At 42.0% G+C, this 1,153,433-nt stretch overlaps 1 protein-coding gene, 7 long non-coding RNA genes and 1 pseudogene across 37 annotated transcripts; 2 read left to right on the top strand and 7 right to left on the bottom strand.

Moving 5' to 3' along the window:
* Positions 1 to 48,803: 48,803 nt before the first annotated feature.
* On the bottom strand, positions 48,804 to 153,449 carry LOC149125694 (uncharacterized). Its single transcript, XR_016237328.1, has 3 exons — positions 153,261 to 153,449; positions 108,418 to 108,472; positions 48,804 to 49,478 (listed from the first exon to the last, which is right to left on the bottom strand). It is a non-coding gene; the product is annotated as an uncharacterized LOC149125694 (long non-coding RNA).
* A 72,325-nt stretch (positions 153,450 to 225,774) lies between these two features.
* Positions 225,775 to 321,015, bottom strand: LOC103350166 (uncharacterized). Of its 4 annotated transcripts, none has more exons than XR_016237327.1 (8): positions 307,410 to 307,582; positions 306,176 to 306,441; positions 291,688 to 291,775; positions 287,315 to 287,414; positions 251,672 to 251,948; positions 250,529 to 250,694; positions 229,586 to 229,647; positions 225,775 to 228,255 (listed from the first exon to the last, which is right to left on the bottom strand). It is a non-coding gene; the product is annotated as an uncharacterized LOC103350166 (long non-coding RNA). The 4 variants fall into 4 exon arrangements; XR_016237326.1 differs by lacking the exons at positions 225,775 to 228,255; positions 229,586 to 229,647; positions 250,529 to 250,694 and adding exons at positions 308,019 to 308,212; positions 311,739 to 311,779; positions 320,879 to 321,015 and having other exon boundaries at positions 251,817 to 251,948; positions 306,176 to 306,263; XR_016237325.1 differs by lacking the exons at positions 225,775 to 228,255; positions 229,586 to 229,647; positions 250,529 to 250,694; positions 287,315 to 287,414; positions 291,688 to 291,775 and adding exons at positions 308,019 to 308,212; positions 311,739 to 311,779; positions 320,879 to 321,015 and having other exon boundaries at positions 251,244 to 251,948; positions 306,176 to 306,263.
* Positions 318,255 to 938,286, top strand: NFIA (nuclear factor I A). Of its 26 annotated transcripts, none has more exons than XM_089337313.1 (13): positions 539,562 to 539,715; positions 540,547 to 540,604; positions 545,969 to 546,500; positions 616,960 to 617,034; positions 737,498 to 737,563; positions 794,858 to 794,932; positions 810,683 to 810,800; positions 816,699 to 816,826; positions 844,623 to 844,751; positions 868,739 to 868,902; positions 871,589 to 871,754; positions 896,712 to 896,803; positions 930,842 to 938,286. In XM_089337313.1, exons 2-13 carry the CDS (start codon positions 540,578 to 540,580, stop codon positions 930,857 to 930,859), a joined length of 1,590 nt encoding a protein of 529 aa, XP_089193439.1. In that variant the 5' UTR covers positions 539,562 to 539,715; positions 540,547 to 540,577; the 3' UTR covers positions 930,860 to 938,286. The 26 variants fall into 26 exon arrangements, with proteins under 26 accessions (XP_051713656.1, XP_051713655.1, XP_069934507.1 ...); XM_089337312.1 differs by having other exon boundaries at positions 868,739 to 868,917; XM_089337306.1 differs by lacking the exon at positions 539,562 to 539,715 and adding an exon at positions 539,716 to 539,847.
* Positions 348,556 to 351,842, bottom strand: LOC138850419 (uncharacterized). Its single transcript, XR_011390157.2, has 2 exons — positions 351,042 to 351,842; positions 348,556 to 350,056 (listed from the first exon to the last, which is right to left on the bottom strand). It is a non-coding gene; the product is annotated as an uncharacterized LOC138850419 (long non-coding RNA).
* On the bottom strand, positions 532,233 to 532,743 carry LOC100356891 (peptidyl-prolyl cis-trans isomerase FKBP1A-like; annotated as a pseudogene).
* On the bottom strand, positions 538,899 to 540,741 carry LOC103350165 (uncharacterized). Of its 2 annotated transcripts, XR_016237323.1 has the most exons (4): positions 540,601 to 540,741; positions 539,744 to 539,859; positions 539,161 to 539,325; positions 538,899 to 539,002 (listed from the first exon to the last, which is right to left on the bottom strand). It is a non-coding gene; the product is annotated as an uncharacterized LOC103350165 (long non-coding RNA). The 2 variants fall into 2 exon arrangements; XR_016237324.1 differs by lacking the exon at positions 538,899 to 539,002 and having other exon boundaries at positions 539,163 to 539,283.
* Positions 938,287 to 1,082,432: 144,146 nt separating the features above from the next.
* LOC149125693 (uncharacterized) lies at positions 1,082,433 to 1,082,922 on the bottom strand. The gene is made up of 2 exons (XR_016236754.1): positions 1,082,822 to 1,082,922; positions 1,082,433 to 1,082,663 (listed from the first exon to the last, which is right to left on the bottom strand). It is a non-coding gene; the product is annotated as an uncharacterized LOC149125693 (long non-coding RNA).
* Positions 1,082,923 to 1,095,503: 12,581 nt separating this feature from the next.
* Positions 1,095,504 to 1,102,233, bottom strand: LOC127493609 (uncharacterized). The gene is made up of 4 exons (XR_016237305.1): positions 1,101,806 to 1,102,233; positions 1,101,456 to 1,101,532; positions 1,098,404 to 1,098,703; positions 1,095,504 to 1,095,660 (listed from the first exon to the last, which is right to left on the bottom strand). It is a non-coding gene; the product is annotated as an uncharacterized LOC127493609 (long non-coding RNA).
* Positions 1,102,234 to 1,150,037: 47,804 nt separating this feature from the next.
* On the top strand, positions 1,150,038 to 1,151,254 carry LOC149125692 (uncharacterized). Its single transcript, XR_016236753.1, has 2 exons — positions 1,150,038 to 1,150,831; positions 1,150,995 to 1,151,254. It is a non-coding gene; the product is annotated as an uncharacterized LOC149125692 (long non-coding RNA).
* The last annotated feature ends 2,179 nt before the right edge of the window (positions 1,151,255 to 1,153,433 follow it).

The following is a 1,153,433-nucleotide window of genomic DNA, read 5'->3' as shown; positions in this document are numbered from 1 at the left end:
AACCAACCCAAATGCCCATCAACAGTAGACTGGATAAAGAAATTATGGGACATGTACTCTATAGAATACCATACAGCAGTCAAAAACAATGAAATCCAGTCATTTGCAACAAGATGGAGGAATCTGGAAAACATTATGCTGATTGAATTAAGCCATTCCCAAAGGGACAAATATATGTTCTCCCTGATCGGTGACAACTAACTGAGCACCAAAGGGGAAACCTGTTGAAGTGAAAAGGACACTATGAGAAACAGTGACTTGATCAGCTCTTGTCCTGACTGTTGATGTGCAATGTAATACTTTATCCATTTTAGTAGTTTCTCTTTGTTTTGTTCTAGTACTATGGGTTGAACTCTGTAATTAACACACAATTATTCTTAGGTGTTTAAATTTTAACTGAAAAGTGATCCCTGTTAAATATAAGAGTGGGAATAAGTGAGGGAGGAAATGTACAATTTGGGACATGCTCAATCAGTCTTGCCCCAAATGGTGGAGTTAGAATCATGCCAGGGGATCCCAATACAATCCCATAAGGGTGGCATGTACCAATGCCATCTCACTAGTCCCAGTGATCAATTTCAATTCACAATTGATCATAATGATATAATTAAGGGTCAAATAAATCACACAAACAAGACTGGTGTTTGCTAATACTAGCTGATAGAATCAAAAAGGGAGAGAACATTCCATCATGTTACACAGTAGACTCATAGAATGTGGAAAGAATGGGGCTATCAAAGAAGGAGGTACCTTTCTCTGAAGGGAGGAGAGAACTGCCACTTTGACCATGGCCTTGTCTAAATAATATCAGAGTCAGTGAACTCAGGGGGCTTCCATAGCCTTGGCAACTCATGACAAGAGCCTAGGGAGATTACTGATGCCATAAACAAGAGTGTCAATTGTTAAATCAACAACAGGAGTCATTGTGTACTTACTTCTCATGTGGGATCTGTCCTTAATGTGTTGTCGAATGTTAAATAATGCTATAACTAGTACGGAAACAGTACTTTTACACTTTGTGTTTCTGTGTGGGTGCAAACTGATGAAATCTTTACTTAATATATACTGAATTGATCTTCTGTATATAAAGGTAATTGAAAATGAATCTTGATGTGAATGGAATGGGAGAGGGAGCAAGAGATGGGAGGGATGTGAGTGATAGGGAAATTGTGGGTGGGGGGAAGCCATTGTAATCCATTAACTGTACTTTGAAAATTTATGTTTACTAAATAAAAAATAAATTAAAAAATATAAAAAAAACCTAAAGTTTGTATGGAAACACTAGAGAAACCTAAATAACTAAAGCAGTTTTAAACAACAAAAACAAAGCTGGGGGCATAACACTACCAGATTTAAACATATACCAAAGGGCAGTTTAAATCAATACACCTATTCCTGGCACAAAAATAGAAATGTAGACCAATTGGAACAGAATAGAAGCCCCAGAAATTAATTCACACTTTTACAACAAGCTTATCTTTGACAAATGAGCTAGAATCAACCCCTAGAGAAAGGATAGTGGCTTCAACAAATTGTGTTGGGAAAATTGGATCTCTGCATGCAGAAGTATGAAATGAGACCCCTACTTTATACCTTATACCTTATACCTTATACCTTATACCTTATACCTTATACCTTATATCTTATACAAAAATCTACCCAAAATTTTCAAGGATCTAAATCTACACCTTGATACCATCAGATTACAAGAGGAGAACATTGGGGAAACTCTGCAAGACATTGGCCTAGGCAAAGACTTCTTGTATAAGACCCCAGAAGCAAGGCAATAAAAGCAAAAATAGACAAATGGCATAACATCAAGCAAAGAAGCTGTTACACAAAAAAAGAAACACTCAACAAAGTGTTTAGAGGCAACAAAAAAACTGAGAGAATATATTTGCAAACTATGTGCTCAATCACTTAACAACAACAAAGCAAACAATTTAGTTAAGGAATGAACAAAGGACATGAAAGGCATTTTTCAAAAGATGAAATACAAATGGCCAACAGATACAAGAGGAAAGTGCTCAGGATAATAAGCTATCAGGGAAATGCAAATAAAAAAAAAAAAACAATGGGGTTTCACCTCACTCCAGTTAGAACAGTTATCACTCAAAAATCAAAGAACAATAAATGCTGGTGAGGATGTGGGGGGGAAAGGTGTCCTAGACATTGTTGGTGGGAATGAAAACTAGTACAATCATAATGGAAGACAGGATGAGGAATCCTCAGAAATCCTAAATTAGATCTATCGTGTGGTCCAGCCATTATACTCCTTAAAATTTACCCAAAGTAAATTAAATCAGCATAGTAGAGTCATTTGTGCTTCCTGCCATGTTTATAGCAGCTCAAATCACAATTGCTAAGAGGTGGAATCAACCCACATGTCCAATAACATATGATTAGATAACACAAAATGTGGCAAATCTACACAGTGGAATACTACTCAGCCACAAAAAAAGATTGAAATACTGTCTTTCACAACAAAATGGCTGTAATTGGAGAACATGACACTTAACAAAATAAGCCAGTCCCTAAAAACAAATATTGTATGTTTTCTCTGTGTAAAAATGATACTGACAACTTATGATTTGATTATTGTTTTACCTTTGTCTACTCTCCTGTGGAACAGTGGTCTTTCTACTTACTGTGGTCTTACTACTTACTTTTACTTATTGAACAATATGGTCGTTGGTGAATTAAACCTGTAATTATAAAGTAAATTGAAATTGTGCTATTGTAAAAATCAAAGGATAAAAAGGAAGGAAGGAGGTGGAATTGAGAGAGGGAGGGAGAGAAAAAGAGTGCTTATCTTCGTAGAATTGTATCTGTGTGGCCGGCGCCATGGCTCACTTGGCTAATCCTCCACCCGCAGCGCTGGCACCCTGGGTTCTAGTCCCGGTCGGGGCGCTGGATTCTGTCCCGGTTGCTCCTCTTCCAGTCCAGCTCTCTGCTGTGGCCGGGAGTGCAGTGGAGGATGGCCCAAGTCCTTGGGCCCTGCACCCACATGGGAGACCAGGAGGAAGCACCTGGCTCCTGGATTCGGATCAAAGCAGCATGCCTGCCGCAAAGCGCGGGCCATAGCGGCCACTTGGGGGGTGAACCAATGGAAAAAAGAAGACCTTTCTCTCTGTCTCTCTTTCTCTCACTAACTCCGCCTGTCAAAAAAAAATTTTTTAAAAAGAATTGTATCTACTTAATACATGAAATTTCTTTTCTTTATATTAATGAGTTTTTGTAAGCCAGCAGCACTCAGCAGTGAAGCTTCCAACCCTGGGCTTTTCTTTGTTGGGCAGCTCTTTATTACTGATTTAATCTCAGCCTAGGGTATTGGTCTGCTCAGAGTTTCTATGCGTTTGTGCCTCAATTTTGGCAAATTATGTGTGTCCAGGAATCTAATTCTTCTAGATTTTCCAATTTATTGCAAAGTTATGCATAAGAATACCTAATGATTCATCGGTTTTCTGCAGTATCAGTTTTAACATCTCCTTTTTCATCTCTGATTTTTTAAAGTTTCAGTGTTCTCCCATTTTTGCTTGGTTGGTTGGACCAATGGCTTATTGGTTTTGTTTAGTTTTTCAAAGTATTATTTCTTCATTTTACTGACATTTTGTATTTTTTTATTTTGTTTATTTGTTCCCTAAGAATTATTATTTCTTTCCTTTTATGAATTTTGAGATTTGTTTGTTCTTGTTTTTCTAGGTCCTTCAGATGAGTTGTTAAATTATTTATTTGACAACTTAAGAATTTTTTGTTCATGTAGGTACTTACTGCTATAAACTTTCCTCTTAACACTGCTTTTGCTTTATCTCATAAGTTTTTATATGTTGTTTTCATTTTCAGTAGTTTAAAGTAATTTATGCAGTTAGACATATATTTTTATTTCACTTAACACTTCCTCTTTGACACATGTATAATTTAGAAATGTGCTATTTCTCATTGTTTGAAAAAATTTATATTATTTAATTTTTTTCTCTTTTTGAATTCTTTATGTATTTTTGTACAAAGAACAGATTTTGTGTATTTTATATATACAATTTTAAGAAAATAATGATACTTCTTCTTTCCTTTCCTCTCTTTCCTCTCCCCCTGCCACCCTGCTTTCTTCTTTTCTTCGTTTTCTTTTTTTTTTAACTTTTATTTAATAAATATAAATTTCCAAGGTGCAGCTTTTGGATTACAGTGGCTTTTTCCCTCCCATAACTTCCCTCACACCTGCACCCCTCCAATCTCCCAATCCCTTTCCCATTCTATTCACATCAAGATTCATTTTCAATTCTCTTTATATGTAGAAGATCGATTTAGTATATATTAAGTAAAGATTTCATCAGTTTGCACCCACACAGAGCATAAAGTGTAAAATACTGTTTCAGTACTAGTTATAGAATTAAATCACAATGTACAGCACACTAAGGACAGAGATCCTACATGAGGAGTAAGTGCACAGTGACTCCTGTTGTTGACTTAACAATTTGACACTCTTGTTTCACTCTTGTTTATGGCCTCAGTAATCATCCTAGGCTCTTGTCATGAGCTGCCAAGGCTATGGAAGCATTTTGAGTTCACCAACTCCACAAGGTCATAGTCAAAGTGGAAGTTCTCTCTTCCCTTCAGAGAAGTGTACCTCTTTCTTTGATGGCTCGTTCTTTCCACTGGGATCTCATTCGCAGAGATCTTTCATATAGGTGTTTGTTATTTTATTTATTTATTTATTTATTTATTTATTTATTTTTGTAGAGTGTCTTGGCTTTCCATACCTAAAATACTCTCATGGGCTCTTCAGCCATATCTGCATGCCTTAAGGGCTGATTCTGAGGCCTGAGTGCTGTTTAGAACATCTGCCATTCTATGAGTCTGCTTTGTATCCCACTTCCCATGTTGGATCGTTCTCTCCTTTTTAATTCTATCAGTTAGTATTAGCAGACACTAGTCCTGTTTATGTGATCCCTTTGACTCTTAATTTTATCATTATGATCAGTTGAACTGAAACTGATCACTTGGACTAGTGAGATGGCTTTGGTACATGTCACCTTGATGGGATTGTATTGCAATCCCCTGGCATGTTTCTTATTTTGCTTTTAACGTTTGCAATGGCATATCTTCAATTTACTTTATAATCACAAGTTTAACCCTTTAGAAAATAAAGAATTCAACAAGTAGTAAGTAAAAGAAAAAAAGCACAGTTTCTCAGGAGCATAAACAAGAGCTATAAACAATAATCAAATCTCAAGATGTCAATTTCACTTGTATAAATCACATTTTTGTTCTGTATGTATTTGCACCACAAATCAGAGAAAATACATTACATTTCTCTTTTGGGAATTGACTTATTTAACTAAGCATAGTGGTCTCCAATTGCATCCATTTTGTTGTGAAAGACAGAATTTCATATTTCATTCTTTTTTAGTCTGAGCAGTATTCCATCATGTATATATACCGTATCTTCATCCAGTCACAAGTTGATGGACATAGGGTTGATTTCATTTCTTACTATTGTGAATTGAGCTGTAAGAATTTCTAACATCCAAAAGTAACAAATTCTAGAAAGGATATGAAGAAAAGGTTTACCCAACACATTGGTGATAGAAATGTAAACTAGTACAAGCATTATTGAAGACAGAATGGAGATTTCTCAGAAATATGAAATAGATCTACCCAGCCATCCCCCTCATGGGAATTTATACAAAGGAAATGAGATCAGCATATGAGTTATCTGTACTCCTTTATTTATAGCTTCTCAAGGAATTTTTAAATTTCTTTTAGCTTTGTTCTATGACTATTCATTCAGGAACATGTTCAGTCTCTGTTCGTCTGCATGTTTTCTAGAGTTTCTTGAGTTATTAATTTCCGGATTCATTCCATATTGGCCATAAAAGGTTCATGATATGATTTCATTTTTTAAATGTATTGAGTCATGTTATGGTCTAGATATTGTCTACCCCAGAGAATGTTTCATGCACTGATAAAAAGAATGTGTATTCTGTTTCTGTGGGATGGAATGTTATGTAGATAACTCTTAGGTCCATTTGATCTATGGTGTAGATTACCTATGTTGTTTCTTTGTTGATTTTTTGCCTGTGGTCTGTGCATTGATGAAAGTGGAATGTTGAAGTCCTCCAGTATTATTTTATTGGAATTTTTGTCTCCCTTTAAATCTATTAATATTCAATTTATAAACTAGGTACTCTAGTGCTGGGTGCATATACACTTGTAATAGTCACATCTTCCTGTTGAATTGATCCCTTAATGAATACTTAATGACCTTTTTTGTTTATTTTAGTAGTTTTTGTCTTAAATTTTTCTATTCTGATATGAGTATGATTATTCCTGCTTCTTTATGATTCCCATTTGCAGGAAATATTTTTCTATCCTTTCAATTTTAGTCTGTGTGTATCTTTATTGGTGAAGTGTTTTTCTTGTGGGCAGCATAGATTCTGTATTCCAGCATATAGTCATACATTCAGTCTGTATATTTTCATTTTGGAATTTAGTCCATTTACATTCAAGGAAATTATTAATAAACAATGACTTTGTCTTGACATTTTTCATAAAGATTTCTATTGTTGAATCTCTTTTGTTCTTTTTTTGGGAGGTATTTTGCCTTCACATTCATTCACGATGCTGTATTTTCTTTTTTTTTTTTTTGTTTCTGAGTATAGTACATACCTAAGTATAATTTGTAAGGCTTGCTTTGTGATGACAAATTTTTTAAATTTTTGTTTGTCTTAGGTCCTTATTTTGCTTTTACTTATGAATGAGTGCTTTGCTGACTAAAGTACTCTGGATTAGTAGTTTCTTTGTTTATGAACTTGGACTACATCTTTCCATTCTCTCCTGGCCTGTAAATTTCCTATTGAGAAATCTGCTATCAATGTGATGGGAGTTCCTTTAAAAGTGACCTAGTTTTTCTATTGTAAATTTTAGGATATTCTCTATGTTTTGCTTTTTAAACTCTGACTATCTTGTGTCATGGTGAGGATCTCTCCTGATTGTGCCTATATGAAGTTCTATGCACTGCACTTCCTGTATTTGTATATCTATATCTTTCTGCAAATTGGGGAAATTCCCTATTATTTCATTGAATAGGTTTTCTAAGAAATTCTTTTTTTCCATACCTTCAGAATTGCATGTATTTATGGTATCCCATGAATTCCATACAATGTTTTCTTTTTTTGATATTTTCTTTTTTTATCTGAGACATTTCAAAAGATCTGTCTTCTATATCAGATATTCTTTCTTTTGCTTTATCTAGTCTGTTGTTAAGTATTTCCACTACATGTTTTATTTGACTTATTGAATCTTTCATTTGTTTGGAGTTTTTTCCTGTTAGCTAAATTTTTCATTCATGTCATATACTGATTTCCTAATTTCATCAACTGTTTCTCAATATTTTCAGCAACCTTAAAATTCTTTCTTTTGATTTCTTTTTTTTCAGGCATTTAGTCAATGTCCCATCCCTCATAGTCCAATATTCATGTATTATTATTATGTTTCTTTTTGAGAGTTATATTGCCCTCTTTGTTCATATTTCTTTTTTTATTTATTTATTTTTTTGTGTGTCTAAATTGATTTTTGCGCATCTGGGGAATTTCTTGATTCTATTATTTCTGGATGTTGTTTTTTATTGATTTAAGGCTTTATTTCTGGAGATGTGCTTCTGGGTGTTGGTTTGGTGGAGTGTTTTATCTTTAGTTACACTTAGATTTTATAGTATAGTCTCTCCATGCCTTTATTTGCTATAGTAAATGATAGCTGTAGTAGGAATATGGGCTCTGTGACTCAATGTAGTCACTGAGAGTCCTGATACATAAGTCTTCAGCCATCTCTTGATGGAGGAAGTGGAGAGATGAGCCTCTTGGGTGTTAAGAGCAGGTGTTACAAGTGTTGTTGAGTGTGCCTGGCACATAGATTCCCAGCCAGCATTCATATCAGTCACTGGAATTGTGATTTTAATGCTGGCTCTAGGATTCAGATGGACATAGAGACTCCTAGCTAATGCCTAGATCCAGATCTCCAAGTTACACTAATGCTGGGTGAAGGCAGTTCACACAGATGTTTCCTGAGACAGCATGTATATGTGAGAGTGACTTTGGATCTGTAACAGCAGGACAACCTTTCCTGAGTTACTATCTGTGTGTTGTCTACTTGTTTATGTTGTGTGCAACCACCTCAAGCTTGAGCGTTGAGTGAAGAGTAGTACCCAAACTCTGGCAACTTCCACGAAAGCACTGGAGCCCAGAGCCCTGAGCTCCATGCTTGGCCTGTAATGTGTGCAGTTCCTGTGGACCAGAGATCCCAAAAAGCTGTGGTGTTGTACTGTGTTAAGCTCAGTCAGCAAAAAGTTCCAGTGAGCGAAGTGTTGCTGGGCTTAGTGAGGGACCTAAGACTTAGCCTGAGTTACAAGGATTTGCATTGTGTAGAGCCAGGGGGACCTCAGCCATGGTTTGTAGGTGGAGCAAGAGCCAACCATAGTTCCTGAGATGAGTGTGGTGGAGCACCTCTGGCTACTGTCAGATAGGGAAAAAGGAAATAGGAGCCAACTGGTGTGTTCATAGTCCCTTTACCCACCCAGATGTTTGCACTGTCCAGAGCACCAATTCACTCCATGTGTAACCTTTGATCCTACTGTGGGATCTATCCACATTGTGTAGGGAGCTCTGAGCCTCTGAAGTAAGACTGGGTGGATACTTGGAAACCCATCCACAACCTGCTATTTTTTAAGTGATCACAGGAGGGGATGTAGTGGATAATAATATAGTCCCCAATTCTGATGGTGGGGTAAAACTGCTTATTTCCAGAGTCATAGGAAATGCCTAACTCAGCTGCTCTGCAATTGCTGTCCACTACACAGTGAAGAATGCTGTGTGGGCCTGGGCTCTGGGGCTGCCACTGCTCTATTGGGCCTAGCTGCATTGTTGGGTTAGGGCTTCCTTGCTGGAATGCAAAAATGTCTTTCTAGACTGAACTGAAAATCAGCAAGGATTGTGCAATCCTTCCACAGCCAGGGCTGCTGATCCATATCATTGGTTGTGGGTTCATGGCATCTTCTTACCATTTTTATTTGTTGCCAAGATGATGTTCCCAACTATGAGCAGGTAAGGTAGGAGCTGCAGCTGCCAGCACCAACTACCATGGCAGTGTGTCTATCCTTTCTCTCTCTCTCTATTTCTCTCTCTCTTTCTTGGATTATGGAGTTTCTGTGTTGTTCCCTCACTTAATCTTGTGGAGGTGGCTTGGCATGTGAAATGCTATTCAAATTGCTGTCTCTGGGGAGACAATCACTGGGCCTTCTTATTCAGCAAATATCTTACCTTCCCTAGTCCATGTATTTTTCACAAAAAAAATTAATTGAAATCCATATATAAAAGTTCTCTTTAAAAAGTTCATGAATATGGGTATTATGAAAAAGTTATGCATGGATTTCAAAATATTATTGCAGCAAAATAAACTTATCTTTTCATTTCATTTTCCATGAACTATTTGAAATATATCGTACCTGTTATTCTCAACCCTATCCCAAGTTTTCAGAGAAAGGATACTTCCTGTGCAAAAATAATGAATTTTTCATGAGATTCAAAACATTATGCTTCTTTTACTTGGGGTTAAGGAGGGAAGTAGTCAGATTGTGTCATGCCAGTTCCAACCACCCTTTTTTTTAAAAAAAAAAAAAAAGGATTTATTTATTTATTACAGAAAGAGAGAGAGGAAGAGAGAAAGGAGTGAGTGGGGGATGAGGGGAGACTCTGAAGATGGCAGCAACTGCCAGGGCTAGGCCAAGCCAAAACCAGGAGCGTTTTTTAAAAGATTTATTTATTTATTTAAAAGGCAGAGTTACAGGGAGGCAGAGGCAGAGAGAGAAAGAAAGAGAAGTCTTCCATCCACTGGTTCACTCCCCAAATGGCTGCAATGGCTGGAAGTACGCCAATCCGAAGCCAGGAGCCAGGAGCTTCCTCCGGATCTCTCATGAGGGGGCAGGGGACCAAGGACTTGGGCCACTTCTACTGCTTTCCCAGACCATAGCAGAGAGCTGGATCAGAAGTGGAGCAGCCAGGACTCAAACTAATGCCCATATGGGATGCCAGCACTGCAGGTGGTGGCTTTACCCACTATACCACAGCAATGGCCCCAGGAGCTTTTTTTTTCATCAAAGATTTTACTTATTACTTGAGAAGTAGAGTTACAGACAGAGAGATGGAGAGACATAGATATATGTCTTTATCAGTTCTTCACTCCCCAAATGTCTGCAACGGCCAGAGCTGAACCAATCCGAAGCCAGGAGCCAGGAACTTCTTCCAAGTCTCCCAAGAAGGTGCAGGGGCCCAAGCATTTGGGCCATCTTCTGCTGCTTTCCCAAGCTACAGAAGAGAGCTAGTTCAGAATAGGAGAACCTGGGACATGAATTGGTGCCCATATGGGATTCTGGCATGGCAGGCAAAGGCTCAGCCATATGCCAAAGCAACGGCCCCAAAGCCAGGGGCATTATTTGGTTCTCTCACATGGGTTTCAACAGCCCAAACATTTGAGCCATCTTCCACCTCTTTCTCCAAGCCATTAGTAGGGAGCTGGATAAGCAGTGAAATAGCAAGTACACAAACTGATGTGCATATGAGATGTTGGTGATGCAGGAAACAGCTTTAACTGCCATGCCACAAACAACTGGTCCCTTCAACCACTCTTAGTAAGTGTTGGAAGGAAGGTCACTCATTCCCTAATTCATCACAGTTATCATCAAAATGTGAGGAACTTTGATCTTTGTCCTTAACTCAGACCCCATTCAATAGTCCTGGCAGCAAAAATAACCAGTCAAAATTATTTTATAGTAGTTTTTTCCTAAGTCAAAAACAGAGATATTTTCTCACAATCCACAGATGACTTGTTCCAAGAAACCCGGAAGATACCAACATCTGCAGATGATCAAGTCCCTTATATAAAATGGTGAAGTATTTTCATATAACATCTGTACTTCCTTCAGTATACTTAGAGACCTTGAAAATTTCATGGAAAAGGGAATTAAAAGATAACTTTATTTTCATGTAAACAATTTTGAAATCTATCTGTAGATTTTTCATAATACTTATTTCCATGAACTTTTTAAAACTTCATAATTTATATCATATCTAGATTTTTATGCCAAATATAATATAAATACTATGTAAGCATTTTTATAGAATAGTGACATTTTTATGGAATAGTAACAAGACAAAAATGTCTATACTTATTTAATGTAGTCACAATTTTTTCCAAAATATTTTTTATCCATGGTTGGCTAAACCTTTGGACATAGAACTTATGGATACAAAAGGCCAAAGGACAAACTTGATTATGTAGCAGCCAGACCTCTCTTTGAGAGATGGAATTGACCAGCAGCCTCCTTTTGCAACCCCTGTGGATTTGATGTGGTATTTACATCAACATGACAGTTCTTCCAATTTCCAGTGACTGTGTATGGTAGGAGAGGTAAGGGACCCAGGTCACTAATGCCCCAGGTAGGACATCTCTAATGCACAAACCTTTGCTTAACAGCTCTCCAACAACCTATCTAGATCTTTATCAAAGCTGTGCCATGATCTGAGCCTCTTCCCTCCCAATCCTCCTTCCTTCCTTCTCTCCCTTCACGGGCACCAAACTTGAATCACTGTCTTAAAGTTCCTCCTGCCTATTCCTGCTCCTTCCTCTTCTACCTTTCATTAGCATCCCTCCCCCCAATAAATATCTTGTATATCTTATTGCCTAAATTATCAGAGAGCTATACTGACTGTCTGGCATAGTAGAAAGTATACAGTAATCTGAAGATGGCACAAGCTTTTATTATATAAAATATGATTACATCCTAAGGAAAAATAGCATGCTTTTGCACTTTAGAATCCAACATTGGCAATCACTACCTTCCTGGAGCTCTCCTTCAGTTTTTGAGACAGCACATATGTATAGAAATTATGAGTCAGATTTTAGGGACTTTGAAGTCCTTCTGAAGTCTACAGTTAAAGACACTTTGCCTGAAAGATAAGGTCAGATTCTTAACGTGGCTTTCCAAGCCCTCAATAGGCAGCTCCAGCCTCCCTCTAACTGCAACAAAGTGCCAAAGATTTCCTGAGAATGCAAGGCTCTTCCTACCTTCCATATCTCTGCACCTGCTGCTCCAAACCCAAACCAGAAATTCCTACTTGTTTTCTCCTTTGCCCTAATGACCCCAGACGTTGACCTGGAAAATTCTTACTTCCATTCTGAGAGTCAGTTAAGCTACTTTACCACTTTGAAATTTTTTTTCAAAACCCTGGTGCAAGCCCACAGCCCATTCTTGTACAGCTCTGATATAAATTTACCATTGATTCTTCACAGAGCTTCTAAAACTGTGAGCTCTTGAAAGGTAGGAGCTGTACTTTACCTTTCTTAGGTTTCCTGCACTTCCTCCACTGCCTGTCACATAGAAGGCACTCAGAAAAGAATGCTGTTATTGTTGTCACTACTGTTGTTTTTAATGAACCAAAGCTCACACTGGATGCTAGACCTAACCAGATATGTGACCTTAAGCCATTTAGGTAACAACTCTGAGCCTCAAGTTTCTCTTCTATCAAAAAGAGATAATAGTTTCTTCTCCAAAGTGCTACCACCTGATCACTAATCCAAGCACAGTGGATGCATGCCACTCCTTACATACCACCGTTTTCCAAGTTGAGCACTCTTGATGCTGCCTTCCTGCCTTCTTAAAGCAATCTGTGTTCTCTTCTCCTGGTGCATTTCTCTGTACTTCCTTACAATCACCCAAGGCAAAAACCCGAGTGTGAGCCTTTAGTTAGCCCTCCCCTCTATGCTTCATTTCCAGTCAATTACCTACCAAGTTCTAGATACTTTGCCTTCTAAATAATTCCTAACTTTTCCTACTGACTCCAGCCTAGTTTACGTAAATATCTCTCCCTTTGCTGTTACAATATCAGATCAGAAAATAACTGTTCTCTCAGCGTCTGGTCCCAACCCCTTCAACATAATACATTCTCTACACAAAAGCCACAGATCTGGCCATGTCATTCTGCTTTTCAAAATGCTTCATGACTTCCTGCTGCTTCATATTGATTAATAGTTGCTGAGTACTTGCTAACTGCCTAGCAAAAGAGAAAATGAGAGATGGGTAGTGTTATTATTCCTATTAAGCAAATGAGGTATTTGAAACACAGAAAGGATAGCAACTAGGAAGCTGCCACTATTTGATTTCAAGATTCTCAGTGGAAGTATGATTCTATAATACTTATCCCTGCTTAAGTTAAAAGCCATGCCTTACATGTCATGTTCAACAGTGCAAAACTCCTCTGTCCTTAATGTGTCATCCAATGTGAAGAAGTAATGCTATAACTAGTACTCAAACCGTATTTTACACTTTATGTTCTGTGTGGGTGCAAACTGATGAAATCTTTACTTAATATATACTACATCGATCCTCTGTATATGAAGATAATTGAAAATGAATCTTGATGTGAAGGAATGGGAGAGGGAGCGGGAGATGCGAGGGGTGTGGGTGGGAGGAAAGTTATGGGGGGCAAAAAGCCATTATAATCCATAAACTGTACTTTGGAAAATTATATTTACTAAAAAAAAGTTTAAAAAAAACTTCTTTTCTGCATACTATATCTTGTTTCAGAATCTTTGTTCTTGATTTTCTGTGAGTATAATTCACTTTCCAGGCAAGCCCTTTTCTCTTTTTGTGGACTACTTCTATAATCCCAAAAGTTTAATTCTTCCTGCTCACTGTTCCAACATATCCATTTAATATATTTGCCATTGTATCCTCCATAATAGGTAGGTATATATAGATAGGTAGGTAGGTAGGTAGATGAGAGAGTGAGAGCGAGAGAGAGAGAGAGAAGGTAGATGTATTCCCCTCCCAAAATACATAGAGTATTAATGATGATGATGATGATAACAGTACTCATATTACATTGTTAATAATGATATATAAGTCTAAGGAACTGGATGACACAACCTAGAAATAAATGTGCATGAGTTAACCCCCAGGGAAACAAACTTTAACCATTGCAATTAAAGGAAATTGGAGAGAGACAGGAAAATACAATCTCTCTGTGCCTCATCTCTCTTGGACAGCCCTGAAGCCTGAGTTCTTTGCATAGCCTGCCTAGAAATGTTTCACAAGGTTTAGTGAACCCAACTACAAAGGGATTTGAATCCCATTCTGTGACATTTGTGAAGAAATGGATGATGCATGACACATCACCTTGTCTTGCTTCTCAATCTCCATAATTTATAATATATATTGAATCAAAAACAATACATGGAACTGTGTCTGTAACAGCTACAGTACACAGAGCAGTTATTATGAGCAAGAAGTGGGTATGCCCTCTGTCACATCCAGGGAGCCACTTGCAAAATTGTGCTTCCTGACGCTGCAACTATGCTCTTGGAAATGGGGAACATATCTACCAGCACAACAACAATTCCAGTGACTTGTAGATACTGTGATTCTTATGCGTCCAGTGGACCCTGGAGCAAAGAAGGATTTACTCTGTGATAAGGGCAGTAGGGAAGACTAAATATGCAAAGTCTGTTCATTTGTTTAGAACAAGTAATAAATATCAATGGACAATGATACCAATCACAACCCAAACAGAATTGGGCAATTAAGGGCATATCCTCTTCAGGAATGAAAAGCTATGTTACCCTACCTGGCAACTGACTGCACCAGATGAACTACTTGCTAACGGCAAGAAAAGTCTGGAATGATGCCTTGATTCCTGCCCCCTCCTCACATCTATACAGCCCTGTCTTTACACTTTCCAGACAAAGCATGGACATTTAATCTTGGCTCAAATGCTGTTTTCTTGGCAACTAAGGATAAGGCAGATATAACAAAAATGATCGTAATAAACTTGTCATTGTAATAGCAAATTCATATTTATTGAGCCCTACTTTGTGCCAAGCACTGTTGCATATATTAACTCATATGGTCCTTTGGTAATGGGAGTCATGGCATATTCTTCTTTGTAACTACAGTACACAGCACAGCAGACAGTAGCCTCAGCAAATATTTGAGAAATAATAGATATCTCTTTGAATGTGTGCCTAAGGTAGTCATTTACAGAATTCCATCTTCATCTAGCTGTATATCTCAAATGTAGTCCCTCAAGAGCACTTACTATGCGCCACGTTTTTCATTTCTGTCATGGGACTTAGTGCTCCTAACTGTCCAGTGATATAATATCATTATTAAACATTTATTATACAATGCTAAAACTGAAACCAAGATAGGTGGATAGAATCTGAGAATATACATCTACTTACCCAAAGTTAGAAAATAGTATCAAGTAAATTAGTTAACAAGTCAGAACCTTATAAATGTTGATAATTAAGAGGGAATATCCTAGCTTTCTCAAATGACTACTGCCAGGGTGTAAAGTAAACTCTTCTAGAGGTGTTATTTCCCATACATTGACAATGAACTTCAAGTTCAAAACATTAAAAACCATGCTCAATATCATACTGTTATGTAGCACACAAGTTGATTCAGTATCTGAATCAACTATCTGCACAGGTTATTTTACACCTTACTGTGTAATCTGTGGATCTTAGGAAAAAGCGGGGAAGAGATTTTAAGTGACCTCATTCTAGTGCACTATGTTGCCAAGCCACAGCACAGCTCCAGTCCTGTAGGTAAAAGTAAATCCTGAAAAATATGTATTAAAGAGAGTGTATATCCTGACACTTCTCAAAGGACCCTAGAGCAAATCAGAGGATCAAGTTTGCCAAAGTGAAAATGAAGTATTATCCTCATAGACCTTTTATATCTGTTGATAATTAGTTTGTAAGGTTAATAATGTATGCTAAATAAGAAGAAAAAGGTGTGTGGGCAGATGATGCAGAGATGTGGATTTTCAAATCACAATATATCTGAGTTGTTAAGAATAAGGTCAAAAAAGGATCCAATGTTAACACCGAACAACAGCGAAAACTGGCCACTTAATATCTATAGGGCTCATATTAGCAAAATAAGGTAGAATTCTGTGGAAAAAGCATGAGGCCAACACTTATGCACAGGGCCAGACTTATAATTCTAAGCAACCTGCTCATCACTAAGACTATGTTTGGGCATGAGTTAAAGGAAGATGCTTTTTAAAAATAATAATGGTACTCATTCATGGGATACAGTATGATGTTTTGATTTATATATATTATGCAATGATTTAAATTAAGCTAGTTAATATGGCAAGCACTTCACACACTTTTGTAATAAGAACATTTAAAATCAACTCTTAGGGAAGATATTTGTCATTAGTTATGTTGCTGCTTCAAATGCCTGCACCCCATACTGGAGTCCCTGGATTTGAATGCTGGCTCCATTTCTAACCTAGGTGCCTGCTAATGCACACCCTGGGAGGCTGCAGGTGAAAGCTCAAGTACTTGGGTCACTGTCATCATGTGGGAACTCAGACTGAACTCCAAACTCTTGATTCTTTATCTCTCTGTCTCTCTCACTGTGTGTGTGTTTGTCAATGTCAAATGAAAAAATGTAAAAAAAAAACCTACTCTGAGCAACTTGAATATATACATTATTATTATTAACTAGTCACCATGCAGTGCAATAGGTCTCCAAAACTTATTCTCTGGTTTAACTGAAACTTTGCATTCTTTGTCAAACATTTCCCCTTTCTGCACTATCACCAAACCCTGGTAACCATCATTCTAATCTGCTTCTATAAATTCAACTTTTTTCTGGTTTCCACATATAAGTAAGATCATAAAGTATTTATATTTTTGTGCCTGGCTTATTTCACTTAGGATAATTTTCTCCAAGTTATTGTAAATAACATAATTTCATCCTTTTAAAAGACTGAGTTGTACTCTGCTGTGCATATATGCCACATTTACTCATTGGTGTATCTTTAGTTTGATTCTATATCCTGGCTATTGTGAATAATGCTGCAATGTATGTTAGGTGTGCAGATATCTCTTCAAGATATCGATTTTATTTTCTCTGGACATAAACCCAAAAACGAGTTTGCTGGATAATATGGTAGTTATATTGTTATTTTTGAAAGAACTCCAAAATATAACTTACTGAAGAGACTGTCTTTTTATTCATTTTGAAAAAATAAAAGAGCTGTAAATGTGTGGGACTATTGCTAGGATCTCTATTCTATTTCATTGGTTAATGTGTTCATTTTTATTCCAGTGTCATGCTATTTTGACTAATATAGTTTTGTAATATATTTTGAAATCAAGAGGAGCCGGTGCTGTGGTGCAGTGGGTTAACACCCTGACCTGAAGTGCTGGCATCCCATATGGATGCCAGTTTGAGACCTGGTTGCTCCTCTTCCAATCCAGCTCTATGCTATGGCCTGGAAAGCAGTAGAAGATGGCCCCCGCACCCGCATGGGAGACTGGGAAGAAGCTCCTGGCTCCTGGCTTCGGATCATCGCGGCTCCAGCCATTGCAGCCAATTAGAGAGTGAACCATCGGGTAGAAGACCTCTCTCTCTCTCTCTCTCTCTCTCTCTCTCTTTCTCTCTTTCTCTCTCTGCCTCTCCTCTCTCTGTGTAACTCTGACTTTCAAATATTCAAATAAATCTTAAAAAAAAAAGAAATCAAGTAGTGTGTTGCTTCCAACTTAATTGTTTTTGTTCAAGAAAGTTTTGACTATTTGAGGTTTTTATGGTTCCATACAAAGTTTATGATTTTCTTTCTCTATTTTCATAAGGAATTTCATTGGTATTTCAATGAGAATAACATGGAATTGGTAAGATTGTTGTGGAAAATCTAACCATTTTAACAATGATAATTGTTTCAATTCATGAACACAGGATATCTTTCCATTCAATTTTTCAATATCTTTCATCCATGTTTTACAGTTTTCAGTGTATAGACCTATGATTAACCTTGATTAAATTTATTTATAAGGATTTTTTGGATGCTTTTGTAAGTAAAATTATTTTCTTGCTTTATTTTTAAATAGTTCACAGTTAACATGTAGAAATGCAACAGAATTTTCTGTTGGTTTGCATCCTCTACAGAGTTCATTTATTAGTTCTAAATGTCTTTTTTGAAGAATTGGGGTTTTCTGTACAAACTATCACAGTGTCAGCAAACAGATGACTTAACTTCTTGCTTTCTTATTTGGGTGTCTTTTATTTCTTTTTCATTCCTAATTGTTCCTAGTTGGCTGGGGAGGAAGATGTTCTTTAAGCATAACAGGTGGAATGTATGAGTATCTGTGATTACTAAGTAGGGTCTTGTGATGTTTCATTACTGAATGTTGTTTTGAGTGGACTAAAATTCAAGAAGTCCTAAATACACTGTAAGTATCATTGCCCCATGCAGTTACACAGCTAGAAATCAAAAAAGCTAAAGTATCTTGAGCAAAACCATACAAGTTGAATTGCCCATAGCATGAAGTTCCATTTAGCTGAAGCTTATTGTATGAAAGTTATGCCTGCAAATGTTGCTTTTGGTAAAATTGCAAGATGACTTTGAACTCTTCTTTTTTAATGACATAGCTCATACCACGTTAATATTAAATGATACAGTGTGTAACTTAATTCAGGGTGGGGAAGTGAAATTTCTTTAAGCAGAAGAAGGGGGGGGGAAATCACTGAGATCAAAGAGGCAGAAGAGAATGTGACATATGGAGAATTTCTAATTGTGCAGAATGGGGGTGGTGCAAAGGTAAGTGCCTTATGAATACTTGGGAATGTTCTGTAGCCTTTGAGGAATTAATTAAGATTCTTGAAAAATAGTGTGACTTAAAATACATTTTAAACAGATTAATCTTGCCACTGTGTAGGGGGAATTAGAATGAGAAATTCAAATAAATGGATCAAGCAGCTAGGCAATTATGATAGTCATTCAGAAAAATAGGAAGTTGGGCTTTCTAGAGTTTCTTTGTATTCTAAGTTCTTATATAGTGTTATGAAAAATTCCAGTCACCAGTTGAGATACCCAAGTTAAAAAGTAGATGGATAGACCAATGGAACAGAATTGAAACACCAGAAATCAACCCAAACATCTACAGCCAACTTATATTTGATCAAGGATCTAAAACTAATTCCTGGAGCAAGGACAGTCTATTCAATAAATGGTGCTGGGAAAATTGGATCTCCACGTGCAGAATCATGAAGCAAGACCCCTACCTTACACCTTACACAAAAATCCACTCAACATGGATTAAAGACCTAAATCTACGACCTGACACCATCAAGTTACTAGAGAACATTGGAGAAACCCTTCAAGATATTGGCACAGGCAAAAAATTTCTGGAAAAGACCCGGGAGGCACAGGCAGTCAAAGCCAAAATCAACTATTGGGATTGCATCAAATTGAGAAGTTTCTGTACTGCAAAAGAAACAGTCAGGAGAGTGAAGAGACAACCGACAGAATGGGAAAAAATATTTGCAAACTATGCAACAGATAAAGGGTTAATAACCAGAATCTACAAAGAGATCAAGAAACTCCACAAAAACAAAACCAACAACCCACTTAAGAGATGGGCCAAGGACCTCAATAGACATTTTTCAAAAGAGGAAATCCAAATGGCCAACAGGCACATGAAAAAATGTTCAAGGTCATTAGTAATCAGGGAAATGCAAATCAAAACCACAATGACGTTTCACCTCAACCCGGTTAGAATGGCTCACATGCAGAAATCTACCAACAACAGATGCTGGCGAGGATGTGGGGAAAAAGGGACACTAACCCACTGTTGGTGGGAATGCAAACTGGTCAAGCCACTATGGAAGTCAGTCTGGAGATTCCTCAGAAACCTGAAGATAACCCTACCGTTCGACCCAGCCATCCCACTCCTTGGAATTTACCCAAAGGAATTTAAATTGGCAAACAAAAAAGAGGTCTGCACCCTAATGTTTATTGCAGCTCAATTCACAATAGCTAAGACCTGGAACCAACCTAAATGCCCATCAACGATAGACTGGATAAAGAAATTATGGGATATGTACTCTTTAGAATACTATACCGCAGTAAGAAACAATGAAATCCAGTCATTTGCAACAAAATGGAGGAATCTGGAACACATCATGCTGAGTGAAATAAGCCAATCCCAAAGGGACAAATACCATATGTTCTCCCTGATCGGTGACGACTGACTGAACACCAAGAGGGAAACCTGTTGGAGTGAAGTGGACACTATGGGAAACGGTGGCTTGATCAGCATAGCCCTGACTGTTAATGAACAACTTAATACATTATCCCTCTTAGTAGTTTTTTTATCTGTTCTACTTAATATGACTGGTTTAGTTCTGTAATTGATGCACAGTTATTCTTAAGTGTTGAAAATTAACTGAAATGTGATCCCTGTTGAACATGGGAGTGGGAATGGGAGAGGGAAGAGATGTACAATTTGGGACATGCTCAGGCTGACTTGCCCCAAGTGGTGGAGTTGGAAGCATACCAGGGGATTCCAATTTAATCCCATCAAGGTGGCATGTACCAATGCCATCTCACTGTTCCAGGTGATCAGTTTCAGTTCACAGTTGGTCATGGTGGAGGGACTGGGAGTCAAAGGGAGCACATAGACAAGTCTAGTACCTGCTAACGCTAACCAATGGAGTAAATAAAGGGGAGAGTGATTCAACATGGGAAGTGAGATACTCAGCAGACTCATAGAATGACAGATGTCCTAAATAGCACTCTGGCCTCAGAATCAGCCCTAAAGGCATTCGGAGCTGGCTGAAAAGCTCATGAGAGTATTTCAGGCATGGAAAGCCAAGACACTCTGGCAAAAGATCTCTGCGAGTGAGATCCCAATGGAAAGAACAGGTCATCAAAGAAGGAGGTACCTTTCTCTGAAGGGAGGAGAGAACCTCCACTTTGACTATGACCTTGTCTAAACAAGATAAGAGTCGGAGAACTCAGAGGGCTTCCATAGCCTTGGAAACTCATGACTGGAGCATAGGGAGATTACTGATGCCATAAACAGGAATGTCAATTGGTAAAGTCAACAACAGGAGTCACTGTGCACTTACTCCTCGTGTAGGATCTCTATCCTTAATGTGCTGTACATTGAGATTTAATGCTATAACGAGTACTCAAACAATATATTTCACTTTGTGTTTCTATGGGGGTGCAAACTGTTGAAATCCTTACTTAATGCATACTAAACTGATCCTCTGTAAAAAAAAAAAAAAAAAGAAATTATCAATTCCCAACTTGACTCTCACTGGGATTAAACATGACAATAGGTCTGCTCTGATTTCATCATCATTTAAAAAAAAATCATCTATTATTTTTCACTTTATGTTTCTGTGTGGGAGCAAACTGTTGAAATCCATATTTGATGTATACTAAGCTGATCTTCTGTATATTAAGATAATTGAAAATGAATCTTGATGTGAATGGAAGGGGAGAGGGAGTGGGAAAGGGGAGGGTTGTGGGTGGGAGGGACGGTATGGGGGGGAAGCCATTGTAATCCATAAGCTGTACTTTGGAAATTTATATTCATTAAATAAAAGTTTAAAAAAATAAAAAATAAAATAAAAAATAAAAACAAACAAACAAACAAACAAAAAAGTAGCTGTCCTTCTTGATCCCAGAAAATTTCATGGTAAAAAGAAATGTTCAAAAATTCTGGATAGCAGTATTTCTGGGGGAAGAAAAGTAGGACTGTAGGTATCTATGGCAGTTCTTGCTGGATGCCATCTGATGAACACTTCTCCCTCCTTTGTTGTAAAATGACCCTGCTGGTTTTTTTAAATATCAATGAACCCAACTAATTTCCTGTATTTCCTATACTTCTTTCACCTGAATGTTGTAAAGTTCAAGATATGAACAATGAGAGTAGCAGAAATAACAGAAAAACTGCTAAGAGATGCTAAATCAGTTGGAAACCTGGCCCATTTGTCCTGTCCTGCTTCCTTCTGAAGCCAACCTGGAATGCTGATGTGATGCTGTGAGCATCAGCTATCTTGGACAGTGAGGTAACCTTGAGAAGGAAAGCTATACACTGACAATGGCCAAACAGGAAATAGCACCAAATCCTGTGGATATTATTTGGCTTAACTTCTCATCTCCTACATACCTTAAACTATGAAATCTACGCCCAGTAATGTCCATCAGGATGTCTTTGTTTTCAATTCTGTTTCCTAAAGTTCTTTACAAGATCTGTTTACCCCTTTTTTTCCATTCCAACCAACATTCCCTTAATTCAATTCCTCATGTTTTCTGGGCTTAGCTATTGTCCTAGCTTTCTAACTCATTTCCTTGTTTCTATTGATATCCACTTCTCATCCCAACACTATTATCTACCCATTTTCCACACAGTCAACAAAGTGCCACAACATTCTATCATTTTCTTGCATAAAACTTTGCTCAGGCACAAGATTACCTGATAGAAAATGTTCCTTCTTCAGCTTCATCTCTCCACAATCTATTTTTATATTCCATATCTCAGCTGTACCCACTGAAGTTCCAGGATGTGCCACACAGCTTCATACGTCCTTGTCTCTGCACTTGGACACTCTGCCATCTCTTCCCACTGGATTGCCATTATCCATAGTTGAAGATTCCAGTCATTACCTAGGGTAGCAGGTTTCAAGCATTTTGTTCTCAGAATCAGAGTCTGCTTTTGAAAACTACTGTAGACTACAGAGCCTTTCGGTTTTGTTGATTATATTATATCTACCAGTTATCATCATTTAGAAATGTTAAACTAGGATAATTTTGAATATATCTATATATATTAATTCACAGTAAATAGCAATATATGCTAAAATATGGGCAACATTTCTTGAAACATGTGTTTTCAAAAAATTAAAGAGAAAGCTGGCACTATTGTGAGCTATACAGTTTGGAAAATTAATGTTTAGTTTAATAGAAGACAAATTTCCTTGTATATATCTACATTCAATCTATTTAATATGCTGGCTTTGCTGGTTCATATGAAAAGGATTTGGAGGATTTTGCAGATATTATTCTTTGAATTTTCATGAAACCTAGAAAAAAGGTAATTTCCTTTTTTAAAAAGATTTTTATTTTATTTATTTGAAAGTCAGAGTTACAGAGAGAGAAAGAGGGAGAGAGAGAGAGAGAGATCTTCCATCTGCTGGTTCATACCCACAATGGCCACAATGGCAAGAACTGGGCTAGGCAAAAGCCAGGAACCAAGAGTTTCTTCCTGGTCTTCCACATGGGAACAGGGGCCCAAGGACTATGGGCCTTCTTCCGCTGCTTTACCAGGCACATTAGCAGGGAGCTGGATCAGAAGTGGTACAGCTGGAACTGGAACCAGCTCCCATATGAGATGCCAGCATCACAGGTAGCAGCTTAGCCCATTATACCACAATGTTGGCTACAAAATGTAATTTCTTGAAGACAGGTGGAAATATGGAACCTGAAATGATATAAGTTAACTTTCCATATTCTGTTATTTTAACACTCATCAATCAACTTTGAATGGATATTTGGCTTACTTTGTTTATGTATTTGCCTGCTTAAAAACCAAATATGAATAAACACAGTTTTTCTACAAGTTATTCTTCCAAATAAAATTTTGTTCCATGAAAAAGGCAGCTATTTCAGTTTGAGATTCAAATATTTGCGTAACTACTTTTCTTCAAGGTAGAAACTTCAGTAAGAACAAAATAGTTTTCTGACATAACCATTTTCATATGCAGATATTAAAATTGTGATACACGAGGTTAATATTTAATGAATAGTATTATAATATTTTTACTATTTAATCAAGGACATTCTTGAAGGAAACTGGCATTTTTAGGTGCAAATGCAAAATGCTGAGAATATGAAAACCTGTAAATTTTGTGCCATTACTTTGACTCATGTTAATGCTCCAGCAATTTTACCTACCACTTACCTTTGCAGTATCAGTGTAGACACAAAAAATTATTTTATTTATTTGAAAGACAGAGTTAGAGAAAGGTAGAGACAGAGAGAGAGGTCTTACATCAATTGGTTCACTCCCCAGATGGCCGCAACGGCCGGAGCTGCGCTGGTCCAAAGCCAGGAGCCAGGAGCTTCTTCTGGTTCTTCCACGAGGGTGCAGGGGCCCAAGGACTTGGGCCATCTTCTACTGCTTTCCCAGTCCATAGCAGAGAGCTGAATTGGAAGAAGAGCAGCCGGGACTAGAATCGGCATTCATATGGGATGCTAGTGTGTCAGGCCAGGGCTTTAACCCGCCGCGCCACAGCACCAGTCCCACAAACATAATTTTTTAAAAAAGCAAACAATTGCTTTCGGTTATTAAGAAAGAAAAAACATGTTTTGATTTCATGAACCCCATAAAAGCCAGTGAGATCCCCCGGTGCCTGTATGCCATAATTTGAGAAACACCCCCCTGCAGAACTGTCTGATCCTGAATCTCCCCTTTGGGAAACGGCCACTGTTCAGTACCACTGAGGAGGCTTGTGTGGAATCTGCCTATTTCTAGGTAATGCTGCCTATAGATACCACTGATCAGTTTGGGAGTAAGCTAGCAAAATCTCCCTCCAGAACTTTTAACATCAAAACTCTCAGATGTGGGCAGTTGATTGCAGCAGTCTCTTTTCTGTCTGAAGCTTTAAGATATAAAACTCAATAAAAGGCAATATGAAAGTAAATCATTTATATAGACTTTTTGGCACTTATAATTAAAAGCATATTGGGGAAAAATTGTGCTCAAGGGACTCCTTGTCTGTGAAAGCTCCCTAACTCTATTCTCTAATCAGAATTGGTAACCCCTACCTTTGTGCCAACTCAAAGCCGGCACTCACTCTCTCATCTGTATCTATGTAAACTTACTGTACTGTAAAGGCTTCTTACTTGGATGTTCCTCCAACAATTTAATCTCCTGAAAAGCAGTGAAAGTAAAGGATATTTCAGGTTTTAGTTTATTTTTTAAACCCAAATATCAACTAATTTAATGTATAAATGGATAAGTAAGAAAAAAATCTAGAGAAGAAAAAAAAATAGCACACTAATACAGACAAAGAATCTTATTCTATTATTTCTTTTCTAAACATTTCCATATTTTTGAACCTCCATCAACCTGCTCACAAAGTACCTTGGCCCCTAGACTGTGGTGGAATTAGGGAACACACTTGAAATTACTTCAGGCCGGCAACACGGCTCACTAGGCTAATCCTCCGCCTGTGGTGCAGGCACTTCAGGTTCTAGTCCCAGTTGGGGTGCCGGATTCTGTCCTCGTTGCTCCTCTTCCAGTCCAGCTCTCTGTTGTGGCCTGGGAAGGCAGTGGAGGATGGCCCAAGTGCTTGGGCCCTGCACCCTCAAGGGAGACCAGGAGGAAGCACCTGGCTCTTGGCTTCGGATCAGCACAGCGCACCAGCCATAGTGGCAACTTAGGGGGTGACCAACGGAGAAAAAGGAAGACCTTTCTCTCTGTCTCTCTCTCTCATTGTCTAACTCTGCCTGTCCAAAAAAAAAAAAAAAAAGAGAGAGAGAGAGAGAGAAAGAAATGACTTCGCTAGGTAAAGCTTTTTTAAGTTAGGAAACTTTGTCCCGACTGTCTCAGTTAAAATGCTGATGTATGGAAGCTACATCTTTGCTGGTTCCTCTAGGAACTGTGATCATTATAAAATCTATAAAACTTTATTTTATAATTGGAGGCATCCAAAGATATGCCATCCATCTTGCCCATTTAACTACTTAATTGTTCAGGAAACATGAAAGTTAAGTTCCTCAAACCATTAGCTTGTAGTTATGCTAATAGAAATTTCACAACTCTGACAAATCCTTTAATTTCCATTTCCTCATCTATAAAATATCATTGTACTTGGTTTTGTAAAGATGAAATGAGAGTATTTTGAGCAGTGTACTAATGAGCAAATACTGATGGTGTCTGGCAAGAGGCAAACCAAATCTGTTTTTGGACAAGCTTTCTCGTCTCTCCAAAAATTAGTATATACTACAGGCTTATTCTTAGAAAGTGAGGATTCAAACAACATTTTTAATACTTTTTTTTTATTTATTTGACAGATAAAGTTAGTGAGAGAGACAGAGGGAAAGGTCTTCCTTCTGTTGGTTCACCCCCCTAATGTCTGCTACGGCCGGCACTGCGCTGATCCGAAGCCAGGAGCCAGGTGCTTCCTCGTGGTCTCCCATGTGGGTGCAGGGCCCAAGCACTTGGGCCATCCTCCACTGCCTTCCTGGGCCACAGTAGAGAGCTGGACTGGAAGAGGAGCAACCGGAACTAGAACTGGCGCTCATGTGGGATGCTGGCACGCAGGTGGATGATTAACCAAGTGAGCCATGGCTCCGGTCCCTTCAAACAACATTTATGAATGATCTATCCCACACTGGGAAGACACAGAGAATTGGCCTAAATCCACATACCTTAGTAACTTTGTCATCAGAAGCCCATGACAGGTTTCCTGCCCCCAAGTTCTGCTCTTTTCATTAGAACTGAGATAAAGTCTTTCCAACTGTGGCAAATAACACTAAGACGTTAGTTTTTGAAAAAGACAAGTATTTTATTTTACTTTTGTATATTTAAGCAAAAAAAGTAAAGAACTGAGAATGATAGAGAACATTTGAAGTCATAAGGTGAGCAGAAATAAGTGTATATGTAAAGGGAAGTTGTGAATTTCAGATCTGCCCTGACACTTCTTAACTTTGTGAGCTTGGCAAGTTACCTAAACAAAATGCATAGAAATTTATTCCTGTATGAAATGGAAGAATTTTTTTCCCTGTGCTGCAGGGAAAGAGAATGAACTCATTTCTGGCACCTGTTCCCCTGTTCCCAGGCACCTCACAAGTTTTATTGCAGTTAATATTTAGCACAAGCCTGTTTATTATGTATAATCATTTCAACTTTTCTATCAAGGAATCTGGGGTCTCATAAGTTAACTTAATTTGCTCAGGGTCATAGAATTACTACATGTACTATCCATCACCCCAGACTATTTTGTCTGCCTTAAAAGATATTTGTGAGATGAACTAAAGAAGTGAACCTGTCCAAACTCTGGTTCCGATGGTGGGGGCAGTTGCATGACCCCGCTGAACATCAAGTCAGTGTTAAGTTCTCATCTGACCACTTACTGAGTGTGGGAGTAGACATCACTTCACTTCTCTGGACAGCAGCTTTCTCATCAGTAAAATGGGGCACACAGAAATACAGGCTTAGGTGCTTGCCATACAGAGCCATTATGAGGCTCCAGAAAGATCATGATTGTAAAACCGCTTTGTGTTCCTTGGCGCCCTGCACAAATGTGTACTATTATCATTATTGCTTTTACCGTTATTATTACACCGTGTTCTTTGGGCAAGACATGTATGTTAAAGTGACACAGCACATAATTGGAGTGCTCAAGTTAAATAAATGAAGTCAGCTGCGTGACTCCTTTAAGATAAATGATGTTATTACAACATAATTGTATAACCCCATATAGCTTACAGCAGCAAAAGGATGTGTATTTCACATGCCCTCCCGTAATTACATCCCCATTATAATTTTGCAGTTAGTTGCGATGAGCTCTGGTCATGAAAACATGCCAATTTTGTATGGGATTGAAGTCTGCCTAATTTTAGCAAATTGAGAGTCACACAAAAGAAAAGAGATAAATACTATGTTGTTATTTTTCATTAGAGAATTGCTATATTAAGAGGCTGTGATCCAGCTGTGTTTGTTTAAATAAAAGTGTGATTTGAATACCTCCTACAGCTAATGTTCCTGCCAATGAATAAAAGATAAAAATGCGGATCTCTCGTTGGATGGGAGTCTCTGCGTTCTAGCTGACTTGGAGATTTATTGTTCCACATAAGGAAGTTGAAAGCGTGGAAGGCAGACCACACGCAGCGGCCTTTTGTGTATTGTTTCAAGCCATACTGCTAATAGATTTCTTCCACCGAGGCTCCCAGCGATTCAGCTGTGCTCAAATGCTCCACTTAACTGTGAAAAAAAAATAATAATAAAATAGTAATTATGTCTAAATGGCAAATGCAGCCCAGCCTGGTGCCACAGAAAGAAAGTAAACAGGCACAAATAGCATTCAGAGAAGGAATGCTGGTTTTTAGTGTCATTGTGAAAATGGATTTGAGTCTTCTTTGTTTCTTCCAAACAGACCCTCATGCTAATAACCCAGTGCCTGTCTCTCCCCTATGAGTACACCAAGAATTAGCCATATTCTCCTGAAATTCTTCGCCCCGCAATCAGCCTACTCGGAATGGAAGAGTAGGGGGGACACCCAAGCTGTCTCCACAGTGAAGTGTAATTGCTGTGCACCTACAGTGATGTTCTTGGAGCCTGGCTCACAGGGATGCGCGCAGGATTACAAACTCTGCCCTCAGGCGGATGACAGTCTACACAGATGGATAAAAATATGAGTTTGCCAGGTCCCAAACCACTAAGTATGACTTTTTCTAAAATACCTATATATCTCTGTTCTTGTCTACTCATTTCCCTCTAACATAGCCAAACAAGACTTCTTCATACCCAAACACGCATGCACACATGCACTCACACACTCAGCATTCTGCCTCTTACCTCCAAGCTTTGACAAGTTCTGTCTAGTATCCTCTAGCTGGCTCCCCTTGCCTCTCCTATTCATGCAGTGAACTTCCACTCATATCTATGATTTACTACAAAGGTCATCTCCCAGAGATCCTCCTTTCTTCCCAGCCCCTGGATGCCCTATTTGTGGGAGGAGCACACTTCCTCTCTATGTCACTAACTCTCTAAAACCTGTTGTGCTGATGCTCAGTAGAGTAGACTGGACTGCAATATCATGCATCATTTATTTCCCATCCCTGTTCTGGGGTGGGGAGAACAGAACTCTTCTTTCCCTCCCCATCAGTTCTCACCATCTTCCAGAATCGCATCCCTCATGAGCAGCTATGACTGATAGGATTGCAATTCTCAGATGTGTTGAGCCGGCATAAAGAGAACAATAGTTTTATAAACCAGTTCTGTGTACTTATCTGCCTCCCCAACTAAGCCTTTGAGGGTGGCAATCATGCCTGTTTAGCACTGTATCCTCAGTGACCCTTACACTGACTAGACCTTTATTGGTGGATAGTAAATAATGAACGGATGGATGGATAAGAAAAATTTAGGAGAGAAAGTAACTGGTGGTATATGAAAAGTGAAAACAAACTGCAGCAACATGATCTTCTGTATATTAAGATAATCGAAAATGAATCTTGATGTGAATGGAAGGGGAGAGGGAGTGGGAAAGGGGAGGGTTGTGGGTGGGAAGGACGGTATGGGGGGGGGAAGCCATTGTAACCCATGAGTCGTACTTTGGAAATTTATATTCATTAAATAAAAGATAAAAAAAAAAAAAACCAACTGCAGCAACAGTCAAATAAGAAATGGTTCATTTAGAGTTGTGAGTAAGAAATGAAGGATTCTTATGAAGAAAGTGACCATTGAGGTTAAGAATTTAAAGTTTTAGGATAAGGAATAGGACACTCCGAGCAGAGAGTACAGCAAACGGGACAATTAAACAAGTGCACCAGAATCAACACAATCCAAGGGTGTAATTACTTTAGAAATCAAAACTTTGAAAGACTACCCATTGTTCCAATAATAATGGATGTCTGAATACTTTAGAAACGTCCTAAATAGCACTGAAAAAATCTATTTCAAACGGGTTTGTTTTTTTTTAATACAAATCTGGAGTAACTAACTGGATTTTTCACCTAACTATTCCTTGAAAAGTAGAATTCATATGACTGACATACATAGCCTGTACTTAAAATGCTGAATGAAGTGAGTGAAATAACAAACTTGGAATTGCCACCCTGGGGGACAATCAAAGTGTCACATCACCTCGTCATAGTTGCCATTTCGTGATGAAGAATTGCCTGATGGGAGAAAAGGAGAAATGCCACTATTGATGATTTAATACTGTGCACATCATTTCACCTGGCTGCACTTCAATTTCCTCTTTTGCAAAATGACATCAATAACAGCTGTATCATACGGCTTTTATTAGAATCAAATAAGACAAATACTAGATTAAACCATTTGAAATTGTCATTATTTGGATAAAAGACCAATGATTTCTTGCAGTTCAACATAACAGAACAATTATTAGAATATAGAAAGTGTTTGGGGCTGGTGTTGTGGCACAGAGGTTAAACTGCCACTTATGAAAGTGGCATCCCAAATTGGAAAGCCAGTTTGAGTCTTGGCTGCCCCACTTCTGTTCCAGTTCCCTACTAATACACCTGAGAAAGCAGTGGTAGATGACCCAAGTACTTGAGCCTTTGCCACACATGAAGGAGATCCAGATGGGGTTACTAGTCCTGGCTTCAGCCTGGCACAGTCCTGGCTATTGCGGCCATTTGGGGAATGAGCCAGCAGATGGAAGATTCTCATTCTCTCAATCTCTCTCTCTCTCTCTCTTTCTCTCTCCATGGCTTTCAAATAAACACATAAATCTGTAAAAGAAAAAATACTGCAAATTTGCATTACATTTTACATTAATGTTAAATCTTTATTATGTATACAAAATAAATAGCAGTGTAAGCCATAGGTACAACATTTAGTACCAGTCAATGAATAAGTCACTTACTGTTGTTTGTAATCACGTTTCTTATCTATAAAATGGAGTTGCCTTGTAGGCTTGCTATGAGAATAAAATAATATTCAAGTTACCTAATACAAAGAAGGTACTCAATAAATTGAAGCCTGTACAATTGCAAAAGACCAATAGATGAGTGATGATAGATAGATAGATAATAGATTGATAGATAGATAGATGATAGATAGATAGATATAGCTGATAGATAAAAAGATAGATATATAGATAAAGATTACAGTATTTCAGAAAAGAATGATAGGGGAAAAGTGTCTTCACCAGCAGGTTACAACTGTAATATTCTGACTTCATGATAGACTATTCTTTATTGAAATCCTCTGAGCATACACATAATTCTAAAGAACTGGTGTGTTAGAGCTGACTTAATTAAGGCCAAGTGGAGGCCCGAGTGGCTGCTTGCCAGAAGCCATTGACTCTTGAAGCCTCTGGAATGTCAGGGAGTCTGGTTTATACTGTCTAAGTCCATTTAAATAACCAGAGTGCCTGAAGTCTAAAAAAATCCATTAGAACAGTAACCTTCATGATCAAATTAGAAGTACATGATTTTTTCTGAGGATATGGCACGAGGATCAAAACTGGAAGTGAAATACTCTGAGGAATCTGATTAATAGCAGAAGTTTCTGACAGAGAAGGACATAAAAAATGTGTTCATTCATACCATCAGAAATGATTATTACTATGACTGGCAATAATATTGAACTAAGTTAGGACAGATTGCTAAGGTGCAGGGCAGACATGGTTTTTATCAAGTGGATACTAGTAATGAAGTAATTATTTTTGTTACATTCTGATGTATCTGGGAAGCAGCATGAAGGAATTATAAGAGGATACTGTAGGGGAATGTTGGCTGGCAAGCACTATAGCCGTGTTAAAACGGGCACTTGGGAACCTCCACCTCACACACAGAATTTAGAGGGCACATTGTAATGTGGCTAAAAATAATGAAGAATTGGATGAGGTATCTCCTCAAGGGAATTTCTTGGAGATTATACTTTTAAAGAATGGAGTGGGGGAATAAAAGAAAAAAAGATTCTGAATTACACTGGAAAGCGTTGGAACAGGAAGAGGAATGGGGGTTCTCATTCAACAGCAGCCTTTGAATGACATCTGGCCATGCAGGTTTGGGGTTGAGAGACAACAGTAGATAGGCATTAAGAGCAATGGCCTGGGTCAGCAGCTTAAGCTGGGTCTCAGTGACAATTCTGGCACTCTGAGACTTCAAATTGCCTAACCTTTCTAAACCTGCAGTTCTTCACTACTGAGGATACTAACCTTGGCTGGGCAGGAATTAAGCTGCACAGAACTTGGACGAATCACTTGGCACTAGGGGGAGGATGTTGTGAGTAGTGAGATCTGCATGACTCCTCAAGGAAGACTTTGAGCTGGAAGAGGACCAATATTCAGGGCCTTCTTGAGGCACCGGATGTCCATGGTGCAGTACGGAAAGGGAACACCACATGGTAGACTCTCAGATGTTGAGCTAAGAGACTAGTTGAGCCTTGAGGAACTTTTATCTTGGAGTGACAGTCTTGCTGAAAGGCTGAATGCCCTACTTTACCCCAGGGGAGGCTGTGCACAGGGCAGAGTCTTCACATCCAGGCTCTAGTGTGATTGCTGCCTAAACATCAGCCCAGGCAGCAGCTTTTTATATGCTAATAATGAACTCACTGAAAGAAATCAAGAAAAATACTCCATTCACAATAAGGACCAAAATAAAATCAAATATTTAGGAATAAATTTAACCAAAGACATGAAAAATATCCACAATGAAAATTATAAAAATTGATGAAATAAATCAAAAGGAGTCCCCAAAAATGGAAAGACATTTCTTGCATAATTATTTGGAAGAATTAATATAGTTAAAATGCCCATAATACCTAAAGCAATCTACAGATTCAATGCAATCTCTATCAAAATAACAATGACATTCCTTACAGATTGAGAAAAAAATAAAACCTAAAATTCATATGGAATCACAGAAGACCCAGAATAGACAAAGGGATCCTAAAAAAAAAAAAAAAAAAAAAAAAAAATCAAGCTTGAGGCATCACAATACCTGACTTTGAAACAATATATAAAGTTATAGTAATTAAAACATTGTGGTATTAGCATAAAAACTGACACATAGATCAGTGAACAGAAGAGAGAGCCTAGACATTAATCCACATGAATACATCAAACTGATTTTTGACAAAAGTACCCAGACAGGCGGTGCCACGGCTCGCCTGGCTAATCCTCCGCCTGCTGCGCCAGCACACGGGGTTCTAGTCCCGGTTGGGGTGCCGGATTCTGTCCCAGTTGCTCCTCTTCCAGTCCAGCTCTCTGCAGTGGAGGATGGCCCAAGTGCTTGGGCCCCTGCACCCGAATGGGAGACCGGGAGGAAGCACCTGGCTCCTGGATTCGGATCAGCGCAGCATGCCAGCTATAGCAGCCATTTCAGGGGGTGAACCAACGGAAGGAAAACCTTTCTCTGTCTCTCTCTCTCTCATTGTCTAACTCTGCCTGTCAAAACAACAACAAAAAAAAGTACCCAGATCATTAATTGGAGAAAACGGTGCTGATTATAAATGTAGAAGAATGAAATTAGATAAATACCTCTCACCACATTAATTCAATATGGATCAAAGTCCTAAATTTAGGAGCTGAGACTATGAAGTTGCTGGAAGAAATTATTGGAGAAACACTCTAAGACATTGCTATAGGTGATGACTTCTTGGGTAAAACCTCCAAAGCAGAGGCAACAAAAGCAAAACTTGACAAATGAGATTACTTTTGTATAGCAAAGGAAACAATCAATAGAGTACAAAGACATCCAACAGAGTGGGAAACATATTTGCAAGCTGCCTATCTGACAAAGGATTAATACCCAGAATAAATCAGCAACTCAAAAAATTAAACGACAAAAGAGACAACCAATCTATTTAAGAAAGGGACAAAAGATCTCAATAGATTTCAGAATTTTTGAGTCCTAGTCAAGAAATCTTTTTTATCTCAAATTTTTAGATTTTCTCATATATTTTCTACTAGAATTTTAAAATTTTAACTATTACATTAAGGTCTCTGATCTACTTTGAATTTATTGCTATGTGTCATGTGAGGCAACAATTGGTTTTGGGGCACCCCCCCCCCACACCCTAGTATGAGATCTAATTCCTTTAGCATATTTTATAGGATTAACTGTCATTTCTCCAATAGTAGAATTTTTGTTAAAATAATAAAAGTAAAATGTCTTTTTCAAGACCCTCTAATCTGTTTCATTGATGCATTTGCTCTCATCAGAATATCATACAGTCTAAACTACTATAGCTTTATACTAAGTCATGAAATAAGGATTGGACACTCCCCCCCAGTTTGTTCTTTTTCTAATAGTTTCAACTATTCTAAGCCTTTTTGCATTTTCACATAAATGTTATAACATTATTATCAAATTATATTTTAAAAAGTCTGCTAATATTTTGGTTAGTGTTGAGTTGAATGTCTAGATTGTTTTTTGGGAAAAATGGCTTTTAATTCTTTAAGATGGTGTCCATTTTCTTCTCAGTAATAGTATTCCTGATGAGAAACATGCTGTCATATTTAACTTTTGTTTCTCTACTCACATCTTTTTTATCTGATGGCTGTAAATTTTTTCTTGATTGCTGATTTTGAGCAATTACAACATCCCTTGGTATAGTTTTTCATGTTTTTTGTACTTGATGTACATCAATCTTGAGTCTATGTTGATAGTACTTCAAAATTTGAAAACTTTTGGTGATAATATCTTCAAATATAAATAAATTTAATTATAATTTCTCTGTCCCTCCTCTTTCTTATTCTTTATGGATTCCAATTATATATATTGGGAACATGAGATTATCCCACAGCTCATTGATGTTTTCTTCAATTTTAAAAATTATTTTTCTCTATCTGTATATATGAAATACATGAAATATGTTCACCTTATATAATAAAAATTTGTAACATATAATAAAATTTGTATTTCATATACACAGATAAAATTTCTATTACTAGATCTTCAAGTTCACTCAATTTTTTTCTACAATGTCTAACCTACTATTAATACCTTTAAATGTATTTTTTGTTTCATGCATTACAGTTTTCAACGCTAAGAACTTGATTTGGCTTTTACATTTTCCAGGTCTCTCTATATTTTTAATATATTATTTGTTAATTCTGCATCTCTGTTACTCTGAGTATCAGTTGGTTGTTCTTCTTTGTCTCATTATAAGTTACATTTTCCTTCTTAATTGTATCCTTGACATTTTTAAATGTATTGCCAGCTATTGTAAATTTTACCTTGTTTTATGCTGAGTAATTTTGGTATTATTATCAATATTTATACATTTTCTTCTTTGATACAGTTATTTGGGGAAATAATAATCTTTTTAGATCTTGCTTTTAGGATTTGTTATCTGGGATCAGACTAATGATACATGTGGCCCCATCTGCTCTCCATTAAAGAGGCTAATTCTTTAGGTGCTCCACCCAAATGTCAGTAAGTCATGAAATCTTCCTTGTCTGAATGATAGGTGTAGTCAATATCCCCACCCTGTGGGAGCCTAACTTACTGTTCCCTCTATCCTTTCAGTTAGTTCTTTATCTATCCTCAGGTAAAATCCCTATTAAACAATCCTGTTTAATACATCTACAAATCTCTGGATTTCACTGTCTGTGCATCTCTCTTCTCCTCTTCTCTTGACTAGCAAAATCTAGATGCTTTAATATTCTTTGACTCTCAGCTCCACTTCCCCAACTCAAGCAGCCCAATGAGCTCCTTGTGGGTTCACACTCCCTATACCATGACTTGAAAACTCCTCTCAGGCAGTTATATGAAAACTCATTGGTCTTACCAATTTGTTTGCCATTTTTTCTTGAAAGCACTGTTTTTTGTTGTCTTTTATTTTTAATTTGCTTCTTTCCTTTCTGTTGTTTCAGCTGAGAAGATAAACCTAGTGCCTGTTATTCCATCAAGATAAGTAGCAGACATCTCTCTCTATTTATTTTTTAAGACTTTTTCTTCTCTAGTTCTATTTGGATGTTTTAATTTACTGATGCTGTCATATATATTTTCTTAATTTGCTTTTAATTCAATTCAGTAAATTTATTTTTCATTTCAGATATGAAATTTTTCATCTCTTGAAGTTTCACTTTATTCTTTTTTTATGTCCATCATCCATTTCTCATGGTGTTTTTGTTCTCATTTAAGTCCTTGGGAATATTTTTAACATACATTAATTTAATAATAAGAGCCATATTAAGGTTCTTGAATATATTTCTATTGATTAATTTTTTCACGATTATGACTCAAAACTTGCTATTTCTTCACATGTCAAGAATGTTTATATTGAATCCTGGATTGCTAAATAATCGATATTAGCATTATCTTTGCATAGGTTTGAAATTTGTTTTGGCCAATAGCAAAGCTATTGAGGATCACTTCTATCCTTTCAAGCCTTATTTTTAAATATTATTAGAATAAATGTCTCTTCCACTATTATTATCATTCTATTAATTTTCTGAGGTCTTTATCTCTACTAATTTCTCTCATATTTCCACTCTAGCTGAACTTTTTTATGAAAATTTGTATTTCACAAATATAAATTTCAAAAATACAACTTTTGGATTGTAGTGATTTTTATTCCCCATAACCACCCTCCTACCCGCAACCATCCCATCTCATACTCCCTCTCTCATCCCATTCTTCATTAAGATTCATTTTTATTTATCTTTATACACAGAAGATAAACTTAGTATATACTAAGTAAAGATTTCAACAGATTGTACCCACATAGACACACAAAGTATAAAGTACAATTTGAAGACTACTTTTACCATTAATTCTCATAATACAACTCACTAAGGACAGAGGTCCTACATGGAGAGTAACTGCACAGTGACTCCTGTTGTTGATTTAACAATTAACACTCTTATTTATGACATCAGTAATCACCAAAACTCTAGCTGTTCATTACTAAAAATATCTTCCAACCAGTGTGAATGCTTAGAATTATTTAATATACAACTTAAACTCATTTGTTTTGCTCAATCTTGTGGAAGATCATTTTATATCCAAGTAGATTAGAATTCAGCTAAAGACTCAAGGCTACTTCTATCTACATTTCTGAAGGCTTTCTGTTCATGAATCTCTCTTATCCCAAAATTTCACTAGCAAATGCTACTGTTACCTTCCTAAACTCTGAGTCCTACATCCCTAACACAGTGAAAATGTCATGCTTGTTACTCAGGGTTTTTTAGATTCCCTTTTCTGTGTAGCAATCCAGAAATTTCATCCAGGACAATCATAGGATTTGACTTATCTTTCCCTTTATCTAAGGTATCACTGTTCTCCAGTACCTGTTATCCAATTTAAAAATCATTAATTGTGACAAGTATAGTAATATGAGATATTAATAGGGTATATGGAGATAGGAATATATGGAAACTCATTGTAGTAACATCTCACCATTTTTGTGTATAAGTTTAAAATTAATTCTAAAAAGTAAAATATATTATTTAATATATATTTTATATGTGATTCCATATATTTTGTTCTGCTCCATGACTGGCTTCACTAGAAGGTAAATCTATTCTCAGTTACTCCATCAAGGCTGGCAGTGGAAGTCCTCTTTGTGTTTTCTCTCAGCACTTAGAGATCTTGTTCCATTAGCTTCCTGTGTACATGGTTTATGAAGAGTCTGTTCTAATTGTTATTTTTGTTCCTCTATGCATAATGCAACTTTTTTTCTCAGACTAAACTCAAAATTGTCTCATTTTCATTTGTTTTTAGCAGTTCTAGCAAAATATCCCAGATTTGGGGGGGGGGGGCGGGGGAAGTATGGGGAATTGTTTGGTTTTGATTACCTTGCTTGATTTAGAATTGGAGTTGGTCTGACAGATTTATTGTTTAATGTCAACTCCACTTCTATTTTAATTTTCTTCTCACACTGCAACTCAGAGAAGATCTGTCTCTTGCACAGCACTTGTTACTAAGTGCTTTTTTAGTCTAGCCATATGCTGTGGTAGCCATTCCCTTCTATTCTGATTAAGCTTCATTGTTAGGCAAGAATTGGATTCTTGGGTGTGGCTTTCTGAATAATGTTAAGCTTTGCACATATTCATGCTCCTCTACTCTTGGTGTTTAATCCATTGCTAAGAGAGAAGTAGTTAAACATACCAGGGGATTTCAATTCAATCCCATCAAGGTGGCATGTACCAATGCCATCTCACTAGTCCCAGTGATCAATTTCTGTTCACAATTGATCATAATGATAGGAATAAGAGTCAAAGGGATCATATAACAAGACTAGTGTCTGCAAATACTAACTGATAGAATAAAAAAGGGAGAGAATGATGCAACATGGGAAGTGAGATACACAGCAGACTCATAGAATGGCAGATGTCCTAAACAGCACTCTGGCCTCAGAATCAGCCCTTAAGGCATGCGGATCCAGCTGAAAAGCCCATGAGAGTATTTCAGGCAAGGAAAGCCAAGACACTCTGGCAAAAAAAAAAAAAAAAAAAAAAAAAAAAAACACCACCACCACCACCACCTAAATGAAGATCTCTGCAAGTGAGATCCCAGTGGAAAGAACAGGTCATCAAAGAAGGAGGTACCTTTCTCTGAAGGGAGGAGAGAACTTCCACTTTGACTATGACCTTGTCTAAATATGATCAGAGGTGGTGAATTAAAAAGGCTTCCAGGGCCGGCGCCACAGCTCAATAGGCTAATCCTCCACCTAGCGGAGCCGGCATACTGGGTTCTAGTCCCGGTCAGGGCGCCGGATTCTGTCCCGATTGCCCCCCTTCCAGGCCAGCTCTCTGCTATGACCCGGGAGTGCAGTGGAGGATGGCCCAAGTGCTTGGGCCCTGCACCCCATGGGAGACAAGGAAAAGCACCTGGCTCCTGCCTTCGGATCAGCATGGTGCACCAGCCGCAGCGCGCCAGCCGCGGCAGCCATTGGAGGGTGAACCAATGGCAAAAGGATGACCTTTCTCTCTGTCTCTCTCTCTCCCTCACTGTCCACTCTGCCTGTCAAAAAAAAAAAAAAAAAAGGCTTCCATAGCCTTGGCAACTCATGACAAAGAGCCTAGGGTGATTACTGATGCCATAAACAAGAGTGTCAATTTGTTAAGTCAACAACAGGAGTCACTGTGCACTTACTCCTCATGTAGGATCTCTGTACTTAATGTGCTGTCCATTGTGATTTAATGCTATAACTAGTACTCAAACAGTATTTTTCACTTTGTGTTTCTATGTGGGTGTAAACTGTTGAAATCTTTACTTAATATATCCTAAATGAAAATGAATCTTGATGTGAATGGAAGGGGAGAGGGAGCGGGAAAGGGGAGGGTTGCGGGTGAGAGGGACGTTATGGGGGGGAAGCCATTGTAATCCATAAGCTGTACTTTGGAAATTTATATTCATTAAATAAAAGTTAAAAAAAGTAAAAGGTAATATTGCTGTTATCTATAGAATATGATTAAATATAAAGACATTAATTTTATGATACCAAAAAAAAGAGTGAAGTAGTTCTATCACTTTCCAGTTGCGTGAACTTCAGCAAAGACATTTTTCTCTAAACGTGTTTTTTTTTTTTTTTTAGGGAAAGTAAACATAATTAAACTAAAGGGATTAGACATTCTTTGAAGACACATATCTATGATTAGCAAGTATTTAATGTATACTTTTCTGATTAGCTTACTAATTAATAATAGCATGAGAATGAATGCATTGATGCTTTTATTAACACATTTATATTTTATACCTTACACTTGAAATTCAGCTGCTGGAAAAAGAATCAGTTTCATCAATTATTATCCAGAGTTAGAGTGTTAAGATTTCACCATTCAGATATGAGAATGTGTTAGAGTAAAATAATTAAAATCGGAATGATGTCAAGTAAGGGGTAAGAGGGATAAGGTTGAGAAGCCCTCTGAACATGAAGTAACTCACTTATCTCTAAACATTTCAATGAAATGGAGGGACCAGAGAGGTATAGGGAGAGGTTATGTTAACAAAGAACACATTCAGATGTCAGAAAAACACCATTTAAACCCAAATCTTCTATGATCAAATGTGGTTATTTGAAAAAATTGTTTAATTTCCCTAAACCCTAGTGTCTTTCTCTGCAATGTGGTAATAATAGTGCCTCTTTTACTAATTCATTTCAAGGATTACATGTAAAAGAGCCTGAAAGATAAGAGGTTACTGTGAGTTTGTTTAAAAATCACATATATTAACAAAAGAGAATTTTATCTACCAGGAAACAGTAACACAAGCCAAATGCAACATAGAGCCAATCTCGTGTAAATCTGGGATAGAATTGCCGAACCAGGAGCACAGATGCCAAGAATAGGAAGCAGGGGTAAAAGTCAGGTAGCAACATACCAGTGTATGGGAACAAAATAGTCAAATATGGGGTTAATGAAGACTGTGGAACAGCAAAAGAGAGGACTTTACAAGAAAATATCAATCAAATTACTTTTATGTTACCTTGTAACTTATGTTTTTAGAATTCCATGGTTTGCTTAAAGGTTCTTCTTTTCTAGCACATTTCTAGCCTGGGAGACAGCTTGGTACAACAATTAATTCCTGGGTCTTCATCACCCTGCCCTGGACTCATCTTAACATTATGACTTTGATCAAGTTACTTGTAATAGATATTTGACACTATTAATTACTTATGATTTGACCCACTTCTTTTATTTGTAGTGATCTCCATATTGCAAATACTGATTACAGAAGAACCCAATTCTCAGCATAAAAGCTAAAGACAGATGCTGCTTGTTCAAGTTTCATACAGAAATAGCTTGGGGGGCGCTGTGCTGTAGCAGCTAAAGCCGCCGCCTGCAGCGCCAACATCCCATATGAGCACCAGTTCAAGGCCAGGCCACTCCACTTCTGATCCAGCTCTGCTATGGCTTGGGAAAGCAGTGAAAGATGGCCCAAGTCCTTGGGTCCCTGCAACTACGTGCAAGAACCGGAAGAAGCTCCCGGCTCCTGGCTTTGGATCAGCTCAGCTCCAGCCGTTGCGGCCATCTGGGGAGTGAACCAGCGGATAGAAGACGTCTCTCTCTCTCTCTCTCTCTCTGTGTGTGTGTGTGTGTGTGTGTCTCCTCTCTGTGTGCAACTCTTTCTAATAAATAAATAGATGTTAAAAAAATAGCTTGGTCATTTGAATCTGCCAATCAACAGTATAAACCACAGACTTGAGCTAAAAACTCAGAATCTCTTACAGAGGTTACCATTGCAAGATAACATTCCAATTACAATGTGGGTGTCCAACATCCACTATAATCATTAGTTCTGTGATGGCAGCAGAAAAGTTTCCTTCTCTGACCCTGTTTTCTGGAATTGATTTTGGGTACTTTCCTCACTCGCCTTTGAAGCTGATTCCCCACACAATGTGACAATTATTTTAATAAATTCCTATTTCTTAACTCAGGAAAAGCCAATGTCTTTATGCTGAAGATTAGTATTATGAATAAGACAATGCTGCCTAGCATCACTCAACTCATCTATAAAGTAAGACAACAGAAATTTCTTCCAGTAGAAATCTGTGATGATTAACTGAGAAGGTTAGACAACATACTCTAAAGGAATACCTGAAATATAACTCATTTCAGTAATCATTTTGATTTAGTTGTTTTGTCCTTTACAAGTAAATTTTGTAAACACCATGTCATTGAGAAATAACAGTATTGAGGAAGATATTAATTTTACTCATCAGGAGACTCAGATCCATTAACATGAAGCATACAAAATGAACAGAATTTGTACTGAGAAAATCATTAGGTAAAACTACTATAAACATACCTGTGAAACAGTAGAAATGGGTGAGACAAATGTATGAGTTAGAGCAAGTTACCAAGACTTCACTAACTCTGATGTTGAAAGGTTCAGTAGAGATGAAATTTTGACAAAGAACATTAAAAGAAAAAACAAAGAAGAAGAAATTAGAGTTTGAACAAAAAAGCTAAAAGAAAATATATTTTCTTTCTTTTTTTTTATTTTTTGGCAGGCAGAGTTAGACAGTGAGAGAGAGACAGAGAGAAAGGTCTTCTTCCGTTGTTTCACTCCCCTAATGGCCGCTACAGCTGGCGCTGTGCCGATCCCAATCCAGGAGCCAGGTGCTTCCTCCCGGTCTCCTATGCGGGTGCAGGGACCTAAGCACTTGGGCCATCCTCTACTGCCCTCCCGGGCCACAGAGAGCCGGACTGGAAGAGGAGCAACCGGGACAGAATCCGGAGCCCCAACCAGGACTAGAACCCGGGGTGCCGGCGCTGCAGGCAGAGGATTAGCCTAGAGAGCCACGGCACTGGCCTAGAAACTGTATTTTCAAGAAATAAATGTTCAATTATTCTCCTGCTTTAAATTCTTGCAGATTTTCCAACTATAGGAAAACAAGAATTATACAGAATTGGAGGAACTTACTAAGATGTTTAAGTAAAGGACAAAAGGGGGCTGAACAACACTCTTGTTTGTGTTCCGTCTAAGTAGAATATCTCATAATTCTTATAAAGTACAAGAGTATGCAGCAAAATCAGGTGGAGCCTGGCCCTGATGTATAAGGATTAGCATCATGCAATAACACAGATAGGACATAGCTGCAGGAATTCCCAGTGGGCAGGGGTGGAAGCAGGGGGGTGAATTACTCTATAATTGAAATCAGAATAAAGAGTTAGTCATAATCCTGGTCAGCAGAACTTTAAGAATATAATAGTTTTTCATCACTTTGGTGAAAGTACCTAAGAGGGGTTTCTTTGGGGAAAAGAAAAGATCCAGTTCAGTTACCAGTTTTGGACATTACAGTTCAAGGTCATATAGTCCAACGTCTGGCAGAGGCTGGAACCAGTAGGTATGGAAGCAATATCACATGGTGCAACAAAACATGGCTGCATGAGTTTTGAGGCAACACGACCTGCTGTACCCACAACATGATCCCAGCTTGTTTATTATTGAGTGATATTGATTGATGGATGAATTTTTGTATCAGGAAAATCATCCAAGCTCAAAACCAGCCACTATCCTACCAGGCTGAGAACCAAGGCAGGGTTCACACACAGTATGGAATTACAGCAAAAAGAAGGAAGCTGACATAAAAAGAAGAAGAAGGAGGAAGATGAGGAGGAGGAGGAGAAAAAGAAGAATAATATTGTTCTTTGGCCACCGAATGAAGCTTGCACTGCTGATGATCAAAGACAAAAATAAAAACAAAAGAGTGGCGCGCGCACACACACACACACACACACACCAGCTATAGGCGCAGGGCCAAGGCACAGGGTGAGGTACATGAGGGCCAGACTCAGAAATTATGATTCCTGAGAGCCCCGGCACCCTGCTGCCACCCAGCCCACTGTAGCAGAGAACAGGGGAACAGAGGGACAAGGAGAATGAAGCCCCTAACCTGTGTGGGGGAACAGTGTTGGGAGCCTAGTGGGGGAAAGCTGGAGAAAGCCAAAGAAGGAAGAAAAGGGAAAGAGGATACCTAAAGATGGAAATGATGGAGAGTAAGAGAGGCAAAGAAATGAAACAGAAGTGGGGGAAATGGGGAGACAGAATGAGAGAGAAAGGCAAGATCTACATAGAACCATCAGATCACTGAATTTTGGGGGGGAAGGTTACAAGAAAGAATGCTTGAGATGCGTGTAAAATATTAACTCAATTATTGAGATCAGCCATAACACAGAGGGAAAAATTCACATCAGGTTTTAACTGCAGTAAGTACTGACTAGTTGTGTTTACTGCATTTATAAACAGATATCTTTTGGCAAGGGAATCAAAAAGGCCTCCACAAGAATGTGATTCTGGGCTTCAATCCATTCACTCTGTGAATTAATTGACTTTATCTGAACTCTACTGTTTTCTGTTGGAGAATTCACTGTGAACATGTTGTACATATCTCAGATATCAAATAGCAAATGTACTGAAGTCAGATTCTGAAACAGAGCCAGAAAGTGTTCATTAATCAGGCAGGGTTTTCTCTGTGATTAGAAAAGGCAACCAAAAAATAAATAAATAAAATAAACAGCTAAACTCTCTGAAATATTTTCTGCATTTTCTTTTCACTTTGAAAACAGAAGCTCCACTGGAAACCAAGTAATTTTTCTCACTGGAGCAGAAGCAGTGTATGACAACTGCTTCCAAAGTATCATTTGTTCCCAAAAACTCATTCCTGATCTGTTTTTCAAACCTCTCTCAAAATAGCCATTTGCCAGCAATAGAGTCATCAACCCAGGTGGTTTTCTTCTATTAAAACATAAAAAAGTGTTACATTTTAATCTTTGATTATTTATAAAATGTTTCTAGGAGCCAACAAGCCAAGTAAATTTTCTGATTAATTTCTAAAACAACAGCCTTTTAAATGGTTAAAGCAATGTTCTAATCAGGATTCATGGGACCTAGTGAAAGATAAGGACTCTCAGATGCTTAAACAAGCTTGGTAGTTTGATGTTTGGATAGATGATAGGTAGATAGATAGATAGATAGACAGACAGACAGACAGCACAATTTTCAGATCTCGTGAGAAACTGGAGGAGCAAGCTGAGCAATGGCTATAGCCAAAGGCAAACTACAAGTCTAGTCTTGTCCACCTGCCACTGCTGCTGGAACTGTGATCAGTCTGACCAATGAACGTTTCCTCTCTGTGTACGTGTGTTGCTCTCTCACATCCAAGGTCCTCTCATTACTTCATTATCTACTTTTCATCGCCCATCCTTGGGCTAGGCAACACAGCAGAGTGACAACCTTTGGAAAAGAGCAGTGCTTAAAAGATTCCTCAGAGGGAAGGAGACCCTAGGCAAAGAACGAGATAGCTGCAATCAGGGAATGATTAAGCCTGGATTGCTACCCCAGACTCTCTCTCAAACACCACCCTCAAAATAAGTTATTTGGAAATCACAAGCAGATGTCAACCTTCTTCTACACATGGGTGATCGAAGTAACAGAGATTCCCAAAGAAATATTATCTCAAAGGAGAAAGTGCTGAGACAACTGAGAAACATAAATAAAAGGAAAGAAATACTGAAACCTGAACAATGTATAGCAATGGCAGAAGAATAAATGAAACAAATAGAACAATAATTTTAAACTATTATTAAATATTTACAGAAAGAAATGAAGCAATGGTACAGAGATCATAATAAAAGAATAAATCAAAATAGGCAAGTATGAAACAGTATGGGATATAAAACTATGGGATATATTGGATATAAAAATTATTGCAACAGCAAAGAAGCCAGTGAATACAGTGAATAATAGAACAGAACATAGAGCAAAAGTGATTTAGTGTGCCAAAGATCCAAAGAATCATCATAAAAGGTATTTTAAAAGTTCAAATAAGAATATGAAAAGTAATAAAGATAGAGCTATAGAACTTTCAATTTTTAATATTAGTCCCAAAAGCCAATAAATAGAGGAAGGGGAAAATATATTTGAGAAACGACAGCCAGTAAGTGACCACGAAGAAAAGACATGCTCCAGTCCAGATTAAAGGGGATTTTGGGGCTCAGCACAGGATGTATTTGTTTTCATGTCCAAATACATTGCCAAAGAATTTTTGAAACATATCATTCTCAAAGAGAAAGGCATGCTTTTAAAATAATAATTTGAGGGAGTCAAATCAATTCACCTGAAATAGGAGAAGTATCAAATCAACAAACTTTTGGGGGCCAGCGCTGTGGTACAGTGTGTTAAAGTCCCAGCCTGCAGTGCTGGCATCCCATACGGGCACCAGTTTGAGTACCGACTGCTCCACTTTCAATCCAGCTCCCTGCTGATGTGCTTAAGAAAGCAGCAGAAGATGGCCCAGGTCCTTGGGCCCCTGCACCCACACAGGAGATCCAGAAGAGGCTCCTGGCTCCCAGTTTCAGATTGGCTCTGCTCTGGTCATTGTGACCATTTTGGGGGTGAACCAGCAGATAGAAGACCTTTCTCTCTGTCTGTCTATCTCTCTCTCTCTCTCTACCTGTCTCTGTAACTTTGTCTTTCAAATAAATAAAATAAATCTTAGAAAATTAATAAGCTTTTCAATAATCACAGTGAGTATAAGAATAAAATGGTATAAAAATTTTGAAGGAAAAGACCTTGAAACAAATTGCATATTGAGATGACTTATCATTTACATATGAAGGCTAACATTACCCAATGTTTGAAACAGTAAATCTTAGGAAATATAATTATAATTTTAGTAAATATAATTATAATAACTATTATATATTATACATATATTATATTATATTATATTATATTATATTATATTATATTATAATAAGAGTAACCAGCAAGAAGGAAAAATGGAGAAGTAAATAAGTTGTACCAGTTAATAAATATGAGTTATAGTGTACAAATGTCATTACCATAGTGCAAAATAATAGCCAATACTACTTTACCTAGGTGAGGAATATCATCAATTATACTGCATTTTAGATGATTTATTTATGTAGTTAGAAGGCAGAGTAACAGAGAGAGGGAGAACTCTTCCATCAACTGGTTTACTCCCCTAATGGCTGCAATGGCCAGTGCTGAGGCAGGTGGAAGCCAGGAGCAAGGAACCCCATGCTGGTCTCCCATGTGGGTGGTGGGAACCCAAGCACTTAGGCTATCATCTGCTGCCTTCTAACGCACAATTTCACAAAGCTGGATTGAGCAGACAGAACTCAAAATGGCATTCTAATATGGGATGCCAGTGTCACAAGCAGTGTCTTAACCCACAAGGCCACAGCACAAGATACAGCTTTATCAATATTGACAAAATGTAATTATGCCCTTGATATGAGTTGATGCAAATGACACTCTGCCTTGGCCGTTTTATTCTCAAAAAGCCACAATCCCAATCTAACCATGATAAACACTAGACAAATGGTGAAACTTTCTACAAAATACTCAAACAATATTCCTCAAAACTATTATGGTCCTCAAAACAAGTAAAGTCATATCATAATCAGGAGATGATTATGGAGATGTGAAAACTAAACATAATCTGTTGTCATGGATGGAATCTTGGAACATTGAAAGTATAATTGGAAAAATTAATGAGATGTAAATAAAATATGGAGTTTAGTTAATACCAATGTATCAATATGGCTTCATTAGTCATCACAAATGCCACATGTTAATGTAAGACATTAACAATGGGGGAGATTGGGTATGATGTACAGAGATGTTCCATGTATTATTTTTGTCATATTTCTGTAAATATAAAACTATTTTAAAAACAGTTAATTCAGGGGCTGGCACTGTGGCATGATGGGCTGAGCTTCCGCCTGCAGCGCCAGCATCCCATGTGGGTGCCAGTTCATGTCCCAACTGCTCCTCTTCTGATCCAGCTCTCTGCATATGGTCTGGGAAAGCAGTGGAAGATGGCCCAAATGCTTGGCCCCTGCAACTATGTGGGAGACCTGGAGGAAGCTCATGGCTCCTGGCTTCAGATCAGCTCAGCTCTGTCTGTTGCAGCCATATGGGGAGTGAACCAGCATATGGAAGACCTTTCTCTCTGTCTCTCCCTCTCTCTATCTGTAACTCTGCCACTCAAATAAATAAATAAAATCTTTAGGAAAAACAGTTTATCCGAAACAGATGGAGAAATAAAATCTGAAATAATTATAGGAAATGATCACCAAGATTATATAGGTCTATTACTGTAGGCAAAATGGCCTTTCAGAAAAATTTAATAGCTTCATCAGATTTACTGACAATGTAAAAAATATTAATGCACGGATTCTTATAAGATCACTAGATGTCATTAAAAGAAGTTGAAGACCATGTTAGTGTCCTATATTAGGATAATGCATGGATATAAAGTGGCCTTGCATAGAATGGAATATTATGGAACAATTCAAAATAATAAATGCAGAGTAATACAGAAGGAAAGTCAGAGATTTAAAAGTGTTCAACAAAGAAAAATAAGCTACATGATATTTATAAGTGCATCCTTTTAAAAACGCAAATGAAACCTACATTTTCAAGAACTCTATGTGAGATACTAATCAATTTATACTGTGTACATATTAAGCTAAAAATATTTAATTCATGTAATAGCCATACAAACTAAGAAACTGAGGCACAGAGTGGCTAAACAGCTTGCCTGAAGTTGCATGATATATACCACCAGAGCAAGGAATTGACCCCAGGCACCAATACTTGCATTATTAAATAGAGTGCTATGTGCTTCTTCTGTGCAGGTGCTTTAAAAGCACAGATAAGGCCAGCCCCGTGGCTCACTAGGCTAATGCTCCACCTTGCGGCGCCGGCACACCACGTTCTAGTCCCGGTCGGGGTGCTGGATTCTGTCCTGGTTGCCCCTCTTCCAGGCCAGCCCTCTGCTGTGGCCAGGGAGTGCAGTGGAGGATGGCCCAAGTACTTGGGCCCTGAACCCCATGGGAGAACAGGATAAGTACCTGGCTCCTGCCTTGGGATCAGCGCGGTGCGCCGGCCGCAGCGCTCCGGCAGCAGCGGCCATTGGAGGGTGAACCAACGGCAAAGGAAGACCTTTCTCTCTGTTTCTCTCTCTCACTGTCCACTCTGCCTGTCAAAAAAAAAAAAAAAAAGCACACATAAAATATACCATTGTGGTGGCATGTGGAGCAGGGGGCAAATATAGTAGATGTAGGGAGAGAAAATTCAAAAAAAGTACTAGAATATAGCAAAATCTAATGGGCATCTACAAAGACTGATGCTGAGAACCAGTCAGAGTAGGGAGTATGATTAATTTTACACATCTGATTTAAAAAAAAAAAAAAAGGAAATGCTGACAGTAGCCAGAAGTCTGATTACTCTTCAATCGTGGATAACCAAACATTGTTTCTTACTAAATCTGCAACTTTGCAGACTACACATGCAGCCTGTCTGAAATACCTTAAGACAACACCCAGATCCCTTAACACTGGAGATCTACTCACCACTTCTTTGGCTATTGCCCTAAACCTCACAATTCTGAATTGTGCTTGATTTTAACAGTAATTTTTTTTCCAATGCCTAATAGTCAGATTACCATCTAACACTCACCCACCAACTGCTTCCCAAGTCCTCTTGTTTCCTACTCTGCTTAGCTTGTCAGTTCTGACAGAAAAGCCTCCACCCATTCATCTGTCCATACAAGTACTCATTCAACAGACACTAAATCCTTGCTGTGCCAGGCACCACATCAGGCACTGAGGACACGGACAAATCAGACTAATACAAATGACAAAAAGCTCACAGTTTAAGATGAAAGGTCAAAACTTTAAAGTAATGAGTGTAGCAATGAAACCTGATTGAAGTTCCAAAAGGTTAAATAAAACAATGTTATAAATAATGTGGTTTTTTTTTAAAGATTTATTTGTTTGTTTGAAAGTCAGAGTCACACAGAGAGAAGGAGAGGCAGAGAGAGAGAGAGATCTTCCATCCGCTGGTTCACTCCCCAATTGGCCTCAACAGCCTAACCAATCAGAAGCCAGGCGTTTCCTCAGGGTCTCCCATGATGGTGCAGGGGCCCAAGCATTTGGGCCATCTTCCACTGCTTTCCCAGGCCACAGGAGGGAGCTGGATCAGAAGTGGAGCAGCTGGGTCTTGAACTGGTCTATGAACCCATATGGGATGCTGGCACTGCAGGCAGCAGCTTTACCTGCTATGCCACAGCATTGGCCCTAAATAAGGTGTTTATAAGACATACTATGGTCCATCTTGAAGAGCTACATCAACTTGCACAGAGCTTCCCAAAAGAAAGTAGCAGTTTCATTATGGGCTGTTTATTCATCCAGTAGTGTCAGGCTCTGTGAAGGTGTTTAGACAGACAGTTGAGTACCCTCAAACTGTATTACTCTTTCCAAAGTATTAAAACAACTTGCATTGAGAAGAGTTTGCCCAAACAGTCATCATATTTTCTGTCCTTTCTTGCTTGTGGATGAAGCCATTATATTAGAGAGACCTTAACCACCGTAGCAGAGATTCCAACATTTCACTGATGTAGCACAATAAAACTTTGTTCCAGTTAACCTGCAAAAAAAAAAAAATGCAAGTATTGGCAATAAGTGAAGAGAGAAGCGTTCTATGGCATCATCCAGAGGCTTAGGTTCCTTTGCTCTGGAGGCTAAGCCATGTCCCAGAATCTTCTAACTGCAAGGATACAGGAGGATGAAAAAACATACCCACTTTCAACCACCTTGGCCCAGATGTTACATACATTACTTGCATTCATATTTAAGTAATGAGAATTAACAAAATAGCTCTAACTTCATGCAGGAGGGGGATCAATAGTACCTTCCAGGATCGTCACCTTCAATGACAACTCCAGACATTTGAAGAAAGCACATGAATTTCAAATGGTATTAGGACATGCAAGAAGTGCAGGAAGTCACTATGAACCAAGGTGGTTCAGCAGCCAGTGGACTTAATTTTCCAATTTTTCCAGATGGAATGCCCCCAAGAATGATTATGTAAAAACATGAGCATTGATTACTAGATCAGTACATGGAAGAAATGCTGCCACTAGACAGGAATGCTTGCCTTGGAATGTAACGTGACCACAAAATATGTTTCTATTAAGTTTACCTATTGACATAATGGCAGTTATTTGTTATAGAACCTAAAATATCCCAATTTAATAAAATATTATAACTCTCCTATAATAAAGGCACTATTAAGAATTAAATAAATGGCTCAGCATCTTGCATGAAAGAGTTTGAGTTCAATAAATATTACATGCTTATAATTTCTCTAATGTTTTGGGAAGTAAGGGATCCTCTTGCTGATTAAATAATCACCAACACATTTTTTTTCTTCCAAAGGCCTCAGGATATTCCTGTGGCCCTGCTACCGCCAATTTTGATGTGAAAAGGGGCAACCATATTGAACAAGCATTTAGTGTCAGGAGAAAAAGAATCATTGTATTCTCTCAAGAGTACAGTTTCTCATTTGTCTACTCGTTTCTCAGACCTCTTTTTCCCCAGCTGTTTTCCATGATATGAGAATATATTCTGCTCTTGAATTCTAGAAATTTAATTTCACCTACACCAGTTCTTTAAATGAAATATTAATGTTTATTATTGTAAAAGTAATAAATGAACTGAAATTCGGCAAATAAATCTATCAAAATTTCAAGTCTTCATAGGGGTATGAGGCCAGAGGCCATCTATATTTAGTCTGCTAGTGATATCATAGCAAACTATCACAGCCTGGTGGCTTAAACAAGAGTAATTTATTTCTCATGGCTGTGGAGGCTGAAGTCCAAATCAAAGTAACATGAATTTTGGTTACTCTTGACTCCTCTCTGTTTAGCTTGCAGCTCGCTGCCTTCTCATTGTATCTGCACATGTTCTTTCTTCTGGGCACAGGCATCTATAATGTCTCTTCCTCTTCTTATTAGGACAATCCTGTTCTCTTAGAGTCCTAACCTTATGACCTCATTTAAACTGAATTACCTCTTTAAAGGCCCTAACTTCAAATACAATCACATTTAGGGTTAGGGCTCCAACATAGGAACTTGGGCATGGGGGCACACACAATTCAGTCTATAATACCATCTTTAGAGGTTCAATATCTTTATTCCCAAGTAGTTCATCACGAATGTGCCATAGAACTTAAGATAAAACCTATAGCTGTACCATACAAACAAAAAGCAGATGTTGAAGAAAATATACATCCCCTCATCTTCTCTGAGTTTATTCCTTAATTTAGCCATTGGCACAAAACAGAAGCTCAAATAGAATTTCAGTGGTAAGAGCATCAGGTTTGAAGTTTGACCTGAGTTTCAAGACTGACTCTGGTACGTCAGTGAAATGACCTTGAGCCAATTACCTAATACACTGAAACTTCAGTTTACTCATCTTTAAAAGAGGAAATAATAAAGTCTATTTATAGGGTTAGTTTATATATTAAAGAAAATATATGCAAATCACATGACGTGTTTTTTTTTTTTCCTATTGCCACTGTTACCATAAATTTAGAGGCTTGAAACAGCACACATTAATTCTATTACATTTCTGGAAGTCAGAGGTGTACAACAAATCTTACAGAACTAAAATCAAGGTGTTGGCAGGACTGGTGTCTTGTGGAGCTCCCAAGAAACAACCTATTCCTTGCCTTAACTATCTTCTGGAAGATGCCAACATTCCTTATGGCCCCTTCTGGCAACTTCAAAGCCACCTTCCATTCTTTTTAACCTTCTGCCTCCATTTCACAAGGACCCTTGTTTTTTTTTTTTTTTTTGACAGGCAGAGTGGACAGTGAGAGAGAGAGACAGAGAGAAAAGTCTTCCTTTTCTATTGGTTCACCCCTCAATGGCCGCCACGGCCGGTGCACTGCGGCGGGTGCACCGCGCTGGTCCGAAGGCAGGAGCCAGGTGCTTCTCCTGGTCTCCCATGGGGTGCAGGGCCCAAGCACCTGGGCCATCCTCCTCTGCACTCCCGGGCCACAGCAGAGAGCTGGCCTGGAAGGGGGCCAACCGGGACAGAATCCGGCGCCCCAACCGGGACTAGAACCTGGTGTGCCGGCCTGGAGGATTAGCCTATTGAGCCGTGGCGCCGGCCGACTCTTGTTCTTAGAAAGCCACCTGAGTAATCCAGGACAAGCTCCTCACCTCAAAATCTTTAACCTGATTATATTTTCAAAATCCCTTTTGTAATATGAAGTAACATATTCACAGATCCCAGGAATTCAAATACATGAATTTTATGCATCATTTTTCAGCCCATGATACATGGTCAATTGTAAATTAGAGTATTATACTTGTTGCTTTTTCCTACATAGCATAGAAATGTAGTGGATTGGGTTATGGTTCCCAAATACTCTTCATCTACTGATAATATTATACAATGAAGCCTTTTTCCATGTGTCTGGAGTAGAAGAAAGCTATTCTTTAGCATTCTGATATTCGACTTGACCATGTGATTTGATTTGGTCAATGCAATGTTTGCCCAATTGATGTGATGTGAAAAAGGCTTTAACTGTGCTTCTTGGCCTCATTTTTCTTGAGAAAATGATGCCCTGTATAACGCCTGATCCCAGAACAAAAGACAGGTAGAATACTCATACCTAAACAATATTTTGAAACAGAGATTTCCTAGCCAACTTGCTAGTGAAAATAAAAGTTTGTTATGGTGGGCCGGTGACATAGCTCACTAGGCTAATCCTCCGCCTGCGGCGCCAGCACACCAGGTTCTATTCCTGGTTGGGGCGCCAAATTCTGTCCCAGTAGCTCCTCTTCCAGTCCAGCTCTCTGCTGTGGCCAGGGAGTGCAGTGGAGGATGGCCCAAGTGCTTGGGTCCCTGTACCCGAATGGGAGACCGGGAGGAAGCACCTGGCTCCTGGATTCAGATTGGCGCAGCACCGGCCGTGGAGGCCGTTAGGGGAGTGAACCAACAGAAGGAAGACCTTTCTCTCTGTCTCTCTCTCACTGTCTATAACTCTACCTGTCAAAAAAAAAGTTTGTTTGTTATGGTGAACACCTTGGATTTTGGTGTCATTTATTCAGCACTGTTGCAGAAATGGCTAATTAAGATACTCAACTTCCTTGGAGAAATCTTTTAGATTAAGTTCCCCCGAGGCAGACTCTGTAATAAGGACTCATAGAGAAGTGAGTTATTAAGAGGTGCTCCTAGGCAAACCTGGAAGGTGTGGTTAAGTGGGACTGGGAAATACACATTATCAAAGTCCCAGGTCGATGACTTTAGTTCAGCTCCACAGAAGATTTCTGGAGACAGAGTACAGCAATACCTCAGAGAGATGTACTCATCAAAGGAAGGTAACTGGGATATTAATACCCCATTCCCATTCCCACCATTCATTATTTAGCAACTGCCTTCAAGGAAACATAAATTCCATGTTTCTCCAGGAGTACAAGCAAATCAGATGCTGGCGTGGTGAAGGCAGCTCTCTGACAAAAAATACAGGCAAATGTTGGATATAAGAAATATGGGCATAACACTGGAGGTATCTGCTATGCCACTCCTCCCAAATCTCTATCCATAGTTCTAATCAGGTGAATTTGTCTCCCAATGCCAGAGTGTACATGTGACTGAAGCCTGAGAAATCTGTGTGCTCCATTCCCCTGGCTTTAGCATTAGATCCAGAGGAGCAAATGACCCAACTACATATAATCAAAGAATGTTGCAGGAGATTTTCTGTATTAACTACAAAACAGTGCCATCTTCATGTTGATGTTGCTGAGGGAATAAGGCTAGAAATCAACTTGTTTAACAGGAAGATAATGAGCAATAAGAAAAATAGAGAAGGGGTTGGTGTTGTCAAACAGGGTTAAGCTATTTCCTGGGATGCTGGCATCCCATGTGAGTTCCTATTTGATTCCTGGCTGTTCCAATTCTGATCTAGCTCCCTGCTAATGTGCCTGGAAAAAGCAGCAAAAGATGGCCCAAGTATTTGGGCACCTGCAACCCATGTGGGAGACCTGGATGGAATTTCAGGCTCCAGGCTTGGACCTAGCCCAGTCCTGGTCACTGTGGCCATCTGGGGAGTGAACCAGCAGATGGAAGATCTCTCTGTCTCTCCTCCTCTACTCCCTTTCTCTGTAATCTATCTTTCAAATAAATAAAATAAAGCTAAAAAATGGGAAAACAGAAGTCATAGGTGTGAGAGTCTGGTAATCTTATTTAAGTCTCTGGATTCATTCACACATAAATACAATACTAGCATTGTACATATATAGTGAGTCACTTGCATCTAACCTGTTCAATGTTCATCCATCTTAATATATTTCATTCCTAAATTCCATGAAACTTTGATAAGAATATTTAACTTTTTCTATTAAAATATAGTAATCCAGGGACCTGTGTCATGGTATAACAGGTATAGCTGCCACCAGTAACACAAGCATCCCATATGAGCACTGGTTCAAGACACAGCTGCTCTACTTCTGATCTAGCTCTTTGCAAATGAGCCAGCAGACGGTGGCCCAAGTGCTTGGAACCCTGTACCAATGTTGGGGACTCAGTAGAAGCTTGGAGCTCCTAGCTTCGGCCTGACCCAGGTCTAGCTATTGCAGCTATTTGGAGAGTGAACCAGTGGATTTTAGACCTCTCTCTCTTTGTCTCTCCACCTCTCTATATGTTACTGCCTATCAAATAAATAAAATTATTTTTAATGTGGTAAACCACAAATAAAATATTCAACCATTGTACAAATCTTTCTTCACAGGATGTTTAAAGCAATGGTCAAGAATTAGGTATTAATATGCCTCACTTTTACATTGATAGATCAGAGACTCAGACAATATATTTAAGAATTGCCTATCATGCAAGTTATTGCATTAATTGTAAGTCCAGGTCAATCTGGTTCAAAGTCCATTCTCTTTCTCCTATATCACTTTGATTGCTTAACTCAAAACAACCAGACAGATAAAAAACAGTCCAATATCATTTTATGTAGGGTCTCTGCACATATCTTCATTTTTGCTTATAGAAAATGTACTCATCCTTCAAGTCATTGCTCAAATTATCTTAGCCTCTCCAGCTCTATTTCTTTAGCTATGCTCCATAAGTGGTTGAAAAATATTAAAAAGTATAATATATGAGAATGTGTTTAGAACAAGGTCAGTGAAATACCAGGTGTTTAATAAATATCTTAAAGTCACTTTGTAGGCTATTATAGCTAAAGCTTAAAATCATAGCTCTAAGATGATCTTTATAGCTAACTCCAAGATTCTTCAAATAATGATTTTCTATATCAGTAATCTTGAGTTATTTTTACATGTCATTCCCTTGCTTATAAAGAGAGTGTGGAATGTCCAGCGCCATGGCTCACTTGGCTAATCCTCCGCCTGAGGCGCTGACACCCCAGGTTCTAGTCCCAGTTGGGGCACCGGATTCTGTCCCAGTTGCTCCTCTTCCCGTCCAGCTCTCTGCTGTGGCCCGGGAGGGCAGTGGAGGATGGCCCAAGTGCTTGGGTCCCTGCACCCACATGGGAGACCAGGAGGAAGCACCCGGCTCCTGGCTTCAGATCAGCGCAGCGCGCTGTCCATGGCAGCCATTTGGGGAGTGAACCAACAGAAGGAAGACCTTTCTCTCTGTCTCGCTCTCTCATTAACTCTGTCTGTCAAAAAAAAAAAAAAAAAAAAGAAAGAAAGAAAGAAAGAAAGAGGGTGTGGAGCATCAGTATCATTCCTTCAGCCCTTTGTACAACCCCTAGTTTACCCCAGAGATTATAGGAGTACCTACTGATGGTACAAAAAGTATAAGTGCATTTACTGGGTACCTTCTGCATACCAAGAACAGAGCTCAGTTTTACAGGTATTAATTCATTTAATCATCAAAATGATCTTATGAAAGAATATCATTATGCTTGTTATATCAGCTGAGAAAACAAAGACTCAAAAACATTAGGCAATTTATCCAAAATCACTCAAAAGTAAAAGAGAATGTTATTGTCAAAAATGCATAGACTTTGAGATGAAGGGACTAAAATCTGATCAGTTCCTAGCTGTAAAAACTTAAGCTGGCAAATTCATGACTTTGCATGAAATAAGTGAAATAACGGCTATTAAAGTCTCGTTTACCATAAATATTCACTGAATAGTGAGCCCACTGTCTCCTAGACAGTAATGGCACTACAACTTGACCCAATTTCTGTGTGATTCCAAAATCCACACTCTTATCCCATTCTATCTAGCCTCTGTGCAGTGGAAAACTGCCTTGTGTAGATTTTGTGTAGATTTTTTATAGGGCAGAGCCGGCAAAGGACTATTACCCATAGCAACGTTAGCAATTGAATATATAAGTATTGATGTAATTTTATTTAATATGACTTCCTGAAAAACCTCTCATCTATTAAAGACTCAGTTGAAATTATTAGCCTATAGGCATTTATGGATACATGACATATGCAGCACAAATAAAAATGGATTAACCCCTCTCTCACATTTTACATTGTACTGCAAACCCAGTCTGCTGTAATAGATCTCTTTTGTGGTTTTAATCATAACAATTGTACCAAATGACTTTTTTTGGTGCATGTGATAACATCATAATGGAAAACTAAATCGATAGCATATTTCTCAATCTAATTATATGTCTTGCATTTCTAAACCAGTTTTAATGAAATACAATAAGTGGTAGTGTGGAAATTAGAAGAGACTTTAAAAAAAAAAAAAGCGCACTTGCGAATAATGCTGTCAGTGATAGAAATAGAAGTATGTGACTATGCTGATCAGTGAGAACAATGCCTCCCATAGTGACTATGCAGAAAAAAGCCAAAAAAGGGAAGAAGCTTATCCAAACAAATCACCATCCTCAGAAACAAGCATTTTTATAGAACGAGCCTAGGCTACAACAATTTCAAAATGTGTATAGGAGCCTCAGAGGCTGCAAACATAATCTATATGCAAGCCTCACCTTTTTCTTCTTGGGCCACCATATCATAAACACACTAACACCTTTGCAAAATTTTAAAGTCATTCGCTTACTTATTTGTAGGGGTAACTCATTGTCATTTTAGAAAATTTTGAAAATATTTAAAGATTTAAGGAAAAAGATGAACAATGTCCCAAAGTCCCACTCTCAGAGATAACTGTGCTTAATATTTTCATTTCTTTCTTATGCATATGTCTCATATTTGAAGGGATACAATAATTTGGTAAAGGATACAATAATTTGGTAAAATTTGGAAAGCATACTCAAATGGTTCAAAGCAATAAAGTAGACAGACCACAATTGGACAGTAACACAAAAATATGTGATGTTTATAGATGCTGAATTAATTTGCCAGGGGTGCCATAGCAGGTACCACAGAATGGGTGGCTAGAACAAGATTCTTTTGCTTCCATTTCTCAAGTCTGGAAGTGCTGGATCAAGGTATCCTCAGGGTTGGATGCTGCCATGGCCCCTCTCCTTGGCTTGTAAATGGCTATTCCTCTCCCTGTGTCTCCACATGGCTTTCCCTCTGGTGTGTCTGTAGCTGTATTGTCCCAGGGCCCACTCTCATGTCATTATTTTAGCTTAGTTACCTGCTTAAAGACCCTGTTTCCAAACCCAGTCACATTCTGAGGGACTAAGGTTTAGGAGATCAACAGATCAATTTTGAGGGGTCATGATTCAGTCCTTAACAGATGCTGAGTGTGGCAACACAAATACCCCATTCACCAACACCAGGAATACATCACACTCACAAAGAACATAAATACATCAAATACTATCATATACCCAAAAATAGCTGAAGGCCTCACAAGAAACTCTAAAGATAGAAAGATTAGTACACTACAGGGGCCAGCATTGTGGTATGGTGGATAAAACCACCGCTTGCAGTGCCAGCATTCTCATATGGGCACCAGTTCGAGTCCTGGCTGCTCTACTTCCATTCCAGCTCTCTGCCATGGCTTCAGAAAGCAGTAGAAGATGACCCAAGTTCTTGGGGTCCTTCACCCACGTGGGAGACCTGGAAGAAGCTCCTGGCTCCTGGCATTGGATCAGTCCAGCTCTGGCCACCACGACCATTTGGGGAGTGAACCAGCGGATGGAAGACGCACCCCCTGCCCCGTGCCTTCTCTCTACCTCTGCTTATCTGTAACTCTGCCTTTCAATAAATAAGTAAATCTTAAAAAAAAAGATTAGTACACCTCAGGCCCAGTCCTGAAGAAATTTAAATGGGCAAGGAAAGGCTATTTGATAAATGGTATTAAGGGATTTATTAGTACTCTCACCTTATAGTATATATTAAAATATGTTCAAATTTAAAAATAATATTTAAGGTATGGAGATGAATGAGAAGAAAGAAGAGGGAAATGGAGAAGAAAAGAAAATGGAGAGGGTTTTATCTACTTAGTCATGAATGGGGCAGGTATTTTGTTTTAATTCATTCATTTTATAAGCAGTTGTTATATGTGGCTATCACAGGCCACATGTTTTTCTGAGCACAAAATAAACCATTTTATACTTATGTACAATAAATGGAGGCCTTTTAATTGCTTATCAGGTCAATACAAGTTCACATTTTTCTACGAGCCCGTTCAATATTGGCCACATCTTCCTACAACATTGTCAAAAGCTGCAGACAGTCAGTAGGTCCCTGTGTACATTGCTTTCAAAGTAGTTTTGCAAATCAGAACCTTCTATAAATTCCCCAAGAGGGCCAGCTGTTAAAGGAGCCCTGAGGGAACCCTGTAGAGAAACAAGCAACCTTATGTAAAAGAGGACGTCTGCCTTGGTTCGAACGCTGTATCAATCCCCACTGTCGTACCTGAGTCCTGGCTTGCAGGTTATGCCTGAGCGCTCATCTGTGCTTGCTGTGTCTGTCTTTCTGCCTGGGACTGTAAACCCCTGGAGGTTGGCCCATCACATCTGTTCCCTTCATTGTGGCCCGTGCCACAGCGAAACATTCACGAAGAGATCCTAGGAAATGCTTTTAGATGCTGATAATGATGCAGAAAGAGAATCAGCAGGCAGTGTCTGTGGGGCTAGGGTGTGGAGATGCAAGGCCTTACATTGCCAGTTCCATTTGTGTTGCTAGGAATACATAGGAGGAATTATCTGTGAGGGCATCAAAAGACAGGGAGAGAGCTGGCACTCCTTGGGAATCTCCAAGAAGCTCAGTCTGGCAGTATTTGGGTGCACACACACAGGTCCTTTGAAAGACACACGCTTCTCTATGTGCTTCCAGGTAGGACAGAATGAGGAATGCCATCTCAAATATGAGCATATTGGGTTGCAGCTTCCTCTCAGAATCTAAGCTACTGAGAAAGGATGGATAAAACCCCGCCATCATCTTGGGCTCAGAAGACTTCAAAATTGCTCTTTTCAATGTGGTGATCCTAGCATTGTTTTACCTCAGTTTCTAAATGTAAACAATGCCCCAGAATTACACCAATATTAGTGATTTCCCAAAAGGTGGGGGAAGATTTCTATGGGATAGGTAAGTCTTTTAATTCTTTAACCAATCCTCTATTAGGTAACAGTTTTTCCACCTTTATTTCTTTTTAAAATTTTTTTTAAAAATTTAAAAAAATTTTAAAAAATTTCTTTTATTTATTTGAAAGGCAGAGTTACAGAGAGAGAGGGAGAGATAGAGACAGAGGGAGATTTTCCATCCACTGGTATATTCCCCAAATGGCTGCAATAACCAGAGCTGGACTGGTCTGAAGCGAGGAGCCAGGAGCTTCTTCCAGGTCTCCCACATGGGTGCAAGGGTCCAAGCACTTGTGCCATCCTCCATTGCTTTCACAGGTGCATTAGCAGAGAATTGAATCAGAAGTGCTGTAGCCAGGGAAACAGGATACACAGCTGACTCATAGATTGAAAGATGTCCTAAATAGCACTCTGGCCTCAGAATCAGCCCTTAAGGCATTCAGATCTGGCTGAAGAGCCCGTGAGAGTATTTTAGGCATGGAAAGCCAAGACACTCTGGCAAAACAAACAAACAAACAAACAAACACTAAATGAAAGATTTCTGCAAGTGAGATAGTGAGATCCTAGTGGAAAGAACGGGTCATCAAAGAAGGAGGTACCTTTCTCTGAAGGGAAGAAAGAACTTCCACTTTGACCATGGCCTTGTCTAAATATGATCAGAGTCGGTGAACTCAGGGGGCTTCCATAGCCTTGGCAGCTCATGACAAGAGCCTAGGGTGATTACTGAGGCCATAAACAAGAGTGTCAATTTGTTAAGTCAACAACAAGAGTCACTGTGCACTTATTCCTCATGTAGGATCTCTGTCCTTAGTGTGCTGTACATTGAGATTTAATGCTATAACTAGTACTCAAACAGTATTTTTCACTTTATGTTCCTGTGTGGGAGCAAACTGTTGAAATCTTGACTTAATGTATGCTAAACTGATCTTAGGGAATATAAAGAGAATCAAAAATGAATCTTGATGTGAATGGAAGGGGAGAGGGAGTGGGAAAGGGGAGGGTTGTGGGTGGGAGGGATGTTATGGGGGAAAGCCATTGTAATCCATAAGCTGTACTTTGGAAATTTATATTCATTAAATAAAAGTTAAAAAAAAAACACCAAAGAAATCATATGAATTTTATGTAAAATAATATATTTTTATTCATTTGTGAAAGTTAACAGGAAAAGCAGTTCAAAATGTGAGTGGTTATGTAAAATAGTTAGAAAGTCAAAACAGCATGGTGAAAACTTGCTGCTTAATTCAGATGCATTCCTGAGGAGGTAGGTCACCATTTTTCCTTGAATATAAGAAAACAGGTTTACAGCACATGCTTTCTACATGGTGGCCAAGGTGTGAGCCCATAACCTGGTCCCCTGCAGTCCCTTTCTCCTTCCTGAGGCTTTGGCTTTACATCTGCAGAAACAAGTAAGTAAGTAGGAGTGGGAAAACATGGTGGCACAGCTCTGACAGTGGGAGCACAGAGTCTGGAGTGACAGAAGGGTTTTAACTTCATCTTGTAGGGATTAAGAGCCATGGAGGGGCTCTATTGGGGGATTTACATGATCGCAAATGAGATTTCAAAATATGACTCTGGTAAAATCATGGAGAATGGATTGAAGATGGCAAATTAAGAGACAGAGTCTGTAGGATGGGAGGGGTGCAAGTGGGAGAGAAGTTATGTGGGGGGAAAGCCATTGTAATCCATAAACTGTACTTTGGAAATTTATATTCACTAAATAAAAGTTAAAAAAAAATTAAAAAAGAATAAAGAATATAATATGACACCCCCCCCCAAAAAAAGAACATTTCAATGTTGGACTGTGAAGATGAAGAGATTGATGAAATTCCAGAAATGGAATTCAAGAAATTGATCATAGGATTACTTAGAAATAATCAGAAGCAAATTCGTAAACTAAAGAATTGTGTACATCACATGAATAAAAATTTTCCCATAAAATTGAGATTTTAAAGAGAAATCAAAATGAAATATTGGAAATGAAGAATTCAAAGAACAAATTAAAATAGAGCAAAAAGCTTTAATAACAGACTCAAAGAGGCAGAAAAATGAATATTCAAGTTAGAAGACAAATCTCTGGAAATTTTAGAGTCAGACAGAAGAAGAAGAGAGGAGGAAGAGGGGGGAAGGAGGAGGAGAAGAAGGAGGAGGAGGAGGAGGAGAAGGAAGAGGAGGAGAAGAAGAAATCAGAAAACTAAAAAACATCTAGTTTCCTAATTGTTAGTATCAAATGACCCAACATATGGGTCATAAGAGTTCCTGAAGGCATGGAAAGAGAGAATGTATTAGAACTTTTTAGTGAAATAATTACAGAAAACTTCCCTAATTTAGAGAGAGAAAGGGATATCCAAGTACAGGAAGCACATAGAACTCCTAATAAACATGACCAGAAGGGATCTGTACAACAACACCTTGTAGTCAAACTCTCCACAGCAAAACATCAAGAAAAGATTCTAAAATGTGCAGGAGAGAAACACCAGATTACTTTCAGAGGATCTCCACCTAGAAAAACAGCAGAATTTGCATCAGAAAGCCTACAGGCTAGGAGAGAATGGCAAGATATAGTCCAAGACTTAGGGGGAAAAAAACTATCAACCCAGAATACTATACCCTGCAAAGCTCTCATTTATGAATGAAGGTGAAAAAAAGACCTTCCATAACAAACAGAAATGGAAAGAATTTGTCACCACCAGTCCAGCCTTACAAAAAATGCTTAAGGATGTGCTATACACAAAAACCAGAAACATGGTCATGACTATGAAATAAAGTGAAGGCAGAAAACCTACCAGTAGAAATACAAAGAAAATCAAAGGAAACAATAGGAATATTTATGGGGAAAATGGCAGGACCAAGTCATTACTTATGAATAGTCACCTTGAAGGTAAATTGCCTAACTCTCCAGTTAAAAGATACAGATTGGCTGAATGCATTAAAAAATAAAGCCCAACTATTTGAAGCCAACAACAAAAATACATGCAGACTGAAAGTGAAAGGATGGAGAAAGATATTTCATGCTAACAGAAATCAAAAACGAGCTGGTGTAGCCATCCTAATATCAGAAAAAATATTTTGTCACAAAAACTATTAAAATAGACAAAGAAGGCGGATGGCACCATGGCTCACTTGGCTAATACACTGCCTGTGGTGCTGGCACTTCGAGTTCTAGTTCTGGTTGGGGTGCCGGGTACTAGTCCTGGTTGCTCCTCTTCTAGTCCAGCTCTCTGCTGTGGCCCGGGAGGGCAGTGGAGGATGGCCCAGGTACTTGGGCCCTGCACCCTCATGGGAAGACCAGGAGGAGGCACTCAGCTCCTGGCTTCAGATCGGCGCAATGCACTGGCCATAGCGGCCATTTGGGGGGTGAACCAATGGAGGGATGACCTTTCTCTCTGTCTCTCTCTCTCTCTCTGTCTAACTCTGCCTGTCAAAAAAAAAATAGACAAGGTAGGCACTATGTAGTGATTAAGGGATCAATTCAATGGGAAGATGTGACTATTGCAAACATCTATATACCTAATTACAGGTCACCTGGCTTTTAAAAAATGTTAATGGACCTAAAGAGAGACATAGACTCCAATACAATAGTAATGGAGGACTTCAATACTCCACTTTCAGCAATGGACATGTCAACCAGACAGAAAATCAGCAAGGAAACCGCAGAATTAATTGACACTAAGGACTAAATGGACCTAACTAATATCTACAGAACTTTTTCTCCTACAGTTGTAGAATATACATTCTTCTCACCAATGCATGGAACTGTCTCTGGGATAGACCACATGCTAGGTGATAAAGCAATTTTCAGTAAATTCAAAAAATATCAAAACCATACCATGCATCTTCTCTGACCACAATGGAATGAAGCTGGAAATCAACAACTCAAGAATCTTTAGCACATATGTGAACACATGGAGACTGAACAACATGCTCCTAAATGAATAGTGGGTCATTGAAGATATCAAAAAGAGAAATAAAAAAACTTATGGAAATGAATGTAGATGACAACACAACATATCAAAACTTAGGGGGATACAGCAAAAGCATTGTTAAAGGAAAATCTATAGCAATTGTACCTACATCAAGAGAAATAGAAAGTCACTAAATGTGAGCTATCAATGAATCTCCAGGACCTGGAAAAAACAACAGCAAATCAAACCCAAAACTAGTAGGAGAAAAGAAATAATTAAACTTTGAGATTTAATGCTGTAACTAGTACTCAAACAGTACTTTTCACTTTATGTTTCTGTGTGGGAGCAAACTGTTGAAATATTGACTTAATGTATGCTAAACTGATCTTCTGTATATAAAGAGAATCAAAAATGAATCTTGATGTGAATGGAAGGGGAGAGGGAGTGGATTAGGGGAGGGTTGCGGGTTGGAGGGACGTTATGGGGGGGAAGCCATTGTAATCAATATTCTGTACTTTGGAAATTTATATTCATTAAATAAAAGTTAAAAAAAAGAAGAAATAAACAAAATTGAAACCAAAAAAGTACAAAAATCAGCAAAGCAAAATGCTGTTTAAAAAAAAAAAGAAAGAAAATTGACACATCATTGGCCCAACTAACCAAAAAAAGAGGGGAAAGACCCAAATCAATAAATTAGAGATGAAAAAGGAAAGGTAAAAACAGACACTACTGAAATAAAAAGAATAATCACAGAAAATACTACAAAGGGCTATAAACTAAGAAATCAGGAAACCTGGAATAAATGTATTCCTGGACACATACAAGCAACCTAAATTGAGTCATGAAGACATAGAAAACCTAAACAGACCAATCACCAAGATGGAAATTTAATCAGTAATAAAGACTCTCCCAACAACAAAAGCCCAGGGCAAGATGGATTCACTGGTGAATTATACCAGACATTTAAAGAAGAATTAACTCCCATTTTTCTCAAGCTATTAAAAAAAATTGAAATGGATGGAATCCTCCCAAACTCTTTCTATGAAGCAATCATCACATTAATTCCTAAACCTAAACAAGATACAACAGAGAAAGAGAACTATAGAACAAGTTCCTTGATGAACATAGATGCAAAAATCCTCAGAAAAAAATACTAGCCAATTGAAACCAGCAACACATCAGAAATCACCTGAACCAAGTGGGATCCATGCCAGGTATGCAGGGATGGTTCAACATTCACAAATCAATGTGATATATCACATTAACAAATTGAAAAACTAAAGCCATATATTATCTCAATAGATGCAGAGAACGCATTTGATAAAATACAACATACCTTCATAATGAAAACTTTAAGCAAATTGGGGATACAATCAAGGCTAGTTATGACAAACACATGGCAATCATCCTACCGAATGGATGAAAGTTGAGAGCATTTCCACTGAGATCCAAAACCAGACAAGGATGCCTACTCTCAGGGTTGGTATTCATTATAATCCTGGGAGTTTTAGCTAGAGCCATTAGGCAAGAAAAAGAAATCAAAGGGATACAAATTGGGAAGGAAGAAGTAAACTTATCCCTATTTGCAAATGACATAATTCTATATACAAGGTATCCAAAAGACTGCACCAAAAGACTATTGGAATACATAAAAGAGTTTGGTAAAGTGGCAGGATATAAAATAAACACACAAATTTAATAGTCTTTGTATATGAAAAAAATGCCATGGCTAAGAAAGAATTTATAAGATCATTCTCATTCACAGTAGCTACTAAAAAATAAAAAATCTTGGAATAAATTTAACCAAGGATGTCAAAAATCTCTGATAAAAATCACAAAACATTAAAGAAAAAAAATAAAATAAAGTACCAAAAATGCAACAATCTTCCATGTTCATGGATTAGAAGAATATTATCATCAAAATGTCCATACTACCAAAAGCAATTTACAGATGCAATGTGATAACAACCAAAATATAAGGACATTCTTCTCAGATATAGCAGAAATGATGCTGAAAATCATATGAAAACATAGAAGACCCAGAATAGCTAAAGCAATCTTATACAACAAAAACACAGCCAGAGGCATCATAATACCAGATTTCAAGACATACTACAAGGCCTTTGTAATCAAAACAGACTGGTACTAGAACCAAAACAGATGGATAGACCAATGGAAAAGAATAGAAATGCCAGAAATCAACCCACACATCTACAACCAACTTATCTTTGACAAATGAGCTAAAAACAATCCCTGGAGTGAGGACAGTCTGTTCAACAAATGGTTCTGGGAAAGCTGTATCTTCACATGCAGAAGTATGAAGCAAGACCTACCTTACACCTTACACAATAATCCACTAAATATGGATTAAAGACCTAAATCTATAACCTGATACCATGAAGTTATTAGAGAACATCAGGGAAACCCTGCAAGACATTGGCATGGGCAAAGAGTTCTTGGAAAAGATCACAGAGCCACAGGCAATCAAAGCCACAATACACAAATGGGATTACATCAATTTGAGAAGCTTCTGCACTGCAGAAACAATACTCAGCCAAGTGGAGAGGCAACTGAGACAGAATGGGAGAAATTATTTTCAAACTAGGCAACTGATAAAGGATTAATAATCAGAATATATAATGAGATCAAGAAACTCAACAAATATAAAATGAACACTCAGTTAAGAAATGGGAAAATTACTTAAACAGTGCATTTTTCAAAAGAGGAAAAACAAATGGCCAACAGACACATGAAAAAGTGCTCACGATCACTAGCCATCAGGGAAATGCAACAATGAGGTTTCAACTCACCCCAGTTAGAATGGCTCTCACACAGAAATCAATAAACAACAAATACTGGGGAGGATATAGGGAAAACAGTACTCTAATCCACTGTTGGTGGGAACATAAACTGGTACAACTACTGTGGAAGACAGTATGGTGATACCTCTGAAATCTGAGTATAGACCTACCTTATGACCCAGCCATTCCACTCCTGGGGATTTACCAAAGGGAAACGAAATCAATGAAAGAATTATCTGTATCCCCGTGTTGATTGCAGCTCAATTAACAATAGCTAAGATATGGAATCAACACAAATGTCTATTAATTGAAGAATGTATAAAGAAATTATGGGAATGTATATCATGGAATACTACCCAGAGGTAAAAAAATAAATAAATTCTGTCATTTGTAACAAAATCGATTAAACTGGAAAACATCATGTTTAGTGAAACAAGCCAATCACAAAAGGACAAATACCATATATTCCCCCTGATTTGTGATAACTATAAAGCACCTAATAGATAATCTATATATAAGTGAAATTATCTCTTTGAGATGCAATGACTTTGAACAGTCTTTGTCTCAACTGTAGAGGAATTTTGTTCATACATTTTGTGCAACTCTTTACTTAGCATAGAGTTAATTGTATGTGTATAAAGTTAATTTAAAAAATAGATCTTAGTAAAAAATAAGAGTGGGAGTAGGAGAGGGAAGATAAGGGGTGGGAGTATGGGTGGGAGGGCAGGTGCAGTGGGAAGAATCACTATATTCCTAAAGTTGTATTTATGAAAAAAAATAGTTATACATTCAAAAAAATAAAAACAGGGTGTGGGAGAGGATTTTGGAGTTGTGGTTTAAGAAAATCTCTGAAGCAGGACCTGCACACAAACACAGCACATGAGGAGGGCACCATGGAAAGGGAGGCTGGAATAATCCAATTCTCATTTTAAATGTCTTCCTGTTCTGTGCTACAATGCCAAACTTTTAGAGAAAATCCATTATATAAAAATAGCTGCCTTCTGTCTGGGACGCTTTGGAGAATGGAGAAGAAGAAAACTCCCACAAATGAATGGGACAGGGTGGGGTGAGACAAGAGGGCATCCACAGGAAGCAAAAGTGTGAGCTGATCACTCAACACACCCAAGTTCATAACAGTCGTCTGTGGGAGATCATATGCAGCTATCCCATACAGCCCCTTCAATCTTTGGTAAGACACTGGACAGATGAGGGTTTCCAACTCACTTCATCTAATCACTGGATTAATAAATGGCCTGTAGAAGCCCAAAGCTTGTGTGCCATTGAAGTCAACTTCACAGATATCCAGTCGGATCCCATGAACATCAACCACATATATTTTCCAGCAGTTGTCAAGAGGAGCTCCTTACAACTGACTTAGTAACAAGATGTAAGTTCCTCCAGCAACTGAATAAGCAGAGAGAAATGCATTGCCTCTACTCTCCTCCTTGTCTTCTTGTTCTCAAATGTATATGTTTTGTTTGGTTACAGTTTGATGTTTTACTTTCTCTTCTGTAAGAAAACTTTTAAAAAATGGATCTTGAAAAGCAGTCATAGATATTTTTTGGTAATTACCAAGAAACCTATCAATTTTATGGACAACCCAACTGAAAACATATGGTCCAACACCATTTATCTGGTAAAGTTTTTTATAGGGTTTATTTTGATAGTTCGTTTTTGCTTTTGTCTTTTTGGGTTTTTCTTTTTTCTATCTGAAACCAGCACAATTTGGAGTGATGTTTCAATTTATTATCATGAAAGGGACAGCAAGTGGTCTTTAATGGTTACAGAATGGTGACTTGCAACCCTGGTACAGCTGCTGTCACCATCGTGCCACAAGCAGACTTGCAGCATCTTGTCTCAGGCACACATCACTGCTCCCGCCTGCTGCCTCCCTCCCTCCCAGTAGACAGCCCACCACCTGCTGCTGGCACCGCTCCGGCCCTTCAGGGAACAAATGTTCTCTTGCTGCTGGGCAATAGGACGGGACAGACGCCGGATTTCCAGAGAACCAGGGAAAGGCATGGCTGTCCCTACTCCTTCACCCATCTGCCTTCCATGCCCAGCAGACACCTCCCTAATCAGGGCCATAGGAGAGGAGGTGTTTTGTTCAAACTGCAATCTAGATTATTCTGTCTGCTTTTCCCTGACCATCTCTCTCAAGGCTTTTATTTATTCAGGCCACAAGCATTTACTGAGGCTCTGTTATGTGCCAGACAATTTGCTAAGTGCTAGGGATATAGGCTTGAATAACTTATTCCCTGTCCTTGAGAAGGTTACAATTTACTGGGGTAGACAAGACTCACCCACCAATAAATCATGATACAATACCAAGAAGGTAATAGCAGAGTTAAAAGCAAAATGTGCAGAGGAGCATTCAAGCATCACCCAGGCATGCAACGTGGACTTTAGAAAGTGTTAGCATCAGTGCAAAGCCCAGATTTGCCTCTTGCTATCTCGTTTGACTTTGGACAATTTATTTAAGGCCCCTAAGGCCCAGTGACCTATCGGAAAAGGATTGTGAGACAATGTAGTGAAGCGATTTTAATATGGCCCACAGGAAACATGCACTCTACGTGGGCCATTTTTTGTTTCCAAATATGTACCCCAGAGATGTCGATTCTCAGCTGCTGCACCCAGGCAGGGGGTTTGGAAGCCTGGAAAGGATGAGGGAATGAGCTCAGCTAGTGGGCATCAGAGCTTAGAGTCAAAAAGTCCCCAAACATCTGTGACCAAGGACAAAGCTGCAGAAGACCAGGTCAAAAATCCACCTGGACTATGAGACAGGAGGAGCCAATCAGAGTTAAAGCAACTAAATGCATGAAAGCAGAGCAGAAATTGGAGACAGGAAGCAAAACCATTCAGAAAGGCGAAGAAGGCAGAGGTGGAAATCTGGAGCAATGGAGACCTGCAAACAGCAGAAAAGCCTTCTCAGACGAGAAGGTGTTTAATCTGGACCTCACAAGATGAGGAGGAATAGGACCTTGTCAGGAAGAGAAGTTAGGGAAGGGTATTCCTAGCAGAGGAAACAGCATGAGAAAAGGCACAGTAGTGCTTAAGGGAAGGCAAGAATATCACAGTGGCTGGAGTGTGCAGAGTGAAAAAGGAGGTGAGGTTGGAGTAGGGCAGGATTCAAGACATGGAGACCTTCTCTGATTCTGTAGGCCAAAGCAGCCACACTGCAGGGCACCTATCAAGTTCTTACAGAGCACCAATACTCAGGCTATGCTGCCTGAGACGAACTGCAGTGGAGAAAGGGCCAGCTATGAGTAACTTAAATCTCCCCAGGTGATGCTAATGTGCACCCAGGTTTATGAGCCACTGTTGTAGAAAATCAGAAGTCAATGGAGATTTTCCTCTGTGCCCAGCATACTGTGAAGCTAAGAAAAGATATTAACTTGATTTCTGCAAACATTATGAGCACTGACCCAGTGCCAGGTCTGTTCTAGGCCTTGCAAATATGGAGATGAGCAAGACAGGGTCCACTGATCTCTGTTTACCTCCTGGGAGCTTATGAATCACATTCACCCTCACTATCCTGCCCAGGAATGAAGGACGTGGTTGCAGTGCCTCAGGGGAAGTGGTCTGCACAATCAACTCGGTCATTGTGGGGTATTCTCTGAGCTCTGGCACTGGATTGCAGCGCAAAAAATGAATTGAGCAGTGTTTTTTGGAACAAAATCAATAGCATGAGAAGTGGCAGCCACACCAGCAGCTGGGACTTGCAGGAAGAGGGGGGAGGCAAGGGGAATGGGAGAGGAGGTTGTGGCAGACAAGGAAACTGCAATGCAGCAAAGAAATGGAGGTGCCGTGGATGAACAAAGAAAGGAGAGCCAAGCAGGAAGAGGTTAGGGGAAGAGGTGGTGGTTCCTGAGAGAATTTGGACAAAGCCACTAACCCCTCCTTTCTTAAGGCGGAGGTAAGTAGTGCAACAAGGTAATAGGAAGGAGAAAGTAGCAGGAAATTCTGGCCACTCTACTAAGTGTGTTCTTTTTTTTTTAAGATTTCTTTCTTTTTTTAACTTTTATTTAGTAAATATAAATTTACAAAGTACAGTTTAGGGATTACAATGGCTTCCCCCACCATAACTTCCCTCCCACCCGCACCCCTCCCATCTCCCGCTCCCTCTCCCATTCCATTCACATCAAGATTCATTTTCAATTCTCTTTATATAGAAAAGATCGATTTAGTATATATTAAGTAAATATTTCATCAGTTTGCACTCACACAGAAACACAAAGTATAACAGACTGTTTCAGTACTAGTTATAGCATTACTTCACATTGGACAACATATTAAGGACAGATCCCACAGGAGGAGTAAGTACACAGTGACTCCTGTTGTTGATTTAACAATTTGACACTCTTGTTTATGGCTCTAGTCATGAGTTGCCAAGGCTCTGGAAGCCTTTTGAGTTTGCCGATTTTGATCTTATTCAGACAGGGTCATAGCCAAAGTGAAAGTTCTCTCCTCCCTTCAGAGAAAGGTACCTCCTTCTTTGATGTCCCCGTTCTTTCCACTGGGATCTCACTCACAGGGATCTTTCATTTAGGTTTGTTTTGTTTTGTTTTGTTTTGTTTCCAGAGTGTCTTGGCTTTCCATGCCTAAAATACTCTCATGGGCTCTTCAGCCAGATCTGAATGCCTTAAGGGCTGATTCTGAGGCCAGAGTGCTGTTTAGAACATCTGCCATTCTATGAGTCTGCTGTGTATCCCACTTCCCATGTTGGATCGTTCTCTCCCTTTTTGATTCTATCAGTTAGTATTAGCAGACACTACTCTTGTTTGTGTGATCCCTTTGACTCTAAGACCTATCAGTGTGATCAATTGTGAACTGAAATTGATCACTTGGACTAGTGAGATGGATTTATTTCTTTATTTAAAAGCGAGAGTTAGAGAGAGAGAGGTAGAGAAGGAGAAAGACATCATGCAGCACTGGTTCACCCAAATGGCCACAATGCCCAGGGCTAGGTGAGGCTGAAACAAGGAGCCTGGAAATCCATCTGGGTCTTCCACCAGCGTTGCAGTGGCACAAGCACTTGGGCACCATCTTCCACTGCTTTCCCAGGCACCTTAGCAGGGAGCTGGACTGGAATTCGAGCAGCAAAGATTGGAACTGGCACTCATATGGGGAAGCCATTGTGGCAAGCTGTGGCTTAAATGGATGCACCAGTATGCCAGCCTCTCTGCTAGTGCGTTGCATACATTGAAGTAATATAATCTTCACTCATAACAAACTTTACCAATGAAAACACAGGAATGATCACTAGGTTAACATGCTTCTGTGTGGTAGTCACTTGTCCCTTTTAATGTTAAACAGAAATGAATGGTGGAATAGCTTTCTGTAATAAGGGAGGCACTTAAGGATTAATTTCTTTTCCACCCTCAAAAATAAGCCCATGGCTCAGAGTGAGTTGGGACCTCACAGATGACCTGGTATGGGTATGAGTGAGCCTGACACTCCTTCACCCACCTAGCTCCAGATAAGACCTTTCATGCACATCAAATCACAGTCATTCAGAAAGAGAGAGGGGAAGTCTGCTGTACAACCACAGAGAATTTATTCTAAGAATCCTCATGCACGGTTTTCTCCCAGGCAATCACATGGGAGGGACTGTGGCCTTCCCCACTGGGACTGGGGAAGTCTGCAAGGCAGGGACTGAGTTCAGCACAACCCAGCAGAGTGAGAAACAGGCCCTGTGGGAAAGCCTTTCCAGAAAGCAAAATCCAGCTCAGGCCAATCTGTGCTGTTAAAGCTCATGACTGCGTCCATTCTGAGTCCTTTAGACAAACAAGGTGGAACTTCTTGGAAGCTATGTGAGTATTCCGTGGAGGTGGAAGTCTTGGCTACGCTGTGAGTGGGTCTGCCCAAAATTTGGGGGTTGAAATCTTAACCCTCAAGATGATGAAATTAGGATGAAGGCCTTTGAGAATTTCTGTCTCTCCCTCTCTCTGTCTGTAACTCTACATCTCAAATAAATAAAGTCTTTTTAAAGGGATGTATTTATTTATTTGAAAGTCAGAGTTACACAGAGAGACAAGGAGAGGCAGAGAGAGAGAGAGAGAGAGAGAGAGAGAGGGCTTCCATCCACCAATTCACTCCCCAGTTGGCCGCAGTGGCTGGAGCTGCACGGATCCAAAGCCAGGAGCCAGGAGCCAGGAGCCTCTTCCAGGTCTCCCACAGGGGTGCAGGGACCCAGAGACTTGGGCCATCTTCTACTGCCTTCCCAAGCCACAGCTAAGAGCGAGACCAGAAATGGAGCAGCCAGGACTTGAACCAGTGCCCATATGGGATGCTGGCACTGCAGGCAATGGCCTTATCACTATGTCACAGCGCCAGCCCCAATAAAAGTCTTTAATTAAAAAAAAAAAAAACAATAACTTGTCCCATCTCTGGTTTCCTTGACTGTCCCTGCAGACTGCCTTCTACTGCGAATTGGAAACCAGGGCCACCAACACCTCTTGGGCCTCCCCTTTCTCAGACTCAATCAGTAGAGAACTAAGTTTATTTCCTCACCTACACCTGGAAAAACCCCAGAGAAGGCATCTTGAAGGATTCTATTCAGTTCACTTGGATTGGTGCATACCCCTGCACCTACCAACTGTGTCTAGAGGAGCAAGGTTATATTCAACAGCACGGTAACACCAGCTGAACCAATACAAATGGAGGGAGGCTAAATACTGTCAGAAGAATGGAGGGAACACCTCAATGCACCAATAGAAAGGAGATGCTTCAATACCTGTAGAGCAAGATTCAAATTGTAGCATAGTTCACAACACATATTATTCATGTGCAAAAATAATGCACAGCACAGAGGTGAATAACTTCTAACACTAGTCCTAAAGGGGCTCACAATAGCAATGTGCAGATCATCATGTCCCTTGCTTTACTGGGCACACACTTAGAATTCCCAATCATAGTTAGAACTAAATGACTGATTTATAACCAATGAACTGTAAGTATGTGTTGTTTACAGACCTGCTCCATAAAAATGTTTCTCATGCAATCCATGAGTTTTCCAAATGGAAAGGAGACAACTTGCAGCTGAATGGAATGGAGACAATGCCCAGGTAACCTGGGAGAGCCACGGATGGAAGAAATCTGATTCCCTGACTCACAGCATAGAGATGACCCACAAAGCATGAACATGATCATTGTGCTCTTAGATTAACAAGCAAAAAAGCCTGCATAGTGTTGGGTATTAAGATTTGGGGGTTTATTTATTACAGCTTCTAGGTCTTCACTACTAGAATTCATAAATTTCGCTTAACTGGAATTGACCACTTGGAGCTCCAGTTCTGTAGCGAATTTTCTGGATGACATGGAGGAAATCCCTTCACTTTTCTGAGTCTCCCCTTCAGTTAAATCTCCATCACAGAATTTTTTGCTAATGAATAGAGTTAATGCACAAGAACAAAAGTGAGGGCTAAATGACTTTACAGTTTCAGGATAGAATATTAGAAATTCATCTCTGTTTTGCCATTCCTCAATATGCCAAGAAATCATTCTAGTGGCTTAGAAAGCTTTCAAGTTTCCCATTAAAAGTCTCCTATTTAATAAAGGAGGCAATATATGTTATAAGAATATAATTTTCCTCATAGAACTCAATAAATTTATTTTCACTTTGAATTTTTAAAATAAATGGCACTTGAACATTTTTTGTTTCCTGTGTTAGCATTAGAATAATAATAGCTTGCTCACTGCAGATATATCAAGCTTCATTTACATCTTGAAGAAATCAAGGATGAATTAGAGGAAATTTTACAACTTTGTCCTTGGTATTTGGCAGATCTCTCTGCCTTGAACCTAGATTCTCAGACTCAAAATGAGCCTGCCTCCCCGTTTTTTCTGTAGTTCCTCTTGCCACAAGCTTCCTATGAGCCTGCATGTAGAGCCACTGTTCAGGTTTCCATGAAGCTGTGAGTAGGGGATCAATCCCACCTGAACCTTCCTTTCCCACACCAGAACACTTTGAGCAAAGATTCTTGCACACTCTGTCATTAAAACCTTTCATCTGTGTAATACAGGGGTATAGGATCTCCACTACTACTTTATCAAGGGCAGCACTGACCATAGCTTTTACATATTGAGCTTCTGAACTTTGGGGTCATAATGTGATTAAACATAAAGAGGGGCTGGTATTATGGTGTAGCAAATTAATCTGCTATTGCATTGCTGGAATCCCATATCAGAGTGCCAGTTCAAGTCCCGGTTTGCTCTGCTTCCAATTCAGCTCCCTGCTAATGCAAGTAGGAAAGCGGTGGACAATGCCTTCTTGTCACCTGCCACCCACATGGCAGACCGATGTGGAGCTCCAGTCTCCTCGCTTCTGTCTGGCCCCGACCTGGCTGTTGCAACCTTTTGGGGAGTGGATCAGCAGATGGAAAGTGAATTTCTCTCTCTCTGCCACTCTCTCTCTTTCTCTGACCCTTTTTAAGTAAATAAAGAATATTTTTAAAAATTAAAAAAGACAAAATACTCCTTTTCTAATATCAAGTCTGATACTAAACTCCCACACATTTAGACAAGTCTTTTTCTGCCTCAGTTTCCTTGCCTGTTAAATGGAATGTTTAACAACAGGCACTCAGCCCCATCTGATTTCACTTTAGAATACCCTGAGGCAAGACAGTTAATGCTGTGTATTTAGTATTAAAGGTGAGGGCAGTGGATGTGGGAGGGGACTGACCAAGAAGGGCAGAAACCCACTCATTGGGCTACAACTATGTGTCAAGCACTGTGCAAGGCACTTGAGACTACAACCTTGCAACACATAACGTGATTCTAGTGTCAGAACAACAGCAAAGGGTGTCATTCACAAAAGTTAGCAAGAAGCTATCAGGGGAGGGAAGTGGACAGTACTAGGAGGAGAACAAAATGTTCTTTGGAGTTTTTCCCCCCCAAAATTCAACCCTGGTCTTCTCAGAACATAACTCACTCTCCCATCCTTTCAACCAATTCTTCTGAATTAGGAGAGACCAGAAAGAACCAAATGCTTCTTTTACTCATGCGCTCTTATTCACTTAGCATACACATACTGAATATTCCCCTATATCTGGCATATTACATTAAGCACTGAGGATCCACAGATAAATGTAATACCAGCCCCTGGGGTGCATTTGGTCCACTGAGGACACTTTCAATGCAATCTACTAAGAACAATGATGGAGGGACACATGGGCCACAGTGATTCTTTTTTCTCACGCCCCCCACCTTTCTAAACCTCACCTATGCCTTTTGGATGTACCCCCTTGTGCTGAATCAACAAGATCTGGCACAGACATCCGCAGCAAGAATATAATGAGAGCACCAGAAGGTCACAGCAAATAGAAGGCAGTTATGTTGCCTCATGATTTAAAGCACTAAATGGTACATTTATTTCCATTAAGTGCAATGAGGTGGTGTTCACATGGTTAACAGTGGAATTTTCACAATGCTTCTTTAGCCTATCTGGTTACCAAATCTTTACTACGCTATTCTGAGTATTGCATGTTCCTGACTTGGTAGAATAAAGGGTATTCTGTATTTTAGCTTCCTTGCCCCCTTCCATCTGATCTTTTTGAATTTTATACAAAAGCCTTATTTTTCAATCTTTTAGAATATGTGTGTTGAATGGGTTTCCAGAGTAAAAAGATGGAGGAACCATTGAATGGGTTGAACAGGTTTCCAATTCAGTAGGAAAGAGATAAGAAAATCAAATGTTATATCTGTTTTTGCTGTTCTCTTCAGACTCACCCACATACCACAAACAGAATTTTTTTTTTAACATTTCAAGGAACCTTTGCTTGGTCATCAGAATCTTAATAGAAATAAGAAACCTCTGGAGATGCATAGGAGCATTGACTTAGAACCTCAATGCCACTAGAAGCTTGGAGGCCCTGTGGCTCAGCCTGCATGCCCATTGCTACTCTTCTGGAATGCCACCGAAAGCAGGGAGAGCCCTGGCTCTTCAGGGAAGCAGATTCCTGTGGTTAGTCAGTCCTTACTGAAGGATGGGTGTCCTTGAACTAATTTCAAATCTACTTCCCTGTAACTTCATATTTCCTTGAAAACAAAAAGAGATGATTCACCTTACAAATATTACAGGCTGTTCTTGGGTCCCAAGATAACGGCTTCTTACTAACTTCCCAGCTTTATATGTGTGGAGGGTAGGACACAGCCTAAGAGATGTGACTTGGAGATGACTGGGAGGATCGTGTGTCTGAGAAGATACTCTTTGGGCTCCAATCCCATCTCCCAAACACCTAAGTCATCTCCAGTTGGAATCACAAGAAACAGCTATGCATTGGACCCAACAGGCTTCTTTGGGGCAAAAACAGATCATTGTACATTTTTAAGGGAAGAGTTGTGTCTTCTATTTGTTTCTATTACAACCATACACCAGGGTAAAAACTGAGGGAATAAGAGTTTCAAATATGGATGAAGGGGTCACCCAGGCAACCCTGACAGAAGCTATTCCAGCATAGGGAACAGTATGTACAAAGAGTACAAAGTGCAAATAAGCTTCTAGCCCATTCTGGTGTCACAGTAGTTAGTGAGACACTATCTGTGGAGAAAGCTAAGTCATGGATCAAAGGGAAATGTGGCCCAACTTTGCCGCTTTTCAGCTATAACCTTGGGTGAATCACTTCCCCTCTCTATGCAATGAGGAAGTGGGAAGGCTGCATCACTTCTGAAAAGGGCTTTCCTATTCCATAAATCAATGATTCTAAAAATGCTACACATTTCTATAGCTCTTCACAGTTCATAAAGTACATTACCTCACTTCGTTCTGCAGCACCGAAGGCTGCAGAATTGAGAGTTGCCCTTAGTCTTTTCTGATGACTTTTCAACTGAAATGCAAAACTCTGGGGGACATCCCACATTTTTGCCTCAGAACCCCTCTTTCTTTTTTTTAAACTTTTATTTAATAAATATAAATTTCCAAAGTACAACTTTCGGTTTATAGTAGCTTTTCCCCCCATAACCTCCCTCCCACCCACAACCATCCCATCTCCCACTCCCTCTCCCATCCCATTCTTCATCAAGATTCATTTTCAATTATCTTTATATACAGAAGATCTACTTAGTATTTACTAAGTAAAAATTTTAACAGTTTGTACCCACATAGACACACAAATTATAGAGTACTGTTTTAGTAGTAGTTCTACTGTTAATTCACTTATTACAACAAATTAAGGACAGAGATCCTACATGGGGAGCAAGTGCACAGTGACTCCCGTTGTTGATTTAACAATTGACACTTTTATTTATGACGTCAGTAATCCCCTGAAGCTCTCGTCATGAGCTGCCAAGACTATGGAAGCCTCTTGAGTTCACCAACTCCAAACTTATTTAGACATGGCCACAGTCAAAGTGGAAGTTCTCTCCTCCCTTCAGAGGAACTCACTCACAGAGATCTTTCATGTAGGTCATTTTTTTTCCAGAGTGTCTTGGCTTTCCATGCCTGAGAAACTCTCATGGGCCCTTCAGTCAGATCCGAATGTTTAAGGGCTGATTCTGAGGCCAGAATGTTATTTAGGGCATTTGCCATTCTGAGTCTGCTGCATATCCTGCTTCCCATGTAGGATTATTCTCTCCTTCTTAATTCTATCAATTGTTTGCAGACACTGGTCTTATTTATGTAATCCTTTTGACACTTAATCATATCTTTTTGATCAGTTGTGAACTGAAATTGATCACTTGGATTAGTGAGATGGCATTGGTACATGCCACCTTGATGGGATTGAATTGAAACCCCTGGTACATTTCTAGCTCTACCATTAGGGGTAAGTCTAAGTGAGAATGTGCAGAACTGTACATCTCCTCCCTCTCTTATTCCCACTCTTATTATAACAGGGATCACTTTTCAGTTAAATTTAAACACCTAAGAGTAATTGTGTGTTAATTAAAGAGTTCAACCAATGCTATTAAGTAGAACAAAAAAATACTAAAAGGAATAAAATAGTAAGTTGTTCCTCAACAGTCAGGACAAGGGCTGATCAAGTCATTGTTTCTCATAATGTCCATTTTACTTCAACAGATTTCCTTTTAGGTGCTCAGTTAGTTGTCAGTGATCAGGGAGAACATATGATATTTGTCCCTTTGGGACTGGCATATTTCACTCAGCATGATGTTCTCCAGATTTCTTCCATTTTGTTGCAAATGACCAGATTTCATTGTTTTTTTACTGCTGTATAGTATTCTATAGAGTACATATCCCATAATTTCTTTATCCAGTCTTTTGTTGATGGGCATTTAGGTTGATTCCAGGTCTTAGCTATTGTGAATTGAGCTGCAATAAACATTGAGGTGCAGACAGCTCTTTTATTTGCCAATTTAATTTCCTTTGGGTAAATTCCAAGGAGTGGGATGGCTGGGTTGTATGGTAGAGTTATATTCAGGTTTCTGAGAACCCCTCTTTCAACTAACCTACTACTCCCATGATTACTAAACATAGCACATACACATAGAAAAAAAACCCACAAAAATAGTTTATTAAATACACACAAAAAATTATTAAAAGAGTTTTTGGTGAGGTGAAAGCAGACAGATGCAGGCCTTTTTCTCCATTACTATGCAACTTAGTTCTGCAAGTTTTTAGCCAGAGCTATCAGGCAAGAAAATGAAGACTCAAGTTAATAAACAGGCAAGATATGAATAGGCATTTTTCAAATGAGATACAAATGGCACTGATACACATGTAAAAATGCTCAACATCACTAGCCATCAGGAAAATGCAAATATAAACTACTATGAGGTTTCAGCTCACCCCAGTTAGAATGGCTATCATCAAACAATAAAAAGGTAATAAATGATGGTGAGGGTGTGGGGAAAAAGGCACCCTAATCCTCCTGGTGGGAATGCAAACCAGTACAATCATTATGGAAAACAATGTGGAGATTCCTCAGGAAGCTGAAAATAGATCTACTATTTGGCCCAGCTATCCTACTCCTGGGAATTTACCCAAATGAAATGAAGTTGGCATATGAAACAGTTATTTGTATCCCTATACTTATTGCAGCTCAATTCAAAATAGCTAAGATTTGGAATCAACCCAGATGCCCATCAACTGACAACTGTATAAAAAAAACTGTGATATATATATATATACACTATGGAATACTACTCAGCCACAAAAAAGATTGAAATCATCTCTTTTGCAATAAAATGGATGCATCCGAAACCATTATGCTTTGTGAAGTAAGACGTCTCAAAAAGACAAATATCATATGTTTTCTCTGATTTGTGGCAGTTAATATAGAATATAAAAATGTGTACAAATAAAATATATATTTTGAAATATGATTGTCATTTTTAACCCTTGGTTATACTTCTGTGGAACAGTGATCTTCCTACTTTTTACTTGTTGTAGAGTATACCTATTGGTGCCTAAAGCCTGTGAATATGGAGTGGATTAATATTATGTCTTTACAGAAACTGATGAAAAGAAGGAAAAGAGGGAGAGGAATTGGGGTGTGAATAGGTAAATGAGGGAAATGTGGCTGTCTTCTTAGAACTATACTTATGGAAAGCAAAAATCTGATGTCTTTGAATTAATTTTAAAAGTTGAATTTTTTTTAAAAAGTTTTAACATTTAAATTTTAAAAAATTGACTCCTTTCCCAACACTAACTGAATTAAAATGTTTAAGAGTAAGAAGCATTTCACTTCAACAGGTTTCACTTCAACAGATTTCCCCTTTGGTGCTCAGTTAATTGTCGCCAATCAGGGAGAACATATGATATTTGTCCCTTTGGGACTGGCTTAATTCACTCAGCATAAGTTGAACTGAAATGGACACTATGAGAAACAGTGACTTGATCAGATCTTGTCCTGACTGTTGATGTACAATGTAATACTTTATCCATTTTAGTGTTTTTGTTTTGTTTTGTTCTAGTACTATTGGTTGAACTCTGTAATTAACACACAATTATTCTTAGGTGTTTAAATTTTAACTGAAAAGTGATCCCTGTTAAATGTAAGAGTGTGAATAAGAGAGGGAGGACATGTACAATTTGGGACATGCTCAATCGGACTTGCCCCAAATGGTGGAGTTAGAAATGCGCCAGGGGATTCCAATACAATCCCATCAAGGTGGCATGCACCAATACCATCTCACTAGTCCAAGTGATCAATTTCAGTTCACAATTGATCACAATGATAGGTCTAGAGTCAAAGGGATCACACAAACAAGAGTAGTGTCTGCTAATACTAACTGATAGAATCAAAAAGGGAGAGAACAATCCATCATGGGAAGCAGGATACACAGCAGACTCATAGAATAGCAGATGTTCTAAACAGCACTCTGGCCTCAGAATCAGCCCTTAAGGCATTCAGATCTGGCTGAAGAGCCCATGAGAGTATTTTAGGCATGGAAAGCCAAGAAACTCTGGAAAAAAAACAAAACAAAACAAAACAAACCTAAATGAAAGATCTCTGCGAGTGAGATCCCAGTGGAAAGAACAGGGCCATCAAAGAAGGAGGTACCTTTCTCTGAAGGGAGGAGAGAACTTTCACTTTGGCTATGACCCTGTCTGAATAAGATTGAAGTCGGCAAACTCAAAAGGCTTCCAGAGTCTTGGCAACTCGTGACTAGAGCCTAGGGAGATTACTGACGCCATAAACAAGAGTGTCAAATTGTTAAGTCAACAACAGGAGTCACTGTGTACTTACTCCTCCTGTGGGATCTGTCCTTAATATGTTGTCCAATGTTAAGTAATGCTATAACTAGTACTGAAACAGTCTTTTACACTTTGTGTTTCTGTGTGAGTGCAAACTGATGAAATATTTACTTAATATGTACTAAATCGATCTTCTGTATATAAAGAGAATTGAAAATGAATCTTGATGTGAATGGAATGGGAGAGGGAGATGGGAGGGGTGCAAGTGGGAGGGAAATTATGGTGGGGGAAGCCATTGTAATCCATAAACTGTACTTTGGAAATTTATATTCACTAAATAAAAAAAGACATTTTTGAGATAGTTGGAAAAAGTTATAAAAAAAAAGAGTAAGAAGCAATTCCAACATCTGAATGGTGGGTAAGTCAAACTTCTGCCCTAAAAGCAATGAGTGATTTTGAGATTCAACACTCCTGAGAGCTACATTTGAATCCAGTGTATCAAGAACGGGATTTACAATGTGAGTAGATGAGGAAAATTGGGTAAGGAAGCACTTAGCTTTCTCAGCCCAGAATTTTAAATTGTGTAATTGATCCAGAAGGACCTTAATAGGGCCGCATTTTGATGCAGCATGTTAAGCTACTGCCTGCAAAATCAGCATCTGATATGACTGTCAGTTAAAGTCCTAGCTGTTCCACTTTCTATCTACTTCCCTACTAATGCTCCCGGAAATGCGGCCTAAGAGTGCTCAAGTGCTTGGGCCCCTCTACCCATATGGGAGGCATAGATGGAGTTCCAGGCTCCTTGCTTCAGCTTGGCCCATCTTGGCCATTATGGCCATTTGTGGAGTGAATCAGCAGAAGGAAGAGTCGCTCACTCTCTCTTTCTCTCTCCCCTCTCTTTCCCTTTCAAATAAATGTCTTTAAAACTAGATGAAAAAATGACCCTAATACCTGAGATTATATATTCATGAGATATGCTAGAAAGTCATTATTAATCTAGATTCTAATGCTGCCCAGTTGAGTGCCATAGAACAACTTAAGTATGTTCTCTGAGGCCTTTGTATTATTATTCATAAAATTAGGAATTGGGATAAATTACCAATAGCAAGGCTTTCAGTATATTATTTCTTCATTCACTCAATGTGCATTGATTTAGCATCTACCTTTTGTCAACCAAAATATACAAAACAATAATCAACTGAGTGACTGACAGGAAATAAGACTTTGATAGAAAATCTATCATAAGGATTTGAGGTAGATGAAGCTACTAACATGCCTGATTTCATGAAGTCCTGCTTAGTAATCCTGCTCTTTAATATTTTAGAACATAAATGTAATCATTGGTACAAAACAGCAGACCTGTAACTTGGTCATGCTGTTCTGCATTAACATTTCTTTTATTAAAAATTTAGTGAAAATGAATAATTGAACAAAGAGCAGAGTTTAAAGGATTTTGCAACTACAAGTTAAAGGTTAAAGACTGGTCTATTGAATAATGACACTGTCCATCCAAAAATTAGGATGTTTTATTTTAGGGCTCAAAAAATTCTTACAGGATTTTATAGAAAGCAAAGAAAAAAGTTTATTGACTGCAGGCTACCATTTCATTCATATGCAGCCCAGTTCACTCTTTCATAATAGCAAACATAACAGTTTACTATGTGCCAGGAAATATGCCTTCTATCCATTGTCTCACTAAGATCTCACCACTATCAGGCAAAGGCAAAATCATTTTCATTTTAAGTATGATGAAATCATAGTTCACTGAGGGAAATTCACTTGCCCAAATTCAGTCAGTGAATCACTGGTATCACTGGCCCAAGTCCACCAGTGGCTAAGTAATCAAAGTCTCTTCGACTCCAGAGTCCAATCATTTCCTCAGTGCACTCACTGTTTCTCTTGCCATCTTAAAGGGCTGCCAAACATTCTTCAACACTCCAATTTTAGCCTCCTCAGGTCCCACCTCCTCCTGACAACTCCAGGCAAAAAAGACACCATTTTTTTGGTCCCTTCCTGACTTGAGTGCACCACTCACATTTGTCATTTGGAGCTGAGGACTTCACTTCCCATGGGTAAGTCCTGCCTTTCCCACAATTGGTAAAGCACTTTTCAGTCAAGACTTATGAACCTCTTGAAACATAGGTTTCATTCAACTTGTTTAATAAACATTGCTAAATTAACTGAAAAGTGTTTGGGGGGGGGGGTGTCTTTGAATCAGCCCACAATACTTAGCAACCCTCCTGTCCTCCTCAGTCTTGAACAAATTGGGAAATTAAAAAAAAAAAGTGTCAAATGACATTCAAAAGGTCAATTTTAGTGCCCTACTGAGAGGTTGAAGAATGTATACCAACTGGAGAGTCAAAATGCCTCTCCTGGGGTAAGCATTTGGTACGGAAGTTAAGTTACCACTTGGCATACTTACATATCATAGGGAAGTACCTGGGTTTGAGTCCTAATTCCAGGTTCCAGGTTCTAGCTTCTTGCTAATGTACACGATGAAGTCAACAGATGATAGCCCAAGAGGTTGGGTCCCTGCAACCCACATGGGAAATTTGTACTAAGTTCTATGTTCTTGGCTTCTGTGTAGCCCAGCACCAGCTGTTGCAGGTATTAGACAGCAAACTAACAAATGAAAGATTTCTCTTCTTTCTCTCCCCTCCTCTCTCTTACAATTGGATGAAAATAAATAAACACCTTTTACTGACTTTTCTAGCACTGAAATCAAGAATCCAGTATTTAGGCTCAAACTATAGCAAGTTTAGCCATTGGTGGCCTGCTCATATGGCACACAGAGTGTGGCAAAGCAGAGGAGAAACAGGCTGCTAAACAGCGCTTTGCTCCTTCACAACAGGAAAACTCAGAGACATTCCGTTAGTCTACCTAGTTTTTTCATAAAGTCTTGCTATCAGTATGTGACAAAGCAATTCCCTAAGAAAAAGAGATTAAGAATCTTCATAGGAGAAGAAACAGGTTAAAGGCGTTCCCATCTAACAATGAAGAATAACCTATCAAATTTATATCCTAATCTGCATTTACTGAGTACATATGAATAAGAATGACAGCATTCCCTACAAAACTCCGGCAAGTGCCTGTAACAATACCAAAGGCTTAATCACAACTATTATCATAACACAAATGCACTGAGTGCTTACTATATACCATGCTGTGATTCAACTCATTGTAACTACCATATTTTTATTCCATTATTACTCCCATTATACAGATGAGAATAAGCAAAATTATATAAAATTCCCAAGGTCACACATCACTTAAGTGGTAATATCAAAGCTCTAATTCAATTTTTCTAACTCTACAGGCTCTTAATGATGGCAGCATGCAAATAAGTCTTGTTTTTGTCTATAAGTTAAGTAATTCCAAGTCATATAATCTTTATTTATAATATTCATGTATAGCACACTGACTTTCTTAAAATACAGCTCCCAGATGCTATTAACCTTTTATTTTTAACTTGCACTAACATGGCAATCAACATCAATGACAAACATTATGCACACTGAATGGAAGCAGTTATTTTATCATACTAAAGGTGCAGTACTGAGTCCAAAGACCTAGGGCTTGAAAGCCAGCTTGGACATTTGCTGGCATGACAGGCTAATTTGAAGAAATTATTTAACATCTCAGCTCTATTTTTAATGGAATAATAAAACTTACCCCCAAGGCATTGTCACAAGGACTAAATTAGGTGATTTATTTGAAAATACGTATCATAAATCCTAGCACATGGTAAATATATGAGAAATTGTTACTAAGAGGAAATCAAAGGGAAAGAGAGAAAGGGAGAGGAGGAAGGATCATCCAAACTCAACCTGGGCAGTATTTTTGTTGGCCTAGAATTAAGAGGGGGGAAAGTAAGGAAATAAAAGCCACAGTAAGAGAGTGGAAATGTAGAGGCCAATCTAGAGCAGTAGGTAAGATACAGCTTAGGATGTCCGCATCCCATATCAAAGTGGCTATATTCACGTCTCAGCTCTGCTCCTGACTCTTAACACTCTGCTAATAGTGTGTACCCCAGGAGGCAGCAGGGATGGTTCTTACCACCCATGTGAAAGATGTGGATTGAGCTTTAAGCTCAACCTCAGTCTGCTCCAACTCCTGGCTCTGGACATGCGGGAAGTGAATCAGCAGATCGGAGTTTCATTCTATCCCACCATCCACCTTCAAATAAATAAAATGAAAAGGTGTAGATGTAAACTGCTTCTGCAAGTGTTGAGGGAATTATAGCAGAAGGAGCCATGTCTTATTGGCTGCATCTCTGATGAGTAGTGGAGTGTGTCTAGAGACGAACTCCATAAATGCTTGTGAGATGAGACCAATCTTGCCTCAAGGTCATCCTAGACTTACAGTATTAATCAAACAGCTTCTCTGCTTCTAAGATCCTATTTGACTCTCCATTTTACTTACAATGCAGAACGTTTTCATCAGTGATGTCACAGACGAACCCAATCTCCTCCCCCTGTCACCACTGCCTAATATCAACAATCCCCTTCAAGTGGATCTGCCAATGACTGCTTCAGCAGAATATTTAAACTTTCTGGTCCTCCATTTCCTTAACTGTAAAATAAATGGCTTCCAATGGCTGCTCAAGAATTATAGTAGGAGCATAATCCTCACATTTAAACAATGTCTGACAGGTTCCCGGGCCTCTCTTACACATACACTTTCTCATTCTTCAAAATAGCCTTGTACATTTGGGAAGAACATTTTTGTAAATTGACAGCACTTTTTCTAGTGGCAGTTAATTTGCCTCCATCTTTCCTACTTTAATGAGTTCCATTACGATTGAATTTTGGTCAATACAAAATAAATTTTCTCAGTTTGTAAAAAAAATAGTGTTTAAATATATTTTTAAGTCTTCTATATGAACTGTGTTAGCACATGACTTGGTACAGTAGTCCCCTCTTATTCATGGTTTTGCTTTCCACAGCTTCAGTTACCATGGTCAAGTGCAGTTAGAAAAATATCAAATGGATAATTCCAGAAGTAATCAAGTCATAAGTTTTAAATAACTTTTATTACAGTATATTTTTATAATTATTCTAGGAGTTATCTTTTTAATCTTCTACTATACCTAATTTATAAATTAAATTTTAGTGTGAGCATGTATGCAAAGAAAAATAAAGCATTGAGTTCAGTGCCGTCTGTGGTTTCAGGTGTCTGCTGGTGGTCTTGGCATGGCCTCCATGGAGATAAGGGGAACACTCAGTCTTGGTGTGGGAGTCTAATGCTTTCACTGCTTTTATTATTTGAGCCATCTCAACAAACCCACGATGAAGCACAGAGGCTGAAATGATTGCCTTTTGTTGCAGTTGAAGAAACACTGCACAGGGAGAGACTGGGGGGATAGGGTCTTTCCTTAACTCCCTTGTTAACTGCACACCTGGGATCATACCTAGATTTTTCCCCTAACACTGCAGCCCAGGTTCTGTCTATTATTCCATCTTGTCACTAAAGAAAAAAAGTCTTAAAAGGCAGTAGCCCCTAGAAAGAGTCCATTCCAGGGGCTCCTATCAGCATCATGAAGCTATCTAACAAAATCTCAAGGTGAGGACAGCCTGGTAGTTGAAATCCCCCAGCTCTCTATGTCTGCAGTGGTGCTACCTTGAGTCGCATGTTACAGCCACTCTCCTTCCTCTGACTAGAGTAAGACTTCATAAACATCTCAGAAATGAGACTATCTACCACCCTGCTAGACAGAACAGGAGCTTCCCAGCCCTCTGGTTTCCAGCTACACTGTTGGGCTCTGCAGGGGAGGGGAAGAAGGAAGCCCTGACACATCATCCTGGCCCTTTTTGCATCTCTTCCATGCCTCCTCTTTTCCAGGCTTAATTACTGTTTCTTTCACTGCATAAAGTATACCCTGGGTATACTGCTGGTATTACTCTCCTCTGTGTACCGTGCAAATTTTGCATGTCCATATTGTGAGTTGCCTCTAAAGTGATTTCAACAGTGCATTGTGTGTTTGCCCCTCGATCATTGTGTCAGATTTACTTTAAGATTCCTTTGTCTTTTCAAACATATTGCCTTGTCAATCAAGAATAATTAAAACATTTAATCATTAATTCTAAAACTTTGGTGCACATGAAAAGTGCTTGGGTGTTTGTTAGTGGAGCACTAAACCTTTAATTATAATGTAATTTAAAAGTAGACTATCTCCAAAATTAAAAGAGGGAGAGAGAAAGAAAAGAAGGAAAGAAAGAATGAAAGAACAAAATAAAGAAAGGAAAGAAAGAAATAGGGAGGAAGGAAGGAAAGTATAATTACATTCCTAGAATTGTATCTGTGAACTACACTGAAGCTCTTCTCTTTATATTAATATCACATTAACATTAAAAAAAGAAACGCGGATATCTGAGTTGTGACATTAAGATACTAACTCAGTGGACCTAGGTGGGGATCAAAAATACATATTTTTGACATCACTCACCCACCCCCCATAATTCTAGCGCTTCTGACGTTTGGAGTGTACTTTGAAAACACTGCTTTAAAATTTTCTTTCAGGTGCTTTCGATAAAGTATATCTCCTAGTAGTGTTCTTCGTGTACTTGATTCTGAGTATCCAAATTCAAAACACTGCATTGATCTCTTGTAAATTTATCAATGAAAATTTATCTTGGGAATAAATAAAAAGCAGATACTTTGAATATAAATAGATTTGTGCTCAAGATGTGGCAGTGAGAATGTTGGCCGTGGTCAAATAAGGTAACTCCCCAAGATTCTGTTTCTTCATCTGTAAGATTGAACACATTCTTGCCAGGTTGTTTTGGCCATTAAGTTAATGCATGCTGTGGCAAGTGTCTGCCTTAGAGCGGGTTCTCAATATACATTAAGTCCCCTCAGCTCATGTCTACATTATCCCAGCATATGGACATCTTTGGGGAACATTATCCTATCATCCAATTAATTAATTCTTCTTTCCAACCTCACATTTGAAACTTTTTTGGCATTGCACCTTTGTCTTCCTGTCAGCCAGTGGTACTCAACCAGATGTGCATGTGGGAATTCCCTGAGGAACATCCCAAAAGTGCACGTACTGAGTACTTGTGCCAGATCTTGGAATTGAAGTCTCCAGAGGTTGAGGATAGGACATGTAGGCTTAAAAATCTCCCCAGGCAATTCTGATGCACCCTGATTGAAGAATCATTGATTTAAGTAATTGATGATAATGTGGTTTAATGTATTTCAAAAAACATAAAATGGGCAGGCCCTTTATGCCATAAATATTCACTCCTAGAAATGGGATTTATTTCCTGTGGAAATAATCACAGATGAGTACAAAGATTTGTTGATAAGGATGTTGAATACATTATCTATCAGTAGAAAACAAAAAGAGGAGAAGGAAGTGGAGGAGCAGAATGAGTTGCAGGAGGAGTTAGTGCAGAATGAAGAGAGGAAGAAGAAAATTAAAGGAGAGGGCAGCACACATGATGTAGCAATTAGGACACCCGTTATGACGCCTACATTCCAAATCAGAGCACCTGGGCCTGTTCCCTGGTGTCAGCTCCTGACTCCAGTTTCTTCCTAGTTCAGACCATGGAAGGCAGAAGTGATGGCTCAAGTAATTGGTTCCTGCACCCATGGTTGGGGGCGGTGAACTGAGGGGGCTTGGATAGGGTTCCTGCTTCCTGGTTCCCGTATCCAACCATTCTGGGCAACTGGGGAGTGAAACAGTAGTTTGGGATTCATTGTCTCTCTTTCTCTTTCTCTGTCTCTGTCTCTGTCACTGTCTCTCTTGCTTTCTCTCTCTGTTTCTCTCCCCCTCATCTCTAATCTCTCAAATAAATTTCAAAAATAAAATGCAAAATGTGGTACTTTCTACTGCACAAGATACCCAGCCCAAAACAATTACATTTTTAAATGATTACAAAGAATATGAGAGATATGATAACATTTTATTGTTTAAAACTGTGAGACCTGTGCAACAAATAATAACAAATTGGTGTTAGGATTATAGGTCTTTAAATTTATTTTGTTTTCTTAACTTTAATAAAAAGCATCATTTTTATTTCAAATTCTATAAAATATTTTTATAACACCTAAAATGATGAGCATACTGCTAGAGACTCTTAGTCACTATCCTTCCATCAGTTGTAATTATTTGGCTACGATCATCTAACCAGTCTTAAGGAGAATATCCGTTAATCGAAGGCAGGCTCAGTACAAGCATTACAGCAGATTGTCTCACAGATTCTGCTTCAGAGGATCTTCAGAGCAATCTTCCACAGTGTGTACAGCTATTATGCTCATTTTACAGATGAGGAAAATTAGACTTTACCTAGATTAAGTAATCAGCCCAAGATCAAAAATCAAATAATGGGGGAAAAATGAGATCTCTTTTATAATTTCTTATGAAGGCATATGAAACCACAATACTCACAAAATAAAGAATTTTAGTTCTTATTTACTTATTTACTTATATAAAGGAAACAGACTTCAAGCATTTCATATATCCAGTTTTAAGAATATAATGATACTTCCCATCCTCTCTCCTCCTTCCTTTCTCATTTTTTAAAAATTTTTGTAATGACATACTTCAACTTACTTTATAATCACAAGCTTAATAATAATCCAATGAACAAATAATTCAACAAATAATAAGTAGAAAGGCCACTGTTCCTCGGGAGTATAGACAAGGGCCATAAATAATAATCAAATTTCAAATGTCAATTTATTTCATATATATTACATATATGTGTGTGTATTACATATGTATTACTTACATAAAAGAGAGAAAACATAGGATGGTTGTCTTTTTGATAGTGGCTTATTTCACTAAGTATAAACACCTATACTTTTTTGATCATACTAGTGCTAAATTTGCCTCAGGTAGTTGTTATCTGGTCTCTTTCTCAACCTTTCTTACTCAGATACTCTAAGTGACTTTGTTGGAACTCTGCAAGAGCCCAGTGCATTGTCCTCTATAGTGTGACTCTGCTTAAGCCACTCATGAAGGCCATTTGCCAGGTCTGCTAGGAGCAATGGAAGGGCAGCCTGCTGGCTTTGGTACCAAGGAAGAGCTGAGCAAAGGAGGTAAGAGTCAATGGGCATTTTGCCTGGCTGAGGACTCTGGGATTGGACCCTCAATAGATATGCAAATTGAATTCTGTGTAATTTGTGCTTTTCAATAACCTCAGCATGTGTTGAATGTGTACAAAAAGAACCGTAAAATAAAATTGCAGACAAAGGGGGGAGTCAGAACATAAAAAGGGGAAGAATCGGTTTATTCCATGAGCCAAACAATGGGTCATAATAAATTCACCAGCCATTAGCTCTTTGGTTCCATGGAACAAAGAGATTGAAATGAAATGAGGAAAAAAAGAAACACAGTTAACTGTTAGATGTCTGGCTTGCTTCCATTTGGCTAACCAGACAGATCACAGGATGGGCCAGGGAACTGCCCCAGGGCATCTGTTGCCTCCATGGGGCAGCCTCCACTGGTTTGCAACCCAGTCATGGCTCTTCCATATGTTCCAGTGTCATTGGAGTGATTTTTCCTTAGGAAAAAAAATATGCAATAAAAAGACCCAATTGTATTTTAGTCATCAGTTGATTCATAGTTATATGTCCTCGAAAGAATTATGAGTGTAAAAGGAAAAATAGCTATAAAACAGAAACATGTAGAATGAAACTTAAAGAGTAGCAAAGAGAAACCAACAGAGATAATAATATCAAACCTACCATTGACAGTGCTGCTGCTCCCACAAGCAGCTCCATCATCATTTTTGAACAGCAACTGTGGTCTCAAACCCCCATGCAGCCCTCCCTCCAGAATAGAGCCCTGGAAGCCCTCCACACACTCCTAGGAGCTCTGTGAAAGTTGCTGTGAAACTGGCTTTTGATTGATTGGAGCATGTTGCAATCTTTAAACTTCCTACATTAGTTTTAAGTTTTTAATTTGTCAATTTTCCTAAGGGGCTCCCAAGTACTTGACAGCAGGATCTAGAGTTCAACTATGTATCTTATATACCAAACATTGTGCCTGACCCACTTTGTGTACCACAATAATGTATAAAAAAGAACGAGTGTTGGATGGATGGATGGATGGATGGATGAAATCAAAGCTTGCTAATTCTCATACGAGCCAAGTGAATGAGCTAGTAGCAATTGCATTTTACGAATTAGGGAACTAACCATGCTTATGCACATCCTGTATGACTCTTTACCTGTAAAGTAACCCTTCTCAAAGGATAGGAATCGTAAAAAACGGGGAAACAAAGGTAGTAGGTATTTAGACAGCAGTGAAAGAGTAAAGAGGAAGAGAATGGGAGGAAAAAGGATCATGGAGAAATTGGGGAAAAGCTAAAAGGGGTTTCTGCTTGGTGCCCTCATAATAGAGGACAAGGTTTTGGATTTGTTTGAAACATAATACAGTCTGGGGTGGGCATAAGCCAGAAATGTATGACATCATATTAGCATGGAATCAGGAGTTTAAGATACACTCCTAAATCCTATTTGGCTCTGACAGCAGGTGGACTGAGGCTGGGGATTTGCAAACTGGCCAAGGACATCCCTGGTAGTCCTAATACAAACTGAAGGTCAAAGGAGATTTGGTAAATAAACAGACATGCTCAGAGATTCTGGTGTCTGCATTAGAAAGAGGGAAGCAGCGATGCAGTTTTGCTTGGGTGAGGCAGGATCAATCTCTCTCTTAAAGGCATAAGCCTGGTGGACCCTGCTTGCCATAATTTTCAGAGTAATATGATTTTTGACAAATTCATTAAGCAATAAGACATGACAGACTGTAAATTGCTCCAGCGTTAATTTATGTCCACTATATAGTTAGGCATTCAGCCAAAGCTTGGTCCTATCTAAGAGCAAAGATATAAATTGCCATTGTGTAACCACAGTCTGGAATGCTTTGTGAGGATCAGAGAACGATCAAATCCTAGAGTCCTCAACCCATAGGATGGGAACGCAAATCTTTTTCTCAGGCATTTGAGGCACCACTGACCCAGAAGAAAGTGTATCAATGTTTGAGGCATGCAAGTAGCTCACTTTCTATAAGATTTCAAGTCCTGCATTAAAGGTAAGATGCTATTTCTTACAGAGCACAGAAATGGGAACAATCAGTTCTAGAAAAGCTAAGATGAGAAAATGGAGTTGGGCAAGGCTCCAGAGGGATGATTTTTTTAATTGGACCCTAAAATCAATGCAGACATTCAAGTGGAGAAGCACAGAAGTTCACTGCAGGAACAACCAAGCAAGAGAGGCATAAAGAAATGGTGTGTTCAAAGACTTTGAGCAGTTTGGTGCACCCCAACTTCGGTTTGGGGTACAAGGAGAAGAGTGAGAGGCAGATTATATGTCAAGTTGTTTTAAACTGAGAAGCCGTGAACTCCATGTTAAACATCTAGCATTTGATTCAGTAACTTCCTTCTATGCATCTCCATTGCTATTACCTAGTTCAGGTGATTATAATACCACTGATAGTTAAAGACTCCCATCAAGAACAATTGCCTGAATGAACCATTAGTTATTAAGAAAGATACAATTCTGGAGGCAGGTGTGCTATTCTGATCATTTAGATACAAAGCAATGATAAAAATAATGGTGGATAACCTATGATTGTCATCATTGTCAGATCAATCCCAGGGAGGAATTCTGCTCAGCTGAGGCAACGGATTAGAACACCACCTCTCAGGGGCTGCTATTAGTGCGCAGCTTTTCCAGGTCTATTGCCTCCTAACCCAAAACCAAAGTTGAGGTCTTCCCCTTTCTTTCTAAACACCTAGGCAGAGATGAGAGGAAGATGGGTTTTGAACCATGGAAATCTCCATGCTAACATCCCTATTCCTTATTTATCAGGACGAGCCTCTTCTACATACACTTGGACTGAACCAACGGATTCAATCCACAGACTTGCACCCTTTTTCAGTTTCCTCTAGGCAAATCTAATGAAGGTAAAAGAAATGTGGAAAACTTAGGAACTGCTTCCTAGCCAGAGGTAGTAGAATCAAAGGACTTGACTTCTAAAAGGGATAGGACTCCTTAGTTGTATGCTATCTTCTCTCACTTACCAGCTCCGTGTCCTTGAACAAAGACATCTCACCTCTCCAGGATGCTAAAGACTCTAAAATGTGATGATGCATGTAAAAACCTTTGTCACAGAATAGGTCCTCAAATGATGCCATTAAATCTGTATCTATATCACCAGCTTTGTATTAATCTTGAGAAATAAGAAAAGTTCATATGAGAAATGGTCAATATGTTGGAAAACACTGCAGACCGAAGGACTAAGCTCAATGAAATTAATAACATGATCTGTTAGTATTGTGGGTTCTCTTTAGTATTTTCTCCAGTTATTTTCAGTCCCTAAAGACTTTTTATCAGGTACCATTCTATCCTGGTATTGTTCATGACATTGGCATGCTTTATTAGTCTTCATCAACCTACACAGGGAGATAGGTCCCAGGAGGTTGAGGGAAGTTTTGTTTCATATGAATCTAGTTATGTGTGAAATGCATGGAGTCCATGGGGATTCCTGACATGATTTAGATATTCTTTGCCTGCCCATTGCAGGAGACTTTACAGAAAATGCCTCCTGTCATTTCACAAGCTAATAAGAAGCAGATGAGTTAGTAGAAAGAACACTGGTCTCAGTCTCAGGAGGGCTGGGTTCAGAAGCTCAGCTCTGTCACCTGGGACACCTTGGGCAAATTAACTTTTCTGAGCCTCAGTCTGATTATCTAAAATGTAAGTTATAGGAGCTATACCATGAGATTATTTCTTGAATCAAATGACATAACTTTTGTGAAAGCTCTTTATAAATTGTAAAATACCAAAAATTGTGAGAAGTGTTATAATGCTCATCATCATTATTTATAGTGATGGAATGCACATGCTTTGCTGCCAGTCAAGTCTTCAGTCCTCATGTTCCCATTACTCCTTGGTTACTGTCCCTATCATTCAGAATCACAACAGGGGATATATTTTTTTGCCATATGGCCCAAATGGGAAGACTTTAGTGAGCAAACTACTTAAAGAGATATGGGCATAATTAGAAAACCAGTAATGGTCAAGTATCAAAAAGACAACAACAGCTGGAAGTGGTTACTATGGCTGGAGAGACGAAGAGAGGATAATCTTCTACCTGAATGCACTGAAGATGGGAACCCTGTCTTAGTCAACTTTCTGTGACTACAATGAAACACCTGAAGCAGCTAAGTTACAAGGGAAAAAGATTTATTTAGCTCACAATTTTGGCAACTCAAATCCAAGTTCAGGCATCCTCGTTGATTTACCCTCTGATGAGGACAATGGATGGCAACAGCAGGTGCATGCAGAACAAGGATAACATGGTGCTCTAGGAAGCAAAGACAATGGTGGGTCTGAATTCAGGCTTTCATAACAACCCTCTCCCAAGAACTGCCTTCCAAGGGCACAGCCCCACCATGTAAGCTCCTCTCACTAGATATAGCTCCTAAAAGTTCTATCACCTTCAAATAATAGTACCCTAAAGGACCAGTATTTAACTCATAGGAGTTTGGGTTATGCCCAATCTAATATCCAACCATAGCAAACCCTTAAATGGGAGGGGCTACCAAGAGGAATACAGACATTACTAAATGTGAGACACCAAAGCAGAGATTTCTCTCTCCTGCCTACCAATTTCCCTTTGGCTAAATTCAGTCAGAAGGGAATCACTCAGCAAGGATTAAATAATAATGTTTGATCACAAGATAATACTCTCAAAGACACCAGACTTTTTGATCATCTGTTAATTCCTGTATTCTGCTCTTCAAAGTGTTTTGTACATAATATGTAGGTACCACATATGTCTGGGTTTCAATCTGTTATGCACTAGCTATGGTAAATTGACTTAACCTCTCAGAAGCTCAAATTTCTCATCCATAAATAAGTTTACCAGAGCACCAATTTCATAGGATAATGTGAGTATTAAAAACATTGATATCTGTTTAGCACTTTCCAAGGTAAATACTTCATAAATATTAATTCTGATGCTATTTTACTTTAAACAAACCTGTTTTTAATGCTTACCTTTACCCAAAACTTCATACTGAAGACTATTTTCCATGGAAAACTCACCCTCTTAAAACTTTAACCTGTTTGATATGTCTACTTTTATTTTCTAACTGAAACCTGATACTCCTGGTAGACTTTGTACTAGACTTCTTTCTTACTTGACTTCATGGCTGCACTTATACTGTCTGTTCAGGATGCATTACTGGGCAGTTATAATCAAAACATCCTGGTACTGGCACAAAAATAGACATGCAGACCAATGGAACAGAATAAAATCCCCAGAAATCAATCATGCTTCTATAGCCAACTAATCTTTGACAAAGGACCTAAAATCAATTCTTGGAGATATGACCGTTTCTTTAAAAAATGGTTCTGGGAAAATTGGATCACTGAAAGTAGAAGTAAGAAACATGAACCCTGCCTTACACCTTAAACAAAAATCAACTCAAAATGGATCAAGGATCTAAATCTATGACATGAAACCATCAAATTACTAAAGGAGAACATTAGGGAAACTCTGCAAGACATTGGCCTAGGCAAAGACTTCTTGGAAAAGACCTCAGAAGCACAGGCAATCAAAGTAAAAATAGACAAATGGAATTCCATTTGCACTGCAAAGGAAATTCCTCTTTTTTTCCTTTTTTTTTTTTTTTTGAGATTTAAAGGAAACTCTTTTTTTTATTTTTTTTCAAACTTTTATTTAATGAATATAAATTTCCAAAGTACAGCTTATGGATTACAATGGTTCCCCCCCATAACGTCCCTCCCACCCGCAACCCTCCCCTTTCCCACTCCCTCTCCCCTTCCATTCACATCAAGATTCATTTTCATTTAAAGGAAACTCTTAACAAAATGAAGACTTTGGGAAAAATATTTGCAAACTATGAAACTGATAAAGGATTAATATCCAGAATCTATAAAGAGCTCAAGAAACTCAACAACAACAAAATGAATAATCCAGCTAAGAAATGGGCAAAGGACTTGAACAGGCATTTTTCAAGAGAGGAAATTCAAATTGTCCACAGACACTTGAAAAAATGCTCAGGATCACCAGCCATCAGGGAAATGCAGATCAAAGCCACAATGAGGTTTCACCTTACCCAAGTTAGAATGGACTTGATACAAAAATCAAAAAAATAATAAAAGATAGAGAGGATGTGAGGAAAAAGATTCCCCAATCCATTGTTGGAGGGAATGTAAACTAATACAGCCATTGTGGAAGACAGCATGGAGATTCATCAGAAAGCTGAACATAGATCTACCATATGACCCAGCCATCTCACTCTTGGGAATTTACCCAAATAAAATGAAATCAGCATATTAAAGAGTTATGTGTACCCTCATATTTATTGCAGTTCAATTCACATTAGACAAGGGATGGAGTCAACCCAGATGCCCATCAACTGATTACCAGATAAAGAAAATGTGGTATATATACACTATGGAATATCATTCTTCTGTTAAAAAGAATAAAATCCTGTCTTTTGCAACGAAATAGGTGAAACTTGTCACCATTATACTTAGTGAAATTAGTCCCAAAGAGACAAATACCATATGTTTTTTTTTTTTTGATGTGTGGTAATAAGGTACAAAAAAATGTAATTTACATGAGCATAATTGATTATTTGAGAATTGATTATTGTTTAAAGCAGTTGTCTACTATTGTAGAACTGTATCATTTTTTAAGATTTTATTTAGCCGGCGCCGTGGCTCACTAGGCTAATCCTCTGCCTTGCGGGGCCGGCACATCGGGTTCTAGTCCCGGTCGCCCCTCTTCCAGGCCAGCTCTCTACTGTCGCCAGGGAGTGCAGTGGAGGATGGCCCAAGTCCTTGGGCCCTGCACCCCATGGGAGACCAGGATAAGTACCTGGCTCCTGCCATTAGATCAGTGCGGTGTGCCGGCCGCAGGGCGCCAGCCGCGGCAGCCATTGGAGGGTGAACCAACGGTAAAAAGGAAGACCTTTCTCTCTGTCTCTTTCTCTCTCACTGTCCACTCTGCCTGTCAAAAACAAACAAACAAACAAACAAACAGATTTTATTTATTTGAGAGGTAGAATCAAAGAGAGAGAGAGGGAGAGACAAAGAGAAAGCTCTTCCATTTGCTGGTTCATTACCCAGATGGCTGCAACTGCAGAAGCTGAGCCAATCTGGAGCCAGGAGCCAGGAGCTTCTTCTAGTGCTCCCACGTGGGTTGAGGGGCCCAAGCACTTGGGCCATTTTCCACTGTTTTCCCAGGCCATACCACAGAGCTGGATTGGAAGAGAGGCAGGACAGGAAATGGTGTCCATACAGGATGCCTGCACCACAGGTGGAGGCCTAGCCCACTGTGCCACAGTGCTGGCCCCTGAATCAGTGTTTTTTCTTCTAATTTTTCATTGAATTCTTTACTTACTGGAGGGTTAATCTTAGGATTGTAAAATCAATTGAAAGTATGTCATTGTAAAAATTAAGAGAAAGAAAAGAAAGGAAGGCTGAGGGAGGGTCGGAACATGGGAGGGGAGAGTAGGGTGAGAAGTATCACTATACTCCTAAATCTGTATACATATAATACATGAAATTTGTTCACCTTCTATAAATTTAAAAAATTGTTTAAAAATGCTAGCAAGATCCACTATGACCTAACCCCTGCCAGTGACTGTTCACCCAAAGACAATTCTTCCTCTAATTTGACCTGAGTCAAAACAATTGATTTGCAAACCCCAACACTAAAACTTCCTCTTTCTTCCTGGTGGTGTACATACTAGCCAAGACCCTACATTCTCAAACAGGACTGACAAAGACATCTCTCTTACTCTGACTCTCCAGTTAGATACCATCTCCTTTCTTAACCCTGAAAGTCTGAATTAAATAGCCCTCATAGATGTGCCCCATGGACTTGAAATGTTGATTTTATGTGGGCAGGAATTACATTGATCCCTAATTATATCTTTTAGCCTTTATGCCTAATTCCTGCCACTTTTGAATACAGAGAGATTCAGCAGTACAATACTTTCTCTGTCTGTTCTTGGTTTTCTCCTAAGCTCAATTCTGTAACTCTAGAACTGTCTCTCAACTAAAGATAAAATTTAGGGGGATCAAGCATAGTCTTGACACTGAACCAGTCAAGTGTGAGACACATCTGTAACAGTCACAAATTTAGTTGTGTCAGTTTCCAAAGAATGTCAAGAATTGTGTCTCTGAGTTCACAAGACAGTAGATTAAGCAATGTGATGAAATATCACACAATTCCTAAAGGGCTGATGAATAAGGTAAGTGTGAAGTTGATTTTGAGCAGAGATAAATGAGAAATTGTTTCCTAAGTGTTCTAGAGCAGTTTTGCATCTTAGGACAGCTCTTTGGAATGATGGATCCACTGTCTTTTAATGCACAAGTTTTACCAGGTACATGTCCACATTTCTGTCTTTAACACAATTCTTCAGCCAAAACTACCTATATTAAAGGGCATAGTTAACACAATATGCAAAGGTCATTCATTATTCTATGCCTGTCTTAGTTTTCACAATTTACTTTTTTGTCTCTCTTTTGAACTGTGTCTTGTTCCCACATGGCAGCAGCAGCAAATGCTGCGCCAGGTAGAAACTAGGAGCTAAGAGCTTCTTCCAGGTTGCCTACATGGGTGACAAGGGTCCAAACCTTTGGGCTATCTTCAACTGCTTTTCCTAGGCCATTATCAGAGAGCTGGGTCAGAAGCAAAGCACCTGGACACAAATCAGCACCCGTATGGGACATGAACATCACAGGCAGCAGCTTGACCCACAATGCCACAAGGCTGGTCTCTTGATAATTTTCAATACTGGAAACTAAAATTATTTTATTTAGTATTTATTAACCACTTCCTACAGGCACCAGTGTAGAAAGTGATTTGAAGATATTCATACCGAATCTACACAACAATCCAATATGTAGATACAAACCTGATACCATTTCACAATGAAAAAAACTCAAGCTAGATAGGTTTTAAGCTACACTCCTAAGTAGTCATCAGTACAGTATGGAATTAGAAACTTCCATAACATTCAATCTCTCCTAACACTTCAAGAATTATGATACTAGTTTGAAGGTAGACTTTTGTTTCTTAAATTGTAACATTGAGACTCACTCTTCGTCAGAATCCTGCACTAAGAAAACTCTTCACATATGACAAATTACAGGAAATAATCCAAATAAATGGTTTCCCATCTCAGGATTTCCCATCTCAGGATTGGCTGGCATAAAGCACATAGGCAAGGTTGATGGGTGTAAGATGGGCTTCCTATTTTTCTGACTATATTTAAGTCAGTCCAAATGTGCAGAGCAGAACAGCCTTCCGTATTCATCAGATGCTGACAGAGGAGACAACCAGCTTTTCTATTAGTGGGTTTGGAGCAGATCCTGTGAGCGTATGAAGACCACACAATAGCAGAAAATGCAAAGCAGTAAGTAGAGACTGAGACTTCGTCTTCAGGGGACCATAATGCTGCCCAGTGGGACTGTACACTCACTTGATCAAAAAATCTTCCTCCCACACCAACATAAAGGAATCTCGAGCGAGAAGGAGAGATAGTCTAGGATATCACATCCCCTACCAAAGAAGAAAAAAGAGAGGTAAGGTACTCCCCAATTTCCCCTATACATGTGAACACACAGTAAAGACAAAATTACATTCAAATGGCTTCTGCAGTTTCCTAAGTATTTTAATATTCATTATGTCACTTGAACTTCACAACAGCCCCAGAGGACAAAGCCAAGGCACAAAGAGGTTAAGTGACATTCCCAAAATCAGTTAGGTAGTAAATTACTCTTCCAGCCTCCCTAATTCCACCCTCATCCTCCTAAAGTCACAAGGACAATTCTTATCTCATCACTCACAGCAGAAAGCAAAAAGGTCAGACAAGGAGTACTGTGATTACAGTTTGGATAAACCACTTAGACACATCCCACTATTCCAATATCTCCTCTAAGTCCTATTGCAAAGTTTAAAGAAAAAGACATATTGCATGCATCACAGCTCTGAGTTCTAGCTGAAACACAACACTTTTTAAAACTAATTTTTAAGTATCTCAGTGTTTTAAACATTGAAACCAATGCAGAAACAAAACAATTATTTATATAAATATATATCTTCATAGTTTATAAGAATATCTTTTTTTCAGAGTCATCATTTTGTACAGTTATATAAATGGTACCCTCTGGGTTTTCAGTGCATATCTTGGATGATCTCCATGGTAACATCTTCCTACCATACTATCACAATTCTCAAAAAAATCATTGAGTCAATTATTTACAGAGCAAGGCCTTATCCATTAATTCATTTTAAAACAAATATTGAGCTCACAGTATTTGTAAGCCTGGTACTAGGTTTTGGAGATGCAACCATGAAGAAGACACCGTTCTTGTAGCCAAAACCTGATATAGGGGCCAGTGCTGTGGCACAGAAAGTCGAGCTGCCACCTGCAGCACCAGCTTCCCATATAGGCACCAGTTTGAGTACCAGCTGCTCTACTTCCATTCCAGCTGCATGCTGATAAGCCTGGAAAAGCAGCAGAAGAAAGTCTAAATCCCTGGGCCCCTGCCACCCATGTAGGAGACCCAGAGGAGGCTTTGGCTCCTGGCTTCAGACTGGCCCAGCCCGATCATTATGGCCATTTAAGGAGTGAACCAGTGGATAGAAGATTTCTCTCTCTCTCTCTCTCTCTCTCTCTCTCTCTTCCATCTATATGTAATTGAATTTCAAATAAAATAAACAATTTAAAAATAACCTGATACATTGCCTGCATTTTTGGTGTCAAATCCAAAAAGTCACTGCCAAAGCCAATGTCAAAGTATTTATTCTCAATATGTTATCCTAAGTGTTTTACAATTTCAGATCTTATGTTTATGCTTTAATCCACATCTAGTTGATTTTTATGTATGAAGTAAGCTGAAGATCCAAATTTTATTCCTCTGTATGTTTTCTCAACACAATTTATTGAAGTGACTATCCTCTCCCCATTGTATGTTCTTAGTGCTCTCATCAAATATTACTTGTTCATACATGCATGGGTTTATTTCTGTTCTGTGATTGTTTTGGTTACTATTGCTTGGTCATCTGGAATTATGATGTCCTTAGCTATGTTCCCTCTCAATATTGCTTTGACTATTTGAGGTATTTTAAGAATCCATACAATTTTTAAGATTATTTTCCTATTTCTATACTAAACAAGAGGAGCTACATCAAACTAAAATATTTCTGTACAGCAAAGAAAACAATGCAACCTACAGCAAGGGAGAAAAAAACATCCTGCCCATATAACTGATAAAGGATGAATATCCAAAATATATAAGGAATTCATATAACTTGAAAACAAAACTACAAATAACCCAGTTTCAAAATAGGAAAAGCACCTTAATCCACATCATTAAAAAAAAAAAACCTACAGATCACCAATGAGTAAATGAAAAGGTGCTCAAAATTTCTAGTTATCATGGAAATCACAATTAAAACCATAATGAGAGATCAATTCACACCTGTTAGAATAACTATTACCAACAATGGTTGAAAATATGAGGAAAATCATTCTTTGTACACTGTTGATGGAAATGTGAATCCATTACAGAAAAAAATATGTTTCTTCATTGACTTTTCTGTGTGGATGATCTGTCTATTTATAAAAATGGAATGCTGAAGTCCTCCACTGTTATTGTATTAGAGCTTATCTCTTCTTTTGGAACTAATATATATGTGCTTTGTAAAGCTGGGTTCTCTAACATTAGTGCATATACATTTATAACGACCATATTTTCTTTTGAATTGTTTCCTTGATCATTATCTAGTGACCATTTGTTGTCTCTTTTTACAGATTTGTCTTGAAGTCTATTTTTCCTGATGTAAAAATAGCTTCTCTCTCTCTCTTTCTCTCTCTCTCTCTCTCTCTCTCTCTCCATACACACACACACACACACACACACACGTATGTTTTTTAGATTTATTTTATGTATTTGAAAGGCAGAGTTACAGAGTTAGAGAGGGGAAAACACACACACACACACACAGAGAGAGAGAGAGAGAGAGAGAGAGAGATCTTCCATTTGCTGGTTCACTTCCCAGATGTCTGCAACAGCCAAGGCTGGGCCAGGCCAAAGCCAAGAGCTCCATCTGGGTCTCTCACATCATTGGCAGGGACCCAAGTACTTGAGCCATCACTTTCTGCCTCCAAAAGTGTGTATTAGCAGGGAACTGGATTGGAAGTAGAGCAGCCAGGGTTCAAACTAGTGCCCATATGGGATGCTGGCATCACAGACATCACAAGTGGCTTAACCCATTAAGCCACAATGCTGGCTCCTGGCTTTTGTTTCTGTTTGCATGCAATATATTTTTCTACTCTTTCACTTTCAGTCTGTGTGTCTTTGTTGGCGAAGTTTCTTAAAGGCAACACATCATTATATCTTGTGTTTTTATACAATCATCCAGTCTGTATCTTTAAAAAAAATATTTATTTATTTGTTTGAAAGGCAGAGGCATAGAGAGACGGTGGGCGGGGGCGGGGGGGTGTCTTCCATCCATTGGTTCCCTCTCGAAATGGTCGCAATGGCCAGAACTGGGCCAATCGAAAGCGAGGAGCCAGGAGCTTCCTTCAGGTCTTCCAGGCGGTGCAGGGGCCCAAGGATTTGGGCCATCTTCTATTGCTTTCACAGGCCATTAGCAGGCAACTGGATTGGAAGTGGAGAAGCTTGGACATGAACTGGTACCCACAAGGAACTGGTACCCACAAGGGAAGCTGGCCCTGCATTCAGCAGTCCTAACTGACACAACACAGTGCTGGCCCCTAGTCTGTATCTTCTAAGTGAGGAATTCAGTCCCCTTACATTTAAAGTTATTAATGATAAGCAATGATTTAATCATGCTGTTTCTTCCTTAATAGTTCTTCTGATTTTTTAAATTATCAATTGTTCTTTATGTAGTATATTTTTTACTTTCATGATTTTTTTTCTTTTTTTCTGTATGTAAGCTACTCTCAAATAACTTTTGTAAGGATAGTCTGGTGTTGATCAATTCCTTTACTTTTTGCATGTCTTGGGAAGTCTTCATAGCTTCACTGTGCAAAGTATTCCTAACTGACCATTCTTTTCTTTTAGAATTTGGAATATATCACTGCTTTCCTTCCTGGCCTGGGAGCATTCTGATGAAAAATCTGATGTTGATCTGCTGAGGTATCCCCTCACATGTAACCTCATTATTATCTCTTACAAATTTTAGAATCTCTATTTACGTTGTATTTTTTGAGAGTTTAACTACAGCATGTCACTCACGGTAATCACGTTTTCTGTTCATGTATATTTGGGATCCTATGAGCCACTTTTAGTTGGATATCTGTATTTTTCTCCAGATTGTATAAATTCCCAGCTATTATTTGAATGAGTGGGTTTTTCTTTTTTACTCTTCTTCTCTCCCTATGGAATTCCAATTATGTGAACTTTAGTTTGTTAAACAGAATCCTGAAGATCATGGAGAATCTTTTTTTTCTCTATATCTGTGTAATTGGGATATTTCAAAAGACCTACCTTCAAGTACAGATATTTTATCTTTCTGATTGATCTAGTCTGTTTTTGAAGCTTTCAGCTATATTTTTTATTTGATGTATTGAGTTCTACATCACTAAGATTTAATTTTGCTTCTATTCCAACATTTGTGTCTCCTTATTAAATTTCTATTTCATATTATAAAAAGAAACATCACAGTTAAACTACACCATAGACCAAGTGGACCTAAGAGATATTTAGAAAATATTCCACCCAATAGCTACACAATACAAATTTTTTTCATTAGCATATGGAACATTCTCAAGGCTAAATCATATATTAGGCCACAAAATAAGTCATAATACATTCAAAAAAGTGAATTCACATCATGTATCTTTTTTGACAATAATAAAATCAAATTGGAAATGAACAACAAAAGTAACATTAGAAATTATATAAATAACTAGAGACTGAAATGAGTAAATAATGGGTAATTGAAGAAATCAAAAGGAAAATTTATAAGCACCTTAAAACTGATAAAACTGTAATTTTTCATACATAGGATACAGCAAAAGAAGTACCAAGGTGCAGCTTTATAGCAATAAACACTCACATCAAAAAACAGAAATATATCAAATAAATAACCTAACACTGCAACTCAGGACCTAGAAAAACAAGAAGAAACCAATCCCATGGTCAGTAGAAGGAAATAAATATTAGAATTATAGCAGAACCAAATGAAATAAAAATAGAGAAAATAACAAAAGATTAATAAATTGAAGTTGGATTTTAAAAAAAATAAACAAAACTGATCAACTTTAGCTATACTAAGAAAATAAATAGAAAAGACTTAAACTTTTAAAATCAGATATCAAAAAGTACATAATTTAACTTATACCACATAAATAAAAAGGATCCTTATGGACTATTATGAGCAACAACATGCTAACAAGTTGCAAAATGTAGAAGAAATGGATTGATTCCTGAATATATTTGACTTACTAAAGTTGAATGATGAAAATCCTGACCAAACCACTAATGAGTCATGATATTGAGTCAGTAATAAAAAGTTTCTTGTAATCCATAAGCTGTGCTTTGGAAATTTATATTCATTAAATAAAAGTTAAAAAAAAAGTTTCTGAACAAATCTGTGGGGAGCAACCCGGACTGGACTGAGTTACTGGAATTAAGACTTATTCTATGCATCTGCTCTCCCACAATATGGCGCTGGGAGAGGAGAAAACAGCTTCTACGCAGCTGCCTCTTGCCAACTTGAGTGCTGACCTCCAGGAGCTGATCCTGCTCCTGATTGGAGGAGAGCAGTGTACTCGGCATGTGGGCAGCCGAGTTGGGATTGGCGGAGGAGGACTATAAAGGAGGAGAGAGACAACATGCACCAGGAACATCTAAGGGGAACATCTGAAGGAACACCTGTGCAGCCCCCGAGAGAGCCGGCCGGTGGTGTGCCGCTCCCCCGCGGAAGTGGGGAATGTGGCAGGGGGAACCGCCCTTCCACGGAGGTGGAAGGGACGGTAGCCAACCCGGGAAGAACCAGCAGCAAACCCGGGGAGGGCCGAGCAGACGAAAGAACAGCGCAGGGTCCTGTGTCGTTCCTCCACGAAGACGGGGAGCGACAAAATCAAAGCATAGAACCAGATAGCTTCACAGCCAACTTCCACAAAACACTTAAGGAATAATTATCTCCAGTACTTCTCAAATTATTTTTAAAAAATTGAATTGCATGGAATGCTTCTAAACTCATTCTCCAAGGCCAGCATTAATCTCATCCCAAAGCCAGACTAATAAATAACAGTAACAAAACAAAACTATCATTGATGTGTCTCCTGAACATACTTGCAAACATTCTCAACAAAATGCTTGCAAATAGAATTCAACAACACATCAAAAGTTCCTGACAAAGTAGAACTTATCCCTTGGAATCAAGATATATGTAAATCAATGAAAATATGCAAATCAATAAATGTAACACAACAAATCAACACAATGAAGGATAAAAATCATATGATCTTATATCACTTCGATTCAGTAAAATTATTTAATAAAATTCAACAGCCAATCATGACAAAACCTTGAACAAATGCAGTATAGAAGGAATATATCTTAACATGGTAAAACTTATATATGACAAACCAACACATAGCATCCTATGAATAATAAAGCTGAAAGTATTTCCACCAAGATCTGAGGCAAAAAAAGGATGTGCCCTTTTATTGCTCTTATTTGATATAGTACTAGAAGTTTTAACCAGAATATTAAGCAAAAGGAAAAATGAAAGGCATACAAATAAGAAAGGAAAATTTGAACTATCCCTGTTTGCAGATTATATGATTAAATCTAGAGGGAAACAAAATAATTCCACTGAAAGACTCCCAGAACTGAAAATTCAGTAAAATTGCAGGATACAAATTAAGAATAAAAAATCAGTAGCATTTATAGACATTAATAATGGACTTTCTGAGAAAGAAATTATAACTTCAATTCTACTTGCAATAGTTGCAAAATATAAGATAAATGCATTGGAATAAAATTAACCAATGATGTAAAAGACTTTTACAATAAAAATGATAAAGTACTTATGAAATAAATTTAATAGCACAGATACACAAATACACACAAAGGAAAAATCTCCCATTTCCATGTGTTGGATGAATTAGTATTGTTAAAATGTCCATGGTACCCTAAAGTGATTTACAGATTCAATACATTCTCCATCAAAACACCAATGACATGCTTCACAGAACAAGCAAAACTATCCTAAAATTCATATGGAAACACAAAAGGCCCCAATTAGTCAATATAATCTTGAACAATATTAACAAAGCTGATGGCAACACAATACCAGGTTTCAGGACATAATACAGAGCTCCTAGAACCAAACAGCATGATATTGATATAAAAATAGGTAGAACAATGGAACTGAATAAAACCCTATAATTGACTGAAACATCTACAGCCAATGTATCTTTGACAAAGGAAATAAAAATATACCCTGGAGTATGGTGTCTTTAATATCCTGAAAAGACTGGACATCTATATGTAAAATATTGAAATATATGCACCCTATACAAAAATCAACTTATATAATGTCCTCCAGTTACATCTACTTTGCTACAAATAACAGTTTCATTCTTTTTGTGACAAAATAATATTCTATTGTGTATACATGTCACATCTTCCTTACCCACTCATCTAATGATGGGCACCTTGATTAATTACTTATGTTGGCTATTGTGAATAGTGTTGCAATAAACACAATGGTGCAGGAATGTCTTTCATATAAAAATTTCATGTATTTTGTATATACACCCAGTAGTGGGATTGCTGAATCACACAGAAGTTCTATTTCTAGTTTTTTAAAGGAATCTCCATATAGTTTTCCATAAAAGCTGTAGTAATTCACAGTACTATCGATAGGGTGCGGGTGCAAAAGCTTCCCTTTCTCTACATCCTTGCCAGCATTTGTTATTTTTTGACAATAGTCTAATTGAGGGGAGGTGATTTCAGATTTTGATGTTCATGATGATTTTGACTTACATTTCCCTGATGGCTAGTGATATTGAGTATTTTTCAAATATCTGTTGATCAGTTTTAAAAGTAAAAAAAAAGCAATGTATAGGCTCCTAAAAACAGAAAGATAGAATTACCATATGATCTAGTCATACCACTTCTGGGTTTATATCCAAAATTAAATCAGTATCTCAAAGAGAGATCTACACTCCCACGTTCACTGCAGCATTATTGACAATAGCCAAAATGTATAAGCAACCTACATGTTCTTTGATGGGTGAATGAATAAAGAATATTATTTAACCTTTAAAAAGAAAGAAACCAGGCCTGCTTGTAACCATGCACATGATCTTGGAGAGCATTATGCTAAAGGACATAAGCCAGACACAAAATAAATAAATATTGCACAGCAGTAATATTTAGAATCTACAAAATGTCAAACTTAGAAAAGCAAAGTAGAATAGTGATAATCAGGGGCTAGCAGATGGGGAAAATGGAGACATGTCAGTCAAAGTATACGAACCTTCAGTTATAATATGAATAAGTCCCCAAGATCTAATGCACAGAGGCCGGCGCTGTGGTGTGCAGGTAAAGCCACCACCTGCAGTGCCAGCATCCCATATGGGCACCAATTTGAGTCCCGGCTGCTTCTCTTTTGATCCAGCTCTCTACTATGGCCTGGGAGGGCAGTAGAAGATGACCCAAGCACTTGGGTGCCTACACCTGTGTGGGAGACCCAGAAGAAACTCCTGGCTCCTGGCTTCAGATAGGCCTAGTTCCAGTCGTTGCAGCCAACTGGGGAGTGAACCAGTGGATGGAAGACCTCTCTCTCTCTCTCTCTTTCTCTGCCTCTTCTCTCTGTGAGTAACTTTCTTTCTGACTTTCAAATAAATCAATCAAACAAAGATCTAATGCACAGTGTAGTAATTATAACTAATAATGGTGCATTGTATATTTGAACCTTGTTAAGAGAGTATGCCCTAAGTATTTGTGTCATAAAAAGTGATAACTATATGAGGGGATAAATACATTAACTAACCTGATTGTGGAAATCATTAGCAAGGTGTACTTATATTAAAAAAGCATCATGTTGTACAGAAAAATTTTATACAATTTTTTATCTGTTAGACACACACAAACAAAGCTAGAAGGAAAAATCTGGCAGGCTAACGGGGAAAATAACAAGTAAATAAATATGTATTTATAGTTTAGTGTGATAACGTTTTGGATATTTAAAAATGAATTTGGCATTTTTCAGCAGTGTCAGTAATAACACTAATTTGTATGATTGTTATGAGGGTTGGATAACTGAATGCACAGGAAACACTCAGAACAGTACCAAGTACAAGAGCTTCTTCTATGCTAATTTATTCAATTCTCACATCAGCCATGTGATGTAAGTGATTTTATCAAACCCATTTTATAGATGACAAAACCAGGGCACAGAGAAGACAAGCAATTTAACAAATCCAAGCAGATTCCAGAGCCCAGAAAATGTAACCATGACCCAACTACCTCTCTGGAGGTAAATGTGTCAGCATTTCCTGTCTGGGTTACATGATTCAGTCTGTTCATGCTGATACTGGTGAGCACTCAAGTCTGACCTCCAGTGCTTCCTCCAAAGAAGAGCTGTGCATCAAAGCAACACAGTCAGTTTTATATCAGCCTGTTATATTATTAGTCAGTTATGCCTTAGGAAACTGACGAAGAAGCAGATGTTAGGAATATTACATGTAATATAAATATCATAATGATGTGCAGTTGTCAAAAGCATCTACTTACTTGACTAAGAAGAACAGCATTGCATTGCAAACTTCTGTATCAGCCAAGGTTTCATCTGAGGGGAAGAATAGAGAGTAAACATCAGAAGCCAAGCAAAGGCACACGGAAGTGGAGGATGAATGTTTAGTCTGTGTCTAATAGTCTACAAAGCACATGTGTAATCTGGAAAGATTTTGGGGAGAATCGCCAATGCTAAGCAAGTTCTCAATAAAGGCATGTGTGTTACATATTTAGAAACTGTCAACCAGTATTCTCATGAGTGACATTGCCCTTTGGTTTGCCCAAGTGAAATGGGGCACAAAAGCGGCATACAGGACCCACTGTCTGGTAAGCACTGTGTCAAGGACTGCACCACGCTCTGTACACCTGCTGTTTAATGCTCAGAAATATGAGGGGGGAAATATTTTTACCCCATTTCAACAGTGTAACAAATGAGTAGGAAATACACGCAAAGTCATGCTTGTTAACATGTAGCTCGAATCTGAATCCATAGCTAGCTGCCACCAAAGCCTTTCCACTCTTATTTGCTTCCACTCCAGGAATACTTAAGACTCTTTCCCCATAAATCACTTAGCTTTTAGGGCAGTGCTCACAAACTCGATGAGACCAGGGACTAGCACAGTCTGTTTACCATTTAATCCCAGGTACAACGAAAGAGAGCAAAATTGCAAAACAGGGCTCTTCAGTGATTATTCCCCCAAAACAGAAACATCAATTTGAAAAACCATCTGCACATGAAAATACCTTTGACTTAACACAGGAAACCAGCTGAGAGAACATGGATGTGGCATAATAGTCAAAAAAGTGCACTGTGGAAGCCAGAAAGGGCAGATTTACATTCTTCCAACACCTCTCTCCTTCCCCAGACAACCAGTGCAGATAGATATCATCTATCTTTGGAAAGTGAACACAGTACTTTTCCTTGGGACCCATCATCAAAGCTACATGGTAAAACCCAGCCCTGGATAGGCTCTAACTGCCTTTAATTCTAGGCCGGTACATTCTGAGTTAGTCTCTAAATTTGTCCGGAAGACAGGAAATCACGGCCACAGCAAACCATACTTGAGGGCTGGCCCATGTTACCATGAGCTGACCACTGTGGAGCTGGACTGAGAGTAACTCACAAAGATAGGCAGACTTCAGTAGTGGCCAGTGCTTGGATTTCAACCCAGCACAGCATTAGCCTCAGGGGCCAGAAGGTTCTTGCTCAGCAAAGCATCTTGGGCTTAGCACACCCCTAGCGCCCCATCTCAGCAGTTCTGGGCCTAGAAATTCTGCAAAGGCTTACTATTGAAGGAAGTCTCCAGATAAAGCCAAAGTGTTAAGGCTGAAAAAAAAATGCCTACATCTACAAAGCACAGACATCAGTGCATGATCCACAGGATCAACAAAATTCAAGGAAACACATTTCCAAATGGACAGCACAGTATCTGGTCTTTAAGAGATGGAAATGTATAAACTGACTGACCATGAATTCAAACCAGCAAAGAAAACTTAAAAAAATGTAGAGAATCAATTCAGAAATATAGCAGAGGAATCTATCAGGAAGATTGAAATAATAATTAAAAAATGAATTCTGAATCTTAAAATATAGTTAAAAAAAAAAGAAATCTCCATACTGTTTTTCACTGGCTTCATTAATTTACCTTCCACAAGAGTGCATAAGAGTTCCCTTTCAGAGCCAGCATTATAGTGTAACAGGTAAAGCAATTTGTCTAGTAAGTTGAAAAATATACTGTAGTTTTAATGAGTTTTGACTATTTTAAAAGTTACTGTATATGAGTGAAATAGACATATTTTCATTTGATTATTGTTGCCTATATTCCTGCAGAAATTCTTACCTCTAGCTTGTTGAACTCATTATTTAGTAGAGCATTAAGCCATTGTCTAGAACTTGAACTAAAAATATATTACCTCAAAAATTTCAAAAACTAAAAGTAAAACATAAAGTTAAGTATATAAAGAGAATTGAAAATGAATCATGATGTGAATGGAAGGGGAGAGGGAGTGGGAAAGGGGAGGGTTGCGGGTGGGAGGGACGCTGGGGGGGGGAAGCCATTGTAATCCATAAGCTGTACTTTGGAAATCTATATTCATTAAATAAAAGTTTAAAAAAAAAGAAATATGTATAGGTTTTCCTATATGTCAGCAAGATGGTTGATTAGATGTACCTGGCACTATTCCCTCCCGGAGAAAAAAGATCAAAACAAATTAAAAGATTGCTATTTCACAGGAGTACTTGAGGCAAATTGTTGTTGTGCAGTGAGTGTGAAGCAGAGATGTCACAGAGCACAGAGAGACATGGTAGCCATATAAAGGGAAATAGGCACACAGTATCCATCATCCTGACTTGAGATCAACCCTGAACCAACAGAGTTTGCTCAATGGGAAAGGGTAAAGGTAAGGGTAAGAAAGAGGCCTCCAGCCGTCCCCATCTCTGCCCCAGCCCTGCCACAAATACTTAACATTTGCTGCTGGAGAAGCCTGAAGCCCTCAAAGGTCCTGAGATGAGTCTGGACAGCTTGTAGATGCACCTACTCCAGAGAAAGAGCACAGCCCTCATTGTCCCCGTCCCGCCTAAGCCCCTGCTTACAGGAGCTGTCTTGAGACACTGTCTATCCTAGGAACTGCAAAACCCCAGGGCAGCTTTCCCTAATTCTTTGGAAAGTGATAGAAATCATAAAATGTAACTACACTAAAATCTTGGGGATTAATAACTCAATAAATGAAATAGAAAATATAATAGAGAATCTCAATGGCAGACTAGATCAACAAAAGAAAGAATTTTACACTTAAAGACAGGCCCTTTGAAATAATCAGGAAGAGGACCAGCACTGTGGCATAGCTAGTAGAGACGCCACCTGCAATGCCAGCATCCCAAATGGGTGCCAGTACAAGTCCCAGCTGCTCTACTTCTGATCCAGCTCTCTGCTATGGCCTGGGGAAGCAGTAGAAGATGGCCCAACTCCTTAGGTCCTTGCACCCATGTGGGAGACCCAGAAGAAGCTCCTGGCCTCAGATCGGCACAGCTCCGGACATTGCAGCCCCCTGGGGAGTGAACCAGCAGCTGGAAGACCTCTGTCTCTCTCTCTCTCTCTTTCTCTCTCTCTCTCTCTCTCTGCCTCTCTGCCTCTCTGCCACTCTGTAACTCTGCCTTTCAAATAAATAAATCTTTAAAAATAAATAATCAGGGGAAAATAAAATAAGCTTAAAATATGAAGAAAGCCTATGAGACTTACAGGACACCATTACTGAGCAAACATGCATATATTTTGTATGGCAAAGTTAAAAGACATAGAAAGCTTAAGGAAATTCTTGCTGAAAACATCAAATCTTTGAAAATACATGGACATCCAGGTTCAAAAGTTTAAAGGAAGCCAGTAGGTTAAATCAAAAAGTACTCTCTGAGACATATTCTGGTGAAACCATCAAAAATGCAGGACAAAGAGAAAATTCTAAAAACTAGCAAGTAATAAGTCACATATAAAGGAATCCCCAGTAAATTAACAGCACACTTCTCAGCAGAAACCTTAAAGGCCAGAAAAGTATGATATATTCAAAGACCTGAAATTAAAAGAAAAATAAACTTCCAATCAAGAATGCCAGAACCAGGAAAGCTTTCTTTCGAAAATAAGGAACAAATAGTTTTCAAGAAAAACAAAACTGAAGCAGTCCATCAACAGACCAGTCCTATAACACATGCTTAAGGGAACCCTGTGCTATAAGAGAAAAGATAATAGCTACCACATCAGTCAGGTTTTCACTGCTATTACAAAATGCCAGAGGCAAATTACCTTTTATAAAGAAAACAGTTTTATTTAGCTCATAGTTTTAGAAGTTCACAGGACATGACACTAGCATTGGCTCAGTTCTAGCAACAATCTTCTTGTCTATGTTACATCATGTTGGACAAGAATGGTGACAGTGTATGTGGGATAAAGCAATCACATCACCAGGCAAGAAGCAGGGGAGATGCAGAGGAAGCATTTGATAAAATACAACATCCCTTCATGATGAAAACTTTAAGCAAACCGGGTATAGAAGGAACATTCCTCAACACAATCAAGGCAATTTATGACAAACCCAAAGCCTGCATGTTATTGAATAGGGAAAAGTTTTGGAAGCATCCAAAGATCCGAGACCAGACAAGAATGCCCACTTTCACCATTGCTATTCAGTATAGTTCTAGAAATTTTAGCCAGAGCCATTAGGCAAGAAAAAGAAATCAAAGGTATACAAATTGGAAAGGAGGAAGACAAATTATCCCTATTAGCAGATGACATGATTCCATGAATAAGAAAACTAAAAGACTCCACTAAGCGACTATTGGAACTCATAAAGAGTTTGTTGAATTTGCAGGATATAAAATTATCACAGAAAAATCAATAGCCTTTGAATGCACAGACAATGCCATGGCTGAGAAAGAATTTCTAAGATCAATCCCATTCACAATAGCTACAGAAAAAATCAAATACCTTGGAATATATTTAACCAAGAAGGTAAGAGAACTCTATGATAAAAATTACAAAATGTTAAAAGAAATAGAAGAAGACATAAAATAATGGCAAAATCTCCCATGTTTTAGAATTGGAAGAATTAAAGAATTAATATCAACAAAATGTCCATACAACCAAAAGCAATTTACAGATTAAGTGTAATCACAATCAAAATACCAATATTTTTCTCAGATCTAGAAACAATGATGTTAAAATTCATATGGAAACATGAGACCCCCAAATAGTATTTATTATCATTACCTATCAATAATTGCCTTAAATGTAATTGGATTAAATCCTAAAATTAAAAAGAGTAGCATAATGGATTAAAAAGGCAAGACCCAATGGTATGCTCTCTATAAAAGGTTCACTTTATCTGTGTGAACATATATAGATAGTAAAGGGATTGAAAAAGATATTCCCTACAAATGAAACCAGATGAAATCAGAAGTAGCTATACTTACATCAGATAATATACACTTCAGATAAAAAACTGTTAGTATAAAGATAAAGAGGTCAATTCAACAAGATAATATAGCAATTGTAAATATATGTACAGTCAAATCAAAGCATGTGAATATCAAAGCAAATACTAATAGATCAAAAGGGGGAGATAGGCTGTACTAAAACAAGATCAGAGAACTTCAGCACCCCATTTTTAGCAATGGGGTAGATCGTCCAGAAAAAAAAATTAGCGAAGTTAGGAACAGACATTCTATACAGCAGTTTGGATACTATTTTGAACACCCTCCTCACATATCAGAGCACAGGTTCAAGTCTCAGCTATGTTCTGATTCCAGCTTTCTGATAATACACACCTTAGGAGGCAACAGGTGGTGACTCAAGTACTTAGGTCCCTATTGCTTGCATTGGAAACCCACATTCAGTTCTTGGCTCCTGTCCAAGACCTGCTATGATGGCATTTGGAGAGTGAACCAGTAGTCAGAAGATCTCTTTCTCTTTTTCCTTTTTTTTATTTATTTAAAAGACAATTTTACCATTTTTAATATTTATTAATTTCATATGTACATTTCATATACATATACAATATACATTTTTCTTAAAAGTAAGGATAGTAAAATCACATACATGGATTCATGACAATGATCATGAAGTGAGAAAATGTCTATTAATATGTAGATACAATAATCCAGGGAAGACATATTTATAACTATCTATATACTAAATAATATGACATTTATACATTTTTATTCTCTCTGTCTTTATACATATATATATTAACTCAACATAAGAGAGAAAATGTAATACTTGTCTTTCTGTATCTGGCTTATTTCATTTATCTCTGATTTCAAATTAACAAAAAAGTATTTTAAACATTTTTTTTTCAGAATAAAAACAATACAGAAGAGACCCTCCATGATCAAGCCCTAATCGATCACTTTCATGTTACTGTCTAGCTCTCTTCAGGGCAATCGCATCTGCTTCAGGGAAACAATCTGCTGAGGGTGTGGGGCAGTGTGTTGAGGGGTGGTATGTGTGCGTGTGCAGGTGACTATGTGCTGGGAGAGAGGGAAAAGAAAACCAGTGCCAGGAGTGTACTTTGAAGTAAAAACATCCCATGACTACATTTTGTTCTTCTCTAGTTACTGTGTTTAGTTCTGCTCCCCAAACCTGAGATACAAATAAAATCACACCTCTTAACGTTGCAATTAATTGACATGGAATTCATTACCATTATTAAAAGGAAATAAAGTATCTCCAAATTAATATAACACTACTTATAAGACTTCTAAATACTAAAACATAATGAAATACAATAATTTAAAAACTAGTATGCATGTAAATAGAACATTGGCAAATATGAGGCTCATGTGCATGGGGATTTTATTACATGGTAAGTGGCATACATTTGAAGGAAAAATAGATCCACAAGTAGTGGAATTAGTGGTAATAGATACAACCTGAGAAAAAATGGATCATTACCTCATATTTCAAGCCAAAATGAGTTCTAGAAGTATTAAAATGTTTAATAATTTAATGTGAAATTATCAGAAATTTAGAAGAAAATAAGTAATTTAGCTTAACAATCTAGGAACATTGCATTGCTTTCAAATAATAACACAATACTCAAAATGGATCAAGGATCTAAACTTAAGACATGAAATTGTCAAATGACTAATGAAAACATAAGGGAAACACTGCAAGATGTTGGCTTAGGTAAACATTTTTTGAATAAGACCTCAAAACCATAGGCAATAAAAGAAAAAGTAAATCAATGGGATAACAGCAAGCTAAAAAATTTCTGCACAGCAAAGCAAACAATTAACAAAGTAAAGACACAAAGCACAGGATGGTATAAATATTTGCAAACTATGCATACAGGATTAACACCTAAAACATACAGGGAGCTCAGAAAATTCAGCCAAAACAAAACAAACAATCCAGTTAAGAAACTGGTTGGCTAAAATCATTTCTTGGAGAAAGGACAGTCTCTTCAACAAATGTTGGGGCCAGAGCTGTCACATGGTGGGCTAAGCCTCTGCCTGCAGTGCCAGTATCCCATATGGGTGCCAGTTCAGGCCCCAGCTGCTCCTCTTCTGATCCAGCTCTCTGGTATATCCCAGGAAAGCAGTAGAAGATGGCCCTAGTTCTTGGGCCCTTGCACCCACATGGGAGACCCAGAAGTTCCTTACTCCTGACTTTAGATTGGATCAACTCCGGCCATTGCAACCTTCTGGAGAGTGAACCGAAGGATGGAAGACCTTTCTCTCTGTTTATTCCTCTCTCTGTCTGCAACTCTACATATCAAATTAATTAATTTTATATTTTTTTTAAAAATGGTGTTGAGAAAATTGGATCTACACATGCACAATTATGAAACAAGACCCCTACCTTACACTTCATACAAAAATCAACTCAAAATGGATCCAGAACCTCAATCTGTGAAGTGTTGCCACCAAATTACTAAAGGAGAACATTGGGGAAACTGAAAGACATTGGTACAGGCAAAGATCCCAGAAACACAGGCAATAAAAGCAAAGATAGACAAATGGGATTCCATCAAGCTAAGAAGCTCCTGCAGTGCAAAGGAAACACTCAACAAAGTGAAGTGCAATGGAAAACATGGGAGAAAATATTTGCAAACTACACAACTGAAAATGATTAATATCCAGGTTCTATAAAAAGCTCAAGAAACTCTACAACAAAACAAACAACATAGTTAAGAAATGGACAAAGGAGATGAACAGGCATTTTTCAAAGGACTAAATATAAATGGCCAGCTAACACAAAAAAATACTCAGGATTATTGCCATCAGGTAAATGTAAATAAAAGCTACAATGAAGTATCACCTCACTAAAATTAGAATGTCTATTATCCAAAAATCAAAAAAATAACAAATGCTACTGAGTTGTGGAGGAAAACACACTGACATACTTTTGGTTGAAATGCAGATTAATTCAACCACTATGGAAAACAGTATGGCAGTTCCTCAGAAAATAAAAAAAAAAAATAATAGATCTACCATATGACCTAGCTATCCCAATCCTGGGAATATATCAAAAAACATGAAATCAGCATGAGTCGCATGCACTCCCATGTTTCCAACAGCGCAATTCACAATAGCAGAGATATGGAATCTACTTACATATCCACCAACTGAACACTGGATTAAAAAAAAGTGGTATATTTTCTTGATACTAAACAATGTAATATTACTCAGTCATGAAAAAGAATGAAATATTAACATTTGGAACAAAAATAATATAACTGAAGATCATTTTGCTAAGTGAAATAAGCCAGACCTAAAAAGACAAATATTACCTGTTTTTTGCTTATTTGTGGATGTTAACATGTAGAGAGAGTATAAAACTATAGCATATCTTTTGTTGTTTAGTTATAAATATTGCTTCACAAAATCATTCCATGTTAATGACAGTATACTCTTCTTTTCCCACATTATCGTCATTATTAAGCTCTTATTCAGTGACATTAATATCTCCATCTTCAAAAAATAGTATACACTTGTATAATACTTGCAGTTGAAGTGAATGTGACAGAATGTTTTAAAAAAGTAAAACAAATTTTAAATGTAAAAAAATAGAAAAAAGAAAAAGGTATATAAAATACAAAATCAAAGTATGAGCCTTTCTGCTATAATAACAATGTTTTATTGGTCTATCAGCATCTTTTCTTAAGAAATCATGAAAGTCCTTTATTTATCTTTAGGCTTAAGTTTTGCTTCATCAAAATAATTTCTAGTGCTTCATATTTTCTTTATTGAGATCTTTGATTGTTCAGAAAATAACTAATTGATCTGTTTATAAGACCTAGGATTATTTTCTTCAGCTATGTAAACTTGTGTATTTTAAATTTTTTTGGCATCTTAGTTAAATAATTATTGTTTTACAGTGAAAAATGTAAAAAGAGGAAAAAGAAATATGCAAGGATAGTCCAAAAAATAATTGAAAAATGATTTTATGTAAATATAAAAATTTGAAATGCACATATAATTTTTGCATAATACACATTTTCCATAAACTTTTTGATGGCCCCTCATTTAAGCAAGATATAGAAAATATGTATCATATCCTATGCTTTATAAAAGGAAAACAAGAGAATAAAATACACTTCGGTGCATATTTACTTTTACATGCAGAGACTATCCTTGAGGGCTACACAAGAAACCAGTACTACTGTTCATTGGAGGAGGATTTCTGAGTGACAAGGGACAGGTGTCAGAGGAAAACTCCTAACTACTCACCCTTTGCTACTTTTATATTTTACATCTCATGAGCCTATTGCCTTACTAAAATATATGCTGAATTACAAACATACCTCCTAGACAAAATTGCTCACGACCTCTGGGCTTACTCAGTCCTGCTCACAAATGCCAACTTGTCTCTCATGCCACCAGGTGTCACTGTTGAAGGTTGAGCCTATGAAATCTATCAGATTTTGGTCCAATCCAGCCCTGTACAACCTCACGGGGCAGGAGTCATCATAATTATTTAGACCCCTAGGTTCACCAAGGTCACAAATGCTTGTTTTAATTATTCATTTGAAAATATTTACAAGTGCCTATTAGGTATCCAGTGTGTGCTTTAGGCAAGAGGACATAGTGGCTTATATTGCCAGCTGAGGAAGACAGAAAATAAGCAAATATCAAATATTCATATATATGTATATATACACAAATAAGCAAATGATCAAATATGTATATATGCATATGTATGTATGTATATGTGCATATGTATGTATATATACAATTGAGAATATTATATATATATGTATACATTACATGTGATAGAACATTAAAACCTTGAGGAAGCTGGAATTAAAACATTTGTTTTCATGCAAGAAATTTTTAATTCCATGAACAGATATTCATAATGTATATTTTATTTTATTTTATTTATTTATTTATTTATTATTATTTTTTTTTTGGACAGGCAAAGTTAGAGAGTGACAGAAAGAGAAAGAGAGAAAGGTCTTCCTTCCATTGGTTCACTCCCCAAATGGCCGCTACAGCCAGCACACTGCGGCCACGCACTGCGCCAATCTGAAGCCAGGAGCCAGGTGCCTCCTCCTGGTCTCCCATGCGGGTGCAGGGCCCAAGCACTTGGGCCATGCTCCACTGCCTTCCTGGGCCACAGCAGAGAGCTAGAGGAGAGGAGCAACCGGTACAGAATCCGGCGCCCCAACTGGGACTAGAACCTGGAGTGCTGGCACCGCAGGCGGACGATTAGCCAAGTGAGATGCAGCACCAGCCTCATAATGTGTATTTTCAACAAACCATTTGAAGTACCTGCATATATAAAATATTTGAGATGGTGATAGATGCAAGAGAGAATTTTAAGATAAGACAAAGAATATTAAGCAAGGCTGGGTTTTCAGGGAGCTCTTGTCTATTCTAGGTGGGTGGTTTATGGAAAGCTCCACAGGTGGAGTGCTATCTGAGACCTGAGGGAAGCAAGGACACAACCACTGTAAGTATTTTCGGATAAAAAAGCCAAGGCAGTGAGAATAGCAGGTAAAAAGCTCTGAAGTCAAAGCATGCCTTCCACAGCTGAGAAAGAGCAAGGAGGTCAGTGGGGCTGAAGCAGAGAATCTAGTACAGAGTAGTAGAAACAAGGAATGAGAGGTAAGTGGGGACCAGATCCCCAAAGGGTCTTAGATAACATGTAAGGACTTAGACTTTTACTCTTAGCAAGATGGGTGACCAGGGGAAGTGTTTAGCAGAAAAGATCAATTATTTTATTGTGCCTATTATTTTAGTGGACATGTTGGGTCAGATATACATGCCTGGGCTTTGGGAAAGAGATAGCAGGTACAGATGTAAGTCTACAGTTGATCAGATTTCTCTGTCCTCCAGCTGAATTACTCTTTGGGATCAGGAGGTTCTTTGGAGTCCTTGCCAGTACATCTTGGCCAGGTCTGCTCCACTAAGCCAAGTTCCCTAACTTCACATCAGTGGAAGCAGGTGTTTGGATATTTGTTCCTTTATCTCAGAAAGCAAATTGATCCTCTCCAGCTGAACAATACAATTCTCAGAGGGTATAAGAGGCAGAGCTGTGGCTAAATCACACAAATGTGCCCACATGAGTACATGTCCTGTCTTCTGGGATCAGAGACAAGTGCATACTCACCTTCATTGTTAACTTTTCTTTAACCAGGAGGGGACCCTTAATCTCTGAACTAAAAAAGTCTGCTTTGCCTGCTGAAACACAATCATAGAGAGCTGAATAGCACTAAAAACTTATTTGTGCTTCTGTCCCCTGGGGTGGAATGAGGTGAAAAGGTCATATCAAGATGGCCACTGAGGTGAAAAGGTCATGCCAAGATGGCCACTGACAACAGAAACTGCCTGGCAATAGGTCGTGATTGGATGGCTTCGGAAGCCACGTGACAACAGAGGAAACCACATGACAACAGAGCCTGACTGACAGCAGGCCGTGATTGGATGGCTTCAGAAACTGCCTGGCAACAAGAGCCGGACTGGCAACAGGCTGTGATTGGATGGCTTTGGAAACTGCCTGGCAACAGTCTGTGATTGGTTGGGGCATAGACCGCCCCTTGACCAGACTGGCTGGTCTTGACTATATAAGCTGTTGTACTAATTGAAATAAATGAGTCTGCGGACTGCTTGCCTCAGGCCTGCTTTCATCCGACTCCCGGGGTCTGTGTGGTGACTCCGTGCCTCTTGCCCCACCACGCTCCTCCTCTCAGAAAGGAATCCACTGCAACATTGTTGAGAAATCAACTGCAACAGTCCCCCATGACATTTCCAGGACCTTTGCAAACTTTGGTAGGTTTCTTAAACAGTTTCCTGTCATTATCCGTTCTTCCTCATGAATGGCTAGACTATCCACCTGCTCCTCTTTAAACATACACACCATCTACCTTGAAGTCCCCAGAATCAAGGAATAGTTTTCCCAGTAAGCAGCTGAATGGCTGGAGAAGGTCATTTCACTTCTGCACACCTCGATTTCTTTACTCAGTAAAAACAATCCCGCTAAGAGATGGGCAAAGGGCATAGATAGTCATTTTTCAAAAGATGAAATAAAAACAGACATATGAAAAAATCCTCAGGATCACTAGCCTTCACAGAAATGCAAATAAAAACCACACTGACATTTCACCTTACCCCAGTTAGAATGGCTACCATACAAAAACCAAAAAATAATAAATGCTGGCAAGGATGTGGGGAAAATGGTATCCTAATCCACTGTTGTAGGAACATAAAATAGTCAACCATTATGGTAGACAGTACAGAGATACTTCAGAGATCTGAAGACAGATCTACCATGTGACCTAGGCAAACACTCCCAGAGATTTACCCAAAGGAAATGAAATCAGCATAAGAAAGTATTATTTGTTGCCCCCATGCTCATTACAGCTCAATTCACAGTAGCTAGATACAGAATCAATCCAGATTCATCAACTGACAACTGTATAAACAAAATGTAGTATATATACACTATGGAAGACTACTCAGCCATAAAAAAGAGAATGAAATCCTGTCTTTAGCAACAAAAAAGATGCAACTGGATACCATTATGTTTTAGTAGACTAAGCCAGTCCCAAAAAGTTAAATATCATATGTTTTCTCTGATATGTAGTAATTAACATAGAATTCAAAAAATGTATAGGAATGAAACAGATATCTTGTGATTTGATTGTTGTTTTTAACCCTTGTTTATACTCCTGAGAACTGAGAACTGTGGTCATCCTACTTTTTACTTGAATAATATGGTTAGTGTCGCATTAAGCCTGTGATTATAGAGTAAACTGAAACTGTGTATTTGGCAAAAATTAAAGAAAAAAAAGAAAGGAAGGGAGGAGAGTGAGTGGGGGATGGAGTGTGGGAGGGAGGGAAGTATGCTTATCTTCTTAGAATTGTACCTATAAAATATAAGCAATTTGTTCTCTTTATATTAATAAAAATTTTTAAATAAGAATTATTATCTTTATGAATTGAGTGACTTATATTTTTATTTATATCTTTCAATTGTTTTTACTTAAATTGATGATGAAGAAGAAGATGCTGCTTACCTAGTGATACCCTAGTGATTTAGAGAATTTTCATGTTCTTTTCAAGACAATAAAGAAAATATTGATAAAAGAAGATGGAAAGTGTGAAAGCAGTGTAAAAGGGAACATCAAAAAGTTTGCAGAAAAATTATAATAAAACGATAAATTTATTTGGCTACAAAATATTTTTGAAATAGTGACAGTTTTTTCATTATACACATTGCCATGCACTTTTTGAAGAAGAAATTCATTTACATGAATTTCACCATTTTTGGACCAAAATAAACATTATTTAATTTCATTTTCTTTTTTTAAAAGATTTATTTTATTTATTTGAAAGACAAAGTCACAGAAAGAGGCAGATACAGAAAGAGGTCTTCCTTTTGCTGGTTCACTCCCCAGATGGCCACAACAGCCAGAGCTGCGCCAATCTGAAGCCAGGAGCCAAGAGCTCCTTCCAGATCTCCCACACGGGTGCAGGAGCCCAAGCACTTGGGCCATCTTCTACTGTTTTCCCATGCCATAGCAGAGGGCTAGATTGAAAGAGGAGCAACCAGGACTAGAACTGGCACCCATACGGGATGCCAGCGCTTTTGGCCAGGACTTTAACCCTCTGCACCACTGTGCTGGCCCCTCATTTTCTTAATACTTTTTGAAGTGCCTTTATGTTATCATGCACTTAGTAGAAATAATATATGTATTATTACTATGCACATGTCAGAAAGGCTATATTATCATCATTACTAACTTGAACTGCTCATTAATCAATTATCTGTGTAATTTTGGGAAAACACTTAACCTCTCTGAGACTCTAATTGCTAATGTGTGAAATGCAGCAATAATAATTCTATTCATGGGATTGTTAGAAGAAATACTTAAATGTTGGGAAAATAAGCACTTAATACTAGATTAGATACATTGACAGTCACACCTAAAACTTGATAAACTGAAATTTGCACCATCCAGGTGCAAGGCCTGCTGATGTAGAGCAGATGGAGCATCATGGAGGAGCAAAGTCACCAGTGATGGAAAACCAGTGATTGAGGTGCAGAAGCTAAGCTTAAGCTGAAGAAGGTAAGTATAATGAAGATAGATTCACACTTGAAATAGTGGTATTTCATCCATGTCAAACTAGGACCAAGCATGTATCAAGTTGGTTTGTACTAGGAAGGGTATAGGACATAGTGATCCAGAGGTAGAGTATTATACAAGATAGATTAGGGTTCCTGACTATGTAACCTCAGTTCCTGAAACTTATTCCTCATCCATAAGAAAACAGATTGTGGTGGTAAGAGTTGTTCACCAGAAGCCAGTGCTGTGGTCCAGTGGGTTAAAGGTCCAGCCTGTGGTGCCAACATCCCCTATGGGTGATGGTTCAATTCCTGGCTGCTCCTCTTCCAATCCAGATCTCTGCTGTGGTCTGGGAAAGCAGTAGAAGATGGCCCAAGTCCTTGGGCCCCTGCACCTGTGTGGGAGGGCTGGAAGAAACTCCTGGCTCCTGTCTTCAGATCAGCTCAGCTCTGGTCATTGCAGTCATTTGGGGAGTTAACCAGTGGAATGGAAGATCTCTCTCTCTCTCTCTCTGTCTCTACCTCTCTCTGTAACTCTGTCTTTCAAATAAATAAAACAAATCTTTAAAAAAAAAAAAAGGATTGTTCATCAAAGCCCCTGTTCAGATCCCCAGTAGATATCTGCCTCACTGTGGCATCAAGGGAGCTGTCCTGAGAGTTAGGATACCATGGAGAAAAGTACTCCAGCCTTGGAGAGAGACCTATCTTCAATCCTAGCTTGGACCTTGCTTATGTGGTTTGGGACAAATTTCATGGTCTTTCTGAGCCCAAGTTTCCTTGCCTACATATAGGGAATAATAATGATTTCTGAGATAATGGAAGCAAAACTTTACTACAATGACCAACACAGGGTATGCACCCCAAAAAATACATGGTGACTCTTTGCCAGGCACCATGCTGCATATTGAGAATATAAGAGTGGACAAGAAAACACTTCATGTCAGCTTTCACATGAAGACAGGTGCCTCACATCTCCACTGCATATCTCCTCTCATCTCTTTGGTGCCTGAGTGATCCCACCCATGACAAGTTTCCCCAAAATGATCCCCTCCTCCCTGGCCTTTGCTAGCCAAGCTCTGTTTTGTCAATAGTCCTTTAACTACAGCACCTAGAATGGAGACAACATCCAGGCATGGTGTGGTCAACCTGGATGTCATCAGTCAAGAATCTGGCTTTGGCCATAATACTTTACTTCAGCTAATGCAGCCAACATTTCCATTAGTTTATTTATTCCTGTAACAGCCACCAAAGAAACTACAGTGGAGCTGTTGAACTCATTGGTACAGTGCATAGCCTGTGAAAGTATTCAGCTATTTTAAGCAAGCTTAAAAATAAAGAAGCCAAGACTTGTACGAGCAGCCAAAGTGGAATTGTGGAGCAGGGAGAATTTCCTCTCCCTCCTTAATTCTGGAAGCAGTCAGGATCCCTCTAAAAGTGTGCCACAAAGAAGATGGATGCTTCCATCTAGCAGAAAAAGCATTAAGGGACTAAAAATAGAAACACCTAACCAAGAAGATATAAGCTTGAAGTGTATTTTAAAGGCAGACTTCATAGTAAAGTTATCATTAATTTCAAGTATCCTTTTCAAAAGCTCCTAAATCCAGCCAGACACCCTTCTACAAAGGCGGCCTTCTATGGATGCATCCAGGTAAACCAAAGGGTCAACAAAATGCAAGTCCAAGACAATCAACAGGTAGTTACTGCAACCTCAGAACAATCCCCTTTTAAGATTAGAATACGGCCCTAGATTCATATTATTCTCTGAACACTCACAGGGACAGTTTTCTGCTCTTTGATTTGTGTGCCTAGGTCTGAGCATCAGAGGCCTAAGGAATCACAGCTGGATTAAAGAGATGAGCTTAACTGCAAAGTCACATTTTGTTTTATAAAAGGAGCTCAAGCATCAACGTTTGAATGGCTGAGCACCTCTTTAATCAAACCAAGCTGCTCAGTCCAGGGCTTTGTAAGTGAGCTAATTAGTATTATGCCAGAGACTTACCTGGTTAATCAAATGATTAATCATTCGGTAGACTTCATTTTTCTTGTTTTCTGGCTGTCTTTGGCTTCTGTATTTGGTTTTTGTATTTTTTTTTGGAAATTAGCATTTTAATAGCTGGCAGTCACCATTCAGGGTAAGAAAAAAAATGGCATTCTCCTATTTTAACCATTTTTTGTCCAAACAAAAATGAGACAGAGGAATTATTTTCTGGGACTACCTATGGCTTGACCAAGCAACATTATATTATTCTGAGGACTTGCGTTATCTTCTAAGGGGGCAGAAGAGGATTTGAAGTGGAGCAGAGGGCTTAATACTGCTTTACATACACAACTCTGGTTGGAGAAAAGAGCTCTGAAAAATCACATGATGGCAATCAGCACTTTAGATTCCCAAGTTTCTTCCTTTTTGTTATTTAATTTTTCACCATATAATTTCTGAAGAGACAAGAAGGTTAGCCATTTTTGCAAACTCTAATATGGGGAAGAAAATGCATATGTCACACTGCTATTGAACACAATGACTAACTGAAGTTTAAGTGCATCATAAATGCTTTCTGAAACGTGGAGCGTAAAAAAAGACTAAATGCAGTCCTCTAACTAAAATGGTCATTTCAAATGAGATTCTTAATACGTCAGATGTCCAAACTGTTAAGAAATTCAGTTATCTTGGAGCTGGCATTGTGGCATTGCAGGTAAAGCTGCTGCCTATGATGCCTGCATCCCATATGAGTGCCAGTTGGTGTCCTGGCTGCTCCACTTCTGATCCAGCTCCCTGTTAATATGCCTTGGAAGGAAGCAGAAGATTGACCAAGGGCTGGGGTCCCTCCCTGCACTCATGTGGGAGACCCAGATGAAGCTCCTGGCTCCTAGCTTCATCCTGGCCAAGCTCTGGCCATTGCTGCCAACCGGGGAGTGAAACAGCAGAAGGAAGATCTCTCTCCCTCTCTCTCTGTTACTCTGACTTTTAAAGTAAGTAAATAAATCTTTTAAAAAATTCAATTGTCTTTCAAAAGATGATAACATAATGGTCTAATTTTAGTTTGCTCTGTTAAAATGATTGTTACTCATAAAGACATGTAAATAGCTAAGAACTATAATATATTTATTAGTTACCAGAAAGTCCACCATTATGTCACTACCATCACCTGTGACAATCTGCCCTCCTAGACTGCTTATGTGATTCATCCACCTGTCCTTCAAAACCTGCAGGTCTTCACCATGTACCTTAGGAAAGTATCTTTTGATGGTCCAAGGGCATCTAAACTGGATAACAACAAAACCACAATTACAGCATTTCACACACTAATTCCTCTTCTTAGCTGCTTCCCATGTTTGCACTTGAATGTAACTTTTGGATAGAACATTCCTCATTGCCACACATGTGAAAATTTCTACATGCACTATAGAAAGTAATCAAAAATGTCTTTTCTAAAGGACAGTGTACCTGGATTCTGAGAGAAGGTATCAGTTGTCTAAGTGTTAGTGGGCCTCCATCCTATAATACTAGCAAGTCATAGTGCTTTCAGAAACAGCAATATTTCTAGTAGGAATTTTTCAAACTATGTGACTTACTGTCTCTTTAGATTTCCTAATCTTGTGCCATGGTAAGCCCTGTTTCTGAGGATCCAGCAGCTCAGGATTAATATGTGAGAGAGAGACAGTGGTGTGCTGCGTATGTGTGTGAGTGTGTGTACGCACGTGCTTGGGTCAAGGAAGAGTTGAAGTTAATAGATGCTACTAGGTACACTAAGCCAGCACACATTTCACATTTTAAGCAAGGAGGGATCTTTATGACTGTAGGGCAAATGGAGAAAACAGGGTTGAGAAAGTGACTTTAGGGATGATATTTCACTCATTATTTCTTTTATAGCCACTGTGCCAGAATAGCCAGATCTTCTACAGACCTATAATACAGGAAAAAATTAGTTCTTGACACAAAAGCTTTATCAATAAGACCCATAAAATGGATTCTTTCACGAATGTGGCTAAGTTAAAGTACTCTTTAATAACTAGAAAAAAAAAGATCATCAAAACCAAGAGTGAAATAAGTCAGACACAGAAAGATAAATATTGGATGTTCTCCCTTATAAGTGGGACCTAAAATTGAATTTAAAAAAGAAAGAAATATCTGAAGTTGAAAATGGATCTTAGTAAAAAATAAGAATGGGAATAGGATGGGCCTGTCTGTGCTATAGCTGGTAGAGCCACCGCCTGCAGTGCCGGCATCCCATATGGGCACTGTTTTGAGTCCCAGCTGCTCCACTTCCAATCCAGCTCTCTGCTATGGCCTGAAAGCAGTAGAAGACGGCCCAAGTGCTTGGACCCCTGCACCCAAGAAGCTCCTGGATCCTGGTTTCGGATCGGCCCAGCTCCAGACGTTGTAGCCATCTGGTGAGTGAACCAGTGAATGGAAGACTTCTCTCTCTTTCTATCTCTGCCTCTCTATAATGCTGCCCTTCAAATAAATAAATCAATCTTTAAAAGTGGGGGAAATAGGAGAGGGAGGACAAAGAAGGGTAGGAATGTGGTGGGAAGGAGGGTACGGTGGGAAGGAGGGTACGGTGAGAAGAAGCACTATGTTCCTTAATTTGTATATATTAAATGCATGAAGTTTGTATACCTTAAATAAAAGTTTTCTAGGTAAAAATACATAAATAAAAAAATTCTAAAAATGGTCAAGTTTTCAGTTATCTGCAAGCCTCCATAATTATCTTTTTTAAATGCAATCTGATCTTAGTCTCCATGATAAACTCAAGCACCCATAGAATTGCTATGTGGTTGCCCATGATATTTTCATACTACTCTTCTCAGCCTTGTTTCCACCATTCTTCCACCCACACTTTCTGCTTCTGGATCATATGAACCTGAATTACCAAAAATGTAATGGCATTTTGTCTTCACTGGACTAACACAGGGTCCTCAAGTCTTCCCATCCAAGTAAATTCCTGGACTTTCGTAGGCAGATTCTCATTCCTAAACAATCCACTCAGGCAAAGCTCTGCACCTGCACCTCAGGCCTTTTGGTACAAGCTGACCCTCAAAATCACACTGCAGGGCACACAATGAAGGTTCCATAGCTTGTTTTTTCTTGCTCTGCCAAACCTCACCCTTTGGAACCCAAAGCCTTCTTTGCGCCAAAGCTTCAAAAATTTGGAAATCATCACATGCAAGACATGACTGCAATCCCGTATTTATAGCAGCTCAATTCATGAAAGCAAAGATATTGAATTATACTATATGTCCATCAACAGATGAATGGATAAAGAAAATGTGGTATATACATGATGGACTATTATTTAGCCATAAAAAGAAAGATCCTAACATTTGCAACAAAATAGATGGGACTAGATATTATTATGCTAAGTGAAATAAGCCATACCTAGGAAGACAAATATCACGTTTTATTTTATATGTGGAAGTTAATATATAGAGTATAAAAAGTGTGTGAATGCCAAATAATTTGGTATATAGTATTAAATATTGCTTCACTGTATTATACCATGTATTTGACAATATACCCTTCTTTCTCCACTTTATGATCATTGTCGTGAACCTCACATTTTATGATATTAATATGTTTTCTAGAAAAACAGTATAAATGTATGTGTATAATATCTACATATGAATTAACTATGGCAAAATGTTAAAAATTGTTAAATATTAAAGCCAAAAAAAACCCTAAAAGCTAAAAAATTGACAATATTATAGCTAAAAAGAAAAGATTATCTCTATGCTTTTTGTGTAAATGTCCAAGAAAATATGCATTTTACCCAAAGTTAGGACATGTTTAAACAAAGCTGTTGCTTCTATTTTTATTTATGACTTGTGCTCCCTAAGATACACCCTTCAAAATCCCTGGGGGAGCTGGAACACAAGTCCCAAATGGCAGCCAGAGAGGGAACCCGCTATCCTCTCCCTAAAACCTGAGGTCACTGTACTGCTTCTCCAAACATACCCAAATGTGTCTATCAGGATCCCACAAGTGGGAACATCACAATTCTTTCTTAAGAGGAGCCTCAAAATCCCCCAAAATAAAGTTCCTTCAGGCACAACTTAAAGTATTCCCAACATTCTCGGATTCATCTGGACCTGTAAGCAGGTATGGGCCATGGCCAAACCAAGACATCTGAATTCATTGGTGTGATGGGAGAGGAAAGTATGTGCACAGAGGAAGTATTTGAGCCACATTTCAAAGAAAACTTTGATTTATGCAAACACCGCAGCAACGATTCTTGAAGAGGAAGCGTGACAGAGAAAATGGTCATTACAGAGGCCAAAAAAAAAAAAAAAATGAATCCATTTTAATCAAAACTTTTAAAGCTATAAAGAAGAATATACTCACATTCTTCAATATCATGTTGGCACATGGTAACAACTCAATAAATATTGTTGAATGGATGGGTGAATGGGTGAACTGTTTCATTTTCTTTAAGTTACTTAGATTTGGCTCTGAACTGCATTTGCTAAGAACAAGGAGGGTTCAATTTTAGTTACTTTTGAAAAGGATTTACTTCCCTTCCCAAAGTCTTAAATACAACTTTGAAAATTCATGTGTTGTCCAAAAAAGTAAGGAATTACTTCTTAGTGTCACTGTCCTTATGGTTGTCTGTTACGTATATGATGCTCAGCTGGGCAAAATTCTCACCCCCCCCCATCCCCATCTGCAGTGGGCTCAGGGGTACTCTCACTACAGTCCTCCCTGTTTAAAGTAGGTTCAGCTATAGAACCAACACCTGCTCCACATGCCTCAGTTAGTAACAGGCACAACCCTCTTATATATGTACCTTCATAATTGGTGCTTTATACATGAATGCCATGGATCTCAACCAGGTATGGAAACAGCGTGAACACTAACTAACCTTGCCTCTGCTAAAGAAAGGGAAAGCCATTCTTTCACCTCCAGATGAACCCTTACTAATTTTTTGAACCATAGCATTGGCCTCTTTCTGTGAGTTTATAAACCTCCAATAGAATTATATGTGTTTTTCCAGGTGTTTCACAGCTTTTAACCTTGACATGAAAACTATGAACAATCTCTTTGACAAGAAATACAAACTCAGAACAGAGAGACTCCACTCCAATTATGTTAAGGAAGAGGAAGCCACCTCTTGTTCTTTTAAGTCTTTTAACCAAAACAAAACCCAAAATAATGTGGAAGAATGTTGTTTTGTCCCCACTGTCACACTAATTCTAACTTCCATGACACTGCAGATAATGGTCCAAGAAAAATCTGAATAGTGAGCCAGGGCGCATTACCATCATCAACCCACTTCTGCCCAACATGGTTCCCCTTTCTCTTATGTAAAAATTGCCCTGTGCACCTCCCAAGACCATGAGGGAGATCAAATGAGAAAAGGAATGTTATGAATGCTAAGGGCAAAGAGTGTGTGCTACTGTGGCCCATGCCAAGAGTCAGCAGATCTCTAGATTAGCTGTGCTGATCGCCTTTGACTCTGAAAAATAGTTCCAGTGACCCTCCTGGCCTTGGAACAGGTGTACCATTTCTTCCTGGGTTAGTTATGCTATTGTCACCATTACTGCTACAATTCTGGAGAGAGAACGGGCCCTAGTGGTGACCCACAAGAAACGCCAGGCAGAAATGCAATCCCCGGGCCATTTGTAGGGTAGAAAAGCAGGTTGATCACCTGCACAGTGTTTGCCATGGGGGCTGAGGCCTGAAAGGCAGCTTTGTTCAGCCACCAGGTGAGCTGCAAGAAGAAGGTGCTTCTCTAGGCACTGCCTCCAGGACCTGCACAAAGCACTCATTCAGAGACCCATACTGGCTGTGTCCTCTAATGCTGCCTCTGACTTATTGGGTTGCCTGTACAGAGATCATTTCCCCATCTGCACACCGCCCCCCCCCCCAAGCATTGACCCCACCACTGCACAATGCCACTCGGAGGGCACGGGTAGAATATTACATTCCACAGTGAAAAGGCAATGCTCAGGCCAGAGAGACCAGGCTGCAGTTGAAGACACTCCCCTTTCACCACAGAGTTCTCAGTGTCCCTGCAGACAATAGGCCTCTGTGCAGCCCATCTCCTAATGCAATGACTATTTCCATGTTTTCATCTTTGGAAACTTCAAACTGCCTGGTCCCCAGGAATGGCTGTACAAGGAAGCATTTGTCTCTCAGGGAAGGGGGAAAGGTGGTAAGATGTGTCCCTTCCAAATAACACCCCAGCCAGGTTTGGTTTTCCCCATATGCAATGCCAGCTTTTCACCAGTTTACTTTTTTGTTCACTGAAACAGCCAATATTTACAGACCACCTGTCTTTGCAAGATGTCCCATAAGCGTTGGAGGGCCTTAGAGAAGAAAATGAAAAAAGCTGTCCTGCACTCAAGCAGATAGTATACAAGGACCTGAAAAAGAAATTTTGTAAATACATTTTTTTAAATGTTAAGATTCTGGGCTGTTTTTTTTAAAGTTTTTTTAAAGTTTTATTTGTTTTTATTCAAAAGAGAGAGATGAAGAGACAGAGACTCAGAGACATCTTCCATCCTCAGGTTCATTCCCCAAATGCGTGCAGCAGCAGGGACTGGGCCAGGATCCCAGAGCTTCATCCTGATCTCCCAGGTGGGTGGCAGGAGTCAAAGGACTTTGTCAATCCTCTGCTGCTTTCCCAGGTGCATTAGCACGGAGCTGGATTGGAAGTAGAGCAGCCAGGAAGCAAAAGGGTGCCCATATGAGATGCCAGTGCAGTGGGAAGCAGTTTAACCCGCTGCACCACAGCACCAACTCTGTGAATAGATTTTATGCTAGTCCTCCTTTCTCCTACTTATTTCCTCACCTGAATTTTGCATCCTAGTCCCTGAATCCCTTCAGGTGTATGAGAACAAATATCAAAATGTTGGGATTCCCAGGCACTCAATTACTAGTGGAGATCCAAAATGGTACAACCTCTCTGGAGAATAATTTGACAATTTATTTTAAAATCAGCACATATATTTACCTCTCAATCCATCAATATCACTTCTAAGAATTTACTCTGAAATTATACATCTAGTAACATTAACTAAACATGCATAAATTTCAGTACAGCACCATTCTTTTGCAAGATATCAGAAATTACCCAAATAACCAAGAATAGGAGATTGGTTGAGTAACCAATGATATAAACACACAATGGTGCACATTGCTGCTATAAACAAGAATGATGACTTCTATATATGGACATGAAGAGATTTCCAGAAGTTACCATTAAGTAGAAAAAGCAAAATGCAAAATAACACATAAAGGTTTCCAAGTGTTATGTGAAATAAAAGAGGAAAATAGCAAACATAAAATCTGGGGTAGCGTTGTGGTGCAGTGGGTTTAGCCACTGCTTGTGGTACTGGCATCCCATACTGGAGTGCCAGCTCATGGCCTGGCAGCTCCACTTCTGATCCAACTTCCTACTAATGCATCTGGGAAGACAGTAGAAGATGACCCAAATATTTTGGCTCCTGCCACTGATGTGGGAGACCTGGATGGAATTTCCAGATTCTGGCTTTGGTCTGGTACCAGCCTAGCTATTAAGGCCATCTGGGGAGGGAACCAGAAAATAGAAGATCCCTTTCTCTCCCTCTCCTCTCTCTCTCGCCCTCTCCCTCCTTCCCCTTCCCTCACTCTCCACCTCCTTCTCCCTTTTTCTCTCTCCTTTTCCCTCTCTCTCTTTTAAATAAATAAATAATCTTTTAAAACACAAAATCTCTACTTATCATCATTAAAAGAAAATGAAAAGAGAAAAAAAGAACAAATCAGTAAACAATTAAGTTAGTCACCAACAGGAGTGTGAGACCAGGAAGAAAGAAATGTGAAAGGGAGTGACACTCCTCAATACTGCTGTTTATATAGCTTTGGCTTTTCAAAGCCTGTTAATGTACTATACAACTGAAGCAAAGCAAAATTTAACCAATATGGATGAGAAGGGAAAAAATTAGAAAACAAACCATATCAATTCAAGAGTGTCTCAAATGAATTACATAAGCTCACTGAAGGGAGAAAAAAAAAGAGTGGGGTGAGTGTTGTGGCATGGGTTAAGCTGGCACTTGGGACACCCACAAGCCCTATCAGAGCCTCTATCTGAGTCCCAGATACAGCTCCCCATCAATGCTCCTGGGAAGCAGCAGAGGATGGCAGAAGTGCTTGAACCCCAGGCACCCATGTGGGAGACCCAACTGGAGTTCTGGCCTCCTGACTTCAGCCTGGCCCGGGCATTGTTTTTGCAAACATATTAGGGGAGTGAACCAGCAGATGGAAGATCTCTCTCTTTCACTCTCTCACTCTCTCACTGTCTCACTGTCTCACTCTCTCTCTATCTCTATCTCTATCGATCTCTATATCATCTCTATCTCTCTATGTGTGTCTCCCTCTCTTTCAAGAAAAATAAATAAACATTTTTAAAAAAAGAAAAAGGAGAAGAGTTCTCCACATGACACAAAAATACTGCATTTTACTGCCTTGAGTCATCACTTGGTAACTGAAGGGGCTTGGTTCCAGGAACACCTTTTCTCCACCCAATACCCAACCCCCACCTCAGATAGCAAACTCTTTCACTACTCAGCTCCCTTATATAAAATGCCAAGAGTTTTAATGTAATTTCTGTACATTCCTCCATATCTTTTGTGATTACTGATAATAACGGGTACAGTGTAAGTGTCATGTAAATAGTTGTTCTGCTACAGCATATTAGGAATAATGACTGTCTGAACACGTTAGGTACGGATACAATCATTTTAGGCCTAACTACATATTACACAAATAACATGCAATGCCAACAATGCTCAGACGATGAATGTTAGAGAGAGACTGATGGCCCATGAAAGAGTAAGAAGCAAGAGCAAGGCCTATGCACCCCTTCATTCACGTGGAGACTCACCATAGTGCTCAGTGCAAAGCAAATCCAATTTTGTGTTTTGGAACTTTCTAATTTTTTTTTCTGAATAGTTTCAATCTAGTGTTGGGTTAATCCTCAGATATGGAATGGGGGACCACAGTAAATCAGTTGTACAGTAAATGCTCATTCTGAGACAGAAGAGAGGGAGAATCTATGAATTCTGAACTCTTTTAGTGAGTTTGGTTTTGTAGTGATCTGAATGAAGCAATTCTGAAACTATTTTATATACAGCATAGGAGTGAGCAAAAAATAGGTGTTTTTATGTTGATGGGATTTCGGATTTTCATTGTAAAAGAAGAGATGTATAAATATTGAATCAAGGAAGGAAAGAACTCCATGGGGGTGGATTGGGATGGGGGAATAGGGAGTTGTTGCTATAGATATAAAAGGGGTGTGTGTGTGTGTGTGTGTGTGTGAGAATATACTTTCTGGTACTGTCTGCTGAAAGGACACAGAAGCAAGGACACCCCCAATAGCAATGAATATATGTAAATCACATATTTGGATCTCTAATGTCATTTTCCATAGAAAGGAACCAGGGAACCACAGAAATGATTGATGTCAGAACTAGATCAAGCTGTCTTGCTATGGAAAGTAAAGAAGTGTGCAAAAAATAGTTGGGAACATGTTACAAGTACATACAAGCCAGTTTGAAGGAAATTCGATTGCCAAAATAAGAGATGAGTAGAGTTTTCAACTAATTAAAGGTAGTGAAGTATAAAACATTTAAAATAGGGATCAGTCAGTCACTTTTGATATTAAAAGATGATACATAGATAACATATGATAGATCATGGATAGATAGACACATGGGCTGGTAGACAGACATATATATGGATAGACAGGAAGGAAGGAAGGAAGGAAGGAAGGAAGGAAGGAAGGAAGGAAGAAAGAAAGAAAGAAAGAAAGAAAGAAAGAAAGAAAGAAAGAAAGAAAGAAAGAAAGAAAGAAAGAAAAGAAAAGAAAAGAAAAGAAAAGAAAAGAAAAGAAAAGAAAAGAAAAGAAAAGAAAAGAAAAGAAAAGAAAAGAAAAGAAAAGAAAAGAGAGGAAGGCGACCTTGCTGAGTACTGACTGGCAAATATGGAGGAAGTTCTGAGTTTGGAAAAATCATTACTTTGTAGCCATCATATTAAGATTGGCTGGGCAGAGTCATCAAGGGATGCTAAATCTACAGGGAAATTGTGAAAAAGAGGATACTCGTGTGGTCCTAAAGTATCTCCTTATATTTTGCTAATTAGCAAAAGAAAGGGAGAAGTAGCAACTATATAGTTTAAAAAATCAGATAGCTCCTTGACTGGATGGTCAAAGATAACATCACCAATGAGAGGCACATAGACATCAAAAGCTTCCAAATGCAATGCCCTGAGAAAGACTGCACACTGCTTAGTTACAATTCTGGCCTGGATTGCACAAATTAGAGGAAATTTGGAGGAAATATAAGATCAGTCTTCCTCCAGATTAGGTACATTCTATAACAGGGGGATTAAAGGTAACTTTCACATTTCAATATCATAGAAGACAAAGATCTATGGAAAGGTTTTATATTTAAGATTAAAGATACCTGCAACTAAATGCAATACCTGACCTTAGACTGGATATTCTAATGGAAGTTAAAATGCTGTAAAGAATACTGGTTGGTCAACTGACAAACTTGGAATAAGAAGCAGATTATACGAAAGCATTCTACCAGCAATGACTGAAGTTGAAAAGTACATTGTGGTTGTGTAAGAAAATATTCCTAGCAAACAGAAACTTTAATGTTTAAGATCAGAGGCTAGGGGCCAGTTCTGTGGTGCAGTAGGTTGATACTCTGCCTGTGGCACCAGCATCCGATATGGGCACTGGGTCATGTCCAGGCTGTTCCTCTTCTGATCCAACTCTCTGCTATGACCTGGGAAAGCAGTGGCAGTTGGCCCAAGTGCTTGGGCCCCTGCACCTGCATGGGAGACCTGGAAGAAGCTCCTGGCTCCAGGCCTTGAATTGGCTTGACGATGGCTGTTGTGTCCATATGGGGAGTGAACCAGCAGATGGAAGATGTTTCTCTCTGTCTCTCCATCTCATTGTCTGTAACACTTCCTCTCAAAAAATTAAAGAAAATCTTAAAAAAAAAAGATGAAAGATGAGGCTACAATAAAAGGGTACTCGTGAAAATGCGTATTAAGAAAGAACAACACGCTGGTGCTGTGGCTCAATGGGCTAATCCTCCACCTTGCGGCACTGGCACACCGGGTTCTAGTCCCGATCGGGGCGCCAAATTCTGTCCCAGTTGCCCCTCTTCCAGGCCAGCTCTCTGCTGTGGCCCAGGAGTGCAGTGGAGGATGGCCCAAGTGCTTGGGCCCTGCACCCCATGGGAGACCAGGAGAAGCACCTGGCTCCTGGCTTCGGATCAGTGCGCTGTGCCGGCCGCGGTGGCCATTGGAGGGTGAACCAACGGCAAAGGAAGACCTTTCTCTCTGTCTCTCTCTCTCTCTCACTGTACACTCTGCCTGTCAAAAAATAAATAAATAATAAAATTTTAAAAAAGTAAAAAAAGAAAACAACACATGAATTCTAAAAATTTTTGAACAAATTTATATTTTAATTCAATTTTTCCAAACTTTTTGAAGTACTCTCATGTATGCAACTTGCTCACAAATGGTGTGTGTGTCTGTGTGTGTGTGTGTGTAAGAGAGAGAGAGAGAGAAAGAGAGAGAGAATGGCAAGGCAAATGAAGGGAAATATTAACAATAGGAAAATATGGATAAAAGACGTATAAATATATATTATACTTTGAACTGTTCTTTTTTTAACTTTTATTTAATAAATATAAATTTCCAAAGTACAACTTATGGATTATAGTGGCATTTTCCCCCCATAACCTGCCTCCCACTCACAACCATCCCATCTCCTGCTCCCTCTCCCATCCCTTTCACATCAAGATTCATTTTCAATTCTCTTTATATACAGAAGATCAATTTAGTATATACTAAGTAAAGATTTCAACAGTTTGCACCCACACAGAAACACAAAGCATAGAGTACTGTTTGAGTACTAATTATACCATTAATTCACATAGTACAACACATTAAGGACAGAGATCCTACATGGGGCGTAAGTGCACAGTGACTCCTGTTGTTGATTTAACAATTGACACTCTTATTTATGGCATCAGTAATCATTCGAGGCTCTTGTCATGAGTTGCCAAGGCTATGGAAGCCTCTTGAGTTCGCCAACTCCGATCTTATTTAGACAAGGTCATAGTCAAAGTGGAAGTTCTCTCCTCCCTTCAGAGAAAGGTACCTCCGTTTTTGATGGCTGATTCTTTCCACTGGGATCTCACTCTCAGAGATCTTTCATGTAGGCTATTTTTTTTTTTTGCCAGAGTGTCTTGGCTTTCCATGTCTGAAATACTCTCATGGGCTTTTTACCCGGATTTGAATGCCTTAAGGGCTGATTCTGAGGACAGAGTGCTGTTTAGAACATTTTTGGAATGTTTTAAGGGAATTCAAGTACCAATAGATGAAGAGAGTGGGCTAGATTAATGGATCCTAAATGCTGGTCCTTGCACCAATGTAAAGTTATCACTGGTCCACACAATAAAGCAAAAATAAAGACCAAGTAGCAGAGTTTTCTTGATGTTGTAGTAATTCAATTAAATGAACTGAATTAATTTAATTGCTTTTATTACAAAGTTATGCTTCATGGTGTTCAAATTTCCTTTTTCCAAGGAAATAAGAAAAATAAGTCTTTTTAGTACCTTGACTTGGCCAAAAAAAAAGAAAAGAAAGGTTGACAACTTTGAGCTGGTTGCCAAAATATATTTTATAATTATAATGATCGATGAAATTCAGGTCTATCAGCTAATGGACCAGACAACCTACAAGATTACTTCCACCCCCAAGAGTGAATGCCTCTACATCTCTCAGATTCTGAATTCCAAGTTTACCCTATCATACCCATTGTAAACTCTCTGGCTTGGAAGTCATAGATGTTTTTTACCATGAGTCTCTTATTCACCAGCCACGGGGCTTTGAGCAAGTTGTTTAATTATTTGAACCTCAGGTTTGAAACTCAGGGGATTTTTTTTTCCATTTTTAAAATAAGGATGAAAATAAACCTTGTCTTTCAGCATTTTAGACTTTCAAGCTCAAAACATCTAAGCTTGTGTGATAGTAGGCAAAAATGGCCACAATTATTTGCACTTCTTTCTTCAAGAGGAGGAATCTACTTGTATATTCTTTGTATGTCTGTGTTGCTTTGGCAAAAGAATGTAGCAAAAACAACATACTGGGTCTGGACCTCAAGTGTCTGTTCACATTTTCTCTTAGTCTTAGAATACCTTCTGTATCCCTTATGAACAACTTCAGGCCTGCGAGTTAGTGGATAAGACCCAGTCACTATCACTTCTCCAGTTGACAGTAAACAGTCAGAGAGACTATTCAAGATGAGCCAGTCTCACCCAGTCCAACATCTGATCACAAGTGCAGGGCAAGTCCAGTGTATCTGAGTCAATTCTGACCAAGATCAGCAGAAAATCCTAACCAGCTCTAGTCTCATGAGTAATCATAAATGGAGTTATTTGAAGCCAGTGCATTTCATGGTAGTTTGCTACTCAGCAAAAGCTGAATTATTCTAATGCAGCTCCTCTTCCATGGTTTATGTTTTCTAGTAAAGTGACGTTGAGCAAGTTATTTACAGTGCTTTAGCTGCAATAACTGAGTATAAAACAAGTGAACAATTCCTAGTGATACGTTTCTTGTGATATAATGGAATTAAAATAATTGGCACACAGTGCCTAGTAGATTTTATGTCCTTAATCAGTGGCAGCCACAACATTGGCTCTGGTGGTGGTAGTAACAGTGATAGTGAGGTAGCAATACTTCCTACTCTAACCTCTGCCTAGACTGAAGCCCTGAGAAGCTGCAGAGGTTGTTTGAAGTCACTATTCATCCTATGCCCAATAAAACATGTTCAGCAAAGTCTACTCAGCCAGAGTTTATTTAATTTTATATTCCTGACTCAAAGTCTGAACTACTTAGTAATACAAGGTGGGTGCTAAGGTGGTCCAGAATGTGGAATTTCAATGCTCCTTTTCCGAAGATTGACAACATAACTGTTATCCGAGACAAAGAATCTTATAAGGCAAGGGGGAAGGGTAGTAGAGATAAGTCATTTGGAGGTCACTGAGCACCAGGCATCCTCTCAGAGGCTTTACCTGTGTTATTCCCAACAGTCCTGGATTGTGCATTGTCATCCCCAGGTGCTGATGAAGTGCTTGAGGACAGACTGTTTACTGATCTGCAATGATGCAGCCATTCAGGGACAGTCAGTAATAGGAAAGATGCAACCAGGGCTGGTGATCTTGCTCTGAAGACTCAATTATCTGTTTTCAACATTATCCAAGTAATCTCTCTCATGGCTGCCTCCTTTTCACTTCCTAGTCAGTCAGACCTCCATCATGCCTTTCATCCCTCACCTGCATTCCTGTCACCTCTCACCTGCACACTTACAGTAGCCTTTTGTCTCATTGCCTCCAGGCTCTCCCCCTGCCATACTTGCCAGAGTGACCTCCATGACATGCAAAAATGATTATATCAAATTCCTCTTTCAGAATTATTCCCTGTCTTTCCTTCTCCCGCACAATACTATCAAAACTCTTCTATGTGGTTCAGGTAGCTCTGCCTACCTCATCAGCCATAGACACCAACTCTCCTGTGCCATCCTAAGCTGCTTCTCATTCCCACAGCCCAACAGGCTTTTCCTTGCTGCCATGTCTCTGTGTATTCTGTGTTCTGTTGTACTCTTCCCAAGGTCTTGACTTCCTGAAAAACTCTGAGTTGATCATTAAGTCACCCTTCAAATGTCAGGAATGTTATACCATCTTCCCTGAAACCTCGAAACAGATTGAGATTATCTCCCACCTTCCCTCCTCTCATCCAGTTAAAGTAACTGTTGCATTGTAATTGAGGCTCTCTGTCTTCCCCAGTAGAATTTCAGAGCAGACATCACCCAAATTAGATTATGGTGAAAATATTCTGAATTCATCCCATGATAACAAAATGGATTATGTTTGTGGCCTTTGCTGTTTAGTTTAATGGGTAATAGACCAAGATAGTAACCAAGTTAGATGTAACTGATTGTTTATGAGAATTTGAGCCACTGAGCAGATCTTCAGAGTTATAGAGAAGCAGTTTTCTTACAAACAGTTAGTTCATTTTTAGATAAAGAACTGCTTGAAGCAAGCAGCTATATCCTGGACTAAGGGGATGCTGATTGAGAGAGACATAGAAAGAGAGAGAGAGAGAGAGAGCGCACGAGAGGAGGGAAACTCTCAAGGGATAAGTATCAAAATCTGCAAAAAGGCTTAAAGAAATAATTTACTTCAATTTTCAAAGGTGCTAAGGACCGGATGCATTTTCCTTGTGAGTAGGAAAGAGGAAATTTTGTGAGAAATGAGATCTTCCCAGAGCAGGTGCTAAAGAAATTAAATCTCACAGGGGATGGCCCAAGGCCAGAATTGGGATCCACATGGTAAGAAGTAAAAGGTATTTATCTGGGCCGAGAGAAGAAAAGGACTGTGGAGAACTGGAATAACATGGGGAAACATGGACGGGATCTCCCTGTGTGGCTCACATACCCTGTGAGTAAAAGGTTTATTCCACCCAGATCTCAGGTGGGATTCCAAGGAACACCTAAGCAGTGGGGAGCTAGCTAGGTGAGCCATTTGTAAGTCACCCTGTGAAGAAGTAGTGCCATCATTTTGTTGTCTAGATCACAAAGTTATAAAGGCAATTCAATTACCTTTTATTCAAGTGTAAAGTTGAAAGAATTTTCAAACGCATTCAAAATTTAAAAAAAATAACACCCATGAGCCTTTGTTGACAAAGTTACCTAATAACAAAATATATTGAACCATGGTGCTTCAAAACAAAAGAACCCTTCAATAGAAAAAACAGGGTCAAATTGTTAATAGAGAGTCCCATGTGGATTTGACTGCTGAATTAAGGTTAAATAACTGACAAAACTGTGGTTTGCAGAATAGAATATGCAATAAATATTATGAATTTCAACAATATAAAATAATTTGATTTAAAAGATGAGATTATTCTGTGATCAGTAATCTCTTGTAAGCCCCGAGAAAGAGTAATGCCACACAAGTGATAGATATGGTCTGTTGTCATACACAGGTCATAGAGTCAACATCCCAGCAGTAATACAAAAAAGAGGACATTTTGTGTATAACAGAGAAGTCAAATAAGAAGAGGTGTTTATATCTGTTAATAAAAGTTAACTAACCAAAGACAAGGAGATGTGCAGGCATAGATGACTTAATATTTTGTTAATTTCAAGAAAGGTACAGATAGCTACTGCCCAATTTGAAAAAAAAAAATTTTTTAAAACATTCTTTCCTCCTTCCCTTAATGTATTTCATGTTTTTATTAGCTTTTGAGGTCCTCGTAAGAATGACTCTTCTTATAAAGAGACAATCAGAGATTCTGTGATCTCTTGGCTTTTTCTGTCATTTGAGTAAAAAAAAAAACAGAAATGTGTGTTTTATGTTAAATGGTATACATACAAAGATTCTGTTTACATATTATTATTTGTACTTAGTTTATCTGTTTGCAATGTGAGGTGTATGAAACAATATTCTTTAAATTTTACAATGCTAATATCTGAGAAATTTGGGATGAGATTTTACTTTATTCTATGAATTTTTTTAGCTGCTTGTTATTCTTAGCATGTATTGCATTTGTAAAAGTAAGAAAGATATTGTTCTATTTAAAAAGAGTGGATACAATTTTATCAAAATAATTTTGGTTCTCTTACCTGCTCTGGTTGGTTGGTAATGGCTATCTGGAGATCCGTGTTAAAAAGGATTTTAAGCTGTATCAGTGCTTGGTGGAAAACAATTCATTGATCAGGAAATCTTCCATGATCTCCCAGAAGGAGTGATGTCACAGAGGCTATAGCCTTAGCTGTGTCACATAGTCCACATTCTAGCAATCTTATGCAAACAAATTTTGTGAACAACATTTAGAAAATCACATAAGACAGCTGTTTATGCCATTCACTCAATAAAGTTGACTGATCAGAGACTTTTAAATGCTAGTTGCTTATATATAGCTCAACAGTATAATACCAGTCTCTCTAGTTTATGTATATTTTAAATTTCTATAATAAATACAAAAATAGAAAATTAGAAGAGAATTCATGTAGAAGCTCCCGTCATTCTGAATAGTATCATCCATAGATACATAAAGGATGTGGTATAACCCCTTAGTCTTATTGAGAGAGGTATTTCCAATAAAATTCTAATTTCAAGTTTACCATACAGACAATTTTTATGCACCCAAAACATTTCAATCTTAAAATTTTTAAATGAGTAAGCAATTTTAGTAAGTAAAAACATATTGTTATTATGGTTATATAACTTAAAGATACTGAAATGCTTGGCATTATAACACGTGATTATTTTTTAAATGTCATGGGTAAACTCTGCAACAGAAAGAAAGTGAGGTGCAATTTAGAGTATGAGAAGGTCACTACACATTTCGTCAGCAAAGTAAGCAGAATTATTTGCTTCTCAACAGTCTTACGAAACTACATGATTAAGGGAGATATTTTGTATCCACAATCCCCAAAATGAGGGACAATTAATGGAGAGGAGAGAGACCTCCAAACTCCCCTAAATTTCATAAACATCTGGCAAATCAAATGTACAAAACAGATGAAAACTCTCAGCATCACTAGCTGTCAGGGAATGCAAATCAAAACCACAATCAGATATCACCTCATTCCTGTCAGGATAGCTAAAATCCAAGAGACAGAGAATAACAATTGCTGGTGAGGATGTGGAGAAAGGGAACACATACACTATTGGAGGAAATGTAAATTAGTGCAGCCGCTTTGGAAAACATAGAGATTTTTTTAATAACTGGAAATAAATTTTCCATATGATCCAGCAATCCCAGTACTGGATATATACCCAAAAGACCAGAACAAGGTGTATTAAACAGATACCTGCATCACCATGCAGATAGCAGCACTGTTCACAATAGCCAAAATATGGAATCAACCAAGCTGCCCACCACTAGATGAATGGTAAAAGGAATTGTGGCATGCATCCACAATGGAATATTATTCAGCTATTAAAAAGAATGAGATTCTACCATTTGCAGCAAAAAGGATGCACCGGAAGACATCATGTTAAGTGAAATAAGCCAGACAACAGAAAGATAAATACTACATGTTTCCCTTTTATGTGGAAGCTAAAATTAAATAAAAGAAAGTCAAAACACAAATACAAAAAAAAAAAAAGACATGTCTGTGTGTATGTATCAGTATTGCTGCAAATATAGTTTTGTCAAACTTTGTTTTATACCTTTGTCAAACGAATGCTTAAGAAGGTTGTACTACGGTGCTGGCGCCGCTGCTCACTAGGCTAATCCTCCACCTGCAGCGCCAGCACCCCGGGTTCTAGTCCCGGTCAGGGAGCCAGATTCTGTCCCAGTTGCCCCTCTTCCAGGCCAGCTCTCTGCTGTGGCCAGAGAGTGCAGTGGAGGATGGCCCAAGTGCTTGGGCCCTGCACCCCATGGGAGACCAGGAGAAGCACCTGGCTCCTGGCTTCGGATCAGTGCACTGTGCCGGCCGCGGTGGCCACTGGAGGGTGAACCAACGGCAAAGGAAGACCTTTCTCTCTGTCTCTCTCTCTCTCTCACTGTCCACCCTGCCTGTCAAAAAAAAAAAAAAAAAAAAAAAAAAAAAAAAAAAGAAGAAGGTTATACTACTATGGTTTTTTTTTTTTTTTTTTTTTTTTTTTGACAGGCAGAGTGGACAGTGAGAGAGAGAGACAGAGAGAAAGGTCTTCCTTTGCCGTTGGTTCACCCTCCAATGGCCACCGCGGCCGGCGTGCTGCGGCCGGCGCACCGCGCTGATCCGATGGCAGGAGCCAGGAGCCAGGTGCTTTTCCTGGTCTCCCATGGGGTGCAGGGCCCAAGCACCTGGGCCATCCTCCACTGCACTCCCTGGCCACAGCAGAGAGCTGGCCTGGAAGAGGGGCAACCGGGACAGAATCCGGCGCCCGACTGGGACTAGAACCCAGTGTGCCTGTGCCGGCGCCGCTAGGAGGAGGATTAGCCTAGTGAGCCGCGGCACCGGCCACTACTATGGTTTTAATACTCTGTGATTACTTTTTTGCTATATAATATGGTCATTTTTCCCTTTGATTATTGTTTATAGCCCTTGCCTACATTTCCACTAAACTAGTGCCTTTTTGCTTGTTACTTGTTGAACTCTTTTTACTGGAGCAGCATGCCCTTAACTACAATGTAAATTACAGATATGTAATCTCAAAAGTGAAGGAGAGAAGGAGGAAAGGGAGAAGATGTGAGGGTGGGAGGGAGCTAACGGAAGGGTGGGAAGGAAAAAAGGAATATCATATTCTGAGAACTGTATTGATAAACTATATTGAACCTGTTAAAAACTTTTTTAAAAATTAAATTAAAAAAAAAGATACTGCAAATTTCTGGCAAGCAGAAGAGGGCCGGCTCGATGGACAACAGCAGCTGTAAGTACACACTCATGAATTTGCCTGCACCGAATTTCCTGGGATGCAGGATGAAAGGAAGCCTTCAGGGCTGCCTAGCAACACTGTTTATGCAAAGGTCCCAAGGACTTGGAGGGAAGAAGAGAAAGAAAACAAAACCCTATTTCTGCAAACAGCCTGCCAGAGACAGGAGCAGGCTAAGTGGTGGGGAGCCCCAGCCTGAGAGCCAGCCCACAGGGCCTGAGCCTGGCCATGTGATACCCAGATTCTGCAGGCTGGGCTCAGACATAGTAAACAGGCTTGGTGGGTCCAGACCGCCCCCAGTGTCCTCCACTAATCAGAGCTCTCCCCAGCTTCTCCATTGTTTTCACAGCTGTTCAGCTGTTGCTGCTAAGGAAGGGAATGGACAGGCCAACTCCAAACCACGGCGCAGGGAATAATACTCTGACCGCAGAGAGGATGCACAAGAAAGAATCTTTTTGGCTGGGTGTTGACTATGGCAGGGTTGGGGGAAGGGAGATGGGGAAGACAGAAAACTCTTAACCCTTGGATGGGCTTGATCAAGTGTAATTGCTTTCCAAAGAGGGGAGACAGTACTCAGAAATAACTCTTCAGTAGCTCCACAATTTTTAAGGGTTGAGTTTTTCCAGTTGAGATCAAATTTGCCCATAAAAACATAATGAGGGGGCCGGCACCGCGGCTCACTAGGCTAATCCTCCGCCTTGCGGCGCCAGCACACCGGGTTCTAGTCCCAGTCGGGGCGCCGGATTCTGTCCCGGTTGCCCCTCTTCCAGGCCAGCTCTCTGCTGTGGCCAGGGAGTGCAGTGGAAGATGGCCCAGGTGCTTGGGCCCTGCACCCCATGGGAGACCAGGAGAAGTACCTGGCTCCTGCCATTGAATCAGCACGGTGCGCTGGCCGCAGCGCGCCAGCCACGGCAGCCATTGGAGGGTGAACCAACGGCAAAGGAAGACCTTTCTCTGCCTCTCTCTCTCACTGTCCACTCTGCCTGTCAAAAAAAAAAAAAAAAAAAAAAAACCATAATGAGGGAATGCTAGCCATTTATCCATCACAGACCACAAAAGCCTGTTTGATCCTCAGCATATTCTGTCATGCTCACCGAACTGAGTGATGCATCCCTGGATCAGGCAGCACTGGGGGAGAAGGAAACGTAACAGTTTCAAAGGAAACTCAGTGAACACTTACTGAGCGCCCGCTGCACACGCAGTCCATATGTGTGTGGTTTCACAAATCCACACTGTAACCCTAGGAAGTAGGGATAGTCATCCCATTTTGTAGTTGAGGACACTAAGGCAATTCCTTTAATACCACTGTATGAGTCTCCAGTGGCACCTGTAACAAATTAATACAGATCAGGTGGCTTAAAGTAATAGGATCAGGCAGGCATTTGGCATAGCTGTTAAAATGTTGATCAGAACACCCACATCCCTTCCACTTCTTATTCCCTTCCTGCTGATCCACACGCTGGGAGGCTACAGCTGATGGCATGCGTTCTTGGGACCCTGCCACCCATGTGGGAGACCAGGATGGAGTTCTTGGTTCCTAGCTTCAACCTGGCCAAGCCCCAGGTGTTGCAGGCATCTGGGAGGTGAACTGACATGGGAAATCTCTCTGTATCTTCTATCCAAATCCCTCTCTTTCAAATAAAAGTAGAAGAACTATTTTTTAAATGTGATGTTACAGAACATAGAGGGGTTACTCTAGTTCATATAGTTCACAATAACCATTTTCACGTTTTAAATCCAATAGAAGAAAGGAGCTCCAAGGCTCCAATCATACTGTAAGGTCAAACATGCAGAAACACTGGTGTGCCTTGATCTGATCAGTACACCCTATATGCAGGTGATAATATGTTGTGTTGTTTCCCATACATATATGCAATTATTTTTAATAAATTTTTAAACAGTTTTTTATCTTACAGTCTGGAGATCAGAAGTCTGAAATCAGTTTTACTGATCTAAAATCAAGGTGTTCTTCCTGAAATCTCCAGGAGAAAATCTGTTTTCTTGCCTTTTCCAGATTCTAGAATCTGCCAAAATTCCCTGGCTCCTGGCCCCTTCCTCCACTTCCAAAGCCAGAAGGAAACATCTTCTTTCTCTATAGTTCCATCCTTATAGCTTCATCCTCTCTCGTAGGGACCTCTTTGTCTACATTTAAGGCCCATCTGGATAACCTAGGATAACAGGCCATTTCAGTATCCTCAGCTCACTCACACATGCTAAGTCCCATTTGCCACAGGTCCCAGAGTCTCTAGAGTTCCTTACTCAGCATTCACATAACCCCCAAATCATATGCATATTTTATTACTATGTTCTCTGTGCATTTCTGTGTGCATCTGTTTATGTTCTGCCTTCAACTTCACTATGAGTGTTCCCAGGAGAGGGATCACATGTTACTCACCTTCACATCTTTAGTTCCTAATAAATAGCATAATGTGCTCTAATAAATATTTGTCATGTTCAACACATGAGTGATAAATCAATAAAAGGAATAAGCATTAATATGACAATATATGTGTCACTCGTCATTTTTTTTTTTTTTGGATAGGCAGATTTAGACAGAGAGAGAGAGAGAGAGAGAGAGAAAGGTCTTCCTCTGCCGTTGGTTCATCCCCCAAATGGCCGCTACAGCTGGCGTGCTGTGCCGATCCGAAGCCAGGAGCCAGGTGCTTCCTCTTGGTCTCCCATGCAGGTGCAGGGCCCAAGGACTTGGGCCATCCTCCACTGCATTCCTGGGCCACAGCAGAGAGCTGGACTGGAAGAGGAGCAACCGGGACAGAATCTGGTGCCCTAACCAGGACTAGAACCCCGGGGTGCCAGTGCTACAGGCAGAGGATTAGCCAAATGAGCCACGTTGCTGGCGTTCACTTGTCATTTCTAGCAATGGGGTATGTGTTGTGTCCCAATAGGTTAAGCTGCTACTGGGGACATCCACATCCCATATCAGAGCACCTGGGATAGAGTCCTGCCTCCACTTTTGGATCCAGTTTCCTGGGTAGCAGCAGATGATGGCCCAAATACCTGGGTCCCTAATAGCCACATGGGAGATCTAGATGATCTAGATGGAGTTCCTGGCTCCTAAGTCCTGGGTTGACCTTGGTCCATCCTTTGCCATGTGGGCCTTTGAGGAGTAAACCAGCAGATGGAAACATCTAGAGAGAGAGAGAGGATACATATATATGTATATATATACATATACACACACACACATATATGTATCCTCTTCCCTTAACATATAATAAAAATGAATAATCTTAAAAAAATAAGTGAACACATACCAATAACTGGTAACCATAATGAAGAATATAAAAAATATCGAATGCTTCTCCATATCTGTCCTTATAAGTCATGCTGATTTAGGACTCCTCCCTTTGTTTACATTGTCTTCCTGCCTGGGATGTCCTTCCTACTTTTATTGATCTGTCTAATCCCTGCTTAAGCTTTCAGACACAGGGCATGCGTTCCTCCTCCTAGAAAGCCTCTCTCTCTCTCTCTCTCTCTCTCATACACACACACACACACACACATACACTCACACACTCACACTCATGGTCTACAGGGCACCAGAGCTGATTGCCCACTCCTCATTTTATAACTTCCCACTGATGTTTAGGATAGGAGCATTTATACCACATAAATTGGCAAATCCGTACCTCAAGGCTTTCTTTTCCAGGAAGCCATTGTTAAATATTTACAGCATCATATTACATGATGGCTGTCCACTTTTTGGGGTGCCTTTTAAAGCAGGAGATCTGTTTCTCTTTCTCTATTGCTATCATAAAACAAAATTCCTGAAAAATATTAGATTTTCAGTATACATAGAAGATAAATAATAATAATTATAAAATCATACAAAGTTTGATTAGTACTTATCTACACAAGAAAATATAAAGCAGGAGTTTTATTTTTTCTATTCCCTGCAGTTGTTTTTCTTTTACTTCCCCAGAAACCTTTTAAGATATACAAACTTAAAGCATTTCATAAATACAACTTTAGTGGCATAGCTGGTTAAGCCTCTGTTTGCGGTGCCAGCATCCCATATGGATACCAGTTAGAATCCCAGCTTCTCCACTTCCCACCCAGCTCTCTTCTTATGTGCCTGGGAAAGCAGAGGAAGATAGCCCAAATGTGTGGGCCCTGCACCCACATGGGAGACCCAGAAGAAGCTCTTGACTCCTGTCTTCAGATCAGCCCAACTCTGGCTGTTGCAGCCATTTAGGGAGTGGACCATTGGATGTAAGATTTCCCTCTCTCTCTCCTTCCCTCTCTGTCTCTGCAGTTGTTTTTCAAGTGCCATCATCACAATCACAGGCTACTGGATTGGTGAAGTTGCCACATAAAGTTGACAAAATGTTAGTCCTTCTAAGAAGTCAGCTTGGTTCAGTAACTGTTGGCTGACCCAACTCCTTGCAGGGGTTATCTTGTACCACTGTATCTTCCAGTGAGTAGGTGCAAGGGCTGCTGGTACAGGAGAGCAGGGTGGCCCATTCCCCCTTGACCATTCACTTTCATGCTCATGTGCATTGCTTTCTCTCCCATGTCTTGTCCTAACTTCAGGCTGACGGTTCATAGGCGAGCAGTCTACTTCCTGTTTCTCAAGAGAATGTAAGGAGCATGCTTATGAGTTTGGTGACCTTTATTGCTTCTCCCTCATTGCCTATACACTCATGATCAATATACTCATCTAAGATAGTAAGGTACTACTTGTCCAGCCAGCATGACCCAGTCCTATGCATATGAACCCTGAGGCTCTTGGGAACATCTTTAGTCTGACTCCAGCCCATATGCTTGAACAACTGCAGTAGACTCTGGCGAACTTGTAGACCTCCAATCTCCTTGCCTCATCATCTCAAACTCAAGGCCAGTGGAAGCAAGTGTGTCTATTTGCTGTTCCTCAAGAATCTACAACAATAGACGGCACACTCTTTGCCCCTACGCAATGTTCTGCACCACTTCTTACTCCAAACTCTAGGATCTTAGGAGGATATCTTAAACCTAGCAAACTCCCATCTGCAGAATGAGTTAACAGTTTCCCATTCTTTCAGAAATGCCAAGAAATCAATTAAAGAGGGGAAAGGAAGCTAACTTTAACGCCCTACATTAAATTCATTTTCCAAAGTAATCCCTCAGCCCCTATCCCCAATTTATATATTGAGACAATGACGGGGGCTGTCATATGGTTGATTTTGGAGTGTCATGCTATGAAAATCAACATGTAACCAGTGCTAGGCACTATAGCAGGTATCTCCATGACATTTAGAAAGTAAAGTAGAATCAGCTTTTGTTCATAGCTTGTGACTTGCCTCCACACTATTTTTCTTCCCCATATCATATTTGCTTATGCCAACCACTCTGAATGGTATTATAGAGATATTCTGTCACAATTATACAAATAGGGATATTTAGTATAACAAAATTAAATAATTTCTCAATTTGAAATAGTCAGTGAGGTGTAAAGTAAAATTCAAGTAGAAGTTGATTTAACTAATCAACAAAAAAATGAGGTTTTTAAGACCTGTTCTTTTTATTTTCTTTAACTTTTATTTAATGAATATAAATTTCCAAAGTACAGCTTATGGATTACAATGGCTTCCCCCCCATAACATCCCTCCCACCCGCAACCCTCCCCTTTCCCACTCCCTCTCCCCTTCCATTCACATCAAGATTCATTTTTCGATTCTCTTTATATACAGAAGATCAGTTTAGCATACATTAAGTAAAGATTTCAACAGTTTGCTCCCACACAGAAACATAAAGTGAAAAATACTGTTTGAGTACTAGTTATAGCATTAAATCTCAATGTACAGCACACTAAGGACAAAGATCCTACATGAGGAGTAAGTGCGCAGTGACTCCTGCTGTTGACTTAACAAATTGACACTCTTGTTTATGGCCTCAGTAATCACCCTAGGCTCTTGTCATGAGCTGCCAAGGCTATGGAAGCCCCCTGAGTTCACTGACTTTGATCATATTTAGACAAGGCCATGGTCAAAGTGGAAGTTCTCTCCTCCCTTCAGAGAAAGGTACCTCCTTCTTTGATGACCCGTTCTTTCCACTGGGATCTTACTTGCGGGGATCTTTCAGTTAGGTTTTTTTTTTTTTTTTTCCAGAGTGTCTTGGCTTTCCATGCCTGAAATACTCTCATGGGCTTTTCAGCCGGATCCGTGTGCCTTAAGGGCTGATTCTGAGGCCAGAGTGCTGTTTAGGACATCTGCCATTCTATGGGTCTGCTGTGTATCTCACTTCCCATGTTGGATCATTCTCTCCTTTTTTTATTCTATCAGCTAGTATTTGCAGACACTATTCTTGTTTATGTGATCCCTTTGACTCTTCGTCCTTTCATTATGATCAATTGTGAACAGAAATTGATCACTGGGACTAGTGAGATGGCATTGGTACATGCTACCTCGATGGGATTGAATTCGAATCCCCTGGTATGTTTCTAACTCTACCGTTTGAGGTAAGTCAGCTTGAGCATGTCCCAAATTGCACATCTCATCTCTTCCCTCTCTTATTCCTACTCTTATATTTAACAGTGATCATTTTTCAGTTAAGTTTCAGCACTTAAGAAGAATTGTGTATTGATTACAGTATTCAACCAAAAGTATTAAGTAGAACAAACAAAAAAATACTAAGAGGGATAACATATCAAGTTGCTCATCAACAGTCAGGGTGAGGGCTGATCAAGTCACCGTTTCTCCTAGTGTTCATTTCACTTTAACAGGTTTCCTTTTTGGTGCTCAGTTAGTTGTCACCTGTTCTTTTTAAAACATTGACTTATTTATTTTAAAGGCAGAGAAAGAGAGGGAAAGAGAAATGACTGTAATAGTCAGAAGTGAGCCAGGCAAAAGGCAGGAGCCAGGAACTCCAGAAGATTCTTTCATAGATGGCAGGGGCCCAGGTTCTTGGACCATCATCTGCTCCCTTCCCAGTTAAGCTATCAGAAACAGAGCAGCTGGGATTGAAACCAATGTTCTAATGTCGAATGCTGGCATCCCAAAAGCAGCTGAATGTACTGCACCACAGTGGTGGCCCCAAAACCTGAGTTCTTAACTACGTCTCCCTTCTACATCTAAAATCTGCCATCCCAAATCTGCCTCCTTCTGTGTAGCTTCCTCTGGCTTTCCGTAAGTACTTCTCATGAAGGTTATATTATTAAGTATTGTTTTAAGCATATGTTGCTGCCTGGAAGGCAAGCTTATTAGCTCTTTTCATTATAAAAGTTCTTGTTCTTTGTTGGCAAGAATACAGGGGTCACCAAAACAGCAAGCAGGAAGAGATTTAAATCGTAAAGCAGCTTTCCAAATTCCTTCAGGGCTTGCCCTGTTCTAGCTAAGGTAAGGGAAGTTCTCAGCTCATGGAGATACTCCCAACCCTGTCTCCAGGAAAGGTCTTGGCTTCCAGAATGCATATAAGTGTCTGACACTGACACAGGTTCTGGACCCCCACCAAAGACAGATAACTGTGTAACACCTTATGCTGGCCCTATTATTGTATTCTGAATTCCTGTTCCAGGCCCTTGCCTTTAACCAAGAGAAACACTTGAAGTACAGGCACAAATATAGTGCACAAGGTGATAAAATGTATTTAAAAGGTGAGGAAAACACACACATATGTGGGCATTTCTCAGGAATAGAGTGAGCCAAGAATGGAAAAGGATGTGGAAGGGTGGTTCACGGATGATGCCTCAGCACCTTATCTTGTCCTCATCTACAGAGAGGGAGGGAGGGACAAAGAGAGGGAGAGGGGGAGAGAGAGAACCCCCCCCCCCAGTTGCCTGCCTATGATGAGGTTAAAAAGGGGAGTGGTGAAGGGAGGCACATCCAGGAAAGGGGCTATTTGACAGGTAGACAGAAAGAATTACTTATGATAGGGGGCTGAGGGATTGGCTTCCAACTTATACCCTTAATCTAGCTGCCCGCCTTATCCCATATCAATATCAGTGAAAGGTACTGGCATTTGCTGGATTTTCAAAAGGAACCACTGGTCCCACAGCTTCCAGCTCTCCTCCCCGCCTCTCCTTGCCATGACCCTCACTAACCACTACTGAAGGTCACGCCATTTCTAGGGCTGCTCCCTCATATGGACTAAGTCACATAAAATATTTCTATAATCTTTTCCCCACTCATGCATCATACAGAAGCACCAATTTCCAAAATTCTATGAGCCCCATCCTGGTGCTACAATGGCTTTAGAGGTAAAATTGCCCCTCTTCAGTAAGAAGATGCCCAAGACAGTCTTCCCTCACCACCCAAGAGTGAAGAACAACCCAAAAGAAGTATCTGTGCAAGAGTTTATAACCTCTTTTTCCCTTCCCATCCATAATTAATTCCAACCACAAAGGTAAAATTTACAAAAATAAATCAGTGAAAATAAAAATCCATTTCAAATAATTTTTTGTTTTTATATATATTTTATATTTATAATATTATATTTATATATTATAAATATTTTTTATATTTTATATATTTTATCATATATTCCAAATCACCACTACCAAATTTAATCCAATTGACACTAAGAGCTCAAGGCATAAGACTTACACATTGTGTGTATGGGTGTATATGTGTGTGTGTGTGTGTGTGTGTTCTTTAAAACAAGAAATAAAAACTGGCATTCAAAATAAATTAATTTTAAGTTATGGATCTTCACAAATGCAACATTTTGTTAGTTACTACAGATCCACAAAAATGGTTGCTCATAATTACATGAAATAGAAGATATGGTTGCATATTAATGTGTTCGGCATCTTGTGCAGAGCCTCCATGAGAAAGGCTGCCAAGGATGTTAAAGTTACCTTGCAGAGACCCACGGCCCATGGTGTGTCCTTATCCAAAATCATCTCCTCTTCAGGAGTGAAGAAGAGAATGGGGTAAGCGCTCCCCTCCATTATGGGTTACAAGGTGTCTCATCACCTACCCCATACTGTATCTCCACCCCCCTGAATACTGAGCCCTGCCCTAAGCTTTTCACACTGTGGCCTGATCTTTCTGTCTGTATCTCCCCTCACCTCCCTCTGGGTCTCCCAATCCCCTAGTAACTGCAGATATTGTATAATATTACCAACATCATTTATTTCAACTGAGTAAGCACAGATGTCTCCCAAAAGGGAGACACTCATCTCAAGGAGCCAGGAGCCAGTCTATGGGCAAATACTGAGAACCACCACAGGCAAACAATAACATTCACATAATATTACTCCCTTTGTGCCAAATGTGTTCTAAGCATTCTTCTATACCATTAATTCTATTATTCTATTATACTATATTACATTATTATTATTTATCAAATAAGAAGCCTTCAAAAGAGAGAGTAACTACTCAGCACAAGATCCCACAGGAGGAAAGCGGTTATAAGGCTTACCTGACCACTACACTGTCTCACTGTGTGATCCCAGAAGGAGGACCCCAACTCTAGTGTGAGGATGGCAGATGAAACCAGGCAGCCTAATACCACATACATCTGAACACCTTCCTGAAAGAGAACTGTTTCCGTATTATTCCTATCATGTGATTTAGATGGAGAGGCTCATTGATAGAGCAGCTCAGCCTATTCTCTAACACACCGGGTCTCAAAACCTTCCATCTACTACAGCATGCTGACTCTTTGTATAGCAAATGCCTCCCTCTGACTCTCTCTCTCTCTCTCAAAATCTGCATATCTACCCACACACTTGTCTCAGATCCCATCTCTTCTATACAATCCCAGCTCTCAGAAAATGGCTTTTCCCTGCCTTCTCAGCACTTCTGCTACCAAACTCTTCATCATTTAATCACACAAGGCTGGGTTCAGCTAATCAATTGCTCATTGTGGTCTTACCATCAAGCAAGATCTGAAGAACAATCCTTGAGAGAACAGAATAAACCTTAGGTAACACACTTGTGGATTCCCAGGGTCTGAGATTAAATTCCTGCACCCTGTTTCCCAGTTCTGACACCATGGATAAACTAATTTTTTTCCGTACTTTAATATCAACTATAAAACGGGGCAATAGCAGATTGCCAGGAACCTTAAATAAGCCAATAATTCATGTAATTCCACATTGAATTTGAATAGAGTTGGTCATACAAGTTTGGATTTTTTTTGTTGTTGTTATTTAAGAGTTACACATTAAAAATCTAACTCTGTGGCCTTCCATTTGAATCTTCCATGTCAATCAACTATCATTTATAAGAACAAACTATGAAAAAAAGCTTACTATGTGCAAAGAAATGGGCTAAGTAGGGGTCTGGTTTTTCCCTCTGCCAACTTTATTTGAGCCTGGGGTACTGCTAAACGGAGGGAAAAAAAATACATGTGCAAGTGATATCACATTATTTCCAGAACTATAAACTATGGAACAGATTGCATTTGCAATATTTGTTTGAAATAGGCCTATATTAAGTTAAACCCCAGGGACTAGTCACTGCAACTAACCCATCAAAAACAACCAGGGCAAGGAATTGGAGGCTCCTGATATAATCTGTATATTTATAGGAGGCTTTGCTTCAAAAAGGTAGCTCCAACCCCGGATCTCAAGACCTTTCTTTGAACTCATGGCTGCAGCATAATTGACAGAGAGAATTAAAGGGGATATGAAGACCTGGGACTGAACTTTTTCAATAGTCTCAGCTCAGCTCACATTGCTCACGATATTAGAGGCTGCCGTGATGATATTAAATGATGCCGCACTGACAGAGATTAACAGAGTATGCAATTAGATTTAAATGCTGTAATTGGAACATGCTGTTAAGTGCCTACCATCAGTCCTGGGTCTCCCCTGATGGCAAGCAATCCTCTCCTTGGGTTGCTCTGCAAAGTTAACACTGTCCTCACCTGCAACAAATCCTCTGCCACTTATGCAGAGAGAGAGAGAGACAGGGAGAGAGATACAGAGAGAGAGACAGAGAGAGAGAACCAGGCCTGACGTGAATATTAAATCATCATGCAATGTTCTGCACAGGTCCAATGTGCGTAAAGTTGAAAAATGCTTTCCATCCAGTTAGATCATTGAGCTTTAAAAGCAGACTAGGAGGAGAGGAGAGCTACTGCAGTGATGCAGCTGAGGATTGAAAGTCGTACTCAGGGTCTGCTGAGCTACTCTGTGGATGAACCCAGAATCTAAACCAGGTCACTGGATTCCAACTTTGCCTCCTAACATGCCATGTTGTTTCCATAGCTTTTGATCTGAAATACAATTTTGCCTGCTGAATGCTTCTCTCTAAGGAAGTGCAGATCTTCAGGCCCATGAAATGAGGAGTTAGCACATTTAGATATGCACCATCCTTGCCCCCACAGGTTTCCACTAACAGTATTGCCTTTATTTTTTTCCAGTGTTGCCTTTATTAATCCCCGACTTTTTGAGATTGAGGTAATCAGTCACCACATGCTAGCTAAGTAACTACTAGGTGTCACAACATTGAAAAGCACCAACAGCGAAATACAAAAGTGGATCTTGAACTCTCACTTAGGGCCAGATGGGATCAACCCTGGCAAGCGCCAGGCACAGGACTGGATGGAGTCTGAAAAGATGCCTTGGCCTTCTTGGGATCTTGCACACCCAGAGACTAGAAGCGCACCTGGTTTCCAGGGCCGTAGCCCTCAAGGTATGATGGGCAGGGACAGGCTACAGCCTTCCTGGAAGACTGCTGAAAACCCCAAGTTTCACACTGAAACAGGAGTTTTCTAGCACATAACTTTCTCTAGAAAAGAAACTTAACTTTTTTTTTAATAATTATTTTAAATTGTCTCAAAATCATTACCACTACAGCAGCATACAATTCCTATTAATTGTCTGATAAAGTATTTTTTTAACTTTTATTTAATGAATATAAATTTCCAAAGTACAGCTTATGGACTACAATGGCTTCCCCCCCATAACGTCCCTTCCACCCGCAACCCTCCCCTTTCCCACTCCCTCTCCCCTTCCATTCACATCAAGATTCATTTTCATTTCTCTTTATATACAGAAGATCAGTTTAGTATACATTAAGTAAAGATTTCAACAGTTTGCTCCCACACAGAAACATAAAGTGAAAAATACTGTTTGAGTACTAGTTATAGCATTAAATCTCAATGTACAGCACACTAAGGACAAAGATCCTACATGAGGAGTAAGTGCACAGTGACTCCTGTTGTTGACTTAACAAATTGACACTCCTGTTTATGGCCTCAGTAATCACCCTAGGCTCTTGCATGAGCTGCCAAGGCTATGGAAGCCCCCTGAGTTCACTGACTCTGATAATTTTTAGACAAGGCCATGGTCAAAGTGGAAGTTCTCTCCTCCCTTCAGAGAAAGGTACCTCCTTCTTTGATGACCTGTTCTTTCCACTGGGATCTCACTCGCGGAGATCTTTCATTTAGGTTTGTTTTTAACTTTCTTAACTTTCTCTAGAGAAAAAAGCCCCAAAGATTACCCACGGTTTGAAGTCATTTGGTTTGCTTTGGAAAGAACCATGCATTTGCTAAAGAACTCAAAGTAACCTGATGCAGCCTACAGATGCTGGAGGTGTCCTCCAGGCTGGAGCAGGACAGCCCCAGGAGCTCTGGCCAGGGTCCTTCACTGGCCTTTCTGTCTCCCTCTGTGTGTCCAGCTGAGACTCTGCTTCCTCCTGTCACAGACAGGAGAGCCCAATGCCAACATGGCCAAGTTCTTAAACAGACTCAGTGACTATCCATGTTTGCTAGGTTCACAGGGAAAGGAATTAAGAAAAATGACCCACTGGACATAGCTGAAGGCACTTGGAAACTGTGGAAAGTGGGAGCTTCATAGGTGACCCCGTGGTGACAGATGTGAAGGGTGCCCTTTGATGCTCTTTTCCTGAAGATTGAACCCAGAGAAGGCTGGAAACAGCCCTTTCATCCAAACCCAGCTTTAGTTCACACCCCTGACACTTCCCTCCAAGGACTATGTCCCACTGGCAATTCTGCCCCAACTCTCCCATGCTGTCCTTGATCTTGGAGGAAGTAGAGATAAGTCCACAACGCACAGAAGAAAAGTAAAGTGATCGCTACAATGATAAAAGCCATGCAAATAAAAAAAAAAAGATTGAAAGTGTGAAAACTTAGAAGAAAGAATGGTGACTATTTCTTATGTGGGACTCAATTTGCCATCTTATAAAATGTAAGTATAAAAGCAATGGCTGAGGGACTGACACTGTGGTATAGTGGGTAAAGCCACCACCTAGAGTGCCAGCATCCCATATGGGCACCGCTTCAAGTCCCAGCTGCTCCACTTCTGATCCAGCTCTCTGTTATAGCCTGGGAAAGCAGTGGAAGTTGGTTGAAATGCTTGGGCCCCTGCACCTATATGGGAGACCTGGAAGAAGTGCCTGGCTTTGGATAGGCCCAGTTTCAGCTGTTGTGGCCATTTGGGGAGTGAACCAGTGGATGGAAGATTTCTCTCTCTCTCTCTCTCTCTCTCTCGCTCTCGCTCTCACTTGCTCTCTTTCTGCCTCCACCTCTCTGTAACTCTTTCAAATAAATAAATAAATATTTAAGAATTTTTTAAAAAAATGGCTGACATTTGCCATGAAAATTATTATGTGCCACAGTTGGCATGGATTCCACTGTCTTTCTCTCCAGGTCATTCACAAGAGGCAGGGTTAATTGGATGAATATCTAGATCCACACCCCCTCCCCCCAGCTTCACTCAGAAAGAGAATTTGGGAGGAGTTAAAAGTTATATTTTATATGGTTCAAAATTCAATGAGTAGAATAATGTATTGAACGAAAAATTTCTTTTTCAGGTCACCCAGCCACTCAGTATGCCTCTATTCAAAGGAAATAATAAAAAAGCAAAAAGAATTACAGTCACTATTATGAGTCCTTTAAGGACTCATTCAGAGATATCAGAGATATTTTTAATAAATGAAGAAGCAAATATGAGTTTTATTCTTTTCCCCATTTTCCTCACCACATTCATGATTCTGTATCTTGATTTTTAACTGAAAAATGCAACTTAGAGATCTTCCTCTATGGGTTTGTAAAAGTCCCAGTTGCTGAATTCCATTTATTTTTTTTATTTTTTTAACTTTTATTTAATAAATATAAATTTCCAAAGTACAACTTTTGGATTATAGCATTTTCCCCCCATAACCACTCTCCCACCCACAAACCATCCCATCTCCTACTCCCTCTCCCATCCCATTCTTCATTAAGATTCATTTTTAATTATCTTTATATACAGAAGATCAACTTAGTATATACTAAGTAAAGATTTCAACAGTTTGCACCCACATTGAAACACAAGGCATAGAGTACTATTTGAAGATTAGTTTTACCACTAATTCACATAGTACAATACATTAAGTACAGAGATTCTACATGGGGAGTAAGTGCACAGTGACTCCCATTGTTGTTTTAACAATTGACACTCTTATTTATGATGTCAGTAATCACCTGAGGCTCTTGTCATGAGTTGACAAGGCTATGGAGCCTCGTGAGTTCACCAATTCCGACTTTATTTAGACAAGGCCATAGTCAAAGTGGAAGTTCTCTCCTCCTTTCAGAGAAAGGTACCTCCTTCTTTGATGGCCCGTTCTTTCCACTGGGATCTCACTCACAGAGATCTTTCATTTAGGTCATTTTTTTTTTTTTTTTTTTTTTTTTTTTTTTTTTGCCAGAGTGTCTTGGCTTTCCATTCCTGAGAAACTCTCATGGGCTTTTCAGCCAGATCCGAATGCCTTAAGGGCTGATTCTGAGGCCAGAGTGCTGTTTAGGACATTTGCCACTCTATGAGTCTGTTGTGTATCCTGCTTCCCATGTTGAATCGTTCTCTCCTTTTTCATTCTATCAATTATTATTAGCAGACACTGGTCTTGTTTATGTGATTCCTTTGACACTTAATCCTATCTTTACAATCAGTTGTGAACTGAAACTGATCACTTTGACTAGTGAGATGGCATTGGTACATGCCAACTTAATGGGATTTGGAGTCCCATGGCACGTTTCTAACTCTACCATTAGGGGTAAGTCCGAGTGAGCATGTGCCGAACTGTACATCTCCTCCCTCTCTTATTCCCACTCTTATTTTTAACAGGGATCAATTTTAAGTTAAATTTAAACACCTAAGAATAACTTTGTGTTAAGAGTTCAACCAATGGTATTAAGTTGAACAAGAAAATACTAAAAAGGAATATAATAGTAAGCTGTTCTTCGACAGTCAGGAAAAGGGCTGATAAAGTCATTGTTTCTCATAGTGTCAGTTTCCTTCTACAGGTTTCCTTTTATGTGCTCAGTTAGTTGTCACAGATCAGGGAGAATATATGATATTTTTCCCTTTGGGACTGGCTTCTTTCACTCAGCATAAGTCCTCTTTTGGTGAGTACTTATGTTATTTCCAATCTTTTGCTGTGGAAAATAATATTGCTATGTCACTTTTCATACAGGAAGCTATATTGCTACTCCAATTTCCTAAAATTGAAATTGCAGGACCAATGAATAGATGCATTTTTAATTCTGTTTGATATTTTTAAAACTGCGTTCATCTGTCCCATGTAAGCATATTGTACCTCTATCCCCCTGTAAACTGCACATATCAGTGTTTCCCACAATCCTGGCACTCTGACACATAATCAACTTGAAAAATTGGTGAAAATCACATAGCAGTGTAATTTTAATTTTCACTTCCCCAACTATGCAAAAGTATAGACTCTTTTACAAGAGTCTCTAGGCTTAGAGTATCCTTTTATATGACTTGTCTATGCACATATTTCAGTGGATTGATGATCTTTTCAATATTGATTTGTAAGAATTATTTATACCGGCACCGCGGATCAATAGGCTAATCCTCCACCTAGCAGCACCAGCACGCCGGGTTCTAGTCCCTGTCGGGGCGCCAGATTCTGTCCGGATTGCCCCTCTTCCAGGCCAGCTCTCTGCTGTGGCCCGGGAAGGCAGTGGAGGATGGCCCAAGTGCTTGGGCCCTGCACCCCATGGGAGACCAGGAGAAGCACCTGGCTCCTGCCTTCGGATCAGCGCGGTGCGCCGGCCGCAGTGCACCAGCTGTGGCGGCCATTGGAGGGTGAACCAACGCAAAAGGAAGACCTTTCTCTCTGTCTCTCTCTCTCTCACTATCCACTCTGCCTGTCAAAAAAAAAGAATTATTTATATATTAGTAATATTAGTCTTTTGTGATAAATTACAGATATTCTGCCTATGGTCATTTTTCTTTTGACTCTGCTTAGAGCACTTTTTGTAGACCAACATTTAAAACATATATATACATGTATATATATATGTTTTAATATATATGTTTTATATATATATATATATAAACTTCTCTTCTGGCCTTCTGTTTTGTGTGATAGTTGAAAAGATGTTTCTCATTCATGGATTATAACGTGGTTCACATGTGTTTTCTTCTATAACTTTTATGATTTTATCTTTCACTTTTAAATGCTTGATCCATTTGGAATTCATCTTGGTATACAGTGTGAATGTGAATCCAATTTCTCTTCAAATTGTTACTAAGCTATTAGATCATGAACTATGAACTAACCTGTTCCTACCCCACCTCCAAGTACACACACACACATACACACACTGATTTGAGCCACTGATTTTATTATATATAGATTTTAATACATATTTGAGTTCAATGTACATTTAGAATGTCTGTCTATTGATATGTTTTAATATTTCCTAAAACAAGTTGTCTCTTATTGTTCTGTTTTTCTCTCATATTATTATTTCTTTCTTTTTCAAAAAGTCTTTTGGGGGCTGGATGTAAGGCCAGAATGCAGCAACTCGTGGTGATAGAACCAGAGGGAGAACATGGTGTGGGTCCAGACTGGAGCCCTGAGGGCTGGCATTTGCTGGTGGTTACTCACGGATCCAGTGAAAATGGAGGGGGACTTTGATTCCCCTCAATCTCTCTAAAACAGCACCTACTGTTCAGCTGATCAAGGGCAGGCACCATTTTGGATTAGGGCAGCAGCCTCCACTGACTTTAAGCCTGGCTGGGAAGTAGCTGGGCAGCCACATGGGATGTGGAACACTCATACCGGCAGTCTCCAAGGGTAAAACGCCTAGGTGGAGCTACCTCAGGGAACATCTGCCTCTTTGTTGAGGGACAGGCTGGCAGGACGGAGAAAAACCTCTGGACCAAACAACTGTGGGAGCCTTGTGTGCTGAGACCTCAGGAATCCATGGATTACATTAGAAAGTGGAGGTTGTAGCTGGGAATTGAGTTCTACCACACTCAACTTGGGCATTATCCTGAAAACTCTCCACACCCTACAGCATTGACCAGAGCTCCCTGGCAATACATACCACTCAATTCTTGGTATTCACTGGAAGTGAAAACGTTACACTAAACTACAGAAGCATAGCCCAGAGATAAAAGCCATCAAAAGAAAAAATACTCCGCAAATACCTAAAAATAAATGCAGAAACTCAAGAAACAAGAATAAGGAAGACACCATGACTCCCCGCAAAGGAACACAACAACATTTCAGTATTAGAATGTGAAGATGAAGAGATGGATGAAATGCCAGAAATGGAATTCAAAAAAATTAATCATAGGATTACTCAAAAGTAATCAAAATTAAATCCACAAACTAAAGAAAACTATACATGGCATGAAAGAAAAATTTTCCCATGAAAATGAAATTTTAAAAAGAAATCAAAATGAAATATTAGAAATGAAGCATTCACTAGACCAAATAAAAAATGCAGTGGATAGCCTTTACAGAAGACTTGGTGAGGCAGGAGAAAGAATATCCAAACTATAAGACAAATCTTTGGAAATCTTGCAGTCAGAAAAAAAAAATAAGAAAATAGTAAAAATTAAGAGTGGGACTCCAAGAAGGAGGGGGAGGAAGGCTTGAAACATGGACAGTAGAGAAGGTAAGTGGGGAATGCCACTAGGTTCCTAAATCTGTATATATGAAATATATGAAACTTGTATAACCGAAATAAAAAAAAAATTAAAAATGTGAAAATAATTTGTTTCTTCTCATTGAGATCACTACAATGCCAAGCACAAAACAGGTATACAAACAATGTTTGCTAAATGAGTAAATACATGAACAAACATTTACTGGACAATAGGAGGCACATGACATAGTGCAGGAAGCAAAACTCACCTGGAGGTGTCCAGAGACTAATGTCATAGGCTAGAAAGTGTGGAATTTGGACCCAGCCTAATTTCATCCCTGCTCCCCTGGTGAGTCAAAGATCATAGACAAGGTACTTAAGTCAGTTTTCTCATCTGTAAAATGGGGGGAATAATGCGTAGCAGGCAGTTTGAGGTGAACATTGATTGCAATAACCTATGTAGTAAGCAAGCTTATTGTTTGGTGTGTGGCAGACTGTTTTTTAAAATATAATTTCTTCCCCCACTCTTTCCTCTTACTCCTTCATCAAGAACTATACACTGCAGTATAGGGGATAAAGCAAGAACTACACACACATGCACATTACAGTTTTAAGAAGACAATGGTGGTAGAGGGGCCGGCACTATGGCGCAGCAGGTTAACGCCCTGGCCAGCTCTCTACTATTGCCTGAGAAAGCAGTGGAAGATAGTCCAGGTCCTTGGGCCCCTGCACCCACGTGGGAGACCCAGAAGAAGCTCCTGGCTCCTGGCTACACATTGGCACAGCTCCGGCTAATTGGGGAGTAAGCCATCAGATCAAAGACCTCTCTCTCTCTCTCTCTCCCTCTCTCTCCCCCCACCTTCCCTCTGCCTCTGCCTCTGCCTCTGCCTTGCCTCTCTCTGTGTAACTCTGACTTTCAAATAAATAAATAAATCTTAAAAAAAAAAAAAAAGACAATGGTAGAAGCATTAAGTTCAGGCAGGCGCTGCGGCTCAATAGGCTAATCCTCCACCTGCGGCGCCGGCACACCGGGTTCTAGTCCCGGTCGGGGCTCCAGATTCTGTCCCGGTTGCCCCTCTTCCAGGCCAGCTCTCTGCTGTGGCCCGGGAGTGCAGTGGAGGATGGCCCAAGTCCTTGGGCCCCGCACCCCATGGGAGACCAGGAGAAGAACCTTGCTCCTGCCTTCAGATCAGTGCGGTGTGCTGGCTGCAGCGCACCAGCCGCGGTGGCCATTGGAGGGTGAACCAACGGCAAAAAGGAAGACCTTTCTCTCTGTCTCTCTCTCTCACTGTCCACTCCGCCTGTCAAAAAGAAGAAGAAGAAGAAGAAGAAGAAGAAGAAGAAGAAGAAGAAGAAGAAGAAGAAGAAGAAGAAGAAGAAGAAGAAGAAGAAGAGGCATTGAGTTTAGAACCAGGTAGACCTAGGTTCTAACTCCAGGTCAGCCACCATCTAACTGGGAAATATCAGCATATTACATAAATCACTAAATCTCAGTTCCCTTCTCTGTAAAATGGGTATAATAATACTATTTCTTCTCAGGTGAAGCATCTAGTACAAAGCAGCAGTGATACCCCCAGTGTCCTTGCTCTTTACTGATAGTTGCACAGATGACAACTGAAAGATGGATTCTCTACTGGCTGCCAAGAATTCCCTTTAGTCAGAGCCCCTCTCATGGAGTGAAGATTTCCTGCTGTCTGATCAAGAGATGCACCAACAGGAAGGTTCCTCCTTCTCGGCTTTCCTCACTGACCTCCAATCCTCCCGGCCACGTGGATTCCTCACTGTAGTACTTAATCATATGCTGTCATATACGGTTACTCAACTTGTTGGTGCGTTATGTTCTACTTACTAAAGTACCTTACCTCACACTGTGCTTTTATCTCTCAAAGCATCTTTCATTGGATTGAACCCAATGTTGGCAAGGACTTAAATGCTGTAAATCATGTAATTTTAGGGTTGGAATGTTACTGAAATGTGTGATATATGAGTCTGCTCAACTACACAGTTGATTAAGCTGAAAAACTGCACTGAAGGATTCTGTTTCCCAGGGCAAACATTTGGCATCTCCTTTATAACGTGACTTTGGATGCCTGCGTCTCATATGGGAGTGCTTGTGTTTGAGTCCCAGCTCTGCTCCCAAACCCAGCTTCTTGCTAATGCTACCCTGAAAGGTAGTAGCTGATGGCTCAAGTAGCTCGGTTCTTACTACCCACGTGGGACACTGAGACTGAGTTCCTGGCTCCAGGTTTCTACCTGGCTCAGTCCCAGTTCTTGCTGCTCACATAGGGAGTGAACTAGCAAATAGGAGACATCTCTCTCTCCATATATACATAAATATACATATATAATATGAGAGTACCACATATACAAAAATATATATGAGCGTACCATCTATCTATCTATCTATCTATCTATACCCACCCTCCCCCCCGATTCCATTCAAATAAATTAAATATTTTTTTAAAAAGAGATTTGACTTCTCATCATCATTTTCTTCCCTCCAACCCCGGGCCTTTGCATGGCTGTTCTTTGACCCTGAAAGACTCTTTCCCATTCCCTGTCTTCTTGTGTTTTAGTTCTACTACAATATTCGAAACTCTCACATGACTTGCCTTCCCACTAGGAAGCGTTCTCTGACCCCCAGGATAGATCAATATCCCCCTACAATATGAGTATGTCATTATAACTTGTGCACTCTTCCTCTATATCACAGTTACTCATATTCATTTTTGTGACTTTGAAAAATAAACATTTTTCTTACCCACTAGGCTATAAAATCCATATGATCAGAAACAAGTTTGCTCATAATATTGTCACCAACACAACTTTTAATAGACGTGTGTTGAACTAATTAGTTAAGAGATCAAACAACTACTAAGTACTTTCAGTAACATTATTTTAACACTCTCTAAATCACTGGATCCTCATCTCAGCTCAGTCACAAAGTGATTTTCCATCTTTTTTCTCCTTTCCAAATATCTTACCTTGATGGCAGAAAGCTTACCACTAAACATCTGCATTGGATTCATAACTGGGAAGAAACCAATTTTCTTGTTTCTTCTAAGCAAGTAATCTGTCCCCATCTCACTCCCATCCACCCCAGAATACCACCCAGGATGCTTGCTAGATATACACACATACACTCATGCTAGAGTTTGCCTGACATCAAACTCTATGTGTGATTTCTTCATGATAAAATTATTCTCTCTACATGAAAATATAATTTATATTAGGCAATGATCAGTCCTGGAGCTCTGTTCAAGTCTTGTGCCAGTTTGCCTTCTCACTCACTCTCTACCCCTCCCCTGCTCTGTAGCCCAGGGGCCCAGCCCGCAGGCTGCTCCTCCCAAGAGATGTACTACAGATGCTAGAGGGCCAGAGCAAGCACAAAGCCCTTGTGTGTTCAAGTTGGATGATTTCCACCACTCCAGATCCCATCTGGCAGGCCAACCATGGCCTAGCTCTTCCTGCTTACCCACCGCTGGGCCCCAGAAACACTCTTCTCCTTTGCCTTCTCCACACCACAGGAGTCAGGGGCCCCTGCTGTTGCAGATCTCTGGGAGGCTTTACCCATACTTATTCCACTCCTTTATTTTATTCTGTAACCCTACACCACATTTCTCCAATGTGTACTTTTTTCTCCAATGTGTAGATTTTACTTGCCTGAACTGACACATGTAAACATGACAACAAAAAGCTAAAAGAACTATATTTTACGTTCACTTTGTGGATATCTGTGTGCCTTTCATTTCCCTCTTAGGATGTAGGTGCCAAGTATTGTACATTCTCTACATTACCATTCTAACCCCCAAAGCACTTTCTACATATTAACACTTCAATAACTATTTGTTGAATGGATGAATAAATGAAGTAATGAATGAATTGAACTTTAGAATGTAATATTAAGTGTTTAAAGCTTCTATTTGTATCATAAAGCTGTTATACATTAATTAGAATCAGTTGATAAGCACCTTCCTCAATAACATACAAATCTGGAAGTAATGTAATTAATTCAAATTACATAAGCAATCAAGGTGTGCTTACGTTTCCATCAATCAAAGCATAATTGCTTAGCCGTGAGAAAGCTCCAAAGGGGATTTCACAGCCTTTAATGGAGCTTACATAGCATATGACAACTCAGGAATAAGAGAGTATTGTGGAGAGTACTAGCCAATTAAGGTCGCTTAAACACCAGGCACGGGGCAATGCCTAAAGATAGAAACTAAGTAAGACAATCCAGCTCCCATCTACCCAGAGATACATTTTTGAATTGTATTCACACATCAAGTCACCTTCACAAGAGCTACAGAAGCCAGGTGAGAAACCACAGTGCCTAGTTTTGATATAAGATCCCAGTGAAAAGAACAGGTCATCAAAGAAGGAGGTACCTTTCTCTGAAGGGAGGAGTGAACTTCCACTTTGACCATGGCCTTGTCTAAATATGATCAGAGTCAGTGAACTCAGGGGGCTTCCATAGCCTTGGCAACTCATGACAAGAGCCTAGGGTGATTACTGAGGCCATAAACAAGAGTGTCAATTTGTTAAGTCAACAACAGGAGTCACTGTGCACTTACTCCTCATGTAGGATCTCTGTCCTTAATGTGCTGTACATTGAGATTTAATGCTATAACTAGTACTCAAACAGTATTTTTCACTTTATGTTTCTGTGTGGGGGCAAACTGTTGAAATCTTTACTTAATGTATGCTAAACTGATCTTCTGTATATAAAGAGAAATGAAAATGAATCTTGATGTGAATGGAAGGGGAGAGGGAGTGGGAAAGGGGAGGGTTGCGGGTGGGAGGGACGTTATGGGGGGGAAGCCATTGTAGTCCATAAGCTGTACTTTGGAAATTTATATTCATTAAATAAAAGTTAAAAAAATAATATTAAGAAAAAATTTGTTGAAGAAAACAAGAAGGGTAGAGTTGCAAGTCACCTCTTCCTCAAGCTTCAGACAGCAGCATGTGGGGAGAAACACCATGCCTCTCTCTTAGGGAAGGAAGAGAGAATTAAGTCCAGATGCTAGGCCTAAATCCCAGTTCTAGGACCATCATTAAGTTCAGCGTTGGACAGAGTTCCATACCCCTTTCCCCCAGACCTGTACCTTCAGAACGAGTATATCCCTAGGCTGGTAGTCAGGGGACAGCCTCTTTCATTCAAACCTCCCCCAACACCAGAAGATAGCAGAAAAAACTCCTGCCACTGTGAAGCAGGTCAGTAGAAGGAGCTTATGACCTTGCAGTGGAGCTTAGAATCAGGCCTCACATCATGAGACTTGACAAAGCCCAAAGGCCTCTACCCCAAGGCCAGTTCTTGCACATAGAGATTCTAAACTTGCTGCAGTATCAGGCAGAGACCTGCCTCTGGTGGAATGGATTTGTTTCAACATATATGATTCTAGTTTCACATGACCTAGCAAACACTCTCATGATTGCACATGACCTGGTGATTGTGAGACCCAGTGCGACCCAACTATTGCCTACCTAGGCTGCTGAGGGGCTGCCTTTATCACCCCTCCTGCAACCTTGGGCAGATAGCAAGGAACCATGAGGCTATAATGGGACTCAGTGCCAGGCTAGAAAAACCCTATATCAAGCAGATCATAACACTCCCTGCCTTCAGGCCAGTGCTTGAGGTCTTTGGATCGCTCCAGTGTCAAGTGGAATTTTGTAGTCCAAGTTGATCAGCCTTATATCTGAGTCAGCATCATCAGTGACTGGTAGGAGTAGACTTGGGCTACTAGTTCACTTTAGTAATAGACATACCATAGAAATGTGGGTCTGAAATCCACCCTCAGGCTATACTACCATCAGTGAGCTGAGGCTTCCAGGTGTAATCTAGCATTATGTCATTGGTGACCACATAACCAGGCACTTAGACCTTCTCCAGCCCCAGGAAGATACTCATAATGATAGATTATCTGATTTTTAGACACCTCTCCAATTTACTCTGAAGAGCAAACTAACTATAGATTAAAGGCAAATCTGAGCTTGAGGAGTGTTTTTAGGACTTAAACAGTGAAAGCACACCAACAGCAGATCTGCAGTGTGCCAGCACCTCGACTTACAGTGCCATCTAGTGCTGGAATAGCAAAGGTTTCCATTGGTTCAGAAAAAAAATTAAGAGATTGCTTAGAATTTCTGAGGAGAGAGCCTCAAGCAAAGTCAATTACTACAACTAATCTGTCAATGCACAGATGATGTCATACACCAGCAAACATTAAGAAAGTCCAGGGAATGAGGACCTCATCTAATGAATAAAATAATGTGACTGAAACCAGCCATTTAGAAACTGAAATTTTCAAATTCTCAGATGACTATTGTTAAGACAGCTGACTTAGGAAATTCAACAAATTTCAAGAGAATACGGTAAAATAATTTAATAATCTAACCAAGAGACATGACAGCGATGGAAGAAATTTTTTAAAAACCAAGCAGAAAGCAATCAATTGAAAAATTATAACAAGCAAATTTGAAGCACAGTAGTAGACGTCTTTAGTAAAATAGATAAAGTAGAGGAAAGAGACAGTGAGTTTGAAGACAAACTATTTGTTTTTCTATTCTAGTTTTATAATAGAGAAATACACAATCCATTAGCATTAACTGTAGTTATCATACATCATATTGTGCAACAGAAACCCAGAATTTCTCACTTCTATCTAGCTATAACCTAGAACCATACATTAATCTTTTCCCAACCTTTCCTCTCCAATTCTTTCCCCAGCCACTGGTAATCACAATTGCATATTTGAATTCTATGAGAGAAAGTGGGTGGGAAACCCAAGATGGTGGTATAACAACAGGATGATCCACTTCATATGGGGCAAAATAGATAGTTAAAAAGGAGAGAGGATATAAGCCAGAGGTAAAGCAGTGCAAAATTTGCACAGGGAAGCCCAGGAGTCCAACAGAGACTGGGAAGGTCCATACTAAAAGAGCAAATAAGAAATGGAAGCAGCGGAGGTGTGGTAATGCCATGGAGCAGGTGCAGTGGAGATGCGGAATAAGGAGGCTGGCATCAACCCCAACAGACCTGGTTAGATGGGAGATTGCAGGTCCATGGAGCTGCAGAGAGCAGTGGGAGGGGGATCTCAGTTAACTGTATTTGAAATTCCACCTGGGAAGAAAGAGAAGGTATAGGGGAGCAAATGGAGAGTCTGGGCATGTTGCTGTCCATCTACATCTCACCCTTCATCCCACCTGGACCTGCAGTCAGCTGGGAGAAGCCATATTGATTTTTTACATTTCCTAATGTAAGCAGGGGGCTACTACATTTGCCTCATGTGCACATGCCCAGCAGTTGCAGGGGCCACCTCAACATGCTCCTTACCTGGGAATGAGGACCACAACATTTCAGAGTAATTTCTTCCCCCACCATGCAAGCTGTACAACAAGCTAAAGTCCTGACCATAAAAAATTCAAGGTGGAGCTTAGTGCAGCAGGGCTCGAACCTGGCCCCATCAGGATTGAGAAGTGACTTGGAGTCCAGGAAGTTGGGCTGCCTGCTTCCACTTGCAATGCACAAACACATAGCAGCTCATAGCAGAGGGAAATCTCACCACAAGCACTAAGACACAAATTAAAGAGAAAAGCAACCAGACTAAAAAAATTTTAAAAAAATACAAAAATGCTGAAAAACAAAGGAAAACCTAAATAAGAACAAGGAAGGCACTAGGAGTCCCCCAAAGGAACATGCAACTCAAATAATCGAAGATGAAGAAGAAGAGATTAAGGACATGCCAGAAACGGAATTTAGAAAATTAATCTTCAGATTACTTAGAAGCAATCATAACCAAATACACAATCTAAATGAAAACTGCTCTCAAGAAATTGAGACATTAAGGAGAAGTAAAATAGAAATACTAGAAATGAAGAATTCAGTAGATCAAATAAATAATGCAGTAGAAAGCCTTAACAACAGAATAGGTGAGACAGAAGAAAGAATATCAGAACTAGAAGATAAATTTCTAAAAATATTACAGTCAGACCAAATATAAGCAGAAAAAAATTAGAAAACTAAAAATCACAGTTGGAGATCTATAAGATTCTATCAAATGACCCAACATAAAAATCCTAGTAATTCCAGAAGGCATGGAAACAGAGAAAGAATTAGAAGGCCTTTTTAATGAAATAAAAACAGAAAACTTCTCCAATCTGGAGAAAGAGACATCCAAGACAGGAAGTAAACAGAACTCCCAATAGACATGACCAGAAAAAGATTTTCACCACAACACACATGATGGGCCATAAAGCAAGTCTCAACAAATTCTAAAAAAAATCTAAATCATACCATGCAACTTCTTGGACCACAATCAATGAAGCTGGAAATCAGCAACTCAGGAATATCCAGAATATACACAAACAAACGGAGACTGAACAACACACTCCAGAATGAACAGTGGGACATAGCAGAAATCAAGAGAAATCAGAAAGCTTCTGAAAAAAAAATGAAGATGATATTACACATAACAAAATTTATGAGAGTCAGCAAAAGCAGTGTTAAAAAAAAGTTTATAGCAAATGGTAACTACATCAAGAAATTTGACAAGCACCAAATAAATGAACCATCTATGCATCTCAAAGATCTAGAAAAACAACAGCAAACCAAACCAAAAACTAGTAGGAGAAAAGAAATAATAGAAATTAGAGAAGAAATCAACAAAATTGAAACAAAAAATACAAAAGGTCAGCAAAATGAAGAATTGTTTAAAAAAAAAATTGACACACCATTGGCCCAACTAATCAAAAAAGGGAGAGAACAAACATCAACAGTCAGGGTGAGGGCTGATCAAGTCACCATTTCTCCTAGTGTTCATTTCACTTTAACAGGTTTCCTTTTTGGTGCTCAGTTAGTTGTCACCTATCAAGGAGAACAAGTGGTATTTGTCCCTTTGGGATTGGCTTATTTCACTCAGCATAATGTTTTCCAAAATACTGTAATCAATACACAATTCTTCTTAAGTGCTGAAACTTAACTGAAAAGTGATCACTGTTAAATATAAGAGTGGGAATAAGAGAGGGAAGAGATGTGCAATTCGGGACATGCTCAAGCTGACTTACCTCAAACGGTAGAGTTAGAAACATACCCGGGGATTCCAATTCAATCCCATCAAGGTGGCATGTACCAATGCCATCTCACTAGTCCCAGTGATCAATTTCTATTCACTATTGATCATAATGATAGGACTAAGAAGCAAAGGGATCACATAAACAAGAATAGTGTCTGCAAAGACTAGCTAATAGAATCAAAAAGGGAGAGAATGATCCAACATGGGAAGTGAGATACACAGCAGACCCATAGAATGGCAGATGTCCTAAACAGCACTCTGGCCTCAGAATCAGCCCTTAAGGCACACGGATCCGGCTGAAATGCCCATGAGAGTATTTCAGGCATGGAAAGCCAAGACACTCTGGGGAAAAAAAAAAAAAAAAAACCTAACTGAAAGATCCCCGCAAGTAAGATCCCAGTGGAAAGAACGGGTCATCAAAGAAGGAGGTACCTTTCTCTGAAGGGAGGAGAGAACTTCCACTTTGACCATGGCCTTGTCTAAATATGATCAGAGTCAGTGAACTCAGGGGGCTTCCATAGCCTTGGCAGTTCATGACAAGAGCCTAGGGTGATTACTGAGGCCATAAACAAGAGTGTCAAATTGCTAAGTCAACAGCAGGAGTCACTGTGCACTTACTCCTCATGTAGGATCTTTGTCCTCAGTGTGCTGTACATTGAGATTTAATGCTATAACTAGTACTCAAACAGTATTTTTCACTTTATGTTTCTGTGTGGAGCAAACTGTTGAAATCTTTACTTAATGTATGCTAAACTGATCTTCTGTATATAAAGAGAAATGAAAATGAATCTTGATGTGAATGGAAGGGGAGAGGGAGTGGGAAAGGGGAGGGTTGCGGGTGGGAGGGACGTTATGGGGGGGAAGCCATTGTAATCCATAATCTGTACTTTGGAAATCTATATTCATTAAATGAAAGTTAAAAAAGGGAGAGAAAACTCAAAGCAACAGAATTATAGAGGAAAAAGGAAATGTAACAGCACAGAAATAAAAAGAACCACCAGAAATTACTACAAGGATCCATACGCAAACAAACTCAGAAAACTAGAAGAAATGGAAAGATTGCTAGACACATAAGTCCTACTTAAATTGGGCTACAAAGACATGGAAAACCTAAACAGACCCATAACCAAGAGAGAAATTTAATCAGTCATAAAGACCCTTCCAAGAAAGAAAAGCTCGGGACTGGATGGCTTCAAAGCTGAATTCTACCTGACATTTAAAGAAGAACTAACTCCAATTCTTTTCAAGTTAATCGAAACAATTGAAAAAGAAGGAATCCTCTCAAAATCTTTCTATGAAACCAGAATCACCCAGGCCCTAAAACTGGAGCAGACATAACAGAGAAAGAGAACTACAGACCAATTTCCCTTATCAACATAGATGCAAAAATACTCAAAAAAAAAAATCAGGCCAATTGAACCCAACAACAAATCAGAAAGACCATTCATCCTTGGACAGTGCTGCAGCTCACTAGGCTAATCCTCTACCTGTGGTACCAGCACTCCGGGTTCTAGTCCCAGTTGGGGCACCAGATTCTGTCCCAGTTGCTCCTCTTCCAATCCAGCTCTCTGCTGTGGCCCAGGAGTGCAGTGGAGGATGGCCCAGGTCCCTGGTCCCTACACCCACATGGGAGACCAGGAGGAAGCACCTGGCTCCTGGCTTCAGATCGGTGCAGAACACCAGCTGCAACACGCTGGCTGTAGTGGCCACTTGGGGGGTGAACCAAGGGAAAAAGGAAGACCTTTCTCTCTATATCTCTCCCTCTCACTGTCTAACTCTGCCTGTCAAAAAAATTTTTTTTAAATAAAAACAGAAAGACCATTCATCCAGAGAAAGTAGAATTTATACCTGTTATGCAGGAATGGTTCAATATTCACAAGTCAATCAACGTGATACATCACATTAACAAATTGGAAAGAAAAACTATATGATTACCTCAATAGATACAGAGAAAGTATTTGCAAAATACAAAACCCATTCATGATGAAAACTCTAAGTAAATTGGGTTTAGAAGGAACATTCCTCAATACAATCAAGGCAATTTATGACAAACCCACAACAAGCACCATATTGAATGGCGAAAAGTTGGAAGCATTCCCACTGAGATCTGGTACCAGACAAGGAAGCCCACTCTCACCATTGCTATTCAATATAGTCATGGAAGTTTTAGCCAGAGCTATTAGGCAAGAAAAGAAATCAAAGGGATTCCAATCAGGAAAGAGGAAGTCAAATTATCCCTATTTGTAGATGGCATGATTATATATATATAGGGGATCCAAAATACTCCACCAAGAGGCAATTGGAACTCATAGAAGAGTTTGGTAAACAGCAGGATATAAAATCAACACACAAAAATCAACAGCTTTTGTATACACAGACAATACCATGGCTGAGAAAGAGCTTCTAATATCAATCCCATTCATAATAGCTACAAAAAAATCAAATTCCTTGAAACAAATTTAAGCAAGGATGTTAAAGATCACTATGATGGGAATTACAAAATATTAATGAAAGAAATAGAAGACACAAAAAATTGGAAAAACTTCCATGTTCATGGATTGAAAGAATCAATTTCATCAAAATATTATTCTTCTGAAAGCAATTTACAGGTTCAATGCAATAACAATGAAAATACCAAAGACATTCTACTCAGATCTACAAAAAAATGATGCTTAAATTCATTTGGAAACACAGGAGTCCTCAAATAGCTAAAGGAATCTTTTTTAAAAACTTTTATTTAATAAATATAAATTTCCAAAGTGTAACTTTTGGATTACAGTGGCTTTCCCCCCATAACTTCCCTCCCACCCCCAACCCTCCCATCTCCCACTCCCTCTCCCATTCCATTCACATCAAAATTCATTTTCGATTATCTTTATATACAGAAGATAAATTTAGTATATGTTAAGATTTCAACAGTTTGCACCCACACAGAAACACAAAGTATAAAGCACTGTTTGAGTACTAGATATAGCATTAATTCACATTGTACAACACATTAGGGACAGAGATCCTACATGGGGAGTAAGTGCACAGTGACTCCTGCTGTTGACTTAGCAATTTGACACTCTTATTTATTATGTCAGTAATCACTCTAGGCTCTTGTCATGAGTTGCCAAGGCTATGGAAGCCTCTTGAGTTTGCCAACTCCAATCTTATTTAGACAAGGCCATAGTCAAAGTGGAAATTCTCTCCTCCCTTCAGAGAAAGGTACCTCCTTCTTTGATGACCCGTTCTTTCCACTGGGATCTCACTCGCGGAGATCTTTCAGTTAGGTTTTTTTTCCCCCAGAGTGTCTTGGCTTTCCATGCCTGAAATACTCTCATGGGCTTTTCAGCCGGATCCGCATGCCTTAAGGACTGATTCTGAGGCCAGAGTGCTGTTTAGGACATCTGCCACTCTATGAGTTTGCTGTGTATCCCGCTTCCCATGTTGGATCATTCTCTCCTTTTTGATTCTATCAGTTAGTATTAGCATACACTATTCTTGTTTATGTGATCCCTTTGACTCTTAATCCTATCATTATGATCAATAGTGAATAGAAATTGATCACTGGGACTAGTGAGATGTCATTGGTACATGCCACCTTGATGGGATTGAATTGGAATCCCCTGACACATTTCTAACTCTACAGTTTGGGGCAAGTCCATTTGATCATGCGCCAAACTGTACATCTCCTCCCTCTCTTATTCAAAGGAAACTTATACAACAAAAACGAAGCCAGAGGCATCACAATACCAGATTTCAAGACATACTACAGTGCAGTTATAATCAAAACAGCCTGGTACTGGCACAAAAACTGACTTGTAGACCAATGGAACAGAACAGAGACACCAGAAATCAATCCAAGCATCTACAACTAACTTATATGTGACAAAGGAGCTATAAACAATCCATGGAGCAAGGACAGCCTCTTCAACAAATGGTTCTGGGAAAGTTGGATTTCCACATATGGAAGTATGAAGCAAGTCCCTTACATTACACCTTACAGAAAAATCACTTAAATATGGATTAAAGATCTAAATCTATGACTTGATACCATCAGACTATTAGAGAGCATTGGGGAAACCCTGCAAGACTTTGGTACAGGCATAGAATTCCTGGAAAAGACTCCAGAGGCACAGGAATCAAAGCCAAAATTAACAATTGGGATTACTTCAAATTGAGAAGCTTCTGTACTGCAAAAGAAACACTCAGGAAACTTAAGAGGCAACCAACAGATGGGAGAACTTATCTGCAAACCATGCAACTGATAAAGGATTACTGACCAGAATATATAAAGAGATCAAGAAACTCCACAACAACAAAACAAACAACTCAGTGATGAAATGAGCAAAGGACTTAAACAGACATTTTTCAAAAGAGGAAATCCAAATGGCCAACAGACACATGAAAAAATATTCAAGATCACTAGCTGTCAGGGAAATGCAAATCAAAACCACAGTGAAGTTTTACCTCACCCCAGTTAGAATGGCTTTCATATCAAAATCAACAAACAACAAGTGCTGGCAAGGATGTTGAGAAAAAGTTGCCCTAATCCACTGTTGGTGGGAATGTAAACTGGTAAAACCAGTACGGAAGACAGTTTGGAATTATCTCAGAAATCTGAATATAATCCTAATATAGGACCCAGCCATCCCACTCCTGGGAAGTTACCCAAGGGAAATGAAATCAGTAAAGATAAAAGTTATCTGCACCCCATGTTTATTGCAGCTCAATTAGCAATAGTTAAGAGATGGAATCAACCTAAATGCATGTCAGCTGAAGACTGGATAATAAATTATAGGATATGTACTCTCAGGAATACAACACAGCGGTAAAAACAATAAAACCTGATCATTTTCAACAAAATGTATGAATCTTGAAACCATAATACTTAGTGAAATAAGCCAATCTCAATGGGACAAATACCATATGTTCTCCCTGATCTGTGATATAACTAACAGAGCACCAAACACGAAAACTGTAGAAGTGAAATGGACACTATAGGAATCAATGACTTGAACAGCCCTTGTTTTGACTGTCAAGGAAGTTTTTTGTTTACCATTTTTACTTTTTTTTTCTTCTTAGTATTGTTGGTTGAACTCTTAACATAGAATTAATCATATGTGTATAAAGTCAATGTAAAATAGACCCCAGTACAAAATAACAGTGGGATTAAGAGAGGGAGGAGCTGTATAGCTCTGCATACATTCCCACAGACTTACTTTTAAGGGTAAATCTAAAATCTTCCCATGGGGCTCCAAATCCCATTAAGCTGGGTAGTCAATAATGCCATCTTATTGTTAAAGTGATCATATTATGTGTTTAATTGATCATATAAATAGGATTAAGTGTCAAAGGGATTTATAAATAAGATCAAGTATCTGGTAATAATAGTAGATAGAGTTTAAAAGGAGAGAATGTTCCAACATGGGAAGCAGTACACAGCAGACTCATAGAATGACAAACATCCTAAACAGCACTCTGACTTCAGAATCAGACCTTAAGGCATTCTGGTCTGGCTGAAAAGCCCATGAGAGCATTTCAGACATGGAAAGCCTAGACACTGTGGCAAAATAAAAGGTCCTACATGCGCATCTCTGTGAGTGAAGTCTCAAGGGGAAAGAAGGGGCCATCAAAGAAGGATCTACTTTTCTCTGAAGGGAGGAGAGAACTTCCACTTTGCATATGGCCCTGTATAAATACTCATGGAGATAAACTCAAGAGGCTTCCATAGCCTGGAAGCTCATGTCAAGAGCCTCAGGTGATCACTGATGGCATACATAAGAGTGTTAATTGTCAAATTAACTACAGGAGTCAATGTGCACTTAATCCCCATGCAGGACCTCTATCCTTAATGAGTTGTACTATGAAAATTAACTGCAAAACTTGTTCTCAAACAGTTCTTTATATTTTGGGGGTGGGGTGGGTGCAAATTGTTTAAATATTTACTTAGTATATTCACTCAGAATATTTACTTAGTTGGTCATCTATATATAAAGCAAATTAATCTTAATGAATCTTAATGAAGAATAGAATGGGACAAGCAGTAGGAGGTGGGATGGGAGTGGGTGTGGGAGGGCGGGTATAGGAAGGAAGAACCACTATATTCCTAAAGTTGTTCTTATGAAATTTGTATTCATTAAATAAAAATTTCCAAAAAACACAATTTTTGTCAACTCTACCTCAGTAAAGGTGAAAAAACCTGAAACAAAATAAAAAAAAAAAATCTGAAATCACTTCTATGAAATCATCTCTTTTGTAGATTCCAAATATAAGTGAGATGATGGGATACTTGCCTTTCTGTACTTGGCTTACTACACTTAACATAATTGCTTCTAATTCCATCCATGTTGTTGCAAATGACAATATATTTCCTTTTATACTTGAGTAATATATATATTCTGTTTATGTACCAAATTTTCTTCATCCATTCGTTGGTAAATAGACACTTAACATGTTTTCATTTCTTGACTATTCTGAATATTCTGAATAGTCAATAAACATGGAAATGCAAATGTCCCTAGACATACTGATTTCATTTCTTTGAATGCAGACATAGTAACTGGATTTCAGGATCATATGGTAATTATGTTTTTAGTTTTCTTTTGACTATGATGACTGTACCATCCTCAACAAAAATGTGCAAGCTTTGCTTTTTCCCATGTCCTCAACAACACCTGTAAACTTTTGTTTATTTTTTATTTTTTTATTTTGACAGAGTTAGACAGTGAGAGAGAGAGACAGAGAGAAAGATCTTCCTTCTGTTGGTTCACTCCCCTAATGGCCACTACGGCCGGCACTGCACCGATCTGAAGCCAGGAGCCAGGTGCTTCCTTCTGGTCTCCCATGAGAGTGCAGGGGCCCAAGGACCTGGGCCATCCTCCACTGCCTTCCTGGGCCACAGCAAAGAGCTGCACTGGAAGAGGAACAACCAGGACTAGAACCCAGCGCCCATATGGGATGCCGGCGCCACAGGTGGAGGATTAACCAAGTGAGCCACTGCGCCGGCCCCAACTTTTATCTTTTTGATAATAGCCAAGCTTACTGGAATGAGATGATATCTAATTGTGATTTTAATTTTCATTTCTCTAATAAATGTTGATGTTGAACATCTGTGTTCATGTACCTATTGACCATGTGTATGTCTTCCCCTGAGAAATGTCTCTTCAGCCCTATCCATTATATTAAAGATTTATTTATTTATTCAAAAGTCAGAATTACACAGAGAGAGGAGAGGTAGAGAGGTCCATCTTCCATCCCCTGGTTCACTCCCCAGTTGGCTGCAATGGCCAGGGCTGTGCTGATCCAAAGCCAGGAAAGAGGAACTTCCTCTGGGTCTTTGCACATGAGTGCAGGAGCCCAAGGACTTGGGCAATCTTCCACTGCTTTCTCAGGCCATAGCAGAGAGCTGGATAGGAAGTGGAGCAGCTAGGACTCGAACTAGTGCCCATATGAGATGCTGGCACTGCAGAAAGTGCCTTTAACTGTTATGGCATAGCACTGGCCCCACTAACCATTTTTTAATTGGATTATTTACTATTTTTGTGTGTGTGTATTTAATAAACTATTTTTGTGGTTTTTTTATCTATGTGTATGTGCTGTATGTAGTAATCATGGGAGTAGTAGGTTAGTTGAAAGAGGGGTTCTCAGAAACCTGAATATAACCCTACAATACAACTCCTTGGAATTTACCCAAAGGAAATTAAATTGGCAAATAAAAGAGCCGTCTGCACCTCAATGTTTATTGCAGCTCAGTTCACAGTAGCTAAGACATGGAATCAACCTTAAGGCCCATCAACGGAAGACTGGAAAAAGAAATTATGGGATGTGTACTCTATAGAATACTATACAGCAGTAAAAAAATGAAATCCGGTCATGGAGGAATCTGGAAAATATTATGCTGAGTTCTTTATATATTTCAGATATTAACCCCTTGTCAGGTATATGGCTTGCAAATACTTTCTATCATTCTATAGATTGTCTCTTTACTTGTTGAGTATATCCTTTGATGTTGCAAAATCCCATTTGTCTGTTTTTGCTTTTATTTCCTGTAAATTTTTTAAGTTTTCAATCAAGATTTTAATGAAAAGATCATAACATAGTATTTTCTCATTGTGGCATAGAGAGATCAGTCATCGGTGAATGGCTCTTCTATCATACTGGAGGGATGTACCTGTAGCTCTGACCTGATTTTATCCAAATGCTTGAGGAACTTGATCTCAATGTGGTGAGTGACTGTGTTATGGCCAGTTCAGGAGTGTGATCCTAGGATCCCTGGCCCTATCTGGCAAAGGTGAGGAGAGCAGGACGTAATCCTTCTTCCAGTTACAATGAAATAAAACAAGGCTAAGCCCAGCCCACTCTTTCCCCTTCCCCTTCCTCCTCCCTTTCCTCTTTCCCCTCGCCTCCCCATCCCCTCCCCCTCGAGGTATTTAAGAATGGACCAGAGCCCAACCGGTGTCCCCCAGGATCAGGAGGTAGCAAGTGATGGGTGGGGAAGAGACTCCCCTCAGCATCTAGCCCCATGGGACCCTGCCAAGTGGAGTTGGGGAGCCTCAGGGACCCTCTCTGCACCTGAGTGAAGTCTGTTATACAATATTTTTGAGGTTAATAAATTACAGCAATGAATAGCAAGGTGAGGTAAGGGGAAGGGGGTTTCTGTAGGACATTAAAGTCGGTGACTGAAGCTGGAAGCATCCTGGTAGGGAGTCCTTGGCAGCCTGCAGTCCCAGAGCTCACAACCAGCCCAGGTTTGGAAAATCAGACTGAGGCTCGGTCCCCTCTCCTGGCATCGTATTCACAGGTTCAGTAACAAGGACCCCAGGGTGAGTGTGGGGGGTAGGAGCACTTTGGCCCCCTCAATATTTCCTGTACCTTGGGATCTGATCTAGAAAGTGCTTGTACATGCCAATGTCCTAAAATGTTATCTCTATGTTTTCTTCAATATTTTCAGTCTTTCGTGTCTTACATTTAGGTCTTTAATCCATTATAAGTTGACTTTTGTACATAGTGAGAAATAGGGCAATTAGCTTCATTCTTTTGCATATGGCTATCCAATTTTCTCAGCACCATTTATTAAAAATATTATCCTGGGGCCGGCACAGTGGGTTAAAGCCCTGGCCTGAAGCACCGGCGTACCATATAGGCACTGGTTCTAGTCCCGGTTGCTCCTCTTCTGATCCAGCTCTCTGCTATGGCCTGGGAAAGCAGTAGAGGATGGCCCAAGTTCTTGGGCCCCTGCACCCACATGGGAGACCCAGAGGAAGCTCCTGGCTACTGATTTCAGATCAGCCCAGCTCCAGTAGTTGTAGCCATCTGGGGAGTGAACCAGTGGGTGGAAGACCTCTCTTCTGTCTCTACCTCTTTCTGTAACTCTTTCAAATTAATAAAATAAATCTAAAAAAAAATACTATCCTTTTCCAAAATACTTTATAATTTTTGTTAAAGGCAAAAGATGTGTGGATATAATTCTATGATCTCAATTCTTTTCTGCTGGTCTATGAATCTGTTTGTATTAGATACTATGCTGATTTAATTAGTGTATCCTTGTAATATATTTGAAATTCAGGTAGTGTAATGCCTCCTGCTTTGGTCTTTTTGGGTAAGATCACTTTGACTATGTGGGTATTTTGTGGTTCTATACAAATTTTAGTAGTTTTTTTCCTATTTTTGTGAAAAATGTCACTTAATCTTGAAAGTAATTGCATTGAATCTGAATTGCTTTGAGAAATAAGCATTTTAATGATATTGTTTCTTCCCATCTTTGAAGATGGAAAGAATTTCCATTTCTTTGGTTCTCTTTAAAGTCTTTCATCAATGTTTCATTGTTTTCATGGTAAAGATCAAATCTGGTGTTTTGTTGTTGTTGTTGTTGTTTATTTTGATTTGGATTGGGTTTGGAGTTTTTGTCTTTTTGGATTTTTGGTTTGTTTATAGCTATTGGGAATGGTTTGCTTTCTTGAATTCTTTTCAGAAAATTTCCTACTACTGGATAGCAGCACTACTGATTTGTGTATCCCATTGCTTTGATATTTCTTTATTATTTATTATATATTTATTATTGCTTTATTATTTCTAACAGATTTTTGGTGGAGTCTTTGCCTTTTTCTATCTAAAGATCACATCATCAGCAGTACCATTTGATTTCTTCCTTCCCAGTTTGGAAGTTCTTTATTTCTTTATCTTGCCTAATTGCTCTAGCTAGGACTTTCTGAACGAGGTTGAATAAAAGTGGTGAAATGGACATCCTTGACATGCTCCAGATCATAGAAAGCCTTCACTTTTCCTTATGCAATATGTTAACTGTTGCCTTAACAAATGTGGCCTTTATTATGTTATGTTCCTTCTATACCTATTTTGATCAGAGTTTTATCATGAAGGAAGATTAAATTTTATCAAATGCCTTTTCTGTATCTATTGAGAAGCTCATATAATGTTTGTCCTTCATTCCATTGATGTTCTTTATCACACTTATTGATTTGTGTATGTTGAACTATACTTGCATTTCTATGATGAATCCCACTTGGTGATGGGGAATAATCATTTTCATGTAGAGTATTTTATTTTTTTGGATCTTGTGAATTTTTGCATCTACGTTCATCAAGGAGATTGACCAATAGCTTTCTTGATGTTATTTTGTCTTTTTCTGGCTTTGCTGTCAAGGTATTGCTGTACTCAGAGTGACTGTGACAGAATTACCTCTTCTTCTATGTTTAATATAATTTAAGAAGGATTGATGCTAATATTCTTTAAAATTTGACAGAATTCAGCAGTGGAGCCATCTGCTCCTGAAATTTTCTTTGAAGGGAGATTTTTCATTGCTAATTCAATCTCACTACTTTAATATCCTATTTCCTAATGATTCAGTCTTAGAAACACAGGTGTTCAAAAATTAGTCCATTTCTCTAAAAATTCTTTGTATTATTTTGTCAAAACTGTATATGCTTCTTAATTTTCTTGCTATCATATAACAGAATACATACAAGCAAATGGGAAAGCAAAAAAATGTCATATGTAGTGGTGATATGTTTTCCATTTTTAAACCTTTCTTTAAGATATTTTCATAATTATTCTTTCATTGTACATACATACATAGACATATACTAAGGAAATCTGATACAGCTTTAAAAACAAAAATCAAGGTATCTTGGGAAAAAGTTAGGAGGAGGATGAAAATCAATGATGTGTTATCACTGGTAATGTCTCTGTTTTCATCTCTGATTCAATGTATTTGAATCTTCTTTTTATTTTCACCTTGGTTAGTTTAGTTAAAGGTTTATCAATTTTGCTAATCTTTTTTTTTTTTTTTTGACAGGCAGAGTTAGACAGTGAGAGAGAGACAGAGAGAAACGTCTTCCTTCTGTTGGTTCAGCCTCCAAATGGCTGCTATGGCCAATCTGAAGCCAATCTGAAGCCAGGAGCCAGGAACTTATCCTGGTCTCCCATGCGGGTGCAGGGCCCAAGCACTTGGGCCATCCTCCACTGCCTTCCCGGCCACAGCAGAGAGCTGGACTGGAAGAGGAGCAACCAGGACAGAATCTGGCACCCCAACTGGGACTAGAACCTGGGGTACTGGTGTGGCAGGCAGAGGACTAGCCTAGTGAGCCACAGTGCTGGCTCAATTTTGCTAATCTTTTTAAAGATCCAGCTATTCATTTCATTGATGTTAGTATTTTTTTTACTCTATGTCATTTATTGGTGCTCTGAGGTTTATTATTTCTTTATTTCTACCAATTTTAGATTTGACTCATTCTTGTTTTTCTAGCATCTTCAACATCTGTGATAATTTGCCTATTTGAGATATTTTTGGGTTTTGGTGTTATTTTGTTTTGTTTTGATACAGCATCAGTTGCTAGAATATTCCTCTTGGTACTGCTTTTGCTATATCCCGCAAGTTTTGTTATATTATGTTTCCATTTTCACTCATTTCTAGAAATTTTTTAACTTTCTCCTTGATTTCTTCCTTGGTCCAATGAGTACTCAGGAGTAGATTGTTTAATTTCCATGTATCTGCTTAGTTGCCAAAGTTTTTCTTATTGATTTCTAGATTTATTACACTGTGGTCAGAAAATATACTCGATATAATTCTTAATCTTTTAAATTGGTTAACATTTATTTGTGAATTATAATACTACGTACCCTGGAAAATATTCCAGGTGCTATTTGAGAAGATTGTGTTTTCTTCAAGTGTTGGATGGATAGTTCAGTAGATGTCCGGTAGATTCAATCGATTTAGGATAATATTTAACTCTGCAATTTGTTGATTTTCATATAGATGATCTGTCCATGTAAAAGTGGTATGTTAAAGTCTCCTCCTCTTATTGTTTTGGTCTGTTTCTTACAATTGTTTATCAATATTTGCCTTATATATTTGGGTGCTCTTATATTGGGTGCATATATTTATAAATTATTTCCTTTTGCTAGTCGAGGCCTTAATCATTATATATTGACTTACTCAGTCCCTTTTTAATGCTTTTTATTTAAATCTATTTTCTCTGACAAAGATAGATCTACTCTACTTTCCCCTGGGTTTTATTTGCTGGAATATCTTGCTCCATCCTTTCACTTTCAGTCTATGTGTATCATTAAAGGTTCAAAGAGATTTTTTAAGTAGCATATAATTGGGTCCCATTTTTTAACGTATTCAGTCAATTTATGTATTTCAGTTGGAGAATTTAGTCCATTGACATTTAAGGTAAGTACTAATAGATAAACTCTTATTGCTGCCATTTTGATGCTGTTGCAAATTTTTATTGTAGTTTCTTTCTCTCTCTCTAACAATCTTCATTTGTGGTGAAGTCATTTTTCTCTAGTGGCATACTTTGATTCTTTTCTTGCTATTTACATCTGTTAGAGTTTTCTTCTTTGTGCTTATCATGAGGCTTACAAAAATCTCTTTGGCTATAACAAGTTATCTTTAAATTATAACAACCTACTGTTGACTATAAAAATAGAGGAAGAGAGAGAAAAAACAAAGCAATAAGAAACCCCAATAAAGCACTGTACATTTACGCTCCATTCCTCCTTAGATTTTTAAATTTCTGATATACATTTGACTCTTTCAGTATTCCTATCTCTTAACATTTTAATGTAATGATTACCCTTTTGTTAGTGAAGTAAAGATATAAATGATATAATATTCATCATGTTTGCAACATTGGAGCACTCCGAATTTGCCTGTATACTCTTACCAGTGAGTTTTCAACATTCTGACATTTCAGTCTTACTTGATGGCATCTCTTTCTCTCTGCTTGAAGAGCTCCTTTTAGAATTTCTTGTACCACAAGTCTTGTAGCAATAAATCCTCTGAGCTTTTGTTTGTCTGGGAATGTCTTTCTCATATCTAAAGAATAGCCTTTCTCATATCTAAAGAATACAGTATTTTTGGCTGACTTTTTTTACAGATTTATTTATTTACTTGAGAGGTAGAGTAACAGAGAGAGAAGGGACAGAGAAACGTCTTTCATCTGTTGGTTCACACCCCAAATGGCCACAATGGCCGGAGCTGGGCTCATCAAAAGCCAGGAGCCTTCTTCGGGTGTCCCACTTGGGTGCAGGGGCCCAAGCATTTGAGCCATCCTCCACTTCTTTCCCAGGCCTTAGCAGACAGCCAGATCAGAACAGGAGCATCCAGGACACAAACTGGAACCCATATAGGAGACCCAGCCCACTACACCATAGCACCAGCCCCTGACTGGCATTTTGCTTTGCCTTCAGTACTGTAAAAACTGCACCCCACTCCCTCCTGACCTGTAACCTTACTACTGAGAAAGCTACCATAAGGCCAACTGTGACCCTTCTATGTGTTACTTACTTCTTTTTTCTTGCAACTTTGAGAATGTTCTCTTTATCTTTAAACTTGGAAAGCTTGGCTATAATGTATCTTCTTGCAGACTCAGTTGGGTTGAATTTGCCTGTTGCATTTTGATCTCTCTGCAGCTGAATAATAGTATCTTTCTCTTCATTGGGGGAGCCTCCTGACATTATCTCTCTGAATACACTTTCTACCCCTTTGGCAATCTCCAGTTCCTCTTGAGTCTTAATAACTCAAATATTTGTTTTGATACTGCTATCCCATATTTCCCATAAGCTTTCTTTATTCCTCTTGATTATTTTCGGTTTTATTCTCCAACTATGTATTTTCATATAGCCTGTCTTCAAGCTCACTGGTGCTTTCTTCTTTTTGATCTTTTGTATGATTTATGGCTTCTATATTTTACTTTCACTTATTGTACTTTTCAGTTGAACAACTTCTGATTGGCTTCGTATACTTACATTGCTCAAATCTCTGTTAGAATGTTGGAATGTTTCCCTGTATTCTCTTGAATTTCATTGAGTTACCTTAAATTTTTTTAAAAAATCCTATACTTATAAAAATAAGCCAATCCCAAAAAGACAAATACCATGTTTTCCCTGATCTGTGGTAACTAATAGATTACCTAAAAATGTAATGTGTAAGGGTGATATTGACATTTTGAGATTCAATGATTGTTTGCAGCCTTGTCTCTACTATTGAGGAACAGTGTTTTTTTTCTTCTTACCATTTGAGGAACCCTTTATTCAGTGTAGGGTCAAATCTTATGAATATAAAGTAAACTGAAAGTAGATCACTGTAAAAATTAAGAGAGGGAATTAGAGAGGAAGGAGGAGGTAGAGTAGGAGCACCAACAGGAGGGAAAATAAAAACTAAATAAATAAATTTTTAAAAAATCTTCAGTTAAGTATTTGGAAATTTCAATTTCTGTATTGTTGGTTTGGGCACCTTATTTTATCTGCTTGTTAGTATGCAACATCATCTGCATGTTGAATGTTTATAGTTAGAGTAATCTGTTTTAGTTAGTTATAGTTATAAGTAATCTGGTATCACTTGTGGCTGTCCTTCTAGAAGTTCTAAGTATTGTGTTTATTTTCTCTGAGCATAGGTATATTTCTGCTATTTCAGCACTCAACAGCACCCTGGGTTGCAATGCGTCCCAGGTCCACTGTCAATATGTATTTACTGATTTGGCCTTACAATATTCCCCAAACAATTTCTGGTACCAATCTGCTGTTGAATTGCTGTAGCCCATCCATACACACCTCTTCCTAGGCTCAGACTCCTTGTGTTATGCTTGTGAATGACACACTGCTAGATCACATCCAGAGCACTCAGCCCACCAAGACCACTGCAGTCCAGGGTAGGGTCAAAGGTTGCCCTACTGTGGTGCATCCGCTGATGAGGTGGGCTCACAGCCTGATGCTACACCTGTCCAGCCACTGGCTATGATCGCTGGAGTAACAAACTGCTCAACCAGTACCATAAAATACTGCTGAACCCTAAAGCAGGCCCAGAGGTTCTATATGTAGTCACTGCCCTGGGGATGAGAACCACCAGAATCTGCTAAATGCTGTGTTTATCAGTCTAGCATTGGGTCTCAAAACAATCCTATGATTCCTTGCTCTCTGCCCATAGTTAAAAGATGAGAGATAAAGGCAATCCCTCAGTTACTCAAGTAGTACCTATGTAGCTCACCCCTGGGTCTCATAGTCACCAGGCCCTATGCAATCTTGAATGTGCACACCTGTTGTACACAATGCTAATGGTGATACACACCAAGCAAGTCTGTCTCACCAGGGCATAGGTCTCTGCCTGATACTGAGGTAAGTCCGGAAACTCTGTCACAGGCATTTGTCTCAGGACAGAAACCATTAGGCTCTGCCCAGTGTGGAGTTTTACTAGCCCCAATACACATTCTTGTGACCCTTGTTGTCTGCCCAAAGTTGGAGGAAAATGATAAAAGCAATCTTCTGGCCAACCAGACTGGCCTCATACTTGGGTCCCAAAATTATAGGTTCCCACAAAGTCCTGGGGGTGTCTGCCAAACCCACGAGAGACTGTCAGTGACACTCAGCAAAATGAGTCAATCCCCTGGAGTGCAGGTCTGCACCTGATGCTAAGCAAGTCTGCAGGTTGTCTGTGAGCACTGGAAGAGGGCTAGAGGACTTGAGGCTTCATCAGGTATCAGGTCTTGGCATAGTAAGCCCAGCTCTGAGCTCTGAGATGTGAGGTCTTGGCCACTCCATATCCCTGGAGTTTGACTTTCTGCCAGTGTTTGGGAGATAGCCAGTTGACATCTCTTGGCTCTGGAAGCTCCATATGTTACTGCTTAGGTATGGACCCCAGGGGATAAACAGGGGGACTTAGTTCTATTCAATTTGCTCACAGTGGACCTAGCACTGGGCTTTTGTTGGCTCTACCTCTCTCAAGTAGGAGGTATCTCTCCACACTTCACTTCTTGGGCCAATGTCTAAGTCATTGGGATTCAAGGGACACTTGAAAATGCCAAAGGAATAGAACAGAAAGGACATGGACATTCAATGAGATAATAAAAGATTTCCCAAACTTGGAGAAAGATAAAACTATCCAGTTACAGGAAGGGCAAAGAAAAGGCAAATTCAACCCAACCCAGTCTATGCCATATAGCGTAATCAAACTCTCTAGAGTTAAAAATAAAGAGCAAGAGAAAGCAAAGCACATATCAGGGGAATCCAGTTCACCTGACTTCAGACTTCTCAGTGGAAATCTTACAGCCCAGGAAGAAGTGGGATGAGACTCATAATGTGGAAGAAAAAACTGTCAGCCAAGAAATATGCCCAGCAATGCTATCATTCAGCTGTAAGAGAAAGACATTCCCAGACAAACAGAAACTGAATGTTTACTATCATCACGTCTACTTTATAAGAAATGCTAAAAGGAGTTCTTCAAGATGAGAGAAACATGTTAAATAAGAAAGGAGAAAATATCAAAAATTAGAAAACTCACTGGTAAGAATAACTATACAAATTCAGAATTCTCTAATATTTTAAGTGTGGTAAATAAACCAATCATATATTTAGTATGAATGCAAAACATAATAAATAATAACTACATGACAATATTAAATGATAGTCAATATAGAAAAAGATAAAAATGAGACACCAAGATTCGGAATGGAGAAAACAGGGTGCAAGTGTAGTTTTTATAGCATTTCTCTTCTCTTTCCTCTCCCTAATTTTTTTTCTTATTGGCACACTCGATGTAAAGTTGTTATCATTTCAAAGTAGTTTACTATAACCAAACAATATTTGTAAGCCTCAAGGTAACCACAAAAGAAGTTTGTAACAGAGGGAGAGTGAAAAGACAAACACAGCAAAACCACAAAGCAAGTGTCACAATCACAACAGTAAGACTACTTTATTCATCAATAATTACACTTTAAAGGCCACTGCTGTCATGCAGTACATTAGCATTTCATGTAAGAGCACAGTTGGAGTCCCAAATGCTCTGATTCTGATGCAGCTCCCTACTAATGCAGCTGAAAAGGTATCAGAAGAGATCTGAAGTCTTAGCTCTTGCACCCATGTGGGAGATTCAAATGGAGTTCCACCAGCTGACTTCTGCCTGGCTCAGCCCTAGCCTAGCACTGTGGCCATTTTGGTGGTAAATTAGCAGATGAAAGATATCTCTCTCTCTCTCTCTCTCTCTCTTTATTTCTGTTTCTCTATATATCGCTCTGTCTTTCAAATAAAGAAAATAAATCATTTTTAAAATGACCTTTAGTGTAAATGGATTGAATTATCCATTAAAAGACTTACAATGACAAAAGGATTGAAAATTAATTAATTAAAAAAAAACAAAAAACAAAAAATATATGTATCAGTATTGTTGCTTCTTCCTGGTCTCCCATGTGGGTGCAGGGCCCAAAGACCTGGGCCATCCTCCACTGTACTCCTAGGCCACAGCAGAGAGCTGGACTGGAAGAGGAGCAACCTGGGCAGAATCCGGCGCCCTGACTGGGACTAGAACCCAGGATGTCAGCACCACAGGCAGAGGATTAGCCAAGTGAGCCGTGGCACTGGCCAATGTGATCTTGTATATAGAAAAATGCAAGGACTCCACCAAAAAACGGTTGAAACTAATAAATTCAGCAACATTGTAGCATACAAAGTCTATGTACAAGAAACCACATGGATGTAACTGAAGGTCATAATGTGAAGTGAAATAAGTCAAACCCAGAAATACAAATACCACATAAGTCTCCTCATAGGTGCAACCTACAAAAAGGTGATCTCATAGAAGTTATAAGTATAGTGTTGATTGCTAGAGACTGGGGAGGAAAGAGTAGAGGGATGGATTGAGACAGGCTTAGTAAGGGGTATAAATACATACTCTGATAGGAGTATAAAGTTCTGGATTTCCATTGCACATTAGGGAGATTATAAGTATTTATGTAATGCATATTTCTCTATTAAAAATATAGGAGTTTAATTTTTTAACGACAAAAATGCTATTAATTGTGTGAGTGAATATATTCACCCTGACTGGACATTGTATAATCTATACATGTATCATAACATCATATTGTACCCCATGCATAGGTAAAATCATTATATTCCTTCTCAGGCACTTTTATTATTTTTTTTAACTTTTATTTAATAAATATAAATTTCCAAAGTACAGCTTTTGGATTACAGTGGCTTTTCCCCCAAAAAAACTTCCCTCCCACCCACAACCCTCCCATCTCCCACTCCCTCTCCCATTCCATTTACATCAAGATTCATTTTCAATTCTCTTTATATACAGAAGATCAGTTTAGCATACATTAAGTAAAGATTTCAACAGTTTGCCCCCACACAGAAACACAAAGTATAAAGTACTGTTTGAGTACTAGTTATAGCATTAATTCACATTGTACAACACATTAGGGACAGAGATTCTACATGGGGAGTAAGTGCACAGTGACTCCTATTGTTGATTTAACAATTGACACTCTTATTTATTATGTCAGTAATCACTCTAGGCTCTTGTCATGAGTTGCCAAGCCTATGGAAGCCTTTTGAGTTCGCCGACTCTGATCTTATTTAGACAAGCCATAATCAAAGTGGAAGTTCTCTCTTTCCTTTAGAGAAAAGTACTTCTGTCTTTGATGGCCAATTCTTTTCACTGGGATCTCACTCACAGAGACCTTTCATTTAGGTTTGTTTTTGTTTGTTTGTTTGTTTGTTTTTTCCAGAGTGTCTTGGCTTTCCATGCCTAAAATACTCTCATGGGCTCTTCAGCCAGATCCAAATGCCTTAAGGGCTGATTCTGAGGCCAGAGTGCTGTTTAGGACATCTGCCTTTCTATGAGTCTGCTGTGTATCCCACTTCCCATGTTGGATCGTTCTCTCCTTTTTAATTCTATCAGTTAGTATTAGCAGATACTAGTCCTGTTTATGTGATCCCTTTGACTCTTAATCCTATCATTATGATCAATTGTGAACTAAAATTGATCACTTTGACTAGTGAGATGTCATTGGTACATGCCATCTTGATGGGATTGAATTGGAATCCCCTGGCACATTTCTAACTCTACCGTTTGGGGCAATTTTGATTGAGCATTTCCCAAATTGTACATTTGGGACTGTTATAATTTTTTGTAATAGAATTTCTCGACAAGGTGACCAGTTCTATTCAGATACAATTTCTCATACATGAAAACATACACATCACCTAGATGATGATTGATTGTTGATGATAGATAAATAGATTACAGAAAATGAGATAATAAGTAGGAGAGGGGGACTCAATGGTGCCTTAGCTTAATCTGTGTTTCCTTGCAAAGTAGAATTGACAGAGCACTTTTGCACAAGTAACTTGGTTAGAAAGCAAGAGTGAAGACCAGTAGTAGATGAGGGATGGTGGAGAAAAAAAATGTACATTCCCATTTGCATTCTCCATCTTTTATTATAAAGTTTCAAGTCTTCTTGTCATCATACACTCAGTTATTCATCGGACATGGATTAAAACACTAATTGAGTGCCTAGCCTAACAGATATAGGAGAAGGAAAAGGCAACACCTGCCCTTGTGATTGTAAATTAACTGCAAGATTCAGCTTTTTTTTATAATGAAGTCTTGGCCCTCAGGACACTTCAAGATTAACAGTGTGTCTCTTACTTCGACCTCAAGGATTCATTGGTCCCCAATATACTCACACCCAACCAATAGCCAGATTGTGTCAGCCCCCTATCCTAGAATTCTCTGGCATCTCATATCTTTAGAATTCTTTGGGGTTATTTTTCTAAAGTCTTCACGAATATTGCCTAAAATCTAAATAACTTATTACCACAAGTAAAATTGATACCTCCCACAGTGGCAAGTTTTAATGGTATGCAGGATTTCCACTTTCTGCATTGTTTTCCTATGTTAAAGATATAACTTTTAGACCAACTCTGTAGCCAACAATGCTTACTCCAATGGGAATAGGATAGGGAGTACTAAAATGTCAGTCTCCTCGAATATTGTTGATAGCAGAAGTGAAAATTCTATAGCCCCCAGAAAGAGCATGCTAAAGTAACAAAGAAAGGACTCTATGTGTCCTGGTTATTCCAGTACAATGTCTTACCAGTGAAAAATTAGTGTAGTGTAGCATTTTAGGGCCCGGTTCAAAGTCACTCATGCCTAAGTCCAAACAGCAACACATCCTCTAACTCCCTATGTGACCTCAACAAATAACTTCAGCTCTCTGAACCAATGTGTTCCATCTACAAAATAGTACTAACACCTAGCTCATAGAATTTCTATCATCTTTGTGATCACATCTTCTCAATGTAAGTCTATTAGTTAAAACTTAAATTCCACCCTCCCCTAACAGTCCTTGTTTCTCTTAGCTTTTATTTGTCTCCTTAAACGTATCACCATTTGACACTTGAATTTTTTCTACATTTGTGTCTCTCTTCTTATTTGTGTGTGGCTGCCACTAGAATGTAAATTCCACATGGCAAGGATCCTTATCTATTAAGTATTTGTTAATCCTAATGGGAAACTGAATGAATTATTGAATGCATGGGCGAATGCATGAATGCATCAATGAATAAATGAAACATTTAAAAAACATTCCTTAAATGTTAGCTGATTGAAGAAAAGGGATACAATCTAGCTCAAACAGCAGGCAGAATGATGCCAGTACCAAACTAAGACACTACCAGCAAGCTGTGACTTTTCCCTACAGGGAAAACCAAGATTTCATTGAGATTTGACCACTAAGTATTTTTTAACAGCAAGATAAATTATTCTGGGTGAGTATCTTCTCCCTTGCATCCTAAATTTCTAACAAATAACCAGCTGGCTGGCAGGTAGCCCTACTTAATAACAATCTCTGACCCTTCAGAAACAGTTTCTTTTGTTCAAAGCACTTTCAGATACACACTCTATTATAGCTCCTCAACCCTTGCATAAAAATGTTCTTCCCATCACTTCTGTTTTGTTTTTTAATAAAGAGACAGGTTTACAGCAGGGAATGCCTCTCAAAGAAATAATGCCAGAAAACTAGAGAAATACATGATAGTAGATTATCACTAAAGCCAAAAATAATACTAATAATACTGTCTGTTGCTGGTAACATGACCTCACTTTCAACTTCAGGGTGATTCAGCCTGGAAAAATACATGGGTTGCACAGAAATGGTGTAGTGTGGGAGGAAAGAGACACTTTTAAGTCATATTCACTGATTAACCCAATAGTGGCAGTCAATGGAAGTTATAGGTAAGTATAGGTAAACAACCCAATAAGAGTTGAACAAATGTTTCTCCAGTGAATAGATAAGTGGATGAGTGAATGAATGAAATATTTGTTTATTTCCATTCGTACATATTTGTTAAGTTCCTCTTATGCCAGGCACTCAGACATGCACTAGGATTACAAAGATCCACAACATATGTAGAAGAGCTTGGGCTACACAGTGACTACCAAATATCTTTTAGCATTGGAAAATTCCTTCCAAAGAACAAATGCTCAATATGCAAAACAGATCAAAGCTGACCTACTCCAAATTGAAACAAGCTGTGTGTGGAGGTGGGGATGAGAAGGGAAGGGAGAAAAGGTCCTTTACTCCTATAGGGTGGCAGAGGAAATCTGTGTCTCCCCCGAGCATGGTTGAGAACACTGACCTAGATGACCATTCAGGTGCCTCTACAACAGAGATGCTAGGATTCTGTAAATTACCCATTAACACTGTAGCAAGTGAAATGGGGTCTGGGAGTTAGAATATGAACAGGGAAGGGCTCAGAGCCCAAAAAGAAAGTAGCTAGAGGTTTCTGTGGAAAGCAAGCACTTGTCAAGGCCAAGGCTTGTGGCAGCAAATTGTGCTGGACATCAGTCATTTATGTTGGTTACCCAATATGAAGCTTGTTGAAGGTTAAAGTTACATCTCCTAAAAGAAGCAGAAATGTTAGAAAACTTGCTTCTCCAAGCTCATTTGCATCCAAGGCACAAGATTAAATCTGACTACTAGGGCACAAATAGATACGTCTGGTGTCATCTCCCTTTCCTCCCCCTTCTCCTCTTCTCTCCATGTCTGAGGTTGTGATGTCAGATCCTGACACCACTGAGCCCCACTGCAAGCTCAGAAAGTGAAAGGTTCACCCATGCCTGTTCTGGTTCTGCAGCCTTCCAACAATTCAGTCAGCCGTCCAAAACCTTCTATTAACTTCTCTACTTCTCAGCCTGGGTTCATTTCTGCCACTGAAAGACCAAGCCACAAGATGCCCAAGCTGACACAAGGGCAAAGGGTGGAGTGGGAGATGGATATAGGCCCTCTTATCCTCCAGAGTCTTTCCTCAAGTCAAAGCAGAAAGCTGCCTTAAAATGGGGCTGCAAAAGAAAAAGCTAAAGAGTTTCCAAGAGTTCACCTGGGAATAGTCCTGAATTCTCTCATTTTCAATACCTAGCTTAAAGAAATAAAGATTTCCTACCCTTGAGCCTCTGTGTTTATATTTGGGAGCAGTTAGCCAAAGACAGTGGCTCCTTCCTGCTCGGATTTTGGAAAAATCTAAGAGTCAAATGTTTTGTGAAGTCATTTTTCACTTGGTGAACACCTTAAGGATGAATCCAGGTGGCCTTCAGCCCCATGGCCAACTACTAGAGAGAATGTAAGAGTTTCTGATTTTTCCTGGACACAAATCTGTATTGCTTTAACAGAATTTCATTGCATTGAACTTGATATTCCCTCGAAAACCATTAATCCAGTCTCAGCTACTTTTGTTGGTTGGAATTGACTTGGCAGCTGCACTTAGAGAAGTCCAGAGAGAGGGATATGACCTCCTGTGTTAATCAAATTAATGTTGACCAGGAAATAAAATCCTACTTGGGAAATAAGTTGTTAGGAAATAGGAGTTCTAGTACTAGACTTGCTCATTTCTAGTTTTATGACATTGACATTTCCCATCTGTGAAATGGGGAACATATAATTTATGAGATTCTCATGGAGATATAGTAATATAGATGTTTTGTAGAAACTAAATAATATAAAATATATACATATATATGCAATACCAATGAAATGTTTTGCTATTGTTTTTGTCATTGGTTTACAGAGTCACAAGCAAATATGGTCAGAGATGCAGGGGAAGACATGCAGACAATATAAAGGCATGTGGCAAATAAAGGAAGACATGATGATGGGAAGAAAAACACTTTTCAGTCAGAAGGCTCTGCTCCTCATGAGTCATGTTGATTATGGACAATTATAGCTTTCTGAAACACATTTTCATATAAATGGCAAGGAGTTTTCCTTTAAGATTTATTTAATTAGTTAGTTAGTTGAAGGGCAGAATAATAGAGAGAGAGGGAGCGAGAAAGTGATCTTCCATTTCCTGGTTCCTTCCCCAAATGTCTGCTATAGTCAGGTCTGTGCCAGGCAGAAGCAAGGAGCCAAGAACCCTATCCTAGTCTCTCTTGCATAGGTAGCAGCTGCCCAAGTATTTGAGCCAACTTACACTAAATTCCCTGACACATTAGAAAGAAGTTGGATGGGAAGCAGAGCAGCTTGGATGTGAACCAACACTCTAACACAGGAGGGTAGCATGGCAAATAATGGATCAACCCACAACATAGGTTTTAAGTTGTGAAGATCAAATAAAGTATGTATAAAAGCCTTGAACACAAGGCCTAGTGCCTAGTGAAAATTTCATTTTAGTCTTCCATTTTTCCCTCCAAAAAAGGGGGCAGTTTCTTACAAAGAAGAAAACCAGAGGGATTAAGATGGCAGAGCATGGACGGAGCTTGTTGCTCTGGTCTAGGAGAAGACAGTTTTAAAAGTGGAAAGAGTACAGTTTCAGGGAAGAATTAGGGAGAAAAGAGGGGAGGAATTGGAAAGTACATAGTGGAACTACATGGAGGGTGTTGACGTGCACAACTCAGGACCCCAGCAACAAGAGCCTCTGCACCAGCATTGGAGAATGAGGTGAGACCAGACTGCAGCAGCCCAAGCCACTGGCAAAAAAACTGCAAGAGCCTAGAGGGAAACCAGCTTGGAACCCCATGAGGGATAATGTACCTGCCAAACTAGGGAGAAAAAAAGGGGGGAGCATATTTCTCTCTTCCTGAAATGGCATCCTGTACAAGCTGACAGAGAGCAGGCACCATTTTAGACATATGTAGCAGCAGCACCAGGCATTGTCTGCGCCTAGCAACCAGCAAAGTAGAAACTCCTGAATCCAGTTGGGAGAAGAGAGAGGGGGCTAGGTGCTCATGACTGTGTGAGGCTTGTGTGCCAGGACTGTGAAGACACTGAGACTGTGTGGGATGCCTCAGGGTGTGGCTGGACATTGGGCAGTCAATGTGGGACACTCTGTATGCTCAGGACTCCCTAGCTACATGTTGAGGGACACTGCTGGGAATCTGAGCTTACACTGAGGACTGCACAGATCCTTGTATGGTCCTTGAAGCAGAGCAGATAAGTAATATATCCACAGGGACTAACACCCAGGCACTTGTCTTTGAGGAGAGGTGCTCAGCTGAGCCTATGCCAACAGACAGAACAAACATCCCTCTGATTAAAAAAGAAGAAGAAGAAGAAGATATTTACCATGCCAAACCTTGGTGTGTCACTTCAGACATGCCCTTCACCCTAGAAACTGAACAGAGCTCCCTGGCCACAAGCCTCTGGTATTCACTGAAACAGACACTCCACTAATCTAAAGAGGCATAGTACCAAAAAAAAAAAAAAAAAAAAAAAAAAAAAAAAAAAAGCCACCACAGTGGAAAAAAGGCAAAGAAAAAACCAACAGGTGTCTCCAAAAATGTTGAATAAAAAATACACCAATTCAAGAAACAAGAATAAGGACGAAAGCATGATGCCCCCAAAGAACACAACACCTCAATAAAAGATTGTGAGCCGGCACCAGGCCCACTAGCCTAATCCTCCGCCTGCGGTGTCAGCACCCCGGGTTCTAGTCCCAGTTGGGGCTGCCAGCCCAGAATATTATATCCTGCAAAGCTATCATTTGTGAATGAAGGTGAAATAAAGACTTTTCATAACAAACAGAAATTGAAAGAATTTGTTGCCACTCGTCCAGCCCTGCAAAAGATGCTTAAAGATGTGTTACACACAGAAACACAGAAACACGGTCATCAATATGAAAGAAGGTAAAGGAAGGAAACCAAGGAAGGAAAGCTCACAGCAAAAGATCACAGGGAATTCAAAGCATATATTAGAACTTATCTTTGGCAAATGGCAGGGCAAAGTTACCACTTTTCATTAGTCACATTGAACGTGAATGGCCTGAACTGTCCAGTTAAAAGACACCAATTGGCTGATCGGGTTAAGGAACAAAACCCATCTATTTGCTGCTTACAAGAAACACATCTTTCCAACAAAGATCCATACAGACTGAAAGTGAAAGGCTGGAAAAAGATATACCATGCCAACAGAAATGAAAAAAGAGCGGGCGTAGCCATCTTAATATCGGACAACATAAACTTTACCACAAAAACTGTTAAGAGAGACAAAGAGGGGCACTATATAATGATTAAGGGATCAATTCAACAGGAAGATATAACATTTATCAATGTATATGCACCTAACTACAGGGCACCGGTTTATCTAAAAGATTTGTTAACGGACTTAAAGGGAGACTTAGACCCCAATACAATAGTACTGGGGGACTTCAATACTCCACTCTCAGAAATAGACAGATCAATAGGACAGAAGATCAACAAGGATCCAGTAGATTTAAATGACACTATAGCACAAATGGATCTAACAGATATATACAGAACTTTCAATCCTACAGCTAAAGATTTTACATTCTTCTCAGCAGTACATGGAACCTTCTCTAGGATTGACCACATACTAGGCCATAAAGCAAGTCTCAGCAAATTCAAAAGAATTAGAATCATACCATGCAGCTTCTCAGACCATAAAGGAATGAAGTTGGAAATTAGCAACTCAGGAATCCCTAGAGCATACGCAAACACATGGAGATTGAACAACATGCTCCTGAATGAACAATGGGTCATAGAAGAAATCAAAAGAGAAATCAAAAACTTTCTGGAAGTAAATGAGGATAACAGCACAACATACCAAAACTTGTGGGATGCAGCAAAAGCAGTGTTAAGAGGGAAGTTTACATCAATAGGTGCCTACATCAAGAAATTGGAAAGGCACCAAATAGATGAGCTTTCAAATCACCTCAAGGATCTAGAAAACCTACAGCAAACCAGACCCAAATCTAGTAGGAGAAGAGAAATAATTAAAATCAGAGAAGAAATCAACAGGATTGAATCAAGAAAAACATTCCAAAAAATCAGCCAAACGAGGAGCTGGTTTTTTGAAAAAATAAACAAAATTGACACCCCATTGGCCCAACTAACTAAAAAAAGAAGAGAAAAGACCCAAATCAATAAAATCAGAGATGAAAAAGGAAACGTAACAACAGACACCACAGAAATAAAAAGAATCATCAGAAATTACTACAAGGACTTGTATGCCAGCAAACAGGGAAACCTATCAGAAATGGATAGATTCCTGGACACATGCAACCTACCTAAATTGAACCAGGAAGACATCGAAAACCTAAACAGACCCATAACTGAGACAGAAATTGAAACAGTAATAAAGGCCCTCCCAACAAAGAAAAGCCCAGGACCAGATGGATTCACTGCTGAATTCTACCAGACATTTAAAGAAGAACTAACTCCAATTCTTCTCAAACTATTCAGAACAATCGAAGAAGAGGGAATCCTCCCAAATTCTTTCTATGAAGCCAGCATCACCTTAATTCCTAAGCCGGAAAAAGATGCAGCACTGAAAGAGAATTACAGACCAATATCCCTGATGAACATAGATGCAAAAATCCTCAATAAAATTCTCGCCAATAGAATGCAACAACACATCAGAAAGATCATCCACCCAGACCAAGTGGGATTTATCCCTGGTATGCAGGGATGGTTTAATGTGCGCAAGACAATCAATGTGATACACCACATTAACAGACTGCAGAAGAAAAACCATATGATTATCTCAATAGATGCCGAGAAAGCATTTGATAAAATACAACACCCGTTCATGATGAAAACTCTAAGCAAACTGGGTTTGGAAGGAACATTCCTCAATACAATCAAAGCAATCTATGAAAAACCCACAGCCAACATCCTATTGAATGGGGAAAAGTTGGAAGCATTTCCACTGAGATCTGGTACCAGACAGGGATGTCCACTCTCACCACTGCTATTCAATATAGTTCTGGAAGTTCTAGCCAGAGCCATTAGGCAAGAAAAAGAAATTAAAGGGATACAAATTGGGAAGGAAGAACTCAAACTATCCCTCTTTGCAGATGACATGATTCTTTATTTAGGGGACCCAAAGAACTCTACTAAGAGACTATTGGAACTCATAGAAGAGTTTGGCAAAGTAGCAGGGTATAAAATCAATGCACAAAAATCAACAGCCTTTGTATACACAGACAATGCCATGGCTGAGGAAGAACTTCTAAGATCAATCCCATTCACAATAGCTACAAAAACAATCAAATACCTTGGAATAAACTTAACCAAGGACGTTAAAGATCTCTACGATGAAAATTACAAAACCTTAAAGAAAGAAATAGAAGAGGATACCAAGAAATGGAAAAACCTTCCATGCTCATGGATTGGAAGAATCAATATCATCAAAATGTCCATTCTCCCAAAAGCAATTTATAAATTCAATGCAATACCAATCAAGATACCGAAGACCTTCTTCTCAGATCAGGAAAAATTGGTGCTGAAATTTATATGGAGGCACAAGAGACCTCGAATAGCTAAAGCAATCTTGTACAACAAAAACAAAGCTGGAGGCATCACAATACCAGATTTCAGGACATACTACAGGGCAGTTGTAATCAAAACAGCATGGTACTGGTACAGAAACAGATGGATAGACCAATGGAACAGAATTGAAACACCAGAAATCAACCCAAACATCTACAGCCAACTTATATTTGATCAAGGATCTAAAACTAATTCCTGGAGCAAGGACAGTCTATTCAATAAATGGTGCTGGGAAAATTGGATTTCCACGTGCAGAATCATGAAGCAAGACCCCTACCTTACACCTTACACAAAAATCCACTCAACATGTATTAAAGACCTAAATCTACGACCTGACACCATCAAGTTACTAGAGAACATTGGAGAAACCCTTCAAGATATTGGCACAGGCAAAGAGTTTCTGGAAAAGACCCGGGAGGCACAGGCAGTCAAAGCCAAAATTAACTATTGGGATTGCATCAAATTGAGAAGTTTCTGTACTGCAAAAGAAACAGTCAGGAGAGTGAAGAGACAACCGACAGAATGGGAAAAAATATTTGCAAACTATGCAACAGATAAAGGGTTAATAATCAGAATCTACAAAGAGATCAAGAAACTCCACAAAAACAAAACCAACAACCCACTTAAGAGATGGGCCAAGGACCTCAATAGACATTTTTCAAAAGAGGAAATCCAAATGGCCAACAGGCACATGAAAAAATGTTCAAGGTCATTAGCAATCAGGGAAATGCAAATCAAAACCACAATGAGGTTTCACCTCACCCCGGTTAGAATGGCTCACATACATAAATCTACCAACAACAGATGCTGGCGAGGATGTGGGGAAAAAGGGACACTAACCCACTGTTGGTGAGAATGCAAACTGGTCAAGCCACTATGGAAGTCAGTCTGGAGATTCCTCAGAAACCTGAAGATAACCCTACCATACAACCCAGCCATCCCACTCCTTGGAATTTACCCAAAGGATTTTAAATTCGCAAACAAAAAAGCGGTCTGCACCCTAATGTTTATTGCAGCTCAATTCACAGTACCTAAAACCTGGAACCAACCTAAATGTCCATCAACGGTAGACTGGATAAAGAAATTATGGGATATGTACTCTTTAGAATACTATACCGCAGTAAGAAACAACGAAATCCAGTCATTTGCAACAAAATGGAGGAATCTGGAACACATCATGCTGAGTGAAATAAGCCAGTCCCAAAGGGACAAATACCATGTGTTCTCCCTGATCGGTGACAACTGACTGAACACCAAAAAGGAAACCTCCTGAAGTGAAATGGACACTATGGGAAACGGTGACTTGATCAGCATAGCCCTGACTGTTAATGAACAACTTAATACATTATCCCTCTTAGTAGTTTTTTTGTCTGTTCTACTTAATATGACTGGTTTAATTCTGTAATTAATACACAGTTATTCTTAAGTGTTAAAAATTATCTGAAATGTGATCCCTGTTAAACATAAGAGTGGGAATAAGAGAGGGAAGAGATGTATAATTTGGGACATGCTCAAGCTGACGTGCCCCAAATGATAGAGTTAGAAACATACCAGGGGATTCCAATTCAATCCCATGAAGGTGGCATGTACCAATGACATCTCACTATTCCAAGTGATCAATTTCAGTTCACAACTGATCATAATGAAAGGACTAAGAGTCAAAGGGAGCACATAAACAAGTCTAGTACCTGCTAACACTAACCGATGGAATAAATAAAGGGAAGAGTGATCCAACATGGGAAGTGAGATACTCAGCAGACTCAGAGAATGGCAGATGTCCTAAATAGCACTCTGGCCTCAGAATCAGCCCTAAAGGCATTCGGATCTGGCTGACTGGAGCATAGGGAGACTACTGATGCCATAGACAGGAGTGTCAATTGGTAAAGTCAACAACAGGAGTCACTGTGCACTTACTCCTCATGTAGGATCTCTGTCCTTAATGTGCTGTGTATTGAGATTTAATGCTATAACGAGTACTCAAACAATATATTTCACTTTGTGTTTCTATGGGGGTGCAAACTGTTGAAATCTTTACTTAATGTATACTAAACTGATCCTCTGTAAAAAAAAAAAAAGAAAAAAAAAAAAAAAAGAAATTATCAACTCCCAACTTGACTCTCACTGGGATTAAACATGACAATAGGTCTGATCTGATTTCATCATCATTTAAAAAAAATCATCTATTATTTTTCACTTTATGTTTCTGTGTGGGAGCAAACTGTTGAAATCCTTACTTAATGTATACTAAGCTGATCTTCTGTATATTAAGATAATCGAAAATGAATCTTGATGTGAATGGAAGGGGAGAGGGAGTGGGAAAGGGGAGGGTAGTGGGTGGGAGGGACGGTATGTGGGGGAAGCCATTGTAATCCATAAATCGTACTTTGGAAATTTATATTCATTAAATAAAAGTTAAAAAAAATAAAAAATTTAAAAATTTAAAAAATAGCAAAACATCAAAAAAAAAAAAAAAAGGATGTGCTACACACAGAAAAACAGAAACATGGTCATCACTACACAAGAAGGTGAAGGAAGAAAATCTCCAAGTAAAAGTACAAAGAAAATCCAAAGTAAAACAAAGGGATATTTATTGGAAAATTACTGGGACAAGTCATTACTTATCAATGGTCACCTTTAATGTAAATGGCCACAACTCCCCAGTTAAAAGACAAAAACTGGCTGAATGTATTAAAAAACAAAACCAATCCACTTGCTAGCTACAGGAAACACATCTCACCAACAAAGATGCATGTAGACTGAAAATGAAAGGATGGAAAAAGATATTCCATGTTAACAGAAACCAAAAAGAGTTGGTGTAGCCATCATAATATCAGACAAAATAGACTTTAACACAAAAACTGTTAAAAGATACAAATAAGGGCACTATGTAATGATTAAGGGATCAATTCACAGGAAAATGTAACTATTTTAAATGTCAATGCACCTAATTATAGGGCACCAGCCTATTTAAAAGAAATGTTAAGGGATTTAAAGAGAGACATAGATTCAAATACAATAGTAATGGGGGATTTCAATACTCCACTTTCAGCAATGGGCAAATCAATCAAACAGAAAATCAACAAGGAAACAGCAGAGTCACTATAGACGAAATGGTCTAACAGATACCTATAGAACTTTTCATCCTACCGTTTCAGAATACACATTCTACTCACAAGTACATGGAACTTCCTCTAAGGTGGACCACATGCTAGATCATAAAGCAAAGTCTCAGCAAATTCAAAATAATCGAAAACACACCATGCATCTTCTCAGATCACAATGCAATGAAGTTGGAAATCAGCAACTTAGGAATCTCTAGAACATATGCAAACACATGAAGACTGAACAACATGCTCCTGAATGAACAATGGGTCATAGAGGAAATCAAAAGAGGAATTAAATGAAGATAATACAACATATCAAAACTTATGTGATATAGCAAAAGCAGTGATAAGATGAAAGTATAGCAGTTGGTGCCTACATCAAGAAATTGGAAAGACACCATATATAAGCTATCAGTGCATCTCAAGGAACTATAAAAACAACATCAAACCAAATTCAAAACTAGTAGGAGAAGAAAAATTATTACAATTAGAGAAAAAATCAACAAAATTGAATCCCCCCAAAAAACACAAAATATAAGCAAAAAGAAGAGCCGGTTCATTGAAAAAATAAACAAAATTGACACACCCAACTAACCAAAAACAAAAAGAAGAGAGAAAATGCAAATCAATAAAATTAGAGATGAAAAAGGAAATGTAGCAACAGACACCACAGAGATAAAAAGAATCATCAGAAATTACTACAAAGAGCTGTATGCCAACAAAATTGAAAACCTAGAAGCAATGGATATATTCCTGGACATACAACCTCCCTAAATTGAGCCATGAAGACATAGAAAACCTAAACAGACCTACAACGAAAATGAAAATTGAATCAGTAGTAGATCTCCCTCCCAACAAAGAAAATCCCAGGACCATATGGATTCACTGCTACATTCTGCCATATATTTAAAAAAGACCAGTGGGGCAGCGCTGTGATATAGCAAGTAAACCTGCCACCTACAATGCTGGCATCCCATATGGGTGCAGGTTCAAGTCCCGGATGCTCCACTTCCAATCTAGCTGTGTGCTATGGCCTGGGAAAATAGTAGGATATGGCTCCTGGCTCCTGGCTTTGGATCAGTGCAGCTCTGGCCATTGAGGCCAATTGGGGAATGAACCAGCAAATGGAAGACCTCTCTCTCTCTCTCTCTCTCTCTGTAACTCTGACTTTCAAATAAATAAATAAATCTTAAAAAAAAAGAAGACCTAACTCCAATTCATCTCAAGTTATTCAAAACAATTGAAAACGATGGAATCCTCCCAAATTCTCCCTATGAAACCAACATCACCTTAATTCCTAAACCTGAAAAAGGTGAAACAGAGAAACAGAATAATAGACCCATTTCCCTGATAAATTTAAGTGCAAAAACCCTCAACAAAATTCTAGCCAATCATATCCAACAACACATCATAAAGATCACTCACTTAGACCAAGTATGATTTATCCCTGATAGGCAGGGATGGTTCAACATTTGTATTGGTCAATGGGATACATCACATTAACAAACTGAAGAACAAAAAACATATGATTATCTCATTAGATGCAGAGAAAGCATTTGATAAAATAAAGCACCCTTTTATGATGGAAACTCTAAGCGAATTGTGTATAGAAGGAACATTGTTCAACATAATTAAGGCACTTTATGACAAACCCACAGACAGCATCCGACTGAATAGGGAAAAGTTACAAGCATTCCCATTGAGATCCAAAACCAGACAAGAATGTCCACACTCACCATTGCAATTCAATATACTCCTGGAAGTCTTAGCCATAGCCATTAGGCAAGACAAAGATATCAAAGCATTCAAACTAGGAAAGAGGAAGTCAAGCTATCAATACTTACAGATGACGTGATTTTAAATATAGGGGATCCAAAAGACTCCACCAGGATCAAACTGGAACTCATAGAAGAGTTTGGAGAAGCAGCAGGATATAGAATCAATACAAAAAAATTAAGAGCCCTGTATACACAGATAATGCCATGGCTAAGAAAGAACTTCTAAGATGAATCCCATTCACAATAGCTACAAAAAATTCAAATACCTTCAAATAAATTTAACCTTAGAATGTCAAAAATCTCTACAATGAGAATTATAAAACATTAAAGGAAGAAATGGAAGAAGTTACAAAAAATGGAAAAATTTTACATGCTCATGGATTGAAGAATCAATATAACCAAAATATCTCTTCTTCTGATAGCAATTTACAGATACAATGCAATACCAACCAAAATATCAAAGAAATTCTGCTCAGATCTAGAAAAAAAATGATGCTGAAACTCTTATGGAAACAAGAGAGACCCTGAATAGCTAAAAGAATATTATACAACAAAAATGAAGCCAGAGGCATCACAATACCAGATTTCAAGACATACTACAAGGCAGTTATAATCAAAACAGCCTGGTCTTGGTACAGAAACAGATAGATAGACCAATGGAACAGAATAGAAACACCAGCAATCAATCCAAGTACCTACAACTAATTCATATTTGACCAAGGTGTTAAAACAAATCCCTGAAGCAAGGATAGTCTCTTCAACAAATGGTGCTGGTGCTGGGAAAACTGGATTTCCACATGCAGAAGTATGAAGCAGGACCCCTACCTTACACCTTACACCTTACACAAAAACCTATTCAAAATGGATTAAAAACTTAAATCTATGACCTGATACCATCAAATTATTAGAGAACATTGTGGAAACCCTGGAAGACATTGGCACAGGCAAGGACTTCTTGGAAAAGACCCAGAAGCACAAGCAATAAAAGCCAAAATTAACAAATGGGATCACATTAAATTGAGAAGCTTCTGTTCTGTGAAAGAAACACTCAGGAAAGTAAAGAGGCATCCGACAGAATGGGAGAAATTATTTGCAACATATGCAACTGATAAAGGATTAATAATTAGAACATATAAAGAGATCAAGAAACTCTACAACAACAAAACAAACAATCCAGTTAGGAAATGAGCAAAGGACTTAAACAGATATTTTTCATAAGAGGAAATCCAAATGGCCAACAGACACATGAAAAAATGTTCAGGATCACTAGCCATAAGGAAAATACAAATCAAAATCACAATGTGGTTTCACCTCAACCCAGTTAGAATGGCTTTCATACCGAAACAAAAAACAACAAATGTTAGCAAGAATGTTGGGAAAATGTACCCTAATCCACTGTTGGTGACAATGTAAACTGGTAAAACCACTATGGCAATCAGTTTGGTGATACTTCAGAAATCTGAATATAGACTAACCACATGTCCCTGCCATCTCACCCCTTGGAATTTACTCAAGGGAAATGAAATCAGCAAATAAAAGAGTTATCTGCACCCCTGTGTTTATTGCAGTTTGATTCACAATAGCTAAGACATGGAATCAACCTAAGTACCCATCAGCTGAAGACTGGATAAAGAAATTATGGTATATGTACTCTATGGAATACTACACAGTGGTAAAAAAAAATGAAATCCAGTCATTTGCAACAAAATGGAGGAATCTGGAAAACATTATAGTTAGTGAAATAAGCCAATCCGAAAGGGACAAATACCATATGTTCTCCTTCCTAAAGTTGTATTTATGAAATTTGTCCTCCTTAAATAAAAGGTTTCTTTGGAGAAGAAAAAAAGGAAATAAACTAAGGACCAACAAATACAGCCAGCAGGACCAATGAGCCCACTGCCTATTTATATAAGTTTGGTGGAACACAAGCTTTCCCATTTGTACACAATTGTCTACACCTGATTTAGTTTCCACAGTGCCCACATAGTCAACAAAGTCTAAAATTACTTACTATCTGCTCTTTTATCAGAAAGGTGGCTGACCCGAGATCTAAGCAGGCAAATCCAACTTTCATATGTATAGCTTTCAAAACACATAAATTGAGATAATTAAATAATTTTCATAATGTGTCAAGGATATTTATCAAGTAAAGAACAAATTAACGAATGTCCAAAACTGAGCAGTGGGAGAGACATGAAAACTACTAAAAAACTCAGTCAAAATCTGGTTGAAATTCAGATTTAGATCTTTTCTGGTTATAATACTTATTAGCTATGTAACCTTAGATGAGTTGCAAACTTACCTCATAGAAAACTTTCAGTGTTGCCTAACAGTTCTTGGAAATTACACACCATGAATATCAGAAGATCCAAGATGATTGACTAATTAGGCCTGCACACAGAGAACCAGAACAGCAACAGTGATGGGCTTCCAGGATATTGACTGAGGGAAAATTTCAATAAGGAATTAGTGGGGACTTTAAACAGTACAGAAACTCAGAGAGCCAGTGTGGAGAAAGGAACAAAACACACAGCAGCTTCCACTTTAGTTTCCCAGCCCATCTTGCCAGGAAAAGGTGAGCAGAAAATGTTGCAGTGCCAACCATTGCCACATACTGGTGGAACTAATTACAAGAAAATTCCACAGTCCTCACTGGCTTTGAGTCCAGTATAGACATCTGACAAGAGTCTGAGTAATGGTTTTGCTCCACAAAAGGAAAGCACCTTGCCTCATCTTCTCCTTCCCTGGTAGTCCAAGATCCAAGCTTCTGCAACACAGCCATTACTAAACTCCATTCTGTATTAGGAAACAGCTGGCAGCCCATTGCCACCAGAAGTCCCCAGAGCCTGAGTGAGGATGCTTTACAGGTCAGGGAGCAGAGCCTCTGCTGCATACAAGCTGCAGAGCCATCTTACTCAATCTGAGTGATCTAGGTAAAGCCCCCTCTGCTTCTTGGAGCTTGGAACAAGCAACAAACAATATACAAGCCCAAAGGACCAGAACTAAGGAAGTTCCATTTTGCATCACTTAGCACAGAGTGCTGGGTGGCCAAGTCACAAGCACAGACGTCATCCTTACTCACCAAGTAGGAACAGTCTTATCTGTGTCTTGCAGCTCTGGGACTGAGATTGTTGGTGCTACAATCAGTGGAGTAACTAACACTCACGAGCGGGACCAAAAGGCCCTATCTCAAATGCCAATCCGCAAATCTCAACATGACCTGCACTTTCCTGGAAAAAACTTGGAAAGGACTCCACCACATTTGGCAACTCTTGTACTGTGATTCTGGATTCTGTAAGTCCCAGGGACATCTGTGATCCTCTGTGGGGCTTGTATAAGGCCTTGTCTGCGTTCCTCTCCTCCAGAGTTGCACCTTCTAGTGCAAAATCCCAAGTTTAGCCTGTGATCACCTTGTGGGACCTGGGTAAGTACTGTCTGAGTCATGAAGCTCTGGGACTGTGACTATTTAGAACTACATTCCAAAGTCCCCTGAATTCACACCCAAGGGATCTGGGTAAGGGCCCCACTGATCCTGTAGCTTTATATGAATGACTCTTTTATTCTGTATATCACAAGGATACCTATACTTGCCCTGTGGGGACTGCAAAAGCCCTATCTGCATCCCACTGATCCAGGCTCACATGTACTAGCATAGACATGTACTTGGCATAGACTGTGATCCCACTGTGGGACCTGGGTGAGGTACCCTCTTGACTCCTGCAGCTCTGGGACTTGGAATGTTGGATCTGTGTTCTACAGAGTTGCCTGACTTCACTCTATGACACCTGAGGAGGATCCTACTCCAGACCTGTACTTGCCAGTGCTCAATTCCCATTATAGCCTATTTGTGTAATTTGTAATTATAACCTATATGTGTAAGGTTTCCATTGCATCCTTCATCTCTGAGACTGAAACTATTGGTGCTGTAAGTTTCAGAAATATCTTTACTTGCCCTGTGACACCTGGCCTATCATCACCCCAAAGCTATAGACCCTGGCTGACAGTAAATGATCCCCAGCATATCCTATGCTTTTCTTGTGGGATCTAGACAAGGTACACTTCCTACCCTGTAGCTCCAAGGAAATCAAACCCAACACTACATCAAAAAGATCAGACATCACAATCAAGTTGTATTTATTCCAGGGTTGTAAGGATAGTTCAGCATTTACAAATCAATAATCATAATAAATCACTTCAGCAGAATGAAAAACAAAAACCATATGATCATTTCAATAGGTTCAGAAAAATCATCTGGTAAGACTCAACATTCCTTCATGCTAAAAACTCTCAACAAATTGGTCTGGAAGGAACATACATCAAAATTATAAAGGCTATATATAAGAAACTCACAATCAATATCATATTGAATGAAAAAAAGCTGAAAATATTTCCCCTCAAATTTGGAACAAAACAAGAAAGTCCACTTTCTCTCCTCTTATATAATATAGTATTAGAAGTATTATCTTAGGGATAAGATAGGAATAAAGGACATTTAAATAGGAAAGGAGGAAGTCAAAATACCCATGTTTGCAGATGGCATGATTTTGCAAATGTAAAAACCACCACACAAATGCTAGAATTGATAAACTAATCCAGTCTAGTCACCAGAAAGCAACATGCAAAAAACAGTAGCATTTTTATATACCAAATATAATTTTGCTGTAAAAGAAATCAAGAGAGGAATCCCATTCAGATGATCAACAACAAAATTAAATATTTGGGAATAAATTTAATCAAGTAAGTGAAAGATCTCTACAATGAAAATCTTACAACACTGATGAAAAAATATTCAAAAATACAAAAAAGAAGAGATATTATTTGCTCATAGATTTGAATAATTAATATAGCTAAAATTCCATCCTATATAAAGCAATGTACAAATTCCATGCAATTCCTATCAAAAATACCAGTGGCATTCTTTACAAATTAGAAAAAGTATCCAAAAATCCATATGGAATCACATTGAACCTGAAGCAAAAAAACAAAAAGTAAGTCTGAAGATATTACAATAACTTATTTCAAATACAAAACTATAGTAATTAAGATAGCATGGTATGAGTATAAAAGCTGATTCATAGATCAAGGGATCGTAACAGGGAACCCAAAGATCAATCCATGTACATACAGGCAAGTGATTTTTTATAAAGCTTCCAAGAACATACATTGGAGACAAGAGAGTCTCTTAAATAAATGGTGCTTGCAAAACTGGACAAACTCTAACTAGGTGAGCACCTAAAAGAAAATCTATAGAAGTGAAATTGACACTATGGGAGCAATGATTTGATGAGCCCTTGGACTGACTGTTGAGGAACAGCTTACTATTTTACCCTTTTTACTATTTTCTGTTTCTGCTTAATACCATTTGTTGAACTCTTTACTTAACACAGGATTATTCTTAGGTGTTTAAATTCAATTGAAAAATGATCCCTGTTAAAAATAAGAGTGGGAAGAAGAGAGGGAGGAGATGTACAGCTTGGCATACATTCCCTCGGGCTTACCCCTTAGGGTAAAGCTAAAAACTTGCCATGGGACTCCAAATTCCATTAAGTTGGCAGGTACCAATGCCACCTTACTAGTTAAAATGATCAGTTTAGGGGCCAGCGCTGTGGCGCAGCAGGTTAACTAACACCCTGGACTGAAGCACCTGCATCCCATATGGGCGCCAGTTCTAGTCCCAGCTGCTCCTCTTCCAATCCAGCTCTCTGCTGTGGTCTGGGAAAGCAGTAGAAAATGGCCCAAGGCCTGCACCTGCGTGGGAGACCCAAAAGAAGCTCCTGGCTCCCACTGCGGCCACCTAGGGAGTGAACTTGTATCCACAAAATCAATCTCTCTCTCTGTCTCTACCTCTCTCTGTAAGTCTGTCTTTTAAATAAATAAAATAAATCTTTAAAAAATAAATAAAATGATCAGTTTATGTTCATAACTGATGATAAAAATAGGAATAAGTGTAAAAGGGATCACATAAATAAGACCAAGTGTCTGCTAATAATAATAGATAGAATTAAAAAGGAGAAAATGATCCAACATGGGAAGCAGGCCACACAGAAGATTCATAGAATGACAAACCCCCTAAACAGAACTCTGGCCTCAGAATCAGCCCTTAAAGCATTCATATCTGGCTAAAAACCCATGAGAGGGGCTGGAACTGTGGTACAGTGGGTTAACGCCCTGGCCTGAAGCACTGGCATCCCATATGGGTGCCAGTTTGAGACGTGGCTGCTCCACTCTGATCCAGCTCTCTGCTATGGCCTGGGAAAGCAGTAGATGATGGCCCAAGTCCTTGGGCCCCTGACCCACATGGGAGTCAGGCAAGAAGTTCCTGGCTCCTGGCTTCAGATCAGCACAGCTCCAGCCATTGCAGTCATTTGGGGAGTGAGCCAGCAGATGGAAGACCTCTGCCTCTCCTCTGACTCTGTGTAACTCTGGATGTCAAATAAAAAAAAAAAAAAAAAAAAAAAAAAAACTTAAAAAAAAGCCCATGAGAGCATTTAGGCATGGAGAGCCAAGACATGGTGGCAAAAAATGACCTACATGAAAGATCTGTGAGGGAGATCCCAGTGGAAAGAAGAGGCCATCAAAGAAGGAGGTACCTTTCTCTGAAGGGAGGGGAGAACTTCCACCTTGCTTATACCCAATCTAAATAATGACAGAATTTGTAGACTCAAAAGGCTTCTATAGCCTTGGCAGCTCATGACAAGAGCATCTAGTGATCACTGACATCATAAATAAGAATGCCAATTGTTAAATCAACAACAGGATTCACTGTGCACTTGCTCCCCACATAGGACCTCTGTCCTTAATGAGTTGTACTATGTGAGTTAACGATAAAACTGGTCTTCAAACAGCACTTTATACTTTGTGTGTCTGTGTGGGTGCAAACTGTTGAAATCTGTACTTTGTATAGAGTTGATCTTCTGTATATAAAGATAATTAAAAATGAATCTTATTGAATAATGAGATGGGAGAGGGAGTAGGAAGTGGGATGGTTTGTGGGTGGGAGGGTGGGTATGGGGAAAGAACCACTATAATACAAAAACTGTACCAATGAAATTTACATTTATTAAATAAAAGCTTTATAAAAAAGAAAACTAAAATTAGATTCCTTCCTCTCACCATATACAAAAATCAATCAAATAGAGCAAAGACCTAAATGTAAGACCAGAAAGTATGAAAATGATAAAAGAAACCATAAGGGAGACTTTTTCAAGACATTAATGTAAGTGATGACATTTTGGATAAGATCCCAAAGTAAATAACAAATGCAAAAGTAAACAAATAGGATCATAACAATCTCAGAAGCTTCAACACAGTAAAGGAAATAATCAATTGGTTGCAGAGGCATCCAACTAAATGTGAAAAAATATTTGCAAGCTACATAATCTGACAATGGATTAAGGTCCACATATATAGGAACTCAAAAAAAAAACTCAATAAAACAAATTCAGTTAAGAAGTGGCAAATGAACCTGAATAGACATTTCGCTAAAGAAGAAATAAAAATGACCAATAAATATGTGAATAAAATTTTCAATATCACTAGGCAACAGGGAAATGCAAATCAAAATCTCAGTGAGATATTGCCTTATCTCAATCAGAATGGCTATGATCAAAAAAAAAAAAAAAGAGAGAGAGAGAGGGTGGGGAGAGAAAGAGAGAGTAACAGATGCTGGCAAAGATGTAGAGAAAGAGGAATTCTTATACACTGTTGGCGGGAAGATAAATTATTGCAGTGACTAGGGAAAACAGTATAGAAATTCTTTTAAGAAAACTAGAAATAGAATAGCCATATGACCCACAAATCCCACCACAGGGCATATAAAAAAAGACATGAAATTACTGTATGAAAGAGATGTGTTATCCACCATATTGATTGCAACACTAAGCATAATAGCCAAGATGTGGAATCAACCAATGTGTCTATCATCAGGTGAATGGGAAAAGAAAATGTGATACACACACAATGGAATATTATTTGGCCATGAAAGAAAATGAAATTGCCATTTGCAGCAAAGACAATTGAACTGGAGAACATCATGTTATATGAAATAATCCAGGCACCGAAAGACAAATACTGCATGTTCTCCCACATATAGAAGTTTTTAAAAATATCTCAGTGTAAACACAGAATGATAATTATTAAAGGCTGGGAGGGGTACAGGGATAGAGTGAGTTTGTTTGGATAATGGGTGTCAAATCAAAATCAGATAAAAGGAATAGGTTTCTAGTGTTACACATCGTAATGAGACTATATTTTACAATAACCTAGTGTATATTTTATGTACAAATAGCCTCCAATCACAAAGTACTGTCAAAAAAGGTAAAATGTTGATTACCCTGACTTGATCAGCATGCTTTGTACAGATGTATTAAAATTTTACAATGTATCCAATAAATGTGTCAAAAATTATGAAAAAATTGCTTACATAGATGTTGTGCAAAAAATGGCCTTAAAATGTTAACAATAAAGATAGCAATGATTTCCTTGCAGTATTTTGTCATATATAGTAGAGTGTTGTGCTAGAGGGGAAATCTATTAACTGATTGGTAACTTACCTCCCAGTAATCAGTTTGCCATAAGGGTATTTTTACCAAAGAGAACACAAAGTTTATTGAAAGTTTTTATATTTATAATGTTGAATATAAACATACCATTATTTCTTCCAGCTTTTCCAGAAAATTTGGAAGGTAAACATACTATAGTTTTGTTTTGTTTTGTTTTGTTTTGTTTTGTTTTGTTTTGTTTTGTTTTTGACAGGCAGAGTGGACAGTGAGAGAGACAGAGAGAAAGGTCTTCCTTTTTCCATTGGTTCACCTTCCAATGGCCGCCACGGCCGGCGCGCCGCATTGATCCGATGGCAGGAGCCAGGTGCTTCTCCTGCTCTCCCATGGGGTGCAGGGCCCAAGGACTTGGGCCATCCTCCACTGCACTCCCTGGCCACAGCAGAGAGCTGGCCTGGAAGAGGAGCAACCAGGACAGAATCCGGCGCCCCGATCGGGACTAGAACCCGGTGTGCCGGCGCCGCAAGGTGGAGGATTAGCCTAGTGATCCGTGGCGCCGGCCTAGTTTTGTTTTTAATATACCTTTTATGGGGCTGGCGCTGTGGCACAGCGGGTTAAAGCCTTGGCCTGAAATGCCAGCATCCCATATGGGCGCCGGTTCAAGTCCCAGCCGCTCCTCTTCCAATCCAATTCTCTGCTATGGCCTGGGAAAGCAGTAGAAGATGGCCCAAGTCCTCGGGCCCCTGCACCCACATGGGAGACCCAGAAGAAGCTCCTGGCTCCTGGCTTCAGATTGGCACAGCTCCAGCTGTTACAGTCATCTGGGGAGTGAACCAGCAGATGGAAGACCTCTATCTCTCTTTCTCTACCTCTCTCTGTAACTCTGTAACTCTGACTTTCAAATAAACAAAATAAATCTTTAAATATATATATATATACACCTTTATAGTGGTTTTCATAAAGTTTGTATCTTAGTCATCTAATACAGAATTAAAATGGTGGTACAACAGGTTAGAAGCAAATAGTTGCTTTATCCACTATGAGCAATACAGCTTTTCAACAAGGAAATATTTCCACATCAACACATCTTGAAAAGAGACATACCACAACAAAACACAGTGCAGCCTCCATGGAGAGCACAACCTTGAGAACAGCTTCCTCTCTAGAAAGCAGAAATAGCCTCTAAACTTTCATTTGTTGTCCTTTTGGATGAAATTTCCAGAATTGGTGAGAAAACCTTTGTTTCCAAAACATCTCAAAGTCAAGACAGACCTTTTATCATATATGTATCTACATTCTGATCTTCAGCTAGTTTACAAGCTCTAGTAAATATAAGTTCTCCCATATAGACTAATTTTACCTTAGATGAAGGACAGTATTTGAAAGACAAGCTTAAATAATGAAAGCCTATCCTGCTTGATAACCACCAGCTTAATTTTTGATGGGCCATTAAAAATGGCATTAGGACAAAGTTCTCAATGGGAGACTCCTATAAATCTGAGGGAATGGAAGAAAGCTCCCTGACTGAGGTAGGAGAGTGATGAGTTTCCCCTTCTGATAGGCAGGATTTGGGGTGTTGTAGAGGTGAATAACAATATTGGAGGGATAGAGTGACAGAATGCCCTAAGTAGTTAATTAAATAATGTAAAATGCTGCATGCTCTCAATCAGAAGGAATTCTTGTTTCTACAGGATTGAGAAGAGATCCTAGAACTATGTCATCAGAAGCATCGATGAACTTGGCTGGAGCATATATTGACCTAAAATGAGGGGGACAAACCTTTGTAACAGCATCAAAGATGAGTCTATAGTAACTGATGGGTTTTTTATGGCTCCTATGAAGCTGACTTAAGATCTAAGAGCTTGCCACATCATTCATCACAAATAGACCAAAGGAATTTTTGTAGTTGAGGATGCTAAGGAAAGAAACTGTTGATGTTTGAGCTCTGAGAGGAACAGATTTCTTACTGAGGAGATAGTTAATAAATAAAGATCCAAATATCAAAAAAGTTTTGCTCTCATCTGCAATATCCATCAAACCTAGAAATTCTCTCATTTGTCATTTTATGAGAGGTCTTGGGTAAGTCTAATAGTTTTTAGTACATCAAGAAATCATGTTTTCCTCTCCACAGAAAAGTCATGCCCTAAATAACAGACTATGTCGCAGCAAAATTGTAATTTTATCTTCTGAAACTTTATGTTCCTTTCTATTTAGGCAAAGAGGAAATAAATGGAATCCTTTTTTGTAAGCTTCCTTGTTCTCTGACAAAGTTAATCATCTTCCTATTGTGTCATACTGAATTATAAGCGAAATTCGGATCTTTGAAGTTTCAATTGGGGCCTGGGGAAAATAGGAGAAGGCTTCAGCAAACCCCTGAAGCCTGATTGTCCAAGTACTTTGTCCCCTCACCCAGAAAGTGCAAAAGGGTATGCCCTGTCTTTGCAAAAAAACTTAAAAAGGCAGAACAAACCTTACTATACTGAAGCAAGTGCCTTAAGGATCATATTTGGCTACAGTATTACCAGAAATTGAGAGGAGGATAATTTTGGGGGTAGCTCTGAGATCTTAAACAAATCAATGTCTTCATGCATTTGGTTCTTTTACTCAAAAGACAAGAATACTCCAATACCTAGTTCAGGGTATGAAAAGATCTTTGAATAAAAATCCTCCAACTGTAGATTCTAGTCCTTACTTTACTCTGGCTCACAGGGATTTTAGAGAAGTTTGATAGTATCTAACAGAACTTTAATAGGGTCTGCTTCAATTATTTTTCCTATATCAGTGGAATTTTTAATTCATAGAGCATCAAGATCTTTATCCAGACTGTGCATCAACTGTAATGGAAGAGGCAAAGACATAACCAGATAATATATACACTTGCTTAGGAAGGGTATGTATTCAATCACTTGCTTAGGAAGAGAGGAGTCCTCTGAAACCTAAACACGAATCTCCCTCTAATGTGAATTTAATATTTATATTTACAATGTAAGTCTCTTCTTATTACATGTGCAAGGCCGGTATCACATATCAGGAAGAACTACTGTTCTAAGGACAAAGGGATATGGTTATGGGCTAGGACATAGTTCCCACTACCTGTGTGGTATGTTTACACCAGGGAAGAGTTTGAGAAATGAAGCAAAATAAAATGTAGAAAAAGTAGCAAGGGTTGACTTACTGAGCTGGTATCGGCAAGGCACAAGAAGCTTCTGCAGGTATAGTACTTGGTTGAAAACTCAATCTATGGATAACGGGCATTGCAGCCTACTTGTCAGTGCAACCTCTAGTAAAACTAGAAATAAACAAAGGTCACCTCAATTAGAACAACCAGAGGTTATTTAGTAGGAGGTTGCTACAGCAAGGGAATCTGTAATCATATCTTGTAATCATCTCATTCTTGCAAAGGCAAGAATGAGAGTGTGAAATCTTAATAATGAAGGAATAGGAAAAGCTTCAGGTGTGCTCCAATTAGAATTTGTTGGCATGGAGAATTGAACAGGTTAACTAGGAAAAGAGTATCTTATTTCATTGGTTTGGGAGAACATCTTATCTTCTCTGGTTGGCCTTAAGTTGAAAGTAGAGGGTCAAAAAATAGGGAAATTGGCAGTCATAGTCCAAATCCTGAGCCAGTTTCTATAGAGGTTATACTTTGGTGCTTCCCAGGTTTCTTGCTGTAAAGGGTGAAGGTCAGAGTTCTAATGTGCTATGCACTCTGGCCTTTATGTTTATATATTCAGTTTATCAGTCTTGTAATTTTTAGTTCAATTTCTTCTGTTTGAACTTGCTGTTTGTATTCATAAAGGCAATCTAGGTGATTGTTGATGGCTGTTGAATTTGTACCATCCAGTTCTCTAATGTTGGCCATTTATAACTGCTGAACAGCAGTTCCAACTGTAGGGGAATGAGGATACAGCTTCTTTACACTGACCAGTAGACTGGCTCTACGTTGAGTACTTTCTAGCCCGATACATGGTGGGTCTTTAGCAACACAGGTCAATGGAAAAGCAAGGAAGATAGACATAAGAGATATGGGGATAGAGAATAATGATGATGACAATAACTACAATTTATCAGTCACTGGATGTTCACAATAACATTTTAAAAGATGCATCTTTATTTATCTTTATTTTAAAGATGAGCACAATGAAACAAAAGGATTGAGTCATTTATCCAAATACACTAATTAGTGGTAAGGTAGGATTTAGCCTCTTAAGCACTATGTACCTGGCCAGCTTTCTTAGAAAAACTATGCTTGAAGGCAGACACAGCTAGTCCCTATTGCGGTTAAGGTAACTGTATTGGTAGTCATCTGATCCTGAATTCAAATTCCAGCTCCAGTACACACTGGCAGTGTGGTCTCTATCAAGTACATTGAACCATCCAAGCTCTGTGTTCCTCAAATGCAAAATGTGGATAACATATTCAAAGACAGATATTTCATGCAGTTATTGATGGTGCATTAGACATTATTTTAAATGATACAGAGGAAAAAATGTATTTCCCAGACTTTTTTTTTACTAAGAGTAGAATATCTGGCTAGAGGGATATTTTAATCAATTGCTGGGGGAAGGACTGTATTAAGTAACAATAAATAGTTGCTAAACCACTTTTTAAGGACAGGTGTGTCTGGTTAACAGTAGGGCTTTTGTTTAGCATAGTTTTTATGAAATCTTAGGCAAGAGCTTAATTATTCTGTAGAACAGAAGAATGGTTGGCATGACCAAGAGGAATCCCCTTTCTCTACTTCCTCATACTACATAAGACTCTCTATAAGTTCAGGAAATTAAAAGATGATTGATTTGAAAGGCACAAAATATTGGCCTGCCAGAACACCATGCACCTTGGTCTGGCCCAGCAAAAACTTAACTCATAGTAAAGATGAAGTGATATCAGGTGGAATGACAAAATTGCGGATATTTAACTGTTTTTAACTTATCAATATAGCAATATCATTAGGCTCACCCCAGCATAAAGTATTACACTTGATCTTGGCCAAAAGGCCGAGAAGCGATATTCGAACCCATGCCTCCATTCAGAGACCAGAATCCTCATGGCGAGGAAGCGGAGCTTGAGTCTGGCCCGTTAGAATACTCGGCCATCCTGACACCCACCCCAGCATAAAGTATTGTGACTACATTAACCCAAGAGCTGGCCCATGGTAAATGATAGTTAATCTTACCATCAGTTGCCAAGGAAGAAGCCAGCTAACTCAGTGTTTAAGGTCCCATCTAGTGGATGGATGATACTCAAATTCAGATGAACACTGGCATCATCTGAAGCAAAATGCCATGAAAAGTCTGACATACGGCATAGCACTCAGAATAGGGCTCTAGCAGGAGTGAATTTCCAAAACAACAGACCAAGTTTCCCAACCAAGAGCATGTCATCAAGGAACAAGAATGCACCCAGAAACACTAAGGCCAAAGAATGAGCCCCGGATAAAGCCAACATGAAGGCAAAAGGGAGGGATAGAAAAGACAAAGATAGAAAAGACATACTTTGATTTCCCCTTCTGTTCTCACTCCAGGATGTTTGCCACAGTTCAACAGTACAGGTGTAAATTTCAGGCAAAGGAGTTAGGATGTCAGAGAAGCCTTGAAGATGGATTTTACCTTATCCTACCCTTGCCCCTACCTTTTACTTTTATCCAATAACCATTTGGCAAACATTTGTTCAGGGCAAATAGATGCAAAGTAAAAGCCCTAAAAAAATCTTATAATAAAGAGCGTGGTTAATTGTTTAATTTCATTGGATGTAGCATTTTCACAGTTATTTGATAACATAACTTTTTTATCCACTAAATGATTAATAGTCTGTGGAGCATAAGATTTTAAATAAAGCTTTAAGAAATTATTCTCTGGATTATAAATTTCCTTATAAATATTCTGTGAATTCTGTTCAATTTTGCATCCTCTGCACTTAGCATATTGGCTGACATAGAATTGAGTTTAATAAAGGTCTTTTGAACTGAATATGCAAAATAAAAGAAATCAACTAGATCATTTCTTATATTCCTTTTAGCTTTCAACATCTATGGCTCTGTAATGCAATGATATGCCTAAAAGCATACTAGAAATGGCCATTGCCAGCATCAAGAGGACAAGGATTAATAAGGATACTCTGGTTTCTCTTTAGTTCAAGTAAATATTTTACCTTTTAACTAAGGATTTAAAAGAAGATTTGTGTAAAATAATAAAGGTTGGAGAAGCATTTCCAAGAGGAGGTGGGTTTCAAAGATATCAGAGTAAAGATTGACATACTCAGGAGCCTAGATGGAAAAAAGGAAAAACAGACATTGCCATAGTATTATGCTATTTTGTATTTTTTTAATGATCAAAAACTCTTTAAGATCCTTGCAAGTGGTGGGACCTGTATCTGCTGTCATTGATTGTTTCTACCAATAGAGTACATCAGAAATGGTACTACCTGATCACAGAGGCTGGACTATAAATGGTCATGTGACTTCATATGGTTGTCTTGGAATGTTCTTCTCCCATGCTTCTTCTTGGGAAGCTCCTTCTTAAAATCCAGCCACTAGGCTCTGAGAAGCCTCAGTTGCATGAGGAAATACACACTGGTGTTCCAAGCAACAGGACAAATTGAACCCAATCACTGAGTCATCTTAGCCCAAGAACCCATTATATGTGAAGATATATATATCTTACCAGTGAGAACTTTAGCCCATTATTCTAGTCTCAATATTTGAACTCTTCCAGCCACCCCATCTGTGTTAAGTCTCATTAGCTGGTTGCAAGACATTCTGGAGCACACAGACACTACTCCTATGGTATGCTGTTTGAATTCCTGACCCACAGAACACATTATAGAATTCATAGTGGTTGTTTTATACTACTAAATTAGCAGGTATTACTCATGTGATAACAAATTACTGGAACAATTATGATGACTACAAACAAAATTCAGACTAAACCAGTATAAGCAAATATAGGAATCTGTTGACTCATGAATCTGTGAAGAGCAAAGGTTACATTGGCCTCAAGGACAACAGTCCATGTTTGTTTTATAAACCTCTTTCTACCTGTTGCCTCCACGTGTCTCTCCAAATTGGCAGGAAGAAAGGTTTGGCTCTCCCAGAGTCAGCATTTCTTTAATCTTTACAGAAAGACATTGGCCTGGTGGTTATGAATGTCGTAAGCCAGAAACCAATTTTTCTCATCAATGACAAGATCTATATCATAAGTCTCTACCATAACACATCATTAGAGCAAGAGAAATTTATTCCCTAAAGAGTAGGCTATTCTGAGGAGATAAAGAAATTTTCATGAATTATACTGGTTTGAAACATGCTAATTTCAGTTATACTATCTGAAGCAGAGAGCTTCATTTATCTACAGGTAAAGTATGGGAAGAGATGACCCTCTCCAACTGAAGATGGGAAAAATGTCTTCAGCTCTCCAAGAAATGAAGAAGCATACCTCCATGGGGTACTAAAACCTGACTTTATAAGATAAACATATAATACATGCTTTCACACTAGCCATTTCACTGAATCCTCAAAATCAGACCAGGAAGCAGATCATGTTAATCCCTGTTATGAGTCAGGAAAACAAATCTCAGACAACTACAGTTATTTATCTAAAGGCATGCGCTTCTTGGGGTCAGAAGCAAAATACAAACCTTGGACTTAGGGCTAAAAACATAGAATGCTGTATCCAATTCCCACTGAAAATAGTAAACTAAACATGAAAAAGCACTTAAATTTATATAGATGAAATCTAAATACAACTATTCTGAAATGCTTTTGTTTACACATAAATAAGGGAACAGTGGGTTAGGTCTTCAGACAGGCAGAGACATTAACCACAACATGAGAGACTTGTTTTCTCCATTGTCTAAGTGCCATTGGACCTCAGACAAACCCCATATTTCTTGGAAACACATATCCCTCTGAGAGCCAGGGAAGGCGTGTGGTCCAGTAAATGCAATTAGCAGTCTCGCTGTGTGTTTCCTTGTCTGTTGTCTCTCAGAGTACAGGCATCAGAATGCTCACATTTTCAAAACACACTCCTCCATATGACCAAAGTCGCCAGCAGATTTTAAATATGTCTGAGATAAATACCTAGGGAATCTTTGAATACATGTAAATATTTTTTAGTATCTCATATGAACACAATGCTACTCTAGCACAAAAGGATATAGGAATGAGAGGGAGATGTAGAGATTACTAAAGATGCAGGAAAGACCCCGACATTGTATGACTGAATAAGTTATTGAGTCTCCTTTATAATACAGAATTCATAATGATAGTATGATGCATAAATTAACACCTACAGCCCTGCCAATCTTATAGTTCCAGGACTCTGTATACAAATTCCTACTCAGAATTTATTCTCAGTTGTTTTTTAGGGACCCTCAAGCCAACATGATCAAAGGTGAACTTATGACTATTTCCTCCAGTTCTGAACCTTTGCCAGTGTTTCTTTCTTTTTGAATTATTTTTTGTCTTCATTTTATTTGAAAGACAGAGAGAAAGGAAGAAAGTGAAAGAACTCCCATTAGCTTGTGTACTCCCCAAATATCAGGGGCTTGGCCAGGCCAAAGCAAAGAATTAAGAACACAATCTGAATCTCCCTCTCACATGGGTGAAATGGGAACCAAGTACTTGAACTCTTAGCTGTTTCCTTTCAGGATACAAATGACCATGATGCTGGAATTGAAAGTGCAACTAGGACTTTAACCAAGAACTCCCATTTTGGATATAAGAATCCAAGTGGTAATTTATCCACTATGCCAAACACCTGCCTTGCTAGTGTTTTATCTTTGTAAAAACTTCACAAAAATTCTACTCCAACATTTTCTTCAAGCTGAAGGTCTTAAGCACTAATATAGAAGACACATTAACCATACCACCTCAGGACTGGCAATATGGCATAGTATTAAAATCACCACCTGCAATGCTAGCATCCCATATGGGCACTGGTTTGTGTCTCAGCGCCCTGTTAATGGCCTGGAAAAAGCATCAAAAGATGGCCCATGTGCTTGGGCCCCTGCCACGCACTTGGGAGAAGCTCCTGGATCCTGGCTTTAGTCTGACCCAGTCATTTAGGGGAGTGAATCAGCAGATGGAAGACCTTTCTCTGTGTTTCTCCCTATCTCTGAAACTCTAACTTTAAATAAATAAATAAATATTTTTTTAAAATATACAAATATTTTGTTTCTTTATCTGTTTAAATATTTTACTCATTTAAATGTTTCTTTTGTTGATTTCTTTTTTAGTTTTCCTTATATATTCTGGATGCAAGTATTTTACCAGAGATGTTATATGCAAATATTTTCTCCCATGCTATAGATGACTTTAATTTTCTTAATATTCTGTTTAAAATATTAGGAGCTTTAAATTTTGATATAATCACAGTTGTTAATTTACTCCCTTAATGACTTTGATTATAATATGAAATACAAGAAATTTTGGCTTAACCTTAAAATTTTCTTTTATATTTTCTCATAAATGCCTATGCTTTTAGTTTTTACATTTAGATCCACAATCTATTTAAATGAATTTCATAAGGTGTATATTGTAATTTAAAAAAATACTGATATCATATTTTTAATCATCAATGACTAAAAATATTGCTTTCTCCACTGAATTTCTTTTGATTCCTTATTAAAAATTACCTGGCCATATATGCAAATATCTATTTCTGGAATCAATATTCTGGTGCATTGGTTTATTTCTGCACATTTGCACCTGCACAAGACTGTCTTTGACATTATATCTTTATAATAAAATTTGAAACCAGAATAAAAAATACCACCTTTCATTTCTATGAACTTCAAACCAATGACAACTTCGTGGCCGTTAGCTACCAATAGCAAGGTGAGGTACAAATGCCTTTTTAGTGCTTTTTTTACTTAACTCCCTGACCTACCAACAAATAGGTATAATATCTGGTCTTCAAAGTGTTTCTTGGACCCTGCTTAGCACAGTTGCCATGTCATACTAAATATCACTAAATGGCCTGATTTTGAGCAGTAACACTTCGTAAGTGCAATTGCATCAGAGAAGAGAACCAAGCATGTCACAGAATTTCTTTTTCTCTGCAGGATAGCATTGATCATAAATGATGCCTGGGAAAGAAAACAAATTCCTTGGAATGGTTGGGCCAATCACAGAAGTGACTCCAAGTAAAGAAGGATCTCCTTGGAAGTCGGCTTCCATAGCCTTGGCAACTCATGACAAGAGCCTCGGGTGACTACTGACACCATAAACAAGAGTGTCCAATTGTTAAGTCAACAACAGGAGTCACTGTGTACTTACTTCTCATGTGGGATCTATCCTTAGTGTGTTGTCCAATGTGAAGTAATGCTATAACTAGTACTGAAACAGTATTTTACACTTCGTGTTTCTGTGTAGGTGCAAACTGATGAAATCTTTACTTAATATATACTAAATCGATCTTCTGTATATAAAGGTAATTGAAAATGAATCTTGATATGAATGGAATGGGAGAGGGAGCGGGAGATGAGAGGGGTGTGAGTGGGAGGGAAATTATGGGGGGGCGAAGCCATTGTAATCCATAAACTGTACTTTGGAAATTTATATTTACTAAATAAAAAATTTCATTACGTGAAGATAATTATAAGGAAAAAAATGAAGGATCTCTTGATATTTAACCAATGGTGTTTAACCATTCCAATAAATAGGAATGAGATTGGGTTTGGTAAATATTTAATTTGTACTTCTAAAAGGGGTAGAACTAGTTATGTTGGATTGATAGTCCTTAGAGACTTCTACCATAGAACTACAAGCTCTTTGAGGAATGGAACAAGAACTAAATTATGTATGTTATCCTTACACAGCCTAACATGGCAAGTGTTCAGAAAATGTATATGAGAATAATTCAGGAAGTTTGGGGAACAATATAATTGAAATCTGTACAAATTTCCATGAGCATTTTGAAGATCTCTGGTGCTGAATCACTTTATATACTAAATTTCCTGTGGATCAACATGAATTTTCCATTTTTTTCCACTTCTCTTAAAAAAGTAAGAGATATTTATTGACTTGGGGGTCTAGTGTTGAAGTCCATGCTTTCAGTAATTAAATTTCAATTTGTACCTTTTATTAAACAGCAAATTAGAGTGGATCATGGCAGATAGCTTACCAAGTGTGACTGTGGTCCATCTGTATTGACAGAGAGCACCGTTTCTTAAGATGCACATGGCAGCATTAAGATGAGAAGAGAAAGGGAAGCCAGGAGCTGAACTCCATAGAAATCTTTCCACCCCTGTTAGTGCTCAAATTCCATAATATGTGTGGAAGGGTCAAAGCCACAACACGTGGGAAGGTGGTTGCACAGACAGTGTTTAGGGCTGAATTGAGGTGGGGGTGTCTCTTGCATGGTGCTGGAATCAATTTTGTCTTGTTCTCCCATGTTTTCAGTGCTTGGGCACCTGTTTTGCATTTGATTTTTCATCATAAGAATCCCACAGGGTCACATACCACACAGAAGTACAAGTATGGTTGTTCTGTGGGTTGACTTTCTTCTAGTAAAATCTAAATGAATGTAAAATAGATGTTGGGGGAAAATCATAACAGGCATGACTGCCTGAGATATTTAGTCTCTTCACGGATAATACATTCCTACTACAAAAAGTTTCCAGGGGCTAGAAAGTGTTAGGGGGTGAAAACAGAATCCTATTAGTAGGGACCTTCTGTATATATATTTTTCCCAGAATATTTGGGTCTCTTTAGACACTGCACCTATCTCTATATCATAAATATAGTACCAGCTAATGTATGTTGTTGGTGGCTTCTTCCACCACAACATTCTTCCTTAACCTTAACCACTTGCTATTTTTTGTAACTCATATCTCACACTCTTCTGGCCTACAGTGCTATAGTTAATGACTTGACTCTTTATGTTTCTAGTCTTACATCAACTCAATTTTTCCTTACATTGTCATTTTGCGATCAAAAACCCTAGTGACACCAAATATGGTGCTGCTGAGTGGAAAAAGACAAGAGACAGAGATATAGACAAAGACAAGGATGTAGAGAGCTCCTGAGAAGAATATTTTGAGTGATAAATAGATTTGGGAAAGAAAAGAAAAGTTAAGACACAATTGTAGGAAATATAAGTTGATTTTAAAAGATAAAGAAAGGATGGAGACAGAATAAAATTATGGAAATTGGACTTGAAAGAGCTAGAATGTAATGGAGAGGGAAAAATGTTAAAAGATTTTTTTCTTTATTCTACAAATTTTAAAGAATGACTATCATTTTTCAATATATACTGCATGTGGAAATTATATTCCCCATAGATACTATAAGTAAGGTATTATCTCTATGGCACAGGTAAATAAATACTATGATTTTATACAGTTTGAGTTTCTCCCTCAAGGATTCATGTGTTAGAAGCTTAGTCTTCAGTGTGGTGATGTTAAAAGGTGGTGGGGCCTTGAGAGATGGGGACTAATAGGAGGACATTAGGTCGAAGGGGTTACCACTTTCAGGAGAGATTAACTTAGTTCCCATGGGACCTGTTAGTTCTTATGAGGGTTGGTCTAAAGGAGTGAGCCTGACCATTCCCACTCTCTCACCATAGGCTCTCACCACTGTGCAGACACTCCCACCATGGTTCACCCACCATGGGGTCCTCATTAAAGCTGTGATATGCTGTTTGGACTTATAACCTCCAAAACTGACTTAAAAGAACCTCTTTCAAACTGGCCTCGTATATTTTATTATAGTGAGAGAAAATGGACTGATACATTAAATTTTGACTCAAGAGACACCAACTCAAGGACATTGAATGAGTAATGATAAAACAAGCAGTGTAACCCAGTCCTGTCTGTCTTGCAATCACACCGGTAGTTCTTGTTGCCCCTGTCCCAGAGCCCATATTTGTAGACCAAACAAAACTTAAACAGAAAAAATACATGATAGAGGTAGCAAAGGAAAAACTACCCAAGCTTAGGTGTTCATATACTAAGCTGATGGGGCAAGGACAGGACTGCTGTTGCTGAGCACAGTGCTAGCTAGCATCTACATGATGGCTTCCGAACTTTCCATGGCCAAGTTCCCTTGACTGGCACAATCTCACTGGTCAGTCAGGGCAGAATCTATGTGAAAATTAGAAAGCTTTGGTATGCCAGAGGCAGAAAGACCTCAGATTGGACCATCCAGATGGATGCCCTACAGTTTCCAAAGTGGCTCATGGTGTGGTATAAGCAGTACTGATGCTAAGCCAAGTATGAATCTTGCTCACTCATCAGCCACCTCCACAACTATTGAAGCTCTCAGACCATCAGCTTTTTTATTAGTGAAAAATCAAACTATATCTTTTTTAGAGTTATATAATGATTATATAAAATACTGGATGAATTGTTCCAATACAGTGTTTCACATAAACTAGCAACTTTGAATTCTGACACTTTCTTTATTTGAATATTTGAATCTGTATTTGAATCTCTTCTTTTTGTGATTCATACAACTCCACCATCAAAGCATGTTAGCACCCTGGTTATAGTTCCTTCCCTCATTTCACCTGAATATAAATATATGACAATATTTCAAAAAGCTAGAACTAAAATACAATGCCTATTCTCTATTTGTTTATTTAGGAACCATCATTTTTAGCATCTACTATAATAGCAAAACAAATTTTCTTGTGACAGAGCAACTCATAAAACTCTTCTACTTCCATCATAGAATCTCTTTTACCGAAGATCTGAAATTGAGCAAACAAATTATTGCCATTTTTTTACTTATGTTGGAAAACAGCTTAGAGAGTATGTGATGGGTTCCAGTTACATAGCAAGTTAAAGCTCAGGCTGGCTTAAGAGAATAAAGCCAAGTAATATACAGATGGCTTGGACAAGTTACATGCCTTCCTTAGAGCTCATTTCCTCATCATTTTATGAAAATGTGAGTTGGTTATGTCCAGGACTAGTTCTTCCTCTGATATTCCTGGATTCTGCTTCAATTCCATGTGATGGTTACCCAGCAAAACTTTAGCACTCTACACACAATACCTCCACATGTTTTGATTTCAACCTGCCTCTTTTCCACATCCATGGAAGTTTTTCCAGCCGAGCTCTCATTCATTCAGTCAAAATGTGATGAGTATGTGTCAATTACAGTAAATTCATACTTTCCAGGAGTTCATAGTCCAATGTAGTCCAACGTGGAGACACAGAAAGGAATAGATAGTTGAAATATACTATCAATACTATCAGCTGCAAATACTAGAAAAACAAATCCTAATCAAAAACATGACTTGCAGCTGTTATTATCTCAAACAGCAAATTGAAGGTAAGACTTCTTCAAGAATGGTTTATACAGTGGCAGTATAAAATCTCAGCTTCTTTCCATTGCAAGGATATTGGGGTTCTAATAAGCTTACACTTTTCATATATACAAGACTGCTGTCCAAGTTCCAAGAATCCACATGTAGTACAAGAAAGGAAGAAGAGGAAGATGAGGAAATAATGACCTGTCTTCTTGTATGTCTCCTTATCGGCAAGGGAACTTTTCCCAGATGCCCTCAAGAGAGGTATCCTCTTAGTCCATTAGTCATGCTTGTGCAATTTACCCATCCATAAACCAGTGACTGGAAACAGGAATGGAGTTGCCATGAATAGATGCTCATGATTTATTCCTAGAGTTAGGACAGGGTTGCTTCTGGATCCCATGGGAAAGAGGTAGGCAGCTAAACAAAACTAGGCTCTTACTTTAAGGAGAAAAAAGGTAATGGCTTCTGGGTGAATAACCAACAGTGACTGCAGCACACGATTCACCACTTCACAGAATATAACATAAGAAAGCCCAAGATTCATAGGACAGACTCCAAAGGCCACCTACATGAGCTGTGCTGAAAATAGAAAGGCATAGTTTCTAAATGCTAGACTTTCATATGGGATTTGGGGCAGAACGTGACTGCTTTGGGGTGAAGCAGTGATATTTACAGACTCTCTCCTGTGCCTCCAGCATCAGCTGACTGTAGATGGATATTGCTAGCCCCTTGCAGCTGTGTCCACACTAGAGAACAGGGCCAGGGGCAAGACAAGCCACCCTAAGGGAGTTGGGGCCCCTGAAGGGACAAGCAAAGGTCAACTCTCTAACCATGAAACCAGAGTCAGGATTTAATGTGCTGTGATTTAAGTGGTGAAAATTTTGTAAACAGACAGCCGTGAGTTTAAATCCAAGCCCTGCTATTTGCTAGAAAAAGTGTGTAAATGCTTTGGCTCCAATTTCCTTATGTGTAAAAGTGGAATGTCTGCTTTGCTGGTAGAGATTAAATATAATGTGTGCATTGCAATAACAGAGAGCCAAGCACACCATAATAAATAGTATCTATTGTTATTACAAGGAGAAAATGCAAGTCAAAATGGATCAGCGATGAACAGTGAAGGGAATGAATAAACCCTGTAAGCCATAAAGTCAGAGCTCAAAATTAAACATCAAATATTATTTTCATAGCTGTTTATAATGTGCAAAACCCCATGCTCACCCATTATCTCATTGGTTTTTCACAATCATAGTATTATTAGGAATCTCCCATTTTTACAGATCCAGCTGAGATTTTGGTAAGATCACACTGCAAGTACACAGGAGGGCTGGTGTCACTCTCAGGCTCCATAGGCAGCTAACACTGCCACGGCAAGCTAATTCTGTCCTTGCCATGGTCTGCACAAGCTAGCCAGAAGCACAGCAGCAGGCAGTAGGGAAGGGGCTGCAGGCAGCTTCAGGGATGCCACCAGCATCTACTGCTTCTGGAAATCCAAGGTTCGCAAAAGACCATTTATTTATTTATTAAGCCAATATTTGAATGAATGCTCACAAGTTGGTTCTAGGCACTGAGGAAACTGTGATCAATAAGATCCAATAAATCCAGCCCTGGCTCTTAGAAAACGTCAGTCTAGTGGGAAACACTGCCAAGTAATTAAACGATTTCAGTAACTTGTAGAGCACAGGAATGCACAGAGACCAGTCTTAGCCTGAGGTGTCTGAGAGACTCCCACAGGTGATGTTGAGTCTGGAAGAGCGGAAGGATTGATGCTCCAGGGAGAGATGCATCTAGGTAGAGAAGAAAAATGAGAGTGGAGTTTAATCTGAATTTCTGATAAACACGGACTACTTTTTAACTAAGTATATCCCAAAGATTGTATAGCACATAGTCCCTTAACAATGTATTTGTTATTTATCTGAATTTTGTATTTAATTTGGGCAACACAATACTAGAGGGGAGAGCAAACAGGACACAATTAGCAAACTGAAAGTAGTTTCTCAGGGCTGCAAAGTTAAACACAAAACAAAGTAGCCAGAAATTCATTTTCTCAGGGAACTCAGGCTTCATGAGAAATTTGACTACAGGTTAAAAAGTCAGAAACAGTGGTTCTATAAGATCAGCCCATTGTTAAATCACTTAGTCTACATTTCCTTAAAGACTTCCCATCAAAGAAGTGTTTCTCACCTACACCTGCCGGAGAATCTCCAGGAGGAACCATTAAACCAGAATGCTGAGCTCAACCCTGCCACACCAGGGAGTGTTTGATTCAATATGTCTGAGGGAAGGTGTGATCATTTGCATTCTGGCCAGTTTCTAGGTGATGCTAATGTTAAAACTTCAGAATCACACTTTGAAAACTACTAGCCCATAGAATGGATCCCAGAAAAACTTCTATCAATCCTGTCCAATGTAATCACCCACCATTCAGGTTCAGATGCATGGAGGTGACTGACACAGAAGATGCAAGCTGCCTTGTGGAAGTAAAGCCAATTTCTCACTTCTGTCCAACTCTTTGTGACATACATCCCAATTACATATGCTCATATTTCTTTAACATAAATACTTGCCCATACTACACAAATTTAAGTCACAAAAATAAGTTTATAAATATATGCATAAAAGCTCTGGGTTCTTCCCACAAGCCAGTGGTTTGCCTTGTACTACCAGGTTAGGGACCACTGAACTGACCAAGTGCTACCCAAAGTATGGTCCACAAACCTGTAGCAACAGCATCACCTGGGATATTGCTGAAGGTTCAAGTTCACGGCCCCACCCCAAACCCACTGAATTAGTCTCTGGTGCCTAAACAATCAGTGTTTTAGCAATCTACATGATTCTATGGACAATGAACTTTGAGAACTGATGATGGTTAAATCCACAGGGCAAAGTAGGCTTGGCTCTGAGATGAGGATAGTTGGTACAGAAGCACAATCATGTGATAAAGCTGAGCCAAGGTCAAGTTCTTGAGCTCTGAGATACTGGAATTAACTGTTTTTTTCTTAAATAAACTATTTTGAACCAATGATGATCACATTATTGTTCAGAAATCTTGTGTTGCTATGATGCTGTATTGATATTACACTGTCAAAGAAAGTTATGAGTTTCAAGAAATTTTACCTGGCTAAGGGGATCAATGATCCAGTTTTCCCAGGGCTGTGAGTAACCACAGGACACAGGACCTAACCCAAAAAAGTCAAAGAAGTAAGAATGAATTGATAACCTTATCTGAATTCCATTGTGACAACATGTGATGTCTTTAGGAAATCACTTTCTTTCTCTACTTCCAACAATTATATAACCTCTCTATAAGGTGCGGGATGGACATGGGAATAGTACTCTTAAATTAGCAACCTGATTCTGGCTGTCATTTAATAGCAATGGGACATGTAGCAAGTCAGTTAGTATCTGTGAATTTCTCTTCATCATCCAGAAAATGAGGACAAAAATCTGTCTCTCACATGCCCAAGATCATAATCAAGGCTGAAACAATTGGTGATATGAAAGCATTTCATGGGGGAGACTGGCAAGATGGCTCAACGTAAGTACCAACAGTGCTCACCTCCTTATCCACAAAGAACATGAAAAATAGATGCCTTTTTAGTGAGTGACACTAGAACCCAGCAAGAGAACCCTGTAAGACACAGAAACCTGAGATAGTGACATAGACAGTAGAATATAGTACATAGAGAACAATGATCTCAGTTCCTTGGCTAGAAGAGTGCTCCCTATAACAACAGGTCAAAGAGTGAATGGGAGGGGCCAGCACTGTGGCGCAGCGGGTTAATGCCTTGGCCACATCCTATATGGGTGCCAGCATCCTATTTGGGTGCCAGTTCTAGTCCCAGTTCTAGTTCCCTCTTCTGATCTAGCTCTCTGCTATGGCTTGGGAAAGCAGTAGAAGATGGTCCAAGTCCTTGGACCCCTGCACCCACATAGGAGACCTGGAAGAAGCTCCTGGCTCCTGGCTTCGGATTGGCGCAGCTCCAGCTGTTGTAGCCACCTGGGGAGTGAACCAGCAGACAGAAGACCTCTCTCTCTCTGCTTCTCCTCTCTCTGTGTAACTCTGACTTTCAAATAAATAAATAAATCTTTTTAAAAAAAGTGAATGGGAGTGTCCCAGTGGAACCTATTGACAAAGATGTGACAGGAGAGATACTCCAGTCACAGTGTCAGAGGTAAGGTAGAGGAACTTCCTGGATTGTTTCCTATACCTTCATTTCAGAAAAGCTTCTTGCATTGTCTCCTCCCAACTCAGGCTGCTGCTGTATGGGATGAGTTAAGGACAGAGCCACACTGCAAGTCCACCATTGATCCTTGCTGTGGCTAGGCCTGCGGGTGCAAATTCCAGACTACAGGCTATCCTGAGACATAGATGTGGTTGTCTGAACTACTGCTGGGTCCAAAAGCATATGATCCATGCTACATGCTCCTCAAGGCTGCTTCTGTGGCTAATCCACTCTCCTCTACACAACCCTCCACCACCAGCTACCATTACCACCCCACCCACCGCCCATGCTTAAATTGACTGGACCACACATACTCTACACCTGCCACCAACACTGCTGAGAAAAATTCACCACACATTTCTGGTACCACCACCCCCGCTGCCAGAATGGCCACATAGTGGACCCATCTCAACTTCTGTGTGTACCACACCCACATGGATCACTAAAGTACCTGGCTTCCCTTCCCTAGTGTGGCCCTTAGAGTCAGAAAGGCTCCCTACCCCTCCACTTCCTGCACCGTGCTCAAGGAAATAGCTGAAAGCCAAAGAAGCTACAAGGAGACTACATGAAGGCATCCAACTGAAAACAAAGCCAATAGAGCTTTACCAAACTAACATTCTAAGACATATTCAGAAGACCACTTCCTATGAAAGCTATCCTATAAAAGTCGGAGAGAAAACAAAACTACTGATGCATAAATCTCGATATAGAGATACAAAATATATGAAAAATAGGATAACATAATGCCTTCAAAGACACATGCATTATAAAATACTCTAGAGATACAAGAGCACTTAAAATTTGTGGAAAATGAAATTAAAAATATGAGTTTACAAGGAGGGCATTTGTCCTCATGGCTAAGGTACCTGTTAAGATGCCCATGTGCCATATCAGAGTGCTCAGTTAAATAGCAGCCTCTGGCACCTGACTCGAGCTTCCTGTGAATGCAAACTCTGAGAAATCTGAAGTGATAGTTCAACTAATTGGGTTCCTGTCATCCTCTTAGGAGACCTGGATAGAATTCTTAGCTCCCAGTTTTGGTCTAGTCCAGCCCTGGCTGATGTGGGTATTTGGACAATGAATCAGTGGATGAGTTCTCTCTCTCTCTCTCTCTCTCTCTCTCTCACCCTCTTTTGCCTTCTTCTTTCTCAACAATAACAAAAAAAGTTAATGAGTTCATTTCGTTGCAAAAACAATTCCAAAAACTATGGATAGTTGTTTTCCAAAATGCATTTTCCACATACTATGAAAAATTTTTTTCTTCACCAGAATAAGCTCTTACTTGTAATTCCATTGTCCACAAACTTTTGAAGGACCCTTCTGTAAAGGACAGACACCTGACATTGTGGAAAGAGCTGAGACCTTGGACAGGCAAATCCCAGTTTCAACCGCAGCACCGCTTAGGGCACATTATTTTATCTGAGATGACTCCCAACTGTAAAATAGGGGTCAAATTACCTTTCTCATTGAATATTGGGAAGATTAAAAGAGACAGTGGTTGCAAAGTGCCAAGCATATTTGGAACTCCAAAGTATTAGTTCTCTTCCCCATGATTATAAGACATTCAAAGACTTAATGATAGTTTTTTGCAGTTAATGCCATGAATAGCATCATTATGCTTGCTTCCTGAAGTGAAAAGCCACAATAACACTCCTCCCTGCTCCCAGTGCCCCTTTGATGTGGCAGGGGGATGGAAGGGATGTTATTTCCACTTGGTATGATCAAGTTGGGAAAGGTTGCCCAACTCCTACACACAGACAAGAGGAGTGAAGCTACCAGCTTACAGAGGCCTATGGATGACATTCACGGTGACCTTTGCATCTGGGGATACCAAATCCCTAACTTCCCCTCCTATTTATCCATTCTTTCAGTAAATCATACCTAATATAAACAGATTTTAACCATGTCTAAAAAATTGCAATATAAATATGAACCCAGTCTGTTCTAGCAGGAAAAGGAGAGGGGGTAGATCTTTTGCTGAATGTTTCTTTTCCCACAGGGATTTTGTAACATTTAATTTCTAGAGGATTTTATCCCTTCACCAACCATTTACTGAGCCAGACTCCCTGGGTTTCAATCCTCTACTTTGTGCCAGGCTGGACACATAACAGATATGGATAGGTTCTGCCTGGCAAGAATCTCACAAATACAAATAAACACAGAGCTACAATCCAGGGTGAAAAAACAATACACTGCAGAGGTAAGTCAGAGGGATGGTGTTGGCAAAAAGAAGGCTTAGAAGCCCCACCTTGTGCAGTGCTGGAAGTGGACCACACTCTCTAAACTCAGAATACATGTGCCTGTGACTGGAAGAAACTGTCCCCTGCTGTCCATTGTCTTTGCCTTGCCACATGGCTGCTTCCAGGGACCCTGAGAGCAAATTGTGGGCAGTGGGATCTGAGCATAGGTGATAACAGGAGTGTAACACCCAGGATCTTCCTATTAAGAGAAAGACACTCTCAACTCTTCACTTGTCTCTTTCATTCTAGTTAGAACCCAGATATGGTAGTAGTACTGAGCCATGTGGATGAGAGTAAGACCTTGGGGTGGCCAAGCAGCAAGAAAGCGTCTGAATCCATCCTTCATGACAACGTAAATCAGAGACACTATAGCAGCGAGGACATTTATATGGCCGAGAATTAAACCTCTGTCATCCATACACTTCTATGATCATCGGTCTCTGTTACAGGGAACAATATCTATATACCTATACTTCTGTCTAAAGTATAGGTTATTTATCTTGAAGACTCCTGGATATTTCTGCAAATCAATTGACAAATCTTGCAACTAGCAGCTATTCTGGAATGATGAATTCTAATCAGATGCCCAGTTCCACCCCTGCATGAGTTCTCAAATAGCTTGCATGTCACTCAGAGTTTGTAGTAGCCTGAAACCTGTTAGCCTCTGTGGAGCCTCTAGTGTTGCACATTTCCTAGATCCCAGCTTCTGCCCCTCTTCTTTCTCCAAGGAGGATCTGCTCAGCCTCAAGTCTAAACCCCAAAGCTATCTGAGATAGGATGGTTGGAGTAGCCATCTCCAAGGTCTCAGCTTTTCTTGTCTAGAGTTTGATGAAGATGTTATCTTCCAAATATATCACTGGTTTCCTGCCTCTGATCTGGTTCCTGAGTGTGCATCCTAGGTCATACCTTCAGGAGTAGGGGCTCTACTTTTTTTAACTTTTATTTAATAGATATAAATTTCCAAAGTACAGCTTTTGAATTATAGCGGCTTCTCCCCCCACCATAACCTCCCTCCCACCCACAACCATCCCATCTCTAGGGGCTCTATTAATTCATGGTTCCATCCACAGCTAGCACAGAAGGTACATGGCACAAAAACTCTTTAAATATTAAAAGGAATGGTTAAATTACCACTTAGCACACCTGTATCTATATCAGAGTGCCTGGTTCAAGTCTTGGCTACTCCACTTCCAATTAAGGTTTTGAAAAATTTGCACCAATAGTGATAGCAAATGATAGCTCATAAGTCCCTGTCACCAGTGTGGTGTGGGAGTCTCAGATTAAGTTCTACACTCCTGGATTCTTCCTGGCCCAGCCCTGGATATTGTGGAAAGTTGGGGACTTAACCAGCTAATGGGAAGTGTTCTCTCCATCCCTCTCTCCTTCACTCTCTCTTTCTCCATGTGTGTGTTTTTGTGCATGTGTGCACACACGCATGCATGTGTGTGCACACCCATGTGTCTGCCTTTCAAATAAAAAGAATGCAAATAAATACTTTTAAAAATAAATGTTAAAGAGCTTTAGTTGTGGCGTAGCAGGTAAAACTGCTGCATGCTCACCCAGCACTCCATATGGTTGCTGGTTCATGCCCCAGATCTTCCATTTCTGATCCAGCTCCCTGCTAATAGCGTAAAGAAAAGCAACAGAAGATGGATTCCCAGGCAGGGTATTTCTGGCTTCCTGTTACAATATCACACTTTCTTACATGGACTTTTGTTTCCCAGCAAGAAGATGCCAACTTATTTGCCAAGCTGGAATTAAAAAACCCAAGGCTAGGAATGAGCCAGGTGGTTGAGGCCATGAATGAAGGAGACAGGAGACTCAAGATCTTCAGCCTGGGAAAAGGTAGACATTGTAACAAAAGTGTAGCCAAAATCATCAAGTTCAAGGCAGTGGTAAGGCATGATACATGAACTATGGACTATAGAATCTGCTCCAAGAGACACAGTCAGAGGTCCCGGAAGGCAGAGTCTAGAAAAGTAAAAGTCCATAAATCATTCACAGGATGTCTCTAGGAATCCCATAGCTGGGAAGAAAGCCATGGATAGCTTCAGAGCATGACTAGGGGTCATACTCTTTTGCAGTCCTATTGCCATGAAGGACATTCTATCATATGTCAGTTCAGGTCCTCCAAAAGGAAGACACCGAGATGATGATTGAAGTACAGAGAATGGAGAGGAAGAAGCAGTAGGCAGGAAAGTTTTCATATTGCAATGCAGATCTGACTCTTGTGAAGGTAGAAGTGCATAGAAGAATTGTGCAAAAGAGCTCAAAGTGGTTAAGTCCAAGAAAGTCTCTAGACCAAGCAGGGGCTTCATTGTAAATATTTCCAAAGAGGGATCTTAAGATAGGCAGAAATGACATCTTGTATAATCCCCAAAACATGGTAACTACTTCACAGTTCCCAGACTGACTCAGAGAAAATCAGAGCCAAAATCTCCACATCATTCAGAAGAGTTATCTGTGAAGATGGAAATGTTCTGTATTTGCCCTGCCCAGTATAGTAGCCACCAACCACATGCAACAATTAACCACGTGAAAAGCAACTACAGTGAACAAGGAGCTGAATTTTTTACATTTAGTTCAGTTAAATCTAAATAGCTATATTTGGCTAACGTATTAACACAGATCTAGACTCTAATCCTTCTAACTCAAGAAACTGCAGCAAAATGGAAACATGTCCAAACATACTTAAGAAGTTGTGAGTAGATCTAGGACTTGAACCCAATCTTTTAAAGTGCAGTTTTCTCTAAATCAGCCACTTCTGACTCAGTGTGTAGAACACTGCAAGTACTTCATTTCCAAACCATTTCATATTACAAGAGGTCTTCAAAAAGTTCATTGGAAAAGACATATTATGAAAAAACTAGGCATAGATTTAAAAATTTTTGCACCAAATAAGCTATCTCTTAGTTCCATTTTCCACCAACTTTTTGAAGTGCTTATGCGTTTAAGGGGTCACAAACTGATCTTCCCCCAAGTATTTCACAGCTAATTTTATGTCGAAAGATGCCTCTTTCTATAGGAACAACTCCTTGTCCTTCATCCTTGCTCTTGCCTGTGTTTTTTGTGCATGGCTCCTGTGGCCTTTGCTGCCGTGGAAGTTTTCTGATCTACTTCCTTTCCCAATGCATATGTGCCTCCATTGTCGCTTAGACCACACCATCTGCCCCCATTACTAGACCCAAGCATGCTGCAGTTGGGAGCTGAAAATTTCTCTGCCTGGCGATGACTACAGACTTTGTGTTAATCCTGCTAGATCCCCTGCTGAGCCCAGGGTCTGGGATCCCCTCTGGGGCCTTTTCTCCTCCCTGATCTAATCCATCACCTGCGGCCCAGATGGGGAGACCACAAATCTCCAGGAATGCATTCCTGGCAGAGCACTTGTGATTGCTCCAAGGCTTACCATTCCAAGAGCTGGAATCCAGCAGCCTCAGAGAGCACACACTTCCTTTGGGCCCAAAATGGGAGAACGCTATTCCTGTAGCATTTGAAACACAGTCACCTCCACTAGAAAAAAAAGCCTCTAAAAAATCAGTGATAACCGAAAAAACCTTCTCAGGTCCACCTTTTTTATCTGCTTCATGCCAAATCCCCCTTCTCTTTGTATAAATTTATCATTTGTAATACTCTGATAGGTATTTTTTTTTCATGAGCTGTCTCCCCTCCTTTTCCTGGGACTGCTTCAGCTACTAAACATTTATTACATCCAGACTGCACAGTTCCTTCTTTCATGCAACAGCATCATCTTTCCTTTTAACACGTGCTCCCTTTATCTAAAGCTGAAGGATAGACTTGATGAGTAAAGGAATTGAGCCATAGAAAATATGAAATACAAAGTGGACAGAGAAGTTTAACACCTTGAAAATAGAAAGTGTGTCCTGGGCCCCCACTCCCTTTAACACTGTGCTCAGCACGTGCTACAGGGAATGAGCAATGACCTTTCACAGGTGCTGTGTGGGGCTGGCTCACCATGGGTTTACCTCTCACGTTAACCCAAGTAACATGACCAGTGACCAGATTTAATAGCATGGTAACTTCCGTTGCTTTATGCCTGTGATTCTTCAAGGCCTTTGCTAGGAACAGCTTTGTTTCGAAAAGTTCATAATATGCAAACCTTAATCCAAGGCAGCTTTTAATTTGTTGTGTAATTCTGTGCCTTTTGGACACTTGGGGTATTGTAATAGTGCAGGGCCATTACCACAAGACAGAAAGCCTTGCATATGGAGTGAGAATATAATTTCATTGTTTAAACCAGACATTTTTTTTAATTTTTTAAAAGTTTTTTTGTAAATATAAATTTTCAAAATACAGTTAATGGATTACAATGGCTTCCCCCTCCCAAAATTTCCCTCCCACTTGCAACCCTCCCATCTCCCGCTCCCTCTCCCATTCCATTCACATCAAGATTCATTTTCAATTCTCTTTATATACAGAAGATAGATTCAGTATATTTTAAGTAAAGATTTCATCAGTTTGGACCCACACAGAAACACAAAGTGTAAAATACTGTTTCAGTACTAGTTATAGCATTACTTCACATTGGACAACACATTAAAGACAGATCCCACATGAGAAGTAAGTACACAGTGACTCCTGTTGTTGACTTAACAATTTGACACTCTTGTTTATGGCGTCAGTAATCTCCCTAGGCTCCAGTCATGAGTTGCCACTGGATAAAGAAATTATGGGACATGTACTCCATAGAATACTATACAGCAGTCAAAAACAACAAAATCTGGTCATTTGCAACAAGATGGAGGAATCTGGAAAACATTATGCTGAGTGAATTAAGCCAGTCCCAAAGGGACAAATATCATATGTTCTCCCTGATCAGCGACAACTAACTGAGCACCAAAGGGGAAACCTGTTGAAGTGAAATGGACACCATGAGAAACAGTGACTTGATCAGCTCTTGCCCTGACTGTTGATGTACAATGTAATACTTTATCCAATTTAGTATTTTCTCTTTGTTTTGTTCTAGTACTATTGGTTGAATTCTGTAATTAACACACAATTATTCTTAGGTGTTTAAATTTTAACTGAAAAAGTGATCCCTGTTAAATATAAGAGTGGGAATAAGAGAGGGAGGAGATGTACAATTTGGGACATGCTCAATTGGACTTGCCCCAAATGGTGGAGTTAGAAATGTGCAAGGGATTCCAATACAATCCCATCAAGGTGGTATGTACCAATGCCATCCCACTAGTCCAAGTGATCAATTTCAGTTCACAATTGATCACACTGAGAGGTCTAAGAGTCAAAGGGATCACACAAACAAGTCTAGTGTCTGCTAATACTAACTGATAGAATCAAAAAGGGAGAGAACGATCCAACATGGGAAGTGGGATACACAGTAGACTCATAGAATGGCAGATGTCCTAAATAGCACTCTGGACTCAGAATCAGCCCTTAAGGCATTCGGATATGGCTGAAGAGCCCATGAGAGTATTTTAGGCATGGAAAGCCAAGACACCCTGGAAAAAAAAAAAAAAGAAGAAGAAGACCTAAATGGAAGAACTCTGCAAGTGAGATCCCAGTGGAAAGAATGGGGCCATCAAAGAAGGAGGTACTTTTCTCTGAAGGGAGGAGAGAACTTCCACTTTGACTATGACCCTGTCGGAATAAACAAGACATTTTGAAAAGGAAAGGGATCATAACTAATAATTACACTGGGGTGAGGAAGTACACAGGGATTATTCCTGGGAAGCCAGTGTGTGGTCATCCTCATCTGCATTAAAGTCTTTGTCCACGTCATTCTCATTGTGATGGAGCTGAAGAAAGGTCATTGAACTCACAAAACTAATCACCAGCAGAGTGTGCAGTGCTAAATGTTTGCTGGCCATGGAGAGTGGCCTGTGGGGCCAGGCTCAGGAAATTGGGGTGCCCAGAGATGAAGCAGTATGACAAGTCAAGGACCTTAAGAACACCTGGGGAGTGAATGCTAAGTCTGACAGGGCCACTGAGCAATGGCTAGAGGACAGAGGCTGTCACTCAGAAAGCCTGGTCACACTGAAGGACAGACAGGTACACATCCTAAGTCACGGTCTCAGTCAACCACTGACCTTGAGGATAGGCTGGGCAGAGGTGCGTGTGACCTAAGGAGCCATCAGAAAAACTGCTTGCTGCCCGGAAAGCACTGCGGACGCTCCCCGGAGGCTTTGCTTCTAGAACGAGGCAGCCTCTGTTATAAATAGGACAGGCACCCAGAAAAAAAAAAAAGACCCTTAACCTTTACCAGCTCACAGAGGGTCCCAGAGGTTGGACATCATTTATCTGGAAATGTAGAGGGCAAATAGCCACAGCAAATGTGAGCCCATTTATTATTTCTCTGGTTTTGCTGAATAGTCTCTTGAGATTCTGTTGGGGTTAATATATATGGCCCCACATTGAGGGCAGGTTACTGGGAGCACTCTAAATTATAAAAATAAATAAATAATACCAATATGTCTTCAACAGACTGTATTTCTTTCTCTGGCTGCTCATACACATGAGGAAAACAGAATCAAACATTTAAAAATTGGCTTCTGACAGTTACTTAGAAGAGAATAGTGTCTTATGACCCTCAGGTGCCAGGCTGAATTCCCAGGGATATTCTTTCTGTGGTCCAGTATCTTTTATTAGATGTTTAATAAGGAAGACTTTTGTAGGCAATAGAGTGTATCCTTACATAACACCTAAGCTATAAAGAGTGAGGGAACTAGGCCCAGATACATAGCTACCCTCATGGAGAGAGACACAGTCTAAATAGGGATTCAATTTAATTTTCCTGATCTATGCATTCTCATGGTTCGTATAGACTTACTAGAAATTCAGTATCATAATTACATATCCTGTTGACATGGCAGGTGGCAGCTTAACCAGATACACCACGATGCTTGCCCCTGAAATAACAAACTTTTAATTTACATTAGTGTCAAAGGCTTAATGCTCTACTCAATAAAGAATTCAACAAATAAAAAGTAAAAAAATAAGCCACAGTTGAGCAGGAAAATAAACATGCATTTATTTTCTTAAAAGATTTACTTTATTTATTTAAAAGACAGAGTTACGCAGAGAGGTAAAAACAAAGCGTGAGTGCTTCCATCTCTGCTTCACCCCCCAGATGGATGCAACTGCTAGAGTTGTGCCAATCCTAAGCCAGGCACCAGGAGCTTCTTGCAGATCTCCCACATGGGTGCAGGGGCCATCTTCCACTGCTCTCCCAGGACACAGCAGAGAACTGGATCGGAAGTGGAGCAGCCGGGACTTGAACCGGTGCCCCCACATGGGATGCCAGTGCTGCAGGCCAGGGCTTAACCCCACTGCACCACAGCATCGGTCCAGCAAGCACTTTAAACACTAATCAAATGAAAAGATGCTCAATTTCACTCACATAAATGTTAAAGTAGTCACAAAAATTATTAAAACTATGTTGGTATATAATTCTTAACTATTTGACAATGATTTGCAGCAAAGATTGAAAAAAACACGGTGTTTGCCACAAAACTGATACACACTTGCATTTTTTCTCTTTTTAAATTTCTGTATTTCAATATGAATTTTAATTTCTGTATTTAATATGAATCCCTTCCTCACTTCCCCCATCATCCTCCTACTTCAGAATTCAAATGCAACTGGAAAACAGACCACACTTGGAAAAAATCTTGCAGAGATTCCTTTCACGCACCAACTAGGCAGTTCCTGAACTTTTCTGTACTTCATAAAAAAAAAAAAAAAAAAAAAAAAAAAAGAAGAAGAAAATCCAAACTGCAAATTTAGGAGACCCTTACCCCGGAGACACTAATTCAGTGGAGGCTGACATCTCTGACATCTGCATTTACTAAATTCACTGGCAATGCTGATACTGAATCAGCTATGGAAACCACTGCTTCACCTTGCAAAATGATGGTCCCTCTCACTCTCTTTTCTTTTTTTTTCATCCAGGTCTCCCACATGGGTGGCAGGGACCCAAATACTTGGGTCACCTTCTTCTGCCTTTCCCAGGCCATTAGGAGGGAGATGGATTGGAAGTAGAGCAGCTGGGACATGAACCAGTGCCCATATGGAATGCTGGTGTCAAGGGCAACGGCTTTCCCCACTATACCACAACGCCAGCCCCTCACCCTGCCAGCCTCCTGACTTTGTTTTCTTTGGCCAATTTGCATTTAATAACCCAAAGCTGTAGCACACTGGACACCATTTTCCTACAAGAGTAGAAGGATTTTGTTTTCTAACATTCCAATCAGAGGCTTCCATGCATAAGGCGTTACTAACAGGTGTTCATAATGACTTTGCTTCCTACAGCCACTAGGGATTTTTTTTTATTTTTTTATTTAGTAAATATAAATTTCCAAAGTACAGTTAATGGATTACAATGGCTCCCCCCCCATAATTTCCCTCCCACTCGCACCCCTCCCATCTCCCGCTCCCTCTCCCATTCCATTCACATCAAGATTCATTTTCAATTCTCTTTATATACAGAAGATAGATTCAGTATATTTTAAGTAAAGATTTCATCAGTTTGGACCCACACAGAAACACAAAGTGTAAAATACTTTTTCAGTACTAGTTATAGCATTACTTCACATTGGACAACACATTAAAGACAGATCCCACATGAGGAGTAAGTACACAGTGACTCCTGTTGTTGACTTAACAATTGGACACTCTTGTTTATGGCGTCAGTAATCTCCCTAGGCTCTAGTCATGAGTTGCCAAGGCTATGGAAGCCTTTTGAGTTTGCCGACTTTGATCTTATTCCGACAGGGTCATAGTCAAAGTGGCAGTTCTTTCCTCCCTTCAGAGAAAGGTACCTCCTTTTTAGATGGCCCCATTCTTTCCACTGGGATCTCACTCACAGGGATCTTTCATTTAGGTCTTCTTTTTTTTTTTTTCCAGAGTGTCTTGGCTTTCCATGCCTAAAATACTCTCATGGGCTCTTCAGCCATATCCGAATGCCTTAAGGGCTGATTCTGAGGCCAGAGTGCTATTTAGGACATCTGCCATTCTGAGTCTGCTGTGTATCCCACTTCCTATGTTGGATCGTTCTCTCCCTTTTTGATTCTATCAGTTAGTATTAGCAGACACTAGTCTTGTTTGTGTAATCCCTTTGACTCTTAGACCTATCAGTGTGATCAATTGTGAACTGAAGTCAAATGGACACTATGAGAAACAGTGACTTGATCAGCCCTTGTCCTGACTGTTGATGTACAATGTAATACTTTATCCCTTTTAGAATTTTTTTTGTTATAGTACTATTGGTTGAACTCTGTAATTAACACACAATTATTCTTAGGTGTTTAAATTTTAACTGAAAAGTGATTCCTGTTAAATATAAGAGTGGGAATAAGAGAGGGAGGAGATGTACAATTTGGGACATGCTCAATCAGACTTTCCCCAAATGGTGGTGTTAGAAATGTGCCAGGGGATTCCAATACAATCCAATCAAGGTGGCATGTACCAATGCCATCTCACTAGCCACTGGGGATTTGAATCTAGTCTTCACGTTTTGTTTGTTGGTTTAAAAAAAGACTCTGTGCATAGGTGATAATGAGATTCTTACACACAAACCTGTTCATTTCACCACATAGAGGAAAAATGAAAAGCAAGGGCACCATAGGGCTCACACACTGCAACTCAGTTTTTGGGCTGATGAGAACAAGCTGAATGGGCCATCTTTAAACTAACAAAATAACTATTGGTCTATTTCACACCAGAGCCAATAAACAGCCCACCTTCCCAGATACCAAATTGAAATGGATCCAGGAGTTTCATGTCTGGTCCATCAAAATATCTATGGCTATCCCTTATATATTTCCAAACTTGGGCCTTCTTGTCTTCACATTATGTCCAACCTTGCAGCCATTTCCAGTTTCCAAGTATACAGAGACTTCTTTTACTCCTTATACTCAACTTCCTGCTCAAATCTAGACTACATGTGCTAAGCTGCCCAGATTTTCATCTTTGAGCTAGAAATTTCCTACAACTCCAGGCCTACCAACCAAGCTGAATCTTGTTCTTCCAGCCTACAACACAAGTATTTTGACGATTTACAGCATTCCAATAAAATTTGCAAATTGAAAAGGCTTCCCTTTAGCAGAAGACCAGCAGTGCAACCCAGAGTCACGGAAGCTCATCTTCACTGCCTTCTAGATGAAAGCTCTAAATTCCCTTTGTAACAGAAAATAGTCTAATGCTTCATTCTGCATTTGGATATTAAGTTATTTGGAAAACTCTAAATTTGTATTAGACTAAAAGTCTAAAATACTGATTCCAACTCTGCCTTTAAGGAATATCCTGAGAAATAGGAGGATAAATCAGTTTTCTGAAGATTACCAAGATCGCAAAATTCCTGTCTAGTCCAATCAATTCATTGGGTTCCCCCTAAGGAAAGGTAACCGTTTTCCATGGCAGCTTAGTTTTATTTGACTATTGGCCTTCATAGTGTTTATTCTACGATTTCCATAGGTATTCACTGCCCTCTATTATCTCCACCTGTGAAAAGATGGATTGCCAAAAAGCCCTGCCACTAGCAGTTCATTTGCTTATGTTTTATATTATATCACTTTTAGGAATTCTTAAAAGAGATAATTATAAATAATCAGCTACTGAACATTTATTATGTGTTTAACATAATAGATATGATATTAAATCAGTACATTTTTCATTATCCTACAGATCTCTTTGCCTTGGAAATTACATTCTCTGATTCAGACTGAGCATGAAAGATCAACCCAGGAAAGAGAGGATGAACAACAAAAATATTGATCTTCTGTCAAATCAAATCTGACTCTCTTGAGTCCTTGGCAAGTCAATAATGTTAAAAGCCAAGATTTGTGAGGAGAAAATAGTTTCTATGAATTATAATTGTTCCCTTTACACATATTTTCATATTCAGGCTGACTTAAATCATGGAAAATACTATTTATTCACTTCTAAGATAATACCTCCTATTGATTGTCCTTTTAATGATTGGCACAGATATAAGTATTTTGCATATATTAATGTCTTTCAACCTCACCACAGTCTCCATCACATTTGTTCATTAATGTATCACGAGCTCTTAGAACATAGCCTGGTATAGAGCACTCAATAAATATGTGTTAAGTAAATGAGCATTTCTGTGAAATAAATACTACTATCAACACTTTTCAAATCAAAAATGAAATGGAGGCCCAGAAGCATTACTGTTCTTTTCATGATTTTACAAATCAGGGTTTGGGACTAGGAAAGTGATTCCAAAAATATTAAGTGAGTTACTCAAAGTTATTAGATACAAAACAACTTTAGATTTTCTAACTTCAGTCCTGTGGATACTTCGTAGAGCTGTCTTATCACACAAAAATTTATGTATATATGGATGCTCCTAAATTTAGATCCCAGTAAATATGTCATAAGTTTAAAATATCACAGGTTGAAAACACACTTAATGCATCTCATACACCAAGTATCATGGCTGAACAACACAGTACACTGTCCAGTATGGGTTGTTTACCCTTGTGATCATGTGGCTGACTGGGAGTTGTAACCCATTTCATTGAGAGACAGTGGATCATACTACATTTTAAGAGCCTGGGAGAATATTGGAGTTTAAAATTCCAAGTGCACTATCTACTAAATGCCATCACTTTTAGCCATAGCAAAATTGAAATTTGATCCATCTCTCACACACACAATTAGCACCTAACACATAATCGCCATCCATGAAATTCCATCAGCTTTTTTTTCAGACTTGTCCTAATTTAAAGAAAGAAAGAAAGAAAGAAAGAAAGAAAGAAAGAAAGAAAGAAAGAAAGAAAGAAAGAAAGAAAGACCACAGCTATAAATAATGCTTAGAGGAGCCTGCACTGCAACACAGCGGGTAAAGCCGCCACATACCATGCCAACATCCCATATGGGCACCAGTTCATCCCATCTGGGCACCATATGGGCACTGGCTGCTCCCCTTCAGATCCAGCTATTTGCTATGGCCTGGGAAAGCAGTAGAGGATGGCCCAAGTGCTTGGGCCCCTGCACGCATGTGAGAGACCCGGAAGAAGCTCCTGGCTCCTGGCTTAGGATCGGCGCAGCTCCAGCCATTGCAGCCATCTGGGGAGTGAACCAGCAGATGAAAGATCTCTCTCTCTCTCTCTCTGCCTCTATAACTCTGCATTTCAAATAAATAAATAAATCTTTTAAAAAATACTTTGAAAGATATAAAATATATTAATACATGGTGCTATAAAAAATAATGGGTCTAATATTGATCACAATTTTGCCTGGGCTAGCCTCCAAATCATGATATGTCCTGTTTATCACTGATGCCAATTGCCAGGTGCTTCTTGTCCTGAGTTTTGAATGATAGCCAGGTTCTTCTCATGTCTGCCAATTGAGTCCTACCAGTGCCTGACCAAGGCCCATCTCTCCTACTACATCACAAGTTGGTTGAAAAGAGAAGAATTTCCATTTAGTATGAATTTTATGTTTCAGGCAATGCACTATTTTTCATTGACCTGGTTATCAAATACTGATGCACCATATGCATCATGTACATCATTGACCATGCACTGTGTCAAATGCCTTGAAAGTTTCCTTTAAGGAGCAATATTAAAGTGGCGTGGAGCAGGCATTGTGGTGCAGTAGGTTATGCTGCTGCTTGGGATGCCAAAACCTCACATTAGAGTGCTGTTCTGAGTCCCAGCTACTCTACTTCTGATCTAGCATCCTGTTAATGCATACTGGAAGGGAGCAGATGATGATTAGGTACTCAGGTTCCTGACACCCGCATGGGAGACCTGGAGGGAGTTGTTGGCTCTGGCTTCAGCCTGACCCAGCCTGGCTGTTAAGCTGTTAATAGTACCTGGGGGATGAACCAGCAGAAAGAAGATCTCTCTCCCACTCTCCATCTCTCTGTACTCTGCAAAATGAATAACTACATAAACAAACAACTTTTTTTTAATTAGAAGGCATTTTTCTTTGTTTTGCTTTTTTAAATATTTATTCATATATTAGAGAGACAGGGTTACAGAGAGAGAAAGAGACACACAGAGAGAGGTTTTCCATTTGCTGGTTCACTCCCCAAATGGCTGCAATGGCAGCAGCTGGGCCAATCTGAAGACAGAAGCCAGGAGTTTCTTCCAGGTCTCCCATGTGGGTATTGGGACCCAAGCACTTGGGCCACCTTCGACTGCTTTCCCAGATTGTAGCAGGGAGTTGGGTCAGAAGAGGAGCAGATGGGACTCAAACCGGCATCCATATGGGATGCCGGAACTGCAGGCAGAGGCTTAGCCTACTATGCCACAGTGCCTGCCCCATAAGCAAACATTTCTTAAAAGACCAAAGTGGTCTCAGTCTTCCCAGAGTATAGTGGAATCCACATTATTGCACTGTTGCATTCAGTCCTCTAAATAATTACTTAGGAAAACTCCTCTTAGTAGCACCACCATGTTGCAGATGAGAAAATAAGGCTAAGCAGAGATGTAATCTGTTAATTTCACATGTCTATATGGTGAGGCTGGATTTAAATAAGCAACTGATTCCAAAATCTATATGAAGTTTCTCCTCTCTCAGTTTTTATCCAGCTTTCCTCTTTTTATTGCAAGCTAAACACAATTCTCTGTTCTTTCCACAGTCGAGAAAATATTTCTAAGACAAAAAGTCATCACAAGTCAGAGAACCAGAGCAAAACAGATCCGGTCACATTGCCTAGAACATTATTTGCCTGACTCCATCTACCTCAGCTGTCCTTAGGCCTCTTCCCTGGAAGCAGCCTCTTGACCTATCTTGCTTCCTTGTCCAAGAGTGTGGAAGATAGACCAAAGTGAGCCAATACCTCAGTGCCTGGTATTTTCCAGCAGAGTAGGCCAGCACCCAAATGATTACCTTCTACAGTCTTCAAAATGCTTATCTTTCCAGTACTTCTTAAGGTTTAAAATTCCATATCTCTAACTTACTAATAAATTATCTAGTAAGTAAGATATTAAACACTTTAAATTTTAAATTTTGGAGCCGACATGGTGGCACAGCAGGTTAGGCCAGTGCCTGTGATACTGGCAACCCATAAGAGCACGAGTTTGTGTCCCAGTGGATCCACTTCTGATCCAGCTTCCTCTAAAGTTCCTGAGAAAGCAACAGAGGATGTCCCAAGTGCTTGGGCTCCTGTCACACATGTGGGAGTCCCAGATAGAGTTCCTGGCTCCTGGCTTCAGCCTGGCCCAGTGCTGGCTGCTGTGGCCATTTGGAGAGTGAATCAGTGAATGGAAGATCTCCCTCTCTCTGTCTCCCTCTCTCTATACAACCCTTTGTTTCAAATAAATACATAAATCCCTGTTAGAAAAATAGATTAAATTAAAATTTTAAGTTCAGAAATGAAAATTTTAAATTCAGAAATTCAGAAATGAATACTGACATATAACAAGTTCAAGTCCCAGCTGCTCCTCTTCCAATCCAGCTCTTTGTTTATGGGCTGAAGAAGCAGTAGAAGATGGCCCAAGTGCATGGGTTTTTATCCTGTGTGGGAGACCTGGAAAAAGCTCCTGGCTCCTGGCTTCAGATCTGCCAAGCTCCAGCCATTGCGGCCATTTGGGGAATGAACCAGTGGATGGAAGACCTTTCTCTGTTCTCTCCCTTTCTCTGTTTGTAATGCTACCTCTCAAATAAATAAATAAAATCTTTTTAAAAAAGAAAGAAATCCCAAAAGAAAAAGTCAAATCTTTCTATCCTAAAGAACTAGAGGACAGAGTTCACTGTAACCAAAGCTGCTCTGAAGGGAGTAGAGAAGGTCTCAAAAACAAGAGGACAAGTGTGGGAAGCTACAAGTTCTCTACGTAAACCCTGTATAAATCCCTAACTGTTCATGGATGGGAAGAATTAATATCATCAAAATGTCCATACCACCCAGAGCAATTTAGCATCAATGTCATCCCAATAAAAATACAAAAATATTTTTCTTGGCTCTAGAGAAAACAACCCTAAATTTCATATAGAATCACAAGAAACTCCTAATAGCTAAAACAATTTAAACACAAAGTTAGAGGCATCACAATACCAGATTTCAAGACATACCACAGGACAGTTATAACCAAAACAGTCTGATACAAAACAGCCTGGTGCAAAATTAGACATGTGAACAAATGGAATAGAATAGAAACCATAGAAATTAATCCATACATCTACAACAATGGTATCTTTGACAAATGAGCTAAAATCACTCCCTGGAAAAAGGACAGTCTCTTCAACAAATGTTGTTGGGAAAATTGGATCTCCACATGCAGAAGTATGAAACAAGACTCCTACCTTACATTCTGTGCAAACTCAACTCACAATGGATCAGGGACTGCAATCTAAGACATGAAATCATCAAATTATTAGTGGAAAACAGAGGAGAAACTCTGCAAGACGTTGGCATAGGCAAAGGCACCTTAGATAATATTATAGAAGTAGAGGCAATAAAAGAAAAAATGGACAAATAGGATTATATCAAGCTAAAAAGATTATACATTGCAAAGCAAACACTCAACAAAGTAACGAGGCAATCTTCACAAATGAGAGAAAATATTTGAAAACTATGCATCTGGTTAAGGATTAATGTTGAGCATATGTAAGGAGCTCAAGAAACTCAACAACAAATCAAACAATCCAATCAAACAATCCAATTAAGAAATGACAAAGGACAAGAACAGGCAGTTTTTTCAAAGGATGAAATATAAATGGCCAACAGACACATGAAAAATGCTCAGGATCACTAGCCATCAGGGAAATGCAAATGAAAAACCACAATAAGGAGATGGTACTATGGTACAGAGGATTAACCTGTGCTGTATCCCATATGGGCACTGGTTCTAGTCCCGCCTGTTCCACTTCCAATTCTGGCAAGGCAGTGGAAGATGGCACAAGTCACTGGGGCCCCAAACCCATGTGGGAGACCTGGATGAAGCTTCTTTCCCCTAGCTTTAGCCTGGTGCAGCCCTGGCCATTGTAACCATTTGGGAGTGAATCAGTGGATGGAATATCTCTCTCTCTGCCTCTCCTTCTCTCACTCTGTAACTCTACCATTCAAATAAACAATAAATCCTAAGGGAAAAAAAAAACACACACACATTGGGATTTCACCTCACCCCAATTAGAATGGCTAACATTCAAAAGTCAAAAAGTAACAAATTCTGGCAAGGATATGGAGGAAAAGATACCCTAATACACTGTTGGTGGGAACATAAACTAATGCAACCATTATGGAAGGCATCATGGAGATTCCTCAGAAATCTGAAAATAGATCCACCATACGATCACATCAACCATCACATTCTTGAGAATGCACCCAAAGGAAATAACATCAGCAAATGAAAGAGTTGTTTGTAACCCCACGTTTACAGCAGGTCAATTCACAATAACTAAGATATGGAATCAACCCAGATGTCACATCAGCTAATGACTGGATAAATAAAATGTGGTATAAATGCACGATGGAATACTACTCAGCCATAAAAATAGGGTAAAATCCTGTCAACTACAATAAAATAATGCAAATGGAGAACATTTTACTTATTGAACTAAGCCAGATCCAAAAAGACAAATATAATATGCTTACTCTGATTTGTGGTAGCTAATATATGGAGTATAAACATTTAAAAAAAAACTGAATGCATAAGAGAGAAATTGACAACTTGTGATTTGGCTATTGTTTACAGCCCTTGTCTGTATTCCTGTGGATCAGTGGTTTTTCTTTTTATTTGTTGAAGACAATATGCAGTAGAGCATTAAGCCTGTGATTAGAAATTGAAAATGTTATTTCGGCCGGCGCCGCGGCTCACTAGGCTAATCCTCCGCCTTGCGGCGCCAGCACACCGGGTTCTAGTCCCGGTTGGGGCGCCGGATTCTGTCCCGGTTGCCCCTCTTCCAGGCCAGCCCTCTGCTGTGGCCAGGGAGTGCAGTGGAGGATGGCCCAAGTGCTTGGGCCCTGCACCCCATGGGAGACCAGGAGAAGTACCTGGCTCCTGGCTCCTGCCATCAGATCAGCGCGGTGCGCCAGCTGCAGCGCGCCGGCCGCGGCGGCCATTGGAGGGTGAACCAACGGCAAAGGAAGACCTTTCTCTCTGTCTCTCTCTCTCACTGTCCACTCTGCCTGTCAAAAAAAAAAATGTTATTTCAAAAATTAAAAGAATTGAAGAATGAAAGGAGGAAGCATGGTTGTGTTCTTAGACTTGTATCTATGAAATGCATGAAATCTGTTCTCTTTATGTTAACAAACAAGAATTAATATTATAATATGTGGACCTAAAATATAGTAGCTATTTTATGGAAAAAATGTATGTATGCTATCTCTGAAAATAATAAAATATTTTTAAAATAAAATATGTGTTATAATTTCTACAGCAACCCACTAAAAACAATGCAGAGAACTATAACTAAATAGTTAAGAGATCAGTTGAAATTGAATTCTAAAAAATAGACAAATATTCATAGGAAAATAGAAGAGGAGGAAGAAGGAATTAAATTTTCAGAGAGAATGAACAGAATACAAATAACAAATCATCAAATAACATAATTATTGTATTATTTTTAGTTCATTAAACTTTATTCTATAATATTAAAACATGAGTACAAGCTCATTTTTCACTAGAATTTGTAAAACTTACCTTTGTACATTCCTCTCGGATTATTTATTAGCATTAAGATCTTGAATGTGGGGCAGGTATTGTGCCATTGCAGGTTAAGCCATTCCTTGGGACACCTGCATTCCATATAAGAGAGCCTAGGATGGAGTTCAACCTCTGCTTCCAATCCAGTTTTCCACTTCTGCACCTAGGAGATAGCAGTTGATGGTCCAAGCACTTGGATTCCTGATCCCATGTGGAAGATCTGGAAGGAGTTCCTGGATCCTGGTTTCAACCAGGGCCAGCTCCAGCTGTTGTGAGCATTCAGAGAATGAACCACAATGAACCAGCGATGAAAGTTCTTGCTAACTCTCTCTTTCTCTCCTCCTCTCTCTTTCAAATAAATAAGTAAATAAATCTTGGAGAATTGAAAAGTCAGAACATGTGGAGAAAGTGTTCCACAGAAAGACGACTGTTTTCCTCCCTAAAAGCACTCAAACAGGTCCTTATGCAGAGAAACTTCAAAAGTTTATGGAAAATGGAATTAAAAGATAAATTTATGTAGGTGCAAAATATTTTAAAATCCGTGCATACTCATGTGTTAGCCTTCAATATAATTTTCAGAGACTTATAATGCTTCAGCTTTTCTCCCATCTCACTGACCCCTGCTTACTCATTCTCTACACCTTACCTCTGATATTGCACCTTCCTGGAATCCTGTCATCTCTTTACCCCTCATTATCCTTTTTCTCTCAACAGTTGCCCTCTAATCTCTGCACAGCAGCCAGATTAATACTGAGAGGTATGGTGACAGAGAATTATTCTTTTAATAAAAATATATTTCATTAATATTATATACAATGCATTAATTCTAGGTGCCTGGTACACAGTGATGTTCAAAATGAATTTTGTCTTTTTCATAAAAGCAATAGAAATTATTAAACATTTTGAAGCATCATAAGGTTTACAAGCCTGAGAGCTCTGTCACAGAGAATACAATGGAAAAAGATGAGAGCACGAAGGAGGAAGCACAGGGCTATCTGATTCAGAAGAGAGCTAAAGATAGGAGGTGACTGCTAAGAGGAAAACTCGAGACATCTCTGAAACAAATAGCTCAGACTATTTTAGAAGAAAACTGACAGGACACATTGAGAAACAGTCTTTAGGGACGGTGCCGTGGCTCACTTGGTTTATCTTCCACCTGCGGCACCAGCATCCCATATGGGCGCCGGGTTCTGGTCCCAGTTGCTCCTCTTCCAGTCCAGCTCTCTGCTGTGGCCTGGGATGGCAGTGGAGGATGGCCCAAGTGCTTGGGCCCCTGAACCCACGTGGGAGGTCAGGAAAGGGCACCAGGCTCCTGGCTTTGGATCGGCGCAGCTCCAGCCGTTGCGGCCACTTGGGGAGTGAACCAGCAGAAGGAAGACCTTTCTGTGTGTCTCTCTCTCATTGTCTGTAACTCTACCTGTCAAATAAAAAAAAAAAAGAGAGAAATGGGTTTTAAAGAGAGAGGAATGGGCTGGCACAGTGGCATAGAAGGTTAAAGCCTCTACCTGCAGCACCAGCATCCCATATGGGTGCCTGTTCAAGTCCCAGCTGTTCTATTTCCAATCCAGCTCCTTGCTAATGTGCCATCGAAACCAGTGGAAGATGGTCCAAATACTTGAGTCCTTGTACCCATGTGGGAGACCAAGAAGAAGCTCCTGGCTTTGGCCTGGCCCAGCCTTGGCTGTTCTGACCATTTGAAGAGTGAACTAGCAATGGAAGATCTCTCTCTCTCTCTCTCTCTCTCTCTCTCTCCCTTTCAAATAAATAAATGAAAATCTTTAAAAAAAAAAAAAAAAAGGTGAGAAAGAAAGCTTTCTGGTAAGTCTTGATTTTCTTTTGTGGACAGCCAAGAATAGAGGTATCATTTGCTAAGCTACAGGATATCAAAAAAAGCGAAAATCATGAGTTTGTTTAGGAATGTTTTAAGTTTTTTTATTGGTGACATCAGGTAGATAGTGCAATGTATCTTATTCAACATAGTATCCAGCACCTAATACAGTGTGTGTTTCAAAATAAATATTCAATCCGTATTCATTAACTAATTGAGGGTAGCAAACTACCATTTGTTGTACTGACTCTAATGGGCATTTTACCTACTTCATCTTATTTAATCCTGCACATTAGTACTGCGATTCCAATTATACAAAGTAGGGGACAAGTCTAGGGACATTAAGTAACCCAACAAAGAAGCTAGAGAATAAAGACTAAAACTCAGGTCTGCTTACTTACAAATCCCATGCAAAGTCTTTGTTCTTGCCTCCCCCTTTCCAACACCACATAACGTTTGTTTCATGGAAATGTAACAGCTTCTTCCACTCTGACTTAGAAAATTTCTTTTCTTCCCTGAACTCCTTTCTCTTCTCTAGCTGAAGTGTGCACTCTTCAGAACAAAATTCCGCTATTTCTCCTTTGCTTCTACTCAAGATTAGGGCAGGGAGTCTGCTGCCTTCTCCACAAGCACTTTATTCCAGACAAATAAAAATTGAAAAATGGAAAATGCTCCCAGTGATACAAGATTATGGATGCACCCATTTAATGTGTATTCTTCAAAATTTTCAAGGAAGCTGAAATCTAATTTCATCTATTACATGATTGTACTAAATTACTTAACCACATCAAAGCATCAATGGCCTCACACTCTGGGGAGGCACATTGTAAAATTGTTTTCAAGTATATAATGCAGTCTCTCAGGTGCTTGAGAGAAAGAGAGAGACGCCCATCCCCAAGTATAAAGCTTCCCTTACACTTCTGAGATCAAAACAACAGAGCTATTATTTGAGAGACTGGATGAAATACCAGAGCCATTTCTTATTAGCTTCAGTCATTAAAGAGAATTTAGTAGCCTGGCAAGTTATGCTTTTTTCTTCCTTAAAAAAAAAAAGCAATCTTAATGCAATGAAAGAGCCAAAGATTTTGAAGATCAAGATTTATGGGTAAATTTCTCACTAATTACATTGTTTTCTGCTTTCAGAAAAGAAGACCAAAACTCATTTTCCAATTTTCCTCTGCATCTCAGGCTAAATATTTTAAGAAAGCAAAAAGGGATGTTAAGCGTATTGCCCTTCACTAACAGCAAGGAAAGTTACTACTATGCCACCACTACTACTACAAGTTCTAATGAAAAATATCATGTGGAAGTCTATTCTCCTGAGGGCCAGCACTGCGGTATAGTGGGCTGAACTTCTGCCTACAGTGCCAGTATCCCATACAGGCACCGGTTCATGTCCTGGCTGCTCCTCGTCTAATCCAACTCTCTGCTATGGCCTGAGAAAGCAGTGGAAGATGGCCCAAGTACTTGGGCCCCTGCGCCCATGTGGGGGACCCAGAGGAAGCTCCTGGCTCCTGGCTCTTGGCTTCAGATTAGCCCAGCTCCAGTTGTTGTGGCCATTGGGAAGTGAACCAGGTGAACAGGAGTGATTGAGGTGAACAGGGCTTCAATTCTAAGGTAAGACCCTAGGAACCTCAGAAACATCCCCTCATCTCCTTCTGTCTCCTGACAACAATGATTTTGAAAGCCATGGGATAGTGGGAATTCAGACCTTGTATGAAGAAAAGAATATTTGAGAAGGAAATGCAGCTTAGTAATTAAAGTGTAGGCACTAGGTCTGGATTATTCAAACACTTCCTAGCTCTGAACATTGTACAGGTATTTCCCTTATTCTGTACTTCAGTTCCCCTCAGTAGGCAGGGATTAATGTACTGAGCATAGTATTCCTTGTGTTTATATTGGCAAACTTTTCATCGCTATAACAAAATGCCTGAGGCCGCTAGCTTACAAGAAGAAAATACTTACTTAACTCACCGTTTTAGAGGTTCAGAGTTCAAATACAGGCTTAGGCTTTAGCTCTGGGGAGGGGCCCATGGTGGAAGGTGGCTCACATACAGAGGAGGAAGTACCTGGCAAAGAGGGAAGCAGAGGCCGGCGCCGCGGCTCACTAGGCTAATCCTCTGCCTGCGGCGCTGGCACACCGGGTTCTAGTCCAGGTCAGGGCACCAGATTCTGTCCTGGTTGCTCCTCTTCCTGTCCAGCTCTCTGCTGTGGCCTGGGAGTGCAGTGGAAGATGGCCCAAGTGCTTGGGCCCTGCACCTGCACGGGAGACCAGGAGAAGCACCTGGCTCCAGGCTTCAGATCAGCCAATGGAAAAGGAAGACCTTTCTCTCTGTCTCTCTCACTGTCCACTCTGCCTGTAAAAAAAAAAAAAAGAAAGAAAGAAAAGGAAGCAATGAGAGAGAGAGACTGTGCCCAAGAGTAGAATTTTCTAGCAACCCTTCTGCAAGAGCCACCTTCCAAGGACATCTTCCCAATGATCTAAGGATCACCCATTAGGTTCCACTTCCCAAACACTGTAATGGGATTACATTTCCATCATCTTAGTACCAACCTATGACTTTGGAATTTAAGTCTTGTATGATTTTTTTTTTTTTTTGACAGACAGAGTGGACAGTGAGAGAGAGAGAGAGAAAGGTCTTCCTTTACCGTTGGTTCACCCTCCAATGGCTGCTGCGGCCGGCGCACTACAGCTGGTGCATCGCACTGATCCGAAGCCAGGAGCCAGGAGCCAGGTGCTTCTCCTTGTCTCCCATATGGTGCAGGACCCAAGCACTTGGGCCATCCTCCACTGCACTCCCTGGCCACAGCAGAGAGCTGGCCTGGAAGAGGGGCAACCGGGAAAGAACCCGGCGCCCCGACCGGGACTAGAACCCGGTGTGCCGACGCCGCAAGGCAGAGGATTAGCCTAGTGAGCCGTGGCGCTGGCCAAGTCTTGTATGATTTTGAGGGCCAAAACATATTCAAACTCCAGCTGTGTTGCTGTGATTAGGTAAATCATAATTTCAAGAAACACAGGAGAGTCCCAGGCATGTGGTTTGTACTCAGTAAAGGCTATTATTGGTACTCTGCTACACATTTTATCTTATTTAATGGTTGCCATATTTGTTTTACATTTTATGAGTGAATTGAAGCCTGAGGAGGTCAGGGAATTTTCCCAGGTCTGCAAAGCTAAGAAAGACATTTTTTAAAGAGAAGACAGATTCGGAATCCAGTTCTGATTCTCGAATTCCAGACTCTGTAAAACATGACCATTGTTCAATGCCTCTGAAGATACACAGCTCTCCAAAACACATCCCTCCCTCACCTCCAATCCCCTTTACTAATTCCTCAGCCACAGATTCAACTGCAAGAAAAGACAGATGGCAATGGAAATTCTTTCACCTCTTTCAGGGTTCACAGAGGGAAAGGTTGAACTGTCTCCCCTCCCAGCCTGGGCTAAGCCACATGGATATCTGACCTTTGGAAACTGAGTTCTCAGACGTCAAGGGAGGCCCATATTTTGAATTCCCATTGTCGATTTCTGGCAAATTCATGAGGGGGAGCTCTTGGAAAATGCCACAGGCCTGGGGAAGTGCTGAGCCCTGCCCTGGGAACTCTGCTGGGTGTCGTGAAGAGAGAGTGAAGGTGACTGACCATTTGCAGTCAGGACCATAATGAACTGAAGTCTCACAGAAACCATAAAGCCAAAGCAGAGGAAGGGCTGGGACCCACAGAGCAAACTGGAACCACTTGTGAAAGAACTAAAAGGATGTTTTCCCAAAGGCTGGACACAGGCTTGGTCCAGTTTCCCAGGTTCCCTTTCCATTCACAGATGGATGCTGAAGAAAATAAATTTTGAGTAAAAATCACTCTGCGCCTTGTGGTATTGGGTTTCCTCAGGGGGATGAAAGAATGTGGCATTTGCATTCACATGACCCTGATGTCTCTGAGCCTCCCACAGCACCCAAAACACTTCTGAATTATCTTGAAAATGCATTCTTAATTATGACAGAGTTTTCTTTAAAGAATCTCAAAACCAGAGAAGGGATTACCTTTATGAGGCACAGACCACGTGTCAGGTGCTGGGCTGCCATCATAAACCCTTCCACAACCCTGTAGTTACTGTCCTCACATCCCAAATGAGGCTTGGAAAGTGTAAGCAGCTTGCCCAGGGTCACAGAGCCAGGAAGTGGTACACTGGCATGCAGCCTGCCCAGTGTGAGTGGCAGAAGTCTTCCTGGGGCAGGAGCTGTGGCACAGTGGGTTAAGCCTCTGCCTACAGCACTGGCATCCTATATGGGTGCCATTTCCAGTCCTGGTTGCTCCACTTCCAATCCAGATGCTTGCCAATGTGCCTGGAAAACCAGCAGAAGATGGCCCAAGTTCTTGAGCCCCAGAACCCACACAGGAGACTGACATGAAGCTCCTGGTTTTGCCTGGCCCTACCCAGGCTGTTGTGGCCATGTGGGGAATGAACCAATGGATGGAAGATATTCTCATTCTCTCCCTCTCTCTCTTTCTCTTTCTGGCCCTCTCTGCCTCTTTCTCTCTGTCTCTCTATAACCCTATCTTTCAAATAAGTAAATAGATATATATTTTTTAAGAAAGTCTCTGCACAGCTCTCTGACTTCTGATGGAGTCTTCTTGTCCATGCCTCAGTACCCTATGCAAGGTCCCTGGACAACATCTCCAAGGTCTGTGTTTTCAACATTGGTTTGAATACCTGCTATGAGAAGAAGTCCAATGCTACTTTCTTATTGTAGTAAATTAAACAAACACAGAATTTATCACTTTAACAATTTGAAAGCCTACAATTCAATGTCATGTGGTATACTCACAGGGTTGTACATCCATTACCATCTCAATGCAGAAAGCCTTCATCACTCCAAAAGGAAACTCCATACTCTTTAAGTTGTCAGTCCTCATTCCCCATATCTCTGGCTTTCCGTCTGTATGATCTGCCTATTCTAGACTATTCTTACATATTAAATGATACAATACTTGGCCACTGTGTGTGACTACTATCATTCAGTGTAATTCTGTCAGGGATCATTCACGATGTAGCATTTTTCAGCACTTTACTACGTTGCATGGCTGAAATCTATCCAGTGTATAGATACACCACATTTCAATTATCTGTCCATCAATTGGCAGGCATTCATGATTTTTAATTATTGTACTTAGGTCTGACATCAGTAGTCTTATACACATTTTTAGAATACATGTTTTAAATTACTTGGTGTATCCATTGGATTAGAATTGCAGGTTCATATGATAATCATATATTTAATTTGTTGAAGAATCACCCAATTGCTTTCCACTCTGTTTATACCACTTGATGTTCCTACCAACAACATGTAAAGGTTTCAGCTTCTCCACTTTCTCACCAGCACTTTTTATTTTCTATTTTGTACTATTTTGCTTTTTAAATTATAGCTATCCTATTGGCTATAAAGGGGTATAACACCGTGGTTTCTTATTTGTATTTCCCTGATGAGTATTGACATGGAGGAATTTTCCGCATGCTGTTGGTGATCTTTGTAGCTTCTTTGGAAAAATGTCTACTGAAGTCTTTTCCTTGTTTTTAAAAGTGGGCTATTTGTCGTTTTGATGTTGAGGTACAGTAATCATTTTTATATTGTGAATATAAGATCTTTATCGCATATATGATTTACAAATAGTTTCTCTCATTCTCATGTTTTTAAATTTTTTATTTATATACAGGGAATAAATTTTATGAATTTCACATATACGACTTTAAGATCAATTCGGGACATGCTCAAGCTGACTTACCTCAAACGATAGAGTTAGAAACATACCAGGGGAATCCAATACAATCCCATCAAGGTGGCATGTACCAATGCCATCTCACTAGTCCCAGTGATCAATTTCTGTTCACAATTGATCATAATGATAGGACTAAGAGCCAAAGGGAGCACATAAACAAGACTAGTGTCTGCAAATACTAGCTGATAGAATCAAAAAGGGAGAGAACGATCCAACATGGGAAGCGAGATACTCAGCAGACCCATAGAATGGCAGATGTCCTAAACAGCACTCTGGCCTCAGAATCATCCCTTAAGGCATGTGGATCCGGCTGAAAAGCCCATGAGAGTATTTCAGGCATGGAAAGCCAAGACATTCTGGGGAAAAAAAAAAAAAGACCTAAATGAAAGATCTCTGTGAGTGAGATCCCAGTGGAAAGAACAGGTCGTCAGAGAAGGAGGTACCTTTCTCTGAAGGGAGGAGAGAACTTCCACTTTGACTACGACCTTGTCTAAATATGATCAGAGTTGGTGAACTCAAAAGGCTTCCACAGCCTTGGCAACTCATGACAAGAGCCTAGGGTGATTACTGATGCCATAAACAAGAGTGTCAATTTTTTTATTTAAGTCAACAACAGGAGTCACTGTGCACTTACTCCTCATGTAGGATCTCTGTCCTTAATGTGCTGTACATTGTGATTTAATGTTATAATTAGTACTCAAACAGTATTTTTCACTTTGTGTTTCTATGTGGGTGCAAACTGTTGAAATCTTTACTTAATATATGCTAAATTGATCTTCTGTATATAAAGAGAATTGAAAATTGAATCTTGATGTGAATGGAAGGGGGGAGGGAGAGGGAAAGGGGAGGGTTGTGGGTGGGAGGGAAGGTATTGGGGGGGAACCATTGTAATCCATAAGCTGCACTTTGAAAATTTATATTCATTAAATAAAAGTTAAAAAAATAAATACAATTTTAAAAAAAGGAAAAAAAAGATCATAATGATACTTCCTACTCTACTCTCCACTCCTACCCCCCTCACTCCCACCCTTCCTCTTTCCTTCTTTATTTTTCTTTTAATTTTTACAATGACATACTTTATTTTATTTGACAGTTAGAGTTATAGACAGTGAGAGAGAGATAGAGAGAAAGGTCTTCCTTCTGTTGGTTCACCCCCTAAATGGCTGCTATGGCCAGTACTACACTTACCCAAAGCCTCTTCCTGGTATCCCATGCGGGTGCAGGGGCACAAGCACCTGGGCCATCCTCCACTGCCTTCCTGGGCCACAGCAGAGAGCTGGACTGGAAGAGGAGCAGCCGGGACTAGAACCCGGTGTCCATATGGGATGCCGGCGCCACAGGCAAAGGATTAACCAAGTGAGCCATGGCGCCAGCCCCACAATGACATACTTTCAATTTACCTTATAATCACAAGCTTTCTCTCTTCTCACTTTCTTGATGGAGCAAAAAAGTTCTTAATTTTGATGAAGTATAAACTGCTTTTTCTTTTATGGCTTGTGCTTTTGGTGTCATGTCTAAGAAATTATCAACAAAGCCCAGGTAATGAAGGCTATTTGTGTTTTCTTCTAAGAGTTTTATAATTTTAGGTCCTATATTTAATCTTTGATCTATTTTGAGTTACATTTTTTTATTTAGTGTGAGATACAGATTCATCTTCATTCTTTTTTGTGTGTTTAAACACCTAAGAATAATTGTGTGTTAGTTACAGAGTTCAACCAATAGTATTAACCAGAACAAAAAAAAAATACTAAAAGGTATAAAGTATTAAGTTGTACATCAACAGTCAGTACAATAGCCAATCAAGTCACTATTTCTCATAGTGTCCATTTCACTTCAACAGGTTTCCTTTTTGGTGCTCGGTTAGTTGTCACCGATCAGGGAGAACATACTGTATTTGTCCCTCTGGGACTGGCTTATTTCACTCAGCATGATGTGTTCCAGATCCCTCCATTTCGTTGCAAATGACCGGATTTCATTGTTTTTTACTGCTGTATAGTATTCTATAGAGTATATGTCCCATAATTTCTTTATCCAGTCTACTCTTGATGGGCATTTGGGTTGATTCCAGGTCTCAGCTATCGTGAATTGAGCTGCAATAAACATTAAGGTGCAGACAGCGTTTATGTTTGCCAATTTAATTTCCTTTGGGTAAATTCCTTTTGGCTAAGATCAAGTGTAGTATCTGTTCTTATCAGTTTAATATTTTTTTATCTCAGTTAAAACCTTTACATGTTTTCCACCTATAATGTCAATTTGATGAAGTCAATTCTTTAAGCCTGCATACAAAATCACTTTGAAGTCTGAACCTACTATCTGATTTGTAACCCATCTTTGTGTCCTCTGAAAATAAGACACATTTGCCTTGAATGTCACCATCTAAGCATCTATCCTGACAAAACAGCACCAAAATCTTCAGATGCTTTCTCTCTCTTAAAGAAACAACAACTTTTTTCACCTTGAAGGATCACCAGGCAGCCCTGGACTTCAATCACCTCAGAATAAATTCTTTGGAGAAAGAGCTTTCATATACATCCTGTATTTTTGTTATTCCTAAAATAATGAAAGATATTATAGGAAAAAACACAGGTTTAGTTGTAGTCTGTCAGATTTGTTCATAATGGCAACTTGCTTGAGAGGCTAAGAAAAGACATTTGAAGGAATATCCAGTTCCAGACCCTTCAAAAGCTCCAGTTTTCCAGAGGTTTTAGCTGTGTTTTCCAAGTCATCCAATAGGAACTTGAGGCCCTCACTGCCTGGCTTAATCAAGAGATGATCTGTACTCCTATCAGTATAAGTCTGTTCAACAGAGAGCAGGGGACAAAATTCCTAAGGGCTCTGAGCTAGGATGATGGCCACATCCATGTGAGGGGATGGATCTAATACAATGCTTCCCAAAATACCCAGTGTGCCACATGTTTGTATTTGTCCAAGATATGATAAGAAGATTGCACTACATGTAAACCTATGCATTATGTACTTCATTCAGAAAGTCTTGCATTTTAAAGTCTATCAGTAGAAGTTGGCAGTGTTCTTAGTTACAAAGTTGATTTTTAGTTTGGTTCAAGGTGTTTGTCTCGTTGAAGAAACTTTTCTTTGAGGAGCCAGATGCAGGAGAAAAGTTCTCCCCAAGAAGATGATGGATTTAATGCTTCCATCATGACCTGCAATTTTGTCACTTAGGGTGGAAGGAGAGTATCACTTTCCTTCACTCTGGGAACCATGCACACTTCTTGAGACTGTTAGTCCTAACCCCTTAGTTAATCTAGAAATTTCTGTAGCCTAGAAGTAGTATGGCACCATGGAAAGTGTACAGGTTCTGGGGCTATACCCACCACATTTAAAAGCTAATTTCCTCCACTTAACAGTGAAACCAAGAAATAACATAATTCTAAACTTCAATGTCCTTATCTATAAACTGTATGGGAATATCTACCTAACATGATTTTTAAATATATAAATATGTATCAAGTACTACGTAATTTTCATAGAAGGGCCTTCAAAACATTCACAGAAAATGCGATTAAAAGATAACGCCAGTTTTCCATGAACTTTTTGAAACCCCTCAGGTGAGATAGTAAATTAACATTTTCCTACTCTGACCTTCTCCTTCTCCCTTTGCTCCTCCTTTCTTCATTACACCCATGAAAAGTTTGTTTGAGAATATCAGCATATTCTGTCCTGCTACTACTTATTCTTATAATGATTATTCATTGTCCTATAAGATATTAGCCCCCTTGCCTAAAATGTAGACCCTTTCTCTCAAATAACTTGGCTTGAAGTTGTAGGTGTAACTTACATCTCATTCCCCTGTTTTGTCCATGTACTCTGGCTACAGCAACAGAAACATTTTTCAGGCTTTTAATATCTCTTTTTTCTTTTCACAACCACTTATTTTCCTTCTTTCTGATTATTCCAAATATAGAGATTATAAGGACCTATAGAAGTCAACCTAGGCCGGCGCACGGCTCACTAGGCTAATCCTCCACCTTGCGGCACTGGCACACCGGGTTCTAGTCCCAGTCGGGGCGCCAGATTCTGTCCTGGTTGCCCCTCTTCCAGCCTAGCTCTCTGCTGTGGCCCGGGAGTGCAGTGGAGGATGGCCCAAGTCCTTGGGCCCTGCACCCCATGGGAGACCAGGAGAAGTACCTGGCTCCTGGCTTCAGATCAGCGCGGTGCGCCGGCCGCAGCGGCCATTGGAGGGTGAACCAACGGCAAAAGGAAGACCTTTCTCTCTGTCTCTCTCTCTCACTGTCCACTCTGCCTGTCAAAAAATAAAAAAAATAAATAAAAATAAATAGAAAAAAGAAGTCAACCTCTACTGAGTTTACCAAAACCTGAAGCCTTGCTTTTCACCACTTTGTGCTTCATCCTCACCATCTCTGCTAACCCAAGTGCAAGGTATCCCTGTTGATGTAAACATCTCCATCTTTATTTTTTAAAGATTTATATTTAGAAGACTTAGGACAAAAACAGCACAAGAAGCTCTACCTAAATTGGAGGAATAGAGTGGACCTATGTGGAGGGTGAGGATGCACACAACTTAGGACCCCAGCAACTGAGAGCCTCCACACAAGTGTTGGAGAGTGAGGTGAGACCAAACTGCAGCAGCCCAGGCCACTGGTGAAAAAAACTGTAGGAAGAGCATAAAGGGAATTGGGCTTGGAGCCCCATGGTGGAGAGAGTACCTGCCAGACTAGAGGAGAAAAAAACAAAGGGGAGAGCACATTCTGTCTCTCTCTGGTCATCCTGCAAAGGCATCCTGTAACAGGGTGACAGAGAGCAGGCATCATTTTGGACATACATAACAGCTGCTCCAGCTTGTGTCTGTGCCCAGCAACCAGCGAAGCAGAGACTCCTGAGTCTGGTAGGGAGAACAGTGAGGGGACCAATTTCTTGTGACTGCAGGAGGCTTGTGTGCCAGAACTGAGAAAATTCTGAGGTTGATGTGGGAGGCCTCAGGGTGTTGCTGGGACATTGGGCAGCCACAGTGTGAGGATTCATACACTCAGGGCTCCCTGGTTACCTGGCGAGGAACATTGCTGGAAAATCTGTGCTTAGATTGAGGACTGCACAGATCCTTTGTGTGGTCCCTGTGGCAGAGAAGAAAAATAATATACTCACTGGGGCTAGCACCAAGGTACTGGTCTCCTTCTAGGAGAGGATCTTAGCTGAGTCTACTCCAACAGACAAGAAGAAATCTCCCCTTTGATAACTAAAAAAAGGAGATTTACCATGCCAAACCTGGGTGCATCACCCCAGACATGCCTTTCACCCTAGAAACTGAACAGAGCTCGCTGGCCACACACCACCACATCATACCTGCCTCAAGGTATTCCCTGAAAGCAGACATTCTACTAATCCACTCAGACATACTCCAAAGATAAGAGCCACCACGCCAAAAAAGCAAAGAAGAAACCAAGAAGTATCTCCAAAAACATTGAATAACAAATGTACCAATTCAAGACACAAGAATAAAAAAGACAACATGACACTCCCAAAAGAACACAACACGTCAATAGTAGATTATAAAGATGATGAAATTGAAGAAATGCCAGAAATAGAACGCAAAAAATTGATCAGAGGATTACTTAGAAATAATCAGGAACAAAAGCACAAACTAATGAATTCCATACATGACAAGAAAGCAAATTTCTCAAAGGAAATTGAAATTTTTTTTTTTATTTTTGACAGGCAGAGTGGACAGTGAGAGAGAGAGACAGAGAGAGAAAGGTCTTCCTTTTTGCCGTTGGTTCACCCTCCAATGGCCGCCGCTGCAGCCGGCGCACCGCGCTGATCCGATGGCAGGAGCCAGGATCCAGGTGCTTTTCCTGGTCTCCCATGGGGTGCAGGGCCCAAGCACCTGGGCCATCCTCCACTGCACTCCCTGGCCATAGCAGAGAGCTGGCCTGGAAGAGGGGCAACCGGGACAGAATCCGGCGCCCCAACCGGGACTAGAACCCGGTGTGCCAGCGCCACAAGGTGGAGGATTAGCCTATTGAGCCACGGCGCCGGCTCAGGAAATTGAAATATTAAAGAGAAATCAAAATGAAATCTTGGAAAGGAAGAATTCAATAGAACAAATAAAAAATATAGAGTGCAATGCATTAACAATAGAATCACTGAAGCAGAAGAAAGAATATCCAACTTAAAAGACAAAGCACAAGAAATTATACAGTCAACCAAACTGAAGAAGAAAAAATTAGAAAACTAAAAAACACTGTTGGGGATCTACATGATACTGTAAAACAACCCAAAAAACTATCCTAGGATAGTTACTGAAGGTGTAGAAAAAGAGAAAGTGTTAGAAGAAATTTTTAGGGAAATAAAAACAGAAAATTTCCCCAATTTGGAAAAAGTGACATCAAAGTTCATGAAGCACAAAGAACTCCTAATAGACATTACCAAAATAGATCACCACGACACATTGCAATCAATCCCACAACAAAATATAAAGAAAATATTCTAAGATGTACACGAGAGAAACAACAGATTACTTTCAGAGAATCTCCAGTTAGACTCATAGTGGACTTATCAGAAACCCAATAGGCTAGGAGACAATGGTGAGATTTATTCTAAGTCCTAAGAGAAAAAACTTTCAACCCAGAGTATTATACCCTGTAAAGCTCTCTTTTATGAACAAAGGTGATATAAAGACCTTACATGACAAACAGAAACTGAAAGAATTCGTCACAGACCATACAGCTCTACAGAAGATCCTTAAGAAACTGCTGCACACAGAAACATGGTCATCATTATGAAAGAAGGTAAAGGAAGGAAATCTCCCAGTAAAAGTGTACATGAAATCCAAAGTAAAAAATAGGAATATTTATGGAAATAGGGCAGGGCAAAGTCATTACTTATCAATAGTCACCTTGAATGTAAATGACCTTAACTCTCCAATTAAAACACACAGATTGACTGAAAGGGTTAAAAAAAGAAGTCCATCAATTTGCTGCCTACAGGAAACACATCTCACCAACAAAGATGCACACAGACTGAAAGTGAAAGGATGGAAAAGAGATTCCATGCTAACAGAAACCAAAAAGGAGCAAGTGTAGCCATTCTACTATCAGACAAAATAGACTTTAACACAAAACTGTTAAAAGAGACAAATAAGGACACTGTGTAATGATTAAGGGATCAATTCAACAGAGAGATGTAACTATTACAAACGTATATACACCTAATTACAGGGCACCTGGCTATTGAAAAGAAATGTAAAGGGATCTAAAGGGATACATAGATAGAAATACAAAAGATATGGGGGGTTTCAATACCACTTCTAGCAATGGACAGATCAACCAGACAGAAAATCAGCAAGGAAACAGCAGAGTTAATCAACACTATAGACCAAATGGAACTAACAGATATCTACAGAATTTTTCATCCTATAGTTGCAGAATACACATTCTTCACATCAGTACATGGAACTTTCCCTAGGGTTAACCACATACTAGGCCATAAAGCAAGTCTCAGCAAATGCAAAATAATTGAAATCATACCATGCATCTTCTTGTACCACAATGGAATGAAGCTGGAAATCAGCAACTCAGAAATCTTTAGAGCATATGCAAACACATGGAGATTGAGCAACATGCTCCAGAATTAACAGTGGGTCATAGGTGAAATTAAAAAATTTCTGGAAACAAATGAAACTGACAATAAATCATATCAAAACTTATGGGATATAAGCAAGAGCAGCGTTAAGAGGAAAGTTAATAGCAATGGGTGCATACATCAAGAAATCGGAAAGGCACACAATAAATGAGCTAGCAATGCATCTCAAGGATCTAGGGAAAAAAAGCAAACCAAACCCAAAACTGAAAGGGGAAAAGAAATAATTAAAATCAGAGAAGAAATCAACAAAATAAAAACAAAAAGCAATACCAAAGATCAGCAAAACGAAGAGCTGTGTTTTTTTAAAAATAAACAAAATTGACACATCAATTTTGATGTAAAAAAATTACATGAAAAAAGAAATGTAGTGGACACTACAAGAAACAATGACTTGATCAGCCCTTGTCCTGTCAAGGAACAACTTAAAACTATATCCCGTTTAGGGTTTTGTTTTTTTTGTTTGTTTGTTTGTTTGTTTTTTTGGTTCCGATTAATAATATTGGTTGAACTCTGTCATTAGCACACAATTATTCTTAGGTGTTCAAATTTAACTGAAAAGTGATCCCTGTTAAATATAAGAGTGGGAATAAGAGAAGGAGGAGATGTACAGTTCGGCACATGCTCAAGCTGATTTGCCCCAAATGGTAGAGTTAGAAACATGCCAGGGGATTCCAATTCAATCCCATCAAGGTGGCATGTACCAATGCCATCTCACTAGTCCCAGTGATCAATTTCTGTCCACAATTGATCATAATGATAGGACTAAGAGTCAAAGGGATCACATAAACAACAATAGTGTCTGCAAATACTAACTGGTAGAATTAAAAAGGAGAGAATGATCCAACATGGGAAGCGAGATACACAGCAGACCCATAGAATGGCAGATGTCCTAAACAGCACTCTGGCCTCAGAATCAGCCCTTAAGGCATTTATATCTGACTAAAAAACCCATGAGAGTATTTCAGGTGTGAAAAGCCAAGATACTCTGGCAAGAAAAAAAAAAGACCTAAATGAAAGATCTCAGTGAGTGAGATTCCAGTGGAAAGAACAGGCCATCAAAGAAGGAGGTACCTTTCTCTGAAGGGAGGAGAGAACTTCCAATTTGACTATGGCCATGTCTAAATAAGATCAGAGTTGGCAAATTCAAAAGGCCTCCAGAGCCTGGGAAACTCATGACAAGAGCCCCGGGTGATTACTGACTTCATAAATAAGAGTGCCAATTGTTAAATCAACAGCAGGAGTTACTATGTACTTATTCCCCATGTAGGATCTCTGTCCTTAATGTGTTGTCCAATGTGAATTAATGCTATAACTAGTACTCAAACAGTACTTTACACTTTTTGTTTCTGTGTGGTTGCAAACTGTTGAAATCTTTACTTAGTATATACTAAATTGATCTTCTGTATATGAAGATAATTGAAAATGAATCTTTATATAAATGGTTTGGGAGAGGGAGCAGGAGATGGGATGGTTGTGGGTGGGAGGGAGGTTATGGGGGGAAAAGCCATTGTAATCAAAAAGCTGTACTTTGGAAATTTATATTTATTAAATAAAAGTTTTAAAAAAGAAAGAAAAAGGAAATGTAACAGCAAACACCACAGAAATAAAAATAATCATCACAAATTACTACAAAGAACTGTGGCCAACAAATTGAAATCTAGTATAAATGAATAGATACCTGGACACATACAACCAACCTAATTGAGCCATGAAGACATTAAAAAAATATATATCCGGCTGGTGCCGTGGCTCACTAGGCTAATCCTCCGCCTTGCGGCGCCAGCACACCAGGTTCTAGTCCCGGTTGGGGCGCTGGATTCTGTCCCAGTTGCCCCTCTTCCAGGCTAGTTCTCTGCTGTGGCCCGGGAAGGCAGTGGAGGATGGCCCAAGTGCTTGGGCCCTGCACCCGCATGGGAGACCAGGAGATGCACCTGGCTCCTGGCTTCAGATCAGCGTGGTACGCCTGCCACGGTGGCCATTGTGGGGTGAACCAACAGCAAAGGAAGACCTTTCTCTCTGTCTCTCTCTCACTCACTGTCCACTCTGCCTGTCAAAATAAAAATGGTGCTGGGAAAACTGGATTTCCACATGCAGAACTATGAAGCAAGACTCCTTCCTTATACCTTATACCTTATACCTTATACCTTATACCTTATACCTTATACCTTATACCTCATATCTTATACCTTATACAAAAATCCATTCAAAATGGATTGAAGACCTAAATCTATGAACTGATACCATCAAATTATTAAAGAACATGTGTAGGCCGGCGCCGTGGCTCAATAGGCTAATCCTCCACCTAGCGGCGCCGGCACACCGGGTTCTAGTCCCGGTTGGGGCGCCGGATTCTGTCCCGGTTGCCCCTCTTCCAGGCCAGCTCTCTGCTATGGCCAGGGAGTGCAGTGGAGGATGGCCCAGGTGCTTGGGCCCTGCACCCCATGGGAGACCAGGAGAAGCACCTGGCTCCTGGCTCCTGCCAGGATCAGCGCGGTGCGCCGGCTGCAGCGGCGGCCATTGGAGGGTGAACCAACGGCAAAGGAAGACCTTTCTCTCTCTGTCTCTCTCTCTCACTGTCCACTCTGCCTGTCAAAAAAAAAAAAAAAAAAAAAAAAAAAAAAAAAAAAGAACATGTGTAAACCCTACAGACATTGGCACAGTCAAAGAGTTCTTGGGAAAGATCCCAAAGCATAGCCAATCAAAGCTATAATTAACAAATGAGATTACACCGAAGTGAGAAGCTTCTGTACCTTAAAAGAAATACTCAGGAAAGTAAAGGGGCACCCGACAGAATGAGAGAAATTATTTGCTAACTTTGCAACTGACAAAAGATTAATAACCAGAATATATAAAGAGATCAAAAACTTCACAACAACAAAACTAACAACCCAGTGAAGTAATGGACAAAGGACGTATACAAATATTTTTCAAAAGAGGAAATCCTGCTGTACATTGTGATTTAATGCTATAACTAGTACTCAAACAGTATTTTTCACTTGTGTTTCTATGTGGGTGCAAACTGTTGAAATCTTTACCTAATGTATACTAAACTGATCTTCTGTGTATAAAGAGAATTGAAAATAAATCTTGATGTGAATGGAAGGGGAGAGGGAACAGGAAAGGGGAGGGTTGCAGGTGGGAGGGAAATTATGGGGGGAGCCATTGTAATCCATAAGCTGTACTTTGGAAATTTATATTCATTAAATAAAAGTTTTAAAAAAAGAGGAAATCCAAATGGCGCAATAGACACATGAAAAAATATTCAGGATCACTAGTAATCAGGAATGTTCAAATCAAAACTACAATGAGGTTTCACCTCAGCCCAGTTAGAATGGCTTTCATACCAAAATCAACAAACAACAATTGCTGTCAAGGATGTTGGGAAAAAGATACCCTAATCCACTGTTGGTGGGAATGTAAACTGGGAAAACCACTATGGAAGACAGTTTGGAGATACCTCAGAAATCTGAATATAGCTCTACCATCTGACCCAGTCATCCCACTCCTGGGAATTTACCCAAGGGAAATGAAATCAGCAAATAAAAGAGTTATATGCACCCCCATGTTTATTGCAGTTCAATTCACAATAGGTAAGACATGGAATCAACCTAAATGCATGTCAACTGTAGACAAGATAAAGAGATTATAGAATTTATACTCTATGGAATACTACACAGTGGAAAAAATGAAATCCAGTCATTTGCAACAAAATGGATGAATCTGGAAAACATCATACTTAGTGATATAAGCCAGTCCCAAAGGGACAAACAACATATGTTCTCCCTAATCTGTGATAACTAATAGAGAACCTAAAAGGAAATCTATAGAAGTGAAATTGGCATTTTTAGCATGTTCTGAATTGCACATCTCTTCCCTCTCTTATTCCCACTCTTACATTTAACAGCGATCACTTTTCAGTTAAGTTTCAGCACTTAAGAAGAATTGTGTATTGATTACAGTATTCAACCAAAAGTATTAAGTAGAACAAACAAACAAAATACTAAGAGGGATAACATATCAAGTTGCTAATCAACAGTCAGGGTGAGGGCTGATCAAGTCACCGTTTCTCATAGTGTTCATTTCACTTTAACAGGTTTCCTTTTTGGTGCTCAGTTAGTTGTCACCTATCAAGGAGAACAAGTGGTATTTGTCCCTTTGGGATTGGCTTATTTCACTCAGCATAATGTTTGCCAAATTCCTAACAGTGATCACTTTCAGTTAAAATTTAAACACCTAAGAATAATTGTGTATTAATTACAGAGTTCAACCAATGGTACTAGAACAAAAAAAAATACTAAAATGGATAAAGTATTACATACCTCAAATGGTAGAGTTAGAAACATACCAGGGGATTCCAATACAATCCCATCAAGGTGGCATGTACCAATGCCATATCACTAGTCCCAGTGATCAATTTCTGTTCACAATTGATCATAAGGATAGGACTAAGAACCAAAGGGATCACATAAACAACAATAGTGTCTGCAAATACTAGCTGATAGACTAAAAAAGGGAGAGAATGATCCAACATGGGAAGTGAGATACATAGCAGACCCATAGAATGGCAGATGTCCTAAACAGCACTCTGGCCTCAGAATCAGCCCTTAAGGCATGCGGATCCGGCTGAAAAGCCCATGAGAGTATTTCTGGCATGGAAAGCCAAGACACTCGGGGGGGAGGGGGAAGACCTAAATGAAAGATCTCTGTGAGTGAGATCCCAGTGGAAAGAATGGGTCATCAAAAAGGAGGTACCTTTCTCTGAAGGGAGGAGAGAACTTTCACTTTGACCATGGCCTTGTCTAAATATGATCAGAGTCAGTGAACTCAGGGGGCTTCCATAGCCTTGGCAGCTCATGACAAGAGCCTAGGGTGATTACTGATGCCATAAACAAGAGTGTCAATTTGTTAAGTCAACAGCAGGAGTCACTGTGCACTTACTCCTCATGTAGGATCTTTGTCCTCAGTGTGCTGTACATTGAGATTTAATGCTATAACTAGTACTCAAACAGTATTTTTCACTTTATGTTTCTGTGTGGAGCAAACTGTTGAAATCTTGACTTAATGTATGCTAAACTGATCTTCTGTATATAAAGAGAATCGAAAATGAATCTTGATGTGAATGGAAGGGGAGAGGGAGTGGGAAAGGGGAGGGTTGCGGGTGGGAGGGAAGTTATGGGGGGGAAGCCATTGTAATCCATAAGCTGTACTTTGGAAATTTATATTCATTAAATAAAAGTTAAAAAAAAAAGAAATTGGCATTTTTAGAAACAATGACTTGAACATCCGTTGTCTTGACTTCTCAAGGAGCAGGGCTTTTTTCCCTTAATGGAGAATGGGACTGGGAATTGGAGAGAGAGGAGGAGGTGGGTTGTGAGAGTGGAGTGGAAAGGTGGGTATGGTGGGAAGAATCACAATTGTCCTAAAGTTGTACTTATGAAACTTGGCCTCATTAAATAAAGGGCTTCTTTGGGGGAAAATATTTTTATTTGTTTGTTTGAAAAAATTCAAAGAGTTATATATAGAGAGATATCTTTCATCACTGATTCCCTCCCCAGATGGCTGCTACATCCAGAGCCGGACTGGTCTTAAACAAGGAACCAGGGTCTTCCACAGAGTCTCCTATATACATTCGGGCCCAGCACTGAGTCATCTTCTGCTGCTTTCTCAGGTGCACTGGCACGGAGCTGTATCAGAAGTGGAGCGGGTGGGAATTGAAAAGGCACCCATATGGGATGCTAGCACTGCAGGCTGCAGCTTTATCTGTTGTGCCACAGCACCAACCTCAACACCTCCATCTTTCAATCAAGACTCAAATTCTCTGACCACTAATGTTCTCCTGAGTATCATAGGATCCCTCATTGGTCAGAAGGTTGAGATGGGTCATTCTCTAACATGGAGGTTTGGACTTACACATGCTCGCATGTGTTCATATTACCATCTCCAGAATGACTTCCCCATCAATTCTCCAGTGTTCTTGAAAACTCTTCCATTTTAAATCATTTCCACTGGGAAAGGCATTTACTTAAAAATCAAGCTATGCCTACAAAGAAGTAAGTAGAAGTAAGTAGAGAGCTACATTGATTTATGATCAATCACATGCTAGGCATTTTCTGTAGACTATCTCACTTTATCCCTAGAGCAATGCAATGGAGCAAGAATTAATCCCATTTTACATATGAGGAAACTGGGGCTTGTCAGTTTAGAAGCAGTGGAACTAATATTCACACTCAGGACTCTCTAACCTCCTTGCAGAAAACACTTTGAGAGTCTCCCTGAAAAGGGCGCATTCAGTTTTTGTTAATCACTGCCTGAGACTGATAGCACGCCATCTCCACATTTCTCCCAACCCATCATGAAACTTCTCTGATGAGTACAAGGTGCTTGCTTCTGACAACACAAGTATTCTGGGTGGGAAATGGGCTCATCCAGGAGTTTCCATTCTCCAGAGGCCTTTGAGTTGTTTTGCATGTAGGTTCTCAGTTCCTATTTAATGAACTCATTTTAACATACAACTTGCTACAAGTTGTGATAATCCACCCCCAGGGCTGATCTGAATACCTAAATCCTTCCCTAGATGCAGAAAAGACAAAGCCAATAAGAAAAACCTTTTATTTTGCCACTTTTCCCAGAGGCAAGGGCATTGCGGGCAACAGAGGGTAAGAAGAAAACTAAACTATAAAGAAATATTTGACAGTGGTTCCTTAATCGTGGTCTACATCTGCTGATCCAGCCAAAAGCAAGGGGGCAGAGGTGATCTTTGCTATGCCACAGTGAATAATGCAATCATATTTTTGATACCAAACCACATTTAACGGCCGTATAAATCCTGTCTGCCTCCATACCACACCTCATTATGTCACAAGAAATGTACGGCTTCTGGAAAATAACATGTGATCAGACCCATACCTTCATGCTGGGCTAGAGCACAATGCAGAGAGTGGTATGGTTGTTGCACCACTGTCCAGCTTCGTAGGAGCATGTACTGGCCTTGCCTACGAAGGTTCAACATTGATTTGCTGTGGAACATTAGGCAAAATACTCCACCTCTCTGGGATGCAGATTTTTCAGCTTCAAATTGGAGGAGAAGGTATTAGTATTCCTGTTTTACAAATGAGGAAAGTCACTCACAGAGAGGGGAGCAAATTGCTCAAGATCAAGGTAAAATATCTAGTCAAAGGGAATTTGCACAGCAAAACCGGATCTGTCTGTTCTTGACTCGTAAGCATGCGTTCCCAAAAGTAATCCCTAACCACGTGATCCTCCCACTTTACTAGAAGCATTAGGGAAAAAAAGACACTTGACAATGACATCCACAATTTGGGACATCTTATCTCAATATCTGGAATATCTAGATTCCAAAGAAGAGGGTGAGGTGTGGAAAGAATGAAATAAACACAATTCTAAACATCCTAGCTTGATCTCAGGGAGCGTTGTATGGGTAGTACACATAATTCAGACAGAAATGAACATAGAATGCATTTTCAATCTCTTGGAAATGAAAAGGAAGACGGCTGGGAAACAACTGTGCTTGGCTTGAGAAGAAGAAAAAAAAGGAGCATCTTGGATCGGTTTTGCCTTGTTTCCAGCTGCACGAATTGAAAAGCCGATTCCAGGTTCACTGCGTCATTCTCGAAGCAGTGAACAAAATCCTTCTTTGTTCTCTGGTGAAACTTATCTGTGAAGAGCTGCACTACTTCCTGTGCAATACAGCCCCGCAGATGTGTTGCAGGAGACCCACCCGGCTGTACTGCCTTCGCTCAAAGTCCAAGAATGGGCACTTTGTACTGCAGGGCTGAAAATGACACTCACTCGTGTGATCCCCACTGAGGTTACCAAGTGGGCAAAACTTCCTGCTCAGGGAAGGGGCCGAAGGCAGTGGGTGTGTGAGTGATTTTGTTTGGTTCCTTTGAGAATTTGTTTAGCTATTTATAGAGCTAAAAGAGAAATGGGGGAGGCTGAAACAGCACTGTGTTTTTCAAACTGTATTCCATGGAACCCTTCTGAAAGTTGAAGAGCTCAGGGGCTGCAGGCAGATGAAGGAGTGACGGAGAACAGCAGGCCTGGCTCCAAGGTTTCTCTTACCCACCAACACCAACAACAGTCAGGGCAATTCTACTTGAACAATTTCATAAGCTGGACTTATTACCATTTCATTCAAAGACTTAGATAGCTTTGAAGAGTATTTGAAAACCATAGTTGCTGGAGAAATGTCCTGTAGGGTAAGAACCCGTCCAGAACTTTATACTCAATCCTGCTAAAATACAGCTGTGTGATTTCATTGTAAATCTTATCCCAGTCAGTACATCTATAGAATGAGCACACAGCTCTTTTTTTTATTTTTTATTTATTTATTTATTTTTTTTACAGGCAGAGTGGACAGTGAGAGAGAGAGACAGAGAGAAAGGTCTTCCTTTGCCGTTGGTTCACCCTCCAATGGCCGCCGCTGCAGCCGGCGCACCGCGCTGATCCGATGGCAGGAGCCAGGATCCAGGTGCTTTTCCTGGTCTCCCATGGGGTGCAGGGCCCAAGCACCTGGGCCATCCTCCACTGCACTCCCTGGCCATAGCAGAGAGCTGGCCTGGAAGAGGGGCAACCGGGACAGAATCCGGCGCCCCGACCGGGACTAGAACCCGGTGTGCCGGCGCCGCAAGGTGGAGGATTAGCCTATTGAGCCACGGCGCCGGCCTAATTTTTTATTTATTTATTTTTTTGACAGGCAGAGTGGACAGTGAGAGAGAGAGAGAAAGGTCTTCCTTTACCGTTGGTTCACCCTCCAATGGCCGCCGCGGCCGGCGCACTACAGCTGGTGCCTCACACTGATCCGAAGCCAGGAGCCAGGAGCCAGGTGCTTCTCCTGGTCTCCCATGCGGGTGCAGGGCCCAAGCACTTGGGCCATCCTCCACTGCACTCCCGGGCCACAGCAGAAAGCTGGCCTGGAAGAGGGGCAACCGGGACAGAATCCGGCGCCCCGACCAGAACTAGAACCCGACGTGCCGGCGCCGCAGGTGGAGGATTAGCCTATTGAGCCGTGGCGTCAGCGCACACAGCTCTTAAAAGTGAATACATGGGGCCAATGCCATGGCATAGCAGGTAAAGCCACCACCCGCAGTGCCGGCATCCCATATGGATGCCGGTTCAAGTGCGGGCTGCTCCACTTCCTATCCAGCTCATTCCTATGGCCTGGGAAAGCAGTAGAAGATGGTCCAAGTCCTTGGACCCTTTTCCCATGTGGGAGAGCCAGAAGAAGCTCCTGGATCCTGGCTTCAGATTGGCACAGCTCTGGCCATTGAGGACAATTGGGGAGTGAACCAGCGGATGAAAGACCTCTCTCTCTCTCTCTCTCTCTCTCTCTGCCTCTCCTTCTCTTTCAAAAATAAATAAATCTTTAAAAAAGAGTGAATACACTACCATGCTTATTATATTTATCAAACTGATCCCAACCTTTCATACCCATTCACATTCACAAATATCTATTGACACATTCTTGGAGTCAAGCTTTGTCTACTTCCTGGGGAGACAAAAATGAAAAATAGAATCTCTTCAGGAATAATTTCATAGTTTGACCAATATACAAGAAACTAAATGAATTATGACAATAAAAGATGACGGGGTTGGCATTGTGGCATAGCAAGTAAAGCCGCCACGTGCAGTGCCAGCATCCCATATGGATGCTGATTCATGTTCTGGCTGCTCCACTTCCAATCCAGCTCTGTGAATGGCCAGGGAGTGCATGAGAAGATGGCTCAAGTCCTTGGGCTCCTGCACCCATGTAGGAGACCAGGAAGAAGCTCCTGGCTCCTAGCTTTAGATCATTGCAGCTCTGGCCATTGCAGACAATTGGTGAGTAAACCAGCGGATGGAAGACCTCTCTCTCTCTTTCTCTCTCTGCCTCTCCTTCTCTCTGTGTGTAACTCTGACTTTCAGATAAATAAATAACTAAATCTTTTTAAAAAAAATATGAAATATGTTCAGAAAAGGAGCAGTTACTTAAAACTAGGGATTCCAGAAAAGTTTTTTTTGGGGGGGGTGGGCGGGGGGGACTTCAAAAAAGAATCTGGTATCAAAGTTGTCTGAAACTGTAAATCCACAACCAATAATAGTGCATCAAGACTGAAAAAGGAATATAGGACACCATCAAAACAACTCACAGGTTAGCTCGAACAAGTGAGACCCTTGAGGGGTTCAAGTCAGCCATCATGTGGTTATCTGTTCAAAAACTGCTGAGAGGAAGAGCTCTGGATGAGAGAGAAATCAATCCTTCTGAGATGCACACCTTTCTTCTTGCCACCCCTAGGTTTAGAGCTCATGGTCTTCTTCTTTGGGAGGCCCAGACACAACTCTGGCATATCAGGAACTGAATTGATGGCCCAGAAGATTGAGTGAAAAGGTTAAAAGAGCATTTGAAGCAAAAGACTTTTGGGCTCCAGCTCAGCCCCACTACCAGTTGGTTGAGTGATTTGGGACAATTTGTTTAACTTTTGTTATCCTGCCTTTCCTCATTGTAAAATGGAGTGATAATGCCTACTTTATGGTGATAGTGTGCTGCCTTTGTCTGCAGTTTTCTCATCTATAAAATCCGTGGATTACACTGTGTGCTCTCTGAGGTCCTTTCAAGCACTGTGTTTCTCTGTAATTGCTCCTGGAATTGGAAAACGTTCTTCAGTGCACAGTGAACTTTCACAAGAAATATGGAATGAAAAATATTTTTTAGATTTATTATCTACCTGAAAGGCAGAGTTACAGAGAGAGAGGAAGAGATAGAGAGACCCTCCATCCACTGGCTCATTCCCCAAATGGCCACAATGGCCAGAGCTGGGCCAGGCTGAAGCCAGGAGCCAGGAGCATTTTCTGAGTCTCCCACATAGGTACAGGGGCCCAACCACCTGAACCATCCTCCACTGCCATCCCAGAAACAGCAGCAGAGACCTGGATTGGAAGTGGATTAGCCTGGACTGGAACCAACTCCCATATGTGCTGCAGGCAGCGCTTCACCAGCTAAGCCATAGTGCAGGCCCTGGTGTAAAAAATATTAAATCTGCTGGTGTACGCTGGGTCAAATGAGCAATTCATTACAACACAATAGGTATAGTGTTGTTCCAGAGGAAATCAGAAGAGAAGAAAGTCTTCCCTGTAAAATGGTTTAATTTTCAATTAATGTAGAGTCTGAGGCTCTTTCTGACATTTCTATTTGTGGGCCCAGAATTGAATGGGTACCAGCAGACAGTACAAGGTACACAGAGAGCCACTGTTGGTGCTATTAAAATTGATGATCTATTTAAATGATGCTCTTAGAAAAGACATTAAATTTTTTCTCCAGTGAGAAACATGAGCCATATTAATTGAAGCCTACATAATCAAACAAGAGAGAAGATTGTGCTGATGGGGACAAATGAACAAGAGAGCATCACACATTTCTAATTGTGTGTACATATAGTTACTATTAATGGCATAAGATAAGCATGTGCTTAGCCTAGATGTTTCTATTGTTCCCCTCCTAAACTGGGGACTTAGCCTCCAGGAATTCCCTTCTGTATGTGATTATGAGCTACTATCAGACTAAACAGGAACTTGTGTGAGACTTGAGTATCAGAATTGCAGCAGTAGCCATTAGTCTCTAACGGTCTTACTGTGGTGGGCCAGACAGACACAGCTGGTCCTCTCTGTGTCCAACCCTTCTTCTACACATGGGCCCTGCTGAACAGCAGCAGCTCTGTGCTCACTGGAAGACACTGGCTGGCAGTCCTACAAAGGCAGCAGGTACCCAGAGACAGCAACTTTCCACTGCTTGTTCCGGGAGCTGCTCCTTCCCACAGCAACTTCGAAGCTCGCTGTGCTTGTCTCCTTACTTGAGGTCCAACTCACCCATCTTCACCAATGCTTCAAAAAGATTGGTGAGTGGCCAACGCCGCAGCTCACTAGGCTAATCCTCCGCCTGCAGCGCCAGCACCCCGGGTTTTAGTCCCGGTTGGGGCACCGGGTGCTAGTCCTGGTTGCTCCTCTTCCAATCCAGCTCTCTGCTGTGGCCCGGAAGTACAGTGGAGGATGGCCCAACTGTTTGGGCCCTGTACCCCCACGGAAAATCAGGAGGAAGCACCTGGCTCCTGGCTTCAGATTGGCTCAGCGCGCCAGCCATAGAGGCCACTTGGGGGGTGAACCAACGGAAGGAAGACCTCTCTCTCTGTCTCTCTCTCTCACTGTCTAACTCTGCCTGTCCAAAAAAAAAAAAAAAAAGGATTTGTGAGTAACGTATTTCTTGGATATTTACACCTTTCTTTTGGATCATCATTTCGCCAACTTTTCACTTGTGTATAGGACTAATACCTATTATTAATTGCTTATCCAAACACTATCATGGGTTCTACTTTCTTGACTGATTCTTGGCATAAAACTCAGAAGATGTCATAACATAAAATTCAAATATGTGGCATTTCCTTTAAGATTTACTGGCAAAATAGGTTGGGTTGGTAATTTTGGTAATTATAACATTGTTTGTAGAGCCTACAGGGCAGTAAGAAAAATTTTACTGGAGGCCAGAAAAGGGGTAAAATATGTAATGGTGAAACAATTGTCAAACTTTTCACTCAGAATAATTTGAAAGATAGCATATACACCTAATATTACTGTGGGTCTGCCTTAAAAAAATAATGCTGAAATTGCATCTTTTATCTACATAAAATAAGCTGTGCTAAAAGAGATACGAATTGAAGAGAGAAATAAACAATCTTCTAGTAGAATTGATTTTTAAACCTATATGTAAATAAGATTGCTGTGAGCAAACACACTGTGTGTGTGTGTGTGTGTGTGTACCTGCACAAATACACATACATTTCAAGAATTGTTGACTTGGAATATAAAATTGTTTCATATTGCTCAGTCTCCAATTAGTGAAAGCTTCTCAAATTAAGAATTTGCCTCAAAGTGAAGATCAAATTTTGCATGTGGTTATATGACACTCTTTACTAAGACTTCAGGAAAGTTTAAATCAGTAGCTAATAAATTTTCTCAGTTAGCAAAAAAGGATCTAAAAATCTTAAGGTCATTTCCCAATAGCATTCTTATTTAAAGCACAAAGGGGAGTATTTCTCAAATAGACAAATTGATACGTCTCTTGTGTATGGACAGAATCCCAGTAAGATATACAGGAAACCCACAAAAATTTCATAAGGCTATACTACCAAACAAGATGAGAAGTAAAAGAAACCATTTAAAATGAATAGAATTCTCTGGGCCCTAGAGAATTTCTGTCTTTTAGGGACAGAAAGTGGCCTGATGATGTACTTAGCTAAATATATAGCACATGTCTTATCAAGACATGAAGTCAAAGAGCTCCATTAAAAAATAAGAGTCTCTGTTAAACATAAGAGTAGGAATAAGAGAGGGAAGAGATGTACAATTTAGGACATGCTCAAGCTGACTTGCCCCAAATGGTAGAGTTAGAAACATACCAGGGGACTCCAATTTAATCCCATCAAGGTGGCATGTACCAATGCCATCTCACCAGTCCAAGTGATCAATTTCAGTTCACAATTGATCATAATGAAAGGACTAAGAGTCAAAGGAAGCACATAAACAAGTCTAGTACCTGCTAATACTAACCGATAGAATAAATCAAGGGGAGAGTGATCCAACATGGGAAGCGAGATAATCAGCAGACTCATAGAATGGTGGATGTCCTAAACAGCACTCTGGCCTCAGAATCAGCCCTAAAGGCATTCCGATCTGGCTGAAAAGCCCATGAGAGTATTTCAGGCATGGAAAGCCAAGACACTCTGGCAAAACAACAACAACAACAACAACAACAACAACAACAACAAACCCTAAATGAAAGATCTCTGTGAGTGAGATCCCAGTGGAAAGAACAGGTCTTCAAAGAAGGAGGTACATTTCTCTGAAGGGAGGAGAGAACCTCCACTTTGACTATGACAAGATAAGAGTCGGTGAACTCAAAAGGCTTCCACAGCCTTGGAAACTCATGACTGGTGCATAGGGAGATTACTGATGCCATAAACAGGAGTGTCAATTTGTAAAGTCAACAACAGGAGTCACTGTGCACTTACTCCTCATGTAGGATCTCTCTCCTTAATGTGCTGTACATTGGGACTTGATGCTATAATGAGTACTCAAACAGTATATTTCGCTTTGTGTTTCTATGGGGGTGCAAACTGTTGAAATCTTTACTTAATGTATACTAAAATGATCTTCTGTAAAAAAAAAAAAAAAGAAAAGAAAAGAAATTATCAATTCCCAACTTGACTCTCACTGGGATTAAACATGACAATAGGTCTGATCTGATTTCATCATCATTTAAAAAATCATCTATTATTTTTCACTTTATGTTTGTGTGGGAGCAAACTGTTGAAATCTTTACGTAATGTATGCTAAACTGATCTTCTGTATATAAAGAGAATTGAAAATGAATCCTCATGTGAATGGAAGGGGAGAGGGAGTGGGAAAGGGGAGGGATGCGGGTGGGAGAGACGATATGGGGGGGAAGCCATTGTAATCCATAAGCTGTACTTTGGAAATTTATATTCATTAAATAAAAGTTAAAAAAAAAATAAGAGTCTCGGGGCAAGTGGTTAGCTGGTTAAGGTTTTCCATAACCTACATTGGAGTACTTGGGTTCAATTCATTCTCTGGCTCCTGATCCCAGTTTCCTATTAATGCAGACCCTAGAAGATAGCAGTGGTGGCTCAAGTAATTGGGTTTCTGATGAGATGAGAGACTTGAATAGAGTCCCCAAATCCTTTAGCTCCACCTTAACCTCACCTAACTGCAAACATTTAGGAAGTGAGTTTGCAAATGAGACTTTCAGAAAGAATGAAAGAAAAGAAATACAAAAAAAAGATGAAACAAGAAATTAAGAAAGAAAGAAAAGAAAGACAGAAAGAAAGAAAGAAAACTTTTTTAAAAAAGAAGAAGAGAATAAAGATAAAAAGGAAAGTGAGTTAGCATTCAAGTAGCAGAACTTATCTCTAGTCAGAATATGCCATAACACTGGGGAAAGATCCTCTAATATGAGCCCAGTGAACTTCAGAATTTCTACAGTCCTCTATTGCTGTTTGCCTTGGAACCCTTCCCTTTTTCAGTTACCATTTCCTAATATCACCATTGTATATTGGATGTTGGAATGACTGAGACATTGACTTTTTATTTTATAGATCTCTGGGTCAAGCACAGTCATTTTCCAGGAGCTGAATTAAAGGACTTTCATCTCCATCTAGATATGCTGCTAATAGTGAAACAAGAGACTTCATACATAGGCTACAATGGGATGATATTTGTGGCCAGAGGGTCTTGATATGGGATAAATGTGTTTTTATGTTGTAGGAATGAAGGAATTATAGACAGATGATATATTCTGGATGGAGTAGCGAGAATGGCTACAAATTCTTTAAGGTTCCTACCATCAAGGCAGGGAGTCTATTCCTCCCCTCCACCCTTTTCATTTGTGATGGCCTTGTGACTTGCTTTGACAGAACACAACAATAAGTATTTCTACAATCACCATTGTGCAATACACAGCTTCCATTCTTACCCACTAGGAAAACCAAGGCGACTCTTCTTGAGAATGAAACACCACAGAGTAAGAGACAATGTAAAGGTAAAGTTCATCTACCCCAAATGTTAAAAATCACCCCAGATTAAGTGAGTACTAGTTGATCACAACATGCATGAATGAGGCCATCTGGACCATTCACTCCCTAGAAAACCCACCAATTAACTGAAACTGCATGGGTGAGCCCAGCCACCACATGGATAAGCCCAGTCCAAATTGCCAACCCATGGAATCATGAATAAGTAAATGACTACTTGCAAAACCAAACCGCTACTTTTATAGATGGTTTTTTGAGTGCAGAAATGGAAAACTGGGTGGTTTCAAGGAAACAAAACTTTACAGATGGAAATCTGGAATTAATTCTCTGGAGCACCAGGCTAAACTAGAGCAGGGCAAGTGAGTTACTTAGATGCAAATGTTGAAGAGGCACTCACTCTCACAGTTAACAAGTGCCTTGTTAACATTTCGCATCCTAGGCATTTCTCTCCCCTAACCCTAGCCTCTGGTTCTCTTATCTGACCAGAATAAAAGGCCTTAATGAGTTAGTAGTCAGCAAGAAAGGGGACATTTCTAGTTGACAGCATTAAGTGGCAAACAGTTTTCTAAATTATCATCTATAACACCTGAAATCAAGTGCCTAAGGAGGGTAGCCAACTGCCTACTGGCATGAACCCTTTTAGTAAAAACAAAATATTAGTTTATTGTTCCTAATATGATGGGGAGACTATATTTTTGGTGGGGGAAACAGAAAGAGAAATGATGAATTTAGAGCATTAAATTTCCAGTTCAAATCTATTTTCAAAAAAGCAAAGAAAATTCCTCTATGATAACACTAAAAGAATCCCTTATCTCTTGTAACTGTAAGTTGAATTTTCAGAAAACCAGGCTAAAACTAGTTCTGTAGTTGAACTACAGAACAAAATGTGTCACAATTCATATGGTTAAGGTCTCAAACAAAAAAGAGTGAAACCCTTGAAGTAAGGATGGTATTATGGGAAGATTCCAATAAAGTTGAGGATCTTGAATCCCAGTTCTGCTGAACACCCTTTGCCAATAGAAGCAATACTTTCCCTTTAATACTTTTATGGGAAAGTAAATTAAAGGAACTAAAATAGCATCCTATGTGAAAAATACATCTGGGAATATGGTTGCTTTGCCTAGGAAAAAATACATAAGAACATGAGATTTGACTCTGATTATGTGAAGGGTTGGGTATTGTGAGAGGATAGTCCAAAGGAGGAAAGAAAAATCCAATTAGTAGATATTATGTGCACTAGTTTCCATGTTGGAATTCCTTCTTGGCAGTCTAGAAAATCATGCTTTTCCAATCCCAAATCCTGAATCCCAAGGAAACCAGTGAAGAAATCCGAAAAATGAGAAAGGGTATTATAATACTCTTGAAAGAATAAAAGCTTAGCCATCAATATAGAGATGTTATGACTCAAAGGAATCTACTTGTAGAAAGCAAAAGCTGGAAAATGGGGGTGGGCATTTGGCCCGGTAGATAAGACTCTGGTTAAGATACCACAGCCTATATCAGAGTGCAAGGGTTCAAGACCTCACTCCTCTTCTGATTCCAACCTCATGCTGATGTGTGCCCTGCAAGGCAGTAGATGATGATGGTTCAGATAGTTAGGTTCCTGCCACACATGAGAGAGTACTCGACTGAGTTCCTGGACCCTGGATTTGACTTATTTTTCTTACTTGAGAGATGGAGAGAAAAAGAGAGACAGACAGACTGACAGAGAAATATCCCATATACTAGTACACTTGCCAAATGCTTGAAACTTGCCTGTGGCTGACCGGTGTTCAGAGACAGGAACTCAACCCAGGTCTTCTACATGAGTGGCAGGAACCCAGTCACTCGAGCCACCACCACATCTTCCCAGGGCTTACTTTAGCGGAAAGCTGGAGTCAGAAGCAGTGGTGTATATCAAACTCAGGATTTCAATATGAAATGTATCCTAACTGATGTCTTAACTGCTAGACCAAACACCTGACCCTCCCCTATGCTTTATTTTAGTAATGTCAATGTTTGAGATCTTATACTTAGGTATTTAATGCATCATGAATTGAATTTTGTGACAAGAGACAGGGTCTAGTTTAATTGTCTCTGTGGATATGTTTTCTCAGCATCATTTATTTAAAACACTATCCTTTTTCTGATGCAGGTTCTTAACATATTTGTCAAAGATAAGTTGACTATATATGTATGGGTCTACCTCCAGGGTGTCTATTTTGTTCCATTGGTCTACCTCTTGTTTTATGCCACTACCAGGCTGTTTTAATTACTGTAGCATTGTAATATATTTTAAATCAGGTAGTCTAATGCTTCCTACTTTGTTCTTCTTTCCCAAGATTTCTTTAGCTGTTACTCATAATTTGTGGTTCCATACAAATTTTAATAATGTTTTTTCTAGTTCTGTGAAAAATTTTATTAGTATTTTGATGGGGGTTGCACCAAATCTGTAAACTGCTTTGGGTAATACGAACATCTTGGCAATATTAACTTTCAATATATGAACACTGGATAGCTTTCCATTCTTTGATCCTCTTCAATTTCTTTCATCACTGCTTCATAGTTGTTAATGTAGAGATCTTTCACTCCTTTGGTTAAATTTATTGCTAGATACATTTGTACTTATTGGAAATGGGATTGCTTTTTCATTTATTTTTCAGGTGTTTGGCTATTGGTTATAACAATACTACCGATTTTTGGACATTTAATTCATGTCCTGCAACTTTGCTGGATTCATTTATTAGTTCTAGCAGTGTTTTGGTGGAGTCTGAGTTTTTCTATATATGGGATCATGTCATCTGAAAACAATGACAACTTGACTTTCTCCTTTCTAATTTAGAAGCTCTTTAAGACTTTCTCTTGACAGCTCTGGCTAGGAATTCCATTACTATATCAAATAAAAGGGATGAAAGTAGGCATCTGAGGATTCTATTTCTTTATCTGCAAAATAAAATGGGCTAAATAATCTCTTGGGTTTAGTCTAGATACCAAATCTCTGTGAATCTATAATTATTTCAGAAATTCTAAATTCTGTTATGGGTCTTGGATTACAAATATAACAAACATCCAAGCAATATAAGAATATATCCAAAAAAAAGGAATGTGTTGAAAAAATATGAAGACGTCCTATCTAAGGGAAATGCTAATAAAACTTTGGAAATGACAGAAATCGCCACCTCATCAGTAGGGTGATCTTTTCAGGCACTGCCTACAGCATGCATCAGCTTCAGCTTTCATTTCTCTACCATTCAACCCAAGACCCAAATGTCCAGAAGTAATACTAGGATTGTGTTGGTGCAAGGTCCCTTCTCATCTTCTGACTGAGAATGGCAGAACACCTTGTTGACATTCACAACAGAACAGTATGCCATGAGAGAAAAATATTCCCCAAATGGTAGAATTTCTTTCTTTTTTTATAGCTGAATCATATGGCTGAATAATATTCCATTGGACATGTGTGTGTGTATGTGTTTTGGTGTGTATCATTGTCTTTATCCAATCATCTGATGATAGATACCTTGATTGATTTCATATTTTGGCTTTGGTGAACAGTACTGATATAAACATGATGGCATAGGTATCTCTTTAATACATGTTCATGTCTTGGGGGTATATAATCAATAGTGGGATTCTATTTGCAGCAAAATCTATGCAACTGGAGGACATCATGTTCAGTGAAATAAGTCAAACACAGAAAGACAAGTACCATAATTCTTCCTTACATGTGGCAGCTAAAATTGAAAAATTGAAAAAGTTAATGAAAGAAATGCCTGTGTGTATCGATATTGCTGCAAATATAGTTTTATTAAACTTTGTTGTTTATCTTTGTCAAACCAATAGTTAAGAATATTATACTACTATAGTTTTAATGGTCTGTGATTGTTTTAAAACAGTGTACATGAATGAAATGGGCATCTTTCCATTTGATTATTGTTTATAGCCCTTGCATATATTCCCATTGAACTGGGGTATTTTTACTTTTTGCCTGATGAACTGTTTATTTGGTGGAGAATTAAGCCCCTGACTATAATGCAAACTAAAAATATATTATTTCAAAAAATGAAAGAGAGAGAGAGAGGGTGGTAGTAAGGTAATATCATTATATTCTTGGAATTGTATCTATGAACTATATTGAATTGTTCTCTTTGCATTAATATCACATTAACATGAAACAATAAAGAAAAACAAAATAATAACAAAAAAGAATTTTCTCAAATGTAGAGATGACAATGGGCAGGTAAAACTATCAGTGTCCCTTCAACAAATAAAAAATGATGTCAGAGCTTTGTTCATATTTCCAATATAGCTTTATGTATAATCCTTTAATCATTTTCCTATAGCTGTATTTCTTGTACTTAAGTCATAGACCCAAAATATTTTTTTCAAAAAGGCTCATCCCACTTCCACTTTGACTACGTTCAGAGTTGGTGAACTCAAAAGGCTTCCATAGCCTTGGCAGCTCATGACAAGAGCCTAGGGTGATTACTGAGGCCATAAACAAGAGTGTCAATTTGTTAAGTCAACAACAGGAGTCACTGTGCACTTACTCCTCATGTAGGATCTCTGTCCTTAATGTGCTGTACATTGTGATTTAATGCTATAACTAGTACTCAAACAGTATTTTTCACTTTGTGTTTCTATGTGGGTGCAAACTGTTGAAATCTTTACTTAATATATGCTAAACTGATCTTCTGTATATAAAGAGAATTGAAAATGAATCTTGATGTGAATGGAAGGGGGGAGGGAGAGGGTAGGGGAGGGTTGCGGGTGGGAGGGACGTTATGGGGGGGAAGCCATTGTAATCCATAAGCTGTACTTTGGAAATTTATATTCATTAAATAAAAGTTTAAAAAAAGGCTCTCTTGTAATCCATAAGCTGTACTTTGGAAATTTATATTCATTAAATAAAAGTTAAAAAAAAAAAAGGCTCATCCTCCAAAATTCCAATGAATTGGCTAGGTCATCAAAAGATCTAGAGATTAGAAAGGATAATTTTAAAATGAGATTCAGTTCTTAGGAACATTGTAAAACAAAGATCAATAAGTTTGTCTATTATTTTTTAGCCACAGGCAAATACTCATAAAATAGACAGTATTTGAATATATGAATGCAAATTCAAAAACTCCAGCAGAATAGGTGAATAATTTATAAGAACACAAAGTGAACCAAGCCATCCTTTAGCCACTGTCTGTGTGTATAGATACCAAAAGCCACGTAATTGCACAGTAATTATCCAACTCCTAACGTGGGGTTTCAATATCAACACTGAAAATCATGTATCAGTTATACTTGAAACTGTTTGAAGGTTTTAGAGCAGAATGAAATTACCATGAATTAGCAATTTGTTGATATCTTCAAGGAAAATTTAAATATTTAGTGTTGAGATGGACATGTTGCAAGGGTCTGCATATGCATTAGTTACACATATCATATGTGCATTTGCCTTATATTTATAGGTTTGCGTTTGCATGAATATGGATCTATTTACCTTGCAAACAGTCACGATGATTACATTTTAGGTAAAAGATTAATTTTTAAATGTGCTTAACTTGCACAATTTAGTGAAAGTATTTCACTAATAAATTAAGATGAATTTAAAATAAAGTGGGAAAGATGGAAACTTTCTAAGGTTTTCTGTTCTTTCAGTCTATAACCTCCACTGAAAGTCACAGGCACTTAGCTTATAGATAAGCCGTATGGGGCTCCAAAGGACCCAACATAGGTCTTGACACATAAAGTTATCAACAAATCAGCCATGAGCAGGTGTGAATGAATATTAAAAAGAAAGTTCACATGCATTTTAGGCTACAATTACAACTCATTTTCCAAATAATGGAATATAAGGTGTTATCTAGAAGATTCCAATGTGAAACACACAAGAAGTATACTTCCAAGCTATGAACTGTTCCAGGTCTCTATCAGGAGAGTGATTTGGGGCTTAGACTATTTTTTATTATAACGGACATTGAGCCTCAGCTAGCATCCACTCACCTGTGGCATGGAAGTGGAACAAGGATAGTAAAATAGAAAATTTTCCCACTGTGCAGTCCCTCTCCAGTAACCTGGGCTCTCCTCTGCACTCTACAGATGCCTCAAATGTGAAGAGAAAAAAATAGAAATGAATGTTTGTAGTCCTTCAGTTCATCACCATCCTGGAAGAAGGCACAGTCAACAACAGCATCAACAAATTTTTCTAGGAATCTGCTGTGGGTACGTGTGGCTTGTGATGGGACATAATGATGAATACAGTAAGGATTCTACTCTCCCAGATGGGAATGTATGCTTAAATTAGACGAAATTATAGAAGAAGCAGTCACTGAACCTGGGGCCATAAAAGGAGGCTTTACAGACAAAGTAAGTCATTAGCCGGAAGATAAAGTTTGAGACAGCTTACATAAAGAGGGCAGAATGGCAAGGCCATATTAATGCAATCAATGAAAAGCACAGAATTAGAGTTAAGAATAGATGTGCAAACTGCACACTGAGTAGATCAAGAAGATTGTACAGACAGAAGCAGGGATGTAATTTTAAAATTAAGCACTGTGCTTTTCCTTTAAGCCAATTTTTCCTAATTTTGTCTACTCATTAAAATCATCTGAGAAGTTTTAAAGAAAAAGAAAACAAAATATACATGGGCTCCATCCCTGGAGATTCTCATTTAATTGATCTGGGATGAGACACAGGAATGTTTGAGTTTTTGTTATTTGTTTTTCTTTTCTAAGCTCTCTAGGCAGCTTAACATAAAGCTAGGGTTGAAAAATTCACCATTCAGGTGATCAGAATCTACATATAATATGCAACTGGCATTGAATAAAACATAGTTTCCAATATTCCCTAAGTGTTTTTGCAATCCAAGTCCTATGTCACTGGAATGTAAAGGATATAATCTCTTAAGCCAATGTCATCCAATTTGTCATTGTGTAGTCTTCTTGGACGACTGAACAGTGAGGCTCATAGCCACATGGAAGGAGAAGGGAGGATACCACCGTGAACAGTGGATCTCTGAAAAACCATGCTGCCCAGGACACTTCAGCCATAGGTTTGACTCAGTGATCTGAGTTGAAGCTCTGACCACTCTTAGCTTTCAGATCCATCCCCAGGACAAAGAGAGGACACTGAGTTCCCAACACCCGTCCCAGACCAGAGCAGGGCAATCTGAGTTTCTTGGGGTGGCTCAGGCCTGAGTACTTTGCATGTTTGGGACCAACATGTTCAGTCAAGGGTGTTTATGAGACAAAGTACAGATTTTAACCTTTTTTTATTGGGGCAAACATAAAAATGACTATTTAAAAGAAATACTGGGGTAAAATTACAAGAAATTTAGGGACTTGGTCTATGGAAATGCATATGGGTTTGATTTTGGAAAATACGTTTTCATTATTATATAAATATGTTTTAAAGCATTGGAAATAATTATAAACTTAGAATTTATATAAAATTTTCAAAAATATTTTCACAAATTGTAAGGGAAGAGTCTTTTCTTTGATTAGAAATTCATTATCAGGTTTTTTATGTTTAAAATAACTGTAAACAAGGGCCAGCGCTGTCGTATAGTGGGTAAAGCTACAGCCTGCAGTGCCAGCATCCCATTTGGGTGCTGGTTCTTGTCCCGCCTGCTCAACTTCTGATCCAGCTCTCTGCAATAGCTTGGGAAAACAGTAGAATATGGTTCACGTCATTGGGCCAATGTACCACATAGGAGACCCAGAAGAAGCTCCTGCTCCTGGCTCCTGGCTTTGGATCGGCGCAGCTCTAGCCATTGGCAGCCATTAGGAAGTGAACCAGCAGATGGAAGACCTCTCTCTCCACCTCTGCCTCTCTCTGTATGTAACTCTGCCATTCAAATAAATAAATAAATAAAACTAAAGAGGGGCCGGCTCTGTGGTGCAGCGGGTTAAAGCCATGGCCTGAAGCGCTGGCATCCCATATGGGTGCCGGTTCTAGTCCCGGCTGCTCCTCTTCCCATCCAGCTCTCTGCTATGGCCTGGGAAAGCAGTAGAAGATGGCCCAAGTCTTTGGGCCCCTGCACCTGCACGGGAGACCTGGACGAAGCTCCTGACTCCTGGCTTCGGATCAGTGCAGCTTCAGCCATTGTGGCCAACTATGGGGTGAATCAGCAAATGGAAGACCTCTCTCTCTCTCTGTCTCTATCTCTCTCTGTAATTCTGTCTTTAAAAAAAATTAAAAAATTAAAAAAACTAAAAAAACTACAGACTTCAATTAAGATTTTTAAAATCATTTCTTCAAATTTGTAATAATCATAATGAAAAATAAAATTTACCTTCTACAAAATGATAAAAATGTAAAATATATTTATAACTATTAAAAGTGCAGAATAGTTAAGACCATAATTAAAGATTATTATTACTTGTGATTTAAAAATGGAAAATTTTCAAATATCTAATGCTCTTTCAGTAACAAAGATATTATTGAAATTGACTTTGACAATTTAGCATAGACACCAAAGTTTCTCTTTTTATTGAAGATTTATTTTATTTGAAAGGCAAAGTCACAGAGAGAGAAGGAGAGGCAAAGAGAGAGAAATCTATCCACTGGTTCACACTCCAAATGGCCACAATGGCCAGGGCTGGGCAAGGCCAAAGCCAGAAGTTAGGAGCTTCATCCAGGTCTCCCAGGGCAGGGGTCTAAGGACTTGGCCCATCCTCTGCTGCTTTCACAGGTGCATTAGCAGGGCCCTGGATTGGAAGTAGAGAAGGTAAGTCTTGAACCAGTGCCCATATGAGATGCTGACATTCCAGGCAGCAGGTTTTACCTGCTACACCACAACACAGGTCCCAGCAAATTTCTAAGACCTAGTACTTTATTTATTTATTTATTTATTTATTTATTTTGACAGGCATAGTTAGACAGTGAGAGAGAGAGACAGAGAGGAGGAAGGTCTTCCTTCCGTTGGTTCACCCCTCAAGTGGCCACTGCGGCCGGCGTGCTGCGCCGATCCAAAGCCAGGAGCCAGGTACTTCTTCCTAGCCTCCCATGCAGGTGCAGGGCCCAGGCACTTGGGCCGTCCTCCACTGCCTTCTCAGGCCACAGCAGAGAGCTAGACTGGAAGAGGAGCAACCGGGACTAGAACCCCAGGGTGCAGGTGCTGCAGGTAGAGGATTAGCCTAGTGAGCCGCGGCACTGCCCAAGACCTAGTATTTTAAATAGTGAAGAACATATGAATGAATATGCATTATTAGGATAGTCATTCTTCAGTTTGCTTGAGGCAACTCAAAGGGCAGCAGCTACAAGGCAACAAAGGAATTAGGCAAAATGAAGACCACATTAAGAGGGTGCCATGCAAATTTGGGATATGCTCAATCGGACTTGCCCCAAATGGTGGAGTTAGAAATGTGACAGGGGATTCCAATTCAATCCCATCAAGGTGGCATGGACCAATGCCATCTCACTAGTCCAAGTGATCAATTTCAGTTCACAATTGATCACACTGATAGGTCTAAGAGTCAAAGGGATCACACAAACAAGACTAGTGTCTGCAAACACTAGCTGATAGAATAAAAAAGGGAGAGAACGATCCAACATGGGAAGTGGGATACACAGCAGACTCATAGAATGGCAGATGTCCTAAACAGCACTCTGGCCTCAGAATTAGCCTTTAAGGCATTCGGATCTGGCTGAAGAGCCCATGAGAGTATTTCAGGCATGGAAAGCCAAGACACTCTGGCAAAAAAAAAATAAATAAATAAATAAAAAATAAACCTAAATGAAGGATCTCTGCGAGTGAGATCCCAGTGGAAAAATAGGCCATCAAAGAAGGAGGTACTTTTCTCTGAAGGGAGGAGTGAACTTCCACTTTGACTATGACCTTGTCTAAATAAGATCGAAGTAAGTAAACTCAAAAGGCTTCCATAGCCTTGGCAACTCATGACTAGTGCCTAAGGAGATTACTGACAACATAAACAAGAGTGTCCAATTGTTAAGTCAACAACAGGAGTCACTGTGTACTTACTTCTCATGTAGGATCTCTGTCCTTAATGTGTTGTCCAATGTGAATTAATGCTATAACTAGTACTGGAACAGTATTTTACTGTTTGTGTTTCTGTGTAGGTGCAAACTGTTGAAATCTTTACTTAATATATACTAAATTAATCTTCTGTATATAAAGATAATTGAAAATGAATCTTGAAGTGAATGGAAAGGGAGAGGGAGCAGGAGATGGGAGGGGTGTGGATGGGAGGGAACTTATGGGGGGGAAAAGCCATTGTAATCTATAAACTGTACTTTGGAAATTTATATTTACGAAATAAAAGTTTTAAAAATGTTAAAAAAATAAAAATAAATAAAAAATTAAAAAAGAGGGTGTCATGCCATAACCATTAACCATATACCCCTCCCTCACCTACCTCTCTTGGGCTGAGGATTGTGCTTCTAGAACACTTCCCAAATAACTCTGTAGATGTGATCAGCAAGATGCTGAAGTCCAGCTCTAGGCTGCAACACAATGGTTCATCCACATTACAAGAGCAACAGTAGTACAGTGAGCATTGGTTGTTATACCCTAACCTATTCAAATCCAAACATTTATGGATTCAGAACTAGAGCACAACCAGAAACTCACAGGTCAATATCTACATCATTTCAATTCATGATTAAGCTGGCAAACTGTTACAGATAATTTATATTATTTCTTACACTGTTAGGTGTGAATCTAAAAATATATGAAAATCTGTTGGTTTTAATATGACAAAATAAGCAAGACTTCAAAGATAGCAGAATTTTATGATTATTCTTCTGTCCTACTGGCCAATTGTTGATGTTTGTTGAATAATAAAGGCATACGTAATTTATAAATTATTGTATACTAATTTCACAAAATTTACTTTTCCTTCTTTCATTTGACAAAAATCTTTAGTTACACTATTACGATCATGATGGCCTCATAACTTTTGTTCCTTTAATAGCCATGACAAATTATAGAGTCATTCGTGAACAACTATAGTTCTTAGACAAATTTATATTCATTTCAATTTAGAGAAAATTCACTCTTCAGAGTTGGGGGCAACTGGAATTATCATTAAAATCATTAGGGCAATACTGGGATTTAGATGGATCTGTGAATATTATTCATAATATTCAAACATTTTAGTGGTATTGCATATGACAAATTGTTGGAGAAAATTTTACAACCTGTATTAATTTATTGCCTAACTACCACTTTTCTCATGACTTCCATTATTTTAGAAGAATATCCAGACTCATACAGTGATCTAAAGGATCAATATTTCAGCTCATACACATTGCTTCTACCTTTATACAAATTTAAGGGTAATATGAATTTTAACTGCTGCAAAATATTTTTCAGCAGCCTCATAAGTGTTACAAATAGTACATGATCTAATGTATTTGTGGAACCACATGAACAGACAGAGAAGTAAGAAAAAGAGCCCTCTTCACCCTTGGGAAATGATTCTTTAGTGAACAGAAATCTACCACATTCAAGCTTTCTGAAAGGAAAGAAGAATTTGACAAGTTGATTAACTTGCCTCTTGTTTTATCTGAGACCTTCTGCTGTTCAAATAGTCTCCACATTCTGAAATGGGAGCACGCTTTGACACTGGCAATGACACAAACCATAAACCTTTAAATTTTATGTCAAGGATATGCACAAAAAAGATGTGAAACAGTTTTTCCATTAGGTCTGAGAGGTTAGTCACCCGAACAGATGTTTCAGGTTGCATGTATCAGCTCTCAATAGTGACTCTTGAGCAACAGAGGTACTTATGTGTTCTTGAATAAATCCATCTTCTTGTGTTTATAATATGCATTTGTCCTTCAATTCAAGAACCCCTATGGACTAAGTCTAAAGGTGATACTAAATGTATTCATAGAATATCAGGGCATGCCAGCTGGAAAATATTGAGAGAGAAGGAACTTTGGTGAAACAATTGTATAACTAAGGAGGCCAGCAGTTAGGATAAAGAAGGGAAAGGTATATCTATATATCCTTTGCACATAGGAGCACAGTGAGTGAGTTTTCATTTCTCGTTTTATGTAAGGATATGTAATATCAACAAAACAGTAAAATTGAAATCCCCAGAACCCACGTCCTCATGGAAAAGCTGACTGAAAAGCAATATATGCGCAAGACGCCTTTCTGAGGGGCCAGCATTGTGGTGCAGTGAATAGCACCACTGCTTGCAACACCAGCATTTCAGTTCAGAGTGCGGTTTGAGTCCTGGCTGCTCTGCTTCTGATCCAGCTTCCTGAAAATGTGCCTAGAAAGGCAATGGAAGATAGCCCCTGCACCTATGTGGAAGGCCAAAATGGAATTCCTGGCTCCTGGCCTTGGCTTGGCCGAGACCTGATTGTTGCCATCATTTGGGGAGGGAAGCAATGGATGGAAGATCTGCTCTCTCACTCTCAATTTCACTATGTGTGTCTGTGCATGTGTGTGTCCATCTCTGTTACTTTTCCTTTCAGATAAATGAAAAATAAATCTTTTTAAAAGTCTTTATGAGAAATCCAGAAACCAATTAGAAAGTAATAATACCTCTGAGAAAGCTCAAATCCAGTAACTGACACACTGAAATAGGTAAGAAAATCCATTTCACATCAAGTGTGTTAACTCCTCCACCCAGCCACCAGACTGCTGAGAGTAAAGGTCCAACTTGCAGCTTTTCTCTTAGGAGGAGCTATGGACAGTATATCCAAAGTTCCAACATTTGGAGGACTGCTAAAGGAGCTTATTTCTGTCTGATTTTACTCAGAATGCTCCTGGAGAAACAGCGCATCTTGGAATCGTAGGGGCTGAAGAAAACAAAAGTGGATTTAAAAAGTTGCAGCAGAACCAGAGAACTTTATGTGCCACCTATAGAAATTGATATAGCTCAATTGTTAAATCAACAACAGGAGTCACTGTGCACTTTCTCCCCATGGGGGACCTCTGTCCTTAATGTGTACTATGAGAATTAATGATAAAACTAGTCTTCAAACAGCACTTTATACTTTGTGTGTCTGTGTGGGTCCAAACTGTTGAAATCTTTACTTAGTATAGAGTTGATCTTCTGTATATAAAGATAACTAAAAAAGAATCTTAATGATGAATGGGATGGGAGAGGGAGTAAGAGATGGGATGGTTTGCTAGTGGGAAGGTGGTTATGGGGGGAAGAACTGCTATAATTCAAAAGTTGTACTTTCAAAATTTATATTTATTAAATGAAAGTTTTCTATAAAAAAGAAAGATATTGATATAGCTTACCACAATCAGGAGTAAGTGCCCAGTTTGTGATTTTTCAGAAACAGATAATGGAACATGCATCCAGCATTCCAGTTTTTCAGGGGACTTCCTGAAATAACACTTTCTGCCTCACCAGACCCAGAGTACTGACAGTGAACTGGCATACCTTGTTTGCCTGAGGTCATAGAGAACAAAGCATAGCTCAGTGGCTTAAGGCTGCCCTACAGAACTTGTAAAGCTGCAGACAACACAAGAGGGAGCAAAATAACACAACCTTCTAAAATAAAAGTAGCAAACTATGGTTGGTAAAATGGAGTCCAGAGAAGATGTATACTCAGAGAAAAGATTTAAAAGAGCCTCTGAATATTTAACTGAAATGACTGGTGAAGGTCTTTCCTTGTACAAAACCATGGTATAAAAAGTGACAGAGGTAGCTTTTCCAAATGCAAAGATCCCAATACAAAGTCACAAGGCACATAAAGAAACAGGAAAACATGGCTCAACCAAGGGAAAATAATGAATCCCCAGGATCCTTGATGAGTCAGGAAAATTATATGAGCAAAATGAGAGCACCAACAAAAATAAAAATGATTAAATAACCAAACATAAGTTTTCAAACTGAAGAAAACACTAACTGATTAGCCCTCACCCTGACTGTTGATGAGCAACTTGATATGTTATCCTTCTTAGTATTTTTTTGTTTGTTCTACTTAATACTTTTGGTTGAATACAGTAATCAATACACAATTCTTCTTAAGTGCTGAAACTCAACTGAAAAGTGATCACTGTTAAATATAAGAGTGGGAATAAGAGAGGGAAGAGATGTGCAATTTGGGACATGCTCAAGCTGACTTACCTCAAACGGTAGAGTTAGAAACATACCAGGGGAATCCAATTCAATCCCATCAAGGTGGCATGTACCAATGCCATCTCACTAGTCCCAGTGATCAATTTCTGTCCACAATTGATCATAATGATAGGACTAAGAACCAAAGGGATCACATAAACAACAATAGTGTCTGCAAATACTAGCTGATAGAATCAAAAAGGGAGAGAATGATCCAACATGGGAAGTGAGATACACAGCAGACCCATAGAATGGCAGATGTCCTAATCAGCACTCTGGCCTCAGAATCAGCCCTTAAGGCATGTGGATCCGGCTGAAAAGCCCATGAGAGTATTTCTGGCATGGAAAGCCAAGACACTCTGGCAAAAAAAAACAACCTAAATGAAAGATCTCTGCGAGTGAGATCCCAGTGGAAAGAACGGGTCATCAAAGAAGGAGGTACCTTTCTCTGAAGGGAGGAGAGAACTTTCACTTTGACCATGGCCTTGTCTAAATATGATCAGAGTCGGTGAACTCAGGGGGCTTCCATAGCCTTGGCAGCTCATGACAAGAGCCTAGGGTGATTACTGAGGCCATAAACAAGAGTGTCAATTTGTTAAGCCAACAGCAGGAGTCACTGTGCACTTACTCCTCATGTAGGATCTTTGTCCTCAGTGTGCTGTACATTGAGATTTAATGCTATAACTACTACTCAAACAGTATTTTTCACTTTATGTTTCTGTGTGGAGCAAACTGTTGAAATCTTTACTTAATGTATGCTAAACTGATCTTCTGTATATAAAGAGAATTGAAAATGAATCTTGATGTGAATGGAAGGGAAGAGGGAACGGGAAAGGGGAGGGTTGCGGGTTGGAGAGATGTTATGGGGGGGAAGCCATTGTAATCCATAAGCTGTACTTTGGAAATCTATATTCATTAAATAAAAGTTTAAAAAAAATCATCAGAGGGACTCAGCAGTAGATTTGATTAAACAGCAGAAGGAATCAACAAACTGAAGATAGCCATGTTATATTTTCCCATCAGCAGAGCAAACATAAATGAATTGAAAAGACAAAGTAACTTAGGGACATCATTAAGCAGCCTAATTCATGCATCCTAGGAGCTCAAGAAGGAGAGGAGAAGGAGAGAACGGGGAGTACAATAAACAAGGCCAAAAACTTCCCAAATGTGTGGAAATTATTGGAAATTCTGACTAAAGAAGCCTGAAGGATATCAACCAAGATGAATCCAAGGAGGATCAAACCAAGACACATTATAATCAAATTTGCAAAAGCCAAAGAGAATTTTGAAAGCAGCAAGAGAAAAGTAATTCATTGCATACAAGGGAGCCTCTGTAATAATATCAGTGAATTTCTCAGCAAAAATTTTTCAAACCAGAAAATATAGAATGATATATTTGAATACTTAAAGAAAAGAAACTGTCAACTAAGAATACCATATCTATCAAAACTGTCCTTCTAAAATGAAGAAAAACTAGACTTTCCAGATAAATAAAAACTGAGAGAGGATCATTGCCATTAGAGCTGTTTTACAGGAAGTGTTAAAGAGAATCCAAAGGAGAGCAGAGGCTCAAATAAATAAAATCAAAATCAAAGGAGACACTGCAACAGATGCCATAGAAACAAAAAAAAATTATATAACAACAAATTGGATAACCAAGGATAAACAGTTATTTCCAGAAATAACAAACTACCAAGACTGAATCATGAAAAAATAGAAAATCTGAACAAATCCATAACTAGTGAGGCAACTGATTTAGGAATCGAAAACCCTCACCAATGAAAGACCCAAGCCCAGATGCTTCACTAGAGAATTCTACCAAAAATTTAAAGAATTAACACCTTCAATTAATCAAATAAAAAATGCAATGGAAAGCCTTAACAACAGAATAGGTGAGACAGAAGAAAGAATATCAGAACTAGAAGACAAATTTCTGGAAATATTACAGTCAGACCAAAAAATGAAGAAGAAATTAGAAAACGAAAAAACACAGTTGGAGATCTACAAGATACTATCATACAATGCAACATATGGATCCTAGGAGTTCCATAAGGTGTGGAAAGAGAGAAAGGATTAGAAGGACTGCTTAATGAAGTAATAACAGAAAACTTCTCCAATCTGGAGAAAGAGACATAAACTATAGAAAGTACACAAAATTCCTAATAGACACGACCAGAAAAGCTATTCACCACAACACACTGTAGTAACTCCCCACAGTAAAACATAAAGAAAAGATCTTAAAATGTGCACTAGAGAAACACCAAATCACTATAAGAGGAAACCCAATTAAACGCATTGCAGACTTCTTATCAGAAAATCTACAGGCAAGAAGAGAATGGTGAAATATATTTCAATCCCTAAGAGAAAAAAAAAATTGTCAACCCATAATACTAAACCCTGCAAAGTTCTCATTTAAGAATGAAGGAGAAATAAAGAACTTCCACAACAAACAGAAATTGAAAGAATTTGTAACTGCCCACCCAGCCCTATAAAAGATGCTCAATGATGTGCTACACATAGAAACACAGAAACAGGAACATCACTGTGAAAGAAGATGAACTCAGAAAATAACCCACTAAAAGTACAAAGCTAACCCAAAGTAAAAAAAAAAAAAAATAGGACTATTTATGGAAACACGGCAGGGCAAAGTTGGTATTTAACAATAGTCACCTTGAATATGAATGAGCTCAGCTCTCCAGTTAAAAGACACAGACTGGCTGAATAGTTTAAAAAAGAAAACCCACTTATTTTCTGCCTACAAGAAACACATCTTGACAACAAACATGCATGTAGACATAAAGTGAAAGGATGGAAAAAGAAAAACTATGTTAACAGAACCAAAAAAGAGCTGGTGTAGCCATCCTACTACGAGACAAAATAGACTTGAAACAAAAACTGTTAAAAGAGACAAAGAAGGACATTATGTAATCCATTACAGGATCAATTCAACAGGAAGAAGTCACTACTATAAATGTATATGCACCTAACTGCAGGGCACCTGGATATCTAAAAGAAATGTTAATGGATTTAAAGGGAGACATAAACTCAAATTCAATAGTAATGGGGGACTTCAATACCCCACTTTCAGCAATGGAGAGATCAACCTGCCAGAAAATCAACAAGGAAATAGCAGAGTTAAGTGACACTATAGAACAAGCATATAAAAATCATTTGCATTTTATTCACTAAAAAACAACTTGAATAGAAAATTGAGAAAAATAATCTCATTTACAGAAAAAATAAAATATTTAGAAATGAACCCAGCTAAGGAGGTGAAAGACTATACACTGGAAACTACAAAACATTGAAGAAATAAAGTAGGTAGGAAAAATTAAAAGACAGCTTCAAAGGTTTACTATTGCTAAGATATCTATTCTACTCAGACTATTCTCCAAATTCAATGCCATCCCTATCAAACTCCCAATGGCGTTGTTTTTTTTTTTATTTCATAGAAACCGTGAAAATATTCCTAAAACTCGTATTGAACCACAAAGGACCCTTAGTAGCCAAACCAATCTTGAGAAAGAATAGAGCTGAAGGCTTAATGCTTCCTGACTTCAAAACATATCACAAGACTACAGTAATCACAACAGTATGGTATGAGCATAAAGACAGATACAGGGCCAATGGAAAATAATAGAGAATTCAAAATTAATCCACACAAATACAAGGATCCTTCAAAAAGATGAAGGAAAAATTAATTTAAAAGTAACCTTGTTTTTGGTACAAAATAGTTTAATTCCATGCAACGTTTTCATAATATGCATTGTCCATGAAGTCTCTGAGTGCCCAACATATGATAAAATGATCTTCTACAAAGGTGTCATGACAACACAGTTGAGAAAAAGCAGTCTCTTCAACAAATGATGCTGGAAACACTAAATATGCAAAGGCAAAGAATGAATTTACACCTTTATCTCAAACTGTATACAAAAATCAACTCAAAATAGCTTATATACTTAAATCTAAGACCTGGAACTATAAAACTGCTAGAAGCAAACAGAGCAAGAAATCATTGCAATATTGGTGCTGGCAATGATTCTTGGATTTAATACCAAAAGTACAAGGAACAAAAACAGCAATAAAGAAGTAGAGCTACAATATACCAAGATTCTATACTAAGAAGGGAACAATCAACAGAATGAAAAGAAACCTACAGAATGGTTGAAGACATTTGTAAGTTACATATCTGACAAAGTATTAACATTCAAAATACATAAGAAACTCTTACAACTCAATAACCAATAAATAAATAAATAAATAAATACAATTTAAAAAGGACAGATTTAAATAGATATTTCTCCAACGGATATGAGAAATGTCCAATTATCACTGAAATACAAATCAAGACCAAAAAAGATATCCCCTCACAGCTATTAAAATGGTCATTATGAAAACAAATAAAGCATTGAATAAGTGCTGATGGAGCACTGAGTATATTGGGTAAGGCTGCCACTGCTGGTGCTGACTTTCCATATCCACACCTGTTCAAGTCCCAGCTGCTCCACTTCAGATCCAGCTCCCTGCTACCATGCCTGGGAAACCAGCAGAAGATGGCCCAAGTCCTTGGCCCTGGCACCCACATGAGAGACTGGGAAGAAGCTCCTAGGTTTTTCAGCCCAACTCTGAGCATTGCAGCCATTTGGGGAGTGAACTACTGGATGGAAAATTGATCTCTCTCTCTCTCTCTCTCTCTCTCTCTCTCCCCCTCCCTCCTTCCCTCTCCCTCTCACTCTATAACTCTGCCTTTCAAATAAATAAATAAAATGTTTTTTAAAAGAAGTACTGATGAGATTGGGAGAAACAGGAACACTTGCGCACTGTTGGTAGAAACAGAAAACAGTATGGAGTTTCCTCAAACACTTGAAAAGAGAACTACTGTATGATCCAGCAACCCCACTTCTTGAGAATTACCCAAAAGAATTGAAATCAACACCTCAAAGAGATATTTTACTCCTTTGTTCATTGCATCATTATTCATAATAACAAGAATTAGAAAAAAACTATCCACAGATGAATGAATGGATAAAGAACACATGGCATAAACGTACAATGGAATATTATTTTTAAAACATGAGCCTGAAGACATTACATTAAGTGATGTAAGCTAGTCACAGAACAAAAACAGTATTATTCTGTTTCTATGAGGTATCTAAAGTATTATACAATGTATACATGTATCAAAATGTCACATAGTACCCCATAAATACCTACAATTTTTGTTTGCTAAAAACTTTTCATTAAAAAGTGTTTCAAAAAAACATTCAAGGGGCCGGTGCTGTGGCGCAGCAGGTAAAACCGCTACCTGCAGTGCCAACACTCCCATATGGGTGCTGGTTCGAGTCCCAGCTGCTCCAGTTCTGATCCAGCTCTCTGCTAAGGCCTGGGAAAGCAGTAAAAGACAGTCCAAGTGCTTTGGCCCCTGCACCTGTGTGGGAGACCTGGAGGAAGCTCCAGGCTCCTGGCTTCAGGTTGGCTTAGCTCCAGCAGTTTCAGCCATTTGGGCAGTGAACCAGCAGATGGAAGATCTCTCTCTCTCTCTCTCTCACTCTCTCTCTCTCTCTCTTTCTCTCTCTGCTTCTGCCTCTGCCTCTCTGTAACTTTGCCTTTCAAATAAATAAATAAATCTTTTTTTAAAAAAGTATTCAAACTCTTAGATGTGGAATATAGAATGGTGGTTGCCAGGGATGAGGGAAAATGCAGAGGTGCTGATTGACAGATATAATCTTTCAGCCGCACAAGATAAAAAAACTTTAGGGACCACTTAAAAATGTGTTAAGAAGGTGAATTTCATGTTATATTTTCTTTTTTGTTGTTGTCGTCGTTGTTGTTTTTGACAGGCAGAGTTAGACAGTGAGAGAGAGAGAGACAGAGAGAAAGATCTTCCTTCCATTGGTTCATCCTCCAAGTGGCCGCTACGGCCGGCGCTCCATGCCAATCCTAAGCCAGGAGCCAGGTGCTTCCTCCTGGTCTCCCGTATGGGTGCAGGGCCCAAGTACCTGCAGAGAGCTGGACTGGAAGAGGAGCAACCAGGCAGAATCCAGTGCCCCGACCGGGACTAGAACCCAGGGTGCCAGTGCCACAGGTGGAGGATTAGCCTAGTGAGCTGCAGCGCTGCCCATTATATTTTCTTTACCACAATAGAAAAATCAATGAAAAAATTGTAGTGATATGAATTGGAAGTAGACCGTAAAAGCAGTTTATGATCTAGACACGTGTGGATCATCCAATCCAATGATTTTGAAACTTTAATCTACAAAGGAATAATTCTTCACAGAAAGTGTTCCAGTAAACTCAATAAAGATACTGTAAGAGTGAAATTGGGAGCTGGTGCTGTGGTGTAGTAGGCTAAACCTCCGCCTGCAGTGCCACCATTCCATATGGGCTCCCATTTGTTTCCCAGCTGCCTCTCTTCCAATCCAGCTCTCTGCTATGGCCTGGGAAAGCAGTACAAGATGGCCAAGTCCTTGGATCCCTGCACCTGAGTGGGAGACCCAGATGAGGCTTCTGACGCTAGGCTTTGGATCAGCTCAGCATCAGCTGATGTGGCCATTTGGGGAATGAAACAGCAGGAGAAGACCTTTCTCTCAGTCTCTACCTCTCTCTGTCTGCAATTCCGCCTCTCACATAAAAAAAGAAATAAGGCCGGCACCGCAGCTCAATAGGCTAATCCTCCACCTAGCGGCGCTGGCACACCGAGTTCTAGTCCCGGTCAGGGCGCCGGATTCTTTCCCAGTTGCCCCTCTTCCAGGCCAGCTCTCTGCTGTGGCCCAGGAAGGCAGCAGAGGATGGCCCAAGTGCTTGGGCCCTGCACCCCATGGGAGACCAGGAGAAGCACCTGGCTCCTGCCTTCGGATCAGCGCGGTGCGCCGGCCATAGCGGCCATTGGAGGGTGAACCAACGGCAAAAAGGAAGACCTTTCTCTCTGTCTCTCTCTCTCACTATCCACTCTGCCTGTCAAGAAAGAAAGAAAGAAAGAAAGAAAGAAAGAAAGAAAGAAAGAAAGAAAGAAAGAAAGAAAGAAAGAAAGAAAGGAATAAGTGAAACTGTTTGCTATTGCTGTTTAATATGAAGTTGGGTTGCAAAGGAGGGAGCCACATTTCAGGCAGCACACACACTAAGCAGTCCAGTCCCAAGGAACCCCAGATCTAATCCATGCTCCTCCTTTATCTATAAAGAAACTTAGGTTCTGGGAGGAAAATGGACTTATCCAGGAACACTCAGTGTGGCGCCATGGCCCTGTCTTCAGTCTGTAGCTCCTGGTTCCCAGCTTAGTGTCCTTCCCATTTGCGTTAAGCATCTTGTGATGAGCCTGGGAAAGTCCCAGTTAACCATGAAACACAGCATTGGTGTAGGTAAAGGCAATGGACGGCAGATGGTCCGTGAATCTAGCCCTTGCCCTGAAGGAAGCACTAGGGAACCCACTGAACAAATGACAAGTCACAGGTGAAATCTGGGTTTCCCTACTGGAGAAAGAAGTCTCTTCAGAACTGGCATCCTTTTATCTCTTGGGAAAACCTATACCCAAATTTGAGACAGTAAGAAGGAACAAAATGAGGAAGAATTCAAACTCTAAAAGACAGACAGGCAATTTATGCAGGACCTAAAATAGGTCTGCTAGATTTTCTCTGGTATCAGAGGGTAGCATGTAAGAATTTCTTTTTTAGGTAACCAACCAGAGCAGATCATTATATTCTACAACCACCTAACCAGAAACTGTCAAATGAAAGGACTTTCTGATCATTGTACTATATTTTCTAGCTTCTACAAGGGCAGGATCCCTCGGGTCCTTCTGTGTGGCACAGCCCTGGTTCCCAGCAGCCACCCAGAGCCAATCACTGGGCTGTCCTTTGCCTCTCCTGGGAGGTGCTGAGGCCTTGCCCTGCTGCCTTGGGGAAATGTTATGAGTGCACATCCAGGGCCCTCTTCTTAGCCCACAGGGAAAGTCGGCCTACCAAACCGTTCTCCATGCTCCTCCTGGGTCAGCCCAGACCTGCAACCATGTCCGGCTCAGCTCCTCTGGCAACCACTCTTTCCCAGCTGTCCCCCTTAAACATTGTTTTCCAATTCTATAAATAGAAAAAAATGTTTACCATCACTCCCTCAAGGCCTAGAGAGACAACTACTGAATATTCTGGTATAGACACATATAATTACCAAATTGAGACCATGGTATGTGGATGTGTAATAGTCTGCGTTTTGTTGAATCATTTAGGAGCATATTCCTGAGTCAATAAATAACAGTTGAATACCAAACAGGTTTTATTTATTAATCACGACAGTATATCCCAGTCACATGACCAAACACACTTCCATTATGTGTTCCCAGTACAGCCATACTCATGTCCACTCACCCAAGAACCAGATATGTCTTGTGGGATCTCCATCAAAGGGGCAACTGTCAAAAAGACAACGTGCTTGCAAGTTCCCTTGGAGAGCCTCTGAGAGGTGGAATCAAGAGTGGATAAAGGCAGCTGGTGCTGTGGCGTAGTAGGTTAAGCCACCACCCACAATGCTGGCATACCATTTGGGTGCTGGTTCAAGACTCACCTGCTCCACTTTTGTTCCAGCTCCCTACTAATGCACCTGAATAAGCAATGGAGGATGACCCAAGTGCTTGGGCCCCTGCACTCACATGGGATACCTGATTGAAGCTCCAGGCTCCTGGCTTCGGTCTGGCTCAGCCCTGGCAGTTGCAGCCATTTGGGGAGTGAACCATCAGATGGAAGATCTCTCTCTCTCTCTCTCTCTTTCATTCTCTTTTTACCTCTCTCTGCCTTCCCCCTCTTTCTACCTTTCATATAAATAAATTAATCTTTAAAAATTAAAGAGCAGATAAAGATGGCTACAACAGCATTCTCCTGATTGGATGACAACACCACTGCAGAACTTAACTGACACTGATTGTTCCAATTGGCCAACCACCAGAAAGAGCTGTGAGCACTGAAACTTGTGTCTCTGATTCTTGTCATGTGTTTGCTCAAGCACAAGTGGTTAAGACAGATGCTTTGACATCAGAGTATCCCAGATTCAAGTCATAACTCTACCTCCTACTGGCTGTGTGACTTAGGTTAACTTGCTTACCTTCTCTGAGCTTCAATCTCCTCATGTGTAAAATGAAGTGACAATTGTGGCTCCCAGGTTTGAGGTGATGACTAGATTAGGCAATGCATATAAATAGTACTTAATATCGTGTCACAGCAGGCATTCAATAGACTTTAGCTGTGGTTATTATTGAGAGGCATTCTAGCAACAGCTTCCCACTGTCTTCCAAGAACAAATCTCTCCCCTTCCCTACTGATCTATTAACAGAAAATACGGCTTTAACATAATCCCCAAAGCAGTCAGTCTGGCAATGAGCACAGTCAGTCATAAACTTATCATATTTACCTTATCACAAAGATTAATAGCACAAATCATTGAAATAATCAATATTTTATAATAAGTTCACATTAGTGCTTACTATTCCCAGGAGCTTTATATGTCAATGTCATCTTCAATCTTCACAAGCCTATGAAGTGTTATTATCACCATTGTGCAAATAACAAAACTGGCATAAGCTGTTTAAGAAACTTGTTGGGGGTGTGGTGTTGTGGTGCAATGGGTTAAGCCACACCTTGCAATGCCAGCATCCCATTTGGATGCCGGTTTGAGTCCCAGCTGCTCTGTCTTCTTATCCAGCTCTCTGCCAAAGCACCTGGGAAAACAGTAGAAGATGGTCCAAATACTTGGACTCCTACAACCCACATCAGAGACCCAGAAGAAGCTTCTGGCTCCTGGCATCAGCCTTGCCCAGCCTTGGCCCTAGTGGTCATTTGAGGAGTGAACCAGCAGATAGAAGATCTCTGTCTCTCCTTCTCTCTCTGTAGCTCTGCCTTTCCAGTAAATTAATAAGCCTTTTAAAAAAAATTAAATTCACTGAGGGTCACACAGCTAGAAGTCGAAACAGGATTTCAATCCAAAATTGTTAGGCTCCCAGATGGTAAGCCCCATCCTCAAGACCAGGGGCACTGAACCTTTTCCAGTAAAGAGCCAGAGAGGGAGTATTGTAGCTTCTCAACCACACAGCTGCTCATAACAGCCCCACTCTGCCACTATTGTGCAAAAGCAGCTATAAACAAAGCGTAAGTGAACTGTCAAGTGTATTATGGACACTGAAATGTGAATTTCTTATAAGTCTTACATATCACAGCATATTCTTTTCATTTTTTCCAATCATTTAGAAAGGTGGGAACTATTCTTGAGTTATGAGCTACTTAGAACATTGGTGGCAGACAGCAGATCTGTTGACAGAGAATACAGTGGCTAGGGAATGTGAGAATTGCCAGTGCATCAGACAGTTTGCAGGAGTGTGGAACCATGCGGCTCTCCCTCAAGTCTGTTCTGTGTTATGCTTTTGGCCTATAGCACTCCTGCTACCACCCTACCCCCAACATCTATCTCCCTGTGTCCACCATACTCTTCACTCTCCGAGCCAAGTTTTGTTGTTACTTCCTGGAGAAAATGCACACAAGCCTCTGCTACCCTACTCCAAGTTAATTTAAATGCCCTTTACTGCTCTCCTTTCACTTGCATTCCCAGTAGAGGGTCTATCACAGTGGATTGGAATGGCCGGGTGCCTATCTGTGTGCTCCAACGATGGTGCCTTAAAGACAATTTTCTGCATTAATTATAATTGTAACTGCTTAGTAATTATAACAGTATATGGACTATAAGAAGAGCTCAAGAATGTGGGAAGTAAGGGCAAGACGGGAAAAAGTAGGACAAAGAGAGGGGAGCAGGAGATTGATGCCATGGGTAAACTCACCACTTAGGATGCCCACATCCCATATCAGAGTGCCTGGTTCAAGTGCTGGCTCCTTTGCTTCTGATCCAGCTTCCTGCTAATATGCATCCTGGGAAGCAACAGATGACGTTCAAGTACTTTAGTCTCTGCCACCCATTTGGGAGATCTTGATTGAGATTTAGGCTCCTGGCTTCTACTTGGTCCAGTCCTGGCTATTGCAGGAATTAGGGGAGTGAACCATCAGAGGAAAGATCTTTATCTCTTCCTCTATTTCTCTCTCTGTCAGCCTTTCAAATAAAATGAAAATTTTTTAAAGATATTTTAGAAATTTTATTTTTCCCCAGAAACCTTTTATTTAAGGTATACAAGCTTCATGTATTTCATAAATACAACTTTAGGGACATAATGATTCCTCCCACCATACCATAAGGAGCTGGCATTGTGGCACAACAGGTTAAACCACCATTTGCATTTGAGTGCTGGTTTGAGTCCCTGATGCTCCGCTTCTTATCCAGCTTTCTGCTGACATGCCCTGGAAAGCATTGAATGATGGCCCAAGGACTCAGACCCTTGCCACTCACATGGTGGACTCAGATGGAGTCCCTGGCTCCTGCCTCCTGGCTCTTAGCTTCAGCCTGTCCCAACCCTGGCTATTCTGGCATTTAGGGGAGTGAGCCAGAAGATGAAAAATTTTTCTCTCTGTGTCTCTTCCTCTCCGTCTGCTGCTTCCTTTCTTATTGTTGCTCTGCCTTTCATATAAGCAAATCTTTAAATACAAATGAATATTTAAAAAACAGGAAAAGAGACAAATGAAAGCCCTTCATTGTAAATACAAACTCTGAATGGAAGCAGAGAGAGTAGGGGAGCCTGCACCTGCCATTAGGGGAGAACTAGAAGAAAAATTGCTAAAAGTGGATGTGGACATCCTAATTCTCTTGAAAGACAGGCCATGATCCCTTGTAAAAGCTGTTGTTCTTTGTGTCAAAACAGTGACAAAAAAGGCAAAAGGTGCCTTGGACTTATCCCATCAAGGCCAGGGAAAGGGTACCCACTAGAATTCCCTGGACCCTCACATCATTTGCTTTCTGTTCATTGCCAGTGAAATACAGAAACAGCAATTGTTCAAAAATTAAGGTGGTTGCTTTTAGCAATGTTATAGCAAATAAAAGAACACAACTAAGGACATAAAGGAAAAACAGTAAAGCTCTGGGCAGGAGGGGGTGGAAACGTGAAAAGCCTTCTCTGAGCTCCATACCAAACAGATTTGCTCTTTGTAGGGAATGACAGGAGGTTGGTTTGTTCTCCAAAGTGTGTCTTTGAAGCAAAGAGTTTAATCATCACATGCCATCTATGCTTCAGATTTGGGGAGTTCTTTTTTTTTTTCTTGATCAGGTCCTCCATGGGGGAGCTGCTTTGAGATGGAAACATCTGGAATAAGAAATACCAATTTTTCACTCCACTGCTGCCTTCTGCTTCTCCTCACCCAAATCCTCCCTTCCACAGGTACAAGGCCCCAGGGGGATGCCAACACATGCTTCTTCCAAGAGACTCTCGGGAGTCCTAGAGATCTGCCTGCATGTGTGCTGAGTCAGACTGCAAACCTCTACTGCACTCTTTCTCGAAACTATTGTGTATGCCAAGAAAGGGGAGTATAGCTTGACAGTGTAAAAAGAAGCCAGGAAGCGCACATCAGTGTCCCCATTGCCCTGTCTACCTTGCCCAATCCCTGCTGTTTCTAAAGAAGAGGTACTCCTGAATCTATTGGGTAGATTCTCTTCAAACAGGTTATGAAGGCTTCCCCTGCCACTTGAGAAGTAAGTAGAGCTATGAACCATAAATTACAGGTTCCAAATCTTCCACTCACCTGGTGGGTGCTTGTAAGGAAGCCATGGACTTCTCTGGATACAGATAGATTCTGTGGCTGGTCATCCAGATGACCCTCTGGCTCTCAGGAACATTGGTGGCTGACAGTTCTCAGCAGAAAACCCCTGTGGGTTTTGTCTTAGATGCCTGGCCCAGAGTTTCTATTTTTCCTCCAAGAAAGCTCATATTCCGTAGCTGGTCAGTCATCACAGGAGTACAAAGGCACAATCATTCTCCCCAGTTTAGGAAGTTCTACAAGGCCACCCCAGGGTCCAGGGCCCCTATAGCATTAGCTAAGCCTTTGTTAGGACTGAATTGCTTTTTAATTCCTCCCTCTACCCAGTTTTTTTCCTTTACTTCCCTGCAGTTGTTGAGCTCATCGACCTTCCCAATAAAATGCTTGCACACCAGTCTCCACCAGGCTCAAAGTTTGCTCTCAGGACACTGAACTGGGACATTGGTCCTTCGCTTTCCCATCTGTCTCATAAGGGGACTGTACTAGCTGACCTCTATTTCTGCCTATAAATCTGAGTCAAGAATGGTGATCTATCTGTCATGTGTATAATACAATCAGCAGAAGCAATAGAGGGAGGGGCTCACGTGCATTGGAATGCAATTCAGTCATAGAACCCAGGACACAGCTCTGCAAACACTGTGAGATAATTGGTCCAGTGGCAGAGACACTGAAAATTAAAGTCGAAGCCCTGTCTCTGCCACTAACTTGCTCAGTGACTCCAGGTTCTGTCTGCTGGGCCTCATTTTCATAACCTGCAAAATAAGGGCCTTGATTGTATTACTCCTGTATCCTGGTTTTAAATGAATTTATGTGATATCTGCTATGAAAAGCATTCATTTTTGGAAAGAATCATTCATTTGCCATGAACCAAAGGAAGAATTAGTCTCTTAATTATTCCTGACTCTGCACAGTGCCCCCTACAGGCCTTGGCCCTTGGAAAACCTGTGGTCCAGGTTGGTGGACGTGAGCCAGGAATAACGAAGCAGCTTCCCTGGATTCAGTGTGCCACTCATCCACAGAGGTACCTGCTACAGCTCACAAAGTTCTCAAGTATTTGGGGAATAGAAACTAACACATATTGAGCACCTGCAAAGTGCCTGTGAGGGATCTTTTGTCCTTTCCATAGATCATGGTTCACTTAATTCTGGCAACAGTCCCTAAAGTCAGCCATCACCATGCCCATTTTACAGATGAAGCTCACAGAGGAGATATGACAACCCTGAGTCAGGGAGCAAGTATGTGGAAGAACAAAGCTTAGAACCCCACATGGTGGCCGGCGCCATGGCTCAATAGGCTAATCTTTCGCCTTGCAGTGCCAGCACACCAGGTTCTAGTCCCGGTTGGGGTGCCGGATTCTGTCCCGGTTGCCCCTCTTCCAGGCCAGCTCTCTGCTATGGCCCGGGAGTGCAGTGGAGGATGGCCCAAGTGCTTGGGCCCTGCACCCGCATGGGAGACCAGGAGAAGCACCTGGCTCCTGCCTTCAGATCAGCGTGGTGCGCCGGCCACAGCACGCCGGCCGCGGCGGCCACTGGAGGGTGAACCAACGGCAAAAGGAAGACCTTTCTCTCTGTCTCTCTCTCTCTCACCGTCCACTCTGCCTGTCAAAAAAAAAAGAACCCCACATGGTTCTGGGGTACAACATGAGGGCTGGATGCCATGTCTATTTCCTCAATGAGAGTTGGAGCTCCTTCAGGGCAGGCCCTGTGTGTTCTTTGCATCTTGAGCACCCAGCACAATAGCAAGCACCTGCTACTAAGTGCATGTTTATAGGATTAATTAAGGCCTCCTGACCTCCCCCTCTTTCTAGCACATGGTCACACAATCAGCCTTGCAATTTCACCTCCAAATTTTTCTAAAAATTATCAGTCTTGAGACAGGCAGGTCAATTCCAAATAACAAAGACAGCCTATTATGATCTCCCAACTTAAGTGGGGAACCTGGTCATTCGGCCTATGGGATCAATAACCAGCTAACCAGCATCAGCACTGTCTACTTGCAAGAGACCCAGCAGAGCAAGACTCCCTTTGATTATTCCTAAAATCCCATTATGCTCTTGAAAGCCAGTTCATTTTAAGATGGCTTAAATACTTCCTTCTTATCATTTTTAACCATGCCCACAAAAAGCATCCTAAAGATATTTGATCATTCAATTAGACTAAATGAGGCCAATGTATACGCTGATGCCTCAGAGGTTATCATGCTTAATAAAACATACTTTATAAAGTCTGTGGAGGCTGTAATTAAATTTACAAGCAATCTTCCCACAACTTTAACAAAAGCTGTCTAAATGTTGTGTGTGTGTGTGTGTGTGTGTGTTGTGAGTTTGCGTGTGTGTTTGAAAGTCCGATTCCATAAGGATTATAGCTCCCCCGCTGTTTGGAAGAGATAATTTCACTTGTAACACTAATAACTTGAGCAGGGGAGAAGCTGGCCTGGTGAATGGAATGCACTTCACTGCACATCTTGGCTCAGCTAGAAATCGGAAACAGATGGTCCTTGCGGCTGGTTTCCCACTCGAGCCCGCTCATTGCCAGCCTGTGGTCTTCAGTGGGCTGCTGCTGGCAGTCTGTGACTTGAACATAGTAGGACAGTGGCAGAAGAAATCAAATCTTTTCCAATGAGCAGCAAGTTATAATGAAATTTGACAGATCTGACATTCTATACCCAACATGTAGTTAGAATATATTAACCTTTTACTTTTCTTAAGCGCCTCGCATAGAACTTGTGAATATACTTATTAGAGGGTTGTGTTGTATGTGTTTTTTCTTTTTCTCTCTCGCTTTTTTAACAGGGGGCAGAGGGTTTAGTCCAATCTTGGGTGGCAGCTGGCTAACAGAAAATGCAGAGGAAAGGAAAGCCAAAGAATTTCTAAATGGAAATGAGTCAAAAGAACTGCCACCAAGAAAAATCTAATTCTTTGCAGGACATGGCCAGCAAGTTTCTGCTGAAAAAAAAATCAATATTTTCTTGAGAAAAAAACATACACACATACACACACACAGGATCAAAAATCTGGGCAATATCTGGGAATATCATTAAAATGGATGGGGCTGTCTGGCCCCCTGGTATTTTCTTGCATTCTGTCCTTTTCAGCTTTGCAGCATTCCCTTCTGCCATACAGTGAGAAAACCATGCCAGGTGATGTGGGACACCGGTTTATTTAAGTCACCACTCACACCCAGTAACGAGGTATACCTGCGCAGAAGACTTTGATGCTTGCATCTATAAGGATAAACCTCCCACCAAAGATCCTGGCATTTATCTGGGCTTTGAAGGAGCTAGATTTTCTATCCCTCATGTTGATTCTTCCTCTTATCAGAAAGCTACCATGTGAGAACACACTCATTTGAGGAGTTAGACAGTGATGTCTTGAACCCCATTTTAGGATTTTCCACCCGATTAAGGTGAGAGGAAGACCTAGATGTTAATAGTACATAATCCCTCTTCAACACAAGCTTTGCTTTTTTTTCAATCTTAGATACCCATTATCCTACACTGCACTCTACAGCCTCAGCAACAGGATACATTTCTAATTTTATTATCTAAGAGTCTGATGATTCAAGGCCATGCGTATTTGTTAAGCCCAACATTCAATTCTACAAAAGAAATAAAAAATATTTTCTGGAAGCTAGCTGGTTGGAGCAGAAAAGCCCAGAGCATTGTTATCCAGCAGACATAGAGTTGAATTTTGCTCCCCTTGCTTACCATGTGTCTTTAGGCAAGGCTCTTACGTTTTCGACTCTGACCTGCAAATTGAAAATAAGAATATCAACCTCCTAATTTTGATGTGTAGATTAAATGATACTGTGCCCAAACGCACCTCAAGAATTGCCAGGCACACAACAAGTGTTTTTCTTCCTTTTGTGGTTTAGGGAACAACACCAGAGCTGTGAAGCTCTGGAGTCACGGTTTCTAGACTTTAACCTTTCCTTTGTCGCTTAATTCTGCAGCCCTCATCAAGTCTCTCCACCTCTTGAACATGAATTTCTTTCTATTTTGAAAATTAAGTTAATAATAGATCATATCTCGTAAGAACCTACCTGGGGAAAAAAAAAACCTACTTGGAGTGTGGCTTCTTAGTACATGCTGCATTCATGATCATGTTGTTCTTCTTCTAGAGTTTCCCATTTCCAATGGGCATGGAAACAAAAGTTGAAAAGAAAGAGGAAAAAAATGTAATTGCCTATACTGCAAAAATTGCTATTAAATAGGTGAATGAATGAAATATTCATCAAAGGTGAGTAATAATACAATCCATCTGTATGAAGTACCAACAGGTGACACAGATAAGAAAGGTCATTGGACAACAAAGGAGCCAGGGGTCTCTGTTGACTGGGGTACAGTCAGGGCATTAACATGGCAAGGCTGGTGGCACATACTAGAAGGGGCAGGAGTCTGAGTCAAGGTAAAAGACAAGACTGTATATAAATATAAAGAGAATGCAATCAAATTTTCAGTGTGCTAGTCTTTCTCTGTTTAGGGAGCCCTAGACTTTTCCTAGGACTACACTTGACCTTAAAACTATTCAGGCCGGCGCCACAGCTCACTAGGCTAATCCTCCGCCTAGCGGCGCCGGCACACCGGGTTCTAGTCCCGGTTGGAGTGCCGGATTCTGTCCCAGTTGCCCCTCTTCCAGGCCAGCCCTCTGCTGTGGCCAGGGAGTGCAGTGGAGGATGGCCCAGGTGCTTGGGCCCTGCACCCCATGGGAGACCAGGAAAAGCACCTGGCTCCTGGCTCCTGCCATCGGATCAACGTGGTGCGCCAGCCGCAGCACGCCAGCCGCAGCGCACCAGCCGCGGCGGCCATTGGAGGGTGAACCAACGGCAAAGGAAGACCTTTCTCTCTGTCTCTCTCTCTCACTGTCCACTCTGCCTGTCAAAAAAAAAAAAAGAGAAAAAAAAAACTATTCAGTATGTGTCGATGAGATTTCACAAATAAGACCAGTGTAAGCAAATAATGAAGGATAGAATTAAAAGGGAGAGAATGATCCTGCGGGGGAAACAGGACACACAGCAGACTCATAGAATGGCAGCACTCCTGCCTCAGAATCAACCCTTGGGACATTCGGATCTGGATAAAAGGTCCATGAGAATCTCACAGGCATGGAAAGCCATGACACGGTGGCAAAAAACAATCTAAATGAAAGATCCTGGTGAACAAGACCCCAGTAGAAGGAACAGGCCATCAAGGAGAGAGGCACCTTTCTCTGAAGGGAGGAAGGAACCTCCACTGTGATATGGCCTTTACTAAACAAGTTCAGAGTCGGTGAACTCAAGGGGCTTCCATAGCCTAGTCAGCTCATAGCAAGAGTCTCGGGTGATTGCTGACGTCATAAATAAGAGTGCGAATTGTTAAATCAACAATGGGAGTCACTGGGTACATGCTCCCCATGTAGGATCTCTGTCCTTAATGTGTTTTACTATGAAACTTAAAAACAACACTACTAGTCGAACAATACCCTATACCTTGTGCGGTTGTGTGAGTACAGCCTGTTGAAACCCTTGCTTAGTATATACTAAGTTGATCTTCAGTATATGAAGGTAATTGAAAATGAAACTTGATGAAGGACGGGATGGGAGAGGGAGTGGGAGAGGGGAGGGCCACAGGACGGAGGGAGGGTGGGGGGGGAGCCACAACAATACAAAAGTTGCACTTTGTAAATTCACATTTATTAAATAAAAAAAAACTATACAACAAACAAAAAAGAACTTAATACTTTACCCTTTTAGTATTTTTTATGTTCTACTTAAAACTATTGGTTGAACTCTGTAATTAATACACAATTACTCTTAGGTGTTTAATTAATGCTATAACTAGTACTCAAATAGTATTTTACACTTTGTGTTTCTGTGTGGGTGCAAACTGTTGAAATCTTTACTTAATATATACTAAATTGATCTTCTGTATATAAAGATAATTGAAAATTAATCTTGATGTGATTGGAAGGGGAGAGGGAGTGGGAGAGGGGAGTGTTATGGGTGGAAGGGAAGTTATGGGGGGGGAAGCTATTGTAATCCATAAGCTGTGCTTTGGAAATTTATGTTCATTAAATAAAATAAAATGAAATAAACTACTCAGAAAAGCACAATATGGTCCCTACCCTCAAGATTCCCAAGGTCCAGGGGCCAGCGCTGTGGCATAATGAGTTAAGCCTCCAACTGCAATGCTGACATCCCAAAGAGTGCTGGTTGAGTCCCAGCCACTCCACTTCCAAGCTAGCTCCCCACTAATGTGCCTGGGAAAGCAGCAGAAAATGGCCCAAGTCCTTGGGCACCTGCACCTATGTGGGAGACCTGGTTGAGGCTCCTGGCATCCTTTCCAGGAGGAAGGCAAACAGGCAGGTGGATGACTCCAGGAGAGAGTACTGAGAGCTTCAATAGATCAAGGCACAGCTTATGGAAGAACAAAGGGAAGTGGAGCCTGGCCCAGTCTCAGAGGACAGGACAGGAGGAAAAAGAAAGAGGCTTTCCTCAGTAAAGGAATAATTAATACAGACAAAAATACAGTAACTTTGGGTGAGCACTCATAACATATCAGGGACTATATGTTGTTTGCACATTTTTACTTCTAATTATGTATATAAAACTTCGATTATCTTCATTTTACTGAATAAGATAGGACACAGAAAATAAGAAAGGTTAAGTAACCTGAGGGAAGTTACACTGAAACAGAGCCAGATTGGGACCTTAACTTCATAAACAATGCTCCCAACTGCTCTACTCTCCAGCCTCTGAAAAAATATTATTACTGCATTTCACGTTGCCTTTTAGCAACACATAACACAACCAGAAACCTCTCCTTGGTATCATACACCTGTTGGAAGCAGAATCTTAGAGGCCTTCACCCAGATGCACCGCAGCAGAACATACAAATGGGCCCCTCCAAACGCAAGCTCTACTGAGTTCTTCCCGTTTCCCCAAAGGATGCAGCTTGCTTGGGGAGCATCCGTCACATCAGCCAGGATGAGGCTGGGAAGGGACATGCACCTGGCCTGAGGGATCATATCATAAGAATGACAGTTCCCTTTCTAGTGCTTCCCCATCGTCACCCGGGCCATGTTTCCCATCACTTGATTTCTGTGCTAGGGGGATCTCACTTCTGACAAAATGTGCTCAGAGGAAGCAAGAAAGCGTAGTCCTGATAGGCCTATTCCTTGATGAGGGTGCTGTTCGTGTCTCAGATTCATTCACGTGCAGTGGGAAGAAGTATTCAGATGACAAAAGTTAAATTCAAAACATGTAGCTGCTTTCTGTTATATTTTTTTTTCCTGACTGAAGGCAAACCATTTAGATGTTTGTTTCCAAAAAGGCATCTGTCAGCAATCAAAGGGGAAAAATGCATAAAGCAAATGCAATTGTTTGGAGTAGCATTTCCTGGATCATGTTAAATGCTTGAATTGCTCCCCATTATGCTCACCAAATAATTTTATTTCCCACAATAATTGCAATATTTAACATGTTTTATTTAATCTTGTTTTAAGGCTATTAACAATGGGCCACACTGTGAAAAGGCTGATTGCTATATAGGGAAGGGCAGCTCCCCCCAGCCTCTTACAGAACAATGATAAAGTTAAATGCACCCAATTGTTCTGGGTTTAAAACATTATTAACCAGTAATATTTATCATTTCTTTTTTTGTTGTTGTTGTTGTTTCTAAACTACAGTGCTATCTCCTGTAAAGATCTTCCCAGGGATTCTTTAATTCGTAAAGTGAAATCTGGACTCCAGTTTACCTAGTGCCTCATTCATTCATAAATAATGGCCACGCACAGGGTGCTCTGAGTCTCAGAAATGCAGCGGCTCAGACAAGAGGCACCTCCAAGTTCAGAGGCAGATTGTGAGACCAACTAAGAAAGGGCCAAACTGCACACGAGTCCAAGACGTCCAATGCCATTAAGCTCTGGGAGAAAGCTGAGGAGGCCTTGAGCAAGGAAACTGGTTTGGTCCATTTGTCAGAGGCAAGTAGGAATGGGTGGGAAAAGAGGTTGATTCAATGACAGAATGTGATTTCATTTCTTTTCTTCTTTCCCTTTTTCCTTTTCTGGGGAGGGGGGGATTAATAATAGTTTATATTTTATATAGAATTTCCAACTTTTTCCTTTTTTCTCTAAATGGTAAACTGAAGAAAGATCAGGTCATTTTAAAGGCGATGCAGTTACAGTGGGCAATAAATGTTTTGGCTGGCAAGAACAGGCCCCTTTGCCCCTCCAGGAACACAGGCGGTGACTTTAACGTGTCCTATTCCCCTGCAGAATCCTCCGAAAACACAGGTGATCAACACCAAGGTAACAAGGTATTTCCTAAGAATGCTAGCAATATTTACACTTGATACTAATTTCCAGACCACCTACTGCCCCCATATGAGTAGAAGAAATCCCATTAAAATGAGGGATAGGAAAAGAAAAATTATATCTGTGGTTCCTTCCCAGAAGCATTCTGATACTTTAAATTGGAAAATACCTTTGCTGCGACTGAATGAGGTTTGCTTTAATGAAATTATTTTAATTAAAACAGTTATTTACTATACAACTATGATGTTACATGGCTAAAATAAATAAGTCAGAATCAGAAAAGCAAATACCACCGAACTTAACCTCCTTGGAACTTAAAATATATTCTGAATAAATCTAAATAATACTGTCTAAAATATAGTTGGGTTCTAAATGCACAACTTTTTAAGTAATCACAGTTCAACTGCCCTCAGGAATAATGGTAGAAACCTACCCTCAACCCCCATGATCTGGAGTGTCTATGTTGAAGATCCATATCATGGAGAACTGGAATTTCACTGCTAGCTTCTTGGAGATCAAAGAAGTGCTTATAGTCAGAAAATATTAGAATGCATTCAGTACCCTCTTGTTCTTAAAAAATATTTTTTTAATTTACAGTAGTTTTAGACAAAAAAAAAAGTGATGAAGGCAGCACAGAGAATTTCCACATATCCCACACCCAGTTTCTGCAGTTCCTAATGTCACACAGGTTGAAAGAACAAAATACAACAAAAGACAAGTCATTCTCTCGCCTTCCTTAATCCTCAATAAAATGACCTGAAATCCAGCAGTTGTCTGGATGTTCCTCACTTTAAAAAAACAGACATGTTTTTATGGTCATTCTTATTGGTAGTTCCTTTTTGTGAGTTTATTTTTTTCATGCTAAAAAAGGATGTGTGGTTTAAAAAAAAATCCCTGTAAAGAAGACAGCTAAGTTACAGTAAGGAAATCAGAAATGATTTTCCCTGATTAAGGAAGTATTCATGTCAAGTTCAGCCTGAATTGTGTTAAACTGAATTGATAATGACCAATTACTTTATTTACAAAGAATGGAAAAGTACAGGATTAATTTTTTAAAACATGTCAAAAATATAGAGCTGTTGTCTAGCCTAGCCTAGATTAGAACTTGTGAAATACCAGGAATGTATTTATTTACACACATGAAAATACCCATCTAAACACAATGCCAAAAAATACCAATACCAAAAATCAAGGGACTTGAACGTTGTCATCTCATGTTTACGCTCCTTCACCACCAAATTAACTAGTAAATTGCTTTTTCAAACACAACGTAAAGAAGGAGAAATATTTTTCCCCTACAAATTTTTTTTTACTCCTTGGAAAACCTGCTCAGCTGTTCCCAGATTTAGTTTTAGACTTTTTGCTTTGCTTCCAGCGGAGATGTGTAAGACAGCAAAACTGAACTAAACATTTTTTTTTAATGCACAGCTCACGTTCTTGAAAAAAGTGGCTGTGAAAAACAGATACTGAATCAGACTTAAAGTCGAATGGGAGGGGGGCGGTGAGGGGGGAAAAAGCCCAAAACATTGCATGATAGTCTCTAAGCAGTTCCATCTGTCAAGCAGAAATTTTAGGCTAATAGCCTGTGGCGATCTCCCTCCGCAGTCCACTACCTGCCTTTGTCCTATTAAATCTCTTTATTCTCCTTAAAAAAAAAGGGGGGGGGGGTGGTTGTTGGAAGGAAAGGAAAAACCTTGCAGACCAAAATCATCTGAGTGATGAAGCCCTAATTTTAACCACCTCCCTTTGATGTGTAGCAGTGGGCTCTAGTTTTTTAAAAAGGAGAGAGGAGAAGACAGTGCTAGGAGCAGAAGACTTTTCATCTCCACTTCACCTTGCCACTGGGTCTGTGAGAGATTGGTTCATTGTCAAGGAGATTTTTTTTTTTACCCATGATTCCATATGGTATGGACCGGACTACATGTTGCCCCACATGCCACTGCAAATGTTTTCTCAATTAGGTGTCTTATCTCCCGTGAGTTAGCATCAGATGAAGCTTGCTGACAGCGTAATGGCAGGGAAAGCTTCCGACGGCTCCATCAAATGGCAGCTCTGCTACGACATCTCGGCCAGAACTTGGTGGATGGTGAGTTGGCAGCCGGGCTGCTTTTTTTTTTTTCTTTTCTACTTTCCCTCCCTCTTTGACAAAATGTCCCAGACCTCACATTCATCAAATTCACATTTGATTTTTTTCACACTCTTCAGCGAGGCGGCCTCACACTGCCTCCTCTTGCCATTCTCTCTGCCACTCTGCGGCTGGAACTCCCAGGAATGCCCGCCCTGGTTTTCCATGGGACACTATCTGGAGTTTTCTTTTTCTTTTCTTTTCGTTTTTTTTTTTTTTTTTCTTTTTTAAGAGTATCAGAAGTTTTATGGTGGAGGTTGGTATATCAGCCAAGCCAGTCTCGGATAAAAAGATGAAAGATTTGTCTTGCTCCCTCTCTCAAGTGTCACATCCTCTTTACTTTTGTTTTCAGAGATTGTGGGGTGCATGCTTTCCTTGACTGCGGTATTTTTCTGTGGACGTGTGGTGGGCACTAGGTAGAAGCAAGCCCTCCGTGAATTGTGGTCCTGCTCCATTTATTGGAATGCCTGAAATCACCTGTGGGAGAACTCTAGGTCCCCCCTTCCCTGTCTTCCAGCAGGGCACCCCGAGTTCTCATCTAACTTTGTTTATGTCAGAGAAGGTCTTCGGTCTCTTAGGAACTCTAGCTCTGTGTGGAAAGAGACGCACACATGCTGTCTTTGGGTTACTCTGAGTACAAATAAAGTTTTAATCAAGTTCTACCGCGCCGCTGCAGAATGAGTTAACTCACATGTCATGGTCAACCAGGCCAGACAACCTTTGACATCTTGGATCTATAAGAGGTAGAGCAAGTTGGGAGGATGCACAATAGCTCATTGTCACAGGAGATGCAAGTCCTGGGAGGAGGAGAGTCCTCAAATCATCACTGCCCTCGTTAGGGTGGTGTCCGTTAAGGATTAATTCGTTAGCACTGCATTTCTAGTTTTCCGTAATTATTATTCTTGCTGCAAGCGTGAATTCTTCCAGGGAGTGAAAAAAAAGTTTGCTGCCAGGACAATGAATGTATTATCCTTTCCTAAGTGGACCGTGAACTTCAGCTCATTTCACATAGATATCAGTTTAAGAAAAGAGAGAGAGAGAGAGATGTTGAAGGGGAGACTGGCGAATGGAATTACAAAACAGAGCGTGGTCGATTTCGTTGGGGGATCTGCAGAAAGCGTTCCATTTTCCCCTTCCTGGACCAATGGTGGGATCATTTTGGCAAGTTTTAGCAATGCGGAGGACTGAAAGACTGTTAAAAGTGAGCTCCTGCAGGATTCCCTTCGGCTGCTGCTTGGATGCAGTGTGTCCATTCCAAGGACTCTTGAGTTAAAGTGGTTGTGGGTATGTGTGTACATGTGTGTTTGAACTTGCAATTTCTCAACTAGACACTAGAAACTTTACTAGTGATGTTGGGACAGTGTTACATGCAGCTTTTTAGCTAATTAGACAAGCAGGAGACTATTCACTTCGACCCTGAACTTTTATTCAGGGCACTTATTTTCCCATTGGAGCTTCTGCCAGAAAAAAAGGTTTACTTGTGTGCTATGATGTTGCCTATTGCTTCACCTTATGCAGCTTGTTAAACACTAGTAATGAGCAGACTGATTGGTTTGGCTATTATTTTCTAAGTCAGGTTGTAAGCGTTCAGAGAAAAAAAAAAACAGTGCTGATGTCATGTTCTGGGTGAGACATTCTATTTCCTTGTATTTCAAAAGTTCATGATTTTATAGACTGTTACTTTTTATGGCAAATTGTGTCATCTTTTTTTTTTCTTGCAAAGTTCACCAAATGCTTCTCTTTTTTTTTTTTTTTTTGTTCTTTCTACTTGGAAACTGTAATTTCTTTTTTATAAAGTTTACTTGGGAGTTGCTTTTCACTTAAAATTATTTTACAGATGTTTTACCGCCGGGAATATAACATATAAAGTGGTGGAAACATTTGGCAATGCAGTTGACTAAAAATAAACAATGCTCAACGCTCACATGCTGCTGTTTAAGCTGCACACTACAGTTTCTTCCAACTTCACTGCTTCTAGATCTTTGCTTTGAAAAGGGTGAGAAATCAGAGCACTCTTTGAAGAAGTTGTAGAAGTTACCATAGGGAATACATCGATTTTTTAATTTCCCTTAAAGGTGACAACATCCCATAGCATTTTAGATCTGTCAGTTACAAATAATTCTAATGTAAATTTCCTGTTATTGATGGGAAATTGAGAACTTTGATGACAAGGAAAGAGGACTAATTAAAATAAAACAAATTTCCCATTTTCCCTTAGATCGCCTTCCTTGAATAGCACTCAGTCCCTCTCCCTCCAGACCCTATGTCTCTACTCTCAACAATTTTCCCCAACTGGAAAAAAAAAAAAAAAAAAAAAAAAAAAAAAAAAAAAAAAACCCTTAAACTTCCCCTGGCTGATATGGTTCTTTAACCAAAGGACAGTACAAGATCCGAGTTTCACACTAAAGGCAAATAAAGCTTTAAAATTACCTCATGCGTCATCTGGCTGCACAGACTCCGGCTCAGAGTGGGAACCTCCGGCTTGGCGCTCCGCTCCGAGCATACAAAGGCGACTCAGTGAATGCCCCCTCCGCCCGGGAGGCTCGGCCTCAGCTGCCAGCATGGGGATATGCAATTTTGCTTTTTAATGAATCGTAAACAATTTGTATGGCAAATGAGTTTGTTTGTTTTAGTTTGGGGGCATATGTCGAACCAGGTTGTAGTCAGTCATTACCTACTCGGGAATTTTAGGTGAGAATGGACAAGAGCCCCAGATCATTTTTATGTTTCTAAGTAAGAAAGACACAGTAGGATGAAAGAAACTGGTTAATAAAAGACTGAGAATAACAACCTCTTCTCTTTCTTTCTCTCTCCTTCCCACTCCCCCACCCTTATAACTCACTCCAGCTTGCAGTAGGGTTTAACTGCACTTTTTGATAACTAACTACAAGTCAGTTGACTACATAAATCTTTTCATTCTTTTCAAGCAAAAATTTTAGCTGTCTCTTAAAAAGGCTACTATTATTTAAGGATCAGTTATACTGAAAAGGGCCATCTCTGTCCGTTGTTTTATTTTATTTCATTTCATTTCATTGAAGCCTTGAGGGATGTAGGATTTAAGAAATGATAAATCCATTTTTATGTCAAAGTGAAGCAAGAAAGGGGTCTAGATATTCGAAAGTCAAATGGAAACTTTCATTCAATCCCATGGAGTTGTAAACAACTGGGAAGGTAACAAGCGGCCAGCGTTCCAGCGTGTACAATTTTAACAGTAATTACCTTTGGCACTGCCACTTACAAGGAATCTTTTGATATCTGAGCCATTTCTCTAATGCTTTAATCATGCAAATCAAGAAATAGATATTACGTATCAACTTAACCTAGCTCTGTTGTGACATCTCTGGTTGAAACCTTCTGATAGAAAACTAAAGAAAACCCGCGTGACATTTTTCTCCGATCCAAATGCAATGGGAGCACCCTGGATGCCTGTATCTGCTTCTGTCCAGTGGAATTACCTGCACACTGCCCACCTGGCACGGAAATGAAGGCGGAGTAAACATTCTCCTCTCCATAATGATTTAGTGATACTGCGTTATCAGACAGCTTTCCTGTGAATTACAAAATACACTTGTCTTGCTGTGGCCATCTGATTTAAAAACTCATGGTGACTGTGAAGTTTCCTAAATCAACCTATAACCTCCTTCATCCCATGCGGGGTCCCTACACAATTATTTGGGGGAGCATTCTCTTTAGAAATTGCCATGCAATTTTTCAATCAAGAATCGTCTGTCACTTAATCTAAATTTTTACATTTCAAAAACTTTGTATGCTAGAAAAATACTTGAGCAAGCATATGTTACGTGCTGCAGTATAATTGCCAATTTTTTTAGTTATACATGAGAAAAGTTACAAGGAACTTCTAGGAAATGCTGTCTTACTGTGTTTAGCAGTTCAAAAAGAAAAATCCTCAACCCCAGGCTACTCCCAAATGATTGACAGTCTTAACCGCTGCAGACACAAAATTAAGAACTCATATTTCATGGAAATCATTTGTTGTTATTTGCTTGAATTCACATCTGAAGTTGTATTTACCATCTCAATGTTTTAAATTTTAGTTCTCAACTGAACAACTTTTGTTAGTGTTTGTTGTCTATATTTCTTGAAGACATTGCCTAATGAAAATTTGTCTAGGAATTCATACTAACACTTTCATAATAATTGTTAAAATAACTTGAAAATTGCTACGATGGCTATAAATGAAAAGACTCAAAATATAGAGATTCAGTAAATAAAACCTATATTCTCCGCACCCAGTATAATTTTAAGAGCCCATGGTCATTACACATTCTATTTTTGAAGATTTTTGTACTTCCGTGACTGTACCTGAGCTTATTTTTAAATGCACTTTTTTTATTCACCATAATAATGTTTAAGTATATTAATTTTTAAGAATATGCCTCAACTTCAAATGTTTCTTTACACTTCAAATACATACTTCCTCACATTATTAGTATTGATCAATGGCAAGCAAAATCTGAATGAGGCAGGGTTGTTTGTATTTTCTCTCCGTGCATTATGTTATCCTTATCACTTCCTTTTAGATTAGCCACAAACAGCTTCTTCAAAGTACCATTCACTATTCTTAGGGAGAAGCAAATACATTAAACTATGTTCCTATTTTTTTTCTTTAAATCTAATTATGATCCAAATGTACTTCACTCAGAAATGTGATTGGTTACTTAAGTTAGTCTATGTACTTCCACTATCTTTTTAAAAATCTTGATTTCCTGTTGTTACGCTCATATTTCTCCTGTGAACTTTAGACAGTGAAATAAATGCTTTGTCCTCAGTTATTTTCTAGTTGATTTTCCCTCACCTGTCCTGAATATTGTTAGGAATGTTTCTAATTTAAAACCAAAAGAATCAGGGGCTGATTAGAAGACAGGAAATTGGAGGATTAAACTGTCTGGTGGCAGTTCCTTTACTTATCAGCACTCAGTAACTCACTCTAGATTACAAACTCAACAGGACGAGTTTTACAGTGCATTGTTCCTGCTGGTGACAGTGTATGTGAGGGGGCGTGTGTGTGTGTGCATGTATGTGTGCCCATGCACGGAGTATGTCCACATCTCCGTGTGTATCTGTGTGTGCACTTAATGAGTATGAAGGGAAAAGAACCAGCAGCTGGTAGCTATAAGTAGAAGCTTTTAAGTGGGATGGGATTAAACCAAAGGGCTTATACTATGGGCATGAAAGTTCATTCAAAGACTGTAATCCCAAGATAGTCTCTAAACTTTCTTATTAAAAGAGTTCTGTGATTCCCAGCAAATAATGAAATACTATTAGGGAGGAGGTAAAATGCACTATTTTTGAAAGGAAAAATATATTGCAGTGGCCCTTATACAGACTGTCTCGCCTCAGTACCATTCAGACATTCCAAACAACTATATTACTGAGTGAGTAGAGAAGGGAACCCCTGAGTGGGATCACGGAACAGGGTTCCAAAGCGATTTTGAGATCTCAGGTACCAACTGGGAAAGGAGTCATTGTTACTGGGACAACAGATCTGAATGCTCCAGGTGAGCATAAAGGATGAAACAGGCACTTGGTACAGTGTACAACGTGGCAGATCAGGACAAGAAGTTAGATTCAGCTTGTGCCATCAGATCACATAAAATTAAAAACAAGCAATTAAAGCAAACCACTGTTGTAGATTTTTACTGTGTCATACATTTGCAAAGCTGTGTTCTGGAAACTGGGCCGAGAATTCTCTTTCTGAAATCACTTAGCTCACCTGTCTTGCCCTCAGTAACTATTTGTTGGTTTGGATAAAGGTGCTGCAGATGAGTATATAACAGTTTTTCTTGCTTCTAATTGCAATGATGAGTTCTACTGAGAAAAACAGATGATGGAAAGGAGTATTGAGCTGGCAAAATGAACTGCTTGGTGTCTCAGTAGCAAAATACCTGAGACAGGGTAATCTATAAACAAAAGAAATTTATTTAATTGGAGGCCTGGAGGCTGGAAATCCAGGAGCACGGTGCCAGCGTCCGCTCACATGTGCACGAGGCCCCTCTTGCAGCCTCATAACGTGGCGGACATCACGTGGTGAAACAGACCAAGTGTGCTAGCTTGAGTCTCTCTTCCTCTGCTTGGAAAGCCATTAATGTCATCAGAGGGACACTATCCTGAAGACCTCCCCTAACCCTAATTACCTCCCAAAGATCCCATCAGCAAACACAATTCACATATGAATGTGGGGATGACAACACATGAAGTTTTAGGAGACACATTTACACCACAGCAGTTAGTCAAACTGGCAAAGCTGCAAGTTAAAATTTAGGGGTTTCCTCTGGCAGCCGTCATTCCTTCACTTATTCACCAAGCACAACTGGGCCCCTACTAAGGGCTGGAGGGAGGAGAATCAGCTGCTACCTCTGTAGCTGCCATCGTTCAAGCCTTAGAGAAACTGAGGGATCCCTCCCTCTGTCCGTAATTGAGTATTTCATCCTAACAAATATGCCTAGTTGATAACTATCTGCTAGAATCTGGACTAGATGCTTTGCACATATTTGTTTTCCTGGAATCCTCACCACAAACCTATGAAATAAGTATTGTTGCCCCATTTACATGTTAGATACAAAGAAACATAAAAGGATGTGCATATACTGAAGAAGGGCCGCTGTGGCTCCAAGGTCCACCTGCTTAATCTCAATTTGTCTTAAACGATCCCTTCTTTTGGCTCTAGAATGTACTATTGTTCAGAACTTTGGAGGATTGTAACCATCTATTTTATAATGGCATTTTGGGGGCACAAATCTGTTTTCTAATATAAGAGAGGCAGAAAAAGTATAATGTGTTGAAAGCAAGAAGCAGATACCATGCTTGTGATACTTAGTCCCAGTTTCAGAAGAGTTGTCCACATTCTTATTATGCAACCAAATCATCTAGTCTTATCAGCAGATGAAGAATTCTGTGACAGACATGAGAAAGTTGGCTGCAAAAACCATGGACCTAATCATACTAAAATCCACCTTTCAGGGGTCGGTGTTTGGCCTAGGAATCAAGACAGCAATTTGAACTATATCCTATATTGGAGTGGGTGGGTTCAATTCCTAGTCGATGATCCCAATTCCAGCTTCCTCCCACCGCAGACCCTGGAAGCAGCAGGTGGTGGCCCAAGCAGATGACTTTCTGCTACCCACGTGGGAGACCTGGATTGAGTTCCCAGTTCCCAGCCTCACCTTGCCCAGCCACATCCAACGCGGGCTTTTGGGAGATGAACCCGCTGATGGGAGTTCTCTCTCTCCTCTCACTCTTGCCCTGGCTTTCACTTTTCCTCTTTGTCTTGCTGCCTCTCAAATATTTTTTTTAGTCTACCTCTCCTTGGAAGATGCATGGTTCAGGGAAATCCAGTGTGTTTTCTTGCCAAGTTTAGGGACATTTTTTCTGTAATTTAATCTTTATTTAACAAATATTGCACTCACAGTTTTAAATGGAGCATACCATTTTCTTTGAAAGGCCATCTTTCCAAAGAACAGTTCCTGGTTTTGGTGCTCTCTTTCTCTTTCTCTATTTCTCTCTCTCTCTCTCTCTCTCTCTCTCTCACACACACACACACACACACACACAGAAACTTATAATAAGCAGAAATGTCAACACAGAACAGTATTGGTGTTTAATATTTTTCCTTACCACAGGAATTTCTAATTAAAGGTCTATTCCATTATAGAGTTTTCTGTAAGAGAAGACACCATGCAGGATATGTATGCTTAATGGCAAAGATCTTAATACACTCACTACAAGTAAACATCTATTTTCCAGACAAGTGCTGAATATAAACAATATGTCTCAGCCAAAGCTCTTTAGTGGTGCCACATGTTGGACAGATTTTTTTATTCCCCATCATCCAAGCTCCTTCTGTGATCCTTGATGCACACATGCTATTACCCTACTGACTATTTTAAATGGATAATGATTGAGAATAATAACCAGGTCCAAGACGGGGAGACACAATCCTGGGCATAGCAGCCCTCCACAAAGTTCAAGTGCATGGTTTTAGGTGTGGGGGACTCCTAAGAGAAACCAGTGCATGTGAATGGAACCTGCCACTCCAAACATATGCCTGACCCTTCTCACCCTGGAAGATCCCATCTCCCTGCACGCAGTAGGTAAAGACAAAGTCTCAGCTAGGAGATGAGAACACTTCCATCCCCAGGATGATTTCACTGGCCTCTCTCCACCCGCAAACATTCCTCAACCACACTTCTCCTTCACAGCCATATGTCTTATAGTACTGCTGATGAGAGGCCTGAGCACCTGGGTTTGGTAAGCCCCCTTCCCATTTTGAAAAGATAAACTTTAGGAACAAAATCACTGATTTTTATGCATTCATTTAAGCATCAACTAAAATCACCATCCATTGTTTTATTGCAGTATTTTAACAACATCAGTTCTCATTTGGTTAGCATGTGAAAGATTACCAGCTCACAAGTGTTATGGTTTGGAATCCCTCCTAGTAAGTGGTAGAATTATTAGACATTTATTTGTAATATGTTGTCCAATATGGAAGTCCCAGACTGTAGAGTATTGTTGGTTTGACTGTGTATGAAAGATAAAATGCAGTGAATTGAGGAGGAAAATAATTATAGGAGGGTTAGTATCATTTCTCAATTGAGAATTAAAGAAATAATAAAGCTTAAAATAGTAGGGCAACAAATGCCAAACAGAAGTATCTGCATCCCTGGCAGGTCAACTAAGTGAAAGAAGCAGTGAGGTCTTACTACAGATATTTTTATTTATATATTTGAAAGACAGAGTTACAGGGAGAGGAGAAGAGGCAGAGGGAGAGAGAGAGAGAAAGAGAGAAAGAGAAAGAGAGAGAGAGAGATCTTCCATCAACTGGTTCACTCCATAAATGGCCACAACAGACTGGGGCTGGACCAGACTGGAGCTAGGAACCTGGAGCTTCTTCTGGTTCTCCCATGAGGGTGCAGGGGCCCAAGAATTTGGACCATTTTATGCTACTTTCCCAGACACAACAGCAGGGAGCTGGATTGGAAGTGGGGTAGCCAGGTCTCCAACAGGCACCCATACCTGCTGTCCCTCAATGCTGGCACTCAATGAGGTTGTATTAAATACATTGGGGAGGGACCAGCACTGTGGCGTAGCAGGTGAGGCTGCCACTTGCAGTGCTGGCATCCCATATGGGCACCTGTTGGAGTCCCGGCTGCTCCACTTCTGACCTAGCTCTCTGCTATGGCCTGGGAAAACAGTAGAAGATGGCCCAAGTCCTTGGGCCTCTGCACCTGCGTGGGAGACCTGGAAGAAGCTCCTGGTTCTGGCTTCAGTTCGGCCCAGCTCTGGCCATTGCAGCCATCTGGGGAGCAAATCAGTGGATGGAAGACCTCTCTCTTTCTCTCTCTTTGCCTCTGCCTCTCTGTAACTCTGCCTTTCAAATAAATGAATAAACCTTTTTATAAAATAAATAAATACAGTGGGGAAAGGCAGGGTCTGTGACAGACTGGAAAATGGTATATAGTGACCACCAAGCAACAACTGTGAATACAACACTGTACAAATCAAACAGAATGCACCTACTTCCTGTGGTCTAAAGCTATTGAGCATGCACCATAGATCAGAAAATAGGAGATCCCAGCATCAAAGTGCCTCCTTTCACCAAAAGGCAAGAACTATAAAGGCAATACCCTGGGGAAACAGACCCCAGCAACGTCAACCACATAGACCACCTTGCTTGCTAAACCATTCTATACTGATCCTTTCCTCTTGGCAGGTTTTTGTGAGTGAGACAAAAGAGAGAGAGGACATGTGAGTCTCTGCACTGGGAAAAGGGTTCCTCAAGCAAGAAAGACCCTTAGGAGACTTGGAAGTCTGGAGATACTGAAGACTGTGCAGGGCTGGAGCAAAAGGACCTGATCATTGCAGAGGCCTGCCAAGTCTTACCTGCCCACCCTGTTTCTCTTCCCTCTGGCTTCAGATTTCTCAATGTACCCTTGGCATCCCTAGGGTCTTAAGGACTGTGAATTCCAGAAAACAAGTCTTCCTTGGCAAACAGGCTACCCTTCCTGCAATTTTCCCCAACTGGCAAACTCTACCAACTCTACCTCTCCTTCCAGGCCCTGTTCAAATGAAAGTTTTTCTGTGACATCTTCCCAGGTCCTCTGAGGCAAAATGAGTCCCCTCCCAAGCTGTGCCCTAGTAGCCCTTTGTAAAGCTGATGGCTTTATAAGACCAATGCAATTGCATTGAACACTTTTCTGTTCACTATCCCCGCTGTTACGTTGCTTGCCCCTCAAGAATAGAGTCTAGGTCTTACGTTTCTTCCTACCTCCAGGGTCTGACCTGTGACAAGGAGCTAAGCTACAGAAGGTGAAGAACTGTGTACAGTAAGTTAGAGAATGACTTATGACTCTGCTTTTCCCAGAGCGTGAGCTTCAAGGCTATAGGAAATCATTCAGCCAAATGCTGCCCTACCATGTGTCCCTGGAGACTTACGACTGCTATGCATTGACTGCTTGCTCTGTAGACCCTGGGCCTGGCAAGCATGCCTTACCCATGTAAGCCAGTCCTCAAAAATCCCTAGAAGAGCTTTGTCACTATTTCCACTCCACCACTGAGGAAGCTGAGTGCAGGAGAGGTGCATAGGCCAGTTAGTAAGTAGTTTGGGAAACTCTGAAGCTGCGTTTTTCACTCCAGCAGTACTGATGCTAAAAACACACAGCACTGTCATGTTCTGACTCGGGCTGGAAAACACTGTGATAATAGGACCAAAGTTTCCTCCCATTATACAGAGGGGAAAACCAAAGCCCTGGAAGCTAAAGTTCTCCCAAGGTCAAAATGATCACAAAGTTTGGATATAGAAGTAGGGCCTGGGTGATAGTTCTGGTAAATGTTCGTAGTGATTACTCATAAGTATATGGCTTCATTTAATTACAGTTAAGCAAGAATTCAAATCTCCCTCCATTTTTCCTTTTCTGAGTTACTACTTTTTTCATTTTTCTACAATTAACATGATTATTTACTCATAAAAATGTTATAAAGCAAAATTATACTTACTGAAGATATTAGTCCTCTTCCTATTGATCTCATAAAAATGGCAACAGCATCAGCTGCAGGCATTCAAGGACAGCATGAGAACTTGGGCTTTGGTGATGTGCATATTTTCAAAGTTAAGTTTCCTTCAATAAATTTTCTTCAATAAATTCTACACTCTTCTGCTGTTTCTAAGACTGTCCTTCCTATCACGGGTTGTGCAGTTCTTCCAGTTCCCCTGTGTAGCAGCTGTCAAGGGCACAAATGTCAGATTCAGGTGGACCTGGGTGATTCTTGGCTCTATCACAGGTGAGATGTATGGCCATGAATGACAGTGGCTAGAAGATTCTTAATCGTTTTTGCATCTCCATATTGAAAATGCAGTAATCATGGTTCATTAATGAAATTCAACACTACATATTGGATAAGCTAGAAATCTGGTAGACATTCTTATATCTTGCTGTTGCATACTCCATGTGGCTAATTTAAAAGAAATCCCATGGAATTTACCTCCTAAATAATTCCTAAATCCATCTGCCTTCTCCATTGCCACCACTCTGCCCCTAAGCAACCATTTTTATCTACTGCATATGACCACAGTGCCTCCTGTACTTCATTCTTCACACTTAACACCCAAAGTTCTTTTCAGACACAAGTGACAATCATTTCAATTACACAGCTCTTCTGTAAAAAGCAAAATAAATAAAGTGAATTAGCAGGAAGCAAACCCTCACTGAAAACCATAAAGTGAGATAGACATGTAAGAAGCTGCTATTGCCAAGTGGCATTAAATAGGTGATCACTGAAGGTGTATATGCATGAGTGTGCAAAGTGGAGGGGGGGAGAGAAATTAATGGAGAGTATGTAGTGTAAAAACACACATTCTAGAATGAGAACATCAACACTGACTATCTTCTCTTTAAGTTTCCAGCAGTGCAATGCTAGGAAATTTGCAAATCTATTCATCTGTAAGTTGGATGAATGATAGTACCTGCCTCATGGATTACTGTAAGGATTAAATGTTGTGTATAAATCATTGAGAACAGTACCTGACACGTTATACACTTAATCAAGATCAGCCACTATTAATCTAATTATTTCCAATTTTTATAATATTTATTATTTGATTAACTGTTGCATTTTAGGAAATCAAGATTTGGGGTTTAGGAAGACAGGAAGGTGATTATACAGTCTCTAATAAACTTATTTTTCCAAGATGGTATATTTGGATTTCAAGATTTCAAAACTTGCTTTTCTAATGCATTAGGTTTATCTGCTCTATCAGCTCAGTTTGGGCAATGAGAGAGGCTGACACCTTCTCAGAAACAGAATTTCCAAGACTGACAGACCAATAGCCTCATGTCACACTTTCAAAACTGCACATTTTTTGATAGAACTTTATCCAAGAAAATATGTTCCCTTCTTAAGATACCAATGTCATTTCCCAAGACAATTACTCGAGTGAGAGAAACCTCTGGAAGAATTCCTGTGTCACTTAAATTCAAGCTGAGGTAAAACCTGCATCCATATTTGGAATTGTTACATGCACAGTGCAGCTCAACAAAGTGCACTCATAATTTCTGGGGGTCATCAGTGACCTCCTACTCCCCTGGGAGATAGAATAATGGCCTGTGGAAACTAAATCATGATTTTCATTTCTTACTGTTTTTACAACAGTACAAAACAATAATAGCAACATCCCCTTATTCAAGAAAGTTATATTGAAGCCAGTGCTGTAGTATAGCAGGTAAAAGCCACAGCCTGAAGGGCTAATATCACATATGGGAGTTGGTTCAAGTCCTAGCTGCTCCACTTCTGATCCAGCTCCCTACTAATGCACCTGGGAAAGCAGTGGAAGATGGCCACTTGGGCCCCTGCACCCACATGGGAGACCCAAAAGAAGTTCCTGGTTCCTGGCTTCAGCCTGGCCCAGCGCTGGTCACTGGGGCCAGCTGGATAGTAAATCAGTGGATGGAAAATCTCTCTCTCTCTCCTTCTCTCTCTATCTAACTTTGCCTTGCAAATAAAGAAATCTTTTTTTAAAAATAAAGCTAAATTAGGAAATAAGTGTTTTTAATAAAAGTTAAAATAATAATAATGTTAACATGCATTGGACAAATCCATGGACCAGGCCCTCTATTGTCTACTTCCCCTACATAATTTTGCTCCCACAATAGCCCTATGCAGTATGTCTATTTTACAGATTAAAAGTTAACATATTAAGTAGTTTATCAAAGTTTGGTTCAAAGAGCCATTTATCTAAAATTTGATCCTTGGTCCAAGAATCATGCCCTGAACCACTTGTCCTGCCCAGTTTAGTGTGTTATTATATTGCTGTTTACTGTTTAAGATATGTATTAGTTATTCCTCATATTATTAATATTTTTCACTTGGAGGCTAGTAAACATAGAGCTGTCATTGGGATCCAGGACTTCAGGATGCAGAAGGGAAGTGTAAAAAATAAGCTTCCTTAGCCCCTTTTGGAGCTGAGTCAATCAAAAGAGTTGGAGACCTTTGGTTTAAAAAGGTACCTAACTTGGAGTCTCTAATGAAACCCTTCCTGACCTTCCAAAGTTAAGACACAGAAGAAGACAAGATTTCCTAAAAAGCCTGGCAACTGGAACTAAGAATTGACTCACTGACAATTCTTGTAGGAATTCCCTTACTACATGTCTGCGATATTGAATAGAAACATATAATTAGTGGCCCATGACTACTAGGCTCCAAAATGAAAATAAAACAAAAGCCTCACATGCACATGGCAATAGATAGATCTTTTGGCATTTTCACACTGTCATTCTATAATCCAAAACACTAAATCCATAATATATGGAGACAGACTTTCCTTTTTTGCCACTAACAGTTCTACACTCATTCATATAATGTAACTACTACAAAACAACTAAGTAAGGATGGCAGGAGAGCTGTAGGTAACACATGGCAACATCTAGCAAAACTAGTCCCACTAGGAAAACCCCAAAGCTTGGGAAAAATGGAGAAGGTCCAAGTGTTCTTACAGGCTGGTATTGTAGTTTTCATTATTTTCCATCTGCTCTGAATATTAGGGAGTCAGGTTTTGAGTTAAGAAAAAAATTCTTTTTTCAGATTTATTTTTTTGTTAAAAAGGCAGATTTAAAGAGATGGAGAGAGAGGGAGAGACAGAAACTAAGAGAAAGAGAGAGACTCTTCCATCCACTGTTTCACTTTCTAAATGGCTACATCAGCCAGGGCCAGATCAGTAAGAAGTCAGGATGACATCTACATACATTTGGTATGTAGATAGCTATAAATATTGTCTTCACTAAGTTATACCTTCTACATGATAATGTATGCCTCTTTCCTAAAATAGAAAGAAAGAGAGAAAGAAAAAGACTGCTGCAGAACAGAGGGAGCACTGTGAAAATCAATGTCGTAATTTGAAGGTCATGTTTTCAGCACTCAGTTGCAGATGAGTTACACAAAGTATAAAATACATATGACAGAGAATAACCCTTATCCTATAAATAAATAAAGATGTACAGGTCTGTAAATTGAAGATCTAACTCAAGGATTACAAAGGTGTTTTCAAAGAAAACCAGAGAAGTTTAATAGGAAAACATTAGCAGACACAAAAGAAAAAGAAAAAGAGTAAAAAAGGTAGAAGATGCAATACATTAATATTTTGTACCTAGTTTCCTATATTCCAAAAAGGAGAAAAAAGGATGTCTACAAACGTGGGTAGAAGGAGTAAAATTTTGCTAAATGTCTTGTCTCACCTAGAAAAGATTCTAAAATTCTATGTAATTGTTGACTACAATAATTAGAAAAAAATAAAGATCAATTGTTGGCTTTTGAAACTTTAAATTCAATGTAAATAAAAAAGGATGGATCCTTTCTAATTACCAAAGAAGTTAAAAACAAACACATTTTATGTCTGCAAACTCCCAAAGCAAAATAAGTTAATAAATAGTGTAGAACAGAACAACAGAACTTAATAAAACAATCTATATAACAATAAACCTAAATGGTTAAATCCTCCTATTAATAAATCATCTGGAATAAAAACTTAAATCCAGAGTGGGCATTTAGCCTAGAAGTGAAGATATCATGTCCCATATTGGAGTTTCTGGGTTTGATACCCAGCTCCATCTCCTAACTCCAGATTCCTGCCAATGCAGACCACTGAAGGCAACAGTGATGACTGAAATAATTGGGTTTCTGCCACCCACATAACAGACTCCCATTGAGTCCCCAGCCCCAGCTTCATCCTCCAATGACCCCCAGGGATTGCAGGCATCTGGAGGGTGTACCAACAAATAGGAGCTCAGTCTATCTGTCTCTCTGCCTCTCAAATAAAAATAAATTCAAATACCTGCTGCCTCTAACAAACATTCCTAAAACTGCTCACATAGAAAATAAAAGGGCAAAGAATTACCCAATGAAATTAAAAGTAGGAGAAATCATTTATGGAAACGTAGGCTTCAAGGCAAAATCAGTTAAACAGGAAAAAGGCTATATTTATATTATTTATGTTAATAACGTAGATAAAAGGCATTGTGAACTTATGGTAATAGTTAATCCCTTTATGCCTCAGCTAATCTAATCTCAAATGATATAAAACAAAAACTATTAGAAAATCTAAGGGAAACTGCCAAGACCACAATTTTCATGTGTGTAATTTTAACACATTTGTGTCCAATATTATAGTTCAATTAGATAGAAAATAATGACATACAGACTGTGAATAAATGTAACTACTAATATTAAAAAATTACCAAAGTTGACCAATACAAGCAGAACTTGCCCTGTTTATTTTTTTGTTTTTCTTATTATAAGGATTTATTTATTTATGTTAAAGTCAGAATTACACAGAGAGAGGAGAGGCAGAGAGAAACAGAGAGAGAGAGAGAGAGAGAGAGAGAGAGAGAGAAAGAGGTCTTCCATCAGCTGGTTCACTCCCCAATTGACTGCAATGGCCCGAGCTGAGCCAATCCGCAGCCAGAAGCCAGGAGGTTCTTTCGGGTCTCTCATGTGGGTGCAGGGGCCCAAGGGCTTGGGCCATCTTCTACTGCTTTCCCAGGCCATAGCAGAGAGTTGGATCGGAAGTGAAGCAGCCAGGACATGAACCAGCGCTCATATGGGATGCCGGCACTTCAGGCCAGGGCATTAACCCACTGCGCCACAGCGCCAGCCCCAGAACTTACCCTCTTTAAAAGCATTCATAAAACCTTCATTCAAAAATGTACTATGTTGAGCCGGCGCCGTGGCTCAATAGGCTAATCCTCCACCTTGCGGCGCCGGCACACCGGGTTCTAGTCCCGGTTGGGGCGCCGGATTCTGTCCCGGTTGCCCCTCTTCCAGGCCAGCTCTCTGCTATGGCCAGGGAGTGCAGTGGAGGATGGCCCAGGTGCTTGGGCCCTGCACCCCATGGGAGACCAGGAAAAGCACCTGGCTCCTGGCTCCTGCCAGGATCAGCGCGGTGCGCCGGCTGCAGCGGCGGCCATTGGAGGGTGAACCAACGGCAAAGGAAGACCTTTCTCTCTCTGTCTCTCTCTCTCACTGTCCACTCTGCCTGTCAAAAAAAAAAAAAAAAAAAAAAAATGTACTATGTTGTACAGGAGCATGGCTAGGCACACATATGCAAAACAAATTGTAATAACAAAAATTGCTCAGGCTTTCTTGTCTAGGCACATGCAATAAGACTAGGAAATTATTACAGAAATATGTCAACATCATACTGAGTGAGTGGCAAACAAGAATAATTTCCATTAAAATCGCTAATGAGGTAAGGATGCCCACAGACAACAGCATTATTTAATGTTGTCCTAGAAATTCTGACCAACTCCAAAGTTATAAAATAGAAGTTCAATCTCTAATTATTAAAGAAGACTTAAGTATTGTTAATCTCAAGCTACCTGATAAAATATTTAGAAAATCCATAAGCAAAAAATAAAAAACTGTTAAAGTTAATAAGATAGAAGTGTCGGTCACAGGATCATTGTGTAAGACAATGGCAGTTAAAAGGCAGGAGAAAATGACTCTATTCCAACTCATAAGCCTCTTTCCCCAAATTACAAATACCCAGAAGTAATCCGAACAAGAAATAAATGTAACCTAAAAGAATAAACTATTAATCATTACTCAGAAGATTTTAGCAACCATTTCCTAAACATTGCAAAGACAAGATTTCCTGCAAATTAATTCATATAAGCAATCTTCTAAAAGTTCATACAAATGTGTATTACAAAAAAATCTGTTGCCCTTGTCTATACTCTTGAGGAACAGTGATTTTTCTGTTTACTACTTGTTGAATTCTGTATTGAGTGGAGGGTTAAGCTTGTTTCTATAAAGAAAATTGAAAGTATATAACTGTAAAAATTAAAAGAAAAATAAGAAAAGAAGGAGGGAGGGTGGATTGGAGGGTAGGGTGAGGAGTATCATTATACTCTTAAAATTGTTTATATGAAATATATGAAACTCGTTCCATTTTTATAAATAAAGATTATTTAAAAATCTGTGTATGGATTTCAAAATTTTCTAGCAAAATAAACTTATCTGTTAATCCCATTTTATATGGACTTTTTGAAGGCCCCTTGTGGGTTCAATGACATTCATGTCAAAATCCTAAAGTTTTGTATTGTTTGTGGCTTTGTTAGAACTCAGTGAAATTTACATGGTAGAGGATAAACATTTTAACTTCAAAATTCAATATAAATGTAAGAGATAAAGACTCTTCATTAGAATTAATCACATTATAAAAGCTTGCAAGAATAATATTATCATCAAATAAAATGTGTTAAGTTTGACATGGACAATGCTTTGCTCACTGAGAGTCAGGAACCCCAGGAGGGACAAGAAAAGACCAAGATCTCTAAAAGGACCCAAGTTCACCCAGGAGGCAGACTCAGCTCATCTTCCAAAAACTTGTCATATTCTTTGGTACTTTGATCATGGCATAGTCATTGAAAGCCTTTGGCAAAATTTTGATTTTTTTTTTCACTTTACAAATGACATTATTTGAGACAGAGAAAAAATTTAGTAGAGTGATCAATGTATGCCGTTCCCAAATAAGAGATACAAGCAGAGTTCTCTCAAACTGGAGAGTCTACAGACAACAATAACTGCACAGTCCATGCAGCAGTGTATCATCAGAGTGAACTCAAAAATGGAATGCTGGACTCACACATGACCTCACTAAAAGCCACACATGTCACAATAAATCTCTTCAGCTGGCAAATGGAGCATCGAAGTTTGGATTGGGGTTAAGGTTTGGGCTGGGGTCAGAGTTAGGACTGGGAATAAGATAGGGTTGGAGTTGGATTAGGTTAGTGTCTAGGTTAGGTCTAAGGTTTGGGTCCAACTTGGTATTTAAGTTTAGCAGGAAGTGGAGGGGGGGAGCTAAAACAAAGCTCAGTGTCAGGAAACTGAACAGATGACAATTATTGCTGAATTTTGAAAGCTGATAGAGTTGCATGAAAATTTGCAGTGGAGGAGGAGGCCACTATTTAAAGGAAAACATACAAAATTACAAATGAAGGAAGCAAATCGGTGTACTGGACAAGCTATTCATTTAGTGCAGCCGAATGAGGCTTAATGTGCCTGAAGAAGAGTCGTTGCAGACTTGTGAAAAATCATTCTCAAAGTTCTGAGTTGCTTTAAAATTGTAAAGAGGACAGTAATGTGGTAACACTCATTTAAAGCAAGTATATCTAAAAATGGCAGCTGTGTGGAAGATGAGTGAGAGGGAACTGAGACGAGGGGCACAGGGACCAACTGGGCATGTCACATACACTCTCTGACCTCATGTCCTACTACTATATTTCTCACCCACCCCTGTATCCAGCCGTATCAGCTTCCTTGTTCTGCCATCAGGACAAGTGTATACTTGCCTTTGCACTTGCTTTTCTCTCTGCCCACAGTGTTCCTTTGCCAGAGATCCAGAGTTTGTTCCTTTCATTCCTTGAGATCTCTGCTCAGATGTCATCTGAGCATGTCATCTGTCATTTCACTCTAGCTAAATTAGCTACCACACACACACACACACACACACACAAATGTATTTCCTTTGCTTCTTACCAATTTTATTTGTTGCTTTTCTATTTCTTGCCAATGACTTAGTGTCTATATCTCTCTACTAAAAACAGAAGCTTTAGGGAGGCCAGGACAGAGTCTTCTTCACTATTATATCTCTTTTTTTTTAGATTTATTTTATTTATTTGAAAGACAGGGTTAGACAGAGAAGTAGAGCCAGAGAGAGGTCTTCCATTCACTGGTTCACTCCCCAAATGACCACAACAGCCAGAGCTGAGATGAGTAGAAGCCAGGAGTCAGGAACTTCTTCCAAGCCACCCATGTGGGTACAGGGGCCCAATAACTTGAGCCATCTTCTGCTTTAGGACATAGCAGAAAGCTAGATCAGAAGTGGAGCAGCTGGGGCTCAAACCAGTGCCCATTTGGGATGCCAGCACCACAGGCCAGGGCTTTAACCCACTATGCCACAGCACCAGGTCCCACTGTTATATCTCTTATACCTAGAAAAATGACTGGCACATAGTAGATACCTAATAAGTATTTGTAGGATACATGTGTTTCGTAAATATTGATCAAATTTATACCTTCTAGTAGTAGTCACAGACAAGAAACAGATAGTTATAGTACAAAGTGATAATTAGTATGATAGAGATATGCAAAGAAAGAAAAACACTGGGGCTGGCGCCGTGGTGGTGTAGTGGGTTAATTCTCCACCTGCGGCGCCAGCATCCCATATGGGCGCCGGTTCTAGGCCAGGCTGCTCCTCTTCCCATCCTACTCTTTGCTATGGCCTGGGAAAGCAGTGGAAGATGGCCCAAGTACTTGGGCCCCTGCATCCATGTGAGAGACCCAGAAGAAGCTCCTGGCTCCTGGCTTCAGATCGGCGCAGCACTGGCCGTAGCAGCCATTTGGGGAGTGAACCAACCGAAGGAAGACCTTTCTCTCTGTCTCCTCATCTCACTGTCCTGTAACTCTATCTCTCAAATAAATAAATAAAATCTTTTTTTTAAAAAAAGGGAAAGGGAAAAAAAGAAAGAAAAATACAGTCTGGGATCTGCCAGAAAACACTTTAGGAAGAGAGGGCTCTGAGCTGAATCTTGAAGAACGAACAGAAACTCACCAGGAGCAGATGGGAACACCTCAGAGAAGTAAACAGAGCTTACAGAAGCATTACAATGCAAGAAAGAAGAGCATCCAAAGTGATCCATTCCATGTAATTAGAGCCAGAGTTCAAGGACTTGGCAAGAGATGCGCTGATGGGTAGGTGGAAGATAGACATGTTAAGGAAATCTTCTTCATTTTCATTAGGTATTTAATTAGTAGTAGTTTCATTTCAAGTTTCTGTGTTCCATCTACTTGTACTACTCAAAGTCTTTAAATCAACCAGTCAATTATAATGTCTCTAAGGATACACTTGTGAAAGGAAATGAAGGATTAATACTTTCCAGTAAACATTCTTCCCCAGACACTCTTTCTATCCAGAAATGTATTTGTTTTGAAAGCTCAACTCTTAAAATGTTAGCTTTTCTAAAAAGGACACACACTCTGCTTAGAAAGGGTTAATTCTGGATAACTTTAATATTATTTATAGGCGGCCTGCACTGCGGCTCACTAGGCTAATCCTCCGCCTGAGGCGCCGGTACCCCAGGTTCCAGTCCCGGTCGGGGCGCCGGATTCTGCCCGGTTGCTCCTCTTCCAGTCCAGCTCTCTGCTGTGGCCCAGGAAGGCAGTGGAGGATGGCCCAAGTGCTTGGGCCCTGTACCCCATGGGAGACCAGGAGGAAGCACCTGGCTCCTGGCTTTGGATCAGCGCAGCACACCGGCAGCAGCAGAGAAGGAAGGAAGACCTTTCTCTCTGTCTCTTTCTCTTACTGTCTAACTCTGCCTGTAAATATATATATATATATATTTATATATTTTTATATATATTTATATAATTTATAGGCTTTTTGCCTTTCCTGAGCTAAACTGCCCCTGTAGATTGATCCTCTGGGCACTTGTTAGTATCTACAACTGTAACTGTATCTCTACCAGTCACTATTTTTAAAGAACTATTGTACTTGATTTTGCATTTTATTTATCTGAGAGTTAACCCAAAGACACTTGGTTTCCTCTTTGGAGGCTAAGACTCTTTATAAAATGCAATAGCATTCTTTTCATAAAAGCATGATGTTGCATCTTTAGTTAAAGCTGAGTATTTGCAAAGCTCACAGTCATTGTTCCGAGCATCAGATTATTACTAAATGCGACTTTCAATTTAGAAGCAGAAGGATATCAGCAGTTATTGAGCAGTCTACAGTGTGCGAGGCAATTGTCTGACATGTTCAAAATACTGACCTGTACCCTTTCAACATCAGGTATTGTTATCCCCATTTTGCAGCCAAAGAATTGAAACAAAGTTTGTAAATTCCCTACACCATAAAACTACTCCAAGGTGGTGCTGGCTTTAAGCCTTTGTTGCAAAGCCCTCATCTCATTTCAGAGTGCTAGTTCAAGTCAAGGCTATTCTGCTTCTGATTCAGCTCCCTGCTAAAGCACCTGGGAAAGCAGTGGATGATGGCCCAAGTACTTGAGACCCTAACATCCCAACTGGAGACCCAAATGGAGTTACTGGCTCCTGGCTTCTGCCTGGCCTGGTTCTGACTGTTGTGGCCATTTGGGAAATGAACCAGTGGATGGAAGATCTCTGTGTTTCTCTCTCTCTCTCTCTCTCTCTCTCTCTTTCTCTTTCTCTTTCTCTCTCTGCCTTTCAAATTAATTAAATAAATCTTTAAAAAAAATACTCCAAAGAGGTCCTAAATATCGTGATCTTTCTTTTGAACTTGCAATGGAGGAACCCAAAAATGGTTCTAAACCAGGCCAGTATCAGCATTCCTGGGAGATGGAGTTTTCCCTCAATACATGTCCAAAGGCCCCAGATTCTGATATGCTCTTCAGAATGGGACCAGGAGTGGGGCAGAAGAAACAAGTGTGCTTTGCATGTTTCCCCAGTTAATTTTGATATACCAAGTAACACTTTTGAGTGAAACTGATTACAATGTCTGTCATTATGGTTACCTATCACCCTGTTAAAAATAAGTAGAAAGCAAGGAAAAAAGTCATGTTTCTATTTAATCAGGCATTTTGTTTATTTTGCTTTCCAAAGAATTCTCTTGTTACTAGAAGTCCTGTGGACTAAATGAGGTCTGCAATGAGATAAATGAGATAATGAGATAAATGATAAGTTTCACAAACATGAATGAAAATCCACAATAGTATTGTAGAAGTGTATTACAAGATTTATAATCTCTCATCTACTCAGATTATTGATCAGATTCCTCTCTACCCTAATACGCAGCTTTTGAACGCTGTAATACAGTGGTAGTGAACGATCCTCCACTTGTTCCTTACTTCCTTGCTTGCTTCCCCCACGCATGGAGTGTCTAAGATGGACTTCTGTGATACTGAGGACTCTGGACCTGGTTACCACCACATCCCTTTCCTTTTTGAAAATGGTCTGTCCTTTCCCTTTGTCACTGTTGATGGAACCTGGCAGCTGTGCCATACCTCTCCTGTGGAGCGGGATTCACAGAAGCTGAAGTTGCCCTTCAACTTCCCCTCCCAAAAATGAGGGCAATTGCTGAACTCGACCTACTGTTTGCCCAGCTCTTTCCCTTGAGTCAGTGGTGGTGAGAATCAAAGAATCCAGCATTTTCTCTTGTTCACTGTATTTTCTTAAGCACCACTGATAGGTGAGGTAGGCAGTCACCTACACCCTATGGTTCAAGGTACAGGCTCAAATTCTCCCTATGACAAGCTATCACCCAGCTGAAAGGCCACCTATGGGTACAGCGTGTCCCTTGCTTAGAAAGTGAATTCATTTACTGGGTCATCCACCTTCTCCCTGGGGTCCCAGTGGAAGGCTGAGCAAATACAAGTTTGGGTTGAATCACACACATCAAACCCAGGAGGGAAGGAGGAAGATGACTAAAAGAAAGGGGAATAAGCGATCAGAAAACAGGTCTAAAACTCCCAAAACAAATGTCACTCACTTCCCTTTGAGAGACTCATCATTGATTCCATTATCCAACCTCCAAATATTTTAGATATTACAGAATATTTATCCTTGTCCCCAGTCCCAGGTAAATGTGCATAAGCAATCAACCACCATTTTTCAAAACTTGTATGTATTTGGTGACTTTGCTTTTAAATATTTATTTTATTGTCAGTTACATAGAGTGAGAGCAAGAGCAAGAGAGAGAGAGAGAGAGACAAAGACAGACATAGACACAGAAAGATCTTCCATCCAGTGGTTCACTCCCCAGATGGCTGCAATGGCCGTGGCTTGGCCAAGCTGATGCCAGGAGCTTGGAGTTCCATTTGGATATCCCACATGGGTGGTAGGGCCCCAAGCACTTGGGCCATCTTCCACTGCCTTCCCAGATGAATTAGCAGGGGCTGGACCAGAAGCAGAGCAGCTGTGATTTGAATAAATGCTCCAATACAGGATGCTGGTGTTGCAAGGGGCAGTTTAAACCACTGTGCCACAATGCCATCCTCACTCTGGTGTCTTTTCTCTCTTCCAAACTTCACTTTCAATTTTTCTTCCTGAGCTTCCCCTCTAACTTTGAAAAAACAGCATTTAAAGAATGTGCCAAAATAAGTATTGTTTTTCCCTTTGAGGATGAAATAGTCTTTGGTCACAGAAATCCCCAACCCAATGTGAGTGTTTCACATCTCCAGCAACCCTCTCCAAAGAACAGGTAGAGGTGACACAGTCATTCTCTAGGAGTACCCTGAAACTGCTTAAGCATATTTCCAGGTATTTTCAAAGAAACTTTGTTTGGGTGCAAAGGCACCATTTAAAGACCTATGAACAATTGCAGATAGTCCTAATCTTGTTATAGTAAAACAGGTTTTCTGAGAGTATATTCTGCAGGACACTAACTCCTAATGACCTAGAGAAAAAAGTTTCTGTGGCTAAATTGGTTAAGAATCAGCTAAACCAACCGGATTTAAACTCACCAACTGGTGCAGCTGTTATCCTCCAAGAGCTAATTTACCATAGCCAACACTTCCAGTCTTACTCTGTGACCTTGAGTCTGTTACTTTCTTCTTTATGAGTCATAGCCTCAGTCTTCTCACCTCCAAAACTAAGGAGTTAAACTGAATGGGTTCAGCATTACTATTTGTCCCATCCCTGAGTCCAGGACAACTTTTCATTAAAACCGAGGTTTCTCTTGGAGATTTTATCTATCATCTTTCCATTATAAACTAAAAACCCCTTCCCGGCTATGTTGCTGTGGTGCATCAAGGTGGAGGAAGGATGAAGATTATCTACAAGAGAAACATCAGAAAGAAACTGCAATTATTCCCAACTAGATGAGGGAGAGAGAGAGAGAGAGAGAGAGAGAGAGAGAAACTGACTCTGCTGGGGACTCTTATTAATTGCGATAACAACAATAAAAGCTGTAGCTCCTTTTTGTTCCTTTCTATCCCTACCACTTTTCACATTGATCTTTATCTGAAATGACAAACATTTTTGATGACAATTTGCTTCCACCCAGAACATCTGGTCTCTGGCCAGCAACTGTAAACTGATGCTCCCTGCTCTGGTGTCTGACTCGGGAAAGGGGCTGGGGGATGGTAGGGCAGAGGCACTGTGGCCACAGAGACAGACGCTGCTGAGACATTTAAAATGCACGCTTCCCTAATAGGAAACAGAGCAGCCGGTGATAGAGAGAAGGTTATGAGAGAAGCCGCTTGCTGCTGTGCATGGGGGCGGGGGAGGGAAGAGGGGTGCTCAGCTACTGAGGGCTCAGGACTCAGCAGAGAAGGATGGAACAGGAGTGGGATTGCCTGATAAGATGGTGATAGAAAGGCATGTGATAAAAGAAGTCTGGCCTGCAGCAGCAAGTCTAGAAGGCAAGCAAGGAATCACCTGACAGGACCAGCAAAGGGTGACAGAAGCTGGCCAACCAGAGAGCTCAGGCTGGGAGGAGGGGTTGTGAGGTGCTGGGAGGTACAGAGAAGTCTGGTAGGAGCTACCTTGCCAGCTTCCAATCAAGATGGTGTCTACCACTTACCAGGAAACCACTGAACCAACCAACCCACCAAGCTAGCGAACGGAAGTACTTCACTTTGCAGGTGGACAGATTCCCCAAAAGGAGTTTGGCAGAAATAGCTGCTGTTTATGGCCAGCTGTTTCACAGCAAAAGAAATATGAAGGAAATCTAGCCCCTGCTCTCATTACTACATGACTTCAAGCAATTCACTGAAAGTTTCCATGCATTCATTCAATCCTTCAACAAGAATTGTGGAAATCAAAGCTGTAAAATATTGCAAGTAATGCACACAAGAAAAGATCAATATTATATCATTTTAGCTCTGAAGGAATCAAAATTGAATTTTGCACCTGTGCTCTTCATCTTGTCAAGTTCTCTAAGATTCTGAAACAATGACGTCAAGTACCACTTGCTGTGAAAGGAAGTAGTCTACATCTTCCAAAGATTGTTTGGTACCTGATTCTGAAGGCCTTTATTAATGCCCTCATTGTAACCAGGGAGAACTTGCCTGAAAGGGATGTCCTTGGAGGCAATCTGGGACAAAGATATTTCTTTGTCTGCCACAGAAATCATATTAAAAGCCAAAGGTAATGATAAAAGGGAACCAGCTCTTTAGCAGCGAGGTTTTATGCTCGACATCCCCAGACTCACTCAGATTCAGAAGGTGCTCCAAGCAGAGATTGGGAGCTCTGTGCCCTGTGTGCCAGATGGTGGCCCTACCAACAGGCTCAGGAAATACCACACCCTTGGGGCTGTGCAGCTGCCATGCACTTCCCCATCCCTGGAAGCTTGCCAGTGGGCCATCAGCACCTTCACCAAACACACTTTCACCAGGATGGTGGGTGCTGGGAGTTTGTTAAAGTGTCATGAGAGGCCGGCGCTGCGGCTCACTAGGCTAATCCTCCGCCTTGCAGTGCCGGCACACCGGGTTCTAGTCCCGGTCGGGGCGCCGGATTCTGTCCCGGTTGCCCCTCTTCCAGGCCAGCTCTCTGCTGTGGCCCGGGAGTGCAGTGGAGGATGACCCAAGTGCTTGGGCCCTGCACCCCATGGGAGACCAGGAGAAGTACTTGGCTCCTGCCATCGGATCAGCGCAGTGCGCCGGCCGCAGCGCGCCAGCCGCGGCGGCCATTGGAGGGTGAACCAATGGCAAAGGAAGACCTTTCTCTCTGTCTCTCTCTCTCACTGTCCACTCTGCCTGTCAATAAATAAATAAATAAATAAAGTGTCATGAGAGAGAGGCTCTGTCCCAAAATTACAACCAAGTTCACACTCCAGCCCACCGGCCACTGACCTTGAAGACAAGATTTTCAAATGGTGGTTAGGATATACTGAATGTAAGACTTACCATTTTCACGGTGTGAGGGTGTGCAATTCAGTGGTGTGGCATTAAGGACACTTATATTGTTGTGTCACTATCACCATTATCCATCTCTAAAACTCTAATTAAAACTGTAATCCCATTAAACAATGACTCCCTGTCCTTTCCTGCTAACCAACTTTTCCCTTTCTGTCTCTGTGAATTTGACTATTCTAGGCACCTCATATAAGTGGAACCATACTACTTGTCCTTTATGATGGGCTTATATCATTTAGGTTAATGCTATTAAGTTTCATCCATGTATTACACATCTGAATTTTCTTTCTTACTGACAATGAATACAAGACAATTGTATGAGAGCACTCAAAAAAAAAAAAACTGTGAAAATTGAATTAAAAGATAAGTTTGTTTTGGTGCAAAAAAAAAAATTGATGGCCATGCATTGTTCATGAGCTGTTGAAAATCCCTCATATGTGTATGTCACATTTTGTTAATTCATTCATCCGTTGAAGGACATTTAGGTTGTTTGCACCTATAGGCTATTGTGAATAACCCTGCTATGAACATAAACATACAACATTCTGTTCAAGTTCCTGCTTTCAATTCTTTTGAATATATGACTAGAAGTAGAACTGCTGGATCATACAGTAATCCTATGTTTATTTGTTGAATCGCCATGCTGTCTTCCATAGTTGCTATACCATTTTACCTTCGCACCAGCAAGGCATAAGGACTCAAGTGTGTCCATAACCTGGCCAGTGTTTCTGAGTTTCTAGTTTGTAGTTGTGCTTTTGTTGTTGATGATGTTTATAATAGCTCTCATAGTAGATGTGAACTGATAGCTCCTGGTTTTGATCTGCATTTTCCTAGTGGTTCATTCACATTGTTGAACATCTTTTCCTCTGCTTCTCGAGATCTGGGATCAGGACTTTGCCTGTTCTCCAGAATTCCCATCAGTTGCTGCTGAGGCCTGTTCTAAATGAACAGTGAGTCTCTCTTGAATTCCTTCCCTAGCTGCTAATGGCGTTCTTTTCTCGGTGTCACATCTCACCAGGCTCCCTCTATCCCTGGAATTAATCATGTTTTACTCACTGGGTTTGCAGGCCATGAACACAGACAGACTAGAGGGGAGGAGAGGCTGGCTCAAAGCCTGGGAAAATTAGCCAGAGTTTAAAAGTTGTCACCAGTTATCCATTGTCAGGCCAATGAGTTATCAGGGAATGAAGAGTCATTTCATTTATTCATGCATTAAATAAACTTTTATTGAGTGTGTACTTGTAACAAGCACTGGGCTAGTTATTGAGAAGACAAAGGCAATTATGATATATCCTTTTACAGGACTTGTAAAACTTGAGTCAGATGAAGTCAGTTCCAAGAAGCAAAGGCAGCCCTTCATGAAGAAATTATTTGAGAAGTAACTTTTATATTTATTACCTCACCCTCTTCCTATTTTAATTAGGCCATAGTAATCTACAGAAACAGTATTTTGTCCTCAGGCTATATAAGCAGTGACTAAGAGCCTGAACTCCGAAGACAAACAAACCTGGTGTCCAAAAACAGCTCCTGGGTGACTATGCGGGAGTTGCTTAAACTCTCTTAACTTCAGTTTTCTCATAATTTTTAAAGAGTGTGAGCCTATAAAATGTTTAACACAGTCCTGGTTCATAATAAATGCTCAAAAATGCCAGCTATCCTCCTCATTATTATTAGATAAATACATCCTCTTGTTCCTTTGGTCAGAGTTGTTTTTGGCTCTGCTTTGGTTTTGTCAGAGATTCTATCTTTTTTTTTTCCTCCTATGGTTGGATGCGATCCTCCTGAAAATAAAATGCAAGAACTTGCTGTGCCCTCATCAGGTGTCTCCGTGTAGTTCCCACCGTCCTGGGTGTCACCAGGAATGCACTGATTGTCTTCCCATAAACACAACTTTTTATACATGTGATTTCAACAAAATGACCACTTTTCTCTTACACACATAGATCTGGAAACACACAGTAATTTTTCTAATTCCCAGAAACATTTCTCCCCGAAAAATGCATTGTAATAGATTCAGATAGTGAAGCCTGGCTTCAGAGGACAAGACACTGGAGGCAATTCATGGTTCTCAAAGAAAAGTGCTCCCCCCACCGCACCCTCACACAAAAGGCTGGGCTCCCTGACCAGAGGTCTGTTTTCCCTGGGATGCCTGCTTTCTGGACTGTTGTTACTGTGCCCACTTGAACTTATGTCCTAAGCAGTTGTACTTGGGTTAAAATGGAGCAGGGGAGCCCTCCCTGAAACCTTGTCCCGGGTAACGCTGGCGTGAGATACACCTATCTGTGTTGGATTCAGGGTCTGGACCCCTCGAAAGCTGTCGAGGCGCCTTCCTCGGCCACAGCACCGGGAGTCTGGATCGGCAGGAGGCTACTTGTCAGTTTCAGTTCTAAACTGCCCAAGTGTAAAAACTCTTGGTCATAAAAACATCCAATTCAGGAACTTGCTTCTCCGGGTAGGGTGGCTTTCATTTGTTCCTGTTCCAACCTCTCCCCAGAAGAGGAACATCAAAGAAGAAAGTTTGAGCTCATTATTCTTAAAATCAACAGTTTCAGGGGGTGACAGAAAGTCAATAGAAGGGAAGCAAACTCTCTCCCAGGGTCGTCCTTGAACGAGGCCACCATTAAGTGGTACAGGTCACTTGTACTGTCACTGAAATTAATAAGAGGGGAGGGGGAAGAGAACACTCTCTCTTCCTCAAATAAGGAACGGCAGCACCTTGAGTTCAATCAACTCGATGTCGATGTCGGGAACACTGAGTGCCTCTATTTGCAAAATCGAAGTAACAGCACTCACCACCTGCTTGCCGGGCTTTGTGTGCATTGCTGAGAGAGGCTTGCGATCCTTGAGTGAAAGGTGCGATGCACCAGCGCCTCGTTCCCACCACAGGGAGACATATGGAGAGGGAAAGACAGTGTATAGATACGCATGTTTCTGTTTAAACTCTGTGTGCAGTGCTGACTTTTATCTTATTTTGCCTTTAAGCTAAACTGCATGGGTCACATTTAGAGCATATGTTGTTATCATTCGCCTTTTTTAGCACAAGAAAATGGAGTGAATAACGGGTATTGTTTCCCTGTTCGCCATGGTGAGAGTGGTTGTGCGTTTAGAAATCTCTGAGTCGACACACGAAATCGTAGATTCTCACATTAAGATGCTGTGGACAAGGGTTTTCTGGTTGTGTTTCTCTCTGTTCTGTTTTCTGCGGTAGTGTACAGCTAGTTGGGGGTATTTTGAAATGGGCAAGGTCTCAGTTTGCAAGTGAGAAATTATTTTTTGCCTTTGTTGACAGCAAGCACAGCAATGAAATTGTCACCCTCTTTGAGACCGGTCGGCCTCCCACTGACTGCCCCTTCCTTGGTCCAGTGTGCTGCCCACTTTCTGCTGTTTTCCTGAACAGACCTTGTGTTTTAGTGGGCTCACATTTAAACTCTTAACAGGGACATGGGCCCCAGAAATGGGCTCCAAAAGAACCCTCATGTCTGCAGAAGTCTTTCTCATTGAGTTTTCAGTAGAAACCAAACCAGGGGGTACACACTACAAAGGTTACTGGTGTTCTTTGGCTACAGACATGAACTGGGTTTAAGTAACACTGTATTAGTCATGAGGCAGAAACGGAGTGATGTTGACACGACTTGCAAGTAGCATTGTTGAGTAAATGACTATGTGAGAAGCACTTGCTAAACTAAATGAGTTTTGCAGTTGCATGCACACTTGTGTAATCCTGTTTATTGATGCCTGAAACAATTTGCAAAATAGAAACAAATCCACGAAGAAGAAATATGTTTGGAATTATTTGTTTATATGACAATTTAAAAAAAAACACAGGAATCCAACTGCCACATTTCATGCACTAAGTATACCATATGTGGAAGCTTCCCCTCAGAAAATTCGACAGCAACCTTTACTGTCTGAAGCACAACTATAAGGAGCAGCCCCTTGTCTTTGATTTGTTTATGTGCCTTCTTTTAACATGAGAGTTGGCTTTGCAAAAGAAAATTTAGCCAGAGTATCAGGATACTTTTGTGTTTAGAAGCTGAGTAAGAAATATCTAATTTCTCAATACAGTGAATAAGAGTAATGACTCTAATACAAAATGTATGTATATATATATATATGTATATATATATATGAATATGCGTACACTTTCCTGAAAGTAAATCCATGTATCGTTAAGGAAATACATGTAACTTTACAATGGTTAAGCACTGTTCTTAAGCACTTTGCAAATACTAAGTCATTTTAAAGCTCTTGTTATAATTCCTGAATGACTATAATTGTTCCCAGGTAACAGATGAGAAGAATGAGGCACAGAGAAGTTGAATGACTTGCTGCAAGTTACATAGTTGCTAGGTGAGGGAGCCAGGACCCAAAGTCACGCCATTTATCTCCAGCACCCAGGCTATAACCACCACACCGCTGCATCGCCACAGAGCCGAGCCTTGAAGTATTAAGGATTCTTTTCTTTTTAGAAGCTCTCCATTTCCTGCTTTATTTTGTATTCCTTATCAGACACTGTCACACAGAGCTCGGATGCTAGACGCAGTCTGCCCCCATTCCTGCTAGCTCCATCCCTGCCTCCCAGGCTCTGGGAGACTGTCCCTCTCATACCCAGATCTCTGAGCCCCTACTTTTCAGGAAGAACACTTGTTGCTGTCTGACTCAGTTACGAAGTACAAGTAGCCTTAGCGCTGCCAGCTACAATCCCAGACTGGATCACTGCTCTAGACTGGAGGTTAATCAGCTGCAAATTCCATTAGCTTCATACAGAGTGAAAATAAAGAACAGACGGCTCTGCCTGGGAGCCTGAAGGCAGGTGTGGCTCCTCCAGGCTGGCCTGCAGGTATCTGTAATTTCCCCTGCCTCAAAGGAGCCCTGCCTTTGAGAGGGAGGCAGATCAAAGAAAGGCTCTTCTAGAAACGCCTGTGCCGCTGGAAAAGCTCCCAGAGTATACCACCATGTACACCACGCACTTTTTTTTTTCTGAGAGATGTAGAATTTGCAACTCTGGTTTGTTATTTCGTGGCCACTGTGAGAACGTTTCCTGGGTGCACACTGGTATGCAGCTGTGGTGGGTATGTGATGCTGACAACTGATTTCTCTGCCCACAAGACGAGACAGTCATGAGTTAGGTTCAAAAGGCTGCTGTGACTTTGAGGTGGTCCTCGCTTGATGCTTTAGGCTTCTTTTCAGGGGTCCTGTTGTAGAATGGCTTTAAAACACAAAATAAAAGCCGTTTTGCAAAGATCGCTGATGTTTTTCAAAGAACAAAAGTGAACTTGCTAGGACATATTCAAAAACATGCTGTTGGTTTCTCATTAATCTAAGTTTCCCGCACAAAAGCTCTGCTTACGGACTGAAAGAAGTATTACATAGCAGTGCTGAGTAAGTTCACGATTTCCTTAAAAATGCACAGTTCCATTGAGCCCCTTGTGGGAATCTCCCCCAGGATCAGGTAAGAGTTCAATTTCCATTTGACTTTTTAAATGCCATATGGTCATTATCTCAACCCTTTCACTTACGCAGAGTCCCTCCCCCTGCCACTGGCTGGATTACTGTTTTGCTTTTATAATTTTCCCTTGCTTCATTACTTTCTCTACCCCGGATTATGGAAAATATTGTCACCGTTAAAACGGAAGAAAAACGCAGAAATTCTGTGGCTGGGAACTTACACGCTAACCAAGTCTGATCACAAATGGTCCCTTTTTAATCATAGTTTGTGATGGAATGAAAGATGCAATTGTCTGGAAGGGATGAATATGGGATCCATGCTGGCTTGAGGGTCAAAGGTCATCGCATGCAAAGGTCCCTTTCTCTCTGGCATGGCTCCCTTTGTATAGCATAGTTTGGCAGCTATCTCCTTGCACTTCGGCTACCTGCCAGTGCAGCTGGTACTGTGTCTGGTGCAGACAACAAAGCGTCACTCAGCAACCAGCAGCTCTGCATGGGGCCGCTTTTCTCAGATGACAAAGAAAGATGGGCTATACATTCTACCATTGCTACCCATTAAAAGGACTCTTAAATTGCATTACTACAAGTTATTGTTAATTATGTAGTAGTCACTGGAGCTGGAGGGGGAGGACAGTTTGGCTATATGCTGGGAGGAGGAGGAGGTGGGAGGGAGAAGAGGGGGTAAGGGGTGTTGCTGCCAGGAGGGGTCGCATGGAACAATTACTGGTGACAGGGAAAGAACTCACCTTCCTAGTGAAACCCGAGTGGCATGAATAGGCCAAGCCGTTGGTTCTGCCGATGGGCTCTGAAGGTTGGTAACGTGACTGGTGGAGAAGGAATTAGTCGTCTGCAAGAAGCTCTGATCTATGCAGCTTGGAAATTGTCCTGCCCGGCCTCCATTCAAAAAGCTGCATCGGAGGTTTTTCAGCATTTTCATTTAAGAATAATTTTAAGCAATTTATCACTTGGCTGTAATGCATTCGCTCTAGCTGAAATCAGTAAGTGCTGCAACATGGAGATAAGGCCTGTCTGAAGGTTGGGGAAAGAGGACCAGAGGTTGCCTATTGTCAAATAGCCAGAAAATTAAAATTAAAGTGATGTGTTTACCCCATTTGGTCATCTGGGGTAGCAATACAGCTCCATTGGTGTTACTCGTGTTTTCCAGGGTGGATCCTTTGAGATGCTTTTATTGCAAGGGTGCTCTGTCTTAGAAGTGAAATCGATGTGTCCACGTACCTCCGAACGAGGGAAAACATGTCGCCTGTTCCTGTCCGGTTCCTTTGTACTGTTTGGAGTCAGTATCTGTTTCCTCTCTCGCTGTCCCTCTAATGGCTCCTAAGGCAGTGACTGAGGTTTTCAGGTCTGGTAATTCATTTGCTTGTCCCTCAACAAAGAATAAAAACACACATCGTTTCCAAAAGGGGCTGGGCATGGGGCTTTCTCAGTCTTCTCTGGCTTATTTCGAAGTTTTTGGCCATGGAAATGAGATGACGCTGCTCTCGAAGTGTCTGGCAAGTTTCTCATGGTATGAACCAAACTCTAGCAGGGAGAGGATCCCAATTTGATGTAATTTCACTGCTACAACACGGCACTACTACTTTCCACTGCTCCCCATCCCCCCCTTGCTGCTCCACACACACCCCCTCCCCACCCTGTCTCCCCCTGCCAATCCTCTTCAGATTAAAAGAAAATCCAGGGGAAACAAGGCACAATGGGGGCAGTTGAAAGTCCGCAGTCTTCAGTTTCTATCTTTCCTTCTTGTGTCTAATTTTCTGCTTCTTGGTAGTTCTGATCTCAGCTATTTGCAATAGTTATATATAATTTAACATTATACAAAAGTATTGTCATATCAAACATAGTGAAATGGATTCCAAAAACACCATCTGGTATTTGGGAATGCACTGTGAGTTGGGAACGTGAGAAGAGATATTCTTTGCCACTTTGCTTGGGACCCAGCCATTAGCAGTGTAATTGCCAAGAAAAGGTGACAGGCTCCAGGCTTAAAACAAGCACGTCCCCCCCTCCTCGCCTATTAACTCTTGTGAGCCCTAAACCATATTTAAAAAGGACTCTGAGGACAGAACGGTTTAGAACAACAACAAATAGGAAAAGCAAGAAGAGGAAGGCTAAAGAAAAAAGACTGTGGAATCTAACAACAACAAAAAAAAAAAAACCAGCAAAAAACGGTCACTGCGGTGCGGTTGTTACTGTTTTGTGAAGAAGGAGGACGGACCGGAGGAAATAAAATGTGTCAGACTCAGGAGAGTGTGGAATGGGCAGTGCGTCAACAGTGCTTTAAAGTTGCGGGGTTTTCAGTGGATTTGCATGATGAGAGTTTTAGTCCAAAGCCTGTCTCAAAATCCTCATTAGTTTCCTCTAATCCACCTAAAATTATGAAGGCCTAGATTGTGAAGGTCATCAGTGATGACTCAAACCTATTTAATTTCATGGAGGTTTGCACCCACTTTTCTACATGGAAAAGGGAAAAATGGAATTAACCCTGTGTCTCCAATTTTGGGGACTTCCATGTAAGAGAAACAAAGAAATAGGAACCAAATACTTCGATAAACCTGTACTTTGCTGAGCCAATTTGAGATGATTTGTTAATTTTTAAATAAGAAAAAAAAGAACCTGTGTAACAAGGAAAAGGAGTTATCCTACTAGACAGTCATCAGAGAGAGGACTTCTTAGCAGGAGATAAAAATAAGGAAACAGCAGTTAAAAAAAATAAAAGTACTTAAACCTCTCATGGCTATGCTCAATCTGGCATTCACAACCAGGGCCTGTATCTGTTTCAAACTACAAAAATAGTTTACGAGGGTCACAGTCATTTCTTTCTGTCAGTGTGTCAGAAGTTGGGATGTGCAACCCAGAACTGCCATTCCATGACACAGAATAAAATGATATCTGGTGGGTGGATCGAAAGCTTGCCAAAGAAGACACAGTGAAAGCTAACCCTCTCAGTCTAGCTCCTGTTTTTAAATATTTATATCTCTGGCAGACTTTTTTGGGGTAGAGGAAACTGAAAGCTCTTTTGCTATCTGTCATGTCACCCAGGCAGAGGAGAGAGTCTCACGACTTGATTTTCCTCGAGTTTGGCACCAGGAATAGGTGATGGCGTTTCCTTGGGGCGGGAATTTCTCTTTGTGGAAAGATGGCCTGGACCAAGGATTTTCACAAGAGCCAACAGCCGCTTTCCATACCCACTTGGGGCTGCGCCAAGTTCCCATTAGCACTGCTGTTACCGCTCAGGCCTGCCTTGTAGCTGGCCAGTGCCTACTGTGGTCATGGCTGTTAGGAAACCGTAGAGGGTAGCTGCCGCAGGCCAGAGGTGCTGGGAAGTAGGCAGTGCTAGAAACAGGGTAGTGTGGCTCACTAGCTTGCCTCGGGGATGATTCCTTTGTGATCATCATTTTCCCTCTTCCTCTCTGCGGCTCCAATGCCCCTCACCACAGTCAGTTGACTGCTCCTTCCTTCTCTGCCCTCCTATCTCTTCTGCCCCCTTGGTTGAGAGTCTGGAGTAGTGCATTAACCTTCTAACACTGTTGCATACTGTGGTGGTACACATAGCAGTGGTTAAAAGCACCAAATAGACCTGCATCTTAATCATGGCTTTGCCACCTCCTACTTGCATGACACTGGCAAGCTATACAACCTTTGCCACAAAATAGGGGGCGTAATTCAATACTAACTGGAGTGTTGCATGGACAACGTGGGACAGTTTGTGAAGGATCTAGGCCACTGCCAGTCACCTAGTGTGCACTCGGTATGCTAAGTTTTTGTTATCATAATCAATACATGCATGCAGGTGCGTCAGAAGACCTTTGAAGGCATCCCTTTCCTGCACCAAATATTGGAAGTTCTGTGGATTCAGAGATAGGTAAGTCACAGAGCCTGCCCTCAGGGAGCTCTCCAGTGGAAGAGTCTAGCTCATCAACTACAAAATAACCTTAACTCACTTCTGTTCTCATGCCTTTTCACTTCGGATTTTTATAAAATTTTCCCACAGCAGCATTTGCGGATAACTATAACCGCAATTGTAATAAAAGTGACCATTCTCTCAGCATTTGTCCTGTCCTGGGCTCTGTAATACCTTTGCATGTATTACCTCATTTTGTTCTTCAAATATATTGGTGACCATGCTTCCAAAAGAAAAGCCGGGGAATGGGAGACATTAAGTAACCTGCATAGGAACACACAGCCAAAAACATGTTTCAATCAATGAAAAGCAGGAATAATGTCCTTTTGTTTTCTTGATGGGACAAATGGACTTGATTCAGATTCTGGGATTCTGTTCCATTTTTGATAATGACTAGCTCATAAGTTATTTCAAATCAAAGTACAATCAGCCAGAGAGGCTGTAAAGATTATTCTTTGGCCTAATAGTTTTTCAGCACCTACTGTGCACTTTGGATGCTCTGGTAGACACAAAGCTCTTTCAACACAAATAATTTCCTCAACAAGAACAACATGAAAACAAAGGAAGCCTGTTTGTAAGTAAAGATACACACACACACACACACACACACGCGCGCGCGCACGTACCACATTAGAGTGTTTCAGGAAACAGCATTTCTGAACTCCATTAGCTCCAGCTAGGACTGAACCAGAGAGGCTATCAGGAAGGACTTGAGGTACAGGTGATAATGAATGTGTAGAAATAATGAGGGAAAGGGTTCCAGGTGCAGAAAAACATATGATCAGAGACTCACAGGTAGGAATAGGTCAGGTGTGTGCTGACAAGAGATCAAGGCTCTTTCAGCAGACTCAAGAAAAGCTAATGAGGACATGAACTTGGCTGGTGTCGGGACTGAGATGAGAGGAAGGATGTTAGAGGCAGTGGTACCTTGCCAAATTTTATGTGCAAATTTGCTGCTTAATAAATATTCCTTGATGAGGACAACATATGCTGTTACTTAATAAGTATTACTGATGAGGGAGACATGTGCTGAGCTTATGGGGGAAAAAAAAAAAACACAAAACTTAACCATGCAGTGCTCAGTTTTTCTATTGGCTCTCAAGAAACCATTCATCCACTTAAACATCCAAACACTTATTAAGCAAATACCCTTGCACTACAGTAGGCACTAACATACAAAGATGGGCGAGACATGAGCTTTTCCTTTGAGGAATTCACAACCTAGGGGCAGAAGCCATCATGTAAAGTAATAATTCTACAGTGGTGGGGAGGGCAGTACAACATGAAACAAGAGCCCTGGGGGCCTTCACTGTGAAGTGCTTAGCATAGCCTGGGGCACCAAGGAAAAGCAGCATAGCAAACATGGAGGATTGAAAGTCAACCTGTTCCTTCCAATAAAAGCACTTGGTGACCCTGCAAAGTAATGTACAAATGCTATCTGTCATTTTCCTATTATTTTTCCCCACCATAACTCTGAGGTTAAATCAGTCCAAGGAGAAACAGGGACTTTATTTAAAAATCATATGGTCCCCTGGCTTTCAGATCTTGTAGAATGAGTGTGTGTGTGTGTATGTGTGTGTATGTGTGTGTGTTGTTATTTGGTTGATAAAATATTATAATTTCAAATTGATAATATTTACTTCTTGAAGTTGCACCATAAAGAGCAATGAGTTTATCCTGATGAATTGCAACATTTGATATTGGAGTTATAGATGATATTTGCAAACATAGCAGTCTCCGTTTGTCTTTCTCCTGGTACTTTGAATGCCCAGCCTCACACAAATTCTGATTGCACTGATAAGTAGTGAGAGTGGTAACATCTGTGGGCTTTTTGTTTGTTTGTTTTTTGTTAACAGCTTGAGTCACAATCTCAAGATCCTCTTCATTTAATGTGGGCCAGAAGCATGAAGGCAGAATAGTAAGACATTTCCATTTCAAAGTTGAGCCAGTAACAATACTCAGGAGGGTTCTCTATGCTCTTTGGCACATCTATGATAATCAGACACAAGGAGTCCAAAACCTACGCTAACCCTAAAGTTATTTCTAATAGCAGGGTACTTTAAAAAGTCCACAAGAAATGTAAGTTCATTTTGCTACAAAAAAAAAAATTAATGAAAACCATGCACAATTTTTTCATAATATACATTATCGTGAACTTTTTAAAGTATTATTTATTTATTTATTTATTTGAGAGAGTGACAGAGAGAGGGAGAGACAAAGAGCCTCCATCCCCTTGTTCATTCCCTAATTGCCCACAATAGTTAGGGTTAGTCCAAGCCAAGGCCAAAAACTCCATCCAGGTCTCCCTCATGGTTGGCATGTACCCAAGTGCTTCAGCCATCATCTGCTGCCTCCCAGGCACTTTAACACGAGGCTGGATATAAAGTGGAGTCATGACTTGATCGCAGATGTTCTGATACCTGATGCAGGCATCCCAGGTGGCAGTTTAACCCTCTGCACCACAATGCTCGCCTCCTTTATGAACTTTTTTGAAGGTCATTCATACACATGCATTTCAAAATAGATTTGTACCAAAATAAATTTATCTTTTAATACTTAACATTTTCCACAAACTTTTTTAAGTTCCCTCATTATGGTTCATGGAGATGTGCACATGAGGAGTTCACAAGTAACTGAGTTAGCCATCACAGTTTAGGATAGGGACTAGCCAAGCAACCAATGGGATATTGGCCTGGCATTGATTTGGGGTGGCTCTGTCTTATTCATACAATGAAGTCTGAATTCCAGAAAGATCACTGCAGAGCTATAATCTTCCTAATAATGACAGATTTACAAGAAATTAGAACAACATGTAGACAAGCACTGTTATTTTTCTAACATCAGATGGATTCTGTGGGCAGTGGTTTTCTTGCCCATTTGTGGTTGTTTATTTATTCACTTTTCTTGTACTGTAAACTTGATAAAAATTATTTTTAAAATAAAATATGTTCACAGAGATTGTTGAAGTTTTCTTTTGAGCTCAGAAAAAAAAGTAGTAAGGGCAACTTGAATATTTACGTTAATGGTCTCCAATATAATTATGTTTCTTAGGAATACATACAGTCTGAAGTAGTATATTCATTGATTTGAATATCAAAGGAATCCAAAACTTATATTAATAATAAATGTGGATTTTTACTTTAATTTTCAAAATTGTTAAATACAAGATAAAATTTACATCCAACATTGCCACAACAAAACAATGTAGTTCCACAAAAACAGCTGAAAAACCATTGATCAACCCCAGACTTTTTTTTTTACTTTTATTTAATGAATATAAATTTCCAAAGTACAAAATATGGATTACAATGGCTTCCCCCCCATAACGTCCCTCCCACACGCAACCCTCCCCTTATCCACTCCCTCTCCTTTTCCATTCACATCAAGATCCATTTTCAATTCTCTTTAAATACAGAAGATCAGTTTAGCATACATTAAGTAAAGATTTCAACAGTTTGCTCCCACACAGAAACATAAAGTGAAAAATACTGTTTGAGTACTAGTTATAGCATTAAATCTCAATGTACAGCACACTAAGGACAAAGATCCTACATGAGGAGTAAGTGCACAGTGACTCCTGTTGTTGACTTAACAAATTGACACTCTTGTTTATGGCCTCAGTAATCACCCTAGGCTCTTGTCATGAGCGGCCAAGGCTATGGAAGCCCCCTGAGTTCACCGACTCTGATCATATTTAGACAAGGCCATGGTCAAAGTGGAAGTTCTCTCCTCCCTTCAGAGAAAGGTACCTCCTTCTTTGATGACCCATTCTTTCCACTGGGATCTCACTCGTGGAGATCTTTCATTTAGGTTTTTTTTTTCCCCCAGAGTGTCTTGGCTTTCCATGCCTGAAATACTCTCATGGGCATTTCAGCCGGATCCGCATGCCTTAAGGGCTGATTATGAGGCCAGAGTGCTGTTAGGACATTTGCCATTCTATGGGTTTGCTGTGTATCTCACTTCCCATGTTTCAACCCCCAGACTTTTATAACACTAGGTAATTTTGGAGGTATGCAAACATTTTTATGCTAGTAAAAATGTATGTGTATTAAATATTGGTTTGCCATTTGTTATCATATACATGTTAGTTTGCTACCAAATATTTGTAAAATTAAAGAAAATGAGTTAATTTAAAGCAAAAAAATTAAATAATCAATAGCAAAAATTAATACAGAAAAAAATATGAGAATAATAGATAAATGACTGAAGTTTGGCCAACCTCAATTTAATACAATCCAGTTATCAATCTAAGAAGGAACCCATAGGACCAAAATTATATTCTTAGGTGGTGGATAAGAACTTATCCCAATTTATCATCCTTCTCAGTCTCACCACTCTGCCGTTTTTATACTGCATGAGTAAGATCAAAAGCTCAGCATCGAGCTCTAATGACTCTGTCATAGAACATTTATGGCAAAACAAAAATACTTTAAGTCATTTTTTTTTTACAAAAATGTATTTACCTATTTAACAGGCAGAGTGACAGAGAGAGAGAGAGAGAGAGAGAGAGAGAGAGAGACATAAGGCTTCCATAGGCTGTTTCACTCCTCAAATGGCCACCATGGCTGGGGCTAGGTCAGGCCAAAGCTAGAAGCCAGGAATTCCATCTGTGTCTTGTACTTGGGTGGCAGGGGCCCAAGCACTTGAGCCATCCTTCACTGCTTTCCCAGGTGCATTAGCAGGGAGGTGAATCAGAAGCGGAGCAGCAGGGACTCAAACTGTGAATCCACTGTGCCACAACATCAGCCCTAAACCTTTATTATAGATTATCTAAAGATAAACTAAGACAGAATGTCTGTAAGTACAACTTCTCAGAGCTTCCCTGAGCATATCTGTATGTTTTCAGTTGCTAAATATAGACAAAATCACTCAAAAGACTTAAAATATAGAAGAGTAGGGGGCCAGTACTATGGCCTAGTGAGCTAAGCCTCTTCAGGTAGCACCAACATCTCATATGGGCACTGGTTTGAGTCCTGGCTGCTCCACTTCTGATCCAGCTCTCTGCTATGGCCTGGGAAAGCAGTAGAAGATGACCCAAGTCCTTGGGCCCCTATACCTTCATGGGAAACCTAGAAGATGCTCCTGGCTCCTGGCTCCTGGCTCCTGGCTTCAGATCATCTCAGCTCCTGCCATTGCAGCCATTTGGGGAGTGAACCAGCAAATGCAAGACCAGTATCTCTATCTCTCCATTTCTCTGTACTCCACCTCTCAAATAAATAAATAAAATCTTTTTTAAAAAAGTATATATTGACTCTTGCCATTCAAAAATCCAAATTTAGGACTACCTTTAGTCATGGCTTGATCGGGCAATTCACAGTTTCTGCATTCGGCTCTCTTTGAAATATTAAGGTAGGGATCTTCCAGGTTACTTCCCCATTCACATCTACAAGGATCTCACCATTTCCAGTCAACAACAGCAGCAAGATTTTTGGATCCATATTTCCCATGGCCCATCCTTAAACCAGAATTGTGGCCAGAGGATGGAAGACACTGCTTGGATTAACCCAGTCATATGTTCAGTAGCGAGGGTGGAACCCGGGACTGCTTTGTCTATAAAGGCAAGGAGAGGCTGTTGGGATTGGTGACAGGTGGGAATGAAAACTGGAAAGGCAGCCACAAATACTCACTGTCTGTAACTCTACCTGTCAAATAAAAAACAAACAAACAAAAAAACAAAGTAAAAAGACACCAGTAAATATCCTCTTAAGTAGGCAATGGCCCAGCCTGAAGCAGAGTGGGAAATACACTCCCAAATGTTTCCTGCTACGGTGCACCCTGACAGGCAGCAGGTGACACCTCAAGTATGAGTCCCTGGATTGAGTTCATGAGTTCCCAGCTCCTGGCTTAGTCTGACCCCAGCCTGGTCCAACCCTGAGTGCTAAGGGCATTTGGGGACGGTAGCAGCCGGTCTCTCTCTCTCTCTCTCTCTCTCTCTCTCTCCCTCCCTCCCTCTCTCCCTCTTTTTCCCTCTCAAACAAATAAAATAATCTTTAAATGATAAGTTTATTTTGGTACAAAACAATTTTGAAATCCATGACGTTTTTTCATGATATGCATTTTCCACGAACTTTGGAAGTCATACACATGGACCTCAAAAAATCTTTGCAGCAAAATAAACTTATCTTTCAAATCCTTTTTCCACAAACGCTTTGAAATGCCGGGCTCCTCTGCCCCATTTCACAGATAAGTCAGCAGAGGCTCTAAGAGACCAGGCATTCATTCCTGTCATATTGACAACACGCTGTTGCACGACTTTGAGCCAGATCCTTTCTCTCAGAATTCAGTCTTCCCCATCAAATGGGCCCCTCGGTCCTGGAAATGCCCTCCCAGCTGCCTCCACCCTCCAGGCCTCAGGATGCTCGCGATGAGCCCTCCTCTTTCAGTCCGCAAGGTCCAAATCCCAGGCAGATGCCTCTCACCATATGCTGGGGGTGATTTAGCAAGGCCAAATGGGCAGCCCCGCCGTGAGAGGCGCTCCGCGTTGGGGTGCTGCCGCCTGCCCGGCTGTCCTGGCCCTGGCCCGCCTGCCTGCTCCTTCTTGGAGACAGCAGTCCACAGTTGCAGATGCCAAGCAGCGGAAGATATTTTTAAAGCTACAGCATCTGGCTCCTTGGCAGCCTCCACCCGCTGGTGGGCCGGGTGTTTGAGAGTTGCCTCTGGGCACTTCACGTGCTTTGGCATCTGCGCCATTGTCTAGGGCGCCTTTTAGAGCTAAGCTTTTTCTTGTTGGGGGAGTGCGGGGGCGTGGGGGTGGGGTGGGGAGGCTGGAACCAACTTTCTATGATGACCCGGCTATCCCCTCTCGCTGACATCAGTAAGTCCCTGGCCATTTCCTCTCTCTCTTTTTGAACTTCCCTTGAGCAAAAAAGCCGTGGTGAAAGAGAAAGAAAGAACATCTTTCCCCTGCCAGAGTGGGTTTGAAGAGACTGTGCAGCTGCCCAAATCTTGCCGCCCTGGCCACCCTCTGATAGCTCAGAACACGGCTTTCTTGGCATCCAAACTTCCCTCCGGCTTCACTGTTCCTCTGATGTCTCCCTGGGGAAGGCAGGGTTCTTCTTTCATTTTTTTTCCTTTTTACCCCTTTTTCTACAATAGACTCTGAAGCTTCCTGTCTGCATCCAAATAGCCACTCAAAAAAAAAAAAAAAAAAAAAAAAAAGACCATGGCACTTAATTCCGCCTGGCAAGCTGTATTAAGTTTTTTCTTTTTCTTAGAAAGGTGCATTTTAGGGAACACCTGCTCCCCAGCCTGGAAACCTGGGCTTTGGGACTTGGCCGTGTTTCAGGACACCAGTTTGAAGATGGCTTTGAGTAAGGATTTCAGGCCTAGTGACAAGAAAATTATCCCAGTTGGGGCAACAGGCTCCTGTGTTACCAGCTGGGCAAGGCACCAGCCTGCCTCTAACCCATGGCCTGGCAACAGCATTGAGTGTGGTCTTTTTTCTCCAGCCAGTAGGCACAGACAGTGGGCAGGGTTGGGCACTGAGACCCTGCCAGACTGGCCAGAGGGTCGCGTTCCAAAGTAACAAATACCAAGGGACATGGCTATTTCTTTGCCACGTTAAGCAACACTGGTAGATCCAGAAAATCAATTCCCCTTTGCCCCATCTGGAGTGGGGGTCTGCAGCTGCTGTGGGTAGTGCTGGGGTGCAGGGACAGGGCTGCATTCCTCCCACTTAGTCAATGGGAAGCCAGCAGAATTCTCACTCTCACCAGATGAGCAAGAAGGGGAATCGCCATCCTTTACCTTGCCCTGTGCAGTGTAACTGAGTTACACATAGGCAGGGTCTTCAAAAAGCTCATGGAAAATATGTATTATGAAAAAACTATGAATGGATTACAGTTTTCCTGCCTCAACATTAACTTATTTTTCAATACCATTTTTTTTTGCATGAACATGTTGAAGTAGTGTGCTAGGAAATTCTCAGCAACACCCCATGATGTAGGAACTCTTCTCGTCTCTGTCGAGGGACCCCAGGCACGGAGGGGGTGAGGTAACTTACCCGACTCACCCAGCTAACATGTGGCAGAACTAGGATTTAAACCCAAACACTCAAGCTCTGGAATCCACTCTCTTGACCATAAAATAAAAAGTGGCATAAATGAAGGTTTTTAGGGTTTTTTTTTTAGTTTTTATTGATATAAAGAGAACAGATTTCATGTATTTCATAGATGTAATTCTAAGATAACCATACTTCTCTGCCTTCTTGCCTCCCTCTAACTCAACATTAAGGACCAAATTCAGACAAAAGCTATTGTTTTTTTGGTTTGGTTTTTTTTTTTTTTTTTTTTTTTTTTTTTTTTTTTTTTTTTTGTCAACCCTATTTAGAATGCAAAGGGATTTGTGAAAGGTGATCAAAGTAGGATGCAGGGTTGATTCAAGGTATCTGTGGCAATTCCTAGCATTTTCACTTGGCCTGACAAAGCCAGTCTCCCTTGTGTACCCCTATTGGCCACAGAGTTTGAGCTCAGACTGGGCAACGGAAAGGAGCTTCATAAGAATGAGAGATTTTTTCAGTAGGAGCCCCGCTGAGCTACAGACATTTCAGAATGTTGAGTAGCTAGAGAAAATCCAATTAAAACAGGAGACTCTTACACATATTAATTTACTCAAAGTATCTATTGGGTATGTAATCTGCATTAGGCATTGCACTGGATGCTAAGCATACAGCAGTAGGGAAGGAAAATACGGAAGAACCAGACAAGAGAAGGTCTTCCATTCTTAAGAGGAGCTGTTGGGTGAGTTGAGCTTGAAAGCTGGAATTTGCTGAGGGAGGTACATGATGATCCAGGGAAGAGAGGGAGGGAGCAGCAAGTGCAAAGGCCCAAGGGGAGCACAGCTGGGGTGGGAGGCTCAAGGGACGTCTGAGAAGTCAATGGAGCTAAAGCAGAATGGGAGAACAGGACGGGATGAGTTCAGAGTGACGGTGAGGGGAAGAGAGATTGTAACCATAATCTCCTTAAATTAGTGTCACTTCATGAGACACCCCCAGTGCACTCAGAGAAAGGAATGAAGTACGAGTGAAGGCATCTGCCAACAGTCAAGGAACTCTCAAGCCTGGAAGTCACAGGAGAATGTAGTTGGTCTCTGTCTTGTCTTGGCTCAGCTCTTCCAGCCTGGGGATCTGCTTTGGGAAAATGGTAAAGACTATACCACAGTAATGGAGGCTTTTAATAAGACAAATGTGGCAACCTCACAGGCCTGCTATAGGCTATGCTCCTAAGAAAGTATCTCCTTTGTGATTTAAGACTCCAGACAATGTCTCCAGCACCTGCTACAGGGCCTGAAATTCCACGGAGAGCAATCCATGAAGTGAGAGTGCACCAAAAACAAACAGTTCCTATCTAAATGTCGGATGTCAGTGGATGTGTCACCTTCTCAATTCTCTAAGTCCTAAGGCCCCCTTTCTGGATTCTCACAATCACACACCTTGGAATTCCCCACCAAATATTATTATACTTGCATCATAAAGTGGTCAGAGCTCAAAACTCTCACGTGCAACACTTTTCAGGCCAGTACCAAGAGTCTCTTTTATACTTGGTGGTTAGTGTCTCCAGCTAAAACTGCAAGAGTCCAACAAACCCAAGAACAGGCAGGCTGAACTGAGTGCTGCTTCTCTGACAGATATGTTCTGATCGGTCACTCACCAGCGGTGGGACCTCTCCAGACTTCAGACTTCTTATCCATAAACAAGAATTGCAGTGCCTGACTAATAGAGAGTTTGTGATGTTCCGCTCTGAAGTCTATAAAGGCTATGGCATAAAGCAAAGCCAAGAGGAAGGCATAAATAGCCCTGTCACTGTCTCATCTATGAGGCAAGGGTATTAGTAGAGTCATTATTTAGCAAATAAACTATGGACATCTCTGTGGTTGTTGCTACGCTTGCACCCACAGGCCTCAACACCTGACACCCTGGGGCAGCGGTGGTAGGTAAAGGAGGGAAACCTCAGGGAATCCATGGACACTTTAAGAGAAGCTGTTTAGGGGCCAGAGTAGTGGAGTAGCAGGTAAAGCTACCAGCTATGCTGGCATTTCACATGGGTACTGGTTCATGTCCTGTCTGTTCCACTTCCAAATCCAGCTCTCTGCTAACTCTGGGAAAGCAGCAGAAGACAGTTCACATGTTTGGGCCCCTACTACCCACATAGGAGACCCAAAGAAAGCGCCTGCCTCCTGGCTTTGGTCTGGCCCAACACTAGCCATTGCAACCATCTGGGGAGTGAACCAGAGGTGGATGATCTCTCTCTCTCTCTCTCTCTCTCTCTCTCTCTGTGTGTGTGTGTGTGTGTGTGAGAGAGAGAGAGAGAGAGAGAGTCTCCTTCTCTCTTGTAACACTTTCAAAATAAATAAATAAATAAATCTTTGAGAGAGAGAGATAACCTGTTTAATCTGTTCTCTATCACTAGGACAAAGGTGAATCCCAAGATCTTTCTAGGGCAAGTTTTAACCTGGTGTTTTTTTCTTCCTAGTGTTCATTGATTGCTTTCTTGCTTTGATTCAAGCAAGGATTTTGAATCAGTTGCAAAATTATAGCATTGTTTCATAAATGAAAAGTGCACCTATTTCATTTTGATGGCCACTGCATGATAGAAAACTACTCCTTATTCTATTACCACTCTGTCTTTAATGCCCAATAGGCCCTCCCTGGACTACCTCTGCATGAGCTGTGAGATCTCAGAGCTCATTAACGTGAACCAAAGTGGCCACATTATTAATGTGACTTACCATTTATGTAACATAGCAGGTATGCAAAGTGTTCTCTGGTGATTTTTTAAAACTTTCTTTTCTTGAATGTAGACATTTTATTTACAACTATATTGTAAGAATAAAACTGTGCTTGGGGTGGATTGCCTCATCATGCCAGGTCCAACCAGGCATCCTATAGTCCTTCCTTACAAAGAAAACCATTTTGGTTTATTTACTTGTGCCATTGGTATCAAAAGCAACATTTTCCAAACTACATTTACAATAGAATTAGACCTCCCCCACAAAAAAAGCAGTGTTTCATGGTCAAGTAAATTCAACAGTGAGACAGATAGCTTGTAAACACCTTAGGACTTCAGTCTGTTCCATTGCCTCGAATTGGAAAAGGAGTTAGTTGAACAAGGAGAAGGACCTCACAAAGGGTAACCCTGAAAGAAATTGTGGATGTTTTGTTGCCCGTGATGCCTATAAATCTGTTTGGTGGAAGTAGTAGTCATTTTCTTGCACTTAGATGAAAATTCATGCAATCTATGGCTTGTCTTACATTTCTGGCTGCGGCAACAGGTGCATGCTTTCACACACTGGGTGTGCCTGATTTTGTGATTGTGTGTATCTCTCTCCCTGCTTCTCTTCCCTGAGCATTCCCATGCTGATTTCTGGCCTCTTCATGTCTGGGGCACTGAATGGAAGACAGGGGACAGGAAACAGGTGTAGGAAAGTTCTTATTTGGTAGTTTCATTAGCAAACTCCTGGCAAGAATTGAGATCGGCCTCTTTTTTTTTTTTTTTTTGGGGGGGGGGGTCTTATGCACTTTCATGGCTCCTCAGGGTCCTCTGTTGGGTCTTGGCTGAATCTGCCTGGACTTCATGTCCCCTCTTCAGCTACTTCTGTCCCCCTTCAGCCACAGCCACTGGTGCACACACTGATGGCCTTACTTTGATGGTCTTACCTTCTCCACGACAGGCTGGAGCCCTTTTGTAAAGTTCTGTGCAGGAGACTGATAGAGAGGGATGAGGGACAGTTTGCAAAGGAGTGGGCAGGGGCCCTGAGACCAACAGGAGAGGGCAGGTGACTTGAGATAAGCCACAGCACACAGGGAGAAGGCATGGGAGATCGCAGGAGACGACCACCTTGTGGGAGCTGTGGCCTTCCACAGCAGTGTTCAGCCAACCCACACCCTAGCAGGCAGGCAGCCCAGGGAAGAATATATGGCCTCTTTCCTCAGCCTCCACTAGATCAAACCCAGCAAGAAGTCTAAGGATAAGAGAATATTGTCAAGGTGGCTTAGAGAGGGCTGTCTGCAAGGACACAGAGCAGAGCCCAAAGTCGGGGCGGGGCGGGGTGGAGGAAGAGATTTGGACAGATCAACAGATTATTTATTCATGGTCTCAAAAGGATAGTCATGTGTGTGTGTGTGTGTGTGTGTATGTGAAACGCAGAGAGACAGAGTCAGAGAGAAATGCCCCATCTGTTAGTTCACTTCCCAAATGCCTGCAATAGCAGAGCCAGGCCAGGCAGAAGCCAGGAGCCAAGCACTCAACCCAAGCTTCCCAAATAGGTGGAGAACCCCAGTACTTGGCCCATCACTTCAGATTCCCAGGGTGTGGATTAGCAGGAAGCCATAAGCAGAAGCAGAGCCAGGACTCAAACCTAAGCACTCCGATATGGAACTCCGGCATCCCAAGTGACATCTTAACTTCCAGCCCCAATGCCCACCCCAACAATATGTTACAAGGGTTCTACAGTTTCTAGGCCTGGTCCCTGCCCGCCTCTTTAACTGCACTGTGTCCCTCTGCCCTGTCCACTGTTCCTGACAGCTCTCTGTCGCTCTGGCTGTAGGCTCACATGGAATGCTCGTTCTCCACTCCTCACTGTGAAATACATGACTCACTGTAAGCATCACTTACTCAGGAGTCTTCCATTAAAAACCCCGCAGCTCTGGACAGCTGTGTGTGCACCTGGGAGTCACTAATCACGTTCAGCTACAGTCCTCCCCGTCTCTTCCTCTGAACACAAGCTCCTTGAGGGCAGGGGCTTCGTCAGCCTTCTTCATCCTTTTTCCTAGAGCCTGCACGCAGCAGGAGGTCAGGAGCAGTGTGCTGAGTGATGGAGTTCCCCTGTCTGGGCCTCAGTTTCCCCAGTTAGAAAACGAGGAACTTAATGCACAAGATGTGAAAGGCCCCTTTGAGCTCTCAAATTCTCTAAAATGTAAATGCTGGTCCCACAGGTGAGACCCTCTTGACTTGTCTGTCAAGAAACTTCTTCCAAGTTTATACATTAACCAGAGAATACAGTAGGGGGAGAAGGTTAGGAAATCTCAGATTACTTTTGAGAGGCGAAAAATAGCATTACAGTGGACGTATACGGTTTCGCAAGGAAATGAGCAATCTCTTCTTTGATGGAATATGTGAAAGCTAAACTGGAAGGAATAATTAGATTAAATGGTGATGTAAACTGGAAAGGAAGCATTACTTCCTGCACTGCACCAAATGTCTTACAGGTGTCAGCAAGGACCCAGCAGCTCAGTAATTAGGGTGTTTTAACTGCCTCCACTTAACTATGTGCAAGTGATTGAAAGCGGGAGTTCCACTGGGACCCCTGGCAGCAGAGCATTTTTGGTGAAATGAGCTTTGTTCTCAGTTACTCTAGGAAAAGTTCAAAATCAGGATTCCTGGTAAGTAAATGAGTGTTGTAAAATCCTTTGTTTTCCCTACACCCCACCCAGAGCACTCAAGTGCATGCCTGGGGTGCTTTGGGACTCCATAGAGTGCACACTCTGATTCCCAAGTCAGCAGTGCTGTGTCAAGATCTGGCTCTCCACTAACTAGCATGCATTCCAGGGGGAAAGTTAGCCCCTGAATGCCTGATGCACAAAGGCACAGCATGATGTCCCTGATACACAGAGAAAGGTGCCTGATATCCAAGGGAAGTATCATAAAACGGTGTCAACATTGGAGCCAGGCAAACTTGCAGCCCAGCCCCAGATTACCCCTTTACTATCTGGTTGACCTTAGGCAAGTACTTGTCCTGTCTGATGCTTTGCTGACCTTGTAGGGAAGCATGAGTGTAATCATACCCACTTCACAGACCTGCATCCATAGCATGTTAGCAAGTTACAACAAAGCTGTAACACATGGTCAGGTTGACATACCACACTCAAAAATCCAGTCTTTAACTCATTTTGTTTATTCATTCAGTCTTTTAGCAAATACATATAATCATTCTTTTAAAAGTTTGTAGAATTTAAAGATAGGTTTAGGGGGCTGGCACTGTGGGTATCGGGTCAAAGCCCTTGCCTGCAGTTCCGGCATCCCATATATGTGCCAGTTTGAGACCCAGCTGCTCCACTTCCAATATTAGCAGGGAGCTAATACACCTGGGAAAGCAGCAGAGCATGGCCCAAGTGCTTGAGCCCCTGCACCCACATGAAAAACCCGGGAGAAGCTACAGGCTCCTGGCTTCAGATCAGCCCAGCTCCGGCTGTTGCAGACATTTGGGGACTGATCCAGAAGATGGAAGACCTCTCTCTCTCTCTCTCCCTCTCTCTCTCTCTTCCCACTCCCCCTCTCTCTTTATGTCACTCTGTAACACTTTTAGGAAAAAAGAAAAGGTTTAGGAGAGGGCATTTGGTGCAGAGGTTAAATTGCCACTTGGATGCCTGAATCCCATATCAGAATGTCTACTTCAAATCCCAGCTCCTGCACTTCTGAGCCAGCTTCCTGTAATGTGCATCACTGGAGGCACCAGATGATGGCTCAATAAGTACTGAGTCCCCCTCATCCTCATGGGAGACCCAGAGTTTTGCGCTCCTGACTTTAGCCTGGCCCAGCCCTGGCATTTACGTAGTGAATCAGCAGATGGAAAACATCTCCCTCATTTGCTCACTCACTTTCTCTCTCTCTGCCTTTCAAATAAAATTAAAAATAGATGTAAATTTTTAAACATTTATTAGTACAAAAATAAATTGAAATCCATGCATAGTTTTTTCATAATATGCATTTCCCGAGCATTTTTTGAAGACCCCTCATACATCTTTAGCAGGCAACTTCACTGCCTTATGCCTCCGTTTCCCACCACCAAAACAAGATACATTTGGGCAAAATCACCCCCAAAGACATCGATCAAGTTAAAATTCTCAAATTCCAAATTGCAGTTTCCTGCCAACTTCCTTGGGTGCCAGGAACATTGGGACGGTCACCTCCACCCCCCAAGAGGAGGTCTGAGCACCAGCTCTGCTTCTTCCTGCCCCACTGCCCTCCCTGGAAAGTCTCAGGGGAAGTTCAGGCAGGAGGAGGAAAGGCCAAGGCCTCACAAAGGCTGTGCTGTTAGCCAGGGGAACAGCTGGCAGGACAGAATGACAGCATTCAGGGCTGCTGCCAGCCTCCAGGGAGGGCCAGAGGCGTTCTGCTCCCCAGGAGCCCAGCATGCAATGTGATCCCCCAGGGGCAGAGCCTCCCTGTGGACACCTGGAACAAAGAGGCCCTTCCATTTTCCTCAGGGGCCTGTGTCTGGGGTAATCAGTTTAGCTTCTCAGCTACCAGCCAAATCTCTAGCAATTGTGATGGGTCGGCCCAGGCTAAGTCAGGTGGAAAGTTAAGGGCATTATCCAGATGAATCAAATCTTACAAAAGAAGGCAGAGTACTGAGTGCAGGGCCTGATTCCACAGCTTGGCCTCCTGCAGGCATTAGCCTGACCAGCCCGCGGCTCAGCTCTCCCTGTCACTAGGCTGGGTCACACTGTTCCAGGGGACTGGGATGCACATTTAGTTCTCAAACAAAGCTCTAGCGTTGACCAGGCAAGGCTTTATTCAGAGTTAGAATGTGACACTCAAACGCTAATCCTTGGAGCAGGAAAGTCATATTAGTCTCCATCTCTGAGAATCAAGAGCTTATAACCTGGTTAGGCAAATAAGATCAAGTGGCAAACAGGAAAGACGTGAACTGTGAAATAGCCAACCCAACTGTAGGGTGACCCTGACTGTTACAAAGGTTTAGAGAAAGAGCAGCCAGGGTCGGCAGGGCTTCTGAGGATGATTTGCAGAGGTGGGTGGACTTAAAGGAAGAGAAAGACTTCAGCACAAAGGAAGGAAAAGAATGATTCCAATTTTGTACTAGATAGACAAAAGTAAGGAGGCAAGAGAGAGCATAACAGATTTATAGGAAAGCAAGGGGCCATTGTCTCAAAAGTGTGGTAAATTTAAAAACTCAAAATCTAGCCCAATGTGGGGTCCCATTTAGTAGTGGGTACTATGGTATAAGTTGAATTGCATCCCAAAAAAAGATATGTTGAAGCCCAATTCAAACCCTTAGTTCCTGTGAATGCATCCCTATTTGGAATCTGGGTCTTTGTAGGTAGATGTAAGCAATTTAAGGCCTTAATCCAATATGACTGCTGTCCTGATAAGAAAACAAGATATGCTCATTTGCCATAGCAGTTCAGATGCCTCTTGGGATGCCTAATCCCATATCCTAGTACCTGGGTTCAATTCCTGGCTGCACCACTGATTCCAATTCCCTGCTAATGCGCACTCTGGGAGGCAGCAGTGGGGCCTTATCCATGTGGCAGACCTAGATTGAGTTTATAGGCTCCTGGCTTCAGCCTGGCCCAGGCTTGCTTCTTGCAAGCATTTTTGGATTGAACCAGCAGATGGAAGATCTCTCTCTGTCAATCCATCTCTATCTTCCTTTCAAATAAATATTTTTTAAAGGAAGAAGAAATTCCACAGAAAGACAAAGATGTACAGGGAGAACAGCCTGTGAAGATGGACACAGAGATTAGAGTGAGGCAGGTGCAAGCGAGGAATGCCGTGGACTGCCAGGAAAGCACCGGAGGCTAGGAAGAGTCAAGGGAAGGTCACACGTACAGGTATCAGGTGGAGCATGGCCCGGCCAATGCCTTGATTTTAAACTTCTTGCCTCCAGAACTGTGAGACAATACATTACTGGTGTTTGAAGTCACCCGGTTTATGGTATTTACTACCACAGCCCTAGGAAACCAACACGAACTCACAGCCATTTACCCAGTCTCAGTAAAGATGGACTCATCGGTCACAGTGACAGCAAGGAAGGCTATGAGCAAGAGAAAGGGGCTTTGCAGTCCTCAGGAGGGATTGCACTGCCAGATGGGGGAATTGTGCTTCCCCTCTGCGAGAACACTGACAGGCAGGCAGCTACTGATGGTGGGAACGCAGGGAAGACACAGCCAGTTCATGGGTGAAAGAAGTAGCCTTAGAAGCATCAGGCCAAGATTGAGCCCCACCCACCCCGACTTCTACTGCCTCTGTGGGCTTCTCCCTATGACTTGTCTCTCTGGGCCTCCATCTTTTCAGCTATACAATGGAATAACAGTTGAGTTTGGTTCAATTATTGAATAAGTGCCTTTTAAAAGAAATAGTGCATGCCAAGTTCTTAGCCCAGAGCCTGACTCCCCACCTACCCAATCCCAAGCTTTACCTTGGGGGCCTCTCAAAGTTACCCACTTCTTCCCACAGCTGTGCCTCTGTCACTACAACATACACAGGCTTCATTCTCAACCAAAATGCCTTTGTCCACCTCCCCTTACCAGAATCTCTCTCATCCTACAGGCTGGCTCCTGTGCCAGCCCTCGTGGCATCTCCCCCTCTGAAATCCTGACCCACAAAATTGCCTTTGTCACCATCAGACACCAAAATCACAACTTGCCTTTGTTCAGTATGCCCTGCCATCCAGCACAGGTTGTTAGCCCCACTCAGAGCCAAGGAAAGAGAAAAAAAAAAAAAAAAAAAGGAGGGGGGATGAATCTCATCATGGTCCATGCTTGCTGCAAGTCGGGCCTGGTGCTGGGTGCTGTGGCTTCCTGGTCATCTCATTTCATGGTACTGTATCCCTTGATGTGTGTGTGTGTCAACCCCCTGACTCCTCCAGCTTAAGTAGCTAGAACAGCTAGAACAGCACCTGCCACGCACAGGTACTCAAGAAGAGCTGTTCAAATAGGATGATTCCTTAAGTTCATCATCCGAGCCAGTAAGAGAGAAGAGCCAAGGAAAACCTTTTGTGTCTGCAGAAAACAGTCCGATGTGGCTGTCGGCTGACAGGAAAAATGGTTCCCCTTCGGTAACAGGCTGGGGAGCCCAGAATTCCTCCGGAAGCCCCTGCCTAGCACACCTTGACCCAGCTCTACCCCCAACACGGCCCGCCCCTGCGGAGCCAAGCATAAGGAGGATAATCTTATTATTGGTCACCTCTTCCCAACACAGCCTCACCGCAGGACAGCCTCTTAGGCCGTCGTCGGGCCTTATTAGTGCTCGGGGAAGCGCGGCCGAGTGTAACTGGATCCCGGGCCCTGTGCTAAACGCTCCATCTGGAGCTCCTCTCCCTGAATGCTGATGGGGGCTGCACCCTCCTCATCCTTAAGGCTCTTCTAAAGAATGGCTCAGGTTTCCCAAACCTGCTCCGAGTGAAGACAGCGCACCTCCAGCCCCGAGCTCCTCGCCCTTGCATTGACTGTGGCGGAGAGAAGCTCTTCCTGGTCTCGTCCAAAAAGTCCCTGGCAGAAGGGAGTTAAAGACAGTTGACTTTGGTGCCAAAGATTTTTAGATTCATTCACATGAGGGGAAGTTTTAAAAAGCGAAAATGCCTTTTATGAAGAAATTATGCACGGATTTCACAGTTTTTGCACCAAACTAAACTTACCATTTAATTCCATTTTCCATGAACTTTCTGAAATCCCCTCATATAAGACACCCTGAGAGTAGACTCTTTAATTCTGTGTTTTCTGTCAAAGTCACTCAACAGGTATTTTTTGAACAGTAACCCTAGGTCAGGCATTGTTCTGTGATTATAGCAGTGAGCAAGACCGGGAAAAAGCAGAAAACAGAACAAAAAAAATTCTGCCTAGGAAAGCTTATGTTCTTACAGGTAGGAGATAGGAAATAAATTTAGTTTTGAGAACGTAAATTGCAGAGAATGTGTGTGTTTGCTTTGGCTGCTTTAACAAAGTAAGACAATGTGGATGGCGTAGGCACCAGCAATGTATTTATTGTATCACATTCAAACTCAAGGGGTCCACCTGGTGGGTTCTTTTCTGAATGTGCTCCATCTCTCTCCCCGGGGCTTGGAGACTGCCATACTCTCCCTGAGTCTCTTCTTGTCACCTTTCCGCTGTATATACCTGTCTCCGTGTCCACAGGGCCCCTTTTGATTAAGACAGAAGTCCTAGTGGAGGAGGTCCCCAGCCTAATGACTTTGTTTTAACTTGATTACCTCTGCACAGGTAATCTGCCTGCAAGCAAGGTCCCCTCGTGAGGTCCTGAGGGTTAGGACATCGACACAGGAGTCTGGCGAGGGCATCACGGAGCCCATGGCAATGTTGGAACGCAACGAGTGCTATGGACAGATGACGCACATAAGGGAGATAAAGCAGCGCCAGGACAGGCGAGGTGCACTACTAAATATTTTTTAAATAATTGCTTTAGTAAAAAAATGATGAAAACAATTGATGGTCACAATGGCAGCAAGGCAGTTCATTTGTCCCACCCTTTCTCCACACTCACTCTGGCCTGAGATCCTGCACCCTGGTGCACTAAGGCAGGATTTTATGAAGCCTCATCTACCTGTGTTCCACTTGTTAGATGGTGAGCAAACTTGTTAGGTGATGAACATCGCAGGACTTCCACTGCCCACATTGGCTCCAGTGGACCAATGCACTAGAACATTCCCCATCACAGGGTGTGGCTTGGCCTCTTGTTTCTGTGCCATACCACAAACGCAAAAGGGAGGGAAGACCCCTCAGAGCAAGCAGCAGAGATAAACACATCTAAAGCTGCCTGCTTAGGACGCTGAAGCCTGTGAAAGCTTTTACTAACTGCACAGGAAAAAGTGGAAATAGTTTCATTCTCAGTCATGACCAAGTGATGTGTTGTTAGAGCGAGCAAAGCCACCACCCCCATCCATGGTAAGTCTGAGAAGTCCCTCACCTCTGCCTCTTATCTGAGCTAGGTGACTTGCACCCCAATGTGTGGCTATTTAAGAATTGTTGGCATTTGAATTAAATACACTAAAAACTTGCTAGCATCAGTTGAGGACCTACTATGTACCAGACATGTCATAAACATTTGCTCATCTACTCTTTACAGATATCACTGTAGATATGATGATATCCATTTTACAGAGGCAGGGACTGAGCCTCAGAGAGGTTATGATGTTCACAGGAGTAAGCTAACTGGTAGTTTAGCTGGGACTTGAACCCAGGTTTGGGTGGCTTCAAAGCCCGTTTTTCCCCTCTGGTCTGGTGTCGCAACCCAGAAACTGAATTTGCAGAGCGAAATTCTCTATTTGATACTTTTTCTCATTGAATATTCACATGAAAATTTTCCCTGTGTGCTTCTTCTCTCTGTGATTGAAAGATCTATCCCACTATCAAGTTCAAATTTTGAAGTACTAAAATAGTATTCTACTCTTAGTTGTCTGTCTCCAGTATTACTTCTCTGTGAGGCATTTACTGATATCTCCTTTCCCTCAACAAACACTGGGCTTATTCCCTCTAGTCTTTAACACTCTAATAAAGCAAGCATGAGTCTTGGTGTCTGATGGACCTGTGACAATATCCCAGCTCTGTGATATTAGACAAGTTGTTTGCCTCCCGTGAATCTCAGCTTCTGGAGTTTACAATAGGTCTTAGAATTCCTACTCCATACGGTTTTCATAAAGAATAAGTGAAATGATGCACAGAAAGTAGCTGCTGATAGCAGGTGCTTCTTAAATGTCAGTGTCTTCTCCTACCTGCCTAAGACACTCAAGACTTCTGCTTTATACAATAATTACTTGTGTCTTGCCTTAGAAGGTCTAGCCTATGTCTTGCTCCTGTTGATAGCTCAAAGAGTAAGAACTCATAGTTGGTCCTCTATAAATACTTATGCAATGGGTCCAAGCTGCAAATTACTAACCTTTCTTGATAGGAGGTCTTGAGAGAGAAAGAAATACAAAGGGCAAAAGAAGAAGAAGGAGAAGGAGAAGGAGAAGGAGAAGGAGAAGGAGAAGGAGAAGGAGAAGGAGAAGGAGAAGAAGAAGAAGAAGAAGAAGAAGAAGAAGAAGAAGAAGAAGAAGAAGAAGAAGAAGAAGAAAGGAAAGAAACCTCAGAAGGCAATGGGTGGAGAGAAGCCACCCAATGAAAACCCACACAGCTAAGTGGGTTGAGCAATCACAAGAGCTTTGTTATTAGAGCAGTGTTATTAGAAACTGTTCTCCGCACCGCGGCTCAGTAGGTTAATCCTCCGCCTGCGGCGCCAGCACACCGGGTTCTAGTCCCGGTCGGGACGCCGGATTCTGTTCCGGTTGCTCCTCTTCCAGCAACTGTGGCCAAGGAGTGTAGTGGAGGATGGCCCAAGTCCTTGGGCCCTGCACCCGCATGGGAGACCAGGAGAAGCACCTGGCTCCTGGCTTCAGATCAGCGCTGTGCGCTGGCCGCAGCGGCCATTGGAGGGTGAACCAACAGAAAAGGAAGACCTTTCTCTCTCTCTCACTGTCCACTCTGCCTGTCAAAATAAAAAAAAAGCAACTGCTCTCATCAGGAGCTGCCTCTCATTGCTATCCACATACATCAAGCAAACACACACACACTCACCTTTGTAATGGTAAAAGCAGGGAAATTCAAGCACAACACTCCCTTGTATGTTAACACCAGAAGCACAGTGAAGAGCAAGTCTGTAAGTATCAAGCAGGTCCACTTTGCCACTGCCACACTGTGGAAGCCCAGAACAGGCAGGTGCTGGTGCACAACAGAGCAGAGGCAGGCTCCACCTAGTGCTGCTGGGCGGAGGAAAGCCTCGTTCCAGGCACGAGCTGCTGAGCTTTGCTTCCTATCAGTCTGTTGATAGCAAGTGAAGGAGAAGAAATGCAGCCGTGCTCTCACTGCCTATCAGTCAATTAGAACATGCTGACTTCTCTAACAGGATTCTCTCTCTCCTTCCCCAGAGCCTGTTCCCCTAATGAAGTGATCAATGACCTTTCATTTAGAGATATCTCTGTCATTGCCTTAACAAATAGCAAAATGCAGAATTAATACTCAAAATACATTTTGCTCCTTCCAAAAAGTGTTTTAACACTGATGGAAATGTCTCTTCTTCTGAGTGGGCGTTATTCCAACAGCTGATTTCTAGTCTCAGGTGTGAAGTATTCTGGGTCATCTCCAGCAGCTTCAGCCAGGAAGAGACAGGGAACACAGAAACATGGCATTATGGCACAGATGAGAAGTACTCCCCAGCCCCCCACCCCAACTCACCAAAACCTTGGAAATAATGGATAAGATAAGCTAGAAAATCCATAGGTCATGGGGAAATTTTAATTGCATGTAGCAGAAACCAAGACATATCTGCAAAAGATCTAGTAGAGGAGGCTAGAAATCCTCAAGCTCACTGTAGCAAGAATGATCTTCTTAAACACAAATGGGGTTACTTCATGACCCACTCAAGAATTTCACAATCGCTTCCATCACTGCTGGGGCAAAGTTCTAACTTCTCAACTCAGGCCTGGCAGTGTCTGGTCTCTGCCCAGTTTGCTAGCCTCATGTCAGCTAATTTTCCTACTCCAGTCTCTGCTTGCCATGGACACACACATACACACAGACACACACACACATACACAGACACACACATATGCACTCACAAATACGGGCATACACTTTCCTCCTGCTCCTATTGATCTTTCATGCCCCAGACCAAATGTCACCTCTCCCAGAAAGCCCTCCCAGAAATCTTAAGTCTCGATTAGATGCCTTTCTTATGAACTCCCATAACACTTGGTACTTCTCTTATTCCTTCTATACAGTTATGAAATTGCTTGTTTACCTCAGTGGTTCTCGCATCCAAACTATTTGAAGAGGATTCTGCCTACACTTCTACCATTGTATCCCGGGTCTAGGATAGGGCCTAGCTCAATAAATAATTATCAGCTTAAATTCAATGAGGACACTGAATTTAATATGACCAGGAAAACAATAGGTGGTCCTAGCATGTAGTAAATGCACAATAAATGTTTATCATATCTAATTGAATTGAATTATGACCTGAATACTCTCTGGAAGGAAGAGCAGGTTTAATTATATTACAGGAAACTAACTGCTGGCTAATAGTATCAAATATCATCGCCATGTGTGATGAAAGACAGTTTTCACCAAAGAGCAGGGGTAATCAGATAATAGCAGAGAAAAGAACCTCATGGGAAGACTTGGCTGATCTGGATGGCCCTGCTGAAGGGAAGGTCAGTGAACCCATCAATGGCTCCTCTTGGCCCTGGAGAGGGACGCCATGCAGCAGGCAGGGGCCATCCGTGAGTCCTCATCACCCTCCAGACCCTGGCCTCCTCCTCTTCTCACATTCGTTTTTCACCAAGCACCCTGTGAACTTTCCCTGGGCAATCCCTACAGGGAGACCACGTATGACCCAAGTGTCCCCATCCCTTTGAGAACTCTGATTCTTACTGAAAAAGGATACAGTAGCCTAGCTCATGCACCAGTGTAGCAAGAATCTGCCCCAAAACCCCGCTCAACTCTGACTTTAAGAACAAATATCATGTTTCTAAATTTACAAGACTGAGAAGCAGGCCTTTGGACTCAGCAAAGTATACTGCCGTGTAGGGTCCAACTTGAGCCATCACTGGTGCCCCCAGAAGACACCACTAATTAAACACAATGGGAAGCAAACCTAACACCTGCAGAATTCAGTGAACACAGGGACTGAGGGAACTGATTCTGTCCTAGCTGCAGGCTGGGCTGGGGTTAACCATCAATGCAGGCATGGCCTTGACCCAGGGATAGTCAGACAGGAAGGAAGTCTGGGGAGTCCAAAAGGGGTTAGAGATAGAGTCTTTGGCAGTAGGAGCCTAGCACCTGGGCCAGGGGACCAGCCAGGCTCAGGTGGTGCAGAGTGGAACAAGTAGGGAGTCTTTAACAAAGCTTAGGGCAAAGCTGCATTTATACTTGGATGGGGTAAGGAACCTGGAGTATAAGAAATTATATCTTGATATTGGCTTCCCTTTGTTGAGTGATGACTATGCTCCAGTCAGTGTCCTTATAAACATAATATCGTTTAATCTTTTAACAACCCTGTGATCAAGGGACCCAGTTTATAACAGGAAGCCACATAGGATACTGAGGTTGTTCAATATATTAGCATGGATGACACACATTTGTCAGTATTTGCTGCTGTTTACCTATATTTAAAAAATGGATGATTTCTGTTCATTCAACCCAGTTATGCCTGTCACCAGGATGGTGGTGCAGGAGCCCAGACAGGACTGATCACAGGGGTAGGCATAAGCAGAGAAGACAGAAGTGAAACAGAGGAGAGGCCAGACTAATACACCAGCCAGAACTTGAGGGAGTGATGGCCACCGAGCAGACAAGTTCCAAAGTCCTCTGAAGTAATTGCAGGATTTCTGGCCAAGGGGCCCAGGCCCCCAGACAAAGCCAGGTGTTGTTTACCAGTCAAGTCACAAGAGAAGTCTCCAGCTGAGCTGCCCCTCTCCCCACACCCAGAGGCCCAAACAGCCGTGTATGCCCCTGCCAGCCCTCGCCAGGCCTCTTTCTGTGAACAGAAATCAGATCACACGTTGCCTGAAGTCAGATATGTGACCAGACTCGGTGCACTGTGCAAGATTTCACCAACGATGAAAATAACTTTCTCCTGCTGCATTCAACATCTGGTGTCACAGATTTTTGCTGAGAGCCATAAAATCACTAACTTGCAGAGAAAACCTCATTGTTGAAAAATACATTTATGTGGGGCGGTGATAGGGAGGGGGTGGCAGCCTGAGCCTGGCCGTATTCCGGGCCTGCCTTGACATTAATGGCCACCCTTTGTCTCCTCCTCGTGGGATGATGAATTTCGTGAGGCCTGGGGAGGAATCTGGGGCAGTAGAAAAACCAGCAACTCTGTCACTGACAAGCTGCGGGACCTTGGACTGACTCCTTTACCTCTTGGAATCTCCATGTCCTTATCTTAAAAAAAAAAAAAAAAAAAAAAAAAAAAAAAAAAGGATGTTAAAAATAGCCACCTGCCAGGGTTACTGTGTATTTCCAATGACATAACATATGTGACAGTGCCTGGCACCAGAGTAAATGCTAGCTTCTTCCCTTTTCTTTTCCTTTTCCTTTTTTGTTCCCTGACATTTCCTTTCAGACCCGAGTCTGCTTGAACACTGACTGGCATTTGTGAAGACGTATACATACGTGGTGTTGCCCCATGCCAATGCTAACTAGGACCCCTGCGCCCTGCCTGCCTGTGGTGGGGGAGGAGGGGAGAAACTGGGAGGCAGGAGGGAGGATGCTGAGGCCCCGATCTGTCTTTTTCAGGAAAATGCAAGTTTCCTGGGGAGAGGGGCTGGGACTGTGCACTAGCACCTGAACCAGTGCAGATGCTCAAGCGTTAGCCGAGTACAGGAGAGGAATGTGGGGCAAGGGGAAGCTGCATGAAGGGAAAAGGTGAGCCCCTGTGTGCTGACTTAGCAAGCACCTGCTCTGTGCAGGCCTCATGTTATGCCCGGGGGAGGGTAGTATGGGCTGAGCCTACCTGGTGATGGGGAGGATGACTCTGGGTGACTCACAGACTGTGGAGCCAGTGCTGGCTGCCTGGATGGCTACTCACAGATTTGAAACATTTCTCTCCCACTTGTCATTCCCATAGCTATCTTCAAAATCCACCTTAAGTTCAATTTCCCCTGTGTCTAAGCAGCTGTGGGTAAAGTGCAGAAGGATCAGCTTGCTGGGATTCACCCTGCGCCTCCCCAGGGTATGGCTGTGACCTTCAGACCTTCCCCAGTTGCTGTAGATGTTTGCTCAGAGCACACTCAATCTCTCCTCTTTCTCTCCCTCCCTGCTTCTCTGTCTCAATGCATGTGCACTGTCTCCTATACACTGTCCCTGTCCCATTCTGTCCCTTGCTTCCTTGCCTGTATCTCTCCATCTCCCTGTGTGTATCTCTCTGTTCTTGCTCGCTGGCTCTCTCTCTGAACTCTAAGCGCCTCCCTCCCAGATTCTCCCCACCTGAGCCACACCCCCAGCTGTCTGGGGTCCCACGCAGCCCAGCCAGTCTTCACATATTTTTAACTCTCACTTATTATCTTTGCCGTTGCCATTTTTGGCTGCAGGCCACAGCAAACAGAATGTGAGAAAGCAAAAACTAATGAGCTTCTTCAAGGAAGGGTAGGGAGCTTCTGTGATTTCATTTAGTCCTCAGAGTTTCACTTCTGGCACTTCCGGCACATCTCCAAATGGTAAGTGAAGGTTGTTACTTTTCAATGCGGTTGGGCTGTGTAGCACATTTCATCCATTAAAATGCACCCTCGGTGCAAAATCACAACAGGGCCGGCAGGAAGGGTGCTAGTGTGTGAGGATTGTTGTTTCAAAGTTACTTTTGCTCGGTGTCTGTGGCTTTGAGATCTGTTGCAAGCTGCCTTATGCGCCAAACAACCACAACAGCGCTGGCGGAAAGCAGCCACAGTGCTGCGTGGGGTGATGCATCTCCCTGATTGGCTGGGGAACCTCCTGGACCTGGTGGGCTTGGCTCTGCAGCTGGACCCCAGGGCTCTGCATTTAGCCTTAAGGTAAACTGGCCGCCAGAACAGTGTGCAGCCCCTCATTCTGTCCCAGCCCTGTTTCTGTGTCACCTGGTCCTCATTTATAGACAGCAGGAGGAATTCCCAAACTGCAAAGATCTTTAGGAGGGAAATGAATAAATGAAGTAATAAGCTTTACCAGTTTCCCTGATATTCATTCATTCAACAGCTATTTACAGAATATTTATTACTTGCTGGGGACCATGCCAGCGTCAATATTTGGAGATGTTAGGTCTGAAAAACCCAAGCTTTCCCTCCACCGTTCTTGCCAAATGAAACGTGATAAATTTCAGTCCCCATGAGAGTAAATCCCTTCCATCTTCCTTTCTTTCTATCTCTAAAAGCTGCTTGAAAAGAGAACTAGTGATGAGGCATTGTGGTGTAATGGGTTAAGGAGAACTAGTGATGCACCTTCAAAAAACATTATTCCCTGATTATAAAGGTAATTCATTTGTCACAATTAGAACATTTAATGGAGATCAAAAGTTATAATAAAATAAAAATCAGTCACAATCTTAACTCCCAAAAATAAACACTGTTTGAAAAGGAACATTTTTTAAAAGATTTATTTATTTGTCCGAAAGTCAGAGTTAAACAGAGAGGGAGAAGCAGAGAGAGAGAGAGGTCTTCCATCTGCTGGTTCACTCCCCAATTGGCCACAATGGCGAGAGCTGTGCCGATCCAAAGCCAGGAGCCAGGAGCTTCTTCCGGGTCTCCCATGTGGGTACAGGGGCCCAAGCACTTGGGCCATCTTCTACTGCTTTCCCAGGCCATAGCAGAGAGCTGGATCGGAAGTAGAGCAGCCAGGATGTGAACCGGCGCCCATATGGGATGCCAGCACTGCAGGCGGCAGCTTTACCCACTACGCCAAGCGCCAGCCCCAGAAATCATACTCTTACAAAGCTTCTTCAGCTGGGTGGCATTTTCCTAGAGCCCAGGACTGGCCATTCACAGATGCTCTGAATTGGACGTATTGGTGAAGAACCTCTTAGATCTGTCCCCGGGGTTGTTGTTCAAAATTCCAGTCCCTCCCTTGAAATATTGCAGATGTGGGAAGGTGGTGGGTAGACAAGTTTGGGTGGTGCTTCAGGCCACAGCCCAGTTGAGATGCACATCAACACACCAGAGGTCCTGGGAAGCATGGTCAGTCAGTTCAACCCAATTCAATCCCTAGCGTCTGACATGGCTGGCAAACCCATGCAGGAACACCCTAGGAAATTCATCTGGGGAAATAAATGCTGATTATTATATAAGTTATCCCTATTCGTGTCAATACTAGGAAGAAAAACATGAGATTTGGTGTTATTAACATCTTTCTACATTCTCACCACTGCCAGTCACCCTTATTGTGCACAAGGTCATCACTGGTTGGCCCCCACCCAGTTCACTAGCCTCACCTCCCACCATTCCACACTTCAGCCTTCCCTAGTGGCGTGAAATGCTCCCAAACACACCATTATGGCTCCTGAATTGAAATGCTTGTCTAACTCACCTATGCAGCTGCCTTCTACCTGTCTTTTAAGGCTCGACTTTTCTCAGTCGAGAAACCCCTGAAACCCGCTGGAATACGACACCACTTCCTGCTCTTCTCTGGCATTTTGAAGATACTTTACCCACTGGAAAGGATTTTTACTTTCATGTCTGTCTTCTCTGCCAAGTGGGGAACTCCAAGAAGACACGTCTTATTCATTTTTGTGTCCATAGACTTAGTACAGTAGCTGTTTCAAAGAAGTTTCTATGCAAGAGATGAAAATGAATCAGGATCCAGGCATAAATCAAACCCAGTTAAAGGAGACAAATGAAGAAGATGCTTGAAACAGGGTGATTATAGACATAGAAACAGCTGGTACTTGGGAGCTCCAGTTGTGAGTGACATCGTGGTTTTAGCAGCAGCTCTCAACAGCGTTGGCAATATCCAGGCATGCAGGTGATCTGGATCCAGGAGGAAAACTGCACACAGCCCCAGGAGGTGAGAATGGAGTAGGCCCTGGAAATTTCAGAGAGACCAGGATGCAAATCTGAGTCACTGGACACTAGACTTCGGCTGATGGAACTAGTAGCCTTTACCGAATACAGATTCTGGAGCAAAGTTGAGCCCCCAGGTACACATGAAGTGGCCGCACCGGGGGATTAGAGGACTTCAGGGACAGGAAGACTAGCTGATAATGACAGCTGCCAGGTGCTTTTCTACACATGGCCATGCTAAGATTTGCTGTTGCCTTTGTTCTGTAACCTCGGGCTCCCACCCTATGGATTTTTACATTCAGAGTTCCCGTCTACAACCGTGCCTTCAACCTATGCTCAAAAACCAATTGTACCCTAGCATTTTAACTCCAGGATCATACTCATGAAGCGTAATCCAAAGATTTACTCATGATAACTTGCTCAAATCCATGTTGAGAGACTTGGTAACTCACTAAAAAAATGAAGCCACCTCTGAAAATTTTGGGTTGAAACAAAGACAAGTAGCAAGTAAGTGGAATTATTTCAAGAAAAGATTCATTTTTCTGATACAATCTCCAAAATATCTAAACCAAACTCTATTAAGACAAATATAGCAAACACAGAATGAGATAAGAGTATCTGAATTATAGCTTATGTTATCCAATAACTTCTTAAATCAAGGAGAAATAAATCCTAAAGTCCTAAATCCATATCTGGATCACAAACTGTGAAGCGAGAAGTCAACCACATTATCTCAGAGTGATGCTCTTGGCAGTGTAGGTAACAAAAGGCTCTACATTTCCACATTTTTTCACAGAAATTTTAAGAAATGGGAGAGGATTTCCTATTCTTTTTGCCTTATCAGCTTGAGCTCCAGGGATCAATGAGAGAAAGAAATTATGGAAGGATGGATGAATAAGTGGATGGATGGAAGGAAGGAAAGAAGGAAGAAGCAGGGCCAGTGCTGTGGGTAAAGCCACCGCCTGCAGTACCGGTATCCCATGTGGGCATCAGTTGAAGTCCCAGCTGCAGTAGAAGATGGCCCAAGTCCTTGGGCCCTTGCACCCTCATGGGAAGACTGGAAGAAACTCCTGGATCCTGGCTTAGGATCGGCACAACTCTGGCCGTTGCAGCCAATTGGAAAGTGAGAACCAGCAGATAGAAGACTTTCTCTCTCTCTCTCTCTCTCTCTCTCTCTGCCTCTCCTTCTCTCTCTGTGTGACTCTGACTTTCAAATAAATAAATACATATTAAAAAAAAGAAGGAAGGAGGAAGGAAGGGAGGGAGGGTGGATAAGTGGATGCACAGATAATATTTTTATATTTTTTAATGAAGATAAAATAGGTAAGGTTCTAACTCAGCCACTTGCTTGGTGCTTTCCCCAAATGACTAAGTATGATTTCCTATAGTCCTTGAGCTTCTCTCCTTTGAGAGTTTAATTTAATTCCTATAATATGACTACCATTCCCAACTCAAAGTAAAGCTAATACTTCACCAAGATTTCTGGGAACTTCAGCATTCACAGATTCTTGCTCTCTTGTTACCAACATTTTTTGTTTCTGCTAAATCCAGGCAGCTCTCTTGTTCCCCTTCCTGAATCCGTATCTTCCTTCAGGTTCAGGCCAATACAAATACAAATTCAACTTTTTTGCCTTGGTTTACCCCAAACATCACTTCTGAACAGTTTACTAAGGATAGAAAACAAGGAAGGATGGTTACAACATAGAACAGCACAGCAGATGCAATGAGTCACTGCTAGGCAGTTAGATATCCCTGTTCTTAAAGTCTCTAGGCCATTCCTACACCTGGGAGTTGCCCCATGCTCACCTTCTACTGAGAAGCCCTGGCCCCCTTCTGCTGTTGCACCCTCTCATACTATCCCCCCGCCACCAGGCTTCTCTCAATGCCCCAAATTTCTGCTTATTTTGTTTCTATTTGGATCTCTCTTCTGCTCTTCTCCACAGCTCCTCCTGACTGTCCACAGGGATCAAACACATCCATAAAAATGTGTTCCACAATGTAGGCTTTTTCTCATTTTCCACAGGGTTCCGCCATTTTTCTCAAAGTAGAAGTTTTTCTCTCCTTTTCCTGCAGCACCATACTTCAATTCCAGGAATAATCTTTAGACACACAGCAACCATGATTAACTCTCTTCTGAACCAAGGGCTGAATGTCTAAACACCTGACTTCACTCTAGAACTTTGACCCCATCCAACCCCATCCTGGTTCCTCTCCCAAAGTTATTCGCTGAAATTCATTCAGCACTTAAAAAGGAATTACCTTGAAAGGTGATGAGTTTTTAGAGCTATGTCACTTATTTCACCTTATTTATTATCACAGCAAAGCTATTAGATGGACAATACCTCTCTTTTACAAGTGAAGAAACTTAGGCTCACAGAGGTTAAATGTTCATAGGATTACAGTTTTCCTCCCTCCAGTTCATTTTCTTTCCTGTAGGCAGAGTGATTTTTCATTTATGTGGCCAGAGTTATTTTTCTAAGAGGGAAATGTGATGTGAAAGTTGCTGATTCCACGATAAAATCATTCTTGTCAGATCCAGACAAAATTAGACCCAGGAAGTAATGAAGGCAGAGGGATCATGCCTGCCAATCTGAGATAAGCACTGTTTAAGAACTTCCTAAAAGCCTCAAAAGAGATTTCTTCTTATTCTGCATGCTTTGAATGCCTCCCACATATGCATGGATTCCTATAACAGAGTCACACTTCAAGACTGGAACAATTCAGACAAGATGCTCTGGACAGAACAATTACCCTGCCATGGTGTCTCCACCAATGAGCTGATGACAGCTTCTGCTTTGGGTCTCCAACACCAACGAACTGTCTGTCCAAGTAGTTTATATAAATGTCTCCTTTTGGGCTTTAAAATCTTCCTCCTGCTCAACCTCTTTGAATATACTGACTTTACCGTATATGTATTCCCTTTGTGGTGTTCTGCTGTTCCCAAGTGAATATCATCATTCTTTTGAGAGTCTGTCTCTGAGCATTTGTTGGTTTGATATATCCAGTGTCTGAAGTGGGAACTGAAGAAGACCTACCTTTGGAGATAATGAACTTTTTATGTTGACAGTGACAATGTCATTCCCTTGCCTAAAATTCTTCATGGACTCTTAATGTCATCAGGGCAAATGTGCCCTGCTTAGCCTGGTACAAAGACATGCCTCATCTCATACACATGGGTTCAGAGCTTACTAGCTTTCTGCAAAGCAAACTCTCCATGATCCCCCACTGCTCTCAGACTTTAGATCTAGCCATGCTGCAAGCTGGGTGAAGTACATGTTGTTCCCTGAACACGTCTGCAGTTCTCTGCACATGGCGTTCCCTCTGTCTGTCATTCTCTCCCCACAGGAAGGACACGCCTTGAGATGAGGAACTTTGTTTTGCTACTCACTGCTGTAACAGTAGTACCTAGACAAGTGCCTAGAACATAGTAGTTCCTCACTTCACCGGAATTACTTTCTCACACTTATCCTCCAGGCACTGCTCTGGTGCCACTTCTGCCAAGAAGTATTTCTGACATCATCATCTGCTTTTAAATTCCCTTTTTCTGTCTTCTCAGATTCCATCATGCTTACATCTATAAAGCACTGATATGACTATATTCTAATATTCTGTATATACATCTGATGTATCCACTAGAGAGTAAACTTGAGAGTGTGACAATTCCTTGTATATCAACATGGTATTTTCAGTACCAAATCAAGTCACGGGGCATAGGAATTACAGGGGCCACGTTTGTCTTCAGAAACAGTGTGTGGAGTTATCACAAAGACACTGCTCTTGAAAATTCTAGAGCGACTTGGGCAGAATGTGTGGAGGGAGAGGTAGCACAAATACATTACCATAGCTACATATTTCGATTGCTGTGTTCCTGGACTAAGATAATTCCTGGCGTGTAATACACTTATGATATGAATGAAAGAATGATTGCATTAACGAAGTACCTGTTGGGGCTAGTTTGTTGAGGGACTCTCTTCTCTATCACCTGCCTACATGCTAAAATCAATCCATCATTATTTGTAAATTCAATATAATTCGACAAATAGTTCTTGGGATTATGTGTGACAAGTTCCAGGCTGCACCAGGTAAAAAGAAAGTACCTATATTTCCTGAGGGACTCCACTGTACCAAGCATAGGGCCATCTTGCCATTTAATCCTCACTACAGGTTTGGAAGGTAGAAACTATCAACCCCATTTTTCAAGAGAGAAAACTACACTTTCAAAAGTTAGAGTAGATGTGGGTGCTTTGCCTAGTGGTCAAGATGCCGCTTGGAATGCCTGCACCCCATATCAGGTACCTGGATTTAAGTCCCATCTCTATTCTCAATTCCAGCTCCCTGGCAGTGTGCACTGTAGAAAATAGTGGGTAATGTTCCATGTAGTTGGGTTGTGTACTTGCTGCCTACATGGAAAACCTGGATTGATGTCCCAGGTCCCAGCTTCAGCCAAGCCCAGCCCAGCCCAGACCTGAATGTTGCAGGCAGTTGAGTAGTGAACCAGTGGATCAGAGCTCTCTCAGTGTGTCTATATGTCTGTGTTTGGGTGGGTGGGTGGGTGGGTGTGTGTGTATTTGTTACTCTGCCTATGAAATAAAAATTTTTTTAAGTTAGCGTAGCTTTCCCAAAGATATACCATTAATAGTCTGGGACATGAGAATCAAAGCCATGTCCGATTTCAAAGGCCATGTCCTTTGATTTCACCTATGACTATTTAATTGTATTATTTTTGATAAAAATTTATATATATTATGTTATATAAAATTTCTATGTATTAGATAATTATGTATGTTATAAAATTAAAAATTTTGTAGATGAATCCAGAAAGATCCTATGTGAATGCACATGGCATCGAGGAGTCTCCATGGGACAGAGAACATGGGAAGGGATGGGCACTGCATATCCACTAAGCTTCTATGGCCTGGCAGGGACTTTTCCTCTCCAGGCCTCAGGACAATTCTGTGAGTTTACCATCCTGAAGAAACTGGGGCTAGGAACTCAGTAATTTGCTTAAGTTCATAAAGCAGAAACAGTCAAGCTTCGATTTGAGTTCAGGGTCCAATGCCCTTTCTTTGTCCAGGCTACATCTGATCAGGGCTCCCCCAGAAGGCCTTGAGCACAAGTAACAAATCAATGGAAATGAAGGTTGAGGGTTGGGGTGTAAAAGTGCAGTGGAGTTACGGGAGGCACCACACAGGGAGTTTGCTTATCTCCTGTATTAACCTGGAGATCCCACCCAAGAGGGTACAGAATTCCCTGGCTCTCACTACAGCCTTGCTGCTAACTGAGCACTGGAAATCATACCTCTCCAGAGCTGGTTTGTCAAACAAGGTGATCTAAGACCCATGCAGGTGTGAGGTCCTGACTGTCCACAAAAAGTAAGAGAGGAAGATAATACTCTGCACTTACCAGACAATTGTTTCTGAGGCTCTTGCTAAGGAGCTAAGCATGTCTAGACTGTACTTTTGGCCAAAGGGGTGCTTCTGTCGCTGTGTTCTGTATCTGTGTGTGCCTGGGGTAGGTGGTAAATGTTGACTGAAAGACCGATGTTTTGGGGAGAGAGAGACCTGCATGTGAACACAAGCACAGAAAGCCCTGTAGGTGGCAGTCTGCCTGGCTGCGCAGGGAAGACTTCACTCAGTGCACAAATGTTTATGGAGGCTCCCACACACCCTGCCTGGCTGTGCTCCGTGTGATGGATACTGAAGTAAACCAGCAGTCCATGTAGGCATTAAAGAAACAATTACACTACCGAGTAAGTAACAACAGTTGTGCTCCATTGTGAGTTGGCTGGGGAGCAGCAGCAAAGTCACACAGTCAGGTCCATAGCACTCTGGCTACCATGTGCGTTAGAGATGACAGCTTGGGAGGCAGTCAGAAAATCCAGTGCAGGCGTCCAGGAGAGAGGTATTGAGGCTAAGTCGGGGTCAGTGGGGCTGCGGACAGAACAGCATTCTTCAGAGGTAGAGGAGTGAAGAAGGAGGAGGAGATGTGAATCTACAGTGCCCCTGTCGCTGGCACTGCTGAGCAGGAGGAGGGCACAACACTAATCACCATGCACGTGGCTCGCCTGTTCACCCATCCACAAGGCAAGATGCCAAGAGGCACAGGTGTTCCATTCCATGGAAGGAGGCCTCTGCCTCTCCTGATTGCATAAACAGGCCTCCTGCCTTCCTGCCTCCTCTACACACAGCCTCACCCCGGGGAGCCCTGGCCTCCCATTCAGGGTGCTCTCAACAGAGAGGCAGAAGGACTGGAGGGATCTGAGAGAGGCTGAGGGCGCCTTACGAGTGTCATGGACGAGTCGTGCCGACTCCACAACTCCTGGGAGGGCCGTGGGTCCAGCCTGTGGGCCCAGCATCGTGTGATCTCCACACTCTGCAGCGCTCACTGCCATCTGTTTTCTATCCAGGCTGAGCACGAGCTCGTGTGTGTGGTCACAATCACACAGAAAAATCACTCCGCTGACAAATACGAAAATGTTAGCGGCGTCCTCTCTCGGTCTCTTTAACTGACACAAAATGCACATTGAAAATTTTGGACCTTTCTATCATGTCCCCTCCCAGGCCCAAAGAAAATATAATGGCATCAAATTCCCCTTGAGGGCCATACTTTACTTAAGAAGTGGATGAGGGAGCCTCATTGCACATGTACAAGGGCCAAACCAAAATAGGAAATATGAGCAAAGTGGCTGCATCCTTTTGCAATCAACTATTATAAAAGCTGGCCATCTCCTGTTCTACAAGAAGACATGGGGTTTCCAACAGGCCCAGTTTTATTTTACATAATTGTAACCATCTCGGCATTTCAATTAAGATAGAATGTTACCTTTGGGATGGGATCAATTAGGGACCTACAGATTGAATTTGGAATCATGATTAGCCTGTTTTACATTTTGCCTTAGTTTTCTAAGATATACAATTGTCTGATTCAGCCCAATTTTTAAAAACATATTGTAAACTTATTTATTTTTTTAAGCCAAAACAGACGTGGGAGGCCAGTTAGTAACAGGAACCATGGCAAAACGGAGCATGGGGGTGGGGAGCGGGGGATTGCTATTTGATTAGAGTCTATTCTTAAATTTCCACAGCAAGAAAATATTGAATGTAGTGTAATGGTTGCTGGATTTTCTTAAGAACTGAAATCATTACACTCTGGCTGCAATCCAAGCTCTTCCCTTTTTTAGGTTACAATTTGAAACGGTGCAGAACATGCTATAGTGTTGTAGTCATTCATGTAATGTCATTGAATCGAGCTTCTGGAAATAGACAAAGGACTTTGTGTCCCGAAATGTTCTTCTGGCGGAAAATTGATAGCAGCATGAGATATGCTATTACTGGGCTTGGTTCTGCCTCCAAATTTGTGCTGACTAAAGAGAGAGAGCAAGAGGGAGAGAAAGAGAGTGAGAGAGTGGACAAGTGAACTTACAACTGTGTGGGGAGGCAAAACGCTGAAAACAAATGCTGCGTGGGGGAAGGCAAAGCAAAGCAGAGATGTGCTTTTTCTTCTTCAGGGGTCACGAAAATAATGTGAAGCTCTGAGCTTGCTTTTCTTCAGTCGCTGTTTCCCTAATGGAGACAATGAACAGGCAAACGCATGACATGACACCCCCGCTCCTGGTAACCCCCCAAGCCCTCCCTCCCCATGCCTGCTCTCCAAAGTGTTTTCCTGTCCATTGAAACCCCTTGTCTGGAGCTTTTGCCAGATTCGTTAGAATGACAAGCAAGTCCGGCTTCACCAACCCGGGACGCAGGCGGAATGCAAATCAACACTAGGCCTGGACGCTGCAGCCGGGACTCATGGTGCTGGGCGCAAGCCCATGTGCAACCCATTCGTTCCCCCAAAGCCTTCCTGAGATTTGCATCACTGCAGTCCCTCGCAGAAGGAAAAGTTAGGGCTATCTGTGCACGATGTGAAAGATATGCCAGTAAGCTTCTTTTTCACATAAGTTGCACATCCAAATATTACCAAATAACACTGTGGACTTCTCCAGCAGGCAGAGGCCTCCTCTGGAGGTAACATCTTCCAACTGAGAGGTGGCCATGGTGCCTCTTCCCAGGCAAGAGCAGGTTGACCCTTCTGCAGCTCAACCCTATTCTATCTACACACACAGGCAGTCCTCCCCCTCTCCTGTTACACCCAGACCTCTGGCACCTGCATCCTGGGGTCGTCTGCCCTGTCCAGTGTGTACCCTTTCATCTTTCTGTCCTTTGTGATGGCAACAGTGCCATACTTTTGCAACCACACTCTGATTATATGCAAGTATCCTCCAGAGATGTCCAAAATAGCAAAGCCCAGATTCTAAAGCAGAACCAAACTGGGTGTGCTCAACAGTGCTGTCCATTCATCTGCTCCTATGAACCCCATGACAACAGTACAACCCACTGTTGGAGTCAGCTCTCCAACGTGTCCAAACAGAGCTTTCCATGCTTCCTCTAATCATGAAGTCTCTCCCCTCTGCGACCTCCCGTGGAATTAGTCAGGGCCCAGAGATGTGCTCTTCACTGTTCTCAGTTATTCAACAAATTCCACCTGAGCATTTATTGGGCTAAATAGACAGTCAGGCAGCAGAGGTAGAGCACATAGCAACAGGGATCTCCCAGTTCTTTCAAATCAGTGTATTCTCCCCCCACTTCCTCCTCTGTTAGGGGCTAAAGATCCTGATGGATCTTGGAGACGCTTATCTTCCCAAGGTCGCACAGGTCTCCTGGCTCCTTGGGTGAGGTGCCACCTCCGTCTTGGCTGGTGTCCACCTGGCCCTGAAGGAGGTTCTTTCTATTCCTATAAAAATTCTAGCAAAGCATTTGTGAGCTCAGCAGATTTGGGGGAGACGTCGCTGCGGTGTGGAGGAAAAAGGAGGGAGTACTGTTGCAGCATTGTAGCATCATGGGGAGTACAAAATGAGAGGCTGGACCATCTGAGCAGCAGAGGGTTGCAAAGGGCACTGAGCTTGAACTTTGCAGAGCTCCCTCGCTACTTTTCTCCCAGCTCAGCCTCACCTCTCGTCATTCTCTACCCTCTCTGAACTCCTCTCTTCCTCTCTCACTCCGGAGGTAAAAAAAATTATTTTCTCAGATGCAAATGTTTGAATCATGGTCTTCGGAGGGGGAGGACTATCAGGGAGCTGCTGAATGTTGGGCTCACAATACTCAAACCCTCAGATCACAAATATCCCTAATGAATCATCAAGGGTTGTTTTTATTTTTTCCAAAACAAGACAGTTTCCTCCCTAAGAAAAATGTCAGTGCCACTTGTTAAAATAATAAATATCTTCCTTATTACATGAAGACGTCTGATACCAGTCAATTCAGTATTCCCTGCCATTTTCTGAACACCTACTATGTGGGCAGCCATGGTGCCAAGCCTCCAAACACACAAATTTCACTTAATCCTTGCCAGTTTGTCTTCTTGGAGAAACTAAAGATGGCTTCAGGAATACTGGCCAGGGCCATTGGATCTGTATAATTCGAAGGCTATCCTCTTAATCAATAAATTAATCTGCCTCCTATAATTCAGTAAAAGGCAGGGTCCCAGTGCTGAGGGACTTATGATATGGTAAGACGTTCAGAGGAGAAAGATACAACTTTACAGACAGGCAGACCCGGGTTTGATCCCCAGCTGTGTGATGAATTTGGTGGATACACCAAGCAAGTTATTCAGCCTCTGCAAGCCTCAAGTTCCTCAATTATAAAAGAAAATAGAAATAGTATATACACCATGAGGTTGTTTCAGGGACTCAAGACGATAAAGCACAAGATACATTGAGTAAGTCTTATCTTTTCGTGTTCTATTAAACATGGTGTGATAGTCTGCTTTGTGGATTTTTCCATTTGATGATGAGAATCTTTTTGCTACTGAATACCCTCTCTAAAAATCATTCAGATAATTAATGTCTTCTTATATGGACATACTGTAACTGACCTTTTGATTCATTTGCTTCATTTATCTATTGGAGAATGGTATTTTCTGTCTTATCAATGTGTATAAAACCTTTATATATTATGGCTACTGAGTCTTCATTTATACTTGCTTCAAGTGCTTCCCCAGGTGCATCCTTGGAAGAATCCAGTCACCTACTAAAAACTCCAAGAGTAAAAGAATCGGGAAGTCCTCCCCATTTACTTTGAAAAGAGATTTACAGTTTGGTAAAGATTTCTTGATTCTTTCTGTTGCTCATATTGCCGTTGATTGGGAAGGAAGATCTCAGGCATGAAAGGATTGGGGTGATATGAAGAGTATTCTAAAAAATTCCAAAGATTTATAAATGCTACAATTGAAACATGCCAACCATGAAGAGGAACAAGCCCCCCTATTACTCTCCCTAAAGACTCTTCTGTCAAATGCAATGAATTATTTAAGTTGTGTGAGCCATATTTTTCTATCATTACATCCCTCTGCCTAGTGAGTGTTTTGCAAATTAAGATAGGTATAACTGTGGTTCCCAATTTCAAGCTCCATTTTCCATTTTCCAGGTCAATTCCAAGTGAACCTTAATGAATTCTTCTTTATTGGGACTTTGTAATACTCAGAAAATGGGATTCATCTGAAAATGGTAGAGGAAAACATTTAATGACTTTATATCTGTGGTGTTATTTGAGAACACAAAGAAAATTTCAAGGGCAAAAATAATAACACTAATGATAACCAGATCCAATTGTTCGTTCCTATGAATCATTCAGTCTTTCTTAATTATATAGATCATGAATTAACATTTAATAACATCACTTACATGCATTTATTAATTCTCTTTATAAGCAAACATTTGAACCCATTCATTCTTTTTTTATTTTTATTTAATGAATATAAATTTCCAAAGTACAGCTTATGGATTACAATGGCTTTCCCCAACCCCCCCATAACTTCCCTCCCACCCGCAACCCTCCCCTTTCCCACTCTCTCTCCCCTTCCATTCATATCAAGATTCATTTTCAATTCTCTTTATATACAGAAGATCAGTTTAGTATATATTAAGTAAAGATTTCAACAGTTTGCACCCACATAGAAACACAAAGTGAAAAATACTGTTTGAGTACTAGTTATAGCATTAAATCACAATGTACAGACATTAAGGATAGAGATCCTACATGAGAAGTAAGTGCACAGTGACTCTTGTTGTTGACTTTACAAATTGACACTCCTGTTTATGGCATCAGTAATCTCCCTATGCTCCAGTCATGAGTTTCCAAGGCTATGGAAGCCTTTTGAGTTCACCGACTCTTATCTTATTTAGACAAGGTCATAGTCAAAGTGGAAGTTCTCTCCTCCCTTCAGAGAAAGGTACCTCCTTCTTTGAAGACCTGTTCTTTCCACTGAGATCTCACTCACAGAGATCTTTCATTTAGGTCATTTTTTTTTTTTTTTTGCCACAGTGTATTGGCTTTCCATGCCTGAAATACTCTCATGGGCTTTTCAGCCAGATCCGAATGCCTTTAGGGCTGATTCTGAGGCCAGAGTGCTGTTTAGGACATCCATTGTTCTATGAGTCTGCTGTGTATCTCGCTTCCCATGTTGGATCATTCTCTCCCTTTTTTTATTCTATCAGTTAGTATTAGCAGACACTAGTCTTGTTTATATGATCCCTTTGACTCTTCGTCCTTTCATTATGATCAATTGTGAACAGAAATTGATCACTTGGACTAATGAGATGGCATTGGTACATGCCACCGTGATTAACCCATTCATTCTTTTTCAGCAAATTTTGCTGAGGGTCTATTGTGCCAGGAACTGTGCTGTTGACTTGCTCATTAGGAGGTACACTGTGATAGTCAGACACATACCTGGTGTTACTTGACATGGCTTGCACAATACTTTCTAGATCTCTTACATTGGTGGGCATTCACTTCACTCCTTGAGTAGCCCAAACCAACTCCCATATGGGAGGCCAGCACCGCAGGCGGTGGCTTTATTCACTACACCACAGATCCAGCCCCCACATACATATATCAAATGAGAAAATTAAGTCGAGCTCATCCTGATTAAAGCAAGTTGGGAGATAGAAAGCAAGGAAGCCACATAAGGTGGCATGGACCTTGGCTGCGAAGACTGGGTGTCATCCTGAAGGCCACAGAGAGCCATTGAAAGTTGTTAAGTAAAATGTGGTAACTTCCTTGATTTGTGTTCTGCAAAGGTCTCTCTGAAATCAGTAAAAAGAATGACTTAGAGAGAAGACAGCAGAGTCAGGAAATGAGTTATTTATGTATTTAAGTAGACAAGCCACAGTGATAAGGCCTGAACACACAAATGCACTGTGTATGCAGATAAAGAGAGGAACTTGTCTAAGATGCAGAATTGAGAACCAATTAGAAGTTAGGAGTAGGAGAGGATAAGAGGCCCTATTATAGCTTGGCTGGCCATTGTGTCCCCCTAATTTCTCTCCATTAGCCTTCCTTTGACATTAATAACCAGATTTTTAGATTTTACATCATCCTGGTTCTCCCTAGTCCTACTCCTTTTCACTGCAGGTGAACTGGCTCCTGCCTTCGGATCAGTGTGGTGCACCGGCCACGGCAGCCATTGGAGGGTGAACCAATGGCAAAAGGAAGACCTTTCTCTCTGTCTCTCTCTCTCTCACTGTCCACTCTGCCTGTCAAAAAAAAAAAAAAAAAAAAAAAAAAAAAAACACCTACTTTAATATCCCACTCAAGTTAAAATTTTCTTCAGAGGTTCAAATCAACTAATTTAAAAAAGAACTCAGCCAATGCAGAGAATTCAAAATGACTAAAAATTCTCTTTGATGAGTAACTGAATGGAAACTTAGTACAACCAAATCATACCCTGTGGCCTTCAGAAAATTATGGCAACCTACAGGTAATCACCAGCACATCAAGAACAGAAACCACCTCAAGGGGCAGGTTAGGAGTAGAGTGGAAAGGGCAGGGGAAATGATTATGCTGATAGTGGTGTTTTGTATGCTGTTTGATGGGCTTGAAATGCTGCAGACAAGTGATCGCCTTACATCTCTGCTCACTACCTCTATCATCTGGAGTAAAGTTCCAGGAAACTCCTTAGATGACTCTTATTGAGAGACTTAATATGTGCCAACACTCTCTTCTTCATTGGAGTATAGGTAGGTCCTTGTATATCCTAGTGAATCCTATGTGTGGGTTGTAAAGACCACAGCTGGTTATATCCTGCTTGCTTCTCGATATATTAAACACAAGGATCTAGTAAAAAAAATAAATTGAAAACTAAAGAAAAAGTTTAAAGACAGAGAACAGAAATAATGATTATTTACAACAGTGGTCTTTTAACTCGAAGCCCAAAACCCTCTTTGGAGGGTGAAGACTGGATGATCCATGAGCCCTCCCAGGTCACCTGTGCTTTACCCTTTCCACCTGACCGTGTGCTGGCTTTCCGCAGAATAGACAGTGTGAGTAATGTGTTCTCCAGCTGAAAATTCTGTAAATAGCAAACTTTGAAAAGTAGAAAATTCAATTCATTTTCTCTTTCACCGTCAGAATTAAATTATTATGGCTAGTGCACTATATACATGCAGATACACATGCATAATGTACACATACACACAGGGTATACACATGCACAATATGACCAATGGCCAAATGGACCCAATACAGAAGAGCAGTATAAACTTAGTGAATGGAGATCCCATTTTCTCTTTATTTTTCAAAGTGAAGAATTATTCTTATATTGACTTTTGTGATCACTTTAAGTGCATTAAACTCCCACTGTAGTTGATACTCAGACCTTTCGCGTTTTACCTCACTCCACTAAACTCACGACCACCCTTGTACCTGTCAAGTGAGCAAATGGAACAGAAATTGACAAGACAAAATAGCAAACAAACAAATGAATAGCTGAACAATCTGTCTGATCAATTAATTTATATATAAATTATATTCTGACCTCATTAAGTTATGGGTTACCCACATTATGAACACATACGTAAACTTCTACATATGTTCATTTCACAACCAGAATCCATGCCTGCAAACATTTTCATGTGTGAACACTAAGAATCAAGGCAAAAGTTCTTTCTTAAACTAACATGATTACTCTTGACAGTAGCAATATCAACCCTGATGTCAGAAATCTGTTGATTATCTTTCTGCTGCTGCCATCCACTTTGTTAATCTGCTTTACAATGAAAAGCCTTTTTATTGGGAAGTGTATAGGGGCCTCCCATGTGGAAATCTCCAAGAATGCAAGCAAAGACTATCTAATTACACACTTTTCTATGACTTGTCTTTCACCAAAAAAAAAAAAAAAAAAAAAAAAAAAAAGGCTAACAATTCAGCCATAGTAGTTTCCTCACTCACTAGAATGAAATGAAGATCTAAAGTCAAAATTTAATACAATTTTTTCTGGTTGGGCACCTGCTAGCAAAAGGGCTGTAATAGGGTGGTAAAATACAAAGATATCTGTAAGAAGTTGTCAACCAAAGTAGAGCTGCAGACATTTCATTCTTTGTTTATTTAGTTAACTAGTAAAATTTAAAATATACTCTGAAATAGGCACATTTGCTAAACCCTCGTAATTGACCTAAACAGACAGGCAGGGTTCATGCCTGAACAGAGTGGACAATGTAGTAGGAAAGGATATAAGCATAACAAAAAGTGCAAAATTATAAACTTCAGCTGTTTTATAGGAAAAAGATGAAACTCTGGGAAAGAGAATAATAGCTGATGATATTCTCTAAATGGGGAGTCCAGAGATAACTTTATGAGAAAGTATCCATCGTATTGCTGCTTAACGATATCCCTTAAGCTTCATGTTATAATGTATGTAATACAGGCTAAAATAAGATGTAGAATGTTCTGTGGGCACATGGGTTAAAAAGATACTTAACCTCCAGCTAAGGGACTCCTTATGGAAGAGACATAAGTTGGTGGTCTTCAAGAAGAATGGGCAGACATTTGATACAGGGAGAAAACTTCATGACCTAAGGAAAGAAAATGTGTTTAGGAGCCTGCAAGTAGTTGAATGTAGGAAATTAATTAAGTTAAAGGAATGAGCTAAAGGGACAAATTTATGGAGGAGGAAGGGAGTGGCCCAGGAGTTTAAACATTATTCCATAGGTTATAGGGAGACGTAGAGGATTAGGAGCAGGGTAGTGGGATGCTCATTTTGTGTTTTAGAAAATTAGCATGGCCAAATCAAAACCACAGTGAGGTTTCACCTCACTCTAGTTCTGATTTCATACAGAAATCAAAAACAACAAATGCTGGCGAGTATGTGGGGGAAAAGGCACCCTAATCCATGTTGGTTGGAATATAAACTGGTGCAGCCATTGTAGAAGAAGGTATGGAGATTCCTCAGAAATCTCAAAATAGATCTACCAAATGATCCAGCCATCCATTCCTGGAAATTTACCCAAACAAAATGAAATCAGCATGTGAAAGAGTTATCTGTACCTCCACATTCGTTGCAGCTCAATTCACAATAGGTAAAATATGGAATCAACCCAGATGTTCGTCCACTGATGACTAGATGAAGAAATTATTGTATATGTACACTTTGGAATACTACTCAGCAATCAAAACTGAAATCCTGTCCTTTGCAACGAAATGGATGCAACTGGAAACCTTTACACTTAGTGAAATAAGCCAGTCCCCAAAAGACAGATGTCATACGTTTTTCTTGATCTATGGTAACTAACAGAGTATCTAAAAGGTAATGTGTGGGAGTGAAATTGACATTTTGAGATTTGATGATTGTTTATAGCCCTTGTCTCTACTGTTGAGATTCAATAGGTTTTTTTTTCTACATCTTGTTTATTGAACACTTTGCTTAGCATAGGATTAATCTTATGAGTATAAAGTAAACTGAAAATAGATCTTTGTAAAAATTAAGAATGGGAGCCGGCGCCGCGGCTCACTAGGCTAATCCTCCGCCTTGCGGCACCGGCACACCGGGTTCTAGTCCCGGTCGGGGCGCCGGATTCTGTCCCGGTTACCCCTCTTCCAGGTCAGCTCTCTGCTCTGGCCCGGGAGTGCAGTGGAGGATGGCCCAAGTCCTTGGGCCCTGCACCCACATGGGAGACCAGGAGAAGCACCTGGCTCCAGGCTTAGGATCAGTGCGATGCGCCGGCCGTAGCGCGCCGGCCGCGGCGGCCATTGGAGGGTGAACCAATGGCAAAAAGGAAGACCTTTCTCTATGTCTGTCTCTCTCTCTCTCACTGTCCACTCTGCCTGTCAAAAAAAAAAAAAATTAAGGATGGGAATAGGAGAGAGAAGGGGGGTGGGGTGGGAGCATGGGCAGGAGGGGGGGTAGGGTGGACAGTATCACTATGCTCCTAAATCTGTATATATGAAATCTCTGTACCTTAAACAAAATTTAAAAAAATCATCATGGCACGAGAACAAAGCGTGATTGTACATAAAGTACAATAAAAGTGTGCAGAACAACTAGATCCAAATGAGATAAAAAGAAATACACAAAACTACCATGATCGATAAAAACACAGAAAGCTACAAAAACCCTGAAATGGGACAGTGGGTGCAAAAGCTGGGAAGGATATGACAAATGGCAAATATTGACTGGGGGATGTGGCTGGGTTGACAAAGTCCAGCCCTGATGACCACGAGAAGTGGGAGGGTGGTGTCAATTGTGAAGGTGGAATCTTGGGTCTTGGGGACTAAGGAAAGGGTGGTATTACTAACTAGACTGGGAATAAACGGGGGCCACATCTGAGGAAGAGAGGCTTTGTTTGGGGCACGTTGTCTGTGGGGACTTGCAGAGCCTTCTGTCCAGCAGCCTTTGAAGTTTGGGTCTGAAGAGCCCAGGCTGGGATTACCAAGCCAGAGGCTAGTGGACTGATTCAGTGAGGCAGGCACAGTCAAGAGTCAGAGCCACAGGTCTCCGCATCTGTTTAGCTGGCGAGTTATTATGAAGCATTTACTGTACTCAAGCCTAGGCCTCCCCTGAGAACAGGGCTTGCAGCACCTAACCTAATATTCCCTGGGATTATTACTGCTAATAACTCTTTATTGGGGAAATCAAATAGCTGTAACTTTTTCCTGCTCTTGGAAAAGCTTGAGGGGTGAGTCATGTATTGCCCATAGAAGAACCCTGTCTACACCAGGCACATGGTAAAATTAAGTTCAAATAAAATGCTTTGGAAGAGTGTTTCATTTCAAAAAGGCTTACATTCTTCTCCTTACTGGAAATGAGTGCTACAAGGCACTAAAAGACTCTATGGCTATGCAGTGTTTAATATAGGGGCTCCATTTTTTTCTTTTATCTCCATGAGATCGATACTGAAATTTGTAAGCAGTAAAAGCATGTGGAGTAGACCTTCACATTTATAGCACTGTACCATTTATGAAACACATTTGCCAATATTACTCTTCTGACCCTCAAAACAGCCCAGCGGAGTCAGGACAGCTGCCCTTCCTGTTCTTCACATGCTGAAGCTCAGGGCAGTCCCAGGAGGTGCTCAAGTTCACCTGACTAGGAATCATCAGAGCAAGGCTGAGTCCAGAGCATTATCATTGTGAACTGTATAAATGTATAGTAGTTTATAGTCAACAATGAACATTCATGATAACTTATGAGTTCTTCCCAAGGGCTACATTATTGACCCTCTGAGACAGAGGGACCTGAGAAGCTGCCTGGTTTGGCAGCTGTCATAGGAGAGTGGCAGAGCGGAGTCTCCACACCACAGCATCGCTGTCCACTCCCCAACCTGTGTGGACCTCCTTCCAAGACCTGGAGAGGAAGGATCTACTGATCACCTGACTGTCAGGCACCTACAACTCTCATCTGTCACACACTACAGGACTAAAATAGCCCCCAGGTCCTTCCTTCTTTATATATCCTAACCCTGTACATATCACTGAGGAGAATGACTAAAAAATGGTACCTTTTCCATGGAACTTTCCAAAGCGTCCAGATTTGAGTGCCCCAAGTTGAGCTTCATCACCTCCACCCACACAGGTAACTACTGCTAGTCTCTTTCCTTTTATGGGGGTTACTGGGATGGGGAACTCTTTGAACTTCAAAACAGGCCAACGTACAGTGCCAACTGGTGGCTACTCCCATGTGCACACTTGGCTTATCACTGAGCAATGCCCAGTGAATGAAGAGTGAGCCCACCCAAATCAGATTCTTGATGGTGACTTGATCATAACTGAGCCACTTTGAGCCACTCATCCTCAGACATGTCATCAGCAAGTATCACAAACCATATTCCAAAAGCATTGAAGTATAAAGTAGAATTTTATTCAAGGTTTCTTTTTGTAATTTGTGGATTTATTATTTATTTGAAAAAGAGAGAGAGAGAAAGAATCATCTTCCATCCACAAATTTACTTCCCAAATGCCCACAACACCCAGGGCTGAGCTAAGATAAATCCGGGAGGCAGAAATTAAATTCAGATCTCTCACATGAGTGGCAGAAACCCAACTACTTGAGCCATCACCTGTTGCCTTCCAGAGTACATTTTTTTTTTTTTTTTTTTGGACAGGCAGAGTGGACAGTGAGAGAGAGAGACAGAGAGAAAGGTCTTCCTTTGCCGTTGGTTCACCCTCCAATGGCAGCCGCAGCCGGCGCACTGATCCAATGGCAGGAGCCAGGTGCTTATCCTGGTCTCCCATGCGGAGCAGGGCCCAAGTACCTGGGCCATCCTCCACTGCACTCCCGGGCCAGAGCAGAGAGCTGGCCTGGAAGAGGGGCAACCGGGACAGGACAGAATCCGGCGCCCCGAACGGGACTAGAACCCGGTGTGCCGGCGCCGCAAGGCGGAGGATTAGCCTAGTGAGCCACGGCGCCAGCCCAGAGTACATGTTAGCAGGGAGTTAAAGCAGAGCAGAGCTGGGACTCAAACCCTGACAGTTCAGTATGGGACAGAGGAGTCCCAGGCAGCATCCTCACCGCTACACCAAACCCATCCCACCAAGGTTTGGTTCTCATTTCCCGTTGCAAAGCCAGCTTCCCTTAGCTCGGGCTTAGGAATCTCTCAGGCTCCCCAAAGTTCTTTTCACTATACCTGCTACTACTTCTCTCCTCCTCCCTGCAACTTCTTTAAACCCCTTCTCTGAATCCCCATGCATCAACCTCACTAGGAAACCCAAGAGTGAAATTCCTTGGGACTCACTCTCTTTACGAATTTGGGAATTGTTGAAAGAAAAGAGAGTTGGAGAAAAAAAAGTGCTGATTGACTTATTTTTCTTCTCGAAAAATAATAATGTATTAACCAACATTTTCTGTCCAGGATTCTTTGCATACTTTTTCTCTCATTCTCAAAACAGCCAATATAAAGCAAACAATGATCCCCACTTTACAGAAGGAAATACTGAGGTTTATAGGAATGGAAATACTTAGCCAGCTGTAGCTGGTATCATGGCAGAACTAAGTCCATCTGACTCCACACACTGTGCACATCCTGCCCCACTGCACAGAAACAGAAACAGAAACAGCAGTGAGAAGCTTTCCTTTCAGGAAGCTGCCTTCTCCTCCAGCCACCCAGCTCAAGCCAGCTGCGGCCCACCCACATTTCCTCGGGCCACAGGCGAAAGGAAGCTCATTACCTTTGAGCTGATAGACTCACTTCCTGCGCCAGCCCAGGGTGCTAGCGTTCATAGCGCCCAGCTCCCCCATGCCTCGCTCACCACCTGCTCCTCACATCTGGAGCACATTTAAAATGACCTCTAGCCACTGCAAAGTAGGGTGTGTGGGTTTTTTTTTTTTTTAATTATTTTTTTTAGTAAGATCAGAAGAGATTAAGCAAGTAGCTCAGTGCAGGAGCTCTATGCCCCAGTCTCCTGCTCTCATTGGCTCTGCACAGGGAAGCTGGGTAACTTCACTTGGAAAGTGCATGCCTCTCACTCCCTCAGGGAGCCGCTGGCTCTCTCTTCTGGGATCATGGCCCTTACTTGCAAGTTGGGGGAGGGGGCCGGGAGGAAGCCATGTAGGGTGAGTTGTGGAAAGAAATCAGCTTTGAAACCGAGTGTGAGTTCTAGTTCTGTGCTGACAGACTGTTGTTCCTAAGTGACTTCCCTAACTGTCCCGACACCTTTGTTTCCTCACCCGAGTATCAGAGGATAGTTAAGGAGTAATAAGGTCATGGAAAAACCAATGTCATTTGGCCTTACACACAGTGACAACCTCAACTCTCTCCTGCCCTCCCAACGCTGGGGCAGTCATTTTATGTCCAGACCGACCTCAAGCGTCCTCGCTTGCATTGGCAGGTTGGGTTCAATCATCTCTGAGCTTCCTTCCTGCATTGATTACCTATTGGGCAATCTGCATTTTGAATTTATTTTCCTGCTTATTGGATAACAATAAAATCTCCCAATCCCAAAACCTCTTGGAAAAAGAGGGGGACACTGCTTGGCATGGGCTCTCATTGGAGACAGCACTTCTTTTTCCAGAATAGGAATAAAAAGTGTGTGTTGTTTGCTGTTTGTCCCAGTTCAGAGGGAAAGACAAATACTAGAGTAGCTTCAGAAAGCAGGGAGATCTGAGATGGGGGGGCAGGTATTTTTAACATATTAAATCCACAATCTGGAGCTTTGGAGGGTCATCTACTCTGTGTAGGTTTGCCCAGGGTACACACCTGTCGTGTGGTAAAGATAACAAGATGGTATTCCCGGAGACCTGCATCCTGGAGTGGAACTTTTTAGATCAGAAGCCAGCGAGGGCAGATCATACTGAGGGGTGCCGAGGAGGGAAAGCAGGGACATGATGAAATAACTATTGGCCCATGGCAGAGGGGAGGGGATGAGAGAATGACAAGTGGTACTATCTGGTCTCCAGTCAGCCAGGCCCCTGCTGTTGGCCAGGGAGCAGGCTTCGCCAACAGCTTCCTAAAGGCAGCCTGTCCAGCCAGCTCCATCCAGACGCCTGCCAGGAGGCATCACTGTAGACAAGTGTCTGCCTCAGCTCTATGGAGAACACATGAACAGCTTTCTTCTCTCCTCTTCTGAAAGAGTTTACCATTTGAACAAATTTTCAGGATCACTTTCTGGCCCATTTCTGGAAAAACAACGATGGTTAGACCTCTCCTGCCTTATTTGCTAACAGGAACAGAAATCATCCATTTTCACTCAAAAACCAGAGCAGGGCCTGGTCCTGGCCCTCGGGCTCTCTGCAGCACTTCTGCTACCTTGTCCCTTGTGTGTCCCCTCACCCTTTGGCCACTCCTGGAAATAAATGCCCTTCCGGTTAAGCATGCTTTGACTCATTAATTTATTCCATCTGTTTTTCCTCTGAAACTTCAACCATGACACAAAGGTTCCGAAACAGATTTGGTTCTCATATTGATAACCAGGTCACCCATAATTGATAGAGTAGTAGGGAGGGCTGAAGGCCCCTAGGATTCTTCCCCTTTTGTTTACCTGACTTTTCGGCAAATTGCTGATTTATCCAGTTTGTTAAAGGCGTGGAGACAGCTGAAAGTAAGTAAGAAGCTGATTGTGATGTTGCAAGGGAATGCCTAAAACCTAGCCTTATTCACGCACTGGTAGAAGGAACGGGGAGGAAGAAGCATAGTAAATGAATGACTCACTGTTGAATGAATGAGCAATACTCACAGAGCATTGACTTTGAGCCAGTTCCTGGACCAGATGGTTTCTGTGGCTTTAACCTCAGAATAAGCTTGTGAGTAGGTAGAAGAATACCTATATCACAGGTGAGAGGACCCTATATCTCAAAGAAGTGAAGTGACTTGCTTTGAGACACTTACACCTTGGGTGGCAAAGGACAATTCAAATGCATGTCCACCTCACTCTAAAATTAATTTCTCAAAGCAAGCCAGCTGAGACAGGTGCCTGTCTTTGTTGTAAGTGTTTGTCTCCCAAAGTTCTGATGCCTCGCGCCCAGCAGGACCCCGCTGTGTGTTCAGAGGCTGGGAAAATGATCTGGCGTGGCTCTGGTGGGTAAGGTCTCCCCACCAGCTTGGGAGAAACTGGTATTGCTTTACACGTAAAAACTGCCTTCATTAAGTCAGTCACCTTCATTTGGAGTCAAATGCTCTTTATCTGAATTGACAGCAGGTTTCTTATCAGATATCACTGAGTCTGCCTTTAGGTGTGAAGCGAGGTGAGTTCCTCTGTAGACCCTTGGTTAATGCCTTGTGACTGTGGGTGCCAGACCTGAGCAGTTCGGCTCAGCCTAACGCAATGTGACAGCTCACATCCAAAGAAGAAAACAGCTCCAGCTCCCACATTCCCCTATTTACAGTGTGCACATGTCAAACCCAGCCTGCGATGGACTTTTAACACACCAGGTGTTGCCACTTGGAAAAGGTCACTTTTACATTTGCAATCCTTGCATCGCATCTCTGACTGTGGATTTCTGGAGCCAATGAAAGAGAGTCCAGTGTGAGCATGTTCTGGGTCCCTCGGGGATCCCTTTGGAAGGGGCTTACCGAGGGAGAGGCCCAGGCTGCAGGGACTGGGGGTGCGGGTGCTGGTGACCCAGCTCAGCACCCAGAGGTTCATGCTGGCTCTTAGCTGATGTGGAGGCAGACTGAGGGAGTCAGGACAGATTTCCTCCAGTGCAGGAGCAATGCCCATTCCAGCGTGAAGTCGATTGAGATAACCTTGACAACAGGAACAATGAACAGCACATCCTTTTCCTGAGGATATGCTGGTACACGGAAAGATCTCTGCCAAATCTCGTCCCCTTGCCAAGGCTTCCAGGTGTTTCTTTGTGTTCGCACAGAGAACTAACATCATTTTTTCCTTCGGTTAGGAAGAGGTGGTCCAAAGTGTTTAAGCGACAGTAGTTGCAACATGTCAGAGTGGGAATTTATTATCTCAGCCCCAATAGGTCTTAATAAGCCTTACACAACTGTTTAGGCATTTATTCCATTAACGGCTGCTCATTCTGGTGGCTTCACCTGAATATTCATGATCTTCCTTTCCCCCAGAGCTTCGGCATAGCAGCTGTCTGAAACCCGCAGCAAATGTTCAAGAGAGTTCCACGAATATAAACACCCGCACAGCTGAGTGTTCCAGCCCTGGCCTCATAGCGGCCAAAGCATGAAACATTGATGTCGAGTGGATTTGGGAGGGCAGCATTTACCCAACTTAGATAACCCACTCACCCACCCTGACCCCCAGCCCGGAAGCCCTTCACTCTGACCGTGGAAAGGACGGTGAGGACAACCTGAGCCCACAGAGGTAACTGCCCCCTCCCCGCTCCCTCCTACCACAGAAGGTGCTGATAAATTTCAGCTTGACGGAACACAATCTGAGAGATGGGTGCCAGGGGGAGGGGCAGCTACAGGGGACAGTGCCAAGTTGGTTGCTTGCAAAGGACTGAGGTGTTTTACACAGGGACTATGTTGAGCGCAAAACTATCAGAGGACAAAGGATGGGTGGTGGCTTTTCCAAGGAGCAGAACTAGGAGTGACAGGCTTAAATTAGCAAGAGGCCAATCTGACATAAAATGTAGTGAGATCTTTCCCCGGAGCATATGTTGTCTGCCTTTCCAGTCAAAAAATGTAAAGTAGAAAAAGTTCAGGCCCATCTTTACGACTGAACAAATTTCCCCCTTGGGCAAGTCACTTAACAGCTCTGTGCCTCAATGTCCTCATTTATGAATGGGAAGAGAAGGATGTTGTGTCAACTAGGTGACAGCATTTTCACAAACTGGTGCCACATCGAGTCTTCTAAAGGCAGTCCCATTGTCCTTAATTTATCCGTAGAAGATTGCTAAGAAGTATTTTAAAAGCACAAAGCTGAAGATGAATCGACATATTATTCCTGTCATTTTGTGTGCAGCCCAGTTCTCCTCTCGGGCAGGGCGGGCCACCGTGCAGAGCAGGGAGGGGAGGCTGTCTCGTGTGACGTAACACAATCTGGTGTTGCATAAAGAACATGGGCTGCAAAGTTGTCTTGACCTGGATTCAAATCCCAACACTACCGCTTGTATCTAAGCAAATCATGTAGCTTTTCTGAGCCTCAGTTCCCCTGTCTGTTAAGTGTAAAGAATAGCTAGCTTATATGTGCATCACAAGAGTTGAGATGGCTTGCCACACCCAGCATAACGCCAGCTGACCACCAGACACAGGCCTTTCTCTCACCTTCTGCCATGGAGCACAGCTTACCTGTCCCCCGACGCCCACCCCAGCAGCTCTGGGTCTCAGAACCAATTGCCAGGTTGACAGTCAGAATGGTACCCAAGTGGCTTCCTGAGCCAGGATACCACCTCCACCATGTACATGTTGCATGTGTGTGTGTTTGTATCTTCAACAAGTATAAAGTGATAGGAAAATACCTGGGTTTTCTATTGATGACAAAATCATGAATCTTGCTAACACAGTGCTTTGATTCTATTCATAGTGAATATAAACAATAAACTTCAGTTGAAGATTAATGAATATGAAGCTATAATTGTTTCTCATCCAAATTCATATAATATTAATGGGCTCTGATTAAGACCCCCCAGAAATCTTTCAAATTTAGTATAGGAGTGAAAAATTGGCATCCTATGATTTTTATAGCCCTTGTCTATATTCCTGTGGAACAGTGGTCTTTCTACTTTTTTACAAGTTCAACACTATATTTAGTTGAGTATCAAGACTGTGATTATAAAATAAATTGAGATTAAGTTATCTCAAAACTTAAAAAAAAATAAAGGAAAGAGGGAGGAATAAGAGAATGACGGATAGAAGGATCATTATATTCTTAGAATTGTATCCATGAAATACATGAAAGCTATTGTCTTTATGTTAATAACAGAAATTTTTTAAAAATGATAAAATGATTTCTAAAATATTAAGGAACAAGATTTTTTCTCAAAAGAACTAAAAAGCAGAATTTCCATGATGAAATAACTCAAACCAGTAGGACTTTGATGGCAGCAATGTAGAAAGGGCTTTCTGCACCCCCTCGTTGTGTCCCCTAGGCCCTGGGACCCCCACTGGGACAAGCCCATGAGAAACCTCCCACCAGAAAATTGCTGGGGTCTCCCTACGCTTGTTGGCAGCGCTCAGCTTTCTCAAGACAGAAGGCTGGGAAGTTTCCCGGTGATGAGATTCCTTGCCATCCCTCTCTCAGGAAAGCCTGCCTGATGGGACAGGGTCTGAGCAAGCAGGGATGTTCAGGATCATTGCAGAGGAAGCGTTGCTCCCACCCAGGCCTGCTCCTGGGGAACAGTAACAATTTCAAGTTAATAAAGAAATAATCCATTTTGAGCAGATGAAAGAAGCGGGATCAGAAAGGTAACTCGAGCTAAGGGTAATAACAGTGCCAAAAACTTATAATAGAAACTATCTAAAGAATCCAAGACCCTTGTTAGATATGAATGATTTCTTTTTTCTAGTGAAAATGTATGAAGAACTTGAGAAGAAGGGCCTGAGTGGATTTTATGAAAAAAACCTCTGTCCGAGGACGAAGGGCTTGGGGTTCGGTTGCAGCTCTTCTGTGTCCTTGGGTTACGTGGTGAGGAGGGAGCTGAAAGATGTTGAAACCATCACGATATGAGGTGCTCTGTCTTTGAACTCTCTTCTCCAGGCTTGAACTGCAAGTTCCTACATGTTTCCCTGAAATACCTCACTCTCTGGCTGTGTAATACACAGCAGAGACAGAAAGCAGCTTAACTCAAAAGGGTTCTGTAAAGGACATGGGACACCCCTGGTATTCCCCAGCCTGCGTGTCAGAATCTTTAGTGTAACCATCACGAAGAAACCACCTGCTTGAGCTACCTCCGTGTAACAGTTCTTTGAAGTACTTAAAGGCAGGATTTAAAAACAAAATTAAATGGGCTTCATCAAAAATGATTTAACTTCATTTTGAAATAAAAGCCAGAATCTGGCACCTACTAACAAAATGCAAAGAGTTATAAAGGATATGTCATGGGATATGATATCAAGTTTCAGTTCCTTTTATTCCATCATTCATCAACTTATTCAAAAGCTATGTACTGAGTGACTCTCATGGCCGATGGGATACTTCAGAGAATAAGGCTTGGGCCTGTCATACGGAATACTTGTTCTAGAAGGGAGACAGACATTAAGCCAACAGTTATTCATTAATTTATTTATCTTATATATTTGAGAGGTGGAGAGACAGTGACAGGCAGAAAGACAAAGAGAAAAAGAGCTCCCATGCACCTGTTCACTCCCCAAATGCCCTCAATGACTGGAGGGCAGAAGCTGGGATCCAGGAGCTGAATTCAGGTCTCTCACTTCAGTGGTAGGGACTCAATCACTTGATCCATCACCTGGTGCCTCCCAGAGTGCACCTGAGCAGGAAGCTGGAATCAGAAGCAGAGCTGCGACTTGAACCCAAGCACTACAATATGGGATGCAGGCATTCTAAACGGCATCTTAGCTGCTAGGTCACACGCCAGCACCAAACCAGTAATTACTCCATTCCTCCTGAAAGACTGTTTCTCAGTCTTTGGTGTGACTAAAAATCACCCAGGAAGCTTGTTAAGAAACACACATTCCTGAGTCAGCAAACTGAAGTGAAACTGAGGAATTAGCATTTTTAACAAGCTCTGCAGTAGTCTGATGCACGTGGTTGGCAGACCACACTTTGAAGAATCCTGCAAGTAACGAAGCTACAGAATAGTCTCTTTCCTGTGACCCCTGTTGCCGTTGTCCCCAGCTTTCCTGGCAGGAATGCCCATTTCGTGCTTCCGAGCCCTTTGTAATAAGCCCTAGCCTTTGTCCTTATGTTTCTTTAGGTTTTATTTTATTTTTATTTATTTGAGAGGCAGAGAGACAGACTAGTAGGTCTTCCAGCCACTGTTCACTCTCTCCCAAATGGTTCACTCTCTCCCAAGGGCTGGGTCAAGCTGAAGCCAGGAGCCCAGGATTCAGTTCGAGTCTCTCATGTGGGTTGCAGGGTCTCAAGTATTCAAGTCACCACCTGCTGCCTCCCAGGGTGCACATTAGCAGGAAGTTAGGTCAGAAGCAAAGCAGGGACTTGAAACCAAACCCTCCAATATGGGAAGCATGTGTCACAGGCGACATCTTAGCCACTGCACCACAATGTCAGCCCCTGCCCTTACAATTTCTTAGACCTCTGTCTTTAATTACCAGGTCCTATTGTTACACAATTTGCTGCTGGGGAAAACTCTGGTTCTCACCTCCAAGATCGGAAAACACCTTCAGTATTTCTCTGCTGCTCCTGGTTCTCTAACCTGAACCCTCTGCCCCTGCACTTATTTAGGCAGCTGCATGGATTCCGTGATCTGTGAGCTTCCGAGGTGGGAGGAGGGATTCACACCCCGGGACAGGAAGAGTCACATCTGCCTGAGAGATGCTTGACTCTTTCCAACACAAAAACCATCGAACAGTCCACCCCTTCCATATTTCCAAAGGACACAACTGTTTAACCTCTTCACATACACATCTATGTTCATATAAATAGGCTTATGCATAGGTTTGCATATAAAATCTCTCAGGTCCTTAATGTTATTAAAAAGTACCCATTTTAAATTCTTAGGCATAAACCTAAGAATTTTATCCCTTCCAATTCTATTTTTATTTTTAAATTTTTTAATTTATTTTTCCTTTTATTTAGAAGGTAGAGAGACAGAGATATACAGACACCTTCTAGCTCCTAGTTCACTCTCTCAGTGTCCACAACAGCCAGGGATGAACCAGACCAAAGCCAGGAGCCAGGAACTCAATCCAGATCTGCCACAAGGGTGCCAGGGACGCAAGTACTGAACCATCACCTGCTGCGTCTCAAGATATGCAGTAGCAGGAAGCTGGAATCAGGACTCAAACCAGGCACTCCAGTGTGGGATGCAGATACTCCAAGCAGCATCTTAACAGTTGTACCAAACACCTGCTTCTTTATTATCATAAAGCTAGCAGAAAGTGAAGAATATCACTCAAAATATGATGGCCATTTCTCTTCCCAGAAATAACAGTGTGTTATAGCAGGTTTAAGCCCTGAATAGTTTTTCAAGCATTTTTTTATTTGAAAAGCAGAGAGACAGAGAAAGAGAGATCTTTCGTCTGCTGGTTCGCTCCCCCAAACGCCTCTAAAGCCAGAGAAAGGTCAAGATGAAACCAGGAGCCCATGTTAGTGGCAGGGACTCGAGTACTTGAGCCATCACCTGCTGTCTCCAAAGGTGCACATTAGCAGGAAGCTAGCTGGATCTGGTTGGAGATGCCAGCACCCCATGTGGTGGCTTAACCTCTGCACCATAACACCCACCCCAGGCCATGGAAAATGTTTTGAAGCCCAAACTTTAATTATTCTGTGATTAACTCAATTTAACATTTCATACATTTTTTCAAATTTGTTAAAATTATTTTATGAATAATCATAAAGTTTAAACTGGTAAAACCCAAATTGATAGATTATGCTGAATCCAGTTATTTTCCTTTTTCTGATTTTTGTAGGAAAATTAATACAATGAGTGTTTGATATCCATAGAGAACTGGATCCAGAAATCCTGTAGGTACCAAGTTCCATGGATGCTCAAGTCCCTTATGTAAAATGCCATAGTATTTTCATAGAATCTGTGCACATACCCTTATGTACTTTAAATCATCTCTCGATGACTTACAATATGTAATACAATGTGATTTATAAATTGTCACTATATAAATTGTCACTATTCTGTACTGTTTAAGGAATGACAAGGTTATGTGTGTGTTCAGTACAGTTGTGTATCTTTTAAGATCATCAATCCATAATTGATTGAATCTATAGATGAGAAACCCACAAGTACAGAGGGCCAGCACTACTGGGTGCCCTGTCAAGAACATCGTGTTCAGGAGACCAGCGCTGCGGTATAGAAGGCTAAGCATCCACCTGTGGCGCCAGCACCCGATAAGGGCTTCGATTAGAATCCTGGCTGCTCCACTTCTGATCCTGCTCCCTGCCAATGGCTTGGGAAAGCAGTAGAAGGTGAGCCAAGTGCTTGGGTCCCTGCACCCACATGGGAGACCCAGAAGAAGCTCCTGGCTCCTGGCTTCTGGCTTCGGATTAGCCCAGCTCTGACTGTTGTGGCTATGTGGGGACAGCAGATGGAAGACCTCTCTCTGTCTCTCCCTCTCTGTCTGTAACTCTACCTCTCAAATAAATAAATAAATGAAATCTTTTTTAAAAAAAGAATATCATGTTCCACATTTTCTAGTGAAAAAAATGAGAAAACTTTAATCCAGAGATGGAAAGTAGCACAATGACAAAATTAGCAATGGACATTTTTATCAGAGTGTACAATATACTTCCATATGTGCTATCGTTTGTGGTTTCATAGTTACTGTATACAAAATAAGGATAGATAATGTTAATAATGCCATTAAAGTTAAGGAATTCCAGAGGCTGTGAGCTCTTTCAGGAAGAAAATTCAGGTTTTCTTTTTTTAAGGTTTATTTATGTATTTGAAAGAGAGAGAGAGAGAGAGTTCTTCCATCTGCTGATTCATTCCCCACCATGATCACAACTGCAGGGTCTGGGCAAAGTCAAAGCCAGGAGCCTAAAATTCTATCCAAGTCTCCCATGTGCATGGCAGGGGCCCAAGCACTTGGTCCATCTTCCACTCTTTACCCACGCACATTAACAGGGAGCTGGTTCGAAAGTGGAGCATCTGAGACTCAAACTAGCATTCATATGGTTGCCAGCATGGCAAGTAGCAGCTTAACCCTCTGTGCCAAAACTAGTGTGCTCTGTAATTTAGGTCTTCCAAGTCCAGAGTAAGCTCAATACAAGGATCTTCAAAAAGTTTATGCAAAATACATATTATGAAAAAACTATGCATGGATTTCTAAAATATTTTGCACTAAAATAAACATATTTTTAAGTCAGAGTTACAGAGAGAGAAGGAGAGACAGAGAGAGATCTTCCTTCTGCTGGTTCACTCCTCAGATGGCTGCAACAGCCAGCACTGGGCCAGGCCAAAGACAGAAGCCAAGAGTTTCATCCTTGTCTCCCATATGGGTGGCAGGGGTCCAAACACTTGGATCATCCTCTACTGCTTTCCCAGGCCATTCATAGGGAGGTGGATCAGAAGTGGAACAGCAGGGACTTGAACCAGTACTTATATGGCAGGTGGTGGCTTTACAGGCTATGCCACCATACCAGCCCCAAAAAAAACATCTTTTAATTCAATTTTCCATAAACTTTTTGAAGCACCCTCATATATTTATATATAAGTTTAATAAATGAATAAATTGATCAATTAATATGCAAAAATAATTAAGGATAAGCTGTCTAATCAGAGAGCACTAATAGCTGAAGCAAGACAGACATCTGTACACTGCACTCCTCTTAGATGCTTAGGAATGTCAGAATCCCATCATGACACATAGCCAAGACTGGCTACAGTATTTGCAGGGCCTGGTACAAAGTGCACATGCAGGACCCCTTGTTCAAAAATTATTAAGAAATTCAAGACAGTGACAATAAGGAATCTAAGCACAGGGCTCTTCTCAAAGCAGGGCTTCAGAGTGGGGCCCCTTGAATCCAGGCCTGCACATAAGGTTTCAAAGCTTAGAGCACTGGTTCTTGGGAGGAATGGTACTGTCCTGTGGACAGCCTTTTGGATATTTGGTGGCTGAGGTGATTCTTGACTGGGACAATAACTGGAGGCCCTACTGATACTAAACGGGCAGGGGCTAAGGATTCCAGACACCTTCCATGTCAGGGACAGTCCTGAACTATGAAGACTCTCCTGCTTCCTCAAACACTTTTGATAGGTGGAAAGCCTGTTTAAAACTATCTGAGCTTAAAAACTACCTGTGTTTTACATATGCAGATTTTCCAGGAATGTGAACTATTGCATGAATCCTGGAAAGATTTCAGGCTGCCTGTTTAGAAGTTTACTATTTAAAAGGGTGACATTAATGGCTGCAATACTTCTCGCGATACCTAATGTATCAATGTAACTTTCCTGCCTGACCTGCATTTGTAGCTTACATCACTGAAAGCAACTTAGCGTGATGATGCAAACTTCTGACTCCTCCATATGTCTTCCAGTGGGGTACTAACCATACTTTTACATAAAGGAGTACATATTACCGTAAACTGTCTTCCTTTTCTTCCCCTTCACATTACAGTTATAGCATTAGCTTTTTCTTTTTTTTTTTTTAAACTTTTATTTAATGCATATAATTTTCCAAAGTACGACTTATGGATTACAATGGCTTCCCCCCCATACCGTCCCTCCCACCCACAACCCTCCCCTTTCCCACTCCCTCTCCCCTTCCATTCACATCAAGATTCATTTTCGATTATCTTAATATACAGAAGATCGCATTAGCTTTTTCTTAATTGGATGAAGGGCGGTTATAATACTGGAGCATTTCATTTCATGGTGGCAAAAGGGGATTTCAAAATATGTGTCACATAAAGTGGCTCTGGATATGAAAGAGTTGCAAACCATGGGCTTAGAGGCACAGGATTACAAAATGTTTGAGCTGGCAGGATTTGGGAGGATTATCTACTTCATTGACAGATAAGGAAATTGAGGCTGAAACAGATTATACATCATAAGGTCATCCAGCAATTACTGGCAATGCTGGGACTTGAACCCATGCTGCCTCCTAGGAGTGTATAGAGTAATCCCTTTCCTTTACTCCTTCTTTCTCTCCCTCCCTCTTCCCTCCCTTCCTTCCTTTTTATCTTCTTTCTTCTCCTCCTACCTCCTTCCCTTCTCTCTTTCTTTCCCTCCTACCTTCCTTCCTTTCAGTCAATACAGTTGAGCTCTTAGTGTTCATCAGCTGTGGGTTGTCCTGCAAAACCAGAGATGACTAAGTCCCAGACCATGCCTTTAAGGAGATCACAGACTAGCTGAAAAACAGGGCAGAATCCAAATATGGTAAAACGTGCCTTACAGTAGATCTATGTTTGGAACATTAAGAACATAAGAAGCAAGCAATTGGCCCTTCTCTGGGAGCTGCGGAAGCCTTCCCAGTGATTGTGTTAGCTGAATCTTAAGGTGGGAGAAAGGCTCTACAGGAAGGGGGTGATGCTCATTCCAAGCAGTGGCAGAACGTACAGTGGCACAACAGCTGGAGCAAGACCCTCTGTAACCAGGCACTGAGTGCCTGCAGCCTGAGGGAGTTAGAGCCATTCACATCAGAGGATTCCTTCCAGATGCAGAAGCTCGGTCATGGTCTTGCCCAGCCCAGCCCTGAGACCAAGCAGAGCTCACTTGGACTCCCTGAAGTCAACAGGAGAGAGAAAATGGAAGGGGAAGTCACTCTGGGGCTCTGTGGGTTACAAGGGCCTGATGAGCATTTGGATTTCTGTGGCCAGTGACCAGAGCTCAAACTAAGAAAACAGCTTGTTGATTGCTGAAGTGATTAAGTGGCTCGCCTTATTGATCCTCACCTAGCTTGGCACAGACCTCCCTAACCAACATCAAGTGCTTTAATAAGAGCAAAGGAAAGATTTACTGGATGCCAGTGCTTTTCATTAGAGAGGACTGAGGGGAAATAAAACATGCTGACCCACCAGTGAGGGGCCACAGCGTGGCCTGCAGCCTGATGACTGGCAACCAGACAGGAAAGTGAGTAAGAGGAAGTCAAATGAGACGGCCCCTGGGCCTGAGCTTATCAAAGCGTTGGAAAAGAATTTCCACTGATTGCCAGATTGTCCACTTCCCTTCTCTTCTTCCCCTCCACACTGCAAACCCGGCCACCCAGGAAGCCAGGACACAGGCAAGGAGGCAACCAATTACTACACCCAAGGCTAGGCACCAGCCGGGCTTTCATTAAGGGTTACCACTAATCTTAGCCTCAGCTCTACAGGGTGTATCGTTTCCTCCACATTACAACAAAAGGAAGGAACTAAAACCACTGAAGTGACCCTGAGATGGTGGAGCTAGGGTTAGAATCCAGATTTTTCTGACACCAAGGCCCATGGTTGAACATTTTCTCTTGGAAGTAAGATTTACAGGCATTTCTTTCCCCCTCTCCATGCTCTGGGTTGAACCCACTCTTCCCTGTATATCCTGGCCAAATTTTGATGTTTATTGAGCAATTGCTATGTGCCAGGTGCCAATCAGATGTTATGTCATTTAGTCTTCACAACAGCTTAGGAGTTGACCCTATTATTATTATCCCATTGGGGAGATGAACTTACTGAGGCTTGGAAAGTTATCTTGCCCAAGAGTTATTCAGCTAGTGGGCAGCAATGTGAGGCCTTAAACACATAATTATCAGATTCCAGATCCCAAGCTGTAATCAACTACATCCTAGCTGCCTCCTTAAGAAAGGATGAAGAAAGCAAAACAGCAGGGCAGTCTAAGCAGACATAGATAGAATACAAGCAATATCTCCATGCCCTCAAATATTCAGCAGATACCTATGAAGCTTCTACTGCATCCTGAGCATTTTCCAAGCTTGGGGGATAGAGTGATGAGCAAGCAAGGCTGTCAGGAGAATCACACTCTTTGGGTCCAGCAGCAACAAATGAAGAACAAATAAGATAAAGAAGAAAAGTCCTGATAGAACTATAAAGAAAATAACGTGATAGAGCAGGTGTTTGGCACAACTGTTGAGGCACCAGGTAAGATGCCCATATCCCATATCAGAATGGCTGGCTTTGAGTTTTGTCTCTGGCTCCTGACCCATATGCCTGCTAATGAAGACCCTGGGAGGCAACAGGTGGTGGCTCAAGTACTGGCTCACTGCCACCCACATGGGAGATCCAAATTGAGTTTCTGAATCCCACTTTAGGCCTGGCCGTTTTGAACTATCAGATGGGAGCTGTGGAGTGGAGGGGTGGGAGTGGGTGTGTATATGTTCACGTGTGCTTTGCCTCTCAGAAAAATAGCAAAGAAATAGATTTTTTTAAGATTTATTGATTTGAAAGACAGAGAGTTACAGAGAGGGAAGAAGAGACAGAGAAAGAGAGAGAGAAAGAGATCTTCCATCTACTGATTCACTTCCCAAATGGCCACAACAGCCAGAGCCAAAGCCAGGAGCTTCATCCAGGTCTCCCACATGGGCACACAGGCCCAAGCACTTAGTCCATCTTCTGCTTTTCCTAGGCCATTAGCAGGAAGCTGGATCAAAAGTGGAGCAGCCAGGACTTGAACCAGCACCCATATGGGATGGGGCATTACAGGTGGCACTTATACCCACTAGACGGTAATGCTGGACCCAGTAAAAAATTTTAAAATTGAAACATAGTTGCAGCTACTACTCAGAGAAGACAGAGAAGGCGCAGGGACAGAAAGAGGGGCGGCCACTGCAGGAGTCCCTTCGGAACGACAGGGCTGTCTCAGAAGAGGCAGAAGCAGGAGCTGTGGAGAAAGGACCACATCCCGAACAGACTGCGAAGGAAGCACTGACCTCACTTGCCACCTTGCCCTTTTGTAAACAGACAAGAGCTGCTGCTGTTTGGATACCCCCAGATCGCACCCCCTGTCAGCAGCTCTTATGTTTTGACTGGCTTCGGCCAAGTTAGACTACAAAAACTTAACTGAAGTCATAGAACATGATGCCGTCATGTGCTCTGTGCACCCCAGGAGAGGGTTTTATGAAGTTTCACCATAACAAGGCCTGCCGGGAAGCTGAGCAGTTCCCCTGGCCACACTCATGGTGGCCCAGGCAGAAGAGAAAACCACGTGTGGACAACTGCCCTCTTTTCTAAATGGCCCTCAGGTTTGCCAGCTTCCCATTGTCAAAGTGGCAGGGACCTCAGAAGAAATGGAAAAGTAGGTGAATTAGAAGAAAATCAAGGGGCAAGTGTCTGGTACAGCAGTTAAGACACCACTCGGGGTGCCCACATCCCATATTTGAGTGCCTGGGTTGGAGTCCTGACTCCACTCCCAATTCCAGCTTCCTGCTAATGTGCACCCTGGAAGGCAGGAGGTGATAACTCAAGGACTTGTGTCCCTGCAACCCATGTGGGTGACCTGGATGGAGCTTCCAGTTCCTGGCTTCATCCTGGACCACCCTTGGCTGTTACAGGAATGTGGGGAGTGGATCAGCAAATGGGAGATCTCTCTACATCTCTCTCTCTCCCTCTCTCTCTCTCTCTCTCTCTCCCTGTCTCTTTCTCTGTCTGCCTTTCAAATAAATAAAAAATCAAGCTCACAGTGAAGAACAGATCATATATTTCAAAGCAACTAAAGAACACTGCTTTTTCTCAGGGCACGTTAGTGACAACATAAGGACAGTCTGTCCACCTGCAATGTTTAAGTGCTCATTCTAGAAATCAAAGGGAATTCTTCAGGGGGATCATGAAAAATGTGACAGGGAAGCATCTCTGTGTGTTGTGTTCTCAGGAGGGGGACAGCAGGTGGCGTGCAATTGTCTGCAGGTTTGACTCCGAGAGACAGAAGGTTGGGCACAAGGTGAACCGTCAGGAGGAAACACAATTGAGAGAACCTTGGAGAAGATGGGCCCGGTACATAATTGATCTGACAGAGCACTGCCCACCCCATCGCCACGCCTGAGAGACAGCCACTCTCCCACGGGGGCACGCATTCACTTCCCAGGGCGTGAGACGCCAGCTATTAAGGACAGTGTTTAAGTAGGACAGGTAGCACGTCTGTCAGTCTGCACTGGTGACTCTGGAAACCCAAACACGGTGTCAGAGCCTCAGAATTAGAAAAGAGATCTGACTCGCCTAAATCCAAAGGCATCGTATTCATCAAACACCCAGGTAGTGGGCAAGTGGCTTTTGGTAGCCTCCTCTCCTGATTTTTGATTGATTTGCTGCATTTCTAGGAAGATGCTGTCCCTTCCAAGGAACTCCCTAACCAGTGGTAGGAGGATTATTCTTAGCCAGCCTGAGTTTGCTTCCTCCTAAGGGTGGCATAAAAGATATCCATTGTTTCATCACGAAGACTTTTTTAGTAGTCAACGTTTTTAAAGATTTATTTATTTATTTGAAAGGCAGAGCAACAAGGGAGAGAGACAGACAGATTTTCCACCCACTGGTTCACTCCCCAAATGACCACAACAGCCATGGCTGGGCCAAGCTGAAGCCAGGAGCCAGGACCTCCAACTAGGTCTCCACATGGGTGGCAGGAACCCACATAATTGGGCCATCATTCGCTGTCTTCCTGAGCATATTAGCAGGGAGTAACCAGGGCTCAAACCAACACTCTGATACGGAATTCCAGTACCACAATTGCAGTTTAACCTATTGTACCACAGTACCAGTCCCTAATGCCCACCATTTGCCCATCCGTCTGCTAGAAACAATACTAAACAAAACCAAAACAACACTAAAGCCTAGTGGCTTTACAGTTCAGACTACTTCAGCAGTTTTTCTTAGATATTAGGCATATCTGTGACAAAGCACTAAACTCAGTTGAACAATCCTATATTGAGCACTTCTTCCAAGCAAATAAAAAATAACTTAAGAACAGGTTAAGCCTTTTAACTGGACAGTTCAGGCCATTCACGTTCAATGTGACTAATGAAAAGTGGTAACTTTGCCCTGCCATTTGCCAAAGATAAGTTCTAATATATGCTTCGAATTCCCTGTGATCTTTTGCTGTGAGGTTTCCTTCCTTTACCTTCTTTCATATTGATGACCGTGTTTCTGTGTTTCTGTGTGTAACACATCTTTAAGCATCTGTTGCAGGGCTGGACGAGTGGCAACAAATTCTTTCAATTTCTGTTTGCAATGAAAAGTCTTTATTTCACCTTCATTCACAAATGATAGCTTTGCAGGATATAATATTCTGGGCTGGCAGTTTTTCTCTCTTAGTACCTGGGCTATATCTCGCCATTCCCTCCTAGCTTTTAGAGTTTCTGATGAGAAGTCAGCTGTGAGTCTGATTGGAGATCCTCTGAGAGTAATCTGACATTTCTCTCTTGCACATTTTAGGATCTTTTCTTTCTGTTTTACTGTGGAGAGTTTAATTACAACGTGTCGTGGTGAGGATCTCTTTTGGTCGTGTTTATTAGGGGTTCTGTGAGCTTCCTGTACTAGGACTTCTCTGTCCTTCTCCAAACCTGGGAAATTTTCTGCTAATATCTCACTAAAAAGGCCTTCTAATCCTTTCTCCCTCTCCATGCCTTCAGGAACTCCTAGAACCCGAATGTTGGGTTTTTTAATAGTATCCTGAAGATTCCCGACAATATGTTTTAGATTCCTAATTTCCTCTTCTTTTCTTTGGTCTGACTGTATCCTTTCCTGTTCTCTGTCTTCTAAGTCCGATAGTCTCTCTTCTGCTTCACCCATTCTGTTTGTAAGGCTCTCTATTGTGTTTTTCATTTGATCTATTGAATTCTTCACTTCAGTCACTATCACAGTTTCCTGTTGTACTAGTTGTTTCGTTTCATTTTGATTCCTCCTTAATATTTCATTTTCACGAGAGAGATTTTCTATCTTGTCCATTAAGGATTTGTGTAGTTCAAGAATTTGTTTTTGGGAACTTCTTAATGTTCTTATCAATTTTTTGAGATCTGCTTCTTGCATTTCTTCTATGTCATCATCTTCATAATCTTGAATTGGGGTGTCTTTTTCATTTGAGGGTGTCATGGTGACTTCCTTGTTTTTATTACCTTGGTTTTTGCGTTTGTTATTTGGCATATTGGAGATATTTGGTTTCTTCACTGTGGTGCTTTTTCTTGTTATACTATGACTCTAGATTAAGTGGACTATCTGTTTTTGATGGAGCCTTAGGGCTTGAGATGGGTGTGGCCTGAGAGCTCTGTTTGGTGTGCCAAAGGTGACACTCCCAGGTTAGGCGTGGTAAATCTCTCTCTCTCTCTTTCTTTTTTTTTTTTTTTGATTCAAATGGGAAGTAATTCCGCTCAGCTGAACGAAGTTGGAGGTAGTTAGCAGGCAAATGATATACCCACAGGAGCCAGAGATCGGAAGCTCTTTCCCAAGAACCCCACAGGGAATCTGTTCAGCCCTCAGAGTGGGCTCAAATTCTCCTTCAGCCTCCCACTGGGTTGCCAAAGTTACAGAATTGTAGCGTCTCTGGAGAGTGCTCACATGAATTCCGTGAGTTCTCTCCCCCACTGTCTCTTTTTTCACAGTCTCAGTTCAGTAGCACCACAAATTTACTAGGTCCTAATCTCCTGTTAATTCACCCCGCCCAGAGTCAGGTTTTTCTGGTAGGCTCAGGGCTGGTGCAGACCTGAGGTCACTCTGCTTATGACGTATGTCCAAGATGGCGCCTGCTCTTTGTCTTGCTCACCCTTGAGTGGTGAGCGGAGAGAGAGAAACCCGTGTCTGTACTAGTCACCCTTTTTTTTTTCCCCTCTCTCTCTCTTCCAGTAAGCCTTGTGAACTTCCCCCCACCGGGGGTTGTTCCCTCTAGTCTCCTCTCTCCGCTTGCCTGCCGGTGTCTCGGGCTATTGAGGTTCGGCTCACCTCGCGTTCCAGCGCTGCTGTGTTGAGTCTGCTGCTGGTGTCCCGAACTGTGGGCTCCCACGCTCTCCACGCAGGTCCGCTGTGAGTCACGCGTTCCGGAAGAGTTTCTTCTGCTGTTTCCTCCCCTACTCTTCCTTGAACCTGCAGTATCTCCACTTTTATTAAACTATCTCTCCCCAGACTATCAGTGTGCTCCCTTCCTATTCCGCCATCTTGCAATTGGCTATACCGCAGTAAGAAACAACGAAATCCAGTCATTTGCAACAAAATGGAGGAATCTGGAACACATCATGCTGAGTGAAATAAGCCAGTCCCAAAGGGACAAATACCATATGTTCTCCCTGATCGGTGACGACTGACTGAACACCAAGAGGGAAACCTGTCGGAGTGAGGTGGACACTGTGGGAAACGGTGGCTTGATCAGCATAGCCCTGACTGTTAATGAACAACTTAATACATTATCCCTCTTGGTAGTTTTTTTGTCTGTTCTGCTTAATATGACTGGTTTAGTTTTGTAATTGATGCAGAGTTATTCTTAAGTGTTGAAAATTAACTGAAATGTGATCCCTGTTGAACATGGGAGTGGGAATGGGAGAGGGAAGAGATGTATAATTTGGGACATGCTCAGGCTGACTTGCCCCGAGTGGTGGAGTTGGAAGCATACCAGGGGATTCCAATTCAATCCCATCAAGGTGGCATGTACCAATGCCATCTCACTGTTCCAGGTGATCAATTTCAGTTCACAGTTGGTCATGGTGGAGGGACTGGGAGTCAAAGGGAGCACATAGACAAGTCTAGTACCTGCTAACGCTAACCGATGGAGTAAATAAAGGGGAGGGTGATCCAACATGGGAAGTGAGATACTCAGCAGACTCATAGAATGGCAGATGTCCTAAATAGCACTCTGGCCTCAGAATCAGCCCTAAAGGCATTCAGATCTGGCTGAAAAGCCCATGAGAGTATTTCAGGCATGGAAAGCCAAGACACTCTGGCAAAAGATCTCTGTGAGTGAGATCCCAGTGGAAAGAACAGGTCATCAAAGAAGGAGGTACCTTTCTCTGAAGGGAGGAGAGAACCTCCACTTTGACTATGACCTTGTCTAAACAAGATAAGAGTCGGAGAACTCAGAGGGCTTCCATAGCCTTGGAAACTCATGACTGGAGCATAGGGAGATTGCTGATGCCATAGACAGGAGTGTCAATTTGTAAAGTCAACAACAGGAGTCACTGTGCACTTACTCCTCATGTAGGATCTCTATCCTTAATGTGCTGTACATTGAGATTTAATGCTATAACAAGTACTCAAACAATATATTTCACTTTGTGTTTCTATGGGGGTGCAAACTGTTGAAATCCTTACTTAATGCATACTAAACTGATCCTCTGTAAAAAAAAAAAAAAAAAGAAATTATCAATTCGCAAGTTGACTCTCACTGGGATTAAACATGACAATAGGTCTGCTCTGATTTCATCATCATTAAAAAAAATCATCTATTATTTTTCACTTTATGTTTCTGTGTGGGAGCAAACTGTTGAAATCCATACTTAATGTATGCTAAGCTGATCTTCTGTATATTAAGATAATCAAAAATGAATCTTGATGTGAATGGAAGGGGAGAGGGAGTGGGAAAGGGGAGGGTTGTGGGTGGGAGGGGCGTTATGGGGGGGAAGCCATTGTAATCCATAAGTCGTACTTTGGAAATTTATATTCATTAAATAAAAGTTAAAAAAAAAAAAAAAAAAAAAAAAAAAAAAAAAGAACAGGTTAAGCCACCACCTACAATGCCAGCATCTGTATGGGTACCGGTTCTACTCCCAGCTGTTCCACTTGCAAACCAGATCCCCCGCTAATGGCCTGGAAAAGCAGTGGAAGATGGCCCAAGTGCTTGGGCCCCTGCTCCAACATGGGAGACCTGGATGAAATATATCCCTCTGTCTGTGTAACTCTGCCTTTCAAAAACATAAAATAAATCTTTTTAAAAATATACTTATCTGCTTATGTATTTGAGAGCCAGAGTTACAGAGAGAAATGGAGAGACAGAGAGAGAGAAATGTCTTCTATCCACTGGTTCACTCCCCAGATGTCTGCAACTGCCATAGCTGGGCCCATCCAAAGCCAGGAGCTTCTTCCAGATCTCCCATGTGGGTGCAGGGGCCCAAATACTTGGGCCATCCTCCACTGCTTTCCCGGGTCATTAGCAGGGAGCTGGATAAGAAGAGGAGCAGCCAGGACACAAATCAGCACGCAGGCAGAAGCTTACCTATTACACCACAACACTGGCCCCTAAAATAAATCTTTAAAAAATAATAATAATTACTCACTCAACAAATGCAAATAAGACAGCACCTGTGACACTGTACTGCACGCTTTGGGATGTGGGCCTAATCAACTGTCTCAAGGAAGCAGCAGTATGGGAGGCAGATGATAAGACTTGTGCTTAGATAAGAAAAACCAATGATAGAAAATGATAAATACAATTTTGAAAGAAAAATACCGTAAGAGTTTTAGCTGGAAGGGTGAGTAGATGATCACTTCTCAGAGATGGGTAAAATCTATTTTCTGTCTCAAGTTCCCAAGTTATTCATTCATTTACTCAATAAATAAAACTTGATTTTTTTGTTATACTCCAGGTTGTTAGGGTCTGGCATGAAAATAAGGCTAGAAAGAAGAGAGATGACAATTACCTGGGATAAATACCTGTCTGGGAAAACAGGGCAGGGAGTTTCCAAACCTGCTAGGGGTGAAGTACAGTTAGCAAAGGGAGGTTTTGTCAAGGAAATGACTCCTTGCTGAGTTTGAAAGAACAGTGAGCAGTTGCAGAAGGAGGAGGGAGGACACTGCACTGGCAGCAGAATAATCACAAAGACCCTGAAAGGAGAGACGTGGAGGAGTTTAGGATACAAGTAGGAGGTAGGGGAAGAGACCGGGAGGAGACAAAGGGAGCCTCTAACAGTTTTCTCTGGGAAATGGGAGGCAAGGTCAACAGCCACTGAATGGAGGTGGCAAGGGCCAGGGGGAGCTGAAAAGGCAGGTTACACAGAAAGCTGCTCAGGGGAAGTGCAAGCGGATACTAATAAAGAACAAATACAAAACAGGCTCAAGTAGAACCACAAATTCACCGTGGCATAATGCTCAAACAGCACTGAGTATTCTGGGCATGAGATGGGGAGAATATGTTATCGGCCAGATACAGCAAGCACATGTGCAGGGCATGCGGATGGAGCCATGCTACAGGGAAATTAGATGAGTGACCAGAGTTTAGCCTGATAGGTGGAAAAAACATGAGTCAAAGAGTTGGAGCCAGAATGGTTAGTAGGTTTCATCTCCGGTGTCAACTCCAATGGATAGAATCCTGGGCTGATCAAGATTCCAAAGCTACCGCTGGGCTCAGCAGGAAAGAGTGGCGTGGTCCATTGCTAACACCCTCTGAGGCTCGAATAAAACAGCAAGAGCCATGCCAGTTTGTGGCCATCTCTGGTCTGGAAGTCAGATGAGGTCATGAGAGTGAGAGAATAAGAGAGGTGAAAGGTCAGCGTCTAAGATGTTGGAAGGTCAGGTTTCCACGATAGAATTCTCACTAGAGAGGTCAAAACCTAGAACACAGCTGTGGGAAAGCTTGACTGAGTGGAGGCATGGCCCCTGCCTCCTGAAAATACCTGTGTGTTGTTGTTTTTATCTCTCTGAAGAAGAAAAATATCTTCAGAAAAAACACAGACTCTTGTGACTTAAGAGAAGGGTGAATGATTCAAAAAGCACTAGGCTGCTACAATGGAGAGAAAGAATGGAAAATCCTCCTTTCTCTACAATCAGCAGCTTCCCTTCTCAATATGACCAAGAAACTCCTCCAAACGCATGGCTCACCTGAACTGTGGTGGAGAAACCAGCCACTGACCACTTCCTCCAGCAGGGCAGGCAGGGTGTGACTCAAGTCCATGCCTTGTTTGTTTTGTTTTGTTTTGTTTTGCTGTTTTGTTTGTGGTAAGAACACTCAATGTGAGGTCTACTCTCTAAACAATATGGTGAATGTATAATACAATGTTGTTGACTTTGGGTACAGTGTGGTGCAGCAGGTCTTCCTTAACTAAAAGCTATGCCCATTGATGTGCAACTGCCCATTTCCCACTCTCCCTAGCTCCTGGCAGCTAACTTTCCACTGGGATGTTATGAACTTGACCATGTGGGATAGCTGTCTTGCTATGACTTGCTCATTTCACTTAGCATAACTTCCTCAAAGTTCATCCAGGTTGTCCCATGTTGCAGAATTTCTTGCTTTTTAAAGACTCAGCAATATCCTGCCATATGCACACATGGCATTTTCCCCATCCCTTCGTCCATGGATAGACACTTAGTTTATTTCTACATCTCTACTCTTGTGAATAGTGCTGCAGTGCATACAAAAGGGCTAATATCTCTTTGAGAACCTGATGTCAATTTTTTGGATCAATGTCAAGAAGCGGGAATGCTGGATTAAACAGCAGTTCTATTTTTAATATTTTGAGGAACCTCCAGACTGTTTTTCATAGCAGCTGCACCATTTGGCACTCTCAGAAGCAGGGTGGAGGGTTCCGATTTCTCCACATCCTCGCCTGAATCTCTTTCTGGCCTCTGGAGTGACATGGTCTCAGGAGCTTGCCAGGGACGGACCGTCACCTCCTGGGTGCCGCAGTGGAGCGCTGGGCTCACAGCTCTCCACGTTGCCCTGTGTGCCAGCTCGCCTTGCAGATGTACTCCAAGAAGTCTTCGGAACGGGAGGGAACCGTGAATTCCTGGCCCTGCAGAGCATGTCTAAAAGTGTTTGTCCAAAAAAGAGTTAACGGCTGCTTCTCTGCGGGAAGCCCTACAGAAATGAGTGTTCTGAAGTGTAGAACGTTCGCTTTTACGGTAGGTGGTGTTATTGTTACATGTTCATACAGACAGTGCTAATTAACAATCCTGAAGGCCACATCATTAAATTATTTCTCAGCTTAAAACCCTGCAATGTTTAATGCATCCCAGCCATTCAATTGTATCTAAAACAGTGGCGGGGACGCCAGGCACTGCTCTGTGGCCGACACAGTGCAAGTCGCTCTTGAGTGCAGCAGAAGCTGCAAAGGGGCACAGCAGTATCAGAACAACCACCTCCCCCGACAGACAAACCACGTTCTTCAGGCAAAACGGAAACCGGGCCTCCTCTGTGGGAGGCAGGCCATTACACGTAGACTCTACCAATTTTTTTTTTTTTTTTTTTGAAGAATCTGATGAGATTTTTTTAGAAGAGCTCACTTGAAAAATCAGAACATTGCCCTCTGTCCTATCTAAGAGCCGTTGAGTTTCCCTGTTTTTACTCCGGCTCCTACCTCTTGTCCTTTGTCACCTTTGACAACTGCAAAATGTATCTTGCATTTGAACTTGGGGTGACTCCGTGCCCCCAGGCTGGACTTTCCCTGGATGTGTCTCACAGTCAGCAGAGAGCACTTTGAAGAGAAGACAGAGCTTCTTTGTCTCCCAGCCGGTGAAATAGCTCCAGTACAGAGTGTAGCCAGAAAAGGCTTCACTCCAGCGCTCGCTCTCTCTCTCTCACACACACACAGAGAGAAAGAGAGAGAGAGAGAGAGAGACAAGAAGCCCTTGCCTTCCCTGCCGCCCCCAGCCTGAGCCTCTGTAGAGAGACAGTCCTCGACACAGGCACAGAGCCCAGTTCAGCAGGCCAAGTGGCCTGAGTCCTTGGGACGAGGTTTGGCAGGCAACACCATGACAGAACCTCCCGCTTGGAAGGTGCTGGTGCCGAGACCGCATCTGGGAGCAGCACATATGTGATTCCACTGGTTTTCACACAAAGAAACAGACTGTGCCAGTGGCCAGCCAGCCAGCTGGGCACTCATCTGCAACCACAGACACAGGAGTGGGGAAGCATCTTGCCTGATTCTCTTTGCCTATTCTCCCCAAGGGCTGAGTGACTGCATAAAGTATTTCCTCATCACTGCCTCCCTAACACTGTCCCCACAGAATCCCACAGCGAAGAGGCGCCCTCTCACTCCTCTGGGGACAGGAGACTTATGCATCCCTAAGCCCTGCATCACCACAGAACTCACTCTGAATCAAAGCCTGTGGGATGGAGAGATGGATAGACAGAGGGATACCTGGTGAAGGGATGCATGGTAATTGGATGGATAGATGCATGCATGGATGGATGGATGGATGGATGGATCAATGAATGGATGGGTAAAGAAGGCATGACACTTTTCTCTGTAAAAGAACTGAGTTCTCCTAATGGGAGTTAGGAGTCAAGAAATAAGTTTTTCTCCTTTCCTCTTGCCATGGACTGTCTGGATATGCACTGATGATATATGGCCTCTATGAAAATATCCTAGGACATGAGTAATCAGTTTCCAGGAAACTGTGGCCTGCTTAGTAATAACCTGTCTTATATTTGTTCTCTTGCCTTCTCTGTTTTAGTTCCCTGATTCTAGCTTCTTAGACTTGCACTTTGCTACAAATTGTTCCAAAAGAAATAACTGAGTCCTCACCTTGACAGCTTCAAGCTGGACTCTAGGTCTCCAGAGAGGTGGTACCGATTGGCATGGCAGGACCAGCGATGCCTTGTGGTGCTACCAATTTCCATTCTATCAGCAGAAGCAGACATCACTTACTGGCCACAGTACTCTTGCCAACAGATCCAAGACCTATTTTCTCAGTTGTCCTCAATAGTTCTCGAGAAAGGAATGTGATCATCAAAGAAGGTGCAGCTAATCTTCTGTCCAGGAGTCAGAATATTGGTTTGGGGATCTGATAGACCATTGTTGAAACCCTGGTGCAAGCATTGACTTACTGTGAGACCATGGGAAAATTACTAACACCAAGGCCATAACCGTAGGCTGTTAGTATTTGTATTTGCTCCAAAGGTAACAGAACTGAATCCGTGTGAAAATGCAGTGAGCATCTCAAGACACGTAAACTGTTGTATCCAGAGATTGTTTATGGATCACCAGTCTCTTGTTTCTGTGGAAGGTCCTCTCATCATTGTCAAATCTGTGGTTCAGTTGCAACTCTTCGAAGGGGGTGGCAGGCTAAAGGCAAACATGACCGTTCCGTTGGAGTTAGAGCCACAGGAGGAAGTGCTAGTATGCCTTGAGGAAGTACTGTCTGTGATCTAGTTAGCTGGGAATGATTCAGACAGGTGTTGCTTGGAGGCAGAACAGTAAAAAGGACAGAACGGTAGTGAAGAGACTTGGGTTCTAGTCAAAGCCTTGCCCCCAACTAGCCAGATCAACATGAAGAGGTCACTTCTCTCCTGTTGTCTTAGATTTCTTCCACCAGATAGTACCATACTACACATGAATGTCAAAGTCCTTTCAACCCCCAATTCTGTGATTCTACTCTTCGAGATCCACTTTTATCTTCTCACCACCTCACTGAAGCTGGCCCTGATCATTGCCGTGAACATAAAGTCTCCGTCTCTGAGAGTCTGTAATGCGTGTCAGTGCTATGCAACAGGAAGTCAGCCAGTCAGTCCGTGATACAGTCCCTTGTAATGATGATAATAACAAACACCAATTCATAGATTTGTCCTGAACTACACATTTTACACACACACACTCACACACACTCAGTTAATCCTCATCATACTTTTCTATTCAAAATCCACTATGCAGATGAAAAACTGAAGCACACATACACAAAAAGAGGTAACTCACCCAAGGCCAAGCTACTTTAAGTGCTGAGGCGACTATGTGAACCCAGGCAGTTATGATCTACTATCACAAGACAGTAAGTGCTCCCCTTGTTACTTACAATCTCACTGCTCAGTAGTCTCCCTGAAAACGGAGGCTGTGTGGTGCAGTGGCTAGTAAAAGGTCTCTACTCCAGAATGTATTCAAAGCCCTGCCTTGTTTCACTGCTTGTGTCTCCATTCCCCCATGCATAATGTGAGGTTAGTAAGTGTCCTCCTTCAATGAGTTGTTATGAGAATTCCCTGTATTCCTTGAAGCAAAGCAGTTAGAGCAGAACCTGGCACCCAGCAAGTACTACGCACACACTTCTCGTTCCTGTGTACCGGAGCCCTGTCTAACACTTTCTGTACCCACTCTGTCTCATCCATGGCCAGTGCTTTTGTGTCTACTCAGTGGATTTAAGGGACTAACTCCAAGTCCATGGAACTAGGAGTCAAACAAACCAGGTCCAGCTCCAGCTTGACCACAAATTAATTTTGTGAGCTTCAGCACACCAGGGAGCTCCTGTGTCTAGGTTTTCTCAATTTATAAAGTGGAAATCACACTGCGGCCATGTGAAGCCACAAAGTTATGTTGCTCAATTCAACAAGATACACTGTATGTGTAGACAGTACCTGTACCTAAACTAATAGATCAATGAAAGGGATTGTAGTTAGGTTGGGGCAGGCATCATGGACAGTTGGTGTCTACATCCTGTATCATAGTGCCAGTTTGAATCCTGACTGCTCTGCTTCCCATTCAGTCTCCTGTTAAAGTACTCTGGGAAGCAGCAGATAATGGCTCAAATGCTTGAGCCCCTGTCACTTCATGGAACACCCAGATGGAGTTCTTGACTGCTGGCTTTGGCCTGGCCCTGCCCGAACTATTTGCAGGCATTTGAGTAGATGGAAGGAAGATAACACACTCTCTCTCTCTGTGTTTGTGCCATTCTAGCTTTTAGATAGATGAAAATAAACATTGAAAAAGATATAGTTTAGTCTTGATGAAAATAACTCACAGGGCTTCAGAAGGCCTCTGTCTGGGGGGCTACTCCTCATCTTACTGCACAGGCAGTAAGCCCTGCTTACGGAACCTTCGGTATGCCAGATCACATCACCTCAAATGCATATGGAGAGGTGCCCTCCTGACCTTATCAAGCTAGGGAAACCCTGCTCTGGATCCAACATGGTCAACTCAGGAGTCTTCAGCTATACATGGCTAGGTTCCAAGACATCCAAAATATTTTTCCTGAAATGACATATAAAAAGATGTCCATCTAGTTGCAGACCAGATGATATTATGAGAGAGGCGGTTTGTTTAGTTGTTTATTTCCCTTTGGAGTTGGAAACACACTCAATGTTTATTTTGGTTTTCTAATTTGAGAGATAAAGAGACAGAGAGTGGGACAGACAGATAGAATTCACATGCACTGGTAAACTCCCCAAATGCCTGCTACGGCCGGAGGACTGAAACTAGAAGCCAGGAACTCAATCCAGGTCTCCCACACAGGTAGCAGGAACCTAAATACTTGGGCCATCACCATTGCCTCCCAGAGTCTACATTGCAGGAATCAGAAGCCAGAGCTGGGGCCTGCACCCAGGTACTCTGATGTGAGATATAACTGACCTTTTAACTGGTAGACCAAACACCTGCCCCAACACATCTAGGTTTCAATGTCAGTTCAGTGAACTACAATATGTGTGAACTATTTAATTTTTCTCAGCCTCTCGTAGGATATTTTGAGGATGGAGACCTAGCACATAAGAAGTGCTTAGTAATTTCAGTAGGCTTTGTTATCATTCCACTCTTTAGAGTCTTTGTTATCAGCCTGAATACATGGACTCAAGAGTCCCCAAGCTTTCTCTTGCCCATTCCTTCAACCCACTGTAGACAACTCTCCATGGTCTGAACCTTTCCTGATTTCTGCCAACAGACACTCCTTTATGCCTTCCCCACCAGAAAGACAAGTGCCTGTTCAGACACATGCCTTCTGATGTATTTCCCCATCCAGGTAACATTTGCTAGAAGACCTCACTCATGACAGCTGTTACAGACTCTGATTCTGATCACACATTGCTCCTGAATGTTTGCTTCCTAATCCATAAAGTCAGATGATAACATGTATCTCATAGGCTGATCATGATAACTAAAGGAAATTACGTTTCAGCTAGCTTTTCTGCCTACAACAGTCAGCCAAAACTTAGTGATTATAATAACAACCATTTTCTTACCTCATAATTCTATGAATTTCCAGTTTGGGCTGGTCTCCGCCTGGCAGTTCTGCTGAGCTCAGCTGGCTTCTTGAGGGCTGAAATCAGAACTCACACAGTATCGTTCCCCTCTCATTCAATTGATCAGAGCAGCACACAAGGACAGCTCAGATGCAGGAAGTGGGTAAAACAGACACTTTATCTGGATGGGAGTTGCTTAAAATCACTGAGGCAATTTTTGCTCTCTACCATGTTAAGTAAACTTGATCCTCACATATTTGGACAAGTTTCAGTCATATTTTTGGTTCAGGAGCTTTGGGAAACCCTTTATATGAAACTCAAACATGTATGCTCAACTTCTACTATGTGCCCAACACGGTGCTATGTTTTGAGAAAAAAGAAAGGATTTTAAATATGTGTATGACAAATCCTTTGCCTCCAGGTGCTCATAGTTAAATTGGAGGGCAATATACACACATCAAGATGAACTCAAAGGCCACAGTGAGATATTGACTTAAGGCAATGGTAGAATAGCTGTCACGAAGGCAGGTGTGATTAAGGGATAAATATGTTGCACAATGACTCCTAAGTCAGAGCAGAAGAGAGTTTAGGAGGGGAATATTATCTGGCATGGTTAGGGAAGGTTTATCATGGCAGGGAGGATTTAAGGTGGATCTTGAAATTTGGGTAAAGTTGGTCGAAAACACAAACTGGAATGAATTCTTAGCATCTACTTTCTGTATAGTCTCCCTTTTAGAGGCCCTTCTTTTTTTAAGATTTATTTATTTATTTGAAAGTCAGAGTTACACAGGAGAGGCAGAGAGAGAGAGAAAGAGGTCTTCCATACACTGGTTCACTCCCCAATTAGCTGCAACAGCCAGAGCTGTGCAGATTCGAAGCCAGGAGCCAGGAGCTTCCTCTGGGACTCCCACACAGGTGCAGGGGCCCAAGGGCTTGAGCCATCTTCCACTGCTTACCCAGGCCATGGCAGAGAGCTGGATTGGAAGAGGAGCAGCCGGGTCTCTAACCAGCATCCATATGGGATGCTGGCACGCAGGAGTGGCTTCTCCCACTATGCCAAAGCGCTGGCTCCAAGAGGCCGTTCTTTCAACAGACTCCTTCCAGCCATAGTTTGCATGATTGGGCTCTGTATTCATTGGTGTGGGGGAAATGGAGATCCTGATCTTTGGAGCCACTTGTCAAAGGGAAGACCTTTCTTGATGATTCACAGAATGGCTCTGTGGAAAGGTGGTGGATTTTATTCTTAGTCCCTAAAGCTAGCAATGTGTTTGCTTTTCTTCTCAGATCCCATTACTTTGCCCTTTGTCTCAAATGGGGATTCTCACCACAACAGAACATGGAGCAGCACAAAGGATTTCAATGCAACACTTCTGGCACAAAATAGATAATAAATACAATTTAATCTCCTGTCTCATATGCTCTACAGTGCCTCGATCACCTAGTCAAAGTGATTTATTTATTAAGTATCCCATTTGTGCCTGGAATTGAGTCCCAGCTCCACTTCCCATCTAACTTCCTGATAATGCACTTGAGAGGCAGCAGGTGAGGGTTCAAGTACTTGAGTCCCAATTCCCCACTGAGAAACCCAGATGGAGTCCCTGGCTCCTGGCTTCAGCCTGGACTAGCTCTAGCTGTTGCAGCCATTTGGAGAGTGAACCAATGGATAAAAAATCTATTTCTCTCTCTCTCTCTCTTTCTCTCTCTCCCTACCTTAAAAATTTAAAAGAAAATGAATTAATAAATGTTTTTAAGAAAAATACATGTTCATTCTAGCCTCATATGTAGTCAAGACTACAGTACTAGACTTTCACTGCCATAGTCTCACAGCAAAGCTTATTGCAGAAGATCCCAATACAGCTACAGCAACTGGCACAAGAAGGGTGATATTTATTGAAACTGCTTCCACTCCTGGAACACACCACACCCTCTCATACCTCTGTGCACTAGCCCTTGAGGGCTTCCTCTGCCAGGAGTAAACCCCTTCCTTCCTTCTATCTACCAACGAGCTAACTCCAATTGCCTTCTTAGCGTGTACTTCAGACATCTGCTTCTCCAGGAAGACTTCCCTGGCCCTGCTTCCCACCTCCCCATCCCAGGTTTAGGAATCCTGCCTCATTACTCCTACAGAAGTACATGAAACAACACAGGATTTCTGAAAATTGTTGTGTAATAGGTGTATAGATGTATGGCTAGATTTCATGCCTTGGGATAAGTATAAAGTATCTCTTGTGAGACATACATTTCTCAGATCAGATATGGAAGCTGAACTTTCCATGAATATGTAGGGAATTATGTTTAGGGCTTAATCTTATAAAGTGACAGACCCAACATGGATAACTTCTGCTCTGCACACACACTGAAACTCACTACTTACAGCAGGTAAGCAGCATAATTAGAAAGAGATGCACAAACCCAAGGAACAAAAGCTATTTCCCCTGGAAGTTTTCAGGGGCAAATTTGAGACAAGGTCCTTGGAGATGTGATTCCTTACCAACTGTCAGACTCAATAAGCATAAGACTCCTGAACTTGACATGTTTGGGAGGGAAATATTTCTGTCCACAGAGACTGAAGTTAGTGGCTCTTAGATCCCTAACATAAATCATTTTCACCCTGCCAAAGTCTTCAACTAGCAAAGGGACCAGGAGATCCCAGTTCCCGGCTTCCAAGTATCTATTGTCTCTCTCACTATCCAAAAAAACCCTCACCTCCCCACATCTCTCCTCATCACACAATGTTTCCTGCATGTGTTGAGATCACACACATACACAAAACAGAGCATTTATTTAACTTGGAATGCCATGAGATTTTTCTTTAAAAAAATCACATAACAAAAATAAAATAAAACAATTCATCAAATATTAAAGCCAGAAAGAACATAGTTTTCAAATTTAACAAAGTAAATGTTCCCATCACTGTGTGAAATTTTAAAGAATTAAGTGACAACAGAAGAAAAAGTGCTGATCTCATCTTTTGCATTTCCTCTCTTTGTGTTTCCTTATTCATTCACACAACAAGTATTTACTGTTATGTGACTGCAGAGCCCCTTGATGTAAACTGAACAGGGTACAGTTGACCTCAAGCTAAGGAGGCTGCTGCATGTCAGACACAGTTCCTATGCAGAAGTAAGATAAGAGCTACGTTCAGAGTGCAGTAGGGGCACAGAAAATAAGTATCCCAATCAATCTGATGGATCATAGAAGGCGTCCCAGAGAAAAGGACATCTGAAGGATGAAGGTGATTTTAAGGACAAGAAGGAGTTTGCCAGGCCAAAAAAGAGAGAGGGAGGGAGGGAAGGAGAGAGAGAGAGAAAGAGAGAGAGAGAGAGAGAGTCTCCAATCAAGTAGAATTGCATACACGACATAGAGCAATGAATCAGCATTTGCAGAACCATAGGTCATTCATTAAGATGGGAGGGATGAAGAAATGAAGCTAAAGAGATACACAAGAGTCCAGGAGTAAAATCATGTAATATTCCGTGTGCAAAGCTGAATGTGTACTTTACCTTAACAGCTATGGGAGCTACTCAAAGGTTGTAAGCAAGCAATACCATAATCCAGTTTGGGTTTAGAAAAGAATGACTCAGTCTCAGTGTAGAGGGTGGTTAGTAAAGGAATGAGACTGGAAGTAGAAAGACCACCTAGAAAAATATCGGTGTAACTTGGCAAAAAACGATGGCCTGAAAGACCAATGCAAAGGCCAAGGGAAACATGGTGGAGGGTCTTTGAAGCTTGAGTGGAACCATGTGTTTTTGGGTGGAGATTCCCAGCAAGTAACACATTGTGGTTGTCGGCATTATCTGTGGCTTCCTCTGCATTTGTATTTATTTGCTTTCTGTATGCATCTGGTCTGGGGAAAATGCGTCTTCTGTTGTCATTGTGGTCAGAAGCCTAATGTTCTTGCCCTATCCCCATCATGTACCAGCTGTGATCCCTCCAATGAGTGAGTCACTCTGAGACTCAGTTTCCTTATTTATAATTCAGATCATAAATCTTACCTCCTAACTTTGCGTAATGATTAAATAATATAATGCACTATGTTATTGTTTAGCCAAATAAGTGGCAAAAAATGAAGTAAATCATCACATGCTGCATCATGCAGAATATTTTGGAAGCAAATTCACAGAAAACAACCTGAACTGGCTCATGTGAGGAAAAGGGATGTCTCGGAAAGTCTGTGAGCAGAATTGGCTTCAGACACAACCCGACTCAGGCTACGATGATGTCATCAGGATCCAAATCTGGGCTGTGCTCCTCCTGTCACAGCTCCATTCTCAGACTCTCATTGCAGTTCCTGTCCCAGACCTGTCAGTTGAAGGCACACATTGCACCACCCAGCACTGTCTTTTCCAGTAAGCTCTTCCGTAAGTCTGGAACCCACTCTTTCTCTTTGACCTGAACTGGAACACAGGCCCACTTCTGTGGCTGTAAAATGAAATTCATATACTGATTTATGCCTACATCAAATACTCCACCCCCGATGCATCTAAAAGTACAGGACTGGGAAGGACGTAGAAGCAGTTCTCCCAAAGTGAAAGTCAGATCACATTATCAGATGCAAAGGGGAGATATCCTAGGTGCAAAAGCTACAGGTGTCTTTTGCACATAGTCCCACTGTCGGAGCACCACTCAAAGCCTCCTGTTGCTAAGCAGCTGGACAGAGATTAGCTGGCCTTTCTGCTTTGCCATCGCTCTGCGATGAGCAGTAAAGAGATGTGGCCATTCTTTCCACTCACATCATAAATGTAAAGTGGTTATTTATTGTCAAGCTTGGAAGTCTTCTTCCGAATGCTCTCCTAACACCTACGAGCTACTCGAGGATCACCGAGATTCAACAGGACCCATTTAAGAAGCATTTTAGAGGTAATAGGAGGCAGAGGGCAAGGGAGAGCTTCTAGCAACAAAGAGAGGGCCTAATGGGCAGGAATCAGATAAAAGAATCTGACAGTAATCAATAGTAATTGTATTTATAAGAGGCATCCTCTTCCTCCTTGGAAAGTACCTTCTAGCCCCTAGGGACTTACCCACCTCTATAAGCTTTAAATCATTTCACCAATCTTTTTCATCCAACCACCTTGTGCATAGATGGGAGTCAGTTACCATGCACTCCACTGAATGTGCCCAAGGGCAGGAGAATGCACTAAACAAACACCTCTGTGGCTATCATAATGTTGGCTCCTAACATCTCTTTGTAGGAAAGAAGAGAGGGGCTGGAGATTGTCCTGCTCTGAAGGTGGCAACATTCACCAACAGGAGTGACCCCTTAAAGGGTAGATCCTGCTACTGTCTTCTTCTTTTTGTTTAAGTTTATTCCTGAATACATCTACTTCACTCTTCTATTAGAAAGAAAGCTCCTTGAAGACAGAGGCCATATCTTTTTTATCGCTACCCTCAACACCTCCCCCTTATGGCTAGCCCATCATTGGCATTCTATAAATCCATGCTTAATGAGTTCACTTTGCTAGGCACTGATGAACACAAAGCCCTAAAAGACAGCTTTGTAATTAAAGGTCCTGCAGCCTTAAGGGCTAGAAAATGAGAACACGCTGATTTGAAATAGAGTAGGGTGTTCTAACTATACCCATTACACTCATAGGCATGGCCCTTTTTGTTTACAAAGTACTAAGTCATATCTATTACCTTGTGATTCTCAGGGCACCTGAGCAATGTTGACATACCAGATTTGTCAGCTTAGGTTGGCAGACGAGAGACAAGTTCCTGGGGATGCAAAGGAATACTTCAACTAGAAACACTAAAGATGCTGAATTGGACTTCATTGCTGAACAATGTTTTCCTAGAGCTCAATCTTGTAATTGAAAGTACTTTCTTAGTCATTGTTTCTTGTACCTACTGCACCAAATTTGAGTGGCTCTTTTGTAGATAGAAGAACAGAAAGAGCATTGAAGCACTAGAGTCTAGACTAAGTTGTAAAACTGGTGAGCAACTGAGTTAAAACTGGAATCAAAGGCTCCTACGTTGCCACTCCCCTTTTTGCTTTCTCCCTGGTCTTGAAAAATCAGAGTTGTTGATTCCTTGGATTATAGAAATAGAAGAAACCTTCCCATTCCATCCAGACAGCACTTTGTCCAGCCTCTCCTTGCACACCTCCTGTGAGAAAGCAGGACTTACCACACTGGGAACATGGGCCACTCACTCTTGGAAATCTCTAACGCTGGCCCTTTCTTTAATAACAAATGGAATCCTGACCCCCATCATGTCCACACATTGTCCCGCATTGGTTCAACTTCATTCGGATTGCGATTGTCAGGTATCCGTCCCGAGCCAAGGACCCCACAGTTAGGTACTGTCATTATGCCCACTGTGCAAACAAAGAAACTGGGCCCTTGGGAGCCTACAAAATTAACCCACAGGCACAGCTGGGAAGAGGCAGGACCTGGCCTTCTGTTTTTCAATACAAGGCTGTCTGTGGCTTGCACTAAAGAATCACGCGAGTACGCAAGCATCTCTCCTCAGGATACAGCAGAGAAGACCCGTGCTGCAGACATGGCTCCCTGTACACCACTCTCCTATTTTACAAGTCAGTAAATGTTCAGGCGCTCCCAATGCAATGCATGAGGTTAATTAATAATATGTAAAAGTTTATAGTTTATACAGCATAATCTCATAAACATTTATTAGTATGCTAATAGGGAGTAATGGCCATGTGAGCATAAAATCAGATGGGGGGGGGGGCGGCAGGAGGATGATGTGACACTGCAGAAGGGCTGTCAGGAAACCCATGGAGTTTCTTTTTAGCTGGCAAGTGCATTGCAAGCATAATCTCCCCATAGGTTCATTTTCCTGGTTGTGCCTCTGGATGGTCATGACAGGGTTGAAAGGATGCTGACCTTGGAATCTGCAGATCTGTGTTCTAACCTTGGCTCTGCCCCTAATGAAGAAAAGAGAATTGACCTATGTTGAAACCCATGTTGTTCTAGTGCTCTTCCAGGCACTTTCCCAGTGATTTCTCCGTTTGCTCTATTTGAATGAGCTTAGGCAATTGCCTGGCACCTAGCACTTATTCAACTACACTTATTCAATTATACTGAGTTAAATGAAATCATTTTCTCTCTCTGGACCTTGTTTTCTCAAACATTCAGTGAGGTTCTGCATATGTTATTCTCCTGACTCCCAGAAAAAAATCTTCTATATTACTTTCAAATACATCAACTCAGTAACTTAAATTAAAATCATCCAATTGACTTTTTAATGTTTATTTATTATTTTTATCTGTTTGAAAGACAGGGTGACACAGAGAGAGAGACAGAGAAATCTCTCATCTGCTGGTTCACTCCTTAAGTGCCTGTGCCTGCCAGGGCCAAGCCAGGCTGAAGCCAGGAGCTTGGAACTCCATCCAGGTCTCCCACATGGGTGACAAGGATTCAAGTACTTGCCGTCATCTGTTTCCATCCAGGAATCACATTAGCAGGGAGTTTGATCAGAAGCAAAGGAACTGGTTCTCAAACCAGGCACTTGGAGATGGGATGCAGGCATCACAAGCAGCAGCATAATCCTCTGTGCCATAATGCCTGTCTCTATCACATTTTCTTGGAGTCTAACGTGAGGCAGTTAGTGCAAGATAGATGGTGCTCCCACTTCCTCCTGCCCAAAAGGCATGGTTCTTGGGCTCTTCCCTTTAGTGCACTCAGGGACAGAGGGCAAGTCTCTAGTGGAATGCACTGCCCCCAGCTTACTCACAATAAGGATGTCATGCCATGAAATACGTGGGAGTGTCTAAAAACACATGTGTATTTTCCTTTCTGCAACACTTTTTATTGAATATCAACCATCCTCAAGGCCGGGGGCTGCAACATTGGAGATAGAAAGATGATTAAGTCCCAGTTTCTGCATTTTGTATGTGCATAATGTGTGCATGATGGAGAGTGAAGAGTAAGTGGTAACACTTAAACAAAGTTATAAAGTTTTGTGGGAGAGAAACAGCAATTAATTTCATTTGGATAGGATTTTTTATCTAATGTTTCATTAAAGAGAAGGATTACATTTTTAACTTAGTCATGAAAAAGGAGTAGACACTTCTGCATCTTGATTTTTTTACGAAGCATTATGTTGCTTTGCCATGTAGATCTTATTTATTTTAACAGCCGTATAATATTTCATTTTATTAAACCACAGCTTATTTTTATCTGCCTACTAAGGGGTAACTAAGTTGTTACGACTTCTGCACCATTAGTCCCACTGTCCTTGCTCATGCTTTGCCCCCCAAGGGACAGCTTCCTCTAGCATGTACAGGCAATCACAAGTAGGATTACTGATGTGCAGGTTCCTTTCCAGATATTGCCAAGTGACCCCCAAAGGAAGTGGGCAGATTAGTAGCATAATGCAAAATAAAATCACATGATGCTTTATATCATTTGTATATATTAAATACAGCAAGAGTGCATTGGGAATGGTTGTGGCGCTTAACTCTAGAGAGGAGAGAATGAGAAGGCTCTTAGCAAACCTTGAAGCTGAGGGATGGCTACAGAAGTTTCTGGTCAGTGTTTTCTGCACTTTCTTGGATGGAAGCTTGAAATAGCTCATAATTAAACTTCTAGAAATGATAAGGCTTGAGGGCAGGTATTTGATGTAGTGGTTAAGATGCAACTTGGGATGCCTGCATCCTGTGTCAGATTGCCTCGATTTGAGTCTCAGCTCTGCTTTGGATTCCAGCTTCTTGCTGATACGCACCCTGGGAGATATCAGGTAATGACTCAATTATTTGGGTCCCTGCCACCCTCATAGGAGGCCAGGATGGAGTTACTGGCTCTGAGCTTCAGCTTGGCCCAGCCCTGGCTGTTTCAGGCATTGGAGGAATGAACCAGCAGATGAGACCTCTCTCCCTCTCTCCCTCTCTCTCCCTCTCTCCCTCTCTCTCCCTCTCTCCTCCTCTCCCTCTCACCCTCTCTCCCTCTCTCCCCTCTCTCCCTCTCTCCCTCTCTCCCCCTCTCTCCCTCTCTCCCTCTCTCCCCCTCTCTCCCTCTCTCCCTCTCTCTCCCTCTCTCCCCCTCTCTCCCTCTCTCCCTCTCTTTCTCTCTCTGTCTTCCTTTCAAGAAAAAAATTTTTATTTCATTAAATACTTTATTGATTTGGTGCAGCTTTTATTTTTTTAAGTTTTTATTTAATAAATATAAATTTTCAAAGTACAGTTAATGGATTACAATGGCTTCCCCCCCATAATTTCCCTCCCACTCACACCCTTCCCATCTCCCGCTCCCTCTCCCATTCCATTCACATCAAGATTCATTTTCAATTATCTTTATATACAGAAGATCAGTTCAGTATATATTAAGTAAAGATTTCATCAGTTTGCACCCACACAGAAACACAAAGTGTAAAATACTGTTTCAGTACTAGTTATAGCATTACTTCACATTGGACAACACACTAAGGACAGATCCCACATGAGAAGTAAGTACACAGTGACTCCTGTTGTTGACTTAACAATTTGACACTCTTTTGAAAATAAATTAGAAGGCTCATATCGGCTAAGAAATGGGAAGGAGTCAGGCCTCCAGGCTCAGGGAACATCAGAGTCATGGGAGTGCCACACCCCACCACCTGCCTGGATGGGCACAGAATGGGAAGGCAAATGGGAAGCAGCATCCCAGGGTTCCTGCACTAAATTCTGCAGCAAATGGGTACCACTGAAGCTATTTGAGGGCTGCAGTCCTGTGTGCATCTTACTGGCCTCTGCTGTCTCTCTGGCCACCACAGACGAAGTGCGCTGACTTTGTCACTCACTGGTGGTGAGCCTGAGGGCCAGGCAGTCAGGAGGCCAAGGCTCCCTCCAAGGCAGCCTTTGGAGATGAGTCAGCTCTGAGTTGCTAACGTGGAGAATGCACCTGTCTCACACACAGGTGTGAGAATTGGAGGCGCTCAGAGCCGGCACCACCCTAAGCTCAATGAGAGTTCAAACAATCCCCAGAGCCAGCAAGAAGAAAATTGTCTCATAAAACTTCCCATTGATTTTAGTTGGATCCTTATAAATTCCTGTGGGGCCAGATTGCTTTTAGCATGATTAATATCCCTGCCTTCCCCAGGCACGTTTTTCCTCCCCCCTCCCCCCCTCCACCTCTCGCTCATGCATTCACACTCCACACACTCACAGCACACACCCGCCATCGCCTGCAGCAGAGATTTGTCTGTGTGTGCTTCTCACACTCCTTAAACACAGGGTTAAGTGCTCCCCTTGTCGGGAAACAGCAGGTCTGTTGCCTTTTCTAATGTGTTTTTTTTTTTTTTCACACTTATCTCAAACCTGGCGAGGCTTTGCCCAGTGACCAAAAGTTTCCCTTGGAAACAACTTGAGTTTGCATAACCCAGAGAGCAGGCCCTGCATCAGTCACGGGCTCCACGCCTGCTGGGTCAGCTCCACGCATGGAACACGCCACGCAGCAGCTTGCTCCCAGAGCATCAGGGTTCGGGAGGCCAGAAGACAGTTCAGGCGAACCCCCAACCCGTGGAGCAGGGGAGCTGGGGCCAGAGCCACGACGCAGCTCTCCAACTTCCAAAGGAGCAAACGGCCTTCTGCGTTTCTCAGGGCAGCACCAGGAATCCAGGAGAGGCTGCAGTCGCCAGTATGGGGCAAACGCCAAATGCACTGATACACAGCAGACGGTCCCAGCGGATCCAGTTCCTCAGACGTGCCAGCCTCCAGGATGTGTGATGTGGCTGGGGAAGTGAGTGTGTAAGAAGCAGGGACTACATCCCTAACGGTCCTTTCTTCCATGGCCCTCAGCTTAGTCATCCGGGAAATCCACTCTCCATCACGAGTGCTCACTGTCGGGCACCACACATGGTGCCTCTCAATTGCTTAGTAGCTGTGCAACCTTGGGCAAGCTACTTGACCTTTTCTTGCATCAGGCTTCCTCTCTAGTTAAAAAAAATATGGAAATGATAATAAGAATGCCCAGTGCACACAGGACGAAATGCTATCATACAGATAAATTTTTTAGAGTGTGCCTGGCTTATAGCCACTGTCTAAGAAATGTTTTTTAGCACTATAGTTACTTCAAGTAGAAAGAACAGTAAGTGTGCATTAATTTTTATTAAGGTATTATAGTGCCTGACTTTGACTTAGTGAGGAAACCCACAGACATGGGCCATGTGTCCACAATCTGTAGCGACAGGATTAAAACAGCTATTCTAGAAAAATGGCCACCAGCATGCTTGAGGCAAGTTTTAAAACAAATTCAGATTGATTGCCCTACAGATCCCAGTTGTCCCAAACTTCATGCGAGAAGACATCTCCCAGCGGAAGAGCAAATTCATCTTTATTTTAATGTGCCCAGAGTCACAAACCTCAGCCTGTGACATTTCTAACAGAGATGTCCCCAACAGTGTGTCTCCATGACTGGGCAGGGAGGCAGCCAGGACCTCCTGTTGTGAATTGTACCTTTGCATAAGCACAACCTATGGCTTTTTATCCTCCAGAACTCAGGATTATTCCCAAAAGGCAGATACTCAGGTTAACAGCCAGGTCCTAAAAGGGGCCAAGGCAGTCTATAAGGAAAACAAGGAAAATCCCAGGTTATAAGTCACTTGGAAAGCAGTTTAATTATAAAATGTGTGAAGCTAAATTTTAAATGTGAAGGGTCATCCTGGCTGGTTTCCTGAGACCCCTTGGAAAGTGTTAACTAGTTATCCTTACATGAAATTTATGAATGTAGCAAGCCCAGGACTATTTATTACTTCCTAGGCCCCTCAACAATTCCCAGTTATAAGGAGCTGGTGTTCACTGGGCATTCCAGGATAGGCATCAGGTAAAGGCCTTAAATGCATCATTTATTTCAATCGTCTGATCACCAAAAACACTAACCTTGAGGCTTGGTCAGCATCCATAAGTGGTATTTAAACTGTGACCCTTTACCTCTCATCTTCTCCCTCTAGCAACCCAAAAATGTGAGCCTTCTTTCTACCTACACAACTACCACACACATCTGCATGCTTTCTCTCTCACACACACACACACATACACACACACACATGCACACACCTATTCCATTTTGAAAAGGTAATTATGTGCAATATGCATTGGTATAGAAGGTTAGTCACTAGTGAATTAGTCTGATGAATTCTAACCCAACTGAAAACAACTTTATCTAGTTATTTTTAAAGATTTATTTATTTATTTATTTATTTAAAAAGACTGAGGGAGCAGTTAGAGAAAGATAGAGAGAGAAGAGATCTACCATCCATTGATTCATTCCCCAAATGTCTACCATGGCCAGGGCTGGGCCAGGCCAAAGCCAGGAGCCAGGAGCTCCATTCACGTCTCCCATGCGGGTGGCAGGACCCCAAGTACTTGGGCCATCTTCCACTGCTTTCCCAGGTGCATTAGCAGGGAGCTGGATCAGAAGCAGAAATGCCAGGACTCAAACTGGAGCTCAGATAGATAAGTGATTGCTTCACCCAGTGAGACACAATGCCAACAGCTCCCTCTGGTTACAGTGGTGGGAATGGGATGACAGTCACTGCCGCCAGCTACCCTTTCTCTGCCTGCCACCCTGTGAGATCACAGGAAGGGCCAGAAAAGGCTGGCAGATGCTACTGGAGGCCCCCTTTTTCATTTGTATTCTGCAGGTAGGCTAGGGGCAGGGCAACGTAGGCAAAGGGAGAAATCGCAGCACAAATGGACAGATGTTGAGCCCCACACTCAATGCGGTCACATCCAGGAAGGCACACAATGAGTCAGCCAGTGGTTGCAAATGCTGTGTCTGTTAGGAGTCTGAGCAACCCCAATAAGGAGACCCTGGTGGTATGCTGGTCAATTTAGCAACCAGCTCTACTTGAGGAAAAGGAACCCCAATATGTAGCTCTTACCAATTTCTGTGGTGTAAGTGCTCTGCCCTTCGCCAATTGCCCACTGGCCAAGGAGGAAGAAACAGTTGGGAAGCCATGCCCCATAGCTCATCATCACCTAACACTTCTTTTTTTTTTTTTTACATTCAAACAAGTTTCAAATATTTTATTTTCTTATTCATACAGTATGAAGTTTTCTAAAGATCCCACAACATGACATATCATGCAGAAGAAAAACTAAACATTCAACATAAACCACCCCATCCCTTCCCCACCCCCACACACAAACTAAAAAAAGAAAAAAGAAACAAAACAAAACAAAAAAAAACCCAGAGAGAAACCCTCATTCCCCAGTAAGGAAATAATGTTTGCACTATTTTTCTGTAACGCCAGCCAAGATATGCACAAGCAAGAGAAATAGAAAGCATTTGCTAAAATATTTGTAACGAATACTTATGTACAAAAAATTCACAAAAGACTAGTTCCCCCTTGAAGCAGAGCACATGGCAGTTGACACTGGAACAGATCAAACCACTGGCTGGGACTTTAAGCCACGTACTGATCCAGAGGAAGAAAGTTACATGTAGTGGAGATTTTCAGTTTGAACATCTAACACTTCTACCAGACACTTGCAATGGATATCAGCAACTCGACTATAGATCAATTCGTTAAAGGTAAGAAAATGATTTGGAGACAGTGAGTTTTGAGCACTCAGTAACTCCATTTTAAACATATTTGTTGAATTATAAATTGATATAATTTAATTTTTGTTAGAGGCTGTGCTTTACAACCCACTCACAAAGTCCCTACAACTTCTATGAGTGTGCTTGCGTAAGCAGCTGCAACCTACTGCAATGTACCCCTAGGCTGACCTCACTCGGAAAGTGGGCTGAGCAGTGCACCAGTGCCACCTAGGAGACAGTTCCACAAGACCAGATGTGAACTGAGGCTACTTGAGGCCACCTGTAGGAGCTACAGGGGCAGACCAAAGCAGCATTTACAGGAAATGGAATGACAGCCACCTAAGGAGATAAAAGTCCTAACTCCAGAGCAAAACAGCTAGAGACAGACTCCACAAAGAAGTTGAGAGCAGAACCTAGTTGGGGCCAGATCTTCACCAAAAATAGAATAGGTGAGGAACAAGTGAGCAGAGTGAAATGTGCCACAGAGAATCTGAGACCTACGAAGCCCACATGGTGAATAACCACAGTGATTGCCCAAGCTTACTGAGCCCTTAACACAGACCAGGTACTTTCTCAAGCACTTCACATGCTTTATCTCACTATGAATAGCTCCATTGTACAGATGCAACACGCAGGTTAACTCCCTGAGAAGACTGTGTTTGTACCTGTCCTGAGATACAGGTGCCTGTGTGTGTGTGTGTGGGTGTGGGTGTGGGTGTGGGTGTGTGGGTGGGTGGGTGGGTGGGGGTGGATGTGGGTGTGAGTGGGTGGGTGGCTTGGGTTGTGTTGATGCTAAGCAGAAGGAAAATAATGAATAAAGAAGTAGTTTAAATAAAAAATAAGCACATTTCCCAAACAGTGTTCACACAGTAGGTGCAGACTAATACATGTGTCCAGAGATCACGGTCCCATTGCCTGTGCAAGAGGCCAAGCATTGTTAAATCAAGCAATGGCTGATTTCATACAAAATGTCATCCTTAGTTCTAGAATCTCCTTTTCCCAAACACCACAGCTCTCGTTGTCTTTGCTGCAAGGGCAGTGACCACAAGTCAGCACAGCTCATACCCAGGACCCAGCCCAAATAGCCCAGAGTACACAGAGCTCTCGAACCTTGCTTGTCTAAGAAAAACATTCTAGATTGTGAGGTCTTTGATGTTTCACAAGGATTTTTTTCAGAGGTCCTAGCACAGTGCCTGGTTACAGACACAGGTTGAACTGAAACTTGAGGCTGCCTGAGCAGAGAGAAGGCATTTTCACCGTTTCATGTATATTAGCCCCTCTTGCTTTCCAGTTCACTGCATGGGACACAGGCCCAAAGCCCCTTCCCCTCAGGACGTGGGCTTCTAACTCAGAATGACAGTCTTACACATTCCCACCAGGGAGCCACAACTGCCTCACAAATGTTTCAGGTTGGCTGGGAGCTTTGTAGTGAGTACCAAGTAGTGAGGTTTGTTTTTCGTTTTGTTTTGTTTTTAGTTTGTCTTTTTTTGTTGTTTTTTTGCAGTATTGTCTTTAAATAGCTGATGATGTGAGGAAGAACTATCAGGAAGGACCATTATTGTGTGTGCAGTGCTTCAGGGAAGTCAATGACCAAGTCTCACCCGCCAATCTGGGAAACTTTCCATGAATTCATTTTCCTCCCGCCCCCTAGCGATGCTCTGTTCACCAACTCATTTGGGGGAGGGGGAGGTCTGTTTTCAATTAGGACTTCTCAAAGAAGTGCTTTCTAATGGCCTATAAAAATAATCCAATAAAGGCCTCCGAGGTGTGAGTTGTTGTCATCATCCTGTTTAGAGAACGTCACTCAGGGTGCTCCCAAAAGTGAGAGAGAGAAGTTGTGACGCCTGGAAAAAAATGAATTTGTGGAATAAACCTGCAGGACTCATCGTCCCCTTTGTGCCCAGCTTTGCCATGTTCTCAACCAGGGAAATTCGAGGCTTTGGATTACTAGCTGAGTTGGATCGCGTTCCCCTGTTTGGCTCCGCAGAAATCACACTTTTCATTTTGCTTTAATCCTAAAGGTCACCAGGAAGGTCAGACCCAAACACAAATGATACTTTGTGGTCTTACTTTCAGACAGTTATCAACTCATAAATCTTGGTCAGGCTATAATGAGAGTGTGAGGAATAACTGAATTCAGTCCAGTCTCTCAGTGTCAGAGGCAGGGGAGAACTGAATGGGGAGGAGCAGGCCGGTGGGGAGGGGGTTCAGAGTCTGGGGGCCAGAAAGTCTCTCTGATGCTGCTGATTGCCCCCGGGGGGATGTTCCTGTGGGAGCTCAGAAATGAGAGGGTAAGATCCACGTCAGAGCTCAGATGCGCAGGCAGCCAGCAGAGCAGAGAGCAATACTGGAAAGGAGTCAGGGACTGAGATCCAGCCAGTACCATACCCTGCAGCCTGGGGAGCCCCATTTAACCCCTGGGTGCTGGGAATGGGGCTGCCAGCCCTCGCCCCCAGCAAGATAAGACTCACATGAAATAAAACATTGGAATGTGTAAAAAGTCATAAAAAAGCAGACAATGTTTCTAAGTATGTTAACTGAATTTAATTAGCCTACAATAATTTCCAGAAAATTCTATTGGCTCTATATTCCAAACACGTCTAGAACTCGCCTCTTTCTCTATTGCTCCAGTCCACAACTAATCCAGCATCATCTTTGTCCTGGATTAGTAGAATACTCCCCAGATTACTCGTCCCTTCTTTTTTTTTTTTTTTTTTTTATTTGACAGTAGAGTTATAGACAATGAGAGAGAGAGACAGAGAGAGAAAGGCCTTCCTTCCATTGGTTCACTCCCCAAATGGCCGCTATGGCTGGCACTGCGCCGATCTGAAGCCAGGAGCCAGGTGCTTCCTCCTGGTCTCCCATGTGGGTGCAGGGGCCCAAGCACTTGGGCCATCCTCCTCTGCCTTCCCGGGGCCACAGCAGAGAGCTGGACTGGAAGAGGGGCAACCAGAACTAGAACCCGGTGCCCACATTGGATGCCAGTGCCGCAGGCGGAGGATTAACCAAGTGAGCCACGGCGCTGGCCCCACTCTTCCCTTCTTGAGTGGCCCCTCTTCCAGAACCTAGTCCTGTCCAGCATCCGGTCATGAGCCTGTTAAAAACGTCAGGTGACTCTTCTCATCAAAGCTCAAGACTCAGGATTACCTGCAAGATCCTACAGCGTCTGGCGCCCATTCTTTCCCTGACCTCGTCTCCCACCGCTCTCTCCCCTGCCCACATACTTCCAGGCACAGCAATCTCCTACCACCCTCAGACCCCAAGACACACTCTTTCTCTCTGCTCAGATACATTGGTGGCTCACTGGCTCATCTTCACCTACTCAGACCTCACTTTCCCTGACTACGCTACTTGAAATTGCATCAATGCACCCTACCTTCCTGGTAGATTGTCTGTCTTTCCCTACTAGAATGCAAGCTCCCTAAGGGCAAGGACTGATGTCTGTTTCCTTCTTTGCACCCCAGTTCCTAGAAGAGGGCTTGGCATGGAGTAGACACTCAGTATCTGCCGTCTAACTGGAGCACTCCTTGATGAGCCTGTTTAGGTGCTGAATTGAATAACAATGCTCCCTGACTTCCCCATCTTTCTCCTGGTTGCACCAAGGTTGGATAAAGTACCTGCTTTTGTCAGTCTGAGTGCCCAGCTGTACGCTCTCCATAGCAGCATACACAGTATTTGGCTTCAATTCTGTCCTGTTGTGGGCTCTGCCCAGTTTGTTCAGAGCTTAGGGAAAGCCCTGCACATTTGGATCTGCCAAGGGGAGCATCTGGGCCACCTGTCCAAGATGCCACAGCAAACTGCAGGAACTTTTGCCCCAAGTGCCTTCCCAATCAACCAGGTTTGCACCCATGAGGATCTGATGCAAATACAGACTAAGCTGTCAACACCAATATCAGAAAGGAAAGGAATCAAATGCTCTTAAGTTTCACAACGAAGCATTTTGATTTCAACTTCAAACTTTGTAAGTTAACACATAGCTTACATAGTTGTGGTACTTTGCGGTGTTGCTTCTTATGCAGTTTCATTTCATCCTAATTCTGATAGGGTAGATGTTGTTACCATTATACTACTTTGAAGGCAGAGAAACATACCATAGTGAGTCCTTGGCAGAGCCATGAGTCACACCTTCTTGCAGCTGTGGCTAATCTAGCCTAGCTGGTGTAAGCAACAACAAATGTCCCTGCCTGCTATGCTGCACTTGGAAATTCTGCTGCTACCATGTCTGTGCTTCCTACTTCTCCTCTCCTCAATCCTTTGAATACAGTGTAGTGTCATATCTCCCAAAACTAGCACAATTCTTGGCATATGATTGTTTCACAATAGCTTCAGGGGCTTCAGTGAGAAGTAAACAAACATATACCTAAGTAAATAAAAGCTCTGTGAATAAAGAAACCAAAGCATGGTGAAAACAAGAATACCTTCTGTGAATCTGTGAAGGTCATCTACGCAGTGTAAAGAGGCCAGGGAAGGTCCCACTAAAGACTCCACACTTTCTCTGAGATCCAGTGGGTGACTGCTCCCTGGTGAGTGACACTTGCAGGATGGCGATAACTAGTATCTACTTGCAAGTTTACCACGTGTAAGAGCAAAGGGTGTGTGCATCTGGACATAGTGAAAAAGAAAATGGCCAGGAGGACCATCTGACGGGATCAGAGCTACACATGATCAATTTTTTCTTTCTTTCAAGGAAAATTTGTTGGGTATCTACTATATGCCAGGCTGCTGACAGCCTTATGGCTATGAACAAAGCTCCTGAATCAGTATTCTGATGGAAGAGGCAGACATAAGCTGTGAAACAAATAATATGTTGAATAGTGATGACTGCTACAAATATAAAAACTTAGCAAGGTAAGGAGAAGATAGAGAATGATGGTAGGGGAAGTAGGGAGCTAGGTTGACTACTAGGTAAGGTCAGGAAAGGCCATACTTGGGAAGTGACATTTCTGCAGGAGACCAAATGTAGAGAGGACATGACCTATGCTGGTTGAGGAGAGGAGGTCAGTAGAAGATGTTTTAACAGAAGCAGTATCAAATGCAAAGACCACGACGAAGCCTTCTTACTGTGTTTAAGATGAACTTCAGGAATAGGAAAGAGCCCAGCAAGCCTAGGAGGGTGAGCAGGGGAAGAAAATAAGTGAAAGAGGAGGGGAAAGCAGCCAGGAGCAAGACCATATGGAGCCTGGACTCTGATCAGGAGCCTGGACCTACTCTGTGCAGTGAAAAGCCAGTGTCTGCTCTTGCGAAAAGGGGTATCCTGACCTGATCTAAGGTTTAAGATTATTGTTCTGGCTGCTGTGTAGGGAATTGATGGTGGAGATGAGAGTGAAAGCCAGGGGACAATGACAGTGAGCCAGGTGAGAGAAGAGGGTGCAAGAGACCTTGGGTGAGAGTGAGGTGGGGGAGATGGAGATTTGTGATGCATTAGGAGAAAGGAGCCACAACCTTGTGTGTGATAGAGGAAGAGAGTAAGAGAGATGCCTCAAGGACCTGTTGGATCTCGGGCCTGAACAGCCGGGCAGGCAGTGGCATTGGTTCCTCTGGGAGGACACCAGTGGAAGCAGGATTTGGAGGAGCTGATACTTGGTTACTTCCTATCTTCCCCCGATCTCCCTACTCAAGTAAGCCACTCTGAGAAGGAGGACTCAAACAGGGAACCCTTACGCCTTCCTTTGGGACAGGGGGTGGCTGCCAAGACAAAATACTATATACTTCACAGCTTGTAGACATCAGAAATTTATTTCTCACCCAGTCTGAAACTGAGAATTCCAAGGTCAAGGTAATGACAGATTTGGTGTCTGACAATGGCCTATTGCATGGCTCATAGATGGAGGATCTCCCTAATGGAAGGGATGAAAAAGCTCTCTCAAGCCTCTTTTGTAGGGCACAAATCCCATTCATGACCCAATCATCACCCAAAGGACCCACCTCCTAACACCACCACCCTAGAGGTTAGGTTTCCATGTACAGATCCGGGGGAGAGGAACAAGCATTCAGACCACAGCATACACTTTATCCTCCTGGAGAGATGAGGGGAAATTTCATCATGTAAGTGTAAGAAGGTTACAAAGCCTCATCTTAAAATTTAGATTTTGTATCCAGTTTAATCCACCTAGGGGAAGGGAAGGAATAAAATGAAGGGATGAGTCAGAAAAACATACATATAATGACACAAACTAAATTGCTGTAAGTACAGGAAGGGATTGTGTCTTAGTTATCTCTGCATCCCAGCTCCAATTGCTGAGTCTGGCACAATGTGTTTGTTGACTTGAACTGTTGTGCAAAGCATCAGTAAGGAACAAGAATTGATTCTGGTAGGCGCCGCAGCTCACTAGGCTAATCCTCCACCTAGCGGAGCCGGCACACCGGGTTCTAGTTCCGGTCGGGGCACTGGATTCTGTCCCGGTTGCCCCTCTTCCAGGCCAGCTCTCTGCTGTGGCCAGGGAGTGCAGTGGAGGATGGCCCAAGTGCTTGGGCCCTGCACCCCATGGGAGACCAAGAAAAGTACCTGGCTCCTGTCATCGGATCAGCGCGGTGCGCCGGCCGCAGCGCGCCGGCCGCAGCGGCCATTGAAGGGTGAACCAACGGCAAAAGGAAGACCTTTTTCTCTGTCTCTCTCTCTCACTGTCCACTCTGCCTGTCAAAAAAAAAAAAAGAATTGATTCTGAATGAAGGCATCAAGGAAATCTCAGAGAAAGAGGATACAGCATCTTGACTTGAGAGTTCTTCTATCCTTTTCATCCATAGCTATTTTCAAACACACAGTAATATTATGGCCCTGGTACTATGGAAAACCCATTTCTACAAGTCTGGACTTTGCACAGGGATCTTGCGATCTGAGGGCATCATTACAGAACAAGTTGAGACCCCAGACAAAGAATATAAGGTAGCTAAGTACATAGACTACAAGAATGGGTCTCTCTTCCACAACTTGCTTTCTGTGTACCCTTGGGCAAGTTACTTAACCTCTCTGTACTTCCTTTTCCTCATCTACATAATGGATATTTTAATAGCAACCATCTAATAAGGTTGTTGTGACAATTAAGATTGTTAATATGTGTAAAGCACTGAGAGCCTTGTCAAACACAGAGTAGAGATATATGGTCACGCGTCACTTAACGACAGGGGAGAAATGAGGCAATTTTACCATTGTGCAAGCATCATAGGGTGCATTTACCTGAACCTAGATGTATATGTCAATTACTCAGTATGGGCTCTTGGTGTGATCAAGAGAAGAGACACGGAACGAGATGTAAGAGGCTGCTGCTGTAACATGATAGGTTTTACGGTAAACTTTATTTATTTATTTATTTATTTTTGTAAATTGAAAGAGTCCACTCTAAGATAGTAGTTAAAAGTATAGTACAGCAATATATAAACTGATAACATGGTCATTTGTTATTATTATCCAATATTACATCCTATATATATGATAGTATGGACTATATTGTTATTCCACTGGCAGCACAGTAGCTTAGTTTTACACTAGCAATCATACAAATACATGAGTGATGCATTGCACTTCTGCATTACGACAGCTACATCACTGTGTGATAGGAACTTTTCAACTCCATTATGATTTTATGGGAACACATTCTCTGGTATGCTGCCTGGATGAAACAAAATTATGTATGTGGAGAACAGCCATGCACAATCACTACTACAACAGCAGGTCTTGAAGACCTATGGCCATTTCATTTCATATGGATCAACGTGCACATTCCCAAAAGCAATTTCTTAAAACAGAGGAGAAATGTTAAGAATAAATGATAAATAAAAATATGTAAGTGTTATGGCTTGGTGCATTAAGCCACTGCTTGTGACATCAGCACCCTATATCAAAATGCTGGTTTGAATCCTAGCTACTCTGCTTCCAATCCAGTTTCCTGCTAATGTGCCTGAGAAGGCAGCAGACAATGGCCAGTGTACTTTGGCCTCTGCCACCTACATAGGAGTTGAAGTTCCTGGCTCCTAGCTTCAATCTGGGCCAAGCTTGACTAGTGTAACTCTTTGGGGAGTGAACCAATAGATGAAAGATATATATATATATATATACACACACACACACACACACATATATATACACACACATATATGTGTGTGTGTGTCTATCTGTATGAATGCGTGTGTCTATCTCTGTCTCAAATAAATAAATTATTTTTTAAAAAAAGAATAAATTGCATGTAGGAATATTTAAGCCAACTTTTATGTATTCTTTTCTATTCTATTCTAAAGCTATTTTGGAAATCCAAGAAAGCACATTTCACTCTTGAACCCATGAACTTTAAAAATTCTCTTATCTATCTGACTGGGCAGTGTAGTGTTTTTAATTGTACCTGAGATAGGAAGTTTTCAAAATAAAGATATACCCTGATAAAATTAATGCCCTATTGATAATAGAAAGTGTTGACAAGGATGTGGAGAACTTGGAATCTTCAAACTTTACTGATGGGAATGTCAAATGGCTGAGTCATTTTGAAAAACAGTTTGGTAACTCTGCCCAAGATTAACATGGAGTTGCCACATGCCTAGTAATTCCACTTCTAGAATTCCCACCCAGGAGAATTTGAAACAGTTATTTATATAAACAACTCATTTGTGAATGCTCACGGCAGTGTGATTCATAGTCGCCAAAAAAAGGAAACTAGAGACCCATTATCTGGTGAATGGATAAACAAAAGGTGATCTATCAATGCAATGCAGGTAAATCGTTAAAGCATTATGCAAAATGAAGAAAGCCAGTCACAAATGATTCCACTTACATGATATGTCTGGAATAGACAATTGTACCAAAAGCAGATCAGTGGTTGTTCGAATCTGAGCATGAATCATGGCAGTTACAAGGTTTCTTTGGGGGATAATAAAATGTTCTGGAATTAGGTAGTGATGCTAGTTGCACAACCTTTCATAGACACTAAAACTCACTGAATTACACAGATTGAAAAACTGGATTTTATGGTATGTTAGCTATATCTCAAAAATTCAAATTTAGAATTGTTCATCATATCCCTCTCTCCCTCTCTCTCTCCCTCTCTCATATATATTTTTTTGAAAGGTAGAGCATCAGGGAGAGATAGAGAAATAGACAGAAAGATTTTCTATCCACTGGTTCACTCCTCTACCTCCACTACCGGATATCCGTAATAGCCAGGGCTGCGCCTTGTTAAAGCCGGGAGCCAGGAACTCCATCCATGTCTCCCATGGGTGCGAGGGCACAAGCACTTGAGCCATCATCTGCTGTCTTCTCAGGTGCACTAGCAGAGGGCTGGAACGGAAGTGAGGTAGCTGGGACTTGCATTCCAGTACTGAAGGTTGACATTGCAAGCTGCAAGCTTCACCCGCTGCTCCACAACGCTGACCCCCATCTAATATTTCTTGTAGAGTTGTCAAATTTAGTCATCTCCCAACAGCCCTGAGAGATGTAGACCTAGAGTTTGTTCTTGCTGGTGAGGTGCGCATGTGTAATTCCACTCTGAAGATGAGGAAATCCCGACTCAGAGAGGTGACATGACTCACCAAAGCTGTGCAGCTCCTCTGAGGTTGGGCTGGGACCCAGGGCCCTCTGAAGCTCAGTCCAACGAAAGGCAACACATGATTGGAAGAGGCTCTTGTCGCCACCAAAGTGCCAGGTTACAGCCCTGAGCAATGCAGCATGGAGCAGTGCAAAGGGCATGGACTTTGGGGTCTGACAGACATGAGTTCACATCTCAGAGCCAGCACATCAACTTCTGGCCTTGGCTTAGCTACTAACTCCCTTTGGAACTCATCTTCCTTAGCTATAAACCAGGGGTTATTTAACAAGAAAACAAGGTAAGTTAAGAACCTGACACGGATTTCCCCGGACCCCTCTCTGTTGGAACCGGGGAACCTCGCCCAGGAGCGGAATCCCAATAAAAGCTTGCGAATTAAAAAAAAAAAAAAAAAAAAAAAGAACCTGACACAAGGAAGATGCTCTGCAAAGGTACAGAGGTATTGTTTGTGTTTTTTTGTTTTGTTTTTGCTTTGACAGGCAGAGTGGACAGTGAGAGAGAGAGGCAGAGAGAAAGGTCTTCCTTTTGCCGTTGGTTCACCCTCCAATGGCCGCCACAGCTGGCATGGCTGGCACACCGCGCTGATCCGAAGGCAGGAGCCAGGTGCTTCTCCTGGTCTCCTATGTGGGTGCAGGGCCCAAGCACTTGGGCCATCCTCCACTGCACTCCCTGGCCACAGCAGAGAGCTGGCCTGGAAGAGGGGCAACCAGGACAGAATCCGGTGCCCCGACTGGGACTAGAACCCTGTGTGCCGGCACCGCAAGGCGGAGGATTAGCCTATTGAGCCGTGGCGCCGTCCAGGTATTGTTACTACAAACGATGATAGGATCACACATTCAAGAGTTACGTGGACCACAAGCCTGCGTATTGCTCCAAGGACTTGGTCCACACCCTCCATTCAGCTGGGGATGGGAGTCAGTATCACCCAGTGGGAAGAACAGGGACAGGGGCTGAGAAGATGGGCTCTAACTTGCACTTGCACTCACTTAGTCTGGGATCTTGAGCCATTTACCTCATTGCTCTGTGGCTCAGTTTGAGTTGAATAGAAGCTAAAGGAAAGGAAGCCTCTTCCTACCTCTCAGGATTATGAGAGTCAAATGACATCAAGTATCCAAGTTGCCTTTGCAACGTTGACATAAGAGCTTATTAACAACAAGTGAAATATATCCTTGACGGAAAGGGGACCTTAGAGAGTAATTACGGCTGACATTTGTAGAGTGCTTCGTCTGTGCCCGGCATTGTTCTAAGTGCTTTCCCATGAATTAATTAGCTCACTTAATCCACACAAAAATCTTTTGAAGCTAGTGTTATTATTACCTTTGCTTTTCAAATGAGGAACTGAGTACAATAAGATTAAATAATGTCCCAAGGTCACACAACTAGTAACAGGAAGACCTGGGACTGAGATCTAAATGCCTTGGCGCCAGAGCACTTGACCTATGTTCAGTATCCCCATTTTACAGATGAGAAAATTCACAAGGCCACATGCATAAGGCAAGAGGAGGCTCCTAACATACAGTGCAAACCTTCTGTGGGGTGAGCCACTTGCCATGTTTCCTGTATGTCTTCTTACTCCTCATGATAATCCCATGAGACAGAAGTCGTTTCCATTTTACTGTTGGGGAAACTCAAAGCACACGGTTACCATAATTAACTTACCTAAAATCACCAGCTGAGTAAGTCATAAGGCTGGGATGTGAGCCCAGCTCTTTGTATGCCAAAGTCCCCATTCTTTCTACATACTACGTCTGGGTAGAATTTATCCTGACGCCATGGGTCTTGCATGCACACAAGGCAATGGTGAAAGCGTACTTTGCAAACAAGTTCAAGATCTCATCTGCGTAGAAGAGGGTGGAATATTCTGTGTCTCTCAGGCCAGAGCCACTGCTTCACTGGCAAACACTTCTTTGAGGCACTGAGCAGGGACAGACCCATGACATGATGAGTTACACATCACAGAAAGACAAAGTCCTTAATGATAATGCTGGCAGAGTTCGCCCTGCTGGAGCTAGGAGCAGGTGGTGTGGAAATTAAAAAGTAACTGGAAAGCAGGGGAAATTGTGGCATACTTCATTTGGACTGATAGGCAATTTTTGGTCTACTCCCATGGAAATCACTTGGGGATAACCTGGCAGTTATTAAAAGCACCAGGCTTGTGGAAAGACCATTCATTACTGAGTCCCTGCACCAGCGTTTCTGCTTAGCAAAACATCGACATCACAGAGCCTGATTTAGGCCTAACACAAGAGGCCACAGTAAATCCTGTCACTTAGCAATAGGCAAAAGAAGACAGCACCTCCTGAAAGATATAATGGAGCTGCAGATGCAGCCTGCAGGTGCCTGGAAATGTCTAAATATGGAAAACAGACTGAAGTGACTGAGTTACTTATATTTTACAGAAACGAACGTTCCCCATAATGAAATTCCAAACCTTGGACCCTGCAGTGGGAGCCACAGGGCCCTGACACATCTCCCATCCCCTGAGTCTCTCCTCTGCTTTCCTGGTTATATCATACATTTACAAAACATGCTGCAGACTTAGAAAGACACGTCCTGCCCATCTCACGTAGTGATGACCCCATCATCCGACTTGCCCAGGCCTAGGTGTACTAGGAGCCCCTTCAATTCCTCTTTTCTCACAATCGACTTCCAACCCAGCAAGACATGCTGTTCTCTCTGCCTTCTAAACATACCCAGAATCCAACCATCTCCCTCACTTTCATCCTCATCCAGCTGCCATCATGACTCATCTGGTGTCGCTCCCCGTCTTCGTGGAGGAACGACACAGGACCCTGCGCTGTTCTTTCGTCTGCTCGGCCCTCCCCGGGTTTGCTGCTGGTTCTTCCCGGGTTGGCTACCGTCCCTTCCACCTCCGTGGAAGGGCGGTTCCCCCTGCCACTTTCCCCACTTCCGCGGGGGAGCGGCACACCGCCGGCCGGCTCTCTCGGGGGCTGCTCAGATGTTCCTCAGGTGTTCCTGGTGCATGTTGTCTCTCTCCTCCTTCATAGTCCTCTTCCGCCAATCCCAACTCTGCTACCCACATGCCGAGTACGCTGCTCTCCTCCAATCAGGAGCAAGATCAGCTCCTGCAGCTCAATCAATCAAATTGGCGAGAGGCAGCTGCGTAGAGGTTGTTACTCCCTTCTCAGCGCCATATTGTGGGAGAGCAGATGCATAGAATAAGTCTTAATTCCAGTAACAGTCTAGTCCGAGTTGCTCCCCACAATCTGGATTAGACAGCAGCCCCCTAGCCAGCCTCCTACCTTCATTCCTGCCGCTCTACAGTATTTTTTCAACCCTGCTGCTGGCATGATCCTACTCAGATATCATTCAAGTCATGCCACGTGTGTGCTTGAATTCCCACAGGGTTTTCCACTCAATAAAAGTGCAAGTTCAAGTCCTTACACTGACCCACAGTACCCTGCTGTATGCCTTTGATGACCTTCCTTATCATCTATTTTCACTCTTGTCCCCCAACTCTTTCGGTACCAGCCCCATTGGCTTCCTTGCTGTTTGTCATATGGCCTAGACATAGTGAAGTGGCCTCAGAAGCAGAGCCACCAGAACTACCAGCATGGGGAAGAGCTGTGATAGGGCAGAGCATCTGGCTCCTCTACAGGGTGCCCTGTCTATTGCGTGAATCAGCAGATGGAGAAAATAATATGGGGTATTTGGAGAAAGCAGGGAGTTTGCACACAAGTTGCATGTCTCAGCGAGTCATGGGCAGCCCAAGTGGGCAACACCAAAAAGTAACTTGAACACACTACTGTTTAAAATATTCCATTGGCTTTCCATCACCTACAGAATAAACTTCCAATTCCATAGCTCAATTCACACTGTCCAAGCTCCTCTATCACCTGCTCTCCAGCTCTAGCCCACACCCTCCTAAGTCTTCTTACTCCAGCCATATCAAGTTGCTAAGTTACCAAACTGGCCATGTGGTTCCAAACTTGAAAACCCTCATTTACTCTGTGCAAAACACTATCCCTTGTCCTTCTTCCCACATTCCCTCAACATTCAAAAATCAAGTGGCATCAAGGCCAAATCTTTCTCCATCACCCCATACCTCTCTCATCACACACACATACACACCTACACACATACACCATCCTATCAACTCCTATGACACATGCTTACAACTGTCATACCACTTCATCCACTTCATGTAATTGCTAATTTTTTTATCTGCTTTAGATTATGAGTTCTCTGTTGACAGGGAATGACTCTTGTGCATATTCTGTGCACCCAGCATCTAAGGATCTAACACAGTCCCTAGCATATGGTGGATACTCTCTCATCTCCACACCAAATAAATTAAGAAATGAAAGTAGATGTTCCATCAATGTGGGCAGCTTTGACAGCAAGGGTAGAACAATCCACACCCACAGGTTTTCAGGGGTCCAAGCACTTGAGCCATCCTCTTCTGCTTTCCCAGACACATTAGTAGAGTGCCAGATCAGAAGTGGAGTAGCCTGGGCTCAAACCAGCATCCAAATGGGTTGCTGGTGCTGCAGAGGGCAGCTTAACCTACTGTGCCACAACATCAGGTCCAGGAGAAATTCTTACAAGCAGCCACATCCCACAAACAGATGCAGGCATAGGGAATAATAGGAGTTTCCAGATATCTCTCAAACAGCACCCTATAAGCTCCAGCCCTTTCTCTCTGCTGCACCTCTGGCCTCACAGAGTCCTGGCCTGCCCCTGTCCTGCAAACAAGGTCCCCAGAGTCTTAACAACATATAACAAAGGGTGGGAGGGAGCCGGGGCTCTGCTGAAAACAGCTGACCCGATGGACTGGCTGCTGCCACTGGATCTATTTCCTGGTGTCTCGGAAGTTGCTGACTTCAGCCTTTCCAGAGTAAAGCACCGTCCATGGTCAGAGACAGCACTAAGGCGAGCACGCAACACAGCCATAAATCTGCGAGCCGTATTATTTAAGAGACCTGACTTTCCTGTGTTGCGATATTAAAGCAAATCTGCCTCCTGCTCATAAATCAGCAGGGCTGTTTCCGTCCTCAGCCACTCTGCTCAGCAGTCTCGAGATGCACACGGCATGCAGTTCACTCGCTCACAGGGGCCTGTTGAGAAAGCAAAAGGAGAGGTGCACTTACCTCCTCCCAACACTCTGGTCTCGAGACCCTACCTGCAAGTTCCTTTCCTGTCCCCCGACCTCGCATTCCCAGCAGCCTCCAAAGAGCTCAAAGAAGTACGGCAGGAACACCTGACATTTATATGCCGTACCCTTTACAGCACTCTCAGTAAATGGGGCAAATACCATTAGTCCCAGTTCAGAGTTCATAAAGCCGAATTTCCAGAGACCACACAGCTAGTAAGTAGGGCAGCTTAAATTAACCCGTGTCTCCTAACTCCTGATCCACTGCTACTTTCACAACATTAAGTCTCTCGTATCATGAATTTCCTTATATGCATAATGCAAAGAAATTCAAAGATGAACATGGAAAAAAATTATCTGAGATCAAAATTAATAACGCTTAGCACCTACTATGTGGCAGGTGCTTTCAAGTACATCAGCAAAATGATCACTGCGTCACCCCTTTCCATGGCTCCCAACACCAGAGATGAAACACAAGTTCCGAGCATCATAGATAAGGGTTCTCATGATCTTGGCCCTGCTAGTGCCCTGGCTGCATCTCCTCCCAGTACAGATCACAACCCTCGCTTCATCTTTCTGTCCCCTAAGAAGTCTGCTCTGACCCATCCCCTATCCCCAGCATCCCTATAGCATCCCCCACTTTCCCTGACTACAGTGCTCTCCTTGCTGTAGGGCTGTGGTCTGTCACCACGTCCTGCTTTACACTATGCATGCCTGAAAGGCAAGGAGGGAGCATAGCTCAGGGTAAAACAGTCTGGTGCTCAACAAATGTTCCTGGACTGAATCCCCACTCCCATCCTATTCAGAGAACATTGTTCTCTTCAATTTTGTAAGTGAAGAAATAGAAGTTCAGACACTGAATAAGCTATTCACCATCAATGCTCTCAGAAGATCCCAGCTAGGGTAGGAACTCAGTCTGCAACTGCTGAGCCACAGCCCAAGCCTTCATCACGTTCCACTCTGTCTTGTTCTTCTCCCTGTTTTGGATGCCTTTTTGTCTTCTGTTTTCCCACCTAAGCTAATACTTGAATCTTCCCTAACATTCAGTGCCACCCCAGACAGAAGGAGGGAGTGTGTGCTAAGCATCTGACCCTTCTCCAATCACCATGCCTCAACCTCTCTCAAGAAAGGATCCCCGTGGGTCACCCTGGAAGGGACACCACTTTGTGCATGCCATCAGAGGGCTGACCAGGATCAATTTGTGAAAACCAGAAAGTGAATACATGTATTAGATCATACACATGAGGGTTTCTTTGTCCCAAACATTTGCCAACAGCTAGAACTGTCAAAAAGAGAACAGACTCTGGGCCATGCCTGAAGGGGATCTGCTTGAGGCAGGATGAGCACCTGGCAGGAATTCTGCCAACAGAGACAGAAGCATTGATGGGAGTCATCGTGGATGACAGCTAAGACACCAGAATTCAGAACCCTGAGCCCATAGCTCTTAGGTCCCTCATTCTCTACTCCCCCAACTCAGCTTCTCCCCAACTCTCCTCGCCACTACAAGAAGCAAAAGGCTTTGGAAATGTAACTGAACTAATCGTATGAAAGAGTCCAAGACCTTACTTTAAGAATGGCTCTAAGTGATTTTTTCCAATATTCCCTGGCAGAAAAATATTACCCCTGCATTTCAGTGCACAGGAAATAAGCAGGCTGCATTTGGCTAAATTCATTTATTGAAGTTATTTCCTAAAATGAGTGTAATTTGGAAATCACAAGTATTAGTTTCTCCCAATGCAGGTTAATGCCTCATACATGGCCCCTGGAAGGGACACTTCTTGCAAAGGGAGTTATTAGCTTTTTATTTAGAATGTACGGCATGGGTGATTTGTGGGTGTAACAAACCTGAATAATTTAAAGTAGTCTTTATTTGCTGAGAACTGCAGGTTTTTTTTTTAAAGTAGATTTTAAATCTTTAAACTTTCAGAGATAAAGAGAGATGGGCCAGGGATTTATTTGTAGCAGGAATTTCTTTTTCTTGTGCTTGCGTCTTTCCCAGCACCCATTCTTTTTCCACGCTTGCATCTACAATCATGTAATGTCAGTGCTAGACAGCCGTAGAGCGCAGACAGCCATCCTTTACAGCAGGAGTTGTCAGACTCCTTTTATGGCCAAATCCTTTATGCAAAGAAAATCTTAGCACCACTCACAATAAAACCAGGAAACCCAGAGCTGCCTGGTTGGGGCCTTTCTCCTCTCACCTCTCCACTGAGGAACACACTTTGAAAACCAAAGACCCCTCATTTCTGGGCAAGACAGTTACAGCTAAAGGATGAGACTTATCCAAGGTCAATCAGCAGGTGCAAGGCACAACCAGGCCTAGAACAGTGTCTGCTGACTCTGAACCAGCTGGCTCAGATGCTTACTGCACTTGACTTTGCTGTTGTAACATAGATTTATCAACCCTCTTTGAATTTCTCATCTCTTGGGAGGCAGTGCACAGACGGGCCCCTGCCCACAGCACGGCACAGAATCACACTTGTTTCTGTGAATGGCAGTAACGATGCTTGACCCCCGGGCCACAGGCACTGAGCAAGACCTTCCTCTGAGGACGTGCCTGTCACTCAGCAGCCATCCTCAGCCTCCAACGAGGCTCAGTGAGCTTGTCATTTCTAAGCAAGGCACGTTTTTCTGCAGTCCCCTTTCCAAAGAGCAAGTGGTGACAGCAGCCACTTGCAGAGTCAGCAAAAGGGAAGCCACTTTGTCTGCAGAGACCTCGCCCCTTCCGTCCCTTTCCACTCTGCTTGGAAACCCACTCCTTTTCCTGGGAACTGGGGTACCTATGGCAGCCAGCAGCTACCACGGGGTGTCTTCTCACCTCCCATAGCACAAAACTGATTCCATATGGAACCAAGGGCAATTTTCATTTGTTTTGGTTTCTGTTTGTATCGGGGGAAACATCGTGCTTACAGGAAAGGCCTTTTGTCCGAACTACTTTGATGGGTTAGGCTGCATTTAAAAGGAAAAACTGAAGACAGCTCCATCCCACTATGTGGGAAATGGGATGAATTTGTTTGTTGTTTTGTTTGCTAGAAGAGACGTGAAAGAGATGATGGGAGGGGCCGGCGCCTCATCTCACTAGGCTAATCCTCCGCCTTGCACGCCGCCACACCGGGTTCTAGTCCCGGTCGGGGCGCCGGATTCTGTCCCAGTTGCCCCTCTTCCAGGCCAGCTCTCTGCTATGGCCAGGGAGTGCAGTGGAGGATGGCCCAAGTACTTGGGCCCTGCACCCCATGGGAGACCATGATAAGTACCTGGCTCCTGCCATCGGATCAGTGCGCTGCGCCGGCCGCCCGGCCGCGACGGCCTTGGAGGGTGAACCAAGGGCAAAGGAAGACCCTTCTCTCTGTCTCTCTCTCTCTCACTGTCCACTCTGCCTGTCAAAAAATAAAAAAATAAAAAATAAATAAAAGAGATGATGGGAGGAGTAGGCGCTGCCACTTAGCGTGAAGCCAGAGTCCAGTTTGCGGTAGTGGTTATAGAGATTTCAGAAACGAAAACCACTGAGACAGGCATTTGAAACAACAGTTAAAACACCATTGGGATGCCTGCATCCTGTATTAGAGTGCCTGGATTCAAATCCTAACTCTGAATCTGATTCCAGCTGGTGCTGACGCTGGGAGGTAGCAGTGATGGTTCAAGTCGTGGGACCCTGCCACCTGCGTGGGAGACCCAGATTGCATTCCTGTGTCCTGGCTTTGGCCTGGCCCAGTCCAGCCATTGTGAGCATTTATTCGAGGAGAAAGGAGAAAGGGTTGCACTCATACTTCAGCTGGTGTGGTGGCAAATCAGACACATGAAGAGGGTACAGAGAAAATCCCTAAAAGAATATGATTGAATTAAATCTCAAAAGCCAGAAGTGGCCATCTGGCCAAGAAGCTAAGATGTCACTTAGGACACCTGTGTTCCATGTTGGAATGCCTGATTCCAAGCTTCCTGCTAATACAGACTTTGAGAGATGGCTCAACTTACTAGGTTCCTGTCATCCGCAAGGGAGACCTGGAGTGCATTCCTGGCTTCTGGTTTCAGCCTCAACCACATCGGGCATTTATGGGGTGAATAAGCAAATGTGAGTTCTCTCTCCCGCTGACTCTTAAATAAAATAAAATAAAATAAAATAAAATAAAATAAAATAAATTCATGAAAACAAGCTCAAAATCCAGAGCTGAGCCCAAGAACTGAAGAGTTGAGATAAAGTTCCATCATCTTCAAGGGTTATTATTTCCACAATCCTTGAAGTCGGGGCCTGAGTCTGTCTTGTTTCCATTTATATGGGGGGGAGGTACCAGGTGAGTTCTAATGTTCATGTCCCCTGGACAGAGCCTCTAACACTGTAGAAGCATAGGTTTTACCAGCACTGCCAGAGGATTCATGGAGCTAAGACACAGTAAGACTCATTCATTCAAGCTGGTCACGTTTGCTGACACTGACTACCAACTGAACACACTGTAGGGATCTTCCTCTCTCCCTCTCTCTTTCTTTCTAGAGCATTTATGCTTGCCTGAGTTTGAATCCTATCAGAGAGCCTTCTTAAATCTGAACTCCCCAGTTCTCACAAGGCCAGATATGATGAGTAAAGGCAAGAGGTCTAGAGAAAATGACTGCTTCACTCCAAAGCAAAAAGCAGCAAAGAGGTTTTCAGAATATTTAGCCATTTTGTTATTACTAGTGATCAAGAAAAGCAGCGATAGCCAATATTCCCATCCTTTGAAAAAGATCATCTGCAGTGTCCAAAATCCCTAGAAACAGACACAAGTCAATGCTGTACTGGTGGTCTACACTGGGTCCAAACCAGAAGATACAACAGAATTTGAGGAATTTGTACACTCAACGATTTTGGGAAACAGAAAGGACCTTAATGTTCATCTCACAAATTCGAGAGAGGCAAGGCTCCCTGGAGAAAAGATCTTAGGGTAGAAGTGGACAGGAGTGAGCAGGGTCTGGGATAAGGGAAAAGGTAGCACATATTTCCAGGGAAGGACCAAGAAATGAGCATGTGTAACCAAGGCAGGTAGAAATGCAAAGGGTGGCTAGTTTGGAGCACCCCAACCTTCATCCCTTCATTGCACATGGTTTCTTCCAACCCCCGTCCAGTTTTATTTCTCATTCCATCACCAGCTTAATTTGCCTCACTGCACTAGACAGGCAGCCTCAGGTAAAGTCCAGAGTGCTAGCTTTGAATTCAGAGGCAGGCACACAAGCTGCAACTCTGCCCTTCTCTGGTGTATAAAGCATCAGTGGGTTGCAGGGCCAGCCTTGAAACATAGCAGGTTAAGCCACTGCTTATGACACCTGATCCAGTATAACAGCACTGGTTTGACTCCTGGCTACTCTACCTCTGACCCAACTTCCTGCTAGTACACCTGAGAAGTAGTGGAGGATGGTCCAAGATCTTGGGTTCCTGCCACCCATGTGGGAGACCCAGATGGGGTTTCCTAGCTCCTGGCTAAAACCTGGCCCAGCCTGGCTATTGTGGTCATTTGGGGAGTGAACCAGCAGATGGGAAAAAAAGATCCCCCCCACTTTCAAATAAATAAATAAACAAATCTAGAAGAAAAAAGTAAGCACAAATAGGTCATTCAGCTACCAATAATGAGATTTCACTAATTTTACTAATAATGAGATTTCACAAGGATTTTTTGGTTGTCTTGTTTTGTTTTCTTTAAGTAAAATCTTACTCAGTATTCCACTATGCAAAAGAGTAAAGTGAAAGCGACTATGGCAGTCCCTCCACTGCCTACAGACACAGTGCCACAGAGGCATCACTCCTCACATGAAACGCCATGCAACTTGTGCCCCTGGAGTTGTACAGTGTAAGCATTGATTTTAAAGCTCCACAGAGCAAACGTCAAAACAAAAAAATCACTGGATGAGCAGGGGTTAAGACTAGGCTTGGTTCATAAGGCACTAGGTAAGGTACCTGATAACCACATCTGCGTGCCTGGATTTGAGCCTCAGCTCCAGCTCCTGACACCAGCTTCATACCAATGCAGATCCTAGGAGGCAGCTGAGATGGCTCAAGTGACTGAGTTCCTGCTGCTCAAGTAGGAGACCTGGATTGAGTGCCCAGCTCCTGGGTTCAGCTCCCAATCCAGCTGGGGCTGTTGTGGGAGCAAGCCAATGAATGGAAACGCTCACTATATCTCTCTGCCTCTCAAATAATTAATCTTTTTGAATTGCTGGATAAAAGCGTCCCCTTTCTGTTCCAACAGACTATAGGAATCCACTTAAAATACTCCAGTCATGGGTTAACCCCAATTCTTCTCTCCTTTGCTCCAGTTTGGCCTGATTATATCTCAGAGGACTACTAAGTGGAGAACTTATGAGAGAAGAACAGGGCAAAGGGGAGAAGAGAAGAAAACCAGCGCCCATGTAAATGCTTCCCTGAAGTATGTCTTGAGTTCTTTAAAGATTTATTTACTTATTTGAAAGTCAGAGTTACAGAGGGACAAGGGGAGCCAGAGAGAGAGAGAGAGAGAGAGAGAGAGAGAGAGATCTTCCACCTGCTAGTTCACTCCCCCAAGTGGCTGCAATGACTGGGAATGGTCCAAACGAAAGCTAGGAGTCAGGAGCTTCATTTGGGTCTCCCACATGGGTTCAGGGGCCCAAGTATTTGGGCCATCTTCCTTTGCTTTCCCAGATGTATTAGCAGGGACATGAATCAGAAGTGGAGCAGCTGGGACTTGAACCTATGCCCACATAGGACACGAGTGTTGCAGGCTGTGGCTTTTACCTCATAATGTCTTGATTTATGTGTAGAACACTGAAGAGGAGATTGCCATGTGCACAAACTGAGCATTGAACTTGAGTCAGGATCTCTGATATCTTGTGCCAGTCAATCATTTTTCAATTCCTGACAAGTCATCTGTGAAACAGCAGAGAAGCAAATACCTCCCATTCAAGTCCGTTTTGAGGGCCAAGAGGGAAAATATGTATTAAGGTACATGTAGGGGCTGGCGCTGTGCAGGTTAAAACTCCAGCCTGCAGTGCCAGCATCCAGCCCCTACTGTTCTGCTCTCTGCTATGGCCTGGGAAAGCAGTGGAAGATGGCCCAAGTCCCTGGGCCCCTGCACCCACATGGGAGACCTGGAGGAAGTTCCTGGCTCCTGGCTTTGGATAGGTGCAGCTCTGGCCATTGTGGCCATTTGGGGAGTGAACCAGCAGATGGAGGACCTCTCTCTTTCTCTCTGGCACTCCCTCTCTCTGTAACTCTTTCAAATAAATAAAATAAATCTTTAAAAAAATAAAGTGCATGTTAACCATTAAGTATTAAATAGCTAAAGCTAGTGTGACAGTACTTTTTAACATGATGTCTTCCCAGAAAGGCTATGGGTTTTGTCCTATCTTTTATACCGCTGAATCTCACACTGGGACATTGTTGATGTTTAACAATTGTGCAAATGATGGAACTAAATTTCAATTCTTTGATAAATTCAAATATTTAGAACTACTTTTAAACTGTTCTTAAGTAGAATTTAAAATGCTTGGAGACAGTCGATGGTGGGAGGGGCTGAAATGATGGAACAGGGAAGACCTGTTTGAGCACTAAGGAACTGGGTAGAGTGTGGAGATCCTGAGATGGGATAAAGCAGGGAATGTCTGAAGAAGTGAGAGGAAGAAGGAAGGCCAACACTGTTGGAGAGAAAGAATGGCAGTGATAGAGTGGCAAGATGAGGTTAGTGAGGGGTGAAGGTAGGACCCACACCAAGCTTCCCCATCAGAGCTAACCATTTCATAGGATTCAGAGAATGAGGCTTCACATCTTCAAAGCCAAGGTGTTTTCTTTCCTTTGGACGCTAGTCCAAACACTGAGTGTGGCATTCTGGCCCAGCTGACTGAGGACAGCCTCAGGGTACAGGTGGGGCCTGAATAATTTCTGAGAAACAAGGCATGGCATCGGCCTGGCACAGAGGAATAAATGGACGAATGAATGAGGGGTCTCCAGCTTGATCAATGGTCCTGCCCAAGAACTGGACACTAGTTCAGAAGGCCCACACCACTGAGCTAGACCTCCTCTCAAATCCCATGCCTCAGTCCCCTCCACCTCCCTGTCCACTGATCTCCACTCTCTACTCGCCACTCCTCCAACAGGAATCTTCTGGCCGCTCAGACAATTGCAAGTGTTGAGATGATTAGAAGTTAAATCAATCTCTCTGAAGCATTCGTTAATGAATGCATCCTGGTTCCACCCCTTTGAGGATATACAGATTAAGTCCACTTCCTCTTTCAAATGAGAGCCTGTCAGAAATGTCTTACCTCCACTTGCTCCATGAAAAGCCATGTTACAGGTTTGGATTAGAAAGATGGAATTCTGTTCCCAGGTTCATAGGCACTAAACACAGCTATATTTCCTTGTTGTGTACTCTAAGTCTTCATATAGAGAGTTCAGGAAAATAAACACCAGGACCTTTGGCAACTAGGGCTAAGGTTTGAGTTCTATTTGGAGTCTCTTGAAATATGTTGGGTGGTTTGAACTCTGACATTTGTGAATAGTAGGTCACACAGTAAAACCATCATGACTATTCCACCCAACTGGAAGAAGTTACGGAGGAGGGAGGGGGTGCAGATAGGATGGCATGGGTTACTTAAAGTATTGTTTTTTGAGAAAGGAGCCTTGCCTGAATGTTGAATGATTTAGTAACCCCCAGAGAAGGCGCTACACATGCATCAAGCCTGAGTTCACTGGCAGGGCACCAAGTGGTGAAGGGCGCTGCCTACTAAAGTCATCTTATTTCAGTGTTTATAGTGATGGGGCTAAGAAGAGCTTCAGCGTCTGAGATAATTGAATAAGGCTACTTTTGTTATATGGCCTGCCTGAACAGGGCCATGATCTATCTTTCTTTTCTTTTTATGACCAAGCACTGGGCAGAATTTTGAGGCCCAATCTCGCCCCAATTGCTAAAGGGCTGTTCTCTTCCTTTCCTCAGGTGGACACTGTGGCCAGGAGAGGAAGGGCCCATAACTTCTCAAGCCTTTGTCAGGGCAGCAGGGCCATGGTAGCAATCTCTGGGCCACCACTTGGCTTAATGAATCCCTTGACTTTCATTCTAGTTCTACTGTAATCTCACATAGCTTAGTGATGTGTTCTCCCAGGCACTCTGGTGAAATATAAATAGTTCTCCAGAATCCAGGGGAAGTAGCCTTATTCCTCATTTCTTTTTCTAATTAATTGTTGAGCAACTGAATTGATACATGATCTATTTTGATCCCTGTAAAAGGGCCTTAATCATGATCATCCCATAAAGAGGATACAATGGAAAAAGAAGGAAACATTTTTTTTTTTTTTGACAGGCAGAGTGGACAGTGAGAGAGAGACAGAGAGAGAAAGGTCTTCCTTTGCCGTTGGTTCACCCTCCAATGGCCGCTGCTGCAGCCGGCGCACCGCGCTGATCCGATGGCAGGAGCCAGGATCCAGGTGCTTTTCCTGGTCTCCCATGGGGTGCAGGGCCCAAGCACCTGGGCCATCCTCCACTGCACTCCCTGGCCATAGCAGAGAGCTGGCCTGGAAGAGGGGCAACCGGGACAGAATCCGGCGCCCCGACCGGGACTAGAACCCGGTGTGCCGGCGCCACAAGGTGGAGGATTAGCCTATTGAGCCACGGCGCCGGCAAGAAGGAAACATTTTGAGGAAAAATCTTCTTTAAATCAGGGAAGAATTAAGAAAGTGGAAAAATTGATCAAAAGGTACAAAGTTCCAGCTACCCAAGATGGATCATTTCTGGAGGTCTAGTGAACAGCATAGTGGCAATAGTTAACAATATTGTGTTACATACTTAAAATCTGCAACCAGGATATGTCTGAAATTAAACCTTCTCAACACTACATGAAACGGTAACTATGTTGAGGAAATGGATACATTAATTAGTTTGATGGTGGTGATCACTTTACAATGTATATGTATAGCTGAACTCAAGTTTTATGCTTTGCATACACAAATGTCAATGATGTCTCGATAAAGCTGTTTAAAATAAATAACATTTTAAATGAAAACAGAATATCTTTACTGAAGTGGTATCTATGGTCTGAACTAATTAAGTCTCCCAGCACACACCTGAATGAGACTTATACAGAAAGAAAGCGGTGGAAAGGTGCTAAGATCAAGTGACTGACGTTAAGGCAGAGTGATGGGAGGCCGTGGCAGAGCTCAGCGGTGGAGCTCCCTGGGTATCTGTCACAGTCCAGAGCCAACAGTCACAGCCTAAATTAAACACCCCTAACCCCAGAGAGTCTCAGCAATGCCACGGTCATAGCAGAAAAATTACATCAGGGAGGGACTGCCTCGATGCTCTGAATGTGCGGCAGAGGTAAAGTGCACTGTTTGTACCCTCCGCTCCCTCCCTGCGAAAAATTACAGCCCTGCCATTTCTAATTCAGTGTTATGCTGGGAAGGTTGCAAATTAATTACAATTATGCCTTCTTTGTGCCAAGTGATAATTTACTGCAATTAATTATCAAAAGATCTACTGCTGTCAATTATGATACTTGCTCTTGAGGGGGGAGGAGCTATTTGTGAGCGTCTAAAGTCCGTAGTAAACTTATGTTTTGCTCTTTTTTTTCTGTTTCCAATTAAGCTATTATAATTTGTTTTCATTATATCAAACACAATGAGAAACTGACAATGTGACTCTAACCTTTTCCTTAATCTAAACATTATCTAGACTTGCACTGAGTCAACATTCCTATTGTTACACCTGCAAGTTGTAGATAGAGGGAGGCATACTTCAGAATTAATGAGTGCAGCTGTGGTCTCTCTTACATTCAGCACTTGTAAAATAGACCTCTTTAAAGTGCCATTATCACAATATTGATAGAGTTATTTATAGCATTGCAAATGCTCCCAGTCATAACAGAGGGCTTGTTACCCACAGTGAGTTCATGATGCCATCGTCCCCTGGCCTTCATCCAGAGCCTGGGAGCAGGCACCAGGTGGACCATCTTTCAAAACCAAGCCCCAAAAAGACATCCAACTCTCTCAAAGGGGTAGGTAAAGTGGCTGCGTAAGTCCATGTAGGATACAGGAAGTCAGCCTGAGACCAATTATCACAAACTCTGGCCACTGCTGGCAGGGTAGCCTGCCCAGGTACAAAGGCATGTCACCTTTGAACTCACCTCAGATAGTTCTGCTGGGACTCAGGGTGCAAGGTTAGTGTTTTTTCTTCATAAGTATGTCAAAGAGATGCCCATGCACAAGTTCGAGGTCAGGAGGACTGGTCTGAATCCAAAACTTTGCTCTCTTCCAACGGAAGAGATTGGGCTCATTTTCTCTATGTAGGGAACTCCTTATTTGCATCTTTTCCCCCCATAAAGTTTAGCTTTTTTGTAGAAGAGTACACCTTATCTCAAATGTTTTTTATTAGCCCAGTGCTGAGCACATGATTAGCACTCTGTAAAAGTAATAACTCTTTGTCATGTACCAATGAACACAAGATCCTATAAAACAAAGACAGATATAAGTCATAGTTTCTTTCATTAAGAATGTCAAGGTATGGGGCCAGTGTTGTGGCACAGTGGGTTAAGCCACCACCTGTGACACTGGCATCCGATTTGGGCACAGCTTCGAAATATGGCTGCTCTATTTCCAACCCAGCATCCCTGCAAGTGTCCCTGGGAAAGCAACAGAAGAGGTCCCAAGTTCTTGGGCCCCTGCACCCACATGGGAGACCTGAATGAAGCTCCTGGCTCCTGGCTTCAGCCTGGCACAGCCCCAGCGGTTGCAGCAATCTGGGGAGTAAATCAGTGGATGGAAGCTCTCTCTAGCTCTCTCTCTCTCTCTGTCTCTGTTAACTTTGCCTTTGAAATAAATAAAAATAAATCTTAAAAGATAAGGCAAAAAAGAATATCACAGTGTAGGACAAGAGCTCTTGACCCTTGTGTAGAGTCAGAAGGTCCTTTGTTAATATGCTGAGGTAAATGCTTGGAGACCTCACTCTGCATAAAAAGCGACACAGGTCTCCAGACTCCAGGGCCAGAGCTCTGTGACAGACACTGCCTCAGAAGCCATCTGGCAGCACAGGGTGAGGGTCCTGAATGCAGACCTGCAGACCTCTCTCCTTTCCAGCTGTCCTTGAGAGCAGGTGGAGGGACTAAGGGAGAGGACCAGAGTGATTCCCAAGGTCTCTGCAAAGGTCTCTGCCTCGGGCCCTCTGAGCAAACTGACAATCTCTGCAGCAGATGAGCCGGTCACCTGTCACTTTCAGGGTGCCACACAAGTGAGAAATCTCTGAATTCCCTCAATGTAGGGAGTCACAACCCTAGGAAAGCCACCCAGGGAACTCCTCCAGCCCATAGCCAGTGGCAGTGAATGAGCCAATCAAGAGAAAAGGGTGTTGGTGGAACCTAACCCAAGGGCTTGTTTTGGCTTTAGAGAAAATTCTGTCAGCTCGCCTTCCTCCCAAAAGGAAATGTTTCCCAAAATTGTTGTCCCAGCTGCCTTGGATCCTTAGGGCTAGCCACTTACTTCATATTTTCTCAAGTACAGGTTTGGATTTGGGGATTTGATTTCTCTTTCCTATCTGGATCCTATTTATCCCACCACCACCCCCAGCTTGGCTCCTTGGGAGTGTTGGGGATGGGCACGTGCAGATCAAACCTGCCAAGCAAATAGGTCAGTAGTGCCTTTGCCAGTGCCTATGGCAAACCAGCTGAGAGAGTGAGATAAGCCCTCATGAATAATCTCCCCACCTATCCACATCTGAGTTTGCAAAGAGACTTTCCAAAGTGACCCTGGCTCCCAGGGTTTTCACGTTGATTGTGTGCTCCCCAGCCAAACCCTGCCCAAGTTACATGCTAAATGGAGGCGGGGCATGTGCCTGCTCCACGCAGACACATATATCTGCAAGGCCAGACAGTTGTGGAATTTCACAGAACTTGAGGGAAGTCACACAAGGTCTTCCACCTGAAACCTGCTCCCTTCGGTCATTTGTACCAAAGAGGACTTCTATTTGTGCTACAGTGGATCTTTCCCTTACCCAGGCAGCTCTGGATGACTGCTCCCTGAGGCCTGGGCACACTGTGTTCACAGAGGCAGTGAGAGGTAGTCCCTGTCATTGGAAACCCTGGGGCAAGGGGCAGGGGGGAGGGGGCGGCAGGGACAGGAGAAGGTAGAGCAGACCCTGGGACTCTCATCCTAGCTCCACAGTGTACAGAGCACTGCTTCACCCAAGAAAAGGCCGCCCACCTAAGAGGCATTTTTGTTCTACAATGTTTGAATGTGTTTGAACAGCAAACTCTGTCTGCCATCTATATTCACTCTGCCACCACCGGTTGTGGGCCTGGTCTATAGATTGCAGTACCAGAGCAGAATGATCCTGTCAATACTACAGCATTTACTGCATGGAGTGACCCCATTTTCAAGCATTTGCAATGCTTTAAATAAAATCAATGAAATTAAATATGTTTCAAACCTGATCATTGAAGCTGAGAGTCCCTTGGCTATGACAAGCTCTGCTGCTCCCTCTGACATCAGTCCATCCGCCTGGGACACCTTGGAGCAATGGTGTGTGATGGGACCATCGGGGGAGGCTCTGAACTCTGCTGCAGGGATTAGTCCCAGCCTGCAGCTTTCAGGACCACCGGCTCCGGGCAGCTCCTCTGCTCTGAGCAGGAGTTCCAATTACGGTAATATTTATCTCTCCCCTCCCCAGGACAAGTGGCCCTGCCTTCAGCCTCACCTGGCTCTACTCGTGCAGGAACAGGAGGTAGGCAAAGGCACAGAGTTCCACTGAAACCTGTTCTCAGTGAAGAGTGTTGATGCTGGTGATCTTAACACACCACCTACCATTCCCCAGCCCAGGGCCAGGCAGAGAAGGGGATGCAGGAGTGTGGTCAGAGGAGATGGGAGGGACAGGGGAGTGGCCGAGACCATGCCCCTTCTAGCACTACACTTCTCAGCGTGATTGTTCACAATGTGTATTGTTCACTTTATCATTTACATGTCCCACTAGAACCAGAAGCCCAGGAAGGTACTTTTGTGGCCTCAGGACCTTGTACAATATCTGTACAAAAGACTACATATTCTACACATTTTTTTAAGAGTCAAAGAGAGAGAGGCATCACTCCCAAAGCTGGTTCACTCCCAAAGTGCCCACAGTGGCAGGAGCAATGATGGGGCCAAAGCCAGGAGCTGAGTTCAACCCAGATTCCCCATGTGGGTTATAGGAACCCGACTACTTGAGATATCACCACTGCTTCCCAGTGTCTACATTAGCAGGAAACATGCATCAGGAACCAAGCCGGGACTCAAACCTAGGTCCTCTGGTATGTGATACAGGTGTCCTAATCAGTGTCTTAACTGCTAGCCCAAATGCCCACTCCATGTGCTTTTTATATGAAATGAACTACTCTCTGCTTATTGTTTATTACAAGGATGTTGAATGTATATAAACAAAATAAAGAAGATAGGGTGTTTCGGGCTTGTGGCAAGGATAATCGTAAGGAAAACCATTTCTTATCTGTACATTTGTAAGTCAAGAAGTCCATGTTCAAAATTTCAGGCTCCAAATTAAGCTTACCTTTAATTCCATTTTCCCACAAACTTTTTGACAGAGCCTTGTATTTGTGTTTGATGTCTGCTTCGTGCACTTCAGAGCACCGCCAGCCCCTGGCACAGTCCCTGACGTAGAACACTTGCTGAGTAAGTGTTTTCTGAATGAATGAAGGAGGGGACAAAGAGCCTTTTTGCAGGATTTCTCTTTCTGTCTGCCTACTCCAGCAGATTGCTTTAGCTTCCATGCTTGCTCAAGCTCACCTACTCCTTGCTCAAACTCCCTGCCTAAATAATGGGTACATACTTCTGTCTCTCTCTGTGACCACTGAGGGTTTAGAAATCTTAGAGAAAACCCTATGCAGAGCTTGCGTACATGTGTAATAAACCTGCCTGACAGTTACATCAAAAACCCTTTTTCATAATTTAATTAAGCCCCTTAAATGTAGACATTAGTCAAGGACAACTTTATTGATTGCATCTAATTGCACATATTTTCTTACACTTCCACTGATGCCTGTTTTTTAAGGCACTTGAAAGACTGCTCTGATTTCTGAAAAAGGATATGCCAAAGCAAGGCTTTAAATCATGACCTTTTGGACATACTGCTGTTCCCTGACTAGCACCAATCCGTTACCAGATGAGATAATGTAATTACTTGCAGGACTCCCTAACCAGCTTTGCATATGAGTTAGCTTCTAGAAAATTCTGAAGACCTATCTGCCTTTCACTCATTTAGTTAGTTAATCAGCCATTCACCAAACATGTATTGAGTCCCTTTTATGTCCTCAAAATGCAAAAACAAATGATACACAAAACTGCTCTCCAGGAGTTCTTCATCTGATGGAGAGGTAGAAGAATAAATAATTAAGTTTATCTAATATAATGCACTAAGACACCTGTTCAAGACACCATGATAATCCAAATGAGGGTATGGCTGACTCACAGGGAAGAAATCAGGAGAAGTTCCCCCAAGAGAATGACATTTGGGCTGGATTGTAAGGGGATAAGACTTATCCAGACAAATGAGACAAGATGAGAACATGCCAGGCAATACAGCCATTGGGAAAAAGGAATCCACAGGAGGAAGCAAAGAGTAGCTGAAGCATTGAATATTTGCAATGGAGGAGCAGCCCTCTCACCAGACAGGAAGCCAGGGACCATGAAGGAAATGCCATCTGTGAATTTCAACCTTGGTCAGCTTTATGCTTCAGGTAGAAGAGGTCAGCAACAGAAAATGTTTTACAGATGATAGACTCGTGCTTCCAGCTGAAGCTAGAATCCTCCAATCTGCTACAGACCAGTGAGAGCTCCATGAACCCAGAGGAAAATATCCTGCAGACTGGAAAGAACTGTGAAACAACACAATGCTTACAATGTAATAGGATGGAGTCAGTGGGAGAGAGGTTCTGAGCCTTGTCCCTAAGCTTTATCATAATAGCCACCACTCATACAGCTCCATGCCCAGTGCCTTGACGTGCAGTGACTCCACCAATCTTCACCGGAACTCTCCAAGGAGGACTTGTTTTTCCATTTCAGAGATAAGGAAATAAGGCAAAAAAGGATGTGCTTGAGCTGACATTATGGTACAGTGGATAAAGCCGCTGCCTGCGGTGCCTGAATCCCATGAGTGCCGGTTTGTGTCACAACTGCTCTACTTCTGATCCAGATCCATGGTAGTGGCCTGGGGAAAGCAGCAGAAGATGGTCCATGTGGTTAAACCTCTGCCACTCACATGGAAGACCCAAAAGGAGTTTCAGGCTCCTGGCTTCAGCCTGGCCCAGCCATGGCCATTGCAGCCACTTGGAGAGTGAAGCAGCAGATGGAAAGTTTTTTTCTCTCTCTCTGCCCCCCAACTAGTGGATAGATCGTTGTTTTTCCCTCTCTCTCTCTCTCTCTCTCTCTCTCTCTCTCTTTCTCTCTTAGACTTTCAAGTAAATAAATAAACAAAATCTTTAAAAACAAAAAAGTCAGCAGAGCCAAGACATACCTTGTCTAACAGCTCCTTCCACTTCTTCATGCTGCACACTCACCATCTGAAGCTAGGCTACCATGCATAAATGAAGCTAGGACATTCTGGAATTTAATGAATTATAAAACAAACATGTGAGCTGACTTTGAGATGCTGACCTTGGGAACAGAAAATAGCAAGACTCCATGATACTCAATGAATGTGACTGGTCCAATTCTACTCTCCTGAGGACCAAAATGCTCTCTGCTTCTCCATAAGCTAACTCCTACTTCTACTTCAAAACCTAGCCAAGGCATTGTCTTCTCCAAGAGCCTGACTTAGCTGAATCCCTTTGCTCTAAGTTGCCTTGTGACTCTATGTTTCATCACACTTTATTGTATCACTTATTACAAAGCATTGCAATTTCTATTTGTTGTACCCATGTCTGTTCTCCTTCCCCACTCCTGAGCATTTCCACTAAACCATGAGTTTCTGATAGGCATGGATAATATTTTATTCAGTTTTGATTCTCAGAACAGCTCATTACCTAGCACACACTATTGGTTGAATGAATAAACAAGAAGGTAGAGGATAGATTTTTCCACAGATTTGGTTACTATGTTTCCAAGGACCCAATCATAAAAATGTCCCCAACATGTAAACTCATTCTGAAAATTCTGATATGGATGATTAATGATGAAATCTCAAGGTTCTAATCCATGAAAAATTTTGATGCCCTTGAAGAAGTTTTCCTTGTACTTTGTTAGAAGTGAAAGTCTGGAGTGCTGGGTCTGACCTCTCATTCCGTCACTGCTCTCTGTATGGCCTTGAACAACTCATTCAATTTCTCTGAAATGAGGGTTTTGGTTTAGACAGTTCTTTTTTGGATGGTAAAATAAATCAAGGTTGGTTTCAGATTGTCCCTAAGAGTAGGCTTTGGTAGTAAGGTGCAGGGAGTGGGAATTGTGGCTGTCAGCCCTGGGTATGACAGGCAGGCAGCTGAAGTGTGTAGAGAAGGAACATTATTTGTAGGTTCTATCAGTTTCCTGTTGCTGCTAAAACAAATTACCAAAAACTGGGTATATTAAGTGATACAAATTTATTATCTTACAATTCTGTACTCTGGAAAATAACATGAGTCTCCCTGAACTAAAAATCAGCATGCTGGTAGGACTGTGCTCCTTCCTGGAGCCTTTAGAAGACAATTGTTTTCTTGCCTTCTACAGTGCCTGGAAGAAGTCACCCGCATCCCTTGGCTCATGGTCGCTTGCTCCATCTTCAAAGCGAGCAGTGTTGCTTCTCTCTGACTACTCTTCATCATCACAGCTCCCTCTGTGACTCTCCTCTTCTGCCTCCTTTTCCCATTTTGAAGTACTGTGGGGATTGCATGAGACCCACTTGGGTAATCCAGGAGCCTCTTTCTAAACTCCCCCTTTGCAATGTAAAATGACTTATTCACAGGATTGTGGCATGGGTATCTTTGGTGAAGGGAGCATTATTCTGCTACCTTGTTAAAGAAGGATCCAGAATGAAACAGTGTTGGGGCATTTTGAAAGGAAAAGCCATCACAGCATGCTGGAAAGAGCCCTTTCTATAATGGCTTTGGAATAACAGACCTAGACTCCAACCAGTCACACATGCACAAGTACACAGATATATACAAGTCCGTGGATTTGTACAAGTCACTTGACATCTCTTAGCCTCAGTGTCTTCTTTTATAAAGAGCAGATAGTAATAACTACCTTCCAGAAAATTTGAGAGGATAAAATATTTGTTTAAGTTAATGAAGCAGTGCTTGTCCAAGAATAGGTACTCAGTGAATGCGTAGAAACAGCTAGAAGTTGGTTTTGGCTGGACCACTGGGAGCCAGTAGAGGAGCAAACGGAAATAAGGATGGAAAGGTAAACAGAATTCAGACCATGAAGAGCATTGAATGCCAAATTTTATTTTATAGGCCATGAAATGTTATCAAAGGCACTAACTGGAACAAGTGAGTGGCTTGAGCATTCACCCAGCAAAGAAGAATGCCAGATGAATTAGAAGGAGTAGATCTGGCATGCAGATTCCCTAGGGATAGGTAGACCAGGCCCCCTCACAGCCAGACTTCACGTTATAAGCCAGTAAGTAGAAAATAAATCTTCCAATTCTACTGCTGCCAGTGGTGAACAGCATGTTGTCCGCTAAGCACTCAGTTCATGTTCACACATAATTTCAATTCTGCTTTAACTTCAGACTCATGGATTTCCAATTTATCCAACATCTGGAACACAAGGGGCATTGGAAAAGCCATTCTGGGAGCCTGCCACTTACACAGTGGGGCCTCAATAAACATTTGTTGATCAAAAACCCAAAACATGAAAAAAAAGAGAGATTTGGAAACCAAAACCAGGACTTTTGAAGTGGAACATAATTTGAAGGGTTTAACTGTGACATACTGAAAAGCATATTTTGCAAGCGAACAGTTGGTCAAAATTACCAGCTAAGGTTATCAAACATCCAGGAAATCTAGAATCTTTGTGCATTTGAAGGGAACATTTTGGACTTATATTTCATTTTTGTCATAATCACACATGGCATACAAACACACAGTTAGGAAACTCCTAAGTACAGTCATCAAACAATCACTTAGAACATTTGAGAAGAGTCTCCTTACCTCCAAGAAGATTTTCCTTAGCTCCTATGATTACTATGTCATCAAATACCCCAACACTTGTGAATCAACAACACATTGTTTTAGTTAGCTAGCTCTGTGTAAACCGATATATTTCTAATAATAAAAAGAAATATTTAAAATTAACTTTCCATGGATTACAGGACAAGTGGACACTGTGCTTCTTGCACTGATCTCTGTCCACAGTATGATCCATTTTAGACCGTGTATAATGAGTTCCAAACGCACTGACTTGAGCTCCCTGAGTTAGAATGCTTGGCAGAGACTTCACTGCAGAAGACAACACCATTGCATCTCCAGAAGATTCCTTTTAAAATGTAGACTTGGTCCTGAGCAAACAGCAAGAGAGGCAAGACTGATTTTTGGTAGAACTCTCATGGACGTTTTCTCACTAAATCCTCACACTAATCCTGCAAAGGAGCAATTATGAGTCTCATTTTATAAACCAAAATGTGAAGCTCAGAGTTTAATATCTTGCCAAGGTTTTTGAATCAGTGAGTGGCAGAACCAGAGGATTTGAACCTAGTTTTCTCAGACGTCAATGGTGTTAGCTTAACTTCCAGCTGCCAAGAAAACTGGGAAGGACCACCAAGATCAAACAAAAGTCATTGATGAAGCAGAACAGAAACTCAATCCTACAAGAGGGAATCTGAAAGACAGTCATCCCTACTCTCTCACTTGTGTTAAAGTCACCACTGACCAGTCATGACTAGTTCATTCTTCCCTAAGAAGAAACCAAGAAAGATTTCAGTCAATAAACAAATTCTTGGATTAAGTTCAAATCTTGGCAGATGCTCAAAACTATAACCATGATAATATTTATTGAGTAGCTACTGTATGTAGGTTTTTACCCAAGAACCTTAGAAATAGTAACTCTTTTAAGTCTCACAACACCTCTGTGAGGTTGATAGTACTATCAACCCATTTAATAGAGAAGGAGCTAGAGGCACAATGAGTTCATAAGGTAAGTGGCAGAGTTAGGAGTCATCCTAACTCTGGAGATTTGGGGCCATACAATATCAATGGGCACAGAACTACATTGTTACGAGTCTTGCTTTATCTGCAGAAATAATGATGACTGAAATGTCTATAAGAACTTCTCAGTTTATAAAAAGAGGACTTACATCATCTCAACTGATTCTCCTAATACAGCCAGGATGTGTGCTCTGTCTATCCCAGTCAAGTTCTTTCATTCATCCAACACAGAGGTATTGAACACTCCCACTGAACTAGCTTTAGAAATAGAAAAGTAATCAAAAAGGATCTTAACCTGGTCTTCATGGAGCTTACAGCAGAGTGGATTAAGGACAATCCTTAATAAATAAACACATGAGTGACACAACTGGTGCTAAGGGCTATAAATGAAAAGTATTGGGAATTATGAAAACATTTAACAGAGGATCACATGGTCAGACATTCTAGGACACCCTGATAGATCTAGTCTGGAAGACACCCCTGAGGACATTAATTTGAGCTGAATTCCAGGAGTCATTGAGAATTAAAATTAAATGTCAACATATCAGTAAAGGCTTCCCTACCACCCTGGTTAAAATTGTGAACATGTTTCATACTCCTCACTGGTTTCTACTTTTCCATTCAATTATTATCTTCTAACATACCATATCATTTACTTTTTTGTTATATTTATTTATGGCCTGATCCCCTCCAAAAGAGAATGTATGCACTATGGGGGTCATTATTTTTGTAAGTTTAATAACATGCAATACTTGTATATTTTTATGGGACATGATGTGCTATCTTACAATCTATCATCATAGACTAGGTTAAATTAGGCAATTAGCATTTATATCTCCTTATATTTTCTTTATGTTTGGAGCCTACCATCTTCTCTCTTCTAGTTCCTTATACAGTATGTATTACACTGTTGTGAACTATAGTCATCCCGCTGTGCTGTGGAACGAGAACTTGTTACTTCTGTTCAGCTGTGTTTCAGTATCTGCTACCCCACCTTCCTCTACTCATCTCCTCCCACTTTTCTCAGCCTTCAGTAATCACTATTCTAAGTTCACACCAACTCTTTAATCTTCTATGTATGAGAGAGAATATGCTATATTTGTCTGTCTGTGTTTGGCTTGTTTCACTTAACACAATAACCTCTGGTTCCATGCCTTTTACTGCGAATGCCAGGACTTCCTTCTTTTCTGTGGTAAATAATATCCCAATATGCATATATAACCACACTTTCTGTATCCAATCATCCATTAGTGGACACGTAAGTTGATCTCATGTCTTGGTTATTATGAATAGCGCTGCAGCAAAAACAAGTGCAGGTATCTCTTTGATATTCTGATTTCATTTTCTCCAAATATATATCAGGAAGTGGGATAGCTCGTCATTTCTGGTTTTCCTTCTCCATAACAACTATACTAATTTACATTCCCATTAACAGGATGTAAGGGTGCACAGCAAGAGTGTTTTTTTTTAACTTTTATTTAATGAATATAAATTTCCAAAGTACAGCTTATGGATTACAATGGCTTCCCCCCCATAACATCCCTCCCACCCGCAACCCTCCCCTTATCCACTCCCTCTCCCCTTCCATTCACATCATGATTCATTTTCGATTCTCTTTATATACAGAAGATCAGTTTAGCATACATTAAGTAAAGATTTCAACAGTTTGCTCCCACACAGAAACATAAAGTGAAAAATACTGTTTGAGTACTAGTTATAGCATTAGATCTCAATGTACAGCACACTAAGGACAAAGATCCTACATGAGGAGTAAGTGCACAGTGACTCCTGTTGTTGACTTAACAAATTGACACTCTTGTTTATGGCCTCAGTAATCACCCTAGGCTCTTGTCATGAGCTGCCAAGGCTATGGAAGCCCCCGGAGTTTACTGACTCTAATCATTTTTAGACAAGGCCATGGTCAAAGTGGAAGTTCTCTCCTCCCTTCAGAGAAAGGTACCTCCTTCTTTGATGACCCATTCTTTCCACTGGGATCTCACTCGCGGAGATCTTTCATTTAGGTTTTTTTTTCCCCCAGAGTGTCTTGGCTTTCCATGCCTGAAATACTCTCATGGGCATTTCAGCCGGATCCGCATGCCTTAAGGGCTGATTATGAGGCCAGAGTGCTGTTAGGACATTTGCCATTCTATGGGTCTGCTGTGTATCTCACTTCCCATGTTGGATCATTCTCTCCCTTTTTGATTCCTTTTACATTCCCATTAACAGGATGTAAGGGTGCACAGCAAGAGTGTTTTTTTAATTGATTGTATTCACTCAAGTTTCCATTACATAGAGCCTCTCAATAAATACTTGTGGGATTAAAGAAGGAAAAAAGAAGGAATGGGGCTGGGAATTCAGGAAGCAGTGTTAAGGGGAGGAGGACTACTCAGAAGAACATGTGGAATTTTAAAGGAATCTAGGGTACCTGGAGCATGGAGAACACGAAAAGGGAAAAGGAACATTTGGGGCCCTGTTAGAGGAAATAGAAATTCAGAAGTGGAAAATCTACCAAGAAAAAAAAAAGAGCCACAATTCAGATATCAAGTTACATACAGATTACTGGGAGCAATGGAACAGTCAGATTGGTGGAATGTTTGCTGTCTTTTTAAACGATGTCACTTGACATGCCTGAGGCACAAAAGCTAGATGGATACGGTTGATTTATGAGTACCTGGATATTAATGCTCAGGATGTCAAAGTGCATGGATTTTGTAGAGTTTCCTAATTCTAGGTTGTTAAAACGTGATATTGAAAAAGTGGTATCCTAGATCATTACTGTCTCAGCTAGTGATAATTGATATTGTGGCAGATAGCCAGCATTATTGGAGAAAAGACGATGTTACAAGAGGCCAGCAACACCCAACATTCCAAGGCCTGTGAATGCATTTGTGCCTGCCTGCCCCAAAGCATCTTTGTCCTCTTACAGGGGCCTGCAGAGCATCCCCTGGGCCGGTGGGGTGGATGGTACTCTCCTTTATGTCCCTCCACCAGGCTCTGAAGAGAGAAGCTTGTGTCTTTTAATTAAAACAGACCTTTGTCAAACTAGCATTTCAACTGGAAGCTTATTTAATACAGACACCCTGACTGTGCCTACATGTGGTAAAAGTCATGAAACCGTGTGGCACAGTATTACACAAGGTGCTTTGGGCTTGCTTCTGTCAAACAAATTAAATGCCTGCACCTCACATACTTTCCAAAGCCAAATTAAACACTCGTCAGAAGGGAGATGCCTTTTAACATGCAGTGCCTGCAGCTTCCTGGACACTCGCTGGCTTTCTTGAGAACTCCCAGGCTGTCTTGAATACATGAGGATGGCATTTTATCTCCTAAGCCATCCTTTCCAAGAGTTAGGTCTTCTCTACAAAGACGCTTCTTGTTCCCAGTTCTTCTACAATTCTAGTTAGGTTCATAGAATACCTTAAGTACCACATTAGTTCATTCTTGCAAACAAATGTCACCATAGGTGTCAGTTTCCCATCTTGCCAAGGTGGTAATTTATAATAAACTAAATGAGAGGACCATTTCAGAAGGCTTTCACAGACGACACACAAATTGAGCTATGATAACTTTCTATGTGGTTCCATTTTCTGATATCATCACTGCTAAATCTTGCATTTCTATACACTAGAGCTGGCTAGTAGTCCATTTAGATTAAAATCTAGACAAAACCTGACATACGTGTGCCAGTTTGTGGCTTTGCTAGCCAGGTATCAACCTGGGAAATGCTTTAAGCACTTACAAAAAATACAATTTTTCAGACCCCACCCCAGACCTACTGAAACAGAACTCTTGCTATGAAGTCTCAGAATCTACACTTGGAACAAGTTCCCTCAAGCCACTATAATCCCTCCCCAGTGGGAATCACTGAATTCTGTCCTCCCTTTAAGACCCAATCAAGGAAAATACACAAACCCTTTTGGCAGCTGGGCCCTACCATAGAGATTCAATAAGTTATCTCCCCCTTCTAATTATTATTTAGTAACAGAGGCTTCAAGTTGCCAGCATTAATTTCACATCTTCATCTATTATTTGGGTTAGTCAGGGCATTACATTACAATGAAGAGTAATTCTATGTTTTAAACAAGACCCAAAAGGTTCAAATCCAGTACTAGGTTATCCTGACTAGAGATTTCGGGTGAGAAGACCATCAACATTCAGCAACTGACTTCCTCTTGGAGTAGAACTCCAACAAGTAGCTAATCCAATAGGAAACACATGCCGGACCTTCAAGGGAAGAAGCCAACCAACTTGGGTGAAAGAGGAGCCTAAGCAAAGTAATGATAGTAACAGCTAACTCTTCTACAGGGCTTGCTGTGTGCCAAGCACTTTCCACGTATTAAGTCATTTATTCCCAAAGTGGCACTCTTACCACAGGCACTGTTATGAATTTCTTCTAGAAACGAGGAAACTAAAGCACGGAGGAGCTAAGTGGCTTGCATGAGGTTGCACAACTAGTAAGTAATTGACATGCAATTCAGATAGACATAGGCAGTGTGGCCGTAGAAGACACATTTTAATCGCTAAGTAATTTTGCTTCTGCAGCAGGCTAATGATGAGGAGGGGACTCTGGTCACCAGGGGGAGTGGAGCACTCAACAGAAAGTACCGTGAGAAGCCTGGGTGTTATGCCCCAGGTCAGCCATACAGGGGAACTGCATCTTGGCAAACACCAGCACACATCATGTACAACAAATCTCAAAATTTATAGCAAAAAGACAAACTCCAGACAGATGTCACCCACAAAGATTTTCCCTCCTCTGGAAAAGACAGACTCAGGAAAAAAAAATAGGATTGAGTATTGTATTATCCAATTACAGTTATCACAGCAAAATGCCACAGACTAGTGACTTAATAAAAAGAAATCTATTTTCTCTCAGTTCTGGAGGTTGGAAGGCCAAGATCAGGATGCAGGCATTGTGAGCTTCTGGTGGGGGCTCTCTTCCTGACTTACAGATCAGCTTCCTTCTTATTGTTTCCTCATATGGCTTTTCCTTGGTGTGTGTGCGTGGAGGGAACAAGAGCTCTCTCACTCTCACTCTTCTTAGAAGATCACCAATCCTGGGGTCAGCACTATGGCACAGCAGGTTAGTGCCCTGGCTTGAAGCGCCGGCATCCCATATGGGCTCCAGTTCTAGTCCCGGCTGCTCCTCTTCCCATCCAGCTTTCTGCTATGGCCTGGGAAAGCAGTAGAAGATGGCCCAAGTCCTTGGGCCCCTGCACCCACTCTTCTGGGGAGACCCAGAAGAAGCTCCTAGCTCCTGGCTTCTGATCGGCGCAGCTCCAGCCGTTGCAGCCAATTGGGGAGTGAACCATCGGATGGAAGACCTCTCTCTCTCTCTCTCTGCCTCTCCTCTCTCTGTGTAACTCTAACTTCCAAAAAAATAAATAAATAAATTTTTTTAACATGTAGAGTTAGACAGTGAGAGAGAGAGAGAGAAAGGTCTTCCTTCCGTTGGTTCACCCCCCAAATGGCAGCTACAACCGGAGCTATGCCAATCCGAAGCCAGGAGCCAGGTGCCCCAATAAATAAGTCTTTAAAAAAAAAGAAGAAGAAGATCACCAATCCTATCAGACTAGGAATCTGCCCTTATGGTCACGTCTGACTTTAAATCCTAAACGCCCTTCTTCCAAATAGAGTTGGGACTTCAACATGTGAATGGGGACCCAGGAGCAGCAGTTTATTTCAATTTAGAGCAGAAACTTAGATGTAAGGGGCATCCAGGACTCACATGGAGAAGGCAAACCCAACACTACCATTGACAATAGTAATTCCTGTCACCCTCACTAGTGTCTCCTGTGTGCCAGATATGGAGCAGGAAACTTGCTCCACAAGATCAGAATTGGTAAATCCACTTTGAGACAGAGAAAGTGGGGGTCAGGGATTTGGGGGACTTCCAAGTCAACTAGTGGTTTTCCCAGGATCTGATTATGGTAATTCTGAATACTAATACCTTTGTAAGAAGTAATACTTTTGACCTTGGGTCTCCACTGAAAATCTAATTAAGGCTATGAACTCTTACTCCAGAAAAATGTACACACACACACACAAAAAAAAATTGTAATTTTAGGTGACTTTCAGCCATCTAGATTATAAAGTAATATAGAAGTTTGGATAAAAAAAGAATGCCACATCCCACTCCCCCAAAGAATCAGTGTGTCTAAAATCTTCATTACAGATTAAAGGCAGTTTTTGCACACATTTCTAATCTAAAGCACATACTTCACAGAAATCTGCAGGGGTCAGCTCTGTAGCAGAGTGGGTAATGCTACCACCTGCAGTGCCAGTATCCCATGTGGGCACCGATTCCATTCCTAGCTGCTCCACTTCTGATCCAGCTCCCTGCTAATGGCCTAGGAAAGCAGCAGAGGATGTCCCAGGTGCTTGGGCCCTGCACCCATGTGGGAGACCTGGAAGAAGCTTGTGGTTCCTGGCCTCAAGAAGCTTGTGGTTCCTGGCTTCAGCTGTTGCAGCCATTTGGGGAGTGAATCAGCGGATGGAAGATCTCTCTTTCTCTCTCTGTTTCTCCTTCTCTCTGTAACATTGCATTTCAATAAATAAATAAATCTTAAAAAAAAGAAATCTGTAAATTGAAACAAATATTGACAAGGATGTGTAGGAAAGGGAACCCTTGCATACTGTTGCAATGTAAAATAGAATGTAAACTAGAATAGCCATTATGGAAACAATATGGAAGTTGCTCAAAAGTTAAAGATAGAAATACTATATGATTGAGCAATCCCACTATTGTTTTTATATCTAAGGGAAATGAAATCAATTTATAGAAAAGATATCTGTATACCATGTTCATTGCAGCTTTATTCATAATAGCCAAGATATGGAGTCAAACTAAGTGTCCATCAACAAATGAATGAGGAAAGCAAATGTGTTATATACACACAATGAAATGCTATTCAGCCTCTAAAAAGTAATGCTACAACACCACCAGCAAACCTGGAGGAAGTCACCCTATAGGAAATAAGCCAGGCATAGAGAGACAAATGTTGCAAGAACTCACTGGTATGCAGAATGTAAAAAACTCAAACTCACAGAAGCATATTTAGAGTGATGATGACCAAGGACTTAAGGTATACAGATTGGGAAGATAAAGATACAAAATTTCAGTTAACAGGCTCAATAGGCTAATCCTCCACCTAGCGGAGCCAGCACACCGGGTTCTAGTCCTGGTCGGGGTGCTGGATTCTGTCCCGGTTGCCCCTCTTCCAGGCCAGCTCTCTGCTCTGGCCTGGGAGTGCAGTGGAAGATGGCCCAAGTGCTTGGGCCCTGCACCCCATGGGAGAGCAGGAGAAGCACCTGGCTCCTGCCTTCGGATCGGCGCAGTACGCCGGCCGCAGCACACTGGTTGCGGCGGCCATTGGAGGGTGAACCAATGGCAAAGGAAGACCTTTCTCTCTGTCTCTCTGTCTCTCTGTCTCTCTCTCTCTCTGTCCACTCTGCCTGTAAAAAAAAAAAAAAAAAAAAAAAAAAAAAAAAAAAAAAAAAAAAAAAAAAGGATAAAATTTCAGTTAACAGGAAGAATGAGTTCAAAAGATCTATTGCAGGGAGCAGGTGCCTTATTGGAATACCTGCATTCAATTCTGGGCTCCAGCTCCTGACACTAGCTTTCTGCTGATGCAGACCTTGGGAGCAGGGTGAGGGCTCCCGCCTGTGTGGGAGACCTGCACTGAGTCCCCAGCTCCCAACTATAGTTCTGTCCTAATCCTGGCCATTATGAGCATTTAGAGAGTAAATCAATGGATGGAAGGCCTCTCTTTCAATCTGTCTCTGTCTCTCAAATAAGGAATTTTTTAAAAGATCTGCTGTACATCAGGATGACTATAGTTAATAGCAATGTAGTATTGTATTCTTGAAAATCACTAACAGTAGATTGAGTTCTTACCACATATACCAAAAAAAATGAGATAATGCATTGTAATTTAGCTTATTTAGCCATGCCACAGTGCATATATATTTCAAAGCATCTTGTTGTACACTATAAATATATATAATTTGCATCAGTTAATTTTTGAGAAGGAAGAAAAAGAAACCTATATAGGTACACTGGGTTTAACTCCTAGCTGATTAGGGCAATGAGCCTGCATCAGGCTCTCTCCCTCACTCAGAGAACAGATCTGACAGGGATGGGAAGGTGGTAAAAACGGGTTGTCCCAAGGTGCTAAGGAGCAGGCTGAGGATACCTGAGAACAGGGTTCTGGGAACAGATGCACGCAGGAGCCAAGCAGGTAACAAAGACCAAAGCCAACCTGGTATGACAGGATTGCAGGAGACATGTCCCCAGAAGCCCCAGCCCACTGTCTCCATGAGAAATGTGGGTTCAGTGGACATAGATCTTCATTTTTTCAAAAGCAGAAAACCAATCTTCCAGCTTACAAATTTCCACCTTTGGAAGATGAGACTTATGAAGTCTCGTCCTTTAGAAGAGTTAGTTTACACACGAGCAAAATGAGGCGTATTGTAGGATGAGTCTCCTGGGAGTGTTGAGAAGCTCAGATGTCAAGTGTAACGTGCTATGTGGTGTTATCAGAGAAACTCCAAGAAAAGTAAGTTCTCTCCAGTTGGGTTAATGAACTGTGGTGTAGCTGGGCATCACATACCTGTCCAGTCTGCACAACAGCAAATCAGGTTATACCCTTGCTGGCGGCAACCCTCATGGCTTCCCATCTCAATACAAAATCAAATGCTTCCCAAGCTGTGCATGACCCAGGCACTGTTAGCCCATCTGAGCTGGTCCCCCACTGCCCTTCACACAGGATGCTCCAGCCAATGCCCTGGTCTCCACTCCCAAACTACAACAGGCTCGTTCTCTCAGGAACTTGGCACTGGACAACTGACCTTCACGATGATCTCAGTCTCGTCATTCTGCTCTAGCTTAACATCACTGTCTAGCAGGTGCCTCCGCCCAGTACACCCACCAGGTCATGCTAGGCAACAGCACCCCTTCAGTTTTTGGCACAGCCACTCACACCCTCTGATTAGGTCCTGGATTTTTACAGATTTGTTTATTTCACAAATGTGCCCCCCAGGGGCTTGTGTTGCAACACAGCATGTAAAGCCACTGCATCTCACATGGGTACTGGTTCAAGTCCCGGCTGCTCCTCTTTCGATCCAGCTCTCTGATAATGGCCTGGGGAAGCAGTGAAAGACGGCCCAAGAGCTTGGGTCCCTGCACTCATGTGGGAGACCCAAAAGAAGCTCCTGACTCCTGGCTTCAGCCATCGCAACGTCTGGGGAGTGGATGGAAGATCTCTCTCTCTCTCTCTCTCTCTCTCTCTCTCTCTCTCTCTTTTTAATTCTGCCTTGGGTCCCCCATCAGAAACAAGCTTCAGTTAGAAGAGACCTGAATGTTTCTGCTCACCAGCCTCTGTAACTGTGTCTGGTGCATGGTAAGGATTAGCAAACATTCATTGAAAGGACAGGGTCTTAGGCCGGCGCCACAACTCACTAGGCTAATCCTCCGCCTTGCGGCGCCGGCACACTGGGTTCTAGTCCCGGTCGGGGTGCCGGATTCTGTCCCTCTTCCAGGCCAGCCCTCTGCTGTGGCCAGGGAGTGCAGTGGAGGATGGCCCAAGTGCTTGGGCCCTGCACCCCATGGGAGACCAGGATAAGTACCTGGCTCCTGCCTTCGGATCAGCATGGTGCGCCGGCCGCAGCGCGCCAGCCGTGGCGGCCATTGGAGGGTGAACCAACAGCAAAAGGAAGACCTTTCTCTCTGTTTCTCTCTCTCACTATCCACTCTGCCTGTCAAAAAAAAAAAAAAGTAGAAGGTTTGGTACAGGAATAGAGAAAGTTCTGGACTGGAGCCAGTAAAGTTTTCTGAGTCCCACCCCAGAGACACTGAATGAGATTCTCTAGAAGCACAGCCCAGGCGTCTGGATTTTTAATAAACATTTCGGGTGGGTTCTTCTGATACAGGTGATCTCATAAGACATGGGTTTTTTAATTTATTTGTTTGTTTGTTTGAAAGGCAGATTGACAGAGAGAGGGAGAGATGGAGAGAAAGGTCTGCCGTCTGCTGGTTCATTCCCCAAGTGTGAACCAGCTATCCGAAGAAAGGGCCAATCCAAAGCCAGGAGCCAAGAGCTTCCTTGGGGTCTCCCAGGTGGGTGTAGATGCCAAACACTTGGGCCATCCGTCACTGCTTTCCCAGGCCATTAGCAGGGAGCTGGATCAGAAGTGGAGCAGCCAGGACTCAAACCAGTGTCCATACAGGATACTGGTGCTGCAGGGGGAAGCTTAACCTACTACACAGCGCCGGCCTCAGAAGACACGCTTTAAAAGACATTACATGTGGAAGCAAAGACTGAGTCTCAGACCCTACTTATTTCCATTGGTTTTCATTGGATCACAAGATAATGCCTGGTAAAGTCCTTTGCCTATGCCCAAACTTACATAAACCCAGATCCAAAGAGCTACTCTTCCAAGGTTTTCCCATCAGAGGCCAGCAATACCAGCATTCCGGGAAGAGAAACTCCCTGTGCCCCAGTTCCAGCCAACACGGAAGGGGTCCTCCTTTCCTGGAGGTGAGTAAATCCACCCCTTCTCCCACATCATGCATCTTCAAGGATTGAACAGCCTGGCTCCCTCTAGCATTTCCAGTTCTTTAGCCATTCTTAGGCCCTGGAAACCTGGATTTATTTCAGTTTACCCATGCCATTTTTAGAATATAGATTTTTAAAATTTAGTAAAAGATTCCATTATGGTCTGTTGAGCATAGTTACCATGGTATCATGACATAGTAACTATGTATAATGAATATTGTAAAAAATAACTATGACTTTAGTTTTGGGGTCAAATATTCCAGAATTTGATTTTTTTCTCAGCTTACTAAAATTGAAACAGACTCCTGTGCTAAGAATCATCTTGTGGAATCTCACTAATATTGACAATTCAGAGGCCAAGAGTAGGTATTGTGGCACAGTGAGTTAAATCACCCCTTGGGACACCCACATCCCTTATTGGGGTGCCTAGTTCAAGTCTTGGTTTCTCCACAATTCTTTTTTAAGATTTTGTTAAAGATATATTGATCTATTTGAAAGGCAGAGTTACAGAGAGAGGAAGAGACAGAGAGAGTGATCTTCCATCCTTTGGTTCACTCTCCAAATGGCCACAGTGGCCAGGGCAGGGCCAGATTGAAGCCAAGAGCCAGGAGTCTCATCCAGATTTCCCACAAGTTGGCAGAGACCCAGCTACTTGGGCCACCCTATGCTGCCCTCCCAGCACATTAGCAGAGAGCTAGATCAGAAGTGGAGCAGCTGGGATAGGAACCAGTGCTCACATAGGATACTGACATTATATGCAGCAGCTTAACCCACCGCACCACAATGCTGGCTCCTATTCCAGCTTCCTGCTAATGCAAGTGGGAGGCAGCAGATGATGGCCCAAGTTCTTGGGTTTCTGCCACCCATGTGGGAGACTCACATAGCATTCCTGGCCCCTAGTTTCAACACAGCCTACTCATGACTATTATAGTAATTTGGGGAGTGAACCAATGGATGTAAGTTGCTGGAAGCTTACTCTCTCTCTTTCTCTCCCTCTCTCTCTCTGTCTCTTTCTCTCTCTCTTTCTCTCTCTCTCTCTCTATCTATCTCTATCTCTATGTGTGTGTGTGTGTGTGTGTGTGTGTTCCTCTGCCTTTTAAATAAATAAATATTTTTAAACAAATAAGAAAGAAGCTACAAGGGCCAGTGCATCAACATACAAGGAAGCGAACCATAATAAGAACTAACATGTATTGAACACTGACCAAGGCCAGACCCTATCATACATTATCTATGTAATACTCAACTATTCTGTAAGTAGGAATTATGACCCTCCACATAGAATAGATAAGAATTTCCAGGCCAGCACTGCGGCTCACTAGGCTAATCCTCCGCCTTGCGGCACCGGCACACCGGGTTCTAGTCCCGGTCGGGGCACCGGATTCTGTCCCGGTTGCCCCTCTTCCAGGCCAGCTCTCTGCTGTGGCCAGGGAGTGCAGTGGAGGATGGCCCAAGTACTTGGGTCCTGCACCCCATGGGAGACCAGGATAAGTACCTGGCTCCTGCCATTGGATCAGCGCGGTGCGCCGGCCACGGCGGCCATTGGAGGGTGAACCAACGGTAAAAAGGAAGACCTTTCTCTCTGTCTCTCTCTCTCACTGTCCACTCTACCTGTCAAAAAAATTTTTTAAAATAAAAAAAAATTTCCAAAGCATTCGTGACTTGCCCAAAAATAATATAATCAATACGTTATAACCTTGGTTGTGTAGCCAGGCAGCTGGCTGACCTCAAGGCTGTGTGTCTATCCACTGATCACACCATACTGAAAGGCTCTTATCCTCTGACCATACGCCCATTGGCCACTCTGACTCTACATTTTCTGTTTCATGATGACCACCCATTCCCCTTCAGATTAATACATCTTAATTAATTATCTTTTTAGACACAATACCATTGATTATGCCATGGTCAAATTCCATTGTATATCCATTTTCGCCTCTTGCAGGTATTTTTGTATATTTTTTATCCTACCTGTTATGTTGTTGGTTCTGTAATTTAAGTCTTTGGGTCTGGGGGACATTCCTTGGTGATGCCACTAACTTCCTTTAATAATCAACCAAAACTCCTAAGTGTTTTCTGGTCTACTGACATAAAGTCATGCTAGTACACTTGCCCAAATGATCAAGCACAGAACTCTGCACATGATCCCCTGGGATATCATCTTGTGGTTTTAGGCCAATGTTACAGCTTGTCAAGATTATTTTATATCTTGATTCTGTTTTCTGTGGTGTTAGCTATTCCTCCCAGAATTCTGTCATCTGTAGATTTTATTAAATGAAACATCCATTCCTCATGCAAATAATTGATAGAAATGTGGAACCACATGAAAACAAGTATAGATGGCATGATAGGAAGGACTTAGAAAGGCAGTACAGGCCGGTGCCGTGGCTCAATAGGCTAATCCTCCGCCTTGCGGCGCCGGCACACCGGGTTCTAATCCCGGTCAGGGCGCCGGATTCTGTCCTGGTTGCCCCTCTTCCAGGCCAGCTCTCTGCTGTGGCCCGGGAGTGCAGTGAAGGATGGCCCAAGTACTTGGGCCCTGCATCCCGTGGGAGACCAGGATAAGCACCTGGCTCCTGCCATCGGATCAGCAAGGTGCGCCGGCCGCGGCGGCCATTGGAGGGTGAACCAACAGCAAAAGGAAGACCTTTCTCTCTGTCTCTCTCTCTCTCTCTCACTGTCCACTCTGCCTATCCAAAAAAAGAAAAAAGAAAAAGAAAAGAAAAGGCAGTACAGTACTGGACCAAGCATGAGGATGAGGATTTCGTCATAAGAATGACCCCAGGTGCACTATGGAAAAGACTATTTTTCTACCCTTCTCTGGGTGTTCTCAGTGATAGTACAGGTAGACAATGCACTACATTGTTACCAATTTTATATTTTTTCTTTGATTTTTTGTGAGATTTATATACTTAAAATGCAGAGTGACCCAGAGAGATGGAAGGGGAGAGAGAGAGAGAGAGATTTATCCACTGATTCACCCCTTAAATGGCCACAACAGCCAAGGCTGGGTCAGGTCAAAGCAGGAGCCAGAATCTCCATTTGGGTCTTCTATGTGGGTGGCAATGATTCAAGTACTTTGGCCATCATCTGCTGCTTCCCATGGTAGCAGAGAGCTGGATCAGAAGCACAGCAGCCTGGACTGTAACCATCACTCTGATATGGGATTCAGACATCACAAGCAGTAGCTTAACCTGTTGCATCACAACAAAGCATCATGAAGAAAAATATTGCCATTTTTTATGCACTTTTTCAAACACTTCTTTCCCTTGGTAGTCAGCAAATACGGACTATGTACTATGCAGAATCACTGTGCATCTGTGCTGGATTTACCCAACTGAGGAAATTAACTGATCACCACGGTGTGATAAATGTTACTTGAAGAGAGATGATATGGGTCACCATGAAGGAGACTCACATGTTTGAAAGGATTCCTAAAGGAGGTAGCAGCTGGGTTAGATCTGAAGGTCAAGTGTGAATTGTGCACAGAGTCAGAGACAGAAGGTGCCCAGGAGCTGAGATCAGAAACTGCCCCTCTGCCATAATAGGTAACTGGAGTTTACATTAAAAAGACTGCAAGTTTTCATTAAGAACTCTAGCCATGAAGTTTTCCCCATCCACTTAGATTTCATCAACCCCTCTGCCATGAAAATTCTATGAGTTTCTTTTTCTTTCATCCCTCAATAACACACTGTCCTACCATCTTATATTTCTACCTCATATTAACGTGCAGGTGTATCTGATACCCTCCATGTCTTAGAAGGGTACCAAGGACTAGAAGTGTGGCTCCCATTGTGACTACCTCCCCTCATGCCATCTTGCACAATTTTAGGCACCCAAATGCTAGTCAACACTTTCTCAGTGAATGGAGTAGAGGTCACAGCAGTGGATGGCAAACAACAGCAGTGAAAGATCGCAGTGCTGATGGCAAGCAGGGGAAAAGAGCATGCACAGCTCAGTCTGAGGGCTGGAACCCTGGGTGGGAAACTCCACAAGGGCAGGGATTCGATTTGTGCTGCTCCCTCCTGGTCCCACATGACCAGAATGTCTCATTTGTCTTTCGAGAAAATAAACAAAACGTGTTCTGCATCTCTCAGGACTTAAGTCACATTTACCTTTGAACGTTCAATCCATTCCGTATATCCTCACTGGTTAGAGAAAGCTGGAAAATATGCTGGACCTTCCACAACAAGGCAATCAGATTGACAGAGAATGGACGACTGGGCTCTGTGGGGAAAGCATGCAATAATCTACTGGTGATGTCTATTGGCCACAGGCAAGGCATGTGGTGACTGGAAAGCACAAGGGCTGTATGCAAGCTGTATCTGACAGTCATTGCCATAAATATAGGCTCTGAAATATTTTTGACAGTCTAAATATATGACATCATTCCTTAGCATATAAACTGGATACCTGTGACTCCATTCTTTAATTTTGTATGAAATAAACATGGACAGCTAAAATATAAGAGGGTACTTCAAAATGTTCGTGGAGAATGCAAATTATTGGATAAAAAAAAAGAAAGAAAAAACTTCTGGGGGCTGGAGCTGGGGTGTGGTGAATGGGTTGAGATGCCACCTGCAATAACGACAATCCCATACGGGCACCAGTTGGAATCTGGCTGCTCCACTTCTGATCAAGCTCCATGCTGATGACCTGGGAAGATGGTCCAAGCGCTTGGGCCCCTGCCACACATGTGAGAGGCCTGGATGCAGTTTCTGATCCATGGCTTTGGCCTTGCCCAGCCCTGGCTGTTGCAGCCATATGGAGAGTGGGCAAATGGATAGAAGAGCTCTCTCTCTCTCGCTCTCTCTCTCTCGCTCTTTCTCGCTCTTTCTCTTCCCCACCCTCCTCTGTAACTCCACATTTCAATTGGATGAAATAAATAACTAAAATTTTGGCCGGCGCCGCGGCTCACTAGGCTAATCCTCCGCCTTGCGGCACTGGCACACCGGGTTCTAATCCCGGTCGGGGCGCCGGATTCTGTCCCGGTTGCCCCTCTTCCAGGCCAGCCCTCTGCTGTGGCCAGGGAGTGCAGTGGAGGATGGCCCAGGTGCTTGGGCCCTGCACCCCATGGGAGACCAGGAAAAGCACCTGGCTCCTGGCTCCTGCCATCGGATCAGCGCGGTGCGCCGGCCGCAGCGCGCCGGCCGCAGCGGCCATTGGAGGGTGAGCCAACGGCAAAGGAAGACCTTTCTCTCTGTCTCTCTCTCTCACTGTCCACTCTGCCTGTCAAAAAAAAATAAAAAAATTAAAAAAAAAAGAAATAAATAACTAAAATTTTAAAACTGTACTTTATAGTACTATAGTATTATAAAGTGTGAATATAAGGTACTTCAAAAAGTTCACGGAGGGGCCAGAATTGCACACAGCAAATTAAGCTGTGTCCTCTATCAGAGAACCTGTTTGAGTCTCAGCTGCTCTGCTTCTGATCCAGCTCCATGTTAAGGTACCTGGGAAAGCAGCAGAGGATGACCCAAGTGCTTGAGTTCCTGACCCCCACTTTGAAGACACAGATTGAGTACTGGGCTCCTGGCTTTTGTTTGATTAGGCCTGGCTGTTACAGGAATTTGGGGAGTGAACCAACAGATGCAAGATATCTTCCTCTGTCTCTCCCTCTCTTGGTCTCTCTGCATTTCATATTAAAAATATATATTTATATATAATTAACTTCTTGTAACAAAAGAAGATTGGCTTATTCTGGTGCAAAAATATTTTGAAATTCATGCATATGAAGGATCTTCCAAGAGTTCATGGAAAATTAACACTGTGAAAACATGGATTTTAATTTTTTGCATTAAAATAAACTAATCTTTTAATTCCATTTTTCCACAAACGTTTTCAGGAATCCTCATATTTTATTTATCGAACCCACTGGTAATGGGCACTTGGATTGCTACCAATGCCTAACTAGTTGGAATAATATTGCTATGAACTGTCTTTTACACATTTCTTGGAGTACACACATCTCTTGTTATCTATTCCCAGAAAGTAACTTCTGGGTTATAAAGTTCTCTCAGGTTTACTGTTAGTAGATAATGCCAAACTGTTTTCCACAGCAGTGCCATCAATTTCACTCCCATTAGCAGTGGAGAAGAATGCCAGTTGTTCTAGCTTCTCCCCACCAGTTGACTCTGACAGTCTATTGATTTTAGCCCTTCTGGCATGTGTGTGACACTTTATTGTGGTCTTAACTCTTATTCCTTGATGACTAATGGGCAATTGTTATATATTTTTGACTACTTAAATATCCTCTTAAGTAAAGTGCCCCTTTAAGTCTTTTGTCCATCTACCAGATTTGTCACTTTCTCTTATTAAATTACAGGGGTTATTTTTTATCTATTCTGGAGTCAAGTCTATACCAATTATATCTTTTACAAATATCTTATTTATTTTATGGCTTCCTTTCCAGTCTCCTAACAATGTCTTCTACGGGGAAGAATGTCTTAGTTGTATGTTATCCATTGTATCATTATTTCTCTTTAAATTCGGTGTTTTGTCCACATTAAGAAGATGATCAGTTTCCCAAAGTTGTGAAGATATTATCCTATGTTATTTTCTAGAAGTGTTACAATAACTTGGAAGGACTAGATGAATTTATTTGTTCATTTGGGATCTGTTGTAAGACAGCAAGTCATTTTACTTTCTTCCATTAGAATAGCCACGGGACCCAGTTTCGGAAAAGACTGCTCTGAAACAGCATCCTTTGAATCAAGTACCCGTGCAGCACACATGTGGGTTCTTCCTGGGGTCTCTGTTTTAGGTGGAAACGCTGCCCTGGTTTCTGCAGTCTCCACATTCAGCAGAGCAAACCCTCCCACCATTTTCTTCCTCTTGTCTGTTAGCTATTTTTAGTCGTTTGCGTCAGTATACACATTTACAATATTCTATTAAAGTTCCATTTTAAATCTTGATGACATTTTCATCAGGAAAATATTAAATCTATAGATCATTTTGGAAAGAAAAATATATTTACAATATTGTCTAACTATGAACATAGTAGATACCTCCTTTACCCAGGCATTTTTTATACCATATAGCTGTATTTTTTAAAAAAGTTTTGTTTGTTTATTTTAAAGTCCGAGTTATAGAGAGGGACAGACAAAGAGAGCTATCTTCCATCTGCTGGTTCACTCTCCAGATGGCTGCAATAGCCAGGGCTGTGCTAGGCTGAAGCCAGGAGACAGGCACTTCTTCCAGGTCTCCCACATGGGTAGCAGGGATTCAAGTACTTGTGTCATCTTCCACTGTTTCCCAGGTGCATTAGCAGGGAGCTAGATTGGAAGTGGAGCAGACAGGATACAACTGGTGCCCATATGAGATACCAGTATCATAGATGGTGGCTTTATCCACTGGGCCACAACACTAGCCCCTATCATTGTATTCCTGCACTTGTTTTCTGAGATTTATTCCTGCATATTTGAGAGTTAAGTCTATTGAGAAGAACATATTTAAATTTTCTTCACTTTAGTATTATTTGAGTTTGGAATATAGAAATGCTATGATTTTATATCTTGATCTTCTATATAGTGATCTGCTAAGCTCATTTATTAATTCTAATAATTCATATGCATTTTGGATTTTCTGTATAGTCAATCATATCACACACAGTAATAAGAGTTTATTTCTTCCTTCCCAATCCTTTTACACTTTGTTTATTTTGTTATCTTCCTACACTAACTAGGATCAACCTAATACTGAAGAGAAGTGGTGAGAGTAGAAACCCGAATGTTGTTCCCAATCTCACTGTTTTTTAACATTTTACCATTAAGTATATAATCTATGTTGCTGGGTTTTTAAAACTATTGTATTTTCTAATTAAAAATTTTCCCTTGTATTGCTAGTTAGCTAGGATTTTTTAACAAAAATAGATGCTGGATTTTATCAGATGTCTCCTGTAATCAATTAATGCACTGGATTATGGGGCTTATCAATTTTATTAGCATTTTCAAGTAAACTTTTGGATTTGTTGTTCCTCTCTCCTCTGGTTTCTATTTCAGTTGTTTCCATTTTTATCTTTATTGTTGCCTACTTTTTATTTTATTTAAGTTTAACTTGCAAATCTGTCCCAAAATTCTTTTTCTAAAACATTTGTTTATTGGGGCCAGCACTGCGGCATAGCAGCCTCTGTCTCTGAAAGGCAGAGTTACAGAGAAAGAGGGAGAGACAGAGAGAAAGAGAGAGATCTTGTGTCAGCTGGTTAACTTCCCAGATGACCACAATGGCCAGTGCTCCAGTGCTAGAGCTGGGTTGAAGTCAGGAGCCAGGAGCTTCACCTGGGTCTCCCATATGGATGGGAGGAGCTCAGACACCTGGGTCATCTTCTGCTTTCCCAGGCCATTAGAAGAGAGCTGGATTGGAATTGGAGCAGCCAGACATGAACCCATGCCCATACGGAATGCTGGGTTGCATGCTGCCACAACACTGGCCCCTGTCTCTAAATAGTTGAAATAAATGATCAACACAGTGATCTGTAGCCTTTATTTTCATTTGAAGCTACAGATTTCCTTGTCGGTATGACCTTCCCTGTATTACACAAGTTTTGATACATAATTTCCTTTCAAAAATTTTTCTAATTCCCACCATCATTTCTTATTTAAAGAGACTAGATTATATTTATTAATTTCCAGATATTTAGGTATTGCCCATTCTCTTTTTGGTGCTGGATTCTAGTTTACTTGTCTGGTTGGAAACTTTTTGAGATGTTTTAGAGACTTTCTTTAGTCTTAAGTTGTGCATGTCCTTCAAAAACTGTTTATTTTGCCATTGCAAACCATTTTATTCTACATATTTCCATTAATTCAAATCTGATTATAGTGTTACTTAAAGCTCTATATAATACTGATATTTGGTCCACCAGATCTTTTAGTTACTGAAATTCATTACTAAAATTTCCCAGTATGATTTTGAATCAGTCTATTTCAACTTCCAGTTTTGTCAATTTTGACTTTATGTATTTTGTGTTGTATTATTAGGTAAATAAAATTTCCCAGGAAACACATCATTTTTCAGTGAAAAGGGCCTCTTTTCATCTCTAGTAGTGCTTTCAATGTATACAGCCATTGTAATTGGGTTTTTACTGGTATTTGTAGTTTGTGTATTTTCCTCTCTTTTCCTGCTACTTGTCTATTTTTATGCTTTAGGTGTGTCCCTTGTAAACATGATAGGCACAGTAATGCTAGTTTGTGTCTAACAACTCCTAATATGGAGTCGTCATGAGTCTGTTTCCTTCGCCTGCTGATTTTGCCAGTTCTCATTCCTGTCCTCTTGTCTCCTTGTTTACTTAGCTATTTTCTTTCTCATTGCACAATACTCATTTTATCTGAAAATTTGTTCATAATTTGAAGTCAAAGGCCATGTATCTTCCCCAAAGAGATTCACATTTGTCTCTATCCTCAAGTCATAACCCAATCCAATTCAAAGCTGAGGCAAGACTGGTCTTGGGTCCAGCAGACTTCTACATTTCTACTTCACCATACTCCCAGGGCTCATACCGTCCCAGCGTTGTAATGCAGGGCTCCAATATGGACAGGTCCTGATCTCTAGTCCTTGTCCCCCAGCTTCACCCCTCAATTTGCTCTCTAGAATTGACAAATACCTCCAAGGGAAAAGTAGATCCTGATGCGAAACTACCTCCCGGACTCTACCTTCCTTTAGAACCCGGCCAAGTAATGCTTCTCTACCTTGCTTGTTCTCCAAGGCCTCTGGGCAGACATCTCGTATTCTTGCTAGCATTGCTCCTTCCCTAGTGGAACAATCAGTCCCAATTACCTTGTTCACCATTACCAGATAGAGGTAAATTTGCTCCACCCATTTTGTTTTTAAATGTAAATAATAATTTCCATTATTTTCTTATTTTTTAAGATGGAAGGTATAGATTCCCACTTTTCAAAATTTAGAAAATATGAAACTGAAAAAGGGAAAATAAAAATTGCTTCAGCTAGATATCAAAAATTTCCCAATTACTCAACATTATAAAATCACTGTCACAAACATTGTTTCACCAAACACATGCAGCCACCTGCCTTGAGTATGCAATGTTCAACTCTCTCATATAAAATAGTATAGCATTTGCATATAACCTGTGCACATCCTCCTGCATACTTCAAACCATCTCTGCATTATTTATAATGTGTAATACAATGTAAATGTTATGTAAATAGTTGTTCTACTGTATTGTTTAAAGAATAATGGCAAGGAAAAAGGCCTGTATATGTTCAGTACTAATATAATTTTTTTCTGAATATTTCCCATCCATGGTTGGTTCAGTCTGTGGATGGGGAAATATGCAGATATGGAGGACCAACTGCATTTGGACAGTGCATGATTCTTTCTTTAGAATAAATTTCTACCAGGGGAACTGCTGATCAGGAGATTCAAGGCAAAGTGGATATTGCCAAGTTATCCAGAAGAGTATTTTCAATGTATACCTCCACCAGCATGATCTGAAAGTGATACTGTTCACCTCTTAAAACCAGATTAGGACCTCTCAGCAATTAGTCTCATAGCTCCATAAATAAGATTTACTGTTTCAAAAGAATTGTAAAAGCACTCTAAAAGCTCTCCATCCTGCCTTTGCCATGACTATGACTTTGATTTTTCCCTTGATATATAAAATAAGCCACCAGCTTGGAGACTGGGAGAACTTAGGAGTCCAGCAATTAGAGACCAATCATTTCCTCTACTAGCAGCCCGCACAAAAGCTGGTTTATTGAAGATCACAGAGACTATGGCTGACTTCCAGCCATGCAGGGGGCCAGAGTAGGGCTTCTCTTTCCAGGAGCATAGTCATGAGATGTCTGATAAAAAGCAGACAAGGTATATTTCTGTAACCCAAGTGACACAGAAATTAGAGTGCCTGAGCAACACCCTAAAATACACAAACTTTGGTTTCAGTTCCCCACTGCCTTCAGAGTAAAACCCAATCTCCCTAACAAGGTCTTTGAGTTCTGGCCTGTGCCTACCTCTCCTACCTAGACTTCCCCCTCCCCTAGCCTACACTTACAAGCCAGCACCACTCCCTCCTGCTTTACTCCTAATATGCTTGCTTCTTCCCTAACCATGGATCTACAGTGTCCTTTGTACAACGTGCCCGCCTCCTTCGACTGTTCACAAGCAACCCCCATGTGCCCTTGAAAAGTCGGGTATCACTTAGCTAGGAAATCTCTGACTCCCGCAGTCTGGCACAGGTGTGACCCCTATCTTGCAGCACGTCCTGTCATTCTCTATCATGGCACCCACTGTGCCTCTGCACTAGGAACTCATAATGAGGTCCACAGAAGCCTAAGCTGCCGCTTGTGATGCTGGAATCTATATCCAACTGCCCAGTGGAGTCCTGGTTGTTCTGCTTCTAGTCCAGCTTCCTGACAATGTGTCTGAGAAGGGCTGATGGCTCAAGAACTTAGGCCCCTGCCACCCACGTGTGACATCCAGAGTTCCTGGCTCCTGGCTTCAGCCTGGCCCAGTCCCAGCTGTTGGGGCTATTTCAGGAGTGAGCCAGCAGATGGAAGATGTTCTCCATTTCTGTCTCTCCCTCTCTCGCTATTGCTCTGCCTTTCAAATAAATAAATAGCTTTTTTTTTTTTTTTTTCAAAACAAAAGAACTCATGGTATCAGGGACTATGTCATGGTTTTCTTACACCCTGAGCACTGCATCTGGAAAACAGCAGGTACTGAACAAAATGCTTGTTAAAGTAAGTGCTTCATTCCACTACAGACATTGTTTCTTTTTTTAGAGAGCTTTTATTTAATAAATATAAATTCATAGGTACAGCTTTTGGAATATAGCGATTCTTCCCCCGGTACCCACCTTCCCACCCCCACTTGCATCCCACCTCCTACTTCCTCTCCCATCCCATTCTTCATTAAGATTCATTTTTAATTATCTTTATATACAGAAGATCAACTCTGTACTAAGTAAAGATTTCAACAGTTTACACTCACACAGACACACAAAGTATAAAATACTGTTTGGAGACTAGTTTTACCGTTAATTCTCATAGTACAACACATTGAGGACAGAGGTCCCACATGAGGAGCAAGTGCACAGTGACTCCTATTGTTGATTTAACAATTGACACTCTTATTTATGACATTAGTGATCACCCGAGGTACAGACACTGTTTCATGAATTCTGAAAATTCAATATTTTATTTCTTAAGATAGGTTATTAATTAATTAAAGAAGCAGATAGACAGGAAGAGAGAGCTCCCATCTGATTCACTCCTCAAATGCCTATGGTGGTGGCGTGCTAAAGTCAGGAACCAGACACTCAATCCAAATCCATGCACACAGGTGGCAGGGACCCAATTTCTTGAGCTCTCAGCACTACCTCCTGCATTAGCAGGACGCTGAAGTCAGAAGCCAGAGCAAGTTGTAACCGAATGCAAGCAGACTTGCTAACCAGCATCTTAGTTGCTAGACCAAATGCCTATGCCCAGGACTTTATTTCTAGTGAAGGTAATGCAACTTAAAAATCCCCACCAACTAATCCGAGGAGGAGAGCTGGCATCTCTCTTCTATGGCACATACATCTACCTAAGCTGAGAAAAAGAGAAATTGTACAACATAATCTTGGAGGGAAAAAAAAAGACTATGATTCACTCCATATCTTATAAAAAGGATTTTATTCTATTTTCATTATTGTACATTGTCTTTAAAATGTTGAAGCCTAATTCTAACCTTTTGAAGTGGAGAAATACTAAACTGTGTATGCTTTTTTAAAGATTTAATTATATATTTGAAAGGCAGAGTTACAGAGTGGCAGAGGCAGAGAGAGAGAGAGAGAGAGAGAGGTTTTCCATTTGCTGGTTCACTCCCCAGATGGCCACAACAGCAGGAGCTGCACTGATCCGAAGCCAGGAACCAGGAGTTTCTTCCGGGTCTCCCAGGTGGGTGCAGGGGCCCAAGCACTTGGGCCATCTTCTGCTTTCCCAGGCCATAGCAGGGAGTCGGATTGGAATTAGAGCATCCGGAACTTGAACTGGCTCCCATATGGGATGCTAAAAGTTATGTGTTACGTCACAGTGCTGGCCCCTACATTTGCTTTTTAAAATAGATATTGATAAAACCAAAACCCAAATATACTTTCCTTCACTTATTTACTGTTGCAGAATCGTCCCGTGTAAATAGCAGATACCTGCTTCTAGAAAGTAGCATGACACAAGCCAATAGTGAAATCTAACAAAGACATCTGCCTGCCCACTGACTTGAATAACTCCAAGTATGTTCTAAACAAATAGAAAAATTATCTGATGGATGCCTCCTTAACACAGGGAGCAGCATGGTAAACAGCAGGGCTCTGGGTCAAGCCGTCTGAGTTCGGATCAGTGATTTCCAGCTGACTTTGAGCAGATTTCCCAGTTTCTCTATGCCTGGACCCTCTCCTCTAGAGAACCGGAGTGATCACAGTACATATTTCCAATGCTGTTCTGAGAATTAAATGAGATAATACCTGCAAAGTGCTTAGAACAATGCCAGGCACATGGATCAGAGGGGTTCGATAAATAAATCACTCGCACCCAAGATGCATACCTCCTGCATTGGAATAATATCCGAGGATAAAATATATCCCCACTGACTTTCAATAATATTATGCCCCGCGAGACCTATGAAAGAAAGCGGTGAAATACAGGCATTAAATGTTATCACACAAACCATCCATAAATTCTGGGTTTCCAACAACGTAGTTCTTCCGCATCGTAATTAAGGGTTTGAAAGTCAAATGATTTAAGTGCTAGTTTTAATTACGGCTTGGTGAACTTTAGTGTGTTCGAATTGTCACAACTTTCCTTAAGGATTACTCCGCAGCCAGGCAATACAGTGGGAAATTATTAACTCCTACTTTGGTACAGCAATTATCTGCATTACAAGGTTTATGCAATTAGCTGTTTAAGATGTCATTATATTTTGCCATCTGGTACACAGGAGTTTATGCATATGAACAGGCACGTGTTGAAGTGATTTTCACTATATGACTCGTTCTCAACCCAAGTCATCTCTCTAATGAGGGGAAGTTACCGTGCACTGTACATTAGTGGCAGGTGCACACTATCAAGCTTCATTTTCATCGAAGACCTTCATTTTTCCATTTTAAAGTATTCCGCACAAGTGCTGGAAAATTAATCAGTCGTTCGCCACTGAACAACGCCCGCAGACATGTTCCATAGCAGTTGCAGGGGCGCGCGGCGGCCCTCAAGGCCGCTCCTCCTCCTCACCCCGACGGCTGCGAAGAGCCCTGGGCGGTCACCCCAGTGGATTTCTCTCGGCGCGGGCAAAGGGGCCCGCCGCCCGTCCCCGCTTCCGCGGCCCGGGGTGAGAGCGACGCGGGTCTTCCTGCGAAACCCACACGGCCTAGACGCCGCCGCTCTCCCGGAGCGCGGGTCCCCGACTAAAAGCGCATTAAAATGGCGCCCTCTGGTGTCCGCTCGCCGCCACCGGGTAAAAGCAGAGGCGCTTGGGGTCGAGCTGAACCTTGTCTCCGGCTTCGCTCAGTAAGCGCCTCGCGCTCTGCGGACGCCGTGTGCCTGCGTCTGTGTCCGGCAAAGCTGGGCAGCGCACGAGTAATCGGCCCGGGCCCCTTTGGACACCCCATCTCCATCCCCCGGCAGTGACTCCGGGTCCCGGGTCTCCGGCCAGCGAGCCTTCCCCTCCAGCCCACCCCAGAGCGGTGCCCCCGCGGAACGAGCGTGGAGGACGAAAAGGCCTTGGTTCCCAAAGGCGGCTAAGAAACAAACCCCGCGTCCCGACTGCAGCCAAGGCCCAAGGCGGCTGGCACCTGCCTTAGCTCTGGCGGCCAAGATGCTTGGGGGCGAAGGGGAAACCCGCAAAGGGAGGGAGCGGCTCGGAGCGGGGTCAGAGCCCCCCACTGAGGCTTTGTCGGTCGCTTCTGTCTGAATCGCCTTAGGGCCCAGCAGCCAGGGAAAGGCGCGCGGGCCTCGCGCGGGCACCCAGCCCAGGCCGCCCCGCGCTGCCATTGAAATGTGACACTGACGAACGAGCGGGCCCCGCTGCTTTCTTTGGGAGAGCGCGGGGAGTGGCCAGTCTGGAGAACTGCGGCTCTCGGGTTCCCTGAGAAACGTTCTCCCCACCCCACCCTGCCCCCACTCTGGCACTGTCGCCGCCCCGTCCCCTCTCCCCGCAGACCCGCGCGCAGTGCCAAGGAGAGTCTCTCTTCCCCGGTCCGGTGCCGGCCCAGGAGTCTCATTCAGCTCCAGAGGATCGGGTGGCTGCACGTTCTGAGCGTGGGGAAGTTTGGGCTTATGGGGGCTGAGTCCACGGAATCCCCCTTTTTGTTTTGAGGCTTTGATGGTAGCTTTGCCCCGTAGGGCGGGGATGGCAGTGAGGGGACAGAGCAGGAGGAGCACCCTGAACCTGGCCCTTTTGTCCCCAGTTCTGCACCGATCTATGCTGGGGAAGGGGTGAGGCAGAAAGTAGGGCGGGCAGGCCGACTGGGTGCCTTAGACGCAGCCAGAAACTATTTCTGGAGAGACAACAGTGTGTGCGGCACTGGAGCAGGCACCACGGGCAATGACAGAGAATAAAACCAGGAACTCGCAAGCAGCATAGAGTGTCAAACTCAAAATCAAGGGACACATCGGACTCAGTGTCCAAATGCACGCAGCCAGGCTGGGAGGAGAGATGAAGATGGGTAACACAGGGACTGGCTGCTGGAGTCCCAGACCCTCTGCATGCCGGCATCCCTGCAAGGCAGTTGCAGTTCAGAGATGATTCTGCCCCACGCTCAGCTCAGGAAACAGTACAAGATGACAGTGCCAACCCAGAGAGCCAGTCGTTGGCATTGGCAGAGAAAGCTGGACAAGTAAATCAAGCCCAGACCGGGAAGGCACAGGGCCCTGGAAATCCGGTGGATACAGCAGAGAAAAAAAGCATGTGCTTTGGGGCCAGACTGGCCCAGGTCTAAACCCCATGTATGCCTCTTGTAACTCTGTTTCCCTCTGTGAAACAGGGACAGTTGTGCCTTCGTGTCACCATGCCCCTCAGTACATTTAGCATTCCTATAGCCCTATCTTCCCTTTTAGCTATTTCAGACTCGTTCCTGCGATCTCCAGGCTTGTTCAGAGCATCTTCAAGGGCTCTTCAGATAAACCTGCGGCTATGCCCATCGTATCACCTCTGCAGCTTGACTCACAGGAGTCCATGCTGTACTGTTATGTTTTGTAGCATTTAAATTAGCTGAATTGGTGGACATTTGACCTAGCAGTGAAGATGCCCATGTCCTGTATCAGAGTATGTGGGTTGTTTTTTTTTTTTTTTTTTTTTTTAAGATTTATTTATTTGAAAGAGTTACAGAGAGGCAGAGGCAGAGATGGTCAATGGTCAGGGCTGGGCCAAGCTGAAACCAGGAGCCTGGGGTTTCTTCCTGGTCTCCCATAAGGGCGGCAGGGGCCCAACCACTTCGACCATCTTTCACTGCTTTCCCCAGGCCACTAACAGAAAGCTGAATCAGAAGTGGAGAAGTTGGGATGCAAACTGGCACCTGTATGTGATGCTGGCGTCACAGGTGGCTTAACCTGCTATGCCACAATGCTGGCCCCTGATTTATACATTTATAGGTATAAATAATGTATATTTATTCAGTGACTAAACAAAACAGTTCTCATTATATAAATACCATTACAATGAATATTTGTTATAACATTGTTATTGCTAAATCCTGGAATCTAAACTATTGCAATAGTTTGTTGATCTGGGTATGAAAACTATTTACAGCAAGTGTGTTTGCACATCGAATATTTTTACTGGTCTGAGTAATAGTCACACTTTATGATGAAATGACTTGCTTCTTCAGGGAAGCACATTACTCCTTTCAGTGCTTTTGTTTTGCCATTGTGCAATAATTACTCATCAGTTCCTTTTCTTTTAATTTTATGTATATCTTTTAAAATTTTATTGCTTACTTTCATTTATTTTGTTTGAAGGGCAGAGAGGAAGAGAGATTTTCCATCTGTTGGCTCACTCCCCCAAATACTAGCAATCCAAGACCTCTGAGTTAAACCCAGGTCTCCCATATGGGTGAAGGGAACCCAGTTACTTGAGTCATTATCTGCTGCTTCTCACGGTGCACATTAGCTGGAAGTTGGAATTGGAAGCAGAGCCTGAACTTGAACTTGGAGCTGGGATTCCAACCCAGGCACTTTGATATGGGATGTAGGTGTCCCAAGCAGAATCTTAACCATTGCCCCAAACACTCACCCCATTAGTTCCCTTTCTTCTTACATACCTAAGTCCCCAGTGAAACCATTATTCCTATCCAGAGTACCTCCTTTTCATACTCGAAAACAACCAAACTCGTTCAAAGGCCAGAAAGCTAAGCAATGGAAGGATTTGGGTTGGGGCATTGGGTATAGAAGTACACATCTCTCCTTTCTTCTCCTGGGTCCAGTCATGACTCTTCTGCTTGCCAATCCATTCTCCAGAGCTCAGGCTCTGCCATCTCCAGCTTCCATGCCTGGAGAGTGTGCCTAATGATATAATAGATTTTCATTTCTAGACAGATGACACAGATTTGTTGGCAGGTAGCCCTACTGTGTAACTAACCCTATAAAGTTATCAGTTTAAGGTCAGCTGGCTGGATTGTCAGCTTTTGCAGACCAGTTGGTAATCAGAAAACAGAGCTTTGTGAATACAAACCAGTGGACACCACACATATTTGTGAGATGTGTTTATTTGTTCTACTCTCTTTCAGGTGCTAGCAAAAATATGGATCAATTACAAGAGCATTTCTCCTGGAGTTTACCTTCTAAGCTTTAGAGTAGAAACTTCCATCTTTTAGGGCAGAAAATTCTGTCTTTTCAGGTGTATATGTTACTTATGTTATAATGAAATGATGAGTCACTCTTCAAAGAACACATACTCTGGCTCAGACACAGAGCTGACACATTTCCTTATTGAAATTACTATCTTCATCCTAGAATTTTAATGTTATTCATTTCACCATCTGCAGGCGCAGTTACATAAATGCATGACTTGAGAGAAGATTTCAGGAAAGTTGGGAATCTTAGCCACTGGCCTCCTTTTACACAGACTTACCCACATACACACTCATAAGACACCTGATTAGTTGTCTGATTTGTAATTGTGCTTCTATGTCACACTGGTCAGTGTAAGTGTGTTGATGAATCTATTTATGCAAACCTTACCTACATCTTTTTGGTAGCTTTCCCCAACAGTGAGCAATCCAGTGCTTTTTTCATTAAAAAAAAAAAAAAGTCCAGAGGTATGATCCAATCTATAGGCCACTTTGAAACTCATTATTGCTTTTCATAATCACCTGCCTTGATCTTCTCAAGTCCCAGTCTCAGAACTTCTGAATGTGAGCATTACCCTGAGTCAATTGAAAGTCAGTGAGTGTTCTGTGTAGTCTCAGCTCTCAGAAAGCCACATCTTATGTAAGTAAAATAGCTGTTTACAATGGACAGGTGTGGGAATTTCTGAGACGTGGAACTGATGCTCCTGATCCTGGGAGTAGAGTTTTCCAGCAAAGCCACTGGTGAGAGTCTAATGCACTGATGATGCACATTACTGACATCACGTGGACCAATCTGATGGGACTGTTGCTTACAAAGCCAGTTGCTAGAAGGTTGAAGCAGAAACTCTGTTATCAGATAGTTTTTAAAAATTCTGATTTACTCATGGTGGGGGAATGGGGGAGGGAGAAAAAAAGAGAGACTGAGAGAGAGAAAAAAACCATCCACTGGTTCAATCTCCAAATGCCCACAATGACTGGGGCTGGGCATAGGCCAAAGCTGGGAGCTGGAAATACAATCCAGTTCTCCAACATGGGTGACAGGAACTCAACGAATTAAGTCATCACCATTGCCTCTTGGGATCTGCTTTGGTAGGGAGCTGGAATCAGGTATGGAGTTGAGTATCAAACCCAGATACTCTGGGGGCCAGCGCTGTGGTGCAGCAGGTAAAGCCACCACCTGCAGTGTGGGCATCCCATATGGGCACCTGTTTGAGTCCTGGCTGCTCCACTTCTAATCCAGCTCTCTGCTATGGCCTGGGAAAACAGTAGAAGATGGCCCAAGTGCTTGGGCCCCTGTGCCTGCGTGGGAGACTGAGAAGCTGCTCCTGGCTCCTGGCTTTGGGTCAGCGTAGCTCAGGCCATTGCGGCCATTTGGGGAGTGAATCAGCAGATGCAAGATCTGTGTGTGTGTGTGTGTGTGTGTGTATCTCCTCTCCATCTGTAACTCTGCCTTTTAAATAAATTTTTGTGTATAAATCAACTCTTTCTTTAGCTTCTTCCATTGCTTCCTTGCTCCCTTCTTCCATGATCAATATTTTCATAAGAGACAATATTCTGTAATTAATTGAAATTACAAACACCATCTTTTACCATACCTTCTTCAGCAAGGCAACACTACAAAGATAGCCACTGTTCCTGCCTGGGCATTCTTTTTCCTTTAGTTTTATTTCACATATTTGAGACAGAGAGAGAGAAGAGAAGAGAAGAGAAGAGAAGAGAAGAGAAGAGAAGAGAAGAGAAGAGAAGAGAAGAGGAGGGGAGGGGAGGGGAGGGGAGGGGAGGGGAAGGGGAGAGGAGAGGAGAGGAGAGGAGAGGAGAGGAGAGGAGAGGAGAGGAGAGGAGAGGAGAGGAGACTTTTCATCTGATGGTTCACTCCCCAAATGGCCACAACAATTGGGGCTGGGCCAGGCCGAAGCCAGGAGCCTGGAACTCTACCTGGATCTCTCACATGATTGGCAGGGCCCCAAGCACTGGGCCATCTTCTGCTGCTCTCCCAGGTATATTAACAGGAAACTGGACTGGAAGTAGAGCAGCCAGGACTCAAACAGGCATTCATATGGGATACTGACATCACAGGCAGCAGCCTAACCTGCTGTGTCATAATGCCAGCCCTGCCAGCCCTGTACCTGGACTTTCTTGATAACTTTTTTTAAAGATTTATTTATTTGAAAGGCACAGTTACAGAGAAGCAGAGACAGAGAGAAAGAGAGGTCTTCCATCTGTTGGTTCACTCCTCAGATGGCCACACTGGCCTGAGCTGCACTGATCCAAAGCCAGGAGCCAGGAGCGTTCTCCAGGTCCCCTACACAGGCACAGGGGCCCAAGCACTTGAGCCATCCTCTACCGCCTTCCCAGGCCCTAGCAGAGAGTTGGATGGGAAGAGGAGCAGTTGGGACAAGAACCAGATATGAGACGCTGGCACTGCCAGCGGTGACTTTACCTGCTATGCCTCAGCGCCGGCCCCTCTTGATAACTTTTGGAAGTTCTCTACAACCAGTTGGTGCCATGCTCAGCTGCAGTACAGTGGGAGGTACCCGGATGTGTAGTCTCAAGATTTTGGGATCTCCATAACCTGAGTCTGCTACTTTTCTGTGGGACCTTAAGTGAGTCCCTTAATCTCTCAGAATTCCTTGTTTTCTCTTTCATGAAGACAAAGCTTTGTTCTATTCTATCAAGGGGTTGTCAAACTTACATGAGATATGATATGTAAAATTCCTCATCTTGTAACCACTGTAGAGCAGGTGTTAAATAAATTCATGCTATAGGTAGATTCTGAAGTACAAGAGCATTTATCACGAAGTCCATGGAAAACAGAATTAAAAGGTAAATTTAGGGGCAGACTTGTGACCCAGTGGTTAAGCCACCAGTGGAGACACCCACATCCCACATTAGAATGCCTAGGTTCAAGTCCTGCCTCCATTCCCAGTTCTAGCTTCCTGCTAATACACACCCTTGTGGGCAACAGTTTATGGCTGAAGTGGTTGGGTCTTTTATACCCACATTGGAAACCCGCTCTGGCCAGGATGAAACCTGTTTGCTGTGGGCATTTGGGGAGTGAACCATCATATGGGAGCTCTCTCTGTCAAATAAAAAAAATTTTTTAAGATAAGTATATTTTGGGGCCAGCGCTGTGGCGTAGCAGGGAAAGCCACCGCCTGCAGTGCTGGCATCCCATATGGGCACTGGTTCAAGTCCCAGCTGCTCTACTTCCGATCCAGCTCTCTGCTATCGCCTGGCAAAGCAGTGAAAAATGGCCCAAGTTCTTGGGCCCCTGCACCCAGGTGGGAGACCCAGAGGAAGCTCCTGGCTCCTGGCTTCGGATTGGCCCAGCTCCGGCAGTTGTGGCCATCTGGGGAGTGAACCAGCAGATGGAAAACCTTTCTCTCTCTCTCTCTCTCTCTCTCTCCCCCCCGCCTCTCTGTAACTCTACCTTCAAATAAAATAAATAAATCTTTTTAAAAAAGATAAGTATATTTTAGTGCAAAAAATACTTTAAATCCATTGTCTTTCTTGATACATTTTCTGTAAACTTTTTGATAATTCCTTGTGTAGATTGGGGCAGCTGAAGCAGGAAATTTTTTGAAATTTTTTAATATTTAAAATTGGTTTTATTTTATTTGGGAGGCAAGAGAAATAAAGACCCAGAGAGATCATCCATTTGCTGTTTCACTCCCCCAAAGGCCCAAAACATCCAGGACTGGGCCACGTCAATGCCAGAGTCTTAGACTTCAATCCTGGTCTCTCCCATGGGTGGCAGGTATTGAGTCTTTACCTGCTGCTTCTCGGGAAGTGCATTAGCAGGAAGCTAGCATACAACATGGAGTTAGGACTCAAACTCAGACACTCTGACACGAGATGCAGGCGTCCCAAGAGATGTCTCAACTGCTAGGCCAAACACCCCCACCACCCCCAGTAGGAAAAGTTTTACATAGCAAAAACTATATAACAACTATGACTTGTATTCTCTTGCCTTATTTTCTCATTTTTCAAAATGAAGATGTCTATCATATAACATTGCAAAAATCCCACGACAATTAACCATTAAATAGCAACTAACCAATTATGTGTTAGAGTTGCATGGGAAATACTAATAGTGTCATCCCTCCTTGAAAGATGCTATTTGATTCTGAGAGAGACGTTAACAAGTCGTTGCCATCCCTTGTCCCTATCAGATACTCATGCTGCTCTGCGCCCTCTGCCCTTAACTAAGGCCCTCTTCCTTAAACATTAGAAAGGAAGTGGATAACGTCTTACAATTGGAAGCTAAAAATGACTTGCCTATTAGAAATATGTGGAGGCCTCTTAGAAGCTCACAGTTTCCCACCTATATAAGTGACTTGTCCAAGGTCGCACAGCTACTCTTGTCAATCAAACATGCTGCACCTTATGAAAACAACCTGAGGGTGACCCCGGACTCTAGGCCCAGCCAGCATCGTCAGGATGGAAACTCTGGCAGCCCAGTAGCAGCCGCCACTTCTTTTGTCCTGGACTTGCCCAGTTCCTGTCCTGACCCCTCCCCAAAAGCCCGTTCTTAGTGCCCTCTGGGCTTTTGCCGATGCCAACAGACCCGGAACTCCGCGCCGACTCAGTCGCTGAAGAATGGCTCTGGACAAAACAGGGCCCTGCTTGGACAGCACCACAATGACTGCAGGTGTCCCTTTCTTTCCCGTGCTATTTGGAACTCGCCTGTAGGTGGCGCCCTGCTTCGCTAAGGGGAACTTGGAGGGCGAGGACAGGGTCACCAGCTGCCTGTCGGCAAGGACACTTTAAATAGGCCCTCGGCTGGAGGTCAGCGCAGCCACGGCGATGGTGTGGCCGTGCGGCCCCTTCTCGGTCTCCCTTCCTCCGCGTACCCCGACTCTCCTCACCCCTCGGGGCTGGCGAGATCGGGCAGCGGCGGGCCTCGCCTCCTCCCAGGTGGGGCTTAGGATCGAGATCTTCGAGCTCGCGGGCTAAGCCTGGCGCCGCAGGGCGGTGCTGCGATCCCAGGGCCCCGGGCCTGCCCGTCCCCCGACCCGCGGGCTTCCAGCCCCCGCCTTGCCCGCAGCTGTGGTGGGGGCGGAGGGTTGGGGGGAGAGTGACCCTGTGAGTGCTGGGCGGGGCGGGGCAGCTTTAAAAACTTCTGAAAGGCCTCGTTCAAAGCCTCAAAGGACAGAACTTGGGCCGGAAAGCGGTTTCCACGGAGGGGCCCAAAAGGGGGCGGGGGTGCACCTGCAGGGCAGGGAGCGCGCTGCCTGTGCCAGGGGGACCGGATCCCCGAGCGCGCTGCTGTCCCAGCCTCACGCCCGCGCCCCCTCGGGGAAGCCGGCGGCCCCGCCCGGGACTCTAGGCTTTCATCGTCTCCACGGGACAGCCGCCGGGCGGGGTCTCGGCTGCTTTGGCCTGCGCGTTCCCCGCAGGGTCTTCCTTCCCTCCAGCCCCTCCCTAAGAACCCGAGATTTTGCAGCAAAGTTGAATTCCGGGCTTTTAACCCCAACCCACCCGGGTGGGAGACCGCAGAGGACGTGGAGATTTCTGTACACACTTGTCAGTTCCACATCCCGGCTCCCCCCACCTCCTCCGCCACTAGCAATCCTGGGTGGGGGGAGGGAGGAGGAAGAGGGCAGGAGACGGGAGCGGGTGGCGGGGTTGGCGCCGTGGCAGATCCGAGCGTGGCCCCGGCGGCGTCGGGCGTCTCTGCTGTCGCTGTGCGCCGGGGCTGTGCCACCTCGGGGCAGAGGGAAAGGGGCTGCGCGGCCGCCGCCAGCCGGGCCCGCTCTGCGGCAGACGCGGTGCAGAGGCGGCCAAGGGAGACTGGTCCGCGGACGTGACCTAGCGCCGGATCAGGAGGATGCCGTACCCCACGGTCCTTCTACGGCAGCTCTCGACCGAATGCCGAGAAGGAGCCTCTCCTTCAGTCGTTTGCTCAGATCCTTCGAAATGCAGCGCTTTAGCCAGGGAACAGCTGCGTGGGCCTCTCCCCCACACTCCCTGCGGCCTCACTCGGCCGGAGTCGCTGAGCCGGGTCGGTGAGGGCGCGCGGGGAAAGGTACGCGTGGAGGTAAATGAAACTACGTCATTCAGTTAAGGAAGAAAAATAGCTACTGAAACATAAAGTGGTTAAAAGAATAAGCTACCTGAAGTTTGCCATTTGCTTGTAGTCCTTGTCCCGGAGCTGAGAAAGTTAGATACATGAGAGTTAAGGGATTTTTTTCCCCCCAATTAACATTTACACATTTTCTCTGAGTCTTTGAGAGAATTCTTTTAGTGAATTTTAAAAAGCAATAGAAGCTGGCGTTACTGGCAGCAAAGGGACAGAGAACGGATCTCATAGACTTCTGCAGAATTTAGCTACAACATCAGCACTCAAATGTAAAGTCAACTTTTACATAACAATACTAATAGGGTGGTGTTTTTAATGATCGCTTACCTCAGGAGGTAGGCAACTCTGGGAAGGAAAGGGATAAAAGGGAAAATAGAACAATGAAAGTGAAAAGAGAGATGAGCCCCAGGTGAGTCTGAACAGGAATCTTGGTGGGCCTGGTCTCTCCGAGCATCCTAAGAAAGGATAGAATTAAGTAAGATGTGTTCCTTTTTGTGAATTCCTAGCACTTGCTCCATGTAGCAGCCCTATCCCCCCCTCCCTCTCCCTCTCCCTCTCCCTCTCCCTCTCCCTCTCCCTCTCCCTCTCCCTCTCCCTCTCCCTCTCCCTCTCCCTCTCCCTCTCCCTCTCCCGAACAGAACCTGCTGTTTTGAAGACGACAGGTGTACACAGCCGAAGTAGTGGCTAGTGCTTGGACCTGATGGTAGGTGAGAGTAAGAGATCCCAACTGCACTGAGTCATGCGTGCCTTTTCCTGGCATTTAGGCAGACAAGGACTGGCATGTTGAAATTATCTTCCCAATGCTAGCAAAACTAAGAGATCGTCTTTCCTACCAACTTGCCTACTTTGCACCTAGCACCCTGGGTAAACAGGGTAAAGCAACATTTTTATCCCTTGATGCTGAAATATTGCCTTTAGACTACTCCTTGGTTGGGAATTGAAACCCAAAGGCAAGCTTGCATTGCACACAGGACAAGCGCAACTTAATAAGGGTGCAAAAGAGCATGAAACTGTGAAACTTGGAGTCAGCATTGAAGGAGACCATTTAAGAGGGTGCTAGCTGATAACCACAAGAGAACCAGAATTGCTTGGGGTGCACTTGTATTTGCCAAGAAGGGGTAGGAGCAGAGGCTCACCACACTGTGGCTTGCTTGTTTTGAGGTTCACGAGAAGCATCCCTATCCTCCTGGAGCTGGGAGGCCATACTTGCTCTGCAAAGTACTCTTGGTGATTCTCCCCTACCTCAGTGTCTAAGAGTTTAGGACCTCCACAAGCTCTTCTGTCTGGAGAAATACAGAGCAAACTCTGCCTGCCACGTGTCTCTTGAGAGCCCAATAAGCAAGGTGGTGGTTTCCTCCAGACAACAACATAGGCACAAGCACACAGCTTGGTCTGCCCTAGCCCCGGCATTGCCACTCTGAATCCTCACACTGGCAGCTAAAGAACAGAAGCTTATCCATTCAAGAGTGTTCCCCAGGCCCCAGGGGCCAAATACAGGTCCACAAAACACAAAAAGGAGTCTGGGGAGGAGTCTGGGCAGCTCCAGAGGCAGCGAGAAATCAGCTCCCAGGGCAGCTCCCCGTGCGCTCCAGGGGCGCTCAATGCACCCCACCAGCCCCACCGTCCCACGGTGTCCAGCACCAGCATTAGGAAGTTGGAAACTGCAGTTTTCAGCTGCGCCTAAGGTCCTGCTGTTCCACCCCCCTCTTCCTCTTCAGCGGGCCCCCTCTGTGAGCAGATTTGCTTTTCCAATGCCTCCCTGGCAAGCCGCTTTTAGGAAATCTAGCTTCTGCAAAACGTTTTAAACATGGTAATATATTGCAGCCGTATTAAGTCTCCCTCCAGAAATGCGTGAAAGAGGCTCTGTTTTCCTGAAAGATTCAGGAACTCCACTGTCTGAGCAGGACTGATCCTAGAAAGGCTTGTGGTACCCCATCATCCACTCTCAGCAGCACAGCATTCTCCCGAGCCCCCGGTGTTGCTGGGTTGGAGTGTGTGTATGTGTGTGTTTGCTATTTTCGCTTGATTTTGGTTTTGAACACTTAGGAGACTTTAAGTTCATGCAGTACTCCCTCCAAAGGGAGTTTCTCTCTCTGTCTCTCTCTCTCTCTCTCTCTCTCTCTCTCTCTTTCTTTCTTTTCTCTCTTCTCTCTTCTCTCTTAAGCATTGAACTCGCTGCTTTAGTGCCAAGACACCCTAGGGCAGGCTAAGTCAGGGACCCACAAATTCATGTGGAGAACTGGATGGTCTGACCTACGTTCTTCGGCTTCAAGAACCCGCAGCGGAGGGAACAAAGGTGTCTCGCAGGTCGCCCTTAGGGAGAGGCCAGCGGTGCAGGAAGAGCATTTAAAGGTGTCGTTGGCCTTCTGGTCTTCCTCCCAGAACAGCTCGCCCGGGAGCCCGGCGGGTTACAGCTGCCACTATTTAAGTTGAGGGTCGGCTCAGCCGCGTAGTCCCCTCCTACGCCTAAGGATGCACCAGGCGGGAGGCAGAGACGGGGCCGCGGCGCTGGGTCAATTCCCGGGCCGGAGGGCGGCGCCCAGCAGCAGCGCTCCACGGACTCTTCCCGCTGCCTCGTGGTCCTGACCTTGCGCGGGTGACTCCTACGCCTCCCTCTAGCCGCCCTTTTCAAGGCCTGGAGTGGGAGTTCTCCGTGGTCCGGGTGGGCGGTGATGGAGGGCAGGACGGAATTTGTTTGCGCTCAGATGCCCGCCAGAAGTTCTGCAACTGAGAAAGTCCGGAACGATGTTCACTCTGGCCCCACCCTGATGCCCAAGGTCTCGGGATGCTCTCGGTGACCGAGCGCCGGCGGCTTCCGCGTGCCAGGTCTCGGCAGACCCGGAGGATTGAAATTCTCCAGGTCGCCCACGTCGGGCTCCCTACAGTGTTTACCGTTTAGGTGCTTTAGATTTCCTTTGCGAAATTTCCAGCTCCTCTTCACAAGACGGGTTTGCGCGTGTGATGAGAAAGGTGGTGGCGGGGCGCGCGGGGTCGCCGCCTCCTAAAGTCTCGTTTTGGTCCCACCAGCGAAAAGGAGGAAGGCAAGCAGGTGGAGTCCAAAGCAGTCGCGCTCTTTTTATTATTTCTTTTTTCATTTGTTTTGGAACTTGCATTAGTAAGATTGACCAAGTGGAGTCCTGCATTCGCGCTTGGAAAGAATGAACTTTTCTCTCTGCTTTCTCAGCCAGACTTGTTCTGGCTAACGGAGAATTTAACCCTAGAGCGTGAAATCCCCTACACTTAGCGTCCCAGGCCTGCCAGCCCTCAGTGGAGCTGCCCTCTGCACTGGGCGCAGGTAAAACAGTTAGTGCACCTGCGGCTTGGGAGCGCTTGGGAGGAAAGAAATGCGACATTACTTCCCAAGGAGCAGTGGCCTCCGCCTGCCAGCTCCAGCCTTCTCTAGAAACACCTAATCTCCACTTCCTCTATAAAGCTTAACTGCAGCTCGCCTCCAATCCCAAACTGCAGACAGGAGCGGATTGGCTCCCTAAGTCTTCCATTCCCTTGACCCTTCCTGGAGGCTAGAGCAAGTCTGCACCCGGAGTGTCCCCTAAAGGGGAGACAAATACAGGATGTCCCTCTTTTTTTCCCCGTTAAACTCCCAGTGACACAAAAGGAGCAACAGAGATTTGGGCTTGTTTTGATTTTGTAATTCAATGGCAGAGACTAGAGACTAGGCCTGAGGTGGCTCCTTGTGTAGGAAAGAAAGTATCACAGGAGGAACAGGCAGGACCTGATGCCTTGGAAACTTCTCTGCAAAGAAAACTTTGGCTTCCGCCCACCTCCATAGTCAAGGCACTCACTAGTAAGTATGCACTCCACATACAGAGGTAATATTATATGATTGCATTGATCTGGTCAAGTGGAGAAGGCTCCACTACTGGAATATTCCAGCCTGTTTCTTGATAATAATAAAAGACCACTGAAGCTCCTTGCTTCAGGGACTTAGTTGAAATCCAGGAGCAATTCAAAGACCCCTCTACTATATCTGACCTTGCTTTCCCTGTGTGTACGTTGGAGTACTAGTGACTGCTAACATTCATTTAGTTGTTTATTACATGTGCAGGCTCTGTTCTAAGCACTTTAGTATAACTCATTTGATTCTGACAACAGCCCTATGAATTAGTTGCTCTTAGAATCCTCCTTCTACACTCGCAGCAAACTGAGGCATAACTAAACCAAGTGGTTTGCATAGGATTACCCAGCCAGGGCATGTAAAACCAACCAGTGGTTTGCCTCTACCACCTGCACTCTTGCCTACTCACTACGTGGACAGAAGAATACAGAACAGCAGTTCTGGTCAGGGACCCTGCTTAGAGCTATTTTCTGAAAAAAGTAGACAAGGAGCAATCACTCCAATAATTTGGTCAATCTGGACAACAGAACTTTCAGTGAAAAGCTTTTTTCCCCCTGAATGATTCAAATGATTCAATGCATTTTATAAACGGAATGTAAATAAACATGGACATTGGCAGTTGCTCCAACTCCCAAATCCTTTGGGTTGATCCTTGAAAAATAGTCCCCCCCCCGCCCAGTATAATTATAATCATTCCCAAGGAGCATTCACTATATGCTACATAAAATTCACAGCTAGGACCACAACAGCGCTTAATACAGACACAATCTTCATTGTCAAGGACTCAGACTTACTGGACTCATCACGGTTATTAGCATCGGTTTAAACAGATGCCACCTGAAGAGTGTGACCTCTTTTTCTCTCTACATTACCCCTACACCCTTGCCATAATCCTCTTTCTTTCCTAGATGATATCTTGGGATTGTCACCGGAAAAAAAAAAAAAAGTACTTAGAAAGCACATCGTTTACCCTGTGCCATTTTCCAGAGAGGAGCCCAAGTTCACAGGGAACCCAGCACTCCTCATGGCCCCTTAGAGACGATTTAAAAGTCTTTAGACTAAGAACACACTTTAAGGGAAAGGTCTGAGCAACATTTTGGGGGGCACAAGATACATAAAGAAGTGGCTGTCTTACTCCTTTCTTCCTTTTTGAGGTGCTCCCGGAATGTCTTCACCAGATGTTTACTCAAGAACTTGTAATTGCAGAGGCTTCAATATGTGCGTGCATTTTAAGCCCAGCGCTTCAGATCTGAACTCAGTCCTAATGGGTTTTCTTTTTCTGTCTTTCGAAGGGGGGGGGTAGTTTTGCCTGTAAGAGACCCCGCGTCTTTACGGAGTCTGCGTTACCGTCAGTCACTTTCACGCTGCGACGTGATGGTCTCACAGTCTAGTTTTATTCGGACTTTATTTTGCTCCGAGCTGCAAGCCCCTGTCCGCTCTGCAGAAACGGGGGTCGGGGGCTGGGATGACGAGCCGTTTAGCTCTCCACCACCACCACCCCCACCTCCCAGATCCGCACGGCGACCCGGCCGGTTCCCCGGGGCCCTGGCGCGCGCGCACGCACTCGCTCACACGTGTGTCGGGCCCGTGTGGGCGCCCGTGGATCTGGACAGGCGCGCGCGCGTGATTTAGAGCGACAGCAGCAAGAGCCGGACTGAAGCAGTGAATTATTTTGCGTGATAAATCAACTTGATGGTCTCCACACTGTACCTCCATTATTCACCCGAGTGCTCGGTGGTTACGGCGGACGTGCACTGCGGCAAAAATGTCCTCGGAGCCGCTAATTTTGTGGCCACTGCGGCGGCGGCGGCGCGGGGGCGCGAGCACGGATTGATTTTCAAGACCGCGTCTCCTTCAGTGCAACTCGCCCAATGGCATCGAGTTGACAGCTGAAGCCTCCCAGGATGCGTGTGGACTGGGTTTTGTACCTGCGATTTTTAAAAATGTTTTTCTTTGCGGGTGGGAGGAGAGGAGCCAAGCTATCGGTGCAGGGAAGGAGATAGACCTTGTCGGTTTTATCTTGCTTTTGCTCCCTTCAAAAAGAAAAGCAAAGAGAAAGAAAATGGCCACCACCGCTCCTGGAGCCTAGGGGAGGCCAGCCTTTTGCGGCTAGGAGATAACGCTGTGAATCTCGTCGGGCCCCTCCACTCCCTCCGACCCTCGGCCCCCACGGGGTCAGCCTGGAGACAGCCCTGGGGGAGGACGGTCACAGGCAGTTGCGCGCGTCATTTGTCCCCACTCGCTCTTTGCTTCTGACAACTGGTTACCGGTTCTTCCTTTTCAAGCTGATCGTTTGGGTCTGGTGATGGAAGTTTAAATAAAATTGCGTCCAGAGTAGGTTTGCTTTGTCTTCTACGTAAACACCGAGCGGTGCAGCGGTTGAACAGCAGCGGAGGGGCAGTTCCCCCTGCAGCTCCCGTGGCGAGCACCTGGGGCTGACACAGCCCGGCGGTGACACGCACCTTTGTTTTGTTTTGCTTTGAACAGCAAACTAATTACCAACTGATTTACTAGATGTGTATTGAAGACTGTGAGTTTTTTAAAAAGCACATCCAGATTTTTATTTTCAGACATTGTTGTGTCGCCGTTCTCTATAACCCAGCATTCAGATATTACTAGTCTGGTCATTTCTTCTTAAAAAGTGGAGTTCCAATACTTGGGGGGCGGATGCAGGGGAGAGACAGCCTTGGTGCTATATTTTGTTTGCAGGGCAAAGCCTGTTTTCCAAGGAGGTGGGAAACTTTCCGTTCATAAAGTTGGCACTGACGCATTTCTCCTAGGTCTTTAGTTCTGAAGCTGCTTACAAAGCCTTGGTAGCATTTGTCAAACTGGAAAGATAATTGCTGTGTAAGTAATGTCACAGTGTTGCATAATAATAACTTAAGCAACGGGTCTTTGTTTACAGTCAGGTAACTTTCTCAGTTTTAAAGGGTTTAAGTGCACTGCAGATTGCAAATTAGCAGCTGTGGTGAAGAAAGCCTTCATGATCCAGCCCTCCTGGGTTGGTTCTGCAGTGCCAACCTTACATGCATTTACCAGGGGCTAGAGGGCCCTGTTTTCCTTGAAAAGAAGAGTGAGATTGGGAAGGAAAAGGCCAAGCTGATGGCTTTAACTTACTTGATAAAGTCAGCCTGGATTGTCCATGATATGGGAGAATCCATCCTCCCGTTTAAGGGAAATTAAAAAGCCAGATGCAGCAGTGTAGTGAAAACCTTCTTGGTTGGATGGGAGTGGATACCGAGGGGAGTAAGCTGGGCCAAGACAACTGAAACAGGGCTGCTCTCAGATGAATCTGAAAGAGTGGAAGGAAATAGCACAACCAACAGCCCCATTTGCTCCACAGTGGAAAACAAACGTTGGTCTTTTGTTTGGGTCACTATTTCAGGACCTGTGATTTGTAGATAGTGCACAGTGTGCATGTTATTTGATTTGGAGATAGATGAGGTATGTTAATTCAGTCACTAAAGAAGACAGGAATGGATGAGGGTTAACTTCTCAGTGCACAAAAAAGCAGCCCACCAACTCCAAATAGACAGGAGGTCCCTGCTCTTCCAGAAAACAGCAACTCACCATTCTTTGTCTCTATAGCCAGATACCAGAGCCTCAGTGTTGGGCATCCATAGCTATAACAGTAAAATACCGAATGCATAAATATGAACACACAAAAATTAACAAAGAAGTCTCTGCAGGGCATTAGGCAGGGCCATCAACTCATGAAATGTTCCCCTAAAGTGTATCTGAATTAATTTATTTGATATCTTCCTTGTTAACCAAAATTTAACATTATAGACACCTAGTCTGGCAGCAGAGTTATCTTTTTAAGACTTACCTAGTATGGTTGTTTCATAAGGGAAAAAAAAACCATGAACCAAACTTTCTTATTGTACATAAAGTTTAGTAAAATTCTTAATGTGCTGCTGCTTTGAACCATCTTGTTAGAGTGAATTGATATTTCATTTAGTGATATTCGTATCTATCTGAATACTAAACATGTTAGCCATTATTTTCTTGTTTATGTTTTTATTTTTAAAGTAGCAAGCTACCAGCAAAAAATTCAGATTTTTCTCATACTGGGATTGCTGTATCAGTGAAGTGCTTTTGATTTTCGTCTTAGGATTTGAATTCTTGCATTAAACTTTTTTCCTCCAAAGATTTGTGTATTTGTAAGGTAGAATGACAGAGAGAAAGGGAGAGGGAAGGCGAGATCTGCTATCCACTGGTTCACTATCCAAATGTCAGCAGCAGCCAGGCCTGGGCCATGATGGATCCAGGAGCCCAAAACTCCATTTAGGTCTCCCACCTGGTAGCAGACATCCAAGTGCGTAGGTCAGTATCTGCTATCTTCCTGGGGCACATTAGCAGGAAGCTGGATCTGAAGTGGAATAGCAGATCCCGGAACCAGCACTCTAAAATGGGATGCAGGTGTTCCAAGAGGCAGCTTAACTCACTGCACCACAACACTGGTCCCGCATTAAACTTTTTTTTTTTTTTTTTTTTTTTTTGACAGGCAGAGTGGACAGTGAGAGAGAGAGAGAGACAGAGAGAAAGGTCTTCCTTTGCCATTGGTTCACCCTCCAATGGCCGCCGCTGCAGCCGGCGCACCGCGCTGATCCGATGGCAGGAGCCAGGATCCAGGTGCTTTTCCTGGTCTCCCATGGGGTGCAGGGCCCAAGCACCTGGGCCATCCTCCACTGCACTCCCTGGCCATAGCAGAGAGCTGGCCTGGAAGAGGGGCTACCGGGACAGAATCCGGTGCCCCGACCGGGACTAGAACCCGGTGTGCCGGCGCTGCAAGGTGGAGGATTAGCCTATTGAGCCACGGCGCCGGCTTTAAACTTTTATATTAACTGTGAAAGCTAAGGAGGTTTTTGAGGGGGAGCACTTTAAAGTTAATGCAATTATATCCATCTACCAGCCAAGAAAGTCTGCTACCATTGTACTTAATCCTACTAAGACAGTAACTCATAATAGTAACATTATGCAATGTTAGGTTTTTAAAAATTAAAGGCTTTGAACAAATTGAAACACTGGAGTGATCAAGTAAATAAGTTAAAACAATATAGACACCTGTAAAACTATGATATAATTTACAAGTTACATGAATAAAAGAAGGGGGATGCATTTTATAAGCCCTTCAACACCTTTCCAACTTTTTTCAATTTATTTGAGTAAGAGGCAGAGATAAATCTTCCATCCTTTGTTTCACTCCAGAAATGTCCACCATAGCCAGGGCTGGGCCAGCAGCCTGGAACTCAGTTAGGGTCTCCTGTGTGGATGGCAGGGACCCAAGTACTTGAACCATCACCTGCTGCTGCCCAGGGTGCACATTAGCAAGAAGTTAGAATTGGAAGTGGAGCTGGGACTCAAACCTAGAAACTCTGATAAGGGATGCAGGTGTCCCAAATGATGCATCACATGCTGGCCCCCAATTAGGAACATTTAACTTAGGAAATAACAAGGGTCTGTGTCAATGTTGTTATCTCCAATCCTAAGAACAACTCTCCGGGCTACCAGAAAAAAAAAATCACATGGTGTCTCAAATAGCAAATGATATCGCAATTTGCATTTCTTTCAATTATCTGTAATATAAAGTTCAATTATCTTCTCACATTCCGACTTTGAAAAACTAAATTGGACACTAATAACTAGTCTTACCACACTTTGATGCAAGTGTCATGCCCAGAATTTACTCAAATATGCAGTCACAGCAGGACATAGCATTTCCTTTGATATGATATTCTCAGAAGATAGTCCTATAATATAAGGTAGTGGATCTCCATCTGCTGTCTTGTGTCACATGTTGTCACCTACTGGAGAATGCTATCATTCTTTGGCCTTTTGGCAAGTCAGTTGCGCCTAGAATCACTTGCTGTTTTAGAGACCAAACCACCCCTTACTTGCCCGGCATCCCCAGAACCTAATGTAATGCCTGACACATCAGCTACAGTTTGATAGTTCGTGTCTTAAAAAAAAATTTTGATTAGGGGGCCAGTGCTCTTGTATAGGGTATTGGGCCTCCACCTGTGGCATGGGTATCCCATATGGGCATCAGTTCAAGTCTGGTGTGCTCCACTTCTGATTCAGCTCCCTGCTGATGACCTGGAAAAGCAGTCCATGTGGTTCAATTGCTTGGGCCTCTGTACCCATATGGGAGATTGGGAGGAAACTCCTGGCTCCTGGCTTCGGATCAGCCCAGCTCTGGCTGTTGCAGCCATTTGGGATGTGAACCAGTGGATGGAAGATCTCTCTCTCTGCCTTTCCCTCTCTCTGTCTGTAACTCTGCATCTCAAATAAATAAATAAATAAATCTTTTAAAAAAAGTTTTTGATTAGTGAGTGTAAATTTTAGTAGTCTATACAGCTAGCAGAAACACGTTGTCAGAGAACCAGTTGGGAAAATTTTATTTCTGTTTACTATCTCACGGCAAAATATGTTCAATATTATCAACTTTATAGCTCTTCCAAGGACTAACAAACTAAGAGGAATAATGTCAAAACCAGAAACACCATTCTTTGGCCTCTTTCTTGAACAAGTCCTTTTTTTGATGTACTGTTAACATACCAAGTACATTACTAACTACGAATTTTCCAGTTCTCAGCCTAGTCCTGCTTGAAACCGTTTAAAGTAAACTCGCCAAACGACGCCACTCTTTATAATTGGTTCTCCTTGCTTTCATTTTAGTTTTCTTTTCTTGCTAAACAGAAAGTTAAAGCTATGCAAAACTGACAAAATTTATTAGAGGTAAATGCCATTCTTTCCAGCAACATTTTACATTTTACGCTGCTGGTCGAATAAATCTTAATATCTGCAGTAAACCCAGGCATTATTCTGCCTGAGTATTTTTCCAAACAACTCATTTCTGCATTCATGTGATCTGAGATAGGAACCAACTTCTTTTCTTGGCCCATTAAAAATAACGGCCTTCAGGGATCATTCGTTGTTTTCATAGGTACGCAATTCTGCCGATGCAGCACAATTTATAACTTTCATGGCAAAGAAAACAAGACATATATAAGAAAGGAAAAGAGCATTACCGTGTCATTTTATGATTTTATAATACTACATTATTTATGTAAAAAAAAAAGTACCAAACCAGAACTAGACTTTTTGCATCCCAATTAAGGGAAATGTCTACTTAAACAAATATGTATTTTTAAAATTCTACTATAAAGATATTATTTTAAAATGTGTTATTTAATTTTTTAGTTTTACAAAGGGATGATAATCTCCCATCAGAAGTTTTTTTCCTAAATTGCTCTAGCATTACAGCCCTAAAACATTCATTGGCAAACTAATAACCTGCAGACATTAATGTGTTACAACCAGGATGTGTAGGTTCCCTGAACAGTTTCACATTTGGGGAGAAATGGTGCCTGAACACTTTTCACTGTAAGTGGCATAGCATAGCATTGTTTATCGAGCAGTGAGTTTGATCTAAATGTCTTTTGTTCCAGACTAAGCTCAGGACATCTTGACTAACTTTCCCACTTTCAAAGCACAAGGGGAAAAATGAGATAACGGAGGAAAGAAAGAATGCGTAGTTTGTTTCTCCAGCCCTGCAATTCACTCCTCACATTGCTGTCAGAGTGATTTTCCCAAACAAAATCTCATATTGTTAGCAACTTCTTAAAACCTTTGCTGTCTCTCTGCTGTGGCCCGGGAGGGCAGTGGAGGATGTCCCAAGTGCTTGGGCCCCTGCATCCGCTTGGGAGACCAGGAGAAAGCACCTGGCTCCTGGCTTCGGATCAGCGCAGCGTGCCGGCCGTAGCGGCCATTTAGGGAGTGAACCAACAGAAGGAAGGAAGGAAGACCTTTCTCTCTGTCTCTCTCTGTCTAACTCTGCCTGTCAAAAAAAAAAAAAAAAAAAAAAAAAAAGAACTTTGTTGTCCAGATACAGTCTACAGACTTACAAGTTGATCACTGGGCCAAAATGCCTTTACTGCTTCAGCTTCATCTGGTTTTTTTTTTTTTTTTAATGATGGGTTTATGTTTTAAAAGTATTCATTTATTAGATTTATTTGTTTATATATTTATTATTTGAAAGGCAGAGAGACAGAGAAATTGTCCATCTACTGGCTCACTTCACAGATGCCAGCCAGAGCTGGGCAGGGTCAGGCTGAAACCAGGAGGATCCTGGAACTCAATCAGAGTCTCCCACATGGATGGCAGGAACCCAACTACTTGGGCTCTTTTGCTGCCTTCCAAGGTATGCATTTAGAAAGAAGCTGGAATTGGAAGCACAGCCAGGACTTGAGCCAGGGCACTCCAACATGGGACACTGGCATCCCAGGCAGCATCTTAACTGCTGTGCCAAATGCCCACTAATTAGCATCATCTTGACACCTGCTTTCCCACTAACTTGCAGTCCATTTTATTTCTTCCTCATGCCAGCCTTTCTAATCCCAACTTCATACACCCTGGAGAACTCGGATGCATCTTTGAGAAAAAACACTGCTACAGCATTCAAAAAGATCTTCTGAAATGAGTGAATGAAGGAATAAATTTATGACCCCATTCCATTATGCAGAATCATAGACCTTTAAAATTTCAAAAGACCTTGGATATCAATGAGTTCAAAGACATTTTTCAGATGAGGAAACCAAAACTGGTCCCTCAAATTCAAATGACTTCCAAGGATCACACAGTGAATGGGAAGACGAGAATCAGCTCCATATATGAAACAAGTGGCTGGAGAACTTGCTGGATACTTTCTCCAAAGATCAATAATAGCACTATTCCCTTCTCAAAAAATTAAAATAGAGTTACTGTATGATTCAGCAACTCCATCTCTGGGTACATATACAAAACCAATGCAAACAAGGACTTGAACTGAAATTTATACGCCCATGGTCATAGTAGCTTTATTCACAATTGTCAAAAGTTTGGAAGCCACTAGGTATCCTTGGGCAAATAAATGAATAAACAAAATTACACACACACACACACTTCAAAAAGTTCATAGAAATGGAATTTTTAAAAGGTTATTTCAGTGGCCAGCGCCACGGCTCACTAGGCTAATCCTCCGCCTGCAGTGCCAGCACCCTGGGTTCTAGTCCTGGTCAGGGCACCGGATCCTGTCCTGGTTGCTCCTCTTCCAGTCCAGCTCTCTGCTGTAGCCTGGGGAAGGCAGTGAAGGATGGCCCAAGGGCTTGGGCCCCTGCACCCACATGGGAGACCAGGAGGAAGCACCCGGTTCCTGGCTTCGGATCAGCACAGCGCTGGCCGTAGTGGGCATTTCAATCATTTTTAGATGCACAGTTCATTGGCATTAAGTAGATGTAAATTGTTGGGCAACCATCACCATCGCTTAATATATATTTAATATAATATTTGATATATTAATTTGATATATATTTAATATATTATATATATATATATTTCACCATGGTTTTAAAAATCCTGCTATTTCCATAAGAGACCTCCAGTATAGTGTCAGCTTGTGCCTCATCTCTCCACTCTGGTCCACTCAGCATCATGTTTTCTCTAATGCTTTTGGTTGACCCATAATCCTGGTTCTTAGTTAAGTGAACTCTGAGACAAGACATCCACTTATTACTGCTTGTTGTATCAAACAGCAACCCTGATCCTAGAACTTGCTTGATTACCGGTCTCTTTGCTGAACCCATGTTGAGTCATCTTATGAAAGAGACAAACCAGGAGAGGCTGGAACACTGAAGACAAAGATCAGAAATGAGAGTTTGAAGCCATAGTGTCCATGCCAACTGGATTGTCCAGGTCCCATTTAATTCTTATCCTACTATGGAGGGATGGTGGTAGTTGTGATCTTAGCAATAGTAGGGTAACTGTGAAAAAGTACAGAATCAGAAGGGTCAACCTCAGTGAATTCTGTTCTTTCTTTGTTGCTGATTTTCTGGGCCTATGTTATCAACTGAGACAAATTCTGATGTAGTATAATGGGAGCACCAGGGCCATTAGCCAGCGTAATTGCTCAAATAGTTATTCGCACTGCCTCTGTCCTCACGCTGGTGGGACTGTCGTTCAGGCACTGAGCACATGGCTCTGGGTGTTGCAGTGGAGACCATCCTGTCGGTGACAACCCAGGTCTGGGTGTTTGTATGGTAGAGAGGGGAAGGAAATCTTAAGAATATTGCTTTTCAGTTTCCTTCTTGAATTGGTTATTAGGAAACTCAAAGTCAAAATTTTAGATCAACTCTAGAAAGAATATGGAATCTCATTGCATGTATTCTAGATATTGCCTTGGTTTTACCTTATTTTAATTTTAGTAGAATATGAGTATGTGTGTGTTAAAAGATGGCCCAAGTCCTTGGGCCCCTGTACCTGCATGGGAGACCAGGAGAAAGCACCTGGCTCCTGGCTTCAGATCAGCGCAGCTCTGGCCACTTAGGATTGGTGCAGCTCTGGCCGTTGTGGCCATCTGGGGAGTGAACCAGCGGATGGAAGACCTCTCTCTATAACTCTGTCTTTCAAATAAATATCTTTAAAAAAATGAGTATGTGTGTGTGTATGTGTGTGTCTGTATATATATATATATAAAACACACATACACACCCTTCCATCCCAAAACCAATAGAACACAGGCAGAAAAAATTCGACTAAATATTCATATTCCTTGTTCTGTCTAGCCCTCCATTAACAACGGTTGATAATATTGGCCTTCATGAAATAGAAACAAATTTTTTGGGTGGATTCCCACTTGTGATTCCATTGAATCCTTAGTGAACCTCATGAAATAAACAAGTCTGATGACATTTACATTTTATAGACGATTAAACCCTAAGAAGGAGACCACCAGTCACCAAGAGTAAAGAAGGAAACTCGATTAGCCCAGCTCAAAAAACCAATTCACTCCTCTCTGAGTTACAGTTCTAGACAGGTGCCCCCACCCCTGCCCTCACTTATTTTTTTCTGAAAATTATCCTTTAACTGTTTAAACACATTTGGGTAAATCTTTAAGAACTAGCCTCAATTTTATAGCTATCCTTCCAGCTCAGACAACTAACCATTTTCTTTCTCCTATCAGACTCATTAGCAACATATCTTCCACTTTCCCAGGCCTTTTTTCTACGTTGATACCAGAGATGGTTATTCATTCCTTTTCCATTCCTGCAGAATACCCTTTGCATGATGTAATGATATTGGCACCAGGCTGGGGACTAATTCCTTACCAGCTGTGTAGACATCAGCAAGCTACTTAACTCTGCTAGTTTCAGTTTTATCATCTGTAAAATGTGGTGGCTGGAGACTTCTGAATTCCCTTTCAGCTCTCTCCTTCTGTGAATTGGAAACTCATGCATTGCTACCTTTACTTTAGTCAGGGTTTCCTTCCTCTAGTAACTCTTGCAGCTCAGTTGTATGACATCGCTTCTGGTCTTCTGCAGTTTATGGTGGTGGGTCCAAGACAAGAAGGAGTGGTCTATGTGTCGACCTTTCATTATGATAGAGTCATCTAATCATCCAAATTGTTCATTTTTGAAATAATTCTGTTACCTTAAAATAAGTATTTTTAAAAGATGAATTTATTTGAAAGGCAGAGTTACAGAGAGGCATAGGCAGAGAGAGAGGTCTTCCGTCTGCTGGTTCACTCCCCATATGGCCGCAACAGCCGGAGCTGTGCTGATCCAAAGCCAGGAGCCAGGAGGTTCTTCCAGGTCTCCCATGTGGGTGCAGGGGCCCAAGGACTTGGGCCACCTTCCACTGCTTTCCTAGGCCATAGCAGAGAGCCAAATTAGAAGCAGAGCAGCCAGGACACAAACTGGCGCCCATATGGGATGCTGGCACTGCAGGTGGTGGCTTTACCCGCCATGCCACAGCACCAGCACCGCAAATTGTTCTCTAAAAAACTTGAAGCCTGAACTCTGTCCTAAGCCAGACATCATAGTCAGTGCTTTGGGGAGAATTCTAAATGAATGGAATATTCTATTCAACTATTTACTGAGTGAATGACCTTGAGTAACTCTCTATATATAGTTTCCCGAGCCTCAGTTTCCACATTTGTGTGGTGGAAATGACAATGCCTTTCCCATCTACCCAGCAGGAAAGTGAAAAGTGATAACACGTGTGGAAGACCTGTGAAAAGCAAATTCAATGCCATGCTGTTTATTTCTAAAACTCTCCCTTTGTGATAATGTTCTGTCTTATAGCAACCATGCTCCGGCCCCCATTTTCTACTAGAGTGGAAAGCTAGAAAAAGTAACCATTTGATCACGTACTCATTCACACATTCATTCAACAAACATTTATTGAGGATCTACTATGGTACATAGTACATACAGGGATGAATAAAATAATTGCAGTTGCCAGCAGCTCATAGTCTAGTAAACAGACACACAAATAGATGACACGTATGCAGTGTGACAAGAGCTGTCTTAGATGAGCGCAAGATGTCTAAGGGCATCTGGAAATATAATCCTGCTTCCTGACAAAATGAGTGGAACAGGGAGAAAACTTCAGGGACTTCTGAACAGAAAGAATCGCACAAAGGGTAATGAATTGTATGGTGTATAAGGAAGTGATGAAAAGATCAAAGGGTGTCATTTATTGTGGCAGGGATGAGAGCTCTGCAGGGAAATTCGCAGAAGGGGAAAGGAAGCTGGTAGTAAAACCGAATGTGTTATGGACTAAGCTGGGGTACTGAAGAAAAAACAATCCAAGGATATGATGAGATTGTTTTATAATCTTCATGATTAGTTACAGTAAAGGCTGGGATACAATGCTGTATCAGAAATCTCAAAAACACAGTGACTTAAGAACAATCTAGGCTGCAGAAGCAACTCTGCTCTGTGATGTCATTTAACAACCCAGGTTCCTTACATCTTGGCTCCCAGGGCATTGTCTTGGTCTGTGTAGATGAAGTTAGGTCCCTAACATGATCTCATTTGTAAAGGGTCACAAGTTCTGGACAAATTTCTTTTAAGTAAGAAACATGGAAGTTGCACTCAACAAATCTGCTCATATTCATGGAGAAGAATCTAATCATGTGCCATACATAGCTGCAAGGAAGGCCAGGAAATACTGCTTCTAACTGTTCATCTATTTATCCAAGAGAGAATTGATTTGGGGGGGAGGGGACCATAGTCTACACAACCTGTCTACTTGGGAGTCTCAACAATTCCTAGATTTAGTTTTACTTATTATGTTGATCATTTATATTGCAATGAATGCTTGTGTTGATTACCTAGTCTAAATAGTGCTTTGTACTACTTAGGATTTACACAGGCAGATGAGGAAAATGTGAACTATAGGAGAATTCTCTGAAAAGCTCCGGGAAAAATGGGATTAAAAGTTGTTTATTTGGGGCATACAAAAATTTTTCTTCTCTCTCTCTCAACAGACAGGAAAAAAAAATACATAAAAATGTTCTATCTGCTGATTCATTCTCCAAAGGCCCACAAAGAGTTGAGCAAGGCCAAACTCAGGAACCTGGAACTCAATTCAGGTCTCCTACATGTTTAGCAGGAACCCAACTACTTGAGCCATCACCTGCTTTTCCCAGGGTGCACATTAAAAGGAATTTGGAATGGGAAGTAGAGATAGAACTTGAACCCACATACTCAGATATGAGATGGGGGTACCCCAAGCAGAGTCTTAACCATCATACCAAATTCCTGCCACACAAAAATTTTGAAATATGCAACTTCCATGAACTTTCTGAAGAACTCCTCATTTTTGTGTCAACTTTGTTCACAAATTATAAGAAATTAATTAAAAATATATGTTTTTAGTAACAGTTGATTTTGTAAGACTCTGATGTTTTAGTATCCATATCAATGTCTTACAAGAGGGTTAAATTTTTTATTTTGCTCAACAAAACAGAATTCCTGGAAAAGCCTACTATTTTCAAGGCATCCGGCCAAGTTACAGGAAAAAATGAGGCTATCAATGGGTTTGGCAACCCCGTCACCCCATTCAATGTGTACCTGATTTTTAGTGGTATGGTAGAGCTGATGTTCCTGCAATGCAAATTCAGAGGTAGGAGACAACCAATACAGTGTAAATATTCAGTCTATGGGAGCCATTGTCACTGGCATTATTTTAAAACCATTTAAATAGAAGAGGCAGTAAGAGAGCCTCTTTTACTACTGTGTCTGACTATGCATTTTCTAGGCATTTGAACTTCTGGGAGAGTCTGGAAAGATTTCACTCCTACATTGCTCCTGTTTATCAAAGTGTATGAAAACTACCAGTGCTCAGTCTCCTTTGCCTCCTCATCTTTTTCTCACTCTCTACTCTGCTTCTCTTTCTCTCACTCTCTCACTCTTTCCAGCTGTGCTATAGCCTCAGACTTACTCATATTCCCTTACATTTTTCTTATTCGTCTCTTTGCTCCATTACTAGAAGACCTTTCCAATTTGTAGATCTTACTTTGTATGGGAACATCTTTTGCTCAAATGCCCTTGAGGTCTTTCCATTCTCTCAAGTAAAAGTTCAAATGGCTTACAAGGCTCTCCACCACCTTGTCTCAGCCTGCCTTTCTAACTTCATTGCTAGTTACTAGAACACAAACTAATTCTAGCTAGGCAACTAGCCCCCATGGAATGGATCCCCATTCTCTGGCCCACTGTGTACATGCACATCACTGTATTTTCCCAAAATGGAATGCCCTGTCCCTTCCTTTTCCACCTGACAAATGTGTACTTTTGGCCCAACCAAATGTCATTTCCTCCTTTTTTAGCCATCATAACTCTATCTGTACTTCCAGGAAAAAAAAAATCATAGAGCTGCCAATGCCTTTATATATACAAAAATTGGACATGGCATAATCACATTACATTGTTATTGATATTTGGATTTTATCTCACAGTAGGTTGATGTTCTATTTTACAGCTGTTACTTAATCACCTCAAGGACACACAACCTAGCGCTATCCCAACTAGGCCCAGAACTTTTTTTTTGGTTACTTATAAACATTATTTCTATTTACTAATATTCTATTCTAGGTGAAAGTTGTATGCTACCAGGAAATGGATACTCAGTAAAGGAAGTACAGATAGGCTGGTCAGGCATTTTCCATAGCAGTTAAGACACAAGCTGGGGCACTTCCATTGGGTATCAGGTGCTGGGGCTTGACTCCTCCCCTAGTCCAGTTTCCTGTTAATGCACACCTGGAAGGCAGCAGGTAATGGCTCAAGTTCTTGGGTCCCTGCCCCCCACATAAGAGGCCTGCACTGAGTTGACTATTGGATTGTCCAGCCTGGTTCAACCGTGGCTGTTGCGTTTTGTACAGAGGGCGTCGTGAAACTGCAGGAAAAGCTCGGGATGGATTCACGTGCACGTATCTGGAGCACCAGACCCTCCAAGGCAGATCCAAGAACAGGGAGCTGAGGGAGGAGGCCATTCCTGTCATTCCAGTTTTAGAAGCTCCACATCGAAGACGAGAGTGGCGTGTGGTGGGATGATGCCCGGGTGCCCAGTGGCACCATAGGCATAGTCTGGGGAGATGGTCAGTTTGGCTCTCTGACCCACACTCATCTGGGCAACCCCTTCTTCCCAGCCTCGATCACCTCCTGCTTGCCCAGCATAAACTTAAAGGGCTTGTTCCTGTCCCGGGAGGAATCGAATTTCTTTCCATCTTCAAGCATCCCGGTGTAGTGCACCACGCAGGTCTGGCCGTGCTTCCGGAAGGTGCCCCCGTCTCCGGGGGAGATGGTCTCCACCTGCACTCCCATGGCAGCGGCAGCGGACGCTGGGCAGGCGGCGAGGCGGACAGCGTGGACCGAGAGCAGACCTGGCAGCGGTTCCGCGGCTCTGCTCAGCCCTGCCTGCCTGTCTCTCTGTCTTTCAAATAAGTAAAACTAATAAATAAAAATTGGGGGAACAGAGGGTTAAACTGCTGCTTGGGATACCTGTATCCCATATGGGAGTCTTGCACCTCATACAGGAGTGCTGGCAACTCCACTTCAGATCCAGCTTCCTGCGAATACATCCTGGGAGGCAGGAGATGATGATACAAATGCAAGGGCTCCTGCCACCATTGTCAGAGGCCTGGATGGAGTTTGAGACTCCTGGCTTTGGCCGGGCTCAGAGCTAACTGTTACAGGTATTTGGAGAAGTGAATGCAAAGATGGACGATCTCTCTCTCTCTCACTTTGCCTTTCAAGCAGATAAAAATAAATAAACATTTAAAAAATGTGATAGGGAATGGGTGTTGTGCTGCAAGGGGTTAAGCTGCAACTTGAGATGTTTGCATCCTATATTGGTTGGAGTTCTGGTTCAAATCCAGATTACTCAGCACTTCTCATCAAGTTTCCTGCTAATGTGCCTGGGAGGCTGTGCATGTTGGCTCAAGTATTTTGGACCCTGCCACCCATCTGGGAGATCTGGATAGAGTTCCTGGCTCTTGGCTTTGGACAGACCCAGTCCTGATTGTTGTAGTTATTTGGGGAGTAAACCAGAGGATGGAAGATCTCTCTTTCTCATTCTCTCTCTATTTATGTCTTTCAAATAAATAAGTAAATCTTTAAAAAGTGTGTAGTGTTAATCTGTTAATTTTTAAAACATAATTATATTAAAAAAGAAGAAAAAATGCCATGGGCTTTCTAGAGAGAGAACTATAAGGGGCAGAAAATAAGAATCTATAAGAGGCAGATCAGAACAGCAAAGCCTGTGTAATGCCAAGGGCAGCCACGGCACAGTCCCTGCCAGTAATGCTGCATCACTGGTCTGGCTATAAAGTGCAAGACTAAAGCTAAAAATGTGTTCAAAATAAAACACGAGCTTTCTCCAACCTTTAGCTTAATTATACAAGGTCCTGTTAGTAATTAATTAGGTGGCTTCACCAAGGACAGTTAAGAAAATCCAACAGCTGCCAGGTTGCTTCCTATTCCTCTTGACTTCTTCTTGGGTAATTTTTATCAAGAAAGCTACGCATACATTTTCTTGTAACTCATTGTTTTGGCAAAATGTCCTAAGCTACTTAACTGACATTAAGCAAACATTTTAAAACAACAGCAAATGCAGCAGCTTGGTTGTGACAGTTGCTATTTAAAGAGATATTACCTCCTTTTAGACCTGTGCCCTTTACCCCCCTCTCCCCACCAAGGCTATTCTGCTGTTGAAAATAGGCACCGAATGTTGACATTGAAATATCCAGATGACATGGGCTTACGGAAAGAGTCTGGGTTCATGAAATAAGATGACTCCATGAGATGAACTTAATATTCCACTAATTATCTTTTAATAACCCCACTTTAAATGTCAAAACTCTTCCAGCTACCTTGGTGGGGGGAGAGCGTGTTAGGAAAGAGAGGGTTGGCTCTAGTGTGGAACCCAGATTCTGTAGGATATTGACAAATCAGATGCTCAGCAATTAAATTCCAATTTCACCGGTATAGCCAGCCTGCCTTAAAGGGACAGCTGCATTCTGGAGGGAGCCCACCTAACAATCTTTATGTTCAGTCATCTTTCCGAACCAGGGCAGAAGCTTTATTTCTCTGCAAGTTCTCTGTGACACCCTGCACTCTTCTGATTTAATGCACCAGGGAGGGTCTTTACCTCTTGGTCTACACCAGTGCAAATAAAGGTTAAATCTCTCACTAACCATCCTGAACTACACTAATAACTCACGAGAGGCTCTGGCAAACGGAGAAGGCAAATGTGCAAGGCTGGACTCCAATGCACCAAAGCCCCGCGATGGCGGGCAGAGCTGGCTCCAGCCTCCCGTCCCCGCAGGACCCGCAGCGAGGCCCGCAAGCAGCAGCACTCGCACTGCGCCAAAGCCAGGATCCCGTGATCCGGGCCTAGCAACGCAGGGGCTTTTCTCGCGCACGGTGTCCCGACCGGAGCTTGCGCCGAACGCAGGGGCTCCCATTGGCCACGCGCCGCGGGGGAGGAGGAGACTGGCGCGGAGGGAGGAGAGCAGAGGAGGGGAGAAGGGGCCAGGCCTTTCCCCGGCCCCCTTCGGGCCCCCTCGGCAGGCGGCCGCCGCCGCCTCCCGCGTGGTTACTATGCAAATTGCAGCGATTGCGGAAATAAACAAGGGGGCAGGGAGCCGAGAGAGGGACTGGCGGATCGATTGCAACTTCTGCAAAGTCTCGTACCATCCAAAGCACACCAGGCAAAAGCAGAGAGGATCTGAGAAGCAGCCAGCACGGGTTGGATCGCTTTCAAAAGAGGAGAGAGGGAGAGACAGAGACAGAGAGAGAGGGAGAGAACGCGCATTGCAATTGCAAAAGCCTTCTGATTTGGAGTTAAATATATATATTATATATATATATATATATATCCAAGAAGCCTGCAATTGGCCAACAGCTTTTTAAAAAATCTCTTCCGGGTTTTCAACGGTTCCAAGTTTATTTAGATTTTTTTTCTTTAATGCAAAAAAGGGACAACAAATGAAGCAATTCGCCTGAACACTTTAAAGTTTCTCACGTACTCTTTTTACATTGCAATGGTACGTGGTGCATCTTAAACTTTCTATTTTGCATTTATACTATGTGCGTTTTATAAACAACAATGATGGCAGAATGGTTTTGCGTAATGGCTAAGACTTTAAAATTTCGCTCGCTCACGCACTTCACTGATTGCTGGGTAAATGTCTATTGTGATGGTTTTGTTTTAAAGATGTAGCTTTGTGGATGCCGTTTTGTGCGCCGTGCATCAGGAGACCGTGTTTCCTTTTTTTTTTTTTTTTTTCGGGATTTGAAAAAATTGCTGAGCTTGACAAATTTTTTTCCTCCTAGCGCCTGCTCGGTTCCAGAAAGGGGTGGGGGGAAATCCTGTACGTGCTCTGTTCTGTAAAAGACGTCTGGCCTCAGCAGTCAACCTAACCCGAAAGAAATGTCTGGACCCGCAGAATAATTGACGATTCGATCCTCTAATCAATGGGACCACCCGGGAGATTGACAAAGGCTTGGTCCAATCACGAGCACGCTTGGCTGTACAATGGTTCGCAGTAGCCAGAGGGGGCGGGGCGGAGGAGACCTGAAGTTCTCTGCGGCTCGATCTGTCAAAGCTGCAGGCTCTTCCGGATTTAGCAAGCACAATAGCAAAGAGTTGTCGAGTTTCAGAAAAAAGGAAAGCTGATTGGGGGATTCTCGCATGAACTGCACGCCTTGTTTGCCTGTTGGGAAAAGTCAGACAAATCTTGCTAGAGAGAGACTTTGCCTTAGTTGTGATTTGTAACCTCAGGGAAGTTGGTGTGACCGTGGTGGAAGGTGAGGTTTAAACAGCGCGTGCCTGCACGGTGGGACTGCAGTGGCTCTGGGAAGGAATATATTGCGCACTCAGCATTACAAAACTTCGCACTCAGATTGTCTTAGAAGCTTTGGTATTGGGAGTACTTGGGAGGAAGGGGTGAGCCTCTCTTGAACTCTAAACAGCAATTTTAAGGCACACACACACAGAGATTCACAGGTGGACTGACAGCTGTTTCACAGAGCTGAAAGGAAGGAGGGGAAGGGAGCGTCTTTTCCTGAATTCTCCTGTTTGAAGTGTATGGTCAGCAGCAAACAGGACACTAAGACTGGCCAAGTTCACATTTCTTGTTACCACAGCAGCCCCAGCTGACTCCCTCAACGGCTAGCTGGAGTCTGGCCTCTTGAGCAGGTCCTTGACACCAATCCAATGGAAACCAGCTGCAGCTTGGAGGCACTGACTGACCAGCTCCTTGTCTTGGAGGCACTGACTGACAGTCTCTGAGAGGTATCCATCTCCTTCTCTGAATGCTGCAGACCTCAATGCTGTGAGGAATGCAGGCTTACACCTTGCTTGAATTCTGGGACTGTAGTGAGCTTTGGGAAGTGAATGGAAAATCATATGGTCTCTTTTCTTTCCTTTTTTTTTTTTTTTTTTTTTGGATTAAATTCCCATCAAGCTGTTTCCCAAGGCTTCAGGCCTCCTAATCAAATCTGGTTTGGAAATTTGCTGTAGGATTTCACTCTATCAGTTGGGCAACATGATTCAGTTGAAGATTATATGCATATAAGACAAGTCTGCACACAACTGACCAGAAGGTCAAAAGCTAGAGAGGAAGAAGGTTGGAGAAGGCTAGTTAATAAAGTTAGTCTTGGTAAGAACTAGAGTTAATGGTGTTGTGACTTACGACTCCCAGTCCTATCTTCACTGCTTTGGGTATTAAAATCTAAATCATATTAATAAGATCTCCCTATTAAGTAACCTCTAAAATGAGAGGTATTTGAGATGTACATATAAGTGAAACCTTATTGACGTAATTTATATATCTAAGAGGATTTCACTAAAGCTGGCAAGGTAGCGTCTCTGCAAATAAAACACAGCAAATGCAAGGCTGGGCTCGGTGCCAGGAAGAATATGGATAGCAGAGAGCATGACAGGAGCCTCCTTTGCTCAGACAATCCCATTTCAAGGCAGCCTCCTACACTTGCAAAATAAATGATTGGAGCGGTTATTTCCAATAAGGGGTTTATCCTTCCTAACAATGGGTCATTTATATGATTGCAATAAACTAGTTTTCATACTTCACCTGCGCTTCCTGCACTGCTCCACTTTCTGCAACCCCCACCCCCACCCCTCCCGTCCCTGCTCTCTCTCAAGTGTCCTAGTATCTTTGTGAACTCTGCACAAGGGTTTACTTTTCCAAGTTGGGAAGAGGGGAGAGAGTTGGAAATGTTTTTTACCCCCAATGTGCCCTTTGAGGAACATCTGTTTCTTTGTGTGTGTTTAAATTTATGCCTGTTGGAGAGAAAGTTACCAGAAGCCTTTTTGTAACTGTAACTCTTCTACTGTATTTTTCTCAGTCTTGTTTCCAAACGCTGTAGTTGGAACCGAGCTCTGAGTGCTGCCCCCGCCTCCGCCCCCGCCCGCCCTCCCCCCAGGCGCGGGGGAGGGAGCGGGAGCTGGCGGAGATAGGAGAGAAAGCAGGGGCGGATGTGAAAGGCTTTAGTGCTGAACTTGGATCCAGCCCTTGCCTAGAGGGCGCAAACAATCGTCCCATATCCAAAAGTCTTACGAAGGGCGCCAAAAGTTACTTAAGATAATATTGCTAACCGCAGAGAGCTGGAAATCGCGGGCACATCCACTGCTGCAACAAAAGACGTTTTTAAACTAGAAATATCAGCATTAAATTACTTTCCCTCGTTTAAAAAAAGGAAACAGGGCGATGTGCCAGTTCTTTTTAAAAATTTCTTTTTTTTCCTTGAGGCTCAATCAAACGTAAGAATCTTTGCTGTTTTGAGAAGAGGCAGATGTGAAGTGTACCTTTTAATACGACAAAAGAAAGATTTTAATCTGCTCTGGAAGAGAGCTTCCCAAGAGCACACAGTCGGAACAATAACGCCTCGCTGTGCCTCAGTTACATGTTGGGACAGTCAGCCAGAAACTTCTATCGAGGAAACTTGGAGCGCGTCGAAGTTATAGATCCCAGCAAAGGTTTTCGCGGCCAGGGTGCTGTCTCTGTAACTCGGCTTAGTTTGCAGGATACTTCTTCTCTACTGAAACCCAAGAGGAATCAGGAAAAACAGTTTAGCTTGGAAAAATGGACTCTCATTAAAGGCTGAAGTTATTATTTCTCTTCACTCCTGAAATAATCAGACACTTCCAAGGAGATGTCAGAGGTGGGAATGCTTTTTTTGAGCACTGGGGAATGAGTTGGGCAGTCAAGTGACTACAGAATAATACAAAATAACTTCAGACAGATGCAGAACTGTTCCACAGGATTTTATTTTTGCTCATTCTCCAGTAGCGTATTTCCTTCCTCTTATTATTATTTTTAAAAATCTGAATGAAAGTGGCCTTAACACACTACTCACCCTCATTTGCCTAGTGGGCATTCCTACAGGAATCTCTTTTCAGAGTCTCTCTGGCTAAGTCGCCTCTGTCTCCCAAGGAGCAGACCCCCGCCCCACCCCCACCCCCCGTGTGCCAGTGATAATCCCCCCCCCCTTTCCTTCTGGAATTCTTGAGCAGGGTTGGCAAATGCAGCAGGCTGGGGAGTAAGGTGAGGGAGAGGAGGAGGAGGCAAAGATGGGAAGGAGGTTTGGAGGAGGCAGGTATACTAATTTTTTCTTCCTTCTAGGAGAGAGGAGAGCCTAGAGAGAAAATATGAAGTTAAAAAAAAAAAACTGGAAAAGCAAGCTTTTTGGCAACTTGCCAAACCCTAAAAACCACCCCCCCTTTCTGCCAAAACAATACTTTAGTAAACCTAAAATAATTGCAGGAAGTTCTTTTCCATTTTAAGAACTGTTACCTGGGGGGGAGGGAAAAAGAGAGGATTCTTAAAAGGCCCCCCTCCAGGGGTGTCCCGGGACCGAGGACGGTCAGGGTAGCCCAGGTCCAGCTCTGGCATGCCTTCACGGATCAGAGTATCTCCCTGCCCAAAGAGGACATCCCTTTCACATTTTTTTTTCCTGTCCTAAAAAGAAAAAGATGTCACCTCTAAACCACTGTTGTTTCTGAACATGATAGAACTTTTGTGTATGGTGTCTGTGTTCAGACCCAGTCGTCTCACGGTCCTGGGGGCGGGGGCGGGGACGGGGGGGGGTAGCACCCCCCCCCCACGAATCTCCGCCTTCCTTTCTCCAGCGCGCCCCCCACCCCGTAAGCCGGTGAATCTCGGGTGTGAAATGACGCCCCACCACCCCCGCTTCTGAGTGCCACAGGACTGGGAGCCGCACAAAGTTTGCAGGGTTTTGTGCATAATTACCTCTGCCGAAGAATCTATTCCCACAGAAAGCTTCGCTGGAGAGATTACAATGCTTTGAGCCGTACCGCATTTCAGAGGGGAAAGAAAGTTACCTAGGAGGTCTGAATTTTCAAAGAAATTTGCATACATGCAAATGTGCAGCCGGGCCTCCTCCTCGGTTCCCTCGGTGCCCACACAGTGGCCCGCGGGGTGCGGGGCAACCTGGCCAAGGGGCCCGATTCCTCCACCGAGGTCCGCGAAGGTCTGCGGCGCGGGTGGGGGGATGGGGACGAGGAAAAGTAGTTTTGTTTGCTTAAGCACATCCTGTGGCAGCCTATAGCTGCCCGGGGCTGACTGTAACCGCTCCTCACTGCGCTACCCAGCACTGCGCGGAGCGGGCCAGGGGGCGGGGGGCGAACAGCCAGCCAGCGAGCGAGGGGGCGACCCGGCGCGGGCGGGCGCGAGCGAGCGAGCGGGCGGGCGGGCGAGCGGGCGGCCGCGGAGACTCGGGACCCGGCTGGCCGCGCGGCGCCGCAGCCGCCCCCTCCCCCACGCACCCCCTCCCGCCGGCGGCGGCGGCGGCGGCGCGAGCGGGCGCGGCTGTGCGGTGCGGTGCAGAGCGGAGGCGGAGGCGGGCGCGCGGCAGCTCGCGGCACCCGGCCGGGCCGGCGCGGGAGCGGGAAAGAGTGCGCTATGCCTTTAACGCCCGCGTACAGTAGGCATGTATAGTGCAGTGTAGGGAAACTCTAGGCGGGGTTAAAGTTCAGCCCATGGAGCGGCACTAGCGCTGGCGGCTGCAGTTGAGCCGAGTTGGAAATGTGAACGCAAGAAGCAGGCTTGATTTTTTTTTCTCCCCCCTTCTCTCTCTCTCTCTCTCTCTCTCCCCCTCTCTCCCTCTCTCTCCCTCTGCTCTCACCCACACTCACGCACACCTCCGGCCCGCACACCCAGACGCACACGCACACCCCACCGCCCGGCAGTTATGTATTCTCCGCTCTGTCTCACCCAGGTAAGCAGCTGCGGGGATGCGGAGGGCCGGGGGCCGGGGTGGCAGGGGGCGCGCGGCGCCGTCGCGGCGACCGGGCCCGGGCCGGGCGCGGGTCTCGGCGTGGGCCGAGTCTGCGCGGGTGCCTGTGCGCGTGTGTGCCGGGGGCGCCGCTTGAAGAAAGTAACTTTGTTTCCATGCGGGTGCATTCCTCTCGCACGGCCATTTGTGTGGGCACATGGCTAATGGCGCCCTCTTATTAATGCGTTAATTAATATCGGGGCGCCCGACTGCGGAGCGGCGGTGCTGGCGGACGCCCCGCACGTGTTCCGCGCTGGGGCTGCAGCCCATGACGCGCCGAAATCTGGACTCCGCGTCTCCGCCGCCCCGCGCGGGTTCCGGGAGCTCCGCGGCGCCCGGGGAGGGGGCCGCCGACGGTGCCCGGAGCGCGCCCCGCACGGCCGGGGCAGCCGCAGCCCCTGGCACTGCGCGGGCGGGGGGGACCGCCCCGCCAAGCCCGCGCCGCCGCGGCCCCCAGCTGCCTTCCCGAACTCTTACTTTTGTTTATTGTTTGTCAGCCTGCGGGGTCCGGCCGCGGGCCGCCGTCCGGGCCCCGGCCCGGCCCGGACAGCGCCCCTGGACGCGGGCGGTGGCGGCGGCGGCGGTGGCGACGAGTCCTCCGCGGAGCGGGGCTGCGTGGACGCGCGTCGCCCCGCGCCGGCCGGGTGGAGCCTGCGCCCTCGCCGCCCGCTGGCGGCCCGCTCGCTTTCCCCCCACCCAGCGTGAAAGTTTCGGGGCCGGGAAGAGCCCACGCTGCGCAGGCGGCGAGCGGTGGAGGCCGCGGCCGTGGGCCGGGGAGTGACGCGCGGAGTTGGGCTCCCGGCCGCGGGCCCGAGCGGCGGCCCGGGCCAGACGCGGCTCCCCCCGCCGCCGCCGCCGCCGCCGCCTCCGTCGCCGCCCCTCGCGAGCGGCCGCCCGGCGCGCCGGACGGGGGCAACTTTTTCCTCGGCCTCCGCGCGGCGCGGGGGGCTCCCGCGCCCCTCCGGTGCGTGCCCTGCCCGCAGTCCTGAGATGGTACCACCCCCAGCCGAAATACTGCCCCTTCGCGTCGCCGGAGCTGGTCCCTTTCGAATACATTATTTATTTTCTTTGACTGAAAGGCATAGAATCAAAGTGATTTTGCACTAAAACCATTTTCTTTTTTTTTTTTTTTTAAAGCGTGAGTTTTCATGCTGCTTTGGTACCGGGTGATTGACCATGAACCACCTACAGAACTTCTGTGCTACAAATAAAATGTTTATTCCCCACTCCCTGTGAAACCTGCTAACACTTCTTGGCCCTCATTTAGCAGGAGATAACGGTTTACCCCGGTGCTTTCTGGAAGGCTAAGAAGTATAAGTAGTTTTCTTTCTCCTCTGGATTCTAGATTTATTTCCCACATGACAGCCCTTCTTCCTGCAATATCTAACAGTTAGAATTCTGGCTATTTGATCTCAGAAGACTCTTAAATGCATCTTTTATGTTGAAACGGTCTGTTTGGGATTTAGGCCTAGCATTAATAATGGATAGCAGTTGCTTTTAGTTATTGTAAAAGTTTTTGGTGTTTTTTTTTTTTCTAACAAACTTCCAAAGTTCCTATTTTAGTAACTTGTGGAAGTATGGAATGAAACTTTTCCAACCACTTCTGGCAAGGTTCACGATTGCATATGGATAAGATGCAAAGTGTAAGATAATTTGAATGAGTTACGGGCTACAGTGAAAACGCTGAGATTCGAAGGCTGAAGTTCAGGCTGGCAGAAGTTTGCAGCTCATAGAACTTGTGGACAATACCAGTGAGCTGCAGCGAGGGGAAGGACCCTCCGGTGCTTAGTGTCTGCTTCAGTTAACCCCGGGAAAAGATGCATTGAAATTCTGCAATCCTGCAGAGTTGAGGATACCTGTGTATCCATTTAAGCCCTGGGCATAGTCAGGTATTTAACAGAGTTGGCCTCCCTGGGTTCCTGAGCTATTATCACATTAAGAAAGTTCCCCCACCTCCCTTTTTTTTTTTTTTTTTACCTCTCCTACATCCTTGGCAGCCTTGATGCATTCACTAGGCCTTGTGGAAGCACCACTAAGAGAAATGCTTATTTAATACAACAGTTTGAGAAGAACATGTACGATAAATAGGGAGTGAACGGTCATTTATTTTATGGATTCTCCTTTTAAAAATGGATTTACAATTGATTTAATTTGCTGGAATATTTATAATGTTTTAGGGCCAGAGTTTGAAAGAAAAATGTAGGTAGTTTATTGCTCATTAAAAAAATAAATCCAGTAAGCACACTGATAAAAGTACTCAAAAGGAAAGAATAAACTCCATCTACATGTACCAGGAAAATGCCAGATAGCTTATTTTATTCAGCATGGGCACTTCATAACCAAGTCTTGTAACCTCACAGAATAATGATAACCCAGCAGAGACTTTTAGGTGAATGTTAAAAAAAAAAAAAAGTTCCCAGAAATATCAGCATTCAGTAGTTCTGTTAGAATTGGCTTGCTTTTAAATAGATCAGTGTTTAGGGTGCTGATTCAAAGTAATACCACTTTTTGAAACAGGTTTTCAGGTTTGTTTTTATTGGTGGCCTCTAACTTTCTCATGTCGTACAGATGCGAAATATCCTTTGTTTTCTCTTGAATATTTTGAAATACCGTATAGCTTATGGTGATATGTTCAGTAGCATGACTTCTGAAGGCATACTGTTCCGTTATTTTTTTAAGACTCACTATTTGTGTTATCTCTGAACATTTCCTGTGCGTTAATGATATTCTTTAGTTTTGATGTTTTGAAAAATTCTTATGAAGAATTGACAAAGATATATTTTAAAAAGTTAGCTAGTATTTTAGTTGTGCGTGTGAGTCAAATTATTCGAAATATTGTGAACTTTTATTGGCACATTCTAATACCTTTGGGGAGTAATACATTGTAAATATTTTTGATGTAAAATTGGGGACTTAGATTATTATTAATGACTAGTTTACATAGTTGGCCTCATTTAAAGGTTTTTATGATGAGATATATGGGCATTTGGTTGGCAGGTAAACAAAATCCTTTTGAACACGAATGAACGCAGTTCACAGTTTTTGAGAAGTGTGTCGGGAGTATCCTCGACCACTTAAAATGCCACATTAGAATGTTTACTTAAATGTTTATTATCATTCATAAGGCTTTGAAATAAGATAACATTTTAACAGCTATCGATTGTTTGGGGGTAGGTTATTCTTTGCATTGTAAGATGGGACTGAGACTTTAAAATGAAGTCCTGCTTTTGGTGAGGCTCAATTTGTAGTTTAAGGCGCTCTCATTGAGTTCTTTGCAGAATACGGCCAATCCATGGTCCCCAGCAGCTCCTGGAAATGTAGGAATATCAGTCAGGGTGAAGGACTGTTCCAAACCTGAAATTTACGTATTTCGGAGCATTTCGAGGATGAGCTCAGAATTTAGTCATGTTTAAATGCTTTGTGGTTTGGCGTACACCTTCGCAGATAAACTGTGACTTGCCCTCAATTTGTTTCTGCTGAAGCATGGGACTTAAGATTCTCAAACATGAGAAAATTTTAAAATGCTAGTGGTATATGGTTGAGAATAATACAATTCTGGTATTTTTCTCTGTTCTCCCTCACTTAGTGTGCACACATGTTACGAAAGCTGGCTGCTTGTCCTTGGGGCTCTTTTATTGAAAAAGAGCACTTTTCAAAGCTCAGCTTGAAATGCAGAGCCTGAAATTTGTGTAGAGCGGAAAAAAATGTCAGTTATTGAAGTGATTTATTATGTATTTATTAATATACGCTGAGTTTTAAAAAATTAATCATATGTAGGATTTAGGCAGTTGATTATAGTTTGCTAAATTATCACAGACTTGCATAGTAAAATATTTTACCAATTTCCCCCTCTCAGTTTGTATCTGAATATTTAAAAATTTAATCATTTTGAATAATATTTTGGGCTTTATAATTTCTCGTACTTCTGAAGTACATATTTAGATGGATGTAACAAACCAATAAAGAATGTGTTCTTATAATACCTGTCTATCCTTAAAAAAAAGTCATCAGAGATCTTTTTGGTTTTCTTGTCCGCGTTTATTTGAAAGTCAATAGTTTATCTTTGGGGGTTGGTTATGTGGCAGAGAAAAGTTACATAAAATTAGTGCGGATAAGTTAATCAACAGTTAGATGGACTCCGAAAGCCTCGTGGAGGTTACTGTTTAATTTTTTCTTTTTTTAAAAAAATATATTTATATTGCCTAAGAAAATGTCATGTATATGCAATCAAACATTTTGAGTAAAACAGGAAAAAAAATTTTTTAAATGTTTCCAATTCTATTTTATTTTCAAATTGTCTGAATTTTAAGAGGCAACCGTTAGTGTTTTCCTGGAGTCTTGTAAACATTGAGTATACCAGTTTTCTGTCGCCTATGAGAAAAGATTTGAAATATTATTTTCAAAAATTAAATACTCTTTTGTAAGGGATGATTATTACCAAAGGCATTTCACAATCATATCAGTAAATTCCGTGTATTTAGTCGCAGCATGTTGTCACGACGACACGTTCTGTTTACCATCTTGCATGTATGCTTTTCTTTGTATTTTTTTTCCTTTTTTTTTTCTTCTTCTTGTTTCATTCCCATAGTATTAGCAATAATATCTTGGACACAAATGTTTTATTTTAGCCTAATGAATATCAAGATCATCTCTTCTATATTTACCTGCCAATGTTTCCAAGTTTTTGACAAAAAAAGATAAAATAAAATTATGTGCAACTGGATTTAAAAGAGGAATTAAGATATGGCCCAGATGAATAAGAAACAGACCAGAGGCTGCATGCAGTATTTTTAGCGGGAAAGCCTTTGTTTTCATTGATTGTGGAGATGGTATTCTGCTCCTAGACTTCCAGGAGCATCGACTGGCATGTAAATGTTTAGGATTTGCCAATCTGGCGGCCGGGCCCTGGCTGGACTACAAGTGGTGAGGTCAGTGCTGGGCCAGAATTAGATATGCCTTCCTTGAAATAGGGTTAAGATTATATATTGTTCTAAGCGTTTAGATAAACTTCACTTGCCAGCTAAAGGCTTTGGGAACTAGGCCCAACAATGGAAGCCGGTGCACTTTGCTGGGCATATCAGCACGGTTGTGAAGTGTGAGCAAATTTCTTCTTTCTGATTGTGGGAAGAGATGCTGTTGGCCCGCACCCCACCTGCACTGGGAGCCCATGTCCGATTTTGACCATGTGCATTTGCCTCGAAACATACAGTGACATGAGGACTTTTTTTTTTAAGGTGATGCTGCGAAGAACAGTTGATTTCTTTTGTTTTCGCTTGTTCACACCTTTGTTTCTGTCCGTTTCCCCAGGATGAATTTCATCCTTTCATCGAAGCACTTCTGCCCCACGTCCGAGCCTTTGCCTACACATGGTTCAACCTGCAGGCCCGAAAACGGAAATACTTCAAGAAACACGAAAAGCGCATGTCGAAAGAAGAAGAGAGAGCCGTGAAGGACGAGTTGCTGAGCGAGAAACCGGAGGTCAAGCAGAAGTGGGCATCGCGACTCTTGGCGAAGCTGCGGAAAGACATCCGGCCCGAGTACCGAGAGGATTTTGTTCTTACAGTTACAGGGAAAAAACCTCCGTGTTGTGTTCTTTCCAACCCCGACCAGAAAGGCAAGATGCGCAGAATTGACTGCCTCCGCCAGGCAGACAAAGTCTGGAGGTTGGACCTCGTGATGGTGATCTTGTTTAAAGGTATTCCGCTGGAAAGTACTGATGGCGAGCGCCTTGTAAAGTCGCCGCAATGCTCGAATCCGGGGCTCTGTGTCCAACCCCACCACATAGGGGTTTCTGTTAAGGAACTCGATTTATATTTGGCATACTTTGTGCATGCAGCAGGTAAGTGTGATGGTGAGAATTCCGTCCGTTTTCTTGCGTGTGTGTCTTTCCCGATGGCCTTTGTGTGTGCTGGGACCGTCCTGACCGGGCTCGCCACGCTGTGGGCCAATACAGAAATGAGGTCAGTGTGGTCTCAGAGAAAGGCCCGAGTCGCAACGGCCCAAAGCGCCCTGTGCCTGGGGGGCCAGCTTCAGTCGGAAGCATGGGTCTGAGATGTTTGGGTTCTCTTGGTAAGTAGCAGTGTCGCAGGTGTTGGCAATCAGATAGGCTCTATGTTTCTATCACATGTTTGGGATGAGGGGGTGAGAGAAACTTCTTGAACACTACTGTGAGGAGCGTATTTTCACTGGCAAGTGATCCAGTTAAGAAACATTGAGTTTGGTAGTGAGGCCATGTGTTTAGTTGCTTTTCTGTTGGGAGTGTTTCTAACCTACTGGGGTCTCTTGAAACTACTCCCCCTCTCCATCCTCCAGCCAATTAGGAGGTTGGAGGTAAGATTACTATCAAATTGCCAATCATTTATGAAGACAAATAATGTCTTTAATGTGCAAACTTAGTAGGCTTGTATGTAGGAATTCTTGGTGTTGTCTCTGATAGCTCAGGTAAACAACCCAGCTCTAAGTAATTGATGGAGGGGTTAATATTAAAAGTAATCAACCTGTGTAGTGCATGAGCACATTGAGAGATTGCTATTGACAATTGATGTAGTGAGTTGCTTTGATTTATTATCAAATTCTTTATTGCTTTTTCAAGGCCTGTTTTACCTGTGCATGTTTCAGCATTTAGACTAGCATTCAGGATAGAACTCTTGAGGACTGGCTGAAATGATGCATTTTTACTTTGTTCCTTTCATCTTCTTTTAGACAAAAGGCTCATTGTATCGTGTGAAAACTCAGGTCTTGTGTAACTTGTTGACTTTTTATATGTACCTGTCGGCCTTGCTAGATTACCTTCATGGTAGTTACTTGAGCCAGATGGAAGAAAGAAGGTTGTGGAATCCTACCAGTAGATTGTTTGGGGTTCATTTATTTATTTATTTTTCACAAAGGAGAGGGAAGAAGTTACCTGTAAAAATCAACATTGCAGTGTTAAATTCTGAAAATGTTAGTTGTTTTTAAAGGAATTGGCTGGTATACTATTCTCTATTATTTTTCTCACTGTATGTTTTAGAAAAAAGAACTTTTGTTATCCATCTGTCCTTACTTAAGAAACTGGGGAAATTAACTTTGCAAGCATGCTGCATCATTTGCATTCTGTTGGCAGGGGATAGATGAGTCTTTTAGAGGATGTGATCTGTAAGTGTTTCAAATATTTGGGTTTTTGAAAATGTATACTTAATTCTAAGAAGTGCCTGTTGCTTTAGCCAGTTCTGGGTAGCAGGAATGAAAAGGCAGCACCTCTCAAAGAACCTCTACACAGCAACAAGTAGCCCTTCTGTGACCCTCTTTTGACCCTATTGTTGTTCGTTTGTTTTGTCTACTGAAAGAGCAAAGTTAAAAATTTTTCCATCTGTTTGCATATGTCAGTGCGGCAAGATGCAAAAAAAAAAAAAGTATGGACATTGCAAGTGCTTTCAAGGAGCACTCTTTAAAATGTTGTATTTCTCTTTTCGATATTTACAACAATAGATACTTTAAAAGTTACAACAAATGCTTTAATTGACCAGCATAGGAACTGGATGGTGTCAGCAGCTCATGGGGCTTGTGGTGTTGCCTCCTGGCTTGTGGTGTTGCCTCCTTTCTTCCAAGATAGCAGGCAAATGAAATACCTGTGAAGTTTTTATTGCCTGAGTGGTATCCATTCTAAGTTTCCAACTTAAACATTTCCCTTAGATTTAAAGCAATGCACCCTTTCTGGGTATTCCCACAGTGTGTGTTCACTTTTTCCCTGTTGATGGTTTGTTATTATGCTGCTGCTCCAAATCCTTGAGCTAACACAGTTGTTGGTTATTGCAGCACCTGAAGGGGTTGTGTTGATAAGATGACATTCAGCAGGCTGCTTAGGAGAGTTAGCATCCTTATTGCTTATACAAGATTTATTGACAACAGCGTGGCTCACCCTGCCTTTCGGTTTGGTGTTCCTGACGTATCCCAGAATCCCCTGTTAGGCTTGAATGTCAGTCCAGTGTTTGGCCATTGGCTTTCACAGGGCGGCGGGAATGGCTGCCTCTCTGTGCGTGCAACAGGGAGATTGCAACAGAAAATATTCAGGGCCTTTTGTCTGAAAATATTTCAAATTTGATTCAGGAGATTTAGAGACCTGTTATTTGTGGAAGGGAAACTGCCAGTGCGAATAGGAGGTAGATCGGTCAACGTACATACAACTGATTTGACAAGCATCTGTTATAATACTGTGGATTTGTAAACACTAAACAATGTTTTTACCTCCTTAAAAGTGTTGAGAACTTGCCAGTATTGGCAGGAGGCAGAGACTCTGAAACGTGCTTGGAGATACATGCCAAAACCATTGTGGCCTTTTCACCTATAGTACATTTTTCCCTCCCTCTCTTTTGCTTACACTTTGATATTTTTTCCTTCTGAAATGCTTTCCTCCCTCCTTTGGTAGCCACAGGAATAAGATCTTCTTTCCCTTCTAAAAACGTGTACAATCGTTTGTTTCTGCTTCATGCATCAACCTCTTCTTTGGTAAAATGTTAAAACACCCATGTACATACTGGAAGCAGGTGCAGAATCAATGATTTTAAAGAGCAGAGACGCTTTATTCTAAGACTTACGGAGTTACTAAAAATACAATAGAAAAATTATCTTGCAATTCCCACCCCCCCAATCCAGTGCAGTGAGAACGGTGTGAATTGTGTGGCTGATAAATAGTAACAAGTGCAGTGAAACCGGAGTGGTTCCGTGAGGCTGCGAACTTTATCTTGTTAGTAGTGGAAGAGAACAAAACCATGCTCTGCCCTTAATTTCATCTCTACTTGAGCTGTCCTTCCCACGTATCGTATGACAACTTGGAGATATTATGTTATTGTGGCCAATGGGTGTCTTTGTGGGCGTGTAACAGTAAAGCTAATTTATGACCAGTCTTTACCAGATGATCTGTATCAGAATCTACAATATACCCGGCACGTGGCAAGGTCACAATTTAAGTTGTTAAGGTCATAACCTTAGCCACCAGGCATTTGACCTTTTAGATAAAGTTAACCTTTGTTCATTAGTAGGCACTCAACCGAGAACTTTCTGGAGAGTTGTGTTTTTTTTTTTTTTTTTTTTTTCCTTTAAACCGCTTCTGTATAACTTCTGGTAATGTAATCAGGTTCTAGAAGAATTCTCATTTGAGCCACTTAAATTCTGTGAGAGGTTAGACTTTTTAAGGACTTGCCTATGGGATAGAGATGGATTGCTGTATTTAGGCCTCGGAATGACAGTGTCACAAGTTACATGTCATAGTTATTACCTGCTGTGGGGTAGAATGACAGCTTTGAGGCAGCTGTGTGGTGACATTTAAAAACTAAAATTAAACAAATGGAATTATGTTTAATTTAACTAAGGCCTCTGCTAATTTTCAAGTGGCATTAGGCCCAAAAGCTAAATTGCAATAAACCATCTTCAGTTTTTGCAGATGAGAAATATTCTAAGATTGGAATTATTTTTAGTGGTCTTACAATTCACTTTGAAAGATTCATAAGTGACCAGAATTTGTCAAGTAATTGTTGTAACTGTTAATTGCCAAGTGACAAAGCAAATTGATATCATCCTGATGGCCGTACGTGCTAGTTTGACGGTAGAGAGTGACCACTTTTGCACGGCAGTCTCTTAGTACAATGGTTCCTGATTGCTGCCCCCATTACTGCCTTCGCTGAATTTTGCCTGGATCAGGAATAGCAAGGGTCCTGTCACTCACTGAAGAGCCGTTGCAGCTTCCCAGAAGCTTCGGTACCTGTCGTGTAAACCTGCACAACAGTATTACTGATCACCAGAGTACCTGCTCCATGTTGTTCACTTAATGATGTTGTCGTGAATGTTCGTTTTAAATGACTTAGATTACTGCTAGTTTTGTTTTGCTAGGCCACGTATTATTCCATTTCACCCAAAAGGGAGCAAGTCCCATTCAGGTGCACTGTAGTTTTATTTTGGCTTCGTGATTGCCATTCCTTCATATAGTAATAGAGAAAACCGTGATATGCAGATAGACCAGATGGTCATGTTGACAGATTGAGAATTCACTTCCTACTGCTTCAGAGCAGGTGTAAGATTAGGAGTGTGTGAGCTTTGTGTGCGTGTGTGTGTATATCCAGGCTGCGCACAGAATACCATTTGAGCAGTGGGAATGATTTCTTTTTTAAAAGGCTAGTGTTTTAAATACTATGTATAAGGTTACCAGTGCACATAGAATAATTATTGTAAACTTTTTAAATGAATCCTGTTAGATTATTACAGTTTATAATTTGATGCCAAATTAATGATGATACTTTCTTAATTTTTAGGCAATTTACCATGTTAGTCTGAGGGAGTATTGCATATCTAAAATACACTCAGTATGGTCTGTTAGCAGGGGTGTGTGTGTGTGTGTGTTTGTGCTCCACACTGAGACTATATATTATGTAATTAAACTGATTCAGTACTGTAATAAACTCCCTAGTGCAGTTAGTTCCTATGATTTGTAACAATAAAAAGTATGTTTGGAAAAAGGGGTATGACTGATAAACAGTGAAATTTGAGCTATCACGTTCTCAAATTCTAACTCTAACCTTAGACTAAACTCCAAGTGACTTTTGTGACTGAGTGGCCAACTGTAAGCTATTAATAAATGCACAGTTTTGAGAAATTTTTATTTCTCTTTTAATTCTTCAAAGGAGATTGCATTAGCAATCAACAAACTTTAGATAAATATGACTTTTATGTCTTTGGGTGTTTGCTGGGTAACTCGAGGATAGTAACAGCATCCTTTGTGTAGTATGCAGGAACAAAATCCTTTCTCTAGAATGTGGTGAAAAAGCTGGAAGTTGAGAGTCAGAGAGTGTATAGGAATAGGGAGAAAGAGTTGTTCTGGAGTGAACCTTTGAATGGAGGTCAGCTCATTTATGGCTAAGAGGTTTGAGTGTGTTGGTTAGAAATTTCCCAATGCTGCTGGCTTGGATTTGCCCTGTCTTCTTTTCCACCCAGTGATGAATAGCATTAATTTAAACCTATTTAAGGCTAGTGTGGGAGAAACCACAGCCTTTGTTGTGGTCACTGCTGTACACAGTAGGACTGGGTGTTTCAGCTGGTTAAGGCCTCAAGCTGCTTCCAGAAGCTGTAGAACAGCCTGTCGGCTTTTTAAATCTTGCACAGAAGCAGCAACAATTCTAATTGCTCACAAATGTCAATATAGATTATTGAAAACAATTTTGAGGATTAGAATGGGAGGGGAAAAACATGGAATACAGAATTGAGTTCAGTGCATGTGTAAAACCTTGTGTGTTACCATTTTAGCAATAGTTTCCCTATGATTATTTAGAGGTTAGAATTCTTGGGGGATGGTATGGGAAGGAAGAAGTCAGGTGGAGGAGAAGGCATGCATTGTTAAGAGCAATGCAAACCCATGAACTTAATCGTGAATGAAGATGCTCTGAAAGTGTTTGGTTTAAGTAGTGACTGTAAAGGGATCTTGGGCAGTGAGAGATCAAGCAGAGAATTTTAAAGCGCATATTGCCACAGTTGCTTTTTGCATAGTTTGTTTCAGACTAAAATATTATTTGGGTGCTTCAAGAGTTTCTATTCAAGCTTTTAACAACTAAAGTTTTGCAAAAATTCTTTTTAGAGTTTAGGAGTACAGTTAGGGACATTGTAGTGCACACAAGTTTGGAAGAGGGCCTGTGGAGATATGTTTCTTATTTCTACTGTTTTGCTTTCTAAGGGTACAGCTCACAGAGCTGTCAGCTTTTTGGCTCTCTCCCACTAAGGTAACTGTAAGACACATATTATTGATCCAAGGTTTGATATCCCCAGAATTTTGTAGCTGCTGCTTAGACAGAATTGAGCTTCTTATTTATATTCTTCCCAAAATATTAAGAAAAAGCAACTCTTTATATTTTATTATTATAACTTCACAATATAAAAGCATATTTTATCTAACACAGTTTTCCGATTAACCTGAGAGTTAAATAAACATGGTTTGTGAGCCGAAGAAATGGTAAGTCTAATAAATGCAACAGATTGCAATAATTCTGTATGTAGAAGAGGACATTTTTACTGTTCTGTTTGTCAAATAAGCTAAAAGAAAACTGAGAGAAAAGAAGTGGATTTGTGCGGGCTTTTTGGCAAGTCTTGGTCTTCTTTAATATGTAAAATGCTGCTGTGCTTCAACCCAGAAATGATTGGGATGAGCTGGTGACTGCAGATTGCAGTGAAATATCTTCAGTGTTTCTTGTCTGAGGACTTTAAACTTATTTCTCTGCAGGTCCTTCAAACTTTCCCAGTAGTAGCCATTTTGGTGCTAGATTAGTTGAGAGTAGAGAAAAGGAGATGGCAGGAAGGTAGGTATATGACACATTGAGTGTCTGTTCTATAGCAGACACTGTACTGTTTTGTCATAGGTTGTAGCCTGCTCTATCTCCCTCTGCCCTCTCTCCCCTCTCCTCTCTCCTCCTCTCTTTCTTCCTGTCTTGCAGTATTGTGAATAAGTACTCTTCATCTGAACAGATTAAAATAGCCTCATAGTGACCAACTTACTTGCACAGAGCAAGATTTAAACACAGGTCTTCTGATTACAAATTTTATGTTCCTAAAAAAATTCTGACCCATTTTATATCCTTCTTTAACATCTCGTTGTCCAGGATTGGAAGCCATTTAAATAGTATCACACATGCCTTGACTCAGAGGAGAAAAGTCAAAATCTAAACCTTCCCATGGAAATATTTTACTGTGAGCCTCAGATCTTAGCTACAGAATGAGGCCACCCTTGACTGGGAAGCAGAAATGGTCTTATGCTCATCAGTGCTGGGGTCAGAAATCTGGAATTATTTGTTTTTCTTGTTTTCAGACTGTTGAAGTTTTGATGAATAGAAGCATCATGATATAGATATAAGATTTTTTTTGATAAGGTGAAGTTAATTGGTTCTAGATGCTTTGGGAAGCCATTGAATATTAAATTAAGTATTGTTTTAAAATTCTGAATGGCATGGAGTAGTTCACTATGCAGAATTTTGTACATATTTCTCTATATATTTTTAATTTCCCTTACTGATTAGATATTAAGTTTTAAAATTTACTTTGCTCTTTAAAGATCTGTTGCTTATGGCTTTGTATATAATTATTTAATAGGAAACAAAATCGTGTTTCAGAAAAGAGTAGAATTATGCTAGTTTGTATTTTTATAAGCAAATTTAAGTAGAAAGGATGAAAATTAAAAATGGGGATGAGTTTCATCTTAATACCCTTAAATGACAGGGCCTTCTTTTCTTTTTTCAACTTACACAAGATTGATTCTTAATGACTTCAGTACAAAACCCAAAACTCTCATTCAACACAAATTTTATAATTGTAAATTAAAAAGTGACCAATAAATACAATTTATAGTACATTAATTGATACAGCTCAATTCTAACGTTTATTTAACAAATAAGCTACTGAATTGACTTACAATGAATAAAATAAAAATGTAACTTTCTTTTTAGGAAGAGTAATAAGTCAGGGTTGGGGTTATCAGTTATGCTGAAAGGGGAAACTGAGGCATGAATTTGGAGAGGAAGGTTTAGAATTTACAGACACATGCGTTGTCCACAGCATCCTGTGAATGTTTGTGGACCGTGCTCATGGTGGTCCCACACAACCTGTGCATTTGCAAACACACGATTTTCAGAGACTGTGTATTCATATAAAATTGTAATGGCTGTGTTTGGAATGCTTTATAGGTTAAAAAGGCGAAGCGAAGTTAAAACATTTGAAAATGTATACTATTTAAACAATGTCTGTGGCATCTGCCATTGTCAGCCTGTTGTCTTTGTTGCTATGGTTTGGGTGATTTGATTTCCTTTTGTAATTTGGCCAGCCCATGATTGGGTGGTGCCTTGCATTGCCTGCTGTTGGAGAAGATATATCAGTGGTGACTTGCAGTGTTTGATATGAGTGGTAATTTTTGGTAAGGAAAGGTCTTTGTCAGTGGATAATAAGAGTTGTGGAATTGTAACATCAATTTTCATTTAATTTTCAAAATTAGAGATGTATTATTTACTATCAGAAATTCAAAGCCATGCCTTCTGTACTGGTAGTGTGCTTGCTTCTTTTCCCTTCCTCTGACAGATACATTGGCAGTTTTGTGGGTTTTCATCTCAAAGATATTAGTTATTTAATTTTAAGCTCCTACATTAAAATGAATATTGTACATGCAGGATTCCATCGTTGTCGCTTTGAAACATTCCATTGCCTTTCAAAGGAGCTGACATTACAAGTCCTTAGGTTGACAAATTCTCATCAACTTTTGTGAAAATGTTGGCTGCAGAAGGAGGAAAGTCAAAGGAGAGCCATAGACAGATGGATGTCAGTGTTGAGATGACATCAAGCCCTTCTTCTTGGCATTTTTTAACATTCCAAATGAGTGAGGGAGGGAGATGCTTCAGGAGCTTACTGTAGAGTGAGTAATTATGGTGTTGTATATCTGCATGGGAACCTCTGTAGCTTACTGTTCGGCCGAGTTGTGCAGATGATGTCTTTTCTGCTAAATGCAGTTCATAAATAATAGGAATATGAAAAATGTGCATGGAAAACAGAATACTAGAGTGTATATTTTGACCACTACATCACTGGAAGTTCACAGAATGTGAATTACAAATGTTTAAGGTGAAGCAAGGATTCTAGATAAGAATTTGGCCAAAGCCCATATGCATAAGAAATGATTACATCTTTGTATGATTGTAACAAGCTTTTTGCCTGCGTATGTATCATATATAAATTATTAAGTTACTAGAGTTTCTGATGGATTTGTTTGCCCCCCCCCCCCCCAATGGCCGAGGTTTTCTTGGAAAGTAGTTTCAAGTAACTTGTGAGAATGAACCCTTTGTAACCATACTGTTCAACAACCCAACTATTGTTGCACATTCCTATCTGGGAAATTTTATTGTATGTCCTCTTAAAATGTAACAAGGAATTTAGTAAGAATTTTTTTGTTGTTGTTGTTAAAGGTACTTTTGGAAGTCTCTTCCCTTCTCATGCCCAATGAAGAATTACAGTGGTTTACAAAAGGATTTAAATGAACTTCTATTATTTTCTTAAGCTTTTCTCTGTAGAGACTAAAAAGTTATTTTTACAAAAGTGTTTTCAGAATTCATGTATTTTAGAGTAACACATAACAGGGATAAAAATGAACAAAAAAGTGCCATCTCATTGGGTTCAGGATGTTGATACAGTTCTTGGGAGAATGAGGCTATTACAGTTTGAAATGTTAAGGTTGAAGAAGTAATTGTTCTAAAGATATTTGCCCCTCGTCTCAGAAAAGATGGCGAACATGCAAAATGGATAAATGTCATCCTTTGTACTTCGACCACCTACATTTTTAAACTACAGTGACTTGGATTTCTCTAGAAAGGTCAGAGGTTTCAGACAGAAAGCTTTGTAATTATTCAAAGAGAGAGACATTCTCAGTTTTGCTATATAAAGAACAATTATGTGTGGCTTTGTTTTTGAACTGGGCCTGGGAGGTGCTAGGGTAGGGGGGATGGCGAGGAAGTGGGACCACGGCATGAAACAGCAGAATCCCAGAGAAAGGTAGGCTGGAGAAGAGAACGGATTCATGGTTTGGGCTCTTTACTGCCAAGCCACCTAGTTCACAAGGGAGGGCAGAGCAGCTTTTGCAATTCATTTCGTTTTGAAGCGTGAGATTCTCTGAGAAAGTCTTGAAACACTTTGGGCAAGTCAAGGAGTTTGCCTATCTGGGTGTTAGTTGCTTGGGGCTCAGTTTGGTTGGGTTTTCTGACTTGTAGATATGGATTTCTTTGGTCTTATGTGGGGTTTTTTGGTTCTTACTGTGTTTTCATGTTTCACTTCTCCCAGTTTTGGAGAATTTTTCATGTTGGGTAGTAGTGGGGAGAAGAGATTACTTTTGTGGGTTGCTCCTTTATTTAGGGAACAGATTCAGAGAGCATTTGCAACTCACTGAGGTCACACCAGTAGTTAGTGCAAAAACCAGCATCCAGGCCAAGTCCTTTGGATCTCAGATTTGTGCTCTTAAACAGTTGTATTTCAATTACCTTCTTCTAAAACATTTTTTAAAAATATTATATGAACCTTAAATTTTAGGCAGGAAGCATCTCTAATTACCTTTGTGCAGGTGAGGAAAAAAGAAGGGTTGTCGAGGATGCATAGTTGGTAAGTAGTTAGGATTAGCAACTAGATCAGTTCCTTCTGTGGCGTGTTTTTATCTCTAAGGTGTTTGTACCTCAATGTCAGACTCCAAGCTCCACTTTTGAAGTTATGGGGAAGGTAAACAGTGTTCTCTGAAGGTACATAATAATGCTTCAGATCATTGTCTTTTCCTGAAGTTTATAAAGTAGTGAATTAGAAACTAGAGCTTTTTCGGTTTTAATATTAGATTCAGAGTTTCCTACCTGGAAGGAAACTGAGTGGTCCAAAACCTAGGTTTTATGGTTAAGCAAATTAAGTCTGTGCATTCCGAGACCTAAGGAGATAGAAAATGCTTGTGTGGACTGAGGGCAGTTGTAGAATTATCATTATCAGGATGAATGCTCTTTGGTTGTGTTGGCATGCATCTGCCTTGGTTGCCTTTATTGACAAATTCTACCACGGCATTGGCCTTTGAGTTCAGCAAACTTGTTTTGAGCACTTACAATCTCTTTGGCACTGTGCTAGGCTCTAAAGATGCAAAACTGAAGAAAATACTGCGAAATGAGTTAATGCCATTTCAGATATAATATCCTTAGAAATTAAGGTTTTAAGCCCTTAAGGCATTCGGATCTGGCTAAAAAGCCCATGAGAGTATTTCAGGCATGGAAAGCCAAGACACTGTGGCAAAAAAGAAAAAAAAAAAAAAACCTAAATGAAAGATCTCTGTGAGTGAGATCCCAGCAGAAAGAACGGGCCATCAAAGAAGGAGGTATCTTTCTCTGAAGGGAGGAGAGAACTTCTGCTTTGACTATAGCCTTGTTTAAATAAGATTGGAATTGGTGAACTCAAGAGGCTTCCATAGCCTTGGCAGCCTTGGCAGCTCATGACAAGAGCCTCAGATGATTACTGACGTCATAAATAAGAGTGTCAGTTGTTAAATCAACAGGAGTCACTGTGCACTTACTCCCCATGTAGGATCTCTGTCCTTAATGTGTTGTACTATGTGAATTAACGGTATAACTAGTACTCAAACAGTACTTTATACTTTGTGTGTCTGTGTGGGTGCAAACTGTTGAAATCTTTACTTAGTATATACTACATTGATCTTCTGTATATAAAGATAGTTGAAAATGAATCTTGATGTGAATGGGATGGGAGAGGGGGTGGGAGATGGGATGGTTGCAGGTGGGAGGGAGGTTATGGGAGGAAAAAGCAGCTATAATCCAAAAGTTGTACTTTGGAAATTTATATTTATTAAATAAAAGTTAAAAATATTTTGTAACAAAATAAAAAAAAAGAAATTAAGATTTTAATGCTTTCGATAATTTTAAATTAGGGTCCTTCCTCCTAATAGCCTATATGAAATTTTAAAAAGTTCTATTTATTTTAATTGTTTATTTTATGAATGTACTTGAAAGGCAGATAGAGAAAGAGATACATAGATAATGATTTTCCATGTGTCAGTTCACTTCCCAATGCCTGTAACAGTAAGGACTGAGCCAGGCCAAAGTCAGTAGCTCAGAACTCTATCCACGTTTCCCATATGGGTGGCAGGGGCCCAAGCACTTGAGCCATTATCTGTTGCCTCTGTTAGCAGGAACCTGGATCAGAAACAAAGGTGCTGGGATTCAAACTGGCACTTAGATAGGGGATGTAGGTGTCCCAAGTGGTGGTTTAATGCACTGTGCCACAATATCCACCTCCTGTAAAAAGTTTTAAACATTTGTAAAACTAGTTGTGTGTACTGCTTTTCTGAGAACAATATAATTGCTGTATGTTGAGGAACTCTGTCATTTGTATTTCTGTTACATGTTAAGTTTTTAAAAATACCAAAACTATGTAAATATGAAGACAACTCAGGCAGAGGCAGAAGAGGGTGCAGGTGCTTGCCATTACTCAATCATTCGCCACAGTGGTATGCTTTCTCTAAAGAAAGCCCGTGGCACATAGAGTCCTATTTATTTTTGTAAAGGGCATCCTTCTAGTAATGCTGAAGTATAAAATAGAGTTATAGCAAAACTAAAGAGCAGGAGAATGAGCGAGTGAAGAGCAGAAAAGGAGGGGAGGCCTTGGACAGCAGCTGGCTGTACTGAGTTCATTTGGCTGTTGGTTGCGGTCCCTAAAGCAACAGCCAAGTCCCAGGAGCATGGCCACCTGAATTCCCTCTTTTTCCTCTCTCAGAAGAAAGTTAGTAACCTCGAGACTTTTATACTGAAGTGGGTTTTAAATTGTCAGAGGTCTCAAGCTGCTTTGCCTTCCCCCTCCTGGTTTTTTTCCCCCAGGGAAACAGATATGTTTTACTTCCAGGCAGAAAGCAGGAGAAGGGTCCAAGATGTGCCGGGCTGCTGTAGTGTGCTAGTGGGACCGGCGTGAGGGTCTTAGGAAATGAGTGTATGGACAGTGGTGGTGAAGAGAACTATTGCATATCTGATAAACGAAACACACAAAGCAATAAAAATCTGGTGGACCAGTGTAAATTGGATTTTTTTTTAAAGTCTCGTGATGTTTGCGTGTTGTTTAATGTGAAAGTGAAATCTGTTTCTGCAGCCTTTAATAGATGAGCTTTCCTTTGTACAGAGTGCAGATCAAATGATTTGCTCTATAATTATTTTCAAAAAGCAGAAAATGTGTGTGTAACATTTAAATAATGGCATGGGATTGTCATAGAAACTCATTCTGAACACTGTAAATACAAATGGTTGGGGATTAGTCACAGTAACATGTGGGGCATCATGAAACTCAAGACAGATTTCTTTGTTCCACAGTCAGAGACGTGCAGCAAACTTGATATAGTTCATGGGATGTAAGCAGTTCAGTTCCTCCAGAGAAAGAGCAAAGCATGTTATCTTCATATTGAGTAAACCATCTTTGCACAAATAGCACAATATACCTGATGATTCCAGCAGCATCTGATATTTATTTTGAGTCATATTCCCAAATAATGAAAGCTTAGAAATTGGAAAAATCTCTCCATTTTTGCTACTCATCTTTGGAAAGCTACCCCTCCTCTTCCCCTTCTTCCCTCTTACCCACCTTATTTTCTTGTGGTCTTAAATAGTACTGTTATGGTTCTGACCATAAAATGGTTCTGTTTTCTTTAGTCTCCATTTCTTCATATAACAGAACATGTTAGTGATAAACAGCTTTCACTAAGACTGTATTTTAAATATATATGAGGGTCATCAAAAAGTTCATGGAAAGTTTGTATTATAAAAAATCTGCATGGATTTAAAAAATTTTTTGCCCTAAACTCTTTTCTTTTTTAAGATTTGTTAATTTGAAAGTCAGAGTGACAGAGAGAAAGAGAGAGACACAAAGAGAGAGATCTTCCATCCACTGGCTCACTTCCCAAATGCACCCAGCAGCCAGGGCTAGGCCAGGCAGAAGACGCAAGCCAGGAATTCCATCCAGGTCTCCCACATGGGTAGTAGAAACCTAAGCTCTTGGGCCACAAATTTATGTTTTAATTACAGTTTTTCAGTGAACTCTTTGAAGTACCCTTGTATTTTCATGTTAGAATTCTTAGTCTACAGTAATGTTATTAATACCCTTTTTTATTTTTTAATCCATTATTTAGAAGAAAATTGTTTTGGAGTATTCTCATTCTCTAGCTCAGTCAAACATCTGGAAAAAGGATTGCTTGTCTTTAAATTTGGAATTAATCTCTAGTTGCATATTCCCACCGGGGTGATGTTTCAGTAAACTCTAATGCATCGGCCTTGGATCTTTGATTCTTTGAACCTTCAGAGGTAGGAGCTGAAATCTGACAGGGGGTTTGAAGATTTAAGAAACCTAGTGTTGTGGAATGACTTTTGCACCTGACAAGGCTCCCTTAACAATGCTGTGTGTCATTGTATGCTCTTGTTTGTAATCAAGATCACACATATAGTATAAAAATAAGGGGAAGTATATTTAGCCATTACTTTAGGGGAAGTGTTTTGAGATGTGAGAACTGATTAAAATGGGCAGATTACCCTTATGGGTTAGCTAGTGAATACAACTAACCTCAAAGCTGGAGACAACATATGTAAAACGTAGATGAAACTTTTGGTGCATGGAGTATACATGGTCATCTCATGTTCCTGCTTGGCTCCTGTAAGTCTCTTCTCACGTTTTCTGTTGTGATGTGTGTGTGTGTGTGTGTGTGTGTATTCATTACCTTTCTTGAATTAGTCTGTCTGGAATGTCTTCATCCTACCTTTACCTTGCTAACATTGCTTTAAGATTCAGGCGTAACATCATTTCCTCAAGGAAGCTTTCTTTTCTTTCTTTTTTTTTTTAAAAGATTTATTTTATTTATTTGGAAGGCAGAGTTATAGAATGAGAGAGAGAGAGAGAGAGAGAGAGAGATCTTCCATCCACTGGTTCATTCCCTAAATGGCTGCAATGGTCAGGGTTGGGCCAGACTGCAGCCAGGAGCCAGGAGCTTCTTCCAGGTCTCCTACGTGGGTGCAGTGGCCCACGTGCATCAGGTGCCATCAGGTGCATTAGCAGGGAGCTGGATTGGAAGTGGAACAGCCAGCACCCATGTGGGATGCAGCTTTTTCTGCTACATGCAATGCCACATGCCAGCCCTGGAAACTGTCTTGTCACCTCAGCATTGGGCTTAGGACTCCTTCCCTGTGTACTCATAGTGTCCATTAGCACTATATTAGTAATCACCAGTAGCACTCCTGTATCATGACAAAACTATCTCCCTAGCTCTGTTTTGCATTCTGGTCTGTGATTCCTCTCTGAGTGGGAACTGGGTTGTATGCATTTTATGTACCTAACTTGCAGATGCTCAGGACATGGCACCCAGTAGTTACATTCAGTATCTTTGTTGAGCTGGTGATTCAGTGGAGGATCTGGGCTTTGAACAACACAATACTCCGAAAAGTGTATGATATGAATTTAAAAACTAAGTGACTATAACATAGTTTTGGGTGTTCACGTCAGGATTGAATTTAGGCTTACTTACTTAATTCTTTATTTTGTTCCAAAAGAAAGATTGTCCCTTCTTACCCTACCTGTTAACTGATTTCTGTTTCTTCACCCAAATGCAGAGTTTCATTAAACTGAAGGATTTATTCACATGACTAATTACAATTCTGAAAATAAAGATTTGGTGATGGTAAACTTACAGAAAACATCACAGGCTCTTTGTTTTTCCTTATAAGATCCTGATGTTGACTTTTACCTGAACTTTTTACCTGGAAAAGATGATTTGTGGATGCTGGAGTAATGTAGCCATTGCTCTGGCTTCTGTGCGAGGAAATGTATTAACAGCCATTTATCCAGTACCTACTATGTGCTAGGTTAGTACCATGTTAGGAGGGGAAATAAAGGATTTCAGTTTCCTGCTGTTTAATTTTTTTAAAAGATTTTATTTATTTGAGCGGTGGTGGTACAGACAGCGAGAGGGCAAGACACAGAGATCTTCCATCCTCTGGTTCACTCCCCAAATGGCCACAACAGCCAGAGCTGTGCCGATCTGAAGCCAGGAGCCAGGAGTTTCTTCCAGGTCTCCCCTGCTGGTGCAGTTGCCCAAGCACTTGGGCCATCTTCTACTGCTTTCCCAGGCCATAGCAGAGAGCTGGATTGGAAGAGGAGCAGCTGGGACTAGAACCAGCACCCATATGGGATGCCTGTGCTGCAGGTGGAAGATTAACCTACTGCACCATAACACTGTCTCCCCCCGCCCCACTGTTTAATTTTCACAGAACACAATTTTGATTAAACATGGAGCCCTCCTTCTCAGAGTGGAAGCAAAGAGTTTTTGTTGGCTTTGAATCACGTCCTGTCTTGCTGTGGGGAAAGGGGCTGTCTGTCCCGTTCTTATCTCTAGTGAACCTTTGCAGGTTTGCAGGTGTGTTTTCACTTAGGAGTAGACATTTTGGCATGGTTACTTACCCTGAAGTGGGAGCGGTCACAGGCAGTAAAGGTAGAAAAGTTAAAGATCAGGATTAAGATGTTGGGCTCGATTATATACGGTGAATGCTTACCTCTCCTTTCTTAGCCAATGCTTTCCTCTCATTGAAACTGTTAGACCAATTTCATTAGCTCCAAAACGCACCAGCATATGTAAATCTTCTTTATTTAATTGGAGACCTATTGATTGTAGGTAACGTAAGCCTCTCTAAGGGAAACAGAACCCAACTGAAGATAAGAGTTTCTTCCCCTAACACATACAGCATTCATGATTTTATTTCTCTAGGCATGTTAATTATCAAAACCATTCCACTGCAGACTTTCCCATGAAGTGTTCTGTCTGGCTGTGTTTTCATGTCTAAAAGCCCCTACTGGTTTATGGAAGCATTTTGACAATCTTTCTTTCTTTCTTTCTTTCTTTCTTTCTTTCTTTCTTTCTTTCTTTCTTTCTTTCTTTCTTTCTTTCTTTCTCTCTCTCTCTCTCTCTCTTTCTTTCTTTCTTTCTTTCTTCCTAACAAAATGAAAAAAACTAACATCTTAAAAATAATGAGAAAAAAACCACAAAATCATACAAAACTAATTTGCTTTAAAGAGACTAAGAATTCTTGTATGCTTTCATAGAGTACTGAAAGAGACCAAATTCTGTCCATTCTCTTTGGTAAGAAATCACCAAAAATATTACAGTGAGAATTGAAAAACAGAAGGGAAATTTTTTTTTTCACTTACATTCTGATGGGATCTCAAAGCTGTAGAGCAAATAGCGCGCCAGTCTGCACTTTGTAAAGTGGTGAAAGGCTTGGGCTTTTCCCAAGTGCTTCCTAGGATGGTGTCATCTTCGTATTATAACTGTTCAAAGTAGTGAGCATTTGCCTTTTCTTCCTGGCAATTCCATGTTTCTTTTTGAACTGTAAGATTCGGGTCAAGGTCACTGTATGGCTGGTTATTTATAATAAGGTTCTTGAAAGGAGAAGTATCTTTTTAGATATTGTAGATTTTCATATAGTAACTAAAAATGATTTTAAACGACAAGAAATAAGCAGGTATTAAAGAGGTAAATATACACTATTTTAAATTCCTTAACATCATCTTCAAAAATTTTATTTAATATTTAGAATTTGAATTAGAAAGCACTCTAATTTTTTATTGTTAATATTATGGATCTCTGAACAAGATAATTAATTAGTGAAATTACAGTATCAGAATTTTTTTTTATTTTAAACCTAACATAATTCATACTGCAGTAATGAATTCATGGCTTTTCTTCTAACGTTAGTGTGCTTGGTTGAACACATCTCAGGTTGTGAGGGGGTATGTTTAGATGGGTACTTACTGGTAGAGAGTAACTTGATATCAGCCACTATAATGCTTATCAGTGAAACTCTAACTCATTTAATTATTGCTTAATTCTCTGATTATATTTTTGTGTCTGAGAGAAGATGAGCACCTTCATTCTTGCAAAGTATGGTTAGATAGACACTGCTATTTCATTGCTTGATGTAGTATACCTGGAAGGTATTGTGAAGCAGAAGCTCTTTTAAAGAATTGTTGTCTATAGATGTACACCTGTACATCTATGTAGAAGTGGTCATTCTGAAATTTGGACTAGGCTTGTGATGAAATGGGGAATTTGTCAGTTCAGTCATATTCATCATTGATTGCTGTATGTCACTCATGTTCAGGCAATTAAAAATTTGGGGAAGGGGATTATTCATAGGATCTCAATTCTACAACCAGATAGTAAGTCCTAGCACTAGAGGGAAGCTTTGGACCCATCTATCATTCCTCTTCTCCAAACCGCAAACATTTCTACTTTGTTTACTTCTTCATATATATATTTTACTATGCAGCTGTTTATAACAAACCCAGATCTCATCCTTTCTTAGGAATCTTCTCTAGAATAGAAGCTTATTTTAAACCAGACCTCATCAGGATATGAAGTGGAATGTTGAGAGTTTAGATGATGCATTTTATATCAAACTGAAGTTTGGGTTATCTGCTATTTGGGGTTTGTTCCTGCTGGGGTTCACTGCTCTTTATAACATTCTTCGTCTGCATGGACAGATGAGGTTGGATCTAAAATATGCATTATTCACATCAGTCAAGGAAAAAAGAGTGAAGCTTTTTTGTAATTTGGCTATTATATTTTCTTGGGAAAAAAAGAAAGCACATTATTAAAGTAATTCAACATAATATCCACACGTAATTCTTTCAAACCTTTATAAACCAATTCCTCAGAGATTCTAGAATATTTTGAAAAATCCTTTTATTTTAATCAGATTACTGTTTTGATTTCTTTTTTATTCTCAATTTAATTTTAAATATTTATGTAAGTTGTAACACATGACATGAAGATGTGGACCTCCCATGGTACCAAAAAAGAGAGCATTCTCAATATCTTAAAATAACTGTATGTTCTCTTCCATCAAGTCGAACACCCCCCTCAGATTGTCCTGAATTCTTGGTTTATAATTCCCCTTCTATGAATCAAATGTTTCTTCACATAGTTGTGTACTAAATATGTTGCTTAGTTTTGCCTGTTTTTGAGTTTCATTAAGAAACCACACAAATTTTTCACTCAACCTTATGTTTCCAATGTTGTTGCATGTACTGTAATTATTTTTTGTGTGTCTGTAATATTCCATTGTGTGATGGATCTGTGAGATGTTTCCATTTTCTTGCTTATTCACATGTGCAATGAACCATAACTTTCCTCTTGTAGCAAGTATCTATGAGTTTCTTTGTGGCATATGCCTCAGAGTAGAACTGCTGATTCATAGGGTGTGTAAATGTTAAATTTTTTGTAAAAAATGTACTGATATTTTATCTTAATAAGTAGTTGCATCTGTTTACACTCTCACCAGCAGTAGCAGTGTACAAAATACTCTGTTACTCTACATCTTCTCAAACGTTTGTCATTGCCAGATTTTTACTCTTGGCCAATCTAGAGGCTATAAAGTGGTATTTCATCACAGTCTTAATTTGCATTTCTAATTTGATTTATTATGAGATTAAACATCTTTTTGTATATGTATGAGTCCCTTTCTTTCCTCTTTTGTGAAATAAATATTCTTGTTTTTTAATTATTTTGTTCTGTGCAGTTGCTTATCTCTTCCATATTAGTTTGTAGGAGTTCTTTATAGGTCCTGGATTCTAATCCTTTGTTTTTTTGTAGATTTCCTTTTTTTGTTTAAAGATTTTATTTATTTATTTGAAAGTCAGAGTTACACAGAGAGAGTGAGAGAGAGGTCTTCCATCCAATGGCTCACTCCCCAGTTGGCCACAACGGCCGGAGTTGTGCCTATCTGAAGCCAAGAGCCAGGAGCTTCTTCTGGGTCTCCCTTGTTGGTGCCGGGGCCCAAGCACTTGGGCCATCTTCTGCTGTTTTCCCAAGCCATAACAGAGAGCTGGATCAGAAGTGGAACAGCTGGGTCTTGAACTGGCGCCCATATAGGATACCAATGCTTCAGGCCAGGGCATTAACCCTCTGCGCCACAGCACCGGCCCTGTAAATTTCTTTTAATATCCTGTGGTTTGTCTTTTTATTTTCTTCAAATTATCCCTAATGAACAAAAATTCTTAAATCTTGATCTTTTATTTCATGGTGCATTTGAGTCTTCAGATATCCTTCTTTATTCCAAGTTTAGAAATACATAATATTAGCCGGTGCCGCGGCTCACTAGGCGCCGGCACACCGGGTTCTAGTCCCGGTCGGGGAGCCGGATTCTGTCCTGGTTGCCCCTCTTCCAGGCCAGCTCTCTGCTGTGGCCAGGGAAGTGCAGTGGAGGATGGCCCAAGTCCTTGGGCCCTGCACCCCATGGGAGACCAGGATAAGTACCTGGCTCCTGCCATCGGATCAGCGTGATGCACTGGCTGCAGCGCTCTGGCCGTGGCGGCCATTGGAGGGTGAACCAACAGAAAAAGGAAGACCTTTCTCTCTGTCTCTCTCTCTCACTGTCCACTCTGCCTGTCAAAAAAAAAAAAAAAAGAAAAAAAGAAAAAAGATGTTTTTCTCTACATCTTTTAAGTGCTTGTCTCATATTTAAATTTGTGTTTTTTTCTGGAATTTGTTTTCATGTGTGGTATAAGGTTGGGATTCCATTTTATTTTATTTGTTTCAGTATGAATGAACAGTTTTCACTGAATCGTTTAGTGAATAGCTTCTGTATTTGTCAAATGACCTTCAATGACATTTTTGTTATTTAAGTTTTCACAATTATGTGGATGTTTCTGGATTCCCTGTTCTGTTCCATTGATTAATTTGTCTACCTTATACCAACAATGCGTTGCTTCACTTAAGCTCTCAAAGGAAGTCCTTTACACCTGCTGTTTTTAGGAATGTTTTTAGTTACCCTTGACCCTTCACTATTTTATATATGGTAAAATCATTTTGTCAAGGTTCATGAAAAAGTTTGTTGGGGTTTCATTTAGAAGTGTGTTGAATCTACAGATAAGGTAGAAATTGACATCATTTTAAATGATCAAGTCTTACTGTCTATGAACATGGTATGTCTCTCCATTTACTTAGCTCTTCTCTTTGATTACTTTGGATTATTTTTCCCCAAGCCCTTGAGCACTTTTTATGAGGCTACTTTATATATTGTGTTTTTAAGTTAATTGTTGTACTATAAAAATATAGTGAATTTCTGTATAGTAATCCTTTATTCAACTATAATTACACACTTTAGTCAATGATGTGCTTATAAATTCTTCTGTATTTGTTGTGTGGATAATCCTATCAAACACAATGATAATTTCATTTCTTTGGTTCTAATTTTTAACTTGTTTTCTTATCCTTTTTGTCCCTCCATATAAGGCCTCCAATTCAGTGCTGAATTAACAAGTGAGAGTGGGTGTCCTTGACTTTTTTTTCTTAGTTTCCTATTTATTTTTATTCAGGAATGAAAGTGAGGTCTTGTCTTACAATTTAAATAATACTTTTACTGACCATATTTTAATATGAGAAAGGTCAAGACATTAACTATTTTGTTAAATTTCTCCTCCCAACATTCTTACTGTGGTATAGTTTAGTCTGTGTAACCCATAATTGAAACCTCAAGAAGTGTGCCACATGAATTTATGCCAGGTGATACAGTACATATTAATTAATGGGAAGTGGTGTTTTTAAGAAAATAATTTAGTTTTCTAAAATTTTGGAATAAGAGGATCATTTGTATGTACTAATTTTGGGGATTTTAGTGAGGAGAAGTACCACATTTTTTACTGAGTTGTGGCTTTTTTTATACTCTGTTGTGTGGATCAGCCTCTTATGTTTTGATTTGAATTATAGAACCCTTAACTATCATTTTTCACAATTTGAAATGTCTGGTCTGGATGAGTTTACTTTTTTCCCTTTTCCACATGCAATTTTTGTTAGACTTGAATAGATTACTCCTAATCTTGTGAGCAGACTGCAGGAAGACAACTATTAAAAGTAGAAAGCTATTAAGCAGTCAGGGGTTTATTATGCTTTAGTGTTTTGTTTAAGTCTGCTCTTAATTGGTTGATTAATGTACAAGAAGTCCTTTTCCCCCTCTCCTCCATCTATACAGATGGCAAATGGTAGGTCCCAACTGTCATTGTTCACCAAAAAAGGTTATGGTTCAAAGTCAAAGATTCAGAGATACCAGGATAATCAATCATAGGAACTTAGAGTGCCCAGCCAGGCAAAAGTTAGGCCTAGTAGTAATATTTACTCAGAATCTCTTAAGGGAATTTTTTTTTATGTGTTTTTGATTTTCCTCAGAAGAGATTACTTAATTAATTGAAATGTCTCTCCATCTAGTGTCAAGCATTTCAATAACTACAAAAAACTAATGGCAAACAAATTTTGTTTATTGATTTATCAAATATTGCTGGAATACACAGTTTTAAAATGGGTATAATGCAGAAAGTAACATTCTTAATATATTGAGATTAACGGAACACTTTCAAAAAATACGTTTTAACCATTTCATGAGAGGATGATTTATAATTGTTAACTTCCTTTTTTAGGATGAAGAATAGAATAACGTTCTGGTATCGATCCATAAAGAGGATTTGCATTTTATTCATAGTATAAAAGTGCCTTTAATGGAGACATTGTGCTAATTGATTCTGTTCTGTGTTTCACTATTCAAGTATCTTTTTAATTATTTTATGTTATATAATTTAGTAACTAAATTTAAGTCACTGGAAATGGAATGACTGTTATATCATTTAGGTGTAATGTATAGCTTTTAATATTCTTAAAGTGGATGGCAGTTAAGGACATTCTTTAGTTAAAAGAGAGACAGAGAGACAGAGATACAAAGGGGAGGGGGAGAGGATTCCATTACATTCAGCACAGTCTGAAACTAAGTCAAAGGAGTTTTGTTAATTAAATTCAATTGCCATCCATTAGACCAGTGGAATGAGATGGCTCTGCCTGGCGCTGACACAGCACAGGTATGCAATTTGGCTAAATTGCCATTTCTAAACCATAGCATGCATTTCCCTACTTTGTTCACTTTTTTTTTTAAAGTGAGTGTTTTTACTGTTAAGAAGTCAAAGAGTAACCGGTGTGCACTGATGGTAAAGGTATCATTTTTATGTAAACTCTTGAGTATTGATCAGTTTGTTGGCATAGACATGTAGTTCACATGGCAGTTATTTGGGAGAAAATTATTTTAAAAATTTCTATATATGCACGGAGTATATTGACACAAATGTGTATATATGTGTATCAATATAGACAAACTTATAGTTATAAAAATTCAATTGTTTAAAGCTTTCTGAGTCATAATTAATCTTTGAATACTTGAAAAATATTCTGGGAGCTATAACTATAATTCATAAATATAATTGAGGAAAGCTGTGATATTTGTGGGAGTTATAAAAAATGAGATTTAGATGGTAAGCAAGAGTATCTACATTTTGGCGTAAGTTGTTGCTTTCAGAGGCTTTATATGTCAGACTGATAAGTTTCTTACCATGGTGAAATGACAAGAGTACCACTCACACGTTGGCGGAGACGTCACTTTGACAGCCAGCAAGTTTACAGTGTCGCTGGGAGCACAGATTCCCACTTCCTGCCAAGATGAAAATTGGCAAAAACCAAAAAGGATATTAGGGATTGTCACTTTAAGGAGAAGTAACACGGTAATGTTTTATGTTTGCTTAAGAAATATAAGGGCGATCTCTTGCACTGTAATCTGTTGAGATCTACAAGTTTGCAATCAATAGGACTTTGCTTAATCTGAGCATAGAAAGTTAAATAAAACAAATAGAAGTTCTCTGGCATTTGTGCCAATGAGACTCCTTATAGTTTCAATTAATAGCACATAATTATTTTCCTCTCATATAAGAAGATTTTTTCACAAAAGCTATAAAATAGTTTCCCCACAGTCCTTGAAGAACAAAGGCCTACTTTAAAGTTTGTAGATTTGAGGACTGAGCTCTTGTTTTACTTCCTGAATTTTCTTATTTTTTCCTGTGTGAGCAGATGGTTTTTCTTTTTATAAGTTGCCAGATCTTTCCTAAAACAATAACTGTCATTATTGAGAACCTACTGTGCGCCTGGGTCTGCATCCAACACTCAAATATTCAAGGTTTTTTTTTTTTTTTCTTACTTAGGCGTTTTTGTTTAAATACAGGGGGCAAAAATGGAGAGAAAAAAATTATATCCCATGTTGTGAAAGAGCCAGCCTCTGAAATCTGCTTATACTTTGCTATTTACAGTAAGTACTTTTGAAACAGCTGTAGATGTTCAAATGAAAGTAGCAGTGTGGAGACGGGATGTGGGAACATTCATTCCTGAAGACTTTGCATTTCTCCAGCTTTATGGCCAACAGAAAAGGAGATTGTTGTGCATTCTATTAAATACTGCCAGTATGATTAATTTAAAGGGTTACATTTTATTGAACCCTGGTGTAGACGTTCTTTGTCAACCCACATTCACAGCTAGTTAGAGTGTGTGTAGCATTTATCAAAACTTTCTGGAGCCCTCTCACCTCATTAGCATCTGAATCTGTATTCAGCAGTTAATGTCCGTTACTGCTAGAGTGCTCAATTCTTGTTTTCAATAAGCCAGTTGTAAAATGTCAGACTGTCACTTACAATATAAAAAACCAAAAATGATGGTATTTGTAAAAATGTTATCACCTCATAAAAACAAATTGTAAAGACATGAAAGTGATCTTGCTATGCTGGGCTTTCAGAAGTGAGTTAGTACAGCTACTTTAAATACCAGTTGTGTAGATTCCCACACTTTTCTACCAATGGAGAGGTTTACACAAGCATAATTTAAGTTACAATTACGCTAATTAACATCTCATTTGCATAAATTGTTGAAGTCAAAACAACAAAGGATTGTCTAAGAAGCTTAATCCTATTTGTCCAAAATAGAAAGATTTTTTTTAAAACCATGCTCTAAAAATTGGCAGCTTAAGTATGTCTTTAGTATGTAGAGCTATGCCATTTAAAAACTAAATGCTTTCAATTTTTTAAGAATGTATTTCTCTATTCTTTTAGACTACTACAGTTTTTGGTATACTTGAAAAAATACTACACTTATATTTTAGTTCCTAAATCAGTGACAATAGGAGATTAAAATTGAGGTACAGCATCACATATAGTGCAGTATAAGCGTACTAGTTCTTATGATGAAGGGTAGTGTGTGTGAGTGTGTGCATGTGTAGGTGTAGCAGTGTGTAAGGTGCTCCTCCAGTTTATCAGTGGTCAGTTCAAGTTTTTGAATACTGGCTTGTCTAGTGTAGCTTGTCCAGGTGTTTTCAATGTCTTGTGTTTGTCTTCTTGCTGTTGAAGGTAGTTTTAATCCAGGTCTTACACATGTGTGATAGCTCACATCTCAGAAGAGAGAAGGAATTCAGGAAACTTCCTTTTTAATGACCACCCAAATGCAGCTAGTTTCCTAGGGGGCGATTTAATAAAGTAAACCATCTTTTTCTTTAAGGCTCATTTCAAATTAAAGACATGTTTGCATACAGTGGATTAGTGAAATTTTCATACTGACTCACAAAACTCTGCTGTACTCTGGTAGGTTTAAAATGCACTCATTTTATGTGCAGCACTTGTTACCATTAAGCATGCATTAATTACATTGTACATATATGGAAATAAAATGTGATCTGTAGAATTTAGGATTTTTTATTATTTTTTATAATTATTATGGATTGAGCAATCAGTTAGCCTGCTTCATTTTTTTTTTAATTTATTTAATTTATTTGACAAGCAGAGTTACAGAGAGAGGTAGAGACAGAGTGAGAGGTCTTCCATCCACTGGTTCACTCCCCAGGTGGCCACAACTGCTGGAGCTGCCCCTATCCGAAGCCAGGAGCCAAGAGCCTCTTCTGGGTCTCCCATGTGGCTGTAGGGGCCCAAGGACTTGGGCCGTCTTCCACTGCTATCCCAGGCCATAGCAGAGAGCTGGATCGGAAGAGGAGCAGCCGGGACTAGAACCGGTGCCCATATGGGATGCCGGCACCCAAGGCCAGGGCGTCAACCTGCTGCGCCACAGTGCCAGCAGCCTGTTTCATTTTCAATAGTATTTCCAATGTTTTGTTAACCCTAAAAATGTGACAAGCTCAGAAATAAGAGTTGGAGTCTTTCTATTTCTCTTTAAAGTTAACATATCTTTTATTGTTAAATTTTTATTTATTTTTAAAAAGATTTATTCATTTATTTGAAAGGCAGAACTACAGAGAGAGAAAGAGGGATAGAGAGAGAAAGATCTTCCATCTGCTGGTTTATTCCCCAAATGGCTGCAAGGTTTAGGGAGTGGGCCAGGCCAAAGCCAGGAGGCTGAGTTCCATTTGGGTTTCCCATGTGGGTGCAGGGGCCCAAGTACTTTGGCTATCTTCCATGGCTTTCCCAGGCATATTCACAGGGAGTTGGATCAGAAACAGAGCATCCAGGATTTGGACTGATGCTCATATGGGTAGTTGGCTTCCCAAATTACACATCTTTTGAAAACATTTTATTTTTTTGTGAGATATATGTAATTCCACTTTCTTGTAGTCTTACTTGAAATATATGCTTACATCTGACTTTATAAGGCTTATAAATTACTGTCTTTGAAATACTAATTAATTTCCTAAGTTCATATTGAGTACCAACTGTGCATGACATTTTGCTGGGTTTGGTAGAGGATATCATCTTAGAGGTACAGTGTAGTCTTTGCTTTGTGCAACAGATATGCTTGGGGATATACTAGTACCAAATGAAAACACATTTTGTACAAATTTAGAAGAGGGTGGGTATTTTGTACACCAGTTAAGATACCACTCGGGATGTGCAAATCCCCTAATGGAACACCTGGATTTGAGTCCTGGTTCTGTTTCACATTGTACCTTTCTGCTGATGTGCACCCTTTGGGAGTCAGTAGTGATGGCTCAAGTACTTGGGTCCCTGCCAGCCATACAGGTGACATGGATTGAGTTCCCAGTTCCCAACTTCAGCCTGGCCCAGGCCTGACTGTTGTGGTTATTTGGTGAGTGAGCCAGCAGATGGAAGATTCTGTCTGTCTTTCTGCCTTTCAAATAAATATTAACTAAATTGTAAAATTAAAAAAAAAGAAATTCAGAAGAGCCTTTATAATGGGTTGGGATTGTAGCTCCCTGGGTAAAAGTGAATTTGAGTTGTAGATTGAAGGATGGTTTAGAAATTAGGTGGTGAGGAGGGACTGTGGCAGAGATCAATAGTGAGCAGGAGCGAGGGAGCCTGGGAGGGGGTGGGGGGAGTGCAGATGCAGGAATATGCAATTTTTGTTCCCCACGGGGAAAGGCAGATTTGTTCACACAGGGGAGGACGATGAATGCCAGCTTAAAGATTTAGGCAATAGGGTTTTGAGCAGGGACCTGGCATATTTCAGGAAGTGTTTTGGCAGGAATAATCCTAAAATGCAAATGCAGGGAACCTTGAAAAGGAGAGCAGAGTGGGTTAGGGACAGTGGAATAGTAGTTTGCATCGTTGTGTCAGCACAAAATCACAAATTATGGAGGTTTTTGTTTCCCATGCTCTGAGTAATAAGATGAACAAAATACAATATATGAAATGGCAAGAGCACTTGGAAAAAACATGATTTCTGATTATGAGTGATACTTCAAAAACTTTTTAAAAATCAGTATATAAAACACTTTATGTGTTATTTTAAGATGACAGTTATTTCTATGTATATTTCCTTTCTACATTCAAAGTGAAATGATTTTCAGATTATTTTGCCTTCTACTTTTTAAAAAAAAAATTGACTGTAAGGGAGCATATTCTGTTTCCTTTGAATGTGGCCAGACTGTTTCATTGTCAATATTTGATCTTTATAGGAAGCTGAGGTCATGTCAGAGTTACTTAGGAGAAAGTCCTGGACTTTTCTCCTTATCTTTTCATGGTTTATCTTTGATAAGGTTGGACATGGTGTGCATGGTGACTTTTATCACTCTTCTTGTCACTTTTCTCTGTTTACCTTGTTCATAGTGTGTAATCTGAGAGTGCCTTCAAAAGACTGGAAAACACCCCATTTTAAGTATTTTAATACAATCAGAAGAAAATTGTATATTGTTCTCAGACAAGAAAGTAGATTGCATTGGCACAGGTGGAGTATTCATTTCGGACATTCAGCAAATATAAATTAATCACTCATCCGAAATAAGGAAACAGGGTACATGTGCATAGAATAACACAGAAAATGAGAAGCCCTCTTTCCCTGCCAGATTCCCATAGGCTCATGGGGAAAGGGGGCAAAACATGTTAAGTGATACATGTAGACTGCAGAGGATCCCCATGGCCTGGGAGACAGCAGTGGTGTTTCTGAGATGGGGAGAAGGAGAAAGGCGTCTCTGAAGGAGAAGATATCAAAGCACAGGAACAGAGCTTGCAGGTTGCCAGAGACATGGAGGGACAGAGCTTGGAAGAGGGAGTGTGCAGCTTGTGTTGTGCAAACAGTGTGTGGTAGGGGTGGAGCCCACAGAGTGCCCTGTAGGAGGCACCTTCCTTTCTGTCCTCATCCATTCTGTGAGCACCCAGCATTTTACCTGGAGCCGGCCGCCCAGTAAGGCTGCCTCTGGGAGACTCATCAGCCTCTTCACAGCTAACGTCGACGAAAGGGTTTGTTTAGTTACCCTTGCCCCAAAGAGGGCGAAGGCACACAAATGGCACCTTTGACCTGTTATCCCTTGGCGCAGTTAGCACTTGGCTCAAGTATGCCTTTAAAATTTCAAATCCCCTTGATGAATTTAAAATATGAAACTTTTTAACCAATAAACAGCTGGGGAACAACACAGTTCTCCGCGTTCTTTCCTTTGCTTGGCTATGCAGCCAGATTTACCTTCCCTCCCAAAATGACTGGGGAGCAGCTGCTGTCTCTTCTCTCTTTTCCTCGGCTGGGGAGCCCCCTTTTTGTCCTCTGGAAGAGTTTGAGTGTGATGCTGATTTCCTTTCAATTTTGAGCTCCTCACCTCTGATAACGTTCAGTGGAGTAAAAGCAAGGCCCAACTTGGAGATCCCCAAATAATCTTGGAGAAGGCCAGTTCTTCCATGATCAGTAGCTTTGACTTAGGGATTTCAGGAAGCTTCTGTGTGCAGTGCAAGTGAGATGCTGAGTTGATTAACAAAATAAGAACTTCACAGTTCGTATCTGCCACTGCCGGTGCTGCTGTAAATAATTGCAAAGCTAAGGATTTTAGTAACTGCGAATATACAGAAAACAGAGACATTCAAAAGTTTAGATGACCTTAATGAAGACGCAGAGTTGGCTCTGGAACTTTGCCGGGTCAGAAAGAGGTTTTGAGAATTTGATAAACGCTGGCAGTTGTTAAGGCATCTCTGATAGGTGAAAAGTGGTTTTTTGATGCAGTACTGCCTGGCATGCATCTTCTCTATGGTCTATTATCTTGTGAGGATGACATTCGTTAAGTTGGTATCTGTGTGCATCCCACCCAAATAAAGAATGTTTCATCAGCAAAGTGAATTGCCGTAGAGTCATCAGACTCTAGAAATAAATTATCAGCGATGACTGCAGCGGGTGAGGCTGTTTGTTTATCAGATCACTTGAGAACAGAGTAAAGTGAGTTTCATATTTTCCTGAGTCTTGAATTCTCATTTTAGACATCTGTTCGGAAGCTTTCTAAGCCATGGAGTGTTCTAAATGAGCACTTGTTAAATGGATGAAGGAAGACTTAGTTTTCCATTGTTAGGTGAAACCTAATTAAAAATTAAATAATGACCTTGTGTTGGCTTGTAAATTCCTTATTTCCTGCATGTGTAAGTATATTTTGTTAGAACATTCCATTTTGAAGCATGCTTTTTTTTTTAAATGACAAGAAATACTTTAAACATACTGTTTGCTTTTGAAGTTAAAACAGGGGATCGGAGGATAGTCTCCTGTCGAGAGTGGAAGGTAGTGGAGGTGTGCAGCTTTGTGGACTGCATTTGCTGTGAATGTGGTAGAATTCATGTGATTGTTCTCCTGCGCCCTCTCCAGCATGATCACACCTGTCAGAGCAGTTCACAGACAGTGCTGTCTGTGTTATACTAGGAGTTCTTGATAAACTTCACAGAGAAGAACTTTTTCTTACAGGCCTCATTCTGCAGTGGACTTCCAGTAAAATGGTGTGGCCACATTCCATTCATGTTAATGGAGGTGATGGTATACATCCCTCTGTGTGATGGAAGAATGAGCCCTGGAGAGAAGAGTTTTCATGAATCTTTTGATACAGGATCCACTTGGTCCCCCTTATCCTCCTAAAAGTTAAAGGCTTTATGTTTAGGAACTAGGTTTTGTTTTGTTTTACCTTAATTCCTTTTTTCTTTTTAAAGATTTATTTATTTGAAAGGCAGAGTTGTAGAGAGGCAGAGGCAGAGGCAGAGGCAGAGAGAGAGAGAGAGAGAGAGAGAGAGAGAGACAGTCTTTCACCCACTGGTTCACTCCCCACATGGCCACAACTTCCAGAGCTGCGCTGATCCAGAGGCAGGATCCAGGAACTTCTTCCAAGTTTCCCACGTGGGTACAGGACTTGGGCCATCTTCTGCTGCTTTCTCAGGCCATAGCAGAGAGCTGGATCGGAAGTGAAGCAGCCAGGACTTGAACCGGCACTGCAGGTGGCAACCTTACCTGCTACGCCACAGTGCCAGCCCCTCCTTAATTCTTTGTTGTAAAGTCTGCAACAGTGTTAGCAGCAGTAAAAAATATGGATTTGTGGGTAGGCACAGTTTTTACATTAATGCAACTATGTAGCACCTGTGTCATTTTGTGTTTTCCTATTTAATATTATTTGGTGGACACAACCTGAATATCTTAAGAGGTCATCATATACTTCAAAATAGTGGTTGTTAATCGTTTATTATTCTGACAGACTGTTTATTATTTGTGTATTAATATACTCACATACATTTGTTAACTACCTACTGATACGAAGCTGTGAGCTTAGTGATGGAAGCATTGAGGCAGTGGCTGTCCTGAGACTTTCGGCTGTTTTACAGTGTAAGCAGAGAACAGCCCATAATGTACCTTCCACTGGGGCCACAGCTACGAAAGGCACCAGGGATCAGGAAAGGAAAGGATGTTCAGAATCCGTACTGTCACCTCTCGGAATCTCACTGGAGGAACTAATTCAGTGAGTAATGATGTTCCCAGTCCTTTATTCCACTAGCTACGAGTTTTGTGGGCTGCTTACCATGTACCAGGTACTGTGCTAGACCCCAGGAATGCAGTCATGAGCAGGGTGGGGGAGCCCTGCTCTCAGGGAAATTCCAGTTTGTGGGTAGGAAGCAGTTTGGAGGTGCAAAGATATTTTCTGCATCTAACTGCTCTGTAGAGGAACAGACAGGAGACAGTGAACAGCCAGGAGGACCTGTTTAGATGGGGGTGTGAGGATGGGACCATGGCATCCTCAGCATCTGTGTAGAGAGGAGCAAGGGCAGCAACTTGGGGGAGGGTGAGTGTGTGAGGGTGCGTGTGGGTGAGAGTGAAGTTGAGTGTATGTGTGAGGATGTGTGTGTGAAAGCAAGGGCATAGGAGTGTGTATGTGAGTGCATAAGTGTGTATCAGTATGAGTGTGAGAATTGTGTGCATGAGTCAGTGTGAGAGTATATGTGAGTGAGCCTGGGTGTCAGGGACTGAAGGAAGGCAGGCCACTGTGGCTGGATGAGACCTAGAATTGCTTGAGGGAGTTAGAGTAGCTGACCACAAGCTCACGCAAGTGCTCTTTTGTGGGGAAGGCAGTATTTGCATCCAGGTCCCCTGATGCTGGCCTGTGCTGTTGCCCTGGCACATGGTGTTAGCACCAGAGGGCAAGTGCCAAAGAGAATTAGTGGAAATAACTGCTACAGGTATCCAGATGGGAGGGAAATCACTTTGATTGAGAAAAAAACCAGTGTTATTGGAAAAAAAATGTACAGGATATAAAAGATATTGTAGGTATTTTCCTCCTATAATACAAGCAGGAAATTATTCAGGTTAATTTTCAGATTAATCATTAAGGCCTTCAGTTGAAAGAAATAATGTAGGCCGTCCTGTTCTACTCAGTAATCTTTTTCTGTGGAAGTTTAAATATTTGTGTGCATAATTGGTGATTTTACTTTAATGTAGATATTTTTCCTCTGGATGACACTTACAAAACCTGACTTACCCAATTCTCAAAGTCCACACCACTAGCAAACTTTCTACTCTCTATTCCTTTGCCAAGTGTTCTTCCTTTGTTACCAGGTCCACATAATTAATGGCTTTATCATATGAGGTCATTCAGTTACTCAGCAAAACAAATGATATACACCTTTGGAAATAGTTCTAGAAAGTAAACTTGAACCTAAAAGTGTTTAGGGAGAGGAAATTTCTGTTTGACTCTAATTAAGAGAATCTGTATGGAAATGTAAGCGGAGGATGCATTAATCAGAGATGCTGGCTTTGTACCGTGGCCTTCATTTTATTTGGCAGAGATCGCATGGGTGCGCGTTAAATGCATTTGTATGGCTGCACTAACTAGTGCTACTTCTTGCTAGAGTTTTGCATGTAATCAGACCAAAGTCACTGAGAAGTTTGAATTTTGAAGAGAATCAATTCTAGGCTTGAAGGTTTGAGCTATCTTTTATAATCGAAACCTTTGTTGTTAAAATGTGTGTTCACTGTAATGTTTGTTTGCCTTTTTGGTGGGGAAGAAATGTGTATTATGAAAGAATATAAAGTTTCAGTGAAAAGTTAGTAATAATATAGAAGGTTTATACCTGGTAAGTAGATACTTGTGTTTAATGCCCTTGAATTTTAACAGCCTTGACTCTGCTCATCTTATCTGTGTCTTGTCAAATTGATACTGTTTTTTAAAAATAAGCATTTGAAAGAAGGAGTTTGTAGTGAGAGGGTTGGTAGTTCATTCCCTGCATGTTGGGTATACTCACTTTTTAAATTGAACCTGGTCTGTAGAGATACCATGTTTGGGTCATCAAGGCCAAGGAGACAGGACTCCCCCTCTGCTGTAGTTTTATGGTTCTATAGGTCAAATCAAATTTCTTTGGCTTAAATCTCATTGTATACTCTTGGCCTTTGGTTTGGTTTGGGCTCTCTAGTTTGTGATTATGAGATGACAAGATTGAATTCACTTAACTGTGGAGTTTTACATAGTGTCTGTCCCAACATCCTAATAAAATAATATGAAATTCAATAAGTCATGCCAAGTGGGACAGTGCTCCACTCACATACGCTTACTAAACTTGATATATTCTTGTGGCACTACTCCAGAATGTAAAAGAAACACATTTATCTAGGTGATTAGTATTCTTTCTGTCTGCCAGATTTAAGGATTGTTTGGAAATATTGTTAGACTCAAAACCAACGTCTGTTGCTACACAGGCTTGGGCCTTCCAGGCAAGTGCTGCTCCTGGCGTTGTTCTTCTGTCCACTTACGTCTGCCATGGCAGTACAGTTTTCAGGGCCACCGAGCTGCCATCAAAAGAGTGAACATTGTCTGAACGAAGCCTGTGGGGGAAGAAAGAAATTGCTTCTCACCCCATCTCAAAGGATGTAACTGAATATGTCTTTAAGAGTGACCCAGGCCATGTGTGAGGCCCTGTGCGGTTTGGAATTTAGAAGTTATTAACAATCTGCAGTGAAGTCTGTTTCAACCTGAAAGTGACTCTTACCTAAGCTATCTTTTAAACACATTAGCTAGTTCTAAATTTAAGGAGAATCAAAAGTTGGCAAGAGAGAATTCCAGGGCATAAGATGCAGCTTATGTAAGTTTGCAACTTCTCATGATCAGATTTAAAACTTAAAGACAGCCACACCTTACACTTTGTGGTGCCTAATTAGTGCTTTGTCACATGTTGTTATATCTATTAGCCATAATACTTAGGGCAGCTTTAAAAATCTCTAATAAATTTATGTGTAAATGTACTAACAAATTGTAAGGTCTTAAATTGACCTCCAGGACATTAGGAAATCAAATTTAAAGCATTGCATTGTCTGTTACTCAATGGAGTGGACTGAGGACAGCGTGTGACTTGTGTACTGCAAATGATGCAATAGCTAAATATTCTAGTGTGAGTTAAGGTTGATTAAACGATCATCTTTAACTCTGCATTCCTCAGGGCTTTTAGAACTCTTGTTTTTCAGGCAATATTCTATGCTGTTACTTCAAGGCTTTTTAAAAAGTGTTCCCTTTGGTCAAGAAAGCAGAAACACTCTTTTGTATTCTGAGTGGAAATGTGCAGTCTTTTACTCAGAATGTTAAAATGTACTGTGCTATCACAAACTGATTCTCTGCTTTCAGACAAAAAAAAATCTATAAAGTAAAACGTATAAGCAATAAGCAAGAAATTGACCCACACAGTTAGAGATTAAAACTTTCTTTAAAAAATTTTTTTCCCTGAAATTAATTTTCAGTGAAAGTCACAACATTTTATTCCTATTCACCTCAAATAAGTTTTTACCTCATTAGCAGGAAATGGTGAATATATATTCAACACAACTAGAGTTTGCTTCATGAGACAAAGAATTTGTACTCCGTCAGTATGTGAGTGAAATAGAAGAATGTGTTGTCCTTAAATAGTACTTTACAAAGGAAATTACAGTAGTGGGTACTATCATTTCAGGTACCTTTCAATAGAGTGATTACACTTCCACCCCCATAAATCCAGAGAAAGAACAATTTGTAACCTAAGCTGTTGGGAGACATTTTAGTGCAGCTGCCAGTATTTTGGTCAAATAAAATAAATATTCACTAGCTAGGCTTTGGTAGTGATAGAATGTGGGACCAGCCTAGAACTCTATTTTCCATTTTCTTTAAGTCCTAGTATTAGATAACTTTGCATTCTGCTCAACTTGGGCAACCATAGTAAGAATGTGAATATGTGGTGGTGTGATATTTTAAAAGGCGACTGGTGCTTCTTTTCCTGAAAAGAAAAGGTTCAAATGAAAAAGTAAATGAAAGTAGGCTAAGAGCATCATAGAGTATTTTAAAGCTATAAGGCACCTTATGTTTCCCTTAACCCACGCTGTAGCTTCATGGACCTAGGTAAATTGTATCGTATGTGATTGTGAATGGTGCTTTTCTATTTTTAAAAATTAAATGTATTAATGTGAACTCTTGTTTACCTATGATTTATTTGTGGCTTTAAAAAATATTTCTAATGGGAACATTCTGTACTATAGCATCCTTTTATTTGTCTGGACACTTGATTATGCCTGTTAGTCTGCTATAATGCTCACATGTACAGACATCCAAGAGATTATAAATGGAAACCAAGTATTATAAATTGGAGAGCTACACTGCAAAAAGACTAGATTAGCTGTAAGTTTTAGACTAATTTGCATGTGTCCAAGAGTTTTCACAGGGTTGGGGAATATCTCTTTAGGCAGTCTACCTGCTCTTCTGTTCTTTCATATAAAAATGGGTGCCATTGAACTGGTATCTAGAAAATGTTGGTAGTATTATAGATTTTTTTTAAAAGACTGATTCATTTATTTGAAAGTCAGAGTTACACACAGAGAGAAGGAGAGGCAGAGAGAGAAAGAGAGAGAGAGAGAGAGAGAGAGAGAGAGAGAGAGAGAGGTCTTCCATCCACTGGTTCACTCCCCAATTGGCTGCAAAGGCTGGAGCTGCGCCAGTCTGAAGCTAGAAGCCAGGAGTATCTTCCTGGTCTCCTACTCGGTTGCAGGGGCCCAAGGACCTGGGCCATCTTCCATTGCTTTCCCAGGCCATAGCAGAGAGTGGGATCAGAACTGGAGCAGCTGGGACCCGAACTGACACCCACATGGGATGCCAGCACTGCAAGTGGAGGCTTTACCTGCTATGCCACAGTGCCTGCCCCCAGTATTATAGATTTTATCACTCATCCCAAACATAAGAATTGCAAAACATCTTTCTTTAAATATTTTCTCTTCATGGTGCAACTGGAGAGGGCCAAATTCCAGCCTTTTATAAAGTTTCAACCTCGCTACTTGGTAGAAATGGCGGAGTAATAGAATTTTTGGTGAAGAAACCAATGTGTGTGCTGTGTCTGGGATTGGACTCTGTGTGCCTGATTGTTCCAGAGGAGCTCCCTGTTTCTACCACATCCACACACATGCTTGTGTCCAGAAAAAAACGAAGAGTCTACCTTTGGTTTCTTCTAGACATCCTCCCTGAGAGGCTCCTAATCCTAATCAGTATTCTTCTGTTGTCGATAATCTACTTACATGATATCCTATCATCTGAATCTCTTTATGGAATTATCTTTGCGGTTTGCACAGTTCCATTCTGGCCTCTTTCTCTCTCTTTCTCTCTGTGTTTCCTTCTTCTCAAATCATTTTCCCAGTGGAGACAGCATACAGATATGCAGGACAGAACTCATCTCAGGGCAGGAAAAGTACACAGTGAGGCTAGTTTTGATACCCAGCCTACCCTGCTGGCCACTGCTTTGTGGGCAGCTTCATGTCACAATGCTGAGGGTACAAAAAAGAAACCTCATTGTGATTTCTTTGGTTTGTATATTTTGTATTGCGATTGTAGATTTTTGTTGGGGAATTTATTTGAGATGATTAAAGACATTTTGTAGAGTGCTCAAATATAGGTGAAAGAATTTCAAGTTTGCTCATTTTGGCATAATTTAGAAACAAAAGTGTTACTGTTGGAACTGGGCATGTGATGGGTGAATGAGTGTTTCAGTGAAATGACATAAGTCTGTATAATTTGGAGAGTAATGATGCCTTAGAACAAGACTAAATCTGGAGCCATGGAAAGGCTCCATCTTCTAGATGAATTCATGTTTCCTCTTATGATTCTGAAAAATAAAATTAAATCTTTGTTTATACAAATCCACTGTAGGGGAACTACGTGGACTTGGTTTATGATATATTTCAGAACAAGAATATTAGCCTTAACCTCTTTCCTCACATTGCATATGATGTTGAATCCATCATCTTTGTTTTAAACAAACAATACACAAGCTGTTGCTGGCAGTGGTATAAAGCTGATGGTCCATCTGGAGGGCAGGAATATGGATCAGGGAAGTAACAGAACTGAGATTGGGTGCAAGGGCAGATTTGCATGTGTAAAACCTTTCTGTTTTACTCGCTTGCTATCCGATTATTTGATAGAAGACAAAACAGATCCCCCCCCCTTTTTTTTCTTTTTGAGTCTGAGCATCCTAGCGGAGGAAGAGTTGCTTCAGTGTTGCAGGAAGATCAACAGGGTTTTAAGGACTGTCAGATATTGAACCATTAGGGTCATGTCTGGTGTGGAGAGTGAGAGTGGGAGAGGACGGAGAGCCCTGCTGGGGATCCATCCTTCTTCTAGCTGTGTGACCACTGGGCATTTAGCTTCTGGGCCTTCAGTGTCCTTCGATCCCAGTGAATTCTGCCACCATTCATGGAGGCAAATGTGAAAATTTCCTTTGGGCTGCTTGTTGAGGGTCTTGCAATTGTTGAGGGTCTTGGAATGGAGACATTTTATGGTTGCACGATACAGGGGCTCCCAGAGGAAACTCAAGCTGTCTGGGGTAGGCTGGGAAGGTTGTGTGATGAATCCTTACTAAGGATTTTCTGTTTCTGACAGGCAGAGGAGCAGGCATTCCAGACACTGGAGTAGTGAGAGGTTCAGGATAAATAGTTAACAAAGTTCTCTTCCAGTCTTTGCATCAATAGTGTTCTTGATATAAAATTCTTTGGCTGACTTTCCACTGATGAATTATTCGCTGAGAAGTGTTTATTGTGGGGGTTGAAGAAAAGAATAATGAAAGAAACAATCAGTTACCTCCAGTGATAGCATTAGAGCCGGATGGGAGGCGGCAGCCTGGTTTCTTTCTTTTTCATTATGGCCCTGTTCAAAAACTCATCTGGTGTGGAAGGTGGCAGACACTCTGTGTAGAGGCCTTCTTTTGTAGCTCTGCGGAGCAGCCTCAGTGGAACCGCTGTAACCTGGCCTCCCTCCACCAGAGGAGCGGATCCAGGTGGCAAGCTCAACCATATCTCTGCACAGCAAGGCTCCTGAAATGACGGGAGAGCCCGGTGGCTTCTGAAGCAGCTGGGACCCTGGATTGCACCCACCTTCTCTGTGCCTCACCACAAGAGGAGCGAGTCCTCATGTTTTAGCAGATACGCACTCTGGGACTGTTCTTTTCTAAATTTTCATTTCATTTTCAAAGTGTGTAAGCGATGGGTGAGGATCAGTTGTCAAAAGAGAGATTCTCATGTGTAAACCTGTGAGTTAGAAATAAAACTTAAGTGTCTCCCTTTTGTTGTTGCTCATGAACGGCCAATAATTTATTCACATGTGACATTTGAGCTGGCATTTTTTACCTCCTAAGATGACGGTGGCTTCCACCCTCTTGTTTTCTAAAGCAAAGTCAAATAGCCCTTTGCTTTTGCCCCAATTGGTAGTTACATTTTGCCCTCTTGCCTTTTTCTATTAGACCTTATGGTATTTCCTAACCCTCACACTGTTTTGAAAGGCTTTGATTAAAATACGCTGATAAAAGAACTTGATAACCAAGTTAGGAGCAGTAAGGCTATCTGGAGAACAACGAATGATTTGGCAGCCTAACAAATCCTACTCAGAGCACACAAAGAGATCCTGGAATGTTTTATAGGGACTAGTGTTTGGGGGAATGGTATGAACTCAAGTTACCTGCAGAGTGTGGTGTCATATGGAAACATTTAAGAGCTTATGGAGAATTCTTTGAAATAAAGTGCAATGAGCTAGCAAGCATATTATACCTAAGAAGAAAAATAAAAGCATTCATTCTGATTTTCAGGTGGCTGCCCAAGGAAGGGAGGCAGAGGAGAGTGGATCACGTTCTGTTCCATTCACATAACGCAGAGGAGCTATCACCTAATCAGAGTTTCACTAACCGCACTCTAGACTTAGCACTGAAGCTCTTCATGTCTAAGCCGCCTCCTCTGTGGGAAGCTCTTGAGTGACATGCCTGTGCTGAGATCCTGCCAGAGCACAGGGAGGGATGGCGGGAACCAGTACCTAACATCGGCAAGATGGCAAGATACTAGGGCGGGCCCTTTATCGCCATCTCATTTGACTTAGGAGTGTGTGTTTTATAACCTTCAGTTACGGATGAGGAAACCCAGTTATATAAGCGTAATGGAACTCTGCCCATGTCTAGCTTGCGGCAGAACTGAAGTTGGAATCTGGGCCCATCTTCTTGCTCTCTGCTAAACTCCTTTCAGGTGGAAGGGAAGGCCCCTTCCCCATCAGGCAGCCTCTTCTGCTGAATAATGCTGATCATTGCAAACCCTCTGTTGTTTAGCTGTCGTCTGCCTCCCATTCACACCTCTCCTTGAGCCCAGCTTTGCCTCTGGAGGGGTGGATGGAATTTTCTTCCCACATGAAGTTAACTTTGCAACCTCTGATGCCAGTGTGGTGTCTGCCATCTTGTACTTAGTTAAAAAAATTTTTTTAAATGACAGCACACGTGAAAACAAATGTCTTCTAGTAGATTGCTGTTTGCATTTCAAGACATGATTTTTTTTTTCTAATCCTACAGGTTTAAACTCAATATGACTATTGAATGATTCCTGAGTTGAATCTTTCCTTGCCTGATTCATCAACCAATTGTTAATATGCCATCATTCAAGCCATTCACAAAAATACTGAGCAGGGCCAACAGGCTAGGTCAACTTGTGGTCTGTGCTATTAGTTTTTGAAATTTCATGCATAATTTGGCCGACCTGTAAAATTTTCTGGGAAGAGGGTAACTATTGTCAAATTCTTTTTTAATTATTTATTTTATTTGAAAGGCAGAGTTACAGAGAGGCTGAGGCAGAGAGAGAGAAGAGAGAGAGAGAGGTGTTCTATCCTCTGGTTCATTCCCCAGATGGCCTCAATGGCCAGAGCTGCGCTGATCTGAAGCCAGGAGCCAAGAGCTTCTTCCGGGTCTCCCACGTGGATGCAAGGGCCCAACGATTTGGGCCATCTTCTACTGCTTTCCCAAGCCGTAGGAGAGCTGGATCGGAAGTGGAGCAGCTGGGACTTGAACTGGAGCCCATATGGGATGCTGGCACTGCAGGCGTTGGCTTTACCTGGTATGTCACAGCACCAGCCCCTGTTGTGAAATTCTTAAAGAGAACTTATTACCTTAAAAAGAAAAAAAGTGATGAGATTGAATTAACTAACCTTTTTGGGGACGACTTCCCAAATGACCATAAATTCATAGAACTCAGCCATCTCTAAAGTGTGTTATTTTGTCCAGAAGACATGTTAAATGGTCTTGAAGGACGTTTGAAGTAATTTCTACATTCTCTTGATATCCTGGACCTTAAGAAGAATAATTATGCTCTTAAAAATGGAAAAGAGACTGCAATATTAAATAGGAGGTAGACCTTGAAAAAAAATTCTTAAACTTTTTTAAACTTTAAAAAAATAAATGTTAAAGCATTTGCATTTTTAAAAACAGTTTCCTTTGTTTTAAGTTATAAGAACTGTCGTATGCCTAGCCCTTGCCCATAGTAGGGTTTTTTGGGCTTCCTCTGCGGATTGGGAGCTCCTCAAGGGCAGGGAACTTTCCAAGTCCTTTATTTGGGTCTAGAGACCCAGTATCTGGCAAGACCTAGACCCTCCCAGTTTACTGACTTCAGTAGAGTGGAATGTTTTAGATACAGCTGCCTGTATTCAGTGCTTCAGTATCAGGGTATCATTTTCCTGAGTCTCCTTCTGTGTGCCTTTATTTTGGGGGAATGGTTTATAAATGAATTTGTGCTGAGTACTAACGAATGTAATAGATGATGAGGAAGAACAGTGGACCATAGTGCGATCTGGTCCACAGGGAAATTGATGACCTTTATTATGTTTGAAATAAAAATACTCATCTGTAGCTCAAGTATTGATTGACATAACCCTTCTCACATGTTGTTGGGAATGGACACTGGCTTGCATGAAATGGAAATAATGATTTAATGTACACAGAGGAGAGTTTTTGGTCTTGAGACCTGAGAGATCAGTTAGTACAATCTCCTGAATGCCAAAGATATGAACACTCAGGTCCTGTATGTGATTTTCTTATGGTCACACATCTGGCACAGTAGTATTCTTTCCAGCAAATGGCAGTGCCTACCTCACGTTTTATATTGCTTTAAATCTTCTAAATGTTAAAAGAATAAGGTTCAACAAAGGTCAGTTCTAGACCATATGAAGTAGTCTTGTTTTTCCAGGATTAGCATACTATGTGTACACTGGCTGTCATTTTACAGCATAACTGAGCATAAAATCCATGCAGCTTCATTTTAAAATGTGTGCTTATTTTCATATAGTTGAAAGACAGAGCACACACAGAGACCGGGGGTGGGGGTGGGGAAGGTATCTTTCATCTGCTGGTTCACTCCTCAGGTGTCCACAACAGCCAAGGCTGGGCAGGCCAAAGCCAGGACCCTGGAAATCCATCCAGGTCTCACCAGGTGGGTGGCAGGAAGCCAAGTACTTGAGCAGCCCTGTGCTGCCTCCAGGGATGCTTTAGCAGGCAGCTATGGTGGAAGCAGAGGTGTTGGGCTTGAACTGGCACTCAGTATGTGACACAGGCATCCCAGGCAGCAGCTTCACTCACCGGGCCACAATGCCTACCCCCCATGCAACTTCATTTTATATAAACCTCAGTCTATGTGGGCGAAATATGCCCGCAGAAAGACAGCAGCCATGCTTCTTAATGGAGGGACGATTTCCCAGGAGAGTTTAGAGGTAATGAATGTGTTAAAAACATGGACTAGCTGAGGGTGGTGGAGACACCCCTTTTTCTACAGTAGGCAGCTGTACCCTCCTACGGACTGTCCCTCTGGGGGCTCCACTAGAGTCAGGTGGTGACTAACTTTGTTAGACAATGGAATTGACTCAGGGTGGTGCTTCTTTGCTGTTGGTATGAGGACCCTGCCCTGGCTTGCTGTCTCCACGTAGCCCAATCAGTGTCTTTGTTTCCTCACACTGGTCTTGTCTCACAGGCCCAGACCCCAAACTTTTCCTCAGCAATTATTTCCAGCTTGGTTTTTTTTTTTTTTTTTTTTTTTTTTTTTTTTTTTTTTTTTTTTTTGACAGGCAGAGTGGACAGTGAGAGAGAGAGACAGAGAGAAAGGTCTTCCTTTGCCGTTGGTTCATCATCCAATGGCTGCCGCGGCCGGTGCACTGCGGCTGGCGCACCGCGCTGATCCGAAGGCAGGAGCCAGGTGCTTATCCAGGTCTCCCATGGGGTGCAGGGCCCAAGGACTTGGGCCATCCTCCACTGCAGTCCCTGGCCACAGCAGAGAGCTGGCCTGGAAGAGGGGCAACCGGGACAGAATCTGGCCCCCCGACCAGGACTAGAACCCGGTGTGCCGGCACCGCTAGGCGGAGGATTAGCCTAGTGAGCCGCGGCGCAGGCCAGCTTGTATTTTTTTTTTAACTTGAAAGTCAGAGTGACAGGGAGAGAAAGAGACAGAGAGAGAGATCTTCCATCTGCTGGTTCACTCTCTAGATGGCTACAAGAGCCAGGGCTGGGCCAGGCTAAAGCCAGGAGTGAAGCTTTATCCAGCTCTCCTGTCGGGGCAGGGGACCAAGTACTTGGGCCATCTTCCACTGCTTTCCCAGGCGTATTGGCAGAGAGCTAGATTGGAAGTGGAGCAACTGGAACTCGACCCAGTGCCTGTATGGGATGCCAGTGTTGCAGACGGTGGCTTAACTTGCTGTGCCACAGTGTCGGCCCCTCTGTCTTGTATTAAGATGGTTTTGATTGTTGAAGTGGGAAGAGAAGACCAAGCTATTTCTGATTTTCTTAGGTTTGCATCAATACTGTGTTTCAGACTGCTAGTGAAAGCAGAAAGGTGTGTGTGTGTGTGTTTGCAGCATCAGAGATACCCAAATGTATGACGAATGCAGATGTTATCTTAGTGTTTCAGGTAATGGACATAAAAAGCATACCCATTGTCCTGTAACTCCCAGATCTTCTGTAACCTTTTAAGCAAAATGGAAGAAGTTGCTACTTGTACCCAAGGGAAGATAAAGTTAATGAATAGAAAAGACAGAATTTACTTAGGAAAACGGTGGAATTAAGCTCTGGACAAAACATGCATCAGTGATGCATAACATTTTTGTTAATTGGGTCTTAACAGGTTTCTGACTCATGTGGTAATCACTGTAGAAGTGGGTCGTACCAGACCACGCCAGTGGCATATCCCACAGCTATAAGAGCACTTACCTACTTGTGCATGTACACCTGAATTTCTGGGGGCATACGTTTCTATAGCTTAATTTAGGTCCCACATACACTTCAGTGGTTAAACCTGAGCTAGACTCAAAGAGTTTGTTTCCATTAAGAAAATGAATCTTTTATGTGGACCAAGGTCAGGTTAGTTAATTTGTTTGCTTTTATTGGAATAACTTTCCCCATTCCAATTCATCACTTAATTTTAAGTGGTTCTACTAAAATACCCATTAAAGTCCTTTACATTTCTACAGAAGAGGGCTGTGACAGGTTCGGGTGACTCTTTTTTTTTTTTCTCTTAAGGCATGAAAGGTAGCCTTTCCTGTCATCAACCTGTTCTTCCCTAGATGAAATTCCCCACAAGAGTGGGGGAACATTTTCTAAAATGAAAGTGTTTCTAGTATGAAATCTAATTGCAAAATGCCCAAATGAAGTTTGCAGAACAAACAAGATGAATTACATTATAAAAACACACCCAACTGTGGATAAAGCATTTTTTAAAAAGCATATGACTTTTTTTTTCCCTAAATCCTATTTCTGCCTCCTTCACTCTCTTCCTCACTGATGCATTTTCCAGTAACTCAGAGTTACTCCTGCTAGTAAAGTAACTGAATGTGATGGTATCACTCTAATTAGTGGTGACAAAAGATCAATTAATGTTATAATTAAAAACAGTGTCTAGATCTGTTTTTCCTGATGAACAAATGTGACAATTACTTTGTTCATTGACATAGATGCGTTGAGTTTCCTCCCTAGATTTTTAAGGGGATGCATTTTAGTGCTGATGTGCACATTTAACTGTGGGCAGTAGGAACAAGGCAAGCATATCAGGGAAAGAATAGGGCCCCTAATGTCTCAGCTAGAGCCATATTTTAACATACTTGACACCTTTCCTTGGTATATGATGCTGTATCAGCAACTTGTACTCACTGGGTCTGGAGCCTCAAGCTTTTAATATTTTATCACTAAATGCTTAAGTGTTTATGTTGCAAAAAGAAAAGGAAAAAACGATTCCCACTCAGACTCTCAAACCATGCGATTAGGACACTGTGAAAACCACGTCATTGATGATTTGGATTGCATTTATAGGAGTCATTTATAAGTTGATGGTGCAGAATAGTATGTGATTTTTGCAGATCTGGTTGGATTTTCTTCTGGTACAGAGCAAGCTGTTTTTTATACGTGGAAGCCTGGGAAAGCTGTGTTCCTGGTAAAAGAGTAACTGTATCTCTTTTCTGAGTTGTTGCCAAGCAGATGTAGACTTTTGGAATGTACCCAGAAAACTTCGACTGCTGATGTTTTGGTGACTTGTTCTTACTTTTGCCTTTACTAACACCTATTTAAATCACAGAGGAACATGATTCTTTTGTTTGTGGGGGTCACAATTTTATACATTTCCTTGACATCAATTAAATATAGGTAAGTTGATCGATAGAAATGAAGTAAAACTCAATTTGCATTTCGAGAATATCATTGAAGATTCTCAGGCTTTGGTAATGGCATTTGGACAAAAAAGGATCAGGAAAATCCTTCTAGAATGTCCTCTGAGAGATCAGTTCTGAACGTCAACCCAGGCTATGCACTGTCACCAGCGGAAGGACTCTCAGCGTTTTACCACATCCCATAACTGTATCGTGTCCCATAGATCAGCCTTGGGGAGTTCTGGGTTTGATTGTAAACTCCACGTAGGGCTTTAGTATTCTTGCTGTGGATATTAATGTTAAGACAACTATGAGAAGTGAGGAAATAGCAACAATGTCAGATTCCCTAGTTTAGTAACACATGAGCATTTTCTGTAACCTCAGCTTGAAACGGCAAATGTTTGTGTCACAGCAGTTCAGGAAAGTTGGAAATGTTTGTGTCACAGCAGTTCAGGAAAGCTGGTAGCCATTGAAGTCTGGGCTGTGAAGGTGGTGTGCTTTGGGCAAGGCCAGTAAAAGAAGGAAGCTGGTTCAATTCATTGGCCAACTCCATTGCTGGTGAAAAAAAGACAATTAAATGAGGACAGAGGGAGGAACAAAGAAACTAAAATCTGTTGCTTTGAACAGAAGTTGGAAGAGGAAGAGTAACACGAAACTTTAGATATACATGTTAGAAATTTATAACAAATCATAGATCATGCTAAGGGATTACTGAAGTTTAGAACATGGCTGAGAGTATAGATGTCAGATTTTCTTACACAATAGTGGGTCTTTTGTTTCAGGCTCACTGTTGGCAAGCTGCTCCCTACCACTGCGTTAATTTCCTGTCGATCTTTCATTCAGCCACAGAACTAGAGAGATGGGGAGCAGACACTGCCCCCCCCCCCGCCTTTGTAAGACTGTGCTTTGTGTAGATTAAAAAGAAGAGAGAAAAAAAAAGAACAAACTTTTCCCAAACAACATGTCCATGTACATTCTTTAAGATCGTGTGTGTATGTGTGTACGCGTGTGTGTGCGTGCTTAAATTATCCTTAAAAAACCCTCTCTGTAATTCTGAACCTCTCCTTTTTCTAAAGACTTTTACAGCCATTTTTTTTCTCCTTCTCAGCATGTGAACCAATGTGTAATTCAAATAGATGTTACTTGGCTATTTACTTAGATTGTTTTAAACGGCTAGGCTAGCCGTGTGGAGGAATGAGGAAGGAAGGGAGGCGGGAGTGGCTGGGTTTATTTGTTCTGTGTTGACCTAATGAGTGCAGTTCTTAAAATATAATAAATATTTATATGTGATCTTAATTTTTAATGAGTCTCATAAACTGGCTGGTATAGAAAAGTGTATGAAAAGCCATATATATTAAACTATAGTTATTGTAAATACATGCATATGTACACAGGAATGTTTTATGAGGAAGGGAACTTACTGGTCTTGTTCACTGCTGTTTTCCTGGTGTCTAGAACAGTGCCTGACATATAACTCCCACTCAGTAAATATTTGTTGAGTGAAAAAATGGAATATCTACAGGCAGCATCATGTGGTGGAAATAGCATTAGACTGGAATTCAGGAGACCTGGATACAGTTCCGGCACTGCTGTTATCTACGTATGTGAAGTTCGTGGAGTTGCTGAAGTTGCTTGACTGCTTTGCCCCCCCCCCCCTTTTTAAAAATGCTCTCCTTGCCTTTTGTAGGTTTTTATAATAATTAAATTATATCTAAGGGTTACAAAATGGCTTTCGAAACTACAGGGTGTTTTATAGAAGTGTGTGTGTGTGTGTGTGTGTGTGTGTGTGCAGAAAATCCTTTATCTCTTTGCTTCTCAATTTCTTTTCTTAGGAAAATCAGATTATTTAAATCCCATTATGCACAGCTCTCCTCTCTTCCTACTAAGCCTCTGTATTCTATTACCTCCAGTAAATCAGAAAAAGGTGGTGAGTCAGGCTATCGTGGAAGGCCAGACTGTTTTTTTCCCATGCCCATTGTACTCCAAGGCACTCTGATACCTGACGTGTGTGTCTCATAAAGTTTCTTACCTGTTTGAACTGTACGTGACATAACATGTACTCGAAGCCTCTGAGTTATGATCACTTCAGGATTCTTTGATGATCAGTGATCAAGTTAGTCTTTATTGTTAATATGGTAGATTGATTATCAGGTATTTAACATACAATCTAATTAAAATCAGTGTCATAGAGTTAGCTCTAAGAATGTTTTTAAAAAAGAATCATGTATATGTGTGCAGAAACATATAAGGGAAGGGTACTTTAAAAAGTTTATAGACAAATGGAATTAAGAGGATGTGTTTCTGTTGGTGCAAAAAATATTTTTTCATGGGGTGAGCATTGTGGGTGCAGCAGGTTAAGCTGTCACTTGGGAGTACCTGGGATCAAGACCTGTTTCCACTTCCAATCTTACTTCCTGCTAATACACCTGTATGACAGCAAACAATGGCCCAAGGACTTGGGTTCCTGCCACCCACATGTGAGATCTGGATGGAGTTCCTGGCTCCCGGCTTCAGCCTGGTCCAGTCCTGACTGTTGCAGGCATTTAGGGGGAGTAAATCAAGGGACAAAACATTGCTCTGTCGTTGTCCCTATCTCGTTCTCACCGTGCCTTCCAATTAAGTAAGTAAATAAAACTTTGAAAAAACAAAACAATATTTTATAATACATGGAAGGTGAATAGTTAAAAAAAACTATGCAGGGAGTTCAAAAATTATTGCACCAAAATAATAACTTTTAATTCTGCTTTTCTACAAACTTTGAAAATTACTCTTTGTATGTCACACATCTGGTAGTGGAAAAGATAGAAAGTAAAAAGCTATGTGGATTGGTATTGACAAGGAGAGAGAGAACATCATCAGAACAACTGTTTTTGATTTTTTAAACTCCTCAAGGCTTCTACACATTCATTTTCCACAGTTATTTTTTGGATAGGGATTTTTAACTCTACATATCAAGTAACGAAGCATGGTGGTCCTTGTTATTAATGCATGCACTTAAATTAGGAAGAAAACAGTGTGACGAATGCAACAGACTTTAATAACAAGATAGAACATTCAGGATTTAAGACATCATTTAATCCAGCTCACCTCATTTGGTTCCTGAGAGAACTGAGGCCCAGGTAGCCCAGGCTCAGGGTCTTGGAAGGTCATGCCAAAGTTAGAGTCAGGACTGTGACCTTGGCCTTTAGGTCCCTAAATTTCAGCTATTCCTTCTTGTAATTTTATTTTCTCTTTTTTACCTCTTCCTCCCTCCCTCCCTCCCTCCCTCCTTCCTTCCTTCCTTCCTTCCATCCTTCCTTCCTTCCTTCCATCCTTCCTTCCTTCCTTCCTTCCTTCCTTTCTTTCTTTCTTTTCTCTTTCTTTCTTTCTCTCTCTCTTTTTCTTTCTTTCTCTCTCCTTCCTTCCTTCCTTCCTTCTTTCCTTCCTTTCTTTTCTTTTCTTTTCTTTATTTATTTGAGTGGCAGAGTTAGAGAGGGAGAGGGAGAGAGAGAGAGATGTCTTGCATCCTCTGGTTCACACCTCAAATAGCTGCAAATGCTGGAGCCAGCTGATCAGAAGCCGGGATCCAGGAGCTTCTTCTGAGGCTCCCATGTGGGTACAGGGGCTCAAGCACTTGGGCAGTCTGCTTCTGCTTTCCCACACCATTGGCAGAGAGCTGGATATGAAGTGGAGCAACCAGGACACGAACCAGCACCAGTGTGGAATGCCGGCACCACAGGCAGAGGCTTAACACCACAGTGCCGGCCCCCTAGAACCATTTAATTTTCTTAAAAATAAAGCAGTATGATACAGCCTGCTTAGGAGAGCTTTCCAAAATACTATTAATGTTCGCTGCTTTAGCATGATGTTTGCTAGTGGTGTCAGTGGCTTCCTGAGCCAGAGATGCAACTTTCAGATGAATAAGACAATACTGTTTATATGCCATTCATTGCTTGACATATCCATAGATCACACATTTTATATGAAAGAATGTAGACTTATTTTCCTCCCTCTGTCTCTCTTTTTAATGACAAAGGCTATTGAAAAAATTACAACCCTCCATTGTCCCTTGGATCCATGTGGCTTAAAATATATGTTACTTATTGAAAGAGTTGTTCAACTTCAACTCGGGAGATATATTACACCATGTAATATGCCTGCATTTGTCCGTGCATTCTTTTTGGAAACCTGATCTTACTTATGTCTGCTTTTAACAGATAGGCTAGGTTAAGTTATGTTAAACATGTTGTAGTGAGGCTTGATTCACCATGCTGCGGCCTGGCTTTCTTCCTTGATTAGCTTTAATCAAACTCTCCGCATTCCATGACCTTAATAAAGCTATTTTTCCTGACAACTGAAGACTGTCTTAACAAGCCTAGCTCATCTGTGCTGAAACTAAGGCTGAGTTAAGATGGGGTTTAGATCCTCATTAAAGTCCACAGCATGGAGTATAAGAGGAAATGATGAAATGGTGCTCCCCGAAACATCTCTTCTTTAAGTTTAATTAGACAAATTATACGCTGTCTGTAGATGCCCCGGGAAGGCAATCAACATTAGGGCTAATAAAAAGCTGGAATCATATAAAAGGGCTGGGGGAGGTGCAGTAAAACCTTTCTAACATGTATGAGAGGTAAATTAACACCAATTGCTCAACATAGAAATGTGAATTTCAATATTGATTTCTAAATTAATTTTATGATGCTGTTCTAAATATAAAGTACAAGTTATACTTTCAAAGTTTGGTATGATAACATATACGCACAAAGTATTTAATGGGTTTTGTAGATCTGTATATGCTGAGGGGAGCAATTATGGTCTGACTTTGAAGTTTTGCAGCTTTCAGTTTGAGTTCTAGCAGGTTCCCTTGCAGTTGTTAGTGTTTTTGTGTGTGTGTGCATGCTACTTCACCTATGTGCAATCCAATATCTCATCTATAGAATAAGAGAAACAATCCTTTCCATGGAGAGGCTTTAAAAGAATTAAAAGGAATTAAATGAGATCGTTAGTATAGAATGACATAGTGCTTGGCACATAGGTGCTCAGAAATAGGTGCCCATGGTGTTTGACACAGTGGTTAGGATGACACTTGCAGTACCCCTACCCTGTATCAGAGTACCTGGGTTCAAGTGCTGACTCTACTTCCAATTCCATCTTCCTGTTGATGCACACCCTGGGAGGCAGCAAGGAAGGCTTATGTGGTTGAGTTCCTGCAATCTGCTTGGAAACCTAGATTGAGTTCCCTTTCCTGGTTTTGGCCCATTGCAGCCTTGGCTTTTGCAGACACGTGAGGGAATGAACCAGTAGATGAGAGATCTCTGCCTGTCTCTATCCTATCTGTCTGTCAAATAAATAAGATGAAATTTAAAGAAAGACCCAATTTAAATTCTGTGAGTCTTGGTTTTCTAATCTGCAAAACAAAAATCTTGACTCAATTGGTCACTCAGAGCATCTCTCTCTCTCTCACACACACACACACACACATACATGCAGTGTAGCCCAGAACCCGACCTGTGCAGCTCCTGTCATAAGGGAACTGAGACACTGGGACACAGGTATCTGGGATCCCAGTCAGGGTGGGTGCTCCTTGCGAGGGCTCTGCCTGTGCAGCCTGGTGCTGCAAAGCAGTAGGCCTGCCCTTGACTCTTTTTTTTTTTTTTTTTTTAAGATTTTATTTATTTATTTGAGAGGCAGAGTTACAGACAGTGAGAGGAAAAGGCAGAGAGAAAGGTCCTCCTTCCATTGGTTCACTCCCCAAATGGCCACAACAACTGGAGCTGCGCCGATCCGAAGCCAGGAGCCAGGTGCTTCTTCCCGGTCTCCCATGTGGGTGCAGGGGCCCAAGCACTTGGGCCATCCCCTATTGCTTTCCCAAACCATAGCAGAGAGCTGAACTGGAAGAGAAGCAGCCAGCACTAGAACCGGCGCCCATATGGGGTGCCGGCGCTGCAGACGGAGGATCAACCCACTGCACCACTGCACAACGGCACCGACCCCTGCCCTGGACTCTTAATTCATGTGGGGTTATTCAAAGAGATCTTCTTTCACCTAGGAGATTTCTAGGTATCTGCTGTAAGGACCAGAAAGAGGAAAGAAGTTAGAGTAATTCACTGAAAGCTAGTCTAGGGAATTAGTAGCTGATACAGATCAGTGTTCCCTGAGATTTCATAACATCTGTTTCAATTCTGAGTCACTGGGGCCTGCCATGGTGTCGTTGCTAATGAATGTGTACAGTTATTGGGAAGTGATCTTGTCTTTACCCCATCTTCCTGCACAGCTGCCTCTAAATGACCCCAAACTGGATGTATTTCCTTTTTTTTAGTGTTTTTATTTATTTATTTGAAAAGCAGAGTATTAGAGAGAGAGAGAGAGAGAGAGAATATCTTCCCTCTGCTGGTTCACTCCTCAGATGGCCTAACTGCCAGGGCTAGGCCAGGTCGACACCAGGAGCGAGGAACTCCATCCAGTTCTCCTACATGGGTAGCAGGAGCACAATACTTGAGTCATCTTCCTCTGCCTTCCCAGGCACATTAGCAGGGAACTGAATGGAAAGTGGAGTAGCCAGGACTTGAATCAGCACTCGAATATGGGATGTTGGCTTCACGAAGCAGCAGTTTTAACTTGCTGTGCTGCCGTGCTGGCCCCTCTGTTCCTCTTTAAAAGACTGAGTCGTGAGCTTAGCTATGAAGACACTCATTCTGATTGCTATTGCTAAGCATGAGGTTGAGCATATTTCTAGTCCTGCTGTCCTGCCTGGCGGTATACAGTTGCTTTCTGTATTTAGGGATCTCTACAGAAAGAAACTTGGTATCTCTAATGGGCTGAATTAGTGGAAAGTTTTGGGAACTCAGTAGAAGAGTAACTTTCTCTGCAGATCTGTGACCTGGTGGAAATCCAGATAGAAGACTCCACCAAACTCGAATGATACCCAATGAAGGGTGATAGGAATACCCAAGAAGGTAAATGCCTTGCTACTGTTCCCTCCCTGAACTCTGAATCCTTACATGACCCTGAGATAGCCAGGCAGTGGGGGCTGCAAGACTGAGATAAGTACTGAAAATTGGCCAGTTTACTTTGAAAAAAAAAAAAAAAAAAAAACCATAGCTCCCTCCTTTACATTTTTTTGTGTCTCTGCCCTGAAGGCTGTACAGCTTGCTACATACTGATAGCTAAGCAAGTGCAATCCACATCCCTTACTACTGCCTACAGAAAACATCCTCTATTGTGTATTGGCCTCCAGGATGTTGGTCAGTACCTGGCTGCTTTTGCAGAAGGCAGGTGCACAGTACCTCAATTTACATTGTTAAATGCACATTGGGGTTTTCAGAATAAGAAATGCAATGATTTATGGTAAAGCTGCATTGTTTCTAGTCATGGGAGCAATTAGCTTGTTTCCTCTGTGTAGGGGTCCCCCCCCCCCCAGTGGCTTTACATATTTTCTGTAGGGAAAGGTGCTATTTATAAAGTAGCCCAGGGTATGGAGAACATTTACAGACTGTTTTACTTTTCTTGGAGAGTAGCATGGGAAAGCTCCTTCCAGAAGGCTTTTACCTCTGGCCCATTCTGGCACAGTGGGGACAGAACAGAGATGAGAACGGGATGAAAACTGCCATTTTCTGTTGAACGTGGACAGGTGTGGATGGGACATTCTTCACTTATAATCAGAAATTTCGTGGCACAAAAGCAGTGTGGAGGAACCTCCATTGGCCAGCAGTTCATGTGAAAACAGCCTACCAGTGTTTAGTAACCAGGTGATTTCGAAGGCACCAGAAGTGTGACATTGCCATTTAAAAAACAAGCGTGGGGTTGGGCTGTGGTCTGACCACAGCTGGGATTTTCGTTTTATCCAGTTTTGGGAATAAAATGGGGACCCAGATGCTAATGGATTAGGGAGTCATATCCTGTGAGGGGAAGTTGAAGAAAGCCTGCAGAAGTAGAGAAGAGACTCTGCAGAGCGACCTTGACAACAAGCCGAAACAGCTGAGTGTCTGGTGCAAGTCAGGTGGGTATCTTCTGTGCTTGAGAAGACAGAGCAGGGCTTAAGTCTTGACTGAGCCTCCAACCCTTGCTCAACGTGAAACGATAGAAACAATCTGAATTCACATCTTGCATTGCCTGACATGTTTTTCCAAAACATCTGCTCATCTTCCTGTTTCAGAATGAGTGACTGTCATCTTCCTTTACCCTGTCTACGCAAGAGTTAAGGCCCCATCTTTGGTCCCTTTCCCTCAGGAAAAAACCAATTATGTTTCTTTTTTTTTCTTTTTTTTTTTTTTTTAGGTTTCTTTGTTTATTTGAAAGCCAAAGTTTCAGAGACAGAGGGAGAGACAGAGGAATCTTTGATCTGCTGGTTCACTGCCGGAATGGCCTCATCGACTGGCGCTGGGCCAGGCTGAAGCCAGGAGTCAGGAGCTTCCTATAGATTTCCCATGTGGGTGGCAGGGGCTCAGGGAATTGGACCATCTTCCTCTGCTTTCTCAGGTGCATTAGGAGGGAGCTGAATTGGAAGTTGAGCAGCTGGGATTCAAACTGGTGCCCATATGGGATGCTGGTGCTGCAGGAGGTGGCTTAACCTGCTGGACCACAGGGTGGGCTGAAACAATTCAGTCAGCACCTGTGGTAGAGGTCTTTGATTTATCTCAGCTAACCCAGTTGCTACTAACACTAGATGGGGGAGGCAATATTCTTTTTTTTTTTTTTTTTTTTTAAGATTTTTTTATTTATTTATTTGAAAGCAGAGTTACAGAGAGGCAGAGGCAGAAAGAAAGAGAAGTCTTCCATCCGCTGGTTCACTCTCCAGATGGCCGCAATAGCCAGAGCTGTGCTGATCCAGAGCCAGGAGTTTCTTCTGGGTCTCCCACATGGGTGCAGGGGCCCAACGACTTGGGTAACCTTCTCCTGCTTTCCCAGGCCATAGCAGAGAGCTGGATCAGAAGTACAGCAGCCAGGACTTGAACCTGCGTCCATATGGGATGCCAGCACTGCAAGTGGTAGCTTTGCTAAGCCATGGCCCCAGCCCTGAGGCAATACTCTTAAACTTGATAATTTCTAAAAAGAGTTCTGAGCTATTTAATACTAAGTGATGCCAAAGAAAAAGAATACTAACATTACTCACAGCTGAGGGAAAAACTTCTATATCCTTTCTGGGGGCCAAGGTTAAGTTCTGTGTGACTCAACACATTGACCTTCTATGTGACCCCAAAATCCCTTCAATTTCCTGATCTACTTGTCTTGACCTGTTTCATTTCCACACCAAAATAGTTTCATTAACACAGCAATCATGCACAGGAGATAGTAGCTAACTGATGTAATTAACTGCGTGTCAAAGGCTATTGGCTTATTGCATATGCAACTATCTTTCCTGATGGAAAGATAGACTTTCTGCTGACATAATAGGTGGGCAAACATGCCAGATTGCCAACTAATCTGTGTGTTGGTGAGGTATTTGTGAGGGTTCTACTTGTATGGGCACAATAGTGGGATCTGCTCCTGTTTTGTGCCCCTAGAATGCACCTGACCAGAGGTGCTAATGATAGTGAAAGCAGAAAAGAGAGAAGGCAATTCAATCTTGGGCCTTGGTGAGGTTCCATTCTTTTTCTTTCCCTTTTTTAAAATTTGTGCTTTTGGCATACCGGTGCCTGAATTTCATCTCTACAAGAAATTTCCGTTTAAGAAAGAATTTAAAAACATGAAGTGCTCAATCCGTATCTCCTAAACAACTAAAAAGACTGCAATTTCAAATGAGAAATTATGTTGCAAAGAAGAAAAAAGTTGTTTATTATGGCTCAAAATTTTAATCACCCAAGGGCTGTAAAGTTAAAAATAGACATTTCTGCCTTCTGTTTATGGTAAACTTGGCTGAGTCCCGGCAAATTTCAAAGCTGAACATACTGTATGTTATTTTTGCTTAATTTTAGATTCCACATTTTAAAATTATTTCTTACAAGAAGCATATTTCAGGATATAAACTTAGCCTGAAGAACAGTATTCTTGATTTCTGCCCATATTGAAACTCCTTTGAAAATAGTAAACTATGGTTTTGGGATTTTCCGATTCCCAAGAGTCCAAATGTGTACCTTTCTAAGTCTCTTACATTATGAATGAACACAGGAATATGAAATCATGAAGGTTACTTCTTGCTATCTGATTTCTTTGCTTGTAACTTCAGTTTTCCTAACAATATAATTTGGTGCAAATATGAAGAGTGCACACGACTTTTCACTAAAGTGTTTCCAGGAGGGAGGCGCATTTTGTAATATGTGTGTGTGTAGTGTTTCAAGTAAGAGACAGAGACTCACCTGCACCTGTGCCAGGAGTTTGAGTGTGAGCCTGGGATGGGACCTGTGTGCTGTGGCTGCCACACAGAGTGGCCTCTCTTCTGATGCCTTCACGCTGCCTAGAGAGCTGTTTGTGTGGTGACTGTTTGGGTCAAGAGCAGACGGGCTGTTGACAACAACCTTCATGCCCGCTCAGAGAGGAGAAACCCCTGGCCTCACCTCTTCATAGCTCTTGTTGATTCCTGTCCCTGGGCACCTCAGACTGCTATATGGGGCCTTTCTTCAACAGGGGTTTCAGAACGAGTCCATTGGGTTGGCAACCATCTTGGGAGGGGATTTGTGGAAACCTATTATCCAGTGTAGCATCTGAGAATAAAGCATACCCACAGGATCAATGACATGCTTGGTAAATATTTGCTAAATATTGTTGAGTGAATGGCTATTTATGGAAGATGAAGATTTCTGTGATGACCTTGACAAGCATATGTTTGTGATGAAGTTAATCATAGCTACCATTTAAGAATTCTTACTATGTAGACAAATAGCTGAACACTTCAATATATTTGATTCTGATTTTCTCAAGGACTTGTTTTATGGAAGAGAAACGAAAGCTGCACAAGGTTAGGAACTTGCCCCAGGACAGCCAGACCTAAAGAGAAGCTAGGGAGAATCTGTATTCAGTAAGTATGAAATTAGCCCCTCTATGCCATATCACTGTGAGTGAGAAAGGTTGTGATAATAGTACCCAGAAATTGACACCATGCCACGAAATGGCCAAATGATATGACACAATATTCCTGTAGGTCTTCAGGCCCTTAATCATGGGAGATATTCCTAGGTCACAGTCAAAACCTATTTAAGCTTAGTTCACCTGGAGCTTCTTCTGGGTCTCCCACATGGATGCAGAGGCTCAAACACTTGGGCCATCTTCCACTGCTTTCCCAAGTGCATTAGCAGGAAGCTGGATCAGAAGTGGGGCAGCCAGGACTTCAACCATCCCACATGGGATGCTGGCCCCGCAGGCGGCAACGAACCCTCTATGCCATAACATGGGCGCCACACACAATTCTAATAGATTTGGTTGTCTGCTTTGTAATACAAAGCAGAATTATTTATTCAATAAATATTTTCTGAATAACTGTTATGTGCCAAGTAGATTTGTCTAGATACAGTGAACACAAAAGGAACAGAGTTTTTGCTCTTAGAGAGACTGTATTGCACATGGGGAGATCAGCGTTTCAGAGTGTCGTGTCTGAGTTGACACCTTTGGGGACTTGTCTTAGACGCAGATCTGTAGTCTCCACTCCAGACCCCCACATTCAGAACCTTGGGATGGGGGAAGTTTTCAACAAGCCCTCTAGGTGATTGTGGTAGATGCTGAAGCATGAGAACTGCTGTTCTAGGAGGTTTTAGACAAAATTTTTATATTCTTGTGGCAGGTAGCTCTGCGAAAGACTTCTGTCTGCACATTTATTCCCAGACAGGGGTGTGTGTGTGTACGTGTATGTCTAATCTTGAGATGACGGACAGCATTTGGTTACATGCAAACTCTGAAGCCAGGACTTTGTGGGGCCTTTGTATGTAAGTATAGGAGTCGCCTGAATCCAGAGTTTTACTGTGCCATTCACTGGCTACATGACATTGGGAGAGTTATGAAAGCTGTCTCTGCCTTTGTTTCCTCATTGTGACAGTAATGGGACCATACCTCAAGCTTATCTAGCCTGCAGTTGGGCATGGGGCAAGTACTCAAGGAACATTCTTTGAGAGAATGGGTTGGGTGTTTATTTTTCTTTGTGTAAGCCATTAGCCTATGGCCTATAGCTATTTAATATCCATCCTATCGCTTCTGGGCCTTTTGGCTAAGATCAAGTGTATTTGATATCCATCCTGGGTCTGTCTTTAGCAGAAGAAACCACAATTAGTGAGACCCCAGCACCAGCGGTGCCTGACGTCCTCTTAGAAGCATGTGTTGACTTGTCTTGCTGTAACCTCTGCTGTTACTTCATCCTCACCAGTCAGAGTGGGATATTGCCTTCCTCCATAGCCCTTAACTTTGGAATATTTCAAATGCTTATAAAATTGCATTCAATTAAGTGGCTTCCAGATCTACTTGTATGTATTTTATTCTTGAAATGCTTGTGGCATTAATAGTAAATCTAATAAGAGAATCAGACCTCTGCCTGTTTTGTGCCATTTCAGCAGTAAGCCAAGGAGAAAAACTCCCAGGGAAATGAATGCTTCTCTCCAGCATGGTAGGAACACGGAGCTGACATATTGCCATATAATCTGGTTTCACTGACTTTTCTCTCTGAATTTTTGTTTTGCCATTTTTATTACATATCACACTGAGTATCTAGACCAGAAGTGCAATTATAAGGAGGATGTTGTCTCAAAATCTGTAGGGTCTGGCCAGATAACCTTTGGGAAGAAAAATTATCCCTTGGATGGGTTAGTGGTTGGTCACAAATAGGTTGTCTAAGTTTTATCTCCATGTGTCCATTAATGTGGCAGATATTATTGAGCACTTACTGTGTACCAACCATCATTGCAGGTGCTAAAGATTGCAGCAGTGGACAAACAGGATGAGGATCCGCTGCCTTCCTAGTACTTAGTTACTTTCTTTTTCACACATGTCATGTGTTTGAGTGTCCCTGGAGTAGTGAGTTTTACACAGAAGCTGAGTCTGGGGTGGTGTTGGGCATGAGCACTCTGGTGTTAACTCCCTGGGTTCTCTCAATGATAAAAGCAAGTGGAGCCATTTGTAGCCCATCTGTTTTTAATTTTATCGGTGAAGTTGAACTCTTCATTAATGAATACTACCACAGTGTCCCTCTTCTCTGGCACATCCTGGTGCCCTGGATTGGTGTGCTCAAGTCAGTGCCAATTTAATTAGGATCTTTTTTTATATTACTGCAAGCCCTGTGTTTTAGTTTCCTGTTGCTGCTGTAACAAATTAGTATAAATGTAGTGGCTTAAAATGATAAAAGGCTTATTCTCATAGCTCTGGAGGCGGAAGATCTGAAAGCCGGTCTTACTTGGCTATAATCAAGGTGTTCCCAGGGGTGGTTCGTCCTGCAGAGGGCAGAATCTGCCCCTTGCCTATTGAACATCAGGAGGTTTGGGCACTCCCTCCCTGCTTCCTTCTCCTGTGTCTTCGATCCTCCTGCTTCCCTCCTGATTATATCAGGGGCCTACCCAGAAAATCCCAGATAACCTCTCCACTGCAAGGTGCTTAGCTTGGTCACCTCTCCAGTCCCCTTTTTTCCCATTCACAGATTCTGAGAATTGGGATGTGGACATTTTAGCAAGCCATTACTCAGCCAGCCCGCACTGTGCCAGAGATGCCAGCGTCTCTGGGTTCAGCTGCAAAGGAGCAAGTTTTGTTGAGCAGTCTCTCCTTTTCAATGAAACCCAACCCAACCAAGAAGACTCTAAAATGCAAATATTGCTAACTTGGCAGAGCCTAATTGTATGTGCATAACTAGCTGAAGATTTCCTTGTTAATTCCTGTCTGTTACACAACACTCAGCTCAACCTCCCCACCACCACCTAAGAAGCCTTCCGGTGCTCCCTGGGTTTCTGGTGCTCCCCCTTGGTGACTGTGGCCCTGTGTGTGAGTGTGGCTGTGACTGTGCCCGTGCTGTGTGGTTGTGTGGAGTCACCTGTTGTGCACTGTTTTCCACATCCTCCCTCTAAAATACTGTTGAAAGTTTCTCTATCAATGGATTCTCTTCTCTCAAAAGGCTTGTTTTTGTTTTTTATAAAAATAAATTTAGATGTGTTTAAGTTAATTTTACTTGACAAAGTTGAAAGTGGAACGTGCAGGAAGGGCTGGGTGCAGGAAGGGCTGGCATCCAGTGGCTCGCCTTAGGTTGCATTTCGTATTGTTGGGACACCTGAGTGTGTTGGGAAGCACTGGGTCTGATGGATAGTTCTTTTAAAGTGAATATAATCCGGCCGGCGCCGCGGCTCACTAGGCTAATCCTCCGCCTTGTGGCACCGGCACACCAGGTTCTAGTCCCGGCCGGAGCAGCGGATTCTGTCCCGGTTGCCCCTCTTCCAGGCCAGCTCTCTGCTGTGGCCAGGGAGTGCAGTGGAGGATGGCCCAAGTGCTTGGGCCCTGCACCCCATGGGAGACCAGGAGAAGCACCTGGCTCCTGCCATCGAATCAGCGCAGCGCACCAGCCGCGGCGGCCATGGGAGGGTGAACCAACGGCAAAAGGAAGACCTTTCTCTCTGTCTCTCTCTCTCACTGTCCACTCTGCCTGTCAAAAAAATAAATTAAAAAAAAAAGTGAATATAATCCTGGGGTGATGCACCATTCTTTGCATAGGACATCATATGTCTACCATAAACTGTCTCCGAACATTTCGAAGTGATGAAAATCAACATGATTCCCTGCCTGAATCTTCTTCTTCTTTTTTTTTTTTAAAGATGTATTTATTTATTTATTGGAAAGGCAGAGTTACAGGGAGGGCAGAAAGAGAGAGACTCTGATCTTTCATCTGCTGATTTACTCCCTACATGGCCACATGGCCATGGGCTGGGCCAGGCCAAAGCCAGGAGCCAAGAGCTTCACCTGGGTCTCTCACTTGGGTACAGGGGCCCAAGGACCTGGGCCATCATCCTCTTCTTTCCTTGGCACATTAGCAGGGCGCTGGATCAGAAGGGAGCAGCTGGGACTTGAATGGGCATGCAGTTAGGATGCTGGCATGGCAGGCAGTGGCTTACCCACTGCCACAAGAATAGCCCCCTGCTTGAATTTTTAAATTCCTTTTTTTTTTTTTTTTTTTTTTTTGACAGGCAGAGTGGACAGTGAGAGAGAGAGACAGAGAGAGAAAGGTCTTCCTTTGCCGTTGGTTCACCCTCCCATGGCCACCACGGCTGGTGCGCTGCGGCCGGCGCACCGCGCTGATCCGAAGGCAGGAGCCAGGTGCTTATCCTTGTCTCCCATGGGGTGCAGGACCCAAGCACTTGGGCCATCTCCACTGCACTCCCTGGCCACAGCAGAGAGCTGGCCTGGAAGAGGAGCAACCGGGACAGAATCCGCTGCTCCGACTGGGACTAGAACCCGGTGTGCCAGCACCGCAGGCAGAGGGTTAGCCTATTGAGCCGCGGCGCCGGCCTGAATTTTTAAATTCTTAAAATTAGTTTCAGTCACCAAATAAGATGAATGAGTTGAAGTTTACTGTAAGGAGTCAAGTCTTAGGTCTTGAGATAATTTATTTTATGAGTTTTTCAATTTTAAAAAAGTAGAATCCTACTATGTGGAAAAATCTGAGTCCTATCAGGCTGTTGTTGAAAATCACTTTGCCTGCTTTGACAGCATTCAGGCTGATTCCTTTTTCCTTTGGAAATACACCTTTGGGGGTTCTAAGTTGTTGGAAAGCATGTAATTTTCTTTTCTTTCTATTTTTTTGTTTTTAACCTAGTGGTGCTTAATGACACCATGTGAATTTTTATAGTCCCAGCTGCACTGAAGTGTGTGCCCTGAAACTTCAGTTGGATTAAGAAAGTACCTTGGTGTGAGGGCTGACATTGGTGAAATGGGAGCACACAGGGCTGTGCCTGTATATGTTGCAATTAATATTGACGAGCGGGCAGAAGTCCAGCATTATCCTGGGGCTTGGCTAATGTTCATTGTACACCGGTGCATGTGAGTCCTTCCCCTCCAGGTGTGAATGGTTTAAATTAGGAGGTCGATTAGGAAAAGCAAGGCGTATTGTCTCGTACTCCAGTTTACACTGCGCATGAAGCGTTAACCAGCTGCTTCAGGTGCAGCTCATTGTTGGGTAGTGGTGCTAACAGGCATCCTGAGGCTCTGCTAACCCATCTTGGACTCGCCAGAGTCCTGGTGCATAGTAGGTGCTCATTTGTATATGTGAAAGGAATGGAAGAATGAATGAATGGCTGCTATTGCAAGGCCCCTGAAAATTCTGGCCCCTGCTTACCACTGTAGCTTCACCACCTCCCAACTTCTTCTTTTTTTAAACTTATTTATTTATTTATTTATTTGAAGGTGGAATTACAGAGGCAGAGAGAGAGAGAGGTAGAGAGAGAATCTTTCATCTGCTGGTTCACTCTCCAAATTGCTGCAATAGCCAAAGCTGAGCCAATCCAAAGCCAGGAGCCTGGAGTTTCTTCCAGGTCTCCTATGTCAGTGCAGGGGGTTGCCCAAGGACTTGGGCCTTCTTCTGCTGCTTTCCCAGGCCATAGCAGAGAGCTGTATCAGAAGTGGAGCAGCTGGGACTTGAACCGGCGCCCATATAAGAAACTGGCACTGCAGGCAGTAGCTTTACCTGCTATGCCACCGCGCTGGTCCCCACTTCCCAACTTCTAACCATGCTTTTTGTAGCTTGTTAAGTATTCCACCTTCTTTCTTGCCTTTGGACCTCTGTTCTGGTTTTCCCTCTAACAGCACCCTTGTCCTTAAGCTAATTCCTACTGGCTCTGACTTATCACCTCCTTGAAGAATTTTCAGGAGGTGTCAGTGTGAGTTATCTGTTTGAAGGCCTGGTTCCTTTTTCTTATCTCTGGGAGCCTTTGGTAACAAAAGAAAGCTACTGGCCAGTGGAACTGGTGCAATCTGAATCTGAACTTTCTGTTTAGAAGTGCATAGGTCATTTCATATGCCTCCATCATTCGTATATGCATCACCCAAACTCTGCTGCTTGTTTCCATGTGAAAGGCTCTACGGTAACTGGAACTGAAATAAAGTCGGCAACAAAATCTTCCATTTATAGAGCATTATTGCTATCGGGGTACAGTGGTATGGTGAAAGCAGATGGATGATGAATTAATTACTTAATGTGGCTGATAGGAAAGCATCAAAACAGGTGAAATGGAGCTGGGAAATCAAGCTGTTCACATTCTAATTCAGTTTTTGGATGTTTTCTGCTTCGTAGGTGCTTGCTGAGGATGGGAGAATCAGTGAATCAGTTTATTTTTTCTTTGCTTTGTAGTAATATTGCAAAAGAAACCCTTAGTCTCTTCCACTCCACTTCATTTTGCCCTCATTGCCCCTCAGACTATACTTAGTGCTTTTGCTAAAGCTGACTCATCTTGTTTCTGATTGCTTTAGTGATAGAAGACCCTGGTGTCCCTGGGAATAGAGTCAGGCTGTGTGCTTTCACTGTTGGAAGCGTCTGAGCCACAGGGGCCAGCTGTTGGTGCTGCACCAATTCCTGAGAGCTGTAGCGCAATCTCACCCTTAAGTTATTAAGCCAGTTTGGAAAGCGACATCACTGATGGAAAACCAATCAGCCTTTGTGTCCGAGAGCTGGAATTCCAGTCTTGTCTTTGTTGCTGGTGGACTCTGTGACTTTGGGCAAGTTGCTTAACTTCTCTGTGTTTCCTCATCTCGGTTTTTTAATGTAAAACCGGGCATGATCTTGGAGGATGACATGAAAATTAGAAATGACTTGGCAAACGTCCTAGTCTATATTAGGTGTTCATACATGGTACTTACTGCCATGACACTACTGCTACTGTGTGAGTGAGGCTGGTGGGAGCCGCTTCCAGGTTTTGTGAGGATTTGCTTACCGGGAACCACCAAGATCAGGGCAGGACGGGCCTATTGCCATCTCAGCAGCCTCTGCATTGCTTCTAAGGAGCGGTTCCTCTCTCCCCCATCAGGGAGCATCCAGCCCAGTGGGAATGGAGAGCGATACTAGGGAGGAGGACCTCTAAAAATTACCCCCCGTGGTGCAGCAGGTTAAGCCAGCACCTGCTGTGCGTCTGCTCCAGCTCCCTGCTCAAGTGCCTGGGAAAGCAGCGCTGGATGGCTCAAGTGCTTGTGCCCCTGACAGTCATGTGGGAGACCTGGGTGAAGTTCCTGGTTCCTGGTTCCAGCCTGGCTCAGCCCTGACCGTTGCGGCCATTTGGGAAGTGAACCAATGGACGAAAGATTTCCTTTCCTTTCAAATAAGTAAATAAATGAATCCTTTTAAAAAAAAGCTATATTAAAAACAAGTTAGGAGGTGGCGTGGTGTAGAGGGAAGAGCATTGGACCCAGGATAGTGCTCCCAGGTCAGACTCTGCTCCTTTCAGCTCCGCCTGCCTTCTCTCCCAAGCCCTTTCCAGCCTTGTGTTCAGGGCCCTCTCTGGGATGCTGGCTTCCTACCCAGACAGGTGCTTCCTCCTGCCTGGGGTTTTTGGGTTGCCCTTTTGGGGCTGGTCTTACTGTTCCCAGAAGAGACTGGGCTGAGTGCCTCTTGCATGCAGACCTTTGGGAGCATCCTTTCATTGGTACGACAGCCTTTGCCAAAACATGTTCAGAAATTCTCTGAGGGGAACCAGAAGAGATCTGGGGTTGGGAGGGAGCACCTTTTAAAGGTTCTCTTCTGGCTTGGTTAAAGCAACTGCTTAGAGCATTGCCCTTCTTTGGGGGGGGGGGGTATTGATAATGTGTGTCTTTGAATGGAGAACGAATTTCCCAGCTTCCTGGGAACAATAACAAAAAAAATTCCCCAACAAACCCCGGGGTGTCTGAAGCGCCTGCTTTCTTCTGAGAGAGCGATCGAATGCTCTTCTGTGGGCTCAAGAGCTATCAGCAGTATTGAACAATTAGACTGGAAGGGAGGGTTGTGAACAGTCCTTCCCTCCAGGCCTGGGAATTAACAAAGGCCATATTAGCCAGCTTGGGGAGGGAGGGGCTGAAGAGAATGGGGGCTGGGAGGCACAATTCAGGAGTGGAGAGGGTGATTGGAGGGGTTTGTTTCCCAGATAGTTTTCAAAGAAAAGAGATTTGTGTAGTTTGCTGTGGAGCTGAGAATACGGTGCAAGACCAGTTGATGTTCTTTTTTATCTGACAATTACTTTCTCCAGTGCATTCTATTTAGGCTAACAAAGTGTCTTCCTTTCCTTTTTCATGGTCATTGATAGCAAGAGCTTAAGGGCTTTTTGCCCCCCCCCCCCCGCCCCCTCCCTTTCAGGGTGGGGTGGAGAGAGGGACACACACAAGAGGGAATTGACATTTTTGCAGATTTCTCTGAGTTTTGTTACAGAGAAAAACCATCCCTGGCATAGAGAAGACTCAGGTTTTCATTTTCATCTGGGGCTGATTGATTTCTTTCTTTCAAGGGGCTGATGGAGGAGGTCAGAATCTTCGAAAGGGAAGAAGCCAGGGAAAAGGAGAAAAGAAACAAGGAGATTTATGACCTTGTGGATCTCAGCTTTTATGTCGCACAACCATTCCCCACACTGGAAGTTCATGACACCCTGAGAAATAGCCCCTGGAACTCAGAGCAGCGATATGCATGCAAAGGCAAAATTAAGTAGTGCAGCAACTGCTTAGACCCAGGGCTGCTGGAGGTCCCCAGTGCTGCTGGAGGTCCCCAGTGCTGGTGCCCTTGAGTCTCCCAGCAGTTCAGGGAGTGATGAGCGAGGCCCCCCAGGGCCACTCATCCTGGAGTGAGGGTGGTTGATGATGTTCATGGACGAATTATTTCAGCAGTGGGACTCTTCTATTACTCTCTCTCTCTTTTTTCTTTTCTGTAGTTGCCCAACTCACTCAGAACATGGAAACTGTGGCAGCCTACACCAGGGGATACTCAACTAATAGGTGCTGTTCACATTACCCCTCCCTGGTCCTATGGCCCTGAGATAATAGTGGAAGATCTTTAAAAATGTATGTATCTTCCATTTTTCTTAGATACGACCCTTTAGGTAACATGACCCAATGTGGCCATTCAGTGACCCTGCTTACACTTGGATTACCCGGTACAAAGCAAATTTATGGTTGTTTATTCTCTCCTCCTATCAGCTATTAGTGCCTAATCATATGGTCTATCGATCATGAGATTAATCGCCTGCCCAAAGAGGCAGCAGGTCTTGTGGAATGCTGCACTGCGCCAGACTGAACTTCAACCTTTTATACAAACTGGAGGAGTCAGAATCATCATTCACTGCCTGAAGCCCCTGGTCCCTGGGCCTCCTGAACCCCAGGAGGTAAATCCCCGCTTTTTCAAACAGGGTACTTTGCACTTCCTTTCCTTGTGTAAAAACTTCACCTCATTGATTCAGGCAGGCCCTTGTAAATAAAATCCTTTGCAAGGCATCCTATAAATAATGATCTAAGCTGAAAATATGTGGGTTTTATTCTACAAAGCCCCATAATGCTACCATAATTAAAGGTCTGTCAGTATTTCTATTACAGATTCTCATTTTGGGAGATTTATAACTGGGCTATTAAAGTTGTCTCAAGCTAAGACTTTCCTAGAGTGTCACGGTCTGAGACCTTGTGTGTGTGTGTGTGTGTGTGTGTGTGTGTATGTGTATGGAATGTGTTTCTTTGACGAAATGAAAGACGGAGCCCAGGAGCTCTGTCACCCATTCGTGCCTGCATGCAGAGGTGAGCTGGACACTCCAGTATGCAAGCACAGCCACCTGTCAAGTGGCTGCTGTCTGTCCCCATTGCAGTTCAGGAGGGCTGAGAACTGCTGGATGGCAGTGTTCGTTCCGACTTCTGTCTCTCACTCAGGGCTCTTAACTCATTTGTCTTTTGGCCCTGTGTTTAGGCCCCATGTTAGCACTGAGTTTGTTCAGTAAATGAGCCCAAAGGTGGGAGTTAGGAAACTGTCTTCCCACTCCTGAGACAGTGGCAGTCATTTAAGGTGAGCGGGGAATTTACGTAAGTTGTACTTCTGTGCAAACAAGTTTCGTGACCAATGAAATGAATGTTAAACCCAGAGCTGGTGAATCCGTGTTGTGTGGGCCTGAATGCTGCCAGCACAGTGTTTTCAGACGCTTGAATCTGAATGCCTTTCCACGGACTCTGCATTTGCTAGTTTGCCGTAATCCCCAGCACTTCCTATCCTAGTGTTTCATCAGCGGCCTGCTCCCATCATTTATCTGTTTGCATGGTCTGCAAGCATGTGTGGTGTGTGGTTCCTTGTGGTTATTTCTTTATGATGCGATCTTTTGTTGCTGTAGGAAGGATCCACAGATTCAGGTTTGCTGGTGATGCCTTTGACTGTGACTTTAATTCCCCAACTTCCATTCTTTTTGTCATCAAGAACCTCAGCTGTTACTTCTTTTGGTTTCATGTTTTGATAACTTCTGTGTTCCAGGCAAATTGCTTTGGTTAATAATTAATTTGTTTTGCTGTGTTCAAGGCAAGCAGACATACGTAGCAACTCCACAAACTGTGCCATCAGCAGTGCGAGTTTTGTATAATGACTTGGTTGGTGTTTTAGCTAGTTTGTGTAGTTGTTTTATGGGTAAGTACAGTTTCTCTGTGGGGCTTTGATACACTAAAAATACCTCTGAAATCTTCTGCCTTTTCAGACATGTGATGGTCCACGGGTTGTAGGTGAGTGCATAGTTTATTCTTTGATGAGTTGCTGGGCCATCCTCTATACTTGCAGTCGTTTTAATTGTCTCCTTATGGTCAGCTTTAGAGAAGTTCTGTAAAACTTGGCTTTTGCGTTCAGTGAGATGAAAACTGCTTCCCAATAGGAATTTACCCAAAGACCTTGTTACATTTTTCTCCCTTTAGTCAAGAGCATTTTGGAAGATTTGTTAAAAGGATTGGGAGACAATATGATACTTGGCTTCCTAGCTATGGAGAATCCTTTCTTTCAGATCAACTTAGGTTGTTAGTGAATATTGTAAACTGAGAGCTTAGAAACACACATTCAAATAGAGTGGATTAGTGATCTGTAATATAGAAGTAATCTGCATATAAACTAATCTTCACTTGAGACTTGACCTGTGGTGCTTAGAGTAGATAATATCACACAAACATAGAGCTTTTGAAAATGGTTACCTGATTCAACAAAATAACCATGTCATAGATTCAATTTAAGACACAATATCTGCATTGTTGTCAAAAGCTTAGGCTCTGGGGTTACACAATTTGGATTATATTCTTTTTTTAAAGATTTATTTATTTATTTGAAAGAGTTACACAGAGAAAAGGAGAGAGAGAGAGGGAGAGAGGGAAAGAGGGAGAGAGAGAGAGGGAGGGAGAGAGGGAGGGAGGAAGAGAGAGAGAGAGAGAGCACTCTTCCATCCACTGGTTCACTCCCCAATTGGCCACAATGGCTGGAGCTGTGCCGATCTGGAGCCAGGAGCCTCCTCCCAGTCCCCCACATGGGTGCAGGGACCCAAGGACTTGGGCCATCCTCTGCTGCTTTCTCAGGTCATAGAAAAGAGCTGAATTGGAGGTGGAGCAGACAGGACTTGAACCAGCGCCCATATGGAATGCCAGCACTGCAGGCGGCGGCTTTACCTGCCATGGCACAGCGCCGACCTCTGGAATATATTCTACTGTGGCTACTCCACAGTCCTGTCTAAGCCTCGGTTTTCTTATTTGTAAAATGGGAATGATACTAGCTGCCTGGGGGAATAAATGAAAGTAATTCATACAAAGCATTAATCATCCTGTTGGTCACAGAATAAACCATGAATATTTATTATCATTATTAGCTAGAATGTAATTGAAATATATCTCTGAGCTTTGAAAATTTTCTTTTGAAGAAGGCTGCTCATAACACATAGCGTCACTCACCTCCGTTGCCAGGAAATTAAATGTTGCAGCAATTGTATATTGCAGTTATACTGCCTTCAGTTTTTCAGGAAACAAATGATGTCTGACTTGTAAAATCTGAAGTTGAAATTTTCCCTTTTACATTTTATTTTCCCTCTAGATGAATCTAAATTAAACTTTGATTGCTAAAGTTTCATGTGCCTGTAATGGTGTTAATTGTTATTGGTGTGCTTATCTTAAAAATCATTAAGAATTAAAACCACTGGAGTGGGCTTTAGCCTCATGGTTAAGATGCCCACTTCCCTCATCAGAGTACCTAGGTTTGACTCTTAGCTCCTGCTCCTAACTTCCTGCCAGTGCAGTCCTGGAAGGCAGGCAGATGGCGCAAGTAATTGAATTCTGCTCCCCACGTGTGAGACCTGGATTGTGTTCCTGGCTTGGCAGTTGTGGGCATTTGGGGAGAAAGCCAGTGCATAGGAGCTCCATCTCTCTCAGTGTCTCTCTGCCTCTCAAAATAAATAAGTCAATGGAAAGTCAAAAACAAATGAAAAAGTTTAAAACCTTGAAGAAAACTTTAAACTCACAAAGAGCTGCAAGGGGCCTGGGAAGTGATCCCCACTAAGCCTGGTTTTACAGATAAGGAAAGAGTGTTACTGGGCAAAGAAGCTTTGAGCAGGGACTGTCCGACCTGAAGACTTTTTACCTTACGCTCTCACTGGAATCTGCACTCATTTGCCGTGTTATGACCATGTTCTTGCTGTGGGACTTGTATGTATTTATTAGCGAGCATTGAGATGTAGCATTGGGCACTCCTTTTGTGGCAGAGGCACCAGGGCAGTAATCATTATTAATGGATTCCATTATTTGGGAGAGCATTTTACTGACTATAGAGAATTCATTGCATTGATCTATTGTGCCACATTTGTATTATACCAGGTAGTTTAAAATGATATTCTCTAAACTGTTAGGCTGAAAAATTGTCCAATCTTGGCAGTTATCCCATCGGTAGGACCTCCCTTTTACGACTGAAAATACATAGTTCTGTTGAAAGAAAGCTTTTGACTGGTCCCCAGTGCCCTGAATGTGTTTAAATCCTTCACTACTGAAATCGGAGGATTACTACTGCTATCATTGTTCTAAAACAAACTTCCTTTTGGACGATAACAGCAGCGGTAAATCAGATGTTGAAGAAAGTACCAGCTTAACTTCAGTTTGCTTTAAAAGGGTTTCCTCTTTAATTGACAAGTGTCATGTATAATAGAGCATGGTAACTCACATAGAAAACCCTGTGCCGGACTGCCTGCTGGGGTTGGAGTTCTTAATGAACATGCAAGTGAATACACTGAGGCAAAAAATTAAAGCTCCCCAACTGGGGCGTATTCAGCCTGCTCACTCCGGCCAGTGTGGTGAGCTGCACCAGCCGCACTGCTGGCCGGAGAGACCGGTGTGGGCAGTGCGGCTGTTCTGTAGCTGGGAGCGAGGCTGACTGCCGTCTTCCCTTTTGGTATTTTGAATGACAGCCTAGGTTCTGGAGTCAAATCCAAGGAAAAGACAAACAGAAATTTGTTTTTGTTTTTAGCATAAAGATAAGCAGCCCTTTTGGCCACGTGCAGCCTCTTTACAAAGTGCTGGCTTTCCTGAGCTCTGAACCACTTGCTAACACTCAAAGATTTCCTTACACTCTGGCTCCTTCTTTCCTTCTCTCCACTCCCCCAAAAGAGAAGAGAACTGATTTTTTTTTTTTTTTAGAGGTGATGTTTACAACAGTTCTACACACTCGAATAAGCACTTAGAATAACGTCAATAGAGGAAGGGGGAAAAAAGGGCGTATTATTATCAAATTAAGTAATGGATGGGCAGTGATATTTTATTTATTAAAGCTCGTCTGAGTACCATTGGAAACAGAGTGTGTTGGTTCTGAAGTGCACAGATTAGAAAGGAATGTTGAGTTTGGAAACGTGGCAGCCTGCAGCACTGTGTATGGTTTAAATTAAACCTTTTTTTGGAAAGCAGAATAGCTCTAGGCCACATTTAAGGGAAAAGCTACAGCAGAGTGAGCTGGCTGTGGTTTTTCTTTTACTCTGTAACCGGCCCACTTTCCCTTGTTTTAACACAGAAAAAAGACTTTGAACTCCCTTAGACCAACCACATAGCTTCTCTGCTGACCACAAAAAGGAAGCTTGGCGTGGAAGCCATAGGATTAATACCCACTGTCTCTTAACCCAACAGAGTGTGAAAACTTTTATAAGAGACTTCTCTGGGCAGACTGACACTGTGGTCGGACTTTAAACATTTTAAATCAAGCACAACTTTGAATTGCATTATGCCACAGCGCTCTGTAAATTGTTATGTGCGATCCCACTGTTAAAAGTTATTTACATGAATCCCCAGGTTTCAGAGGGATAAACCACTAACAGCTTTGTGCATCTTATAAAGAAATACAAGGAGAATTAAAGGTATGCCCATGCCAAATTATCTCAGATAGAGTAGGTAGATCATACTCAATCAGATTTTATTGTTCTTAAGCAAATGGAGACGATTGGCTTGTGGCAGAAAAGCCTTCTTTGAAAATAATAAGATTAAGATTTTGAATTCCATTAATCACTCATCAGCTTTATTAATTAACCACATTATTTTTAAACTAGGAAAACACCTCCCTTTTAATAGATGTACATCTTTCTTACATACAAATATTTGCAATGCGGGGGATTTTATTTAATGTACTGATCTACCCAGGTATTATAGATGGTTGTTTCTGTGTCCTTAGCATTAATTTTAACGATTAGAATCTTACTACCCTGATTAACTAATCATGTGTTTGCACAAAGCAACTCTGAAATTATCAGCCACAACAACAGAAAACCCCTGTGTGTTTGTATTTATGTTTACCCACTCAAACGCCTAGGATTAATATATTTTAAAAGAAATCATTTGAATTTACATTTTGCCATGCTGAATTAATCAGCTTTTCACAAGTGCACTGTATCAGCATTCTGGTTTCTGTGTAATAAAGACTCTGCATAGAAGGAACTGATTTGAAAAGTTGAAGGAAAAATCCCAGGTCCATGTTTCAAAACTGTGGTCTTAGAGTAACCACAGAGTTAATTCTTGGTTGACTCTGTGTCGCGAGAGGGGTTTATTTGCCGTCATTAGAGAAATTGGCCTGTATAAAACTTCCTGTATGTGAAGAAATGCAGTTGTCATCTTTCCTGGACCATTGAAACCATCTTTAAATACTCCCAGTTGTGGGGGGCCTTGTGCTTATTGTGGTTATTTTCCCAGGTGTCTTAGGAGCAGCTGTTTTGTGCTTTCGTAAACTGAGTAGTTGAAGAATGTGGGAGAGAAGTGGTGCACTTTCCTGGGGAAGGTATTCTAGCCACCCTGGAGGAGTTGTACTGCATCCTCATCTTTTTTCATCTTGGTAGAATTATACTGTAACTAATTGAATCCATTGATCACTGTCTTGTTTTTTTTTTTTTTTTTTTTTCATCTTCTCAGAGGATTCATTTCATAGGGGTCTATACATCAGTCAAGAAAATGACTACAGAGGCATCACCAAGACTGGTAATAAAGGTAATTTAACCTAGTATAATATTTTTAAGGGCAAAATACTCTTAAGTGTCCTTTACCTGGTGAGCACCAACTGCTTAATTAGGCCTTATTGGAAAACATCACAGTATGGCCTTGACCAGTAGCTTCATTGAGTAAGGGGAAACGGAGGGGAGAAGAAACACTGATCTTGGAGCTGGCTGACCTGGTTTCTTCACCTTTCTATACCAGTGTGTTCATACTTGAATGTGTGTATGAATCAGCTTGGGGCTCTTGTTAAACTGCAGAGTCTCCGATTCAGTAGACCTCAGTCCACACCCTGAAGAACAGGGATCTGCTAGCCCATGTTGGTAACTTGGTGGCTTTGAATATCCTGTTTAACAACTCTGCATCTCAATTTAGAGACTAGGAAGTCTCTAAAATAGGGATGCTAATCTTTGCTCTGCTTACCTCATCTGGTTGATATGAGAGTTAAATTAGATAATGCAGATGAAATTTTTAAATGCTACATAAGTATAAAGCAGCGCGGATCTTTGTTTATAGATAAAGGCATTCCTTGGATACCTTTCATCAAATATGTGTGAGCTGTTCTGTGATGGGAGAGAGAGAGAGAGGGAGAGAGAGAGAAGAATCCCTGTTTCCCTAGCACCCATTCGGAGGCTTTGACTGAATCATTTCACCCTCTGGTCCCCTCTTATCTCATTTGTAAGATAAAAGCTTGACCTAGGTTAGTGCTTCCCAAAGTGTGATCCTTCACTTGGACACTTGCTGGACGTGCCGATTGCCAGCCCTGTCCTGGACAGGATGCATCAGCCTGGGGTTAGGGTCCTTCAGGTGATTCCATGGATGCTAGATTTTGAGAACTACTCTGATGTGTTATCCAACTCTGAAATAGGATACTTAGGCTTTTTTTTTACAGGCTTAGCCAAGGCAATGCCTGTTTGTTGTGATCTATTTAGACTCTCGTGTTTCACAGGTAAGAGAATTGGGGGAAAAGTGTAGAAAACAACTAGTCCTTAAAGTGATCAATGTAAACAATTTTCCAAATTGATCAAGCTGCAGGTTCTTCGACTGTTGCATTGAATGTGTGATGAGAAGGACTGAACCAGGGCTATGCCTCACCTCTCTGGAGCTCAGAATGGATTCTAACTGCATCCATCTATCCCTTCTAGCTTGTGCAGCGTGGGGGTTGCCGAGCATGTGTGGCTCTGCACACTACGAGGTTCCCTTCTGTTCTGCTGTGTACCTTCTTCCTGTCCCTCATGGCTGCCATTTTGACACAATAGCAGCTCACATTTTTCAGACTTTTCAGGGTTCTCAACAATCTATTTGCATTGGTGTGAGATGAGAAGGGAAGAAGTAAAATGTGTTTTTCTTAGTCATTTATAGTTGGACCTCATGTCCCTGCAGCTTTGTTTTTTTTTTGTTTTTAGATTTGAGATTACTTTGGAAAACCAGGAAAAAAGCATGCCCAGCCTCCAGTGTCCAATTAGATTTTTATCAAGTTCAAGCACTGAAGCACACGATCCTTACACACAGAAGAGACCTTCAATGAGGTCTAACAACTCCCATTCTAGATGCAAGCCTGATTTCTCATTCCAAAGAGCAGATAGGGTCTTAGTAGACAGCTGCTTGGATCCGGAAAGTAGAAACAAACAGGAGGTGTTAGCTGTCTGCCCAACAGCGGTGAGGAGACATGAAGACACATTCCGGGGAGGGGGAAGGAGGATGGTAGCCCAAGGTCTTCTCTCACTCTGCATTCTGTGTGTGTGTGTGTGTGTGTGTGTACTTATGCGGGTGCTTATAAAAACATTTCATTTGTTTACTTATTTATTTGAAAGGTTGAGAGAGAGAGAGGTTGAGACAGATCTCCCATCTGCTGGTTTAGTCCCCAAATGCCTGCAACTGCCAGGGCTGGGCCAGGATGAAGTCAGGAGCCGGGGACACAGTCTGGGTCTCCTACGTAGGTGGCGGGGGCCCAAGTGTTTGAGCCATTACCTGACCCCCTTGAAGTTATGTCTTAGCAAGAACTGGAGTTGGAGCTTGATCCTGGACTCAAACCCAGGCACTCTCACATGGGCTGTAGACTTCCTAACTGCTAGACCAAATGCTTGCCTCTACCAGGGTGCTTCAGAACGTTCACGGAAAACGGATTACAAGATGAGTTTATGTTGGTGTAAAGTAATTTTGAAATCTATATGTAATTTTTTCATAAGCTTTTTCAAGACCCCTTGTATACATGGATTCCAAAGACTATTTGCATAAAAATAAACATCTTTTAGTTCCATTTGCCATGAACTTTTAAAATTATCCTCATATGTGTGCACACACATGCCTACATAGGTATGTGTATCTGTGCACACACACACATGCACACACATATATGGTATACTTATATTTATACATTTATATACATGCACACACATCCTATATACTTGTGTTCCTAAATATTTCTGTAGTTGTTCACTGCATTGTAACACTTTACAGTATCTTGTGTGTTTTTTTAAAAGATTTATTTATTTATTATTTGAAAGGTAGAGTCACAGAGAGGCAGAGGCAGAGAGAGAGAGAGAGAGAGAAGAGAGAGAGGTCTTCCATCTGCTGCGCCAGTCTGAAGCCAGGAACTAGGAGCTTCTTCTGGGTCTCCCACATGGGTGTAGGGACTCAAGGACTTGAGCCATCTTCCACTGCTTTCCCAGGCCATAGCAGACAGCTGGATCGGAAGTGGAGCAGCTGGGTCTCAAACCGACACCCATATGGGATGCCAGCACTGCAGGTGGCAGCTTTACTCCACAGCACCAGCCCCAATCTTGTGTTCTTAATAAGATCTCTAGGAAAAAGATGAAGTTGTGTTTTGTATAGAAGGATTTTGTAACAAATTATGGATTTTTCTCCAAAGGAGTCAGTGTAGGAAAACAAGTACTTAAAAAATGTGAGTTGTTTACAAATTCATAAAGTCATGGACTTCTACAGCTACAAGGGACATTATACATCATTTTACTTAGTAGTTTCAAATATTTTATAAACAGGAATCTTGTCTTCACAACCAGTGGTTCTGACACTATACATACATATGTAAACTGAGAATGCTGTAGGCTGCATCTCTTATGTATCTATGGATATATAGATCTCTCTGTTAGGTTTAAAAAATGTGGTGGTACCGACCCTGTCATCTTTCCCCAGAAGAAGCCATAGGTGGAGTGGTCCCCTTGGGAAAGGACTCAGCTGCAGATCCTGATTCTGTATGTCTGGGGTGGGGTCTGAGACTCTGCATTTTGAATAAGCTCTTGAGGTGTTGTGTGCAGGACTGACCAGGTACTGAACAGCAAGACCCCGGGGGAATATGTGCAGATCATTTGGAAGCTTTTGCTGGGTTACCTTCTTCACTTTTCAAATGTGAAAAGAAAGACTCAGAGTTAAGAAATAAATTTCTTGGAGCTGACATTGTGGCATAGCAGGTAAAACCACCTGTGACACCAGCATCCCATATGAGCCTTTCAAATGAATAAATATTTTGTTCTTAAAGATTTATTTATTTTATTTGAAAGGCAAAATTATACAACACACATACACAGACACACAGACACTTACAGACACACACACACACACACACACACAGATCCTCCATCTGTTGGTTCACTTCCCAAATGGTCACAAAGGCCAGGGTTGAGGTAGGCCAAAGCCAGGAGCCAGGGGCTCTACCTGGGTCTCCCACATAGATGCAGGGACCCAAGCACTTGGGCATCTTATGATGCTTTTCCAGGCACATTATCCAGGAGCTGGATGGGAGGTAGAGCAGCTGGGATTTGAATTGGCACCCATATGGGATGCTGGCATTGCAGGCAGCTACTTAACTGTCTACAACACAATGCCAGTCCCATAAAATCTTAAAAAAAAAAAAAAAAAGCAAGCAAACAATTGCCGTAAGTGAAAGGCCAATTCAGGGCCTTCTGGGTTCCAACAGGCCTCTGTAATTCCATCCCATAGCTGATGGGGTGGCTGGGTCCTTATATTGGGCTGACTGAGGTATCCCAGGATTGGGTTCTATGGGCATTGCCAATGTACTGTACAAACCTAGTTTTTAGCACTGCAGATGCCATGGGAAGCTCGTTCCCTTCCAGGCTAATATCCGCCCTATGGAAAAGCTAGACTTTGAATCAGACCCCACTTAGGGTGGAACATTCTGATTAGCCAGCAAGGGCTGTTAGGCCCAGAGCTGTGGTGTCTGCTGCCACAGCAGAATGTATAAGCAGTTCCCAGCACCCCCAACATAATCCATAAAACTCTTTCAACCTTTTTTTTCCTCTTGCATGATGTCTAGTGTTTGCAAATGGAAAATGGCTGAGGAAAAACAGAGTGAAAGTTTATATAAAATATTTATACCTTAAAGATCTTTTATCTTGTGTCATTCAAGAGATAGAGAAGTGAAAAATGTATTGAGAGTACATTATCAAGAGTACATTATAAATTTAAATCTCAGATTGAATAATACCAGCTGCTAATGTGTGGAGCTTTGGAAATGAGTCACTTTTGAATCTCAAGAATTTACTGTATCAGGTCAGTTACACTTAAGAAGGAAGTGCCTTTTGAAAAAAATCCTATACCGGAATCAAGACTTACACTAATGGAAATTAAAAATCAAATATTGGACATAATATTCATATTAGGATGTAGTTACATAGGAATAAGATGTAGGATATGAGACAGTTTCTGGAATATTTCTCAGAAAACTCCAGTTATTTCTGGACTCTTCTTGGGAAGCTGTGTAACCTGCTTAAGAGTTAAGTGTCTTAGAGTCAGGAACACGTAGGTTCTCATTTTCTGTGTAGTTCTCAGCCATGTGCCTTTGGATCACTTCCTTTCTCTAAGACTCACTTTATTTTTAATGCAAAGGAAACAGACATACCTAATTGGTCTTTAAAATATTTATTTATTTATTTATTTATTTCAAAAACAGAACTACAGAGAAAGAAGGAGGGAGAAGGGGAAAAAAAAAAGGTTTCCTTCTGCTGGTTTACTCCCCCAAATGCCTGCAGCAGGCAGAGCAGGGCCAGGCTGAGGCCAGGAGTGCACTCCATCTAGGTCTCCCATGTGGGTGACAGAGACCTCAGTACTTGAGGCATCATATGCCGCCTTCCAGGGTGCATGTTAGCAGGAAGCTGGATGGGAAGCAGGGGTGGGATATAGTTGTCCCAAGCAGCAGCTTACCCTGCTGTGGTACAGTGCCTGCCTCACCTTTTTTTTTTTTTTTTTTAAGAAGTAAGTGTCATACTATTCGTAAAGCATTTAGTATATTGCCTCTAACTTTGTAGTCCTAATCATCAGAAGATATTATTATCACCATCATATTGTCTTGAGTCCTAATTAGTATTGCATTGTTCTTTGGAAGGACATGGAATTATCATTCTCATGGTATAGTTCTGTGATAGAAGTTAAAACAAAATTATAGAAGTGAAAGCAAAATTTATATGTCTGTTGAAAAAATAGTAATCAGAAAAAGAAAACACACTTTCATAAGGGAGACCATGACTCTATGTAATATACCTGGATTCTAACTATCAAAAATAAAATATTTTGTCGGTTTTAATGGTGCATTGTTTTAGGCCGGTGCCATGGCTCAATAGGCTAATCCTCCGCCTGTGGCACCGGTACACTGGGTTCTAGTCCCGGTCAGGGTACCGGATTCTGTCCTGGTTGCTCCTCTTCCAGTCCAGCTCTCTGCTGTGGCCTGGGAGTGCAGTGGAGGATGGCCCAAGTGCTTGGGCCCTGCACCCTCATGGGAGACCAGGAGAAGCACCTGACTCCTGGCTTCGGATCGGTGTGGTGCGCCAGCTGCAGCAGCCATTGAGAGGTGAACCAATGGCAAAGGAAGACCTTTCTCTCTGTCTCTCTCTCTCACTGTCCACTCTGCCTGTCAAAAAAAAAAAAAAATGGTGCTTTGTTTTTATAGCTCATAGTATATTTTTGTATGCTGGACTCTCAAATCCAAATGTTTGAAGCAGCTAGGGATATAACTAAAGAAATGGGCTGTGGACATGGAGAGCCAATGTCCGGTTCAAAGGCGATATCATGAAGACCCTTAGTTGTAGCCAGTTGAGGCTGTGTCAGAGCCTGGGTATGGTGTTGCCAGTTTTTGCCTTTTTTTTTTCCTTCCCCTAAGAATCTGGCAATCTAGATTTTTATATGGATCATAAGATGTTTTGAGTAAGTACAGCTGTATCTTGGGAATGTCTGCAAGAAACAAAATCCATAGTTTAATAATGGTCTAAAGAAAGATGTATTTTTCTTACATCACAGTGTATCCAGAGGTAATAGCTAGTGCTGCTTTATTTGCTCACTGTACAAGAAGTGAGGCACTTTCCTTTTTTCTCTTCCAACATGCATTGTTTCTTGACCTTTTTTTTCGCCTGTGATGTTTGCCATTTTATGATTGCCATATGGACGTTTGTTCAAGGCAGGCTGATGGCGGAGAGCACCATCAATACCATCTTCAGTCTGAATTTATTCCATTTATCAGGAAAGGGAAAACTTCTTCAGGAATGACACGGGAGAGATCCCTGTATGATTTTACTGGCCAAAACTGGGTCGTTCTGGTTGCGGGAAAATCTGGGAAGGTGAGTGTCCACTTTTGCAGTGTCTGTGGCAGGCGGCCGTGAGGGCACCACTGCAAGCGGCTGCTGTCTTTACCAGTTACCAGTGCCAGTCTGCCTTAGCAACCGAATCAAAGGAAGTGCAGCCGCAGAGCCTGGCAGCCCTGCTACCTCCAGTCCCCGTCAGCCTCTCCACCTTTGAGGACTGTAAAGTATCCTTTGGACTGGGGAGGTGAAGAAGCCCGTGCTTCACTTTTTTTAGCTCACTAAGTAGTTTTGCAAGGATGGGCATTCTGTGCAGCGGCTAAGACGCTGCTTGGGACTCCCACACACCAGATAGGAGTGCTTGAGTTCCAGTCCTGCCTGTGCTTCCAACCCAGTTTCTTGCTAATGTATACCATGACAGGCAGCAAGTGATGGCCACTTATGTGGGAGATATGCATTGACTTCTGGGCCTGTGGCTTCTGCCTTACCCAGCTGTGGCCAAGCACTGGGGGAGGGAACCAGCAGATAGGAGCTCATTCGCTGTCTGACCGCCTGTCTCTCCCTGTATTTTTTTTAAAAAGAAAAGTTAAATGACTGCATTCTGTGTGGTTGGTCATTGTCAGCAATGAACAAACTGTTGATGGAACATGATGTAAGTTTATTTCTTAGACAACTTTATTTATAGTTTCAGTAGATGGGGTTAGAAAATAAAATAGCATTTAATGTTATTTCTGTACTGCTGTATTAAAATAGAATATTTAAATTACTCTATCCTTATAAATAATTTTAACTATGGCTAGATTATACTTTGTTTTTCTTCTAAAATAGATATATGTTTTGTCAATCATTGCCAGATAATTTTGATCACCTTTGTTGGAAAGAAATCTTTTCTGTGTTTTTATTTATTTGTATATTTAATTCAAACATGGGGAAAATTCTTCCACAGTGCACAGTTTTAAGCTGATTAAAAGCATATTTTAAATGTAAATATATAGTTGAGCTGTTATCAATCCAAGTATACGTTTAGTTAATTCAAGTCAAGAATGAGGAAATTTGAAGACTCAGTCACAACCAAGAGTGCTCTAAAGGAGAGCAGAATCTCTGTGATTCTTGCACGTCGAGTCATGTGTGATATTTTTGCTTACACCTCTCTGCACCTTACTGCTGAGCTAGCTGTTCTCGAATGTCCTTGACAAATTCAAGAAGCCACCATAGGTAGATAAATTGAGAGAAAATATTTCTGCCAATTCGATCTTGATCATTTCTTCTCTGGGTTGTAAATTGGGGTTTTAGTGATCTAAAAATGAATTGAAAAAATGAACTCCACACACTCTGAAGGGTTCCTCCTCAATCTAGTTGTGTACCAGAGAGGTTAGGTCTGTGAGTCAGCCGCCTACTGAATACCTTGAAGCATGGAAACTTTTACAACGTAGAATTCCAATACATAATCAGTTTGTCAGGCTCAGCAAGTTAGTGAAATCTCTAATAACACTAGGATAATTAAATATTTAAGCTGTAGGATAAGAGGCAAGACTTTTTTTTATCAGGGAAACTATGCTTAGACAATCTTTTAGAATTAGTTAAGGGGGTAAATAGATATGTAAGTCAGTCTACTCCAAATCTATTTAGGTTTAAAAATAAGAGTATTGTCCACATCATGTATCAAAACCTCCTTTATAGCAGACTTGTAATTATTGCTTTGCTTTGATAGAGACAAGGAAAAAAAGAAGAGGGGAACTTTTATGCATTGGAAAAATACAGTGTATTTCTGTATGGTATATACCTAGACCCTGAGAGAAACGATGCCAGGTGCATAATGTTGGAATCTTTTGTCTTCATAACAGTCGTACACATGAGATACTCTTACCCCTGTTTTCTTGATGAGGACACTGTCTGCAGAATGTGACTTGCCTAAAGTGTGGAGTCAGTGCAGTTTGGAGTTGAGGGTTGGACCCAGCTCCTTTTCTGTTGTTAAGTTCTCTCCCCTGTGTCAGAAGATCCACCCACACTGAGCAAGTCAGGAGAAAAAATACCAGATAGACTTGAATGTGGGTAAATATCTGATAATGTACTTGGAAAGACCTCATCCAAACTGCTTAAAGGAGGGAACTCTGAGCTATTCATTATAATGAAAGAAGTCTGGGAATCCCTGTATTGGGTGTCGCTCGACGTGAGTGTTGGCTATTCTGTGAAGACAGTCCATCTGAAAGTGTTTACTGAGCCCTTACTTTGTGTGGGGATGGAAAGTGTTCTTGTACTTGAAGAACTTAGATCTTTTCCCATATGGCTTTCCTGATGCTGCCGTAGTGAGAAAAGTACTCCATAAAACCTCTTTAAGCAATACATCAATCTGTACGTGGAAAGGAAAGATAAGTGTGCCCAATTATGTGCTGATTTGGAGTGTATCTTGGAAATGAAGACTAGAAGTCATACTTCAGAATAAGGTTACTTCTCTCTAAAGGAGGAATATTCTTTGTAGTCATTATGATATGATTTTGTAGCTATTAAAATTTGCTATCTTGATGCTTGGTTATTCACAGAAAGAAATGAAATATTTATTAAGGTCATATCACTGTTGTGTACAAAGGGAGCCATGGAGTGATTTTTATGCAATGCTTTTTGGTAGCAGTGTTTCTGCTGGGTTGCATCAATGTCTGTAGATTTTATTGATTATAATTAAGTCAGTCTGCATTGTCTCTAAGAATTTACAGGGGTTTAAAAATCAATCCCACACATATTCATTTGAAATTGTTTGAAAAAGGATCCTAGTAGAAGGAACAAATCTGCCACTAATAATCCTATTGTTATTTTTTGAGTCAAAAAATAGTGTTATTATCCATTAAAACAATTGTAAGTTTTAGGTGTTAGTGTCCTTTTAGTTTTCTCTTAATTTCATTTTCTCTATCACCAACCTTTCAAAAGCTTGTTATAGCTTATCCTTATCTCCAGTAGATTTCTGTGTGCCTGGAAAACCCCCCAGCTCAAATCCTGAAGGTTATTTAAATTGTAATATTGGATGCCATCCACATATACAGATTTTTATGTGCACTTAATAAGATTATGAAGAGTTTTTGCCAATTGATACCTTGCATATACATGATGGACCAGATACAGGATCATCAGAATCCCTGTGGATCCGGGGTTTGATTACAGGTAGTAGGGAACATAGTCAGGGCTTCTCACTAAGAGGTTCCTGGGTTACTTTATGTATGCATTTTAAAGCAAGTTTGGGAAAGACATTTATGTTAGATATTGGGGCCTTAACAGCCATATACAACTGTGAAATGAACCTACAGATGGAGGGAAGGAAAGCCTTTAATCCACAGTACAGATATGGTTTTAAGGTCTTTAACAACTAGTGCCTTTGGGGATGTGCAGGAATTTGATTTATATTTACATTGTTTTTTCTAAATCAACTGATTTCAGGTACATCTACTTCTGCCTAACCAGTCTATCTCTGTGTGCATATATCCTGTAGCTACATAAATTTAGGGAAAGATAATAGTTTTTAATATGAAAAATACTGCAGCAAGCTGCCTTTTTATTTTTATGATGGAGAAAGATTATATAAAAGTGAAAAGTATTTATACATTAATTCTTATTAAACAAACAGCTGGATATGCCTTCGTTTGTTTGAAATCCCCTTAATGAATAACATAGTATCCTAAACTGGTCTTATGTGGAATTGTGGACTCCAACATATTCTGTTTTTTTTCCACCCAACATATTCTTATGACCTTGATTTTGAAAGTGTTCCATGAAAAATTCTCATGTCTATTTCTTTTTAAAAATGTTTATTGTTTTTATTATTTTTCATGTCTATTTCTTAAGAGCGCTGCTGTCTTTAGGATACCCAGGCTGGTTTTATGACTCAAGGATACAGGTTCCATATCTCTTTTTCAAAAGACTGAAAAGTGAAACTCTGATTACAGCAATCTTGGTGTTTCCTCTAAGTCCACAGCTTTGCTCATATTATTTTGAAAACAATTATGAATGACTGTTAAATATTTTCACTTACTGGCTTATCAGTATTTTCTCTTTGTGTTGCAAGCCTTGCTTCCTTTGCTTCTGCAGGGCCCCATGTTTGTTTAGAAAATAAAGTCTGTCTTATCATAATTTTGTTGGAGAGAAGATGCCACTACATAAAACAAAGCACAAACCTGGGAGACTTTAGCCCCTCATATCAAGGCCTCTGTGGGCAAATAGCAAGTTGTCAGACTTATCCCTCCCTCAGTTTAAGAAAATCTTTTATTTGCAAAACTTTGTTGATTCCTCCCTAAAACAGAACACATACACACAAGTAATTTCAGTGGATCATGAAAACTTTTAGATGATGCTTCCAAGTTTTTGTGCCTGCTGCTGCAAGCTTAACACACAGCATAGAAGATTTGCAGCCTGGGTTTTCCAGCTGGGTAACAGGCACAGAAGAGAGGATTCTCCGTATTTCCTCCTTTTTCTCCTTCCGGCTTTTCTGAGTTCCAACCAAAATTGATTTCTTGCTGTTTGTTTCCTGAACGCTTCTCACCCTGAGCTCTCCTCACTTGACCCTCCAGGGGTGTCTGTCCACTTGCATGGCTCTGTCCTTCCCCCTGCGTCTCTGGGCCTGGCTGTTTGTGAAGTCTTTATGGACTCCCCAGTGACTGGAAAGGGGTCTGTCGTTTCCATGCAATTATCCTTCCCACTTTGTGGTTGGCTCTGCCTTGTCCTCCATGTGCCTTGTGTTGTGGGTATTTGTGTTCTCAACAGTAGTCAGGGTCAGCAGGCATTTACTGAAGCCTGCTTTGTCAGTCTGTGCTTCACTTACTGGAGAAACCAGAAGGTTTAAAACCTGGCCTGGAGTGGCTTGATCGTCTTTCTTCTCAACTTGGCCCTGAATTCCCATTGGATACAAACCATTTCATGGCATTTCCCTTGGTATTTTCTGCAGATCCTGGCTTCCTGCACATGGTAGCTGCTCAATGAATATTCACTGAGTCAAATTAGTTGACAAAACTTGTTTTCTTCTGATTGACTATGAAAGCAAAGATTGGCTTTCCTCATTGGTGGTTTAAATAAAAGTAGTCTTATTTATTCCATTTGCAATTAAATTGTGATTTTTTTGGTATGGTATATAAAGGAAGGTTTTACTCCTATTGTAAACTCTGTATTTGGTACTTGTCTTGGGAGGCATGGTAACAGTTAGCATATGCTGAACAATCAGACTGGTATTGAAAGACAATAAACACCATTTTGGCCTCCTAATGTGGCCCCATAGATCTACCCTGGAGATCCTCTTGCATAGATAACTGTATGACTATATCTCCTGCACACAATCACTTGCAGCTTTGATGATGTTTCCAAAGGCATCTGCGACCCAAAAGAGTTGAAATGAAGTCCCACACTGATCTCTCCAAAGGATTTCCAGGATGTAGGTGGATTTGGAAAGGTTCGCATTTGCTTTGATCCCTAGCCATTTGTCAGGACCTCCTTGGTGAATGAGGAATACCTGTGACAAAGCGTGCAGAGTAAACCTCGGGCAAACTTTCAAGAAGCTATAGGGCTGCTGGGCAAGTTATGGTCAAGACCTACATTGTTAGAATTGGTCCAGAAACCCAGCTTGCTAATAACTGGTCTTGGCAGGTGACTAACAGCCTGAGCATATTATTTGGCATTTCCCAGTACTCCAGCCAGAGTAGGATTTCTGCATGTTTGGGACTGTAACCAAACGTGTACTCTTGCCTAGGAACATGCCTCACCTTCTGCCCTTCACCCCAATCCCATGCCATCCAAGTGACAAGGATAACTATCAGTGACTTGCTGAACTTGTCTGAAAGGTTGCGTTCCTCATGGGGTATGGTAGGAAATCTTTCTTTACTTTGAAACTTTAGAGGATGGTTGGAGCTGAGCAGAAATTAGTGCCAGTGCCCTTGTAACGGCTAGACACTTATCACGAAGTTGTGCTACATCAGTGATGGTGCATCCGCAAAGGTGTTTGGTCTTGATAAGGGTTTGAAGAGGCAAACTTTGTTTTTTCAAACAGTTATTGGGCTCTATTTCAGTTTCTTAAAAGAGAGAGGGAGGGAAAGATATATTCTTTTCTAAATAGTAAGGAAAGTTTATAAAAATAATTCCTAAGTTACTCATGTACCATTTGCCTTAGCTCTGTGGGGAGTGTGTGTGTGTGTGTGTGTGTGTGTGTGTTTATGCAAGCATGCACACACGGCACATGGCTGCTGTATTCATACTTAGTGTAAGGCCTAAAATGCATACCAGATTGTCTGTATAACCTTGGAAAGTTTTTTTCTCCTTTATTTCTGTTTCTTTTAGTCCCAGTTTTGGTCAAATTATGTTTTCTGATTATGTTCTCAGAAATTGTTAAATAAAGGACTATGGAAAAAATCTATAATTCAAAGTATTCCAGGCTTTTTAATAAGTATTACAATAGGATGATGTTGTTTAACCTATCCACTTGATATAAAAAGCCAAGCAAATGGAAATGTGATGTATTTAAGAAGGCATTTCTTAGAGAGAGAGAGAAATAAAAGAGCATACTTTGAAAATAACCAAGTAACTGTAGCAACTTTTCTTCTTGGCTTGAGCCTAGGGATAGTAACAGATAAATGTTATCTGTAATGCAGGCCACACTGGATCATTAAAGCCTGTCTCTGTGAAAATGTTGAATGCACAATATGGCAGTTGGTGATGCTATTTCATTTGGAAAGGTTTCTATTAGATCTTCCTTAAGGAGAGGCAGGAAATGCCCTGGCCGTCAATTTGAGAAGGAATAGGGAATTTCACCCACCTGTGGGCACCCTGCCTGCAATGTTTGCCCGTGTGCCTGTGGATGCCGACTTTTTTTGCTTTCACTGGCAGGAAGTAGAATTCTACTCTTCATTCTAAGCTGCATACCCTTAGGAACTATGTGCTCTGAGGGAGATGGCACCTTTTGGTCTTTGGAAAAGAGAGCAATTTCCTGTGCACCCCTTAGGAGTCTTCAGGGGCTGATGGAAAGAGTCGTTCGTTTCAAGGGTTTCACCTTGGGGGCTTTGCCACTGAGTGCAGAACAAGGAATTTCCCTGATGAGTCCAAACTCAGAATAAACGCTAGTGAAGAATCCATAGAGCTGGAAGGACTTAAGCCTCCAGGGAGAAAAGCAGTAATTTATAGATCTCTCTAGAAATTATGGTTGGGTCTCAACCCAGTCTTCCTCAGTCATGTGACCGGAATTCAATTATCAATGCCATAAATAATCTTGTGAATGGAAGTAGTGTGTTTGGCAGCAAATTTCTGCTTCCCAACGAGAAATGAACGTTTGGAAGTTATTAGAAATAATGCCACGCTGGCCATGATTCCGAAGGCAAAGGGCCACAGATGCAGAGAGCTACATCCCTGGAGGAAGTAGGTTTCAGAGGAGTCAGCTACCTGCTAGGGATGGGTATTGTGAAGGTTTGATGTGTTCTTTTAAATACATATTTAAAGCAGTCTGTATTTAGGAGTGTATTTATAATTGGCTGTAGGGTAAAGCTGGCCTGTTGATGCATAACAGGGTTGAGCTTCTGGTTCCATTAGCATCTTTGAAATATTTAACAAGAACTTGACTTTAGCGTATGAGCTCTTCCAATCACTGCTGGAGACAGGCAGCCCATGGTGCATGGGTCTGGTTGTAAAACCAGCAGGCAGCCCCTTTGTTTCTGCACCTTGCCCCAAGCCCAGTGTTCTAGACTAGGGAAGGTCAACTTTGTCCAGTCAGGGGTCTGAAAATAGCCATCCCCTACCTATCCACAGCCAGTAACAATTTATGTCCCCAAGATAGCAAAGAGTGCTGATTTAATTCATTTTACAACCAGTGTCCTTTCATGGGAGAGAACAGGCTGGTAAAATTGTTTCATGAATCAGAACGTTTTTCTTGGTTATTTATAACATAACTTGACTGTCCAGCTACTCAGGGCTTCTTCGTTCAATTGAGAAAGTCTATTGAATCCAAAAATAATCATCCTTTATATTTGTACAGTGTTTGCAGTTTTATAAGGAACTCTTCACATCCATTTTCTCATTTGATTTTTCTGACAACTCCATGCAGTAGACAGGGCAGGTATTGTTACCTGCAAATTACACACGAGGCACCTGAAACCCAAGTGCTGGTTAAGTCCTGCTCAGGATTTCACACACTAAATGACCGAGATTTTATGCTGGCCCCTACACCTGGGCAGTTTCCACTGTCCCAGTTTGACACACTTGGAAAGTTCTTTGCTCATCTAGGAAAGAAAAATTGGAGGTTCTTGCTGAAGAGCTTGGGGGTCTGCTGGGGATACAGCTATGAAAGTGTTGCATTCGCTAAGAAGTGAGACCAAAGAGCAAAGAGGTCCAGGGACGGGGCCCTGTCCTATAGTCCGTCCCCCACTGTGATCATGGGCAAGCTGCTGAGCTCATTGTCATAATTCCCCTTGGTCTCCTTCCCCTTGCTTCTGTGGGCCCGGTGAGATGTTCCTGTGAAAGGGGAGAGAGCACCATGGAAGGAACGTCCGATTTATGGTCAGGTGCCTGTGTCCACCTGTGTGACTTGAGACAAGTAACAGCTCCTCCCTACCTCAGTTTCCCCACGGCTGGCATCAGGGTGAGACCTGGGGGTGTAAAATGAAGCATAGTGACCTCTTCTCCACAGCTTTCAGTTAGTGTAACTGTGTTGGGGAGCAGTGAACAGAGGTACTGGTAAGAGCAGAACAGATGGGGAAGTGGTGGAGAGGAGGATGGCTGTCCCCACCTTCAGCATGGTCTGTGACACTGTGTTTCAGCTTTCATTTTGTCTTCCACCTTCCCCCCTCCTCAAGATGAGATGTCCCCAAGGCAAAGACAGCAAGGAGGTGAAGGTATCCTGCAGGTGGAACGGCCTGTGGCTCAGTGCAGGTACAAAAGCCCTGCACCAGGTCTGCCCCCAGCCTGCCTCGATTTGGAAACACGTGCGCACTCAGCAGGCCAGGGCCGTGTGCAGAGCTCTTCTGGAGGCTTTTCCCAGGCAGTGCTACCTGCTCTGAAAGCTCCACGCATGCCCACACGCACTTCACAAAGCAGATGGTTTCTTTTGCTTTCTGTGTGGTCTAAAAATGAAATGGACTTTTAATGGAATGAGTTGGGGAATTCCACACTCAATTATGAGTCCAGTGCAAGGGCAGAGATCCGGTCTGGCACAGCTTGTAGAAGAATGTGTTACTCCTGCTTTCAACTGGCCTTGGGGTGGGAAGGTGAGAAACAGGAAGTGAGTCAATGAAGCTGCCTCTCAGTGGTCCAGAACCAGCCAGCAGCCAGGTATCTGCTGTTTGTACTGAGAAAGAGGGAGGGGCTCGCTTGCTGCCTTGCATTCCACAGGGTGATGTGGAAGGGCAAACTGCAGCCCCTCCTGTCTGCCTGTGTGCCAGGCACTGAATTAAGTGCCTGGAGCAGAAGGGTAGGAAGACAAAGGCCGTGTCTCTGAAGAGGATTCTCCTGGGCCACTTTCCGTGAGGCTTAGGTTAGGCTTTGAATCCTAAAAGCTAGGGTCTTTGGATGAACTCCTGAGAGGGCCTTGAAGACCTGTCTTCTTTCTTCCTGGGAGTGTCCTGGCATGCGGTGAGCAGCACCTGTAGCAGAACTAGGTTTACATTTTGGTGCTCAGGAAAATGTGGCCTCCTCCCCAGTGCCAGTGTAGGGGTTTCCAAAAAATACATTTCTTACATTTTGGCTTTTTTTTTTTTTTTTTTTTTTTATCAACAGACCAGTTTCCAAAACATTACTCATTGACTTTTTTTTTTTTTTTAAAGATCTATTTATTTATTTGAAAGGCAAAGTTACACAGAGAGAGGAGAAGCACAGAGAGAGAGAGAGAGAGAGAGTCTTCCATCCACTGGTTCACTTTCCAATTGGCTGCAACGGCTGGAGCTGCGCTGATCCGAAGCCAGGATCCAAGAGCTTCTTCCGGGTCTCCCGCACAGGTGCAGGGGCCCAAGAACTTGGGCCATCTTTTACTGCTTTCCCAGGCCTTAGCAGAGAGCTGGTTTGGAAGTGGAGCAGCCGGGACTAGAACCGGCATCCATATGGGATGCCAGCGCTTCAGGCCAGGGCGTTAACCCACTGCGCCACAGCACTGGCCCCACTCATTGACTTTTAAACTAAGGTTTTCTATGTTGATTTTTATTATCATTTTGAGATCATGGGAAATGCATACTATATTGAGTTTTATAACTGTTGGAAGAGGAGTACCAGGTGTTTAGTAGTGGTTGTTTTTAATCTAGAGGTTACCATAACCCTCTCATTCCTTCAAAAGATGTGGCATTGGAAATGAACCCATACCACAGGAAGCCTTATTGTAATGGGCCTGTATTTTTTTTTTTAAGATTTATTTATTTATTTGAAAGGCAGAGTAACAGAGAGACAGAGTAAGAGAGAGAGAGCTTGTATCTGCTGGTTTACTCCCCAGATGGCTGAAACAGCCAGGACTGGGCTGGGCCCATGCCAGGAGCCCATAACTCCATCTGAGTCTCCCATGTGAATGGCAGGGGCCCAGGCACATACACCATCTTCTGTTGCTTTTCCAGGAGGATTAGTGGGGAGCTTGAGAGGGGACATGGAGCAGCTGGGACATGAACTGGCATTCATATGGTATGCCAGCATCGCAAGAGGAGGCTCAACCTACTGCTGTAATGCTGGTCCCTAAGGGCCAGTATTGTAGAGGGTTTCTTCTGTTTGTTTGTTGTCACATGCCATAGTCTATATGAGTCAGTTTTTCCCAGGTTACTTCGTTTTCATGTGACTGCCACATACAAGTGTCTGTTTCTTTCCTGAGTCAAGGCTTCTCAAGTGTTTATTGAACAGTTTTTTTTTTTCTGAAATTTTTTCTTTAATGTTAAGATTTAATAATTTTTAACATTTTTCCATATTCACTTCATATGTAGATAGACACATATGCATAGGTACTATTTTTTCTTGAAAACAAATATTAATATCACAAAATGTGGAATTTGTGATAGAGATCATCAAGTAAGGAAAGCAAATATACTGTTACATCCATGGTATAATTCATTCACTAGTTTTTTTACACATACTATGTGCCATATACTGTATCAGGCATGCTTCTGCCGTCAGAGAGCCCACAGTGTGGTAGGAGGAGTGAAGATAATGAAGTTTTCTTTGTTACAGAATTTGATCCAGAGTGTTAACAGTTATCTTTTCTTTCTTTACATTTTATTTTCTTATTTATTTGAAAGACAGAGGTGGGGGGAGAGAGAGATATTCCATCCGCTGGTTCAATCCCCAAATGTCCGCAACAGCCAGGGCTGGGCCAGGCCAAAGGCAGGGGCAGGAACTCCATCCACGTCTTCCAAGTGGGTGGCAGGGACCCAACTACTTGAGCTGTCACCTGCTGCCTCCCAGGGTGTGCTTTATCAGGAAACAGAATCAGAAGTGGAGGTGGGATGCCAGCAAAGCATTGTGATAGGGGATGTGGTATTTGGTATCCACCGTGGCTTAACCTTAACCACCCCATCACAGCCACAATCCCTGCCCCCAGGGCTCTATTTTTTGAATGAGATCTAATCAAAATGGGTTTCAGAGGTTGAGCCAAAACTTAGATGCACAAGATTAGTGTGGCAAGGAGATAGAAAGGGTGGTACCTGCAAAGCAGGGCAAAGCGACGGAAGAGAGAGGGTGCTCCAGCTCTTTTGTCTAGTTCAGCAAGGCAAGAGTCAGCAGAGGAAAGCCAACAGACATGCCACCTGTTGTAGAAGCTGACCGTGGCTGGCGAAAGGTGACTTGGAGGGCCATATTTACATCTTTCTGGGTGCTAATTATTCTCCTTAAATGTTGCCCTTGTTTTTATTACAAATGTTATTGTTTTAAGTTGGATCATATTGTAGGATCAGGGGGCAGGCATGAATGAGTGAATGATAAAGGCCTTTTACTTCTTAAAAATTTCTTATGAAGGTTTATTTATTTGAGAGTCAGAGTTACAGAGAGAGAGAGAGAGAGAGAGAGAGAGAGAGAGAGAGAGAGAGATCTTTCATCTACTGGTTCACGTCCCAAATGGCTGCAATGGCTGGGGCTGGGACAGGCTGAAGCCAGGAGCTTATACCTCCATCCAGGTCTCCCACATGGGTGACAGGGGCCCCAGTACGTAGCCATCCTCTGTTGCTTTCCAAGGTGCATTAGCAGGGAGCTGGATTGGAAGTGGAGCAGCCAAGACTTGAACCTGAGCTCATATGGGATGCCTGTGTCTTGGGCAGGTTAACCTGCAATGCACACTGGCCCCAATAAAGGCCTTTAAAAAACTGAGTCCTACCAGGTTCTTCCTTTCATCTCTGAGAAACAGAATATTTTGAGGTTTAGAATACCAGGAGATAAAACATTTGGCTGAGTGGGTTTCTTCCCTTGTAATTTTACTTCCATTTAAAGTTTTTTTTCATATAAAGTATGTTGATTTGAAAAATAATTTCTTTCTTATTGTAAATGGGTAATATCTTAAGTATAGAAAATTCAGAACAAGAAAAGATATATGAATGAATGCTAAATATAACCTATTACTAGTCAAAAGACTGTAGAGTTACAGTTGTATATTTTTCCTTTTAAAATTTTTTCTATAATTACACACATTCTTTTTAATACAAATATAATCACACTACAATAAACTGATTAAAACATTAATTCAAACGATATTTGTTTATTATGTTTCTATGTTATATATTCATTCTTCACTTGGCAAAATCAAGCTCTGAAATCATCTAGAGGGAACTCTGGCCATTATTGGGAATATAAAAAATAAGAAAGTAGAAATAATTATTCCCTCTCTTTTCATATTTAGTTCTCGGCATTTCTGGAATAAAAAAGTCAAAAGAAACTTATTAAGAGTTAGTTCAGGCCGGCGCCGCGGCTCACTAGGCTAATCCTCCGCCTGCGGCGCTGGCACTCGGGGTTCTTGTCCTGGTTGGGGCACCGGTTCTGTCCTGGTTGCTCCTCTTCCAGTCCAGCTCTCTGCTGTGGCCCGGGAGTGCAGTGGAGGATGGCCCAAGTGCTTGGGCCCTGCACCCCATGGGAGACCAGGAGGAGGCACCTGGCTCCTGGCTCCTGGCTTTGGATCAGCACGGTGCACTGGCTGCAGCGCACCAGCCGTGACGGCCATTGGAGGGTGAACCAACGGCAAAAGGAAGACCTTTCTCTATCTCTTTCTCTCACTGTCTAACTCTGCCTGTCAAAAAAAAAAAAAAAAAAAAAAGAGTTCAAAGATCACTTTAAATGTTGTAATGGAGTCATGTTTCTACAATCTCCTACACTTTCATATGCATCTTTAGCAGTATTTAGTGATTTCACAATGACTGTCATAATAATTCTAAGCTTAAAACAGCAGCAGTAATAGTTGTGTGTATGACTTCACTTTTTGCACACCAGCTCATTCAGTTCTTGTAACTGGCCATTATCACTATTCTAAAGACAAGGCAACGAAAGCAGGGAGAAATGAATCCTGAGGCGTGCCAGGGTCCTCAGGTAAGGTTGTAATCATAACACAAGGTTATACATATATATTTAGAATAATGTTTACAGAAAGGATGTTTTCTGTTGTGTGTCTGTATCCCCCACTATATGGAAGTCTGTATTTGCCTCTGGTCAGCGCTCCTTTCCAGAATGCCCTTCCTCAAATTGGCGGCATCCTGCATAAAGAAGGGCCATCATCGAGTGTCTCTATTATTGGTGCTGTAAGACCTTGACATTTGCAAACTTTATTTTTTCTCTTTTGTCCCACACAGTAGCCACTCTTGCAAATCAACCTTGGGAAGTTAGCATTCTTAATGAAGATCTATCGGAGACTTTATCTTTAGACAGTAAATCAGCTCCTTCAAGGCACCATTCATCTCTTCCTTGGAGCGCATGAATTGGTATATGGCACCTTCCAAGAGCTCATTTATCTTACGTGGGTCCCTAGTTATTCCCTCTGCCCGCTTCCCCTAGATGGCCAGAGATCAAGGCAGAAATGTAGTAGAGTATGGCTTTGTGCTTTGAAAGTTGCCAAGGTCAGCTAAGGTGCTTTTAGCATTGGCTTGCAGAGAGCTGGTCTCGAGTACCACCCACACCTTTCAGGGTGCTGTCATGTACCCCAGCAAGGGAGTTATTTTGCTAAGGCATTTGAATCATGCTTGGTTAATTAAAGGTGGCTAATTAAGTGGCAAGCAAAACAGTAGGGGAAGAAATTTGTTACCTTGAAAGTTTTTCCCTCAACATTTATCCAGGTCCTATTGGTGTCCTTTTGGTTTTACAACTAATTTTTTTTTCCTAAGGATTTATTTGGAAGGCAGAGTTACAGCATGAGAGAGGGACACACACACACACACATACACACACACACGGAGATCTTCCATCCATGGTTCATTCCCCAAATGATCACAATGGCTGGGGCTGAGCCAGACCAGAGCCAGGAGCTAGGAGCTGCTTCTGGGTCTCCCACATGGGAGCAGTGATCCAAGGACTTGGGCCATCTTCCACTGCTTTCCCAGGCCATTAGCTGGGAGCTGGATTAGAGGTGGAGGAGCCAGGACTTGAACTGGGGCCCCTATGGGATGCCACCATTGCAGGCGGTGGCTTTACCTGCTATACCACAATGCTGGCTCTCATAGCTAATTCTATATTAATGACAATGATAAACTTGTATTTAGTACTCAGGGTACGTGCTGGGTGTGCTTACAAATACTCTGTTATTTTTTTTTCTTATCCTACCACGATGTTGGACACATTACTGTCCTTTCGCATGGGAGAAGCTGATCATCTCTGAGGTTCAGTAACTTCAGAATTCATTATCGGGGGGGGAGGGGCAGAATCAAGATTCAGAGCTAGGTGTCTCCAGCTTGGGCCTCTGTGCCGCGGGAAGCCTATGGCTTCCATGGAATCATCTGCTTGTGGAGGAGAATGACGCAGACTAACACTGAGACAATGAACTAGGCGAACAGGCTACTAGTATGAGGTCCAGTGAGCAGTGGACCCCAAAGCCAGGCTTTATATTGCTGTTGGAGCCAATGCTTGCTTTGATGGTTTGGATTTCCTCACCAACAGACTTGGAGACAAACATCTGGATGCAAGCAGTTTATCTGGGAGGTGATCCCAGGAAGTCTGTAAGGGAGTGAGCCAATGAAAGGTATCTTAACAAGCAGGTTATCACTGTGTGCAACTGGAGCTCAGTGCCTCTGCTTCCCCTCTCCAGTGACTGCAGAAAATGCCTCTTGATTATTTCACTGAGGAGCAACCCTTGCCCCTCATCAACTAATGGTTGACTTGAGTGCATGAATTCTCCTGCACATCCAGCCTATCCCACCCTACTGTGTGCACAGGAAACGCTCTGAGGCAGAGAGACACAGGTGTTGGTGCCTGAGACTGGAAAGCATCTCTGCCCCAGCTGCAGGTGACCTCCAGGATGTGGTGGGCAGCATGTGGGCAGGGCACTGATAATTTCTACTGCATTTGCTTTTGAAGCCAGCAGCAGTGGTGATAAAAATGCATCCAGACTGATATCCCTGGCTTTTTGAGGATTGTCAACCTTGTGTTGTTGTTCTTGTTGTTGTTATTATTATTATTTTAATTGGAAAGGCAGAGAGACAGACAAGAATTTTCCATCTTCTGGTTTACTCCTCAAATAATGACAGTAGCCAGGGCTGGGCCAGACCAAAGCCAAGAGCCCAGAACTCTATCCAGGTCTCCCACCTGGGTGGCAGGGACTGAAGTACTTGAGTACTGTGCCTGCCAGGGTGCTCATTAGCAGGAAGCTGGATCAAAAGTGGAACGAGGACTGGAATCCAGGCACTGTGATATGGATGCAGGCATTCTAAACAGCGGCTTACTGGCTATACCAAGTGCCTGCCCAGCCACACTTGTGTAGATCAGCGAGGCTGTAGGGTAGGCAATGAGGCTAGGTTTACTCTCAGAAGAGGAAAATAGGATTTAGAATCAGATCACTGGGGCTTGGTCCTTATTCTGCCAGTTTTTAGTAATGCACTGGACTAGTCACCTCTTTTCTCTGAGTGTCAGTTTTCCTGTCTGTGAGGGGCCCGAGCTGCCTCCCACGCTTTCCATGTGGCACTGTGCATGACAACTTTTGTGAATTATGGAGCACTGTGCGACCTTCCTGTTCTTGTCCTTGGAGCTCCTGACTGAGGACTCTCTGGGAGGACTGGGTGTGGGCAGAGCTCTGGGGGCAGCTGGTGGCTTTGTGAGAAGTGCCTGAAGAGTTGTGTCCTTACAGCCCAGGAACACTGTCTTCAGATGTCCTGCACACTGGGAATCAAGTGTGAGAGAGGTCCAACCCTGTCTAGGCACCCCCTTCTTGTGAGATTTCCCATCTTGCACCAGGGTGAGGCTGTGTCTTCAGCCGCTCCCTGCAGAGCACGGCTTTTTCTGGTGAAAGTTGATTTGAATGTGCAACTCCAATGGAGCAAGCACTGGCCTTTCCAGCGGAGAGGCCACAGTGACTTCCATCTTGGCTGTTTCAGGCTGTTCTCTGACCAAATACCAATTCTGTCTTCTGACCAGCTGGCTGAGACCCGGTGAGTCAGGCCCCAGCACTCATAAAGTAAAGTTGACCCTCCCAGAGCCAAGAGCTAACTGAAGAGTCAGAAAGACACTCTGGTAGCCTCAGTTCAGTGCCTCCCCACTTCTCAGGAGGGGTCATGCTGCCAGCAGGCAGGCTGTTGCCCCTGCCCCGAGCCCTGTCCAGCGCCGTGCCTGGGACAGCAGTCCCTTCACACACTCGCTCCAGTTCACCCCTGGCTTGAACTCCATCACCCAGGAGGGAACATTAGAAAAACCCACACCTCTGACTCATGCTTTGATTTGGCGGCCTAAAGAGGCAAAGACGCCGTAAGGAGCTTTTAGGGGCCATCACCATGGAGCCTCTTTATTGCCGAGCAAAAGCCTTAAATGATAATGGGAAACCTCACTATTGATTGGCTGACTCTTAATTCTTCCTCTTTGGGTTTTGAAGTAGAAGTGATGGTCCAGAATATTTATATTACTCGTTGGATATATTAAATTAAACATACAAAAGTCCTATAGCCATTTAAGATGAGGTTGCAGGACTGGTGAATAGGACTTTATTACTCGAAGAGAGAATAGTAGCTTTTAGTTGTGGCTTAGCTGGAAAGTATTCTGATGACAGAGGTACTGGGACTCTTAAAAGGAGCTCAGAGTGTATTTCTTTTAAAAAAGTTCTTCCGGCTCATCCTTGATAAGCCACCCATATTTGTGGTGTGATGAGGGTATGGTGACAAAGACTTGACTTCTGTCTTGGCTGACGGTACACCCCACTGACATCTTGGCAAAGGCTGGCATTTGGCTGTTAAGCATGGTGCTTAAGTTCTGGGGCTGCAGATCCAACTCCCTCTCTAGTATGTCTGCTTCTGTGAGAAGCCTCAAGAAGTACAACCTCACTGTCATGTAGGATTTAGAATCTTTATTTCTGTGTCTCATCTGAAGCCCACCAGAAGTTAATGTGCAGGAGTGTCAGTCGATTCTGTTCTATGCCAGGGCTGGCATCAAAGGACTAAACTTTTTATTGTTAAGTCAGTCCTCAGGGTTTTAAAGGCTTTGACCCCTGGCGAAAAATACAGGGTCTGAGGCAGTGAAATAGTTAATATGACTGCCTCCCTTACAGGTTTCCCCAGATATGCTTACTTGCCGTACAATGGATAATTGTTAGCTCTTGTTGTGCAGATGCTGTTGCAGATGGAGTCCTGTACCTGCATGCATAGCAAATGAATTAGACTGGCAATCCCCTTTATAAAGCATAAATATGTAATTTGTTCAGCTGTTGTAATTAAATATGTATGTGTGAAACAGCCACCATTCAGGTCATTAATGATGCGCCATGCCAAATTAGAGCTTACAGACAGTAATGTACATTGTGGTGCAATGAGGGAATTGCAAATAACATAGCTAAGCCTTTCCTTGTGAAGGGATGCATTCAGCAGCTTTAAAAAGAATATTTACATTTGTAACATCATTTTTATTTAGTAGGTACATTTTTGTTCAATGTCTGTAAGATGGAGTTACTTTCATCACCAACTTAGTTTTATTATTGTTTTAGCATTTTATTGTACAAATGCCACAGATTTTATTAAATATGCTGCTTAGTGATAAGTCTTAAGTATCTACTTAGATATAAAACAGCAGTTACCCCTGGTTTTCTACATGATTGTGATAGAATTGATGTATCATAGCACCTTGGAATGCCTTATTTCATTGCAGTGAAAAAAATAACACTTCATAAGATTTTGCCTCTATTCCCCACTGATAGATAAAGAAATTCCTCTGATAGTAAACAGTATTTTTATTTCCATAGAAATTGGGCTGAGAAAAATGCAGTTATCAAAACATAAACAAATAGAAGTGGTAAATTTGCCCCTTGTGCTTTAATTCCCAATGAATTACTTGTGAATCTGAGGAATTTCCTAAGAAAAGTGTCATCCATGGGTCAGAATGGCTGTTTTTTAGATTGTTAAGGCTCCAAGTTTGTAAAGTTAATGCGCTTGGGAAAATTATTGCTGGGTCCTTTTTCTCCTGGGTTTCAGGTTACAGTCTTTGAAAATACTTGAAGCTGATATTTAAATATATTGAACTATTTTTACTTTAAATTCTTTCTGTATTTGTATTTTGGTTGCCTACAGACAACCTATTTTTAACACACATGTTGTTTTGACGGTTCATACTGAGACTACAAGAGCTCACCATCTTGACCTTTCTGTCCACCAGGGCAGCAGGAGGAAGCGCCTCTGAGTTAATTCTGTCTTGTTCACAGCTGGGAACAGAACATTCCTCTGTGATCCCCTTGCACATGATTCGCTGAGATCTCTTGGAAGCCTGACTTGATACTTTAAGTCCCGGCTTCTGAGGTCGAACACAGATCAAAGTTAGTGGTACAACTGGTTAAAAATTAGACAGGACCAATATGGTTGTTAAAAGTTTCACCATCAATGGAAAAATGGGACTATTTGATCCATGATTTCAGTTTTGCAAAACATTCAAATTTAAAAATTTCCGTAAGCCTAAGATTAATTAAGATTCAGGATCTTAAAGAACTTTCAAAGTTAGAATTCTAAGTTTTGTATGGATATAAAATCTTTATTTTCAACTAATGGTAAATGTTTCAATTAAGTAAATGTGTATTTTATTTGAAACAGATGAAATCATAACAGCGTGGCTTGCTTTAGCTAAATTATTATCCTCTAATATAAAAAAAAAACTTAAAAGAAGTTCTTATCTTCATATTTCTTGATTTTCCTGTTCCATTTTCCATATAACTTTGTGGTTCAGCTAAACAGAGGCATTTCACTTACAATGTTGAAGAAAAGAAAAGTTTGATCCATGCATTATTTATAAAGATAGAAATGTTATATGGATGATAATAATTTAAAAACATTGACTTTTTGATTATATTAAGACTGAATACTGAGCACCATGAAAAGGCTTTACTCTGTCAGCTACATGCTCTGCACGGACTATGAATCCATAACTTTTTACAAAAGCTTTTCTTGGGGTTCTTTTTTTCATTCACTTCCTTTATCCCAGTTTGAGATCTTCCATCTTTTGATGGGTACCTTCTCTTATTTCTAACTGATTCAGAACTGCATTACTGGTGAAATGGTGCAATGTACATTTTGGTTGTTAGAGAGCGAATGTGTCGGATACATTGCTGCATTTAAAATATTTGGTTGCAAAGAGCTTTGCAGTTTCTTCCATTTTCTTGTAGGGCTTTCACAGATACTTAAATTTACCAAATGATGATTGAGGAATTTAATGACAGAAAACTTAAGAGATGGGAATTAGGAGGCACTATACCTGAGAAGGTGGGAGTGTGCCAAGAGGTCACAGGCCCTAGCAAGGTAGTTCCAAGGAGCAGTCACTTGCTTGGCAGCATGGTTTGGCTGACTCTGGCCCCTTGCTCTGGGGGAACATGTGTGAAACCCTCAGTGTGTCTTTTGGTCTTGTGTTAACTGTGGCAAGGCTGTGCATTGAAGAACATGACCATTACTGAAAGGGTGGGAACACCCAGTGGCCAGTGGCCAGTGGCCAGGTGCGTTAAGATAACACCACAGGCAGGCTCGGCCAATCGGAGGCGATCTTTTGCTGGCAGTGGCTCCTTTGGCCACCACTGCAGTAAACACTTTCCCTTGGATGTTGGTTTTCTGTTGTGTCTGGCAGCTACACAGGGCTGCTTGAACTTTAGCCAGAGGCAAATATTTATACATCAGAGTGTGCAGTGTTCAACTGGTCAGGCCTGAGAGGGAGAGTGGGACCTCCGTGCCTTTTAGCCAAAGAGGATGCGACCTTCCCCCACCCCTTCCCTTTCCACCGAGCCGTGGGGAAGTGGGACCATGGTGGAGGTCATTTGAGCTGCATGTGCTTCTTTCCAGAACGCAGACACGTGCGAACTCGGGGGGGCGTGCTGACGTTCCTGCGTGCTCCTTTAATTCCTCTTGGAAAGTTTACAGTTAATATTTTCCCTGGAACATTGTCAAGCTTTTGACAGAGCCTGAGTGTATGCCGAACTGTGAAATTGAGCCGGAGAAGCAAGTTGTGAGAAATCTGTTTCTACTCAAACCCGTAAGGTTTATTTAAAAAAACAAAAAACAAAAACAAAAACAAAAACAACAGACACACGCAACTTCAGGGGGGAAACTGAGAAGGGACTCGGCTGCCTTCTCGTGGTGCGGGCTCAGGCCGCCATTTTAAGGAGCCGGCGAAGGGCGACGTTCCGCTCCTTACATGGCGGCTGTATTTACTCGGCCGCAGCCAATCACGCCGGCTGTGCCAAGCCACGTGACGTGCCACGAGGGCACGCACAGCCATTTCCTTGTTTCTGAAAAACTTGCTACCTCCACAGAGTACTTTACCTTGTTTTGCATGCCAAATGTTCCTGCAGAATGTGTCTAGCAGACTGGCATTTGTCCATAAAGTTATTTTAGTAGGTAAAAAGTCTCTGAGCACTTGAGCTTTGTGCATTCTTTATGTAAAATGGATTTCCCTTCTTGGCCAGAGGCCAAGGGTACAGCACACTCGCTGGGTGAGAAGAGAGCTGCTCTGCTGAGAAACTGGTGGACCGACACACTCTAATTTTTTGGCTTCTGACCAAACAAGCTAGATGGATGCCAAAATTCAACAAAATAACACATTATTGTGTGATAGGAGCCGTGCTCCAAGAGAGCAGGAACTCAGAGGAACTTCATACTGGCCCTTTTTAAGAAAGCATTGTCACTTCGGGGCGGTTTCTTAGGGAAAGGAGAGGAAAAAGGCAAAATGCAACCTAGAGTGAGGTGTAATTCGCACATAAACACGGAGGCAGGAACTAAAAACAGAGGAGTTTGAAATTACTTTTATGAACTTTTCCCAGACATAACACACAGTTCCCTGCCTTGACTTAACTCACACGTTTTTTAACCCTGTAAGTTCCATCTATCAGAGCTGAGCACCGGATTACTTAACATTAATGTGAGAGCAAATGTGAGATTTGAACATTTTAAAAAGGTTTTGAAGTCCAAAGATAGCCACAGATTCCAAACAGGGAGTTTTGTCATGCTAATGAGTAAGGGAAAACTTTGTCCCCTGACATCTGATTTTGAGTGGTCAGTTACTAATGACTTGTGACATCAACAAGTCTTTTGGAAGCTCTCTCTACCTCAGTTTCCCCAGACTGCTGTGTAGGATACAGAGATTAAAGAAGATAGGATTCCTCTGAGCTCTAAAGACATGAGCAGTTGAATTTGAATAAACAGCTGAGATAATTATAAATTTAACTCCAGTGTTTGTACAGAGATTTGTTAATCAAAATGAAGAAAAGGGGAATTATCTCATTCCAGCCGCCACCATCCCTATATAGACCATTTCAGTAGTAATTCTGAGTATTTCCGCCCTTCTTTCCTTTGCACAGCAACCAGAGTGATATTTTAAAGCAGTACACTACTTTATATCACCCTTCTGCTTAAAAACCTTCCTGGTTTCCTATCCATTTAGAATAGAACCTAGATTTGTTACTATGGTCTACAGAGACGTTGAAGATGAGGATCTGGCTTCCCTCTCTACCTCTGTAAGCCTGCTTTTTGCCTTGGTGCCTTGATGCCTTGATGCTCCAGCCTTCCTGGGCTGCTTTTGATGTTTGTGAACTGCCAACCCCTTTGCTTCTTGTCTGCCTAGACTGTAGTTTCCTAGCTCTTCTTGTGGCTGCCTTGTTCCTTCTTTTCAGCTCCCAGTTCAAATGTAATCCTATTTAGAAGAATTTTCTGTCTAAAACCGGCCTTCTCTTTATATTTCTCATAGTACTTGAAACAATCTGAAATGCTCTTGTTGAAGTATTTGATTACCCATTTTATTTATTTATTACTCTTTTCCATTACAATTTCAACTACACAAGGACAGGACTCATACTTACCAGTCTCTTTCCACTGTGTTTGTACCTAATCACATTGAGAATGAATATTGGAATGAAACACTTACAAGATGAAGTACTCTAAAATACATACTTCATTTACCTTAAATGTCACGGAAGAATCCTTTGTTGTACCAGAAGACTTCTATTACAAAATGCCTTATTAAATTAATGTTTTTTGCTCTCTGTTGAGAGTGAGCACATTGGTTCGGAGAGGTCAAAACTGTGGAGCATCAGGCTGTCTGTCTGTGAATCTTGGTGCCACCGTGTGACCTCCAGCAGGTGACTGAGCCACTCTAATCTCAGTTTCCTCATCTATAAAGGGTGATTGAAATAGTGGCCACACCATGGGATTATTGTAAAGGTTAAATGTGATATAACTGTAAAATTCTTATCGCACAGATATTCTCTGTTACTACTACTGTTGCTGCTGTTGCTGTTAATTAATAACTGTGGCAGGCTCAGTACCAGGCAGTGAGCATGGGATTGTGGTGGGAAATGGTCCTTCCTGTGTAACTGGTGAGTCAGTGGAGGAGTCTCTATGTAAATAGGTGAATTACTCTCCTGCATTGTGCCTAGAGCACTAACAGCACACAAACAGATGAGCAGAGGTTAAAGAACACAGTAGAGGGAGCAACTGCCTGATAGCAGACAACAAAGATGCCTTGGGGAAGTAGCATTTGAGACAGATTAAGCTGCCTTTTAGGTAAAATATGTTCCTTGGAGATAGTAATAAACTAATAACAGCTAATACCTATGTAAGTCTTTCGCTAATGCACCAGGCTCTAAATGTTTTACGTAGATTATCTCATTTCATCCTTGCAGTAACCCTGTGAGGCTGTATTGCTAGCACCCCCATTTTATGGAGAAGAAAACTGAACCAAAGAGGGGGTCAGTGGCATGCCCGAGATTGCAACCCTACCAGGCACACAGCAGTGCCGGGATCTGCATGTCTGTGCTGTGGGAACGCAGGTGCTGTCCCTACTTAGTCACTTTGACAGCCCAGTGGTGCTCCCCTTTTGCCTTCATGATGTATGATAGGATTCTGTAAAAAACCAGCTTCACCCTGTTGACCCTTGTTGCCTTATTGGTAAAATGTCAGCTGCAATGTTTTCCGTATAGCTTATAGGGTGACCGTGAGAATTTAGTGAGATAATTCAGGTAAGTGCTTAGCATGTTGCCTGCTGGATGGTATACATTTGACAAAGGTTTGCTGCTACAACTGCTGTAGTTGTCAGGGGTACCACATTGGGATGAGGTCTGTGGCCCAGGGCCGCCTGATCCCCTCAGGTCTCAGGATAGCCCCTACCACGGGAGGCCCTCTTGCAAAGCGAGCAAAGCCCCAGCAGTTAAGTGGCATCCTATCCAGGTTGCTAGCGTCATCCCTCAGCTGCCTCTCCAACTGCCGGCATTGCCGTAGTGATTTCAAAATTACTCTTCCCATTTTATATTTCAACTCAGAAATGGATGCATCTGTGAGGCAGTTTGTTTTCCTGGGGAAGTGTAAGGAGCGCCGGCGGTGGCATGGAGATGCGCTCCGTTTAGACTCAATATTGCCACCCATGCCCTGCGCGGTGCAGAGAACAGCCTCAGGAGGATCTGTTCCTTCCCTCCCCACACCCGGCTGCTGGCCTACAGCAGTGGGGAAGGACGGATTGCCCACAGTCCTGCTGCTGTGGTGCCAGAGTTGTAAAACGCAGCTGATGTTTGCCCTGTCTTGCAGATATCGGCATGGTGTGCATGCCCTGGTTCCTGGTTCGCTGTGCCTGCTACAAGCTGGGGCTGGTCCCCCCCCCCCCCCCAGCCCAATTTCCATCTCCCTTTTGTTGCTGGGGATCTGTGTGAGCGTGGCCTGTGCCTCTCTGTGACAACTAGGAAGAGCAGTCTCTGCTTCCTGGTGGAGGAGGACTCCGTGTTCCAGCTCTGGACAGCCAGGTTGGACCAGTTGTATAACTGAAGCAGAGGTAGCTTACCCTTGAAGTTTTCTTACATGATGATCTTTCGATTTCAGAGGAGGAAGAACACAGCCCCTCAAAGTACCCTGAGTTACAACATATAAATAGCCCTGCTGAGCTGAACAAAAGCGGCCATTGTGTGGTGTACTGCAAAGCAAGATAGAGATGCGGAACTAAGAGCAAGATACCAGGGACTTCTTTTCTTCTTTCTTTTTTATTTTCTCTTGAAAAATTTATTTTCCTCACGTAAGAGTGCATTCGCTTAAGGATCTTAACACAAGATAATTTAATAATCTGGGTGCAAATACTGGCCCTGCCACTTGGCTGCTGTTAAATTTTAGGCAAATTAACTCTGAGCTATTGTCATTGTCATCATCGTCCTTTAGATGGATTCTGTAAATTAATCTTTGAGGGCATTTTTGGTAGACAGAAATAAGTTCAGGTAAGATAATAATCATTCAGTGTATTGGCAATTTTCCATCCTCAATAATTGGGGCCAGTTTTTGTCATTATTTTGCTGTTGGCTGTTGCTACCAAGCCATACTTGATTTGTATTTTTTTTAAGATTTATTTATTTGAAAGGCACAATTATGGAGAGGCATAAGCAGAGAGAGAGAGGTCTTCTATCTGCTGGTTCACTCCCCAAATAGCTGTAATGGCCAGAGCTGGGCCGATCCGAAGCCAGGAGCCAAGAGCCAGGAGCCAGGAGCTTCCTCGAGTCTCCCACACAGCCGTATTCTACTGCTTTCCCAGACCATAGCAGGGAGCTGGACTGGAAGTGGAGCAGCCGGGACTCAAATTGGCACTCATATGGGATGCTGGCACTGCAGGTGGTGGCTTTACCATCTATGCCACAATGCCGGCCCTGATTTGTAATTTTTAAATCAATTACTCAGCAAGTCACAGAAATTGGCACCTGAGCTGGTATTCAAAGGCCAGGTGCAAAGTACTTAGGAGCTGCTTCCTCATGTGTAAAGTAAGTGTAGCAGTGGAGACCTCACAGGACTACTGCAGAGGTGCCACACGCCACATGTAAGCAATGCCCATTTCAGTGTCTTAAATCTCCAAGGGCCTCGCCATCCGCCAGGCAGTCGGGCTGGTATGGGACCAGACATCTTGATTAAAGTCTCGAAGTCAGGAGCTCAGAGAGAGATTGAGGAGGAAGGTAGCTCTCTGTGGTCCAGAAGGAAACAGGTGTAGCAGGCCAGGGCAGGCAGGGGGTAAAAGAGACGGCCCCAGAAGGCAAAGCAGACCATCTCCAGGAGCCCTGAAGACCGGGAGGGGCAGTTGGGCCTGATCTTTGGGCAACAGCTCTGGACCTTTCACCTCCCTCCCATTCTCTGCCTGGGTCCACATGGCAGCAGGACTGGGAGTCCAGATGAGGAGAGAAGGCTCTCCAGTGTGATTAAAAGGTGGGCACTGGTTGCCTCCCCAGCTTTCCCATAAATGGCTTGGAATCGGTGAGTTCACCACTGATATTTGATTATTGAGATTCAGTTTGCCTGTATTAAGATGACATCCTAGGATCTTACATCTCAGGAGACATTGGCTAAAGGGGTGCTAGGAATGTGGAATCACAGGTAAGCAAAAAATACTTGCTGATGGATTGATCAGGTTTGTATCGCATCTGAGATTCTAGGAACTTCAATTCCCATTTACAGTTTGAGGATAAGGGAAAATATCAGATATTGCTATTTCTGATTACAAGTCTTTAATTTTAATGATTTCAAATCAATTTAATGTAGTTAAATTAATTATGTCAAATAATTATATGTAATAGCATTTCTTGAATGCTGCTATGTGGCACATAGGCCTCTACATCATTCATTTCATTTTAATCCTTATACTCCCTGTGGGGTGAGAGTCAGTTTATTCTCCTTTTCCAGACCAGCGAATTGGCACCAGGCAGGTGACTTCAGGAGTTGCCACTTTAATCAGTACACGACACTGTCTCCATCAGAAAACGTTCCTTTTCCATGATATGAGAGGTATTCAAAAAGTCCATGGGAAATGCATGTTATAAAAAAAAAAAAACTGTTTCTATTTTCTGTTTTTTGTACCAATGTAAACTTCTAATTCCATTTTCTCTGAACTTTTTGAAGCACCTTCATACTTTGCATTAATTCTTACCCCAGCCCCATGAGGCAAGTAAATCTCTTTATTTGACAGATATTTATTATTTCTGTGCTATCATTATTGTGCTAGGAACAGCTTGGAACATGGACTCCCTTGTGGAGGCCAGGTCATTTTCCTGGGCAGGGCTGCTGTCAGAATCAGGATTTAAAGGTCCAGGTCCTAGGCTTCCGACTTTTGCTTTTCTTTTCTTAAAGACTTATTTATTTACAGACATACATATCTTCTCACATTTTTATAGTTACATCATAAGAATGATTCACATTAATTAGACACAAGGAGGGCAGAATTCTAGCTAATTTGTCTCAGGGTTTGTTGCACATTTTATCATGTACACACCTTGTGAAGTAATAACTGATTGTATCCTGCATGGGGCAACTGTGTCATGATTAACCTTTGGAGAGTTAGAAAGTTTGGAATTAGAATATGTAGGGAGTTGGGGCCCAGGAGTATGAACTGAATAACATGCTTACAATGTAGACCAGATTTGGTTCCCCTAGCACTCAGGATTTTGGTTACATGATTTAGGCTTGGATTTCCTGCCATACCAGCTCCTTTTCTTTGCTTTCCCCTCCCAGTCTTTGTATCACTTTTTTTTTTTTTTTCAAGCACCAAACTCTTGCTGCAGTTTTTGTGATTTTAATGATCTGGTACTATAAAAGCCAACTTGTGCCAAATTTTTTTCCAAGGCCAGACATGGGTTTTGACATCACGATAAATTAAATAAATGAAGAAACTGGCAGTGAAAATGAGGGTTGGGTTTTTTTGGTTTGGTTTGGTTTTGGTAAAGAAGCAAGTGAGGCCTACTTATAAATTTCAGGCTTTTTTCTTAGTACTTCATCTCAGAGTTAGAATGCTTAGCTACATTAATCTGTTACTGGGTCACTCCAGAAAGAATGTTAGATCAAACCATTAGGAGACTAGCCATCCCCCTCCCCCCCACTTTGAGCATTACTGAAATTTGACAACATGCTCATAGTCTCTGCTTTCTTTTAAGGATTTGGCTATCAAAAATACGAGTCAGTGAAGGGAACCAGGAGAAACGAATGACCACATGAATAGCGTTATTTAAAGTCGCAAGTTGCTATGAGACAGGCTTCCCGTGACCTGGGTGGATAAATGCTCAACAGGATTTGCCCTCCGGAGAATCTGGGTGCCTGTTCCACCGATTCTGTTGTCCCCAGCCTGGTTTGTTGGCCTCCTCCTTTTCCCAGCACCACTTACTTCGGTTCTGAGAAGCAGCTTCCTCCCATTACAGGCAACAATTCAATTAGGCAGGAGATAGTGCTGGAGGCTTTTGTTTCCATCAGCTTCTGGTGTGTAGATCGCAGCTCTGGCTGAACAACTTTGATGTGCATCTTTCTGAGTTCTGAACCCTCCTCAACCTGTGACCCAGTGGCATTCAAATCCATTAGTCTCTCTCTCTCCGCCTCTCTTTCTCCTGCCGCCATCCATCACACAGAATGGGGTGGTGGCCCTGGTTAGGGATCCGCCGCGGCTTGTGAATTCTGGCAAATCGTCAGGAAACCCAGCCTTTCCTTGGAGGCACTTGGTAATTCTAACAATATTCTGAGCACGTCAGTTTGGAGGTTGGTTTGCCCCTGCAGCTGAACTACACCCAAAGCCCTATTGCCTTTCTCCAAACCATGAGTTAAATTTTGACAATTGGGATTAACAAGCGTATGTAAGTAACCCAACAAAAAAGTCCTTCTCCTTCTTTCATCTACTTAACTCTCCAAGTGTAGACCACCTTGTGGAACTGAGCTTTTGACCTGTGAAAGGGCAGAGTCAGAGGGAGGTGTGTATATTTTCATTTTTTCCTTCATTTACTGAGAGTGCTGAGGCACGGATTGGAAGATGGTGCAGGAGGTACTGCTGATTTAAAGAGGAAATTCCATAAGTCATCCATGGGAAAGTGTTGGTGTTCCAAGGAGGGATGACGGTCGTTTTCATCATGCGTCTTGGCCGTTGACTCCATACCTGGATTTCAGCACTTGAACATTTCTGTCTCTTACTGTTGAAGACTTTTATGATCACATTCTTAACATCCTGTGTTAAATCCTTTTTTATATTAGCCTAGTACAGAGTTCAAAACTAGCAGGCACTGCCAGACTCCTTTGATATGGGGGAACCATGGTTATTACCACTGAACCGGCCTCCAAAACCTACCAGAGTTGGCGAGTGGCCATGTATTTGGCTTGGACCCGTTTATAAAATGTTCACATGCTTTTTGAAAATTGTTATCTCTACTATTCAGAATAGTGGAGGACATAAAAGTATAATCCGGAAAGCTTTCTGTGACTCCATCACTGAGCACCAGGAGAAAGATCTTTTTTCTGCATCCGTTTCCAGTTAGGGAGGTCGCTCAGGGGGAGTTTCAGCAGCAGTGCTTGGAACACACCCTGGTTTCTTCCATCTTCTCTGCAACCACTGCCCTCCCCATTGAGAAAGCTGCTAAATCAGGGGTCACAGAAACACGCGGTTTCTGATACATGGTCAAAATGACTACTGCTTCCTTTGTTGGCAACATGCACTGTGTGTGCTTTCAGTGTCATTCTGCAAATGTTAGCTGGAGCACAGAGGTGGGAGACTATCGTCTGTGGTCAGTTATATTTGACTCTTTCCCCTTAAGAAATTTCCCCCACTATATCCTGAATGCCTTGCCTGGAAATACCAAAAGGCAAGCAGCCTACACTAACAGAACTGAGAATTCTGGTACAGATTTTTTTTTTAATTAAAATTTTTTAATTAACATGCAATATCTTTACCTTTTTTATGGAGTGCAGTGCAGTATTTCAACACATGTGTACAGGAGAAACTGATCAAACTAGACCTTTAGCGTTTCCCTCTCCTTATGTTTTCTTTATATCTGGAGTTGGCCAGCTCCTCTCTGCCAGTTTGTGACACAGTCCACTCCAGACGATTGTGAGCTCTCGTTGTCCCACTGTGCTTTGGAGTTTGGTCCAGAGTCATCAGCGTGTATCTCCTTATGCTTACATTTTCATTCCAGGCTGTGTCTATATGCATCCCAAGTCAACTTAACTTTTTGACCCAATTAACTGATTGGCCTGATGAATTTAATTAAAATAGGGGAAGTGCTTGTGTAGGGAGGAACAGCATTAGTATAATGTGGTGGTTAAAATGAACAAGATTGATTTGATTTGGTAATTAATTAATTTGATTAACAAGATAATTTAGTGTCAGGCAGAGACCTAGGTTCAGATTCTTACTAGCTAGGTGACTTTGGCTTTAAAACTCTGTAAGTCTCATTCCTCCCCACCCCCATCTATTAAAATGTCATAAAACACCTACCTCATAAGGCTGCTGTGAGAATTGGTGAAATCAGTCATGTAAAGTGCTTAGCACAGCCCTGGGCCCAGAGTCACTGGTGAACAATAGTACCTGTTATGTACTCTAATTTTCAAAGTATGTGTCCTCTGAATGACACCCGTCTCAGATTTCCATCAGATTTCTTTCTACGTGAACAGAGAATCATTTCTTGTTCTGAAGACATCAGTAGCACACACCTCGTATCATCTTTGTATTCTGTCCACCTGATTTTTGCACTTAGGCATTCTTTCCTCCTTAATTCACATCCATTCTGGATTAAAAAGTTCCTACATTAAAAAAAAAAAAGTAACATCTTTTGATTTCCATCCAAGCTAATTCGTTTTACAGAAACTCTGTAACTGCAGCAAGGCAGAGATTGGGTCCTGGGGTAAGGAATTCGGGAGTAGAGGGAAGTGTGGTAGCCCTGGCTCTGGTCCGTCATCTTGCAGGTGGAGGAGCACGGAGTTCACGGTAGAAACTGGCACAGGCAGCAGAGGAGATCTGAACTCAGTGCCCTTCCGCTGCCCCATGCTGATCACTTTTCTTTTTAATTAAAAATGCCCTGTTCCTGACCTTTTATTGACAGGTTGCTTGTAGCTCTTAATTTCTAGGGCTCTCAAAACTGCTTAGTGAGTGTATCTGGATTAAATCCAGCTACTTTCACTACATAGAGCTCCTTTCAGTTTCAAAGATATCTAAGTGAGTATAGCATAGACTCCATCACAAGTTCCTGTCCATTTCCTCTCTTTAAAATCAAGGGAAAGTTGGGTGTGGTTTATGGATTGTGACAAATATGCTAATATGAAATGATAATAATAGGGGAAACTGGCTGTGGGGTATTTGAGAACTTTGATACAACTCTACAAGTTTTTTTTTTTTTTTTTTTGTAAATTTTAAACTTAGGAAATAAAATGTTTTTCAAAATATCATGGTTCTTTTTCCATCGACTTCTGAGAAATCAGTTCTGTTTACTTCTGCTGCATTCTGTCCCCACCTCCTGTTGCCCATGTTACTCTGACATCAGTGACCACGTCTTAAAGAAGGATGACCAGGAATGCAGCGTGAAGCATTTTCAGTTACTTCTTAATTGTCCAGCACAAGGGCACTCGTAGGGACTCTGGGTGAACATTTACAGATTTCGCTTTTCTGGAGTGTTTTGTGGATTGTTAATTTTGTTCAACTGTGATTTCTTGGTTGACACTCTTCTGGTTATAAGATGTTATGCTGTGAGAAATATGGTGCCCCGTTAGTAATTGTCTGAGCCACATAAGAAAATGACCGACATGTGCCATTTGTATGTGAAAGGCAACCCAAGAACCCATGTATCTTTCACCTGAATCTTAGTTTCCTTGGATCCTTTTTTTAATTTTTTATCAAAGCCCAGTCTGTAATTTAAAAACAATATTGCTTTCTTGGTCTTTCTTGTATGCGCTCCTTTATGTGTTTGTAATTTTATAATTTTTTTTAGTTTTATTATCTTGTGTCCTTAAAGATTAAGAATTTCAAAATATAAGTTACTGCCTTATCCATTTTTATCTGTACTTAATTGTATTCGAAATTCTACTTTTGCATAAGATTAATGAATTCTTTTATACCTTGACAATTTTAACCTATTCAAAGGTGCTGCTTACTCTTTCTGAATGTTTTGTCATTCTGTGAAAAGACTCACTGAAAAATTACATTTAATTAACAGTAGATATATTCTAGAACCACAAGCTTTAAATGTTACTTCTTTATAATATTATTATTCCAGAGGCTAGACATTGAATTTCAATTTTTATTAACCTACTTATGGTGTTAAAAAATTCAGATGTAAATAAGCAGAGTAAAATTCTATACATGAGCCTTTTTTTTTACCAAAGTAACAATTTTCCTATAATAGGCACTTGCTCTTTTTACTTAGACTTTGCTTTATTTCGTCATGTATATATCGAGTCCTGCTAATCTTGATTATAAAATATATTTTAAACTCCACTGATCAAAGTTTTATAAGTTTTTTTATTTTATAGAAAAAATGAAAAATAAGTTTGTTTTGTAGGTGTGTGTGTTCTTGTTTTGTGTGTACACGCTATAGGTGTGTTTTAAACATGCCAGTGGTATCTTCTGGGGAAATTACACCTGTAGCCAGCCAGCTACTGAAGACCTGTGCTTGGGAGTCACACTCCACACTTGACTTGGATAAGAAATTTGTAAGAATTTTATAAAGGGCTTTGGAAGGACAAAAGTGTGTCTAACACAGTGTTCTATACTAGGTTGTGGTCATGGAGCCCTTATTTGAGTTAAAGGAATCTTCACTTCAGCTACTCAAAAACTGATTTGAGATAAATTTGGAAAATATCTAAAATTGAGAATATTTGCCTTTGCTTTCCTCTGTTTGTCTTAGGGATATATTTTGGTACATTTCCTAGGGTAGAGCAAATTCTGCAGGCAGTATGACTGGCCATTGGTATTTTATCTCAAAGAGCTTATTCTGGTATCTAGGAAACTACAGTTGTTATTTTGTTTCAGTCTGTTTTTAAGGGTAGTTGTGTGAAAATGCCTATTTGGTATCCAGAGTAGACAGTGAGCTTACAGGCAAGGGTGTAAATTCTGGTGTCTGTGTTCTCCAGCGAGGGGCAATGTTGAATGAAGCCTAACGTGGCTGATGTTCACCTTCAGCTTGTTCTGTTCCTATCCAACAATTAACTTGAACTACAATATAATGTGATATACATCTATTTCTCTGAACAATCCTAAAAATACCAATAGTTCAAAAGTAAAGTGAAAAGCTGTGTGTTACATTGTTGAAAACTTAAAGGATTGTGTGAGTGTTTAGTGGAACAGGAAGAAGCAATGAATTGTTGACTTTTTGTCAAGGTGGTGAATTTTGAATTTCTACCTCTGTGATGATTTCAATGTTAAATTCACTTGGCTGATTTAATAACAGTATTTAGAATTCAAGGAAGAGATAAGGGTTTGGACCCCATATTTAAAATATCCCAGAAGAATTTCACTGCATACTGGCTAGAAACAGATTTCCCACAGAGCTGTAGAGGGTACAATTTGGCATGTTTATTTGTTGCTCTAGTTCTTTACTGTCAAAGATTTATAACTCAGGAGTCTGTGGCTAGAGGAGGATCCAAAGAACGATTCTCTTAATACTGCATGGTTTGGCTAAGAAATCTTATGCTGCTGCTTACTGTGGGTCCTGGACTTGCCTAGAACAGCAGACTTGGATAGACTTTTCCCACTCAAGATAAATAGTCAGAGAGGGCAAGAAAAAGCAGATGAACAAGCCACAAGGCAATTCGTTAACCCATTTCAAGACATTTTTGGGCAACTTGTTAAGTTCCAAAGGTCAAACTGGCCAACAGTGAATTCATCACAGGAAAAAAGAAATTCTAGGAGAGGAAAAAAGTTAGCAAACTCGACCTTTTGTGCTTAACAAGTTGTCTTAAAGTGTTTTCTATTCAATCTTGATACTCTGCTAACGTGATTCATCTCCTATTCTATATAAATCTGACTTTTAAATCATAGCCAGATTTACAGAAGAGCCTAATTTCAGGGCACTTTGGAGCAGGCAGCACATTATTCCTGGTGGTCCTGCCCCAGTGTGTGCTCCATCCCAGGCTCCTGGAAAGCATCCTGTGCCAGGTCGCAGAACACCGTGGCTGTGCTGTTCGAGTATTTTCTGGGCGTGACACTGAGGTGGGGAGCCGGGGGCCGAGTCTGCGCGTGTCTCCTCGTGTGTGTGTGCTTCGCTGTCAGTGCAGCCGTGGGCCTCTGGCAGGCTGTTGGTGAGCGGCCGGGAGGCGGGGCTGGGCCGTGGGGTGATGTTGGCAGGGCACTTTGTAGGCATGCTAGCACCTAGCGCCCGAGCGGAGAACTTTGCTTCTGCCAACTGTGACTTCAGAACCCAGGTCTGTTCCTGAACCTGGACGCCCAGCTGTCAGTGTGTCGCCATATGTCACCAGCACATGGCGCCCTAATTAAAATTTCAAATTGCGTGCATTTGTGTTCGCTGGCTGGCTTGCTTAAAAGGCAGGGACCTCCCCACCCCAGCGGGCCCCTCCTTCCTCTCCGGAGTATTATGTTTGCCATCCTCAGGAATGGGCTGGAAAACGGCCGCTCCCCACTGGAAAACCTTCACCCTCAAACACAGTCGCCCCCGTCACTCCCCGTTTGGGAGCGAGACTAATCCACTGCATTTGAAAGGAGAACGAGGGGCGTCAGGAAACATGCCTGATGCCCTTGATGACAATTCCTGCAGCCAGAAATGCAATTCCAGTTTCACCAGCGCTGCAAGCTGATGACAGAGTCTGGAGCCTCTGTTTTCTCCACTGGGGGAAAAAAAAAGTGAATATTACTATCCCTTAAACACAGTGTGAAAATTGTAAAGGAAGCTTTTTAGGAGTCGTGTTTATACTTTAGGACCAGACGTGCAGGGTGGTGTGGATAAATATATTCCTTTTGTGCTGAACTTTCCCTGTGCCTGTACTGGTAGGTGGCTCTTCGTATGTTTACATTGGACACTTTAAAGAAGAGTTAGACTGAGAAAACAAGAACAGCAGAGTTGTGTACAAAGCAAGGAAAACACATTGCTGGCTGGAGGTACCATCTATTAAGAGCTACCAATTTATTCATCTTTTAAAAAATGGTGAGGAAAATGCTAATTGGGTTACCCGTGTCCCCTTATTTAGTTCTCACCTCACCTGTATTCCATAGCAACAGCTAAGTCCTCATTTTATTTTTTAAAAATTTATTTATTCAGAGACGGGGGGGGGGGAGACAGAGAGAGAGAGAAACATCCTCATTTTAAAGGTAAGTATCCTGTGGCTTACTTATGTTATATTTCCAAGGGAACACATCTCATATGTAGTAAAAATGAGATTTAAACCCAGGTCTCTCTGTCTCAAGACCATGAATATTTTGTTGTTTCCTCTCTGGGAAAAGGATGCAAAGTTTTTTTCTGGTTCATTAAAATCCTAACTTTCTAGGTATGGGGTGTGCTTCCAAGTATATCCTTTTACACATACAGGTTAAGTATCCCTTATCCAAAATGCTTGGTATCAGAAATGTTTTGGATTTTGGACTTTATTGAATTTTAGAATGTGTGCATGCAGATAATAAGAAATAAACATGAAATTCATTTTTGCTTCATATATACTTTATACACATAACATGAAGATAATTTTATATAATGTTTGTAATATGCCTTCTTTTTTTTCCTCTTGGTTTTTGTTTTTTTGAGAGGCAGTGAAAGAGAGTGAGTGAGCCCAGATCCACTGACTTATTCCTCAGATGTCCACAGTGGTGGAGTAGGGTGGGAGGAGCAACATCAGGACTCAGGCACTCCGCCCAGTCTCCCACATGAGTGACAGGAGCCCAGCTACTCGAACCATCACTGATCGGTGCTCCCAGGGTCTGCACTTGCAGCCAGCTAGAGTCAGGAGTGGAGCTGGGGCTTGAACACAAGTGCTCTGATAGGGAATTTGGGAATCTTAACTGGTGTTTTCACTGCTAGGCCAACCCATGCTCCCATGTACCTGCATTCTGACTGTGACCTGTCACTTCGGGTGAGGTGTGAAATTTTCCACTTGTGGCATCATGTCAGAACTCAAAATGTTTCAGAATTTGGATGTGGGGGGCAGTAGTTGGATTTTGGATCAGAGCTGCTCGGCCTATACTCTTAGTAATTTTTGTCATGTGTTAAAAAGTTGAGCTAGAATTATACAACTCATTTCATATTGATCCCTAATTACCACTAACAGTCACTACAATGAGTGTATCCTCTATATATGTCTCAGCTATAGACAGATTGAAAATATACTGTCTTGTGGCAAATTATGCCCATGGCTTATTTCAAATCTATGTTAAACACCAGCAGTGAGCTCTGTGAGGACATTATTACTAAAGATGTCACTGGCCAAGCTTATGTGACTGATCAAATACATGTCCTAGAACTTACGAATACTGATCTTTTTACTTGTTAACTTGTGGCTAATGACAAGGCCACTTATCTATAGAAACAAGAAATAAATGTGGTTTTCATTCTCACTCCCTCAGAGACAGGTGATTACCTTGGGTAGGCAGCATGCTCATTAGTACAGGTCACCTGTCCTCGCTGTGCCTCGATTTCCTCATTTGTGTTCAAGGATAATAATATTAGCACCTCATTTATGCAAAACACTTGGAATCATTCCTCCTAGAACATTGGAAGTACCCAAGAGATGTTAGATCAAATTTATCATCACATTTGTTACCCGACAAAGAAACAAAAGTTATTTTTGGGGAAGATGAGTTGATGCTGTTAAGGCATTGCCCTTTTTTGTAGTAGTTGACCAAATAAAATGAATCATTCTCATACTTTAACATGCCAGTCAACGATTGTGGATGGAGTTTCTGCTGTGAAATGGCGAAAGGAATCTCCAGAATGAAAAGTAGTATCACCAGCCTTGAAAAGATACCAGTCATATTGGGTAAACCAAAGGCACTTACTTATGGTTCAACAAATGCTGTAGGTCATTTATATGCTCAGGCCCAAGAACTGTCATGGCCATATAATTAAATATATGCTCTAACCCAAGTAAGGACAGAAAGAATGAAGAAAGGCAGGACAAACCAAAAATCCTCCCCAAATTTTACTAATATATGTGATACTAATCCTATTATTTTAAACGATAATGATTACAACAGTTGAAGGTAGCAGTACACTTTTTTTTTTTTTACAGGCAGAGTGGACAGTGAGAGAGAGAGACAGAGAGAAAGGTCTTCCTTTTTTGCCATTGGTTCACCCTCCAATGGCCGCTGCGGCAAGCGCACTGCGCTGAAGCCAGGAGCCAGATGCTTCTCCTGATATCCCATGGGGTGCAGGGCCCAAGGACTTGGGCCATCCTCCACTGCACTCCAGGCCATAGCAGAGAGCTGGCCTGGAAGAGGGGCAACTGGGACAGAATCCGGCGCCCCGACCGGGACTAGAACCCGGTGTGCCGGCGCCGCTAGGCAGAGGATTAGCCTATTGAGCCATGGCACCGGCCGCAGTACACATTTAAATGGCTTCTCTTACGGCTCCTCACAAGTTACTTACATCCTGAGCTACATTATGAAATTCTGTCATTTGTAATCTTTTCAACCATGAGCTATTCATTTCTTGTAAAATTCCTGTTTGTTCCATAGGGTTGCTGAAACACAGCAAAGTGTGAAAGAGAAAACAACTACTCCCTCTACATTTTATTTAAAAATAGAAAGTTCTGATGAGAGTTGGCAACACAAGCCAAAAGATGTATTAAGATTTCACATGCTTTCTTAGATTTGGCTCCTTTTTTTTTGTTACCTTCGGTATCATTTGAAAAGACATCCTGATAGCTTAAAGTATTGATATCTTTGACTACATCTATATAAAATATAAGGGTTGTTGATAATCTTTGTAAGATTTGTTGCAGTAATTTTAATCAACACATTCTCTATGTGTAGTATCTGTGCCTTGAGATAAAACTGGCTAATAATCTATCAGCTGACCTGTTTTTTCATTGAGCTTTAAAATGTAATGCTTTTTTCTATACTCAGAGATTTGTTTGAATTTTTGTGTATTTTATGCAACACTTCAAGAAAATAGTAAAGAACCTAATGAAGACTTAGACATCTCTTTCTTAAACATTTGTCTTTGATTTATTTTGAAAGAGAGAGGGAGAGCTAAGCCAGGCCAAAGCCAAGAACCATGAACTAAATCCAGATCTCCCACAAAGGTGGCATGAATCCAAGTACTTGAGTGATCACTTGATGCCTTCCAGGGTGCACGTTAGCAAGCAGTTGGAATAGGGAGTGGAGCTGAGACTTGAACCCAGGCACACCAAGATAGGATGCAGATATTTGAAATAGGGTCTTAACTGTTATGCCAGATGCCCAACCTCAGGGCATATTCTTAAACTAGTGCTTGTCAGGCTAGATTTTGGTGTCCCTTGAATTAGATAAAAAGAGGAGGAAGAAAGGAGGTGGGGGGAATAGGGGAGAGGAAAGAGAAGGTGGAAGGAGGGAGGAAAGTGAAGAGTGGGGTGGTAGGTAGTAAAAGCCTGTTTAATGTAACATCAATTGTGGAGAAAATATTAGGTACAATTACATAAGGATTGCCTGAGAGGGAGCACCTTGAGAAGCATAATTTAATTAGAATGAATTTATGAGAGAGAGGTCCTGAGCCATTAGACAAAGGGAAGGTGGTGGTGTTGTGCTCTCCTTTCACAAGAGCATTTTAATGAGTTTCCATACAACGTGTGCCAGGTAAAAGACTTGTAGCAGGCGTGAATAGAAATATAACTCAAAAACCATCGAGTAGTTTCAGTTGCAATTTCTAGGCTAAGAGGATTCAATAAAAATATCTTGGAAATTGGCATTATTCAATGATGACTTGAATGAACAATTAGCATGTGTAAGATAATCTTTTCTAAAAATCACACTCCAGTGTGTTTTTTACTTTGCTGTGTAAAGATCATCTGGGGCAGATGGGAAAATCATGACTTTGATAGCATGGTAGACACATTGGTTGCCCAGATAATTCTGGGAGGAGAGCTGCCAGAGGTAACCCTAGGTGGAGATTGTGCCTTTATGACTTGTTTCCTATTATCTACCAAGAGCGAATTAAGATGTTGTCTCCCTATGGGGTAATTGTGGTCATAAACGTTATCAGACTCTTTTAAACAAAATCTAAGTAGGTAAGAGGAAGGAAAACACACTGTGGTGAAATTTGGGGAAGGATGATGCAATAAAGATATGACCTTAACCTTGGTCAAAATATGTTCTCTAAGACTCTGGGAAATCTTGAATATATGTAAGATGCATATGGAGGAGTTTTTGAAAAGTTGACAAGGGAGTGCTTCATTGTTTAAGGATTTATTTGTGCATGTTCCTCTGAAGATATGTTTGTGAGATTTATTGCAAATAATTCTATTAATCTTTTCTTAGATATTCTGACATGCCAGGTGGTTAAAGAAGGATGATCCCTACTAGGTTTATAGAAATGTTGTAAATTATTACACAGTAATATAAGTATTTTTGGTATTCATGACTAACTTCAAAAATGGCCAAGTTATAAATATCTGTAGTCTATGGGCAGTTGTTACTGATTATTGTGCATTATTATGTAAGGAAACATGTTGTTTTGTTTTGTTTTATTTTCTACCCCTAACGTTTTATATGTAAAACAAAAATTTTATATTTGCACAGAAGGAGAATTAGCAAGATGTAAAATAAAAATGAAAGACCCCAATGGGAAGAATATTTTAAATGTCTTAAAAGGAATGGGAGAAAAAGCTTTGCTTAAAAATTTCACCATATGCTAACTATATACAGCACTTCAAGTTTATTTATTGTTAAGGCCTCATGTAAATCACGTCATTCTGAAAGTCATGGAAACTGCACATTTGTGCATTAAACTATGTAAACAACAAAAACTGGTCATCCATCCAATTGTTGCTTCACTTATTTTGAATTATAGTGCAATTTTGTGGAGGGTGAAATGGGGATTACACAATATAGCGATTTCCTGTTAACACCTACATTTTTTGCTGATCAAGCAAGGTCTGTTGGTATGAGAGCTTAACCTTTATTTTATTTCAAAATGTGTTTTTTATTCTGAGTTCCGCTGGTGTCTATGGTTTCACTTTTCTCCATGAGCCACATGTTAAAGCCTGTCCTGTCCAAATGAAGGAGTCGAGCAGTGGAAAAGACATTGGTGGTGGGTGAATGTCACACTGGAGTGAGTTTAAGGTTTTGAACCCATCAGTAATATTGTTAATAGGGAGAAAGTGTAAATGCTAACAACTTTAAGTGCTCGAGCGTACATGTCAGAGTTAAAGCACAAGTTAGATGGCACTGTGCAGGACTCTCCCTTATTTATGAAATAGAAGTATCTTTTATATACAGTGCATCCTCTTTCCCTCTCAGTCTGGTCTCCAGGCTGGCTCTTGATAGCCTGCTCATTCTTCAAGTTACCTCAGGACTTTTGTGGAATAAGGCAGGGGTACGGCGTTCCTCTTCTGTCCAGCCTTCCTCCATCTGCCTTCTTCCTCTTCCTTTTGCCCGCTGCACATGGTTTATGTTACCCAGTGGTAATTAAGTCTGGTTCACATTGTGGTCTCACATAGTGGGCTGAGTTTTCTTAGGGCTTCTAACAGTTCTTTCTAACAATGGTTGCTCAGTAACTATTGTTCAACTTGAGTTGAAGAAAAAAATGGAAGAAATCTACTTCAGTGGGAGGCAGGCCTTGGAGGGGTAAGGATGCATTAAGGAAATCTATCCATCTTCAAGGCCTTGGCCATTTGCCAGGCTCCAGTTGCACCAAGTGACAGTTTAGCCCCATATTTCAGGATGGCTTTTGGGGAATGTGTTTCTGCTATGGTCTGTGAAGACTCATTCTTGACCAGAGCAGATATTATTTCTTTCCAGATGTTGCTGTGACTCCTTCTGTAAATTCCAAATGAGGTCACCGCCCCCCCCCCCCCAAACTATCAGCTGCCTGGCATTGCATGAAATGTTGAACTGGAACTGGGACCTTTCTCTATCAAGTTGCTCTTAGCAAAGTCCATTTACCTTTCTTCTGGCCTTCCTCAAGAGGGCTTGGTCTAGAAGAGCCTCTGATTAATCTACTGTCCTGAGATCTTTATCTATTTAGGCATAAGCATAAAAGATAGAACTAAACTTGAGGTTTAAATAGTGAAATAGAGCCAGTTAGCTGGTTAGGATGTTATTTAGGCTTAAACTGTTTCACATCTAGTGTCTAGGAGGTTTGTTGGGCTGCAGAACTTTTTTAGATGGTCTGGTCTCATCTGTGCATCTATTTGGATTTAGAGCATACATGTACATGAATTTAAAGGTAGTACCTGATTTAAAACATAGCAAGAAGAGATAGCTTTAAAAAAATGCCTTTGTGTGCAATCCTGGATGGTTGAGTTTTATTTTATTTGTATCTACCTTCATTCTTTATAAAGACAAAGCAGCAAAAAAGCACTTAAATTTGATTTAATATCTAGCTGTGAGTATTTGTATTATATCTGCATTTGTAAACTTGTAATCCCCTTGGGTTGATGCGGTTACTAAAGATAATGAAGCTATCTGGAGATTTGACATTGACCTTCATTTCAATAGAACAAACTCAGCTGATTTTCTTACTTAGCAGGGATGAGGAGTTGAGGAAACTATAGCTTATGATTCTGTTATCGTATGACCATTCCTCTGACATATAGTCAGTAATATTGAAGGCATTTACATGGAGCTTTTTTTCTCTGTAATAATTTTGAGCATTTTGTTTCCTTCACTCATTTAACAACTACTTACTTAGTGCCCACCATTTAAGGCAATGGAATTATATTCTTTTGTTTCAAACACACTTTTCTTTTTTGCAAGAGGTTAGCATGGTACAAGGCAAATGTTAGGACACAAGTGATTGATAAAGAAAAATCTATTGCCAATAGCAAATTTATTTTGCTGTCAATTAGGTCCTTAACAGATACCTTATAAGCTAATAAAATTATTATCTTAATTTTATAGATAGGAAACAAACACAAAGAAGTGGATCCATTTACTCAAGGTCACAGTGTTGATATTTAAGTCATTAAAATGAGATTTGAATCTAGGCAGTTCTAACCTGTAATATAACACAAGGTTACCTAAGAATTTTAGGAAGGCTTAGTCCAAATGATATAGAACTTTCATCCTTCTGAACTGAAAGTCCTTATACAAGATTTGCTTGATTAAAGAGAGATGTTTCATCGTAGAACTTATCTGTCTTCACATTTGTTTTAAGATTTGCCTTTTATGAGGCTTTTTAAAGGAACAGTAGTGATGGCATCAAAATACAGAAAATTTTGAAATCCTGCAAATCTAGGGCTCCTGACAATAACCTCATCTGTGAATCCAGTATCTTTATTTTTAAGAAATGAAGTAGGTAGTCTGAATGTTGTGAGACTGAGCAGAGTCCAAACACTTGGTTATCAAGAGGTAGGACCAAGAGCTTTGTGGAATTGAACTGATGAGAACTGCTGTGCCTGGTGTTGATCATCCTTTCAGCATTGACAATAGGCTGCAATATTCAACCTATGTGCTTCAATGATAGCTTATTTTGTAAAATTTTATAGCATTTTAAAAGATATAAACTTCATTTATATGAAAATTTTCATGGGTGAAAGTGTGGAAGTATTTAAGTTTTTATATTTTGTGTTTATGTGGCTACAGCGTGAAAGCAGTATACTGAATCTTATCAGGTTGGAGTTGGAATTTGCCTCTGAGGAGTTTTCATGGTTTGGTAATAGCCATTGCTAGGAAGAAGAGCTATAGATACTACCTTGACTATCAACAGATCTTCAGATCAGACTAATTTTGGTATTGGCCAGGACAGAAAACTAGTGGAACTTTCATCAGATTTCAACTGAAGCCAGTGACTGAAATTTTATCTTGTACAGTCATAACCCAAGATTAGATGTCCACTTGAAAATTTTCTTTCACCAACTTTGGTATTCTTGTCATTGTGAGTTTAGGCACACAGAGAGCCTCCTTTGACCACATGAAATGTCTTGTACTCATAGTGACACACACCACAGTGCATTGTAGGTTGTAGAATTCTGCATTGAGACCAACATCCCTATGGTTCTGAAGCACTGGCACATGAAAGGAACTATATATCCTCTGGTTTATTTACCTAGGACTAATGGGAGTTAGAGAAAGATAGAGGCCAACTCAGCCCGGAGAAGGCTACTATATGGATCCAAGAGGCTGACTCGTAGAATGGCTGGGAGGAAGTAGCTCTGTGGAGGTGGTTCAGAGACTTTGCTGCTGGGAAGGATTGGAAAATTAGATAAGGAAAACTTCCAAATTTTATACAACTTATAAATTCTTGATACAAAATGTAGTAAATTATTGGTTTGTGGAACAACTGATTTTTTTGAGCATTTTGTTTCTCTCAAATTTAATAATTCACTGGGAAATTTTTCCTGAGTAATAAATAGTAGGCTCTTTTCATAACTATGCATATCTTGTGTCCCTCCACAGATTTTAAATATAAGAAGAAAATCATGAGGCCATTTTAAATAGCTTAGCCAGAAACTAGAATGGATATGATTATCTTCTTCATGTGTTTTTCCCAGAACATTTACTAATTTCCTCTTACATGTGCCTCCTTCCTAACCCTTCAGTATGGGAGCTGTCTTTAAAAACAAACTTAAGAGGTAGACATTTAGCCTAGTGAGTAAGATTCTGGCTAAGGTGCCTGTGTTTCACACTGGAATGCCTAGATTAACCCCCAGCTTCACTCCAACTTCCTGTTAATATATGCCCTGGGAGATAGCAGGTGATGGCTTAAGTGATTGGGTCCTTGCGACTCATATGGGATACCTGGATTGAGTTTTCAGCTTCTAGCTTTGTCCCTGGCCTAGCCCTGACTGTTATGGGCATTTGGGAAGTGAACAAGAGAATGGGGGCTCCCTCTCCCATCTCTCTCGCTCTTAATCATTCTCTCTAGTTATCTGTATCTGTATCTCTATCTCTGTCTCCATTTTCATCTTTCTCTCTTTCTCTCTGCTTCTCAAATAAATGAAAATTGGAAACAACAACAAAAACCATACCTGGTCAATCATAGAACATCTAGAGTTCAGTTGCAAGCGCAGAGTGTGGGAGGAGACTAGGGAAATATGTGGCAGTGTGCACTCATCTTTGACCACAGCAGCACTGCTCAGATGAGTCCAGGTGGAATTCCTATGAACCTCTCTTCTGTGAAGAGGACTTTTGTGGCACCAACTGCAGAGTGATTCATGAATGAAAAGCTTTCTGTGGTGCGGCGGTTGGGTTCACTGTGCCTCCCTCTGCTTTCATTAGACACAGACCCTTTATTTATCCAGACAAAAGTTTTTGAAAGATTAGAACCCACTTCCATGTTAATCACATCCCTCGAGTTATCATTTTGAGGGAAATGTGCGCACTTTACTTGGTGTTCATATGGGGGTATTGCCGAGGAATAGGAAGAGGGGGTTGAGTGAAGTCTCACCCAGCTAGGTAGATGGTATGCCTCAGAAAGGCACTGAACCTCTTCTTGTCCTTTGGACTCAGCTTTTCACAGATGGATAAGGTAAGGCACCATCTGCAATGTGCCAAGTGCTTTTGAAAGAGGGAGGACTCCCGGGAGATCTCTGGTGCCGCAGGAACAGGGCAAGTGCTTCCTTTCTTTTATGGTCAGCTAAGGGAGATGCCTTCACTTCTTAGGACCCCTCCCTGTGGCTGACCCCCTTTTGCTTTTCTCTGTTTGTAACATTTTGGTCCAACTCATGTTCTTACACACCAGTAAGATCTTGTTTCTGGAATCCTGCTGCAAGCAAGCAAGTCTAATTCATTGTTCTTTCTGTTGTACTCCTGATAGCAGTGAGCTTTGAAAAGTGTGGTCCATGCCGGACCAAGAGTGAGCTCAGCACAGGAAGACTATCAAGTGGTTTAAGAGCAAGAAGAGAAAATGATTATTCTGACGGATTTTCTGTCTTTGTGTTTGCTTAATTTTTTTTTAATTTATTTTTTAACTTTTATTTAATGAATATAAATTTCCAAAGTACGACTTATGGATTACAATGGCTTCCCCCCCATACCGTCCCTCCCACCCACAACCCTCCCCTTTCCCACTCCCTCTCCCCTTCCATTCACATCAAGATTCATTTTCGATTATCTTAATATACGGAAGATCAGCTTAGTATACATTAAGTAAGGATTTCAACAGTTTGCTCCCACACAGAAACATAAAGTGAAAAATAATAGATGATTTTTTTTTAAATGATGATGAAATCAGATCAGACCTATTGTCATGTTTAATCCCAGTGAGAGTCAAGTTGGGAATTGATAATTTCTTTTTTTTTTTTTTTTTTACAGAGGATCAGTTTAGTATGCATTAAGTAAGGATTTCAACAGTTTGCACCCCCATAGAAACACAAAGTGAAATATATTGTTTGAGTACTCGTTATAGCGTTAAATCTCAATGCACAGCACATTAAGGACAGAGATCCTACATGAGGAGTAAGTGCACAGTGACTCCTGTTGTTGACTTTACCAATTGACACTCCTGTCTATGGCATCAGTAATCTCCCTATGCTCCAGTCATGAGTTTCCAAGGCTATGGAAGCCCTCTGAGTTCTCCGACTCTTATCTTGTTTAGACAAGGTCATAGTCAAAGTGGAGGTTCTCTCCTCCCTTCAGAGAAAGGTACCTCCTTCTTTGAAGACCTGTTCTTTCCACTGGGATCTCACTCACAGAGATCTTTTGCCAGAGTGTCTTGGCTTTCCATGCCTGAAATACTCTCATGGGCTTTTCAGCCAGATCGGAATGCCTTTAGGGCTGATTCTGAGGCCAGAGTGCTATTTAGGACATCTGCCATTCTATGAGTCTGCTGAGTATCTCACTTCCCATGTTGGATCACTCTCCCCTTTATTTATTCTATCGGTTAGTGTTAGCAGGTACTAGACTTGTTTATGTGCTCTCTTTGACTCTTAGTCCTTTCATTATGATCAATTGTGAACTGAAATTGATCACTTGGAATAGTGAGATGGCATTGGTACATGCCACCTTGATGGGATTGAATTGGAATCCCCTGGTATGTTTCTAACTCTACCAATTGGGGCAAGTCAGCTTGAGCATGTCCCAAATTATACATCTCTTCCCTCTCTTATTCCCACTCTTATGTTTAACAGGGATCACATTTCAGTTAAATTTCAACACTTTAGAATAACTGTGTATTAATTACAGAATTAAACCAGTCATATTAAGTAGAACAGACAAAAAAACTACTAAGAGGGATAATGTATTAAGTTGTTCATTAACAGTCAGGGCTATGCTGATCAAGTCACCGTTTCCCATAGTGTCCATTTCACTTCAACAGGTTTCCTTTTTGGTGTTCAGTCAGTTGTCACCGATCAGGGAGAGCATATGGTATTTGTCCCTTTGGGACTGGCTTATTTCACTCAGCATGATGTGTTCCAGATTCCTCCATTTTGTTGCAAATGACTGGATTTCGTTGTTTCTTACTGCGGTATAGTATTCTAAAGAGTACATATCCCATAATTTCTTTATCCAGTCTACCGTTGATGGGCATTTAAGTTGGTTCCAGGTCTTAGCTATTGTGAATTGAGCTGCAATAAACATTAGGGTGCAAACCGCTTTTTTGTTTGCCAATTTGAATTCCTTTGGGTAAATTCCAAGGAGTGGGATGGCTGGGTCGAACGGTAGGGTTATCTTCAGGTTTCTGAGGAATCTCCAGACTGACTTCCATAGTGGCTTGACCAGTTTGCATTCCCACCAACAGTGGGTTAGTGTCCCTTTTTCCCCACATCCTTGCCAGCACCTGTTGTTGGTAGATTTCTGTATGTGAGCCATTCTAACCGGGGTGAGGTGAAACCTCATTGTGGTTTTGATTTGCATTTCCCTGATTGCTAATGACCTTGAACATTTTTTCATGTGCCTGTTGGCCATTTGGATTTCCTCTTTTGAAAAATGCCTTTGCTTCATTTTTTAACTTTGAAAACATCCAAGCTCTCTCACTGTTCTTAAATTTAAAGGGCAACAGTTTGACCCATTAGAATCTAACTTTGGAGTTAAGATCTGAGTTTGAAGCTGTGTGTGATAACCTTGCTTCTTATCCCGTCCATGATCTAGTTTGCAGTTTTTGCAGTAGCCATAGCAGTAACAGCATAGCGTTATATATAGGTTAAATGAGACATTTCATGTAAGGGTCAGTGCATGGGGCCTTACTCATATTATTAAGTGGCTTGCTTTTATTCTTATGTTAACACAGTTTTCCTGGCATATTTTTCCACTGTTAATTTTCATAAAATATATATTAAATTTTATTTTTGACTATGATGTAAATTTTTAAATAAACATATCTGGAATCTAAGATCCAAGACTTTATAGGTACTCAAACAGGATTTTTTTTAGTGATTAAGTAGTGGACAGTTTTTTCTTTTAAAAGATTTACATATTTATTGGAAGGGCAGAATTACAGAGAGGGACAGAGACACAGACAGAGATTTTCCACCTGCTGATTCACTCCTAAAATGGCTGTAACGGTCAGCACTGGGCTAATCTGAAGTCAGGAGCTTTTTCTGGGTCTCCCAAGTGGGTGCAGGGACCTATGTACTTGGGCCATCCTCTGCTGCTTTTCCAGAAGCATTAGCAGGGACATAGATTGGAAGTGGAGCAGCTGGGACTTGAACCGGTGCCCATATGGGATGCCGGCACTGCAGGCTGCAGCTTTACCTACTACACCACAGCACCAGCCCCGAGGGCACTTGTTTTATGACACATGTAGGAGAAAGCACTGACTGAAGCTCATAATTGTGTCAGCTCTTTCACTGAGGCTCAGGTGAGAGGAGTCAGCCTCAGGGCTGCTGTGGTTGGGGGTGGATTTCCAGCTGATGGAAGTCACCCTGGCTGAGGACCCTGGGAACAGCTGGATTAAGGAAACTTGGAAACTAAAAAGCACAGGTTTTTTTTTTTTTTTTCCTTGCCTTTAATTTGTCTTTTACATTCCATGATACTGTGTGGAGGTTGATTTTTCACAGGAAAAGAAATGTTAAGAGTTGCTTTGTCTGTCAGATTTACGTATTTCACTTTAGAGAAATGAAACTTGTTCATTCTGTAAAAGCAGTTATTTGTGTACAGATTTGCTCTTCTGGAAGCCATCAATGACTGTTTAACCAGGGTTAAACAGTTTTCTCATTCCCCAAATAGTTTTGTGTATTACTTATTTATTTTGTGTTATTTTTAATTCTTTTTTTGTGTATGGTCCCTGTGAGAGCCAGTATCATATGGCCTTCAAGGTTCACATCCCAGTACTCAGAAGGCGCAAGATAAATAAATAAAATTTTATTTTAAACTTCTTTAATACAACATAATATGCAATCATTATAGTTTCGAAGATTCAGAAAAAACAGAAAGTGGTCATATGCTGTTCTACCATCTAAAAACATTAACATTAATATCTTTTATTCCATTTTGGACTTTCTTCTGTTAGTACAGAACACTGTGCTATATATTTATGATTGTGAATATATACATAAATATCCTCATGTTGAGTCCAAGTGTTGTAGGACAGATATTGATGGCCAGATATGTGGGCATAAAACTAGGGGTGAAGGACATAGGACCCTAGGATTTCTTAGCCCAGGATCCTGTTATCTCTGTAGTAGGAAATGCAGTTTTCTTCAAGTAGAATAAGATTGCAAAGAAAACTTAGGTGAATGCCACAAAGAAATCTTCAAATTGTCCCTATGGTAGATAATAGGGCGATAAAATAACCCAGGTTTGCTGTGCTGTGGTATTCCTGCATTCAGAAAAAAAAAATCATTAGTTTCGGCAAGTGCTGTTTTGAAGTACACTTTTCCTCAGAACGTTTCTCCTTTGGGCTGAAATTATTATTGCCAACTTCAAATACAGAGGGGGAGACTTCAGCACGAGGGGATAGAAGGCAGGTAAGCACGTACACATTTTTTGGGTAGCATCTATTACAGTCCTGATTCCTGAAAGACTATTTTCCGTTGAGTTTTATCTTTATTTGTAGGCACTTTTAAGTGTGGCCTATGCCATCTCTCACATTTCTCGTACAGAATCTTTTAAAAGTTTTCTGTTATTGGACAAAGACTAGAACAGTCAATACAGCATTGGGAAATGTGCAAGATTTCCAAAGATCACCCGTATTGAGAGGTAATTTCACTGTAATCCTTTCTGATTGGACATCTCAAGCCTGCAAAATGAACATTTTCATCTCTTTTCTCTTGGCTCTGTTGGCTGCAGCTGCATGCAGTGCTCAGGTGGACTTCTTTACCAAAGGGAAGCTCCTAATACTCTTCTAGTTTGCCTAGCTCTTTGGCATTTAAACAAACTGGAGAAAGGCATAAATTTAGCAGAGGATTGGGGCCAAAGTGATGGCTGCACTGGCATCTTTTCACATTTTTCATGCTCTGTATGTATAGCAATAAATTTTAAGTAAGGAACTAGATTGGAAGGAGTATGTTGTGTTAGGAAGGAAGTTTGCACACTTTTGTGGCTTATGGATATCTTAGTATAACCTTTTCCCCACTTCCCTCATTGAATGAGCTGCTTCATTCTAAGAGCTGGAGGATATTCTAGAGTGACTGGTTCCTCCACTGCTACTACACTGTAGAACCTTTGCAATGAGTTGCATGTGTTAACTTAATAAATAGGACTCAAGTTTTACTGGGAAAATTATAGTAGTACCATAAAGTTGTTTCACAGTCACTAAGACCTTACGAAACTTTCATAATATTGAGGAAATTTTGGTTCCATGATTGTCTTGTTTTCTGAATCAGCAGTTGGTCACAGGTCAGAAAGGAATTGCTAAATTGCTGTTTATCAAACAATTGTAAGATTTAAATAGTAACGATGAAGGTAAATAGTAACAGCTTATTTTTTGAAAAAGATATCAAGTTACATGCTTTCATGAATAAGCTAATTTGATTCTCTTAATAACCTTTTAAGTCTTGTATTATTATTATTTCCATTCTATAATTGAAAAAAAACTATCATTTTTTGGAGAGCACAAATAGCCTTTTTTAGAATGTAGTGCATGGATCTCTAAATAAGGGACACCAGGAAGTCATTCTCTCAAGTAAACACGCTTCTCCACTTGTTCATCAATTAGAGAGTTTTGGAGAAGGGTGCTGATTTTGAAAACAAGGAGAAAGCTCTTATTACAGATTTTAGTCTTTATAAGTCTTATGGTATGGATTTAAATGAGCAAATTGAGTTGGTGGATTTGTCGTTGTAGGAGGAACAGGTAGGTTGTGTGAGATTTTAAAGGGAGGGTGGGAGGTAATGAATGCAGGGTTGTGCTTTGGAAAGGGAGTAAGGGGAGCTGCCTGGCCCTCTGTGATCCAGGGTACAGGGGAGGGCAAAACCTGCTGCTAAAATTTCACTTTTCACCCTATTCAAAATGGTCTTCTATGTCACTTCAGGGACACCCACTAAAGCTTATTGTCCTGTAGAGCTGCCAAATGAGTTACATTTACATCAGACAGTGCATATTAATCTGCAGAAGTATTTTGTCTTTCTAAGTGTTTATTATCCAGGATGGACTGTGAGCCCCATGAGGGTGGGTACTGAATTATATCTTTATGTCCAGAGTACCTAGAACAGTGTCTGATAGATAACAGGATAAAGACTCCATAAGGCATTTTAATACATCAGTAAATGAGGGAAGGAATGAATAAAAATCATGAAGTTTTCTATCATCTAATAGGCATCTGCTCCCAGATTTTTAATAACTTCATTTTATACAGCCTTAACAAGATGATGCATAACATCGTTTTTATTAATAGTGTTCATTCATTTATATTGCAGTTATCCTTATTGGTAAGTGAGAACTTTGTGGCTTGGTTCATAAAAGAGTTCACAATTCAGAAGAGTTAGGACCACACCTTCAGATGCAGATTCTATATTCGGACTTATAGACCCCCACCCTGCTCAGTGTCTGGGCTGCAGCCCAGACTGAGGTTGAGCCGTAGGAAGACGGAGGCCATGTGGTTAAACCACTTGTGGATAATCGAAAGTAGCCTATACTTATTTTCAATTTGGCAGCTGCATTAGCTTTTTACTAAAGTGTGCAGTTTCCCTCAGTTCTACTAATGCTGTCTTCACCCTGTGGCCAGTCACCATTAGTGGTCTGGCAGAGACATCTGAGGAGGCTCACCATCGCTCCCTTTGGCTGTTCCTTAGCCTGTTCCAGGGTTTGCCCTGACTTGGCTGTGCTCTCTGGAAGCAGGCTGTTGGGTCAATTGCAGTGACTATGTCTGGGGAAAAAAATAATAAAAAATCACAAATCAAGTGTAACTCCTAAGATCACTGTAATGAAATTTTAAATTCAAAATGACTCATTTGATTTATGGTGTGGGAGAATGTGGTGGCTCCCCCTACTATTGCACATACTTTGATTTAGACCCTTAGAAATTTCTGGTTGTCAGTTGATATTTGAGTCCACTAACGTATCAGTCTTGATGATTCAGACTTGGATATCTTCTGAGTTGGAGGCGGTGTGCCTGATATAGATTATGTGCGAACATTGCAATGTCAACAGGAGATGAGGGTTGTGAAGATGCGTGCCTGTGGGGACAGACTGCAAGCCCACATCTCGAAGGATGAGCTGGTGTAAACCACTCTGTTCATGACAGGGCTGGTGCTTTTCCCTTTTTCTGTTTCCCACTCTAGTTGATAAGTCATTTAAATCTGCACTGGCACATGGGCATGGCTTCCCACCCACACTGAACTTAGAGCCTCATCTCCGAGTGCTCTTATTTAGCTGTTTTCCCTGGATAAAGTACCCTTGATACCACATACTCTATGGAGAGTATTTATTCTAACTGGAGCACACTTCCTTGGAAAGGACAGCAGGAGGTTCAGAAAGGGATAGTAAAATCCACTTTTCCCTCTAGCATTTACCAACAACTTTGCAATCCAATGACTGAAATAGCGGGCAGAGTGCATATTACTCAACTCTCCCAGCTGTACCTGCTCTTTCACATTGTGTGCAGATAATGCCCCCTTCCCTCCAAACCGTGTAAGCCCTGCTGTGCCTCAGGCGTGCTTAGGGCCTTGGTTGTACCCTGCATGATTCTAGTGGGGAAGGATGCATGCTGGGAACACGGAAACCAAATGAATGACTTGTGTGGCTTAGAGAGTACCACAGAGTTTCTCTGGAAATGGGGAGTTTAGAAGTGCTCCCCAATCAAACCCAAACCCCAGGGTCAGCCATGGTTGGGCTGCTTTGATGACTACACCTAATCTTGGGTAGACCACGGATTAAAAGATGTACATTCATAGGTCATGTCAGAGGGACAGGATTCCACTCTTTTTGGCAGGAGGGGGTAGGAGCTGCTCTTGTGTTCTACTAAGGGTTAATTAGGATATTCCTTGCTAGAAATTCTCAGGGATGGGAATCAGGATTAGAAGCTAGAGTGTATTGTTTGCCTTATGGAAGTTAAAAGTTGGGCTAATAATAAATCATATATGCATCTCATTCAATACCTTATGAAGTGCCTTATGTGATATTTGGGATTTATCTTTGGTCACTGAGAGAGAGCAGCTATTATTATTATTACTGTTGTCATCACTACCACCTTCCATTTTATAGACGAGGAAATGGAAGCTTTGAGAATTTAAGGGATTTTTTTTCTCCAAAAATCACTAAACTTTTACTTCTGAATTTGGGTTTATGACAAGACTGCAGTCTCTAGATCTCACACTTTTGCCTCTGTTTTATATGGTAGCCAGGCCTTGCTTTCTGAGGCCTTCCTGTCTTATATTTTGTCATATTTGACAGTAGAACAGAATTGAAGATGTGTTAAAGACATTTATTTTCATTTGAAAGGCAGAGAGAGAGAGAGAGAGAGAGAGAGATTGGTCCCAACCACTGGTTTATTCTCCCATATGCCTACAACAGCTAGGGCTAGGACACGCCAAAACCAGGAGCCTGGAACTCCAGTCAGGTCTTGCACATGAGTGGCAGGGACCCAAGTACTTGAGTCATTATCTGTTACCTCCCAAGTGCATATTAGCAGGCAGCTGGATTGGAAATAGAGTTGGGACTTCAACCCAGGCACTCTGGTATGGAATATGAGTGTCCCAAATAGCTTAACCACTGAGCCACAGTGCCTGCCCCTAAAGATGTTTTTACAACTGCATGTTTTAATACCTCAGTAGCCAGGATAGCAGATAGTACTGAATCAGCATCATTTGGGAAGTAGGCTTTAGCTCTAAGTTACCTTAAAAGTCAACTCCTATGCCATAATAAATCAAGTTTTCAGACACTGCAAAGATCAAGTAGCATACTTTCCTACTTCCCTGAAGCAGAAGGGACTCTGACATATCCAAAGTCTTCAAGAAAAGAAATTGCCTGTGGTGAAATGGTTAGTAAAATGCAGGTTTTTCTCAGAAATTTTTCTTTTAAAACTGAAAATGTAGTGCTATCTAATCAGAAATTTTAGCATTGCTTTAAATGTATTTTAATGAAGAGATTTAAAAATACATTTGATAGATTCTTCAACATTGTCAAACTGCTAAAAAATGAGTATACTGTTATTTGGGATATACAATCTTTTATACTACTCACAGGAATATTTCCATTATATATAATGTAGCTGGAAAATTCCAATGGGGCCATGTTCATGCGATTACTGATGATGTAATGTTGTAAATCTTTGATATTCCAAGTTTTTTTTCTGTGTGTGTGTTTTTTTTTTTTTTTTTTTTTTTTAAGATTTATTTGAAAGGCAGAGTTACAGAGAGGCAGAGGCAGAGAGAGAGAGAGATCGAGATCTTCCATCTGCTGGTTCAGTCCCCAGATGGCCACAATGGCCATTGCTGGGCCTATCCGAAGCCAGGAGCCAGGACTTTCTCCTGGGTGCAGGGGCTCAAGGACTTGGACCATCTTCCATTGCTTTCCCAGGCCTATTAGCAGAGAGCTGGATCAGTAGTGGAGCAGCCAGGACTCGAACTGGGACCCTTATGAGGTGCTGGCACTGCAGGTGGTGGCTTTACCCACTATGCTACAGTGCTGGCCCCAAGATTTTTTTCCTGTTCTAAAACCCACTGTATTCAGGTCACCCACTGTTGAAGAAAAAAGACCATAACTTTATTAGGAGATATCATTAGCTGTGGTTAGAATTAAGTTAAAAAGCCAAAAGACTGGATTAGAAATCAGAAGACTAACCCCACCAATGAAAAACTGTTCCTGCAATTGCGGATTAAGATAGGTCCTTTCCAATGATGACCACTGAAGGCAAAAGACTTTTAGAGTAAGCCTGGTCATCATCATAGAAGTGTTACTTCTTCAGATGGGTGAGATAAACCAATTGCATGTCTATCCAGCTGCTGTTAAGGAAGAGACTTTTGACCTGTGAGTGGCTTCTGTGTTATACTGCCTGTGCAGATCGGGTAAATGCAAAGGGACTGTTAACTCGCTTCAGTAGCATGATGGGCAGCAGTGTGTCAGAACTTGTTCTATGTCATTCAGTATCAGATCTGTCCTCTGCTCTGTTGAGGTCATTCTGACCCAGTCAGGTAAATTGAACAGAAGGATCTGAGGATCCAAACTTGAGTACATGTAGTCAGCATTTATGGACCTTGCTTGAGATAACTAAGCCCTTGATATACTTGATGGCTTACATGCCAAAAAGTTGATAATTCCACAAATTGCTGGTGGTGCCAAGTGCAAGCAGAGAGGCTGGTGATAGTGAGTGTTGCATGGTTCAGATGCCCCAAGACTGTGATGTCTCGGCACATTCATATCTTACTATAGTGACTTAATTCAAATGTTTTTACCAATTTTCTTCATCATTTGAGTGTTTATTAAGTATTGCTGTGTGCAGTTCTTGATGATACATATTTCGCCCTTCTAGAAAGGCTGTTAGGTTTGCGTAATAATCTGGCGCCATCATATCATCTTTTCCTGGAAGAGTCATCTGCATAGCTTCGATAGCTTGTAACTTCTTGGTGTACCCAACTCGGTGCTCTCAATGCAGTTTTTACCTTCAGGCCCCACAATCCTCTAAATAACAAAATGTTGTGAAACTAAATAGGTGACTCTATGGATTTCAAAGAAAGGCACCTTCTGGGTAACAGGTCGTTGCATGTCAAGTCAGGAATTGTCCCGGTTTTCTCTTGCTAAACCAAGTTATCTGAATTGAATAGTCAGTTTAGTTTCTGAAAATCAGACCAGTTCAGCAAAACATAATGTGATTGCTCAGGTAAGTTAAAAGACAGATGTTTAAAGTAGTTATTCATGCACTATCTGTGGAATTGGTGGTAGCAATCGTTGTTTCTGTCCTATTTTGTTTGAGTACATGTATATATTCTCTAGAAAGGGGATTGAACTTTTAATTAGCTGTATGTATTGTATGAATTCTATTAATGAGCCTACTTAAGGTTGAAAGAGAACTATAAATAATTATAAAATTTATTGCCAAGACAAGTGATTTTTTTTCTTTTTAGCTGCATTTCAGGAGCTGTTCGGGAGTACACATTTGATTAATGATCCATGACAGAACTAAAGTCAGGAGGAGAAGGTCTCACAGGACTTGAGGTGGCTCATTTTGGGAACAGCTCAGGATTAGGAAATGGTGCTTTGGTGGGCACAGGTCACAGGGAGATATGAAATACTTGCCTCACGACCTCACACATGATTCACCTTTGTTTTGGAGGGGAAAGGCTTCCAGCAGATGCCCTGCAGAATGAGCAGAAACCTCACTGCAGTGGTTTACCAACTTTTCCGTATGACAGAGCATATACCCATGCGTAGACATTCCATTCAGCCTGAATGTTGGGACTTGGAAGTGGGTTGCTTATTATCCATTATCCTCAGTTTCTTCAACCTTAGAAAGGGTGCGATAGTATCTCCATTGTGGCATTTTTATGAAGAAGACATGAGGTGATGCTAAAGAGTGGTTAACACAATCACTGGCACACAGGAGATACTTAATAAAAGTTGGCTTCCTTCTTGTTCCACAAGTGTGAGGCAGAATGCTCATGGAATGTGTGTATGTATTTCATGACTTCAGTGACTTTTGCCAGGATATTTGCCTCCTTGTTGCTAGGCAATGGGAAGAGAAGGGTGCATATCTACATATGCAGAGACTACTCTAGAGCGCGGGTAACACTGTTGGTTTGTACTGCATTGCTGAGTCTCAGGTTGTCTCTGCAGAGCTGATGATTGTAAGATGAGTTTGAAACTCTGATGGTAGGAAGGTCTCCACCTCATGTTCGTGTACTGACTTCAGGAGGTCTGAGAATTCCCAACCCCGTACACAGAATGGTGCGTGGTTGTGAGTGTATTTATTTTCCTAAAAACTGCTGTGGCTTTTGTCTTGTCCAGAAGACATTGAGGATCCCCTCCCCCCCACAAAGGGTTTCTTTTTTTTTCTTTTTACAGGTATAGTTATAGACAGTGAGAGAGAGAGAGAGAGAGAGAGGGAGAAAAAGGTCTTCCTTCCGTTGGTTCACTCCCCAAATGGCCGCTATGGCTTGCACTGTGCCGATCCGAAGCCAGGAGCCAGGTGCTTCTTCCTGGTCTCCCAAGTGGGTGCAGGGGCCATCCTCCACTGCCTTCTCAGGCCACAGCAGAGAGCTGGACTGGAAGAGGAGCAGCCAGGACTAGAACTGGTGCCCATGTGGGATGCTGGCGCCGCAGGCAGAGGATTAACCAAGTGAGCCACGGCGCCGGCCCCAGAATTTTTTTTCTTTAAAGCATCAAATGGGTGTGATGTTAAGAATGATCATTTCATTAAACATAGTGTGCCCAGTATGCCTTAGAGCAGCTTGGTTTGGTTTGTGTTGTCTACATGTTTGCATAACTAACACAAAGACTCTGCAACTGCCAAAACGATTAATTCATATCCACCTGTTTTATATCGTCTCCGTAATTGCCCTATGGGACTCTGTGTGTGTGTGTGTGTTGGGAAGGGGGTTGTCCAAAGAGATTCACATTGATCATGAAACCCAGGGCAAGCAGCCTTTTGTCTTGAGGTCCCCAGTAATAGTTGGGAAAATTAGGAGTTACATACATTGGCAGATAGCTGGATGTTGACCATTTTGAGGACATCTTTAGGGTCTTAGCAAATCCTTACTTGATTGTTGAATTGATCCAAACATCATGTAGACATAGGTTGAAATGGTTAAACTTGTGAGCTGGTGGTAGGGTTGTTTTTGCTGGTTTAGAATTGTTACCCAGTGTCACTGGATAGGTATTTCTCTTTAACGATAGTCTCCGGACATAGCCTTTCTTTTTGTGCCTGGAGTGTAACACAGAAGGAGTACCACTGAAACTCACTTTGAACGGTGATTTCCACTTCAGAAGGTGGTCACTTTTGTTATGAATGTAAATGCAACATCCAGTAGCATTTTTTCATCCATCTACTGTACCACTAGTTTCTGTAGAGTTGCCCTCATACTTCATTCACGTTATTCATGTAGTGTAGTGTGTAAGTACTGTACAGCTGTTATGTTGAAAAATGAGTTCTGTGCTCCAAGTATTATTTCACTGCTTTTTAAAAATATATTTATTTTATTTATTTGAAGGCAAAGTCAACAGAGAGAGAAGGAAAGATAGATCTTCCATCTGCTGGTTCACTCCTGAAATGGCTACAACAGCTGAAGCTAGGACCCAGGAGCTTCATCTGGGTCTCCTATGTGGGTGGCAGGGGCCTAAGTATTTGAACCATCTCCTATTGCCTTTCCCAGGCCATTTGCAGGGAGCTGGATGGGAAGTGGAGCAGCTGGGACACAAAACTGGTGCCCATTGCAGGCAGTGGCTTAACCTGCTGCACCACAGTGCTGGCCTCTATTTCACTGCTTTGAAGAGTTCCTGCCTTTGGCTTGGCCCAGCCCCAGCCATTGTGGCCATCTGGGGAGAGAATCAGCAGATGGAAATCAATTTCTCTCTCTCTCTCTGCCTTTGAAATAAATAAATGTCTTTTTTTATTTAAAGAATACATATCTGGACATTGTCTTGTGTTTTTCAGTTGTATTGTATTTAGAGGAATGAAAGGGAGAGGATATTCAGTAATTTTATACATGTTCAAATATCAAAATTGATGGAGATCAACTGGACTGTTCTTTTCCAGTCCACGTGAGCCCAACAGTTTTAAATTTAGCATGCATTGTGAAATGTTCATATTGAATTGCTATTTTTCTAAAACCATCGTTTGACTTTTTAGAGCATTTAAAAGGATTTTACTTTATTTTGGCTAGAAAATTTGGTGTCTCCATTGAATCTTGGAAACCAAACGAGACAGCTTTGAGGTCTCATTCATCATTTAGAACATTAAAATAATGCAAATACCATTTTTGCCTTAATTCTGCATATTCATTACATTGTTTTAAATTTCTGCTGGTTAAGACTGACTTGACTTGCTTCTTAGGAACTCTGTTACAAATGAGTTACTAAGAAAAATATTGAGGAAAGAATAAACCCCAGCCGAATCATCATATGCATCTCACCCAGGAGTGCTAAGTAAATACAGATCTTCAGGCAGTTACGTTCTCTGTGTGACTTTCAGTCCACTCCTTGATAGTTTTTAAATTCTGAGAGTCTTTCTTCTACTTTATTTTCACCTAAAAATCTCATAATAGTAGTTTAATAACAGTCCATATCTGCTGTGTCTCTTAATTTTTATTCCTTGTAGCATTTGGGAATACAGCATGGTTTAGTGATTAGCATTATCATGAACAAAAAGTCGTTAACTTTTCAAAAATGCATTTATTGTTAGGGGTGACTTAATGCTCTAGAACACGTGTCTTGTATAATTTCAAAAAGACAAAACTTATTTCTGTTCATTAGTACAGGATTTATCTACACTCATTAAAATTCGCAACTGATAATCAGTAAAAAGAAGGAAGTAAAACTACCTGTAAGAGAAGAAAGTAAAAATAAATAATATATAATATTATAACAATATCATATATAATGCTGTAACAACCAGGGACAATAATTACTAATGTGACATTATTTGAAGCTTAGTCTTCCAAACATCTGTATTCTTGAAGTCTTTTTTTTTTTAATTAATGCCGTATCATGAATACCTTTTCCTATTACTTTGTATTCTGCAGAATAATTTTAGTGGCTGTAATATATGTATTTCATGAAATGAATGGACCATTATTAAATCATTTTTGCAATGGATGTTAAGTTTGCTTGCAAGGTTTGCTACAATTAATGTGTCAATTAATATCCATATAGCACAGTTGTGACCCTGTGCTTATAGATCATCTTTATTAAAAAAAAACAAATGCTCTTGTGTTTTAAAAACATTTTTAAAACAAAACTCAGTTATTTGAGGTGGGTTGACTGTGTATCCTTTATTATTGTTTGCCCACTTTGTAGAAAAATTGTTTTCCCAATTACTCACCTCAACCATTTCTAAGCTATTTTTAGACACTTATTTGCTTTGTAGTTTTGGCATATGTGACTAATTAATTATGCAGCTTAAAGCTATCACATATTTAAGGAAAAAACAACAATCCCACATTGTTTTAAAGGCTAGAACAAAGTATAACAGCTTTCGTTCGGGGGTGACAGGTAAACTATGACATGTTTCATTGGCATTTTCCGCCAGTGGAGCAGAGCAGGTTTGATGCCACTGCTTCCCTGGTCATGGGTAGTACATCAAGAATTTCTTTGAATCTTAAGGTGGAAAGAGGACAATAAAATGCTTAGTATCATGTTAACATTTTGGGCAATAATCTGTTACTTGCTGCTTGTTTCCAAAACACATGGGGTTTTAACTTAATGTGGTGTGTGTGTGTGTGTGTGTGTGTACATGAGTATTTTCTCCTGTCCATATTGCCTCCCTATCCATCACAGGATATCTTAAATGCCATTGGCATACTTTAGGCCGACCCCTTCAATTTGTGGGTTTGTGGGCTCGTCCAGCAACAGGCTTTGGAGAAGTTACTTGCTACCTTATTATAACATACTTAAACTCAATAGCAATTCAGGCCTTACTGGGTATTTACCTAATTTATTGTGGCAATGCGGTATTTAGACCACTGATTAAGTGAAGTTTGTCAGTATAGTTAAAAGAAATTAGAGACACTATCATTGCTAAATCACTTTACAATTCAAAGAGGAATTGTAAACATATGAATCCATTTAATTATAATAGTGCCAATTATAAGAGAAATTGTAACGCTGAGAACAGTGGCTTTTATGTAATCATAATAATGGCATGTATTTATCTTGGTTTGGCAAGTTAGGCCTTTCTTTAATACTTGGCTTTGCCTAAATAGAATGTGGTTTGCTGAAACCCACAATAACCCCCACACCCTCCAATTTGTTATTGCAGAAAATACTGAACAACAATCATGCGGTGTGAATGATTAATGTATGCATGGGTTAGTGAGTATCTTTGAGGTTTAAAAAGTGTTTTTATTTACATTCTTCTGTTGGGTGAAGATATAAAACAAATAAATATAAATTCACGTGTTAAATATTCCCATCCTTTTTCATACAGGTATTTGCTGCATGAGTATTTCTCTGTACTTTTTGTTTTTGTTCACTCAACACATATCCCTTAAATATGTTTTGACTGTAGTATTTGATAAGCAATCCTGGTTTAAATTTACTAAGTACTTTGGACACTTTTGTTTCCACAAAGCATAGAAGATACTCAATTTAATAATATTTAAGATTGATAAATTTATAATGTTATATTCAAATAATATTTGTTAGAAAAAGTTATTGAAGTATATATGTAAAAAATTGCCCATATTCTCTATTTAATAAAATTACTATTACTATTGAGGAAGAGGTGCTATCTAGTGGTCTAAGCAAAATTGCTGTCAAATTGGAACATTTCTACACTTTAATCTCTAGGCTTTCTTTATTTCTGTTTCCTGCTTTCGGAAAGATAATTTGCAGCATTTCCACACGTACATTAATAGAATTGGAAGGTAATCCTACTTTACTAAACAAAGGAGGAAAGAATTTAAATTTTTAAAGGACTCTGATAAAACTTACTTAAAAATAATTGATATAAATCTTTTAAAAACATATAGACCTCAAGTAGACATTTACAATTTGTTGTAAAAACTGTATACATTATAAGGAACATCAGAAATCCAAGCTGTTGTTTTTTTTTTTTCTTTTGCAAGACACAGCCCCCAGAGTAAAGATAAACCAATTGTAGATTTAAAAAATTGGTGTCCTGAAAGAGTTAATCTTTTTATTACTTGAAATTTGATATAAAATTATGGGCAACCCATGACATGGTTTGGAGTACTTGATTATTCTTTTCTCAATAAATAAGAGTGGCATACAGTTAATTTCAGCGCTGTAATTGAGCAGTGCATTCTGGGAAGTTGAAAAGCACTGTAAGATGAGGAAATGTTTGAGGGACTAATCATGAGAAGAAAGGGGCCTTTCATAGCCCGTATGATGCTGTTGTCAGAGCTAAAGGCAGATAATGATTCGGTAATAATGGCACATTGTGAATATTTAAGCTGAAAAGATTTGGGCAAAATGAACAGACATTGTTGGTTTGTTAAAACTGAACATTTGGTCTTTGGGCTTCAAAAGCATTCTGAACTCAATGCAACACTTTTATTCAAAATTTTCCATAAAACAAGATACTTTTTTTGGAAAGTTATATCAAACACTGTCCTTATAGGAAGTTTTAATATGATCGTCTTGTTTTAATTTTTACTGTAGAAATGGATAGCACGAACTCTATTTGGTGCAGAAAAGTTAAAAAGTGTCACGTGTTTTGCCCTTTTTATTTTACTTGGCAGAAGCAATACCTTCCAAGAACATTTCTCATGGCAGTGATGTAAAATATTAAATATGAAACCTGGAGTGTCCGATTGTAGAGAAAGTCAAGTAATTTGCATTTTGTTTCTAAGGTACCCATTACACCGGGTAGAATCTTGCAGCTGGGTTTCTGTGTACCTTGTCTTTTCTCCTCATTAGTATATTTTCAACCTGTTTGGTTTTGTTCTTGAAACATCTGTTTAATGCAGATTTATACAGCTCTTCTTTCCATTTTGGGGTGAATGTTACCAGGATCTTAAGGGTTGAGTCTTTCTAGTTTTTCTTTAACTTAGGAAGAAAAGAGAATTGAACCACGAATTGAGAGCAGTGTATATTGAAACCATCTAACTTTAGTGATGGGTATTTTGAGTCAGTAGCACATCTGGGAAAAAGCTAGATCCTATTTTGCCAAAGTATAGGTAAAGCACTGTTAAACTGAAATAATGCTTCTTGAAACATTAAGCAGTGATTCAATTAGCAAAGAAAACTTAAAAGTTTAAAAGAATAGATTTTTAGGATAGAATTTGACCTTTATGTATGTGAGAGATGTGTCTCTACAGTGGGTTCTCATTTATTATATATATATGCTACAATGACATAAATAATTCCAAGTCTGGTATTTCTTTTATAAATATACTTTTCATGTGTAGTTTTACACAGAGACTGAAATGAAACAGATTTCTGAGGCTATACAAATGTTTTTTCTTGAGTAAAAAATGATTACTTATTAAAAATGGCTTCACAATTTAAACTGAAATAACTTTTTTTGTTTGTGCTCCGAGATTTTTGAAGGAAAAAATGTTGCCGTATGTTTACACTAACATTCATTTTTACCCATATGCTTTAAATCTGTGTATTTGTTTAACCAAATATTGTTTATTTTTAGAACTGCTTAATTTTTCTTTTTAACTGGAGTTTTTAAAAAGCAGTTCTTTTAAAATTAAGTAAAATAAAATTACACTATTTAAAGGACATTTTCTACAGGAGTTTGGACCAAGAAATAAATTCTGTATTACCATTAGGTGACACTAGTCTTTGGGCAGAAAATTAGCAGAGTCCCGAAGCAAAAATAAAGCAGAACAAATGTTTACCAGGAAAATGTGCTGGGGTACAAGCGTATTCTTCTATTGGTTTTTAAAAAAGTAGTTTCTATGAAAGGTACCATCTGCAGTTAGGAGCAGAAGAGCCTTTCCCTGTGCTTCTACAAGGTGCTAAACTTTGGATTGTAATGCTCCAACTGTATACATTTAGCTTCTCAAGTTGATAAAAGGGAATTGGAAGTATAAAATAAGGATGATTGGAAACTCCCTAATATCTTATTTTTAAAACATAAGGTAAACATTTAAAATCATATTTAAAAATTTTTTCACAACAAATTTTTGACTTTTCCTTAGTTTCCACATAATTCCAGAAGTGTTTGTACTTTTTTTTTTTGGTCTGAGCATATAGAATTATCTTTTGATATGAAACAGTAATTTTATTTAGAATGACCTGTATTGTCCCCTATTTCTTTGTATGTCTGTGTATTCAAATCCATGTTTTCTACTTGGATAACTAAATGACCAGAATCAAGGTCATCAGGTGTACTAACCTTTATTAACAAGTACTTCAAGGTTTTCAGAGGATATTCATAAAACTTTGTCACTGAAGCTGCCCAGGAAAATTATTCTTTAATTTTGCTTTAAATAATTTAAAGCCCACGTTCAGAAAGCAGCCCGTTTGAAACATTGCCTCCGCACTTACTGTCTACAGGATGGTTTCTTGCCTAGGATGAAGAGAAAAGCTGAGTTAGAGCTTTGATGGTGGAAAGTGAGGGGCATTAGTGTTTATGGAATAGCATTTTACTTATTGAGATATAAAACAGTAAGATCAGTTAGACAGTGTGTTTAAAACAGGGAAACATTAAAGAGTTTCAGATTTTTTAGAAGATTTTAGTTTATTGTCTTGAACTCAGCTTTTCAATTGAATTATGAATAGCTTTATTTAACTGTAACTTTAAAAAATTCCAAGTTAATATGAGAGTACTACAAAAAGTAGGAAAATGGAATAAAGTGGTAAGTTCTTTCAGTGCAAAGAATAACTGAAATCCGTGCATAGTTTTTTCATAATATACATTTTCCATTAACTTTTTGAGAGACCTACCATACTAATGAAAATGTATTTCTTGACACTTGGGTCTTACGATATGCTCCCTGGACAAAAGGTTTTTCTTCTTCTTCTTCTGTTCAAAGTAAGATGCACGCCGTTGTCCCTCTCGCAGAGTGGATGAGGCACATTCGTTATGTTAAGGGTCTGAGAACTTTGTTCCACCTAGCTATAGCCAAATTTATTTGTCAGCGGAACCCTTTTTTGCTTGTAACCCCTATCAACTTCCCCCGACACACTTGGAGAAGTTATTCCCTCAGTCTTTTTTCTGCCTTCGGTGTGAAAATCTTCCTGCTGACCCTTCTGCTCATCTGGAGCCCTTAACAGTGGTATTCCAGTATCCACTTGGTGCCAAGTGACCCTGATGGGGGGCGGGGGAAGGAGTGCTGTCTGAGTCGGTGGTCTTACCTCCTCTACTCATCCATCCATTTTGTTGCAATTTACTCTTAAGTACTGCAGACTGTGTCCTTGGAAGACAGAGTTGCCTGGAGCCCTTCCCAGTTGGCAAAAGGATATTCTAATAAAGCTCTAAGTGGTACTACTTGCTGATCAAGGGGAGAGGATAAGGGTGTTGAGAATGTGATGCCACAAAGGTCATTTCATACGGCTCCAAAGTCTATTTTTAAAAGGTCTTCATTCCTTTCACCTGTAATTTTGAATATTAGATTTGTTAATGAAGCTCTCTTATTCTGATATTCCTACCAACAACAGACTTTTAAAATATATGATTTTCCAGATTTATGGCATGGAAATCCATTGACCACTTCTTTAAATTTGCTGCATTCCTCAACTTGTGATTTGGTCCCCTCTCCTGCTTTGTTTTCTGGTGGGGTGGGGGGGGCGGGGATTCCATGAGAAAGAAACTGATTTGAAGGTTTTAATCTAAAACCCAGTAAATATTCAACGTGAAACCACTGCACATACTAACAGAGCAACTGTAGCAGGATTTTTATTTTTTATCACCAAAAAGAGTTAGCTTGTTCTCATCTGAGATTGACATCTTCAGTATATGCTGATTAAGGATAAGTGATTCTTTTTCTATCATAGTTTATAGTTATGTCTATCTATGGATTTTAGACTTGTGAGTATATGAAGCCCTCATGAGAATGACAGACAATTCGTTTCAGCATTTGAGCTGTTACTGAGCTTAAAAATATTAAATAAAAACAAAACTCCCAAATCAACACCCAATGCCACACTAATTCTGTAATCTTTTTAGCAGGTAGACTATAGTAATTCCAGAAACTTAACACAGCTTCTGAGATAAATGCCTTGCAATTTTAAGAGATCATAAATGTATATTTAAAATCATTAAGTGAAACGGGATCCTGATGAAAATTCATATAATCTAATTATCTAATATCAATTTTTAATACTTTTTAAGATACCTAGTAAACTAAGATGAAATGTTGAACATGCAACAAACTTGTGTGGCAGAAGAAAATCCAGCTCCAGGAGGAAAATAGTATTGGTGGAATATTTAATATGGAACTATATTAGCATTATAGGAGATTAGTGACCAGCAGGGGTTATTAAACTCCAAGTTTGCTTCATGCCATCGATATTAAACAGCCACTTGGTAAAGTCTGGGAAGTAGCATGTGCCTCAGTAGTTAGCACTTAAAGACTGTTTTAACAAGTCTCCAGAGATGGATTACATGATAGACCATACTAACACCTTTTAGTGTTATCTGTCAATCAAGGTTTAATATTGTTTCCTGATAAATGTATCTGCTGCTCATTTTCATGAAGTTTCTCTACTTATTTTGTATTTTGTGTGTTCATTAAGAACCCAGGGTCACCCTGACCTCTTGGCAATGTTCCCTAAACCGCACATTGACCCTGTTCCCCCCAGGGTTGGCAGGGGTCATTTAAAACCCTGTGAAATCAAAAGGCCCAAATACCTGAGCCCAAAGGTGGCTGAGGAAGGGTCTACAAAGTCTTCCCCAAAACAGAAAAGCTTTCTTTGTATGCATTTGGCAACCGTCCCCCTCCCATCATTTTATTTTTATTTTTGGTAAAAGGATTTCACATCAGACAGATATTATTAAAAGATTTTATTTAACACTCAGATGCGTTTTGTTCTAAAACGAATGCTTGCTCAAGAGTCTAGGAAGGCAAAGCAATCTAAGCCATATGTATTGGGCAGGGTGCCAGTTGTTTGCCAATATGCCCAAGCCACCTGGCCGTGCGTTCAGCCAAGTATGCCATTCCGACCAGCCAGCTTTAACCTCCCGGCTGCTTTTCAGCACTTCGGAGACTCCAAAGGCCTGAGAGCTGCACTTCATCTCTCCCATGCCAATAGTTTTCACTCAGACAAACTGCACAGCTACACTGACCAGGAACTCACAAATGCCCGTTTTGAATGAGCTCTCCTTTTGTTTAAAGCACCATTCACTGGTGTTGAACCAGTGCCATAAGATGAGCCTAGAGATAGCAGACTGAAACCTTTACCCATATGCCGTAGACAGACACTTTGACTGACAAGCAGTGTTTTATTCCCAAGCCTGTAGCGACAGGGTTTTGTGATTCTGGTTTGCTGAGTTTTGGACTGGGCTTTATTTGCCGCTGGTTTCAATTTTTATTTTGCGTGGCTCTAACTTTTAAATGTTTGGAAACATTTGCTCACTTAGTTTTCCTTCTTTGTTTAGTTTAGAATTTGGTTGAGCCGTTTCATAATGTATTTATCAAACTTGATTTCATAATCTTTGGCAATCTAGGTCAGGAATCGTGCAGAACAGGCATGATTTGTTGATGGAATCTTGAAGATCGATTCATTCTTTTTAAAAGTCATAATACAGTATGTTTTACTCTTGAAAAATGGTTATTCTTTCCTGTGTCAGAACGGAAGAATAGATGTCTTGTTTCACCTTTTGCCTGGGTTCCTAAGAAACTCACAGATAAATGTAATTTTTATCCCCATTATATATTTCAGCTTTTTGTCCCATCTGCTTCTCTTCTTTAACTCCTGCAGTTTTTGTTCATATTTTTCTTCTTTCATGGGCTTCATTTTGCATATGCATGCATGTGTGTTTAATATATATTTTTGTGAACCATCTCCAATCATTTTTGGAAGGTAGATTCAGGAACTGATAAGTAAATAAAACTTCAGAATAGAAACTTTAGTCTATTCCTAATTAAAATCTTTAAATAGACTTTTCTGGCATAACAAGCAGGTGTCTCAGATTAATTAGCCCATGCTTGAAATCAGGAGAGCTGTGATGACTTGGGCCTGGCACTTCCATGGTTGTAAATTTCTGTGCTAGCCTTTGGACCAGCCAGTTCATTATTTCCCATCAGCGCTGTGGTCTGTCCATTCTCAGTGGATGCGTTTCTCTCTTCCCGGCTCAGTGACCACTATCTCTCAGATCTCCAAGATCTCTTTGGCTTGGTTCCAATTTAATCAGACTGAATGAATCCTATTGAGTAACTTGACTCATTCACCCTGCTGAAGAGAGTCTGAATACACTATTTCTGAGGGTATTTTTTTTCTCTCTCTTTCTTTTTGTTGATCACAACCTGTTAAAATGTTCTTTTTTAATGGGAATTGTCAGTCATTTCAGGAAAAACATGTGATCTGTGTGGATGTGTTTGGGGAACCCATTTTTCATGCTATTAATAAGACCCATTCGGGTTGTAATGTTTTGGCCAAAGTCCTATGACACACTCAACAGAGCGCTGAGCAAGGTGGAGTTGTGCCCCTCACAAGATGGGTTGACAGAGCTGGGGGAAGTGTCCCCGCGGGCTCCCGCAGTCTGTCAGAGGAGCTGCAGCTGCAGCACCCATCTGTGCTTCCTTGGCTCTGAGCAGGCTTCGATATTGAATGCTTACCCCGAAGAAAGATGTTCAAAAGAAATGGATGGTGTGGCTCAAATAAGAAGGGTCAAAATGTGACAAGGCTAATGTTTGAAGAGAAAAACCATTTTCTTCTACCAACTGTAAAATTTAGCCATTTGGCATTTCTAAAATAGTAAAATTTCTCCAGTATTCATTTCAGTGCTGCTTTTTCTGGATTCTGATAGAGAAAAATACTGCGCTTTCTGATTTTTTTGTTTTCATGAGCATGTGAAGATGTGCAGCATAATGTTAAATCTAGAAGAATCCAGAAGGCCATATTCGTAGACTCTTCCCTGATTCATGTTTTTATCTGATGAGGAAAGCTTTCTACATTAGGTAGTATCTTATATCTCTTTGCTCCTGAGTGTTTATTATTTCACTTATATTGAAATTAAAAATTTTCTTTTGAAAATATTTATGTATAAAAGCAAGCTCAATAATTCTGGACAAAGACTTATTTTTTATATCTTTTAAGGTTAATTATTTGAACCTCAAAAGAACTTTATGAGAACCTATTAACAGTCAAGAATGCAAATATTACCTGAAATAATCCACTAATCAAGTCAGAATTTTTGTATGTTTTTTTTTCAAGTCAGAATTTTTTAAAATGTAGTAAAAAAAAAAAGTGCTACATGATTCTTTCCTTTATTGGATCCAAATTTCTCAATTCTTCTCTTTGAATAACTTGACCATTTTACCGAACTGGAAAGAGCTTTATTTAGAAGATATTCTAGGGAAAAATTATGCAATTTCTCCCAATATAACTCCAAAACCAATTACTCAACCATATATTATTACAATAAGTAACTTCTATATTTGTGCTTGAAATTTTGTGGTACACTTATAGTCCAGTGAAATTCTTTTTCATCTCAAATATTTTCCCATACACAGAGGCCCCAAAACATCCGAAGGAAGATTCTTTGGAACTATTTTTTAAAGTTTACTGTATTTGATTTCACAAAGCTAGGTGAGCTTATCAAACAAAAATGGACTTTTAAAGCAGATATCGTCTCAATGAGAAATCATTATTGATTCATTTATTGTGCATCCAATATGCTGTGTGCTTGAAAACCTCATCCTTGCCCCATGGAGGGGGGTGTCAAAATCTGATTAAATCAGAAAACTCGAGTCTTACTTTCCTTCATAAAACTCATTTATTATTCCTCAATCTGATTTTCCGGAGCAAGGCTTTGCATGTTGAATTTTCTACTAAAATTTAGGATACAAGTATAAAAAATGCATTAAAATAATATTGGGGAAAAAAAGGAGCTGATAAAATTCGGCACTGAGACCAAACTTTAAAAACTTTGAAACCATTCACAAAGGAAAACAGTATCGTTATCATGATACAATAACAGAAAAGAGCCACACTCCCTTGAAATCATTCCCACTGAAATCGGGAAAAAAGAAAGATGAGTGTAGTCATCATTATTATTTAAATTTCGTAAGTATTGACAAATGTAATAATATAAGAGTCAAAAAACAGAACTATTAGAAAAGAGCAAAATGTTATTGTTTTTAAATATTAGAATTGCCTACGGACATAAACAGAGGGTTCAACCAAAACCATTTGGAATTACTAAGAAAATTTAACAGAGTATCTAGTAAAAAGATAGATACCCCAAAGCAATACCTTGCTGTTATACAATGATCTTTAATACGAAGTCTGACAAGAAGAACTCATTCAAGGAAGGAAGCAATAAAAACCCAAATTTCTAGGAATACCATTAGAAGAATTTGGCAGTAACCTGATGAGGAGGCCTGTTAAGAAGCTGGTGTGCTGGTTATGAGGGTTATGTGAATGAGAAGGAATAGCATCGATGGGATATATATTTCTCTCTCATAGCAACCTGGCAGTTGTGTTTTACTCCTCTTTCATGTTTCTTATCTCATCAGCCCCCAGGTCCTGGCTTCTTAGTAGCATGCAGATCAATTCCCACTCCCCATGCATCTTTACTTTTAGACTCTTATTGTCTGTAGCCTAGACTGTCTCTCTTTTTTTGTTCCCATTCTTTTCCTATCAACCACCATGCCCTTACTCTGCCACCACAGTGATCTTTCCAAAAAAGGATTATCACCCCTTTGCTGACATCCCTCCACTGGCTTGCCATCACCTGCTATATAAAATGCACCCAGCTCACCCCCACCTTTCACACTTGGGCACACCATGCTCCAGCTCTTTGATCCAGCTCTTTGAAATGCTTCCAGTTTACCAAGGTGTGTGCTTTATCAGTGCCATGGTACTGTGGTATCAGTGTGGTGCCATAGCATATTCTAGTTCCCCTGCTTTCAATGCGCTACATCTAGATGGTTGTGTAGCCTGGAAAACTCCAGTTCCTATTGGATCACTCAGTTTAAGCACTGTATTAATTGGAAAATGGCTTTTTATTTTTTTTGCAAACTTGAGGGCTTACTTGTAAGACCCTGTAGAATCTCTATACTGTAGTCACATGTGTTAGGAACCACCCCCGCCCCCCCATAATATGAAGCTCTTTGCATCTCTAGCACATAGCTCATGGCTAGAACTTAGTAGGTGCTTACTGTTGTTTGTTGAAATGTATATTCTTTAAAAATCCTCTTTTAACAAATTTGATATTCATAAAGTTTTATTTTTCTGAGTTTTTTTATAGTTACATAAACATTTTCTTGGATAATTGCTTTAATATTGCTTAAAGTTTTGGGGCATATTGGAATAAAACAATAGCTGTGTATAAAGTGTATACACATATTTGATATCATAGCTGAAGTTTGACAAATGTTTAATGTTTTTTACAGGAATAAAAATAAAGGTACAGATTAGGATACAGTTCATGTTTATGTCAGTGCTAATCATTTCTATTTTAAGAGTCGTTCATTTATTATTTATTTGAATGGAACGGTGACAGGGAGAGACAGGACAGAAATCTCCATCCACTGCTTTACTGCCCAAATGGCTGCAACAGCCAGGGTTGGAGCAAGCTGAAGCCAGGAGCCAGGAACTCTATCCATATCCTCCACATGGGTGGCAGGAACTCAAGTATTTGAGCCAACATATGCTGCTTCCCAGGGGCAATAGAAGAGAGCTGGGTCGGAAGTGGAGTAGCTGGGATCCCATATGGGATGTGAGCATCCTAGGAGGTGTCTTCAACCCACTGTGCCACAATGCCCTCTCCTAATCATCTCTTTAATAGATGTTATGCCTGGGTTAAGGTCATTTGATTATTTGCTGACATTTGCAGTCACATAACATTTTATTTGAACTCATAAATGACATAAAATTACAGACAGATAAAATTCACATCAATTTAAAATGTATCTATCCAGTTTCTTATATTTATTTAGGGTGGAACTTGCTGCTGTTGTATTTCAGCCCTTAACTAAGTGGTGTAGAAGATAAGCCATCTTACACAGCACCTAGACTAAGATCAGAACAACAGTATTATATTCTGTGCAGGCCTGCGTCAGCATCTCCACTTCATAGATGAGGAATCTGAGCATCCAAGTGGTTCAGTGACTTTACAGGCACTACCTCACTGTTAATGATGAATTCGAGGCTGGATCCTAGGTTTTCATTCTCCTGATGGAGGGTTCCAAACAGAGTTCAGTGTGCTAAAAAGGGATTTAATGAATTGGGAAAATATAAAGCAGGTCCACAAAAATTAAGAAACAGAACACTAACTCATGCTTTTTTTAATCTTTCCCCCCTACTTAATTATACATTTAGAGATGTAAATATTGAGTAGGTTATAACTGGATAATAAAGCATGGCTTTGGGTGACTTATATTTTGTAGGCATTCCATTGCCACTAATTAATCCAAGTTCACAAATATTCCTCTGAGTGATTGGGCTAGACTCATTTTCACTAAAAGGCAACGTGAAGCCATATATATTATATATGTACATATTTATGTAAAGTATAGTAGGGCAATATTACATAAAAGTTTTATTGCCATGAGTTTGGGATGACATGTTATAAGTGGTAAAGCCACAAGTGAATTATGCAGGTCATCTCAACCAAATGCCAATAAAATATTTTTACTATACCACATCATCCGGTATTCTGCCTGTGCTACAAATTTAAAGAGAACCAATTTTAGAAATTTCCAGAGTTATAAAAGTTTTTATTGGCACTATATTTCAAACCCGCTGGCCTGTAAATATTAGTTCCATTAATTGTGGCAAAAATCAACGCACAGAGATTTTTTTAAAAAATACATTCATGACAGGTCTTTTCTTAAAACATTATTTTTATTTTAGTTCAGTTTTTCCTGCTCTGATTATAAACACTTTCCTTTCCCTTCCTATTTTGTGAAAGTCTTTTTCTCTTCTCCCCTCGAACCCATCTCAAGCTTCATCTTCAAGAAGCTCTCTGTGAGGGGCAGGTGTTTGCTACAGCAGTGAAGATGGTGTGTGGGATGCCCCCAGCCCACCGTGGAATAGCGGGTACAAGTCCCGGTTCCACTTCCAGTTCCAGCTTCCTACTGATGTGCGTCTTGGAAGGCAGCAAGTGATGGCTGAAGTAACCATCCATGTGGGAGGCCCAGATGCAGTTCCCAGCTCCTGGTTTTGGCCTGGCCCATTGCATGCGTTGCAGACATTTGTGGAGAGAACCAGCAAATAAGAGATTGCCTCTCTCACTCTTTATCTCTCTGTCTCTCTTTTGAATAAATAAAAATTTAAAAAAAGTCTTTCTGTGGATAATTAGGTCACCCCAAGCTTGATTGCAAGTTTTCTGAACATTGCTTTCACTCTTTGTCCATATATTCATTTGGCAAATATTTTTAATATTGCATGTTAACCACTCCTTTGGTTCTAGTTTATTGTTAAAGTCTACCACTGTTAAAGCTTTCATTTGAGTATATATTATTTTCTCAAAATAAATTCTAAGCTCTTAGAGCATGTGTTCAATACCCATACATTGCCCCGAACCCTGAATCGTTGCTTTGTAGCAAAGAAAAAAAAATTAGTTTTTTTCTTTCCCTTCCAGTCTTCCAGACATTGATTGAGTACCTAGCATGTTCTTGTGTAAGTCATGCATTGATATTAAAGATCCTACAGAAATGATTTTCTAACCTTCATGGTCATAAAGGTTACTTGGAAGGATTTGATAAGGACATATATGCGTTAACCTCAGGGATTCTGATTATGGACCCAAACAGAAATCTCTCCTTCTAAGCACCAGGTGCATCACCTGTCATGAAACCTGGCTTATAGGTGATGGGAAGGCTTCAGTAGGTCGATCATCACATCGCTGTTGCTATTTACAAAGTCCTGTGGTGGTGGCTCACTGCAAGACTTCCAGGAGTCCACTGCCAAGGGGCCTCCCGAAATGGCAGCGGGCAGAGGAGCTGTGTCGTAGTTGGTGCTTATTACTTCCTCTTGTGAATGGGAGAGTGAGTATCTGAGTTGCAGACTGGCCTGAGGTGGTTGAAATCCTGGGGCTTTGTGACTCCAAGCAACTTCCTTGACTCCTCTGAGCTTGGCATTGTCCAGCAGTAAACAGGGTGGAAGTAACCACTGAGAGAAGTTTCACGCAAATGAAGCTGGAAGACAGAAGCAAATCAACTGGCTTGGAGCTAACCCGAGAGGCTGCCCCGTTAATACAGTAGCTGTGATTTTCCTCCTGTGCTGCCGGCTCTTGGGGATAGCTGTGGACCCTCCCTGGGCAGGAGTTGACTATGGGTCAGTGTATCCTCAAAGAGACTTCCATTCAATTGGCATCAGTTGCAGCGGGGCATAATTTATTATTTTCTACTGAGAATCCGTAGATAATGCACACAGAGCTTGTGAAATGATCTTTGAGCTCTTCCCTGTTTCTGGTCTTCAGCAGTCTGGATTTCACAGGGATCGCATGTAAAAAGTGGCTCCTCAGACCACAGGCTGAATTTTGCAATCTTGAACACTTGTTGCTGGTCTGCCCTCGCATTGGGTAGGAGTGGGTCTGCCTCCTCTGTTGTCTGCTGGCCAGCTCTTGGGTGAGCCTCTCCACACCTACCCTGCTGCTTTGCCCTGAGGAAAGCAGCACATCTCTCAGAATGGTCCCCAGTAACTCACACTCTCTGGTGCACTGCCTGTGGTTTTTAGTCACTTCAGGCCAAAACAGTTCATGTTTTTCTCATCATTGTTAAGATTCATTGTACCATGGGGCCGGTGCTGTGGCGTAGCGGGTAAAGCCGTTACCTGCAGTGCCGACATCCCATATGGGCGCCAGTTCTAGTCCCAGCTGCTCCTCTTCTGATTCAGCTCTCTGCTGTGGCCTGGGAAAGGAGTGGAAGATGGTCCCTGCACCGTTGTAGGAGACCCGGAAGAAGCTTCTGGCTCCTGGCCTCAGATCGGCACAGCTCTGGCCATTGCGGCCATCTGGGGAGTGAGCCAGCAGATGGAAGACCTCTCTCTCTCTCTGCCTCTGCCTCTCTGTAACTCTGCCTTTCATTGCCCCTACCTTTGAACTGTGCAGCCCTCACTGTCCTTCCTGGATGGGATTTTTATTAAAATTTTGTGTTTGTTGTTTTTTACTTTTCTTTTTTTAAAGAAAGATGACTATAATTGTTTATTTCTTCTAAGTGCAAGAGTTGAGATAGCTGCACCAGTGACATTGTCTGCTTCCCCTGCTTCATACTTTGGCATCCCCCATCCCTCGCGGCAGAACCTGTCTTGATTCTGCTCAAGCTTTTAAACCCCTCATGAGACTCTGCTCTTGAGCAAGAAGCCATTCGCCCAAGAGAGAATCACAAAGAACATGGTAGATAGGGGGACTTGGGTTTGTTGAGTGAGTAAAGGAATGAAACTACTATGCGGAAAGCAGGAAACTAAAGGTGTGTGAGTTTGTTATTTCATGTGCTATAGGACTGGGGTCTCCACGCCCCGTTAGTTAAGATTGCCTTGCAGTTGAGAGGTAGAGTTGTGGTTTTGGTAGGTCGAGTCCAACCATGTCGAGGCCAGATCTGTGGGGAAGAGTGTTCTCTTAGTCACGTGGTTTCTGAGCTGCTCTTCCCACCCCCTTGCCCCCAACCCGTGACAGAACATTGGGGCTGCTTCTTGATTCTGTTGCTGATTGACAGCACATTAAAAACAGCCTGAATTGGGCCGATCATCTGCATCCAGTTAAGGGTTTCCTTACCGTTGCAGAAGAAATCTGTTTTAAAGAAACAGGTGGGAAGGGAAGGCAGGGAGAAGTCAGTTTTTCTTGATCAGTGTCAATGTGGGAACAGCACTTCTATTTAGAGCTGACAAAATAGTCCTCCGAGAGAGTTCTTTAGCTAAATAGGTGTGAGGCAGAGGTTGTATCTTGAGGGTACTGGTAGTCAGGGTCCCAAAACATATGGCACAGAATATCTTTGAGCAAAATAACAGATGACAGCATGTGCTCTGTGCTTTTCAGGCAGGTGTTTAATGTCATTTTGACAGGATTTCTTTGAATGAACTTGGTCACATCCAGCCCCTAAATTGTGACCCTCACCCAAAAAACTGCTTTAAGGACAGGGGCACAAAAGCCACCCAAGTTGTAGGACTAACAAAGGCCTTCAGGCCACTGGTTGGCCTAATAGTTCAACTTGGATACATTTTTAATGTTTGCTCCAAAAAGTGTTTTCTAAAGGGACTTCTTTTCCTGCTTCTGATCATTATTTCCTTATTTTTTGTAATATTGTGCTTTTTCCCATTGCCTATTTAAAATGAATCATCCTTTTGCTAATGTGTGAGGGGCATGGTCCATATCTCTAATTATGTCCTGTTCTAAGAGGTGTGGCAATCACTGTTTTGATCGTCAAAGTGAGAAAAATCTCCAGAAAATTAAACTTCGGAAGAAGAAAACAAAACAAATAACTTCTTTGAGGCCAAAACAAATGACTTTGTCATGGTTTTATCTTGGTGCCTATGGTGCTTCATGATTGTTGAACGAATGAGTTAATGTACCCTGAGATCCCTTCTTTTTAACTCCAGTCTGCCATAAAAACTTTGGTGTCATGGTCACTGCTCTATCCTTGTTTCCTAGAACACTGCATGGTACCTCAAGATGTCTCCCTCTTCTCCACAACCAATGTTGAATGAATGAATGAATGATTTAAAGCATCCTTAATGCTGCAATAGCCCCTGATATGGTAATTTCAATTTCTGTAACTGACAACCTCAGACTCACACAGCTGTGCTTCAAGGAAAAGCAGTCTCATAGCTCTGCAAAGTATGTGCCTATTATTACAATTCCCAGGTAATTTTATCAAACCAAAGGTAACATGATAAGCTCAGCTCTGTCAGATTATGTTAGCCGTAGAAGAATTAATTTGGCAGTCGACTGGTAAAAAAAAATTAAGAAATCTCTACAGTAGGTAAAATGTTGTGCTTAAATATATTCATACTGAAATTCAGAAAATTTACAGACTAGTTTCTCATCATGGGTAGAATAGGTAGAAGTAAACAAGACAACAAAAAAGATTTATTGTGTTATTTTTAGCAACAAAATCCACAGGAGATAATCCATGTTATTTTCATTAGTATATATTCCTCAATTTCCTACTATAAATTTCAGATATAAATTTTAAAGGTGGAATAGTCTAAGTTTTCAACATTCTTATCTCCATTCATGGTTCTGTTGTAAGGTCTTAATTTACACTTTTTCCGCTTTGCTATGCCTCAGTTTTCCCGGGTATAAAATGGGACCAGCCTTACCCATCTCCCTAGCAAGGGGGTATGAGACTTAATTAGTGCATAGCTGTAAAACCCTTCGAGGTATCCCCGTGTGTCACGATGGAAGTACATTGTTATTAATCATTATTATTGTTGTTATTTTTAAATGGCTCAGAGCCATCTCTAAATTCAGCAATAAGATGGATGCACCTAATAATTCTTCCTCTGTACATGCTCTGTGGTCATACATTTCACAAAACAAATGGCAGAATACTTGTAGGATATAATCATCATGATCCAAGTAAATGATCCTTAACCAATTCAAAATTATGTGATTAAGACCCCAAGGAGTTAAAGCAAGCATTTTACTTTGTTTCCTTTCAGCTTCTCATTCTGTGTTAATTTATGGGAAACAGAAAAAAGAGTTTGCTTTAAAATTTTTTTTTAAATTAAGGTCAGTGATTCTGTGTCAATAGTTTAGAATTTGGGAGGAAGTGGTGTACTCCCTAATTTCAGATCAATCTATCTGGAGCGCCTTGTCCATATACACATATCCATGATTTCAGCTAGGATGGGTTTAGCTTCCTGTCAGTTGTGGACTCAAGCATCATTTGTGAACTTTTGAAGTCAGGTATCTTCAGGTATCATCCAAACAGACAAACCTGTGTCTATTTCCCCAGTTGCTCCCTTGTCCTCTCCTCTACCCTTCGGTAAGACTCTGCATTTGGGACGGAGGGAGGTTAGGTTGCAGGCAGTGGACAGTCAGCTCAGCCTGACTTCTCTCGGGCAGACAGCCCGGCTGGCTGCGATGCAAGACTCCAGGCTCAAGCCCAAGCTGTCCAGGGCAGGACAGCCCACGAAGTTGGGGGTGAGAAAGAAAAGGGAAATTCTATCTTTTCTGGTGCTTTTCCCCTCTTGGCTTCCCCACTGAAAATCAATAGTGTGGTCGATAGTTGGTTTTGAGTTGTGCACTACATGCTGGAGTTTTTCTGATAGAAACCTTTGGTGTCTGGGCTTCAGACATTCTAATGTGTCAGGGCAGCTTTGAGAGCTGTCACAGCCCTCTTGGGTGACATCGTATTCCCATGATGGCCTGTGTAATTCGAGAAGGGAAGTATAGATCAATTTTTACACCATTTAGTTATTGGGGGACATTTTTTTCCTGTCAATTGATTATTACTTTAAAATCTCACCATATCTTTTTCTTCCAAACAGCAAAAGCAATTAAAATGAGATCTTTTCGTTAATGAATTTTTAAAATAAAAAGCAAATCAAGTCTTGCTCTCAGTTGCAAAGACCTGGTTGTGTCCTGTTCAGAATTTTTCACATTCCTTTGGCATGACGTGGAATGGCACTTTTAATTTTCAGTGAATGCGTTTGGGAAATCCCGGTGTCTTTTCTTGGTAATACACTAGAATAGCAATAGCAGGAAAAATAAAGTGGTACAGTATCAGCTATAATACTTGTGTGGTTTTGATGCAGATTTTGGTTTCTTTGAAACTATTAGATGGCATTTATGGATATTAAATAATTAGGAATATACCAAAATAGTTATTGGGAATGTGATCTGTTAAAAAGGTTTTATTTTGATGTGAGTGCTTCCTGTTAAATCTATTGCTTTCTGGGTTAACACATCATTAATTTTTCCTTATAAAAATATTTTTAGGTACCTACCTGTTTTTCCTCCCATTCTAATACTTATTTGTCTTAAGCAGGATACCTCTTACTGGAGTTATCCTTGGAATGCTTTGAGGTAACTTCTACCATGGTCAGTGCATATAAGATGATAAGATTGTGTTCATAAGATATCTGCAAGTTTGGAAGGGCAGATTTCTAAGTGGAAATAAAAATGTTTTCATAAAATTGTGTTGAAACAGCATCTTAGGAGCAAAGGATCTGTCTTTAAAACACTAAATATGTCTATTTAAAATAATTGCCAAATATTTGAGCAACAATATCTCAGAATGAACACTAGAATCAGGCCTCTTATCCTCAGATAGTGTTTGATATCAATCATGCTGTATTAATTGAAAGCATTTGGTATAATCTCATAAAGAAACAGGCAAACTCTGGGCTTTCCTCTAGTGAAAATATATCATTCATGTCTTCCATTACTGTGCTATAATTATGGTAAGTGAAGCAGAACAGGATCGATAGAGCAATTTATCAATGCATTCCAAACTATTCTAGCATGGTTTACGTCATACCACTGCAGATACTGTCATTCAATAAAGAGACATCTAATAGTGTAAAGACTTTAGATGGATCCATTTCAGCATAATGTCTTCCTAGGTAATGCTCTAATTTTGACCATGGTTTAATTAATTGTTTCACTCTGTATGGTATTATGTGAAGTAAAATATTTCCTGAATTGAAATAAATTCAAAAGCACTGCAATAGTATAAATATCATCATTAGTGTGTGGCTTTGGCTTATTTCAATACCATTATGAATTCTGTCATAGTGGAAGTAGAACAGGAGTCAGGTATCCATCATGCCCCAAGAAGCATTAAAATTTAAACAACAAATATTAGGCTAGGGACATTATTTAATGACTCCAAATTTTTGTCTTCTGACCTCCCTAGATTCAAAATTTTTTATGGATGGATGATCATCATCTTTATGATTTAACTATAATACTAGGTTCAAAAAAGGTTAGGTGATTCGGACTTTTTTTTTTTTTTCATAAAACCATACACAATGCAGTCTTTTTAACAACCATAAACCTTCCCCCATACTGATAGTAAGTATTCATAGTATTGAAAGATAGGCAGTGGATTGTACATTAAAATATTGTTTATGTTAGGGTGGAAAGCAGTATTTTCAAATTACTGGATTGTCATTTTCCTTTTCCACATGGGTATCAAATTATTACCCCGTGTCTTTTGGTTAATTCAGCCTTTTACAAAGCTACATAGGTCTGATAATGATGCCGGAGTCAGACCAGTGCAGAATCATCACTTGGCATTTCAGATTTGTAGACATGGAGAAACACTTTCAAGGACTAAACTTACTTTTGATTGCATAAGAAACTTTGACACTTACAGAGAAAGTGGGGTTGGTTCTAACAGCATTGTTAGAAAGCATGTAAAATAACTCTTGCTTTTGGAAAAATAGCAACATCTACAAGTTTTCCCTTCTTGTTTTCTTGAAGTCTAATTCTTTAGATTACCCTGTTTTACCATTTCCTTACCTAAGGAGGATTTTGTACTATACCACTTGGTGAGAGAGTTGCAATGAGGTCATAAAACGTGGAGAAGGCTGCAGTGGGAAAATGTTGTGACCATTTTCTGGCATTATGCACCCCGGAAGGTGATAGAGCCCTGCTCTCTTCCGTCTTATATCTTGAGTTTGAACAGATTTAGGACTGTTTTGACGTAAATTGTAGCTGTATTTTTGGCTGTGTTCTCTGTCCTTTTCTACACCGTCCCCTCACCTACTCACTGGTGTCCCTCCAGTGTTGTTTCTTAAGCGCTTGTCTGCTAAAGGGTTAAGGTGTCAGATTTGAAGCTGCTTGGGCATAATGTATTTAGGTTAAGGAAATTGGGTTGTCATTACCTTGGTGAAGATGTTGCAAATCATTAGCAAGATTTATTGGGGGTTACTTCACCTGATATCACATTGTATTGTTTCATGTGGACTATTTTTAACCAGCATCCTATTTAAACAGTGTCAGCAAATTCTGAGAGCTTGCCAAACAAATTCTCAAAATGGTTGCCAAGCTGTAAGATGGCTGCCAAGGTCTGAGCACACTGAACAGGTTCAAAATGGTGCCCAACTTCTCAGAATGTATTGGTCAGATTCCCCCATATTCACTCCCCGCTACTTCCCTCCATACAACCACCACTCAAAAAGGGAGAAAAACAAAACAAACCCGAAGATGCAAGACTTGGCACCAGGTCCCTGGCACGAGCGGTTATAGTGTCATCCAGAGATTCAAGTAGTCACTGTGTACTACTTGTTTCACATGCTTGGCAGAAGACTGTTCAGAGGAACACGTGAGGTGAAAAACCGCTGCATTTTCTCTACCTTATCTAATATGCGCTAAATAATTCTTTGGGGGGAGGGCGTGGGGGCAGCTGGACCAGGCATTACTTTCAAAGAGCTTGCTAAATGAGATCGAAGAGCGTTAACTAAGTCTTCGGGCTGTGCCTTTTTGTACTGCTTGCCTAAAGTGGCACAAACTTTATATACAACAGGTTTAAGATTTATTTTAGTTTTGCATTTGTTTACTTAAGTTTATGGCAATTGCTTTCTGGCAGTTGTGCTACTTAGCAGATTGAAATAAAATCATAAGGGTGAATTAAAACATACTGCTGTTAGTGCTGATTAGAATTTTAGCTTAGTGTAAATACCGGATGCAGGGTCCAACTTCTCAGACACTTGGCATGAGCTCAATAGGGATCTCCAGGCTACACAGGAGACAGTGTGTGTGTGCTTGGATGCTTTTAAAATTCTTGGATAGGTGGAGCATACTACTTCTGCTGGCATGTTGGTTCATTGTGCTGGCTGCATAATAATGTGCTTGGATTCCAAGGTGGATAGAAGAAGCTGGGGAAATGTTCAGAAGGGAAAATAGTTTGAAGTTAAAATAGAAAACCTGGAGAAAAAGATTTTATTTAAACTCTGTACAGTGTTGACTGTTTGATTCTGTTAATGATACAAATAACTGATACTAAACTAAGCTGAAAAACTAAAGGGTTTGTGGTGTTTTGTAGAATGACCTAATAGGGAATATATTTCTCCAACTTGTTGAAAATTTTCTCGGTGATACTTTTAAAAATATACAGATGAATTGGCTTCTCCAGGCTGTTAGTTTAGTCAGTGAATTCCTGAAATAAGTCTGCTGTTTAACATCAGCTATAGGCTAGGTTTTATAGTTTGATTAGGATCTGGATTTCTCAAGATAGTTTTTAATATAGCTAAGTAGCTACGCACAAAAGCTGGTTGTCATGAAGATGGCGATTTTTTTTTTTTTTTTGACAGTAAGTGCTTTTGGAAATCCAGAGCTTTAGAGTTCTTTGGGTTGTGGGTCCTCTATGTGTTCACTCCATCAAAAAGAAGTATCCAGGAAAGGCAACTTTTTCATTCTTTTACTGATTTTCCCCTGCTTTTTAATCAGTGATGTGTGTAATCATCCAAGGATCATGTGCGTTCATTTTCTGTCATTTCTCTCCTAGTAAGCAACTGTCATCCCAGGCTTGATCATTCAGTAGGTGAAACCAAACGTGATTGACAGAGCTGAAATCTGAACTCTGCATCCTTCCACAGAAAAGATCAATTAGTGCCCCATTAAGGTGCTTCAGTTCTGGAAATTTCAACTTAGAGCTATGGAGGCATTTAGAGGTTAGCTCGGCAAATGTATGATATGAAAGTTACATAGGCAATACCTTAAAGCATATTTACAAAGTGTATTTATAATGTGATATTATACTACAAATGTATATTTTTATATATTTTACAAATGTAAAATAGCTTTATTAAAAGGCCTTTGGCTAGTTCTCACATATCTTATTGTAAATCACTGAGTAGGAACGTGGATAGAATCTTTCTCTTTAAGTTAAAAGCTGAGAGTCCATGCCTCTTTATAATAAATCATAGTATATTTTTAATCTTCAAAATGGGAATGTGTAATTAGTATATTTTTTCTGTTTTGTTCTTATTACATATTCATTAATGATTAATTCAGGTGAATAATATTGTAGCAAGGGTAAAAATGAAATCATTTTAGAATATGTGGCTTTTATTTAAATCATTGTATGTTAGATCCTTAAGTCTGGAAGCAGTAGAATTTTTTCCAAGTTGCCCAGAACATGAGATACTCCTCAATTTTATAGTTGAGAATGCTGGCAGGGTAATGTTTAGGTAGGTAAAGTAAGGCATATTTTTGCAAATTCCCAAAGAATCCATTATTTTTATTGTTTATGTAAAAAGCAGTGTACTTTCTAGCATTTTAAGATTAACTTTATTCAGTTAGCCCTTGCAGACATAGTCCATATTTTAGGTTAGTGAGTTGCAGAATCTTTTTCCCAACAGAATTTTTTATTAGTCCTTCCAAAGTAAGTGTCTTAATATGGAACGGTTATTTGTGTCTTAGATTTCTGTAGTGGTGTTTAGCATTTTGCCCTTTTCTACATAGCATCCGTGTACAATTAGTACTTAGGGATGGATATATGTGTTTGCTTGTGTCTACTGAAGTATGTATAGAGATATAAAATTTACTTTCTATATAGTAGCTTTCTGCATAGGGCAACCCAAACAGCTGTTATTCCTTTTTATAGCTTCTTTAATCTATGTGCCAACAAGTCAGTTTACAAAATCTGTTTTGTTGATGACTGCTGCGATAATAATTGTGGTGTTTTGTGGCTTGGCAAAAGGCTGGGGTCTCCTCTGAGGACTGTTGCCAAAGGCTTTGAAGGGGTTGAGGGGATTCACTGCCAACATGAGTCACCACTCTCTATTTTATGTAGTGTCCTCTGCCAAGGACTTAGACACTTTCTGTTTTCATTCTTTTGTAGGCTTCCCTCCCCACATTGTGGTTTTCTTCACAGCCAGAGGCCTGGGTCTGCCAGGATAGGTGAGAGAGGCTGGCCACCCTGCAGTCAGTGCGGTGCATAGGGAAAAGGAAGGGCTCTCTTGAATGAATACGTGGGTTTAATTATGCAGTGATGAATTATAAATAAGATGGGGGGCTCAGATGATGTAGTATACTGTAGTCACCTGGATTTGGGTCAGAAATTCTCAGAAGAGTAGTTATTATTTACTTTTAAGTGGCATTCAAAAATGTGACAGTGTTTTAGTGATTTTCATAACTGATTGTTTAAAAACCCTAGATTATTCATGAGTTCTGGCTATAGGCCCAAATCTTGGCTTTTTCCTCAAACAAAAGAGTACCACCCCCTCCTTTTATGTGTCATAATATTTTGCTTAACATAAATATATTTTTGACACTTGCCTCATAGACTTCAGGAAAAATCCTAAAATTTTATTTCTACCTGTCTAGATTTAAATTATCACCCTTAAGTGGACTGAGACATATGAATTGCTAGTCTGTTGTCTCAGATATTTTAGAGATTTGCACACTTTTTTATTCATTAAATACTTTCAGCAGATTGTAATGAGGTGGACTAAATGTCCTCTTACTAGGTTCTTTAAAGTCAGATACACATTATATGAAGAGATATGCTTGGAATAAATTTGAGTCTCAAAATGTAAGTTAAAATGGCACTTCCTGCATTAATATGAGGAGTACATAGCTGAGCCTTAGAGAACCTTGACCCTAGAAATTTAGATGGCTTTTACTTACCTAAAGTTATGACACTGTCTTAAACTCTAGTAAACAATATACGCAGAATTATATTGAGGGGTATAGGTTTTGTTTTGTAAGTATCCATTCATTTTGTTAGTTCTTTAAACATGGTATACACAGTAAAACTTCATTATAACATCCCCTGGAAACATTTCCATGTTTTTTGAAGTTCAAAGTCCTAACTCTAGGCACCAAAATATTTTCCATATATTATGGTCTAACCTTTTGTTCTACAGGAAAAAATAATGCTGTAAAAATGGCTTTGTTTAATACTTTGTATACAAAATAAATGCTATTAATAATTGACTATTTTTTTCTCATAAACATCTCAGTTTGAAAACATAATTACACAAGAGAAAAGTCTCAGAAAATATTAGCATGAATATTGATCTGATCATATCCTTCAAGGATTCAAATACATTAGTTACTTGGCATTCAAATACATCAATGTATGTGAAATTCCTGTGTAGACTGTTCAATATCAAGATGTTTAAATGTTTATTTCTTCTTTGTTTTCTTAAATTTTGACAACCCAGCTTTCCTGATCATGTATTTATTTCATAGTTTCCATTTAAAATAGCAAAAATAGGAAAAGAGAAACAGATACTAAAAACCTTTAGTCACTCTGTGATATAAATTCATTAGAAATTTAAATACTTAGAGTTCACAGCAAGATACCAAAACAGAAATTCTTTTGGATGACCTATAAACTACTCAATTCCTGGTTAATGCTCCAACCATGTGAAAAGTTCCAAGTGAAGTTTACTCTGAGCCTTGTCTGAACCCCATAAACAGAGCAAAGTCCTGTAACCCCTGTGTGAATCCTGAAATAACTAAACCTGTTACATCTAATGAAAAACCACTATTTTCTGATGGCTAATTTATGTGTTCACAGTTCAAAGACAAACTTTTCATTTGGAAGTGAACTGTTTTGTTTTGGAATATATGAATCATATACTACTTAGTATTTAAATACAGTTCTCCTGTTTTGAAGATCTAATAATAAAGTTGTTTCAAAAGAAGAACCGGAACCTCTTTCCAGTATTCACATTTCTAGGCTGTCTTGGGAAGTTGACAGTATGTAAATGCAACATCAGGAATGGCTGTAACCTTAGTAGTGCTGATAATATTAGGTATTTTCAACAAGTAATGTTATTTTGAATTTATACTAAACCCTCATGAAAATACTTTAGTTAAGAGTCCTGGTACATCATTTGCTATGATGGTGTGAGTTGATGGAGCTAGATATTGTTGTCTCTTAGGCAAAAGAGAAACAAAGTCACTGATCAGTTAAGTCACTTGGCTTCCAGCTAGTTACATGACTTCAGATATAGATATATTAATCTTTAGGGAACATCAGTCTACTCCTCTAAAAAAAATATGAAGGAATTAGACTAAAACAGTTTCTCGGATTCCTTCCTACTCAAAAAAAAAAAAAAAAAAAAAAAAAAAAGAAGAAGAAGAAGAAGAAGAAAAAAAAAAGGAATCTGGAAACTGGAAAAGCAGCTGTCTTTGTGCCATTGTGTTTTATCTGTCATCTCCCTTTAGAAGGTGGGTGGCTGACCTGTGGGGGACACATCGTAAATGACCATCCAGACTTCCCCTTGTTGACCGCCATTGTCAGGGGTATAATCATTGTTACCACGCACGAGTGCATAATCTGTCTTAAACGTGTCTGCTGGACTCTTCCCATGAATTAGCTCACAGATCCATCTGTAGTTCTACGTTATTAGTCTCAGGATCTTAGTATACCAATGATTGGATTGGACTGATTAAGCATTTTACAGGCCAGTGGGTTGGATGCTCAAGAATCCTGAAGTTATTCTATTTGCCTATAAATTTGAATAGCTAACCAATATGTGGTCTCTCTTTCGGTCTCTTACCCATTTTACATTTTTTGACAGTCTCATAATAGATGGATTTTGTAAGGATAAGGGATTGTCATGCATTGTCCGTCTATTCATTGATCTGTCCTCTATGGACAGGATTTTTGTTCAGAGGGTAGATCCTGATGAGTAGGAAGTGCTCCTTGTCTTCAAGGAGCTACCACAGGCACAGGTCTCTGCAAGACACACCTAAGTCCCTGCCCTGACTGATAACTGATAACTATTTCCAGATGGACAAGATGTGAGGCTGACACTGAGTGAAGTGAACACTTTACCTGCTTTCATGTTACACTCAGAGTCCAGATGGCATGCTCAGGAGCTGGCCTTTCAGAATGTGTGTGTGTAGCCCTGTTCCAGGAGCCATTAGTAACGTCTTTGGAGCAGTCACCGGTTACACAGCACCACACTACGCTCTGTTGCATGATTGGTCAGCTCATTAAAGCTTCTTTGCAGGCCCTTGTTTATGGCATCTAGACCTGTGACGGGGCTCCCACTGCCCACCTGGCACAGTGTATTGGGGGCATGGTGTAATTACTGTCAGTGCCACCCTTAAAGGGTGGGAGAGAAAGCAGCCTCATGGGTCAGAGGAAGTGAGAGAGTACACTCCAGCCACACCTGACATCTGGTCACCCCTGCTGTTTCCCTGGAGTGCCTTTTCATTTCCAGCCTACAGACATTGGGCGTTTGAATTGAGATCTCTTGCAGTCACTATTTTATACCTAGGCAATGGTTTTAGCTTAGAAAGTCTATCTTCATCACAAGACTGGAAGCAGTCCACTGTCAGCATGATCCTGAGAACTGGCTTGCGCTGATTAAGACTACATATCCTCTTGACCTTCTTTACTGGTTCTTGGTTTTGAACTTCTTAGTGAGAATGGTATATTTCTTCATTATTTCTGAACTCTAAAAGGCCAGAATTTCTTCTTCAAGAGTTTCAAATACTTTTTGTATGTCCTAGTATATAGAGGAATCAGCACACATTAATCTGAGGAAATTCTGAAAAATCTTACCTGGCCAGCATTTACTGCACCTGTCTGTGGCAGCCACTAATCTAGGAGCAAGGACATAAATGAAGACCTGACCTCAACCAGCTCTTCCTTCACTGGAGAGGCAAACTTGAGCACAGTTTGCCTAACTTCGGGTGGATGGAGCCAAGGGAAAATGAAGTAACTTGTGCAGTGCTGAATATGACTATGATGTGTATGCACAATAATGTAATGTGCTCGTTACTAAAACCGGTTGGTGAGATGGAGTTTGGAAAACTTCATTCGTAAAATGTCCTGGTGCATAAATCAGGCAGCTCCTTAATATTAAAACACAGACTGCTGAGGGAAAGTCCCAGGGTGTCTGGGACCCCTAAACTTGGATTGGCCTACAGAACTAAATGAAAGGTAACCATGTCTTCTTGGGGTCTTTTATTGCTTGTAATTACCGTGACATCTTCCTAAGGCTCTGTGTTCTTTGGGTTGGAGCAGAGCTGCTGCCTATTAAGTTACATAGGAAAGCTCTGAACAAGTTTATGAAGGAAACTTAAATGTTGATTTAAAAGCAATCACAGGGGCAGGCATTTGGCACAGCAGTTGAGATGCCTGCCTTCCATAGCCAAGTGCTTGGGTTTGATTCTTGGCTCTGCTCTGGACTCCAGTTTCCTGTTGATGTGTACTCTGGGAGGCAGCAGATGATGGCTCAAATACTTGGGTCCTTGTTACCCCTCTAGGAGCCCTAATTGAGTTTCAGGCTCCTGGTTTCAGCTCGGGCTAGCCCTAGTTGTGGCAGGCATTAGAGGAATGAACCAATGGATGGATGATCTGTCTCTCTGTGTCTGTCACTTTGCTTTTCCAATAAAATGAAAATAAATTAAAAATTAAAACCAATCACAAATTCTTTCTTTGTGGAAGATGACCACACAGTCCTAATTGAAGTATAACTTAAAAAAGAAACTTCCACTTTAGGTGTGCTCAGTAAATAGCCACTAACCATCTGTGAGGTCGTTGGTAAGAAACTTTGAAAGCATTTAATTATAAAGACCGTAGTCACTAAAATGTTACCAGTTAGACCCTCTACCCCCAGTTCTACCTCTCTGTTCCCCCGTTTCTAATTGCTCCTGGAGAAATAGCATTAGGGTTAGAAGCTGACCTGGTGATTTTATAAATGTAAAGGTAGCAGTCCCTGGTCCCTAAAGTGATGTGTTGTTAGAAGAGCATGCTTGCAATTTGGTTTTAATTGATTCTTACTCTATTAAGTGTGTAGCCAATCTGTGCGTGTCTCCTTTTCATTGTTTATCTTAGTAGGGGAAAAGTGGGGAATCATGAGGGAATCCCTCCAAAGGCATTAGAATGCAGGCATCCGTAGTTGATCCCAAACAACAAAAGAATAATTGTCATTTTATAACTTGATCTGTGTTCATATAATGTGAACCGTCTAAAAACAAATTTTAAAAGATGCTTATAAATAGTTATTGGTTGGGGGCCGGTGCCATGGCTCATTTGGTTAATCCTCCACCTGCGGCGCCGATATCCCATATGGGCGCCGGGTTCTAGTCTCGGTTGCTCCTCTTCCAGTCCAGCTCTCTGCTGTGGCCCGAGAGTGCAGTGGAGGATGGCCCGGGTGCTTGGGCCCTGCACCCGCATGGGAGACCAGGAAGAAACACCTAGCTCCTGGCTTCGGATCAGTGCAGTGCCGGCCGTAACGGCCATTTGGGGAGTGAATCAAAGGAAGGAAGATCTTTCTCTCTGTCTCTCTCTCTCACTGCCTATCTCTACCTGTCAAATAAATTTTTTTTAAAAAAGTAGTTATTGGTTGAAAAAAAAAAACAGCAACAAGAACTAAAACTTAGTAAAGGAAAAACACAAGAACATGATAAACTAATAAATTCTTTTCATAGGAAATATTTCTATAAGCCAAAGGATTTATGGACTAAATGTTATAGTTAGGACAAATGATGAAATAATCCTGACTCTAAGACAGTTCCATCAACCAACACACTTGTTAAGTGTCTTATGTATGCTTAATAGGAATATTTGCTGGTGGGTGGGGGAGATCTGACTGGAGGAGGGGCAAAGAAGGTATCTAGAATTAATACTACTCATTACCTTGATCCTACTGACAAGTTGGAATACACAAGATACACTGGGGAAATACTGAGAGTTCAAGGAAGCAGGCACACTATAGGTTGGAATGGTTCAATACTTAACTGCAAGAGGCAGAAAAAAATATAATTCCTTTTCTAGGAAAATATTTGTAACTCATGCTTGGTTAGTACAAGTACAAAGAAAGCATATGGAAGTTTTCAGATCTATTTTCCATAGTTGTTTTTCCATAGTGTTTGTAAGATGCTGGGTACAAGGTACAATTTCTTGTTCTAGTCTGCTGTGCTGAAAATAATCATTTTAATTGGATTGCTTCTTTGGAAAGAAGACAAAGAGTACATTGCTAAAAGCTTCTGGAGGCCACTTCCAATATTTGTCATAATATAAGTGCTAGAAATGTGCTTCAGTTTATATGCAAAGGAAATAATGCCTTCTGTCCACAGGAGTCTCTATGAGACTTTTATGATAATAATGTCTATTTAAATGCAAGCAGACAAGATTATTTTTAACTTCAGATTAGAGGATAGACCTACCTTTCTTCTGTTCTTTGCAACTTTTTGGCCATTCTTTCTATTTCTGCTTCCCAGAGCAATTTAAGTGTGCTTATTGTTTTGCTAAAAAGAGAATATTTATTTTGAAAGGGGCTACATCAGTTCCATATGATCTAGATGCTATGTGTCATGAATATAATTTCTAAATTATTGGCCGACTTTTTTGCTTTTAATTAGATGACCAGACAAAAGTTTAACTTAGAAGGAGCTCACAGGCAGGTTTAGGGCCTATTGAAATGTATATTGTGATATTGAGTTCTGCAGAGCTATATGAGCAAAAAGTCAAAACTATCTCTTTTCTGAAGCCAACTCAAAGCTTTTGCTTTCTTAACATACAAAAGAGACTATAAAATATTTTCAAATATTTTAGCTTGAATTTTTTTCTTGGAGGTAAGGAATTATGTTTAGTTTTAAGGACCTGCTATTAGGATCAGATAATTGTGTTTAACATAGAAAAACTCACTGAAAATCAGTGTGAATTTGATTCATCTAAGCTCTAGCTTGGTTAAACTTACTTTATTTTTGGATATTCAATGTATTCCAGACGTCTCTTCCCTGTGTAGGAGTAGTCCATACACACAGGGAGAAGATGGAGAGCTTTCGTTTCCCTTATTTTCACTTTTGTTCCATCCCTCTGTGCTTGTTCTTTGTTTAAATAAACTTTTGTGGAATGTCTTTCACACATCATCGCTCCCTGCTTCAAAGGCTTCCTTTAATAACTTAGCCCTGGCTCGCTTTTCTTTTGCATATGTAATTGATTTAAGTGAAGTGTATGGGTGTGTGCTTGTGTGTGTGTGTGTGCTTGTGTGTGTGTGTGTGCTTACATGTATGCATGTGTACTAATAAAAAAGCTTCCCTGGAAAGGCAAGTCTGTGACCTGTGGCTTATTTTTATTGTATATACCTATTCTCACAGAAATTGTAGAAGTGGGGAAACCCAAGTTTGGAGTCAATCTATTTTTGAGTTCCAGATTTTTCTCTTAGTGCTGTGTCAGTTTCCTTAATCTGAAATGAGGATAATAATACTTACTTTATGAAAGGTTCTGAGGAAGTTACATGTATGTAAATCGCTCATTCCACCATGCTGGCCGTTGTTATCTTTCAGCAGTTAGGAAATGTGGGAGGTTCTCACCACCAACCTTATCACTGTTTATGTACCCAAGAAGGTAATACGTTATTTTGTAGTTCATCATTAAGCTGATTGAAATACAATCACATGTACAATGAATTTCAAAGTTATATCAATCTGAAAATAAAATATTAAGAAATCATGATCGTATCATTGATGTGATTGTTTTCAGTTGTCAAATGAATGCTAAAATGAGTGTTAATTTTTCCATTATCAGTGTCTTTAATTTTTAACTGTCTTACCAATCACAAATTTAATTGAAAATAAAAGTAATTATATTTTGATAGTGGCGCAAAATAAAAATATAGTTTAGAAATTGAAAATACTATAGTAGGAGATAAACTGTCTAGTTGCTTTTCTTGTTCTTTACATTTGGATCAATTTCAATATTAAGTCTCTAAGAGCAGGTGGATAAAGGTGTCAATTCAGTTTTAAAAGCAGTCCATTTTAAAAGCAGTCCATTGAGAAGTTCTTCTAATTATTTCTTGATGTTATTAGAAATGAAAGCCATACCAGAATGCTGAGAAAGATGTCTCTTTCACCATGAATCCTAGCATCAAGCATCAAGCATCCAGTACCAATTCCTGCTCCCTGTGGCCACTCAATGGCTATTTGAACTGTATTTCATTTGGATAGACCTGCATAGTGAAAGCTGTGCATTAGCCAGGTTGCAAGATTAAGACTCTTATTTTCTTTGTAACTGGTGCCTGTAACATGTTGAATTCTCACAGGCAATACCCAATAGCATTATCTAGGGTTATGTTCTCACCAATTGTGTACTTCACCCAAAGTCAGTTGTGTCATTCCTAGACTTGTTTATATTACTCTTATTTGTGTTGCTATTGTGGAATTTAATTAAATTTATGTGAAGTAATGAAATTTGATTTCAAAATCAAAAAGAAAGTTTTCTTCCTGTGAAATGAAGCCAGAGCTTTGGAAAGACTCAGTAAAAGTGAGTTACAAAAATTTCTGTCAGATTAAATGTGAGCAAGCAAATTGTAAAAGATAATTTATAAGAACATAAAGATTATTTTACATATATATTTAAATTCTTCCTCCACTTAAACACAAGAGACTGGAAATTATATATAGTGCATTGCCACTATGCCCTATAAGAAAGATGCTGCAAAATTCAACTGACAGACTTATTGTTAATGTTAAGGATTGGTTAAGGAATCTACATGTATCTGTATAAAGCTAAAATATTTGAAGTGTGTATGTCTCATTAAAAATATTATCTTCCCTATTCAGTTTTTAAAAGTAAACAACCAACTACTAACCCTAACGATACTGGATAAGAGAGTTTCTGCTTTATTTCTTATTCATGTTCCTTGCAAAGTTTTAGAGATATTCTGCTTCCATTCTACGAAGGGAAGCAAGAGGGAATTGCAGATGGGGTTCCTATCTCGGGAAACATGTAAAGGACCAGGACCTGAAATTATTAAGCAGGGATGATCCAGTTTAGGGGTTCCAAAGATTGCAGTCTAGTCAGGAGAGGTTCCAGTGGTCTGAATAGAGATGTTTGGTGGGAGCTTGGTGGAGCAGGATACAGCATGGAGGTCTAACCAGGAGAAGGTGGATGCTCCCTGGTTGGACAGAACTCATGGGCAGGTGACACTAATCCAGGTGGGTGGTTAGCAGAAATGGAGTCTGTCAGGAGACTGAGGGGCCAGAAGCTAGCCTGAGTTGCAGTGGTAGAATTTTTTTGTGGTTGTGCAAGTAGGGAAACACAAGCCAGTTTATAATTCCAAATGAGCCATGGTACTTGACCAAACATAGGTACAGGACTTTGCACTTTAATGTCAAGCCCACCTGTTGGAGAACATAGCACAAATTATGATACCAGAATTGAAGCACAAGGTACTTCAGTAGTTTACAGGACAGAAGGCAAGAGGCTGGATGGCTTAATGCTGAGGCTCATGGGGGAACTTGGGCTTCTCATAGCCCCTCCTGTCTCCTGAGTATGGATGAGTTCGCAGATGCAGACTTGTACTCAACTGGAGGTCAGCTGGGTTAGTTAGAGTGGCAGAGAGCCAGGTAGGGACTGAAAGTGTTTAAATAAGAAAGAGAAGAAAATTTTTCAGTGTCTGTGTACATGACCAAAACCGAAACCAAAACATAAAATCCCCACGACTAATAGCCAAAAAAGTTTACTCAAGGAAACTGATATTTGTGCAAAGGCAGTGAAAGGTGCATCTCTCCCTGTGCTGGAATAACCATATCTCAATCAAGTGAACTCTGGCTTTTGTTGTTGGTTTTCATCTTGGTATTCACCATTGTCTGGCATCAAAACAAACAAACAAAAAACAATGCATACGCCTTGGCTGATTTGATGCTTCTTGGTGATATTTGTAATTCAGATGCATGTTCCTGTTATTTGTTTAAACAGTCTACCTGTTTTTAAGTTTGGACTTATCCAGTTTTGTGGGAGTGTTTAGTTTCTCGTCACTGGTGGCCGTGGTGTTTTACCATGGAGCGTACCTGTAGCCTGACCATGGCTTGATAAACATGGAAGTACTTTACTTGGGTTTATTTTGTGTGTTCCATCTTAGATCACTTGTGGCACTGAAAATAAGATGGCAGTTCCCAGACCCCTGGGACAGTGCATTCCAAGGGGAGCCCACCTAAGTCTGCAGCAGTTCTGGGTAATAGAATTGTAACGAATTTCCACTGTTGTTTTTGGAGAAAGCTGTGGACTATAATTATGTGTTAGCACTTTTTTAAAAGCTCCCTGCATTGTCATATTATTTTAAATGGACCCTGTTTTAAAATGGCCTTTCATGTTTTGATTGCAAGAATATAGTTTACACAGGTCTCTAGTTAGCAAAATACAAGGATCCGGTAAATGACAGAGCATCAACACAACTCTAGTTAAACTCTTGTTAGATGTCTCTAGCGCTGCCAAAGTTTAAAAAGGGAGATATGACAGAAGTAGAAATTCCTTGTCCTTTAACAATTGAATTAGTCATGTGGAATAAGCAACATATTACAAAATAGCCAAGACCTCATACAAAAAAAAATATGTTGTAGTTGTTGCAGTTGTACAAATGTAAAAATGCTGCATGTGAAATGTATTGTACCACATCTTGGGGGCCCCCTCCTTAAGGAGTCTGGGATCAGAGTTAAAGTTCCCTATCCTGGCGTTAGGGGCAGCAACAGCATTTTCTGTCTTGGCAAATGTCGCCCAGTCTCTTCCCTAACGGCAGCTGCCTGCATGGAGCCGGTCCTCTGGACTCACCCTTCCTCGGCTACGTTTCGTTGCCATATTAGTAATAGAATTTTAGTGTTGATTTAAAAGACAGTCTGCCTTAAAGCAGATTGCATAGTTTGCACACTGTGAATTGTAATTAAAGTGTAAGGGGTGCTTATTATGTCAACAACTGGCATGAGAACCCCAGAGCAGCAGGTGACCCCGAGCACGTGACGTTTGTGACAGCTAGGGTCCCCTTTTCACTGGCTTAGCAATCTGAAAGTCCAAATTGAAAGAAGCCCAGAGGCTGTATATTTCATTAGATCCCAGGGGAAGTGCAGGATACAGCTTCCTTCTGTTTTCCTGGGAGGTCGCCAGAAAGTTTGTAGAGCTCTGTTTCTGTCAGAGGCTCAAAAGAGAAAAAGAAAAAGCACACACAAAACAAAACAAAACACCATACACACCACAAAACCATCCACCAATCACCCCCAGGACCATAAATTTGACATTTCCCACAGTCTCCCTGAGACCACAGTGTTGCTGTGTCAGCAAGATGCTTCTTACTTTGAATTGTTTGAAAGGAAGGCTCAGTGTTCTAGCATTTAAAAAAGGTTTAATCTTCAGTATGCAGTGATTCTTTTGGTACAAAACCATGAAAAATTATCGAGTGCAGATATCCTATGATTTGCTTGAAATGCTTCTGCATTATGTATTAAATTCTCCGGAACTTCCAAAAATGGGGTGGAAGACCGACTTTAGAAGGATGGAAACCACATGGATCAGAAAGGGAGCAGACCAAGGAGACACAACATGTGAGATTCACATCGCATTGTGATGGGCAGTGTTGTTTGCTTGTTTGTTTGTTTGTTTGTTTTTCTGACAGGCAGAGTTAGACAGTGAGAGAGAGAGACAGAGAGAAAGGTCTTCTTCCTTTCCATTGGTTCACCCCCCAAATGGCCACTATGGCTGGCGCTGCACTGATCCGAAGCCAGGAGCCAGGTACCTCCTCCCATGGGGTGCAGGGCCCAAGCACTTGTACCATCCTCCACTGCACTCCTGGGCCACAGCAGAGAGCTGGACTGGAAGAGGAGCAACCAGGACTAGAACCCAACCGCCCATATGGGATGCCGGCGCCAAAGGCGGAGGATTAGCCAAGTGAGCTGCGGGGCCGGCTGGGCAGTGCTTTTGAAACTCGGCCATGTTTAATGTGTGTGACTTTCTGAGAATCAAAACCTTTTAAAAGCAGATTTTTATTTTGTACCATAGTGAAAACATTCCCCCACCAAGGTGTTGGTTTGGGTAGGGAAGACTTTGGTCTTTAGTTACCAGTGGCTAGAGTGAGCAAGAAGGTGCAACCCTTTCTTGGCATTGCACAGGGGGTCCTAGGCTTCTTGTTGCCCCCGAGTTTCTGTGTCACACACGTGGAAACATAACCTTTTTGCTGTGTGGTGCAGATCTTCTAGTAGTTGATTTTGAATATGAGGCTGAAGCTTCCTCGGTCCACTGATGTGGCTTGTACTGTGTTGCTCTCAGGAAGGTCAAGTGTAAGTGCAGTAGTACCAGCCCCATGTGCTTTAACATGCCTTGCTTACCATTGAATTCCCAGGTGGTGTTCAGTTTACATCACAAAGTAAGAATCCTCTGAACCCAGATTCCATTTTCAAGCATTCAAAACACTTTTTTTTAATCAATAGAGAAATACAGAGAGAAGATTTAACAGTTGCAATTTGTGTACTTCTATGTGATTGTATACACACATGCTTATGCTGGCCTGGGAAGGCAGCAGCAAGGCTTGTGAGAAAGATGCACCCTTTGTATACATTTGGTAAATAACTTTAAAGCTGCGTTCAAGTGTTGTGATGGAAAGGCTACCAGATTTTTATTATTATTATTATATCCTACCTATTTTACCAACTTTGTAAAGAGCTTGTTTTTATTTATATTTTTCAAGGTCAGTTCCTTTATTCAACCAATTGAATTTTACCTCAATTACCCAGAAAGGTGAGAGGAGAATAAGTTGAAGGCATGTGGCAGAAATTTGTGCTGCTGCAGGCTAGCTCAATAATGAACATTTCTGTAGGAGTAAAGGCATGTTAGTATAGCACTACAAAATTGTTCACTAAGTCTCTATTCTTTACTTAGCTCCTATAGGAAGCTTTACCCCTCTTTTTCTTTGTGTTATCTGAATACTGTTTACTTAATCTTTATTCTTAGCTCATCATCCCTTTTCATGTTATTTATCATATGTACAAAATCATGTCATTTCATGAATATTCTAAATGGACTCTGTCAGTAAAATGCGGATCTGTGAAAAATAAGTAATTTTCAAACTCTTGGCTAATTGTGGAAACCACATTCTCAACCTAACATTCAGGTCAGGTTTTTGCAAAAAAGAATTTAAGAGCATCTGAGATTCTGCCTATATCAAGCCAAAGATGAAAGCAATTCAGCTGTGTGCAATATTAGGGGTGGCCAACAGGCTGCATGTTGGAGTTGAGCATCATATAATTTTTTAAGGATTTATTCATTTATTTGTAAGTCAGAGTTACACAGAGACAGAAGGAGAGACAGAGAGAGAGAGAGGTCTTCCATCTGCTGATTCACTCCCCAGTTAGCTGCAACGGCTAGTACTGTGCCGATCCGAAGCCAGGAGCATGGAGCTTCTTCAGGGTCTCCCAAGTAGGTTCAGAGGCCCAAGGACTTGGGCCACCTTCTGCTGCTTTCCGTGGCCACAGCAGAGAACTGGATGGAAAGTGGGGCATCCGGGACTTGAACTGATGTCCATATGGGATGCCGGCAGTGCCAGCGGCAACTTTACCTGCTATGCCACAGCGCCGGCCCCTGATCATCATATTGACAACATTTCAGGTCAGTTTCAAGATCTTCCTTCTTAGATGTATGCTAGAACAAAAACCAAAAGGGGTTTTTCTATCTTGTAATTATCTAAATTTAAATTATCAGGACAGGTGTTGTGGTACAGAAGGTTATGCCGCTACTTGGGACAATGGCATCCCATGTTGGAGTGCCTGGTTTGAGTCTTGGCTTCTCTGCTTCCGATCTAACTCCTTGCTAATGCCTCCTGGGAGGCAGCAGATGATGGCTCAGGTACTTGGACCACTGCCACTTACATGGGAGATCCAGATAGAGTTCCAGGCTTCTGGCTTTGGCCTTGCCTAGCTCTGACTGTTGTGGGCATTTGGGGAGTGAACCAGCAGATGGAAGATTTTCTCTCTCTCTCTTTCTCTCTGCCTTTCAAATAGATAAAAATAAACAAACAAAAAAGCACTTAGCAGTAAAAGAAATGTAACTTCTCATGTCCTTAGTTTTTTGAGTTTTCTCCCAGTGACAGCAGCCTTGCTGATATACCAGTCTGAGCATGAGCATGTCTGTCCTCCAAATGCTGACTACAAGGTTCTTGCTCTCTGATATATATCAAGGAATCTTTGGTAATTACGAAACCATAAGTGCCAGCATCGCATAGTAGAAGAATTATCTATAATAAGAATCTAAGAGGAGTTACACTAAAAAAAATTTGACTGTAAGTTTACATCTTACTCCTTCTATGACAGATAATAAGAAATGTATGTAAAAAGATTTGCAAAGAATTGTCCCATGATTTGAGTCATCCACTTCCCTGTTAACATTCTAATTTTCCTTCTTTGTATTCAAAATCTGAAATTACAATAGGATTCTGAGCACTAGGCAAGACATTTCCCGATCTCTGATAGAGACAAAGCAGTTGCTTCCCTCTGATATAGCCATTTCTGGAATTTTAGCCTTAGTTTAAAACTGAACTCTTTTCGAACCAGGCTTTGTTTTTACCAGGAGATGTAGAAGTCTGTAAGTCTGAGCTGCCTCTGGGATGGCCCTAGCTCAGAAATCATGCCCTGGCAGGCCCCTCCCCCACCTGTCCCTCTATTCAAAGCTCACTTCTTGAGCATTTACTGTGTGCCTGCACTTTGTGTAGTAGTAGAGCGATGTGCCCTCGGGGGCTTACACCTTGTTGGGAAAGCAGATGGGGATTATAGTCACAGAGAAAATGAAATGGGAGCTGAGCTCCCTTCTCAGTCACCAGGGCGGAGGGGCCTAGAGGAAGAGGTGATTAATTCTGCCCAGAGGAAGGGAAAGGATTCTGACTTCATCCTCTCCTGCACTGGCTAACCTTCTAAACTCAGGGCAGAGATCTGTGCAGTAGGGGTGTGACTAACAGTGTTGGGAAAGAATATTGTTACTTTCTGTGCCTAAGAAGGGTGCTGGCATGAACAGGGTAGAAGAAAAGCCAGAATTGTACAAATTAACCAAAGTCTTTTCAAATATTTGATAGAAAGCATTGGGGAAAAGTGCTTTAATTAGGGTGTTTTAATGACAGTTGAGGGCTAATGAATCTCGTGGGTGTTTGTCTTCGACCGTGCAGTAGAAAGCAGAGTCTTGGGCGTCATCTGTAGGCTGATTGCAGTTTGCAATATTCCATCTTCCATTCTGTAAGCAGAGGGCCTTGGAGTTGCCTGTAGATGATTCTGTTTCAGGTTTGTTTTTTAACTCTAGCTAAGTTCTTGCTTACTAAAAGAAAACAACTCAAGAGAATGGGAGAGGTGAGTGTTTGAAGTGGTGAGTTTGTTCGCTGAAGACAGAAGGCCACTTTGAGCAATGTAGGCCCCAGAAAGCTTTCACAGAAGGGCCATGTCAAGATTTTGCCGTCATTGGCTCAGTGTTCTGCTTGGCTTTTAAAATCATGACATCTCTTTTCCATGTAAATTTTCAGAAAATACCTGTATCCATTTATATTTTATTTTTATTCATCAATTAATTAATTAGAGAGAGAGAGAGAGAACGCGCGTGCGCACATCCATCTACTGGTTCACTCCCCCAGATGCCTGCAGTGGCCAGTCTGAGCCAGGCCAAAGCCGGGAGCTGGAAACTCAGTCCAGTTGTGTCATGCAGATGGCAGGAACTCAGCTGCCTGAACCCCAGGGTCTGCATTATCTGGAAACTGGGATCAGGAGCCAGAGCTGGGACTCGAACCCAGGTATTCTGATATGGGAAGCAGGCATCCTAACTGGTGTCTTAACTGCAAGGCCAGTACCCACTCCTGTACCCATTTATTATCCTCAAGGAACCTCCAAGCTGCCTTTTAAATATGAGCGCCAGGGACTGTTTCTCTCTAAGCTGGTACCCAGTTCAGCACGGCCTGGTTTGCAGCTGGTGAATGGATTCTTCAGAGGATGAATGCCTGTTCCCTGGACTGCAGGCTGCCTGCGGTGCCCCTTGGCACTCCCTTTGTTAGTACTCCATGTCCATTGCTCATAACAGTGCTTAGTACACCATAGGTGCTCCAAATACCTTTGCTGGGCCGGCGCCACGGCTCACTAGGCTAATCCTCCGCCTGTGGCGCTGGTGACCCGGGTTCTAGTCCCGGTTGGGCCACTGGATTCTGTCCCAGTTGTTCCTCTTCCGGTCCAGCTCTCTGCTGTGGCCCGGGAATGCAGTGGAGGATGGCCCAAGTGCTTGGACCCTGCACCTGCATGGGAGACCAGGAGGAAGCACCTGGCTCCTGGCTTTGGATCGACCCAGCGCACTGGCCATAGCGGCCATTTCGGGGGTGAACCAACGGAAGGAAGACCTTTCTCTTTGTCTCTCTAACTCTGCCTGTCAAAAAAACAAACAAACAAACAAAAAACACTTTTGCTGGTTTTATTTGTTGAATGATAGCCTGGCTAACTGATCTGTATGATTATATTGTCAAGGAATGTTAGTTGAGTTTGCATTTCCTGAGTTACTACATGACCTACGGCACTTTGATTGGCATATCTATGACAGAATTTCTAAATTATTTCAGGTTTATCAGAGATATCTGAAGTTCCGTTTTTCTTTTGCTATCATTTGTTTCTTGGGATGTACAATTCTGTGGGAAAAAGTGACGTGGACTTCAAGAATTTAGGAGTTTTAGGGGGAAATTTAGAGCTTGCTTAGTAGCCTGAATGATGAGATAAATAAGACCCAGGTTTAGTCAGAGTCTAACAATTGATTCTAAAGCTCAGGTTTCCTGATTCTGAACTTGATGTTCTTGGGGGAGGGTGGATGTGATGCCAGAATCCTCCAAGCTTCCCCTCCCTGCGGCTCATGTTTGTGAGCGCTTATTTTAGACTAAACGGGGCAATAAGGTGCTTGGGTGGAGGAGAACTCAGGTTAACTTCAGGTGGAAACGTTCTGGTTCTTGTAGAAGGTGGAGCCGCAGCAAGGTCTGAAAAGCAAGCTGGCGACCTGCCTTCCATGCAAAGGTTGTCTTTCTTATTACAACAAAACTAATTAGTGGATTTTCTAATGGAAGAAAACGTTGCTGTTAGCAAAAGTTTCCTGAGTGTGCCAGAAAGCAGATGGTGGCAGTGCGGAGTGTTTTCTTCCGCCAGGTTTTGTATATACTCTCTAAACCTGCAAGAGAGTCTGCGTCTCCAGATTCAGAGTCCTGATCTTTTTATTTTAAAACAGAAATAGAAACTTATATTTAAATGTCCTCACATCATGTGGTCTGTGTGACATATCATGGTTGCTGGAAAATGTTGAGTAACATGTGATGTGCTGCGTCCCAGAGTCTCTGCTCCGAGAGTCTTGGGGGGGGGGGTGGTTATGTTGTTCTCTCTTCTCTCTTCTCCTTGGGGAAACCAAGCTTGTGCCTTTAGGGTGCCACAACAGGCCATTTTGAGTGGGTTTGGAAGAGCAATTGATAAGGTTTCCTTTGTGTGGAAATCTTTATCTTGTTTTTTTTTTTTCCCTAATTTCTGTGTAAATACCAGCTTTTCTCAGCGAGGTTCCCTTGAGCAGGCTTTTATTCATTATGCTGTGTATACAGTTTGATTCATTTATGTCACCATTTGCTATGGGTGAGATAAACATTTCTCTTAATTTCAGATTTTCTTTTTGCCCAATGCTGTTTTTTTTAAAGATAGATAGATTTATTTATTTATTTATTTGAAAGTCAGAGTTCTATAGAGAGAGAAATAGAGATTTTTCCATCTGTTGGTTCACTCCCCAGATGGCTGCAACACCCAGGCCTGGGCCAGGCTGAAGCCAGGAATCAGGAGACTTATCTGGATCTCCCACATGAGTACAGGGGCCCAACACTTGGGCCATCTTCTGCTGCTTTCCCAGGGACATTGGCTGGGAGCTGGATTGGAAGTGGAGCAGCGGGACCTGAGCCAGCGGCCACATGGGATGCTGGGCATCACAGGCAGTGGCTTCTCCCACCAAGCCATAATGCTGGCCCATGCCCAAAGAAATTCCTTACAAATACATGGGGACTTCAAAAAGGTCATGGAAAATAGGCTTCAAAGACAGATTTATTTTGGTGCAAAACTTTTTGAATCCGTATCCGTGTGTACAAGGGGTCTTCAAAAAGTTCATGGAAGACATGTACTATGGGAAAACTGTGCCTAGATTTCAACATATTTCACAGCAAATACTTACAAATTCTGCTTTTCCACAAACTTTTTGAAGCCCCATTGTATGATTATTTAAAGTGTTCTCCTGTGATGTCTTAGTGTGTCCCTCCAGTACCAATAGACGATATTAAAACAAAATGTGTGTTGATTTAAAGAACAGTAAGGAGGACATGAGCTTTCAGTGGTGTAGATGTGAGGCTGTTGACTTGGAGCTTTGTTGATTAAGTCTTGAGGAAGGTTGCTCTCTGTCCTGGACCTTCATTTAGAGGAGAAAGCCAAATCATGAGGTCGTGAGGAGGGCAGTGAGAGTATAAAGTGAAACTGGAAAGTGAAAACCAATTGGATGACTTTTTGGAAACCGTGTGGGTAGAAGTATCAGAGTATTATCCCACGCTTACTAAATGGAAAAGGTTGCTTAGAGAATTCTCCGCTGTTTTGGAGGTGATAGCTGGCATCCAAGAAAGTGAAAGAGGTCCTTCCATCCCTTCTGTCACGGCATTCCACGGTCATGGTCATCTCTTCCTCCATCCATCCCCCCCTGCTCACCTGGTCATTTAGAAACACCATGCAGAATGTAATTTCACCCTTAATTTCTAAATAAACTCTTTAATTTCTAAATGTACTTGTAACTTTTCCCCTGTCTCTTGCAAATAAAGTTTCCCATCTCATTTCTAGAGTTTTTATTTCTATCTCCTATTCAAATGATGCCACAATTTTTGTTAGTGTTTTTTTTAACTCTATTTTCACATTGTTTTTTACACCCATAATTGTTTTTTTTTTAAGATTTTATTTATTTACAGACAGTGAGAGGGAGAGACAGAGAGAAAGGTCTTCCCGTCCGCTGGTTCACTCCCCAAATGTCCGCAATGGCCAGAACTGGGCCAGTCTGAAGTCAGGAGCCAGGAGCTTCTTTCGGGTCTCCCACTTGAAGGGGCCTAAGGACTTGGGCCATCTTGCAGTGCTTTCCCAGGCCATAGCAGAGAGCTGGATGGGAAGAGGGGCAGCCAGGACTAAAACCAGAGGCCATATGGGATGCCGGCGCCACAGGCAGAGGATTAACCTACTGCACCACAGCACCAGCCCCCATAATTGGTTTTTAATCTCCTTTTCTGGTAACCAAAAAATAAAACAAGACTGAGTTTAGAAAGAGCATTCATAGATTTCGTCCAAAATTATTAAGTCACTGTTTATTCTTTGCTTATCTTAAGGCTGCAAATCTGAACAGATAGGGCTGCTGCTGAAATCACCGTGAGCTCCAGGCAAATGCTGCAGGGGTAGGGGGGTGAGGGTGAGGCTGCATGAAAACAGAGCAGGACCGTAGGTAGAGCTGCTCACTTGGTTTTGCATGCTGGGACCTCAGCTTTTGCTTGTATATGCGCTTCCACCATGACCAAACTATTTGAAAAACCATGGAGCCAAGAGATTTGTAATTTTTGTTGAACATAAAACAAACAGATAAGCTATTTCCTATTTATAGAAATCTCTGTCTCTCCGTTCTACCTCTGGCAGAATTCGGAGAGGGCTCTAACTTAGCGAAACACTCTGTTACCACCTCTAATGGCAATGAGGGGGAAAACAAGTAACCTGCACTCCTATAAGTAATTTCTGGAGTTGAATGAGTGGAATTCTTAGCCTTAGGAGCTGCTTCAAGATCTCACCATGCCTTACCCACCACAGTAGGTGATAACAGATCCATGTTTGATGGGCTGTCACACACAAGCCTCCTCCTGAGAAAGATTACTTAGGAATCATTCTCTGGAGTGAGTGATCCAGGCTGATTTTTCAGAACTGAATCAGAGTAAAAGTTCCAGTCCCCCACTTAGACTTGTTTGATGCAGAGAAGCAGTTAAACTAGCCACTTCTATTAGAGAGCTTTCGGTAAACAAGATTTTAAAAAATAAAGAGAAACCCAGGTGATGAAAAAATAAGATTTTTTTTTTTAAAGAAGCTCCTCCTAAAGATAGTTCATTTGGCTAATCCTCCGCAAACTATTACTAGGCATTGTATGGAGGACAGTTTAATTTCAGGATTATTACTAAGCAAATTACTCATCCATATTGAGTTACTGAAATGGAAAATACTTTTATCTTCCCCCCAACATAGCCACAGGGAAAAAAATGGAGATTGTGTCCTAAAATGAAAACAAAAAGGCGTCTAAAATGAATTTTAGCAGGAGATGAGGCATGCAAGCTCAGCTGACCCCGAAGCAGGTTCTGTGGGGTGGGGCTTGTGACGGGGGTGGGTATCAGAGCTTTTTAGGATTTCAAAGCTACACAAGCAAATTCATGTGTTTTTGTTACTAGGTTTGTTTTTTCTTATTACATAGGATGTTTGCAGTTTTCTCATTTGTGTCAACTCACATTTTTGAAATTTTATAATTCAGTATTTCTTTGGTTATAAAGTTCACTGCAGAATAACTGATAATCTTTTCAGCATGTTTAACTGCTCTGTGGTATTAAGATACACATAACTTGATGGTTTCCAAGTGTGGTTCAAACATCCACCGCACTTGAGATTAGCACCATGTGAAGAAAGTTTAAAATATTGTACTGCAATTAATTTTAAATCACTTAGCACTGCATATGTCAGGGAGAAAGGCATGATGGAATCCAAATGGAAACTCCTAAAACTGCAGTGATTCACTTAAGTCATTTAAATCATTTTATCTATCATAAGACATAACATGGAAGCAGAAACTACATGACTGTTTCTACTTGTCAAAGACTTGTGTGCAGTTTTGAAGAATTATATTCCACCTGAGCTGCCTTCAGATGATGCATGTAAGAAATCCGAGAAATGTTTTTTTAGTTGACCAAATGAATGACAGCTTCCTGTATTGGGCCTGTATGTTATGGGTACCAGACCAAATTATGAGAGAAAAGTTGATGTCAATGGAGAAATTTAAAGCTACACACACACACACACACACACAAAATTTTGGCAGTCCTTTTTATAAAGACTATTGTCCTACATTTAGGACCTACATCCTAGACTAAGTTCTTTAAGAATAGCTTGTTAAACAGTTGCTAGAACACAAAATTTTTCGTTGTTTGGAATGGCATGGGGGGGGGTCAGCATATAAAGAGGAAACATCATTTGTGGGCTTATGTGGTTAGGGGTGGACCAAGTTGCTGAACTCTTAGTGGGCTATTTGTGGTTATTTATAAAGCAGAGAAGAGCCTGTCTTTGATTTGTAATGATTATTGTACCCATAGTTTTTCTAATTTCACTTATGGTCAGCAGCAAATCAGCAAATTTCATCCAGCCCCTTTTTATGAAATAGGGGTCAAAGCCTTGCATGCGGCCAAAAGGCAGCAATGCAATGACTGATGATTTGTTCTAAATGCAGAACTCAAGGCTAGGAAAAAACTTTAACTGCCTAAAGCCCCTCCTCATCTCTGTAGCTGTTGCAGGCTGCAGAGATGAGGATTTATATGTCCAAAGAAAAATGGGTGATTCGGGACCAGAAAGTGGGCCCTCACCCCATAGGGTCTGTCCCCACCACTGCCCAGTCATGCAATCTCCCTAAAGCTGAAAAACCCACCCAGCACACCTATTGGAATTTCTCAAGATAGATAATATATTGTATCTTTTTTTTTTTTTTTGGTCCTATTGTATCTTATGGGCCTAAAACAGCCTTTTTTTTTTTTTTTTAAGCTTTGGATTTTAATCCCACTTTAACAAACATATATTATCTGTATGTTCCAGATACCATGCTCTCTGCCTGTCAGACTGAAACAGAGGTAAAAGGAGAGAGTCATGTGATGATTTCGCCAGTTTATGTACTTTTGGAAACCTGCCTCCATGCGCTGCACGGCTAGAGAATTTCAGTTCCTCCTAATTTACAAGGCCCTTAACTCATGTCACTCAGTCCTCATAATCTTGAGAGTGAGGGATTTGAAAGATGAGTAAATTGAGGTTCGGGGAGGCAAAGGGGTTTCCTTTTCCACAAAACTGACCTCTGAGGCCAGGAAGGAGCTCAAACCTGGGTTCTGTTGCACCAGGTTCATTGCTTTTTTTCACTGTGCCGTAGCTACCTCTGCTAGAACTGTCATTCTTATTAAAGGGAGGTCCCCAGGCCTGGTGAAGAATGATATTCTGCCCTGTCTGTGAAACTGTTTCTAGGAAAAATAACCTTTTTAAAAATTATGATGAAGTGTTACAACATTTCTAATAATACTGATTATCCAGTAGTAGCTGATCGTTTTATGGGCAGGGACTGTACCTCAACCTCTCCCTGTCTCACTGGAAAAGCAAACCCTAAGCATTACCACCAGCAAGGGTTAGCATCCAGGCTACTCTTGCAAGGGTACATTTCATGGTGCTGATTGCCACTCATAGTGAAAGAATGAAAACAATTGCAAATGTACACAATAACTTGTTGCTCTACCTTAATTTCACCAGGAGGAAGGATTGACTCGAGAGATGTGTCACAGAATTTTTTTTTAACCATATCCTGATTGATGGGGAGCTTCCTTGAGGGCCTTTGCCCTTCCTTTCCATTTCGTGTCTCTGGGTCCCCGGGGTGAAAAGGATGTAGTAGATGCTGAGTCAAGGGAGGGATGAATGGAAGGAGCATGCCCAAAGGCAAATACAAAGGGACCAGAATTGTTTCCCACAATGATCGGTGTGGTTTCCTCTTGCGTGCAGAGTAGTGGGGTGAATGTCCCAGCCCCATCAGGATCCCTGCCACGGCCAGAGTGTCCGGTTCTGTCCTTGGCCAGCGCTTGGCCTCAGGAAAACACTGATAGACAGTCCTGTTTCTCAGATGCTCTGGGCAGGCAAGGGTGGGCCCTTCCTGATTCATCAGGCTACAGAGTCTTTGGCCTTTTCATTAAGCTTCTATGTTTTGTAGGCCAATGGTGACCCTACCATTCTAATTTCTGTCCTCTCACCAAATTGTTTCCTCACTATGGGCATGCCAGGGCCCAGGTGAGTTTTGAGATGCACTTATCCAGTGCTTTTGCATCTCTTCTATCATGTGTGCTTCTTGCTCCCACCCTCAATTCTGAATCCCCTCTCCTCCTTTATTCCTTACTTGGAGGGGGGATGTCAAAGTAAGCCCCAGCACCTTGTCATCCAGAATTCCTAGGGAGCCCTCGCTCTGGGGGTCCTCTGCTTGAGGCCTTCCCTTACTTTTAGACAGTTGTCATTCTCTTTGTCTAAAGGTCATAGCTAAATTGAATAAAAGGAAAGCTGTGTTTTCCTGTCGATGCACAAAGGCAGTATTGACTTCCCTAATCCAGTTTGCTGAGGGGTGAGAGAATTAAATTAGATATCCAAGCACAGAAATTGAGAGCCTTTGAAAACAAAGATAAGGAGACAAGACTGTATTTTCCCTTTTCCTGGGAGCTCTGGGCTCAAGATTTTGCAGGTGTGTCATCTGATCCACAGCTTGCATCGATCAACACTGTGCCAATGCATATTTAATTAGCAAGGGGACCCTGGCTACATTATAGCCATCATCCCTATATTGAATGGACTGTCAGACTTTCTGCACACTTCTCCACCCCCACCCTCCTCAGCACCCACACCCCCTCCCCTCCCTTGTTTGGGAAGCTTCTGCATTTTGTCTGAGCAGCTAAAAAGTTTCTTTGTTTTTAGCTGCTGATGCATACAGCGCCACTGAGGAGAATACAAACAAGTAGAGTCCTAAAGTGTTTATTTTGTCTAGGAAGACAGGGTAAACCAATTCGATTCCTTTGGTGAGATTTTCAAACCCTGTAGAAAACCAACAAGAAAAACAGAAAAGAAACCGGTCAGTTCTTCACACAGATTTTTTTTTCCGAAAAAGAGTATTTTAGTAATACAAATAAATACTTTTCTATTATTTACTTTTAAAAAGCTCCCTGATAGATAGGGCACTGTGAGCGAATGTTTTATTGATCGGTTCAGTTTGCAAGACACAGTCCACCGTTCTGACACAGATCTATGACGCCTTCAGGGAATCCAGTGAATATAGAAAAGTTAAGATAGAAGGTGGACACTTAGACCTGGTGAGCTCTTTTAACGTTCCCACGGTTTTGTGGGGATTCTTGAAGTGACGAGAGGTTCGGCGTTTCACCACAGACAGGTTATTTCACGTGCTTATGGTGACCGTTCATTTTTGCCCTGGTTCCAAAGCCTGAACATCCACACGGTGTTGTGTGATACACAGATGTAATGCACCAAGTCTGCTCAGAATAAGGGCAGCAGACCGTGGGCACATGCTTGGACTCACCGACACACATCAGCACGGTCCCACTCACAGTGCTCCCTCGCTAGCCTACTTTTGAGGTAGCTCCTCCCTAGTAAAGTAACAGGGAATTTTCTTCTCTGCTACAGTTTGCTGCAGAGACCCATGGGAAGTTCATTTGCATACATCTTGTTACAAAGACTGACTACTTCCTGGCGTAGACAAAGTGTTGCCTGATAAACAGACTTAACACACAAATGTCTGTCTGGAATAAACAACAGCAAGCTGAGATTTACATTTCCATTACCAGAGATAATCTCCTTCCCAGGATTCAGGAATTAAGAACCTTCGCTCTAAAACAGAGTCCGTGGTGGTGCTGATGTTTTGTAGAAGAAGCACATCACATGTGGGTGGGGGTTGATTTGTAAAATGAAAACAACTGGTTTAGATGGAAGAGGTGTGTGGCAGAGGTAAATGTGCATTTTTTTCCCTATATCATCTTGTAAATTAATTTCCTTTTGTTAATGACACACAACATCCTGTTAAATTAGACAAAACTGATTAATAGTATTCCCATTTTACAGATGAAGAAACTGAGACCCAGAGCAGTTAAATTACCTAGCTCAGATTTTCAAGATATGGTCTTTTTTTTTTAATCATGTTATACTCCTTTGAATATTGAAATGTAAATACAAGAAAGTTAATATTTAGGATTGCGCCTGAACTTAAATAGCATGGTTTCCCTTAAAAGAGAGCATTTTATATCAGTTCAATAGATGTCTTTACAGATGTCCAGATACATGAAAATAATGCATATAGGCTATCACTCAATTATGCATTGCTTTCATTGACAGGTTTATTTTTATGACATGAGTGAATACTTTTAAGTTCTTGAGAGGGCCGTATGGATGATCTGTAAGTTTCTATTATTCTAAGGACTCTTAAGCACCTGGTCATATAATTCATTTTGATTGTGAGCACAGTCACTAGAAGGGGGAAAGTGAGCAGAGTTCTGCTATGTGAGGTCACGGTGAAAGTCTTGGTTCACACAGTAGTGAGCAGGTGAGTAGGCTGGCTCAGTCACCTGGGTTCTGAATTAACCAGTGGGTCCCTCTCACTTGTCAGCACAACTCCTCTTAGGGGAAAAACAAAAATTCAAGATGATGACCTGCACGTTTTCATTTGTGTCTATCATCGGGCCTGGTCAGGAAGTGTAGGAAGTTATGCACTCAGCCACAGTATGCTACTTGCTGGTCCTTTATATTCATTGACTTCATATCGTTGACTTCGTTTGTAATGTCACTGAAGAAGCTGATCGTCACTTGAAGTCAGTCTTCTGCGAAGATTGAAGGTTTAATGAATGAGTCATTTTCTTGTTACTTTCAGAATGACTGCATTTATAATTTTTAAAGTTTCCCCCCTCACTGTCATAACACAATAGTTACGCCATTTGATTTTTTTCTCAGCATGTTAAAACTGTGGATCATTCCACAACCTCCTTGTGCGCATAGAAAAATAACACATTGATGAGTAGGTGATGAGACATTTGAATCACTCTTCAACCTAAACAGTCTTATCATCATACACAGTCCCGACTAAACAGATGGGCCTTGAATACCAGCATTAATGCCAAAAAATCCAATTCCTGCAAATTTAATATTTCACAAATTCTTGTTCAGAAAGACATTACAGAAAGCAAAGTTTTGAGAAAGAAAATGGTTGGAAGCTAGCTTATATAACAATCTCCAGGAGGCCTTGAAAAATGCCATATGTGGGAGTGGCTACGGGTGGATCTCCAGAACAGCTGGCGGCCCCGGGGTGGTCTGGTGGAGCTCTTCCAGGTGATGGCTGCACGAGCCAGCCTTCCCATCCCTCCCATCCAACGTGTGCAAACTAGCCTGGGCCCTTGTGGAGCTGGGACTTCCCTCTGCCACATCTCCCCCTCCTCCCTCCAGTTAGGGAAGGACTTTCCCTGCCTGCTTTCATTACTGCAATTATCAAGCACACACATCCGTGCAAACACTACATCCCAGCTTCCAGGGAAAGCTATGGAGATCAAATTTTGTATTTTCAATGCAATAAAGATAAGACTTTCCATTTAAAGACCAAGGACTGTTTCCATTTTTAAAGCAGAATAAAACTTGTATGGGGTGACTAACCTGATAATGTATCAGAAAAACTAGTCTATTGTGTGTTAATTTTTCATTAAGTGGGCCACAATTGTGTACATTAATTGGTCTTAAATATTGGTTTGATTACTCATTGAGCATGAAGGATTTTATCCACTCTTAGAAATACTAATGACAATTACATATTTTCAGTGGTCTGGATCTAGTGATAGTGTTGCAGGTTTCTGTTGTTTTCCAGATCAGGATGAATATGTTATTTTTAGCCAATGATGTGTTCGCCAACGTTTACGCTTAACCTGTAAGTGGTGGATACATATTTGTATGTACACTTGTACACTGACGTTTTACATTTTTAAATAAGGTTTTCCAAATATCTCTTCAGTTTTTAAGGGCATGGTCATATTAGAAAAAAATAGCTAATATTCCTAAATATTATAAGTATTATAATAGTAATTTCTTTTATAACTACAATCATGAGACTAAGAAGCAAAGTGTGACTGTAAAGGCCACTTGATTTTCTAGAAAATTTTTTTACCTTAATAAATGTGTATGATCTTAGATGATCCAAGTGGCATTGTGCCAAGCCTTCCACTGCCAATTATAAGTATGTAGGATTATTTTTCCAGTACAACTTCATGGATATAAAAAAAAAAAAACAAACTCTTCAGCCTGACTCCTTTGCAAAGTACTCATCTTCCAAAAACAATAAGAAGCAAAACCTTAGATAAATTTCTGGACATGTTTAAGAGCTACAGTTGAAAAGGTAACTGTATACTGTAGTCAAAGTATAACCCTGCATTCTTCATTCTCCTTTACCCCAGGAATTCTCTTCCTTCTTTGTTAATTTGCAGGAAAATACTCATTCTTGCCTTTGCTTTTTCCTTTTTACACCATCAACAACCCTGATTCTTTCGGGAGGAATTTTCATTTTATTTCTGTCACTTGACTGGCTCATTTTTTTTTCCTGGATGCCTCATGGTTTCTCCGTATCACCTTTTAAATTGGGTCATTTAAAAGTAGACACAAAATTCAAACATAGGTTTTTCAGACCTCATCTTTTGTCAAACCTTTATGCATACCAGGTGGTTGAAACTTACACTACATTGTTTCTCTAGGGGAACCAGAATTGGTACTTCTGTGACCCACAGCCAGTTGCTAAGAGCATGTTGACTGAGCAGGAATGATGCTGGTTTGCCTGTGGGGGTGGGTGGCGTTTCATCACAGTGTCTCTGCTTTCCTCAAGCCTCTCCCAGTAGCAGCTTCGGGGCTTTTGAGACATTTCTGCAGACGTCAGAGTATGGTGGAGTTTGTAATCTCTGTAGTTTTTGAACGTGGGAATAATCCTTTGTCATTCTTCATTTGAGCATGCGCACCACTCTGCAGGGCCTCCAACGTGTCAGCCCACGCCCTCAGCTGGGCCTCTCTGGTCTGTGGACCAGTGGATGCAGGAGGCGACTGCTTGCTGCCGCTCAGCACTGCACTGGGTCTCTAAGTCACCTGCGTACGAAGGGCTAAGAGAAGAGTCGGAAGGAACTCGTGTCTCTAGGAGCTCAGATTCTTGTAGGCGTTTGTTCATCAGAAATCACCTTAGTACACAATATTAGCATTAACCACACCATGAGAGATGTATGTACCATCAAAGAAGGACTGTGGTGGAAAAAGTACTTAATTTTAGGTCAAAGACAGGACATTTAGCGCTGTTTCATCTTTGTTTCTTGCCTAAAGACCATAAAATGCATGGAAGTGATATCTACATTTTGCCTCAGGAGTTTTATCTTACTAGCATGTTGTGGTCGGTCTTCATCTCCCCCCCAGAAATACTCTCCGAGGTTTCATCCTGAAGAGGAGCAGAGTTGAGGTTGTGTTAAGGGGCAAGTCCTGCACAGGCTTTCTGTTCTTGTGTTGTACCAGATTATGGAAGTAGAGACTGATACTCAGATGTTGGGATTTGTTTTCTGTCTTTCCCTAGTGATGCTGTTGATAGTGAACTATCTTTATCTGAATACTGAAGTGATGTAGTCGATATAGTCGTAGGCACCATAAAATGCTAGATGCATGGCTACCAGTTCAATCAAGAGGTCCTAACCCAGCCTCTTATGTGCAAACCCGGTCTATTTTAGGCTTAAATTTCTGCTCATAAATTTTTTAAAACTCAAAAGAAACATTGCTTTTCAAGGTTCGGCTGAAGTCTAAGATTGCTTAATCCAAAAGCCAATCCCTAGGTGGGAAAAAAACAGTTGATGATCTCAATGTACTTGCTCACAACAGCATTTCTAGCCCTGCATTTAAACACACTTTAAGTAGTATTCACTTCATTGTAATACACAAATCTGGCTTTCAACCAGGGAAACATAGAAACGCAGTGCTATTGAGGGCTAAGATACAAGGAGGGGATCCAAATCCATGAAGTTTGGTTTCTTTTGGGGTCATCTATTTCAGGTGGTAGGAACCAGCTGTCCAAAAAAGTGAGACATAAAGTTACTTTGGCTTCTGATAAGTCTCTAACAAGTGCATAAAATCGAAAAGTAAATTAATTGTTATCCTTCTTGATAATATTTTAATGCAAATGCTTCAGAACGAGCTATCATTTGTATCAATGATGTATGGGTAGAAATTACTTTGTAATTCTGGTCATCTGGTTGGCTCCATACTTAACCAAATCAGAGACCTTTTCATAATACCAGAAAGAATGTCCATGCATCCTCAGCTTAGAGTAACACCAGGACTGGCTTTGCTCTTTCTTGGCTCAAAAAGGAGATGATACAAAACAGCCCAGGGTAGACAGCAGTTTTTGAAGTGTTTGGATCATTTAAAAGTTGTTGTAGATCTTTAGCTTTGTGTATCACTTACCAGGACGTATATTTTTGTATGCAGCCCTTGGATGGATAGCAGTGTCTCCAGCATTTGAATGAAACTAGAGAAATTAAATACCGTTTTCACTTTGGCTAGATGCCTCTTCTATCGCCGCGGCCCCTTGCAGACCAAGTCTGAGCGTTTTCTTGCCACGCCATCCTTTGCTGTTGGTTGGCTTGTTTTCTCTGGCTTGGAGTTTTAAACCATCTTTAAATATATGTGATAGTCATCTTTCATTGCTGTTGATCTTTTCTGTAATTTAGCTATATTCCTATAAAGGGACTCAAGCAAACCAAATGTTAACGAAAAGTGAAAAGAACAAAGAAGTCTATTTTCAGATTATTCAACAAAAATGTTTTCAGTCTCTCCTTACCCCTTTTTGCCTTGATATTCATGAATAAATATCAGAAAAGGCATTGGCTGTTGCATACCTAAATTAATTGAGATAAAAAGGTTTTCCATTTGTTTGTAGAGAAGCGATGAATTATAAAGATATCACACCCAGAAGTTGAATATTGACTAAGCTATCATACTCGAATAGAGAATTGTGTTTGCGAGTACTCTTCCAAAGAAAATGTTGTATTTGGTGAAATTCTATATATCTGTTTTGGATATGATCAAGAATTTTAACTTCCCCTAAAATGTAATTAGATATTTTGCTTTAATTTTAATTATAGATACTAATGGTTTAAGAGTTTTCAGGACAAAAATAACGGTGATATGTCTTTCTCCTAAAGCATGTTGAATTCTCTCTCAAAATATTTAGTTCATCATTTCTAATGGCAAAATTACAGGATCTTTCCTTAGAGAAAGAGGTGTTCATGCTGTATTTTAAATTGTTTACTGCAAATGTAACACTGTTTTATGTGGTTAAAATTTCACATATGATCCAATATAAACCTGTTTGTATGTCCAGTTTTTAGTGCAGGCATTTATTTAATTTTGTAGTCTATTCTGAAGGATTTCTCTAAAGGTTATACACACACACACACGCACACACACATATTGCTTTGTGTCTTAACTATGGCAATTGTTATAACATGATAAAAGCTGTCACTTTGCCAGACCTAAATAAAAATTCACCATTTTACATCTTTTTATTTGAACCTTTGGATCAACATAGGATTTTTTTTTTTTTGCTGTAGTCACTAGATTAAGAATATCTGAAATTTTGAAATAGTTTTTTTCTGGATAGTCCTTTCCTATAATTAAAATCTTCACTTGCCTAAAAGCAGGGTGTCTTTTTAAGTAATAAATTAGTATTTCTGGACGTAAGGTCAGTAGTAGTGCTACTTCTTTCTGCAGTATCTCCGAGAAAGAGGATAGTAATGCATCACTTGTCGCAACAGAAGTAATATTTTCAATTTAATCACAGTTAAGTGTCATGACCTTTTGATCTTGCGTTGACCTTGCTGAAATGTGGTCAGATTTCAGATGGCTAATTCTAACCCTGGTTGTTGAGGTAAAGTTGGGATCAAGCCTTTCTACAGATAGAAAGATGTTTTTTAAAAATTTTAAATAGTGTTATAAACTGTTTCAAAGCTGCTTTACATAAAAAATTGCCCCCTTGAAAACTTTGGCCTGATTTTTCTCTCCCCCCAAAAAATAACATCAACATGCTTGCTTCTAATACTGTGAAATTCTTTCCATGTAACTAAATTTTATCTAATTTTAAAATTAACTGTCACCTTATTTCAGGTGATCCCATTCAAAAATTAATTAAATTAATTCTTTGTTTGAAAATCCGATTACACTTTTTAAAATAAAAAGTCAATTTAATTCTATAAAGGAGTGCAAGAACCTATTTTTGCTAACAAGCCCCTTGAGGCTCTCCCAAACACATTAGTACAGGAGAAGAGAGATCCTTCCAAAGTGGGGGAAACTCTGCTTTCAGGAGGTCTCCTTGGAGTTCCTCGTTTATTTCAAGTCCATGTGCTAGAGTATTAGAACTCCAGTATTTAGTGGTGTAGTCTGTCTAGTCTGTTGCTTTAATACAGAGCTAAATAGCAACAGAACTTGTTACTGTTGTTGGGGTTGCTTTTATATACCAGCTTCAAAATATGTTGTGACACTTTATTATGTTCTGAATCAAGCTTCAGATGTGTGTAATGAAGGATGAAGTCTTCATCAGACTCCAGTGTATAAACATGGAGAGCAGTTGGGAAAGGGTGCCTGTAGGAGAATGCTTTCTCAAGAGCTTCACGTTCTCATCGGGCACAAAGCAAACACCCCCGGAGGTGTCAACACAACCCCGCATCCTCTCTCATGACACCAGCGGCGGCTGCTCCCCGACCCCGCTTCCTTTGCTCTTTCTGTCTTTCCTTTTCCCGTTCATCATATTATTTCTCTGACGTTCTCATTCTTAGTTTATAGGTTGAACCTTTTGAGAAAGTCTGGCGCCTCCGAAGCGCTTTCCCTTACAGACCCTGTAATTTTTGGCTGTATTTTTGTGTTTTTCAGATTCAAGTCAATCTGAAAGTCCCAGCCAGCCAAGTGACGCTGACATAAAGGACCAACCAGAGAATGGTAAGTCTAGCTTGGGACTCCAGCTGGTGCTTGCAGAGTGCACGGCAGCCAGCACCCAGCCGAGTGCAAAGATCTGTGGGTCTGCCCCACGGGCGACCCGTGGGAGAAGCAACTTTGCGGACTCGAGGAGACAACTCAGATATCCTTAGTGAAGGCAGATCCTTTACTCTCTGGATCACCCTCACCACCCACAAGCCCCTCTCTCAATTTTACCTGCATGGCCAAGAGACCCTAATTCCCAAGAAAGTTCATCACCTGATTCAACTGTGAGAGGCTATGTTGATTTATCAGGTCAGATTGTTTAAGTGAAGAACCACGGCCTTTTCATTGCATTTGAGTTCCTTTTAAAATGGCAAGTACTCCATGACCTTCACTAGTGATTTCAGATCATTCACGGACAAGTTATTTTTGAGGCCTTGTAGGAGCTCAGCTCTTTGATCATTGCTTTAAGAAACCAGTTTGCCTTTGAAGGACCTTTCTACATTAAACTGTCTATAGTAAAACAGTGAGAGTATAGGAAAGCATTACATTTCTCAATGACATAAATATATAAACTCCTGTTGCAGAAATTTTATTAAAACAGAATGCATACTTTATATGTGAATATAGTAGGATCTGATAAAATACTAAATTTGTGGAATGTACTGCAAGAATGAAAAAAAATTGTTACAGGGTAGAATTTTAGATTCCAGAGCACCATCAGTTTCTTTCTTTCTTTCTTTCTTTTTAAGATTTATTTATTTATTTGAAACGTAGAGTTACAGAGAGAGAGAAAGATCTTCCATCCACTGGTTCACTCCCCAAATGGCTGCAACAGCTAATAGGGCCAGGCCAAGGTCAGGAGCCAGGAGCTTCTTCCAGGTCTCCCACATGGGTGCAGGGGCCCAAGCACTTGGGCCATCTTCCGTTGCTTTCCCAGCAGAACCGGCAGGAAGCTGGATTGGAAGTGGAGCAGCCAGTACTCAAACCAGTTCCCAAATAGGATGCTGGCGCTGTAGGCTCTGGCTTTAACCTGCTGAGCTACAGTGCCAGCCCCCATCAGTTTCAATAAAAACAGATGTGAGCTAGCAGTACCTTGTGTTAGGTACTTGCACAGCATCATCTCATAAAGTTCTAGGATGTTCTATATTGAGAGAACTAAAGGCATTATTTGAATGTTTTATCTTGAGTGCCTGTGAAGGGAACATGGTATTGTGGTTAATAGCTCAGACCTGTGTTGAAATTCTGTATGTCTATAACATAGCCTAAATTATATAGCCTCCCGAGTTATTGTCTTATTCCTCTAAAGTAGGATAATAATTTACCTACCTGTTAAAGAATTAAAATTCCATATATATATAACATGCTTTGAATAGTATCTTTCATAGTTTATACTAAAAAATTGTTAGCTATGATCTACTATGAATTTTATTATTTTTCTTGTCAACACAGCCCTACCATACTTTGTTTTTCACTCCCTTGAATAACTTCATTCCTTTGGTTGTTCCATATGTTTTTCCATTTTGATTTCCATCTGATCTTTTGGAAATGAGGGGTAAACTGGATTGTGTTGGTATTCCAGGACAGAGAGCAGAGCTTATGCATCTGATAGGCTGTCACTAATGTTTCAGAGTTAGTTTCCTTCCCTAAGCCTTGGAAATTCTTTATTACAATGCTGGGCTCTGGCATTAAATATGAGCTCATCTAGCTATTCCTCTTCCCATCTGGTTGTTTTGGTGGCATTTTCTTTATCAGAGTTGTCTTTTAAGGGGTAAATATTGTTTTACAGATAGTTAAGCCTGCAGTTGGAATATCCTTCTCCCATATCGGAGTGCCTGGTGAGAGTCCTGGCTACTTAGCACTCCTGATCCAGATTCCTGCTAATGTGCCTTGGAGACAACATATTATGTCCCCAAGTGTTCGAGTTCCTCCCACCTACAAGGAGACCCGGCTGGAGTTGCTGGCTCTGGCTTTCACCTGCTCTAGCTACTGTGGGCATTTGGGGAGTGAGCTGCAGATGCAAGATCTCTCTCTCTCTCTCTTTCTCTCTCTCTTTCTCTGTTCCTCTGCCTTTCAAATAAATAAATCTTTTTATAAAAAATCTTTCAAAACCAACAATAACAAGGGAGACCTCTAAAAGTTTGTTTTTAGTGCCTTCTACAGCCATATCTACTCTTTGTTGACACTTTAAAGAGTGATATTTATAATCTAGTTTCATTCTTTATTTCCACTTGACTTACAGATGATATCTTCCGTGTTTCACTTCTTTCATATATTACATTCATATATTACATTTGTATATAATCTCCTTGAAGAGGATGTCCAGAGATAGTCTTTATTTTTTTCATTTAAAAGAACCGTCGGCTGTCAGGGTGTGTAGTTCACATCTTCCTGTCTGGCCACCCCTCTAGCAGGCCTGCAATTCATCTGTCTTCATAAAATGGCCGACAAGCTGTTCACATGCAAATATAAATTGAGAGCATGAGAGGCCTGGCATGCCTTTCTGGAGCTGCCTGCAATACTGATATTGTGTGTTTCCACTCCAAAAAAGCAACCAGAATTGAGCCTGGATTTTTTTGGCCAAAGGCATAGAAAAGTTAGCCAACTTCTCCTTTAACCCCAGATTGGTTGGTGCTACCTGAAGCATTCGGAGTGCCATTTTGGGGAGATCATGTTGAAAGAAAGAAAGTATCAATATCTAGGAGGAAAAATAATATATTCCAACCTTTCAAATTTCTGTTTATTTCAGAGAAAAAGAGGTGGAAGTTGCTAAATTATCTTAGATAATCCTAAAGGGAGAAACATCAGCCTATTCAGTTTCCTCTATCTTTTTTCAATCTTAGATAAAGATATTGGAAGAAAATATTACTTTATCTCTTCTTGAAGACATAATATCCCTAAAGCGCCTCAGGGAAGATTTTAGGGCAAGGTGTTTACATGAGTTACAGAGCTTTCTCCTCTAGTTTTGGTCAAGGGAGAATTCTTGGGAATGAGGCCTAGTTTCAAACCCCTGCCCTCTATCTGGGTGGGCTCAACTCCCACTCTCTCTTTACTCCCCTCCCCTTTATGTCCCCCCTAAAGTCAAGTCTTCCCTACTTAAAAAAAAAGAGAGAGAGAAAATTCTTTTTCTTTATCCCAGGTTGTGAAGATGACTTGATGATTCCTGAAAGGTTTTGTTTGTTTTAAAGGAGGAAATTCTCCTTGGTGTGCTACCAAATCACTGTGTGGTTTTAGAACCTTGCTGGATGAACAAGTGACAAACTACTCTGCAGCTAAAGTGGAAACTCATTACTCACCCCTATGTATACATATATGCAAGGGGAAAGAATCCTCTTTTTATCCTAGCTCTTGTGAAAGGTAATGGAAACGATTAGTATTTCCCTAGTAAACCATAGAGAATGAATAGACAGATGATAACATGCTGTTTCATCCAAAACCTTAAACTAGGCCATGTAACTTTACCTAAAGTGGATGCAGCTGTTTCTTCCTTGTCTGACTAGTCTGGCTTTTTGGGTGGAATTTTAGCTGTCTTTATTTGTAGTCCCTCAAGATTCAACTGTAAAAGAAAATAAATCTTTGCCCAATTAGAGCATTAGATGGGAATTCTGGAGGAGTTACCTGAAGCCCATAGGTAAAATATCAGAACCTCTGAAATTCAAAATTGGTATAAGATAATGGTTAGAAATTCTGCCTCTGGGTTGGCGCCACAGCTCACTAGGCTAATCCTCCACCTGCAGCACCAGCGCACCGGGTTCTAGTCCTGGTCAGGGCACCGGATTCTGTCCCAGTTGCCCCTCTTCCAGTCCAGCTCTCTGCTGTGGCCCAGGAGTGCAGTGGAGAATGGCCCAAGTTCTTGGGCCCTGCACCCGCATGGGAGACCAGGAGAAGCACCTGGCTCCTGGCTTCGGATCGGTGCGGTGCGCCAGACGCTGCACGCCAGCTGCAGCAGCCATTGGGGGCTGAACCAACGGAAAAGGAAGACCTTTCTCTCTGTCTCTCTCTCTCGCTGTCCACTCTACCTGTCAAGAAAAGAAAGAAAGAAAGAAATTCTGCCTCTGGTATCCAGCTGAATGGAGTTCAAATAAAATAATAGCTGGGTGACTAGGTAAGGTTTTGTTCCAATCTCAGTTTACTTTTCAGTAAAATAGAAACACTGAAATCCTACTTCAAGAGTGTTGAAATGAGAATATGCATACAAAATAGAACAGTGTGTGGTTCACTATAAGGACTCAAAGATGACCAGTACTGCTTTCCAGGTAAAGCTTTTCTGATCTATGATGAATACACACGTACGAGAGGTCCAAAGCTGGGAGCACTGGACTGGAAGACGGATGGTGTCAGCAGGAAACCTGACTTTTAGAGGCATCTTCTGTAGATAGCCACTCTGCCCTGAAATGTCAGACATAGATTTCCTTTTTAAATCCCCACAATCCCATTGGGGCACATCTATTTGTTGTTTAGTCAGTCCCATCCTTCCATTCTGTTCAACTCCTGTGACTTTTGAGAACCAGGGAACTGCAAAAATGATTCAGAGTTGCTGGAATCTTCAGAATGAATACCTAAGAGGATTCTAGATAGAAGGGCTCCTCCTAGATATCTTTAATTTTAACTGAGTTTTTCCTTAGGGGGAAAAAAAAACAAATAGAATCTGGCTTCTTAAAAATCACAATTTTATTGAGAATAGGATTCATGACAAATTCCTTAAAAAAACAAATCTTACACAGCACCTTGCTATATGCTTCGAACTTAGTAGGTGCTTGGTACTTACTTGCTTAATGAATACATTTAATTAGTAGATGAAACATTATTATTATCCCAAAATAATTTTTTTGAGTGTCTGCTCACTGTTGGTGTACTGAAAGGTTTTTAAGTATAGAGGAGGAGTTCTAAAGAAGCTAAAAATCCAGTTTGGGTATGGAGAGAAGGCTGAATGTAGACACATGAGCGAAAATACAGATATGACCAAAAGTGCTGGGAAGCAAAAGTTAGGGGCTGGAGAGTAGTCCAAGGTCCTGTTCCCTGCGCAGGTGCAGTGAATTGTATGAATACCCTGCAAATCATAGGAGATGCAATCCAAGTTCCCAGCCCCGACACCGTTCATTTAATCTCTTTGTGTATTGCCTAACCCCCTCTCTGGCTATTCAAGAGCTCCTGGTAGTTTTAAGCTTTATTTGTTGGACTCTGACTTAAAACATCTATTCTGCCACCTCCGTGAATTTCCAAGGTGTGCTTTGGCTACTGTTGAAAGTATGTATGAGAGAGAGCATTTTAAATGCTTGCCCAATATATCCAGGGCCTGTGAGCAGTCCCCCAGTCCCCCAGTCCCCCAGAGCTTGCATTCTGTGGTGCACCGGGTCGGTGGTTAGTGAGGAAAAAGCTCATCTGATAGTCTTCCTTTGTCAATCAAGGCATGCTGCTGCGGTGCCTCAGTGAGTCAGTGTCTGAGGCAACAGCATAGGCCGGCGTGGGCACTCAGAACGCGCTCACTGTTACCAGTGAAAGCACACTTAGCTTAAAAAAAAAAAAGGGATTTGCTTACTGGATTAAAAAAAGCTATGTTCTTATGGGTTTTGTTTTTCTTTTGTATTTACTGTCTCTCAGCACCTGCACAGCCTGCTAACTTCCTAGTGATTTTTAAAATGTGATACTGATAACAAGAAGTCACAGTTGGTAGCTAGATTGTTTTCTGTGGGCTTCACCCTGCTTGCTCCTCCTCGTTTCTCTCAGAGTGGCAGGACTGTTGGTGGCAACCCCCCCCCAGCAGATGGGCCTTTGCACTCGATGGAAGGCCTTCAATCAGTTGCTCCAGATGTTGAAAGTTTCCAGCTCCACCTGCCAGTGAGAAAGTCACCCTGGAGTATCGGTTGCATTTAGCTTTCGTGTTTGCTGTCTCCACTTACGTCGTTCCTATCTTGAGTTGTTAAAGTAGGTTTCATTGCTAAATTATGATGGGTAAACAGGAATGCTCTTGTGTTCAGCCACAATTGTCAGTGTTTCGTAAGCTATCATTTAACTCACTTCTTCACATGTTGTGAAGATTTTAGTATTTACAAGATATGGTCTGTGACTACTGACTTCCTGACTTAAGATTTATATATAAGATTCATTTTGTGATTTGGGGGTAAAATAGGAAAACTATAAATTTCTGTTTTTCTTTTGAGTAAACATTCTTTCATCTGATTATATTCTGTAAATATTGCAGGCCCTTTGCTTAATGTTTTAAATTGTCTTCACCACCTCCTCAAATATATAGTAGATGCATGTTTTACGGTATTAATGCACTCATATAGTAGGAAGGCAAAATAAAACTGATACTCACAAACCCTGAGACTCATTGCTGATGGACTTAATGCTTGTTTTAGGAACCATTTTGATTAATGTGTCATTTAGTTGGGTCATTTTAGGAAGCAATTCAGAAGCAATGCAGTTTTGTTTTTTTAAAGATTTATTTATTTATTTGAAAGGTGGGGTTACAGAAAGGCAGAGGCAGAGAGAGAGAGAGAGAGAGAGAGAGGGAGATCTTCCATCCACTGGGTCACTCCCCAGATGGCCGCAACATGGGGAGCTGGGCCATTCCAAAGCCAGGAGCCAGGAGCTTCTTCCGGGTCTCCCAAGCAGGTGCAGGGGCCCAAGGATTTAGGCCATCTTCCACTGCTTTCTACATAGCAGAGAGCTGGTTTGGAGTTGAAGCAGCCAGATTTCAAACTGGAGCAGCAGCTTTACCCACTACACCACAGCACCAGCCTTACGATTCCCATCTCACTGGGGAATCAGGGGCTTTCTAGCACCATTGACTTGTAAATACAGTTTATCAATATTTCATAATTTGCATGACTTTCTTTTATAATTACCCAGCCACAGTTATTCTCTGCAGTATTCTTTCAAAAAACCCTGCAGGGACAGACACAGTAGAGTGACCACCAAAATAGCAGCAATAACAGTAATGATCAATATTCTAAAATATGTAAAGGTCCCAACTCAGGGAGACATTAAAATCTAAATGCCTTCTGGTTCCCAGATCTGTGTAATTAAATTCTGACTGATGAATTTTCAGCAGTGCGGTGGAGCTAGTTTCTCTTCCTTAAGAGATGAAGAAACTAGCTTTGATCTGAAATTTCAGTTGGAAACTAGGTGAATTCTGCTTTCTGAAGTATTGTTAGCAGGTGTGACCCATCATGGTTTACAGAAGCTCCTTGGAAATGCCTCCAGATAAAGGAAAGTATCGGGTCTTCCCCGTGAAATGTAAGGGACAGGTGAGGCTGGGGGCTTCCTCCACCGGCATTATGCCCCGCTGTATGCTGAACTCTACCCACAGGATCTTGTGTAAAAGCCCCCTTCAGCTGCCAGACGGGGAGGGGGACTATGGTAGCTTTGAAGAAGGAGTTGTACCCTCACACATTATGGTACGTTATGGTCTCAGACACGGAGGATAGCCAGCCAGACACACTTGTGCTTGGCTGGCTGGCTGGCAGCCAAATTAGGCAATGTTTTAAACCTCACTCCCCTCACTCAATTTCAGGCATCTTCTCCTCACCAACCCCCTCTCCCTCTGCTCCCCCAGCCCTCCGACCCTCCAGCCTTTCACTCACAGATAGTCACAGAGCCCAGAAGACAAAAAAGAGATTTCTTCCTGGTCCTCAAATTAATTTGTGCCTGTGTCCCTACCCCAGTAGAGACCCATTTTTTAAGTGTGTGTTATTTATGCAGGATTGTGCAAATATAGCCTTAGATCTAGATTCTAAAAGTATGAAAATAGGAAGCAGTTACGATCCATGTGGTATTTGAATTGGGCTCAGAAAAGACGTCAAAGGAGGAGCTGTCATCTAATCACAGTACGGAGGAAGGTGCCCCTGGTGTGTGGCTGGGGCTCCATCTGCTATGGCCCCATTTTCCCTGTGATCTAAGCCTGGGACCAGTATGATAGGACCCTCTGACAGAGGTGCCTTGGAAAGACCACGTCTATCGGTCACGTCTCCACCTCTCTCCATCAATTAAGTATCAGCATGGCGAAATATCAGGGGAGCTAAATGGTGCCAGGAATAGCGGATGAGCTTTCCTTGTCACAAATTTTAGGGTCATTTCTGATTTGACATTTGAATGTGATTTTGTTGTTTTCAAGTCTGTTTATTATTTCTTGGAAGGCCTTATACATTTGTGGACAATATTAATAAACTGAATGTAATATAAATAATTTATTTGAGGATTTGGAGTCACTAATCCAGATTGATTAGTTGCCTGCTAGAAAAATTCATGTGGCCACAAGGATTTTTGGCACCTTTTCTACCTATGGTTCCCTCATTCTTTTCCTCTTCTTCAGTTTTTACTCAGCTCCTGGCAACTCAGTCCCCCTTGGCATTAGCTTGTTGTTAGGGAAATCTACTGGGAAATTGCAAATAAAGGTGGGGGAAGGGGTAGTATTTACAGCAGATTGCTCTGCCCTATCGCAGTTGTTAATTTCTATACTTGGTTGATTTTAACCCAAAGGGAACAAGGGAGTCTCATATGCCTTATCTGCAGGCATCATGTGGCACATCTCCAAGAAAGAGAAGTGTCAAGGATGCTGCAGCAAGACCCAGCAAAATGCGGAGAGCATTCCAACCATCCCTCCGCGAGGGAGAGTCCGTGTTTTCCTAGATCTCCATAGGTATTTTGCAACCAGAGAGTTTCTCAGCAAGCAGTCCTGGTGTACTCAGGGATGAACAAGGAGAAGCCAAGTCACAGCTTCTGAATAAGTCAGATTCTCAAAGAAGAGTTGCTGTGAAAAGCCTGACATGGAGCGTCTGTAAAAAGGAAAAGAAGTTGTTCAAGTCATTTAAAGACGAGTACCTCAGTTTTCTCACAAGCAATTCGGCAGATGGTTGTTAAGAATCTGCCGGGTGCTTTTGGAGTATGGACTGGGTATGTTGAGGAACTACAGATATGGGTCACATATCAAGCCCCGGAGGACCTTACAGTCTAGGAAAGGGGCAGAGACATAATTCATTCAACAGATATTTATCTATCAAGTGCATCCTTGAATCATTGTTCTAGGAATCACACTAAGCAAAACAGGCACAATCTTGCTCTTAATTGAGCTCTCCTTCTTAGAACAAGAGGCAAACAGCAAATTAATATATGAGGGGTTTTCAGAATGGTCATAGGAAATGTCTGTTACCTAAAAACCATGTGCATTTCAAGATTTTTTGCACCAAAACAAGATTACCTTTCAATGCCAAGTTCCACAAGGTCTTTGAATGGCCCTCATATATGCAATATATGCAGATATTAACATTATGGAGGAAAATAATGCAAGAAGGGGATACAGAGTAGAAGATGTGGGTACCGTTTTACATGGGGTAGTCTGAGAAAGCCTTTCTGATCTGTTGACATTTGAGCTAAGACTACAGAAGATGACAAAGAAAACTCTGCATTTTTTAGGTACTTTTGCTCTAGAAAGATGGAAGGTTAAGTGTAAAGGCATCTGCAGTATAGATGCATCTGCACGAGCAGTAAGGGTGTTGGTCTTGCTTGAGGGGCCCAGGTGAGGATGAGAACAGCTGGAGATGAAGATAGCAGGAAGCTAAACCATATTGCAACTTTGTGGGCCAAGGCAAGGTTGGCACATTCTTGATAAGCCATGATGTGTTCTGCAGAGGAATGTGCATGCTAAGTCCATTCATTCCTTGATTCCAAAGACACGACCTGAACCCCTACAATGTGATGGTTGCTGTGCAGTGGTAAGAAAAGCGAGCGTAGAGTTTAGTGTGGAGTTGTAGACAAAGGCTTAATTCATAGCATATTCAAGGAATGAGATTCTCTCATCTGTGGTGGCAGTATCTTTCAGTACCCCTAAACGTTTCCCTTATATGTGTATTACTAAAAGCTGAGTTATTTGCATGGCCTACGTGTTTTCACATACCCACTTGTGCAAACAATTCCTTTTTCATAATAGGTCCAAATCTGTGGGATTTCAGCCTCACCCCTATCTCAAGACACCATTAGACTGTAACCCCCAGGTCTCAAGTATATTTACTGTGAAGATTGATTTTTTTTGACAGGCAGAGTTAGAGAGAGAGAGAGAGAGAGAGAAAGAAAGGTCTTCCTTCCATTGATTCACCCCCCAAATGGCTGCTACGGCCGACACACTGTGCCGATCCGAAGCCAGGAGCCGGGTGCCCCCTCCTGGTCTCCCACGCGGGTACAGGGCCCAAGCACCTGGGCCATCCTCCACTGCCCTCCCGGGCCACAGCAGAGAGCTGGACTGGAAGAGGAGCAACCAGGACAGAATCCGGCACCCCAACCGGGACTAGAACCGGTGTGCTGGTGCCGCAGGTGGAGGATTAGCCAAGTGAGCTGCGGCGCCAGCCGTGAAGATTGATTTTATTCCTTACTAGTTGCCAGATCTAGCAAAAATACAAAATACTGAGTTAAATTTTAATTTCAGATAAACAGTGGATTATTTTTTTAGTATTGCATGAGATGTACCAAAAAAAGTCTTTGTTGTTTATATAAACCAAATCCTCTATTTCATCTGGCAGCCAATCCTAGTTCTCCATACACTCTCATGGAGGTTGCATAGACAGAAGTTACAGCAGCATATGAAAAGCTGGTTAGTCTGGGTTGATTCAGTGATCACAAAGGGTCAAACCACTGGAATTTAACGCACTGAAAATGAAACCTGAGGTGAGTAGTACCAAGTTCTACTGATTTGACTCCTTAAATTCCATTCCTGCTCCATCTGCTGGTACCTCGCCCAGTAGTTTTCTGGAACAATAAGCCACTTGTAAGACAAAGTCAATAGGTACAGTATAGTAGCTGAGAGCCACTCAACCTATGCAGGTCAGTGTGTAAGTTTAATTAGTGGGATATTAATTGAGTAAGCCATTGGGACAGCATGTGAGTCACTTTTTCAAAGCAAACACAAAACAAATAGATCTTGTTATAATATCCAGTTATTGGCAGACTATTCGCCTCAAGAAAGATGATTAAAAATAAAAAAATCAGTCAAATAATAGAGCTCTGGGAAATTCTACACTCAAATGTAAAGGAGCCCAGTAATATTTCAGATAAACTTCAATATAGAAAATGTCATATTTTTCATGTGTTATATAGAAAGCTAAATCTCTGTGTTTTTATTTTTAATTGAGATCAGTTTTCTAGGTTTGACAATGGTTAAAGATGTTAGAAAAACTGCTGTGATCTTTGAACTCTCTGACTTTAAGAAAGAATTATAGTCATAGGAAAGCAGTTTTAGAAAATAAGGTCAAACTATTGCGTTTGGTGACAAAATGGTAATTTTGGTGATAATAATCATGGTAACACACATTCAGTGTGGACCTGCTGAGTGCCAATATGTTAGTTTGGCTCCTCCAAGAATAATATATTCTCATGTGCTTAGATGTGCAAAAGTCATATTGGGGTAACACCTATGAAATACAAAAGGGAGGGAGCGAGAGAACGCTGAGAGAACAAGCAGAGAGAAGTACACCTCTGACACCTGGGAAAGCGGGGAAGGGACGGATCTCAGACAGCGGTAAACATCTGGAGAGTTTTAGCCAGACCAACAGAAAGGCCAGAGGCCAGAATCACCTGTTGTAGAGTTCTGTGTTCCATAGAAAGGGGCCTCTGTTAATTAGTATCCAGCACCAGAGAGGGAGCATGATCTTCAGAGGAACATGTGATAGATTCAGGGAGGGAACATTTGGAGCTGTCAGGCAACTGTGTTCGTTGCATTTGGCAATCAGAGTGGTTCATTTTTACAGCTCCCGGAGCCATACACTGTGCTACAGATTCTATATTCGTAGTCTCATTTAATCTAAGTACAATCCAATAGAGATAAATGCTGTTGTTACGCATTTATTACATGTTACATTATAATCTTAATAAAACCCTGTGGTGATAAGTGCTGCTGGTGTGCACCATTAGATGAGGAAACTGAAGCCCAGAGAATTTAAGTCACTTGCCCACAGTCAAGAAGGCAGGAAGAATGATTCAAACGCACTACAATTCCAGGGTCCAGTTGCCTAACCATTACATTGTACTGTTACACAATATGGAATTCAAACTCAGATTCTGTAGCTTACTGTTTTTGTAAGGAATTTAACTTAATTGGGTAGGTAATTTAAACTCTTGGACTTTCATTTGCTAATTTATAAAGTAGGATGGCCTCACTTTCCCTGGAAACGTGCATTTGTCCCCGATGCGTTTTGAGCTCAGACTGTATACATTTCTTTTCCTTCCTCTTGTTTTTCTCTCCTCCAGGATTACCATCTCTTCCCTTATTCTTCATCTCATCTTTCTAGATGTCCGCCTCAGCCTAGTTCAGGCACGCACAGGCTCACCTACGTCCTCAGAAGTGGCAGGACTGTCTCTGTGTGCATTCTGTGTATGTGCGTGTGTACAGAGGCAGAAAGGGCCCAGCACTGGGAGCAGATCATGTGGATACACCGGAAAGGTCGCCACCTTCTCTCTCATCCTCCTCATTGCCTCATGGACATGAGCCATGTACCAAAATTCGTCTTTTTCTGGTCTTAAATTTTTTCAGACAAAATAATGTTTTTATGGACTTTTTTTTTTAAAAAAAGGAACATTCTTTACTCTTTTCCTATAGTCATGACTCTTGCAAGTATTAAGTTCTTTAATAGACATTTTTAAACAATAGTCTAGACTTTATATTTGATTTTTCTGTTGGAGATAGAAAATATAAAATGAGATTAGTTGTAAGGTATTTATACCAGATGCCATTTTGTTTGTTAGAAGGCATAAAACAATTATAATTGCTAGTAAATTTGAAAGTGTTTCCATTGCAAAGGATGTCAGAATGTTGTTTTATTGGAAACATAAAATGTTTATTTCCATTTCGAAGTTTTGGAGAGTTCAATAGAAATTTGCACCTTATTCTTTTCATTTTACATTTCTGAATTATATAAAAGAATTGGTTAATTTTCCATTTCAAGTGAGGAAGACCAAGTTCGTTAGGATATCTGACTCCTAGCATGTCCCCCATTCACAGATCATGTTAACTCCATGGAAAGATTTATCTTGTATTAAAACTGCAAATGCTGTCCGTTTAGAAAGCTTTTCAGCACTGTTATAGCTTTGGACTATGAGTAAAGTCCTTAATGACAGAAAAGGGGAAAGCAAGGCACGTTACTGTCTGAGCATCAGCCAGTGTCTGAGACATTTCCTAAGTGTTCAGTTTCTAAGTAGAAGCACAGAATAGGTATGTCCTTTTGGTTCCGGTGGATCTGTACATCAATATCATGAAATGAAAACAAGTAAACTTTAGCACACACTTGGCCAAGTGGTAGTCCTTCATAGGGACCAAAGGAATAATCTTAGAAGACATTATGCATTTCCTGCTCTAGATGAAGTTGCAGAGGGTGGAGATTTTTGCTTTTGACTCTGTGCTGGTGAACTCACTGTTTCTCTTGTACTTAACAGAGTTTGGCAGTTGGGGTTTCGATTCATTTAATAAAAGGTTGGAGAGAGATGAATTATCCAGTATTTCATAAACATAGTAAATTAAATAGTTTGACAACCAGATTCCCTGAGGAAATTCTTACAAGGGTCCTGAATGGTGAGAAGACACGGAACGCCTTGCTATAGACCAGTGATCAACAGCTTTTACCTTTCTGTTTGCGAGGAAGAGAACAGAGGAGAAAAGCAAGAGCCAGTGAGACCTGGTTGTGTGCTGTCTTAATTGGGGATAACGATTCTAACAGGCAGAGGATGAGGGAGGAGGCTCTCAGGGTGGTTGAGGCACATGCCCATGGTCAGCAGGTGAGTAAGTGCTGCTTCGTCTTCCTTGGGAAAACTTTGAGACTAAGCAGAGATAATGAATAGTGAAGCACTTTGAAAAGTTTTATACTCAGCAACTATAACAACCTCAAATTATCTGTATCATTAGGTTTTCAATGTATTTTCTACATGGCTTGTTCCCCTACTCCAGTGAAATTGTAAGCTTGAGGTGAGGGAATAACAATAGCATATAATGACATATAATTATGGTTGCATAATTATGTCAATATAATATATAGAACACGTATTATAATGTGTAATAATATGTAATATTATATAATATATAATAATGATATATAATTATGGTGGTTGTAGTTGATAAGTTAGAACAAGATAATTTATCAGTTTTTTTCATTGAATTCCAGCTGATGAAAACAGTAACACTGTTGCAGGTGTTGTGGTGTCACAGCTTAAGCCACTGCTTGGGATCCTCTATCAGTGTGTCTGCTTTAAGTTCCAGTTACTCTGCTTCCAATCTAGCTTCCTGCTAATGCACATCCTGGGAGGCAGAAGATGATGGCCCAAGTACTTTAGCCTCTGCCACCCATATGAGATTCCTGGATGGAGTTCTGGACTCTTGGGTTCAGTCTGGCCTAGCTCTGGCTGTTGCAGGCATTTGGGATATGAACTAACAGATGGAAGATTCATTCTCTCTCTCTCTCTCCCCCGCTTCCTTTCATATAAATAAAAGTAAGCATTTTAAAAAAGAGAAAGCAATAATGTTGTCACAAGTGAAACCAACAAGAAGGGCTCGGAATTCTACATTTCCACTGAGGTGTCTCACATATGTGGGTGACGTGTGATACTGGTACCATCAAATGTCAGTACAGTGGAGTCCTTATTAAGAATTAATTTATTGTTATGCTTCAGAAGATGCACCATTAATGTAAATAGGAGCGCCAGTATTTTCTTTAGGTACCACTCATGTGTGTTTTGAAGAGCCCACTATTCTAGACTCCTCCTTTAGGCCAGAAACTAGTGTTTGTGAATGACTATACGGAATGAGTATATGATATGATGACTGAATCTTGTTCCCAGGAACTTAAAGTCTTTTAAGGGGAAAATAATATTATGGGTTATTCACTCTCTTTCCAATTCATCTCTTCCTGATCACACAAATATTTATTAACATGCTAATCCTTGTGCCAGGCAGTGAGGATATAAACAGAACTGACATGTCCGTGTGCTCCTGGAGTCCACGTTCTGGCAACAGAGACAGATATTTAGGCAGATATTCTCCCAAACTGTAACTATGATCTTTAGAAGGTTTTTGAATAGTGTTGGGCATAAGGTGGAGATAAGTAAAAAGTGATAAAGGCTCTGCAGAAGTCAATAGTAATAGAGTTACAGGTGTTCATAGTAGAGCTTAATAGATATTTGATTTAAATACTAAAGTGCATAGAAGCTTCTAGATGTTACCCAGGCCCTCCCCCCCCCCCCCATCTAAATTAGCTCAGAAACCAGTTTCACAATGAAAGGAATTCTGGAGTCCACCCCGGGATTTCTTCGTGTTTCTGGAAGTCCTTTCCGTGAATTTTTCCTTCTGGCTCTCAGTTCCTGGGCCTGCTGAGTTAGTTTCGTTTATAGAATCTTCTCCCAAGCCGTACAGCACTGTCTTCCGTGTCCTGTGCCCCAGATGTTGTGTTGAGCCCTTTCTGCCCTACATACATTCAGAAATTACGTGTGTAGCTAACTTTGGTGACATTGTAGGGGAATGGTGTTAGAGAGGGAATGTCTCAGAAAACATAAGCCACTTGACAATGATTTTAAACAAGTCTTTGTTAAAAGCACTTAGGCCACTCTGCCATTGTCCTCTCTCTTTCTCTCTTCTCTGAGCCTCTCCTTGCCCTTATGCAGTTCTCCGTGCAGAGGTTTTTCACTGTCTCCTTCTGTACAAAGGAATTTACTGTACTAACATTATTGGGAGTTTTCTTTATTTTATTTTTGTTTAGATTTGTAAGTGTTTGGTGGGGGGAGAGCGAGAGAGACTGAAGTAGTGCTTCCATGAGCAAATTCACTTTCCAAATGCCCACACGGGCTGGGGCTGGGCAGGGGCTAAAGCCAGGAGCTGGGAACTCAACCAGCTCTTCCAAGGAATGGCAGGGGCCTGATTACTTGAGCCATCACCTGTTAACTCCCAGGTCTCCTTTAGCATCAAGGTGCAGTCTGGAGCCTGTGTCAGGAATTTAATCCACCACTCTGTTGTGGGATGCAGACATCTGAACCCCTTGGCCAGATACTCACCACTGGAGTCTATTCTTTGATCAGAAATGTGGCATTGAAGTTATTTGCCTAATTAGTGGGTTCTGGTAATTTGATAAAATAATAAGTGAGGTTTTCAGTTTCTCTGAGAGTGAGGGGGAAGGTGTGAGCTCCTCGCGAAGCCGAAGGAGCAGTCTGCATCAAAGCCCGGGGCAGAGAGGCCCCAGCGTGGGCAGCTGGCCTTGGCTAAGGCGCAGTGCTTCTGAACAGATTCTGATACAGCAGTCAGATCTTGTTTAATTCTTGGATGGCCGGTCACCCAGTGAGTTTCCCTTGGAATGAGGCTCGCTGACTGCCCGGCTGACAGCTCGAGAGCATCTGTAAGTGAGAGATGGAGACGAAATTAAAATGTGACTTCTTTGGCATCCACCTTTCGAACCTAGGCCTTCCCCACTTTACTCTAATTCAATTTAGTAGATGTTGGATGGAAACTAATACAGTTAAAAAGAACTTCATGTAATCTCACTAACATTCTCAGAACATGATGCTCAAGGTTTTCTGGTCAAGGATATTTGCATCTGCATTTATAGAACAGTTGCAGCCAGCTTCCTTGTGTGTGAAAAGCCTTTGCTTAGAGACTGGCATTTCCACACTGTCAACATCTCAGGTACTCACAGCTCCCAACTGAAATTGCCTCTTATTCTGTAAATATTGAAGAGGAGGCTTACAATGGCACTGGTGAATATGCTAGCCAGGGTACTAGCCTCTTAAGTCAGAATCAGAGAAAGCTCATGCGTTGAGTTTAAATTGTAATACAATTCAAGCCTGAGCAATGCAGTGAGAAGGTTTCATAGTCCCTCATTGTCTTACTGTCCACTTGGCCACTGTGACGCTAGTTAGAGTGAGATTTTGTTTGGGCCGTAAGTACGTTACATGCATGTTTGTTACTTGACCATTCTCATCTCCAGTGCCTTGATGTCTACAGTGAACCGTAAAAATCTTCACGCTAAGTCTTCCTATATTGCATTCATTCATTCGGCCCATATTTAGTTATTTAACGTCTTCTGTGTGCCAGATCCTGTTGCAGGCACTAGTTCCAGGACTGATGAAGCCTGCAGAAGTAGAGTGAAAGGCCTCAAATACACATAGATTGGTACAGCTGAGACCTTTTGATGCCTGCTCTTTTGTCCACCAGTCCTTCTGCTGCGTGATTACTTTGCTTTCTTAGGCTTGCTGCTTTCCCAAAAGTAAATAAATAAACTGAAAGCAAAAAGTTACTTGAAAAGCTATTAAAATCATTACCTTCATTTACCAAAAGTTGTAAAATTAATTTGAAAGTCACTTCTTAAGAATTTTGAGTCAATTTATTGCAGGTGTTTTGTTTTGTTTTGTTTTGTTTTGTTTTGTTTTGACAGGCAGAGTTAGAGAGAGAGAGAGACAGAGAGAAAGGTCTTCCTTTGCCATTGGTTCACCCTCCAATGGCCACCGCTGATCTGAAGCCAGGAGCCAGGTGCTTCTCCTGGTCTCCCATGCGAGTGCAGGGCCCAAGAACTTGGGCCATCCTCCACTCCCGGACCATAGCAGAGAGCTGGCCTGGAAGAGGGGCAACCAGGACAGAATCTGGTGCCCCGACTGGGAGTAGAACCCGGTGTGCCGGCACCACAGGCGGAGGATTAGCTTATTGAGCCGCGGCGCCGGCCTGCAGTTTTTTTTTTCAAGATTTATTTTTATTTATTTGAAAGAGTTACAGAGAGAGATAGAGACAGAGAGAGAGGTCTTCCATCCGCTGGTTCACTCCCCAGATGGCCGCAATGGCCGGAGCCACACCAATCCGAAGCCAGGAGCCAGGAGCTTCCTCCAGGGCTCCCACACGGGTGCAGGGGTCCAAGGACTTGGGCCATCTTCTACTGCTTTCCCAAGCCATAGCAGAGAGCTGGATTGGAAATGGAGCATCCGGGTCTCTAACGCACCCATATGGGATGCCAGCGCTTCAGGCCAGAGCATTATCCCACCACGCCACAGTGCTGGCCCCTTATTGCAGTTTTAATATGACTTTTTTTGCGAGTCTCTAAATGAAGTCTGCAGCAGCAAATTTGAAGTTGAAGTGGATTGTAAACTCCATGAAGCCAAGGACTGTCTTCCTTTTCCTTTTTTCTTTTTTTTTTTTTTAATGTTTTTGTCTATTTTGAGAGAGTTATGAAAAGTCAGGGAAATACAAAAAGAGAGAGAGAGAGATCTTCTACCTGCTGGTTCACTCCCCCAATGGCTGCAATGGCCAGGGTTGGGCAACACGGAAGCCGGGAGCCAGGAGCTTCTTCAGGGTCTCCCACATGGGTGGCATGTATCCAAACAATTGGGAGATCTTCCACCACTTTACCTAGGCCATTAGCAGGGAGCTGGATTGGAAGTGGAGCAGCCAGGACATGAGTCGGCGCCTGTATGGGATGCCAGCATTGCAGGTGGTGGATCAACCCGGCAGGCTACAGTGCTGGCCCCTGTTTTTCTTTTTCGCTTACTGTTTTCTCCTTGGTACAGTGCCTACCACAGAGTATGTGTTCAATGAGTATGTACTGTAAGTGCAGAACTGAGTGAATGTCTTACACCTTATTACATCCCTGTTCTCTGGTGCAGTATGCACGCAGTATGTGTTCTCTATGAAGCCTGCTGCTGGTGAGGCTAGGTTGTTCCTATACACTGGGCTGTTTGGAGTATGGTGTTCCCAGCCCATCTGCTTTGCAGACCTGGGTATTCAGTACTTCGTTGTCAGTCAAGCAGCTTGCAGTTTGGCCTGCTGTGTTATGGTGTGTGCTTCTGATGCCTGTAGTGCCCTGGGTTGCAGACCCAACAAGATAGTTTTGAAGCAGGGCATGAAAAGTTTGCTAGGAGTAGCAGGAGTTTAAGCTCTGCATTTCATGGCCATCTTTTTTTCTTTCTTTCTTTCTTTCTTTCTTATTTTAATCACCACACCCTTCTCATATGTCCATAGCCGTTGACTCTGCTAAGTGCACCACTCTGGGAGACGATTTCATGTGAGAAAGCACTGGGGGTAGCTAGTCAGAGTGCGAGATAAATGCTTGTTTCACAGCACAGGCGATTGACGTGAAAGGATCTTGGCACTGTGAGAGCTTGAGCAGAGCAAATGGAGACAATAAAATTACAGCTTAAGCAAGCACCTGTGTGAATGCAAGACCGTATCCACGTCATATGGGTTTAACATAAACACCAGACATGATGCCTCTCTTCCTTGTTCTTTTTCATGACCTCATAATATACAGGTGGTGGGTAAAGTTTGAACAAGTGATGAGCGTGATCATTTTTTTCTTCTTGGAGGAAACTGATTATTGAAAGAAAGAGTGTCATATTCGAATCTGGGCTTCCACAGGTGCATGGGTTTGAGGAGACGGGAAAGCTGGGCCAGAGCCTTGACTCTGTCACTTGTCTAGCTGTGAAGTGCTTCCAGAATGTTCAGACCCTGACTGTACCACTTACATGCTGCACTTCACCTTGGGAAAGGTGCTTTACCTCCATGTTGACTCATGATTATTGCCCTTCTTCACTCCTGAGGATTTTAGTCAGGATACAATGATACAACATATCTGAAGGCATGTTATAAGCAAACAAGCCATCTATAAAATGGCTACTGTCATAATTGCTGGTCGTCAGAATTCTTTCATTTTCATCCTTAGTCTCCTTAAAAATGCTGGGGAGCCAATGAATATATATACTCATTTTTCCCTAGGCCAGTAGTACCCTTTTCAGGATGAATATGGTTGCAAAGCTGTTGCATGGGAAATCAGTGTTCCTCTCTCATGAAGAACATATTTTACTGCTTGGCATACTTTGTTACCCCCATGCCTGGACAGTCCTAAGACACTGAAGGGTTTATTTTTGTGTTGACTGTGGCAATACTTCCACCTGGTATTTTGAACTAATCTGGCATTCATATATTTTAAAAAATAATTAAAATTTTTAAATAAATTAATTGAGATAGCAAGAAAGGGGGGGGAGGGGAGAGGACATGCTCCGATTTGCTGTTACCTGCCCCCAGATTTCCAGGAACTGGGAACTCAATTCAGGTCTTCCATATGGGTGGCAGGTAACCGACTTTTTTGAGCCATCCCTTGGTGCATCCAAGGATACACATTAGCAGGAGGCTGCAGTCAGGAGTGGAGCTGGGTCTTGAACCCACAAACTCTGATGTGGCACATCGACCTCCCAAATAATGTGTTAACCACTGCAGCAAACACTTACCCACAAAGATGATTTTAGAAAATACAAATGTCCAAAATTATCCTAAGTTGCCCACACAAAAAATACATAAAACCCACAGTTTATAACACTGAGGTTCTAGTGGCTCCAGAATACATTTATGAGATCTTTAGGCTCTGTTAGTGTTATCAATGTTTGACTTCAGATCAGCTGTGATTTATTCATTCCTAAAGCCCCATGAATTCCCAGACTTTTTTCTTATTTGCATTGAGTATCTCCACCCCAGTGGCATGTAAATCCTCTTTAACTGTGTTTTACCTAAACTTTTCTTTTCAAAGGATGGTTAGTTCAGAGACCAAGCAGGCTGCAGCCATGAATGCCTGTTGTTTTGGCAAATAAATAGATTTTGTTAGACACTGGGGCTATAGGGATACAATTATTTCTGGCAGTTCTTAGCTGTATTTCATGATCTTAAAAGGAAATATTAGCATCTTCTTTCTTAAGCCACTGGTGGGAAAGGTCTGTCAAGCATAGACTTTAAATCCCTGACACATTATTTCTAAGAATTTGAAAGTTTTGAGCACCTTCTGATTCTGAGTCTAATCTCTGCTTCAGAGACTATAGTTCTACTCCCACTCCCATATCATAATCTCTCTTCCAAATACCTGTGTCTCCCAGACCCCCCACAGATCACTCTTTTTTTTTTTTTTTTTTTGACAGGCAGAGTGGACAGTGAGAGAGAGAGACAGAGAGAAAGGTCTTCCTTTGCCATTGGTTCACCCCCCAATGGCCGCTGCGGCCGGTGCACCGTGCTGATATGAAGCCAGGAGCCAGGTGCTTCTCCTGGTCTCCCATGCTGGTGCAGGGCCCAAGCACCTGGGCCATCTTCCACTGCCTTCCCAGGCCACAGCAGAGAGCTGGCCTGGAAGAGGAGCAACCAAGACAGAATCCGGCGCCCCAACCAGGACTAGAACCCAGTGTGTCGGCGCCGCAGGTGGAGGATTAGCCTATTGAGCCAGCCACAGATCACTCTTTAAAACGAGGAGGAAGGCAGCAAAATGTCTACATACAATAGCAGGGCCTTGTGGTGTTTGCCTTTCCATGCATTTTCCTGGTTGAATTGTATTTCTTCACCTCCCCTTCCCGGCAAAGTCTACAACTGGGCCTGTGTAGAGGTGTGGCAGAATACATCAGTTCAGTCATTCCCAGGCAATTGTATTTACTTTTTGCTGTATGGCACCTCCCGAGGAGGCTCTTCCTTACAATCCAACACCCATGACATAGGTTGGTGGAGAAGAGCCTCCTTTGGTTAAATGGTTCATTTATTTCATTGGCGTGATGAAAGTTATATGAACCGCAATGAATCACAACAATTACTAGTTTAATTTTCTCTTTTTTTAAACCTTGTATTCATTTAAAAGGCTTGCTCTATAAATATAGGGCCTGTAGCTAAAAGGTTTCTCTAAAAATCATTCTCTTTTCAAGATGTTTTCATTAGTTGGTATTCAAGTAAGTGGGCTCTGCTCTGCATACCATTAAAGGTGTGTGTAAATGTTTTTATTGGTTTCTTCCCTGTCTTCCACTTTTATATTTCCTCTATAAGAGGCAATGCCATTAACCTTAGCAGTGCTGAGTGTGATTGTCTTTCGATCAGCCCCATCGTTGCAAACCACTGATCCATAGCTTACATTACTTAAACCGCTGGTTCCTAAACAGAAAAATAGCCCCATTACCTTCTTGCAGTGGTGCTAGGCTGTCTGAAAAATCCTTTCAAAAATAAGAGTGAGCAAAAATACTCCCTAGTTCCTTTGGGAATAGTTCTTCCTTTGAAATGAATGTTGCTGTAGTAGTACCTGAGTTTCCTATTTTAACTCTATATGAAACATTTATTGAGTGCCTGCTGTGTTCAAGGCACTGTTTAAAGACACATGGGTACCACAGTGCTGTTTGGGATGCAGTCCTTTCATTCTTTTTCTGTAGGTGATAGGCAAGTATGCAACCAATAATAATGCAGGGTAGATGAGTGCCCTAGGAGCGAAATAGACAGTGTGCTCTGAGAATATAGTGGAGGGAATGCTTTCATTCAGACATCAGGGACGGGGAGTAGAAAGTTGAATTTCAAACCAGCAGAGAAGTTGTTTGTGGAGGGTAGAGGGAGTAGCATGTTCCAGATCAATAAAATAGCACAGCCAAAGGCACAGTGTGGTCTGAAAGTTCACCGTGAGCTTGGAAGGTCACCAAGTGGTGTGGTATGACCTGTGCAAGGTACAACGAGGGGATGGCAGGAAGGCACAGTGCTTTCCTACAAGTGTGACATTCATGTTTTAGTCTTCACTTTCACATGCTCTTAGCAGTGTTAAGTCCAAGACACTATGAGTTCAACATGGCCCTTGACTCACTGTCACCAGAATATAAGTCTTAACCCCACCCTACCAATCAATCAATTAGAATGTTAGTAGAAAAGGCGTTGACTTAGAAACCTAGAAATCTGGCTTTCATTCCTGGCGCAACCATTTAATACCTATGCTGTGGGATAAGGGACTCTTTTTCTCTGAGCCTTGGCTTACTTGTCTGTAATTGTGGATAATAATAACACCTACCTCTTGGCTATTAAGAGTTTTAAATGAGATAATGCAGAAAAGAATTGTTTAGCACAGTGCTCAGTATATAACTAGTGTTCAATAAATAGAAAATACTTTAAAAATATTGTAGTACCTCATTACCCATCTTAGATGAACTGGCTTTTATTTAATGTCTAATAACTTAAAAACTTACTGGGGGAAACATCTCTGTGTTCAAAGTGGTTGCATTTGTTTTAAAAATAAGATCCAGTTTATTTCCCTCTCAATAACAATCACTCTAAAAGAGGACTCATATGTATTTATCAAGCATGTATTTTGAAGTTTTTGAGACCTGAAGCTTATGAAACGGTGCTTTCATGCATATCTAAAATAATTCTGTAACAGGGTTCTTCCTCTGTTCTTGATACTTGTCCATGAGCCTTCAGTGAGTTTACAGAAGCTACGAGAAGTTGGGCTTCCCTATTGTGTGCTAAGTGCTGAGTTTTCCCTTATTTTACAGCTTCCCATGCTCTATTAACTGCTCTCAAGATCCCTCAAATCACTATCAGCAATTACTGCCATTACAGCAATTTTGCATCCTGATCTTCTCATTGATTAGTATTGTGCCTTCCTTTCCAATCCTTTGAACTTTCCTCTGGGCTTTGAAAAGCCTGAAGTATTTGAAATCTTGATCTGGGTCTGTCTTATGCTACGGAAAGGAGAATTTGGGGGCCACTACCTCTTTAATTTTTCTTTTAGTTTAATCACTATGTCTGTAGAAAAAAAAGCTTTTGCTGAAAGCCCAACCTTTAAGAAAAGCATTCTTGTTAAAGGGAAGCCTTAATGGGGAGAACTGCAGATAACGAAGTGAAGAAAATGTCTGGCAACACAGACTTCTGCAAGTTTGAGGCTCTCGGTGAAATCTCAAACAGTCCAAATGGAAAATTACCCAGTCTGTTTCCTCAAGATAGACTTGTTTGTACAGCGACTCAACGTTGGAATGGCAGAACAGTAGGTACACACGCTGTACTTATAAGCTGTGTTTGTATTACAATGCTGTGTTTTTAACCTCCTCTTAGTTTGGAACACAAGCTGGTTAATGTCTTAGTTCTGTGCTTCCTGGATTATTGGTGAATAGCTCAGTTGTGTTTAATAACCAGAAAGGAAGGAACAAACAGGCCAGTACTGTCACTAAAAATATTTCCCATCTCTTAGGGTTTTACTTCTGTTTCATTATGAAGCGTATTTTAAAATTAGATATTGAGTCCTATGCTCAGGAGATCAAAGAATTTTCAAATATCAAGGGTTCTTGAGTATATCCTTATTTTGTAAGTGTCTCCAGAGCTTATAGAAAAATCAGCTCCACAAGCATGCCTGATCCTTTCAACAGCAAACGACTAAAAGTGACACTATATTCTTTCCTTATTTGTATCCATGGTTATTTTCTACCCCACAGTTCTAACTATGCTTACCTATAGAATACAATCCATCTCTGATGATCATGTCTTACATGTTATGGGTAGGAGCAGTAATAGCTACTAGTTATGTTAAGCTCTGGAATTTTACAAAACATTTTTCTATGCATCATCTCATGGGGTATCTTGTAGATCTTCTCATGATATTTGAACAGAGCTAGGCCTACTGCACTGGAGTGTGAATTTTTAAAAATTGACACCTGTCTGAAATTTTTAAGGACAAGGCCATTTAACAATTAGGTTCAAGAACTCTAAATACTCACCTCCTAGGTGACATAATGTTATAGAAAGTGCCATTAAATATGGCTATTTCTCTGTGTTTGTGGGTAGCCCACAAAGATCTCATTGAAATAATCTACAATGAATTAATCCAATTTTATTTCCTTTTCATATAGCAATTCTTTCTCACGAAAGCAAACTTCGAAAATTGTAGTCTTTTTAATTACCAAGCTTACACACAAGTGTACACACACATACAACACAAGCCACACACAAATACGCACAATGTATGTGTATGAAATATGAATCTAAATTTGATTGATATTCATTAAAACATTTGTATAATGATTAATGACTTGCAAGACTATGTAAAGTACAAAATATAAACATGAAAAACCTGAAGATTGGGAAACATGTAAATTAAAGTGGGAAGGTAAAAGGCATAGGGACAGAAACAAGAGGCAGAGAGAAAGAGCTGCTTTCCTCTAGTTCACTCCCTAAATGCTTGCAATGGCTGTGGCTGGGCAGAACCAAAGCCTGGAGCCAGATACTCCATCCAGGTATGTCGCATGGGTGGCAGGAACCCAATTATTTGAGTTGTCACCTGCCACCCTCTGGGGTCCACACTAGCAGGAAGGTAAAGTCCAGAACTAGAGCCAGGGATCAAATCTAGGTACTCAGATGTGAGACCATGAACATCTTAACTGGCATCTTTACCCAGGTCATGTGCCTGCCTCAGAGGAAGAAATTTGAACCAAGATTCTGCAATGTGGGTCTGCATGGCTAGTAACATTGAGATAAAAGTTGGGTTCTGATTTTCCTGGCAGCCAAAGGAAAAAAGAAAACATACATGATTAATTACATGGTTCTCATTACCCATGAGAAAATACATACCATTGTCTCAAGGGAAGAGATATTGCCCTGGCACTTTGTTTTGATATAAATTTCACACATAGAACTCCAACAGGAGGCCAAAGTAGACGCATTAGAGGATTTGCTAAGGTGCCTTCTCCCAGGGCCAGGAACTGGAAGTTGAGAACCTGAAAGAAATGTGTAACGGTCCATGAAAGACACTTGTTTTGGACCTGGTAGGGAACTTAGAAAAGCTGGAGAAGTTTCAAAAGCTGGAGAAGTAGGTAGATGTCAATGGCTTGAAATCATTTTAACTATTTCTCACATCCAGAATTTTGACTGAAGCTGAGCCACAGACAGCTCACATTGGAATTGTGCAAGAACTGGCATTTGCGTGAGGACTGGATCCATATACTTTATGGCGTAAACAAGCAGGGTTGGCCACACAAGGTAGAACCTGAAGTGCTTTAGCAAGATTCTTGGCTGGATGTAGGTAGAGCAGGTGTTTATCCTTGTGCTTTTATTATTTAATTTTCTTTTAAGTAACACTTTAAAACATTTTATTCAGAGAGAGAGATAGACTTACAGAGATTTTCTGTCCACTGGTTCACTCCCCAAATGCCCACACTGGCTGGGGCTGGATCAGCACGAGCCAGGAGCTGGGAACTCAGTTTGATCTTTGATTTACTTGGCAGGGATCTAGCCACTTAAGCTATCACCTGCTGCCTCCCAGAGTCTGCATTTGCAGGAAGCTGGAGTCAGCTGGGATTGGAACCCGGGCACTCTGACATGGGATGCAGACGTCCCAACCAGCATCTTCACTGCTAGGCCACGTGCCCACCTCCCTCCTCTCGTGCTTATTCTTAAAGGTGTTAGAACAAAATTCTTCCTTGTGTATCTTCAAAGATCTCTTTAACAGTGAATAGTAACTATTGTTGCTTAAAGAGAACTGAGGATTAAAAGATGCAGAGGCTTTTGAGAGGAAAACGGCTGATTTAATTCCCCTCCAAATGGAAATGTTTGGTATCAGGTTCTTGTCTGAAGGCAGTTTCTCCTAGTGGAAAGAACTTGGGTTTCTTAAGCGCAGTGAAGGGGTAGGTTTTGTTCAAGCCGGTTCACCCACCAAAGCAAACAACTCTGCTGTTTCCCAAGGTGACTGCTGGCACCGCTTAGCCTCTGCTGACCCAGTAACCTTTCCTTTGAGTCTCATCCACAGAGCTGCTCCGAGGGAGAACTTTCCCGTTCACAGTATGACTTGGCCACACTACGGTTGCTTAGGAGCAAGGGGGTTATTTACCCATGGGAGAAAGTGGTAGGTGTGAAGGTATGTGTTTTGACAACCGCCATTTCCCCAGGCAGTGGGCAGAGTTTCTCTTTTTGACCTTGCTCATTCACAGCAGAGAGGTGTGGGCTGGCACCTGTGTCCTCACCTAGTCTCGGATGCTCAGAGCAGTTGCTCCAGTGAAGTCTTGCTCGCAGGAGCAACCATGGGAAATGCAGAGAGGTTAACATATTGTTAGGCTGTTTATTGTGATTTTATACTGTTAAGCATAGCAGTATGAAAGGAAGGTTTTCTTCTCCAAATATCTAACTCGTTGCTACAGTTACTTTTTTAGTGTACAATCTTAGATTTATTTCATCAGAGAGCAACTGGGAGGTCCCAGAACAGTGACTAAGTGGGAATATGCAACAAGGACGAGTGAAAGCTTAGTTTCTAAGAATCCCAGTTTTGTGGAAATCCCCCTTAGACTAATGTTAGACGAGAAAACATGTGTGTGTTGGGTAAATCATTCCCCAACAGGATGTTTTATTTTTTGTGTTTAGTCTTTGTCCATAGTAACAATTATAATGAATGCATCAAAAATAAAGCATGCAGACCTTGTGACCTATCTTGTAATCAGCACAAATTAGTTTTGGGGCAGGAAAATCCAGCTGCATATTAGTTTTATTAGATGTTCCCAAACATTTTATTGCAATATTTTGGAAAAAACATCCACAAACAAACCTAAGTTTTCAATGTGTTTCCTATTCAATATGTATTTTAGTTTTTGAAGGATAATTAAATGGCATGTTTATAATTCCTTCATTCTTAATTCATTAGAATGCTGCCTTTTGGGAAAATGATTTCAGCAAAGGAAGATTCCTCCTTGTTTCAACAACCTGCTTTTAGAGAAGGACCAAGTTTTAGCACCTCCCTCCCACAAATGTTCTCTAAGCTCTAAAAATGCTTTGAAAAGTTCAAACCATTCCTCTTCATTTAGTTCTAATGGTATTGAAATGAATTTTTTTCTATTCTGATGGTCACAAGTGCTACTGTTAATTGAACAACTAAATGAGCTGTGCACTGTGTCTGCTTTTATCTTCCTTAATCCTCTTTCTATTGTAAAGAAAACTGAGTTTCAGAGAGATTAAATACCTTGCACAGGTCGCATGGCTCCTAAGTGGCTGAACAGAACCAGCCCTTCCTTCAACGTGCACCAGATATTTCTTGAGCACCTACTTTGCACAGACATCTATCTGGTTTTACTGGCTATGTCAGTGAATCAAATGACTAAAATCTGCCCTTCACGGAGCTCCCATTCTGATTGAAAGACGTGGAGAGATAAAACATCAAACATGGAAAGGCACAGTACGTGAGATGGTGATAAGTGCTATGGAGAAAGATTAAGAAGAGGGAGTCAGGAAGAAGATGGCTGCAGGTGCTTTACCAGGACATTGATATTTGGACAAAGACCTGCTGGAGAGGAGGGAGTGAGGCATACAGATCCCTGGGGTGAGACTAGGGTGGATGGATTGATGTGAGCAGGCTCACCAAGGGGAGAGACTCAGGAAAGGGGCGGGGGCAGCTCCTGTGGGAAGGTGGTACTCTGCAGCACAGGCTCACTTGGAAGACTTGTGGAAACACAGGTTGTGCACAGACTCCTAGAGTTTCTAATTCAGAAATGTGTGCTTCTAGCAAGGTTGCCAGTGTCACTGGTCCAGGGAAGACACTTTTGAGATCCAGCGAGGCTGTTGAAAGACTCTGGCTGTCACTCTTAGTAATGTGGATGCTGTTTGCAGGCCTTGAGCATAGGGGAAACAGGCTGTCTTGGTGCTGTTGAGAATCCACTGTGGGAGACAGGGCAGAAAAAGGAGAGCCAATGAGTGCACTCCTATAATAATCCAGATAAGAGATGATGGTGACATTTGTAAGCTCTGTTACCTTTACTCTGAACTTATTTGAGTTTATCTTCTAAAGCAAAAGCATACTAATTGTCCTTTATGCTAACCTAAAATTCCTTGGCTAACTCTTTAGCTTGAATATATCTATGAATTCCTTTTTAAAGAGCTGTTTATCTCCAACTCTGAGAAAAGGATGGGAAATATGGGTATATCAGAGTTGAGACACTTTTCCAGCATGACTGACAAGGGTCTCTGGAGGGTGGAGGGAGTTTGTGGAACACCCTCTGGGAGACAACAAAGGGATAGGGTGGGAGTGAGATGTTCGGTTGGAGAAAAACCTCAGTTGCCCTTCAACTTCCTGCTGTTCCTGCTACGATCTACCTCGGTAGGCTGCGATAGGTCAAAGTACTCAAGGTTGAAGAGATTTTGCTTGTAGTGCATACAAACGCTCTGTGAAAGACCCAAATCTATGAGGAATGCGTAAGGGAAGTGAGATCTGTAAGGTGGCACTGCTTTTACTTCCTTCCTCATATGCAAAATAAGGAGAGCAATGAGGGGAAAGAAAGTTGAACTTGGAGTCACTGAGCTCCGAACAACAGCCATGTGACTGCGCTTGAGGCTCTTAACTCACATGGAAATGCAGAGAGTAGTAGCACTGGTCTCAGAGTCAGGCGCAGGTGAAGACTTGAAGCATGCTGACGGTAACCGTCATTATTATCACAATCAAGCGTAAGTGAATCTGTATTTGCTTTTCAAGTTTGACATTCCTTGGCCCTTCACCAAAATTCCTGCTGTACACACAAGTAGCGTCGTGTAAAGTGAGTTAGAGGCAATGGGGAGAGCATGCTGTGATTGTTAGGGTGTGTGCTGGGCATGGAGGAGTGAGGAGGAGGAACCCCTTTGAAGGAGAGGGAAGGAAAAGCAGGCAGGTAGATGATGGAGATGCATTACAGTTCCATAGGAGGAACAAGTTCTGGTGTTGTGTTGCACAGTGGGGTGACTGTGCTTAACAAAAACATTGGATATTTCAAAGTGGCTGTAAGAGAGGATTTTGAATGTTGTCACTACAAAGAAATGCTAAATGTGTAAGGTGATACATATGCCAATTATGCTGATTGGACCATTATACAAGGTGTGTACATATATGGAATCATCACATTTTACCCCATAAGCAGGCACACTTACTATATGTCCATCAAAAATACAATAAAATTTCTTCCCCACAAAGGGAAAATGGACCTGGTGGAGAACATGAAGGGTATTTAACTGGGGAGCCTGAGGCAGCGTACCAAGGGAAGGAGACAGAAAGAGGGCAGCGGTGGAAAGAATCGCAAGTTCTCGGACCGTCTTAGTATGGCAGAGGTCAGCCGTGAGGCAGCTCATTCCCATGCCCCAAAAGGCATCAGGCCAGATGGCCCTCATGGAGCCTCCATTAAACACAAGATGGCATTGGCTGGACCTGATGACATCTCTACATTTTTTAGAAGAAGCAGATAACAAGTGAAGGATCAGAGAGGTTGCAAACTAGACTTTGGAGACTTCGTGCTGAGGTGTCTATGAAAGGCAGACCCCTGAAATCTGATATCCATGCAGACCCGTTACACAGAGAATCCGAGAGCCCGCATGGTTTTGCTAAGTCCTATGTAAGCACTTGAGCACTACTGATTCTTCTGTGCATGTCCTGGGGCCATATCATACGTGGCCTGCTCCTCCAGTGGGATGGGAACAAAAAGGAAAACCGTCCTGTCCTCAGGGCCTGCCTGCTCACTGAGTCCTCATACGGACAGCATTAATCCTGTTTAACCGGGCAAGACTCTGAGGCTTGGTAGTAAAAGAGTAAGGCTGAAATTCAAACCCAGAGCCCGACTTCAAAGGTTGCCTTTCCGTTAGTGAAAAATTATCTTCTCCAGATTGTTTCCAAGGACTCCTATTCAGCTTTTCTGCTTCTCTCACCTCCCTGGCTCTCTGCTCACCTACCTTTTGGCCACTTCACCTACCACCCTTTAACCCTGGATTTTGGTCTTGGGTAGACACTGGGGGATTTAGTGTAGGATTTTTTTTTCCTTCTGCTGTTGTTTCTGGAATAGTTTCTTGCACTAACTTCTTTACCACTTCCCATTATTAATATCTAGGGACCTGCAAGTTGTTTCCTGAATCCCCTACTTGGTGGAGTTTCTCACCAGCCCCAGCCAATCTCACAAATACAGAGTGGCCACCTACTGGCCTGGAGTAGGAGCTATGTCATAGGACTAGCCAGGCCATGCGCCATCAAGCATTGTATGTCTCATCATCAGTGTACCAAAAGCTCTTAGGGTGTAAGAAGATTTGTCTTATGCCCTAGTTTAGAAATCTCTGTGCCTATTGAAGGGCCATCCTTTTCTGATTAGCCTTGTTTTCCTTTGCCACATCTAACCTAGTGCTGCCCATGTAGGAGGGATTCAGGCAATAGTGGGTTGATTAATGGAGACTAGATTACCCACTTAAAATAAAAGCAGTATCTTTAGGAAAAAAGTTTGTTGGAGTGATGTGAGCATGGAAGGATTTATGCATGCTATGATAACAATACTTGCCATGATCTGCATGTTTGTGTCTATCCTAAAATTCAGGGAATGGTGCTGTGCTGTAATGGGCTAAGCCTCCCCCTGCAGCATCCTATATGGGTGCCGGTTTGTGTTCCGGGTGCCGGTTTGTGTTCCGGGTGCCGGTTTGTGTCCTGATTGCCCCTCTTCTGATCCAGCTCTGTGTTTATAGCCTGCGAAAGCAGTAGAAGATGGCCCAAGTGCTTGGGCCCCTGCACCCACATGAGAGACCCAGAAGAAACTCCTGGCTCCTGGCTTCAGCCTGGCCCAGCTCTGGCCATTGATGGACACTCAGGGAGTGAACCAGCAGATGGAAGATCTCTCTGGCTCTCCTCTCTGACCATAACTCTACCTCTCAAATAAATAAATAAATCTTGAAAGAAAATCACAGTGATGATCCCCATAGTGGTGTGTTAGGAGCTTGGCCCTTTCAGAAGGCAACTGGGTCATGAAGACAGCACACTAGTAATAGGATAAGTGCCCCTGTAAAAGGGAGACCCAGAGGACAAAGTAGCCCCTTTTGCTTCCTGAGGACATGGCTGGAAGTGACCTCTGTGAGGGAGAGTGCTGTCACCAGATACCATGTCTGCTGGAGCTTTGATCTGAGACTTCCCTGCCCCCAGAACTGTGTGAAATAGATTCTGTCGTTTATAAACTCCCTAGTTCATGGTATTTGTTATGGAAGCCTGAGAAGACTAAGACAACACCACAGCCCAACACCAGAAAAAAAATTTTTTTTTTTTAAACCATAATGAGAATCGGCCATGTGGATATGTGTGTTGAGTGATGGGGGAGTCAGCCAGCATTCCATCAAGCATCATTTCCAGTACCCCCAGGACTCTGGCTGGGTTTCCTTTCTGTGCTTTTATCAACTTGCTCTGGAGTCACGGGTGGGTGCATCTCCCCAGCTCAGGGGAGTGGGCACGGAGTCACCTGTTGGTGATGGCTCCATATTTGTGACCCTTTAGCACACCACTTTGCAGGCGTCTTTTAGAAGTCTCCCGATTTTCCTCAGCCTTTGTAGTGATAACTGATGCATCTGAAGTGGAGCTGGCAGCTATTCTTGGCCGAGAGTTAGAAAATATAGGCCATCCTGCCCTCCCTGTAAATGTGAGTTGTTGTTGTTATGCTGACAGTGACCTCCTCCCTGGAGAATGGAGATGCAGCGTCTCAGAGAGAGAGAGAACACACTTCGCAATGAAGTGGGCAGCAAGAGTGTGATGATGTGATCTTGTGGAAATGTATTTGCCTTTATGACAGATCATTATTCCTGTCTGTAGCTGAACCGAATGAAGGGCGAGTCTAGTAGAGTAGCCTGGTGGTACCTGGAATTGATTGGCTTAGCATTTTTTAAGCGGGAAAGATGTGCTGGCATCCAGGTTTTCTCTGTTATGAATGTTGCAGAGTGAGACAGAGATGAAGGAAGGCACATTTCCTTTCTGGTAATGATGGAGAGCAGGTGGTAGTGACAATCTCTTCACAAAACAATAAATGCAGTTTCTTATGTGCTTTGCCATTTGAGTGCTTGAGTCAAAGGATTAAATGAGTGGGAAAAATCCATAAGACATTTTCAACAGCATTGATAATAAAACTTACTTGAAGTCTCATTGTGCATTACACTTCTAGGAAAGCACAAGGATTTATTTTTGAAGGTGGATAAGATGAGCCTTGCCTCCCAGGTGTGTCTAACCCAGGGTCATGCTTTAATGACTGTGTGTAAAACAGAACTGTCCTATGTAACTGAGCTGTTGTGGGTAGCAAGTGGCAGTTTTACATAAAGGCCAACTGTGGCATAATGAAGTAGGCGCCCACATGGGGAGAACATGGGCTTGCCATCATTTATGCTTACATCCTGACTTTGTCCTTTTCCAGTGTGGTGACCGCCAGCAAATCACTGGAACCTTCCTCGGTTAAGGAGCAAAGAGGTCAATATCTAGCTCTTATATTTTGTTTTAGCTTTAGTTTCAAGTGTATAGTAAGTCTTCCATAAATGGTTGCAAAAATTGTCACCTCCAGCGTCCCTGCTATTGTTATTGTTGCTGTCAGTGTCTTGGTTTGGGAACTTTGGTGGTGAAAACTCCTTGCTGGATTCCAAGCAAGACTCTTAGCTATTATTTTGAATGATTGAAAACCAAGGCTGACATAAAGCTGCACAGACTCAGAATTTGTACAGGAGCCAGAGAAGTCCACCGCCATTGTTTAGCAACCTGCACTGCCAAGCCAAACTCAAACCATCCTCCTATTGCCTGATTGACGGACGGGGTACACCAATTGTTACACATCTCCGTGAATACTCTGTAGTCACCCCCATCTTCATCTTCTTTTCTGTAGTTTCCCTGATAGAGCCTTTACTGCAGTACTCTTTATGTTGTGTTAATTATGTGGAGATCGGTGCTCAACAGTTTCTGTAGGGGCTTTATCACAGCAGACTATGAAGAGATCGCTAATTCATGTTCCTCCTATGAACCCTGGTGTAATTATCTTCTTTACTACTTTTTAAATAAAGGTTTATTTATTTATTTGAAAGTCAGAGTTACAGAGAGAGAGGTGGGGAGAGGAGAAACAGAGATCTCCTTATCCGCTTGTTCACTCCCCAGATGACCACAACAGCTGGAGCTGGGCCAGTCCAAAGCCAGGAGCCAGGAGTTTTCTCTGGGTCTCCCATGTGGGTGCAGGAGCCCAAGGACTTGGACCATCTTCCACTGCTTTCCCAGGCCATAGCAGAGAGCTGGATCGGAAGTGGAACAGCCGGGTCTCGAACCGGCGCCCATATGGGATGACAGTGCCGCAGGTGGTGGCTTTACCTGCTAAGCCACAGTGCCAGCCCCAATCTTCTTCGCTATTAATGGGCATTATCTTTCATTTGAGACATGAGATAAGTGTTCTCTATACCTGACAAAAAGGCCCGTGACTCCCACTTAGGTGTGATTTTTCCTTACTTGCGTCTTGTCATGCTTCTGTGCATTTTACCTTTTCCTTCCTCCTCTAATGTTTGTCTCTTGCTTTCAACAGCAAGAAAGAAAAATCAGAATATTCACACAGAGGCTCATGTGTGCAAAGCCCTGGTTCTAGGTTCCTTCCAGTTTAAGGGGTCAAAGCAAACTCAAAAGGATGGGTGGATGTTTCCTTTTCCCTTTAATTTTCTACTTTATAGAATGATGGCATGAAATAGTAGTAAATTGCTTCTTTTTTCCTTTCTAAAAGCAAAGTAGAAGTCTGTTTTTAAAGCCCTTGCCTTTGAATGCATAAAAATACCTGGAGAGTTTTACTGTGAGAGATATTTTACAAAGGAAGATGCAGTTGGAGTTGCTCAGTCAAGATGTATCTCGGGTGAAATGTTAATCAATTCAGCGTTTCTTTGTGTTTTGGAAGTCTCTTTCGTGTGCTGGGCTGGTGGCCACATTTCCTGGTAGTAAGGATGTGCGATCAGACTTCACCATGTCTGTCACAGTGAGGAAGAGACGCAGCAGCAGTAGGAAAAGACCACTGGAAATGGAGGGGCTCATCCCACCTTCCAACTGTAAGGGCCGTTTTCACCTCTACCTGATTACTTCCTGCAAGCTTAATGCTGTTTGGAAACCAAGCACCAACAAGGAGGTAATGCTGGTGCTTATGGAGTATTTGGAAATAAGTATGACTCTTCTTCCTTGTAAGAATGCCTGTATTTTGGGGCATGAGGGCATCGTTAATGTAAGGGAGAGAAGGAAGGGCAAGTGAAGGACCAAAAACCTTGTTGTGGTGCCCTGGATGGGCCTGCCCAACCATTACTTCCCCACATGCCCGTAGTATCTCTGCTAAGAAGGGCTGGCCAGACCCGTCCCCCTCATCACTGTCCCCACAAGTCCCCGCTCTCGCCAGGAGAAGCCAAATATGCCATCTGCTGCCTTTCTTTTACTTCCTTGTCCCCCATACTCCTTTCCCTTCTCTGCTCACCTCCCTTCCTCTCTGTTTCCTTCTCTCCAACCCTCCCTCCTTCCTTCCCTCCCTCAGGGTCTCCTGTGGCTCCTTCAAGAGCCAATGCAAACATCTGAGGACACTGTCAGTTCCCACCTCATGTTCTTACTAGGTGCTACATCCTCTGTGTTCCCATTGTCCTTGGGACATACTCCACTCCACCTGGATGGTCATCTCACCATAGCATGGTATTTTCATTGTTACCTACCTGGATAAGCTTCTGGTCAGCAGGTTCTCAGTCTTCTCTCTATGACCACAGCAGTAACACAATTCTGCGAATTATGGGGCCCGTAGTTTCAGTTTTAGTGGAATGAATGAATGAGTAGTAGATGCTCAGTATGGCATTGATTTTTCTGAAAGTGATTTTTTAAAAGTGCATGACAATACTGTGCTAGAGTCAAGTAAAAATTAGGGCACGGTTTTTCAATCTCAGTATTATTCACCTTTTGGGCAAGATGCTTCTTTCTTCTGGGTCACTACTGTGTGTATTGCAGCATGTTTAGCAGCACCGCTGGCCTACAGAAGAATGCCTCAATGTGATGACCAAAAATATATCCAGGCACTGCCAGGTATCACCTAGAGTCAAAATCATTCCCAATGAGGGAATCTGAGTGAAGGTAAAGGAAGACTTCTAACATGGAGTACATTCTATTTAATAAGCCAAGTTTATACATGTTATGGCATCAATAGTTTATTAGTCCACTTAGTAAACACATATGAAGTTCTCTACCTATTAGTGGGCTGTGTTCCCTTTATTGTGAATAGGTGACAATTTTGCAAGCTTTTACTGCTGGGATAATTTCACTAACTGATGCTCGAAGCACCTGCACACATGGTGACGAATCTTTGGAGTCACCATTGAAGTTGTACATGCCTGAAAATAGCATCAGCAATGTTAGGAAGTGGTGCCCACTGCAATGACTTCCCACAACTGCAGCACTTGCTGGCTGTTGTTCTGGGGTGTGTGCATTGTTTAATCCTCACTCCAGTGACAGAACAACAAGTGGTTACATGGCTTGCTGCAGGTCTTCGGCCTCAGTAGAGAAGAGCTTTGTGTGTGTCGCCAGGCAGCAAGGCCTGGGCTCTATGCCGTTCTGCTCACCTCTTATGTGAATCTTTCACCCAGTGGGGAATAAAGGTTGTTCACTTCTGTGTAGAGGTTGGCCACAACCAAGATGTGAAGTGCTGTGCGTTAGCCATTCCCTGTGGTAGCACCTGTACCCTATGTCATGGGCAACCTTATATGTCTGATGACAATAAGCCTGGCCATGTATGCTTGTGGATCCACAGTTGGCATGCCATTTGGGTGGTGTGAGTTAGTTTGTGGACATGAACCATGGCCATGCATGAGATTTGTACACTCTTCTATCTTTTCTCATACCAGGTCTTTGTAAATGCAGTGCCCATATCCCTTACAGGTTTTCCGTTGAAAACACAGGTGTCAGCATGTCCCCATGGTTGTTTTCTATTAGAATTCGTTATTACCTCACTTGATTGGCAACACCAGATGAACTCCTTAACTATGGTTCTTAGTAGCATTCTGTAGTACACTGCTGACCCTCTCCACATTATTTTGACTTGGAAAGAAAATTCAAATTGAGACTTCTTCACAATAAAGTTTGTTCTATTCAGAGACTCATCTGATGCAAAATATACAAAGCAAAAAATACTTACAAATAATCCTGTTCTCAAAGTGTTTTCTCATAGCTTCCATTATTAAGTTTGTATGGCTTTAACCTTGCACATAGGAAGAGAAATACAACAAATTAAGTAGGGGAGAAGGGTGGATCAAAACCACTTGTAAGGGGGAAGAGGTATGGGAAAGTGGTGTTAGAGGATGCAAATTGGAGAGATCATTGTTTTGGTGGTATTTAAATGGAAGGAAGAACCTCTCCACGAGGTTATTTGGTGAAGGACATTACCTGGGACTGTAAAACTGGAGTTTCAACGTGGTGGAATCCACTGGGTCATAATCTGGTGAGAAAAAAATCTGTACATAGATCTGAAAGTCATAGATTTATATTACATATATCACACTGGTGACAGTGAGGGTGACCACAATGTGATCATCATCTTTGGGGCCCTTTCTAACACCCTGGACCTCTGGAGTTGGGAGTTTTACGATGCAGTTAGAGAGTGGTGCCCTGATTAAGTGCCTGAGTTCTTTAGTTCACTTGCTTGGGTTTAAATCTTACCTCTGCCAATGACTATCTGCGTGACCTTAAGTTAGTTGCTTAGCCTCTGTGCCTCAATTGCTTTATCTGTAAAATGAGGTTTTAATAGTTCATGCCCTATAGCACTTCCAAGAGGCAACCCCTAACTCTCTCACTAGGTTAGTGCCCTCTGTGCTCCCAGAGCTTGTCCTCGCTATAAGAGCCCTTATTGCATTGTATTGTAAATGTTCCCACATTGGCCTGCCTCCCCTCAAAGACTGCAAGTACCTAAAGGGCAAGGACAAGTACCTTAATGCCTGCCAAGATGCCTGGAACAGAAGAGGGATTCAACAAATGTTTCTTGAATAAATGAGTGGAAGCTTAATTAACTTATTTAAGGTCACAAAGCTAGTAAGAGAATGAGTCCCATATCTAGCATAAAAATAAATAGGTATAACAAGAAAAATCCTCCCAGTAATAATAATGATAACATACTAAATTGATTCAAGGTTGACCATTACTCACAGAATATCATCCAAAATACTTGAAACCTTCCAAATTTTGGTTAGAATGTGGTCCTAGTATTCACCTTATCCTCTGCCTCTAGCATATGCACTTGAGTCCCTATCTATAGAGTAATACTTGTTGCTCCCCAGAAATCCGACTTACACTTTCATCTTTTCTCAACCAGTCACCAGTATTTACTGAGGCGTACATTATAGAGCCATGTGATGCTCTGCGGACACAGAAATGATATCAAAATATGGTGACATTCGAACTGGGTCTCGCAGGGATGAATCAAGTCTTCCTCGCTAGGTCTTCTTTGTTTTTACTAGACATGTTGAAGTTTGTTCTAAATTTGCCATCTGTACTTGGATCATAGATTGGAATCAACAGATAATTGTTGAATGGATCAGTCATGCTCTTGGGAAAAGTTTTGAAAGCACCACTAAAAAAAAAAAAAAAACCCCTTATATTTAGCTTCTTTCTAACCTGTTTGATGATAGTTAAAACTTTAGAAATTAGCCACTGAACTTTTTTTTTCCCAAATGATTGACTGTATAATAGAGCAAAAATTATATTGGCTGGCCGGCACCATGGCTCACTAGGCTAATCCTCTGCCTGCTGCACAAGCACCCCAGGTTATAGTCCCAGTTGGGGTGCTGGATTCTGTCCCAGTTGCTCCTCTTCCAGTCCAGCTCTCTGCTGTGGCCCAGGAGGGCAGTGGAGGATGGCCCAAGTGCTTGGGCCCTGCACCCGCATGGGAGACCAGGAGGAAGCACCTGGCTCCTGGCTTCGGATTAGCGCGGCGCACCGGCTGTAGCGGCCATTGAGGAGTGAACCAATGGAAAAGGAAGACTTTTCTCTCTGTCTCTCTCTCTCTGTCTAACTCTGCCTGTCAAAAAAAAAAAAAAAAAAGATATTGCCTTCACCAGCTGTGGCCAGAATGGTGTTTTGTTCAAATTAGCCACAAATCATGACCATGGTGCCATTGTTGCTAGTGGTGACACTGAAGTCAAAAAATGCCCAAGATAGTGAAAAACATTTCAGGTGCTCTTGATGGTTTACATCTGACAAGGACGTGCTTTTCTTTTTTTTTTTCAAGGATTTATTTTATTTATTTGAAAGAGTTACAGAGAGAGGTAGAGACAGAGAGAGAGAGGTCTTCCATCCGCTGGTTCACTTCCCAGATGGCCGCAACGGTGGAGCTGTGCCAATCCAAAGCCAGGAGACAGGAGCTTCTTCCAGGTCTCCCATACTGGTGCAGGGTCCCAAGGACTTGGGCCATCTCCTACTGCTTTCCCAGGCCACAGCAGAGAGCTGGATTGGAAGAGGAGCAGCCAGGACTAGAACCAGCGCCCATATGGATGTCAGTGCGTCAGGCCAAGGCTTTAACCCACCGCGCCACAGTGCCAACCCTGACAAGCTTTTTTTATGTGAGTTTTGGAGTGAGTAAACAAAATTAAACACACCCACATAAATGTGCATGCATTCCATGCACACATACAGGGCTTCCCATCTGGTCTGGGGCTGCCACCTTGGAAGATTGTATAGATGTGCTAGGGTTGGGGACAGGAAGTGTACTAAGGGAGCAGTCCCTGGTAATCAAAAGCTGAAGGACTTCCATGCATCCTGGCACAGGGAAGCTGCCCTTGGCTCTCACTTTTAGAAAAATGACAGGTATTCAATAAGCTATTGGGACATTTTTTAAAAAATGAGAGCTAGAGGAGCTGCCCTACTTCTGAGACAAAGGCAGTGATTGGAATTCCTGGTTGTTTGACACCATGTAGCCTGTTGCTTAGTTTTCTGTTTGTTTTCAGGGTATTGTTCATTTGGTTTTACCAATAGGGGCTTATGTCAATTTGGCCCCTTGTCTTATTTCGCTTTCCTTCTTACATTGAGAACAGGGAACAGTACATGTGAATTTTATACTTTTCCATGTTATTTCATATGTCTGTAGCACCTGTGGACTTGTAGATACAGGGATGCTGTTGTGAACCACAAGATGTTGTCTGAGCGCTTCCCAGGAGCTTATGAGTGCAGTGAACACATCATCACAGCAGCAGCAAAAGGAGATTGGAGAGGCTTGGTCAACATTCTCACATAAACAGATAAACATGAGCCAAAGTTTGAAATCAGACTTCTTCTAGGAGGCCTAAAATGTGTGGTTCATGGTGATAGATCGTAGGTCTGAGAGCCTCCCAAAACATGGCAATCAAATATACTCTCATTTTTGGTTTTGGTGTTTTGCTTTATCTTATGTCAAATTCTCACTATAAACTCTGGGCTAGATAATTGGGTAAGGGTGAGGGGCACAGGCACGGGTGAGGAAGAAGAGACATTGGAATAGAATTGTCAGAATCAGCCCCTGGCTTATAAGGAGTTTGCATCCTAACTACAGAGTCAGTAATTGTCAGACAGTCAGTGGTGGGCAAGATAATGCAGTACTGATACCTAACCAGGTATGAAAGGCGGTGTTTATGCCACAGAGAAGGTTTTCACCCAGGACCAGATACCCCTCCTTGGGGTATTCAAACACATGTGAGAACATTTTTGGTTGACATGAGAGGGGATTATTGCTGGCATTTGGTGGTGGAGGCCAGGAACTCCAAGAGTCCAGTGTTGTCCGGGGTCATTGTGAACACTGGAAGTAGTTCTCAAAATGCGAATAACCCTGGCGAGAAGTGCCGCAGTACTTCCGAGAAGAATGGGGCATCGTGACTTGGAGCTGAGGATGAAGTGTACTCGGTCCAGTCCCTGAGTCAAACAAAGGTTCTGTTGCCTCCAATCAGGGAAATGGCCTGCACCAGGACGTGCTTCACTGATCAAAGCCAGCAAAGTGAGACATGCCAATCATTCTCCTGCCTGAAAGGCCAAATTCTTTTACCATCGATTTAAAGCTGTAAGGAATCAGGACCCTTTCTTTAATGATGCTTTCTGATGACTCTCTGTACTGAAGGAAGGCGGCCTGCACTTGTGTGACATTCATTTCAAAGTGGTGTTTCTACATTCCGTATTAATATGAACTGCTTTATATTTTTATATGTACACACGTATATAATCTAAAATATTTTCACGTTTAAAAAGTGAAATAACTACTTGAAAAATAACTGAAAAATCAAAATTATGTTTCTCAATACTTGTTTTCTGGAGCAAGCAGCACAGCAAATTAGTTAGCGGAGTAAGTTTTTGGCAAACAAATTTTAAAAAAATAAAGTAGAATTTTAAAAGAAAAAGACATTTTTTGCTTTTTCATTCATTCTTTCTCTAAATACTCCTATATATTGTTTATTAGAAAAGTAGGTAAAATTTGATCTGCTCCACAGGAAACTGACCTGAGGTCTAGTTCTAGAGTATTAGTAGTTATCATCCCCAAATCATAAGGCCAAGATGCACATCCTCAAATGCGGGATAATGGGTGGCCTGTGCAGATGTTTAATATGCATTTGAAAAACTGGATGAGATTCATATTTAAAATTATATATTTACAAATTCATTTCCTAAAATTTGATGTGAAGTTTTTAAAAAACAATTTAGAGACCATGTACAATTATATGTCACTTTTTTTTAAAGAAAAACCCCAAGAAATGCCAGAGGGTTATTTTTTTTTTAAAGATTTATTTATTTATTTGAAAGGCAGAGTTACAGAGAGTCCAAGGCAATGGTAGAGAGAGAGGTCTTCCATCTGCTGGTTCACTCCCCAGATGGCCGCAATGGCCAGAGCTGCACCAATCCAAAGCCAGCAGACAGGAGCTTCCTGCAGGTCTCCCTCACAGGTACAGGGGCTCAAGGACTTGGTCCATCTTCCATTTCTTTCCCAGGCCATAGCAGAGAGCTAGATCAGAAGTGGAGCAGGCGGAACTAGAACCAGTGCCCATATGGGATGCTGGCAGTGCCACAGTGCTGGCCCTGAGGGTTTGTTTTTAGTAATAAATGTTGTGGCCGGCGCCGCGGCTCATTAGGCTAATCCTCCACCTTGTGGCACCGGCACACCGGGTTCTAGTCCCGGTCGGGGCGCCAGATTCTGTCCTGGTTGCCCCTCTTCCAGGCCAGCTCTCTGCTGTGGCCAGGGAGTGCAGTGGAGGATGGCCCAGGTGCTTGGGCCCTGCACCCCATGGGAGACCAGGAGAAGCACCTGGCTCCTGCCATCGGATCAGCGCGGTGCGCCAGCCGCGGCGGCCATTGGAGGGTGAACCAACGGCAAAGGAAGACCTTTCTCTCTGTCTCTCTCTCTCTCTCTCTCTCACTGTCCACTCTGCCTGTCAAAAAATAAAGATAAAAAAAATAAATAAATGTTGTGTTACTTGCTTTAGAAAATAATTTGTTTTTTACTCACAAATTCATTCAAAGCTACATTATCATCTTTTTAATTTATATACACAGCATTTTATGACAAATCTACATTAGCATTTTATGTTGAAAAAGCATGGTTATTTCAAAATTCTTTTAAAATTTCCCTATATGCGTCAAAATCTAAGGTATAAAGAATATATTTATTTTCTGTAATAACAGCCATCACTTTTAGAGCACATTCTGTGTTCAGATTCTTTGCTAAGCACTTTAAATGCACACTATCTCTTTATTCCTAACAACAAATTTAGGAGGAAGTTACAGGCGTTATAGTCATGTTATAGGTGGGAAAATGGAAGCCTGGGGTAGTTAGGATTCAGTTTTCTCCAACAGTGCTCCTCCAACTTTATTTTATGGAAGTAATACTTCAGAAATATTTTTAAATGAACACTGGCTGTACTTAACCCTCAACAAGCGAAAATAAAGTGCCTTGCCGTTTTACCCTCATTTGTATTTCACCCGGGGCGTTTGGTTTTTCCGATTACAGATAACTAAAAGCTGTGAAACTTTTTAGTGTGTTTGAGAGTTACATGCTTTAAATGAGATATATAACTTATTTAAATTCAAACCTAGGTCTGGAGAGGTTTGATAAATGAGGCAAAATTAAGTGAAGTTTCACAAGCCACGATAATAACTCGCTGAGAATGGATACTGGCAGGTTTGAATCCTTGGTTGCGAGCTGACACTTTGAGGGAATGTTCTTAGCAAAACACTCACTTCGTCGGAAATTAGGTCAGCCTTCTGGAACATTTATCACATATACCTGTCACCAGCAAGACCCAGTCCTTACGGTGAACTGAGAGCCCAAGCGCAGTCCTGCTCTGAGCTGCAAAGGACACTGTAACCCAGTCGTTCTCCAAGTATGTGAGCTTGGCAGAAGCACCCACGAGACTGAAGCCAACACCCATATAGTTGCTCTGGGAATTGAATTCCTTAATACTCTGTTTATAGAATTTTGAAACAGCAAATGGATTTGGTCTGTTTTGAAAAAACAATCTGTCCCATGGCGTGTTTGTAATAACATCTAGAGTTGCTATAGAAGGCTGAAGGGGGATGACCTGACTCTGATGGGGAAGAAAGTTTCACCAGCTTCTGCTTATGCAGGTCGGTTTTTGCCCAACTCAGGTTATTATTTGCAAAGAGGAAAGGTCACCTTCTATTGAAGCTAAGTAGTTGCTAATTTGATATAGAAACTAGAGTGGTTAGCAAAATCCAGAGCAGTGGAAGGTAAGATAGAGTGTTGGTAAAACCAAAACATCAAAAATGAGTCATATCTTGATGCAGCTTCAGTAATCATGTGGCATCATTCTGGTGGTTTCAGAGCGATGTCAGTAAGTACAGAGGTACTTTTAAAAGTCCATGAAAAATGGGATTAAAAGGTAAGTTTATTTTGGCACAAAAAATTGAAATATATGCATCAAAAGATCTTTAAGATGTTCATTGAAAATGTAAACTATGAAATGGATTTCAAAATTTTTGCACCAAAATGAATTTATCTTTTAATTCCATTTTTTGCATGACTGGGCAATACTGTAATAAAAGGATCCTGTATAGTGCATGTGTGTCAGTATATGTGCATTTTAGTCCAGTGAAAATAATTTGTTGAGGGCTTCTTTTTTTTAATGATGTTCCTCTGGTTTGTTTATTTATTTATTTATTGTTATTTATTTGAAAGGCAGAGAGAGAGAGACACCCAACCATTGGTTCACACCCCAAAGGCATGCGCCATCTGGGACTGGGCCAGGCTGAAGCCAGGAGCTAAGAACTCAATCCAGGTCTCCCACATGAGTGACAAGGACCCGTACTTGAGTTAGCACTTGCTGCCTCAGCAGGAAACTCAGGCAGTCTCATACGGGATGCAGTGTCATAACCTCTGTGCCAAACACTTGCCCCGCATTGAGGGTTTTCTGGATTAAAATGACTACTTCACCAAGCAGCCATATCTCTGTATCTACTGAATTGTTACCTTATCTTTGAAAGGAAATAATTACTCATCTTTTTCATATGTTCTTGTTAGAGAAGCAAACCTAAGGACTTAACTAAGCAATCGCTAATGTATGTATCAGGTTGGCTGGAGAAAAAGGTAAGCTCCTTAGATGCTCGTGTAGCAGCAGGAGTCTACCTTTACATCTCAAGAAAAAATAAGAAGAATGAATAGATAAGAATAGATGCTTCATTTCTATGTTCGTTCATTCATCATACATGTCCTGAGGACCCACCACGTGTTAAATGCTGTACAAATGGCAGAGTTAGAAAGATAAGAAAGATGTATTTCCCACTTTCATTCAAGCTGTGAGTACATGCGTGTGTGTGTGTGTGTGTGTGTGTGTATGTGTGACTGATCCTTAAACAAAAATAATATAAAATACTCCTTTGAAGATTATTTTAAAACCTGGGAGAAAAAACCTGAGAACTTAAAGAAATTTTGTCTATCAAAAGTAGCATGTAAAACAAAATTTTGTTTGCAAACACATCTTTAAGAAAGATGAGCCTGTTTCATGTGAAAGTCAGGAGATTTGAGGGGTTCCAGGTCCAATGGGAATAGAAGAAATCCACCAATGATTTCCTTTTGGAAGAATTAAAAAAAAAAGAAAAGAAAAGAAAAAAACACCAACTTTCATGATCACACTCTATTAAGCCAGGACCAGGAAACAATTTCTAATCAGCACTCTGATCTGGGCAGAGATTGTGCAGTCTTTTGTAGGAGGCCTCAGATCTGTTTTCTCTATTCACACATGCTCACTTCCAGCTGTTGTCATTGAAATCCCACATAATCTCCCAAGGTCGAAGGGCAGTCATCCATGGCTGCTGCAGTTAAAAGGTTATGCTGATTTCTGTTGTCAAATATTGGCCCTTTTCTCTTCCAATCACACCCATTCTGCTCTTTTTTAACAAGAAAGATCCAGCCTAGAATTGTATTACATGACTTTAAAGTCTTAAAAGTGTTGCTCCATTGTGCTAACACGACATGGCCTGAACAGTCTAATTCATTCTGTTATATTTCACAAAGAATTTCCTGGTACTTCTAAGATACTTTGTGTTTGTGCTAGGCCATCAAATCAAAGTATCATGGCCCACACGGTTTGTGGCATGCCATAGTATCTGCAGAGATGTATAATATAGATTCTAGAATAAACACTTGGATTACAGCATCTACTGTAATGAGTAAATGAGCGAGAATTGCACAAAGCAAATGACTTCTAAAACATGAAAGCTCTTTGCGTTTTGTGGTTGTAAACATTAACGAACTTTATTATGTATTTGGAAAACTATACTCACCTACATGTAAATATAGATTTGTTCTTTTCTGTGGTCTTGGAAAGGTAATTGTGAAGATTTTTTAAAAAATGTATTGCTTAATCCATCAATCATTTTCTTTCTATGCTTGGTGAACCAAAATCAGTGTTGAGTGTCTTAAAATTAGCTCATGGCCCCTGGTCATCTTGTTTCGTTGTCATTGCATGTGTGCTGAAGTGGCTTAGCAAGCAGGGCTCTCCGTAAGTGGTTTCACAGCCCTGTGAATTAAACCAAAAAAGGAAGAACAGGGTGATAGGGCACTAAGGGTTTTTGCTGTTTTACATCCATGAACCAGGGTAGCCCTCGGGTGATCCAGTTTCGTGTCTGTTTCATTTAAGGTAATCAGCTTCTGATGTATTCAGGGAATAAATTTCCTTATTTTTTCTCCAGTATATGTAAGTGTTCATCGGCAGAAGTGAAACCTCTTACAAATGGTCTGATCCATTTGCAAATTACCAGCTGTAACTGTCCACGTTTAGAAAAAAACTTTGATTTGGAACATGAAAACAATAATGTTGCTTCCAATAACCTTTGTAACTCAAAACCAGGTTAATTAAAACATGTTAAGTTTATAGTATGTGAAAAACCATCAAAATTAATTTTAAAATATTTAACTTAACAATGTTAATTGTAGTGGGCCTTACCTCTTTTAAGATGCAAAGTTTTTTCTGTTTTTGTTTTTTTAATGATGTTTTGAAAAAATTCCTTAAAGTAAGTGTTTCTTTGTCCTTGTACAAAGCTAGTTTGTAGTCTAGTCTATGTGCAAACACCTATTTTGGCTTACAGATCTGATTGCATGATTCTCAATGTTTATGAGAAATAGGAAAGTTAATTTGTTGACAAGACAAAGCAAGGAAAGGAAAGGTATTTGGCCTAGAGGAGACAAATTAGGTTGAGGGGACTGTCTTCAAATATTTGAAGAACAGCAGAATGGCAGAGAGAGAAGATTTATTCTGCCTGTCCCAGAGGGCAAAATCAAGGTAAATGAGGAAAAATTATAGGAAGGTAGATACACTCAATGGATTTTTTTTAAAAAAATCCTCCTTTTTATTAGTCTGATTTTCTTTGTTACAGTTCAATGATGACTACTCTGTTACTAGATGGCCTTTAAAGTTCTTTCTATTTCCATTTTATTCCATGATGCCATGTATCCAATATTTGCAGCATACAAATAAGTAAAAATATTTTTTACTTTTATTTTTAGATGTTTTGGTATCTGATTGAGATAGTGCTTTAATTAATTGCTCAATCACTTATATTTCAAACTCATAAACTCTCTTTATGGGAAGTCATTCCATTGGGCAAGCAAGTTTAGTTACATGCTGCTCTTCCTTAGTAACTCCAGTAAGTGGTAAAAAAGATATGTGAAACAGCCTTTGGATTAGATTGGATATTCAACTTTTTGTAGTGTAATGTGTGATGGATTAAGATGAAATACAGTTTATCATGTAAGATAAAAAGATAAATTTTTATCCTGTAAGATAAAAAGATATCATGTAAGATAAAAGAGAACTAACTATACCTGTGTTCTAATTCTATTTCTGCCACTCTCTGAGTGACCTGTTTGAGATTCAGCATCCCCTTCTGTAAAATGAGAATATTACCAATCACAGAGTTGCAATAGAATTAGGGCTAATATAGTTCAGGTAATTAGCAGAGTGCTAAACAAATAGTAAATACTGGAGAAATTATGCCTTTGATGAAAGTTAATACTATCTAAAGAAGTTCTGCACTGCATTTTTCTGATAGGAGCCTAACTTTGGAGCACCTGTCATTTGGCTTGATCCATTTACCTAATGTAGATGTGGTGTAAAGCAGTTGCAAGTTAAGATGTGGAGTGTCCTTGGGTCATGCATTTAAAATGTCAATTAATTCAAAAGGTGTGCATTCTACTTGTCCCTCAGCACAGGAAACCAAATGGAGAAAGAAGAGAAGAAGCACTATAAATGAAAGTGTTATTCCTGTCAAATTACTGGGGAAATAGCGCAGTCCTAGCAAGAAAGTTTATTCATGGCAGGTATTCTCAGATGCTTTAACGTGGAAATGTTCCTTACCATTGTCTAAGAATGGGGGCTGTGTTTTCTGAGCTTACTTTACTGTGGAAACTCTGTATGTATTTGCATCTTTGTTTTTGTTGTTAGTGGAGCATTTCGCAGGCCTAGTCCACAGAGCTCATTTTGGGAAGTCCTCACGCAGAGCCTGATACGGAAGATGGAACAGATCAGTTTGTGAGATAGCAGGTGGAACATCTTGGTGACAGAAGAGAGACTTTATATTTGGGTAGCATTGGAGACAGCACTGAAAAAGTGTATTGAGGGGCTTTAAATCCTTAGCTAAGGAGCTAAACTTAATTCTCAAGACAATCATGAAATACTGATGCCTTGTTGATGCCTTGAGGTTTTTTTTCCCCCCAAACAAAAAGACACCAACAATCCATCCATTCTTTCCCAACTGTGCTAGTAAATTAAAGTGAGGGGAAGCAACTAGTAGGCACCACAACTATATATGCCTTCCAAGTAGTTGCATCTTACTTAAATAAGTGAAATGCAGTGTGGAGTATTGGAGAATATGGTAAATGTACAAGCTTATGTCCAATTTAAAGGCATTCCTAAGCAAAATAGTAATAAAAAGTATTGTAGTGGCCAAGCCATGATGTTTAGAGACTGGAATTGGCCTGTGGACTGCTAATTTGTGACACATTAGATTCTAAAGGAAACATTAATAGGTTGTTTAGGGTAAGTGCTAAGCCACTATAGCAAAACCCCAGAGATGACACACACAAACACACAGACACACACACATACAGTGGTCAGTATATCTTGGAGTCCATTTATTCTTTTTGGTACCATCTCTGAGTTGGCAGAAAGGCTTTACTCATCATTGTCACTCAGGGGCCCAGGTTCCTTCTGTCCTACTGCTCTGCTGTCCCGTTGGCACTGTCTTTGCATGGTCAAAAGTGTTGTGATCCATAAAAGGGGAAGAGAGAGTATCCCGGGCAGGAACTTCTTTTCAGGCATGTGGGGTAGAGCTGATTATGTCTAGTTATGGCTGCTGTTAACCTGAAGCAGGCTGGGAAGTGCGGTTTCCAGCTCTCAACCATGAGTATGTATGGACAGCCAGCAGAATCAACACAGCACAGAATCTCAATAGTCTTTGCTAAGTTTCTAATGTTTTCCTAGAAAGTTCTTACAAAAAGACTCATTTTTACATAAATGCATTACTGAAAATCTTGGCATAAATATCTTCCTTGTATTCATTCCTTAATATTCCCCTGTGAGTAAGGCCTTTGTGTTGTTTCCTGTTGTATCCCCAGGACCTAGGACTGTGCTTTCTATATAATAGACATTCAATAATTATTTGTTGAATAAGAGCAGCAAACCAAATATTGACTTGTCTGCATGGAAATGATGGAAAGAAATGAAAAATACAGATGAGGTGTCTGTATCGAGTGATAGTAGATGAGAAGGGCATGTAGATGTGGAGCAAGCAACAAAAGAAGGATGCCAAGAGTATGTGAGTCCCAGGAGACATACTTCTCAAAATTCTGTCTGCCTCATCCTTCTCTTCGGCTAAGAGCACATTATTTCCATTATGGTGACAATCCCTTCATGCGTTATGATAAATCAGAATGACAATCATAACCATATTACACATGCATTTGTAACAGTCCGTTTATTCATCTGAGAAAATCAGAATACCACATTTATATGATTAGTTGACCATTTATTTGTCTTACAAATTCTCAGACCAAAGTGTTTCAGTCTTATTGTCAATCTAACACCATCTGTCAATTTTTCAATGTTTACTGTAGGCGGGCTACCAAATGAATTTTCCCCCACCACCATAAAGCTGGCATGCAAACACAATGTACTTGTATTCTTACTGCTTTTTTGTCCCATTTTGTTCTTCCCATTTGCTTTAATATAAGAAATTATTCTAACAATAAAAATATTTAGAATGTCACCAATGAATGAATAATTAAATAATGAATAATATGTAGTCACGTATCAGATCAAAATTTAGAATTTAGCAGATCAGCAGAAATAAACCCTCATCTGATATCTTAAAAAAAATCCTGCTTCCTAAGATATGGCAGATTGAGAGTACAGGAATAACATAATGCTATGTAGGTAAGGTAATAATAATTTACATTGTATTTTAAAGTGCTACAAGTAAGGGTGTCTCAAACTACTCATCTGAATTACTGAATAAATATCCATTGTTCACCTAGAATAAGGATTGTGCTGAGGCCTGTGGACAATGGAAGGTAATGAGACACAATCTTGCCCTACCCCAGTTTGTTGTAGGAGTAGAGATAAGACACAGAAACAAACAACTGTCAGCTAAGGTAGAAAGAGGCTGGTGACGTAAGAAAAGTGGAGCAGAAGTTCTCCTTAACAGGAATCACTGAGCACACCTGAAATGTGCTGAGCTGGGAACCAGGGGGAAATGGAGGAGCCTAGAGCAGGGTGGCACATCCCAGGCCCTCCAGAATCCTGGGGAGATGCATGTGGGTGGTGTGGGAATGAGGGAGCTCCTCTCCCTCTGAGGGGCCCTTGGGCACAAACATGCAAAGGCCCCATCCGGCCTCTCACTTCCCCAGGGGCAGTGTGTACCAGGGAATGACCGTGTGTTGCAGCTTGTCTGCATCTACTGAACAGATGGGGTGTGATCATTCAGGGAGGAGAGCCCCTCGATATCCGAACAAGGAAAGCAATGCTACCATCTTGTGTGTAACCTCCCTCCTGACGTACAAAATGCACTCTGTTTCATGGACGTTCAGACTTTCCTTAGCGGCCAACCCCATGGGCGGCTTGTTCATCTGGCTCTCCCCCCTACCCACAACCCGACCTCTGCACAGTTCTGCAAGGTTACCTGTCTCTCTGCAAATCTCACTTTTTTTTCCTTTCGTGCCTGTTAAAAGGTAGATAGATATTCAGTCCCTCCGTGAAATGAGATTTGATTCTCATATAATGGCATTTTCCATAATAACTGCTGATATCATCGAGGTAAAGAGAACTCCTTTTCCTAACCACCCATAAAAGAATTTAGCTTTTTACATTTACCTCTCCCGGAAAGTCTCATCCCTCCCCACTGTGAGTATGACTGGCTCCAAGGTATTGAAATCTGTACTCTAATTGGGAACTCACTGAACAAGACTTCAGTGAATGAACTTTTTTACTCATTTTATATAAAATGAAAGAGGATCTGCTCCTCATTTCAGTCTGCTGTACAATTGCTCCCGAACAGCAGTTCAGCATTGTAGAGGTGGATCATTGAGCAATCTGGCTTCTCATCGAAGACATACTTTACAAAAGTATATGTTGTGCTCTCATTTCTGAGAGGCCCTATTCAGAATGTAAATCTTGAGAACTTTCGGGAATGTTTAATCAGCTTTCCAACTGAGGATCTTTTGATGCTAATAACATCTGAATTCGAAACTGCTTAAATTTACCTTTTTATTTTCTTTTCCATGCTTTTCTCCTTTTGCAATAAAGTAGAACAGCCAGATTAGTGTAATTTCCCTGAAAGTCATTTTTATGATTTGGCTTGTGTTACTGGGAATGAAATATTAATCTGCTCACTCAAGTTCACCTACTGATTACATTGGCCATATCACTTTTTCCAGCATCTCTTACGTCTCACTTCTCATTTCTGTCTTCTTGGAGAATTCATCAGTGGATTTCCAAATCATTGGTGAAGGAACAAAACCAGTTCCACATGTGTAGAATTCACACAGCCCTTTGACCAGGGACAAATTATAAGCTAGCCAGAGCGCTCTGAGAATCTGATAATACTGAGAGGAGATGCTTACATCAAGCCTTGTGAAATAATTATATGCTTCACTTTCCTGATCATTGCATATTCACGTGTGTTTTACCTTCTAAATCACACACTGAGCAAGCTTTGGGAGACAGGTTGTTGATAGGAGAAGAGGGAGAAAGTTATTTTGGCAGTGATTTTCTCAGGATCGCACATGACCCTAGTTAAAGCATGGGACTAGATCCTCTTCCATCTTTCTGGCTCCTAATATTAATTAATAATGCTGCCTTTTCACTCTGTTTTTAGTTGGTCTTCCAGAATATGAACAGTAATGATAATAGTAGGACGATTGATGGCAACTGATTTCACTTCCTTTTTTTAAAAAAATTATTTTCATTTTATTTGAAAGGCAGAGAGACAAAGAGAGACTACAGAGGGAGAGAAATGTTCCATCCACTAGTTCACTCCACAGATGCCTACAATAATCAGGGATGGGCCAGGCTGAAGCCAAGAGCTAGAAGCTCCATCCAGGTCTTCCATGTGGGTGGCAATGATCCAAGTACTTGAGCCATCATCTGCTACCTCCTAGGGTTTCCATTGGTAGAAAGCTGGATCAGAAGCAAGTAGCTAGAACTTGATATCGGATGCATGTGTCCCAAGCAGTGACTTAACCCCTGAACCTAATGCCCACTCCTGGTGGTACCTTCGTAACCAGTAGCTTCATCTGAATGGATCATTTTTCCTTGGTCCTGTGTAATTTGGAAGGAGTATTTGGATGGTTCACATTTTAATAGTTTTCCAGTATAGATTAGCTCAATTGTAGTTGAAACCATATTACTAGAAATGAAAAAAAAAAAGTTCTTTCAAAGATTTTATAAAAGGAGAAAATAAACACAGGCAAACCCAATTTGAGTGCTGTCCATCAGGAGGCGTCTCTGGAGGACTTAGTGCTCTCAGGGTGCAGTGTTAGCACCTGCAGGTCCAAAGATGCAGAGGATTTTTCCCCACTCAGGAGACTACAGTCTCATCTGAAAAAAAGACAAAGTTACAGTTCCATATGCGAGGTCCCAGGATAAAGCTGTGTGTATAGACCTGGTCCTTAACGAGACAAGTGAAGGGAGTTTGGGACCCAGGGAAAGTTATCAGTCATTGTATGAAGTCTTAAGTTTTACCAGTTTTTCTTTTTTTCTTTTTTGACAGGCAGAGTTAGACAGTGAGAGAGAGAGAGAGAGAGAGAGAGACAGAGAAAGGTCTTTCTTTTTTCCGTTAGTTCACCCCCAAAATGGCCGCGACGGCCAGCGCGCTGCGCCGATCTGAAGCTAGGAGCCAGGTGCTTCCTCCTGGTCTCCCATGCGGGTGCAAGGCCCAAAGACTTGGGCCATCCTCCACTGCCTTCCCGGGCCACAGCAGAAAGCTGGACTGGAAGAGGAGAACCGGGACAGAATCCGGCGCCCCACCCGGGACTAGAACCCGGGATGCTGGGCCACAGGCAGAGGATTAGCCTAGTGAGCTGCGGCGCCGGCTCAAGGGAAGACTCTTGATAGAGGTGAGAACAAAACTGGTTGCTGAAGCACAGATAGGATGTGGCTAAGCAAGGAGTAGGAAGAAGGAATGGCTTCAGGGAAGGGGGTGAACCAGTCCTAGGGAGGAGCATGTAGTTCCCTTAGGACAAGAGGTAGGACCAGAAGCCATAGACAGACGATAAACAGTGAACTCGGGTGTGAATGTTTAGTACTGCTTGCAATAGCCACATCCCATCTCAGAACTCCTGGGTTCAGATCCCCACACTGATGTCCATTCCAGCTTTCTAATAATGCACACCCTGGGAGGCGACAGGTACCCACTTAAGTAGTTGTATCCCTGCCAACCATGTAGCAGACCTGGTCTGAGTTCTTGTCTTCTTGCTTCCACCTAGTCCAGCCTTGGCTGTTGCAGGCATTTGGGAGTGAACCAGTGGTTAGTGGATCTCTCTGTCTGTCTCTCTGCCATTCTAATACATAAAATAAACTTTAAAAAAGTGAAATAAAGAATGCTATAGTTTAAAAACAAAAACGTAAGCAGTGTGCTTGGAGAATGAAGCAGAGGCTACACTGAGGCCTTCTGCCACGCAAAGGAATTGGTGCTACACTTTAAATGCTCTCTGGAGCTCTTGCAAGATTTCTTTTTTCTTTTTAACCATTTTCATTTTGATAATCTTATTATTTAAATTTTTATTAGCCTGTAATACTTGTGCATTTTTATGTGGCACACTGTAATTTTTCAACACACATACACAGAACTGATCAAGCCAGGCAATTAGCCCATTTCCCTAGCTTTTCTCTTTTTTCTCTTCTAGTTCTTTCATACAGCATGTAATATAGTACAGTGAACTCTTGTCACCTCACTGTGCTGTGGAACACACTAGAACTTACTTCTTTTGTCTGACGGTGTTCTGGTAGCTGATTCCCAACCTCCCTCCTTTCCCCCTCTCCTATCTTTCCCATCCTCTAAAAATCACTATTATTCTAGGCTTAGATTGATTACTTTCCCCCTTATCTTCCACATATGAGAGAGAACCTACAATATTTGTGTTTCTTCATCTGGCTTATTTAACATAATGATCTCCAGTTCCATCCATTTTACTGCAACACTTCCTTCTTTTTTGTGGCAGAATAATATTCCATTGTGTATATATACCACCTTTTCTTTATCCATTCATCCACTGAGGGACACCTAACTTGATCCCAGATGTTGGCTATTGTGAATAGTGCTGCCATGAACATGGGAGTGCAGGGATCTCTTTCATATGCTGATTTCCTTTCCTTCAGATATATCCCTAGAAGTGGGGTAGCTGGCTTATGTGGTAGGTTCCTTGCAAGATTTCTGATAAGGCAAAGAGCTCTGAACATATTGGATTTGTCTCAGTTTCTTCAATAACTCCTTTTCTCCTACTGTGCATAGGGCCTTTGTGTATTTGAGTTCCTCTGCCTGAAGAGCTCCTTCCTCTTCCTTTTTTAGCTGGCTCTTTCAAATCTTTCACATAGCACCTGTTAAGAGACACCCTCCCTGACCATGCTATCTAAAGCAGAGCCTTTCCTAATTGTTTCCTTTGTATATTTTGTAATTCAAAAAATATTTTGTTCTATGTGTTGTCAGCTGTATCAAGTCCTAAACTGTCAACTCTTTGAAGGTAGGGACTGTCACTTGAGCTACTAGCACCATGCCTGGCACATGAGAAGTGCTTGGTCAGATTTGTGGAATGGGGCCACCGCTGTAAGGTAGTGGGTAAAGCCACCACTTGAAGTGCTGGCATCCCATATGGGCGCCGGTTCTAGTCCTGGCTGCTCCTCTTCTGATCCAGCTCTCTGCTATGGCCTAGGAAAGCAGTAGGGGATGGACCAAGTACCTGGGCCCCTGCACCCACGTGGGAAACTGGGAAGAAGCTCCTGACTCCTGGCTTTGGATTGCTGCAGCTCCAGCCATTGCGGCCAATTGGGGAGTGAACCAGAGGATGGAAGACCTCTCTCATTCCCTCTCTGTCTCTACCTCTCTCTATAACTCTGTCTTTCAAATAAATAAATCTTTATATATATATATACACACACATATATATATATATACATATATATTTGTGGATTTGTGGAATGATGCACCATCAGATTTTTCTGTCCGTGAGATGGCTGTGGCTGCAGAGTGGAAAGTGGGTTGAGAGGAAGCCAAGGCTAATGGGAGAGAATGTAGTTGCAAGCTTTCTGGTCATGCGGAAGAGAAAGGGAAGGTCATGATCCACATTGTGAGGGGAGGTGGAGATGTACACTGAGCCAAGACAGCAAGGAAACAGAATCAGTGGGGATGAGGTGGAGGTTGGTGATAGTAAGAAGTACGAGTCTGGGATGGCCCCTAAACCTAGAAAGCTAGATGAATGGTGGAGGATTCATTTAAATAGGGAATTCAAAGGAGTGAGAACAGGTTTGCTGGGGACAGGAAACTGGGCTCAGTTTGTATATGTTGGGTCTGAGAATACCTGTGTGATAGGTGAGTAGAATGTCTAACACATTTAGATTGATGGGATTGGAACCCAGAAGAAAGGTCTTAGCACAAGAGAAAAGTTTGAGAGTCATTGGCCTATTGATTCATTCATCTACCTGTTCAACAGGTAGTTCACTCACTAACTTTAAGTCAGGCATTAAGGATACAGTATTGAACAAAGTAAGTATTATTTTCATTTTTCACAAGCATCACAGTCTGGACTGGTACCTCATGTCATGGAAGTAGATAACATAACTTTGTATGTATGCAAAGAGAGATGAGCATTGAACCTGGGGAACACAAATATTTAAGAGGGGGCAACAAAAAAAGCAACCAGGAGAGAGTGATAGTTTAAATGGATGAGAGTGCGAATCCTCCCTCCAAGTCCTTGTGCAAAATTCAAGTTGGCTTTTAAGATAATTTCCTTGCTCTTTTGGAGGCAAGATTAAAGCACTGTGTTTATAATTCAGAAATTTATGCTAGTTCTTATTTTAAAAAAAGAGATTTCAGATTTCAGTACTCAAACAAGTACTGGTGCACAAATCAAGTGATGAAGACAGAGATGAGAAAAACCTGGAGATAACCTAGATTCTCTTAGAATTTCCTTTGTATTGTAACACGTGTTTCAAGTCCACCTTAATGTATACTGTGGTTGGATTTCCTTTGTTATGATCTGTGGGACTAATGTGATGTCAACAATGTCTCAATAAAAAAGAGATGCTATATTCTGTTTGGCCAAAACATCATTAGAGAATTCTTATTTATTAATTTTTTCTTTCTCAGTTTTCTTAATGTGAGGGGCAGCACCTCATTCACTTACCAAACAAAAGTCAACTAAATACCTAGATATAGGCTATTGAGAGAGGAAAATTTTTTGCACACTTTAAGGTGAAATTTTATCATTTTATTTTTTAAAAGCTTGCAATTATTGCATGTTCTAAAAATTAGAATTCTCAAATCTAAATAAAATGGATTGTGTGTATGATGTAAAAAAGTTACCTGAAATTCTACATTTAAATCCAAGTAAAAATCCTGATGCAAAAATCCAGTGTAACCCAAAGAAGAAGAATTTGTAGATCCATTTATAATCTTCTAAAACATGACCCTTTTGTGCGTGTGTCTCTGTGCATGACACTTAATAAATTTATAGGTGAACATAATGTGCCATAGGTGAATTTGCTTCTCCTTCATAATGTATATCATCTAATTTTTATTTATGGGTTATTACATATTCAGATTGGTCTGTTTTCTTATTTTGATTTTCTTAGGGTATGTTTCTTATTTCAAAGAACTGCTATTTTACAATTCCCATCAGCCAGCAGTTCTCCTGTGACACAGACTTTAAAGCAGGTAAACATTAAGCTAACCTTGCGTCAGCCCTCTCAACTGGGATCTACCTGTGTGAGACTAAGAAAATCTTGGAAACACAGGGGAAACTACATGTATAGATGAAGTATTCCTTATCATTTGCAAGTTTTATGTATCTGAATATATCATAAAATTAAATGAGCAAGTAGTAATAGATGTATAGATATCATAAAGGAAATTAATTATATCCAGCAAAAATGAGCAGACACAGAATTCAAAGACAAAACAATTTTGAACCACTGATATCTTTTCACACACACACACAAAATTATAGTCAAGTCAAGCCGGCATGAAAACTTCTCTAGACATCCCTGTTTTTTTATTGTTCTTAAAAGAAGTTGTTTTCACTTGTCATCCATTGACACTTGCTTTTATATTATGACGTTTTAAAAAATTCACCCTACAGTGCCTCTAGCGATAAAGGGAACATTTTTAAATCTTGTTTGATTTAAATGAATAGATAACTAATCTTCATCAGATGTTTCTTTAGAAAATCATGTCTAAAACCTGTTATGAAACTTAGCCATCCTGGCTGGTTCTTAGATATTCTGTTTTCATCCCTACTATTAAAGTCGCTAAGGTCACGCAAGGTAACTATTTATTTTAGATTATCTTTTGTTTCAAGTTTCCTGTTGAATTTTTTTTTTTTTACCATTTCAAAAATCACCCAGTTGTGTCACAGCTTTCCACATGCCTCCAGATTCAAACCAAAAAAATGTCTTTATAACTGAATGACTGTACCTCCCACATAAACTCTTAACCAGAGCAGGGTATAGGATGGGGCATCACATTTTTGAATCATAATGAAACTAATAGTTAGAGTTCTATTGTCAGATATCTTCTGCTTTTGACACTTTGTTTTCTTTTGTTTTTGTTTCCTCAGGACATTTGGGCTTCCAGGACAGTTTTGTCACATCAGGTGTTTTTAGTGTGACTGAGCTAGTAAGAGTGTCACAGAGTAAGTATAATTTTGCTTTGATTTTCCTTGGGTCTGTGCTTATTTTCTATGTAGGCCTCCGAGAGACATAAAAGGCTTTCAGAATCCCCATTCCATTCACTCACTGGAAGAATTTTGCCATGCAATTTGTTTGACAGCCAAGAATTTAAATCAGGAAAAATTAAATATCATTTTAATGTGAGGCGTAGAGGAAGGGTGGAAATCCCGAGTGTCTCACATATTCCCTAGAAGATTGTGTGAACTTGGTTAAAAAACATGCAGAGGCTTCTCTGATTTCCAAGAAATTCTGCATTTTAAAGGAATTTGTTTTTGACCTTTAAACTATGCTAATGCCCACCGTATGAGTGACACAAGACAGCACGATCATTACCCGCTTGTCAATAGTCACTAACCACAGTGCATGAAGAGCGCCTGTCACTACCCTATTCTGTTGATCAAAGGCCCAGTGATTGTATTTTTGCTATGACATAATCCAGACAGTCCATGGAGAAGGTGTAAGATTCTCCCCCAGTGCACACCCTGTAGCCTTTCCTGGACATCTCTTTGTCTTTATTTAAAGGTATACTGTAAGATTGACCGCCAATGGAAAGAGGCAGTATGTACCAACAAAAAGGAGAAATTAGCTATGAAACTATTCAAATTTTATTTTATAACATCCCCCCCACTTCAGAATACCTCTTGTAGGTGAAGTTTACATTGTTAAAATTGGTTTCAAGTGACATTCTTTGTGGAAGGAGGAGTGAAAATATATATTTTCATTTCGAGTTCACCACCCCAATCACCGTGTTATAGGTTTGCAGTGTTATCAAGTAAGTCAGTCAGTCTTGTTTTCAAAAAAATGTCAAGTAAAGAATCAAGCCACTCCGATCTTCTGAATCCAGATTCTGGATTAGTGCAGTCTTTCGTAGTCTTGCTGGTTCTCCCGAGTCCATAAAGTGGGATTCAGCGTGGATACAGGGGAAAATCTCTTGACTGTTCCACATTTCCCATCTACCAGGCCATGTGCTTGGACTCTGCATATGTCATACAAACCAATACTTGGAGTATACTCATGAGATATGCAACTATCCCATTTTTACAAACAAATTAAACCAAGGATATATCTAAGTCATTTGCCCAAAATAAAACAGTGGATGGGTAACTCCCTATAATGCTGGAGTACATCCTGTTTGACTGGCACAAGGGACTTTGACGGTGTGAGACACTAGACAGGGAAAACAATGGGAAGGTAACCAGGGGAGTAAGGCTTTGTATCCCAATCTTGAGCAGACCTCCCTTTAGTTTGAGATAGATCGCATGGTTGCCAACCGAATGCCACACCTGCCTTCAAGCCTGCAAGCAGGTCTGGTCAGACTTGGGGTTGAACTTGCAGAGACCTGGATTTGTTTCCTGTCTTTGTCTAGGGGATTGTGTAGCCAACGCCTGGCACTGGGAGCATCCTTCAGCTCCCGAAGGCTTTTCGATTCTGCACACTGCTGTGTAATCGCTCTAGGACTCACACATGGCCCCGTGCTGACTGAAACTGATTGCCAAGAGTGAAACTGGGCTCTGTCAGCTAAAGTGGCTTCAGGCCAGGCTGATCAACTGTAATACAGAGACCCCTGTTTCTTGCAGATCTTTAACCTAGGTTTGTCAGGATATATTTCACAAGATTGCCTTGGCTGCTGGGCTAAGAATGTCCAAGCTCAGGTTTCCTTGCCGGCACACCTTCCTGAAAGACTCAACACTCAGCCCACATGATGGAGTTGAAATTCTTAACCTATTTTTTTTCAGCCCTCTTCCTCCTGTGCCCACATTGGAAGAGCTAAGCATCCCTCTTAGGGCTGCAGTGGACACTTTTTGCAGATGAGTAGGGCAGGGGTGCATTCAGTAAGCTTGAAATGGAAATAAGCTAGCTGGTACATAAGTTGATTAAGCACATGATGCCAGCCCTGAGAGGGGATATGATGTAATATGAATAAGAAAAATTACCGTAGCTAGTGTTTGCCAGGCACGCACCACGTGCCTGGATTGTGCTAAGCAATTGGTGAATGGCATCTCATTCAGTCTGCCATAGTCGGTGTTGGTGTCCCTTTTTCCACACATACCTGAGACCGTGGTGATCAAGAGGCTACGCTGTTTGCTTTTTTTTTTTACTTTGCTGTTCTCAGCTAGCTCACTGCAGACATTTTTTTGTCACAACCTCTTCTGTAACTGCCTTATAGAACCAAATGGAATCCCAGGATTCTTTGCTTTTACTGAATGATTAGCTCTTGTTGAATCGACCAAATTTCAACTGATTAATTTGTGCATTAAAACAGGTTGAAAACTTTTTTTATGTAAATGAAAACAAGTGACATACTTGATTGAAAATTTTTTCCTGGATTTCTTTTCAGGTATCATTTTGATTTTCATTAATTATCCATTTTTTTAAGGCTTATCATTTTAGGTTGGCAGAAAGTACAGAAATCCCTTAAAGCCCTCCCCTTCAAATAGGTTCCCAGAGTGTTAAGGTCTTTTGTTAATGTAGTACATTTGTTTATGATTGATGACTCGGTATAGACACATAATTATTCTCTGAAGTCCGTAGTTTACGTTAGGGTTCACTTTGGGTGTTATATATTGTAGAGGTTTTGACAAACATACTCTGCCGTGTATCCATGACTAATGTATTACATAGCAGAGTTTCAGTGCCCTGAAAATTCCCTGTGCTCTACCTATTTACCCCTCTCCACCCCCCAACCCTGCTACCACCCCCTCAGTGATCTGAGTACTGCTGTCACCTGGGTGTTTCCATTGCCTTCAGTGTCTTTGGATTTCTTCCACTGTGTTGGGAATTTCTCCTTAGCCTCCTCCTGTCTGTTCCAGCCCCAGCCAGTCATCCTTAGTCTTCCCTAATTATGACCACATACACAGGTGTGGCCTGGCACTTTCCCGGTGATCAGTAATGATGGCCCCCGCTTGGAAGTTTTCTCTCTGTCCGGATCCTCAGTATTTGATCTTTAAATTCACTAATTTAAATATTTATTTCCACCAGGTTTCCAGTTAGCTCTGTCTTTAGTTTTCCTCCTTTTGAATTTAGTGGAGGGGAGAGGCACTGTTTCAGTCTTTCCTCATGAGAAGTCACAGAAATAACTGTGTCCTGAGTTTGTCCTTGGTAACACTGCTGCTCCAGAGGTGGCGATGGTGGTGCACCGGAGCCGGAGCTGCAGGGGTAGTCTCAGAGTAAGAGGTGAGGGATCAGGCGACCAGGCTACAAGACATAAAATTACACTGATCAGATATGAGGAGCAGCCAGAATCGGGGCACTGCTGGGTCCCCAAGACCGCCTCCATCCTGGCCTCCTGCCCAGCCCCCTTTAATTGTTCCCATCTAAAGCCCACGAAAGGCAAGAGAAGAGAAATCTGTTTCTGCAGCAAAGAAAGTCCTACAGCCTAAAAACTCAGTCTCACTTGGTCCTCCTGCTGCCTCTTCCCCCTGTGTGGGCACCTGGGACAGCCCTGCTCTGTATGTATTACCTGCTTCGGGGGAGGGAGGTGCAGACTGGGCCAGTGTCACAGAGCAGTCTCTGCCTCAGGGGTCGGGCGTGCAAATGTGAACAGTGTGGTTCCTGGTCCAGGAGCTGTGAGGAAGGAGACAGGAACCATCTGTTGAAATGGTTCTCACATGACGCCGCATTCTCAAACAAAGCCTCCTGGAGGCATTTTCGCATGGGTCTCTTTCCCTGGAAGTTGCTGCAAACGACCCATTCTGTGGCTGCCGGGTGCCGCTGCCCAGAGAACCCGCTCTCCTCACCCGCTTGTTATTGGTTTTGCACCAGTGTTTTCCTTATGCACCCAGAAAGCTCTCTTGAAAAACCCACTACTCCTGCCCATTTCCTTCTGAAGTGCTGACTGTGTTTGACTTGAAGTCAGTGGAGGGACTCCGAAACCTTCCCTGCTTTGCTGGGGAGGAGGCAAGCCGCAAGCTCGCAGAGCCGGAGGTGGCTCGGGCCGGCGGGCTCTGGTTTTCTAGCCGTGGTTTGTAAGGACAGGCCGGCTGCAAGGGTTAAGTAAACTTTGTGGCTAAGGATGACTTCACGGCCCTGGAATTCTGAAAAGCCAAGATTCTCAGGACACTGTGGCCAGCCTTGGAGTCTTTGGGTGTGAAAAGCACTCTCCATTACCCAGACTGAGTTTTGGTTCCTGTTGCGCTGCTGCAGAATCTATTAAAGTCCAGCAGCCGAATTGTCCTGGCTCTGCCACAAAGCTCCACTGCAGGATTCCCGAGTTGTTTGTCAATGGAGAGTGGGAGTGAATGGAACCAGGCATTTGCCACAGCCTGGCATGAGGTGGCACCCTAGTGGCTGTTTTCTGCCTTAGAAATGTGCACTGTTTCTACATTCTCACACAAGAATCGTCAGCAAGATCCAAACGTCAGTTCAGTTTTAAACGCCTTTTCTTTTTTTAAAGTCTCTGGGTCCCTGATGTGTCTTCAGATACCCGTAGCTGTCCATGTAGATGTTCAGGCCTACTAATGTTTGCTGAGAACTACTGGCGATACTCTAACCTAATCTGATAGAACCACTAAAACAGAACTAACACAGCTGCAAGGCACAGTGAGAAAATGAAACTCTCTGGTAGGAATAAGCCCAAACTTGAAAATACACAGTGTCCTCCCACTCAAGGATAATGAGGAAATGGGTATAAGGATAAGAAATTCCAGACATCCAGTCCTTTGGGATCCCATTTAGATATTTGCACTGCTTCATAGCCTGATTAAAGCATGTTAGATATGAAACTTTCTTTTCTGAACGAGTACCCTGTTGGTTCCCCTCTGTTAAGTAACATGATAGCTATTGTCATTGCATGGAAATGAATTTTAAAAACAGTTTATATTTTTAAGCAAGATCTTGTTTTGAAAGAAACCATTTGGGCTTGAGCATTAAAGGAAGAAAACAAAAAAAAAAAGATTATACTAAAAAATAGACTGCAGCCCTAGGATGAACAGTTGCTCTGACCTTGCCTTTTGTTTGCCATTACACAATTCAATGGCAGTCCACTCAAACTATGCTCTCGATCAATATCCTATTAAAGCAGCACAAAAAGTCTCCATAAACTTAGTGGTTAGCTATGTTTATAAATGGAACTCGGCATAATTAGATGGTCAATAGCAGGCCCTACTAGTAATTTTAAAATGAACATCACACGTTTTATATCTGTAGAAGTCAATGGCACCTCTTCTAAAGTGAGGGTATGGTGTGTTGCAGACAAAACAGCGGGTGGCCCTTTAAAACAATCATAGTATGTATCCCCAAAATGCAGTGTTTTTAAAAATCTATTATGTTATAGACTAAAAAATGCTGGTTCGTTCTATATACTTTTCATTTTTCCTATCAAAACCACCTTATTCTGAGTATATTATGTCCTTGTATATGTTTTATTTTATAGTTTTAATCAACCCCTCATAGAGAGAATAATAAATAGTGCCACATGCTTAGAAATAAAAAAATATCAGCCTGGCTGGCTTCATTTAGCAGGTTTCCTCTACTATAATTCAATAAATTTTCAAAATAAATATTGAAATTGAATTAGTACAGAAGGATGTTTTGTCATATAATTTTTTTCTTAACATCTTTGGGATGAATATTTGGACAGCAAAGCCGGTAGCAAAAGGAACAGCCTGGCAGGAAGAGACGTTTTCATAAGACTGTCCTTTCTTCTTAATCCCAGCTCAGTCTGGGTGGACAAACATGATTTTTCCTGTCCTACCCTCCTCACCCAGTAGAGAATGAGGCACCTGAGGTGAGAGGTGTCTTCTCTCGCGCGCTGCCTGTGTCCTCAGCTGATGTGGCCCTACAATCTGAAATCCATGCTCTGCTTTCTCACTTTCCAGGAACTTTTTGAAGACCTTTTCTATGTGTGGCCTTCAAAATCTTTTCCACCGAAATAAACCTTTAAAATCCAATTTTCTATGAACTTTCTGAAGTACCTGCCTGTACTTTCTGGTCGATTTGTGCCTTGGCACTTGTGTTAGGAGCCCACTAGACCAGCTGAAATTAGGACTGTGGCAGGAACAAGCCCGCGACATCAGCAGGTTCTTCAGCAGAGGCTGTAAAAGCAGGCCCAGCCCTTCCTGTGCACCCATCCTCCTCCAGCCTTCCTGGACGGAGCTTGCAGGGGAGTCCTCACGGCGGGACAGCAGAGCCCTTTATTCTGTAGTCTCAGCCAAGGCATCTGCAGAGCAGGAACGTTCCTACTATAGAGTCAACCTTGGGAAGAAGCAGAACACATGATATCTTTATGTACTTATTTATTTGTTGTCAGGGTCTCTAGTCATGTGTTCATCTATTGCTCATCTTTTCCAGGTAATGCACTGATTGTACTCCCTACGTATAATATATAAAATCTGTATTTAAGAGAACACCATGGTTCACACCATGGTGTCACAGAATAGTCCAGGATACAGAGGAGATCAAGCTGTGCCACTCATTACTTATATTACTTTGGGCACTATTTAACCTCTTTAAACTGTGTCCTTCTCATAAGTCACAACAGTTCTTCAATCATTGAATGATTATTACATCCCAACTGTATCCTGAGCGTACGTCTGAGTGTTGGAAATCATGTTTTCCCCCTTGGGAGTATAAAGCAGATTTAGTGAGAGAGTGTCTGGTGTCTGAAATACTTGATGCTCAGTAGTGGTAACAACCGTGAGTGAGTATTAGTGGGCAAAGCCTCTGCCCCTGGTCTCACCATGTGTTCTGAGCGGATCCTTGAGCTGACGGCTGTCAGCACATTGACTAAAAATGAGTGTATATGAAGGACTTCAAAATGGAAATTTTAAAATTAGGGTCAGGATTTGTACTGAGAAAATTCAAATCTATTGCCCACACTTTCTGTTTGTTTGTTTGTTTTTAAAGATTTATTTATTTAAAAGGCGGTGGGTTGAGAGGGCAGAGATCTGCTATCCGCTGGTTCACTCCCCAGACTGCCACAATGGCCAAGTTGAGTCAGACCAAAGCCAGGAACCTGGGACTCTGTCCAGGTCTACAGGAAACTTAGGTCATCTGCTGCTGCTTTCCCAGGTGCATTAACAAAGAGCTAAATGGGAAATGGAGCAGCCAGGACTCCACCCAGTGCCATATAATATGCTTAACCCGTTGTGCCACGATGCCGGCCCTAAAATGGGAAATTTAAAAAAAGTTTAGGTTGGTTGTGAAAAAAAATGAAATCCAAGCATTATTTTTTCATAACATGCATTTTCCATGAACTTTTGAAGACCTCGTGTGCTAATTAAGGAGTGCCAATTTAGAATGTTCTAATGAATAGAAGAACCATTCTAGTGGCCCCTTCGGAGTTCCTAATTCTGAGAGAATAAAAGCATGCCAGTATCAACTGCTTTAGGAAGCCAGAAAAAAAGTCTTATTCCTCACATTTACAGCCAAAGCTCTCTCAGAGTATCTAACAGATAACAGGATGTTTAAATATCTCTACCTAACACCAACACATTAACAACTTCTCCAGTGACCAGTCAGTCACACCTGAGTTAATGGCATCCAAGATTTTTAAAGTAGTGCTTAGTTCTGTAGTATTTTAAAATTTTACTTTCACTCATGTTATGAACAAAAATTCCCTATGAAAAGCGGTAACATGCTGGGGGTTATTACCAGTGATGTGCTTTTTTAGGAATCCTTTATTCGTGTACTCATTAACCTCGGTTTTTTCAGAGCAGCTGTTCATATCCAGTAGGTGACATTGGGAAACTGTGTTGCCTAGAACTCTGACAGAAATCTTACATGCCCCCCACAATAAGGCCACAATATTGTTGAGATTTGGGCTGGACTCTATTATCTTAGCTAACCTTGCTGATTAGAGAGGCTGTTGGTGGTGACCCAGCAGGCATGTCTCAGATGAGGCTGGTGGAATCCACACTGAGCAAAGCCAAGTATTGGAAATGAACTAATCCCGTGTGTGATTAGAGTACCTATCAACACACAGCATTGTTTAGCAGATGTCAGAGGGAAAAAATTAAATTGCTCTTGGTAAAAGTATTTAAAACAATTATTTTTGTAAACAGATGGATTTTTGTAAACATATGGTTGTTGGGATGTGACTGACGACGTAGCTAGGTTTCCAGACACTAATGGTCAGATAGTCCCAATGCACTCTTGGGGCAGGGGCTGATGTTGAGAAGCCCTGCCTGGTTTATGTATCCCTGTAGTGAAAAGACCTCTGAGGCCATCGGGTCCATCCCCTGTCAGGGAAGACTTAATCCCATGGCTGTGGCTGCATCAGATACTAAGTGGGCACCACATCTGACCTCAACCAAAAGCTGAGACCAAATGATACTCTAAAATGCAGAAAAATCAATTTCAGTCCCAAAGGCAGAAGCCACTAATGCAAGAGACCAGGCAGCATTGCACATCCGTCTGAGTGTTAGGGCCCCACATCCAGTGGAACAGTAGATCCCTCAGAACGCCAGAGACCGGCAAAGACAAAGAAGTGAGGAGGAGGAGGAACAGGAGATGGAAGTTTTGCCACTTAAGTGGTAGGTGTTAATTATTTTTCTATTTAAATCTTCTTGAATTCATCTCCCTAGTAACTGATGTCAGGGAAAGGCAGGAAAATTGGAAATGGAGACTGGGAAATAATCCACTTTCAAATCCCTCCTATGTTGCTTATTTAGCTGTATGGTCTTAACCTTGTTACTTACCCCCCTGCTAATTTTCTCATTCATAATTGAGAATGATACCATTGCATATTACATAGGGATACTACAGGGATTAAATGAGACAATCCAGGCAAAACACCTAGAACATCATCTGGCACGTGATAAATGCTTGATCAATATTAGTTCTTGGCTATTCTACATTAGGAAGCTCATAGAATTTTAGTTCCATTCAATAAACATTTGTAGCCTGTGGAATATATGAAGCGTCCTGGGTGGTGTGCATGGGGGGAATGCAGAAATAAGTCAGAAAGAATCCCTTCCTCTGCAGAGTATGTATCTAAGTTTCTTGAGATCTAAGGCTGAGCTTTAAGTGTGGCCATTAAGTGCCTGAATACTAATGGTTTACAAATTAAACTCACAACACGTACCTGTCAAAGATAAACCATCCTCATCATCAGAGTAGAATGGAAGAGAGTTTCAGTGAATTGTTCCTATTTTGATAAAATGAAAACTTTTTCAGAAATAAAATTCCTCCATTGACCTACTTCTACCACCTCTGCCGCCCCAAACACACATATTCCCTAACCTGTGTGTACATAAGATGTGATTGCACAAAAATGATATTTTGTGTAAGCAGATACCTGTCATGGGTTAAAAACATTCTACTGGCTTTTGGCACCTAATACTACATTTCATAAAAAAGCATTGCTTTAAATAGCAGACAAGCTCATTTTCACATAGAGGGAAATCCTCGTTTTAGTTCACTGCCTTTCTTTTATGTTCCTGTTTGGAAAACCGCACTCCTTGCCTGCATTTGGTCAGACCTTTTAGAAAGGAAGGCTAGAAAAGGGAGATCAGCACAGGGTTTACAGACCAGAAATCTGCTTGGCTAGGGAGTTGCTGAAGACTGTGGCGTAGAAGCTGCAGAGAAAGTACCTTTATGATTGATTTCCATTCAAGTCAGACTGACTGCAGTGTGGTCATTTTTCTAACCCATAACTGCTCACACTGCAGCAGTCTGCTATCTGCAGGGTGTCTGAATTATAGCAGTCTATGTCCGTGTTACCTCTTACACAAATTACTTACACTGGTTTCTTTTTCCATGCAAATTCATCAGTTTTACAACCCCTCATAGTCACAGTCAGGAAACTCTGGCAGAGAGCACAAATTGATAAAATGAGTTAATTTTACCATAGTTATTATTTTTTTTCTTTCTAAAAGCCCTCTCTCATAGGCAGTGTTCAGGAAGCATATTACAGTAAAAGGAAGATAACAAAGGAGTTGAATTTTCTTGCCATAAATTACTTTCCAAGTTAATTCCCTTTAACGATGATTCCAGATTTGCTTGGGTTTTCATAGCATTGTGCATTTTACAACTGTGCCTTTGCTAGAAGGAAGAACAAGTATTTTCCCATGTTCACTCCTTTTGTGCCAGTGACATGGACTTTCTTACAAAATCTTTGCCACTGGAATGCAAAACAACACTAAATGGTGCTGGGCCCATAGAGCTGTGTGCCGTTCATTGTTGAACTCGCCCCTCACCCCTACCCAGCCTCAAAATTCAAGTTCCTGAAGTCTCAGTGAATGTTCCAAACCATGTAGTCCACAGGAAAAATATACCTCCATTTTTTTCAGCCATTTGATACGTTGAGAATTGCGTTCTGTGCACTGGTAGTCTTTGGCAGGCGTGCAGGTGTCATCCACTACCATTACCCTGTAGTCTTGAGTGGCCATGCAGGTCTGATGAAGGGTCAGCAGTGATGGCAAATCTCTAAACAGTAAGCACCCCAAGGGCAGAGGGTTCAGATATTTTGTCCGTTGATGTATCTCAAGCACCTGGACCAGTAGCTGGCACCTTGAAATGCTCCATAAATAGTTGCTGAGTTCTGTTGAATGCAGCCATTCAGCGGATGTATGCCATTAACAATAGGCTGGAGCAGGACACACTTGTCATGTAGTTAACACTCCCTGCTGATCCCTGTTGAACAAGCTGCAAACTCAGTCCACTCTCTGGCAGAGTAACTTGAAAATTTGGATAGAATTTTTTCCCATCATCCTCTCTCTCCAACAGTGCAAGCCCGAGCAGATTGTCTGTGGTGGATGGCAGAAGTTCAATAACCACAACCTTATCCAACTACTAATGTGTACAGAAGAGCAGGTCATTAAGAGGGTTGGCTACTAAAGTAACCCCTTTCTTCCAATAGCCCACATTACTATAATGATTCCTTAATAGCAAACCATTTATTAAGAAATGACACAAAGAGTACATTTTACCCATGACAGGAAAGGGGGGGTGGTGTGGGGGATGAATGATTTAGAAATAACATCTGGAGAGTCAACTTCCAGAAGTTAACCTTTTCAGAAGAACTCCTGGATGGAACAAAGTTCTTCAGGTGAGAGCAGTTGCAACACTGCTTAAGGGAGTTAAGGAGCTCAACTGATGGTTGTTCACAGAATTATATGTTTTATCTCTCCATGGCTGAAAGTTTAGGGGAGCAAAAGAAGAAGATAATTATTTACTTTCTTTAATTCAAAGCATATTTATTGATCATCAACTGTGTCCACAAAACTGTGGTGAGCTGTTTAGAACACAAAAGAAGCCCAGGGATCTGTGGGATTAAAGGTCATGTGGGGTGACCTCTGACTTCACGACCTCTTTGTGTCTTAGCTCCTTCCCAGTGGTGTTGTGAGGATTAAGCAGGATGATTGCTTAAAGCTCTTGGTCCAGCGTCTGGCCCAGGAATGATGCTGAACAAATTTGATGGTACTGGCGGCAGTGATTCTCCACATTTATCATGATTCTTATTAGAATTATGAAGCCCAGAGAGTTTTAGTGACTTAAGTGAGCTACCCTGGTGGTTATTGGTGGGGCTGGGACTCTTCAACAGTCTCTCCCAGTGCCAGACCTGCACTGTTTTATGCCACATGGTGTCTTCCTTTACAGCCTTCAAAATACAGTTCCATCTAGTTGGGGAGAAACTATTACATAGAAGGCAATTAAAGAATGATAAAGCCTACAGTCAGGTACAAATGAAGCAAAAATCAGATTCCATAATATATGGAACAGGACTTCCTTAACAGCCCCTTGTTTGATGGGCTGTGGCTACTTGCTTTCTGTATTACATTAGAGGGTAGTTTACCTTAGCCTTGGGAGCCCAGTGTGATATCCTGGGCAGACCAGAATTTAAGTGACATTGGACAAGTCAGTGAACTTTAAAGAACTTAATCCTACTATTAGCTAATTAGTTACTGTTAGCTATTAGTTAGATACATCTTATTGATTTTTCTTGTTAGAAGAATATGATAATGTATTTATTGGTGCCACTTCATAGTACGCAGTTGGGAACACATCTTTTCAACTTGTTGACTATCCTGGACTAGGTGTTGGATATTCATTGTAAAAAGTTCTATTTCCTTTCTTGACAATGTAGTTTAGGCCTTCATCCCCTCTTACCAGGATTTTTCCATCAGTCTTTCAACTGATTTCCTACCCTCCCGAATCTTAGCCCCGCATTGTTCCTCAGATGTGACAATGATGGAATCGCTTCTCTGCTCAGAAACTGCCACGGCTCCCACACATCACCACTCACTTTACTTCCTACCTCCAAACTTGTGCTCGTGCTTTGGTATTTGCCTGCAAAACCTCTCCTGTGTCCTGCTCTGCCTCTTTGAACCTGAACCAGTCTCGAAGTTGTTTCTTATCTTGCAAGCCAATGAGATCTGTGATTCCTCTAAACTTTCTTAACATGTTCTTTGCACTTCTCTGTGAGATTTAATACATTCAGCCTTGCATTAGGTATTCAGATATTATTTTCATATTCCACTTATGTTATAACTCTTTGGGGAGGCATATCCACCTTGTTTGTTACCTCAAGTTGGCAGCGAATGCTGTATAGGAAGGTCACTGTGGCATGGTAGGAAAAGCACAGGTTTCAGGGTCAGACGTCCTTAAATTTTAACCCTCTCTTTTCTGCCTTTGTGTAGTAGTGACACACCATTGAATCTCATTCTAAGGCTTAGGTGTCCTCATCCAGAACCTGTACATTCCCAAGCAGCTTGTTTTGAAGGCCCTTCCTCAGGTACAGGTGCTGTGCCTGCCAGAAGCCCACCTCTGGAGGTCTTGATTACCTCTCTGACGTTCTTTCTGTTTGCCAGAGTAGAGGCACTGGGGATACCCCAGCCATTGCTGAGACAACTCTGGAAGGAACTCCTGCCCCGAGATGGGAGCTTCCACTTTGGCCACAACAGTGTCACAGAGTCAAAGCCCATCTTCTGTTAAACTGTCCCTCTGTAGTATGGAGGGAGTGACCACTTACATGGCCCTCTCGAAGGAAGCAAAGTTGGAGTATGTGAGCTATCAGGATTATTTAACCTATGTTGTGAGACCTATTATCATTTCAGAAAGTTAATGATGTTTCCAAATTCAAGACACTTGTAAACCGGTTTGCCACACTCTGAAAGTTACTCATCAGAAATCCAGTAGACTCTCTGAGAAGGATCACTGTGCTGCCAGGTCACCTGGTACCATTTGCTACATTACCATCATGGTGCGTTAAGTGGTTCACAGGACATAAGTAGATAGGCAAGTTAAGGAACAGTTATGTAGGCTTAATTATATTTTGAATATGACTGATAGGTGATGGGCACTTCATATTTATATACGTGTTTTTCCTCTTTGAACTATTCTGGGCCCCTTGAGTTTTAAAAAGATAATGAAGGTAGAGGATGATTTTCTCAGCTAGATGATGCACTAGAGAAAGTCTTAAGTACAAGTACAGCCGGTGTTCACCAGGTACAAGCCTGTCTCACCTGCACCTTGTTTTTTCTCCCCTCCCAAGAGTAAAGGAGTGAGGCTGCACGGCTTCCTCCATGCACTGGAAGGAAGCAGCATCTCTGCCCAGCAGAGGCCTCTACTCCATTCTGAAATTACAGAAGGAAAATCTCAATGCAGACCTTTGCCACGGGTCAGCTTTCTGCTCTTCTTTAGTTACAGAGAGGTGTGAATCTCGAAGCGCCAGGATGCTGAAAAGCATTAATAGCTATTCTCTGACATGAGTCATGATGAGTGATCTGGGCCCATATTGAGTGATCACCCCCCCCTTCCCCTATTTCATCCATAAAATATCATGAAATAAGAGAGGAAATTATGCAAATAAATTTAATATAAGAAGCAAATTAGGAAATGAGTAGCAAAATTATTAATTAGAGCTCTGTTTACACTCCTTGTCAAGCCGGACCATTTGTTTTTGAACTGAAGGCCCTTCCTCCATTAGAGCTTGTCATTGAGGGATGGGCTTGACTTTCAAAAGGTACGTGTGAGTTTCAGGGTTTTCCATTTCTTAGCAATGACTGTTTTTATTTAATGACAGTTATGATAAAGGTTTAGTCATTGCTATTAATCAAACAGCTAAGCTCTTATCCTTAGAGATTGTTGAATTCCCTCATACCTTCCCTTGATTCCATAATTCCATTCTGGCATCGCAATTCATTCAGTGTCCCAGGCCACAGTCCTAGGACTCCTCCTCTACCCCTCTGCCCCGTTCTTCCCATTATTACAGTCAAGCATCCGGTGCATTTGCTTGACTCTAACTCCTGAATAAGTTCCATCAGGATCCTCAGTTCCAACCTGTGAGTCTCATCTTCCCTGGCTTAAGTGACCCCAGTGGCCTCTCTGGTTTTAACTGATTATGTTCTTCAGCCACTCCTTCCACTGCCCTCTGTGCCTACTCTTGTCACTGAGTGGTCTTTCTAGGTTGTAAATGCAAGTTGAATGACAGCGTTCCTATACTTTGCTGGCTGTCCTTTAGCTAGTGATTAATACTCAGTGTAGCAGCCAGTTCTACCTGACCAGTGATTACTGACTGACTCCTGATGTCAGGGAATATGTGAAGGCACTTCAAAAAGTTTGTCCAAAAGTGCAATTAAAAGATTCTGGGGCAGAAAAATGTCGAAATCCATGCATAGTGTTTTCATAATATGCATGTTTCATAAACTTTCCAAAAATTCCCCTTATGGATGAATTTCAACATTTTTTTTGTGCCAGAATAAATTTGTCTACTAGCCCATTTTGCATGAACTTTTTGAAGTATACTGGCAGTGTAACCCTAACAATCCCCAATTATAGTAGAACATGATTGTGCTTTAAATGTTTATTAACTTGAGAATTTGCTGGATCCGTATTCATGTTTATTAAAGAAACATACCAGATCCTTTGTGGCCTGACCTTAACATCCTCTTTTCCTATGTATTGTACACTACATCATACCAAGCTATCAGAGATCCAATAAATATCATATCTTCTCATATCTTTGCTCATCCCTGTTAGCTGTGTCATTCCTACTTGTCCATTTAACATTCTTCTGAGTCGTGACATTTTCTAAAGCCTTTTTACTCCCTTATTTTGTTAGCCCCAAGATGGGTTGGTTACCTGCTTCTATGTGGCCATATCAGTAGGGGAATAACTCTGTCAAAGAACTTCTCAGAGTGTCTTTCATCTGCAAGCTTTCCCTGCCCACCCCACTGTCTCTCCCCACTGGAGCTGGATTGCGGACCCTGTCTTAAATGACCTGGCAGGACAACTATTAAGGTAAAGATGAACGCGGGGCACTGAGGTGATTCAGAGCAGTGAGAAACAGTTTACGTTGCATTTGAGAATGGGTGACTTAGAAAACATGATTTCCCTTTCACCAAAGTTCAGAATTGAATGCCAAAACAGAGATGAGCAGAAGCGATCAAGACCAGACAGAGTGAGAAAAGCCTAGGGAATGTTTTATCTGGTCACCTAAGAAAAGTTTAAGACAAAAAAACATGGAGAAGCGTTTTTGTTAAAAATCACCCAGGACTGTTGGAACCTTAGTGACAATTTACTGTCACAGAGAGAGAAAAGATGAAAGATACATTAGGAAAAATATGCCTTTCTGGTGCAGACTATTTTCATTGTCAACATTCCTTTGAAGTCAGAGATGATACTGATCATTTAGTGTTGCCATATAAATGCAAAAAGAAAATGTGCTAAATGCAACAGTGAAATTTGCTCTCATTGATCTTTTATCCACAGAACTTAACTGATGTTTCTTTCTTTCTTTCCTTCTTTCTTTTTCTTTTTTTTTTTTATTCTAGCACCAATAGCTGCAGGAACTGGCCCCAATTTTTCTCTCTCAGATTTGGAAAGCTCTTCATACTACAGCATGAGTCCAGGAGCAATGAGGAGGTCTTTACCCAGCACATCCTCTACGAGGTAATTTGATCGCTCTTCAAGAGGTTGTGCTGCAGAGTTGCACGCCTTGATTTTTTAACTTGACTCACTAGGCATTTAGCAAAGACCCCACAGACGACAGCTCAGCTCCAACAGACTGACATACTCACTGAGGAGCGACAGCAAATGCACACGGAGCAGGAGACATTCAGATAGTAGAAAAAACAGGGAGCTGGTTTGTGTGACGTGGGCTAGAAATAGTTACAGAGAGCTTTATCCAAAAAGAGTGACTGGTGCTCAGCTCTAAGCGTTGCTTAGGTTGGTGAGAGGCAAAGGAAAAGGAGTGGGATTCTGGGTGGGGTGAGAACAAGAGCGTGGAGGAAGGATGGGTGACAAGCATAGCTTGTTCTCAGAAAACGAAAGCCAGAATTAGAATGGGGAAAGGGCAGCTGTTTGGACTTGTGCAGCAGGAAGTGGACCCTGGTGACACCAACCCTGTCGTCATGCCCACAGAAGCTGCTACTGCCCCAGCCCCTGCTCTTTTCCTACCCAGTCCCCAGTGGTCTCAAAATCCAGTCTATTGGGGCTGCCCTAAAATAGATGAAGCCTATTTAATATTCTGGTGTGACTATAAAAGTGAATAAATGGTTATAAAAGTGAATGCTATTAGATAGCCAAGAATGGCCAGACTCTGTGGTACCAGGAGACCTTAAAAAACATACAGCCGGGAGAGCTCAACCCAGTAACAGTCCTGGGGTTCCTGATCCCTTTAAGTTAGGTTACAAAGCCAAAATCAAAATGAAGCATTTTGCAAGATCCTGTTGTCTCTAGATAACCTGTACCAGAGGGAAAGGGATTAGGCATTAAACCCACAGTATTCTTCTACAAATTGGCTTTAGCACTGGACTGTGACAACAAAGAAGAGAGTGGTGCAGAACATCCTTAATGTTTGTGTACTTTGCAGAATAACATTTGACAATGGTATATTTCCTCCGAACAAGATCCCTTGTTTTACCATTTGAAACAATGTCCATATTATAGAAATTTTCATTGGTAGAGACTCATTCTTACCTTGCTTTTATGTATCTTAGGTATCATTACTTAAAAAAAACATTTTTTATTTAATTACTACTAACTTGGAGACACTTAAAGAAAGTAGTCCCTAAATATGGCTCCCAGTTCCCCACATCACCTTTCACGTTGTTTAAATCTTCCCCTTAGTTCACTCGAGCACCAACTCCCAGGAGCGGGGCAGAGGGAGTCTCCAATCCAAAGCACATTTATAATACAAGAAAGAGACTGTGAATATGTTTAGGTGTTAATACATTTTGAGGATTTGAAATGTTTGCTGATGGAGGAGACACCCTGTGTGACTGCCCTCTGTCAACATGCAAAAGCTTTGCAAATACTTGTGGGCAATGATTAATTGAAAAGTTTCTGGGCTGTTTGTTTTTCCTATGTGTGCTGTACATGTGCTGCGTCCATCCCAAACAGTGCTCCACACCTCCTGTCCTAGCGTGCACTTCTCCAGCTGTATTGTGTTATTTTTGTGGTGACTGAGTGGCAGGCTGGTTATTAATATCATTTAAAAGGCTTGTGTCATTCTTATATTCTGCAAATAACTAGCCCTGATAAGGAGCTAATTATAAGCACCATCAGGAGTTAATAACTCAGTAATATGTTTGTTTTACTCTCATTAGGCTCTTCCTAGGATGATTTTTTTAAAAATACATTCTTTAAATACATAGACTCAGTTGAATTATCAGTGTACAGGTTAGAAAATGTACCCAGAAGAATATTCCAGATTTACATATAAAATTCATCAGTCAACCAGTGTTTGTTCTTGCAGTGCCAATATTAATTGGTCACCTGCTCTGTGGAAGGCACGAAGTCAGGTGCTTTACAAGCCTGATCCGATCAGCTCTTCACATTCTAATCTTACAGGTGGTGCTGCCATTTGAACAGCAGGACATCACAAAGCTCAGGGGAGTTAAGTAATTTGCCCTTGTAAATGGCTGAGGCCACATTTGAACTTGGGTCTTGGAAGTGCAAACGTGAGCCGTTTTCACAGGGAATCCTCTCAGGAGTGGGACTGGTTCTGTCGGCAGACAGCAGTGGACTAGGAGGCCCTGAAAGCAGTACCTGGCATGTCTGATGCTTTCCCTGACGCTGTGCATTTGTAATCGTGAATTGCTGATATCGTCTTGGAGGTCTGTCTGTGCCACCTCACTGTGAGTCCCCTGGAGCACGGTGTCTGCTACCACGTCAGTCACTAACACCATGAAAGGCCAGGGATGTTGTCCTCGGCACTAGGGGGAGAAAGGCAAATCACAAGGGCTCCACAATCTGCCAGTGGAGAAGTCAATAGGGATTTTCAGCTCAGGGTACCATGGACACTCAGGACAGAGGCCTTTTGTGGTCTTGTAGACATAAAGTAAGGTCGCTATGTGCTGCACATAGGAGGAGGAAGTAAATACAAGTATTAGGACTTAAGGTATTATGCTTGCATGAACTTTCAGGTAGCATTGGAAGGAACACAAGAGCCCATTTCACACACAAGAAAAAAGAAATGCTGTGTCAATCCTTGGGAGAATACATCTCCTCCCTTTTATGTGTAGATCCCAGTGGGACTTTCCTGTTTTCCTCAAATGTTTCTGGGAGAATAGAATCAGCATGTTAGAAAGCCAGGAACAAGAAAGCAAAATTACTGACTCATTTGTAACACACACACATACATACACACGAACATACTACCTGTAGGTTGGTTCTCTACCCCTTCCAAGTAAACATCTTCAAAATCATGAAAAGTGTAGTGTTAAGAATTGGGACAAAATGCAGTTTTTATTTCAAAGAACTTCCTCAGGATAAAGCAGCTGTGGGGTTGGGGTTTCTGGAGTGTGCATGCTGTCTTACAAGCCCTGTACCTTCCCTTCCTGATGTCCCCAGTTCTCTTCTCTTGTGGATCTTTTTCTCCACTCCATTCTGCACCTCCACCCTCCAGACATTCATCCTGTGTCCAACCCAGAAATTCTTTGCTTTCAAATTATAGCATCTGCTAGTAACAGAATCTTTCACTAGGAGAATTTAATATCTATGTGAGGTATTTGCTTTTTATTTGAGTATACCATGGAGCTCAAAAGCTTTAAAATCTAGGAAAATATTGATAATGGGGTATGATGGACAATGGCATTGGCCTTTTGGGTTGGACCTTACCGAAGCATGATGCTTGGATGAGTCCTTGTTTTGTGGACTGATACAACTGTTTCTGAGTAGCCCAGTTTATCAGTTTTGAGGCATCTGCTATTCACCACTCTGGTAGGTACTGGACATTTAAAAATAAGTTGGGGGCCAGTGTTGTGGCACAGTAGGTTAAGCCACTGCCTACAATGCCAGCATCTCATATCAGAGCACAGGTTCAAGCCCCATTTACTCTACTTCAGATCCAACTCCCTGCTAATGCACCTGGGAAAGCAGCAGGAGATGCCCGTGTACTTGGGCCCCTACCACCCACATGGGAAATGTGGATGGAGTTCCAGGCTCCCAGCTTAGGCCAAGTGCAGCCATTTGAAGAGTAAACCTGTGGGTGGAAGATCTCTTTCTCTGTCTCTCCCCCTCTCTGTATCATTCTTCTTTTAAAACAAACAAATAAATCTTTTAAAAAAAAATAAGTTAAAAAGTCACTTTTCTTGCTGATCTTTTGTTCCCATCAGAACATGCCAGGGTGCTTATGAGACATATTTATTTTTTCCAATTTATATTCTTTCTACTTCCCAGGTAGTTTCAATAGACTTTCAGTTTCAAAACACATCAGATAATATAGAAATATTACTATCAAAAGGGAGGCCAGAGATCATATGTAAAGATAGAAGAGATTGTTACATTAGGAACCTGATCCTGCATTTCCTGATTGCCATGGCAAGAACAGGAAGCAATAGCTTATATATTTTGCATTTTCTAATAAAGAGGAGCAATAGAATTTTATCCACAGAGACCAGCCTTTTCTGATTTTATGTATTGGGTAGTTTTTGTGTGTATACTGTTATAAAGAACTTCCATTAGATGCAGTTCTACATAAAACACAGAAAGGTTCTTCAAGTGCCTATTTTTCTTTGAACTTCAAGGAAAACCAAGCAAAGAACATTAAATAAGCTATTAAAGGCATTTCCTCTGGGTCCTTAGCTACCCTGGTACAGTTATGTTGCTTTGCTGTGGTCTGGTTTTAATGAGAATAGAACTTAATGGCTAAGCATGTTGGAATGCCAACATTAATAATTAGAACTTCTTGCCTTAAATTGGGTCTTCCACATTTTTCAAATCAGACAGCCGCAGTAGCCTTGTAAGTGTCCCCCTGCCCCTAAGCTCCGTTCCCTTCCTTTCTTTTCGCCTCTCTAAATCTGTCACTGGCAGAATGACCAGAGTAACCCTTCTAAATCACGACGCCGATGTCCTTCCCCACGCATCTGCTCTCCGGGGTCTCCAGTGCTGACTGGAGCACATGGAGACATGCAGTATCTTCCCTAGCCTCCACGCTCCTCTGCTGCCACACCCCTCCTTCAGCTTCAGCCATCATGAACGGGGGATTCAAGATGTGCTCTGCCTGATACGCACCTCCCTCCTGGGGGGAGATGGGCGAAAGAGCTGATAACCGGTGGGGCATACCCATTACCTCAGAAGCTGCCCTGCAGGGAGCTTCCGCCAGGTCCTGGAATGCTGCTGAGGTGCCAGTCGGTAACCCCTTGGTGTTTGGTTTGGGAGGATATCCTGGCACAGAGCACAGGTGGCAAGACTGCAGGAGACTTGCAGGGCTGGAGACCATAGTAGTTTGCCAAGTCGGCCAAGACGTTTGCCACGGCCGCCTGGTGGAGCACCTGCCTGAACAGCAGCCTGCTTCTGCCCTGTCTCTTCGCCTGGTACGTAGGGAATACTTACAGGAAGTGTTTGGTGAATGAAAACAGAAAATTCTCTACCTGACGCACGAGCAAGCGATTTCCCAATAAGCACCCTGCACCACTCCCAGGTATGAGATGCACCCATTCTGGCAATATGTCGATGGTGGCATTCTCTGTTAAGACAACCAGGAAAAGAGTAACAGCACGTCGCATCTCACTACTTTCTCACTCCGGAAGCCTCAAATTAAGAGAAAAATTCAGTCCTTCAGCCGGAGGAAATGAGATACACTGCAGAAGTTTCTCAACGATCCAAAAACAACCAAAAGGTCCCCAGTGGAATAACACTTGGTTGTGGTAACCTCTGCATAAGGGAAGGGCCTAAAACTCCCTGGGCCACTCTCTGTCTGTGTCTCTCCCTCTCACAGGGCAGTGCGCTCCCTCTGTGTCTTTTCATCTGTTTTATTCCTGTTTTAATCTTGGGTGTCTGGAGCAAGAGTTGTACCACTGCAACTGTGCAGTAAATAGTTTTTGAATGAAGAAATCCAAGTGGAAGATGGGGAAAATATGAGCACCAGAAAGAGGAAATCAAGCTTTCTTTCTTAAAGAGTCAAGAGTGCTGCTCCCCCAGCCCACCCCTGCACTGAGTACCCGCTGGGATTCAATTGCTGGCCAGGTCCATTGCTGAAGGCGGGGGCCCAGCCCCCACCTGTGGAGATAGGAAATCTGTGGCCTTCCTACCGCACTGCCAGGTGGAGGCCAGAGCAGGAGCCAGCCAGCAGTTCCTCAAAGGAAAAAGAAACAGGATGTGGCAGCAGCAGCAACTTGAGGGACAATAAAAAATCAAACCCAGACACTTGGAACAACATAGACCCAATACTTTGTTCCACATCCAGTGACTCATCCAACTGAACGCGGGCCTAAAACGCGTCCTAAAACTACACTCAGTTGCCCAATTGCTTCCTCTCTTGGCTTTCTTTCAACCAGAGGTGCGGTGTCCAAGGGAAAGGTGGTTTGGATTGCTTTTTAAGCCTGCACCCGTTTGTTATTTCAGCTCCACAAAGCGCCTCAAGTCTGTGGAGGATGAAATGGACAGTCCCGGCGAGGAGCCGTTCTACACAGGCCAAGGGCGGTCGCCGGGGAGCGGCAGTCAGTCCAGCGGATGGCATGAAGTGGAGCCAGGTAAGCAGGCTGGGGCTGTGCGGCCGTGGGGCCGTGGGGCCGTGGGACCGTGGGACCGTGGGACCGTGGGACCGTGGGCCGCGGGACCCTGGGCCGCTGGCAAATGGCATAGGATCAAATGTGCGCATGCGCGAAAGGCGTTAGCGTGCAGCCGGCTGATGGTAGTAGACTTTGTCGACATGGACAGGAGTTTGCACCCCTGTGAGAGTGGCAGTGCAGAGCTGTGATTCAGTAGAAATGGAAGACTGGTGAGAATGCTGCGTGCTTTCTGCTCTTAAAATTCTCGTCTATACTGTAGTCCAGCCTTGCATTTGCTTCTGGTTTTTAACTACATTTTGGGTTAGCTTTGAGGTGTTTTTTTTTTTGTTTGTTTGTTTTTTTTTTGTTTTTTTTTTGACAGGCAGAGTGGAAAATGAGAGAGAGAGACAGAGAGAAAGGTCTTCCTTTGCCTTTGGTTCACCCTCCAATGGCCGCCGCGGCTGGCGCGCTGCGGCCGGCACACCACGCTGATCTGAAGGCAGGAGCCAGGTACTTATCCTGGTCTCCCATGGGGTGCAGGGCCCAAGCACTTGGGCCATCCTCCACTGCACTCCCTGGCCACAGCAGAGAGCTGGCCTGGAAGAGGGGCAACCAGGACAGAATCTGGCACCCCGACCAGGTCTAGAACCTGGTGTGCCAGCGCCGCAAGGCGGAGGATTAGCCTAGTGAGCCACAGTGCTGGCCTTGAGTTATGTTTAAATAGGCCTAATAAAAACCTGTCAACTGTTTTCACCTGGATTGCTAATTCTAGAAAGGAAAATGGGTTCCTTGGGCTTTAGTTTATACCTGGATTTTTACAAAAGGAGAACACTAATATTTTCTCCTATTCCTGTGTGTCTTCAGGATTGTTTTTCTGTATAAGTGAAACAAGTATTTTTATGTCCATCGGTATAAACTCTGCAAATGGTGACTGCTCATCTGACCTCTGGGGGTAGTCTAGGCTTGGTTTTGGTGTCTTGGGAAGAATAGAAATAATTCTGATAGCAGGCATTTCTTGAAATTCTTACCGGTGTCCTTACTCCATGTGAAGAATGATTCCCTCCTAGGACGGGTGAAATGGGTGGAGAGGGTGGACTGTGAGCTCTGGAATCAGGTGGTCAGTGTAATCCTGACTTTAGCTCCTGCTCTACTCCGTATCTGTGGGCAAGCTCCCTGACCTTTCTGGGCCTGTGTCTCCAATCTTATAATCTGACAGCATGAATACCTCTCTCTGTGTTCCCAAGCATTAAATAAGGCAGCACACATAACCATGCAAGAATTGTACCCACCACTGAGCAAGTATGAAAAACAAGTGTTCTCTGACCAGCCTTCCTCACCTTTCTCAGACTAATTCTGTACTAGACAGACATGCACCAGGACAATCTCTAAACCAACCCCTCTCCCACCCTTCCAGTCTTAGCTCTGTTCTCTCCTTGCTGACATGTTCTCAAAAGGCAGCCCTCAGAGAGTGTGCCTCTGAGCCGGGAGCACAGGGAAGAAGCAGGGGTGCCGAGGCTGCTCTGTGTCCCGACTGTACTGGAAGCTGCAGGGATCGGTGTGGCACGTTAGCATTTAGGGGAGCATCTACTTCCTCCCAGCAGACCTTAGCTTTACTGTACCGTAATTAAGAACAAAGCAAAGCAAAACCAAAACAGAAAACCTCAGGTCCTACTGGCTGGGTCTTTTATCTTGCTGCCCTTACTCAAATGCAAACATTGCTCTTGGCCTTGCTTCTCCCTAAATCCTGTCTCTCAGCTCACACATTCAGTCCCTCACTCCTTCAACTGTCTTCCATGGTGGCTTTCTGGAGGAGGCCCTGTGCCAGCCTCTGGGAACCCAAGGCTGGGCAGGGAGGCCAACACCCCTGCTTTCCAGGAACCCACAAGCACAGAGGGAAACAGCCACATAAGCTGCCCCCAGTGTGCGTGTGCTCCTGATGGGGCTCGTGGTATCGTTTGTTGTAATCTGTGAGGCCCCCCAGGTTTTCATTCACCTTCTATTCCCAGTACCTTTGTCCCTGCCATAAAATAGAAATCCCCCAAAAACAGTGAAAAAAGGGATGAATGCAAGAAAACAATCAATATGTAGGTTACTATGAACATATCAAAATATATGTGGTGCAACACATAAGCGACTGCCATGCAGGGCTGCAGGAAGCCCGGGAATGGTGATTGTAGCCTTCAGGGCCTTCTCTCTCTAGTTATCACCAGCCTAGCGCTCCCTGCTCCCTGTATGATGGGTCGTCTGTGAAGGTCACACCTCAGCTTCACTCTGCACTTGGATCCACATCAGTTTGCCTGGAGTGGCTTACAGATCACCCCAGGCCTACAAGAGAATAAAAATGCTGACTGCTCATTGCCATTAATGGCATCATCAGCATGACCTCAGTAGAGTGCCAATGAACAGTTTATGTGCTATTAAAAAATTAAAAGATATAAAACTTCTTTGAACCCTTTTAAAAAGGCTAATTAGAGCCCTAGCCAATTTACCTGCTTCAGTGAAAATCAGAATAAAATATATAAGTGTGGTACATTTATGCTTGAGTATTACACTGATGCATTTTTATACATATTGAAGCTGCCTTATTATTTGAATGTAAAGAAACCCCTCCAGGCTGATGCTATGGTGCAGCAGGTTAAGCTGCAACTTGCAACGCCCACATCCCATATGGGCACCAGTGTGAATCCTGGCTGCTCCACTTCCAGTCCAGATCACTGCTACCAACCTGGAACAGCAGCAGAAGATGGCTCAAGAGGTTGGGCACTTGTACCCACCCTGTGGGAAATCCAGATCACGCTCTTGGCTCCTGGCTTCAGCCTGGCCCAGCCCTGGCCGTTGTGGCATGAACCAGCAGATGGAAGCTCTCTCCCTGCCTCTCCCTCTCTCTCTGTAACTTTGCCTCTCAAATAAATAAATAAATCTTTAAAAAGGAAAGAAAGTAAGAAAGTCCTGCACCATGAGACTGTGTCTGGGTCCTTCCATTGCCTTCTTTTGGCTGTGTTTGGAGGCAGTGGGGGTTGGCTGAATATAGAGTACTTTGACCTAGTGACTCTGTTATTCATTGTAATTCCTCTCTGCAGGCTGTGATTCAAATGATCATAAATTTTAACATCTGAATACCTGTATCCTTTATGGTCATTAAATAACTAGGGTTTAATGGCTGAATCTTTTAGGAAGACATATGTATATACACTCCACACACACACACACACACACACACGGCTGCTTCAAAAAGTTCATGGAAAATGGAATTGACAGAGAAGTTCAAGAGCAGGTATTGGGCCCAACACTTCAGAAACTACTTGGAATACCTGCATCCCATATTGCAGTGTCTGAATTCACTTCCTGGCTCCCGTTCTTAGTTCTAGCTTCCTGATAAGACAAAACCACTAAAACAGCAATGGCTCAAGTAGCAAGGCCTCACATTCCTGCCACCCATGTTGGAGACCTGGACTGACATCCTGGCTCTGGGCTCTGGCTTCATGCAGGCATCTTAGGAGTGAACCAGCGGATAGGAGTTCTTCCTGTCTGTCTGTCTGTCTCTCCCATGTTCACCTGTTAAATAAACTTTTTTGTAAAAGGTTTGTTTTAGTGCAAAGAATTGGAACTTTTTTCATAATATACATTTCCATGAATCTTTTGAAAACCTTTAGGTGCATGAATTTTAAAAATTTTTTACACCAAAATAAGCAGAGATCATTCCATTTTCCACAAACATACCCTCATACACACACACACACACACACACAAACTCTTCTAATAGATATCCCCTACAGCAATATTCGTCCGTTGTCTACTTGGATTTCATTAAAGAAAAATGCAGTTTCATGGTATATGCCGTCGGGGCTGGAGAAGGACAGACAGTGGATACATTTGTATTTGGCCATCTTCAACATAGAAAGTCCTAATTGAAACAGGGCCTGAGGGGACATTAAAACTCCACTGGAGGATGTTGCACATGTTCATGGTGACTTTGGTGTCATTAACTCACACCAGCCATTTTAAATGGATAATTTATGCCGCCAGATGGTCCTTTTTGGGGATTTTCCATCAAGCCCAATCCCCCTTTTGGCACAGAGAACACCTTTATGTTGTTCCCACACTTATCTGGGCCTGCATGGCTTTTCCCTAGGGGTACAGTTAATTGAGTAGGAGGCTTTTAGTGGTTCACTCATGTAAATTACCTTCAGAAATATGTTGGGAATTATGTATATCTGAACGCACTGGCAGCCTCTTGGTTGCCTACGGTTGGGATAATTCTCTCAACTAAGTACTAAGGATACTTTGTGCCTCGGATGTGACACAGGAAGCAAGGCCTGTGCTCAGTCTGCGCTCAGAGAGCTTTGCATCTGTTTACCTGCCCCCAAATGCTTTTCAGGACACCCCCGCCAAACACCCGCCGAAGGTTGCCAGAAGAGACAAATTTTCTTGAGCAACAGGAAGACTTTGGAAAGTAAAACAAACCAGACATGCAGTAAATTACATGGGCTCTTTCAAATGGCTTTTGTAGTATCCTGTTCCCCATTAGTTTATCTCAGCACTTTTAGTGCACAGCTCTTATTATCTGGGAAGAAGGGCAGAGGAGATTAAAGATGATGTTAGTTTGAAAACATCAGACAACCTCAGGCTGACTTTTGCTTCTCTCACAATGCTGCATTTGTTCCCTTTACTTAGTTTCGTTTCCCAGTTATCTCAAAACTGGGTTAGATTTGAAGCTTTGAAGCTAATCATGCACTGATGAAATGAGTCCTATGAAATCCTAGCAAGCAAACATGCACATACCATCAGTTCTTGTTTGTGCAAATGCGAACTTGCCAAAAATCTGTTGATAGAAATAAACAGGAAGGGAACCAACAGATAGGTGCCTGGATGAGGTCAGTGCTACGCCTGCTGATTTCACATTTGTGGTAGATTCTAGTTATAATTGAGCACCTACTGTGTACCATTTTTTTAAAATAAAATCTTCTTTAAACTATGCAAGATACAATGATCCTGCCTCTATAAAAAGGAAAGTTGAGAATCATACAAGGCTAAGTGACTTGGTCAAGTCCACATGGTAGTAGATCTGTGGGTTTGAGACCCATATTTCAAATAAAACCTGACTTCAGAGTGTGAGTTTTGTCTTCCATATCCAATAACCTCTTTTGTCATAAACATTCATATTTGCAACTTAAGGCCTCATGCCTGAGACTTGTATTTAAATTAAAAATATAATAATGTAAAACAGTAAATAACCTATCAGGAAGACCAGAAAAGTCTTCCATTTTTCTTATTCTAAACCCTTATCATACAACCTAGGCCAGGGAAAGAACATGAGTTATTAAGTGCACATGTTACATAATAAGTAAACAGAGTATTAACTGTTAACAGAGTGAGCTATTTTCATCCATAAAATCAAATAATCCCCCGCATTCATGTCTTTGTTCACGTAGTATCTCATCAAGGCCCTCTATGGCCTAAAATCGCTGCTGATTTGCCCTCTGTCATCCAGTAATTCATGTTACTGCTTTCCTCACTTCATCCCTCTTTCTATCGTGACTATTTTCTTTCTCTGGAATATACTCTCCATGAAGAGTGGGGCCGAGTCTATCTTTTCCAGTGCTGTATGGCTAGCATCCACAGCAGTGTCTAGCATATAATAGATACTAAATTAATATTAACTGGGGCCGGTGCTGTGGTACAGCAGGTTAAAGTCCTGGTCTGTGGTGCCAGCACCCCATATGGGCACTAGTTGGAGTCCTGGCTGCTCCACTTCTGATCCAGCTCCCAGCTAATGCATCTGGGAAGGAAGCTGAAAATGTCCCAAGTCTTTGGGCCCCTGCACCCATGTGGGAGACTCAGAAGAAGCTCCTGCCTTCTGGCTTCGAATCAGCTCAACTCCAGCCATCGTGGCCATTTGGGTAGTGACCCAATGGATGGAAGACCTCTCTCTCTCTCTGTCTACCTTTCTCTCTGGCTCTTTCAAATGAATCTTTAAAAATAAATAAATAAATAAACAAATAAATAAATATTAGCTGGTTGAATGCAGCCATAAAGCAAAGAATTTTGGGTGTTCTCAATGAAGTTTAAAGTGAATTTGCTGGGGCTGGCACTGTGGCATAAAGGGTAAAGCTGCCACCTGCAGTGCTGGCATCCCACGTGGCCACCGGTTCAAGTCTGTTATGGCCTGGGAAAGCAGTACAAGTTGGCCCAAGTCCTTGGGCCCCTGCACCCACATGGGAGACCTTGAAGAAGCTCCTGGCTCCATGCTTCAGATCAGTGCAGCTCTGGCTGTTGCAGCCATCTGGGGAGTGAATCAGCAGATGGAAGACCATCCCCTCCTCCCGCCTCTCTGTAACTCTGTTTCTCAAAAAAATAAATAACTTTTTTTAAAAAATGAATTTGCTACCAATTCTAATCTCAGAATTGATGTATAAGATCTTTTCAATCTGCAGACTTTCAGTCAAATCCAATTACTAGCAAATCATAAGCAAAATGATTACTAAATCTCAGCCAAAGAGCCACTAACAAGTAATAATATATAAAATTTTGTTTCAAGTATCTCTTGCCTTAAAGCATGTTGCTTTCAATGGACCAAACCTTTTTAATTTTTTAAAATATATTTTAGAAACATAGAGAAAGAAAAGTAGAGAGATACAAACACATAGAGAGCTCCCTTCCACTGCATTATTCCCCACATGACCATGATGGCTTAGGACTAGGTTGCCTGAAGTTGGGAACTGGGAACCCACTGCAGGTCTTCCACATGTGTGGCTGAACCCAACCACTCGAGCCATCACTGCTGCCTCCCAAGGTCCATGTTAGCAGGAAGCTGGACTCAGGAGCCCATGGCATGTGTCAGACCCAGGTGCTTCAATATGGGATGTAGATTCCTTAATACTAGGCCAAGTGCCCCCACCCTAAATCCGTGTTTTTAAAAAGACAATTCTTTACTGTTTTTAAGGTAGTTCTTTTTGTTACCTCTATGTCAAGAATCCTGATAGTGAATCCTTTGTAGAGCATTTTATGTAGTTTAAATACATTCCCTGGTTTACCTGTCTAAAAATGTACAGATTTTCATATCTAACTTTTCTCCAAGTGGTCTGAGAGCCTGCAGCATGGCATCGCTGGGAGCTTATCAGAAACATGAAAGTGCTTCATCAGGTGTGTGGGAAAACAGAATTAAAAGATAAGTTTATTCTGGGGCAAAAACATTTTGAAGTCCATGCAAAGATGTTCAAGATACGTGTTTCCCATGACCTTGAAGACCATTCATTTGCAGGGACTTTAATTTTTGGCACCAGAATACTGTTAAACTGTGTTTTTCTGTGAACTTTTTGAGGGAAATACCTTCATCCAGATTGTCAGGCCCCACCTGTATTGACAGGGTGTGATGCCTACACATGTCAGGGTTTGAGAAGCACTGACAGAGACTGATACATGTCCAGAATTGGAGGCCATCTGAGCTTTTTTTTTTTTTTTTTTAAAGACTATTTATTTGTTTGAAAGGCAGAGATACAAGGAGAAAAGGAGAGAGAGGGAAAGAATCTTCCAACTGCTGGCTCATACCACAAATGGCCGCAATGGCCAGGGCTGGGCCCGTCCAAAGCCAGAAGTCAGGAGCTTTTTCTAGGTCTCCCACGTGGATGCAGGGGCTCATGCACTTGGGCCATCTTTCCACTGCTTTCCCAGGTACATTAGCAGGAAGCTGGATCAGAAGTAGAGCAGCCGGGACTCGAACCGGCACTTATATCAGATGCCAGCACTGCAGGTGGAGGCTTAGCCTTCTATGCCAAAGCTCTGGCCCCTACCTGAGGTTTAAATGTTGTACTCCCCAGCTTTCTTCTATATGTGAAGTTGGAATGTCTCTAGGACTATGCTACATAGAAATGTAACCTATTTTCAAACAAATAAGAAAAGGTTGTACTCTGGGCAACTCCTGCTACCTCACAAGAAAGGAAATTCTTGCATTTCTGTCTCCCACACGGTTTTCCAGCTGAAGTGCCTCAGCATGTACACGGATGGCCAGTCACCTAGTCGCTGTGATTCAAGACAGGCCAAGTGGTCGAATCAACATTGTGTGCCAGCTGTGTGGAGGGTACCAGAGTAGGTATCAAGGTGGCTCCCTCGAGTCCCTGTCTCCAAGGACAAACTCTGAATGTCCTCAAGTGTCAGTCACAGTCTGCAACGTGGGAATGGTTCTTTCTGCCTCGTCCGTCACAGAGTTATGACTGTCACACGAAGTAGTGATGGCTGGAGTCCCTTCTGAAAGTTGCTGTTCTCTAATCATGTGAACGCCCTCGTTAGGGAACTGAGGGAGCCAGACCTTACCCAGCAGACAGTGTCGAGTGTTGTAGAGGTGAAGAAAACTGTGCGGTGTGACTGTGGAATTCAGACAGCTTCCTTCAAGGGTGGCAGCTAAACTGCATCTAGACTGGTGTCTTCATGTCTCTCTGCCTCTCAGTGCTGATGTATGTAAATTTCAGTTTCCTTCACCCATTTCTCCCTTAGTGGTGAGGTAGCTCTGCGTCTTTCAATGACTGAACATAGATGTAAGAGGGTACTTAAATTTTCTCCTGTAGAAAAATACTTAGAATTCTAACATGCCTTCAAGTATATTGGGATCATGAAACTGTTAACAGACACAATTACATCATCCAGGATGGTGGAAATTCCATATAATTCGGGGAAAGTCTAAAAGTCCAAATTTGATGAGTAGTAAATTTGATTGTAGTTATTTTCTTAAATGCTTTGGAAGATAAACTTCTTCCCAAAGCAGTGACTGAGTTGTTTCATTTTTGAAAGTCAAAAATAAGTACTCTGATAGCACACCCTCAGTGTCTATCACAATCATTGAGTAAAGAAACACGTTTTAAAAACAGTGTAAAGGCATCTATCAAAGGCTACTTTGGTAAATATCTGATCAGCCAGCGACCCAGGGCAGTTAGCACTAAGGATCAGTGTCACAACGGCTAGGAACACAGTTGGATTTTGCGGACTTCTATTAATTCGTTGTAATTTTAGGTTCACTGGAATTCCTCATTCTGCCAGTCCTAATTTGACTGCCAGCGGTCATTTACCAGTTGTAAGAGTGGAGGAAGTTCACCACCTTCTACTTCTGACTGAGACACAGAGGAGGCCCATTATGAGTGCCAATAAAAAGGCAGCCGACTGATAACAATAGTGCATTGATCATGGACACTCTGCTGCACTAGCATATATTAGGGAAAATGATTAAATCTCCCACTGTCTCCTGCTGTAATGGGAACAGTCACTGTTACAGAACATTGCCATAGGATCAATGTCTCAGCTTTTCTTCTGCATTTATGGAGCAGTGGGAAAGCATCATTCTGTGACAGCATCGTCTTCCATTATCTCTTTAGTATTGGCACCTGCTCATTAGAGACTGGTACCCCAGGGAGTGTTGGTACAGCAACAAGGGACCTGTTTTTAAATGACCCTTCTTTAACATAGAAATTTCACCCACATAAGATGTTCTAACAGGAAAATTGTATTACAGGATGAGCACCCTACCCACGCTTCAAAAATGCCTTTACCTTCCTTATCCAGACTATTTTTAAAAAAACATTTATTTATTATTTATTTATTTATTTATTTATTGAAAAGTCAGAGCTGCAGAGAAGGAGGGAGAGATAGAGAAAGAGATCCACCATCCAGTGATTCATTCCCCAGATGGCTGCTACAACCAGGGCTGAACCAGGTTGAAGGCAGGAGCCAGGAGCTTTCATCCTGGTCTTCCATGTGGGGCTGAAACACTTGGACCATCTCCCACTGCTCTGCTTTTCCCAGGCCACAGCAGGAAGCAGGCACCCATATTGGATGCTGGGGGTGCAGGCAGCACCTTCACCTGCTGTGCTTCAACCCTGGCCACCTGACTGTCTTTTTAAAAAATTTCCATCTATTCTTTAGAAATTTATTTGAGGCCGGCGCCGTGGCTCAATAGGCTAATCCTCCACCTTGCGGCACCAGCACACTGGGTTCTAGTCCCGGTCAGGGCGCCGGATTCTGTCCCGGTTGCCCCTCTTCCAGGCCAGCTCTCTGCTGTGGCCAGGGAGTGCAGTGGAGGATGGCCCAAGTGCTTGGGCCCTGCACCCCATGGGAGACCAGGATAAATACCTGGCTCCTGCCATCGGATCAGCGCAGCGTGCCGACCGCGGCGGCCATTGGAGGGTGAACCAATGGCAAAGGAAGACCTTTCTCTCTGTCTCACTCTCTCACTGTCCACTCTGCCTGTCAAAAAAAAAAAAAGAAAAAAAAAAAGAAATTTATTTGAAAAGGATTGGGGAAGGTGGTGCGGGGAATACAGGAAGGGGATGGAGACAGAGAAAGAGCTTTCATTACCCGGTTCATGTCCCAAATAACCTGCAACAGCCATGCCTGGCCCAATCTGAAGCTGGGAGTCTAGAACTCAGCCTAGGTCTCTTGTGTAGGTGGGTATAGGTGGTAAGGACCCGAATACAGTGCACCCAGAAAACAGTTTTCTGACTTGTGAATTTCAGAATTGGGTAGAATTAAAATGAAAGAAGGAAGAAAAGACATACTAAGAATTTGCTCTCGTGTTTTCCTGTATCTAATAAATATTATTAAATATTTGGAAATCTCAAACAGAAGGTAGTGTTAGCCTCTGATATAAGGAAAAGTACTTAAATACCTGTGTTATTTTATACTATTCTATGAATACAAATGTAGATAGATCGTAAGCTCAAGTAATGCCACGGTTTGATTAGCAATTAAGACATATTTGGTTGTATTCTGTCACTGGAATGCTGCTAAAACTTTAAACATAACTGTTTTATAAACAATAGTAATAGCACTGAATATTGGCCACACATTATTCTAAGCTACATGTATGCATACACATCACACATCCATTTATATAAGGGTACTGCAGAAAGTTCATGGAAAATGGAATTAAAAGATAAGCTCAATGTAGGGCAAATTTTTTTTGAATTCCACACACAGATTTTTTTATAATATGCATTTCCCATGAACTACCATCTTGCATGGATTTTGAAACATTTTTGCACCAAAATGAACCTATCTTTTAATTCTATTTTCTATGACATTTTTGAAGTACCTTCATATATATGTGATGTGCATACATATGTATATATGTATATTATGTGCATATATTTAATTTTAAAAAGTGTTTCTGGTTTCTAATAATAATATTTCCAGAATTATTTCCCTCTATTACATGTTTTTAATTTTTTTCCTGCATACTAATAACACTGTTTAAATGTTAAATAACTGAGTATAAAACTACCAGTTTATATGGAAATAAAGTTCCATCTGTGATGGCCAAAACAGCTTGTTAATACTGTGATTAAGGGGTTTTCACATGGGGAATGGAGGAGAAAAGAAGAAAGCAGTCCTTGGGCCCACACAGGTCGCAGGAGTCAGTCACCTCTCTGCCTGTGCAGTTGCGGTTTCTGATGGGGCTGCACTCCCAGCTGCCTTCCTGCTGGACAGAGGATGACAATCCTGCCGATAGTGATAAATCAGCTCCATCCATCCAACCATTCAGGTACTTCATAAACTCATCAGGTAATCACAGACATCGCACCCACTTCAAGACGATGGGGGAGTGACATCATGGAAGATTATGAGAAATGTTCCCATCCACAGAATGAACCAGAGGCTTGTGCCTGATGGATTCCTAAACAGCACACCGAGTACTGCAGTGGAAAGAGTTCTTGCCAGTACCCGGTCAGAGAGCCTGTCTCCCAAATGTGAGAAAACTTTTGGAATAAAAAAGTCACTTTATTCCATACTATGTCTTAATGAAAAATCAAACTGAAGCAGAATAACTGAACCCACTAAATACAGTGTTTTGGTTGCCTTTAACGACTCACAGTGCCCATGACACCTTTGGATTTAAAATAGAGGGTACTTTGGTTCTTGATTTTTCTGCTCTGTTTGGAGTGAGGGACTCTGCTTTCGGGCCAGCCCCTTCACCCACTCTGGAAACTGGCTTTACAGACAGCTGTGAATGTTTTATCCAGATAATGCTCCCTCTCGTCTGTTTCAGTGTGGTCTAAGCATCTTATTGTTCTTCATACTGAAGAAGCATTCCAGTGTCTAGAGATCTTCCACTAGAGAGTCTACTGGGTACTGAGACATAGTTTACAGTTTTCATTTGCATAGCTGGAAACACACACAAGTCATGAGAAATTCAAGGAATGGCAACCCAATATCCATTTCTAATCTGAAGTGTCCTCTGCAGTGCCAGATTATACTGCTGTGTTAGCCAGCCCAACCCAAAAACCACTTAACCGTGATTAGCTTCCAAGATTAATGAATTCTGGGATATCATGATGCCTCGGGACTTAATACCAGTCAGAATTTGCCATCTGTCTTGCGGCCATTTCCTGAAGCCAGCCGAGGAAAAGGCTGACCAAAATGGCTGTGCAGCTCCTCCCACGCTGTGACACTCTTCAGGGACTCACACAAGCAGCACCCCATGTTCTAATGTCAGAATACACGTGTAAGGATTAAAAGTAGCATGGGATTTTTAAGAATGCTTTTCAGGGCCAGTTATTCTTTGATATTTATCGCTTCGTGGTGGTGACACCTGCTTCTAATTTTAAGAGTTCTTTCTTCCAGTGGATGACTTTTTTTTTTTTCCTTCAGAAATCTTATCCTCAAAAGACTTAACTAGTAATTTCTCTCCTTTTGATATGTTTGATGTTTTTTATGAGTTTGTTCATCAGCGTCTAAACCTTAACGTGTGTTTAGTTAAAAAAAAATATTTTTAACACATAGTATTATATGGGGAGTCACAAACATTTTTGTCCTAACCACACATTTGGAGACTTTTGCAATGATATGATTTATTACAAACATCATTATCTGTCACTTGGCCTACTTGTTAGTAGTCTTAAGTTGACAACTGCCAGAGACACAGATAAACTCTTCCCATGAGAGGGGCCCAGTGAGGAGCTGACATCCAGTACCCATATTAGGCTGTCTTTCACCTTGGAGGACAGCATTGGTAGAAGTTGAAAGGAAGCAGCAGCCTGGGCACTAGGTTTGTCTCCTTCAAAATACAGGGAAAGAGTTGAAAGAGTTGTTTGATTTGGGGACAGCCAGCCTAGACATAGTGCCCAGCTGGTTTGCTTTCTTGTTTTGGTCTTGCATAGAGACCTTTTTCTCACAGGTGCTGGGTAAAGTTCATTGCATGAGTGGAAAAGAAAAAAAAAGGCTCAGAAGATAGTAGATAGCTAGCAACTCGTTCTGATTGGCCTGTGGGGAGTTGTCAGAGTAAAATTGGATCCTTGTGTTGAGTTCCAAAAAAAGGTGTGAATGTGAAAAAGAAGTGTTAAATCATGACTCCAGAGAAAATGTCGGCCATGCGCAGTTTTTAGTTTAAGTGAAAACCAAACTTTAGACTTTGGCCAAACAAGACCAGGAGGAAAAAGGGTGAATCACTCACTCCAATATGGAAACTTTTTGGTGCTCAAGTCTCTGTGAACCTAAATAAGGCACAGCCAAGACCTCACGCCTGCATGGAACTACCCCATTTACTGAATTGATATGCAACACTCTGCCAAGCATTTACCCTTTGTGTCAGATAAGTAATTTTTAATAAAATATTTCCAAGATATGAAGACAGCTAGGAAAACAGCACAGTTTTTAATAATTGCACTCATAAGTGAACGGATCTATCATTACGTTGTCACAAAGAATGACAGTGAACAGAAACATCCTGCTGATCCTTCTCGGATAAGTATTTACTGTAATTAGACAGACACTGTCTCTTCTGTTGAACGAAACACTAATCTTTAGAAATGTGACTTTACACAGAATACCTTTTTCTGGTGTGTTATTGTTAAAAAGCACAGCAAATTATTTTGTTGGCTGTCGTACTTCAGAAAACAGCACACGTAGTTGTGAGATTTAAATATGTACGATTGTTTTCCTTTTGACTTTTTGTTGGTTTTAGTGGTGCCTAGTAATGATGCAGCCCTTATGTATCCATGAAGCTGTATTTGAGGTTAGCTGTTCATTATGTTTTGCAGAATAGCAATGTAGTGAACGTACTTCAAGAAGTTTTAAGCTTTGAAATGACCCTTTGATTCATCAATCTAAAACAAAGACACAATTCTTGTATTTATTATTTTTAGAATATTTATTTAGGCAGAGAGAGCTCCTATGCACTGATTTACTCCCCAAGTACCTGCAACAGATGGACCAGGCTGGAGCCCAGAGAGCGGGAACTTCATAGAAACCCAAGTACCTGAGCCATGCCCACTGCCTCGCAGGGTGCACCCCAGCAGGAAGCTGCAATCAGAAGCGCAACAAGGAACTGAACCAAGGCACTCTGGTGTGGGATGCAGCCATCTTAGTGACTCCTCTAAACACCTGCCTCGCCCAACCCCTTCCCCTGCCCTACCTCCAATTTTTTAAAAAAGAGGTTTACTTATAAGCGACTGACTAGAGCTTTATTGCATTAGATGAGAACTCCAGAGAGAACCTCTGTCTGTGAAAAATGTCATGTAAAATTGATGAGACGTGTTGCCCCCTTCCAGCACCTACAGGCACTGCCTTTTCATAAAATCATTTTATTTTGCTCTGTAGCTTCTAGTTTGAACTATGAACTACTGAATAGTTATAAAGTGATACCAGCTCCATTCATTGCACAACTCCGTCCTCCCACTTTCTCAGAGACACAAAGGCCTTTGAAAGCAAAGAATAGGGTTATTGAAGGATGGCAGGCAAATTTCGCTAAGTAACAGGTGGAGGTCAAAGTAGTTTATTTGTGGGAATGAACAGAGTACAGGGATGAAAAATCAAATGCTTTGCCATAATAAGGTTTAGCACGAAAATGCTGACTGCACTAAGCCTCGATTCTAGCTGACAGAACCTTTTCTGGTGTTTATTACTTGATTCCACAGTTCAAGCAATTTGAGGGGGCCCAAAATTATATTTCTTTTTCCACCAAAAAATGTTTCAATCGGTTTCAAATTTTTACGTTAAATAAAGGGATGAGTGCTTCGCCTGTGCTCAGTGAGCACCGGGTCTTGAAGCGCTCCAGAGCCCCATCCTGGAGCATCCCAGGCGAGGCGTTGCGTTCAGAATCAGAGTTGTCAGTCAGACCTGAAACGCCAAGATTTCAGTCCTGTTTTAACTGGCAGAAGGGAGCACATTTTAATACACACACTTAAGTTCACATTATCGAGGTTGATGTTATATTCCAAGACAACTACGTACAAGGGTATTTACCTCCAGCTTGTTGACGATGAAGAGGAAAAGCCTTTCATTGTTTTCCCATGACACAATTCTGTGATGGAACAGTATATATATTTTGCTTTGGGGCTTAAAAAAGGATTAATATGCTGAAAAATACAAAGTTAATATTTATCTGCCACTGTAAAGCAAGATCAAAAGAGTGAAAAGTTATTTGGTATCACATACCAGAGCTGTCTAATACAACAGCACTTCAGAAAGATCATGCAAAAAATAGAATTAAGAGATAGGTTTATTTTGGTGCCAATGCTTTTTGAAATCCATATATAGTTTCTTTCATTATACACATTTTTCATGAACTTTTCAAGACTCTCCATATGCATGGATTTTCAAATTTTTTTACAAAAGTAAACTTATCTCAATTCCATTTTCATAAACATGCTTTCTCATGGAGAATTCTGCAATGGTAGAGCTGCTCAGTGTCTGCACTCTCCAATGTTGTAGCCATTAGCCACTTGAGCTATGGCCATGCTCAGCCCTTGAACCTTTAAGTTAATTTTAATTCATTAAAATTAAAGTAGCCACATATGGCTAATAGCTACCATGTTCTACACGGCAGATATAAACAAAATATATGTGTGACTGAATTTTTAACTTTTTAAAAAAATTTATTTAAGTTGTACAAGTTTCATGTATTTCCTATATACAGACTGAGGAATATAGTGATACTTCCCACCCCACCCTACCCTCCCTCCCACCCTTCTTCCTCCTCTCTCTCCTATTCCCATTCTTAACTTTTACAAAGATCTATTTTCAGTTAACTTTATACTAATAAGATTAACCCTACACTAAGTAAAGAGTTCAACAAATAGTATGAAGAGAAAAACACTGTTCCTCAACAGTTGAAACAAGGGTTGTAAAAATCATCAAATCTCAAAATGTCAGTTTAATTCCTATAGATTGATTACCTTTTAGGGACTCTATTACCTAAAGGTACCACAGATCAAGGAAAACTTATTGTATTTGTCTTTTGGGGACTGGTTTATTTCACTAAGTATAATGGTTTCCAGGTGCATCCATTTTGTTGCAAACGACAGGATTTCATTTTTTCTTTTACTGCTGTGTAGTATTCCATAGTGTGTGTGTGTGTGTGTGTGTGTATATATATATATATCTTAATTTCTTTATCCAGTCTTCAGTCGATGGACATCTGGATTGATTCCATATCTTAGCTGTTGTGAATTGAGCTGCAATAAATAAGGGGGTACAGATTAGTATTTTATATGCTGATTTCATTTCCCTTGGGTAAATTCCCAGGAGTGGGATGGCTGGCCCATATGATAAGTCTTTATTCAGATTTTTGAGGTATCTACCTATTGTCTTTTAACTTTTCAAACTAGGTATCTAAACAGAATGAATAAACATTACAGCACATTATACTTTATATATTTTGGAAGGTTTATTTATTTACTTATTTGAAATGTGTAGTGACAGAGAGGAAGGGACACATTGAGAATTTTTTTTTTTTGAGGAATATTCTATCTACTAATTTACTTCCAACATAGCTGCAGCATCCAGATCAGATACAGGCCAAAGCCAGGAATCAGGAGCTCCGTTTGAGTCTCCCCCATGGGTGGCAGGGGCCCAAGCACATAGGGCATCTTCCACTGCCTTCCCAGGCACATTAGCAGGGAACTGGTTCAGAAGCAGAGTGCCTGGGACTTGAACCAGTGTTCTGATGTGGGATGCCAGCATCACAAGCCACAGCGTAACCAGCTGTGCCACAGTGTCAGCTTCTATACTATATTTTTAATGCCTACAAAATAATTTGGTTTTCTCAGAAATTTCCTTATCTTCAGTCCCTCTGTGAATGTGTGTGTTTGCTGTCTTGAGTCAAAAATCATTTTTTCTGATAACACATAGAGAATGGACTGGCTGGGTGATCCCTGACCTTTTATAAGTATATGGAGCACAGAACACAGCTTTTAAATTCCAGGCCTGTCACTGGGGTGTCTCTGTTTACCTTGATAGAAGAGCAAATCCTCTAAAGAGTCAGCAGACTTTAGTGTTGGCGCAGAAACCAGGTTGTTCTGTGGCCATTTCCTTGTGTCTATTCTTTTTTCTCCATGGTTGTAAATTTTCGCTCACAAACGAACATTTGGAATACATTAGAGGACTCATCGTTCCTTCCCCCTGAATAATCCATGTAATTTTTACTTCATACTCCCATCTTTTAAAAATTGAAGAAATCACTTGTGTCACCAAACCTTTTAAATTACCTGAACTTCTTTATGATGTGGTAATTCTTTTGGGGGTCCTTTTAGCTCATTTTAAATGGCTGCCTATAGAATAAAAAGGATAAACCTCAGAAGCTGTATTAAATTTCATTTCATTCTCTCCATCATAAAAATGATTTTAAAACATTTTTATTCACTGAAAAAGGCTAAAAGTCAAAATAGTCTGAATGTTTTACCCTTTTTATTGTTGAGTGTGTTAATCATAATAAATTACATTAGAATGAACCCTAATGGCTTTTACCATTAGGACACAAACCTGAGAAAAGCGCAGTACTTTCTCCAGGTATCAAGCAGTGTATGTTTATACCCAGTGGAACAGAGGGGTCCCTCGACTGTGATTAATCTGTCCAACCACAGCCTTTACTCAGCCTTCAGAGGAAAAGATGATCTCGTCACAGGGTCGCAGAAGTGGTTCTGCGGGGTCCTGTTCTTGCCTGTGTGGGAACTGCTGGAGGACAGCATAGTAGCTCCATGTCTGAAAGAGGGGTGTCTGAGCACAAAGCTGCCGCTGGTGGATGAGTTATCAACCACAGCACTGGTCACAGCTTCCATCCTGGGTTCAAACAGTGTCACTACGCATACACTGACATCGTGAGCCTCACAGTCACAAATGGGCAAACTGCTCCCCAGATCTAAAAAGAACAGTCATCACAATAGCAATGAGTATCATTTAGGGTTGGAATATCTGCAAGAAAACTGATAGGCTTCTATCAGTAAGATAGATATATGACGGGTTTTTTCCTAGAAATGGCATCTTGGAAGAAATGTAAACTGAAAAGAGCAAGAGCTTTCAACCCCTGGGTTCAAATCCTGGCTCCTCCACTCACTCCTTAAGGACTTCTTTCCCACATTGGCTGCTGTCCATGGGTTTGGGCCGGCCCCTCCCATAGCATTCAAGCATGGTTGCAGCTCTCCCATTGTCACAAACCTTTTCCTTGCTTCCCTGCAACTCCTGAGAGCCACTACCCAATTTTTCTTCTGTCTAATACAGGTTAATTTCATGTAAGAGTCAGGATTACACCTACTTCCCCTGCTTCTTTTCTTCCCGTTGATTCTATATTTTTTTTTTTAATTTTTTTTTTTTTTTTTTTTTTTTTTGACAGGCAGAGTGGACAGTGAGAGAGAGACAGAGAGAAGGGTCTTCCTTTTGCCGTTGGTTCACCCTCCAATGGCCGCCACGGCTGGTGCACTGCGGCCGGCGCACCGCGCTGATCCAAAGCCAGGAGCCAGGAGCCAGGTGCCTCCTCCTGGTCTCTCATGGGGTGCAGGGCCCAAGCACTTGGGCCATCCTCCACTGCACTCCCTGGCCACAGCAGAGAGCTGGCCTGGAAGAGGGACAACCGGGACAGAATCCGGCACCCGGACCGGGACTAGAACCCAGTGTGCCGGCGTCGCAAGGCCAAGGATTAGCCTAGTGAGCCGTGGCGCCGGCTTCCCTTTGATTCTATAAAGCTCTATATCCTGTCTTCCATGTGCTTCAGTCTCCTGGAGCTCATTTTTTTTTAACATGATGGCAAATATGTATATTGACAAATCTCACACAACTTTTTCCTCACGTCATTATATGTACCTAACCTCTCAAACAGTAGTGAAAGCTGATCACAGTCTTCTCCTTGGAGCACTCTTTTTAAAAAAATTTATTTATTTGAAGATTTATTTATTTATTTGAAAGGCAGAGTTACAGAGATGCAGAGGCAGAGAGAGAGAGAGTAAGTCTTCCAAACGCTGGTTCATTCCTCAGATGGCCTCAATGGCCAGAGCTGTGCTGATCCAAAGCCAGGAGCCGGGATCTTTTTCCAGGTCTCCCACACAGGTTCAGGGGCTCAAGGTCTTGGGCCATCTTCTACTGCTTTCCCAGGCCAAAACAGAGAGCTGGATCAGAAGTGGAGCATCAGGGACTTGAACTGGCATCCATATGGCATGCCGGCACTGCAAGCGACAGCTTTACCCACTATGCCACAGCACCGGCCCCGGAGCACTTTTCTTAGTTTCTTTAAAATCACATTTTCCTGTGAATTAAATGCCTCAACTTAGCTGCCTAACTATTTTGACATTGACTTAATAACTCAGAGACCTTCCTAGATTTGAAGACTTACTAAATTCTAAATACGTGTATACATGTGTATGTGTGTGTTTGTGTGTTACCTGTATTACTGCATTATAATATATAGTCTGGAATTGGAAGATATCAGTATTAGTGAGCCGTAAAAGCAGAATTTTTCATCCTTTCTGATTATGAATAGAGAGATAACATGGTTTTCAGAAGTTTTTAGTAGAAGAATCAACTTGTTGAGTAGTTAAAAATATATGGTCAATGCCAAATATATATACTGTTTTACAACTTAGTATGCTGTCATGATTGTCTTCTTTAAAAAAAAAAAGATTTATGTATTTGCAAGTCAGAGTTACACAGAGAGTAGACAGGCAGAGAGAGAGAAAGAGAGGTCTTCATCCACTGGTTCACTCCCCAGTTGGCTGCAATGGCCAGGGGGCGGGAGGGAGGAGAGAGATCTTCCATCTGCTGGTTCACTCCCCAATTGGCTGCAATGGCCGGGGCGGGGAGGGGGGGAGGGAGATCTTCCATCCACTGGTTCACTCCCCAATTGGCCGCAATGGCCGGAGCCGCACCAATCCGGAGCCAGGAGCCAGGAGCTTCTTCCAGGTCTCCCACACAGGTGCAGGGGCCCAAGGACTTGGGCCATCTTCTACTGCTTTCCCAGGCCATAGCAGAGAACTGAAAAGTGTAGCAGCCGGGTCTTGAACCGGCGCCCATATGGGATACCAGCGCTTCAGGCCAGGGCGTTAACCCACTGTGCCACTGCGCCAGCCATGATTGTCTTCTAAATCTATGTGATGTTTATTTTGTGGAGGTTCTATGTTAGAATAACAGATAATATATTCATTGTGTTAAGTTAAATCCCTACTAAGTCCAAAAAAGTTTGATATATAAAACAAATTATTACTTTTTAAAAAATTTATTTATTTTTTATTTGAAAGGCGGGGGAGGGAGGGAGGAGGAGACAGAGAGAGAGAGAGAGAGGGAGAGAGAAACAAGACAGAGACAGAGAGAGATCTTGTACCAGCTGTTTCAGCCCCTGAAATGCCTGCAATAGCCAGGCCAAAGTCAGGAGCCAGGAGCTCATCCAGGTCTCCCACGTAAGTTCCAGGGACCCAACTGCTTGAACCAGCTTCTGCTGCTTCCAGAGTGCACATTAGGAGGAAACTGGAATCTGAAGTGGAGCGCAGGCTTGACCACAAGCACTCCAGCACAGGATGTGTGCACCCAAGCAGCATCTTTCTTTTTTTGTCTATTTTTTACATAAATATTTTTTATTGATTGCAAATTTATAAAACAAAAAATGTGAGGTAGTAATATGAGTTCCCATATATGTGTCCTCCCATTCCCCCATTAACATCTCATTTTAGTATATTTGTTAAAATTAATGAACCACACCCAGCTTCCTCTATGTTTTTTTTAAAAACTTTTGTTTAATGAATACATTTTTCAAAGGTACAGCTTTAGGAATGTAGTGGTATTTTCCCCCATATCCGTCCTCCCACCCTGACTCCCGTCCCACCTCCTACTCCCTCTGCCATCCATAATTTTCATTATGGTTCATTTTAGTTTAGCTTTATATACCAAGAACCAACTCTTTGCTAAGTAAAGATTTCACCAGTTTGCACCCACACACATACACAACATATAAAGTACTGTTTGAGAACAAGATTTGCAGTTAATTCTCCTAGTACAATTCATTAAGGGCAAAGGTCTTACATGGGGAGTAAGTGCACACTGACTTCTGTTGTTGATTTAACAATTAACACTCTTATTTATGACGTCAGTGATCACCTGAGGTTCTTGGCCATGAACTGCCAAGGCTATGGAAGCCTTTTGTGACCACAGACTCCATCAGTATTTGGACAAGTCCATAAGCAAAGTGGAAGTTCTCTCCTCCCTTCAGAGAAAAGTACATCCTTCTTTGATGGCCCCTTCTTTCCACTGGGGTCTCATTCACAAAGATCCTTCATGTAGGACATTTTTTGCCAAGCAGCATCTTAACTGCTGCATCAGTCCCCGACTCTGACGAATGAGTCTTAGTGGACTTCTCAGTCATTTTCATTTTTTGCATATTCTTCTGCAACTGACATAACCTTTCTTTGATATTTTTCCTGTGGATAACCAAATTAGAAACTGTAACATTATCAATAAATTTTATTGATTTAACTAGGAAACTGTTTTTATAGGTGTACTACAGAAACTATATGAGATTGCTGTGTTTTATGGAACATGCAAGGTTTTTTTATACTTTTTAAAAACATTTATTTTATTTATTTGAAAGACAGAGAGGTAGAGCCAGAGAGAGAGAGAGAGGTCTTCCAACTGCTGCTTCACTCCCCAAATGGCCACAATGGCCAGAGATGAGCTGATACGAATCCAGGAGCCAAGGGCTTCCTCTGGATCCCCAACGTGGTTGCAGGGGCCCAAAGACTTGGGCCATGATACAAGCTCTAGAACCAGAGAAGCCTGAATCTGAAATACTGCTTGATAGCTGTACGATTTGGGGCAAGTTGCTTAGTCTCTCTTACTGTCTAATTACTGTGTTGTAAGTAGGTACAGTAGCAATAACCAGCTATCCGAGATAACAACAGTAGGAGTTTAGAAATTTTCAGTTCATGGCACATAGCAGGTACTCCATAATTTGTAGCCTTTATCATTTCTAGCCTGATTCTTGGAAATATCAACATGCAGAGATTTGATCTCTTTAACTGCCTCCTGGCTCTCTTGAGGCCACTTAATAGACCAAAGCTTGAGATAGTTTTTAGTTATTCTGGTAAAAACAGAACAATTTGTAACTGTTATTACCAATTTTTAGGTGTTAGGTGGTGACAAGCAACAGGAAACTATCCAAAGTCATGAACAACCAAACTTAGAGAATTTAGGGATCTTTTCTGACTGCCCAGTCATTGGATTTTGAAAGTAAAGTGCAGAGGTTGCTTGGTTTCAAACAGTTCATGACTAAAAATGAACCTTAATGAAACTAACTTTTCAGGGCTGGTGCTGTGGCACCCAGCCTGAAGCGCCGGCCTTCCATATGGTCACCAGTTCTAGTCCCAGCTGCTCCTCTTCTGATCCACCTCTGCTGTGGACTGGGAAAGCAGTAGAAGATGGCCCAAGTCCTTGGGCCCCTGCACCTGCGTGGGAGACCTGGAAGAAGCTCCTGGCCCCTGGCTTTGGATCGGCGCAACTGTGGCTGTTGCAGCCATTTGGAGAGTGAACCAGGGGATGGAAGACCTCTTTCTCTGACTGCCTCTCTCTCTCTCTCCATAACTCTGTCTTTCAAATAAATAAAAATAAATATTAAAAAAAGAGAGAGAAACTAACCTTTCTATTTTTTACTTTGACACTTTTTAGAAAGGCACATGTAACAGTTAAGTCCTCTCTGACAATTTGAATTACATCTTCCAAACAGAAAAGATAAGATGCTGTTGTTCTGAGCAGCATTCACCATGGACAGTTTTCACAGGAGAATGAATTTTTGAATAAGACCTCTAGCAAAGGAGGCACTAAAATTACTTATCATAGTTTTGTATTTTAAAATGTACTTCATGTGAGCAGAGTTAAACATCTTTTCATTTGATTATTATTTATAGCCCTTGCCTATTTCCTGCTGGATTATAGGTTTTTTTTGCTTATATTTGTTGAACCCTATTTAGTGGAGTCATTAAGCCTTTGACTATAATGTAAATTAAAAATGTTATCTCAAAAAAAGTAAATAAAGTATTACAACTCCTCTGACTCCTAGAAATATTCCCTGTCAAGCAAAGGACAGCATTGTGCTTTCTTCTCATTCCTGTAGGATTTTTCTTTACAATTGTCACTGTAGAGTTCTTGGTCAAAGTGTTTGGTCAATCTCACAGTTTGGCAGAGGGGTGGAAATTTAAGTTAAATGCAATTTTTTTTCCTGTTTTACTTTTTTACTTCTCGTAACATCAAGTCACAGTAAAAGTTGCCTGAAGCAATCCTCAGTTTCTTACAGGAGACCCCCAGAATTAGTTTTTGAGTTTTGAAACATCAGTCGACCTGGTATTGTTATTGCTGCTTCTGGAAAGCATGAAAGGAAATAGAAGTTTTTAATCTTCAAAGGATTTATGTCCTTGGTAATAATGCCCACCTAGTTCCAGAGTGTAGGCTACTGGAAAACCTCAAAACCTTGAGTGAATTTCAGTAAAAACGATGGAAACACATAGAATTCTAGAGAATAATTGATGTACAGTAGGCATCTTCAGTACTCACATTTCTAGCATTGGCAATAAATCGATGTGGTTACTTCAGAAATTTCACAGAAAATAGGATGAGAAGATAGCTTGTTCTGGTGCAAAAACTTTCAAAATCTATATATAAACATCACGTTAGTTTTCTATTGCTGTGTGACAGATTACCACCAATTTAGCAAACTGAAGCAACACGCATGTGTTGTCTCGCAGTTTCTGTGGGTCAGGAGCTGGGACACAGCCACACAGGGTCTTCTGCTCGCAGTCTCACAAGACAGTCAAAATTTTATCCAGGCTGCATTTCTTTCTGTAGCTCAGGGTCCTCTTGCAAAGTCTTGTGATTGTTGGCCGAGTTCTGTTCCCCGTGGCTTTAGGACTATAGTCTCAGCGTTCTTAAAGGACAAGGGCCCCAAACTCGGCTCCAAGAGGTCTCTGCTGTTCCGTGCCCTGTGGCCCTCTGGGAAGCCCTTCCACTGGGTGGCAGCTTACTCCTTCAGAGCCTGAAGAGAGTCTCTGCATGCGTGTCCCTGTTTGCTAGGGCTCACCTATGGGTCAAGCCCCTGACGGATAATATCTTTTCCCTTTATTCAGAGTCAACTGAGTGGGGGCCTTAATTGTATCTACAAATGTCCCTTGACCTTCGCAGTGTAACACAGCCTAACCACAAGAGTGGCATCCATCATATCCATGAGTTTACCCATGTGTAAGGGGAGGGACTCTGCAGGTTATGTCCACAGGCACCAGGAACCCCAGGAGCCCTCTGAGAGTTCTGATGACCAAAGATACAAGTGATGACTCTAAAGGCAACTTCGGGAATAGTGCGTTTGGCCCGTATTTTCAAAAATTTTCTCGTTGGACTTCACATTTCTAAGTGCCTCCAGGAACCATTGCTACTGAGTAGCTAGAATTCCATGTATGTTTGCCTTTGTCTCTTGAACACAATTTGGAATGATTCAAGTAATTTAAGAAAAAATGACAGAGTGGAGATAAATTCAGAAAGAATAGATGTGTAGAAAACCAGGGACAAAGCCAGAATGCTTACTAAAACTGATTTCTTATTCTGTTTATCATCATTGGGTTTTTTATGCTAATCAAATGGATAAAATGACCGGTTGAAATGAAACTTTATACTAGGCTTCAGCTTCTCATTCTATTAAAGCTTCTTTTTCAATATTCAACTTAGAAGTAATATTTGTTTTGCTCCAGAAAAGGGTTACTTTACTTTCTCTGTAATCTTTTTTTTATAAAAATCTAATGCTTATATAAAAGACCTAGACATTAAGTTCAAATTCATTAAGATAAAACTAATCAAACATTAATCTGTACAGCAATTGTATAACAGTTGTGCATAGATAATTGGCAAAAAATTTTAACAAGTTTATTTTTAAAATATTGTACAGAAACCAAATTTAGTTTCAAAAATAAAAGCCAAGATTAATGTTCTCTAGCTTTTAACATAGAGCAGTTTACTAGCATTTTGAAGTTTCATCTGGTCAATTAAGTGTACAAAGCAAATTAGCTAAAACATACATTATGCATGTAGAAAAAATATTAAAGCATATAATAAGGAAATGTGCTCAATATGAGTCTTTAAAAATTGAAAACCCAAAGTAGTTTTGAGATTCATGACAGCCTTAGGGTTCATATTACTTGACTGTGATAAAATTAGAAGATGATACAAAGTTTGGCTTGTTCCTGCATGCCAACTTTATTTCTTCCCTGTTTAACCCTTTCAAAGGAGATTTTAAATTTTGCTGTTTTAAAACTTATTTATCAGCTTCATCATTCTTGATTTGTTATTGCTGCATTTTCCTTATAATTCCTCTTTTGAACAGGTGGATGGAAGATTTAAATCATGCCAATATTGCTGTAGTATTTAGTATGGCATGGGTTGGAAAATACAAACTTTTTAGAGAAATATTTTTTCTTGAATCCAGCCAGTTTCTTTCTTGAAGAAAATTAGTTGAGATAAAGATTTCATTTCTGCTAACTGAAAAAAAAACTCCAACATATCCAAAGTTTTGATGTTTTTCACTTTATATTTCTATTTCTGTTTTATGACACATAATTCAGGCATTTGACTAAATTTAAATCAGCAGACTGGTTGGCAGCCTGGACACTGATTTGTACAAAGGGAGTTTCAATAACTTGGAAGATGTTTGTATTTTGATAGCTTTTAATTCCTTTATTGTTGTTTACTAATTTGAAATTTCTCCCTAATTAAATTGCGTGGTGAACCCTCAAGTTAGGTTTCTTGCAATGAATGTCCATCCAGAACCCCTGTGTATCATACCCATGTTAAAGCACTGGTCTGGTGTGACTGTTCACTGCCTGCACAAGCAAACAAATAGAATTAAAGGCACTTGCTTTGCCTTCAGTTCAAGAGATGTGAATACCATCCTGGAAAGTACCTGATCCATTCCTCAAGTTAGTGTGAGAGCACACACTGGTACTTACCAGTTTGCAACTTATTTCTTAGGAGTCAACCCCCACCAAGTTTTTCTGCGGCCCAGCACCTGTTAGTAACACCACACATAAAGTTGAGACCCACACAGATTAAAACGTTTCAGTACCTTTTGGACCACTTGGTGTGTTCCTGATTGTGTGATGCTTTTCTTGCACACAGAGAGGCTGGAGCAGGCGCCTGTGCTTATGGAGTCTGCAGTCTCACTCGAAGGTCAGATTGTGAAAGCACATTAAGGAAAGCTGTGATCGGAAAGCAGCACATGTCTGGATACAGGCTAGACTAACTATATTTCTGGAGAAACGTACACCTGTGAAGTGCTTGGCACAAGGCATGGAACCTTGCAGTTAGTTAGTTACACACTAATATCATCATTATTTTTATCACCTGCTTTTCCAGATCACCAGATAATTCTTCAGTCATAGGCAGAACACAACACAGGTAGACTTGTGTAAGTGAAATGGAATTTGGTTCTTTGACATCAGTACGGACCAGCTTTGTGCTGGGTCCTTACGAGAGCCCAGATTTGTCCTGTGCTGTGGAGACTCAGCCTCAATGCCTTCACTTTGACATCCAAACCTTCACCATGTCAGTTGGCACCCTACCAAAGTGATGGATGCCTCCAGTTGTGCATGTCAGCCTGGGTGCTGAGAATACTGCAAATCTAGTGACTACAAGGGACTCTCTTCCCATTATTTTCTTCCCAAAGCATTTCCTACTCTGGGGATGTTGTATAAACTTTAGATGCTGTTCTATTTAACATAAAAATAACATAGATCATCATACAAAAGACAAGTAAGCAAAAAAGGAAAAAAAGGCAATGAAAATCACCACAAGCCAACACACAGAACTGTTAGGCATATCTCTCTGGATATGCAAATACCTTTTTAATGGCATTGTAGTATAACATCCTATGTTGTACTTACTTATTTTCAGTTAACATAAATATCATTCCATGGTGTTACTCTTTATAGTGTTATCTGCATTGGTTATACTCTGTTAACCAATCCCCAATGGTTAGATGCTTAAATTTTTTTGTTTACTTTTATCTTTTCTTTTCATCTATGAAAAATAATTCATCGAATGAACTGAGTTGCCATTGTTGAGGATGTTTTTATGTTAAAATAGCTCAATTATTTAAAGCGCGGAGAGTGTGCGTCAGTGCTGAAGCCAGGTAACAGGCAGGAGGAAATGACTGTCCGTGAGGTCGTCATGGGCCTGGGTGGCCTCCTTCGGAAGGGTCCCCAGAGGCAGCACACGTACGGAACAGCTTTAATAAACGCTGCAAAGCTGAACCCTGTATAATCAGAGAAGATCAATAAACCAAAAATGGACTGTGGTTTCATAGAATAAATTGAAATCAATTAGAGATCGACTTACCAGGGGACCACTCTGTCCCCTGTTTGTTTCTGTGACAAATTCAGAGCAATTCCAAACAAAACGAATTTTCCATTCACCGATGGATTAAAAAAAATCCTTTAAATGTTATCTTTTAGGTTATACAGGCTGTTGTTAGAAGAACTAACGTGTCCTTATCAATCAATCTTCTTGCCAGGAATGCCATCTCCAACCACACTGAAGAAGTCGGAGAAGTCTGGTTTCAGCAGCCCTTCCCCTTCACAGACCTCGTCCCTGGGCACCGCGTTCACACAGCATCACCGCCCCGTCATCACCGGACCCAGAGGTGAGCTGCTGCAGGCACCCTTGCTTGTGCTTAGATCGTGGCCTTAGTCCAAACATGGCAAAAGGAGAGAATGAAAATGCTCCAGGGGTGGCCGGTGCAGTGGCTCAATAGGCTAATCGTCCGCCTTGTGGCACTGGCACACCAGGTTCTAGTCCTGGTCGGGGCGCCGGATTCTTCCCGGTTGCTCCTCTTCCAGGCCAGCTCTCTGCTGTGGCCAGGGAGTGCAGTGGAGGATGGCCCAAGTACTTGGGCCCTGCACCCCATGGGAGACCAGGAAAAGCACCTGGCTCCTGCCATCGGATCAGCGCGATGCGCCGGCCGCAGCGCACTGACCACAGCGGCCATTGGAGGGTGAACCAACGGCAAAAGGAAGACCTTTCTCTCTGTCTCTCTCATTGTCCATTCTGCCAGTCAAAAATTTAAAAAATAAATAAATAAAAAGAAAAGAAAAGAAAAGAAAATGCTCCAGGTGCAGTGAGTGTTCCAATTTCTTATCCTTGGGGACAATCTTGGACTATTAGAGACCAAAGAGATCTGGTATCAAATTCTTGATTCTTGCCTAAGGCTAGAGGGGACTGTATCTTTGTGGGATTTTGCAAAGAGCTGAGAGATAACTTGAATTGAACCCAGATCGCATCTGTTCTAGAAGTTTTGCAACAAAGTGTGTGTGTGAAGTGAGTATACGTCAGGGTGGTCAGTTACCTGTTTTCAAGTGATGGCTTTTTTTATTCTCTCATCCCTGCTGATTCTCTTTCCATGAAACCTGACTTCAATATGTGGCATTTTGTGTTGAGGTTGTTTGTATCAGGGTGTTGACGAGCAGTCTTCATTCGCTGCTTTTGAAGTGGTAGATAGTTTGTCTGGTTTTCATTGCAATGTTTTCATTATTTTTGTCTTGCATGCTTTTAAGTTTATTATTAAAATGTGTCCACAAGAAATATGATTTGTATTTCACATTAAAGACAAGCCTTAAACCTCAAGAGAATGTCAGCAAATCATTTAACTTGATCTTATTGCAAGATGAAAATATTTATTAGTCTGTTTATGAAACTCCCACAGTAGGAGTATGAATAATTATAACCACGTTTGCATTCTTCCATCAGATTTTCGTTTAGGTGGTTCTGTGATCTACCAGCTGGTATCATAAAACATCCTAGAAAGTTATGGTCTCTTGTCTACTCTGACATACGCCTGGGGAAACTGATATTTCTTGAGTTAATCTCAATGTTAGTCTCGCAAATCTGAATCCCTCTGTGAATACTGTTTCTGTGTGTCAGGATTTCGGAAGTTGAGAGGGCTGTACAGTGAACATGTGGAGAAGTCACACTGAAGAAAGCATGGGTTCTGATGTTAATGTGAGGAGATACTTTCCCTGTCCACTATGATGAAAAATGGTTTGCTTCATCTTTACATATTTTGTAATCATCATTAGAACTTTCTCAAGATCCCTCATTATTTCACCTCTGTGTGTATGTTGTATAATCAGAGAGGCTTAATATATAGATAGGTGTGTACACATAAGTGTATACAGGTGTATTTTTTAAAACTTGAAAACCAGCATCTTGATTGATTAGAGAATCCTAGAGTAAGCCTCTTTAAATGAGGTAGTATTATATTATTATCTAATCAATAACATTCACTGAGCATCCAAACTGTAGTGGGGAATACGAGATAGTAAGCCCTTTTAGTCAGATTATTTATGGTTACAGGGATACAAGCATTGTGTTATTTCTCATTCTTTGATGATCAGGCTAACATTTCCTAAATGCTCAATGAATGTTAAAGACAAAAATTTCCACAAGAGGCAAGAAGAGGGGACTGAAGATTCATTCATTCATTAACCATGAGTCCTAGTCAGGTAGGGACACTGGGTACCAGCACACAATCCAGTGCAGGAGAGAGTTGCAATAAAACAAACATCTAGAAGATGATGTGGAATGTGATAGTAGTTACAATTTTGTATCAAGAAAGAGATTTCAACGTGTGCAAAATGTTGAAGTCAAATCTTAGATGCTTAGATGCATCTGCCAATGGAGGACATTCTAAGCAGAGAAAAGATTCGTGGTATAGCAAGGTCATAAAGACTGGGAAGAACAGTGTATCCACAATCAGGAGAGCCATGACTTTGCCTTTCCATGTACCTCATGGATTTTCTTAATGTTCTTATCAGAAAAATGGGGACAGTACTACTGTGGAGTGAACTTTTCTCCCAACCTCACATTCTTATATGGAAACTACAATAAAACAATATTTGTGGACATTTCTTGAAGAGCATAAGGAAATATGTATATATTATCACTTGAGAAATATTAATAGTATGTATTAAATGTCTTGCCTTGAAACTATAGTTCCAGAAATTATCATAACTAGCCCTTACTCATGGGTGTATGATTGACAGCATCATCATGCCAAATCACTGAACATGTCTGCTCAGTGATCCAAACTGTGTAGAATCAGAGTGCACCCCCCTTAGCCCGTGTGCACTGAGTGTTGATCTCCCATCCACGTTCATATTCATAAAATCATGTATGTGGAAAAGAGAGATTCCTAGTTTAGGAATAATGGAATACCAAAGAGTCTTTGTTTTCACCAGAATTCAAGATGGTTCCCAGCATCCTTGGTTGTCCTTTCTGGAAAGTCTACTCAGGTACTCATTCTAATTCCCCTCCCCTCTTAGTGATCTGGTGAAGGGAACTGAGGTATGATAAAACTATCACATCTTTGTGATAAGAATCACACCACCGAAATACGCTGTGCCCTTTTTTGGCTGAGATACTTGCCATTGGTACTATGTTTTCCTCCTCTCAACCAGTTGGGAAGCTAATGTTTGGAATGATAGCACATGTGGGACCAAGACTTGGTGGTTTAGTGACTTGAGGCTGAATTGAGGTAGTTGGTGTGGATTAAGTGTGATGTGGACATCAGGGAGATTTTCACCTCCAGGCCTCCTTTTATTGTGTTGAATTGCTACAACCTGAGTTACCATTAGAGAATCCAGAAAAATCAAATTTTGAAATGGCCTTGAAGAAGAGAAAAGTATGTCCATTGTCAGATACCCAGGGCATGGCGTTAGCACCAGGTTGCAAGACTGCTGCCTTCCCAGAAATTTCTCATGGGAATACATTGACTGGACAAGCAGTAGGTGGTGAGCAGTGACTGCAGAATGTATCTTGACTCTCAGGTCAGAAGTGAAGTCTTAACAGCTATAGCAAAGCAAGATGGCCTCAGCAAAAACAAACGAAACAAAACAAAACAATGGCCCTATGTTTGCAACCATAAGCTATATTTGGAAATTGGATGGTCACCTTTTACACAGGCAATCTCTCTTTAAAGGTTGCAAAGCAAAGGCAAGAAATCAGGGCTTTGAAGGCAGACAACGTGGTGTGGTGGTTGTCTCAGTCTGGACTACTGTAACAGAATACTGCAGACTGGGTGGTTCATAAACAACAGAAACATTTTCATTTCTCACAGTTCCAGAGGCAGAAAGCCCAAGATCAAGGTGTCAGCAGATTCAGTGTCTGGGGAGGGCCCACTTCTGGTTCACAGATGCTGTCTTCTCACTGTGTCTTTTATCAGGGGCATGGGACTCACTGTCTACAGTCTCTTTTATAAGGACATTAATAACAGTACTGGGGGCTTCAGTCTCATGACCTAATCACCCAGAGGCCCCACTACCTAAGGCCATGACATTAGGGGTTAGGATTACAACAGCTCAATTTTGAGAAGACATATTCAGTGTAGAGCAGCTCAGGAAACGATATGGACCAGTGTTTGAATCCTGTGTCTCTCACTTGTACCAACTGTGGGGTCCTAGCTCATGGCTTGACCTCTTTGAAGCACAGTCTTGTCATCTCTACATTGGAGATCACCATCTCTACTGCAAATGAGTTGTGTTATGTAAGGAGTAAACACAGTCATGTGTTTGTAGTCACTTCAATAGGACCTGGAGATAGACTGTGTACACAGGACATGCAGGCCCACTTTCCTCCAGGCTTTGAAAATCTCATGCCGAGGCCGGAGCTATGGCGCAGTGGGATAAGCCTCTACCTGCCACACCAGCATCCCATGTAGGTGCCAGTTCCTGTCCTGGCTGCTCTTCTTTGCTCCAGCTTTCTTAATGGCCTGGAAAAGCAGTAGAAGATGGCCCAGGTGTCAGTAGGAGGCCCAGAAGAAGCTCCTGGCTCCTGGCTTGAGATCGGCTCAGCTCTGACTGTTGTGGCCATTTGGGGAGTGAACCAGCATATGGAAGACCTCTCTGTCTGTCTCTCCCTCTCTCCGTCTGTAACTCTACCTTGCAAATAAATAAATAAAATCTTAAAAAAAAAAAAAAAAGAAAAAATCTCTTGCTATCCCTACTGCATTCACCTATCCAAAGTTTTACCCATCCCCAAGACCAGACCAAGGTCAACTTTCAATGTGAAACCTTCTCAGCTCCACCCAGATTACTACTCTCACACTCCTTAAACTCCCTCAGCCTTTCACAGCTGCAAATTTATTCCGCCAACTTTGCTTTGTTAATTAATGTACATCTTGTTGTCAGAATGAAATTTCTGAAGAGAAGGATCACAAACATACATATTTTACTTCTTCCTTGGGCTCACACAGTGACTTTACATCCAGATATTTCTTGAGTGAATAAAATACAATCAACTTGTATACACATGCACACAAGAGACATTCGGCCCATCTCTGCCCCCAAGGAGTTTCTCAGAAGAACGCAAGTGACAGTGTAAGGTAGTGGATGCACTAGTTCTCTATGAGGATTGTCCAAGATGAGAAAGAACCAGGGCCTTTCACCCAAAGCAAACTGGTGCAAGATCATCTCAGGAAGGCTTTGCTCTGAGAAGTGATGGTCTCTCTTGTTTCTAACCACATCCCTCCTTACATTGTCAAGGTGCAGGCATGTGGTTTCTTAAAACTAATTCCCTCTCTGATAATGGCTTTCTTTGTGGCTTTGATAAATCACTTAACCTTGTGGCCTCAGTTTGGCCATCTGTACCGTGGGGATACTACCTTGCCCACCTGTTTCTCCGTGTGGTTAGAATTAGGTAAAGGGGTTAAACTGTTTTAGAATACCCTGATGGCAGGAGGAAGATACTGAATTTCAGTAAAGGCACTTGTATGTCATGATCCATTACTGCAGCTGCTGTGTGCTATTAGCTGAAAAGTTGGGCTTTTAAAGACTTTTTCTTTTACCACAACTTAAAACTGTAATCCTAAGAAAGTATTTAATCATGACAATTTATCTTATTTGTGATAAATGAGAAAAAAAAAAAAAAAAACTTTGTTCTCCCTTTGCCTTTTTAAGAGTTGTAAGTTTGCCTGATGATCTAAAGGTTGAGAGTTACTTGGAGTCGTCATCACTGATATTTTAAAGTTTCTTGAAAGCTTGTCCTCGTGAAGCTTATCGTTCTACCCAAGTCTTTTCTCAAAAACAAGATAATGAATGGTAGTTACTTGAATACTCTGTACTAAGTAAATAACTTTGTGGTTTAAGATTTAGAAATGTGGCCGGCGCCGCGGCTCACTTGGCTAATCCTCCGCCTACGGCGCCAGCACCCTGGATTCTAGTCCTGATTGGGCGCCGGATTCTGTCCCGGTTGCTCCTCTTCCTGTCCAGCTCTCTGCTGTGGCCCGGGAGGGCAGTGGAGAATGGCCCAGGTCCTTGCGCCCTGCACCTGCATGGGAGACCAGGAGGAAGCACCAGGCTCCTGGCTTTGGATTGGCGCAGCGCCCTGGCCGCTACAGCTGGGGTGTGGCGGGTGAACCAACAGAAAAGGAAGACCTTTCTCTCTGTCTCTCTCTCTCACTGTCTAACTCTGCCTGTCAAAAAAATATATTTTTAAAGATAAAAATAAAAAAAATGCATTTACCTTTAAAAAATACTTTAAAAAAAGATTTAGAAATGGAGGAGAGATGGATCCACACACACACACCAGGAGGCAGCACAGAGAGTGATTGAAAGCCGTGTGCTCTGGGATCTTCTAGGCTAAGAACATGTGTGGCTGCAAGTAACAGAAACCCTGACTGCCCAGTGACGAGTACATGCTCCGAGGCTGTTTATGGGGGCACCGCAGCGCCATCAGGGACTGACACGACTCCTCCTAGGCACGCTGCTGTGGGTTGTTTTGTCTCCCCACTGGGCCCTTGTGGTCCTCGTGTAGCCACTCCTCCTGCCTTATATCTGAATTCCAAGCAGAAAGAGGAGAAAGGATGAGGGCTCAGTCTGCCACTTTTATAGAATCCAATGCATCAGAGCTGTGTCACAACGCTGGAGGAGAAGGGAGGTACTCTAGGTTTTTAGCTGAACAAATCACTCGTCTCTATACAATTGGGGTTCTGTAAGTGAAAAAATAGGGAATATACTGATCAGCAATTAGCAACATATTCCACGTTACTCTTACAGGTGAGACCCCTGAGTTGACCAGAAATCATATGTCCAACTAAGTGCCTTTCCTATCGTGTCAATGGTTCCTACCTTTCTCTCCCCTAGTGGGAGAAATAAACTGCATTTATTTCAACAATTAATTTGTTTTCACATTTTTATTAGTCAAAGACAGAATATAGCCATTTAAATCATCTGATAACCATGACAGGAACCTGTGTTATCACAGTGAGTTTTTCTACTTGCAGCCATAAACAACTCAGCCTGTTCTTTTTGGTCCATGAATCCTTGCTACTGACAAATATGGGGTTTCTGTTAGGCCCAAGTCACTTTAAAAATATTTGAGGTCAGTTTGGCTTTCTTGGAAATTGAAATCAGTCTGCAGCCTCTCCTGACGGCAAATATGTATTAAGCACCTAACTCCACCCTCTCATGACAGCAAATATGTATCAAGCACCTAACTCCACACAGGGCGTTCTAGCTGCCTGCAGGAGTGAGGAGGAGGAGGGGCACTCTGCCCGCCTGGAGGCCGATCACCTCCGAGGGCATGCTGGGACGAGAATAGCAGCAGTTGTGTTCCTGTGTGAAGAGAAGCACAGGATGCAGCGGGAGACAAGGAAGTCGGCCTCCCAAAGGAAAACTTGAGTGCCCTTTAGCACTTCGGAGTCCCAACAAGCAAAAGGTGCAACCCCTGTTCCCAGTTGCCCTTCTATTTGTAAACATCCCAAACAGAGCAACAGGAAACACGCCATGCTATTAGGTAAGAAGTGCCAGGGAATTGAGATCATAAGATGCGAAGGTGTGGTTAACCCAGCTCCTTTCTGTGTAAGTCAAAGAATTATATATAGCATGGAGGGAGTTCAGAAGTAAAATCACCATGATTCAGAAAATACGCATAAGATAAACTAAAACAGTGGTCACATAAAGCAGAGATTTATTGTGCAGCTTCCAGAGAATCTCTCTGGTTTCTGTTTGCAGAGGTAGTCAGAGTTTCTGTGTCCTGCAGACCTCAGTCCATGATCCTCCTGTCTGTAATAGTGAAGCACCCGGGGTCTAAAGTTAACAGGACCTCCCTGTTTGGCCAAGAAAAACACACTGCAGAGAATTATGAGAGTTAAGATCTCTTCCAGGAAGTCTGGGTCCCCAGGAAAGGTGGGAAGAGTGTGGATTCATAACATGCATAGAAAAGAGTAGAGGAGGGGGCAGTGTTGTAGCACAGCGGGTTCGGCCACAGCCTGCACAGCCAGCATCACATATCTGGGCAACAATTCCGGCTGCTCCGCTTCCCATCCAGCTCCCTGCCAATGTGCCTAGGAAAGCAGCCAAGGATGGCCCAAGTACTTGGGCCCGGGTCCCCCACGTGGGAGACTCAGATGGAGTTCTGGGCTTCTGGCTTCAGCCTGTCCCACCCTGGCTGCTGCAGCTATTTGAGGAGTGAGCGAGCAGATAGAAGCTATCTCTGTGTCTCACCCTCTCTCTGTCACTCTGCCTTTCTAACAAATAAAAATAAATCTTTCAAAACGTCCTAGAGAAGCAGGAAAGGAGAGACAGTGAATGACGGCAGCAGCTGTCACTGGACGGCAGGGCCTGCTGGAGCAGGTGCCACGTCTTTATTGTTCATTCCCAAGCTCCCCAGCCTCGTGCGTGGCATCGGAAGGGCACTCAATAAATAATGGCTGAAGAAATGAATGAATGCAAGGTTCTGATTGAAGACAAGCAGAAAGTGTGGGAGTAATAGGGTGTTCTTTCTATTTCCCTGTGAAATAATAATGTAATATTCCAGCACACGTGGTTGGCAGCACATGGGGAGGTGCCTGGTGAGTTTAAGTGTGCCGTATATATTTAGTTTTGATGGAAGCTTCTGTCTTGATAACCATTAGAGAGATGAGCTTAACATTATTTGGTCCCCTTTTTACAGAATCTTTCCTGTGTATTATAAATTCTTCTATCCAAACAACTAAGGTTCCCCCAAAAGAAATGTCTCTTGCTGCTTCGACACCATCATAACCAGGCCAGATGCCCCCACATGACTGGCCTGTTCAGGTTTCTGTTATCATATCTGCTAACTCCTTGCCCCCTTAGGAGAGCTTTTAACTTGGTTGTAGAACATACTGGTGCTCAACTGAATCTAATTTGTCTCTCCTGGTTGGTGCAATTGAATCATCTCAGGAAAATGAGAAGCAATTAAGTACCTGTTGCTAACAAGGCGCTGAAATAATCTGCCAGCAGACAGACGCAAGGTGTTTATTTATTATTGGAGTGTGTCGTTTGAGAAAACATTATGTTGTCTTTCTCCCGTAAGACTTGCCAGAATTAGTTTTCAAATGCAGGCGTCATAGACCTAACAAGTCCCACCTTTGAGGAGCCTGGGAAAGAGAGGCTTGTGGGCCTGCGCACATCTGTCGGGCTCGGTGAGCGCAGCGCCCAGCCTAATGGGAAACACCGTGCCTGGGATTGGAAGTAACTGGACAGTAAAGAGGAAATGCAGCTTTTGCGCAAAGGCCCTTTAAGTCCCAGTTCAGGAAATTATTAAATTCATTAGCCAGATACTTACAACCAGCTAGGACTGCCCAGCCAAAGGAAAAAGCAGTGCCAGCAAATGTTTTAAAACTACAACTAAACAAAAGTCAGGAAGCGTGTAATTAAAACTGTACCTTTATTGTATTGTAAAGAGTTTCACTGTGACATGGAAAATATTTAAAGGAGAAGGCTGTTTAGCTAATTTGTCTGCATGTGAAACTGCCTGGTGGAGAACCATCCTAAATTAACTGGAAGGCCACCCACCGAGCCGACCTCATAAAGGGCCATGGCTGCTCAGCTTGGTTTTGTGTAACCGTTCAATAATTACTAGATAAATGCATAACTAAAAGCTCTATTACACTAATAATTCGTACTGAGATAGATGTGTGGGACACCCTGCTGGGTTAATTTGTCATCCCTGCAGCACACTTCTTAGGAGAGCCCCTCTGTAGTGGAAATCAGGTTAAAATGCTGTGCCTGGGAGGACAGGTTAGCGCAGTGAGACCCCTGGCATCCTTAATCTCTTCAAGAGGCGTAAGGGCCTCAGGGCGAGTGCTAAAGAGAATGGACTGATTAACCAAGTGCACCTAGACTTAAACCCATCTTGACTAAGGAAGCTGCTTTCCCTCAGAGTCCCTGTCTCTGTCTCTCGGTCGCACACAGAGCCACTTCCCCCTGCTACACGTGCACACCACAGACCCACAGGTGCATACACAGTGATGGCAGTGATTCTGAGCTCAGTTACTAAGAAATCCCCTTATTGTTATGACTCCCAGGGATCACACACTTGGACTAGAACTCACATAATCAGATAAGTCTCTAGCAGCCCTTTCTTCCTGTGTTAGCTTAATCTAATGTTGATTCCATGTTTTGATTCATTATTTATTTTCCTTTTTTTTTTCGGTAAGCATACAAAAATTCAAGATAGAACTTGTATCTCCTCTTTCTGTGGAATGATTTTCTTCTCTCTCTGTCTCTCTCTCACACACATACACAATTCCTGTTTTAAATGTGAAGCTCACATTTAAGCTTTGGTGCAGGGTTTTCAACCTCCCCTATTGACAGAATCATAAATCATGTTACAGTTAAGTGAATTACTGTAGCACAGACTGTCGCTTTAACAATATTTAGTTAGTATCAGCTCATCGTCTGTGCAGGAAAGCGGTGAGCAGGAATGCTTGGAATGGGAATGCGTGGTCTATTAATGGGGATGCAGTGTTACTGAGAGCCACCTATCCTGGCTGCACCCTTTGTGTTGTTGAAACCAGTGTATCTGAACACTCCTGTGTGCCCACATAGCTTTTTATGTTTCCACCAGATATTTACATTCACCATTTGCCTTTTCTTCTTATTAAGTGGTGGTTGCTCTTTTCCCCAAATAATTCCTTTTTCTAATGTTCAAGACATTTACCAGGAACATCAGAGTTGCCAGGTTTTATGACAATAATGAGGGATCCATGAACAAAAAATCCTGCAAGGAGATAAACCATTTGACCTCTGAACACACATCTAAATGGGAGCCAGCAGCACATAGAGAAGAGAGATGGGTCTGGTTTGGGGGTCTGCCAGACTAGAACTCAAAGTCTGGCCAGCCTCTTGGGGTCTGTGTAAGTGTGTGCAGGTCACTCCCCTTTGCCAACCTTTGTTCTCCGCCTGCACAAAAGCTGCAGGAGTTAGCAAGAGGAAGAAGTGGCATGACCCATGCAAAGGGCCAGGTACGCAGCGTGTGTCCAGTACATATTTTCTGTCCGACTCCCCTGTCCGCATGCCGTTGTTTGTTTCCTCTCTACATGGTTCTCTTGGAGTGGTTCTCACCTCCTTCCTTCCTCACTCCATCACCAGTTCTCTTTCCGCCTCTTCTTGGCCTAGAAGTAGCCTGTGCTTCTCCCCTCAAAGAGGAGCTGAGTGTGTCTCATGGAGATATGGCCTTGGGGAAATGAGCAAGCCCAGTCAGCCCATCTCCTGGCTTCCTGGAAGAATCCAGGACTCCGGCCCGTGAAGGGCAGCCTGTCAGCCGAGATGGAGCGTTAGCTTTCACATCCCTTCGTGCAGACACTGCTTTGGCTGAAGGGATGGGTCCCTTTCCTGTCCACGAGAGTGAACTGAGCAAATAATTACTGAGCATGTCTTGTCTGCTAAACACTGTGCTAGGCCCTAAGGAACAAGCAGGCCAAGCCAAACCTGCCCTTAAAACCTAGTGGATCAGACAAGAATTACTCCTGTGATGCAATTAATGAGGGGTAGATTAAAGAAGACGAAAGGATAACATAACACAAGAGTTTTAAGTATTTGTGGGAATTTGAATTTGTTTACATCAGACTGTATGAGTCCCTTCAGTGGCACACAATACAACCTTACAAAACCTTGGCATCCTTAAGAGCCATCTCTTGACCATCCTGAATCCCCAAACTCCTGATTCCATAATGAGAGTTGTTGAGTTGTTGCAAGTGAAAGATTTTTTTGAGTGAAAGAACACCAAGCTAATCACAATGGATCGGATTATGTAACTGAAAAAAAAACTAGGGAAGTATGGCCTTCAGGTAGAGATGGATCCAGGTGTTCTGATGATACGTCTAGAAACCTCTCTCCTCTCCTCTGCATGAACTAAATCTCAGATTGTGACACAGATGGTGTGAGCAGCCAGGGGCCTCCTCCTGCAAGCTTGTGGCTCTAATTGGCCTGCTTTGGGTCATTTGCTCACTTGCAACATACTCCCATGCTTAAAAAGTAATGGGATGTCTCATGGATTTAGCCTGGACATGCCCACCCGTGGAGCTCCAGGGAGTAAGGTTCAGTCTGCCCAAGCCAAGTATAGCAAGGCTTGGGAAAGAACTCCCCAAAGAAACGTTAGAGCTCTGCTTCCAGAAGAAGAGATGAAGGATTGCTGGACAGGCACAAATCACAGCTCCCCACTGCAGAAGACAGCAGCAGAGCTGCACTGCTCATGGGGCAATGGACTGAGCTTGCTCACGGGCTGTGACTTAGTCCTGCAGGCAGAGTTTGCAGAGCACAAATAAAATCTGGGCTCAGAAAATGCTTATTAGTCCATACTGTGGACCTGCAGGTTACGAAAATTGTTCAACTCTTGCTTCCTAGTTATCCAGGTTGCCCCATTGTATTCTACAATCCTGATTGCTTTTCATGTGTCTTGCTTTATTCTAGGAACAACCCTAAGAATAATAAATAAGCCAGTCCAGCATGCGGTTTGGCAGTAGTAGATTCTAGGTACCATTGTTGAAGGAAAGAACAAACCAGATATGAAGTATCTGTGTACATTAATTCTAATCCTCAGAAAAGCTTTTAAAGTTAATGCTACCATGATTAATTTGCAGATAAGAAAATGCAGGTTCAAAAAGGTTAAGTAACTTTGCCCAGTTTACCACGGAGGGAATGATTTTACACCCAAAGTAGCCACATTCTTTTATCGAAATGTAAGACAGCATTTCTGTTTGGCTGTGGAGGAAAGTGAGGCAACTAGGAGGCTGGCCCAGGGCTTGATGCGACCAACCTGGGGTAAAAACTGGATCTCCTGACCTCAGGCACTGGCTGATTGTTCCCATGCTTCCTCCTCTTGTGTGAAATCTTCCAAGAGTAGGGATGGATCTTCCATTCCCATGGGATAAATTCAGAAAGAAACTTTGAAAGTAGCCTATACTTTAGTAGGCATGCCACTCAGAATTGGGGGCTTAAATGTTGGCATACGCCTAACAGTTTGGTAGAATAGCACCATTCATTCCCCATGCAGATCAACCTTTGGCTTTGTTTCTTGCGGGATTTGTTTGCTTGTGGGATTTGCGTTTGTTGTTGTTGTTGTTGTTGTTGTTGTTGGGAAATTCTTAAAAAGAGCATAGATCCGGCTGGCGCCGCAGCTCACTAGGCTAATCCTCCGCCTTGCGGCACCGGCATACCAGGTTCTAATCCCGGTCGGGGCACCGGATTCTGTCCCGGTTGCCCCTCTTCCAGGCCAGCTCTCTGCTGTGGCCCGGGAGTGCAGTGGAGGATGGCCCAGGTCCTTGGGCCCTGCACCCCATGGGAGACCAGGAGAAGCACCTGGCTCCTGCCATCGGATCAGCGCGGTGCGCTGGCCACAGCATGCCAGCCACAGCAGCCATTGGAGGGTGAACCAATGGTAAAGGAAGACCTTTCTCTCTGTCTCTTTCTCTCACTGTCCACTCTGCCTGTCAAAAAAAATAATAAAATAAAATAAATTTTAAAAAAAGAGCATAGATCCCAACTCTGGTCATTCCTAAGAGGCTTTTAGCATCTGCACAGATCTGATCTTTTTTATTTATTTAAGAGTAAAGCTTTTAATTTTATTTGCTTTTGTTTGTTTAAAAGGCAAATAGAGATCTTCCATCCACTGGTTCACTCTCCACAATAGGTAGGACAGGAACAGGGCCAGGACAAAACCAGGAGCCTGGAACTCAATCCAGGTCTCCCCTATGGGTGCGAGGGACCCAATTACTTGAGTTGTCCCCTCTGCCTCCTGCAATGCACATGAGCAGGCAGCTGGAATGAGGAGTGGAGGCAGAACTGTAACCCAGCCATTCAAATATGGGACATGACCATCTCACATAACTGCTGTGCCAAAGGCCCACCCAGATCTTGTGAAGTTCACTTTCACAACTGCAGTTTGTAATTCCAGTGCACTTCCAACAGGTCATTGGGAGATTCCTGGCTGTTTCTGTTAACCTGTGTAATCATCCTATCTATGCTGTTGCTTTTGTCTGAAGTAATCATTTGGATTTGTTTTTTATACTTCATCTCTCCTCTCATAGCTTCACTTGCATATGATGTCAAAGTTCAAGTTCCTATTGTGGAACTGGGTTCTTGTCAACTGTGCCTAGTAAACCATCACTCTCCATATTGCCAATAATCACAGCTGTTGTTTAAACACATTTCACGTCAGCCATCATGGCAGCGTAGACAGTTAGTGTGGGAATATGGTCGATTCAGAGAGGTTCATGTCAGGACAAAGGCCTAGGCTCTCAGACTGTGGGTTGTTTGTTTTTTGACAGGCAGAGTGGACAGTGAGAGAGAGAGACAGAAAGGTCTTCCTTTGCTGTTGGTTCACCCTCCAATGGCCGCCGCGGCTGGCGCGCTGCGGCTGGCGCACCGCGCTGATCCGAAGGCAGGAGCCAGGTGCTTCTCCTGGTCTCTCATGGGGTGCAGGGCCCAAGCACTTGGGCCATCCTCCACTGCACTCCCGGGCCACAGCAGAGAGCAGGCCTGGAAGAGGGGCAACCGGGAAAGAATCCGGTGCCCCGACTGGGACTAGAACCCGGTGTGCCGACGCCGCTAGGTGGAAGATTAGCCTGTTGAGCTGCAGTGCCGACCGGCACATTGTGGGTTGTTAAACCTCTAAACATTACAGCCCTCCCAAAGGCAAGGGGACCTTAAGGGCTACGTCCAGATACCACCTTCACCTTCATATTCTGGAAACATCTTCAGATGTTCTGTTTTAAAATAATTGCTAAAAAAGACTTTTAAGGGGTTTAGAAAATACTCATAAAGGTACAGGAACAAAGTTTTTAAAGTATTAAATATGTAAATAAAACTTAATGTGAAAATTCAAAAAAAAGGCACATGCTGTCTTCATATTTTTGAGGTTTTAATTTTACTACTGTGAGTCACTGGTACAGTTATTTGTAAACATATTCCCAGAGATTCCATACACCTGTTATAATTTAAAGCTAATTGGGCTTCTGTAATGATTTACTTCTGATTCTTCATTTTGAGATTAGAGAATTAGAGGAGAGAAAAGTTGTCTACATTCATAAGCCAAGTAATGGCAAAAACTAAACTAAAACCCAGATACTTTTATCTAATCAGAAAATTTTTCTAAAAAGTACCCTATGTCATCTGATAAAACATTTTTGAGTAGTTAACAGGTATTAGGGCTCTACGACACAAACTCCCAGAAACTGACATGGAGGGCCCTTTGGTGGAAACCAAGGAGATTTCTGGTATATCTGTGTTTTGGGAGGTCATGGGGAGGCCTTGCTTAGATTCTGATGAGATCAGCAATGCATCTGAGGACAGAGATCTGCATGGTGTAAGGACTGGTCAAGGTGGATACTCAAAATCCATACTCGTAGTGGGGGTTGGTGCAACAGGGGACACCGCATCCTGTATAGGCATGCCTGGGTGTGAGTCCCAGCTTCACTTCCAACTCCAGCATCCTGCTAATGTGCATCTGGGAGGCAGCAGGTGATGACTCAAGTACTTGGATACCTATAACCCATGCAGCAAACCTACACTGAGTTCCAGGCTCCTGACTTTGGCCTAGCTTTGCCCCAGCTATAGTGGGTATTTGGAGAGTGAACTAATGGATGGAAGATAGGACGCTCTCCGTCTCTCTCTCTCTCTCTCTCTCTCTCTGCAATTCAAATAAATGAAAAGAAATGGATTCTCAAGGACTGTAAGTCTAAGTGAAAAACTGTGTAGAGGGAGTTGGCCCCATACTTCTAAGCTCCTTCAGTAAGTCTGACAGTCTGAGTTTTTGTTTGTTTTTTGTTGTTGTTGTTGTTTTGTTTTTTTACTATTTATTTATTTATTTATTTGAGAGGTAGAATTATAGAGAGAGGGGGACAGAAAGAATGGTCTTCCATCCGCTGGTTCACTCCCCAAATGTTGCAGTGGCCGGAGCTGTGCCAATCTGAAGCCAGGAGCCAAGAGCTTCCTCTGCGTTTCCTATGTGGATGCAAGGACCTAAGCACTTGGGCCATCTTCTACTGCTTTCCCAGGCCATAGCAGAGAGCTGGATTGAAAGAAGAGCAGCCAGGACAGGAATTGGCGCCCATGTGAGATGCCAATGCCACAGGTGGAGGCTTAGCCTATTGTGCCACAGCACCAACCCCCACAATCTGAGTTTTAAACAAAGGAAGGGATTTGATGTATATTTGGTCAGCAGAGAATCTTTACAGGTCATTGTATCGATGACTAGTAGGCCAAGATCATTGCCACTGCTGTGATTGCTTTGATTTTGTATTTTGTTGTTTGTGGTATTATTTTCTTTTTTTTTTTTTAACTTTTATTTAATAAATATAAATTTCCAAAGTACAGCTTTTGGATTACAGTGGCTTTTTCCCCTCCATAACTTCCCTCCCACTTGCACCCCTCTCATCTTCCGCTCCTCTCCCCTCCCATTCACATCAAGATTCATTTTCAATTATCTTTATATACAGAAGATCAATTTAGTATATACTAAGTAAAGATTTCAGCAGTTTGTATTGTGGGATTATTTTCAAGAACCTCATGCCATGACCACACTGATACTCTTTTACCAATACTTATGTATTCACTTGTTCAGGAGATAGGCAGACATCAGGTGCCTCTTTCTCTGCCACTCCTTTTCCCCGGTGTGTTCTGTAATCAGAACAGATACTTGCACACAGGAACAGATTTTGAACTTATTCATTGTTCATCTCCATCCTTACCTATGATACTGTGCCCTTAAAAAGTAAGAAGCTATTTATTGATCACTTAACTATGAACTACATTGCAGAAACTACATCATGTGCCTCATATACATTCTCTCACTTCATCTTCACAACAAATCTATGCGGTCCTATTAGGTTTTAGATAGCAAAACTGAGTCTTAGAGAAGTTTAGAAACTAAACTTGATGCATAGCCGGTGAGTGGTGGGGGTAGAATTTAAACCCGTGATTGTCTTGTATTGTGCCACACTAACTTTGCTTACTCCTGTGCTGAACTTGGAATGATTCACATGTGGATGTGGTCAGCTAGCACAGACCAAAGTAAGTGGTGGTGAAGAGACACAATCAAAGGGCTGCGGGGACACTTGGTGCAGGTTCAGAAGGCAAACAGATTGCTTTGGGAAGCTGAGACTCCTGCAGAAAGGGCAGCTGGGAAAAGGATGGGATTTGGTAGAGAAGTTTTGAAAGGAACGGGGAGTGTCAGGTGCCTGTTGTAGGGCTGGCAGACCGTGCCCGCTCTTCAAATTCGGCCCTCTGTTTTCTTTTGAGAATCAGGTTGTACTGGCATACAGCCACAGTCATTTGTCTATGAAATGTTCTGGGGCTGCTTCTACACTCATGCAGCAATGTTGAGGTCAGACGGCTCACACATCAAAACTATGCACGCTCTGGCCTTTATAGAAAATGTTTGCGATCCCTGCTCTAGACTATAAGCCAAGGCTTTCAGCTACTCAGGTTTTTAAGTAGTTAAAATCAGCTAGATTTTTATCCAGATAAACATTTTAAAAGACCTTAGCCTTTCCTTTTGGGGGAAAGGAGCAGAGGTCTGTTTTTCCAAAAGACATTGGAATTTGATCTCCAGTCAAAAGATCCTCTTAATTCAAATAGAAAAGAGTCATATATCAGCCATCTTAGAAACCTAAGATAGCATAAAGTTACCTCGTCTGGTAGCAGTAATATAAAAATTCTGGTGTTTGCACGCCATCTGCAATGTCCTATTTCTTTCAATCAATAGATCTACATCTGTTTACATGCATCTCAGTGATGTTGAAGACAGAGATTCAATGTTTCAGAAAACCTTGGCTTCTTTGAATCAAAAGCTTTCTAATTTAGAAAAGACTCCACCTCCTAAAGGTTTAAAAGGAAGTGCCAATTCCTCTTTCCTTGTGTCTCTGTTAAAAAAAAAAAAAAAATCCTGTAACTCCAAACTTCTCGGCTTTCATAAATGGCAGGCCTGATTCATGCATGATTTATAATTATAGCCATGGACCATTAAGACAGATTTCTCAGCTTTAGGTAGGCTCTCATGGTGTTATGTAGTGTGGTTTTGGATTTCTGAAAAAGCAAAGTACATAGTAGTTGACAACCCAGACAATTCAAGTTCCATTTGCCCTTAGGGAAGGCTCCTTTTATTAAGTGCATTTTATTTCCTTCCGTTTTCATCTCCTTTCGGATTTTTGCCTTGTTAAAAATCTTGTCTTCTAAAATCTGAGTAGTCAGGAGTCCTTAATGCCACTCTTTACTCCTTGGAAATGACGATTTGTGTCTACGGAGGATCTTACCGCTGGAGACAGTTGAGTGTGTGTTTCTCCGTCGCGATGCTAACAGACAGAAACAGTTTGGACGCTCACCTGTTGCCGCCGACTTAGTGTCAGTTCCCCGTGGGACTGTGAGGTCTTGCAGATGCCAGAGCCTGGAGGGATCCCTTGTTCTGGTGTCTTACCAGAGCCAGCGTCTAACGCTGTCTTCAGAGCACCCTGCACCTGCAGGAGGATTAGATTTTATCATTTGTGTTGCTCTCAGGACAGCTTGTGTTTGGAACCTCCCATAGAAGAGAGATGAGGATTTAAAGGCTGGAGCCAGAAAGCAAGAGCTAACATGAAAAGAATCCAAGTCTCTGTCCGGCCTGTGAGAATCTGCAGCGGTTCATGGACGAGGCATAAACCAATTAAGGCCCTGTCAGGGTTATATAGAAGAACATATTTCAACCCATGAAATTTTGGTTTGAGGAAAAATGTGGGAGGGTTATTAGAATTCTTGGAAGCTGAGCATAGGAAAAAGTGCTGGAAATTGTAAGAAGAGATTACTTTCTCCTATCGCATTTTCTTTCCTAAGAGTTTAGAAAAGCATAAAAATGCAAGGTCCCAAGCCTGTCTGTGCACACCTCCCTGGGACCACCTTCTTGTACGTGGCTTGCCCTTACATGTGCCAGCTCATTCTAGCACCCAGTGTGAGCAGCATGCTAAAGTATGTCTCCCCCCCGCCCACCTTAGTAGACGATGTGACCAAGAATCTTCAGAGTCTCTCCCCGTACATAGGAATACAGAAAAGACTTTGACCTTCTCCCTCCTCAGTCTTAATCAATTCTGCTTTAAAAGGAGGAGCCATTTTAAATTTAAAAATAGGTATATTCCATTGTGTTGCACTTTTAGCTTTTTCTCCTTCAAACAGAAGCCAAGAGAGAGTATTTTTAAAAACTGGGGAGTGCTGAGATGGTGAGGGGCAGGGTAAAGAACTACGCCAACCTGCCTGACCTGCCTTTGAAAAAAAAAAAAGTATTCGGTAATGGGATCATTTTGTAGTCAATAATACAGCCCTGCACTCTTTAGGAAACTCTGGTTCTCTCTTTCTTTGTGACCACTCTGTTGGAATGTGTAGGCAGTGCCGCTCCAGCCAGAGAAGCCTGATCAAATTTCCTTCCTTCCCATCTTAGTTGGCTTCTTTGCAGAAAGGCCAAGCAGTTGTTTTAAGCAAGTCTGGCCACTCGTTCAAGTTTCACCGGTTGCACTATCCTTCCTGAGCAGTGTGCCCTGACTCTCCCTGGGGTACTAAGAGTATTAGACCCCAGAAGCAGCCAATTTTGTAGTGTCTTTTAATACTCAAAATTGTATTAACATCAACACGGATACAGATGGATGCACTGCAATAAGCTGTAACCACTTGAGAAAAAGCCTTTATTGACTCTCGAGTAAATAATGCACATTTTAAAGGATCTAAATATGCATTTACATAATGTGCTATAATTTTTTATTGTGTCAACTACTCACACACATATCCATAAGAGATGTTTTTCTTCGTCAAAAATTTGGCTTCGTACCATTCTTTGTGCATCCCATTAGCATTGTGCCAGATTCATAATGTAGTTTCTCTCCTATAGGCCTGATCTGGCCACCTTTAATGAGTTTTATTGTTTGATTGACTTAATCCCAACAACTATTTCTAAAAATCCCAACAACTATTTTGAGACACCTTGGATATGAATGTAGGTATACTGAAAACATTGAATCTGAGATGAAGAGAGAAAACAAGAAGCATCAAGGAGGGAGTGGGCATTTAGCCCAGCTGGTAAGCTGCCCACAGCCCACATCAGAGCGCCTGGGTTTGAGTCCCAGTTCTGGCTCCTGACTCCAGCTTCCTGCCAATACAGATGCTGGGAGGCAGCAGTGATAGCTCCAATGCTTGACTTCCTGCCACCCGCACGGGAGACCTGAATTGCACTCCCAGTGCCCGCCTCCAGCCCCCATGGTGGCAGGCATTTGAAGAGTGAAAGAGCAGATGGGAGTACTCCCTCTCCCCCCTCCTCGTCCCTTTGCTCTCTCCCTCCCTCCCTCCCTCTCTCCCACTCTCTCTCCCTTCTCCATGACAAATAATAAAAATAGAAAGAACAAGAGGGGAAGAAGAAAACTAAAAGCTTAACTCTGAGCTTCAGTAGGTCTCAATGTCCATCGGAAGGATAATAGTACGCTGTCCAGAGAAACAGTGTACATTGAAGAATAATCAACACATATTTGTGATCTCTGTAGCACAGCTGTTTGCTGTGTGAAGAAAATAGAGCTCAGGATCTTAAATGTTCCGTATCCTGTTCCACATTGAACTGACGACTGGACCACAAAGTTCTAAGTGTGAAAAAGTAAGGGTTGAAAGGATGACCCTTTAAAATACAGACTCAGCAATTGTCTAATTTGAAACTACAGGCTAGGTGATTTCCTGGTATTAATTAAGAGTTAATTGGTCCTTATAAATCAGTCATTGTAGAATTAATTCCACATAGTGCTACATCTTCTCAGGTTTGGTTAAACTGTCACAAGAAAAAAGTGAATACATTGTTTTTAGTAAAATACTATTATAATAAACTAAGATCTAAATAGAAATTATTTTCTTTTACATATTTAACAACAACAGCAAAATAAGGGCAAAGATATTTACTAACAGTAGGGAGAGTCCATGGTCCTGTTGAATTTTATTTCTTCTTTCACATTTCTTTAACTTTTATCTGCCTGATCTTTGCTCAAGTGAATTTTCCCTTGGGCATTCCCTGTTGGCCACCACAATGTCATAATCTATCACTCATCACTTTCCATTGAGTACCTGAGGCAATGCCACTTTATCTTTAAGGTCAACCTCCCAGGGTGCTCTTGACAGTGCAGTTCCCACCTTTGTGTTTGACGTGTTGCAAAACTTGAGTGTATCTGTGTACATTCCCAGCCTACTTTGGGAAAACCACCTTGCATCATTAATTAGAAGCTATCTAGTCAAATAGGAGTCCTGGATCAAACTTTCCTGACTACACCACTTTAGATGAAAAACAAAAAATTCCTTTGATTCTTTAAAGCTAATAGCACAATTTCCAGAGTAAGCAATGACCAGAAACATTTAACTTTTTAGCCTGCGGGTGTTAACTCAGAGATAATAATAGATGCCAACAGTTATCAGTCATTGTATGAAGTCTTAAGTTTTGCCAGTTTTTCTTACAAGCTCTTTTGGGGAGCTGTTTGCCAGCTACATAAACCATGGTTTGTTTCTGACAAGCCTTATTCTCAGTTTATTTCAGTGATTAGTTTATTAACTCCTGTACCACTCACTTATTCAGTCATTCAGTGTACGTTCAACATGTATTTCTTGAATGCCATACTTGGTTCTGGGGATATGACAGTGAACAGTTAAGTAGGTGGAAAAGCTGCGTGCCGAGATGAGGACGAGAGAAAAGAGTAAGTTTGCAAGGGAAGGATGATGGAAAGTCTGCTTCAAGTAGGTTATGTTCAAGATGTCCTCAGTTGGTTGAGGACAAACCTTCACCTCTTTTGTCTAACCTTTATCTCTCAAGCCCATAATAAGCACCCATGAATATTAATTGAATAGACTGAAGGGTGCATGAAGGGTAGGATTCCATCAGATCCTCTGCAAGACGTGAGCTGCACTACTGCTTCCACTCCACACCCACATTTCCTCATCTTAAAGACTTCAGATGCCTGTCTGAACTATACACTCCTTGCCATCTCAATCATTAGTCAGAGAATGCCCCAGTTATGGGGCCGGCACTTGGCGTAGTAGACTAAGCCTCCGCCTGCAGTGCCAGCATCCCATATGGGTGCCAGTTCGTGTCCCAGATACTCCTCTTCCAATCCAGCTCCCTGCTAATGTGCCCGGGAAAGCAGCAGAGGATGGCCCAAGTCCTTGGGCCCCTGCACCTATGTAGGAGACCAGAAGAAGCTCCTGGCTCCTAGCTTTGGATCAGCCCAGCTCTGTTGCAGCCATTTGGGGAGTGAACTAACAGATGAAAGACCTTTCTGTGTGTCTCCTTCTCGCTGTAACTCTACCTCTCAAATAAATTTTAAAAATCTTAAAAAAAAAAAAAAGAAAAGAAAATGCCCCAATCATAAGGAGATTCTGGTAAGGAACAAAAGCCCCATGCCCAGTCATCAACAGGCATACATTCTGTTATATAGCCTTAGTCATGCCAGTAGGACACTGGTAGGTAAGGTGCCTGTCTTACTTGGGTTTCTCTTCAGTTTTATGAGGCATTATTGGTATTAGAAGGTCTTAGTCTCCCTAAATGGAGCATTCCTGTGTTTTCTCTTTGTAAGACCTCCTGGAGTTAACTGTGAAATGTGTAAAATGCAAAGGACAGGTAAATACTCTCATCTCCCTTAATTTGGGGAGGAGCTTTCTCTGGCCCTCACTGAGAAATGAGAGCTATAGGCCCGCGCCACTGCTCACTCGGCTAATCCTCCACCTGCAGGGCCGGTATTCCAGGTTCTAATCCCGGTTGGGGCGCCGGATTCTGTCCTGGTTGCTCCTCTTCCAGTCCAGCCCTCTGCTGTGGACCAGGAAGGCAGTGGAGGATGGCCCAAGTGCTTGGGCCCTGCGCCCACATGGGAGACCAGAAGGAGGCCTGGTCTTCGGATCTCCTGGCTTCAGATTGGCACAGTGCACCGGCCATGGTGGCCATTTGGGGGGTGAACTAAGGCGGTAAACTAACGGAAAAAAGGAAGACCTTTCTCTCTGTCTCTCTCTCTCTCTCTCTCTCACTGTCTGCCTGTCAAAAAAAAAAAAAAAAAAAAAAGAAGAAGAAGAAGAAGAAAGAAATGAGAGTTATCATCTTGGCTTGACTTGGTTTGAGTGTCTTCAGCACTTAACATGTGTTGCTCTTAACCCTCCAGATGGTTTTCTCAATCATTCTTCCAATTCAAGGGCAAAGATTCTCTTAGAAAAATTACTAATGGGGCAGGCATTTAGCCTAGTGGTTAAGACACTGGTTAAGATGCCTTATCCCATATCAGAGTATATAGATTTAATACCCAGCTTCAGCTTCTAACTCCAGCTTCCTGCTAAAGTAGACCCTGGGAGGCAGCAATGATGGCTCAAGTAATTGGGTTCCAGCCACCCACATGGGAGACCTTGGTAGAGTTCACAGCTTTTGGCTTCCACCCACCCCAGTCCTGGTCGTTGTAAGCATTTGATGAGGGAACCACTGGATGGGACTATATGCGCTTGCACATTCTCTCTATCTACATCTCTTCCTTTCTGCCTTCAAATAAATACAGTTCTTTAAAAGAAATTATTAAGTGCTTCTCATACAGTTTTGTGTATAATATATCTTCTTGGACAAGTGAAATGTATCAGAATTCAAATGTAAGGAAGCAGTAGTTTTTTTTCCTTTATCAGTTTTTGTGGGCAGAGGGCCAGCATTTTCATGAGGGTCACTGCCTACTCGGCCTGCAGGTGTCCCTGCTCTACATTTCTCACTGTGGCTTTGAAAAGGCAGAGAGAGAGAGAGAGAGAGAGAGAGAGAGAGAGAGACTGAGACTTCCTATGTAAAGTGAGGCATCCAAATTGTACAGGTTCATTAAGTGATCATTTACTACATACTTCAAAAAAATTTCACCCTGAATTAGTCCCTAGAAATTTCCTTGAAAGGGGTATAAGAGCGTTAACAATGAATTATTGTCTGTGGATAGCTCAGCATGAAAGGGGACCCATATGTGCACACTCGAATTTGTCATGTGTAATGTCAGTTCAATCAGGTCTCATCTACCAAATACATTTTTTATTGCTTGCTTCATTAAAAAGGCTCTTAAGGTAATGAATAATCTTTGGCTTCACCAAGGATTATTAATGCCTGTATAACTCATGTCCACTGAAAATAGAGAGACAGCTTGAAACTCTACCCTAATCTAACTTCCATGTTGTCTTAGAGCCTTCAGGAAGAAAATCTATCAGAAGGATTCAGTGTTAAATTCGGTCACTTGAGCCATCCTATGAACTGGGCCAGGAGAAAAAAAAGAGGGAGTTGAATCCGGTTCAGCTGTGCAGCGCAAGGCCTTCCCTTCCCAACTAACGCTGGTGTTTTCTGTTCCCACAGCAAGTCCGCATGCAACGCCATCGACTCTTCATTTTCCAACGTCACCCATCATCCAGCAGCCTGGGCCTTACTTCTCACACCCAGCCATCCGCTATCACCCTCAGGAGACGCTGAAAGAGTTTGTCCAACTTGTCTGCCCTGATGCTGGTCAGCAGGCTGGACAGGTGGGGTTCCTCAATGTAAGGAAACCTCTCTTTTTTCCATTTCTTTAGAAATGTTAACTGAATGTAAAAATAACAGGGGGAGACCTTATGACCACATGACATTGTGCTCTGATGTTGTGCTGGCTGGCTGCAGGCAAATGTCATATTTATTCTAGATTGTGGGAAAGTTAACTTGCTCTAAGAGTGATTGACCGGGGTTTCAAAACAGTGTTTGTGTTAAGTTTGCAACTGTCATGTTTATGGATATAAATCATCTCCAGGGTGAACCATATAACCTTTTAAGTTCTGTGGGCTGATAATTCCACCTCATGCATTCTAACCCTAGGGCTCCTACAGTTAACAAAATAGAAAGACCAAATAATTTTAAATAATGATTTTGGGTGGTTGGGAGAGGTAGGGGGGTAAGGAAGACAGATGTTTCAGATCAGCTAAGTTGATATTTTTAAAAAATACAGTCTTCTAACACTTTAGATCAAGTTGACCAGTACTTGAACTCAAGATGCTAGAAGTACAGTTTATTATGGTTTGTTATTTCTGCAAATAGTTATCTTTCCCACTTATCTTTGCATAAAGCTAAACAGTGTTCAATAACATCAAATGAATGTTTTCATTTTTTCCTCAAATAAACCATATAATCACAATTTGGAAGAACATTCCAAATGTAAAAGTGCCTTTTAAAAAATCACAAGTTTTGTTTCAAATGCAAAACTAAAAGCTTATGATGGACAGTCATATCCCAAGACCAAAAATGAGAATAAATAATGACCAGCCTAAAGCCAAATTTAGTTTTCCTTTTCTCCTGACAACTACACATGAAGCCACAAATTAGCTGTAATTAGTATTGCCTAATATGAGATATTATATCACATTGCCCTATCAGTGGTTTTCTTCCCTTGCAGAAATACCTGATTCTGCAAATCTGAGCCCAAACAGGCAGCTTTGACTAATGTCTGGTGATGTGCTAGCAGATACATTTCTGTCTAGACAACAAATCAATACAGTGCCTTTTTTTTTTCCCTTCTTGCTTATGTATTCATTTGCTAGGCTTAGTCTAAAGCGTTCACTTATGGACTTTCAGCCCACTTAGAAAAAAACACAGAGGCAGGTTCGCTGGCAAGAAAGCCTAGCATTCTGATGGTCAGACGAGATAGTCTTTGAGGAGCAATACTAAATATGTAAGAGGATCTTGATGGGGGCAGGGGGAGGAGGCGTGAATCTGCCTCTGCAGAATTAGTAAGCTTGAACTTAAAAGCCTAGGACAGCAGCATCTCTTCCAGCTGAATTTTGGTTGGGGACGACAGCCTAAATATGAGCTGTGATTGTTGGCCGAAGAATGACACTAAGCTCTGGAAATGCAATGGAAAAAAGAAGTCCTTTGGGAAACAATGAAAAAACTAAGCTAATCACAGGCATCACACATCTGATTTCTACATTTCCAGATTTTTTAAAAAGGTTTATTTATTATGTATTTGATTTATTTATTATTTATTTGAAGGGCAAAGTTATATAGAGAGAGTTCCAGACACAGAGAGAGAGAGAGCGACATCTTCCATCTGCTGGTTCATTCCCCAAATGGCCACAATGGCCAGGGTTTGACCAAACTGAAGCCAGGAGCCAGGAGCTTCTTCAGGGTCTCCCATGTGGGTATAGGTGCCCAAGCACTTGGGACATCCTCTGTTGCTTTCTCAGGCTATTAGCCAGGACTCGATCTAGTGCCATATGGGTTGCCAGCACTGCAGGTGGCAGCTTTACCCACCAAGCAATAATTCCGGGCCCTGATTTCAACACTTTTTAAAATACCATAATGTCATCCTATATGACTGTCAAATGGCCAGTTTTGCATTGTGATCAAAATTTTACAGAGCTGAAGGCGAGTCTTTTCATGGAACTGTTGCAGAAAACTTGAAAATAAAATGAATTTTATTGCTGTCTTCAGAAGGAAACTTTCTTTTGTTAGAGAGCTGTTCTTTGTTGTAACATCAGGCAGCCAAATAAATATGACTCTTATGGCATGTGCTTATATAATTTAAATCAGAATTAGAAGTGATATTTTTCCCTACCAGATTTTTGACAGCTGAATTCTAAAGTCTCTGTGCCTGATGTTATACAATATGTGAAAGAATTTTTTATGTTCACTTAACACATTTATTAAATGTTATATAATATCAACTTTGCAGAGTGAAAATAAAATATTGGTATTTTTTCATCTCAAATGCATATTTAGAAAACTTTGTACCTATGAAAATAGACACGATGGAATAATACCCTAGTCCATAAAACACTTAGATATTAAATAAATATTTAATACTCATGAGAACGGTGATGAAGGTAACAGTTAATACAAAACCAAAATATTCCACAGAAAAGCTCATTAGTTGAGTAACAAATCTAGAGTGATCATTGACAGGTGACTTTATGGAACCAAATGCAGAGGACAGTGTAGTTCAAAAGATAGGCTTAGGATGCACTGAGCACGTGTGCCTAACTGGACCTTTCATGGGATGCCTGAGCAATAGGACCCACTAATGCTGCATCCGTGTGGACTTAGGGAAGCATTCATGCAGCTCCTGATACTTAGTAATTTACATTAAAGGTACACATTGAATCTGTTTGCAGAAGCAGCTAATGGTTGATGTTTGTTTCTTCTTTTCTTTGTGTGCATTTTGTTTTTCCCCCACTCTTGTAGCCCAACGGAAGCAGCCAAGGCAAGGTGCACAACCCATTCCTTCCTACCCCAATGTTGCCACCGCCGCCGCCACCACCGATGGCCAGGCCTGTGCCTCTGCCGGTGCCAGACACAAAGCCTCCAACCACATCAACAGAAGGAGGCGCAGCCTCCCCCACCTCACCAAGTAAGTATGGCTGAGACAAGGCGCCGGCCACTTTACAAAGCTCTGTGCACTTGGATTCACATGTAAGCTTTGTCCTTCACTGCGTAGGCTGTGTCTGTAGCCACAGACTCCAGAGCTGGTGGTACCATGGTTTTTCAGAGCCAAGGCCAGAATCAAAGTGAACTGTAGTCTCGGGTACCATCAGCTACACCAGATGTGGAAAAACAGCTGGATGTTTAGGTGGACAAGACAGTGTAATTACATGCCTGGGACTAAAATCAAGGTACAAACTGTTAAAAATTGTGTCTTAAGTGGCTTTGACTGCTATACCCATAATCACCAAACTGCATCGACTTGCATGAATTCTTAACAGTAAAATGTTCCTCAGTCTTCTGGAGAGCCCTGCCTTCCAGGAACTTGCAGTCCAAGGGAAGTGTAGCTAATGACATAAAGTTACATACCATAGACATCAAATAGGGAAAAAGCATTCAGAGCAAAGTATCAATTCAAAGGTGTCTGTGTTGAACATTTGCCACAAGTAAGAGCCTGGCAGAAGATCAGAGCGAGTAGCCATGGCAGTTGTATGGCCAGGCTTGGCAGAAGAAAGAGATAGCGGGTAGAATTGGCTGGAAAGAGAAAAAGAACTCTTGGCTCTTCCCTGAACTGTCTGGGAACATTCAGTCAGAGAATATAGGATTTCAAAACCTTTTTAGATGATGGGAATGATTCCTTGATGGACTAGAAAGCGAACAATTCTCCAGATATTTCCAGATACTTTAGAGATGTCAAGTGGATAGAAATAGCTTGAACATACAAATGTGGCTTTTATTAGTGCCTGCAATAATGACAGAAAGAGATGGCTAGAGTTCCCAAGTGATGGATGGTCTAGCCTTGATAGATGCCATGATAAGTACCTCCCATAAAGCTTTAGAGAGAGATCAGTTGTAAGAAAGGATAGGAATTCTGGGAAATGACCCTTAAGGAGAGCCTTAAAGGAGGTCTTCAAAGAAGGTAAGACTTGAAGCAAGGAATCACAGAAGAAGAGATACGAGAACAGACCAGGAAAGGAGTGTTAGAGTCAAGGAGTTGATCACCTTTAATAAGAGTTGAATGGGAGGGAGTAGGTGGAAGGATGTTTTGTTAACGTACACTTTGGGATTGGACAGTCATTTAGATGAGTATAACGTACACTTTGGGATTGGACAGTCATTTAGATGAGTATAATAATGAAGATCTAGGGCCTTGAGCTTCTTTGCATTCAATGTTAGAATAATAACAATAATGGAAACAGGCGACAAAGGGCCAGAGAGGGAAGATGTGTCTCTGTGCTGTGTTCAGTAGATTTGATTGTGGGGATACTGAATCCAAAATGGTTAGTATCCTTCACGGACAAGTATGAGAGGGTGAGCCACCTTGGCGTACCCAATATTGTGCATTTGGATAACACACGCAGAAGCGCAGGGCCTTGTGCATAGATTCTGTATCTTTAGCAAAGAGATCAAAGGTCCAGGGGCAATTTTGAAGAGGCCTACTTCTCTTTGAAGAAGTGGTCCAACACCTGTTAGTGAAGGAGGAAACATCCCTTCCTGCCCCCTGCATGTTCAACACCAATGCTATCAAGCTGGATTTGGACTCTGGACCTTGGAAGTTCAGCTCAGGAAGGAATTTGTGAGAAGCAAAGGTTAGCGGGAGTACCCAGTTTATTGTGTATAAATGTAGCATCTTCAAATAAACCAGAGAAATAACTGTCCACACACTCTACTTCCATCTATTCACTGGGGATACTGACTTAGAGATTGGCAGCCACTTGCTTATTGTGCCTGCAAATGCCTCTCTGCACACGGTTTGTCTGTTCCTGCTCTTATCTGCACAAGACATTGCTTCAGTCTTTTGAAAACCTCGTAGTGATAGCCCATCTGTTCCTCACCTGCGGTACTTACGTCGCATGCTTCCTAGTGAGTTGTACAGTAAGGGGGATGAGGCTCAGCTGAGGCACTGTGGAAATACCAGCATGTGCCTGTTGGAGCCTCAAGGAGAGAGGCTTGAGTGTCCACTATTCAGATTACTTACTGCACTCTGCTTTGAATCAGTTTCCTCTCATAAAATGGGTGAAAATACTTGCCTGGCAAGGTTGTGTGAAATTAGCCATGATTACAAGCACCCTCACCAACCAAATTGGAGCATATTTTTATTACCTGCCCAAACTCTTACCTAGTGGAAGGCCTCAGACTTGGGCCATGGTGGAGAATCACTGTAGGGTGTGGAGAAGCTATTCAACCCCTCCATCTAGTTGGTGCCTTTGGGTCCATAGTTCTGAACTCTCCTCTATGGAATGAACTGAATGCCTTACATACAAAGATACCTGTTATCCCTGATCATTTTTCAGCACTGTGTGAGGAAGGATGGTGGGGGGTTGTGGCAGACCCAACTCGTATGGTCACGTAGTAATTAGAGCCATATATAAAAGTTCTGGGGGAGAGGAGAGCATCAGGAATGACAAGCCAAGGTTTGACATCAGTAATATGATCCTACTTTTTGAATCACAGGTTTCCAAAGATGTAGACAGAACAAAATCTTCTACTGAAGGTGTAGAAAGGTTTTTGTTTTTATCATCCTAAAATTTAGCCCCTGTGGTTGGGCTTTTCTAAAGTGTGCCGAATTCACAGTGATGTGTCGCTTCACAGCAATATATAACTTACCATTTTCTGCCTTATTAGTAAGACAGTGACAGGCTGGGAGAGTTGCAATTTATAGTACAGGAAAAGCCTTTCCAATTAAAAATCTCAGTTTTTTTTTTTTTCCAAGAACTCCCACTCATCTTCTTTGGGAAAGGATTGAAGGGCCACCACCAAAAACTGTAGAACCTCCTCCCACGCCCTGATTGCTAAATAAACTGATAAACAGAATAGAAGAGACCAATGAGTTGGAAGACAGGGCATCACCTTCACTGCTAGTGAATTTAACTTATAACGCACAGCAAATGTGCTCCATCACACTGAACCCCTGAATCACAGTGGTGTAACTCCCCAGTCCTGGCAGCACTAGACTTCCACAGACCTTCCTCCTTGGGGTACAGCTGAGGGCATGGAGGTGCAGGTGTTGGTGAACCTCTTGCTAGCCCTGACTCCTTAAGAGAAAGAGGTGAGGAAGGGGCGGGACTAGTCACATCCAGTTTCTACTTCAAAATTCTACCATCCAGAGAACAGCAAATGAGAAGGTGGAGAGGAGCCAAAGTGTGTGGAAGGGAAGGAGTGCCAGAAGTGACATCACCTCGTCAGCTCCCCTCCCTCACCAGTCCTCATGATGGTCGCCTTCTTTCCACCCATTTATTCAGCCTTTGTATAGCGAGCATCTATCCGGTACCAAGACTGTGTTAGCTGCTTGGGATACAAAGGTGATTATTCCCTGCTCTCAAGAAATGGTGATTTCTGGAGGGCAACAGCTGGTAGGCAGGTCGTTTCCATAGGACAGTGCTGGGATAAAGGCGTGCCGAGATGCTGGGGATGACCTGGAGGTCGAGGGGACTTGGTCCTAGCATGGGTGTTAGGTAAAGATGTTTTGGAGGGGACAATGTCTAAGCTATTTAATAGGGACAATATTGTGGTGCTTTAAGAGAAGGTAGGTAGAAACTGGGGGGGGGGGATGGCTAAAATTTGAGGCAAAACTAATTCCACAAGTCATGTGTTCTCTTAGAGATTAAAACCATAGGGTGGTTGGATCCTGTTTATCTGTGTCAATTTATTAGCTCTCATCTTTAGTAAGAAGAAATACCATGGCAGGGTATTAAGTACAGATGTTCAACATCCCTACAACATGTCCAAAGTGGAGTCTTTTTTTTTTTTTTTTCAAAAATTCTAATTGTATAACTTAGGACAGCCTTTTCTGTTTAAGGGTTTGAGATGGCTTGCATTAAAATAAGATTTCAAAAATTAAAGCTGGGAAATCATGTCTGGGGGCTCCTACATGACCAGTTTTTCTGGGCCTCAACTCCTTTTCTGTTCATGGGAATGGCATGACCCCCTCTCCCTACTCTCATCAGCAGACTGTCAGAGAGCAAGGGTGACAGATGTGCTGGGCTGTGCTGCAGACAGTTAAAAGTCCAAGGCGTCATTTTTAATATCCTTTTCCAATGAAATACAAATGGATGCCAGCCTAGAGCAGAGTACGTATTTCTTAACTAATCAGTTGCCTCTGGCACTAATAGCAAACTTCGCAGCTGTGGCCAGAAAAACAGGGGTAAAGCAGAGCTGGAAAACAAAATGTATTTGCCTATGAAATAAATGTATTTTAATGGGGAAAATCTTTACCAGTGCCTTACAAATCAGGAAAGGATAGAGGTGGGGATAACAAAGTTCTGCTTTCTCCCAAGGACAATTTTTACACCGTGGATGTATTTGGCAACAGTGTTGGACTAGGCCGTGTCTTTTCAGGATCCCGTGACAAACAGAAGGCATAATCTGTAAGAGCAGCTCACAGTGGCTGTGCCGCATTCCCACTACTAACCTGCATTTGTGGGGTCCCCTACCCAGTGAGAAGAGCCCCTCTTTCATTCATTCAACAAAATTTTTTTAAGGATTTATTTTACTTATTTGAAAGAGCTACAGTGAGAAAGGGAGAGAGAGAGAGAGAGAGAGAGAGAGAGAGAGAGAGAGAGGTATTCAGTCCACTGGTTCACTCCCCAAATGGCCACAATGGCCAGGCCTGGGCTAGGCCAAAGCCAGGAGCCAGGAGCTTCCTCCAGGTCTCCCATGAGGATGCAGGTGCCTAGCACTTGGGCCATCCTCATTGCTTTCCCATGTACACTCTCAGGGAGCAGGATCGGAAGTGAAGCAGCTAGAGCTTGAACTGGTGCCCATATGCGATGCTGGCACCATAGGTGGCCACTTTATCCACTATGCCACAGTGCCAGCCCCTCAACAAATGTTTTTAAAATTTTTAGTCACTTAGTTTACTATCCACAGAGCAGAAAAAGACAAAGAGAGAAATAGAGAGACCTCCCATCTGCTGTTTTACTACCCACAACCAGGAGACAGCCACACCAAAACCAGGAGCTGGGAGCTTGATCCAAGTCTCCTGTGTGAGTGGCAGGGACCCAAGTACCGGATCACCGGCTGCCTCTGGCATGTACATTAGCACTGGGCTGAAATCAGAAAAGAGATGGCACTTGAAGCCAGGTACTCTGGGATGGGATGTGGACATCCTAAGTGGTGACTTAACCATGCCAGATGCCTGTGCCTCAGTCAACATTTATCGAGCATCATTACACCTCTAGGTGCTAGGAGATTCAGCAGGGAATAAAAGAGATGAAAACCTCTGACCTTATGAAACTTTTATGTTACAGAGGGTAAAAATACAACAAACAAAATATGGCATACAAAAGGTAGTTAGGATGTCAGAGGGAATGTGTTAAGTGTGATCTGGGCAGGTGAGGCAAGGACAGTTGGGAGTGGTAAAGGCAGGACGCAGCTCTAAGTGGGGTGGTGGGAGAAGGGGAAATGTGAGCAAAGCTCAACCAGGACTGCTAGGTTCTTAAGTTGGGCTACTAGGAGGGTGGAGCCACCATCCAGAGACAGGAAGACCACAGGAGGAGCAGCTCTGGGTGAGGGCAGGATCAGAAGCTCTGGGGAGGCTCAGGAACCACAGAAGACGGGCGACGCCCACGGGACATCTTCCTGCTGAGACCGATCTTCAGAACACCCTGCCTGCCGCAGCTCTTTGCAGTTACTGAGGTTTCCGCAACATCACCTCATTAATTGGGAAGTTTCCTTTCTGACCATGTGATACAATGAAAGAATTTTCTAGGAAATATTAGAATCCTGAGGACAGCAACTCCAGAACAGGATCTCTTTGTGGTATGATAATTCAAATCCACAATACTTTGTGTTAATTTGTACCAAAGATCCAGCTTGCATACAGTAGGTTGGGACCAAGGTCATCCTATAGAAATGGACTTTTCCACATTTTTTCCACAAATAAAGATTGTCATCATATCCTAGAATTACACTGGGAAGAACAAATCATTCTTGAATTATTATGGAAGATAAACAAGCATCTGCTGCTCCCATTTTAATTAATTAGGAATACAGAACTCAATTTAAAGGATTCAAGCATTTTCCTCTAGGCCTTCTCAGCTATGAATTGTGATTAAAAAAAAAAAAAAAACTTAGAGTTGTTCTACTACCATAGAAGCATGTAATAATAAGTGTCCTTTATTTGTTTTTCTCTCTGATGAGTCCTATATATACATAAATTACATGAGTGAATATGAACCTGTTGAACCAAGAATATAACAATAAATCTGTGAGTTGGATGGAAATTGTCTAGTGTATAACAAACAGGTACTGTGGGTTTTGGTTAGGAAAACTTCTGCATTCCTGACTCCTTTGAGGCCAGGATTTTATAGACAAAAAACCGGGATTAGAAAGTGGCTTTGCTTTCCCCAATCCTATACTACTTTGCTGGGGATTCAGACACACAGCTGGCCCTGCTCTTTCTACTGCCTATGGTAACTGAGCAAATGACCACATTTCTGCTCATGTGGGGAGCTATAATGCCCTGCCCAAGTCTGAAGTCAATAACAATGAAGAATTTGGCTTTTACTAATGTGTTAAGCACTTTAAAAAATGTCTTGATATATATCTTCTCACTTCTCCCTCCCAATAATCCTGCCACCTTAACCAGGAGGGCCCTTTCCGTTCTCATGGAGGGAGAGAGAGGGGAGCTTTCTCACTCTGAGGGTCACTCAGGCAGGGAGGGTGGAGCTGTGATTCACTCTGAGCTGCCTTCAACCTGGAGTTCCTCTGCTTGCTGTAGCATGAGTATCTTTGTGTTAGCCTCAGCCTTCCATTGTGTGTGTGTGTGTGTGTGTGTGTGTGTGTTCACTGCTGTAAAAACCCTGTAGGGAGAGAGGCAAGCATTGTGTCACAGTGCCCATGTCTCATAACTGAGTGCCAGTTCAAGTCCTGGCTACTCTGCTTCCCATCCACCTCCCTGCTAATGCACCTGTGAAAACAGCAGATGATGGCCCAGGTACTTGGGTCTCTGCACCCATGTGGGAGTCCTGGATAGAGCTCTGGGCTCCTGGCCACTGTGGACATGTGGAGAATGAACCACTGTGTGAAGTATCTGTCTCTCTTGCTCTCTCCTCTCTCTTTCTATCTCTCTCTCTCACTGTCTCTCTGTGTGTGTGTGTGTGTGTGTGTGTGTGTGTCTCCTTTTCTCTCTGTCACTCTGCCTTTCAAATAAATAAAAACAAATCTTAAAAAAAAAAAAACCTATGAGGAGAAATCCAAGTGTTGATGAAGTAATTAGTAGTCATGTATGCTTTAGTATGAACCGGCCGCTGTTCCTACAAGTATGTCTTGTTAGCATGGAAAAGAAGAGAGCAGAAGATCTAGGGAGATGCGGGGCTGTGTTTCCTTTTCTCAGAGTAGAAAAATAATGCATTAGTGGCTGGTTTTCCACAAAATACTTTTTCATTCCATTCTTTAAAATTTTTTTGTGCTTCACATTCAATAAAAATTCACTCAGATGTACAGTACTGTGAGTTTTCATAGCATCACAGATTCTTGTAACCAGCACCAAGACAGGGTACAGAACAGTTCCAAAAGCTCCCGCATCGCTCCTGCCTGCTCTTAGTAGCTGATGCCACATAGCGCCGGGAGCTGCCCGCTCTTTCCTGTTTCCACCCTGATTTTGACTCGTTCATCAGCACTGCTGCTATCCCTATTGTGTTCTACTTTTTTTTCTTCTGAATTGGGGGATTAGGAAACAGACTCAAATCTATAAAGTGTTCCGTGTTAGAGGTGGGAAAGAGATTATTCAATTAAATGTATTGGAACAGCTGAGTTGAATTCTAGAAGAAATTAAGTTCCTTGCCTCAAAGTGAGTTTTACCTGGCTGGGGGAAGGGGGAATGTTATGCCATAAAATAAGAAATGCACAGCAAGTTTATTGGAATATTATAGTTTCATGGCCTAAGTAATAAAAAACATGAAAAGGAAGACTGATAAATCCTACTCTGAAAGTATCAATAATGTGGGCAGGTGTTTGGCACAGCAATTATGCTGCTTGCATCCTGTATCTGAGTACCTGGTTCAGGCCGCAGCCCCTCTGCTTTCTGACCCAGCTTCCTGCTGATGAGTACCTAGGAAGCAGCAGATGATAGGCCCCTGCCTGCCTTATGGGAAACCTGGATGGAGTTCCAGGCTCATGACTTTGGTGCAGCCAAGCCCTGGCTGTTGCAAGCATTTGGGGAGTGAACCCAAAGATACATCTCTCTGTTTACTTTTAAAATAAAATGAAAATAATAATAATAATAAAATAGAAGTATCAATAACTTACACATAAAAAACAAAGTCAAGAGACAAAGGAAAGAGGAAAAAATATTTGCAACAGATGTAACAAAGGGTTAAATGATCTAAAATATGTTTTTCAAAAGTTGGTAAGAAAAAATCCAATAATCCAATAGAAAGGCAAGAAAGGGGGTTTCCATCATGGCATAGTAGTAAAGCTGCCTGTCCCAGCTGCTCCAATATAGACCTAGCTCCCTGCTGATGGCCTGGGAAAAGCAACAGAGGATGGCTCAAATGCCTGAGGCCTCTGCACCCATGCAGGAGACCCAGCAGAAGCTCCTGGCTTCTGGTTTCTGGCTTCTGTCTGGCCCAGCCCTGGCCATTGCAGCCATTTGAGAAGTGAACCAGTGAATGTAAGATTCTCTCCCTCTCTCTTCCCCCCCTTCTCTATCTCTCTGTCACTCTGCCTTTCAAATAATTTATAAATGTCTCTATTGAAAAAATAAATAAAACATGATTAACATTTTTACCTATCAGATTAGCAAAAATAAAATATTTTAACATGATATTAGTAAGTATGTAGAAAACAGGTATTCTTCTGTACTATTAAAGGACTAAATTGATTCAGCCTTTTCAGAGGACAATTAAGTCTTTTACATACCATTGAAATATATATTATCTAAATATTAAATGCTTATGTTTAATTTATACCATGTATACAGTTGGACACTAGAGCAAAATTGCACATAAAGCATTCACTGTAACAGATTATAGAGATTGGCTGCCTAAATATTCACCAATATGAGTGCTGCAAACTAGGGACTCTTTAATTGTTGTTGCTCTTTTTTTAATACTTATTTATTTATTTGAAAGGCGGAGTTACAGAGAGGCAGAAGCAGAGAGAGAAAGAGGTCTTCCATCTTCTGGTTCACTCCCCAAATGGCCACAATGGCTGGAGCTGGGCCGATCCAAAGCCAGGAGCCTGGAGCTTCTTCCAGGTCACCCAAGGACCAAGGACATAAGCCATTTTCAACTGCTTTCCCAGGCCACAGCAGAGAGCTAGATCGGAAGTGGAGCAGCTGAGACTTGAATGGTGCCCATATGGGATGCTAGCACTGCAGGTTTACCTGGTATGCCACAGCACCAGCCCCACTAAGAATTCTTTAAAGAGATGGAGCTATTTGAATTCATGGAGTAGTCTTCAAGTTATATTGTCAGCAAAGGACAGCATGAGGAAATGTGTTCTGTATAGAATGCTACTCTGAGACGAAGGTGTGTGTCTACCTGTGTGCTTTATATGTGGAAGGACAGAAGCTTATAATAGTGGTTGACTCAGGGAAGGGGACCGGACATTGGGGGACTTTTTTGGTCCCTCATCTAATGAGAATGAAGACATCATTAAGTTTAAAATCCACTTTTGCTATCAAATATAATAATTTCTTTATTTTTAAAACTATTTGCCTCGGGTAGAAGTCGTAGCACAGCAAGTTAAGCTACCATTTGTGGAACCAGCATCCCATATCAGAGTGCTAGTGCTCTGTTTCTATCCAGCTCTCAGCTAATGTGCCTGGGAAAGCAGTGGGTGATGGCACAAGTATATGGGCCTCTGCCACCCTTGTGGGAGACCCAGATGGAATTCCTGGCTCCTGGCTTCAGCCTTGCCCAGCCCTGGCTGTTGTAGTCATTTGAAAAGTGAACCAGGAGGTGAAATTTCTCTCTCTTCTTCTTCTCCCCTTTTGCCCCTGTGGGGAGCAACCCGGACTAGACTAAGTTACTGGAATTAAGACTTATTCTATGCATCTGCTCTCCCACAATATGGCGCTGGGAGAGAAGAAAACAGCTTCTGCACAGCTGCCTCCAGTTCAGCCAATAAACTGTAGGACTTGCTCCTGATTGGAGGAGAGCAGCGTACTCGGCGTGTGGGCAGCCGAGTTGGGATTGGCAGAGGAGGACTATAAAGGAGGAGAGAGACGGCATGCACCAGGAACATCTAAGGGGAACATCTAAGGGGAACACCTGTGCAGCCCCCGAGAGAGCCGGCCGGCGGTGTGCCGCTCCCCCGCGGAAGTGGGGAATGTGGCAGGGGGCACTGCCCTTCCACGGAGGTGGAAGGGACAGTAGCCAACCCGGGAAGAACCAGCAGCAAACCCGGGGAGGGCCGAGCAGACAGAAGAACAGCGCAGGGTCCTGTGTCGTTCCTCCACGAAGAGGGGGAGCGACATAATGGTGCCGTGACTCGGATATGAAGCCTAGGCAGGGTTTAGTGTCGTTCCTCCATGAAGAGGGGGAGCGACAGCCCCCTTCTTGCTGTGCCTTTCAAATAAATGAATATATACATCTTTAAAAGAATATTAGGGGCCAGCATTGTGGCATAGCAACTAAAACCTCTACCTGCGATACTAGCATCCTAGGAATATGGACACTGGTTCAAGTCCCGGCTATTCCACTTCCTATCCAGCTCCCTGCTCATGCACCTAGGAAAAGCAACAGAGGATGGCCTAAGTGCTTGGGCCTCTGCTACCCACATGGGAGACCTGGAAGAGGCTTCTGGCTCCTGGCTTCAGCCTGGCCCACCCCTGGCTGTTGTGGCCACCTGAGGAGTAAGCTAGCAGAGGGAAGACCTCCCTCTCTCTCTCTCTCTCTCTCTCTCTCTCTCTGTTTCTCCCTCTCTGTAACTCTTGAATTTCAAATAAGTGTAAAAAAATCTATCTTTTTTTTTAAGATTATCTGTTATTTTTTTCAAGGTTTATTTATTTTATTTGAAAGGCAGAGTTAGAGAGACAGAAGTCTTCCATCCACTGGGTCGCTCCCCAGATGGCCCCAACAGCCAGAGCTGCGCCAATCTAAACCAGGAGCCAGGAGCTTCTTCCAGGTCTCTCACATGGGTGCAGGGGCCCAAGGACTTGGGCCACCTTTTATTGTTTTCCCAGGCCACAGTAGAGAGCTAGATCGGAAGTGGAGCAGCTGGGACTTGAACCGGCACCCATATGGGATACTGGCACTACAGGAGGCAGCTTTACCCACTACGCCACAGCGCCGGCCCCAAAAATTTTATTAAAAAAGCAATATTTGTTTAACAGTGTTGTTTATACCTCAGTTACTACAGCAGCCAAAATCACCTACTGATACATGGGATAGAGGTCATAAAATCCTTGGCAATTTTTATAGACATAGTGCTAAGCTACACTAACCTGAACATTGGGTACAGTAGCAAAAATACATGACCTTTCTGGTAAAGAATAATACTCTTTTCCCCTCACGGGGGCAGTGAATGCATTGTAAGGTTTGCATTTTCATTTGTAGTCGCCATTATTTTGTCACAGGTTGTGCTTTAGGAATCCACAGAATGCCAGTGTGGATGCGTTATCTTAAGTCATAATTTGTTCTAAATAGCATTTTATTGTATGTACAGTCTAGTTTCTTAATGTTTAAATTTACAAAGAGAAAATGAAAAGAATGATTGAAAAATCCAGCATTTTGATGTGTATCTTGATAGCATTTGTTATCATAAATCTACAGAATTGGAATTGTTGGCCCTCTGTTAAAGAAGAAGAAACTGAGACAAGGCTCAAACCAGGCCAGCGCCGTGGCTCAGTAGGCTAATCCTCCGCCTTGCGGCGCCAGCACACCGGGTTCTAGTCCCAGTCGGGGTGCTGGATTCTGTCCCGGTTGCCCCTCTTCCAGGCCAGCTCTCTGCTGTGGCCCGGGAGTGCAGTGGAGGATGGCCCAAGTGCTTGGGCCCTGCACCCCATGGGAGACCAGAGTAAGTACCTGGCTCCTGCCATCAGATCAGCGCAGTGCACTGGCCACGGCGGCCATTGGAGGGTGACCCAACGGCAAAGGAAGACCTTTCTCTCTGTCTCTCTCTCTCTCTCTCACTGTCTAACTCTGCCTGTCAAAAAAAAAAAGGCTCAAACCAGATCTGTTGGGCCCTGAAGTCTAGTGCTTCCTAGGCTATCTAGGTACACATGCTGTTTAGAGGCATATTCTTGTACAGCTTCCATTTGAAAACCCTCAGACACTCCAAGACTTCCCATTACTTCAAGAACGACACAGTCCTGGGTACACTGAATTAGGTGCAAAACACAGAATCCAGGGCAGAAGAGAGTGCTGCCAAGCAAGAGACAGAAGAAAACAGAGCAGTGGGGGGTCACATGCAGTTGGTTTATCATAACCTGTTTAAGTCTTGTATCAGCCTCAGCGTTTTATTACTTCTCATGTCTGAGATGACAGAGCAGATTTAAGATTTTCTTTATACAGGTAATAAATGGCATTGTAGGAAACATGGAAAATACAGAAAAGTTATTATAAAAAAGGAAATTTATGTTCTTCCATCATCAGCTGTTATTAACATTTTGATCTTGTTTTCCTCATCTTTTTTTTAATGCATGTTCAGGTCTATATTGTGTGTGTGTGTGTGTGTCTAGGCATGTACAAGGGTACTTTGAAAAGTTTATAGTAAATGGGATTAAAAGTTAAGGTTTTATTGGTACAGAAATTTTGAAGCCCTTCATATGAAGGGTCTTCTAAACGTTCATGATGGCGCAGGTGTTGCAGCAGTTAAGACACCACTTGGGACTCCCACACCCCATGTAGGAGTGCCTCAATTTGATTCCCAGTCCCTCTCTCCATGCCAGCTTCCTGCTAATGTGCACTCTGCAGGCAGAAAGTGATGGCTCAAGTATTGGATGCTGCTGCCCATGTGGGAGACCCAGATTGAGTTCCAGCCTACTGGCTTCATCCTGGCCCAGCCTTGGCTGTTGTAGGCATTTGGAAAGTGAACCAGTGGATAGAAGTATCTCTCTCTCTCTCTCTCTCTCTCTCTGTTCCTCTCCCTCTCTCTCTCTCTTTCTCTCTCTCTCTCTCTCTGACTTTCCAATAAATAATTTTTAAAATACATGGAAACCATATATTATGGAAAAACTATGCATGGATTTTGAAATCTTTGGTCACCAAAAATACACACCTTTTTTTTTTTTTTTTTTTTTTTTTTTTTTTTTTTTTTTTTTGACAGGCAGAGTGGACAGTGAGAGAGAGACAGAGAGAAAGGTCTTCCTTTGCCGTTGGTTCACCCTCCAATGGCCGCCGCGGCCGGCGCGCTGCGGCCGGCGCACCGCGCTGATCCGATGGCAGGAGCCAGGAGCCAGGTGCTTTTCCTGGTCTCCCATGGGGTGCAGGGCCCAAGCACCTGGGCCATCCTCCACTGCACTCCCTGGCCACAGCAGAGAGCTGGCCTGGAAGAGGGGCAACCGGGACAGAATCCGGCGCCCCAACCGGGACTAGAACCCGGTGTGCCGGCGCCGCAAGGCGGAGGATTAGCCTAGTGAGCCGCGGCGCCGGCTAAATACACACCTTTTAATTCCATTTCCCAAGAACTTTTAAAAGTATATGAGTCTCGGCCGGCGCCGCGGCTCACTAGGCTAATCCTCCGCCTTGCGGCGCTGGCACACCGGTTCTAGTCCCGGTCGGGGTGCCAGATTCTGTCCCGGTTGCCCCTCTTCCAGGCCAGCTCTCTGCCATGGCCAGGGAGTGCAGTGGAGGATGGCCCAAGTACTTGGGCCCTGCACCCCATGGGAGACCAGGATAAGTACCTGGCTCCTGCCATCGGATCAGCGCGGTGCGCCGGCCGCAGCGCACTGGGCAAAGGAAGACCTTTCTCTCTGTCTCTCTCTCTCTCTCACTGTCCACTCTGCCTATCAAAAAAAAAAAAAAAGTATATGAGTCTTAAATACTATGATCTTTTCTTACCTTTCTCAGCTATGAGAAATTATGAATTACAAGAGTATAGTCCCAATTTATATATTTAAATAACAGTTGTGTATATCAGACTAGAAAGTAAAGTTGGAAAAAAACTCAAAAAAAAGTAGTGTGTGTCTTGTAGGTGATTATATACACACATATACAAGATGATTAGGATCATACTGAATACAATAATTAGTATGTCTAATTAGCATTTTATACCTCATTCAAAAAAAGGAAATGTTAATTTAAATAATTGTTACCCATTTCTCTACTATATTAATTTTATCAAGCTGTAGAATATGCTCTACCAAATCCTAAGACATATTTTTGTCTCCAGCTCTAATTATCTTCATAGGATAGATTTCTAGAAGTGGAATTACTAATACAAACATTCCTCTTGATACACATTACCACAATGCTTTTCAGAAAGGTTGAGCCAGCGTACACCTTACTGTTTTAACCATAATATCAACCCTTGAAAGTTTTGAGTTTTATTTTTTTATTGTTGAAAGATATCTTGCAGGTGTAATAGCCCTAATCATATTTAAGTTTACAGTTGCTTTTGTTTCCATTGATTTAATGTAAAGCACAGTGGAATTCTGGGGATTTCCCATGTTGTGGGTGAACCCTTTCCATAGGTCCATCTTTGCCTGGCTCCTTGGAGAAGGTCTCCTATTAGCATTCACAGAGGGGGAAAGCCTTTGTTAAAAGGCCAGAAGAATCAGAGCAAATGTCGATCATGCTAGACTGTTTATATAGAGACTCGGAGAGGGTAATTAGCTTGCCACGATCATATTTCTTTTTATAAAAAAACGATTTATTTTATTGATTTGAAAGAGTTATGGGGGAAGGGGGGACGGAGAGAGAGAGAGATCATCCACCCACTGGTTAAATCCCCAATGGCTGAAATGGCCAAGGTTGGGCCAGGCAATGCCAGGAACCAGGAGTTTTATCTGGGTCTCCACAGGGATGCAGGGTCCCAAGTTGGGCCATCTTCTTCTGCTTTCCTAGGTGCATTAGCAGTGAGCTGAATCAGAAGCAGAGCAGCCAGGACTCAAGCCAGCATCCATATGGGATGCTGGCATTGCAGATGGAGGCTCAACCCATTATACCACAATGCCAGTCCTAAAGGTATATTTCCAGTAAGAGATCAAGTAAATTCAATCCAGGGCCGGCGCCATGGCTCAATAGGCTAATCCTCCACCTAGCGGCGCCGGCACACCGGATTCTAGTCCCAGTTGGGGTGCCGGATTCTTTCCCGGTTGCCCCTCTTCCAGGCCAGCTCTCTGCTGTGGCCCGGGAAGGCAGTGGAGGATGGCCCAAGTACTTGGGGCCTGCACCCCATGGGAGACCAGGAGAAGCACCTGGCTCCTGCCTTCGGATCAGCGCGGTGTGCCAGCCACAGCGCACCAGCCGTGGCGGCCATTGGAGGGTGAACCAACGGCAAAGGAAGACCTTTCTCTCTGTCTCTCTCTCTCACTATCCACTCTGCCTGTCAAAAAAAAAAAAAAAAAATTCAATCCAGGATTTTCTGGTTCTGAAATGTATTTTCTATTGAATACATTGTACTGCCTCGAAAGAAAAAAGGATAATTTGTGGTGTTCAGGTTTTGTTTGTGTTTATTTTAAGATTAACAAATTACTGGAATATATTTTAAAGTACTCTATAATCCCATTTTTAGAAATAATCACTGCATCTGGATACTTTTTAGTTCTTTGTGTATTTTAATCATAATTGATCATTTCTGTATATATGTATGTATATGTGTTAATGCAGTTTGTAACTGACTTTGTTAATTTTATTTCATATTAAGAACAAGTTGTGATGACATTAGCTATTATTATTATTGATTTCAAAATATTCCAATGTACTGATGAAGCATTAACTTACAAGTTCCAGTGTGGTGCTCTTATACGTAATGCTATAATGAACATCTTGGAGCATAACTCTTTATCGGTCTTTTCAATATTTCCCAAAAACAACTCTCAAAAGTCAGTTCCAGTGCTTTTTGAGAGGCTGCTGGAGTCCTTCAAGGGAGAGTGATCCAATGCATTGATCTAAGCCACTTTTAGAAGCAAACTCCAACTCATCCAAGATTTGTTCCTTCGGGCTCCTGAATATAAATTTCATCTGTGCCTCGTCTTACACATGGTTGCTTCTGATTAACAAGTATGTTCTGTCCATTGAACAACACACAGAAAACACATTAAAAAATGACAGATATTGGATTTGAATTAGAGCTATAAGAAATAAATCTAAACAAAAACAAAGCCATATTCTTATCCTTTAAAAATTATTATGAAAAAGACAAAGTTATAGGCAGTTTAAATAGATTCTGTACAGAAATGCACTCGTTGTAAAAAAAAATGCCTCCTGTTGCACAGATTTTGGTAACATAAGCTGAAAGCATCTCCAGTTAAAAGTTGCTCTGGTCCCTTCCTCTCTGTGTGCAAAACACAACATAAATTGTCTGGTACCTTTCTTTATGCATATTTTACCAAAATCCTGATATCACTTGAGCACCTACCTCCCTGAAGATCCTTAATACAAGCAGATACCAACAAGCAAAGCCATCTGGCTACGTTGATTCTTTTCATGATTTTTGTGAACTGTTGCCACATTAAACGCTTCGTGCAAATTGTTGCCATACATGTTAAGTACTGCTAATACATTGAAGGTAGAATTCATTAGCTTTTCAGGAAGGAAGCTTGTGGGTATGTTGCTCTGTGATAATTTACGAGTGATAAGGAGGCTTTAATTTCATCCCCTCGGGGAGGTGGTGTTTTGATGGTGGTGGTGGTAACTTCTTTGTAAAGACAGAAGATTTGCAGAGATCCTAGAATGAGGTGACTGGCTGCACAGATGTGAGCCTGGGAATAGAAATTCAATGCGGTTATCTTCTCGATTCCAAACATCTGGATGAAACCTACAACATCCATTCAATCAAGTGGGGATTTCTAAATCTCTAAACACTGGGTTGGATGTAAGCAAAGGCTGCATGCTTTTAAAAGGCTTCTCAAAGCCATGTGTTTCCCTAGCTATCTAACAATATTAATAACGCTGCCCCAGGCCCTGCAAACTTGTCGATACTCATAGATTTGTTTGAAGGAGAAACACTTCAGTATTCTCCAGCACTCCCTAGTGACCTTGCAAAAAAACAATGCCATTTACGTTCCTCAGTGAGTTCTGTTGTGATGGTTTCATTTAGACATTAGCCAATCTACATTCTAGCAGTTTCTGTAGTTTTTTTTAAGGAGTGAGTTGTTGTTGTTGTTTTTTTTTTTTTCTCACAGAACTTTTTTTTTAAAGAACAGTGCCATTGAGACTTGGGAAACTGCCTCAGTTAGGTATTTAGTCAGCTTGCTGTTTGCAACTGAATACTTTCTTGCACAGTTACCTTCACTGTCAGATGGGACAAATAAACAAATCCCAGTAAGTCTCTTGGAATGAAATTGACTTTTGACTCATTTTATTTTTAGAGAGAACCTGTAGTGCAACCAAGTATGTTGAGTTTCTGACAAGCAGAGGGCACATGAAGGTGCAGGTGGATGATGCAGCTAGGAAAGGCTGGGAGTGGGAAGTTCTCTAGTTATCTTTCTGGACTTTACAAAAGGATTTTTGTATCTTTGTTGTATAAATTATGTCTTCCTCTTGAAATTAATTTAACAGCCTCTTGCCTGCCATTTTCTTTCTTTTTTTATTTTAATTTTAAATTGCCTGCCATTTTCCAACATTCAGGTCTCTCATCATCTCATCTAAAATTTTACCTTCCCTTGGCATGTGGCCACATGTAATTTGCAAATTGCTTCTTTCCTCCTTTCCCCAAGCAGCTGTCCCCTCTGCTCCCTGCCCATGTCAGTTGCTTTTGCTGCTGGCTTTGGGAGCTGCGGTCCCTTGGAGTCTGTCACCAGTACATCACTCTCAGCCAGTCCCAGAGGCCACTTCTGCGTCCCCAGTGAAGCTTTTCCTGCTCCTCCCGCCAGCTGTCACTTTCCTGTCCTTTAACACCCCCGCCAATTTTTATTTGTATTACTTGTAAGCACTCAAATGTTCATCTTCTGTACTTCTCTCTCCCCAGTAGACTCACACTTTGAGGACAGTGGTATGTCTCACCTTTGTGTCCCCCATAATGCTCCGTATGGAGCCTGACATATAGCAAGTGTTGAACTAAGTATCTTTTGGAGAAAGAGAGGGGGAGAGGGAGAGGGAGAAGAAGAGAGAACATATGAAGCTGTTAAAATATTCCTCTCTAGGAGTGGGTATTGTGGCACAGCTGGTTAAGTCTCCATTTGGGATACCCATATCCCATATTAAAGTGCAAGTTCAAGTTCAGCTCCTCAGCTTCCTGCTAATGTGCCAGGGAGACAGCAGATGATGGCCCAAGTGCATGGCTTCCTGTCACCCACACAAGAAACCTGGATGGAGTTCTTGGCTCCTGGTTTTTCTTGGCCCAGCCCCAGCTGTTACAGGCCTCTGAAGAGTAGAGAGAAGATCAAAGTCAGTTTCTCTCTCTCCCTCTCCCTCTCCCTCTCCCTCTCCCTCTCCCTCTCCCTCTCCCTCTCCCTCTCCCTCTCCCATCCGACTTTTTCTCTACCTTCAAAATAAATAAACACATGTCATAGTGATGGAATTCAAGGGAAAAGAAAATTTACCACTCCCCTATATTTGCAGTCTTTGGTAGAACAGAAGAGGAATTTGTCTCCAAACTGCCTATTAGTTTGCAGGCTGCACTTCCAGGGTTTAGGCAACTTCTTTGTTTCTGGAAGTAAATTAAGAACCTCAAGGCTCTGCTAGTAGCCAAGGAGCAACCAACCCTGTGTTCTTTCTGCCACTACTCAAGGCCAGAGAGCTTGGCTCTCATCACTCAGCAGGTCAGTTCCAAGAGAGAGCAGGCCCCAGCCCCTCTAGGGGCGCCTGCAGGCACGTTGAGACATCTTTGTTCAAGGCACTCTCCTTTCATCATCTCTCTCTGCACAGAAATCTCTACATTTTCTCCCATGCTGCCTTTCTATGACTGGACATATTTCAATGGTTGCTAAATTTGAACTACACACTGAAACTGCCTACTCTCAAACAAGCAATGCAGAGGCTGGCACTGTGGCATATAGCCACTCCCTGCAGTGCCGGCATCCCATATGGGCACTGGTTTGCGGCCACTCCCTGCTATGGCCTGGAAAAGCAGTGGAAGATGGCTTGAGTGATTGGGTCCCTGCATCCAGGTGGGAGACCCTGTGGAAGCTCCTGGCTCCTGGCTTCAGATCAGCCCATCTTCGGCCATTGCAGTCATCTGGGGAGTGAACCAGTGGATGGAAGACCTCTCTCCTTACTCTCTTTCTCTCTCTCTCTCCCTCTCTCCGCCTCTGCCTCTCTCTAACTCTGTCTTTCAAATAAAAATAATTAAATCTTTAAAAAAAATGCAGACTTATACTTCCTACCTTTTCAGATTTGGATAATTTTATTGTTATGGCTTTTATCTTAAACGTCAGCTGACACAGACACAGATGTTTTAATACCTTAATATCTTCCTTAGACATACTTTTGCCAAAGATAAGAAACACCAAGCATCTTCATTCAAAACCCTCTGACAATGATCTTTTTTTTTTTTAAGATGAATTTATTTTGAAAGGCAGAGTTACAGAGAGAGAGGGAGGGAGGGACACAGAGAGAGAGGTATTTCATCTGCTGGTTCACTCCCCAGATGGCTGCAATAGCCGGGGCTGGGCCAAGCTAAAGCCTAGAGGCAGAAGCTTAATCTGGGTCTCCTATGTGTGGTGGCAGGGGCTGAAGTGCTTGTGCCACTTTCCACTGCTTTCCAAGGCCATTAGCAAGGAGGTGGATCGGAAGTGGAGCAGCTGGGACCTGAACTGGCAGGGGATGCCACAGTCAACGGCTTAACCCACTGTGCCACAGTGCTCTTAGCACCGTGCTCAGGCATAACTGTGGAGTAATTCATCTGGAAACATCATAATTCCTGTATCAGATGTGCCCCTTATCCCTTCTTGTTCAGGAAAAGAACAAAAGAAACCAGCACCCTAGGAACAACAAAGCTGGAATTGTGTTTGGCTGGCGGGCAGTCAGCCACCTTGACTTCTCAGGAGGTGGAGGCTGAGTGTTCCCAGGGACACCCGCAGGGCTGTGACAGCAGTGCTGATGGATCGCCCTCTGCACCCCGCTCCCTCATGGAGACCCATACCCCCCGGTGTCCAGCATCTTCAGCGGCTCTGTAACGTGATTGCTCTCTCTCGAGAGGGAGGCTTGATCTTACAGACAGGGACTTGTGTTGTGCCAAGCGAAGGAACATGGGATTAGCAGAGCCTGTGAGAAAGGGGAGGGGAACCCAGAAAAACGGGTGTTTCTGGGTGTGAGACCAGATTCGGGTTTGGGATTTTGTTACTGCCATAGTGAAGGCCACACTAAGACTTGGAAAATGTGAAAAACTCCATCAGAGAGAGGAAACATCTGTTGAGATTAATGCAAATAATGCAGGCAGAAGCCTCTTACAGGAATATTCTTCCATAATGCTAGGAAAATGGCCCCTAGCAATATTACTAGTGTAGAAGATGACTGCTAAAAAAGCAAACACTTTCTACTTCACAAGCAGCCAAATAATGAATAATTTGATTTCTAATAGAATGTTTGCCACAAGGACTGTTGCAATGAGATTATATGGCCAAATTGATTTTCCTATTGACTTTATCAAAAAGTCATCAAGTACTCCTGAATCTCTCCTCCAGAATTCTCAAAATGTCTCCAGTAATCTCTGCAGAAAATTATTTTCTGAATTTCGTGATCTCCCAAAGCTTTTCCCGTGGCATTTGATTATTGCTGTTGTAAATAAGGCGAGAATTATAATTAAGAAAGAGATAAATGTGATATAATATCCTGGTAAACACAGTTACGTGCAATTAATTACCATATTGCCCCTTTACTTGATTTTATATTCATTTTGAAAGCTCTTAACTGTGCATGTATAATTGATTCACTATGGTGTGTATGGTTGGATTTTTTTTAGTATTTAAGATTTTTTTAAGATTTATTCATTTGAAAGGCAGAGCGACAGAGTCAGACGACAGGCAGAGATCTTCTATCTTCTGATTCTCTCCCTAAAATGGCCACAACAGTTGGAACTGGGCCAGGCTGAAGCCAGAAGCCAGGAACTCCATCTGTATCTCCCATGTGGGTGGCAGTAACTTAGCTACTTGAACCATCATCTGCTGCTTCCCAGGGACGTTAGCAGAAAACTGGACTCAAACTGGCACCCCAGTATGGGACGCAGGCATCCCAAGCAGCAGCTTAATCCACCGCACCACAACACCCACCCCTGTAGTTGTTTTAATAAAAGGTTTAACTTGAGGTTTTGTTCAACAGTGTAACTCCCTTATCCCATGGTTTCTTTGGAAAAATCAAATTGAGCTACGTCATGTCATTTCTGGAACTACATCCTGTTACAGGTGATCCCCTGCCTTTTGTAACTGTAATCTTGGAAGATGAGTCAGGGTGGCTTTTTTCCTTCCCTTCTTTTTCCCAGAAGCCAACTTTTTTTTTTTTTTTTTTTTGACAGGCAGAGTTAGACAGTGAGAGATAGAGAGAGACAGAGAAAAAATTCTTCCTTTTCCGTTGGTTCACCCTCAAAATGGCTGCTACAGCCGGTGCACTGTGCTGATCTGGAGCCAGGTGCTTCCTCCCAGTCTTGCATGCGGGTGCAGGGCCCAAGCACCTGGGCCATCCTCCACTGCACTCCCGGGCCACAGCAGAGAGCTGGACTGGAAGAGGAGCAACCGGGGCAGAACCAGCGCCCCAACCGGGACTAGAACCTGGGGTGCTGGTGCCGCAGGTGGAGGATTAGCCAAGTGAGCCACAGCACCGGCAGAAGCTAACTTTCAATAGAATAAATTTCCCTGGGCACCATTTATCCCAGTCTATGATCTGAGTACTTCCAAATTCCTGGATTTTTGTAGTGTAATACCCCCCCACACCTTTTGAATGCAAACACACCAGCACCTCTCTCACCATTGCTCTCTTTGCTGGGGAGGTGGAGGGGAAGAGTGGAGCAGTCCTAGAAGCTCCTGAGAACATTCATTACAGGTCTTCTGGGGGTTCTGAAACTGAGGCTGCAAGTTTTGTCCAGTGATTGAAGAAGACAAAATGCCTGCCTATTGGCCTCATAGCAGTTTTGGGGTAGCTGAAAATTGTTACTATGCTGAACCTCCTTTCAGATGCAGCATTTAGGTCCAACAAAATAGATAATGGGATGTAATGCAGATATTTTTTCAGGTTTAATAAGCTTGCTCTGGTCTGTGTGCTGGCATGTGTGCTGAGATAAAGTCATGTGCTTCTCCGTGTTATCACCAGCAGGGTAAAAATGTCCGAGGATGGGTGGGCATTTGGCCCAGTGATTAATGCGCCCACATCCCATATTGATCTGATACCCAGCTCTAGCTCCAGACTCCAGCTTCCTGCCAGTGCAGACCCTGGGAGGTAGTAGCAGTGATGGCTCAAGTAGTTGGGTTCCTGTCACCCACATGGAAGACCTGAATTGATTTCTCAGCACCCAGCTTCAGCTGGCTCAGGCCCAGCCACTGTGAACATTTAAGAAGTAAACCAGTAGATGGGAGTGTTCTCTTTATCTCTGTCTCCGCCTCTCAAATTAAAAACTCTCCATCTCTCAAATTAAAATATATATATGCATGTATAAGAAATGCTGCTTCATGACTGTGATGAGCAGTAGTCCAAAACATGCCATTCTCCAGTAGCATCAAACCAGGGACTCATGTTTAAACATTTGCCATGGATTGTTTAGTCTTGGTACCTGCACATTCCCTTCATTCTTCCTTGTGCCGTCTATCCTACCTACGTATTCATGTGCGAAGGAGCCTTGTCTTCCTAACTACTAATGGGTTCGTAGCTATCTCCTCATCCCCACATCCTCTGTGTTCTAGGAGCAAGTGAATCCACTACAAGAGAATCACAGTCCACCATTTTCCATATATGACTGGCTGTTAATATTTCCTACAGCAGATCAAAGTAAAGCCAGAGGCTGAATGAAATATGAAATAGAAAATATGCTATTGTACTTCAAAAAAATTAAGTGCCTCCCACTCCCATGAGTGCAAGGAACATGTAGAATGGCTCAATGCAGAGATGTTTCTCAAATCTGTTCAAATTAGTTTGACATAGGATGGGCCAAGGAGGAAATCAGAGGTCATGTTGCTAAATGGTACGACACATCATACATTGAGATCATTTTGCATAAAGTCATTACTGGGTAAATCCTCCTAGAACAAATACTTCTACAGCAGAAATCTCTTAGGAATATATTTCAGAGGTCCCTGCAAGATCACCCTTGTGGTTTGACAATGCCACATGTACATCACTGTGTCCATCCCAGATCTGTTTGATGCCTTAGTCCTTACCAAAGACCACCAACAGCACTCAGGCTAGATTGGTGGAAATTTTACTCCAAGAAATGTTTAACAAAGAAAACACAAACTATGAGCAGTTTCTGTAAAAGAGAAAAATCAAAGTACGAGGAGCACATGATAGCAATAAGAAAAATTGGGCAAGATTTTGGTATTGTTGCCCCATTTATCTGTGTTTTTAAAAGTTGCAAATTCCTTTTTTGTTCTACCATTTATTTATTTGAAAAGCAGGGTAACAGAGACAGCGAGACAGCGAGACAGAGAGAGGGGTCTTCTGTCTGCTGCTTCACTCTGCAAGTGCCCACAATACCTAGAGCTGAGCAAAGCTGAAGTCTATATCCAGGTCTGCCACATGGGTGGCAGGGACTCAAGTGTTTGAGCCATCAGCTGGTACTTCCCCAGCACATTGGCTGGAAGCTGGATCAGAAACACAGAGTAGCCTGGACTGGAACCAACCACACCAGTGTGGAATGGGTGCATCCCAAGAGGTGGCTTAAGCTGCTGTGCCGTAACACTCCCTCCCTTTGTCTTTTCCATGGTGTCTACCTGGGTCCAGTCCAGGAACTTAGGCTTCTTAAAATTACTGTTGAAAAATTTGAAATGATTTTAGTAGTCGAAAGGCTCTAGTACAAAGAAAGAATGGGAAGAAATATTTGGGTCTTGTGGCAACGACATGATTTGCAGGAGGACAGAAGCCAAAAGGTACCTTTGGGTTTATGAGCCAACAAAACGCCACCACCACTGAATTTTTCCTCGCTCTAGTGAAGCTCTCAACTATAAACATAAAAACCAACAACCAAAGTACTGTGGAAAGGACAGTAAACTCAAGTGTGACACCTAAGGCCCATTGTGAAATCTTGGTTTACACCGGGCCTCGAACGTTGTGACTGAACAGAAGGCGTTAGGATGGGAAGATTGCAAATGTTTGTATTTTACGCACATTTTGTGCACTGAGAAGATTCTGGACTCTCTAGTGGGCCTGCTCTAAATGGATTTCCACCTCCCTCCTGGAGAACCCATTAACTCTACCTATAAAGCCTCCCGAGCCATCTCGAGCTGTAGGGGCCCAGAACCGGCTCGTGGTTTTCAGGAGTGTAACGGTGTGAAAAGCAAGGTTGTAAAATGAACTGCTTTCCTCCACTTCCTAGCTAATTTCTTTCTCCCGTGCTCTAAAGACTAGAACATCTCTTTCTGACCCCAGAGCTCGTGTTTAACATGGCAGGTATACTTTGCAAACGTCCTGCATGTTCTAATTTGTATGAGAGGAGAAAGCCCATCAGAGCACCAGTTTGACTTGGTTTTATTCCAGCAGTCATTGGAAGCCAACACCCGCCCTGCCCCCACCCCCGCACCTCTTTCGGGCTGTCTGAAATGCCCTCCCCAGCCAGATCCCTCCGCTAGCTACAGTGTTTGCACATTTCCGTGTTAATCAGCTGCGTAGGCTCAGAGACTGTGTGTTTTGGTGTTGTTTGTGTGTGCAATCTCGTGCCGCTTCCTGAACGCATGTGTCCCTTCCCTTCACAGCCTACTCGACACCCAGCACCTCCCCCGCAAACCGATTCGTCAGTGTTGGACCACGGGATCCAAGCTTTGTAAATATCCCTCAACAGACACAGGTGGGCCGCTCTCATCTTTTCTGTATGTGGTGCAGCTTGTTTTATTCATCAGGTGCATTTGAACTTGTCTTTGGGCACATCAGGCCGCCTCTCCCAGCCCCTCTCAGTCCCTTTCCTCCTGACCCCACCCCACCCTCCAGCCCTTCAGCCACATTTCTGTGTGTTCTCAGAAAGCCGAGAAAACGTTGCCTGCATTTATTTGCTTCTTGTCTGGAAGGAGTGGAAGAGGAGAACTGCTTTTAGAATGGCAAGAAAAGGTCCCCAGTGCACTTCTAGAATCCGCAGCGACAGACCCTGAAAAGAAGTATCTGGCTCGTGGTGATGTCAGAGGGCATGCCGGGAGTGGGGAGACCATCCACTCCCCCTCTGCGTATTAAACGGTCCCCAGGGACCTGGCAAGCTTTCTGAAAGAAAGAAGGGAAAAAGGGCTTATGGGCCCTGTTAGTTGCTGCTGTTGGTCCAGAAATAGAGGGTGTTTGTTAGTGGGGACTACGGCGCCTGGCGAAGCAAGGTGCAGGGAGGGAGGAGTGTGTGGCTCTAGTGTGGCTTTGGAGGCAGGTGGTTGAGGGAAGAGCCTGCTGGGACATCTGCAGCTTGTCTGTCAATAGCCGGTTCTGTATTTTGTACTAGAATGGGTGAAGGAGAAAAGGTCTCATGAAAAGTTTTGGACTGGCTGCTGTGCGTTGAGAACCAGTGAAAGACTTTGGGGCTTCAAAGGTAGCATATGTGGAGGTATTTGGATGTTTCGGAAGTAGAATTGGATTCAAATGCTGAAAGAGACTGCTGTCCGAATTCCTAATTAGGACATGACCGTGTATGATCGTCATTGACACAAGCAAAGTATGTTCTCCACAAGGCTCTCAGTGCAGTGTTTGAAAGAATTCTCTGAGCAATTTTGCGCAGATGCCTGGGTGTGCAATCTGCAGGCGCCTGATTTATAACTGTTCATCTGTTTGTAAACTATGGCCAGGTGCTTAGGAGCAGCCTACATTTGCCTTCCTGGGTCCATTTGCTCCCTCCCTTTAGTTTATTGCGATGTCGACAGCACAGGTTACACTGCAGTGGGTCTGAGGCCTTCCTCACACGGAAGCAGGGTCACAGAAAGTACAGCACCAGCACCAGCCAGCTGGGAGGAGTGGGGAGCCGAACAGGGAGGGAGAAGGTTAACTCTTGCATTTCCCACGTTGGAGGGTTCTTCTTAAACTGGCTTCCCCAGGGCATCTGGGAGGAAACTCCGTGGAGACCTCCTCCTGTGAAATCCTTGCCGCGGTTTATTCTCCCGTACCTGCAGATACTCCGGTCCTTTCCCGATGAATCTCAAGTTACATAACTGCCTCAGGATTATTAAAATAGGAGAACACAATGAAATGTCGCGCTTTTGGCTTCGTGCTCTAGCTCCACACAAGAGGGAGGCCGGGGGGCTGGTAGGGTTAGGATCACCTTCCTTTTCTCAAGACCCTGGTCCACACACCCAAGAAGAAAGCAGCTTGGAAATGTCTGTTTGCGTTTTACCTAGGACTTCCCAGGAAGCCGCGAGCCACAGCCCCGAAGTCGTGCCTTGTGTTCCATTCAGTTTATTTCTCTATAATCAAAACATATAATATTCCGATATGGCTTTGTCTCACAAACGCCTTATGTAACCCAGAAAATGAGTCTTCATGATGCTGACCACAAAAATTCAATTCTTAAAAGTCCAGATTTTCCACGCATCTGTATGAATGATGTCATGTAGGTCCAACACTGGCATCTGGAACTGAATTTTTTTGGTTTCCGTTAAATATTTGGCATTGTGAGGACAATGTAGTGAGTGTTTCTTACCACAGTGACACCTGCCATATTTGGCCGAAAGGAAACCATTCCCAATTGTTTTATGAGAAACTATGCTGATGGAGTTGTCAGTTTCTTTTTTTTAAAGTCATATCCTGAGGTAAAAGTTATATGCACTAAATATTTTAGTTTTAACATATATATATAAGTGTGTGTATATATACTATTTTTAAAGTAACTACTTTCTGGAACCATTAAAAGTGTTAGATATATAAAGACATAGATAATAAGGTTAATGATATTCATGGAAAATAAGCTGCCTTTTAAGAGGACACCAGTTCAGAAGAGCATTTAAAATATGGAATTTTTAACAGGGATCACATTTCAGTTAAATTTCAACACTTAAGAATAACTGTGTATTAATTACAGAATTAAACCAGTCATATTAAGTAGAACAGACAAAAAAACTACTAAGAGGGATAATGTATTAAGTTGTTCATTAACAGTCAGGGTTATGCTGATCAAGTCACCGTTTCCCATAGTGTCCATTCCACTTCAACAGGTTTCCTTTTTGGTGTTCAGTCAGTTGTCACCGATCAGGGAAAACATATGGTATTTGTCCCTTTGGGACTGGCTTATTTCACTCAGCATGATGTGTTCCAGATTCCTCCATTTTGTTGCAAATGACTGGATTTCGTTGTTTCTTACTGCGGTATAGTATTCTAAAGAGTACATATCCCATAATTTCTTTATCCAGTCTACCATTGATGGGCATTTAGGTTGGTTCCAGGTCTTAGCTATTGTGAATTGAGCTGCAATAAACATTAGGGTGCAGACCGCTTTTTTGTTTGCCAATTTAAATTCCTTTGGGTAAATTCCAAGGAGTGGGATGGCTGGGTCAAACGGTAGGGTTATCTTCAGGTTTCTGAGGGATCTCCAGACTGACTTCCATAGTGGCTTGACCAGTTTGCATTCCCACCAACAGTGGGTTAGTGTCCCTTTTTCCCCACATCCTCGCCAGCATCTGTTGTTGGTAGATTTCTGAATGTGAGCCATTCTAACCGGGGTGAGGTGGAACCTCATTGTGGTTTTGATTTGCATTTCCCTGATTGCTAATGACCTTGAACATTTTTTCATGTGCCTGTTGGCCATTTGGATTTCCTCTTTTGAAAAATGTCTATGTGATCCCTGTTAAACATAAGAGTAGGAATAAGAGAGGGAAGAGATATATAATTTGGGACATGCTCAAGCTGACTTGCCCCAAATGGTAGAGTTAGAAACATACCAGGGGACTCCAATTTAATCCCATCAAGGTGGCATGTACCAATGCCATCTCACTAGTCCAAGTGATCAATTTCAGTTCACAATTGATCATAATGAAAGGACTAAGAGTCAAAGGGAGCACATAAGCAAGTCTAGTACCTGCTAACACTAACCGATAGAATAAATAAAGGGGAGAGTGGTCCAACATGGGAAGTGAGATACTCAGCAGACTCCTAGAATGGCAGATGTCCTGAATGGCACTCTGGCCTCAGAATCAGCCCTAAAGGCATTCGGATCTGGCTGAAAAGCCCATGAGAGTATTTCAGGCATGGAAAGCCAAGACACTCTGGCAAAAGATCTCTGTGAGTGAGATCTCAGTGGAAAGAACAGGTCTTCAAAGAAGGGGGTACCTTTCTCTGAAGGGAGGAGAGAACCTCCACTTTGACTATGACCTTGTCTAAACAAGATAAGAGTCGGAGAACTCGGGGGGCTTCCATAGCCTTGGAAACTCATGACTGGAGCATAGGGAGATTACTGATGCCATAGACAGGAGTGTCAATTGGTAAAGTCAACAACAGGAGTCACTGTGCACTTACTCCTCATGTAGGATCTCTGTCCTTAATGTGCTGTGCATTGAGATTTAATGCTATAACGAGTACTCAAACAATATATTTCACTTTGTGTTTCTATGGGTGTGCAATCTGTTGAAATCTTTACTTAATGCATACTAAACTGATCCTCTGAAAAAAAAAAAAAAGAAGAAAAGAAACTATCAACTCCCAACTTGACTCTCACTGGGATTAAACATGACAATAGGTCTGATCTGATTTCATCATCATTAAAAAAAAATCATCTATTATTTTTCACTTTATGTTTCTGTGTGGGAGCAAACTGTTGAAATCCTTACTTAATGTATACTAAGCTGATCTTCTGTATATTAAGATAATCGAAAATGAATCTTGATGTGAATGGAAGGGGAGAGGGAGTGGGAAAGGGGAGGGTTGTGGGTGGGAGGGACGGTATGGGGGGGAAGCCATAGTAATCCATTATTCGTACTTTGGAAACTTATATTCATTAAATAAAAGTTAAAAAAAAAATGGAATTTTTAAAAACATAATTTGAATTTGACCTGCAGATTAACAATTTCCTAGGAAAGCTTGCATTTTCTGTTGATAACTTCGTTACAAAGCATGAACTTTGTATTAATTGAATTATAGGAAAAGTTTTTCTGGGAAAACAGAATTTGCTTTCCACCTCTGGAGAAGTAAAAATTAAGGAGCCGTCCACACAGACACTTTAGCTCTCTCAAATGCAGGAGAGGTATACCTCTCCTGCAGGTATACCCCAAAACAAATGGGAAGTAAAATGCCTTCCTCTCTCCCGAAGCCAGTTTCCAATGGAAACCTCTTTGCATGCCTGAAGCATCATCCCATTGAAGGCTAGGTGTGATCTGTGTGTGTACTGCAGGTAGGAGGGGAGCTAATGCTGCGATGTCATAAGTAGGTAGGTGGCTTCCAGTTTATCATAAGACCTCTCTCTCTCTCTCTTTGAAGATTTATTTATTTATTTTGAAAGAGTTAGAGAAGGATAGCCAAAGAGAGAGAGAGCTTCTATCTGCTTGTTTACTCCCCAGTTGGTCACAATGGCCAGTGCTGGGCCAGGCCGAAGGCAGGAGCTTCATCCAGGTCTCCCATGTGGGTTCAGGGGCCCAAGCACTCGGGCCATCTTCTGCTGCTTTGCCAGGCCATTATTAGCAGGGACCTGGATCAGAAACGGAGCAGCAGGGACACAAACTAGCTCCTATATGGGATGCTGGCGTATCAGGCTGTGGCTTTACCCACTATGCCACAGTGCTGGCCCCCACTGAGTTTTTTTTTAATGGATATAGATTTGCAGTTTTGCAAGATGAAAAAATAGATGGAGATATGCAATGGTGATGATTGCACAACAAGGTAAATATACTGAATACCACTGAACTGTACATTTACAAATGGTTAAGATGATAAATTTTATGTTTTGTGTATTTTATCACCATTTTAAGAATATAAGAGTAGGACTGGCATTGTGGTGCAGTGGGTTGAACTGCCTGCAACACCAGCATCCCGTATGAGCTCTGATCCAGCACCCTGCTAATGTAGCTGGGAAAGCAGCAGAGGATGGACCAAGTCCCTTGGACCCATGCCACACAGATGGGAGACTGGGAAGAAGCTCCTGGCTCCTGGCTCCTGGCCTCAGCCTGGCCTAGCCCTGGCTATTGTGGCCATTTGGATAGTATATGGCAAATAACAGTGGATTGCAGATATCTCTCTCTCTGTCTCTCCCCTCTCTCTGTCTCTGTAGGTCTGACTTTAAAATAAATAAATAAATCTTTAAAAATAAGAAGAATGTAGGGGCGGGCATTTGGTGCAACATTTAAGACACTGCTTGGGATGCCCACATCCTGTACCTGAGTGCCTGGGTTCAAGTCCTGGCTCTGCTTTGAATTTCAGCTTCCTGCTAATATGAACCCTGGGAGGCAACAGGTAATAGCTCAAGTACTTGAGTCACTGACTCCCACTTAGGAAATCTGGGTAGTGTTCCTGGCTCTTGGCTTCCTTCAGCCTGTCCCAGCCATAGCTATTGCAAGCATCTGGGGAGTGAACTGATGAATGGGAGATCTCTCTCTCTCTCTCTCTCTCTCTCATAAATCTTAAAAATAAATAAATAAAATATAATCATCAGATAAATTCTGAAGATGATTTTACCTATTAAAAGTCTAAAATTTTGTAGCACAGCCAGAATAAATGAACTGTTTAGTAACCAAGTCCACAGTACTGTGTGCCAACTGCTGAGAAAAGCATCAGTTCTCGTGCCCACCACATAGTGGGCACTCTGTACCAGTAATGAATCAGTATATTTCACAAGTTTGAAAAAGAGTGAGTCTGTCTTATTACAGTCCTAAGACATGTTAATTGTGGAAAATGAAATGAGAAAAATAATAAAAATCACTTGTAGTCCTACTGTTAACATTTCTATATAAATCCATCCACTGTCTCTCTGAATGTAAATATATTGCAAAAGTGAGATCATATTGTATACACTGTTTAGTAACCTGAAGTTTCTTCCCCTCAATAATATATTATGGCCTTCTTTCCATGTAAATTGGAAAAATTGAATATTGGCTTTTATTGCACCGCTTCATCATCCACAGTGATTGGTGGGGAGAGATAACATGGATAATTGAAAGCCATTTTTCCTCTTCCTTCCCTTCCTCTAGAGAATTCCCCACTTCACTAAGGCAGCATTGCTTTCTCTGTGGCCATGCCTGGAGCTGGTTTTCTTGCAGCCTGCCTTAGAGTTGTATATCTCACTCCAGCTTTTGGCTGTGCTCAAACATTCCTGCCAAGTTATCTGTCCTGTCCCTCTGCCTCACTTGTCTGCTGCTCTCATCTGCCTCTCTTTGCCTCCTCCTCCTCCATATTTTGCTTCTATATGGCCAGAAGCAGTGGCCATCCCTTGCAGCCTTCGGGACACATCTATCTGGAGAAGACATGACCACTCCTCCCACCGTGACTCTTATTTTTCAGCATTGTCCCATAAGAGTTGACGTTAACATATAGACATCTCTGGGGGTATAGTGTGTGTACTTCCCATTGCAAGCTATGAATGTGCCCTGCACACCCACTGAATAATGTAATGAAATGATAGAGAACATGCCATTGTTTCAAATATCAGAAAGCCAAGGGCCATTGTGATTGTGTCCTCTTGATCTGAGGAATTTTTAGAGAAAAAAAAAGTTAATATTTCATCATCAAGTAGTATATAGAAATACCAGTTCCTACACAGGAGAACTTAGCAAAGAACTTAGTTTGTTTCAGGTTCTAGTTTAATCAGAATATTCAAATGAAAATACTTAACCTGCAGAACTCCAGTGAGAACCAGTTCTTTAAAATGAAAAGTGAGTGTAAAAATAGTAAAAAGGCATTTCCTCCCTACTGCCCAAGTCTGTCGCTGTTCTACATCAACAGAATTGTGGTATGTAAAGTGTTATTTAAATCCAAATTACCAGTTGGGCTATTAGAAGAATCACTTAGAATGGCATGGGCCTGATTTTTTGGCAAAATGGCAGAGATGTTTTAACCTTTGCTTAATAAATCATTTAGCTGCCTGAGTCCCAAGTAGTGTGACTGCCCTGGCCTCATGAAATTTGCAGAAATATATGTACAGACCTCACTCTGCACTGTACTGGAAACCAACTGATCTGGGGAAGACCCTGCATAGCTAAAGTACAGGCATGGTATCCCTTGTGCCTTGTCCATGGAACTCATGGCATTGCCTTTGGTGCCTGTGCACAGGAAGTGAAGAAGGTAGAATATGGGGAGCATTTAGATCTGTTGCCATGCGGTGTGTCATGTTCTTGAAGCTGAACTTCCAAAATCAAATCTTAGGTGATCTGCAAAACTTATCTGAAGCTCCTTTTCTTCATGTTGAATTGCTTTGTATCCCCCAACATCTGCAAAATTCAGGGAATCACAACTCTCTTCAAGTTACTCAAAGCCTAGTAGAGGAAACAGACATAAGGATATAATAGTATTGCCAACAACAGCATTGATAATGCAGTGTGAGGCCAGGGCTATAAGCATTGGCCCAGGAGGGTTTCAGAACACAGATCTGGATATAAGAATGTTCCAGAGAGTGGAAGAGCAGAAGAGGTTAGTTTTTCTGACCTTGACTAACTTTGGTTTGATGTTAGGGTTTTGTGTGTTTACTATGCCCACCCCTCACCCCTGGCCAGATAGTAGGTTAAAGTGTTGGCCTGTGCTAGGTGGAGGACATGTTCAATTCTGTCTTCTTTGGACTAAGCAAGTAAAAATTGGAGTCTTCCTGCTGCAGATCAGCCAATAACCCTGTCACCCAAGAAATGCCCCCTCCTGGTGTAATGTCCTCACTGGTCACTCCAGGCTCGCTTGAGATTGCATTTCAATGAGTGAAGCCGTTCCCGGCTCTGGCCCACCATATGTGGGAGGTCAGTACCACATAGAAGTTGAGGGATCAGCTGGAGAGTTTCAAAGGCCAGGAAGCTTGGATTTATGCAGCCCCACCCCCACCCCATCCCACCTTCTGGTTAGAACTGGATTTGAGCATTTTAGTTGCAAAGCCACCCAGCAGAAAACTCTAAAGATCGGAGAACAGCAGGTGGTATTGTTAGACCCTCGGAGTGAGGATGCTAACACGTCGAGAGGCACACCCCAGAGACTCAGACTCCAGACCAGCTGATGCAAAAGCAAGAGGATTTATTCAGCGTCTGCGCAGATGGGCCTCCTGAACTCGGGAGTCCAGAGAGCGCCCCCAGTACAAGCCACATGGTTTATATACCCGCAGCGACCAATCAAAAGCACTATAGAGTCCATGCACACAGCAGTCCAATCCGCGAGTTGTTCATGTGAAGGGCATGTGTCTTCTATCCAATCGGCTACGGGATCACATGGGAGGCATGCACCTCATTGCCATTTTGTTGTTTACTTCTTTAGTAGTTCCTTTCCCTGCCAGTGCCATCTTGTTCACCCTGAGGGGGGACGACGTCTCGCTCCCTTTGTTCCCCTTGTGGGAGAGCGGCGTCCCGCTTCCCACACCGTTATTTGAGTATTAGGAGGCATACAAACTGGGTTAGGTCTTAGCACAGCCAGGCACAAGTGTCGCAGCTAGCTAAGCATAGGGTCCCTTATTTTATAGCTGCACCTAATTTTAGCTTTGGGGGAAAAAGTTTAGAGCTGTAATTTTAAACTTTAGTTTTTATTTGGGGCAAAGGTGACTTCTTGTTTTTAATAGTTAGCTTAAGTCACTCCATCTTGGTTTGATTTTTAAGGTTCTTCAGTATTTTCAGTTGTTCCTAACCAGGATCTGTGGCTACTCTTGCTGCAGTACTAGAGTCCTCTAAGGTTGGTGCCATTAACTCTGTTTTACAGATGAGAAGCCAGAGTTTCAGAAGAGTAATTGTGTCCCATGGTAACTGACGTAGCTGAGATTTGAACCCCTCTCTCTCTAAAACTTCTCTCTGCCCCAAATGCAGTACCATCTGCATCCCTCAGTGCTCACTGTGAAAGAACACTGACCATTTTCTCTGCAAGAGGGTCTGAGATTGACTCATACTCCTGCGTCAAAGAATCAGAAGCTTTGAAGTTCAGCTCCCGGGACTCAGTGGGAATGGTGCTGAAGCTGCTTTTGCTGAAGACCTGCCCCATTTCCTGTTAGTGCCTGTATCTGTAAAACTCAAGTCTGAACTCTGTCTCTCTCATCCCGCCTGGGAAAGAGATCTCTGTGCATGACGTCCGCAGGAACAGCTAGCTTCTGTCCGGGGAGCAGAACCCCTCCCATTGTGGGTTTTATTTTCAGATCTTGACTGAAGCTCACTTAGAAGCAGTATGTGTGTCTCATTGTTGCTTGTTGGTTTATTTTTTTTCCCCCTTGGTAATTCAATTTTTCTAGCCTGGTTTCTTAACTGTGGAATATTGATAAATATCTCTCACTAAGAGATATGAGTACATATACTCACACGCCTCCTGTAGTTCTGAATCTCAAATTGTGACGAAAACTAAGTGCTTAATGCCTCCTAAACATTCAACAAATGATAGCTTTTCATTGCTTAATTGATAACTAACTCATATATTCAACAGTTATTTTCTGGAACACAAAGTATTTTCTCAGTTGATCTTAAATGCAACCCTTTAAAGGAGGCAGCGATATTATTGTTTGTGTCCGCACTATACACATTTTTAAATGAAGTTTAAAAAGAGGAAGTGACTTTCTCAGAAACCCTTAACAGCCAAGACACAGACCCTGCCTGCATGAGTCCTATCAGGGTAGGACTTGCACAAGGCTGTCAACAACCATCTAACAAATCAGGACAAAATCCTGTCCCCAGGATCATAGCTGTGTGGATTGTTCCTTTGAGCATCTGCCCTAAAGGTACCTCCAAAGCCTGATTAAATTGAGTGTCTCTGTTCTTCTTTGCCCGAGAGTACTTCAGAAAGTTCGTGGAAAGGGCGCGTTATAAAAACGCTCTGCATAGATTGCGAGTTTTCTTTTTGCACCAAAATTGTCTTCTAATTCCACTTTTCCAAAAGCCCTTTGAAGTACCCTTGCATAGGCAGCAGCCCGAGTGCACATTTTCCCCTGCTGTGCTGAATTGTGCCCCAAGCAAGAAGACCCGTCCCCAGGAGAGATACCTCAGAGCCGTAAGAACTGGCAGGAAGTAAGTGTACCCCAGGAGTCTAAAAGGAAAGGGGCACCTGAGTCAAGGTGCCTGGTCATTTTTTCTCACATGTTCTCAGCTCCCTTAGTAGGGGCTAAGCAACAGCTCTCGCAGAGGAGCTACTCCTGCAGTCCGCCCGCCCTGCCCCCACAGTACTATAGGCAAGAGGGAGTCCTCACAGCTGAGTTCCCCAGCTGCCACACCAGCCTGTAAGCTCTTGACACATTCCCTTCACATCCACTTGCCGGCTGACTCACTGACAGGCTATGCAGGGCTCTGAAAATACAATTTTCAATACACAGAACCTTCGTGTTTCAAGTTGTAATTTGGCCACGCGTCTTCAACACACCCTCAGCCACACCTCACTTTTAGACCGAATGACAGCCATCAGTTCTAGGTAGCGCTCTCCTTTCCTCGCTCAGTGGTTTGATTTTAGCCTTTTTTTCTTGCTCCAAGAAGATTTGGAGAAACTTCTTAGTTGAAGCAAATTGGCATTTGATGAAGGTGACCGTCATGTGGTCCGGCACACAATAGGTGCTTAGTGAAGACGGCACCCCTTCTTGCTTCCTCTTTCTCCAGTGTTAAAACAAGGTCAGTGACAAGAAAAAAGAGGGAGATTTCACAGGAAATGTTGGGATTTCATGGAGGAAGAAGGGAATGAATTAGAACTCCGGTGTCCACTAAATTAGCCCTTGTGAATGAGGGAAAAAAGAGACAGGAAGTGAAGTGTGGAGAAAGAAGCTGGGAATTGGTGTAGAGAACTTAGAAGGTCTGATGGCAGCCTTGCAGGGAAGTCAGGAAACCTTAGCGTCGCCATCCATATCTTCAGCCCTTCTGTGGCTCTTGATAATGATGCTTCCGATCAGTGGCAGTTTCAGGATATGAAGGGGAATACAACGAGTTCTCAAAGTCTGATTTCTTTGAGGGAGCAGGAGGAAAAGGCATGAACTGTAGAGTAGGATAGAACTGTTTTCACATGGCAACCATGCCATTGAAGTGATCACAGCTATGTTGCCCTTTAAATGCAGCTGCTTTATGAAATGTAGGCAGTGTTAGTATCTGCCTCATGGAAGGAACCTAAGTATGGCTTCAGCCAATCACATGCTAAGAACCTGGTAAGTGAATGACTGTTGGTGTTGTTTGAGGTGCTACATGATGACAGCAGGAGCCCATGCTCTTTCTAACATTCTACTCTACCATCCTTGGCATGTTGACCTTTCTTTCTCATGCTTCTTGCCTCTGATTGCAAATTGGCTGCTGCAACTTTGGATAGCATATCTATTGCATACCTCATTATCCTGTTATTATCAAGGAAAAGGCCCTACTGTAGTCCTACCCTGTGCCCTGTTAACCAAATTCCTATTTAGGTCTCTTTGGCTAAAAGTGGGTCCTATTCTAATCTTTTGCAGCAAAGGATACTGGGAAAGCCAGCACAGGGTTATCTTGATCGGCTGAAATCATAACCCCTTACCAGGACTGGTCACATTTTCCTCCCTAAAGAAAATTGTCCCAAAAAAGAAGAGAGCAATGTAAATAATATTTTTGCCAAAATTTGTTTTATAGCTTTGTCAAAATGATGGTTAAGAATGCTGTTCTTCTATAGCTTCAATGATCTGTTATTATTTTAAAATTTACTGTGTATTGGTGAAACGGTCTTCTTTCCATTTGTTTATTGTTTATAGCCCTTCCCTATATTGCCACAGAACTAGGGTCTTTCACTTTTTGCTTGTTGATCTCCTTAGTTAGCAGAATATCAAGCCCTTGATTGTAATGTTAACTAAAGATATGTTATCTCAAAAACTCAAAACGGAAGGAGGGGCCAGCATTGTAGCATAGCAGGTAAAGCTGCCTCTGACACCATTATCCTATATAAGCACCAGTTCTGGCTCCTCCACTTCTGATCCAGTTCCCTGCCAATGACATGGGAAAATCAATGGAAGATGGTCCAGTTGTGTGGGCCAAGAATGTTAGAATGTTGCCATCTAAGTGGGAGACAAGGAAGAATCACCTGACTCCTGGCTTCACCCTGCCCCAGCCCTTGGCCACTGTGGCCATCTTGGGGGTTAGCCAGTGGATGGAAGATCTCTTTCGCTCTATCTCCCCTTCTTTCTCTACAATTCTGAATTTCAAAAAATAAATAAATAAATAGAATTTTTTTAAAAATGGAAGGAAAGGAAGAAAGAAAGGAGGAAAAGAGAGGGGAGAGTGGAGGGAGAAGGATGGGAGGGAGGAAGCGAATATCTTCATATTTATAGGATTGTATCTAAGAACTACATCAAGTCTGTTCTCTTTGTGTTAATGTTACATTAACATGGAAAAAATAAAGTATCAGGAAAAATGTTTCAGAAGAAAAAGAAGAGAACAACAGATAGTGGGCAGTGGTTTGCAGTATCTGCCATACCATCTCCTCGTTCCCACCCCTTGCCAGGTGTCCTGAACTTTGCAGGTGCACTGGACTGCCTTCTGTCTTCATGTTCATCTTGTGACAGAGCTGTTCCTGCACGCACTGCCTCTTTGTGTAGGAGACATGCATATTGTCTGTGTGTGTGGTAGTCATTGCTTGTTGGCCTTTTGTTTGGGGTTAGAGATTCGGGCAGAAGTGCTGGCGCTCTGGGCAGATCAGCATCCCTGGGGCTGGGTCCTCTCCACAGGGTGAACATGGACTCTGGGAAGGCTGCGGGCACGTGGCTGTGTGACTGCAGGGGAGGTCAGTGAACGGGTGCCCTCTGCGTGCGCTCCCAGGTGCTTATCAAACAAGTGGCAGTAGGTTCTGGGTTTCTCTTTTATGACTTGGAACCAGATGCTTCCTTTACAAAAGAAAAGCGCCTGGGTTTGCTGAGCTGGAGTCAACAGAGTTCAGAGAACAGGAAGATGAGCTGAGCAGCCTGCCTGCAGCATGAACTCTGAGGAGAGAAGGCAGTGTCTGTGGGGTCCTCACTTCCCATTGCCCAGGCCCCGGGGAACTTGCCTTTCCCAACCTTTCGGAGCTCTAGATTGAGCAGCAGGCTCCTTTTGGAAGATTCCACTGACACCAGCAGTTTCCAGGCCACAGCCCATTGTTGTCTAACGTGACTCATCAAAGACCGCCCCAGCGTCCTCAGATCTGCTTTTCTCAAGCCCACCTGGTCACCTTCCTTCCCACCTTCTTCAGGACATAGGCACATTTTTTTTTTAATCAGTGGCCTCTCCTGTGGAGTTGTAGCCCTTGAGGGAGTCCATTCACAGTGGCTCCTGAAAATATCTGCATACGAATTTTTCCTAAGGCCTCTCATTGCTTCCCTTACAACAGAGATGAAAGAACTTAACACTTCTAATTGGCTTTTCACTTTCCGAATGCTTTGCACATTAACTAATGTATCCTGGGAGCTTGTGATAAGCCAGCTCCCTTGGGTTGGAGCTGGGACACTGGGTCAGCACAGGCTGTCCTAGCCCTGTGTTCCTTGCCCCTGTGCCCTCCCTCCCGCCCTCCCTCCCGCCCCAGAGTCTGAATGTGTCTGGGTAATGGGAGCCGTCTCAGGCACAGACATTCTCAGCACAGGACAACCTAGGGCCCTCATAGCACGGCAGATGGCTCAGTGGTGTGGGAAGTGCCGTATGCCTCCTGTTTCTGGAAAAGATGCAGGGGGAGGGTGAGGCCAGCCCTCAGCTAGTGAGAGCCTCTGGCCCCCCATCACTGGCCATCTGACGAGGGAAGGGAAGGAGTGGTTCTGGCGGGTCGAAAAATCCAGTAAGGGAACGGACCAGAGAGAGGAGCACGGGGCTAACCTGGGAGCTGTGTGATTGAGCTAAGAGAGGAGAAAGAAGCAGAAGTTGCTGAGCACCGGCTATGGTTTTGGCCCCATCCTGAGCTGCAGCAGGACACGCGATCCAGTCCCTGACAGCAGTGTGGAATGAATAGAACTGCAGGAGTGGGTCCACTCCACGGAGGATAGGGGAGTGGGAGCTTCGCTCCAGGAGAGGCATGGGATCATGGGAGACATGCTAGGGCGAGCCAGTTTGGAAGCAGTCGTGGGTGGTAGGGAGAACTTCTGCCCCATTCCAGGTCGGAGGAACCGCACCTGCAGAGGAACAGCAGCCGCGTGGGTCTGGAGAACTCTGCTCTCTCTTGTCTGTCTGTCGGCACAAAATAAATGCAGAAAAGGTTGAGTCATGAGGCTGGGAAGTCAGAGCAGGGTCTACTCGTGAATAAATACCCACCTTGATTCACTGGTAAGGCATGTGGGCTTCATTCTGTGGGAGACGGGAAACAGGTGAAGGGCACAGTGGGCTCTCCAGGTGTGAAGAACCTTATCTTTGCCTGGTTGAATATTCACTAGGTGCAGGGTTTATGGGCAGTGGCTCCTCTGAAGCCTGTGGTCCTGAGATCCCAGCTTCTCCTGAGCGGTGTGCTGTAGGGGAGAATGCATGGGCTCTAGAGCCAGACAGACACGAGTTAGATTTATCTCAGTACGTGACCCGGGGGTAATTTTTAGCCTTTCTGACCCTCAGATGTCACACTTGTAAAACTATAAATTAATTCCCGCATTTCCCTTAGAGTTGTGTCAAAATGCAATCTGGTGAGAAATGAAGGCCCCTGCCCCCTGCCCAGCCCCCCAGGGGCAGCACGGGTGCTGCTTTTGTGCCCCTCGGAGAGGAGGCAGCAAGCATGTCAGTTGTCTGGAGGACAAGGGCCCCTGACTGCAGAGAAGACACAGAGCGATGCTAATAGGGTGAGAACAACCCAGAGGTAATCCTGTATCTTCCCCCTGAGCTGAGTCTCTTCTCCACCCATCCTCCCACCGCCATCTTCCATAAGTTGTGCCATTAATTCTCTCATTAGCCAGTGGAATGATACTTATTTATTAAGAACATACTTAGCATACTCCCAAGGAGCAAGTTACAGCTCAGCTCACAGCAACAGTTTCTGGTTACAAGGAATAGTACGCCAAGGAATGCATACCCAGAGTCTCTATGTATAATTTCCTATTAAAAAACGATTAAACTTTATGCTGGATGAGGGAAGGAAGGGGAAAAAAATCCCCATGCAGAAACAAGTTCAGAATGGAGGCGTGCAGTTTCTGGATGTTTATTTTGTCAGAGACGCGGCTGACATGATTAGTCCTAATGGGGTGGTGATCCGCATTGAATTGCAGATTGGCGTGAGTGACTGCAATACCTTAGGGACTCAAATAAGTGGTGCATACGGTATTACTTAGGCTGCATCCTTTAGCCAAGTTGAAGGCTGCTTTTTCTCTGTGCCTTCCCAACACACACCACACACCACACACCACACGCCCAGAAGCTGCACATGGAGCGTTAATCACCCATCTCCAGCAATGCTGGCGTCCCTTGATTGCCTTTCTCCCCTTTGCTCTCTGCTCCCTGTTACCTGAATGCACCCCCCAGCCCCCACCCGTGCCTCCGTGGCAGATAATGGCAATCGGGTTAGTCGGCTTTGCTGCTGCGTTGAGACCCGGATCAATGTATTGACCCTGTCAGAATGGCTGGTACAGTAATTGTTACAAGAGAAGAATGGAAAGCGAGAACAGGTCCACATGAAAAATAAAAATGACGTTTTGTTCCGTCTCCCTCCCTTGTTTGGTGCACCTCGTAGATCTTTATGTGTTTTCACAGCAGAGAGCACTTCACTTACGTTAATCAGTCTCGTCTGCATTATTAATTGTGACAGTTAGGGTGCTGCACGATGGGCAGAGTATTATGGGAAGCATTGATCTCACTCTGCTGGTGTGGACTTGAGCAGGTTTGGTATTCTGTTCCTTATCTCACGCTTTGGGGTCCCATCAAATCACATTTCCCTGATTGACAACACAGAATGCCTCCCATCAATACCATTGATTTTGTGAAAAAAGGACAAGGAACATTTTCTAACTGGAGATAGATGAATTATAGTGATGGTAAGGAGAACATTTCAGAAATATTTTACTTTATAAAACCCAAAGTAGGAACTAAGGTATTATTGTTATCCCAAACACAAGCGTGATTTGCACCCCTAGAAAAAAAATGACGTGAGAAGAAACTTACTACAAGTGAAAAATAGATTTAGTTGAGGCCAGCATTGAACCAAAGGCCACCTGCTAATTTTTGTGAGAAATTTTTGGTTAAGTGCACATCTTCGAAAGACATTTCATTAAAGTTCAACTTTCATGGCTTATACCTGTAGACCCTAACATAAATCCTATATGAACGGACAAAACTGAGTGGGTGTCATTTGTGACCTGGAAATAAAAGGTCAACCATTGAATTTATAGCTTTTTTAGTGAAAAGAACATAAAGATTCCTGCCAACTGGAGTCAGTCCATATTTTAATGTTTCCTAGTTAAGATTATAAAATCAGGGGATTAGGATCATGCTGTTCGGTGAAGGTCAAAAATTAAATGTGATGGGCTAAGTGTCATACCCATGGGGCAGAAGTTAATATTTCAAAAACCGTTTCTACCACCAGCACTCAAGAAATGAATCGTCCATGATCATTAACCAAGATAAGGGGAAATCCCACTACCATTACTAAATTTAATGATGATTAGTACATAATCAACGATATTATTAAATTACTTTGCTGTTCTCCTATAATGTCCCTAAACAGTAATAGTGAATTGATTGCTATCAAATAATTCTCTTCTACAGTTGAGAACAATTCAAGATGGAGGGCTATGGGTGAAGACTTCCTTTTGGGAAAAGAAGCTGCAGCTATTTTAAGATTAACTGAGAACAGAACATTGTTCTAAGATCAAGAGTTGATGGCTTTACAGACCTGCCACTAAACATGATTCACCAATACAAGATTTTTAAATACCAAAAGAAAATTATTGCTTTTTATTGGGAATTTTTTCTTTCACATTTTGTCCTCACTTTTTTTTTCCATTTTAGGAAAAAAGGTACTATTGTGCCAGGTCCTTTTCCTTTTCTTCCTCAAATTTGTAAAGCTCTGGATTCCAGCTGCCTTGGATATTTAAGAAGGAAGAAGAAAAGCTATTTTATTATTATTATTATTATTACTACTATTACTATTACTATTTGAGAGACAGAGCAAGCACTTATCTCCTGGTTCACTCTCCAAATGCCCTATTCAGATGGCCAGGACAAGGCCAGTCCAAAGCCAGGAACCAATTTAGGTGTCCCATATGGGTAGTGAGGACCCAACCAATTATTTGAACCCTTACCTGCTGCTTCACACAGGCTAGACTCAGAGCCAGGGGTAGAACTCAGACACCACGATATGGGATACAGGTATCTTAACTGAAGTCCAAATGCCAGCTTTTAAATGACTTTCTAGTATAAGACACATGTACCCTGTACCATTTTTTTTTTTTTTTTTTTTTTTTGACAGGCAGAGTGGATAGTGAGAGAGAGACAGAGAGAAAGGTCTTCCTTTTGCCGTTGGTTCACCCTCCAATGGCCGCCGCGGCCAGCGCACCGCGCTGATCCGATGGCAGGAGCCAGGAGCCAGGTGCTTTTCCTGGTCTCCCATGGGGTGCAGGGCCCAAGCACCTGGGCCATCCTCCACTGCACTCCCTGGCCACAGCAGAGGGCTGGCCTGGAAGAGGGGCAACCGGGACAGAATCCAGCGCCCCAACCGGGACTAGAACCCGGTGTGCCGGCGCCGCTAGGCGGAGGATTAGCCTAGTGAGCCGCGGCGCCGGCCCCCTGTACCATTTTCAAATACATTTTAAGATGCCAGTATTTCTCAACATTACAGAAATACAGAGCACTGAAGCTGGCCATTTCCTTAAGATCGTCTACTCTAACCTCATCATTTTTCATATCTGACTTTAAGGGCATTTTAATAATAGGATAGGCTTTTAATAAAGCATAGGCTTTTAATAAAGCAGCACCTCCTACGAAGAAGGCCAGAATCCATGGAGGTGAAACAATGTGCAGGGTCACACAGCTACTCGGAGGCAGAGCCAGGAGACTGATGTCCGGGAGAGAAGGGACTGGCGGTTTGAACTGGGGCTTAGGAAGTGAGTGCAGGGTTTCTGTTTCACAAAAGTGTTTTTGTTTGTTTGTTTGTTTTTGTTTGTTTGTTTGTTTTTGACAGGCAGAGTGGACAATGAGAGAGAGAGAGAGAGAAAGGTCTTCTTTTTGCGTTGGTTCACCCTCCAATGGCCGCCGCGGCCAGTGCGCTGCGGCCGGCGTATTGCGCTGATCCGAAGGCAGGAGCCAGGTGCTTCTCCTGGTCTCCAATGGGGTGCAGGGCCCAAGCACCTGGGCCATCCTCCACTGCACTCCCTGGCCACAGCAGAGAGCTGGCCTGGAAGAGGGGCAACCGGGACAGAATCCGGCGCCCCAACCGGGACTAGAACCCGGTGTGCCGGCTTGTGGCGCCGGCCTTCACAAAAGTGTTTAATTTATAAAAGCCCAACATACATTAGACTGACCCAGGCGCATTGGAACCCTGAAGAACAAAAGCATGCAATTCAAAGTTTTCCTTGAAGAGTTGATCTTCACAGATTGCCATGCAGTAGTGTGTGTGTGTGTGTGTTTGTGTGTGTGTGTGTGTGTGTGTGTGTGTGTGTGTTAAACCTGTGCTTCCTTCTGTGTTCCTGGGTAGCTTTTTGGTGCACATTTTTCTAACTTCTGTCCTTCCCAGTACAGACGAAGGTTAAAATTCCTATCTACCTCCACGGGCAGGCACTGTAAAGTGTTTCCACATGAGGCAGGCAGTGGGGAGGACCTTTGATTTAAAGTTCAACATTTCCATTTGTAATTTTGGCTAATTTCTGTGCTCGCATTAATTAAACGGAAATTGTTTAATTAGAATAAAACTAAAATTGATCATTAGGATTAATTTAACCTGATAAGCTTTGTGTGTCTTTCTAGACAAATATTATGAAATACAGTAATAATGAAGCAATGAGAGGTGCAATTTCCCACCCTACACTGATTTTCCTGGCTGCTGGTTGTTCCCTGCCATCTGAAACATGCGGAGTGCCGCTCTGTTGTATCACCACCAGGCAATAGGGCTCTGCTGTGCCTCCTAGTTGGCGTCTTCCCAAAGGTTTTTTTTTCCTGCCAAGGTGTGGGAGTGCACCCGGTTCTCCTCACACACCCTCATCTTGTCCCATCCCCGCCATCCTTCGGGAAACTCTTTGCGGGGCTCCTCCCCTGGGCCTGACTTCACAGCGACCTTTGTAAACCAAGAGCTGCTGAAGAAACTCCTTCTGGAATTCACTAATGTTCCCTCTGCCTGGGGTCAATAATGCTGAATGCAGATGGCCCCCTTGCACCCCTTCCTGGCCGCTTGGTCTGAGTAGGAACCAGGCATGGAATTAGGCTTCACAGGATGATGAGAGATTCCAGCCACTGAAAAACTCACTGTAAGGAAGCACGAGAGAGAAGACAGCTCCATGCACCTGCTGGGATCACCATGGATAAATTAAATCTTTGAAAAAATCTGCAGTCTGTTTTGGGTTTCAGATTCCTCCCATTCACCATTTTGACAAAATTGCTTTTGTTGTTGTTATTAAAGATTTTATTTATTTATTTGAGAGGTAGAATTACAGACAGACAGAGACAGAAAGGTCTTCCATCCTCTGCTTCACTCCCCAAATAGCTGCAATGACTGGAGCTGAGCCAGGAGCCAGGAGCTTCTTCCGGGTCTCCCACACAGGTGCCAGAGCCCGAGCACTTGGGCCATCTTCTGCTGCTTTCTCAGGCCACAGTGAAGAGTTGGATTGGAAGGGGAGCAACCGGGACACTAGCCGGTGCCCATATGGGAGGCTGGCACTGCTGGCAGAGGCTTTGCCTACTATGCCACAAAAATAGTGACATTGGTAATTGTGTTTATGTGGTGTCGTATAGCTACCCTTAGTGGCAGGGTCAAAAGGTCTGTGGGAAAAAAAAACAAAATTGAGTTGATATTTATGAAAAAAAAGAGAAGCAAAAAACAGACAAAAGGAAGGACACATGACTCTTAGCCATTGGGGGTTGGCTGACCAATGATAAGACTTATCTTGTATGCAGATTATCATCTTTCTGCATATTGATTGGCTAAATGGTCCTGGCCAAGGGCTAAGAGACTCTTTAAGAGTTGTGAGCCCTAATTCCACCCAATCACCATACATTAACTGCAGCCCCAAAAGAAGCTATTTGCCATCCATTTCTGTAAAACATCATCTAAATGGATTTTACTTTTATTCATGTCCTTATCCTGTAGAAGAAATTTTTAATTTTCATAGCAAAGAGTTTCATTTGGAAGCATAATCATATTTAATTTGATTTTAGAAAACCCTTCCTGTTTTTCAGCATTTGAACTAGGCTGAGGTCAGAGGATTGGGAAGAAAGAGTAAAAGCTCGGCTCATTAGCTAGTATGCTCATGCTCTTATTGTACTTGTCCAAGAAAAGACCATGGGCTAGCATAGAAAGATGAAGATGAAGGTTTTGGCTTTCCCAACACAGGAGGGAATCTCCTTCCATTCCAAAAAAAAAAAAAAAAAAAAAAAAAACCAAGAACATCAGCTCTGCTCTCTTGGAACAGTAACTACAGTTGCATCAGGAGATAAGCACTGCAAAGAGTTTTTTATTCCATCCACACAACCACCATGCTAGGAAGGAAGGTGGGCTTAAACCTTCTCAATAGAGGAGCAAGCTGAAACCCACGTTCACCAGACTCCTATTCTATCCACCCTCAGCTATGCAGTTTCTTCTCTGAGCCCCTCTAGAGCTATTTGTCTGACTCATCACATAGCATTGTGCAGGGAAGCACCTGCTGACCCAGGGCTTGCTGGGAATGCCACAACCTGCAGTGTTGCTGAGCATGGTTACCCATCAGGCAAGAGCTGCTCTGAAATAAGATGCTGTAAGTCTCTGACCTTGCCCTGAGCTTTTGACGACGGTTAGTGCCAGTGGTTTATTACTCCTGTACCTACTTTCTTGCTAGATAAACTCAGATTCAGAGAGAAGTTGACAGGTAGAATCCCTGATCCTCTTTATCCCTCTCCCTTTCCATTTCTGTCCAGTAAGGACTGTGGATACTTTCTCTGAACTCCTGGACCCTTGCTTAACATCAAGGGTAAGACTTAACTGCAGTCAGCCAGCACATCAGCTCTTTCCAGACTTGGTCCCTACATGCATCTCAGAATCCCTACTTCAACTCTTTCTAAATCTAAACTGAAAATAACCATTTCTTCCTCTCTGGTACACCTCTTTTTTTTTTTTTTTTTTTGGTTGGAAAATCCCTAAGATCCTCCCTTTTTTTGTTGTTTGTTTGTTTATTTGAAAGGCAGAATCACAGAAAGAGGGAGAGAGGGAGGGAGGGAGAGACAGAAAGATCTTCTGTCTGCTGGATCACTCCCAAAATGATCACAACAACCAGGGCTGGCCTAGGCCAAAGCCAGGAGCCAGGAATTCCATTGTGGCCTCCCACACAGATGGCAGGAACCCAAGTACTTGAATCATCATCTGCTGCCTTCCAGGGTGTGCATTAGCAGGAAACTGGATAGGAAATGGAGGTGAGCCTCGAACCCAGGCACTCCAGGATGGGATGTGGGCATCTCAAGCAATGGTTTAACCCACGAGCCCACCCCCACCCCCCGAGATCTTTTTGACCTCAAAAACCTCTGAGGTTTTTTGGTAAGCATAACATGGAATCTCTTTTAGGTTGGGGGCATTCCTCTGCAAAACACTTTAACTATATTTTCCAGGTTTTTTTTTTTTTTTTCCAAAAAAGTTGGAAATGAAAACAGAAGAATCTGAAGTCCTGGCTTTCTAGAATCTAGAATATCCTCATACATCTAGACTCCGTTAGTCACCTTTTCACCCTTAATTGTTAACCCAGATGCCCTATAGGGAAAGTAAAGAAGGCTGACAATTCCTTTGGTCCCTGCCCTGCCCTTCTTTCTGTCTTTCCTTGCCTCTACTGTAGAAACGTTTCCTCCTCGGTGAAGCTCTGTGCTGCCGAGCTTGTGAGTGGGAAATGCCTGAGAATCAGTACAGATTCCAGCTGTAAAGCATTCCTTCACCAAGCCCTGGAAACTAGCATGCTGAGGCCGGCAGAGTTCAGAGGGAGAGCATGTAAATGAGGCTCAGTTATAAACTCCTGAGGAGCGTTTTATTTCATTTAAACCTGAACTTGAACTCGTAAATGTGTTCTTGGAGAACAATACAGAAAGGCTGCTGCAGTAACACAGGAAGTCATATTTTAGCTCAGACAATTCACTTCTTTAAAAGCAAGAAATATCTTAAAGTATTTTTTATTTGAACCGTCATGCAGAATAGCACAAGTTGGCATGCCTGCAAGACTCTTGTGAGTGTAGACTCAGAATGAGTGAAGATCTATCATTTGAACTTACCTTCATTCTTGGAAAATAAACAGTGGGAGCTCCTAACTGTTTTTGTGACTTAACAAGAGACGAGGATCTTAAAGAACCAATGAACATGCAACAGTTATGCAACCTGTACTTGATTTTATCAAATGATAGAAAGGGATACTGGAGACACGTGATTGTTGCAGTGTAGTATGGTGCATGTGTGTCTTCTGAGTCCCTTCTAAATCTCGGTACTGGTAGAGCACTACCTAATGGAGTTGATCAGAAGACAAAGTGAGAGTGATTTTTTTGTCTGCATGTTTCATTTTATAAAACACATACTTAAATGTGTCCTCGACAGTCTTTGCTTCTGAGATCCCCTCCACCTCCAAAGTCACTACTAGAAAAGATAAAAATAAGTGAAAAAGTTTCTGTGTTAGAATGCTATTACCTCTCTGGAAGGCATTAGATCCCCAACACGGAAGCCAGTAGCTCTCCAAGTCACATGTGTTACACACATGTGCACATCATAGATAAGGCTCTGCACAGAGACTGGCAATGCTACGGGGTCTCCCATTACAAAGTCTCCACCCCGTTCCCATCAGAAGCTTCCTGTTGCCCTAATTGTTTGTAGTACTGAATATTGCTTAGTTGTAAACTTAATCTACAAGTTTAGAAGGAAATAAATCTGAACATAAAAAGCATTTGCTGTTTCAGCATTAAAAATATATATCGGCATTTGAAACTGCAAACTCGTCCATGTGGGTTTGTTTTGCAAGTCACGTCTCAACAAAGACAAGTTTTGTGGCCATAAAACCCTAAATCCTGCCACATTCTGGGAAGGTGGGGGAGAGCATCATTCACTGGGCCCCAGTTTGGGCTTTGGGGATGTCACACAGAGCTTGGAGGTGCTTGGGGCAAACCATTCTGTCTTCATCCAGGGTTTTTGGCTCAGATAAAACCCTGACCGCCCTCCCCCACTCTAGGCTCCCTATGTAGCTCACATCAGTGCCTCCTTTAATGATGCTGCTTTTGTTTAATTGCCAGTATCTCAAAGTCATTTTGTGACTTTGAGTTTGTTATTCTTGTCCCCAAAGCTGTGATAATTGGTAGACTGAGGCCTGACTTAGAGAAAAGCTTAGGGGGAGCCACCAATGTCCCACAGGTTAGGACATAGGTCTCTAACTCCATGATCTGACTTTTTCCACGGTCAGGTTCACGCTTACTTCCGTGAGGGATATGAACAGTCTCACTGCTGCCAATAGCACATCTGCACCATGAACAAGAAAAAAAGGATTCCTGGAACCAGTCAAATGTAAAAGCAGGTGTTCCTAGAGGGAAAAGAAAGGGATTGGAACAGGACTTGGTGTGTATAATTGGAGAGGCCTCAGGAGGTACCTGGGTCCCAAAGGCCAGCCAGTGACGGAGCTGGGCTTGGACCAGAGCCCCTGACCAGCTCAGGACCCTGCCGCATCTTACTGTGTTCTCTGTGCTGGCTGGCCACCCTTACTGTGCTTTCCCGTGAGTCTGCCAACCGGGATGCCACAGCCAACTCCCCATTCTGCCTAAAGTTCTGCTCTGTGCCACCTCTTCTCTGGCTCCCCACAGGAGCCTTTGGTTCCAGCTGCTCAGCCAGGTGGCTGCAGTTGGCAGCTCAGGGCCATCGTCTTGTCCTTCTTAATCCTGTGAATGGAGTAGGAAGACCCAGTATTCTGACAGCCTTAGAGAGAGGAGGGGTTGGCCTTGGCCGCAGGCAGGAGGGAGGGAGAGGCTGGTGTGAGGGCTGGGGGAGGGGGAGGGAGACAGGGGCAGCGGACAGTGGAGGATGAAAGCAGAAAGAAGCCAAGATCAGTGCCCAGGACCTTGTGTGATGCGCCTGCAGGTGTGGTGCAGAGTCTGAGCAGCTCCCAGGGCTGAAAAGGTTAGTTTGGGAAATCAGTTTCCAGCAAAGGGCCTGATCTTCTGGCCTCCTATCGCAGGGTGTCTCTGGGAGGAAATTTGAAATAGCTGGACTTTTCACTCGAATGTCATTTTCCCGCTTGCTGGGTTGTCTGTACCTGTGCAGTGCAAACCGTGTGATCTGTGTGACAGACCTGCTTGCGGTCCTGAGTCATGTTTGGGAAGCGCAGGCATGAGTAAGCTCACAGGGGAACGGTTATTATAATGCGGCCACGCTCTACTGAGCGCAATGTCCACTCCCACGCCTCTCTCTTTAAACAAGAAAGGTTCCCTCCCTGGGCCACCATTGGGCCAACCCCAAGTGTGAGTGTCTGCACTTGTTAGACAACAGGCATTTAATTAAAACTGGAATCCAATGTGTAGGAAACATAGATTTTTTTCATTTCATAGCTCCCCAGGAAACCATAGTCCCTGCCTCTGCCTCCCTCCCCTCCTCACCCCCCACTCTTCTCAACTCTCCCCCTTGAAAAAAAAAAAAAAGGCCAGGGAAAAGATTATTTTAATGTGAAAATCAGCAATTACAAAGGGCAAGGCCGCCTCTGTATTTTTGCCTGGAGGGCGACATGAGCCACTACTAATAGAGCCAGTATTGTGTCTTCAGCCCAGAGCCAACTCTTTAATGGCTATCTTCTTATCTTGAGAAGGGTTTGCCCCGCTTCAGGACACGGAACTAGGAATGAATGAATTTGGGAGGAAAATCTTTCATCTTGCTCTTGTGCAATAGAAGGGGTGGCCTGATGCCTCCTGATAATTGTTGGACTTTGTGGAGTCACCAGATTTAAAAGAGACCAGATAATAAGCACAGGGCCCCAGTGGGAAACCCAGCCCTCGGAACCCATCCAGGGCGCTGTCTGGGCTCCACCCCGAAGCCCCAGCAGATAGGAACTCTGGACGATTCCGCCGGGTTGGGTCCTCGTCCCTTCATCTCCACACTGCACCTCAGATCTCAAGCAGCTTCCGTGGCGCGGGCTCACTTTAATGGATAGAATCTATTTTTCATGAAAAAGCAGGAAATAAGCTGTCTCTTTCATAAAAAGATTTACAAAATGTAATCATTGTTGAAATATTCCCTTTGAACTGCCGTGTCCACGGGGGTCTCCGGCTCCCAGAGCCAGGCTTCATTAGAAGCCCCTCCTAAGCGGCTCCAAAAGGGCAGGTACGCTGGTGGGGCCCGGCTTTGATGTCCTGAATGAATGAAAGAAAAGCACAATAAAAAAGAGCTGTTGATCAAGCATAAAATACTCTTTAAGCTGACAGAATAGCAGCGTTAACACACCCTAAGCTGCTTTTAGTTTTTCCCTTTTTTCCTCACATTTTCCTGTGCTTTGTGTACAGTGGGGGTTTGTATTTTATAAGAAGTCTCTGATCTATGTAGTATGCCATTCGCTAACAAAAACCAAAATAGGATTGTTTCTGTCCCACTTGGTTGCCTGACGACTCCCCCCCTCCCCGCCGCCCCCCCCCCCCAACCCCTGCCTCTGAGGCACACAGTTTAGCCTTCCAAGGCAAGGGCCCAAATGCCTTTCATAAACTTGAGCCAATTCCTTTTGTGCTGTTGGTTTCGCCGCTCTGATTTTAATACCGCAATTAAAGACAGATTTTTATTTTCTCAAGAACTTTCTCTTGCGACTGGGGAAATGGAACTGACACAGCTGCTACTTTTAACTAAGAAATTATATCATTAAATAAGAGAAAACGGACTTGGAGTGAGTGCTCTCCTAGGCAACTAGTCTTTAGGTCCCACGTGGACGGTCAGGCCTCTGGAACGTTCTGTAGTTCAAGAATCCATCTACCTCTGCTTTCTGGGTTTTGACACTTGCCCCTGGGCAGGTGTTATCTCATTTAATCCTCACAAAACTGAAAAAGTTGTTCTCTCCATTTTATGGAGTTGAAAACTGAGACTCAAGGCACTAAGTGATTTGCCTCCAATGATCTGGTACGAGGATTCTGTTAATTCCCACACCAGAGTCTTAGCTGTCAGCTGCCACACAAGCAGCCCTCCAGTCAGTCTTCAGAGCAGATCTGACTGTGCCAGAGTGCAGCTTTTAACGCAGAAGTCTTTGGTTCCAAGAGATAAAAGATTATTTGATGAAAATATTTTTAAAAGCCAAAAGAAAAATTCACTCGGTGGTAAGAGAGACACTTGGGCAAGCTGGAGCGTCGTTAAGGGATTCAGACTTTGGGACAAGTCCGAATAATTGGATTGTGTGTGTACTCTCCAGGTTTGGAGGTCCTGACTGGCTTATTGGGTAAAAAAGATTAGTGTTTTCCCGTCTTGAGGTCTTGGCTGGGAGCAGCGCAGTCCTTCTCCAGGGAGCAGTGGTTTGGACAACTCCGCTGTGCTTGTAGTAAGCAGGCAGCAGGCCATGTTACAAAGCTAACGCACATGCTACTGCTGCAGTTGGCTGCAGCTCCTCGGGCGGAACCGCCTGTGGCGGCTTGTGGAGACTTGGGTCTCTCTGGGGGCAGCGCCTGTCATCTGGGGAGACGCGGCCTGTGTGCTCAGCATGGGTGTAGCAGAGCGGTGCGACAAAACGTCCATTCAGATGCTTTGTTTTACCCTCAAGGTCACTGGCACCAGGCTTTGGGAACCTGGGTACAACTTGTCCATCTGTCCTTCCTTCCTGCCTCTCTCCCTGCAGCCTGCTGCCTCTTTCCTCAAAACAGCTTTTATGGAGCACCTACCCTGCCAGCCCACAGGCAAGACATTAGGGATGCCACACCGGAGAAGAAACTGTTTTTTTTTTTTTTTTTTTTTGACAGGCAGAGTGGACAGTGAGAGAGAGACACACACAGAGAAAGGTCTTCCTTTGCCGTTGGTTCACCCTCCAATGGCCGCCGCGGCCGGTGCGCTGCGGCCGGCACAACACACTGATCCGAAGCCAGGAGCCAGGTGCTTCTCCTGGTCTCCCATGGGGTGCAGGGCCCAAGGACTTGGGCCATCCTCCACTGCACTCCCTGGCCACAGCAGAGAGCTGGCCTGGAAGAAGGGCAACCGGGACAGAATCTGGCGCCCCAACCGGGACTAGAACCCGGTGTGCCGGTGCCACAAGGCGGAGGATTAGCCTAGTGAGCCGCGGCGCCGGCCAAGAAACTTCATTTTCTAGGGAAGAAAACAGGTTAATTACTATTTAGGAACAGATGTGAACCCTGGGGGTTCAGGTCCTGAGATGGGGCCCCTCGGAAGAAGGGACATCTATTCTTAGACCACAAAGACTAGCAAGTATTAGCCAAGCCTGTGCCAAGACCCAGGGGGACAAAGCATTTGACTCTGGGGAATCTGGAAGAAGTTCACCAGACACAAGTGCTGAGTGCACATGGTGAAAAGATAAGGCCACAAAGGTGAGTGGGGCCGATCAGGGCCCATTCATGCCTTAATAGTTTCCTGTACAATAAATAAGTCTTGGTTTCGACTTATTGGAAACAGGTTTTCTTTAATTAACAAAATAAAATCAGACAAGAAAAATGACTGCAGAGATCAAAGCCTGGAGCTGGAAACACCACTAACACACACCTGTGTACAACACGTCACCCTTTGCCGGAGAAACCAGTGTAAACCATGGCTTTCCTCCCGCATTCTGCATCTGCCGTGGAGTCATTCTCAGGACCACCTTCTGAGGTCCAGGGGACAGGGTCGGGCTCACTCCGAGTCCCGCAGCTCATGGGAAAGTGGGACGTGGTCCTGGATCACGGAACACTGAGCCTCCCTGGCTGACACGCATGTGAAAAGATCCCACTGCATGCAGAGCAAAGCCTCTGGTGCCACAGTCTGACGTCCAGCTCCTTCCTGCTAGGCGTTGAAGCTGTTCCAGGCAGAGACTCATTTTATCCATTGCATCCCCAGAGCCTCAAGTCCATAGCGCCAAGCACAGAGTAGGCCTTAGGATGTGTTGAATGAGTGAGCAAATGCCCCCACATGGTTAATACGAATGTGAGAAACTAGGAGTACTCTGTGAGGCCCTGTTTAACTTCCATCACATTGGAAGAGGGAATGGGTCTAACCAGGATTGGGGCTGATTTGCCAAAGACAATTCATTTGGGCTAAATAGTGGCCTTGAGTGCATCCAAACAAGAGCCGGAAGCCAAAAATGACAAACTGGATTGCGTGACCCAGCAGAGGTAGTGTCTCCTCAGAAGGGAAGACAGAGCAGCGATTGCTACTCCCACAGCATTGGCAGTGGGGGAAGTGTCGGGGCGTGGGGGCGGGGGGGCAGCATCTTGCCCCCCCCCCCCAGTATTTTCAAGTTTCCGGTCTGTGTGTGTGAATGTCCTTAAATAACCCACCTTGCGTGGAGAAGAAAGCCAAGTGTCACACCCAGTTCTGGATTCCACATTAACAACCTCCTTCCGCAGTGTTAAACTTTGCCCTTGAGGCCTTTTGTTTAACTTTTTAACTTGAAAAACAGATTCTGCTGCGTCACAGTCTGTCCCGCCCTCCTCAGCACCGTCTCCCTGTTCTGGTTAAAGTGAAATGTCAGGATCAGAGACATGTCTTCTTCGTGTTCTAAAATGCGCATTGACGCTGTGTTGCCACAAGGAGAGCGTACAAGGCGTTTTAGGAAGTGGTCCTACGCGGTGGAGTGCTTGTGGGCAACCAAGGAGTTGAGTCTGGTGGCACCAGCAACCGTGTCTTCAGTAGCCTCAAAACCAAATCTTGGCCTCTGTTTTCTGATTGGCCTCCTCCCCACTCCCCACCCCCCACCCCGTGAGGCATGAGGAACAGAATAAACTGGCACCACAGAGGTACCTGCCACCACTTCAGGCTTCCTGTTTTAAGATGCAGTTGGATAGTTGCTGTTTATGGTTCAAGAAAACCTGAGGACTCTTAAGTGTTCCAGGATGCAGGCAGAGTGGGATTCGAACTTTCATGGAGCTGTAAATTAAGGGGCGAGACGTGTGATAAAATTCCTTAGAGAACTGTGGGGGGGAATAGGTGCTCCCTGCAATGGTTAACTGAAATTTTATAAGCACATTCAGTGTGGAGCTGTTTAGCATTACATGAGTTGAATACCTTAGAGACGCCACATCTGCAGGCACTTTATTAAATCCTTAGTCAGCACTTTCCAACCTGATGCGATTACTTCTTCATTTGACTGGAGAAAAGGAAAGCTGAGCTCTTGTCCTGAACTGCAGATTTCTTTTGATGTTTCACCTTGAAAACCGAAAGAGGACAATTACCCCCACCCCTCTCTCCCGCTCCTCTCCCCAGCACATCCCAAAGTGTATACACTGTGAACGTCACCGACAGATTTTACACCGCCAGAGCCTTTGTGGGAGTGTGGATTTATGAACCTCCACAACAACCTTCGTGGAATGTTCCCGAAGGGGGGGAAAAATAAAGTGCTGTGTTTACTTCCTTAATGTAAATGTATCAAGATAACATCAGCCTATATTGTATTGGAATATTGCAACTCCCTGCAGATAAGGGACAGGGATTCCTCTGTGGTTTTTCTGGATACATTGAGTTTGATTTAACCTATATGTCAGTGAACGTCTGAAGATGACTTTTTGACTCTCTGTAAACGGATTTCGTGTAACCTGGCAGCATTTCCCAAGTGAGGTGCCATTCAACTCCAACAACCTCACGGTTTCAGATCTCTTTTGTGTTTTTCCTGGGTGGCCCAAGAAGAAAATACTCTGAATCGTTCTTTGATGTTCCCACACGGGTACTGCTTGAATAATAGAAGTTGTAAGAAAATATCACAAGGAAAATGGGCTTCTCCCAGTGTCACCTCGTGCAGCCGATGTTCTGAGCAGTATGTGAAAGTTTAGGGAAAGTGAGTGGCATACACACACGTGATTATCATACCCATCACAACCAGATTAATGTGCACCTCCAACTGCCAACTGATGGTGAGAAAATTCGGTGAAGTGGATGAATTTTATTATTATTACTATTATTATTATCACTGTTGGGACTATTTAGGTGCCTCCTCTGCAAAAAAGTGATCTGATCAAGGAGATCTCATTCAAAAAAAAAAAAAAAAAGAAAGAAAGAAAGAAAGAAACTCCCCATGTGATTCCCCTAACTGGCTTCCCAATCTGGAAACCCTTGGTCAAGTAGCTGGGTTAATTGTCATGAAGATTAGTGCGATGTTGAAATAAGGACTAATGGTCAAATTACAGGAGTGAAAAACTTTAAGAATAGGTTTTGGTTTGGGCCTGAAAGGGTTAATTAAGGTTTTTTCACGGGTTATTAAAGACCCCCAACCCCTGCCTTCAGGAGTCATATTGACACCCCACCACAGGGCAGCCTGGCTCCTCTATTGCCGTGTTGCTGGTCCGAGCATAATAGGCGTCTGTGTCTACAAATCATTGCTAAAATCATCTCAAGGAAAAAAAAAAGTTCGAAAGCTTTAACGTTAGACAAAAGCCCAAGAGTTGCAGTGCGCAGCTCAAAAACCCGGAGTCAGCAACTTCTATTGATTAAAAACTAACCTTTAAAGTAACTCTGAGAGTGTGTGGTTAGCATTTAAATTTAAACATGTCATGAGTTGATTTGTGTTACTGAATACCAACTCAGAAGGAGTAACATTCACATCGCATTTTTTTTTCTAATTCCCTTAAGCAGCTAAAGTATTTCATGAAATGTCAATAGGGCAAAAAGAAAAAGGGGAGGGGGAGCTGATACTGGGCCCTGTCGTTTTCTTTCCCATGCAAATATTCACCCCCCAAAAGAAAAGTGTGGAGAGTGAAACACAATAATTAGTCCTTTGTCTAACTTTCCCAAGTGCCAGAGAAAGACAGATTAATTAAATATACAACAGTGTTGGTTTTTGGAGTGGGGGTCTCGCTTGCTGTGTAGGTCATAAATTAGGCAGAATAAATACTTCAATGTGTTTGCAGTGGGCCTGCTACGTCAGAACCACTGGAAGGTTGGTGGGAGGAGAGCGGAGGGTTTCTTGCTAATGATAGTCACGTCTGGGTCTGTCTGGTTGCTCTTAGCAACCAGACATGATGTAACACCAGGATGAACTTGAACTTGGGGGACTTGAAAAGAGAACAATAGACCAGAGCAATCAATAAAGCCTATTTCAGTGAAGGATTACAGAGCTGCTCTGGGGTAACCTTGTCGGCAAGGCACATACTGAATAGTAAGATGTGTGAAGAAACTTTTTTTTCCCCCTGCTTTGCTGTTTTAAGAGAAGTGCAGAGGCACTGCAGATTTTTGTGGTGCCCTGAGGTCTCTCGTCCAGCAACTGTGGGATGGAAAACTGCTCCCCCTACTGACTCACCAGGTCCCGCGCCTTCGCTGCAAGATCCACAGGACTGTCACATTGCAGAAGTCTGGAATTTCACAACTGACTTAGAGAGTGTGAAAACAGAAATCGTAAGCGTTACCAGCCGCACCCAAAGTGTGACACTGTTTTGTTGAAGAGAGAACGCGGCTGTAACACGGATCAGAGTCAGCTGTCGGGAGAGGCCTCCTCCAGACACCCGTTGGCTTCGGCCTCCCTCTCCTTCCTTTCCCCCTCTTGGTTCTTTTGTCCGGGCAGATTGAGGCCGTGTGTATTTGCCAGGATGATTTCCTTTCAGGACACAACGGGCTTTATTGTGTTCCTCAAAGCATGTGGGCAAAGAATAACGTCGAAAGGTATACAGGATGAGTCGCTTCTCAGTTTAGGCTTCGGTTTTTTTAAACTCCTCTGGAAATCAAAGGTAGCTTGTGTGACCAGGAAATCTTACACCCAGCTCCACATAGCCACTGTTGAGCCATTTATCCCTGGGATCTAACGAGTCCTTACCTTACCTAACAGAATCTCATGGGCAAGGGTGAGCCTTTACCTGGCTGAATCCACCCCAGTCTAACCCTTTCTGATTCTGTCAACTCCAAAGAACTCAGAGCATTGACTTTTGCCAGTAGCTGATGGTTTTTCTGTGACTAAGGATAAATGTAGTGAATTGGTCATGGTATCACTGGAGAAAAGGTGGCAGAAGCCATACCCATTTTTATTTCACTTGAAAACCAACTCTGCTATTTGCTCATAATTGGTCACCTTGGATGGACACCAGCAGATAAAGTGACATAATCACCAGACTGTTACTAAAAGAAAAGCACCTGTAGATTTGTGAAAGGAAAGCTAACTGGTAATGACAATCCCACAGGCACATGGAAAGCTCGAACTAAATGTTGGCTGGACAGAACACTGGCCTTATTTTCTCCCTCAGACATCGTGGTAGTTAATAGGGTAAAATTTTGATGCTGCTTGATTGTTGTATGTCATAGGCGTTTGGCCTAGTGATGAGTCCCTAGGTTAGGATACCCACTTCTCACATCAGACTCCCTGGGTTCAATACCTGGCTCTGGCTCCTGACTCTAACTTCCTGCTGATGCAGACCCTGGGAGGCAGCAGGTGATGCCTCAAGTACTTTGCCTCCTGCCGCCCATGTGGGAGACCTGGATGGAGTTCTTGGCTCCTGGCTTTGATTTCCCCAATCACTGTAGGCATTTGAGGAGTGAACCAGTAGATGGAACTCTCTCTCTCTCTCTCTCTCTCTCTGCCTCTCAAATTTTGGAAAAAGAATTAAAATTTCACTTTAGAAATATTGAGCAGAGTGGACCATCATTTACAGAAATGAAAAACAAGAAAAATGCCACCCATTTTATCTGTACAGTACTTTCCCGACTTTATCTCCACTTGTTTTTTTTTGTTTGTTTTGTTTTGTTTTGTTTTTTTGACAGGCAGAGTGGACAGTGAGAGAGAGAGAGACACAGAGAGAAAGGTCTTCCTTTGCCATTGGTTCACCCTCCAATGGCCACCGCAGCCGGCGCACCGTGGCCAGCACACCACGCTGATCTGAAGCCAGGAGCCAGCTGCTTCTCCTGGTCTCCCATGCGGGTGCAGGGCCGAAGCACTTGGGCCATCCTCCACTGCACTCCCGGGCCACAGCAGAGAGCTGGCCTGGAAGAGGGGCAACCGGGACAGAATCCGGCGCCCCAACCGGGACTAGAACCCGGTGTGCCGGCGCCGCTAGGCGGAGGATTAGCCTAGTGAGCCGCGGCGCCGGCCCTCCACTTGTTCTTGAGGTGTGAGTTGGCTCTCTGCTAAAGGAATGTCACAGTCATGTCTGCAGCGCCTGCGCCTCAGTTAGGAGGGTAACGTGCAGATCATCAGAGGACCCAGTCAGCCCCACAGGAAACCTCTCCGTTTAGCCACTCTCTGTCCATTCAGCTCTTCTTGGCTAAGAGTGTTCTGTATTCCAGGCATGGGGCTAGGTGCTGAGGATTGAATTATAAGCAGGAAGGTTGACTGTCTTGTCCTCCTGCAACAGCTCCCCACCAGACTACAAAACCTGAATTTATATTGCAAGTGGCCAGAAATACCTCGTTTTGTAAGACATGCTCAGAATGCTAGCATCCCCCAGTGAAAACAATGAATTTTCATTTCACAGCAATAAGATGGGTTTCAGCATCTCAGGATTCACTCTCATTTGTCATTCCTTGGCTCTTCCCAACGAAGCAGTCCCTCCTCCCTAACCTAGATCTGGATTTCCGGGCTGGAAAGGCACCTTCCAGCAAATGCCATGTTACCAACTGTGCTGCTAATGATGCTTTTCTTTTTTTCTTCTAGTCCTGGTACCTGGGATAAAAGTTGCAGCATCCCATCATCCACCAGACAGACCACCTGACCCCTTCTCAACTCTGTAACATGGACGCAACCTCAACCCAGCGCGGTTACAACTTCACTGTCAGTGGAAGGGGAGGAAACCCGATTCAAATCAACTTGTACATGGAAACAGCGAGCATTATGGTCAAACAGCAAAGGCCATAACCTTTTGGGATTTTTTTTTTAAATACTTTAGGGACTGTTGTAATTTCTCATATGGTGCTGGAAATGGTTGGGCTGTGTAACATTTGAAGTGTTTCCGTGGTAGCGTGAGCATTAGGTGACGTGGCCAGGGGAGGACGACTGTTGCTCACTGACTTCCTGTTGTAACATACTTTCCTTACAGAGCCTGGCTGTTTCACAGTATTTCATGAGGTTACCCACACAGGTGTGGGCCTCCCCGAGCATTTGGGAGGCACACGGAGAACTAAATCTTTCGTAGTAGCTGAGATCTGCAATATATAACTTACGGGACAGTCAAAGGGCAATGTTTTTCTGTAACATAATGGAAAAAGAAAATGCAGTTATGTTCCTTTTATATCTTTTCTTTTAGTTTGGTTTGGTTCAGCAGTCAGCAGTTCAGTATGTAACATGGCCCACAAGGACAACGAATCCACTCACGTTGCAGAGCAATTCCGAAAACGGCAAACTACTACTACTACTACTCTTCAGTTTTTTAAAAGTTTTGAAATGCTGCACTTACATTAAAAAAAAAAAAAAAAACTAAACATTTTTCAACAATTTCAACAATGACACAAAAATTCACATGGAAATGGGGAAGATGGTCTGTTTTGACAGAAACTGACAGGAATCAATCAAAACAATCGAATTTTGAATTGAGTAAAGTGCAATTTCATTGGATAGCTAAATATCTTTGTAAGATAGAGATTGTTGAAAATTCTATTTTTGTTTTTCAAGTCCTTCCACCCCAGGACTCTAAATTATTGGGGTAAAAAACAGCCTTGCAAGAAAAAGGGGAGCTATTTTTGCTTTTTATGTTTTTTATTGTTAAACTTGTATCCCTTTAAAACCTGAAGGAAAATTAAAAAAAAAAAAAAACAAAAAAACAAATCTAATGGTGCTTTTACCACAATATGTTAACTACATTAAATGCTAATTAATTATTTTCTGTTATCAAAGCACATAACTAAAGTGAAATCATGGTATCTGTTAATTTTATAAGCTAGAAGTCACTATAATGAATTATGCCAATTCTGAACATTTTTACATGTATCCGGCAACATAGGATTTATCAGTTATCAGACGCCTCATTGTACCAGAGATTGTCCAGAAGTTTTAAAGACCTTTGCGTCCCTGAACTGGGCTAAGGGAAAAAAACAATAATAATAATAATAAAAAAATAATAATAATGAAGCCAATACTGACACAAACATTGATGCCCATTCAGATCAAGGGTACTTGTTAGGGAAAAACAAACAAAAAATGTTTGCACCCCCCAGATGTCCTGTATCTTATGTAAAAAAACAAAAAATGAAAAAACAGAAACAAAAACACAAAAAAAAAGTGCAAGTGATTTTTCTACCAGACAGCGAAGCACCCCTTTGCTTCCCATGCAACTTCAAGAAGGTTTCCTATACTATACATATATATACGTTCTGGTTGGCACGCCCCGCTGATCAGAGAAAGTCTCTGCATGTTCTAGTGTTAGTAACTAATTTTTATATAGTTAATGTAGGATAAAGTAGAGTGCATTAAGACACAATATTGTAATCCCTCCTCTAGGCACTTGCCTTTAAACTATGTTTTTCAGCCCTTCAGAAGGGCTCTACTACTGTCCTATACAATCAAGTAACTGAAATTCTGGGGAAGACACTTTGCTCTTCATCTTTCCCCCCTGAAACAATGTTGTTTTGTTTTGTTTTTTTTCCTTAATTTGCACGAAAACAAAAATTCCATATCAATGTGCCTTGCCCTGGATAGCGATTATTTGTGGAATTGTTGCACATGCTCCTCTATTTGAAAGGGGGTTTTTCCCTGGTCAAGCATTTGGAGACACTTTTTGTAAATGTGACTTTTCTGTCAGCCATCGTCAGTTTCAACATCTAGAACTCACTAGAAAGTTAGCTGTTCCGCAGATAGGAGTAGTCTTTATTGTCCTGTGTGGTCAGTGGCAGTGCTATTCTGAGATCTGTAGATGCTTAGAATATCAGTATTTTGGATGTTGCTGCATTTTACAATTTATTTGGAGTCTTCCTTTATTTTCCCCCAGATATATGAAAATATGCAATACCTGCTTATATCATGTAGAAAAGCTTAGCAATTATTAATTTTTCTTTTATTTTTTTTTATTTGACCAAAGTCGGTGCTGCACTTGACGCAGTGTGTTTTAGGTGTTTGTCTTTGTACTTTTTTGTGATTTTTGAATGCACGTGCGCAGGAAGGGCTCCTCTTAGAGAAGCAGTCAAACTGTGAAGCACTAAGCTGACCCTGCTTCAAGCAATTTTGTTTTTACAACTGTTCCTTTCACAAGCAAGCCTTAAAAAAAAAGACAACTTCCTTTTTCTTCAGCTCCCACACCCCATTTTTCTTAGCAGACTGCAGTCAATCCACATTCAATAAAAAGTATATAATGCCCATTTTTATATGCACGTTTTTAAACTTCCAAGTTCTGAAAATTGTTTACTGGTTATCTCTATTTAAGGAAAAAAAAATAAAATAAAACATTTTGGATTTTCATATGTGTCTGATAAGTGGTTGAATAGTCGTTGGCGCTGTCGTATGGTGTGATTGTCAGTGTACGGTGTCACTTCCTATAGCCAGCCAGCATACTTTGCCTTCCCCTATAGCACTTAGCTGGGCATTACTTTATTATGACATATGTGCACTAAAAAAAAAAAAAAAAAGAAAAAGAAAGAAAGAAAAAAAATAGCAGCTTTCAGTGCTTCACAGTGAAGGGAAAAAAAGCCTAGACAAACATTTTGTCAGAACCTTGCAATAAGCCAAGGTATTACCAGTAAATTGGTTGTATATACAATAAAATTGCACCCTTTTTTAAACAAAACAAACTAAGCAATAGTTTGGGCAGTTTTAGTTGTTTTTAGTGAGCATGTTGTAGTCATGACTGCAAAGAGAGAATAAGCTGCCCACTCAGAAGATATGTAATTTGTATTGCTGTATAGTTTTATTGATTACACTGATTTATTCTACCCTATTTTATAATGCAGGACTTTTGTAATGTTGTTTAAATGAGGAAAAATTTCTGTCAAATTAGCCTAGTGAAATTTCTGATTGTTCATTATAAAGGCAGCGTTCATAGAATTGCTTTTCTTCCTTTCCCTAACCCCCTTTGGGAACTGGATTTAAGTTTAAAACTTCCCTGTTTCCTTTTTTGTTTTATTTTGTAAGTATTTAAATACAGGAATTTTTTTTCTCAATGGTATAGCATATTCCTATGCTGCAGGAGTATAGGTCTACTGAAAAACCATTGGCAATGGATGTTACAGGTATGCTGTATTTTTGAAGGTATTTTGTCATATTAAGTTGGATGAAGCTAAAATTAGGCAACTCTGAACAGATTTGCAGGAAAAAAAATGTTTTAAAGGCTTTAAAACATTAGGGAGGCAGTCTAGAGTGATCATGAACATGGGTTAAGTATTAAATACACTAAGTTCCAATTTTTGTTCATGTTTCATTGTCCAGAAAGCAGCAGGAAACTGTAGTTCAGTTGTGATCAAACAGGAAAAGAAAGAAACAGCAACAGGACGAGTGTCTGGCTTTTCAGAGTAAAAGCCCAGTGAAGATGTTTGAGGAAGACATTGCTACCCGGGGGGTGTAGACAGACAGACCGAGAGCTATCAGCATCGGAAGGCCCAGCCCTTGGTTCCAAGACACATTTGGATTTTTGCTCTGCCATCTGATGGCATTCGCAGGATTGGCCAACGTGAGCCCCTCTAACGACGCTGTGTGTTTTCTTTGGGAACTCATGTCAGAGGCACAAACACTAAATCTTACTCTGTCCCCTACACCTTTTCTCCTGGCCCTTCTGGGTGCCACTAAAGCGCTCCTTTTCCCATCCTTTCTCCATCCTGGAGCCTCCTGCCGCCACCTCTTGGCCTTTCTGCTGCTTGGCGCCCTGGCAGACAGTTCTTTGTGGTCCCCGCACCCTGCCCTTGCCCCACCACCGGGGCCGGGCTCCAGGCAGGCGGATGAGGCTACACTTCTCGAAGCGTGTGCTCTTCGTTTTCCAACAAAGTGGAAAGGAACCCAAACTTTCCAGAGTCACCGTTTTCAGTCCGCCCACAGGAATATGCGAAATCCATCTCCAGAAAGTTTGTCTTTCACTTTTTTAAACCCTTATCCCCATGTGCTTTGAATTCGGTAGTTACAGTGTCATAAAGCATTTATGAAACTGGGATTAAGGAAAACAGTTTTTCCCCTGTAATTTTTGTTTGTTTTTTGGTTTTGGTTTTGGTTGGGGGGAGGGTGGTTTTAAGAATGTCATTTATTGTACTTGGCATTGCGTCTCTGGAAATATCTCTTTGTCCACAGTGGTGGTAGTTAGTCTCTCTCTCTCTCTCTCTCTCTCTCTCTCTCTACCCCTTTCTCTCTCTCCTGTCTGTCTTTGTCTCTCTGCTTCTTGTTTGCTCCCGTTCTCTTCCTTTCTCTCCTGTGTTTGGGTAGCAGGCCTCCATAGAACAAATCCACAACGCAAACAGCATGGTAATGTAAGGAGAGCTTCCGCGGCACCTCCCGCCCTCCAAGACCTGGCACGAGACAGCCTCAGAAAGCTGCCCTGCCCACTGGCACAGCTTTCATTCCAGTAGGCTTCCAAGGCCAATTCTGTCTTGAAGTCAATGCATGTATTTACTGTTTGACAGTAAACCCGCTCTGCCTTCTCCATGTCCAAGGCTGTGCATTGGTCTAATTAGCGTTGTGTATGTTTCCCTTTTATTTTTTCCAATAAAAAAGCAGTGGGATGAAAATTGCTTTGATATATAGCAGGTAACATTGAAGCTATTCCATAGCACTTAGCTGTAGTGAATACTGTGTCACCCATTCTGAAATCAATTTAATGTTTAATGCAAATCCATTACATGGTGCTATTACAGGCTGACAAAATGATTTACACAAATGTGACAACTTGGGCTCAATTCACTCTGCTTTCCAACAGTGTAAATGCATAGCAGTGTTTATCTGCATGAGAACTATGCACTAATCTATCTGAAGAAAAAAAAAACTATATCAACTTTGGTATCTACTTTCCGTTTACTTCAATCCTTGCCTTTTTGGTCATTGTTATAATGCCAGCTTTAGGACAGAAAGAATTATAAGAAAACCAGCATAATACCTGATATATTAAAATGTAGTGCCTGTGATATCTGTATTATATTGCTCTTCGGACGTAAGAATTTTCTACACCGGTAGCCTTCGCTGTCTGTCAGTCAGGACCTTCTGGTATAGGTGATGTAAAATAACCGTACAATATTAATGCATGCTATTCCATAATGCTTAGTGACTGTATGAATATTACTCAAAGTTATGTTAGTTTTCTTTTTTTTTCTGACTAGGTTCTTGTCAGCTAGGTTTAAGGTATTTCACTGAGAACGCAAATTCTGTCTTTTCTTGATTTCGGCTGTTTTCAGTATTTTGGAGGTATACATGGACTTAAATTCAGTATTACTTGTGTTTTGTTTTTGTTTTTGTTTTCTGTTTTCTTTTTTCCTAGGGGACAAGCATGGGTGTTTGATTTCAGAAATCAGTACCTGGTGAGATTTTTTTTTGTCTCAAAAGTATCATTTGAATTTCAAGCACTCTGCTATGAAGACACTTTGAGAACATTTTCAAGTGAGGGACATTTTCCTGGACCCCCAACGGGAGCTCTGCGGGTGCGGAAGCATTTTCTTAATGGACAATGTTCAGCCAGGTACCCATGCTTGCTCCATCTTCACACCAGACCTCCTCATGTTAAAAGAAAAAAGATTGAAAAAAAAACTCTAAGAAATCATGTGGCTATTTAGTTTCATGCACAGTTGCATTATTTTCTTCAAAAATAAAACTCTGTACAAACTTTGGGCCCGATTCATAAGAAAACGAAGTTTGCTATTAACACGGGATTTTTTTTTTAAATATACTTTTTTTTGGTCAAAATTTGACAACTACTTGCTTCCCAAATTAAAGAAATTGCATCCCGTCCTCCCCTCTCCACCCCACCCAACCTAGCACCTGTCTGCCTTTTATTCCCCAAAAAGGGTCACATTAACCAAATTAGGGGCACAGAGTACAGGGGAGCAGGTACAAGAAACTGCTCACAGAGCCCCAGGGACCACCCCCGGGGGGCCTGAGAACTGGGAGGCAGCGTGTGCAACTCGGCCCTTGTGGCCATGGCGGCTGCCCTGCTGTTTCCCTTTGTGGACTTGTGTGAGCTGATGCAAAATCCAAACCTTCCAAAAATGCGTCTGGACCACAGGAGTATACAGAGGAAGCGCTACCTCTAACCTGCCCAGAGCACCTTTGTGGTGGCCCACGCCCACCGGGCCCTAGAATGTGAACCTTCCTCTGTCTCCAGTGGTGTCAAGGACAAGTAGTGTCCAGTCAGTTGGGCCATTTTTTCCTGCAGTTTTTATGCTCAACTTCTCAAAATAACAAAATCATTTTTTTCCCTTTCACTCTATTAGGACTCTTATTTTTAAAATTTTTTCTTGGGGTAGTCTGTAAATTCACCTCTTTTTCTTCTTCTTTCTAGCAGCTTGATGGAGGGTCATGAGGCCACTGGCCACACTGGGAGGGAGGTGGGAGCGAGCAGCCAGCCTGGTGCTTGCTCCCTAGTCTCAGACCATGGCCTCTGCCCTGTGAGGGAGTTTGGTAGCCTCATGGCTGAGATCCCAACCAGGTGGACCAAGAGCTATCTCAGGTCCTATGAGGTCCTTTGGGAGATTCTCAAAGGCAAATCCATGACCCTCTGCCCCATCCTTAGCCCCAGCCTCTCCCAGGACAGTGCTAACTGGGGACCTTTCCCCACCACACATGGACATCTGTCCATTCAGAACACCTCCATTTGTCATTTCGAATTGTGGGGGGAGGGACTGAAAACTTCTGGTGGTTGGAAGCATCTGTTGTGCAAACTCACACCCCCGTGTTAATAACTGAGTCGGAAATCTGTTTTTATGAGCCGGGCCCCCTGTGCCTCTAGTATACTTGTACTGACTCTCATAGTTACCCTTTTAGTTTTACTGTGTTCTGTGAAAATTTGTAATTGGTTGAGAATCACTGTGGGCGTCCATTCTTATTCAACTAAATCTCCACAGGTTTTTTGAGCTGGTGTGGATTAGTTTAACTCTTGTATTCAACCATTAGTGCTACCACCTTCTCACATTACAATACAATTACTGGAAGCAAGTACTGCATTTCCTATGCAACAAAAAAGGAAAAATAAAAAATTGCTAATGCTATGGGAGAGCCGTGTGGTCATTCGCTTTACATCAAGCCTGGGGTGGTTGAGTAACAGTTCTGGGTGTGGATAGGGGGTTCTCCCAGAAGATGGCCTTTTGTACTAGAGAGAGAAGGAGGGATGATAGGAAGAGAGAGAGGTAGTGTGTGTGTGTGTTTGTGTGTGTGTGTGTGTGTGTTGGCCTTCATGGATGTCAGGCACACTGCATCCTTTGATTTGGTCTAAGGGGCAGTGGTGTTTCATTCAACTGCCTAGAAAGACAGAGGACTGAACACTCACATGACTCTGTGTGCCTGAACTGTCCTAAGTGCTTTATACTTAGTTGATGTAGCACTTAAGGGCCAGCCAGGAATTGAGAGCAGAGCCCCTGCGTTTTTCCAACAGGGGAGCCGGATGTTAACTCCTGAGGCAGGCAGCCATCACCCCTGGAGATGGAGAAACCAAAGGGAACGCGAGGTTCTGGAAGCTGGGTCCTCTAGGAGGTACACCAGACAGCTGGCATTTGAATCTTTTCTGAGGCTGGTCACTTCAAGGAGAAGATATCGCGCGGCTGCTACTCAGATCCTAAGGGGAGTTGGCTGGCGCTAGGACCCTGGAAAGAGATGAAGCCCTGGCTCTTCTGAGAAGCCAAGGCTGGTGCTGGGGGTTTGGGCAGAGCTGGAGGCTGTCAGTGCAGCCGTCCTCTGCTGCTGTGGCATCATGGACAGGAACCAAAACTGGAAAGAAATCCCTTCCTCCTCGCTCAGTCTCCTCAGCTCCTGCCAGTGTCTATCATCGGCTGCCTCTCTTGGTAGCCATCTGGCAGAGGAGTCTGGAAATGGTAATGAGAAAAATGCCCCAGCCCCATGAAGCCTAGTACAGACAAGTGAGCTTGGAGACCAGAGACCATACATAAACAAGCAACATTTAAACTTTGCTACCACCTGGTAAGGTAGGTACTATCTTATTTCCTATTATAGGTGAGGGAACTGAGGGATTAAATAATTTACCCAACATCATGCAACAGATAATTGCCAGAGTGGATTTGAAACTAAAGTGTCTGGCTCCAACCTCCGTGCTATGATCACTGCCGTATGCTGAACTCCATTAATTAATCAAGTGCTTACTCTGTGCCACCAACCAACTATGCCAGAGACTAGGGATAGTAAGTAGAGACTGAGTGTTCTAAGGAAGTGTATAATCCACAGGGCAAAATAAACATTATTGAAATGGCTGTTACTCAGATGAGCAGCAAAAGGTAAGCACGTAGTTGTGATGAGTGCTATAAAGGATTGCATCGCAGAGAAAGCCTAATGAGACCTTCGACAACCAGGCAGCAAGGGGAAGGAAGATTGTTTTGGGTAGAGGAACTGCATGTACACAGGCCTATCGTCGAAAGGAACTCAGCACCTATGAGGCACTGAAAGCAGGCCTGTTTGGATGAAAAGGAGATAAGGAGCGGAAATACAGTTCAAGATCAAGCATGCTATTTAGGTCAAGACACTGAAGGGCCTTGCAGGTCCATGAGAGGCTTTTGTCCTAGCTCCTAAGAACTTTATAAAACACGCATCTGTCAGCTTAGGCTAGGCAGATACTGTCACACACAAGTTCGAAATCTCAACAGCTCACAACAATAAAGGCTTACACCTCAGTTTCCAGATTGCCGAAAGTTGGCTGGGGCCTCTGCACGGGATCTCCTCGTTCTGGGGCCCATGGTGGGAAAAGCTGCCATTGGCTCTGTTTCAGGATGTGTTGGCAAAGCACACACACACCAGTGTTGAACCACTCTGTGAGGGCTGACAGAGGCCACTTCCCCTGCACTATACTGGCCAGAGCAAGTCACCTGGTCTTGTCTGGGTTCAACAGGACCAGGAAGGATCCTCTATCAGGGAAGGCAGAGGACACTAATACAGACACTTGAGAAGAGGAGGGAAAGCTGTGCGGCGTGGAGAACGGGCTGAAAACACAGGGCCCACAAGGAAGCTACTGGAGCAATGGGAGAGAGAACACGCTATACCCGGGCTCTGGGGCCCATGATGGAACGGAAGAGATATTAAAAACTACTGTGTACTGAGCTCTCTTGATTAATAAGGATATTAACTACTATTATTTATTGAGCTCAATACACAATAAAATGCTGTAGGCATATTATCCCACTCAACATACTGTTTTCTCTCATTTCAGCTTTCAAAAAGATGTGGTGGGTCCTCCAACATGTTTCTGACTCGAATAGAGCAATTTCACACTACACACCTCAGACTGCCTTACACCAACCATGTTACTGTCTTGTTTTGGTATTTATTATCTGGACTATTAATGAAATTTGAATTGAAATCAACCAGCAGGGGCGGACAGTTGGTGCAGTGGTTGAGATGCCACTTGGGATGTCCATATCCCAGGTTGAAGTACCTGGGTTCACGTCCAAGTCCATTCTCTATTCCAGTGTCTTGCTAATGTGCACACTTGGAGATAGCAGGTGATGGCTCAAGTAGATGGGTCCCTGCCATCCACATGGAAGACTTGTGTTAAGTTCCCGGCTGCAAGGCATTTAGGGGTTAAACCAGTAAATGGGAGAATGCTAGCTCGCTCTGTGTGTGTGTCTCTCTCTCCTCTTTCTCTCTCTTTCCATTCTCCCTCTCAAATAAATAAAATCAGCCAACACTACCCCTTTATTGTCACTCAAAAGTTCACAGAAACTGGTATTAAAAGATGATTATGTTGACAGGGGAGAGGTGCATATAAAGAACAAGACCATGGGCCTAGGCGCCAGACTGATAGGATTGACTCCTGACTTTGCATTTCATTTGCTCCGTGGTGTTGGTAATAGCCTCAGTTTCTCCACTGGTTGGATAGCAATAATTATGACCACACTTAACTTCCTAACAATGCTGTTACAGACATTTGATAAGTTAAAATTTGCAAAGTATAAGCAGTAGTCTAAAACATTACTATGCGAATACTGTAACTGATTCTGAAATGTGGAGAGAAGGCTTGCTTTCTATATACTGACAAGATCAGCTTTTTTTTCTGGTCATTTCCAAGCTTCTTTTAGGGTGAGTTGTGAAATCTTTCCGCTAATCCTGCCTTTACAAAATAGGAAGAAGTAGCACTAGAAAATGAGTCCAGGGGCCCTAGCACTGTGGCGTAGTAGGCTAAGCTTCCACCTGCAGCACCCACCTCCCATATGGGTACCAGTTTGAGTCATAGCTGCTTCTCTTCCAAACCAGCTCCCTGCTATGGCCTGGGAAGGCAATGGAGGATGGCCCAAGTGCTTAGGCCCCTGCACCTGTGCAGGAGACCTGGAGGAAGCTCCTGGCTCCTGGCTTTGGATTGACCCAGCTCCAGCCACTGTGTCTATTTAGGGAGTGAACCAGCGGATGGAAGACCTCTCTATCTCTCCCTCTCTTTGTAACTCTACCTCTCAAATAAATAAATAAATTCTTAGAAAAGAAAATGAGTCCAGCGTATGGGGCACACTTGGATTTAAATCTCAGTTTCTCATTTCATTAGTTCTGCAGTATGAGGAGCCTCAACGTCCCCATCTGTAAAATGGCAATAAAGATAGTGCCATGGCAAATGTGGCACAGCAGGTTAAGCCACTACTTGCGATGCCAGCATCCCATATCAGGGTGCTCGGTCAAGTCCTGGCTGTTCACTTCCAATCCAGCTTCTTTTTTTATTATTATTATTTTTATTTTTTATTTTTTGACAGGCAGAGTGGACAGTGAGAGAGAGAGAGACAGAAAGGTCTTGCTTTTCCGTTGGTTTACCCCTCAATGGCTGCTGCAGCCGGTGCACTGCGGCCAGTGCACTGTGCTGATCCGAAGCCAGGAGCCAGGTACTTATCCTGGTCTCCCATGGGGTGCAGGGCCCAAGCACTTGGGCCATCCTCCACTGCACTCCCTGGCCACAGCAGAGAGCTGGCCTGGAAGAGGGGCAACCGGGACAGAATCCGGCGCCCCGACCGGGACTAGAACCCGGTGTGCCGGCGCCACAAGGCGGAGGATTAGCCTAGTGAGCCGCGGCGCCGGCCCCAATCCAGCTTCTTAATAATACCTGGAAAGGCAGCAGATGAAGACCCTAGTACCTGGGGCCCTACTCTGCCTTTAGGAGACCCCGTCTGCAATTGAAGGCACCTGGCTTTGGCCTGGCCTACCTCAAGCTGTTGCAGCATTTGGAAAGTGAACCAACAGATGGAAGATTCTCTCTCTTTCTCTTATGCCTTAAAAATCATAAGTGTCTATAAAAATAAATTTAAATTAAAAAGAGAGTGTGTACTCTTGGGAACCAGAAATGAGTTGCAGGGCAAGAGAGAAGGAATTCTTGGGTCAGGCTCCATTGTGGCAATGGGGCTGGGTTCCTGAGAACCCTAAGGTCACTTCCTGCTACTGACTACCTCAACTTCCACTGTCTTGGGTTCTGAACACTGGCCTAAGCCACCCTGTTCCATGAAACTACCAAAATTCCTAATGTAAGGTCATTTAAAACAAACTCAACAAACATTACTGACGAGCTCCCATGAGCCAGAACTCAGAGAAGGTGATGAATCCAAGGTCATCCCAGAGGAATGCAGAGTCTAGCGGAGGAAGTAGACATGCAAACCAAATACTGGCAATTGTACCACAGTCTTGTAAGAACCAAGACGACGTCACGTGTCAGGGGACCTGGTGACCAACTGTGCCCGAGAGAGAGGGAAGGCAAAGGAGAATGTATTAGTCTGTTCTCTCCTGCTACAACAAAATGCTCAAGACTGGGTAATTTACACAGCCGCTTGCCAGGTCATGATTCTGGGGGCTGGGAAGCCCCGAGGCATGGTGCCAGCACCTGGTGACGGCCTTCCTGCTGTACCGTAACATGGCAGAGGGCATCACATGGTGACATAGAGCAAGTGTGCTAGCTCGGGTTCCCTTCCTCTTGGAAAGCCACCCATGCCGGGGATAGTATTGTGGCTTGGCAGGTTAAGCCACCACCTTCAATCCCAACATCCTGTATGAGCACTGGTTCAAGTCCCACCTGCTTCACTTCTGATCCAGCTCCCTGTTAATGCTCCTGGGAAAGCAGTGGAATGTGGCCCAAGTCCTTGGGCCCCTGCCGCCCACGTGAAAGGTTTGAATGGAGTTCTAAGCTTCTGGCTTCTGCTTGACCCAGTTCTGGCTTTTGCTGCCCTTTAGGGAGTGAACTGGTGGATGGAATCTCTATTTCTCCCACTCTCTCTAACTCTTTCAAATAAGTGAGTCTTTAAAAACAATAAAGCCACTCATCCTATCAAGGGGGACCTACCTTCATGACCTCATGTAATGAACTCCCAAAGACCCACCCCCCAATACCATTAACATGTGAATTTGAGGATTGAATTTCCAACACATGAACTTTGAGGGACATGTTAAAGCCGTGGCAGGAAGCCTCAGGAAGCTGTACAGCCCAGTTCTCTAAGGATGACCAAGGTGCCGGGGACTGGCTAGAAGATACTCACTTTGGTGATGATAATATTCATTACAACTGGGTCCTTACTGCATGCCTTGTGTTCTAAGCACTTTCCATGCACCCGCACACATAATGCAGCTTCACCAAAGAGACCCGATTTACTGCCCCACTTCACAGATGAATCCAAGGCACAGAAAGCTTCAGTAACTTTCTTTCCTCATTTTAGTTCATTTATTCATTTTAAAATTATAAATGAGGTTTTTCTGTTGTCTTTAAAATTTATTTACTGGGGCTGGCGCTGTGGCACAGCGGGTTAATGCCCTGGCTTGAAGTGCCGGCATCCCATATGGGCGCCAGTTCTAGTCCCAGCTGCTCCACTTTCAATCCAGCTCTCTGCTATGGCCTCATAAAGGAGTAGAAGATGACCCAAGTCCTTGGGCCCCTGCACCCACATGGGAGACCCGGAAGAAACTCCTGGCTCCTGGCTTCGGATCGGCACAGTTCCGGCCATTGCAGCCAATTGGGGAGTGAACCATCGGATAGAAGACCTCCCTCCCTCTCTCTCTCTCTCTCTGCCTCTCCTCTCTCTGTATAACCCTGACTCTCAAGTAAAATAAGTAAATCTTAAAAAAAAATAATAAAATAAAATAAAATGTATTTACTTAAGAGAAAGACAGAATAGACAGAGTTCCCATCTGCTAGTTTGCTCCACAACTCCCTGCAACAGCCAGGAATGGATCCAGCTGAAGCCTGAGACCCAGGAACTCAGTCCAGGTCTCCCAAGTGGATAGCAGAGAACAAATTACTCGAGTTATCACTGCTGCTTCTTGGAGTCTGCATTAACAGGAATCTGGGAGCCAGAGTGGGTAGCAAACCCAGGCACTCCGAAATGGGACTCTGGCAACCTAACCAAACACCCACCTCCTCCTACTTATTTTCATAACTATAAGAGAGTGCAGACACTCAGAGGATAAGACGTGGAGTAATCACAATTCGTTCCAAATGGAAGGCTGGTTCACGAAACTCTTACCAATGGCCAGGTCCATGCCGGGCACGTACAAGGCACTCTGTACTAGGAGGGGGAAGAGCATTCCACTTGCCTCTCCAGATCTACTCTCTACCCTTCAAACTCCCGTCCATTCAGGAGCCTGGCCTATGTGGACTGTGTCTTAGGGCTGCCCCAGCCTCAAGTGTGCAGCTGGAATCAGTAGATTGGAGATCCTGACTAGTAGGCTGCTGGGCGAGAGGAGAGCAAGGTGGGGTACTTGCTTGCCTGGCTCTCCCCAGCTGCTAGCATTCCCCAGCAGAAGGTCACAGCTCCTCTCAAGATGGTCTTTGTACCCTAAATTCTCTTTCTAGCTTGTGGTCACTGCTCCTCCACCTCCTCCATCTAAAAGCTTTGGAGTGTGGCATCGTCCTTTGTAATCATTCTACACCTTGCCCACGCTCATGTAAACGGTCTCTTTATTAAAACACTCTCAAGTCATCTTGAGTTGAATATACCATCTGTTTCCTGCTGGAACCCCGGCTGATAGAGTAGTCAAGCCAGAGCAGGCTTCCGGAACCTTCTTTCACCTGAAACTCAGATTTAGTCACATGATGGATGTCAAAACCGTAAATTTTCCCCGTCTTAGCTTATCCTAGACTCAAAAGGCTGCCCTCAACCTTCAAAGGTCGCTGAAGTCCATTTCCCTGCCTCTGGCTAGGAATCCCGCCCCCCACGGCCACCCCCCACCGCCCCTGTCAGAGAGAAGTATATCTTACTTTGAAGATCCCCAGGTAAGGAGATCCCATAACTCACCCTGGCGTCTTCAGTCTCCTTGCCTGATAAATCTGCCACTTGTCTAACTCGAGCCCCTCCTGTTACAGGTACAGCCCATTCCTTTTGTCTGCTCCTGGACAAGAGCTGAAAAAAGATCTTTCATTCTTGGAAATAAGCATTAAATCATCCTCCCCCTTCTCCAACCCCCTCCCCCAAGTGCAGATCAATGACAGCAGATAATCTGCACATGCGCAACTCAGGGAACCCTACTGTGCAGTAACTCACTCCCAGGAGAATGGGTGTGAAAGGTTTGTCAGAGGAGGGAGGGACAACCAGAGCCCAAATCACCATGAACTGGCTTCCTGATGGGAGCGACAGTGAATTCTTCTCTTTTGATTTACTTCTACCCACTTGGCCATGCATCCTCTGCCTGCTTTGTGGACCCTGGATTCCAGAGCGGGCTGGTTTATTCCTCCTTAACCAGTCTTCAAGCAGCTCTGTGTCAGTTTGCTGGGCCTGGCCGATAAAATTGCAAGACTGAGTGGCTCATACAGCTGACATGTATTTCTTCGGGTTCTAGAGGCTGAAAGTCCAAGATCAAGCTGCTGGGTTTGGTTTCCTCTCCATGGCTTACAGGTGGCCATCATCTCCTGTGTCCTCCCATGGTTCTCTCTGTGCCAATGATGCTGGTGTCTCTCCCTGTGCATCCAGATGTCCTCTTCTTATGAGTGTACCCATCATGTTGTATTAGGGCCCACACTAACTGGCTCATTTTAACTTAATTACCTCTTTAAATGTCCTCTCTCCAAATACACTCTGAGGAGTTGGGGCTGCAACACAGGGATGTGTTGTGGATTCCATCATCTTGGTCTGCTTCTTTCATCAAGGTCCACCCAGGTGGCTTTCAGCAGCCTTGAACTGAGCTGGGCATGAACGAGGAAGAACAATAAATTCTAGTATCTGATGCATCTCATAGCCCACAGACTGATGCTTTAAAATAGATTGAATTGGCATGGTGGTGTAGCAGGGTAAGCTGCCACCTGCAATGCTGGCATCCCATAATGGAGCACTAGTTTGAATCCCGGCTGCTCTGTGTCTAATCTAGCTCCCTGCTAATGTGCCTGGGAAAACAGCGAATAATGGCCCAACCCTGGCTATTGTGGCAGTTTAGGGAGTGAATCAACCAATGGAAGATTTTGTGTGTGGTGGGGGGCGCGCATGTTCTGCCTCCCTCTCTGTCATGCGCTGCCTTTCAAATAAATAGATCTTAAAAAGTAGACTACTAAAATTCAAAAGTTTCTCCCCTAAATCTTGTTTTGTGTATACCCCCTATATACACATGTGCATACACACACCCTTGTGAAGTTGTATGCAAACCATTTACCTGGCTCTTTATAAAGTACTGTCTGATCTCACACACTTTGCTTTATTCTCATTCCTAGATTGGTGAACATATTCACACAAGGATTTTGGCCCGCCCCTTCCCACACAGCATAAATGGCCAATACACCAGGCTCTATTTTTTCCTGTATTACTTGGATGCCCAGCCCTAAAACTCGAGCATACCACAGTGAGACTTGGTGCTTTGCTTATGTCATTGGGTCAGCTCAGTTAATCATCTAATCCTCCCAGTAACCCAGCAAGGTAAATACAATTAGCATGACTAATAAGAGAAGAAACAAAAAGACAGAAAGGTTAAAGTCACCCACCTAGTAAGTGTGAACTACAAAGGCCTGCCTCTGAGCCCCCAAAACTGAGTAAAATTAATTTAGAGAAGTGAAAGTGCTATTAACTAATACTACTGGATATTTACATCGCCAGAGTGTGGAGGCACCGCACAATCCTTAAAGGCCTTCAGAAAAGTCAAGAAAAACTCTAATTTTAATGCTTGAGTGTACTACACTTTTTATAAAGATATATTTTATTTGAAAGACAAAGGGACAGAGAGAGAGAGAGAGAGAGAGAGAGCGCTTCCATCTGCTGGTTCACTCCCCAAATGCCCCTGATGGTGTGGTGTTGCAGGCAGCAGATTCACCTGTTGTGCCAAAATGCCCTCATGAGCTGAACTTTAAGAAAGTCTTGATCTTTAAAAGAGGGTGGTTCCAAAGAAGGATGGACTTTTCTCTGGATGGAGGAGAGAGCTTGCGCTTTGCTTGTGGTCTTGTCAAGCTAGTGGATCCAAAAGGCTTCCATAGCCGAGGCAGCTCACGTCAAGAGCCTCAGGTGATCACTAATGTCATACATAAGAGTATTATTTGTTAAATAAACAAGAGTCACTGTGCACTAACTTCCCATGCAGGACCTCTGTCCCCAAAGGGTTGTAACATGAGACAATATTAAAATGTGTTCTCAAGAATCACTTCTTGTTAGTGTATTATGATGTCTCACAAGCTATAGTTATGTCTAAGAGCTCAAGAAAGACGTATCATCCTTAGGTTCTTCTTTAGAGAATTAGATTTCTAAAAGAAGGGGGAGGAAAGAAGGAAAAAGAGGAATGGGGGAAAAAGCAAAATCACTTTTGAGAAGCAATGACATAGAACAGCCCTTGTCTATACTGCTGAGGATCAGTTCTCTTAGTTTTTTTTATCCCATTCTTTTTTTTTTCTTTCCTTCTGTTTCTTTTTCTTTCTTGGACTAAACAGGAGAGGGAGTGGGAGAAGTGGGCGGGAGGGCAGATACCATGGGAAAAATTACTATGTTCCTAATGTTGTATTTATGAGATACATACAAATAAAAAAAAGAGAGAGAGAGAGGTGGTCAGGAGCCGGTGTTGTGATGTAGTAGGCTAAGCATCCCATATGAGCATTGGTTTGTGTCCCAGCTGCTGCTCTTTTACTTTAATTTTATTTTTTAAAGATTTACTTATTTACTTGAAAGTCAGAATTACACAGAGAGACAAGGAGGGACAGAGAGAGAGAGAGAGGTCTTCCATCTGCTGGTTCACTCCCCAGTTGGCCACAATGGCCAGAGCTGTGCTGATCTAAAGCCAGGAGCCAGGAGCTTCTTCTGGGTCTCCCATGTGGGTGCAGGGCCGGCTGCTGCTCTTTTAATCCAGCTCTCTGCTAATGGCCTGGGAAAGCAGTAGAAGATGGCCCAAATGCCCCTGAACCCACATGGGAGACCCGAAAGAAGCTCCTGGCTCCTGGCTTTGGAGCGGCTCGGCTCAACTCCGGCTGTTGTGGCCATTTGGGGAATGAATCAGCAGATGGAAGACCTTTCTCTCTGTCTGTCTGCAACCTCAAATAAATAAATAAATAACATCTAAAAAAAAAAGAACTTGCTTAGCCAATATATTTTAAGAGAGAAGTCAGTGCATGAACTGTCAACTAACTGAACTGCTGGTTGCCTCGAATACAGGGAGCGTGGGGCATGCAGGGGTTCGAGTGGAGAACATTACTCCTGAGAACATCCAGCCCCGTCTACTACACAGTGTGTGGGCAGTCCTAAGCCTACAGGCGCTTCCTACATATGAAGTCAGGGAAAGTTCTTGGTCACTGCATAGAGAGCCAGGAACTGGGCAAGAGGAAGTGCGAGATTCACACACTCTGGCCCACAGTCCCCTTGATTGACCAGAGTCTCATGGCTCCTGGAATGGAAAATACACAGGAGCTGAACCCAACAGTGTGCTGATGGTCAGGGTCCAATTTGGAGCTGAGGAGTGTTAGTCAGGATTTCCCAGGGAATAAAACCAAGAGATGATCCGATCTCCATATCTTACCCTCATCTGTATATCTTATCTGTATCTCCTTATCTTCCAGAGCTTTTCCATCTCTACTTCCTGCTCTGTCTCTATCATCGCTATCTGTGTATTTCCATATCTTCAGGAGATTTATTGTAGGGATTGGCTCACATGATTGTGGAGGTGAGACGTGCTCTCTGCAAGTGGAGACCCAGGAAAACTGAGGGTGCTCCAAGGCCTGAGAGCCGAGCAGTGATGGTGCAGATTCCAGTCGAAGCCTGAAGATCTGAGAGCCAGGAGCACCATGGCGAGACCATGGACATCCTGGCTCCAGCAGGCAGGCAGGCAGCCAAGTCAACCCGCCTCTGACTTTGTATTCTGTTTAGGATGTGGACGATGCCCACTCACATTAGGGAGTGCCCACCTGATCCGCTTACGTAGTCCACCAACGCAAATGCTCATCTCTTCCAGAAACACTCACACAGAACTCTGGGCATCCTCTCATCCAATCAGGGTGACAAATACAATTACCTGTCCCTGAGGTAATACACTGGTCACCAACTCAGCAGGCCCGTGGTCAGTTTCTCCTCCGACACCTTTCCATGCAGTCATCTTGATCATTTATCTCTGAATCTCCACACTTTTCATTAGTAAAATGAACATTCTTAAGATATATTTTTTTATTTGAAAGGTGGAGTTCAGAGAGGCAGAGAGAGAGAGAGAGAGAGAGGTCTTCCATCTGCTGCTTCACTCCCTAGATGGCCACAACGGCCGGAACTGTGCCGATCCAAAGCCAGGAGCCAGGAGCTTCTTCCAGGTTTCCCATGTGGGTGCAGGGGCCCAAGGACTTGGGCCATCTTCTACTGCTTTCCCAGGCCACAGCAGAGAGCTAGATGGGAAGTGGAGCAGCCGGGACTCGAACCGGCGCCCATATAGGATGCTGGCACTGCAGGCGGAGGCTTCACCCTCTACACCACAGCACCGGCCTCTAAAATGAACATTCTCACAAAGAGAAAAGCCCGTGATAAACAAAGGAAGGTCACATAAAGGTTAATGGTTCAATTTAAGGGCTTAGAGAAATGAAGGAAAGAGTCTACGCTGGCTTAACCGATAGCAGCCATTAGCATCCTTCCTCCTGTCCCTACAGCTGAATGACCAAGCTTGCTCAATCCAGAACACACAAAAGAGGGTCCCCTAGTCTTTGGAACATCGAGCTCACTTCTAGTGCCATTAGGCCCACCTTATCCCTTTAATAAGTGGGCAGCTGCCTGCCCTCCAGGCCAAGCTAGGTCAGGGCTCCTATAAAAAGAGCTATGCGTGGCCGGCGCCATGGCTCACTTGGTTAATCCTCTGCCTGCGGTGCCAGCATCCCATATGGGCACCGGGTTCTAGTCCCGGTTGCTCCTCTTCCAGTCCAGCTCTCTGCTGTGGCCTGGGAGGGCAGTGGAGGATGCCCAAGTGCTTGGGCCCTGCACCTGCATGGAAGACCAGGAAGAAGCATAACGGCCATGTAGGGGGTGAACCAATGGAAGGAAGACCTTTTTCTCTGTCTCTCTCTCTCTCTCTCTCACTGTCTATAACTCTACCTGTCAAATAAATTTAAAAAAAAAAACAAAAAACCTATGCTGCCCAAAGTTAGACTCTTGCTCTGCAGGAAGCGTTTCTCTGTCTTTCTGGTCCTATGCAAATCGGCATCCCGGACTTCTGTTTTCTTAGGACTCTAACAGGGTCTCTCTGGCCCCTTTTACCTCCTCAACTTGCGGTGGTAACTCATCTTGTTAAGGCTGGATTCACAATAAAGGATATTTGGTGGAGACTTGATTCCCGGGTGCCTAACAACTCTGTTGTTGACCTTGAAGCACAGAAGATGTTAGCAATGCCCTCAGACAAGACAACTCAGAATATAGTGGCTCTGCTGTCTTCTTGGGATGGGAGAACCAAAAATATCTCCTTGCCCCACTCCCCAAGTCTGTTATAATAATGAAGGCAAATCTGAAATTGTTACCTCTGTCAATTGGCCTGTGTTCATGGAGACCAAGTGCCAACCATGGTGCTAAGTGCTTTGGCAACTATTACCTCATTTTAATTAAAGATAATAAAATCACCTGTGCCTTCTAACAGAGGCGCCACATAAATATTCATGACACTGGCTCCCATCTGCTCCCTTAGGGATTCCCACTGCTTGTCACCCCCTTCCTCTTCCAAGAAAGAAACATCCATAAATTCAGGTGAAAGTGAAGTGAGAGCTGAGATCAGAATCCACTACCAAAAGCAAGATCTTGCTCAAAGAGCGCTGTTCCTGTTGACTAGCTGAACTAGTTGGGACAGACTTCTGCACCCAATGCTCTTCCTCCCGTGTCTGGGGAAGAATTGATAAATGATCTCTGGCAAGGGAGAGGCAGAAAGATTTTTAGAAGATAAGTGGTGTTGAGAATTTGCCCATCTCATGCTCCCCCAACCCCTTTGTCCTAAAGGAGCAAATCCACTTTGTCCAAGTGGAGGAAGATGGGGAAGGAAGAAAGGGAAATGAATTCAAAATACTCCCGAGGCAAGAGGGGAGCTGCCCATTGCTGCCCGGATGGAGACACTGGCAGAGTGGGCACAGAGGCCACCTGGTGGGGCAAAAGGTGACACAACTGGGAGACTCTGACTGGGCTGGTGGGAGAGAAGGAGAAAGAGGTGCTTCATGGGGCTCACTCATGCCAGGACAGCCTCGGAGTGGAAGGGGCCTCTAGATGGGGTGTCCCTCGGACATTGTGTGGGCCAGAGGATGAGGCCACGAGTGCAGCCGTGTCTCAGGCAACACAAGAACCAGAAGCAGGGGTGACTGAGCCGTGTACCCCACTCCTCACTGCTGCCCAGATACCCTTGCTTTGGTTCCCTGGCATTGGAACCTACTCTCAAAAGGAAGGAGAGAAGAGACTGGAAATGACTTTGAACTGAAGTTAGATCTAATAATTCTAAATCTAACAAAAATAGCTAATTGGCCTGACTTTACCCAAACATGTCCAGTTGAGTTGCCTGCCAAAGGACAGCCTTGGAGAGGGAATCAGAAATTAGAGTTTTAGAAACAGAGAGAGTAACTTTTATTTTTTAAATCCAGAAGTCATTTTTTTTCTTATACTTACTATGCCTTGACTTCCTAGGGAGTGGGTTTTAGCAGCTCAGGCTGCTTTCTGTTGGTTCTGACAAAGTGGGCTTCTCTGGTTGGAACAGGCTGGCACTTCAGTTGAACCCAGGTATCTTTCTCTTTGGGTTCCTTCTTTTTCTGATCATTTTCCTTAATGTGTTTCAGGAAGCTATCTTGGCTCATAGAGTGCTTAATATGCTCAATACACACATCTATTCTCTCAGCAAGAATCTTGCCCTTAACTTGTTTGTTTGGAACAATACCAGTTGCATACTGGGTACCATTGGAGACTCTTCCAATTTTGCCATGGCAACATTTATGGGGCAGTCCCTTTTGAACAGCGCCCATTTCCAGGATGTCTACAATGTCACCTTTCTTGTAAATACACATGTATGAGGCCAAAGGAGAAACTCCATGCTTTCTAAAAGGCCTGGAGAGCATATATCAGGTGCCTCTTCTCCTTCCCTTTGTGTTTACCATCTTGGAAAATTAGGTGGGACAGATTGCACCCACTCATGCCAGTGGACCCCCAGCAGGATAGAGGGGCTCTCTAAGGTCCCAAAGCACGACCTAGATGGGCCACAGGGCTTCCCATTCCTGACTGCAGAATGCAGACAGCCCAGAAAGTTACGTTTAAAAGACATTATTCAGAGCCGGCGCCGCGGCTCACTAGGCTAATCCTCTGCCTTGTGGCGCCGGCACACCGGGTTCTAGTCCCGGTCGGGGCACCAGATTCTGTCCTGGTTGCCCCTCTTCCAGGCCGGCTCTCTGCTGTGGCCAGGGAGTGCAGTGGAGGATGGCCCAAGTGCTTGGGCCCTGCACCCCATGGGAGACCAGGAGAAGCACCTGGCTCCTGCCTTCGGATCAGCGCGGTGCGCCGGTCGCAGTGCGCCGGCTGTGGCAGCCATTGGAGGGTGAACCAACGGCAAAGGAAGACCTTTCTCTCTGTCTCTCTCTCACTGTCCACTCTTCCTGTCAAAAAATTAAAAAAAAATAAAAAATTTTAAAAAGACATTATTCATTTGAGAAACTGAGAAAGATATAGGGAACTTCCATCTGCTAGTTCACTCCCCCAATGCCTACAATAGCCAGTATTAGTCTAGGCCAAGGCCAAGAGCTGGGAATGCATTATGGGTGCCCCACGTGAGTGAGAGGGAGCCATCATTGGAGCCATTACTGCTGCTTCTAGAGTCTGCATTGGCAGGAAGCTCGCTAGAGTCATGGGCCAGAGCCAGGAGTGAACATGGGCACTCCTATGTGGGATGCAAGTGTATCTACCACTACACTCTGAGAGTTAAATTTTTTACACTCCCAAGTGATAACTGTCATTTCAGACCCTACCCAGTGGTCAGGAGCCATGAGACAAGGGAGCCATGACCTGGAACACAGAGGCTGACCTCCTTCTTAGTTTGAGGGAAGAAGAATAGCTTCGTTGTTTTGACTTTCCTGGAGCACTGAGGACAAACCACAAATAATATCTGAATCAACTATCAGTAAAATTGATAAAGATAATAACTGCCACTAAATTTGAGAACCATGCACCATTTATTTTGTCAGGCGTATCACTTACAAACGTTATTTCAGCCAATGAAAATATTCCCTGCTTTACAACAGAGAAGTTTCATGTTTTAGATTGGAGGGAGGACTGTATCACCTTTGTTCTTTCCCAGTAACCCCTGGGAAAGTCTATATCAACTAAGGGGAAGAGAAAAAGTCATGACTGAAGCTCAGGTGCATGGAGGTATAAGATTCATTATGTGGGTGCTGCCCATCTCCTCACCCTGCCCCTCTGACAAGCAGGCCCTGATCCTTGGTTCCCAACAGCAGCAGAGTGGGCCAAGGGCCAGAAGGTTGGAGGCAAGAGTGGGGCCTGTGCTCTGGCTGACTGAAAACTTTAAGGCAGTGCCAAAAAAAACCTCAGTAATCAAGAAAAATGATATTTCAGTGAAATATTCTGTAAATAGAAATTAATATAAAATATTTGTGATGAAGAAAATATCAACATTTTAAATAAAGACCACTTCCATATTACAGATTTTTTTACTTTTGTTTAAAAATGACTCGGCATGTTACTGTTGCTGATCCCAAAAAGAAGAAAGCAAGCTATCTTTCTTGCTAGGCTATATAGTTATTGGTAAGGACAACCCAAAGAAGCTACCAAAAAATGTTCCTAGAAATAATAAGAATAGCAAGTATATTGATTGCAATGATACCCTCCCAATACTTAGGTATGCATCTAATAAAATATGTTAAGGATATACTTTTGAAAATGATAAGGCATTGTTGAAAGAAATGAAACTTACACTGAGAGATATACCATATTCTTGAGTTGGAAGACTCAGTGTTATTAAGATGTCAGTACTCTACAAATTGATTTGTAGAATAACTGCAATCTCAATCAATATATTGATTGCAATCTCAATCTCTAGATATTGCTTGGGCTGCCATGACAAAATCCCATAGACTGGGTGGCTTAAGCAACAGAAATTTATTTCTCACAGTTCTCCAGGTTGGAAGTACAAGATTAGGGCAGTGGCAGGGTCACTTTCACTCTGAGCTCTTTTGTAGTCAGCCACCATCTCACGGTGTGTTCACATCCCCTCTTATGCACAAGCCACGGGAGAGGGAACAAGCTGTCTGAAGTCTTTTCTTATAGAGGCAATAATCCCATCAAGAAGGTGCTGCTTTCACAACCTCATCTAACCCTAACTAGCTCCCAAACAGCTCTTCAAAAATACTATCCAGGTTTAAGAATTTAGCATATGACTTTGGAGGGAGAAGGGACACAAATAGTCCATAACAGTAACATGCTCAAGGTACATGTAATAGTAATGAACAAATGGAATTCCAGGTTTTTTTTTTTTTTTAAGATTTATTTATTTGAAAGGCAGAGTAACAGAGTGAAACAGACAAAAGGAGGAAGACAGAGAGAGAGAGAAAGATCTTACATCTGTTGGTTCATTCCCCAAATAGCCATAATAGCTAGAATGGTCCGGGCCAAAGCGAGGAGCCTGGAACTCCATTTGGATCTCCCAAGTGGCTGCAGGGGCCCAAGGACTTGGACCATCCTCTACTGCTTTCCCAGGTACATTAGCCATGAGCTGGATCAGAAGTAGAGCAGCCCACACTCAAGCCAGCAACCATATGAGCTGTCTGCGTTGCAGGCAGTGGTTCGACCTGCTGAGCCACAATGCTGGCCCATGGAGTTCCACTTTTAAGGAACCAATTTCAATAGCACCCCCCACCCCCCAATACTTAGGTATAAATTTAATAAAATATATTCAGGATCTACTTTGAAAATGATAAAGCATTTTTGAACGAAATGAAACTTAAATACACTGAGAGATATACCATATTCTTGAGTTGGAAGACTCAATGTTATTAAGATGTCAGTTCTCTACAAATTGATTTGTAGAGTAACTGCAATCTCAATAAAAATTCCAGACAAGCTTTTCACAAATGGTAGTAATCTTACTTTACAATTTATATGGAAAAGCAAAGAGACTAAAATAGCCAAAACAGTTCTTAAATAGAAGAACAAAGCTGAAGTTCTCACACTATCTGATTTCAAGATTTAATATAGTGCCTTGATAATCAAGACAGTATAGTATTGACAAAAGAATGGATGCATTGATCAAAGAAGCAGAATAGAGCAACAGAGACAGATCCACATAAGTGCAGTCAAGTGATTTGTGACAAAGGTGCAAAGGAGATTTAATGGAGAAACAACAATCTTTTCAACATGTGATGCTGGGAAATTGTACATCCACATACAAAAAGAAGAAAGATGAGGAGGACATGGAAGAAAACAGCGACCTCTGTGTATACTGCACACTCTGTATACAACTTAACATTTAAAATGGATCACAGAAATAATTTTAAACTTCTTGAATAAAATATGCTAGAAAATTTTTGTATCTGGGTTTATGCAAAGAGTTCAGAAATACTACAGCAAAAGTACAGTCCAGTTTTAAAATGATTAGAGGACTTTAGTTAAACCTAAGATTTTTGCTTGTCAACAGATACTGTAAAAAGGTGAAAACAGAAGGTAAAGACTGGAAAAAATATTCTCACAGCATATATCTGACAAGGAACTTGCTTCTAGGCTACAGAAAGTGCACTCAAATCTCAACAGCTATTAAAATAATTAAAATATGCAATAGATTTTAACAAACACTTCATCAGAGACGACTACATTTCAACTACATGTAAATTTATACTAAAATTTTTTAAAGAGCCTTAGCTAAATGATACTTAGATAACTTTTTATAGCTTTGAATGCATATAGAAGTCTTTAAAAACCCCATGAAAATGGAAAATGTGTACTATGAAAAAATAAGCTTGGATTTCAAAAATTTTGGCACCAAAATAAACATCTTTTAATTCCACTTTCCCACGATATTTCTGAAGTACCCTCATACTTGTAAAAATAATAAAGGATGAAATCATAACATTAAGGGTTCAACATGAAAAATTTTTTAAACTACTAAATGGTGTTCAAAGAAAGTAGAAAGAATGAAAGGAAAAAGAGATAATATTAATTAAAGACAAAACAAACACCTAACAGAGATTAACAAAGTCATAATTGATACATGGAAACAGTGAAATTGGATTCTCTCTGAGAAGGATGCATTAAATGGAGCTTAAATGCACCAACAAGCCAGATTAGGAATGAAAAAAGGGACATAGTTACAGATGTGGTAGTCACTGAAAATGACATAGCAAGAGAACAAATTTTATCCCAACTAACTAGAAAATATTGACTATACATAGATTCCTTAAAAATCATGACACCAAATGAAGAGAGAATCTGAACTACATTATCACAATGAAAAGCATTTAAAAACCTTCCCAGCGGTGCCAGCTCTGTGGCATAGCAGGTTAAGCATCATCTGCAGTGCAGGCATCCCATATGGGCACTGGTTCGAGTCCCAGCTGCTCCACTTCTGATCCAGTTCCCTGTTAATGCACCTGGGAAAGCAGCAGATAATGGTCTAAGTCCCTGGGCCTCTGTACCCACATAGGAGACCAGGAAGAAGCTCCTGGCTTTGCATGGGCCCAGCCCTGGCCATGGCAGCCATTTAGGGAGTGAACTAACAGATGGAAGATTCTCTCTCCCCCCTCCATCCCTCCCTGCATCTGTGGAGAGCAGGGCCCGTCTCCCGCAACATGGCGGGGCACCCGGGAGACAAATAAGTACTGAGACTATGGACAAATAAGTACTGAAACTACCGAAACTGGACTAGACCACTGAGATGATTGAGACTAACTCGATGCGCCTGATCTCCCACCATATGGCGCTGAGAGGGAGTAAACAAGTCTTACACAGCTGTTTCGTTAATTAGCTGATTCCTGGCCCAACCCCTTAAAAGGGGGAGAGAGACAACAAAACGCGGCCGCGCCCCCCTGAGAGAGTCCATCGGAGAGCTCACCAGTGCCGCTCCTCCACGGAGGCGGGGGAGCAGCAGCAAACCCAGGAAGGGCCGGGGAAAGAGAACAGCGCAGGGTCCGGTGTCGTTCCTCCGCGAGTAGGGGAGCGACATGCATCCTCCTTTAATTCTTCCTCCTCCCTCTCTCTGTAACTCTGCCTTTCAAATAAATAATAAAATAAATCTATGTTAAAAAAAAAAAAAAAAGTGGGGCCTGCACTATGGTATAGTGGGCTAAGCCTTCGAAGAATCGCGTATGGGCGCTGTTTTTGGTCCTGGCTGCTCCTCTTCCAATCCAGCTCTCTTCTATGGCCTGGGAAAGCAATAGAAGATGGACCAAGTGCTTGGGCCCTGGCACCCACGTGGGAGACCTGAAAGAAATTCCTGACTCCTGGCTTCAGATCGGCTCAACTCTGGCCGTGGTGGCCTTTTGGGAAGTGAACCAGCAATGAAAGATCTTTCTCTCTGTTTCTCCCTCTCTCTGTCAGAAAGTCAACCTTCCAAATAAATAAACTATTTCCAAAAAAAAAAAAAAACACCAAAAACAAAAAAAGTACAAAAACAAAACAAACTTCCCACCAAGAAAACCACGAGCCCTGTCATTTTCAATGGTGACTATCACCAAAGAAGAAATCATACTAATAGTCCATACTTCTTTATGAGATTAGTAGAAGGGAAAACTTCCTCCTCTTATACATAACCTTGATATTAAAACCTGTGAAGGATATTACAAGAAAGAAAAATTATAAGCTAATCTCATTCATGGGCACAGGTACAAAAATCTTTTTTTTTTTTTTTTTTTTTTGACAGGCAGAGTGGACAGTGAGAGAGAGAGAGACAGAGAGAAAGGTCTTCCTTTGTCATTGGCTCACCCTCCAATGGCCGCCGCGGCTGGCGCGCTGTGGCCGGCGCACTGCGCTGATCCAATGGCAGGAGCCAGGTGCTTCTCCTGGTCTCCCATGGGGTGCAGGGCCCAAGCACTTGGGCCATCCTCCACTGCACTCCCGGGCCACGGAGAGCTGGCCTGGAAGAGGGGCAACCGGGACAGAATCCGGCGCCCTGACCGGGACTAGAACCCCGTGTGCCGGTGCCGCAAGGTGGAGGATTAGCCTAGTGAGCCGCAGCACCGGCCAAAAATCTTATACAAAATGTTAATAACTGGGGTTGGCACAGTGGCATAGCAGGTTAACCCGTCACCTGCAGCACAGATATCCCATATGGGTGCCTGTGCAAGTCCCAGGTGCTCCACTTCCAATTCAGCTGCCTGCTAATGCACCTAGAAAAGCAGCTGGAGATGGCTGAAGTTCTTGGGTTCCTGCACCCACATGGGAGACGTGTTGCTCCTGGCTCTTGGCTCCTGGCTTTGGGGACTGACCCACCCTAGCCATTGTGCCATTTGGGGAGTGAACCAGCAGATGGAATACCTCTTTTTCTGCCTCTGCCTCTGCTTCTGCCTCTGCTTCTTGCTCTCTGTAAATCCACCTTTCAAATAAATAAAAACAAATCTAAAAAATGTTAAAAAAACCAAATCTGATTTTATCATCAAAGGACAGACCACACATCAGGTTGATTTTATTGTAGTTACACAAGGGTAATTTCACATTCTAAAACTAAAGCAATTCACCATTTGAGCAAGATAAAAAAAGAATGTGTGTGATAAATCATTGAGTGGTAGATTTTTATTGTGTGCACTTATCTATATTTGTGTCATATTCTTTACTTTTCTTTTGCTTCAAATGTAGTTTAATCTTTTTTTTTTTTTTTTTTGACAGGCAGAGTGGACAGTGAGAGAGAGAGACAGAGAGAAAGGTCTTCCTTTGCCATTGGTTCACCCTCCAATGGCCGCCATGGCTGGTGCGCTGCAGCCAGCACACCGCGCTGATCCGAAGCCAGGAGCCAGGTGCTTCTCCTGGTCTCCCATGGGGTGCAGGGCCCAAGCACTTGGGCCATCCTCCACTGCCTTCCCGGGCCACAGCAGAGAGCTGGCCTGGAAGAGGGGCAACCGGGACAGAATCTGGTGCCCCGACCGGGACTAGAACCTGGTGTGCCAGCGCCGTAAGGTGGAGGATTAGCCTATTGAGCCGTGGCGCCAGCCTGCAGTTTAATCTTTTAAATTTTATTTAAGATATATAAATTTCATGTATTTCACATATACAGTTTTAGGAACATGGTTATCATTTCAACCCTAACTTCCCTCCTGCCCATGCTCCCAACCTTTCTCCTCCTTCCTCTCTTATTCCCTTTTTAATTTTTACAATCTACTTTCAGTTTAGTTTGTACTCATAGATTAGCCCTACACTAAGTAAAGAGTTCAACAAATAGTAAGAAGAAAAAAAACACTGTTCATCTACAGTAGAAAGAAGGGCTGTAAACCATCATCGAATCTCCAAATGTCAATTTCATTCCTATAAATTACATTTTTGATACTCTATTAGTTACCATAGATCAGGGAAAACATATGCTATTTGTCTTTTAGGGACTGGCTTATTTCACTAAGTATATTGGTTTCCAGTTGAATTCATTTTGTTGCAAAGGACAGGATTTCATTGTTTTTTTATGGCTGAATAGTATTCCATAATATATAGATGCCATAATTTCTTCATCTTGTCATTAGCTGATGGACATCTGGGTTGATTTGTATCTAAGCTATTGTGAATTGAGCTGCAATAAACATGGGGATACAGATAACTCTTTCACATGTGATTTCATTTCCCTTGGGTAAATACCCAGGAGTGGGATTGCAGGGTCATATGGTGTATCTCTTATCAGCTTTCTGAGGTGTCCAAATACTGACTTCCATAATGGCTACACCAGTTTACATTCTCATCAACAGTGGATTAGGCTATCTTTCCCCCACATCTTCACCAGCATTTATCATTTGTTGATTTCTGTATGACAGCCATTCTAACTGGGGTAAGATGAAACCTCATTTTGGTTTTGATTTGTATTTCCTTGATGGCTAGTGATACTAAGCATTTTTTCAGGTATCTATTGGCCATTTGAATTTCCTCTTTTGAAAAATACCTGTTCAAGTTCTTTGCCCATTACTTAATTGGGTTGTTTGTTTTGTTGCTATTGAATTTCTTGAGCTCTTTATAGAATCTGGATGTTAGTCCTTTATCAGTTGCATAGGTCGCAAATATTTTTTCCCATTATGTTGGTTGCCTCTTCACTTTGCTGAGTGTTTCCTTTGCAATACAGAAACTTCTCAGCCTGATGTAATCCCATTTGTCAACTTTGGCTTTGATTGCCTGTGCTTCTGGGCTTCTGGGGTCTTTCTAAAAACTATTTCCATATGCCAATGTCTTGCAGAGTTTCCCAATGTTCTCCAGTAATTTGATGACATTAGATTGCATATTTAGATCTTTGATCCATATTGAGTGAATTTTTGTATAAGGTATAAGGTAGGGGTCTTGTTTCAAACTTCTGCATGCAGAGATCCAGTTTTCCTAGCACCATTTTTTTATAAACTTTTATTTAATAAATATAAATTTCCAAAGTACAACTTTTGGATTATAGCAAATTTTCCCCCTCATAACCTCCCTCCCATCCGCAACCATCCCATCTCCTACTCCCTCTCCCATCCCATTCAAATCAAGATTCGTTTTCAATTATCTTTATATACAGAAGATCAACTTAGTATATACTAAGTAAAGATTTCAACAGACTGCACCCACACAGACACACAAAGTATAAAGTACTGTTTGAGTACTAGTTATACCATTAATTCACATAGTACAACACATTAAGGACAGTGATCCTACATGGGGAGTAAGTGCACAGTGACTCCTGTTGTTGATTTAACAATTTGACACTCTTATTTATGACGTCAGTAATCATCCTAGGCTCTTGTCATGAGTTGCCAAGGTTATGGAAGCCTCTTGAGTTCACCAACTCTGATCTTATTTAGACAAGGCCATAGTCAAAGTGGAAGTTCTCTCCTCCCTTCAGAGAAAGGTACCTCCTTCTTTGATGGCCTGTTCTTTCCACTGGGATCTCACTCACAGAGATCTTTCATTTAGTTTTTTTTTTTTTTTTTTTTTTTTTTTTTTTGCCACAGTGTCTTGGCTTTCCATGCTCTCATGGGCTTTTTAGCCAGATCCAAATGCCTTAAGGGCTGATTCTGAGGCCAGAGTTCCTAGCACTATTTATTGAAGAGACTGTTTTTTGCTCCAGGGATTGGTTTTAGCTCCTTTGTTAAAGATAAATTGGTTGTAGATGCATGGATTGATTTCTGGAGTTCCTATTCTGCTGCATTGGTCTACATATCTGTTTTTGTGCCAGTAATAGGCTGTTTTAATTATACCTGGCCTATAGTACATCTTTTTTTTAAGATTTTATTTATTTATTTGAGAGGTAGAGTTACAGACAGAGAAAGGGAGTCTTCCATCCTCTGGTTCACTTCCTAAATGGATGCAAAAGCTGGAGCTGATCCGAGGCCAGGAGCCAGGAGCTGCTTCCGGGTCTCCCATGTGGTGCAGGATCCAAGCACTTGAGCTATCTTCCATTGTCATCTCAGGCCATAGCAGAGAGCTGGATCAGAAGAGGAGCAGCTGGGACTAGAACTGGCACCTATATGGGATGCTGGTGCCACAGGCAGAGGATTAGCCCACTATGCCACAGCACTGGCCCCCTGTAGTATGTCTTGAAATCTAATTTTGATGCCTCTGGCTTTGATTTTGTTGTATAAGTTGCTTTAACTATTTGAGGTCTCCTGATTGCATGTGAATTTTAGCTTCATTTTTTCTAGATCTGAAAAGAATATCTTTGTTGTTTTGATTGGGATCACATTGAATCTGTGAATGGCTTTTGGTATTTTCAACATTTTGAGAATATTGATTCTTCCAATCCATGAACATGGAAGATTTTTCCATTTTTTCGGTCTTCTATTTCTTTGTTTAATGTATTGTAATTTTCATCATAGAGATCTTCACTTCCTTGGTTAAATGTATTCCAAGGTATTTAATTTTTTCTGTAGCTATTGGGAATGAGATTCATCTTAGTTCTTTCTCAGCCATGGCATTGTCTGTGTATTGTGTCATATTCCACAATTAAAAAATTAATAGGGCCAGCTTCATGGTAAATCAGGTTAACTCACTGCCTGGGATTCCAGGACCCCATGTGAGTGTCAGTTAGATTCTTAGCTGCTGAACTTCCCATCCATCTCCCTGATAATGCCCCTGGGAAAGTAATGGAAGATGGCCCAAGTACTTGGTCCTGCCACCCACTTGGAAGACCTGGATGGAGTTCCAGGGTCCTGGTTTCAGCTTAACCCAGTCCTGGCCGTTGCAGCCGTTTAAGGAGTGAACCAGTGCATGAAGGAGTTTTCTGTATCTTCCCACCTCTCTATAACTCAGCTTTTTAAATAAATAAATAAATTCCAAAAGAAAACTAAAAAAGAATGCAATATAGTAGAAGCACTCAAGACAAACTAGGCCCCTCTTCCCCAAAATTCATCTAGCTTATATAAATAAAAACATTGGACAACATACGATTTTTAGAAATTTAATTTGTATGCCTGAGCTTACAACAAAGAAATCCTCAGGTTCTAGAAGGACAGCAGAAACTGAGAACATAGCAGAAGCACTTCCTGTCATTTGAAAGAGATGTGCCTCCCACAGTCATGCAGATGTTTAAATCCCAAGGGCATAGGTTGGTGGTACTAGGAGGGTGGAGGCTTGATCCAATTATGGTGTTAAGGAGGTGGGTCTGGTGAGAGGTCTTTAGGTCATTGAGGCTGTGTCCTTGGAAGGTGGTTCTTATGAGATAATTTGTTATAAAAGCCAAGCTGGACTCAGCCTTTCTGCTTCTTGGCTCACCATGTGATCCTTCTGCAAGTGCTGCACTATTGCTATCCTCTGGCCTCACCAGATGGCTGAACCAGCAGTGAGTCCACCTGATCTTGGACTGTGGATCTCCAAAACCATGAGCCAACATAAACCTCCTTCCTTCCTAAGTAGCGTCTCTCCCATATTTTTTTTTGCAGTGATAAATAGCTGACTTACGCACACCTGATATGGATGTTGGGTAGCCCAGAAAGAGGGTGGGATCCACAAGGCGAATTTAAGCTGTGTAGGAGGGGCCGATGTTGTGGCTAGTGGGTAAAGCTGCAACACTGGCAGCCCATATGGACACTGGTTTGCATCCCACTGCTCCACTTCCAATCCAGCTCCCTGTTAATGCATCTAGGGAAGCAGTGGAAGATGGCCCAAATACTTGGGCTCCTGCACCCACATGAGACCCCGAAAAAGCTCCTGACTCCTGACTCCTGGCTTCAGCCTGGCCCAGCCCTGGCTGTTGCATTCATTTGGGGAGTAAACCAGCAGATGGAAGATTTCTCTCTCTCTCTGTCTATGTCTCTCTTACTATAACTCTGCCTTTCAAATAAACAAAATAAATCTTTAAAAAGAAAAAAAGAAGAAATAAGTTGTACAGGAGATAAACAGATGGACTTTGAATTTTTTTCAGCCATAGATGCATGGGAGACATTCAAATCATGTAGGCAGTTGGTCATTAAAAGTCTGCAGCTCAGGAAAAAACTTCTAGCTAGAGATTGAAACTTGCAGATCTGACATATTGGTTGGATTTTAAAGACTATTTTCAGGGTCTCAAACCTCTATAGCCCTTCATGTTAATAGAGCAGTGTCCCTGATCCACGGGAGATACCTAGTGAATGCTTCAAACCCCTTGGTTTGAATACTATTCAAGGCTAATGCGATTTGTTCATGGAAATTAGTTCAAAAATGTTTATTTTTATCTGAAAAGTGAAAAATTGTGAAATCCATGCATAGTTTTTTCATAATATGCATTGTCCATGAATTTTTGGAGACCTCTCATGCATCCTAGGATAAAGTTTAACTTACAAATTAGGTCTAATAAGAGATTAACAGCAATAATTTATGATAAAATAACTATAATAACATTGTAATAAAGGCTACTTGAAATGAATGAATTATCTGTTTCTGGAATTTTCCATTTGCTATTATCAGGCTGCAGTGGATTGTGGGTGATTGAAAGTGCAGAAAGTGAAACCACAGAAAAGGGGGTGGAGGCTACTGTGTTGGCATTTTCTACTCGTGCATCCATCTTCCCCTCTTGAAATAAGGCAGGGAACATTTCTACCTCCCCATTGTGAGGTGCAAAAAAAATACCCTGAAAAAAGCTTGTTGAATTCTTGATGGCTGAGTCATGCTGCAGGATACCAAGGTGGAAGTCGGTCAGGGAAGCAGATGAGCCTGGAGAAAGGCTGAGATGGGCTTTGCAGGAGTCGGGTCGGTGCAGAGCAAGGAGTAACACTGGGACCATGAAAGTCTCCAGAGAGGAAGAAGTTGGTGCCATTTGGGTCCAAGACGGCCCTCCTCCTTCCAGCAGACACACTTTACCTGGTGGATTGGTTAGGAAAGTCCCTTCATCTCCTGCCACCTCCACTTTGTGCCCATGGGGTATGATAGGAGCAACCCACGCCCTAAAGAAGAATCCAAATTCCTTTCTGTTTTGTCATCAGCGCTGCATCTACCCTGTTGGAGCAAGTCAGGAGTCTCTGCATCTTGAGTTCATAAAGCTACTTTGAAATGCCTCAAGCCACCTCTTGCTGGGTCTGTGAAGGATCCCTTAAAGTCTTTTCTTTCAAAATGGGAAAATCACCCAGTTGGTGAACGAAACGTCCCTGTGTCCGAAGCCCTCACTCCTGTCAGGTGCTTGCTTCAGGAGTCATGGCAGGACACCCTCTTCTCTCTGAATAAAATTTTGCATCATTGCCAACTCCCCAGGAGCCCTCAATCACCACATCTGGGAGAAGGGAGAGATAGGCGGGGTGGAGTGGGGGGACTAATTGGGCTCACAGTCTAGGGGCTGCTTCTCAGCCTTTGATCCTTGGGGAAGCCAAGGCATATCCAGAAACTGGGCCGCAAGCCTGGGTCTTTTTGAAATTGAGAGAAGAATCAGGAGGATCAAAGAACTTCAGGCAGTTTTTAAATAGAACATAGAGGAGGCATGGTTATAATGTTACCTACAAAGGAAGGAGAGTGTATACAAATCATGGTGCAGAGAGTGTGCTGTAGACTATTGCATGCTGACACCCTCAGCATAGAAAACCAAAAGACCAAGGAATTATAATGTATTTTCCAAATAGTCTATAATATGTGTGCCCGCACTCTTCTCTAATTAAGTCTCCAATGTGTGTGCCTATTCTGTAGAGAACCTGAAAAGCACATATGCTTTGTGTAAACAAATACTAGAGATATACACATGATTCTGTATACCAGTTTAGAAGATTGAGCTGGCACTTCTTACCCAAACAATCATAATAGCAACAGCAACCGATTTTACATGAGTTCAGCATGCTGCATACATTAGTCCTGGATTAGTATTGTGGAGGAAGTCTTTCATCTTGGTAGGAGCTCTCTCCTAAAGAAGGTAGACGCCAGGTTGCAGTGGACTGTAGAGTGAGAAGGGGCAAGAGAATGAAGTCTGTGAGAGCAAACATGTTCAAGAAGTCTGACTGTGTAAGGACAATGGCAGGGAAGGTTTTCTATAAGGAGGTTGTATTGATTTGTTGGGGCTGTCATAACAAAATACCATAGCCCAGGTGGCTTAATCAACAGACACTTATTCTCTCTCTCTCTCTCTCTCTCTCTCTCTTTTATTTATTTGACAGGTAGAGTTATAGACAGTGAGGAGAGAGACAGAGAGAACGGTCTTCCTTCCATTCGTTCACTCCCCAAATGGCCGCCATGGCTGGCGCTGTGCCAATCTGAAGCCAGGAGCCAGGTGCTTCCTCCTGGTCTCCCATGAGGGTGCAGGGGCCCAAGCACTTGGGCCATCCTCCACTGCCCTTCTGGGCCACAGCAGAGAGCTGGACTGGAAGAGGAACAATTGGGACTAGAACCCAGCGCCCATATGGGATTCCGGCACCGCAGGCAGAGGATTAACCAAGTGAGCCACGGCACCAGCCCCACTTATTTTCTCAAACACTGGAGGACAGGAGGTATCAGCAGATTTGATTTCTTCTGAGGTCTCTTTCTATGGCTTGCGGATGGCCTCCTTCTCTCTGTGTCCTCCATGATCTATCTTTTCTTTGTGCCTACACATCCCTATGTCTATGTACTCCAAGTCGTCCTATAAGGACACCAGTCAGATTGGATTATGACCAACCTCATTTAAATTTTATCGCCTCCTTTTTTTTCTTAAAGATTTATTTATATATTTAAAAGATAGGCCGGCGCCGCGGCTCACTAGGCTAATCCTCCACCTTGCGGCGCCGGCACACCGGGTTCTAGTCCCGGTCGGGGCACCGGATTCTGTCCCGGTTGCCCCTCTTCCAGGCCAGCTCTCTGCTGTGGCCAGGGAGTGCAGTGGAGGATGACCCAGGTGCTTGGGCCCTGCACCCCACGGGAGACCAGGAAAAGCACCTGGCTCCTGGCTCCTGCCATCGGATCAGCGCGGTGCACCGGCCGCAGCGCGCCGGCCGCGGCGGCCATTGGAGGGTGAACTAACGGCAAAGGAAGACCTTTCTCTCTGTCTCTCTCTCACTGTCCACTCTGCCTGTCAAAAAAAAAAATTTAAAAAAAAAAATTAAAAGAGTTACAGCTAGAGAAAGAGAGGCACAGAGAGATCCTCCGTCCACTGGTTTCTTCCCCAAATGGCCACATTGGCCAGGGTTGAGCCAGGCCAAAGCCAGGATCCTGGAACTTCATCCAAGTCTCCCACATGGATGCAGGGACCCAAGCACTTGTGTCATCTTCCCAGTCTTCCCCTGCTTTTCCTTGGGCACATTTGAAGGGAGTTGGATTGGAGCAGCCAGGACACAAGCGAGCACCATTATGGAATGCTGGTGTCACCGGCAGTGGCTTAACCTGCTATGCCACGATGCCAGCCCTAACTTCATCATCTCTTTAAAGGCCCTATTTACAAATACAGGCTTGTGTCACTGAATGATGATGACAGGTTCTGAGGAATGCATTGTTAGGTGATTTGTCATTGTGTGCACATCATGGGGCACATTTATGCAAAGCTAGATGGCACCCAGGCTGTGTGGTGCACACTCTCAGAGGTGGAAATGCCACTCTGGAGCACAGGACTGGCATCACATTCTTGAGGTACTCGGGTTTGGTTTAAAGGGGGATTAGGACTTCAACATAAATTTTGGAGTGAGGGAGAAATATGCATCCCATAACAAAGGTCAAGATATTGCAAGAGTTGTGGTGGCAGTTTTGTAGTAGTGGTGTTATAGGTGAATGGCAGGATTCTTGTCTTTGCTCAAGAAAGAATTCAGGCGTGAGACACAGAGTAGTGGAAAGTAAAATAGCAAGGTTTATTAGGGAAGGGACATCCATAAGAACGGATGGGTACCTCTCCAGACAGAACCTGAGAGAGAGCGCCCAGTTGCTCAGATTGGGGGAGAGTGGGGTTACATGGCTGAGTGGAGAGTACACCTGGCCAGGCCAGGCAGGCAGCTCAGCATAGACACAGAGGGCGGAGCGTGCAGTCCAGTTGAGGCTGGGGGCTTTTTAGGGGATGGGTCTTAGTCTTCTTACATCTCCTCCTGAAACAAAAGACTGTGTGGATGTAAATACTAGAAACTCCTATCTGAGTTTTCCCCCTGAAGTTATCAGGCAGGGGGAAGCCTGGCTGGAATTGCCCTGTTAGAGGAAGGATGGGCAGGACCCCCTGGAGGGTCAGGATCCTGAGCAGCATATTTGAAATGCAGATATCAGGCAGAAGGGGCGGGGACACCCACCTGGCAGGTTATTGGGTAGAAGGGGCAGGGCAGGATGCAAATTCTGGGCTGCCCCCAAAAAGTTATCGGGATGACTTTGAGATGCATATGCTGGACCTAAATGTCTCCTTAGGCCTTTGTCACACACACATAAGCTCATATCTGACTTCCTACCTAGCAGTGGCAGGAGGAGTCTGCAGTTCCAGTCTCTCAGGTCTGTGTCTCATCCACAAGAGAGATGGCAAATCTTTCCTTTCGCTGGATTCTGTAGGAGCAGCACCGCTCCCAGGTTATAGCTCTTCATGTTGTAGCTCTTTGTGTTGCATGTCTTGGTGTTACAGTTCTCTTCTCCGATCAGGCCACAGCTTCTCTGCTCTGCCAGGTTTGTTTCACGACCATGATGAATAAGGCATACGGACAAGGAAGAAGTGAAGTGAAGGGTGTTTATCAAAGAAGGCAGAAAAGCCTGCTGGGCTCAGGATTTATATGTTTCTAAAGCAGGAAGCTCTCCTGATTGGTTGAGGTTTATGTTAATGAGTTTTTCTACATGAACCAATCAGGAAACAGACATTGGAGTGGTCTGTTTTGTACAGAAGTTCTCGGAGTGCTCAATCAGGTCTGCTTATAGCAGCTGCAATAGCATCTGAGTGTTACTTTGTGTGTGTTTCTCCTGTCTCTCCCTCCCTCAGGGCTCTTGGAGGTATTATTTTTTCTTTTCCTTTCCAGGGGTCCCTGGAGATCCTATCAAAGATAATTTCTTTTCTTTTACTATATAAAATGCATGCATTTTTCAAAGCACATAGACAAAGAGAGAACAATTAACAGAGGAAAAGCCCTGAGGCTGGGGCAAGAGTAGGAAGCAGAACTTAGAGGAACCAGAGCCCTGAGCAGAAAGAGGGAAGGGAGGGGGAAACCTAGGTGTGTGCTCCTGTGTGTTTTGAGTGAAGGAGCTGGAGAATTGTCATATGATAGAGGGCAAGAGAGGCTGGGAGAATAAACTGGAGACATTCTGAGGGTAGTTGGGCCATGTGTGTCAACAATGTTAACAATGTGCATGTGATTTGACCCAGAAATTACACTTCAATTAATTTATTTCAAGGAAATAATTAAGGGTGCATAAGAAATCCATTAATAATTATGGGTGTGTAAGGAGTCTAGTAATAAGGATGACTAGACAAATATCATTGCTTTGTTTAGATTTAAAAAGGGAATAGATGGACATTGTGGTACAGTGGTTGAATAAACTGCTTTTGGGACCCTTACACTGCATTTGGGAGTGTCTGGTTTCAAGTCCTGACTCCTCTACTTTGGATCCAGCTTCCTGTTAATGTGTCCTCTGGGAGGTAGAAGATGATGGCTCAAGTGCTTGGCCCTTGCCACCCATGTGGGAGGCCTGAATGGAGTTCCAGGTTCCTGGCTTCAACCTGAACCAGCCCTGGGTGCTATGAGCATTTGGAAATTGACCCAGCAGATGGAAGATCTCTCTCTCTCTCTCTCCTCTCTCTGATTTTCTGCCTTTAAAATACAATAAAAATAAATACATTTTTAAAGAGTAGGAAACAGCCTAAAAAAACACACACACACAAAAGATGAGAACAAAAAGGAAGCCTGATTGAAAAAAAAATTGTGTGTTCTTAAAATATCATCACATGCAATAATCAGAAGGGCCCTGAATGTGTATACAACCAAGAGTTACAGAAGCATCTTTATTAAGAGGGTAGCCTCATATGGGGAAATGAATGGCAGAATAATTGTGCTTTAAACAAAAGGTAGAGGGTATATGTAAAAAAGGAAAAGAGCCTCTGTGTGTGGGAGGCAAACGTTAACTGTGGTGATCTCTGGGTGGTGGGATTAAGGCAGCTAATTATTGCTTGCCTACAGTTTCTCATTTTTGCCACAGTGAACATATTATTTCCACAAGATGTGGGGGGAAGCAATAATTTTTTTAATATACCACCTGGATTTCTTTTAAGGGCTATTTTCCTTAAAGAAACCAATGCTGTGACCTCCTGGAGTTGCTGCATAAATGGTGCTACAGGTGGGAAACAGAAAAGGAGATTTGAGTATCCTCCCTGTGGCTGATAATGTTCGCAGGGTCCACACTCCATCCCCGGGCCTGAGGACACATCTAGCAGCCGGCTGGACCATGAGAAGTGAAGAAGGGAATGAGCGAATGAGGTGCCACGGGCCAGGGAGGCTGCTGGAACTCCTCAAGGTGAGAAAATCAGCGTCTCACAGCAGCCTCTGCCGGAGATGCAAAGTCCTGTCTCAGGGAGAAAGCAGATTCCCACATACCATGAGTCTCTGATGTGGCTCCAGAACTGTCGACATTTAGAATGTTCTTTCTACAAAAATTCTGAGCCAGTAAATAATGTGAACTCCACTGCACAGACTGCTGATGATAACCTGCACTCTGGTCTCTGTCAGATTTCCATAAAGCCTTAGAGGCCTTAAGGCTTTGGTATTGATGATGTATCTTCTTCTAAAATGCTCCATCTACTTTTCAGGCATATTGTCATTACCACAGTATCCTGAAGGCATTGCTTAGATGTCATGAACCAGCCTTTTAAATCCATGTTATAGACTGGCCTCTGAAATGTAAATGTTCCTGGTGCTATAGAGAGGAAGAGAATGGGAAAATATTATTAAACAGGGGATGCATCTTGTTGCGCATTGCCTAAAATCTCCATTACAATATGGCACCTGGCGGATGTTTGAGGGGCATGTTTGCAGCTGCGGTTAAGCTAAGTAAGATCAGACCACCAGCAGGGATAGGTCCACTTTAGTTCCAGACACGTGGACAGTGCGTGATCCCTATACTTTGCTTAAGATGCCCCTGTGCATGGTCCACCCATGCCAACATGACCTTTTTGCTGATTGGCTCCCCTACTGCACATGTCTTTCGTAAGCTTTATAAGCCTGCACACTTCCTCAATAAAGTGGTTCCTGCTTCGACAGAACTCACGGGTGCTCTGGTATGTTCATCACCTGTGGACCTTACCTCTCCCGTTTGCCTTGTTGGGGAGTGCTTGTGCTGCCCCTGCTGGTCAGGGGCTAGCCTCGGGCTTGAGACCCCGACACATCTAATGTCTTTTATTTGCCAGAGACAAGCTAAGACTGGAGATATTTATTGGTTCAGTACCTCAGCAACATGGTATTAATTGTCTTTGAGTAGTTAATGCAAGGGTATTAATGAAAATAGCCCCACTTCATTTTAAAATTAACTACTTGGCCATTGAGCAAAAAAGCAGATAAATTATGGCAATAAATTTGTGATAGAGATTTATGTCCTTGTAATTCAAAGTCAGAACATGGGCATACTTAGATGGGGTGGGAGATAAGGAATACCAAAGAGGAAATTTACCCAAAAACATGGGTTTTTCTCCCAGACAGTACTGAGCCCATTATCAGTCACCTCTTTTAGGAATGCACATGTCACCACGTTTTTTAAGATTGCACATGACAGTGTTTTCAGGGTGCTTTGCAAGGCAATGCCCATTTCAGCGTGATGGTTGAAGACAAAGCCCTCGGTCACCTGCACTCCTTCTTTGTCAATATTTTTATTTGCTCCTTTTCATTTTATTTGAAAGGTAGAGATACAGAGGGTATGGAGAAAGATTTCCCATCCACTCTTTACTTCCCAAATGCCCTCAAGAGCTGGGGCTAGGTCTGGACAAAACAGGAGTCCAGAGCTCACTTCAGGTGTCCCACATGGGTGGCAGGGACCCAGCTAGTTGAACCATTGTTGGGTGTCCAAGGGTCCAAGTTCTTGTTTCTGACCCACCAAAGAATTTGAAGACAAGATGTAGACAAATGTTAGCAAAGAAATAAGATTTATCTGCAAAGTGCAAGTACACACTCAAGAGGGAGTGCAGAAATGTTCCACAGTGGGCTACAAGCCATGACTTTCAGAGTCAGCCTTTTACATGATCTGAAGACATGTGGGGGATGGTGCTTTGGGCAGAGTTTTCCAGGAAAGGGCAGAGATTTTCAGGAATTTGGTGACTGCAAATTTGCTGGCATTTTTAGGAAGTCCTGGAACTGTCATGGTGTCAGGTACATGTTAGGAGTGGGAATGCCAGCCATGGTAATTTTATTATTTTTTTTCTGTTTTTTTTTTTTTTTTTTTTTTGACAGGCAGAGTGGACAGTGAGAGAGAGAGACAGAGACAAAGGTCTTCCTTTGCCGTTGGTTCACCCTCCAATGGCCGTTGTGGCTGGCGTGCTGCGGCTGGCGCACCGCACTGATCCGATGGCAGGAGCCAGGTACTTATCCTGGTCTCCCATGGGGTGCAGGGCCCAAGTACTTGGGCCATCCTCCACTGCCTTCCCGGGCCACAGCAGAGAGCTGGCCTGGAAGAGGGGCAACCGGGACAGAATCTGGTGCCCCAACCGGGACTAGAACCTGGTGTGCCGGCGCCGCTAGGTGGAGGATTAGCCTAGTGAGCCACGGCGCCGAAATGGTAATTTTATTATAATGATATTATAATAGGCTATAGGCCATCAGAAAGATGCAGTCGGCAGCCATGTTGGATATTTTCAGCCATCCAGGTTGTGGGTGATGGCTTGGCTAGAATAGTAATTATGGATTGCTGTCCATAGAAGGAGGGTGTCGTAACAAATTTCCTCCAGTTCTTTTTGTGATCCCTGACTGCTTACCTAAAACGTCATCACTTGCTGCCTCCCAGGCTGTGCATTAGCTGGAACTCCAATATGAGACACAGGTGTCCGAAGAAGCTTCTTAACCACTGCACCAAAAGGTACCTCCTTTTTTGATGACCTGTTCTTTCCACTGGGAGCTCACAGAGATCTTTCATTTAGGTGTTTTGTTTTTGTTTGTTTGTTTGTTTGCCAGAGTGTCTTGGCTTCCCATGCCTGAAATACTTTCATGGGCTTTTCAGCCGGATCTGAATGCCTTAAGGGCTGATTCTGAGGCCAGAGTGCTGTCTAGGACATCTGCCATTCAGATAGATAACTTAAATAACAAAGTGAAAGTTAACTGAACTGGAATCCCAAGCTGAGTTTTTCAGACTCCAAAGTTCTTGTGACTAAACCATAGAAACTTACAGACCCTGGAAACACACAGAGGCCAAGGCAGGATGCCGAACTCAAAGGGTCCAAGGAGCTGGGCAGCTAACTGAGTGTGACCAACTGGGGTGCTATGTAGGGGAGCAAAGACAGAGTAGAGTTATCAATGCTGGGGAGAGGTCATAGCAAGGTCAGCAGATAAGCAGACTTGACAATGAATTAATGATATACCTGGGGCCTCATGGAAATGATAGAAAAGTACCTGTCAAGAAACAGAATAAATGAAGTAAGATTGGCCTCTGAGAATTAAACCGTGTCAATGGTGGGCTCTGGCTAAAACTGTGCAAATCCAAAGGTTTATCAATCAACAGATGCCAGAACGTAATGGTCCGAGAGAGAAGGATCCTCTGAAGCAAAGATAAAAGAATAATAGAATCTGGGCCGGCGCTGTGGCATAGCTGGTAAAGCTGCTGCCTACAGTGCCAGCATCCCGTATGGGTGCCGGTTCTAGACCCGGCTGCTCCGCTTCTGATCCAGCTCTCTGCTATGGCCTGGGAAAGCAGTAGAAGATGGCCCAAGTCCTTGGGCCCCTGCACCCGTGTGGGAGACCTGGAAGAAGCTCCTGGCTCCTGGCTTCAGATTGGCGCAGCTCCAGCTGTTGCAGCCATCTGGGGAGTGAGCCAGCAGATGGAAAACCTCTCTCTCTCTCTCTCTCTCTCTCTCTCTCTGCCATTCCTTCTTTCTATGTGTAGCTCTGACTTTCAAGTAAATAAATAAATCTTTAAAAAATGAAAGAATAATAGAATCAAAGCCGGTGGCCCTGGGGCATCCCAAGTGCTGTCCCTGTGGTGACCAGGACACTGCCTGCTGCAGAGATTCTGCTGTAGGAAGTGATAAACAGGAGTCATTCTCCTTGGATCTGTGCTACTTGGGCTTTTGATTGTGTGACTTGCACCTGCTTGAAGTACTTGACCATCCCTTAGGGCAGCTAAATTCTGTTGCTCCTATAAGAGACTTTAAGGAATCCTTCTCTGCCTCCCCCATGTGGTATCCAACACCTCTCACTGAACCCGCTTTGCGTGTCTCTGTCACTGTCCTTGCCACCTTGTGTTAGGTTTCACAATACATCCATTTGCCTCACTAGGGAGTGCATTGGTTGATGTCAGGGACTCTGTATTCTTTTTTATAGTCACCATCTCCAGCAGTGAGCACTACATCATAAATTATTTTTGCAGTGACTAGTTAGGGAAAGGTAGGCAGACAAATTAAGGTACCCCTTTTCTCCTTAGGGCTACCAGAAAAATGTAAGATGCCAGTTACACTGGAATTTGAATTCAAATTTGAATTTCAGATAAAGGAATGAATAATTTTTCAGTAAGTAGTCTCAAATACTGCACAGGACATAGTTACACTAGAAAACTGTTACTTCTCTAAAATGTAAATTTAACTGGGTATCTTGTATTTGCTGAAACTGCTAGGTCTATTTCTCCTATTACATTAGAAGATAATAAAAAAGTACAAAGACTGTGGACAAGAGCATTCTCGTGTTGTGGAGGAAAAATGTTCAGTCTGAAGAAAGAAGGGAGGAGGGTGTGAGGGGCAGAGGGGGAGAAGGAGGGCAAGAGGGAGGAAGGGATATCATTAAGTTCTTAGAATTATGTCTACAAATCACATCAAATCTTTAAAATATTAAAATTAAAATTAAAAATACTATTGCAAAATAAATAGAAATTGTAAAGAGTCACAATAAAAACTTTTGAAAAAGTTCAGTCTGGTGAGAATTTGGGTAAAACATTTTCAAATGTAATCAGATAAGTGTGCAAAGATATGGGGTTAATTCCAGTATTTATGAGGGTCCAAAATTAGAAACAAATGCACATCAATAAGGAGCTTGGTTAAAGGAAACAAAATTTTATGTGTAATGCAAAATTGGGATAAAAGCACAGAACCAGGAGTGATAGCGCCTACGTTCACAGCCTGTTTATGCAGGGTGCTGGCTGTGAGACTCTGAGAATGGCCATTAAATTTTTCTGTGCCTCAGTTCCCACATTTGTGACATAGCAATACAAATGTCCATACTCCATAAGGCTTGAGAAGACTGAATAGATGATCCATGTACAGCCCTCACAACAGGGCCTGGCAGAGAGTAATATTCAAACAAAAACAGCCCTTATGATTAACTTCATCCCTATTGTAGAATACTATGGTGTCATTACAAATGTCTTTACAGATTTATATTTACTGATACAAATAAGTAAATAGAACTGAACAAAGCAGCTCATATACGGCACCCCTGTAATGATTTCTGAGCACCCGCTTTCTGTCAGGTGCACTGTTAGATGTCAGCCACAGGAGACACTACCAGAAACTACATCTTCTCTCATACAACTTAAAGTATCAGGAGCAAACACTACAGAGAATAGATGCAAATCAAAAAGTAATTAACATCCTGATAAGGGCTATGGAAGAAAATGAATACAGTGTAATAGGAAAGGCCCAAGAAGGAAAAACTATTTTTCCTGAAACCTGGAGGATGTGCAGAGTTGGCCAGGCCAGAGCTCGGAGCAGACTATTTTAAGCATAGTAAACAACATCTATAGGAGCTATGTCAGGGAGGAATCTAGAGTTTAAGAAGCTGGAAGAAGGCCAGTGTGGTTGGATCCTAGCATTCAGAGAGGGAGAGCACAGTAAGAAGAAATTGGAGTCTGATCATGTTTAGTTTTGTACAATATCAAAAATAGAATTAGGTTGGGTCAAGTGGTTGCGTCTTTAGCCCAAGGTCCTCTGATACAATCTCACCATGTGTCATCTTTGATTGCTCAAGATTCAGGTTTCTGGATTGGAAAACCTCAACGGCTGGATTAAAGCCACATGACCTCCGAGAGGTGACAGGGATGACTCCCCCTTCTGCTTCCACCTCTGCCACTAGAGAGCTGCTGAGTGGACCCCGAGACCCTGGGGCCCTCCCGGCCCTGCTGACTCCAGAGAGCCTGTGTCACTCATCTCCCATGAGCATCCCCAGCTCCAGACAGCACTTGCTGGTTTCCCCCCACATCAAGGTATTTCTCAAGACTTTGGCAAACGGGATATCCTCTGAGCTCTCCTGGGAGACATAGTTAGGGAGTGAGAGGGAAAGTTGCACATGATAAATTCATTCCAGCATTCCTATCTCTCAGTCTTTGGATTCTTTCCTTTACTTGATATCAAGGAATTTATGACATCTCAACTCTGTTTAATGTTGGCCACCACTGAGTCCAGATTTCTGTCAACCAACTGAACAAACAACAGTGTCTACTCCCAGCTGCTCCAAGCTAACAACAGAATTCGAATTTCGGTGATGTGCATCCATAGTGATGACTTCAATGTGGCCTAAAATTGTTCCTCTGTCCTCATTCAAGCGCCTGCAGGACTCATCCCCACACATATTCCCCAGGTCTTCAAAGGTGTAAATTAGTGAAGTCTTGCACAGTATTTGTTACACGCACTTTCTGCTCTCAGGTTTCATGTTTTACTCTCCACATCCCCCAAAGGTATTTTTTTAAAGAATTATTCATTTTATTATTTGGAAGGCAGAGGTACAGAGAGACAGAGGCAGAGAGAGAAAGAGGTCTTCCATCTGCTGGTTCACTCCCTAGTTGGCCTCAATGGCCGGAGCTCGGCAGATCCAAAGCCAGGAGCCAGGAGCTTCTTCCAGGTCTCCCACATGGGTGCAGGGGCCCAAGAACTTGGGCCATCTTCTACTGCTATCCCAGGCTGTAGCAGAGAGCTGGATCAGAAGTGGAACAGCCAGGACTCAAACTGGTGCCCATATAGGCTGCCGGCACCACAAAGCACCAGCCTCTCCCCAAAAGGTATTTTAGGTCAGATCCTGTAAAAGGGACACTGCAGAGCAGATGATAAAAGGAACAGACTTCTCTTAATAGAACTCCAGGGGACAAGTGAGATGCAAGATCCTTGAGCAGAATAAATGAGAAGTCAGCAGTTGATGGACGAGGATTGCTGTGGCTGCACAGGAAGGCCAGTGAGTTCCCTGAGACTTCAGTTCACCTCTGCCATGGTTTGAATGTGCACCCCAAGGACATCGCATTGCAATTTAATCTCCGGGCAAAACAGTGTCAGGAGGTGGAGCTTTAATGAGAGGTCCAACTTCGTGAATGGACTAATACCATTATTGTGGGCACAGGTTCCTTATTAAAAAGTGAGTTCTGTTCGTAGCCCTGGGCTCTACTGCCTTCCACCATGGGATGAGAAGGCAACGAGGCCCTGGCAGATTGGCAACTTGATATTGGACATCCCAGAGTCTGGAACTGTGAGCCAATAAATTTCTCTTCACTATACATTATTCAGTCTTAGGTATGTTATAGGAAAACAAAATGGATTAAGATGCCCATATCCAAATCCTTAGTCTGTCAGTATTAACAAGATTGTGAACTCAGCTGATGTCATTCTACAAACCTTCAGTTGGAAATTCATTGAGCACAGCTGTAGAAAGTTCCTGTTCTACTGTACTACTGTATGCCTTAAGTTGAGAAATTTAGGTATTTCAATTTGTCATTTTCTTCTTTTTTTAGATTTTATTTATTTATTTGATGAGGTAGAGTTAAAGACAGAGAGAGGGAGAGACAGAGAGAAAGGTCTTATGTCCGCTGGTTCACTCCTCAAATGGTCACAAGGGCCAGAGCTGAGCAAATTTGAAGGCAGGAGCAAGGAGCTTCTTCTGTGTCTCTCATGCGAGTGCAGCGGCCCAAGCACCTGGGCCATCTTCCACTGCTTTCCCAGGCTGTTAGCAGAGAGCTGGATTGGAAGAGAAGCAGCTGGGACACGAGCCAAAGCCCAAAAGGGATGCCAGCGCCACAAGTGGAGGGCCAGCCTACTATGCCACAGCACCAGCCCCCTGTCATTTTCTTTCTTTTTTAAAAAATATTTATTTATTTGAAAGAGTTACACAGAAGAGAAGGAGAGGCAGAGAAAGAGGGAGGTCTTCCATCCACTGGTTCACTCCCCAATTGGCCGCAACGGCCAGAGCTGCGCCGATCTGAAGCAGGAGCCAGGAGCTTCTTCCAGGTCTCCCATGTGGGTGGGACTTGGGCCACCTGCTGCTGCTTTCCCAGGCCATAGCAGAGAGCTGGATCGGAAGTGGAGTGGCCAGGACTCGAACTGGTGCCCATATGGGATGCCAGCACTGCAGGCGGCCGCTTTACCCACTACGCCACAGCACCGGCCCCTGTCATTTTCTTTTAATAAGCTACTCTGGAACACCGGAAGCAGCACTCCTCCACAGTCCCTGAACTCCTGTCTTCTATGCTGTCCCAGGACAGCGCCTGTGTGCCCCCCTGAAGTCTCCCTGGCCTTTCACAAGCACATCCTCCAAATGACCACTAGTGAGTGTTTCAATGTGCTGCCACTATGGACCTAAATCCTAAGTGAATGGTCCCTGTTCCCAAATGCTTGCTTATTCAACATGCTTGACCCCAGATTTCTACCATAAAGCCCTTCTGACTTTAAGAGCCAACAGTATATTCCCTGGCACAAATTTCTGCTTCAGCAAATTGCAAGGAACAGAAATAGATTGTGACTTCCTGACACAACAGAGGAATTCACTGGAAGGTGTGAGGTAGTTCATGAGTTTGGAAAATTGTCAGGAACCAAGCAAGGCTCGGCAGTAGGAAAAATTGGCCAGGATGAATCCATGGCCAAAAAGACAGAGCCAGTATGGATGGACCACTGCCACCGGGGCTGCCAGGCTGTGCCCAGCCTCCCTCTGTCTTTGCCTCGCTCACTCAGGAGTCCAGTTTCTGAGTAGCGCATTGGATTAGTAACTGTTGGTCACATGCCCTGACTCTGGCAGGGGAGGGGACAGTGGCGAGCGGAAAGGAATTCCTTTAAGGAATCTTGGAAAGAAATTGGGTTTGGGGAAGCCAAACAGTGACAGGTGATCAGTGTTGTGGGACTGAGGTTTGTTTACACAGTCTCATGACGGGGTCAGGGGAACCTGACCTTGGCCATTAGTTACCTCCATGTGCTCGCTGAGATGCTGCTGCTGCTATGCGGTCAGCCTGTGCAGGTCACCATGGAATCTGTCTCATCCCCCTGCAAGAGCCATGTACCGCATCCTTTCTTCTCTTCGTGTTGGTCGTATCAGAGGAAGGCTCATTCTAGGTAACAAAAAATAGCTATAAGAAAAAAAGCTAATATCAAATATTTCACTGCATTTCTATTTTTATTTCTATTTTAATTTTTCTCATTAATTAAGAGAGATTACAATGCAGTTTATGCATCAATGAGGTCTTCATCAATGGAGGTATTTAAACAGAGGCAGGATGGCCATCTATTAGGAGTACAGGAAAAGGACCTTTGCCGTTGGTGGGAAATAGAGGAAATGATGTTTGGGTTCTATTCTAACATTAATATTTTATGCTTTAATTTTTATTATATTTTAAAACTTGCTCCAAGAATGTTGGCATCATAATGGGAACATTTGAGGTCTCCATTAATTACAAAAATGTTAAATGGTCTCCCCTAGTTTCTAATAAATCATTCAACATTTTTAATATAACTTGCTTTGAATACTCAAGATGGGCTATTTCCAATTCTATTGGTTTTATTGGCTTTGATACAACTCTTTCTGTTACAATGCCTCTATTGTTTTCTATTTCTTCTGGCCTTTGCCCCATAAATCTTCAGCGGAGTGTGTGTTTGCATATTTTTCCCAGGTGAGGAGGAGACAACATTGCTTTTACCTGTGTCTGGAGAAGGCACCTCTGAGGCAACCCTGGACTTGAAATCCAGGAACACATCATCCAGTCCTGGACATGCTCCTTTCTAGCTACAGGATTCTGACAAGTTACCGAACCCCTCTGAGCTTTACATTCGTACATGCAGAGTGAAGAGAGCGTCCCTGTGGCATCAGCGCAAGCAAAGTTATGCAAAAAGGATGAGTGCAGACGTGATTTGGTCTGAATTCCCAGCGTCATGGCTCCATTTCCATTTCTCTGCCCTCTTTCCTTCCCTGTGGGTCAGCCTCTCCTCCAACCACTTCCTCTCACGGTGGCAGCAACATTGCAGGCCACCCCTCCACACACTCCAGCCTCCAAAGCAGGACAATAGGTCTCTTCTAGGAATTACCATGGATAAAAGAGGAAGCTTCTTTCCAGGAAGTTCCAACAGCTGTCTCAACACATTTCATCAACCAAATAGGTCACAGGGTCTTGTTGCCTCATCCCTGTGGCCCAAGTTGGTTGAAGTGAACAACTCACACCAGCTCAGATACCCCCTCTGGACACAAGGTAGAGGCCATCCCTCCACAGAGGGCAGTTATGCCTAGGACAGATTCTCCTCCAGATGAGGATCTGAGTGTTTCTCCTGGGAGAAGGAGATGGAGAAATGGAGGCCAAGGAAGTATCCACTGGGCAGCCCTTATTCCTAGACAACTCACTGGGTTAGTAGCTACGTCATAAGAGATTGTGAAAATGACCGTGCCCTATACCTGTAACACACAGATACCAACATACAAAAGGATGTCAGCATGGATTTGATTTTAGGCCCGATTACTCTGGACAATCTACAGAACACTGATCCTTGATTTTTTCATCTGTAAAATGAAGATGTCACTTAATAATGGAACACATTCACAAATATTCATGTATTACACATTTTTTTTCCTGAATCCATGCTAGAATTAAATCAGCTATTCTAGAACCAGTTTGGGTTGGTAAATTTGGAGATCTTATTTGCAACCTTGAGAAAACTACCCCTAGGCACAGCAGTAAGTTTTGAGTAATCATAACACTGAGATTTTAGATGGAAAGAATGCTCTGTGAACCCAAGTTTTAGTAACATATAGAAAATCAGATTCATCTGTGCATAAGTCATCGTGCCCTGAACCCTTAATCTCCATATCTCTGATGCAGAAAGATTAATCTTAGAAGGAATAACTGACAGCCCATTGCCTTGGGCTGCAAAGAAAATGAAAATGTCCTCTACCAATGTGATTCACATTACAATGTTTATGTGCTGTGCTACCCAGTCTTGTTCAAAGGAAAGGAACTTAGTTAACTTATGTTGGAAAGGAAACTACACAGCTTTCCTCCTTTTTCTTACTGCATCACCCTCAGAATTGTTAGATGAGAAAAAGAGGCCTGTTTCTTGCTACTTTGAATTTGTCTGTGAGCCAAGCGTTCCTGGGAAGGTCATAGGCTTGGTGAGATTTTGTCCTGTGACCAAATTCTGTCTCCACTATTTACTGAACCTCCCAAACTTCAGTGTCCTCATTAGGAAAGTTGGGGAGAAATAGTATTCACTTCATTTTGAGAAGTAAATTAGATAATGTATGTTAAGTGCATTAAAAGAGAGTCTAATACGTTTTGGGCATTAGTATATTGGGACATCTAAGAAAGAAGGAATGCACTCCTATGGAAAAAGTACACGTTGATACCTCTTCTGTTTCTAGACCTTGTTCCATCCTCACTTCTTTGTACCAATATATGAGGAACCTGGACAAGCAGTACAGATAGGGCTCCCTGGTTCTTGGATAAACCCTTCTCTTTCTACCCACAGAGGAGTCCTGACTGTGTAGGGCGCTGTGCACATGTTTGCACATCCCAACCTGTATGACCAAGCTCTGTCCATATCAGCCATCCCCATGCAAACACTACACCTTGCAGTCAGGAATATAGACACCTGTGGCGAAGCTTGCCATTGTCAACAGGGGATGCAAGAGGCCCTGCAAGCCCTGGAAGCAAGTGAGGGCCATTTGAGCAGGAACCTCAAGGTTTCTGGAACCAACAGCATGGTTCATAAAAGAGAGTGAGAAGCCTGGGCTTCCGTCCCCGGGGCCCCATGGGCATCTCCTCTGTGGGAGATGTGCAGCTCTAACAGGGCCACTGAAAGGGCCTTCTAACGTGAGGGTAAAAGTTAAGGCACCTCAGTTGCCTGGATCAAGACTGATACTGATTTCATCTCTTGGAAGCTTGCTCTTCAGAAAACGAATAATGAGGGAAATGTGTGTACGTGGTTTTTTTGGGGGGGGGCGTGGGAGGGAGAGTAACAGCTTTATTGAAATGTAATTAACATATCAAACAATTCAGCTGTGTAAGGTACACAGTACGAGAGATTTCAATATACTCACAGAGTTGTGCCACAGCACTACCCTCAGCAAACAGTACCCAGGGGCAGCTGAGAGCAGGAGACTGGAACTGTCCCTTTCTCCAGGCCGCTCTCTACTTCCTGTTCTCTGATCAATGTAGCAGTGAACTGAGTTGGATTCTAATACTAAAGATAGACATTTCTGTTACCACCAAGCTCCAAATATAACCAAATACCTTCTTTGTAATTTAATTAAAACATAATCTATTCTGAAATTGAAAAATGAACTCAACCTCCAAAGTTGTGTTTTCCAAAGGGATTTCAAGGGAAATTTTGGCTGCCTGAAATTTTCACTTTAGACATTGATGTCACCACCTACTGTCCAAGAAAGACACAGAATCTCTCTACATGGGGACACAGAGGAGCACTTTCCTGCATCCAGAGTCACTGGGGTCCTCTGGCTCTTTGTCTGCCTGTAACTCAGAGACCAGTTGACCATAGCAGCTTCAGTTATTTTATTTATTTTTTAAAGATTTATTTATTTATTTGATAGAGTTACACACAGAGAGGGAGAGGCAGAGAGAGAGGTCGTCCACCCACTGGTTCACTCCCCAGTTGGCTGCAATAGGCAGAGCTGTGCGGACTGGAAGCCAGGAGCCAGGAGCCTCCTCCAGGTCTCCCATGTGGGTGCAGGGGCCCAAGAACTTGGGCTATCTTCCACTGCTTTCCAGGCTGTAGCAGAGAGCTGGATGGGAAGTGGAGCAGCTGGGACTCAAACCGGCGCCCAAATGGGATGCAAGCACTGCAGGTAGCGGCTTTACCTGCTGTGCTACAGCGCCAGCCCGGAGCTTCAGTTCTTTTATTTTATTTTATTTTTAAAGATTTATTTATTTATTTGAAAGAGTTACACAGAAAGAGGAGGAAAGGCCGGCGGGGGTGGGGGGAGGTCTTCCATCCGATGGTAAACTCCCAAATTGGCCACAATGGCCGGAGCTGCGCTGATCCACAGCTAGGAGACAGGAGCTTCTTCCGGGTCTCCCACATGGTCCCAGGGGCCCAAGGACTTGAGCCATCTTCTACTGCCTTCCCAGACCATAGCAGAGAGCTGGATGGGAAGAGGAGCAGCTGGGTCTTGAACTGGCGCCCATATGGGATGCCAGCACTTCAGGCCAGGGAGTTAACCCACTGGGGCACAGCACTGGCCCCTTCAGTTCTTTTAATAGAGCATCTTATCAGCCAAAACAACAACAATTACAACAAAAAGCTGGCATCTCTATAGTTGCATGCAAATATCCTTTGCTATTTCTTTTTTTTTTTTTTTTTTTTTTTTTTTTTTTTTTTTGACAGGCAGAGTGGACAGTGAGAGAGAGAGACAGAGAGAAAGGTCTTCCTTTGCCGTTGGTTCACCCTCCAATGGCCGCCGCGGCCGGCGCGCTGCGGCCGGCGCACCGCGCTGATCCGATGGCAGGAGCCAGGAGCCAGGTGCTTTTCCTGGTCTCCCATGGGGTGCAGGGCCCAAGCACCTGGGCCATCCTCCACTGCACTCCCTGGCCACAGCAGAGGGCTGGCCTGGAAGAGGGGCAACCGGGACAGAATCCGGTGCCCCAACCGGGACTAGAACCCGGTGTGCCGGCGCCGCTAGGCGGAGGATTAGCCTAGTGAGCCGCGGCGCCGGCTTTATCCTTTGCTATTTCAATATATCAGTTCTTAAGTTTAGATAACACATTCAGATAGTGAATAGTATCAGGTTAGCCAAGTATATCTGGTTCTTGAGTTTTCTTCTTCTTCTTTTTTTTTTTTTGTTTTATTTGAAGGCAGAGAGTCAGAGATAGAAAAAAAGACAGAGGGAGATCTTCATCCACACTGACTCCCTCAATGTCCAAAATAGTCAGCACTTAGCCAGGCCGAAGCCAGGAGTCTGGGACACCATCCTGTTCTTGCATATGGGTGACATGGCCTCAAGGGCTTGACCCATCACTGGCTGTCTCCCAGGGTCTGCTCGTGCAGGAAGTTGGAACTGCAAGTAGAAGTGGGACTGGGACATGGAATGTTGGCATCCCAAGCAGTGTGTCATGTTCTGAACCACTGTGTCATGTTCACATCTAATTCCTGAGTTTGTAACAACAGGAGTTGAAGTCTAGATAGGAAAGACTTTTTCCTAAAATATAACTGAACTGATTCTGTCCTGGAGTTCAAATACAAAGATATTTCAAAAAGTTCATGAAAAGCGTGTATTACGGAGAAACTATGAATGGATTTCAAAATGTTTTTGTACCAAAATGTTTTAAGAATATTTTTAAATTCCATGAACATTAGCATTAAATGCTCATTCTATAACTTCTCCTTAAAATAGAATCATAATTTGTTTAAAATCACCTTCTCTCTGAATGGCTTTCAATAATTGCCAAATTATTTAATTATTATTTAATTCCTTGAATTTTTGAAGTACTTTTCTAGTGGGAGTTGGGGCAGCAAAGATAGGTATGTCTTTATTTAAATTTATGTTTATGTACTCTTGCACTGAACTATCATGGATATTATAAATGTCACACAGAAAAGTCTTTTAAATTTGTTTAAATTTTATTTCTTTTTAAGGTAACATATTTTTAAGTTACATCATAGTCAAAGGCATAATGCTCCACTAAATAAAGAATTCAACAAGCAAAAAGCAAAAAGGCCATAGTCCCAGCAGGAAAATAGGCAAGGGCTATAAACAACAATCACATAAATAATATGCTCAATTTCACTTATATACATTTTAAAATAGTCACTAAATCATTAAAATTTTAGTAGTATATAATTCTTAACAGTCTTTTGACAAGCAAAATAGTCATTTTAAATACATAAAAGTAAGTGTAGTAGAAGCTCTTCTCTCAGGGCTAGTTCTGGGAGTGCGTCCCCACTTTGGGGATCGTCCTGGTGGCTGGAGAACCGGGAGGGCCCAGGGGTCTCCGTGCTGCTGTGGGTGAGGCCGCCTGTCTCTGATTCTCAGCACTGTCCCGTAGGCGCTGTCAGCTCGGCTGCTGCGGGGTGACTGCCCGTTCCTCATGTAGCCTCCTTTTCTCACTCGGTAAGTTTTGATGGAATTAGCACATTTGCAATAGCTTCTCCCTTCTGCGCTTCACAGTAGATCAAATATTAGTGTTCAATGGGCAGTTCATAATTCCTCCTTAAAATAGAACCCTAATTGTGTCTCAAACTACCTTCTCCCTGGGTGGATTTTCAATAATAATTGCCAAAATGCTGAAAGATTTCTGTCCTTCAAGAATTAACCATCTAGATCTGGCCTCCTCTGGCCTCATACTGAGTTCCAAATAAGCACCTGGCCTCTGCTGACCCTGTGAGAGGCAGGCAGGACTTCCCCCATGAGCTCCAGCTGCCAGTGGACTTGAGAGTTTCAATTCAATGTAATCAACATTTCTGAAGACTTGCCATCTATAAGATCTGGGAGTTGTCTAGAACCTGAGCTTCCAGTTTACGTTAGTGTTGGGTTAGCAAATGCATTATTTAGCTGAACAATGTCTTCATATAGAAAAACCAGATCTTTGGGTAACAATCAAATATTTCATTTCATCTATATCTGATTGTCATGAAAGGAAAATTAGCTTATCTAGCACAGTGTTTTGGTAGCATAAGATCTTTTCCCTAAGATTGTACTTGGAGCCATTATGTGTAAAAGAGAGGAGAGTTTTCTAGTCTGTATTGGCAGGAGCCCCAGGGCCCAGCTACTTGGCCTTCTCTTCCTCAAGGCTTCCAATTCTACTTCTTTGTGGAACAAAAGAAAAGAGCTGAGGGTCAATGGAAATGTCTGAACTAAAATCTCAGCCATGCAAGAAGTGAACGTGTGACTTTGTGCAGGGCTCTCAATCCCTCTGTGCTTCTGTTTGCTTATCATAAAGACAGAACAATGCTATCTATCTCCATCAACAATTATGAACCTCAAGTGCAAATTCTGGCTCCTTGCTTCACTCAATCATTCTCCAAACAGACCCATGATCCCTGGACAAAAACAAGGGCAGCCATTACAATTGTGCTCAACCCAAGCCAAGCACAGGTGGGAGGTATTCCTGCCTGACACTGCTTCTACTCAGCAGCACCAATGGGTGGAACCAACAGAAAACTTGGATCTGTAGCAGCAGATTCATGATTCACACTGACTTCTTCCTGTCTGCAAGAGAAAACATAAGGCCAAGGAATCCCAGTGTTCTCCATAAGGCCTGAGCAATGTGCCCACTTTTTCCTAAATGTATTAAAAACTTGCTTTATGGCACTGGCACTGTGGTGCAGTGGGTTAAGCCACAGCCTGTAGTGCTGGCATCCCATATAGGCATCAGTTCCAGCCCCAGCTGCTCCACTTCTAATCCAGCTCCCTGTTAATGTGCCTAGGAAAGCAGTGAGGATGGCCCAAGTGCTCATACCCCTGCACCCACATGGGAGACCCAGATGAAGCTCCTGGTTCCTGACTTTGGCCTGGCCCAGCCCTGGCCATGACAGCCATTTGGGGAGTGAACAAGAGGATGGAAGAGCTTGCTTTCTCTCTTTGCCTCTCCCTCTCTCTCTGTAACTCTGTGTTATAGATAGATAGATAGATAGATAGATAGATAATAGATAGATAGATAGATAGATAGATAGAACAAAAAAGCTAAATGTTAAATAGCTAAATGTCTTTCACTTCCTCCAAACAGAATGTCTCTCCAAATTCTCCTTTTGATTAATACTGCCTGACTCAATGATGATGATCATTAATATACTTTGCAATTATCAACAGACTGGGTATGTTAGTTACCATGATTGTGTTCCATTCAAACTTCCAGAAATTCTTCTGTGACACACTTTAACATTCGTTTATCATCAGCTTTATTTTTCCGTTGTTTTCTTTCAGACGTGACCAGCCTCATCTCATCCATTCTTCCACAGGCCTTGAAACTCAAACCCAAGACAGACCTGTAGCTGGCACTGCATCGAGGAGAGCTCAGTTCTCACTGCTCTGTCCCTTTGCCCTGCCAGCTACTTTTGTTTTTCCAGAATGGAGCCAAAATTCCACAACAGATACGCTGCTGGCTGGTAATCCTCATTAGCAGGCCAGCCACCACTTGGAGTCTTCAATAACTATTGGCACAAATAATTCACAGCCTTCCTCCAGCCACCAGGGTGGCGGGCAGACCAGGCCTTGATTCATTTAGGAAGCCTGGTCCCTCTCTCCTCTCCATCCCCTCTGGTGGGTTTCAGAATCCGCATTGTTTTGTAAAGAGGGCAGACATCAATGTCCTGGCTGAGACTGTTTCTGCGAGCAGCCAAGGAGAGGCAGAACCTGTGCCCAGAGAGGCTTGCCAGCTGGTGGCCAGAGCTGTGGGTTTCCCTTCAACCTGGGGACCCTCCGGCCATGCACCTGGGAGGAAGCGTGGCTGAGGTGCGGGCGAAGGGAGACAAGTGTGGCAGGCAGCTCATTGCCCAGGCCTGACACTTCAACCCTACAGCATCAAAGGAGTTTGCCAGCAACCCCACCCTTCTCTGGAAAGGGTGAGTTATTGACTGTGAGGGAAGCACAAAGAATGGAGGTTATTTCCATGCAAAGACAATGTGAGACTGGATTCTCTTCTAGGGAGGACGTTTTATCAACAACAGCTTCCCTAAGTGCCTCCAAAGTATCTTTCCATTAAGGCCAAAGGAGGTGCTTTGATTCTCCCTTGGAGGGGAGAGCAGTTTAATAAATCAGCAAGTGGATGGAGCATCTAAATTCAATAATCGTGAAGTGCAGATAAATCACTCCTGTCAATGCTGACTTTAGACTTGATTCATCCAAAATAGTTAAAGTCAAACAGCCATGTTCCAGCTCCACATCTGCACACTCGGCTCACAGTCCCCAGCCATCAGGCTAGACTGTCTTTCCAGAGCTCTACCTCATTCCTGCTTGCCTGTTGGGAAGTAGTGAATGAGGCCAGGGAGGCGACGCAGGCTAGATAGGGATTGTGGCAGCTCAAAGAGAATCATTCACTGTCCTGTTTGGCTGTGTGTTATGTTTCATCCCTGGAGCTGCTGACTCAAAAGGGCTGGGGCTCTGGCACCTTACCCCAGCTGCCTGACTGGGTCTTCCCACCCATCATTTGTGGTTGATTTGTTCACCAGCAATGTGAGGGCATGCACAATGGTACATAATTGAAGCTGGAAGTTTAGAAGATTCAAGTTGCGCCAAGACTGGGAGAGTGTTTCCATTTACACACCCAGACTTTTTCCCCTAGAACATGGGGCATTTCTATCCCCTCCATTCAACTCTAAGAAAGTTTCATGTGAAATGCTGGAAAGTGCAGCCCTTATATTTATAAACATGCCAACTTACAAATGGTTGGGTGGGTATTTGAATTATTGATTGTTAAATATTTAAGCTGAATTCCTCATCCATCAGTTCTTGTGAGAAGCCAGGGGACAGATTTACGAGGCTGGAGTTTTTCTGGGTAGTTGGCAGTTGGCATCTCTATTAATTATAGCTCACACGGTAGGTTCTGCAGTGTTCACTGCGGGCTCTCGGAATCAGTGTCTGTTATTCCTTCTAAAGAGAGCTTGTGCAACCAGAGCCCAGCAATGAAAAGAAAAACTCACGCTCCACCTCTGAATTACGGCAGCCACTCTCTGAGCATTTGGTCAGTCTGACTGTGTCTCTGGCTACAGCAGAGTTGAAACAGCAAGATCTGTAGAAGAAGACAGATCTGGGTTATGCTTCTAGTTCTGCACTTCCTGATTCTGCGAACCTGAACAATTGACCTCATCCCTCTAAATCTCAATTGCTTTATCTTAACAAGGAGGTAATATCAATTAACTGGCTGTAAATGCATCTACACATTTACACACAGGTCTGTGTTTGGCTGAACAGATGCACATGAGAGTGCAGAGTGCCTATCAAATAGCAGTGAACCACTGCAGAGCTTAGGCAGCAGAGCATAAATGCAGTGAGGGGAGATTTTCCTCTGGCTTCCCCACTGTTGGTCCACAGTGCCTGACACAGAGAAAACACGCCATAGGTGTCTGTCCTTTCCAAGGTGTGTGGCCCCATGGCTGTGCGACCCAAGGCAGAAAGGTAGGTGCATCTCCAGGAGGCCCTGGGTCATCCCCCCACAGGGATGCCAGAGGTGTTCATTGCCCCGTGGAGTTTCACAGAAAACGGCTCCACCCTGAGCAACCTTCTCCACACCAGCAGAGGCAGCAGCAGGGATGGGCACTGAAGTGGACACCCGTGAGCCCTCTCAGAGGGTGGAGGGAAGGTGAAGGTTTCAGGAAGGACACTGCACTGCAGTGCCCAGGGAGGGAAAGCCCGGCTTATATCTCAAGGCCAAGACTGCGGCTCACAACCCACTGGCATTTCTTTCCTGAAGGAAAACTCCGTGGGCAGAGAGGGGTGAGGAGCTGCTTTTGTTTTTGTTTTTTAAAGATGTATTTGTTTAATTGGAAAGGCAGATTTACATAGAAAAAGGGAGAGAGCTTCCATCCACTTGTTCTCTCCCAAATGACCTCAACAGCAAGGGCTGGGCCAGGCCAAAGCCACAAGCCTGGAACTCCATCCAGGTCTCCCAAGTTGGTGGCAGGGACCCAAGGACATGGGCCATCTTCTGCTGCCTTCCCAGATTAGCAAGGGGCTAGATGAGAACTGGAGCAGCCAGGACTTGAACCAGAACTCATATGGGATGCTGGCATCATGGGTGGCTTAACCCACTGTGCCATAACTCTGGACTGAGGAGCTGGTTTTGGAAACCCTACTTGCCAACTGCGTGACGAGGTGGGGTGGTGGTTAGAGGTCATTGGTATGAAAACCGTGAAAACGAGGTTGTACTTCACCCACTGTTGTACCCCTTGTGCCTGGCACAATATCCAGCAGGTAGGATGCCTCCAGCAATTCTTTCCTGAATAAGTAAACTCGAGCCCTGCCCTAAAGAGTACAGCTAATCTGCTGAGCTTACTCGGAGCCCAGGCTTTGCTTGGCATCTTGACTATGCCTATGAGATATCATCAATCCTATGTGCTAAATGTGGAACCTGAAGGCCCTGAAGGTTAAGTAGCACTCTATCTATTTTATAGCCCGTGATTTGTGTGGGTCAGGGTTCAGACCTGGCCTCTCAGACTCCAGCTCACACTCTTTGCAACAACTACGTCACCTTCAGCAAGGCCACCTGTGCCTGCTCCAGCTGCTCCTGATCCAAAGTTTCTCAACCTTAGCCTCTGACACTTGCAGGGAAGTTTCCTGTGCATTATGGGATGTTTAGCAGCCTTCCTGGCCTCTACCTATTAAAGCTAGTAGAGCTCTACCTGACAAACAGAAACATCTCCCCAGTTTCCATGGCAACATATGGAGAAGTCAATCCCTTGGGACATCCAGCCTTATCTATCTAGTTACCTCCTGGACATTTCCATTTGAATATCCTACTGACCCTAGCCCTAAAACTAACCTCACCGTCCTTTCAAGACTCACATTCTCAACCTTATTTATATTCTGCTGTTGCAGCCTGAACGTCTGTGCCCCTCCAAAACTCAACATATTGAAACCCTAACCCCCTAACCCCCAGGTGATACTTTGAGAGGTGGCTTGATCATGAGGGCAAAGCCCACAACAATGGGCTTGGTGCCCTTGTGAAAACAGGTAGGGAGCTCATCCTTGCTGTCAGCTGCCTGCCATGGGAGGGCACAATGAGAAGGCAGACATCAGGAAGCCAGCCATTACAGACACCAGATCTTACCCATCCCAGCCTCCAAAACCATGAGAAAAATAAAGTTATTGTTAAGCTGTCTGGTATATGGTATGTGGTGTTTGTTCTAGCCGCCTGAACTAAGACTCCCTCCTGCGGAAATGGACAAGGAGTTAGCCCATCCTGCTGCAGATCCCACTCTTTCAGGTAGAGGCTGCTGGGCACACCGGAAGAGCTCCATGTGGCCACAGAATGGAAATCCCTGGACAAAAGAAGACAGGATGAGGTTAGCAAGGGAAGACCAGCAAGGACCCTACAAGCCGGCTGACTCATTTCACCCCTTTGTGCTGGAGGCTGAGTTTTCTGGGTCTTTCTGGGCTATTTTGTTCTTTTTGGATTATCTTGGAGTAACTAGGGAATCCTGCACACTTTCCCTGAAATCTGAACACCCAAGGAGCTATAACTAGACTACTATGGATCCAGCACCAAAGTTTGACCCAACCTTGACCCTGAAGTCTTTTTGGATGTCCATTGATTAAAATTCTCAGGATTCAGTCTCTTGTTCTGCATCCAGCCCTGTTAACAAAGGTACTTAGTAACCTGCCTCTCAGCCATACCGCCAAATTCCCTTCCGCTGTACCAAAGGATCCATCCAGCAGCCTGACAGAGACGAGAAGATACTCTTCCAGATGCCCAGGAAGAGCGGTGTGAGGACTCCCATGTGTTTTATTTTTATTTTTTTATTGATTTGTTTATTTATTTTGAAGTCAGAGTTTGAGAGAGAGAGAGGGAGAGACAGGGAAAGAGAGAGAAGTGATCTTTCATCTACTTGTTCACTTCCTAGATAGCCCAGTGGCCAGGGTTGGGTCAGGTCTTGCATGGGGATGCAGAGGTCCAAATACCTGGGCCATCTTCTGCCACTTTCCCTAGGCCATTAGCAGGGAACTGGATCTGAACTGGAACAGCCAGGACACAAACCAGCATCCATGTGGGATGCCGGCATCTCAGGAGGCAGCTTTACCCACTATGCCACAACACTGGTCCATCCCATGTGCTTTAGAAAACTGCAGTCAATGAGATGAAATCTGGCACCAAGAACTGAAGTGCAAAGTAACTTGTGGGACAAGAATGAAAAGAAAACATTGCCTTAATTTGGCTAGAGCACAATAATTCAGGCAGATGATTAAATTTTCTTTCAAAAGTCTGAATTGCAATAAAAGGAAATTTTTGGATGTGTTGTCTCCATTTTCAGTAGCAGGTAACTATTTATATAGAGGAATTTATATAGAGCAGAAGTGCTGATTGACCTTAACTGGGCCCATCCAAATACTTCAAATACAGAAAACACCCACAAGGCAGGCCCTGGGTGAGCTGAGAAGGCTTGTCGGAAAGTTCTAGCACAACTCCTGCTGCCAGTCCTGGAGCGCCATTGCTCTTCTCCTGCCTGAGGCCTCATTGCTCAGCTTTTCTCTGGATTCCATGAGAGACCAATGAGCCCTTCCAAAAACGTACTGTATCATTTGAAGCCAGGTTTAATCGGGCTTTCATTTCTCGCTGTCTACAGAAGCCGGACGAGCTCCTTAGTGGCATGTCTTCTTTCTTCCTTGAGATTTCCTATGACTGTCCTCAGAACTGCAAGGTGGAGAACCCTGGATTCTTGAAACTTGCTTTGAAATGAAGGAGAACACTTTGTGTCCATGGAACATTAGTTCCGCGAAGAAACTAGCATTATGTAGATATGGAGTTCCAAGTAAAAACTAGCTCAAGAAGACATATTAAGTTTATTGTTTTATTTTCTGTTTTCTAGATGCTCTGGTACCCAGAACCTTGTTGACCACTGGGAATGGGGTGCACTTTTCATAGGCAAACTTACCAACCAAGAGCTAATACTCAGGACTGCACCATCTGGCTCTTACACTTAAGGAGACATTATTGCTCTGTCCAAATCTCCCAGGGCAATGTGCAATGCAACTACGGCAGCCCCTATGGCCCCATACTCACTGCAGTGATTCCAATGGCCGGTCTTGGCCTGCTTATCCTACTTTGCCTTGCCTTGCCTTGCTTTCAGAAACCAAACTAAAGACCCTCTCTCGGATGTGAGGGCAATCTGGCTGCGACATCTGTCACCCCATTGATCGCCAGGGTTGATTCGGCTGATCTGGCTGGCTAGGCGGGTGTCCCCTTCCTCCCTCACAGCTCCATGTGCGTCCCTCCCGAAGCTGCGTGCTCGGTCGAAGAGGACGACCTTCCCCGCTAGAGGAGGACCGGTCTTTGGTCAAGGGTATACGAGTAGCTGCGCTCCCCTGCTAGAACCTCCAAACAAGCTCTCAAAGACCCTCTCTCTTTCTTCTCCTCTGTCTGCCTCCTGACCTTCCCTGCTGCTTCCCAGTGTGGCCTGGGATGGCTTGGCATGCCCTTTCTCTCGGGAACTAGGAATTACAAATTACCTTTCCAGTGGCATTCCTCTTCTGATCTGCTGATCTTGCCGTACATTAATAATAATAAAATATTGAGATAGAACAATAAGTGAAACATGTCTGTACTTACTAGAGGACTTCAGAAGGTTTATGGAAAAACAGAATTAAAAGACAAGCTTCCTTTTGTTGCTGTGGATTCGTTCTGAGAGGAGGATCGTGGTAGGGACAAGATGGGCTGAGTCACCACACAGACCCCGGGAGTCCGATGAAAGCGAGCCCACAGACTCATTTATTTCAATTGGTACAGCAGCTTAAATAGCCAAGGCAGCCAATCCGGTCAAGGGGCGATTTATGCCCTAACCAGTCACAGCCTGTTGCCAGACAGTATCCAAAGTCATCCAATCACAGTCTGTTGCCAGGCAGGCTCCATTGCCAGGTGGGTTTCCAAGCCATTCCTGAGTAACTGACGCTTGCTTGCCAGCAGCCATCTTGGCATGGCCTTCTCATTCCACCACATCCTTTGGTGCAAAAACAATTGAAATCCATGAACTTTTGGAAGTGCCCCCATATGTATGTAATAGGCTCCATGTGTGATGGCTTGCTGTATGGCAGACATTGTTCCAAGTGCTTTGCATATACTAGTTTGTTTAGTTCTCACAACAACATTTTGAAGTTTATTAACCCCATCTTTCAGGTCAGAAATCTAAGGCGCCAAAAGTTTGAGGAAGCTGTGTGAGTCCACGCTGCTGGTAAGTGGTAGAATGGGATCTTGAAACCCAGGGTCAATAGAAGTTTCTGCAGTGAAATAAATGTGCTGTGTTTGTGCTGTCTGGATGGTGAGTACCAGTCACACATGGCCATTGAGTAACTTGTCCCTTGGAATCTCGAGAAATAGGCTCTAGGACCCCCATGGGTTCCAAAATCTGTGGACACTCAAATTTCTTTTCTAAAGTGGTATGGTATTTACATATAGCTATTCACATTCTCCTGTATACTTTTAATTATCTCTGGATTATTTACAATACCTAATGCAATGTGAAGACTGTGTAAGCAGTTGTTATACTGCATTATTTAGGGAATCATGGTAAGCAAGAAATATCTGAATGTGTTTGGTACAGACCCAATTATTATTTTCCAAATATATTTGATGTGCAGTTAGTGAATTCATTTTCTTGGAATCCATGGGTACATAAGGTCCACTTTACTCAAAATATGACTTAGGAACTGAATTTTTAATTTCATATAAGCTTAGTCATTTAAGTTTAAATGTCCACATGTGGCCAGCAGTTACTATATTGGACAGCACAAGTATAGCCCCTGTACCTCCAACCAGATACTGTAGGAAGATTCAAATGGCTTTTTCCTAAAAAACTTCTCAGAGCTTTTGCGTGGTAATGATTATTGTCAAATTATTTTTTAACAGTATCAAAATCTCAAGTTGTGGTTAATGGTTAAGTCTCTCAATATGAGTATGGGGGGGGGCTATCACTGTGGTGCAGCAGGTTAAGCCAACCCTTGTGCTACTGCCATCCCATATTGCACTGCTGTTTCAAATCCTGGCTACTTTGCTACCTGCTAATGCACCTGGGAAAACAATGGAAAATGACCCAACTACCTGGGTCCCTACAAGCCATGTGGGAGCCAGCCTGGAGCTTCTAGCTCCTGGCTTCAGCCTTGGCACAGACCTGGCTGTTGCAGCCATTTGAAAAGTGAGCCAGTGGGTAGAAGATCTCTCTCTATCTCTTTCCCTCCTCATTCTCTCTGTCTCTCCCTCTCTCTCTGTGCCTCTGCCTTTCAAATAGAAAAATCTATCAATCAATCTTTTTAAAAAATTAGGTATCTTGTACCTCTATTTTGTGGCCTCAAAAGCCACATTCTTTCTTTAAGAGTGGTCATAGCCGGCGCCGCGGCTCACTAGGCTAATCCTCCACCTTGTGGCAATGGCACACCGGGTTCTAGTCCCGGTCAGGGCGCCGGATTCTGTCCCGGTTGCCCCTCTTCCAGGCCAGCTCTCTGTTGTGGCCAGGGAGTACAGTGGAGGATGGCCCAAGTACTTGGGCCCTGCACCCTATGGGAGACCAGGATAAGTACCTGGCTCCTGCCATCAGATCAGCGTGGTGTGCAGGCTGCAGCACCCCGGCCATGGAGGCCATTGGAGGGTGAACCAACAGCAAAGGAAGACCTTTCTCTCTGTCTGTCTCTCACTGTCCACTCTGCCTGTCAAAAAAAAAAAAAAAAAAAGAAAGAAAAGAAAAGAAAAGAGTGGTCATAACAGAAGCCCCCTGGCTTGGTTGGTTGCCCATAATAGGACAAAGAATACTAAAATTGAATTTTAGTAAACTTGGTGATGTTGTAACTCTGCTGACAACTACTGCATGGCCTTGAGAAAGTTATATCTTGTCTGAGCCTCTTTTTCCTCACTTGGAAAATGGGGATCACCATAAAATAATATGCATGAAAGCAAGTGATATAATTCATGACATATAGAGCACCTTCAATACATGTTACAGAAACCAAAATATCATTATGAAAATATGAAAAACTGTAAGACAAATAACTAATTAGCTAACTAAAAAGCCACATGCACACATACATACAGATCATTCCAGGCCACAGGCCTCCTTTGAAGAGCAGACAGTTGGTTTTGATTTGGATGTGGGGAGGAATCCGAGATTAACTGCCTCCCTAACTCTGCATCTTTGCCTTCAGTTAAGGCAAAGCAGATGTGTAGACAGAAAAGGAGGTACTAATTTGAATGACAAAACCTGGACTGAAAGAACATATACATAGCATAAAACAGACACATAGTCCTATGGAATAGAATCAAGGACCCAGAAATAAATCCACACATGCACAGTCAACTAATACTTGACAAGGGTGCCAAGAATACACAAGGGGGATGGGATAGTCTGTTCAACAAATGATTTTGGGAAAGCTGGATATCCATGCACAAAATAATGAAATTGTATCTACATCTTGCAACACTCACAAAAATTCACTTGAAATGCATTAAAAACTTACACATAAGACTTGAGACTGTAGTAGAACTTCTGGAAGAGAACTGGAAAAAAAAAAGCTTCTTGACTGGCAATGATTTTTCTAGATATGACACCCAAAGCACAAGCAGCAGGAGCAAAACTGAACAACTTGGACTACATGAAGCTAGAATTCTTCTGAAGAGCAAATGAAGAAATCAACAAAGTGGTAAGTCACCCTATGGAAGGGGAGAAAATATTTACAATCCACATATCTGATGAGGAGTCAAAAGTCAAAATACATATAAGGGATGCATCATAATCAACAGCAAAAAAATGAAAACAAATAATCTGATTTTAAAATGAGCAAAAAACCTGGATATTTTCCTGTGAAGATATAAAAATTACCAAGAGTTACATGAACATTACTAATCATCAGAGAAATGCAAATCCAAACCACAATGACATATCACTTTACATGTTAGAATATCTACCATAAAAAAGATAAGCAAAAAAAGCCTTCCAGATGGCCAAAAACCAATGTAGAAACACAAGAAACATGGAAAAGGAAGAAAATATGATTCCTCAAAAGGGCAACAATAATACATTAATACTGGACTGTGAAGAAAGGGAAATGGATGAAATGCCTAAAATCAGGTTCAAAGCAATGATTGTAAGACTCCAGAACTGGGTGGCTTCACTGCTTAATTCTACCAGACATTTAAGGAAGAACTAACTCCAATTCTTCTCAAGCTGTTTAAAGAAATTGAAAGGGAGGGAATCCTCCCAAACTCCTTCTATGTAGCCTGCATCACCTTAATTCCTAAACCTAAAAAAGATATAACAGAGAAAGAGAAACTACAGGTGGATTTTCCTGATGAACATAGATGTAAAAATCCTCAACAAAATACTAGTAAATCAAATCCAACAACACTTCAGAAAGATCATTCATCTGGACCAAGTGGGATTTAACTCTGGTATGCAGGGACGGTTCAACATTTGCAAATCAATGTGCTACATCACATTAACAAATTGAAGAACAAAAGCCATAAGATTATCTCATTATATGCAGAAAAAGCATTTGATAAAATACAAAACCTTTCCATGATGAAAACTCTAAGCAAATTGGATATAAAAGGAACATTCCTCAACACTATTAAGGCAATTTATGACAAATCCACAGCCAGTGTCATATTGAATGGGGAAAAGTTGGAAGCATTTTCATTGAGACACAGACCCAGACAAGGATGCCCACTCTCATCACTGCTATTCAATATAGTCCTGAAAATTTTAGCCGGAGCCATTAAGCAAGAAAAAGAAATCAAACTGATGCAAACTGGGAAGAAGGAAGTCAAGCTATCCCTATTTGCAGATAGCATGATTCTTTTTTTTTTTTTTTTTTTTTTTTTGACAGGCAGAGTTAGACAGTGAGAGAGACAGACAGAGAAAGGTCTTCCTTCCGTTGGTTCACCCCCCAAATGGCTGCTAAGGCTGGAGCACTGCCCCGATCCAAAACCAGGAGCCAGGTACTTCCTCCTGGTCTCCCATGTGGGTGCAGGGCCCAAGGACTTCGGTCATCCTCTACTGCCTTCCCGGGCCACAGCAGAGAGCTGGACTGGAAGAGGAACAACCAGGACAGAATTCGGCGTCCTGACCAGGACCAGAACCTGGAGTGCCGGCGCCTCAGGTGGAGGATTACCCTAGTGAGCAGCGGCACAGTCTGGCATGATTCTGTATATAGGAGATCCAATATACTCCACCAAGAGACTATTGAAACTCATACAAGAGTTTGATAAAGTGGCAGCATATAAAATCAACATACAAAAATCTACAGCCTTTGCATTTACAGACAATGCCATGGCTGAAGAAGAACTTCTAAGACCAATCCCATTGACAATAGCTACAAAAAAAAAAAAAAAAAACCTTAGAATAAATTTAATCAAGTATATAAAAAATCTGTACTATGAGAATTATAAAACATTAAGGAAAGAAGTAGAAGAAGATACAAAAAATGGAAAAATCTTCCATGTTCATGGATTGGAAGAATCAGTATCATCAAAATGTCCATACTACCAAAAGCAATTTACAGATTCAAAGTAAAACCAATCAAAATATCAAGGACATTCTACTCAGATATAGAAAAAACGATGCTGAAATTCATGCAGAAACACAGGAGACCCAGAATAGCTAAAGCAATCTTATACAACAAAAACAAAGCCAGAGGCATCACAATATCAGATTTTAAGACATATTACTGGGGAGTTATAATCAAAACAGCTTGGTATTGGTACAAAAACAGATGAATAAACCAAGAGAACAGAATAAAAATGTCAGAAATCAATCCACACATCTAAAAACAACTTATCTTTGACACGGGGGCTAAAATCAATTCCTGGACAAGGATAGTCTCTTCAAAAATTGATGGTAGGAAAACTTGATCTCCACATGCAAAAGTATGAAACAAGACTACTACATTACACAAAAATCTATTACAAATGGAATAAAGATCTAAATCTATGACTTGATACTATCAAATTATTAGAAAACATTGGGGAAACCCCTCAATTCATCAGCACAGGCAAAGAGGTCTTGGAAAAGACCCCAGAAGCACAGGCAATCAAAGCAAAAAGTGATAAATGAAATTACATCAAATTGAGACGCTTCTGTACTGCAAAACAACACTCAGAAAAGTGAAGAGGCGACTGACAGAATGGGAGAAATTATTTGCAAACTATGCAACTGATAAGAGGATTAGTAGCAAGAACATATAAAGAGATCAAGAAACTCAACAACAACAAAACAAACAACCCAGTTAAAAGATGTACAAAGGACTTAAACAGGCGTTTTTCAAAAGAGGAAATCCAAATGGCAAGCAGACTCAGGTTCACTAGCCGTCAGGGAAATGCAAATCAAAACCACAATGAGGTTTTACCTTCTGCCCATTAGAATAGCTTCATATAGAAATCAACAAATAACAAATGTTGACAAGAGTGTGGGAAAAATAGTACCTTAATCCACTGTTGGTGGGAATGTAAACTGATAAAGCCAATGTAGAAGATAGTATAGAGATACCTCATATAGACCTACCATATGACCCAGCCATCCCACTCTTGGGAATTTACCCAAGGGAAATGAAATCAGCATATGAAAGAGTTACCTGTATCCCCATGTTTATTGCAGCTCAATTCAAACTAGCTAAGATATGGAATCAACCCAAATTCCTGTCAAATGAAGACTGGATAAAGAAATTATGGGATATGTATACCATGGAATACTACATAGCGGTAAAAAATATTTGGTCATTTGCAACAAAATGAATGAAACTGGGAAACATCATATTTAGTGAAATAAACCAGTCCCAAAAGGGCAAATACCGTATGTTCTCCCTGACCTGTGAAAACAAATAGAGCACCTAAAAAGTAATCTATAGAAATGAAACTGGCACTTTGAGAAGCAATGACTTTAAACAGTCCTTGTTTCAACCATTGAGGAACAGGCTTCTTTTTACTTTTTTCCATACTATTTGTTAAATGCTTTGCTTAACAGAGTTAATCATATGTGTATAAAGTTATTTGAAAATAGAACTTAGTAAAAAATGAGAATGGGAATAGGAAGGAAGAAGGAAGAGGGGTGAGTGAGTGGGTGGGAGAGTAGGAAGAATCACCATGTTCCCAAAGTTGTAATTATGAAATGTGTGAAGTTTGTATTCCTTAAATAAAAGGTTTCTGGAAAAAAAGAAAAAGAACGAGCCAAATCTAAAATTAGTAGAAGGAAAGAAATACTAAAAGTTAGACAATGCTGGTTCCACTGCTTACAAGGGTAATCCTCTGCCTGCAGCGCTGGCACTCCAGGTTCTAGTCCCAGTTGGGGCACCAGTTCTGTCCCAGTTGCTCCTCTTCCAGGCCAGCTCTCTGCTGTGGCCCGGGAGTGCAGTGGAGGATGGCCCAAGTGTTTGGGCCCTGCACGCACATGGGAGACCAGGAAGAAGCACCTGGCTCCTGGTTTTGGATCGGGGCAGTGCTCCAGCCGTAGCAGCCATTTGGGGGGTGAACCAACGGAAGGAAGACCTTTCTCTATGTCTGTCTAACTCTGCCTGTCAAAAAAAAAGAGACATGAAATAAATAAAATATAAATTGAAAATTATAAAAAGATCAGTGAAATGAAGAAATGATTTTTTAAAAAATAGACAAAACTAATAAATCATTGGCCCAAAGTAACCAAAAAGCAGGGAGAAGATCCAGATTAATAAAATCAGAAATGAAAAAGGAGACATTACAACTGATAACACAGAAATAACAAGAATCATTAAGAATTGTTAGAAACAGCTATATGACAAAAAACCGAAAATCTAGAAGAAATAGATTTCTGGACACATAAATTTACCAAAAATGAGACACAAACATAAAAAACCCGAGTAAACCAATAATCAAGACTGAGACTGAATCTTTCTTAAGAGCCTCTCAACAAAGAAAAGTCCAAGACCAGATGGCCTCATTGCATAATTCTACCAAGCTTTTTTTTTTTTTTTTTTTCCAGTTCTCATGCTTTTACTCCACAGACTTCTACCAAACTTTTAAGGAAGAGCTGATATCAATTCTTCTTTAACTTTCTGAACAACTGAGAGAGGGAACTCTTCCAGACTCATTCTGTGAGGGCAGCATTATCTTAATTCCCAAATCAGAGAAAGATATAACAAAAAAAGAACTATAGATCAATATCCTTAATGAACATAGATATAAAAATCCTCAATAAAATACTAGAAAATTGAATCCAACAATATATTAAAAAGATCAACCACCTGGACCAAATGGGATGTATTCCAGGGATGCAGAGATGGTTAAACACATGCAAATCAATATATGTGATATACCACATCAATAAAATGAAAAATAAAAACCACAATTATCTCAATACATGGAGAAAAGGCATTTGATAAAATACAGCATCCAGTCATGATAAAAAAATCTTCAAAAAATTGAATATCGAAGGTACATACCTCAACACAATTAAGACATTATATTACAAATCCACAGCCAGCATCATATTGAACAGGGAAAAGTTGGAAGCATTTGCACTAAGATCTGGAACCAGAGAAGGATGCCCATTCTTATCACTATTATTCAATATAGTTCTGGAATTTTTGGCCAGAGCCATCAGGTAAGAAAAAAAAAGTGATATAAATTGTAAAGGAGGAAGTCAAATTATCCCTGTTTACACATGACATGATTCTTTATATAGGGGAACCAAAAGATTCCACTAAGATGCTGTTAGAACTCATAAAACAATTTGGCAATGTTGTAGGATAAGGATATAAAATCAGCACACAAAAATCAATGGCATTTTTACACATCAAGAAAGCTCTGGCTGAGAAAGAACTTAAAGATCAGTCAAATTCACAATAGCTATAAAAATTTAAGTCCCTTGATATAAATTCAACTAAAAATATGAAACATCTCTATAATGAAAATGTAAACCGTTAATGAAAGAAATAGAAGACAACAAAAAAGTGAAAAAATCTTCCATGTTCATGAATTGGAATAATTAATGTCATCAAACGTCCACACTACCCAAAGCAATTTACAAATTCAATGTGAACCCAAACAAAATAACAAGGACATTCTCCACAAATCTTGAAAAAAACAACCTTAATATTATATGGAGACACAAAAGACCCTGAATAGCCAAAGCAATCTTAAACAATAAAAACAAAGCCAAAGGCATCATAGTACCAGATTTCAAGACAGTGTTGTTATAATCAAACCAGCCTGTACTGACATAAAAATAGACATGTAGACCAATGAAACAGAATAGAAACCCCAGATTAATCCATACATTTACAATCAACTAAACTTTGACAAATGAGGTAAAATCATTCTGTAAAATTGGATTTCCACATGCAGAAGTTTGAAATAAGACAATCCATATAAAAATCAACTCACAGTGAATCAGGGATCTAAACTTAAAACCTGAAACTGTCAAATTACAAGAATAAAGCATACAGAAAACACTGCAAGACATTGACCTAAGCTAAGACATCTTGGATAAGACCGCAAAAGCACAAGCAATAAAAGCAAAAATAGATGAAAGGGATTACCTCAAGCTTAGAAGCTTCTGCACTGAAAAGGAAACAATTAACTAAGTGAAGAGGCACCAACAGAATGGGAGGAAACAATTGCCAAGTGTTCATCCAAGAAATGATTAATATCCAGATTATATATGGAGCTCAAAAAACTCAACAACAACAAAACAAATAATCCAGTTTAAAAATGAGCAAAGGATATGAACAAGCATTTTTCAAAAGATGAAATACAAATGGCCAACAGACACTTGATAAAATGTTCAGGATCACTAGCCATCAGGGAAATACAAATAAAAAACACAAAAAATTACACCTCACCTCAGTTAGAATGTCTATCATCCAAAAATAAAAAAACAGCAAATGCTGGCGAGATGTGAGGAAAAAGGTGCCCTAATCCACTCTTGGTGGGAATGTGAACTAGTACAACTCCTCAGAAAACTATAGGTCAATCATATGACCCAGCTACCCCACTCCTGGGAATATATCCAAAGGAAATGAAATCAGCATATGAAAGAGTTATCTGTACTCTCATGGTTATAGCAGCACAATTCACAATAAGTCAGATATGGAATCAACCTACACAGATGCCCATCAACTGATGACTGAATTAAGAAAAAAAATATATATGTATGAAATATTGCTCAGCCATCAAAAAAATTAAACACTATCATTTGCAACAAATTGTGTCATCTGGAGGTTATTATGCTAAGTGAAATAAGCCAGACCCAAAAAGACACAAATTAAGTTTTCTCTTATATGCAAAGTATAAAAATTGAGTAGATGTCATCTCATTTGGCATACAGTTATAAATATTGTTTCATTAAACCACACCATGTAAATGACAATATACTCTTCTTTTCCACATTAAAAAATAAATAAATAAAAATAAAGAGGGGCCGGTGCCGTGGCATAGTAGGTTAATCCTCTGCCTGCAGTGCTGGCATTCCATATGGGCGCCGGTTCTAGTCCTGGCTGCTCCACTTCCAATCTAGCCCTCTGCTAAGGCCTGGGAAAGCAGTAGAAGATGGCCAAAGTCCTTGGGCACTTGCACCTGAGTGGGTGACCTGGAAGAAGCTCCTGGCTCCTGGCTTCAAATCAGTGCAGCTCTGGCCATTGCAGTAATTTGGGGAGTGAACCAACGGAAGGAAGATCTTTCTCTCTGTCTCTCCCTCTCACTGTCTGTAACTCTACCTCTTAAATAAAATAAATAAAATTTTAAAAAAAAGAAGTAGAGGTGGGGGAATAGTGAGGGCTCTTGGGATACTAGCAATTTTTTTTTATAAGAAAGATTTATTTATTTATTTGAAAGTCGAAGTACAGAAGAGAGGCAGAGAGAGGTCTTCCACCTGCTGGTTCACTCCCCAATTTGCCACAATGGCCAGAGCTGTGCCGATCTGAAGCCAGGAGCCAGGAGCTTCTTCTGGGTCTCCCACACAGGTGCAGGGGCCCAAGCATTTGGGCCATCTTCTAGTGCTTTCCCAGGCCACAGCAGAGAGCTGGATTGGAAGTGGAGCAGCCGGGGTTCAAACCGGCACCCTTATGGGATGCCGGCACTGCAGGCAGCAGCTTTACCCACTACACTACAGCACTGGCCCTAGCAGGGCTTTTTTTTTTTCTTTTTTTATTTATTTCTTTTTTTATTTATTTGCCAGGTAGAGTTATAGATAGTGAGAGAGAGAGACAGAGAGAAAGGTCTTCCTTCCATTGGTTCACCCCCCAAATAGCCGCTATGGCTGGCACTGCGCCGATCTGAAGCTAGGAGCCAGGTACTTTGTCCTGGTATCCCATGCCAGTGCAGGGCCCAAGCACTTGGGCCATCCTCCACTGCCTTCCCGGGCCACAGCACAGAGCTGGACTGGAAGAGGAGCAACCAGGACAGAATTCGGCGCCCTGACCAGGACTAGAACCTGGAGTGCCGGCGCCGCAGGTGGAGGATTAACCAAGTGAGCCGCGGCGCAGGCCCCAGGGCTTTTTAAAAAAAATATTTAAGGTATACAAGTTTCATGTGTTTCATATATACAGATTTAGGATAAAGTCATATTTAAAAAGGGGATCACCCAGGAATACCCCACCCTACCCCGGTCTCTTGATTTCAAGGTGCAGAGGACATTGTGCTTTGTCTACCTAGCATCCATTTCCTCGTCTTCTGATAATTACACTATGATTTTACTTTGGATCCCGTCTTTGTAGAATTTTTGATCAACAAGCTCTACCCATTCTGGCTAACAGGTAGCCCTGTGTAGCCCAGGCTGGACTCCTCCAGGTACTCACTGCTTGGAACTGGAACACTAAGTGACAAGACTCAGCAGCTTGGTGGTGGGAAGACACTCCATTTGATCCTTCTCCCTTGCTTCCCCAGGGCAGCCTGGCTACCTCCCTGCTAAAATGGGCTCTGTAGCTGTGCCTCAGTCCTGGGCAGCAACTTCCTGTGTGCACTACTCTGATGTCCTACAGACTGAGACGCTTCCCTGTGAACTGGAGGAAGGGCTGTTTGCTGATAGCCAGAGCAAAGTCTCCCCGCTTCGCTCAGGAGTGTTACCTTACCCAGTGGTACACATTCTCCCCATGGAACAACTTAGAAGGGCCATTTCTGTGGATCAGCTAAGGCTTTTGCTGCACCTGCCTCCCAGTCCACCTTCTTTCCCCAAGTCTGCTTCCCTTGGTCTTCATGAGCTTCAATGCTAAGAAGAGTTTGGTAAGTATATTGCAGGAAAATCTCCATCTGAGAGACTGTTTTCTGGCAGCTCACCGTGAGATAGCTCATATAATCCTCCTTTGCCCAAATGGGCCAATCAGCTCCTGTTGTTTAAACCCAAAAACTGCTGAGAGTTTTTTTTTTATTTGTTAAAGATTTATTTATTTTATTTGAAAGACAGAATTACAAATAGAGAAGTGTGGACATAGAGAGATTTTTCCATCTGTTAGTTCACTCCCCAAATGACTGTAACAGCTGAAGTTGGGCCAGACCAAAACCAGGAATCAAGAATTCCATCCGGGTCTCCCACAGCGGTACCAGGGGTCCAAGCACTTGGGACATCTTCCACTGCTTTCCCAGGCACATTAGTAGGGAGCTGGATTGGAAGTGGGGTAGCCAGTACTCGAACCTGTGCTCATATGGGATGCTGGTGTCACAGGCAGTGGCTTAACCCACTGGACCAGAAAGCTGGCCCCAAGAGATATTTCTATTCAGTATTATAACACAATATCATTTTCTAATTCTTATCCACCACTGATCAAGCATCCATTATTGGAGCACTCAAAATGACCCTGGCATGCTGGTGCCATTATTCCCAGTTTACAGTTGAGATAACTTTAATCCAAGGACCTTAAATAAATTGCTCAAAATGAATAGCTAATGGGTGAAGCAGTTAAGAAATTGACTGTCCAGGGACCAGCACTGTGGCACAGTGGGTTAAAGCCCTGGCCTGAAGTAATGACATCCCATATGGACGCCGGTTCAAGTCCTGGCTGCTCCTCTTCCAATCTAACTCTCTGATGTGGCCTGGGAAGGCAGTGGAGGGAAAGATGGCCCAAGTCCTTGGGCCCCTGCACCCATGTGGGAGACTCAGAAGAAGCTCCTGGCTTCAGATCAGCACAGATCTGGCTGATGTGGCCATCTGGGGAGTAAAACAATGGATTGAATACCTCTCTCTCTGTCTCTTCCTCCCTTTGTAACTCTGTCTTTCAAATAAATAAAATAAATCTTAAAAAAAAAATTGACTGTCCCTATCATAGTACCTATGAAACCTTGGGCGAATTACTTATTTCCTCTGTGTCCCAATTTCCTCCTCTGCAAAATGGGGATAATAATAGTCTCTCTCTCATGGGGCTGCTGTGAGAATTAAATGAATTAATTTATGTAAACATTTTAAAGCAGTGTGTAGCAAATAGTAAGCCGCACCCAGTGTTCGCTCTTGTTACTGCTGATGTTAGCGTTATGAGGCGTCATGACAATGAGCCCTCTGATTCTAAGGCCTGTGTGTGTGGTGTCTACAGTATCCCTCACGTGCGGATCTCTTTCTGCTGCTCCCCAGTCCACCTGGTTCCCAGAATACAAGAACCTGAGCAGAGAGCCATGGACCTCTACAGAAAGGGGTGGCCATACCAGCTCTGCTGCCAGGGCCTCTCTTCGCTTGCCTTCACATTTTCTCTTTGTTGTGGGTTTGATGTATTGTCTCCCTGACTCACTGCTCTAAGTCGTTGTCTTCTTGGAGCAATGTGAAAGGCACTCCTGTTAGGGGCGTTGTGGCCTGATGAGGACGTAATTTATTAAAGTGTATTTTATACACAATAGACTCCCAGAGTGAGCGGGCTTGCGGTGCTACCCCGGGAGCTGCTTTAATTATTAGGATCATTCTCTGGGCCGTTCTTAATCTCAGGCTTGCCTCTGTTATCTGCACATCTTGTGATGGGGGCACAACATGAATATCAAAATTAATAAATTACAACTTCTCAAAGGTAGAGGCCACACAATAGCAACCTGGCTACTGGGCACCAAAGCCAGCTTCCTCCTAGAAACCATAATCCTGAAACAATAAGTCTGGGCAGTGGGATGCATTCTTATTATGGGGAACATGCTGTTCTGACATTAAAAGAATGTGGATTGGCCTTAAAACCTAAGATCTTACAATTACCAGTGATGAATGGTTCTTAGTGAAAACAGAAGTGTTCCCGGGGCTTAACCAACTTCTGTTTGGAAATCACAGCGCCAGAGTGAATGTGAGCAACTAATGTGACTGAGCATTCCTTAACAAAGAAAAAGGACTGCAGTACTAGCTGAGGGAGAAACCCAGAAAACCTATTTCCAGGAGAGCTGGGGTGATGGAAGGAGCACAGGGAAAGGGATCCAAAACCAACTGAGGGCAAGGGAGGGCTTCTCTGAGCTGAAGGGTCTCAAGGTGAAGTTGAGACAAAGATAGGTGCAGAAGAAGAGCTGCCCAGGCAGAGGTCAAAGCTCTCTTGATGACAGCTGTACAGGGAACAGCTTTGGGAACAATGACCAGCTCCTATATGCGTTTCCCCCATCCACTCCCTAAGTAAGATTAGGCTTGCATAATTTCATTCTGTTATTTTATCATCTCCCCAACTCCCTACCTCTGGAATGGTAACAGTCATTCTACTCTCTACTCTGTGAGTTTCACATTTTTAGATTTCAAATATAAATGACATCACACATTGTTTATCTGTCTCTGGCTTCTTTCATTTTAAAATTATGTCCTCCAGGTTCATCCTCACTGTTGTGAGTGACAGAATTTCCTTCTTTTACAAGATTGAATAATATTCCACTGTGTGTACATTTGTCATGCTTCCTTTACCCATTTGCCTGTTGATGGACACTTAGGCTGATTCCATAGCTTGGCTGTTGTGAACAGTACTGCAGTGAGCACAGGAGAGGAGATACATCTTCAGCATGCTAATTTCATATCCTTTGGCTACATACTCAGTGGTGGGATTGCTGGATAATATGGTAGCTCCATTTTTAATTTTTTTATTTGAAATTCAGGGAGACACAAAAATGAGGAGGCAAACAGAGAGATCTCCCTCTAACTAAATTTTTCTCCAACTGCCTGCAACAGCCACAGGTAGGTCATGCCAGAGCCAGGAGACAGGAACTCAATCCAGGTCTTCCACATAGGTGGAAGGGAGCCACCTACTGCAACCATTGCTACTGTCTCAGAGAGGGCACAAAATCAGGAAGCTGCTTTGGAAGCAAAGCCAGGACTTGAGCCTGAACAGTCCAGCATAGGATGTAGCATCAAGCAGCATCTTAACTGCTGTGTCAAATTCCTGCCCCTATTGTGAGTTTTTTTGAGGACTCTTCATACTGTTTTCCATAATGGCTATACTGATTTCCATTCCCACCAACTGTGCACATGGGTTTTTTTCTTCTCCATATCTTCCTCAGCACTTGTTCTCTCTTGTCTTTTTGATAATAGATATTCTAACAGCTCTGAGTTGATTTCTTATGTGGTTTTGCTTTGCATTTCTCTGATGATTAGTAATTTGGGGCAACTTTTCATATACTGTTGTCCATTTATATATCTTTTTTGAGAAATCTCAATTCAGATCCTTTGCCCATTTTTCTTTGAATTATTTGTTTTGTTACTATTTAGTTGAGTTCCTTATGTATTTTCAGATTAGCCCTTTATCAACATAGTACTGGCATTTTAAAAAAAGCAAATAGAATAATGCAACAGGATAGAGAGCTCAGACATAATTTTCTTTACAGTCAGTTGATTATTTTACAGTCAGTTGATTGTCAACAAAGATATCAAGAACACACAGTGGTGATAACACCATCTCTTCAATAAATGACATCCAAAAATCTAGATATCCAATGCAGAATAATGAAGTCTGAATCACATCTCATGCAGTACATAAAAATCAACTCAAAATGGATTCAGGTTTGAATGTATTACTTCATATTATAAAAGAATTATAAGAAAACATAGGAGAAAAACTATGTGACATTGATCTTGGTAATGAGTTTTTGGATATGATACGTAAAGCATGAGCAACAAAAACAAAAATGGACAGAGGATTATGTGAAACTAAAAAGCTTCTGCAGATCCAAGGGAAACACCAATAGGGTGCAGAGGCAACCTATGGAATGGGAAGAACGCATTTGCCCAGCTTACTCTCATCACCTGTCACTGAGAATACTACAGTAGTCTTGTGGCTACTGCTGTCCCCTGCCCCTCACAGCCCTAACCCACAACTGCCATTGCCTTTCCCAATCTATCCTAAACCAAGAAATCCCATTGTCACGCTCCTCCAAACCTCTCAAAGGGGCCTCACCTTCAGGATAAACTCTTGTCATCTATGTTAACCAGCACCCAGGTGAGCTAATCCTGGTCTCCTCCAGGAAGATCATCTCCCACTCTTCCTCTCTCATGCTCTGGTCACAAAAAAAAAAAAAAAAAAAAAAAAAAAAAAACTAAAATGTGTGTGTCATGCGAGTGCAGGACACTGTAATAAATGTTTTTGCTTCATATGTGACATCATCTAATCCTCACAGCCAACAGAAGTGATAGAGCAACTCACCCTCTTTTATTGATGATTCTAAAAGCTAAGCCAACTTGATCCCAATACCCATGCTATTTGTAGACTTGACGTTTGAATTAAGTTTGCTTATATCCCAACTTTTAAACCAGATTAAGAAACCCTGGGAAACAAAACTACATATTAGTTATATGGAAGAAAGATAAATATTTAGTCACAATTATTAATTTAACAATTCACTTACTAAAGTCACCCAAGACACAAAGAAATGACATCTGACACCAGTGCGCTGGCTCCTGACATCCTGTCTAACCTAATTTCCTAACAACTTCCTTCCTGTTCACTCTGTTCCAGTCACGCTGGCCTCTCTGCTCCTCTCTGAACAGGCCAAGCATGCTCCAATTGCAGAATTTTTTTTTAGCAGCTGTTACTTTATCAGGACGTGTTAGTCTGCTTTCAAGTTAGAAAAAAATGTTGGGTGAGTAATGAATGGAGTCAACTGCTCCTAGGTTTTATAACACACTTGAGGGAAGAAGGTCACAGGGAACTTTCTGTTTCTTCCACTTTTAAGTGTGTCCACATGTCATATTTTGGATAGCACATCTAGAACCCCAGAAACACCTGAATATAAGCACAAAAGTTGGAGAGAATTTGATTTTGTAGTGCAATGGGTTAAGACGCCACTTGGGACACCCACATCCCATATCAGATAAAGTAAACAAAATTCCAATTAAAAGATAAAGACGGAGTAACACACACAAAAAAATGTTGTGTGATGCTTACAAGAGATACATGTAATTATAAGCATATAGAAAGGTCAAAGACTAAGTATGGAAAAAGAAATAAAATGCAAGCCCAATCCAATTGAGAGGGCTTAGATGTCAAGGCAAAAACATTCCTGGAGATGAAGAGTGGTATTTTACGATAATAAAAGACTCATTCTGGAGTGGGCATTTAACTAGTAGTTAAGATGTTGTTCAAACTCCTATGCCCATATCAAAGTGCCTAGGTTTAATACTCAACTCCAGCTCACAATTTGGGCTTCCTGGTAAGGCAGATGCTGGGAGACAGTGATAATGACACAAGTAATTGGGTTCCTGCCACTCCCATAGGAATCTTGGATTGAGTTTCTTGATACTGGTTGCAGCATAACCCCGTCCCAGCCATTGTGGACATTTAGGGAGTGAACCAGCAGATGGGAGAGAGTTTCTTTCTTTCTTTCTTTCTTTCTTTCTTTCTTTCTTTCTTTCTTTCTTTCTTTCTTTCTTTCTTTCTTTCTTCTCTCTCTCTCCCCCACCCCGTTTCTCTTTTCCTTCTCAAATAAATAAATAAAATTACAACAATTCATTATTTTGCTATTCCTAATAGCATACTTCCAATAGATACAAAGCAAAACATGAGCAAAACAGGAAAATCAGGCACATGGGAGAATTTTTTCTTAAAAAATGTAGCAAGATATACTTCACAAACCATAAAATTTGTGTATTTAATTGTACAATTTAGTGGGTTTTAATATATTCACAGAGTTGTGCAACTATTACCACTATCTAATTTTAGAACTCCAACCTGGATGGAGTTCTGGGCTCCTGGCTTTAGCTTAGACCAGCCTCAGCTGTTGTACCCATTTAGAGAATAGACCAGCAGATGGAGGACCTGTCTAGGTGTCTCTGCCTCTGTCTCTGTCTGTCTGTCTGTCTGTCTCTCTTTCTGTCACTCTGCCTTTCAAATAAATAAATAAATAAATCTTTTAAAAAGAAAAAAGGGTGAAGGACTACAATAGCAGTATCAACGTTAAAAAAAGAAAACATTTATCCTCTATTGGTTCAAATTTTAAAAATCAAAGTGAAGCAAACTATCTGCTCAATAAATGTCAAAACTGCTCTGTCCAGACCAGCTGCAGGCAGGAGCAGATCATCAATGAAAATTTTTAAAAAGTGTGATCAAGATCCTGAAGACTTTTTTTGAAGAATTGAAATAGGAGATGAAGCATAGCTTTACCACTATGATCCTGAAGACAATGCACAATCAAAGCATGGCTACCAAGACTCAGGTGATCACTGATGTCGTAAATAAGAGTGTCAATTGTTAAATTAACAACAGGAGTCACTGTGCGTTTGCTCCCCATGTAGGACCTCTGTCCTTAATGTGTTGTTCTATGAGAAAAACAGTAAAATTCATCTTCAAACAGTACTTTATACTTTGTGTGTCTGTGTGGGTGCAAACTGTTGAAATCGTTACTTAGCATAGAGTTGATCTTCTGTATATAAAGAAAATTAAAAATGAATCTTAATGAAGAATGGGATGGGAGAGGGAGTAGGAGGTGGGACAGAAGTGGAAGTGGCAAGGGTGGGTATGGGGAGAAAAACCGCTATATTCCAAAAAGCTGTACCTATGAAATTTATATTTATTAAATAAAAGCTTTTTTAAAAAAAAAGAAAAACAACAAAGCAATGGCTACCAAGAGACGGAAGTGGCCCAGTCAGAGCAAAAGCGGGCTATTCATGAGCAAAGGTCATGACCACAGTTTGAAATGCTTAAGACATTTTTGTTCTTGGGCTTTCTGGAGGGCCAAAGAATGATAACATGTGTCTATTCACAGAGTGTTTTGAGAAAGTGAGCCAAAGCTCCTACTCATTCCTCTCACCACACAAGGGCAATTTTGCAACAGTTTTGATGGGGAATCATTAGGTATCCCTCTTTCAGATCTGATTTGGCTCCTTCTGATTACTTTTTTTCTCTAATCTTAAAAAATATTAAAAGAGCTCACATTTTTCTTTAGTTAATAACAGAAAAAGACTATCCTGACATGATTAAATTTCACAGACCTTTTTTTTAGAAAAAAGTTCTTTTTAAAAATATGTTATTTGTTTATTTGAGAGGTAGAGTTACAAACAGAAAGGTCTTCCATCCATTTACTCACTCCCTAAATGGCCACAACAGGCCAGAGCAAAGCCACTCAGAAGTCATGAACCACGAGCTTTTTCTGGGTCTCCCACACAGGTACTGGGGCCCAAGCACTTGGGCCATCGTCCTCTGATTTCCTAGACCATAAGCAGAGAGCTGGATCATAAGAGGAGCAGCTGGAACTTGAACTGGCATCCTTTGGGAAACCTGCGCTGCAGGCAGAGGTTTAGCCTACTATACCAGGGCACCGGCCCCCTTATTTATTTAGAGGTGGACTAATCAGTATCATTGCTTACAAAAGTATCTTAAGCTATAGGAAGCTTATGTTGAGAAATACAATTTACTTTTAAATTTTTATCTCACAAATCCATCTTTCCATGAATTCTCTGAAGTTCCTTTGTGTATGTGTGTGTGAGTGTTTCCAAGAAATAAGCCATTAGCTCTATGAACTGAAAAAGTCTGCTCCAAGAAATTGCCCCAAATCTGTTCTCCAAGGTTAGCAAGTTGAAGGTCTTCTTGGTAGAAGGTGGCCAGATGTTTCCAACATGCTGCCATGAACACTTGACTTGAATGTTCCCAGAGCTGAGTTGCAAAAGCTCAAGAAGGGAAGGGGGAGGAAATACAGAGGGAAAGTCAAGCACATGAGTCTGAGTGTTTGCAGGGACATGAAAAATGCGGATGCTGAAGGGAGGGACACTGCAGAAACTCCACTGGGAGCCTCCTGACAAGGACCTTCTGAAATCAAACAAGCTCTTGCCATGGATGCCTTTATCTCTGGGGTCATAATTCCTGCCTTTATCATCATTCCCTCCACAGTCCCCCAACCTTGACTACTGGAGAGAGGATAACTTGAGTTCGGCAGAAAATTCGAAAACTTCATTTCCCGAAGACTTTGAAAAACTGCAATTAAAACCATCCCAAACATCTTGAAAATAAATTAATTCTTTCCCAGTTAGGCTGATAGTCTGGCAAAGGCAATACCTTCATCTTGTTCATATACATTGGGACATTTACTCATTATTTCTCCATATCCACCTGTCTTCTCTATCTTTATTTGGACTTTTACAAAGTAGCTACTGAATTGTGTGCACCAGTAAATGCATTAACTCAGTGCAATTTCATGGAGATTTATGCACCTGCAATGTCGAATATATTAAGTTCCCATAAAAGCCTGGCATTTTGGGCATGTTCTTTCCAAAGACCCTATAGGGTACATTTTCAATGTAGAGAGTGATATGCAGGAGCTAAAATCAATGGGCTTAAATTATTAAAATTCTAAGCAGTTGTTACGAATTGGGTCAAGTATTATAAAACTTACAGTCCATCAATTTGCTTTCAATATTAATTTTAGCCTTGTGCCTTGCTATGAAAACCATGAGAATGGAAAGCGTGTAACATCTCACTTGCCACTGAAACAGAAGGGAAGTGATTCTGAAATGCAGACCCTCGCGGCCTCTGGGGAAGATTTACGTGTGAGGATCACGCTCCTCCGAGTGAGGCTGCAGGTGAGTGACAGGTCTGCATTATAAATGCCTGGGGTAACTATAAAAACATAAATGGTATCAGGTTATTGATTTTTTCTTTCTGGAGCCCACAAATTAGAAAAGTCACTGCTAAAAATCACTAGTCTATCCACAAATTTTAATTAAAGCATAAATAAATCATTTTAGTTGCTGCACTTGCATATAAACAAAGGGGAAGATGGCATCTTAACAAATGCTTGTCAACATTTGGTGACTAATGGCTCACAGTGAAAATACAATCTGAAGCAACTGAATTGAAAGCAGATTCTGGAGCTAACTAATATCACATGCAAACCATCTAAAGCTATTATAGCAAAAGGCATTGAAACCACAGATCAGGTTTTTTGGAGAGGGTGGGGGAGTTTAGGATAATTTTGTTAAGTAGAGCAATACTATTTTTTATTAAATAAAGTGGAGCTCTGTAATGAGATATTACAGCTGCTGCACTTTCGCCACATCATGGAGAAATGGATACCCCACCCCTTACGGCAAACACTAACCAGATGCTGCAATGATTCCAAATGTTGATTTTATTCCTAAATAAATACATAGCAAGGACTAGTATAAACAGGTCTTTAGAAAACAAGGGTTTAAGGGGGTGTTCTGAGCAGTCCTAGATCTCATTATGTCAAAGAGAAGAAATTGAAATAGTGAATATTACAGGAATTCCCAGGGGATTCCCAACGTTGGCAGGGGCTTGAGAAGCCAGAATATGACATCTGTGTTGTGCACCAGCTTTGGGGAACACATGTGCAACTCTGCCCTACAAGCATGCTGGGAGAGCTCTCCTCTGCCTTGCTCCCTGTAAAGATCTTAGTGCAGTGTCTAGCATATAAAAAATTATAATTGCACGCACATACATTAACATACAGGCACATGTTCACACATACTTTGTCACACACACAGATTATTCCAATAGTTATACTTACCTGGTGGCAAATGTTTATTGAGCACTGATTATGTGCCAGTGGCCACGTTAGGCAAAGAGAATAGATGAAAACAGGGAGAAAAGGAGTCCCTGAGCTCCAGGCAGTCAGTTGTAACCAAACCCCAGCATCACTGACATCTCCATCTGTCTTCAAACGTGAGTACTTCATCTGATCACAAATGCCTCCTCCTCTTGGCGGACTCTCACTCAGCATGTACAAGAACATACACACCATGCTTCTCCTTGCACTTGTTCCGCTTCCTTTGCTCCCCACCATGATTAGAAGCCTCGCCACCCAGCCAGTTGTCCAAGCCCAGGACCTGGAAATCATCCCTGCCTCTTCCCTTTCTCCACACCCTCAAAAGCAATCACCAGGCCTTTTGTCTGTGGGAGTTGTGTCCACTCTAGTGCCTCTTCGCTATCAAGATGCTGACTCATGGAGTTCAGGCCCCCAGCACTGCCTTCAGTCTGAATACCAGACTGAATACCCTGAACCGGCCTCCAATTTGGCTCACTTTGTATTCAGTTCCCAGAGGGACCTTCCCAAAATGGAGTCTGGCCATGACCTCCTCACTTCTGTCCCTCAAAGGGGTCCTGATTGTTTGCCATGAACACAGCATGACATTCAAAGTCCAAGGGAATCAAGCATCACATGTCAAACGATGGCGAACACTTCCAGACTCACTCTGCACCACTCCCTGCGCACACTGATCCTTCTTCAAGACGGAGCCACTTTGTCTCCCTCATGCCCCTCTCCTTCCCTTACCCGCCTTCTCCTCTGGGAAGTCTTCCTGACCCTGTCCTCTGGCAAGTGCCCCTCCTTTATGTCCCCCATACCACTGCATTGTGGGCGATTAGTGTCTATACAAGGGCATTTCAAGAGACTCATGGGAATGGAATTAAAAGATGATTTTGTTTTGGTGTAAAAAAATTGAAATCCATATATAGGGGATATTCAGAAAGTTCATGGAAAATGTCTATTATGCAAAAACTATGCATGATTTCAAAACTTTATGCACAAAAATAAGCATCATTTTACTCCATTTTTCCCATGTACTTTTTGTCTCTTACTCTACTGCACAAAGAGCTCAGCACAGCTGCCCAGCACTGAGTAGGAGCATTACAAATATTTGCAGAAGACTATAGTACGTCATTAACTCTGACTTTTGCGTGTGTGAAGGGCAGTATTTTTTGAAATGCCACTGAGGAAGAAAAACATGCTACCATGCTTATTAAATGATATCATGTGTATTAAGTGACACGTTCCAATGGCAGAGATGTTAAAATAGTAAAGACAGGCTTCTTAGAATCTGTGAACTCTGCTAACTGCAATTGTTGCCACAATTACACATGCACAGGTTCCAGAGACAGAATGAAACCCCACCCCCGGCCTTTAGGAGGCACCTAAAACTATACAAGCTGCATTCTGTCTCTGAGCCACGGCTTTCTCCTTTACAAATAAGGCTAATAATAGTCCTCTTTCTGCTGTGTGCAGCCACATCATTCCCGTATTTTGGACTTTGAATGCCTTTCTAGAATGGTCTGCTGTGTAATGAATGCTGTTCTATCCTTTAAAGAGCCAGCCCTCACCCTGTTCCAGTTATCTTGCTCAACCCAAGTGTCTTTGATTGAGGGACGACACTGGTCTCCACCCAGAACAGATGAGGCGCTCATGGTGAGGGCAGAAGTTGTCATAGACAGCAGCCTCATGAGTGCTTGGTCACAACAGTGCTTGGCTCCAGCAACTGAGTCAACGGGGAAAAAAAATCACACTAGGTTTCTATGGGGATTAAAGAAGCAAAAGTGTGGAATGCAGGAGACCAGTGCCTGGCACATGGTCTGCATGGACTAGCCATGCCCTGTGACCATGTACTACTGCTGCAGGGAATGAGCTACGATGTGATGAAGCCTGAAGGAAATACTGAAACCTGAGGGACAAATGCTCATATCCCTAATGCACCCAAAGATTCTCTGTAGCAGCCAGACACTTGCTAGACTGATGAGAGCAGAGAGCTCCCATGTTCTCACTGAGGTCTCCCAGGTACCTAGATAAAGACTGACACATGGAAGGTGCACAAAGGCCTGCGCCACGGCTCACTAGGCTAATCCTCCGCCTGCAGCATTGGCACCTGGATTCTGGTCCCGGTCGGGGCACCAGATTCTGTCCCGGTTGCCCCTCTTCCAGGCCAGCTCTCTGCTGTGGCCCGGGAAGGCAGTGGAGGATGGCCCAAGTGCTTGAGCCCTGCACCCCATGGGAGACCAGGAGAAGCACCTGGCTCCTGGCTTCGGATCAGCGCAGTGTGCTAGCCACAGTGCACCAGCTGTAGTGGCCATTGAGGGGTGAACCAACAGAAGAGGAAGACTTTTTTCTCTCTGTCTCTCTCACTGTCCACTCTGCCTGTCAAAAAAAAAGCAAATAGGGCCATACATATGGCAATTCTCTCTCTCTCTCTCTCTCTTTTTTTTTTTTTTTTTTTTTTTTTTTTTGACAGGCAGAGTGGACAGTGAGAGAGACAGAGAGAAAGGTCTTCCTTTGCCGTTGGTTCACCCTCCAATGGCCACCGCGGCCTGCGCGCTGCAGCCAGCGCACCGCGCTGATCCGATGGCAGGATCCAGGTACTTACCCTGGTCTCCCATGGGGTGCAGGGCCCAAGCACTTGGGCCATCCTCCACTGCACTCCCTGGCCACAGCAGAGACCTGGCCTGGAAGAGGGGCAACCAGGACAGAATCCAGCGCCCCGACCGGGACTAGAACCTGGTGTACTGGTGCCGCAAGGTGGAGGATTAGCCTAGTGAGCTGCGGCGCCAGCCGCAATTCTCTTTCAAAGTAATACACTCTACCCTTGCCTGTCTCATCGGAGGCAACCTCACCCCATAGGGAACCTAGCTGATTCTCACTGAACTTATTACCATCTTCGAATTCACAGAATCTGGCAACTTCAGAGATGACTGCTACCCCAGGTTCCTCTTATTCTCTTGCTGGACGTATGGGACTGGTAAATATCAACCTTCAGAGTCATTTGAGAGAAGGTGTGGCATTTTGATGGTGCTGTCTTTCTTTAGATTCTCTTCCAACCTGCTTCCATTCCCATTCCGTGATTCCTGGATGATTGAAGTTTCAAACTGAGATGAATGATGGGAGGTTGGCCCAAGGATTCTCAGATAGAAGCTCCCTCTCTCTCATCACAAGGAAGCACTATTTCCAACCATGTAGACCCCACCCCACACGTGGCACCATTGTCAGAAAGGTGACATCTGGGGCTTATCCTCACTGTCTGAGATCCTGATTGGGGGCTGGGAGGATGGAATTGGTCCACTGGTTACAGAGAGTGAAGCTCAATGAGACCCAAGGATAGTGACCAAATTCATAATCCTGGTAAAATGTCCATCCAGAAAGGAGAAGTGGCAGACTGCAGGGTCCAAAGCCCTGGAGATATAACCAAGACACCAGAACAACCAGGTTTGACTGGCGAGCACAAGGTGAAGTTAGAATCAGTAATGACAGTGATAACTCTCATTGCTGAGGATCTACTAAGAGGTCTGCATATATTGTCTCATTTAACCCTGACAACATGCCATGTCAGAACCAGGTCCAAACCCAGATCCTTCTGATGCCAATGTCTGTGCCCTTGACCACTGCATTCCTGGGCCTCTGTGCTCCGAGGTGCAAAAGTGGAAATGCGTGAACCTCTTGCTAAGGTGTCTACAGAAGAAGGCCTATTAAGAGCAACTGGAGGGGCCTGTGCTATGGCCTAGTGGGTAAAGCTTCTGCTTGCAGTGGCAGAATCCCATACGGGTGCCGGTACTGGCTACTCCACTTCTGATCCAGCTCTGCTATGGCCTGGGAAAGCAGTGGAAGATGTCCAAGCCCTTGGGCCCTTGCACCCATGTGAGAGACCTGAAAGAATCTCCTGGTTCCTGGCTTCAGATCAGTGCAGCTCCAGCTGTTGTGGCCTTCTGGGGAGTGTACCAGCAGATGGAAGACCTCTCTCTCTCTCTCTCTCTCTCTCTCTCTCTCTCTTTCTCTTTCTCTTTCTCTCTCTCTGTAACTGCCTTCAAACGAATAAATAAATTAAAAAAAGAAAAAGAGCCAGTGGAAATCCAGCAATAAATGAGAATGATCTTCAGGCCAAAGGTGAATCACTCAAAACCAGTCAACATGTGACCTTTGCTGAGTGCCTCCCAGTGAATTCCAGGCTTCATCAGGCCTTTTCTGTGACACGACAGCTTGGATGGAGGATAAATGGGCTGCCCACATGGACATGACCCTCAACAGGATGTATAAGCCCTCAGGCCTCTCTGCACACCGAGAAGTCAGTAGCAACAACAGCAGTAACCAAAACTAAGAAGGTACTTCCAAATGTTTCTAGAAAATAGAATTTTAAAATACGTTATTTGGGCACAAGATATTTGAATCCATGCATAGTTTTTCCATCATATCCATGAAGTTTCTTTTATTTATCTGTTTATTTATTCATTTATTGAGACGGCGAGCTGGAGAGAGAGACAGTCAGGAAAACAGAGATCTTCCATCCACTGGTTCACTCTCCAAATGCCTATAACATCCAGGGCTGGGTCAAGGGAAAACCAGGAGCCAGGAATCCATGTGGGTCTCCCACATTGGCGGCAGAGACCGAAGTATCTGAGTCATCATCTGCTGCTTACCAGGGTGCTCAATAGCAGGAAGCTGGATTGGAAACAGAGGCAGGATGTAATCCCAGGCACCACAATATGGGATGAGGATGTAGCAGTGGTTTAACCTGCTGCATCACAATACCCACCCCGTGACAGGATTTGAACTAAATTTTATTGAGCTCCAAATTCGGGATGTTTACTAAAATAGAAGAAAATCTGGGCCAGCATTTGGTGTAGCAATTAAATAGCCACGTGGACACCCACATCCCAAATCTGAGTGCCTGAGCCAAGTCCCTGCTGCTTCACTTCCAATCCAGCTTCTTGCTGATGCATACCCTGCAAGGCAAGAGTTGAGTCTCTCCCACATGGGAGATGCAGATTGAGTTCTAGGCACTTGACTTTGGCCCAGTCCAGCCCTGACTATTGCAGCCATTTGGAGAGTGAACCAGCAGATGGAAGATTACTCTGTCTGTCTCTATCTCTGTCTGTTTCTCTGTGTGTGTCTTTGCCTTTTGAATGAAAAATAAAGATATTATATTGTTTAAATAAAATAAAATAGAGGAAAATAGAAGAAACTAAAGGAAAAAGATAATTTATTGAGTGTTAGAGTGCTGCAATATTTACACTGTATATGTGACTGCATTGAATCCTCACAATAAATGCAATGTATTTTAAGTAGTGTTAAGTATTTTAAGTCCTACTTCCTAGGACATCTGCTCTGGCTATGATGTCAATTCATTCTCTGGTCTCTACATGGGTTCTGAAAGCCCTGTTTCTACCGCATGACCTCACCCTCCCACAGCCATGAGTTACACATCCTTGTTGCAAGTGACCAGCAGAAAGCAGGAGAGACTGATGAGCTAAATGCAAGTTCCAGATTTCCCACGAGAGACCCTGCTAATTCCTGGCCCAATCAGCTATAGCGAACAGCATGCAGTCATACAGCTCTGTAGCCAGGTTCTCTTTCCCAGGGATTTGTAATTGGGTCTTGGAGATGCTAATTAGTCTATGCTGGTCACTAAAGACATGTAATTGGAATGCTGTGCAGCAGCTACATTCAGGGGACAGAAGCAGAGGATGCCAGCTTGCAGAGATGCAGAGGAAAGCAGCAGAGATGTAGAGAGTGAGTGAAGGGCATGTGTTACCTTTCGGCCTGCACATGTCTCGCCAGGGCACTCAGGACATCCACTCACCAGGTCCACTTAGAAAGAGGACCCTTGCAGAAAATACTGTGAGTGTTAGCATTGCCCTGGGGCCACACAGATGTGCACTCTTACATTGCCATGCTAAGACTAATGAGTTTTGGATCGTTCTATGGGTGGGGATCAAGAAGAACACATTTTCCAGATCAATGATGACACATGAAGTGCCAGAAACAGTGTTGATCTACTCTAGTAAACATACATTCAGCAAAGAAGCTACAATTGGGGCCAACACCTGGTTCAGTTTACAATAATTCATTATCATCTGACATAATCCATCTTTTTTTCTATGGAGATCAGACAACTCAAACAAGTATGTGATGGGGACTACTACCCTGCAAGCTCTAAGTCTTTAGAGCTAATTTCTGCAATACCCGAAGACTAGTAGGCAGGGGTGGGCCTTATGATGCAGCAGGTTAAACCACTGTTTGGGATGCCTGCATCCCATATTAAAATGCTTGGCTCGAGTACTTGCTAATCTACACTTCTGACCCACCTTCCTACTAACTCACCTGGGGAGGCAACCAATGATAGCCCAAGTATTTAGGTTCCTGCCATCCATGTTGGAGACCTAGATGGAGTCCCTGACTCCTGGCATCAGCCTGTCCTAACTCTGGCTGTTGCAATCATCTGGGAAGTGAACCAGGGCATGGAAGACCTCTTTCTCTCTCTTTCTCCCTTTCTCTGTCACTCTACTGTTCAAATAAATAAATTTTAATGAAATAAAATAGATTGCTTTATTTTCATTTTTAAAAAAGGAAAACGAGAAGGTCAGTTATAAGGGTTTCTGCTTGATCGTTTCTGCCACCCCCACGATGCAAGGCATGGTGTAGTGACAAATGTATACAAAACTCTGGTGAAATGTCGGGATGTTTATTGTATCCACTCACGAGGGCATGCAGGGCCTTTCTCAAGGGACCCAACCTTCCTTATAGTCAATGAACTCTGAACATGTGAATTGAGATTTAAAACTGGGCAAAGAAGCATGGTTTTCATATTAGCATGGCTAACACTGATACTCTGCTTATCAGCTCTCAAGTTAACCTTCACAACACGATAAACACCATAATCATCTGTTCATCTCTCATTATCCTATGAATATAATCACTTATCCACTATCATCACAGATCTCTGTGAGTCAAAGAACCTTGGTTGATGCTTTAACTTTGGGGCCTGTTATGGTTATAAACTTCATCATGCTCCTGGTCAATAGGTACCAGGACTTAACCTTGTCCATTCTTGGATTCCATTATCTCTGTTGAGACTTGGAAGTGTAATCCTATGATAGAACCCCACTCACACTCCTGCAGCCCAACATTGAACTGCAGCGTTTCTCAAAGACACCTGGACTCCTTTCACCACTGCGTGTGTTCTAACCTTAGGAAAGGAAGTATCCTTTTCTTGAGAAACTAAGGTGGGAGTTTCCCAGGCCTTACACAGTCAATCCAGTCTAACACCCCTTCTTTATGACTCTCTATGTTGCATCTGGATAAATTCTATCTTCCGGATTACTAAATCTGTCTTCAACTATGCCTGGAATGTTGACAAATCCATGAGCTAATTAATTGTAATTGTTATCACTTTCATTTCTGAGATTTCTACTTGACTATTTCCCAAATCTAATAGGCTATTTTTAGCTTCTCCTTTCTTGCAGCTGTTTGTAAGCTTATCTTTTTTATTCCTTGAAACGTAATAAGCATAGTTCTTCTGTCTGGTAAAGTAATACCTGAGGTCTTTTCTGTCAGTCATTTCTGTTAGTTCTTACTCTCCGTGTACTCATCGTGTGCCTATGGACTTTTAATTTGAACTGCTCCTTTCCTTTGGAAAATTCCATCTGGGTTTCGTTGAGACCTGGGACAAAGGTCCATTTCTCAGAAAGAATTTGCATCAGTTTCTCCCGCAGAACTGTGAGCGCTACCAGTCTAGAACAACTTGAAAGTTAGTAACTTTAAGGCTTGAGATATTTGGAACATGGACCAAATGTGGCTTTGGCTTTTGGTCAGAACGTCTCACTGCTCTGCTCAGATCCCAAGGAGCATTCCATGCACTCACTGTGAGTACTGGGGTAAGGAAGTGTCGTTCTGGATCGCCCTGATTCTGAGGGCTTGCCACTCTGAGCATCCTGTTTTATAGGGAAAGGGTCTCCCTTGGGACTCTCCAGCTGGGCTTTATCTTTCAGACTCTGTTCTCTGCAAGCTGTGAAAAAAAATTTAAGAACACAAAATTCAGGGACCAGTGTTATGGAACTGCAGGTTAAGTCACCGCCTGTGACACCAGTATCCCATGTAAGTGCAGGTTCACGTCCCTGTTGCTACCCTTCCATCTAGCTCCTTGCTAGTGTGCCTGGAAAACAACAGAAGATTACCTGAGTACTTGGAACCCTGTCACCCATGTGGGAGACCCAGATAGAGTTCTAGGCTCTTGGCATTTGCCTGGCCCACCTGGTCATTGTGGCCATTTGGAGAGTGAGCAGATAGAAGATTCTCTCTCTCACTTTCTCTCTTGCTCTCTCTAACTCTGCCTTCAAAAACTAAATAAATAAACTATTTTAAAAAAACACTACACACAAGATTCAAGAAATATTCTCAGGACAAAATCTTTTCCTGAGCTTTGCTTCCTCTCTGGGTTTTTCTCCAAATGGGACTAGATGATTCCTTCCTGTTCTGTCAACTCTTAGATGCTTTCCAGAGGCTTTAAAAGTTTTTTTAAGTTAGAATTTTTGCTTGTTTGTGTCAAGAAGATAGAGCCAGATTCCCGGTCTTCCATATGACTGAAAATGAAAATCGCATGATTTTCTTGCGGCCAGGGAACCTAAGATGTAGCAAGGGCCATGGTTCTTATGTCTACAAAGAAACCCAAGGTAAGAAGCAATATGTACTATGTCTTTGTGTGACTCATTTTGTAGTTCCCGAGGTGCTAGAACCTGAGCTCCCACCCGCCCAGGCCTCTCCACTCCCAACTCAGGCTGCCTGGCTCAGGTCTTCTTTAGCAGCTCCTCATCTGATATTTGACTCTCAGCTTTCTCCTCTCCAGTTCTTCCTGCTAGAATATTATTTCTTTAAAAATTTCTATCAGCTCACTTTCTTGTGTAAAAATATCTCATAGCTGCCCATTGATGATCGGACAAAAGTTACTCTTTTATAGAAGGGAACACTGCCCACTTCACACATCCACAATGTGGACAGACATACACGTCTGCAAGGTCTAACTCTGGTTTCTTCCCTGAAACATTCCCTACTGACTTTGGTCTCTATTACTTTCCTCTCCTAAACAATCAAGGAGTTTGTCTCTGTAATACATGATCTATATGTTTCTTTTAACAGCTTTATTGAGATGCAATTAACATACCAAGTGATCCACACATGTAAATACACAAATCAAAGTTTTCTTGTATTTTACAACATGGTGTACCTATCATTGCAATCAATATTAGAATATCTTGATCAATTCCCAAAGCAACCTATACCCTTTTCCCCTCAATCTTCCGGTCCTTAGCAACCATCAGTCTACTTGATGTCTGTATGGATTTACCTATTTGAGACATTTTATATGGCTAGAATCATTAAATATGTGACCATTAGTGACTAGATCCTTTCACTTAGAATAGTGTTTGCAAGGTTTATCCATGCTGTATCCATCAATAGTGCATTCATGATTATTGCCCAGTAATATTCCATTTTAAGGATATGCCACATTTTATTTATGAATCATTAGCTGATGGGTACTAGTTATTTCCTATTTTTGTTATTATGAATAATGTTGCTATGAATATTTCTGTATAAATTTTTGTGTGTTTACATGTTTTCATTTCTCTGGAGCATATACCTTGGAGAGGAATTCCTGAGTCATATAATGACTCTATATTGAGCACTTCAAAGAACTGCCAAAATGTGGTCCAAGGTAGCTGTACCAGTTTACATTCCCTCCAGCAATGCAGGAAGTTTCCAACTATTGGTATCTTCTCCATACTTTTTGTTTAATTTTTCTTATAGCCATCTGAGTGATGTAATGAGGTCTATCACTGTGGTTTTGACTTATATTTCTCTAATAAATAATGATGTTGAACATCCAGGTATGTGTTAATTGGCCATTTGTATATCTTCGTTGAGAAATGTCTATTCAAATCCTTTGCTCATTTTCAAAATAGGGTTACTTGTCTTTTTATTATTGAGTTAAAAGAGTTCCAGGGGAAGGCCTTTGGCACAGGGGTTAAGACACCACGTAGGATGCGCACACATCATACTGAGTGCCTGGGTTCAAGTTGCAGTTCCAGTTCCATTTCTGATGCCAGCTTCCTGTTAATGTGCACTCCGGGAGGCAGAAGATGATGACTCCAGTGCTCAGTTCCCTGCCACCCACACAAGAGAACCAGATTGACTTCCGGGCTCCTGGCTTTAGCCTGGCCCAGCTTCAACTGCTGCAGGTATTTGGGGAGTGAACCAGGGATGGAAGAGCTGTTTCTCTCTCTCTCTCCCTCCCTCCCTCTGTGTCTGTATGTGTCTGTCTTTTAAATAAGATGAAAATAAAGAAGAATTCTTTTTTTTTTTTTTTTTTTTTGGACAGGCAGAGTGGACAGTGAGAGAGAGAGACAGAGAGAAAGGTCTTCCTTTTCCATTGGTTCACCCCCCAATGGCTGCTGCGGCTGGTGCACTGCGCTGATCTGAAGCCAGGAGCCAGGTGCTTCTCCTGGTCTCCCATGCGGGTGCAGGGCCCAAGCACTTGGGCCATCCTCCACTGCCTTCCTGGGCCACAACAGAGAGCTGGACTGGAAGAGGAGCAACCAAGACAGACTCCAGCACCACAACCGGGACTAGAACCCAGGGTGCCAGCGCCGCAGGCGGAGGATTAGCCAAGTGACCCGCAGCGCCGGCCAATAAAGAAGAATTCTAAGAGTTCTTTGTACCTTCTTTTTACAGAACCCTTATCAGATCCATGATTTGTAAATATTGTCTCCATTCTGTGTGATGTCATTTCACTTTTGTGATGTTGTTCACAGCACAGAAGTTACCAGTTTTAATGTAGTTCAGTTTATCTATTTATGCTTTCATTGCTTGTGCTTTGGTGTCATGGGTGAGAAACTATTGCCTAACCCCCAGTTATGAAGCTTTACCTCTGTATTTTCCTCCAAGTGTTTTTATTTTTATTTTTTTTAAAGATTTATTTTTTTTATTTGAAAGGCAAAGTTACACAGAAAGAAGAGAGGCAGAGAGAGAGAGAGAGAGAGAGAGAGAGAGAGAGAGAGACTTCCATCCAATGGTTCACTCCCAAATTGGCCGCAACAGCGAGAGCTGCACCGATCTGAATCCAGGAGCCAGGAGCTTCTTCCAGGTCTCCCATGTGGGTGCAGGGGCCCAAGGACCTGGGCCATCTTCTACTGCTTTCCCAGACCATAGCAGAGAACTGGATCGGAAATGGAGCAGCTGGGTCCCGAACCGGTGCCCATATGGGATGCCAGTACTTCAGCCCAGGGCATTAACCCGCTGTGCCACAGCGCCAGCCCCTCTCCAAGGGTTTTTGTAACATAGCTGTTTTGAAGTCTGTGAAGTCCACCAGAGAGAGCCCTTAAAAGCAGTTTCTACTGCCTGCTTCCTTTTCTGCCCCCTCACCTTTTTTTTTTTTTGCATGACTCGTAGTTTTTTGTTGAAAACTGGGTATTTTAGATAATATACTGTAACAACTTTGAATATTAATCCTCCAGGGAATATTGTTGGTGTTTTTGTTTAGTGATTCTTCTGATAGAATTATACAAAGTCTATTTGCACCGCAATGTGCAGCCTTGATGCTCCTGCTCAGATCTATGTAGAAAATATTTATTTATTTATTTGAAAGGCAGAGTGATAGGCTGCAAGGGAAAGAGAGAAAGAGAGAGAGAGAGAATATTCCATCTGCTGGCTCACTCTCCAAATGTGTGGAACTCCTTCCCGACCTCCCACATGGGTGGCAGGAGCTTAAGTACTTGGGCCATCATCCCTGCTTCCCAGACACATTAGCGGGGATCTGGATCAGAAGCAGAGCAACCAGGACTCAAACTAACACCCCCATATGAGCTGCTGGGGTCCTAAGAAGCTGCTTAACCCTCTGTGCCACAATGCTGGGCCCCGCTCAGATTTTTTCTCCTTGGTTTGCATCTTTCATCTGACTGGCTAAAGGGTACCTCTGTGTTGGTTGCAAGGCATATGTTGGCCAAAGTTGTGCATTACCTCCTGTACTAGTTAGTTTTCACCCTTTACCAATGGATGCATGTGGTTTGGAAGCTTTGGTTACAATCTGGGGAGCTTACCGTTTGGGCCTTATTCAGTGAGGGACTGGTAGCACAGGGGTTCCTGGGATGCAACCCTGGGCATGCACACCTTCAGGGATGCTTGTGATTTTATTTTTAAAACCTGACCTCCTCGGTGTCACCGTGGGTCAGATAGCTTATTGCTCAGTCAGTGGTGGGTCAGGTGCTGTGGCTCAGCTCTTTGTGCTAATGAGACGTCTTCTGCATGTTGACAGCTCTGTGAGCAGCTGGGGAGATCCTTCCTAGTCGACCCACATCCTGCTGTGATTGTCCCTGAGCAGGTGCAACGGAGCACCTGGGCACATCACTTCCTGACCCGAGTTGATTTGTGATCCCCAGGAAGCTTTTCTTGGTAGTCCCGTTTTCTGAATCTTTCTCCTAAACTTCCACTCTCTCATTTCCTGTAACAGTGCCGCCAGCCCCGTCTTCATTGCCCTCCACTGTTTTCCACATGGGCTTGGGTGTGGACTGCCTCACACTTCAAGAAATGAAGTCAGTCCTCTCAGAGCGGCAGCACTCCTCCGTCCCTAAGAGCCGCCTTTGCCTGGATGACCCCACTCTCTGGGTGAGCCCTGGGAGGGGCCTGGGGGAGAGTGGCAGCCCGGATCTTCTTGTCTTGCCCCTCCTGTACCCTACAGGCAAGTGAGGGGGAGGGCAGGAGAACCCCAGTGTTCTCAGCCTCTGCCCAAGAGGTAAAGCCTCCATGCTGTGACTCAGGGCCAGGTGGAGGTGGGAAAGCAACCCTTCTGGCCATTCCTGCCTAGCATAGAACTTCTGCAGCGGGGCTAGGGAAGATAAGAAATGGCAGACTGCCTCCCTAGCCCTGCCAACCGGGGACTTGGAAGGAAGAGGCAGCTGCTGCCTTGTGGCCTCACAGACTTTATTTGAAAGGCAAATAGAGCTCCCATGGCCCGAGGCTGTGGGAGGAGTTGAGGGATAAAATCTGCCTCAGATGCCACAGACTCCAACTCTTCTCACCAAGATTTAGTAGAATGAGTGACTCTCTCTCCATGTGTCATATGCCCTTAGGACAGTTTTCAGAGACTTAAATGATTGCCACCAGATTTCACCAGAATTGTTTTTCCAGGGAGCGGGTCCACCCAGATGCTCATGCCTGGTTCATAAAGTCTTGAAACCATACAGTCTGTTACTTGATGAAGGTAAGACTTGTTCTCTCACTTGACAGATATTTAAAGGGTTTCAGCTCTATGACTGCAAGGATTTGGTTGCTGTTTGATTTGTGTTGTTCTCTCACTGCTTCAGGTGTATCTGTATGTAGTTCCTGGGTATCTAAGTCATATCTCTGACAGCATCAAGTTTACCTCAGGGGAGAAGCTGATATCGGGAGATGACCCCCTAAAATCTACACCAAAAATGTGGCCCTTTAAAGTTCCCCAGAAGCGCTATCGGGGGTGCCACATATGCTACCGGAATTTGGGGTGCCATATGATATCACCAAATGCTTATTAATAAATCCCAATATTAATAAGCCCAAGAGGGTTCTTGCCTAATATTTAAAGAAGAATTCTAAATATCGGCATAAATAAACAAAGCAGCATGGGCCGGCGCCGCGGCTCACTAGGCTAATCCTCCGCCTAGTGTCACCGGCACACCGGGTTCTAGTCCCGGTTGGGGCGCCGGATTCTGTCCCGGTTGCCCCTCTTCCAGGCCAGCTCTCTGCTGTGGCCAGGGAGTGCAGTGGAGGATGGCCCAAGTGCTTGGGCCCTGCACCCCATGGGAGACCAGGAAAAGCACCTGGCTCCTGGCTCCTGCCATCGGATCAGCGCGGTGCGCCGGCCGCAGCGCGCCAGCTGTGGCGGCCATTGGAGGGTGAACCAACGGCAAAGGAAGACCTTTGTCTCTGTCTCTCTCTCTCACTGTCCACTCTGCCTGTCAAAAAAAAAAAAAAAAAAAAAAAGCAGCATGGTACATTTTAAGCTTTTATTTAGTGTGAAAGATGCATAGGAGAGGCTGGCGCCGCGGCTCACTAGGCTAATCCTCCGCCTAGCGGCGCCAGCACACCGGGTTCTAGTCCCGGTCGGGGCGCCGGATTCTGTCCCGGTTGACCCTCTTCCAGGCCAGCTCTCTGCTGTGGCCAGGGAGTGCAGTGGAGGATGGCCCAAGTGCTTGGGCCCTGCACCCCATGGGAGACCAGGAGAAGCACCTGGCTCCTGGCTCCTGCCATCGGATCAGCGCGGTGCGCTGGCCGCAGCGCGCCGGCCGCGGCGGCCATTGGAGGGTGAACCAACGGCAAAGGAAGACCTTTCTCTCTGTCTCTCTCTCTCACTGTCCACTCTGCCTGTCAAAAAAAAAAAAAAAAAAGATGCATAGGAGAGTGAGAGCTTTATCTGAGAGTGAGAGAGAGAGGTAAATCTGGGTTCACACTGAGCACCAGGAGCCACGTGGAGGAGCATCTAGGCCAGGAAGCCTAGTGGCCTGAAGGCCATGCACCCTGGAAGCGCAGGGCTACAGCAAGCCCCCTCCTGGCAAGAGGCCAGGGAAGAAGAGAAGGCTGGAACACACCATGTCCCAGGCTTGTAACCCACTTCCAAAAGGGAGTCGTTAATTAACCTGATTGGCTGGTGGGCACCCAGGTGTGGCCAGGTAGGTGTGGCCAGGTAGGGGCGTGAGGTCACACAGGGGTGTGGAGAAGGCGTGGTCTTCCAGCTCACAAACCTAATCAATTTTAACCTGTATGGCTACCTACTTCAAAGCCATGGACTCCATAAACCCCCGCAGCGCTTAGCATTAGGCGGGATGAATAGTTTATGCTTTTATTCAGTTAGTTTCTTCTTGATTTCCCTACTTAACATATTTTCAAATTATGTATTTTTTGTAGTGCTCATTTCCCTACGTTTATTAATCAAACAACTCCGGATTGTCTATTGTCTGTGATATTGAATCTATTTTATCATTTTTAGTGCCTAATATACATTAAATATTTGCATATGCCATCTCATTAATGCTGGCATTAGTCTCCTGAAGTGTTGAAGTCTTCTTAACCCATTTTGCAGACGAGGAGATGGAAACTGAGAAAGATTAAGGATCCTACCTAAAGCTACAGCAGTTTAGGAACCTGACTAAAGAAAGTGACAGAGTTGTACTTGGAACAAAGTCCTTCCCGACTCCTTCCTGCGTGCCAACCTACCCTGACTTCCTACTTCTGAGAAAGGGAATGAACACCACAAGCTTGAGGAAAATTGTTTCTGACACCTCGAATCATCTGCAGCATAGCATGCGTTGGAAGCCTGCTGTTTGTCCAGAAGCAAATATGTGCTCTGGTTTCTTCATGCTTGCTGCACTTTGGCACATAAAATGACTGATGAAGAACCACAGGAGTGAATAAGTGACCTTATTGCACCACTCCAAAGCCCCCAAATGACCCCAATTAAGGCCACGATCTGGCCTATTTACAAAGATGTAGCCCACAAAATGCCAAATATAACTTGACCACAACCAATCTGGCTCTCATTAGCTGTGTTGTAATGAAACCTTGTACAAATCCCATTATGAAACACTTATTTAGGACAGGAATCAGGCTGGATTAATGCTTTTTTGACCCGACAGGAAAAAATTCAGTTAGGAATGGCAATGCAAATCCACACCTCTGTTTCTTGACATCGATTTGTGAACATCTTCAAAATCCTACTGCCTTGGGAACCTTCTGCCTTCTACAGGATTTGAGTGGTTCATATGGACCTCATTGGTTGATTTCTTTAAACAAATTTAATGTCCTACCTTCTCTACCAGGCTACAAAATCAATAAAGCAAGGAAAGGTGAAACTGGAAAGAATTTGAGTGGAAACCTCTGAGGAAAATGTGGTTCCCATGGCAGGAAGAAAAGTTGACATTTCATTAAATTGTGTTAGACTATAAACTTATTGGATATTAGACTACCTCTCCCCTAAGTCCTATAAAATACCTGGGATCATATTTATTTACCTTGCTGGAAGTCCTCAAGTGTTAGTTGACTATTTCAGGCTGAGTCTCCCCTTAGCTGATGGAGCTGGGCCTAAGTCACTTAAGAGTTTGCTCCTAAATCTGTTCTATTCCTAGTCTCTGCCTGCCGTGTGGTACATTCAGGCCTTCTTTGTGGGGTTTCTCTGGGAGTTCCAAGGTAGCATTGGAATGTCACACAGATAATTTGAGATGTTTTCCAATCATCTCTGCCTTTCCTGTCCTCTGGCTGTTGTTTCTGTCCTCTACAGTGTGCTATTGTTCTGTTCAGTTTTATGGATGCCCTCTGGGGTGGGTGGAGAAGACTCAATGTTAATCTTTTCCTCCATACAAGTTCTGAACTTGTTGAGAACTAAGAGGACTAAGTTGGAAGGAGGCAAATAAAATCAAATTAAATACTACATTCATTACTGATACAAGCTAAGTTGAACATCATGGCTTCTATGTTGGGCTAATGCACCTCCTGCTGTTGAAATCAGGCCAACTTGGTCACTAGCCACCACTGCAGGTTTCTCCATGGGGTCAGTGTCCTCTGCTACTTGTGCTATGGATGGATAGAGTACATGGCCCTTGGCACTGTTAACTCTCAATAAGATAAGAAAAAATTGAGCTGTCTATTTTCCTCAAATTTAATAATAAGTTCAGTTTTTCCAATTCTTCTGGGAAGGAGTGAATATAGCGGCAGAGAGAGGTCAGAAGTGTTCCTCTTACTGAGCGCATCCACAGAAACCGAAGCCATCAGAGTGGTGTAGAAGCGTTTATTCACCATGCCCTGCAAAGACTTTCTGAGTGCTCCCCTCTCCAGCCCTCACTCCCCAGCCAGGGGAAAGCTGTTCTGTTCTTGGCCTGCAATGCTCTAGGGGTTCCTGAGTCTAGATCTCTGACATCCACCCCTCTCTGGCCAGTTCGCCCCTCTCACCTTACACTTTTCATAAGGCAGAAGCCACAGCCAAATGAGGATAGGAGAAGTGTTAGAGTGTTAATTCTACCTGGGATGTTGGTTTGTTTGTTTTAAAGTTTATAATCAGTTGGGGCAGCGCTGTGTCATAGTAGGCTAAGTCTCCACCTAAGTGCCAGCATTCCATATGGGTGCCGGTCCATGTCCGACTGCTTCTCTTCCAATTCAGCTGTCTGCTATGGCCTGGGAAAGCAGTAGAAGATGGCCACATGGAAGAAGCTCCTGGCTCCTGGGTTCAGATCAGCCCAGCTCTGGCCATTGTGGGCATTTGGGGAGTGAACTAGTGGATGGAAGACCTTTCTTTCTGTCTCTCCCTCTCTCTGTAACTCTAAATGTCAAATAAAATAAATTTTAAAAAATAAAAATAAATAAATACATCTTTTAAAAAGTTTGAAATAAATAAATACATCTTTTATCAATTGGCCTAAACTCAGTAGAGATTAAAGATGAAAAGTAGGGGCCAGTGCTGTGGCGCAGTGGGTTAAATCCCCAGCCTGCAGCACTGACATCCTATGTGGGCACCAGTTCACATCCCAGCTGCTCCACTTCCCATCCTGTTCCTGCTAATGCACCTGGGAGAGCAACACAGGATGGCCCAAGTCCTTGAAGCAGCTCCTGGCTCCTGGTTGTGACCATCCGGGGAATGAACCAGCAGATGGAAGACCTCTCTTTCTCTGTTACTACCTCTCTCTATAACTCTGTCTTTCAAACAAATTAAATAAATGTTTTTTAAAAAGAAGAAAAATATTATTTTTTCCAATGACTGGCCTTTTTAGGCTCTGATGTATCTCTCTTGCCCTTCCCTACATGACATCTAAGGTTAACACTTTATGGTCATCTTCAGATATAAAAATATCCAATATACTACGACTGGTCTAGTTTAAGGCTTCACATTCATATCCAGCTGAATTCTCTTCCTCCTAATTCAGAAGCCTTCCCATGCCCCACGGAAGGGAGTGTGCTTTTCTCTTTCATATCTCTTCTTTCCTCTTTGATGTTTTTGGGCCTGGAAAACGTGCAGAGAGGGAATCGAAATCTTCCATTTAAATGGTGCTAATTTGTCCTCTCTTCCTAAGCAGGCAATGGTCAGGTATGGCAGAAGCCTAAAGGTGGCTTAAAGTGAGTCCTTAACAGGATCCTGCAAGAGCCTCCACCTCATAGCACCTGCTACAGAAGCTGTACTTTGGCATCATTTCTTATAAACGTCCACCCAACCCTAGGCTCCCATTGCCAATGGTGATTCCTATAGCGTGCTCCTGCGTGGACTGTGTGGAAGAGTTTAAGATTCATATGATCACCTTAACCCAAGCACAGCGGAAGTTTGCTTCATTCTCACGTAACAGCATTGAGTGAAGTGAGCTCTCTAGCATGGGAGGGCATTTCTGCTCCACAGGATCATTCAGGAATTCAGGTTTCTTCATCCACACTTGGCGTTTCAGCCTGTGGAAAAGGAAAAGAGGAAGGAAGTCAGAGGTAGTAGCTTTACCTTTAATGTAATGTAAAACATGGAAATCTCCACACCTCACCCCTACTTACATCCTATTGACTTGAACCTAGCAACAAGACCATATATAGCTCCAAGGAAGGATGGGAAAATATAATCTTTGGTTGGGTGGCCTTAGGACTGACTGAAACCTTGAAGGTCTTTTAATGATTAACAGGGAAACAGAGAATGAATATTGAGGCAGAATCTAACAGTCTCTGTCTCGAGCTCAATTGAGAACATCCTCACACTGTACCCTGTCCTGCTTTGCCGAGTGTGGGACACAGGGTCAGGCCTCTTTCTTGTTTCCTCTAGACCCCTGATGACCCTCCCTGAATGTCTTCCTGCTCCATTTCACCAAATACATTTGTGGATACTAGAAACCCTGATCATAAACAAGTCTGCATGTTCTTTTTCCTGTGACACATGCAGTTGATAAGTGATGTATGCGTGGCAGTAAGATGCCCAGGGAAGGCAGAGTAGGGACACCATACCTAACCCACACAGAGAGAGCAGAGTCTGAAAATATGATAACCAGAAAGAGTTCTGCGAATAGGAATTTCTCCCTGCAAATGCTCTCAGAGCCTTAGGAAGAGCACATGCAAGCCCTGGAGAAGAGGGAGATGGTGCATTTGTGGAACAGGAAATAGGACACTAGTGCTTGAGAGTCAAGGTTGAGTAGGAGTGGGCATATCTTTAGATGAGGCTATGAAAGTAAGAAACAAATGATGGAGGCCCTTGTAGACCTTCTCACTTGAGGTTTTGCCACTTGCCTGGAACTCTGCCTCCCTCTGTCCTGAGGCCAAATGGGATTTTGGAGTGCCTTAAGCAGGGAAGTGACCCAAGCTAATCTTCATCCACAAAAGACAACTCTGGCACCTAAGTGAAGTGTGCACTAAAGCAGGCAGAACTGGCATCTGCTAGAGGAATTGGGGGCAGTTGGAGAAAACCAAGGGAAAAAGATTAAAGGCCCAAAGTGAAATGATGACGTATCCATCTCCAAAGTCCACATAGTTTTTCCACTGAAAGGATGGTTTTCTTCTTGGCTTGTTTTTTGTACATTGTCTCATTCCAAACAAGATTTGGAGTAACTTTCCTAACTTTGGTGAGTATTGTAGTGAATAGGAATCCCCTTGTGAAAGCCCAGGTAGCAAGAAATACTATATTTCTTTCATTTTCTGTAACTCAAATGATTTCTCTCTCTCTCTCTTTTTTTTTTTTTTTTTTGCAATCAATTTCACTTGCTCCAATTTAATATCAAACTTAATCTTAAATGAGAAGGAAGAAAAAAGTGATGTGAAGCCCCTTTCAAGAGCTCATGCCTGAAATCTGCAGGGAGCTTAAAGACAGAGGAGTGGGGATTTGAACACAGGACTCCAGAGCCTCCACCTCCAGCGCAGGGCACACACGGCCTTGGCAGCTATGACTGCAAACTTTTTCCCTGGGTTCCATAACCATAGGGGTTCACAGCTTACAATCAAACAGTTTCTAATCCAAGGCCACTCCTACTAGCTAGTTGGGAAGTTCCGCCTCATCCATCTCAGGGGTCCCCACCTTCATATTAATACAAAAGCTTCACAGTGTGACAGAGCCCCACGGCCTGGAGGAGGCACCCTGGATGCTCACAATGGTCTGCCCTGGTCACATGTTGAGAGCCGCACACCACTCTGCATAGCCCACAGGCCGTACTGGCTGCTCTGAGTTCCTGCTCAGCCTCCAGGCTGTCCGCCTTCTTCCTTGGGTCTTGTCACTTCTCTGGAGTTCTGTCTCCCTTTGCTTTCTCTATATTCTCAGATAAGAAGGTGAGGATTTGACCCAGCAGTTAAGATGTTACTTGGGACACCCACATCCTGCTTGAGAGTGTCTGGTTCCAGTGTTGTTCCCACTTCTAATCCAGCTTCTTACTTCTGCCCATATTGGGAGGCAGCATGTGATGGCTCAAGTACTTGGGTCCCTGCCACCCTGGTTGCTGGCTTTGCTTGGCTCAACCCTGACTGTTGAAGACATTTGAGCAGTGAACCGGTGGATAGACAACCTCTCTCTCTCTCTCTCTCTCTCTCTCTCTCTTTTTCTCTCTCTCCCTCCCTCTTTCTCTTTCTTTCATCTCTCTGTTTTTTTCTCTGCCTTTCAAGTAAAATAAAAATGAATAAGTAAAAATTTTAAAATAAAGAAATAAGTAAACCCTCAGATCCAAAGAGACTGAGTCTTTTTTTTTACATTTTATTTAAATTATACACATTTCATACATTTCATATATACAGATTTAGGAACATAGTGACACATCCCCTCAACCCTCCCTTCTGCCCACTTTCCAACTCTGCATCCCCTTCCTTCTCACATTCCCACTCTTAATTTTTTCAAAGATCTATTTTCAGTATACTTAATGATTGCGTAGTTATCCCCATTCTAAGTAAAATAGTTCAACAAACAGTGTGAAGAGAAAAAAATAAAATGCTATTCCCCAATGGAAGAGACAATGGCTATTAACAATCATAAAATCTCAAAATGTATATTTCACTCCAATATATTACATCACAGGTACTCTTTTAGTTACCTCAGATCAGGGAAAACATGTTATCTGTCTTTTTGGGACTGATTGGCTTATTTCACGAAGTATAATGGTTTCCAGTTGCATCCATCTTGTTGCAAAACAGAATGTCATTTTTTTTTTACAAATGAATAGTACTCTATAATGTATATATACCATAATTTCTCTATCCAATCAACAGTTGATGGACATCTGGGGTGATTTCATATCTTAGATATTGTGAATTGTGCTACAATAAACATGGAGTATAGATAACTCTATCATATACTGATTTCTTTTGGTTGTGATAAATTCCCAGGAGTGAGATGGCTGGATCTTATGGTAGGTCTATACTCAGATTTCTGAGGTACCTCCACACTGCCATTCATAGTGGCTACAATAGCCACTGTCTCTGTCTTGCAGAGTTTCCCCAATGTTCTCTAGTAATTTAATGGTATTGGGTCATAGATTTAGGTATTTGATCCATTTTGAGTGGGTTTTTGTGTAAGGTAAGGATCTTGTTTCATAATTCTGCACGTGGCGATCCAGTTTTCCCAGCAGCATTTATTGAAGAGACTCTCCTTGCTCCAAGGATTGATCTTAGCTCCTTTATAGAAGATAAGTCAGTTGTAGGTGCATGGATTGATTTCCGGAGTTTCCGTTCCATTGGTCTACAGGTCTGCTTTGGTGCCAGTACCAGGCTGTTTTGATTACAATTGCCCCTCTAGAATGTCTTTAAATCAGGTATTGTGATGCCTCTGGCTTTGTTTTCTTTTTTGTGTAAGATTGCTTTAGTTTTTCTGGGTCTCTTGTATTTCCATATGAGTTTTTTTTTTTAAGATTTATTTATTTATTTGAAAGAATTACACAGAGAGAGCAGAGGCAGAGAGAGAGAGCTCTTCCATCTGATGGTTCACTCCCAAATTGGCCACAACAGCTGGAGCTGTGCAGATCCGAGGCCAGGAGCCAGGAGCCAGGAGCCAGGAGCTTCTTCCGGGTCTCCCACATGGGTGCAGGGGCCCAAGGACTTGGGCCATCTTCCACTGTTATCCCAGGTCATAGGAGAGAGCTAGATGGGAAGTGGAGCAGCCAGGTCTTGAACCGGCACCCATAGGAGATGCCGGCACATCAGCCACAGCGCCAGCCCCTCCATATGAATTTTAGAACCATTTCTTCTAGATACACAAAGAATGTCATTGGTATTTTCATTGGGATCATATTGGGTCTGCAAATTGCTTTTGGTAGTATGGACATTTTGATTATGTTGATTCTTCCAATCCGTGAACATGGAAGATTTTTCCATTTTTAAATGTCTTTTTCTATTTCTTTCTTTAGTGTTTTGTAATTTTCATTGTAGAGATCTTTGACATCCTTGGTTAAATTTATTCCAAGATATTTAATTCTTTTTGGAGCTATTGTAAATAGGACTGATCTTAAAAGTTCTTTCTTAGCCATGTGTACACAAAGGCTATTGATTTTTTTCCATGTTAATTTTATATCCTGACACTTTACTAAACTATTTATGAGTTCCAATAGTCTCTCAGTGGAGTCTTTTGGATCCCCTATATATAGAATCATGTCATCTGCAAATAGGGATAGTTTGATTTCCTCCTTCCCTATTGTATACTTTGATTTCTTTTTCTTGCCTAATGGCTCTGGCTAAAACTTCCAGGACTATATTGAATAGACTTTTCCATTTTTTGCATCTTCTTCTATTTCTTTCTTTAATGTTTTGTAATTCTCATCACAGAGATATTTAACATCCTTAGTTCAATTTATTCCAAGGTATTTGGTGGTTTTTTTTTTTTTTTTTTTTTTTGGTAGCTATTGTTAATGGGATTGATCTTAGTTCTTTTTCAGCCATGGCATTATCTGTGTATACAAAGGCTGTTGATTTTTGTGTGTTGATTTTTTTTAAAATAAATTTTATTTTATTTGAAAGACAGAGTTACAGAGAGAGGTAGAGACAGAGAGAGAGAGAGGTCTCCCATCTGCTGGTTCACTCCCCAGATGGCCACAATGGCCAGAGCTGTGCCGATGAATCCAGGAGCTTCTTCTGGATCTCCCACATGGGTGCAGGGGCAAAAGGACTTGGGCCATCTTCTGCTTTCCCAGGCCATAGCAGAGAGCTGGATTGGAAAAGGAGCAGCCAGGACTAGAACCAGCACCCATATGGGATGCTGGTGCTTCAGGCCAGAGCTTTAACCTACTGTGCCACAGCACCAGCACCTTGTGTGTTGATTTTATATGCTGCTACTTTACCAAACTCTTCTATGAGTTCCAATAGTATTCTGGTGGAGTCTTTTGGATCCCTATATATAGAATTATGTCATCTGTCAATAGGGATAGTTTGACTTCCTCATTCCCAATTTGCATCACTTTGATTTCTTGTTCTTGCCTAATGGCCCTGGCTAAAACTTCTAGGACTATATTGATGGCTGGCGCCATGGCTCACTAGGCTAATCCTCCGCCTGCAGTGCCAGCACCCCATGTTCTAGTCCTGGTTGGGGCACCGGATTCTGTCCTGGTTGTTCCTCTTCCAGTCCAGCTCTCTGCTGTGGCCAGGAGTGCAGAGGAGGAGGGCCCAGGTCCTTGGTCCCTGCACCCTCACCTGGATCCTGCCTTCAGATAGGTGCCGGCCGTAGCGTCCATTTGGGGGCTGAACCAATGGAAAAAGGAAGACCCTTCTCTCTGTTTCTCTCTCTCACTGTCTAACTCTGCCTGTCCAAAAAAAAGGACTATACTGAATAGCAATGATGAGAGTCGGCATCCTTGTCTGGTTCCAGATTTCAGTGGGAATGTTTCCAACTTCCCCCCATTCAATCAATAAGACGCTGGCCGTGGGTTTGCCATAAATTGTCTTGATTTTGTTGAGGAATGTTCCTTTTATACCCTGTTTGCTTACAGTTTTCATCATGAAAGGGTGTTGTATTTTATCAAATGCTTTCTCTGCATCTGTTGAGATAGCCATATGGCTTTTTGTTCTTCAGTTTGTTAATGTGATGTATCACATTGATTGATTTGCAAATGTTGAGCCATCCCTGCATACCAGGGATAAATCCCACTTGGTCTGGATGAATGATCTTTCTGATGTGTTGTTGGATTCCATTAGCTAATATTTCGTTGAGGATTTTTACATCTATGTTCATCAGGGATATTGGTCTATAGTTCTCTTTCTCTGTTGCATATTTTTTTGGCTTAGGAATTAAGGTGATGCAGGCTTCACAGAAGGAGTTTGGGAGGATTTTTTCCTTTTCAGTGGTTTTGAATAGCCTGGGAAGAATTGGAGTTAGTTCTTCTTTAAATATCTGGTGGCATTCAGCAGTGAAGCCATCTGGTCCTGGGCTTTTGCTTATTGGGAGGGCTTTTATTATTGATTTAATTTCCATCTTGGTTTTTGCTCTGTTTAGATTTTCTATGTCTTCCTGACTCAATTTTGGCAGATTATGTATTCTAGGAATCTATCCATTTCTTTTAGGCTTCACAATTTCTTGACATACAGATTTGTAGTAATCCCTGGTGATTCTTTTCATTTCTGTGATATCTGTTGTTACATTTCCTTTTTATTTCTGATTTCGTTGATTTGGGTCTTCTCCCTGTTTTCTTGGTTAGTTTGGCACCTTTTAGAAACTTTTTTTTATGTTTTACTTGGGAGAGTTTGACTACAATGTGTTATGGTGAAGATCTTTTCTGGTCTTGTCTATTAAGAGTTCTATGTGCTTCCTGTGCTCAGACATCCCTTTCTTCCTCCAAATTGTGGAAATTTTTTGTAATTATTTCACTAAATAGGCCTTCTAATCCATTATCTCTTCCACACCTTCAAAGATTTATATGTTGGGTCATTTGGTGATATCCCATAAATCTCCAACATTTTTTTTTTTATTTGACAGGTAGAGTTATAGACAGTGAGACACAGAGAGAAAGGTCTTCCTTTTCCATTGGTTCACTCCCCAAATTGCCACCACAGCTGGCACTCTGCCGATCTGAAGCCAGGAGCCAGGTGCTTCCTCCTGGTCTCCCATGCAGATGCAGGGCCCAAGCACTTGGGCCATCATCCACTGCCCTCCTGGGCACAGCAGAGAGCTGGACTAGAAGAGGAGCAACCAGAACTAGAACCCGGCACCCATATGGGGTGCCGGTGCCGCAGGCAGAGGATTAACAAGTGAGCCATGGCGCCAGCCTCCAACATTGTTTTAAAGTTTTTTATTTTCTTCTTCTTCTCCTTTTTTTTTTTTTTTTTTTTTTTGGTCTGATTGTAAGATTTCCAAAGATTTGTCTTCTAGTTCCGATATTCTTTCTTCTGCCTTGCCAAGCCTGCTGTTAAGGCTTTCCACCACATTATTTTATTTGTTCAATTGACTTCTTTATTTCTAATACTTCATTTTTATTTCTTTTTAAATTCTCAATTTAATCTGAAAAATTTTCATTCATGTCATGTGTGATTTTCTTTAGTTCATGGATTTGCTTCTGATTACTTTTGAGTAATCCTGTGATTAATTTTTTGAATTCCATTTATGACATTTCCTCAATCTCTTCAATATTGAAATGTTGTTGCGTTCATTTGGTGGCGGGAGGGAGGGATGTCATGGTGTTTTTGTTTATAGGCATTTGTGGGGTTGATTTTTGTTTTTTCCTCTGTTGGCTTTTATCTTTGAGCTATGCCTCTGTGGCTTAGTGGAATGTCTGCACATTCAGTGAATACCAAGAGGTGTGTGTGGTGGTTATGGCCAAGGAGCCCTGGTCAGTGCTCCATGGTGGGGTGAGTATCCAGGGTAATACCCAAGTTGGGCATGGTAGATCTCAATAATACCCAGCTGCATTCTGTACCTTCTCATGTAACCACTGCATCCCCATGTTCTCAGTACACAATGTTGCCACAGTCACTGGGTCCAGAGGTTTCTCTCTGCTCTGCCAGTGTCCAGTCAACAGAAAGGCAAATGTTCCCGAAGCCAGCTCTGCCTAGGCGTCTTGATCCTGGGAGGTTGCCCAGCCACCTCTCAGCAGGCTCAAAGTCAGTGGGGACTGAGGATGTTCCCTCCAGTGGAATCTCTGGACCACACATGTACAAGAGCCACTGGCTGACTGTTGCTCCCTGTCCACCACAGTTGCCATTATTACCAAGAATACTCTCTCAGCCAGACAGCAGGTGCTGTTGTGGGGAAGTTGGGGTGAGGTAAACCTGCCCTCTCTACTTCCACTGGGTCCATGGGCAACCACTAGCAACCACTAGCCCCCAAGGCTCCAGTCTGGACTCACACCATGCTCTCTCTCTGGCTAAATCACATGGTTGCTGCAGTCCAGTCTCATCTCTGTCTCCAAGCTGCCACCGGCTCCGGCTCTGCTGCTGCAGTCTTGTTCCTGTTCGTGCTGTGCATCTGCACTCCTATACCGGTCCCCAGCGTGCCTCTTCCTCTTGTAGGATTTCCAGTGTAGTTTTCCCTCCAATTCTGACTCTGAGTCCTTTGTCAACTTGGAGAATCCCCCTTTTCCCAAATTTCCCTCAGCAGCCCATTTGTTCCAGCCGGTCATTTAGTTCACCATCCTTAAAGGCCTGAAATCTGTATCCAGATTTTTACCCTCCTGCAGCATGAGGGCACACAGAGTGTGCAAGAAACTTTCAAGGAAAAAGGAGAGGAAAAAAACCCAGAGATTAACATATTTAAAATGGTCCTGTTCTGACCGAATATGTGTTTGTTTCAAATATACAGAATTCAAAAGGGCAAGGGTTTGGCCTAGTGACTAAGACACCAGTTGTGATGTCATGCCCCCCATCAGAGTGATGAGGCTTGATTCCTGGCTCTGGCTTCCAACCCTGGTTCCCTGCTTATGCACACCCTGGTGGCAGCAGTGATGGCTCAAATACTTAGGGTCTCTGCCACTCACATGGGAGATCTTGATTGAGTTCCTGGCTTCCAGCCTGGCCCAGTATCAGCTGTTGAGGGCATTTGGGGAGTGAACTAGTGATTAGGATATATTTGTGGGGCCGACACCATGGCTCACTTGGCTAATCCTCCACCTGCGGTGCCGGCACCCCGGGTTCTAGTCCCGATTGGGGTGCCGGATTCTGTCCCAGTTGCCCCTCTTCCAGTCCAGCTCTCTGCTGTGGCCCGGGAGTGCAGTGGAGGATGGCCCAAGTGCTTGGGCCCTGCACCCCATGGGAGACCAGGAGAAGCGCCTGACTCCTGGCTTCGGATTGGCACAGCACATGGGCTGTAGCGGCCATTTGGGGAGTGAACCAACGGAAAAGGAAAACCTTTCTCTCTCTCTCTCTCTCACACTGTCTAACTCTGCCTGTCAGAAAAAAAAAAAAAAAGAAAATATTTGTTTAGTCTCTCTCTCATTTTTCTACCTCTGAAATAAAATAAATGAATAAAAATTTTAAAAAAGAACTCACAGTAAAAGGGAAGGAAAATAAAAACTAGTGAGGAAGTATATGCTGTGAAAACTGTGAACACTTTCCAAAGTTAGAACCGTGACTTTAGCTCTGAGCCATCTAATGACCAAGTGAAAAGGGACATACAATACTATTACAGATATTCATGGCACCCACTAAGGAAAGCACACCTGTTTTTCAGGAGCAAGATAGCTTTACCTGTCCCTAGGATTGGAGCAAGATTTCTCCCCTGGATCCTCGTCAAGGAAACACTGATCCAAGCACCAACTGTGCTCAGCATCAGCCCTACAATAATGAGTTCTGCTAGATTGCTTCTTAAAGCAAAGGCATCTTGAAACAGCCGCTGCCCTCCGTGTGCTTCCGTCTACTGAAGACACAGATAACCAGATCAGTGACACACTGCAACAGAAACACAGATGAGGCCAGGTGATGGCACTGGGAGTGGCTCTTTAAGGACACATTAGAGTTGTGAGAAGAAAGGGTGGGGCTGAGCATTGTGGTACAGTGGGTTAAGCTGCTGCCTGTGATGCTGGCATTCTGCATGAGCACAGGTTTGAGTCTCAGCTGCTCTGCTTCTGACCCAGCTCTCTGCTTATGCACCTGGGAAAGCAGCAGAAGATGGTCCAAGTACTTGGGCCTCTGCACCCACATGGGAGACCCATATGGAGCTCTTGGCTTCTGCCTGTCTCAGCCCAAGCTATTGCAGGTATTTTGGGAGTGAACCATGGATGGAAGATTTCTCTGTCTCTCTCTCTCTCTCCCTCTCTCTGTCATTCTGCCTTTCAAATAAATAAAATAAAGCTTAAAAATAAAAAGGATGGAGGTAGCACAGCATCCAGCGATCACAGGGGCTGAAATAAAGATGGAAAATGCTCAACTCATAATAAGAAGGAAAATTCAATCTCATATTCAAAACAAACTTACACAAAATACTGAAAGGAAGTGCAGAACTATTTTTAGTTGTTGCTTTTGTCATTTTGGGTTACTACAATAAAATGCCATCGACCAGTGGCTGATAAACAATAGAAATGTTTTATCCAGAGTGCTGAAGCCTGGGAAGTCCAAAATCAAGGTGCCAGCAGATCTGATGTGTGATGAGACCCCAGTCTCTGATTCATACATACCATCTTCTCATGCAATTGCACATGACAAAAGGGGCAAGGGAGCTCTCTGGGGCATCTTGTATAAGAGCAAGTGCACAAATTCCATTCATGATTCCAAGGCCCTCATGACCTAATCACTTCTCAAAGTCTCCACTTGTTACTGTCATCACTTTAGGGGTTAGGTTTCATCATGTGAATTTTGGGAGTCTACAAATGTTGGGTCCATAGTAGTTGTTTTTTCCTTAGTTAATATTATTGATAATTTTTATATTTTTGCCTTCAGCTTTCGCAATTTCATATTTTTATGAGGAGAAAGCAATTAATATTTTGCAGCTACTTTTGGCTGAAACAGAAAACCCACATAAAAATAGCTTTTAGCTTTTATCATGCATGAATATGAACTCTTCCAGAATCAAAAAATACAAAGTCTGAAATTTGCTTCAAAATAGTGGGAAGCAGAGGGAAAAACAAGAGAATTAATAAACCAAGTGTAGCCCTGGGTTGCTCATTGTTTAAACTGGATGATAAATGGGTACAAGGGAATTTTTTTCACTAATTTTCCTTAAATTTTCTGTAGTATAAAGATGAGTAAATAAGAAATTAGATAAGGACGATGACTATGGCCTTTTCATTCTCTCTGCTTCAGTTTACTTAATTTTACTGAGAATACAGTTGACCTCCACAAGCAGGATTTAATCAACTACCTGATTGAAAATATTTTGGAGGAAAATTTTTTCTATATTGGATTTGTACAGGTATTTTTGGTCATTATTCCCTAAGCAATACAATATAACAAATATTTCTATGCCAGTTACATGGCATTGTGTATTCCAGGTAATTTAGAACTAATTTGAAGTATATGGGAGAATATAAGTGGTTTTATGCAAATCCCATCTTATGCAAGGAACTTGAGCATCTTCAGATATAAGTATCTCTGAGAGGCCCCCAATATGCCATGGATACCAAAGAATGACCATAATAAGCATGCACACTCACAAGATAGCTGTGAGGATTAAATGAGTTAATTCATATTAAGATGATCATAACAGTGCCTAGCACTTAAGTTAAAATTATAATTGAGAGGCAAGTAGATGATGGCTCTGTACCTGAGTCCCTGCCACCCATGTGGAAGGTCCAGATGGAGTTCCTGGATCCTAGCTTTGGCCTGACCTAGCCCTGACTATTACATGCTTTTGAGAAGTGAACCAGCAGATGGGAGAATTGCCTTCCTCTCTCTGCCTCTCTATGCACTCTGCTTTCAAATATAAACAGGCCAACAAACATTTTTAAGAAGATACTGAGGGTCTGGCTCTGTGGTGCAGCAAGTTAAAACCATGGCCTGCAGCGCCGGCAACCCATATTGGCGCCAGTTCAAGTCCCAGCTGCTCCACTTCTGATCTAACTCCCTGCTAATGTGCCTGAGAGAGCAGGAGAGGATGTGGAAGACCTGGAAGAAGTTCCTGGCTCCTGGCTTGGATCAGCTCAGCTCTGACCATTGCAGCCATGTAGGGAGTGAGCCAGCAGATGGAAGACTTCTCTCTGTCTCTACCTCTTTCTATAACTATGTCTTTCAAATAAATGTAATAAATCTTAAAAAAAAAAAAAAGATGCTGAGAGTTAATCATTGGCATAAATTTTGCTTACTGGGAACTGCACATGTGACTTAATGTAAATGGATCTGTAAGAAAAAATGAGGAAGTGTGCTTGTCACACATGAGAATTTCTAACATTTCTGAATGAGAAAAGTTAATTTCAGGCAGATCTTGATGGTAAAAGGAAGGTTACAATTTTGCTGTCATGGAAGTCAAAGACCTTCTACTCTCCCTTTGGCAGAAGCAATACAAGTTCCTGAGTACCTGGTCTGTCTGCAGATGGGGAATGTATAGAACCTTAATGTACAGAACCTTAATGTACAGGTACACACCCAAATTTGTTGAATGAATGAAGAGTATAAACCATGATTTCAATAAAATTCCAAGCTCAGTCGACTGAAAAGCTTGGCATATTTGACATGAATCACTAATTTTACCCTTATTGTCTTTTATTCATTTATTTTAAAAACTTTATCTAGAGCCTCTATATAGCAGTTACTGTCCTAGTTACTGGAAATGCAACACTCAATAAAACAGGCAAAGCTCTCTATTCTGTTGAAGTTCATATTCTAATGGGAAATGATGTAAAATAAACAAGATAAATAAATAATGTAGATTATAAAGAGATAAATGAGGTAGTTAAAGGAGACAAGAGGATTCGAAAGTGCTCAGGAAGGCTTGTAAATTTTGATAGCCCGGCTGAAGGCCTGTTGGATGGTGACCATAGTGACCATTAGTAGTTGTGTACCCTTCATTGATATTTCTGGTTGTTCTGTGGGGCACATGATAGGATTGTATTTCCTTGTTAAATTGGATTTAGAGGTCCCCAGTGACTTAGTTTGGCTGAGTAGAAGTGATGGCTGCTGCTTTGACACAGGAGTTTAAGAGCGTGCATGATTCAACATACTCTTGTCTCTACCACAGCAATGTGCCAGTAGGATCTCTGACAGCTGGGAGCCTGCATTAACATGGGGCAAAGCAGAAATGGATGCGTGTTATGATTTGTTCTAAACTACTAAGATTTGGAGGTTGCTTGTTACTGCAGCATAACCCTGCCCAACCCATCTGCACAGGCTACAGTGGTGACTGATGAAAAACCTGAAGAAAGTGGGCTCAGAAAAGTGTGGCTGTTTGAGGAGGAACACTCCCAACAGGGGTAATGGGAAGTGAAATGACCACTACATGGGAGCGTGCTTGGCATTTCGGAGTCAAATGGATGAGAAAAACAATGGTAGACAATGAAACCCAAGAAGTGATGGGCTTCTGGATTATGCAAAGTCTTATGTGTATCATTCTAAGACTTGGACTTTTTCTCTGAGATGTGAAGTTATTCAAACAGGAGTAATATGATCTGACTTATTTAAAAAAAAATACACAAGTTGGTTGTTGAATTGAGAAAGGGATGAGGTGGAGGCAAGATAGAGTGGGGGAAAGCAGTAAGGAGCCTATTGCGATAAATCCAGGCAAGAGAGGACAGTTACTTGAGTGAGGCTAGTTGTAGAGGGAATGGCTGGACTCTGCATAATTTGTTATACAGGGCCGATAGGATTTGCTGATGTATCAGAAGGGAATGTGCCTTAGTTTATTCCTGCTGCTACTACAAAATACCTGAGACTGGACCATTTATGAAGAATATAAGTTTATTTCTCATAACTCTAGAGGCTGCAAGTTCAAGACCAGGGCACTGGCAGGTTCAGTGTCTGGTGAAGGCTACTCTCTGCTTCCAAGGTACTGCCCTTTTGCTCCATTCTTGAAGAGGACAAATGCTGTGTTGTTATATGGGAGAAGATTTAGAAGGACAAAAGGGCCCAGCTAATGCCCTCCAGCTCTTTTATGAGGCACTAGTCCCATCCATGAGGAAGGAGACCTCATAGTCTACTCACCTGAAGGCCCTACCTCTTAACATTTCTGTATTGGGAATTAAGCTGTATTTGGAGGGAACAGAAACATTCCAACTATAGCAGGTTGTAAGAAAAAGAATGGTTTTTATCCTAAGTAAACAGATGGCTAGTAAACAGATGCCACTTAATGAAATGGAGGACTGTGGGAAGACCGTGTTTGCTAGGGAAAGCCCATTGGACTTCCAAGTGGGGTTGTACAGTGGACGGGAGAACTGCAACAGAGCCATAAATTCGGGAATCATTGATGCATAGATAGTACTTGAAATCATTAGGCTCAATGATTGCACCAAAAGAGTGCAGAGAGAAAGGGGTAGCGATCTTAGAACTGACTCTTTTACTGAATGCTGAGAAATCACAGAGAAGAGGAAAAGCCACAAGTAGGCCAAGAAGAAGCTGCCGATGGGGTAGCAAGTTTCTTTTTAAGATTTATTTTTATTTATCTTAAAGATAAGTTACAGAGAGAGGTAGAGACAGAGAGAGAGGTCTCCATCTGCTGGTTCACACCCCAAATGCCTGCAAAGGCCGGAGCTGAGCCAATCTGAAGCCAGGAGCTTCTTCCAGGTCTCCCACATGGGTGCAAGAGCCATCCTCTGCTGCATTCCCAGGCACATTAGCAGGGAGCTTTATCGGAAGTGGAGCAACCAGGACTACAACCGGCGCCCATATGGGATTCCAGTGCTGCAGGCCAGGGTTTAACTTACTGTTCCACAGCGCCAGCCCCAAGGCAGCAAGTTTAAAAAACAAAAACAAGGACATTGCAGAAGACAGTTTCGAGGTGTTAAATTCTTCAAAGAGCTCAGGTAAGACGAGGCCTGAGAATTGGCTGTGAGATTTAGAAAACGGAGGTCATTTTAAATAGATAAGTAAGGTAACAGCCTGATTGGAATATGCACAAGAGGTAATGGAGTAAAGAAAGGTGAAAACTCACTCAAAGGATGTGAAAGAAATGGAGTTTTACCAGGCAAGAAATAGAGTCCAAGGAAGATGGAAAAATAAATAGGAAAATTAGTTGCAATTTTTTGGCTAACGGGTAAGATTTATTGTAAAAGAAAGTCTGGTGATGATAGAGAGGATACTATTGGAACAGTGTCTTCAAATAGACAAGACAGGATGAGATCTAGTGCACAAATAGAAGAGTTGGTCTTTGCTAGAGGCTCATTTGGGAGAAATGGGCGTAGATGCAGGGGTGAGGCTGTATATGGCGATAGGAGTATGTGGAAGTGGTTACCTAAGAGCTTCTACTTTCTTGATGACACTGGAAGCACACTCATCAGCTCAGGGTGAAAATGGCAATCCAAGAAGAGAATGGAAAGGTGAAAATAGCTGTTGAAGAGAGTGAGAAAGTGAATGGGTTAGGAAGATACACTACGATTGTCAGGCATCATTAAAGTGATGAACAAGAATTTAATGAACGACTAATGAACATGTAGTGTGGTTTTCTTGGGTCTCACTTAGCCATGTGGGCACAAGCAGGTCCTAGTGGAGAGATGGGATTACAAAGGCAATGGTTTTGCCACAGTAGTTTGTTGAGAAATAAAGAGACAAAACAATTGAGGGTTTAGGCAAAGGTATGATAATATTAAAAATAACTATGGTGGGGGGCCAGCACTCTGGCGCAGCGGGTTAACATCCTGGCATGAAGCATCAGCATCCCATATGGGCGCCGGTTAAAGACCCTGCTGCTCTACTTCCCATCCAGCTCTCTGCTGTGGCCTGGGAAAGCAGCGGAGGATGGCTCAAGTCCTTGGGCCCCTGCACCCACGTGGGAGACCTGGAGGAAGCTCTTGGCTCCTGGCTTCAGATCAGCACAGCTCCAGCTGTTGTGGCCATTTGGGGAGTGAACCAGCGGATGGAAGAGCTCTCTATCTGCCTCTCCTCCCTCTGTGTAATTCTGACTTGCAAATAAATAAATCTTTAAAAAAAATAATTATGGAATTTAAGCTGGCCTAGGGAGGAAATGAAGACATGAGCTGGGTAAGTTATTGATACAATGTATTAAGATCAATAGGTTTTATGGCTGGCCCTGTGGCCTAATAGGTTAACCTTCCACCTGTGGCACCAGTATCCCATCTAGGTGCTGGTTCATGTCCCAGCTGCTCCTCTTCCAATCCAGCTCTCTGCCTGTGGCCTGGGAAAGCAATGGAAGATGGCCCAAATGCTTGGTCCCCTGCACCTGCATGGGAGACCTAGAAAAACTCCTGGCTCCTGACTCTTGGGTTCAGATGGGCTCAGTCATTGTGGTCATTTAGGGAGTGAACCAGGGGATGCAAGACCTTTCTCCCTGTCTCTCCCTCTCTCTGTCTGTAATTCTACTTCTCAAATAGATAAAATGTTTTTAAAAAAGAAAAGATGAATATGATTTAAAAACAGTAGGAGTGGCTATCACTAATTGAGTGCTTATAATATGCCATCTCTGGGGTATGTGCTTTACATTAATTCATGCTAATCTTAAATTTATATGCTTCTAATAGACTCACTTCATTCATTGCTGTCACAAGTGAAGCCATAAGAAATATTTGAAATCCAATCAGTCATCATTTTAATATCTAACATTCAGTGAACATATTCAATATCAAAACGAGTGTTGTGTGGCACTGGGAAGGCAAAAGAAGCTGAGAGACCTTAGATATTAAGTACCACAGAAATGCAAAATCCAGCCAAGAGATGGGCCTGGACAAGAGTTACAGGTTTGTTAGCAAATATGTGTTGAAATGTGTAAAAATTGACTCCAAGGACAAGTGCTACACAACCCCTGCCTGAAATTGATCACTGCTGCTATAGTTTAGATATTAGTTTGTGCAGCCGTCAGAGCCCCATGTGTTAAAATCTTGGTCCTCTAAGTCTTATGTTAATGATTAATGGATTAACATTAGTGGTTGGTAGATTAAAGATGAAGACTTACTCCAATTGTAGTGTCTGAAGGCAGGGCCTTTGGGAAGTGATTATGTTGGATTAAGTTGCTGGAGGGAGAGCCCACGATCTTACAATGGTAGCTTTTTAAAGAGAGACTGCATGGGCACTCTGGCCTCAGAATCAGTCCTTAAGGCATTTGGATCTGGCTAAAAAGCCCATGAGAGTATTTCAGGCATGGAAAGCCAAGACACTCTGGCAAAAAATGACCTAAATTAAAGATCTCTGTGAGTGAGATCGCAGCGGAAAGAACGGGCTATCAAAGAAGTAGGTACCTTTCTCTGAAGGGAGGAGAGAACTTCCACTTTGATTATGGCCTTGTATAAATAATGTCAGAGTTTGTGAACTCAAGAGGCTTCCATAGCCTTGGCAGCTCATGACAAGAGCCTTGGGTTATTACTGACGTCATAAATAAGAGTGTCAATTGTGGACTTGCCCCAAATGGTAGAGTTAGAAACATGCCAGGGGATTCCAATTCAATCCCATCAAAGTGGCATATACCAATGCCATCTCACTGATCCAAGTGATTAATTTCTGTTCACAATTGATCATAATTATAGGACTAAGAGCCAAAGGCATCACATAAACAAGAATAGTGTCTGCTAATACTAACTGATAGAATAAAAAAGGGAGAGAATGATCCAACATGGGAAGCGGGATACACAGCAGACCCATAGAATGGCAGATGTCCTAAACAGCACTCTGGCCTCAGAATCAGCCCTTAAGGCATTCGGATCCGGCTGAAAAGCCCACGAGAGTATTTCAGGCATGGAAAGCCAAGACACTGTGGCAAAAAAAAAAAAAAAAAAAACCTAAATGAAAAATCTCTGCAAGTGAGATCCCAGTGGAAAGAATGGGGCCATCAAAGAAGGAGGTACCTTTCTCTGAAGGGAGGAGAGAACTTCCACTTTGACTATGGGCTTGTCTAAATAAGATCGCAGTTGGTGAACTCAAAAGGCTTCCATAGCCTTGGCAACTCATGACAAGAGCCTAGGGTGATTACTGATGCCATAAACAAGAGTGTCAATTTGTTAAGTCAACAACAGGAGTCACTGTGCACTTACTCCTCATGTAGGATCTCTGTCCTTAATGTGCTGTACATTGTGATTTAATGTTATAACTAGTACTCAAACAGTACTTTACACTTTGTGTTTCTGTGTGGGTGCAAACTGTTGAAATCTTTACTTAATATATACTAAATGGATCTTCTGTATATAAAGAGAATTGAAAATGAATCTTGATGTGGATGGAAGGGGAGAGGGAGCGGGAGAGGGGAGGGTTGCGGGGGAGAGGGAAGTTATGGGGGCGGGAGGGAAAGCCATCCTAATCCATAAGCTGTACTTTGGAAATTTACATTTGTTAAATAAAAGTAAAAAAAAAAAAGAATGACAAAAACTTATCAACATAAATGAGGAAACTTAGGCAGATAGCAACTGACCCTAGATTCAAGATCACTTAAACAAAGCAGCAGAGCTGGGATTTGATCTCAAGTTTGTCAACTGCAAAAATACATGCTTTCCCCATCATTCTTCGTTGCCCTGCCCTGACAAATAATTAGATAGCAATAACATACAATTAACATAAAACTTGCAAAGAAGAGTTCATTTTCCTCCCATGCCCCGCAATGCCTCAGGGTTATAATTATATCATTACAGCACAATACAGACTGAGCCGGAGTAGGTGTTTAAGGATTGGGCTGAATTAGTATGACTTTAATTATAATGTACCCTGGAAATGGCTTTTCTTACTAAATCCCTAATGTTGGCATGTGTATATATACTTTGCCAGTTTAAAGTAAAAATAGAGTACAAATAGAAGAAGAAATCCAATAACCTTCGGTTGATTATTTAAAATATAAGTGTGTTTGTTTTGTAGATAAACTGGAGTTTCCTGTCTTCAAGCTTTTCCTTAGGTTGCTCCTGGGGAAGATGGCATTTTTACCACCCAGCTTAATGGGATTTGGAGTTCCATGGCAAGTTTTAGCTTTACCATTAGGGGTAGGTTTGTGGGAGTGTGTGCTGAACCGTACATCTCCCCCCTCTCTTATTCTCACTCTTATTTTTTACTGGGATCTATTTTCAATTGGATTTAAACACCTATGTATAATTCCGTGTTACGTAGAGTTCAACCAATCATTATTAATTTGTAAGCTTGCATTTCTCCCCTAGAAATTGAAATAAAAGACTCTAGAGTCTGTTTTAGCTGCTCATGTGACCGTAAGGGAACCACAGAGTAGATTCTCCAGCTCCTTCACTGCACGCTGTCACTGAACCAACCTTGAAACCATCCGCTGTTAGACTTCTAGCTAAGTAAACCTTAGGTATCCTTGCATTTTATGCCAGGAATTGAACAACTACAGTCACAAGCCAAATAAAGGTTTATTAGCGCACGGCCATGCTCATTGCTTTATGTATGTCTATGGTTCTATTCATGCCACACTGGCAGAGCTGAGTAGCTGCAGCAGAGAGTATGGCTTGTAAAACCTAAAGCATTTACTATCTGACCCTTAACAGAAAAGGTTTGCTAACCTCAGATTTTCAGTGTTGTTAGTTGCGTATTCTGTTAGGTAATGTTTAAAGCATGACCAAATGTTTTATCTACATTTTGGCTTCTTCCTCCAATTCCTGGATTCTCCCATTAAATTCCCAGTAAGATTTGAATATTCCCCCAACTCACTAATCCATGGTGAATCAAGAACTGAACACAAAACCTAGTAAATCTAAAATCTTGTGCAGTAGATGTTACTGCTTTCCAGTCATCTGGCTCTTTCTCAGGCCTATGACATGAATATCACACTTGTAGTAGACAACGTTCTTATAACTCTTCCCTTCTCCTTGACTAGCTTCTATTAATTTTTTTACAACTTAGCTCAAATGCCATTTTGTCAAGAAATGTTCTCTGGCCCACTAAATGAGGTCATGGCCCTGTTTGATGATCTCCATCACAGCACTTATCAACAACTATAACAAGGCACACGCTATGCGATTAGTTTTTAGTATCTCCTTCCTTTTTAGAATGAAAGCTCCATATGTGCAGGGACTGTCTTATTCACCCTAGTCACAGGATATGGCCTTGCACATCACATACACAGAGATGCAACAGATGCTCAAGGAGTGGGGGATACTCCCAATACTCCCAATACTACTTTGAACCATGGGAAGCCCTCGTGCCTTCACTAGACCATGTCCCTTTTCCAGAAATACAGGAGAGATTCAGTGGGGTGAGCCCAGTGTGTTCTACGTGAGTCTAAGTGTGTCCCAACAAGTGTGTCAAGATCTGGCCTCTTGGCCACCCAACCTAGCCAGTTCCTCATCTTTCCAATGTGATACTTCAATTACCTGATCCATTCCTGGTAATCTTTCATTCATGTAAACAAGCCTTTGCTCACCCACAGAAAAGTAGTTCTGCCACTCATTACCTAGGAGCCCTTTATGCTACTTAAAATAAAGGCAGTGGTATGCAGATGAGACACTTCTGCTGTTGCAGCTAAGATGATTTGTAGAGTCTGTCTAAGCTCAACACTGAATCCAAAATAAATAGGAAGGGGAGAAATATCTTCAGAAGGAAAACACAATCATAATAGTCCTGTTATTGAAATCAATGGATTATTTGCCTGAGACCATTTTAAACCTGGAGAGACAGCATTACTTCTCATTGGTAAGTCTGACACTTCCTGCCACTATCAGAAATGAGATACGGAAATCAAGATGAATCTGTGAGCATAACGTCCCTTTGGGTTATAATGATAAGCTCTATTGAGTCGAAGTCAAAGTTTCTTCTCACTTTCAGTTTAAACCTTCTTCTCTCCTCAGTATCCCTCAATTTGAAACCTGCAACATAGGCCTAAATCATTAATAGAAATCTTTGGTGAGGAGTGTGTGTGTGTGTGTGTGTGCATGGGGGGAGGGGGAGGTGATTCTGGACTTGTTCTTCTTCCTCTGCCATCTCTCCAGCTTTCAAGTGGAAGGGAGAGAAAGGAAGAGAGAAACAGGATTCAGCTGCTGCTGCTGCTGCTTTACTCTCCCTTGTCAGAGGCTTCTAGACCCTGGGTCTTTGGGATGGTTGACTGTGTGGATTTCGAGGAGGTACCCTGCAGACCCCAACTCAGTGCAACTCCCCTGGCATGGGTGTGCACAACACACTCTCCAGCTGATGTCTTGCAGTCCTCTAACACCCAGCTTTTTTCATTTTTGTATTTTCTTTTTTTAACTTTTACTTAATATAAATATCCAAAGTACAACTTTTGGATTATAGCAAATTTCCCCCCCATAAACTCCTTCCCACCTGCAACCATTCCTTCTCCTATGCCCTCTCCCATCCCATTCTCCATCAAGATTCATTTTCAATTATCTTTATATACAGAAGATCAACTTAGTATATACTAAGTAAAGATTTCAACAGATTGCACCCACACAGACACACAAAGTATAGAGTACTGTTTGGGTAGTGGTTTTACCATTAATGTGCATAGTAAAACACATTAAGGACAGAGATCCTACGTGGGGAGCAGGTGCACAGTGACTCCGTTGTTGACTTAACAATTAACACTCTTATTTATGACATCAGTAATCACCCAAGGCTCTTGTCATGAGCTGCCAAGGCTATGGAAGCCTTTTGAGTTCACCAACTGCGATCTTATTTAGAAAAGTCCATAGTCAAAGTGGAAGTTCTCTCCTCCCTTCAGAGAAAGGTAACTCCTTCTTTGTTGGCCCCATTCTTTCCACTGGGATCTCACTTGCAGAGATTTTTCATTTAGGTCTTTTTTTTTTTTTTTTTTTTGCCACAGTGTCTTGGCTTTCCATGCCTGAAATACTCTCATGGGCTTTTCAGCCGGATCCGAATGCCTTAAGGGCTGATTCTGAGGCCAGAGTGCTGTTTAGGACATCTGCCATTCTATGAGTCTGCTGTGTATCCCGCTTCCCATGTTGGATCATTCTCTCCCTTTTTTATTCTATCAGTTAGTATTAGCAGACACTAGTCTTGTTTATGTGATCCCTTTGACACTTACTCCTATCATTATGATCAATTATGAACTTAAAATGATCACTTTGATTAGTAAGATGGCATTGGTACATGCCACCTTGATGGGATTGAATTGGAATCCCCTGGCATGTTTCTAGCTCTACCATTAGGGCTAAGTCTGAGTGAGCATGTGCCAAACTGTACATCTCCTCCCTTTCTTATTCCCACTCTTATATTTAACAGGGATCTCTTTTCATTTAATTTTAAATGCCTAAGAATAGTTTTGTGTTAATTAAAGAGTTCAACCAATGGTATTAAATAGAATAAAAAAATAAAAGGAATAAAATAGTAAGTTGTTCCTCGACAGTCAGGACAAGGGCTAATTGAGTCATTGTTTCTCATAGTGTCCATTTCACTTCAACAGATTTCCTTTTAGGTACTCTGTTAGTTGTCACTGATCAGGGAGAACATATGATATTTGTCCCTTATGCAACTGGTAAAGGTTTAATAACCAAAATCTACAAAGAGATCAAGAAACTCCACAACAACAAAACAAACAACCCACTTAAGAGATGGGCCAAGGACCTCAATAGACATTTTGCAAAAGAGGAAATCCAAATGCTCAACAGACATATGAAAAAATGTTCAGAATCACTAGCAATCAGGGAAATGCAAATCAAAACCACAATAAAAGGCTTCACCTAACCCCGGTCAGAATGGCTCACATTCAGAAATCTACCAACAACAGATGCTGGCGAGGATGTGGGGAAAAAGGGACACTAACCCACTGTTGGTGGGAATGCAAACTGGTCAAGCCACTATGGAAGTCAGCTTGGAGATTCCTTAGAAACCTGAATACAACCCTACCATTCAACCCAGCCATCCCACTCCTTGGAATTTACCCAAAGGAAATTAAATTGGCAAATAAAAGAGCTGTCTGCACCTCAATGTTCATTGCAGCTCAGTGCACAATAGCTAAGACCTGGAATCAACCTAAATGCCCATCAACAGAAGACTTGATAAAGAAATGATGGGATATGTACTTGTTGTTTTAACAGCTGTGAGAGGGAAACAAAGGCCCTCAGCACACCAATAATCCTGGAGCTGAGGCTAAAAGGGCGAGTCACAGGGAAAGAGGAAGGAAAGGCAGGGATGCTGGAAAGAACAATAAATGTTCTGAGATCTGGGGTGGGGGCACAGACATCTGATCTACACAATCTTACGACACTGCAGGGTGAGTGCTTAGTATTAATTTTATTTTCTAAAGAACAAAACTGAGGCTTAGAGAGAGAGTAGAGGGGGTTGCCAAAGAGCCACTAGCCAGTCGTAGTCAAGCCAGAAGTCAAAGTCAAGATTTCTAGAACTAAAGAGGGAGCTGACTCTGAGAAGGAAAGGAACCCGAAGTCATGACGAGGAAGCAGGGTACCCTAAGAGCCAGAGAATGGAAAGGAAAGAAACCCTCTGTTCTGTTTCTAATTTGGGCCTTTTTGTTCTCAGAGAGGTCTGGGAGCTGGACCACCAGTCTCTCTCATCTGATGAGTGAAGTGCAATAAATGCATGCTTTGCTTCTTTGTACTTTCCAAAATTAGCCCTTTCCAACTGTTAAAATCCCCACGTTCCCGGACTCGCTCTCGACAGGCAGCAGCAGTGGACATCCAGATGTTTCTCCTCCCAGGGTCTGTCCAAGCAGTGTTTATGTTGATTTTTTTCTTGTCAAATCATGAGTTTATAAAACACTTTATTATTGCGATTGATCATGTGCACAAAAGCACTAAGAAGGGGAACTGAGGGAAGCATCGGTACAAGGTGATACATGGCTCCTTCGCTAATAATCCATCTCAAACACCATTCCTCAGAGCCACACTTACCGAAAATGCCCATGTTAAGAAACCCAGCAAGTGCCTGCCTCAGTTGCAACTGTCTCACTTCTGTAAGAAAAAAATTGCACAAAGAGCAACCTGGATGACTCATCCTTAGGAGTTTAAGAAAGAAATGGGTCTGACTGCAAATCACAGAATCTACCCGGGGCTGGGTATAACAAAAGAACATCTTTCTGCAGGGAGAGCTGAGCAAATGCCTAGGACAGTGGGTATTAAACAGGCTATCATCATGGCATCATCAGTTTCCCTAATCTTGTTCCAGGGACTAAGTTTACAAAGGATCAGCAGTTTGCACAAATAGCCTCATGCAATCCTCAGAGCATTCCTAGGAAGAAGGTACTACTAGATTTATGCCCTGTTTGTAGATGAGGAAGCTGAAACTCAACCTAAAAGCAACTGCAAAGTTACACACCTAGTGAGTGGCTAAGCTGGGAAATCCAACCCCCTTCTGGACGAGTCAAAAGAAGTGGTTAGGCTGCCGCGTCTCACTAGGCTAAACCTCTGCCTGTGGCGCCGGCACACCGGGTTCTAGTCCTGGTTGGGGCGCTGGATTCTGTCCCGGTTGCCCCTCTTCCAGGCCAGCTCTCTGCTGTGGCCCGGGAGTGCAGTGGAGGATGGCCCAAGTGCTTGGGCCCTGCACCCACATGGGAGACCAGGAGAAGTACCTGGCTCCAGGCTTTGGATCAGCGCCATGTGTCTGCCGCAGCGCACCAGCTGTGATGGCCATTTGCGGGGTGAGCCAACAGAAAAGGAAGACCTTTCTCTCTGTCTCTCTCTCTCACTGTCCACTCTGCCTGTCAAAAAGAAGAAGAAGTGGTTTGGCTTCAGTTTCTCGGCACACAAGGGCTGTCTGTTTTCCTCTGTGTTGGCAACTCTTCAGTGAGAGAATCATCGTCCACCCTCATCCATGGCACTCTTTGCCTTACAAGATGGGTCACTTTGATCACTTTGCTCGTCTTCCTCTTCAGTTGCCATTGTTTCATTATTTCTTCCTTTGAGCAGTACAGACAGACATAAAGGGCAGACAGCATAGACGGGCAGCTCATGATGAGCAATGGAATTCAAAAGCCACAGCAGCTGCAGGGCCGAGTTCAGGAAGCCTTTCTCCTGCCAGGTAACTGTGACCAAAGAGATAACTTACCAGACTTCATCCATTCCACATTGATGAATTGGACTTTCTTCCTTTTAAATTAATTAATTGGTCTTTCTTCCTCTTTAACTATCATCTTAACCCAAGTTCCATGCTTTTGTCTCACCAATAAAGGGAGGGAAAGAAGAAAGAGGAAGATAAATATAACCGATTTTATTTGATTTGAATATGCTCTTCTTATTAGCAATTTTATGGTCTGGGGGCGGAGTGATATTTAGTACAGAAAAGGCATTTTCCCATTCTACTTTTTTAACAGAATGTTTAATTGGTTTGTCCCCTTTGGCCTGGCTTGAGAGATGCCTGGATCTGACGTGCACACACTGTATGTAGTAATGGGCGTAAAGGAAAGTCAAACATCTGCTCACCAGACCTGCCCTTCGGTCTTCCTCAGCACCAAGGGAAGCATCCCGAGTCAGTCTCCAGCTCGGCTTCGCAGGAATGCTGGGCCTCGGCTGCGCTCTTGCCTCTCACCTTCCCTGAGAGTTTACAGGGGCTTTGAAGTTGCTCTGAACAAACAGGCTCTCTGTGTTTCTCTCATGGCTGAGCCAACCCTGGGGCCTTAGTTCCATCAGCTCCTTATTAAGTGTTTAGTAATTTCAGTTTCCACCTTTTGGTCTTGCTGGCTTTGCAAGCATCTGGAGAGAATTAGCTCCCAGGCCTCTGTCACATACCCATTTTGTGGTTCTAGGGAGAGTTGTGCGCTAGGGGATGTTGTTTCCCTTAACGAGCTTTCTTTATGGTGCTCAACTGTAAAAGGTACCCTCGTTAACATTAATAGACAAAGGCAAGGCCACTCTACCCAGAGCTAGCGAGAATGTGACTATGAGGGAGACCTTGCCGAAAGGGAAGTGCAAATACGTGTCATGAATGGGACTGGAGTACGTGACCAAATAAAGCATCAGATCAGCAAGTCCAGGCCCTTGAACACAGCACAAGTCTATACCTACACTGCTCCACATGATAACCACTAGCCTCAGGTGGCTTTTGAGCACTTGAAATGTGCCTGGTATGCATTAAGATTTACTGTAAGTATAAAACATGCCCTGGATTTTGAATATAGTATAAAAATACAAATATCTCACTAACAATTTTTATAGCGATTATATGTCAAAATGATCATTTAGAGGCATTACATAAAATATGTTAAGATTAATTTTACCCATTTCTTTTCACTTTTTTAATGTGGTTGTTAGAAAATTTAAAGTTACATGGCCAGTGTTGTGGCATAGTGGGTAAAGCCACAGCCTGCAATGCCAGCATCCCATATGGGCACTGGTTTGAGTCCTGGCTGCTCCACTTCTGATCCAGTCCCCTGCTAATGCACCTGGGAAAGTAGTGGAAGATGTACCTGGGCCCCTGCCAACCGTGTGGGAGACCTGGATGATGGGTCTCTCTCTTTTCCTCTCTGCCTCTCCCTCTCTGTAACTCTTTAAAAATAAATGAATAAATCTTTAAAAAAGAAAAATGAAATAAAGTTATATAGCGGCTCCCATTTGTGGTTTGTATCATATTTTTATAGGACAGCAGTGTACTAGAGAACTGAACAAACTTTTTTTTAATTGACACGTAATATTGTATAATCATGGGGTACAGTGTGATAGTCCAATGCATATAAGAAAGGTATAATGATCAAATTTGTATAATTAGCATTTCCTTTTTTAAAGTTTTTATTTACTTATTCGAGAGGTAGAGTTACAGAGAGAGGGAGAGACAAAGATCTACAACTTGCTGGTTCATTCCCCAAATGAGCTGAGCCAATCCAAAGCCAGGAGTAAGGAACCTCTTCTAGGTCTCCCATGTGGGTGCAGGGGGTAAGCACTTGGTCCATTTTCCACTGATTTCTCAAGCCATAAGCAAAGAGCTGGATCTGAAGAGGAGCAGCCGGAGCAAGAACTGGCACCCATATGGGATGCTGGTACTGCAAGTGGAGGCTTAGCTCACTATGCCACAGCGCTGGCCCCATAATTAGCATTTCCATCCTTTAAACATTTGTGATGTCTTTGTGTTGAGACCCTCAAACTCCTTTCAACTAGTTCTCTTTTTTTCAACTAGTTCTTTATAAAATATATAATAAATTACTGTAATCCGTAGCCACCCTACTATGGAGCACTGGAGGTTATTCCCCCCATGGAGCTGTATGCTGATCTTCATTATTTGACCCCCACCTGTTCCCACTTCCCTTTAACATTCCTAGCCTTTAGAGATCAATACTCAATTCACTTGTTCTATGAAGTTAACTTTTTCAGATTCCACATGTGGATGGGAAGGTGTCTTTCCATGCCTGGCCTACTTCACTTAACTAATGTCCTCAAATTCCACCCTCGATGCTGCCAGAGAAGGTTTCATTTCTTTTTATGGCTTATTATTATTATTATTATTATTATTCCATTGTGCATACGTGTCACAGTTTCTTTATCCATTTGTCGATTGATGAACTCCTTGCTTGATGCTGTATTTTGGCTCTTATAAATAGTGTGGCAATAAATGTGAGACCAGACACACTGTCTAACAAAGATATGACTAGGACTTATAAGATTCCTATGACTGGGAACCCATGTGGCATCAAGGTCAACAGGGGAGGAATCAAAAGATGTTTAAGAAAATAGTATCTTGGCCGGCGCCGCGGCTCACTAGGCTAATCCTCCGCCTAGCGGCGCCGGCACACCGGGTTCTAGTCCCGGTCAGGGCGCCGGATTCTGTCCCGGTTGCCCCTCTTCCAGGCCAGCCCTCTGCTGTGGCCAGGGAGTGCAGTGGAGGATGGCCCAGGTGCTTGGGCCCTGCACCCCATGGGAGACCAGGAAAAGCACCTGGCTCCTGGCTCCTGCCATCGGATCAGCGCGGTGCACCGGCCGCAGCGCGCCGGCCGCGGCGGCCATTGGAGGGTGAACCAACGGCAAAGGAAGACCTTTCTCTCTGTCTCTCTCTCTCTCACTGTCCACTCTGCCTGTCAAAAAAAAAAAAAAAAAAAAAAAAAAAAAAAAAAAAAAAAAAGAAAGAAAATAGTATCTTAAGACTGGCACTGTGGCATAGCGGGTAAAGCCATGCCTGCAGTGCCAGCATCTCATATGGGCGCCAGTTCAAATAGAAGATGGCTCAAGTCCTTGGGCCCCTGCACCCACGTGGGAGACCTGAAAGAAGATCCTGGCTCTTGGCTTCAGTTCAGCAAAGCTCTGGCTATTGCAGTCATCTGGGGAGTGAACCAGCAGATGGAAGACCTACCTCTCTCTCTCTCTCTCTCTCTCTCTTTCTCTTTCTCTCTCTGCCTCTACCTCTCTGCAACTTTGCCTTTCAAATAAATAAATAAACCTTAAAAAAAATGTTATCTTGAGGCTAGTGTTGTGGCAGAGCAGGTAAAGCCACCACCTATGATGCCAGCATCCTATATGGGCGACGGTTTGAGTACCAGCTGCTCCACCTCAGATCTAGCTCCCTACGAATGGCCTGGGAAAAACAGCAAAGGATGGCCCAAGTGGTTGGGCTCCTCCCACCTATTTGGGAAACCCAGAAGCAGCTCCTGGCTCTTGACTTTGGCCTGGCCCAGCCTCCATCTGAGGAGTGATCAAGTGGATGGAAGGTTTTCTTTCTGACTCCCCTTCTCTCTCTCTGTAACTCTGACTTTCAAATAAATAAATAAATCATTTAAAGAAAGAAAAGTAAATGCTATCGTATTATCTTGACGCAAGCAGAGAAAAGCAGCTATCAGAAACCCCTGAGGAGTATTTTTAATTTCAGGATAAAATTCAAATATTAATTACTAAATACATCATTTATGAGAAAATTTGGAAACAGATGATTATTTTTTTTTTAAACTTTTATTTAATGCATATAAATTTCCAAAGTACGACTTATGGATTACAATGGCTTTCCCCCCATACCGTCCCTCCCACCCACAACCCTCCCCTCTCCCACTCCCTCTCCCCCTCCACTCACATCAAGATTCATTTTCGATTATCTTAATATACAGAAGATCAGCTTAGTATACATTAAGTATGGATTTGAACAGTTTGCTCCCACACAGAAATATAAAGTGAAAAATAATAGATGATTTTTTTAAATGATGATGAAATCAGAGCAGACCTATTGTCATGTTTAATCCCAGTGAGAGTCAAGTTGGGAATTGATAATTTCTTTCTTTTTTTTTTTTTTTTTTTTTTTTTTTTTACAGAGGATCAGTTTAGTATGCATTAAGTAAGGATTTCAACAGTTTGCACCCCCATAGAAACACAAAGTGAAATATATTGTTTGAGTACTCGTTATAGCATTAAATCTCAATGTACAGCACATTAAGGACAGAGATCCTACATGAGGAGTAAGTGCACAGTGACTCCTGTTGTTGACTTTACCAATTGACACTCCTGTCTATGGCATCAGTAATCTCCCTATGCTCCAGTCATGAGTTTCCAAGGCTATGGAAGCCCTCTGAGTTCTCCAACTCTTATCTTGTTTAGACAAGGTCATAGTCAAAGTGGAGGTTCTCTCCTCCCTTCAGAGAAAGGTACCTCCTTCTTTGATGGCCTGTTCTTTCCACTGGGATCTCACTCGCAGAGATCTTTTGCCAGAGTGTCTTGGCTTTCCATGCCTGAAATACTCTCATGAGCTTTTCAGCCAGCTCCGAATGCCTTTAGGGCTGATTCTGAGGCCAGAGTGCTATTTAGGATATCTGCCATTCTATGAGTCTGCTGAGTATCTCACTTCCCATGTTGGATCACTCTCCCCTTTATTTACTCCATCAGTTAGCGTTAGCAGGTACTAGACTTGTCTATGTGCTCCCTTTGACTCCCAGTCCCTTCACCATGACCAACTGTGAACTGAAACTGATCACCTGGAACAGTGAGATGGCATTGGTACATGCCACCTCGATGGGATTGAATTGGAATCCCCTGGTATGCTTCCAACTCCACCACTTGGGGCAAGTCAGCCTGAGCATGTCCCAAATTATACATCTCTTCCCTCTCCCATTCCCACCACCATGTTCAACAGGGATCACATTTCAGTTAATTTTCAACACTTAAGAATAACTGTGCATCAATTACAGATCTAAACCAGTCATATTAAGTAGAACAGATAAAAAAACTACTAAGAGGGATAATGTATTTAGTTGTTCATTAACAGTCAGGGCTATGCTGATCAAGCCACCATTTCCCATAGTGTCCACCTCACTCCAACAGGTTTCCCTCTTGGTGTTCAGTCAGTCGTCACCGATCAGGGAGAACATATGGTATTTGTCCCTTTGGGACTGGCTTATTTCACTCAGCATGATGTGTTCCAGATTCCTCCATTTTGTTGCAAATGACTGGATTTCGTTGTTTCTTACTGCGGTATAGTATTCTAAAGAGTACATATCCCATAATTTCTTTATCCAGTCTACCGTTGATGGGCATTTAGGTTGGTTCCAGGTCTTAGCTATTGTGAATTGAGCTGCAATAAACATTAGGGTGCAGACCTCTTTTTTATTTGCCAATTTAAATTCCTTTGGGTAAATTCCAAGGAGTGCAATGGCTGGGTCGAACGGTAGGGTTATCTTCAGGTTTCTGAGGAATCTCCAGACTGACTTCCATAGTGGCTTGACCAGTTTGCATTCCCACCAACAGTGGGTTAGTGTCCCTTTTTCCCCACATCCTCGCCAGCATCTGTTGTTGGTAGATTTCTGTATGTGAGCCATTCTAACCGGGGTGAGGTGAAACCTCATTGTGGTTTTGATTTGCATTTCCCTGATTGCCAATGACCTTGAACATTTTTTCATGTGCCTGTTGGCCATTTGGATTTCCTCTTTTGAAAAATGTCTATTGAGGTCCTTGGCCCATCTCTTAAGTGGGTTGTTGGTTTTGTTTTTGTGGAGTTTCTTGATCTCTTTGTAGATTCTGGTTATTAACCCTTTGTCTGTTGCATAGTTTGCAAATATTTTTTCCCATTCTGTCGGTTGTCTTTTCACTCTCCTGACTGTTTCTTTTGCAGTACAGAAACTTCTCAATTTGATGCAATCCCAATAGTTGATTTTGGCTTTGACTGCCTGTGCCTCCCGGGTCTTTTCCAGAAACTCTTTGCCTGTGCCAATATCTTGAAGGGTTTCTCCAATGTTCTCTAGTAACTTGATGGTGTCAGGTCGTAGATTTAGGTCTTTAATCCATGTGGAGTGGATTTTTGTGTAAGGTGTAAGGTAGGGGTCTTGCTTCATGATTCTGCACGTGGAAATCCAATTTTCCCAGCACCATTTATTGAATAGACTGTCCTTGCTCCAGGAATTGGTTTTGGATCCTTGATCAAATATAAGTTGGCTGTAGATGTTTGGGTTGATTTCTGGTGTTTCAATTCTGTTCCATTGGTCTATCCATCTGTTTCTGTACCAGTACCATGTTGTTTTAATTACAACTGCCCTGTAGTATGTCCTGAAATCTGGTATTGTGATGCCTCCGGCTTTGTTTTTGTTGTACAAGATTGCTTTAGCTATTCGAGGTCTCTTGTGCCTCCATATAAATTTCAGCACCATTTTTTCCAGATCTGAGAAGAAGGTCTTCGGTATCTTGATTGGTATTGCATTGAATCTGTAAATTGCTTTTGGGAGAATGGACATTTTGATGATATTGATTCTTCCAATCCATGAGCATGGAAGATTTTTCCATTTCTTGGTATCCTCTTCTATTTCTTTCTTTAAGGTTTTGTAATTTTCATCGTAGAGATCTTTAACGTTTTTGGTTAAGTTTATTCCAAGGTATTTGATTGTTTTTGTAGCTATTGTGAATGGGATTGATCTTAGAAGTTCTTCCTCAGCCATGGCATTGTCTGTGTATACAAAGGCTGTTGATTTTTGTGCATTGATTTTATACCCTGCTACTTTGCCAAACTCTTCTATGAGTTCCAATAGTCTCTTAGTAGAGTTCTTTGGGTCCCCTAAATACAGAATCATGTCATCTGCAAAGAGGGATAGTTTGAGTTCTTCCTTCCCAATTTGTATCCCTTTAATTTCTTTTTCTTGCCTAATAGCTCTGGCTAGAACCTCCAGAACTATATTGAATAGCAGTGGTGAGAGTGGGCATCCCTGTCTGGTACCAGATCTCAGTGGAAATGCTTCCAACTTTTCCCCATTCAATAGGATGTTGGCTGTGGGTTTTTCATAGATTGCTTTGATTGTATTGAGGAATGTTCCTTCCAAACCCAGTTTGCTTAGAGTTTTCATCATGAACGGGAAACAGATGATTATTTAAAAATTAGCTGAGTTCACTAAAAACAAAGCATATTACATTAAATACATTACTATCTTTAATAATTAGAAGTCTCTTGTTTCTTCATTTTTCCCATTAAAAACTATCTTGTCAATTCTTGTGTGTAGTTTTCTAAATATTCTATTTGATATTCCAATAAGTTTTATACATTAAAAATCTATCTATTTCATTGGTATTCTGTGCATTTGAAAGGTTTACTTCTGAGTAACTTATCTCTTACTGCACTTGGTTTTCTTTATTTTATTTTCTTTATTATTTTTGATTCAATATGGTTTGTATATACAATTCTAAGAACATAATGATATTTCCTTTCTCCATCCCTCTCTCCCTCTGTGTCCCTTTCTCCCTCTCACCCTTTTTTCTTCTCCCTTTCTATCTCTCTTTAGTTTTGGGGATAACATATTTTCAATTTGCAATGCAGTAAAAAGGTTTAGTAGCTCACTGAATAAGAAGTTTAATAAGTAACACTTACCTGGTAGGAGAGACACCATGATCATGGAGAAGTCTAACAAGTGAAAAGCAAGAAGACCCTAGTTTAGAGGGATTGCAGACAATGGCCATAAATAAATAATAACTGAGTGGAAAATGACCGTTTCACCCATATACAGTAAATTTTAAAGTAATCACACATCATTAAAACTATAGTAACATAGGGGCCGGCGCTGTGGCATAGCACATAAAGCCTGCAGTGTTGGCATCCCATATGGGTGCCGATTTGAGTCCCAGCTGTACCACTTCCGACCCAGCTCTCTGCTATGGCCTGGGAAGGCAGTAGAAGATGGCCCAAGTCCTTGGGCCCTGCACCCGCATGGGAGACCCGGAGGAAGCTCCTGGCTCCTGGCTTCAGATCAGCACAGCTCTGGCCATTGCAGTATCTGGGTAGTAAACCAGTGAATGGAAGTCTCTCTCTCTCTCTCTCTCTCTCCCTCTCCCTCTCCCTCTCCCTCTGCCTCTCCTTCTTTCTCTATGTAACTCTGACCTTCAAATAAAAATAAATAAATTTTTTAAAAAACTATAGTAGTATAACATTCTTAACCATTAGTTTGACAAAGGTATAAAACGAAATTTCACAAAACTATTTTTACAGCAACACTGATACACATAGACATTTCTTTTTTTCTTTTACTTTTTAATTATAGCTCCCACCTGTAAGGGAGAACATGCAGTATTTGTCTATCTGGGTCCAGCTTGTTTCAGTCAACATGATGTCCTCCAGTTGCATCTATTTTGCTGCAAATGGTAGAATTTCATTCTCCTTTATAGCTGAATGCTATTCCATTTTTCTTTATCCATTCATCTGATGATGGACACCTTGGTTGATTCTACACTTTGGCGATCTTCCTAGCAATGGGATTTCTGGATCATATGGCAAGTCTATTTTCAGTTTATTAAGAAATCTCCACACTGTTTTCCACAGTGGCTGTGCTATTTTACATTCACACCAAGAGTGTATAAGTGTTCCTCTTTCTCCTCACCCACGGCAGCATTTGATACTCTCTGTGTTTTGGGTTTTAGCTATTCTGACAAGGGTGAGGTGATATCTCATGGTGGTTTTGACTTGCATTTCCTTGATGGCAAGTGATGTTGAGCATTTTTTCATATATTTGTTAGCCATTTGTATTTCTTCTTTTAGGAACTGTCTATTGAGGTCCTTTCCTATTTCTTAACTGGATTGGTTATTTCTGAATTTTCTAAGTCACCGATATATTCCGGTCATTAATTCTTTGTTAGACAGGTGGCTTGCAAATATCGTGTTCCATTCTGTAGGACGTCTCTTCACTCTGTTGATTATTTCCTTTGCTGTGCAAAAGATTTAAAGTTTGATACAGCCCCATTTTTTAGTTTTGTTTTTGTTGCCTGTGCTCTTGGGGTCTTGTCCAAGAAGTCATCCTCTACACCAATGTCTAGGCATGTTTTCCTTACATTTTCTTCCAGCAACTTCAGAGTCTCAGGCCTTAAATTTTGGTCTTTGATCCATCTTGAGTTGACTTTTTATATGGTGAGAGATACAAACCTAATTTCATTCTTCACATATAGACATCAGGTTTTGCCAACACCATTTGTTGAAGAGATTATCCTCACTCCACTGTATGGTCTGAGCACTTTTGTCAACAACTAATTGGCTATATGTACATGGATTGAGTTCTGGGCTCCCTATTTTGTTCCATTGATCTATGTATCAGTTTTTATGCCAGTACCATACTGTTTTAATTATTATAGCTTTGTAATATGTTTTGAAGTCATATATTGTGATGCCTTCCCCTTGATTTTTCTTGCTCAGGATCGATTTGTTTACTAGGGGGTCTTTTGTGATTCCATATGAATTTTAAGATTGTTTTTTCTAATTCTATAAAGAACATCATTGGGGTGCCAGTGCTGTGGCATAGTGGGTAAAGCCGCCACCTGCAGCACCAGCTTCCCATATGGGCACCAGTTCGAGTCCCAGATGTTCCACTTCTGATGCAGATCCCAGTTAATGTGCCTGGGAAAGCAGCAGCATATGGCCCAAGTCCTTGGGCCCCTGCACCCACATGGGAGACTTGGAAGAAATTCCAGGCTCCTGACTCAAGATCAGCCCAGCTGTGGCCATTGCAGCCCTTTGAGGAGTGAGCCAGCAGACGGAAGGCCTCTCTCTCTCTCGCCTTCTGCTTCTGTCTGTCATTCTGCCTTTCATATAAATAGATACATACTTTCAAAAAAAAAAAAGAAATATCATTGGTATTTTGATAGAGATTGCACTGAATCTGTGGATTACTTTAGGAAGTATAGACATTTTCATGATATTGATTCTTTCAATCCATGAGCAAGGAGTATCTTTCCATTTTTGTGTCTTTGATGATTTCTTTCATTAATGTTTGATTAATTTCATTGTAGGGATCTTTAACTTCTTTGGTTAAATTTATTCCTAAATATTTGATTTTTTGATTGAGTTCATTATTAGCATATTTAAAAAGCTACTGTTTATTGTGTGTTTAAATTGTAACCTGCAACTCTACTGGTTTATCAATTCTAACAGCTTTTTGGTGGAGTGTATAGGTTTTTCCATGCACAATACCTTGTCATCTGCAAACATGTATAATTTTACCTTATCTTTTCCAATTTTTAAGAAAGATTGGTTTATTTGAAAGGCAGTATTACACAAAGAGAGAGAGAGAGAGAGAGAGAGAGAGAGAGTTTTTGCATCTGCTGGTTCACTCCCCAAAGGGCCACAACAGCCAGGACTGGGCCAGAACAAACCCAGGATCTCTGAGCTTCTTCCGGGTCTCCCGTGTGGGTGCAGGGGCCCAAGCACTTATTCTGTCTTTAGCTACTTTTCCAGGTGCATTAGCAGGGAGCAGAATTGGAAATGGAGCTGCCAAGGCTGTGGAAGCCTTTTGAGTCCACAAACTCTGTCAGTATTTAGACAGGGCCATAAGCAAAGTGGAAGTTCTCTCCTCCCTTCAGAGAAAAGTACCTTTTTCTTTGATGGCCCCTTCCTTCCACTGGGACCTCACTCACAGAGATCTTTCATGTAGGCCATTTTTTTGCCATAGTGTCTTGGCTTTCCAAGCCTGAAATGCTCTCATGGGCTTTTTAGCCAGATCCAAATACCTTAAGGGCTGATTCTGAGGCCAGAGTGCTTTAACTATTATGTTATTTAGCAGGTTTTCAACACCTTTTTTCTTTTCTTCTCCTTCAGCAATACCTATAACATGGATATTTGGTCATCGATGGTATCATATGTTTTGCATAGACTTTCTTTTTTTTTAATTTTTTTTGACAGGCAGAGTGGACAGTGAGAGAGACAGAGAGAAAGGTCTTACTTTTGCCATTGGTTCACCCTCCAATAGCCGCCGCGGCCGGCGCACCACGCTGATCCGAAGGCAAGAGCCAGGTGCTTCTCCTGGTCTCCCATGGGATGCAGGGCCCAAGCACTTGGACCATCCTCCACTGCACTTCCTGGGCCATAGCAGAGAGCTGGCCTGGAAGAAGGACAACCAGAACAGAATCCAGTGCCCCAACCAGGACTAGAACCCGGTGTGCCAGCACCGCTAGGTGGAGGATTAGCCTATTGAGTCACAGTGCCTGCCGTTCTGCATAGACTTTCTTCATTACTTTTAATTCTTTTCTCTTTGTTTTTGTCTGATTGGGTTATTTCAAATGTCCTGTCCTAAAGGTCAGAAATTATTTCCTCCACTTGGTCTATTCTGCTGTTAAAGCTCTCATTGCATTTTTTATGTCACTGATTGAAGATTTCATCTTTAACATTTCTATTTGGTTCTTCTTAATGTGTTGTTTCCTTAGTAATATTTTTATTCATGTCACTCATTGATTTCCTCATTTCTTTAATCTATCTGTATTCTCTTGCATCTCACTGAGTTTCCTTATAATCATTATTTTGAATACTTTATCTGTCATTTCATGGATTTCCTTCAGTGCTCTTTGGAGGCATCATGCTACCTTGCTTCTTCACGTCTCCTGTGTCCCTATGATGACACATGCACATCTGGTGTAGTTACCCCTTCTTCTTTATGGAGTAGGGTTTATTGTAAAACAGTTTATGGTTTAGCTAGAATGCAGGGTATCACTTGGTTTGTTGCTTTAGCTTTGGTTCTATGTGTGCCCAGGAGTGTAGTCTCTGAGTGATTTCTTGTGTCTTAATCAGTGTCAGTTGTGTCCATAGTGACACAGTGGTCTAGTCTGCTACCGTTCCTAGGGTAAGAAATGTAGCTTTGAGATGAGAATAGGTTTCCTAGGCTGTGTCTCTTTGGTCCACGCAGAGCTTGATGTCAGTCTCCCTGATGATTGTGCTTGCAAGAGATTTGTTCTGGGTGCCGAGAGAGATAAGGATGGCTGTCCCCTTTTACTACTGGCAAGTCTGAGTTATGCCAGGGCTTGCAACACCAAATGCTATGGCTCTAGGTCTGTGTGATGTGGATGAGCCCTTCCTTAAGTCCTTCGAGGAGAGTCCAACTCTTAGCTGTGCTTATGACAACAGCAGCCTTAGTCCTAGGACTAGAGGATATGAAGTGAACTCTGACCTTATTACACAGAGTGATTGCAAAGTATACAGATTTGGCTCCAGAGTGGTGGAAGGCAGGTAGGTTCTTCTCTGGGTCTATGAGTTAGATTCCAGTGGCACTGAGACATTTAGAACTAATTATTACAGTCCTGGTGTTGTATGGTATAGTGAGGCTATTACCCAAATCTCACAGGACAGGAGCAGATTTTTTTATGAGCTGATTCTGGTATTGGCCCTCAAAGCTAACGTAAATTTCCCAGGCTCACTTAGAGTACATGAACATAGCTCTGGGGCCAATGCCCCAAAACTCCCACAGTTGCAGGATGCAGAAGGTCTGCCTAATACCCCACAGGTGGCCCTGACTCTGACTCTGATGCTGGTAGGAGCAGACCAGAGGCACACTGCTTGCCTCTTTGCTGCCAAGTGCGGCACTCTGTGGGAGTGTGGAAGGGGAAGGAAGTAATGTGGCTTCCCCTCTCCAAGCCCAACAGTTGCTCAGACCCGAGTCAACTCCCCAAGCTGAAGTAAAAGTCAGTGGGTGACTGTGGAATTCCCAGTCAGCTAAAACTGAGTGGCGGGGCGTGTGGCAATTTCTTCCCACCCTGACGTGGTAAGATGGTGCCTGCACTGCGTGGCTGCGTGCAGTTTCTTTTAGCTCTCTTGTTGTCCCGCAGAGTCTTCATTGTTCTCTCACTTCTTCATCAAAAATTTCCATCAGCAGACCCCTGGGCATGTGGTTCTTCTTTTGTGCTTTTCGTACCCTAAAGCAGCGACAGTTAGTATGGCTACATCCTATTCAGCCATTTGGGATCCTCAGTATTGAAAATTCATTACTACTTTTGATTGACTAGGATTGACAAATTTTCTCATGAGATTCTAGTGGCCAAATTTCAGAAATTTGTATTGGATAACAGTTAAGACGGCAAAACCGGGGCCACCATTGTGGCGTAGTGGGTTAAGCCACCACCTGTGATGCTGGTACCATACGGGCACCGGTTTCTGTCCCAGTTGTTCCACTTCCACCCTGGTTCCTTGCTAATGTAGCAGAGGGAAAGCAGCAGAGGAAACCAAATCCCTGGGCCCCTGTATGCACGTGGGAGACCTGAGGAAGCTCCTGGCTCCTGGCTTTAGCCTGGACCAGCCTTGGCTATTGCAGCCATTTGGGGAGTGAATCTGTGGGTGGAAGATTCTCTCTCTCTCTCTCTGTCTCTCTGTCTCTCTCTCTTTGCCTGTCTTCCCCTTTCTGTAACTCTGCTTCTCAAATAAATAATAAATCTACAAAAAAGAAGGAAAAACCACAACTGGTTGAATATTTATAAATATTATAGATAGTCTTGAAAATCTATTTAGAGGAAGGCCTATACAGAAACCAAAAACTTAAATCAACGTGATAGATATCAAAACCTGTACTTTAAAAATGATGCATTTGTAATGAGAACATGATATTTAACTACTGAAATGTAAAGTGCTATGATCATAAAATGAACTGTGTAAGTATAACAGTAAGGCAGGCCAGCTGGAAAATAATGCCCATGAAAAGATGTGAGTTTTTAAAGTAGAACACAAACTAACTGAAATATGCTTGTGGAAAAATATTACAGGAAGCCTCACCTTATTGTGTTGAACTGGCCAAATCTATACTATTTTGTTCAGATCTTGAATAACCTCAGTGAGGAGAAGCCTTCACAACTGGAAAATGAAGACTTTACAGCTTGGTAAAGAAGAACTCTGAAATCAACATGATACATATGTTCAATGCCATCATTTAGAGAATGGAGCTATTCTGCCTTGCTACAAAGAAAAAAAAAGGCAGATCTAAGTACAGTTAGTACAAGTAGGAAAGGTAGGAGCAGATTATTATGAAGAAGAATGTTTGAATAATCCTGGAGCTCTTCATGAGGAAAATAATGAACAAGCGTCCTATCCTCTAGAGTGTTCCGCAGGCCCAGACGAGAAAGCTACCGCCTGCAGTGACAGCATCCCATGAGGGCACCGGTTCTAGTCTCAGCTGCTCCTCTTCCAGTCCAGCTCTCTGCTGTGGCCTGAGAAAGCAGTAGAGGATGGCCCAAGTCCTTGAGCCCTTGCACCCGCATGTGAGACCTGGAGGAAGCTCCTGGCTCCTGGCTTCAGATCAGTGCAGCTCTGGCTATTGAGGCCAATTGGGGAGTGAACCAGCAGATGGAAGACCTCTCTCTCTCTCTCTGCTTCTCCCTTTCTCTCTGTATAACTCTGACTTTCAAGTAAATAAATATTTAAAAAATAAATAAATAGCACACTGACTTGATCATGGGTTTTGAGTTTTTCTTTAAACTTCCAGTGAGGCCGGCGCCGCGGCTCACTAGGCTAATCCTCTGCCTTGCGGCACCGGCACACCAGGTTCTAGTCCCGGTCAGGGTGCCGGATTCTGTCCCGGTTGCCCCTCTTCCTGGCCAGCTCTCTGCTGTGGCCAGGGAGTACAGTGGAGGATGGCCCAAGTGCTTGGGCCCTGCACCCCATGGGAGACCAGGAGAAGTACCTGGCTCCTGCCATCGGATCAGTGCAGTGCGCCGGCCGCAGCACGCCAGCCATGGCGGCCATTGGAGGGTGAACCAACGGCAAAAGGAAGACCTTTTTCTCTGTCTCTCTCTCTCACTGTCCACTCTGCCTGTCAAAAATAAAATAAAATAAAAAATAAACTTCCAGTGAGTTAGGTAGTAAATGGCTTCCTGCCTCAGTTTCTTCTTTGGTAAAATGAAAAGAAATACTATCTAATTCATGCCTTGTTGAGATTAAATGTGCTGATTTTCCAGAAACACCTAGCACCAGCTTGGCACAAAGGAAGCCTCTGGTAAGTATCAGTTCTTTCCCCTCCACATAGGCGCATGGCTGCCTCGCTAGCTGGACTGCCATGTGTATCTTGGTGTCCCCAGAAACTAGTCCAGGAGCAGTCACAGAGTACAGATAAACTCTGGTTATAATGGCGATGCATTATTCTGGGCTCAGAAATACCTTGTGCATTAAATAAAATACAAACGCCCATCTACAAATCTGCCGTAGTGTGGAGAAGTCCATGCATGCTTTCCTTGGGGCTGATTATTTCTTGTAGATGGGACAGGGCCAGCTTTCTACAAGGTCTGCTGCTGGTCTACTCTCCTCAGTCTGAAAGCTGTCTTGATCTGTTCATTTATGTCAACAAGATTTTCTCTTTTAGATTTTTTTTCTAAAATTCTGAGTAACAAATTGTTTCATTACACTTTATTTTTTACCAGCTCTCTTGAAGTGATATTCTGGGGTTGCCACCAAGAGTCCAAGGAAGAGCCTCGTGCGGGATGCATGCATCCAGAAATTAGGGCAGCTCAGTCAAGGAAACAAGCGACAAAACTCAGGAAGCTATGAGGAATGTCTTTTGATTTTTTAAAATATTTTATTTATTTATTTGAAAGTCAGAGTTACACAAAGAAGGAAAGGCAGAGAGAAAGAGAGAGGTATTCCGTCCGCTGGTTCACTCCACAATTGGCCACAACGGCTGGAGCTACACCCATCCGAAGTCAGGAAAAGGAGCTTCTTCTGGGTCTCCCATGCAGGTGCAGGGGCCCAAGGACTTGGGCCATCTTCTACTGCTTTCCCAGGCCACAGCAGAGAGCTGGATCAGAAGTGGAGCAGCCAGGACTCTAACCAGCGCCCATATGGGATACCAGCACTGCAGGCAGCAGCTTTGCCTGCTATGCCACAGCACCAGCCCCCCTCCCTTTTTTTATAACCTTTGATCTTATGAAGGGCTTCAGGTCCATTATTTCAGCCTGGATATGGCCAGTAATTGTACAAATGGGAACTGGAAATCTGAGACTTGTCACAGCTTCATGGGCTATCACCATACAAAGCTCCATAAGCTGGTGAATGCTCAGCTTGGAGGTTAAGCTGCTGCTGGGAATATCCACATCCCATGTCAGAGTGCCTGAGTTCAAGTCCCGGCTCTACTCCCCACTCCAGCTTTTTGCTAATGCATCCCTGGGAGGCAGGAGCTGATGGCTCAAGTGGGTGTGTCCCGACCCCCTACCATCCTTATGGAAGACCTGAATTGAGTTCCCAGCTCCTGGTGTAGACCTGGCTCAACTTAGCTGTTGCAGGCATTTGTGGAGTGAACAAATTGATGGAAGATGTCTCAGTAGATATTTCTCTCTCTCTCTCTCTCTCTCTCTCTCTCACTCTGTGTGTGTGTGTGCACGTGCGTATGTGACTGCCTTTCAGATAAATAAAGAAAAGAAAGAAGAATCAGGCGAAGGCACACAACTGTGGAAATTCACCCTTTCCAGGAACTCGTCTCCCTCCTCGGCGACGCTTGCCAAGGTGCGCCTCCACGTGCTCCCTCCATGTGTGCTGCAGAAGCCAGCCAGGAAATCCACCTATGCGTTTTTTGTGGAATCTGGCTCTGATTTTAGCAGACAGCACAATATGTCATCTGTTTTTTATTAAATTTCATGAGGAAGAGAGTAATCCATACTCCAGAATGTTACCGACTCAGTGAGGTTCTGATGGAAAACTATTTGTTCTTTTCTGCTTTTCTCTATTTTGAAAATTTTCTTTAATGAGCATGAAGTACTTTTATTGTTAATTTTTTCTGTAAAAAAAAAGTCTATGGCAGAAACTTCTGTTATAGAGTCCTGTAAAATTGGATACCTGCAGCTCTGAGGATCAGAAAGTCATTGTCTCAGCATATTTTCCTCCACATTTTGTAAATCTAAATGAGTTGGTTTTTTTAAAGAAAAAATGTTTATTTGAGAGTCAGAGTTATAGACAGAGGGGTGGGGGAGAGAGAGAGAAAGAGAGACAGAGAGAGAGACAGAGAGAGAGGTCTTGCATTCGCTGGTTCACTCCCCAGATGGCCGCAACAGCCAGAGCTATGCGGATCCAAGGCCAGGAGACAGGAGTTGCTTCAGGGTCTCCCATGTGGGTGTAGGAGCCCAAGTACTTGGGCCCTTTTCCACTGCTTTCCCAGGCCATAAGGAGGGCTGGATCGGAAGTGGAGCAGCAGGGATACGAACTGGTGCCCACATGGAACGCTGGCAACACAGGTGGAGGCTCAACTTACTAAGCTATGGCACTGAGTGAGCTTTTTACTAAGATTACCAGTTGAGGAATGGGAAATATGTACAAGAGTTAGAAGGACGAATAACTGATTGAATTCCCTGGGATGCACTTTAGTTTGAGTTCTAGATTCAGTGCTTGGAAATAATGACTTCTCAAAAGGCCAGCTTCGCAGGCATGGAGCGATGGGACCTGTGACAGCTCTTTGTATATCAGGGCATCAGCGATGTGTGAGGCACCGTGCTGAGGACACAGAAGCCGTGTGTGCCTTCACCGTAGTCAAGAAGGTACTATGGAGACGATATTGCTCTCCTAGGAGGTGAGCTGTGTGGGTGAGCATTCAGGACGGTTCTCACAGAGGACAGGACATCTGAACAGTCCTCACTTTAAAGTAGGAATTTGCTAAGAAGAGCAGAGTGGTCAGGTGTTGAACAGCAGGTCAGAGCAGGAAGTGTCCCGAAGACGGGAAAGTGTGTGTCAACATGGAAGTGATGGGGTCTGGGACACGTGACCCCAAAATAGGGATCTTGGTATGGAGAAAGCAGCAAGAGTTGGAAGGTCATTCTCACCTTCTCCTGCCCTCCTTCTCGGAATCGGGTTCTAAAAGAATTCTCTGACCTTCTTCTGAGGCAGATCATAAGATTCTCGTGTATGAGGAGCCCCCTGTAGCCAGAGGAAAGGAATGTCCTTCCCTTTGAAGACGCGGGACCTAGAGAGGAAAGTAGACACAGAGGCCGTGCTGAGTTCTCCAGCTTACTCCCATCACATCACACGCCTTGTCCGATCACACTTCTCCATGACTGTCTACCTCCTCACCAAACCTAAGCATTCAGCACACAGGTTTTCCTGTCTCTTTGACTTTTCATTTCAGAAGGATCCTATATCACATAACACCGATAGTAGATGAATTTTTATGCTTTTCCCTTATCAACCTGTCTTTAGTTATGGTGGTCTCGGCCGTGATCCTAGTGGTAGGTGAGAAAAATAGTCTTTTCTCCCCTACAAAAGCATGAATCAGCTGGCCTATGGGATCATCAGGCTCTAACTAACATAAAGTTCTCAAATATATAACAATTCTGTCCCCAGTAAGAAGCTCAGCTGGTGGGCCACTCTGAGTCCAGTTCCCTCCAACACCTATTAGAGCTGCCATTTGTCCAGTATCAGCATAGTAGATGATATAAGAAAACATGATTTCATCCCGATTTACCTGATGGTCGGACAGTTGTCTTACTGTGATGTTGCCTGTTCTTTTGGTGCAATAGAATATAATTTAAATGCTGGGGCCCGGTGTTGTGGCCTAGCGAGTTAAGCTGTGGCCTACAACACCTACATTCCATATGAGCACCAGTTCCAGTCCCAGCTGCTCCACTTCTGATCCAGATCCCTGCTAATGCACCTGGGAAAGCAGAGGAAGATGTCCCAAATGCATGGGCCTCCGTACCCACGTGGGGAACCCAGAAGAGGCTCCAGGTTACTGGCTTTGGCCTGGCACAGCCCTGGCCATTGTGGCCATTTGGGGAGTGAACCAGTGAATGGATGATCTCCCTCTTTCTTTGTCTCTCCTTCTCTTTCTGTAACTCTGATCTTCAAACAAAATAAAATCTTAAAAAAAAAAAAAACCCTCTGGGACTTTCCATTCAAAAGCGAGAATTTTTGTATATTAGGATTATCATGATAAATTTGTTTCACTGCTGATATAAATTACCATGTGGGTGTGGCCCTAGCACCCAGACATAGGGGAAAGGCCGGAAGGTGCTTGTTTGAGTCTTAGGTGGCCTTCCAGGCCAAGAAATCAAAAGGCATTTTTAATCTTTACCGAATTCTCTTGCAGTATACCAAAGGGAATCCCAAATTCACAGCAAAACATCCTCAAATTGCCTATCCCTGTCTCTCACAAGTCACATATATCACATATTTATAGCTCCCTCTTCCTAATTTTTTTCCTCCCTCTTTCTCTAGTCCTTCTAAACTCTCTTAAACCCAACTACAAGAGCAATTGTCTTTTCTTTCCTGCTCCCTCCCCAGCTCCGTGGATTTATCCCCCCTGTGGTGGGTAGCTCCCTCTCCCCTTCTCTAAGGTAAATCAAGTTCACCTTTCTGTCCCCCTACTCCAATCAACACCACAGTCCTTTTATATTTGTGGCAGAAATGTAATAGGTAGGAGGGGGACTTGCTTTGCAGAGGCTACAGTACCCAAGAGAAAGATTTGTTTTCCTTGTCATCTGAACAGCAAGCACTTTTAACCCCTGCCGGCAAACGTTCTTTCTGGTGGCTCCCATACTTGAGGCCACTGCTCACCCAAAACCACAAAACTCCCCATGTCAGGCCAGCTCCGAGCGTCTATTTTCCCTTAGCCTTCTGAGGGCTTTCCTTTTGCTCAAATTTCAGTGGATTCCTGCATTTATCCAGAGTGGTCACCTCTGTGAGTGCCGTTTGTTCTCTCATCAGCTGCCTGATAGCAAGGGGCCCGGACCTATTAGCACTGTCCCTGGAAAAGGGGACACATTCAGTTATGATCATACTTACCACTTGTGGAACTGAATTTTAACATGAGACACGGCTGTAAATTTCCTGCAGGATCATTTAGTCTCTTGAATCAAGTGGGAAGCACGTGTCATCAGTCATAAAACCTGGAGCACACCAAGGGACTTCAAGAAGTTCATCAAAACTGGAATGAAAAGTTCATTTCGGAGCAAAGCATTTTGAAATCCTTGCATAATATTTCATAATACACATTTTACATGAATTTCTCGAAGACCCATTGGGTTTCAAATTTTTCACCCCAAAACAAACATCTTTGCATCCTATTTTTCCACAAACTTTTTGAAGTACCCTGATACACAATCACATTTCACCTTGATTGAAGCCCCACACACAAGTGGATGCCAGGGACCAATCTTCCCCTCATGAGTTTTCTTTCAATATCTGCCCTGTAAGCCAGGATCCTTAGGTCCAGGGGGGAATCCTTTATTCCTTTCCTTTGAAGGAAGTGACCAGATGCAGTGTTCAGACCACTGCGGATGTCTCTGGGCCCATTCTGGCATCTGAAGAGTTAATCTGCTGCCACCTAGTGGCTGTCAGCCAACCAGCGATGGGGGACTTCCATCTCCCTTCAGAGGGATCCAGGTGACTGTGGTGGCAGTAGGATGCCATGGTGAAGGGGACAGTGTCCCTGACGGGGTTCGTCTACTTGCCCCAGAGTACCAGTTAGATGGGCTTTGGCTGGCTTATTTTGAACGCATTCTCTCTCTCTCTCCCTCTCTCTCTCTCTCTCTCTCCCTTTCTCTCCCCCCACCTCCTTTGGTTTCCTTCTATTCCCCTCTCTCAGGGAACTGGGGCCTGCTTCCTGTAGACCGGAGGCAAGGCAGTAGTACAGGCTGGATTTCTTGCAAGTCTTCCACTGTGGGGTGCCGTAACAGCTGTGACCCTGGCTTGATTTTGATGTAGACTTCAAGGGCGCCGTCCCCAGCAGGGGAACATTGTTACCTCAGGAGCCTATTCACATTGGTAGCCTTGGCAGGGAAAGTTCCAGAAGCTTTGATTACACAAATACCTCTGCTAGGTACAGGCCCCGTCTTGGCAACCTGGGGAGAGAGAATGTGCACGTGGGCTGATTAAACCAAACGACCCGTTTCCTTTGCTGGGACTGGGGGCTGGAGGTCTTCGGCGTGGAAATGATTTTTTCCTTGGCTGTGTTGCCTGGAAACTTTGAGGGTTTAATTAGGACTGGGGAGGTTTTTGGCTTCTGCAGCTGCTTTGCTCTCCCCCAGGGTTACAGAGTGAGAATGTGTGTGTGTGTGTGTGTGTGTGTGTGTGTACTCGCACGCAGCCCCTGCAGTGCAAGCCAACGCCGTCTGGACAAGGGAATTTTATACTGAGGCAGATGTGACCTTTTTGATTTCAATTGATTTCAGTTAATAACTTTTAACCTTCTGAGTCATCATGAGGCTGGGTGCGTTTTCTGTGTCCCGCCCTGGGGCCCTGAGGCCCTGGGGCCCTGAGGCCAGGAGAACAGAGCACAAGTGGCAGCTTTGGCTTTATTGCCTCCTTGCATAGAGGGCCAACGTTTGGAGAGTTTTCTAAATGTTCCCCAGCAAATCCAGGAAGCACTGTCCTACTGTCCTCGTTCAGCGTCTCCCTGACCCCGAGTTCCAAGGGAGACAGAAGATAACACACGGCCTGCTCCCAAAGCGGTTATCTTACTTGGTTAGGAAAAAGAGCAATCAAACTCTAACACAATATTTTTAATCTACTCTTAATTTCAATATGCTTTAATCACTCCAACATTACCAGTTAGCTACTTTCCCAGGTAGAGATTTGAAGAAGGATTTTCTGTTTTTCTTTGGTATGGATATACATAACTATGTCCAGTTATGAAATCATTAAATAAAGCAACATAATGCCTCTTGTTCAAAGGCAGTTTCGGCAGTGCTGTTACAGTAAATCCAGGACACTTTGGCCAGTCCCTCTTCTTCCTTCCCTTCCTTTCTTTCCTCATTCCTTCCCAGGAAGATTCAGAGCCATGGTTCTTTCCTTTAAGAGCCACCGTATACCAGGGCTATCAGTTTCCTAGGGCAGCCAGAACCAAGCCCTACAGAATCTGTTCTGGGTCTCTCCCCCAGCTTCTCTGGTTTCCTGACACTCTTTGGCACATCTTGGATTAGAGGCAAAACCCCAATCTCTACCTCCGTGTTCACATATCATCCTCCTGTGTGTGTGTGTGTGTGTGTGCGCGCCCGCGCGTATGTGTCTGCCTGTGTCCGTCTCTGCATCACACTGTCCCCTTTAGATAAGAACACCACTCATGGCCGGTGCCGTGGCTCACTAGGCTAATCCTCTGCCTGCAGTGCGGGCACCCCAGGTTCTAGTCCCGGTTGGGGCACCGGATTCTGTCCCGGTTGCCCTTCTTTCAGTCCAGCTCTCTGCTGTGGCCTGGGAAGGCAGTGGAGGATGGCCCAAGTCCTTGGGCCCTGCACCCGCATGGGAGACCAGGAGAAGCACCTGGCTCCTGGCTTCAAATCAGCACGCCGGCCACAGCGGCCATTGGAGGTTGAACCAATGGTAAAGGAAGACCTTTCTCTCTCTCTCTCTCTCTCTCTCTCTCTCTCTGTCTCTCTTTCTCTCTTTCTCTCTCTCACTGTCCACTCTGCCTGTCAAAAAAAAAAAAAAAGAACACCACTCATATTGGATTAGGGCCCACCCTACTTACAACTTTATTTTGAATTGATGGCCTCTGAAAAGACCCTATCTCCAGATATGGTCATGTTGTAAATTACTTGGGGTTAGGTCTTCAACATAATTTAACAGGATACAACACAGGGCTGGCGCTGTGGCATAGTAGGTAAAGTCACCACTTGCAATGCCAACATCACCTACGGGTGCTGGTTTGAATCTTGGTTGCTCCACTTCCCATCTAGCCCCCTTGTAATGACCCTGGGAAAGCAACAGTTTTGTTCCAAGTGCTTGGGCCCCTGCACCTATGTGGGAGACCCGGAAGAAGCTCCTGGCTCCTGGCTTTAGATCTGCCCAGCTCTGGCCATTGTGACAATTTCAAGCGTGAGCTAGCACGCTAGTTTAACTCTGCAAACATTTATTTATTTATTTATTTGACAGGCAGAGTGGACAGAGAGAGAGAGAGAGACAGAGAGAAAGGTCTTCCTTTGCCGTTGGTTCACCCCCCCCAAGTGGCCGCCACAGCCGGTGCTTTGCAGCTGGAGCACTGTGCTGATCCGAAGCCAGGAGGTAGGTACCGCTCCTGATCTCCCATGCGGGTGCAAGGCCCAAGGACCTGGGCCATCCTCCACTGCCCTCCCGGGCCACATCAGAGAGCTAGACTGGAAGAGGAGCAACTGGGACAGAATCCGGCACCCCAACTGGGACTAGAACCCGGGGTGCTGGCACCGCAGGCAGAGGATTAGCCTAGTGAGCTGCAGCGCAAACTTTTAAAAGTACCTTTGAATGACTTAACTATTTCCTAGGGAATCCTCAATTTAAGTTTTTTCTCTTGGCTTGGTCATATCCCCAGAGAAGACTCGTCAAGCTTCTACTATCTTTGGTTTCAAGTACCCATGGTCAACAATGTTCTGAAAATATTAAATGGAAAAATTCCAGAAATCAACAAACCTTAAGTTTTCCACTGCACATAATTCTGAATAATCTCGTAGCATCCAGGACTTGGATCATCTCTTTGAGCAGTGTATTCACACTGTATATGCTACTCTATCAGCCACTTGGAAGCTCTCTGTTTTCAAATCAACTATCGTAGTATCACAGTGCTTTTGTTCAGATAACCTTTATTTTATTCAATAATGACCCTGAAGAGCAAGAGTAGAGATGATGACAATTTGGATATGCCAAAGAGAAGTCACTAAGTGTCTTCTTTAATGGAAAGTACAATAAGATATTTGGGGGGGGGGGGACCACAGTCACATACCTTTTATTATAAGTATGTTTTTATAATTGTTCTATTTTATTATTGTTCATCTTTTACTGTGCTCAATATATAGATCAAATTTTATCATAGGTATTATGTACAGGAAAGAGCACAGTATCAATAGAATTCAGTACCGCTGTGGTCTCAGGTATCCACTGAGGGGCTTGGCATATATTCCCTGCAGATAAAGAGGTCTACAGTACGCCTGGCTGATGTGTTCTGGGAACTGAGTGTGGGAAGAAGCCTGGGGTCCAAATGCACAACCAGGCCACCCAGATGCCTTTCATTTCTCTATTTTCATCACCGACTCCTCCCATACCACAACTCTCCCTGGCAGTTTCAATTCAAAATCCCATTGTCACTGTCTCCAGAAAATAGAGCTCCTCTCTCATTCACTGTAGTGGAGACAGAGTCGTATGGCCATGTGTAGGGGTGTGGCTAAGATTCTACCTGCTCCTAGAACTCTTTCCCCCAAAATCCTTTCTGCCCACCTTCACTCTCGCTTCCACAGGCACCAGGTACCACCGGGTGTCTTTACTACTGTAGGTGTCAACCACAATGCTTTTGGAGTCTCTGCACTGCAGACTCCATGAGCAGCCTGATTGGGTCTGCTGGGCCAGCCCCCAGTCTTTCACAGCCTTTCCATTTTCAAGGCTTGGCTGTTTCTCCTGCCACATGCTCTTTGTCTTTGTGACGATAGGTTTTAGGAAGAAAGAACTAAATGTATGTGACCGATTTGACAGCATCAACTCCAAAGCCACTCTTGTGTGTTTTTTAAGATTTATTTTATTTATCTGATGAAAGAGTTACAGAGAGCGGTAGAGACAGAGAGAGAAGTTTCCATCTGCTGGTTCACTCCCCAGATGGCCTCAATGGCCAGAGCTGCGCCAATCTGAAGCCAGGAGCCAGGAGCTTCTTCCAGGTCTTCCATGTGGGTGCAGGGGTCCAAGGACTTGGGCCTTCTGCTGCTGCTATCCCAGGCCACAGCAGAGAGCTGGATCAGAAGAGGAGCAGCTGGGACTAGAACCAGCACCCATATGGGATGCTGGCGCTTCAGGCCAGGGCTTTAACCCGCTGTGTCACAGCCCCGGCCCTGCCGCTCTTTTTTAACAAGCATGCCCAGGAGATACTCTCAGATCTCAAAGCACTCACCTAAGAGCTGGGCAGCTTCCTGGGAGTCCTGGGCGAGCTGAGGGATGAGAGAGGCCCTTCAGAGACTCCCATTTGAACAACACGGCTGAGCCTGGATAGCTGTGAATTAAACCAGACACCAAAGGAAAGCTGCTGCACACTCACTGACGTGTGGAGTCGAGTCCAAAAGACAGAACAGAGAGTAGAGCAGTGGGGAGTGGAGTGAGGAAGGGCAGGGAGTTGCAGAGAGGCAGGTTTAATCGTGCAGGCCGGTAGGATGAATGAGTCTAGAAAGCTACTGTGCATCACGAGGACTGTAGTGAGCGACACGGCCAGCAATGGGCGCAGTCAGTATTGCCATCAAACGGGTAACCATGTGAGGAGCTGGGTATGTTAACTTGCTTGAATATTGCAATCACCTCACTGTGCTATGTAATTAAAATGTCATGGTGTATATTTTGTATGTATTTAATCAAAAAGAGGATCTTCAAGATTCTTTAATATCTGAACATGCAACTACACACACACACACAAATGCACACACTCACGGGCTGTTCACGCTAAATCACCTACACTGACTTGACTGAATATTTGGATTTGCAGCCAAATTTGTATTTTTTTGTCCCCTGTGACATTCTCTTAGATTCTCCCAGTTCTCTCTTTTCCCCCTCTGTAATTTATTCTCTTTTTTAAAGGATTTATTTATTCATTTAAAAGGCAGAGTTACAGAGAGGCAGAAGCAGAGGCAGAGAGAGACACAGAGAGAGAGAGAGAGAGAGAGAGAGAGAGAGGTCTTCCATCTGTTGGTTCACTCCCCAGATGGACACAACGGCCAGAGCTGGGCCTCTCCAAAGCCAGGAGCCAGGAGCCTCCTTTGGTCTCCCATGTGGGTGCAGGGGCCCAAGGACTTGGACCATCCTCTACGGCTTTCCCAGGCCACAGCGGAGAGCTAGATCGGAAGTGGAGCAGCCAGGACTCAAACCAGCGCCCATATGGGATGCCGGCACTGCAGGCAGGCAGCTTTACCAGCTAAGCCACAGCACCAGCCCTTGTAATTTATTCTTGAGAATATAGCCAGAGTTCCTTTTAAAATGCAAACCCAGTTATTCAATGTCATTCCCCTGCTTCAGAGCCTTCTTTGTGCCCTTCCAGTAAAGTCCTAAACTCTACCCTTTTGCTCCCTTGCACATGACCATGACACCACACACCTTTCCTTCAATGACACTTTAGTTTCGTGTTTGGGCTAGACCAGAAGCATTATTAGCACAGTGTTTTTCCATGTCTTGCTCATATTAAAACCATAGTGCCTAGGCATACAGCTTGCAAATGGGAAGTTCAATAGATACTGGTACAACGAATTCTACTTTTTACCCTAGACTTTTCCCAATCTCTGTTCCTACCCTCACTCACAGCATTCTCTCCATTCTAACTCTACAGCTCTAGCAGAGGAAAATATTGGCTAGATGCTGAAATGTTTTCATTTGGGAAAATGGTTGTAATTCTCTTTCTGGAAAGCTGGGCTTCATACCTCTCTTTTCCTTTCCCCTCCGGAAAACAGCCTTTGGCATCCTCAGTGCGCTGGAGCTGCTGACCAGATGTCTCTCAACTTGTTCTGCTGCGTCTCAATGTAGAAGATCCTCAAGATTACAAAAAGAAATGGAAAGATTTAATTTTTGGTTTTCATAGGCAATCAGGGAAGTTGGTTATAGTGATAAAGTTAGCAGGTCATATGAGGATTCTCATAAAAAACAAGCTGAACAGGTCTCCATTACAGAATTACAGTTACAATAAGAAGTCCAAAGGTCACCCCCAATTTTTTTCTCATTCCTTTTTTTAGCAAAAAAAAAAATACTGTGGCCCACTACATATGATAATTGGAAGTTTGAAATTGGAACTGTTTCCTCATGTAAAATGAGAAGCTTGAACTAAGTGCCCTCTTAAGGCCATTGTAAAACTCTTTGACCTTATTCTATGATTATTTAAGAGTTGTTCACAAGAATTTCTGGGTTTCTGAAAATACATTGCTCTTGGGGAAATCAAAGTTTTATTACAGGATTTTTAAAAAATATAAACACCTCTATGAACTTGGCAGGGAACAAAGTGAAGAGTAGTGTGGATTGAGATCTACCAACAATGGTACCATTCTGAAGAGCTCAATCACCACATTTAGTACTCGGTACCCAAGGAAATAAGATCTAGGAGAGTTGAAATCTTTAGAAGTTGCTTCAGAGTTTTGTGTATTTACAAAGGGGTCAAAGTCAAATAATACCTGCCTAAATGAAAAGGAATAAGTTTCTTAGGCTTTAAAACAAACATGGGGCCGATGTTGTGATGCAGAAGGTTAAGCCTCCTCCTGCAGTGCCAGCACCCACATGGACGCTGGTTCCAGTCTCGGCTGCTCCACTTCTAATCCAGTTTGATGCGAGTGCGCCTAGGAAAGCAGCAGAGGATGGCCCAAGTGCTTGGGCCCCTGTTACCCACATGAGAGACCCGGAGGAAACTCCTGGCTCCTAGCTTTGCCTTGGCCCAGCTCTGGCTGTTGCAGCCATCTGAGGGTGAACCAACGGATAGAAGATTCGTTGTTTTTCTCCCCCTCCCCTCTCTCTTTCTCCTTCTCTCTTTCTATCTGCCTTTCAAATAAAATAAACAAAGAGATAAAAGGACAATGTCATATTTTGTGTTATAGTCCATATTTGCTCTTCTCTTTTTCCCCACTATGGACATTCATCTTCTTCCCCTGCTGGTGTTGAGTCTGGCCATGCAACTTGCTTTGGGCAATGCAATATTTGTGGATATGGCATGTGCTCTATATGTGCTTGCTTCCTTTGATTTTGACCTTGTGCCCTGTGATCTGCCTTGAGATACTGATGCCTTGGTTAGCTACTTCTTCTTTAGCCTGGACAACAAAATAAACAGAAAAAGAGCAAATATAAACTCAAAACCTCCGAGCTGAGCTTCACCAAATCAAAACTAAATCACAATTGATATGTATACCTTTGTGTTTTAGGCCATGGAGTTTTGAAGAAGGTGTTACACACATTATTGTGGGAAGAGCTGACTAACATGAATAGAGCGAGCAGTATGGATTCTCATGAGATACTATAACATGATGACTTAAAATACAACTTCTGAAGTTCAGCAGGTATCTTGCTTTGAATGTCGCTTCTGTTATTTACTGGAGGTGAAATGTTGTGTAGCAACTTTTCTGAGATTCAATGTTTTCACCTCAGAATGTAGATAGTCACGGTGCCAGTTTCATAGCACTGTTGTGTGGACCAGATAAAATAATGCATAGAAGCAGCTAAGATAGTGTCTGGTACTTGGGGAAGATACAAGAAATGTTTGCTATTATTAAGAACAATAATACCTGTCCTTTCCATAAAATGAATCTTACTTTCTTATTGACTCACATTATAAGGCCAGATTTTTTTCTCTGGTACAATTGTGTTTAGGATGATTCTGGGAAGATGGCAGAGTAGCAAACACCAGCAATCTGTCTTCCCATCTAGACAATTACAAATGCAGAATCCATCTGAGGCAACTATTTTGGAACTTGCGTCTGTTGAAGGATTGAAAGGTATAGGGGAGGACTTGGGGGTGAGGTGCAGTCAGTTTCAGCTTCTAGCACACTAGCACTACAATCCCACAAGCCCCAAACCCCCAAAGCCTCATGACAGGAAGCTGTGCTTGTGCTCCTGCAGCAGCTTGAACATAGCTGATGGGAGTCAGAGTAGGGAAAAACTGCCTTCCATTCCAGATTTCAGAGACCTATGCTCTCATCGCTGGATGCTGCTTATACCCACAGAGCAGCAGACCAAGGGACTGAAAGCCATTTTTGTTGTGGCTCCCTCCATTGTCGCAATCTCCTCCTCTTTTAAATGAAGAGACTTCCAGGGGATTTAAGGGGCCAGTGCTCTCCCCCTCCTTTTATTTCACCTTTTACCTCTTTTGATAGCCAGACATTAAAGACTAGTACATTCAAAAACAACTGCCTATATGGGAAAAATTAGAAAGCAATTATGTATGCCTAAGAAAAGCTATGGACTCAGAAAAATACTTAAGAAAAACATAGGTTTACACCTTAAGCTGGTGATTGACACAAGGACAGCTTACAATAATAAAAAATGATAAGCAAGTTTTTTAAAAAGCAAAAAGCAAACGCTAGAGAAGGAGGATAATCTGATTTCCTGAGTTATGTTATTAGATTAAAATGTTTAGTTTTCAACAACTAAGAGATCACAAGCCATACAAAGAAACAGGAAAGTGTAGCCTATTTAAATGGGAAAATAAATAAATAAACAAATTCTGTATGGAAGAGACTTGATGGCTAGACAACACTTGGAAACAACTGTCGGGGGCCAGTGCTGTGGCATAGTAGATTAATCCTCTGCCTGCGGCACCAGCGTCCCATATGGGTGCTGATTCAAGTCCCGGCTTCTATGCTTCAGACCCACTCCCTACTAATGGCCTGGGAAAGCAGTAGAATGCAGCCCAAGTGCTTGGGCCCCTGCACCCAAATTGGAGACTTAGAAGAAGCTCCTGGTTCCTGGCTTTGGGTTGGCCAAGCTCCAAACAGGATGGCAAAAAAAAAATATATACTGTTCCTCAATAAAATATTACATTTTGGGTACCTTTTCCCCCACATCCTCAACAGCATTGGTTTTTTGTTGATTTCTGTATGAAAGCCATTCTAACTGGAGTGAGGTAAAACCTCATTGTGGTTTCGATTTGCATTTCCCTGATGGCTAGTAATCCTGAGTACTTTTTTATGTGTCTGTTGACTATTTGGATTTCCTCTTTTAAAAAAAATGCCTGATGGAAAGCCAAGACACTGTGGGAAAAAATGTCCTACATGAAGTACCTTGGTGGGTGAGGCCCCAGTAGAAAGAAATGGTCATCAAAGAAGGAGGTGCTTTTCTTTGAAGGAGAAGAGAGCTTCCACGTTACTTATGGCCTTGCCTAAATACTGACTAAGTTTGTGGATTCAAAAGGCTTCCATAGCCTTGGTAGCTCATGTCAGGAGCCTCAGTTGATCACTGACGTCATAGGTAAGAGTGTTAATTGTTAAATTAACAGTCACCGGGCACCAACTTTCCATGCAGGACCTCTGTTCTCAAAGAGTTGTATTATAATTATGTCTAAGTGCTTAACAAAAGATGTATCGTTCTTGAGTGCTTCTTTAAAGTTAATTAAATTTCTAAAAAAAAAAAAAAAGTGAAATTAACTTAAAGATGTAATGACTTTGAACAGCCCTTGTCTTGACAGTTGAGGAACATTTTTTAAATGCCAATTGTTGAACTCTTTACTTAGTATAGAGTAACTCTTCTGTGTATAAAGTTAATTGAAAATGTATCTTAGGGGCTGGTGCTGTGGCGCAGTGGATTAATGCCCTGGCCTGAAGCACCGGCATCTCATGTGGGCACCAGTTAAAGACTCCGCTGCTCCACTTCTGATCCAGCTCTCTGCTATGGCCTGGGAAAGCAGTAGAAGACGGCCCAAGCCCTTGGGCCCCTGCACCAGCGTGGGAGTCCTGGAGGAAGCTCCTGGCTCCTGGATTCAGCTGGCGCAGCTCCAGCCATTGCATCCAATTGGAGAGTGAAACATTGGATGGCAGACCTCTCTCTTTCTGACTCTCCTCCCTCTGTGTGACCCTGACTTTCAAATAAAAAATATTAAATCTTTGGGAAAAAAAAAGAAAAGAAAATGTATCTGAGTGGAGAATGGGACTGGGAATGGGATAGGGAGGAGGAAGGGGGTGGGAGAGTGGGTAGGAGGGCAAGTATGGTGGGAAGAATCACTATAGTCCCAAAGTTGTACTTATGAAATGCATGAAGTTTGTATCCCTTAAATAAAAGGTTTCTTGGGGGGGATAAAATATAAAACAAGAAAATAAACTAAATAAAACAAGGGAAAAAAAGCCTGTTTAAGTCCTTTGCCCATTTCTGTAATCATTTCACTAATGATTATCCTGCTTCTAATCTATTCTCTTTCCACACCTTCATAAACTCTTAAGACCCATATGTTGGGTCATCTGATACTATTCCATAAATCTCCAACACTGTTTTTAAGTTTTAAGTTTTCTAATTTCTCTCTCTCTTTCTCTCTTTTTTTGTTTTGTTTTTTGTTCTGATTGAAAGATTTCCAAAAATTTGTTCTCTGGTTTGGGTTTGGATATTCTTTCTTCTGCCTTACCAAGTCTATTGTTAAGGCTTTCCACTGAACTTTTTATTTGATTTGATCTACTGAATTCTTCATTTCTGATATTTTGTTTTGATTTCTCTTTAAAATCTCAATTTCAGATAAAAACAGATACTCAAACAATATATTTCATTTTGTGTTTCTATGGGGGTGCAAACTGTTGAAATCCTTACTTAATGCATACTAAACTGATCCTCTGTAAAAAAAAAAAAAAAAAGAAATTATCAATTCCCAACTTGACTCTCACTGGGATTAAACATGACAATAGGTCTGCTCTGATTTCATCATCATTTAAAAAAATCATCTATTATTTTTCACTTTATGTTTCTGTGTGGGAGCAAACTGTTGAAATCCATACTTAATGTATACTAAGCTGATCTTCTGTATATTAAGATAATCGAAAATGAATCTTGATGTGAATGGAAGGGGAGAGGGAGTGGGAAAGGGGAGGGTTGTGGGTGGGAGGGACGGTATGGGGGGAAAGCCATTGTAATCCATAAGTCGTACTTTGGAAATTTATATGCATTAAATAAAAGTTTAAAAAAAAATCTCAATTTCATGGAAAAATTTTCATTAATGTTATGTATGATTTTTCTTTATTTTGTGAATTTGCTTCTGATTGCTTTTGAGTAATCCTATGCTTAATTTTTTGAATTCTGCTTCCAGCATTTCATCAATTTCTTCATCTTCACATTTTAATGTTGAAATGTTGCTGTGTTCCTTTGGAGGAGTTATGGTGTCTCCCTTCTTGTGTTTTGAATTTCTGCTTTTATTTTTGGGCATTTGCGGAGTTAATGTTTTTTTTTTTTTTTTTCCCTGATGGCCTTTATTTGTGAGCTATGCCTCTGTGGTTAGTAGAATGTCTGCACTTTCAGTGCATACCAACAGGTGTGTGGTGGGTGTGTCCAGGGAGCTCCGGTCAGTGCTCTGGGGTGGGGCAAGTATCCAGAATAACACCCAAGTCGGGTATAGTAGATCTCCTTTTGTTAACAGAAGGGGGGGGGGGGATGATCATCTCTGTTGGTATGATCCCCCTCCCACCTCCTCTCCTCCAAGCTGAGCAGTGCTCAGGTGTTAGCTCCCCAGTATGTTCAATACTCATAAGCAGCATGTGAACTGCACAAATGATCTTCACTCTCCTCACTGTAAGCACAGGTCCCACTGCAATGACCCACCCCGGGCAACCAAAGAGCTCTGAGGGTGTGAAACCCCACCCAGCCAGTGATTTCTCAGAGACCCAGCCACATCCTTGCCCCTCTGGTTTAACCACTGAATCACTCCTCCCAGCAAGGCTCAAGGCAGTAATAAATAAATGAATCTTAAAAAAAAAAAAAAAGATGTTTAAAAAAAAGCAACTAGGTTGGAGATGTACAAAGAACTAAAGGAAGACACGGAGAAAGAAAAAATAATAATGTGTGAACAAAATGGAACTATCAACAAAGATACAGAAAACCTAAAAAGAAACCAAAAAGAAATTTTGGAGCTGAAAACTGCAGTGAATGAAATGAAAAAGTCACTAGGAAATTAAAAGGCAGAATAGAACAAGAAGAAGAAAGAATCACCAACTTGAATTTAGATAGGACAATGGAAATTAGTGCACTGAGGAATAGCAAGAATAAAAGAGCAGAGCCTAAAAGACCCCTGGTACACCATCAAGCAATCAGCATATACACTGGGGAGTTCCAGAGGGAAAGTGAAACAAAGAAAATACTTGAATAAATAATGGCTGAAATTTTCCCAAATTTTATGGAAGACGCAAAAATAAATATCCAAGAGACTCAATGATCTCCAAGTAATATTACCTCAAAGAGACACATTACAATTTTTTTAAAAAAAGTGCAAAAACAAAGAATGAAACTTGACAACAGAAAGAGAACAGTGACTTAGCCCATACATGGATTTTATTAATATTATCAGCAGATTTCTTATTAGAACAAAGGCCAGAAGGTTAGGGGCTAATATATTCAATGTACTAAATGAAAAACTGTTGGGGGTGAATGGTGCGGTGAGTATGAAGCTACTTGGGATACCCACATCCAGTACTGCAGTGCCTGATTTGAGTCCCAGGTCTGCTACCAATCCAGCTTCTGCTAACCCACACCCTGGGAGACAGTGGTGATGGCTCAAGTACCTGAGTCTCTGACACCCACATGGGAAACTGTCCTGAGATCCAGTCTTCTGGCTTTGTCCTGGTCCAGGCTTAGCTATTGCAGGCATTTAGGGAATGAATCAACAGATGGCTGATCTCTCTGTGTCCCTGTCTCTTTTCATTTCAAATACACTGAAATAAATAATTTTTTAAAAAAAGAAAAAATCTTTTAACCAAGAATCTTTAAGGCAGCAAAGCTGACTTTCAAAAGTAAGGGAGAAAGGAAGACATTTCTAAACAAGTAAAAACCAATGGAGTTCATTACCATTATACATTCCCTGCTAGAAGTACTCAAGGGAGCCCTGCAGACTGAAATGAAAGGACACTAGACAGTAACTTGAAATTACATGAAGAAATAAAGTTCTCAACAAAGATCAATATAAGGACAATTACAAAAGTTAGTATTATTATGAAACAACGTAACACTTTTTTCTATATAATTAAAGAGATTAGTTTATCTTTTCTTTAAAAAAAAGTGGGAAAGCTAACATTATTAAAACTTTGGTTTGTAACTTCACATATTGTTTTTATATAACTTAAGAAACTAATGGATTTGAGGGAGAGAAAAACCCACATGATCATCTCAACTGATGCAGGAAAGCATCAGTTCAGCACTGTTCATAAAATTCATTCAACGAACTAGGAATAGAAAAAAATCCCATCTCAACAAAATAAAATCTATATTTGAAAAACCCATGGCAAATATTATTCTCAGCACTAGAAGGACCAAAGCTTTGCCTTTAAGGTCAGGGAAAAGGAAAGTAGGCCTACACATGTCACTTCTATTCAATGTAGCAATGGAAGTTCTAACCAAAGCAATTAAGCAAGGGGAAAAAATAAAAGGCATCCAAATTATAAAGAAAAAAACTGAAAGCAGGTGGGCAGATAATAAAATCTTATACAAGGGTACTTCAAAAAGTCTATGGAAAATTCATTTATTGAAATTTATACATGGATTTTTTAAAAGTTTGCACCAAAATAAGCATCTCTTAATTCCGTTTTTCCACAAACTTCTTGAAGTACTCTTACACATAGAAAAACCCAAAGATTCCACACACAAAATTTGTTAGAATGAATTCAGCACAGTTGTTAAATACAAAAGTAACTGATACAAAGCCAACACACAAAGATCAAGTGTATACCTTTTTTAAAAAATTGTATTTATTGGAGTCACATTGTGGCATAGCAGGTAAAGAAGTTTCCTGCATTGCCAGCATCCCATAAAGGTGCCAGTTCATGCTGTAGCTCCTCCTTCTCTGATCCGACTCCCTGCTAAGGTGCCTGGGAAAGCCCAAGTGTTGGGCCCCTGCCACCCATCCGGGAAACCTGGATGAAGTTCCTGGCTTGTGCCTCTGGTCTGGCCCAACACTGGCTGTTATGGACATCTTGGGAGTGAACCAGCAAATGGCAGGGCTTTCTCTATCTGTCTCTCCCTCTCTCTCTGTAACTATTTCAAATAAAAAATAAATAAATCTTCTTTAAAATTGTATTTATTTGTTATTTTTAAGATTTAATAATTATCAACATTTCTGTCACACTGCTTTCATATGTGAATATATACATACACATGCATACTATTTTCCTTGAAAGTAGGGACATTAATATCATATAACATGGGATTTATTGACAACGATCATATAGTGAAGAAAGAAGGGTATATTGTTAAGCAAGGGATATAATTCATTGACATCCACAAAATTTCATGTTATATATGTATCTTTTTTCCCAGTATCAGGAATGTACAAATGTCTTTTTTATTTATTTGAAAGTACAACATAAATGATCTGTAGGCCTGGACAATGACAGTAGTAAACTGTTATGTGTTATTGTCAACTGAAACCGGTAACTGATGCTTAGAGTGATTTTCTTCAGCCAGCCTTTTCTTCATTTTCTTCGACTGATTCTCTGAAATTCTTGATGAGGAACACTGCCTTGAGCTTCCTGTCACTGTTCATTGATAACGGTAAAGCACTGCATGTATCTTTATAGATAGTAACTTCCATATATGAAAGAAAATGTGGAATTTGTTTAATCAGTGTGTGGCTTATTTCACTTTTGAAATAATCTCCAATTCCCTCCATTTTGTATTTCTGTATACAAATAATGAACAATCTGAAAAGGAAGTTACTAAAACAATTCCACTTACAATAACATCAAAATAAATAAAATATTGAGGGGCCGGCGCCGTGGCGCAGCGGGTTAACGCCCTGGCCTGAAGTGCCAGCATCCCATATGAGCGTCTGTTCAAGTCCTGGCTGCTCCTCTTCTGATCCAGCTCTCAGCTATGGCCTGGGAAAGCAGTAGAAGATGGCCCAAGCTCTTGGGGCCCCTGCACCTGTGTGGGAGACCCGGAGGAAGCTCCTGGCTCCTGGCTTTGGATTGGCACAGGTCCGGCCGTTGCAGCCATCTGGGGAGTGAACCAACAGATGGAAGACCTCTCTCTCTGTCTCTACCTCTCTCTGTAATTTTGTCTTTCAAATGAATAAAAAATAAAATCTTAAAATAAATAAATAAATAAATTAATTAATTAAAAATATTGGGGCAGGTATTGTAGCATAATGGTTTAAGCTACCACTTGGTATGCTTGCATCCCATATAAGGTGCTGTTTCGAGTCCTGGCTCCTCTGCCTCTGACCCAGCTTCTTGCTAATGTGTCCTTGGAGGCAGCATATTACAGCTCAAGTGCTTGGGTCCCTGCCACCCACGTGGGAGAAACATAGAATTCCAGGCTCCTGACTTTGAACTGGCCCAGCCCTGGCTGTTGAGGGCATTTGGGCATGAACCAATGGATGGAAGAGCAAGATCTCTCTCTCCTTACCACACCTCTGCCTTCCAAATAAATAAAAATATGTACACGTTAAATAATTACTTAAAATATTCAAATATTTATGAATTAACTTAACATGCAGGTGAAAGATCTATAGAATGAAAACTGTAGAATATTGCTGCAAAAAATAGACATAATAAATGGGAGTATATCCCCTGTTCACAGACTGCAAAACTTAATATTGTTATAATGTCAGTACTACCAAAAGCAGTCTACAGATTCATGCAATGAAATCTCTATTAAGATTTCCATGATGTGCTTTACAGAAACAGGAAGAATTCACACCTTAAATTCAGATGGAATCTCCAGGGACTCCAGATAGCCAAAGAAATATCAAAAAAGAACAAATCTGAAAACTCATATTTCCTGATTTCAAAGCTTACTATAAAACTATTGTAATCAAAACAGTGAGATAATGGAATACTGAGAGACATATAAACCAAAGGAATTGCATAGAGAGACCAAAATAAACCCTTGCATATATGGTGAAATGATTTTTGGCAATCATATCAAGATCACTCGGTGGTGAAAAAAGTCAGTCATTTCAACAAATACAGCTAGAAAAATTGGATATCCACATGAATTTGGCTCTTTACTTAACACCATATACAAAAAAAATGCCAAATGGATCAAATTCCTCTATATATGGTCTAAAATAATAAAGTTCTTAGGAGAAAATATAGTGTAAAATTTCATGATTAGGAGATACCTTTCTCTGAAGGGAGGAGAGAACTTCCACTTTGACTATGACCTTGTCTAAATAAGATCGGAGTTGGCGAACTCAAAAGGCTTCCATAACCTTGACAACTCATAACAAGAGCCTAAGGTGATTACTGATACCATAAACAAGAGTGTCAATTGTTAAGTCAACAACAGGAGTCACTGCGCACTTACTCCCCATGTAGGATCTCTGTCCTTAATGTGCTGTACAATGTGAATTAATGCTATAACTAGTAGTCAAACAGTACTTTACACTTCATGTTTCTATGTGGGTGCAAACTGTTGAAATCTTTACTTAATATATACTAAATTGATCTTCTGTGTATAAAAATAATTGAAAATGAATCTTGATGTGAATGGAATGGGAGAGGGAGCAGGAGAGGGGAGGGTTGTGGGTGGCAGGGAAGTTATGGGGAGGAAAAGCCACTGTAATCCAAAAGCTGTACTTTGGAAATTTATATTTATTAAATAAAAGTTTCATGATTTTGCAAGGACTTGGCCATAATTTCTTAGATATTAAGCCAAACAAATAGGTGGGGAAAAAAACAAGTCAGACTTCAAGAAAATTTTAAATTTTTGTTCATCAAAAAACACTACCAACAGGGTAAAGAGTCAATGCACAGAAAGGCATAAAAATACTTGCAAGCCATGTATCTGGTCTGATCAAGGATTAACACCCTTTAGAAGGAGACGGGGTCATGAGAGCAGAACCTTTATAAGTGGGATTGGTGCCCTTAGAGAAAGAGGCCAGGGGAGCTCATTCAACCCCTCCATGACGTGAGAACATGGACCAGTGAGTGGGGACTCACCAGACGCTGTTTTCCTGGACTTCGCAGCCTCCAGAGCTGTGAGCGATGACCATTTGTTGTTGAGAAGCCGTCTGGTTAGCAGCCCGAACACAAGCACTTTGCAACAATTCCTGAGATCTGAGCTGCCTTTAATACAAAAGTCTACACTTCCCAGCATCTAGAGGATGAAATGTGATGTCAAGACCGGGGGTCTAGATCTGACTCCATACTCTCAGAATCCAGAATTATTCCTTAGCTCACACTTAATAGCTCAGTGCTGCCATACGTTGCCATTCATGTATTTAACAAATATTTATTAAGTACCAGTTCTTGCATCAGGTGCTGGTGGCAAAGAGATACGACATGGGGTCAGCATGTGGTGCAGGGGCTCAGATGCCTCTCGGGCTGCCTGCATGCCATATCGAGTCCCTGAGTTTGAGTCTTGACTCCTTGGCTTGCGACTCAGTTTCCTGCAAACGCACATCCTAGAGGGCAGCAGATGATGATGACACGAATATTACAAGTATTTGTGTCCTTGCCGCTCTTGCGGGAGACATGGATTGAGTTCTTGGCTCCCAGCTTTGGCCTGGCCAAGTCCTGGTTGACTGTTGTCAACCAGGGCATTTCGTGAGTGAATCACCAGACAGGGAGGGGTGGTTTTCTCCCTGTGTGTCCCTTTCAGTTTAATTAACTTCCAAAAAGAGAGAGGAATCATAACACACGATCCCTGCACTCAAGGCGCTCATTGCTGAGCCATGGATTAGCAAGCAGGTTTTACTCTGGTGTCAACTCTAAAGGGTTTAGAGGGGCATCCCAGAACCCTGGTTAAAAATAATTTTAGGGACTATTGAAACTCAACGGAGGGGCCGGCGCTGTGACGCAGAGGCTTAACACCCTGGACTGAAGCGCCAGCATCCCATATGGGCACCGGTTCTAGTCCCAGCTGCTCCTCTTCCAATCCAGCTCTCTGCTGTGGCCTGGGAAAGCAGTAGAATATGGCACAGGTCCTTGGGCCCCTACACCCATGTGGGAGACCTGGAGGAAGCTCCTGGCTCCTGGCTTCCGATCAGCGCAGCTCCGGCCGTTGAGGTCATCTGGGGAGTGAACCAGAAAATGGAAGACCTCTCTCTCTCTCTCTCTGTCTCTCCTCTCTCTGTGTAACTCAGACTTTCAAATAAATAAATAAATGTTAAAAAAAAAAAGAAAGAAAGAAACTCAATGGAGAAAAAAGCCTCAGGCGTGGAGACAGAGTGACTTTCAATGTCTGCTAAACTAGGTTTAGGCTGAAGACAGACATATGTACAACCAAATTTAATTGAATGAGGTGAATGCTGTATGTGAGACAAGAATAAAGTAGCATTAAAGTTCAGAGCAGAGAGTTTTATCAGCAAAGGAGTGAAGTAAGGAAAGGCTTCGTTGAAGAGGTGAAATTGTAGCTGAGCCTTGATGGATGACTAGGAATTCAGGAGGTGATAACGTGGAGGAAGAAGACTTCAGGCCAAGTACATGGCTGCTGAGGGGATGCTGGGCCATCCTGCCTGGGTGGAATGGACGGTGTGGAGATGATGCTGGTAGAAATGAGGCTGTATAATAATGGGTTGAGACCAGATCGTACTGCTTTATCCTGTAGGCCATGGAATTCATGGAAGGCTTTTAAGCAAGAAACCATACAGCCAAATACAAGGGATCTTCCAAAGGTTCATAGAAGTGCATTTTATGAAAAACTGTGGCATAACAGGTAAAGCCGCCACCTGCAGTGCCAGCATCCTGTGTGGGCACCAGTTCGAGTCCCAGATGCTCCACTTCCAATCCAGCTGTCTGCTATGGCCTGGGAAAGCAGTAGAAGATGACCCAAGTGCTTGGGCCCCTGCACCCACATGGGAGACCAGGAAGAAGCTCCTGGCTCCTGGCTTTGGATCAGTGCAGCTCCGGCGTTGTGGCCAATTGGGGAGTGAACCAGTGGATGGAAGAGCTCTCTCTCTCTCTCTCTCTCTCCTCTCTCTGTGTAACTCTGAGTTTCAAACAAATAAATAAATCTTTAGAAACAAAAAAATGACCTATCATCAGAGCTAGGATCAATATAAAGCAAATGCATCGGTGTCATTTTTTCATTGCTCATATTCTAGCATTATTTGCATATGTGTATCTTTCATTACATTACACAGATAAATGAGATCTCCAAGAGTAACTTCAATTTTTTGAAAGGTTTATTTACTTATTTGAAGGTCGGATTTACAAACAGAGAGGAAGAGACAGAGACAGAGAGAGAGAGAGATTTTTCATCTGCTGGTTCTTCCAGGTCTCCCACGTGGATGCAGGGGCCAAGGGCTTGGGCCATCTTCTGCTGTTTTCCCAGGTGCATTAGCAGGGAGATGCATTAGAAGTGGAGCAGCTGGGACTCAAACTGGTGCCCATATGGGACACTGGCTTCGCATGCTGTGGCTTCATCTACTATATCAAAACGCTGACCCCAAATTCAAATTTTTAAATGTATCCTCATAACAATCCTATAAATTTGGTGCTATTATTCCCTTTTACAAAGAAATAAAAAAGAGATTCAATGATTTAAAAAAAAGAAAAGATGTTGGACCAAATAGCTTTTAAATATAAAAGGTGGCATTGGTCCCAGAGCAAATTGACACAGGAGTGTCCTCCACCCACCACATGAACAACGATTTCTCTAACATTCTTGTCCAGTTCTACTACATGTGAACTCTCCTATGTAAGTATCTCTTTTCAGTTAGAAGAGTTCCTACCTTGACCTGGAAGATAACATACTGAGTACTGGACAGTTGTCGAAGGCGGGAGAGAAGTACCAGGACATATAAAAATAATAGTAACTGAGTCAAACCCCTGAAATAACCCAAATGACTTAAACGCAAAGAACAGAAGAAGCTATTAAGTTATTCCTCAGTACTTACAAGCATCATCAAGCGATTCCGAATCACTGCTGGAATCAACCCATGCTCCAACCCCCTGGCATGCGCCCAGCGGTGTGCTCAGGAAACACACCAGGTATCTTTCCAGGGGAAAGCACCCAGGACCCTGAGACGGGAGGTAGGGTTGGGGGGTGCTTGGCTCTGCTGTACACCTGCCACGTGGCCCAGGCCAAGCCACTTTATCTTTGCAAGTCCTCCGTTCCACCACCGGAAGGGATCCCAGCGATCTCAGGGGCCCCAGTCATTCCTGCAGTGCTCTTGAGCCTGCCTTACAAGATTCATCTGCAGGAAAAATAAAAGGGCCGTCAGTATTCAACATAAAAGGACAGTAATGAAACACTTTGAATTGCCACGACTGGTTTAGCAATCACTTGGCCTCCTTTGAAACAATCTCATAAACACACAAGGGGAGTGTTCCGCATTCCTGCTCCCACGGAGCCTGACACTTCACTCGGAGAACAGGCCTCACAATTCCTGCTTTTCCCAAAATTACTGTGTGTGAAACCACGCAGGAAGCTTAAAACGTGGTTTTAGCAGACCTGAGGCGCTTTGAAGCTGCGTTACTCCATGCTCTCTCCCTCCTTCCTTTCCATCTTGCCCGGAGAATCCCCAGTGGTGATTCTTAAACGTGTTAAGGGGCTTCATTGAGACCTCTGGACTTTGGGCAGAGGATGGTTTACTCTGAATGATCCATGGACATGCACTCTGTTTCCTACAGGCCAAGGCTGCCAATAGCTGTTGGCATGCTCTTTCTTCCGGGGGCGGCTGTAGGGTCGACGGGGACACACACTTGCTTTGTCCCCTTCTACAGTACCATCAATTCTTGCTGGTTTCATTTTGACTTTGGGGGGGACTGGAGGAGCGAAGGTGAGTCTTGTGATGGCACAATCCCTGCTGCCTCCCAGGTCTCATAGTCAAGATACAAGTCTCCAGAGAGCACGGGCTCCATGCAGCTATTAGCGATGATGGCTGTCCTGGAGTGCTGGGGCTGCACGCTCTGCCCTCCAAAATAAACGGCTCTCTCACGGCTTCACACGAGGCTGACTCCTTATATTAACACCAGAGCTGACAGATTGGCTGAGAAGCCGCAACTCATATTTTTGAGGGCAGAAGAGATGATTGTGCTGGTTCTAATTCCAGGGCCGATCTTTTTAGCAGATGATGATGGATGGCTCACGGTGGTGGGCAGCACCTCCTGTATATTTTAGGTGGAATGCTTTCTTTTGACACATACTTTACAGAGACATATGTGTATCCTATTTTAATTAATGGAAGAAATGATTCATTCACAAGTGAAAGATTTAATTAAATCAAGGGTCAGCATGGGTCAGCCATGAATTGCAAAACACCCCAGATGTTTGTTACATTCCCCGCCATCTCTGCCTGCTGTCTGCAGTGGTACATAGCAGCTAAGGCAAGCATTGCAAAGAAATGAAATGACATTCGACAAATATGAACTGAGTCCCCACTGTGTTTGAGATGCCGAGCTAGGCTCTGAAGATGCCTGGTGAACAGACATGGGTGGTTTTTGCAGTTAAGACAATTGCAGTGCAGGGGTAGTTCATTTGGGCAGGACTAAATGAAAAACAAACAAGTAAGACACGATTATGACAGATTCTAACATGCTTTATGAAAGAAAAAGAAGTCTGTTGAATGTTTTCCTGGCAGTGTTTTGGAATTGCTTTTTTAAAGAGTTTAATATAATGCCATCCTTCTTTAATTTCTGTGTATGTATCTACAACCAATCTGATCCAAGTCCTATAGCTATATTACCCTATTCCCAGGAGCAGAAGCTGACGTATTGAGTTACCCAAACTCAGAGTCCACTGTTATTTCCAGGAAATATTGGAGAACACAGTTGCTTGTCTTGTTATGTCTTGTCAGCTGCATCCTCTGAGTCGCTAAACTTTATGCTTTGAGATCAGAAAAATCTAGATTCAAATCCTGGCTTCTCTGCTTACTCACTTTCTGCACTGCAGCATTACTTTGCTTTTATGACCTCAGGGTATACTAATAAAAAACAAGGAAATGAGTCCTTAAGAAATAATAACATGAATAGTACCGAGCACACAGCAAGCACTCCACCAATATTTGTAATTCGCGTTCTTATTACCTTAGATTTTCCCCTGTCTTCTGGAACTTTCCTCACTTCACTTTTTTCTGGTTGTTCATGTTATTTTCTTATTCCCTTATTTGCAGATAGATCTCACAACTGTGTTAGCACAGAAGCCAGCTGATATATATATGAAATGAAATTCCTTCTCCCTCTTAAAGTAGAGACTAATCTGACAACAGAGACCCTCAAGGATTCCTGTGATACTTGGAATAAAATCTAAATTCCTTGTGACGATGAACAGATGCCTACATGTCTTGATCTATGCCTACCTTTCCAACCTCAGTCACATCCAGCTCCAGGACTCACCTTGAGCCACTGGCCTTGCCTGGAACCTTTGCCTTCTTTTAGAACCACACATGGCTCACTCCTTAGTCCTTCTGTTGAAGTCTCTTCTCCTACACGGTCTTCTCTGCCCATCTTGCCTATTAATTTTCCATTTCCTTATCTTAACATAATGCTTTATTTTACTTTAAAGCATTATCATGTTGGAAATTAAGTTATATATTTCCATTTAAATTATTTATTTATTTATTTAACTTGTTTGAAAGGTAGAGAGCGAGAGCAAGAGAGAGAGAGAGAGATTGCTCATCTCTTGGTTCACTCCACAAATGCCTGCAACAGCCAGGGCTGGGCACGGCTGAATCCAGGACCCAGAAACTCAGCCTGGTTCTCCCACATGGGTGGCAGCGACTCAACCACTTGAGCCATCACCAGTTACTTCCCAGAGTGTGCATCAGCAGGAAGTTGCAGTTGGGAACTGAGCTAGAACTTGAACACTTGGGCAGTCAGATACAGGACGAGGACATCTTTTACTGCAGCATCAAAGGTTCACCTCTCAGTTATGTATTTCCAAATTTACTAATTTGTTGTCTATTTCCCCCCACTTACAGCACGCAAGCTTTAAGGCAGGACACTTACCGGTTCTTGATCAGTTTTGAGTCACCAAACCACTGAGTGAATCAAATGGATGAAGTACAAAAGTTTTTATCATGTTCCTAGGAAAGCACAGATGTACAAATGAAGTATAAAACTTTTTTTTTATTTTACTGGGAGAACATACGTGTAAAAACTATCCATACATTTTCTAAAGAACAGTAGCCTCCAAAATATGAGAACTTTCCCAAAAAGTTTTTGCTGTAGTAGCTTCAGAATGACAGGAAGAAGGAAAATAAATTATTCCAGCCACATGGAAAATGTAGATACAGCCAGTAGGAAGTCTCCCAATCCCCAAAGTTTAATCAATTTCCTACTTGGTTTTGCTTTCTCACCATGTATTAGCCTTTTTCGTAACACTTCCTTTGTGATGAAAAAGTAGTCGGTCAGTCCTGTTCCCGAAGCCAGCAAACATAGATTTTCTTTAGTCTTCACATGATCTGGCTCAAAGTGCGGATCAGGAAACTTGGATGTTTCATTTGGCGCCTTACACTGCCTGTGAACCGGAGAACTGCAAACAAGAGAGGTGTCTCCATTTGCCTGGGATGTCTCACTGGTAGAAAGGAATGGCGAGAGCTGTGTGTGCCGACATATTGTCCTGGAAACAATAACTGTGATTCCCTCTCACCAGAGTGGAAGAAGGGAGGAGCACTGGTAGGCTTTCCGGCTCCGGAAAGGGTGAGAGATCTGAGGCTGGGTGTGCCGCGTGCGTGCTGTTGCACGATGTGGGGCCTTGCTGTGGTTGTTCGGAGCTCTTCGTCCCGGAAGTCTCTCCATAGAGCCAAACAATGCCGGCTGTTCCTGGCAAGGTCAGGCCTGGCTTACTCAGCTTAGTGTTTTAGGAGAGGTGCTTTGGGGTAACAGAATTGGCTCCATTTCTACCATGACCGCATTGGCCTTGGTTTCCGCTGTGCAAAAACAAAATTCTAAAAAATGTTACCATACCAAATTGTGTGCGGCTTTTGTTTTATAAACAATTTTCTCAGTCTGTGGAAACTGTAATAAAGACCAATACCAAATCCAGTTGTTTTCCAAAGACCTAACTCAACTTGGGAGACTTGTCTCCCAGCATGAGGTCCTCAGCTTCTTTTCCAGCAGATATCCCTGGAATTCTACTCCAGGTGGTCAAGTGCCTAGCACTTGCTCCAGAGAGGTTTACTGAATCTCCAGGACAACACAGTGGAGAGATCACCAGAGTCAAAAGAATGTTCTTAGACAGGATCTCAGGTCTCCTTAGCAAGGGAGACTCCTTTGTACGGGGCGCAGTGCGTTTCCCACAGGCAGTGAGACTACCTCATGAAGGCTTTGATATTCCCAGATGCTTAGACAATTCCCTGAAGTCCACTACTTTCACACATCTTACTTCTTGCAGTACGATTTCTCTTAGGGCAAGTAAGAGGAAAGTTTACAACGCCATGTCACTGATTTTCAAACACAAAGCAGGCGAGGCTGATAATATGGAACAAATATGTTTTAGGAGAAAATCTGGTAGATTCCTATCATTTACACACATGACAAATCACAAAATTGAGTTGAGCACCGGAAGCCTTTCTTTGTGACCAAATAACTTGAGCTATCTGCACTAGTACCCTGAGGATGGATACCATTTACAGCTGAGTCCAATCGATGATTTATGGCTGAGAGTATTTGTGCACTGCATTTTCACTCCCCGATTGCATGAAGCAGTAGTTAAGCATCTGACTGCCATTTTCAAATCTGACTCTGCCACCTCAAATTCCAGGACTATAAAATAGGGAAATGTTACAGTTATCTAAGTGTTGTTATGAAAGTTAAATAAGATAATCCACAACAGTGCTTGGCATAGGGTTTGACATATAGTAAGTTTTCAATAAATGTTACTTGTAAAATTATTATTGTATACAATATAGTTTATGACATTATTATTAAAGTCTAATACTAGTTGTTAATGATTTCTATCCATTTCTTCCTGGTTTCGCTCCAACTTTTCACCGCTTTTATAATTCCTAATGTTTGCTAGCCCATCTGTTAAGAGGCAAAGTCACTATTCCTCAAGCAAATTTCTCTGCAAAATATTACAGATGATGGGACAGACTTCTTTAAGTGTTTCCTTTGGATAATTCATATAGCCAGATAACACTAAAATCAATATTCTTTTCTAACTACCACCAGACTATAAGCCCCCTCTTAGTGTATTCTTTACTGTTTTCCCTTTCACTCTTTACCCATGGGACTGCTCAAACAAATATTTGTTGAGTAAATAAATGTTCTTTATTACAACAGGGGAAAAATAGTAACTACTGCCTGAGTAACCTCTAGATTCTTCCATCTAATGCTTTTCTAACAAGGAAGTTTCTTGGTGAGTACGAAATCCTAAGATAGAGGTCACTGTGGGCAGGGGCCTCTCCACTTTTGCATTTCTGTCTTCTGGTGGCCTGTGTCAGAGGTCTCACGCTCAGGAAGAAAAGCTGTGTGACAGGCCAGAGCAACTCCTAGACGTGTCATTTGAAACACTGACTCATTACTTTAATAGCATCTTTCTTAAATTGGGTCAGAATTCTTTTTTCCAGCATCATCCTTTTTATTTATTTTAGGAGAGAGCCATCACTGTCTCAGGTCCCCACTAATTGGATAAGTGATTGTTTCTAACCTTGAAACAACTAAGTAGAAAGCGTACTCAGTGACCATAATATTAACAGCCTTCTCCTCTCCTAACTGGCATGTGTAGCTTTTTGAACAGTGCTTTAGCTGCTGCATCTCCCTGTAAAAGAGTGTGTATGTGAGTGGGCGAGAGATGGGGAACTGGCAGTGGACAGATTTACCAAATTCACGTCAAGCCAAGTGAAGGGAATTTCCATAGGACCACATGGAGAGGGTGGCATGTTGGAAGATCTCACCACAGCCTGGATACTGAATCTATTTGGGAAATCCAGAAGCTAAACAGTGGGATAAGTGGCCACTTTGATGGTGGAGTGGGGAGAAACCTGCTGAGTTACATCCTGCATATTCTTAGTTGGATGAGACAAGTGCAATTGACTGAATATTTGTGTCTCCTAAAAATACACATGTTTAAATATGTTTAAATATTAACCCTCATTAGGTCATGAAGATAGAGCCCTTATGAACGGGATTAGTTCCTTTATTGAAGAGACTCCAGGGAGATTCCCTCACCCTTTCTTCCTGGGAAGTTCTAGCGAGAAGTAGGCAGTCTACAACCTAGATGCTGGCCCTTACCAGACCCTGAATCTGCCACTGCCATGATCTTGGACTTCCCAGCCCCCAGAATTGTGAGAAAAAGTTTATAAGTCATCCAGTCTATGGTATTTTGTTATAGCAGTCCAGAAGAACCAAGGCAACAAGAGATGACTACTTCACATTGACAAGACATGGGCAATGGCAAAGAGAGCTGAACTGCAGGCCTTCTAAGTGCTGTTCAACTGAACCAGCTAAGTTAGGGCACTGCTGACAGTGTGAATCCATGGGAAGCAGACCCTGTAGAGGCAGAGTCTGCAGGAAAGAAATGAGTCAGGTGAATAGAAAATGTGCATTCAGGGCCAGCATTATGGCATAGCAGGTAAAGCTACTGCCTATGAGGGCAGCATCCTACGTGGGCATCGGTTCATGGCCTGGGTGCTCCACTTCCAATCCTACTGCCTCCTAATGATCTGGGAAAGCAGTGGAAGATGTCACAAGTGCTTGGGGCCCTGACACCCTCATGGGTGTCAGGTTGAAGCCCCTGGCTTCAGCTTGACCCAGCCCTGGCCAATGTGGTCATCTGGGGGAGTGAACCAGTGGATGAAAGATCTGTCTCTTTCTCTTTGTCTCTCCTTCCCTCTCTGTAACTCTGACTTCCAAACAAATGAATGAATCTTTTTTTCAAATGTGCATTGGAGTTGCAGTTGGAAGGCTCAACCAGGAACTGCCAGAAGAGCCCTGGTACTCACCTCTTTGGAGAAAGGGACACCTTTTAATATCTTCCAGGACCAGAGAACATGGGGCCAGCCTAGTACACAACCATTCAACTAAGGCTTTATCTACTCTTCATCTCTCCTCCCTTCCCTTGTTTATACACCATGAGAGCCAGAAACTGGATAGCAACTTGAGGGTGGGAGAAGGGAGTCCCAGGAGGAAGAGCTGCAAGGTCTTCCTGATCCCATCCCTCCATAAACCCCCTTGCTCACTATGACACAATCATTCTGACCTACCTCCTGTTACTCAGATGCTCCAGCTTTGCTCTTAGCATGCATCTTTTGTATACTTGCTCTTCTCTTTACCTGGAATATTCTTCTCCAAGATTATCAAATTGTTGGTATATTTCATTTTCTATAGAAACATGCTCCAATCAACATTTAAAAATTTATTCTGGCTACCTGGTTAGGAAATGCATTAGAGAGGCAATAGAGAAATAGTAAGACCAGTTGCAAGGCCATTTCATTGCTGCCATAAGGCAGAATGAGGCTTTGGACCAGAAGTTGAAGTGTCAGAAAGTGCTAGGATTCACAATATATTCTGAAGCTGGCACTCATAGTGCTTGATAGTTGTGAGGCGGAGAAGAGTCTTTTTGATTACAAAGTATTTGACCTGAGAAATTCTCTTTGAGTGAATGAATTCACGATGGAGTGAATATATGGCAAGTCATTAGTTTTTGTTTTTGTTTTGTTTTTTGACAGGCAGAGTGGACACTGAGAGAAAGAGAGAGAGAGAGAGAAAGAGAGAGAGAGAGGTCTTCCTTTTCCGTTGGTTCACCCCACAATGGCCGCTGCGACCGGCGTGCCGCGCCGATCCTAAGCCAGGGGCCAGGTGCTTCCCCTGGTCTCCCATGCGGGTGCAGGGCCCAAGCACTTGGGCCATCCTCCACTGCACTCCCGGGCCACAGCAGAGAGCTGGCCTGGAAGAGGGGCAACTGGGACAGAATCCGGTGCCCCGACCAGGACTACAACCCGGTGTGCCGGCGCCGCAGGTGGAGGATTAGCCTAGTGAGCCACGGCACCAGCCAAGTCATTAGTTTTTAAGCAATGAGGTCAGATTTATATTTAGAAAGCTTACTCCAGCTGCTTAATGAAGCTGCATTGGGCATAGGGACTGAAGGCTAGGATAGAAGTTAGAAGCCTTTTGCAATATTCTAGGAGAGAAACACTAAGGCTTGGAGCTCTGGAGGTAGATATGCAGAGGAAGGGATTGATTAGAGAAATGCCCATGACACGAAACTATTAAAATGTGGAGATAAGATCATTTCGAGGGATAAGAAAAAGATTCGCTTCCAGATGCATGGGTGAGTAGTAAATCCACCTCAGTGATGAAGAGCATGGAAGAAATGGAGGTGAGAGAGGGGATAAAATGATAGATATTGAGCTCCTCATTGGGGTGGACATGGAGATGCTTCAAGATATGACTTTTTGCCCCAATGGCTTAGAGTCACCTTGCCCAAGGTCGTGATCCTTCCTGGGCTAACCCATATCTGGTACATGAACCCTTGGGCTATAGAGGCCCAGTTCCTTTGTCCCAGCGTGGGATAATAGATAAATATGCTCTGGAGTATAGTGTGGAGATGGGCAAGGCTTTCTCAAGCCTGTATCACAGTTGGACATCTTTCTGGCTCTGCCCTCCACAAGTGTTGTGCCCTAATAAATGCCCTGCTTTTCAATGTCTGCTTCCACACAATCCAACCTGTGTCAACTGGTGCCAGAACTGGTCCAAAGGAGCAGGTTATAAGTTGAATTGAGGGAGATGGACCATTCATTGGCCAACTGTCAAGAAGGATCCTGTTAGTGGGGCAAGTGGAAAGCAGAGAGCCCTTGGTGCCACACAATGAGCCACATGTTGACCCTCTCCTGGTTGCTGGATGGGAATGTGTATCAGAGGAGGGGATTTTACTAGATGGTTTAGTGTATCAGGCATTTGAGAAATATGGGGTAATTAATATTTGTAAGAAAAATGGGATTGGGTGCCTATGATATGTGTCTATTGGCACTCTCGCTCCTATCGATATGCACGACAAAGATAATAAAAGTATTGATAGATCACTTATAGCATTAAAATGTGTCTTGAAGTGCAAAACAAGAGTCTATGTGTGCCTCCTCACAGACAGATTTAAGAAGTTGTGACAAACACCTTTTGTCTGCAAAGCCTAAAATATTTGCTATCGGGACCTTTACATAGGAAGTTTACCAATCTCTGCCCTAAAGAAAAGCATGTGCAGAGGCAGCATATTATATAAGCATAGCATAGTGATATTATTCATACTATTCATAATCCCAAACTAGAAACAGTCCTAGCATCCCTCAACAGGGTAATGGATAAAATAGTTTTGGAATACTCATAGACATTGGACGACTATAAAGCAGTAATAAAAAACAGGCCTCCATTATTATCCACCACATGAACAAGTCACACAACTGAAACCACACACAAAATAATGTACACTTGCCAAGTCCATTTATAGAAACTTAAAAAACAGGTAACATAAAATCACTGTATTTAGGCTTCCTCAAGCAGTTGGTGAAGAAAAGCAAATAAGCAAGTACCACCAATTGCGGTAATTGGTCCCCTTTAGTGGAAAGAGCATATTGGGTTTAAGAAGCAATATGTGTTGATTCTCAAGGTAAAATATGTTTAAAAGAAAGTACAGGGGCTGGCGTTGTGGCATAGTGGGTAAAGCTGCCACTTGAGATGTTGGTATTCCCTGTGGGCACCAGCTGACCTCCTGGATGGTCTACTTCCATTCCAGCTCCCTGCTAATGGCCTGGGAAAAGCAGCAGAAGATGGCCCAAGTACTTGGGCCCCTGTCCCCCATGCGGAAGACCTGGATGAAGCTCCTGGCTCCTGGCTTCAGCCTGGCCCAGTCCTGATTGTTACAGCCATCTGGGGAGTAAACCAGCAGATGGAAGATCTCTCTCTCTCTCTCTCTCTCTCTCTCTGCCCCCCTACCTTCCCTCCTTTCCTCTCTTTGTAACTATGAGTTTTAAGTAAATAGATATTTAAAAAATATATGGAAAGTGAATTACCCCTATTCATTGGGCACCTCTTGTCCCATCTGAGCCTTAGTCAGGGATGATTTTCTAGACTACATGGGGGCACCCTCAGGCATAGAATGTTCAGGTCTTTCCTATGGGGCTATTCAGGTCCCACAGAGACTCTTCCAATTATCCTCGAGGGAAAAACCCCTGTGCTTCCAGGGCTTTGGATCCCAAGCAGACTGAGGCAATATTAAGGCATCAGAATTTGGAGTGCATGGCTTCATTGGATCCTGTGTGATGGTGAAGTCTCCACTCCCTCCATTAGACTTGGGTCCTCCACTGCACTAGGTCTGATGTACTTGGGAGTTGGTGTAACTGTACATTGATCCTTTGACCTATAATTGTAAAAACTTCCCGAATGGGTAAGGTCAAGTGAAGGTCTCTGGAAATGTCCAACCTCCACCTCAGTCAGAGGAGTAAATAAGAAACAATATCATATTCTAGGCTTAGTGGAATAACCTATTCTAGGTTATTCTGTTCTTAGTGGAATAATGTATTCTAGGCTTAGTGGAATAACCTATTATCATCATCTTGTATCCATTTGGTCTCCTTGCATTAAATGGAGATAATCATGAACTCTCCAAGAGGAGGCTACAAAGCTGAGTAAAAGTGATAGAAAGGGCCAGCGCCGCGGCTCACTAGGCTAATACTCCGCCTTGCGGCGCTGGCACCCCGGGTTCTAGTCCCGGTTGGGGCGCCAGATTCTGTCCCGGTTGCCCCTCTTCCAGGCCAGTTCTCTGCTGTGGCCAGGGAGTCCAGTGGAGGATGGCCCAAGTGCTTGGGCCCTGTACCCCATAGGAGACCAGGAGAAGCACCTGGCTCCCGCCATCGGATCAGCGCGGTACGCCGGCCACAGGGCGCCAGCCGCGGCGGCCATTGGAGGTTGAACCAACGGCAAAGGAAGACCTTTCTCTCTCTCTCTCTCTCACTGTTCACTCTGCCTGTCCAAAAAAAAAAAAAAAGTGATAGAAAGAAAGGTAAGAAAAACCTAGGGAGCCAGGAGGAGTGGTATCATGAAAAGCAAGGGATGAAAGCATTGATACCAGAGGAGAAATAGAGTAAGATCTGAAGATCTGAAGGTGTTCATGAATTTGTCCTTGGAAATGACAGTTCTAGCCAAATCATCTATCTGTTAATTTAATGAATATTCATTCGCAGGGCAATGGAAAGAAGGGGAGGTGATGCCAGGCAGGCAGGGTGAGGCAGAGAGAGAGAGAGAGAGAGAGAGAGAGAGAGAGAGAGAGAGAGAACAAGCTCCAGACAGTTGGAACAGGATGTGTAAAGCCCAGCAGCTGATGAAAGGGAGGGTGTATTTTCCTCTTCCAGTTACGTTAATTGGTGGGGAAGAGAAAAATCTGTAGAACTGATGCCCATATCCTCAGTTTTCTTGATGAAATAAGAGACCAAGTTATTTTCATGGCAGGAAAGAGTTTTGTGTGTCTGTGCAGCCAGGTTCAAGCTATCTGTGTCCAAAGTAACCATAGGTTCCTCCTCTTGTCTGGTGGGGACCAGATAGGATCCAGTCAGTGAAATGGAGACCAAGCTAGGTTACAATGCACAGAGGAAAAATAATACAGAGAAATGTTTACAAAGATGATGGGAAGGCTGAGAGGAAAGGAAGGACAAACAGAGAGTAGATCTGCATCAGAGGTTAAGGCGAAAAAAAGAAAAGGTGGGTTAGTAAAAGCCGAGAAGACGGAGGAGGACCCCCACCTACAGGCTAAGGCTCAGACCGCAGGGAAGGGTGTGGCAGCTGCTGCTCTGAAGAGGGCACAGTGCAGCTGGACTGGAAAGTGCCAACAAATTTGGGGGCTGGGGCCACCACTGTAAACAGTCAACACTAGAAACAGAAGAAGCTCCTTCCTCTACCTTCCATCTTCCAGTCACCATCTAGTTCTTCCTTCCAAGACTTTCTGGGGAATATAGCTTGCAGACTCTGATCTCAGCATCTCAGAACAGAGAGCATGAAAGAGTATTTTAGCAGCTCAGCGATAGGCAAAACACGCTATGGCCTGAATGTTTGTGTCCCTCAAAAAGTTTTATGTTGGAATCCTGGTCCCAAAGGCCCAATACCTTGGTGAATTGGGATTTGTACCCTTATAAAAGAGACCCCAGGCCAACGGTAAAAGAAGATCTTTCTTTCTCCATCTCTCTCTCTCTCACTGTCCACTCTGCCTGTCAAAAAAAAAAAAAAAAAAAAGAGAGAGAGAGAGAGAGAGAGAGAGAGACCCTTGTCCCTTGTAAAGTGTGAGGAACCAGTTAGAAGGCACCCTGTGAACCAGAAAACAGGCCCTCTCTGGACACCAAATCTGCCCAGTACCTTGACCTTGGACTTCCCAGCCTCTAAAACTGGGAGAAACAAATTTGTTTATAAGCCACTTAGTTTATCATATTTTGTTATTGCAGCCTGAATGGACTAAGTACGTAAATGACACAACCGTATCAGAGAAAAGAGGTAACTAGAGAGGCTTACATTTCTGGTGGCAGAGATTGGTACAAGCCAGAATTTTATCACTGTAAGAAAGATCTCATGAAGGAAAAAGGGCTATTTCAGCTCTCGGCTTTGGAGGTGCACAGTCCATGACCAGGCACTCCATTGTTCCGGTGTCTGAGGAGGGTGGGGATGGTGGACATGCAGAGGATGAATCATGTGGTAAGCCAGGAGGCAGAGAGGGAGAGAGCACGTTATTCATGGGATCTCTCCTTATAAAGCCATCATGACTCAGTCACAGCACTCCACCCTAGCAACCTACTCCAACTCAATCACTTCCCAAAGGCCTGACTTCTAACACTATAGTTGGATTAAGCGTCCACTCTTTTAAAAAGGAGCAGAGAGAAGAGAAAAAAAAAAAAAAAAAAGAAAGAAACCCAGAACCTGGTTACTTGAGCCATCATTGTTGCCTTCCCGGATCCACATTAGCAAGAGGCTAGAGTCAAGAGCAGAGCCAGGTATTAAACCCAAGCAGGCTGGCGCCGCGGCTCACTAGGCTAATCCTCCGCCTGCGGCGCCAACACCCCTGGTTCTAGTCCCGGTTGGGGCGCCGGATTCTGTCCTGGTTGCTCCTCTTCCAGTCCAGCTCTCTGCTGTGGCCCGGAAAAGCAGTGGAGGATGGCCCAGGTGGTTGGGCCCTGCACCCACATGGGAGGCCAGGAGGAAGCACCTGGCTCCTGGCTTCAGATGGGCACAGCCCACCAGCCATAGTGGCCACTTGGGTGGTAAACCAACAGAAAAGGAAGACCTTTCTTTCTGTCTCTCTCTCTCATTGTCTAACTCTGCCTGTCAAAAAAAAAAAAAAAAAAAAAAACCACACACACACACACACACACACACACAAGCACTTCGATATGGAATGAGATTACCTTAATTGCTAGACCAAAGGCCTACCTCAAGTCTTAACCCATCAATTTATGACTTTGAGGACTAATACCTGCATGGCTTGGGTAACCAAATCATATTCAAACTACAGCATGCCTTGTGAGCTTAGAGCCAAAAGTGTAGGTGCTTATAGCTAAAAGAGAGCCCAGCAGGTGTGAAGTATGACCAGACACTTGTTTCCTCTTTGTTTGCTGGTATTGGCAGCTGCAGAGATGCCACAGTCTAATTGAAGAAAGAAGACAGCAGAGGCAATGGTCTTGAGCACATCTGGCCTGCGCCCCAGGTGGTCCCAGAACCTTCACTCTCTGCATACAGGAGCTCCAGCAGACTCACTGTGGTTTCTTCCCTCAGTGTTATGATTTGCCTGAGCTGAAAAGCATTACAAGGGGTTTCCAGGGCAGCCAGACTGTACAAACAAAATTTAGAGGAGAATAAATTGCAAAGCATGTTTGGAACATAGTCAAAGCATTGCCTTGTTTTCTTTCCTTTATGTATGAGAAGGAGATAAAATAAATAAACACTAAAAATCTATAGATTTCTTATGGTGCACATGTACCTAATTGGAAAATGCAATGGGAAAATATCCCATTCTGAATATCATTAGAGATTATTTAAGTACTTACAAAAAGCTTGACAAGAACATTGTAGAACTTACCTAAAGATAAAGACATTTTGAAATGTAAAGGGCCAAAAATAACACTGGAATAAGAGGAGAGACATAGTCCATTAGAAGGTGAAATATTAAAATATAAATTATTCCACAATTTATTTATATTCTTAATAAAGTTACAAAGAAAAACTACAGTGTTGGGCATTTAGTCTAGAGGTTAAGACACCTGCTAGGATGCCTGTGTCCCACATGGGAGTATCAGCGTTCAAATCCCTGCTTCACTCTCAATCCCAACTTCTTAATCAATATAGATACTGGGAGGCAGTGGTGATGGCTTAAGTAATTGGGTTCCTGTTGTTCACATGGGAGGTATAGATTGTGTTCCTGGCTCCCAGCTTCAGCTTCAGCCCAGTTTTGGTCATTTCTGGTATGTGGGGAATGACCAGCTGAGGGACACTTATTCTCTCACCCTCTCCACATCTCTCTCCTTCTCTCTGCCTCTCAAATAAATAAACTTAAATTTTTATTAAATAAAATAATAAAAATAAAGGAAAAACTATATCCATAGAGGTTTTTTTGTGTTTTTTTTTTTAAGATTTATTTGTTTATTGAAAGTTAGAGTTACACAGAGAGAGAAGGAGAGTCAGAAAGAGAGAGGGGTCTTCCATTTGCTGGTTCACTCCCCTGTTGACCGCGATGGCCAGAACTATGCCAATCCACAGCCAGGAGTTAGGAGCTTCCTCTGCGCCTCCCATGTAGGTGCAGGGGCCCAAAGACTTGGGCCATCTTCTACTGCTTTCCCAGGCCACAGCAGAGAGCTGGATCGGAAATGGAGCAGCCAAGACTCAAACCTGCACCCATATGGGATGCCGGCATTGCAGGCTGCAGCTTCACCGACTACGTTACAGTGCTGGCCCTACCCATACAGTTTTTAACCTGAGATGTGCCTAAACATGTAAAAAAAAAAAATAAGTATTCTCATACAACTTGATGTGAATATGAATACATAAAATGAGTCTAGGAAAACTTTGGCTCTATAAATTAAGTCCTGTTTTAAATGCTCTTTTATCTTGATCTGGTATCCTGATACAAGATGGCAACTGTGGTCAAAAATAATCAGAGATGGAGTTTTTACTGGGGTGGGGCATAAACGTCCTGCACAGTGATGTTCTGAGCTCTCTGGAGGCAGGCATGCTCTCTGCAGTATCTGATGAGGCCCTCCAACCTATGTGGACACATCAAATTTGCTTCATAGAGATGATTGCCAGAACCTAAATTCATGACCTTCCACCAAAAACTTCTCTTGGTTCTTTATGTTGTGAATCATTGTACCCTCTACCAAGTTATCCCAGCTAGTAGACTCCTCCCTTTCTTTGACCAACAGCATCCTCTCAGTCTTCAAGCCCCTACTGACACCTCCTGAGTTACGTCACTTCGATGTAGTCAACGTCATTTCTCACTGGAATGACCACAGCAGGTCCCTCTCCCTTGTCCATGTTCCTTTAAAAAAAAAAAAAAAAAGATCTATTCCTTTATTTGAAAATCAGAGGCAGAGAGAGAGAGAGAGAGAGAGAGAGGTCTTCCACCTGTTATTTATTTATTTGAAAGTCAGAGTCAGAGAGAGAGAGAGGTCTTCCATGTGCTGGTTCACTCCCCAGATGGCTTCAATGGCCAGAGCTGTGTCAATCCCAAGCTAGGAGCCAAGAGCTTCCTCCAGGACTACTATGTGCGTGCAAGGGCCCAAGGACTTGGGCCATCTTTCACTGTTTTCCCAGGCCATAGCAGAGAGCTAGATCAGAAGTGGAGCAGTCAGGATTTGAACTGGCGCCAATGTGGAATGTTGGCTCTGCAGGTGGCTTTACCAGCTAGGCCACAGTGCCAGCCCCTTATGTTCCTTCTAATCTATGCTGTCATAAACACAAATGCCATCAAATCACTCTTCTATTTTAAATACTTTAGATCCCTTATATGTCACGTAGATGCTTCATAGTCTTATCCTGTCGACTTCTCAGACTTTTGTCCTGATATTCCCTAGGAATATGCTGTTTTCAGCCATTTGAAACTTTTTAGAGTTCCTTGAACATCTCCTTACCTTCTGTCTTTCCTGCTGCCTTTGTGCTATTTCTGTTGCCCAAAGATCTAGTCCATATACCTGATAACCCCCCATTTCTTTGCCCACAAATACTCAGAAGTGCACTATCCAGGAAATCATCACTAATCCCCCAAACCTGAGGTACTGAGCCCCAGTCTGGTCACATGATACTCTGCACTTGCCTGTGATTATCACATGCATGGGCATGTGGCTGGACAGTCTTTCCAACATATTAAGCACCCTGGGAACAGAAAGTCCTTCTCTTTTTGAACTGAACACAATAGTGGTAGAGGCTTTCAATCACCTACAACCATCTTTCCTATCTTGTTGAAAGAGTCAGTCAATGAAATTAAGCTAACTCTGAAGAGGAAAACACTTTTAAAGTATGGAAATTGAGCATAAATAACATTATTTTAAACCCATGGATACAGTACATGGGAAGTAAGAACATTCTGCACATCAACTAAATTCTCTTCTGTGCTTACAGCATGTGAGTTACATTCGAATAATGCAACCAAGAACCCTGATTGTGCATCCTTGGAATTTGTAACCCCTTTGAATCAGTGACTAGTACATAAAATTCAATAAAAAATAAGTTACACAAATGAATTAATAACTTAGAAAAAGGTTTAGGAGTTACTTCTTTGGCAAATGAATTCCTCCTATCGCTTCTCAGGCTTTTGGCAAAGATCAAATGAATTCCTCCTGCCTCCAGAACTGCTTGGTGTCTGCTTTCCATCAATGAGGTACCCACTTCTTGCATCTTGATGCAAAGAGGCCACACCACCTGTGTCTACACGTGGCTTCTCCTCAAACAATGTTTGCCTAGTTAGCAGATACCTGAAATGTCTATTAATCAATAAACTCTTGGTAAGACTCCAGTTTGTATTCTTATTTTCCTGGTTTAAAGTGCTAAATGAATCTAAAGTTAGGAAATCTATTAGAAAAGCCATCACACCAGGTCCAATTCACTGAACAAAAGGATTTAGAAGCTCTCCATCTGACACCGGACTTTGGAGGAGAAGCCTTGACTGAAGTGTGCTTGAGCCTTGTGGCTGTGGCTTTCTTTCCTGTAAGCATCAGCTGGGTAGATCCTCAACTCAGTAGCTGTTAAGGTCTCCGCCTCAAGCGAAGGGAGGTAGAGGTTCTAAGTCATTAGCATACTAATCCCTTCTTCGATTTTTGGAGAATAAAAGTTATTTGTAAAGAACAAATTTTACTTGATTTTGAAATGTATTTCTCCACATAAGGTAAATGTCCTATTCAAAGTTATTTCTCCCTTCCAAGCACACCATAGCTAATCCCCTTTCCACATACTTATGAAAGTCATAGCATTTTATGTTCTGAAACAATTCAAGGTTCTTTGTGTCAGAAACAATCCTGCTTAATTCCATTTAACTTACATAACTACTTAACAAGGGCAGCGAGGATGTTCCTGAAATCTTTTCTTTCATTTGTTTCTTAAGATCAATAACCTGAACTCAATGAAACTGTGATGTGCTTTTATGGCAATCTGTGTTTTAAATATGTCACTTTAACTCACAAAAATGTACAAGTGCTAAATGTTGATTAAAAAATTTTAATAGAACAATTTGTTAAATTGCATAAAGAAAAATAAAAGCAAAAACTTAGATCTGTCTTGTTCATGTGCTCTTAAATTTCAAAGTAGATGATATTTTCTGTTAACAAGTAAGTGCAATGAAAGAGCCAAGCATGACCATTCCCAGCCAAGAAGGAGGAGGAGGACTACAAAGAAAGCAATGGTAGCAGCATTTGGTACAGCAATTAAGATGCCACTGGGAGCATGCATCCATCTTCCAGCTAATGCTCACCTTTGGATGCACCGGGTGATGATGGCTCAAGTGATTGGATTCCTGCCATTCACCTAGAAGACCCAGTTTGAATTCCAGCCTCCTGGCTTCCACCTGGCTCAGCCATAGCTATTGCAGACCTTTGAGGAATGAACCAGTAGATGGAAGCCCTCTCCCTGTCTATCTCTGTCTCTCTGCCTTTCAAATAAATGGAAATAATTTAATAAATAAGTACTTCTTTTAAAAGAAAGGTAGTAGTGGTGTGGGCTCTTACAAAGAGATTTTTGATGTTTTGATAGTTCTTACATTACCTTTTAAGAACATGTTTCTATGTTTTATTTATTTTCAATTAACAGATAAAAACTGTGTATATTTATAGTGTACAACATGATGCTTTGAAATATGTAGACAGGTGGAGTAGCTACATCAAGCTGATTAGCATATGCCTTGCCTTACAAAGTCATCATTTACAGTACTTACAGTATTTATGCATTAAAATCTGCTCTCTTCACCTAAGTTTTATTTAAGCTATCGATGTTCCTGTATCTACCATTTATCATACCAAACCTTAGTTTGCCACACATTAGAGATCTCTTGTGGTTAAAACAAAAGAGAAAAAATAAATTACCAGTGGGGCACAAAAATGATGAAATAAGAAAAAGCCGGGGCCAGTGCTGTGGTGGGTTAATGCCCTAGCCTGAAGTGCTGGCATTCCATATGGGCACCGGTTTGAGTCCTGGCTGCTCCTCTTCTGATCCAGCTTTCTGCTATGGCCTGGGATAGCAGTGGAGGATGGCCCAAGTCCTTGGGCCCCTGCACCCACGTGGGAGTCCTGGAGGAAGTTCCTGGTTCCTGGCACAGCTCCGGCCGTTGCAGCCAACTGGGGAGTAAACCATCAGATGGAAGACCTCTCTCTCTCTCTCTGCCTCTCCTCTCTGTGTAAGTCTGACTTTCAAATAAAGAAATAAATCTTTTAAAAAAAAGAAATAAGAAAAAGTCTAGAGGGCAGTTTTGCAGGGTTATAAGTAACTACAGACAGGTATGGGCAGAGGAGATCCAGATTTTTGAAAATTTAAGTACTCTGTGTGGGAATTAATGTGGATTTATATCATATTATTATTTCACTATGCATGTAGGCACAACATTCATAAATACAGCTAGAAACTGTAGTTATAGAAAACATCTCACATGGTCTTCAATATTTAATTAGTCTCCCCACTGGAAATCAGCCACATAGGAAAGAAACGCTTCTCAATAGGTTAATATTAATTACTTAACAACCCTGACATCGATATTTATGGAATACTTATGAAACAAGCTTTCATGAAGTGGAAGCATGTTCATCCGTCTACTGGGAGCTCACAGCATTTTTCAAAGTGTCAAATTCACTTTGCGCTCTGCCTCTTTATGTTGTGAAAATTTGAAATTACTGTTGATTTGAAGGCTCTTTTTTTATCCCTAGCTGAGAAAAAAAATGCAACAGATTAATCTGGTATTCTTTAAGTATGTTAAGTATGTCGTTTCCCAATCTTGCAAAAGGAAGATGGCAACTGTAGAGCACAAGAAATCTTATGCTCTGAGAAATAAAATCTTATAGTTTGGAAGAAGATAGAGAGGTAACATCAGTATATGCTAGTCAATGACACAAAAGTATAAACCTTTTAAAACCAGAAAGCAGTGTGAAGAAGAGATGGAGGGGAAAGATTAGAATCTGATGTAATTTGCCTCACCATTAGAGTAAGTGTTTAAAATCATGAATGTGTGGTACTTTCAATGTAATCCCTTATGCCCAGTGATCATTCATTATTTTAGCAATGTATCTTGAATGGCCACTCCATCTACCTTGACCTGGCTTCTGGGGTACAATGACAAATCCAAGGAGAGTACTTCAAAAAAGCTCATGAAAAATGGAACTAAGGGGTAAGTTTACTTTGGTACCAAAAACAAACAAACACTCTGAGTTCCATGCATACAGCGGTATTCTAAAAGCTAATGGGAAATGAATGTTTTGTTTTTAGATTTATTTATTTATTTATTTGAAAGTCAGAGTCACACAGAGAGAGACAGAGTCTTCCTTCTGCTGGTTTACTCCCCAATTGGCTGCAATGGCCAGAGCTGTGCCCATCCGAAGCCAGGAGCCAGGAGCTTCCTCCAGGTTTCCCACGAAGGTGCAGGGGCCCAAGGACTTAGGCCATCTTGCACTACTTTCTCAGGCCATAGCAGAGAGCTGGATGGGAAGTGGAGCAGCCATATGGGATGCTGGCACTGCAGGCAGCGGTTTTATCCACTATGCCATAGCACCAGCCCCGAAAATGAATATTTTGGAAAACAACTGTATATATGGCGGGGGTGGGGAGTGTTGGGGCAAGCCCCAAACTTATATAAGAGCACCCATTCAAGAAGCAGCTGCTGTACTTCCAATCCATCTCCCTGTTAATGTGCCAGGGAAAGCAGTGGGTGATGGCCCAAGTACTTGGGCCCTTGCCACACATGTGGGATACCCAGATGGAGTTCCAGGATCCTGGCTTTGGCCTGGCCCAGCCTGGCCATTGTGGCCATTTGGGGAGTGAACCAGCAGAGAGAAGATCTCTATCTGTCTGTCTTTCTATCTGTCTATCTATCTATCTGTCTATCTATCTATCTCTATCTTCCTCTGTCACTTTGTCAGACAAATAAATACATCTTTTTTAAAAAAATAAAAACAAGAGGCTGGTGCTGCAGCGCAGAGGGTTAAAGTCCTGGCCTGAAGCACCGGCATCCCATATGGGTGCCAGTTCTAGTCCCGACTTCTCCACTTCCTATCCAGCTCTCTGCTATGGCCTGGGATAGCAGTAGAAGATGGCCCAAGTCCTTGGGCCCTCAAACCCGCGTGGGAGACTTGGAAGAAGCTCCTGGCTCTTGGCTTCTGATCAGCAAAGCTCCGGCCATTGAAGGCATCTAGGGAGTGAACCAGTGGATGGCAGACCTCTCTCTCTGTCTCTACCTCTCTCTGTAACTCTGTCTTTCAAATAAATAACATAAATCTTTAAAAAATAAAAAATAAAAACAAAAACCACTATACATAAATTATAAAAAATTTTGTGCTAAAATAAGTATCTTTTTTGAAAGATTTATGTATTTATTTATTTGAAAGTCAGACTTATACAGAGAGAAGAGGCAAAGAGAGAGAGAGAGGTCTTCCATCCAATGGTTCACTCCCCAACTGGCCGCAACAGCCGAAGCTGGACTGATCCAAAGGCAGGATCCCCGAGCTTCCCCAGGGTCTCCCACATGGGTGCAGGAGCCCAAGGACCTGGGTCATCTTCCACTGCTTTCCCAGGCCACAGCAGAGAGCTGGATTGGAAGAGGAGCAGCCTGGACTCGAACCGGTGCCCATATGGAATGCCAGCACTTCAGGCCAGGGCGTTAACCCACTGCGCCACGGCACCGGCCCCTAAGTATCTTTTTTTTTTTTTTTTAAGAATTATTTTATTGGGGCCGGTGCCATGGCTCAGTGGGTTTATTCTCCACCTGCAGCGCCGGCATCCCATATGGGCACCAGTTCTAGTCCCGGCTGCTTCTCTTCCGATCCAGCTCTTTGCTATGGCCTGGGAAAGCAGTGGAAGATGGCCCAAGTGTTGTGGGCTCCTGCACCCATGTGGGAGACCAGGAAGAAGCTCCTGGCTTCTGGCTTCGGATTGGCGCAGTTCCTGCCGTTGCGGCCATCTGCATTGTGAACCAACCGAAGACTTTTATCTCTGTCGCTCTCTCTCACTGTCTGTAACTCTACCTCTCAAATAAATAAATAAAAATCTTAAAAAAAAAAGAAAGAATTATTTTATTTTTTGAAAGACAGAGTTATAGAGAGAGGTAGAGCCAGAGAGAGAGGTCTTCCATTCTGCTGGTTCACTCTCCAAATGACTGCAACAGCCAGAGCTGAGCTGATCCAAAGCCAGGAGCCAGGTGCTTCTTCCAGGTCTCCCACACAGATGCAGGGGCCCAAGGACTTGGGCCATCTTCTACTGCTTTCCCAGGCCATAGCAGAGAGCTGGATCGGAAGAAGAGCAGCCAGGACAGGAACCAGCTCCCATATGAGATGCTGGCGCTTTAGGCTGGGGCTTTAACCCACTGCGCCAGCCCCTAAGTATCTTTTAATTCCATTTTTCCACTAATTTTTTGAAGTGCCCTGGTGGAGTGCAGTTATCATCGTTGAGTGGTCATAGTCCAATTAGAGACATATACAAGTAAGAAATGCTTGCAATACCTCATGCCAAGTGCACCACAGAATTTACTACTGGTAATGACAGAAATTGCGGTAGGTATGTGTGATGATGATTTTCTATGTAATGTATGTTGAATATTACATACATGGTTCAAAATACTTTTTCTTTCTGATTACCTGAAAATTCTTCTATTAACTAATCATTCTGTGAGAGCTTGTGTATAATGGTATAACCAGTGCTAGACCCCCAAACAAATTCCAGTTCTGCATCCACCCTTTACCAGCCCTAAGACCTCTAGCAAATCCTGTAAGCCCTTGGAACCACAGTGGCCTCCTTTATAAAATGAGTGCATTTGTCCTGATGATCTATAAGCCACTTGTGGAGCTTGACAGTCTAACAAGCTTCATTTAAAATGCAAATGTTATCCTCAAAGAGTGATGCATGGAGCCAATGGGACGTTATTGTGCATTAGTTAATTAAATTAGCGAGCCAGTCACCTTGTAGAGTGCTGATAAAAAGGGCACAGGTAGAATTCTCAAAAATTGGGGGAAGGGCTCTAAATTTGGGGTACATAGGAATAGGAGATCTTGGCAAGGAGAGGCCCCGAGGGATGTGTCAGGGCAAGGGACAAATGTTTAACACTTTATGGTAAACTGTTTTCAACTTTGCTTTCAGAATTAAGCACTAGAACAGGTAACATGACCAAAGACTGGTTCCAGACCATATAGAAGGGCTTGAGGTAGCTATCTGCTTGAAAAGGATTGCTCGGGGACCTGTCTCAAGGGCATATTTGCATTATAATTGCATAAACCACTGTTAGTTGGATGGTAAATTTATTTTGGATTATGGATATGTAGGGGGAGTGAAGATGAGATTGTATGTGACAGTTTAGGCCTACCCAAGTTATCTTTTGACATCAATATTGTTCAAAGAGGGAAACTGAAAATCCCCTTACCTTTCCTTGGAAAGATCCTTCCACATCGCTGCTCACCTAAAGCAATCAGCTCAAACTTCACCCCTACGGTCACCTGCATGGCTTCTTGTTCCAACCTTTTCAACTAAAGTGATAAAACTGATTTATTTTTTGCTTTCCACTTTCTCAGAAACACGAGTCTAGGCCCAGGCCCTGTAAACCTAGTGTCCTAGCAAAGTACAAAAGTGAAGGGCAAGTTGCATTTAGCCCTGGTCATCCACTTTGGGTATTTTTGCATTACCTATTTCAAATGTTCTGTTCTTATCATATTAACTCCTAAGAATAGACATTTTTACGAAGGCTAGAACTTAGTTGTATTGATTTCCCCAACAAAAGATAACTTACTTCAGTGACTTATCAGAGTACCACATCAACCTTGACTGCACTTGAGTTACGGACATCTGATGGCTGGCAGAAATGGAAAATTCTATGCAAGAACTACACTTCAATAGAGCCAACTTGAGTCTTGACTAGTCCATTGACCCAGTATGGATCAATTTCACACACTTCCATGAGTGCAGCAGATTATTCTCAGAGTGTGGAACCGTGATCATATTTTACATAATACAGGTTGGATTGGATCACTTCTAAGTAAATTTCTGACAACAGCCTCTCGAGTATTTGAAAGATGAGATGCCCCCACATTATCTCTTTATTTGGGTAACAAAATAACAGAAACTACATGACCATCCATTCATTTATTTTACAAAAACTGCTTTCAAGTGGCTGAAGCACACATATGTTCACCTACGGTCACACTCCCTGATTTCTTGCATCCAATAGGGTCCATGTATGTGCTAGTTCCTTGCAGATGCTTGACATTCCTTGGAGTAAAGCTGCTCTTCCTGCTTCTCCGGTGCCAATCCTGAATCCTGTAATCTTGATTCCTGCCTTCCCACCTCCTCCAAATCTGCTCCATCAGTATTCCCTAGTGTTCTACCCTAAATCCTCAACCACTGTCTCCTCCCTTACACTTTACTCCTCCTCAGCCCATAACAATGCTTAAATCTCTTACATCAAAAATAGAAACTGTATTTTCCCATTAATGATCCCCTCATCTCCTTTGTATACAAACTTCTTTAAAACATTATATGATTTTTATGTTTATATGATTTTGATTAACACCTAACTAATTTATCTGCCACTTTACATAAGCAACATAAACTCATTAACATAAGCTCCTCAAAAGTATTAATTTTTCAATATTCTGGAAAACATACATTCTCATTTCCTTGCATTGCCTAGAAATTTTAAAATGATATTCCAAGGGCCAAAACAAAACAAACAGCCCAGTTAAGAAATGGGCAAAGGACTTGAACAGGAATTATTCAAAAAAGGAAATCCAAATGGCCAATAGACACATGAAAAAATGCTCAGGATCACTAGCCCTGATGCAAATCAAAACCGCAGTGAGATTTCACCTCACCCCCATTAGAATGGCTTTCATACAGAAATTAACAAACAACAAATGCTGGCAAGAATGTGGGGGAAAAGGTACCCTATTCCACTGTTGGTGGAAATATGAACTTGTACAGCCACTGTGGAAGACAGTATGGAGAAATCTGAATATAGATCTATCAGGTGACCCAGCTATCCTACTCCTGGGAATTTATGCAAAGGAAATGAAATCAGCATATGAAAGTGCTATCTGTACCTTCATGTTTATTGCAACTCGATTCACAATAGCTAAGATATGGAATCAACCCAAATGTCTGTTAACTGAAGACTGGATAAAGAACTTATGGTATATGTACACCATGGAATACTACACAGCAGTAAAAAAAAAAAAAAAAAGAAATCCTGTAATTTGCAACAAAATGGATGCAACTGGAAAACATTATACTTAGTGAAATAAGCCAGTCCCCAAAAGGACAAATACCATATGTTCTCCCTGATGTGTGCTAATTAATAGAGTACCTAACAGGTAATCTATAGGAGTGAAATTTGTACTTTAAGCTTCCATGATTTTGAACAGCCCTTGTCTCAACTGCAAAGGAACATTTTTTTCATACTATTTTTTGGATTCTTTACTTAGTGTAGGATTAATCTTATGTGTATAAAGTTGAGTCTCATATATTGGTAGGGGTCCCAAGATGACAGTATAACAACAGGGCAATCCAAGTCACATGGAGCAAAATAGATAGTTAAAAAGGATAGAGGATACATGCTGGAGATAGAGCCATGGGAAATTCATAACAGGAAGTCTAAGAGACCGACAGAATCTAGGCAGCTCCATGGTGAAAGAGAAAATAAGAAAGGGAAGAGGCAAAGGTATGGCAGAGGTGCAGAACAAGGAAGCTGATGCCAGCCCCCAGTGGGCCAGATGAGACGCAAAATTGCAGGCCTATGGGTGGGGGAGCTGGGTGAACTGTTTGAAGTTCCATGTGGAGAAAAAGACAAGGTTTAGAGGAACAGAGAGGTCAGGCACCCCACTGCCCATCTGCATTCCCCCTCTCTCCAACAGGACCTGCAGCCAGCTGGGAGAAGCCATTTTGTCTGTTTACATTTTTTTTTTTTTTTTTGACAGGCAGAGTTAGACAGTGAGAGACAGAGAGACAGAGAGAAAGGTCTTCCTTCCGTTGGTTCACCCCTGAAATGGCCGCTATGGCCGGGGCACTGCGCCGATCCAAAGCCAGGAGCCAGGTGCTTCTTCCTGGTCTCCCATGCGGGTGCAGGGCCCAGGCACTTGGGCCATCCTCCACTGCCTTTGCGAGCCACAGCAGAGAGCTGGACTGGAAGAGGAGCAACCAGGACAGAACTAGCGCCCCAACCGAGACTAGAACCCAAGGTGCTGGCGCCACAGGCAGAGGATTAGCCTAGTGAGCCGTGGTGCCAGCCTGTTTACATTTTTTAACATAAGCAGAGGATGGCAGCCTTTGGCTTCCATTCACATGCCCATCAAATGCCAGAGCCACCACACCGCACTCCTCAACCCAGGAATGAATACTACAAAATTTCAGAGTAATTGCTTTCCCACCATGCAAGCTGTACAACAAGGAGAAGTCTTGAATATCAAAAGCTTGAGCTCATTCCATCCACCAGTGAGAAACGAGCTGGGTCCCAGTAGGTGGGGCTACATGCACCAGAGCTTGTACCCGCCCTTACAAAGATTGAGCAGTGAGTTGGGCTCTAGTAGGTGGAGCTGCAAGCTTCCACTTACAAAACGCAGACAGAAGCAGTTCATATCAGAGGGAAACATCACCACAACCACAAAAACACAAAGAGAAAAGCAACCAGATAAACAGAGAAAAAATACACAAATGCCAAAAAAAATTATAAAAACCCTAAATGAGAATAAGGAAGACACTATAAGCCCCCCAAAGGAACAGTACAACTCTTCAATAATAGAAAGTGAAGATGAAGACATCAAGGATATGCCAGAAATAGAATTCAGAAAATTAATCATCAGATTACTTAGATGTAATCAGAAGCAAATTCACAATCTAAATGAAAAGCTCTCCAAAGAAATTGAGATATTAAAGAGGAGTCAGAATGAAATACTAGAAATGAAGAATTCAATAGATTAAATAAAAAATGCAGTGCAAAGCATTAACAAAAGAATAGGTGAGAGAGAAGAAAGAATATTAGAACTAGAAGACAAATTTCTGGAAATATTACAGTTAGGACCAAATAAAAGAAGAAATTAGAAATCTAAAAACACGGTTAGATATCTACAACATTCTATCAAACAATCCAAGATACAGATCCTAGGAATTCCAGAAGGCATGGAAAGAGAGAAAGGATTAGAAGGCCTTAAAGATGAAATAATAACAGAAAACTTCCCCAATCTGGAGAAAGAGACATCCAAATACAGGAAGCACACAGAACTCCCAATAGACACAACCAGAAAAGGTCTTCACCACAACACATTGTAGTAAAACTCCCCACAGCAAACCATAAAGAAAAGATCTTAAAATGTGCAGGAGAGAACCGCCAAATCACTTTCAGAGGAAGTCCAATTAGACTCACTGCAGACTTCTCATAAACTCTACAGGCAAGAAGAGAATGGTGAGATATATTCCAAGTTCTAAGAGAAAAAAAGCTGTCAACCCTGCAAAGCTCTCATTTATAAGTGAAGGAAAAATAAAGATCTTCCACAACAAACAGAAATGGAAAAAATTTGTCACCACTCATTCAGCCCTGCAAAAGATGATCAAGGATGTGCTACACACAGAAACAGGAACATCACTACGAAAGAAGATGAATACAGAAAATGACCCAGCAAAAGAACAAAGGAGGCCAGCGCCATGAGAGGTTAATCCTCTGCCTGCGGCGCCAGCACCTTGGGTTCTAGTCCCAGTTGGGGCGCTGGTTCTGTCCTGGTTGCTCCTCTTCCAGTCCAGCTCTCTGCTGTGGCCCGGGAGTGCAGTGGAGGATGGCCCAAGTGTTTGGGCCCTGCACCCACATGGAAGACCAGGAGAAGCACCTGGCTACTGGCTTCAGATTGGCACAGTGTGCTGGCCGTAGCAGCCATTTCGGGGGTGAACTGATGGAAGGAAGACCTTTCTCTTTGTCTCTCCGTCTCTCTGTCTCTCTGTCTCTCTCTCTCTCACTGTCTAACTCTGCCTGTCCAAAAAAAAGAGAGAACAAAGGAAATACAAAAGACAAAATTAGGACTATTTACAGAAACATGGTGGGGCAATAGTCATCTGACTGTAAACGGTTTCATCTCTCCAGTTAAAAGACACAGATTGGATGAATGGATTAAAAAAGAAAAGCCATCTATTTGTTGCCTACAAGAAGCACATCTTACCAACAAAGATGCACACAGATTGAAAGTGAAAGGGTAGAAAAAGATAATCCCTGCTAACAGAAACCAAAAAAGAGGTGATGTGGCCATCCTGATATCAGACAAAATAGACTTTAACACAAAAACTATCAAAAGAGACAAAGAAGGGCACTATATAATGATTAAAGGATCAATTCAACAGGAAGATGTGACTATTATAAATGTATGTGCATATAATTACAGGGCACCTGGCTATCTAAAAGAAATGTTAAAGGATTTAAAGGGAGATATAGACTCAAATATAATAGTAATGGGGGACTTCAATACCCCACTTTCAGTAATGGACAGATCAACCAGACAGAAAATCAACAAGGAAACAACAGAGTTAATTGACACTATAGATCAAATAGACCTAGCAGTTATCTACAAAGCCTTCTACCCCACAGGCACAGAATACACATTTTTCTCACCAATTCATGGAACTTTCTCTAAGACTGACCACATACTAGGCCATAAATCAAGTCTCAGCAAATTCAAAAAAATAAAAATAAAAATCATACTATGCATCTTCTTGGACCACAATGCAATGAAACTGAAAACCAGCAACTCAGGAACCTCTAGAGCATATGCAAAAACATGGAGACTGAACAATATATTCCTGAATGAACAGTAGGTCATAGAAGAAATCAAAAGAGAAACCAAAAAATTTCTGGAAACAAATGGAGATGACAACACAACATATAAAAACTTATGGGATACAGCAAAAGCAGTGTTAAGAGGAAAATTTATAAAATTGGTGCCTACATCAAGAAATTAGAAAGGCAACAAATAAATGAGCTATCAAAGCATCTCAAGGATCTAGAAAAACAACAGCAAACCAAACTGAAAACTAGTAAGAGAAAAGAAATAATTAAAATTAGAGAAGAAATCAAAAAAATTGAAACCAAAAAACAATACAAAAGATCAGGAAAACTAAGGTTTTTTTTGAAAAAAATAAGCAAAATTGACACACCATTGGCCCAACTAACCAAAAAAGAAGAGAAAATACCCAAATCAATAAAATTAGAGATGAAAAAGGAAATGTAACAACAGATGCCACAGAAATAAAAAGAATCATCAGAAACTACTACAAAGAGCTGTATGCCAACAAACTGGGAAACATAGCAGAAATGGATAGATTCCTGGACACATACAGCCTACCTAAATTGAGCCATGAGAACATGGAAAACCTAAACAGACCCATTACAAAGACAGAAATTCAATCAGTGATAAAGACCCTCCCAACAAAAAAAAGCTAGGGACCAGATGGCTTCACCACTGAATTCTACCAGACGTTTATAGAACTAACTCCAATTCTTCTCAATTTATTCAAAACAATTTAAAGGGAGGGAGTCCTCCCAAATTCTCTCTATGAAGCCAGCATCACCTTAATTCCTAAACCCATAAAAGATGCAACAGAGATAGAGAACTACAGATCAATCTCCCTGATGAATATAGACGCAAAAATCCTCAAAAATTCTGGCCAATCGAATCCAACAAGACATCAGAAAGATCATTCACCTGGACCAAGTGGGAATTATCCCTAGTGTGCAGGGATGGTTCAACATTCGCAAATCAATGTGATAACATCACAAACTGAAGAACAAAAACGATATTATTCTCTCAGTAGATGTAGAAAAAGCATTTGACAAAATACAACACCCTTTCATGATGAAAATTCTAAGCAAATTTAGTATAGAAGGAACATTCCTCAACACATTCAAGGTAATTTATGGCAAACCTATGGCCAGTGTCATATTGAATGACCTTGCTTAATTAGGAGTGCAATCTGGGGGAAAATAGATTCAAGGAACCTTGAAAATGTGCTCCAACATTTTACAAAATGGTGCTTGTATTTAAAGTTTAAGATCACCATTAAACCTTAAATTGTGGTTACACAATTTGCTTGTCAGAAATTGTGATTGGTGTTAACAAGAGTCAAGCCATCTTGAAAGAAAGAAGATTGGATGTCACCAGGTAATTTAGGGGAAAGAGGATATTATAAAAGATTAAGAAAAGCTAAGGAATTGCAGTTTGTCCCAGTACAGTAGGCAACATGCATTCGGGTGTGTAAGCGTAGGCAGTGCAGTTGTTGAACAATGGCCTTCTAGCTCCGTTTTAAATGTCCCATACCAATATTACTCCAAATCAAATCCCACACAAGATTACTATTATTTTTTAAAGATTTAATTGAAAGGCAGAGTTACAGGGAGAGGGAGAGATAGAGAGAGAGAGATCTTCCATCTACTGGTTTACTCCCGAGAAGGCCGCCAAGACCAGGCTAGGCCAGGCTGAAGCCATATCAGAGTGGAGCAATGGGACACAAACCAGAACCCGTATGAAATGCCAACATTACAGGTGGCAGCTTAACACACTATGCCACAATGCTGGTCCCCTACATGGTTATTAATAAAAGAAGAGGAGGAAAAGGGGAAGAAGAAGAGGAAAGGGGAGTGTCAGAAGAAGAGGGAGCAGAATAATATCCCTACAGACAAACTATAACATACTATTTGAAAAAGAACTGAAAGATATTTTTAACAATACTACACAAACAAAATAACAAATAAGAGAACAATCTCAGAATGGCATGGTAGAACTCAATGAAAAATTACCAATAAAAAGAAAAAATCTGCTTTTTTAAAGAGAAATGAAGATTAGAGTAGGAGAAAAGTCAAAGCAAATATATACAACAAAGAATGTCAAAAAATTGGAGAGTAAAAAGAAGGAATATGTTTATAATCAAAAAGAAATGAAGAGGGGATGGTGCTGTGACATAGTGGATAAAGCTACCACCTACAATGCTGGCATCCATATGGACACACTGGTTTGAGACCCACCAGTTCCACTTTTGATCCAGATTCCTGTTAATGTACCTGGGAAAGCAGCAGAAGATGGCTCAAGTACTTGGGCCCCTGCACCCTTTTATGGAAGACCTGGAAGACACTCCTAGCTTTGACTTGGCCAACCCTCAGCCATTGCGGTCATTTGGGGAGTGAAACAGAGGATGGAAGATTTATTCTCATTTTCTCTCTCTCTCTCTCCCTCCCTCCTTCCCCCTCTATCTTTCTTTCTCCCTCTCTCCCTCTCTCCGCTTCCCCTCTTTCCCCCCCTTCCCTCTCTCCCTCTGTCGCGCTGTAACTCTTTCAAATAAATAAATAAATAAATATTTTTTAAAAAAAGGACATGAAGAAAAATAAAAGGAAGTCAAGAGAAAGCAACAAAAATTGAATATGGGCAAATAAAATCCAACATATGGATAAAAGGAGTCCCTGAAGAAATCCAAAGCACAATAACAGAACAAATATTAAAATCTTTCCTGAAATAAAGAATAATAATATTTGAAATTACATATTGAAAAAGCACACTGTGTGCCTGAGAAAAGATACCTCAAATATTCTTGGCATTCATAAAGTTACTGTTTTTTTTTTTTACAATAAATTATCTCTATTCTGGTTATTGGTACAAGGCTTCTGTCTCCTGACCTGACACTCACTGGCACAGATGTTGGTACCAGAAGTGGTCTGGGAAACAGATCCTCAAAGATCTCAAAGACTGGATTTGGGAATTGATTTGGTCATATCCTTGGGCTGGAATAAAATGTTGAACTCTTTGTCAATTAAAAATAGGATCCAAGTTTTCTATGTCATGCTGTGGCATTCACAATTAATAAAATTATCTCTTATTAATTGTGATGAAGCAACTACTGAAGAACTCACACATTGTCTACTGAAATGATTCAGCTGTAGGGAAAAATCTTTCAGGTGCTTAGGCAAATAGTGCAGGTGATGGGGGAGGGGGACTATATTATCATTTGATTTTTCAACAGTAACTTTTTATGCTAGAAGAAAATTAAGTAATATACTAAGATCCTCAAAGAAGCAGAATGTGAGCTAAGAATTTTACAGACAGCAAAACAGATATAAAAACATAAAAGGTGCAGGGAAACTTAAAAACAAGCAAGAACTCAAGGAATATTATTCCCATGAGCTCTCCCTAAGATGCTGACTCCAGCTGAGCTGATCAATATGGTAGCCAGTAGACACATGTGGCTATTTAGACTTTAATTTTAATGAATTAATAAAAATAAAATTTAAAAAATTCAGTCATACTAACTAAAGTTTAAGTTCTGAAGATTCATATGTGGCTGGTGGCTATCATGTTGGAAAGCTATAGGTATAGGACATTTCATCATCACAGAAAATTCTATGAGATAGCACTGTAACACTCAGTAAGCTTCAGACAACCAGTATCACTGTGGAGTCATTGACATAAGAACTTATGAGAATATCAGATGTATACTTAATTGAATAATTAAGACTAAATTATCTTTAAAAAAAGGCAGGGGGGCGCTGTGGCGCAGTGGGATAATGCCCTGGCCTGAAGTGCCGGCGTCCCATATGGGCGCTGGTTCTAGTCCTGGCTGCTCCTCTTCCAATCCAGCTCTCTGCTATGGCCTGAGAAAGCAGTAGAAGATGACCCAAGTCCTTGGGCCCCTGCACCCATGTGGGAGACCCAGAAGAAGCCCTTGGCTCCTGGTTTCAGATTGGCACAGCTTCAGCCATTGAGGCCATCTGGGGAATGAAACATCGGATGGAAGACCTCTCTCTCTCTGCCTCTCCTTTCTTTGTGTAACTCTGACTTTCAAATAAATAAATAAATCTTTTTAAAAAACAAGACTAAATTAGGCCGGCGCCGCAGCTCACTGGGCTAATCCTCTGCCTTGCAGTGCCGGCACAACGGGTTCTAGTCCCAGTCGGGGCGCCGGATTCTGTCCCGGTTGCCCCTCTTCCAGGCCAGCCCTCTGCTGTGGCCCGGGAGTGCAGTGGAGGATGGCCCAAGTCCTTGGGCCCTGCACCCCATGGGAGACCAGGAGAAGTACCTGGCTCCTGCCATCGGATCATCGTGGTGCGCCGGCCGCAGCGCACCGGCCGCGGCGGTCATTGGAGGGTGAACCAACGGCAAAGGAAGACCTTTCTCTGTCTCTCTCTCACTGTCCACTCTGCCTGTCAAAAAAAAAGAAAAGCAAAAAAAAGACTAAATGAGCGTTAAAAAGAATATAATATATAATGTCTATATACTCTAACAAGCTGTAGTAAATCTAAAAATGGAAAATCTGGAATAGTATACACAATATTAAAATATTTTAAAATTGTATTTCCAGTAGTCATAATTGATAGTGGCATATTAGTGTTGTTATTTTATTACTATTTTATATGTACTGTGAGACAAAGAAAATGCATAGTTATGGAAAATTCTAATTCCATCATATCCTTAAGAACCAGAATTCTCAGTGTAGAAAAAAAGGAGGTACAGACACAATATAGAAAAGGTTAAGGAAATTAATAATAACCCTGTAGCCAGAAATTAAATTTAGTATTATCCATATGAACTAGAACTCATGGACAAACCAGCTTTAATGAGCATCCTTAGGGCCCAGATTGTAATTTCAAAATACCTTTTCCCAGGGCCAGCGCCGTGGCTCACTTGGTTAATCCTCCACCTGCGGCACCAGCATCCCATATGGGCACTGGGTTCTAGTCCTGGTTGCTTCTCTTCCAGTCCAGCTCTCTGATGTGGCCCGGGAAGGCAGTGGAGGTTGGCCCGGGTGCTTGGGCCCCTGCACCCACATGGGAGACCAGGAGGAAGTGCCTGGCTCCTGGCTTCAGACTGGCACAGCGCACCGGCCATAGCGGCCATTTGAGGGGTGAACCAATGGAAGGAAGACCTTTCTCTGTCTCTCTCTCTCTGTCTGTAACTCTACCTGTCAAATAAATTTTAAACAAATACCTTTTCCCATGAAAGGAAACCAAGGATTTCTTGAGAATTGGCTGAGGCCAAGAAAGGGGTAGAATATGTATAAAATGTGCCTGGAACATCTTGATATACCAGACTGTTAAACGGACTCCTACTGGCCAAGGATGGGGCAATTTCAACTTCAATAAAAATTATCATAGATAGCAATTCATCAAATATGTTTAAATCCATGAGTTTATAATATTAAAAAGAAAACAACCAATTGATCACATCATAAAGATAAAAAGGAACCCACTTTTTTTTAATTCATTTATTTATTTGAGAGGTAGAATTACAGACAGTGAGAGGGAGAGACAGAGAGAAAGGTCTTCCTTCCGTTGGTTCACTCTCCAGATGGCCACAATGGCTGGAGCTGCATCAATCTGAAGCCAGGAGCCAGGTGCTTCCTCCTGGTCTCCCATGTGGGTGCAGGGGCCCAAAGACTTGGGTCATCTTCTACTGCTTTCCCAGGCCATAGCAGAAACCTGGATTGGAAGAGGAGCAGCTGGGACTAGAACTGGCACCGCTATGGGATGCTGGTATTGCAGGCGGAGAATTAACCTACTGCGCCACGGTGCCAGCCCCAGTTCACGTCTTTTGAACTGAGTAAATTACCAAATTATCCTTGCCTGTTTTTTTTTTTTTTCAGATCTATTTATTTCAAAGCAGAGTGACAGAGAGAGACAAAGAAATGGTAAGAGAGCTTGTATCTATTGGTTCACTGACCAAATGGCCACACAGCTGGATCTGGGTCAGGCTAAAGCACGAGCCCAGATATTAGGGCTATCTTCTGTTGCCTTCCCAGGCATATTAAGAAGCTGGGTTGGAAGCTGAGCAGCCAGGACTCAAATCAGCACTCCAATATGGGATGCTGGTGTTATAAGTGGCAGCTTAACCTACTATGCCAGAATACCAGCCCAACTTTGCCTATTTCATATGAACTGCCTTACCAAATTGTAGATAAGAAGTGTCTCTTTATACAATTATTCTATAATTTATACAATTATTCTAATATAAAAAGAAAATGATAAAATATCATAAACTTACAACAAATGAACAGATCTAGACTTTTTGAATCACTAGATGCTAAAATCATAAAATGTAAAGAAGCAGACAGACATTATTTGCCTTCTGTTGAAAGCATACACCATCACCTATCATATTACCAGAGGAATTGAACAAGGGGCCACGCCTCTGGCTCCAACTTTTCATTCACAGGAAATCAAATGGTAAATAAACACTAAATTACTCCATGAATATGTGATTGAAGAATCCAGGCTTTGGGAAACTACAATTCAAATGGACTGGGATAAATTGTGAGGAGTAAAAGAGAAGACATAGCGAGGGAATCAGGGTGAAAAGCAACTTAAAATACACACGTTAAGATGGGCATGATTAAGCTACAACATGTAAGGATGCGCATTTAAGTATCGATCACTACATAGAAGTTAGTACAGTTGCTACTTTTCATAGAAAAGAGGACTGTGGTTGAAATGAGGCAGACCTAGGAGCTTCTGGAGCGGCTAGTAAAGTTGTATTTCTTAGCTCTCTTGACTCATGTTTGGTCACAGAGATGTTCACCCTAAAGTCATTCACTAAGCTATAAAAAATAATATTTGGAAGATGTTGAAGTGGTGCTTTTTATCATAGCCCCATTTAATTCACTATTTTGGCTACTGCCAAATGTGTATGGATTTTGGAGAAAGACAGTGGAGTTCTTAAACTTATTTATGTGGTAGTATTTCAATTGCAATCACTTTTTCAAATATGGTCTGCTTTTTCCCCAAATAAATAATTTATTTAACGAGTACAAATTTCATAAGTACAACTTTAGGATTATAGTGATTTATTTTATTTTATTTTATTTTATTTTATTTTGTAACAGGCAGAGTGGACAGTGAGAGAGAGAGAGAGACAGAGAGAAAGGTCTTCCTTTTGCCATTGGTTCACCCTCCAATGGCCGCCACAGCCGGCGCGATGCGCACCGCACTGATCCGATGGCAGGAGCCAGGTGCTTCTCCTGGTCTCCCATGCGGGTGCAGGACCCAAAGGACTTGGGCCATCCTCCACTGCACTCCCGGGCCATAGCAGAGAGCTGGTCTGGAAGAGGGGCAACCAGGACAGAATTCGGCGCCCCGACCAGGACTAGAACCCGGCGTGCCAGCGCCGCAGGTGGAGGATTAGCCTAGTGAGCCACGATGCCGGCTAGTGATTCTTCAAATATGGTCTTTACTTGAGCAAATCAACACAAACTTGATGCTTGGAATGGAGTTATAGATCTGATGATGCTTTGTTCTCTACCCCAATAAGCAAAGAAAACCTTCTATTTGGCAGGAAAGAAAGTGGATCACCTAAACTGTTTGACCTCAGGGCTACAGCAACTCTGGCTCTCCACAAAGTGTGGTCACCAGGATATTGCTGGCCTCATCACCACACCGGACATTATGCTAACTGAGTACACTGATGACATGGTATTCATAAGATATCATAAAGAAGAAGCAGCTACAATCCTAAACACTTTGAAGAAACACGCACCTGCAAGGGTGTGGGGTAAGTTTCATAAAAATTCAGGGTTTTGAGCCGGCGCCGTGGCTCAATAGGCTAATCCTCCACCTTGCGGCGCCGGCACACCGGGTTCTAGTCCCGGTCGGGGCGCCGGATTCTGTCCCGGTTGCCCCTCTTCCAGGCCAGCTCTCTGCTATGGCCAGGGAGTGCAGTGGAGGATGGCCCAGGTGCTTGGGCCCTGCACCCCATGGGAGACCAGGAAAAGCACCTGGCTCCTGGCTCCTGCCAGGATCAGCGCGGTGCGCCGGCTGCAGCGGCGGCCATTGGAGGGTGAACCAGCGGCAAAGGAAGACCTTTCTCTCTCTGTCTCTCTCTCTCACTGTCCACTCTGCCTATCAAAAAAAAAAAAAAAAAATTCAGGGTTTTGCCACCTTGCTACAGAGACACTTAGAAGGCTCGAAGGATTTCGGAGATACGCATACCACATTCTGATAAGCTACTGGGCCTATTTACCAATACAGCCTAATGCTGTCGGCTTTGATTAGGTCCCAAAGAAAGTGATGATTCTTCAGCTGGCCCAGGATGTCGAGTAGCTAGAAGAAGCATGACGCTCAAAGTGTGTATAATGGATGAGGACACTGGACAGATAGCTCCAAGTGAAGAATCAGCACAAGGCCCTGAGGAGCAAAACCAAAGGAAAATTGTGACCAGCTACATCAGGAGTTCAACCTATCATCCACAGATACCTAGTGTTTCTTTTTGAGAAACGTATCTTAGCTAGTGCACTGAATCCTTGGCCATGGGACACCAAGGGGCCGCATGACCCAAGTTGTCCATTATTGGCTGTGTATTATCTAATCCATCAAGCCACACAATTGGGCATTACAGCAAGTCTCTATAATCAAATGGAAGTGTTAAACACTCGTATAAGATTGTGCAAAGGTAGGTGGTAAAAGCAGAGGTGAGCTGCACGGGCCAGTGAGTCCCACTTGCGGTGCACCTGCTCCAGCAGGTAATACCACTTTTCTTCAACTCATTCTCATAGTTAGTTTTGTGGAGAGTCACTTATGAAAAGTGACTCTGAGGCCAGCATTGTGGCACTGTGGGTAAAGTTACTGCCTGTGATGCCAACATCCCATATGGGTGCTGGTTTGAGTTCCAGCTACACCACTTTTTTTTTTTTAAGATTTATTTATTTAACAGCAATAAAACAAACAACCCAGTTAAGAAATGGGCCAAGGATTTAAACAGATATTTTCAAAAGAGATAATCAAGCCCTTTCCGCCCCTTTTTTTGTCCTAATGGACCTTTGTGGCTCTTGTTGCCCCGTACCTTCGGGGCACGTGGCCTTCTGGCCACCTGAGTTCTCTGCCTTAGCTTTGCTGCCAGTGATAAGCTACTAGTAGTAGATGCTCATAACCAAACACTTGCTGCATGTGGCTTTTGGCCTGCTCTCGGCTCAGTATGAATCTACATTTCCTTTCTCTCTTAGATATAGCCCCTCGCTCTCCTATGCATTTGTCTCACTGAATGAAAAGCTTAAAAAACTTAAAAAAAAAAAAAAGAGGAAATTGAAATGGCCAACAGACACATGAAAAAATGTTCAGGATCACTAGCCATCAGGGAAATGCAAATCAAAACCACAATGAGGTTTCACCTCACCCCCGTTAGAATGGCTTTCATATAGAAATCAACAACAAATGCTGGCAAGGATGTTGGGGGTGAGGAGGGGGGGAAGGTGTTGGTGAGAATGTAAACTAGTAAAACTACTATGGAAATCAGTTTGGAGATACCTCAGAAATATGAATATAGACCTACCATATGACCCAGCAATCCTACTCTTGGGAATTTACCTAAGCAAAATGAAATCAGCAAATAAAAAAGTTATCTGTACCCCATATTTATTGCAGCTCAATTCACGATAGCTAAGACATGGAATCAACCTAAATGCCCATCAGCTGAAGACTGGATAAAGAAATGATGGGATATGTACATTATGGAATACTACACAGCAGTAAAAAAAAAAGAAATCCAGTCATTTGCAACAAAATGGTTGAATCTGGAAAACATCATATTTAGTGAAATAAGCCAGTCCCAAAGGGACAAATACCATATATTCTTCCTGGTCTGTGATAACCAATGGAGCACCTAAAAGGAAATCTATAGAAATGAAATTGACACTTTGAGAAGCAATGACTTGAACAGCTCTTGTCTTGTCTGCCCAGGAAGTTTTTTTTTCTTCATGGAGAAATAGACTGAGAATGGGAGAGGGAAGAGGAGGTGGGGTGGGAATAGGGGTAGGAGGGCAGGTATAGTGGGAAGAATCACTATATACTTAAAGTTGTACTTATGAAATTCTTTTTTTTAACTTTTATATAATGAAAATAAATTTCCAAAGTACGGCTTATGGATTACAATGGCTTCCCCCCCATACCGTCCCTCCCATCCGCAACCCTCCCCTTTCCCACTCCCTCTCCCCTTCCATTCACATCAAGATTCATTTTTGATTCTCTTAATATACAGAAGAACAGTTTAGTATACATTAAGTAAAGATTTCAACAGTTTGTTCCCACGCAGAAACATAAAGTGAAAAATAATAGATGATTTTTTAAATGATGATGAAATCAGATCAGACCTATTGTCATGTTTAATCCCAGTGAGAGTCAAGTTGGGAATTGATAATTTCTTTTTTCTTTTTTCTTTTTTTTTTTTTTACAGAAGATCAGTTTAGTATACATTAAGTAAAGATTTCAACAGTTTGCACCCCCATAGAAACACAAAGTGAAATATACTGTTTGAGTACTCGTTATAGCATTAAATTTCAATAAAGTTGTGCTTATGAAATTCTCACTCATTAAATAAATGGTTTCTTTGGTGAAAAAAATACTAGTTAAGAGATTTCCCCCTCTGGGGCTGGCGCTGTGGCACAGTGTGTTAAAGCCTCCGCCTACATATGGGCACCGGTTCTAGTCCCCGCTGCTCCTCTCCCAACCCGGCTCTCTGCTATGGCCTGGAAGAGTAGTAGAAGGTGGCCCGAGTCCTTGGACCCCTGCGCCTGCGTGAGAGACCCGGAAGAAGCTCCTGGCTCCTGACCAGATCGGCTCAGCTCCAGCCACTGCAGCCATCTGGGGAGTGAGCCTGCGGATGTAGGACCTCTCTCTGTCTCTGCTTCTCTCTGTAACTGTCTTTCAAATAAATGCAATAAATCTTTAAAAGAGAGAGAGAGAGAGAGGTTCCCCCCAAAATTTTTATTTATTTATTTGAAAGGCAGAGTTACAGAGAGGCAGAGAGAGAGAGAGAAAGAGAGAGAGAGAGAGAGAGAAAGGTCTTCCATTTGCTGATTCACTCTCCAGATGGCTGCAATGGCTGCACCAATCCAAAGCCAGTAGGCAGGAGCTTCTTCTGGGTCTCCCACGTGGGTGCAGGGGCCCAAGGACCTGAGCCATCTTCTATGGCTTTCCCAGGCCATAACATAGAGCTGAATCAGAAGTGGAGTAGCCAGGATTCTAACCAGCACCAATATGGGATGCCGGCACTGCAGACAGGGTCTTTAACCTGCTGCGCCTCGGTGCCAGCCCCCCCACCCTCTAGCTGTTCCACCTCTGATTCAGGTCCTTACTAATGTGCCTGGAAAAGCAGCAGAAGATGTCCCAAATGCTTGGGCCCCTGTCACCCATTCGACCTGGAAGAAGCTCCTGGTTCCTGGCTTCAGCTTGGTTCAGCCTCGAGCCATTGCAGCCCTCTGGGGAGCTCTCGCTCTCACTCTCGCTCTCTCGCTCCCTCTTCTCTCTCTCTCTCTTTCCCTTCCTCTTTCTTTGTAGCCCTGATTTTCAAATGAATAAATAAATCTTTAAAACGGAGAAAAGAAAATTGAGCCGAGGAAACAAACAAATAATCTGCAGTAATATGTGCCAGCTAAATGTAGACTGTAGGAGTCTCACATCCTACTTAGGGGGATCCTCAAGAACAAGAGAAAGGTAATTCTTTCAGTCGGCAGCACCTGGAGCAGTAGGTATTTTTGTGTCCTTTGCCTGAAAGGAGCCAGAAGAGGCAGAGATCTACAGCAATTTCTGGGTAATGCTGAACAGTTTTGCTAGATGGTTAAGGACTTGGGAGGAGCAAGTTTGGAGGGTCAGTAAAAAGGATGAATGTCAGAAAATTGTAAGGACAAATCTCACAGAATGCCACCAGAGTGTGAGATATCCTCTGTGAGTATTCATTAGAAGGCAGTCATGAGGCTGGCGCCACGGCTCAATAGGCTAATCCTCCACCTTGCGGCACCGGCACACCGGGTTCCAGTCCCAGTCAGGGCGCCGGATTCTGTCCCGGTTGCCCCTCTTCCAGTCCAGCTCTCTGCTGTGGCCCGGGAGTGCAGTGGAGGATGGCCCAAGTCCTTGGGCCCTGCACCCGCATGGGAGACCAGGATAAGTACCTGGCTCCTGCCATCAGATCAGCGCGGTGCGCCAGCCACAGCCCTCTCTCACTGTCCACTCTGCCTGTCAAAAAAATTTTTTTCTTAAATTTAAAAATTAAAAAAAATAAAAAAGAAGGCAGTCATGATCTCCATAGCAATAGGAAAATGATAATTTGTATACTACTAATCCCTGAGTTTGCTCATTGTGTTCACGAGTAAAGTGGCCATCATTGCATAGATGATTGTTATTTATGGATTCAGTAATGTAGATAGATTTCTCTCCCTTGCTGTGCTAGATCTGTATCTCACCACTGCTGAGTGCTTGCTCTTCCAACAAGAAGACTCATGCTTAGCCCCTAGATGATACCATATCCTGGGGAGACAAGCCAGCCACTGGGAGGCAGATTAACTGAACCATTTCCATAACAGAGGGGGCAGTTCTATGGCCTCAGTGGATTAGAAGTTGGTTCTAGGCCTGGATGTACCTTCCCTGTCAGTGGGGACGGATCATCATAATATACCACCTTAAGAACTTAGAGGAGTCAGATACAGTAGTGATTTATATAGGGAGAGATTATGACTAGGAAAATCAAGTACAAAGGAACATTTAAAAAAAAACAAAAGCTACTCAAAGTCAGTCTATATCTGCCAGGTGCTACCACAGTTGCTGCAATTCCCCTGCCTACAGGTTGTTTATGTTTCCTTACAGTGCAAAGTCAGTGTCTCTGCCACTCACTGTCACCAGCAGAGTTCCCAGCATGTGTAGCACTGTGCCTGGGATGTAGCAGAATTCAATAAATAATTGTTAAATGTTCATTGAATCTCTCATACATTTTAATATCTATCATAATACCTTAAACATATTTTTAAGATTTATTGATTTAGTTGAAAGGCAGAGTTAGAGAGAGTGGGAGACAGAAAGGTGTTCCATCCACTGGTTCACTCCCCAGGTGGCCACAATGTTTGTAGCTAGGGCAATCAGAAGCCAGGAACCAGGAGCTTCTCCTGGGTCTCTCATGTGGGTGCAAGGGTCCAAGCACTTGGGCCATCTTCTGCTGCTTTTCTAGGCCATAAGCAGGTAGCTGGATCAGAAGCGGAGCAACTGGGTCACAAACCAGCACCCATATGAGATCACGGCACCACAAGCAGAAGCTTAACCTACTATGCCACATCGTCAGCCCCCTTAAAAATAATTTGATCTATGTAAGTCCTTAACAAACACTTGATAAGCGAAAAAAAATTATCAGGATGAGGAGTCAGCAAACTAAAGCCTGCTGGCCAAATCTGGCCTGTCATCTGTTCTTGTATGACCCACGAGTGAAAAACAGATTTTTACATTTTAAAGGGTTGAAAAAAATCACAAGAAGCATACTTCATGACAATTACGCAAAATTCAAATTTCAGTATTCATAATAAAATTTTATTGGAACACAGCCATGCTCATTTGTTTACATGTCCATGGTGCTCTTGCACAAGGGCAGAATTGAGGAGCTGTGATCTTATGACCTGCAAAGCTGAAAATATTTGCTATCTGGCCCTATACAGAAAAGGTTGCTGACCCTTGAAACAGATCTTCCAAAGTACAGAGCACAGGAATTTGTAAGAAATTGGTTAATACAAATGTAACGCTGATCCTTTTTCACTAGAACACTTTAACTTCTTCTAAGGAAAACCATTTTTCTTGTAGGTCTTGGCTTTGCGGCATAGTTCATTTCAAATTTGTCTGTCTCTTTAGGTTCCACTTTGCCATGTTTGAAACAATGTGATACACAGTAGTGAGACAAATAAATACGCACAGAGGCATGGAAGAAGAGCAATAGAGAACATCAGAAGAAAAGACAGGATGTTGCACTCGGGCACATTCAATCAGCCAAGGGAAATTTCCTTCTGCAAGCATCAATTCAAAAGAATGTAACAGAGCCTTTTCCAAAGCTTACTACCATTTTTATTGCAGCAAAATGTTTATTGTGATTTCTGAGAGAATGGTTGTCTTAAAACTGGTATTTACTATAATAGGGTTTGATCTGCATTTGATGAAGCTGTATTTCATGAGAACACATAGAGGTTCATGAAGGAAACCAAATCTTCCCAAAGAGAGAAATTGGAGAATTTATTTTTCTGAAAAAATTATTTCATTAAATTGGAAAAGTTGCCATATTCTATTATTTGACTTCTTCATCAGTCTCTATAAAACATCACTTAGGGTGGGCATTGGCCTAGCAGTTAAGAAACCTACATCCAGGGACTGGTACTGTGGCATAGCAGGTAAAGTCATGGCCTGCAGTGCCAGCATCCCATATGGGTGTTGTTTCAAGTCCCAGCTGCTCCACTTCCAATCCAGCTCCCTGGTGATGTGCCTGGGAAAGCAGCAGAAGCTGGCCCAAGTCTTTGGACCCCTGCACCCATGTGGGAGACCCAGAATAAGTTCCTGGCTCCTGGCTTCAGATCAGCCCAGCTCCAGCCATTGTGGCCATTTAGGGAGTGAAGCAGCAGATGGAAAATATCTCTCTCTTTCTCTCTCTCTTTCTGCCCCTTCCTCTCTGTAACTCTGCTTTTCAAATAAATAAACAAAAACTTAAAAAAAAATAAGAAAGAAAAGAAACCCACATCCAATGTCAGAGTGCCTGGGTTTGACCCCCACTTGCAGTCTTGATTCCAGCTTCCGGAGAATGTAGACCTTAGGAAGCAGTGTTGATGACTTAAGTGATTGGGTTCCTGCCACTCACATGGGAGACCTGGATTGATTTCCCAGCTTATGGCTTTGGCATGTCCTAGCCCCAGCTGTTGTAGGCATATGCAGAGTGAACCAACAGATCTCTCTCTCTCTCTCTCTCTCCAATAAATAAATATATAAATAAAATTTTATTGTCAAAAAAATAGACCTGTAGACCCATAGAACAGAATAGAAACTCCAGAAATCAATCCATGCACCTACAGCCAACTTATCTTTAAAAAAAGGAGCTAAACTAAATCCCTGAAGCAAGGACAGTCTCTTCAATAAATGGTGCTGGGAAAACTGAATCTCTGCATGTAAAAGTATGAAATTAGGTCCCTACCTTACACATTATACAAAAATCCAATCAAATGGATCAAAGACCTAAATCTATTACCTGATACCATCAAATTACTAGAGAACATTGGGGAAACTCTGCAAGACATTGACATAGGCAAAGACTTCCTGGAAAAGACCCCAGAAGCAAGGCAATCAAAGCCAAAATTGACAAATGAGATTACATCAAGTTGAGAAGCTTCTGCACTGCAAAAGAAACATTCAGTAAAGTGAATAGGCAACTGACAGAATGGGAGAAAATATTTGCAAACTATGCAACTGATAAAGGATTAAATATCCAGAATATATAAAGAGCTCAAGAAACTCAACAACAACAAAAAACAAACAAACAATCCAGTTAAGAAATGGGCAAAAGACTTGAACAGACATTTTTCAAAAGAGGCACTCCAAATGGCCAACAGACATATGAAAAAAATGCTCAGGATCACTAGCCATCAGGGAAATGAAAATCAAAACCACGATGAGATGCCAGCGCCACAGCTCACTAGACTAATCCTCTGCCTGCGCTGCCAGTACCCCTGATTCTGTGCCGGTTGCTCCTCTTCCAGTCCAGCTCTCTGCTGTGGCCCGGGAATGCAGTGGAGGATGGCCCAGGTCCTTGGACCCTGCACCCACGAGGGAGACCAGGAGGAAGTCCCTGGCTCCTGGCTTCGGATCGGCTCAGTGCGCCGGCCACAACTCGCTGGCCATAGCGGCCACTTGGGGGGTGAACCAACGGAAAAAGAAGACCTTTCTCTCTGTCTCTCTGTCTCACTAATTCTGCCTGTCAAAACACACACACACACACACACACATGCACACAATGAGGTTTCACCTCACCCCAGTTAGAATAGCTCTCATATAGAAATCAATAAACAACAAATTCTGGCAAAGATGTGGGGAAAAGGTACCCTATTCCACCATTGGTGGAAATGTAAACTGGTACAGCCACTGTGGAAGACAGTATGGAGATATCTCAGAAATCTGAATATAGACCTAGCATGTCAGTCAGCTATCCAACTCCTGGGAATGTACCCAAATGAAAAGAAATCAGCATATGAAAGAGTGACCTGTACCCACATGTTTATCGCAGTTCAATTCACAATAGCTAAGATATAGAACCAACCCAGATGTCTTTCAACTGAAGACTGGATAAAGAAATTATGGTATATATATATATATATATATACACTATAGAATACTACATGGCGGTATAAAAAAATTAAAATCCTGTTGTTTGTAATAAATTGATGCAACTGGAAACCATTATACACCAGTCCCAAAAAAAACAAACACTATATGTTTTCCCTGATCCAAAGTAATGAATAGAGTACCTAAAAAGTAATCTATATAGAGTGAAATTGGCACTTTTAAGATCCAACGATTGTTTATAGCCATTTTCTCAACTGTTGAGGAATAGTGTTCTTTTCCTCATACTATTTGTTGAGCTCTTTTCTTAGTGTAGGGTTAATGTTATGAATATAAAGTCAACTGAAACTAGATCTTAGTAAAAAATAAGAATGGGAATAGGAGAGGGAGGAGGAAGAAGGATGGTAGTGCGGGTGGGAGAGAGAGTTGGGTGGAAAGTATCACTATGTTACTGAGTCTGTTTAAGGAAATACATGAAATTTGTATAGCTTAAATAAAATTTTTAAAAATAGGGGCTGGAGTGGTGGTGAAGCAGATTAAGCCTCCACCTGCAGTGCTGGCATCCCATATGGGCACTGGTTCAAGACCCGGCTGCTCCACTTTCAATCCAGCTCCCTGCGAATGCACCTGGGAAAGCAGCAGAGGACGGCCCAAGTGCTTGGGCCCCTGCACCCGCGTGGGTACGTGATTGAGCTCCTGGCTTCTGCCTGGCCCAGCCCTGGCTGGTACAGCCATTTGGGGAGTGAACCAGCAGATGGAAGATCTCTCTCTCTCTCTCTCTCTCTCGCTCCCTATAACTCTGACTTTCAAATAGATAAATCTTTAAAAAAATTTTTTAAATAAATAACTTTTTAAAAATGCATCACTGCAGCCGGCGCCACAGCTCAACAGGCTAATCCTCCGCCTAGCAGCGCCAGCACACTGGGTTCTAGTCCCGGTCAGGGCGCCGGATTCTGTCCCGGTTGCCCCTCTTCCAGGCCAGCTCTCTGCTGTGGCCAGGGAGTGCAGTGGAGGATGGCCCAAGTCCTTGGGCCCTGCACCCACATGGGAGACCAGGAGAAGCACCTGGCTCCTGCCTTCGGATCAGCGAGCGCAGTGCGCCGGCCACAGCGCACAGGCCGCGGCAGCCATTGGAGGGTGAACCAACAGCAAAGGAAGACCTTTCTCTCTGTCTCTCTCTCTCTCACTGTCCACTCTGCCTGTCAAAAAATAAAAAAAAAAATAATTAAAAAAAATGCATCACTGCATTTATCTACTATTCATCTCAAAGTAACCACATGGTAACAACTGACTTTCATTTGTTTTTCTCCACTCTTCAGAAATTCTTTATCATTTAACTTTATAATAGGCAAGCAGAGTCTGGCCTCTACTAAAGTGACAAGGACTACTTTCTCAATTACTGTACCTAGATAATAGCATTTATTCGGGCAGGTCCAGTGCTATTCAATCAGGAAAGATTCAATACCAAAAAAAAAGCTGATTTGCCAAAAGGGAGATTAGCATAAGTGCCTCCAGTCACATTCTATTTTTTGAAGTTTACAGCTCTCAGGGAGCCCTCCTTGTTGGAAGTTCTATTTAAAAATTATGGGAGGATTATGATACTAGCATCCACCTGATAGAAGAAACAAGAAAGGCAAGTGGGCCATTTGAGAAATCACAACTTTTAAGCTAATTGCAATTTTGAAAGTGAACCTAATGGCACCACAGAGAACAAGAAGAAGGTCTCTAATCTAATCCTGCAGCTTTGTGACTGTGAACAGTAGACCACATGGTATATTCACTTCCCCTTTGTGTGGGTTCGCATAGCTACCTTCACCAAGGACTGCTCTCTGCTCCTCCGTTGTGTATTGCGACACTCATGGTTGACGAATTGTTGTCAAGGGCACACTAAGGCTCTTGCATTTTACCAAACAACTTTTACAGAACACAAAAATTTTCCAGGGGAAAAAATGCAGATTTAGCATTATGTGTTTTCCTTAACACGTTAAACAGGATGGTCTGATACAAATGGCAAATAAAATGAGAGCTAGCTTGAGAAAGCAACTGCATGTGGTAGAATTAAGGGTAAACATATGCAAATAGTCTCGGTCCTAGAGCTGACTTCTGAGGGAAATGCCAGTGCTACTGAGTATTTTTCAGAAGTAAAAATGGCAAGCACCATTGTTTTGCCCTTTACTGGGATCACTAGAAGGAAACACTTCTAACCCAACCCCAAATGTCATTTCTAAATAGAAAACTTATATAATATGCTCGTAATGACCACAAAGCTTGGAAGTATTTTGCTTCATTTTATTTTTTTTTCCTATCTGAATTTTTAAAATAATTTCTTAATCTGTCTCCAACAGCCTGTCTCAGGATGATTGTAATCTCAACTACAAGGCAGACCAGCAGTTCTCACTGAGTCCTTGTCAACACCTGCAAAGAGTTACAACCTCTAGACACTTCTCTAGGATGAGATACACACCCTCTTCCTTCTCTGTACTAAGGTGTATGCTTCAGCACTTAACTTACAAACCTCATAAATCCTGGGGTACAACTTTGGCCCTTGGAAGTAGGAGAAAGGACACATCAAATGACAAAAGGTCTGACAGAAATAAGAAATGCATGACCATTTGTTAATTCTGAGTGGTGGGTACAAGGATGTTTGTCATTTTCTGATTTTCTGTATTTGGAAAGTTTTGTAGCTTTTAAAATCATTTTTCTCAATAAAAAAAAAACGCCAAAGAAGTTACCAGGTACTTGAATTCTAAATGAAGAAATGAAAAGGCAGGGGGAAAACTGCACAGCATTTTTCTTTTTCAGGGGTAGTAAGTTGAAGCAAACTCAACTATAGTTGCATTGGAGGGACAATGATCTAGGGGGTCCCTGGGAGCAATATTCCTATTCCACTAAAGGAGGTGAGCCAAGATACTTATAAGCTCAAGAGAACCTTTAACACAGGAAGCTATTTATCATAACAAGCTTGGTTGATACTGTTCCCATACTGAACCAATTAGGTTCGCCTATTTCGTCATACTTCATAACTTGGGATGATAGGTTTCCAAGTATGGTACAGTGTAGTAATTGAATTTTGATCAAACACACATGGCCCATAACCCAGTATGTGAAATTTTCAGAACAGTTCACAGCTTTTAAATATCCAGTCAACATGTTGCCAAAAGTACAGGATGTACTTGATGCAAGGGGGAGAGAAAGGGGAGGGCTGAATCTTGGTAGAGCTGTAAAACAAATATTTTTGTTCTTGTTCTCTTCTTATTTTTCAAATAGCAGTGGAGAAAGGCCGTGGGATATCATATCATAACTCATGTCTTCCCCTTGCTTGCTCCATGTGCATAAATATCTTCGAGTCTCATTTCAGATTAGGATTTTGTTTTGCATAGAAATATTTTCATGCCACAGGCCTGCTACACATGACCTACCAGTATTTCTCATCATAGCACTGTACAAAAAGTATTCCTCAACAATCCACCCTATGTTAGGCACAAGGTACACTGGTAAATATCTGAACAAGAGTCATTATCCGACCTCCATGTGATCTACAAGGGATGAAGAGACAGACGTAAAATAAAATCAAAGCACGAATAATTGTGTAATTATAACCTATGACAAGTAGAATGAAAGAAAAATAGGGCATCAAAGTGACAATAGGAGCAGGTGTTTAGCACAGCAGTTAAGACGCTACTTGAACTCCAGCCTCCCATATTACAGCGCCTGGTTCAAGTCCTAGCTCCTCCTCTTCCAATCCGGCTTCTGGCTAATGTGCTCCCTGGGTGGCAGCAGGTGATAACTCAAGTAGACCCACATGGATCTCTGGCTCCTGACTTCAGCTGGCCCTAGACCTGGCTGTTTCTGGCATTTGGGGAGTGAACCAGCTGATGGAAGGTCTCTTTCTGTCTATCTCATTGTTTCTCTGCCTTTCAAATTAAATGAAAATAAATTTGTAAAGCATTTTAATTGCTAAAAATGAGAGATAATAATAGGGCATCTGATTTATCCAGAAGGGATAGAGTTAGAGAGGAGAAACTTACGTCTTGGCTCTAAGGAACTGCCATTTCAATTGATTTCTGAAACATGAGAAGGGATTCAGTAGACGAAATGCAGAGAGAAAAAGTATTTTCAGGAGAAATGAGCACACAGAGAGAGAAACCTTGAACTAGGGAAGAGTTTAGCAAGTTCAAGGACCTGAATATAGGCTACTATGTTTAGAGAGAGGCTAAAAAGACAGGTCAGGGCCAGACCACACAAGGCCATGAAAAGGATTATGCTAACGCAGTCACTGAAGGGTGGCAAGCCAGGGAGTGACACGATAGAAGACAGGCAAGACTAGAAGGAGAAAAACCAACTAGAACACCTTGGCAATTGTCCAGATGGGAAATGACAATAACTTGGAAGACAGCAGGGATGGAGAACAGTGGACAAATGGGAGTGAGATTTTGGAGAAGAGTTGATGTTACTGGATGATAAGCAGATGCTGAAAGCGAGGTAGAAAGGATATTCCCAGGTTTCTAGCTTGAGCTGCTTAATGAAGAGGGTCTAATGAATAACAACTTGTTAGTGTAACTCCAAAGGCAACACCAAAGTGGTATGAGAGTCAGTTATACAGGATGAGAGTTAGACAGTTATACAAGCTCCCACGCCTGCTACGGTGCTCAGCCATCATTGGCTGCTGTAGAAACAGATGCATTAATCAGGTACTAGGACACAGAAATCTGCCACCTCGATGCTCATCAAACTTTCCTTTCCATAAACCAGAAGCATGTCTCTGAGCTATGAAAATCAGACTCGAATATGAACTCTGAAAGTTCACCCTCGGCTCTTACAGACATGGTCACAGATGCCTGGCTGTTGAACTAGGAGAGCTTGAAAGAAAACAAACTGCCCCTTGAAGTTATTTAAAAACTAAGCAAGATTCTTTATTCATTCAACCAATTTATACTGTGTTTACTGTAAGGGGTATGAGGCCAATAAGATGTGTTCTTTGCCTGGGCAAAGAGAAAAAGAGGCATAAAAAAGGTACGTACAACAGTGTATTGTGTTCCATAGAGCAAGCTACAGACTTACAGCTAACAGATGATAGGCATATTAATTCTATAGTGGGACTACTACACAGGCATAGCTGAGAAAGATTTCAGAGAGGTTGTATTTGAGGCAAGTTTTGAAGGGGCCACAGCACAGACAGAGCCATGAACACCTTAAAGAGCCGGAAGTATTCTCATTGGAGCCCTCTTTAGGGAGTCGTAGGGTGTCTAATTCCAGGCTGGAAAAGTATTATTCTTTTTTTTTGTAAAGGTTTTAATTATTTATTTGAAAGTTAAAGTCTTTTTTTTTTTTTTTTGACAGGCAGAATGGACAGTGAGAGAGAGAGACAGAGAGAAAGGTCTTCCTTTGCCATTGGTTCACCCTCCAATGGCCGCCACAGCCGGCGCACCGCACTGATCCGATGGCAGGAGCCAGGTGCTTCTCCTGGTCTCCCATGGGGTGCAGGGCCCAAGCACTTGGGCCATCCTCCACTGCACTCCCGGGCCACAGCAGAGAGCTGGCCTGGAAGAGGGGCAACCGGGACAGAATCCGGCGCCCCGACTGGGACTAGAACCCGGTGTGCCGGCGCCGCAAGGCGGAGGATTAGCCTAGTGAGCTACGGCGCCGGCTCAAGGAAAAGTATTATTCTATTCCAAATTCTGAAAACCACTACCAGCCTGATTGATCTGTTATCATTTGATGCAAGTAGAAAATTCTAATTTGTGGGAACCCAAACCAATAAGCACCTTTTTTTAAAAGATTTTTTAAATTTATTTATTTCAAAGATAAATTTACAGAGAGAAAGTTCCTCCATCCACTGGTTCATTCCCCAAATGGTCTCAGCGGCCAAGCGAGCTAATGCAAAGCCAGGAGCCTCCTCCGGGTCTCCCAGGAGGGTGCAGGGGCCCAAGCACTTGGGCCATCCCCCACTGCTTTCACTGCTTTCCCAGGCCACAAGCAGAGAGCTGGATCAGAAGAGTAGCCAGGGCAAGAACAGGTGCCAATATGGGATGCAGCACCCACCCCGAATAAGCGTCTCTGGATGTGGCCATACATGAGTACTTCCAGCACCCGTGTGAGCTTTGGGTTTCCCTATTTATGTGGCAGGTCCTCTCTCCCAAGATTCACAAGCAGGCCCACGATTTGGCCACGGCTGTGGGACCCCTCTTTCTCAGGTGCCTAGAAAGATGTGGCATCAGCCCAAGGCAATGCTTATGTGGGCTGGAGAGCACAGACAATAGTATGACTGTGACATTTAATCTGTCTGGCAAATTGGTGCAGCTGCTCTCCTACAACAAACAGGCAGGCAGAGGGAGAGACCACCGCCACAAACAAACAAACAAAGTGTGTGCGTGATCCTTAAATTTTAATAGCTATTCAGACAGTCCTTAGAGAGGAACTTGGCAGCTCCGGCCTCCAAGGCTGCTCCCCCACCTGTCTCCAGGCACAGCAAACACAGCTGTGTGAGGAAACAGGAAAGAAATGGTGCGAGCCGGAGGGCCGAGGGCGTGGGGGGAAGAATGGGAGCGCGCCTTTCCCATAAACCCACTTGGGACAGGGCCTGGCTAACAACTGCAGAAATACGGGAGGACACGCCGCCAGGCTCTTTGTAAGACTTCGCGTTAAGTGAAATCACTCAAGACGCAGCTCCACGGCCACTTCAGAACCCCGAGGCCGAGCGCACGAGGGGCGCTCAGGGAGAGCCCGGGGCTTCTGCTTCTGTCAGTGAAACACAACGGCGCTGCATGCCCTGGCAGAGGCCCTGTAGAACTTCCTGAAGTGTCTAGAAACTTCTTTATCTGTATTTCCCCGGGCTGAGAAGTGCACACATTTTTAAAGTTCAGCCCTTGACAAAAGCCAAGACTGAGGCAAGATGTTTCAGCCGCCCTGATCCAAATGTTAGCATTTCTGCAGCGGTCAGGGGCTTGCCGCGCCCCAAAGCAACGGGTCGGGGAGGGCGGGAATCGGGAGAGGGAAAGAAGTCGTTCGAGAGGATGAAAAACAAAGCCAGGAGGTATTTTTGGTATCATGGTAATCACAAAATAGCACGAATGCGGTCTGTGCCTGCGTGCTACCCCAACGTCGATTTGAATCCCACTGAACGCTGGTTTGAAATTTTCCATTTTTGTAATTTGCTTGCCTTTGTTAAGCCAAGACTTGAGAGAAACCTGGCAGCCGGCTGCAAGTCTGGCACGATTTCACCTCAGACGCACCCGCTGGCTTGGGACGTTGAGGGAGACCGCACAAGAGCGAAGGCGGCGCTGGGAGAAGCGGCGGCTCGGCAGCCGCCCGGGCAGGCCCGCGGCCTCGCAGCCAGGGGGTTTGGCTCCCCCTACCGGAATCGCGAGGCCGGCAACGCCGCGGCCTGGTGGGGGTGGGGCACCGGGCCACCTGCCTGGAGAGTTTCCCAGCCAGTGGGAAGGGAGGCAAAGCAAAAGGAGTGGGAAGCAGGGATTTCCACACCACATCGAGGCAACAGAGCCAGGTCCGAGTCAGCACAGCGCTTCGTGTTTGGAGGAGAAAAGATAGGCACGCTGCCTCCATCAAATTTACGTACAAACTTGGGCCTCGTGCTTACATGGAAACCCGGGTTGAGAGCCAAGCAGTGAGTGGTCCCAGTGTGCAGGCCCAGCACATAGTGTGTGCTTAGCAGATAACTGCTGATTGAATGAATGAATGAATGAATGACCCCCGGGCCGGTGCTGTGGCATAGTAGGTTAAGCCCGGGCCTGCAGCACCAGTTCCCAGCGGCGCCTCTTCCCATCCAGCTCTCTGGGAAAGCAGCAGAAGATGGCCCAAGTGCTTGGGTCCCTGCACCCACATGGGAGACCCAGAAGAAGTTCCTGGCTCCTGGCTCCTGGCTCCTGGCTCCTGGCTTCTGGCTTTGGATCGTCCCAGCTCCAGCAGATGCCACCGTTTGGGGAGTGAACCAAGGGATGGGAGACCACTCTCTGTGTCTCTCCCTCTCTGTCTGTAATGCTGCTTCTCAAATAACTAAATAAATCTAAAAAAAAAAAAAAAAAAAAAAGACTCAACGCACTAAATAACCTACTCTATCAAACAGAGAGCGAATGTGATTAAAAAAAAAAAAAAAACACTTCCCTGCTTTTTCCAGTATTCATAAGTTGTAAGGTGGGTTTTGTTCATGGCTGGTAATTCCTGCAAAAATCCTGCACCAGGTAGGCTAGTCCAGTGCTCTTGCCCCCACCCCAATGTGCATAGCAGGGATTGAGAATCAACCCCATTCCATGCCCTCATTTGGAGAACTTCAGTGCATTTTCCTGTGCCAGCCAGTTGCTGACAGATCTGGTTTGGGGCTAACTTTTCTTGACCTCTCTAATGTTTATTTTCTAAGGCAAAAGAATCATTTTGCCTTACTGTAGGTTGGTCTGCAGGCTATCTTGGGAGGAAGTTGGCTTCCCTGCATACTTGTTGTTCTGTCCCTGAGGTCAGTCCCAGCTTCTGCTCTGGCCTGAGGCGGCTGCTCCTGCTGCTTGACTCCCAAGATCAGATGCTGCCTGAAGCTAATGCCAGCTGGTTGCTAAACTTATGAATGAATTTCTTTAGCCTAAAAGACAGAGTCTTTGCTCTTGTGGGTTAGTGAGCTCTTAACAGGCAGGTGCTTTGTTTTAGTGGGACAAGTGTCTTACATCCAGTGTCTACCACATCCACTTAATAAGCCGTTGCTGAGTTTCTCAATGATAATTATAGGCGAACATGGTATTTTCCAATTGAAAAGGAACTTTTGCTGTAGGCAGTTAGCGCTTGGTTTCCAAATTAAAAGGTGAACATCTTTCTGGTAAATGAGAGTCCATTTCGTTATATTGGGTGAATGTGATCCTGTGAAAGTTAAGGATGGAAAGACCCAGGTTCTAACCACAGCCCATCTACAAAATAGAAATGGCACTTCCATGACCTCTGAAAGCACTGGAAATGAATTCGTCTTATTATTAATCATAGTAGCAATAATAGCTTTGAACTATTAAGTGCATACTGCATTCCTGGCTCTCTGCTAACCACTCGATGTGCATTGTAAGCTGCAATCATTAGCCCTGTTTTACAGAAGGAGGCGAAACCCTCATCCATGGTGCCAGTTTACAGTGGGAAGGCCAGTATTGGAACCCAGTCCCGAGTCCAGACTCCTAGACAATACTGACCACAGTAATCAAGCTGTTCCCTGATTCTGTGCTGGTAGCACTCAAATCTCAGCCTCTAGTTCTGAGCTCTCAAGGCAAGTCCAGACCTCTAACTCCAATTAATGAAAGAACATAATCCACGACATGTCCCAATATTGTCTTTTTTAAAAAAGATGTATTTATTTATTTGAAAGTCAGAGTTACACAGAGAGAGAAGGAGAGGCAGAGAGAGAGAGAGAGAGAGGTCTTCCATTCACTGGTTCACTCCCCAGTTGGCCGCAATTGCCGGAGCTGCACCAATCCGAAGCCAGGAGCTTCTTCTGGGTCTCCCAGGCAGGTACAGGGGCCCAAGCACTTGGATCATCCTCTACTGCTTTCCCAGGCCATAGCAGAGAGCTGGATGGGAAGTGGAGCAACCGGGATACAAGCCAGCACCCGTATGGGATGCCAGCACTGCAGGCGGCAGCTTTACCCAATATGCCACAGCACCGGCCCCCCAATATTGTCTTAAACTTCGAAGGGCGTTTGCCAAACTCCTTCCTTCCTTGCTTCCTTTCATGAACATTTACTGAGAACCAACCAGGTTCAAGCAGCTATGGTTTAGAGTCCAGCCAGTGGTTCTCAACTGGGAATGATTCTGCCCTCCAGCGACCATTTGGTGATATCTGGAGTCATTTTTGATTATCACAATTGTGGGTAGAGGATTCTACTGGTATCAATTCAGTAGAATAAAAGTTGCTCTAAACGTTCTATGACATGCAACATAGCAATAGCAAACCACGAATAAATAATTATTTAGCCTAAAATATCAATGGCTCTCAGTTGGGAAATGTCTGATAAACACCATCATCAATCATGGAATATAGCAGAGGTGTGTAGCAATTTTAAGCACAAATTTTACATAGATACCTGTGTGATGACCAAGAAGTGCCTGGAGTTCCATCAGCAGCAATGGGGTTTATTACAGGAAAGGCTTGGTGGAGGAGGTGGCACTTGAGGCAGGCATCAAAGAAGAGATAAGATCTAGATTCAGGATGAAAGGAACAAATAGTGCACAGGGTGTGGGTGGAC

Source organism: Oryctolagus cuniculus, chromosome 7 (assembly GCF_051225735.1).
Source record: "Oryctolagus cuniculus isolate XC-2025 breed Fujian yellow rabbit chromosome 7, ASM5122573v1, whole genome shotgun sequence".
NCBI lineage: Eukaryota > Metazoa > Chordata > Mammalia > Lagomorpha > Leporidae > Oryctolagus > Oryctolagus cuniculus.
This window is presented reverse-complemented; position numbering and strand designations above follow the sequence as displayed.

Bases quoted from the DNA above. Each gene is read 5' to 3' on its own strand.
- NFIA (XM_089337305.1), top strand. From the start codon at position 539,744: ATGCAAATGTGCAGCCGGGCCTCCTCCTCGGTTCCCTCGGTGCCCACA. The intron at 539,848-540,546 runs GTCCGCGAAGGT...CCGCACACCCAG, and splicing joins GGCCCGATTCCTCCACCGAG to ACGCACACGCACACCCCACC. The intron at 868,918-871,588 runs GTAAGGAAACCT...CCACTCTTGTAG, and splicing joins GACAGGTGGGGTTCCTCAAT to CCCAACGGAAGCAGCCAAGG.